Here is a 1153433-nt window from a genome sequence, read left to right as displayed (position 1 = left end):
ATCAAAAGAGACAAAGAAGGCCATTACATAATGGTAAAGGGATCAATTCAACAGGAAGAGCTAACTATCCTAAATATATATGCACCCAATACAGGAGCACCCAGATTCATAAAGCAAGTCCTTAGAGACTTACAAAGAGACTTAGACTCCCATACAATAATAATGGGAGACTTCAACACTCCACTGTCAACATTAGACAGATCAACGAGACAGAAAGTTAACAAGGATATCCAGGAATTGAACTCATCTCTGCAGCAAGCAGACCTAATAGACATCTACAGAACTCTACACCCCAAATCAACAGAATATACATTCTACTCAGCACCACATCGTACTTACTCCAAAATCGACCACGTAATTGGAAGTAAAGCACTCCTCAGCAAATGTACAAGAACAGAAATTATAACAAACTGTCTCTCAGACCACAGTGCAATCAAACTAGAACTCAGGACTAAGAAACTCAATCAAAACCGCTCAACTACATGGAAACTGAACAACCTGCTCCTAAATGACTACTGGGTACATAACGAAATGAAGGCAGAAATAAAGATGTTCTTTGAAACCAATGAGAACAAAGATACAACATACCAGAATCTCTGGGACACATTTAAAGCAGTGTGTAGAGGGAAATTTATAGCACTAAATGCCCACAAGAGAAAGCAGGAAAGATCTAAAATTGACACTCTAACATCGCAATTAAAAGAACTAGAGAAGCAAGAGCAAACACATTCGAAAGCTAGCAGAAGGCAAGAAATAACTAAGATCAGAGCAGAACTGAAGGAGATAGAGACACAAAAAACCCTCCAAAAAATCAATGAATCCAGGAGTTGGTTTTTTGAAAAGATCAACAAAATTGACAGACCACTGGCAAGACTAATAAAGAAGAAAAGAGAGAAGAATCAAATCGACGCAATTAAAAATGATAAAGGGGATATCACCACCGACCCCACAGAAATACAAAGTACCATCAGAGAATACTATAAACACCTCTACGCAAATAAACTGGAAAATCTAGAAGAAATGGATAATTTCCTGGACACTTACACTCTTCCAAGACTAAACCAGGAAGAAGTTGAATCCCTGAATAGACCAATAGCAGGCTCTGAAATTGAGGCAATAATTAATAGCCTACCAACCAAAAAAATTCCAGGACCAGATGGATTCACAGCTGAATTCTACCAGAGGTACAAGGAGGAGTTGGTACCATTCCTTCTGAAACTATTCCAATCAATAGAAAAAGAGGGAATCCTCCCTAACTCATTTTATGAGGCCAACATCATCCTGATACCAAAGCCTGGCAGAGACACAACAAAAAAAAGAGAATTTTAGACCAATATCCCTGATGAACATCGATGCAAAAATCCTCAATAAAATACTGGCAAACCGGATTCAGCAACACATCAAAAAGCTTATCCACCAAGATCAAGTGGGCTTCATCCCTGGGATGCAAGGTTGGTTCAACATTCGGAAATCAATAAACATAATCCAGCATATAAACAGAACCAAAGACAAGAACCACATGATTATCTCAATAGATGCAGAAAAGGCTTTTTGACAAAATTCAACAGCCCTTCATGCTAAAAACTCTCAATAAATTCGGTATTGATGGAATGTACCTCAAAATAATAAGAGCTATTTATGACAAACCCACAGGCAATATCATACTAAATGGGCAAAAACTGGAAAAATTCCCTTTGAAAACTGGCACAAGACAGGGATGCCCTCTCTCACCACTCCTATTCAACATAGTGTTGGAAGTTCTGGCTAGGGCAATTAGGCAAGAGAAAGAAATCAAGAATATTCAGTTAGGAAAAGAAGAAATCAAATTGTCCCTCTTTGCAGATGACATGATTGTATATTTAGAAAACCCCATTGTCTCAGCCCAAAATCTCCTTAAGCTGATAAGCAACTTCAGCAAAGTCTCAGGATACAAAATTAATGTGCAAAAATCACAAGCATTCCTATACACCAGTAACAGACAATCAGAGAGCCAAATCAGGAATGAACTTCCATTCACAATTGCTTCAAAGAGAATAAAATACCTAGGAATCCAACTTACAAGGGATGTAAAGGACCTCTTCAAGGAGAACTACAAACCACTGCTCAGTGAAATAAAAGAGGACACAATCAAATGGAAGAACATACCATGCTCATGGATAGGAAGAATTAATATCGTGAAAATGGCCATACTGCCCAAGGTTATTTATAGATTCAATGCCATCCTCATCAAGCTACCAATGAGTTTCTTCACAGAATTGGAAAAAACTGCTTTAAAGTTCATATGGAACCAAAAAAGAGCCCGCATCTCCAAGACAATCCTAAGTCAAAAGAACAAAGCTGGAGGCATCACGCTACCTGACTTCAAACTATACTACAAGGCTACAGTAACCAAAACAGCATGGTACTGGTACCAAAAGAGACATATAGACCAATGGAACAGAACAGAGTCCTCAGAAATAATACCACACATCTACAGCCATCTGATCTTTGACAAACCTGATAGAAACAAGAAATGGGGAAAGGATTCCCTATTTAATAAGTGGTGCTGGGAAAATTGGCTAGCCATAAGTAGAAAGCTGAAACTGGATCCTTTCCTTACTCCTTATATGAAAATTAATTCAAGATGGATTAGAGACTTAAATGTTAGACCTAATACCATAAAAATCCTAGAGGAAAACCTAAGTAGTACCATTCAGGACATAGGCATGGGCAAAGACTTCATGTCTAAAACACCAAAAGCAACAGCAGCAGAAGCCAAAATTGACAAATGGGATCTAATTAAACTAAAGAGCTTCTGCACAGCAAAAGAAACTACCATCAGAGTGAACAGGCAACCTACAGAATGGGAGAAAATATTTGCAATCTACTCATCTGACAAAGGGCTAATATCCAGAACCTACAAAGAACTCAAACAAATTTACAAGAAAAAAACAAACAACCCCATGAAAAAGTGGGCAAAGGATATGAACAGACATTTCTCAAAAGAAGACATTCATACAGCCAACAGACACATGAAAAAATGCTCATCATCACTGGCCATCAAAGAAATGCAAATCAAAACCACAATGAGATACCATCTCACACCAGTTAGAATGGCAATCATTAAAAAGTCAGGAAACAACAGGTGCTGGAGAGGATGTGGAGAAATAGGAACACTTTTACACTGTTGGTGGGATTGTAAACTAGTTCAACCATTATGGAAAACAGTATGGCGATTCCTCAAGGATCTAGAACTAGATGTACCATATGACCCAGCCATCCCATTACTGGGTATATACCCAAAGGATTATAAATTATGCTGCTATAAAGACACATGCACACGTATGTTTATTGCGGCACTATTCACAATAGCAAAGACTTGGAATCAACCCAAATGTCCATCAGTGACAGATTGGATTAAGAAAATGTGGCACATATACACCATGGAATACTATGCAGTCATAAAAAAGGATGAGTTTGTGTCCTTTGTAGGGACATGGATGCAGCTGGAAACCATCATTCTTAGCAAACTATCACAAGAACAGAAAACCAAACACCGCATGTTCTCACTCATAGGTGGGAACTGAACAATGAGATCACTTGGACTCAGGAAGGGGAACGTCACACACCGGGGCCTATCATGGGGAGGGGGGAGGGGGGAGTGATTGCATTGGGAGTTATACCTGATGTAAATGACGAGTTGATGGGTGCAGCACAGCAACATGGCACAAGTATACATATGTAACAAACCTGCACGTTATGCACATGTACCCTACAACTTAACGTATAATAATAATAAATTAATTTTAAAAAAAAAAGAAGAAAATGTATGGAGGGAAATTCTACTTTCAGTAATTTCTACCTCTTTCATCTAGTCTTGTATTTAAACACTGTACAAAGTTCAGAGATGATGTATGCATAGGCCCTGATTGCATGTACTCCTTTTGTAATTGGTTATAAATTTGATTTTCATGTGATTAGCCAAGAAAATGTTCTATTTATGGACAAGATTTTAACAGCTGTGAATAGCACTTCATCAAATCTAAGACACCATCAAATTACCACTCTTCCCTCTTTTATCCTCCTCCTTCCAAATTTTTTATTAGAGAAGTAGCAGCACGTTTATGAAAAGCTTTTGTTTTCTTCCAATATTGCATAATACTGACTGGGTCAAGTTATATGTTCTTACGCTCACATTTTAAATGTTTATTTTTATATTGTTTTACATCAAGAATGAATTTAATATTTAATCAAACACTATTTTGGCCTCTATTCATAACGTCAAATTTTTTTCATCTGATTTACTGATATGATGAAAAATATAGTGACTTAATATTGAATTATTCTTTAAGTTCTCGAGTAACCTCTGCCTGACCCTATTTTATACTCTTTTTTAAATTTACTAAATTGAATTTTTAATAGTTACAGTTTTTCATTTTGTTTTTCAATCATAATTTATTTTTAATGTTTCTTTTTGTTAACATGAACTTCTCAAATGGAATTTTAAGCTGTTTTTAATATTTTTATTTATTTACTTGTTTTTATATCCTGGAAGAGTTTAAATAGCCTAGAATCTGTTGCTTCAATATTTAAATGTACTCTTGGTTAGAGCATTCTGGGTCTTGTGCAGCTCAGAGAAATAAATTTTTATGTCTTTCATCAAATAATAGAGACATTTAAAGTTATATTGTTCTGAGTAAAATTTGGCTATGGCACAGCAGCTGCACGTCCCTGGGATCCACATCTCTTCCAGTTTGCAGCGTAGCCCTAGTCGGTCAGCGCCGGAGGACCTCAGCAGCCATGTCGAAGCCCCATAGTGAAGCCGGGACTGCCGTCATTCAGACCCAGCAGCTGCACGCAGCCATGGCTGACACATTCCTGGAGCACATGTGCCGCCTGGACATTGACTCACCACCCGCCACAGCCCGGAACACTGGCATCATCTGTACCATTGGCCCAGCTTCCCGATCAGTGGAGACGTTGAAGGAGATGATTAAGTCTGGAATGAATGTGGCTCGTCTGAACTTCTCTCATGGAACTCATGAGTACCACGCGGAGACCATCAAGAATGTGCGCACAGCCACGGAAGGCTTTGCTTCTGACCCCATCCTCTACCGGCCCGTTGCTGTGGCTCTGGACACTAAAGGACCTGAGATCCGAACTGGGCTCATCAAGGGCAGCGGCACTGCAGAGGTGGAGCTGAAGAAGAGAGCCACTCTCAGAATCACGCTGGATAACGCCTACATGGAAAAGTGTGACGAGAACATCCTGTGACTGGACTACAAGAACATCTGCAAAGTGGTGGAAGTGGGCAGCAAGATCTACGTGGATGATGGACTTATTTCTCTTCAGGTGAAGCAGAAAGGTGCTGACTTCCTGGTGACGGAGGTGGAAAATGGTGGCTCCTCGGGCAGCAAGAAGGGTGTAAACCTTCCTGGGGCTGCTGTGGACTTGCCTGCTGTGTCGGAAAAGGACATCCAGGATCTGAAGTTTGGGGTCGAGCAGGATGTTGATATGGTGCTTGCGTCATTCATCCTCAAGGCAGCTGATGTCCATGAAGTTAGGAAGGTCCTGGGAGAGAAGGGAAACAACATCAAGATAATCAGCAAAATCGAGAATCATGAGGGGGTTCGGAGGTTTGATGAAATCCTGCAGGCCAGTGATGGGATCATGGTGGCTCGTGGTGATGTAGGCATTGAGATTCCTGCGGAGAAGGTCTTCCTTGCTCAGAAGATGATGATTGGGCGGTGCAACCGAGCTGGGAAGCCTGTCATCTGTGCTACTCAGATGCTGGAGAGCATGATCAAGAAGCCCCGCCCCACCCGGGCTGAAGGCAGTGATGTGGCCAATGCAATTCTGGATGGAGCCGACTGCATCATGCTGTCTGGAGAAACAGCCAAAGGGGACTATCCTCTGGAGGCTGTGCGCATGCAGCACCTGATAGCCCGTGAAGCAGAGGCCGCCATCTACCACTTGCAATTATTTGAGGAACTCCACCGCCTGGCGCCCATTACCAGCGACCCCACAGAAGCCACCACCGTGGGTGCCGTGGAGGCCTCCTTCAAGTGCTGCAGTGGGGCCATAATCGTCCCACCAAGTCTGGCAGGTCTGCTCATCAGGTGGCCAGATACTGCCCACGTGCCCCCATCATTGCTGGGACCCGGAATCCCCAGACAGCTCGTCAGGCCCACCTGTACTGTGGCATCTTCCCTGTGCTGTGCAAGGACCCAGTCCAGGAGGCCTGGGCTGAGGACGTGGACCTCCGGGTGAACTTTGCCATGAATGTTGGCAAGGCCCGAGGCTTCTTCAAGAAGGGAGATGTAGTCATTGTGCTGACCGGATGTCGCCCTGGCTCCGGCTTCACCAACACCATGCGTGTTGTTCCTGTGCCGTGATGAACCTGAGAGCCCTTCCTCCAGCCCCTGTCCCACCCCCTTCCCCCAACCCATCCATTAGGCCAGCAACGCTTGCAGAACTCACTCTGGGCTGTCATGTGGCACTGGTGGGCTGGGACACCAGGGAAGAAGATTAGTGCCTCGCTGAAACATGGCTGTGTTTGCAGCCTGCTCTAGTGGGACAGCCCAGAGCCTGGCTGCCCGTCATGTGGCCCCACCCAATCAAGGGATGAAGGAGGAATGCTGGACTGGAGGCCCCTGGAGCCAGATGGCAAGAGGGTGACAGCTTCCTTTCCTGTGTATACTCCGTCCAGTTCCTTGAGAAAAATGGATGCCCAGAGGACTCCCAACCCTGGCCTGGGGTCAGGAAACAGCTAGAGAGTTAGGGGCCTTAGGGCACAGGGCTGTTGTTCCCTTGAAGCTGACTCTGGCCCTGGCCCTTACTTGCTTCCCCAGGCCCCTGGGCCTCCCCAGTTCGCACCTGTCCACGCCCTCCACTCAGCTGTCCTGCAGCAAACACTCCACCCTCCACCTTCCATTTTCCCCCACTACTGCAGACTACTGCAGCGCCTCCAGGCCTGTTGCTATAGAGCCTACCTGTATGTCAGTAAACAACAGCTGAAGCAAAAAAAAAAAAAAAAAAAAAAAAAAGGGGGGGGGCTATTTACAAGTTTTGGAAAAAATAATTCTTTGACTGTTTCATTTTTAGAGTAATATGCCACTGCAGCTCTTATTTCTTACTTGATGTGTTGAAATTTTTAAAAATATTTTACTCAAATATTTTGGAGCTAAAATGTTTTTGATTTTTTTTTTCTATTTTTGTTATGTCTCAATTTATTCCAATGTGGCCTGGGAACATTGGCACTAAAATTTCATGACCGATTTTTCTGTATGGTTTAGTATGTCAATTTGTATAAAAGCTCCATTAGAAAAGAATATTTGTACATCTTTTATACGATTTCACATAAGATGTATGTTACTGATTACATTATTTAAATATGCTATATCCATGTTTTCCTTTGGTTTAAATCGTTTGCAAATGACTTAAGAATGTATGTTAAAATAATTTCCTAAAAATTTCATTTTATTTTACGTATTGCAATGTCATGTTATTATATGGTTAAGGGTTTACAAACAATACAATTATCCATGGAAAACTTCATATCAACTTTATTGTTTGGCCTTAAGTTCTCTTCATCATACATTAATATCATTGTTCCTTTGCTCTATTAATGCGTGTAGGTGTCCATGCCTCCTCCTCCACACCAGCCCATAAAATAAAATGAAACACTTGCATGGATGTCCGTAGGATATTTTCCTCACTACAGGCAGAGCTTTACTATAATAATGAGATGTTTGATTGTGAATAAAGAATCAGGTAAAAGGAGGTAATTGGATGAGAAGACACTTAACAGTATTTTGTTAAGTGAGACAACATAAGTTTTATATTGAATGAGTAAAAAAGAAAGAATATTTAATGTTCTAGGCTTTATAGTCTGAAGTTCTCTTTTTTAATACTTTGCATTTAATTTTCTCTTTTGTGTTAAAGATTTGAGTCATATCAATAACATGCTATAAGTTTCTGACCCCAAAACAAAATAGACACTTGAGATGGGCTACAAACCTTATTCTTTATGAAAACTGATGGCCTGAACTGCAAATCTTCTATTTCCATTAGCCATGGCTGCTTTAACACTTGCTCCAACCTGTGTAATTTATGTTCTTTTTCTTGGAATACAGACTTTTCTTTAGATTTATTTTATTAGGTTTGTGCAAAAGTAATTGTGGTTTTGCCACTGAAAGTAATGGCAAAACTACAATTACTTTTGCACCAACCTAATAATTATTATTATTTTGTAATTATTCTAAAACAGATTATAGCTACACATAATACAAGTTTCTTATTTTGAAAGACAAATTTCTTATGTTTATGGCTATAACATGGTTTCCATCAGATTGGTCTGAGTCTTTATTCAAATACTTGCATCCCAGAAAATAATGAATTGAAATCAATTAGATTTAGATTTAGATCAATTACATTGCTACGATGCCAGATGACAAGTCCATTTGTTTTGTGATCCGTAAAAGATAAGACTTGGTTAGGGGAAGTGTTTGCACTGTGCTGAAGTTATATTATTCATGTTGGTTGTTACAAACCAGGTTAGCTGGAGTGCTGCTTTATTTCTGTAAGACTTCGGATGGCAGTGCCTGACCCTCTGCCACCCACCAAATATACACACATAGAATCCTTTATTCCACAGTAAGTGCAAGCTAGAAATGAGTACCCTGGATGACATTATGTGTACTAGCACATAAATACTACTCTAAGAAGAACTGAAAAGACTAATGTTTACTTCTCATCTACTGCCCTTGTGCCCAACACCTTCCTTCTGAACTTGACATTGGTGCTAGATTCTGCCAGATATTTATCAGACTTTGACTTTGCCCTTGATGTCCTAGCCTACCTCTCATTCTGATCTCATTTATCCCATATCTTGCAAAGATTCCATAAAATTTCTGGCATGTAACCAGCACTCCTCCTCAATTTCCAATGTGGTATAAATATTTTGCTATGGATTTCAGGGAGTTGGAAAGGTGGTGAGGAAAGAGGTTAAATGTGCAAGTTCAACTCACCCTGTAATATTGACATATGTCATTCAGTTAATTTAGACTATTTAATTAACCATATTAATCTTTCAATGAATTGGCAATGTAATCATTAAGTGTATGGGCCTAAGACAAAGGCAAACAGACTTACTAATAACTTTCTACATGATCTTGTACAAGACAATCAATCTGGGCTTCAGGTTTCTCACATGAAATATGAGATAAAAAGGGTTGATTTCTGAAGTTCTTATCACTTCTCTAATTTCATGACTGTGGTTTTTAACAGTGCATTTAACTGAAGCAGTTCACTAAGACTACGTTGCACTGCTGTTTGAGGAGTTAAGCTTCATATATAAAACTGTTCCTAAGTAAAAAGGGAGTATCATTCTCTCTGGATTCTGAGAGAACTGCAGTGATAACAAACAACCTATGCGTAACCACTTTACTTAACTATCACATGGTAATTGTCCATGTACAGTACTTGATGCTGTAGATATTTTAAGGACCATTTCTCTTTGATGTTCTTGATGAAAAATGTCATGCTCCATTACTCAGCATTTAGAACTAATGACTGTTACTCTGTGCTTGGTGCCAGCCAGTTCCCACTTTTACTTCCAGAACACTGACAATGGCAAGGGGCATCTTTTGAGAGCTTTTGAAAGACATTAAAGATCAAGACAGGTCACATTCATAAAGTCCTTTGTCCCTGTTAATTCTTTAAAAAAATTTAGTCAAATTCCATCTGATAAGAAGGCAAATGTTTTTTGAGAAGCTCTATTTGCACTAAGGAAATAGCAAACAACACTACTGCCTATAAAAGGGAGGTAGTTGTATTAGTCTGTTCTCACGCTGCTTACAAAGACATACCTGAGACTGGGTAGTTTATAAAGGAAAGAGGTTGAATATACTCACAGTTCCACATGGTTAGGGAAGCCTCACAATCATGGCGGAAGGTGAATGAGGAGCAAAGTCACCTCTTACGTGGTGACAGCCAAGAGAGCTTGTGTGGGGGAACTCCCCTTTATAAAACTATCAGATCTTGTGAGACTTGTTCATTATCACAAGAACAGCATGAGAAAACGTGCTCCCATGATTCAATTACCTCCTACCAGGTGCCTCCCACGACACGTGGGGATTATTATAGTTCAAGGTGAGATTTGGGTGGTGACAGAGTCAAACCATACTAGTAGTACTAACACTTTCCCAACACTTACTAGTTCATTCATTGCCTCATGCCATTATAAGTCATGCAAAATTGTCAGATACAGAAAACAATCTTTGGATTTGATTCCAAGATAATGGGATCAATTATATTAATTAAATTGACCAGCTAATTTATTCAAATGTCTTAGTAATTTGGTATCCAAGAAGTTTGTTGTTTTTATTTTGGTTTGAAATACATTCGACTACTAAAAGAGATCTGAGGTGTTACCTTGAACATCCACTCGGCCAGTGCAGTGAATTCTAGAATATCCAGTATAGGGGGTCATCTTGTGGCAGGCCAGGTCTCACGAATACAGGCTTCCATAACAACTGTTTCAGCACTGACTGAGTGGTTAAGTTAAATATTAAAAGCTGATAGAGCCAGTGCCCTCATACAAAGGCTGGAATATAGCAAAAGCCCACCAAGAGTTTTGCCTGGGCCTTTCCTGGGCCTCAAACTATGACAAGGTATTGAAGGAATTCTTAACAGGACCAGTTTAGGATTAAACAAGTTTTCCTGTGGGTCTGAAGAAACTCCCCAGAACTTCACAGAGAAGTTTGTTGTGGGTCTGAAGGAATTCCCCAAACCTCCAGGATTTAGCAGGAGACAAGATAAGGTAGTCACTCCAGCACCTGGACCCATTTAGATTAAGTAAATTTACTATGGCTAAAGCTCCAGAGGAAGGTGTTCAAAACTGAGACTTTCATTATAGTTAGAAGAAGTTAATCACTTATGTCTTTAGATGAATGCACACTTATACATAGAAATATAGCTTAGAAGGTATATAAGCTCTGGAAAACTTTGCAATTTTCAGTTGGTCTGGTGATAATTTCCAGGCTTTATCCCTGCGCCGTTATTGAAGTAAACTCCCTTCTCTCCCAGTTCATCTGCATCTCGTTATTGGGCCACAAGAATAAGCAGTCCAACCCTTGGTTTGGTCCAGGAACAATCTAGCCTCAGTTGAACATATCTTGTTATAGAGAAAGCTCTATTACCAACATAGGTGTTTCTCTTTTTGAACAACTCTTTTAAAGGTTAGGTTTACTAATGTCTTCTTGTTTCTACCAATTTGTCCTAATTTTTCACCCATATCCTCATTCACAGCCTCCCTGTTTATCCCTGTACCTGCATAGAGAAACGAAATATTTTCTTCTTTTTTTATGCATGTAGTCATCCGACAAGTTGATTATTGTATATATAAAGTATATGTATGTATGTGTTTAATCACACTACATATTAGGCAGCATGCTAGTCACTGAATAAAATAGAGATTAGTATAAATATGGTGGCAGCCTTCAGAGAGTTTACTAGGCAAGAACACCATGGACAAATAAACTGTCCATTCCAATAGATAGTCAGTGTTTCCAATCTTTGAATGCAAGGTTTGGAGATTAACTTTGCATCTAATAAACTTATGTGTGTTCAGCTTTCCCCATGCCTCAAATTAATCATTTTAATTTTATATTTGTAGAGTATTTAAAATACGATATTTCATTGCAACTATGCATTGCTTAATAGAATTAACAATTAGAATAGAACAATTATAAACCCCATTTATAATAAGCATGCCATGTTAATAGTACACCAATGTATACTACTTCCTTGATGCTCAAATAATAGTGATATAGTGATTAGAAACACAGCACTGCAATTTTTGGTCTGAATAATTTCAAATATGTTTATAATAAACAAAGACACTTTTATAAATAGCCCTGGGAGGAAGTATTGAGGATTTCTACTTTTACTATTCCAGTCAGTTGAGCCTACAGTAAATAAACTACAAAGACAGCTGTAAAGTAAATACCAAGAAACATCAGACACGTTAGGCTTCATAAATCTCAGAATGTTATCTTGACTCATATTGAGAGAGAGTTGTATCTAGTAAACATACACCATCCTGAAACTTTGTTAACCAATGACAGAAGAGGCAGAAGTAAGTCTCTGAGTCCTGGGGAATTCTTCTGTACAGAGCTCTACTTCAAACTTTTGCTGCTAATGAATATAATTCATCAAGAAGATTTTTTAAAATTTTATATAGTTACGTAGACTGCTCTCCTGTTGTGGAAACATCTGCTTAGAACCTCAGAAATTAGGGAATTTAAGCTTTTCTTTCTTAAATAGGCCTTAATAACAACAGGCAGAATTCATATTTAATTGTGAAGCCTTAATTGTTGTCATTTCTAGTTACCTTTAAATTAAATTTATAAAATACACAGCCATGCGTGCATGCACACACTCACACACACACAAAATTTTTAAAAGACTTACCAATTCCAAAAGTGGAAACAAATCACAGAACTCTTTTAACATGTCCATGACTGTATTGATTCTTTAAAGTTTATGTTTCATGTACATTTCAATTTGCAGATGGCTATAAAATTGATGTAAGTATGATAACATAAAGCAATTTTAGAAAACTTGAGAGCAGCAATATCATTCGGTGGATAAAACAAATATTAAATAAAATTTATCTAATTACATTTACTTCTTCTGTATTTCTGACTATAAAACTGGGTAGAGGGGGAAGGTGGAGTGGAACTTGTTATGGTGGCGGAGCAAAGGACTTTTGAGCCCTCATAAATAAATAATAATAAAATATGTGAGAATATGTGATACAATTTCCTGTTATAGGATACCTAATGCAAGTCACACTATCTCATACCATGCATGGTTTAATTTTACCAAAAGAATAAACCTTATTATTTTTCCCAGTAAGAGTCAGCAAATAACCTGTGGTTATGATTTGTTTTCTTTAAGCATGAGCTACTAAATAACACTTTGCAGGTGAATGACAGTTTACACTCCTGTTGGCAACAAAAGACCAAATCCATATAGAAATGGCATTCTTATTCCATAATGATATATTTATTTAGTGTCATTGGACTTTGATCAATATCATTTTCTCAAAACATAGAACCCCTTTTTTTGTGACTAAAAGAACAACGTATATCAAGTAAAGTCTTTTAGCTCCTAATATCAGAATTTGATTATGTTTCCTGAATTTGTATCTAATTGTCTTCTTCCTTTGTGAGATCAAAATTATGTCAAGTGTTTTTAAATAAAAAACAGTTATTAAATAAAAGAGATAATGAATGTGATGTGTTTATCAAGCCAACAAGGTTTTATTACATCAAATGTTTGTATCATTTCAATATGAAAATTTTTTACACTTATTTGTTATTAAGGTCTCATTATCCGTAAGATAAGTCACAAAAAAACAAAGAGGTGAATGAGTTCAAGAATTCATGGAGGTTTTGTTAGTCTTAGGCACAGGAACGGGCTTTTGTTTAATCTTACAATTGCATGGGTTTAGCTCTTTCTGTCTGTAAACATTAGAAAAGATTTTAGCCATAAATAAATGAAAACTTGAGTTACAGAAGTTCAAATGAATCGGGGTGTATTTTTCTCAAGTATATATATTTTTAAGCCTTGAGTAAAGCAGCTTTAGTGTTAGTTTAACAGCTTGACTGTAGGGTTAATGTCTCTGAGATTCTTTGGGCCTTTCCTTCATCCTCGCTACCCTGTGGTCCAGGGTATCTACCCATGTGCAGTTAGGTTATTTGCATTCAAAGCCATAACAAAAGGACAGGGTACCAAGACACTGAGCCCATTGTCTTTCAAGAAATTAAATATGTTTCTCTTTTAACTGCCACTGTCCTGTATGGCTACTTTAGTGGGCAGAAAGGTATGGAGATTTTCTAGCATCTAAATGCAGAGGTGAGCAAGAGAGAGAAGAATTGAGAATATATTTTCGATTTGTAAACCCATGGTGCCTACCATAACTGTTGATAGTCAATCTTTTTGAACAAAAAGCCACACAGTAACTACCTGCTAAAACGACTCTATAGACTGCCGATTCAGAGGAAAGATAGTTTGAATTTGTAATTTCTCTTTACTGAGCAGACAGGGTGGTGTAATTGGTTCTACTTCTACCACATATACTGGTTGAATTTATGACATTATCTACATATTTATATAATTTCTCCCCTCCAGGTCTTTAATCAAACATCACCTTCTCAGTGAGACTTTCTATGGCTAGGCTGTCTAAAAGTATAACAAACATTCTTTCACCAAAAACTTTGCCAATGCTCTCTATTGATTGATTTTTTTTTTTGGTAGTATTTAATGTTATATATTTTCTATATTTATCCTGTTTGGGGTTTCCTCTCACAGTAAAAAAGATTTTGACCAAGGCAAACATTTATCTGTTTGCTCCATGTCTGTATACTCTCCACCTGGTACAGTGCTTGTTGCATTGTAAGGATTCAATAAAAACATGTTACAGAAGCCAATGAATGAATGTCACGACTGAGTTCAAAGAGAACTAATTACCCAATAGATTCGTTTAAACTAGGACTTTGATTCTACTCACATTGTTGAGATGAAATAAAATTATGCATTTATTGACACTGCAGCATAATATTGATCAAATTAAACACATAATTTGAGATCTACCTGTGTTCCAGAGAATATCAATTGACCATGTTGAATACAGGTATATTTGTTTTCCTAATCAATATTATTGCAAATTACCATTGGACTCCATCATTCTGAAAAAACAATTTTCATTTTTTCTGCTCAGTGAACATAGCCAATCTGGATACAAAGACAATTGGAACAAAGTTGTATAGATCCAGAGATACCAAGAAGGATGTACGATACACAATTCGTCAAGAATGTGGAATATAGTGTAAGAAAATTTAAAATTCTTTTCAATTTATTTACCTTCAAATTAAGGCAATTCCTCGTACTAATAACAATAGGTTTATTGTGCATGTACTTAACTTTTCAAAGCCCTTGAAAACTGTTACCTCATCTTATTTCTATAACTTGCATATGACTAAGCACATGTCTATTCCTCTGTTACACCATTATGAACCTGTCTCCCTTAGGGACTGTAGTGCCTTGAAGGTAGGAATTGCATCTTTTTCATTTTTATGCCATTTAGTTAAAACATTCACTTTGTTAAAACATACACTTACATATACGTATATATCCAGAAAGAGGCTGTTAATTGATTATTTATTGGACTTGGAATTGGTGGGGCAAATCCGTATAGTTTTAAAGATCAAAAGAGACCTGTTTCTCTTATCCCATTTTGTTATGTGCAAACTTGACAATAAGGAAGCCAAACAAACCTACCAAACTAAAAGCTCTTGATACGGAGACTGTGAAAAGTATGATCTATTTTTGTTGTCAATCACTAGATTTTATTGAAGATCCAAAAGGTCTTAGCACAATTAGGTACTTGGGATATAATTTAGACATTAGGTATTCTCTATGTCTTCAAGAGATAGACAGTTATTGACTACTTACAACTTGACAAATGGACCACCCCTCAACAAAGTCAGGGGTCTATTTTCTAATACAGAAATTTATACGCCTTGAGTAGAAATACTTTTACTTTCTTCTTGGCTGATATTGCTTTCATAACGCTAAACTTTTACTCATTTTGCTAACATACTTGATGTTAACACTTTAGCCTTATATATTTTACAAAAAATAGTTTGAATTACTGTCCCATAGAAAGAAATGCAAGCACTTTAAAATGTGCTTCCCCTCAACTCAGATTTTATCATTAAAATTCCATGAAACTTCTCCATGATCCTATCAGTTATCTTAAATACTAACTGCTTACTGCTCTTAACATCTTGGGAAGAAAACCAATGGGGTATTGCTGAATTTTTTGGAGGCATGCCATTGAAACGATTGTAAAGATATGTTCAAACAAGGGCCTCCAAGGTCAGGTCTATGCTTATTTTATAAATTTGTTTCAATGATCACAGTCTGCTCTCTGGGTCATATAATTGATTACAGGTTTGTCTCCCCTCTGACCTATGTACCTGGTAGGCTGCCACCAACTAAATTTATATCATAATGAAATCTATACCATTGTAGGATGACTATAGTTAACCACAATGTATGATGTAGTTTCAAATAGCTAGGAAGAGGATATTGAATGTTCCCAACACAAATAAATGATAAAGCTTTGAGATAATAGATATGCTAATTACCCTCATCTAATCACCATACATTATAGGTATCCAAATATTACTATGTACTCCATGAATATGTATTAATATGGCAATTACTATTTGTCAATTAAAAAATACAATTAAGTCAAAAAAATTTAAAAGATATTTTTTAAAAGCAAATGGTAAATTTTAATTGTGAGCCAGTCTGTATTCTAATATATTAAGGGATCCTTTTGGAGAGTGTTGGGTGGTTGGATGAACTAGTATTGTACAGGTTCACATAAATTGGCATGTATTTCATAGCTTCATGCTTGTCTTGGACCTATTTTCCTGGGTGGTTTTTCACAGCACTACTGTAATTAGCATGTAAAGAACATAAAATCTCTTTATAGTGAAGTTTTAGTTCAGTCAGTTAGATTAGTCTCACCCCTAAAAGCAAGAGATTATTTTGAAGACAGGTCATCTTTACAAAGAGAAAGAAAAAAAACCCACGGGAGAAACCCAAGTGTTCAGCCTGGGTGATAAACCTTTCTCATAGATAGATATAGCACAGATACACACATTTGCAGGCATTTCATGGCATACAAGAAAGAGTTTCTATAATTCATGGTAAACCTTTCCCGTAGATAGATATAGCACAGATACACACATTTGCAGGCATTCATGGCATATAAGAAAGTGTTTCTGTAATTCATGGATTAACACCAATTAGTAAAATAAAGATAATATCAGAACATAAAAATTAAGTTGATTATGTATACTTAGAGTACATAGACATGCACAGATCTGAACATTGGATAACTATACAGAGATAAAGGAACCTCTTACAATTTGCATATCAGCTTTACTTCCAGGAGACAACTCATTTACTCTCCATTAACATATGATGAAGCCTGATGTCCAGGAAAAGGAAGGCTATAAAGACTTTTGCCTATTTACTCCCATCATAATCATGACTACACTACAAATGGACTGACATTGAATGCCAATTAGAGTTTCAATTTCATTAGTTACTTGTAGATATCATACACAATTTGTTAAACATATTTATCTTCATGTAAATATGTAACAAATTATGTATAGTATATTTGATATTTGGGGTAAAGTATTACTAAATTATTTTACCAACTTTATAAACAGAATACTTTTGTGGAATACTCCCTAGGTACCATTGATTATGTAGACCACGTTAATATTCTTAATAACACCAGATAAATTGTACTGAGTCCAAATAACTTCAGACAGAGAAAAGTTGGAGCATTGTACAATTCCCATCTTCTATAAGGCAACTATGTCTATGAATGCAAATTTTTTAAATGTGTTAGGTGAAACCTTGAGAATCAAAAATCTATTTATAGTCACAGTAAAATCCCAACATTACACTGTGATTGAAGGGCAGAAATTGAATTTTATGAAAATGTGCAATTCAATTAATGTGAGGTTAATGAATTAATTGGTTCAAGTTCATGTATTTAGTCAGAATGAGGCCCAGTGGTTTGTCTGTGTGAGCTAAATCCATAACTGGTTTGGGCTGTAGTTTGGCACCACCTAGTGGCTATCGCCCACTTTGAGTTAAATACTGATGGGGATGATTTGAGGTCTTGTGGATGTGTAGACTTTGACCTCAATGTTTCTATACCTGACCTCATTTCTTTGGACGCTCTGTCCACTTTTTCCCACTTCCATAAATACCTAGAACTATAAACTTTCTCTGACACTTGATGAGGAATAGAATGCCATTATCAATTGTATTATATACAAATTTATGTTATCAGTTGCGGCAGGCTGACATGAGTTTTAATATTTGCGAGTTTCAAATTAATATTCAATTTTACTAAAAGATTAGTTTTCCTTAGACCTTTTAGTTCATCTATGTTTTATTAACTTATAAGCAATATTTAGATAAAAATGAGATTAGTCTCTTTCATCTTATTTAAAATTAATGGTTAACCCAAGTTAAGCAGTTAACGTTTCCTAAACAGTAGTTCTTGTCTACAAACTTAGTGAAGTACATTCTCTTAAGCATACTAAACTAAATTTTATGAATTAAACGTATATATATTTAAACATGATATTACACGTTATTAATCTAATAAATTAACACAAGCCAGGAACTGAGTTCTTAAAAATATCACAATTCAGTTTATAAAAACATCCTATTTTCTCACAGCTAAAACCCAGAAAGCTAATATATCAATTATTTTTATTACAAATATTTTAAATAATATACACAGATTCCAAATTTAACATAAAATATTAAGTCCGATTAACTATTATATCCACACATATTTCTTTGCCAGTCCACTGCTCCAGAGAGTTCTCCATGAAGTAATCATTTAAGTCTTCTCAACAATGGCTTGACTGACTGACGAGACTAGTTTAGAATATGGGGGACGAGTATGGTGCTTATCAGTCTGAGTTTGAATTAGGGACAGAAATTCCACCAGAATGATTTTCACAAAGTCTTTCTTACAATCCCTATGCTTCTATGCCTTTCACCTAGAATTTGGCTTTGCATTCTCTCTCCCCATCCAATGCTCTGTAACCTCTTTTAAGTTTTAAGCATGATTTGGCAGATGCAATTATGCCCTCAACCCTAGGTTTTTGAATTTTCCACTAATATTTGTCTCGCTAGCAGCAGCTCTGTTGTCATGCAAGTGATATGCTATGGACTCTGGCAACCTTTTCATACTTTTGCTCTTCACTGGCCACAAATGTGAGGGACTGACAACTTCACTGAATACATATTTAAAGAATGACTTTTGAATTAATCTGAGGAGGACATATCATCTATTTGATACAGATAGTTCAAAATACATTCATTTAGCATTTTGCTTCAACATGATTCACTTTGAGACTAAGGCAGTTATTCCCATACACCCAAATGTATCTAATAATACATATGAACATCAATAAATTGTTGTTAATTGAGACCCCTGAATGCAAAATATTATGAAGAAACTAGAAAAGACATCTCTCCTCACTCTCACACCCCACACAACCAGATGTCTCCAACTTGAGAGTTAACTGCAATGTCACAAAGGCAGTTATGTATTTCCTAGTGAGGAACGTATTACTTTCTTACACCCTACAGCCAAGCTATTGGTATAACCAGGTTATTGTTCCTCCAAATAAGTGAGATTGATGTTCTAACACCTCTTATCTCCCCCAGAAGGAATTGCAGAATAATGGTGTCTATGACAATATATTTTTAATTGTTTGGGATATAAAGAAATATTTGTTAATATACATTTCATAAATATATATGTATACATACCTACATCAAAAAATCCACCAAACAAAATTTTTAGGCAAAAAGTAAGTCACATATTCTTCCTTAAGGCAGATTGTCAAGGAATGCAGCAAAGTTGGAAATATTTGCCTTACAAACAACGAAGCCATAGTTTCTTAAACCATACTTTTTCCATAAGAATAAAAAAGTCATGGCAGACATCAGATCCCATTTGAGTTTGTGCTTCGGGATTATAAAACCAATGCTGACATTAACAGATCTTCATTCATCTGTATGCTGCCATTTAAGGTACTGTTGAGGAAAAACATGAAAGTAGAAAATAAGAATATCCTGTGAAAGCTTATCTACGCTCTGATTATCTTTGTAAAAACTCCCTTCATTGATTGCAGCTAAAGTAACATGAACGAACAAAAATTACCCCAGTTCTGAAAGACAAATTAATCTTCTGAGACAGTACTGGTTAATGTTATTATTAAAAATAACCAATCAGCCAGTTCTAGACAACTGGTGAAGGCAGCAGTAATGTTACCAGTTGCAAACTTAAAATCAGAAAGTAACATGTCCTTAAAAGCAATTGTATTAAGCAAGTAAATATGTTTATTTGCAAAATTGGGAAATATAGAAAAGAAAAAAAGTTAACTTACTTAGTACTATTGCACAGAAAGAACTCCTATTAACCATTTGGTGTAGGCTTATATGCTGCCCTTTCTTACATAGAGAGGTTTAATTGACTCCCAGTTCCACATGGCTGGGGAGGCCTCAGGAAACTTACAATCATGGCGGAAGGCAAAGAGAAAGCAAAGACCTTCACATGGGAGCTAGCAAGAGCAGGGAAAACTGCCTTATAAAACCATCAGATCTCACGAGAACTCATTCACTATCTTAAGAACAGCATGGGGGAAATCATCCCATGATCCAATCACCTCCCACCTGATCACTCCCTCAATTCATGGAGATAATAGAGATCACAATTCGAGGTGAGAATTGGGTGGAGACACAGCTCAACCATATCAAAGGGAAATCAAAGCAGGGTAATCAGGGTAATTAATTAAAAGTCTACCTATAGGTCAAATACCCCAGTTTTCTCTCCACATCCCCTTTACAATTGCTTGTAATGCAGCATTTACTCCCAGGAAAAATTAACAGGGTTCTTTTTGACAGAGGTAAAAATTACCTGTTTGGGAATTATGATTCCTAGGATAGATGTTGGCATTCCACTCTTTCTGGCATATGCATTCCACTCAGCTTATAGTTCTATCTCCATCCTGTCACCCTAAAGTTAAGCATGTTTTATCTATTTAGCCTCTCTGATCTTCCTTCAGTGTATAGGTAAAACTCCTTAGTCAAGTGAGACTCACTGCTGTAGTTTGGATGTCTGTCCCTCACAATGCTCATGCTGAAATTTTATTCTCAATGTTGGATGTGGGGCCTAGTCATGAAAGGTTTGGTGTCACCCTTACAGGAATGAGTGCGTTCTCACTATTAGTTTCTGTGAGAGCTGGTTGTTAAAAAGAGTCTGGTACCTCCCTCTTTCTTTTGCATCTTCTCTCACCATGTGATCTCTGTTCAGACTGGCTCCTTTTTGCCTTCTGTCATGATTGGAAGCAGTCTGAGGCTTTCACCAAAAGCAGATGCCGGTGTCATGCCTCTTGTCCAGCCTGCAGAAAAAAGAGCTAAATAAAACTCTTTAATTAATAAGTTACTCAGTCTTGGGTATTCTTTTATAGCAACACAAAACAGACTAAGATACTCACATATACAAAAGAAGAAGAAACTACAGCAATTTCCTAGAAAAATTAACCCAGAAGCACGGCATGCTTTATATATGAAGTTGACTAAGATCTTGAAATAATAGGATAAAGCACACTTTTAAGTTCAATATGCATTACTAACATTCTTCTCTTTCTTGTGTCTAGATAATTAATACAACATGAAAGAAAGCCCTGATTTGTAGTGTTTGCCAACTTCTGTGATGTAAGTACTTCCACCATTGGAGATTTCAAATGAGCATTGTGATATCTTTGAACACAGAATTGAGAAGAAATGCACAGAAGTACATCATTATATTGTATTTACAATACAGAAAGAACAGGAGTAAATAATTTCAAGATCATCGATAAAATGTAGTAAAATGATTAAGAAGTAATGAATATCTTTGTTTCTCATGTATTTTATTTAATTTTAAGTGTATGTAATATAATGTTTAATAATGACCATATTTAACAACTGGCTCAAACAATTTCTGATAATTTAACAATGAGCGTTTGTGAACAGTTACAAGCCAGTTTCCACACGACTGCACATTAGGGATTTCACTCTTGCTGGTAGCTCTTTCAGAACTATTCTCTTACCACCCTTTGAGTACCTTGTTTAACTCTCATTTCCTCTTTATTCATTTTAACTGTTTATTAACCACCCAATTGATAGACATGCTTTTTAAAATTTATTTTTTAATTAACAAAAATTATATTAGCAAAAATCGTGATTACTTTTGCATCAACCTAATACATATTTATCATGTTTTTATATATGTATACATTGTGGAATGGCTAAATAAAGCTAATTAACACATACATTACCTCATGAACTTATTTATTTGTGATGAAAACACTTAAAATTTACTTTCTTAGCCATTTTCAAGTGTGCAATATATTGTTACTAACCCTACTCACCATGTGGTACAACAGATCTCTTGAACTTATTTCTTCTATCTAACTGAAATATAGTATCTTTTGATCAACATCTTCCCGATCCCCCCCATCCTTCACCTTTTTGCCAACCCCTGGTAACCTCTATTCTGTCTTCTACTTCTATGAATTGGTCATTTTTAGATTCCACATATATGTAAGATAATGCAGTACTGACTTGTCTTTCTGTGCCTGGCTCATATCACTTAGTATAACATCCTCTAGGTTCATCCATGTTATCACAAATGACAGGATTTCCTTCTTTCAAGAATGAATAATAATCTATTGTATATATAATATATACCACATTTTCTTTATTTATTTATCTATTTATGGATGCTTAGGTAACTTTCATATCTTGACTTTTGTGAATAATGTTGCAATTAACATAGGAACACTGATTGTATTTCCTTTGGATACATACCCAGTGGTAGGATTGCTGCATCATACTGTAGTTCTATTTTTAATTTTTAGAGAAATCTCCATACAATTCTCATCTCATAATGAAGCCCTTTTCTGATCACACTATTTAACACTGCAGCATAGCCCCATCTCTTCCCTTGAACACTCCTTTCTACTTACTGTGCTCATTATCTCTATACAGTTTCTCACCTCAAGTATACTATGCTATTTCAGTTATTTGTTCATCCATTCATTAGTTTGTTTAAGTTTATATTTTACTCCCCATTTAAAATATAAGCTCAATAGAAAACTAAATCCTTGTCCTTTTCAGTATTGTGGCTAAAACAGAGATTCCACAATTTCAACTCATGTTATTTATTCAGTGAATTTTTTAAAACTTTCCAACATTCTTAAATGCCACTTAGTCAATCTTCCTGTCTGTCATTGATTCTGCTTGTAAATGCCCATTGTCTAAACAAGTTGTTGAAAAAGTTAAAAATTCAAATAATGCTTTATGAACTTGATTAAGAAAAAAATATAGATTATTTGATTAAATTCAACTAAATTGTTCCTTAGGAGATTTTATGTGAAACAACTCTGAGTGGGTCAATATAATCTGCATTTTCAGATAGCAGTTAAAATTAATATAATCATAATCATGGCTGTTGAACTCTTGTCATCAGATTTATTATCTGAACACAAGTAAACTGATTATTCTTTGCACAGAGTTGCTCTTATCAAGTTCCTAATTGCTTGACTGGATGCAGTCAGAGCCCATAAATGTCTATTCATGACTCAACCAGGTTCTACATTTGAATCTGGAGCTAATATGGTTTTGGGCAAAAACATTACAGTGTGAGTGAGTCATAGTGTTACATTAATCCTACATGCTGTTAATTAAGAAAGTACTTTTTAAATCTATAAATGTTAATTATTAAACATTTACTTTAGAGCTTAATGCACTTTAGTTGGAAAGAAACACCTAATTGCTTCAGAAACAACTAGAAATATCTTTAGAAAGCTAAATAAAAGTAAATATAGTCAGATAAGTACACTTACCATTAACTTCAGCAGTATACACTAAAAAGAGATAATTTATTTATTTTTTAACTAAAAGATTGTACCTATTTTCTGTTTAAAAATGTACAATTCAGTGGTTTTTAATTCTGCCACAATCACAGGGTTCATAGGGTTCTGCAACAATCCTTACTGTCTAATTTCAGGGAATTTCCATCTACCCTGAAACAAACTTCATGCCCATTCATAGTCACTTCCAGATAGGCTGAATACCTGGGTGATGAAATAATCTGTACAACAAACCCCATGACCCAAGATTACCTGTGTAACAAACCTGCACATGTACCCTTGAACTCAAAAGTTAAAAAAAAAAAAAAATTGTCACTCCCCATGCCTTTCTTCCCCTAGTCCCTTGCAAGTGTTAATCAACATTCAGCCTCTATCGATTAGCCTATTTTGGACATTTCACATAAATTGAATCTTACAATATGTGTCTTTTTGTGTCTGACTTACTTCATTTAGCATAATAGTTTCAAGATTCATCCACACAGCAGTGTGTATGAGTACTCCCTCACCAAACTTTTAACGGTTCTATAGAGATACAATTCACATACTAGACAATGCACACATTTAAAGTGTAAAATTCAATGGCTTTTAGCGTATTCACAAAGTTGACTATCACCAAAATAAACCTTAGAGCATTTTCATTGTCTCCAAAAGAAACACTGCTCTTGTTAGCCCTAATCCTACAATCCTCCATCCCTCTTACTCCTCCCCACTAGTCCTAGATAACTATTCGTGTACTTTTTGTCTCTATAGATTTGCCTATTCTGAAAATATCATATTACAGAATTATATAATATATTGTCTTTTGGGACTGGTTTCTTTCACTTAGAATGTTTTCAAGGTTCAACTATTTTATGACAGGTATCAATGATTCCTTCTTTTTAAATTACAAAATATTATTCCATTGTCTGGATATATCACATTCTATTAATTCATCAACTGACAGGTGAATTTGGGTCATTTTCATCTTTTGGCTCTTATGAATAATGATGCCATAAGCATTCATGTACAAGTTTTTATGTAGTTACATGTTTTCATTTCCCTCGGATGTATACTTAATTATGAAGTTTCTGGGTCATATGGTAAATATATGTTTAACCAGTTGATGAACTGATAAGCCATGCCAAATGGTGTGGTACTGGTATAAAAATAGACACATAGATCAATGGAACAGAATAGAGAAGACAGAATTAAAGCCACATATTCACAACCAGCTCATCTTTGACAAAGTTGACATGAACATATATCAGATAAAGGACACTTCAATAAATGGTGCTGGGAATATTGGAATGCCATATGCAGAAGAATGAAACTGAGCCCCTGTCTCTCACGATACACAAAAAAATCAACTCAAGATGGATTAAAGACCTAAACATAAGACCCAAAAGTAAAAATACTTGAAGAAAACCTGGCAAAAACTGTTCTGGAGATCCCTTTAGACAAAGAATTTATTACTAAGACCTTGACAGCAGAGGAAACAAAAACAAAAATAAACAAATGGGACTTAATTAAATTAAAAAGCTTCTTGAACAGCAAAATAAATCAGTAGAGTGAACAAACAACCTGCAGTATGGGAAAAAAAATTGCAAACTATGCTTCCAGCAGTGGACTAATATCCAGAATACACAAGGAACACAAACAACTCAACAGCAGCAACAACAACAGCAACAAATAATCCCATCAAAAAGTGGGCAAAATACATGAATAGGTATTTTTCAAAAGAAAACATACAAATGGCCAACAGGTATATGAAGAAAATGCTCAACATTACTAATCATTAAATAAACACATATTTAAACCACAATGAGATATCATCTTATACCAGTCAGAATGGCTACTATTAAAAAGTAAAAAAATAACAGATATTGGCAAAGATACAGAGAAAAGGGAACTCATACATTTTTGGTGAGAATGTAAGTAAGTACAATCTCAAACAGTATGGAGGTTTCTCAAAGAACTAAAAATAAAACTACCATTTGATTCGGCAATTCTGCTACTGGGTATCTACCCAAAGGAAAACAAATCAATATATCAAAATGATATTTGCGCTTGTCTGTTTATAACAGCACTGTTCACAATAGCAGATACCAAATCAAACTAAGTGTCCATTGGTGGATGATTGGATAAAGAAAACGGGGTATAAATACACAAGGAATATATTCAGCCATAAAAAGAATGAAATCATGTCTTTTACAGAAATATGGATGAAACTGGGGGTCATTATCTTAAGTAAAACAAGTCAGACACAATAAAACAAATACTGCCTTTCTCACTCATAAGTAGGAGCTAAAATATGTGTTTAGATAGACATAAAGAGTGGAATGATAGACAAAGAAGACTCAGAAGATTGAGGGGATGGCAGTGGGGGTAGATATGAGAAACCACTTAATGGGTACAATGTACATTATTAGAGTGATAGATACCCTTAAAACCCTTACTTGCATACTATGCAATCTATGCATGTAACAAAATTGAACTTGTACCCCCTCCATATATGTAAATTAAAAAAACAGAAAAATGATGGATATAATAAAAAGAATAAAATATATTTTCTTAGTTCTGGCCTTGCAGATTAATTAACATCTTAATCTCTAACCACATAGTTTGGATTAATAGCAACTTAATTTCAATAACATACAAAAATTGCTTCTATATAGCAACCTTTCCTCTTTCATCTTTGTGCTATTATTGTTGTATGATTTATATCCTTCCACATTGTATGTCTATCCAAGCACATTTATAATAAGCACTTTATGTGATTGTGTTTTATATAAGATAGGAGAAAAAAGCGTTACAAATAAGTTTTTGGACTTTCCTATGATTCTTTATAACTTTTCTGTTTCAATGATTTTTTGCCTTGACACTACTTATTTTGTCCCTTTTCAAACTTTGTAAAACTTAATATTGAATAATAACAGATTCATTGAATCTTCTCTCAACTCAAGTTTCCTTTGCAAATAATGAATGAATGTCTCCAAGTAGAAGAAACAGCCATTTGAGAGTCACAGCAACATCGGCATGCTTGGTGTATTTGAAGAATAGCAAAAGGCCAGCATGACTGCAGCCAAGGAAGCAAGGGGAGATACAGAGATGAAAACGCAGGAGGGGAGCTGAACAAATCATATAGGATCCTGGAGGCCAAAGCAGAACTTAGGTTTTTATCCTAGGTGAAAAGTAGCAGAGGCTTCAAGAAGCCTTGCCTGTTTCTGCCTGTTTTTTCTTAACTGTCTAATGTCTGTCATGAGTAGAGCAGAACTCAGATAGCTGCTGCCCTTTCACCCTGGCTCCCAGCAGATTGTTGAAACTGCTTCTTTTGGTGTATCATGCATGTTTTGAAGTTGGTTTGTTGCTACAGCATAAATTGAGTGATACTTTCTTTTTGTGTGCATGTTTATGTCTGTTTTTGACCAACATGTGGTTCCCATCAAATAGTAGGTGCTCATGAAATGAATGAGGGTTTTGAAAAGCCCAGGCTACTGCAACAAAATGCCACAGCCTGTGTGGTTTAAACAACAGGGCAAGATAGAGGAGGTGTTGCTCTTGATTGGTTACTTTGCTTGTCAAATACATGCTCCCTGCTGAGCCGTTTGTCATCTCTAAGAAATGGCTAGTCCAGGAGGGGCAGCCTGTCCCCAACCAGAAGGGTTTTTTAAGATGTCAAAATATCATAACATACCGAAAACAAAAACATAAACAATATATCCCCTATTATCTTACTAGTAATTTTTGTATACTCCATATATTTTATGCATATATGTATGTACTTATACATATATGTGCATATATGCTTACATTATGTGTGTATATTTACCCATACATAGATTTCATAAGTGACATTACAGCATATATATTGATTTGCAACTTGTTTTATCACATAACAAACTAAAACATTTTAATGCTGTTTTTCCTACATCTTTTAAAAAGCTGCATGTTTTATTACATATCTTTACCAGTATGTGTTTAACCAACATCCTATTGATATTTATGTTTTTTTCTAGGTATATTTCTACAGGTATGCTTGTGCATTTCTACTTGGGTATCTGTAGTGCAAATTTGTAAAAGTAGAATTGCTGGACTCCAGGGTACACATGATTTGTATTTAGATAGTGACAGATTGTTCTCCAAAAGATTCTCCCAGTTTTCCATGTTTATTGTTAAAATCTTCATTGATGATAAGAATGAACCCTTGTTGTTATAAACCACTGGGTGAGATAAAGAAATTCAAAGAAATCTTGAAGTAAGAGGAATAACTTTTCCACTCATGCCACATGCTTAGCCAGAAGTGAAGAAAATGACACTTTGCCATCTTTCGGCTCTCTCAGGAACAGATTCTAGTTTAGAAATTTACTAAACTTGCGCTATAATTTTCCATACAACCAGCAAAATTTTTACCTTTGATCATTAAGGGTATCAAATGCAAACAATCTAAATGGATTTCTTCAATTCTTAGCTTTTAAAACATAGTCCAGATATAATGTCCTTTATAGCCAAGTGTCAATGTACTAAAACTACATTAAGCCTCACTGAACTGAGATAGATAAAAACATCTAATATTTTTTAGGTTTAGAGAAAATCTGAAAATAGATTTTAAAACATTTCCTTTTAATAGGTGTTGTATACCGGCAAATTTTGGGTTACTACCTTCTTTCAGACAAATATTTGAAATTAATAGTACATGTCCATGTAGTGACAAAGGGAAATTACATGATCACTTTTATTGGAAACACCAATCTCCAAGGAAGATGGCAAGACATTATAATTGATGAATTCACTCTTTGGCTATATTTCTTAAATCTGAGGAGTTTAATTTTTGTTGAAAGTGTAATATATTGTATTAAATCTTAATTATCTAAATGCCCCGATGACCTTGGAGTGATAGCTAAAGATTCACTAGCCAATATTTCAAGATATGAGCAGCCTGTATAATAGTATTGAAGGGTAGACAAAGAGGGATAAAGTATGTAATGAATTATCTATTCAACCAAATAGATTGAAGTTATATAAAATGGCAATTCAACTACAATATCAAAAAATTATTGCAAAGTGAGAATGTTTCCCCGACTGGCATGGCTTACATTTTCTTCTTTTTATTTTCTCTCACAAGCTGTAATGTGCCGTTTAACAGAACCTAATAGACCATATATCAAGTTAGCTCAAAGAGCATATTATCAATTTTACCGGCTTAAGGTTTGGCCAAATAATAATAATAGTATCAGATTCCAGCCTGTGGATACCTTTCTAACAGGATTTTGAAAAATCTCAAAGTACTGTGAATAATCTAAATATAAAGCTCTGCATATTATCTTGTTGTTATCATTATCGTTATTACTATTAGACTAGCATTTATTTAATTCCTACCAATTCAGAAGTTATCCTAATTAATATAGAACAAACTTGTTAATTTGGAAAGTTCTCATGAAGAAAAATTGTGCAAAGGTGATAGCTTCCTAACTTTGAGTCTTACCATGTCATCAAAAAATCATACCAATTACCAATGAAAATAAAATCTCCCAGAATGCATACCCACAGATAACTAAAAGACTGAAATATTACAAACTTCAAGTTATATCTAAGTAAGCACATAAATAAGCGAGAACATTAGAGTTATGTATAGAGTTTATGCATTCGTTGCTGGTCATGTGTGGACTGCACAGAAAAGAGGAGATATGTGAGAGTTCCATGGGAGAACAAAGATTACATCAAATAGGATTGACCCTTCTAAGAAAAGAGACCCACTGATTGGGCAAAGAATATGTTTGAAATATACCACAGTAGTCAGTCCTCTGATATGCCAGGTTTCAAACATATTCTCTACAACACAATATGGAGAATATGTTTGAAATCTGGTGTATCAGAAGACTTACTACTGGGAATTTACAAAAAAAAACAGTTTGGAATATGTGAATTACCAGAGGAGGCAGCCCTGGGAAATAACTTTTTCTGGGTTTACGATAATGGGGTAGCTGATGTCCAGATGAGTTTTCCTTAGAATCAAATAATTTTGAAATGGTAAAAAGGAGCTGGTAAATAAATAAATGAATAAATAAATATAATCATCTGAGAAGATAAAAAGTTACAAGGAGCTCCAGAGAAAATAGGTATTACTGAAAGTTCATTAGGAGAAAAGATGATAAGAATAAAAAGAGCAAAAAAAAAAAAAAAAAAGAAGGTAACCAAAATAAATTAAAAAATGTAAAAAGAGTCAATTCAAAGGGGTAAATGGCAAAGTGTCCTTTTATTCACTTCTGGCTAAGCATGTGACATGATTGGAAAAGTTATTCTTCCTATGTCAAGATTTCTCTGTATTTCTTCATCTCACCCAGTGGTTTATAACCACAAGGGTTCATTCTTATCATCAATGAATATTTTAATAATAAACATGAAAGACTGGAACAATCTTTTGGAGAACAATCTGGCACTATCTAAATATAAATCATGTATATGGCATCCAGTAATTCTACTTTTACAAATTTGCACTACATATATCCAAGTAGAAATACACAGGCATATCTTAGAAAAATATCCAGAAAAACATAAATATCAATAGAATGTTTCTTAAACACATACTGGTATATATCTGTGTGTGTGTGTGTGTGTGTGTGTGTGTGTGTGTGTGTGTGTGTGTGTGTATATATAATAAAACATGAAACTTTTAAAAATAAATTTTAAAAAGCATAAAAATGTCTTCAATTTATGTGATAAATTGCGAATCAATATATATGTTATAATATCACTATGAAATATATGTATGGGTAAATATACACACATACTTATAAGCATAAATGCACATATCTGTGTAAGTACATACATATATGCATAAAAATATATGGAGTATACAAACATTATTAGTAAGAGAATAGGGAATATATTGTTTTTATTTTTGTTATCAGTATATTGTATTTCAACATCTTAAAAAACTCTTCTGGTTGGGGACAGACTGACTCTCCTGGTGTAGCCATTTCTTAGAGATAACAAAGGGCTCAGCAGGGAGCATGTTTTTGATAAGCAAAGTAACCAATCAAGAGTAATACCTCCTCTATCTTGCCCTGTTGTTTAAGCCACACAGTCTGTGCATTTTGTTGCAGTAGCCTGGGCTTTTCAAAACCCTCATTCATTTCATGAGCACCTACTATTTGAAGGGAACCATGCTAGCACTGGGAATCCACATGTTGGTCAAAAACAGACATAAACATGCACACAAAAAGAAAGTATTACTCAATTTATGCTGTAGCAACAAACCAACTTCAAAACATGCATGATACACCAAAAGAAGCAGTTTCAACAATCTGCTGGGAGCCAGGGTAAAAGGGCAGCAGCTATTTGAGTTCTGCTCTACTCATGACAGACATTAGACAGTTAAGAAAAAACAGGGAGAAACAGGCAAGGCTTCTTGAAGCCTCTGCTACTTTTCACCTAGAACAAAAACCAAAGTTCTGCCTTTGGCCTCCAGGATCCTATATGATTTGTTCAGCTCCCCTCCTGCGTTTTCATCTCTGTATCTCCCCTTCTCCCTTGGCTGCAGCCATGCTGGCCTTTTGCTATTCTTCAAACACACTGAGCATTCCCATGTTGCTGTGACTCTCAAATGGCTGTTTCTTCTACTTGGAGACATTCATTCATTATTTGCAAAGGAAACTCGAGAGATGATTTGATGAATCTCTTATTATTCAATATTAAGTTTTACTTGCTTTTTAAAGTCATATAGGATGATAATTGAATTTATAATAGAATGAGTTGGGTCTTTTTTTAGATTAGTCAAAAGAATGAATTGTTTTTCAAAATTTTGTTTTTCTGATATCCAAAGGAAATTACATCCACATAGGATCATCCTGGCTGATATTTAGCATTCCTGAAGAGTGCCAATTGGCTTATTCTGATCATTTGAATTTCAAATCTGGCAATGTCTTGCTGCAAAAATAAAAAAAAAAAAGACCCTTGCAAAATAACACTATAGCTTACATATTATCTTCTTTATCACAGGGAATAATGGGACAGCTGAAAATTGTTTCAGCTTCATGACAAAGATGGGAGAATCACTTTATGGTTTCTAATTATACTAGCTAGAGCAGACATGTGAATTCTCCCTGAAATATTTTCGTTTTTGCAGAAACTCTGCCTGCATCTTTTAAACACATTTCCATTATGTTTGAGTAGTTAAGTGTATCTCATTTTGCATTTTATTTCCCTTGATATTTGCATGACAATGGCAAAGTAAGACACAACCAGAATAACATAGTAATATCCTACATATCAGTTCATTTTAAAGACACAGTTCATTTTAAATAGGCAATAGCCTTGGTAATTAATTAGTCCCTCTCAGTCCTTCTTCATCCTGCTGTTGTATCATGTGACCTTTAGATTTGGTTAGAAGAGGGCACTGGCAGTAGAGAGCAGGAGGAGAGAAAGTTCTGTACTTCTCAAGTTGCTTCTCTGGCTGGATAGCAGTTTAATAACAGCAGTGATACTTCATCAACAGCCACAGCTCCTGTGGGGTGGACCCTCACTCATAGGGGCAGTTCTCACAGGTTTTAGCAACCACTTACTCTGCTTCCACTCAGGCCTTGAAATGGTCAGGCTTCATACCATCCTACTCCTCTGTGGTTCACCTTCTCTTGTTGGTTCCCTTAACCCTGCCTCCAACTTTCTAACTAGTCCTTTCATTACTCATTCCATGACCCTGTGACAATGTCATTTCTTCACTGTCCAGGACCATGGCTTATACTATGGCTTATAATATCATCTATCATGTGCCGTGTCCTACAAAAGTTTTAAAATAAAAATGGTCAAGATGACAGTCAATGATAGTTTTCCAACTGACCAGTCATTTCACATCATAAAGGTAAGATTCAGCTCATTCACCCTTTCTTTCTAGTAGACTTGTCCCCCATGTTCTTCTGAGAGCTGAGGGGATGACCATGGTCTGGCCAAGCCTCAGTCTACCCCTCTCCCCCTTTTCTCCTCAATATTGGTGGAACCTGCTATCTGTTGAGAGAAACCAGGCAGCTTTTCTGCTTGCTTCGATTCTTAAGCATATTGGGACCATCTATTTACTAAAAAAAAAAAAAAAAAAAAAAAAATCCTGGCCGGGCGCGGTGGCTCACGCCTGTAATACCAGAACTTTGGGAGGTCAAGGTGAGCAGATCATAAGATCAAGAGATAAAGACCATCCTGGCTAACACGGTGAAACCCCGTCTCTACTAAAAACACAAAAAAATTAGCTGGGCTTGGTGGTGGGTGCCTATAGTCACAGCTACTCAGGACGCTGAGGCAGGAGAATGGCGTGAACCCGGGAGGCAGAGCTTGCAGTGAGCGGAGATCATGCCACTTCACTCCAGCCTGGGTGACAGAGTGAGACTCCATATCAAAAAAAAAAAAAAAAATCCTTCCGAATAGGCAAGTTTATAGTTACTTAAAACATAAGTCTCCGTTTCCAATGCCATGAGTAGCATAGGAATATGTTATTTTTCCTAAGATTCAAATGATATAAAGCACACAGAATAGAATGCTCAAAGGTCCCCTTTCTTGCCTCCCATTTCTGTCTCTATAGATTTGTCTAGTCGGTACATTTCATATGAATGGAATCATACAATATGTGGTCTTTTGTGACCAGCTTCTTTCACTTAACCTAATGTTTTCAAGGTTCATGATGTTGTAACATGTGTCAGTACTTCATTCCTTTTTGTTGCAAAGTGATATTCTATTGTATAGATATACCACATGTTGTTTAACTATTCATCAGTCCATGCATATTTGTACAGTTTCTACTTTTTGGCTATTATGAATAATGCTGCTATAACCTATGCAAAATTTTCTGTGTGAATATATATCTTCACTTCTTTAGGATATATAGGAGTGAAATTGTTGGGTCATGTACTAACTCTAATGTTTAACATTTTGAGAAACTTTTCCAAGAATATTCAATTGGCTGTAATTTATTGGTGACATTTTCTGTAGTATTGTGGAGTTTATAAGGCAAAGAAAGTTTTATGAAGATCATAAATATTTTCTTAACATGATTAATTGAGAGATATAATTTTGCTGAAAAGGTAAATTTACTATTCTAAAAATATTTATAGATATAAAGAGAAATCTAGAAAAAAATAAAATATATGTTTCAGACCAATTTTATTCACAGTTATGGCCAGGTTGGACGATTATTACAAATATTTAGAGCTTAAGTTTCAAAGTGTTGTAGATAGATCTTATAAATCACCATTTCAAATGTCTATATCTTACATTTAAAGAGATAAAGTCATTATCTTCCAAATATGACTGAATTGGAGATTAATCTTGGGTTTTTATATTGTTGAAACCTCATATTTTATCATTAAGACCATGTATTTCATATTGTGTATTTGTTTTTGTTTTAGTAGGGGTTATCTGCTCAAAATTAATGTCTATCTCTCTAATAGAAGAGAGAGGGTTTGGGGTATACATGGATTTTTAAAAAAATAAAGCTAGACCTGTTTGGGGTGGATAAAATAACAGATATATACAATTTTTATGATAATGTGTAATGATCTTGATTTTATATGAGAATTTTAGTTAATGCCCATGTAACAAATTATCTTCAATATATGCTTCTATATGCTATTTATCAAAATAGCGGTTTAAAATTTTTTAATTTATTTATTCTTTTAGCAATTAATGCTAAAAGGGTATTACTGTACTCGTGGTTTACATAGAAACCACAACTCGAATGGTAATTGACTTATTTAAAATCAAATGGTAAACAGTTGTCAATTTAATGCTCATTTCCTAATTCCATACCTAGATTTTTGTAGCACAGCTGCAAAGTTTGGACGATATAAGAAAATGTACTTTGTAGATTAGTTGCCCAAAATAGTGACTTCCAGTAAACTGTGATGGCTTCATGAGGCTATTATTTAAAGTTTATTATACTTCTACGGATTATCTAGCAAGAGCTTTGGTGAGTCATATAAGAGGTGATGCCTCTAAGAGATACCTGCTGGAATCATGGAATCCAATCCAGGGCTTCTCAAGGGGCTTCTAGAGATACTTTCCTGTAAATGCAAACCTTATTTAAAGGGCTGTGAATTCTGCTAGATATGTAATTTGTGATAAAGAAAATGCTTCACATTAAAACTATTCCCTTCATTTTTGTGTCACGGATGTAGTCATTCAATGATATTTTCTTTAAAAGTACTGACAATTAATATTGCAATTTTCAAGCAAAAACCCTTAAGAAACTAGCATTCATCCAAATACTTTTCTTTTCAATAAACACTATCAAACGCTATTACTTAGAAGTAATGATTTCTAAGGGCCACAACACGGGTTTTATAAATTAAATATCTTCAGGACTGTCTCTGAGAACACTAATCAATATTTTATTTTATTATTTTAAACTATTTTCTGTTCTTTTAAATATCAACTTTCTCTGGTCTGTCCTTCCTTCCCTCCCTCCCTCCCTTCCTTCCTCCCTCCCTCCCTTCCTTCCTCCCTCCCTTCCTTCCTTCCTCCCTTCCTTCCCTCCTCTTTTCTTTTTTCCTTCTTTCCATTCTTTCTTCCTATTTTATACTTAATTTTTCTTTTGCATTTATATATTAATTTTCTTGTGTGCTTGTAGCTTCTTGGGTTTTTTTTTTTGTTGTTGTTGTTGTTCCTATTTAAAAACTAGGCATTTGAAACTTGATGGGGACTTTGGTTTACATGAAGGAGGACTGATAATCAACAGGAATACCTAAAGAGAAGTAATCTCATTAGTTAGGGAAATTCAATGTAATTGAAACTGAATATCCTTGATCCAGGATACTAATGCCCACGGTAGTAGAGCTAGTTCACGAAATAGTGTGTTGAGTGATTGCTGTGTATGCTGATCTTAGGAAGAAGAGAAGATAGGCACTGTGGTCAAGTCACCCCCTGAAAACACCTCATCCTTAATAACATTATTTGGGGAATTGCTGGACTCAAGGGATACAATTATAAAACTTGGACTTTGGTCTAAAATAAGCCCAAACTGTTTTATCATTGTCAAGCCAAAACATTTTATTACTGGAAACAAGTTTATGCTCTAGTTTTACTATTTCCACTAGTGGTACTACTGCTCTCCTTTTATCTCTTGTTTAAACACTTGAAATTATTCTCAGATCCTCATCTCTCTGCTTGTATTCAATTTAGTAATTTATCTTACGTCCTTTCCTCTTTTCCATTTACGCTGGAGCCACCCTTTTCCTGGACTTCTATAATGTTATTTTAATAAATGAATCATGTTTGCCATGACCGTACCCATGCCTGCAGGAAGATAGTCCAAATACTCTGGTGCCAGGCAGAACCAAGTTCAAATCCTGGCTTTGCCCCTAAATATCTACATTAAATAAGGAACTTACTTAACCTCTTTAAGTTATTATTTCTTTTGTAAAGTTGAGATAATCATAGTTCTTACCATATATGGTTAGGAGGAATTTTAAAAAGGAATGTAAAATGCTTCACACAGTACCTGCCACATAGTAGGTCCTAAATAGTAAAAAATGTTAACTATTACTATGTTAAAATTGTACTGCCTGTCAACTTTTACATTATTACATTTAACCCAACATTCTTAACACATAAAATAAAAGCTATAGTTATTTATATCAAGTGTGTCTCTTTTGCATAGCAAGAAGCCGCTTCTAGATTCTTAATGACAAATCCATGGTTACTAACATTTTACTGTCTCTATTTTTCGAAGACTTTAAAAGACAAATTATAATTGTATACAGTTATGGGGTGCGATGTGATCTTTTGATATATGTCTACAATGTGCAATGATTAATTCAAGCTAAATTAACATATCCATCACCTCACATACTTACCATTTTTCGTAATGACATTTGAAATTTACTTTCTTAGTTTTGAAATATGCAATATGTTGTTATTAACTATGTAGTTACCATGTTGTTTGATCAATCTCAAAAACTTGTAACTCCAATCTAACTGGAATTTTATATAACAACTTTCCATTCCTTTTTCCCCACACCCAGCCTCTAATAATGACTATCTTACTTTGAGTTTGACTTTTTAATTTCAACATGTAAGTGAAATCATGTGGTATTTGCCTTTTTGTGCCTGGTTATTTTACTTAGCACAATATCCTCCAGGTTCATCTATGTTGTTGCAAAGGATATGATTTTGCCCGTTTGTTAAAGACTGGATAATATTCGTGTGCACGCGCACGTGTGTATGTGTGTGTGTTTGTGTGTGAATACACTACATTTTATTTATCCATTTATCTATTGATTCCATATCTTGACTATTGTGACTAATGCTGCAATGAACGTGGGAATGCAGCTACCTCTTGGACATGCTGATTTCAATTCCTTTGAATATATAGCTAGATATAAGATTGCTGAGTCATATGGTAGTTCTATTTTTAGTTTCTCGAGCACTCTCCTTAGTTTTCCTTAATAACGTTACTAACTCACATTTCCAACAACACTGTACAAGAGTTTCCCTTTTCTGCACATCCTCACCAACTACTCTCCTTTCGTCTTTTTAATAATAGCTATGCTAAAAGGAGTAAAGTGATATCTCATTGTGGTTTTAATTTGTATTTTCCTAGTGATTAGTGATACTCTGTACAAAAAATCTCTAAAGACTCTACCAAAGTCTGTTAGTATTGATACATAAATTCAGGAAAATTGCAATATGCAAAAATTAATATCCAAAAATTAGTAGTATTTATATACACTAACAATAAACTATCCAAAAAAAAATCAAGAAAAAAATTCCATTGACAGTAGCTACAGAAAAAAAAAGCACTTAGGACTAAACTTAGCCAAGGAGGTAAAAGATCTGTAAACCTTGGATAAAGCAAATTGAAAATAAATGAAAGGAAATTCTGTGTTCATAACTGGGAATAATTAATATTGTTAAAATCTCCATACCACCTTCCAAAATCTATAGATTAAATCAATCCCTATCAAAATTTCAAGTCCTTTTCCACAGAAATAGAAAAAAAAATGTCTAAAATTCATATGGAACTGCAAATTATTCTGAATAGCCAAGGCAATTTTGAGAACAAAGCTGGAGGCATCAAACTACCTGATTTTAAAATATGTTACAAAGTTATAGTAATTAAAACAGTGTAGTATTGGCATAAAAACACACCACAATAAAACAGATTAGAAAAACCCAAAATAAACCTACATATTTACAATCAATTGATTTTTGTCAAAGATGGCAAGAACACACAACCGAAAAGTTTGATCTCTTCAATTCAATAAGTGGTGCTGGGAAAACTGGATATCCTCATGCAGAAGAATAAATTTAGACCTTTATCTTACAGCACATACAGAAATAAACTCAAAATAGATAAAAGACCTAGACATAATAATGGAAACTGTAATACCACTGGAATAAAACATAAGTGAAAAGCTCTGCACCAGTTGTCTGTGCAATGATGTTTTAGATTTGATCCCAAAAGCTTAGTCAATAAAAGAAAAAATAAACAAATGAGATTGCTTCACACTAAAAAGCTTCTGGACAGCAAGGGAAACAATACTAACAGAGTGAAGAGACAACCTGCAGATTGAGAGAAAAAAATTTGCAAACCATACATCATATAAGGGATTCATATCCAAAATACATAAGGAATTCAACTCAATAGCAAGAAAACAAGTAACTCGATTTTGAAAATGGGCAAAGGAGTTGAATAGCCTTTTCTTAAAAGAAGACATACAAATAGCCAACAAGTATATGAAAAAAAATATATTTTTCTCTATTTTTAACCACTTGCAATTCACACCCCTAAAAAGTATAGATTCCTATAATGCCTTTTTGAGTATCAACCTCATAATGAGAAATCATATTTCTTCCAATTGACTGAATAATAAAGTCTAAATGCCTTAAATTATGTTGAAAGTGCTTTCCTATCTGGCCTCTACCTACTCCTGATTCTCCATTGATGTCCTATTATTTCTGTATATGAATAAACCATGTCAGCAAAATTCATCTTCTTATTGTCTGTCAGTGCACTGTTATATATCCTGTCCCTATCCTTTTACTGATGAAATGATAAAAAGTTCTCCTTGAATTCTTAATTCCAGCTTCAATCTCTACTTAAAGTCTAAAAATCAGTGGCCCTTAGTTTCTACTTCATTGTTTTCTACCACATTTACGACATACTATTTTGTATTTTTATTAATCTTTATTACAAACATGACAAATCTTTAAACTTAGTTAGGTACCATATGCAGTTCACCATTATCAGTAAGTAGACAATAAATAAGGAGAGTAGGACCAATTGCAATGGACTCTTTAACAAATTCGCACACTAGACCCAGCCAATCCACTTGGAATAGAATGAGAAATAATTCAAAATGCAAAAACAATGTTCATGATACATACAGATGTCCATGAGGAGATTGTTACTGTTTTCAGTCGTATAAATTTTGAAATGACCTAAACGTCCAACTATAATAAGGTGGTTAAAAAATCACAATGCATTCACTTGGTGAACAAATATATGTTATTAAAAATTAGGTAGTAATCAGTCTGAAAAACATGGGGAAATGCTTCTTCTTATATTTCTTACTATTTACTGAGAACGTACTTTATTCCAGAGTTGGGCTAAGAGGCTACACACATATCCACTAACTTCATTTTTTCTATATTACCTGATGACAATGGAATTTCTACTATTTTATTATTCATCTGTTTACAGCACTGTAGCCACTACATTTGCAAGCTCTCTAAGAAAGATTATTGACAATGTTGATAATAATCACAGGATTTGTCTATTAAAAAAATACAGAAAAGTAGAGTCACCGATGATGCTACCACAATTTTGCATCTTGATTTCTTTCCTGGAGGCTTGTTTTCATGAGTTTTGGCTATTATAGATGGAAGTAAGTTTGAGCTCTCTTATTAAAGAGTCAAATTAGCTAACCTGAAGTCAGTATCTTGTGGGTTCTGTTTTTCCATCCAGGTAGTCATCCGTTTGTAGAATAGGTGAGCTTTACAATGATCTAATACAGCCTGGGCAGTAAACGGTAAGAATGGATGCCTACAGTCAATAAGAATCAATACCAACATAAGTAAGTAATAATGCCATAGTTGTGCATAGTGGGTTAATATCCACCTTAGTGATTGAACATTAGAAATTTATTTGTGCTGTCTTATGCCCTTTCAGTCACACTTCACCAGCAAACCCTGAACTATTAGACTCTTAGGAATCAACTCATGCTTCTACGGATGGCTGAGCAAAGTTTTAATGAGACAATCTAACACACTGAAAGCAGTTTCCTCATGAAATCCCAATAACCAAGATAAGTAGAGTTTCCAACAAGTTATATTGAGAAATCTGTACAGAGTTCTTAATTAAGTGGCAAAGATAATTACAGACTTCTAATTAGCTACTTAGTTGCTATGAATTAGTGAATCTCATTGCTTGGATAGCTTTTACTCAATTTTGTTGTTGAAAAAAATACATCCTCTTCAACTTCCTTCTTATTATTCTCTCACTGTAATTAACCATTTCTTTGTACCACTGACCTTTTTGAAGAGACATTTAATTATTGTTAATCCTTAGCTCTTGTTTTTAATCATCCAAAAAATGTAATAGCTTTAGCAGCAACAAGCACCTTAGCTTAGGACTGGATCTATGAAAATGATAGAATGTTGAGTCACACGACCTGAAGACTAATGTAGCCTATTTCTTAAATAGATGAGAAACGCTCCCAAACTCTATTACCAGGAAAGGGAAAGCATTAGCTAATATTTTGTGGTACATATTTGACCTTCTTATGTGCTAATGTATTTCTCCTAATCATCACCTCCTCATTATTGAAGAGAGAAGTTCATCCTAATGGACAATTGAGTTTCACCTGCAATCTAGGCCAATGAAGCAGAAAACATTAAGAATCCACTTCAAAACAATCTTTTTCATTTACTGAACATATTCTCAGAGGCTTGACACAAAGACTCATTTATTCCTTTCTGTTGATTGTAGAAATAAATAATCATAGAGTAGAAAGAATTTTTTTTTTTGGTCAAAAAAATTTGAGTTCTATTGACGGTCGTAACAATAACAACAGTGATAACAATAAGAACAGTGATAACAATAACAACAATGATTTGTTGGCTAGTATGTGCCAGTCACTGGAGTAGAAAGAATTTTAATTCAGTGAGTTGATTGAGGAAACTAAGAAGTTTGGTCAGAATTGATACATAACATGTAATAGAAATGATCACACCATTGCCCTTCCGTGATCTCATGGATGGGATAAAAGAGTCTATTGATCCCCTGTCTCTTCCATGCATTCTTTCTAACAATTATTACCCTCATTGGCTCATCTACCTATTTCTTATTTTGTTTAATAAACCTGTTATTTCCTGGATGACCTAATCTAGAACAAAGGACAAATGATAGTTCCTGACCCATTATAAATACTCTTTTTTAAAAAATGAATGCTCTTAATGAAAATCTATCCCATGAAGAATTCAAATGTGACCCCTCTCAGAGTCACAATATTACACATTCTAGCACGAAGGATACGGAGGTGCCAGACATAGTCTATCTTTGGCATGAGGACATTAAAAGCAGATGGACAAACCCAACCTCTATCCCGAGTTTACATGATTGAGGCGGAAACTGATTTGGTAGGGAAGTGGACAAAGATAGACTATGTCTGAGAAAAACCAATCCGTTGAATAAAAAATAGAAAGGCTAGTGAAATTTGATTAAGATTTGTTTGTTTGTTTGTTTGTTTGTTTATATTTAACTTCTGTGTTCTCAAGTAACAGTAGAACTCAAAAGGGTTAGAGCTGTGAGGGGAACATTAATACAATTCTTTACTCCCTATGTGAACTTGGGGAAGTCATTTGACTTCTTCAGGCCTCAGATTAATCAATCACTAATTCTACTCACTTAATAGTGTTGTTGACTACTTTACATAAATAATGTACATCTGTTTCTTAGTCAAGTGCTTGCCATATATTAAGTACTAAATAAATGTTACCAACTAGTCCAATTTATCTATCAAATACTGAAAAGAACTAGCCATTACTTTCTAAAAACTAAATTCAGGACAGCTGCAGTTTAAAAAAGTTCCAGTGAGGCACAGAGGAACAACATATGATGGATTCTTGAGTGTATCCTTTCCAGTCTTCCTCTGGCAGGGTTGACTCAGGTTATGCTGGAATGTGGCCTTAGCCACTGCTTAAGTGGACCAGGTTGACAGTCTTGTCACACTGAATTAGCATGCTGGACTTGGCATGCACATTGAGCTTAGGGTTGAACAATTCTCAAAGATAAAACTCCATGGCTTTCTCTGAGGAGGTACTGGGTGTATTCACAACAGTGCCTCAAAGTACAGTTGCACATGCAGTCTGCAAAGGCCTCATTACCCAAGCTATGACCACCTCCCTACCACATCAGTTTCAGCCTCAGCTATGTAAACTCAGAATGGAGATTGGGTTTGTCCATCTACTTTTAATGTCCTCATGCCAAAGTCCCTGGTATGTAATGAATGTCAAGCTCATGCAAATCTGAGAACTGTGATCTTGTTGTTGGTACTAGGTTTTCCAGTCCTCATCTAGTCCTCCAAGTCCTAAGGTTTCCAGGGAGCAGGAGTGGAACTGAGGCCACAATAAAAACCTGGTGACCCTTCTCAATGCTGCCATCTAAGTGAGAGAGTTGGCAAAGATCCAAGCAGAACTGGTCACGGCCAAATGTTCTCTGTTCCAGGAAGGTCTGACAGACCTGGGAAACAGAGTTCTGTTTTCTGATTCTACGGAGGCAATTAAAAAGACCATCAGGGCCAAAGTAAAACTTTGTATTTGGTGTCTTTTTAATATTTGTAATGTGCAAATTAGCATTTTACTGTTTAGTTTCTGTATTCAAGGAATTAATGCATTATAACCATGAACGTTACATAAGATTCTAAAATGAAATATATCTTCAAACGTACTAGATGTATTAGTCCACTTTCACTGATAAAGACATACCCAAGACTGAGCAATTTACAAACGAAACAGGTTTAATTGGACTTACAGTTCCACGTGACTGGGAAAGCCTCGCAACTATGGCGGAAGGCAAGGAGGAGCAAGTCACATCTTGTGTAGATGGCAGTAGACAGAAAATGAGCGTGTGCAGGGGAATGCCTCTTTTTAAAACCATCAGATCTCATCAGACTTATTCACTATCATGAGAACAGCATGAGAAAGACTTGCCCCCATGATTCAATTACCTCCCAGCAGGTCCCTCCCACAACACATGGGAGCTCAAGATGAGATTTGGGTGGGGACACAGCCAAACCATATCATTAGATGTCACAAATTCAAAATCATTTACAATTGTTGTAAAAATTACCTTCTCTAAGGAACATATGCATAAATAAAGTTATTGAAGCAAGACTATAGGGAACACATAGATTTAGCCTACCTAAAAGCACAGATTTTAAAAAAATAATTTAAGTAAATTGTTTTGGGGTAGCTCATAATCAATGAACTTTTAAACTCATTATTTCAGGACTTCCACAGACAATACCCTTTAGTATAATAAGATGGTTTTAAAGACATTTTTATTTTTATTGCCAAATGTTTGCTGCTTTTTAGGGCTAAAATAGGTCTTGATATAACTTAATGGCGTGTGCGTGAATGTGTGTGTGTGTGCATGTGTGTGGAAGCAATACATATATATGTATCCAACCACCATCAGGAAACAGGTCAAAATGACCACATTTCCATGTATATTCTTATACAGTATGGAAATAGTCACCCAGGTGGGTACATTGGTATGCATGTTCTAGAAAATGAAGAATAGAAAGAATTAAGGAAAGATTATCTTCCTCCTTTTGTAATTTGATTTTTTTTGTTTCAATCGCTTTTGGGGAACAGGTGGTTTTTGATTCATGGATAAGTTATTTAGTGGTGATTTAGTGGTGATCATGGGGTGCACCTGTCACCGAGCAGTGTACACCCCCTCCCACCCTTCCCCCCAAGACCCCATAGTCCAAATTATCATTCTTATGCCTTTCCATCCTCATAGCTTAGCTCCTGCTTATAAGTGAGAATATACAATATTTAGTTTTCTATATCTGAGTTACTTTACTTAGAATAATAGCCTCCAACTCCATCTAAGTTGCTGCAAATGTCATTGTTTCATTCCTTTTAATGGCTATGTCTTTCTCTTCAATGTTCTCTACAAATGCACCTGCACCTAAAGGTATATGATTTGGCAAATTCTATACGTATCATAGGCTATAACTTGGTCTCTAATTTCACACATGAAATCTTTTTTCATCCACTTGCAGTTAATTCAGTGAGGATATACACTGTCCTTTCCTTGTTCCCCAAGCACCAGCAAAGTGTTTAGTTGGGTGTTTAGTTAATCTCCCCTTAAATATTGAATAGAAAAACCTTCATTTGCAGAAACTGTTCTTTATGAAGTCCTAATATATGCCACGTGCTCTGCTATGTGCTCTTTGGAGACTCTTTTACTTAAGCCTTACAACAATACTAGGAGGAAGGTATTACACCCATTTTAATAATGAAGAAACTGAGCTTAGTAATATGCTCAAGTTCTTACATCTAGGAATAAATCTGGGATTTAAATTGAAATCTGTCTAAATCTATGCTCCCATCTATTATCAAGTGTGGCTTCCAAAACAGTGTGGGCAGAATCTAAGGGTGGGTGTGTCCTCATGCTTACAAGCCTCTCTGCAGTCTGTGAAGATGGAGAGGCAGCGAGAAGTGAAAGAATGATCTCTGGGTGGAACCTGCCTGTCCCATCACCACCATGGCCCAGCAAGAAACACTTCAGTCCAGATTTCCCTTCTCTTGAGCATTGAGTAAGCACAATAATGCCCCACCCACACCACCAAAGATGTCCAAGCCTCAATCCCTGGGACCTGTGAATATGTTATGTTCCATGGCAAAGGGGAATTAAGGTCGCAGATGGAATTAAGGTGGTTAATCAGCTACCCATAAAATAGGGAGATGGGCCATTATCCTGGATTATTGTAGTGGTCTCAATATAACCGGCAAGGATTTTTCAGTGGAGAAGAGGACGACAAAAGAAAGCAAACCAGAAAGATAGCAATGTGAGTAGGACTGGAGCTATGTTGCTGGTTTTGAAGAGAGAAGAAGGGGCCCTAAGCCAAAGAATGCAGACAACCCCCAGAGGTCGGAAGAGGTCAGGGAACAGACGCTCCCCTAGAGCCTCCAGAAGACACCAGAACACCTACTCCTTGGTTTTTGGCCCGTGAAACCTATTTTAAATTTCTGATCTCCAGAACAGTAAGATAATAAAAATGCATTGTTTGAAGCCACTAAATTTGTGGTAATTTTTTACAACAGCTACAGTAGGAGATTAATACTAGCACTAGTTGGTGTCTTGCAGCCTCAGAATGTATATTTTGTAACGGGGCGGTGAGACCTCCTTCCACTCCACATGTACACAGAGACACTCAGCACATATCCCTGAATGGGTGATCTCACTCCGGCATGTGCGCTGGGCAGTCAGTACCAGAGGCAGTTCTGCCACGGCTTAGTGCAGATGTCATCTTTGGTAGGACAAAAATCGTGTATTCAGATCTAAAAAAGTAATCAAAAGCAAGTCTATAGGTCATTTTCATCTAAACTATTCCTAACATTTCTGTCAATTTACCAGGGGTATACAATCTTTTGACTTCCCTGGGTCACATTGGAAGAATTGTCTTGGGCCACACATAAAATATACGAACATTAATGATAGCTAATGAGCTTAAAAAATTGCAAAAATGCTTACAATATTTTAAGAAACTTTATGAATTTGGCCACATTCAAAACTGTCCTGAGCCCCATGTGTCCTGCAGGCCGCAGGTTGGATAAGCTTTATTTAGATCATGCCAAAGGAGCACAGTTCCATGAGGAAGGAGGAGGGGGAGCATGTGGTGTGTTTGCATCCGATTTTAATTTCTGGATGTTTCAAGTCATATTCTGAGTACCGAAGGTAGGCCTAACTCATTTCTCTGCTACACAAAATATGACCAAGTGGGGTACACAGATGTAGGAGAGGTGTACAGGAGAAGCCCTGCGTGCATATATGGAAGCGAAGGCATGAAGTTGATGTAGATTTTATAGAATCACAATGCTTAAAAGCCATATTTGAATATCAGTTAATTACCAATACCCTCCCCCTCACCCCCAAGAAGAACGAAGACACCAGAAACGGTATTATTTGTAATTAATTATATATCCACTAGATGGCAGTATAGTGTAAGCAAAAAGAAAATCTATTCCCTCAGCCCCAAGCTTCTCTGGCTGTTGGTAAAGGATGTTTTGTCGCTGTTTCAGGAGAAAAGGAGGAAATTCAGTCATGTTAAGGCAGTCAACTTAGAGGGCCAGGGCTGTTCTAGATTGACTCCACGGCTAGAAAGAGCATGGACTCTGTGTATCTCAGCTCCTGTAATTCTTAGCTATGAGATCCTGGCAAGTTGCTTAACATCACAAGGCCTCAGTGTTCGCATGTATATAATGGGTGGGAATGTTATCTTTCTTACAAGGGAAAGAAAAATGAAGTAAAACGGAGTAATATTATTAAAACATGTAAGATTTAATAAGCAGTCAATTATTAATAGCTCTGTGTCTCCTTTGGGTAGGGAAAAAATAATAGAATTTAGATTTTAGGTCCTAAACTAATCTAATCTCCAGGTATGGTTGTGAGGAAAATGTGGATCTTGAAAAGTAAAGAGAGAAGATTTATTCTTTACTCTGCTTCAATGTGGCTAAAACTTCCCCACAAAGTGTCACAATAACCTTTTCTTCACGTTCTCAAATGCAGTTGCTCCCCTTACCATCTCTCCTTGACACGTGAAGTTCCTCTCCTGTGAGGAGCATTGCCAACTTTTGAGAGGTCTGCAATGTTGGACTAACGTTCATGGCCTTTGCATAGGCAGGAGGTCACAGTATGGATGACAGTGCTCACCATTTCCCTCTTCCTACATCTGCCTTTAGTTTGTGAATGCGTGAGAATTTCATAGTGAGTTAATGGAAGATCTACCAAAATATGTCCACATAGAACCAATGAATGTGACCTTATATGGGGGGGGGAAGCTCTTTCAAGATGTAATGAAGTTAAGTATCCTGAGATGAGCTCATCCTGTATTATCCAAGTGAGATCTAAATCTAATGGCCAGTGTCCTTAGAAAGGCATAGGGAGATTTGTGACAGAGAGGATTCTGCCGTGTGAAGACAGGGACAGAGATTGCAGTGATGTGGCCACAAACCCAGGAACACCTGAGCGCCCAGAAGCCTGAAGAGGCAGGGAAGGATTTCCCCCTAGAGCCTTTGGGAGGCGTGTGGTTTTTGGCCAGCGCCCTAATTTCAGAATCCTGTACGCCACAACTCTGAGTAAATATTATAAATTCTTATCGTGCTAAGCTACCAACTTTGTGGCCTTTTGAAATGGGAACTCTAGGAAACTAGTACAGGTGTATATCAAGAAAATTCCTATCCCCACGTATTTTTTTCCAGTATGCTAGAAATTCCATGATTAGCAAATTTATTCCTTTGGTTTTCATTGCAGATTCTTTAAAAATAAAATACACAAGGTCCTGGGAAAGGTGTCCTATTTTAGAGAACGAATGTTCACACCACAGCCTCTGTGAATGGATGGCTCATATCTACAGAAAAGCACTGAATATTTGGAAGGAAACAATTCTAAAGCGTTGTAGGGTTGTAGGGCACTGGCTCTAGCAGACTAACTTGCCTGGCTGCAAGGAAACTTGTCTGGTGTTTGACCCAGAGGTTCCTCATTACTTCAGTGGTCTTCAATGAAAGAAGCCAAAGTTTGGAGAAACCCCAAGCAGTATTGCCTTTAGACCCATCTAAGACCCCACTCCGGACTAATTTCTGGAGGCCCCTTTCCATAGAGGATGTGCCCACGGGGCTAATGGAACATGTCCCCAGAATTAGCATCTTCTCCTCCCTGCTGTGATGCAGGTGGTGCCCAGATCCCAGAATTCTTCACCCACATGGTCTCCCAGCCTTTCCCCAAGTCCCCTGCAGGCTTCTCCTCTAGATCTGCCCTCTCTGGGGTGGCTAGCACCATACTGTGCACACTCCTAGGCTGGGGGTGGTGAATGTGTGAGGCCCTTCGCAGGACAGAACGGAGCTAGAGGTACAGACAGGTGGCTTGCTGGGACCCAGGACCCTTCTTTTCTGGCACCACTAGGTTCTGGCTGAGGAATTTGATGATTCTGAACTCAAATGTGGCCTTTCTGGTCTCTTTTGCATATTTGTCAAGGTAGGAGGATTGAACATATTTTATTAAATGATTAGTTAACTTGGCTTATAAATTAAAATATTTAGACAAATGGAATGTGGGCCTTACATTTGCATCCTTTCGTTGGGACCAGCCAAACACGAGGCGGCCCTGCCTCTGAGACAGGCAACGCTATAGGAGCACTCTGGAAAGCTGGAGTAGTGTGTGAACGGCAGGCCATAAAAGGCAGGATATAAAAGCAGAATCCCAGTGCTGGAGGTGCCCACAAGGAAAAAAAAAAGAAAAAAGAAAAAAAAACCTAGAAAAGGAATTGGTAGTAAAATCCAAGCATCACACCAAGCATGGAAATGACTACATCACAGACAGCAGATACCAGGTCCCCCATCTCCTGGCTCTTCAACTTTAGAAAAGAAGCTTAAAGTCTTGAACTGAAATTTCTTAAAATGTAAAATCAGGATGATTAAATATATGTCAAAGCGTTATTATGAGAATTCAGAAAGCAGTAAATCAAAGCCATTACTTTAAAACGAGGACACATACTTCAAATACTAAATGCAGCGGAAATTGTAACTATCCTGGTTACAGCTATTGACAATGTATCACATGGAATTGCTGGGGCTGGGTAGGGTGAGTCTTGGGATGAGAAACAACATTGAAATGGACATCTCACTCAAAAGCATCAGATGTCTCAGTGAGAGAGGCAAGCTCTGAACTCCCAAATTGAATTTTGTATGGACATATACCCACTTATGCGTGGAAATATAATAATGGAGCACAACTAGTTGGGAATAGCTGTTTTGAACATTCTAAAAAAAAATTGCTTGTCTGGTCTGCCCACCTTGGCTCCAGAGTGGTAAATGTGAGTCTTACATGTGATTTTTAGTTTGGGTTTGCTCAGATCAGACATCTCTCTAATACGGTACATGGAGAGTTATTACTATTAATTTTTCATAATAGAGTACTTCGAGAAAACATATGAGCCTTTTCAAAATGAAAATGATATGCAGATTATTAAAATAGCAATGTGAGAATGACTGCATAATAAACTGAAAGATCTAAATGGCACACTCTGTGTTAAATTTCATTCTGCCTTTACTAATATCTTGGCCCGTTGGGAATGGTCTTGTTCTGCTTTAACTCAGAATGTCTTATTTATTCCTCTGAACAGAACTTGTTAATTTCCTTATGAGATAGATACCTCTCTGGACCCTTCCCAGGTGGCTGGGAAGATTGCTTCCTGGTATCATGATCTTCATTGTAGTTACAGAGAGTTTACCCTCTCTGTAGCTATAGCCACTGAGAGAGAGTTTAGACGTTAATTAATAAAGCCCTTACCAGGTATTTCTAAGAAGAGGCTTTTTTGCCTGCAGCCTGCGAGCACCCAGCCTACTGGCTATGAGTTATGAATGGATCCAGAAAGGCACCTGGCTCTGCTTTCTTGGGTCAGTACCCTTGTCTTGGCTTGGCCTCATGTACTTGCTCTGTGTTCTGCCCAGTCAACTTTTTGTTTTTCTCAAAGCTGTGGCAGTGAGTAGACTTTTATGATCCATAGCTTTTTCCCCCTTTGTCATTCAAAGAAGTTTCCAATTAGGTCATAGCTAAATATTGATTCTCCATTAAGCAGAAACATAAATACAATTTTATTTCCTCTGTAACACCATTAAACATCCTCCTTGGCTACAGAGGTCCAAGTTTTATGATTTTTACTATTTCTCACCCAGTGATCTCTTAGCTGGTGAAGCACCCAGGACACTGCCTGGTGAGAAAAAGAGAAGAGAATCTCTGGCAATATATTGCAAGGCAAGAATACTACAACTTAATGGTGATTGAGAAATTCAAGTCTATTTTTTTCAGGCAACATCCAGTAACATCTTTCTTGGTATCAAGCTTGCTATCAAGCTTATCAATAGCTTGAAAAAAATACTGATGAATGTAGAAAGCTGAAAAGGGTAGGTAAAATACTGAAAGTCAGAGTTGGGAGGCAAAACATCTTTACCTTGGAATGATAAGCAGAAGCCAACACTGTTAAATGGAGCATAGATGAAAGTAGATTCCTGCTGCAAAGGTGGAAACCTGCTGTCCAGGTGTAGCATGGGAAGATGTGTGCTAACACTGGACTTGTTTCAGGGATCACTCCCCACAGTAGCTTCAGAGGCTGGAATGGCCTCAAGGTACTGCACACTCCAGCCTTTACCTTCCTGTCCAGCCTCACATCTAGTGATATTTTCTGCCAACCTGTTCCCTTCACACAGGTAATGGGGAGGAACATTTTAGCTCAGTATAAGGAAGAATTTTCTAACAGAGCTGTCGGAAAGTAGAATGAACTTTCTTCAGAAGCAGAAGCAGCCTATCTCCCCCCAGCCATTCAGGGGGTCTAGCCAAGGCTTAATAACCTTTTGTAAGGTAATTGGAAAGAAGATTGAAACAATGTAACTAAGAAAATGGGCTTTGGGAAAAAAAAAAGACAAGTTCAAAGACTTTCTCTAAATAGATACATTGTTTTGAGCTGAGTGGTGGTTTCTGAAGCTGGATAGCCTGGTTTTTAATCTAGACTGCACTTACCAGCTGTATGACCTTGGCATGGCACTGAATGTCTCCTGGCCTCAATAATCTCATCTACAAAATGTGGACAGCAATACTATCTGTCTTGTAAGTACTATTACGAGCATTGTGTGAGGATCAAACAAGTCAGCAAACATAAAACTCAGAACATTACCTGGCATATAGTGAGTACCTAAATAATGTTAACACATTTGTCTGTTTGTTTTTGAGACAGAGTTCAGCTCTGTTACCCAGGCTGCAGTGGTGCAATCTCAGCTCACTGAAACCTCCGCCTCCTGGATTGAAGTGATTCTCCTGCCTCAGCCTCCTAAGTAGCTGAAATTACAGACATATGCCACCATGTCCAGCTAATTTTTGTATTTTTAGTAGAGATGAGGTTTCACTATGTTGGTCAGGCTGGTCTCAAACTCCTGACCTCAGGTGATCTGCCCGACTCAATCTCCCAAAGTATTGGAATTACAGGCATGAGCCACCATGTCCAGTCAAATGTTAATTATTATTCAACTATCTCAACCTATGTTTCCTCTACAGTAAAGATAATATGTGCCTTATGGATTTCCTTTAAAAAAATAAAATATGTATTGTATTTAATATGGTACTTGACATACTAAACAACTATGTTTATTAATTTGATGAAATGCTTTGAGCTACGTAATATCTAAGATGTTAGACACTATAAGAATAAACCTGAGATTTTGTGATCCAATGACTGAGCAACAGCAGGTTATCAAGAAATTTTCCCAGCATGCTCTTTGGAGACAGATACCTATAGCTTGTGTATGGAAACAAAATGTTCCATTTAATTTAATACATTAATAATTTGAAAGAGAGAAGGATAGAGAGGAAGGAAGTGTAATAGGAGTAAGAGAGGAGGCAGGGAGGAGTAGTGAGTGAGAGAGAGTGAGAGAGAGAGAGAGAGGGAGAGAGAGAGAGAGACAATGAAAACTTGAAGCTTGTATATTTCACTCCCACTATTCCATGAAACAACATATGGACAATTAGGTAAAAAAAAAAAAAAAAAAAAAAAAAAAAAGAGAGAGAGAGAGATAAAAAAGAAAATCATAATGGCATTGTCATCTTTCTGATGAGCAACTTATTTGTTAATCTTCATTATCATTGTATTTGATTGGGTTTTGAAAATATGCATTTTCAGGTTGAAGAACAGAAGTTGATTTCAAAATTTCTACGTAATTTTTCAGCTATATTCTAAAAACTACAAATTCCTCTCAGTCTAATCACCTACACTGAAGTGTCAGTCTCCAGACACAAGTGAATTACTTTTTGTGCCAAAAACATTTTTAGTTAATATTTCTTGACATTGTAGATTCAAATATATTTCTACTGTTATGCATCATTTAACTTCTGTCTTCTATTTTGGGATTAAAATGTTACAACAGAGACTCTTATTCTCAAGTTTCCTAACTCTTATGAATTAAAATTGAACGCTTCCTCCAATTGCTTTTATTTTAGTTTTCTAATAAAGCATTTCATTTGTACCTTGATTTAATAAACCCTAACCTGTCTGCATGCCATGGGCCCTACAGGAGATATAATGGAAGCATAAATTTTGTCCAAGTTTTCCAGGTTATTGTGCTCTAGTTGGGGTGGAGGAAGAAGGAGGAATTAAGTGTGTCTATGAAACAGTTAAGATTCTGATTAGTTATTTACAAGATAGGCACCATCATACTTTAGGGATCAGAGATAACTCTGGACTGATGGTGGGAGGTGAGTTCTCATTCTAAAGAGTTGCTGCTTCAAGGCAATAGCAAATGCTGGCTCTTGGCCTTTGTGTGCCCTGACAGTGGGAAAAATAACTGCAGATTATCTTTCTTCAACTACAGAATGATCCTAATGATGCCTCCCTCTCCACGTGGCTGTAAGAACTAAAGATAAAGTATACAGACCACCTGTCCTATAGGAAATAGTCGGTAACTGTGACTTTGTCATGTTTATCCTTGGTATGCAATGTGGTGAGGGCCTAAAGTGATGGGTGGGATTTAGAGACACACAGGACTTGAAATCCATGTAAGACATGTTGAGGGGAAAAGGAGTAAATAGCAGGAGTAGAAGTTCCTCACTGACAGTGGTAGAGGTTGGGAAAATTTGGAAAATACATGAGCAGCCCAGAAGGGTGAGATGAGAATCCGGAGCTAGTGTGTTCTTTAAAAAATATGAGCAACAGTGAATCTTTCTTGTTGTTGTTGCAAGCTTGCAGCTTGTATAATTTGGGGCACCATCATAAAACTTCTGTTACAAAATTAGGTACAAAAATAAACATCATGGGCAAGGCGCAGTGGTTCATGCCTGTAATCTTAGCACTTTGGGAGGCTGAGGTGGGTGGATCACTTGAGGTCAGGAGTTTGAGATTAGCCTAGCCAACATGGGGAAACCCCATCTCTAAATTAGCTGGGCATGGTGGCAGGTACCTGTAATCCCAGCTACTCAGGAGACTGAGGCAGGAGAATCGCTTGAACCCGGGAAGTGGAGGTCGCGGTGAGCCAAGATGGCACCATTGCACTCCAGCCTGGGCAACAGGAGCAAAACTCCATCTCAAAAAATAAAAATAAAATAAAAATAAACACATTATTTTATGTAAGGAAATAAGCCACAACATGCTCCAGTTTTTTTTTCACAGCTGACAGATTTCAAAAACATCACAAAATTCAGGAAAATAGCATAATGGCACAATGTGGCTATGAATCAAAAAAGGATATATGGCACCAAACTGGATTGTAATATACGCTCAGCTGAAATTCCTGTTACACGAATCTAAAATATCCACACTACGACATCACCTTCTGACACAAGGGGGTGTGTACGTAGGGAGAACCAAAGCAGAGAGGCATGGAGGTATGAATTTATTTAGGTTAAATATCTTACTTTTATTTATTTTACAGTGACATATGACCATACAAACATAATGCCAGGGGCCCTGCCTGTGAGTGCCCTCAACCTTATGCCTCATTAGCTTCATGGCAAATCCACTTCTGCACATGGACGATGGGAGAATCATTGCAGTGAGGCATCAGAACTGTTGCTTTAAGGAGATGGAATCCAGTTTTGCAATGGCTAGAAACCCAATGAATGTGGAGAGACCACTATTTAAACACCGCAGAAGAGAGAGCCATTGGAGGGAGTATCACCACTTATTAGATGACCAACACAATATGGACAATGACAGAGAAGAAGCAGCCCAAATTCACAGGGATGTGGAGCTCATGTGACCAAGAGAATATACAGCAGAGGCTTTGGCAAGAAAACAGCTACTGTCTGGAAGAAAGTGTGTCCACATCATATTGGCCATGGACTTCAGGAGGTAAGCACGTCAAACAGGTAGGGAGGAGGAAAATGCCCCCTTTCCGGCATGACTGACCACATCACACGTGGAAATAGAATGAATACCAATCCCAGTGCTCATGACAGAAAACACAAACAGATTGAGATCCTCCTATGGCAACAAGATAGCCAGAGTCTAGGGATACCCAAGTTAACCTAGACCAGGTTTTTAGAAGGGAAATTATTCTTGATTATTGTGGGGGTTATCTGCAAGTCCTGTAGTAGTCTGAGGCCTACCATGTATAGCACTCATTTTGCTCAGGTGAGAAGCCCTTTCCTTAAGTTTAATTCTGAATCCCCATGATGGGGGAATGGAAGCAGCCAGACAGCAAGTGAGAAAGTGCTGTCCACAGTGTCTCTGCCGAACCAGCCTGCCCAGGTACCTGGACACTAGACTCACCGGCTCCCATGTGAGATGCACAGTTTCAGGGGGAACTGGCCAAACTCAGGTAATAGAAGGTAAATCCAGGGTAACTGGCCAATCCAAGGTAATGGCTTCCAAAGTCAATGTAACTGGCCAATCCCAGGTAAGATGACCAGTCTAGATGCAGAAAGGAGAAGCAGGAAGCGGGTGCCCATCTATATTTTCTGTCTTCAGTGGGCAACAGGCACCATCTTCCTTGGTGTCAACTAAACTAGAGAATGACTCCAACTCTTTGGCAGCAAATTTACTTTCTCACTTAATCATCACAGTCTCTAACAGGCAAGCATTTTTATTCTACTTCATGGACAAGCTAATAGGCTCCAAGTTGAGCTACTTTTGTAAAGACTATGTGGCTATAAAGGCAGCACCAAGCAAATAAATAATGAACGTATTGTAAGTAGATTAACTGTGTTAGGCCATTTAATTATCACTGTAGCCCTATAAGGTAAGTGCTGTTATTATTATCCCCATTTCACAGCTGAGGCAACTGAGGCACAGGGAAATCTGGAAGCTTGTCTGAGGTCACACAGCTTATAGGAGGTGAGGCTGGGATTTGAACCAAGACAATTAGATTCCAGAATATATTATTTCACCATATACTGTTCTGCCCCTACAAGATTTCAAATTATGACTTTCTAATTCAGTCATCCTCCTCAGCTCACTCCACCACTCTAAGCTGAATTCACAGACAGATCCTTCTTCACACAAATACAGACAGGATCACTTCATCCAAAGTGCCAATGGAAGTGTCTGGTTGATGGAAAAGTAATTGCACCATTTAATTGTCATTAAAAGCAATGGACAAAACCGCAATTACTTTTGCACCAACTCATAGAAGAAAACACATAGGGGGAAGGTAATGAGTCCATTTACGGAAATGCAAAGTGGAGACTTGTGAGTGCCCCTGAGGAGAAGGAGCCTTCAGGGATTTGTCCTAGAAATGCAGATTCGAGAGTCAGCAGCAGGCAGTAATAGGCAGAACCATGAGATAGGAGCTGCTCCTGTGTAATTATGTAATTAAAATAATGATACCTTAGAGTAGTTTAGTACTTTATAATTTTCAAAACACTTTTATGTATGTTATTATATTTAATCACCTATAATATTTTTAAATTTAAGTGATACTAAACCTGCTGCATATTATAAAAATGTTTTAATATGTTTCTATTCTAGAGATAAAAGAACAAGATGACAGAGAAAAGTGTAAAGGAGAGAATATGATTTCTTGTCTTTCCCTCATAGGCTCTTAATTGAGACATTTTCCTGAAAACAAAAGTCAGATTAACAAGAGAAAAGCCAGGAGAAGTTTAGTAATGTGTACAGTACCCATCACACAGAAGAGGCCTCAGTTCAAAGTATTTCTCTCTCAAGGCAGTGGCTTGGGGGATTTACTTATATAGCATTTTGTCAAAGAGCCATAAATCCTGTATAGTAACACAATAAAGAAGAGAATATCTTCAGGCTTCCTAAAGGCAGGAAAACATGAGAATGTAAATTTATGGGAAGAGTAAAGTCTGCTCCTAGATGCTCTGGTGTTGCTGTCTCTGAGCTGATAAGCAAGCATTGGAAAGCAGCCTATCTTTAGGTGGGAAAGGCGGAGGAGGGAAGGTCGACTTTTGTCTTTATAAATTGCTGTCCTGACATCATGCAGGCAGAGGGAGGGGCAGGATACCCCATGCATTCTTCAGCTTAACAATCCTCAGTATTCTGGAGAGGACTATTTTGGCTTCCTTCAAAGGCTAGGCAACTGGTATTTGTTGAACTCGTGTTATATGCCAAGAAATGTACAAGATGTTTATGCCATTATCTTACTTAATCCAACAAAAAAAGTTATGAGAGCAAACCGTATTCTCACTTTACAGATACAGAAAATGAGGCTCAGAAAGCTTAGTAACTTGGCCAATATCACACAACTAGCAAGTGTTCAGGCCATGTTCTCCCAGGTCTGTCTCACTGGGGAGTTCATTCGCTTACACAACACTACAACAAGCTTCTTTTGCAAAGTCTTCCCAGCTGTGCTAGGTGCTTATGTATCACCCAGTAGATGACACCACCCAAATATGTATTCCCAATGTTGTTGTATAATAATATTCATTAGAGTTTTGTTATCTCTGTACACAGATTACTCACATTCACACAAAATGAGTACAACGAAGACCAGAAAATTGGTGTCAATGCATCTCCCATGGCTACCAGATTCCCTCCTCCTGCTTCCAGGCCAGTTCACATGGTTGTGATTACCCTTCCACCTGAACATTCTTTGTTCTAGAATCAAGCTGTATCCCTATCAAAGCTGCTATTTATCATTCACCAAAACTTGCCGGATTAACACATATTATCTGCCTCCTCCATTCTTCTGGTATTCTTCACCGCCTGCCTCCGGGGACTTCTGTCAGCTTTTAGAACTTAAAGATTTGGACTCTGCCACCTGCTGCCTCTCCTTTAAGCTCCCTTCCCAGCTGACTAAGCCTAACTGTTGTACACTTTTGCGAAGAGATTGAGGTATCAGAAAGGCCCTTCCAACAAGTACGACGCCATACCAGATCCAAACGGAAAAAGCCCACCAGGCCAACTTGAATAAGTATGTTTGTGGGATCCAGACTTCCTTAAGTCAACACAAGACCACACATTCAAAGATATTCTTCAAGAATCTAGGACAGGGGAGGCAAATGGAGTATAGACTGGTGATTCCCAAACTTTGCTGCATATTAGAATCAACTGGACAGCTTTGCAAACTTCCAATGCCCATCCCACCCTAGTTTAATCAGAATGTCTGGGAGTGGAAATGAGGCAGCCATATTTTCCAAAGGTCCCTTTGGATTTCAACATGCAGCAAAGTTTGGGAACCACTGATACAGACAGAGTTGCTTTCAATTCTTCCAACTTCTATTTGTAGGACCAGTGTCTCTCCACACGCACTCCACCCCCCACAAGGGGAGGGCAGTAACTAAGGCTCCCTTGCCTGGTATTCCATCCTCCCCTTGGTACCCGGACTCCATCATTGGGAATCTTGACAAACAGCTCTTCAATAAGATGGTGAAGGAAGAAAAAAATTGGGCTCCTAAGGAGAGAGCAAGTGGGGGAGGCTGTAGAAGAAGCCATAAATTCAGCAACATAAGAGATGAGAAATTTGAGGCTTTGTGGCTGAGCTGGCAAGAGCAGTTATTCAAATGATGGTCAGTTCCTCCCCAGAGCCAGACCCCTTTTGGGACCTGCAGAATGGCCTCACTCCCACTTTGCTCCAGCTAATGGGATAACGTAGAATTCCTCTCAGGAAAAATGCTGAGCTTTTCAAAGGGATTAATAAATAGGAGCAGTAAGGAATGACTATGAGGGTCTTCCTGTGGAGACAAAGGTTTGGTGAGTGTTATCTGTAGTCATTCCTTTTCATTGGTGCCAGCAGCTGCCTCTCTGTGGTTAGGTAAGGTTAACCCTAAACCTCTATGTACGGTGCCTCAAATCAAGTAGCAAAGGCCTGACTCAAAATGAAAAAGGCCCTTGTATTTGACACTGGGACCTCCTCTTGTTTAGCACTGACTCAGACTCCTGTTCTTCACCAGCATCCTCTCTTCTACTTCTTACCAAATATGTGAGTCTACTTGGCTTCTCTGCTATTTTGAAGGAAAATACATCAGGAAAAAAGGGGCGAGGGAGTTAAGCAACTCCCAAAGAAATACTGATCCTGGCCTTTAAGGCTTTGGATCACTTGTCAAAAGAGTCCAGGAGTCCCCAGAGCCACAGAAGCTGCAGTGTGGTCATTGCAGCACAACTAAACTGACGCTTGCTGGACTCCAGCTCTTCAGCTTTTTAAAAAGTGAGTTGTCAAGAAAGGAAGATCCCTAAGCCAGGTTATCCCATTAACCACTGGATAGCAAGATGGAAAATAATGTAATTTAGTCATTTGTTAACATGCTACCATCTGGTCAGTGCTGGTGCCATTCTCCTGAAACTGTGGCACAATGAAGGACATACATACTTGGATTGGACTCACTGGGTTGCATCACATCTCTGCTACTTACGAGCTGAGTGACTTTTGGCTTTTAAAAGATAGAGTTTATTTGAGCAGATAGTAATTCATGAATCAGACAGCTTAAAACTAGAAATGGTTCATAGCACTAAAAAGAGACATGAGGGGAAGCTTTTGTAGAGTGAATGTAAGAGCAAATAAAATAAATTATTTGATTGGCTAAAGTGTGAGAAAATGCCTTATTTAGAATATCTTGACAGGAAGTTCAAGACAACATTACCTAATGCCCAGGAGGGTGCCTGTGGTTGGCTGAGATTAAGTTTTGTTTTCTTTTAAGTTCTGTATTGAGTTTTGGCTTGCTTACTCCAGAACCCAGGGTGTCAGAGCCATCTCAGTCAAAGTTCCCCCCATTTAATTATTTTAGCAAGGCATTGCTTCTCTGTGCATCAGCTTCTATCTGTGAAATGGGATAATAAACTTGCTCTGATGAGTATATGATTAATACGTGTAAAGTACTTAAAACAGTTCCCAACACGTAATAAGCATGTTTTACTTGTTTGTCATTATTATCCCAAAGTTCCCCATAACCTTCTAGTTGTTATTCCCTTTGGCAACAATTTACATTTTGGATTATGAATTTTTCTCTAAACTTTGTTTCTTGTTTTTCATAACACACATCCTGTCTTCTCTAATTTCTCCATTCTCCATATTCTTACTCCTTCCTCTTTCTCACTATTCACTCAAATTGGTCTGTCCCAACATTTTCTTCAGGGTTATCTGTCTTTTAATATCTCTATTTCCCTTTGAACAATTTTGTCTTCCTCCTGTAGCTCCTTCTGCCATGACTAGGTGGATAAACCAAAGCCTCTGGCTACTCTCAGGTAGACTTTGTGGTTGGAATTTGCTCTCTGACTCAGTGGTTGATCAGTTTTGCATCAGAAGACTGTCTTCATTTGGATTTTGCCACTTACTAGCTGAATGGTATAATTAGTCATTTTTAATATCTCTAAGTCTTAGTTGTTCTCCCAGTAAAATGGGGATAATAATAATAGTTTCCACTTCAAAGAGTAATTGTAAGACTTAAATGGGCCAAGTGCGATGGCTCATGCCTGTAATTCCAGCACTTTGGGAGGCCGAGGCAGAAGAATTGCTTGAGTCCAGGAATTGGAGACCAGCCTGGGTAACATGGCGAGACCCCATCTCTAAAGAAAAAGCAAAAGAAATTCGCTGGGAGTGGTGCATGCCTGTAGTCCCATCTACTTGGAAAGGTGTAGCAGGAAGATAGCTTGAGCCCAAGAGTTGGAGGCTGCAGTGAGCTGTGATCCTACCACTGCACTCCAGCCTGGGTGACAGAGTGAGACTCTGTCTCAAAAAAGAAAAGAAAGGAAAAGAAAAGAAAAGAAAAGAAAAGAAAAGAAAAGAAAAGAAAAGAAAAGAAAAGAAGTGCACCTGAGGCAAAAAAAAAACAACACAAAATGTGTTTAGCGATTCTATTTGACCTCTCCAATCCAAAATATCTAAAATCCAGACTTACTGCCTTCTTTCCACCCAAACTAGCTCTTCTAAATTTCTTAGCACTGCTGATGGTACTGGCACATTTTTAATTACCTGTTTTCATGATTGAGTCATCCTGACTCTATTATCCTTTTCACTCCTCATCTGAACAATGGATGGGTCAGGATAATCTTGACTTTTGTTACGCAGGTTCTTGCTACATTTAACTTTGAATGTTGTTAACCTTTTCAATATGCCTTAAGCCCTGCCCTCTTTTTTCTTTAAAATTCTGTTTGGCTTTAGAAATTTTTTTGAATTTGCAACATCCATTAACCTTATTAATTCCAATCCTTTGATGGTATAATGAGCATAATCATCCAAAAAGTGACCCAGAAAGTTAGCTGGAACTTAGGACCACTATGTCCCAATGAGAGTTGCTGGGTCTAAATTCAGCTTCCCATGTGGCCTCCTAGGGGTCACACAGTAACATTCAGGGGACCCACGGTCTTTAAGTTCCAGCTATCTGGCTTCTCCAGACACTTCCTATGAATTCAGACACCACGTGACTAATTAATCTGTGAATTCACCCACTGATAGGCTAATTTATCATACTTTTTCTGGAAAAAATGAGAGTAACAAGGTAAAGTGTTACCAGTTGGATCTGCTGCAGGCTCAGCATTGCCTTGGCCTCTATACATCTCTCTTTGGGGTGAAAGGAACGTCAGAACTCACATGATGTCTTTTTCCTTGTATATGGGCTTATTTAAGTTTCTCCGAAAAGCCTGTTTTTTGTTTGTTTGTTTGTTTTTGTTTTTGTTTTTTAAATCCATACTATGTAAAGTTGTAAATTTAGCATCAAATCCTAGCGCTGTAATGCACTGTCATGGAAACTCAGAAGGGACCTACCTATCTTGCACAAAAACCTTTCAGCCTGCCATATAAAGTTCTTTATAATCCTATGCCCAACTTTTCTCTCCAGTGTCTTCTTCCATTAGTCCCTCTTCCCTTAGCCTTCTATGTACTTATACCTTTAAATCACTACCTGGTGATTTGTTGCCTCTGCTCTTAATAAGTTATCATCCACTCCTACCTCTTCCTGTGAAAATCCTGCCCACCTTCTGTCATCTACTCTAAAACTACCTCCTCCAAGAAAGCATCCATTAGAGACAATTCAGGTGAGATCTCTGCCCCGGACATCGTTCCTCAGACTATCCTTATGGCGCTTAGCATATCATGACTTGGATTGTGAATATTTGGACATAAATTCTTAACCCTTTTTATCATAAAATTATTCAGGGATAAAACTGCTGTTACCCATCATTATACATCCAAATAGTCAGCACACACTACTAAGCTTGAAGTGGTCAATAAATGTGTGGTAACATAGAACTTATGTTTCATAGCATATATAAAGAAAAACACGGTCCATTTAAATGCTTGGAGCTTTAAAAATGAGCACAAAGCTTTTCTTCGGTTTTAAAGACTGCAAAAGCCAATGATTTGCTGAATGCCAGTGACAACTACAGCATTTTTTTGCCATTCTGACTCATTGTAGATGTGTCTTCCCCCTCTGAATGGCTGGCAAGTACTCTGAAATGAGTTTTTGTTTGTGGTCTTTCTTAGCGACACATTATAAATAGCCCTGATATTTTTATTGATTGTGTTTGGTACTTAAATTACTCTCAAGCAATTTTTGCTGCACGGAGGGCCTCATTTCCTAGCCAGCCTGCTTATAAAAAACACCAGCTTAGTCTTGTATGTGGACCACTGCCCCTCTTTCACTGCTTTATTGTCTTTTGTATTCAAATATGTCTCAAATATGAGTGACTACTTTAGAAGAAGTCTTCCTGATAAAATGTCCTTCATCTTATGTAAAATAAGGCTATGGTAAGAAGTGTAAAAGTTCTGGATGTAACATCAAAACAATGTAGATATTAGACATAAGCCATATATCCTCCAAGGTTTACCCTTTTTCTCTCCCAAAATGCATGGTACCTTTAAAATAAATCTCATTTTTAAATTTATGATTATTGGATTGATTTATTGTGGACTAAACTAGAAATGAGTAAAAAGAAAAGCTGCCTATATCCATACTGTCTCACGTGTCTGCGTGAAGAGACCATCAATCAGGCTTTGTGTGAGCAACAAGGCTGTTTATTTCACCTGGGTGCAGGCGAGCTGAGTCTGAAAAAGGAGTCAGTATAAATATTGATGCGTAGTCCTTTTGCAAGAGTGAGGGCTCGAGTTAAGGCAATGAGTTTGGCTTGTTAAGAGGTAGTGGAGGGGGCAGAGCGGTAGCCTCAATGATAGGTGTGGAAGATATTATAGCATAGTCTGCCTTTGCTGGTGAGTGGCGATTAGGCCTGGTGGAACTGCCATCAATAAACCAAGTGTGTTCAAGGTGAGAAACAGGAAAGAAGGAAATATGGGGAAATGGAGTAAATGCCTGGTGGATCAGAGAGATACAGCCATGGGGTTCAGATATGGTATCAGGAATAATGTGGGAGGCTGGATTGAAGTCCGGGCCAGGAACAATGGTAATTGTGGGAGACTTAACAAAGAGTGAGTATAGCCGAAGGAACCGCGGAGCAGAAAGTATATGAGTCAGGTGGGAGAAAGAAAATAGATTTTGGAAGTTATGAGAACTGCAGAAAGTGAGTTGAGCATAGTTTGTGATTTTGAGGGCCTCTAAAAGTATTAAAGCAGCAGCAGCAACCGTACGCAGACATGAGGGCTAGGCTAAAACAGTAAGGTAAAGTTGTTTGGACAGAAAGGCTACAGAGCATGGTCCCGGCTCTTGTGTAAGAATTCCAACCACACACAGATCCTAACAGCTAGGATTGTTTTTTGTTTGTTTTTTACCAAATGCAAGCAGGCATGAGGTAAGTAAAAATCACAGTCATGAAAATAGTCATGACTTTTCACTCAGTCATGGAGTGGAGGTCGGGGGAGGGATAGCATTAGGAGAAATACCTAATATAAATGACAAGTTAATGGGTGCAGCACACCAACATGGCACATGTATACCTACATAACAAACCTGCACATTGTGCACATGTACCCTAGAACTTAAAGTACAATTAAAAAAAAAAAAAAAGAGTAACAGGAACTGAATTTATCCCCCTTCTTAAACTAAGAAACAAGACAAAATTTGTGAAGCAATGGTTTTCAGACATTGTACAGCAGAGAGTAAGGAATAGTGACAACTGAGAGAACAAAAATAAGCAAGATGAGACCAATGACATCCACAGCCTATTGACTGGAGAGGTATTGACTGGAGAGGATTTTAGGCAAAATGGTAGTAAAGGTATATTAGCTGGGGTTCTCCAAAGGAACAGAACTGGTAAAAGATATTTATATCTATATCTATCTATCTATATATAAGAGAGAAAAGGGTGAGAAGAGGAACAGGCAGATGGGGATGGAGAGAGAAGATGATTGGTTTAATTTATTATGGAAATTGGCTTATGTAATTATGGAGGCAGAGAAGTTCCATCGTCTGCCATTAGCAAGCTGGGAAACAATCCAAATTTGGAGACCTAGTAATCAGGGGGCTCTTGATGTCATAATCTAAAGAGATGATATAAAGTCTAAAGAGTTGGTATAGGAGGCTAAAGACCTAAGAACCAGGATCTCTGATATCTAAGGTCAGGAAAAGATTGATGTCCCAGCTCAAGAAGAGAGAGTGAATCTGCTCTCCTCCACTTTTTGCTCTTTTGGGCTCTCAGTGGATTGAAAGATGTTGATCCATGTTACTAAGGGTGATCTTTACTCAGGTGACCAATTCAAATGCTAATGTCTTCTGGAAACAACTTCTCAGACACACCCAGAAATAATGTGATATGGTTTTCTCTGTTTCCACATAAATCTCATCTTGAATTGCAGTTCCCATTATTTCCAAGTGAGATAGGAGGGACCCTGTGGGAGGTAATTGAATCATGGGGTGGCTCCCCTACACTATTCTCATGATAGTGAATAAGTTCTTACAAGATCTGATGGTCTTATGAGGGGCTTCCCCCTTCACTGGGCTCTCATTCTTTCCTTCCTATTGCCATGTGAATAAGGACATGTTTGTTTCCCTTTCTGCCAAGATCGTTAAGTTTCCTGAGGCCTCCCCAGCCATGCTGAACTGAATCAATTAAATCTCTTTCCTGTATAAATTACCCAGCCTCAGGCATGTCTTTGTTAGCAGCATGAGAATGGACTAATACATAATGTTTAACAGCCATCTGGATATCCCTTTCTCCAGACAAGTTAACACAAAAAATTAACCATCACATAGGAGTAACCAAACTGGAGCTTAAAGTTTTCTTGAGTTGAGGAGACAAAGCTGGAGTTCAGGAAGGCCAAAGCAACTCAAATTTATGGAGCAGAATACCAGGGATAAAAGATCCTCTAGAGAAGGTGGGTTCCAAAGATCTTCAGAGGGTTTCCTTAAGCCTTTAGCTGTGTACTGATCACTGCATGCATGTGAACAAACTACCAAGACTAAGCAAAGAACCATCAGAAAAAGACAGTAAAAATAATATTCAGAGCTTACACAGGGCCAGGAATAATTACTGCTTTCACCAGCCAGAATGAAAATATATCTTAACAATATGCATCAAGTGAAGTCTTTAAAAGGGTCCTACCTTAGAAGCAGAATAAGTTAGCCCTAGAATAAAGGGTGCTCTATCCCAAACTAACACATATTAAAAAACAAGCCTCAAAAGGATAAAACAAGTGACTTAACTGCATCGAGGGGAAAAGAAAAACCTCTCAAGTATTTAAAGAAGTTAAAAAATATTCAGCACCCAATACAAAATCCACAATGTCTGGTACCCAACACAAAATTACTAGGTACAAAAGAAGCAGGAAAATATGACCCATAATGAGGAGAAAAATTATTCAATAGACACAGATACAGAAAACGGCATGGATGATAGAATTCATCTAAAAAGAACATTGCATACCTATTAAAAATGTCTTCTGTATGCTCATTAACATGAAGGAAAGCATAAATATGTCAAAGAGAGAAATACAATTTATAAAAGAAAGACCAAAATTTAACTTCTAGGGATGAAAAATGTAGCAGCTAAGACAAAAAACAAACAAACAAACAAACACCCTGTATCATATTAGCAACATTTTAGACCCTGCCTAAAAAAAATTGATAAACTTATTAAACATGCAGGGAACAAAATATTTTTTTAAAGTGAACATGCTGTGGGACAATACAATATCAAGTAGCCTAATAGATCTATAATTAGAATCCCTGAAGGAGAGAAACAATAATAGGGTAGAGACAGAAAGATATTTGAAGAAATACTGTTCAATTTTTAAAAATTTAATGAAAACTATAACCCCACAAATGTGAAAAGCTCAACCAACCTCAACACAAGAAACTGAAGAAAGACACAGCAAGGCACATCGTAATCAAATTGCTGAAACTCAGTGATAAAGAGAAAAATCTTAAAAGCAGTCACAAAAAAAGACCATTTGTACAAATGAAAAAAGGTAAGTGACAGCAGGCATTTTGTCAGAAATAATGCACACCAGAAAAGAGTAGAGCAACATCTTTAAAATGTTGAATGAAAAGTGTCAACCTAGAATTCTATACACAGTAGAAAGAACTTTTTTATTATTATTATTTTATTTTATTTTTAGATGGAGTCTTGCTCTGTCTCCCAGGCTGGAGTGCAGTGGTGCAATCTCGGCTCACTGCAAGCTCCATCTCCTGGGTTCACGCCGTTCTCCTGCCTCAGCCTCCCGAGTAGCTGGACTACAGGCGCCCGCCACCACGCCTGGCTAATTTTTTGTATTTTTAGCAGAGACGAGATTTCACTTTGTTAGCCAGGATGGTCTGGATTTCCTGACCTCGTGACCTGCCCGTCTTGGCCTCCCAAAGTGCTGGGATTACAGGCTTGAGCCACCGCGCCGGGCCGAAACAACTTTTAAAACGAAAGTGAAATAAACACTTTTTAAGACATACAAAGCGGAGGGAGGCAATTCATTATCTGCAGATCTTCACTAAAAGAAGAAAGAAAGAAGTCCTTTAGATGGGTAGAAATTTATAAAAGAATGAAGAACACTTAAAAAGTTAAATATGTGGGAACATATACTTCTTTTTATTTAAAAGTATCTTTAAAATATGATTGCTTAAACCAAAAACGATAGCAATGTATAATGGGGGCTTATGACAATAGGGCTTATGACATAAAATGCATAATGACAATTGAACTAGACTAGTCTAGCCTTAAACTTACAGCATAGATATAAGATTCTTATACTCTAGGTAAAGTAATTTCTTTTCTTTCTTATTAGAGACAGGGTCTCACTTTGCCATCAAGACTGGAGCACAGTGGTGTGATCATAGCTCACTGCAGTCTCAAATTCTTGCACTTAAGCAATCCTCCTGCCTCAGCTGGAATTAGAATCCCCCCAAGTAACTGGAACTACAGGCACACATCACCAGGTAGGTAAAGTAATATTATTTGAAGGTAAACCTGGATAAGTTAAAAGTATACATAGTAATCCCTTAAGCTTCATGGTATAGCATTTGATAGCTGTATGTATCTATTTGATATTAAATTTAAATCTACTTTTCAAAGACACAATAGTCATATGTAACTAGAGAATAGTGTTGGGCGGTGCAGATAATAGAACATTTTCATAATCATATAAGGTTTTATTGGACAAAAAATAGAGCAACCACTAAAAACAAAACAGGTGCATAACTAATAAGTCAATAAAGGAGATAAACTAGAATAAACATGTATTCTTCAAACAAATGGGGAAAATTAAGCAAGAATAGATTGAATAAATGAAAAAAATCCAGCAATATGGTAGATTTTAACCCAGCCATATCAAAATAGCAAAGATTTGTTTTTGTTTGTGAGAAGTCTTTAATAATAAGTTGACCAGTAATGTGGTCAGTATATTTTTTTCTATGAAAAACCTAATGTTATTCTGCCTCACAAACCATCTAACAGAAAGGGTTTGTTTACTTCTTTGTTTCTACTGCTTTTTGCTATTTTTCAGCTCCCATTGCTTATGGGAAGAATCATATAGGATGAAGATAGACTGATAGATCCACATACACTGAGAGTGTCATATATACCTAATTCACTGGGGAAGAAAGAAATACAGCATTTCTTGACTGAATGAAGACCATGACACTTGAGCTAGCCTTTGTCACCTTGTTTTGGCATGTAGACTATTTTGGGGGAAGACTGAACTACATTTACCCACTCTACTGTCTCTGTCTCATAGTCTATGGGCACCAGATCGCAGCATCTCTTGTTTTAGCCTTGATTTGTCATTAAAGAACACTAACACATACATGTTTGTTACTATCTATGCATAATCCAATTATGGGGAGGGAAAATATGTGTCACTGGTTGAATTTCAGTGAAAAGGATTCTACTGTTTATGCTAGTCTGAAAATGTACTTTAAAATACATTTTCCCTTTATATAGAATTTCTCTGAGTTTGAAGATTGCAAATAAAATCTAATATTTCACGTGTTATTTTCCTGTTTAAAAACAACAACAACAGTAATAACTCAGAAACAACTAACAATATTCCGGCATTGAGTCTAAACCACTCAAAGTCATTTAGCATACTATGAAGCAACTAGCAGATGATTTAGAGCTAGACACGCCCAGGATCAGTTCTACAATTTATTAGTCCTATGACTCGACTGGGACAATTTATTTAAACTCTTTGAGCTCCCTGGGTTTATTTGAATTTCCTGACATACATTTAAAAACTGGATAATGACACCACTTAGGGTTATTGTGTAGATCAAATTAGATAATGAAAGCAAAAAAAAAAAAGTCTCTTATTCAATTCTTGGCTAGGAGAATGTCATCAGCAAATGTTAGTCTTCCTTCCTCCCTTTTCTATATCATTTTTGCGTAAGTTTCTTATTACAATTTAATTTTTTATCCAGCAATGAATAAATGCATAGCTTTCCCCAATGTCTGGGAAAATAAATTTGGTAGCTTCCTGTTCATGATGGGAGATTGAGACACACACATGCCAAAATATGTTTGAGATTCTAGTAAGAAGGTACAAAATGAAATATATCCTTAATAATACAGAGAATAGGCCAAGCATCTCAGGAAACAGGACATTTTGGAACGTGAATGGGACCACATTAACATGCAAGTCATAATAGAAAGAAAAAGCCCAAAGAAGGCTACATTGAAGCTACATTTTGGGAGGCTGAGGTGGGAAGATTGCTTGAGCCCTGGAACCGTATATGAGTCTGGGCAACATGATGAAACCCTGTCTCTACAAAAAAATGCAAAAAATTACCTGGGCATGGTGGCATGTGTCTGTAGTCCCAGCTACTTGGGAGGCTGAGGTGGGAGGATCCATTGAGCCTGGGAGGTTGAGGCTGCAGTGAGCTGAAATCACATCACTCCACTCCAGCCTGGATCACCAGTCTCAAAAAAAAATTAAAAAGTAGAAGCTGAGCTTCCTGGCAAAACCCTGGAAAGAATGGCAAAACCCTGGCAAAACCCAGGCTCAGAATCATTAGGCAGGGAAGGTACAGAGGGTTGTAGAGTAATAATCTGAATAAATAATTTTAAAACTGTCTATATAAATACTAAGTCAATTGATCCTTTTAAATTTAAGCAAACCTACATATACCAAAAATCAGAGAGCAGTAGAGTTGCCTCTGTAGCTAAAACTAGAAAAAGAGTTTTCCATTGAGTTTGAACAACCTATTCATGTAAGGTTAGGATTCCTAAGGCGGTATGTATCTTAAGAGGGAAACACATTTCTTTCAGTAGAGGAGAAGGACAGTTTGCTACCTACACCCAATCTGTGTACCCTAATAGGAAACCTGAAAGCCAGCTCACCTTGTCCCGACACCCAGGACTTATAGTCATCGCTGTCAGTCCTTCATTTACAAGAAGGATGTTTTGATTGTTTTAACAAAAAAAAAAAATAGGTATTAGACTTGTCAGAAGCTTAGAACAGGTCTCTAATTATCTATGATCATCCACCTCACCATTTACTCGTAAATATGATAGAAAATTAAAGACGACTAAGCATTTGAGGAAAACAAATGACTTGATACAGAAGTACCAAAATGAACACACAAATCAACTGATCAAGAGGAAAGCAGATACAATTCAGCAAAGTTAACGTAATATTTTTAATTTCAATTTTTATTTTCAAAGAGAATTGAAAAGACATTTATCTTCATTGCAAAAAGACTTCTAGGAAAAAAGATCATAGTACTTACACTAGAAATGTCATTAATAAAACAAAAAGAAAAAATGAGAAATGAATTGAGGAAATCACATATAACCTAAAGCCAATAGGATGTTACGTTATGACTGGGACAATTTGTTTAAACTGCAATTAATTTAATTTCCAATTAAATTAACAGTTAAAACTACAGGACAGAAATTCAAAATATAAAATTAGGAAGATCTGTTTCTAATAAAAATTTCAATATTATGACTTAAAAGCTAGAAGACTTCAATTAAGACTAGGGAACATAGAGGGAAAAATTAAGGGAGGAAAAAAAGAAATTTATTAGAACTAGAGAGAGACAAATGTTTAATTGAAGTATGAATGAAACAAAGTTGACACTTAGACAATCCTTGGAAGAGTTCAAGACACCAATGATTAAAGATTCTAAAACTTTTCTGAAAGAATATGATAAAATATATCAATCAATTAGCAGAGAAATTATACTTAAATTGGTATCAAATCTTTCTTCAAAAGCACTGGATGCTAGAACAGTAATTCAAAATTATATATAAAAAAATTCTCAACCATACATGTCAAGCCTGTATCAGAACAGAGTAAGAACTCTTAAGGTAGCAAATGGCCCCATATGTCTAAGTCACATGCCCACTGTGGGCTGACTGTAGCTCTCTTCTACATTGTCTTCACCCTAGGATCCAGGTCCTTTTCTGGGACATGGCTCTTCTGCTGGAAGAGGGAAAGAATGCATAAAGAACAATGATGGAAAGATCAAAGTGACATTATTTGTCAAATTTTATGACTTAAAAGCTGGAAGATATCAGTTGCATCACAAAAGAAGCATTGAGATATGATTGAATCCTCCAAAAAACAAAGAGCTATCCATGAAGGTGATGCTCAAAAAAGCAAAGCAAAATACGTCATGTTCGAATGATAGAAAATTTTAAAAGAGAAGTATTTTGATTGATGCTGGCTAATTCTCTTCTCATTAGCATATCTTACGTGATGTTGAATTATATTTCTTTCTATGGGTTTCTTTTCATGGTTTTGACCATACTCCTTTGTTCTTGTAAAAAGTAGTATTTGGATAATCCAAATATTATTAATGCTATTTATTGGCATTTAGATATGTAGAATCTAAAACTATTAACATACTTGAATGAATTACAGTTTTATCGGAAGGAAAATTGTACAAGTCTTGATACTTCAGTAATAGTACAGTAGGTACGATAGTGGTAAATGGAGTAGATTAGTGTAGGGGAAGTACATTGCCTTGTCTTTTTTTAGGTTTCAAGCTGATGGAACAAATATGTAGGCCCAGATACTTTATTTACATTGTGTTTTAAAACCTGCAGCATAACTAAAATGATAGTATAATTCTTGAAATTCAGAATGAGGGGAAATATTTGGCAGATGGCAGAATAAGTAAGCTGAATTTTTCGTCATTAATAGCTTAAATAAAAGAAAACTATCCTAAGTTGGTAAGTCAAGCAATGAAGTCATATTGATATTACTAAGATATTATTAATCATCAGAAACTGAAAAACACAGGTAGTTAAAAGAGGCTACCTATGAGCTAACTGGAAATGGCAATGGCTCATTATGTGCATATGTTGTTTTTATAATAAAATATTGATCAAATTAGAGCAAGTAGATAATAGAATTTAGACAATTTTAAATTATAAAGTGTCTAGAAGTTATCACAACAAGATATTTGGCAAAGTTGTTTGCAGATTAAATAAGGTAACAGAAATGATGGGCACATGATAGATATATATCCACAAAATTCTGTGGTGTAGAGTTTTTTCACAATTTATGGGACTCATTTTGTCCAGAGCCAAGTTTTATTCTTTTATTGCAATCAGATTTATCTCCTCACAGGCCATAGAGGAAGTCATAGTGTTGTTAACCATTATGCCTTTGATGCATTTTTTCTGGAACAATTGAAAGTTGATGTCCCATTTAACTAGAGCATTCTCCATATCAAATGTTCTCTTTCATTCAACCATGGGATAATTTTTAGAGAGACTATTATGTACCAGGCATTATTCTAGGAGCTGATCATGACCCCCATTTGTACAGTATACTCATGGTTACCAGGAATATACTGCCTTCAAAGAGTTTGCAGCCTATCAGTGAGGAGGCAACCTTAAGGGCAGAAGTAAGTGAAGATATTTTAACAACACAGAGAAGGGGTTTCCTAACCCAGCCAAACCAGGTCTGAGAAGCACCCCTGAGTGAGAGATTTTTTAGTTGCTACTGAAAGGCTAGAAATTAGTCATAAAAGCAGGTTGAAGAATTGGGTGTGACTTTCCAGGCAGAGGAAGTTGTAAGTACAAATCATGTAGGCATCAAACCCAGATGAGGTTTTGGAGTAGCATTAAGCATTCTTAGTGCATTAAGTAGCATTAAGTCTAGCATTTTCATGTGAGAGAGTGAGAGAGGATTAAGCCAGAACTGGAAATAGCTCAATCACGGCAAAGTTTACCCTGGAACTTTATCCTGGAGATGCTGCTTCTTGAAATAGTAACTGGATCCCACAGTTCAGAGTAATCGCACTCTACTCAAACTTTTCTTTGCCACATATTTAGGGTATTACTGATGTTGTCTTAGACACCTCTCAAACTGTGTGATACATTACTTTTTTCTACAGTAAGAATCTATAATCCAGAAGGCAGAGACTACAGTTCATTTGCATCTTTCATGGATGTTAGCATAGTTCTTAGTATACATAAGATAAATATTTTATTGCAACAACTATATATTTGGGAACATATTTGTTAAATACAGCTTGATAAATCTGTGATAGTATACTTCATATGATGTCAGCAAAATGGATAAACACAGTGTCATTGTTGATGTATTTATTTATTCCATATGAAGTTTTGCACATCGGATTCTAGAATTTTTCCCTTTTTAGGGTTGCTGAGTTAAATAAGAAATAAAAATGAAATGCTACAGTACTTTGTCAATTTATTTTAACACTCAACACTTTCTCTAAGTTCAAATGGAAATGCTTTCATCAGAATATGCCTACATATTCAAGAATAACATCATAAAATGAATGTTAAAAATAACTTTCATTCTCTTGTCAGTCCAGACTGCCAAAGTATTGTGGCATTTTTAGCAAAGTCTAGATCCTTATTTTCCAATGAAGACTTGATTTCTCTTCTAAATTCTGGGCTATGGATCAACCAGACACCTCATTAAAGCCTTGGTTTATTAAAATAGAGGAAATTGCAACTCCCAGCATTGCTTCTATAATGTGCACCATCTTTAACAACAAACCCAGTAAGTAAAACTTGAATGGCTGTAGCGTAAGAAAATAATTAATTAGCAAAATGCATTATAATGAAGAAAGAGAAGTTCAAAATAAATCATTAATTACATAATGCCATGATATTTTGTATATTGTCACAAGAAAAATACAGGAAAAGTATCATGCTAACTTCAGATAATATAAAGCATTGATTTACCTGTGGGAGAGCAGATAAGAAATTATTTTATCACCTTTACTTTTGTTCTTTTAATTACCTCTTTTATACTGTGGCAAATGACACTTGTGGTTATTTTACTATGTAAAATAATCTTTCTCTATGTCCCTATCTCTATTATCTAGAACACGTGTATGGCACAATATAAAGTGTTCAATAAACACTGGTTGAACAGAATCAAATTTCTAGGTCTATCCTGAGACACAAGACAGGAAAGCCAATTCAAAATAAATTTTTTTTAATGTATCCACTACTGCCCACCTTTGCCCTCTTCAGGGCTTTCTCAAGGCCACATCATATTCACATGATTTCCTAAGCTGAACCACAGTGTGCCTCTGACTACATCCAACATCAACCTTCTCCTACTGAACTGTCTGTGAAGAAAGCACCCAATTAGCCATTTATCGCAGTTATAAATTTGTGGTCACCAACATTAAGCAGACTGTCAGTCCTACTGTGTTTCTTTACTCCACTCTCTCTCATTTTAGTTAATCCTCCAACACCCACATCCATAGATCTTCATAGATCTCACAGTAGAAATCTAACTTCCTATGTCTTTAAGGAAACAAATTCTACCAGAAAAAAATCATTTCAACTTCTTGCTATGAAAACCTCAGATTTCTGTGCCCTTGAATCCATCCATTCTGCCTGGTCTCCCATCAAAATGAAAGGAAAGTCCCTTCCTCAGTCTAAAGCCAACCTTCCCTCTGACTCTTCAGAACTCTCATCCATTTGATTGTCTTCTTTCTGCGTGGTGCCTTCAACCTCTTTCTCTACCAACTTGTGCATACCAGATTTTCAATATGTTCCAGACTTCTGCATCAAAGAACAAAAACAAAAATTACACCTTTTACTGCACTTTTACTTCTAGCTACTACATTCCCTGTTCCTACCTTCATAACAAGTCTTCTTGAAAGAGTTGTCTACACTGACTCTCTTCTGTCTTTATTATTTATTCTATCCCTTTATTATGCCTCAACCCTTGGAAAATTGCCTTACTCTGCCCTGTATGAAAACTGCTTTTGTACTGTCATGAATAACTTCCTTATCAATTAATTCAATGACAGTCTTTGATTCTCTTTAGCTTTAATCCTCCCAAACAGCATCTGACACTTTGGTGCTGCACAGAAAATATATAAAGTAGACCTGACCACTTATCCTTAGAAAGTCCTGCTTACAAGGTTGCCCTTGGCCGGCATCTGAGAATCTTAATTTGAGCAGAATTCCCAGCATTCCCAGAAGTAATTATTGAAATCAGGATTGTGAAGAGATATCTGTACTCCCATGTTTATTGCAGCATTATTCATAATAGCCAAGATTGGAAGCAACCTGAAAGTTTACAGACAGATGAGTGGGTAAAAGACATTGTGATATATAAGTACAATGGAATATTATTCAGCCTTAAACAAGAGAGAAATCCTGCCATTTCAAGCAACATGGATGAACCTGGGGGACATTATGCTGAATGAAATAAGCCAGGCACGGCTGGACACTGCATTATTCCACTTATATGAGGCACCCTAAATAGTCAAACTCCTAGAAACAGTGAAAAGAACAGTGATTACCAGGGAATGGGGGGAGGAGAAAATAGGGAGTTGCTTCTCAGTTGGTAGGAAATTACAATCATGCAAGAAGAATTAGCTCTAGAGATCTGTTGTGCAGCATAGTGCTTATAGTCAACAATATTGTATTATGCACTTCAATATTTGTTTAGAGGGCAGATTTCATATTAAGTATTCTTATCACAGAAACAAACAAATTCACAAGGGACACAAGAAAATTTTTGGTGGTGATAGATAAGTCTTTTACTTTGATTGTAGTGATGGTTTCACAGGTATATGCATATGTCCAAAAATATACAATCAATGTGTGCAGATTTTTGTATGTTAATTATGCCTCAATAAAGCTGTTTTTTTTTATTATTTTATTTTATTTTATTTCTTTAAGAGTAGCTAACAGTACCTAAACTGCCTATGCACACAATACGATTTATACTGATCACCTGATTTCCTTCAGGGAGTCTGGAATTTTCATACATGCCAGGAATTGGTTGCCTGTATGATAAACCCCCAGTAAAAACTCTCAACACTGAGTGTCGTACAAGCTCTCTAGGTTGGCAACATTTCATATTTGTTGTCACAGCTTGATGCTGGGGGAAATTACCTGTGTTCTCTGCAACTCCCCTGGGAGAGGATCCTGGGAAGCTTGCACCTGCTTTCCTCTGGAATTTATCCATCTGCCTTTAATTTTGCTGATTTTCCTTTATATTCTTTCCTATCATATAATTAATCATAGTTGTAAGCACAATTTATGTTGAGTCCTGTGAGGCTTCCTAGAGAATCACTGAACCTTGGAGTGGGCTTGGGGACCTCAACACAGATATTCATTTTTAGAAACTCCCTCCGCTTCTGGCAACACATTTCCTGGTTTTATTCCTGCTGTTCTGTCTTTCTTATTTTTTAAAAATTGTATTTATTTATAGTTTTGTTCTTAAATTTTTATTTTATTTTTTCAACTTTTAGTTTGGAACCAGGGACAACATATGTGGGTTTGTTACATGGGTATATTGTGTGATGCTGAGGTTTGAGATATGACTGAATCCATCATCCAGTTATTAATCATAGTATCCAATAGTTTGTTTTTCAGCCCTTGCCCCACTTCCTCTCTTCATGCTCTAATAGTCCCCAGTGTCTATGCTTCATATTTTTGTGTCCATGTGTTCCCAATGTTTAGCTCCCACTTATACGTAAGAACATACAGTATTGGGTTTTCTGTTTCTGCATTAGTTCACTGAAGAAAATAGCCTCTAGCTACATCCATAATGCTGCAGAGGACATGATTTCATTCTTTTTTATGGCTGCATAGTATTCCATCATTCCTCAATAGCAACGGCAATAAAAACAAAAAAATAAGTGAGACCTAATTAAGCTGAAGAGCTTCTACACAGCAAGAGAAAACATCAAAGCAGTACACAGAAAACCTACATAACAAGAGAAAATATTCACAAACTATCGATCTGGCAAAGGTCTAATATCTGGAATTTATAAGGAACTTAAATCAACAAGAAAAAAAAAGAAATAACTCCATTAAAAAATGGACAAAGGACACGAACAAACACTTCTCAAAAGAAGACATAAAAGAGGCCAATAAACATATGAAAAATGCTGATTATCACTAACCATCAGGAAATGCAAATCAAAACCACAATGAGATACCATCCCACACCAGTCAGAGTAGCTTCTGTTAAAAAGTAAAATAATAATAATAATAACAACAGATGTTGGCAAGACTACGGAGAAAAGAGGAAATTTATACACTGTTGCTGGGAATATAAACTAGTCCAGCCACCGTGGAGAACCATTTGAAGATTTCTCAAGGAACTAAGAGTTGACCTACCACTCAACCCAGCATCGTGTTACTGGGTATATACCCAAAGGAAAATAAATTGTTCTACCAAAAGGACATATGCACTTGTGTGATCATCACAACACTATTCACAGTGTCAAAGATGTAAAATCAACCCAGTTGCCAATCAACAGCAGATTGGGTAAAGAAAATATGATACATATATACCATCTTAATTTATTTTTAGATGACTTTTTCTTTCCCCTCCTCTAAGTGTTAATGTACTGTGGATGTTCTGCTCCACTCACTCTGTGGTCTCTCTTGGTGATACTTCATTCTGCATTGATGCCAATGATTTCCAAAATTTTCACTTTTCTCTAGTTCTATATTCTGAGTTCCAGATTATTACATTCAATTTTCTTTTTTTTTTCTATTATACTTTAAGTTCTAGGGTACATGTGCATAACATGCAGGTTTGTTACATATGTATACTTGTGCCATGTTGGTGTGCTGCACCCATCAACTCGTCAGCACCCATCAACTCGTCATTTACATAAGGTATAAGTCACAGTGCAACCCCTCCCCCCTCCCGCCTCCCCATGATAGGCCCGGGTGTATGATGTTCCCCTTCCCGAGTCCAAGTGATCTAATTGTTCAGTTCTCACCTATGAGTGAGAACATGCGGTGTTTGGTTTTCTGTTCTTGCGGTAGTTTGCTGAGAATGATGATTTCCAGCTGCATCCATGTCCCTACAAAGGACACAAACTCATCCTTTTTTATGGCTGCATAGTATTCCATGGTGTATATGTACCATATTTTCTTAATCCAATCTGTCACTGATGGACATTTGGGTTGCTTCCAAGTCTTTGCTATTGTGCATAGTGCCACAATAAACATACATGTGCATGTGTCTTTATAGCAGCATGTTTTATAATCCTTTGGGTATATACCCAGTAATGGGATGGCTGGGTCATATGGTACTTCTAGTTCTAGATCCTTGAGGAATCACCATACTGTTTTCCATAATGGTTGAACTAGTTTACAATCCCACCAACAGTGTAAAAGTGTTCCTATTTCTCCACATCCTCTCCAGCACCTGTTGTTTCCTGACTTTTTAATGATCGCCATTCTAACTGGTGTGAGATGGTATTTCATTGTGGTTTTGATTTGCATTTCCCTGATGATCAGTGATGATGAGTATTTTTTCATGTGTCTGTTGGCTGTATGAATGTCTTCTTTTGAGAACTGTCTGTCATATTCTTTACCCACTTTTTGATGGGGTTGTTTGTTTTTTTCTTGGAAATTTGTTTGAGTTCTTTGTAGGTTCTGGATATTAGCCTTTTGTCAGATGAGTAGATTGCAAAAATTTTCTCCCATTCTGTAGGTTGCCTGTTCACTCTGATGGTAGTTTCTTTTGCTGTGCAGAAGCTCTTTAGTTTAATTAGATCCCATTTGTCAATTTTGGCTTTTGTTGTGGTTGCTTTTGGTGTTTTAGACATGAAGTCCTTGCCCATGCCTATGTCCTGAATGGTATTGCCTAGGTTTTCTTCTAGGGTTTTTATGATATTAGGTCTAACATTTAAGTCTCTAATCCATCTTGAATTAATTTTCATATAAGGAGTAAGGAAAGGATCCAGTTTCAGCTTTCTACTTATGGCTAGCCAATTTTCCCAGCACTATTTATTAAATAGGGAATCCTTTCCCCATTTCTTGTTTTTCTGAGGTTTGTCAAAGATCAGACGGCTGTAGATGTGTAGTATTATTTCTGAGGACTCTGTTCTGTTCCATTGGTCTATATCTCTGTTTTGCTACCAGTACCATGCTGTTTTGGTTACTGTAGCCTTGTAGTATAGTTTGAAGTCAGGTAGCGTGATGCCTCCAGCTTTGTTCTTTTGACTTAGGATTGTCTTGGCAATGCGGGCTCTTTTTTGGTTCCATATGAACTTTAAAGCAGTTTTTTCCAATTCTGTGAAGAAACTCATTGGTAACTTGATGGGGATGGCATTGAATCTATAAATTACCTCGGGCAGTATGACCATTTTCCCAATATTGTTTCTTCCTATCCATGAGCATGGTATGTTCTTCCATTTGATTGTGTCCTCTTTTATTTCACTGAGCAGTGGTTTGTAGTTCTCCTTGTAGAGGTCCTTTACATCCCTTGTAAGTTGGATTCCTAGGTATTTCATTCTCTTTGAAGCAATTGTGAATGGAAGTTCATTCATGATTTGGCTCTCTGTTTGTCTGTTACTGGTGTATAAGAATGCTTGTGATTTTTGCACATTAATTTTGTATCCTGAGACTTTGCTGAAGTTTCTTATCAGATTAAGTAGATTTTGGGCTGAGACAATGGGGTTTTCTAAATATACAATCATGTCATCTGCAAACAGGGACAATATGACTTCTTCTTTTCCTAACTGAATACCCTTTATTTCTTTCTCTTGCCTGATTGCTCTAGCCAGAACTTCCAACACTATGTTGAATAGGAGTGGTGAGAGAGGGCATCCTTGTCTTGTGCCAGTTTTCAAAGGGAATTTTTCCAGTTTTTGCCCATTCAGTATGTTATTGGCTGTGGGTTTTTCATAAATAGCTCTTATGATTTTGAGATACGTTCCATCAATACCTAATTTATGGAGCATTTTTAGCATGAAGGGCTGTTAAATTTTGTCAAAGGCCTTCTGCATCTATTGAGATAATCATGTGGTTTTTGTCTTTGGTTATGTTTATATGCTGGATTACGTTTATTGATTTGCATATGTTGAACCAGCCTTGCATCCCAGGGATGAAGCCCACTTGATCATGGTGGATAAGCTTTTTGATGTGCTGCTGGATCTGGTTTGCCAGTATTTTACTGAGGATTTTTGCATCGATGTTCTTCAGGGATATTGGTCTATTTTCTCTTTTTTTGTTGTGTCTCTGCTAGGCTTTGGTATCAGGATGATGTTGGCCTCATAAAATGAGTTAGGGAGGATTCCCTCTTTTTTTATTGATTGGAATAGTTTCAGAAGGAATGGTACCAGCTCCTCCTTGTACCTCTGGTAGAATTCAGCTGTGAATCCATCTGGTCCTGGACTTTTTTTGGTTGGTAGGCTATTAACTATTGCCTCAATTTCGGAGCCTGCTATTTGTCTATTCAGGAATTCAGCTTCTTCCTCGTTTAGTCTTGGGAGAGTGTAAGTGTCCAGGAATTTATCCATTTCTTCTAGATTTTCTAGTTTATTTGCATAGAGGTGTTTATAGTATTCTCTGATGGTAGTTTGTATTTCTGTGAGGTCGGTGGTGATATCCCCTTTATCATTTTTTATTGCATCTATTTGATTCTTCTCTCTTTTCTTCTTTATTAGTCTTGCTAGCGGTCTATCAATTTTGTTGATCTTTTCAAAAAACCAACTCCTGGATTCATTGATTTTTTGGAGAGTTTTTTGTGTCTCTATGTCCTTCCGTTCTGCTCTGATCTTAGTTATTTCTTGCCTCCTGCTAGCTCTTGAATGCGTTTGCTCTTGCTTCTCTAGTTCTTTTAATTGTGATGTTAGAGTGTCAATTTTAGATCTTTCCAGCTTTCTCTTGTGGGCATTTAGTGCTATAAATTTCCCTCTACACACTGCTTTTAATGTGTCCCAGAGATTTTGGTGTGTTGTATCTTTGTTCTCATTGGTTTCAAAGAACATCTTTATTTCTGCCTTCATTTCGTTATGTACCCAGTAGTCATTCAGGAGCAGGTTATTCAGTTTCCATGTATTTGAGCGGTTTTGATTGAGTTTCTTAGTCCTGAGTTCTAGTTTCATTGCACTGTGGTCTGAGAGACAGTTTGTTATAATTTCTGTTCTTGTACATTTGCTGAGGAGTGCTTTACTTCCAATTATGTTGTCAATTTTGGAATAAGTGTGATGTGGTGCTAAGTAGAATGTATATTCTGTTGATTTGGGGTGGAGAGTTCTGTAGATGTCTATTAGGTCTGCTTGCTGCAGAGATAAGTTCAATTCCTGGATATCCTTGTTAACTTTCTGTCTCATTGATCTGTCTAATGTTGACAGTGGGGTGTTGACGTTTCCCATTATTATTGTACAGGAGTCTAAGTCTCTTTGTAAGTGTCTAAGGACTTGCTTTATGAATCTGGGTGCTCCTGTATTGGGTGCATATATATTTAGGATAGTTAGCTCTTCCTGTTGAATTGATCCTTTTACCATTATGTAATGACCTTCTTTGTCTCTTGATCTTTGATGGTTTAAAGTCTGTTTTATCAGAGACTAGTATTGCAACCCCTCCTTTTTTTTATTCTCCTTTTGCTTGGTAGATCTTCCTCCATCCCTTTATTTTGAGTCTATATATGTCTCTGCATGTGAGATGGATCTCCTGAATACAGCAAACTGATGGGTCTTGATTCTTTATCCATTTTGCCAGCCTGTGTCTTTTAATTGGAGCATTTAGTCCATTTACATTTAAGGTTAATATTGTTATGTGTGAACTTGATCCTGCCATTATGATATTAACTGGTTATTTTGCTCGTTAGTTGATGCAGTTTCTTCCTAGCCTCGATGGTCTTTACATTTTGGCATGTTTTTGCAATGGCTGGTACTGGTTGTTCCTTTCCATGTTTAGTGCTTCCTTCAAGATCTCTTGTAAGGCAGGCCTGGTGGTGACAAAATCTCTAAGCACTTGCTTATCTGTAAAGGATTTTATTTCTCCTTCACTTATGAAACTTAGTTTGGCCAGATATGAAATTCTGGGTTGAAAATTCTTTTCTTTATGAATGTTGAATATTGGCCCCCACTCTCTTCTGGCTTGGAGAGTTTCTGCCGAGAGATCTGCTGTTAGTCTGATGGGCTTTCCTTTGTGGGTAACCCGACCTTTCTCTCTGGCTGCCCTTAACATTTTTTCCTTCATTTCAACTTTGGTGAATCTGGCATTTATGTGTCTTGGAGTTGCTCTTCTCGAGGAGTATCTTTGTGGCGTTCTCTTTATTTCCTGAATTTGAATGTTGGCCTGCCCTACTAGGTTGGGAAAGTTCTCCTGGATGATATCCTGAAGAGTGTTTTCCAACTTGGTTCCATTTTCCCTCTCACTCTCAGGCACCCCAATCAGATGTAGATTTGGTCTTTTTACATAATCCCATACTTCTTGCAGTCTTTGTTCATTTCTTTTTCTTCTTTTTTCTTTACGTTTCTCTTCTCGTTTCATTTCATTCATTTGATCCTCAATCGCTGATACTCTTTCTTCCAGTTGATCGAGTCGGTTACTGAAGCTTGTGCATTTGTCACGTATTTCTCGTGCCACGGTTTTCACCTCTGTCAATTCGTTTATGGCCTTCTCTGCATTAATTATTCTAGTTATCAATTCTTCCAGTCTTTTTTCAAGATTTTTAGTTTCTTTGCGCTGGGTACCTAATTCCTCCTTTAGCTCTGAGAAGTTTGATGGACTGGAGCCTTCTTCTCTCATCTCGTCAAAGTCATTCTCCATCCAGCTTTGATTCATTGCTGGCGATGAGCTGCGTTCCTTTGCAGGGGGCGATGCGCTCTTACTTTTTGAATTTCCAGCTTTTCTGCCCTGCTTTTCCCCCATCTTTGTGGTTTTATCTGCCTCTGGTCTTTGATGATGGTGACGTACTGATGGGGTTTTGGTGTGGGTGTCATTCCTGTTTGTTAGTTTTCTTTCTAACAGTCAGGACCCTCAGCTGTAGGTCTGTTGGAGATTGCTTGAGGTCCACTCCAGACCCTGTTTGCCTGGGTATCAGCAGCAGAGGCTGCAGAAGATAGAATATTGCTGAATAGCAGTGTACCTGTCTGATTCTTGCTTTGGAAGCTTCGTCTCAGGGGTGTACCCCACCGTGTGAGGTGTGGGGTGTCGGTCTGCCCCTAGTGGGGGATGTCTCCCAGTTAGGCTACTCAGGGGTCAGGGATCCACCTGAGCAGGCAGTCTGTCCGTTCTCAGATCTCAACCTCCGTGTTGGGAGATCCACTGCTCTCTTCAAAGCTGTCAGACAGAGTTGTTTGCATCTGCAGAGGTTTGAGCTGCTTTTTGTTGTTGTTGTTGTTGTTTAGCTGTGCCCTGTCCCCAGAAGTGCAGTCTACAGAGACAGGCAGGACTCCTTGAGCTGCTGTGAGCTCCACCCAGTTCAAGCTTCCCAGCCACTTTGTTTATCTACTTAAGCCTCAGCAATGGTGAGCGCCCCTACCCCAGCCTCGCTGCTGCCATGCCACGAGGTCACAGACTGCTGTGCTAGCAATGAGGGAGGCTCCGTGAGCGTGGGACCCTCCTGGCCAGGTGTGGAATATAATCTCCTGGTGTGCCCGTTTGCTAAGATCCTTGGTAGAGTGCAGTATTGGGGTGGGAGTTACCTGATTTTCCAGATGTTGTGTGTCTCAGTTCCCCTGACTAGGAAAAGGGATTCCCTTCCCCCTTGCCCAGGTGAGGCAATGCCTCGCCCTGCTTCAGCTCTTGCTGGTCAGGCTGCAGCAGCTGACCAGTACCAACTGTCCCACACTCTCTAGTGAGATGAACCCAGTATCTCAGTTAAAAATGCAGAAATCACCTGTCTTCTGTGTCGCTCGCACTGGGAGTTGGAGACTGGATCTGTTCCTATTCAGCCATCTTGCTCCGCCCCTCAATTTTCAAAACACAACTCCAGTTTGGTGGGTCATAGATTTCCCAAATATAGAAATTAAGATACCATGCCATTGTTTCCTTCTTACAAATCTTTCCTCTCAAAGCTTTCCCACTTTAGTAGTGGTACCACTTCCCACACCCAAACAATCTGCAAGTTCTACTGTTTCTAAACATATTTTGAGTTCACCTACTTCTCTTCAATGCATGAGCACTACTCATTTCAAGGCACAGTCAAGATCTTAGCATACTTTTGTCTTTCCATTTCTAGACTTGATCCATTGTCTGGTTGTGTACCGAATTTTGTTTCCTTCAAATGTGTGTGTATGTTGAAGCCCTAATCCTCAGTATGACTGTATTTGGAAATAGTGCCTTTAGGACATAGTTATGGTTAAGGGGATCATAAGGATGAACCTCACCTTGATAGGAATGAAATCTGATTTTGCTATCTTAGAGAACACCAATCAGGTACTTTTTGCTAGTCCCTGTGATAGCTCCTGAAGATACCATGGTATCATCTTATAAGAAGAGAAAGAGACACTGGAGACACCTCTCTCTCTCTCTCTCTCTCTCTCTCTCTCTCTCTCTCTCTCTCTGTCTTTCTCTCTCCCTCACCCCACTCGTTGTATGCACAACAAAAGGCCTTGTGAGAACACAGTGAGAAGGTATCCACCTGCAAGTCAGGAACAGGGTCCTCACCAGAACCCAATGTTTTAGTACCTTGGCCACTACTTTCTGTTTAAACTTTCAATGGTTTCTTCTTGCTGTTCAGATAAAATCCAAACTCATTGATATTGTCTACAAAGTCCCTGTCTAACCTGGTAAACCTTTAACTTCACCTTGAACCACTCTTTCCCTCTCCATCTACATCACAGTAGCTGTATTTATTTCCTTAAACATCTCAAGATATTTTTTGCCTTTGGGTCTTCAAAGAGGTGTCCTTTAGCCTATAATCTTCTTCACAAGGCTTCTATCTTCTTACCCTTCATTTATCATCATAAATTATATTTCCCTAGAGAAACCATTCACACCCCCTTATGTACATGAGTTAATTTCCATTATCTTCTATCATTATATGAAAGTTGTTTCCTTTATTGTACCAATAAGTCATATGACATATTTGTTTCTTTGCTTGTTTATTGTTCATTTCCCCACGTTCTCTATAAATTTCACAGTTAGGAAGTGTGTCTAGTTTTTTCTCTAATCTAAAGCTAATTCCTGCCTCAATGCCTGTCATGTAATAGAAGCTTAATAAGTACTTGTTAAATAAGCAGATGGATATGTGGGTGGTTGGATACATAGCTATCTCAAAGAAACTTCAAACACAAAATCCAAATTCCTTAAAACAATTTACAAGGCCTTCCACAATCTGGCTCCTGGTAACCATATAATGACTTGCTGAGTGAGAAAACCTTGAAGTTGGAATATGATTCTCCCCATAGAACACTGGTGTGATGCTAGACATCAACTGTTTTAATATTTTTAGTACCTACTTATGATAGTTACTAGCTAGCTCCATCTTCCCCCAATGTCCTCTTGCTGCATCATTACATGAAAACCATAATGGACATATTGTGGTTCCACCAGGGTCAGTGCTCCCCTTCTCTTCTTATTCTTCACACACACTTTTCTTGCTCTGTAAAACACTCTCTAGAGCCACTTTTACTTGGCTGGTGTTAGTTGTCCCTACAGTCTTGGCTTGAACATCAATTTTGAAAGGAAAGTCTTCTCTTCCCCTAGATTAGTCAGGCTTCTTGCTACAACTTAACCTAGTTCCCTAAGCTTCCTCATTAGTGCCTCCTCATATTGTAACTATTACTTGCCTGTCTTCCTTCCTGTTAGACTAGCAGTTCTATGACACTGTGGACTATCATTTGTGTTCCATGGTATCTTCAGAAGCTATCACAATGACTAGCAATAAATAAATAAATAAATAAGCCTGGTAGGATTAAATTGGTGTTCTCTAAGGTAGCAAAGATCAGATTTCAACTCCAGGGCTTTCTGGCCAAAGCATCTCTGAACTGATATTTAATATGAAGACTCTACTTACCAAATCAACTTCAGAACTGACATGTTTTCAAAACAGACCTTTAAAAAAACATGTCACAATGTTCTGTGACAGAAGCAGGCTTTGTATCAAGGTATCTGACTTTCTATGCTTCACTCAGCCCCTCCCTAAACCTATGAATGCTTAAATGAGTATAAAATATGATAATCCCCATTTTGCTGAATCTTTAATTTCTTGGCTTCTTTAATATGATTTAAATAAGCCTTGTGGTGCTTTCTTAAGAAATCAGGCTTATACATGCTCTGGAGTTTTGTGTAGCATCGTAATGTTAAATAAGACTGATTGTTACCCCTGTCCAAGAAGAAGCATTTTAGTAGTAAACCAAAGATAGCACTGAGGCTGGCTAGCAGAGAGCAACAGTCAGAATTATAAGCAAAGAGGCAGAGACCTTGGTTCCTGGGTATTTATGAACTAGCATAGCCATCAGATGATTAATTGGGTGAGTTGACGAAGTTGTGTGCATTAGACTATTTCCTGACCTGAGGTGTATTCTAAAACCTTTGAAGCTAAAACATTCCTCAACCTCTTTCTCGGCTCTATCTTCCTCAACTTCCTTTCTCTCTACCTCTCCTGTGTGTCTTGGGACTCCCTTCCATGGCATGTATACATCCTTTATTCCCCTCTAGCAACTCTGCCTTCATTTTCTGGCTAAATTCACTCATCTAATCTCTGTTTTTAAGCCTCATAATCTTAGGAGTGGTTGAGCCATATTTGTACTCTAACTAGAAGAGTGTTTTAGCTGGAAGTGTGCAAGTGTTCTCTTTTCCCCACAACCTTGTCAGCATCTATTATTTACCTTCATAATAGGTCAAAAGTTGCAAGGGAGAACACCACCACTTAAAGCAACTTAAACACACTTGGGAGCATTTATTGGTTTAGGAAGCGAGAAACGATACCCAGGCTGAGACAGAGATGCAAGAATGAAGGCCTCACTTCACATGCTAACATGGAAATTCAAATCCTATTTTTGTTCTTCTTTTTATTTTTCTTTTATATTTTTTTTAAAAAGGTTTTTATTATTGTTATTATACTTTAAGTTCTAGGGTACATGTGCACAATGTGCAGGTTTGTTACATATGTATACATGTGGCATGTTGGTGTGCTGTACCCATGAACTCGTCATTTACATTAGGTATACCTCCTAGTGCTATCCCTCCCCTCTCCCCCAACCCCATGACAGGCCCTGGTGTGTGATGTTCCCCACCCTGTGTCCAAGTGTTCTCATTGTTCAATTCCCACCTATGAGTGAGAACATGCAGTGTTTGGTTTTCTATCCTTGCAATAGTTTGCTCAGAATGATGGTTTCCAGCTTCATCCATGCCCCTACAAACCACATGAACTCATCCTTTTTTTATGGCTGCATAGTATTTCTTGGTGTCTATGTGCCACATTTTCTTAACCCAGTCTATCATTGGTGGACATCTGGGTTGGTTCCAAGTCTTCCCTATTGTGAGTAGTGCTGCAATAAACATATGTGTGCATGTGTCTTTATAGTAGCATGATTTATAATCCCTTGGGTATATACGCAGTAATGGGATGGCTGGGTCAAATGGCATTTCTAGTTCTATATCCTCGAGGAATTGCCACACTGTCTTCCACAATGGTTGAACTAGTTTACAGTCCCACCAACAGTGTAAAAGTTTTCCTATTTCTCCACATCCTCTCCAGCACCTGTTGTTTCCTGACTTTTTAATGATCGCCATTCTAACTGGTGTGACATGGTATCTCATTGTGGTTTTGATTTGCATTTCTCTGATGGCTAGTGATGATGAGCATTTTTTCATGTGTCTGTTGTCTGCATAAATGTCTTCTTTTGAGAAGTGTCTGTTCATATACTTTGCCCACTTTGTGATGCGGCTGTTTGATTTTTTTCTTGTAAATTTGTTTAAGTTCTTTGGAACAATGAGAACACTTAGACACAGGGTGGGGAACCTCACACACCAGGGACTGTCGTGGGGTCAGGGGAAGGGGCAGGGATAGCATTAGGAGATATACCTAATATAAATGATGAGTTAATGGGTTCAGCAACCAACATGGCACATGTATATATATGTAACAAACCTGCACGTTGTGCACATGTACCCTAGAGCTTAAAGTATAATAATAATAAATAAAATAAAATAAAATCAATTTTGAAGATGTATCTTTCAACAGCTTGGCAGATATCCTTAACAGCTCAATATTGATACCAGCGGTTTAGCAATCCCAGTAAAAAGATGACATCATTCTTTCAACATCTGCATAGCAAAAAACAAACAAACCACAAACAAAAAAACACTAGCTAAAAAATTATGAACTTGTAAACCAAAAAGTGTCTGAGACTGATCCCAATTAATTAAGAAATTTATTTTGCCAAGTTTGAGAACATGCCTGGGAAAAAGAAACACAAATTATAGTAGGATCTGTGGCCTGTGCTTTTTTCAAAATAAGGTTTTAAGGACTTCAATATTTATTTATTTACTTACTCATTTCTTTTCTTTTAACTTTTATTTTAGGTTCAGGAGTAGATGTGCAGATTTGTTATACAGGTAACTTATGTTATGGAGATTTGATGTATATACAGATGATTTCATCACACAGGTACCAAGCATGGTACCCCATAGATATTTTTTCTGATCCTCTCCCTCTTCCCACACTCCACCCTCAAGTAGGACCCAGTGTCTCTTGGTACCCTTTTTGTTTTCATGTATTCTCATTATTTAGCTATTTAGCTCTCACTTATAAGTGAGAACAGGCACTATTTGGTTTTCTGTTCCTGAATTAGTTTGCTAAGGATAATGATTTCCAGCTCCATTCGTGTTCCTGCAAAGGACATGATCTCATTTGTTCTTATTGCTGCATAGTATTCCAAGGTGCATATGTATCACATTTTCTATCGAGTTTACAATTGATGGGCATTTCAGTTGAATCCATATCTTTGCTATTGTGAAAAGTGCTACAGTGAACAAATGCATATGTGTGTCTTTGTCGTAGAACAATTTGTATTCCTTTGGTTATACACCCAGTTACGGCTTTGCTGAGTTGAATGGTAGTTCTGTTTAAAGTTCTTTCAAAAATATTCCAACTACTTTTCACATTGGCTTAACTAATTTCCATTGCCACCAGCAGTGTATAAGTATTCCTTTTTCTCCACAACCTTGCCAACATCTGTTATTCTTTGACTTTTAGTAATGGCCATTCTGATTGGTGTGAGATGGTATCTCACTCTGGTTTTGATTTTCACTTCTCTAATGATTAGCAATGTTGAGCATTTTTTCATATACTTTTGGCCACATGTATGTTTTCTTTTGAAAAGTGTCTGTTCATGATGGACTTCAATATTTAAAGGGAAAGACTGGACAGGAGAGGAAGAAGGAAAGAAAAAAGGGAGAGGATAAGTAATGAGAAATCCACATTTTACAGGTGAAAAGGGAGTAGTGGGGAACAAGTCAATTATGTATCTGTCGTATGCTCAGTAAATCTACATTTTATGTAAGATAAAGTAAGCATATGACATTATAGCTATCTGGGAACAAACGGAAGACAGGTTTTGTTTTGTTTCTGCTTTTGTGTTTTGCATGACTCAGTTCCAAAGCTTAACTTTTCCCTTTGGCATTGTGAGTTTGGGGTCCCAAGATTTTATTTTCCTTTCACAAGCTGAAAGACAACAAACAAAAAAGGTAATGTCTACCTCTTGGACCAATCACTTTCGTTCAGTGAGAGTGATATAATAATTACCCAGACTTGGAGTAGGTGGTCATTCTTATAGCCTGAGGAAAGTAGATTAAGGAAGGAGTGGTTTCTGGAGGAGCCAGGGAGATCAACAATGGTTATACCTGCAGATGTACTCTAAGTATAGTGAGATAGCAAAGAACTTGTGTTCCACTTAACCAATAACTAGCAGAAAGGCTTACCTATCCTGTGTCTCAGGATCTTCATTTTCTTTCCCACCTAAAAGATGTATTGTGATAATCAAATATAATGAGATAACAGAGAAATCATTTGAAATCTTTTAGAATGCTGTACATAATTAGGGTGTTGATTTTTTCCAAGTTTTGTTTGTTGACTTTAAGCTTTTGATTGTTGTAGTTTTTTCTTTACCAAGATAAAGACTGACTGAGATGACTTCTGGGATCATTTTACAACTGAGAAAGTTGAGTTTCAAAATAGGAAAATTTCTGCTGTGCTGTAACAGAAAGTTGCATCATAGATGTCAGTAAGCCCCAGCAGTTCCGGAGAAGTATCACTCTCTGCATGTCCCAGGAGAGGGCTGCAGATCTTGCCACATGCCCCTGACTAGATAGTCTATTGCATGGTGTCTTCTTTCTTTGTTTAAGTCACCCTGTCTTGAGTTTAAAAGGTTCTCTGTATCCTGGGGTCCTTAGTGTAATTGTAATAACCCAATGGGTTCATCTTGCCTGCTGCCCAGAAAAGTCAATGCACTGAGAACAGAAGGTTTTTGCATAAAGAAAAGAGGTTAATTAACACAGGGCTAGCCAAGAAGAAGGCAGAGTTTATTACTCTGTAGAGTAATAAACAAGTCAGCCTCTCTGAGAACTCAGAGACTAAGGATTTTAGGGATGATTTGCTGGGCATGGGATTAGGGAATGGGTGCTGCTGATTGGTTGTGGATGAAATCCCAGGGGTCTGGAAAATGTCTTTGTGCTCTTAGTCTGCCTCTGAGTGGCTGGGTGGGGTCATAGGACCTATTGAGTCATGCATCATGAGTATAGGTGGAGTCAGCCAGTCCCCAGAATACAAAAGTCTGAAAAACATCTCAAAAGACCAATCTTAGGTTCTACAATAGTGATGTTATCTATAGAAGCAATTGGGGAAGTCACAAATATTGTAAACTCCAGCATAGTGAATGATTATAGAAGGGCAAACTATGTTTGCATTTTAGCAGAATTCAGGTTCTTCTCATAATCCTAATCTTGTGGTGGTTACAGTCCCTGAACAAGAAGAGGTCAGTTTTAGAGAATGACTATTATCCTTTCTTCAAAGTTAAACTATAAACTAAATTCCTTCCATGGTTAGCTGGACCTATGCCCAGGAATGAGAAAGGACAGCCAGCCTATGAGGCTTGAAGCAAGACGGGGTCAGCCATACTGGATTTATCTCACTGTTTCTGCAAGGGCGGTTTTGTAATCCCAAAGCAGACTAGGAATAGCACTCATTATTCCTCAGTTCCTTCTAAAGCAAGTGAGCTAAGACACCTACAGATACCAGGTAACAAAAGCTGAAATCTGAGGGTCATAGCAGCCAGATGTAAAGTCAGAAAACAAAAGAGGTTGAAAGAACTTATTCCAGAAGTTATCTTCCTGCTCCTGTGCACTGCTTATTTTTACACAATGACCTTTTACTTTGGCCCCAACTCATTTATCCACTCATCTATCTGCATTTGCTTGGTTCTTTAAGATTTGCAAGCAAGAGGCATAAAATGTTGCATTTGGTAAAACTGCCTTTTCAAAGATACTGAAAAATGTAGAGAGACAAAGCACTTCAATGTTTCATATAGATAATGTTTTAGGCTTCCAGTACTTCCAACATATATGGCAGATATACAGCAGGTCTCATGGGAAACTGGAAAAATGCCTCAGGATTCTTCAAGGGTCACACTATATGTATACTTATTGCCTTCACTTTTTAGGTAGGAATTCATTTCCAGAAGAGTGGAACTGATAGGATGTTTAATCACCATGTAAATGCCAAGCAACCCTAATGGGTGGAATTTTACCCCAAGTTATTTTTGGGGCAATTGGACTCCTATGTGCTTTTAGAGAACCTTTTTTCTTCAAGTGCTAATCTCTGACCTAGTGAGTTAACAAAGAGAAAAGTTTGATATTACTCAATATATGAGCCATGGTTATTTCTGCAACTTCTTTCCTACAACAGAAGATGCCTTTATGACGGGAACACATGGCTTCATTACCCAGTGTGTTACCCAGCGTTTTCACTGCCATAAAGAATTGCCTAAGACTGGGAGTTTATGAAGAAAAGAGGTTTAATTTACTGACAGTTCCACAGCCTTAACAGGAAGCATGACTGAGAGGCCTCAGGAAATATACAATCATGTCAGGAGGTGAAAAGGAAGCAAGCACATTCTTCACAAGACGGCAGGAGGGGTAGGGGAAGAACCACACTTTTAAACCATCAGATCTCCTGAGAACTTACTCACTATCACAAAACTGCATGGGGAAAATCTGCTCCCATGAGCTAATCACCTCCCACCAGGTCTCCCCTCTGATATATGGGTATTACAATTCCATCTGAAATTTGGGTTGGGACACAGAGCCAAATCATATCATTCCACCCCTGGTCCCAGACCCTCCCAAATCTCATGTTCTTTTTACATTGCAAAATTCAGTTATCCCTTCCCAACTGTCCCCCAAAATCTTAACACATTCCAGCATTAACTCAAAAGTTCAAGTCCAAAGTCTCATCTGAGTCAAGGCATATCCCTTTTGCCTATGAGCCTATAAAATCAAAAACAAGTTAATTACTTCCAAGACATGATGGGGAGTACAGGGATGGGGCAAGTGCTCCCCTTGCAAATGGGAGAAATTGGCCAAAACAAAGGGACCACAGGTCCCATGCAAGTCCAAAACCTAGCAGAGAAGTTATTAAATCTTAGAGCTCCAAAATAATTTCCTTTGGCTCCTTGTCTCACATCCAAGACATGCTGATGCAAGGGGTGGGCTCCCAGCACCTTGGGCAGCAGCTCAACCCCTGTGGCTCCGCAGAGTACAGCCCCATTGGCTGTTTTCATGCACTGTTGCTGAGTGCCTGAAGCTTTTCAGGGTGAACAGTGCAAGCTGTCAGTGGATCGACCATTCTGGAATCTAGAGAACAGTGACCTTCTTCTGACAGCCCCACTAGGTAGTGCTCCAGTGGGAACTCCGTGTGGGGGCTCCAGCCCCAAATTCCCCTTTGGCATTGCCCTAGCAGAGGTTCTGCCCCTGCAGCACATTTCTGCCTGGATATCCAGACATTTCCATACATCCTCTGAAATCTAGGTGGAGGTTTCCAAACTCTTGCCTTCTGCACACCCACAGGCCCAATACAACATGGAAGCTACTAAGGGTTGGGGCTTACACCCTCTGAAGCAATGGCCCAAGCTGTACCTTGGCTCCTTTTAGCCATGGTTGGTGCTTGAGTTGCTGAGATGCTGGATGCCAGGTCCTGAGGCTACACAGAGCAGCAGGGCCCTGGGCCTGGCCTATGAAACTATTTTTCCCTCCTAGGCATCCAGGCCTGCGATGGAAGGGGCTGCTGTGAAGATCTCTGAAATGCCCTGGAGACATTTTTTCCATGGTCTTGACTGTTAACATTTGGCTCCTCATTACTTATACAAATTTCTGTAGCCAGTGGCTTGAATTTCTCCCCAGAAAAGTGGGTTTTTCTTTTCTGATCACCCTAGGATGGAAATTTTCCACAGTTTCATGTTCTGCTTCCTTTTTAGTTTAAATTCCAAATTCAGACCATCTCTTGTGAACACATATGACTGTATGTTGTTAGTAACAGCCAGGTCATATCTTGGATGCTTTGCTGCTTAGAAATTTCTTCCACCAGACAGCCTAAATCATGTCTCTCAAGTTCTGTAGGGCAGGGGCAAAATGCTGCTAGTTTCTTTGCTAAAGCATAGCAAGAGTGACCTTTACTCCAATTCCCAATAAGTTCCTCATCTCTGTCTGAGACCACCTCAGCCTGAATTTTGTGGTCCATATTGCTATCAGCATTTTGTTTAAAACTGTTCAACAAGCCTCTAGGAAGTTCCAAATTCTCCCACACCTTCCTGTCTTCTGAGCCGTCCAAACTGATTCAACCTCTCTGCCTGTTACCCAGTTCCAAAGTCATTTCCACATTTTCAGATATCTTTATAGCACTGCCCACTCTCCCAGTACCAATTTTCTGTATTAGTGTGTTTTCACACTGTTGTAAAGAACTACCTGAGGCTGGGTAATTTATGAAAAAAAGAGGTTTAATTGACTCAGTTCTGCATGCTTAACAGGGAGGCCTCAGGAAACCTACAATCATGGTGGATGGCAAAGGGTAAGCAAACACCTTCTTCACAAAGTATCAGGAGAGAGAGTGTGTAAGGGAGGAGACGTGCCACACTTTTAAACCATCAGATTTCATGAGAACTCACTCATTGTCATGAAAACAGAATGGGAGAAATCCACCCCCATGATCCAATCATCTCCCACCCAGACCCTCTCCTGACATGTGGGGATTACAATTCCACATAAGATTTGGGTGGGCTCACAGAGCCAAACCATATCACCCAGTAAATATCCTTTCTGGATTCAGAAATTCAACCCAATTTCAAAGGGAATAGACCCTAGAATTTATGCATGCAGTTCATTTATTCATTGATTTACTTATTCACTCATTGAGTAGATATCACTTAAAGATGTCAGCTACTTATTTATACTGTGGAAAATAAAAGGTAAATAAACTAAGGTCCTCATAACTAGAGAAACCTACAACCTCATAGAAGAGACAGTTATGCAAATTGTCATTGTAATTTTGCTAAGCATGCAATTCACAGATGTATGAATAAAATGTTATGGAAATGCACAGAGAGAAATAAGTTGAACTCCCTGGAGGTGTCTGTGGGTGTTGGAATACTCTAGTTATCTGTCTCCTGTAAGACTGCAAAAAGAGGAAGTAAAAAACTATTTGAAACTGTTGACTCGAAACTAAATCTTGAAATAATGAGAACAAAATTGTCTACAGTTTAAATGAGTCTAGCAAGAGTGTATCCTGATATGTAAGGATTAGAATGCTATTTATTTTATATCTAAGCTGAGAAATTTTGAGAGACAAAGGAAACTTCAGAATTATCCAGCAATAGCAAACATTGGGCTGTCTTCCCCCAGGTGCAGACTTGAGGGCAAGAATTTGAGTACAAGCCATTTATTTGGGAGACTATCCCAGGAAGCACAAGCATGAGAGTGAGGAACTAAGGCAAGAAAAGGATAGGACACAATAGTAGTTATGTATCAAGTCAGTTACCACTGTGGGTAACAGGGACTCAATCTTGCTGAAAAACTGTGAAAATTGATCTAGAACATAACCCAGATGTATCCCCAAGGAGATAAGAAACTGGGCTATTTATCCCTCAACTTCCATCTTTTATCATCTAAGGGCCACACTCAAGAGCATAAACAACTACACAATTCTGGCCTGCCATTCTTTCTAGCCTAGAGGAAGCCTTATGGAGAGAGTCACAAGTGCTTATGTTGGGATGTCTTAGACATAGACTTGAATGTGAACACCCGATGCGTCATAGGTGGAAACCAACAACATCTGCTATAAGGTGTTTCCTAAGATGGTCCCAGGGAAACTAGGCCATATGATCTTCCTACTAATTGCCCCATGTATTAGGGCATCTCCTCTTGAGTTGAGTATAAATCTGAATAGTTCAAAACTGTTAAATTTTTAGGGAGGGATAAAGAAACTTCTACTGTTAAACTTCTACAAAGATCTCCTCATACTATCTTGCTCATACTATTCCACATCTATATAAAAGCTCACTGAATTGCTATGTCCCTCGATTCAATTACATTTGCTCCATCTGTACTTGCTTGTGAAAACTCTCTAATTACCAAGTACACATTTAATTAAGCACCTTTTTAATCAGTTAGCATGAAGTTGTGAAAGTCGTAAGAGTGAGAGTCAGTCATATGAGATGAATAGCCAAAACCATAATAGATCCACCTGTTCAAAATTGGCAGAATAAAATAAATGTGTAGAACTTTAAATATTCTGTGGACTATATTCTACTTTACTGTTTTGCAAAATGGCTTTTGAGTCATCATTAATGCTCTCAGTAATTAATGAACACCAGATGGAATATGAAACAAACACTGCCACATCCATCAGGAGGTGTTTCCTCAGAGTTAAATGAGGCAGAGCTTGAAAAGTTTTACCTCCCCTAGTCTTGGTTCAAAGAAGGAAAGAAGGTCCTTAGACACATTTTTACATATTTTGGAGGAAACCTGGATGCACACCTTGACTTCTATTATACCCAGACCTTACACCATCTGTTTCTAATGAAAGATTATATAACTTTATGTCAAATATCTTCAAGCAGTTTTTCTTCTCTCTCACTAGGTAGAAGGCATAATTTTGAGAATCTATAAAATGGGTAAGAAAAGGAAGAAAGCAACTCATATGATCCTATGTAGCTAAATTATGAAAATAAATGAATTGGTAGTTACTCCATTGCTCTCTGCTTGGCAGGCTAAGTATAAATCTGCAATTAAAGAATAGCATCAATCTTAGGACTTCCAAATAGTAATAACAATGGATGTTCTGAGGTTCCCTATGCTCTTGAAAGACAGGGAACCAGGGCAAAACACAAGGAACTTCCATAGAGGGCTTATGGAAGATGAGGTCATGTGGAATCAGGCAGTAAATTGAGATGCAATGGCTGTGTTCTGGGATGCAAAAGTGAGAAGATGATCTGTTCTTTGGACTTTTCTAAAACTTTCATTGTAACTAAAATGTGGGGAAGTCATGAAGAGAATGCAATAAACTCGTTAGTTCTAGCAATTGAAATTGTGGTAGTGCAATAGTTTCAAGAGAAATTTAGGTGGAAAAGACTAATTCAGAGAGGAAGCAAGGCAAGACTGGCTGTAATCTAGAGAAGTTCTTCTAAGAAGTGAGTAAGATACAATTGTGTAAGATAGCACAGTTGATCTGTCCATACTCTACGTCCTAAGTTTGCTTCTTATATAAACTGGGAAGAAAGTTGGAAATAGGGGCTCTGCAATGTTCTGGACTGAATGTTTACGTGTCCCCACCCAAATTCATGTTTTGAAATCCTAACCCACAATCCACAATGTGATGATTGTATAAGATGGTGTCTTTGGGAGCTAAGTCATGAGGATAACCGCTCATGAATAGGATTAATATCCTTATAAAAGAGACCCTAGAGAACTCCCTTGTCACATTCACTATGAGAGGATACCGCAAGAAGTTGGTCATTTATGAGTCAGGAAGTGGGCCTCCATCAGACAGTGAATTTGCTGGCACTTCATTCTTGGACTTTCCATCCTTCAGAACTGTGAGAAATAAGTGTTTGTTGCTTAACCCATCTAGTCTATGGTATTCTCTAAGGCAGTCCAAACTGACTAAAGCATACAAATGAAAAATAAACAACGTTTTACCCTTTGAAACAAAAGATATATTGAGCTATCTCCTTACTTGGCTTTACCATGCTCCCTCTCATATCTGGGCCCTGTTGTGTATTCCCCATTAATTGAATTACTGTTACCTGTTACATTTGCTATTTTATCCATCTACACAATGCCTACCTCAAAGGCCCAACCCAAGTCTAACTCTCTCTAAGGAACTTTATCATTTGAGTCTGCCTTACTCTCTCTTGCTATTCTGAAATGTTTTGACACCTGTGATCTGTTCCACTAAATTCATTACTAAAATGTAGTCTGTTCTGTAGTGCATGCTATTATTTCACAGGGACAGCCTTATCTCTGCAGTAGGATTGCAGTTTCCTCCAGTCATGACTATGATTTACACTTCTGTACTATGCTCGTAATATTAAACCTAGAGTAACAAGAATTCACAGAATGTTTGAGCTGAAACAGAGATTTGATTTAAGTCCAGCATCGAGGGATGAGGCAACTGACACCCAGGAAAAACAAACAAACAAAAAAAACCAAAAAACTTTTCTAGTGCCTTTCAAAGAGTTAATTACAGTGACAAAACTGGGGTATAAAATTTCTGACCCAGCCAGGCACACACCTGTAATCCCAGCACTGACACCCAGGAAAAACAAAAAACAAAACAAAGCAAAAAAAAACTTTTCTAGTGCCTTTCAAAGAGTTAATTACAGTGTCAAACTGGAGTATAAAATTTCTGACCCAGCCAGGCTCACACCTGTAATCCTAGCACTTTGGGAGGCCCAGGTGGGTGGATCATGAGGTCAGGAAATCAACACCGTCCTGGCTAACATGGTGAAAACCCATCTCTACAAAAAATACAAAAAATTAGCCGGGCATGGTGGCAGGTGCCTGTAGTACCAGCTACTTGGGAGGCTGAGGCAGGAGAATGGCTTGAACCCAGGAGATGGAGCTTGCAGTGAGCCAAGATTGTACCACTGCACTCCATCCTGGGTGACAGAGCGAGACTCCGTCTCAAAAAAAAAAAAAAAAAAAAAAAATTCTGACCCAAAACTAATGTTTTTTCTCTCATACCATATAGCCTCCAAGATGTGATATATAATTATACAAATTTAATCACTTTGAAGTTCCTGAATGTTTAGGGGCATTCCTCGAAACAAAAGGATTGGAACCTACTACATTTTCTAGAAGGTAGGCCATCTTTAAAGAGCAAACTAAAAGGTTTCACTCAAAAGAACATTTAACCTGTTTTAGTCTAAGCAGAGGTTTTTGGTTTTTCTAATGAATGCCTCTGCTTTTGGTTCTTTCTAATAATCAGCAAGAAGGAGGGCATTGATATCATTTAAAGTATATCACTCTACCTGACTGCAGGACCATCTTTCTGTCTTCTCTAGTAGTTAGGAAGTATATAAATTTGGTTCCAAGTGACAGGTGAAAAAGGTCTAGCTACAACTTGAGACTTCATCAAAAACCTGCCTGTTCCTTCCAGCTATAGATCACTCAGCATTATCCCAGCAGCATATAAACTTTCTTCCAAGGAAAAAGGAACAAACACACAGTAAGAAAAGAAAGGGAAAGAGCAGAGAAAAAACTCAAAGGAATTGAAAGCAATAGATAAGTCCTCCTTTTGCAAACCCAATATTGCCTGACCCCCACCTCAAACCTCACCCACACATAAATGACAAATGCCAGTATGCAGACTTAGGTGTGAGCTGCTGAAAATGCACAACCACTGGATTCTTTAAAACCTGACAACACAGATTAGCCTCAAGGAGTCTTATACAGAGAGTGCAAATTGAGCATAGAGAAAGAAGCTTCTTGAATGTATCAAGGATGAGGACTTGGGCATGCATTCTCTAAAATTCATATCAGTATAAATTTTTTGAGCCCTAAAAAAAAAAAAAAAAAAATAGCAGAGCTTTAATCTTAAGGGAAAAGAGTTAACCATCCAATTACCCCTAGGTTTACAAACTTAAAGGCTAGCTAATCAACTCCTTGATTTTTAAGTTTGTTTCAGACCAGCATTTTTGTTCTTTCTGCTAGGCTAGAAAGCTATCTGAACTGCCTTAAAGTACTGTCTTTTATTTCTTTCTTTTCAAATGCACTCACAAAGTTGAATTTCTGAAATGTATCAATTTGTAAAATATCAGTTCATATCAGAGAGAAAATGCTAGGTTTTATGGTTTGGATATCTCAGGAAAAAATTAACGTGTTACCTGACAACTAAAAAAAGTTAGGAAACAATTTGTGCTTTTGACTTGTCGAAGACCACTCCTCCAAAACCCATGATTTTCTTATTATACTGAACCAAAGTTATTTCTAGAACCAAAGCAAATAAATATGTCTTTACATGGCGCTGATTAATTATATGACAATTTGCTACTAAAATATAAGTATCTGTATATATGTAGAAATTGTTTTTTAGAAGTTCATAGAGGTTGTGCTGGACCCCTATTGACTCTTCCATAGGAATGACACCATGTTCAAAGAGGCAGGAGAAGAGACATAGAACCAGCAAACAAGACATAGAGTTTATTGAGGAGACTTATACTACAGTGTAGCCCAGTGGTAATGGGCTGGATAGCAGAACCACTACTGTTTGTAAGAAACACACAGTTGATATAGCGTTTTATCTTAGCACCCTCCCCCTAGCACCCTCCACCTGGCAACCTTCACTTAACCCAAAACAAAAGGCCTTGATCCACTGTAAGGCCTACATGATGGGCCAGGGGTTCAGCTGTTCCTCATCAATAAGGAATAAATCTCCAAGTTGTCTGCTTCCAGGTTCCTTAGCTTGGACCTCTGAACACACATTCTTCTTAGATGATGGGGTCTTTAAATTATTGCTGTCAGATGAGTCTGCCATACAAAAGACTTTTAAGGGTGTCATATATTAACATTTAAACTTAATACCTAGAAATGTGTTTTAAGTACTTATTAGGAAGAGTAAAAACTCTCTGGTTACTTTATATATAAGCAAAATAAGTCACATGTAACAATACTGTAAAAGAAATGTTAATGTGTTTTTTGAGGGAGCAAGCTTCTGAAAATTAATACAATACAGTATCTTTTGTGCTTTTTTCCTTCATTTTAGTTATACTGATCAGAGATTGATATGGTTTTGCTATGTCCCCACTCAAATCTCATCTTGAATTGTAGCTTCCATAATCCCCACATGTCATGGGAGGGGCTTGGTGGGAGGAAATTAAATTATGGAGCCAGGTTTTTTCCTGTGCTGTTCTCATGATAGTGAATAAGTTTCCCAAGATCTGATGGTTTTATAAAGGGAAGTTCCCCTGACCCTGCTCTCTTGCCTGCTGTCACGTAAGTTGTGCCCTTGCCCCTCCTTTGCCTTCTGCTATGATTGTGAAGCCTCCCCAGCAATGTGGAACTGAGTCCATTAAGCCTCTTTTTTTTTTCTTTAAACAAATTACCCCATCTCAGATATTTCTTCATAGTAGTATGAAAATTGACTAATACAGTAAATTTGTACCAGTACAGTGAGGTACTACTATTAAGATACCCAAAAATGTGGAAGAGATTTTGGAACTGGGTAACAGGAAGAGATTGGAAGAGTATGGAGGACTCAGAACAAGACAGAAAGATGTGGGAAAGTTTGGAGCTTCCTAAAGACTTGTTGAATGGTTTTGATTTAAAAAAAAGTCCGGGCTAAGGTAGTCTTCAATGAGATGAGGAACTTATTGGGAACTGGAGCAAAGGTGATTCTTGCTATGCTTTAGCAAAGAGACTGGCGGTATTTTGTCCCTGCCCTAGAGATCTGTGGAACTTTGAACTTGAGAGAGATGACTTAGTGCATCTGATTGAGGAAATTTCTAAGCAGCAATGCATTCAAGATATGACTTGAGTGCTCTTAAAAGCATTCAGCTTTATTCATTCACAAAGATAAGGCTTGGAATTGGAACTTACATTTGAAAGGGAAGCAGAGCATAAAAGTTTGGAAAATTTGCAGCCTGAACATGTGGTAGAAAAGAAAAACTCATTTCTGAGGAAAAATTCAAGCTAGCTGCAGAAATTTGCATAAGTAATGAGGAGCCAAATGTTAATTGCCAAGACAATGAGAAATGTCTCCAGGGCATGTCAGAGACCCTAATGGCAGCCCCTCCCATGACAAGCTGGGAGGCCTACGAGTTAAAAATGGTTTTGTGGGTCATGCCCATGGTCTTGCTGCTGTGTGCAGTCTCAGGACTTGGTGCTCTGCATCCCAGCTGTGGCTAAAAGGGACCACAGTAGGGCTCAGGCCATTGCTTCAGAGGGTGTAGGCCCCAAGCCTTGGCAGCTTACATGTGGTGCTGGACTTGTGGGTGCACAGAAGTCAAGAATTGAGGTTTGGGAACCTCTGCCTAGATTGCAGAGGATGTATAGAAACACCTAGATATCCAGACAGAAGTTTGCTGCAGGGGCAGAGCCCTCATGGAGAACCTCTGCTAGGACAGTCTAGAAGGGAAATGGGGAGTTGGAGCCTCGCACAGAGTCCCCACTGGGGCACTGCTCAGTGGAGCTGTGAGAAGAGGGTCACTGTCTTTCAGACCCCAGAATGATTAATAGACAGTTTGCATTGTGCACTTGGAAAAGTCACAGACACTCAACGCCAGCCCATTAAAGCAGCCAGAAGGGGGGCTGTACCCTTCAAAGCCACAGCGGCAGAGCTTCCCAAGACCAAAGGAGCCCACCTCTTTCATCAGCATGACCTGGATGTGAGACATGTAGTCAAAAGAGGTCATTTTGGAACTTTACGATTTGTACTGCCCCACTGGATTTTGGACTTGCATGGGCCTTTAGCCCCTTTCTTTTGGCCAGTTTCTTCCATTTGGAATGGGTATATTTACCAAATGCCTATACCCCACTGTATCTAGGAAGTAACTAACTCACTTTTTATTTTACAGGCTCATAGGCAGAAGGAACTTGCCTTGTTTCAGATGAGACTTTGGATTGTGGACTTTCAAGTTAATGCTGAAATGAGTTAAGACTTTGGGAGACTGTTGGAAAGGCATGATTGGTTTTGAAATGTGAGGATATGAGATTTGGGAGGGGCCAGGAGCAGAATGATATAGTTTTGCTGTGTCCCCACCCAAATCACATTTTGAATTGTAGCTCCTTAATACTCTTGTCATGGGTGGGACCTAGTGGGAGATAATTCAATCATGGGGGCTGGTTTTTCCCATGCTGTTCTTGTGATAGTGAATAAGTCTCCTGAGATCTGATGGTTTTATAAAAGGCAGTTACCCTGCACACACTGTCTTGCCTGCTGCAATGTAAGATGTGCCTTTGCTCCTCTTTTGCCTTCTGCCATAATTCTGAGGCCTCCCCAGCCATGTGGAACTGTGAGTCCATTAAACCTCTTTTTCTTTATAAATGACCCAGTCTCAGGTATTTCTTCATAGCAGTATGCAGATGGACTAATACAGAAATATATGTCCTACTGAAACTTTTAAAAAACACAAGTACTTAATTTTCTCTGTTGAACCTTTCAATTTGCTCATAATGTTTAACATAATATTTATTTCAAGTTACCAAACTAATGGCAAGATAAAGATGTGGACACACTTAATTTGCTCAATGTTTGTTGAGGTATACTAGTGGTTCTAACATTATTATTCATGTATTTTTAAACCTGGACATAAAATTTTTAAATTCTTCTAGTATTTTTTAACGTATACTCTAAAAAGAGAATGCAATATATATATAATTATATATATATTTATATATATCATTATATATAATTATATATATATATCCCCATGTGTGTGTAAAATTTTTTGCTGACTTCTAATACAACCTACTGTAAGTTACAGTTAAAATGTTTACTTTTCCAAGCTTTGAATGCTATTCTATATTTATAGCCAATGTGACTTAGTGTTGCAATTCAAAGCCAGGATTAGGGTAAAGGGAGTGAGGCCCTGGGGCTCAAAATTTTGGAGGCATTTGCTCCCAGGGCTGACACTGCACTTGTGGGACCCGCAGAGCAAATGTCTCCTTAAATTTCCCAGCCTAGCAATGTCACTAGCAGCTTCAGCCCCAAGTTACAAATTGTGCTCTATGCTCTTTACCAATAAATGGCCTACTGCACTATCCTGAGTGTTACTGTGTCACCTACCCTGATATAGCCACTTTTCTTACCATTGATTTGTGTTCTAGTGAAGAGTTCAGACCTACATACATCAGACTAAATGTGCATAAGGAAAAGGAGTGAATCAAAGAAACAAAAGAGATGATTATACCAGAAGCTAAAATGTCAACTTCTTAACAATTGAAATAAATTAAAAAGACCACATTAAAATACCAGAAAGTAATTGCGATTGGGGGAGGTGTTTTAAAATTAGCTAGGGTGTTATAAAATCTCTTGCCTCAGTTTATGGAACAACAATTATTTGAAGTGTAGCTGGAAGAAACCAGATTACAGCATGTTCTAACTCCAGGGGAATTGAAGAGAACAGCAAAAAGACTGCCAGTTTGGGGATCTGGCAACCATCTCCTCAGAGACTATGCTGTAAAATCCCAACAGAGCCATGATTTGACTATCTCTGTAGCTCACCATTTTGTGAGCACCTACTTTGTTCCAGGTACCCATCATACTTTAATTCTCACAGCAACTTGTTTTAAAGAAATTACAGAGTATCAGAGTAATTAAGGTAATTGCAAATACCCATGCAATTTACAATTTTCAGACTTGGATTTTATTCCAAGTTTATCTAATTCCAAAGCCTTCAATATAAATCATTGCTTGTGTTTCATGATTGTGAAATATAAGAACGATGTAATTATTGCAATTTTAAAAACCAGAGTGATTAGCCTTACAATTTGGGTAATATTTAAGCATCTTACCCTAAGTTCAGGTCATTGGGTTCTCTTTATTATATGTATTCTCATTCAATTTCCCAGTAGAAACACTAAACTACACTGTGTTCTACACACACACACACACACACACACACACACACACACTCTCTCTCTCTCTCTCTCTCTCTCAAATAGAACCATGTTTTAATCTCAATATGCAGAATTAAGGAAAAATGATCTTTCCCAATATTTACTAGTTGGCCTAAGCTTGTAAATAATTATCATCCCTACAAACGCTTAGGAAAGTAAATATCCCAGTCCAACTGGTAATTATGGTAACATTGCATGAGCTTAATATTAAAGTTTTTCATATTTTAGCATTATGAGCCTTACTTATCAGTAAGTCAGCAATTGCTTTTTATGTTTTTGGAGAAAAGCTGCTATGTCTTTGTCTAAAGTAAGTAAAAAAGTAGTGGTCTCCTTTATTAAGAAAACATGTGACTGATCTTGTAGTTATTAAGAGGTTATTTTTCTCACTTGTGTCTTTCTCATATGGAGGATAAATTTAAATGTAAAACTCTATATATTCTCATTTATATATTATTGTTTGTGCATGAACAGGGATTGTGTGTGTTGTTACAGAGATTGGGAGGGGGGAGGCAGAGGGGAACTGATATTTAGTGAATATCTTTTATGTAACAGATGCTCCTTTTAGCTCTCTACATTGTTTTTCATTTAGTACTCACAAAATTTGATTATGCTCTGTATTTTTCAGAACTCTCCTGTTGCAAGTGACAGAAACCCAATTCAAAATGGCTAAAGCAAGCAAGTGGTTTATAAAATAAGCTCATACTGCCAGAAATGCAGGGTAGGCTGGCTATAGTCACAGGCAGAGGTTCACGTAATGTCATTAATCACCTGATGGGTTCTTCCTGCCCATTGCACAGACAAGACCAATTCACTGAGACTGTTATTTTGCAGTAAAAAAAAGAGTTTAATTAATGCAAGGCTGACCACATGGGATAACTGAGGTTATCACTCAAATCAGTCTCTCTGAAGGCTTGGAGGTTAGGGTTTTTCAAGGATAGTTTGGTGGGCAGGGGACTAGGGAATAGGTGTTCTTGATTGGTTGGAGATGCAATTATAAGGATGTGGAAAACAGTTCTCTTGTGCTGTGTCCACCTCTCTGTTGGGGTCCATAGGACTGGTTGAATCATGAGTCATGAGTCCAGGTGGGGATCAGTCAGTTGCCAGCATGCAAAAGTCTGGAAAGCATCTCAAAAGACCAATCTCACTGATATAGCTGGGATGTTTTTACCCTCCAAATCTCATGTTGAAATGTGGTCCCCAATGTTGGAGGTGGGGCCTGGTGGGAAGACAGACTGCTCATGAATGACTTGGGGCCCTTTACACAGTAATAATGAGTGAGTTCTTATATCATTTCCCAGAGGAACTGGTTGTTTCAAAGAGCCTGGGAGCTCTCTGGCTCCCTCTCTCACATGTGACATGCTTGTTTCCTCTTCACCCTCTGCCATAAGTAAAATCTTCCTAAGACCTCACCAGAAGTCAAGCAGATGTTGGTGTCATGCCTATATGCTTATATGTCTGCACAACTGTGAGCCAAACAAACGTCTATTTTTTATCAATTACCCAACCTCAAGGTATTTCTTTATAGCACAGCAAATGAACTAACACAAGTTCTACGATGGTGAGGTCATCTATAGGATCAACTGGGGAAGTTACAAATCTTCTGACTTCTGCCCACATGACTCCTGAGCAATATAGGATTATACAAGCTATGCCTACATCTCAGCAGAGTTCAGGCCCCTCCCATAATTCTTATCTCATGGCCTTCCATTAGTTTTCAGTCCCTGAGCAAAGAGGGGATTAGTTTTAGGGAAGGACTATTATAGAACTTGTTTCCAACTTAAACTAAATTCTTCCCATGGTTTGTTTGGCACAGAAAAGACAGCCAGTCTGTGAGGCTAGAAGAAAGATGCAGTCAGCCATGTTAGATTTCTCTCACCCTCAATCTCTGCAAAGGTGGTTTCAATTCCTTCCTTGGGCTTCACCCTACCTTAATACTTAGGCATGAACTATGGAGATGGAAAAAGACTGAGGACTCCTCTAACTTCTTCCTGTTGACAGTGGGCATAGTTGGGATGGGGTTTCCCCAAGGACAAGAGGAGTGAAACCATTTTGCAGTTGTCTGTATGTATTCACAGGTGCCTAGTTCGGGTCTCAAGTTCTGCATAACAAAAACACTAATATTCTTATCTATGGTTTCGTACAGCACTTGAGAGAACAGTGGACTATAAGATAATAATGAGCCCTAACATAAGGGGTAAAATTCTTAGCTTCAGGAGTCTCTGTAAAACTGATCTGAGGCCTTGAGGGATCCAGGTGAATGACCGTGAAAACCAGTTAGATATTGGGTTGTTAGTGGAGACTCAAAAACAATGGACAAGAATGGAATCTAATAACAAGTGTACTATAATTTTTCTGAAATAATGTTTATCTCTTCACTTTTTCATTTCTATCAAAGACACATCATAGTAGGACTAATTTATTTACAAAATAAGTTTTATCCTTATTATACTTGGCATAATTATACACATAAAATGAGGTGAGAATAATTAATAGCCATATATCCTTTTTTTAAATTGGCTTTTCTGGGACTTTTTTTTATAAGGAATCTCAGATTAGACCTTTTAAAAGTCTCTTGAGCCCAGCCAAGGATTTATTTGTGCCTGCAGATGTTTGTATGAATTGAATGAATTCCTTCCTTCTCAATGTTTCCAAAATAACTTGGGGTTCCTTGGCCTGTCGGAATGTGACATTCTTTACTTACTACAGGCTAGGAAACCTGTAAACGACAAGGTATGAGACCAATTTTCCCAAGGAACTTTTGTTGGCTCTGTAGTTCAATATCAATTCTTCAAAGCAGTCTGAAAACATGTCATACCAGTCAACGCCTTGGTAAAATAATCAGTGTCTGCAATTGTTTCCTGTTAGAAAAGAAAACAGATTCTCATTGAATTATTCCATATAAATATATTGTCATAAGTTAAGAATATTCATAAATGGTTTCCAAATTCTGGAGAATTCAGGTAGAGAGAAAGATATATATGCCAAACGTTGCTCAAGGGAGTATACTTTACTCAGCTGTTAAAACGTTGTAAACAGCTCAAAAGAAAATAAGTTTTCTTGACTCTGGAAGACAAGCAATGTTTCAAGCAATAAATCATAAAAAGATTATTTCAGTCTTCTATTAGTTCAGTCCCTGCCAATAACTCCTGTTTTGCTCAAATCTCATGAATACATCAGCTTTCCATGACAGTCTGGGAAGTTTTCCTATTTCAAATACACAATTTCTAAAGTTATCAGAAACTTGCATTCATGAGCACCCGTCAGAGTTCTCTAGCTGATTATAAAATCACCTTTTCAAAAGGATCTATCTAAAGCATTTGTGGATGACAAAAGTTTTAGAACATTCAAGGTTAATGATACAATTGGTGAAAATGGGCTTATTTTGTGGCATAAAAATTTTAACATAATTATAATTATTACTGGTGACATATACAGAGACATATCAGAATACAAGAATCTCATGCAATTCTGTAACACACAATAATTACACATTCATACAAATATGATCCATAGAAAGCCAAACATGGGGGGCGGAGCAAGATGGCTGAATAGGAACAGCTCCAGTCTCCAGCTCCCAGCGTGAGGGACACAGAAGACAGGTGATTTCTGCATTTTCAGCTGAGGTACTGGGTTCATCTCACTAGGGAGTGCTGCACAATTGGTGCTGGTCAGCTGCTGCAGCCCGACCAGTGAGAACTGAAGCAAGATGAGGCATTGCCTCACCTGGGAAGCACAAGGGGGAAGGGAATCCCATTTCCTAGTCAGGGGAACTGAGACACACAACACCTGGAAAATCAGGTAACTCCCACCCCAATACTGTGCTCTACCAAGGGTCTTAGCAAATGGCACACCAGGATATTATATCCCACATCTGGCCAGGAGGGTCACACGCCCACGGAGCCTCCCTCATTGCTAGCACAGCAGTCTGTGATCTAACAGCAAGGCAGCAGGGAGGCTGGGGGAGGGGTGGCCACCATTGCTGAGGCTTAAGTAGGTAAACAAAGCTGCTGGGAAGCTCGAACTGGGTGTAGCCCACAGCAACTCAAGGAGGCCTGCTTGTCTCTGTAGACTCCACCTCTGGGGACAGGGCACAGCTAAACAACAACAAAAAAAGCAGCAGAAACCTCTGCAGATGCAAACGACCCTTTCTGACAGCTTTGAAGAGAGCAGTGGATCTCCCAACACGGAAGTTGAGATCTGAGAATGGAAGACTGCCTGCTCAAGTGGGTCCCTGACCCCTGAGTAGCCTAACTGGGAGACATCCCCCACTAGGGGCAGACCGACACCCCACACCTCACATGGCTGAGTACACCCCTGAGACGAAGCTTCCAAAGCAAGAATCAGACAGGTACACTCGCTGTTCAGCAATATTCTATCTTCTGCAGCCTCTGCTGCTGAGACCCAGGTGAACAGGGTCTGGAGTGGACCTCAAGCAATCTCCAACAGACCTACAGCTGAGGGTCCTGACTGTTAGAAGGAAAACTAACAAACAGGAAGGACACCCACACCAAAACCCCATCAGTACACCACCATCATCAAAGACCAAAAGCAGATAAAACCACAAAGACGGGGAAAAAGCAGGGCAGAAAAGCTGGACATTCAAAAAATAAGAGCAAATCTCCCCCTCCAAAGGAACACAGTTCATCGCCAGCAATGGATCAAAGCTGGACGGAGAATGACTTTGACGAGTTGAGAGAAGAAGGCTTCAGTCCATCAAACATCTCAGAGCTAAAGGAGGAATTATGTACCCAGCACAAAGAAACTAAAAATCTTGAAAAAAGACTGGAAGAATTGATAACAAGAATAATCAATGCACAGAAGGCCATAAATGAACTGACAGACATAAAAACCATGACACAAGAAATATGTGAAAAATGCACAAGCTTCAGTAACTGACTCAATCAACTGGAAGAAAGAATATCAGCGATTGAGGATCAAATGAATGAAATGAAGTGAAAAGGCTAAAGAAAAAAGAGGAAAAAGAAATGAACAAAGCCTTCAAGAAGTATGGGATTATGTGAAAAGACCAAATCTACATCTGATTGGGGTACCTGAAAGTGAGGGGAAAATGGAACCAAGTTGGAAAACACTCTTCAGGATATCATCCAGGAGAACTTCCCCAACCTAGTAAGGCAGGCCAATATTCAAATTCAGGAAATACAGAGAATGCCACAAAGATAATCCTTGAGAAGAGCAACTCCAAGACACATAATTGTCAGATTCATGAAAGTTGAAATGAAAGAAAAACTGTTAAGGGTAGCCAGAGAGAAAGGTCGAGTTACCCACAAAGGGAAGCCCATCAGACTAACAGCAGATCTCTCGGCAGAAACTCTCCAAGCCAGAAGAGAGTGAGGGCCAATATTCAACATTCTTAAAGAAAAGAATTTTCAACCCAGAGTTTCATATCCAGCCAAATAAAGTTTCATAAGTGAAGGAGAAATAAAATCCTTTACAGATAAGCAAATACTTAGAGATTTTGTCACCACCAGGCCTGCCTTACAAGAGACCCTGAAGGAAGCACTCAACATGGAAAGGAACAACCAGTACCAGCCATTGCAAAAACATGCCAAAATGTAAAGACCATCGAGGCTGGGAAGAAACTGCATCAACTAACGAGCAAAATAACCAGTTAATATCATAATGGCAGGATCAAGTTCACACATAACAATATTAACCTTAAATGTAAATGGACTAAATGGTCCAATTAAAAGACAGACTGGCAAACTGGATAAAGAGTCAAGACCCATCAGTCTGCTGTATTCAGGAGACCCATCTCACATGCAGAGACATACATAGGCTCAAAATAAAGGGATGGAGGAAGATCTACCAAGCACATGGAGAACAAAAAAAAGCAGGGGCTGCAATCCTAGTCTCTGATAAAACAGACTTTAAACCATCAAAGATCAAAAGAGAAAAGAAGGCCATTACATAATGGTAAAGGGATCAATTCAACAGGAAGAGCGAACTATCTTAAATATATATGCATGCAAAACAGGAGCACCCAGATTCATAATGAAAGTCCTTAGAGACTTACAAAGACACGTAGATTCCCATACAATGATAATGGGAGACTTCAATACCCCACTGTCAACATTAGACAGATCAATGAGACAGAAAGTTAACAGGGATATCCAGGAATTGAACTCATCTTTGCACCAAGCAGACCTAATAGACATCAACAGAACTCTCCACCCCAAATCAACAGAATATACATTCTACTCAGCACCATATTGCACTTATTCCAAAATTGACCACATAGTTGGAAGTAAAGCACACTTCAGAAAATATAAAAGAACTGAAATTATAACAAACTGTCTCTCAGACCACAGTGCAATCAAACTAGAACTCAGGACTAAGAAACTCAATCAAAACCGCTCAGCTACATGGAAACTGAACAACCTGCTCCTGAATGACTACTGGGTACATAACGAAATGAAGGCAGAAATAAAGATGTTCTTTGAAACCAATGAGAACAAAGATACAACATACCACAATCTCTGGGACACATTAAAAGCAGTGAGTAGAAGGAAATGTATAGTACTAAATGCTCACAAGAGAAAGCTGGAAAGATCTAAAATTGACACTCTAACATCACAATTAAAAGAACTAGAGAAGCAAGAGCAAACACATTCAAAAGCTAGCAGGAGGCAAGAAATAACTAAGATCAGAGCAGAACTGAAGGAGATAGAGACACAAAAAACCCTCCAAAAAAAATCAATGAATCCAGGAGTTGGTTTTTTTGAAAAGATCAATAAAATTGATAGACCGTTAGCAAGACTAATAAAGAAGAAAAGAGAGAAGAATCAAATAGATGCAATAAAAAATGATAAAGGGGATATCACCACTGATCCCATAGAAACACAAACTACCATCAGAGAATACTATAAACACCTCTACGCAAATAAACTAGAAAATCTAGAAGAAATGGATAAATTCCTGGACACTTACACTCTCCCAGGACTAAACCAGGAAGAAGTTGAATCCCTGAATAGACCAATAGCAGGCTCTGAAATTGAGGCAATAATTAATAGCCTACCAACCAAAAAAAGTCCAGGACCAGATGGATTCACAGCTGAATTCTACCAGAGTTACAAGGAGGAGCTGGTACCATTCCTTCTGAAACTATTCCAATCAACAGAAAAAGAGGGAATCCTCCCTAACTCATTTTATGAGGCCAACATCATCCTGATACCAAAGCCTGGCAGAGACACAACAAAAAAAAGAAAATTTTAGATCAATATCCCTGATGAACATCGATGCAAAAATCCTTAATAAAATACTGGCAAATCGAATCCAGCAGCACATCAAAAAGCTTATCCACCATGATCAAGTGGGCTGCATCCCTGGGATGCAAGGCTGGTTCAACATACTCAAATCAATAAACATAATCCAGCATATAAACAGAACCAAAGACAAAAACCACATGATTATCTCAATAGATGCAGAAAAGGCCTTTGACAAAATTTAACAGCCCTTCATGCTAAAAACTCTCAATAAATTCGGTATTGATGGAACATATCTCAAAATAATAAGAGCTATTTATGACAAACCCACAGCCAATAACATACTGAATGGGCAAAAACTGGAAGCATTCCCTTTGAAAACTGGCACAAGACAGGGATGCCCTCTCTCACCACTCCTATTCAACATAGTGTTGGAAGTTCTGGCTAGAGCAATCAGGCAAGAGAAAGAAATAAAGGGTATTAGTTAGGAAAAGAAGAAGTCAAATTATCCCTGTTTGCAGATGACATGATAGTGTATTTAGAAAACCCCATCATCTCAGCCCCAAATCTCCTTAAGCTGATAAGCAACTTCAGCAAAGTCTCAGGATACAAAATTAATGTGCAAAAATCACAAGCATTCTTATACACCAGTAAGAGACAAACACAGAACCAAATCATGAATGAACTTCCATTCACAATTGCTTCAAAGAGAATGAAATACCTAGGAATCCAACTTACAAGGGATGTAAAGGACCTCTTCAAGGAGAACTACAAACCACTGCTCAGTGAAATAAAAGAGGACACAAACAAATGGAAGAACATACCATACTCATGGATAGGAAGAATCAATATCATGACAATGGCCATATTGCCTGAGGTAATTTATAGATTCAATGCCATCCCCATCAAGCTACCAATGAGTTTCTTCACAGAATTGGAAAAAACTGCTTTAAAGTTCATATGGAACCGAAAAAGAGCCCGCATCTCCAAGACAATCCTAAGCCAAAAGAACAAAGCTGGAGGCATCATGCTACCTGACTTCAAACTATACTACAAGGCTACAGTACCCAAAACAGCATGGCACTGGTAGCAAAACAGAGATATGGACTAATGGAACAGAACAGAGTCCTCAGAAATAATACCACACATCTACAGCCATCTGATCTTTGACAAACCTGACAAAAACAAGAAATGGGGAAAAGATTCCCTATTTAATAAATGGTGCTGGGAAAATTGGCTAGCCATAAGTAGAAAGCTGAAACTGGATCCTTTCCTTACTCCTTATACGAAAATTAATTCAAGATGGATTAGAGACTTGAATGTTAGACCTAGTACCATAAAAACCCTAGATGAAAACCTAGACAATACCATTCAGGACATAGGCATGGGCAAGGACTTCATGTCTAAAACACCAAAAGTAACTGCAACAAAAGCCAAAATTGACAAATGGGATCTCATTAAACTAAAGAGCTTCTGCACAGCAAAAGAAACTACCATCAGAGTCAACAGGCAACCTACAGAATGTGAGAAAATTTTTGCAATCTACTCATCTGACAAAGGGCTAATATCCAGAACCTACAAAGAACTCAAACAAATTTACAAGAAAAAAACAAACAACCCCATGAAAAAGTGGGCAAAGGATATGAACAGACATTTCTCAAAAGAAGACATGCATACAGCCAACAGACATATGAAAAAATGCTCGTCATCTCTGGCCATCAGGGAAATGCAAATCAAAACCACAATGAGATACCATCTCACACCAGTTAGAATGGCAATCAGTAAAAAGTCAGGAAACAACAGGTGCTGGAGAGGATGTGGAGAAATAGGAACACTTTTACACTGTTGGTAGGATTGTAAACTAGTTCAACCATTATGGAAAACAGTATGGCTATTCCTCAAGGATCTAGAACTAGAAGTACCATATGACCCAGCCATCCCATTACTGGGTATATACCCAAAGGATTATAATTCATGCTGCTCTAAAGACACATGCACATGTATGTTCACTGTGGCACTATGCACAATAGCAAAGACTTGGAATCAACCCAAATGTCCATCAGTGACAGACTGGATTAAGAAAATATGGTACATATACACCATGGAATACTATGCAGCCATAAAAAAGGATGAGTTTGGGTCCTTTGTAGGGACACGGATGCAGCTGGAAACCATCATTCTCAGCAAACTATCGCAAGAACAGAAAACCAAACACCACATGTTCTCACTCATAGGTAAGAACTGAACAATTAGATCACTTGGACTCGGGAAGGGGAACATCACACACTGGGGCCTATTATCTGGGGGGGGGGGGTGGAGAGGGATTGCATTGGGAGTTACACCTGATGTTAATGACGAGTTGATGGGTGCTGACGAGTTGATGGGTGCAGCACACCAACATGGCACAAGTATACATTTGTAACAAACCTGCACGTTATGCACATGTACTCTAGAACTTAAAGTATAATCATAATAATAAAAAATAGAAAGCCAAACACTATTTCATACTTGAAAATACCTCCTGTATGATTTTAACACAACAAATTAACCAAATGTCTCTTTTGGACTTCAGGGGACCTAATATTTTAAAAAGTTAATAAGATAAAAAGGATTGAATTTAGAATTTGAAATTTTCATCTTGGAAGATTTGTTAAAAATCAAATGTTTAAAGCACTTGATACCACAAAGTTGGATCACAGGTCATTCATTTAGTCAAAGTGATAACTGACAAAATTTCAAGAAGTCAAAAACCTTTACTCTGATAAAGAGGAGACTCAGCTTTTCAAACAAGATCCAAGAAAGACAGCTTGAGATCAACTGACAGTCCTTCTCCTCTCCATTCCTTTTTCCTTTTTACCTGCAGTTTACTCAAAAAGCCAAAAATAAAAATAAAAATAAAAAAACCCCACTATTTTTAAGTATTACATGGAAAGTTCTGTTCAGAAGAGAAAACCAAATTCTACCTTTGCATTAGTGCATTATTAATGTAAAAGTTAATTTTTACTACAATGTTATAAATAAATATATCTAATTTTAATTAGTTTAACTGTAAGGTATGATTTCTACAAACCCTTTATTACCTTTTATAATTTTTTATTAAAGGGCAAATTAATGATCCACAAAACTCTGTTTTTCAGACACAGTGGCCCAGATTCTGGGCCTGCAGCAATGTGCTTTACATATTAATGTTCAGTTCAGAGAAGAGCTAAATAATCTCCCTCAAATTTTGGACAACTTGCTCACACACAGAAATTCCTTTACAAGATCAATCTTTTACAAATGTTTTACGACTTGCTTAAATCTTCAATTTTGTCTTCTCTTTTTTTAAACTTAGGACAATTCTTAAAAACTGCTAAACTTGACAAAATTACTTTCCCTTTAATAAAAACCATACTGCAATGACTTCTTATATAACCTTTTACCAAAAATGCATTCTTTCTTTATACATCTTTTATATAAAACTGTTTCTCTTGTAGTCTCAATTTCATATTTGACAATGTTAACTCTTTGAAACTTTTACTTTTAGTGAAAATCCTGGTAAGAAATTTTAACCATGTATCAGGCTGCAGAGCCCAAGGAAAGGACAGACCACAGACAGTATCTGACTTTTCCCAGCATAGGCAGGGGACTTGGCTAACTCTACATGTCTCAGGCCTTACTAGTATTTAAATGGCTGTAAAACAGACAAGTCAAAAAGTTATACAAAAATGTCATAGCCCAAGTATCTAAATTCTGAAGACTTTTTTTTTTTAATTTTACCAATAATCTTAAAAACTATCTTTGTTTACCAAAGATTACTGAAGTTATATTAATTATAAGGAATTAAATAAAATATTTGGGGGCAGATTTCTCATGAATGCTTTATCCCCATCCCCTTTGGTACTGTCCCCATGATAGTGAATGAGTTCTCATTAGATCTGGCTGTTGAAGAATGTGTGACACCTCCCCACTCTCCCGCTTGCACCTGCTTTCACCATGTGATGTGCCTGCTCACTTACTACATTCTGCCATGATTGTAAGTTTCTTAAGGCATCCCCAGAAGCCAAGCAGATGCCAGCATCATGCTTCCTATACAACCTACAGAGTTGTGTGTCAATTAAACCTATTTTCTTCACAATTACCAAGTGTCAGTTTCATCTTTATAGCAATATAGGAACATAGTAATACACTGGCTCCCCCAAAAGAGAGAAATGCTGGGGGATGAGACAGTGCAATGCTTCCACAATGTATGTCATTGCACGAACATTTTCCCATGGCTGCTGGGTAACCCATCACCCATCAGCCTATTCTGTAATCAGCCCATCCCTCATTCCATGCCTTCTAGGTGCCCAAGAGCATGATTTTATTATCAAAACATGCAAAGAAAGGAGTATCACCCTGTAGTAATAACCACTCACTGTAAGCAACTGCCATTAGCCATCCTTAAAAATATATCTTCTACATAGCTATTACACACTCAAGCTAAATGTTCTGTCATAATGCAAAATAATTTCTGATGCCCTCAAAAGTCAAAAAGGTCAGTTAACACAATGCAAAACAGTGTAGAGTCTTAGAATTTGAGAGGGATCTGTCTATTTACAATTCTTGGGGATCCAAGAGGAAAACAGGTTTTTCCCAAAACAAAGTCTGAGGTTCCTTCTCTATTTTCCCCAAGGGATCCCATCTGTTAGAAACTACTTTAGATCCCCTCATACGGACACTGAGTTTAGCAAGAGGAAGTGACAGGCAGAAGTAAATGGAGAAACAGAATTCAGTTTGACTGAGGAAAAAAAAACTTACAAAAAGATATCAAGAGAGAAAAATCATAGAAGCCTTATATATATACATATTATAATATGTATACATATTATAATATATATATAATATATATATTTGAATATCCACTTTTAATTGAGCTGGGTTATAACTTTAAGAAAATCCTTTCAAATCTCTTATTAACAGACTGTAGCCAGAACAAACCACCAAAACCTCTGGCTTTTAAGTATTTTTTTTCCTTATACTTACTCTCCCAAGTGAAACCAATAAGCCACAACTAAGGCCATGATTTATGACACACAAGGTGTCCCTAAAGAGGTGGCAAGCAGTTTTTACAAGATCTACCCTAAAGGTAACTCAGAGAAAGGAAAGTTTCACTGGCTATAAATGGGGTACAACTTACATTTCTATCCAGTCATATTCTGCAGGGCCTCAGCTTCTCAGCTACCCATCTACATATAAAGGTCCCAAAACGCTATATGTGCACACAGACGGAAGGCAGGAAAACAAAACCATACATGGGAGGGAAAAGATCAATAAGTGGCAAAACTGACACAGGTATCAGAATAAAGAGGATCTATTCCCTAAGCCAGGACTTGATCCCATGCCAGCACCACAAAAGGGCAAAGCCTTACCTGCTGAGCTATAGCACGGGTGAGTTTTCATTCCTCTTCCCAGGAGTCTGGAACAGTCATTTGTGAACTTGCAAAGGATTTTAAAACTACCTAAGGGAATTCTCAAGGCTAGCCATGACACTATTATTAACCTCTTTTCAATTGTTTGGAATAAGAGAACTCTAAAATCTTTTTTTCTTTCAATGGTGTGCTTAGTTTCAATAGTGACTCAACCTCAAACCTTTCTAAAGACAGGATGAAAATTTTCCAGGTGTTCATCATATGATATGGTTTGGATTAGTGTCTCCACTCAAATCTTATGTTGAAATGTAATCCCCAATGCTGGAGGTGGGGCCTGGTGGGAGGTGATTGGATAATGAGGGTGGTTACTTATGAATGGCTTAGCACCATCCCCCAGTCTTGTTCTTGAGATAGAATTCTCACAAGATCTGGTTGTTTAAAATTGTGTAGCCTCTCCCCAGTCTCTCTCTCGGCCCTGATTCCGCCATGTAAGATGCCTACTTCTGCTTTACCTTCTGCCATAAGTAAAAGCTCCCTGAGACCTTCCCAGAAGCAGATGCTGCTACATTTCTTGTACAGCCTGTGGAACCATGAGCCAATGAAACCTGTTTGCTTTATAAATTACCCAGTCTCAAGTATTTCTTTATAGTAGTGCAAGAATGGACTAATACACCATACAAGCAAGAAGTATTTCTAGAGAGTGGGTAGAAAAGGCCTCCTTACGCTCTCCAAGAACTTCCTGTCAGAAATGGGATTAAGGCAGCAAAAGACAACAAAGGCCCCATAGGAATGGGTCCTTTTAAGAAAAAATTCACCTAAGGGCCTGATACATTCAGGATGGAGAATGTGCTGATGTTTCTTGGACTCCCAGTCTTTCAGACAAGCTGCCTAATATGAACCTGAAAATTTCTGCCTTCTGGATTGCAGAGTACGCCCACATGGTTACAAAGTCAAGCTCCCAAGAACATGAAACAAGATGAGAGAGAAACCTTATCTAGTTTTTGCTTCAGGGACCTGCAGCAAAGTTTGTATCTGACCAGTCTGCAGGGCCAGCTCAATTGGTGGGTATATAGGGGTCCTAGGCCACCTTCTATCTTATGGTATTCCTCTTTGTGACAGAATGACTCAGAAAGATAAATGCATAGCACAAAGTAGGCTGTATGCCAGATTCCCCACAACCTTAGATTAGTCTCATAAATCCTTTCCCTCATCAATGAAAACCTTTCAGAGGAGACAAACATTAATTTTTACCATTTACTCAAGTGGTTTGCACACACACACACACACACAGAGAGAGAGAGAGAGAAGCCAGAAGCTGGTCAGAAATTCTTACCCTTTTGCCAGCTTGCCAAGTTTCTGGGCTCCCTTTTTCAAGAAGAGTAGAGTAGAGTTTGATGAAACCACTCTCTGCACCATATTTGTGGGGGCCAAGTTGCAATACAGAAGGAAATCATCCTTTTCTATTTCATGGAATCATAGGAAAAAGCCTCTCAATCGTACAAGATGCAGCCCAACAGGCTATATGGGGGAATTGAATTAACATTTCCCATTCTGGCCAGAATGATATACGTGTGACAAAACACAGACAGTAGTCATCCCACTCAGCACCGAAGTATCAACCTGGCAAAGCTCAAACATCACCCACTGGCCTCTGTTGTCTTTGATCCACTCAAGATCAGGAGGGATGACCTCCAACCCAGAATTTCAACAGTCAGTATCTGGGCAAGATGGAAGGGCAAATGGTCATCCTGAGTTAGACCTGTTGAGCTTCCTTCAGGGCTCACCAAATGTGAGCCGACCAAAAAAGAGGATTCTCCAAATTAAGGCCTGCTGGACTTCTATTAGCAATTCCTTCAGGGATTCCTCCACATATATAAACACACACACATGGGGCCGACAAAATTGGATCTGGACCAAGGAGGGCAGATCCTGGATGAACCCCCAGATTTGTAACCAACTGATGGGTTCTTCCTGTCCACTGCACAGACAAAACCAACTCACTGAAACTGTGGTATTGCAGCAAAAAAAGAGTTTAATTAATGCAAGGCAAGCCACATGCATGGAACTTCCAGTTCCATGGAAGAACGAGTTATTATTCAACTCAGTCTCCTCCAAGGCTCAGAGGTTAGGGTTTTTAAAGGATACTTTGATGGACAGAGAACTAGGGAATGAATGCTGCTAATTGGTTGTGGATGAAATCATAGGAGTGTGGAAAACAGTCCTTGTGCACTGAGTCCACCTCTTTGTTGGGGGCACAGGACGGCTTGAATCATTAGTCACATGTTTGGGTGAGATCAGTTCATTGCCAGAATGCAAGTCTGAAAAATATTTCAAGAGTTCAGTCTTAAGTTCTATAACAGTGATGTTATCTATAGGAGCAATTGGGAAAGTCAAAAATCTTGTGACCTCTGCCCACATGACTCCTAAGTAGTAAAGGATTATAGAAACTATGCCTCTATAATCCTAATCTCAGAGGTCAGACCCCTTTCATAAGCCTAATCTCATGGCCTTTGTTAGTTTTCAGTCTCTGAGGAAGGAGGGGTTAGTTTTTGGGAAAGAATATTATCATCTTTAATTTCAAGTTAAACTGTAAACTAAGTTTCTTCCATAGTTAACTTGGCCTATGTCCAGGAATGAATGAAGATAGTCAGCCTGTGAGGCTAGAAGCAAGAAGAAATCAGCCATGTTAGATTTATTTCAGTGTCATAATCTTTGCGAAGGTGGTTTTATCATCAATACACAATCTAACTCTCTTTAACTCTGAGGTCTACACTGTGCCATCCTGGCTCAATTCTCCAGAAGTCTCTCAAATCATGTCAGCAAAACAGATCCAGCAACTGCTGGTTTACATCTGTAGCTCGTCAATCCCAGAGAGAGTAAATTCATCTTTCGGAGATGTTTCATTGAGTCCCCACATTGAATTCAATTAGAACACCTTGGTCTCATAACCAACTTTGAACAAGAAACAGAAACAAAGAGAGTTTGGTGCCCAGTTGACCAAACCTTCATCCTATTACCCTGCTTAGTGCCACGCAGGAGAAACTCTACTTGAAGCACATGGGCTTACCATTGGGAGAGGAGTGCTTTCCTAGGGAAAGGTCAGAGATTATCAGAGAAGGAAGAGATGGGGTAAGCATAGGGTTCTGAATAGAAGGCACCAACTTAAATTCCAATTTCAGATCAATAATTAATATTTTGATTATAATTATGTACCAAATGTTGTATAATTTTTATTATAAATATGTCCCATGCAATATTTGGAACAATACTAAAAAATTATTCCTTGTTGATCTAAATTCAAATTAAAGTGTGTTTCCTCTACTTTTGTTGGTCAAATTTGGCAATTCCAAATAAGCAAAAACAGCAGAAGTGTACTACAAAGACCCTATTAACATAACATTTTTCACATGAGAATGTCATAGTTTGGAAACATTTTATAACAAGCCCCAAGTCATACACATATTGCATATCTTAACATAAATTCATAGCTTACTATAAAGTCCCTATTTAATCTACACCTATTTTTCTTGCCCTAGGTCCCTTGAAGTAAAAGGTCCTATACGTACACTTGAAACTAAGAAACTAATCTTTACTTTAAACACAGTAATGCTCAACTGCAACCAATTGACATGACTTCCTGACTCATTAACATAAACTTCAGTAGACTCAGCAAATATTTGTAGTTTCACATTATTCTAAGAACTCTAATTAGCCAATATTCTGTAATTCATACCTTTTTCATGGTCCCTGTGTGATGGCAAACCTGACTAATTGAGAGGAATATTCCAAGGTGGTGGAAAGAAGATCCAGGATGTGACACAAGGAGGCTACACAGAAATTAACTTTCATCACACACAGCTTACCAATAAAGGAATACAAGAGAAACTTTATAGTGCCTGGAGGCCGACAGATCCTGGAGACAAGAAGAACTGAAAACATGGTCTCCATGGATGAGCAGGAAGTTAAAAAACCTAACAGAGAGGATCTAAAGAGAAGAGAAATCTTGTTTCATTTGTGTTAAGTACATAAAGCTAACCCCAATTTCAGACTTAGTGTTACTGCTCCAATGTTATCTTCTTTGTTATCATTTCAGGAAAAAAAAATGCAACTGGTTGTATTTTATTTCCTGATAGTGTATCCATAATGTTTTCATCTCCTCACAAAGACAAATTAGCATATTAGGGTTAAATGAACCTTCTATTTTAATTACGAATCTTCTCACTGTGCTTACAAACTTCCCTCTGAAGACAAAGTACAAAGAACTGATAAAGTAGATGAGGGAAGCACCAGTAGAATGCCTGCTTAAACTGATTTATTAGCTCATTAGGATGGATTAGCCTGTATCACTTATGGACCCTTGGTCTAGGTGAAACCAGCACAAGCAGTCTATCCATACAAAATAGTGAGACATAGTAATGAAATTAAGAATTGAATTTAGTTAATGGGTCATTCTGTTTAGTCTCTCCATGTCTCCAGAATGATCCAGCATGAACAAGTGGGCATGACCAGTAAGAAAATAATTATAACAGTAACAACAATACTTATTTATCACTTTCAATTATATAGGCTTTATGCTAAATACTGGTATAAGCTTATTTAAAATCTGCAATAATTACATGAGGTAGATCTTATCCCCATGTTTTACAGATTAGGAGACTGTGGTTCCAATACTCATTATGGAACATATTCATGGCAGAGCTAGGGTTTGTAACACAAATCTATTCAGTTTCAAAATCCATCCCATTACCCACTGCCTCGTATTGCCTCCCTGGGCTGCAAAAGAAATATAAAAGTGGGGTCAGAAAATCTGTACTTTAAAAGTGTTTGAAACCTTATTCATGGACACATTTGCTACTCATCTAGACCTCTAAGCTTCCTTTCAGGAAAATAATCACTTCAAGCCTAAATATGCTCTCAGGTAATCTGGCAAAACTGTCGGAAACTGTGTTCCTATCTTCCCTCTGACCCCCCAGGCACCCTGCTGAGATGCCTGATGTAGGACTTCCTTTCATGTTCAGCACCTAAAAAAATCCCAGCAGAATTCCCGCAGCCTGAAATGGACACTGCAGCTCTCATTATGTGGTGAATCTTGGGTGACACTTTCTGGCTAACAGCTCAGGTGGAAGGAAGTGAGATGCCCTTATCCAACCCCACAGCCGTGTCCTGGATTTTCAGCCATACCTCTCCTCTCCGATGTGCCTTCTTTTATTTTCCATTCAATTGGATCCAGGGACAAGTCCATTTTAAAAAGCACTACTCTTCACCACAGGATTAAGAAAATGTCAGGACATACATATTTTTTTTCTTTGAGACAGAGTTTCACTCTTGTTGCCCAGGCTGGAGTGCCATGGGGCAATCTCTGCTCACTGCAACCTCTGCCTCCCGAGTAGCTGGGATTACAGGAATGTGCCACCGCGTCTGGTTAATTTTTTGTATTTAGTAGATATGGGGTTTCATCATGTAGGTCAGGCTGGTCTTGAACTCCTGACCTCAGGTGATCCACCTGTCCAACCTCCCAAAGTGCTGGGATTACAGGCGTAAGCCACGGCGCTGGCCAGGACATACACTTTTGAAATAAAACCCATATGGTGTCTGGTATTCATCACTCTTGATACCCCACAGTTTCCAACCTAACACATCAGTCCTGCCCCCTTTTTGGTAAATGTAAATGCTATCATGACTTCCTCAACTGTTCAGGCTACCTACCCAGATGAATTGGTCAGGCAACCAATTATCAATGGGAGGGTGGGGTTACAATGAAGAGAAAAGAATCCAACAAACCACAGTCCCCTGGTTGAGGACGCCACTTGCTGTGTTAACTTTGTGACTGATAGGTTTTATGCATGGTGCTAGCACTCAGATTATTTGTGAGCATTTTAACAAGGACTGTGAGGCGGCACTCTTTCAACCTAGTGGAATGAATCTAATGTTTGTAATTCCCAGTCCCAACTGACAAGTAGGACTCAAAAAACAATACCCCAAAATGAAGGCCTCAGAAACACCTTAGAAATAAAAGTTTGCCTCTAACTTTCTCTTGCTCTCCTATCTCTCAGTCTCATTCTCCCCTAGGGCTAACCACAGAAACTATAATCCTTCTTCCCCGAGGCAGGTCACAGAAAGCAGAATGCTTTTTTTTGAAAGGCAGCCATAAAACAGAAAAATATCCTATGTGAAAACTAGTCACAAGTTATCTGACCAACTTTATTTGGCTGTAAGTTATAAAACCCCCCTTCCAGAGAGGGACCTGCCCCAAACCCAGAAGGAAAGATGTAGACACAATGAGGTCAAGAGTCTACACAGACTGGCTTTGCTGGATTTCCCAATCAGTCTATTAGCATCAGCACATACCCCTTTTGTCCAATCACATTTTTACATGGCTTTCTATACTTTATTGAACATAAGCATAAAAATGAACAATTTCCCCTGTATTTTGGGATCTTCATTCTAAAGGCTCCCAAGTATACATGTTAAATAAATGTATATGCCTTTTCGCTAATCAACCTGCCTTTTGCAATTTGATTTTTCAGTGAAACTTCAGGAGGAGAGGTTAACCCTTTTGGCCCTACACAGGGAATTGTAGGGGAGAAATTATATATTTCATACTTCATATAATACTCTAATATTTTGATGCCATTTTATGTACATACAAAGCCAACCCTGACAATGTAGACAAAGGAAAGGGCACTCTACTAAGAATTGAATACAAGGAACCTTATCATAGTCAGTTGTTGAAGTGGAGGTTTTTAAAGGTATTTAATCATGTTAGGATTGTTTACTAGATGGTAGATAATTTCTAGAACTCTGACTGATATGCTTCTATGATTTTGTGTAATTCAGAAAAAGATACTCTTTACCCAGAAGCATTCAAACACATTTTGTCTAACCATGACTACTATTATCCTCACTAAATAGTAGCTCGCAATTAAATGTATGACCTGAAACTATAAAAAGCCTAAAAGAAAACCTAGACAAAACTTCTGAACATTGGCTCAGGCATAGAATTTATGGCTAAGACCTCAAAAGCAAATGCAACAAAAAGACAAATAGATAAATGGGACTCAAACTAGCTTCTGCATAGCAAAATAAATAATCAACAGAGTAAATAGACAATGTAAAGAATGGGAGAAAATATTTGCAAACTATGCGTGTAACAAAGGACTAATATCCGGAACCTACAAGGAACTCAAACAACAAGAAAAAAATGAAAGAACCCCATTAAAAATTGGACCAAGGACAGAAACAGACATGCCTCAAAAGAAGACATCCAAGTGGCCAACAAATATATGAAAAAAATGCTCAACATCACTAATCACAAAAGAAACGCAATTAAAATTGCAATGAGATACCATCCCACACCAGTCAGAAAGGCTATTACTAAAAGGTTTTTAAAAAAACAGATGGTAGTGAGGATGCAGAGAAAAGAGAACACTTATACACTCTAGGTAGGAATGTAAATCAGTACAACTTCTATGAAAAACAGTATGGAGATTTCTCAGAGAACTAAAAATAGAACTACCATTTGACCCAGTAATCCCAGTACTGGGTATGTGCTGAAAGAAAAGAAATTAATTTATCAAAAAGACACCTGTATTCATATGTTTATCACAGCACAGCACTACTCACAATAGCAAAGTCATAGAGCCAACCTAAGGATGGATCTGATGGATATGGATGACTGATATATATATCAGTCATATATATATACAGTGCATATATATATACACTGAAATATTACACAACCATGAAAAAGAATGAAATAGGTTTTTTTTTGCAGCAATGTGGATGGGGCTTTGTTGTCACCTATAAGTGGAAGCTAAACAGTGGGTACATACGGACCTACAGAGGGAAATAACAAACACTGGGGACTTCTAAAGAGGAGAAGGTGGGAATGGGGTGAGGGTTGAAAAAAAACCTACTGCATACAGCATTCACTATTCAGGTGATGGGCACACTAGAAGCTCAAACTTCATCATTATGCAATATATCCACATAACAAAGCTGCAACACATCTCCTGAATCTATAAAAATAAAAACGTAAAAAAAAAAGTAGTTAGTAACTATCTGCTAATGTTTGTCTTCCAGCAAGAATCTCACAGGGAAATTTCCTGAATAATTTTAAAATATATAGTGCTTACTGAGCACTTACTATACTCTCCAACCTATGCAAAAACCTGTTCTACTGCATCCCTACGTAGAGTGTATAAGTGTACTGCAAAAAACTGTTTACTCTAAAAGAACTTCAGTCATGGTCTCTGAACCCATACTTGGGTGGGGGTGGAGAGGTAGTTGTTTAAAGGCATTTTGGTTTTCCCTTCCTTCTCGGAAGTTTCAGACTAGGTGATAAATTACCTAAGTGCTACCACAAGGTGCACAAGGTGACCCCTGCTCACTATCTCTATGTTTGTGGAATTTGTGACACAAAGATCAATGTATAGCCAGTAGATAGCTTATGTTAATTTAATGAACCAATGTAAATTCTTGGGGAACAACTTAGGAACTGCCCCTTAACTTCTTATTGTTCTCCTTTAAAAACCCATTCATAACTGCTGCTAATGGGAGCGTATGTTCGGGACAACTTGAATCTATGATTCTTGTGCTCTAGTCCTCAACCTTAGCCCAATAAACTCTTTCCTCATATTAAGTTTGCCTCAGTTTCTTCTTTTTAGGTCAACAGCATTATTACATACTTCCTCTTTGTAAGTAAGAAGACTAAAGCTCAGTGAGGTTTGTAATTTATATGTAGGGCTAAAAAGTCTGGTCAGCAGAGGCAGCAAAATTAAAATCTGAAGAACCAGGTTCTGCCTTTGTTCATAGATATGAATGGAAAAGTAGCATCCTGTGCTATGCTAATTGGAGGCCTCCACATGGAGCAAAGTCGACAGAGAATGCACAGGATAAAGGAACACTAAAGCATTTCACTGTGAACCCTGAAAGAGCCAGTCTTGCTCTTTTTGTAACGTTTCTTAATAGCAACAAAAGTAGTAGGGTGGTTGTTGGTGCTGAGTCTTTAACAAGTAAAATCCTCATGTTCAGCCTGTAGGCGCAATGCCCATTTCTTCCCATGAAAGCCAAAACAAAAGCTCTTGCCCACATTTTCCTCCTGCTTCCTCTGCCTTCTCATTGGTGCTGGCGCTTCCTCATGTGGACCTGGGTAGTGGGTTCTTCTCCCTCCTCTTGGGAACTATGAGTAACAACTCTCTGTTCCATGGCAGTCTTCTCCTGATCCACTGGCCTCACCATACCTGAATAATGTAAAAAAAACCTACATTTTAAAACGTATTGACAGATTTGTGTAAACTGTCTATGTCTTCAGTTTTTTCCTTCGGTAAAATTGAGATACTAATAGTTATCTTTTTCATCTTGTTAATGAAAAGTTTCTATAAATGAATGTGAATGAAGGGCTCAGCACAGTGCCAGGCCTGTGGTGAGAATCAACAACTGGTAGCATTATCATAATTATTCTTTATGAAATTAGTATTATCAATAGAGAGTATCCTTCTGGAAAGTATGGACCAATCTGATTTACCTCTGTATCTCCACTAGCTGGAAAAGAGTTGGCACTAAAAAATGGTCATTGGGTTTTAAATAAATTAAATCATTTATTCTTTTTAAAGACCTTTATGACTAATGCTGAGGACCTAACTAAGCCAGTCAACCTTTATCATTAGAGTGCTATAAATTATCAGCATCTCTGTAGAATGACTGAGCAAAACTACGACTTTTGGGGCATACATGTTTGAACTTATTTAACTTCTAACTAAATAAACAGGTGAACATAAAAATTCACACCCATAAAAGCAAGAAAGTGACAAGGAAAATTCTTCCATGTGTATTTTTCACTATCTTGCCATATAAACTATTAAGAGTTTGGAGTTTGGGATATATCCTTTGAGGAAAAAAATCATAAATTTTTAAAAATGAAATAAATAATAAATATTCTCTCTCAGAATATGATGTCTGCAGGGGACAAACAAATGCCACATTAAGTGGAGACAGGCAACATTCTTCATAAGCAGAGTTATTCTAAAACTATTCCATCTTAAATTTTTAATTCTAACTGTTAATTCCAGAGGCACATCATAACATGAAGTTCTGGTGAGTGAAGCAGAGCCATTCTCAGGAAGACTTTGGACTCCAATGACAGTTAGATAATAATGAGGTATTTCGAGCTTTTGTCACATATGTGCAAGCTCTGATCTGGCTCCAACATGGATTTCTTTGCCTGTGTTGGGGAAATGTTACCCAGTGCACCAAGCAGAGAGCATCGGTGTTAAAGGCAGTTACCGTTGTGTCTGGGCAATGATTTCTTGGTACATAAAACTCTCTATAATACTTCCAAAATTTGCCATAGCTATGGGAAAACAGGATGTGAGAGAACTGTGGTGCTACAGGAAATTTCTAAATACCATTAGCGCTGCTTCAGAATGACAAAGTGGTTATAAAGTAATGGCCACAAAATTGCTCCTCAGTCTTGTTCTGATGCCCTCTCTGTGGGCTGAAGTTGACTGATTTAAGGGGCAGTTTCAGTTCTCCTCTTGCAGTCTCCCTTTTTTGTGGTAGTTTGTTTGTCTTTTCATTTCTGTCACAATGCTTATCCTTTATTAAGATAATAGCAAAATTGGGACCAATATCTGTAACCCATATCTTCTTAATTACTTATGGTTTTTATATATTCCTAAACCCACTGATGTACATGGCTAAAATTGCATCTCTTTTTTCCAATAATGGCTAATCCTTAATGTTGATCTGAAGAAAAATATATATAAAGAGTACTTAAATCATCATTATAATGTGCCTAAGGTGTGCTGACCACTGTACCAATTTACACTCACTGTCTCTAATTCTTATATAAATACTCCAGGCTAGACGTTCTCATTTTACAATTGAGGAAACTGAGACTCCAAGAGGTTAAACAAGGCAGTGAAAGTCACTCAGATGTAAGTTGTGGCTTATGAACTCTACAGCCCATACACTTTCCTATTATTGCATTTTGTGTTTCAAATTACCATTATTTTCAGTGAATCTCTAAAATTTAACAAAAGTACTTCTTTGGTTATTTAACACAGAAATTCACACTGTCTCTGTCCTTGGGTATGTTAAGAAATAGGAAAAAAGCATGGCCTTTCTGGCAGACTCAAATCAGCCTGGTTCCATAGCATTTCTGAGGAACTCTAATTTTTTAGGCCCTATGCAGCCTTCAAATTGAATAGATAATTCCTAATGTTCTCCTTTCTTGAGAAAACATTTCTACTCCACTGTGAGGATCAGGTTCCCTCCTGTTGTCACTGTTCCCAAAGCTGAGCTAAGAAGACAGATGCTATGTGATTCTATGAAGATCTAGGATTATGTGGGCCTTCTGATGAGGTGTTTAATGGGCGGGGGGGAGGTTAGCACTCATTCATGCAACAAACACTGCAGGGCTGTTGATAGTGCTGGGGCCAGGGCCTTTTAATCGTGATGGTTGTTCTGTCTTGCTGAGGTGGTTTCCTCAGCTTAGCATATAAAACAGAATTATCAAGCAGAAAGCTGCTTGAATGCCAGTGAACAAGCACTGGGACACTAGCTATGTCATCTTAGGGTAAACTAGCAAAATACCAGGAAGGAGAAGTCCCCTCACGCCCCACCAAGACCCAGTGAATCAAAGGACAGTCAGCTTCTTGTTAAGCTCCCTTCATCAGCAGCCCACATTAACCAACTGCCATTGTGGGTGCATGTTTCCGTCTCTCTCTTCTCTTCTTTGCTTTTTGCCTCGCAAGTGTTTAAGGCTTAGAGTTTCTCTAACCCATACCCCAGCCTTCTCATAAACTATTCATGTAGATAAATTGGAAATGAGTCAGAACTGACACCCCTCTGTGGCCTCAGCTGTTTAGGTAGGACAGGCTCTTCTGCATTGCACTTACAGACTTAACATGAGAAAGTTACTTGTTAAGGACTCGTTCCAAAAATTAGCATTTTTCTTGCTATTGAGAAAATGTTACAAAAAGAGCAAGATTGGTGATGGAAAGAGAAAAGGGAAGTATAGCAAATTTCAAAATAAGAGAAGCAGTTCTTTCAATGTAGCTTTGCTAAGGTTTGAATAAAATGAAGCCAAGTTCCTCCAGGCCCAGAAGGATACCACTCTCCAATCTCTTTTTGGGTATGAGTGGTGTTGAAATGCTATGTCAAAGGGTCTCCTTAACGCATGTAGGCTCTGACAAGATATGCTCAAGGGTAGAGACAAAGACAAAAAATCCAGGGTAAAAATGGGAAGGTAGGGTAATATCCCTAATCCCACACCTAGATATCCCCTCATCTGTGCCTGGCTTAGTAGATTAAAATTATCTCACAATTTTTCTTATTTTGTTGAATTTTTAAAATACGAAAGAGAAAGTGGGATAACTTATGGTTCACATTTCATGTTCTGAATTAACCACTGTTAAATCTTGGCATATTTGCTTCAAGGTTTTTTGTTTTTTTTTTCCTTTAAAGTTAATATTTCGCAATTGATTTCATAAAATTGAAAACTGCTTTAACAGAATTTTTAAGAATTGAAAACCAAAAGGAGCATTCAAAAAGATGCTCAAGATGATACTCTCATTAGAGAATTTTTAATTAAAACAAGAAAGATACCACTGCCTACCTATTCAAATGGCTAAAATCCAGAACACTGCCACCACCAAATGCTGGCAGGAATATGGAGCAACAGGAACTCTCATTCATTGCCAGTGAGAATGTAAAATTGTACAATCACTTTGGAGGACAATTGAGCAATTTCCTATAAAATCCAACATAGTCATACCATGTGATCCAGTAATCATGCTCCTTGGTATTTATCTAAAGAAGTTGAAAACTTACATTGACACAAAAATGTATATAGTTGTTTAGAGCAGCTTTATTTATAATTGCTAAAACTTGGAAGCAGCCAAATGTCCTTTAGTAGATGAATACGTTTTTTAAAAAACCCAAAGCAAACAAACAAACAAACAAAAACTGGTACATTCAGACAATGGAATATAATTCAGAGCCATGAAAAAGACATGAAAGAAACTGAAGTGTATATTACTAAGTGAACAAAGCCAATCTGAAAAGCCTAGATACCGTATATTTCCAATTATATGACATTCTGAAAAAGGCAACATTATACAGACAGTAAAACAGTTAGTGATTTTCAGGGGCCAGGGAGTAAGTAGAATAAATAGATTTTTTAGGACAGTAAAGCTGTCCTATGTATGAAACTATAATGACAGATACATGCTTCTGTAGTGTGAATGTTGTATCCCCTCATCCACAAATTTACATGTTGAAACCTATTCACCTATGTGATAATATTAGTAGATAAGGCTTTTATGAGACTATTAGATCATGAGCAGGGAACTCTCATGAATAGGATTAGTGCCTTTATAAAAGTGGCCTCAGACAGGAGAATAGCTTGAACCCATGAGGCGGAGGTTGCAGTGAGCCCAGACCACACCCCGCACCATTGCACCCCAGTCTGGGCAACAAGAATGAAACTCCATCTCAAAAAAAAAAAAAAAAAAAAAAAAAGAAAAGTGGCCTCAGAGAGCTGTCTTGTCCCTTTCACCAGTGAAAAAATATAAAACTTTTAATTTATCCGGTGAGGACACAGTGAGAAGGCATCACTTATGAATCAAATGGGCCATCACCAGACACTAAATCTACTGGTCCCTTGATCTTGTACTTCCCAGTCTCTAGAACTGGGAAATTTCTATTGTTTATAAGTTATCCAGTGTTTGATGTTTTGTTATAGGATCCTGAATGAACTAAAACATGTCATTACACAGTATGTCAAAACTCATAAGATGTACAACTCTGAGTGAGCCTTAATACAAACTATGAAGGCTGGGTGATAATGATGTCAATGTAAGTTTGTCAGTTTTAACAAACGAATCACTCTGATGTGGGATATTGATATCTGTAGAGACTACCTGTGTGTGAGGTCAGGGAGTATATGGGAATTCTCTTTGCTGTGAACCTAAAACTGTTCTAAAAAATCGTCTATTTTGAAAAAAACCACAAAGGTAAAGTATTATTTTAAACTTAATTCTCACCATCCATGCATTTTTATTATTGAAATAGTCGGGTGCTATATTCTGAATATACAAGTAGATTGATGGATTTATATGCAGATGGATGAGAATAAATAAACAAATATAAATATTTATATAAAAGAATTTATAAAGTACATGCTATTTTGATAATAAAGTAAATTTTACTTGAGGTTAAAATATATAAGTAAAGCTGAAAAAATTAAAATTAATATTCTCAACTATGGTTTCAAAAAGATGCTATGAAATTTTTGGTAAAAGTTGGAGTCACTATCCTTTTTTTAAACTATGTGCTTCAATTTTAAGCCATTTCTATAATTTACTCTGCTTTAGAAGGATGCCACCAATCTCACCAATCTTATCAACTCTCCTCAACTCTTCCTCTGGATTTTTGGTTACTGGTATTCCTGTCAAGATCAACTTTTATAATATCAGCATTTAGTTGTTAACCATAATTCTAATAATTGGTTTTACTCCTACATTTAGTTGATATACTAGTGTTAAACAAAATTTATGGGAGACCATTTTTTTGGACTAGCCTCCTGTACTAGATCCCAGCAGGCCAGACCAAACCAGAATGAAGCCACTCATACTAGGTGCCATGTAATCAAACTGAACGCTGAAGTGGGCCAGTATTCCAAAATAATTCAAAACAAAATGCAGAAGATCTTAGTCAACTTAAGTCAGCATAATAAGGAAGTCCCTCGTGTTTAACCCTATAAGGAAAGTAACTTTGAAATGACCAATCTATTTCTTATTCCCTGTTTCTGCTTTTTTCAGCCCTTTTCTGTCTATAAAACCAAGCCTCTGCTCAGCTCATCAAATCACTAATTATATTTTATAGAATGTGTTGTCCAAATCTAGAATTTCCAATAGAAGTCAATCAAATCTTTAAACTATATAAATTGAAACTTTATGCCTGACAAAATTAAAAATAAAAATAAAACCCTGAAACTTTATATTCAAATAAGCATAAAAAATAAATTTGTTGTAATTTTGTCTTTTGACAGTATGAAGCAGTAATCCTTTAACACATTTCCCTGTTCCCAAAATTTTTATTTTATTATTTTTATTCATCTTTTAATAATTGGAACAGTGTATTATTTATTTATTTATTACATTAGATAATATGACTTTTTTCCTTCTTTCCTGGCTTCTTGATTTTAAAAATTTATTCTTTTTATCTTAGGTTTTTCTAGTTGCCAAGATTTTGTTTTAGTTTCCATTTTTCTTCTTTTTGAGAGTATTTGTCTACACATTCTATTTGCTCTGATACAATGTGGTTAACTTTAGACTCTCTCCCCACGAATGCATTTTTAGTATAATTTTTCTTTCGTTTTCGTTTTTCTTTTTCACTATGAGATATAATGAGAGCTGGGTACTTTGTGTCACTTCCAATTTTCTACAGCCTGAGGACATGGCAAAAGGATGGGTAAAACTAAGCTAAGGGATGTGTATTTTTAGTTGGAATAGCTGGGATCTGTTCTCTGTCCTGAGGTTTTTGTAACAGGAGAAACAGTAATTACATTTATTCCTTCTTGTTGGGGTTAGATTGAGCTGGTTACACCATTCCAATGGGGACAGACCGGAGAGAATGGTTTTCTAGGATTCATTGCCAAGTCAAGGTGGGAGACTCCATTCCTGAACAACAAACCTTGAATTCTAGATCGTTTGAATCTTATATGTAGTCCTCAAACCCATACATCTCTCTAAGAAGGTCCGTTAGCAACTTCATTTTTTTTTTCTATTTTGTATCATAGAGATTTCCAGTATTGTAGAATCATAATTCAGAACTTCTAAAACATTCGCAAGTATTCAAGTTGCTCAATTTCTCTGGAACCTCAGATGCTGCAAAAAGTATCCATCATCATACAGTCACATGAAACAAACCAAGACACCACGCCATGTTCCCTGACTACAAACATGGCAGCAAATAGGAGGCTCTCTGTAGGTAAGAAGAAGCCACCTGTGGTAAGTGATAAATTTTACTTCAAAACTCTTCTTTTGACAAAGCAAATAAATATTTAAATACAATAATATTTGTATCCAAATTATATGTAATAATTTAAAAAATAGAAGCAATCTTAATCTTCTCAAATAAACAATTAGGTAAACGATGATAGCTCTCAATCATAAGAGATCACAAAGCTTCAAAAATTGTGTTTAAATACAGTAGTTGTAAATGACACAGAGAAAATTGTAATAAAAGGTCCTAAACAAGCTATCAGGTTGAAAAGGTCCAATACAGCACCTATGCTCTTTACCATTTTGTTCCCATGCCTGCTACAGTGTCTGGCAGTATAAATGCAAAGAAGGAGAAAATTAACGAAAGGGTGAATCTGACTATTCTCCTAGGAGAAAGAAGGAAGATGATAGCTGCTCAAATGCAATCAATTCCAAGACACCACTTCTAAATACTGGCCCCCATCTCAAGGATACCACTATCTAGGACACTACATAAATGTATTTATTTTTTCTTTTCAATGGAATGAGAAGTTTATGTGTCTTCTTAATGAATTCAGGTCATTTAAAAATTTCAAAAGGAATATTCATCACATTGAGATTCTACCAAGTTCTGAGCAGCCACATTCTTTTTCCTTTTCTTAGCTCCTAATTACTGTAAAATTTTGACAAGTGGTTACACATTCAAATATCTGTACTCAGTTCTTCACAGATTCCCAGAATCCTTTAATCATCTCAGCACTGTCAGCTGCGTCAGCACAGTACCAGAGAGGGGACTACAGCCAATCAGATGTGGAGCGGCCTCGTGCTTCCTCCTTTTAAACTCAGAGTGGCAGACAGGATGCAAAGCAAAGCATAGCCCAAAAGCTAGAGTGTCTTTTCAAAGGCCAAATGAAATTTAATGAAAGAAGAAAGTTTTTATTAAAATGAAGAATCAGAGAAACCAAAAAAGTTGGAGACATTTTAGAGGAGTCAGGAAGTAGCGACTTTGAACTTAAAGAATGTTGAAGATTTTGAATACGGGGTCAGGAATCTTTTAACTACCTACACAAAGACTTCACATCAAATCACAAAGAGGGAGAACGATATAAAACTTTTAATTTCTCAGCATGTTGTAGTTTATTCATCTGATCTTCACGATTTTGTGACTCATTTGATTTATCCTCAATGAGCAAATAATTCATAAAAGGGATAGGTTATTTATTCATTCATTCATTTAGTGGACAATTGTAGTTACTTAGCTAGGCATAAGATAAAAGACAGTTCCTGATCATGTCATGGATAGGCAGACAAATAAATACATAAATATCATAAATAAAATTCTGGCTGGCAATCAAGAAAAGATAATGTGATCTTTACCTCATTCCATACAGTAAGATAAGCGTTGTCAAGATGTTCATGTAGCACTACTTGAAATAGTACAAAAAGACCCAGCTTAAATGATTATGTCTCCATTTCTTGAATGATAAATATAGTTAAGTAGAAAACATGCTAATTGTTGCTGAAATGGGGCTGTAGTAAAACAGAAGGGCAGGACCTGGTGGCTCATATCTGTCACCCCAGCACTTTAGTAGGCAAAGCTTTGGATCATCTGAGGTCAGGAGTTCAAGACCAGCCTGGTCAACATGGTGAAACCCCAGCTCTACTAAAAATACAAAACATAGCCGAGCGTGGTGATACGCACCTGTAATCTCAGCTACTTGGGAGGCTGAGGCAGGAGAATTGCTTGCACACGTGAGACAGAGGTAGCAGTAAGCTAAGATCACACCACTGTACTCCAGCCTGGGCAACAGAGCAAGACACTGTCAAAAAAAAAAAAAAAGAAAAAGAAAAAAAAGAAGAAGGAGGAAGAGGAGGAAAATATGCTCTTCTATGGAGAGATCAAGTTCTTCCAGTTTTTCCAGAGTTAAATTAGCAGCTTCCAGCTGTGCAAACTTGGCCAAATTTATTAAACTCCACATACTTCAGTTTCATCATCCTGAAATGTGAACAATAATACTACTTATCTTCTGGTTTTTTTGAGGATTATGTTAAGAGCTACAGAGGACTTAGAGATGTTGCCTCATCCATAAAAAGTGGTGTATAAGTGGAACCTATGATTATTATTCAAAATATATTATCTGTAAATGAAACAGATTATGAAAAAATGCAGTATGAATTCAATAATATAATGATGTATATATTAATATGTTCACATATGTATGTAGAGGCACATATAAAATTATTTCTGAAGTATGTACATTTTACTACTAACAATATTTCACACTTGAGTGAAGGCAAAAATATGGAAGTTATTTTTAACTTTTATTTGAGGTTCAGGGGTATGTGTGCAGGTTCATCATATATGTAAATTGTGTGTCATGGAGATTCAGTGTACAGATTATTTCATCACTTAAGTAATAAGCATAGTACCCAAAAGGTAACTTTTTGATCATCACTGTTCTCCCACCTTGCACCCTAAGTAGGCCCTGATATGTTGCTGTCGTCTTTGTGTTCATATGTATGCAATGTTTAGCTTCCACTTGTAAGTGAGAGCATGCAATATTTGGTTTTCTGTTCCTATGTTAGTTTGCTTAAGATAATGTCCTCCAGGTCCATCCATATTGCTGCAAAGAACATGATTTCATTCTTTTCTATGGCTGCATAGTATTCCGTAGTGTATATGTACTACATTTCTTTTTCCAGTTTACCATTGATAGGCCTTTAGGTTGAATCCATGTCTGTGCTATTGCAAATACTGCTGCAATGAATGGACACATGCCTGTGTCTTTATAGTAGGATGATATATATTCCTTTGGGTATATACCTGATAACAGGATTGCTAGTTTGAACAGTAGTTCAGTTTTAAGATCTTTCAGAAAACGCCAAACTGCTTTTCACAATGACTGAACTAATTTATATTTCCTCCCGAAGTGTGTAAGCATTCCCTTTTCTCCACAACTTTGCTAGCACCTGTTATTTTTAGATTTTTAAATAATAACCATTCTGACTGGTGTGAGATGGTATCTCACTGTGGTTTTGATTTGCTTTTCCCTAATAATCAGTGATATTGAGCATTTTTTAATATGCTTGTATTTGATCATGTCTTTTGCCCACTTTTTAATGGGGTTGTTTGTTTTTTGCTTGTAAATTTGTTTAAGTTTCTTACGTACTCTGGATATTAAACCTTTGTCAGATGCATAGTTTGCAAAATTTTTCTCCCATTCCGTAGGTTGTCTGTTTATTCTGTTGATGGTTTCTTTTGTTGGCCAGAAGTACGTTAGTTTAATTAGGCCTTATTTATTAATTTTTGTTTTTGGTGCAATTGCTTTGGCATCTTTGTCATAAAATCTTTGCCAGGCCCTATGTCCAGGATTGAATTTCTTAGGTTACCTTCTATGGTTTTTACAGTTTTAGGTTTTATATTTAAGTCTTTAATCCATCTTGAGACTTTTGTATATGTTATAAGGAAGGAGTATAGTTTCAATCTTCTGCATATGACTGGCCATTTATCTCAACACCATTTATTGAATAGGGAGTCCTTTCCCCATTGCTTATTTTTGTCAACTTTGCCAAAGATCAGATGGTTGTTGGTGTGCAGCATTATTTCTGGGGTCTTTATTCAGTTCCACTGGTCTACATTTCTGTTTATGTCCCAGTACCATGCTGTTTTGGTTACTGTAGCCTTGTAATATGGTTTGAAGTCAGGTAATATGATGCCTCCAGCTTTGTTCTTTTAGCTTAGTATTGCCTGTTCGAATAGTATTAATATTCAGGCTCTTTTTCCTTTGTTCCATATGAATTTTAAAATAGTTTCTTCTAATTCTGTGAAGAATGTCATTAGTAGTATGATAAGAATAGCATTGAATCTGTAAATTATTTTGGGTAGTATTACCATTTTGTATCGATTCTTTCTATCCATGAGCATAGAATGTTTTTCTGCTTGTTTGCATCATCTCTCATTTCTTTGAGAAGTATTTTGTAATTCTCATTGTAGAGGTCTTTCACCTCCATGGTTAGCTGACTTCCTATGTATTTTATTTTGTTCTTTTTGTGGCTATTGTGAATGGAATTGTGTTCCTAATTAGGCTCTCAGCTTGGATGTTGTTGGTGTATAGGAACGCTACTGGCTTTTATACATTGATTTTGCATCCTGAAACTTTGCTGAAGTTGTTTCTCAGCTCAAGGAGTTTTGGGCAGAGGCTATGGGGTTTTCTAGCTATAGAATCATATTATCCACAAACAGGGATAGTATGATTTTCTTTCTTCCTAATTTGATGCCTTTTATTTCTTGTCTTGCCTGATTTTTCAGACCAGGACACCCAGTAGGCCAGAGCACTCAGTGGTGATTGAATAGGAGTGGTGAGAGAAGGCATCCTTGTCTTATGTTGGTTTTCAAGGAGAATACTTCCAGCTTTTGCCCATTCTGTATGATGTTGTCTGTGGGTTTGTCATAGATGACTCTTATTACTTTGAGTTATACTCCTTCAACATTTAGTTTTTTGACAGTTTTCAACATGAAGCAATGTTGAAGTTTATCAAAAGTCTTTTCTGCATCTATTGAGATAATCATGTGGTTTTTGTCTTTAGTTCGTTTATCTGATGAATCACGTTTATTGATCTGCATATGTTGAACCAACCTTGCATCCTAAGGAAAAAGCCTACTTGATCACGATGTAGTAGCTTTCTGATGTGCTGCTGAATTCGATTTGCTAGTATTTTGTTGATAATTTTTCGCATCAATACTCATAAAGAATATTGTCCTGAAGCTTTCTTTTTTTGTTGTGTCTCTGCAAGATTTTGGTATCAAGATGATGCTGGCCTCATAGAGTTGTGGGGGAGCCTCTCCTCAATTGTTTGGAATAGTTTTAGTAGGAATGATACCAGCTTTTCTTTGTACATCTGGTAGAATTCAGCAATGAATCCATCTGGTCCTGGGTTTTTTTGGGGTTGTCAGGATTTTTACTTACTGATTCAATATTGGAACTCATTATTGGTCTGTTCAGATGTTCAATTTCTTCCTGGTTCAGTCTTGGGAGATTGTATGTGTCCAAAAATTTACCCATTTTTCCCCTAGATTTTCCAGTTTGTGTGCATAGAGGTGTTGATAGTAGTCTCTGATGCTTATTTGTATTTCTGTGGGGTCAGTGGTAATGTACCCTTTGTCATTTCTAATTGTGTTTATTTGGATCTTCTCTCTTTTTTTCTTTATCAGTGTAACTAGCAGTCTATTTATCTCAGGAATTTTTCCAAGGACCGACTCCTGAATTCATTGATCTTTTGTATGATTTTTCATGTCTCAGACTCCTTCAGTTCAGCTCTGATTTTGGTTATTTCTTGCCTTCCTCTAGCTTTGGGGTTGGTTTGTGTGTGGTCAATTTTAGAGTATAGGCCATGTGCAGGTCAGAAGAACGTATATTCTGTTGGTTTGGGGTGGAATGTTCGGTAGATGTCTTCTAGGCCCATAGTTCAGGTCCTGAATATCTTTGTTAGTTTTCTGCCATCCTGATATGTCTAATACTGTCAGTGGGGTGTTGAAGTCTCCCACTATTATTGTGTTGTTACCTAAGTCTCTTTGTAGGTCTCTAAGAAATTGCTTTATGAATCTGTATGCTCCTGTGTTGGGTGCATATATAGTTAGAATATTTAACAGTTAGATCTTCTTGTTGAGTTGAGTCCTTTAACATTATGTAATGCCCTTCTTTGTTTTTTTTTTTTTTTTTGATCTTTGTTGGTTTAAAGTTTGTTTTTTCTGAAATTATGATTGCAACTAATGCTTTTTTCTATTTTCTGTTTGCATGGTAGATTTTTCTTTATCCCTTTATTTTGAGCCTATGGGTGTCATTGCATGTGAGATGGGACTCTTGAAGATAGCATACCATTGGGTCTTGCTTCTTTATTCAACTTAGCAATCTGTGCCATTCAACTGGGGAATGTAGCTTGTTTATTTTCAAGATTAGTATTGATATGTGTGAAGTTGTTCCTGTCATCATGTTGTTAGCAGGTTATTATGTAAACTTGTTTGTGTGGCTGCTTTATAGTGTTAATGGTCTATGTACGTAAGTATGTTTTTGTAGTAGCTGGTAACGGTTTTTCCTTTTCTTGTTTAGCACTCACTTTAGGACATCTTGTAAGACAAATCTGGTGGTAATAAAATGCCTCAGTATTTACACGTCTTAAAAGGATGTTTCTCCTTCACTTACGAAGCTTACTTTGGCTGGATATGAAATTCTTGTTTACATTTTCTTCTTTAAGAGTGCGGAAAATTGCCAGACGCGGTGGCTGATGCCTCAGGTGGATTACCTGAGGTCAGGAGTTCGAGGCCAGCCTGGCCAACATGACAAAACCCCGTCTCTATTGAAAACACAAAAATTCGTCAGGCATGGTGGCGCATGCCTGTAATGCCAGCTGCTCGGGAGGCTGAGGCAGAAGAATCACTTGAACCTGGGAGGTGGAGGTTGCAGTGAGCTGAGATAGTGCCACGGCACTCCAGTCTGGGTGACAGAGAAAGACTCCATCTAAAAAAAAAAAAAAAAAAAAAAAAAAAAAGGCTGAAAACTGACCACCATTCTCTTCTGGCTTTCACGGTTTGCTAAAAGGTCTATTTTTAGCTTAATTGGGTTCCATTTGTATGTCACTTGTCCCTTCTCTCTAGCTATGATTAACTTTTTTATTTTTTTTGACCTTGGAGAATGTGATGACAATGTCTTGGGGATGATCTTCTTGAGTAGTGTTTCATAGGGGTTCTCTGCATTTCCTGAATTTGAATGTTGTCCTCTCTGGTAAGTTTGGAAAATTTTCATGGACAGTATTCTGAAATATGTTTTCCAAGTTGCTTGCTTTCTCTCCCTCTCCTTCAGGGACACCAATGAGTGTGTGATTTTTGTCTCTTTACATGATCCTATATTTCTTAAGGATTTCGTTCATTTTTCTTTATTGATTTTTCTTCAGTTTTTCTGACTGAGTTATTTCAGAAAGCCAGTAATCAAGCTCTGAGATTCTCTCCTCATTTTGGTCAATTCTGCTGTTAATGTTTGCAATTGTTTTTTAAATTCTTGAAATGAGTTTTTCAGCTCTATCATTTGTTTGTTTTTTCTAAAAATTGCCATTCCATCTTTCATCTCCTGTAGTGTTTTGTTGTATTTCTTAAAATCCTTGGATTGGATTTCAACTTCTTCTGAATGTCTGTGATCTTTGTTTCTACCCATATTCTGACTTCTATTTCTGTCATTTCAGCCATTTCAGCCTGCTTAAGAACCATTGCTGAGGAACTAGTGTGTAGTTGTTTGGAAGTAAGAAGATACACTGGCTTCTTGAGTTGCCAGAGTTTTTGTGCTGGTTCTTTCTCATCTGTGTGGGCTGATGTTGCTTCCACCTTTGAAGTTGCTGTCCTGCATATAGGTTTTTGTTTCTTTTGTATTCTTTGATGTGCTTGGTGTTTGATTGTGGTATAAGGTGGGTTCAGTCATCTGGCTTCATTTCTGGTAAATTTTTGGAGGGGCAAGGCTCAGTAGGGCATGCCTGGGCTACATGCTCTAACTCTAAGGGCTGGTATCAGGCCCCTAGCTTTGTTCTCTGGCCTCTTGAGTTTGGGTATGTACTGTGTTGGAGGGACTGAGGTGTTCCTGGACTGTTGGTCACAGCTCTCCAAAGGGTGGTGCCAGCCAAAGTGCTTCATCAGGTGGTAGCAGTGGAATCGATGCTTGTTTGAATATGCCAGAAGCAGCGGCAGCATGCTGGGCTGCACGCTTGTCAGCTCGGGGGGAGTGCTGGCAGACCCAGGGATACTGGCTTCCATGTAGGAGTTGGTAATGACTGTAGTGGTTACATGGCAGGGGAGAAAGGTTGGGGCTGCTGGGGTCCATTTGTGCATTTGCACCCATGGCAGTGTCAGTATAGGGGTGGGGCCCTGGCGAGTGCCAGGCTAGTGACTGTGAGCACTTTCATGCCAGTGGCAGTGGGGGATGGTTGGGGGAATGCTGGTGTCCCTGCATGTTTACACTGGTGGCAGTGGCAGCACAAGCCAGAGGCAGGGTTGCTGGTGTCCACACATGTATTCATGCCAACAATGGTGATGTGGTGGTGCAGTGGTGGAAAGAGGGGCCTGGTGCACTCATGCTGGCAGCAATGGAGTGACAGGATGCATATGCACTCATGTAGTGGCAGAGAAGGGGAGGCAAGATCCACCTGCATACATGCTTGCTATCGAAGCAATGAGGGAGTGGCCATGGGCAAGTGTATGCCAGCAAAGTGGCATGGGGGAGGCTGAGGTGGAACGAAGATGCAGACAGCTGGTATGTGTCAGTGGGGGACTGCTCTGCTGGAGCTGTCTGATGTTCAGGCATGGTCTGCCAGTGCAGAAGCTATGATGCAACTTCAGGACAGCACTCCAGTTGGGCATCCAAGGCTGATTTGCTAACAGGCATGGCCAGGCTGGGGTCCTGAGAGAAGGAGGCAGACAGGAAGACTGACTCCATCTCATGGGCAAAATTGCCCTTCTCTCTTCAGGTCCAACACTTCTCCTGAGGCTAGAGTCTCCAAGGGGAACATGGTAAGCCTTGGGGGATGGGTGTCCCTGGCTGTGCTCTGGAGGAGTTTTTTAGTGAAATGTTTCCGCCAATGGAAAGAGAATGATGAGAAAAAAGGAGAATGTGAAAGTTTATTTATTCAATTATATATGTCAATTTCTATTATGTTCCCATTTCGAAGTGGAGATCCTTGAAAAGATTCAAGGATAACCATGGTAAGTCAATAGCAAATCAATATGTATGGTGCTATCATAAAAGTTGACTAAAGAAATAGTACAATATTACCTAAAACAACCTGGGTCAGATGGTAGATGATAGTGTGTCTTACCATCATGCTCATGAATTATTTTATCAAACCATTTCAAAGAAAAGTGGCAATTGCCTTTTTTTTCCATGTAGTTCGCCAGTTGTTCCTACACCATTTGTTTAAAAGACTATTATTTGTCCCATTTAATGGTCTTGGCATTCTTAATGGGAATCATTTGACCATACACACATGGACGTATTTTTGATCTCTCAATTCTATTTCATTGATTTATGTCCTCATGCCATACCATAATGTCTTGATTAGTTTTTTGGTAAGTTTTTAAATCAGAAAAATGAGTTATAGTTTTTTGTTCTTCCTTTTCAATATTGCTTTGGTTATCCTGGGTCTCTTACAATTCCATCTGAATGTTAGAATCAGCTGGACAAGTTCTGCGAGAAGTCTTCTGGGATTCTAATAGTAATTACCTTGAATTTTTAGATTACTTTTGGAAGTATTGCCATTTTAACAATACTAAGTCTTCGAATTCATGAACATCAGATTTTATGTTTTATTTAGATCTTCCATTTAGTATCTTTCAATAATGTTTCGTAGTTTTCAGAGTATACATTTTACAGTTGTTTTGTTAAATTTTTTCCTAAATATGTTATTGCTTTTGATGCTACTATAAATTTTTTCCTAAATATGTTATTGCTTTTGATGCTACTATAAATGGAATGGTTTACTTAATTTTATTTTGCATTTTTTAGTGCAAGTGTACAGAAATCCTGTTGTGTTTTTTTAAATATATTGATTTTGTGTCTTGCAATCTTACTGAGGTCATTTATTATCTGCAATAAATTGTTAGTAAATTTTAAAGATCTTCCATATACACAATCATGTCATTTTCAAGTAGCTATAGTTTTACTTTCTTATTTCCAACCAGATGTCATTAATTTACTTTTCTTGCATAATTTCCCTGGCTAGCATCTTCCATGCAATGTTGAAGAGATGTTGTGAGAGTGGACATCTCTCTCTAGTCCCCGATCTTAAGAGGAAAAGAAGCTAGTCTTTCACTATTCATCCTGATGCTAGCTATAGGTTTTTTTCATAGATACTCTTTATCAAGTTGAGGAAGTTTTCTTCTATTCCTATTTTGCTGTGTGGTTTATCATGAAAGGAGATGGGATTTTGTCAGATTCTATTTCTGCATCTGTTGAAATGATCATGTGGATTTTGTTTGTGCTTTTTCCTTTTCTATTGACATAATATAATATGTTAATTGATTTTATAGGCAGAGCCATCCTAGAACACAATACAAAGAATTCATATAGTATATAATCTTTTGTTTCTGGCTTCTTTTCTTCAGCATAATGCTTTTCAAATCCATCTGTTTCTCTTATAATCTTATATTCTTAAACCAATAATCGGTTCTAGGCTTATCTTAAATAAACCAATTTCAGCCCCAAAAGAGTTATGAAGGTCATGTGAAATTAAGTTAAAAGCAAAGTTTTTGAGGCAATTGATTAATATTTATCTCAAGTACCTGGATTTGTCCAAAAACTTATTCCACCTTAATTATTGTCAAGTACTTTGATACTTTGATTGCATTAAACTAAGAAAGAGGCAACATACAGTTTAGGAGTACAAATGTTAATTGAAATTCATCAGTTTCTCATATGGTTAATTTTCATTACACACATTTTGGGTTTCATGGAAAAATTTGATTTGATAAACTATGTAGTTTTCTCATGCTGCCACCTAGGTAAATGATGTAGTAGAAGGATAGGGGAGTTTGAAACTAAGCAAACTAAATTCAAATCTTGGTTTTGCTCTTTTTCAGCTGTGTAATTGTATTCTATTTTCTTAACATCTGTCGATCTCAATTGAGTTATTTGTAAAAGAAAATTTATGCATAACATATGATTTATTATTAAATATGTTAATAACAATAACATTAAGGCAGAAACTGATATACAGAGGTTGCTTCATAAATGGTTACAAATCTTATAAGAAGTTTTCTCCATAAGGTATGAGGAAGGAATAGACGAAATGTGAACACGTGGCTGAACATAATGGATGTTCATTGAATCTTTGCCTAAGGATAGTAAAAGAGAAAAATATAATTTAATGGTCAACATTACAAGACACCAACAGAGGCCATGGAATAGGTGATCTTTTAAAAAGCAAATAAAGAAGAAGAAAAGTTAATAGCTTTCTATGTTCAGAAGTAATTTCTTTCTTTTTTTTTTTTTTTTTTTTTACAAAGTCTCACTCTGTCACCCAGGCTGGATTGCAGTGGTGCGATCTTGGCACACTGCAACCTCTGCCTCCCAGGTTCAAGCAATTCTCCTGCCTCAGCCTCCCGAGTAGCTGGAACTACAGGTTCTATGACACCACACCCGGTTAATTTTTGTATTTTTAGTAGAGACGGGTTTCACCATGTTGGCCAGGCTGGTCTCGAACCCCTGAACTCAGATGATCCACCCGTCTTGGCCTCCCAAAGTGCTGGGATTGCAGACATAAGCCACCACACCCTGCAATATTCTTCTTTAAATGTATAGAATAGTACTTTAGAATTAGCAAGGTGTTGATACATATTACCCATTTATCAACCTTCTGGGTTAATAAATATCCTTTTCTATTGCCTCTTTATCAGATAGCTCAAGCTAAATCTGTTGCAGTATCTAATAACCCCCTAAATCTTAGTGTCTTCAACTTCAGTCAATCTTTTTCTCTTGTTACATGGTCATCATGGGTTAAATGCAACTCATTGTTCTCATTCTAGGAAACATGATGAACAACCACTGTATGAGATATTTTCAGTCTCATGTCAGGAAAAAGAAAACAATGAATGAAGGACATGATGACTCTAAAAACTTCTACTCATTAATGAGACACATCATTCCTACTCACATTTTAGAATCTGGCATCCATAAATAGATTGAAGTGTATAAGAGATATTCAAAAAGTTCATGAAAATGCACATTATGAAATATCTATGCAGGGATTTCAAAGTTTTACACCAAAATAAAGTCATACTAACTTGTTATAACATGTCTGAACAGGATCTAGTTTGAGGTACTAAGAAGGATAAAACATCAGTTTGAACAGAGTCTTTATCAGAGCAACAAGAATTCTAAAATTGATACAAAACAGACATTCAATTAATGGGAAGCTTGGATGAAAGAATGGTAAAACCATTGATGCTTTCGGAAAGTTTATGGGGACAACGCCCTAAAGATATTAAAAACTTACAAATGAATAGCTCATTTTAAGAAGGAATCAGACATTGTTGAAGATGAAGCCCACAGCAGCAGATTATTCACATCAATTTGTGAGGAAAAAATTAATCTTGTTCATGCCTGTATTAACCAGGGTTCTCTACAGGGACTGAACTAATAGGATAGATGTAATTAGGAAGGGGAGTTTATTGAGAGTATTGACTCACATGATCACAAGGTGAAGTCCCACAATAGGCCCACTGCAAACTGAGGAGCAAGGAAGCCAGTTTAAATCCCAACACCTCAAAATAAGGAAGCTGATGGTGCAGCCTTCAGTCTGTGGTCAAAGACCTGAGAGCCCCTGGCAAATCTCTGCTGTAAGTCCAAGAGTCCACAAGCTGAAGAACTGGGAATCTGATGTTTGAAGGCAGGAAGCAGCAGCATGGGAGAAAGATGAAACCTGGAAGACTCAGCAAGTCAAGTCCTTCCAACCTCTTCTGCCTGCTTTATTCTAGCTGCACTGGTAGGTGATTAGATGGTGCCACCCAGATTGAGGGTGGGTTTGCCTCTCCAAGTCCACTGACTCAAATGTTAATCTCCTTTGGCAACACTTACAGACATGCCTAGGAACAATACTTTATATCATTCAATCTGATCAAGTTGACACTCAATACTGACCATCACAATGCCCTAATTGTAAAAAAAACAATGATTAATAGCATCCACAATAGCCAACATCATAGACATCTTAATTGGTTCAGCTTACACAATTCTGACTGAAAAATTAAAGTTGAGCGAATATTCTACTCAATGGGTGCCAAAACCATTACACCCAGATCAGCTGCAGATATGAGCAAAACTTTCAATGGAAATTTTACACAAGAGAGATCAAGATCCCAAAGGATTTCTTTGAAGAATTGTAACAAGAGATTGAACATGGCTTTACCAGTACAATCCTGAAGACAAAAAAAAAAAAAAAAAAAAAAAAAGCCTACCAAAAGATAGAAATGGTCCAATTGTGAAATGGTCAAGAACAAAAGTAATGGCAACAATTTTGGGAGATGCTAAATGCATTTGGCTTGTTGCCCTTGCAGAGGGCCAAAAACTGATAACATCTGATTATTAGTTTTAAGAAAGTTAGCCAAAGTGTTAGCAGAAAAACACCCAGAAATTTTCATCAGAGAGTTCTTCACCACTATGACAATGTTCCTGCTCATTCTTCTCATTAAACAAAGGCAATTTTGTTAGAGTGTAAATAGGAAATCAATAGGCATTCACCTTACAGTCCTCATTTGGCTCCTTCTGATTTTTTATTGTTTCCTAATCTTAAACAAATCTTTAAAGGGCACACTTTTTTTTAAGTTAGTAATGTAAAAAAACCAGCATTGGCATGGTTGAATTCCCAGGCCCCTCAATTCTTTAGAGATAGACTAAATGGCTGGCACTATCACTTAAAAAGTGTCTTGAACTCAATGGAGCTTATGTTGAGAAATAAAGTTTAATTTTTTATTTTTATCATTTAATTCCATTTTTTACAAACTTTTTGAAGTATATCTATAACTCTTCCACAGGAAAAGGTATAGGATATTTTATGTAATAATATAATCTAATAGAAACTCCACCCTTCCCTCCTTTTCCATAAAAATAAGAGAATATTACAGGTTTAATAAGTACTGAGATATTACTCAGGACATAAATTTATGATATCTCTTCATTATATGACAGGTATATCCTTCATAAATGAGATTTTTTTCAAGTTTCTGGCTGATGCATTGAGATATATAAAGCTGAGCATTGGCCTTTTGTCATTGTACCAAAATATCATCTTTAGCCAACATTGATTATCATGTTACCAAAATTTTTAGATAATGATAAAAATCTAATTGTAATGAGAATCTCTGATGCTTGAAACATATGAGTTAGGAAAGAATTAACTTTATAAAGAAATAGAGAAAACTGCTGACATCTACTGGATAGAAAATTAAGAACAAAATTTATTCAACTTGTGAAAACTGACGTCCTGATTGGTGTGTATTGAACTAAAAAGATTCTAGAACTATCTATTAATTTCATTTTGACCACCTAATTATATTTTGAAATCATTATTTTGTGGCATTATGTCAAGCAAATTATTTTTCTTTAATATCTTATTGAAAGTTTGACCAATCCCTCTTTTACTATATATTGCACTTTGACTCTGTGCTGAGTGTTGTGATATGCAAGGGAAATGATACCAAGTAACTTTCAATATTGAAGCAATGTATTGTATCAGAAACTGTGATCACTGTTTATGTGTGATGTTTCACCTTATTATATTGTCAGCAACTGAAGGCTCTGAGATTTTACTTTATTGGGAAGCTAATTGGTTAGCTTGCCACAGTTTCATGGATTCTGGTAAATTATATGAGCTTCCTGGTTCAGAAAATATAGTTAATTACAAAAAATAATGGCAATAGCAAAGGTACTGGCATTTTTTTTTTTTTTTTTTTTTTTTGCCCTGTGCCTCCAATTCCTGATTTCCACAGGGCTATTCAGCCAGAAAGCATTAGCACATGCTGCGGTATGTAATACAGGAAAGGGATTCTGTGCTTAGAACTCTAATATTTCATGATAGGTAATGAGTATGCCAGCCCTTTGGTCTGGAAAGAGATATTATCATCACTGCATTTGACAGTAAGCATGCTTGCTATTTGCTCTGGAGGAAAACTCTTATCTCTGTCTTCCAAGGCTATTCTCTATACAAAAATCTTCTAAAAGATAGTTCAGAATAAAGTACAGTAACTGCCTTCCTTATAAGACATAAAATTATGAAATAGCCCTGGAGAATTATGTCACAACAGTATTTGCTTCTTATTGCTACTTCTCTGTCTTGACTGCTGGTGAATTTTCCCATGAGTATGCTACTCAGTTGGCTAGTCTCATTAATTTTAATAAGGTAGGCTAGGACTAAATCCATCACTTTGTTTCCTGTATCATTTAATTAAGACTGCTATCTCCAGAGCTACAAGTAGCAGGAGGAGGCCAATCTGCTGTATTGACCATTCTTCCCAGCTGGACCCAAACAGCTAAATAAATTCCTTTAAGTCATCAGGGTCTACCTTAGAAATCGAGATAATTTTCTTCTTAAATTTCTGCATTAACCTTTCCACTTGGTCCAAAACTTTGAGGTACAATAAGATGTATCAGTGAATATGTAGATTCTGCTTAAACCCAAAAGGGGGAAGTCTAGGGCAATTGTGGCCTTTCAGTTATGGCTGACCTGAATTCATTCTAGAGCTGAAGTGGTATGTTTAGTCATTTCAACAAAGTTGGGGACAAATTGCTACCTGAATGCTTTCCATTGTAAAACTAACTGCTCACAGGGTGTGCTAAAATAATGAGTCATTTATCTCACTGATCTCTCCAGAAATCTTGCCTGAGTAGCTAGGGGTGATCAAATTTTGAAGAGATTTCTACAGTCATATGAGAGCTACATGATCTACTTGTGTTCTTAAATACTTGAAAGTCTTTTAAGGTAAAGACATTATGTCTTTAGGAGAAAGTCAGTTTATGCCTGCCTTAGAGTTAAGAAGCAAATATACACAGAACCCTAGGAAACAAAGTGTTGGCTACAATTGTTGGTGTCCTCAAAGTAGTTCCTACATGCGTCAGGACGCACAGGTTGACAGGATTTCTAACAGCCTCTCTATCTGGCCATTAGACCTTTGAGTGTCCAGTTCCGTTAAAATGATTGAATCAAATGGTTGTTCTGGAGGACCTGCTTGAGGGCAGTCAATCTAACCTGTCCCTTTTGTCTGTCCCACTGGTTTGGTAGAATTAGTCTGCCTCATCCTCATGGGACGGAGCAAGGGCTACATGAGTGAGGGTGGAGAAGACCTCCAGATGTGTTGATGGCTGTTTCACATGAAAGATATGGAAGATATGTTTCTACTTATCTTCTCAGTAAGGTGAAAGGAGATGTTGATCCAATTGTGTTCACAGATATCTGGTAGGGTTTGTTAGACTGAGCAGTCAGCTGAAGTAAAGCTTCTTATAATATTTTGGGAGAGAAAATCAGGGCCTTCTTCTTTGTGAAAGAAGTCTCCAGAGTTGATTCTGGAAGACAAAGATGATTAACGTACCCTTCTCTCCTCTCCCTCTCCATATCTGAAGTGTTCTTCTCCCGGGTGACAGGGTGTTGTTTTCTGCCACCACAAAATAGATGTGCCTCATTTCAACACAGCACAACAGTTTTTTGTTTTTTTTTTTTAATCATCTCCTGCTTACAATTAGATTTCTCATCTAGAAAGATCAGGTATGAGAGAAACAAGGTCATTTTTATAACGTTTGTAGAAATCTATTATGTTCAATTTTGTAGAAGTGGGCCACTGCAGGGGGACTCAATGAACAGTGTGGTCAACCAAGAGATCATTGTATTATGATCCAAGACCAGATCTATCCAACAAAAGAATCCAAGATGCTAACCCAGAATTAAGTTTTTGGGCCCCCCTTTTGGACATCCACGGGGCATATCTACCAAGACCACCTGTGTTTATTATTAGGGGAAAATAAGAAGCTTCAGGCCCAAGAATGATCAATGAAGAATCTTGAATTTTCAAAATATGTTTAAATAACCTCTCACATCTTTGGTCCTAATTATCACCCAAGAAGCAGCCATAGGTAGATGATCCCTTTCTGGGGGCAGCAGCACTCATTGGCCAAATTTCCTTGCTATGGTGTGTGAGCCAAAAGAAAGTGAGAAACACAAAGTCAGAAATAGTTTGAATCAATTTTTGAGAAGGGAGATGCAATGCATGCACAATAATATCAGATACCTGTAGATAAAAGGGAATGTGGAAATTCTATCAAATGCCTTAATAATCAACTCATTACTAAGTAACATGTAGGATAAAACGTGCTTATCAGACTGAAAATGATCTGGAAGGCCAAATACACAGATCATTTGAAAGACCACAACTCTGGCCAAATACAGCTGATCTTTAAGGAACAGAAACACTCACAATGAGAGAAAGCGTAAACAGTGGTAAAACACTGCTGTCAGCCTTGAGAGGGAGTCAAAGGTGCAATCTAGTCCGTCTACAAGAGTGGGGTGAGAGCTATACCCTGTACAAGGTGACCTTCCTTATCACAAGACAAATGGGTCAACTTTTGGCATATATCACAAGTTACACATGTGGTGGTAATGGTAACCTCTGCATCAGAAACATAGAACCCTTTATTTTGTGCCTTGCCTATGACGGTATACGTACTGATTTTTCTGGTATGATAATGAATCCAGACAGCAATAATGGCAAGCTGAGCAGTACAAGCTCAGGCAGTCAGTCTCATCAGAGAATGGACCCTTACCATAGACATCTGCACAAGTAATCAAGATAGCTCCTTTAGCAACCATGACTTATTTTCAGTTTGTGGCCCCAAAGAAAGTGTACTCTAATCTGCCAATATGTAGTGTAGGAAAGGAGAAACAGGCTAATGAAAAAACAGAGGAGCCAAATAGAAAACATACCAAGTCATAGATTTGATGCATCCATATTAATATAAAAAAGGGCTATAGACTCCGATTAAAAGAACTCGTCAGGTTGGATAAAAAGCAAGACACAACTATTTATTTCTCACAAGAGATACATCTTAAATATAAAGTTAGTTTCTACACTATCTTAAGCAGCTGAACTTAAGCCTTAAATTAATCTGCAAATATGTACACGGAAAAGTGTAGAGACTCAGGCAGGAACTCATGCTAAAGTTTATTATTATTATTGTTTTTGTTATTAACAAAAGAGTGTGGCCCTAAGTCCTAGAAAGAAAAAAAGTTGAAACACATTTTAAAGGAAAAAACCAGTAATTAATGACAAATTGGATACAGGATAGGATATAAGGGTGAAAAATGACTTTGGACTTAACTACAGTGGCATTTTCAAATTAACATTTTATTGAGCAACACTTTTTTTGTTTATTCAGTGGTTTTAGTGGTTGCCATAAAGGAAGTAAACATAGTTGTGTGTATTTGATTTCCTTCTTTCAATGGGCTCCCGGATGGGCAGAGAGCTCCCATCCAGAGCCTTCAATTGTCAGAAATGGCCAGCACCCAAGAAATTCAAGGGAGAAGTGAAATTGAGTTTCTACCAATCTTGTTCAGAAAGTTCTTTTAATATGTCAGCTAAATTCTCCAAACCAGTACTATCAACATGCTCAGATGCCTTTTTCTCTTTCCTAATCTTCCTAATTCCTGCATGTGGTCTTATATGTAATAGAAAAGCTTATCTTGCTGAGGAGGTAAAACTCCAGATACATAATTTAGTTACAATGCAAAAAACCCACAGTGTGTTTGCTGGCTTGACTCAATATACAGAGATATGCACATTGTTTATCAGAATCTGGAGTAAATTCCACACATATAAACATATTTATCTTTAGTATCTCCAACTTATGGCGGAGGGGGGGAGTGATACGTAAAAATCAAAGCTGTCTTGTGTTTTTTTTTTTTTTTTTCATGAAATGAAAATGTTCATCCTAAAATCACTATGTGAATCTGCCTGGAGGGTTGATTTTTTTTTTTTCGAAGTCTCATGGGGATGTGGGGATGTTTTCTGAACAAATTTTTCCTTTAATGTCTGTGGTGCCCTATGTTTAGATTAGCTTTATGAGCTCATAGTGGAACACAAAATAGCCTCATAGGGAAAATATCCCTGAAAAGGACACATTAATAATCCAAATAAATCCCCACTGTCCTGAGGAGATAAGATATGAAGAAATGAGAAGGCTGAATATGGATTATACAAGAGACATCAAGTACACAAAAGACTATGTAGGAAGGAAGTTACCTACTATTCTTCATTTGAATGCAATTTTAGACATTGATGTAGTAATTTCCTAGAGTAAATACTGCAAGGTTGATTAGAGTTACTATATCTTCCAAAAGCACCTCCCTTAAGTCTCAAAACATAGATTGCATTATAAAACCAGTTGAGAGGGCGATAGATAAAGTAATTCTACAGTTTCCTTTGCTTTTCAACCCTGCTGGGGAGTCCTCAGCCAAAACAAAGAGACTTTACATTCAATGCTAAATATAAAATATTTTAGAGATCAAATTTGTTTCCGGAAGGTTAAAAAGTACAGCCTTGAGTGAAATATATATTCCTTTGGAATAGTCATTGATTTTGTTTATTGGGTTATTGTTTTTCACTTCGATGGTATATAGAAGAAGAGAATTAAGTCTCATTAGGTCTGTATTCAGTTACATATTCTACTACATATTCATCAGGGCATGCAGCTGCTTATCTGTCTAGTCCACTGTGGGCACCAGAATCTTGACTCTAATTTTATAAGATGGTTTTCATTCATCCCATCACAAAACATGTAGGGCATTTTAAATGGGGAATATATAGGAAGACAAAAGAAAGACAATAAAAGTGATATTTAATTTACACATATATAACAAACTCTAAAGGAATTCAATAGCTTTTGATATTTATTTGCAGTTCTGATTACTGTTGAGCTGATGATAATCTTTGAGCAATGTGATAATGGGCTAATGTTAATCTTCTCTGGGTTCTCTGGGTGTACTCTGATGTCTGCTTCTTTCTATTGGTTTCAAAGTCTTATTTTGTTCTTTCTTTGTTCCTGAAACAGCCTTTAGCAACTGATTTCCACAGAAGCTATATTTTACTCCCCTTACCTCTGCTCAATGCTAGCTTTCTGTTTTGTATATTGTCAAAAACAATTGTGAGATCTTGCAAGGCTTTACTCTCTACCTGAGACCTGGGGCTGTGATCTCTGTCACCTGCATTTGATGTGTGAGATCTGTATTATCCCGGGTACTGTTGAGCTAGGAAGGACATTTCAAAACCTCTTCTATGGAAAAAAACATTTTCTGCCTAGAGGCTTTATAGAAAATGTGCTGCAATCTGGCCTAAGCCAATGTAATGTGGTCATTCACAAGTATGAGATTCTTCTTGGTTGACACTGGGCAGTCTCCAGTAGTTTAGAAATAGCTGAAAACAATAGGCATCCTCCCATACAGCCTCACTACCAGAGACTAGGTTATGAAAGCAAATTTTGTACATCAACATCTATTAACAAGCATGCACAAAAGTCATCATAAAACATTTTCAGTAATATTGATTAGATTCTAGGCCTCTCTCCACTTCTGTGTTCTGATACCACCTCACATCATTAGAGACAGATGTGACATCATTCTAGAGGCAGTTTTCACCTAATATTATAGTTGGAGCACATGTCAAATGTCTTAGACAGATGGTTGTGATAATTAATTTAATAGGTCAACTTGACTGGACAATGCAGTACAATGATATTTGGTCAAACATTATTCTGGATGTTTCTGTGATAGTGATTTTGGATGTGTTTAGCATTTACATCAATAGACTGAGTAAAGCAGATTGTACCCCTGAGTGTAGGTGGGCATCATCCATTCAGTTGAAGGGCTGAATACAACAAAAGGCTGATCTTCCCTTGAATAAGAGGTAATTCTTCCTACCTGACTGCTTTTGGACTGGAATATTGGTTGTCCTGCCTTAAGACTTGAACAGAAACATCAAAACATCAGCCCTTCCTGGGTCTCAAGCCGGCTGACTGTAGATTTTGGGATTTGTCGTCTCTGTAATCATCGCATGAGTCAATTCCTTATGGTAATTCTTTTTCTTCGCCCCCCACTCCACTTTCTCCCTCTTAGTACACACAAACACATATGCTATTGATTCTGTTTCTCTGGAGGACCATGACTAATACAGTGGTAAAATAAATATAGGTTTAATTTCAGAAGTCTAAGCCTAAAATAGTGTTCTGTAAGATTGAGCATATTGGGTTTGCTGATTATGATTCTTATTCTCTATTTTTACGAAGGTGTTGGAGTAGGATATGTTGCCAGGAACAATAACTCTCCTCTGCACTCATCTGAAACAGCACCCAGTTCAATGATGAAAAACTACTTTATCATCCAGTATGTTCATTTTAAGAGCTCCGATGCTGTTTGGAGATTAAGATAGCTAAAGCCTCTGACCTGGAGACTCACAGGGTTACAGGTTGGCATATTGTCAGTCATGGAATTTGGAAAGTTCCTAAGTTATAGATTTAAAGTAACACACATATATATTGGCCTGAGGTATTTTAAAATCAAGTGCAGAGAACACAACAAAACAGCTTCCTTGCCCCCAAGTACATGGACAGCAAAACCCTTCCTGCATACGCCAGTGGCTGTTCCTCAGCAGCAGTAGCCTGAGACTTTCCTCTTGTATTCCATGTCCTTTATTATGGGGTTAGCCAACCAATATGGTATTTGATACTTTATATAAGACCAAATCTGCAGATTCAGCCTGTTATCAATACTTTTAGGAGCATCTAGCGACAGGTGTCTTACTGTGACACACTCTTATAGTCTTGTATTCAGAATCTGCAGCTCACAAGCTTTCCTGAAGACATACCATTTCATGCCCAAGAATAAATGCTTCTTGCAACTTTTCATCGAAGCAACTTTCTTGGCTTTTGAGTTATTTTGAATATGTAAATTTACAGACAAAAAACAGACATTCACTTTATATAATCCCAGCCTCTCATTTGGATAGCTCTTTCCTTAAAATGTGTGCATGGCCTAAATAATCTCCTTCATATTTATGCCTATTCTTTTGAAGAAGAAAAAAATACACTTTTCAGTCTTTGCATCATTTAAAAAATATTACAGAGCATGGGGCTTGTGCTCATTCCTCCTGTGAAGCCATGGCATATAGATGAGATCTTCCAGGGACCAAAACCTCATCCCTTTCAGTAACAGGTTTTGTATTTGAAATAGCTATGGCCGGTCACCTTCAGTGAGAAGCTTGACCCCATCAAGGCCCTTAATTGGATTATCACTAACCGCTCCCTAACTGTTCTGGTCTTCAGCTTGAAATGTAGCAACATATTTAAATTCCAAATAGGTGAAAAATATGTTTTAAGCCAAAGACTATATCCCAATAAGGTATCTCCTCTATCAATTTGGTACTCCACACAGGAGAGCAACAAATTAGGGGGACTTCCAAGTCTAATATGGGTGTGCTTACAGGGAGACAATGAGTTTCCTCCTCCTGCCTCCTAAAGTCATGCCGGGCTTTCAAGAGACCTGCAGTCCCATGTTGAGCTTTAAGAGTATAATAAAAATATGCTTCTTAATTAATCTCATAGCTTATTATTTGGGCTAAAATTTGGGCTATTTCACCCAGAGTCAATCTGAAGTGAAACCATTGGGAATCTCGTTCTCAGGTTCAGTCAACCAATATGCAAATAATAGATTTCATAACTTCCTCATAATAGGCCAATTAGATAAAAGCAATAGGCAAGTCAGATGCTTGACTGAATTGCCCTGTTATTTTTATATTTGATTGAACTTAGCAGCCTGCTTAGTTAAAAGAAGTAACCTGAATATAATAAACTAAATGGGACGACCCCTTGTAGTATGGTAGAATACACTACTAAGTCTCTAGGGCCTAATTGGATAGATTGCTATAGCAATTTCTAAATTTGATGAGGCAACCAGTGGGAGAGGAAGCATAGTGATTTTATTATTAATTTTGTTCTTGCAACATTTTCCTCTCAAGAGTGATTTTGGAAGCCCCTGACAAATCTAGAGACCACCAAGGGCTGTGAAAACCAGAGAGTTCTGTTTCTGCAAGTTTTAGTTTTGCTCAATGGGCTTGAACGCCTGGAGGGCACAGGAAGGAAAGGTCTCTAGCTTCAGACTGATTTCAGGGTCTCCAGCCAAAAAGCATCTTACTACATGATTTCTGGACAGGAAAGAAGAGAACATAGCAGAAGCTCACGTGGGTAGCAGGGAAAAAGTCAGAAGCAGAAGACAGAACGCAATGGCCCTGGGAAGCTTAGCATCACCCGAGTCACCCCAAAAGAGATGAGGCTGAGCTGGTCCAAACAGATAGAGCTCCTGCTCTGGCAGGCAGGAACAGCAGGGTGAATTGTCTGTTTAATAATCAGATCAGTAGCTGCCTGTGAACTGTGATAAGGAAGCACAAATAGGACTGGGTTAAAGGGGAGAATAATGCACCGTGTCTTCAACTGACAAATTCTAATTGTCCTGTAGGACTGAGAAAGGATCAGCTTTATAAGGAATATACTTCTAAAAATATCAAGCAGAAACCTCAGGCTGCTTAGAAATCTATGTGCCCTTTCATTTAAAGGAGCTCTCAGCCTTGCAGTGTTAGGGCTGGAATTAAAGAGACTGAGGAGGAGGAGCTAAACAAATGGGCATGTGAAAGGCTAAATTTCCAGGTCAGCATTTAGGAAGCCATAGTTAAAACTTTTCATTTTTCATTTTTTTTTTAACAGTATGGTCATTATTAAGAGAGAGTTCTGGAGTCATATAGCATAGGCTCCAATTCTAGCTCTGTCACCCGCTGTGTGACCCCAAGTAACTTACTTAGCTTTCTCTGCCTTTATTGACTCATCCCATTAAAGGAGGGCATTGGTGGTGGTGTTGCTCATCATAAAACAGACACTGGGTATAAAAAGCTTATGCCTGTGCTTGACACGCAATGAGTGATCCACCCATTTTCACTATGATTTTTCATGGCTCCTACATCCTGATATGTACCTGCACTGAATGAAAAGACTTTAGAATTCTGTGCTTCCTCTTGACAATGACAATTTGTGTGATGGTTTGGTCCCTTTATGTGCTCCTTTTTAAATAAGAGATTGAGTGATGATGACAGGCAGGAAGATAACAAAGAGACCTCCAGGGAATGTAGAACATGCAGAAGTCGACTTGGAAGATAGTGACAGGCTCCCACACAGACAGGACTGGGGAATATTGCTGTTTTTGTCTTCTTTTCTTTCCATATTTAACTGAAGCAATAAAATATTCTTAACGTCCACTCTTGGCATTTTCACAGCTTGCTTTTACCTACTTCCAGGTGTCACAACAGGATGACTTCGTAGTGCTAAGTTATTTCCAGAAATGAATGTTGGAAAATAACTTTTAAGGCAAAGAGGCCAAGCAGCTCATGCTGCTGAACTATTACAGGTATTGTGAGGAGTCAAAATCGTTTGCTAAGTTAATGAAGTAACAGACTTCCATCTACAGTTTACATCACCTTGTCAGTTCAATTTACTTTCTTGCCCATTTCCCTTCAGAATGCAAGGGTGTCAGAACCAAGTTTCTTTTGGTTGAGGCACCTATTTTATGTTCATTTACTTACTGTGTGGCATTTTTATGTCAGGAAAACCACATTTGCTGTCACGAAATGACCCTAAGGTAATAAACCATATATTATGTTTAAAACCTGATAGAGAATTTTGAAGTTACAAACAAGTAATAGAATAATTTGCAGGCAATGTTATTTCCCCACCAGATTTACCTAAAGAAACTACTCTATGGCAAGATCCATTTATTACACAAATCATCGTAAAGATGGTGAATGGCTATTCCAATTTTCATTTACTTTACTTTCAAATTTGGAGAGAACTAGAGGTGGACATTACGGGGGAAATCAAGATCACTGAAGAATTAGATAAATAATTTTAATCAACAAGCACTTTCAAGGGCTTGCATCATGTCTAATAGAGGTGTATAGAGGGGAAAACTTGCTTTAAAGTTGGTATGGAATTAAATTTTTATTTTTTTTTATTTTATTTTTGAAACAGAGTCTCACTGAGTCACCCAGGCTGGAGTGCAGTAGTCCAATTTTGGCTTACTGCAACCTCCACCTCCTGGCTTCAAGTGATTCTCCTGCCTCAGCCTCTTGAGTAGCTGGAACTACTGGCATCCTCTACCATGCCCAGCTAATTTTTATATTTTTAGCATAAAATATGTTTCACTATGTTGGCCAGGATGGTCTCAAACACCCGACTCAGGGGATCTGCCAGCCTCAGACTCCCAAAGTGCTTGGATTACAGGCATGGGCCACCATGCCAGTCCTGGAATAACATTTTTAAATTCATACATATGCACGCACATTAGTATTTTATGCCAGTAAGTAGCATATCATGCTATGAAAATCACTGGGATCAAATGTGTACAAAGAGGGCTTTTTCTTTTCTTTCCTTTTCCTTGTTTGCTGATAATATGTGTTCTTGTCATTTTGTAACAAAAGTTCTCTTTAAAGAACACTGTTCAGTATCACAGAAATACATACACACACACACACACACACATATATATATTTATATATAGTCCTTAGTCCTTAGTCATTGTGTTTACCTGTTAAATTGCTAAAATGTCTCTTTTTTGTATTTTCCAAAATTTCAGTAACTCAAGCATTTGGGGTGATGAGAGAAATAATAAATAATAACTATTTTTTTAGCAGTTGTAATATGTATCTTAAAATGAATTGAATAAAAATACAGATTAAAGAAAAGAAATGACAGATGGAGAAAAGATAAGAGAAGGGGGAAAAGCAAAGGGCAAAGCTAGAAGAAGGAAAGTAATGGGATGTTGAAGAAAAAGTCAGATATTAGGGAAAGGAACAAAGAAAGGAAGAACAAGGAGACATGATCTCTCAATTATCTATGAGTAAGAGGTAAAGAAATAGCTTTCTCAGGTAAGAGTATCTTCGTTAGAGAATCAGAGAAAAATAAGAGAATAAAATTATTACTACTTCTTTCATGATTGAGGGGATAATGAGAAAATGAAATCTTGCCAACTTCCAACCAAAAGTGCAGGAAGCAGTCATGAAAATCGTTTTGAAAAATCATTATCTCTTACAAACCACCTCCTAAAATATAGATACTTTACCTCCCTTTTATTTACATATTTATTTTTCCCTATAGCCATGTAGCTCTTGGGGATTGAATTTGCCTGACTGCCTGTAAATGTAAACAAATTGAGGGTTTAGAGCCCAATCACACAATAAGATATCCAAAGGCAGATACTTGTAGGCACTGGTCTTGTGGCTGAAAAATTTCTGAGTCCAGGATTCTGTGACTCTCTTGGCTTTTCATTAATGGTTTTAATGGCTGGTCCATCACCAGCTTTCATACTCACAACAGATAGGAGTAAAGGAGACGGTGAAAAGTAAAAGGGTACGAACCTGCTGAGTCCACCTCCTTTAAAGAAGTTTTTCAGAACGCTCTGTCAGCTACCCTCTGATTATATCTACTTGGCCAGAATTGCAAAAACTTGGTCATCACCGTTTCACAGATACCAGTGAATGTAGTTTTGTTTGCTTGTTTGTTTTTATTCGAGCCCTTTGCTGCTGCCCACAAAATTAGGATGTCACTAAAAAAGTATACCAGGTTGGCAGCTTTTTTTGGATTGCATAAATTGAATTTAAAAGTTACAATAATAGATGAAACTGGTCTTACTATTGCTTTGCTGATGATATACAAGTATTACATTTTTCAACTAATATACCTTACAAAGAAAAAGGCAGAAAGTCTGAAGATGGCAAGTCAGAAAGATGGCAAAAAAGAAAGTCCTGTACCATCCTTTCCCCTCCCCATTAAGAAACCAAATCAACAATAATTCATCTGCAAATTTCTCCTCTTAAGAATTTAGAAAATGGTTAAAAGTCTTCTGCACCTTGGGTACATGCGAAATCAGATATGTAGAAACTGATAGGGAGATCAAGACACCCTCTTGCAAGAATTCCTATTCCTGCCCATGCCGTATGATTGAAAGGAAACCATCAGCTCCTAGCTTCTCCCTGGGGAGGGAAAGAGTTGGACCATGCATCCAATGCCACAGCTTTTCTGCAGGCTACCCACTAAAATGGCTTCTGTTTTGCTTGTTTCAGAGGGCTGATAAGAACCAGAATACTTTAGACATCAATGGGCCAGTGAGAACAAGACAGTGGTTTGATTGAGCATGCAACTGGTTGCCACAGCCCCATCCCCCAACTTAGCACGGAAGGAATAGGCAAAATATCCAAGATCTCAGATTTTTCCTGGAGAAAAGGTTTGGACAGAGCATCTAGTTATTCAACTTTTCTGTGGGCTACTCTGGTAGCTGGATTCAGTCTCACTTGTCTCAAAGCTCTAGGTAGGACAAGTATAATCTGGACACTTAGGGGTTGCTAAGAACAAAGAAAGCAATTGAACCAGCACAAAGATTTGAGAGATCCCAAGAATCAACCAGCCTGACTAGTGAGAGTCTTCTCCTGATGAGAACAGTCTTCATAGACTGGGAGAAATGGCTGTTTTTCTAATGTGCCAACACCAACACAGAGAGCAAAAGAAAACAAATAAATGAATAAATATGTTCCAATAACATCTACAAGATAATTATCTGGAAACCACCACTAATTAAGTGGAGATATGTGATTTATCTGACAGAGAATTCAAAATAGCGTCATAAAGATGTCCACTGAGGTCAGGAGAGCAATGCATGAACAAAATGAAAATTTAAACAAAGATATAAAAATATAATAAAGTACCAAACAAAAACGGTAGGGTTGAAGATTATTGAACTGAAAAATTCAACAGAGAAGGTTTTTTTTAAAATTTTTTCTCACCATTTTGTCTCTTAGTGCACATGCACAGAAAGTTTATTCTTCCTGGCATTTGTATCCAATTAACACTTTTTTTTTTTAAATTTTAAGTTATGGGGTATGTGTGGAGCAATGCAGTTTTGTTACATAGGTAAATGTGTGCCATGGTGATTTGCTGCACCTATCAACCATCACCTAGGTATTAAGACCAGCATGCATTAGCTATTTTTCCTGATGCTCTCTCTCCCCAGACTACCCTGTGCTTGACAGGCTCCAGTGTATGTTGTTCCCCTCCCTGTGTCTATGTGTTTTCACCATTCAGTTCTCACTTATAAGTGAGAACATATGGAGTTTGGTTTTCTGTTCCTGCATTAGTTTGCGAGGATAATGGCTTCCAGCTCCATCCTTATCCCTGCAAAAGACATGATCTTGTTTCTTTTCTTGGTTGCATAGCATTCCATGGTATATATGTACCACATTTTCTTTATCCAGTCAATCATTGATTAGGTTGACTCAATGTCTTTGTTATTGTGAATAGCGCTGCAATGAACATACATGTGCATGTAAGTTTATAGAACGACTTATCTTCTTTTGGGTGTATCCCCAGTAATGAGATTGCTGGGTCAAGCAGTATTTCTGGTTCTAGATGTTTGATGAATTTCCACACTGTCTTCCACAATGGTTGAACTAACTTATGTTCCCACCAACAGTGTAAAACCATTTCTATTTCTCCACAACTTTGCCAGCATCTGTCATTTTTTGACTTTTTAATAATGGCCATTCTGACTAGAGTGAGATGGTATCTCATTGTGGTTTTGATTTCCATTTCTCTAACGATCAGTGATGTTGAGCTTTTTTTCATATGTTTGTTGGCCACATAAATGTCTTCTTTTGAGAAGTGTCTGTTCATGCTCTTTGCCCACTTTTTACTGGGATTGGGTTTTTTTTTTTTCTTTTTTTTTTTTGTAAATTTGTTTAAGTTCCTTATAGACTCTGGATTTTCGACTTTTATCAGATAAAGAGATAGCAAAAGTTTTCTCCCATTCTGTAGGTTGTCTTTTTGCTCTGATGATAGTTTCTTTTGCTATGCAGAAGCTCTTTAGTTTAATTAGATCCCAGTGGTCAATTTTTGCTTTTGTTGCAATGCTTTTGGCATTTTCATCATGAAATCTTTGTCCATGCCTATGTCCTGAGTGCTATTGCCTAGATATTCTTCTAGGGTTTTTATTTATTTACTTTTATTATTTTATTTTATTTTTTTATTTTCATAGGTTATTGGGGAACAGGTGGTATTTTTTTTATGAGTAAGTTCTTTAGTGGTGGTTTGTGAGATTTTGGTGCACCCATCACCTGAGAAGTATACACTGAACTCTATTTGTAGTCTTTTATCCCTCACCCCCTTCCTACCCTTTCCCTCTGAGTCCCCAAAGTCCATTGTGTCATTCTTATGCCTTTGCGTCCTCATAGCTTAGGTCTCACTTATGAGTGAGTGCATACAATGTTTGGTTTTCCATTCCTGAGTTACTTTACTCAGAATAATAGTCTCCAATCACATCCAGCTTGCTGCGAATGCCATTGCTTCATTCTTTTTTATGGCTGATTATTATTCCATCATATATATACACCACAGTTTCATTATTCACTCATTGATTGGTGGACATTTGGGTTGGTTCCATGTGTTTTCAGTTGTGAATTGTGCTGCTATAAACATGCATGTGCGAGTATCTTTTCCAGTTTCTCAGGCCTTGGCAGGGGAAAACAGCCTACTAGAGCCACAAAGGTGGCAGCCATCCCTCCCGCTAGGAGCTCATTCATCTTAGGCAGTCTCAAGCCTGCTGCCACTGGCTGGTGGGAATTCCAAGCCTGTGGATCTTAGCTAGTGAGTATCTGTGGAAGTGGGGCCCACTGGACAATGCTACTTGGCTCCCTGTCTTTAGCCCCCTTCCTATGGGAGTGGACAGATTTCCTGCCTCACTGGAATTCTCACTAGAGGAATTTAAGAGCAGGCTAGATCAAGCGGAAGAAAGAATCAGTAAACTCAAAGGTGGGTCATTGGAAATTATTCAATCAGAGAAGCAAAAAGAAAAAAAATAAACAAGAGTGGAGAAAACTTAACGTATGTCATCAGTTGGACTGGTGTGTGCACAATGGAAATCATGGAATTAGGAGAAAAAGAGAGAGGACCAGAAAGTTATTCAAAGAAATAGTGGCTAAAAATGTCCCAAATCTGGGAATGGAAATGAGTATCCAGAACCAGGAAGTCCAAGGATTCCTAACAAGGTAATAACCCAAATAAATTTACACCTAAACACACTGTAATCAAGTGGTGAAAAGTCAAAGACAAATAATTTTGAAATCAGTAAGAGAAAAGCAACTTGTTGTGCACAAGGGAACTTTTATGAGATGAGACCATCAGTCGATTTTTCAGCAGAAACTTGCAGGCCAAAAGGTAGTGGGATCATATGCTCAAAGTGCTGAAGAAAAAAACACTTTATAAAATTAAGAAGATTTAAATCATATCATGTATTTTTTTTTTGACCACAATGGAATGAAATTAGAAATCAATAGTAGGGGAAAGCTTAAACATTTCCAAATATGTGGAGAATAAACAACGCACAATGAACAACCAATAACTCTAAAAAGAAATCAAAGGAAAATCAGAAAATATCTTGATACAAACAAAATTGAAAACACAACACACCAAAACTTATGAGATGCAGGAAAAGAAATAAGGACAGAGAAGGAAGTTTAATGTGAAAAATGCCTACATTAAAAAATCTACCAAAGAAGAAAACAATATCTGGCAAAACTTTCATTCAGAAATGAAAGACTTTCTCGGACAAACAAAAACTGAGAGTGTTCATAACCACCAGATTTGCCTTACAAGAAATGTTAAAGAGAGCTCTTCCAGTTGAAACAAAAGGATGCTAAGCAGGAGCACAATAAAATAAAAAATTATAAAACTCATTGGTAAAGATAAATTTATAGACAAATACAGAATACTTCTTGATTGTAACTTTTATCCTAGAAGAAAAGTTTTAAAGGTATTATAAATGAATGTAATTTTAAAATATGTTAAGGGTACACAATATGAATAGATGTAAATTGTGACATTAATAACATAAAGCGTGTGCGTCCAGGATATAAAGTGTAACCTTTGTATGCAATTTAGCTTAAATTGTTATCAGTTTGCAATAAACATAACTATTGATATGTAATGTAAGTCCCAAGGTAACCACAAAAAATACTTGTAGAAATTACACAAAAGAAAAAGAGAAGAAAACGAAAGCATAGCAATACAAAAAAAATTAGTGAAATTCAAAGGAAAACAGCAAGAGGGGAAAAGAACTACAAGAGAAACAAAACAATTAACAAAATGGTAATAGTAAATCCATCCCTATTAATAATTACTTTAGATATAGATGGATTAAACTCCTCAATCAAAAGACATAGAGTGGCTGGATGGAGTCTTAAAATCCAACTGTATGATGTCTACAAGAAACTTGTTTTCAGTTGAAGGACACACATAAGCTGAATTAGAAGGGCTGGAAAAGGCTATTACATGTGAATAGTAACAAAAATAATGCAGAAGTGGCTATACCAGGCAAAATACACTTAAATAAAATATTTTGCCACAAGAAATAAAGAAAAACAATATCTATCTATCTATCTATCTATCTATCTATCTATCTATAATAAAAGAGTTAATTCACCAAGAAGATATAACAGTTCTAAATATATGCGTCCAAAAGCAGAACACCTAAATCTATAAAGCAAAATTGATAGAATTGATAGAGAAATATAAGCCAATACGATAATGGTAGGAGGTTTCACTGCCCCACTTTTAATAATGGATTAAATGATCAGATTGAAAATTGAAAAGAAGCAGTAGACTTAAACAACATGAAGTACTAAATGGACCTAACAGACCTATACAGAAAGTTTCACTCAACAGTAGTAGAATATACATTCCTCCATAAGTGCACACAGAGCACTCTCCAGTATGGATCACATGTTAGTTCATAAAACAACACTTTATAAAATTAAGAAGATTTAAATCATACCATGTATTTTTTTTTTTTTGACCACAATGGAATGAAATTAGAAATCAATAGTAGGGGAAAGCTTAAACATTTCCAAATATGTGGAGAAAAAACAACGCACAATGAACAACCAATAACTCTAAAAAAAATCAAAGGAAAATCAGAAAATATCTTGATACAAACAAAAATGAAAACACAACACACCAAAACTTATGAGATGCAGGAAAAGAAATAAGGACTGAGAAGGAAGTTTAATGTGAAAAATGCCTACATTAAAAAAAAGAAAGATCTCAAGTAAGCAACCCAACTTTACACTGCAAGGAACTAGAAAAAGAATAACCCAAAGACAAAGGTAGCAGAAGGAAGAAAATAATGAAATTTAGACCTGAATTAAACAAAATAGAGAATAGAAAAACAATAGAAAGTCAATAAAACTAAGGGTTGGTGTTTTCAAAAGATCAACAAAATCTACAAATCTTTAGCTAGACTAACCAAGAAAAAAAGAGAGAAAAACTTGAATAAAATAAAACAAAAATGTAAGCAGAGACATTAAAACTGATGCCATGGAAATGAAAAGGGTCACAAGTGATTACTGTAAGTAATTTTCCACTAACAAACTGGATAATCTAGAAAAAATGGATATATTCCTAGAAACATACAACTACCAAGAATAAATTACAAATAAATAGAAAGTCTGAGCAGACCTATAACTGACCTGGAGATTGATTCAGTAATCCAAAACCTCCACAAAAGCCCAGGACCAGATAGCTTTAAAGAATTAATGTTGATAATTCTCAAACTCTTTCAAAATACTGAAACAGAGAAATTTCAAAACTCACTTATGAGACCAGCATTATCCTAATATCCAAGCCAAACCAAGATGTTACAAGAAAAAAATTACAGACCAATATCCCTGATAAACAGGTGCATAAAACCTGAAAAAAAAAATTACTAGCAAGCTGAATCCAACAGTGCATTTAAATGACCATACACCATGAACAAGTTGTAGTGTTCTTGGGTCACAACATCCAAACATCAATTAATGTGAGATATTCCATTAACAGAATACAGAATACAAATCACATGATTGTTTGAATAGATGCCAAAAAAAGTTTCACAAAGTTCCACACCCTTTCATGATAACTCTCAACAAACTAGGAAAGATGAAAATTACCTCAACATAATAAAGGCAGCCCTATATGACAAGCCCACAATTAACATGACAATCAACAGTGAAAAACTGAAAGATTTTCCTCTAAGATCTGGAACAAGGCAAGATGCCCACTTTGTCCATTTTTGTTCAACTTAATACCAGAAGTCTTAGCCACAGCAATTAGGCAAGATTAATAAATAGAAGGCATCCAAATTCAAGAGGATGAGATAAATCGTCTCTGCAGATAATGTGATCTTATACATAGGAAACACTAAAGACTCCACCAAAATCTGTTAAAACAAATGAATTCAGTAAAATGGTAGGATACAAAAATCAATAAACAAAAATCATTGGGATTTCTATACACTAAGAATGAATTACTGAAAAGAAATTTAGAAAAATGATCCAATTTACAGTAGCACTAAAAAGGAATAAAATACTTTGGATTAAACTTAACTAAGGAGATGAAAGACATATAGTAAAAACTACAAAACACTGATGAAAAAATCAAATAAGGCCCAAACATGTGGAAAGACATTCTGTGTTCATAGATTGAAAGACTTAATATTATTAAAATGTTTGTGCAACACATAGTAATCTACAGATTCAAAATACTATCCCTATTAAAATCCCAATTGTATTTTTTAATAGAAATAGAAAAACAATTCTAAAATTTATGTGAAACTGCAAATGACCCCAAATAGTCAAATCAGTCTTGAGAAAGAAGAACAAAGCTGGCAGCACCACACCTCCTTATTTTAAAATATATTACAAAGCTACAATACTTAAAAAAGTATGGAACTTTCATAAAGCTAGGCACATGGAACAGTGGAACAGAAAAGAGCCCAGAAATAAATTCATGCATATATTGCAAACTGGTCAAGGGTGCCGAGTTTCTTCAACAAATGATGTTGGGAAAGCTGGGCATCCACATGCAAAAGAATAAAATTAGAGCATTGCCTTATACCATATGCAAAAATCAATTTGTAATGGATTAAAGTCTTAAATATACAAACTAAAACATCAAAACTTCTCGAAGAAACCACAGGAGCAAAGTTTCATGACAGTAGTCTTGGCAATCATTTCATGGATATGACACCAAAAGCACAGGCAACAAAAACAAAATCAGACAAGTGAAACTACATCAAACTAAAAAGCTGTACAGCAAAAAAAGAAAGAAAAAAAAGCATTGTAAAAAAAAAAAAAAAAAACCCTATGGAATCGGATAATTTGCAAAGCATATATCAAATAAGGGAATAATTTGTAAAATAAATTTAAAAACTCCTACAATTCAATAGCAAAAATACCCTTAAAATTCATGTTTAAAATGGCTAAAGACTTGAACAGATCTTTTCTCAAAGAAGACATACAAATGGCCAACAAGTATATAAATAGATGCTCAATGTCACTAATCATTAAAGAATGAGGATCAAAACTAAAATGTGACATACCTAACACCTGTTAGTATAGCTAATATCAAAAAAAAATACAAAGAACAATTGTTAGACAACATGTGAAGAAGTAGAAACTTGTGTACACTGTTAGTGGAAATGCATAATGATGCAGCTTCTGATGAAACAGTATAGAGGTTCCTCAAAAAAATAAAAAATAAAAGCATTATAAGGGGCATTACTAATCAACAGGTGAAAGTCTCAGTCACTCAATATTAATAACTGCTAGATAGCTACTATACCACAATGTACTTATAGTTAACAATATTGTATTGTATACTTAAAATTTTGTTAAGAAGGTAGATTTCATGTTGTGTTATTACAATAAAATTAAAATTTAAAAATTCATCCCAAAATATAGCTAAATGTTTACTAATGGCTGCATTTTGTTTTATTTTAATAAACTCAAAACAATCACTGGGGAAAGCTGTAAAGTTGACTTAGACACATATAAATGAATAAACTATCTACATGAATAAAAACGACTTGAACAAAATTAGGAGAATTACTGTACTAATGGCATGTATGTCCACAAATCTCTGGAAATACTTAACAATCATTTGTAAGCAGAATTCCTTATTTTTAAATATAAAAGCAATAATGTCTGATGGTTTATAAAGGGCTACTATGATTGTATAAATTAAGGTTAGTTCGGTTGCATAAAGAAGAAAACTCAAAATAACCATGAGACAAAGACACGTTAAAGGTAGGCTGTCAAGGCTCATGTGATGATTTGATGAATTATTCAGCCACCTAACTCCTAGTTTTCTTCTAAAATGTCTTCACTACAAGGTTTCTATTTTCAAGGTTGATTCCTGAACAAATATGACATCTGGTGTTCACGCTATCTCATCTTCAACACAGGCAATAGGAAAGTGGAAGAACCAAAACAGTTTGTGAAACTGAGTCAACACCCCTTCAACCACTTTCCTGGAAACCCCATGCAATACTTCTGCATATGTCTTATTGACCTTAAGTATTCACACGCCTATACCTTGCTGAAAAGAAGGCTTGAGAAAGTCGTGGAAGGCTAGTTACATCATCACTCTAAATTAAAACTCTGAGTTTTTTTTTTTTTTTTTTTATGGAGGAATTAGAAAATAAATATTGGATGGTAATTAGAAGTATACGTTAAAGCAAGTTAAAACTGCTTCCAGCACTTACCAGTGTGCTTCTATTAATAGAGAAGTGGTCACCCAGCCAAATTCATGATTAGAAAGAGCAATTTCATGGTGTTTATAACAAAACAATAGCAACAAAGAAAATATGATTTAGTTGCTTACTGTACCATGTGTCTGTTCTTGTGTTTTGCCCATCTTCAGGTTAAACCTAGCATTTGGTAACTTTACCCCATCATCCAAAATATCCAGCTTTGAAAGATTTGATGAATAACAAAATGTCCATAAAGTTTTATGCAGGGAAGAAGATGATGACCAATTTACACAACATGAAATCTTCCTGCATGGGTTTTCTCCCTCTGGTAGCCGCATCTGTCTACTCTCTTCTGGTCTTCTCTGGCCTTCAGGCTAACCCCTCACTCAGACTCACAAGGATTTCATATCTATCAGCTGCAACACCAATAGTAAGCTCAGAGATGGGCCAAATGAACATCACATGTGTCCCTTAATTAATCTCAAACATATTGACCAACTATTAAATACTTGCTATTAGACATAACAGGGTCTAGATTCTCAGCAGTGTGTAAATGCTTATAAAGCCTTGTTGTGGGCTCTAGGAGTTTGAACATCAGTGTAACAGCATGTGAATACCAAGAGGACAAAGACTTGTCCTGCTTGGTGAACAGTGCCTGCTTGTGACCACCACTGAGAAAATTCATGAGCAAATCTCACCTTTATTTCTGATGGGGCCCAACATAACTCGTCTGCTGCTAAGTGTTTGCTCTTTGGTAGCTTCTTTGAACAAATGCAATTCTATAGTCTTTCGTGCTCACGTTTTCCCAGCTTTTTTTGTAATGAACATTAGAAACAGAAATTTGCAATAGCAGCATTGTGTGCTCCCCACAGAGCTAATAGAAATAGTTACTATTACCAGACAAAGATTTGTCTGATCAACCACAATGATTCTTCAAATCCTGATATTCAGTGTATTAGGTTCTTAATATTAGGAGATGCTTTCCCAAGAAATGAAAAATAAAACCTTTTTGGGTCAAACCTGCAATAACCAGATTTCTCATTAAGAGCGTGCTAGTAAATGTTTAACAACAGGCTGTTCACACACACACACACACACACACAAAACAAAACAAAACACCAGCCCTAACTTTACGATTTTTTCCAGCTTCTATGGTGTAAATACTCCCTCCAAGGCTGATTTCAAGCTACCTGGGTGATGGCATTAAGGTGGAGAGAGGAAGAGAATTGCAGAAAGGGCTGTTATCAGTCAGTGAGAGCCAGCTTATCACTACTCTGAGAATTAGTAACAATGTCTGTGCTTTGTATTCACACTTAATGACATAATTAATCAATGTGTTACTTAAATACGGCAGTGTGGGAAGCACGTCGACTTTTCAGCCAGGTCACAGGAAACCCTGGCCACACTACTAAATAGCTTCATATTCGTGTGATTGTAGGCAACTTCATTCTTTCTAAGCCTCAGTTGCTTTATATTTTAAATGGAGAGAACATCATGAGATCTGGTAAGTATTTAATGTAAGAACATATGGAAATTGCCCTCCATGGAATGAATGTTAAGTATGTTTTGTTCCCTACATACTAACACTCATTTATTCATTTTCATTCATTTGTTTTACCTGCATTTATTGCTTAATAAATGCAAAATAATTTTTTTAACTGGCTTTATGTAATATACCTTTTTTGGTTTGCTTAATCATCAAAAGTTACTTTATTTTACTTTTTATTTTAATAAGTGTTTTACTTTCCTCTAACACTAGTATTAAAGTCAATATATCAATACACACCAATTAACACAAGCTAAACAGTTACTGTTCCCTTAGCATCAGTATTTCGGAGAGAGTAGGGAGCGGAGGGGTCCATTCGGCTTAAATAAAACAGTAACTTCTTAGCTCCCATGAATTACCGTGAGGCGATAAGTAGGCTCAGTGTTGCCAGATCTTTCCATTTTTCTGAAGAACGAGGAATATGATTTTTTGTGTGAAAACATCTAATTTTTAATATCTTACTTTAAAATGCCACAAACCAGTGCTGCATAGATCACATCTGACCTATAGTCTATTCATTTGCACATCTGAATTACTGGATAAGGAGGGTGTGGACAGCGGAAAAGCTGGAAGGAGGAAACTGAGCACGTTGTAGAGGCAGGAATGACAAAGGGAGAAGCTTCAGCCAGAGTCTGCAATTGCTGGAGAGATAGGCTCTCACAGTAGACAAGTTTGTATCAGGACTGTTGGGAGAAATTGAATGTGGTCTAGAATTCCAAAAATTATGGTTTTTTTCTTCTGTTGACAATGGAAAACAATGTTTTCTTACGGAAAGAGATTTAATTAAGTTGCTTGTAGCTGAAATTGAATTCAAGGATGGGGAACAGTATGCCTAGTGTTTCAAGACTTGGTGTCAGGTTGCCTAAGTTTGCATCTGGCTCACCAATTTATAATTTTGTTACTATGGCAAAGTCATTTTATCTCTCCAGGAATCATGATAATAAGATTGTTCTCAGCATTAAGATAATTACTGATTATGAAGTGCTTAAGTACTGCTTAGCACATAGGAAGAATTCAAAACAATGTGAGCTATTTTTATTAGTGTCAAATAAAGAAAGTGAGTGGCAGAAAAACTGGTTAAGAGGTCAATATAAAATGCAGGTGTAGATTGTTCAAGGAAAGATTCAAATGCCTGAAAAAGAAAAGAAGAAAAGGAAGTATAAAATTAAAGACTGAGGGTTTTTTTTGCTTTTTTTGTTTTTGTTTTTGCTTTGTTTTGTTTTGTTTTTCACTTGGCTAGTGAGTTGTTACAAGACCTACCTTGACAAAAACAAGAAATTGTAAATGGAGAATCTTGTGATCAGGGGAAGATGAGCCGAGCTTTAGAAATAAGCAGAATTTTAGATAAAAATAAAATAAATATTCTGTCAGCAGTTGAAGATGGAGGGCAAAAGGTAGATTGCAATTTGAGTATGACGTTTACTGAACAATGAATAATGTACAGCGTCTTATGTTTAGTGTTTTGAAGAAAAACAGGTACGAAAAACTCAATCCATGCCCTTCAACAAACAATATGCAGTTTATTTAACACAGAAAATTGGACAAGGGCAAAAATGATCATTCCACTAGGTAAGCATTGATAAAATGGTGGCAACAAATACTTTGGGTGTTCACAAAAGAGAAAAATAATGTTGAAGGTGGAGGAGAATGGGAGGCTTTAAAAAAAACCCGGCTTTTTATAGGATCTATAATGATGTGGTGCAGAGTTTACAGGGGACAAAGCAAGCTTGAAACAGACACTCGGGAAAATATAGGGTATATTCATGATCAAGGATCAGGGTACATTGGCTGGAATGTGAAAGTTCTTTTGCTATACACATTGTTGAAGCAGAAAGATTAGTTTGGGTCATGTTAGTAAGGATCTTAAATGTCAGGATGGGCACTTTTCATTTAATGCATATGATGAAGAGTTTGCACTCAGGATTTTAGCAGAGTGTACTAATACAAAGAATCTCTGCTTTGAAGAAATTCCTATGGCCATATCATATAGGACTGAGTAGATGGAGAAGGCAAATAACACTGGGAAATAAGTATGGATGGAAAGAAACTACATGAGGCACAATCTGCACAATTTAGCACCAATTATGTCAATGTGGTAAAGTTAAAGGAGGAGTTTAGGAAAAGTGCCTTTAAGCAAATCGGTAAAGTTGGGCAAAGCACCTGATACCCAGATAAAAAATCTGTAATTCAGAAAAGAGACTTAAGCTTAAAATGCAAATTTGATAATCCTCTATAAATCATTATTGAAACCAGAAAGTAAATGAAAATGTCAAAGGGGCATATTCAGAAGAAAAGAAAGTGATTTTGCGTCAGAGCCCTGGGTGTTAGCTACATGGAAGGAGTGGGAGAAAGAGGAAAAGTTAGTGAAGGGGACAGAGAAAAAGAGGTCACTGCAGTAGAAGACATACTGAGAAAGATACAGGAGTGCTGAACAGCAGACAGCCAAAATAATGATTGACGATGAGTTCCTGAGCTCTTTCACTCCTTTTCCTTCAAAGAAAAAGGAGTCTATGGAAAAAGTATAAGGCCACACTGGGCTCTGTCCAACTCTGGGGAAAGCCCGACTTCATAGAGCGCAGAATAGAAGCAGCCAGAAAGAATTCGGGCATCTAAAATACTCCAAAACTACAACTGAAAATGCAATTGGATTTCCTGGAAATTCATCTATGCCTAGATCAATTGACTTCTGTATTTTTAGAAGTTGTTGACTTTTAATGGAAATGTCGGGATTTATGTAGACATATCTTAATAATGTAGCTCCAGTGCACTACGAAAACCATTCTGTAGTTCAAAGTTTATCAACCTTAGCACTATTGACACTTTGGACTGAATATTTTGTTGTCAGACTGTCTCATAAATTGTAGAATGTTTAGCAGCACCGCTGACCTCTATTCACTAGGTGCTAATAGTAACCCTTCCCACTTCTGATAGCCAAAAATGTTTATAGTCACAAAATACCCTCTTTCTCTGTATTGGGAACCACTGCTGTAGTTAAAGTAGCCAGAATAAGGGGTTTTTTTTTTCTCTTCCACAAGAGGAATAATGATATCTAGGCAATGAAGTTCCTAGAGAAATAAAAGTGTAGTTACCAGATTTGTGACATAAAGATGTTACATATACATATATTAAAACATATATATATGTGTGTGTATATATATATATATATGCAAAGAAAAGAGAGAGAGAAAGTTATGCTTTCAAGTATCTAACAAGTGGAAGAGGCTGAAGTTATAAAACCCAAGAATAAATTAACCATTATATCTAAGCAGACGTGCCAGAGGGTAGTATTTTCAGTTAGTGGCAAATACAATTAAATAGTCAGTTTGAAGCAAATAAAATTCTCCATATATCTGGTGGCATCTTTACACTGATATAAATTGCAGTGAGAAACAATTTGCATAAATCACTATTATTCCAGAGAGAGACATATAGACCAAGCAAATCTAATGTGACAGATGTTATAAATGTCGTCATTATGGTTTTTCATTTCAATTCACACAGTTCATAGACTTCCTCCCCTGATTGCATTAAACAGGGAATTGGAGCTTCTCCTGTCAGGAAAGACAACAGCTTTGTCATGCAGGGAATTTGTTCACTCAGACTGAGCATTTTCACTTTCCTATGGATAAAACAGTTTTCACGATATGGTATACAAAGCAAATACCTTTGATCAGAAACAGGCTGAAGAAATATCCCAAATTACAGATTAAGACAAAACAAGAGAAGAAAAAACATGTGGTCAGTATCTAAAACAATTTTAGGTAAGTCTGTGCAAAATAATAATGAATTTTATATTTTTTTCATCTCAGTAAACATTAAAATGCACAATAAAAAGCCATACTGATGGTTCAAAAGGGTCCAAATTCTCATATGCAGAGACTGTAAGGGCTATCTGTGACCAAATATGACAAATTCTTTTTAATCCCTTAAATGCAATAGATCACATAGAGCAGAATTTAACTGTCGGTATGTTTATGTCTCTAAGTCTCTTTCATGAGAAATATTATTTCCCCTTAAGACCATTCCTAAAATAGATATATACTGCTGTCTGTTAAAGGTGAGTTGGCTATGTAATTTTTAAAAATATTTTTATGGTTTTTTAGATTTAATTTTTTGGTGTATATATTTATGGGGTTAGATGTTCTAACACAGACATGCAATGCATAATATCACGTAATGTAAAATGGGATATCCATGCCCTAAAGCATTTATCCTTTGTATTACAAACAATCCAATTATACTCTTTTAGTTATTTTTAAGTGTACAATTAAATTAATATTGACTATACTCATCCTGTTGTGCTATCAAATACTAGGCCATATTTATTCTTTCTAACTATTTTCATACCCATTAACCATCCAGACATCCCCTCTACCCGCCTACTATGCCTACCAGCTTCTGGTAACCTCCTTTCTACTCTCTACCTCCATAGGTTCAGTTGTTTTGATTTTTAGATCCCACAAGTAAGTGAGAATATGTGATGATTGTCTTTCTGTGCCTGGCTTATGTCACTTAAGATAATGACCTCCAGTTCCATCCATGTTGTTGCAAATACTGAATATCACTCATTTTTATGGCTGAATAGTACTCCATTGTGTATATGTGCCACATTTTCTTTACTCATTGATCTGTTGATGGACACTTAGGTTGCTTCCAAATCTTGCCTGTTGTGAACAGTGCTGAAACAAACATGGGTGTTCAGCTATCTCTTCAATATCCTGTTTTTTGGGGGACGGGAGAGGGTTATATACCCAGAGTGGGATTGCTGCATTGTATAGTACCTCTATTTTTAGTCTTTTGAGGAACCTCCATACTGTTCTTCATAGTGGTTGTACTAATTTACTTTTCCACCAACAGTGTATAAGGGTTTCCTTTTTTCCACATCCTCAGCAGCATTTATTATTGCCAGACTTTTGTATAAAAGCCATTTTAACTGGGGTGAGATGATATCTCATTGTAGTTCTGATTTGCATTTCTTTGATGATCAGTGATGTTGAGCACTTTTTTATATTCCTGTTTGTCATTTGTAAGTCTTCTTTTGAGAAATGTCTGTTCAAATCTTCTGCCCATTTTGAATTGGATTATTCATTTTTTTCTGATAGAGTATGAGCTGTTTATATATTCTGGTTTTTAATCCCTTGTCAGATGGGTTGTTTGTAAATATTTTCTCCCATTCTGTGGGTTGTCTCTTCACTTCGTTAATTGTTTCCTTTGCTGTGCAGACCTTTTTAACTTGATGTGATACCCCTTGTCCATTTTTACTTTGGTTGCCTGTGCTTGTAAGGTACTACTCGATAAATTTTTGCCCAGTAACCTGGAGATTTTCCCCAGGTTTTCTTGTAGTAGTTTCATAGTTTGAGGTCTTACATTTAAGTCTCTAATTCATTTTTATTTGATTTTTGTATAAATTGAGAGACAGGATTCAAGTTTTATTCTTCTGCATATAGATATTTAGTTTCCCCGGCATGGTTTATTGAAGGCTGTCTTTTCCACAGTGTATGTTTTTGGCAACTTTGTTGAAGTTGAGTTTACTCTAGGAGTGTGGATTTGTTCCTGAGTTCTCTATTCTGTTCCATTGGTCTATGTGTCTGTTTGTATGCCAGGTAACTATAGCTCTGACACATAGTTTGAAGTCGGGTAATGTGATGCCTCCAGTTTTGTTCTTTTTGCTTAGGATATATTTACTTATTTTGGGTCTTTTGTGGTTCCATATGAAATATAGGATAGTTTTTCTTCCATTTTCATGCAAAATATCATTGGTATTTTAATGGGGATTGCATTAAATCTAAAGATTGCTTTGGGTAGTATGGACATTTTAACAATATTCATTCTTCCAGTCTAGGAACCTGAACTATCTTTCTAATTTTTTGGTATCCTCTTCAATTTCTTTCATCAGTGTTTTATAGTTTTCATTATATAGATCTTTCACTTTTTTCGCTCATTCCTAGGTACTTAATTTTATTTTGGCTATTGTATATGGCATTACTTTTTAAATTTCTTTTTCAGATTGTTCGTGGTTGGCATATGGAAATATGAGTGATTTTTGTATGCTGATTTCATATCCTTCAGCTTTACTGAATTTATTGATGAGTTCTAACAGTTTTTTTTGTGAGGATTTTAGGTTTTTTCAAATATAAGATCATATCATCTGCCAACAAGGATAATTTGACTTCTTTTATTTTCCAAATTGGATTACCTTTATAGTACTGTGTTGCATAACAGTGGTGAAAATGGGCATCTTTGTTGTGTTCCAGATCTCAGAGAAAAGGTTTTCAGCTTTTCCCCATTCAGTATAATACTAGCTGTGGGTCTATCATCTCTAGCCTTTACAATGTTGAGGTATGTTCTTTCTATACCTAGGTTTTTTAGCATTTTTAGCTTGAATGAATGTTGAATTTTATCAAATGCTTTTTCAGCATTAATTGAAATGACCATACAATTATTGTCCTTCATTCTATTGATATGATGTATGACTTTTTAATTATGTAATCAATAAATAATCACAATCAATACAACATAAATAATAAACAAACCAATAATAAATAAATTTTAAAAATAATAAAACATAATTATAAATCAAATAAATAGATAAGTAAAACACAACAAATAATATTTATTTATATTAATATAGTTATTTAATATTTATTTATAATATTTATATAAATAATAAAAATAGAAATGTCATATATTTATTGATTATGTTGAAACTTTCTTGCATCCCAGGGAAAATTCCCACTTGGTCACGATGCATGATCTTTTAAATGTATTATTTAATTTGGTTTGCTAATATTTTGTTGAGAATTTTTATATCAATATTCATTGGGGATATTAGCCCGTAGTTTTCTTTTGGTGATGTGTCTTTGTCTGCTTTTGGCATCAGAGCAATAATGGCCTCATAGAATGACTTTGGAAGTATTCCCTCCTCCTCTGCTTTTTAGAATAGTTTGAGTAGAATTTGTATTAGGTCTTCTTAAAATGTTTGATAGAATTCAGCAGTGAAGGCACTGGGTCCTGGGTTTTTCTTTACTAAAAGACTTTTATTCTGATTTCATTATTATTACTTGTCTGCTTACATTTTGGATTGCTTCCTGGTTCAGTCTTGGTAGGTTGTATGTGTTTAGGAATTTGCCCATTTCTTCTAAGTTTTCTGATTTATTGGCATATAGTTGCTCATAGTAGCCACTAATAATCCTTTGAATTACTCTGGTATTTGTTCTAATAATCTCCATTTTCATCTGTCATTTTATTTATTTGAATCTTCTCTCTCTTTTTTTTTACTTATTTAGTCTGGCTAAAGGTTTGTCTGCTTTATTTAACTTTTTTTTAAAAAAACAATCTTTTGTTTCATTTATCTTTTGTATTGTTCTTCTCACTTCAATTTCATTTACTTCTGTTCTAATATTTTACTTCTTTTCTTTTACTAATTTTGGACTTGGTTTGCTCTTGCTTTTCCAGGTTTTCTTTTTTTTGAGATTCATTATTACATTGTTTATTCGAAGTTTTTCTTCTTTTTTGATATATGCACTTACAGCTGTAAACTTCCCTCTTAGTACTGCTTTTGCCATATTCCATAGGTTTTTATACGTTGTGTTTCTATTGTCATTTGTTTCAAGAAATTTTTCAATTTCTTTCTTAATTTCTTCATTGACACACTGATAATTCAGGAGCATATTGTTTCATTTTTATGTATTTTTATGGTTTCCAAAACTCATCTTCTTATTAATTTTTAGCTTCTCCATCATGGACAGACAAAACGATTGATATTATTTTAATTTTTTCAATGTTTAACAACTTGATTTGTGACCTGATACATGGTTCATCCTTGAGAATGATCCATGTGCTGAGGAAAATAATGTGTATTCTCTAGCTGTCGGATAAATATTCTGTAAATATCCATTAAATCATTTTGGCTTATAGTGCAGATTAAATCAAATGTTTCTTTGTTGATTTTCTGTCTTGAAGATCTTTCCCATGCTGAAAGTGGGGTGTTGAAGTCTCCAGCTATTATTGTATTGGAGCCTATCCCTCTCTTTAGCTCTATGAATAACTGTTTTATATATTTGGGTGGTTCAGTGTTGAGTGTATATATATTAAAATTGTTATGTGCTGCTTCTGAATTGACCACTTTATCATTATATAGTGACCTTCTTTGTCTCTTCTTATGGTTTTCTTCTTTAAATTTATTTGGCCTGATATAAGTATAGCAATTCCAACTCTTTTTTGGTTTCCATTGGCATGGAATATATTTTTTCATCTGTATTAGTCAGGATTCTTTAGAGGGACAGAACTAATAGGAGATGTGTGTGTGTGTGTGTGTGTGTGTGTGTTTGTGTATGTATGTATATGTGAGTTTACTAAGGAATATTAAGTCACACGATTAGAAAGGTCCACAACAGGCCATCTGCATGCTGAGGAGCAAGGAAGCCAATCTGAGTTCCAAAGCTGAGGAACTTGGATTCCTATGTTCACAGGCAGAAAGCATCCAGCACAGGAGAAAAGATGTAGGCTGGGAAGCTAAGCCAGTCTAGTCTTTTCACATTTTTCTGCCTGCTTTACATTCTGCCTATGCTGGGAGCTGATTAGATGGTGCCCACCCAGATTAAAGGTGAGTCTGCCTTTCCCAGGCCACTGACTCAAATGTTAATCTCCTTTGGCGACACCCTCACAGATACACCCAGGATCAGTATTTTGCATCCTTCAATCCAATCAAGTTGGCATTCTGTATTAACCATCCATGTTGCTGAACCCATACATGACCTCCATCCCTGCTACCATGACCATTTTGTTCATGGGTCCATTGGGTGATGACAGCAGGTGGCTGGGGAAAAAGGCTGAGTGGTGTCCACAGAACAGGTCATCCTATCCACTTGATTATTAAAATCCTCCTCTACTGAGGTCACCTGTTGGTGAGCACTCATATGGGATACAAATATCTTCAGTTTTTGACTACTCAGAGAAGTCCATCCAAATACCTCTTCATCAAATTTTTTTGTCACCAATTTTCTAATCATGTTTCTTCCAAGTCCCTAACCACCCAGCCAAACCATTGGCTACAGTTCGTGAATCAGTATATAATCACACTTCTGGCCATTTTTCCTTCCATGCAAAGGCCACGATCAGGTGCACTGCTTGAAGTCCTGCCCACTGGGAAGATTTCCCTTTACTGCTGTCCTTCAGGGTTATCCTAGAAAGGGTCTGTAGTGCTGCAGCTCTCCACTTTCAGGTGGTGCCTATGTATCGTGCAGAACCATCTGTGAACCAGGCCCTAATCTTCTCTTCCTCTGTCAACAGATCATAGGGAACTCCCCATGAGACCATCAGTGCAGTCTATGGGAGGGAAGGCAGGGTGGCAGGAGTGGAGACCATGGGCATTTGAGTCACTTTCTCGTGTAACTTACTTGTTCCTTCAGGACCTGCTCAAGCCTGATCATGTATACACCCCTCCATTTGATGTTGGAATGCTGATGTCCATGACTCACTTTATGGATAGATGAGTCAGAAAGCACCCAGTTCATGATAGGCAGTTTGGGTTGCATAGTGGCTTGATGATGACCCATAGTCAAGCATTCAGTTTCCACCAAAGCCCAGTAACAGGCCAAAAGCTGTGTCTCAAAAAGAGAGTAGTTATCTGCAGAAAATGGTAGGGCCTTGCTCCGAAATTCTAGAGGCCTCCACTGTGATTCATCTATGGGGGCCTGACAAAGGTTCCAAAGAGCATTCCTATCTGCCACTGACACCTCAAGCACCATTGGATTTGCTGGGTCATAGGGCCCAAGTGGCAGAGGAGCTTGCATAGCAGTCTGGACCTGTTTCAGAGCCTTCTTCTCTTCTAGACCCCACTCAAAACTGGCAGCCTTTAGGGTAACTCGATAAATGGGCTGGAGCAACACACCCAAAGGAGGAAGGTGTTGCCTCCAAAATTCAAATAGGCCCACTAGGCATTACCCCTTTCTTGGTTGTAGGAGGGTCCAAATGCAGCAACTTATCCTTTACCTTTGAAGAAATATCTTGACAGGCCCCACACCACTGAACCCCTAGAAATTTTACTGAGGTAGAAGTTCCTTGAATTTTAGTCATATGTATTTCCCACCCTCTGGCATGCAAATGTCTCAGCAATAAGTCCAGTGTGTTTACTACTTCTTGCTCACTGGATCCAATCAGCATAATGTCATCAATGTAATGGATCAGTGTGATACTGGTGGAAGTGGAAAGTTATCAAGATCTCTTCGAACAAGACTATGACACAAAGCCAGAGAGTTGATATACATTTGAGGTAGGACAGTAAAGGTCCTTGCCAGCTGAAGGCAAATTGCTTCTGGTGGTCCTTATGGACAGGAATGGAGAAAAAGGGATTTACCAAATCAGTAGCTGCATATTAGGTACCAGGAAATGTGTTAATTTGCTCAAGCAGTGAAACTACATCTGGTACAGCACCAGCAATTTGAGTCACTGCTTGGTTAAGCTTACAATAATCCATTGTCATTCTCCAAGATCCGTTTGTCTTCTGCACAGGCCAAATGGGAGAGTTGAATAGGGATATGGTGGGAATCACCACTCCTGCCACTTTCAAGTCCTTTACGGTGGCACTAATCTCCACAATCTCTCCATGGAAGCAGTATTGTTTTCGATTTACATTCTTTTAGGTAAAGGCAGATCTAATGGCTTCCATTTGGCCTTTCCCATCATAATTGCCCTCACCCTGCCAGTCATGAAGCCAATGTGGAGGTTCTGCCAGCTGCTAAATATGTCTATGCCAGTTATGCATTCTGGCACTGGGGAAATGACCACAGGATGAATCCGTGGACACGCTGGACCCACTGTAAGTCGGACCTGAGCTAAAATTCTATTAATTACCTGACCTTAATAAGCCCCTACTTTAACTGGAGGACCACAAGAATGTTTTGGGTCCCCTGGAATCAAGGTCAGCTCAGAGCCAGTGTCCAGGAGTCACTGAAATGTCTGACTATTTCCCTTTCCCCATAGCACGGTTACCCTGGTAAAAGGCCATAGGTCTCCTTGGGGAAGAATGGGAGGAATATTAATAGCATAAATTGTCAGTAATGTAGTGGAGTCCTTCCTCAAGGAGACCCAGCCTCTCCTTCATTCAAGGGATTCTGGGTCAGTCAACTGGTTCAAGTCTGGAAATTGATCAATGGGTGGTGATTCTCTGTTTTTATAATTCAAATTACTTTTTTGTCTGCTTGACCTGGAAGTTTTCTGCTTATATAAATTAAATAGGAATGCAGTAGGCTTTCTATCAATTTTACTTCCAGGAACACCATAATTAATTAGCCAATGCCAGAACTCTACATGTATCAGACTATTCTGATTGCTGCTTTGCCTCTGCTGTCCATTACAGTAGCTACTCCCACCTTGTCTTTGATGGTTGAGTGCTGCCACTTGCTCCCTGCCACCTTATGATCCAATAATTCTCACTAGATTTAAATGTTGTAGTTGAGCGACTGTGGTTCCCACAGTTCGATCTGACAAACAGAGAAGAGCAATTACAGGACTCTTCAAAGATGCAGGTGCTGCTCTCACAAATCTACTTTGCAAGAATTGCTCAAAAGTATATCTTCTAGACCCTTCCAGCTGGAATGAGTAGATTTAAAGTGACTAACCCACTCCAGCATCCCAATCTCCCTAAGCCTTTGGATCCCTTCTTTTACATTAAACCAAGAGAGATTAGACATTTCGAGCTCACTCACAGTGGGTCATCTATTAACCCATATTTCAGTTAAGCAAGCAAATAAACTATTAGAACCTTTTTTTAACTCCCTGGTCTACAACATTAAATGCAGAATCCCTACTTAGTGGGTTCAAACCAATAAATTCAGTCTGATCCAAATCTGTGTTCCTTCCACCATCATCCCACTCCCTTAATATCCATTCTTATGCCTGTTTCCAGATTTCTGCTTATATAAATTAGAAAACTCAAGCAGTTTTTTTTCAAATCTAGTGCATCTCCTTGTGTGTCACACTCTGAACCTCACCTTTTAGAGGGCTGTCAGCTTTAGTCTAGTTATAGGTCTAGAAGCAAACTGTGGTGCTGGAGGAAGGACCTGAGGAGAATCAACACTGTCTTGCCTGGCAACTGCCTCAGAGGAGGCCATCACTGTTGCCTCAGGCAGTGTAGGGTTTATCTTCCCAGACAAAGGTGGAAAGGCTGATGGCAGCATGGACCAAGGAGGCGATGTTGCCCCTACTGGGAATGGGGAAGTTGTTTCTTCTGGCAAAAAAGGTTCATCAGAGTTTACAAGCTCAATGTCCCCAGCTTCATCAGGGTCCTCCCACACATCCCCATTCTAAGTTGTAGGGTTCCATTCTTTTTCAATCAATGCCCTCACTTTAACAGTAGACACTTGGCGAGGCTGCACATGCACTTTTCATTGCAGATCAGCCACTGGCATGATAAGAGCTTGTGTCTGGTTTTCCACAATTTCAGCTCTTTCTCTACAGGAGATAAGACTCTCACTTAGGCAATCTTAGCAATGTATAGTTCAGGATCTGCTTCTAAAGTCGGGAGTTAGAATCCCTGAGTTCTTCATTTTCTTTCATCACTTTGTCCAGTGAACTTAGGAGCAACCAACAAACTTCATTATATTCTTTGGTTCTCCACATATTGTCAAAGATATGTATAGAGTCACTAAACTCCTTGCCTCTCATGACTGGTGAATCAGGAGTGTCAAATGTATTTCTTTTGCATAACTCTCTAAACAGTTCACACCAAGGACTATCAGTGTTCTCCATACTATTAGAAGTAGAGTCCTTAGCATTTAGGGTTGAATCATATTAAGCAGGCAACTCCGGAAACTACAAAACCAACAAAAGAACTTTATCCTTAATATTCTGTTTCTCTAGAACCCCTCTCCTGATATCAAATCTGTATTAGTCAGGATTCTCTAGAGAGACAGAACTAATAGGATACACACACACACACACACAAACACACACACACACGTGTGTATATTTATATTTATATGTATGTATATTTATATACATCTATTTATATGTATGTATATTTATATGCATATATATATTTATATATACATATATGTAAAGGGAAATTTATTAAGGAGTATTAACTCACAGTATCACAAGGTACCACAATAGGCCATCTGTAAGCTGAGGAGCAAGGAAGCCAGTCCGAGTTCCAAAGCTGAAGAATTTGGAGTTTGATGTTTGAGGGTAGGAAGCAGCCAGCATTAGAGAAAGATGTAGACTAGAAAGCTAAGCCAGTCTAGTCTTCTCATGTTTTTCTGCCTGCTTTATTTTCTGGCCACGCTTGCAGCTGATTAGATGGTGCTCACCCAGATTAAGGGTGGGTCTGCCTTTCCCAGCCAACTGACTCAAATGTTTATCTCCTTTGGCTACACCCTCACAGACACACCCAAGATCAATATTTTGCATCCTTCAATCCAATCAGGTCGACCCTCAGTATTAACCATCACAACATTCCTTTATTTCAGTCTATATGTGTCTTAACAGGTGAAGTGTTTCTTTTAGGCAACAGATCAATGGGCCTTATTTTGACTGTGTATATTAACAGCAAAATATAGACATTATTTTGAGGTCCAGGTGAGAATCATTAATTTTTTATACATATATATGTATATACATGCACACATACACATACATCTTTATGTATATTTGATATAAACATATATACTACATATGTATGAATATATACCTATAAGAGAACAAAACGCAGCAACATTAAAGATCACTCTTTTGAAACAGTAGAAACCCATGTAACCAGATTATTACAGGAATTACTAGATGTGATAGAGTAAGTTATGTTTTCTCCAAGTTTATAAGTTGATCCCTATTGTTCACTGTGACTGTGTTTGGAGATAGGGCCTTTAGAAAGATAATTAAATTTAAATGATGTCTTAACGGTGGGGCTCTGATTCAATATGACGGATGTTTTTTATAAGAAAGTGAAGATGTACCAGTGATATTTACTCAGAGAGAAAAGGCCATGTGAAGATACAGTGAGAAGGCGGCCATCTGCAAGTCAAGGAGAGGAGCCCCAGAAGAAACCAAACCTGCTGACATCTTGATCTTGGACTTCCAGCCTCCAAAGAAACTACATTTCTGTTGCTTTAGCTACCCAATCTGTGATTGTGATATTTTTATGGCAGTTCTAGCAAAAAAATATACCAGAGAAAGTTACCTTTCCTGATTTTCCCAAAACTTCTGCTGCTACCACTTCTTAGACTTACAAGAACATATAGACTTTGAAAGATTCTGCTTCAACAAACATCTTTAAAATTCCCTAGGAATGCATATGTTTTTACCCACAAGTGAGAATTTAGTAAGACTTGCTGTGCTTTGCCAGTATAATAGCAACACATGTGGGTCTGTCAACACATGTAGAGCTACACAGGACTCTAACAATCTTTGATATTAAGGTTACTTGCCCAAGACAGTTTGGGCTACTATTATGGTCAGTGCTCCATAACAATAGTTGTATAAGATCTGACACAGCTGCTACTGTCTCAAAGGAGTAGGCAGGAAATTCAGTGCTGTCATCATATGTTAGATGTCAGTTCTACAAAAAGAATGGTGCTGCTACTACCGCCATTGTGGTAGTTGTTTTGAGGCATAGATCTCAGAGCAATGGGGACTAAGTTCCTATTCACACAGACCTTATCTAGTGATAAGAGAAAAAATATGTAAATGTACATCATTAACATGAGACTATTTTCATGCAATTGAGTCACTTAACCTAGTTTTAGATGTTGGGGAAGATTTTCTTGAAGAAACAATTTTAAGGCCAAGGACAGAATGATGAGCAGAAGTCAACTACTTGAGCAGTCAACCAGTGAAGAGCATTGATGAGCACAGATCTTAGGAAACCTGGGCAACAATGCCAATATGTTGAACCATAGTGAACACACACAATAGGGTTGGAGGAGCAGGTGGGAGAAAAGGATGAAAGGAGTATATGCTAGGAGAAGACAAGAGGAGAGCACATGAAACATAATGCTTGCAAACCACCTTTCGTGTCTAGCAAAAAGGAAAAAAAGATAATGTACTTTGTAATGCTTCCAGGTAATTAATTTAACCACACCAAATAATTATAAAGCTAATTACCTTGAAGCGATGGTTTAATGTGTGTATTGGCAGTAATGGAGTTGTCACCTGAGATAGATTCAATTGGTTATATAAAAATATTTCTTTAGAGCTCTTGCATTAACTGCCTGTGTTAGAGCTGTTTCTTGAAATATATGGTGGTAGGAAAAAAGCCTTAAGGTATTTGAATGGGGCTAACCAATGTCTTCAAAATATGTAAAACTCTAATAGGCTTCTCCACTTGCCAGAAAAGAATGAGATCTCTTAATTTGTTCCAGCCTCAGTCGTCAGCCCAAAGAATTACAGCTCCTGAGACTCATCATTTACCAATCCTGAGAGATGTCCAGATTTGAGACTGCTCATACCAGAATTCCATTGTGCTGCCATGTGCCTGGCATCCAAAATGAAGGTGGAAGTGTGTAGTTTTCTCTACTGTGTTAAATGCCCTAGTCAGGGCTTACGTATAAGAACTATCTGAGAATGATAGGGCAACAAAACAAGAAAATATATCTTCAATTCACATTGTTATTAGATAAACATCCTTGCTTACTTTAAAAATCATTTCCAGGACAAAGCAGCCCTTGAGAGTCTTGATAGCCTGTGCCTCAGCTACAATCTATTGTAACCCAGCCTGATAATTTCAGCAAATGAATCTTAAATGCAAATGTACCAGTAAAGATTTTAGTCTACAATTTATTTCTGACACTATTGTCTACCTTAGAGCTCATTAAATTATTTAAACTAGAAAAATAGTGATGGCTTTGAAAGTGAAAACTAAATAATCAAACATGGCCATCAAAATACCCCCAGGTAATCACTGGATTCCTAAAGCAAAGATAATTGGTAAAAATCAGACTTTGTTTAAGTCCATGTCATTGTGAGCTACTTGGTCATGCCTACAGTAAAGATTCGAACATTATTGGTAAGAGAAATTTTGATGTAACCAACTTTTACTTTCACCTTTTTCTCACTCAAACCTGAACTGAAATTTTAAAAACAAAAACAATAATAAATCAATTGCTCCTGGGCCACTAGCATTGCTCAGCCTTCAGCAATGTATTACTGAAGCATTGACTATGTAAAAGGTATGTGTTAGGGGCTGCCTGGACATGATGGATAAGACAAAGATGAGTAAGAAAAACACTTTTTTTCCTCCAATAAAAATACTATTTAATGGAAGAGAGAGAAAGGCTCCATAATAAATATAATACCAACTATGACCTAATAATAGTTGCTAAAAATGAAGAATTGCAAGTGCCATAAGACCGGGGCTTTGGTTTCAGTTGATTAAAAATAAGAAAAATGTAGAGATATTTTGCATAAAGGTAAATATGTTTAATTGAAAGAACTGAACTTAATTCTAAAATAAAGGTTCTTTCTGATTTTATTTTCCTAGCCAAGTACAGTAGTGAGAAGAGAGAAAAGAATAGAGCAAGGAGTTGGATCTGTAACTGAACAATCTATTGAGATAACTCATCATCTTCAGATCAGCCTTTTCCTGATTTTTTTAAGTGAAGATAATTCTTTATTTTGTGGAAATATGGTGATATAGATGATAAGGTTGGAAATTCTGGGATATATTTAGATTCTCTGCCCTTAACTGGACAAGAACATCTAAATATCTGAGACCCACTGTTCTGAGAGCCAAAGAGGAAGACATTGAATAGCTGTGTACATTGAGAATTTAAGAAATCTTTATAAAAGAGACAGCTTTGAGGTAGGTCTGCTTTGCATGAACTACTCAGCCTTCTATCTGATTTTATTTTCTTCTGCTCATAATTAACTAAAATATTGTTGATAGAAGAAAAGATGTTGAACAGCTCACTGTAGTCATCTTTACATTCAAGCAATACTAAAACATTTAATACAATCAAGAGATTTAACTCATATGTACTGTATAAATTGAGATTTTTTGTTCAAAGAAACAGAAATCAAGTCAAAGAAAAATTTAAACATGAAATATAAGAATTTATGAGTATTTCCTAGAAACCTAGAAAGGTAGAAATGCAGCATAGCTGGGCCTTGACCAAAAGAAAGAAAGCTACAAGGCATGGTCACATTATAACTCCCAGGGTTACATATTAAGTTCAAGTTATTAGTAGAGACTAATTTGCAGTTTCTCAATCAATTCTGTTTCCAGGAGATGATCTACTTGACTTAGCATGAAAAATATATCCACCCAAGGTCAAATGAATACCATCTTTGATAAAGAGGGGGAAATGGGCTTACAGATTTATGTGAAATAATAATCACCTTATGTCAGACTATTCTTTTCACTTTTATTTTGGATTCAGAGGGTGCATGTGCAGGTTTGTTCCATGAGTATATCGTGTGATGCTGATGTATACAGTATGGATGACCCCATCACCCAGATTGTAAGCATACTACCAGTAGTTTTTCAACCCTTGCCCCATCCCTCCCTGCTGCAGGTCTAATGATTTTGGCCTGGTGATCCTACAGGTGCATCAGATTAGTTGATTCTCTAACTCTTCTCACCATCTTTGTCCCCAAACCAGAGCTACATATATTTTCAGTTCACCTCCTTTCTGTTGCCATAGCTATCTCTTCCTTGCCTTTAATACCCCACCTTCCATTCTATGTTACTAGAATACAAATCTGAGGTCTATTCTGCTTAAACCTATTGAATGTGTATCCATAGCCCTTGGTCAATGTCTACATGGCTTATTATGTTACGAATGGCTCTCTATAATCCAGCTCTTTTTTTTTCTCTCAAGAGGTACTTTCTACATTCCCCTTACACCCATGCTGCTTTGAATTATTTCAGGTACCTCATATCTCAATGATATGCCTCTGTTTCTTCTGCCTGGAATACCATTTCCCAATCTGTCTCACAACTTAGCTCCAAATCCTTTGTAAAGACATCTCTTAATCACCTGAGGCCAATTTATTGGCATCTTTATGCCTCCAATGTATTGTGAACATACATTTACAATATTATCTAAACATTTTATTGTTTTATACCACTTACGAATCTTCCCCATAATATATTGTAAATTCCTTGAGGGCAACACTTTGTGTCTCTAACTCCTAATACAAAACTTATTGCTGAGAAGGTGTGGTTACATACTAGTATTCTAGCAATTGTACATGTGCAATGTCCTGAATAAACTGGAAAAGACAAAGCTATGCCAGACTTCAATGACTTGTGAAATTTTATTATCCTCCTGAAGTCAAGGCTCCTTGGAAGATAAGAAATATAACTTTTGTCTTTACCTTTAAGGCATACAGTTTGACAGAAGTTTATATTAAATAAACTTTTTTTCTCTTTAAATTGTAATTTTCTCTTAGAGTTTGCCCTCTATATGTTACCAATTTCATCATTTTAAAAGATGGAAATGTTCCTCTTTTCTTTTTATCTTACTACACTCTTCAGAAACTTTAGTAGTCATCATACATTCAATAAGCATATTGTTGACTTATCCCTGATTTTATGGGGGAATATTTCTAATATCTCCTTTACTTTTTTTTATTTGCTCATTGATTATTCAATAGTATATTGTTTAATTTTCATGTATTTTTAAAGTTTCTGAATGCCCTCCTGTTATCAATTTCTAGTTTTACACCATTGTGATTAAAAAAGATGCTTGTTATGATTTCAGTCTTTTTAAACTTAAGATATGTTTTGTGGCCTAACATGTAATGTATCCTGGAAAATGTTCTGTGTGCAATTGAGAAGAATGTGTATTCAGTAGCTGTTGGATGGAATGTTCTATAAATGTCTGTTAGGTCCTTTTGATCTAGAGTTCAGTTTATATCTGATGTTTCCTTGTTGATTTTCTGCCTGGTTGATCATCTATCTATTGCTGAGAATGGAGTGTTGAAGTCTTCTACTATTATTGTATTGCAGTCTCTCTCCTCTTTAGGTCTATTAATATTTGTTCCATATATTTAGCTGCTCCTATGCTGGGTACATATATATTTATAATGATTATATCCTCTTGCTGAATTGAAACCTTTATCATTATATAATGACCTTCTTTGCCTCTTTTTAAGAGGAAAAGAAAATTTCAAGTTTTTAAACTGAAAAGTCTATTTAATCTGATATAAGTGTAGCTGCCCCAGCTCTCTTCTGGTTTTCATTTGCATGGAATATTTTTTTTCCATCCGTTCACTTTCAGTCTGTGAGTATTCTTAAAGGTAAAGTGAGTCTCCTGTATGCAACATATTGTTGGGTCTTTATTTTTTATCCGTTCAGTCATTCTGTGTCTTAATTGAAGAATTTAATCCATTTGTATTCAGTGTGATTATTGATAAGTAAGAACTTACTACTGCCATTGTGTTAATTCTTTTACAGTCATTTTGTAGATTCTTTGTTTATTACTTTCCTTCTTAGTGTCTTCCTTGAGAGTTGTCATTGTCTCTAGTATTGTGCTTTGATTCCTTGCCTTTTATTTTTAGGTTATCTACTAAACTAAAGGCAGGTTTTGTGCTTCATGGTTACCATGAGGCTTACAGACAATATCTTGTAGTTAGAATAGGTTATTTTAGGCTTCTATCAACTTAACCTTGATCTCTTCAAAAAAGTTATATTTTAAGTTTACTGTCACCCCATATTTAGAACTATTCATGTCACAATTTTACATTTTTATATTGCATATTCTTTAAAATAGAATCATACTTACTATTATTTTTCAGTGTTTTATCACCTAACCATTATACTAAGAGTATTAAATGGTTTACATACCATCATTACATTTTTAAAGTATTCTGAATTCGACTATTAGAATACTTTGACTAGTAACTATTATATTTTTCAGATGTTTTGTGTTACTTATTAATGTTGGTGGGGTTTTTTTTTCTCTCCAGCTTGGTAAAAATCCTTGAGTGTTCCCTGTAAGCAAGGTCTGGTAGTGATGAACTCCCTCAGCTTTTGTTTTTCTGGAAAAGTCTTTATTTCTCTTTTATTTTTGAAGTATAGTTTTTATGGGTAAAGGATCATTGGTTGGACGGGTTTTTTTTCCTTCAGTGTTTTGAACATATCATCCCACTCTCTCTTAGTTGGCAAGATTTCTGCCAACAAATCCACTGAAAGTTGTACTAGTACTACATTGAAGAATGTGATATGTTTTTTCCTCTTGCTGCATTAAGTATTCTTTCTTTGTCTCTGATTTTTGAGGATTTGTTGGGGAATTATTGTTTGTCTTACATTTGATTGGTGATCTATGAGTTTACTGTACCTGTATGTTGTTATTTTTTCCCAGATTTGGAAAATTTTTAGTCATTATTTTTGAAAGTATTATTTCTAGGCCTTTTTCTCTCTTACCTCCTTCAAGAACTTTTACATTATGTGAAGACTAGATCACTTGATGGTGTCCCATGATTCCCATAGGTGTTTATTTTATTTTTATTTATTATTTTTACTTCCCTACTTGAACAATTTTATACGTCCTTTGAGCTTACTGATACTTTCCTATGTTTGATTAAGTCTGCTTTCAAAACTTTCTATTGAATTTTTCAATTCAGTTATTGTATTTTTTAGTTTTAAGGTTTTAATTTGTTTCTTTATTTTGATTCCTCTGTCAAATGTCTTTGTGAACATCATGAATTGTTTTCTAAAATTTTATTTAATTTTCTAAATATACTTTCTTGTAATGCCATGAATTGTTTTAAGAGGATCTCTCTGAATTCTTTGCCAGTCAGTTCATATATCTTCATTTCTTCTGGGCCCAGTTTGGGAGCTTTATTGGTTTATCTTGGTGGTATCATATTTTCCTGATTTTTCACAACCATTGTGTCTTTATGTTAATGCTTGTGCATTTAAAGAGACAGCCACCACTTTTATCTTGTGAAGATGTTATTTTGTGGCTTTAAACTTTTACTATTTAATGTCAGAATTTAACTACTGGCCTGCAGTTAAGTTCTGTTCTGGGGAACACTTATAGTGAGCACCAGACCTCAAATGTGCTGTACCAGAACTAAATCAATGACTTGCAGTTCTTTTCAAATCTGGAGAAGACTTAATCCGAACACTGAAAAATAATTACTGAAGTTTTAGTTGCTTCCTAGTCAGGGTAAGACTCAATAAGAGTACCTGAACCATGTGTGAAAGCCAGCCAGAAACTTGGGCCTAGGAGATACAGGAAGCATGCCCCCTGCACTGTAATTGTGCTGGTTGGTCTCCTCAACATGATGCTCCCACTGATCAGTGGTAGAGTAGCCACTAAGATCTGCACACCAGTCACTGCAATCAGTGCTCCTGATCTTTATCTCCAATTTACCCCAGGTGGTTTGGCCCTATGGGCACTCTCAATGCTTCCATGAGATAGGGCTGGAGTCCTACTGGCACTTCCAGTGCTTTCAGGAGATGAGACTACAGCATTTCCCACCTTCCTGGGAAGATTCCTGGACCACTGGGGAGATCAAATATCCACCTCCAATTCCCTCCTCTCACCTGAGAAACTGTGGGTTGATAGGAATTCTCTGTAAGTGGCATTATGTTAGTTTAGGGGAGGGGTAGTGCAGTCTGAAATAACCAGCCCTCTTATCAGTTGCAGCTTTTGTCATTTTTGCAGATCCACAGGGGTTTTCTGCTTCTTCTCAGAGTTCTGGCAAGTTCAGGGTGGTATTCTTGCCTATTGATAATTGCTAGTTGTACTTTTGTGGAGTGAGTGATACCAGGGGACTCCTCTTCTGCCGTCTTGCTGATATAATATGTCTCCATTATCAATAATACTTCTCATATGTTTCCATTGTTAATAATAAACCATGTAAAATTTTGATAGATGTCTTATACTAGGCTAAAAGAGTTGCTATCTATTATTAGTTTGCTAGCAATTGTTACCATTAATGAATATTACATTTAATCAGATGCTTTTTATATATTTGACATAATAGTTTCTTTTTCTTTAATTTCTAAATATAGAAAGTTACATGTTATTTTTAAATACAAACTGTCTTTATGTTATTGGGACCACTTGATATGGCCATGATATATTTTTTAAAACAAATATTTCAATTTGGTTTGCTAATATTTTAAAACATATTTTGCCTCTATGGTCAGAGTGAGGCTGGCCTGTAAATTTTCTCTGTACTTACTTTTGGTCTTTCATACTTTCTTTTTAAAGTTCTTTATACTTTCACCTTTCTATTTTATCATTATATATACATATATGTTTATTCACTGTGACAGAAAATAAATTAATTTAGTCATATATAAAAAATAAGCGATATTCTCTATGCTTTTCTCATTTTTCAGCCTCTTGGGAGGCAGTGAGATGGCAGCTGCAAGGACGTCAGTTGCAGTGGGGGAGGCATAGCCAGGGCTCTGCGCTCTGCAGAGGCGGCAGGGGCTGGGAACAGGTGATCCCAGTGGAAGTCCCACACCCTATCTAGTTGGCAGAGACTGTGCTCCTCGGTGTAGCTGCAGCCACCTAATCACAGCTCTGGAGCCAATCATCCCTGTACGTTCGGGGACCTAGGAAGCCTCCTGCACCCACAGGCTTGGAAGTGCCTGCTCCGACTCCCTGGCCTCTCCCTGCTCCCAGTGCTACTCTGCAGCAGAGCAAAGTTGCGGACATGTCCCGATAGCTGAGCCCAGGCACTCTTGCTACCTAGCTGGGCATGTGTACACTTAGGGTGGCACTGACATACCAGTCTCTTGCTGCCTTGGCCCCCTCTGGAAACTGCTTCTGAGGCTAAAACATTGGGTGCCAATGGGAGGGAGGCGGGGGGGGCTGAGGGTGGCTTGGTGTGGGTTTGTGGGTGCCCCTCAGTGCAGACATCCTGGGCTCTGTGGATGGCATATTGATGGCAGTGGGAGGCAGACAGATTCCTAGGTGGGAGGGGGCTGTTCCCCTGTGAAACCCCACCTTCAAGCCAGGGATATCCTGAAGCCTGGGCTTCCAGTTCCCAATGGAGTCCACAACCTGGAGTGAGAACTTCCTTGATGCCTTTTGTGACCAGATGGTGCCCATGGCTGCCCATGGACCAATCAGCACATACTTCCTCCCATCCACGGATCAATCAGCATGATCTTCCTCCCTTTTGAGCCCATGAAAACCTCTGGACTCAGTCAGACTCAGATATTCATCAGCAAGACCTGCTTGCAGAGAGTAGCCACCCACTTCAGGTCTCGTCTCTGCTGAGAGGTGTTCTATCAATAAAGCTTTCTCCCTTGCTCACCTTCCATTTGTCCACATAACCTCATTCGTTCTGGACACAAGACAAGAACTTTGGACCTGCTAAACACCAGGAGTGAAAGGAAATGTAACACATTCCTGGCTGGCTCGCAGAGGTGTGGGTGGCAGCTAAAGGGGCTGTAATAGGTTCCTCGAGGGTTTGTTGAGTTGCAGGCAGCGACATACTCCCAGACTGTGGGAGTGAAGGGTGGTGACTCTGCTGGGGGCCCAGACCTCAGGATTCCCCCAAGCCAGAGCTGCTGTAACACTGGGCAGCTGCCCCTTACGACAAGAACCAGTGGCAGGGCTTGGCCAGCCCAGGAGCTGCAGACCTGGCTGAGGGCAGCAGGACTGAAAGAACTGTTACACAAATAGACTTAAAAACTCCACCTGAAACATGCCCTCCACCCCGTCTGCCACCCAGCTCACTGCACAGCAAGTGACGAGAAGGAAAGAAGAGCTGTAGCTCTTCTGAAATCCCAGACCTCAGGGCTCCCCAGGACAGGGCTGTGACCTGTTGTAACACCCTCTCTGGGGCTCTGTGGTTTGTGGCGTCTCCAAGCTTTCAAGTGCCATTGCATTCCTCTTGTCCAGATGCTGGTGCCCACAGCAGAGGGTACTTGTTGTATGTCTGTTCCAGCTTCAGCTTTGCATGGAGCTGGCACATATGCCAGTGTCTGGAGCTTCCCATCCCACCACAGCAGACAGAATGCCTGGCTGTGCACAGTGGCCGGCTCCTGCACTCACTCGCTTACACACTTCTTGCCGCTCCATGCCTGACTCTCCCTTGGCAGGCATGGCGTACTAGCTGGTAGCATAAGCTGAGTGCAGCCTGCCGGGCCAAGTGTGCAGAATGAGCCCAGAGGGCACAAGGAAAACTCAAGCTGAGGTTCCGCTGGCCACAAAGGTTTCTGGCTGGTGAAGCAACACCCAAAGGATCCTGTGACATAGTCACATGATGATATTTTATTAAATCCTTACTAGTCAAATTCTTTTTAGTGGCTGCATAGTAATTACTATGTGCACATATTGTTATTTATTCAACAGTTCTGTATTGAAGGGCATTTACTTTTTAAAAAAATATGTTGCAATTAACATCTTTATATATATGTTCTTATGTGCCAGCTGATATTTAATTTTTATTATATGGATTCCTAGGAAATAGATATCTAGAAATGTGCAAATGTGTGTGCAAATGTGCAAATGTATGTTTGTTTTTTCAGTAAAACTTTAACATATATTATAATATAGAAAATTACACAAGTCATAATTGTACATCAGATAGTTTAAGATACAGAAAAAGATTAACAGTGCCCGATGGTTGAACTTTACATTGTCATAAAACCCAGACAGTCCTCAATTTACAATCATTTGACTTATGAGATTTTGACTTTATGATGTTGTGAAAGCAGTAAGTTTTCTAAAGAAACCATACTCTGGGTACCCACACATCATCTGTTTTTTTACTTTCAGTACAGTACAGTATTCAATAAGTTACATAAAATATTCAGGATTTATTACAAAATAGGCCTTGTGTTAGGTGATTTTGCCCAATTGTAGGGTGATGTAAGTGTTCTGAGTACACTTAAGATAGGCTAGGTGATAATGTTTGCTAGGTTAGATGTATTAAATGTGTTTTCAACTTACAATATTTTCAGCTTAAAATGAGTTCATCGTGACATAACCCCACTGCAAGTTGAATAACATCTGTATTAAGCAAAATAAGTCATAGGCAAGAAAGTAGTATTCACAGATCCTTCTTAACTTATGATAAGGTTACATCCTGATAAATCTATCATAAATTGAAAATTTCATACGTGGAAATTGTGTTTCTTAAATTGTAACTTGAAAACAATGTCTTGGGAGTATAAATTGGTCCAGAAACTTTAGATAAATATGTCTGAATAAACCCATAGTAACTTGAAATGTTTTCAAGTTACAATGGCTTTATTCACACATATCATCATGAGTTGATGAGAATCTTGATGTGTGTCACTTTGCACTATTGTAAAATCAAAAACTCATAAATCACACCATCAACAGGCAGGGATCATCTGTATGTGCTTGCTACATTAATCCTTCTTGGATCTAAACATATTTGTATCATTTTCATTGTATGATGTTCTGTCTCATGGATATGTAACACTTTATCAACCCACAATTAAACATTTGTATTGTTTCTAGTTTAGGGATATTATTAGTAGGGCTGTTATGTATATTCTTGTAAATATCTTTCTTTGCACATAAGTCCATATTGTATGAAAATTGAACCAATAAGTCATCACTTATGCTTTTATTCCACTTGAGTGGACTGCCACAAAATTTATCTAAAGTTTCTGCACAAATGTACACTCCCAGTAATAGTACTTGAGGGTTTCCATTGTGCCAAAGTATTGCCAATATTTGATACTGTCTTTTATTGTTTTAATTTTATTTTTTATTTTAGCCATTTGGCAGATGAGTTCTGGCCTCGTTGTGGTTACAACTTCAATGTGTTAAGGACTAAAAATTTAGTATTTTTTTAATGTATTGGCAATTTTGATATTCTCTTTTCTAAATTGTCTATTCAATGTGTTCACTTTCTTACTTGGTTGTCTTCCTATTATTGGTTCATAATAGTTATTCATATATTCTGGATGTATGTCATATGTACACGTAGTTATATGCAGTTATATGCACATATAGACACACACTTACATAGTTGACCCTTGAACAATGTGAAGGCTAAGGGCACCAATCACCCATAGAGTGTAAAATCCATGTATGACTCCTGACCCCCCCAAAACTTAACTACTAATGGCCTACTGTAGACTGGAAGCCTTACTGATACCATAAAGAGTCAACATGATTTTTTTATGTCATATGTATTATATACCAAATAATTACAGTTAAGAAAACTAAAGAAAATGTTACGAAGAAAATTATAAGGAAGAGAAAACATATTTATACTACTGCATTGTATTTATACTGTTAGATTTACATTGTCTGCTTACAAGACAAATCATCTGTCTCATATGGCAGGCAACTGCAGCTGCAGACCTCAACCCATAGTACGTATCAAGCAATTCAACTTTTTCATGTAACGTCATGTCTTTTCTCTGCTTAACTCTTTCAGCATCAGTAGAGCCATTTCATAAGGGTCCTGTGGTGTTATTCAAAGTTTCTGGTATTGCACTAAGCACAATGAAAAATACATGAGAACCATGAGAGATCGCTTTTTGATGTGATATACAATTTACTGGAGAGAGAAACTGCTCAGCAGAAATGATTAACATCACCTAGTATTTTAAGTGGATACTCACAGCACTTGAGCTAACTGCATAGTAACCTATAGGAAGTGGCTACAAAATTATTACAGTAGTGGGTCCTATAGTTCATTTTATGCAGTAGTAGGTCCTATAGTTCATATTTACATTTGTTTACATTTCTCTTGACCACAAATGATTCTATGTACAGTCTATGTTTATATGCATAAATTTTGATACATTTTAACTGTTTATATCTGTGTATATTCTATGGTAGTAAATGATGAAATAGATTAGTATCAAAGTAGATTTTTATATATTTTATGCAGTCATGACATACCTTTTCCTAATTTTTAAAAATAATTTTAGGCTGTGTGTTTTATCTGCACGTTTTTTTCAAATTGTCTCGAATCTCCAAAATATTTTCCAATATATTTATTTTAAAAATTTGCATATAAGTGGAATCGTACAGTTCAAACATGTCGTTCAAAGATCAACTATATGTATGCATACAACTGTATTCTTCTCCCACTTGTTGTTTACCTTTTCTCTCAGTAATGGTGTCTTTTAATTAATAGATATTTAAAATTTTAATTTAGTTTATCCATTGATTTTTTAAATTCATGGTTTATATTTTTATGTCTATTATAAGAAATCATTGCCAACCCCAAGACTACAAAGATACTCTAATACATTTTCTTCCAGAAGTCTTATTACTTATTTAAAATTCACATTTATATTTACAGTACTTCTGAAATTCATTTTGCAAATAACATGAGCAATGTGGCAAGATTAAATATTTTTCTATGTAGATATTCAATTGACTCAGCATTGGTTATTGAAAAGATCATTCTCTCCACACTATAACACAGACTCTCCTTTGATATAAATTAAGTGACCATATATGTGTACAGTCTTTTTTAGATTCTCTGTTCCACTCTCTTGATGTATTAGTTTGTCTTACCCCAACACTACATGATCTTAATAGGTGTAGCTTACATAAAGTTTTCATACCTGGTAATAAAATTCTTCCAATTTTGTTTTGCTTCCACAAATTTGCCTTTTTTATTCTTGACCCATTACCTTCTCTCATGTATGTAAGAATGAGCTTATGATTTTATTTTATTTTCATTTATAATTTCAACTTTTATTTTATTTTATTTTGATTTGGGGGTATGTGTGCAGGTTTGTTACATGGGTATATTGTGTGATGCTGATGTTTGGGGTATGTTTGATTCCATCACCCAGGTAGTGAGCATAGTACCTATAGTTTTCAACCTTTGCCCCTCTTCTACCCTTCTCCCTCTAGCAGTCCCCAGTGTCTATTGTTGCCATCTTAATGTCCATGAACACTCCATGCTTAGCTCCCACTTTTGAGTGAGAACATGTGGTATTTGGCTTCTGTTTCTGTGTTAATTTTCTTAGGATGATGACGTCTAGTTGCATCTGTGTTTCTGCAAAGAACATGATTTTATTCTTCTTTATGGCTGCATAGCATTTCATGGTGTTTATGTGTCACATTATCTTGTATACTGTCCACCATTGGTGGGCACATAGGTTGATTCCATGCCTTTGCTATCACAATATATAGATTTAATATGCATTAAATATTAATCAGTATAATATATATTAATTCGATATTTACATATCTAATTAATGACAGTTAAGTAATTAATTATTTAGATATTTACATATCTAATTAATATATATTTAAAATTTTAAAATTTTAAATTTAGTAAGACACCATTATTGAGTGAAAAGGTAAACAAGAAGTGGGAGAAGAATACAGCTGTATGCATACACACAGTTGATCTTTGAATAACACTTGTGAATAGTCCAGGCTATGATTTTAGACATATTCACATATTCTGAGATTTTCTTTAATTTGTTGATTGATTTGGAGATAATCAGCATCTTTACAACTTTGAATATTGCCATTCATAAAGCTCCATTTACTTACAAAGACCATCTTTAATTTCCCTCAGTAATGTTTCATGACTTTTCTGTGTCTATATCTTATACAACTTTTAGTTTTACTGTGTTTGACAGTTCTTGATGCTAAAGTAAGTATAATCATTCTTTTAAAAATTAGTATGTAATTGTATCTGTTGTTGCCTAAAAACATTTATTTATATATTGACTTTTTAATCTATTAATAAATTCTCTTTTAAATTCTACTTTTCATAGTTTTTTGTGGGTTTTATACATACCTAATGACATTATATGTGAACAATAAATTTTATTTCTTACAAACATTATGCATTCTCTTTTTCTTGTCATATTGCAATAGCAAGGGCTTTTCACAGTGTTGTACAATGTTACAATGAAGTGGTGATAGTGCATATCTTTTGTCTTGTTTTCTATTTCGTAATTTACTACTAAATAGAATGTTTGCTATAAATATATTTTAATACTATTTTTAATTCAGTTAGAACTTACATACAGTGGAGTGCACATATATTAAGTGTTCAGTGTAGTTAATGCTTACATATGTATACATATGCAACCACCATGGGATCAAAATATAGTACATTCCAGGCATTCCGGAAGGCTAAGATGTGCCCTCCTCACATCCTCACATTACCATCAGGGCCTCCTATAAGTGGCTATATACAGTTGGTATTAAATGTGTGAGGGAGCTTATTGATGGAATCCATAAACCATTTTCTGGAGCACAGAGCATGGTAGAGAAATGTGAAAGTTAATCTGCTAGGGCAAATGGTAGATATTCAGCCATTTTTCTCCTTAGAGTTTACTTTTGCCCTTTGTTCTGTTGAAAGATACATATTCCCATGTCAAGTTCTAACACCTTCTATGTTATCCTGACATCATTCCAGTTCAGTCATCTCTCTTCCTGAAATACTGCTCTTTGCTCTTCATTTAAGACAGTAGTGAGAAATAGGTAAAGAGTGGGAGAGAAAGTGATTAATATAAAACGTATCTCTTGGAGTTATGATCTCAGTTAAATTATAAATGGTCACAAAATACAACTGATCACTCTGTAACATTAAGAAAAAACATATAACATGCGATATACACACACACACACATATATACACACACATACACACACTCACACACATATATTTAAAAGCACCAAAAAACTATGGGCACAAAGAAATTTAAGTAAAATCATGTTTTATTTTTATTTTTTGAGACAGCGTCTCACTCCTGTTGCTCAAGTTGGAGTGCAGTGGCATCATCATGGCTCACTGCAGCTTCAACCTCCCAGATACAAAAGATTCTCCCATCAAGGCCTCCTGAGAGGCTGGGACTATACTTGCATACGCCACCACACTTGGCTAATTTTTTGTATTTCTTGTAGAATTGGGATTTTGCCATGTTGTCCAGGCTAGTCTCTAACTCCAGGGCTCAAGCCATCCACCTGCCTTGGCCTCCCCAAGTACTGGGATTATAGGCCTGAGCCACCATGTCTGGCCTAAGTAAAATAATTTTAGAAATATGTGAGACCTTTAGAGATGCACAGAGACTGCAACATCTTTCATTTCTGAATGCATTTGTTGAGTCTAAAGGAATAATTGGGTGGAAAAGTAAGACCATTATAAGCAAAGCAGCATTAATGCCAAAGGGAGAAGCAAGCTGAGATTTTTACCAGTGCAAAATGACTGACAAGGCTGCTAATGAAATTCTCCATATAAGGAATCTGGGAGACTCAGCAGTGGTTCTGAAAAACTGATGGCAGGCAGGTTGGAAAGTAGAAAGAAGTTGCTTAAGCCCTGCTGCAGGGTGGGGCCTGATTGCATTCTGGAAGCTTTTAAAGACTGAACCCAAGTCATCTAAACTACTGATTAAATTGAAGATATAAGCCACTAGCTCCATAACAAACGAACAAAGCAAGTCCTTTCTGGAAGAACTTATCAACTTGGGTGTCTGCTGCTATTTTGTATTTAAATTGTGGCACGCAATAGAAAACTAGAAGACATGAAAAGTGTTAAGACAATGTGATTCCTGATAAAAAGTTAAAAAGCCTAATTATGTAAAGAAAGTCATTGGTAGCTTGATGGGGATAATAGCATTGAATCTATAAATTATCTTGGGCAGTATGGCCATTTTCGTGATACTGATTCTTCCTATCCTTGAGCATGGAATGTCTTTCCATTTGTTTGTGTCCTCTCTGATTTCCTTGAGCAGTGGTTTGTAGTTCTCCTTGAAGAGGTCCTTCACATCCCTTGTAAGTTATATTCCTAGGTATTTTATTACCTTTGTAGCAACTGTGAATGGGAGTTCACTCATGATTTGGCTCTCTGTCTATTATTGGTGTGTAGGAATGTATGTGATTTTTGCACATTGATTTTGTATCCTGAGACTTTGCTGAAGTTGCTTACCACCTTAAGGAGATCTGGGGCTGAGACGGTGGAGCTTTCTAACTATACAATCATGTCATCTGCAAACAGAGACAATTTGACTTCCTGTCTTCCTATTTGAATACTCTTTATTTCTTTCTCTTGCCTGATTGCCCTGACCAGAACTTCCAATACTATGTTGAATAGGAGTGGTGAGAGAGGGCTACTGCTGTCAAAACACCTTTGAGGCAATAAAATTAGATGAAATTATTTTTTAAAAACGTTGGCTGGGTGCGGTGGCTCACGCCCGTAATCCCTGCACTTTGGGAGGCCAAGGCAGGCAGATCACGAGGTCAGGAGATCGAGACCATCCTAGCCAAGATGGTGAAACCCAGTCTTTACTAAAAACACAAAAAATTAGCCAGGCATGGTGGTGGGTACCTGTAGTCCCAGCTACTTGAGAGGCTGAGGCAAGAGAATGGCGTGAACCTGGGAGGCGGAGCTTGCAGTGAGCCGAGATCAGGCCACTGCACTCCGGCCTGGGCGACAGAGCCAGACTCCGTCTCAAAAAAAAAAAAATTTAAAAAGCCAAAAGAGGCAGAACTATAGATGAAACAATTACAGGAATTAGTAGATGAAAAAAATTAAAGTGAAGTAATTTAGAAGAAAAAATGGATGAATTGGTATATAGATGAAGAATTTCAGCAGAGAAAAGGAAAACTAAAAGAGGAAATTCTGGAACTGAGAATTGTAGTGTTGGAAGTGAATAATTAATCTGATTGTCATAAAGTAGACTGGACACAGAAAATAAAAGTTATTGACTTCAAATAAGGTAATTTGAAATTCTCTAAACTGAAGCACAGACAGGAAAAAGAAATAATGATTTTTAAATTGGTGATCAGGGCCTGTAGGAGAATGTCAAATGGTCTCATATAGGTATAGTAACACAAAATTGGAAAGTAAAATGGGGCCACTTAAAATGGCGATTAAAAAAACACACAAAACCATAAAATACTGAATAATAATTTTAAAGAACCATGTGTAAGACCTTCACATTGAAAATTATTGAGAAAAATTTAAAAACTAAATAAATTGAGAAATAATGTCATAAATTGGAAATCGGAATGTTGAGATGCCATTTCTCCTGATATTAACATATGGATTCATAGTCGTATCATTCCAAATTCTAGCAGGTTTTTAAATTCTAGAACTGAAAAAGTTTATTCTGAATTTTATTCAAAAATGCAGAAGAGTCAAAAGGCAAGTCTTTAAAAAAAAAAAAAAAAAGGACTTACCATATTTCCAGGCAGAATAAAACTACATTAATTAAGTCAATGAGTGTTAGTACACAGACAAATAACATCAGTAGAACTAAAGACAGTGTACAATTACTTGATTTTGACAGATGCACCAATGCAGTTTAATGGGATAAAGGAGAGTTATTTCTTTCTTTCTATCTATCTATATCTATCTATCTATCATCTATATATCATCTGTCATCTATCATCAGCTATCTATCTATCTATCTATCTATCTATCTATCTATCTATCTACCTATCTATCTATCATCTATCTATCATCTATTTCTTTCTTTCTTTTTTTTTTTTTTTTTTTTGAGACGGAGTCTTGCTCTGTAACCCGGGCTGGAGTGCAGTGGCCTGATCTCAGCTCACTGCAAGCTCCGCCTCCCGGGTTTACGCCTTTCTTCTGCCTCAGCCTCCGGAGTAGCTGGGACTACAGGCGCCCGCCACCGCGCCCGGCTAGTTTTTTTTTTTTTTTTTTTTTTTGTATTTTTATTAGAGACGGGGTTTCACCGTGTTAGCCAGATTGGTCTCGATCCCCTGACCTCGTGATCCGCCCGTCTCGGCCTCCCAAAGTGCTGGGATTACAGGCTTGAGCCACCGCGCCCGGCCTCTATCATCTATTTCTTAGAGACAGGGTCTCGCCCTGTTGCCCAAGCTGGAGTACAGGGGCATGATCATAGCTTACTATAACCTCAAACCCCTGGGCTCAAGTGATTCTACCACTTCAGGCTCATGATAGCTAGAACCAGTTTTTTTAGAAACAGCGTCTCACCATGTTGCCCAAGAAGTGTTCTTCAATTTAAAATACAACTATTTCTGGAGAAAAAATATGTCAAATGAAAAAAAACAGGTTTAAAAAATCAGTTAACATTAACCATCTACATTATTCCTTATCCTAAAATTAATTCGACATAAATCTAAATGTCAAAGCTAAAAACTTTTAAATTTTTAGAAGGAAACATACACAAATTTCCTGTGTAGCAAGTGTTTCTTCAGGGCAAATAAGGCTTATCCATTAAAAAAAGTTGAAAAGTTAGGCTTAAAATTAAAATATTCTGCTCACAGAAAGACAACGTAAGGAAATAAAAAGAAAATCCACAGATTCAGAAAAATGTTTATAAAGCATGTAGCTGACAAAGAATGTATATCCAGAACTATGTTCTGCAAATCAATAATAAACCCTACAAATCAATAATAACAAAATAACAAGCAACATACTTTTAAAAAATGACCAAAATATTTGGACAGACACTTAGAAAATGAAATATCCATATGGCAATAAGCATATGAAAAGCTTCTCAATTGTCATGGCTAATGCAAATTACATGTATAATAAGATTTTTAAATAATAATAAAAAAAACTACATATACCAAACAGGCTCATGTATGAAAAGCCTGAAAAGCAAGGATTGTGGAGAATGTAGAGCAATGGGAATTCTTACATTGAGAATCTAAAATTATACTACCTCCTTGCAAAACTGCCAACTAATCTCTAATAAAGCTAAAATACTTTGACCATATGAACCAGCAATTTCACTCCATGTATGATTGTGTATGTCTGCAATCAGCCATCAGGTGGCTAGCAGATCTCTTTAAGAAATGGTGCCATTTAGAGCTCCATTTTGTGTGTCTGCTATTAGCAGGTTTTGCACTTAACAATGGGGATCCTTTGTTGAGCTATGTATAACCACCACACATGTCATTAGGGCCTTAGAGCAAAGAGAAGAGTGACAGGGGAAAGAAACTAATTGACATCAGAGAAAGATCTTGTCTCTCTCTTTTCTTCTTCTTTTTTTTTTTTTTTTGTCTGTCTAATTCTAATTCTTAAGAAGGCCCCAGGTTGTGGATACCCTCTGGTGGGTATTTATGTGGCATATGATCATCTTTATATGCCGCACCAAGGTATTCATCACCTTACTTCAGTCTCAGCCTTTGTTGTTACCAGTTTGTCAGTTTTGTTCTTTTCCCATCCTTGATTAACCAACCAGTATATAGCACTGGCTGTAAGTTGATGTCAGTCTTTACCATTGGCCATCTCTATTTCATGTAAAGTGAACCACCAACCCACTGGGAAGGAGCCCTTCACTACTGTCTTTATCTTTCCTTTATTTTAACTCATGGCAGAACATTGTGCAGATCTATTTACCAGCCAGGTCAGTCTTGTTTCATTTTTCATTAGTTGGTTTTAGAACACCTTCCATTAGGCTGTAAGTGGGGTAAGAGGCAGCGGTGGGAGTGGGCACTGAAATCCGAAGCACTTTGTGCAGTTTACCCATGCATTTGAAAACTGCCAGTGCTGGATTGCATGCTATTTCCATCTTACAATGAAACGACTGCTGAAAATGTTCCAATTTTATGATTTGGTAAATTACATAATGCCAAGTACTTAACAGGTAGTTTCTATTGTGTAGATACTTGGTGTCACAGGGTTACGTACTCACAGAGCCTAGTAGCAAACCAGAGACTGCTTTTCAGATGGCATATAGTTGTCAGGGAAAGAGGGTAAAGAGAACATGGCCTAACTCCAAACCTCTCAGGGACTGCACTGAAGTTCTTATACTGGGGCTTGCTGAAAGCTTTATTCAGAATCTCTCTACTACAGATCTTTCCAAAACAGTTACGATTGCAGGTCATAAGTTTAAAGGGACAGGGCAGCTTGCATTCCAGCCTATACTTGCTACAGAGACATTTTTGCTCCAAAGTCCTACTCAAAACCATGAGCCTTTCAGTTAACTTAGTAAACACATTGAAACAGTAAGGGTGAATAAGTTATAATTACCCCCAAATCTAGAGTATCACCACCTTGGATTTCTTTTTTTATTAATCGGCAGGAGTCAATATAGTGGTTGACTTTTACTTTATAAAAGAGATCCCAACATGCCATAGATCAGAGGGTCCAGAAATTTCACCAATGTAGTAGGCCTCTGAGTTTCATGGGTATTTATCACCTTCTCTCAGGTATACATGTATTTCTTCTTACTCATTAGGTACAATAAGGAAAATGTCATCAATAAAATGAACTAGCAAAATACTTTGTAGGCCATCAGGAAAATTAAGCTCCCTTTAGAATGTATTATGAACGGAGAATGGGAGAGCCGACGAGTGACAAGAACATAATAGTATACTGTTTTTCCTAATATATAAAGACAAAATGCTTTTAACTAACTTTGCTGGTAGCAATAAGGAAAAAAAATTGTCAAGTCATTATCTGTATACAAGGTGCCAAGGGCTGTGTTGTTTTGCTCTCTAAGAGAGACCACATCTAAAAAGATAGCTGTATTTAACATCACTGTCTGATTTTTTGTGTTGATATGTACCAGAAGACATCTGGGTTTTGCACCCATCAGACAAAGTAGAAAGGATTGAATACCTCCCATGTCATGGGTAAGAGGATCATATTTGGGAAGGACTTTATCTAGAACAACACCAATTGGTGACCTGAACCATAAAGGGCTAAGAGTTCTCAAAGTAGTAAGTATGACTTGGAAATGTAGTCATGTAAATTTGTGGCCTCCATCCCAGAAGTACCAAAGCAGAGACTTTGGGGTGGTGCTTAGAAACCTGCATTTTAACTAGTCCTCCAGGTGATTCCGGTGTGAGCTAACTGGTTTTCATTCATTGGTTTTAGAATACTTTCCATAAGGCTATAAGTGGGGTAAGAGGCAGCAGTGGGAGTAGTCACTCTTCTATTTACTAATTATACCTGAACTGAGCCTTAATTCTTGAACCAGGTGAATCATTGTAACATATGTTTGAGCTTTTGCTGGACTCATTGTGATACAGACTGGAGTCAGCAGTTCATCTATCACTGGACCGTCATATTTCCCCTCTTTGACTTGTACATGTTAAAGATTTTAGACCTAGGGATTAACATCAGTTATTCCACTACTTAATTATGTCCAGAAGATTTGTGTGTCTCCATTTACGTACTGAAAAAGCATCATGGAAAATGGCCACGAGCATCTCGGGGGACGGCTTGAGCTATATACTTAAAATATACTGCACTGGTCACATAGTAGGGTCTTTTTCTCTATTAAAGGACTTAGGTCTAGGCATCATGTAAGAGATCACAATTGTCTATGTTAGTGAGCTACAACTGCTACCAGACCTAGAATTTTTTTTCTTATATATGTAAATCAGTAAAAAACAAACTTTCCATCCTTGGGTGTGATTAACAATCACCACACATCACTACAGGTCAATATTCTGATTGCCACTTTGTCCTTGTGAATTTTTATGGCAATTACGCCTAGTTTTAGCTGCTGATGTTTAAGTTCTACATCCTGACCTTTCTTATGTAGGATCTTATTAATTATTCTCATTAAAAATAGGGAGCCCAATTCCAGTGAAGCATCCTCTACCATCATCTCTGACCTACAGAGTCAGCTACCACAGAACTTATCAAAGCTGCTGCCTTGCCAATGCAATTCTTAATGATTTGGTGAAGACAGTATCCTCTGGGCCTTCCATGAGGGTAAGGTTCACGGGTGACTAAGCAGTTTTGAAGTAGGTCCAGTCCAACATCTCTATCTCCTTGATATTTGGTCTTCTTCTAGTGCATGTCTAGTTCACAAGTAAGTCCAGGCCTAAATTCACCATAGATTTAATGCAACTCTTAGAAGCTCAAGTTAAAACATTAAATGATGGATCCAAGGTGACTATTTCCATGTAAACAAACTCATCTTAGGTCTGAGATATATATAGGGCTTATATATATGGCTTATATATCAGACATAATTGTCCTGAGACACCAGCTGTCATACAGTCATTCTAATTTTTCACCCACAATCTGAGTTAACATTAAAGTCATCAATTTTTTTCTTTTCTTGGTTTGTCCTCTCCTGCATTATTATAATCACTTTTGTCCTCATAGCAATGAGGGGCCATAGGTGATCTCCCAATTTCCTGCTCTCCATTTGCATTCATAACACACCACCACCAGTGTTAATCTGGGTAATTGTGAATCCATTACATGCCATTGGTTTCTAGAGCAAGAAAATAATTTGTGCTCTCCTTAAATATATGAGCAATGCAATGCGAGAGTCCCATTTCCTGGGGTCACTTTGGTACAAATGACTTATTACTTTGAGTTTAAGCAGGAAAGAAGTGGCTTACTCAAACAAGATGATTGATTTGAGTTTAATAAAAGCGTTTTTAATGAATGAGCAGGATTAATGGAAAACCAACAGTCATAAATGATTATCACTCTTGTGCCTGAAGTAACAAAGGAAAGTAGATTGAGGGAGTAATTACTGGAACCCAGAAACAGAATCTCTAGCTATAAAAGAGAGCCACTCATTTTACAGAAGCTGTGGCCTTCATTAGAGGAATATAATCATTCCTTGACCATCCAGCAGGAAGACAGTTGGCTGAATATTCTCTTTTTGCTCTCTAATCTCATGCCAGTGCTTCTTGCCTGATGATGCCTACTAGAATCTAGGGTTCAAGGGAGCTCATTGATGTAGTCCATAAATTTTGTCCTCAAGAATTTGTGGAGAAAAGTTGCGAGTGGGTCAAGCGGGAAAACAGAAGAAAACATCCAGCACATATTCCCATTTAAGCTTTATTTATAACCTCTAAATAAACTGTTATTCTACAAAAACTTCTTACATATGCTTTGTTGAATTTATTCCTAGTGCTTTTTTGGGGATATTGATATTTCAAATGGCATATTTTCATTGCATTTGTATTTGCTGTTGGTGTAAATAATTGCAATGAAAATCAATATGTTGATTTTCTATCTGAAAAATTTACTAAACACTCTTAATTTTAGTAGTTTGTCTATATTTTTTGTGGCCTATTGAGACAACTTTTCATTTGTAATAATAAGGTTTTTATTCTGATTTTACAATCTTTGTAAGTTTCCCCTCCACCTTACTGGGCTGGTTAGGATTTCTTAATATATTATATTGAAAAAGAATGATGATATTAGAAATCCTTATTTTCTTCCTAATTTAAAGTGAATATTCTAATATTTTATTATTGCATATAAAGAAAGCTGTTACATTTTTTAATAAAAACATTTTATCAGGTGTATTGTTATCTTTTGCTGCATAACAAGTTACTTTAAAAATTAGTGGCTTGAAACAACAACAAACATAGGTTAGCTCATATTTTCTGTGAGTAATGAACCTACGAGCACCTTAGGTATATGATTCTGTCTTAGGGGGTCTCTCATGAAACTGTAGTCAAAATGTCAGCCAGGGAGACAGTAAGTTATAGTCAAAATATCAGCCAAGGCTATAGTCATGGAAAGATTGACTGGAATTGGAGTATTGGCTTCCAAAATGGCCTGCTCATATGGGTGGCGAGTTGATGCTGGTTGCTGAATGGAGACTTTAGATAGGTTCCACACGGACCTCTCTATAAGGTTGCTTAAATGCCTTTAGAACATAGTAGCTGGCTTCCCTCAGAGTGAGCAATCTAAGAGACAGTAAGGCAGAAGCCAAAATGTTTTTATGACACCCTTGAAAGTAACACACCTCTATTTCCACAGTATCTTATTGGGTACACAGATTCACTGAATATCATGGAGAAGTGTTAAAGTTATGGGAGGTCATTTCTTGGACTGAGCTCCTGCACTAGACACAATCAGACCAGACTAATACAGAATAGAGTCACTCATGCCAGCTTCCACATAATCAAAGTGAACTTAGAAAAAAAGTTTTCCAAAAAACAGGAGATACACAGAGACCCATCCAAATGGGCCCCTTCAACACGAACCAGCGCAGTCAGAAAGTCCTCTCTACTTTAACTCTGTAAGGAAAGTTACTTTAAAACAACCAGTCAACTTTTTGTTCCCTATTTCTGCTTTCTTCAGCCTTTTCCTGCCTATAAAGCGCTCTCTCTCTGCTCAGTTCAGGGAAGCGCCTTTCTGTTTCCCAGATGGAAGGCTGCTCAACTTATGAATCACTAATAAAATCATTAGATCTTGAATTTTTTTTGAAATTTTGTTCTGTGATAGAGGAAATTACATAAATACATGAAGGTAAGAACAACTAGGAGGTAAGAATTATTGTGGGACATTTCGGAGACCAACTACCATATCAGGTTAGTACTTTTCTTCTATTCTTTCTATTTTTTCTATTAAGAGCTTTGCCGCAGATTGTTCCATTTTTTCGAGTTCTTTTTGAGCATTTATTGAGATGATTACAAGGTCTTCTTGCTTTAATATGTTAATGTGACTAATTATATTAATAGATTATCTAATAAGCCATCTTTGTATTCTTGGATGTATTCCAAAATTGGCATAGTGTATTTTGCTAGATTAAGTTAATATTTTCTTTAGAATTGCATGAGTGAGATTGGCCAATAATTGTTATATTTTTATAAATTGTACAGTCTTTTCTTATTGTGGTTTCAAGGATATGCTAACCCAATTTAATGAGTTGGAAAGTGCTGGCTGTTTTACAAATTTTATGTAAAAGTTGGTGAATCCTTAGAATTACTTTTTGAGTGTTTGCTGGAATGTATAGGCAAAGTCATCTGGACCAATTATATCTTGTATATAATTATATTTAATCATCAATTGAATTTCTTTAATGTTAAGAAATCAGTTCAATTGTTTTGAGTTTTTCTTTCAAGGAATTTTATGTAAGCTACTAATTTTATTCTCATAAAACTCATCATGTTATTCCCATTACATTTCATTCTCTATACCATGCAATATGTCCCTTTTTTTCATTCCAGATGTCTTTATTTGTAACTTTTATCTTGATCAACATTTTCAGAAGATTACCTGCTTTTCAGTGTTTTCAAACAATCTTAGGCTTTGTTAAATTTCTTCTTTTTTTTCTGAAAATTTCCAACTTTAGGTGACATTGCAGTTATCTTCCTAATTTACTTAAAATTCTTGCCAATTGTTTTATCTATGTATGAAATTAATGTATATTCTTCAGTTGGTGATTGCAATGCTGATTAAAAATTGTACTTACAATTTTATCTTTTATCTAAATGACCATTTACTGAAAGAAATATGTTAAAAATCCAGTATGTCAGTGAATTCTCTGGTACTTCAGTGGTTTTTAACTTTCATATTTGAGGCTATATTAATATATTCTAGTCAGTAATTTTTATAGTTTTTTATAACTTTTTATTATTATATAATCCCATCCCCATTTTTTAGCCTAGAATCAAACCATACAAAGATGGAATATGGTCTCTTCAGACATGGGAGGGCTCAAACCATTAGTATGTTCTTCAGCAAAATAATGGAGTAATCCATAAAAAAGAAAGCCATGGAATCTAAAAGACAATGGACCCACCCAATTAAACAATAAAGACAAGTCCCAGAATGAGATCTCTATAATAAACCTAAACTAGAACCAGTTTGGATTGGAGAAAGACAATGAAGGACTGGATAAAAAGAAAAAAGGTTTTATAGCATATAATCTATATTTAAGAAGTTAAAAATTAATATAATGAAAACAGGTAATAATATATAGGGGAAAAATCAACTAGACACTCCAAAAGGGGGAGAATTGGGTGAAAAAAATGGTTCCCAGATGGGAAGTAAAACGAAAAAGAGCACACTTTTAAGCACTCAAAAAGAGACAGTTGGACTGGATGCCTAGTGAAGAAAATTTATATTCCAATATGCTACCTGGACTAGTAGAGTGCTACATTTATTTGGTCATTAAAAATGTCTGTGGCATAAGGGTGAGGCAAAAGGAGACAAATGTTAATATTATTATTGCAAAAAAAAAGTGGTCAAAAGATTATTGAATATATGGATGTTTGTATATATTTTTGAATTTAAATTATAAATGATAGAATATTTAAAATAATGTAAATATGAAAAAGTAGAAACAAAAAACTATATTTGCAAGCTCAGTGCTCATCATTCATATTGAAATCAATTGCTATTTTCCAAAGTTAATAAATCAATAAATACAGGTAGAAATATATTTTCTGCAATTACGACAATACACATTTACCTATGCAAAACTGATGAAATTACTCAAGACATTCCGTGTGTTTGTGGTCAGTCACTACATCTCACAGTGAAGATAAGACTTGGACATTCAGTACTCTGTAAATAAACTGAGAGTCACTTTGAAACTTCACTGCATCCCCTGTGTTTTCTTTCTTTTCTTCTTTTTTTTTTTTCACTTTTTTAAAAAAATTATACTTTAAGTTCTAGGGTACATGTGCACAACGTGCAGGTTTGTTACATGTGTACATGTGCCATGTTTGTGTGCTGCACCCTTTAACTCATCATCTACATTAAGTATATCTCCTAATGCTATCCCTCCCGTCTCCCCTCCCCACAATAGGCCCCAGTGTGTGATGTTCCCCTTCCTGTGTCCAAGTGATCTCATTGTTCAATTTCCACCTATGAGTGAGAACATGCGGTGTTTGGTTTTCAGTTCTTGTGATAGTTTGCTGAGAATGATGGTTTCCAGCTGCATCCATATCCCTACAAAGGACAAGAACTCATCCTTTTTATGGCTGCATAGTATTCCATGGTGTATATGTGCCACATTTTCTTAATCCAGCCTGTCACTGATGGACATTTGGGTTGATTCCAAGTCTTTGCTATTGTGAATAGTACCGCAATAAACATACATGTGCATGTGTCTTTAGAGCAGCATGACTTATAATCCTTTGGGTATATACCCAGTAATGGGATGGCTGGGTCATATGGTACATCTAGTTCTAGATCCTTGAGGAATTGCCATACTGTTTTCCATAATGGTTGAACTAGTTTACAGTCCCACCAACAGTGTATTCCTAGGTAATACCATTCAGGACATAGGCATGGGCAAGGACTTCATGTCTAAAACACCAAAAGTAACGGCAACAAAAGCCAAAATTGACAAATGGGATCTAATTAAACTAAAGAGCTTCTGCATAGCAAAAGAAACTACCGTCGGAGTGAACAGGCAACCTGGGTTTTCTTTCTAAGACAGACACACTTGTTAGAAACATCACTCTTCAAAGAAAGACTTGAGTGGGCTAACTGGCTAACTGAATGCTGGTTGCGAGGGAACCAGTGTGGTCGTACCAGTGTGAAAAAGAGTGAGTTTGTTGTCAGTTCCAACCTAGAATGTTTGATTGATATCTGGGTGACATATATGAACTCTTGGACCAAGACGAACAATAAATTAAAAATAAGACAAAACAAAACAAAGAACCTCAAAATTTAGGAACTGAATCATTTACCAAAAAAAGATAGTTAGGAAGCTAGTGAGTATGTTCTGGGATCATTGCCTGAGTTCAGAGAGTTTTTGATGTATTGTTTATTGGACAGTCATTGCTTGCCTGTGTATTTGTCTAGCCTGAAAGTATAGCACAATTGGGACATGCTGGCTTTTTGTCTCTTAATCTGCAAGCCCACGGTTTGATAGTGAGTAGAATGGTAATAGACTCTGAAGACAGTTTTCAGCTTACCTGGAAAAGCTAATTATTTATGGTAATGTAAGCCTATCAGCCATTGACTGAGTAGAGCTGTGACAGCCTACAGTCAGATGAAGTAATTTTACTGTCTTGGTGACCATCAGCATGACACAACATTTGATGGAACCCATATTACTGTTACATTAAGGCATCCAAATGTGTTTTTACAGCATGGTTTTCTCTTGTTTTAACTATGTTATTATAAGTCACTTTACAGCATCTAGCAATCCACTATCCTGCCCTATTGCTCCTGTATTTCACAAGTGAATGTCTTCCTTAAAATAGCCATAATATTTTCTTTGCTCCCAGCCCCCAGGGAACAGTATGTTTTAATTAACATATACATTACACAACTATCTGCTCCTCTTAGTTTTCTGCATAAAAGGGATTGAAATTTGTTCCACCAAAGAAGTAAAGTCAACATGCTCAGAGGGCGCGTTGCAGGTATATTAGCATTTGAGAGGCACAAGTGTCATAACTGGTTTAACTGAACAAAGCTATAATGTACATTTCAGAAAACTGCCAGGGAGAAAAATCAATTCTGTATTTGAGTTGAATTCAAATAAATCCAGCACTATGTATCTGCATTCTGCATATATATCCCTGTTGGGATTTCTACAAATTATTTGCAATGAAAGGCTTACTTAAATTTGTTTAGAGAGAGGCATATATTTGCCATTTTTCTTCAATGGAAAGGTCTGTTCTTAGAAATTTATGGAAATAACTTGTATCTTCAAAAGTGACTACTGTTGACCTTCTATTTTTCAATTTTTATTTAGGTACAATTATTAAAAATTTAAGCTTTGATTATAAATTTATTCATTGTCTGTAGGAGATGGACTAAGTAAATTGGTACTGGCATATATAATCTAGTGTCAGATTAATCAATGGTAGTGAATATTAAGACATGTATATATTTAATGTTTCTACAATTGAAAACAGATTGGTTTGTAAGGTAAATCTGCTAAGTTAAGGAATTGGTATTACTATTTAGTACTTAAAAACTTATTTTTTGTATCTTTTCCAAATCTTAGGATGAGGCAAGATACTGGTGTGTTGTCATTGTATTTGAAATACACAATGCACATGAAAAGCCAATAAATTAAAATTTTATACTTAAAGTAATTCCCAGTTTAAAGAATAGAATCAACAAAATATAGTTTCTGAGTAAAAAACAAATTTATAGCACTTGAACTTTGTTTTCTTTAAGCTACTATTTGCTGCTCTAGCTTCAGGTAAAACATTCTTATTCATTATTTAAAATATAAAATATGACAAATTCAAGTTACAAGATTAAAACAAGTTCAAGTAGTTACTCCAAATTATCAGACTAATTATGAAGACCATCAGGGCTATAGCATCACACAACTCCTGTTGGAATCACTCACATACACGAAACTGAGAATGGAAACCCCTGTTGTGCCATAAGGGATGTTAAGTGGAGTTCTTTGGTTCTGGGAAAAGCCCTGAAGCCTTCATGAGGACTGTGAATGCTTTTCTTTTCCTTTGTGTCAAGTACACAAAAAGGAGGACTTGAAACTTCACCCACTTTCTAATGTGCTCAGAACTTTCCTCCTTCTCTCTCTCATTTGCAGTACTTGGAGCAGCCTGAGTAAGTACTTCATACTGAGTTATCTACCAAAGGTGATTCACCTTACCATCCAACCTGTCTAGTTATCCTGTCCAAAGGAAGATACAATACAGAGCCATTAAAAGGAACTACCCTCTTATTCTGTTAAAACAAAAGATGGAAACAATAAGAATTATTCAATGGCCCTGCATAGAGCATGACCATATGTCCACATTTGCCATTATGATCAAATCTATAAGATCTTGGTTTGCAATGTGACACACAGCCATTTTTCACCTTGGTTAGGCTACAAGATGGGAGCCATTGCCTGTCTATTGGTTAGCAGATTAATCCCCCAAGTAGTTTCAGACCTATTCTAGTTGATTTGTTACAATTTGCTGATGAAATCATATTCCAAAGTACCTAACAACATCTATAAAATAAGAATAATAAATTAGTTTTTGCCTAATGTAGTGAGATGGAGCTTATTAACTCAGAGAGGTCTTAGACCTTTTCTTGTTAATCTTGAATTTAGTTCCCCTGAAGAAATACACACACACACACACACACATACACACATGCCTGTATACATACATACACATATATGTAATCTCAGAAATATTAGTCATGAATAAAACTTTTATAAATTGCTTTTTGTGACAATGGCCTTGCATTCTTCCAACTTCTCATAAAATAACCAGCAGCTGAAGGTGTCTCTACATCCTTTACTTTTATTTCTTCAATTTCTGTACAACTTTTTGCCATGTTCTATCTGTCGTTCCAACTGCATGTTTCCTTGTTACTTTATTGTTAAATATCAATATGCTTATGTTAAAAAGGTGTCAATGAACAGTGTTTGGGTAAAGGGTCTGATAATAGAAAACTTGGTGGGGAGACGGTATAATATGCCATTTTAAGGAAATTTCCCATAAAAATTATATCTATACAGAATGTATTTATGAGGGGTGAGTAGCCACACTCACAGAAAAGCCCTTTGACTGTGCCCTTTATGCTTTTATACATGCAGCAAATCAATAATGCTTGATTGAGAGATACTTAGAGATTTGAGAAATAAGTTGAAGCTGCAGTTTTAGGAAGCAAAATAACAACAAAATGAGACTCATGAAGTTTTTCATCCCTGAAATGAAAAACAAGCTCATGGAAAAAATTGACATTGATATCTAGAATGCTGGCCATTTAGAGACACAACTTTCATTGGCTGTGTATCAAAGATCTCTTTGAGATTACATCTACCAGATTTTAAATTTATGAGAAAAACACAGCAAAATGTAGCATCCATCAGACATGGTATGAACTACTAGCTTGAAGTAGTTCATATTTCATCACACTATCTTTCTGTCAATGATGTCACATCTTTGTTAGGCTAGGTTTTCATTGATTGCTCTGAAAAACAGTGCACAGAAATCAATATGAAATTGGAAATGAAGGTGATAGCATCCAAATAGTTTCCAAAATTTGAGAAGTTCCAAGAACATAAATCGACTTTGGCTCCTAATGACTTGGTAATTGTGGTAATTTAAAAATAAAATAAAAATATTACTTTTTTAATTTATGCATGTATTTTTCTTAAAGGCTACTAAATTCTTAAGACATAAATTGTTTTGATCTAACTATTCATAAGCAGAATAAACATTGCTTTTGGCCAACTATTGAGACACAAAGGCTCTGCGGATCAAGAAAGTTTGGGGACTTCTGAATCATATTATGTTGTTGTTTGACATTGTTCTATCATTTGAATCTGTTGAACTTGCTTTAAGAATAATCATAAAAGGTCAAGTGACCTCCTAGGAACTTTTTTTTGGTATGCCTGTGTGTGTGTGTGGGGGGGGGGGTGGGTGTGTGTGTAATTCCTATATTCTGTGACCAAATAGTCCCCAGTTTCCTAGTCTCTACCTATAAGTGAATTGAGGCAGGGTTTTCTTAATGAGGTAATTGGGTAGCATACACTGCTTTCAACAACTCCTCCTTCCAGAGTGAAATTGGTGAGGCTGCTCCATGATAGACATGGGATAAAAACTCTTTGGTAGGAAGACTGCCAATAATATGGATCATGAGGTATTAATCAAAAACAATTTCACGCTGTTTGATGAAAAAAAAATTGATACAACTGTTTGGTATCTCATTCCTAGATCAATCTAAGAATGTTAAAATGTCCTCACCCTGGTTCTTATCACAAAGAATGTGGACTTTCGATTGAATCTTTGGGGCAACACTGTCTAGCCAATTATCAGTTACCTGGCCCTCTATCCTTGCCAAAAAGTCTTTACTCTCCAACTTGCAACTCAAACTCCTCTTCTTCCTAAGCCCTACTTTAATCCCCTAGATGTAATTAGTCAAGCCTTCTTTTCTGCACCCATCCATATCATTGTTTCTTATTGTTTATATGTGCTTCCCTGGTTTGTAAAGTTATTAAAAATAGGAATATTCTCAGGAAACCATTGTCAAGTTGTTCTAATGAGCCTCCTTCTTTTATGAATAACTACAAACTTAATGATTTTTCTTCTTTTTCGGAAAACAAATATCATTAATAAATTATGATCATTGCCAATTGCAGGACCTTAATCTTATGGAATGCATAGAAAATGATAGTTAATTCTATAAAATCTGAGGGTAAATGGCTGTGGCCATGGCTAAGATACTGACTGGCTGTGGTCACCCCCAAGGGGAAGAGGAATCAATATTCCAGCACATCTGAAACCCACTTCTGGCACACCTATGTACTTAGCATATTAGCTGATAAGATGTTTTATCATGCTTTGGTTACATCATTATATAAATTTCACAGAAGAAAACTCACAAGCATTATAACAAACGTAATACATAAGCTTGTAAAATCCCTGTAAGATCCCTCTGTCCCAAAATAATTGAGCTTGATGTTTAATGTTGTTATTAAAGAACTATGCAGAGCTTGGCATTAAAACCGTTTCTCCCCGGGGCCTCTGCCCACAGGGGAATCTTCTGAGGTGAAGTGGTTGAATGCTCGTCTTTTGAGATTCCATTACTATAAGCATTTCTCATTCATGACGTCTTTGCTGGACTAATATGTAACACAGACCAAGCACACAGGTAAATTCACCTGTCTAATCCAGGGTAAGGAGTGTAGGAAGTCATGAGGTTGTGGTGCCATGAATCATATCATGTTTAAAACACCCTTGTGGCTGCCTATAATATTCAGAATAAAATACAAATTCCTCAACATGGCTTCCGTGGTTGCATGCTGTAATTCATCTAACCTCATTCAATCACTCTGCAAATATGGTGAGCAAAATTAAGATCCGTGCCCTCATGGTGTAACATCTAAATGCAAGGAAAAAATAGACAAACTATAAAATAAGTATGTTTAGTAAATAGAATGTTAGAAGTAATCAGGCTATTAAAAAAAAGAAGAAGAAGAAACTGGGGAGAAGAAACTAGGTTGAGAGAACCAGTAGGAAAGAGGTCAGCAGTTCTTTTCTGTAGAGAGCCAGATAATATTTAGGCTTTGCAGGCCATACTATCTCTATTGCAACTACTCATTCATTAATGTATTGTCTATAGCTACCTTCAGAGAGTTGAGTAGTTGCAATAGAGATTGTATGGCCTGCAAAGCCTAAATATACGATGTATATTTGTTTAATCAATGAGAGTGAATGTCATTTCTAAAGAGTGCATTCAACATTCAGTTCCAGCAAATTACCATGAAGGACTGAGGTATTTGTTACCAGATCGTATAAGTTTTCAAGAGAACCTAGAACTCCAAATTTTTATGTAAAAGCTCTCAATTTTAAATGACTTTAATTCAAAAACAAAAACCCTTTGCATACAGAACTGAATCTTTCTGCAAGCTAATTTTCTGGGACTTCTACTATATACATTCACAGGGTAGATCAGTTGGTGTTTGTGAGTCTGTTTTCTACACTGTGCAATGTGGAAACTGACTTAGGTGGCTTATTAAAGTCAATGGCTAGCTAGTAGCAGTACCAGGCACAAACTCACTTCTGATCTCCTACTTTTATTCTCTGCCTATAAGCACTACACATGTTAAAACCATTTGTCCTGTAGGAGCAATGTGCTGTCCTAAGGAAGTGTTCATAGACTTCATTTATGAACTTTTGAATTGTGTATCAGTTTATGGGATATACGTAGTTTTTTTACTTATATTATTTTACTTGGCTTTCCTCCTGAGGAGTAATCACCCCAAATCTTTGGATCTGTCTGGCATAATTTTCAAGTAAAGTAAAAGTCAGAAGGCATCACATTGCATTCAACAGTGTAACTCTGAGCACTGCCTAACCGATGGTAGATGTTTATATATATATGATTTGCTTAAATGAATGAAAGACATATGTAGTGATTATGATATTTGGGAACTGGATGTAACTGAAATAATATTTCAGGCATGTATTATTGGAAAAGCAATTTTATTCAAGCCATGAGTACTAAAAATCTAATATTATCGACACAAATTAGATATATGGATAATTGTTGAATCTGTAATGAATGAAAAACTTGAATGACCTAAGGGTTCCAACTCTGAATATATAATACTCATTGTGGATAATTTTTATTGTACTTTTGATATATAGTGAATATTAAGCATTTTACATTTATTATTAGTGTCTGAATTTAGAGGAACATAATTTTATTATCTTCATTTTGTGGGTCAAACAACTGAGGCACAGAAAAGTTATATGCCTGGTCCAGGATCACACAGGCAATAAACGGCCTAGCCATGGTCTGATCTCCAAAGCAGCCTTTCTTAAACTACTAAGAAGGCTATTGATGATTTAGCTAAAGTGAACTTTTGAAAGTACAATTCTGGGAATTGTTTCATCAATTATACTAGTAAAATAAAATATTCCCTTTTTGCTTTCTTTTTTATTTTAAAATTATGGTATCAGTGGACACAATTAGCTAGCTGGAGGGCTCACCTAGATGTTAAATGGTTAATAGAGGTCACAGTGTAAATGAAAACATCCTGTAATCTGGTCGTTTGTCAGATTTGTAACATTTCAATTTTCTTCCTTCTCTCACATCATTTATATATCAGTGTTTGCATGATTACAGCGGTTTTTTCTAATATTATTTCAGCTCTAACTGTTCCCTAAAAGCTACTCTATGTCATTGTGACTGGCGCTGGTTCCTAGTATGCCTGATAGTGTGGAGGGGTAAGATTCCTTTTTTTTTTTTCTGTCAGCGATAGCAGCTGTCAAGTCCTAAAACACTGAAAACCTGATATTAATACTGTTTTTGTCAAAGCAAGGGCAAGGCACTTCAGAAGTGAATAAATCTAGAACAGCCAACACTGCAGTCTCTTGAGCAGTTTATTTGTTATAAATACAAGTCAATACCACAAGATGGCACCTTTTTACTTTCAACACCTATGATTACAAACAATTATCTTCATAAAATGGTCTCAGCTTTTTAATGTGTTGTTTTAGATACTATTGAAACCTTATAAAAGCAAGACTTTCTACAAACAGGATTGGTGTTTGATGTATATTAAATGAGGTCAGATAATTAAATTTGAAAAAAGAATTTATAAATATTCAGATAAGAAAATTGAAATTACAAAAGCAGAGTTCGTCATCATTAAACTGAATTACAACTGTGTGTGGTTAATGCTATATCTACATGGATAAGTTTTTGTTAAAATACAGTTTTAGTAATCAAATAATCTACCTCATTCTCCAATTTGACCACATATTTCATTTGTACACTCTAACATTCAGTACACATTCCCTGCAGAAATGACCTAGCTTTCATCTAGTCCAGCAATTAACACACACTCTGCTATTTTCAGTAGCTGCAAACCATGAAGTGCCATCATCCCCTGGCTACAAAACAAAATACAATATTTAAAGGTTAAAAACTCAGAGAATTTCTGAAATGGTAATCCGTTCTCTCTGTGTTCATGAAAATAGGCAATCCAATTTGAAAGTCTTTAAACCAATGTAAACTTTAGAAAACTCAGTGTTGACGTATGGGAAGAATAAAGACTTTGCACTAATATAGTGCGTAACAATGCAGTGTCAGACTCGTCATTTACAGTAAATGCCTTGATTGGACTTTCCTCTGGATTGTCATTATGCTGCTGAAGATCAAGTTTACTCAAGTCTGTGGGAATTCCATCATGTTTTCTTCCTCCCAGTTCCAAACAGGAAGAGAAGGGTTTTCAGGTCCCTTGGGAAAACCAAAAAATAAAATACTCACACCCACAAACAACTTGAAAACAAAATGGCAGACCTAATAATCCTTGACTCCATGTCCAAATGAAGTTGAGGCAATATTACTTTTGCAATATTTGTATTCTGCCCAATATATCACATCATGAGATTCCTCAAAAAACTGAGAAGTCTGAGAGCTACAAAAGAGAAAGCGGTTAAGGCAGTTGATGTCTACATTTGGATTTCTTTTTCAGGTTACATGTCTAAGTCTCCATCGTAGGCTAAGGTCAGAGGCTTCTGTTGGGGAGGTGTGCTTTGATGTGGTTTTGGCTTCTTGCTGCAAAGGGAAAAAAAATTCCTCAGATAAAGTAAGTTCATAGAGCTCTGTTTCATCTGCCAAAGACAATTTTGAGGTATAGAAATTCAAGCGGTAAAAATGACAAAGAGATTCATTTCTCTAGATGTGCGAGTTTCCTTTTGTGAATATTGAATGCTTTCACTCTCCGTGAAGGAGAAGCCATCATTTTACACAATCTTAAAACTGGTTTAGTGGAATGGAGGAACTTAGCAGAAGGGCTGTTTCCGTTTTTGTATTCTTGTTGATATACAACAACGGGAATGTCTTTTCTCACTAATTTTTAAGCTTTTGTGACCTTCACATCACAGATGCTCAACATCATAAGCAGCTGGAGCAGCCAGGCCTCACCCTGCTGGTCTTGTTTTTCAGTAAACACACTTCTGCTCTGACCTGGAACCTGACATTTAGCTGCCAAGATGCAAGAGTGTGTCAGGAAAATTTAACCAATTCTACTCCGTGCAAAGCCATTCTCACCTGGTCTCTGCTTTACCTGAAGTCCACAACTTTGCCAGGTCAGAGAAGGCTGTTTTTCCTTCTCATGGAGAGAAAACATGTTGAACAACATCCCCAAATCATACAGCGATGCCCCAGATGTGGGGCAAAACACCCTGCAGTACATTCCTTGTTTCTTAGTACGGGAAAATCTTAACTTGTATTTACAAATGCTTGTAACCTTTAATTCTGCCACTTAACTTCTCTCACCGCCACACTTACCCTCCCTCCTCAAGGGCTTTGCTTTGCCCGGCCTACACAGCCTGACTTCACCTCTCTCCCTGTCTCCAACCTTCCATGCTTTTATTTTATATTAGCATCTATTGCTTATTGGATGCATACTAAGTGCCAAGATCTGTGCTGAACATTTTACACAAAATCTCTCAAAACATCCCAGAACAACCCTGCAAGGGAGGCATTCGAATTATTGCTACTTTACACAGAAGGACCACCGATGTTGTTTACATTCCCTCAGGTCACTGAGTGAGTGGCAGAGCCTGCATTCTAAGCAAATCTAACACACGTTAACCTTTTCACCACACTCTCCATATATCTATACATTTGGCACTTGGTAGAAATTCATTTGGCACTTGGTAGAAATGACATTTTTTGGTCTGCACCTATGAATTAATTTTTGTATTCCGAGTGAATCTAACTTAAAAACAAAGATTTTAATCTATACAATTCAGTGGCATGTGGCACAGTCACAGCGTGGGTGCCATCACCATTATCTAGCTCCAGAACCTTTTCATCGTGCCAAAAGGCAACTCTGCACTCTTCCAAGCAGTCTCTCCCCCATTTACCCCCGCTCTCAGCCCCTGGCAACCATTCGTCAATTAACTTTCTGCCCGGATAGATTTTGATATCTTAAATGGAATCATGCTGTATGTGGCCTATTGTGTCTGGCTTCTTACACTTAATGGCTAAAATGGTGAATTTTATGTTATGTGAATTTTACTGCAATAAAAAATATTTGATAAAATTAAAATGGTTGTAGGGAGAAACTCCTAGTTAAAAATGCTCAAGTTTTAATTTAAGGAGTAAAATTAATTTTTTGATTGATGTTTGAAGCAAATGATACAAGTTAAAGAAATAAATTAAAAATGGTTTTGGCAGAACCCCTAAAAGGAACTGCAGATTCTCCTGGTGCCCCCCACTCTGGCACCTGGCATGCTGCGGGTGCTCATTGAGAATGTGCTGAGTGCTGGGCAGAGATGGCTGCAGGCAAGCAACTTCCAACCAGAGAAGCTGCGGAGATGCAAAAACATGATTCAGAATTTTCTCCAGAGGGAGCTTCAGCCTCCAATTTCCTGCTTTCCAGGTCCTCTCCAATTTTCAAAAACGGCATTGCTTAATTATCTGAATAACATCCAATTTAACTTTATCTATACTAAATATGTTCCAGTGACTCTAATTATACTGATGGGCTCAGGCTCTGGCATGAACCCCGCTTGACATGGAGTCCTGGGTATCCCATTCCACGGCATTTTAAGGTGCTAAGAAATCACACACACACCAGAGGTTGAGGCAATCTGAAAGTGACAGCCTGTAAATCTACCCTGACGGTGGTGGTGGTGACGGGGTAGGTTGTCTTAATGGCAAAAAAGAGTACATGGAAGTTCATCTGAAATTACAGCAGAAGTCTTCTCCCTCCCACCTCTCTTGGCTTTCTTTTTTGTGTGGGAAGGGTGCAAAGAAGAAGAGAGGGCTAAGAAATGTAGTTGCTTCCAAAACAGAGATTTTGGCGGTCTACCCTTAATTGGCATTTGCTAAAGGCCACTGGGCAAGGATAAATTAGAGAATCCTAAACACTGGGGAGTTGAGAATGCAAAGCCAGGAGAAAGGCTAGAGGTGGTCATATCTCTATAAAGAGACAATACTATCTCCGGGGAGACACGTCAACTTGGCCAGTCTGTATGATCTAGGCTTGGAATATTCGATTCCAAATTTACACAAATATGTTCATACCACTTACCATGTTTGGAATCATGGACTCTGTGGCCACCTCTGGCGAGAAGAGGGGGCTACTAATAGGTAGGCCTTGGACCTCTGTGGGCCATGTGGTATGCTGGGGTTCATTGGGATTAGGACCTCATTTATCATGCATCTTTTCATATTGTGCAACCACCCCCCAATTGCCAGATACCAAAATCGCAATTATGAATACATGAGATCTGAGAAGTTTTATGGCTTAGAATAGATCAGCCTCCTCTCAAATATTAATCTCTGGACCACTCAATATGGTAGCACTTCGCCAAATAGCGGCTTTGCAAGGCTTTCTGGCTAGTAAAAAAGAACCTCAGCAGGAGGAGCTGAGGGGCAAGACTGCACTCAGCAAGGCCAACATTGAGGAGGCCAGCAAGTAGGAGCCTTGTCTTCAGAGCCTCTGGCTTGCTTTCCCTTCTCCCTACAGTATCCATATTTTTCCTTTAGAAGTAAGTTTATTTCTTTTTTTTTTTCTCCTCGACTCTGGTTTCAGAAAAGGTATGATCACCTCCCTCACTCACTAAATCAGGACCCATAAATGCCTGGCACATCATAGGCCACCAACACCACCAGTCATCCTGTGCCCAGGTGGACATCTCTAATCCATCACTCTATTCTCTCCTGTTGAGCTGAGGTGTAGCCTCATCATTCTTCCTAACGGAGCACTCTTGACAGCCATAGCCACTTTTAGAGTTGGCACAAAGCACAAAACCATTTTGCAATCCTAGCTGTGAAAGATCACTGGCAGACACATTTTAAAGTGACCTCTTTTAGGGTCATTTGCATTTTAGCAAAGGATAAAAATTCATTAAGCCAGAAAAGTGAGCTCATTGTGGACTGACAAGCCAGCCTCTGGCACTTCTCAGCAAAGACTCATTCTCAAGCCAGGAGAGATTAACTAGTTTGATGAAAGCAGCAAACCGTATTTTGTTTTGGCAGCCACTTGTGAGAGACAAGCCTATGGAGATGCAAGTACCACTCTCAAATTTGGGAAGAATGGGAGTGTATTACAGAACTATGCTGGGCAAGGCAGACTGGACATTATTATCTGGTGTAACTTCCAGGTGCTACATCTAGGTTAACAGAAAGTTCATCCAGTGGTCATCCCCATTAAATTGCTTCATGGATATTTACTGCCAGGGGAGAAGGGGCATCAATAATATTTCTGAAACTCCAAACACTAATGGTAGATGTTCAAAGGCTAGTATTAGAAAGAAGTAGTCTTTAGAAGACTATTTTTTGACATTTTCTCAGAAGCATTTTCAAGTTTTATTATAAATTGCTTTCATCTGAAGTATACACCAAAGACCTGGCATATTTTAGCAGTTCTCTTGTCCTAAGGCTTCTGTTTTTGGCAAAAACATAAAATCTCTAAAACTGTCATCCTCTAACTCTTCTGCAATCCATTTAATAGAATTAGATGCTGGGAAAATATCTATTTGGGTTTCTTTGGCGGCTCATATGTAACCGTAAATGGTACATGTTTTTATATCAATAGGTCTGTACCAGGTCTACAGCTTACTTTACCTGTGAAACAAGGAGCCTCTAAGAAATGTGGAAACTATAGACATTTTGTTGAGTCTAAGGAGTTTTGGGCATCACTCAAGAGAAAGAAATCACAAAGATTCAAAGGCCAGTAGAAAGAGTGTGCACTCTAGGGATAGGCAAACCTGGGGTTGATTCTGCCATGCTGGTGACCTCAGAAAAGTTAAGAAATTTCACTAGGGATCAATTACTGTTTAAAATAGGGATGGCAATAGCAACACCTCCTTGGATTATTATGATTGAATAAGGCAATGTATGTAATATTTGACATATAAATATTAGACTTTTTTTCCTAGACTGTTTTTTTTTTTAAATACAGGCAATAAGTTTTCACTAATACATTTTATTTATTTGCTCAATAAATCTTTATCAAATTCATGCTTTAAAACAATCCAGAAAGCATAGTCATTACTTCTCTCCACCCAAACTCCCTGGGGTTTGATAGAGGAGGAAGATGTTTATATAAATAACTACAATATTATAATGGCATAAATACCACGAGAAAAGGGACATGAACAAATTATTCCAGACTGTTTAAAAAGGAAAATGTTGGTATTTGAGTTTTACAGGGATTAATGAACAGGCAGAGTACCAATAGCTAGCAATGGAAAACAAGGAGTAAGCCACAGAAGCAGAAACTTCCTTGGAAAATTAGAGGGGCAGTTCCCTAAGTGCCTGATATGGTTAGATTTTGTTTCCCCACCAAAATCTCATCTTGAATTGTAATCCCCATAAACTCCATAATCCCCACATGTCAAGGGAGAAACTAGGTGGAGGTAATTGAATCATGGCTTCCCCCATGCTGTTCTCAGGATAGAGAGGTAGTTCTCAAAAGATGTGATGGTTTTATAAGGGTCTCCTTCCCCTGCTCTCAGCACTAAATCCATCCTGTTGCTCTGTGAAGAAGGTGCCTGTTTCTCCTTTGCCTTTGGCCATGATTGGAAGTTTCCTGAGGCCTCCCCAGTCATACAGAACTGTGAGTCAATTAAATCTCTTTCCTTTACTAATTACCCAGTCTTGGCTATTTCTTCATAGTAGTATGACAATGGATTAATATAGTGCCCTAATGTGAAATTATTCCTCCTCAAAATTATCTTTCAGAAAGGGGCGACAGTCTTATATTCAATGACTATAAAATCTTTTATATAATGAGGGGCTACATTTGCTATACCAAAAGCTATTTAAAAAAATGCAAATCACAGATATACACACAAGACAAATAAAATGGCCATCTCCCTAATGTATGCAGATAGGTATTTGGATGTGAGGATAAAACCTCTGAAACAGCAGCACAAAGAGATCCAAAGAAGTGCTGTATCTCAAACAACTTGGGTGGAAATGAATATACTAAACCTGATACTGAAGTGAACTGTGGAAAGAAAGACTAAAGCAGTGATAAGAGTGACTTATCTGAAAGGTAGATGGAGACATTGAATAAAATTATGTTATGAATATGAAATTAGAGAAAAAAGAGCATTTTATATAATGAAATACTGTATTTATGTGTGATATAAGATAATAAATGCAACTATAATTTAGCACATTGATTAAATATTAGCATAGACAATTTACTATCTTATCTAAATCAAAAAGTTTATTTAAAAAGTCAATTTTTTTCTTTTTTAAAAAATTTTCCTTAGTTAGAAAATGAAGACTTAAATGTGTTTGAGCCTATATAACATACGCGCCTGTATAGGGTATAGGGAGTTAGTAGCAGATACATTTGAAAGAGTTGTTTGGGCTCCAGTTGTGGAAGACTTTAGTCAACTGGTGAGGCAGCCAAAACATGACTTTAGTTTTGCTGTCAGTGGGAAGCTAGAGCTCGTGTGTGAGTAGGAAAGGGCTGATCCTTGGAGCTAAGCTTCAGAAAGACGAATCTGGCTGTAGACTGCAGACGGGAGCCGGTCCAAATATGAGCGCTACTTCCACAGGGACATTATTAAAGGCAGACATTCAGCATGAAAAAAATGTCTATGAGATACAATGTGCATAAATACTTATGTAATTTGGCTACTGAAAAGTAAAGAGAAATTTCATTGATACTTTATATTTTAAAATTCACCAAAAAGCGATGTAGCAAAACTGCACTTGTATCCCATGAATATATATAAAAAAATTCTCTAGAAAGTGGTTTGTTTACAGAATACAATGATGTACCTAATTAATTCCCAGAACTTAGAGTCATGCAGAAAGGAGCCTTAATAAACATTTGTTGTCAAAGGAATAGATTACGGTTAACACATTCTTAGGTTGAAGGGAATGGAGAAAAATAAAAAAGGCAAAATGTATGTGTTACTACATGTAAATTTTTAATCTTTTAAATATTTAAGGGAAAAGGGAAGCATAGAATCTGGATTTGGGGATATGGTTGGTTACTAACAGCTAGAATTCATCTAAGCTTTTATAGACCGACAGACTATCTAATTACCTTACACTGGGTTGGTCTATTGATTGCTTTGAAAGTAGTTTCCTATTGGCCAAACCTTCATGTCCTTTGCTGCAATTTAAGAAATTTCCCCTTTGTTTTAATCTTTTCTGGTGATGAATGCTTCCTGTTCCTTTAAACTTCATACAAAGCTTTCAAATTCACATTTGTTCATTAAGAGTAGATCTAGGCAATACTAGCCAAACATCAATTTGAATAAAGAAAATCAGTAAAAAAAAATTTGATTCTAGGATGAATGACCAACTGAAGATGACACTTTTCACTACAACAACAGGGAAATGTTAGTTGGATAGAAATCTAATTTCTAGGGAAAAATTTCTACCACTATAGGTGGTAGAAAGAATTAAAGTCATCTTATTTCCTTCACCAAATTTCACTGACCAAGAGCAAAGATTTAAAAACCTGTGTAGCCTTGGAAACAGAATTTGAGGTTAAAAGACAATGGCTGAATTTGAATCAAAATTAAAACTTGGGTAAAAATTCTCAGGAAAATAGTCTCTGAAATAGATGATGAATATAAATATCTTTATTAGGAGAAAAAATTGAAGTAACACTTTGATCTCATGAAAATTTAAAAAAATCAATTGAAACTTCTGCTCAAAAAGCTGATATAATATTCTTAGCACACTTGAAAACATTAACATCTACAGTTGACCCTTGAACAACACGTTTGAACTGCATCAACTTACATGCAGATTTTCTTCCGCCTCTGCCACCCCTGAGACAATAAGGCCAACAACCCCTCTTTCTTCCTCTTCCTCCTCAGCCTAGTCAGTATGAAGATGGTGAGGATGAAGACCTTCATGATAATCCATAACTACTTAGTGAATAGTAAATATATTTTCTGTTCCTTATGATTTTCTTAATTACATTTTCTTTTCTCTAGCTTACTTTATTGTAAGAATATAGTATATAATTCATAAACATATAAAATATGCGTTATTTGACTATGTTATTGGTAAGGCTTCTGGTCAAAAGTGGGCCATTAGTAGTCAGGTTTTGGGGGAGTCGGAAATTATACTTGAATTTTTGACTGTGTGGGGAGTAGGCACCCCAGTCCTCACACTGTTCAAGAGTCAACTGCATTTACTTCTGTCTGGTTTCAAGAGCAGTTCATCAACTAAAATATATTCTGTATGATGAACTAGTTATTATTTTCTGAGATTAATAAATTCTCAGAACTAGTCACTTTACAAAATGGTTTTTTATTTTTTTTTGGAAATGACCATCAGTTAAATTTTGTCTCATAGCTTGTCAATATAAAAAAACAACTTGCTCTACTATTTAAAATGTGCTTACAGGTTGTTTTAACCAACTGGTCAGTTTAACCTAACCGTTCAAAATTTAAGAACAAAATTTAAGAACTGAAATTATCTGTAGTAATTTTCTTAGCCTGGACCACAAATTAGAATTACCTCAGAAGCTTTTAAACACCCAGATGACCTGGCCACATCCAAGACTAATTAAATCAGAATCTCTGGGGAGGGGGATCAAGCATGATTCCCTAGGAGACATCAATGTATTGTCAAGGCTGAAAACTACTGATCGAAATCAAAACACCCAAATGGAAAAGTTCTGACCAATGATTTTCATATTATTCAAATACCAAATTTTAAAAAGTTATCTCAAATAAGAACAAAAAAAATAATGATTCCTCATTTCAACTATTCAGCCATTCTACTGTTGAAGATTATTTCTTGGCCTCAAGAATTCTATTATAATGGGCAATGATCCTGAGATACTTTTTTCAAGTATAACATTAAATCCATAAAAAATACGGAATATAAACTTTTTACTAATTAGTACTTACCAAACAAGGTAGGAAGTAAATACTAGGAAAATCATGATAAGAAAAGCGCCACCTGAAACGCCATAAACCCAAATTTTTACTCGGCCATCTGTTTAAAACAGAGATAACATAAGAAGCTTAGCATACAGAAGTCTGCAGCATTTGAGAGACAGGGCAACATTAGATCTGACAACCCCAAGCTGACCATTAGTTCTGTACTTGAACACCAGCACCTTAGCCAACTGTGCACTCAACTGCAGAAGTTAGCAATGTTCTAGCATACTCTGTAAATTGCCAGGTATAATCAGAAATTAAAGATTGTCTTAGAACATCATAGGAATATGGGTTTCCTACTAGAAATTATGTCTATGAAAACAACTTTAAAATATTACATGGCACCGTTTTTAATGGACTTTTATAGATAAACAGTTGGCATTGTTGTTTGATTTTTAGCAAATTAACTCTCAAAAGCATTAGGTGTAACTTCATGGCACCAAAATTTTTATGTTACTGAATGTTTTACTTTTTATCTGAATTCTGAGACATGCACAAGTCATAAGCATAAGTGGAAATATCCATAGGTAACAGCTCTCAAATGATGAAAAAGAAATGAAAATGTAAAATATAAGATAGTCAATCAAATTTTTTCATAATACCAAACAAACACTGGTAATCATTATTTCATAAAATCCAGTCAATTGGTAGGCTAATTTGAATTTAAGGTGTTTATAGTTATATGCATATACAAAAATATGGCAAAACATTTGACAACATAAAAAGAACAAAGAAAATTATAATTAAGAGACAACTTTGCATGGAAAGAAAACTACTATGACCATTTTTAGTGGCTCTACTTCCAAAATGACGTTAGGCAAACAAAAACTACATGACCAAACAAGTTAATCAATTCATCAAATTACTGTAAAATTATCACCATGTGTCTACAAGTACACATTATTTTGGATCTGATGTCTACTACAGTTAACAAAATGCATTAACCATGTATTTTAATCTATTATGTTACTTTTATTCTATATAAGATATAAGCTTGAGTATATATATACATACATTCACAAATATATATATGCTTTTTCTACATATGATAGAAACTTGAGTTGTTTCTGTCACTCTAATGTTTTTTGCTCTATTTTATGTGAGCATATAGCTAACTAAACTTAGAATTGGACTGACAAAGGCAATACCTCAGTATCCAAAATGAATTGCATTTATTTCTGAAAGAAACACACAGAGATTCATCATACTACACCAATGTAATTAACTACAGGTCCAAAATACACGTAACAGTATCTTATTTGAAAAGCTTCTATGTGGGGAAAAACAATCAAAATCTATTGTAAACAACACTTGTTTTGAATAAAATCACAATTACTTGCAATTACATTACAACTACCTATTATAGTTTTTGCTTATAGGACACTTTCAAGTCTCAATCAGATTTTAGAATAAGGTTCAATGTAGTAATGGTATTTTTCTATGGTCATAAAACTTTTACCAAAGCTTGGATTCTAATCTCTTTGAAACACTAATGATGAAATGGCCTATTCTGAGTTTTTACGTTAGTCAAAAAAAAAGTCTTTCCTGAGTTAGGATGCTCCTTATAGCTTATAATCCATAACACCCTGATTGATTCATTGGGAGGATCCAGTGCTTTTAAATCCCCAGGTTAGAGGTGTGTGGTGGTATAAAACCTTTAAAGCCATGTTACTTAAAAAAAGCATTAATGTATTCTATAAGGACATAAAAGATAGGCTAAACCTTCTAACTATTAAAAAAGATACGTAGTGAAAAATAAGTCTTCCCACTACCCTCTCAATTCCCTACAGAGTAGCTATTACTGTTACCAGTTTCCTTGTGAATCTTTCTAGTTCTCTGCATATGCAAGCACCTGAGCACACATATACCAATTCATACACTTCTTAAAAAGACAAAAATGGTACATATCATTCACTTTGATTTGTACTTTTTCTTCCACTAAACAATATAGGTTGGAAATATTTTCATACTAGTTCATAAAAGAAGGTCTACCTCTTCTTAGTATCCCTGTGATTCACCATGACACAGTTATATTTTGGTTTTCCCATTATTCTATTTGTGGGCATTTATATTGTTTTCATTCATTTTCTATAATAAGCAATCATATAATTAATATAACTTACAGACTTCTTTTAGTATATGTGTAAATAACTGCATGATGAGTTCCTTAGAGGAACATTTTAGGTCAAAATATATGACAGGTAAATAAATATATTAGTATGGCCTAATCGTCCTCCTGACAGGTTGCTCTAATTTACACTCTCACCATGAGAACCTAATGAAAGTTGTAAACTCTCTCAAGACCAAATACATATTTCATATACACTTATCTATATATATACAAATATAAGCGCACACACACATGCAATTTATATCCCAATATACATATATATGTGTAAATACATATTTTTGTGTATCTAGACACACACAGACACACACACGTATACTCACACATATGATATTGTTGTTTTAGTTAGATCTCCAAGTTCCATCCATGAATAAAAGGTTAAGGGCTTACTTGTGGATTCCAAGACTCATTTCCCTGGGACCTCAAGTTAATTCTCTTTCAGAAATAGGGTCCACAGGCAATGGGTGAATCTGGCTATATTTAATATCATGTTTCCTTCACATTTAAATCTACTTCTAATTTAGCATTAAAGCTAATGAGATGTTTTTAAACACCTTTGGCATTCCCAGACATGCAGGGGAATCAAAAGTTAACTAAGATATGGTGGTATTTCTTAAAAGTTGACTGAGGTGTATAAATATTGCTTCTCCAGTTAGATCTGTGTTTCTCTGGGCCTAGGCTTTGGATTGTGTTCCATTTAAACGGGTCATCAAGACCCTTCTGGTACGGCTAAGGCCTAGGGTCTGGAAGGAAAATTCCTAGGGTATATTTGCCTGAGTGTTTTCTGTGTCTTCCCTTCCTATGCCCCAGGAGTTATGTTGCTTTCCTTGGTCATTTTCAGCGTTTTGTTTCTAAAAGAAGTGTCTGATGGCCACAGAGTCTCTGGCTTTCCCCTTCTACCCAATTCACAAAGTGGGAAGCAGGGACAGGGGTTTGTAAAAGCCTTAAAGTCTGCCTTTAAAACCTTCCTCTGTCACTTGCTGGTGGTCTGAAACTGATAACATTAACCTGCACTGCCATTTTCAGTTACCTCATCTCTCAAATGGGATGATAACATCTCATTAGGTTCTAAGAACGTAATGAGACATTTCATGCTGTACAACCAGCCAGCACAGAGCCACAGGGCAACAGAAAGCATCTAATAAATGTCCATTCCTGCACTTAGTAAAAGTCGATTACTGAGCCCTGCAGGCCTAATACTGCAATATCTACGACAATCCTGCAGGATAAATACCACTAGGTTGAGTTTATAGATGAAAAAATGAGGTCCAGAGAAGTTAAGAAACTACAGCTAATCACAAAACAGGTGTGTGTAAGCCATGAGGCCAGTAAGGTCTGTCTACCTTTGAAACTGATACTCTTTACCTTTTCACCAGTGTTTCTTGAAGCAAATAGGATCTCTGGACATTTCTTATAAGTCCTTGAGATTCTATTCCAATTTTCTCATTTAGTTATATATACAAATTCAGTTATAAGAGTAGATCTTTTCTCGGAGATAAATTAGGATTGAAAGATATTTTCAGGTGAGGTGCAGTGGTTCATGCCTGTAATTCCAGCACTTTGGGAGGCCAAGGCGGGCAGATCACTTGAGGTCAGGAGATTGAGACCAGCCTGGCCCACTTGGCGAAACCTGTCTCTACTAAAAATACAGAAAAATTAGTCAGGTGTGGTGGCAGGCACCTGTAATCCCAGCTACTCGGGAAGCTATTGCAGAAGAATCGCTTGAACCTGGGAGGCAGAGGTTGCAGTGAGCTGAGATCATACCACTGGACTGCAGCCTGGGTGACAGAGTGAAACCCTCTCCCCAACCCAAGAAAAAAGAAAGATATTTTCAAAGGATATTATTTTGTTACTTAACTCACTGTCTCTTAGACTGGGGTTGAGAGACTTATGTTCAACCATTCATGAAAACACTGTACACTTAAAGGGACTCATGCATCATGCAATATTCAAATCTGAGAAACCCTGAATTATGCCATACTGCCTCTTTCTTCTCTCCTCTCCATTCTCCTTCCCTTATCCTTCCCTCCATTCCTTCCATTATGAGAAGTGGTCAAAATATAGACCTCCTGTGAGAAAATTCTCATTTCTTACAACTGAAACTCACCTGGATCAAGTGGTTGAAGAGACCATCCTTTAAAAATATCATGTATTTTTGAATTCACAGGTCTGTTTTTCCCAGAAAGGTTTTTCACATCAGCTTTTTTATCCTCTGAGCCTGGTACTTTCATGCAGTAATCCAGGAAACCATTTGATCTCATTATCTCTGTATAGCCCTTCTCACAACCACAGACTCCACCCTATAGCATAAATAATATTTTTATGGTTACACAGTGAGTCAAACATATGAATGAATAAAAATACATATGTTAAAATCACTTAATATTTGCACTATACATCATGGCAATTTAGGGTTTGGGGCAACTGACTTACCAATGACATGATAATCAAATACATAGTTTGTCTTTTTAAATTCCAAAGTCAGCTCTTAAATCAAATGTTAGGTTTTTCAAATGTGTTTACAATTCTGACACCTGCCACATATTAAACCATAGTTCTTTGTGAACAAAGTTAATTAACTATGTCTTTTCCTCTCTTTCTTTCTTTTTTTATCTTTTTTTTTTTTTTTTTTTTTAGATGCAGTTTCACTCTGTCATTGAGGCTGGAGTGCAATGGCGCAATCTCAGCTCATTGTAATCTCCGCCTCCCAGGTTCAAGCACTTCTCCTGTCTCAGCCTTCTGAGTAGCTGGGATACAGGCACCTGTCATCATGCCCTAGCTAATTTTGTCTTTTTTTTTTTCTTTCAATAGAGACAGGGTTTCACCATGTTGGCCAGGCTGGTCTTGAACTCCTGACCTCAGGAAATTTGCCTGCCTCGGCTTCCCAAAGTGCTGGCGTTACAGGCGTGAGCCACCGTGCCCAGCCATCTTTTCCTCTCTTATGGAGATGTTTATGGCATTTAATCAAATTATCTTCAACTCTTATCTCCATTTGTTTCAGATCCTTGCCTACTTGCTCCAACCCACCCTTCCTACTGAGAAGCAAAGCAACAGGGATTATGTACATATCTTCTTTGAATTAAGTGCTCTTGCTATCACAGCTGCTAAATCCCTCCATCACCTTTTACTGTTGACCACTAACTGTTAGAGTCGGTAGCTAAGAAGACATAAGCAGGACAGGAGAAGGGTCCCCCACCAGGAATGTCAGGCAACCAGTAGGTGATGGTTAGGCAGTTGTTAAACTGTCTCGCTAACATAATAATTGGTTGCAGCCAGCACTAGGGAAAGGCAGTCTCCCAAAAGATAGAAAACACCTGAAGCTGGTGGTCAGCAGCTTCCTGATAAAATCTCAGGAGTTGGGCAAATGGGCTCAATCACGCTAAGAGGCAAAATGTTAGAGTTTAACTGGTATATGACCTTCCTCTAGGAACACACAACTTGTAAGGGAAAAATGCCTCAAGTGAGCATGCGTACAACTTCAGTAAACACACTGTGCATGCGGCCCCTCCCAAGTCCTGGCAGGTCACTGTGCATGTGGATGGTGCACCCTAAGGAAAGAATCGGGGGAGAAGGGAAACAACCCCCACCCCTGAAGCATGCCAACATATAAAACCCAAGTCAAAGGTCAAAGAGGGCACTTGGATCTCTTTAAGTTGCCTACTTGGCCTTCTTCCAAGTGTACTTTACTTCCTTTCATTCCTGCTCTGAAACTTTTTAATAAACTTTCACTCTTGTTCAAATACTTGCCTCAGTCTCTCATTCTGCCTTACGCCCCTCAGATGAATTCTTTCCTCTGAGGAGGCAAGAGTCAAATTGCTGCAGACCTGTACGGATTTGCTGCTGCTGATGTAACCATATGAAACTACGTCTCTGCTCGAAGGCTTACTTCTGCACTCAAGGAGGGCAGCCTTACATGGGAGATAAAAGACTTCACCAAAGACACATGCTCAAGAGAAATATACCTATGGCTATCTGAGTTATTCCTTCCTTGTAATAACTCGAGTATCATCCCACATCACATCCCTAGTTGGCATTGTGACAATGGGTCTTTTATATTTGTCTGTAAGTTTCTGGTCATTTTCAAGTACAATGAATGTCACCAAGAAGCAGATTATTGTGACACATGATGGATGAAGATTCCTATCTGCCTCTGGAAGTGAACGTGAAAATTAACAGCTCTTCCTCCAGCAAGTATACAGACCATAGAGAAGAGTGGAAGAGAATAAGCATAAGATTATGAATCTCTATGACTTCGCTCTTATGGCTCCTTACCTAAAGCTATTTATCTAGCATTTTCTGAACAGAACTTAGCTTCACAAAGCTACTCATGCCAATCTTCAACAACCAGTTAACTTTATTTAGGTCACCAATTATTGACTGAACACATGATTTTGAGGATAAATAGATACTAAAAGTAAACAAGGCACCTCAATTTTCTACAAAAGGAAAAAGGTAAGAAAAGCACATGTTAACTGCCCATAGTTTAGTTCAGGTTGTAGTCATATAATAATAACACATAGATATGATATTGTCAGTTGGTTTTAATTGAAAGTATCACAAAATGATATCTTCATATCACAGTAGAGAGATCTAACTAAGAAGGTTTGTATATGCTCAGCTATTAAAGCCATATTCTCAAGATGCATCTCTATTTTTAGCATGAGAGAAAAGTTGTAACCAGTCAGTCATATGTTCAAGAGTTCAAGGAAAAAAAGTAATTTCTGTTTAATTAAAGAGGACATCTAGAGAGTTGGTGAAAAGCTACAACTTCTACTTTTCAAACATCATTAACCCAAATGGAGTTGTTCCTGAACTTCTCCTCTTTTCCTTCTACTGCCCTCTGCAAGCTTACCCACTGTCTTTTCTGTGGTAAAGAATTAACCCATCTTGAATTGCAAGGCCAATTATAGGACTGAGTACTTGAATTATTTTTAATCAAATCACTTTTAGAATAAGCATACTATAAGAAAAAGCTTATTTCTTTAAAAAAATTAATATAGTTTTTAAAACTTATAATGTACTGCACACTATGAGTGCCATTGATTAGAATACATTACATGTTTTACATTAATTCCTGAGTTGTTGTAGATGGGAGTTATAGGAGAAAAAGCATAAATAAATTTCTGCTTTGAAAAAAAAATACACGCACAACCCCTACCCCACACACGTATTTTTTTCAACCATAGTCACATATTCAGCTTATTTACAATAGACTAAAAATGTACTCACTCGACAGTAATCATAGTGTAATACAATTTACATAATAACTTCAGCAAATATGAACATTTATAATATCTTTCAAAATAGGTGAGGCGTATAAAAGGTTAAGAAGAGAAGACGTAAGTCAACTGAGAATACTTATTGATAAATAGAGCTGTAATGTATAACATAAATTAGACATTTGAAAGATAGATTTGGCTACAGACAGATTGATAGAAAAAGACTGTTCTCCTTAATACATGGTCCTAACAAGAAATTCTTTATAGCTGGGATTACTCCTGCAAATGCCTCTAGATGGTATCATGGGCATGTGGAACTGCTGCTTGAGCTGCAGCAGACAGGAGAACATCTGATTGTATATGTGAAACACAGCAACTAATGCACTTATAGAAGACTCCAGCATATGACTCACCTGTGTACAGTAGGAGAAAGGTTTTCTGCAGGCTGGAATGCACTGCCGAACGGCAGCAGGACGGGCCTGAGGGGAGCAGCCTCCTACAAAGGAAATTCCATCATCATTTGCAGATTTCTCTATGATAAACATTTCTAATTTTTTGGTATTTTTTTAACCTGTGGCACTGGCCTCTTTGCAACAGTATTATTATTTTTGAAAAATCTATTTGCCAACATTGTGGTCCAAGCCTATTTTATTGATTACGTGAAAATGAATTGTTTGAGATGGGAGGCTCTTCTAACAGAGGCTATTTGCAGTAGAGTTTTTATACTTGTTTATTGGCGATGTGATTCTATCATATGGCTATGCTTGAGCACAAAGTCTATGACAGCCAGAATCTGTAGAAGAATTGATAAAATCTAAATTTAAACTCAGGAGCAGAAAACATATCTGCTGGAATACTCCTTCTACATATATACTGCTCCAGCTCCTGAGCACCCAGGTAGGCACTAGCCCAGTTTCAACAACCCAGTAAGTGCTAAAAGAATGCCACGAATGAATTCATGGGACCATGGTATCAAACACGTTGGTAGTATTTTTAAATGTATTTCAGCTGGAATACATACACACAGAGTCACGTATAAACACATAAGAGCAAGCACCGAAGCTCTAGGAGAGACAATCAAACATCTGACACGGTACTTGTTGCTGCTTTGTACATATTTTTGAGTAAATGGATGAGACAATGTATGTCTCTATAACTGGACAATCATTTACATGCTAGTCTTGCTTTGCTAAATTCAAGGTAGTAAAAGAGACATGAGACAAAGCCTAGAGTCAATTTGATGAAGCACCATTTATATAGTACTGGTTGCATGGAAAGGTTCTAGCCTTTGGATAACTACAATTGCCAACCCATTATAGTTTATAGTTTTGTAGCTAGCAAAAAGCTCTGGGCCTAAGGCAGAGTAGGGAACAGTTAGACCTACATTGTCCCTAGGAATGAAGCAGCTAAATTCTTACTGTGACTTGAAAAATAACACAAGGAATCCACACAGAAATTTTTAAAAAGCAAAATTCACAGTCCAGAATTAGCATCTAGGTGTGAAATCGATAATTTGGGTGTTAGTGGCAATAACCACACAGTCCTGTTTCTACCAACTGTGTTAGTGGTGGTGGGGGAGACTTTCCGCTCTTTAAACCAGGGATCTCCACAGCAGGAGTACCTCAGCGGGAGGAGGACTCTTGGGAATAGGAAAGAAAATCTTGAAATTTACATAGGTTATAAAACATATTTTTTAATTCTAAGAATTAAATTAAGCTTTAATAATATTTATCAGATGATACCAGTGACCTGAGCTTCTTCATCAGATGACTGCATGTTATACACTGTGCAAGACGAATTCCATGCAGAGAATTGATAGCGAAGCCCCTAGAAGTATGTTAACTCTCAGCATATTGCAGAGTATGATACCTTCTGTGTTCCTGACTTGGGAGACTTAGAGTATATTTAGTTTTAACAACTTACAAAAAGGGTAAGTAGGGTAATTACTTAAATAATTAAGTAAATTATTTTGTGGATAAACTATGAATTAAAAACAATACAACAGTGCAAGAGCAAGTAAACAAGAAAAAGGAACTGACAGTAATTCTATTCCTATAGGCATTTCAGCTCTTGCACAAGCTCTCTGTAAACCATAGTACTAAGTAAACATAATGACAATTTAATTTGCTTGGACAAGAAAGCATTTAAAAATCTCAAAAATTGGCCAGGTGTGGAGGCTCACGCCAGTAATCCCAGCACTTTGGGAGGCCGAGGTGGGCAGATCACGAGGTCAAGAGATCGAGACCCTCCTGGCCAACAAGGTGAAACTCTGTCTCTACTAAAAATACAAAAATTAGCTGGGTGTGGTGGTGGGCGCCTGCAGTCTCAGCTACTCGGGAAGCTGAGACAGGAGAATCCCTTGAACCAGGGAGGCGGAGGTTGCAGTGAGCTGAGATTGTGCCACTGCACTGCAGCCTGGTGACAGAGTGAGACTCTGTCTCCAAAATAAAACAAAACAAAACAAACAAAAAAAAACCCTCAAAAATTATTGAGAAGACCAGTTGTACAATCAAATAGTGTCTGTCATCATGAATGAGGGACCTTATGCTCAGTCTATATTTAGATATTAAGAAATAATCATGACTCACAAAATATTCAAAAACTAAGCATCCAGTACATGAATACAAATACCTGTAATTTACATCATTAAAGCTTTCTATGTTTATTGCGGCACTATTCACAATAGCAAAGACTTGAAATCAACCCAAATGTCCATCAATGACAGACTGGATTAAGAAAATGTGGCACATATACACCATGGAATACTATGCAGCCATAAAAAAGGATGAGTTTGTGTCCTTTGTAGGGACATGGATGCAGCTGGAAGCCATCATTCTCAGCAAACTATCACAAGAACAGAAAACCAAACACCGCATGTTCTCACTCATAGGTGGGAACTGAACAATGAGATCACCTGGACTCGGGAAGCGGAACATCACACACTGGGGCCTATCACAGGGAGCGGGGACGGGGGAGGGGGTAGGGATTGCATTGGGAGTTATACCTGATGTAAATGACGAGTTGATGGGTGCTGACGAGTTGATGGGTGCAGCACACCAACATGGCACAAGTATACATATGTAACAAACCTGTATGTTATGCACATGTACACCAGAACTTAAAGTATAATAATAATAATAATAATAAAATCTTTCTGCATCATTAACATACAAAATATTTTAATTTTTAAATTTTATCTTTATTAGCCCCTTTAATTTCAACTTCTGAGTATGTTTTATATCAGTTGAGTACTGCACACACACATGCTAAGATATGTCGTTTGAAACATTTTATTGAGAAGGGACATGATTTAAAATTTTACTAGCATCTGTCTTTTTCAGTCTTTATCTCAGATCATGATATTTAAGGACATTTTATTGTATTTCAGCTTATTTCTTTAAGTTGTTTGATATTTTTATAGGTCTTAAAATTCAACTGCTTTCTTTCTAAGATGCAAATATCTAATGAAAATTTGTAATAAAATTCATCTAAGCTACCTGCCCAAGTCACCCCTTGCTTATAATTTGTAAGCAAATTCTTCTCACAAATAACAACACTCAGCTGTCTTTGTGAAGTGCCTACATGGGTCTTAGGCAGGAATACCTGTGACATTAACGCCATCTGAACGCTGGCACCACACAGTTCGTTCATTATTGTTCCAAAGACTTGCTTTCCATGTGTAGTGATAACATTTGCCTCCTGTAAGTAAATATGATAATAGCAGTTCTATTACACCTCACTTAGAATAAGCATTGATCAATCAAGGCTAAAGAACTGAAAAGTGCTCTTCGTACCTGTACAAGGGCGTGTTTCTAGAACCTGTTGGGGGCAGCTGTCTTGGTTCTCAAAAGACTGAATTATAAATGTCCTTGATCTAGACTGGCGACCCACAGTCTCAAAGCTTCTTCCATCAATGCAGGTTAATTCACATGTGCTCCACTCTGACCATTCCGTCAAATGGCAGTCTCCTGGACAGTCATGTAGTACAGGGTGGAGAAAACAGCATGAAAAGTGGCACTGGACAACATTTGCATGGGCAGGGCTCACACAGAGATTTGCAGTGATATGTGCAGTTCCAGATACTACACATTCTATATCGATCAATTTTCCAATCAGAATGTCCTAAGAATGATGAAGTAATTTATAGTTTAATCTTGTTTAACAAGAAAGTTGCCAAAAACTAGATTGTTATTACTTTGCTTCAAATTGTAATAGTCACATCTAGAAAATATTATGTATCTGCTAGCGTTAATAAAACTTTTAAAAGAGAGATATAAAAATTATGGTAACTCAGTGTTCAAAGATCAGAATAACATCATAAAATGGATGTTCATAGAAACCATATAAAAGAGAATAAGTAGGTCACTGAAATGAACTATCTTTTGGACCAAAGAATGTTTAATTGAATACCCTAAACATCTTTCTCACTCAATAAATATAATTTATAATTTATATAAATATATCTTTATATAAATTATGTACACAAATATTTTTTGTTTGTAATACATATATGCATGCATTTTATACATACATATATGTGTGTATACATACATACATATATACATGTTATACACTGTATTATAAAAATATATTGCCACCTTGAACTTATGCCATACAAACTATGTTGTGCTACTAGGATTAAAATAAACTGATACATTTTATGTAACTAATAATGACCTTCCCATTTATATAGAACTTCACATTTACAGAGTGCTTTCATGAACTCATAGCCTTACTGGTTCCCACCATGCCATCACCCAGAATTCAGTCAACATTTTTTTAATGCTGGCCAATGTGCTAGGTGCTGTTAGATACGGAATTAACATCACAGTTTCTAGATGAAGAAATCATTGCTCACAGGGGCTAGACTACATACCCCAAGTAAAACAAAGAAGTGATAGAGATATGATTCTAACTTAGCTCTTAAGTTTCCAAATCCAGTGCCTTTTTTTTTTCTTTTGCCTACTTTGGCTCCCTCAAAGCAGTAGGTATATACCAAAGTGATAATCACAATTAAAAATGAATTAAAGTTATTTAAAAATTTAATTTTGATGAGTTAGAGCATCTCCAGGAAAAAATTAGTAAAATAAACAAAAAGATCACCATTGGAGGCAATCCCAGTCACTAGCATTGCATACCTGGGCAAGGCACAGAACACAACTGCTTCAGGATGCTGTCCTGAAAGGGCATTTCTCCACACAGTGCATCCTGGACACGTCCAGCTGCATGAGATACTGAACCATTGTGGACCATGCAGGAAAGACTGCGGATCTGAACTCCTTCCCCACAGTCTCCACCCTATGAGAGGAAAGGATACTTTCACAATTACCCAAATAATTTACATCTCAAAGTTTTGGCTCTTGCCACCTCTTGCCTAAGAAGACCATAGCTGCATATTTTGGTAGCTTCCTCCTCTTGTGACCTATCTCTCAATTATTGACAATAAAGCATCCCTGAGCAACACTGCCAGAGCTGATAGAGAAGCTGCAGTGGGAATGCAAATTTATGCTATGGAACCTATGTACTTAGAATATGACAGTTCATTTTGGAACTCAGCCAAGATTGACTAAAAAAGAAAAACAATACACAATTTGTCCAGGTGTATGTGATAAAATGACCTAATCTGTAATCACCCCCAATGGGAACATGTGAAGTTACAGGGCATAAATTTCTTTTATTTTACTTGTTTTTCTTTTTTATAGAATTCTGTACTTTTTTATATGGATTAGGTTGAGGTTTCTAATAAAACATTGTTTTTCTCTATTGCCACAATAAGTTGTTTTCACAGCATGCCTTCTATGCTGAATAATGTTCCTTGAAGACATGTCATTCCCATCTCACTTAGATATTCTAGGCAATTAGAAAAATTTTGTACAGTGTCTCACAGAAACAGAAGTTTAGAATTGGATGGCTCCTAGTGGTAAACTGGCCCAACCATCTGCCTGATAAAAGGCTTCCTACTATAATATTTTTGGCAGAGAAGACTTCAGTTCCAAAATGTCAGCATAGAAGCAAGCTGGCTTCACCCTTCCCCCAGCTCCCCACAGATATCCAAAAACAAATATTCAATTCTGAGACTATCATCAGCCACATCTCAGAGCTCAAATATGAGGATAAGACAGTTCCTGGTACCACAGAGAAGTGAAAAAACTCAGTAAGTAGTAAGAGAATCAGACTTTCATGTCTGCAATAGCCCTCCCCCAGATCTTCCCAGAACAAGTGCACAGACATTTTCCCTTTTACTCATGGTTTCTGGGCTGCAAAATGTGAGATTGAGGTAGACAACCAGCTTCCCCACCATCTTCAGTATCCTGGCAGGAGGCCTGTCTCCGCCTCAACCCACCAGAAGCGTGGGAAGTGCCTGAAGAAAGAAACATCCCTAAGGACATCCAGAGACAAAGGGGAGGGATGACTACTATCCCCAGCTCTGAAAACTCTGTTCTGTAATTCATCCAAAGGAGATACCAAGTCAAAATGGCTCTTCAGCAGCACCATACTGTAGGAGGTTGGTTTCACAGGTCCCCTAGGCACGAACCCCTACCCAGCCTTCTCACACTATTGGGATATCCCCTTGGGGACCTCCCCTATTCAGGATAGGCAGCACACTAATTGGTTACTGAAGCAAAGCAAACCTATGCTCAGGATGCTATCTAGTGCTGAAAAGAAGGCCAGAACTTAGCAGCAGAAAAAAAGAAAGAAAACCAACAGTTAAATTACAAAGAGTTACTAAAAAAAATCCAATAAAAAACACAACAAGCCACACAGACAAGCCTAGAATTAATAGCTAGTCCTTCCACATAAAGACAGAGATGTCCATTAAAAAAACAAAAACAAAAAACACGGAAAACAGGGAACCAGGACCACCCCAGATGAATAAAGAAAGGAACCAGTGCGTGATCCTAACTACATGGATATGTGAGCTCTCTGACCAAGAATTCAAAATAACAATTTCTAGAATACTCTATGATCTCCAAGATAACATAGAAAATCTATTCAGAAATTTATCAGAGAAATTAAAGAGTTTGAAATAATAATTTTAAAAAATAGAAATATTGAAACGACTATATTTGCTGAACTGAAAAATTCATTAGAGGCTCTCAAAAGTGGAATGGATCAAGCAGAGAAGAGAATTAGGGAGCTCAAAGACAGGTTACTTGAAAATATACAGTCAGAGGAGAAAAAGAATGAAAAGGAATGAAGACTGTCTCCAAGATATAGAAAATTACCCTAAAAGACTAAATATAGGATTTATTGGTGCTCAAAAGGGAGTTGAGCAAGAGCAAAGTGTAGAAAACATATTCAAATTAAAAAAAATCAGAAAACTCTCCAAAACTTGAGAATGATATAAATATCCAGGTACTGCAAGGTCAGAGAACACCAAACAGATATGACACAAATAAGGCTATCTTAAGGCACATAATAATCAAACTCTCAAAGGCAAAGGAGAAAAAGAGGATCTTAAAAACATTAAGAGAAAATAAGCAAACAATATGTAAAGGAGCTCCCATTTATCTGGCAACAGATCTTTCAATGGAAATCATACAGGGTCGGAGAGAGTGGGACATTTTCAAAGTTCAGAAGGAAAAAAATCCACTGCCCAAGCATACTGTATCCAGCAAAGTTATCCTTCAGATATAAAGTCCTTTACAGACAAACAGAACTGAGAGAATTCACCACCACCAGACTTCTCTTATGAGAAATGCTAAAGGGGGTTCTTCAGTTTGAAAGAACAAAACACAAATGTGCAAAAACAAAGCATTTGAAGGTATAAAACCCCACAGGAAAAATTAAGCACATGGACAAACATGGAATATCCTAATACTGTAATTGTGGTGTGTAATTCATTCATAACTGAATTTGAAGCCCCAAATAAACATCTATCAAAAGTAATAACAGCTACAGCAACCTGCGAAGAGATATGTAATATAAAAATATGTCAGTTGAGAAAAATGAAAGTCAAAATATCAGGGGGGCAAAGTTAAAGTGTAAATTCTTTTGTTTGTTTCTATTATTTTCTTTGTGATCTAAGCTAACTTTTCATCTCTTCAGAATAACTTGTTATACAGGATATTTTTGTAAGCTTCATGGTAACCATAATTAATGCAAAAACTTACAATAAGTTTACTAAAAGTAAAACGCAACAAATTAAAACTTACTACCAGAGAAAATAACTTCACCACAAAGGAAAAGGGGAGAAAATGAAAAGAGGAGGTACAAAGCAATTAGAAAACAAGCAACAAAATGACAGTAGTAAGTTCCTATCAATAACACTGAGTGTAAATAGACTAAATTTTCCACTTAAAAGACATAGAGCATCTGAATGGATAAAAGAACAAGTCCCAAGTATATGCTGTCTACAAGAAACTCACCTTACCTATAAAGACACATATAGTGAGAGATAACGAAAGTGAAGGAATAAAACAAGATATTCCATGCAACTGGAAACGAAAAAGAGAAGGAGCAGCTATATTTATATCAGCTAAAATAGTCTACAAATCAGAGACTGTAAAAACAGACAAAGAAGGTCACTATATAATGATAAAGGTGTCAGTTCAGCAAGAGGATATAGCAATTATAATTGTTGATATACCCAACACTGGACTTACCAAGTATATAAAGAAAACATTAATAGATTTAAAGAGAGAGAGAGAGAGAGAGAGAGAGAGAGAGACCATCGCACAGTAATAGCAGAACATTTGAACACTCCACTCTCAGTAATTGACAGGACAGACACATAATCAACAAATAAACACTAGAGTTAAACTACATTAGACCAAATAGGTCTAACAGATATTTATAGAATATTTCACCCAATTGTAGAACATACATTCTTTTCATCAGCACATATATTGGGCCACAAAGCAAGTTTCAACAAATCCAAAAAAGTAGAAAACATATCAAGTATGTTTTCTGAACACAAGGGAATGCTACTAGAAATAAATAACAAGAGGAACCTTAAAAACTACACAAATACATGGAAATTAAATGACATGCTCCTGAATAACCAATGAATAAATTTAAAAATTAAGAAAATGTAAAATTTCTTAAAACAATGAAAATGGAGATAAAACAAATCCAAATCTATGAGATACAGCAAAAGCAGTATTAAGAGGGAAGTTTACAGCAATAAATGTCCACATTGAAAAAGCAGAAAGAATTCAAATAAACAATTTAATGATGTACTTCAAGGAACTAGAAATGCAAGAACAAACCAAACCTCAAACTAGTAGAAAGATAAAATTATATACATCAGAGTAGCCATAAGTGAAAGTAGTCTCACCATACAGAAGATCAAATGATCAAATCTTTGTTTTTCTAAAAAATAAACAAAACTGACAAATCTTAGCTAGACTAAGAAAAAAGAAGACCCAAATAAATAATATTAGAACCCCAAAAAGGAACATAAAAACTGAGTTGACAGAAATACAAATAATCATTACAGTATATTATGAGCAACTACATGCCAACAATTTGAAAACCTTAGACTAAATTGATAAATTCCTGGACATATACGTTCTATCAAGATTGAACCATGAAGAAATAGAAAATGCCAACAAACAAATAACAAGTAAGAAAACTGAAGTTGTACTTAAGTCTCCCCTGAAAAAATAAACCAGACCCTGACGGCTTCATTAATGAATTCTACCAAACATTTATTGTAGAATTAATACGAATTCTACTCAAATTATTTAAATAAAATTGAAGATGAGGGAATACTTCATAATTTATTCCATGAAGCCAGCTTTCCCTGATCCAAGACCAGAAAAGGGCATAGAAAAGTAGAAAACTATAGGCCAGTATCACTGGTGAAAATAAATGTAAAAATCCTGAAAAAATATTAGCAAACCAAATTCAACAATGCATTAAAAACATCATTCACCATGATCAAGTGGGATTCATTTCAGGAATGTAAGAATGATACACTGTATGCAGGAATAACACGTAACTTTAACAGAAGCAAGAACAAAAACCATATGATCATTTCAATAGATGCTGAAAAGCATTTGATAAAATTTAATATCCCTTTATGATAGAAACTCTTGACAAATTAGATATAGAAGGAAAAAGAACTCAAAATAGTAAAGATTTCATATGACAGACCCACAGCTAACATTGTATTGAATGGAGAAAACTTGAAAGCCTTTGCTCTAAGATCTGGAACAAGACAAGGATGCCTACTGTTACCACATAACACTGGAAGTCTTAGCCATAACAATTAGTCAAGAGAAGGAAATAAAGACATCTAAGTTGGAAAGGAAGAAGTCAAATTAGCCTTGTTTGCAGATGATATGATCTTATACTTACAAAAACCTAAAGGCTCTACCAGAAAACTCTTGTAACTGATAAAAGAATTAAGTAAAGTTGCAGGATACAAAATCAACATACAAAAATCAGTAGAATTATATACACCAACAGTGAACAACCTGAAAAATAAATCAAGAATGCAATCTCATTTGCAATAGCTATGAAGGATATGAAATAACTGCAAATCAATTTAACAAAAAAAGTGAAAGATCTATACAACGAAAAGCATAAAACGCTAATGAAAGTAATTAAAGATGATATATGAAAATGGAAAGATATTCTATGCACATGAGTTGGAAGAACTAGTATTATTAAAATGATGATACTTCCCAAAGCAATTTACAGATTTAGTGCAACCCGCATCAAAATACCAAAGATATTCATCACATATGTAGAAAAAAATCGTAAAATGTATATGGAACTCAAAATATCAATGTAGTGGCATAATCAGGGCTCACTACGATCTCGACTTCTCAGACTCAAGCCATCTTTCCACTTCAGACCCCCGAGTATCTGGGACGAGAGGCATCCACCACAACACCTGGTTAACTTTCTTTTTTTTTTTTTTTTTAATTTTAGTAGAGATGAGGTCTCACTATGTTACCCAAACTGGTCTCAAACTCCTGAGCTCAAGGGATTCTCCCACCTCAGTCTCCCCAAGTGCTGGAATTACAGGCATTAGCCACTGTGCCCAGCTGGGACTCAAAATATCTTGAATAGCCAAAGAAATCCTGAGCAAAAAGAACAATGCTGAAAGCATCACACTACCTGACTGCAAAACATACTACAAACCTGTAATAGGCAAATCAGCATGGCACTGGCAAAAAAACAGACACTTAGACAAATGAAACAAAATAAAAAACTCACACTTATATGTATGATAAAAACCCCAGATTTATATCCAGATTTATATTCATGCATTTATAGCCAACTCATTTTTGACAAAAGTGCCAAGAACATGCAGTGGGGAAAGCATAGTCTCTTCAATAAATATTACTGGGAAAACTGGATAAGCATGTGCAGAAGAATAAAACTAGTCCTCTCTCAATATACACAAAAATCAAATCAAAATGTATTGAAGTCTTAAACCTAAGAACTGAAACTTTGAAACTACTAGAAGAAAACAACTTTGGGAAAATGCTCCAGAATATTGGTCTGGGAAAAGATTTTTTTTTCTTTCATGTAAGGTATCAAAGCACTGGCAATCAAAGCAAAAATAGACAAATGCCATTACAACAAGCTAAAAAGCTTCTGCATAGCAAACAATCAACAAAGTGAAGGGACAACCAACAGAATGGGAGAAAATGTTTGCAAACTACCCATGTGACAAGGAATAAATAACCAGAATAAATAGTTCAAAGAATTCAATAGCAAAAAAACCCAAATAATCTATTTAAAAATGGGCAAAAGACCTGAGTAGACATTTCTCAAAAGAAGACATGCAAATAGCCAACTGTCATATGAAAAAAAAAAAAAGGTTCAACATTAGTAATTATCAGAAAAATGCAAATCAAAAGCATAATGAGATATCATCGTACTCCAGCTAAAATGGCTATTATAAAAAAGACAGGTAATAATAGATGCTGGTGAGGATGTAGACAAAGGGCAACCCTTGAATACTGTTGGTGGGAATTTAAATTACTACAGCCATTATGGAAAACTGTATGGAGGTTCCTCAAAAAACTAAAAATAGAAGTACCATATACAGAAATTCTACTACTGAATACATACACACACACACATATATATATATACACACACACACACACACACACACACATATATACTCAAGGGAGACAGGTCAGTAAATTGAAGAGACAACTGCACTGCCATGTTTATTGCAGCAAAATTCACAATAGTCAAACTATGGAATCAACCTAAGTGCACATCAATGGATGAATGGATAAAGAACACATGGCATAATGTATACAAATGGACTATTACTTAACCATAAAAAAGAATAAAATCCTGTCATTTGCAGAAACATAAATGGAACCAGAGTTTATTAAGTGAAATAAGCCAAACACCGAAAGACAAATATCGTATGTTCTCACTCATATGTGGAAGCTAAAAAGGTGGATCTCATAAAGAGAGAGAGTTAAGATTGATAGTTACCAGAGGCAAGGAACATTAGGGGTGAGGGTGGATGAAGAGAGGTTGATTAATAGGTACAAATATATAGTTTGATAAAAGAAATAAAACCCAGTATTTGATAGATCAGTAGGGTGACTATAGCTTACAATAATCTACTATATATTTCAAAATGGCTAGAATAATTTGAGTTGTTCTAGCGTATAGGAAAATATATAAGGTAATGGATATCCCAATTACACTGACTCGATATTTACAAATTATATGAATATACTAAGTTATCACATATACCTGAAAAATATATACATCTATTATGTATCAAAAATATAGTTTTAAAATAAACAAATAAATAAAATTCTGTCAGGCACTCATGACATGAGTATCTTCGATTTTAGTCAGGTGTTCACACTTCAAAGAAGTCTATTAGATATATGGATAACTTCAGTTGATAGCTCTGTTTTCACGTAGATATTCCAGAAAACAGAGTCCAAGGCAAACCTACTAAGATGCAATCTTAGTATGACTAGAGTAGTGGTAAAAGATAACTGAAGCAGGAAAGGAGGGGAAGCTAACATGAGGTAGTGTGTTACTAAGCTGGCCTTGGCTTCACAAACAAGCATAGCTGGTTTCTTGGCTACCCACATGATCTTCCAAACAGGTCATGGGGTATCACCATGTCTCAGTACCATTCATGAAGAGCAGAGAGGAGAGGAAAGAAAGGAGAGGCATTTAAATGTCAACAACTCCTAGGATCCAGTTCTTATTGATCAACGGTCATTTTAGGAAGTCTCAACCCTTTGTACTTCCAAGTCGTGTTACTCAGCTTCCACTAAGTCCAGAAGTTGGTGGAAGAGCTAGAGGCTTTGTGATTATTGCTGCTGCTGTGGATGCTAAGACAAAGAAGAAAAGTGAAGGTGGGAGCAAGAGACAAAGAAAGAAGGAGAACAGGAGAAGTGAGTGAGTGAGACAGAGAGAGAGACAGAGAGATCAGAGTAGGGACTCAGGCCTTCAAAATTCCCAGTCTTTTTGCACCTCTGTTGCTGCAGTCAGATATGCTACATGCTACAATCCATTATTAGGTGACAGTCTGACAACTATGCACTTGAAAACTGAGTGTCCTCTCCTTCTTGTGCCTCTTCCCCTGCAGGACTCCCAAACTGCATTGTCTCGATTTTAGAGATGCTATGGCTCTTGCAGAGGCAGGAGTAAAGAAGGACAAGGTGGCCCGCTAAAGCAGTCATGACAGTGTTCCAGGCCGTGGAGCAAGTGATCCATGGGCTGACAGGTCAGTTGGGCATCAGCCATGCCAAGGTACCATGATAGCAGCTGCTGGGCATCAACGGAAGGTCACGGATAAGCTGCTGGAGGGTGCAGGGTGGTATAGAATGGTTGCTCATAAAGCTTCTTAACATATTATTCTTCTTTTTTCTTCTTTCTTTCTTTCCTCTCCTTCTCCTTCTCCTTCTTCTTCCTTCTCCTTCTTCTTCTTCTTCTTGAGATGGAGTGTCACTTTGTTACCTAAGCTGGAGTGCAGTGGGGCAATCTTAGCTCACTGCAACTTCTGCCTCCCAGGTTCAGGTGATTCTCCTGCCTCAGTCTCCCGAGTAGCTGAGATTACAGGCACGTGCCACCACACTCAGCTATTTTTTTTTTTTTAATTTGTAGTAGAGACAGGGTTTCATCATGTTGGTCAGGCTGGTCTCGAACTTCTGATCTCAAGTGATTCACCCTCCTCGGCCTTCCAAAGTTCTGGAATAACAGGAGTGAGCCACCACGCCCCACCTGAAGAGTTTAAATGAGAGCCAGGTCCTCATAGATGGTGACTTCTGGGCGTTCTCAAATGGTGCAAGGGCAGAAGAAGCTCCTTCAGGCCCCTTTTATAAGGACAATAATACCATTCCATGAGGGTGGAGCCCTTGTGTCCTTATCACCTTCCAAGAACTCCACCTTTGAATTCCATCACATTGGGGGTTGTTTCAACATGTGAGTTTGGAGGAGGCACAAACATTCAGACCACAGCACACAGTCATTCCCACATTTGTTTAATCAGTATTTCATAATTGCTCTAATAATTTCTATGCCTGTTATGAAAGTGTCCCCAAAAAGCACCATAATTTTACATCTAAATGCATTTTTTGGAGATAAGTGGAAGTTCAAAATCAACTCCTAGATTTATTCAAAGCAAATATTCTAGTAAATGTTTATTCCTTAGAGTGAAAAACAGTAGGTATAAATTATTCCGGGGAAGGGCGGGCTCACTTATAACTTATTATTCCAGATGATAGACTCATGGCAGAATTGTCTAGGTGTATGTTTTACTGTGGAGTATTAGAATTTGTGTACTTGGAAAGAAGAGTTTAAAGATACTGCAACATGCCTGAAATTTGAAAGTTTTGAAAGTACTGATATATGGATCCTTAGGTAAAATATGCAGTTTATTAAAGTGTTTTTTTTAAACACATCATGAGACAGAGTGTGAAGAAATAACAGGAAACAAACTTATGCTACAGATCACTTTAAAATCCAAGACAAATAACACTGTGCTCCTAGTGTGTATCTTGGGATCAGTCCATATTCAACCTTAATCGCTTATACCTTTGACAACAACAGTCACAATGTGAAGAGAAATCAGCATCAGAATTAATAATTTCAGTCATAAAGCAAACATTCACTCACCCACAGTCAAGAGATTTTACACACAAGGGCCTGAAAATAGACCCAGGTCTCTAAGAGAAAGACTGTAAATGGCACAGGTTCTCTCGCTAACTCTCCATTGCCTAGAGTATTAATAGAGGTTTTGTATATAATGAATTGGCATTACTGCCTGATGTGAATAGGCAGATGGTGCCTATAATCATAATCATAGTTTTAATAAAAATTATAATACTAACTATAACTATGGAGCTCTTAACTTATGTCTATTACTATGCAAAGTACTTTGTATAACTTATCTACTTCCTGCCCACATAACCAGCAAAATAGGTACTACTGCTACCCCCACTTATAAAAAAGAAAACAGATGTTTGGAGAGTTTATAGACTTGGCCAGAAATGCAGAAAAATGGGCAGAACCATGACCAAAATTAGGGCTGCTAGACTCCAGAATCTGAGCTCCTCAAGCAGATTGATGAGCATATGGTGTGTATGTGTTAGCAGCTGAGAAACTTGGGAAGAGTTAGAAAATGCTAAAAAGGAAAGTATGCCTGAGGATAAATACTTCCTTTTTCACAGAAGATACTGGCAGAATTGGCACATCCACTGTGCCCCACGCGAGTTTCTTTTATTATGGGTTGATACTTGTGAAGGCAAGCAGCCACCTAAATATCACCACCCTCATTGAATGAGCTCCCAACTTGTGTTTGGCAGGCAAGGACATGCTAGGACAAGAGGAAGCACAAATGCAGCTGTAGAAAGATGTTTTTCCTTTGTGTAAAAAGGCCCACATGCATTTTGATCACTAATGTTAAAAATCCAGCTTATATGTGGCTGGGCGCGGTGGCTCACGCCTGTAATCCCAGCACTTTGGGAGGCCGAAGCGGGCGGATCACAAGGTCAGGAGATCGAGACCACGGTGAAACCCCGTCTCTACTAAAAATACAAAAAAAATTAGCCGGGCGCGGTTGTGGGCGCCTGTAGTCCCAGCTACTCGGGAAGCTGAGGCAGGAGAATGGCGTGAACCCGGGAGGCGGAGCTTGCAGTGAGCCGAGATCGCGCCACTGCACTCCAGCCTGGGCGACAGAGCGAGACTCCGTCTCAAAAAAAAAAAAAAAAAAAAAAAAAAAAAAAATCCAGCTTATATATACATTTAAGTATAGTAAATTTTTAAAAAAGATATGGTGTTACCTATCTCACAAAGAGTTAACAGTTAGGCTGCAGGAAAAGTAGGAATGTAGCTGGAAGTCAGGAAAAACTCAACTTAGATATTGTCATGATTCCCTTTCTCTTGCACCTCTGCTTTACTTTGTGTCATTTTCGGTGTGCTTTTTGCTTCTGAGTGACTGACTTCATCTATAAGGTAGAATGACGTGGCCACTAAGAGCTTCTGATTACAGTACCTTGGGATGAGATCAATTCCACTTTACATTATTGGGGAAGAATGTTGATTGGCACTGTTTGGGCAAGTGCCCACCCTAGAATAATTAACTATAGACTTGTTTATTGAAGGTTTTGCATAGATTAAGTCTAGCTCCAGAGTTTGTTCCCAAGTGGAAGTGTCAGTGAACGGGAGTCACTCTATCTAGAAATCTGACGCAACTCTGAAGTTTCTGGAAGCACAAACCAATCCCCTGCTCTGGTGGGTCTCCAGAAGTCTTGTCAGGGCTTTCAAGACTACGTATTTCCAACAGATGCCATAACCCTCCACCCATCACCAGCACCACTACAGAGAATGACCACCACCCACCACTCTTGTCCTTATTGCTTTTGCAAAAGCTTGACATTTGACAGCAAAACACTGCATTTGGCATTTTCCTATAATATTCCTATGGAACAATTTGGTAGACTTGCCTATCAAAGATATGGATTCCTGATACCTGAGAAGATAAAAGAGAAAGTGCCCAAAACAGGTTAGGTACAGTAGTAGTTGTATTTCTGGTAAGACTTGGAGTGTGGACATTGTCTGTTCTCTGTCTGTCTGTCTCTCCCTCCCTCCCATCCTTTGTCCTCTCTCTTCTTCCTAACGTTCAACTTTCCTCTCCCTTTCCCTGAAATGGCTTCCTAAATTCCTTGAGCTTATTTTCTCTATTCTGTCAAAGCAGTCCCAATGATAAGGAGCAATATTCCTTCAATTTTTGTAAGTGAGTCCAAACAACATTTAAATATTGCTGAATACTTAGGAAAGAATTTAGACTAGTAGACAAAGTATTAATATTTAAAGCTATTAAGTTACTTCTGAATTGGTTAATTAGCACGGTTACCTTATTTTCTGTAAAAATGAGACTGAACAAATGTACCACGCATTTTTGTTCTTCTGGGACCTATTAAAATACATAGGCATTTAACTTCGGCAAGATAATAATGATGCCTGACAATGTCATCCTGACAGGAACACTAAACATCTCTACGAGAATACTCTGCAGATTTCTTAATGCATAATCAAAATTATTGTTACCTAATTAAAGTATGCTTTGGAACATGAACTGAAGGATAAACTACTAGGATAAGAAAGCAGGAAAAAGCAATGTGCTATTTCTTAAGCAAGAAGCCAGAGAGAAAATGCAGTAGAGGATCTTTGCTGATCTAGCAAAAGCTCTTGGTACGTGATATATTATAATGTTGTTAGGCATTTATCTGTCAGGCCAATAAAAAAGTAATCATCGAGGAAAATGTAGTAACCATGGTTCATGTAATAATGTTAAAATATAACTTTTGTACACTTTTGGTTTTCTGCTCATATGCAAGATTTTGTCTAACCCTAAAAGTGCTTTTTAAGAAATCTAAATTTCTTAAACAATCTAAAGCAAGCTATGGATTTTCACAGCATCAGGATTTTTGCCTAATTAAATAATACTTTGATATTCCCAACAAGCCAATAAAATAACAGAATTTTAAAGGATGCCAAGGAGATTGAAGGATTTGTGACCTGTCCTATTATAATCAGTACTTAATGAATGGCTATTTATTATCCTATCGATATCACTCTGCATGAGGTTAAGCCATTTGATTGTATTTTTCCATGTTCTACGTTGCATTAAAAATACATTGTGCCAGACCCCTGGTGCTGTGAAATTTATTCCATCAGTGCATAGGTTTGACCAGACAAGTGCTTTGAATATACTGATGAATATTTCTCTAACTGTCATTACATGACCTACCTCCAATTTACATGCAGACCAGTTGCCAAGGACCCAGCTGTAGCAGGGGGTCACTGGGCAGGTTTTCTGCTGGGTAAGCTCTGTGGGGCATGGCCGTCCTTCTCCTTGGGTTGGCATAATGATAAATCGAGTCCGGCTCATTCGACCTAAAATGATAAGGGAGGTGTCAGCTTTTCAGTTAGTTTGGCCTGGAAAGGGACCTGAAGAACAGAACGTTGCCTTATACATGTAAGTCTTCATTTTAATAGACTGAACTATGTCCTATCCCACTTTTAGTTTTTCTGTCATTTTCATTTAGAGTTCTACAGAGATGCAGGCTATCTAGGTTTTCACAATGTTTGAAGGATCTGAAATTCTGTCTTCTACTTCTTTTAGTCTTCAAAGTACAAACTTTCTATTGTTGCCAAGTAGACTAATCTTGTAAACATTGGTAGACTGTTAATTCATTTAATAAATATTTATTAAGCTCTAGCATGATCAAGGCATCCTGTAGTGTGCTAGGGTAAAGTAAAATTGCCAGATGTATCTTCTACCATCAAAGACCTCATATTTTAAGACAGGATTACAAATATTAAATCCAAATAGTGAGTATTGCCTCTTCTGTGAGGCAATAAGCATAAGCATGAACATAAGCAAGTAAGGCAAAAATTACACATAGAATCCTAAAAAATTCCCTAGGAAGGTGCCACCCCAAGGTCCCAATAGTGTCTTTCAATTAATTCAAAACAGATAATTTTTTCAGAGGTTTAGAACCAATTTCTTTCTTCGCTGAGCACAAGATAAAGTTGTTGGCTTGGATGAAGGAACCAAGATGTTTAAAAAACATATGTGCAGATACCAGCTCCTGTTCTGCAATGAAAGACAATTGATTAGTAAAACTGACTCAGGAAACAGCAGTGCTCCCATATCATCTTCTGCCCCCTCCTAGGCATTAGGTCATCAGCTCATCAAGTGGAATAGTGATGGAATAACCTACATTATTGGTTTGTGCTTCTCTCTGTCTCTCTCTTGCACTCATTCACTCTCACTCTCTCATTCCTACTCACCCTGGTTCTTTCTGATGAAGTACTCAGCACATATAATTTAATTACTACTAGTTATTTATGAATATGATGGACTCTCAATGTTTTTATAAAGTTAATTATGTAATTGTATTTGTGATAAATGTTAAAAGAAAAACAGGGTTCTGTGGAAGCATGAATTAGAATGGCAGCCCATTTTGAGAAGGAACCAGAGATCACTGCCATGAGTAGTGGAACTTTAAGTATAAATCTGAAAAGATGCAAGTCAGATATGATGTGGAGAGAGAATGGGCCACACAGAGCGAAGAGAAGGTGAGGCACAAAGGATCACATGTCTGAGGACCTGACAGAAGCCAGTGCAGCTGAAGCGGAGAGTGACAGTGCAAAGGGCTTGAGAAAATGTTGTTAAAGCTATTACAAGCAGAGTCTTTTAGTTGATGTCAAAGATTCTACATTTATATCCTAAGAGAAATGGAAAGCTAGTGCGGACTTCACTTCTAGATAGAATTCACTTGAAAGCCCTGGATAGAAACAATTACAGATACCTTCAAGTTTAGTGATAAGTAAGGGTGACTCACACTTTCAAAGAACTAGACCTCTTACCGTCCACCAGAATATTATCATAGATTTGGTGGTAAACTAACTCTCTGAGAATATCCTTGAAGAAAACCAGGGGGTTCTAATCACTGGCTTCTAAATTCCTTAAGGTTTATACTTCCGTGTCTAACATGGTACTTCACAGACATTAAGTAAAGTGGACTATATGTTTAATTTATATTTTCATAAATTATTGATGTGATATTATGTTATATGCAAATATGTGATGATATAATAGTATCAATACATTGATTGAGCTGGTACCATACGTTAGGCAATATTTTCAACACTTCGTATGCATGGACTCATTTAATAGTGATAACAACCCAAGAGGAAAATTCTACTGTTCTCCCATATTATAGATGACAAAACTGGGGCTCAGAGAATTTAAGTCACTTGTTTCGGTTTAAAAAAACAAACAAACAAAGTAGGCTGCAGAACAAGATTCAAAGCAGTTTTACTCTAGTAGCTGCTTCATTAATCATGCTGCTGGGTAGACATGAGCAAGACAGCAAAGACAGCTACCTTAGTTAAGTCTTTTTATAGGAGACACACAAGGAAGTTTAGATGGTAGTTGTATTAATTCATTTTCAGGCTGCTGATAAGACATACCCAAGACTGAGAAGAAATAGAGGTTTAATTAGACTTATGGTTCCACATGGCTGGGGAGGCCTCAGAATCATGGTGGGAGGTGAAAGGCACTTCTTACATGGCAGTGGCAAGAGAAAAATGAGGAAGAAGCAAAAGCGGAAACCCCTCAGATGAGATAAACCCATCAGATCTCATGAGACTTATTCACAATTACAAGAATAGCATGGGAAATACCGGCCCCCATGATTCAGTTACCTCCCCCTGGGTCCCTCCCACAACATGTGGGAATTCTGGAGATACAATTCAAGTTGAGATTTGGGTGGGGACACAACCAAACCATACCATTCTGCTCCCGGCCCCTCCAAATCTCATGTCTTCACATTTCAAAACCAATCATGACTCCCCAACAGTTCCCCAAAGTCTTAACTCATTTCAGCATTATCCCAAAAGTCCACAGTCCAAAGTCTCATCTGAGATAAGGCAAGTCCCTTCTGGTTATAAGCCTGTAAAATCAAAAGCAAGCTAGTTGCTTCCTAGATACAATAAGGGTATGGGTATTGGATAAATACAGCCATTCCAAATGGATAACTTGGCAAAAATAAAGGGGTTATGTGGCCCATGCAAGTCCAAAATTCAGTGGGGCAGTCAAATTTTAAAGCTCCAAAATGATCTCCTGTGACTCCAGGTCTCAATGTCACATCACACTAATGCAAAAGGTGGGTTCCCATGGTCTTGGGCAGTTCCATCCCTGTAGCTTTGCAGGGTACAGCCTCCCTCTTGCTTGTTTTCATGGGCTGGCGTTGAGTGTCTGCAGCTTTTCCAGGCACATGGTGCAAGCTGTCAGTGGATCTACCATTCATGGGGATGGAGAACGATGGCCCTCTTCTCACAGCTCCACTAGGCAGCATCCCACTAGGGACTGTATCTGGGGGCTTCAACCCATGTTTCCCCTCCGCACTGCCCTAGCAGAGGTTCTCCATGAGGGCTCTGCCCCTGCAGCAAACTTTTGCATGGGAATCCAGGCGTTTCCATATATCTTCTGAAATCTAGGCAGAGGATCACAAACCTCAATTCTTGACTACTTTGCACCCGCAAGCTCAACGCCACATGGAAGCTGCCAAGGCTTGGGGCTTCCACTCTCTGAGGCCACAGCCCAAGCTTTATGTCGGCCCCTTTCAGCCATAGCTGGAGCAGCTGGGACACAGGGCACCAAGTCCCTAGGCTACACACATCATGGGGACCCTGGGCCTGGCCAACAAAACCACTTTTCCTGCTGGGCCTCCGGGCTGTGATGGGAGGGCCTGCCGTGAAGTTCTCTGACATGCCGTGAAGACATTTTCCCCTTGGTCTTGGGAATTAACATTAGAGTCCTCATTACTTATGCAAATTTCTGCAGCTGGCTTAAATTTCTCCTCAAAAAAATATGGCTTTTTCTTTTCTACTGCATCGTCAGGCTGCGAATTTTTCTGAATTTTTATGCTCTGTTTCTGTTTTAAAATGGAATGCTTTTAACAGCACCCAAGTCACATCTTGAATGCTTTGCTGCTTAGAAATTTCTTACACCAGGTACCCTAAATCATCTCTCTCAAGTTCGAAGTTTCACAAATCTCTAGAGCAGGGGCAAAATGCCACCAGTCTCTTTGCTAAAACATAACAAGAGTCACCTTTGCTCTAGTTCCCAACGAGCTCCTCATCTCCATCTGAGACCACCTCAGCCTGAACTTTATTGTTCTTATCACTATCAGCATTTTTGTCAAAGCCTTTCTACACATCTCTAGGAGGTTCAAAACTTTCCCACATTTTCCTGTCTTCTTCTGAGCCCTCCAAACTGTTCCAACCTCTGCCTGTTACCTACTTCCAAAGTCGTTTCCACATTTTTGGGTATCTTTCTAGAAGCGCCCCAATGTACTGGTATCAATTTGCTGTATTAATCTGTTTTCACACTGCTGATAAAGACATAACCAAGACTGCGAAGAAAAAGATGTTTAATTGGACTTACAGTTCCATGTGGCTGGGGAGGCCTCAGAATCATGGTGGGAGGTGAAAGTCACTTCTTACATGGCAGTAACAAGTGAAAAATGAGGAAGAAGCAAAAGCAGAAACCCCTGATAAACCCATCAGATCTCGTGAGACTTATTCACTATCATGAGAATAGCACAGGAAAGACCGGCCCCCATGATTCAGTTATCTCCCCCTGGGTCCCTCCTACAACACATGGGAATTCTGGGAGATACAATTCAAGTTGAGATTTGGTTGAGGACACAGCCAAACCATATCAGTGGTAAAATTTCTTTCAGTGATAATATAGGCAAGGGCTCATTCCGCAACTCCAGGCACAGAGCTCTTGCATGGAGTGTATATGTTTACACAGATGTTCTTCCCAGAATCACTCAAATCATACAGGTCAGATGTCATTCACATCAAATGTTGTCCCTGCCAGATGAACACATTTGGCACAAGATTTCACATTCAGTTTTGCTTAAATACTCTTCAAGTTTTATAATAACTTTAATGTTTATTCTCTTGACTCAAATACCTATTATCCTAATGTCTTTATAATTGCAGGCTGTGCCATCCATCTTTGTAAGGATAATGACAATGTGGTGTCACCTTTATCACAGCCAAAGAGGCTCTATTTCATTATAACCAAATAACTTCCAGTTTGTCTTGAATTGATGGCATGCTGAGGGCCAGTACTATAGAATCATTTTATTTATTTCCATTAAGGTGACAGATAAGTTTTGCTGGACGTAAAGGTAGAGAAAATCTAATAAATGCAAAAGAAAAAAATGATGCTATTACTTTTTAAAATAATGAAGTCTCAAGATCATTCATCGGAAGCACAGCTATATGGTTTCTCTAGCTTTTGGTATCCAAACACAAAGAGAAGATTTCCAGACAATGCCTATTACTTCCAAGAATATTTTTTGAAACCAAGGAACATATAGTAAATCTGTATTTTGGTGTATTTTGTGTTTAATTGTTTCATGTTAAAGTTCAACAAAAAATATTGCTAATAAATGCATGCAAGTGTAAGAGAAAATTACTAGACCTGATACTTCTGTTGGGTAATTGTTATCTCTATGTTTCTTTTTCTATTTAGGTCAAGGATGTTTTGATTGTATGAGTTAAAGAACCAAAAGTGTATCCCTCAAATAAAAAATGTGGATGTTCTCAATAAAGGGGCCTGCCACCTCCCAGGGTAGTGGTCAAGTATTACTTGAGATGCCAGATCTCAGAAAGGATGGAATATTTAACCAATCAGCTATCTCTCAGCAATAATTGTTCTATCAAGAACTCCGAACAGCAGGAGCCAGAAGGAATTGTTTTGGCAATGATGAGTTTTGATGGGAGAGAGAAAGCAGTGGAGGATGTGGTCAAATTAAAGGTAAAAGTATGGTGTGGTATGGAACATGAGAGAAAGAGAATTTGAAACTAGCTGATGTGCCAGGTACAGTGGCTCACGCCTGTAATCCCAGCATTTTGGGAGGTTGAGGAAGGGGCATCACTTGAGTCCAAGAGTTCGAGACCAGCCTGGGCAGCACAGCAAGACCTCATATCTATAGAAAAAAAATAGAAAGCTAAAAAATAAACCTGATATATGGTGGAGACAGGCCTGGAATGGGCATTAAAAGTTTCTAGTTGGAAACAGTTCTCTCCAATTAACAACTAGTAAACGATTATGACTACATGCAAGTACTTTAACTCCTCTGAGCATAAATTTTCTGTAAAATAAAACTGAGAATACAAAACGTCTTTATTACTTGAAGATAATTCATGTTAGAAACAAATGCCACTTAAAAGTGAAGCTATTTTAAATAGGAATTAAATTATTTTAAATAAATAGTAGATTGGATTAAGAAAATGTGGCACATATACACCATGGAATACTATGCAGCCATAAAAAAGGATGAGTTTGTGTCCTTTGTAGGGACATGGATGCAGCTGGAAACCATCATTCTTAGCAAACTATCACAAGAACAGAAAACCAACCACCGCATGTTCTCACTCATAGGTGGGAACTGAACAATGAGATCACTCGGACTCAGGAAGGGGAACATCACACACCGGGGCCTATCATGGGGAGGGGGGAGGGGAGAGGGATTGCATTGGGAGTTATACCTGGTGTAAATGACGAGTTGATGGGTGCAGCACACCAACATGGCACAAGTATACATATGTAACAAACCTGCACGTTATGCACATGTACCCTACAACTTAAAGTATAATAATAATAAATAAATTAAAAAATAAAAAAATAAAATAAATAGTAAAAAATATTTAAATGAGACTTTTTTTCCGAAACTAAAAAGAATGGAAGTGGGTTTATTTCATCCAATATCCACAAGTATATATATTATGATTACAATTATGTACTCATTATTAGGACAAATAAACTGGTCATTGATATTTCTTACATAATTTTATGACAGCTGTAAGAGATCTTGATGTTTCATAACTGACTTTCACAGCTTGAACATGAAGTCTTTGGCTGTTGAGTCAATGATCATCAGTTTTCCAAGGGCTCACTTTATTCTTGGTGTGACGATCACTCCATAGTGTATCCCCTTTGTGGTGGACACACATTTAATTTACAGATAAAGATAGATCAACAAATCCCCTGATTTGCAATGACAGAACATGTGTGTTAATGGAGAAAGCTTGTTGACTCGGTACAGGTTCTGTAAATGATAAGTTTATTCATGAATATTTTGATGTTATGAGGGGTTTGGCTGTCTGTGGAATTCAAAATAATGTAGATTCAGGTGAAGAATATCAGATGATGAGGACTGCCTGGATATGTGTCACATAGGTTATACAAATAAAAAGTACTATATAAAACCAGCTCACAAGGGGTTGGGCACAGTAGCTCATGCCTGTAATCCCAGCAGTTTGGGATGCCAAGATGGGCAGATGACTTGAGGTCAGGAGTTTGAGACCAGCCTGACCAACATGGTAAAACCCCATTTCTATTAAAAATACAAAAATTAGCAGACATGGTAGTGTATACTTATAAACTCAGCTATTCGGAGGTTGAGACAGGAAGATTGCTTGAACCTGGAAAGCAGAGGTTGCAGTGAGCCAAGATCGCACCACTACACCATAGCCTGTGACTCCATCTAAACAAAACAAAACAAAACAAAACAAAACAAAACAAAAAAACTTGCGGAATATTTTAAATATAGTAGATGCTTTTATTTTTTTCTTCTTAAACATTTATTTATTTATTTATTTATTTATTTATTTATTTATTTATTTTTTGAGTCGCAGTCTCGCTCTGTCGCCCAGGCTGGAGTGCAGTGGTGCGATCTCAGCTCATTGCAAACTCCGTCCCCCGGGTTCACGCCATTCTCCTGCCTCAGCCTCCTGAGTAGCTGGGACTACAGGCGCCCGCCACCACATCCGGCTAGTTTTTTTTTTTTTTTTTTTTTGTATTTTTAGTAGAGACGGGGTTTCACCGTTTTAGCCAGGATGGTCTGGATCTCCTGACCTCGTGATCCGCCCGCCTCAGCCTCCCAAAGTGCTGGGATTACAGGCACGAGCTACCGCGCCTGGCCTTAAACATTTATTTTTAACAAATACTCTCATATCAATTCCTACAACTGACCCTGAAACATGCCTGTAATGAGTACATAAAGCATGCTACCTGTGTCTCCTATATTTTATTGGGCTTATTATAGTAAATGCACAAAATTATAAAATACATAATTACTCAGCCAGTTCCCAACCCATCAAATCCCTTAACACTGTATCCTGGACTCTTTCTGTTCTCAGAGTAATAGTGAAGCTTGCCGCCATACATATCCTCCTGCTTTCAAAGTCAGAGGGGAAGAATTTCCTTGGAAACTCTCTGGAGTTGTCTTGCTTGGGTTTGTGTTTTCCAATAACAGCATAAGACATGACAATAGGTATCAGCTGGGAACTAAATTCAATCATAAATATTGACAATATGCTGAATGAGCAATGCCCGTTGAGATGAAGGAACAGAAGTTGCTCTCTATTCGTGCACTCATCAGGCTACAAAACAGAGAAAGACACTCCCTATAAAATATATTTCCAGTTAAAAAAGACCTAAATCATGGTAGGGTAGATTTGCTATTTGCTAGTAATTCTCCTCTCTGAGCCTTTTCCTCTTTTACCCTGGAGAATACTGGGACCTCATTATAAACAACATTGATATTAAGCTTATCGTTATATGAGCAATAATCACTAGCAATGAAAGAAAAAGGATTGAATGGCAAGATCTTTAGAAATGGTATACAGGTTGTAGAAACAAAAACAGAAACAGAGGGGCCAATCCCAGTGACTGCATACAGGTTTAAAGCATATAAGACTAGATCATATTCCCACTTAACTAGGCAGTAGTCAAACTTCCCTCTTGAGGCTCCACTGACAAAGTAAATGTAGGAAATTTTAAGCAATTCAAACAAATCTCAAAACTGGTAAACATTTGTCAACGTATACACTTAGAAAAAGAAAGGAAGTCAAACGCAGTAATTCCCTATTCTGACCATATTTTCCCATCAAAGTAGCCAGTCACCATGCCCTTTAGAGAGACATGCTGTAAACAACAATTCTTCTGTGGCCCTGACACATAGTCACTGAATTTACTGGAAATTATGGTTTTGATAGCTTCGGCCAATTTGGATACGGCCCAGGCAAAGTATATACGTAAGAGATAATGGAAAAGGAAATATAAGAATAACAGAGAGATTGTTGAAGACGGTTCCTATTGACTGGAAACAAACAGCTCATTGAATAAAATATCTGAGCAATTTACATAAATGTACCTATAAACTCCAGGGCACCGTAGATATATAAAAGCAATAATAGTAGTATATGAAGTAACTTTGAGTTTCCAGCGTGTCTATGAATATCATTATTATTGGCTTGCTTTCCATCTGGACATTACTTCTTTTGAACATAAGTTAAATTTCCAAAGTTTATGCACAATCATTGACAGAAAATGGTCACCCAGAAGCCAACATCTAGAAGGGGTTGGCCAACTAAAACACCATGCAGAATAGGATACAATGTCACTTAACTGAAGTTAATGGTTCCTAATAAGAACCCCCAAATCAGGTTAATGAATAAAAGATTTTCGCTTTCAAGGGATTTACCCCTATGGATTTATTCTTAAGCATTTGGTACCTGCAACCTAGTGCTAGACAATAGCAAATACTAGCGGATGACAACATAAGTGAAAAAGAAGCAAAGGAATACTAACAAAACCTCATTAGTAGATGGTCATATTCAATCTAAGTTAACTTTAGTCATATGTGTTTCTGTGTTTAAGGCATTTTATTGTATGATACCTTTTGTCATTGTAAAAGCATTCCTCGTTATGGAGGGAGGCGCTAAATTAATTGAGGGAATACAATGTGTTTTAATATACAAATGATGTCATACATTCTTGCTTAGCTTTTTCTCTTCCTTATCCTGCTTTCTTCACTTTCCTGCCCCTGATAGTTCCTCCCCTTACTCTCCGAGTCACATAAATCACTTTAACAACCCCAGTTTCAGGCTGAGTTTAGGACATAGTTATTAATATTATCCGTTAACACATGATAAACTGAGACTCAGAGAATTTAAATATTTTTTGTGAAATGATACAGTAGAAGGTTTGGAACAAAGATTTGTCTTGCTCCAAAAGCATATGCTTTCCAATAGATCTCATCTAATCCATTTCTTAGGTATCAGATACTATGCTCTAGTTATTAGGCCACTCGAACTAGTTTGAGAATTGCACTTAGATCTTTTGCAATAAATTTGTTATATGTATTTGTACACTCCATATTTTCTTTAGCAAAAAGTAATGAAGGTGACTGTGCTAACACCTTTCTCCTATGACAACTTTTTTATTTGCTTTCCGGTACTTATCAGAGTAAATTTCTGAAAGTAGTCGAAAATCAGGTTGTATATAAAATGCTCAATTAATTTCATGTGGCTCTTTAGGCAGGACATCTACTAAAAAGTGGTTAAAGCTGTACTTTTCATTTCTCTTAACAAATATCAGGAATTTTTATCCAAGTTCATTTTAAGTGCAAAATTTATTTTAAATATTACTGGTGGATACAGATTCGGAATCAAGGCTATTTACCAGTATAGCGGAGTGGAAGAAAATTACGGTCCTGATCTGCAACCTAAAGACAGCTCTTTAGCACGTGTGTGGTGTTAACACAGCAGTAATTCTACACCAAGAGATACAGTCCATGAGCTTCCCCTATAGAGGAATTCCTTGGCTTATACGAAAATTGCTTCAGGTCTCCAGATACCCTGTTATCCTAGAGAAGATCCAACTTAAGATAAACATTCTATAGGCTTTTCAGAGCAAAACAGACTCTAGTCCCAGCCAGGATCACATCTCTGCCAGGTACATGGGAAGTAACAAGACCACCTGTTTAGAAGTCAAGGCCGTGCTGTCAAGGGACTTAGATACGTATTTGATGGCAGAATATTAGGCATTTCTGACATTGCTTGGATATGACTCCAGACTTTTCAGTAGTAGAGTATGTATATGCATTCTGACCACTTACTTTCAGTTCTATTTTCAAAAATCACATTTCAGTTCCATTAAAAACTAACACAAGTTGAGGGACCACTGTAATATCTATAAACAGCAGCAATACCCACAATGAGCCATTTTCATGGGATGCAAGAGGGTCAGAGAGAGTGAGTTTGCAAATCTTGGAGCTAATATTCCCACTCTTTTTAGAGAAAACCATCAGAGTCACACATTACCTCTGTAAGATTTGCAGCTATTAGATAAACTACATAATATGCAACATTATTGGTTGTGAGGCAAGAACCTATTTACAAGGTTTAAAATTCAGGGGGACTTCTCAAAGCTTTAATATATCTCACTGTCCTTTGTGTTCCCACCTATGACCCATTTTCTCTGCTTATTCTCAAATATACCCATAAATTATAATAATTTTTATAGTGATATAGCACGCAAACCAGGGCCATGTACACAATAAATGATACAGAGTGTCAGATATACAGGATCACAGTAGAACAAATGGGGTCTTTGGAGACACCTGAGCTTGGGTTCAAATTCATTCTCCACAACTGACAAGCTATGTAACCTTGGGCAGATTACTTCAGTGCCTATCATTACATCTGTAAAACTAGGTCTACACTTCATAGTACTGTTGTGAAGAATTACTAACATACTCCTAGCATCAGTAATTATACCCTTGACCAACAGGTATTAAAAAGCAATCACTCTCATATTTCATCATTTTATAGATAAAAACAGTGCAAGAGAGTTCTACACAGGATAAGTGAGCAGTCCAACATCCTGCAACTTGCCATGGAAAAGCTGACTTTAAAACCCAGATCTCTGAACTTCTTGTCTGTTGTTTTTCTTTCATTCCACCACCTAGCTTCTTGTTCTTTTTCCATAAGAACTAACTACTTTATACAGTAAATAAGTCTGAATTATTATGACAGACTGTCCCCAGTCAAGAATACCACACATTGATCAAATTGGATGCAGACACCAAAAATTAAAGTTACTGGCTTGCCCTTGAAACCTAAAAAAAAAAGCTGGAAATCACAAAGTTGTTGTTGTGTTTTGGAGTTAATACAAAATTATTTTCTCATTATGGGCTAGAGTCAACAGAAAAATTATATGCCATCTGGGAAACACAAGAAGTAGGCTGGGTCATATGCTATAAAAATATTATAAACTCATATGCATTAAATTTAAAAATATAAAATACAAAGAAATCCTAGTCCGGATTTAATAACATTCTTAGAGTGTTATCAGTTAAATAATTATGAATAATTCATGATATGCTAAATTTAGAGAGTTCTATATCCTACTGAACTAATGAAAATTCAAGAGACAAAAAAACATGACTAATCCAAATATTAAGCTCTTCTATTACAAGCTTTGATCTTTGAAATCTATCTAAAAAGATCCCTTAGTGGAAGCTTAGAATCAGTCTCTCTCTAAATTGAAATAAACTGGATTCAAACTGTTCTGACCTTGAAATCTTTAACACAATTAAAAAGTATATGCCAAGCATCAGGTGTACATTAAAGAGGCAATCCAGACACTTGGAAAATAAAGTAAGAGCTCATTCAAAATTTCCCCTCAGATCATTGCAGTTCTGTGGGTTCGATGATGAAGTGTGGCTCATGGGGAAGCATAAGGGACATCCAGCACACCAGGTTTTGCCCAACAACTCTGCGAATGCAGAAACAGAGATAATTGTGTGAACTTTTGTTTTTGATAAAGACATCAGCTGAGAACTGCAGCTGCTGAAGTTTGACTCCCAGGTAACTCGCATGCCCACTTTAATGTGACTAAATAAACTCTACCTCTTCCTGTCGTCTCTGCCTATTGCTACAGCCTGTTCGAAAAGAGAAAGCGGCTCCTACACAAGACAGTTGCTGGCACTTTGTCTTAGAACAGGCGAGCTGCTGATAGTTTCCTAATGATAGTCTCCAACCTTTGCAGCTCCACAATTTGGTCTCTTAAAAAACAAGTTCATCTGTACCATACATTCCTGCTTCTGATTACTGCTATTCATTTACTGTTTGTTTTTCAGGCTGTGCTCTATGAGGATTCAAGCATGATTTAAAGACAGAATTATCTTATTTTAATAATATTATTCTCTACCACAGGAGTGATGGTTAGGGAAGAGTGGTGCCATCAGACTGGAGCAGGAAGGCTGGAATGGGGACGACATTTGGGGATGGTAGGGAATAACACGATACACCCACAGAGGCTGCCTTGGCACAGTCTTGAGGGTATGTGCTTAAAAATTCAAGGGCCATATATCCTATTCCTCTTTGTACCACTCAATTTTGTTTTTAAAGTTGGAGACTTGGGCTGGGTAGGGTGGCTTATGCTTGTAACCTCAGCACTTTGCGGGGCTGAGGCAGGCAGATTACTTGAGCTCAGGAGTTTGAGACCAGCCTGGGTGACATGGCATAACCCAGTCTCTACAAAAAATACAAAATTTAATCAGGTGTGGTGGCATGTGCCTATAGTCCCGGCTACTTGGGAGGCTAAGGTGGGAGGACTGCTCGAGCCCAGGAGGCAAAGGTTGCAGTGAGCCAAGATTGTGCCACTACGTTTCATCCTGGGCAACAGGATAAGATTCTGTATCAAAAAAAAAAAAAAAAAAAGATAGAGGTTGGGCACAAATAAATACAAGTAGAAAATACTCATCTTTATATTTTTGTCTGAAGGTCTTAACATGGGACGTTAAATAGAACAGGTAGTCAAAAAATGCTTGTGAGATTGAACACTGAGCAGCCTAGCAAAGAAAACACTAGTCACAAGAGCTATAGCACCATCCTGCCCAAATATTATCCTACTAGACCCTTAGAAACTAGCCAGAGGTGATGTGTAACTGATGCCATACTTACATGCCAATAGACACCATCTACATGATTTCCAAGTACTTTATGCAACCTGATTTCTTCGCTAGTCTTTCTGTGCCTTAGTTCACACAAGGACTTTTCTTGTGAAATCTGTGTTTTGTTTTCGTCTTTGTTTATTATTCTAACGATTGGAGAAAGGTGAATTTTAGCTCAGACTATAGCTGCCTAGAACTCCTGAATAGTAGGATTCAAATTTGCATGGGTTTTTGTTGTTTGTAGACAAACAGGGTCTAGTAGACAACAGGGTCTGATGAGTCCACAGCACTACTAGAACTGTTCACAATTTTTAAGTGATCTTTTAATACTAAACTTATGGTTTGGGGTCTTATTCGTAAAGGCTTGCAATCTAGTATGCAAGCTCTTCCCCTTTCAGCTTTCTTTTTATGGTCCAGAACCATCTAGGCAATGACAATAATAAAATTTTTTCAGTGTGCCAAGAACTGTGTTTCAACTGTGAAGATTTACCCACGAAGAATACAAACAGGGTCATTGGCCCCTTAGAAAGATAGACATGAAAATGGATTCAATTCGTGCATGATAAAAAATCGTAGGAGGCAGTCACGGGGATGATGGTGAGAGGCTCCATGTAAGGAAAAGTGGCAAGGTGAGAAGAAGCATAATTTGATCAAGGGTGTGGTTGAAATGTAGTATATTGGAACTGACAGAGCTGGCAGGGCAGTACAAGGTGATGGAGACAGCACAGGTGAGATCCTGAAGATTCCCGTGGGCCATGTTCACAATACAGGACTTTATTCTTTCTTGCCTTTTCCATGCTATCCTTTCTTACTGAGAGAAACAAACATCCCAGCAGTGGCCCTTGAGGACAACACTGTAGTGCTTATGGCAGTGGGATATCCAGAATGGGTCTCTCTGGACAGAGGAGCAACCAGCTTTTTCAATGAAAGACATCACTGATGCAAACAACACCTCTCATTTGTATGTCTTTTGTGGATTCATCAATGAACATTATTACTAACTTGTTAGTTTACTCTCTGTTGTCCCTAAAATAGATTTTAAGCTCCATAAAAATAGGGAAATTGCCTTTTTTCCCCCAGTGCTGATCTCGTAGTACATAAGACTATAACTGACACGTGTGTATTTGTTTATGGATAAATAAATAGATGAATGACTTATATGTCAACATAAAAACACTTGGTCAGATATTCATTTTTAGAATATCACATAGGCTATGAATATAGTGTGTAGAATTTGGAGAGGGGTAAGGATGAGATATAAAATTGACAGATGAGGGTGACTGTGTCTATGGAATAATTTTTAAAAGATCCTATGGAGTCTCCAAAAATCCTCTCTTCTACAGACAGGTAGAGGAACATGGAGGAGAAAATTCACATATACTAAACACTCATGATGTGTCTGTTACTATGCCAGGTGTCTTTTAATACTTAATTTCATTTAATTCTCACAACAAAAACTAAACCACTAACATGTGCAAAATTCCAATTTATAGATAAAGAATCAGAGACTCAGAAAGATTTAGCTAAATGTACATGCTTAAACAGCTACATTTGCACGTAGATTTATACAACTTTAAAGTGGATGCCCAGTGGAAACCATGCCTGGCTGCCTCTGAAAACAATTGACAAACTATTGGTTAATCACTGTAATCTCGGTCCTAAGACCTGTCATTTCATTTCCACAAGGCCTTTGCTCTCATTTGTGCAAGAAATTACATATTATTGTTGGACATTGCAATTCCCATGTTTTCATTATGAGTAACATTCTTTGTAGAAGTAGTTGTCAATTTTTCTTAGTCACATTTTCCTAATATGTACCCTGGTTACCGTTTTTGGCCCTGCCCTCTCTAGGATCTTACAGTTGAGTTCACAGATGAGCTCCTTTTTAATCATGAGTCATACCTAGTTTCTCACACAGTCCCAACTAAAGAAGATAATTATCAACAACATCAGCACATCCATTTGTGAGTAGCTTATAGATGAGTCCATAACTTAGTGCCAGTGGTCCAATATGAGAACTTCTAGAAAACTGCTCTCAAATCTCTGTGGTTGACAATCAGATCAAGGTATCCCATCCTCCCCTCCCAATTATGATCTCTCCAAACTGCAGTTCTTCTTCCCATCTCCTCCCCTGTTTAATTTGCCTGCTATGGTTTGGATGTGGTTTGTGTCCACCAAAAGGCATGCCAACATTTGATCTCCTCTGCAGTGGGGTTGGGAGGTTAGGACTAGTGGGAGGTATATGAGTCATAGGCGAGCATTCCTCATTAACAAATTAATGCCCTCCCTTGGAAGTGAGTGAGTGCTCACTCTTGCAGGAATGGATTAGCTCTTGCAAGACAGAATTGTTAAAAATGTGTGGCTTTCTTGGTTTCTTGTTCTTGTTTTCTTTCTCACCATGTGACTGTTTTGCACATGCCTGCTCCCCTTCCACTTTCTGTCATGAGTTGAAGCAGCCTGAGACCCCCACCAGATGCAGCTGTCCAATCTTGCACCTTACAGGCACCAGAATCATTAGCCAAATAAACCTCTTGTCTTTATAAATTACACAGTCTTAGGTATGCTGTTATAGCAATACGAAATGGACTAACACAGAAAATTGGTACTGAGGAGTGAATTCTGAAAATATGAAAATGATATCTGAAAATGTGAAAGTGGGTTTGGAACTGGGTAAAACACACACAGGCTGGAAGAGTATGCAGGGGCAGGCTAGAAAAAGTCTGCATTGCCATAAATGGAGCAATAAGTGTGATTCTGATGAGGTCTCAGAAGAAGACAAAATGATGAGGGAGAGTTTGGAACTTCTTAGAGACGGTTTAAGTGGTTGTGACCAAAATGCTCACAGAAAGATGGACAGTAAAAGACATGCTGATGAAGTCTCAGATGGAAATAAGGAACTTATTGGGAACTGGATAAAACACTATCCTTGTTACACCATAGCAAACAACTTCGTTGCATCATGGTCATGCCCTATAGCCTTGTGGAATATAGAACTTAAGAGTAAAAGAATAGCATACCTGGTGGACGAAATTTCTAAGCAGCAAAGCTCAGGCTGCTGCTGCTTCTAATTGCTTATAGTAAACTGCTAGAGAAAAGGGAAGCTGAGTGGAAAGATTTGGAAAATTTGTAGCACGGCCATGTGGTAGAGAACGAAACAGTATCTTCAGGAAAGGAATACAAGAATACTGCCAAGAGACCCTTTGCTAAAGAGAGTAGCATGGCTAAAAGGGAGCCAGGTGGTAATGGTAAGAACAATGGAGAAAAAGCCCTGAAGGCATTTTAAAGATCTTCTTGGCCAACCCTTCCCATCAGAGGTCCAGAAGTCTAGAAGGAAAGAATGGTTTCAGGGGACATGACCGGAGCGCCACAGCCCTGCGTTGCTGCAGAGATCTGCTACCCACATCCCAGTGATTCCTGCTGGAGCAGCCATGGCTCAATCTTCCCTAGATGTAACCATGCTGTCACTCTGGAGAGTCCAAGCTATAAGCTTTAGGAGCATCCACATCCACATTACTAATTTTGTAATGGGGAGCAGTGAAGGTATGTTGACTTCCACCTAGATTTCAGAGGATGTGTCAGAAAGCTTGGGACCCCAGACAGAAACCTGCCACAGGAGTGGAGCTGCCACAGTTTTCACCATGGCAAAACCTAGTAGATTCCTGGAAGCAGGGCTGCCCTGGGGACCCCAGACTGCAAAGCCATTGGCAATGTGCAATGCCCACTTGAAAAAGCCATAGGCATTCAACTCCAACTGGCGAGAGCAGCCACATGAGCTGCACTCAGCAAAGCCATAGAGGTGGGGTTGCCCAAGGCCTTGGGAGCCCACCTCTTGCACCAGTGTGCCCAGGACATGAAGTCAAATGAATCTGTTCCAGAAATTTAAAATTTCATGCCAGTCCTGCTATGTTTTATACTTTCCTGGGTCCTGTCATTTCTTTATTCAGGCCTATTTTTCTATTTTTTTTTTTTATTATACTTCAAGTTCTAGGGTACAGGTGCACAACATGCAGGTTTGTTACATATGTATACATGTGCCAAGTTGGTGTGCTGCACCCATTAACTCATCATTTACATTAGGTATGTCTCCTAATGCTATCCCTCCTGCTCCCCCCACCCCATGAGAGGGGACGTTCCCCACTCTGTGTCCAAGTGTTCTCACTGTTCAATTCCCACCTATGAGTGAGAACATGTGGTGTTTGGTTTTCTGTCCTTGCGATAGTTTGCTCAGAATGATGGTTTCCAGCTTCAGCCACGTCCCTGCAAAGGACATGAACTCATCCTTTTTATGGCTGCATAGTATTCCGTGGTGTATATGAGCCACATTTTCTTAATCCAGTCTATCATTGATGGACATTTGGGTTGGTTCCAACTCTTTGCTATTGTGGAAAGTGCCGCAATAAATATATGTGTGGATGTCTTTATAGTAGCATGATTTATAATCCGTTGGGTATATACTCAGTAATGGGATGGCTGGGTCAAATGGTATTTCTAGTTCTAGATCCTTGAGGGATCGCCACACTGTCTTCCACAATGGTTGAACTAGTTTACAGTCCCACCAACAGTGTAAAAGTGTTTCTACTTCTCCACATTCTCTCCAGCAGCACCTGTTGTTTCCTGACTTTTTAATGATCGTCATTCTAACTGGTGTGAGATGGTATCTCATTGTGGTTTTGATTTGCATTTCTCTGATGGCCAGTGATGATGAGCATTTTTTCATGTGTCTGTTGTCTGCATAAATGTCTTCTTTTGAGAAGTGTCTGTTCATATCTTCTGCCAACTTTTTGATGGGGTTGTTTGATTTTTCATTGTAAATTTGTTTAAGTTCTTTGTAGATTCTGGATATTACCCTTTGTCAGATGGGTAGATTGTGAAAATTTTCTTCCATTCTGTAGGTTGCTTGTTCACTCTGATGGTAGTTTCTTTTGCTGTGCAAAAGCTCTTTGATTAGATCCCATTTGTCTATTTTGACTTTTGTTGCCATTGTTTTTGGTGTTTTAGTGATGAAGTCCTTGCCCGTGCCTATGGCCTGAATGGTATTACCTAGGTTTTCCTCTAGGATTTTTATGGTTTTAGGTCTAACATTTAAGTCTTTAACCCATCTTGAATTAATTTTTGTATAAGGTGTAAGGAAGGGATCTAGTTTCAGCTTTCTACATATGGCTAGCCAGTTTTCCCAGTACCATTTATTAAACAGGGTACTCCCATTTCTTGTTTTTGTCAGCTTTGTCAAAGATCAGATGGTTGCAGATGTGTGGTATTACTTCTGAGGGCTCTGTTCTGTTCCATTGGTCTATATCTCTGTTTTGGTACCAGTACCATGCTGTTTTGGTTACTGTAGCCTTGTAATATAGTTTGAACTCAGGTAGCATGATGCCTCCAGCTTTGTTCTTTTGGCTTAGAATTGTCTTTGCAATATGGGGCTCTTTTTTGGTTCCATATGAACTTTAAAGTAGTTTTTTCCAATTCTGTGAAGAAAGTCATTGGTAGCTTGATGGGGATGGCATTGAATCTATAAATTACCTTGGTCAGTATGGCCATTTTCACAATATTGATTCTTCCTATCCATGAGCATGGAATGTTCTTCCATTTGCTTGTGTCCTCTTTTATTTCACTGAGCAGTAGTTTGTAGTTCTCCTTGAAGAGGTCCTTCACATCCTTTGTAAGTTGGATTCCTAGGTATATTACTCTCTTTGAAGCAATTGTGAATGCGAGTTCATTCATGATTTGGCTCTCTGTTTGCCTGTTATTGCTGTGTAGGAATGCTTGTGATTTTTGCACATTAATTTTGTATCCTGAGACTTTGCTGAAGTTGCTTATCAGCTTAAGGAGATTTGGGGCTGAGACAATGGGGTTTTCTAAATACACAATCATGTCATCTGCAAACAGGGACAATTGGATTTCCTCTTTTCCTAATTGAATACCCTTTATTTCTTTCTCCTGCCTGATTGCCCTGGCCAGAACTTCCAACACTATGTTGAATAGGAGTGGTGAGAGAGGGCATCCCTGTCTTATGCCCATTTTCAAAGGGAGTGCTTCCAGTTTTTGCCCATTCAGTATGATATTAGCTGTGGGTTTGTCATAAATAGCTCTTATTATTTTGAGATACATCCCATCTATACCTAGTTTATTGAGAGGTTTTAATATGAAGGGCTGTTGAATTTTGTCTAAGGCCTTTTCTGAAAATATTGGGATAATCATGTGGTTTTTGCCTTTGGTTCTGTTTATATGATGGATTATGTTTATTGATTTACATACGTTGAACCGACCTTGCATCCCAGGGATGAAGCCACCTTGATTGTGGTGGATAAGCTTTTTGATGTGCTGCTGGATTCGGTTTGCCAGTATTTTATTGAGGATTTTTGCATCGATATTCATCAGGGATATTGGTCTAAAATTCTCTTTTTTTGTTATGTCTCTGCCAGGCTTTGGTATCAGGATGATGCTGGCCTCATAAAATGAGTTAAGGAGAATTCCCTCTTTTTCTATTGATTGGAATAGTTTCATAAGGAATGGTACCCGCCTCCTCTTTGTACCTCTGGTAGAATTTGTCTGTGAATTCATCTGGTCCTGGACTTTTTTTGGTTGGTAGGCTATTAATTATTGCCTCAATTTCAGAGCCTGTTATTGGTCTATTCAGGGATTCAACTTCTTCCTGGTTTAGTCTTGGGAGGGTGTATGTGTCCAGGAATTTATCCATTTCTTCTAGATTTTCTAGTTTATTTGTGTAGAGGTGCTTATAGTATTCTCTGATGGTAGTTTGTATTTCTGTGAGATTGGTGGTGATATCCCCTTTATCATTTTTTATTGCGTCAATTTGATTCTTCTCTCTTTTCTTCTTTATTAGTCTTGCTAGCGGTCTATCAATTTTGTCGATGTTTTCAAAAAAGCAGCTCCTGGATTTATTGGTTTTTTGAAGGGCTTTTTGTGTCTCTATCTCCTTCAGTTCTGCTCTGATCTTAATTGTTTCTTGCCTTCTGCTAGCTTTTCTATTTTGGAATAGGAATGTGTACAAATGTCTATACCACCATTGTACTTTGGAAGTAAATAACTTTTTTTTTTTTTCGTAGACTCAAAGCTGGAAGAACTTACCTTCAGTCTCAGATGAGACTCTGGATTTTGGGCTTTTAAGTTGGTACTGAAACAAGTTAAGACATTTAGGATTATTGAATGGAATGGCAGTAGTTTGCATGTGAGAGGAACATGAGATTTTAGATTCACCAGTGGATTGCTATGGTTTGAATTTGGTTTGTTCCCATCGAAACTCAGATCAAAGTTTGATCCCCTTTGTGGTGGTCTTGGACAATGAGGTCTATGGGGTGGTGTGTGGGTTGTAAGTGCAGATCCCCCATGAATGGATTAATGTCCTCCCTGGGTGTGAGTTCTCATTCGTTGAATAGATTCATTCCTGCAACACAGGGTTATTTCTCTCTTGCTTCCTCAGTTTCTATCTCTTGCTTCCTCTTTCATGATGTGATCTCTTTACAAACACCTTCTCTCCTCTGCTTTCTGCCATTAGTTGACACAGCCTGAGGCTTTTACCAGATGCAGCTGCCCAATCTTGAACCTTCTAGCCACAGGAATCATAAGCCAAGTAAACTTATTTTCTTCATAAATTAACAAGTCTCAGGTATTCTATTATAGCAGCACAAAATGCACTAAGATGTACTAACAGTGTACCAGGATTTCTCCCTAGGTCCTTACTCCAAATTTTTGACATGTACCTTATGATATATTGCAACTCTACTTTAGGACCAGAGTTCTATCCAAAGCCAACTCTGTTTTATGCTATGGTCTTGTTGCTTTCTCTTCCGTGGACCCAGATCTTGATCCCTACTTCAACCTAATGACTGGAATGCCATCTCCGTTTCCACTTACCTGCCTCACTACTGAGTATCAATTGCCTTCTGCATTCCTTGCCATGGTGCATTACTTATCCACTGGGATTCTGGGATCGTGTAGTAATGATTTCTGTTTCTTCCCCAAATATTTATACTCCCTTCTCTTTATAACATTATCGCTGAGATGTGACTGACAACTCAGAAAGTACATTTCCTTCCCTGCCATCTTCCAATGAGTTGGAAATGTAGAGCAATTTTGTCTAATATATATGTCAGAAATGTATGCTGCTTCCAACCCAGTTCATAAAATCTCCACAGTGCCAAGTGATATCACCATCCAGAGTAACTTGGTCCTGTTAAAGTGGCAGAACCTCTGTGAACTTGTGTCCTTGATTTACATTTTGAAGAATAAAGCCCTCTATTTATATGGGTGAAAAGCAAGTCTCTAGTCTATTAGGTTCAGCCTAGGGTGTGCTTTGGGGGTTTACAGCTTTACTTAATAATACAACTTTAGTTAAATAATACATACTACTTTTTCCAAAAACCACTGAGGCCAACATGTTTTTTCAATTTGTTGAGCTTATGACCTTCTGAATAAACACTGTCCCACAGATTCCTCTGCCTCTCTGGAGTCTGCCACTGTTATCTGGTCCATTCTGCAACCTCTGCCTCACTCTCCTAGACTGATATGAAACCAGGCTCTGGTTTTCCTCCCCTGTGGGTCAGTTTCATGTTGACTTCAGCTGGGTCCCATACCTTATGCCATTTATCAAGCTATAGCATACTGAAAGATATTTAGAAACCCTATACTAGTTGGTGGGAAACATGAGGAAACCAATACCTCCATGGCCACAAGTCTGTGAACACTCTGTCCAAGCCGTCCACCCTGAGAGCTGACAGTTGACGATGCATTCCACCAAGCAGGGAATGCTCATTCTCTGGGGCTTCTCCAAATTACGCTGCAAATGGAAATGAAACACAACTTTATTGGAGGACTCACTCTTTAGTCAAATCACTGTCCTTTCGCGAGAAAGACTCTCCTTTACTCTGTGATACTAACCTTTCCATATTTCAGTGGGGAAATATATCCTTTCTTATATAAACTGGTGACAATCATAGAAAATGATTGCCCTTCGATTACCAAATAAAAACTTGTCAGCCCAAATTTCTTTTTATAAAATCCTAAACTCCATTAAGCTGCCAGGAAAGCAGAGGTGTCTCATTACACAGAGATCTGTCCTGTTGTTCAATCAGCAAGGAACCAGAAAGACACTTCAATACCAAATTCAGGCACTTTGTGCTTCTGAATAGGCCAAAAGTACATAGAGGGCCAACACAGAAAGCCAGCTAAGCTAGAAAATAAATAATATGGGGATAAAAATACAATCAGAAACCCATCTGAAGTGCATAAAAAAGCCTGGGCTAAAAATACAATCATGGTCGTAACGATGGGTCAAGTTGATGATACAGTTTATTTTTTTTTTCTTGTCCTCTCTGAAACCAGCATCTTGGGAAATGGTAAAATTTTCTAATGGCCAAGGTAGCAGAGGTCTTCGTGAAAGAATAAAACACCTGAGAAACACAGAAAGAATAATAAAAAATTCTGCTCTAGGAATAACACACTATTTGTGTGCTTACTTAGGAAAACTTGGACATTCAATGTGTGTTATATGTTAGCAATACCCTCACCAAGCTAAAATTAATGATTACAGTACAATGACTTGCCAAGTGGGTGAAATGGATATTATTGTAATGAGACATATAATCTGTCTGAGATATATGGATATTCTAGTCATGTTAATAATTTGAGATTTTTAAAAACTGATATTTTTTACATATTTATCGGGCATATGGTATCTGGAAATCACAGAAACTGACTTTCTGTTAATGAATAGTTTATATATTTTTGTATCAAAAGAAAATACTCATTACATACACTAAATAAACAATGCTCACCTATTGGGAGTTGTAGATTAATGATTTTTTTTTTTTACCCTGAAACAGTCAACTTCTTTAGAGGCTGATTAAACAAAATAAATGTCAAAATAAATCATGGTATACAGCACTCCGCCCTGGATCAGCCAGTTTCAGAATTTGACCAAATGGAAATCCATTTCAGATGTTCTGTTCTTAGGATTGGTGACATAGTCTGCAACTGCTCCGTTGGTTTAAAGAGCATGAGCGTGTTGTGACAATACTTAACAGAGCGAAGTCAGGATAGGTGACAGAGGTTTGTCTTGTTTTAATTCCCACTGATGTATTCCACCTCTCTTAAGAGAAATGCCACCAATTTTCATTTTGCCAGTTTGTTAAAGAAGTTTCTGGGGAAATGTGAGTTAACTGGCCCCCTTTTTCCAATTTATTGAAAGATTCTTTCAAGTGATTCTTGAAGTGTGATAGTATCTTTACTTCTATTAAACTGCCTCCACAGTGGTTTTCATTTACATGTTAGCAAGAAAATGCCAAGTTCTTTGGAAAAGTTCTGACTATAGCTTTTGTCTGAACTCCATATAGTTTGGAACAGAGGAAAAAAAGGAGGGCAATAAAATTACAAACATTCAGAACCCATTAATTTGAAACTTGGCAGGGATGCATTTTAATGTAGGTTGCAAAGAAAAATCTCTGCTATTTATCCAAATATTATCTGCTTAAGCAAACTGACATGATTCTGTAATGGCAAGAATCCATGTTCGTCTTCTATGCAAGGGACAGTATTATCACATATGCAAATGAATCACCTGTCCAATACAAAAGAATCATATTTAAATATTAAAGTCACCCCAAGGTCAACAGTTTGGCAAACAAGTACAGTTAAATAACATTTTACAAGTAATAAAAACATATATTTTTAATGAACCCATTTCTCCACTACAAAAATGACCTTTCCCAGTCATTTTGACTAAATTCAAAACTAGTGAGCTATAACCGTACTATACTGGCACCCTTTACTCTAACTGAACCTAAGCTGAGATGAGAAGAAATTAGTCTGTTATCTATATTGGACCTCATGGAACTGCAGACCAATATTAAGAAAAACAAGCCTTGGATGTGAGATATTAATATAAACACATTACCTGCTCACATTGGTCCATGCTGACTGGCTTGCCATCACTGCGCACACAGCTTAGTAGGCGGGTTCTGACGCCTTGACCACAGGGTGCATTTTCACTCAGCTGGCATGTGCTCCACTCTACAGGCATAGGATCACCCATACTGAGTTTCAAAATTATGGCCATGTGAGCAAAATACAACAGATCTTTGATTATCTGCATTGGTGGAGGATAGTCCACACATAATCCTAAAATCATTTCCAGGTAGCTTTGGGAAGCATAGTGCAATGCCTTTATTGCAAAACAAAAACCAAATACACAAAGAAAAGTGAGTTACCTGCTTAAATTTGCTTTCCAGAGATAAAGAGCCAAATGGTTTGTTAGAAACCATCTCATGGTTGGTTGAAGTAGAAGAGGAAATATACTAACCAGGATGGTGAAGAAAAACCACTTTAGAATCAACTATTCGTTTAGGATAATTGAGAGAAAAAACAACCCAGAAATGATGCCAGTTGCTATGGTCCAGAAGCTTGTGTCCCCCTGCAAAATTCATATATTTAAATCGCAACCCTCTAGGTGATGGTATTTTGAGGGAGAACCTTTGGGAGATAATTAGAACATGGGAGCTGAGCGCTCATGAATGAAATTAGTGCCTTTATAAAGGAGGCCTAAGGGAGTTTGTTTGCCCCTTCCATCCCGTGAGAATGTAGCTAGAAGGCACTGTCTGGAGATACAGGCCCTCCTCACTAGATGCTGAATCTAGTAGCACCTTGATTTTGGACTTCCAGCCTCCAGAACTATAAGAAATACATTTTTGTGTTTTATAAGCTACATAGTCTATTGCAATTTGTTATAGTATCCAGGACAGACTAAGACACCAATCTTTCATGTAAACTTGAAAATGTTTTCAATACTAAATCCAATCATTTAAACCATTTAGTGCATTTGATACAGAATAGTTAAAAGAGATGCTCCAGGAAAGAAAGAGGGAAAGGCACATAAAATTGCATGGACTGTTACAGAAACTATATTTTTTTCAAATTATTCTATCATGAGAAAAAGTTTTACAGATTTGGCTAGTCATATTACAAACTAGATGGTGAAGAATTAGAATAAATTATCCCATAGTTAATTTGATTTTGCTTTCTTTCTTTTTTTGAGACTGAGTCTCAGTCTGTCGCCCAGGTTGGAGTGCAGTGGAGCAATCTCGGCTCACTGCAAGCTCCGCCTCCCCGGTTCACACCATTCTCCTGCCTCAGCCTCCCGAGTTGCTGGGACTACAGGTGCCCGCCACCACGCCCGGCTAATTTTTTCTATTTTTAGTAGACACGGGGTTTCACCATGTTAGTCAGGATGGTCTTGATCTCCTGACCTCGTGATCCACCTGCCTCGGCCTCCCAAAGTGCTGGGATTACAGGCGTGAGCCACCGTACCTGGCCATTAATTTGATTTTTAAACAACTGTTATTTTTGGTGTCAGTAGAAAGGAAGACCCTTGATCATACAAAAACTCATTAAGGAAATTTTCCATATTTGGTAGATGATCTAGTAGTTTAATAGGAATAGAATAGCAAACCCATGTATAGTAAAATCAGTCTTTCAAAGATATGCTCTTCCAATAAAGCAAGTTTTATTGTATTTCTGAAACAGTACTATAAAAACCAGAGATCTTTTCTCTAAAGAAAAAGGACAAATACACCAGGTCATCTTCACCCATGAAGACAATCAGACAGCCCCACAGAAGTCACTATGAGGTTTTCCACAAGAGGAATCTCAGCAGTCAACGTGGCTGTGGTGAGGATTTTTTTTTTTTTTTTTTTTCCAGAAAAGGCAATTACCTTGCCTCTGCAGGCATGTGGTGGTTTGGTTGTCAGTATTGAATTCAATGCTGTGACTTAACATGGTTCCACATTTTGCAGCATTTTGGAATGTCTGCTGCTGCAGGGAATGGCAAGGAGCAGATCAATGTAACCATAACAGTCCTCTAGTTTTAGACACTGAGCACTGTGGTGCCTGGAATAAATGCTGAGCAGTGGCCAAACAGCTAGACTTGATGTAATTCCCAGTGCCTCGACAACATCCCTGACCAGCCAGTCCTAGCATTCATTCTTATTCAGACCCATACAGAAAGTACATCACAAGCTCAGTTTTCTGAAATAATAAAAAGCAGGAAAGAGCCAAATTCTATGGCAGTATGATTCCATTTTCTCTCAATGGTAAATTATTCTCTCCTAGTTATTTTTGTTGTTTCAGTTTATCATGGCTTAAATCAACATTTTTCTGAAATGTTGCCAAATCTTTCTAAGCTTCTCTTACTACAGAGATTTTATGTGGCCTTGCTGATTCGACAGGCCAAGAGTGAGCATTTCTTTCTGTGAGGGGATACTAGAAACATCAAGTCCTCAGCCTTTTATGCAAGACACTCACACATTCTACTCTCCATTCTTAACCTTGAGAATGAAAACACACACAAAAATTCTCTCCTTAGTCAATGTTCAGGGAAAACGACAAGGTCATAGATTTCAGCTGTACCTGTTAGATTGTACTGGAACTGGAAGCAATTTTCATTAAGGAGGCAAGGCTGCACCTGTGAGTCTTCAGCACAAGTCCTTGAGCTCAGTGATGGTCTTAGCAGGTGGCGAGTTCTTCTCTGCATTGTGTGGGGATCGCATGACTATTAAAATCAGAGTAGGAAAAGTTAACTGTGGGCAATTTATTTGATAAATTATATAAGATATACACATATAAGTAGGCATATATATAACAATATAGGCAATAGATTATCTGGAGGGTTAAACATATTACTTAGAAAATGAAATCATTCTGTGATTTCTTAAAAACTGTTTTTTTTTCCACCTGACAATTCTTTGGTTTTTCCTGTGTTACCTCGAAGGCTACATTTCTATCTCCCATATATAATTAAACACACGGAGACTATTTCTATCATTTAAACTCACACTGTACTCTCAAATAGTCTGCAACAATGTAAGAGATCCATATATTTTGAATGTTTAAATGCTTTAAGAAAAAAAAGGAAGACACTGCCCTGTGACCTCAGATAGTCTAGTCTAATAAAAATAATCACACAGAAAATTTTCATGAGAAAATCATTTTTTAAACACCAGAACACAGAGATATAGAAAGGGAATTATAAAATCAATATTGCCAATACACTAGAACCTTCTTATTTGGGGATGCCTTTGGTCCACAGAGCATGGACAACTGTGCGCTGTTGCCTTTCCGGCAAAATTAATGTGAAAATGTGAACTCCAAAGATATCCTGCAAATATCATGATACCTGTGGCTCCACGTGTCCTCCTCAGCTCCTATAACACTCTTGACTCAGCTCCTATAATAGCCTCAGCTCCTATAATACTCTTGACCCAGGTCAACTGGCCTGCCAGATTTCATCTAGCTGGTCTACCCATAGTGGGGCTTCAAGCTCCTCCTACTCGAACAATCTTCTTTCCACTGTCCTCCAAATCCTATTCACCATTTTCAGAACACTAATCAAGCCTTACTCTTCTCACAGTCTTTTATCTAACAATGCCAGGTTCTTCTCTTCCTTTTTGAGCAAACTTCCACCCATCCTAAGGGATAGTCTGTATACAACTGCTTCTAAACACATACATGTGTATCCTCGTGTGCTACCTTTCTTTACGTCGCCATTCTGTTTCTTCATTGCCCTGCCTCTTACTTTCTTTACAAATTCTTTTAGGGCATGTCGAATGATGGTTTCTACTTCTCATGTCACTCCTTGAAAGTCTTGATATCAACTATATGTTGCAATTTTTCAACAAATACTATTAAACATGTTGACAACGTGTAATCCCAGACCCCCAAATCTAACAAGGCCCATAGATTCTTAAATCATGGGAGAAATAAAAGTCTCTGGATTAAGATAATCAAATCACCATTTCTATAGGTGAGACATTTTATTTGGTTTTTATTCCTATTCCCCTTTCAGATATAGTAATAAAGAACAAAACCTATAAACTGAGTCCTGGCTATGAATCAAAATTATTATGTTGGATTGCACTAAAATATGCAAAAAGTATGCCACAATTTTTTCTTTTAATTGTAAAAGTTTGAACCATTGATACACATTCACCATCCATGTGATTTTGTATTTGGATCTGTCAGTACTTATAAAGTAATTTTATACTGAATCGAATCAAATTGTCTCTAGATAATCAAGAAAGGCCCATGAAACCAAGCAATTATTCTTAATTATCTGCACATGCATTCCATGCTAAATGCTTACCGATAATTTATTACTATTTTACCAATTAATTTGAATGCTTCTTCTCATGTGGCAGAATAATAACAAATGATTTGTCGATAAAATAAAATGAAAGAATCTTGGTAGATGCTCCTGATTAGTGCTCTCCTGCATTTCTATCTTATAAAGTAATCAATTAATGTCTGAAACAAGTGATTACAGGTAAAGGCTTAGGTACCTGCTTAGTCTAAGCTATCAAGTAAAAGAGAAAATAAAACATACACACATCAATCAAATTACTATGTAACCTTGAACAATTCGCTTCTATACTCTAAACCTTAGTTCCTCATCTAAACCTAGATGAGACAGAAGAATGGGGATGGGATGAAACTTGATGAGATCTAAAAATTTTCTTCCTCGGATCTCACAGTCCATATGTGTCTAAGTCTGATGGGTATAGTTCTAAAATATCTTCGTGAGGCTCATCCACATTTCATACCATACAGTTTTGGATAATTACATATTAACATAAAGAAAACCAACACTGCATCTTACTCCCCTAAGTTACTTCCCATAGAAACAGGCAAAGAGGATTGCATGGGTTCACGAGCATGATTCAGCCTCGTCTCAGGCAGTATTTTCACACTTCATCTTGTAAAAATTCTCCTAGTGCTGCTAACAAATGATAGATTACTGTTTCTCCTTATTTCTTTCTAATAGATATTTATAGAAAGTTTAATGTTAGTGTTTTTATCCTTATTTGTTTCTCTCTATTAGCTGTTTATAGAAAGTCCATAAAATAATGAATTATCCACAAGAGAGATGGAGGAGGGTGAGGATAAGTAAAAAAGAGAAGAGAAAGGATGTTTATATCTATCTGGATGATTTCTTTATTAGATCAAGACTCTTCAAATACAATTCTGGATCTTCTCTTCTCTAGAGTAATTATATAAAGACATATTGTCAATTTCCTGCATATAGAAGTGGGAAAATGATGTGTGAATAACTAATCAAAAGTCAACTTTGGACCAGTTTTATTTTTAAAAAATCAAGGTTATATAGCTAATGTTTATTTGCTAGGGAAGATGATCCAGTTAGAACCTGTTAGTGTCTAGTACAGAAATCCCTTCTTGAGACTAGTTTTTCTAACTTACTACTTTTGTAAAGCAGCATTTACCTTAAAGTTCAGTCTTCCCTTATGACGTTATGCCTTCACACATTTTGTTATCTCTAGAAGCAAAGCCTTTTGCCTGACTTAAATACTTGTATTCATATCCCTCAAGATGAAATCAGATGTCCTTTCTGTGAGCCTCAATTGACTTGCTTGGACCCATAATAAATGGAATTGCCTCATCTAGTAAACATTTCTGTTACATGTATTTATGTTTGTGCATTCCTTCCTATGGGCAATTTGAGAGCCAAAGTCTTAATTTTCTTAGACATTCTGTGCCATGTACTGTGTCTGGTATAGAGCATACAAATAATAAATGTTTGTTATGTGTAATAATTTGGTTCTTCAAGGGTAATATGACTATATTTTTGTAAGCTGCCATTAGGGACAAATGGCCAAGCCTGGATTATGATCATATTGTCTGAATGTAAGAGTTTCCCATAGCTATGTATATCTGATGAAAAGAATATAATATTTTCTCTTTTCTCATAACATTTCCTATAAAATCTAGATGGCATTTTCTAGAAAAATAGAATCTGTCAGGAAATTAATAAAAAATATACATAACTGAGTTTTAATTTACTCATATAAAAGATGACAGACAGACAATTTAGATAAGACATTTTAAATACATCTAAACAAATAGGTATAACTTGATGTTTTTCTCATTATCACTGAACTAGTAATAATCAGAGTTTAATAAAACTTGTGATAAATCCAATTATTTGTGAATTTAAATCACTCTGCAAATTTCTTGTCTGGGGATGAGCGTGACTCCAAGGCCTGGCCTTGTAAGCTTCCATCAGATACAGAAACTCAATGCCTTTATTCTGTTACAGGGCCTAACTGATAATTCTGAGATGGTCTCTCCCTTGGTTAGCCTATTAGTCCTACTGTCAGTAGCTTTGCTGTTTCTCTCTCTGTCTTTTCCTGAGGCCAAAATGGATCTATACTTCAAGAACTTTAGTTTTCTTATTTGGAAAAATAGTGTAAAACGTTCACAAAAATACCTTTGCAGAGCTTTCGGAAGAATTTTTTAATGAAATTAAACTCTAGTTCTCCAAAGCTGACAAGGAATGAGAAAATATATAGAAAAGTCTGGATCTGAAGAATTGTTACTCATACTTCACAGGTTTAACACAGTTCTCAGAGATTCTTAGGTGAGGGTCACAGAAGTAGAGACAAGATCTTTTCACATCACAGTGCAACAAGGAGAGCCAAACCAAGAACACACAGACCATATGCTCAGTATAAAGTGACAAGCCATCACCACAAATCCCAAACCACAAGAGGTGGGACCGACAGTGGAAGCCCTGGACCTGTGTGATATCAGCATCTGACAGAAGAGAGCAGAAGGTAAAAATGGGGCAATCTGATGACCCAAGGCAACCAAAATGGGGAACTAAAGCTGAGACCTGGAGAAATTTTCACACTTCAAGAGCAGCTGAATATAAGGGGTTTATGGAGAGGTCTTGGAAGCTGACACAGTCTGGATCCACTGAACTGTCAACATTAACAAGCCAGAGCTCCCTTCCAGAACAGTCTCCTCCTCTCCCCCACCCCTCTACTAAACAGAAACAGGTGGGAAGAATTTCCCAACTGAGTGAAACAAGGAAAATAGCAGTGAGGAAAAAGAAGACCAGGAAGCAAGGTGAGGGAGGAAATGGGAAACATTAAATCTCACAAAGTAAGCTGTTTTCTTTTTGACCGTGTGTGTGTGTGTGTGTGTGTGTGTGTGTGTGTGTGTGTGCGTGTGTGTGTGTGTATGAGAGAGAGAGAGAGAGTTGGAGCCTTGGAGCCATGAAATCAAATGAGAAGAAAATAATCCTCAACCATACTCCCTTTTAAAAGTTCACAGAAACGAATTTCACAGAAAAGTAAACAAAGAAAGAGATAAAATTTAGAAAGCCTATTCTAAGGAAAAAGAATAAAGGGCAGCTTAACATCCCCACAGATTAGGCAGTGCAGCAGAAAGAAATGCACACAAAACATATAAAAACTACTGTATCCAAAGGGGTTAAAAGTCACTTAAGAAATGACCCAAGATATAAAAGAACAGCAAAAGATTAGAAAAAATTCAAAAATTAGGTGACAGAACCCAATAAATAATTAGAACTTTAAAAATTATTTTTAGAAACAAAAATGAAACAAGAAGAAATACAAGAATAAAAATACAACAAATAATGCTTAAAGAGAAATTAAAGATGTAAAGAAAACAATTACAAAACACATTCAAAAAGAGATATAAAATAATTTGAAAAAAACTGACAAATAGAGAAGTAAGGAAAAGCAGATGCCACATGTATGTAATAGAATTTCATGAAAATGAAAACCAAGGCAAGAGCACAGAACTTAACAAAAAGAAGATTCAGAAAACTTTCCAATAAAAATAAAGAAAAAAATTTCTAACTACTTATTGGAAAGGCACATCAGAATCACCAATACTGAGACATATCCTAGTATAATTATTAAACTTTATAGAAGAGAAAAAAATTCTTTGAGTATTGGTTTATAAAGAAAATAAAGTATTGTCAGACTTTTTTACAGGAAAATTTTATTCAAGAAGAAAATGTAGAAATATAATAAATATGCACGAAGAAAAAAAAAAAACCACATGATCCAAGGATTGTATGTCCAGCATAGCTCACTTTCAAGTATAACAACCAAAGATAAATGGACACAAGACCTGAAGAGACATTTCTCAAAAGAAGACATACAAATGGCCAACAGGTAAATGAAAAAAATGTTCAATGTCACTAATCATCAGGGAAATGCACATCAAAACCAAAATGAGATATCACCTCATTTCAATTAAAATGGCTATTGTCAAAAAGACCAAAAAAAAAAAAAATGTTAGGCATGGATGGAGAAACAGAGGGACTTATACTCTTTTGGGGGGAATGTAAATTAGTCCAGCCACTATGGAAAACAGCAGGAAGTTTCCTCAAAAAATAAAAAATAAAATTCCATATGATCCAGCATTCCCACTACTGTGTAGTAGTGGGAAATGAAATAAAAGGAAATGAAATCAGTTATGTTGAAGAGACATTTGCAGTTCCATGTTTATGGAAGCATTATTCATAACGGGTAATATATGGAGTGAACCTAAGTGTCCATCAGTGGATGAAGGGATAAAGAAAATGTGACATACACAATGGAATACTATTCAGCCACAATAAAATTACATCCTGTTTCTTTTTTTGCAGCAATGTGAATGAACCTAGAGGACATTAGGTTAAGTGAAATAAACCAGGTACAGATAGACAAATATGGCATGATTTTACTCATCTGTGGATTCTAAAAAGTTTGATGTCATAGAAGTAGAGAGTAGAATTGTGGTTGCCAGAAGCTGGGGAAGGTAGAGGAGAGAGTGAAATGAGGAGAGATTGGTTAACGAATAGAAAGCTATACTTAGATAAGAGGAATAAGTTCTGGTGTTCCAGTACACAGTAGGGTGATTATGCTTAACAATATTACACTGCATTTTTAAAAACAGCCAAAAGAGAGGATTCTGAATGTTCTCATCACAAAGAAATAATTAATGTATGAAGTGATGTATATGCTAAATACCCTGATTTAATCATTATACAATGTATACATCTATCAAATCATCACATGTACCCCATAAATATATACAATTATGTGTCTATTAAAAACGATTTTTTAAAAAACATAGATATACTGTTAATGAACTCAAACTCATGTTTCCATGAGCCCTATCTTAGGAATTTCCTGGAGACCGAGTTTTAGACATACATTCCAATGACTGGAAATACTTCAATATAGAGATTTGCAATGAGCCACTTCACAGGTGGAACTTAGATAAAAGCTACATGCTCTGAAGATCTATATAAAACACAAATGTAAAAAAAAGGAGAATTTATATGAAAAATATTAATGTTTTCAAATACTCGTGTTGGTGGTAGTATAGTATTATTCTGAGAATGTTTTCTTTTATGTGGAATAAAGCAAATGTGTAATTATTATATATTCTATTTCGATTATAATCTTCAGTGTCCTTGATAAACTTGATTCTTAGTATGAAAAAATGAGATACAGATGTAAGACAGAACTAACTCCTGTTGTTCTGAATTTCAATTAGAAACATTAGTATATACCCACTTTTATATTTTGTCTTCAAAATAAAGGAAATAATAATATATATTATAAAGTTCTGCCTACTGAAGTATCTAGGAATAGTGGAATCCAGTAACAATAAGCACTCCTAAAGCTCTTTCTGTGGCACTGAAGAGGCATTGCCACTAAAACAAATCAGGTCTTTATAGAGCAATAGCTGATTCCAAGTCTGACAAAGGAAATGTCCAAGATGAGCCTGAAACATCCTGACATATATAGCACAGAAGCTAATGAGGACCACCACAGTCTTTATTGAAATATTTATAGGACATATTTTAAAAGACTGTCACTAGGAGAATCTGAATATTATTGTAAATGATAATTGAAAAGGATTAAAACACATCAAATTTGTTTAAATCTGTGATTTCATAACAACACAAAAGAAATCACATATGGTGAAAGCTGCTAAAAATTCCCCATTTTGAAAACCAGCAAATAAAAAGTTGATATTAATTTTGCTTGCCTCCTCAATACAAAATGGATTATTGAATAATTAAATGGCCATGGAAGCAAAAATTCTTTCAATAGAAACAGTTCCACAAACAAATGAGGAAGAATGATAGAATTTGAACACTGCCATTTTGCATTCCCTAAACAGCAAAGGCTGTGGTCGTTGACCATCAATGATAGCCACACTCACAAAAAGTGATAAACACACATTATGTGCTTTCTGGCAAACAGCACACTTTCTATGAAGGAGTCTTGTCAAAGACTAATGAAGCCTTGATATCCAACTTCCAATTTACAGGAAATTCAAGGATAAAGGAACATGTTAAACCTCACCATGCAGATGCAATTCACGAAAGAGAGACTGAAAATGTTTATAGGACAGGTGGCCTGTTTCCTCACCAATAAATTACTAGGAAGGGGGAAAACAAGCAAGGGGAAGAGAAGCTAGGTTAAGAGAGGTTTAAAGACATATCTAAAGACAGAACTAACAATCTGAATTTGAACCACTCTGGTTTTAGACCTGTAAGGAGAAGTAAGGAAAAGACTATCATAGACATCAGGGCAGAATTTACTTTTAAGGGAAGCAAGTTAGTTACTATTAGGAGGAAGTTGTGAAGTTCTTCCTTCCAAGTAGCTGGGAAGGTTCTGCCTCCTGGGTGACTGTTACAGGGGTATTCAGCTAATAATTATTTAATTGTATATGTGTGAAACATATAGTTTATTTGTTCTGCATCTGTGTCCTAATCAGTTTTGAAGAAGTTAAAAGAATCTTTCTCTCATCGTTCTTGGAAAATGCAAGATTATTTTCAGTATGAGATTTGAGAGTTTCCTGACAACCATCTTTTCCAAAGTGTGTTGTTTTCTATAGTGTGTTAGGAGGTACCAAGAGAAAATCAGGGTTCCTAGTCAAATATAATGAGAAAACATTGACCTAAATAGTGCTAAACAAGGATTTTTTGCAATAGAACTTAATGATGTTTGGTAGAGTCTGCGATTTGTTATTAAAATCTATTTTCTGTTTTCATTGTTGGCACAAGACTGATCACACATCCCAGTCTTCTTTGCAGTTAAGTGACCATGTTACTGAGTTCTGACCAATGAGAGATAAATGGGAGGTCTTATGTGACACTTCCACTCCTGACACTAAATCCCATTTGTCATCCTCCAAGCTCTTTGCTCCCTCCACAGAGCTGGAATAGTGGTAACCAAAATTACTTTGAAAGTCAAGCTTGAAAGCAGCACACCCACTATGGGCTTGGGCCTCAGAGTGATGCATATAACAGATTCAGATTGCCCTTTCTACAACTGGAAAACTCACTTTGGACTGTTTTATGGGTGATCAGCAAAAATTACATTGCATTTGAACCATTATAATTTGGGGCTATGTGTTTTGACAAATTATCTATAACTGGTACACTGTACATGGTGACTCTTGAAGAGTTTCAAACTTTTATGTTTCAATTTAGCATTTCATGTAACACAATTTGAATTACAGATTTAAGACACATGAATGTGAAATCATTGTAAATTACAAAGTTATTAATTTATTATCTATACGCATCACTTGGTCTCCTTGAAAATTTTTCTATTAAGATTTACACTCATTTTAAACAAATAGTTTTTGAAAATACATTAAATGCAAGACACGACACCAATGAATAAAACATTATCTAAGGAAGAATTTTCTTTTTATAGTCTGGATTTTCAAGATATCATACCTTGTCTCCCCAAAAGACTTACAATTATGCTTTAAAAGAACATACTAGGGATTTAAAAGGAAACGGAGCTATTTCACCCTCCATACAAAATAAAAGAACTTACTAATGTTGCCTCTGAGAAAGTTAATTTACTAATTTTTTATACGTGTTGAAAGGTAAGGTGGCAGGTGGGTGAGGTTAGTCTTAGTCATCCACATAAGTGGTTTTTCGTTTGTTTGTTTTTCAAACTTCAAGCCATTACATATTATTGGGTTGTGAAAACAATATTAGTAACTAATACTTCTGTAGTGTTTACTATATGTCAGTCACCATTCTAAGTTCTTTAACTCATTTCATCCTTGTAACTGCCTTATAAGGTAGATATATTATTATTCCCATTTTACTGATGGCAAAGTTAAGCAATGGTTAACTTTGGTTAAGCAATTTCATCAAGATTACACAGTTAGAGGCAGAGCCAAGATTCCAACCCTATCAATCTTGTGAGTCCATGTTTTTAATTATGCCATCTTGGTTCTCAATTTAGTGGGTAAAAGCCAGCAATATTCAAACTGATAGGGCACAGCATGGTAAACATCTCTCATACACTCAGGGTAAAAATTATTTCAAAAAATTATGTATATATATTCATAATATCTATAGGTAAACAATGATTTGTGTGTTTTTTGTGATATAAAACACATTTTTATAGTAGACCATGATCAAAAATGATTAAAGGCCACTAAGGTAATGATAAATTCTTATCAAAAGAATTTTTCCATTACATAGACTGTCATGATCATTATTGCAAAACTGTGTTTTCATTATAAAGGTTTGCTTGTCCATTTTTTGTGTTTTGCTATAAGCTATAACTTTTAAAAAGAAGTGGATGTTCACTCTATTTTTCTCTCTAGAATATTTCTCCATAAGAAGAAACAATTTTCTTCTTTAAATGCCAGAATTAATTTCAGAACAAAACAATTATCAAATTAAATTTGTACCTAGAAAACTCACATTTGCTTTCAATTATATGACATCTAAAGCAAAAAATGTGATTCTTAAATGTAAATTTGTCAGACAAATTAATTTCTTAAGCATATCTCTTCCCATAGAAACGGGTATGTAGTTAGGTTGGTGTCTGCAGCCTATCTAGATAAATTAGACTTAACTAGAGAAGAAGCAAAAGCTAGTGTCTGAGTCAACTCTTCATGTGTTTAGAATATTCTGTTTCACAGGGTTCTTTGTGACCGAATGTGAAGGAGGATCAAAACTCAAAAACTATTGTTCACCATGGGCTAACACATATCAATACTGACCCTGAGGTAGAAGAAAGTAGAACTGAAGGGGGTACTCCAGCAGTCCAGGTGCAGAAAGCATTCCAGTAACTATACTTCAACTCCCCGCTGCTAATGCCCTGGGCTTTTTCACCTTAGCCCTGCCTTCCATGGATACTCTCAATACTAGAAAAGTCATTCTTCAAGTGTGGTCCCAGGACCAGCAGCATCAACATCACCTGGCAACTTGTTAGAAATACAAAGTATTGGGTCCTATCCCATTCTAGATCCACTAAATCAAAAACCCTGGGGTTAAAAAAGACAAAAGAAAAATCTACTTCAGGGTTTGGATGCGGCAATCTTGTTTTAATGAGTCCTCTAAGTGGTTCTAATGCATGTTCTAGTTTGAAAACCAATGCCCTCAAACCATTGTCTCTGAACTTTATGTGCACAATAACTAACTGATATCCCTATCCCCAGCACCCTCCTCTAATCTTCCCCATCACTGTTAATGGCAATTCCAACAATCTAGAGGCTCAGGTCGAACAGTTTGGAGTCAATTTCGATTCCCTTACTTTTCTTACACCTTACAACCCAAACCTGAGCAAATTCTTTCAGCTCTATCTTCAAAGTAGAATGCACAACCCATCTACTTCTCACCATTTGTGCCACTCCTACCCTGGTAAAAGTCACTATCACTCTTCACTTAGATTATAACAATAACCTCATAACTGACTCCACTCTTCCCATTCTACAGATTATGTTGCCCTCTGGGGCCAGAACTATCTTCTTAAAATAGTGCAGGCCAGATTATTTAATTCCTCTCTTTCATACCCTTAAATGGCTTCCCGACTTAGTGAAAACCAAGTCCATTTCTATGCCTACAAAGTTATACACAACAAGGAAGTGTATAGTCCGGAGGAAGAAAGAGCATTACATCTGAATGCTCATGGCCTGCTTACACAATCTGCCCATTCACCTCCTTACACTACCTGCTTACATCTCATTCACCACTCTGGCCTCTGTGTTGTTCCTGGAGAGCTCCAAGCATTTCCTTGCCCCGGGGCCTTGATCTTGCTGTTCCAGCCGCCTGCAACGCTCTTCCTCCAGCACCTGCAGGACTTGCTGCTTTATTTGCTTCTGGTCACCACTGCTCAAAGCCTTCTCTATTAGAGAGGACTTCTCTGATCATGCTATGTAAAAATATCATCAACTACTCCATGTTACTCTTTGTCTTCCTATATATTTTTTCTTCTCCATATCATTTATCACTACTTCATATGCTTTATATTAATTTGGTGCTTTTGGTGTGTTTTGTTTCTTTTAAATTTTATCTTTCCCCTAATAGGCTCATGCCCTTTAGAGATACTAGACAAATAGATTTCCACAGACTGTGTGTGTTAGTGAGTGACAACACAAGCTTTGCAAGGGCAGTCTGGCCTTTCAGTTGTCTCAAGTAGAGAGAATATTTATCACTTAGCCTCCCCAGGGGGTTGGGATATCTAATGCGTTTAATGAGATTAATGAATGTAAGTATCCTGATTTCCTGGGAGTTTTGAATTTTGCAAGTGCAGTGTACTCTTACCATTAATGCATTTTACACAGGTAAAAAGATAGCGTACAACACAGGAATGTTTTCCATAACATCATTGCAAACCTGATCAGAAACTGAAACACTATAAACTAATCTGGTCAGTTAGAAGGGCCGGAGGTTTGGATTTCTGGGGTCCTGCAGTGAAGATGGTCTCTTTCTATACTTTAATTTTAAGGAATTTAACAAGGCATACATATCTGTGCATAAAGGAATAGCTCCTTACAGCTTCCACTGCTCTTTTAAGAAATAAATGAATAATAGAGAGGGAAACCAAAACTATATTCTGGGTGCTATGTTCTTCCCAAAATAATAGCAACAGGAAACATTTAAAAATGTCAATACATACCTAGAACTGTGCTGAACATTCCATATTTATTCTCTCACACAGCCCTTTAATCTCCCAATGAGCTAGGTGTACTTTTAATATCCTTGTTTTTACAGATAATGAAATTAAAGATCAAAGAACATAACAAGTTCATAGTATATGTCTAAGCTGAGATTTCAATCTGGGAGGTCTAATGTGCTCCTCAGTAATGGTTATACTTGTAAAGCACTGGTGCTTGTGGAATATGTTGAGTCGGGGATAACTTTTTTTTTTTTTAAGAAAAAAAAAAAAAGCACCACAGAGCTGTATTGTTATTGCAGTTATTGTAACTTGAAAAGCATTTAGCATGGCCAATGGTAATTACAGATAGGGAAAGAGAGGGAACAGACACAAGAAACTATAGCTTATAAGCTAATCAAAAAGCAAGATAAATCACAGGCTAAAGAATGAGAGAGCCAAGCTAGGAATAGAACAATAAATAAGGCTTGCTGCCTGCCTTTGAGGAGTCCACAGTTCACAAAAGATGTTCCCAGTCAAGGGGGCTGGCTTGTCAGATTTAGAGTTAATTGGAAGGAGAAGTGCCAGATACATGTTTGAGCATTAACGGGACTGACAAGACCAGGGGCAAAAGCTATGATATCATCAAGATGATATAACGTTCCTGGTAAGACTTTGCTGGCCTACTGCAAAGAGGAAGTTAGGATGATGCATAAATGTCAGTAGATGTTTTGCTTAGCTAAGTTGTTTGGGTGAATATTTTATAATAGGCAGGGACATCTCCATGTAGTCTTTTTGTCTGGTACTTTATGACACTAAGGAGTTGTGAAGTTGCATATTTACAATCCAGTCAAAAGTTTTGGAACAGATAAATGATGTATAGCATAGCCAATCACGGAAATTGAGGCTGTCACCTGTTTATATTACAGTTGGAGTCTGGGAGTAAAGAAAGAAGAAGACCAAGTAAAAGCCAAAATGCTGGCCTGCATTCTCCAAAAATGTCAGTGATTTGGCATTGAGAGAGGAAGAAAGAGATTAAAGAGATATGATCCTCAAATGCAATACAGTCTGGATCCTATAATCAAAAAAATATAAATACCATAAAGGGCATTATTAAGACCCATGAGAACTACAAATGTGGACTACAGACTAGTTATAAGTATTGCATTGAGGCTGAAGTTTTAAACCATGTTGTGATTATTTTAGAAAATATCCCTTCATTTAGGATTACATACTAGATGCCTACAACATATACTGAAATGGTTCAGAAAAGATAATAGGTGTGTGTGTATGTGTGTGTTTGGAAGATCTGTGTAGAGTATAGCAATAGAGATACATAGAAAAAGACCTAGACATAGAGGTAAGTGTATGTAGTAAACTTAATAATCGATGGGGCAAATTTTATGTAAATGAGTTTTTCTGGAAATTTTTTCAATGAGAGAGATATAAATGGCACTGGAACACCAATATTAGAAGACACTAATGAATAACACAAGTGAACTGTAGGCTCCTCAAAGGCAGGCAGCAAGCCTTATTCATATTTATCTATATGCCACCCAAAGGGTCCTTAGGTGACAGTTGCTTTTTGAAATGAGGGCACACGAAACTCTTAATCTCAGTTTCCTTCACTCCTTTCACTTTCTCTCTCTTTCCTTTCCTCCTCCTCCTCCTCCTTCCTCTTTTCCTTCCCATGCAATGCTTACTTCTCTTTCTTTATTCTAAGCCCCAGCCATTCAAGAACCAAATTTAAAGTCAAGCCAAAGTAGTCAATAAATTGCTCGAGGCTTCCTGGTCTGTGAGGAGCCCCAGAATAACATCTGGAATGAGACTCCCAGGACAAAAATTCTAGTCTCTGCCAGCAGAGTAGGGGTACTGGGTCTTTCTCTAGACCCCAGAAAAGTAAAAGGGGCCACTTCTATGACATTTCTGTTTTAATATTTGTGCCCCCTTCATTCCTACTCCCTACCATACCCAAGAAAAGGGGCAAAACAACAGATCTAGAACGTGTGTGGGATTTCACTCTTCACCTTCTCCTTTCTTCTTCCACCAAAGAATGCAGGGCCCCTTTCCTCTCAGGTTAGCCAAAGCCACATGATCTGCTCGTGGAAGAAGTGTTAGTCAGTTGCATACTTGGGGCTAGCAACATAGAGGCCCCCACATGGGACTTTGATCTTGGTCCATTCTTTCCAGTCACGTTGTTGTTCTGGGCTCTCCTCATACAGGATGTATTCTTTTTTTTTTTTTTCCCTCTTTCCTCATCACTCTCCCATGCCACTTTGCCTAACTCGCCCTTACTTGCCTCTCAGGTTTCTAGAAAAATATTCTCTTCCTGAAAGATGTCACTGATCTTCCCAGGGGTTAGAAAATGTGCCAATATCTGGGTGTGGTGGCTCACACCTGTAATCACAGCACTTTGGGAAGCCAAGGTGGGTGGATCATGAGACAGGAGATTGAGATCATCCTGGCTAACATGGTGAAACCCTGTCTCTACTAAAAATACAAAAAAATTAGGCTGGGCGTGGTGGCAGGTGCCTGTAATCCCAGCTACTCAGGAAGCTGAGGCAGGAGAATCGCTTGAACCAGGGAGGCAGAGGTTGCAGTGAGCCGAGATCACGCCACTGTGCTCCAACCTGGCAACAGAGCGAGACTCTGTCTCAAAAAAAAAAAAAAAAAAAAAAAAAAGAAGTGCCAATATATGCTTTTTAAATACCCTTGCTTTTTTTACTTTTAACACTACTGCTCTGTTGAGATTGAGTTGGAATTTTCTCTATATCTCAGGAGACTGTTTGTTCCTTGGGGACAAGGTCTCTTCATCATAGCACTGATCTCTACCATAATATCTGTTACATAACAGGTACTTAATATTAGTCAAACACATAATATCTACAACTGATTTTTGTACTTATGTGCCTGACACTGTTAAGTGATTTACATGTATTAATCCGAACACTGGCCTCTGAGTTGTGCACTATTACTCCAATTTTCCAGACATATTGAGGTTAAATTACTTGCCCAAAGTGCCAGTGTCAAGGTGTATATGCACATGAAAGGAGACAGGGTAAAAAGGAGAATGTGATGAGTTTGGGCTGTTTCTAAATCTTAAACTTATTTTCCACAATTGTTTACTCAGCATCCCTATGTACTTGCCTCTCAAAATAGAAATTAGCATCTGGAAAACAAGACATGCAGCCAAATAGAGAAGGTCCATTTTGTCCAGGGGCCTTATTGAAATGTGAACAGAATCTGGGAGGTGAGAGGATGCTCTCTATAAAATTTATGCTTATTAGCTAATTTGAAGGTCAAAATACCCAAAGGACTTATATGTGCAATTTCAGAATTATTATTATATTATTATTATATTATGTTGTTATTACTTTTCTACTCTTACAACCATAGCAAAAAAGTAATGATTTAGAAATTCTACAGATAAATATTAAGATCTAAGAAATACTAGTGGGATGTAATAAATCTAATATAGTTAAATATATCACATACTTCTTTAGGAAATCACAGTTTGCATAATATTATTCATAGATACTTTTAAAGGTAATAGTTATATTGTACCCCAAATGGAAAAGATATTAGAAAAGACTTGGAAAGAAACATGTAAATTTTTAAAAAGTTGAAGTGTGTGCAAAACTCAAGAAGAGATCACTGTGCCCAGTATGACTCATCAGTAGTGACATTTTATGGAGAGCCTCCCTGGCAACTGACATTGTGAGGTTCCATGGGAATAAGTGCATTTTTACATTCTTTTCCATATAAGAAATTTTGGGGATTAAAACGATGCAAAAGAGGACTTCTAGGATAACCTAGACAATAGATACATGTTAAAATTCAAAGCAAAAATCTGGCTTTTCTTCATAGACATGAAACACATATATTAGATGAAATAAAAATCACAGGTAAAGTGGAATATAGATCACACATCTGAGTTCAAAACCGGTGCTATATAGTAGTTTAATACTGAAGTTTTAATAATAGCCATCATAATAATGAAATATTATTGACAGTAAAGACATATATCACCTAGATCAAAGAGAGGAATTGAGTCATTTTTAATTTTTTTTTATTTTTTATTTTTTGAGACGGAGTCTCACTCTGTCGCCTAGGCTGTAGTGCAGTGGCCAGATCTCAGCTCACTGCAAGCTCTGCCTCCCGGGTTTACGCCATTCTCCTGCCTCAGCCTTCCAAGTAGCTGGGACTACAGGCGCCCGCCACCTCACCCGGCTAGTTTTTTGTATTTTTTAGTAGAGACGGGGTTTCACCGGGTTAGCCAGGATGGTCTCGATCTCCTGACCTCGTGATCCGCCCGTCTCGGCCTCCCAAAGTGCTGGGATTACAGGCTTGAGCCACCGTGCCCGGCCTGAGTCATTTTTTAAAATTAAATTTTATATTTTCACTATTTAAAAAGTTGAAATAGTCACTTTTTTTTATACTTCTCAAAGAAAACTCTTTCCTTACTTTCAGAAAGCTATGAGCAATTAGAAATATTTATTATAAGTGAATTGGGGATCTGATGCTGTTGTTTTTAAGTTGTTTTAGATTTTATTATTATTATTATTTTCGAGACAGAGTCTCACTTTGTTACCCAGACAGGCTGGAATACAGTGGCACGATCTTGGCTCACTGCAACCTCCACCTCCCAGGTTCAAGTGATTCTCCTGCCTCAGCCTCCCAAGTAGCTGGGATTACAGTTGCACACCACCAAACCCGGATAATTTTTGTATTTTTAGTCTTGAACTCCTGACCTCAGGTGATCCACCTGCCTTGGCATCCCAAAGTGTTGGGATCACAGGCATGAGTCATCACGCCTGGCCATGTTTAAAATTTTTTTAATATTATTAATTTTTATGCATTTGTGATGCCAAGACAAATTATATTTGATATTCTAAAAAAGTAATTACACTAAGTTTTATAGATAGTAATCTGAGCTTGAAAGAATATCAGCAACATGCCAAGGTCACATTGTATAATAAGCAAAACAGAGAGCAAAATCTAGATATCCCCTTCTTGCTGTCTTCTTGGATATCAAGTACTATATCAAGTGCTATCTTTTTATACTTGCTCTATAAATATTAATTCAATAGCAAGAAGAATCATTTTATTATTACCACAGTGGCTAATGAGTCTCAGCCTTCATTCTAAATTATATGGTAACTAGGACCTTCCAAGTATACTGTTCAATGATTTGGGTGTTCCAATGTCAAAACCATCCTACAAAGAAAGTTAAAGAGTTAGAGAACCCATTTTAGGACATTTTAATTACACAGGACTCATTGGAAGAAGTATACTTCCTAAAAAACAAAAAACAAACAAACAAAAAAAACTAGTCACTGTGCAGAAATAAGATTCATTTCTCCATGTCTCAGTCTCTTCACTCAGCTTTACCCCATATAATTCACAATGATGTGAAGGCAGTGAAGTGAGATAAGCTTGAAAGCACTTTGAAGAAACAAAAGGCATTCTACAAATAAATGGTGGTGTCCATATCGCAATGGTGCGACACTCAGGCAAGGGGAGGAGTTCATGCTGGACTGTGCCATGAGACAGCAGTTCAGCAAAGCATCATCTAATGAAAACCAAAGACTATCAAGCTCCAACTCACCACCAATTACACTAAGCTGGAGCAACTCAATCAAGCTCCACTAAAAACAAAATAAAAATTGGTCAGGCACAGACAGTCAGACTCTGGGATGTAATGATTGGGCATGGGAAGGGTTGGTAACTGCTAAAGCAGGGTCATTGTGGATGGTAGACACAGACATGTGGCACAAAGAGAAACTCCCCATTGAAAGGTGCTATGGTTTTAATGTGTCCCCCAAAGTTTATGGGTTTGAAACAATCCCAAATGCAACTGTGTTGAGAGGTAGGACTTTTAAGAGGTAATTAGGCCATGAGGGCTCCATTCTCATGAGTAGATTAATTCTGTTATCTCAAGAGTGGGTTCCTTATAAAAAAACAAAGAAACTTGTCCCCCACCCTGATGCTTCTTTTGCCCTTCCACCTTGGGATAATGCACCTAGAAGACCCTTGCCAGATGCTGGCACCTTGATATTGAACTTCCCAGTCTCCAGAACTGTAAGAAACATATTTCCTTGGCGGGACGTGGTGGCTCATGCCTGTAATCCCAGTACTTTGGGAGGCCGAGGCAGGTGGATCACGAGGTCAGGAGATCAAGACCATCCTGGTCAACATGGTAAAACCCCATCTCTACTAAAATACACAAAATTAGCCGGGCGTGGTGGTGCACGCCTGTAGTCCCAACTACTCGGGGGGCTGAGGCAGGGGAATCGCTTGAATCTGGGAGACGGAGGTTTCAGTGAAAGATATATATAGATAGATAGATCTATCTATATATATCTTTCCTTTATAAATTACCCAGTCTGGGGTATTCTGCAATAGCAGCACAAAACAGAACAACACACAATGATTCTCCACTCTCAATTAATGTAGCCTCAGAAATAAACAATACATTTGAAGGATAATTTGGATTGTATTCCCTCAAGAAGCCCAAGGGATGACCAGAAAGGGGTGAATGAAAGCAGCACAGGTAAATGTGAGAGGGAACAGGCCACTGCAATTTTGGGAACTCAGACACAGTGAACAGAGATAAAACTTCAGAGCGCTCTGTTGAATAGGCGTGACAGATTTTCATCAGATTGAAATAGTTTGCTACAGTTATGACCAATTAGGTGGAGCTGAAAGGATACAGATGTTGGCTTCTGAATGAGGCTCAATTTCAAATTCTGATCCTGCAACCTCAAGTATTATGAGTTTGATTAGTTATTTCATTGCTGTATCTTTCACTTTCTTCATTAATAAAGACGGACTAAGAATGCTACACTGTGAATTAGTACTCCTTTAATAATGAGATAATGCATGCAAAATGCCCACAACAAAGAAACATCATTTTGAAAAACTCCTTTTACTTAGAAGAATGGTTTCAAAGACATACAGTCATGTGTCACTTAATGACGGGGATATGTTCTGAGAGATCCATCATTAGGCAATGTCATCATTGTGTGAATATCATAAAGTGTACTTAAACAAACCTGGGTGGGATAGCCTGGTACACACCTAGGCTATACGGGATAGTGTATTCCTCCTACGTTACAAACCTGTACAGACTACTGTATGCTAAGTACTATAGATAATTATAACACAATTGTATTTGTGTATCTAAATACACCTAAAATAAAAAAGGTCCAGTAAACTTATGGCATAAAAGATTTAAAAAATGGTACAGCTACGTAAGTCACTTAGCACACATGGAGCCTGCAGGACTGGAAGTTGCTCCGGGTGAGCCAGTGAGTGAGCAGTGAGCGAAGATGGAGGCCTAAGGCATTACTGTAGACTACGGTAGACTTTATAAACATTGTGCACTTAGGTTACACTCGATTTATTTTAAAAATGGTTTTCATTCTTCAATAATAAATTTACCTCAGCTTATTGTAACTTTTTTATTTTATAAACTTTTATTTTTTTTTTAACTTTTTGACTCTTTTATCATAACACTAAGCTTAAAACACAAACACATTGTATAGCCTAACAAAAATATTTTCTTTATTTATATCCTTATCCTATAATTATTTTCTATTTTTAATTTTTTTCCTATTTAAACTTTGTTGTTGAAAACTAAGATATACATACACATTTTAGCTAGGCTACACAGCGTCCGGATCATCAGTTTCACTGTCTTCCACCTCCCCAGCTTGTCCCACTGGAAGGTCTTCAGGGGCAATAACATGCATAGCACTATTATCTCATACAATAACAACGGCATCTATTGAAATACCTCCTGAAGGAGCTGCCTGATGCTGTCTTGTAGTTAGGTTTTGTTTTTTTGTTTTGTTTTGTTTTTTGAAACTGTCTCTCTGTTGCCCACACTGGAGTATAGTGGCGTGATCTCAGCTCACTGCAACCTCTGCCTCATGGGTTCAAGTGATTCTCAGACCTTAGCCTCCCAAGTAGCCGGGACTACAGGTGTGTGCCACTACACCCAGCTAATTTTTGTAGTTTTAGTAGAGATAGTGTTTACCATGTTGGTCAGGCTGGTCTTGAACTTCTGGCCTCAAGTGATCTGCCTGCCTCAGCCTCTCAAAGTGCTAGGACTACAGGCCTGAGCCACAATGTCCGGCCTGTAGTTAACTTTAAAATATATATATATATATATATATATATATATATATATATATATATGTAGATGGAGTACACTAAAATAAAGATAAAAATTATAATACAGTAAATAGTAGGCAATAAGAAATTTTCAGCTCCATTGTAATCATATGGCACCACCTTCATACATGCGGTTAGTCATTACTGAAATATTATGTGTCACATGACTGAATACTGAAACCAATAACCTTTATTGTTTCCAAAGCTGAATGCTCATTTTGCTTCTGATATGCCATAAGTTTTAATGAAATTCATGGTGGTAGGAACAGAAAAAATATGCCTGAACTGGTTTCCACAATAAGTGTTTTTATCTCTCTCTCTTTCTCTGTTTGTGTGTGTGTGTATGTGTGTGTGTGTGTGCACGCATGGGGAGGGGAAGGAAGAAAAGGGAGAGACTATGAAGAAGAAGAGGAGACAATGGAGGACGTGGAGGGAGGAAAGAAGAGGGAAGACAAAGGAAACTGGAAGCTGAGGGGCATTGGAAAATTGCCACACCTTGCATGGCCATAGAGGATTTCTGAGTCTTACAAGGAGGAAGGCTTGGTAGAGAAAGAGGAAAAGGATACATGAATGATGGCCCAACCATGTGCAGTGGAAAGTCACTCCATATGCTTTTTGTTGATTCCCTCTCGTTTAGTTATACACTAAATCCTCCAGTTTCTATTAAAAAATAAAGCTTTATAAAGGCATTCAAAATGAATTTCTTCGAGCTACATGTTTGTCGATATCATACAAGAAGGGAGGAAAGAAAACAAGAGAAAAATCTCTAACGTTTTCTTTCAAGGGTTGCAAATCATTGAAATATGAGTTACACAGATATTTACAAGCTTGGCCTAGATAGAGTATAGTAATCTATAAATGCTATTCAAGTGATTTATGGTACAACTGTTCTAACACATTAGCAATATCAGGAAATGTATTTAATTTATTCTCAGGGATGCACATTTACATTATTCACAACAAACCATTTATAGGGAAACATGCAACCCTTAAACTAAAGTGAATGCATCTCTAGTGAGTTTTGAACAGTTATAACTGTCTAATAAATGCTTGTTTGCTAACTTACTGTACAAGCCAATGTAAATGTTTTCCAGTTCTTCTGTAAGCACTTTATTCTATGAATTAGTGAACAGTTTGGAACACACGACAGAATCTGTACACTGGGTCCTAAATGATAAAGAATCTGAATGATAAAGAACATACTTTCCTTGCTAAAATTTTGCTAGCACTTGAAAAAGAAAATCATCTTTTACCCCTGATTCTATATTCTAGATTTATCAGATGTAGCAGTGTGATATATTTCAAGGATCTGAGGATTCCTTAGCATGCTGGCTACTCTGGAGAATGTACCATCCAGCAGACTGCTGTGTCACTGGTCTAGTTCCCTCTCGACTTTCATCAGGACAAAAATAATGTTCTGGAATTTGTTAGATCTTTATTAAAAATATGCATATGTGCATGGCATGGAGAATGGGGTGAAGAGGAAAGAAAGAAAAAAAGAAAGATGGGGAAATGGGGAGATAGGAACAGGAATGAGACAGAGTGAGGGAGCGAGAGAAGTAGGAGCTAGGAAGATAGACTTAAGCTCAATCGTTGGGGTCTCTTAGGTCGCCTATCGTTTATTTATCTTAGGAACTCTTTGAGAAATATTTACTAACTAGCTATATTATAGATATGAAAAGTGAGGGCTATATCTCTATAAACAGAGAGTGTAATGACAATTTTAATAATCTTTTATCAATAAACAGTGTCAAACCAATTCAAAATAATTAAATGGTAACCACTAAAATTGTGTACCTTTTGCAAGTGTTCCCTCAGAAAACTACAGTGCACAGTGCATTGCCCTTTTACAGATTTGGACAGCTGAGTTTTACAAAATGGAATTATAATATGTGTTTGAAACATAATATACTTCATTGATTTTGTGTATTTTGTTCTTGGAGATGCCTGCAGTTGTCCTGACTCTATGTTCTCTGTAGTTTGACTATTGTTAAGGACTCTCCTTGTCACTACGCAAGCAGTTTGTTGTACTAGAGGACCATTCTTCCCATGATTCCAGGTAAATTTTATTGTAGTGATATCTGCAAACAATAGCATCTTAAAAACAAAACAAAACAAAACAAAAACAGGTTTCTTTTGTTTTTCTTTTGCCCATTGGACCTTCTTGGATTAGGAAGTGACCTTCACAGCTGACTCATACAGCCAATGCATTTAAACACAAAGAATCCTGTTTCCAAGCACTAAAAGATCAGGACCTCTGACCTGATAGACAATGGAGAATTCCATGGTCTAGTATTGTTTGAGAGTCAGAGAATCATAATTTAACTATACAGGTGTTGATAACAAAGGCACAGTTCCATTATTCTAAATGTCATTACAACAAAGATTGTATCCAGAAAGGCACTTCCATGTCCTATTTGATCGTCCATGGCAACAGTAATTTTTATTAGTTAGTATACTCCAGTATACTAACCTCCATTCTGACAAAATTTCAAAATTTATCTCAAATCCATGATTTTGGGGCCTAGGCTACTAGTAATGCTAGTTTCCAAATGTTCTGTACATTGTCTTTCAGGTAAGGCAGTCAGCTCTGTCTCTGGAGGATGCTGTATTATCCAGCAAGTGTTCATGCTTTTTACCTGTTTGGTGAGTTTCTATGTTGCCCTCTGTGCTTGCAAGATGTGTGACTTTTACCAGCTGTCTTTCTCAAAGTTTCCAAATGTTCTTTGTGGTTTGGTAAAAAACCACACAACGGTTGCTTAAACATTTATCAAACTTATCACCACATGTTGTTGTATCCTTACATTCTATTGTTTTTATGGCAATATACATTCTCTAGCACCCCTTACAGTTACACATAATAATCTTGTTTCATTATGTCTTTCAAACTTCTAAAAATAATTTAGAATATATAGCAACAAAGAAGAAAATGTGCTGATCAATCCACTCTGTTACTGGACCACAGAACATAGCCACATGGTATTAACAATCTTGAAGAAGAAAGGAGGAGGTACAAGAGAAAAAGGAGGAAGAGGAGAGGGAAGGAGGGAGAGGAGAGAAAAAAAGGAGGGTGAAAGAGAGGGAGAGAAGAAAGAAAACAAAAAAAGAATAAAAGAAGCCATTTATATCAGACACTCACAGCACAACTCTCACATTAACTCAATTTGCATGTGCTTTGATGAATTTGATTGAAACCAATTCATTTTATTTCAATGGAGATAAATATGGGTTAAGACACAGCTATAATTGTTTGATATTTGATCAGAGTATGCTTAACCATGATGATAAGATTTTGGTTTCAGGAGTTTTGAGCAATTAGAAGATGATGTTTGAACACAGCCAAATAAAGAATAATTAAACATTTTTTAACGTATCTAGAAAGTGTGCAGATTTCAAAACATATACTAATTCCATATACTGGCAACACAAAAATAATTTGTTAATCTGACATTCAAGTCTTGTGTTATCTGCCTCCATTTAACTGAATCCTTAACAGTTAGTTAACAGCTACATTGTCTTTCAGGTAAGGCAGTCTGAGCTCTGTCCCTGGAGGATGCTGTATTATCCAGCAAGTGTTCATGCTTTTTACTGTCTGGTGAGTTTCTATGTTGCCCTCTGTGCTTGCAAGATGTATGACTTTTACCAGCTGTCTTTCTCAACCTTTTTGGCTTACAATAATCTCACTTTTTAAAACCCCACAATAAGATATATAGGCTGAAATATATTTGACTATTTTGTATAGCTCTCTGTTTTTGCTACTTGTATTTTAGGGTTTTTTCTTCACTAAGATTCTGAGTCTTTGAAAGATTAGAGCTATGTAATATATAGCTTCAAAAGTATTCAGCAATTTATAAGCTCCCAAAAATATACTAAATATTTAATGACTTGAATTAAAATATTAAATAGGTATATAGTTACAACCTTCACTTGAAGTTTGTAATACTATTTTTTAAAGTTTTGTGTGATTAATGAATCATTCATGATTGACATAAACATATATGTGTGTATATATATATTTATTGATTCATATGGAATGTGTACATATATCTATACAAGTATATTTTTGAAATGAAATTTCTCCCAATGTACATCCAACAAAAAGGGATTAAGTCTATAAAAGATAGTCCATTTTCTGTTTAAAACTGAAAGTTTAGTATTTCCAATACCAAGCCAACATAGTAAATCTCAAATTAAACTTTCTTGGATTCACATTTGAATTCAAGAATTGTGCACAAAAGACAACTAAAGTGTTAGAAACCAGAAAGCATTTTTATGTGCTACCTCACCCCTTTGAAAGTATTTATCCCTGGGTTGTTTGAACATGCCTGCTTTAGGGCTGCCTAATTAGCCATGTGCTATAAATATGATAGAAATCATGTCAAGGCTTATGAAACTCACCGCAACAAGTTGCCCATATTACTGCCAATGAGAAGATGTGGTATGTAAAGAAGAAACTTTGACAGACTGAAAAATAAAAGGAGCAGGTATAGCATTTTCATATCTTCTTGTAATTAAATACTGTCACTTTGGAATAGATAGAGGAATACAACAAATGCAACAAAGGGGATAACTGGAAAATTTGAGGCCATAACATATGGCCTTAAATATCATATGGATATTTGAGGAGAGATAAAATATCATATGGAAAGGTGTGCATTGCATAAAGACTGGAAAGTTGTGTTTGCCACAGAAAAAGAGTACTTTTAGTAGCATTGAATTTAGCATAGTAGTGCCATATAAGGTTAATATTTAATAATTAATTGCATATCTGTACAGTTGCAACCAAAAATGGGAAAGTAAAAATAGCAAAACAATTTCATTTACAGTAACATTAAAAACATACAATTATATAAATAAACTAAGATATGCAGAACATCTACACTGAACTGTATAAAACATTGTTGAAATAAATTAAGAAAGACCTTAACAATGGAGAGATATACCATATTCATGAATTGGGGGACTATTTTTATGATATCAGGCTTCTTTTCCAAACTGATCCTCAAATTCCATTTATTATCAAATAAAAACACAGCAGGATTATTATAAGAAATCGACAATGCAATCCTAAAATTTATATGGAAATGCTAAGACATAGAATAGCTATGAAAATTTTGAAGAATTAAGAATAATGAAAAAATATATTATCAAATTTTTAGACTTAGTCTAAGTCAACACTAATTACGGCAATGCAATACTGCTGCATGGATAGACAAACCAATCAATGGAATAAAATAGACAGTTTAGAAAGAGACACATAGCTGTTTGCTTGATGGTCTACAAAAGCAACAATGCAATTTGAAACTATATGGAAGTGGGAGTCATTAATCTTATAGCAGATAACATTGGTGCCACATTCAGATTCCTTCAGATATTTTTACCAGTTCTGTGTACCAATTTCTCAGCTTTGCCATGACTTGCAGCTAATGGCTTGCACCTGAGACTCTCAAATAATTGCCCATGGATTATCTTACCTTTTTAAAACTCTAAGGAGAATCAAAAGTGCCTGAAAGATTTAATCCCCAACTCCAAACAGACAACCTGTAGCTGGTAAGTAAATACTGGCAGGAGAAAAAAGCCTAGATCCTTTGTCTCAAAAACGGTCATCTCTGTAGTGCAATTCTGCTCCAGAGAGTCTTTCAAAATCAGACTGAGTCTGGGACTTCATTTGAAATAGCACCCTTGCCTGGCTTCTTTCCCTTTTCAGTTCTGCTTCCCCTCTATACCTTACTGATTTCTTTCTGGAACATTTAACACTTCCTTAATAAATCACTTGCACTGAAGCTCAGGATCCACCTCCGAAAGGACTCAACCTTATATATTCCTAAACCATCCCACACGCACATAATGTACTTGAGATGAACCATATATCTAAATGTGAACACTAAACTTATAAAACTTTTAGAAGAAAATATGAAAAAAATGCTTTTATGGTCTTGAGTAAGAAAAAGATTTCTAGGGGGGCGGAGCAAGATGGCCGAATAGGAACAGCTCCAGTCTCCAAGTCCCAGCGCCAGCGACACAGAAGACCGGTGATTTCTGCATTTTCAACTGAGGTACTGGGTTCATCTCACTGGGGAGTGCCGGATGATCGGTGCTGGTCAGCTGCTGCAGCCCGACCAGCGAGAGCTGAAGCAAGGCGAGGCATTGCCTCACCTGGGAAGCGCAAGGGGGAAGGGAATCCCTTTTCCTAGCCAGGGGAACTGAGACACACAACACCTGGAAAATCGGGTAACTCCCACCCCAATACTGCGCTTTAAGCAAACAGGCACACCAGGAGATCATATCCCACACCTGGCCGGGAGGGTCCCACACCCACGGAGCCTCCCTCATTGCGAGCACAGCAGTCTGTGATCTACGGGCAAGGCAGCAGCGAGGCTGGGGGAGGGGCGCCCGCCATTGCTGAGGCTTAAGTAGGTAAACAAAGCTGCTGGGAAGCTCGAACTGGGTGGAGCTCACAGCAGCTCAAGGAAACCTGCCTGTCTCTGTAGACTCCACCTCTGGGCACAGGGCAATAACAAACGCAGCCGAAACCTCTGCAGACACAAACGACTCTGTCTGACAGCTTTGAAGAGAGCAGTGGATCTCCCAACACGGAGGTTGAGATCTGAGAAGGGACAGACTCCCTGCTCAAGTGGGTCCCTGACCTCTGAGTAGCCTAACTGGGAGACATCCCCCACTAGGGGCAGTCTGACACCCCACACCTCACAGGGTGGAGTACACCCCTGAGAGGAAGCTTCCAAAGCAAGAATCAGACAGGTACACTCGCTGTTCAGAAATATTCTATCTTCTGCAGCCTCTGCTGCTGATATCCAGGCAAACAGGGTCTGGAGTGGACCTCAGGCAATCTCCAACAGACCTACAGCTGAGGGTCCTGACTGTTAGAAGGAAAACTATCAAACAGGAAGGACACCTACACCAAAACCCCATCAGTACATCACCATCATCAAAGACCAGAGGCAGATAAAACCAAAAGATGGGGAAAAAGCAGGGCAGAAAAGCTGGAAATTCAAAAACCAAGAGCGCATCTCCCCCGGCAAAGGAGCGCAGCTCATCGCCAGCAACGGATCAAAGCTGGACGGAGAATGACTTTGACGAGATGAGAGAAGAAGGCTTCAGTCCATCAAACTTCTCAGAGCTAAAGGAGGAATTACATACCCAGCGCAAAGAAACTAAAAATCTTGAAAAAAAAGTGGAAGAATTGATGGCTAGAGTAATTAATGCAGAGAAGGTCCTAAACGAAATGAAAGAGATGAAAACCATGACACGAGAAATACGTGACAAATGCACAAGCTTCAGTAACCGACTCCATCAACTGGAAGAAAGAGTATCTGCGATTGAGGATCAAATGAATGAAATGAAGCGAGAAGAGAAACCAAAAGAACAAAGAAGAAAAAGAAATGAACAAAGCCTGCAAGAAGTATGGGATTATGTAAACAGACCAAATCTACGTCTGATTGGGGTGCCTGAAAGTGAGGGGGAAAATGGAACCAAGTTGGAAAACACTCTTCAGGATATCATCCAGGAGAACTTCCCTAACCGAGTAGGGCAGGCCAACATTCAAATCCAGGAAATACAGAGAACGCCACAAAGATACTCCTTGAGAAGAGCAACTCCAAGACACATAATTGCCAGATTCACCAAAGTTGAAATGAAGGAAAAAATCTTAAGGGCAGCCAGAGAGAAAGGTCGGGTTACCCACAAAGGGAAGCCCATCAGACTAACAGCAGATCTCTCGGCAGAAACTCTACAAGCCAGAAGAGAGTGGGGGCCAATATTCAACATTCTTAAAGAAAAGAATTTTCAACCCAGAATTTCATATCCAGCCAAACTAAGTTTCAAAAGTGAAGGAGAAATAAAATCCTTTACAGATAAGCAAATGCTTAGAGAATTTGTCACCACTAGGCCTGCCTTACAAGAGACCCTGAAGGAAGCACTCAACATGGAAAGGAACAACCGGTACCAGCCATTGCAAAAACATGCCAAAATGTAAAGACCATCGAGGCTAGGAAGAAACTGCATCAACTAACGAGCAAAATAACCAGTTAATATCATAATGGCAGGATCAAGTTCACACATAACAACCTTAACCTTAAATGTAAATGGACTAAATGCTCCAATTAAAAGACACAGACTGGCAAACTGGATAAAGAGTCAAGACCCATCAGTCTGCTGTATTCAGGAGACCCATCTCACACGCAGAGACATACATAGGCTCAAAATAAAGGGATGGAGGAAGATTTACCAAGCAAATGGAGAACAAAAAAAAGCGGGGGTTGCAATCCTAGTCTCTGATAAAACAGACTTTAAACCATCAAAGATCAAAAGAGACAAACAAGGCCATTACATAATGGTAAAGGGATCAATTCAACAGGAAGAGCTAACTATCCTAAATATATATGCACCCAATACAGGAGCACCCAGATTCATCAAGCAAGTCCTTAGAGACTTACAAAGAGACTTAGACTCCCATACAATAATAATGGGAGACTTAAACACTACACTGTCAACATTAGACAGATCAACGAGACAGAACGTTAACAAGGATATCCAGGAATTGAACTCATCTCTGCAGCAAGCAGACCTAATAGACATCTATAGAACTCTCCACCCCAAATCAACAGAATATACATTCTTCTCAGCACCACATCGTACTTACTCCAAAATTGACCACGTAATTGGAAATAAAGCACTCCTCAGCAAATGTACAAGAACAGAAATTATAACAAACTGTCTCTCAGACCACAGTGCAATCAAACTAGAACTCAGGACTAAGAAACTCAATCAAAACCGCTCAACTACATGGAAACTGAACAACCTGCTCCTGAATGACTACTGGGTACATAACGAAATGAAGGTAGAAATAGAGATGTTCTTTGAAACCAATGAGAACAAAGATACAACATACCAGAATCTCTGGGACACATTTAAAGCAGTGTGTAGAGGGAAATTTATAGCACTAAATGCCCACAAGAGAAAGCAGGAAAGATCTAAAATTGACACTCTAACATCGCAATTAAAAGAACTAGAGAAGCAAGAGCAAACACATTCGAAAGCTAGCAGAAGGCTAGAAATAACTAAGATCAGAGCAGAACTGAAGGAGATAGAGACACAAAAAACTCTCCAAAAAATCAATGAATCCAGGAGTTGGTTTTTTGAAAAGATCAACAAAATTGACAGACCACTAGCAAGACTAATAAAGAAGAAAAGAGAGAAGAATCAAATCGACGCAATAAAAAATGATAAAGGGGATATCACCACCGACCCCACAGAAATACAAACTACCATCAGAGAATACTATAAACACCTCTACGCAAATACTGGAAAATCTAGAAGAAATGGATAATTTCCTGGACACTTACACTCTTCCAAGACTAAACCAGGAAGAAGTTGAATCCCTGAATAGACCAATAGCAAGCTCTGAAATTGAGGCAATAATTAATAGCCTACCAACCAAAAAAAGTCCAGGACCAGATGGATTCACAGCTGAATTCTACCAGAGGTACAAGGAGGAGCTGGTACCATTCCTTCTGAAACTATTCCAATCAATAGAAAAAGAGGGAATCCTCCCTAACTCATTTTATGAGGCCAACATCATCCTGATACCAAAGCCTGGCAGAGACACAACAAAAAAAGAGAATTTTAGACCAATATCCCTGATGAACATCGATGCAAAAATCCTCAATAAAATACTGGCAAACCGGATTCAGCAACACATCAAAAAGCTTATCCACCATGATCAAGTGGGCTGCATCCCTGGGATGCAAGGCTGGTTCAACATTCGCAAATCAATAAACATAATCCAGCATATAAACAGAACCAAAGACAAGAACCACATGATTATCTCAATAGATGCAGAAAAGGCTTTTGACAAAATTCAACTGCCCTTCATGCTAAAAACGCTCAATAAATTCGGTATTGATGGAACGTACCTCAAAATCATAAGAACTATTTATGACAAACCCACAGCCAATATCATACTGAATGGGCAAAAACTGGAAAAATTCCCTTTGAAAACTGGCACAAGACAGGGATGCCCTCTCTCACCACTCCTATTCAACATAGTGTTGGAAGTTCTGGCTAGGGCAATTAGGCAAGAGAAAGAAATCAAGGGTATTCAGTTAGGAAAAGAAGAAGTCAAATTGTCCCTGTTTGCAGATGACATGATTGTATATTTTAAAAACCCCATTGTCTCAGCCCAAAATCTCCTTAAGCTGATAAGCAACTTCAGCAAAGTCTCAGGATACAAAATTAATGTGCAAAAATCACAAGCATTCTTATACACCAGTAACAGACAAACAGAGAGCCAAATCATGAATGAACTTCCATTCACAATTGCTTCAAAGAGAATAAAATACCTAGGAATCCAACTTACAAGGGATGTAAAGGACCTCTTCAAGGAGAACTACAAACCACTGCTCAGTGAAATAAAAGAGGACACAAACAAATGGAAGAACATACCATGCTAATGGATAGGAAGAATCAATATCGTGAAAATGGCCATACTGCCCAAGGTAATGTATAGATTCAATGCCATCCCCATCAAGCTACCAATGAGTTTCTTCACAGAATTGGAAAAAACTGCTTTAAAGTTCATATGGAACCAAAAAAGAGCCCGCATCTCCAAGACAATCCTAAGTCAAAAGAACAAAGCTGGAGGCATCACGCTACCTGACTTCAAACTATACTACAAGGCTACAGTAACCAAAACAGCATGGTACTGGTACTAAAACAGAGATATAGACCAATGGAACAGAACAGAGTCCTCAGAAATAATACCACACATCTACAGCCATCTGATCTTTGACAAACCTGAGAGAAACAAGAAATGGGGAAAGGATTCCCTATTTAATAAATGGTGCTGGGAAAATTGGCTAGCCATAAGTAGAAAGCTGAAACTGGATCCTTTCCTTACTCCTTATACGAAAATTAATTCAAGATGGATTAGAGACTTAAATGTTAGACCTAATACCATAAAAATCCTAGAGCAAAACCTAGGTAGTACCATTCAGGACATAGGCATGGGCAAAGACTTCATGTCTAAAACACCAAAAGCAATGGCAGCAAAAGCCAAAATTGACAAATGGGATCTCATTAAACTAAAGAGCTTCTGCACAGCAAAAGAAACTACGATCAGAGTGAACAGGCAACCTACAGAATGGGAGAAAATTTTTGCAATCTACTCATCTGACAAAGGGCTAATATTCAGAACCTACAAAGAACTCAAACAAATTTACAAGAAAAAAACAAACAACCCCATCAAAAAGTGGGCAAAGGATATGAACAGACATTTCTCAAAAGAAGACATTCATACAGCCAACAGACACATGAAAAAATGCTCATCATCACTGGCCATCAGAGAAATGCAAATCAAAACCACAATGAGATACCATCTCACACCAGTTAGAATGGCGATCATTAAAAAGTCAGGAAACAACAGGTGCTGGAGAGGATGTGGAGAAATAGGAACAGTTTTACACTGTTGGTGGGATTGTAAACTAGTTCAACCATTATGGAAAACAGTATGGCGATTCCTCAAGGATCTAGAACTAGATGTACCATATGACCCAGCCATCCCATTACTGGGTATATACCCAAAGGATTATAAATTATGCTGCTATAAAGACACATGCACACGTCTGTTTATTGCAGCACTATTCACAATAGCAAAGACTTGGAATCAACCCAAATGTCCATCAGTGACAGATTGGATTAAGAAAATGTGGCACATATACACCATGGAATACTATGCAGCCATCAAAAAGGATGAGTTTGTGTCCTTTGTAGGGACATGGATGCAGCTGGAAACCATCATTCTTAGCAAACTATCACAAGAACAGAAAACCAAACACTGCATGTTCTCACTCATAGGTGGGAACTGAACAATGAGATCACTTGGACTCAGGAAGGGGAACATCACACACCGGGGCCTATCATGGGGAGGGGGGAGGGCGGAGGGATTGCATTGGGAGTTATACCTGATGTAAATGACGAGTTGATGGGTGCAGCACACCAACATGGCACAAGTATACATATGTAACAAACCTGCACATTATGCACATGTACCCTACAACTTAAAGTCTAATAATAATAAATAAATTTTAAAATAAAAAAAATAAAAAATAAAAAAAATAAAAATAAAAATAAAAAAGAAAAAGATTTCTTAGGACAAAATAGATATTAACCATAAAATAAAACAATAAATTTGGCATCAATAGAACTAAAATCCTCTTCTAAAACAAAACAAAACATTGTGATAAAAAGTAGAACGTAATCTAAAATTGTGGAAAACATTCACAATGCTTACATCTGACAGATGACTTACATCTAGAATACACAAATAACTTATTTAAATCAATAATAAAAATAATTAAATTCATTAAAAAAATAGGCATGTGCCTTCAACAATCATTTTACAAATAAGATATCTTAATGATCCATAAGCTGATAAAAAGTTGCTCAACAATATTAGTTATTAGGGAAATACAAATTAAAATCACTAAAAAATATTACTGCATACCCAGCAGAGTAGCTAAAATTAAACAAGAAAAAATCATGGAAAATATCAAATGTTGACGAGGTTGTATTAAAACGGAAAGTTTCCTACATTGTTGTAAATAGTGTCAAATGGCACTATAACTTTGAAAACTGCTTGAAAATTTCTAATAATTAATATACACCTATTTTATAACTTAGCTATTCTACTCCTAAATATGTGCTTAAGAGAAATGAGTGCAGATGTTTACAAAATGCCTTTTACAGAATGTTTGCAGTAGCTTTCTTCATAAAGGCTCTAAACTAGAAATGAACCAAATGTCCACTAACAAGAGAGTACATAAATATATGATGCTATAATCCTGCAGTGAAATTTAACAACAAAAAAAAACAACTACTGATCTGCTCGACAACACACAGACATCTCAAAGGCATTATGTTGAGCAAATGAAACTAGACCAAAAAGAACTGTGTGGTTCCATTTACATGAAATTAAGACATAATGTTGAGTTAATGAGATCATACACTAAAGGCTAGGGTATTATTCCAGTACATGAAGCCCAAGGCGGGCAAAACTAATAGATGTAATAGAAGTGCCTAAATTTGGGTAGAAAATTGTGCATATACACTGAAAAGTAGCATCAAAGATCCTGTAGTGTACTAGATTTGGCTTATCTTTTTGTGTTTAGTGGTTATTCAGAGATATAAGAAGTAAAAATATTGATCAACTCATACCCTTGAGATCTATGCATTTTAACATATAAAGTATATACATCAAAAGACAATTAAAAATTTCCTAGAGTTGAGATAGAAAATAAACATGTAAAACCTTAAACCATACAGGGGATAACAGAAAAATGCAGCTTGGGTGAAGATTCATCCAGTAATGAGAAGTGATTTAGGAATAAAAATTATGGTCTCAGAATGCGCTAAAGCACTTGAAGTTTTGTCATAATGAAGCATACAGAAATTCAAGGTATCATTCCAACTTGCTTAGAGTGGTATTCCATAGTTAAAATACAGAAATTAAAGGGTACCACATTCATAAAAGCAAAAATGTTCTAATAGAAAAAGATTAGCTTTTCTATGTGGATATTTACAAATAATATATGATTATGTAAAATACAGAAGCTGATGAAAATAATCATCTAGCTCTATAATTTTAAGTTATTATTGACAAAATACAAAAAATTTGAGGGAGAAATAAAACAAGCTATGTATTTTTTGATATGCAAGGTTCACTATTGAATTTTTTGTTTCTATATTTGTAATGCATAGAAATACATATTTAAGATTTTTAATTAAAAAAAAGATAACCAGTAGTAATATTAAATTACTCAAGTGCACAGACAAATACAAGGCATAGTCCATGAAACTACTGGAGATAAAAGAAATATCAAAGATCCTTTCTTTTTGTAGCATAATACAACAGATGCCCATTATACAAAATAGATTTTAAATACTCCTATGAAAAGCCAAAAATATTAATCTATCTTCTAATGGAAGTCTTCTCTAAAAGAAATAAGCATAGAAAAATTAAAAAAGGGTCAATAAAGATATTTTAAAAACAAGAAGAAAAAGAAAGGAAAACAGCATAACTGTTAGACAGAATAAAATCCCAGGCAAAACGTTCTTATGAAACAAAGATCAGCCAAACATTATATAAACAAACATTTGTGATCCTTATTGAGCTAAATAACATGGTATCAAACTATAAGAATAAAACACTATAATAAAAGCAAAAAGAATTTGACAGAAATATAATTGTTATGGCGTCCTCTAATAGACTGCTATCATTCTATAACTTTTTGATAGGTTTATGACAAATAGGACACAAGAATATTGAAAAATATAATAAATGGAACCAATTTTTTCAATATATATGTATTCTAAGAAAGGCAATCACTGATTTTGTTAAAACTTAAATATCTTTTTAAAGCAAACATAAATTAATAAGTAAAAAAGCTTAAATAATATGAAAAACCTTTGAAATTTAAAAACTGAAATATACTGAACTTTATAAAATATTCAGGAAACAAGGACATTTATATCATTATGGGCTTTTTAGACATAATGAAAATGAGAATACTATATGTCAAATTTAAGGTCGGAGTCAAAACCTTACCATTCCACTCTGCCCAAATTCTACTAAAGGGAAATTAATATCTTTAAATGTTTTATTACTACTAAAGATAGTAAATATATTAATAAGCATTTTATTCTAGTTGGAAAAAATGTATGCCTTAAATGCCTCCCCAAATAGGTTAAATAAGTGCAACAACTAAAAATGATAAATTAGAAAATAAAAAGACCAGATACAATCATCAAATAAAATTTTGAAAATAGATTACTAAAGGGGTAAACTTTTAACAAATCTAATCAAGAGAAATGAAGAGAAAAAATAATAAACAAAGTGAAATAAAAGTAGAAAGACTCTTCCACAAGGGGATTTTTAAAGTGTATCAGAAAAAATAAAAGTTCTGACAATTAACTCAAGAAATTATTGAAAATGTGAATAGACTAATCAGTCTGGAGGAAACTAAGGAATAGTTTGATCAAAGGTCACCAACCAAAATGTTCTGTATCCAGAGAGTTTCACAGATAAACTCCTTTATGTCATCAGGTATCATGTACCTCCTTAGCTCAAAAAAAAAAAAAAGAAACTATTTCAAAGCAGAGGAAAAAGTGCAAAATGTATTTCACAGCAATTAGATGCCCTAATCCCAAATTTACAAAATTAACATTTAAAAAGGAAATTATAAATCAATGTCAATTATAGAAATATGATGCAGAAGCACTAAAAAACCTATGCTACTTTAAAAAATATTATACAGTAGGAGTGATTGAGTTGTTTTTCTTGGAAAAGCAAAGATATCTAATATAAAAGACTTTCAAAATATTATAATAATTCATCCATTTATACGCAAACACACACATACACAAACACTCATTGCGATACATACAGGGTATTCAATCAAGAAAGTCTAAAATCCAAACCTGATACAATCTTGTATGTTTAGAAATAAACATATTATTATTATAGTCAGCTATACTGGCCAAGTCAGCCATGATGCCTGTCCTGCACAAATTTCCATTCCAGATGATGTCACCCTGCCCATGGTTCTAGCTCAGAAAATGACCATCAATCAGATCATCAGTCTGGTTCTTTGTGAGGTAATCAGGCCTAAGTGTGTCTCACATTGGTGTGTCTTGTACTAAATGCTTGTATTAAAATGCTTGGACAAGTATTAGCCATGGTAAATAGTACGGCCAGTGATCTAGCTCTTTCCAGGACTTGTACAAAAGAATATTGTGAGTTCTGTTCTGGAGTAAAAGGAAGGGAGAAAGCATGGCTTAGATATGAAAAGTGAAGCACAGGTACTGATAGCAAAAGAGAAAAATCAGGAGGGCCATGAAAGAAAAAAAAATGAACTTAAAAGTTAATCATTTCACTCAAATTTTCTATAATTTTTAAACACAAGTGGCAGCTTATGTAGTCTTCATCTTAGTTATGGTCTCAGTCTTAGTCTTTTGTTCCTTAAGGCGAAAATCATTAAATGATCTCAATCTAAGAGTCATAATAATTGTGAAGCACTTGGCATTGCTGTGTTAATCAGGAATGCAAGGATGTCCAATAACCAGGAGTATATAATTGCCATGGTGGTTGTTGGCTCTTCCCAACTCAGTAAGTTCTGATAGGAAAAAGAATTCTACACGCTTGCATGTACACATCAGAAAAAAAAAGCATATCTATTATTTGAGATAATACACTTATATGCCTTAAAATACTAAGAAACCAGACCCCAAATATGCGAGAGCAAATATAAAATTCTAGTGAAGTGAGTAAAAATATGAAAACCAAAAACCAAAAAGAAAACCCAACACTATACTGCCTCTATGCTGGCAATAATATTTTAAGCCGTGTAATTTAAAATGGCAATGCCTAAATATAAACTTAACGTAAAATACCTACTTGAAGAAAATCACAAAATTTCACAATTGGATATAAGGAAAGGGTTGAATTTTTAAAATGTAGGCATAAACTGCTTAAGATTTTATAAAACTGGAGGTTGGACACTAAAGTTTTATTTATATGATTCTGGGTAGTTTCTGCATGCTTAAATGTTTCATGATTAAAAAAGAGAAAATACATTACATTAATAGAATGAGGTAAAATTTTTTTTCTAAATAGAATATTGATTAAATAAAAACTTAACAAATAGATCTAAGTATTTTTTTATTTTACAAATGACAAAAATGTCAAAGTTTAAGAATAATAAGAAATGTAAATAGCCAAAAAAGGGAAAAGAAAACCAAATGACAGGAAACTGTGTGCCCAAACATCAAAACCTTACACTTAAGTTATGTGATTTTAAATGGGCAACATGGGGCTGGGTGTGGTGGCTCACTCCTCTAACCCCAGCATTTGTGGATGCCCAGGAATCACCTGAGGTCAGGAGCTTGAGCCCAGCCTGGTCAACATGGTGAAACCCCATCTCTACTAAAAATACAAAAATTAGCTGGGCATGGTGGCATGCACCTGTAATCCCAGCTAGTTGGGAGGCTGAGGCAGGGGAATCACTTGAACCCAGGAGGCAGAGGTTTCAGTGAGCTGAAATCATGCCATTGTACTCCAGCCTGGGTGACAAGAGTGAAATTCCATCTTAAAAAAAAAAAAAAAAAAAAAAAAAGACAACATGAGTCAACATACAAATATATGGATATAGATAGAAATGTCAAAATCCAAAATGCCAGAGACACACATACACATTAGTATGTGAGTAAAAAGTAGTAAAAAGTTGGCAATCACAGATATATGAGACTAGATTAGTTTTTAAAAAAACTATGTGTGCTGGATTTCAATGGACGTTTTAAAATTTAACAGAAATATGCCATAACTGTGTGAAATATAAATGCTAAAATTGAAACAGAAGCATTCAAAAGACTATAACAAGAGAAAAGGGAGAAATTGTATATAAAAAAAACACTGAAAAATATTCCAGCTCCAGATGTATTTTTAAAATGTCAAATAACTATTTCCTACACTTAACAAAACTAGTTCAAAGAATATAAAATGCTGAAACTTGACAAATTATTTTAAAATTAGCATACCAGTAATGTCAAATATGCTAAGATGGGAAGAATAAGAGAGACAGAGATGAGAGAGAGAAACATCTTGAACCAGAACATCCTGAACCAGTTAAAAAAAATGATAAACTAAAGAGAATTTAATTAATTAATTTATTTTTATTTTTATTATTTTTTTTTATTTTTATTTATTTTTTTTTATTTTATATATGCATATTTATTAAGATAAAAGCTAAGTAATTACTTTGGTTACATATTCATAGTTGATACTGATTTTTTTTTTTTAATTATTATTATTATACTTTAAGTTGTAGGGTACATGTGCATAACGTGCAGGTTTGTTACATATGTATACTTGTGCCTTGTTGGTGTGCTGCACCCATCAACTCGTCATTTACATCAGGTATAACTCCCAATGCAATCCCTCCCCCCTCCCCCCTCCCCATGATAGGCCCCGGTGTGTGATGTTCCCCTTCCTATTTTTATTTTTTAGTTTTTTGAGAGGGAGTCTCCCTCTGTCACCCAGGCTGGAGTGCAGTGGCGCCATATTGGCTCACTGCAACCTCCTGCAACCTCTGCCTCCCAGGCTCAAGCAATCCTCATGCCTCAGCCTCCCGAGTAGCTGGGATTATAGGCACCCACCAACATGTCCAGCTAATTTTTGTATTTTTAGAAGAGATGGAGTTTTTACTGTGTTGGCCAGGCTGGTCTCAACACCTGACCTCAAGTGATCCACCCACCTTGGCCTCCCAAAATGCTGGAATTACAGGTATAAGCCACCATGCCCAGCAAATTTTATTTATTATAATTTATTTTTTTATTTTTATAATTATTATTTTTTGAGACAGAGTCTCTCTCTGTCGCCCAGGCTGGAGTGTGGAGTGCAGTGATGCAATCTCAGTTCACTGCAGCCGCTGCATCCTCTGTTCAAGTGATTCTCCTGCCTAAGCCTCCTGAGAAGCTAGGATTACAGGCATGCACCACTATGCATGGCTAAATGTTGTATTTTTAGTAGAGATGGGATTTTGCCATGTTGGGCAGGCTGGTCTCAAGCTCCTGACCTCAGGTGATCTGCCCACCTAGGCCTTACAAAGTGCTGGGATTACAGGCGTGAGCCATGAGCCCGGCCTCTAATTTAAAGTTTAATTTAAGAATTCATGGGTATTTCAAAACTAGACATTCTGCTTTATCATATTTATAAAAGACAAATTCTAAAAATAATACCAGCAAAAATGAAAAGCATTGAATAAAACTGACTAATCATTTTTGAACACATACATCTGGTGATATATTGTGTATATATATATTTAAAAAGAAATTCACAGAAAAAAATTAAACATAATACACAATGACTATTTGTTTAACAATAGCTCAAACATATTATATCACCTGATTAAAGCCAGGTGATATAGTTTGGATATTTATCCCCGCCCAGATCTCATATTGAATTGTAATCCCCAATGTTGAAGGTGGGGCCTAGTGGGAGATATTTGGATGATGGGAGTGGATTCCTCATGAATGGCTTGGGCCATCCCCTTGGTGATAAATGACCTCTTGCTCTGACTTCATACGAGATCTGGACATTTAAAAGTGTGTGGCACCTTCCCCAATATTCCCCTTCTCTCTTGCTCCTGCTCTTGCCATGTGATGTGCCTGATCTCACTTCACCCAAGTAAAAGCTTCCTGAGGCCTCTCCAGAAACCATGCTTCCTGTACAGCCTGCAGGACTGTGAGACAATTAAACCTCTTTTTTTTTTTTTTTAATAAATTACTCAACCTCAGGTATTTCTTTACAGCAACATGAGAACAGTCTAATATACTAGGAAAAAATAAAAATGATTTTTGATTTTTAGCACTATTTAGAAAGTTCTTCCTAATAAAGTATGTATGTCTAGGAAAGATAATGTGAATATCAAGAAAGGATAGGTAAATCATTATTTGTATATTATATAGGTATATGTTAGGAAAACCTAAGACTATGAACTAATTTTGTAAAAACTACTAGTAGAATTAATAATAAAATTAAGATAACACAGCTGGATGCAAGATATTCCTGCAATAACAAAGCACCCATTTGTTTCTTTATACATTAGCACTAACCAATTAGATACACACATGGAAGAAAACACTCCACTAATAATAGTGATTAAAAAAATGTCAATTCACATGATTAAATGTAACTGGGTACAGCAAAAATATAAATAAAACTCTTGTGAAAACTTTTTTAAAATGTCTAGAAAATGGAATCCAGAAACTAGTTGGTACAGGAATATTCATTTGAAATGTAATAGAACTTGTGTCAACATACACAAAACTAAGTAAAACATGTTTATGCATTTTTAAGCAATTAAAATATTAGAAACATATCTAGGATTTTTTTAAAGCAAGAAAGAGTATCATAAAAAGTAAACACTTTTATATGACAGAAGGTATCACAAATTGTGTTAAAATTTAATTTGATAGGAAATTTTGGTTAAAGATGGAAGACTACACAAAACTCTTTCCAGGAATACCACTAAAATGATATTAAAAGGATCAAAATGAGAGTGAAGACATTTGTTTATAAAGGTGTACAAACAACAATAGTAATAGAAGGACCTAATAGTAATAAAATTTAAGAAGTTAGAAAACTTATCTGATAACTGAGAGCCGACTTGAAAGTACTGAATTCCAAATCAGCAATGGATAAATTGGAACTTGATTTGGACTCTATAGCCTCAAAAGACTAGGAATTTGACCATCAAGTAAATCTGAAAAAGGAGTTAAAAGTAGTGTTCAAAACTAGAGAACTAATCGAAAGTGCATCTGTCAATAATTAACCCGTCTATATTAGGGTTCTCCAAAGATACAGAATCAATAGTGTGTGTGTCCGTGTGTGTGTGTGCGTGTGTGTGTGTGTACTCACATGCATATTAATTTATTTAGGAATTGGCTCACATGATTATGGAGCTTGACAAGTCCCAAGATCTGCAGTCTGCAAGCTGGAGACCCAAGAGAGCCAATGGTGTGGTTCCAGTCTAAGGGTCTGCTGGCTTTATACCCAAGAAGAGCCAATGTTTTGGTTTCAGTACAATGGCAGGAAAAAACTAATGTCTCAGTGCAAGGCAATCAGGCAGGAGTTTCCTCTTACTCATGGGAATGTCAGCCTTTTTTTTTCTACTTGGGACTTTTAACTGATTGGATGGAACTTCATTATTTGGGAAAAGTAAAGCAGAAAATCTCTACACTGGGCACAATTGACCATGGTGCTACCATTTTGAAAATAAAATGATTAAGGGAAACATTGCTAATGTACTGGTACTGAGACCTTCTAGAATATTTTTTCTATTTTATCCTCAGAATATTGTCAGCCAGGATCATATGATCCAGATAACATTCTCTGAAAACTGCAACCACTCCAAAATTTGAAATAATTTGAGCTATTACTTCTTCAAATATTTTTCTGTCCACTCCCTACTTTTCTTCCAGGGCTCTAATTATGCATGTGTTAAATGACTTGCAATTGTTCTACAGATCACTTAGTCCCTATTCATTTCTTTTCCATTCTTTTTTTTCTTTCTGTGCTTTGTAGCTATGTCTTCAAGTGAAAACACCTGTATAGCCAGAACAGAGCTCATGAAATAAAATGTTACCTTGTAAAAAAGAAACAAATATTACCAAAACCACCTAGGTCCCTATCATGCCCCACATCTGGCCAATAACCACTCCTAGATGTTGTGAATGTAACACTGCTGAATGCTTGTGGGGGCCGGGATTGTCTTCCTTTCAAATGTGCTGAAGTATGTTTTGGCAGGCAGTAATGTTACCTGTGGATCAGCTTGGTCTTTCTGTGGTTTGTCTTTAAATTTCATTAGGGAAATTCCGGAGTAGACTTTAAGGTTAATTTAACCCTCCTACTAAGGCAAAACCCTTGTTAGGTTATTAATAAATGATCTCAGAGCTTAAAGAGGTATCTCTGTTTACACTACATGAAATTGAAATGTCTCCTAGACCTGTGTGAGCTTTAGAATATGTATACCTTGCAGATTCTCAGAAGTCATTCTTTGTCTGAACTTGGGGGGTTTCACTCCATGAATGTCCAAATTAATAGTTAGCTAAGAACACCAGGAGGCCCCTTCTAGGTATCTAGATTATTTTGTTTGCCTAGCTCCTTTCTTTTCAGTACTTTGTGTTTCAAATTTCAACTTCCTGTACCTCTCCGACTCTGGTTGCTGGATCCTCACCATGGTCTCCTTGGAATCTCATTCCTTTCATCACCATTCAGAAATTGCCTCTAGCCAGAAAGCCATGGTGATTGGAAGCCTCACTTCATTTGGTTTTCTTCCCTCGGGTCACCATAGTCCCATGCTACTCATCCAATGTATCAAAACTGTTGGTTTATACATTTTGCCCTTTGTAACACTGTTTACTATGGAGCATAAATCCAGCCCAAAGAAATCCAATGATATTCCATCACTGTTAGACGTGAAAATTCTCTTTTCTCTCCAGTTCTCTTTGAATCGCCTTACAATCATGCTAGTTTAATGGCTAATCAGTTAATTAACTTTTGACACTTTGTATGAGTCACATTTTTAATTTTTTGAAAATTATACTTTTACAAAGTATAGAATTATACTTTTACAAGGTATAGAAAAGTGTTGTTAGGTGTAGTTGTTTTCATTAATCATTTTCTCTTAGGAAGGTATGCAGAAGTATTTATGGCTGAAATAATATAAAATGTGGGATATGCCTTAGTCTGCTAGCAAGAAAGTGAAAGAGAAGTGGGGGAAGAAGAGCTAAATGAAATAAGGTTTGTCATATGTAGATAATTGTTGAAGCAGGATGATCAATGTATAGGGCCCATCATACTATTTTTTATAACTGAGAATTTCATGAAATAGAGACAGAGATAGAAATGGAGATAGAGAGGGAGAATGGAAGGTGTCAGGGCAAAGGGAGAGACAGAGGGAAACTGACAGCAATGGAAGCCTTATTTTGTACTCCAAATTGATGATATTGAGAATCAAAGAAGTCAGGCTGTATAAGAAAGAATGATAACAAGCATATTAAATATCAAAACCTTGAGGAACCTAAAGACTGCTTCTATTAGATTGTCATTCACTGCTCCAATGCATGAAATGAGGCACCCTTCTTGCAGTGCCTCATATGGTTCTGGAAATAAAAGTGGCTCTAAGTGATATTACATCTCACTGCACACAGGGGTAAAATACTCTGCAAGCCCCTGAGTAATGAATTACTGTCATCTGACAAGAGCCAATATCAATTTAGCACACGCAACCAGAATTTACTGTCCAGATTATAGAAAATTATCATCATTCTCATCCTCTGGCTTTCAGCTGTGAGTCAAACAAAAGAACTAGGTAGCATGAGGGTCATGACCATTAGGCACCTCCTCCAGAGACAAATACAGGTTGCCATCTGCATGATAAAAACTGTTAGGTGAGATTGAGGAAGTGCTTAGAGCTGAGCTCTAGTACTAAACTTTGGGATAAATTGCTTCCCTGAAACATAATTTGCACAGGTGATGTTAAGGTGCTGAAAATACTGAGTCATCAGGAATAAAATGTCATTGCTCACAGCATTTCCCCAAAATAACACTGGAGCACAATTAAAAAAAATGGAGGGGGTGTTTTTCTTAACCTCAAATGCTTAATTATAGATCACTTATCAGAAAACCACATGCATTTCTCTTTCTCTTTTAAAGCAGGGCATTTGCCTGAAGAAATAATTTCGGTTTCTGCACTGGCTTTCACTAGTATCTCCTGCACACATAAAGAATTAGAGAAAAGAATAAAGCACAGAAATAAGGTGAACTTTAAAAACACAATATTCAGACTGTGATAGAATCCAGATTCCATTGCACTTAAGCCCTATGTAGTTTCTTTGCAAAGTCTTCCCTTGTGATCCTTTTTCATAGCTTGTTCTGGTGATAACTCAAAGATTTGGGTCACTTTTTGATCATGAAGTTTCCTTGGGACCACTGTTTAATAAGCCTCTAATTCCCATTATCTGAAGGGATGCTTGGCTACAGTTCTGGCCAACCCCTGATACATTCAGCTAGAGGTGAATCAAAGGTCAAATAGGTTTGCTAAATCTAAGTCACCTTTCTGGAGTGGGTTTGCAAAGTCTTGCTTCTGCAAAATATACAACAGTTTTGAAATTCACTTCCAATACCCTTGTCCTATCAATATCAGTGTTTAGGAAATTCCTTTGCCAAGATTCCAAGGAGAGATATAAATAGAAAATCTGTGTTATTCAATGTTAAATTTCTGTAAGGATTGGTAGCATAAATGAAGGCAACCCAATATTGTTTCAGATACATAAGTGGCTCATCAATTTCAAATGTTCCAAGACATTTGCATCCAGAAATTTATGAACTTCTCTTGAAGAATACATGATTCTATGAATAATCCTCAGCATAATTCTGAAGTATGTAGGATCAGGACAAAAACTGGAAAAACTGAGGTAAAAGAGAACACCTGGTGGTAAGTAATAAACTACAAAATGTCTATATATTTGTATGTGTGTGCATGTACTTATATACATGTATGAACATGTATACACACACACATACCTTTAAAGCAGAAACACCATTAGGAAGGTTATTGTACGCACAATTACATAATCTTCCTTTCATAGTAAAGCATTCTAGTACACACACACACACACATATATATATATTTATTATACATATGTGTGTGTGTATTATGGGAATAAGAAAAAACACGAACATAAAACAAAGGAAACAAATAGTTTTTCATTTTCTTCAAATTCCTCTTTGAATTGTATTTGTTTCTGCTTGATTCATTTATGGTTTTCCCAATACAGTTTTTAAAAAAAGGTCCCAATACAATTTTTAATGCCTTTGTCTTATTTGTCCTTCTGTATGGTTTGCAATTTGCAGTTACTGTCAGGTCAGTAACCCATTCATTCAAAGTTATCTTTGTGATGCGTTATTTTTAAGGACCACTATTAAATTAGATATAAGTTATGTTTCAGTAATGGAGGTGACATTTTATTTCTAAAAGATCGAGTAATAACTTATTTTGTGCAGGGGAAGGGATCTTTCCTGTATAGCTTAAAAAATGTACTGCCCCCTGTCTGGGATTTCCCAACCACATGGCAAACAAGGTTAAGTGGGAAGGGGCTTTGTGATGGTTCTTCTTCATCACAATTCTGTGTTAGGTAATACCTTATGACATTTATTTTATACATATTATATCTAATTTTTTAAGCAATCTGAAAAAAAAATAGCTATTATTATCCTCACTTCCCAGTAAGAAACCTGTAACTCAGATTTAAGTAACTTGCTGCAACCATACTTAAAAACATGTTCAGCTTCTTTATGTGTTTGTCTCTAAAGAAGTACCTTTGCAGGAGAAAATACCCAACAAATAGTGAATTTGTCCCAATATCATATGTCACATGGTAGACTATCAAAGGAGAATTTGGTAAAATAATGGCAAATATTAAAGATCCTTAAATCAGCTCATGGTCTACAGAACACTTATAAAGTAATTGTTTCCTTTTTCTGATGAAATGCACATTGAAGTGCTAATTAAATTATGGGCACAATTATTTAGTTTGCTGCATTTGCTATAATCATTCTCATTCTCATTGTCAATACTGATTGGGATTGTCCTATGATGTTGGGACAGTATGCTAATATCTTGCAACTTAACTAAAGTTATGCAATATATCTAGATCTAGGGAAAATAATCAGATACGAGCCATAATTACATTTTTTCACTTTGAAGTTTACATTTACATGGGATAGTATAGCATACCATCTGAGAAAGAATAAGGCCATTGTGGTTAGACAGACCTGAATGGCCATGGACAAGTGTTACATCATCATAGTGCAATGTTGTTATAAAACTTAAGAGTTACATGTAGCCTTCAGTATACTGTTGGTTATATAAGATATGCTCAATAAAAGTCTATTGTTATTGTCATAGCTTCTATCATTATGTAATTTAGAAGGTACATAAGCAGGTAAAGGAACAACCTTTTCATTTCATGCTGACAAGTGGGTAACTCTGTTGTCTTTTTGACACATGAAAGGAGGTTAAAATATTTTCTCTACCTCCAATTTCTAAACACTCCAAAAATTAAATAACGATGTTTTGAAAAAGAAGCCTTGAAAAAACAAAAACCCAAAGGAAATAAACACAGAATGCTAAACCTTCACAACTTTGTATAAAATGTTCTTACAATAAAAATTTTAGCCCAGTGGCCAGATACCTTAAGAGGGCAATGTTTTCATTGCAAAGTGATTAGAACTTAATGGAGTCTTCTGTGAGTAAATTAGGAAAACAAAAGTGAGGAAGATCATGACCTTACATTTAATTAAACTTCTTCAGGCTGCTAATTCGTCTATAGGTTGATTAATAAAGAGTGGTACTAGCACACTTTCTAAAATATAAACATAGTACTCAATCATGGCAGAATCATACAGACAGCTAAAACAGCTTCCCTTCTTCTTAAAATAAATATTGCATTTTAAACAAAGAAAAGTATTGAGTCTAAATCTACCTTAACTTTTCCAAGATAACTGGGCCAAGAATGTAAGAGCAAAATCTCTGGCTTCATCAACAGAATAATGTTCATTCTGAGCTCATCACTTATTAAGTACAAAACTTTGTGTGAACCACTTAACATTTCTACACATCAGTTTCTAAGCTGTACAATGAACTAGTAATAGTACCAACCGAATAGGATTAGTGCAAGTACTAAAGGGAATAGTTCCTACACGTGCCTTGCACAAAATAAGTGGTCAATAAATTTTAACTTTCATTATATTCAGGTTACACACAAAATACATGACTTAGTAGTACAAGTATCCCATTTCTACAAGTTATTCTTATTAGTTTTTCTTCATGTCAATATTGTATTGCTCTAAAAACAACTTGACAAATAAAAATGACAACAGAGTGAAGTCTCTTTCAGGAACAGAATTATACAAATATCAAAGATAAGGGCTCAATATTTAATAAGGAATCAATAATTTGAAGCTCTAAACATACGATAGTAACTGCTTTTAAAGATGTTTTCCATTTCTATATAGAGATTTCCACAGTCTTTCCACAAATGGTCAGTATGACAATTGAGTTCAAAGTATCCTAATTTTCCTTTCTAATGTTTGAACTCATATAATTTGTTCCTAATCCCCACTTCCATTTTTTTCAGTGTTTACTTTGAAATATGAGTATAAAATATCAGAATTTATCTTCTGGGAATAGTAAGTTGAAATATGCTCCTTGAATAATATTTATTTTGTCATACTCCTGTTGTGCTTCCAATTTTTTAAAACTCTAAAAGAAAAAAATAAAGGTAAATGCTTTAGTTTTTTTTTTTTTTTTTAAGGTATTTTTGTTAGCTTTGGAAGAAGTAGGAACATCGCAAAAGAATGCCTCATCTTCAGGAAAACAGCAAAAGGCAAAAACAGATCATCACTAACAGAAGCTAAATTGCACAGTGGAGTTGAGCTCCTAAGATATAATTGATTCTGCTGGGATAAAAATGGAGTAGGACCAAGATATTGTAACGAGAATCATTTTGTTACTAAAGAAGATCCCTTTCACAATGGGTGCGCAGTTTAATCCTAGTGTGATCATTATAGGCTCATTTTCCTTGTTCATGTTCCTGCGATAAAGACCCTGAAAGAAGCACTGGCATTTTAAATTGCTCAGTCTTGCTTGCAGACTTTTTTTTTTTTCTTTTTTTCTTTCTTTGGATTTCCCAAAAAGAAAAAAATTATTTTCCCATGTTACTAGAAGAATGCTTTGGAGACCAGCACTATGAATGCACAGAGAATAACAGTGAAGGCAACAATAGATTATCAGAGCATTGACAAAGAAAGAGAAATTACCTGTGGGCATTTGCTCCAAAGTCCCCATTCAGACATGACACACTCATTGGGACACATAAGAGAACAGGACTGGGTTTCCGGGGGAATTTCATCCTGGTTGCACAGGTTGCTATCCACTGCTCCACCTTCGCTATCTGCAGTATTCACACACCTGTAAAGCCAGGTCACAAGATAGCTTGATTATTTAAAACAGTGGAGAGTATATTTAAAACAGTTATGATGTATCACAGTAACTGACGATAGTTAAATATAACATAAGACCAGCACAGAAACCAAAGAGAACAAAACTTTCCTCCTTTAGTCAGTCAGGCTTTGTGAGCATTAACTCAGTACAGAACCCATTATTCATCAGGGCAAGGGAGAACAATGGAAAGACTAGAGGCAATGGTTGACCTTGGACTAAAGGCAGTGGTTGACCTTGAAGAACTTTATATTTCAAGAGACTTACAATATATTTACTCGGTCCAGCACTGAGTGACTATTCTTTTTATTGTAATGAATCTTGAAGGCTCTCCTTCTCTGAATAAATCCATCACTTTGTAATAGCTAGAACCTTCCTACTTCCTGTGGCATTCTTAAACCTTTCCCAAACTTCTATCTGATACCATGTAAAATTTCCTAAACTTTGTCTCACCCATTTTTAAAGTCATGGCAAAGTAATATGAAAAATAACTGAAGACGTATTTTTTCAGGTAACTTCTGCATTTCAGTAAAGAATGTTTCAAATCAAAAAATGAAGGGCAATGAGCAAGTATTTTCACAAAGCAATTAATCACACAGCACAGATGTATGCATCATGGGTGCTTGGCCTACTCTGTGTCAGGTTTTGAGATAAGTACTGGCAATAATGAGATAATCACACTATTGTTAAAGATGATGAAGATTCAATCAAATTAAAACCAAAATGTTATACCACTATATGCTTGCTAAAATGGATTAAATTGTAAAAACACGGAAAATATCAAAAGCTGGCAAGAATGCAGAGCAACTGTAATTAATTCTTCTTATTCTGCTGGTGGGAGCATAATCTGTTTTGAAAACTGGTTGGCAATATCTACTGAAGCTAAACTTATACATACTATGTAACCCAACAATTCACTTATGCTTCCATAGAAATGCATATAAATGTGTACCAAACCAAAAACCAAAGCCAACTGAAAATGTTCACAGCAGCACTATTCATAATGAACCAAACTAGAAACAGTACAAATGTTCAGCAAGACTATAACCTAAAAATATATTATAGTAAACTAATCAAGTTAAATGCCATAAAATGATGAGAATGAATGAAAGAATATGAGTGACAGTCAAAAATACAATGTTGAACAAAAGAAGCTAGACAGAAAACAGTACATATGATCCCATTCCAATGAAGTTAATGAACAGGTAATACTAATCTAGGGTGTCAGAAGTCAGAATAGTGGCTACCTTTGAGGAAATGCTTAATGACTGATAGGGACTTAGGTAGTCTTGATAATATTTTGTTTCTTGACCTCTGGGCTGGTTACACAGTTGTGTTCACATTGTTAAAACTAATCCAGCTGTACCCCTATGATGGGGGCATTTCTCTCTATTTATATCACATCCCAAATAGAAATTAATTTTATAATTATTTTTCAAAATTATTTAATAAAGACTTTCTATTGCAAATATCTTTTGCTAGCTGTTGGGATACAAAGTTGTTATTTGTTAGTGATTCATTTAGTCAATATTTTTGATAGCTTGCTACATACTAAGTCCTCACCTGGGTGTTGGTGTACAGAACTGAAATAGAGACAGACAAGATCCCTAGTGTTATAAGTATTTTGTTCTAGTGAAAATGATAAAGATGAAGATGAAACTGGCAATGATGATGAAATAAATCATGCCATTTGCTGATCTAGCAATTCAGATACAATGTCAAGGTCAAGAAGTAAGCACTTTAGTAACAGTACGCTAAAGAGCTCTTGGTGCTCCCTAGATCATGCTATGCTGATGAATTATCCTACACTTTAAGAGTTTCTTTTACACACACATTAAAAGTAGAAAGAGATCGAGACCAGCCTGGCTAACACGGTGAAACCTGTCTCTACTAAAAATACAAAAAATTAGCCGGGCATGGTAGTGGGCGCCTGTAGTCCCAGTTACTCGGGAGGCTGAGGCAGGAGAGTCGCGTGAACCTGGGAGGCGGAGCTTGCAGTGAGCCAAGAACACACCACTGCACTCCAGCCTGGGCGACAGAGCGAGACTCTGTCTCAAAAAAAAAAAAGAAAAAAAAAGAAAACTCCAGAAACATTTCAAAGTAGTCAATCACATACTGAAAAATAAAACAAGCTTTCTGAGCTGCTAACTCATGAAAAGTTAGATATTGTATGAAAGAGGTTAGCAGAGAATGGCATACAAAAAGTTGTAAGTAATGCCTTCTAATACAGGACTTTAATTCTATGGACTTTAATAATGATGGACTTTAATTTCTCCTGTGGCAAAAGTCAATAGTAGAAGGAAAATCCATGGGATAGCTTAAATGTCCTTTCCTGGACAAACTTAAAAAAAAATAAAAACTGGAAATTGCTTCCCTTCCTGCTTGCACACTATCTGCTGATGTTCATTTATTATTTCACTGAGAAAGAAGAGGGAAGACTTCTGGTTAATGAAATCCAGTGAATGTATGTATTAGCCTCCATTCACTCCCAACATGCCACAAAAGCAACAGTAAAGGAATTTGTTACCAAAACAATAATAATAAAAATTATTATTATGGGGAGAGAAAGGCATTACTCCACAAGGACACAGAACATGGGGGAGGACAAGTACAAGAAATGGAAAATAGATGGGCTCCTGGTAACTCCTTAGCACATCTGAAAAAGCTGATACTAAACCTTCAAAGGGAAACACCAAAAATAACTCCATTTACAACACAGAACAAAGAAAAAATTCTGGAATTCATGGCACCAAGTACCTCTGGAAATAAGGATGAAAATCAGGCTTAAAAAACTGAAGGATTTATTGAAAGTATGTTTAAGCAGTGCCCAAACCTTTAGATCCTCTCCCCTGGTCCACACAGGTAAGTGATTGTCCATCCCCTCCCCCTGCCGGTGATTGATGGTTTACTATCTGGAGAGGGTCACACAAGGGTCTTTGGACTAGAGAACACCTGGTGCACTTGATGGAGACACTATCCTGTAAACAGAGGCTTAAGTAAAAGTTTACATACCGCAAAAATTACCACAAAGTTGGTGGCTTAAACCATGGAACTGTATTATCTTACAGTTTTGTAGGATGGAAATACAACTTGGGCCTCATGGGCTAACATCAGAGAGTCAGGCATCAGCAGAGCTGCACTCCTAGAGGGGCATCTCTTTCCTTGCCTTTTCCAGGTTCAGGGGCCACTTGTATTCTTTGGGTGACACCCTTCCTCCATCTCCGGAAGCAGCAACACTGCATTTCTTGGTGCCTGGCTTCTATGGTCACATCTTCCTCTCTTTCTTGTCTCCCCTTCCACTCTTAAAAATCCTGTGAATATATTGTTCCCATTGGACAATCTAAGAAAATCTTCCCATCACAAAGTCCTCGCCTTAATAACATCTGCCAAGTCCCTTTTGCCAAAGGTAGCATATCCATAAAGTCCAGAAATTAGGATGTGGACATCTTTGGTGGGCCATTATTCTATCTATAACCCCAGCATTCCTGTTTCACTAGGTTTCCAGAATACTGGTTGATATGGTTAGGCCTGGTGTCCCCACCCAAATCTCATCTTGAATTGTGATCCCCAGGTGTTTAGGAAGATACCTCATGGGAAGTGATTGGATTATGGGGGCGATTTCCCCCATGTTGTTCTTGTGATAGTGAGTGAATTTTCACGAGGTCTGATGGTATTATAAATGGTAGTTTTTCCTGCGCTGACGCTCACTCTTTCCTTCCACCATGTGAGAAGGTCCAAGCTTGCTTCCCCTTCGCCTTCCACCATGATTGTAAGTTTCCTGAAGCCTCCCCAGTCATGTGGAACTGTGAGTCAACTAAATCTCTTTCTTTTATAAATTAACCAGTCTTGGGTATTTCTTTATAGCAGTGTGAAAATAGACTAATACAGTGGCTGTTAGGATTATCTATTTCACGTATGATTTAATAAGAGACTTTACTGGGTATTCTGACAAGCCCGAGAGTAAAGAATTCAAAATATTTAAATTAAGGGTGTTCCTGAATGAAAATGCAGTTATCCACTACATATCCTGCATCATCAATTTCCTTGACCATCTCCCTTCAGTCATCACCTCACTTTTACTCAAATTCATTGCAAAATTGCTTTAAGGCATTGTCTGTATTTGCTATCTCTACTTCCTCCCCTCCTCTCCTCCCGCCTCCCCGATTATTACCTCTTGAACTCACTTGAATCACACTTTCATTACCATTCCAGAGAAACCTTTTAGTGAGATCATCAACAGACTCCCCATTGCCAAACTCAATGGTCAATTCTTATCTCAGTAAACCAAAAAGCATTTGAAACAGTTGATTACTATATCTTCTTGAGTAACTCACTTGTCAATCTTCTCATTTTCTTTGTTTTCCTTCTATTCCAGTTTTTTTCTTAGTCTCACTTGTAGAATCTTCCTATTCGCTCTAATCTATGAATGTTGGAGTTCCCCAGGACTCAATTTCTTCTCAATACTAAATTTGTAAGCTAATGGTGCCTAAATTTATATTCTAAATGTTTCCTCTGAACTGGACTGTAATAGTTCAGTTGGAAAGCTACTATCACCTCAAATTTAATGTGTTCAAAAGCTAACTTTAGATTTATATCTCAAACCTGCTTCTAATGTTCCCCAACTCAACAAGTTATGCTATTATTCCTAATGTTGCTCAGGCCACACCATCTAACAGTCATTTCTGAGGCTTCTTTTTTTTCCCACTCTGCAATCATTTTATCAGCAAACCCTGTGTTCTGCACCTTCAGAATATATTTCAAATTTGACTTTCGCATCACCTTCACTTTTACTAAATCGAGTCCAACCATTAACTTCTTTCACCTGGAATTCAGCAACGGCCTCAAAACTGTATCACTCGCTGTTCTACACTGCACTCTAAAACACCTTCCCTATACCACATCCAATAAGGCTCTTTTCAAATGTAAATAAGATGCTGGGCAGGGTGGCTCATGCCTGTAATCCCAGCACTTTGAGAGGCCAAGGGGCAGATCACTTGAGGTCAAGAGTTTGAAACAAGCATGGCCAACATGGTGAAACCCTGTCTCTACTAAAAATACGAAGATTAGCTGGGCACAGTGGTGGGCACCTGTAATCCCAGCTATTTGGGAGGCTGAGGCATGAAGAAAACTGCCTCAACCTGGGAGGCAGAGGCTGCAGTGAGCTGGGATTGCACCACTGCACTCCAACCTGAGCGACGGTGCAAGACTCAGTCACAAAAAATAAAATAAAATAAAATAAAATAAAATAAAATAAAAGTAAATATGAGCATGACATTCCCCCACGTCAAAACTTCCATAGCTTCATGTTGCAGTTGGAATAATATCCAGTCTTTATCTTGTTTGAGTACTGATGCTAGACATATGGGACAGCTTGTTACTCTGTTAATAAGCCAAGAAGGTTCCTGCTTTTTACGCTCCTTGTCACTGGAAATCTCTTTCTAGAGATCTTCATGCTCATTCAGGTCTCTCACTACATTTAGGTTTGTGCTCAAATATTTTGCTGACCATCTTGCCAAAATAATACTCCTGGTAACTCCAATCCAGTTTTGTTTTTCTTTTTGGCATTTTATAGCAAAGACATTTCATTGTATATTAATTGTTCATTTTTTTCTCTATTGCTATTATAACCACATCAGACCAATCAGACTGAATTTTTATGTAACAAAGTTGTGAGTTGTTTCTCTTTTTTTAAATTTCTTTGTTTTTTAATTATACTTTATGTTCCAGGGTACATATGCACAACGTGCAGCTTTGTTACACATGTATACATGTGCCATGTTGGTTTGCTGCACCTATTAACTCGTCATTTACATTAGGTATATCTCCTAATGCTATCTCTCCCCTCTCCCCCCACCCCACAACAGGCCCCGGTGTATGATGTTCTGCTTCCTGTGTCCAAGTGATCTCATGGTTCAATTCCCACCTATGAGTGAGAACATCTGGTGTTTGGTTTTCTGTCCATGTGATAGTTTGCTCAGAATGATGGTTTCCAGCTGCATCCATGTCCCCACAAAGGACACGAACTCATCCATTTTATGGCTGCATAGTATTCCATGGTGTATATGTGCCACATTTTCTTAATCCAGTCTGTCACTGATGGACATTTGGGTTGATTCCAAGTCTTTGCTATTGTGAATAGTGCCACAATAAACATACGTGTGCATGTGTCTTTATAGCAGCATGACTTATAATCCTTTGGGTAAATCACCAGTAATGGGATGGCTGGGTCAAATGATATTTCTAGTTCTAGATCCTTGAGTAATTGCCACACTGTCTTCCACAATGGTTGAACTACTTTACAGTCCCACCAACAGTGTAAAAGTGTTCCTATTTCTCCACATCCTCTCCAGCACCTGTTGTTTCCTGACTTTTTAATGATTGCCATTCTAACTGGTGTGAGATGGTATCTCATGGTGGTTTTGATTTGCATTTCTCTGATGGCTAGTGATGACGAGCATTTTTTCATGTGTCTGTTGTCTGCATAAATGTCTTCTTTTGAGAAGTGTCTGTTCATATCCTTTTCCCACTTTTTGATGGGGTTGTTTGTTTTTTTCTTGTAAATTTGTTTGAGTTCTTTGCAGGTTCTGGATATTAGCCCTTTGTCAGATGAGTAGATTGCAAAAATTTCCTTCCATTCTGTAGGTTGCCTGTTCACTCTAATGGTGGTTTCTTTTGCTGTGCAGAAGCTCTTTAGTTTAATTAGATCCCATTTGTCAATTTTGGCTTTTGTTGTCATTGCTTTTGGTGTTTTAGACATGAAGTCCTTGCCCATGTTGATGTCCTGAATGGTATTGTCCAGGTTTTCTTATAGGGTTTTTATGGTTTTAAGTGCAACATTTAAGTCTCTAATCCATCTTGAATTAATTTTTGTATAAGGTGTAATAAGGAAGGGATCCAGTTTCAGCTTTCTACTTAAGACTAGCCAGTTTTCCCAGCACCATTTATTAAATAGGGAATCCTTTCCCCATTTCTTGTTTCTCTCAGGTTTGTCAAAGATCAGATGGCTGTATATGTGTGGTATTATTTCTGAGGACTCTGTTCTGTTCCATTGGTCTATATCTCTGTTTTGGTACCAGTACCATGCTGTTTTAGTTACTGTAGCCTTGTAGTATAGTTTGAAGTCAGGTAGCGTGATGCCTCCAGCTTTGTTCTTTTGGCTTAGGATTGTCTTGGCAATGTGGGCTCTTTTTTGGTTACATATGAACTTTAAAGTACTTTTTTCCAATTCTGTGAAGAAAGTCATTGGTAGCTTAAAAGGGATGGCATTGAATCTATAAATTATCTTGGACAGTATGGCCATTTTCATGATATTGATTCTTCCTATTCATGAGCATGGAATGTTCTTCCATTTGTTTGCGTCTTCTTTTATGTCATTGAGCAGTGGTTTGTAGTTCTCCTTGAAGAGTTCCTTCACATCTCTTGTAAGTTGGATTCCTAGGTATTTTATTCTCTTTGAAGCTATTGTGAATGGGAGTTCATTCATGATTTGGCTCTCTGTTTGTCTGTTACTGGTGTATAAGAATGCTTGTGATTTTTGCACATTTATTTTGCATTCTGAGACTTTGCTGAAGTTGCTTATCAGCTTAAGGAGATTTTGGGCTGAGATGATGGCCTTTTCTAAATATACAATCATGTCATCTGCAAACAGGGACAATTTGACTTCCTCTTTTCCTAATTGAATACCCTTTATTTCTTTTTCCTGCCTGATTGCCCTGGCCAGAACCTCCAACACTATATTGAATAGGAGTGGTGAGAGAGGGCATCCCTGTCTTGTGCCAGTTTTCAAAGGGAATGCTTCCAGTTTTTTCCCATTCAGTATGATATTGGCTGTGGGTTTGTCATAAATAGCTCTTGTTATTTTGAGATACATTCCATCAATACCGAATTTATTGAGAGTTTTTTGCATGAAGGGCTGCTGAATTTTGTCAAAGGCCTTTTCTGCATCTATTGAGATAATCATGTGGTTTTTGTCTTTGGTTCTGTTTATATGATGGATTACATTTATTGATTTGCATATGTTGAACCAGCCTTCCATCCCAGGGATGAAGCCCACTTGATCACATTGGATAAGCTTTTTGATGTGCTGCTGGATTTGGTTTGCCAGTATTTTATTGAGGATTTTTGCATCGATGTTCATCAGGGATATTGGTCTAAAATTCTCTTTTTTTTGTTGTGTCTCTGCCAGTCTTTGGTATCAGGATGATGTTGGCCTCATAAAGTGAGTTAGGGAGGGTTGCCTCTTTTTCTATTGATTGGAATAGTTTCAGAAGGAATGGTACCAGCTCCTCCTTGTACCTCTGGTAGAATTCAGCTGTGAATCCATCTGGTCCTGGACTTTTTTTGGTTGGTAGGTTATTAATTATTGCCTCAATTTCAGAGCCTGTTATTGGTCTATTCAGAGATTCCACTTCTTCCTGGTTTAGTCTTGGGAGAGTGTATGTGTCCAGGAATTTATCTATTTCTTCTAGGTTTTCTAGTTTATTTGCATAGAGGTGTTTATAGTATTCTCTGATGGTAGTTTGTATTTCTGTGGGGTCGGTGGTGATATCCCCTTTATCATTTTTTATTGCATCTATTTGATTCTTCTCTCTTTTCTTCTTTATTAGTCTTGCTAGTGGTCTATCAATTTTGTTGATCTTTTCAAAAAACCACCTCCCGGATTCTTTGATTTTTTGAAGGGATTTTGTGTCTCTATCTACTTCAGTTCTGCTCTGTTCTTAGTTATTTCTTGCTTTCTGCTAGCTTTTGAATATGTTTGCTCTTGCTTCTCTAGTTCTTTTAATTGTGATTTTAGGGTGTCAATTTTAGATCTTTCCTGTTTTCTCTCATGGGCATTTAGTGCTATAAATTTCCCTCTACACACTGCTTTAAATGTGTCCCAGAGATTCTGGCATGTTGTATCTTTGTTCTCATTGGTTTCAAAGAACATCTTTATTTCTGCCTTCATTTCATTATGTACCCAGTAGTCATTCAGGAGCAGATTATTCAGTTTCCATGTAGTTGAACGGTTTTGATTGAGTTTCTTAATCCTGAGTTCTAGTTTGATTGTGCTGTGGTCTGAGAGACAGTTTATTATAATTTTTATTCTTTTACATTTGCTGAGGAGTGCTTTACTTCCAACTATGTGGTCAATTTTGGAAAAGTGTGATGTGGTGGTGAGAAGAATGTATATTCTGTTGATTTGGGGTGGAGAGTCCTGTTGATGTCTATTAGGTCCGCTTGGTGCAGAGTTGAGTTCAATTACTGGATATCCTTGTTAACTTTCTGTCTCGTTGGTCTGTCTAATGTTGGTCTGTCTCCCATTATTATTGTGTGGGATTCTAAGTCTCTTTGTAAGTCTCTAAGGACTTGCTTTATGAATCTGGGTGCTCCTGTATTGGGTGCATATATATTTAGGATAGTTAGCTCTTCTTATTGAATTGATTCCTTTACCATTATGTAATGGCCTTCTTTTCTCTTTTGATCTTTGTTGGTTTAAAGTCTGTTTTATCAGAAACTAGGATTGCAATGCCTGCCATTTTTGTTTTCCATTTGCTTGGTAGATCTTCCTCCATTCCTTTATTTTGAGCCTATGTGTGTCTCTGCACATGAGATGGGTCTACTGAATACAGCAAACTGATGGGGTCTTGACTCTTTATCCAATTTTCCAGTCTGTGTCTTTTAATTGGAGAATTTAGCCTATTTACATTTAAGCTTAATATTCTTATGTGTGAACTTGATCCTGTCATTATGATGTTAGCTGGTTATTTTGCTCGTTAGTTGATGTGGTTTCTTCCTAGCATCAATGGTCTTTACATTTTGGCATGTTTTTGCAGTGGCTGGTACTGGCTGTTCCTTTCCATGTTTAGTGCTTCCCTCTGGTGCTCTTGTAGGGCTGGCCCGGTGGTGATAAAATCTCTCAGCACTTTCTTGTCTGTAAAGGATTTTATTTCTCCTTCACTTATGAAACTTAGTTTTGCTGGATATGAAATTCTGGGTTTAAAATTCTTTTCTTTAAGAATGTTGAATATCAGCCCCCACTCTCTTCTGGCTTGTAGAGTTTTTGCTGAGAGATCTGCTGTTAGTCTGATGGGCTTCCCTTTGTGAGTAACCTGACCTTTCTCTCTGGCTGCCCTTAACATTTTTTCTTTCATTTCAACTTTGGTGAATCTGACAATTATGTGTCTTAGAGTTGCTCTTCTCAAGGATTATCTTTGTGGCGATCTCTGTATTTCCTGAGTTTGAATATTGGCCTGCCTTTCTAGGTTGTGGAAGTTCTCCTGGACAATATCATGCAGAGTGTTTTCCAACTTGGTTCCATTCTCCCCATCACTTTCAAGTACACCAATCAGACGTAGATTTGGTCTTTTCACATAGTCCCATATTTCTTGGAGGCTTTGTTCATTTCTTTTTACTCTTTTTTTCTCTAAACTTCTCTTCTCACTTCATTTCATTCATTAGATCTTCAATCACTAATACCCTTTCTTCCAGTTGATAGAGTTGGTTACTGAAGCCTGTGCATTTGTCATGTAGTTCTCATGTCATGGTTTTCATCTCTATCAGATCATTTAAGGACTTCTCTACATTGGTTATTTAGTTAGCCATTCGTCAAATCTTTTTTCAAGGTTTTTAGTTTCTTTGCACTGGGTTTGTACTTACTCCTTTAGCCCGGAGACGTTTGATCGTCTGAAGCCTTCTTCTCTCAACTCGTCAAAGTCATTCTCCAACCCGCTTTGTTCTGTTGCTGGTGAGGAGCTGCGTTCTTTTGGAGGGGGAGAGGCATTCTGATTTTCAGAATTTTCAGCTTTTCTGCACTGCTTTTTCCCCATGTTTGTGGTTTTATCTACCTTTGGTCTTTGATGATGGTGACATATAGATGGGGTTTTGGTGTGGATGCCCTTTCTGTTTGTTATTTTTCCTTCTAACAGTCAGGACCCTCAGCTGTAGGTCTGTTGGAGTTTGCTTGAGCCCCACTCCAGACCCTGTTTGCCTGGGTATCAGCAGTGGAGGCTGCAGAAGACTGAACAGCAAATCTTGCTGTCTGATCGTTCCTCTGGAAGCTCCATCTCAGAGATGTACCCGGCTGTGTGAGGTGTGAGGTGTCAGTCTGTCCCTAGTGGTGGATGTCTCCCAGTTAGGCTACTCGGGGGTCAGGGACCCAATTGAGCAGGCAGTCTGTCTGTTCTCAGATCTCAAACTCTGTGCTGGGAGAACCACTGCTCTCTTCAAAGCTGTCAGACAGGAACATTTACATCTGCAGAGGTTTCTGCTGCCTTTTGTTTGGCTATGCCCTGTCCCCAGAGGTGGAATCTACAGAGGCAGGCAGGCAGGCAGGCCTCCTTGGGCTGCGGTGGGCTCCACCCTATTCGAGCTTCCCAGCTGCACAGGCACTTCCGCAGCTGGGCGGGCACCCCTCCCCCAGCCTCGCTGCCACCTTGAAGTTAGATCTTAGACTGCTGTGCTAGCAATAAGGGAGGCTCCGTGGGCGTGCGACCCTCTGAGCCAGGCGGGGGATTATAATCTCCTGATGTGTTGTTTGCTAAGACCCTTGGTAAAGCACAGTATTAGGGTGGGAGTGACCCAATTTTCCAGGTGTTGTGTGTCACCGTTTCCCTTGGCTAGGAAAGGGAATTCCCTTCCCCCTTGTGCTTCCCGGGTGAGGTGATGCCTCGCCTTCCTTTAGCTCTCACTTGTTGGGCTGCACCTACTGTCCTGCACCCACTGTCTGACATGCCCCAATGAGATGAACCCAGACCTCAGTTGGAAATGCAGAAATCACCCAACTTCTGTGTCACTCACACTGAGAGCTGGAGGTTGGAGCTGTTCTCATTCGGACATCTTGGCACCACCTTCTGAGTTGTTTTTCAGTTGCCATGGGTCTCTTACACTAAAGGTTATGAAACCCAATGGGCATGCCCAGATGAACTAACCACCAGGGGAATGTAAGTACGCAGAAGAGAGACTGAATTAAGAGGTGGATACTGCACAGTAGGATGTAGGATCAATCAGGTCAAGTCCCCGGCATCACCCTATAGGAGGATCCACTCAAATCATGTCTCTCAGCATCACCTTATTGCAAGATCCAATCAGATCATACCTTGTTATTTATGCTTATAAAACATGACCTAACTCAGGGAGGCATATTTAAACATTTCCTCCTATCTCCTTATCAACGAACTTACAGTGAACTCTTCTTGCTGCAAAAACCTGGTGCTTCAGTGTTTTTCTTTCCACTGCATGTGGGCAAATGGACCAAATTCGACTCAGTGACATTATATTGTCAATTCTTGGAGGACAAAAATGTTATTCACTCTTTTATATGATGTGCTTAGAACAATATTTGATACATAGAAGGCAAATATTCATAAATATTTTTTGATTTAATAATTGATTCTAGTCATGGATGAACTATGAAGATGCCCTACAGTTGGAAGGTTTTAAGAAAGAGAACAGATGAGCTATTCCATTCATTATAAGACTTTAAGGTCAATAATAGCTCAGAATGCAAGGTAACTGGAAGATCTGCTTCACATATTTAAAAGTAATTATGTACATACAGCATGGTGCATTGTGAGTATGTATGTTTTCTAGGGCTACCTCAGTGGGTTGAATGGGTTCCCCCAATTTCGTGTATTGAAAACTTAATCTCCCAAATGTGTATGTTGATTGGAGATGGAGCCATTGGGACATAATCAGGATTAGATTCAGTCATCAGAGTGGAGCCACCATGATGAGACTGGTGGCTTTATAAGAAGAGAAAGAGAAAGACTTGAGCTAACATGCAAGCTGTTGCCCTCTCTCCATGTGATGCCCTCCACTTCATTTTGATACAGTACAAAAAGCCCTCGCCAGAAGCTTCCACCAAGTGAAAAGGACATAAATTTTAGGGGACTGGGGCAGAATGATATGGTTTGAATATGTCACTCTAAAATTCATGTGTTGAAAATGTAATTGCCAGTATAATAGTACTAAGATGTGAGGTCTTTGAGATGTAATTGAGTCCTGAAGGTGGAAGCCTTATGAATGTCATTATTCTAGTATTGAGTTCTTATGTAAGTGAGTTTGTTCTCATGGGAGTGGACTGTTGTAAAAGCAAGCTTGGCTCATTCTTGTAGTCTCATTCTCACATGCTTGCTTGCCCTTCTACTTTCCTGCCATGTTATGAAACAGTACTAAAACCCTTGCCAGAAGCTGCTGCTCTGTCCTTGGAATTCCCAGCCTCCAGAGCCATGAGCCAAATAAATTTCTTTTCTTTATAAATTGCTAAATCTGTAGTATTCTGTCATAGCAAAATAAAAAGAGCTGAAACAGCTACCATAATAAAATACCACAGACTGGATCACTTAAATGACAGAAATTTATTTTCTCATAATTCTGGAGACTAGAAGTCTGAGATCAAGGTGTAATCTGGATTTTTTTTTCTCCTGAGGCCTCTCTCCTTGGTTTATAGATGGGCATATTCTCCCTGTCTTCACATGGTCTTTCCTTTATGTATGTCTGTGTCCTAGTCTTCTCTTCTTATAAGGCCACCAGTTAGAATAGATTAGGACCCATACCAATAACCTCATTTTACCTTAATTACTTCTTTAAAGATCCTATTTATTTCCAAATCATCACATTCTGAGCTACTGAGGGTTAGAACTTAGACATACAGATTTTTTTTTTGTGGGGAAGGGGTTGGAAGATATACAATTCATCCTATTGTAGAGTAATGCTTGGTAGTTATACCGCTTGTATTATATCAGTCTTTGTAGGTTTAAGCTGAGGCAAATGACTGAAAGGCCTTCTTGTTCAAGTGTGTTTTCCTCAATAAACCTTCCATAATTCTGTCTATAGCAATTTATTCTCTTTTTTAAAAAATTTATTTATTATTATTATACTTTAAGTTCTAGGGTACATGTGCATAACGTGCAGGTTTGTTACATATGTATACTTGTGCCATGTTGGTGTGCTGCACCCATCAACTCGTCAGCACCCATCAACTCGTCATTTACATCAGGTATAACTCCTAATGCAATCCCTCCCCCCCACCGCCATGATAGGCCCCGGTGTGTGATGTTCCCCTTCCTGAGTCCAAGTGATCTCATTGTTCAGTTCCCACCTATGAGTGAGAACATGCGGTGTTTGGTTTTCTGTTCTTGTGATAGTTTGCTAAGAATGATGGTTTCCAGCTGCATCCATGTCCCTACAAAGGACACAAACTCATCCTTTTTTATGGCTGCATCATATTCCATGGTGTATATGTGCCACATTTTCTTAATCCAGTCTGTCACTGATGGACATTTGGGTTGATTCCAAGTCTTTGCTATTGTGAATAGTGCCGCAATAAACATACGTGTGCATGTGTCTTTATAGCAGCATGATTTATAATCCTTTGGGCATATACCCAGTAATGGGATGGCTGGGTCATATGGTACATCTAGTTCTAGATCCTTGAGGAATCACCATACTGTTTTCCATAATGGTTGAACTAGTTTACAATCCCACCAACAGTGTAAAAGTGTTCCTATTTCTCCACATGCTCTCCAGCACCTGTTGTTTCCTGACTTTTTTTTTTTTTTTGGAAGTCAACATATTTTATTATTATTACCAAAGCAAAGTTCTGTCTTTTGTAGCTCTCTGCAGAAGCAGCAAATATATCATACATATTGGCACAGATGTCTTCAAAATTTATTTCCTTTTTTTTTTTTTTTAAATAAAGTTTTATTGGAACACATTCATGCCCATTTGCTTACATACTGACTTTGAGGGCTTACAACAGCAGAGGTGAGTAGTTGTGACAAAGACTATATGTCTCACAAAGCCTAAAATATTTACTTTAAATATTTCTTTTTTTTTTTTTTTAAATTATTATTATTATACTTTAAGTTGTAGGGTACATGTGCATATGCAGCTTGAAACCATCATTCTTAGCAAACTATCACAAGAACAGAAAACCAAACACCGCATGTTCTCACTCATAGGTGGGAACTGAACAATGAGATCACTTGGACTCAGGAAGGGGAACATCACACACCGGGGCCTATCATGGGGAGGGGGGAGGGGGGAGGGATTGCATTGGGAGTTATACCTGATGTAAATGACGAGTTGATGGGTGCAGCACACCAACAAGGCACAAGTATACATATGTAACAAACCTGCACGTTATGCACATGTATCCTGACTTTTTAATGATCGCCATTCTAACTGGTGTGAGATGGTATCTCATTGTGGTTTTGATTTGCATTTCTCTGATGTCTTGGAGATGCAGGCTCTTTTTTGGCTCCATATGAACTTTAAAGCAGTTTTTTCCAATTCTGTGAAGAAACTCATTGGTAGCTTGATGGCGATGGCATTGGATCTATAAATTAACTTGGGCAGTATGGCCATTTTCACGATATTGATTCTTCCTATCCATGAGCATGGTATGTTCTTCCATTTGTTTGTGTCCTCTTTTATTTCACTGAGCAGTGGTTTGTAGTTCTCCTTGAAGAGGTCCTTTACATCCCTTGTAAGTTGGATTCCTAGGTATTTTATTCTCTTTGAAGCACTTGTGAATGGAAGTTCATTCATGATTTGGCTCTGTGTTTGTCTGTTACAGGTGTATAAGAATGCTTGTGATTTTTGCACATTAATTTTGTATCCTGAGACTTTGTTGAAGTTGCTTATCAGCTTAAGGAGATTTTGGGCTGAGACAATGGGGTTAGCAATTTATTCTCTTAAAGCTTTTCTTTTTCTCCTGAGATTTTCCTTGAATATTTCTAAGAGGCCTGAATAGGATACAAGTAAGAGATGCCACAGTTCATTTACATATTACTTTACAAGCTAGGTTGGTCCATCGTTTTTCAAAACCATGAGAGAATAAGACACAGGAGACAGAGATTTTAAAAAGAAAAAGGTAAAAGCCCCAAATTTGCAACAGCCTGAGCATCTGAGTTTCCAGAAGAAAGGGCAATGAACAAATGGAAGAAAGATAATTTGTCTATTAGCCATTTGCTTGAGCTGGTGGGGAGAAGCAACTTTATAATTTCCCCAGCAGCTCTTCCTTTCAACATGACTACCAGTGATTTTGCAACATTGAGACTGTCATAAATAGTGGGTATATACTCAATTACTGAATAAAGTATATTTCACAGATGTTGAATAACCATCAATGACATAACCAGGCTCTGCCTTGCAACCGACTTCCAACAGTTAACTCAATAGGCAGCTACCTGATTTGGACGCTGACTGTCCATTTGAAACACAGTTTCCTAAATCTGACAAAATAATACACTATGCATGTGCAGGAGTTAACTAAGTTATGCTTCTTATCTATTTTACATACTAATCATTATGTATAAATATTGTAACTTTTGCTGTTTGAATTGTCTAATGTTCATTGCCATTATCCTCAGTTGGTAAGGACACTGTTCTTCTTTCTTTCAAAATCATTTCAAAATAGACCATCTTGACAAACTCAGGCCATGTAGTTCCTTTGGTTAACATTGCTATATTTATAAACCAAAAACTTTAAACCAGTTTCCACAGTAAATAATCTAGCATTCACTAAATTATCTCAGAGATGTGTTCCTCTTATATTAACATGTATTGCTACTATTCGTAGGCGTTCTCAGCCTTTAGTTTCCAAGGCTAATCATGGGGTTTAAAGTAACCTTTTTAATTATCAACATCCACAGTTAAGAAAAAACGTTCATCAACTATACTAACCATAATGCAAGAGAGAGAAATGGCAACACAGTCAGTATCTCCTAATTTGTTAAGAATGACGGCCATGAATCAGTGGAGTGACACCAGCCTGCTCCATGCAGGTGGTTCTCACACTGATGTCATTTGCAGGATATGCTAAAGGATTATGGCTGCACTGCAGAGGAACCCTATTATACATATGTGGCAGGTCAGGATGCACACATTTCAATGAATATTTCAAAGATGAGCAAAAACCAGAGTATATGTCATGAAAATTGAGTGTACTTGGATAAACATCACTGCTGTTTTTATAAAAAATGTGTAAGTTCCACTTCCCCCTATTTCCCAAATCTCTCCATTTTCACACACCTGATTTTCCTAGACTGTGTTCCTCTTCCACAGCGCAGGGACCTCAGCTCATTGTTGATTTTGCATGAAGACCAGTGTTCTACAACCCAGGAATACTGATTGCACTCACTGTAACATGGGACTGCCTCATGTACCTGTCAAGAACAGGAAAGAAAAACAATTATGTGGAACTATACAACTTATAGAAAAATAGCCTATCTTTTAGTAATGCTTGCTGAACATAACCCAAGAAACTGCACTCTGGCCCAAACAGCCAAATTACTTTCCCAAAAAGCAAGATAGATTTGGCTTCTCTGAATTTACTGACTTGCCTAAAGAAGCATACAGGGGAAATCAACTAAAATATGATGGTATGCTTTCACAGAAGAGAACAAAGGACAGTCATTTTCTAGTGCCAAGAATAGGAATTCCATTATCATTTCATTTCCTCAGAGAGCTCACACAGCATCTATTAGATGGTCCAGCTCTCAATTATATGGTATATTGTATTCTCAGATGTACTTTAACATGTCAATTGAAACAAACATATATAAGGAAAATTATTCTTGAATATAAGAGGTTCTTATAATGCATAAGAAAAGTGATATTATTTGCACCAGAAATTTCTTTTTATGCCCTCAAATGATCAATGCTAACAGGCAATCATTTAGCCTCCTGTGTATTGTGGCTTCATATAAATTTAGCTATATGTAGGTTGTTTTCAGAGGGTAGCTAAAACAGATGCACACACACACACACACACACACACACACACACACCAAGAGAAATGCTGCTAAACTGTTAGTGGTTCTGCATGATTACTGACTATGAATATTTACACTTTTATGGTGAAAACAATGAGTACAGTAAATGAATTCTTAGGTTATTTCCTATACATTTGTTTGTGGTGATTTTTTTTAGTTGAAATTGTATCCCAGTGGGCAGCCAATTGAGTTTGTCTGCCTCTTTGTGGCTGCATTTCAATTGCATTGCTCCTTAATATGGGGAACAGTGCTCTTTCTAGGTAAGAAAAAGAACACTGTTCCATTGCATGATCACAAAGATGGCTCAATTGTAGGCATGCTTACAAAGAATGGGTCCACCTATCACCAGTGTAGTTAATTCATGCTTTTCCTTTTACGTAATAACTTAATTCTCAATCCTTTCCTCCTCTTGCCTTTCTAATTCCATAAAATTATAAATGATAACTAGGTTGCATTATCCAAACAGAACCATTGCTTGTATGGTTTTACTAAATGCAAAGGAAGGCACTATGTAATAGGATAATCAAAAGACAAGATTGGAGCACTGTCAGCATGTTAGGTAAAAATCAAATGAGAAAAGGTGATTTGCAAGACTGCCTCTGAGCAATCACAAAATAATGTCAGAAACTATTTTTAACCATCTGGTCCTTCTTGGCTCTCTCACTTAGAACTCACAAGAAGATAAACTACAAAGTCACAAATATATGAGGGCAAAATGAAAGGAGATGGGAAAATAGAAGTAGAAATGGGTGTGTGGAAAGAAAGGAATTAAGTAATAAAAGAATCACATTTCATGCTGTGAATGCTACCAAGAATTGAATGAAAGGGTCAGAAGTATTTCCTACATTAGAATAAGGGGGTGATATCTTATGTCCAAGAATTATTTCCCATAACAGTCATAGGATAGTAGATGTAAGAGAATAATCTATAAAAATGAAGAGATAGGATCCCAACCAACCAGATACTAAAACTGAGCTGATGACAGCTGAGGGTTTAGCTGATCTGACTGTATCATGACAACGATGCTTTCACTGAATTTATGGTTTCATCCTCTGAACCCTTTAATATCTATTAATTTAAACAAAGCTTTTTGGATTTCCCCTGAGATAGAAGACAGCACCTCTGTCAAAGTACTTTGTACAAACAGGGGGTGGATGAAAAACTTAATTTGAAAATTAATTTCTCCTATATTTCATGCATGAATTCAAGAGCAAATGGTTGAGATAACGTCTCTGAAATGAAAATATTTTTTCTAAAGCTATCAATAGTAAGTAGAACTTAGATTTTCACCTTTCCTTCCATATAAAGCCAAACTGAAAATGAAAAACTGTTTGTTTAGTTGCATGTACCTTTGGTATAAACATTTGACCACCTGATTGTATATTGGTTTCTTGCTTATATTCTTTATGCTCCAGTTGTCTGCACCTGCAGCAGGATAGCTATCTGCAATGCCAAGCTATTGGAAGACAGGGAGAAGGTCTGCGTAGGAAGATGTGGGGATACCTTCTTGAGTAATAGCATTAAAACAGCACCTCTTAAACAAGATTCTCCATTCTCATGGAATTACTTGAAAATTTTCCCCATATGTATCTATCACTTAAGAATTTTTCATGCTGTTCATTCTAGCCAACAAATCCTTACCCTCTTCCTTTAAACCCCAAGTTAACCCCATCACAACACAAGGCTTTTTCTCTGACCCCAGTTAGTGTTTCTTTGGCATGTAGTGACAGTCCCAGTTTTAAGCCAGATAATAAAGCCAGGGTGTACGTGTTTGGGGCTGGGCAGTGGTACTGTTAGGGACACATGTTAGGCTGCTAGGGGAGCAAACACTTAAAAAAGCAGGCACCTGGACTCCTTTATGTATCTTTTAGCCTTTCATTACTTTAGCTCTTTATCTCACCTTAGTCCCAAAAACTGTATGTCTATTTCATACTGAGTGAATATGCTCAGAGAGACACAATTTGAACTCTCCATGCATACATATGCTTCTGATCGTAACCAAAGTTATACTTGAACTATCAGCATTTGTTTAAGTGTCTACCAGGGAAAAAAATGTGTGTCTTCTGTAGGGAGAGGCTGTGTTTTCATGATGCATATTTTTCGCAAGACATAAGGTGAAGGGGAGGCTATTAATAAGTATTGGTTGAATTGAAACTAATTATTGAAGGGACCCAGGTTCCTAAATGCCTCTCACTTAATTCTCTAGAGAAAACAGTCCCACTCCATGAAATGAGTAAGGGATATTTTACAAAGCACAAAGGATGATAAGAAGGAATAAAAATAAAAACCTTTTCTTTCCATTGTGGAACTTGGGTGAAGAACAGCAATCTCACTATGTCATTGAAAGGTATCAGTTGATGATTTTCTTGTTGAAAAAAATATATATATCTTTTAAGAACTGTGAAAAATGTCTCCTTAAAGCCTTTATCCAACAGGCAAGGAATCTTATCTAGAGGACCAAAAACACCCACAAAAGACAAAAAGGCAGCAGGGCATTCAAAAATAAAAATTAACTACCCAGATGCCCAATTTCTTCTCCTGTCAGTCTTTTATGCTCTGACTATTTTACATTGCTGTTTAGTTGGTGCTTATTATAGTTTTATAATGGAAATATGTTGCTGCATGGACTTTATCAGGGAATCATATGAAAATGTTCTAGGGAGAGAAATGAGCCATGGGAAAGTTAAATGAAATCCATTTCTGAATGGCACAAATTAGGGAAAAAATAACAAGGTTTAATAGGGCCATAGATGCTAAAAAATGCCACTGAAAAGACCAAATCCTCTGAGAGAGGCAACATTTCATTCTCCTAGTAATGAGTCCTATTTGTTATTTCTTCATTGGGGAATTCTGTTTTTATAATTTTGCCAGTTCCAGAGTCACATCATAAACTCATTCATTGAGTCAGTTTTTAAATATTTATTAAATAAGCCTCCATTCATTGTAATTGATCAATTTAACTAAATACTGCTTTCTGATACTGCTTCTCTAGCTACAGACTGACTTCCTTGCCATAAAAGCCGGGTCTTACTGGGGCTTGGTGGAAGTCATTCTTGTATGTCTGAGCTGTAGGGTTCAAAGACTCAAATAAAACAAATAATCCTTTAACAACAACCACATAAAAAATAGAAAATTTACAGCTTCTGCCTTTCTGTAGCAATAAACCTTTGCTCTAGTGAAGCTGCAAGTCAAGACCCAGGTAGAGGCCTTCAGGCTTGAGACCTCCATGCTGGGCACTGTGGCTGCTCAGTAGAACTTGGAAACCAGTTCAAAGGCCCATCTGGGACCAGAGATCCTGGCAATTCATATTCAATGTCAATTTCATTGGAATGTTAGGGGAAATGGTCTCAAGGAACACTGAGATCAATAAAGCACTATGAGATTGCTTCTTCTCCGAATGTTGTGAGCTCTTTCCATAAGATGTCCAATTTTGCCTTTCATCAGGCCTAGGATCCCATCCCCTAATTCAATGAACTTACTCCTAGCCATTCAATAGGTGTCCATGCTTTCTCTCTTTTCTCATTCATGGCTCACACTTTCCCCCCAGATGGGTTCCCTGGGTTATACTCTCCCCCAATTTACCACATTCTGACCCTTTTCTTATTCAATCAGCAACTAAATTATGCTTTCCTCCATGCTGATTGGTCTGACTGACTGGAAAAGATCACATTTACACAAAGAAGTTGTTCTTCCATTTTTATCAATCATGCATTTATATCTGTTTGTGTACAATATAATGCATGCAATGCTAAGTTTTAGTCCTAACACAACCATTCCCACAAGCTGTACAAATATGTCCATTAATAGTATCTGGTCAGCAATGATACCACCATAATACTGTATAGAACTTTATAGCTTATGTAAGGTATTCTGTGTCTTAAATCTTGGTCATCACACTCATTGGAGTTAGACAAGGTTGGTATGATCCTTACTTACAGGAAAAAAAAAATAACTGAAATTTGAGGGAAGCTAATGCCCACACTCACACTGAGATGGTGAGATGCCAAGTCTGTAGGGGCCAGTGGTGCACGGGCTCTGCCTATTTAGTTTGTTCAGGCACATCACTATCCTCCAAGAGACACTGAATACCTTTTCAATGAACATAATTCTAATAGTTCTAAATTCCTGCAAAAGGAAAGCCAGAAACAGACTTTTCAAAGTTGCCTATAAATTAGATGATGCCTGTTACTTTATATAGACAAAAAAAAATAAAAAATAAAAAATAAAGCTGCAATAGCAGTTTATTCTTAGTCTTTGGGTAAGGAGAGGTATTTGACAATTTCAAAAAGTTAAAAGTCTTTCAGTAAACTACCTTTCATGTTTAAAGCAAGAGCAGGCCTATGTCTTTTGTAAGGTTGCAATTATTTGTGGGAAGATGGTGGGTTGGGAAATTTCCAGAGAGATTTTTGAATTGGTATATGCAGGAAAATTATTATGCCTGTCATATGTACTACTGGTCACTCAAAAGGGCAGTACTGGGAATCAGGTATCTCTGGAGATCCTAGGTCCTGTCACGTGTACTACTGGTCACTCAAAAGGGCAGCACTGGGAGTCAGGTATCTCTGGAGATCCTAGGTCCAGTGGTCCTGGGTCAGTTACCCATCTTGATAACTGTCCCTTTTAAGCCAGATGCTCAAGCCTCAGGCCCAGGCTATCCTCCTGTTTGCAGGCATTTTCACACACTAGATTTTTTACCTACACAGAAAGTGAACAGATGGACTCAGAATACTCTGAGCTTCCCATCATGCCTGGTTTGTTAGGAATCGTTTTGGTTTTAAATATGCATTACATGTTCTCAATTTTGATATTAAGAACTTAAAAATGAAACTAACAATACTAAACAAGCTTTATTTAGCAAAATGTATTGATAAATAAATTGTTGAACTTTAAAGCCAATGGGACGTTTATTAGAATAACTCTGGTAGCTGTGTTCCCCTTCGCCTAAGAACAGTGGTTTGCAATCTGGATGTGTGGCTCTTCAGGACAGCAGCATTATTGCAAGTGGCCCACGAACATTTCACATCCTAAACCTTGTCTGTAGTCTCAATGAATAACATAATCTAAGGCATGTTGGTGTCATCTCTTGTCAAATGAATGTAGGCACCGTTGTGATTAATGAAATTTTAATTTCATTTGAAGGCACTGCTGAATTTGAATGAGCTTTTCTCCCCTTAGGCATTTTCCCAATTCAGGCTGACTAAGAGTATAAGATCTTCATATCAAAAATGCAGGGAACAGCTGCCTTTACATATAAAGAAGAGAAGAAATTGACTAACAAAAAGGCTATGCCCTAAAAACATACTGCTGCTTATATATGCATATAATAGACCTTCAGAAATCACTTTCAAAAGAGTAATTTTTTGAAGAACAATTTTGAAGAAAATTTTGAAGAATAATTTTTTTTTGAGAAGTTCTGAACTCTGGATTTTTTTTCAGCTTATATCTTTACATACTTTTTTAATTACTTCAACTTTCATTTTAGGTTCAGGGGTATATGTGAAGGTTTGTTACGTAGGTAAACTCATAACTCGGGGGTTTGGTGTATAGACGATTTTGTTACCCAGGTACTAAGCATAGAACTGAGCTCTGGACTCTTTACCTTTCATTTTCTAATGATCTAAAGCACTTAACCCTTTCCCTCTGGCCTGAGTATCACGGATGATCTTATAAACATGAGATCCTCAAAATCAAGCCAACACCTACGCCCAGCTAAACCATCCATGTCATCCACATAGTCTTATTTTCCTTGCCATGGTGGAAGCACTGAGACTTAATAAATGCAGTCTTAAGCCATGTATGTACTTCATCCCCGCTCCTGTGCTTCCTGACTCCCTTCAAGGATGTTGCACACAGTGCTGCTTCCCACTAGACAACATATTTAACAGAGGGCAGCCTCTGGCTGACTACTCGTCTCAAAGACCATAGTTAAAGCTAAGCTATCTGCGCTGATGTAGTTTAGATTATTTGTAATGACAGATAAGTAGAAATTCCTTAGTTTTTAAATGCAGAATATTATATTTCCCCCTATGGCAGATTTATATTTCTGATTGTGCGTGGTTTAAGTGACAATGAAAATAAACTACGATTTTTAAGTGAACGCATAGTAACGGGCACTCAATCAGCAACATATATTATTGTTTTACAGATCCTATAAAGTGCACGATATCCTACAAGGCAAGTACTAACACACATATACAGACACACATTTGAGCGTTGATCAGACTCCCGCTGTATTTTTTTTTTTTAACAGAACCGCGGGAGCATATTGACATAGGCACTTGGGGCAAGTTGAACTGTAAAGCCCACATTCTGTTCCACAGCACTATGCAAACAGTCACAGCAAATAGAATGAGAGAGGGAAGCTCACTCCAGAGTCTAAAACGCCTTCTCCAGTACCCTGGGAGATGCTTCCCACTGTCATGCTGTATTATGGCAAGAAATCAGATAGGATTTTGGAGATTGTTCACAGCATGCCAGGGACTCCAGCCATGGTGGTCCTTCCAATTTTCGTAGAACAGATTGTAGTCATCAGTCAAGTTCAAGTGAAAAAAGCAATACAATGCTAGCTATGATTGATACTCTCAGAAAATATTGGAAGAGCTGAATTTACAGGTCTTCAGAAAAGAGGTTATGGATGAACCTTGAGGACACTATGCTATGTGAAATATGCCAATCACAAAAGGACAAATACTGCATGATAGACTTAGGTGAGGTATCTAAAATAGTCAAACTCATAGATACAAAGAATAGAATGGTGGTTGCCAGGGGTTGGTGGGTCAGGGAAATAGGGAGTTCCTAATCAGTAGGTATAAAACTTCAGTTATGCAAGATTAATAAGTTCTAGAGGCCTACTGTATGAAGCCATGCCTGTAGATAACAATGCTGTATTGTACACTTGATAATCTGTTAAGAGGGTTTCATGCTAAGTGTTCTTATCAGAATAATGTTTTTTTAAGTTATGTGTCTCAGAAAGGGTTGGATTGCACCATGCAATGCTTTTACCATCTAGGAGATACTGTTTAGAGTCTAGTGCAAGAATGGGTATATAGATAAATTGAGTGAGTGAGTCTGGGCCACAGAATATGACGACCAGAAATCAGCTGAAAACGGAAAACTTTCTATCTCTGTTGCAAAAAAAAAAAAAAAAAAAAAAAAAAAAAAAAAGAGCATCTGAAAAAAAGACATGTCTGCCTTCTGGAAGGCAGCTAGGGTTCTACAAGTTACAGGCATAAGGTGGGGTTAAAAGCAGAGATCAGTTAACAGATCTCAGTCCTTAGAAACATATGTCCTAAGATGAAGTGAATGAGAAAGGTATGTGGTGCTGTTTAGGATTTACCAAGAAAAGGAGGAGAATGAGTTTAAGCCCCAGGCTTGCAACTTTTTGTTACCTAGAAATAAAGGCTTGGGGAAAACCTTTACTTTCCTTATGGACTTTTGTTAGAAGAAGGCTTGATACAACTCCCTGTTATTCTCAGTGGTTAAGAACTTCATGCTATTCCTTTTCTCTAGGCTGCATGCAACTTACTCAATATATGTAAGAAGGCAAGAAGCTTATAGAGTATGCCCAGGAAATCAATATAATTTGGATTACAAAAAGGTGTTTGTATAAAGCAGCAATATAATTTAAGGCACACACTCCTTAGGCAGAGAAATCCTACATTTGTGTGGCTAGACTATTAAGTACAAATGGACAAGGATGAGTAGCCCTAGTTAGGATTAACCTAATATGAACTACTATACGTTGAAAGGGAGATTTGTTAATCAATCAAGCAAACTAACCAAAATTTAATTCTCATAAAATGTACACAGGGCCATGACGTGTACAGAATAAAATCTGGAGACTGCAGCTAGCTGGGGTATGTAAATGGGAAAATGTAATGATGTAAACTTGTATTTGTGGACAGTGAGAGTTACTAATACTTCTGAGATTTATATTGTGAGATATTCCAAATAAAGTTTGGGAAAGAATAAGTCATCTTGAATGTGAGGGAGATGAGAGTGTGGGAAAGAGCTAAGAAAGGAGGAAATTGCTATGGTCTCAGTATGAGGTGATAGCTATGGAATAATGATCATCACTATTACTATTTTCACAAAGCCTCCAGTATATAACAAGGAAAAAGAAACACCAAGATTTAGGAGTGAAAATGAAAGAGACAGTTGAAACATCACTGCTACTTTTTGGGATCATTTAAAATTAGTATATTCTAATACTTAGGAATGCATTCAAGTTTCCTGTTTTTCACCAACAGCATTGTGAGGAAAAAGACAAGGCAGCAGCCTCCCAAGTGCCCTGGATTCCAGGGAGTATTGCTAATGAGAAGAGCAGCAGAAACTCTTGGGTATTTGCAAAGAAAATTTCTTCATAACATATTTGCCATCTTATTTCATCTTATGTTGGCTTCCTTGGGATAAATCTAATGTCATGCATGACCTTAAAAGCAATCTGGTCTTTGGAAGTTTTGCTCAAAACTTACCAATATTCACAGTAGGCGGCACAAAACTGGATCTGGCCTGAATTCTAGGATCACATCCAAAAGGAAAGCCCATAACTGGTAAGAAATGCCTTTTAAAGACTTTCTTATCATGCAGTGAGAGCTACAGGCCCACGATGCTACAGTCTCTTAATCAGCACTGCAAACAAACCTTTCCTACTCTGAAACACATCAGAGTTCTTACATATCACTTATGCCACAGTTTATCAGGAAGTGAAAGAGGACAGAACAAAAGGGTAACTATCAAAAATGGCCTTTATTCTGTCTAGAAAGTCTGATTTTTTAAAAAAGGAAAAACATATGAATTGCAGTCTATAAACTCCATTTGATGTGGCTAATTTCTAAATGAGTTTGTTACAATAGGAGAAAGGAGGAAATTGCTGCATCTTTTTATCCAAGAGATAAAATAGATTATTACTTCATCGTCGTTTAGGGAAAAGACAAAAATGAAAATAATGATTATAATATAGCCCTAAAGAGACTTTTGCACAGAAGTGTTACAAACATAAACACACATACACACACACACACACACACACAGTGAATTTTTTCTTCTCCTGTAGAAAAGTATAAATGTATAAAGAAGCAGTTCTGAGGCAGCCTTGTGCTATTACGAGTCAAAATATAAGGCTAGGCCCAGTACAAAATGGCTTTTCAAGGTATGAACACTTAATGGGAGTTCTTCTATAACAGACCTGATACGTCCGGGAGAAAGCTAAAGTGGAACATAGAGCCAGAAGTGGTGTTTTATAACCAAGGATGGCACAGTCTGACCTTTGCAAAAGTGAGAAGCAAAATTGATTGGATAATGGAATTCCTGCCATTCACTTACATGGTGATAAATTGGGATCTTGGCTCTGAGTTCCACACTAATTTCAACAGCTGGAGACTTTTATTATGGACTAATTGAAAGCTGTTGCTGTATGGAATAAAGGGTATTTTGTTGCAAACATTTTTCTTCTGAGGCAGACAGTGAGGAACAGACAAAGACTGATATAGACCTTTCTGGCTCTTCACAAAATAAAAACAGATGATTGCTGAAGAAAAGTGTTCATTTAAGGCTAACCTGTATCTGGCCTCCATTTGATTGAACTTCATCTGTTTGGCCAAAGGAAAGGCTGCTGTTGGTAAGGTAGAAGCCACTTTTAACAAGAGGAGATATTCCTACATGCAATAAATAATTAAGACCACAAAATGTTGTTACTGAATGGCCAACTAACCCATTTATATAAGGTGGCATATTTCCACAAACTTGGCCTTGATAATGGGTTAAAACATAAATATACATATGTGTACAAACAACAACAGCCTTCCTCTGATATTTACTGAGAACTAAGAATTCCAGAAAATCATATTTTCTGTAACAAAAAAGCAAGAAAACTCCAAAAAAACACAAAAACACAGTCTCCACAAAAGAAAAAGAAAGAAGGAAATAAAGAAAGAGAGAGAGAGAAAGAGAAAGAGAGAAAGAAAAATATTTGTAAACCATTGTCCCTGGTTTATGTTCTGTGCTCAATAGGTATGTATATTGACTTCAATACTGAATGCACGAACACAGAAATGAATATGAATATGCTTTCTGAAAAGCATGCCTATACCAAACCACGATGCTAATATCATCTGAAGCTAAAACTTTTGCCCATTGTTATTATTTTTACAAGATCAGCATTATGCACTAATATCAGTTCTAACTGCTTATAACTATAATCTATAGTGTTTAGATTTGAATGGTTCTGGAGAGTAAAAATATAAATGAATTTAGAGTCTTATATTTCTTAGATTGATATGAATTCAAAATCTTCTCATTTCTGAATCCATTTGTGTTTTTCTCAGTAGAGATGACAGTAATAAGACAATATCACCTCACTTTCCTGTCCCAATTAAGGATGTCTTGAATTAATTTAAAAAATAAACTTCTGAAAGAATTGACTTTTTTCCCCTTAAAGGCAGGTAATATTCAAGGTAGTCAGCCCTCACCGTGTATAACTACAGGCAGACCCTGACGGCATGAGGGAGCGAGGATCACAGAAACAGCTTGATCTCCCAGAAAGTGGGGACCATGTCGTGCACACCTTTTATGTTCCACATAGCATCTCTTTTGTGCTGGACTCATGATGGGCTCATAATAAATGCATGTTGACTGAACTTTAAAGTATAGAGCTTAGGGTTCTGGATCTGAGCCGGCTTCTCACTTGTTGGAGGGGTTTGTTAAAACATGACTCCTTAGCAGGAAACACACTGCTTCTGTTTAATGAAATGGCATCTGTAGAGCAATTTAGGAGATGGGCAGCATCAAGTACTTTATTTGTCTTGGATACTTGTCCTTCATGATTGGATTCCTTGGTTGGGTTCTATTAAATTGATAATGTGGTCCTCTTCGGGGGTGGCTTCATTTCAGTGATGGGTGAGGTGATCCTTGATACTGTGTGAAAGATTATCTGTGGTCTGGTGAGCAGGGCAGTATTAAGGAAGCTGTGAGAAAGAGGTTTTATTTCAGGTTCCGCCATTGATTTTCTGGCAGCTCACTTACAGGACTCTTGGGGTCTAGTTTTTCTCTTCATAACCTGATATTAATACTTATCATTTTCAAGAGATGTACAGCAATGGTATATGAGCTTTAGAAACTTTAAGCGAAGTTGCTGTAATAAGTAACTTTTTTTTAGTAAGATTAGGATTAAAACGCAAAGTTGATGAAATTTTGGAGCTCAGAGTAAACGGATCATCAATTCCAACTGTCTCATTTTCTTCATCAAAAATACACTTGCACTCCCACATAAATTAATCTTTGAATACTTACTAACATTGCACCCTCAAAAGTAGTGACTGAGACAGACACAAGCCTTGAAATTGTATGCTTTCTCATCCTCCATAGCCCTGATACATTATTGAGAACAAGAGATGCCCAATCACTAACAGCTAAGCCAGCAAAACAACCTCAGTCATTCAAAAAATATCACTGCCATTTCTCATGATAGTATGAGGAGGCATGTACAATTCTACAGTAATGGCAGTGTTTGAAATTCCTCTTGAGTATGAAGTGATTCCTCCAAAAAAAGAAGTCTTTAATTTTATAATTGAGACATATAAAGTGCCCTACATTGAAAGAATTAAAATCAAGCCATTAACTATTTATAAATCACTATATACAAGGTAGATTATAAGGTATTGATGAAGAATAAAAATAAAAGAGAATATGAATATTATAAAAATCACTCTTCATTAAAAATAAACGTCATCTGATTATAATAGTCATGGATTATATACATCTTCAACAATGGGAACTAGATCTCTTGTACTTACTTTTACTTACATAAATATTCACAAAGTTGTCCAACCACAACCACTATCTGTAATTCCAGAATATTTCCTCATCACTAGAAGAAAAACCATACCCATTAGCAGTCACTGCCCATTATATTCTTCCCCCTTCTTGGTCAACCCAACCACTAGTCTACTTTCTGCTTCTATGAATTTGCCTATTCTGGAAATTTCATATAAATAGAATCATATAATCTGTGACTTTTTGTTTTTGGCTACTTTCATTTAGCATAATATTGTCGAAGTTCATCCATGAACATGTATTTCATTATTTTTTGGAGCTGACTAGTACTCATTTGTATGAATGTACTACATTTTGTTTTTGCATTCTTTATTTGATGGACATTTTGGCTGTTTACATCTTTTGGTTATTCACCTATGACTAATGCTGCTATAAACATTTATAGGCAACTTTTTGCATGAACCTATGTTATCAATTTTCTTGGTTATATAGCTAGGAGTCGAATTGCTGGGTCATGTGGAAATGCTATGTTTACCTTTTTGAGAAACTGCCACACAGTGTTCCAAAGTGGCTGCAACATTTTAGGTTCTCACCAACAATACATGATGATTACAATTACTCTACATCTTTACCAACACTTAACTGTGCTGTAGGCATCTTTGTGGGTGTGAAGTGACATATCATTTTTATTTTCATTTATATTTCCCTAATGACTAATCTTTAGCATCTGAGCATTTTTTCAGGTCCTTCTGGCTGCTTGATTATCTTCTTCAAGACATATTTTGGAGAAATGTCTAAGTCCTGAACCCATTTATTAATCAGGTTATTTGTCTTCCTGTTGTTGAGTTGTAAGAGTTCTTTATTTATCCTCAACACTACACCCTTATCAAATGTATAATTTGCAAATATTTTATCCCATTCTGTGGATTGCCTTCACACTTTCTTGATAGTGTCTTTAAATTGAAAATGTTTTCATTCTGATAAGGTCCAATTTATCTCTTTTCTCTTTGGTTACATAAGCTTTCATTGTCAATTGGTTAACCCATGATCATAAAGATGTATATCAATGTTTTCTTCTAACAGCTTTATAGCTTTGGTGCTTATATCTTGGTATTTAATCCACCTAAATTACTATCTTCATATGATATGAGGGAGTGATCTAAATTCATTGTTTACATGTGGATATCCAGTTGTCCAAGCCCTGTTTGTTGAAAAGACAGTTTTTCTTCATTGCATTGCCTTGGCACCTGTGTTACGCTGAACAACAGAACTGCAGAGATATTCCCACCCTGTCCTTAGAATCTGAATGATCTACATGTTTGCTGTGTAGCAAAGAAAAAAGACTTTGCATATATGGTTAAGGATCTTGTGTTAGATTGTCCTATATTATTTTAGTCAGATGGTAATAATGAAAAGAGTCTTTATAAGAGGATCATAGAAAGGTCAGATACAGGAGAAGCGGGTGTGAAAATGATGCAAAGATTAGAGTAATCTGGCCACAGACTCTGGCAGCCTCTAAAAGTTAGAAAAGGCAAGAAATAGATTGTCCCCTGGAGCCTCTGAAACGAAATAGTCCTGCCAACACCTTGACCTTAGCTCTGTGAGATCTGTTTTGATCTTTTCACCTCTAGAACTATAAGATAATAAAGTTGTGTTGTTTTAAGCCACTAAGGTTGTGATAATTTGCTATAGCAGCAATGGAAAACTAATACAGCACCATTGCCAAAAGTGTCATAAATATTTGGGTGTATTTTCAGACTCTCACTTCTATTCCATTGAGTTACAGGATTATCCTTATGTTGGTACAACACGATTGTGACTATTGAGCTATGCAGTAAGCTTTGAAACAAAAAAGTGTAAGTTCTCCAAATTTGTTGTCTTTCAAGGCTGTTTTGGCTATTCTGTTTCCCTTGAATACTTTGTGTGATATCAAGACTTCTAAGTTTATTAAGACTGTTATGAATCTGAACATATGGCAAACCCTGGAGAATGCTCCATGTGCAGTGAAGAATAATGTATATTGTGTTATTGCTAGGCAGAGTGTTCAACACTTAGGTAGTTATTACCTTTAGCTTTACCTTTACTGGTATTCTTTATTTTCTCTATGCAGATTTGAATTACTTTCCAGTGTCCTTTCATTTCAGCCTGAAAGACTTCCTTTAGTATCTAATGTAGGTCTGGTCAGCTAGTAATTAATGTACTCAGTTTTAGTTTATTTAAGAATTTCTTAATTTCTCCTTAATTTTCAAAGAATACTTTGCTCGATATAGAATTATTGATTGACTGTTTTTCAGCATATTTAATTTGTCTTCCTCATGCCTTCTTGTCTCCATGGTTTCTGATGAGAACTCAGCTGTTAATCCTATATTGACATTCATTTGTTTATAATAAGTCACTTCTGTTTTGCTGCTGTCAAGATTCTTTATGTTTGGCTTTGACAGTTTTTATTATGATGTATCTAGGTGAAAATAGCTCTTATTTTATGTTTCACAAAGTTTGTTGAGCTTTTGAATTTATACTTTTCCATCAAACTCAGGAAGATTTTAGGTTTTATTTCTTTAAATAATCTTTTTTGCCCCTTTCCATCTCTCCTCTTTTTTCTGGGACTACCGTTACGTGAATGTTTACATACTTGATAATGTCCCATAGATTTCTGAGGCTCTCATTGTTCTTCACTTTTTAATCTTTCTTGTTCCTCAGACTAGATCATCTCAATTGGCATATATTTCAATTCATTGAATTTTTTTTTTCTGTCTGCCCAAAACTGTTGGTTAAGCCCTCTAGCAAATTTTTCATTTCAACTTTTTACCTCCAGAATATCTATGTGATTCTTATAATTTCTATCTGGCTAATTGATATTCTTTATTTTGTTTCACATTATTCTCATACTTTAGTTCTTTAGATATGGTTTTCTTTAGTGCTTTGAACATATTTAAAATAGTTTCAAAACCCTTGTCTAATATTACAGCTGGACATGCAGTGTTCTATACTGTAGTATGACTATAGTTAACAATAATACATAGTTTCAAATAGCTAGAGGGAAGATATTGAGTGTTTCCAACACAAAGAAATGATAAGTGTGTGAGATAATGGATATGTGAATTAACCTGATTTGATCACCATACATTATATGTATCAAAACATCACTATGTACCCCATGAATATTTACCATTATTATTTGTCAATTAAAAAATAAAATTAAATAAAATATTTGAAGAAGATTGTCTCCTTAAGTCCAACATTCCAGCTTCCTCAGAGACAGCTTCTAGTGACTGCTTTGTGTTTTTGGACCATATTTTGTTTCTCGCGTGTATCACAGTTTTTTGTTAAAGAGGAGACATTTAAAATAATATAATATGGCAACCCAGGAAACCAGATTCTTCACTCTCCCCAATGTTTGTTGTTGTTGCTATTTGTTATTGTTGTTGTTTAGTTACTTTTCTGAAATAACTCTATGATGTGTATACTGTTTGTCATGTATAATAATGTCTCCATGTTATGATCTAACAAGGATTCCTTTCAATATCTGGAATTAGTAAGTTTACCAGTCTTTGCTGAGTGGCTGTACGTATGTGTTGGGGCACACGTCCAACATTTAGCTAGGCAATTTAAAACTGCCTTTGTTTTCATCTTTTTTTTTTTTTGCTTCCAACAAGTCTCATAGTTAGCCTGAGGTGAGATCTTAGGGTCTTGTCAGTGCTTTCCTAAGTATGTGCACAGCCCTATATACTTGCATGCTCTTTTAATTCCCAGGAATATCTTACAGTTTGTCAGAACCCCTATGAACATCTCATTCTCTAGCTTTCCCTTTTAAGGTTTTTGTTACCTTATTGTTTACCCTAACTGTTATATACCATCTCAGGTAGCTACAAGTTAAACAATTGCCTCTAAGTGTTTTAGACTAAACAGTTTTTTTCTCTAGAGAAAAAGCGTATCAGAGAAAAAGCTGTTTGTACCAGACCAGCTTTGAATCAGGTCAAACAAAGATAGCCATGTGAGTGGAGTCTTCCAGGGAAACACTGGACAGTTCAAACAATAACAATTCTTCAAAAATAGGGCTTTGAAGGAGTTCCAATCCTGTTCAGCCCTCTCCACTGGTTTCCAAAATGCTAGGTGTTGGAGTTGGTTGTTTTACCACAATTGTGGGCAGCTTCTTTCAAGGCTACCCTGCAGCTGGGGTTGGAAACAGGGCAAGTTAAAATGCAAGAAATCTCTCAGTCTCTCAGTTCTCACCAAGAATCAGTCATTTTTCTGAGTAAATGCTCTCCAGATTGCTGCAAACCCTTGATTTATTTCCAGAATTCTAAGAAACTTCATTTTGACAAGTTTTGCCAAGTGGTTCCTGCTGCTTTTATGCAGGAAGAGGTTTGGAGAGATCTTTTCTCCACTATTTTTGCTGACATTACCTACTTCTCTAAATCAAGTTTTACTGAGTCACAGCCATGCTCATTCATGTATTTATTGTCTATAGCTGCTTTTGTGCTACTCTAGCAGAGTTGAGTAGTGGCAACAAGATCTTATTATCTGCAAAGTCATATTTGCTGACCCTTTTTCTACAACTCACAGTTCATTTTAGATAAGACATTATATGTATATCAGACTTTCAGTTTTTGTTTTTATATTGTGTGACCAAGTTTTGGAAGAAAAATTCAAATGTGATCCTTTTTAGGGTTAATTTAAATTAATATATACTAATCAATAAGATGAAGTATTGATTATTCAGCAAGAAACACATCACGAATTGGGAAGACAGCATTCACTATCTTCAACTGAAAAAAAGAAAATGACTTTAAGTCAACACAATGTAACATTTTGGGTCAGTAAGCTAAAACAGTCCACCAAATTGCATGTGTTATGCAGCATGGTATACAGTCTTACTAGCAATAAGTCATTATTTTTACTCAGAGAAAAAAAGTTTCTATAGGACTCTAAGTATTCATCTTGACAAATCATTATAACAATCTTGGAAGTTAAATATGAGATTATGATGTGAATACTTAATTTTAGCAAATTCATCCTCTACACAAGCTGTTTGCACATGACCAGAATGTGAAATAGGAGCCAACCCCAAGAATGTCATGCCATGATTTTACTTATACACCATATGACTAGAAAAAGTCAACTTGAACAATTTGATGAAGCTTAGACATAACAGAAGGTATGACATTATAACATTCCTGGATGTTAAAGTCTGCCTCCTAACAGCCAAACAGCATAAGGCAGAACAGGTCTGGAATTGTACATCTTACCCCCTTCCCACTGTATGAGATCCAAACCACCTAGCCATTTGATTTTCCTTTCTTAGTCCTTGCAAAACCCTGTACGTGAAAAAAAAAATTGAATTATCCCGTGAGTGACAAACTCACTTTAGCTACACTTAGCACTTGGCCCCTGAGGCATTATAAACATCACTCCAGTCTACTACACATGTAGTCTCTGCAAACATTACGGACGTTTTTATTTATTATATGACCAACAATATTTCAAGTAAGAATTGGGGTGGACAGAAATAGCATGTGGATTTATTAAAACTATAAAAGTAAAGAACTTGTGATTTATATGAGATATTGATGTAATCTAGAAAGTAGACTAATGCCTTTAAGAAACAGAGAGAGAAAAAGAGAAACACCATTAATTTTCTGAAAGCTATTTACTAAGAATCTGGTGATCCTAGAATCAGATCTGGCTAGGAAGCTATGTATAAAATTCTCAGCTGTTTGGAGCTATATTAACCATGGCAATGACATTTAATACATTCTGAAAGTACAGGGCAGATTCCGTATCAGAAATCTTTTCAGAGCCTATTATATTATGCATCTGATTCTGAAATCTCAGAGCATTGTTTTCTTCCTATCATAAAATAAGCCAGGCATGGCAAATTTAAGCAGATATAAATCAATTTCCTAGGTGTCTGAAATAGTCCATTTACTGAAGTAAAGGAATTCATTCAACAGCAATGTATGAGAAAGTGACTCTCTATGGGAGGAATTTTTTTCTGTCATATGTGAACAATGTTTTGATCAGAATTTACAAGAGAAAAAAAGCTGATTTGTGAAGGAAAACATCAAAGCTTCTTTTCACTAAATAAAAACAATAAAGATCAAAACAGATTGCAACACCAACCTGAGCCTTTGTAGAAGTCCATGTTAGCAGTACATGATAAGCAAAAGGGAAAGAAAATTATATATGCATTAGTTGAACTGCTATTATAATGCAAAATTGAAAAAAGTAGAAATCCTTTTCCCTGATCACTCAAAATTAATGGCTATTTTTCAGCTAGAATTTGAATGTTACCCTCCCAGTTCTTGAGCAAAATACTTCCCCCTGATTTATATTAAACACATGATTGTGTGGAAATAGAGAACACATGGATCTGAGAAGGTTAAGCAGATGTTGTCCTAGCTGTCCTCTGGCTATGAGAACTGATTCCTAGGATCAAGGGCTTAACGAAATGAAATAAATCTCTGAAGCTTAACTCAAATTCCCTAAGAAGTATCTTAATCACAGTTTATCACAGGAAAAGACATGAGAATTGATATTTTTCAAGGACACAGGACGTATAGACCAGACTAACTCCTGGAACGTGGATTCCATGACACTTATCCCTACTGGTCCCCTCTTCCTCAACCATGTATCTTTCTTTCCTCCTCAACTTTACCACAACTTCAATTTTGAACTTATGTGAGTGACGGTTTAATTACTGCCATCTTTAAAACTAGACTGTGTGCTCCCTGAGAGCAGGGCTAGGATCATTTTTTAAAAAACATATTGTAGTCTCAATACTAAATCCAGTGCCTGGTATAAAATAGATATTTCCAAAATATTTTTAGAAAGATAAATAAATGAATGTAGTCTAAAGGCAATGTATATTATAAATATGTATATATATCTGAAAAATTGTAACCCAAATCCAAAATCCATTTGCAATTTGAAATCAAATTTTACTCTTTTATGTAATAGACCACAAATCTTAATGAACAGAATAATAGTTCCAAAGAAACTAAGTTGAGAAGGTCAATTAAATATCCATATACCTGGCATCTTGTAAACTCTAAGCACATTAGAGTTATACAGCCCATAATTGTCTCAATCTATAAATGATGGTTGTTTGCAACCAGAAGTCATTGAGCCTACAGGCATTTTCAAACTTAGCAGAAAGCCAGATTAACTATTTCAAAAATATTACCAAAATGAGTAAATTGCCATTTATATATTATTATATAGCCTAATCAAAAGAAGAATACCTTCGACTTTAGATAGAAGTATAAAAACATTAAAAATCCTTAGTCATAAGAAACCCAACAAAATTCCTGACATCAGGGAAAAGTCGGCTTCATATGTAGTAGACATAATTAAATCAGAATTCAGTGATTAATGAACAATGTTCACATGATAATTTTATTTCACATTAGTATTATATCTATAGAATTATTTCTGTGCTATCTTAGTATTACTACCAAAACTTGATGATGACTGCCCATGCATTGGAATTTAGATCAAAGATCATCAAAACTTGGGTGTATCACTTGCTTCGCTCTTTTTTGGTGTATAGACAACCCTTGCATTTTGGTTTGTCCGGAACAGAGAGTTAGTAGCGTTCTAGGAATGCAGCTGTATAGCTGAAGAGTTGCTAGAATTATTCCATTTTAATTTATTGCATTGCTACAGAAAATATGTGCTGGGTAAATAACAAATGCATTATTAATATTAAAGACCAAAATTCTCTCACTGAATTATAATGGGTAATTTCTTGGATATGGATGGTTAAATTTCTATGTGGCAATAAATAAAAGCAATCAAAAGCACCTCTTTGTCATTCCTTAGGGTACATACTGAAGAAGCATCAATCACATTAGATATGGAAATTTGAATGTATTATGATGTACTAAGTTGTTTTCCTGTAATTACATATATCATTTTTCTTTCTTTTGTAAAAAAATCTTGTTATTATAATTACTTAGTCTCTTGTTAGATAAATATATAATTTCTGGGTAAGATTAGTCCTTTACTGTTCTTGCTTAAAATATTTTCAAATATTTCAACCACTTTTACTTCTGTATGCAATCTTAATCTTTCTTCTTGGCTTTAGTAAAACTGCTTCTGGCTATTTGTACATTAAAATACTGCTATTATGTCAACTTTAATGGCCTAAACAGAAACTGCTTAATTTTCACCCTGGGCCAACACCATTTTCACATATCTAAGTACTATTCTTTCTTTAGAGTTCAGTTCAGATCTCACTCTCTTTAACCCTAAACTTCCCCAAATCTGTGTTTCCACAGTCCCATGAATTTTTGAGACTCAGCAGACAGTACCATAGTTTTGACTTTTTATATATATGTCCTATTTTCCAAATGGAGTCTGAGTCTGTTTTGAGACCGGGATCTGTAGCATACACTTCAGACAAGCTCAGACCAATTCAATCTCCTACTCCAAACACAGCAGGGTCCCCTAACAGGCCATGAGTATGGAAACCACTGGTATCATGAGTGGTTTCTGTACTCATAGCCTGTTAGAGGGCCCTGCCGTGTTTTGTGTAGGAGAGTGATTCACATACCCATGGTTTCCATACTCATGGCCGGTTAGGTCCCTAAATAACCAAACCTTGCCTATTTATCTGAAATTGTTTTCAATACTCTCCCTGTACCTTATCCACTCCAGCCACACCACCCTTCTTACTGTTCCTCCATGACAAGTGAATGTCTGTTTCCAAGTCTGTTCCCCCCATTGATAATATTCTTTCTTCAGGCCTCCTGAGCATCCCCCTCACATCATTCTTGGCTATGTCTGACATTATCATCTCAGAGAAGTCTTCTCTGATCATTCTGTCCTCCAAACCATCATAACCTATCATTATCTGCAACTGTTTCTTTGTATTTTTACTTCTTTGCAATCTATTTCCTTCACTTGAATATATACTTCATTAAAGCAGAGTTTTTGACTGTCACATTCCTAGCTGTATCCTAGCAAGGAGCACACAGGATATATTAAATAAATGTTTGTTCCATGAATAATTACCTCTTAGTAAGTTAGGCACCTGGTATAAAGTCTTAAGCAAAGACTGTGAGGATTGATAACTACAGAAAAAGAAAATGTGGTAAAAAGATACTCTGAAGCCATATTATATTATATGGAGCCTATGTGGTCATTGCACTTAAATAAATAGGTATAGGTGTTCGAATTCCATTTCCACGTAATCCAATTTATTCATTACCTGAAATTAAATATCACTGACAGTTAATATAAATGGTAATTAAGGCAGGTCACTAGGAGGTATGAATATCTTTGCTTTTTTTTCGTATGTGTTCCAGCATATACCTCCTCTACACTTCCACAAATAATGAATTTTCAGCCAAGTGTGTCAATGTGAATGGATAGAAATGGTATAGACTTACACAAATAATGAATGCTCATCTAGGGAAATGTGAATCCAAAACACTAACCAGGAGTAAAAATGAACAGGTCATCAAGTTTTACATATTAAAACATTTCCACAGTATTATCTGTATTCGCAACTTTTTGTAGCACCATACAACCATCAAGTTAAATAAAATGCTAAAGAATACTTGAAATTTATCTTAGAGAAAAATGAAAAATAGGGATTTTTATGCATAATTAAGGTAGATGCCAACAGATAAAATCAAGCTTCAATTGTAAGAGGATATATGAATTGAATATGTCTATATTTTTCTTGTGAAATTTCATAATTAAACAAGAGCATGATGTGTATAGACATTCTAACTAGTTTAATATGGAATCACTTGAAAGAATATGTTATTATATAGCTTTTATATGAGAGATATCTAACGTGATTATAAGAAATATGCTTTTCAGCTTCTTTGAGAAACTCAGAGATGTTAAGATACATTTATTACTCATAGATTTATACGTCTGTTTTGACATATCTTAGAATTTGGGGTAAAAAAACGAATACTGATAGTATATATTTTAGTATCAGGTACATAAAACTTTCCTGTAAGTTAAGCATTATTTTGTGTTTAGTTCATGGAAGTAAAAATGAATTGAGTATTATATACATTTTATAATTAAAAACATATAGAAAAGTTGAATGATACAAAGAAAAACTTAAGTGCACTTCCTCTTTCCTCATAGAACCTGTATTTTGCTGTCTCCTCGAGAACAAATGGAAAATACACACACACACACACACACACACACACACACACACACACACACACACATTCACTGCCCTGGAACTTTATCAATGATCCTTTTCTGAGTGCAACTTACACTTGGTCATAAAATACTATCCTGTATATTCATAATGACATAAAAGGGACTGCTATCCACTATTAAATAGCCACCAACAATCTGAAAAATAGATGTACTACTATTAGAACCCTTATTCTCATTAATCCTCTTTACCCCTTCATAAATAGGAAAGAAGGCAAAATAAAAGAGATTACTATTTCTATTTTATGGTACTGAAACTAAAAGAATAAACCTAGATCAAAGGCCAAAGGGGAAATGTAAAGATTAGGGACAAAACAGTGTTTCAAACACTACAGAAGATCAAAGTTGGAAGAAAACAAGCTCTTTTCCCATCAGTTAAATGAAGTCTGTGTGTGTGTGTGTGAGAGGGGGCAGTTATTTAATATATACTTTTTTAAAGGATATTGGAATAAACAACCAGTATTACAGAGAGGAAGCCCCTAAGATTGTAGTTGCCAAATTAAGTGTTTAGTCAACGTTTTTATTGTGCTTATCATGTAATAAGAGAGGGTATCAATCAAGCAACCAAGCAAACATTTTCAGAGACAAATTGCTGGATCTGAGAGTCCTTTTAATCATATGCAACTTACTGAAATCTCAATAACCCAGAAAGCCCAGTCAGTGGCAGCCCAGGCTAAGGGCTCACATGCTATGACTACATTAAAACAAATATAATAATCTATTTAGGGAATAATCATTTTCTTCTTTTGAAGAGCTATTTACAAAACATTTGCAATGCAATGCTTTGCATATCATTGGACTAGGTCACTAAACAAAGCCTGTGTAAGAATGGAAGATCTAAAACAAACAAGGCAAAACAACAAAACAATAATAACAACAACAAATGCTCCAACTATTTTGCTACCTTCTTGGTAAATGCCAGAATAGTTGAATTTTTTTTTAAATAAGTAGGGTATTGAGTTGAAGGAGGAATAATGGAGTTATTAGTTTAGATGAACCTGAAACCTAATAAAATAATATGATAAAGAAGTTGTCTCTCATGTAATTATAGAGAGGAGAGATTTAACCAGAGTAGAAATAAAGGATTTACTCTGTATTTGACTTATTTCCTATGGGAAACAATCCTGGAGAGGCACATTATAGAGAACTGGAACATTTCTGATACGAGAGGAATGAGTCAGAAATGAATTAATCTGAAAAAATTAATTTAGCAATAGGGAATTATTTATACTCAAATGCAGTTTGGTGATTTAAATTAAAATAAATATTATTTTGGCTTCTCTAATATTTCTAAGCTACATTGTTAAGAAAATATATTATTTCATTATGCATATGTATACCATTATTTATTTATATATAAATATTACCTATTATATATCATATAAGGTATATTACATAGATACATAGATGTAAATAGAATGTATATATAGATACATAAATATATTGTATGTGCATATCTATGCATATATGTATCCATATATATGCATATATCTATCCATATATATGCATATATCCACACATTATTTGCTCATATAAAATATATATATTTGTCCTAATAATTGTGATGTTTACCTATATGGTCACTCACTGGCTAGTTTACAGGTTTGTTTTACATTATTACAGAATTTCTAAATTATTCATTATTAAAATCTTAAAAGTGGAATCATAAAACCCTGCAGATTATAACAGAGAAAGAATTAGAAAGAGAAACAAAGATGCAATGAGACAGCCAACAATACTCTCTATCTTGAAACAAACTCCGAGGGACATGAATAACACGTTTTATCTCTATTCCATAACCAAGTAGTTTAATCGTTTATAGCAAATCATTTAATTTCTTGCACTCTCTAATAAGGAAATCTTATCTCAAAGATGTTAATTTTTCCCTAAGGGCTATGATCCCATCAAATTAAATCTAAATTAAATGTGCTTTGTAGGAATTTAATGAGTTACAAAACACAGAGAAACAGAATAATCTAGAATAATTCTTTTTTTCTCAATCTAAAAGTTTTGCCTTTTCCATAATTAGATTTTTTCCAGTTTCCTCAATGATTAGTAATACCAAAGATCAAAGAATTTCCGTTTTAGGAATCAAATCAGTAATAGCTTTATGTATTTAGAAAAACATCCTTTATTGGCATTTGATATACAGAAGAACTACCATAATACATTTGATCAAGATGGCTCTATTGAATTCCCAAGATTCAGATTCAGAATGGTCCTAAAGTAATTGCAAGTCATGTTCTTTCATTCCCCAAACATTTATTGAACTCCTACTGTGTTCTCAATATTATTATGTTAAGCAATTAACTTGGTAAATCAGAATTCACTTCTTTAACATTCAACTCCAAAAACACAGTTCCAATGTGTAAGTCTCCCTTCCAAATACACCTTACTCGGTCAAATACACTCTCTTTGTTTATTTTGTAGAAGGCTAATTATCTCTATTTGGCTATAAGCCCCAGATTTGTGCTTATTCCTCCTCTGAGGAATACTACTTGATATTCTGTGAGCAAAATACCACAACTCACCCAAATTTTCCATGTCACTCCAAGAAGACACTTTACGTACTAAGACCTTAAAACACTGCTGAATTAAGCATTAGATACTAGGTAGTGGTACAAAGCACATGAGCATTAAGGGGAAAGGGTCACACGGATGCCTTTGTCCTAAGTTTACGTTTAGCCCTTGCAATTATCTGCAGATGTAAAAATTCGTATGCAGAAATCATTGCACCTGAAATTAGCTAACTGAAGGTGTAACTGGTCAGTTGCATCCTACTAAGGGAGCCCTTGGTTAATTATCCCAATTATTAGGTAATTAAAGGTATAATTATGTAAATTTCCATGCAACTTTACTGCTTAAAAAAGTCTAGGGCAGAAAATAAGATATGAAAGTAAGCTTTCACAAAAATTTCATTGAGAGTGCTGCTGGGTTTCAGGTGCTTGAGAATTGAATTTCAAACTAACAGTTTTTACCCTGAGTGCTACCTCTATACTTAATCATTGTGGACTGGAATCATATCTTTACTTTGTTCAACAAAGCAATGTGTCAAGGGCATCAGTGTCAGAATATTTTCTTGAATTCACTATTAAGCCTAATTGCCATGATTAATTGTAGAAAACATCACACTCTCATAAGACTGTTTTACTGATCTTGAAAACCAAGCAATGCAACTATTACTAATTGCGTGCTATGTTTCAGAGGAAGCAGGGTGTGTGCCTTATAAGGCCAACTTTTACTGCTTTGGGATACAATGCTTATATTATCCCCACTAGATAATAGGGATATTATCTAGAGAGTCTGTTTACTATCATTTTATTTTATTTTCTGTCCACATAACAATGGGTTTGTAATTTTTAAACACACCATTTAACAACAGAAAGATGTAGGCTAGAAAAATGCTTTGTAGTGACAGAAAATGCATCCCAAAGACTGTGTGTTTAGTTAGTCAAGAACTGATCAATGTTAAGTTCTCTTTAATCTAGATGATTATATATTGGAATTCAAGGATCAATGATGCCTACACTCCTCTGTATCCTAATTCTAGCAACTCAGCTTATGCTATAATCCTTGTGAAATCAAGCCATGTCGCTTATCACAATTCTAGTAGTAGGTACTACACTTGTTTGCATATGCTTTAGTCCACTTTGTGATTCACAGAACCCTGTTTGCTCTTTCTAGGTCTCCTAGACTTCTGCTTCTGTGTTCAAGCCCCTGAGACCAAGTCTGTGACAGCTATCCCCAGAACACCCCATAATGCTGCCCCTTTGGCGCTTCCAATTTTGCCTGCCCTTCACAGTTCAACTTCCTGTCTCTGTAAATGAGACAGCCTGTGCTTAAACAGCACAATTACCCAAGTAAGGCCGATGGCCAAGCTGACTTGAAGCTCTATTTTGTTGTCATTTCAAGGGTCATTTTACAAATCCAGGAAGTATCATTTATATTGTGGTTTAGTCCCATTTCAGTTGTTTTCCAGTGACACCATTTGCAGGGGTACAGTATAGACTACGTACCTTGTCATTGAGAAACATGGTGGGCCTGGCAGGTTATTTAGCCATGTCATGCAATACCCCATGAAAATCTCATGAATGATTTAATAGAGGCATGAGGCATCCTCATGGTAAAAGAAACATATGTTTCATGTAAATCCATGAAACTTTCAATTTTCCAGTTGTAAACATAATTCACTCATGTTGGATCCCTAGAGCTTCTCTACCTATTGCTTAGTCAACAATTAACTATTGCAAAGCCTCAATGAGGCACACACATCTCAATAGCTGATTGCTAGAGCAATAGTAGAATGCTGATTTTTTTTCATTAGGCCTGCACAGCTTTCAAGTTCTAATTCTCCCAAATGTACTCAAGACCATGTTGTGGTACTAACAATAAATGTTTTTCAATTAACAGTCAATATGTGGAGGGAAAAAAAATTAAAAGACTCCTTTGCACTTAATTTTTCCCACATACTACTTAAAAGGCATTTTCTTTCCCTTTTAATGTTAATTGAATCATTATCCACTTGTCACTTAAATTTCAAATGCATGGGAGGACACTTCTCTAAGTGCTGACATGTAGTTAGAGGTCACACTACAAATCCAGATGTCCCTACTCTCATTACTCATCTCAACCACAGCAGGGAAAATAGGTATAATATCTAAAGGACAGTTTAATTCTTCTGATGATTTTTTAAACCATAATCTTATCAAAAAGCTTAAACTTTCCATTTGAATTTCCTTTTTCTGAAGTTTTCTGTGGTCTCTCTGAACACAGGTACACTCTGGATATCCTTTAAAAAAAAAAAAAAAGATTCTTAGGAGGATTCTAAATCCCTTAAACTATCCAGATTCCATGAACATTCTACACAATATTCGCCTAACTCTAATGTTTGCTTATTCTTCTCTTTCAAGGTTCAACTCTTCCCTTACCTTCTTTATGAGGCCTCCCTGTGCACTAAAGCCTGTATCTTTGGGACAGTCATCAGTCCCTTAGCACATATAGGCCTTCTATATTTCACTTAAAATAAATTTTAGGTGAAAGAGATAGTTCCCCGACTGTCTTGAAAATCTCTACCTTGCCTTTTTATCCTTGTATTCCCAATGCTTGTCACAATGAATCATTCATTCTTTCATTCATTTATCTACAGAGTATCTACAAATATCTACAGAGTACCTCATTAAATAATAATGATCATATCTAGATTGCCCATAGTCCAGAGGAAAAAGTGGGAGAGGAGAGGCAGTTAACAGTCATGTAAAGCAAATAATTCATAAAATGAAATGTGCCTTAGAAAGGGAAAGGACTGTCTCCATGGAAGTGGGAGATCCTGGAAGATTTAATATCTATCACTGGCCATAAGTAGGAGTTTGCCGAAAGGTAAAGAGAAAGATTTTTCAAGTGAAAATAATTACATGTAAGAAAATTTAATGATTAAAGAGGATTGTATGCTCAAGGAATGCCAAGAATTTTTGGTGTGGCTGGAATGCAGTTGATAGAAAGATGAGTCTGCAAAGTACCAGACTGAGAAGAGCTTTGCATACCATGCCAATCAGTGTGTTCTCTATCCTACGTAGAAGCAGGTCAAGGATTCTGGCAGGTCAGAAGCTCCTATGGAGGCTAATGCAGTTGATATACAGTGGAGTCTGGGAATTTGTATTTTCAACATCTCTAGTGATTCTGATACAAGTTGTCCTCAGGTGAAACTGTGAGAAATGCCATCTGTATGCAAACAGGAAATCTAAGGGAGTTACTGAAAAGGCAGTATGGGGGATGGCTAGCCCACTTCTAGGAGGTTTTGGCACTAGATCAGGCAAAGAATGTCAGTTTTAATGATAATGATTACAGACAGATTAATTTAGTTAGTTGCTACTATGCTTGCATAAATCAAGATTGTACCTGAGTGATCTATAAGTAAAGGCACTGAAATATCATGTGTTTGATTTACAATATTCCAGCAGCTATTATTCTTCTGTTGCTAAACATATTGTCCCCCATACGCTGCACAAAAAAGTTCAGTGAGGTAGTCATTACTATCTCTACTTAACAGACGAGGAAACAAGGGCTCAGATAGTTGAAATGACATGCCAGGTGTTACCCAATGCATGCATGATAGGAGTAGGAATTAAAGTCTACGGCTGTCTGACTCCTCCTCCTTCATCATGCTTCCTTTCCAAATATCTGCGATGTAACTTCCAAACTATCCAATGAAATACAACAAACCCCAATTCTGGGCTCAATGAAATACAACAATCAATTTTGGGCCAACAAGATTGGGCACAATTTTAGGTTCAGCAAAGTTCAACATGAATTTGATGCAATTGAAGTTAAGAAATACAGGAATCCAATCAAGTGTGTATCAACATTATTTCTATTGTCAATGATACAAACTCAAGTCCAGCTGATTGAAGCAAAGGGGAAACTTATTGATTCTTATGGCTGAAAAGTCCATAGTAGGCTCCAGGAATTAATTGATTCAGGGAAAAAAAATGACTCTAGAATCCCGTTTTTCCTTCCTTATCTCTTGCTTGCTTTCTCTTTGTCATCTCCATGTTCAGTTTCACTGGTCCTGACAAAATGGCTCACTCCAGAGTGATGTCCTCATATCCTCCAAAATTCAAGTTCAATGGAAGACAGCACTTTTCTTTTTCCTAATCTCTTTCAATGACCCATTGCAGTCCTTATTGGGTCACAGATCTATCCCTAAGTTCACCTTGTAGCCAGGGCAACTCAATGCTCTGATTGTCTATGTGGGAGCCTAATGTTTACTTCTTGATCAAGCACCAAGTCAACACCACCCAAATGTCACAGACTTCCAATGAGGGTTGAACATGATTCTTTGAAATAAAATTTAATTAATGGTACAAAAAAAGGAGTTTCAAACTGGAGGGAGCAATGCTAGCAAATAACCATAACCACAATGTTCAGCTAAAAAATGGAGTAAGGTAACTGACCTTGGCTTTTTATTATTATGACAGAATCAATTACACTCACTGATGAATTAGGTGATACCTTTCCAGATTTCTGTATTTCCTTAGGGCACATCTCTGGACAAATGAAAATTTACTCTAGCAGGAAATCTGTTTTAGATGGTTTTTATACACATGCACACACACATATGTACACACACACACACACACACACACCAATTTCTACAAGGCAGTTTTCTTGATATGGATTAAATCTATTCAAATAAGGTTATTCTGTAAGCAACTAACTGAATTCTTTTATTTTCTTTTCAAAATAATCCACTGTTCAAATTAAAATACTTTTTTTAAACTTTAATTTGTGTGCACATATAGCCACAATCCTTCTTCAACTAAAGTACATTGGTTCTTTTAATCCTTTAATCAATGCTTCCTTCCAGCAATTCATATCTTTTCATTCCCTTTCCAAAATTATTCATTTCTCTAAGGAAGGTAGAAAGCTTTGCTGACTTATCTCCTCAGTGGTTTGTTACGGATTGGATAAGCAGTACAAAATTTTTGAGGATTTTCCTCTTTGGTGATATTTTATGTTCTCTTGAGTACATGTGTTAATTTTCAACCTGCTCATTCTTCAAGGCACAGTTCAAACCTCCAAGACACCTCTCCTCTATGTGCCAATACCCCCTTATTCAAAACATTTATCACTGTGCACATTTATTATTAATACCATAATAATAACATTAATTACACAAAAACTAATTAAACTGGCTGGGTGTGGTGGCTCATGCCTGTAATCCTAGCACTTTGGGAGGCTGAGGCGGACGGATCACCTGAGGTCAGGATTTTGAGATGAGCCTGGCCAACATGGCAAAACTCCATCTCTACTAAAAATACAAAAAAGTTACTGGGGTGCGGTGGTATGCGCCTGTGGCCCCAGCTACTCTGGAGGCTGAGACAGGAGAATCGCTTGAACCCAGGAGGGAGAGGTTGCAGTGAGCTGTGATTGCACCACTGCACTCCAGTCTGGGTGACAGAGTGAGACTATCTCTCAAAAACAACAACAACAACAAAACCTTAAACTTAAAGGAAATTTAGTTTAATTCTCCATAAACTGAAAACTTATTGAGGGCACAGCTCTGCATTCTCAGCCCCTAGCACCACATCTTACAAATACTAATAAATGGACTTAATATAATAAGTCATGTGGTAGGTTAATATTTTATTTTCAAAAATTGATTTTGCTCAATCCTTTTAGATGAAAAGGAAGGGACCAGTAGCCCGGTATCCTATTGAAATCTACCAGGCAGAAGTGGTGAAGTGGTAGGGGACATGGCTCTCTCTCTGCCTCTCTCCTAGCAGTAAGCGTAATGAAACCAGGGGAAGGAGGGAGAAGAGCAGCAGAGATAACGAGCCAAGTGGCTGCTAGCCTGGGAGGGGCGGGCTAGGTGAGATATCTGCAGCTGAAGGGTCATGGCAATGAAACAAAGACCCAGGGACAAGAGAAGAGACACTTACAGGCTAAGGAGGAAAGGGGCTGGCTGGCATACCTGTGACAAGGGCTGGGTGAAGCTAGCGTTTATCTGACTCCTAAATGGGGATGTACGACTACATTAAGAGCTAGGAACAGAGGGAGTAATTTGGTTACACAGCCACTTACTTATTCAGTCCCCTCTGATTCGTTAAACACTTATAAATGTGTGAACTTACCAGCAGCTCTTTGATCTCCAGCTTTCTTCTCATTCATTGCTACACTTTCTGACTATAATATTTCCATTTGTAAGCATGGTACATTGTGAAATACTGTTATTAATGATATTTAAACAAATGAAATTGCACTATTATGTTCAAAATGTGGCTCACATCTATCAAGACAACAAATTACAGATGCAAAACACTACTTAAGCTCCATAATGACAGCATATTTTAAAATGTCTCCCGGAGTAGCAATTAGGAATTTCAAGAGAAGAGAGAATTATAGTGGCTGGGAAATGGATAAATAAGTATAAGTAACTAGTTTTGGAAAAGGGTTTGCCTCATCAAATGTATGCTGAAGAGATGCTCATAAACTGCCTGTTAAAATAAAGAGAGGTTTGCAGCTACATAGGAGCTAGCAGCTCCGACCTCAGTTATGATCTGGGGCAGTGATTCTCCCTTAGCATTCTAAGAGTTAGAATAAACTGTGATCTCTGGGGTCAGAAAGAGACAGCTAGAAACTGTGCATTGTGTTTGGTTTCTATTTTTTCTGCAGCAGTCCATGTTCAGACTCCATCTGTTTTGAACATTCTGTTTGTGTGAACACAATATTCATGTGTGGTTCCACTACCCTTGGTGCTTTGAACCTCTTAGCCAAACAGCAAATATTTATTTTGAACTAAATGCCAAAGATGGTGCCACAGTTGTGAGAAAAGTAAATCAAACACCAACCAAACAACAAAAAAAGCACACCAACAACGACCACATAAAACACGAAGCACAGCCTCTCCTTATCGTCTCCCATCTAGCTGCCCACATACATGAAAAAAAAAAAAGAATGAATAGCAAAATGCCAAGCAATGCTAGCCACAATGCAAGTAGATACAAATTCTACAGCAGTGATGACATTCAAAATATTCAGCCACCTAAATGACTGATATCCACCACTGACAAAAGTCATTTACAATCACAGGGAGAACAGCTGGTGAGCCAGAAAGGTACACATCCAAGGAATGTTCATCCTAAGAACAGTCTTAAGGCTGTTCCATGTAAGAATAACCTCAGTTTAGAAGACTCAGACCAGTGCACATCAATTTCCTGACCTTATGAACACACATCTTTTTTCTGCATAATTGATATTTACAAAACAAAGCAAAACCTAAGCTCCTTCAGAGTTGGGACTCTTTCTTCTCCAACATTTATTCATGGCAGTTGACTCTATAACATTAGTTTGGCAAACATAAACAAGGATGCAGCCATCACCTATAAAAAAAATGCAGCTATTTCTGTCCCAGACTATGTCAAGAGGGGAAGAAGCACCTTGTACTCCAAAATAGCTTAGACTCAAAAATAGTGTTGAACAGGAAAGGAAGAAAAATGAACAGTAAGCTCTAACCTGCAGAGGGCCCTGTGCTCTGCCAGCCAAGCAGTGATTTCCAGTGGCCCATGGCAGAGAAGGTGAGGAGGCAGTTCTACATGAGGAATTTCTTCATGAGTTGGGAAATAGCTCTTTGCTTGGGGAGGCTAACGGCAAAACCTCCCCAAGCAAACTTGAGATTTTTCCAGTGGCTTACTGAATATCCTATTTATACCGCAAGGCATTCATTTAAAATGAGGTCTTGATGCCAACCCTTTCGACATTTTGACAGGCTACAAAACTCAAAGCAGCAGGACTTTCTGTTCTTGCCGTTGTTTGGGTTTCAATGCAATAAACACATATGCAGTTTCACTTAGTAGACTATAAAAAGAGTTGGTTGAAATCCAGAAATTGATTCATATTTTAATGGAAAAAAATCCATTAAACTACTTTCATATAAAATTAAATCCCCTCACTGTATTTTGAATTAAAAGTAATGTGTTGAGGACCTATTTGTTCAGAATATGCTGCAGCAGTGGTTTTCAACCATGGCTTCACATTTAGAATCATATAATGATCTTAGGAAAAAAATAGATGGTGTCTGACATTCATCCCGGAGCTTATAAAAGAGTGTGCCCTAGAGATCTGTAAGAGGCGATGGCAAGAACTAGGTCCATTGAAACAGCACAGTGGAGTAACCATGACCAGCTCAGACCCATCTTGACTAAATCAGTGGAAGTGGGCACATACCTGACTGAACACATTTTGGTTCTATGAGCATGAAAAAGGGAATGGAAAGAAGAATGGCTATTGGGCAGACAATTATTGGGTATGTAACCAACTGTGTCTGTCGTGTATTCCAAGTATCTCAAATTGCTCTTAAAAATTTTCAGTGACGTGGGAAACTTACCAAAGCATAGTTTGAAAATGATATTTCTCGTATCAATTCTTCCAGTTTCCTTCCTTTTCTATATGAATAAACAAGGTAACAGAATGTCCCAAGAAAATGTGGGATTGGATTCAGTAACATATAAGCTTCTCCCAAACTCTAAAACAAATCCATGATTCCAGACACTGTGGTAAACTCCAAATGTGAGAAGAAACAGAGGTTTCTGGGCTTGGAAATGTGAAAATTGCATGGAGAAATAGCATAAGTACAGGAAAAACATCTGAAGACTATATGAGCAAATAAAATTGATGTGACAAAAATTGAATTTTCAATTAATGACAGAAGAAGCTATTAACAAAATAACAACTGCAACCTATAATCAGAACACTGATTATATGCCTAGTCCATTTCTACATCTGTGAATATGAAATAATATTTATACCACCCCAATGGTCTAAGAAAAGTATATGACTCCTTGCAGCATTTTTAGGTTGTGGCCTTTACAGTGTCAATAGTAATCTTCAAGTGTATTCATTCAAAACATACATGTCTGTTTAGTAGCCACTATATGGAAAGTCCTCCACCATCCATTAGAGATATTTAAAGATGAATGAGATGAAATCCTTAACATCAGGCAGATAAACAACTAGCTTGAATGCAATCACCCAGCACAAATGGTGGTAACTGGCAGAGTCTTCAATGCAGAAATGATATATCTGGTACAAATGTATACTGTGTCACATTAATTCCTAAGTGCTCTGTTCTGCTCTGCTGAGAGACTTCTAATCAAAATCTGCTTTGTTCTCATTTAAGTAGCAGGTAGATTTGCTACAAAACTTTGCTGGCATGGAGCTGGATTTATAACAATGTCAATAAAATAATGCAAAGGAAAGTTCACAGCAAGAGGAGCTGCAACTAAGGTTGCTAACTGAGAAGAAATTCCACAGTTGCCTTATCATAATCGTTCCCTCTCCATTCCAAGAAAAAGGAAAAGAAAAAAAAAAGTGACTCTGAATTGCTTTCTTTCCCTCACCAGCAATTCATTCAACAAACATTCATCAAGTGCTTCCTTTGTGTCAAGAAATATGCTAAAAGGGAAGAAAGACATGCATGCAAGGCAGTCACAACTCTGTGGAATTTCTGGATTATCATTCTAATTTTAAGAAATACATTGAGACATTAAGTGACTTGCTCATGTTACAAAAGAAACAAGCACAAAGCTGGGAATTAAACTTGTCTTTTACAGTTTGATGCGGTTTCTGCACTATCCTTCTGGAAAACACATGCAGTCTACAGGGGACTCTGGAAGGACACTCAAGACTACAAACAGAGAGAAGCATCTGAGGGGTTCACTATAGAGCACTCACGAGGAGTCTTGGCTAGCACACCAAGAAGAGTTTATCTGAGCTGATTCAAACCTGAGAAAAAAACAGCCCAGCCCATGCAGTTCTCAGGCTGAGTTCAGAAGAAAGGGTGGTTTATCTCCATCTGGGAAGCTGTCCACATTTACAAAACGCAGAGCCAAGGAGGTCTTGTGGGATTTTCCTTTGTGATACCCCCACAAGGATGGATTAGAACCCTGGATATCTTGTGCTAAAAAATCATGCAGAACATGGAGTAAGGTTACTCAGCAGCTGAGGGATGCATGCCAGCAGAGTCTGCCCTGTTGTGTGGACATTCTCTCACTGACAGGCCCTCTGATGCTCTGTCATGTGACATGGTGACCATATGCTAAGAAGCACTCCTGCTCTATAGGGAGACAGATTGTCAGAGAAGTCTCAAAAGCCAGCCAGATGCCAGTGTCCCCTCTACTGTCCCTGATCTACCAGAAGTGGCTTTGCCAGCTGGCATCTCCACTTCTCCCAACCATGCTCTGATCACAGAAAACAAACAGGGCTGAAACAATAACAACTTTATTCCCCCGTACCAGTGAAGCCCACCAGTGACAGATGAACTAATGGGCAAGAGAAAGAGTCCAATGAGAGTCCAAAGAGAAGAAAAAGAGGGATGGGGGAGATTTTTTCCTTCCTGTGGGCTTTTTTTTTCCTTAGATGAAGGTGTGCTGCACTCCACATGACTTATTACAATTTATTTACAGATCTCTCTACCCATGAGTGTACAAGCTTCTTAATGACAGTGATGGTCTCACTGATGTCTGTAGTCACAGCCCCTCCCTACTACAAAGGCTAACCCAGAAGGACAGCTCAACAAATATCTATTTTGTTTTATTTTTTTAAAAAGTGCTGTGAAAATGAATTGAGATAAAACACCTATTAAATAAGGACTATAGAATCCAATAATCTGGGGTGGGGGCAGAGTGCTGAAATCCCTGGATCAGCTCTTTCTCACCCAGAAATTGACACAAATAACATGTTAATCTCCCTGGCAATGCCCAAATGACTCTTCGTCTCTATAGCAATTTTACACCTGCTCCGGTGATACTACCAGCCCGCAAAAACAACTCTAACCCAATCCCCAACCCCATCTCAGGTCAGAGAAATTAGGAAGCCTTCTATTTTCCTGTTGTCTGACCAAAGAGTTCACCCACAATGGTTCACTAAACACAACTTTCAAACAACTTGAAGAGTGTGTTAAAAATTCAAGTGCTAATGATTTTTAAGCATGAATCGTGATTCATCCAGCATATTAAATTATGAAATGTAATTTGTAGAAATTTCATCATGCTCCAGCATTATGAAAGAAGTAATATGTAATTGCAATTTAATATTGAATGTTGCCATGTTTATTGGTTTCCTAGTCATATACTGTGCTCCAGGGATGCTGAAGATAAAAGTACCTTATGCCAAAGGGCAGCAAGTGAATGGACTGATAAAAAAATAATAAAGCAATCAAAGAGCTTACCATTCTTATGAGCACTCCCACTGTAGCAGTGTGTACCCAAGAATCTTTGGACATAAAATATATCCAGCATTTATGGGCATCTTTCTCTTATAAATTTAGTGCTTTTAATGAAGCACTGAGAATTAGTTTTAGGTCTGCATTCAGCTATACACACATAAGGAGAGTAACTAGTTCACTTATGCCTAATTTTCTCCTCTGTTAAATGCAGGTGCTTTAAATACATTAACAATGGTTGTCATTATATATACAGAGTGCTTATCCTAGTTTCTGGCATATGGTTAGCATTCAATAAAAATTCAATTCTATTTGTTACACAAATTGTCATCATCATTATCATTATCATCATCCATTTTCATGAAACAGAACAATAAAGCTGGACAAAACCTAAAAAGAATTAATGAATCCAAGCTTTTTTTTTTCCTCTGTAGAAGAGAAGCCCACACTCTGTAAACTAATTTATTCCTACTGCCACCCAACAAATTAGTGAAAAAAAACAAAACCAGAAACGCATCCTAATTCCAAGTCTAGAGGTTTTTCACACAACTATTAAATAATATAAAGTATTTTCACATTATTAAGGACATTGGACAATAAAATGGGAAGTCTTTACCTTTTAGCCTCCCTCTCACAATGTGCCTGTGACAATATTCTCCTCACCTCAGGGCTTTCTGTCTTCATGTGTTTAGCTTTCTTTCCACATCAGAAAGGAAATAGTAACAGGTACTGAAAACTTTATATTCTCTTGCTGGGATTCACTCATTCTCTGAGATACGTTTCCTTTTAAAGCCCCAGTGATCAAATAAAGTTGTTGTTCTTATATTTTAAGTATTTATTACTGAATTCTAAGAAGAATGTGAAAGCAACTATAAGAAGGCTTACATGTATAAAAATAGGACCACTAAGATCCCTACCTGATGACAGATGCTTTCGTTTTTGTTTTTTCTTAATGTGTTAGACATTTACTTATTAAGCCTCAGCCCCAAACTTGTCATTCTATATTCATCTCCATCTTCAAACTGCTAGGGCTAGAAACTTGCAAACTATTATTTGCAGCTTTCCTGGCTAGCGAGTTGCTGATCATATTCTGCCAATCAGAAGTAGTTATGCCAAAATGAAAATCAGTAAGAAGTGAGACATTCTGTTTCTGATGAACCCTCCTGTAGTGATAGCAGCAGTGGGAGCCCAAGTTCTTTTAATGAAGCATTTTAGAATCAGGAGTTAGCAGTTCCACCAGGTGAAGGAACAACAGCTCTTGCTTATACCACCTGCCATGGTTTCAGCAGTATTGAAGATAACTGTTCTAATAATACTAGTGGCAAGAAAACTTTTAGGGACACCAGTCCAGAGACGGCTACATCTTGCTCATGTCTGGATAATGTCCCTTTCCTTTTTTTTTTTTTTTTTTTTTCAGACGGAGTCTCACTTTGTCACCCAGCTGGAGTGCAGTGGTGCGATCTTGGCTCATTGCAACCTCCACCTCCTGGGTTCAAGTGATTCTCCTGCCTCACCCTCTTGAGTAGCTGGGACTACAAGCATGCCACTATGCCCGACTAATTTTTGTATTTTTTAGTAGAGATGGGGTTTCACCATATTGGCCAGACTGGTCTTGAACTCCTGACCTCATGATCCACCCAAAGTGCTGGGATTACAGGCGTGAGCCACCTTGCCCAGCCCCTTTCCCCTTTTCTTTTCCAGCTTATCTAATACTTCTGCAAACTTTTCTATAACAAATCTGTTTCTGGCTGAAAAACATACATTGGTGTTGATTTCCTGATTGGACAATGACTGACAGATACACACTTAAAGCATCTTTAAGGAGGTATTGTTATCTCTGCTTTACAGATGAGGAAAATAATTATTAGGAAAGTTAAGTGACTTGACCAAGGTGATATAAATAGAAGAGCTAGAATTGGAACTATAGTTCTCCTGGGCACAGAAACCCTTATTATTCAATGTTAAGAACTAACTATCTAAACATGTTATAAAATGTTAAGTATATTCTATTGTAATTTTGAAATCATACATGGCATTTTATAAAATTTGAAATAAAATGCAAGAAATAAATGTCTTTTAAGCCTCCAAATGAATTCATCAACTTTCTCATCCCCATAGCTTTTAGGTGATGTGATCTACAATACAGTATATACCACTGTGTTACTCAGGGTTCTCTAGAGGGATAGAACTAATAAGATAGATATAGATATATATGTATGTGTGTGTATATATATATCAGAGTTTATTGAGGACTATTAACTCACAGTATCACAAGGTACAATAGTCTGTCTGCAAGCTGAAGAGTAAAGAAGCCAGTTCGAGTCCCAAAGCTGAAGAACTTGGAGTCCAATGTTCAAGGGCAGGAAGCATCAAGTACAGAAGAAAGATAAGGCAGGGAGGCTAAGCCAGTCTAATCTCTCCACTTCTTCTGCCTGCTTTTTATTCTGGCTGTACTGGCAGCTGATTAGATGCTGCCCACCTGGATTGAGGGTGGGTCTGCCTCTCCCAGTCCACTGACTCAAATGTTAATCTCCTTTGGCAACACCCTCACACACATGCCCAGGAACAACACTTTGCATCCCTCAATTCAATAAAGTTGACACTCAGTATTAATCATTACAAGTCCACCCCTTGTCAACTTGAACCCATACACATCTCCTGTGCATGGGTTCAAGTTGACAAGGGGTGGACTTGTAATGATTATAGGTTATAGATTATATGTAAAGATTATATAATCTTCGAATAAAGACAATAATAAGGTCATAATTATGCCTAACATAATACAACTATCCTTCGTACAACTGGAAACGCACCAATCCCCAACCCAAATGCTATTACATAAAGTTAACAACACTTAAATGTTGATATGAAGTCAATAAATCTTATATCACATGATAAAGAAAAAAATAAAATTAAGATATGCTCTTAGTGCAGGTGTATACATGCATAAACATGTTTTTAACAAAAGAAGGAGGAAATACTCATGACAATTACCGTCCTCATTTCTGCAACTCGTCACATGGTTGTAGCTAGTATTGATGACTACCTTCTACTAACATTGTTTTGTTCTTTTTCCTGGTGGAGTGACCCAAACCTTCATTCCTGAAAGGTATGGACAATTTTTAGTCTTTCCTGGATTAGGCTGTTGTAGTCTCCCATTGACCTTAATCACAGGGCATGGTAACACTAAGAGACACTCTAATGGATCATTTCCTGTATTCCACACATAATCTTCCTTACCTCCGTTGTGGAATAGTAGACTGATTTCATCTTGATAGTCTGAGTCAATCACCCCAGCCAACACTGTAACTCACTTCTTAGCCTGTTGACTTAAAGGGAGGGGAAGCCCAAAGTGTCCAGGTGACAATCTTAACTTCCAATTTAATGGAATTGTTGTTGTGTCTCCTGGTGACAGCATTCTTCCCTCTGGAACTAAGACCTCTAGGCCAGCAGAACATAATGTAACAGGAACAGGAAGCAAATATTTTGCTAGTGGATCATTAGGGGTGATGATGGTTGGTGCCATTTGCACTTCCACCCCTTGATTCCTGGCCCTGCAAATCCTGGGTATGGGAGAAACAGTAGCATACATTGGATGCTGATTCAGAGCATGCACAGCCTTCTGGAAAACTTTGCCCCAGGCCTGCAAAGTATTGTCATCTACTTAGCATTGTAATTGTGACTTCAAAAGGCCATTCCGCCATTCTATCAATCCAGCTGTTTCAGAATGATCGGGAACATGTAAGACCAGTGAATTCCATGAGCATGAGCCCACTGCCACACATCTTTAGCCATAAAGTGGGTGCCTTGGTCAGAGGCAATGCTGTGTAGAATACCATGATGGTGGATAACACATTCTGTCAGTCCATGGATGGCAGTCTTGGCAGAAGCATTGCAAGCAGGATTGGCAAACTCATATCTGAAGTAAGTGTCTATTCCAGTGAGGACAAACCTCTGCCCTTTCCATGATGGAAGAGGTCCAATATAATCAACCTGCCACCAAGTAGCTGGCTTATCACCCTGAGGAATGGTGCCATATTGAAGACTCAGTGTTGGTTTCTGCTGCTGGCAAATTGGGCACTCAGAAGTGGCCATAGCCAGATCAGTCTTAGTGAGTGGAAGTCCATGTTGCTGAGCCCATAGAGGATGAGTGGTGTCCACAGAACAGGTCATCCTATCCACTTGATTATTTAAAACCTCCTTTGCTGAGGTCACCCATTGGTGAGCACTCACATGGGATACAAATATCTTCACAGTTTTTGACTATTCAGTGAGGTCCATCCACATATCTCTTCGACAAAATTTTTGGTCACCAATTTTCCAATCATGCTTCTTCCACATCCCTGACCAACCGGCCAAACCATTGGCTACAGCCCATGAATCAGTATGTAATCACACATCTGGCCATTTCTCCTTCCATGCAAAGTGCACAACCAGGTACAGTGCTCGAAATTCTGTACACTGGGAAGATTTCTCTTCACTGCTATCCTTCAGGAATGTCCTGGTAAGGGGCTGTAGTGCTGCAACTCTCCACTTTCGGGTGGTGCAGAATCATCTGTGAACCAGGCCCTAGTCTTCTCTTTCTCTATCAACTGATTATAGGGAACTCCCCATGAGGCCATTGGTGCAGGCTAGGGGAGAGAAGGCAGGGTGGCAGGAGTGGAGACCATAGGCATTTCAGCTACTTCCTCATGTAACTTACTTGTGCCTTCAGGGCTGCTTGAGCCCAATCACATATATACCACTTCCATTTGATGATAATGCTGCTGTGCATGACCCACTTTATGGCTAGATGAGTCAGAAAGCACCCAGTTCATGATAGGCAGTTCGGGTTGCATGGTGACTTGACCTATAGTCAAACATTCAGTTTCCACCAAAGCCCAGTAACAGGCCAAAAGTTGTCTTTCAAAAGGAGAACAGTTATCTGCAGAAGATGGCAGGGCCTTGCTCCGATATCCTAGAGGCCTCCACTGTGATTCACCTATGGGGGCTTGCCTGCCAGAGCTCCAAACAGCATCCTTATCTGCCTTTGACACCTCAAGCACCATTGGATATGCTGAGTCATATGGCCCCAGTGGCACAGAAACTTGCAGAGCAGCCTGGACCTGTTTCAGAGCCTTCTTCTCTTCTAGACCCCACTCAAAACTGGCAGTCTTTTGGATCACTTGATAAATGGGCTGGAGTAACACATTAAAATGAGAGGAATGTGTTGCCTCCAAAATTCAAATAGGCCCACTAGACATTATGCCTCTTTCTTAGGTGTAGGAGGGACCAAATGCAGTAAGTTATGCTTCACCTTAGAAGGAATATCTCAACAGGACTCACAACAATGGACCCCTAGAAATTTTACTGAGTTAGAAGACCCCTGAATTTTAATCAGATGTAGTTCCCATCCTCTGGCATGCAAATATCTTACCAATAAGTTCACTGTGTTTGCTACTTCTTGCTCACTGGATCCAATCAGCATAATGTCATCAATGTGATGAACCAGTGTGATACTGGTGGAAGTGAAAAGTGATCAAGGTCTCTTCGAACAAGACTATGACACAAAGCTGGAGAGTTGAAATACCCCTGAGCTAGCACAGTAAAGGTATATTGCTGGCCTTGCCAGCTGAAGGCAAATTGCTTCTGGTAGGCCTTATGGACAGGAATAGAGAAAAAGGCATTTGCCAAGTCAGTGGCTGCCTACTGGGTACCAGGAGATATGTTAATTTGCTCAAGCAATGAAACCACATCTGGTACAGCAGTTGCAATTGGAGTCACCACTTGGTTAAGCTTACAGTAATCCACTGTCATTCTCAAAGATCCATCTGGCTTCTGCATAGGTCAAATAGGAGAGTTGAACAGGGATGTGGTGGGAATCATCACCTTGCATCTTTCAAGTCCTTGATGGTGGCAATAATCTCTGCAATCTCTTGGAGAAGCAATATTGTTTTTATTTACTATTTTTCTAGGTAGAGGCAGCTCTAATGGCTTTCATTTGGCCTTTCCCATCATAATTGCCCTCACCCTACCAATCATGGTGCCAGTATGGGGATTCTGTCAGCTGCTAAATATGTCTATGGCAATTATGCATTCTGGCACTGGGGAAATTACCACAGAATGAGTACGTAGACCCACTGGACCCACTGTAAGTCGGACCTGAGCTAAAACTCCATTAGTTACCTGACCTTAATGAGGCCCTACTTTAACTGGAGGATCACAATGACATTTTGGGTCCCCTGGAATCAAGGTCAGCTTAGAGCCAGTGTCCAGTAGACCCCAACATGTCTTATCATTTTCCTTTCCCCAGTGCACAATTACCCTGGTAAAAGGGTAGAGGTCTCCTTGGGGAAGGATGAGAGAAAGATTAATAGTGTAAATTGTTGGTAATGTAGTGGGGTCCTTCCTCAAGGAGACCTGGTCTTTCTTTCATTCAAATGGTTCTGGATCTGTAAACTGGTTCAAGTCTGGAAATTGATTGAGGGTCAGTGATTCTCTGTTTTTAGAATTCAAATTAGTCGGCCGGGCGCGGTGGCTCAAGCCTGTAATCCCAGCACTTTGGGAGGCCGAGACGGGCGGATCACGAGGTCAGGAGATCAAGACCATCCCGGCTAACACAGTGAAACCCCGTCTCTACTAAAAAATACAAAAAACTAGCCGGGCGAGGTAGCGGGCGCCTGTAGTCCCAGCTACACGGGAGGCTGAGGCAGAAGAATGGCGTAAACCCGGGAGGCGGAGCTTGCAGTGAGCCAAGATCCAGCCACTGCACTCCAGCCTGGGCGACAGAGCGAGACTCCGTCTCAAAAAAAAAAAAAAGAATTCAAATTAGTCTTTTGTCCACTTGACCTGGAAGTTTCCTGCTTATATCAATTAAGTAGGAATGCAGGAGGCTTCCTATCAATTTCACTTCTAGGAACACGGCAATTAATTAGCCCATGTCAGAGCTCTACATGAGTCAGACTATTCTAATTGCTGCTTTGCCTCTGCTGTCCATTATGGTAGCTACACCCACTTTGCCTTTGTTGGCTGAGTGCTGCCACTTGGCCCTAGCCATGTTGGGATCCAATTATTCCCATTGCATTTAAATGTTGTAGTTAAGTGACTGTAGTTCCCATTGTTAGATCTGACATGCAGAGAAGAGCAATTACAGGGCTCCTCAAAGATGCAGGTGCTGCCCTCACAAATCTATTTCACAAGTATTGGTGAAGGATATATCTTCTGGACCCTCACAGCTGGGATGAGTAGGTATGAAGTCAGTAATCCACTCTACCATCTCAATCTCCTTAAGCCTTTGGATCCCTTCCTCTACATTAAACCAAGGGAGATTAGGCATTTCCAGCTGACTCACAGTGGGTCATCTTTTTTTTATTTCATTTTTTATTTTTTTATTAGACTTTAAGTTCTAGGGTACATGTGCACAATGTGCAGGTTTGTTACATAAGTATACATGTGTCGTGTTGGTGTGCTGCACCCATTAACTCGTCATTTACCTTAGGTATATCTCCTAATGCTATCCCTCCCCCAACCCCACAACAGGCCCCAGTGTGTGATGTTCCCCTTCCTGTGTCCAGGTGATCTCATTGTTCAATTCCCACCTATAAGTGAGAACATGCAGTGTTTGGTTTTCTGTTCTTGTGATAGTTTGCTGAGAATGATGGTCTCCAGCTGCATCCATGTCCCTATAAAGGACATAAACTCATCCTTTTTTATGGCTGCATAGGATTCCATGGTGTATATGTGCTACATTTTCTTAATCTAGTCTGTCACTGATGGACATTTGGGTTGATTCCAAGTCTTTGCTATTGTGAATAGTGCTGCAATAAACATACGTGTGCATATGTCTTTACAGCAGCATGATTTATAATCCTTTGGGTACATAAGTGGGTCATCTTTTAATCCATATTTCAGCTAACCAAGGAAATAAATTATTAGAACCTTTTTTAACTCCCTGAGCTGCAACATAAAATGCAGAATCCCTACTTAGTGGGCCCAAACAAATACATTCAGCCTGATTCAACTCTATGTTCCTTCCACCATCATTCCACACCCTTAATATCCATTCCCATGCCTGTTCTCCAGATTTCTGCTTATATTAATTAGAAAACTCAAGCAGTTCTTTTCAAGTGTCATGCACCTCCTTGTGGGAACCTCACCTGTAGGAGTCCAGCGGGACTTTAGTTTAATTATAGGTCTAGAAGCAAACAGGAGTGTTAGCGGAGGGTCCTGAGGAGAATCAATATTGTTTTGTCTGGCAACTGCCTCAGGGGAGGCCATCACTATTGCCTCAGGCAGTACAGGTTTTATCACTTCAGACAAAGGTGGAAAGGCTGATGGCAGCATGGGACTGGGAGGGGATGTTGCCGCTAATGGGAATGGGGAAGCTGTTTCTTCTGGCCAAAAAAGTTCATCAGAGTTTACAAACTCAGTGTCCCCAGCTTCATCAGGGTCCTCCCACATGTCTCCATTCCAAGTGGTAGGGTTCCATCTTTTCCAGTCGATACCGTCACTTTAACAGTAGACACTTGGCGAGACTGTACATGCACCTTTCATTGCAGGTCAGCCACTGGCATGATAAGAGCTTGTGTCTGGTGTTCCAAAATTTCAGCTCTTTCTCTACAGGAGATAAGATTGTCACTTGGGGCAATCTTAGCAGATTTGAAGTATTTGCTTCTGAAGCCCAGAGTTAGAATCCCTGTGTTCTTCATTTTCTTTCATCACTTTGTCCAGTGAACTTAGGAGCAAACAACCAACTTCATTACGTTCCTTGGTTCTCCACATATAGTCAAAGGTATTATGTTTAGAGTCACCAAACTCCTTGCCTCTCACGAGTGGTGAATCAGGAGTGTCAAATGCATTTATTTTGCATAACTCTCTAAACAGTTCATACAAAGAACTATTAGTGTTCTCCATACTATTAGAAGTAGAGTCCTTAGCATTTTGGGGTCTATCATATTAAGCAGCCAACTCCAGAAACTCCAAAACCAACAAAAGAATTTTGTCCTTAATATTCTGTTCCTTTGAAACCACTCCTGATACCAAAATCTGTATTAGGGTTCTCTAGAGGGACAGAACTAATAGGATAGATATATATAAAGGAGAGTTTGTTAAGGAGTATTAACTCACAGTATCACAAGGTCCCACAATTGGCCATCTGTAAGCTGAGGAGCAAGGAAGTCAGTCCGAGTCCCAAAGCTGAAGAACTTCGAGTCCAATGTTCAAGGGCAGAAAGCATCCAGCACAGGAGAAAGATGAGGCTAGAAGGCTAAGCCAGTTTATTCTCTCCACATTCTTCTGCCTGCCTTTTATTCTGGCCACACTGGCTGCTAATTAGATGATGCCCACCTGGGTTGAGGGTGGGTCTGCTTCTCCCAGTCTACTGACCCAAATGTTAATCTCTTTTGGCAACACCTGCACAGACACACTCAGGAACAATAGTTTGCATCTTTCAATCCAATCAAGTTGACACTCAGTATTAACCATCACAACCACATCACATATACTGTCATATATATGGACAATAAGAGAGGATACAAGGTCAATTTCAAGGCATTTATCAGTTTTCAACTGATGTCTAGTGGGAAAATACTGTCAATAATGAAAAGAGATCAATATGGACAGGGTCAAGAAAAGAGAAATGCAGTGAGGCATAGAGATAGAAAGCAACTGTGTTGCTACTTTGAGACATATAAAATTATAACTTGTAAAAATAAATGAAGTGACACAAAGTATGTGTGTCTGGCACAATTTACATTTCCTCTCAGACCCTCTGGATACCAGTCTCCTCGTACTCAGGTTTTGTTCATAGAGATTCCCAGCTTCCACCGCTGCCTCATCCACAAACTCTCCTGGTTGTCTGGACATCTTTTGAATAAGAATCAGGTTCCAGAATAGCCCTCACGGTGCTAGCTCTAGCTCTAGCTCTACCTCAAGATCTGTTTTCTAAGATACTCTAAATAAGACAGAAAGAAAAAAAAAAATAACATTTTAAATGAAACGTTTGCATATTTTAGTTACATTATTTTTGGTCAAATGTATACTAGAAGATTTTTGTTATATTTAATATGTGCCTGTATATCATCAAAAACTTCAAATTATAAAATGCATATATTTATGCCTACTTTGCAGCATTTGGAGCATAGTTTTCCTAGCATAAATTATTAGAAGATTTTATCTTTCCTTTTATGTCTCATTGATCAAGCCTAGATTTATTTGCATATGATGCTGAATTCTACTCTCTCCAAATCCTCTACTTGCAATTAAAATATCAATCCTATAGCAATGTAATTAATTTTTAACAACTCACTTTATTATGCCCTTTTGGATATGTTTTGTAGTAAAACTTACTATTCTCCCTCAATTCTCAGCCTCAACAAATTAATGCATAATCTCAATGTAACCTACTGCTTTTTATTCTTCACTGGTTCACTATGATAAATATGAGGGATTAATTAGAGAAATAAACAGCATTGTTTTAAAAAGTGACAAACAAGCCCCAATGGCTTAGAGAACCTGAGTTATTTAATGTGATAAAGTTTGAGGAAGACACAAGGAAATATCAGGGATCCTTATTGTATACCCTTTAGAGGTTTTTCAGTGGTGTTGCTTTTAACAGTCCTTGACAACTTTTGATATTCTCTTAGGTTTGCCTCTCTAATGATACAAAGTGATTATCCCACTCTGCTTGAACTTGAATCCTGGCTAGGTGACCTTGGGCAAGTCATTCATCTTGTTTCTGCTTAGTTTACTCTTCTGGAAAGTGAGAAAAATATTATTACTACCTCATGGGGGTAAGTATTAGCTGTGAGGATAAAAAGAATTAGTACATGTAAAGGATTTATAATTGTACCCACATAAATTAATCTTTATATCCATGATATCTTTTTCCATAGACTTTTCAAGGTTCTTTAAAAGTAGTGAATAAGGCCAAGCGTGGTGGCTTACGCTTGTAATCCCAGCACTTTGGGAGGCTGAGGCAGACAGATCACTTGAGCTCAAGAGTTCGAGATATGTCCTGGGCAACATGATGAAAGCCTGTCTCTACACATAATACAAAAAATTAGCTGGGAGTGGTGGTGAGTGCCTGTGGTCAGTTGCTCGGGAGGCTGAGGTGGGAGGATCCCTTAAGCCTGGGAGGTCAAGGCTGCAGTGAGCTGTGATTATGCCATTGCTCTCCAGCCTGGGCAAGAGAGTAAGACCTTGTCTTAAAAAAAAAAAAAAAAAAAAAAAAGGAAATAATGTAACTAATGTTTCTAATAATCATTTGAAAAGAAACAAAACTTACATGCATTCTGATACTATGAATGATGTAAAATAATTTATAAAAATCACCTAAAATGAAAAAAATGTACTTTTAATAATGCTTGATAGAAAGTGTGGGTGATTACACTGTTTAGAAAGCAAGTTTAAAATTGCTCTATGGCCATACCACCTTGAATACACTCATCTCATCTGATCTTGGAAGCTAAGTAGGGTTGGGCCTAGTTAGTACTTGGATGGGAGAAAACAAGTTTAAAATTAGTCAAAATTATTAAAAATAATTATTTCCAGACATCGAAAGAAGATAAAAAGTAGATAACAATTTGAACATTGTTTTTTCATGAAGCACTGCTAATTCATCAGGTAAAAATGGTAATTTTGTGGCCACTGGCTGGGACATTCCTACTGCTTCACCCAGGGTAGCAAAATCGAATAGCTTTACAGTTGATATTTGCAGAGTCAGTTCAGGGCAGGTGGCAAAGGAACAAGAAATTTGAGTGTAAAATTTCGGAAGTTAGGGAAATGTAAAAAGGTTGAAATAATAAACTCTCCCATACATCCCCAGTTTACTTCTAAACTCCCCTGCAGGTGAGACACAGTAATGATCCAGGCAAAGACTGAAAGCCTAGGAGAATTAAGGATTTGCTGTCTCTGAGTCTGTTTACCAACCAACAAACAGCTTGGGTGGCAGAGGATGTAAGCCTTACTGCATGGGGCCAGTATTAGCATAACCTCTGTGTATGTCATTGGCTGACCCTGCAACTCTACAAGGGAACCAGGCTATCGAACACTAAATGGACATATCAAGGACTGCCCCCTTCAGAGCAGACAGATTTCTCAGCTTAAGTCCAGGGAACTTAACTGACTATTAAAACAAAAAACACAACAACCCTTTGGTTGCAGGGGGGACCTGAAACTGACATGAAAGTAACTGCAACATAACATCTGCATCATATCATCTCCACTGTCTAATTTCTCACACAATTACTAGTCATGCAGAGAAACAGAAAAGTTATCCATGCACAGAGGGGAATAAAACAATCTGTAGAAATTGACTAGGAGTGGACTTAGCAGACAGAGACTTTCAAGTAGGTATTCTAAATATTTGCAAATTTAAGAAAAATACATTCAAAGAATTAAAGAAAAATATGTTCAAATAATAAAAAATACAGATAATGACCAAACAAATAAACTTCAGAACAGATCAATATCCAGTTGAAAGAAGAGAGAGGAAAAAAATGTTTAAGATAAATAAACAGAGATCTGTGATACACTGTTAAGCATTCCAACTATCATACAAATGGAGTCACAGAACAAGATGATAGAGAGAAAGGAGAGAAATCATATTTTAACTAAAATGGACAAAACCTTCCCCAGTTGGCAACAAATACTGAGGTATGGGTATATGTGGCATAGTAGTTAGCATAGCTCCCTTCTAAATCAGTGAAAAATATTAACTAGTGCATCAAGAAGTTCAACAAACCCCAAATAGCATAAACACAAAGGAGACTGCACCTGGACACATGACGGTCTAATTCCTAATAGCCAAAAATAAAGAGAAAATCTTAAAAGTAACCAAAGAAAAATGACAAATCATGTACAAAGGAAAACTATATGATTAGTGGCAGAACTGTCTTCAGAAACAATGGAAGCCAAAGAAGGCACTGAAATTGCTAACAATTAAAAAAAATTGTTGCTAGGAGAATCTCACTATAAAGCATACTAAAAGAAGTCCTTTGGTGGAAGAAAAATAACACAAATGCTAACTTATCTACATTGGAAGACATGAAGCACATCAGAAATGGTAAATATGGGGTATGTGTTTCCTTTCTTCTTTAAGATTTACAATTGTGTGAAGCAAGGTTATACTATATTTGGGGGCTTATAATGCATATTATAATGCACAGATGTAATATGTATGACAACAACGCAAAAATAATGGGGGAAATGGACCCATACTTGTGAAAAATTCCCACATTTTATCAGAAGTCAGGGTTAATTACCATTAGATTATAATAAATTCAAGATGCATATTATAATCCCTACAGCAATCACTTTTTAAAAATAAATATAGCTAAAACTTACCTAGAGGAGGTAAAATGGCTATTAAAATTCACAGAAGATAGAAAGAATAGAGGAATAAAAAATAAATGATGGAAATAGAAAATAAGTAACCAAATTCCTTATCTAAATCCAATCATACCAATTATTATATTAAATATGAATTTGCTAAACACATCCAACAGTAGAGATTTTCTGACTACGTAAAAAATAATCTCCAATTATTTAATATTAACAAGAGACATAATTCCAATGCAAAGACATAAACAGGTTGAAAATAAAGGGAGAAAAAAATGTTAAAACAAAACGAACAATAAACAGAAGAGAACTAGAATGACTACACAAATTTCAGATCAAATAGCCATCAAGAAATAAAATGTTATTAAAGAAAGAGATTTCATATTTAATGATAAAGGGGAATAACCAATCATAAACCTGTAACAATTATAGACGATTAAGCATCTAACCACAGTCTTTATTTCACCTTTATTTCACAGTGGTGATTGCAAAGAGGCACAGGGAAAAATTGGGGGATTATAGACATGTTCTAAAATTTGCTTTCGGTAGTAGCCAAAATTCAGTTACCAATGCACAGAAGGGAATAAAACAATCTGTAGAAATTGACTAGGAGTGGACTTAGCAGACAAAAACTTTCAAGTAGCTAATCTAAATATTCTCAAATTTAAGGAAAATAGGTTCAAAGAATTAGAGAAAAATATGCTCAAATAATTAAAAATATACAGATAATGACAAAACAAATAAAATTCAATATAGATCAATATCCAATCCAAAGAAGAGAGAGAAAAAAATGTTTAAGATAAATAAACAGATATCTTGCTGTATACTTAAAATGGCCAAATTTTATTGTGAATAAATAAAGGTATACAAAATAAAGGAAGGAAGGAAGGAAGGAAGGAAGGAAGGAAGGAAGGAAGAAGGAAGGAAGGAAGGAAGGAAGGAAGGAAGGAAGGAAGGAAGGAAGGAAGGAAGGAAGGAAGGAAGGTGGAAGGAAGGAAGGAAGGAAGGAAAGAAGGAAGGAAGGAAGGAAGGAAAGAAGGAAGGAAGGAAAGAAGGGAAGAAGGAAAAAGAAAGAAAGAAAGAAAGAGAAAGAGAGAGAAAGAAAAAGAGAAAGAAAGAAAGAAACAAAAGAAAAGGAAAGGAAAGAAAAAAAGAAGAGAGGAAAGAAGGGAAGGAAGGAAGGGGAAAAAAAGAAAAAGGAAAAGAAAAGAAAGAAGACAGGAAGATGACCTTAGGCTACACAGGGCTATCATAAGTTGTACAGGACTCCTGTCTCTTTAAACCAATTTGAGTCCTGCAAAATTAGTGTATCAGCACTGTTCATATGATTCTGAAAAAGAAATACTGCTTTGGCCAGGGAGAATGATTCACTGGCCAGGTTGCCTTCAGGAATTAGTATCTACCTGCCCACGGTGTCCCAGAATGACCTCATAGTGGTAAGTCTTGGAACTTCTTGGAGCGCTGGTTAACCCTGCATGGTAGAATAGCAGGTTGGACAGTGTCCTGAGGCAGAAAACAGGTCCCAACCCCATCTAGCTCCAGGTCCAAGTCCAGCTCAGGTCTCTCCTCTAACCACACTGCTGGCCCTGGACAATTCTAGGCACAGGGTATTTTCTATAAAGGAGGGTGTTCCAACTCATAATTGCCTTGAGAAGGGATGGGGCAGCACTTGTCCAGGCATAAATTGAGTACTGAGACTCAGTTTATACACATGAGCTCCAGCTTAACTAATTTAGTTTAAAATTGTTTTATTTAGCAGAAGTCTGGCAGGAGGATGACTTGAGCCCAGGAGTTTGAGAATGCAGTGAGCTATGAGTGTGCCACTGCGCTCCAGCCTGGGCAACAGAGCCCTGTTTCTAAAACACAACAACAAAAAGCAAAACCAGAAATTTAAAAAGAGAGAAGAATTTAAAAATAAATACAATTGGACAGGGATTTCTTTCAGACAACTGAAATCTAAACTCAGTTGATCTCAACTTGTCATTTTTCAAATAACACTTTAAGGTGCTTTATTTAACGAATACTTACAGCACTTACTGTAAACCAGTCACTATTTTAATTGTTTTGCAAATACTTTTTTTTATTACAAGAACCCTGCGAAGTAGATAATATTATCTTTCTTACTTTTTAAGATGAAGAAACTATTATACAGATATGTTAAGTAACTTGCTCATGTTTACACAGCCTCTTAGAGGAGACAGAATTTGATCCTTGAAAGCCTGGTTCTACAATACTGGCTCAATTTGTTGACTGGGATAATTATTTTAGCCCAAATCATCGTTCAAAAGTAATCAATTTCACCAAACATAAATCAAAACAGAAAAGGAAGAATGAAAGGAAGGACAGAAGGACAAAAGCAAAGATGAATGAAAGGGAGGGAGGGAGGGAAGGAAAGAGAGAGAGGAAAGAAGACAGAAAAAAGGAGGAAGAAAAGGAGGAAGAAAAAGGAAACAGAAAAAAAATGGATTTAAACACAGTAAGAAAAATTCAGGTTTGGAAATTAATCTCCTATTTGAAGGGTAATTATAACTTTACAAGGAACTTTATACCCATTTATTACCTAATTCAGGCCCTTATTAAAATCACAAAGGAGGAAGTGGGGATTTATGACTTCATGCAGTTTAAACCACCTGCCTGAAGTGGCCAAGCTAGCTGCTCACAGAATAGCTCTGAATCTGAACCTGACTAAGCTTATTCCATCAAACTTCACTCTCAAATGTTCAAATCACCGAACCCCAAAGTTATGGGAATTTGTTGCCAAGGGAGAAAGACAGTGGAATTTCTGGTATGATTTATGTTCTCAAAATCCCTGAACTATAATACATGACTGGAGTTTGACCTCCCCAGGGCTGGCAATTCTTTGACTTTGTATTAAGGTGGCTCTATTTTCTGTGGTTTGAAGAGAAGCCTGAAGGTTACTTTCTGGCACTGGAGTGAGAGCCATTTGTAATTTCTCTCCCATTGCTAGCTGTCATTGTAAGATGGGGGTTGACAAACAGGCCAGATTTTGTATGAAAGAGAATACTCAGTTCCTGGAGGGGTTATCTATTTTCCTTTCAAGGATATAATTATGTACTGTGCTGCCCTCTCAAATATCCTCAGGCACCTGGAGTCCACCAGCTGAGCTTGTATTGTTAAACTGAAGTAAACATTACTTTCTTCAGAAAACACCAATTATTTGATTGTTATTTCTTTCAAGCCTCTGGAGATGAGTGGGTCTGCTGAGTTTAAGCTTGCTAATTCACCCTTCTTGAAATTTACTATGCAAGACTCCTTTCTGATTCCGATATTTTTACTATCAGCTGCCTACTGAGCCCAGAAACTGGGTCATCTTGCAGTAGCTTCCAGAACATTCCCAGACTACAAGAGCTTACAGTCTACTGAATCAGGTTTTCATCAGGAGGTTGTCCCAAAACCTGAAAGAGCCCTGTAAAAGAGCGAATGCTGAAGAGAAGGATGTCCGCGCTCTGAAGCATTTCGTGTGGTAAATGCTAACGGAGAAGTCTGTTTGTGGGCTTTTTCGAACCTCCCTCCTGAGTATTTATCTAAGTGTCTCCACATCTCCCTGTGCTTTCCACAAAGCAGCATTTGAGAGTCAGAATCACACAGAGAGTCATAGGCAGGTAGGTTCAGTCCACTTGGAGAAATACAGGGGTAGTTTTAATTGGTTGCCATTAGTATAGAATCAAGGATTGGAATAAGTTTTTATTCAGGAACACTAAAGAATCCAAAAGAAGGGACGAGGATGCCTAATCTGACCAGAAAATGGTTTACCAACGGACATATCCATCCTCTAAAGAAAATCTCCCTTGTGTGTAAATGGTGATGTTTATGAAGAAGAGATATCTAAGGGCTTTTGTGGCCTCAACTCAGTTCTGAAACAAAGCCAATGGCTGTGTTAGCCTCATTGTAGCTTCTGTAATGTGATGCTGTAACCACTGCCTTGCATGGATATGAAGGGTATGCTTTGCTTTGAACAACCTAATGATAGGCCTGGGTCACCTTGCCTTGGCCTCCTGTCATCTCCCACTCAACTGCCCTCCTCCTCAGGAGGAATCCCCTTCCCCAGGGATGTGCTTTTCAAACACAAACAGACCAATCCAGAGTCTACACCTCAACTACCTCCTTTACAAGCTCCTACGCACAAGGTCACTATCCATCTGTCCTAATCGCTCCTAAGCCAGGTACCAGATAATTAAAGCTGGCCACTATGCCAGTTATTATAACTAGCCAATCTTAAGCCTGCTTACCCTGCCATATCCATTTCTTCCCTGGAAAACCACGATAAAAGCTGTTATCACAGTCCCTGCACTCCCTCTGCTTCCTGACAGCCCTGGTGCTATCCAATGTGGGCCCCATTACATGGAGCGTCCCTCCTCTTGGGAACTGTGATATACCAACTGTCTTTTCCATGGCAGTCATCTTCTCATCTGATGGCCTTGCTATACCTCTAGTTTTCCATTAATATACTTTATTTGAAAACACTATTTATTATGCAAAGTTGCCACTCTGTACAACTTTATCCCAGGACTTTATCACAGATCGTTGGTCCAGCGGTGATCATGTGGCACAGAACAGTCATCTATAGACTGGACAGTGGCCTATGAGTTGGGCTGGTACAAAAGTTCTGTGGAATTTGGCTTCCCAGGTTGCCAGTGAATGGAACAGCAATGAATCCACAAATGTGGATGGACTGACCCATAGCTAAGCGCTCCTACCATTGTGACCCAACCTGTGGTCCAGGGGCCAGTGCCATAAGCAGCTCCTGGAACTTGGAGCCACAGAAGCTCATGTCCTTCCCCAGAACCATTGAATCAGAATGTGCATTTGAGCAAAAACCCCGAGTGATTTCTATGCATATTAAAGCATATCATCTTCTCATATTAAAGTCTGAAAATGACCACTTGGTCCATGCTTCTTGTGGGTTGCCCCCAGCCTGTGACTGACTGCAGCAGAGATGCAAAGCAGGCCCCTTCTTGGGAAATGTGGGACAGGCAAATTTGGCTCAAGGATCCTCCAATGGCCTTGCTGAATTCCTCTTAGGACCGCATTCTAAAATATTTGCTCCTCCCTCCCTCCCTCTCTCCCTTCCTCTCTTCCTGCCTTCCTCACTTCCTCCCTTCCTGTCTTCCTCACTTCCTCCCTTCCTGTCTTCCTCACTTCCTCCCTTCCTGTCTTCCTCAATTCCTCCCTTCCTTGTCTCCCTCAGTCCAGGGCAGACCTGCATCATGGCAAACTGGCCATGATACACGCCTCTGTATTTTCTCTCACAGGCGTTTCCTCTAAATACATTGCCTTTAATCTTGTCTTGGAGTCTGCCTATTGGACAGCCTGGATTAACACACATCTCTATACCATTTTACATGGCAGCTTTGCTGATCTGCAGAAACTATAAAACTGACCCAACAGATATGGATATAACTTCACCAGCAAAGCAGCACTCTCGCATATCCTTTCCTGACGTTATAATCCAAGACTAAATTCAGGTATGTGTTGTACCCAAGATGACTCCAAAGAAAAGAGAAACAATGAACAGTCTACCAAATCTTCAATGGGGATCTAATGTTTGTGTGGCTCAATCATATTTGTATTATACCAATAATCATTTTAGGTAAAGATGATAATACCTTTCCTTGTTGAAAGGACATAGTTAGACTTGTTGCTGCTATTTTGGACATCCTCATAAAGAAAAACAGTCAACTACATGGATTAGATGGGAGTGGAATAATCCAACACCAACATTTTCAGCAGCATGGCAAGAGTTGAGGGAGAATGAGCAGGTCTTAGATTAGACAGATGCAATAATGACTATCATCTTCTCAAAAATACAGATGAAGGATTTTTTTTTGCAATTACCTTTTATTCTACATATAAACTATATACATACTTTTCATTAATTTCTTCAGTAAACTATAAATGTTATAAATTCAATTCCTCATCCTGAAAATAAATATTGTAAACCATCACCCATGGAGTCAGAGGTATTGTAAAGAACTGAGATGAACCAGAAGTGGCCTTTCGAGTAAAGGTAATTAGAGGGGAAGTTATGTTCAGGAACATAAACATGACAATCACTGCATCGAAGCTCACTTTCTCTCTCTCTCTCTTTTTTTTTTTTTTTTTTTTTTTGAGATGGAGTCTCACTCTGTCGCCAGGCTGGAGTGCAGTGGCATGATCTTGGCTCACTGCAACCTCTGCCTCCTAGGTTCAAGCGATTCTCCTGCCTCAGCCTCCCCCGAGTAGCTGGGACTACAGGTGTGTGCCACCATGCCCAGCTAATTTTTGTATTTTTAGTAGAGACGGGGTTTCACCATGTTGGCCAGGATGGTCTCGATCTCATGACCTCGTGATTCACCTGCCTTGGTCTCCCAAAGTGCTGGGATTACAGGCGTGAGCCACCGCGCCCGGCCCACTTTCTTTTTTCTATATTCTGTAAGTGGGTGTTGTCTCCACTTAACAGAGGAGGGAACCAGGGTTCACAAACATGTAACTTGTACTGAACACCGTGCATTGAGAAAGTAGGTAATCCAGAATTTAAAAGCAGATCTGTTTTGCACCAATGCCTATGCTGTTTTTATTACTCTTCAGCTGCATCACTTGATATTCTTCTCATGAAAAAGGCAAAAATATAACATTACATAACTATAATATCTACATGTACAGCAATGTAGAATTTTCAAAATTCTTTCTCATGTCTCTGTCCCTCAACACATAACATGTTTATTCATACAGGGTGTAGGACAAGCTTAAAATGGGGAATAGCTGTGATTTTGAACGAAGAACAGGGTCTAGGGCAACAGCAGTGGCAACTAGAAAAGGGAATGAGGAGGCTTTTTTGTGAGGAATTTTTTTATACTGATTGGGGTGGGAGAAATATTCTGTGTTATGACTGGGGTGCTACTTACACAAGTGTATACAACTCATTGAACTCTATTGTATACTTAGGATTTCATTTTATTATATATAAATTAAACCTCAACAAAGTTCATTTTAAGAAGTAAATATATATTTTATATATATATACACATATATATGTGTGTGTGTGTGTGTGTGTGTGTGTGTGTATATATATATGTCCCAGAGTTATAAAAATGGTATGCTTGCTTACAGATTATACCTCATATATGGCCCATTTGGATGCATGATACTCTGTATATAACAACTATAGAATGAATATTGTGTTTAAAAAATGTATCTTTCCCTACTGTTTCTTTGGAAAGGTTTGTGACTGTTGACAGCCTGTTATTATGTAATATATGTAATATGCAGTAATGACTAGCATCTTCTAAAAATTACAGAGGGAATGGACTTTTTCGGTTTACATTATATCCCATACATGGATATACATACACACTTTGCATGATTTTCTACAGGCCTCTAAGAATATTATACATCCATCAACTTGAAAATAAACATTATAAACCATAACCCATGGAGTCAGAGATATTGTTGTACGGGGCTGAGATTGAATAGAAGTAGTATTCAAAGTAAGAGTAATTTGATGACAAAATATATCTAGCACTGGATTAATCAAAGTGGGGACTGTCTCGAGGATTAAACATCCAAGTTTATTTATATTTGTCTAAGTTATTGATTGTAGTTATGATGAGAATCACAGCTTCCCAAAGTTAGCTGATTTCAGTGCATTTTTGTCCTAATTCACAATAAAGGTAGCTTGATTCTGAAGCATTTACTTAGTATCAAGTCAAGGTTAGCAAGAAGTTAGGTTGTATTCATTTCACCCTTGAGATTTTATTAATGGAATCAATGCACTCCATTTCAAATGTAAGACTTGTCTCTGACCTTTCCCTCTCTCTTTTTCTTTCTCTTTTTCTATCCATCTGTTCCTATCTCTGTATCTGTCTCTCTTTCTCTTTATATGTGTACAAACATACATATATACACACATACATATATGTGTGTGTTTATCTATCTATCTATCTATGTATCTGTAAGGATTTATGTTGCATAGTTAACTACAAACCTGACTTAGTATCTCATTTAGTAAGATAACCACTGAAGTTCAAAATTATTATAATGAAAGAACATTAACTTTGGAAGAATAATAAATCAAGGGACGTTATCCTCAATGCATAGAACCTGACTTCATCATCAGTGATTTTATTATCTAATATATTTTCAGATTATACTAAAATGTTTCACTACACATCATTTATTGGCTTATGAGTTTCTTGTATTTAGGATTAAGATAAACACTGAAAGCAGACAAATCAACACTTTAGCTTGTGCATTGATCATCACAACCCATTTAATCCTTTCCTGTTTAAATTACTTAATTCATTAGCCAGACCACAGCGAACAAAGCACTTCCAGTTGCATTCAGGGGAAACTCAACATCCTTCACTAGGGAAAGCCCTGGTTAGATTTTTGTAACTACCCTCACAATTAACCACTAAATTTAACTTACCTCTGCTATTCTGTGGCTTCAGAGATGCTAATTTCCTTGCTAACCCACAATTAGATTAGTAAATTATAGGCAATTTTCTTGAGGAAATCTTGAATTAAATGCCAATTACTCGAGTGGTTTTTATAAGTACAATCATATTGGTAATGCATCAATGATTCTTTTCGGGGAGGGAGTTGAGATTCTAACTTTCATTCCTCTTTAAGGTAAGGTTCCTATCGCTGAAGAAACCTATAGAGGAATCAACTAAGATGAATAATAGCAAAATAAATGGAAGAATGAATTCATTTTCATAATATGTCATAGTATAAAACCTAATCAAAAATTTGATTGAGATTGTATATTTTGATCTCTTAATAAAATGCCTTTACCAAAATTATTTTTTTCCAAAAAGTGGATGCAGAACCCCTCAATGTAATATTGAAATGACTCTAATATTAGGGATTAATTCATTCAACATTCCATACTTATTGGGCTTGTATTCAGATACTTCATAAAAAGAGATATACCATATTCTATTAAAAGAGTTAATTTTGCTAGATCATAGAATCCTCTTCTTTTCACTGTATGAATAATCTTCAATGTTGATTAATAAAATACATTTGCATATGTCAATAGTATCTTATTCCAAAAGGGGCAGATGCAGTGAATGTTTAGTTTTATGATTTCATGAACGGATGCTAGGTGAAGCAATATACCCCCTGAGAGAATCACCCTTAAAGTAAAAGTCACAATTCAGGGTGATCCTAAATGTTAAGTGCCCCTGCCATGCACTAGCTTTTACCCTTGTGTGAAGTACTGAGAAGATTACATAAAACTATAAATCTTTGTTCCCGATTTAAACCTTTCTAATATATAAAAAAAAAACATGAAACATAAAAGGTACTAAGTATAAAGTCACAATTCACATTTGCAACAATCCTTTCTTGTGCAATTACCAAGTTCTAAGCTCTGGGCAAGGCTGTAAGAAGGCATTGACTGACCTGAGTTGATACCTAATATGCACTCCTCATGTGCATAGAAATGCCCCCAACATGTTTTATTAACATGTATATAAACTAAATGAAATATACTCATGAGTGCTTACTGAATGTCAGATTCCATATTAGGAGCTGCACACATATCAGTTCATTTGATTCTCACAGAAACACTTGAAATACGTATTAGTATGTTCATTTTCCAGATTTAAAAGATAGCTTCACAGAGCGTTAAATGACTGTCAGGATTGTACTGGTGGTAAGTGATAGGGCTGGAAAGTAAAACATAAGTGTGCCTGACTTATAATTTAGACCTTCCTAATTTGCCTCATTTTCTTTTTTGGTGTGTCAACTCTCTAGGCACTGGAAAGGCTACATTTTAGAACAAACTGTGGCACATGTTAAATTGCAATGACAGCAGGGCCATTAGCCTGACTATGCATGTCAAAATGTCTAGATCTTTGCTACTGAGTCAAAAAAAACATGTTTCTGAATTATCCAAATAATTGATTTAATTTTATTTTTCCTATGGTAGACTGAACCTTAGATTCAACTTTTATACTTCGCTTGAGTTGTTCTGATATCATTTAATCTTATGCACTCAGATAGGTTTCATTATTCAATATTCAGTTCTTTATTCTGAGATATCAAAGTGGGTATTTTAATTAGGTCGGGATTTCAATAGTGATGGTTTTTCAAGGAAAGAGGAGCCTTTGATTGGAATTGGGGGGTTTTTGTCTGAACTCCATGCATAAACAGTGGGGTGTCTTGAAACATACAGTTTTGGTTTTTCCTGCATTGTCAGGGATTACATACTGCTATAGTCCTTTATCATCCTATATTTCTTCTAAGCTGCATTCCTTTTAATGTAGACTATTTTATCTTTATGTTTTCCTCCAGGATTTAAATAGTTTCAATATGCTCCTCATTGATTCCAGATTACACTTTATTGCCTGCCCTCACGAGATGTGTTTCTCCTCCGAGAATTCCTGATAGTCCTCCGGTGCGTATGTGTGTGCACTCATGCATTTGGCTTTCAGCTACAGTCACCATATGTTATTTCTCAGTCTGTCCTCTTCTGCTCCAGCTCATGTTCCCCATTGTTGATAGCTCTGTTCATGAAGCCAACTGAAGGAGCTTCAGTATTGTCATGGCTCCTATCCATTGATAGGCATTGGTGAGAACTTAAGCAATTCAATGCTTTTTAGAGATAAAGATTCAGATGAATCTTATGAAAACCTTTCAGTGTTGAAAGGCTAGTATTCTTTGCCATAGATGTCAAGAGATCAAAAGTAGTAGATGAGCTAGATCACCCAAAGCAAAATTGGGAGTAGGTACAAAATTCAAGGAATGGGAACATAATGAAATGTTGCAATGGGGAAATTATTTTGTTATTGTTTCTTATGCAAGCATTGATATGATGGTATTAGGGCTTTAGCCAGGCTGAAAATATCCATACACATTTTTCTGTAAGTACCAAGATATATTTAAAATTTCTCAGAATTCTGCAGGTTAGACAAGTCCCCGCAATCTGTATACTATTTTATGTTTATAATGAACCATCGAGACTAAAAGAGGAACTGGACCCTGTAATACAATAGATCAAAGAAGCAAATGTCCTCTGCACTTCACTAAATATAATTAGTCATATTTCACCAATAATTGAGATTTTTCTGATCTTGCCTCATCTACTCACAAGAGACTACCACACTTACCCTTCTCCTGCAAGAGGCACACAGTGTACCCTTCATTTCCTGGTGGTTCTGAACAGGGGCCCACAGATGCTTGGAAGCCAGGCTCTCCATCACGATTATATATGGGAGATCCAGTACTTCCTTGCCCACTTCCTGAGGGAGCCTCAGCATTGCCCCTGCTAGTAGTCCTGTTGACAATGCCCGTATTCATGGCAAGGGAGCAACCTACCTCTGATCTTTCAAAGGTCTCCATGGGATTCCTGAAAAAAGTGGGGAGGTATTCTTTTCTTCAGCATGAGGCAGCTCACCCTCATTTAGGCCTCTGCTCTCTTAGGGTTTTGCAAGGGCTACCATGAAGATAATGTTGTCAGGATATAATACCTCTCTCCCCCTTATAATTAGTCCAAAAGGCCAATTCCTACCCCTTCTCCCTTTCTCTTTTGTTTCTTACTGAATGAAGGATTGCCATGGTGATTACAACACAACCAACAAACAATTAAGAGCTCCCCTACCCCCGGATTTCATTCTCTCTTCAACAATAATAAAATACCCCCACCCAATAGATCCAAAGATGGTTCACTGGTCAGTAAACTCTGAAGCTTAGGTTAGGATTGGTGGGTGAAGTTGTTCTAGATCATTAAGAAGATATATAAAGCCACCAGGTCAGATGCTTTCATTTAAGGATAGGGAATTAAGAAGTAAGATGCACGGCCAATGTTTCAGAACTACTTGATTATGAAATCAATTCAATTGTCTAAATCATGATAATATACTTTCCACATGAAAAAAAAAAAAGACTTTACTGTCACTTCTACAGAGATGTGATATACTGACCTAAACAATCTTAATTCGTCTTTTATTTCTTGTGCCTAACACGGTATCTTGGCACATGGTGGGGGGTTCAGTAAATACATCCTTATTGAAGAAAAATAGAAGATACAACAATCCATAAATTAATTTAATTTCACACTTATCTGAACATATTTAACAGATCACTAGAAATCACCTAATTTATTAGCTGTTGTACTACCATTTTATATACGAGAAAGTTCCATATGCCTTGGATTATTTAAAATGCAATGGTGGTAGAGCCAACATGTTGAGGTGCCATAAGTCCTTGTATGGTGTTTAGTGTCCAGCATTGCGAGGAAAGTAAATGATCATCTAATATAAGTTCTCAGCAGGAAGGTTACATTTTGCTTCATTTTAGTAGAAAAATATTTCCTTGAGGTTTTTGAGCCTTCAAAGAAACAAGGACTCCATGAAAACCAGTATTACTCTCTTAAAGTTGCATATGTGTGACTTTAAAAATGGGAGTCAATGAACAAGTTAAGAAAGCTTCCTGTCATTTAATAATGCTTTTATTTCATGAGGGTAATTTTAGTTAACAGTCTGCCAGTTGAAATTAAGTTATACTGCTATCAGAGATGTTTTTAAAGAAATGAAGTATTTTTATCCATATGCCAGAGGAAATTCTTCATTGAGGAAATACACACACACACACACACACACACACACATATGTATAATTATATGTTTGATACATATATATATTCTTAATTTGGCTATATTCTATCTTGGAAAGTTTGTATGCAATTGGTACATTTGGAAGTGGGTCTAGCCTCAAAAAAGGCAGAGGGGGAATTAGGCTAAATTCATCATAGATAATATAGATTTCAGAGAAGACCTACACAGTTTACTAACCAGTTGAAAAAATTAGGGTCATGTGAAATGTTTTTAAGGTCTACAATTATTTTGCCAGACTGTAGTTGAAAGAAAAAATAATTATATTAAAAGTTATCTTACCATCAATGTTAATCAACAGAATGTTATCTTCTTTAATAAGAGGATTAAAGTGAGATCTAATGTGTGTGTGCGTGTGTGTGTGTGTGGTGTGTGTGTGTTGTATGTGTGACTATGTAGAGTTTCACTCATTAGAAGCCTAAAAAAGTAACTACCAATCTTTCTGGAAGTCTTTGCCTGCATATAACAATTTAGGAAAAGGTTAGGCTGAATTAGTAGTATTTATTTACCCTGTTTTGAATTACAATCCCTTAGAGGACCAAATAAAAATTATGACTATTCTCTGCACAATAGAAAGCATGGACATACAAATAATCACATTTGCCTACCACTTCTGCAATTTGCTGACCCTAGCAGACAACAGGAATGAGATGATTGGAACTATTCAAGGGTAACCTCTGTGTATGTGAATTTCCATATCCCTAAGACCAGGCACATGATAGGCACTCAAAAAAATGTGACTGAATTAAAAATTATCTTTATGAAAAAAGTTAATGAGAAGTCACAACTCTATGGGAAGAAATTAAATCCATTTTGTAAACTGCCTCTACTCATGAGGTATTTACAACATAATGATCACTTTAGAATCCTTCCAATTATAAGAGTTTATCTTATAAATAAATTGATCAGAGATTTATGCTGCCAAAAGAGAGCAAATATTGCCCATGGTTTTTAAACAGTGCACTTGAAGGAGAGAAATTATTGATGCAATGGTAATTATACTGGTAATAACTTAAAAGAGCTCGCCGTATGAGAGAAATCTGCACATAATAAAAGCTGGCTATATATTTGGGAGTCTAAAAAACCCACACAAAACAAAAAGGACTCAAAAGAGGTAGAAAATAGGCCTATTATTGGGAGTGGACAAAATTTGAGATAAGAGCACATATTAACATGCCTAGATTTTACATTTATCTTTAAAATGTGGAAAGTGCTGGATTGGCTGTAGGGAAAAGTACATTAATCTGGTCATCAGAAGGCCAGCTGTAGTCCAAATCTATCAGTCTTTGGCCATAGGAGACCTTAGGAAAGTCAGCTAAGAGCACTGGGCCTGGAATCTACTCATCGCTTGCAAAATGAGAGGGCTCATTAACTGAGCTTGTAAGTCTTTGGTAGATTTAAAAATGTGACTATCTTTGATATATCTGTACTTGCAGAATTTCAAAGGATGGCTCAAAGTACGCTCACCAATTTTTAATTTTTCTCTCTTAAATTTTTGTGACTGTGATTCGGAGCACATACTATTTTAAAAACTCAGTAAAACAGATAAAGACTCCAATAATTGAGTCTAAATTGAGATGTGATTCACTAGAAATAAAATTTTTGACTTTTATTTTTGTAATATGAAAAATAAAAATTCTGTATTATTTGTAGAAAGTAAAATTGGCCAATAAATTTAGTGAACTTGCCAGGGGGTAGAACTGGAGTTTTGATTGTTAGTTTTGGCAGAATATGCCATTGAAAAGTTAAGAGGCATATATTTTGTCCCAGTACAAATATCAAAGCTCTATTGGAGCAGAACTTCTTTGGAAAAGAATCATGTGAACAGTCCCTTTTTGTTGTGTAACCACTCACTGCTCAGAAATGTATGTGATAAGGGGGCATTTGGAGAGGTTGAGAGGCAGTTGGATACTTGGGACCTGTCAGCAGGCTCTTGGATGGTTAATGAGAGATGAGTGTTGGGTCTTTTAAATTACTAATTTACTCATTCTGGAGTCCCTCCCAAGATAATCCTTGGGGTGATGAAACCCTTGGAAGTGGCTATTTGTATAGAGAAGGACACTTCCGTAAAGACTGAGGGTGTAAACTCCAGTAAAGATTTCCCTGGATTTTGGAATTACTATGGGTGCTGGATTGAGGGAGTTAAGATCTAATTTTCTTCCAATACCAACAAGAGAAAAGGGTTCAGGTGGGCAAAGTGGCTATATGGGTAACGTGGCTATAACAGCTAGAGATCAGAAGATAGCTGCTTTTAAGGAACAGAAAGAAGAAAAGGCAAAGGGCCTACTGCCTTATTGCCAGGCTATAGGAAATATTAAACCTACCAGTTTTTCCTCGGTATTATTTAATTTGAAATAGTGTATTTATTAAAGTTACTTTGCATTTTCATCTGGAACAACTAACTAGAAAAAAAAATCCAAATTGGTTGAAATAACATTTTGAATACACAATACTTAGCACTGTGCAAAGGATTCTACCTACTATAGAGAGAAACAGACAAGCAACAAACAATTCGACTGTGGTAAGTAATGAGTGAGAAAAGGAATCCCAGCATGCCATGAAATGCAAAGTAGCACTCTGTGTGGTGTGGGGTGGAGATGGTGATCAAGGCAGCATTCTTAGAGAAGGTGATACAAAATATGGGTATTAAAGCATGCATAGGAGTTACAGAGGTAGAGAATGGATACATGGATTGAGCTGACAGAATGATAATGAAAGTGTACTGTTTGTGGGAAAGAAAAGACGTTTGCATGTAATTCTAGATGACTGGGAGAGGGGTATCCATAGAGGCATAGCACCAGATCACAAAGGGCCATCGTTACAAAGTCAGGGAAGTTAAACTTTCTCTTGATATAAAAAATGGTAGCGGGAAAATGGTTATGGAAGCAAAATGAAACTGAATAAGTTAAAAGTACATGTAAGGTAATGAAAACATTCAGTAAGAGTAAGAGTGTGGTAGGCAGAGATGGTCTGGTGAGTTTAATAAGTGCTTCCTAAGAAATATGAGATTGCCATGTTGGTTCTGCTTGCTAGAATAGATCCTTACAAAGGGCAAGAAAACAGCACAGAAATGTCCGTGCATCACATGATCACAGGCTCATTTCTGACTAGGGTACAGGATCTCAGCTAACTACCATCTTTATTTTCTTTTTTTCTGTCCTCGACTCTCAGAAAGAAATATATAAGAAGAAAATCTGGCAATAAATACCAACTTTTTTTAAAAGGAGTAAATTCCAAGGAATTTTTTTTTAGTTGATACAGTCTGTTCTCCTGAATCTTATGAATCTTGATCTACTGTACTCATTTACAAAAATGAAGATGTTAAAGAAATAGAGGGGGTCTGATCAGCAGAGAAGAGTCCATTTATTTCATTCAGCATACTATGCTCTATTAATAAGGCTGTGAAGCAGACTAATAAATTTTAAGCTATTTTCAACATGAAAGACTAAATTAGTAACTTTCTCTTAACTGCAGCTTTAAAATTTAATAATGAATGCTCTCCTTTCATGCAGTTTGATTAATCAAGAGGCAGGAAGATTGATTTCCTAGGAAAATGATATGCTATTGTTCAATTTTATTTACTAGTAAAATTTTACATTCAAAAATGTCATGCACCAAATTTAATTACGAAGCAGCTGATTTCATATAAAAATAGGCAATGTACTATGAGATGTGAAGATTTAAACTGAGGTATAGACAGCATCATTTTCCAAATGACACAAAGGGTATCATATCCAGTGCTAGGTACATTTCCCCTGAGGATTGGCATCACTCTTCTTAAACTACATCTGATCAAAATGAAAGAATAAAAAATTAAATAAAGAAAACAGGAGCAGGAGATAACACATTTACATTATGTTGCTTTTCTCTCGTCTACATTTTAGAAGACTGAAGACTTAAACGTTGTCAGCAACTTGGCTTATATCTGTGCAGTTTTGTTTCTCTCCAGTCCGTAAACCAAAGGTACAATTGGACTCACGAGCTGACCTTTACCACCAGGCATTCTTTTACTTGAAGATGATAATAGACTTTCCTTGTGGTGGAAGTTGTGTGCCATAAATGTCCTCTCTTGTGTCACTGTACTAGTGTGTAAAGTGAGGAGTGCAGGCAGGGAGTAGGAGGACTTGGCTCTTAGGACAACAGAAGACAGAGCTGCATTGCAGGTCATTAGCCTCAGAAAGTTCTTGGATTACATATAATAAAGTTAATCTCTTGCTGACATTTAACCTGCCTCTTTATGGCCAAAATAATAAAACCCACTCTACAAAGGGTTAGAGAAAGCAATTGTTAAAACTATAAAGAAAAGTCTTCACTAAATGCAGTATCTAACTTCCTACAAATCTCTTTCTGGAAAAGATTCAAGGAATACTATGGAGAACATATTAAAACAATAACAAAGAACTGCTGTCCAAAAATACTTTTCTTTTTTTTTTTCTTTCTTTTTTTTTTTTTTTTTTTGAGAGAGAGAGAATGTCACTCTGTCACCCAGGCTGGAGTGCAATGGTGCAATGTGCAATTTTGGCTCACTGCAACCTCCTCCTCCCAGGTTCAAGCAATTCTCCCACCTCAGCCTCCCAGGTAGCTGGGATTATAGGCACCCACCACCATGCCCAGCTAATTTTTTGTATTTTTAGTAGAGACAGGGTTTCACCATGTTGGCCAGGTTGATATTGAATCCCTGACCTCAGGTAATTCCCATGTCAGCCTCCCAAAGTGCTGGGATTATAGGCGTGAGCCACCATGCCCAGTCCAAAGATACTTTTCTTGGTTTATTGCCATAGTACTTGAAATTGTATCATGTTTTAAGTGCTAAGTTCTTGTGTTATTTATTAACTACTAATTTATGCCAAATACTATGTGTGGTGCTTTAGATAAATCATCTAATTCAATCATGGCAGAATTCCTAGAAAGTAACCACTGTTTTATACCTTTTTATAGAGTAGGAATAAATGAGGCCCAGAATGTCTACACAAGTCTTCTTGATTCCAAAGCTCAAGCTCTTTTCATTAAACCCATCTATCTCCTCTTTACTAACCTTGAATTACAGATGTTTGGCAAGGAAAATTATTGTGGGCAGATGAGAATACTACATCTACCAGTTATTACCCACTTATACCACAGTACAACTTGTTTCAATTGAGATGATTTCTTCTCTGGAGTTGGCATAGTTAATGCAAAAGTAGAGGTGTGGAGGTTAATACCTAAATAGGAGAGGCATGGTAAGAGACTCCTAGCAGGCACATGTATATAATTGATAATAAGTGGGCAGGGATGTTGAATCTGGAAAATAGGTTTAAGATGGAAAGAAAAAGGAGTTTCAAAACTTAAATTTGTCATTTTGTAGTTATAAAATGGTAGTAAGCCAGCTTTCCCTAACTGCATTTAGAACTTTTCTGAAAGTAGGCAAATGGAGTTTCATTTCCCTTGCTTTGCAGTACTGTAGCCTAAAGAAGCAGAAAAGGAGTTTAGGGTTAAACGTAAAACTGTAAAGAATGAATTTAGTTGAAAATAGAGCTAATCAAGAAATTGCTCTTGTCTTCCTTATTGAGATGCAAAGACTAGCTCAAACCAAAACCAGATTAGAAGTGGTATTCTTCAAGAAAAAAAATAAGAAAAAGAATTGCTCTACATTTTTCAAAGACCAACACATCACTGATGGTTTAATAAAATCAGAAAATCATGACATATCAAATACTAGAAACAATCTAGAAACTGTTGGAGTTATACACTAAACTAGGAACAATTTAATTCATTTCTTTCCAGAAATTTTTTCCCCAATTTGTCCTCTTAAATGGTTTAACTTTCTTTCAGTTGACACTAATAGTGGAGAAGGCATAAATCTTTTTAAAAGGAACTGGAATGATTTCAACCTGTGTAGCATGAAACAGGTCTTGGCTCAAAGTTGTGGCGAACATAGAAAACTGGCTTCTAGCATCCTGGTATGAAGATGTTTGTCAAACACTCAGCCTTTGAGCCAACCCCAATCTAAACCTGTCTCAGCATGATCACAGAATACTAGTCCATTTAGCTAAAAATATTAAGATGAAGGGAGTAAAAGTTAACTATGTGGCTTGGTATCATATAAATATAACTAAGCACTTGACTTGATTTAATATATTTTTTCTAGTTTGTGTTACATAAAACCAGATTAATGGGCAAACTCAGAAATAGTACTATCAAAAACATAGTAATAGTACTATCAAAAACGTTGGCCACACCTATAATTCCTGATAGTCTTTTCCATGATCAATTCAGAAAGGTCAATTTACTTTCTTTTTATCCCTCTTCACCTTTCCCTCATTTCAAATCTAGGTAAGGGGGAAAAAGCCACTATTTCTTTTGTATATACACAGCTGTGTGTGTGTTAGGGAGAAGTGTTTTCTTCAAGAGTTAAGTGAAAAAGCCAATCTTCGCTTGGTTAAGAGGTTATAGTTTCATTGCACAGTGTCATTATGCACACGGAAATTACTCCACCTTGGGTCAATGTGTCTCTAATCTAAAAATACAGGGTCACATAAATAACTCTATAAACCTTCATTGGTCTATGGAACTCAGATTCAGATTTTAAAATAAACCTTTCAAGTGATTGTTTGTTACTAATGTGACCAAAAACACAAATGTAAATGAAGGTTTTGAAAAACCATGTTGGGATAAAAACCGGTTATTTGGATAATCCAGAATATGCTTAAATTTAGTTTTCTAACAATTGTCTTTGTAATTAAAATATACTAATTAATGCATACATGCAAAGATTTTTTTTTTTTTTTTTTTTTTTTTTTTTTTTTTTTTTTTTTTTGAGACGGAGTCTCGCTCTGTCGCCCAGGCTGGAGTGCTGTGGCCGGATCTCACCTCACTGCAAGCTCCGCCTCCCGGGTTCACGCCATTCTCCTGCCTCAGCCTCCCGAGTAGTTGGGACTACAGGCGCCCACAACCGCGCCCGGCTAGTTTTTTGTATTTTTTTTTAGCAGAGACGGGGTTTCACCGTGTTAGCCAGGCTGGTCTCGATCTCCTGACCTCGTGATCCACCCGTCTCGGCCTCCCAATATGCAAAGATTTTTTAAGACAACTTACGGACTTTCTAGACTATGTCCATTATCCCTGGGACCCTCAGACCCTAGTACGATAAACTTTCATATACAGGATTAGCAGTTATCACTTTCTCTACAACAATGCTTCAGCTGGCATTGCTAAGTGACAAAAATAACACCAAGAGTGAACCCTAATGTAAACTACAGATTTTGTCTGATAATGTGTGTCATTGTAGTTTCACCAGCTGTAAAAATTGTAGCACTCTGATGGGGTATGTTGACAGTAGCATAGGCCATGATGTATGTGTAGGGGCTGAGGCTATATGGGAAATCTCTGTATCTTTTGCTCAATTTTGCTGTGAACCTAAAACTGCCTTTAAAAATAGTATCTAATTAAAAAAAGAAAAAAGTAATTTTTAAAGCTCCAGTTGCACCCTATGAAAATATTTAACATATCTCACTTTCTAACATCATTAGGAATAGATTTTTTTAAAAATATGGTCTTTGTGTATTTAAACAGGGAAGTGTCATCAATGTAAAAACATAATTAACATTTTCACATTGGATTCTATACCATCAAAAAGAAGTTCTGAAAAGTCACCATCTTGTCTAGCATGACCAAAAGCTGCTTGCTCTTACTTGAGACTTAATGGGTATCTTTTGTATGCTGAATGAATTCCAGTGGCCAATTACTAATGGTTAGGAAATGCCCATGTCTTAGCTATACTCACTTTAACACAGTTTATGTCATCATCCCTGCTAACTTGGTGATTACTCTGATCATATGGTATGTTCAAAGTATTTGCATTTGTCCTCAGTGAAACTCACATTACCATTGATTTCTCTGATGGATTTTTCTAATGAATATCTATTGTTCTTGAGTTGCTCAAGTGTTTTTTCTACGTAACACCACACACGCACAAAAAACAGAATATTGTTCCACAGACTTCACAATCAGTGATGTTCATGCAGAAATGGGGGAAAAAAACAGTAAAGGAAGGAGAGGCTTTTTCTTTAAACTACCAGTGGTTTGAAATATGGTCAGTGATTTCAGGCCAACAAAATATAAAAATATTCCATATTGAGGATATATTTAGAATGTGTATTTGTGTGTGTGCACATTAGGAATGATGCTGGGTCCTGATCCAGGATTTTCTTTTTAATCATTCAAATTATAATTAATCTGGGTTACATCATCTACAGAGTGACTCAACAGTGACTTTAAAGGCTACTATAAGAAACTTGCAACTATGGATTTGATTTTAATTCAATGAATGCAATTCTTAAAACTAAAATCCAAACCAAAACAATTTATGTCAATAAGACTAAATTGGCAAACATCGAAGAAAAAAACTTCTACTTGCTATGAGATTGGGTAGGCTGATATATATATATATATAGTTGTTGCTGTTGTTTTTGTTTTTGAGATGGAGTCTCACTCTGTCACCAGGCTGGAGTGCAGTGGAGCGAACTTGGCTCACTGCAATCTCCGCCTCTGCCTCCCAAGTTCAAGTGATCCCCTGCCTCAGCCTCCTGAGTAGTGGGGACTACAGGCATGCACCACCACACCGGGCAAATGTTTTATGTTTTAGTGGGATGAGGTTTCACCGTGTTGGCCAAGATGGTCTCGAACTCCTGATCTCGTGATGTGCCAGCCTCAGCCTCCCAAAGTGCTAGTATTACAGGCGTAAGCCACCATACCCAGCCCAACATTTTCTTAAGAAGGGGAGACAATAGACCAAATTGCCCATTGCTATGTCATATCTATTTGTTAGCATAACAGACAACCTAGAAAAAAATATTGTTATTCTTTTAGTCAACAAGTATAGAAAATTAACAAGGGTGGAAAATTATGTTGGCATGGATGAAATTTCAACTTTATCTCTAAAATCTGAGAACTGAGTGGCCAGAATGCATACAGCAGTAGGGATCCTGGAGACTTCATGCTAGTTATAGCTCTGCCCCCCATCAAACTGGGAAAGTCATATACTCTGCAGTGGGGATCCTGGAGACTTCATGCTAGTTATAGCTTTGCCCCCCATCAAACTGGGAAAGTCATATACTCTTTCTGTGGCTCATCCTACAGGATAGGCAGGACTACCCAATGAACACAGTTCTTTTTCCTCTAACATTTGGTAATTTCAGATTCAATCTTAGACTGACTTGTAATTCTTCTTTCAGGCAAGATACAAGTGAATGTTTCATTCCCCCAAAATTGATAGAGGATGCCTTAGCTTCTTCATCTTAGAAGACAGGTGATTTTGAGTACACTGTGCTGTATGCATGCACACATGTGGAAGGGAGAGAAAGACAGTGAGGGAAGAAAATTGTGAAAACACCATCTTTCAGGTCACTAGAACCTCTACTTCTAATTTCATCATCAGTCATTGATAATTCTGTTTTTTATTGTAAGCAGTTGATAAAATTATAGGTAGGACCAATCTTAAAGATTAAGAAAACCTGCTTCCATATCAATGAGTTGAAACTCAAAGTGCCTTTTTTCATAAAAGACACATATATTCTTCAAAATACAATACATGTAATATATATTACATATATCATGTATACATTGGTTTTAAATATATAGGCGTATAAATATAATGTGTATATTGGTATACACGTGCACATATACATATGAATACCTTAATAGTTAATTAAATAATATTTATTTTACAGTATACTTTAAGTATTAGAAATAAGTTACTTCTCACATATTATAAAAGCTAATATCAGTTGAAATAGTTCACCTTTTTAGTTCCAATGCAGTCTGGCTGGTATTGAGCATTTTACTAGGTTTCAAATTTAAATATCCAAGTATTGATTGGAAATCTGCAGCTAAACACCTTAAGAAACCTCAAACCAAACATGTCTGGAACTAATTGCATCATGTCCAGCCCTCAAGGTGTTCTCTGTCCACTAATGGTGTTAGCATCCTACCAGCCATCCAAGCTTGAAAAATGGTTCTTCTTTAGCTCTCGCTGCTTCAAGTTTCTATCCATGAACACAGCCTGTACCTTCTGTCTCCAAAATGATTCCTAAGGTTACAAGCAGTCGTACCTGACAACACACTGCTTCCTGCCACCAGCAGGGGCTTCTGGGTCTTTGTGCTTTCTCCTGCCCAGAAAGCCTCTCTCCCGTTTTCTACGTGTTAGAATCATCCCACAGGCTCAGCTCCACTGTTACTTTTATAAAACCTTCCCTAGCTTCATTGACTAAAATTAATTGTCCCCACCTCAGTGCTTCTAAAAATCCATCTCCAAAGAAATAAAATAAAATAAAATAAAATAAATAGGCAATAATAGAGTTCAATGAAGTAGGTGGTGTGGAAGTGCCTTTAGAGTAAGAGTTAGGCCATTTTAACTTCTGAAACCACTGCTCCTGGCACAGGGCCCAGCATCTTCAGTTAATAAACATTCCATGTGGAATTAGTAGCTTATGCTCCTTCATGCACTGGATGGTTATGAAGAGGTATTACCTAAGACTCTGAAGACAAGCTCCCGTGGGTTTTAGTCCTAGATGCATGACTTATTAGTTATGTAACTTTCAGTAATTACTTAAATCTCCCTGAGAAATTACCTTCTTCATTTATAAAAAAGGCATGATAGTAGTACGGTCCTCATAGGGTAAACAAGAATTAAAACAGATAACGCAGGTAGAACATTCTGCTCATTAGTTCGAACTCTTAATACTATAATTCCCTCGAGTGGGACAGCCACCAAAACACCGGAATAAACGGCAGTTAAAGGAAGCAGAGAACCAAGGAATGACGAGCTGTAGGTCCCAAGGCATCCTATTGAGAACACATCTCAGTCCCAAGTGAGACAGAACATACCCTTATGACTTTTGATCATGACTTCTATCACTTAGTGATGTCTCACTCTTTCCCTCTTATTAAGTTTTTTCCTAAAAGTCAGAGCACCTTGCAATGTTTTTATGTCCCAGGGGTTGAAGAGCAATTCATCTGCATTTCAGAGGTCCTGTGCTGTATTGGGCATCTGGATCTCCCACCCACTTCCTGCCTTTCCTCTCACCCTTGTCTGTCATTTTCTTTGCTCTGGAACAAGGTGAGAAGTCGGAACACAATCAGTGCAGAAATGATGGTTCTGATGAGTACACACTAAAAAAGGAAAAGCAATACTTTTTCCTTTTTTACCATTTAGGATTTATAATAATATATACCATTTAGGATTTATAATAATAAATGTAATAATAAATCCTAAATGGTAGCTCAAAGAAAAAAAAAAGAAAAACAAACAAACAAAAAAACAGTTTTCTTTAGGTGACTATTGAGCCTTTGAAGCTGGGAAAGCTACTGCCAGATGGCCAGTCATATTTAAGAATACTGTCAGACATACCCAAGCCCAGGAATAACTATGCAAGCATTTTTCAAACTATGTTTCACGTACTATACTTTCTGTGATTACTCAGTAGGGGTTTTATGATTAAATAAGTTTAGGAAACAAAATACACTCTACCATATTCACCCTGCACCACCCATTGGAGACCCACAGGGCACATAAGTATATTAGAAGTTTTATAAAATTCTACAGTAAATAAACAAATTTAATTTTGTTTAATCCTGTGTTTCTAGAAATTATTTGAACATGAGAATTTATGCAATTACATTTATTCTTAGAATGCAAATTAGTTTCTTGGTGAACATGCAAAATACAGTTGAAAAGTTGGCCTCTACTAATAATTAGAGTAGTCAACAGTTTTTATGCACTTGAAATTAACCTATAGCTAAACTCTTTTTTTTGAGACAAGAGTCTCGCTCTGTCACCCAGGCTGGAGTGCAGTGGTGCTCTCTAGGCTCACTGTAATCTCTACCTCCCAGGTTCATACCATTCTCCTGCCTCAGCCTCCTGAGTAGCTGGGACTATAGGCGCCCGCCACCATGCCTGGCTAATTTTTTTGTATTTTTAGTAGAGACGGGGTTTCACCGTGTTAGCCAGGATGGTCTCGATCTCCTGACCTCATGACCCACCCGCTTCAGCCTCCTAAAGTACTGGGATTACAGGCATGAGCCACCACGGCCAGCGGGCTAAACTCTTATAGAATGTTATTTCCAATAGCCCAAAGAGAGAACACCATTTAATATTATAAGCATCATTCCTGAGACTCCTTGGATATATGAAAATGCTAGTAGGATCTGCTATTATATTTATGTATTCTCCAATCTTTAATATCTTACTGGGGAATGGGATGTGGGTTGGCAAACTATATCCCAAAGGTAAAATCCAGTCTAATGTCTGTTTTTATAAATAACATTTTATTAGAACACAGCCATGTTTATTCATTTCTTTATTGTTCATGGCTGCTTTTGCAATACCACAACAGAGCTAAGTAATCATTACAAAGATCATGGGGCCTGCAAAGCCTAAAATATTTTCTATTTGGTATTTTGTAGAAGCAGCTTGCTCACCCTGATTTCCAGGGTTACTTTTTATTTAACATCAGATGACGACTTTCTAAAAGTAATCTTAGAGAAGATGTTATCAATAATAATTCAACCTGGAAAGTGTCTAGCTAATAACCTTATCTAATGCCCAGACAGAATTTTACAACTGTCATAGATATAAAACTAAAACATCAAAACCCGATATTTCTGTATGAGCTGCAAAAGTCATGGTATAAAGAAAGTTTCAGTGTTTTGACATGTAACAAAGATTTGCATGCATATGTCTTAACTAAGAGTTGTATGCATAAGTCTTAGTATGCTTGTACTATTATAACAAAATACCTGAGACTGGGCAATTTAAAAAATAGAAATTTATTTCTCACTTTTCTGGAGGCAGGGAAGTCCAAGATCATGGTACTGGTAGGTCTGGTGTCTGATAAAGGTTGTTCTCTGCTTCCAAAATGGCAGCTTAAAAGTTATTTTCTCCAGAGGGGACAAATGTTGTATCCTCACATGGCAGAAAAGACAAAAGGGTGAACTCACTCCCACCCCAACACCTTTTATAAAGACTTAACGACCTTGTAAGAGGCCTTGTCTCTTAATATTGTTGCATTGAGGATTAGGTTTCAACAAGAAATTTGGAGGAGACACAAACACAGCAGAAGTACATAGCACGTCGTGCTTCTGGGAGAAATTATTTTAAAATTCTGGTTTGATTTCAAAGATTTACAAGGTTGTCTTTTTTAAAAAGCCTAGAGAATTCCAGTAGCCCATCACATGGGTAAAATTTTAATCCTGTTAATTTATTAATGCACTTAAATTTAGCCTCTTCCAAACACTAATGAAAAATCTCTATTTGAGTTATAATTAATTGGATGGTTCTTGAAACATGCAATTTAGTTTAATCAAAAGTGAAAAATCTCATCTTTTCTCAATAAAGATGGAACTTCAATGTAATTGCCAAAAATATGGAACATTCTACATGCAAATTTAATAAAATAATCTAATACTTATAGCTAGTTTTTTATTAAATTATATAATTTGGTGAGGCCTATATGGGTACTTTGATAGATGTCTTATGTTGGCATTTCAAATTATCATAATGTACTATAAATCGAAATGAGTTTTTCAAAACTTTATAAGATAACTTGACCACAAACGTTTTGTAAATATTGAAATATATTATTTCAAAATATTGAATATATTATTTCTATAATCAATAATAGTAGTCTAATACCATGTTCTTATCCCAAATGATAAAGGAGATTTTCTATAAGTGGGGCTTCAAGACGGCTGCCTAGAGGCATCTAGTATTCACCTCTCTACAAAGAAGAGTCAAAACAGTGAGTAGATAATCACACTTTGAATAGATTGCCTAGGAGAGAAGACAGGGATTCAAGAGAGAAGTGACAGAAAACACCTAAGGCAAGGAATGAGAGAGAAGTGAGGCAGCCTGCTCAACCAGATTTTGTTGAGTGCCTGGAGAGCTTCCCATTGCAGGAAAAGGGTAAATGAAAGACCCAAGCAGTCCACATTCCCACTGTGAACTCCTGCAGTCCTAGCCATGGGAGACCCCCTGACCTTCATGGATCCTGAGACTAATATAAAGATCTGCCTGGAGATTGTGCACCAGCATTGTTACAGAGAGAGCTCATGCTGAGTCCCACAAAACTCTGAGTCCTAAGCAGCTACAGCACAGCACCAGTTTGAAGCCTTAACCCTCATCATACTACTACATACTGCCAGCATCTCAACAGCCGCTGCAACTTTATATCTCTGAAGTCCTACTGATATTCCCTGCCTGCAGCCAGGCACCATTTCTAGATGCTGCTGCCAGGGCAAAAACATGAACCATTGGCAGCAATCCCCACTATCTCCAGAGAAGCTGAGCTTCTGTGCTTTTTACAAGCGTACTGAGGAAAGACTACCTGCTTGCAGCCACCAACTGGGGCCAAAGCATGTGGTCCCTGGCTCTCTGCCTAAAGCTGCTCCCAGAGAAAGGAACCCCACTTTCCCCAGCAACTGCTGCTGCTCCAACCTGAGCATTCTGACAAGGATCTGAAGATTACTCTACCCCTGTCTACCACAGCCAGCACCTGCATGCACCACTGGGAAGCCAGAGGACAGGCCCACCAAGCCCAGCTCCACAGGACCCAAGCATACTATCTGGGAGCCTGGGAATTACCTGGCACAACCCACCACTACTGACACCTGAGCACTCCTCCTGGTGGCTTAACAGCAGGCCTATCTCACATTCCACTACCACTGGAGCAGGCACCCACCTGCGCACACCATGTGTGGGCCTGCAGACTGGCCTTCCTAGCCCATTGCAGCCACCACTAACACTGGTGTAGACCACTTGGGAGATAGTGTTGTCCTGCCACTGCACTGCCATTGCCTGTGCCATGCCCACGTCCCAGGAGCCCAAAAACCTGTCCACCTACCCAGGCCCACTGCTGCCATTCCTAGCATTTGAGCAAGTTGCCTGGAGGCCCAAAGATAAGCCTGTCTGGACTTTCCAACATCAGTGCCAGCATATGTATATGCTTCCCTGGGGCAAAGGACAGGCACCACTGCCACCATTAGGGTCCAAGGGTTGGCCTACCTGACATCCCTGTCACCAGCAAATTTTCACCACAGACTCCACTAACAACCAACATAAGCCACTGAGCGAATCACAGACACTACTGACGCTGTTTACAGTAAAACAAATCATATGAAAACTATACTGTGCACACAGGATCAAAGCCAAAGTGCCCAACACAATTGACACCATAGATACAACTTCAGGAAAATGTCCTACCCTATTAAAGAGAATTCAAAAAATTAGAAGAAGTGACTCTTACACCACAGGCACAGATATCAATGTAAGGAAACAAGAAACATGAAAAAGTAAGAGAACATGACACCTCAAAAAATGCAATAATTCTTCTGCAAGAGATTCCAATGAAAAAAAAATTATGAAATTTTTGAAAAAGAATCCAAAATAATCATATCAAAGAAACTCAGTGAGCTATAAGACAACTGAAATAAACAATACAAGAAAATTAAAAAAAAAAAAACAGTTGAATGAGACATTTACCAGAGGTGGATAACAAGAAAAAAACAAACAAAAAGAAATTTTTGAACTGAAGAATTCAGTCAATGAAATGCAAAATACATCTGAAATCTTCAACGACAAACTCAATCAGACAAAAGAATTTCAGAATGTTAAGATAGGTCTTTTGAAATAACAGATGAAAATAAAGAATGAATAAAGTCTACATGATATACGGGACACCACAGATTGAATTTTTGCTGTTTTAGCAAATGAAAAGTAAACAAAAGGGATAGACCCAAAATAATAGATGAAAACTTCCCAAGTCTAAGAAGAGATTTAGACATCCAGATAGAGGAAGCTTAGAGATGCCCAAATAGATACAATTTAAAAAGATCTTCACCATGGCTCATTATAGGCACAGTCTCAAATGTCAAAGAAAAAAAAGAGAATTCTACAAAAAGCAAGAGAACAGCATATAGCTACTTATAAGAGAATCTCCATTAGACTAACAACATATTCCTCAATAGAAACCTTACTGGGCAAGAAAGAATAGGAAGATATATTCAAAATGCTGAAAGAAAGAGAAAAAAAAAACTATTAGTCAAGAATTCTATACCCAGCAAAGTTAACTTTCACAAATGAAGGATTAAAAATAAGTCTTTCCTAGACAAGCCAAACTGACGAAATTCATTGCTATTAGATCAGCCATACCAGAAATGCTTAAGAGAGTCCTACACCTAGAAGTGAAAAAACAGTATCTACCATCATGCAGACACACAAAAGTACTAAATCCACTGGTAAAGCAAATACACAAATGAGAAAGATAAAGAACTCAAATGTTATCACTATAAAAACCCACCAAACTGCAATGATAAACAATAAAAGAGAAAGAAACAAAGACTAAACAAAACTACCAGAAATCAGTTAATAAAACGAAAAGAATAAATATATAAATAATATAAATAATAATAAAAATAATAATCTTGAGTGTAAATAAATTAAAATTTACACTTAAAAGACATAAGCTAGCTGAATGGATAAAAAGGACATGACTCAATTATACGCTGCTTACAAGAAATTCATGTTACCTGTAAAGATAAATATACACTTAAAGTAAAGGAATGGAAAAAGATATTATATGCAAACAGAAGCCAAAAATGAGTAGCTATCTTTACATAAGATAACACAGATTTTAAATTAAAAACAGTAAGAAGAAAGAAAAACAGTCATATACAATGGTAAAGGATAAATTCAGCAAGAAGATACAATAATTGTAAGCATGTATACACTCAACACCAGAGGACCAAGATTTATAAAGTAAACATTAGATCTACAGGCAGAGACAGACTGCAATACAATAATAGCTGGATATGTCAACACCCACTCTCAGTATTAGAGAGATCATCTAGACAGAAAACTAACAAAGAAACATTGCATATAAACTGGACTTTAGAAACAAATAGACCTACAGAACATTTCATCCAACACCTATAGAATACACATTCTTCTCATCACCACATGGAATGTTCTCCAGGATAGACCATATGTTAGAACACTAAACAAATATCAACAAATCAAGATCATATCCAGTATCTTCCCATACCATAGTGGAATAAAAGTAATAATCATGGCTGGGCACGGTGGCTCATGCCTGTAATCCCAGCACTTTGGGAGGTCGAGATGGGTGGATCACCTGAGGTCAGCAGTTCAAAACCAGCCTGGTCAACATGGTAAAACCCCATCTCTACTAAAAATACAAAAATTAGCTCGTTGTGGTGGCACTCGCCTGTAATCCCAGCTACTTGGGAGGCTGAGGCAGGAGAATCCCTTGAACCCAGGAGGCAGAGGTTGCAGTGAGCTGAGATTGTGCCATTGCACGCCAGCCTTAAAATTCTTAGTCATTTATTTGTTTGAATCCTCAGCAAGATTAAACTCTCAGAATCCCAACATCCTTATGACAAATTATGAAAATAGTTTCTATCTTATATGAGAAAATAATACACAAAAGCTACATACCACAATCTGTGGCATATACTAATCCTTGATCAATGATAGCCATTATTGTAATGTTAATAAATCATTTAAAGGGATTTATATCCCATTTCTGTTCACTTCTTCTCTTAGCTCTTTGTAAATCTGTCCAAGTGTAAGTTTCTCTAGAACTGGGTATTCTTGTACTTAAACTTCAGAAAGAAAGAAACTCTTTTCAGACATGCCAGTGACCTCAATGTGCTTGACTGATGTAATTTACTTTCCAAGTATATTGCTAACAGTCATATTGGAGTCTTTGTTCATATGTACTTAGATATACATTCAATTTGGGGAGTCTTTTGACTTTTCACTTTTAAGGTACTTCTTAAGGCCCTTTGAAAATTGATAGATAATGTTTGTATTTATTTATGGGATACATATAACACATTTTGTTACATGCATAGAATGTGTAATAACCAAGTCAGGGTATTTAGGGTATCCATTGCCCCGAGTATTTATCATTTCTATGTGTTTGGAAACTTTCAAATTCTCTCTTCTAGCTTTTTTTGAACTATACGATACAAGGTTAACTATAGTCATTCTACTCTCTTATTAAACATTAGAACTTATTTATTCTCTTACACTGCTTTTTGTATCCACTAACCAACCTGTCTTTATCCTCCACATCCCCAGACCCTTCTCAGCCTCTGGTGATGACCAGTCAACTCCACTTCCATGAGATACACTATTTTAGATCCCACATATGAGTAAGAACATGCAGTATTTGTGTTTTTGTGCTTAGCTTATTTCACTTCACATAAGGACCTCCAGTGACATAGATATTGCTTCAAATGACATGATGTTATTATTTTTTATGGCTGAATAACATATATGTATTGTGTGTATATACTACATTTTCTTTATTGATTATCTGTTAATAAACATCTAGGTCAATTCCATATCTTTGCTATAGTGAATGTGCTGCAATAAACATGGGGGTGCTGAGATCATTTTTATATACTGATTTCTTTCCTTTGGATAAATACCCAGTAGTGAGAGTGCTGGGTGATATTGTGTTTATATTTTTAGTTTTTTTAGAAATCTCCATATCATTTTCCATAGTTGCTTTACTAAATTACATTTCCGGGGGCGGAGCAAGATGGCCGAATAGAAACAGCTCCAGTCTCCAACTCCCAGCGCGAGCGACACAGAAGACCGGTGATTTCTGCATTTTCAACTGAGGTACTGGGTTCATCTCACTGGGGAGTGCCGGACAATCAGTGCTGGTCAGCTGCTGCAGCCCGACCAGCGAGAGCTGAAGCAGGGCGAGGCATCGCCTCACCTGGGAAGCGCAAGGGGGAAGGGAGTCCCTTTTCCTAGCCAGGGGAACTGAGACACACAACACCTGGAAAATCGGGTAACTCCCACCCCAATACTGCGCTTTAAGCAAACAGGCACACCAGGAGATCATATCCCACACCTGGCTGGGAGGGTCCCACGCCCACGGAACCTCCCTCATTGCTAGCACAGCAGTCTGCGATATCGCGGCAAGGCAGCAGCGAGGCTGGGGGAGGGGCGCCCGCCATTGCTGAGGCTTAAGTAGGTAAACAAAGCTGCTGGGAAGCTCGAACTGGGTGGAGCTCACAGCAGCTCAAGGAAACCTGCCTGTCTCTGTAGACTCCACCTCTGGGGACAGGGCACAGTAAACAATAACAAAAACAGCAGAAACCTCTGCAGACGCAAACAACTCTGTCTGACAGCTTTGAAGAGAGCAGTGGATCTCCCAACATGGAGGTTGAGATCTGAGAAGGGACAGACTCCCTGCTCAAGTGGGTCCCTGACCCCTGAGTAGCCTAACTGGGAGACATCCCCCACTAGGGGCAGTCTGACACCCCACACCTCACAGGGTGGAGTACACCCCTGAGAGGAAGCTTCCAAAGCAAGAATCAGACAGGTACACTTGCTGTTCAGAAATATTCTATCTTCTGCAGCATCTGCTGCAGATACCCAGGCAAACAGGGTCTGGAGCGGACCTCAAGCATCTCCAACAGACCTACAGCTGAGGGTCCTGACTGTTAGAAGGAAAACTATCAAACAGGAAGGACACCTACACCAAAACCCCATCAGTACTAGTCACCATCATCAAAGACCAGAGGCAGATTAAACCACAAAGATGGGGAAAAAGCAGGGCAGAAAAGCTGGAAATTCAAAAAATAAGAGCGCATCGCCCCCGGCAAAGGAGCACAGCTTATCGCCAGCAACGGATCAAAGCTGGACGGAGAATGACTTTGACGAGATGAGAGAAGAAGGCTTCAGTCCATCAAACTTCTCAGAGCTAAAGGAGGAATTACGTACCCAGCGCAAAGAAACTAAAAATCTTGAAAAAAAAGTGGAAGAATTGATGGCTAGAGTAATTAATGCAGAGAAGGTCATAAACGAAATGAAAGAGATGAAAACCATGACACGAGAAATACGTGACAAATGCACAAGCTTCAGTAACCGACTCGATCACCTGGAAGAAAGAGTATCAGCGACTGAGGATCAAATGAATGAAATGAAGCGCGAAGAGAAACCAAAAGAAAAAAGAAGAAAAAGAAATGAACAAAGCCTGCAAGAAGTATGGGATTATGTAAAAAGACCAAAACTACGTCTGATTGGGGTGCCTGAAAGTGAGGGGGAAAATGGAACCAAGTTGGAAAACACTCTTCAGGATATCATCCAGGAGAACTTCCCCAACGTAGTAGGGCAGGCCAACATTCAAATCCAGGAAATACAGAGAACACCACAAAGATACTCCTTGAGAAGAGCAACTCCAAGACACATAATTGCCAGATTCACCAAAGTTGAAATGAAGGAAAAAATCTTAAGGGCAGCCAGAGAGAAAGGTCGGGTTACCCACAAAGGGAAGCCCATCAGACTAACAGCAGATCTCTCGGCAGAAACTCTACAAGCCAGAAGAGAGTGGGGGCCAATATTCAACATTCTTAAAGAAAAGAATTTTAAACCCAGAATTTCATATCCAGCCAAACTAAGTTTCATAAGTGAAGGAGAAATAAAATCCTTTACAGATAAGCAAATGCTTAGAGATTTTGTCACCACTAGGCCTGCCTTACAAGAGACCCTGAAGGAAGCACTCAACATGGAAAGGAACAACCGGTACCAGCCATTGCAAAAACATGCCAAAATATAAAGACCATCAAGGCTAGGAAGAAACTGCATCAACTAACGAGCAAAATAACCACTTAATATCATAATGGCAGGATCGAGTTCACACATAACAATATTAACCTTAAATGTAAATGGACTAAATGCTCCAATTAAAAGACACAGACTGGCAAACTGGATAAAGAGTCAAGACCCATCAGTTTGCTGTATTCAGGAGACCCATCTCACACGCAGAGACATACAGAGGCTCAAAATAAAGGGATGGAGGAAGATTTACCAAGCAAATGGAGAACAAAAAAAAGTGGAAGTTGCAATACTAGTCTCTGATAAAACAGACTTTAAACCATCAAAGATCAAAAGAGACAAAGAAGGCCATTACATAATGGTAAAGGGATCAATTCAACAGGAAGAGCTAACTATCCTAAATATATATGCACCCAATACAGGAGCACCCAGATTCATAAAGCAAGTCCTTAGAGACTTACAAAGAGACTTAGACTCCCATACAATAATAATGGGAGACTTCAACACTCCACTGGCAACATTAGACAGATCAACAAGACAGAAAGTTAACAAGGATATCCAGGAATTGAACTCATCTCTGCAGCAAGCAGACCTAATAGACATCTATAGAACTCTCCACCCCAAATCAACAGAATATACATTCTTCTCAGCACCACATCGTACTTACTCCAAAATCGACCATGTAATTGGAAGTAAAGCACTCCTCAGCAAATGTACAAGAACAGAAATTATAACAAACTGTCTCTCAGACCACAGTGCAATCAAACTAGAACTCAGGACTAAGAAACGCAATCAAAACCGCTCAACTACATGGAAACTGAACAACCTGCTCCTGAATGACTACTGGGTACATAACGAAATGAAGGCAGAAATAAAGATGTTCTTTGAAACCAATGAGAACAAAGATACAACATACCAGAATCTCTGGTACACATTTAAAGCAGTGTGTAGAGGGAAATTTATAGCACTAAATGCCCACAAGAGAAAGCAGGAAAGATCTAAAATTGACACTCTAACATCGCAATTAAAAGAACTAGAGAAGCAAGAGCAAACACATTCAAAAGCTAGCAGAAGGCAAGAAATAACTAAGATCAGAGCGGAACTGAAGGAGATAGAGGCACAAAAAACCCTCCATAAAATCAACGAATCCAGGAGTTGGTTTTTTGAAAAGATCAACAAAATTGACAGACCACTAGCCAGACTAATAAAGAAGAAAAGAGAGAAGAATCAAATAGATGCAATAAAAAATGATAAAGGGGATATCACCACCGACCCCACAGAAATACAAACTACCATCAGAGAATACTATAAACACCTCTACGCAAATAAACTGGAAAATCTAGAAGAAATGGATAATTTCCTGGACACTTACACTCTTCCAAGACTAAACCAGGAAGAAGTTGAATCCCTGAATAGACCAATAGCAGGCTCTGAAATTGAGGCAATAATTAATAGCCTACCAACCAAAAAAAGTCCAGGACCAGATGGATTCACAGCTGAATTCTACCAGAGGTACAAGGAGGAGTTGGTACCATTCCTTCTGAAACTATTCCAATCAATAGAAAAAGAGGGATTCCTCCCTAACTCATTTTATGAGGCCAAAATCATCCTGATACCAAAGCCTGGCAGACACACAACAAAAAAAGAGAATTTTAGAACAATATCCCTGATGAACATCGATGCAAAAATCCTCAATAAAATACTGGCAAACCGGATTCAGCAACACATCAAAAAGCTTATCCACCATGATCAAGTGGACTTCATCCCTGGGATGCAAGGCTGGTTAAACATTCGCAAATCAATAAACATAATCCAGCATATAAACAGAACCAAAGACAAGAACCACATGATTATCTCAATAGATGCAGAAAAGGCTTTTGACAAAATTCAACAGCCCTTCATGCTAAAAACGCTCAATAAATTCGGTATTGATGGAACGTACCTCAAAATAATAACAGCTATTTATGACAAACCCACAGTCAATATCATACTGAATGGGCAAAAACTGGAAACATTCCCTTTGAAAACTGGCACAAGACAGGGATGCCCTCTCTCACCACTCCTATTCAACATAGTGTTGGAAGTTTTGGCTAGGGCAATCAGGCAAGAGAAAGAAATCAAGGGTATTCAGTTAGGAAAAGAGGAAGTCAAATTGTCCCTGTTTGCAGATGACATGATTGTATATTTAGAAAACCCCATTGTCTCAGCCCAAAATCTCCTTAAGCTGATAAGCAACTTCAGCAAAGTCTCAGGATACAAAATTAATGTGCAAAAATCACAAGCATTCTTATACACCAGTAACAGACAAACACAGAGCCAAATCATGAATGAACTTCCATTCACAATTGCTTCAAAGAGAATAAAATACCTAGGAATCCAACTTACAAGGGATGTTAAGGACCTCTTCAAGGAGAACTACAAACCACTGCTCAGTGAAATAAAAGAGGACACAAACAAATGGAAGAACATACCATGCTCATGGATAGGAAGAATCAATATCGTGAAAATGGCCATACTGCCCAAGGTAATTTATAGATTCAATGCCATCCCTATTAACCCACCAATGACTTTCTTCACAGAATTGGAAAAAACTGCTTTAAAGTTCATATGGAACCAAAAAAGAGCCCGCATCTCCAAGACAATCCTAAGTCAAAAGAACAAAGCTGGAGGCATCACGCTACCTGACTTCAAACTATACTACAAGGCCAAAGTAACCAAAACAGCATGGTACTGGTACCAAAACAGAGATATAGACCAATGGAACAGAACAGAGTCCTCAGAAATAATACCACACATCTACAGCCATCTGATCTTTGACAAACTTGAGAGAAACAAGAAATGGGGAAAGGATTCCCTATTTAATAAATGGTGCTGGGAAAATTGGCTAGCCATAAGTAGAAAGCTGAAACTAGATCCTTTCCTTACTCCTTATACGAAAATTAATTCAAGATGGATTAGAGACTTAAATGTTAGACCTAATACCATAAAAATCCTAGAACAAAACCTAGGTAGTACCATTCAGGACATAGGCACGGGCAAAGACTTCATGTCTAAAACACCAAAGCAACGGCAGTAAAAGCCAAAATTGACAAATGGGATCTCATTAAACTAAAGAGCTTCTGCACAGCAAAAGAAACTACCATCAGAGTGAACAGGCAACCTACAGAATGGGAGAAAATTTTTGCAATCTACTCATCTGACAAAGGGCTAATATCCAGAACCTACAAAGAACTCAAACAAATTTACAAGAAAAAAACAAACAACCCCATCAAAAAGTGGGCAAAGGATATGAACAGACATTTCTCAAAAGAAGACATTCATACAGCCAACAGACACATGAAAAAATGCTCATCATCACTGGCCATCAGAGAAATGCAAATCAAAACCACAATGAGATACCATCTCACACCAGTTAGAATGGCGATCATTAAAAAGTCAGGAAACAACAGGTGCTGGAGAGGATGTGGAGAAATAGGAACACTTTTACACTGTTGGTGGGATTGTAAACTAGTTCAACCATTATGGAAAACAGTATGGCGATTCCTCAAGGATCTAGAACTAGATGTACCATATGACCCAGCCATCCCATTACTGGGTATATACCCAAAGGATTATAAATTATGCTGCTATAAAGACACATGCACACGTATGTTTACTGCAGCACTATTCACAATAGCAAAGACTTGGAATCAACCCAAATGTCCATCAGTGACAGATTGGATTAAGAACATGTGGCACATATACACCATGGAATACTATGCAGCCATAAAAAAGGATGAGTTTGTGTCCTTTGTAGGGACATGGATGCAGCTGGAAACCATCATTCTTAGCAAACTATCACAAGAACAGAATACCAAACACCGCATGTTCTCACTCATAGGTGGGAACTGAACAATGAGATCACTTGGACTCAGGAAGGGGAACATCACACACCGGGGCCTATCATGGGGAGGGGGGAGGGGGGAGGGATTGCATTGGGACTTATACCTGATGTAAATGACTAGTTGATGGGTGCTGACGAGTTGATGGGTGCAGCACACCAACATGGCACAAGTATACATATGTAACAAACCTGCACGTTATGCACATGTACCCTAGAACTTAAAGTATAATAATAATAAATAAATTTTTAAAAAATAAAAAAATAAAATTAAAAACTAGCAAATTAAAAATCTTATAAATCTAAAAAAAAAAAATACATTTCCACCAACCGTCTAGAAGAGATCCGTTTTCTTTGTGTTTTTACAAGCATCTATTGTTTTTTCTCTTTTTAATAATATCCATTCTAATTAGAGGAGGATGATACAGTACTTTTGCATTTTCTCAATGATTATTAATGCTGAGTATTTTTTCATATAGTTGGTAAGTCATTTATATGGCTTCTTTTAATACATGTTGACTCCTGTTTCTTGCATGCTTTTTAATGTGACTAGTTGTTTTTTTGTTTTTATCCTGTTCAGTTGTTTGAGTTCCTTGTATATACTGGATATCATTATAGCATCCTGTTGAATAAATAGTTTGCAATTTTTTTCTCCATTCTGCAGGTTGTCTCTTCACTCTGCTGATTGTTATCTGTGCAGAAACTTTTTAGTATAATAATAGAGTTATTTTTTTTTTCTTTTTGCCTGTGCTTTTGAGGTGTTACTCATAAAATCTTTGCCTAGACCAATGTCCTGAAGTGCTTTCCCTATGCTTTCTCATAGTGGTTTCAGTTTTTGGTTTTCTGTCTAAGTCTTTAATCCATCTCTGATTGATTTTCATATATCGTGAGAGATAGGGGTCTGGATTAATTTTTTCTGCCTATGAATATCCAGTTTTCCCAGTGATATTTAATGAAAACGGTGTCCTTTCCCCAATGTATGTTATTGGTGTTTTTATTGAAAATCAGTTGTCTATAAATACATCTCAGCTCTCTGCAACCTCCACCTCCTGGGTTCAAGGGATTCTCCTGCCTTAGCCTCCCGAGTAGCTGGAATTACAGGTGAGTGCCAGCACGCCTGACTAATTTTTTTATTTTTAGTAGAGACGGGGTTTTACCAAGTCCTAGGATTCCATGCCTAGGCCCTTGTAATTGTGCTCTAACACCATAATTGAGAAACTCACTGACTGGGGCAAATAAAAATATAGACCAAGAAAGCATAATTTGCTCTTTTAAAATCTTGACTGCCACCTGATGTGTCTGTGTTATGATTCAGATGTTTAAACTAAAAGAGAGCTAACAAGAAAATAAAGAAATACTTCTTGTGAGACATCTAGCATTCCCATACTTCTCAGTCAAGTTCAGTTGACTATGTGGTCTCTATATTGGGAGACTGGGGATAGAAAGTGCCACTGGTAAAGCTAGAAAAAAACTAGAGAAAAGGGAAACCAAAGGGAGTGGACTTTGACAAGTAAAAGCTGAAACCATTCCACCTGTTTCCTCCAGGCCTAATGACTTAAATGGGAATAGGAATAAGCAGAAAAGAATCCAGGGAAATGGCTGATTAATGGCACACAAAGTAAATTTCTGGAAAAACTATAGTAACCAAACATCAGAAAATTGAGGAGCAATTTGAAAGCTGTGTTTATATAGAGGAATTATGAATGGTAGGGTAAACATATGTACAAATACATTGAACATACACTTCGGTAGAATGAAAATATTATCCTTGGAATTCAAGTCTCTATCAAAAATGATACCATGAAAAATAATGTGGTGGGTTTTAAGAAAGTGGAAAGGGCTTAGATCACAGATGGAAATTATTTCACTCATTTATGTCACATGCCTACGATCTGCAGGTGTTGGAGTTTAAGACCTTTGGTTAGTCATCTTCCTCTTGTTCATATTGCAGTGCTGCATTTGTTACATGGTAGCTGCTCATGAATATTAACTGCTTGTCTTCATGCCAGAATACGAGATTTGTGGAAAGTTCATTAAATTATTTCAATTTAAATAGAAAAGAAATTAAGAAAAGTTTCTTGAAGCAACCATAAAAAAACAATAGAACAAGTTTCATTATAAACAGTCACCCGCAGTACTGCCTTTTGGTTTTTGCCCTCAGCACAGAAGAACATTTTCTGGCCCTTGTCCAGCCACGTCTCTCCCCACAGTGAAGAAGCTGCAGAGTCTAGGGGACATGCCTTTGGGAGCCTGCACCTAAATCCTGTGTCACAAGCTCTGGACCCCAAAGTTCTCCCCAAAATGGGTTTGAATTGCTTCGAGGACTTGCATGAGCCTCTTTTCTAGATTTATCCTCCTGAGGCTGAGGACTGCACCCTCTTCCCATGTGATGACCCCTAGACCTGAGGAGATGGCAGTGGACAGAACTTATCCAAGTAGACTAGGGTTTCTGGGACAGAGTAGGGATGAACAAGCAGGAATGCAAAACACAGTGTGAAGATGGGCTCTTCCTATGGCACCACGTGCCACCCCAGAACTTTGAGAATCATAAATTTGAACTTAGGCTTCTGGGTAGTTATGAACATATATTTGTCCAGGTAGAAGGATAAAATACATTTTATATAACAGTTTGTTGGCTTGGTTTATAACTTAATTATTTAAACATATGAAATGTGGATGTGTATTTGAATTCCCTCTCCAAATCACAAATATTAAGGGATGAGCCTGGCTTTTGATGTTTGGCTTAGAAATAGGAAGAGCTGACCAGGTGCAGTGGCTTACACCTATAATTGCAGCACTTTGGGGGGGGGCCAAGGCTGGTGGGTCACCTGAGGTCGGGAGTTCAAGACCAGCCTGGACAACACAGCAAACCCCATCTCTATTAAAAATATAAAATATTAGCCAGGCATGGTGGTAGGCACCTGTATTCCCAGCTACTTGGGAGGCTGAGACAGGAGAATCACTTGAACCTGGGAGGTGGAGTTTGCAGTGAGTTGAGATTGTGCCATTGCATTCCAGCCTGAGTGATGAAGTGAGACTCTGTCAAAAGTAGAAAGAAAGAAAGAAAGAAAGAAAGAAAGAAGAAAGAAAGAAAGAAAGAAAGAAAGAAAGAAAGAAAGAAAGAAAGAAAGAAAGAAAGAAAGAAAGAAAGAAAGAAAGAGAAAGAAGAAAGAAAGAGGAAGGAAGGAAGGAAGGAAGGAAGGAAGGAAGGAAGGAAGGAAGGAAGGAAGGAAGGAAGGAAGGAAGGAAGGAAGGAAGGGAGGGAGGGAGGGAGGGAAGGAAGGGAAAGAAGGGAAGGAAGGGAAGGAGGGAAGGAAAGGAAGGAAAGGAAGGAAGGAAAGAGGGAAGGAAGGAGAAGGACTGGGGGAAGACGGAGGGAAGATGGCCATTATATTGGTATATTCTGTCTAAAGACCATAGACATTCTCAGATTCAGCTGAAGTGTGGCAGACATTCTGATTTTTAAAGGAATATTAGGAATCGAAATTTCAATGCAGAAAATTCTAATTTCAAAATCTCCACAACTAATTTTTAAAATTAACAGCTGTTAGCAAACACTGACTAGTTCAAATAATGTATTCTGTAACTGAGAGCTGGCCAGAGCCCCACTAGCTTACAATGGTTTGGGCTTGAAGAAAATTTATAACATTATGGAGTTTCCAATGCTCTTCTTTCAGCACCCTTACCAGCATCGTGATTAATGATAATGGCTACCTATCATTACATGCCAGGTGTTACATTAAGATTTTTGAACATGCTATTTCAACAGCATTCATACTTCCCAATGTTTTTTGTTTGTTTGTTTTCATCCACGGGAAAGCTGAGGAGCTCAACCAACCATTTCCACTTGTCTAGTCTCTTTTATAATAATTCGTAACAAGAAATCTGTTTATCCTTTTGCTCAGCAAGTACAGTAAGGATAAAGTATATGGTCATGGATTAGAACATTTACCTGGTCTGTGAAGAGATTAAACCTTGGTGCAAATTGTTGTAATTAAGTGAGTTAATCTGCTTCCCATATTGATTCCAAGTCTGTAATTCAATAATAGGTTCTGGGCAAGTGAAACTTGAACCTTCTAAGCAATATGGGCATTGGGCATAAAACTCTTCTGCTTCTATGCCAATAAAGTGTCATATCTCGATTACAACTTCTTTTATAGCTTTTCCATAACTCCTTCAAATGGTCTTCTAGATGGGCTATAAAGTAGTTAATCAGAGTAAATTAAAATTTGTACTTAGTACTAAAATGTAAATTAATTGTGTGTTTTCCCCCAAATCTAACCATTTGAAACATCTGGTATGGATATTTTAGTGCTTCATTCACTCTAATGGTGATAATTTTAGCAAGTTGTTAAAAATTACTTCTCACTTCCCCATCATAGTAGTCCAAAGGATGCAGCTAATGTTTCAGCATTGAAGCATCTCTTGCAAACTCATTAGAGAAACAACCAGTCCTCTTTGGTTCATCATAAAGTAAAATAGAGCAGAACGTTATCATCTGTCCACTGCCCACCAGACAATGAAACCACTGTCCTTATTGTGAAAAAAAGTTTAAAGTTTTCAAGAATCAAGGGCATTAAGTACAGAAAATTAATCTTTTCGCTGCCAAGTTTTATAGTTTTGCATATCAATTTCCCCCAGCTGTGATAGTTTCTTTTATAACATCTGCTGGAAAGGAGGGATGCAAAGTGATTGTATTTAAGCACAGCAAAACTTATTTGATGATTAAGGCCAACAGAATTATGGGAATTTTGTGACATGTAAATGATATAAATTATATAAAAACTAAAAATGCTCATTACTTTTAATTAAGAAATAAGTCAGGAAAGATTTTTCCAATGTTCTGAATAACGTGCATTACAAATGACTGATAATAATTCATGCAAAGAGGATCACATATTGAATTCAGAATGTTCATATTTCACTTTTACATTACAAAGCTATTTCTATTCAGTTTTCTTTCTCTTAGTACTTCTCTATCTCTATTTAGCATTACGCAGCTAACTTGATTAATTTTTCCCCCCAGAATTATTCAGTATTCTACTCAGTTATCTTTCTGGTTTGGTCTCTCAGACGTGGGAGACTTAAATGTTAGTCCCTGTAATCCCAAGGGTGGGGAGTCAGAATCTAGACAGATCCAGATAGGTCTACATTCAAACCACTACATGTTCCATTTTCATAAATTCTTTTCGCTGGACTTTATTGAACTTGCATTTGTTTCAGTTTCATATAGACATGGCCTACTCAATTACATAAAAACCAACATTTTTAAAAAGTGGACAAATACACAGAATTAGCAATTCAGTAGTCAACAAAAAGCCCCAATCTCTTTTGACTACACCAACACATTAAAAGGACTGAATCAAACTATTTCCCTTTTACTCTCTTTCACAGGGCTTGATGCTACCTGTCTGGTTTCTAGTTCTGACTGATGTAGAAGGTAATGTAAACACCATAAAGAATCCACAGGGAAATTCATAGAAGGCCAAAAATGGAATCCGAAAGTAAAGTATCTAAATATACACGCTAACTATTCTCCAGTGACTCAATTTACTCACAGAAAATAATGTAATACTTTCACTATGTCAAAAGTTCTACCCACCTCCCCACTCCCCAGCTCCCTTACACATACAAATCTGTTTGCCTCTAAAGCTTTTATTTTTTCTTTTCTTTTTTGTTTGGAGGCACACAGACTTTCACTCACGTGGTTCCAAGTGTTCAGCCCTTGGAGACTCATGATGGCAATGGAAGATAAGACACATGCCTTCTAGCATCTTCAAGTTTAGAGGACAAACCAGGAGAGACACATGCAAAATGGTAGAACATTAGCAAATAACTAGATGGGTATGTAAATATTAAACCAAGCTTTAAGTGTTTGATGTCTCATTGCCTTGCACTTACTAAGATTCTACCCTCACCTATACTGAATGTGTCATCCCTCTGGGACTTTGTAAACTTTTTATAGCAACTGTATATCTAAATCTAAATATATAAATCTCCTTAAATGACAGTTTTCACTGGGATTTCTTTTCATAAATACAGGCTCTTATTTCACTTTCATGCAGAATAATACGCAGCTCTACTTCTCCCTGCCAGCTGCTATTGTTACATGCATTACCAAATGGTGTTGCAACTTTGAATAGTTTACAGAAGGTTTAACTTGGATCAAAACATTCTTGAGAAATGTATAGAAAATATTAGGCTTCGTTTTCTTCATTAGTATTGTTATGAGCCCTCATTGATACGTGCATAATTTTACTATGCCTTTAAATCATTCATAAATAACCCAAAAAGGCTTACATGGTTACAGAGGTCAGAGAAAACAGAAGGAGAAACATGTGTTGTATGCATGTATTGCTTATCTGATTTGGGGTTTGCTTATTTATCATTTGAGTGAAGCACTGGAAAGTTGTTTACAGAAAATAGCTTGCAAGATAGAATCATCCCTTTGCCAAAAACATAAGCGTCAAGGAAGAGTCCAGGTCAATGCAACTCATATACTCCCAGAGAAAGTATTCGGCCATTTTTCCCAACACAAATGAGACTTTCTGATATGTGACATAAAATATTATTTAATTTTCCCATCTCAATATTTTATTTAAAACTATATGCTTATCAAATTAGGTATCAAAAAGAGAGTAACATGAAGTGTCTATAGTGGACATTCTTATTTACTCCTCAACAAGCATTCCACCCTAGGTGATCAGCCTACTGAAAAAACCTCCCAACTAGTTAAGATACAGTAGCATCTCAAAGTGTAATCTGCAGACCAGCAGCTCTGCCCTCATCTGGCAGCTGTTCGAAGTGCAGGCTGTCTCCTTTTCCCCAGACCTACTCAATCACAGTGTGCACTGAAGCAACATCTGTCAGATGATTCATGTACATATTAAAGTCTGAGAAGTCCTGGCCTCCCACGCCATATAACAAATGCATTCCAGATGTGACTGAGACATTGCTGTCACCACCCCGCAGAGCCCAGGGTCTCAGATCGTTCACTGTTGCCTTCAGCAGTTCTGAACATGTATCCCAGTTCGTCAAATATTACAGATTTCTATATGTGCCAAGAAGTTTAAGAAATAAAAGGTTGGAAACCACTTGTCTGAGCAAATCAAGCTCTTCCCAGGACTTCTTCCAATGAGTAGTTCACGAATGCAGCTTCAGTCAGTGCGGCATGAGGGAAAGGCTTCTGTGGGAGCTGGGGAGACACTGGGAGAATCTTGTTGTACCTAAGATTCCCAGAACAGCAACACTCTCTTATTCTTTGGTCACTGCTGCTTCAGGAGGCTACTCTGCAAATTGCTGGGCCGTCTTGCTAACAACCAGAGAATGAAGCCAACACTGAAGATGACAAAGCAGAGAGAAACGAAAAGAAGCTCTGTCTTTATGACATTGCTGAGCCACAGAGCCAACCTGCCCTGGAGCCTCCATAACCTCTGGACTTCTTGCTATATGAGGTAATGCATTTCCTTACTCTTCAAGTTCATTTGGCTTAAGGTTTCTTTTAGTTGCAAATCATCCTAATAAACAGGAGAAGGGGCAATTTTACTGACTGAGTGCAAACTGGTTTCGTGTATATTTGAAAAAGATATAGCAGCTCGGATGCCATAAGCATCTAGAGTAGCCGTGTCCAATCTTTTGGCTTCCCTGAACCACAATGGAAGAAGAATTGTCTTGGGCTATACATAAAACACAGTAACATTAATGATAGCTGATGAGCTAAGAAAAAAAAAAAAATCACACACAAAAAAACATCTCATAATGTTTTAAGAAAGTTTACAAATTTGTGTTGGGCCACATTCAAAGCCGTCCTGGGCCACATGCAGGCCACGGGTTGGACAAGCTTTATCCAGAGCATTATTATTGATACTTCACACTTTACGACCTCCCATTCAAAATTCCTGGAATGCCAGTTCTCAATGGAAACTCACTGAGCAGTAGAGTAAAATAAATGTGTGATGAATAAATGAAAGAATGAATGAATAATAGCACAAGTACACTAAGTTAAAGCCTTCCAAAATATTTACAATTACCTTGAATTCCATTTTATTGTTACCACTTCTCTTTTTGAAAGCTACTGGGGCTTATTAACAAAATACTGTTTGCTACAAAATTCTCATCCATATAATAAACTCATATCATTTTACCCACCTGCATAACACTTGCAATGTTTTTAATTATATAGCTTGAGGATACACATGTAATATTTAACAAATAATGCAAAGGAAAAAACATTTACCACTATATTGTGCCACTCCAAACCATGGGGCCATGAAATACCTTATGTTTTATTTTTCCACATAGAGGAATACACACAGCCATCAGGTAAGGTCTTTCCCCGCCTAAGGAACAGAAAGTTGTTGGAAGTTACAGATTCAGTTAAAACATCTTCCAAAAGAGATTACTTGCTCATGGTAAAGGCCACTTGACATTAGTGGTTCAGAGAGTCATTGTCAGAAGGGAATATTAGAGGATGAAGTCGGAGTGCCACTGGCTTGTTTGTGTCTAAGAACAATGAACATGTAGTGCACACCCAGGTTACTGATGTGTCTTATTGCACTTGCATTCCTTTGGGTGGAAGATGTATTCAAAGTAGGAGAGAATAACAATGGGCCAAGTGTCAGGACCTCTGTTCTAGTCAGTAATTAGGTGTCACATCACCTCTCTGAGCCCCAGTTACCTCATTCGCGGAAGGAAGGGGTTGCCTCAGACAGCAATTCTCAGTCCTATCTGCCCATCAGAATCACCTGGAGATTTATAAACATATGGACAGTTGGATCACATCACTAGAGATTCTGATTTAATTGGTCTAGGAAGAGGAGTAGGGGTCATAAATCTTCTCATGTAAATCTAACGTGCAGTCATGTTTGGCAACTAGTAGATTAGATATTTTTAGGTTTCTACCCAACTTGAACTATCTATTACTCTAGTATCCAATTGTCCTGGAATGTCTTAGTTATGTTCAGCCAGGTTCTCTTTGTTGTTGTTGTTGTTGTTGTTTTCATGCATGGGGAATGCCATCGAAGGGGCTCACATCCCAGTCCCACCCTACTCTGCCTCCTGCTTACTCCTAGTTTCAGACAAATTTCAGACAAACAAAACCATACTTGCTAGCAGTGGTAGAAAGGAGGATTAATGTACAGCAGAGCACATAAAGAAGAAAAAAAGGATCCTTGTAGGGTTGTTCTGAAGCCTTTGCATGTCCTTATTTCTCTCTCCTAAATTGGGACATGCTTTGGGCTCTACACCCAGATTTGCTCTTTGCAATAACCTTGATTCAACATCCACAAAGGATAAGGAATCAGTCTCAGGAGAGACCACATAAGATTGCAGAGCGAGATGATTATACACTTATTTTACTCCAAACACAAGCGACTAAAGATACACATCTAATTGACCACTGGGCTATCATAAAATATATTTTTATTGGAAATAAAATGTACTTCTGGTTTTGACATGGATAGCACAGACCACACACTATCCTCAGTAAAAGTAAATAAATAAATAAATAAAATAATTTTTTAAAAAGCCAATTAAGCCAATTGAGCAGCTTTTCAATATGGAGATAATAATAGTAGCAACTTTTCACTGGGCTCTGGCCAAATTCCAACTGCTGGCATCTGTATTTCTATGCCTAAGGGTTTCTTCCAGAACAGAAGACTGCTTATGCTTAGTACAAGGTGCAAAGACTTAACATTCCCTCCATTAGGGACTCTCAGAAATTTCCTTATGAATATCCCAGCTCCCTGGCCTTTCAGGTGAGATAAATCTGAGGCATGTGTTCTGCCTCCCAGAGTTACCCACAAGCTTAAACTTCAGTGGCCACTATGGTACCTGGCTTAACAATGTATCTCTCTTGGCTTCTTTTTTTTGTAACACTTCTTACTCACTTTCCTAATGGCATTGTCTGCACTTAAAAATAAAATTCTTGCTCTTGAATCCTGCACTGTTTCTGGGAGAACCCAACCTAAGATAACACTGTTAGCAGTTTTTAAGGCATTCGTGGGAACTAAGTAGTATATGTTTTGGGGGTGTTGGGGAGGGACAAACATTAAAACCAAAAAGTAAATGAGGAAATCATATTGTAGTGTAATATGAGAGACCCAAACAGATGCCCCTCTATCAATTATGATGGACCCAAAGGTTAAAAAACAGTTATCTACAAGTTAGGGATTCAGGGTCTGGCTAGCATGACAAATATCTATACGCCTATGGGCTAAACCTCCTAACCAACGGAGCCATCAGCTCTGATTTACAACCCAGACCTACAACTCTGAGTAGACATGGGACCAGCCTTACAAATATCCTTTTCTGATAAGCTATTGCAGACTTTAATCCAGTTTTAGTCAGCTTATAGAGGTTGTACACAAGCTGTCTTTGTGTCTCACAGATCACTTTTTGACATAAAGTGCAAAATTCCACCTCATTGTAATGCTAAAGCCCTCCCAAAGTGAAGATGAGATATTCATTACATATATGTCTATCCATTGGTCATGCACTCACCTTGCCTCATAAATATGTATAGGTTTTCCCCCAAACCTGCCAAATATGGATGATACTGACTCTGTGAGGCAAAAAACCCAATACATCCTTCTCCTCTTCAAAGAGTGAACATCTTTTGTACAGACTGGAGACTTTTCCTTCCAGGCTTGATAACCGATATTGCCAACAAAGCTCTTGTAGCTATTATTTAGCCATCCTGTTGGCCTTTGGGATGACAGTAGAAGAAGAAAAACCACAGAAGGGTAAATGGGGGGAGTAATGGGGGGTAGGGGCAGCATGTTATATTAAATAGGTTGTCAGGTAGGAAAGAGTAAAAAGTTGAGTTTGTTTCAGACTCCCAGAAAAAGAGAAGAAAAAAAAAGCAGTTGAGTTTGAACAAGATTTTAAAATATGGTATAAAAATACATGCATGGAAGTGTGAAATGTCCCTTTAAATGAGCAAAATATAAAATTTCGGACCAATTATAAGTTTAATACAGTTGTGTCTCCTTGCTCTGAATACAGAGAAAAGCAACCACAACTTCTGTCTTGGTGTTGTAGTTGCCCCCTGTCTTACGCTACATGATCCTTGCTGTCTCTAGATTTGCGAACTGTCTTTATTTACATGACAATTGAACATGATTTTAAATCCAATGTAGAAGGAATTTGATGAGTAGTTCCCAGAAAACGGCAATAGAGCAAGCTCAAATACTGTACTGTGCCCCCTTCCCCATGGGGGATACATTCCAAGACTCTCCCAGTGGATGCCTGAAACTGCAGATAGTGCCAAACCCTGTATTACTATGTATGGACTTGTTTTCCTTCTTCACAATTTCACAGATAGAAAATGTACTCTTACCATAGATCTCAGCAACTTCAGCATACAATTTTTTTTCTTTCCTTATTAAGTTGAGAATTTGTACCTATTCACTGAAAGGAAGCACTTCATGGCTTCTCTTTGGCATATGTGAATTTTGAGTTTCACTACCCTTGTGCTTTTGAGCCATTTTTAAGGAAAATAATGGTTACTTGAACACAGGCACTGCAATACCACAACAGCCAATCTTGTCAACCTAAAAGGAAGAAGTTGAGGCTAAATTAATATTGAGAGTTTATTTGGGCCAATGTTGAGGGTTGCAGCCTGGAACACACTTCCAGGTTACCTTGCAGAGTGCTTTGGAGAACAAAGGAGAGCCTGAAGTTTTGTTTGTTTGTTTGTTTTGTTTTGTTTTAAAAGGACGAATCAGGAGAGGGAGCAATTACAAAAGTTGGTTGTCAGGCATTCGTATTGGCTTATAGAAATAGCATTGGTTAGTGATTGGCTATGCGTTGGTGAGCTACAGCATGCACAGCATTTCATGGCTACTTGTCCTCAGTTAGTCTAGAGCCCACATAGCAAGTGGCTTCAAAAGATAATTACTTAGCTCAAGAGGGAGTGAGCGAATGCTGTTACATTTTAAATGCCCCTGTGAGCTTTTATAACTTAAAGAAGGTCACATTTCTCAGATATAGAGTTGTTCATTTTTCTTTCTCAATCTGCCAACCAAGAGGGCTACTAAGTGACGAACTGGTAAATAGCGTATACAGCGTGGAGACACTGGACAAAGGGATGTTTCATGTCCCAAGCAGGATACAGATATGTGGCATGAGATTTCATCACTCTATTCAGGATGCTGCACAATTTAAAACTTATGGATTGTTTATGTCTGGAATTTTTATTTTAATATTGACTGCAGGTAACTGAATCCATGGAAAGCAAAACTGCAGACAAAGGCAGATTACTACATACAATTTGATTAAAGAATCTCTGGTGACTTGCAAAGTAAGTTGAAAGACAAGTTTTATTAAGAGACACCATATTTGATATCAATCAGCTGATTTAGATGATCAACCTGAGGACATGAAACTTTCACACGCTTTATGAGACAGCCTGGATGAGGACTGATGAGGAGATAGAAAGACAAAAGTGGCCCCTTCCATCTGAATCCTCAGCAGTTTACCTGAGCATGGTTATTTAAGCATGTCTCTGGCTCAGAAAAGTGTTATTGGGGAGGGTCATAAAACATTTTTAAAACTATACCATGTCGTTTGTATGTCATCTCAAAGGCAACAAGAAGTTTTGAAAATTTTTAAGGCATATTAGACTAATGATATAGAAAATTCATTAAGGTTTCTGTATGAAGAATAGATTGAAACGGAGGGAAGGAGATAAGAGACAGAGGAAACATAATGGTTATGATGGTTATTTTGGAGTGCAGTGAGCAGAGTCCAGAGGGAAGGTAGTGCTCATGTACTTTTGCCATTTGGGGCAAGATATATGACTCAGGAGTAGGCAGCAGTTACCGATATGCTGTGATGAGAAGTGTTGAAATAAACATTTATTGTACCCATATGGCTTTTACACCTCTTTTCATGGTTTCAGGTCATACGTTAAGTCATTATCTAAAATTATCTACTATCTGTATTTAGGAAGACCTGTGATAGTTTACCAGTTAAGATGAAATGCCAATTGCTTACTGAAATGGAATATACACATATCCTATGATCTAGCAATTCTACTCTTAGGCGTGTACTGAACAGAAATGCATACACATGTGTCTACTATTAAAAGACTTATACAAGAATGGTCAGAGTGTTATTTGTAATAGCCCCAGACTGGAAATAATCCAAATGCCCATCAACAGTAAAATGACAAAATGTGGTATATACAATAAAATAATGAAGTATATACAATGAAATAAGGCACTAAAAATCAACAAAATATTGCTACATGTAACAACATGAATAATAATATTAAGTAGAAAAAGGTAGACACGAAAGAGTACATAATGCAAAATTCCACTTACGTAAAGTTGTTTTCCTCAGTGATAAAACTAATCTATTATGTTTAAAATCTGCATAGTAGTTATATTTGGTGAGAGGAAGGTGGCAGCGAAGGATTTAGGAAACAGAGGGGTCATCTGATATATTGATGATATGTTATTTCTTGATCTGGGTAGTAAGTGAGTGAGAATGTTTACTTTGTGAAAATGCATAGAGTCGTGTACCTAATGATTTGTGCGCCTTTCTGTATGCACTCCTTATAAGTATACAAAAAGGGCTAAAGAATTACACATTCATGGGAAGTTATTTAAAAGTTATATTACTTTTTGTCATTAGGGAAAAAATGCTATGCCAAATAGGGTGTTTAGGAACAAAATAAAACAGACTGCTTCCATACAGGATGCAGTGACAACAGCTTTTCCTATGCATCTAAGCTGAATCATTACAATGAAAACATTTGAGTCCAAATGCTCCAGGAGACAATTGAAAAAAGAGGAGCAATCTGCATAACTTATTTCTAAAAGGCAATATAATATAAATAAAAGTAAACTGATGTGGAAATAGATATTATATGTTAGAGACCAAGAAAAAGTTTTCATACTTAATATTTATCAAGTACTTACTGTGGATCAAGCAATGAGATATGAAGTTTATATTCATTTTAGCTTATTTAATAATCATAATAAGCTTAGGAGACAGTTGTCACAGTTATACCCATTGACCATATTATGAAATGGAGACTCAGAAAAGTTCAATTTGAAAAGAGAACTGATTGAGTCTTAACCACTTAATATACCAGTGGGTGACACTGGACACGCTATTACATCCTCTAAACCTTAGTCTCCTCTTCCGTAAATGGAAGGGTCCTCACAGATTTGCTTTGAGTATGGTATTATGCAAATAAGAAGTGATTTCTTCCATTGTTTGAATTAGAAAGGATAGGCTAAGTCAACTGCAGAGAAAAGTTTTTCCATGGCTGATTTCAGAAGAAATGATGACTTCACTGGGCAAGAATCTTAACCCTGATAGTATTCACAAACCTGCCTGATCAGAAGAACCAGCAAAAATAAACCATTTTTGTTTTAACAAATACACCTTCCTTGATCTGCTCTGAATGTACTGAACTACAGATTCCAGAGCAGGTGCCTGGGAAGCTGTTTTTTATAACAATCTCCTCCCAATCCCAGTGATTTTTCCATTCTTATGACTAATAATGGTTATGATCAATAAACTCTGGATTTCAAAAGACTTAGATAGGCTCCTCAGAGAGATTAATTTTATCTTGAATTTTTTTTTTTTTTAAAGACAGAGTCTCACTCTGTCACCCAGGCTGGAGTGCAGTGGAACAATCTCGGCTCACTGCAACCACAGTTGAATCTCGGTTCAACGGTGGAGGTTGAACCCTAGGTTCAAGTGATTCTCCTGCCTCACCCTCCCAAGTAGCTGGGATTACAGGCACCCATCACCACCCCTGGCTAATTTTTGTATTTTTAGTGGAGATGGGGTTTTGCCATGTTGGCCAGGCTGGTCTTGAACTCCTGATCTCAAGTGATCTGCCTGTCTCGGCCTCTCAAAGTGCTGAGATTACAGGCTTGAGCCACTATATCCAGTCTTTTTATCTTGAATCTTAAGTCATGTAGATAAAAATAAAATCATGTTTTAAGAAATGTTTTTCTGCAGGAACCTGTGACAATGTATAGGTCACTTGCTTTCTGTTACTTTATCTTAATATTGGAATAAAGTTTGAAAAAATCTAAAGAATGGGAGACTTAGCATGCAATTTAGAATCTTACTCTCAAATGGTATTAGGAAATTTCTTTTTAAATTTTTTTTAAAAGATACTGTACTCCCATCTGTTTGGATTTCATTTTCAAACTATTATAAGGGGTCCTTAAAAAGTTCATGGAAAATGTGTATGGTGAAAAAATTACACAGAGATTTCAAAATTTTTTGCACCAAAATAAACTCATATTAACTTCTTATATCATGTCTGGACAGGATCTAGTTTGATGCATTAAGGAAGATAAGATATCAGTTTGAAAAGAATCCCATCAGAGCAACATGAATTCTTCTAAAACTAGAGCAAGAACAAAAATCAAATTTATGGGGAATCTTGGGTACAAGAATGGTGTAATCATTGATCTTTATGAAAAGTTTATGGAGACAGTGCCCCAAATAAAGTATCAGTTTACAAAAAGATAACTCATTTTAAGAAGGGATTAGACAATGTTGAAGATGAAGCCCAAATGGGCAGACCATCCACATCAATTTTTGAGGAAAAATTTTATCTTGGTAGTGCCTGAATTGAAGGTAACTGATGACTAACAGTATAAACAATAGCCAACACTATAGATGTCTCAACTGCTGCAGCTTACACAATTCTGACTAAAACAAAATTAAACTTGAGCAAACTTTCCACTTGATGTGTGCCAAAACTGTTGCATCCAGATTAGCTGCAGACAAAAGCAGAGCTATAAATGGAAGTTTTTAAAAGTGGGATCCAGATTCTGATGCATTTTTTCAAAGAGTTGTAACAGGAAATGAAACATGGCTTTATCAGTACTATCCTAAAGACAAAACACTATCAAAGCAATGGCTACCAAGAGGAGGAAGTGGTACAGTCAAAGGAAAAGCAGACCAGTCAAAAGCAGAGGCCATAACAACAGTTTTTTGGAATGCTCAAGGCATTTTGCTTGTTGACTTTCTGGAGGTTCAGAGAATGATCACATCCACTTATTGTGAAAGTGTTTTGAGAAAAAAATAATACAAACTTTAGCAGAAAGACCCCTGGGAAACCTTCACTAGAGATTCCCTCTTTATCACCACAATGCTCCTGCTTATTCCTTTCTTCAAACAAGAGCAATTTTGTGAGAGTTTTCATAGGAATCATTAGGCATCCACTTACAGTCCTGATTTGGTTCTTCTAACTTGTTTTATGTTTTCTAATCTTAAAAAGAACTTGAAATGTACCCATTTTTCTTTCGTTAATAATGTAAAAAATGATTGATTGCACTGACATGGTTAAATTTCCAGAACCCTCAGTTATTTAGGGATGAACTAAATGGCTAGTATCATCACTTACAGAAGGGTCTTGACCTGGATGGAGCTTATGTTGGAAAATGTTTATCTTTTTTATTTTTATCTCTTAATTCTATTTTTCCACAAACTTTCTGAAGTCCTCTAGTACATTTAGTATAAAAACTTTACACACATAGTTAAAATCAGATCCTTATTATTTCAGTGCCTGAAAGGAGGGGAGAGCTTTTCATTCTCTATTTAAAGCTTAAATGACAGACTGATTCAGAGAAAATTTGAAAAGCAGGTTGTAACGTTTTTCTAGAAAACTACTTGGGAATTTCTACTTGAAGCACTTGGTTAAGAAGACAGTTTTGCAAAATTACAAACAGGATGACTTGATTTTCCTGTTGAAGCTAATGTTATCTAATATTTCAGGACTTTAGGAGTTAAGGGACTAGGGATAATATGAGATATGGTAGGACAGTGAAAGACTTCCAATGGCAAAATTAGACAAAATTTGCCAACCTCACAATTTTATAGCTGTCTCCAGCCAATCCTGACAACCCTGCCCAAGGGCAGCCTTAGGGACATTTGACAAGCCAGCCTAGAAGAGAACATTCTAGAGGTATATAGCAAATACCTCGAAAAACAGCTAAAAGGGAGTTTGGATGCATGCAGAGTAGCAATACCCAGTATGAAAAAATGTAGTAAAATGTAAGACTAAGTGGACAACGGATATAGGAAAATTGCTTCTCATGATTGATTCTGACAGCTCGCAAGAATAACAATCAAAGATTCAAAAGATTTAACAAGCCTGAGGGGGTAGTACTTTGCAATGATCTACAATAGAGTGTGTGTGGATACAAATGTTGGCGGAGAGGAATCTCTTGAGGAGAAGAAAACAATTTTTATTGGAAATGGCGAAAGGGCAAGAACAAAAAAGAAAAATTGCGTCTCCTCTGAGCTCCATTCAGCTCAATTAGCGCAATGCCACAACTTGAGAGCACAGAGTCAGGGCTAGCTGACCGGCATAAAGGATACCAATGGAAGAACACCAGCTTATATAAGGCATTTTATGCCACCTCCAAGATAGGGTACATGCCTGGGCTTTGGGATTATTACTATGTCAGAGAGAGGTAAAATGTTTTAGAGGTTTCGTCTTCTAAATTAAATCCTCCCAAACAGCCCTGAGTAATAAATCACTGCAGCCCTTAATTATATGGCACGTGATGGTTCATATTTAAAACAAGTTCTTATCCAAGGTAAAACCACCAACCGCCCCTCTGCATGTAAGAATGGCACACCTGAATGTGCTCAATCGTGGATCGGTTTGGGCTGCCTTCCATATGGATACCCAGGAAGATGACTTCTTGCTCCAGTAAAGTCTGGGGCTCCTGCCAAAGTTCTAAGTCCAAAGTGAGCAGCAGTCTGCCAGGAATGATCAGGCCTAGGTCAGGATCAGAGAGTTGGGCTGGTCGAAAAGATGCAAGAGGCCAACACCGATTAAACCAAATTAAATCTGAAGCATAGTCATATATTTCTGGGTAAACAAACATTGTAATAGAATGACAGTTATCTTATTTTCACATCCCAACATGCTGCTAATATAGTTAATGAAGCAGGATCAGAATGAGCATAAGCTACTTCTCCATAGAAACTGTTCTCACTCCAAAGTCATCTTCATTCTAAAATATATTTGTGTATCTTTGGAAAGAAGAAATTCTTAAAAATATCATTACCCTGCTATGAAAAATAAAATTTATTACATTATTCATTTCCAAATTTAGAGCAACTCTCTTTGGGGAGAAGACACGCCTTTAAAATAGCAATTATTTCTAGAGAACACACATATTTAATTTATATTCTCTCATTCAGTTGCAAACATAATAAAAATATTTTCAAAATGCATTTAAATAGCATGTACTTATAAAAAGTACAGGTAATCTTGATACAAAATTTTTATTCAAACAAACTGAACACAGTGCTTTGCAATTAATAAACAAAATATAAAGATTTCTGGAACTCCCTTGGTTTCAACCGTGTGAAGAACTCACAAAGGGAAATGTAAATGTAATGTCCTCATATTTATTTTTCTATTAGGCAACATTAAAAAAATATGTAGCAAAAAATGTACAGTGCAAGTGCACTTAAATCTACTCAACACATTAGAGACTGTGAAAAATTAAAATATATTAGGTATTTTAATATGCAAAGCTGAGTCAAGGACATTAGCCAACTGACCTGATAATACAATAAACTATTTACAAGACCTTTTATGCCTTGATAAGAGCTTTGGACAAGCTGCATGCTCAAAGTATTTAGCATCACAAATACACTTAGCAGAAAGCTACTCGAATATTGCTGTCATTTAGGCACTTCTAGAGAAAGAGCTATCATGGTGATAGGTTTTGGTTTAAAAAGGAGGCATTTATGAAAGATGATAAATACTGATTTCACTAACAGATTCAGACCAATTTATGAGAAGCATGTGTACGTAATAGCAACCTTCCCATTTATATTGTTGTGTTAGATTGCAATGGGGAATGAAACACCCAAAATGCTCCAGGAAAATTTTGAAAGACTCTTTGGGCAACAATAATTTGGAGATTCTGATCTCTTTCCTCTAAAAGATCTCGCATTTATGAGAATTCTAATGACAAATCACAGCATAAGAGACCAGAGTTCTAATATATTTTTTAATTTCTGTGGAACTAGGCACCACTCATCCAGACAGAAAGCTACCTTTTAAATAAGGTTTCCAGTGAATACAATTTGACAACCCACAAGATAATGTACAGGGGCTGGAATGAGTTACAAAAGTAGAAAGACAGCCCTTGCCCTCAAAAAGACCTCATATTCTAAAGAGAAACAGTGGAGGAGAATGAATAAGTATATGCAGGTATACTGACATTTACATAAACACACACACACATCAAAATTCAAGATTTTTATGAACAGTATGTTAGGCTCAATCTGACACATAATGTATCCTCCTCATGCCCAAATAGTAAAGATGTGTTCCTCTCTTAATGTTATAATTTGGTTACCTTTTTTTCAAAGCTCTTACTTATGGGTAAAAATGCAATAGGGTATTAATCTGGTTCCAAAAATAGGAAAGTAAATCGAAAACTAAAACAAATTGGACAGGAGACGAATAACCTAAAGCTAGCAGTAAAATTGAACTTTATAAAAAAGTCTCAGTGGGTATAACTCTAAATATACCATATGCCTAGCCTAGAGAAACAAATAGTGGCCTCCTCTAAAGAATTGCCATAAATAATAGAAGCTGGGGAATATTTTTTAAAAATGAAAATTGCTGACAACCCAATTTATCGTCATATGAATTACGAAAATATGAATAACGTCAAACAAAGCTCTATATAAAGTATAACATACACATGGGATTCTACTATACATAAGAACAAATATATAATGAAGTCACCACAGAGATCTTTCCAAAAACATACTTATACACACACACAGACACATACACACAGATAGATAGATAGATACATAGATAGATAGATAGATAGATAGATAGATAGATAGATAGATAGATAGATAGATAGAATGGCTCTGAAGATAATTTCTTTTAAATTTAGGATTTTTCACTACATTATTTCAAAAACTTATGAGTGAGAGAGAGGACTTATTACTTATTGTCCTGATCAATTAACCCATGATAAGATATAAAGTATGTGTGGAGAAAAGTGATTCCTTATACACATTTGGTGCAAATGTAAACTAGTAAAGCCATTATGGAAAATTATATGGCAATTCCTCAAAAAATTAAAAGTAGCATTATATGATCCAGCAATCCCAATTCTGGGTACTTACTCCAAAAATTTGAAATCAGTATGTTGAAGAGATGTCTGCACTCCCATACTCATTACAGCACTATTTACAACAGTCAATTATGGAATCAACCTAAGTGTACATCAACAGATGAGTGGATAAAGAAAATGTGATATAGATACACAATGGGATACTATTCAACCTTAAAAAGAAAGAAACCTTGCCCTTTGAGACTGCATGGATGCAACTGGAAAACCTTATAAGTGAAATAATCCAGACACAGAAAGAAAAATATTGCATGCTTTCACTTACATGTGGAATCCAAAACTATCAAGTTCATAGAAACACTGAGTAGAATGGTGGTAATCAAAGGATGGAAGTCGAGGGAAGGGGAGATGATGCTTAAGGGGCACAAAATCTCAGGAGAAATACATTTTACTTTCAATTGAGATATATTGCATACCATGGTAAATGTAGTTAATAATAGTGTATTATACATTTCAAAATTGCTATGAAAATAAATTTTAAGTCAGCATGGTGGCTCACACCTGTAACCCCAGCACTTTGGGAGGCTAATGCGGGCAGAACACGAGGTCAGGAGATTGAAACCATCCTGGCTAACACAGTGAAACCCCGTCTCTACTAAAAATACAAAAAATTAGCCGGGCATGGTGGCGGGCACCTGTAGTCCCAGCTACTCAGGAGGCTGAGGCAAGAGAATGGCGTGAACCTGGGAGGCAGAGCTTGCAGTGAGCAAAGATCGTGCCACCGCACTCCAGCCTGGGCGACAGAGCAAGACTCTGTCTCAAAAAAAAAAAAAAAAAAAAAGAAAAGAAGTAAATTTCAAATGTTCTTAGCAGAGAAGAAAAAGTATTTGAGGTAACAGATATGTTAACTAGCCTGATTTAATTTTTCCACACTGTATTCATAAATTACACATCATTTTGTACCCCCCATATTGTCAATTTACAATAAACAAAATTTTTTTAAGATACAACATACGGATTGGGGTGAGGTTCTTAATTTAGCCACATACATACTTGATATCTGAAATCTCTTTATAACAAAATAAAAGTCAAACTAAATTCTATTTCTGATCATTAAAACTCTGGATTCTTTTTTGAGCATCAAGAAAAACCAAAAAGAAAATATCTTTGGAAGGCTGCAATTGCCTTCTGGAACTCAAAAGTTAGAAATACCCTCTACAGACAGACTTATCTTCACTTATTGAATTGATGTGATTATTCTTGAACTTTGATTTAATTTCTAGTTTGTACAATTTCCCAAGGGTATAAGTGCTACATGTTAATAAATTGTTTAGAACAAGTTTCTTTTAAGTCACAACAGGCACCCAAATACTGTTGTGTCATCCCTTCATAAAATGAGTTATTTTTATCTTATTCTTACTCTCAAATATTATAGATATGTCTATACATTTGCCTTCACATACTGAGAATAAAGTCTGAAAGTCAGAGTTCAAATAAAATTGTTTTATTCTCTTGATAATTTCCTAGTTCATAAAATTAGCATATTAAAATGAGTGTTTAACACTAGTGTTATCAAGGCTTAGCCTTCATTGATGGTTTTGAGGAAGATATAAAAAAATTATCATACATTATTTATAAGTGCTTAATTCTTTTCATTTTAAATGCCCAGAAAATTCCCCCAGGGATGGGCAAATAGTCTTTATACAGAGTATTTCCCTCAAAGTCTCCCTCCTGAACATAAACCTGCATTATTTCTTTCTTTGTAAGGCTTATCTCTTCAGACTATCTCTGCTTTAATTATTTCTCTCCTGTTTTCACTAATCATATTTTACTCTCCTGTCACCAAAATCTTGCGAGGTTTTTTTTTTTCAACCTTTACATTGATTTTATAATCCTCTGCTTTGTTTTCCCTAAAAGGTTCATATCTTCTTTAAGAGAATAAACTCTGGTCATTATTTTATCATATAACCTTAAAAATCAAGACTAGCATAATAACTATGCTCTGTTTTAGAACTTAAACATATCTTGTTGAAATTTTTTTTTAAATTTCAGTGAGTTATATGTCTTTTATAAAAACTTAGGGAAAAATAGCTAAAGAGATTGGTCTTGAATTGACACATATTATTCAAGTCTGAGCAGTAATAAACATGCTATTAAAATTAATTAAGAAAAGACATATGAGATTTTCCTTACATTAAACAGCATGCATAGAGTGAATGGAATTGAGAGGGTAGAAATTCATATTCTACAATTAGTAATAGAAGCATGTGTAGCTATTCTCTTAAGTTTCCCAATTACAGAGGATCCACCAACTCATATTAGACACACTTCACCTGTCTAAAAATTTAAAAAAACTTTTTTTTTTTTTTTTTTTTTTTTGAGACGGAGTCTCGCTCTGTCGCCCAGGCTGGAGTGCAGTGGCTGGATCTCAGCTCACTGCAAGCTCCGCTTCCCGGGTTTACGCCATTCTCCTGCCTCAGCCTCCCGAGTAGCTGGGACTACAGGCGCCCGCCACCTCGCCCGGTAAAAAAACTTTTAACCAAAATCATCTTGTACTCAACTTAGTCAATTGATTAATGTAATATCAGTCCTAATCTAATAATCAGTATGCAATCATGGGAGAAATTTGAGTCCTTTATTATAATTCTTAACAAAATCTTAGACTCTATTATATGTACAAAGCCAAGTGAAATACTCTAATCAACTTTGATTGCTTAGGATGGCAATTTCATTAGACATGTATATGGAAAGGGATCTATCAGGGTTTTATTTATGAAAATATCTATGATTTTTGAGAAAGCAGGTAGAGAACTAGTTCAAAAGAGATTTATAGACTTGTGGAAGATTTGGCAAGATTGAGAATGAAAAACATTAGGATAAAGTGTTAGGTGAAAGAAAAATAGAACACCATTTTTGGAGTTGATGGATAAGGCCACTAATCATATTGCCATGAATGATGTAAGTGATACTCTCCCAACATTATTACTTATGTTGAAATATATATGTGTATATATACACACACACACACACATATATACATCCAACTTTTAAAATATCAAAATTATAGCTTAAGATCATTTAAATATCAATTTGATTTGATTTTGTAAATATTATTACTGCTAAGGATATCAAGTTTGTCTCAGCATTATCTGGAGGGGGCCAAGCTTCGATTACTAATACTATTATTTTAATTTTGGCCCCCTTAATCCTTCTTCTGATATTGTGATAACTTTTCATGAGCTCCTTGTAATAAGAGAATGACTTCAATTTCAATGGGAAATAATGATGAGGATAACTTTTTTAGCTTTTTATTTGTTGCTTCATGTACTTTACCTGATTCTTGAGATCCAGTTTGGGACATGGTCGTCCTCCATTGTAAGGTTTTTCTTTTAGCCATTTGGATCGAATTCTCACTCCAATTCCACAAGATGAACTGCAAGACCCCCAACTAGACCAATCGCTTAACTTGCAATCAAATGGGCAGGGTATGACACATTTTTCTTGAATGTAACCTAACAGAAAAAGATTTAAGAGAAGAGAGGAAAGTCTGATTAAAATGTACTGATCAAATTCACTTTCTATTTCCATGATCACAGTTTGGATTTTTCAACAATATTGCTGTAGTGGGTTCAATAATTTTGTACTCAAATAAACAGACCAAAGTTTTAAGAAATAAATAAATATGACATCTGCATTCAAATTTGTGCCATTCTGTTTACTTTGTAGGCAATTTTGGGATGAAAGGAACAGGAAAAAGTACACAGTTCTGGTTTCTGATAAGAAGGAATGAGGTAGCTCAGAGCTAAAGATGGTGATATCTCCCCTCACTGGGCTTTGTGTTTTCCATCCTATGATTCCTACAATTCACTGTCTGGAAGGGGGATCATAAAAGAGTCCATCTTTTTTAAGGGTCTATGATCTGCAAGGCTTTCACTGAAAAAGATGTTGATTCTGTAATGTGACTTGGGGATGGGAAGAGGACAGACAGTGGACCACAGATTAGGAAGAGTGGGATATTATTGAAAGAAGACAGTAGAAGAATAGCAAAAAGTTGTATAATGGGATATTGCACTGAAATCAAGAGATGTGGGTTGAAGTACAGCTTTAGAAGTTCTAGCTTTACTTGGCCTTGCTTGTGTCTTCAGCCCACTTCTTGCTACAGTCTTTCTCTGGATAATCTCACTGTTTTAACTATCACCTCTAATAATCACTATCAAATATATACTTCCAATGCAGATCTCTCCACTAAATTCCATACCATCTACTGAACCACTCTAATTTGATGCCCAATTTACTGAAAATTCAACATGTCTAAAACTGAGGCCACCAATTTCCTAAAAATTTATACTTCTCTTGTGTTCCTTTCCCAATTAACTGCAGCATCATCTAATCCCTGTATCCTGTTGTACATGCCTGTATAATCTCTTCTGCTTGACTGTGGGAAGGAACTGTGAATGTGACAGAATTTCCCTCCCATTATTAGGTTATGGTATATGGCAAAGGTGAAGGGAATTCACAGATATGATTAATATACCATATCAGTTAATCAGATTGCGATATACTAGGTGGGCCTGACTTAATCGGGTGAAGAACCTTAAAAGAGGGCCTGGGTCTTTTTGTGTAGAGAGAGAGAGATTCTCCTGCTAGCCTTGAAAAAGAAAATAGCCATGCTATGAAATGCTGATGGCATGGTCACATGACAGGAAACTGCAAACAGCCTCTAGGACCTGAGGGCAGCCCCTTGCTGTCAGCTAGCAGGAACACAGGGCCTTCAGGCCCACAGCTGCATGGAGATAAATTCTGCCCAAAACATGAGGGAGTTCAGAAGAGGAGCTTTCCCCAGCCAAGCCTCTGTTGAGATCTCAACCCCAGCCCACACCTTGATTTTAACCAAGTGAAGCCCTTAAGCAGAGAATCCAGAGAAGCTGTGTCTGAACTTCAGCCCCATGCAAACTGAGATAATAAAGATTGTTTTGAGATGTGAAGTCGGTGTTATTATTTTATGCAACAATGGAAAAGCTAAGAAGTTATCCAAAATAAATATCTCCAGTTAGCTTAGACACTCCTCCATCATTCTACACAAACATTAAAATGTATCACAAATCCTTATATTAAAACAAACAAATAAGTCCCCTATTCTACAACTCCTTTGTCAGGCCCTAATTCAAGATCGCACCATTTCTGGCCCAGAATAATGACATATTCTCTCCACAAGTCTGCCTTTCTTTTTCTTAATTGTTCTGTTTTGGTATCTGTCAATTACTCTGGGGGGGGGGAAATAATTTTCTAAAATACAAAATAACTTTTATTACTCCTTTTTTGAAACCTTTGCCAAACCCCATTGCCTTTATAATAAAATGTCAACACACTTTACAAAAACAAAACAAACAAACAAACAAAACCAAGAAAAAAAAAGCATTCTTTATAAAAGACTCTAAACAATGGTTTACAACCTCGTCTGTAAAATCTATGTCCATTCTCCAGGACCACCCATAGACCAATTCTACCTGAATCTCAGAGGATGGGACGCAGGAAAGGGTCGTTTTTAAACACATTCAGGTGATTCTGAGGCCTGCCTACCAAACTTATTGCTCCTCCCACCCTCCCATCTCTTCTATCTTAAATTACACCTACACAGACTACTCCATCTTCTGCACAAGCCTTTGCTTGTGCAAAAATTAGTTATTTTTCTAACCAGCTTAGCCTCCCTGGTTCATTACTTTAACCACTCTCTTGCCAATTTGGTTGATGGCCTCATCCCAGTGTTCTGCCATCCCAGGCTGGAAAAACTTCAGACTTAGTTTCCTCCAACTGTTTTCCTTCTCTGTTCTTAAAACAGTGCTGCCCAACAGAGATGAAGAAAATGCTGATACCACACTGGAGACACTTTAATATGTACTCTACCTTCAACCAATTTCTCACACCGCTTAGCCATTCTTCTGAGTTTTCTTCTCCCTCTGATTCCATAGACAGCTCTTTCAAACCTCCACCTATTTTCAAACTTCTAAGACCTCACGTCTTCCTCACATCTTCCTTCACAAAAAAAAGCAAGAAATGGACGAGACTCCTTCAGTTTCCTATGAGTGTGTCTGTATGCATTCTCATATTTTTTTCTTCTCTCTTCATATTAACATGAAAAAGGTGTCCATTTTCCTATATAAGGAACATTCTTCATTTCCACCATCTCCCCTGGTCTACAGACTCTTTCAGAACCTTGTTTCCTTGATTCTTCCTCTCTCTCTCTCTATCTCTCTCTCTCTCTCTCTCTCTCTCTATATATATACACACACACACACACACATACACACACACACACATATATAATATATAAGTATATATATATAAAATATTTATATTTCTTTCAGATTAATATTAGAATGACTTTAAATTTCCCCAATAATAGTCATTGACAAGAGAGAATACACTAAAATCTAAGAGTGATCAGAAAAGATCCTTCTGGAGTTGAAAAAAAAAATGCTCCAATAGACACTCCTAAAAGACTAATCCTCTAACATAATGTTAATTTTACAGTCATTTCTAAGGAGTTTTGATTACTAATTCACTATTAGATACATAGTAAAAGCTAAATAAAGGATTAAAAAGAAGCCACATTACTTAATTTTAGAGAGAAACTGAGTCACAAAATGCTTTCATTTGCTACCAAATAAAAAGAGGAAAACTAGAAATTAGGTAGGATTAACTCTCATGGCATGCATACTTCACAAATGCAAATCTGAAATTCAAGGAGGTTTCAGATAAACTTTAAATGTTTGAAAGTCTATGTAGACCCTATGTTAAAGCAGATTTTGAAGTAGATGCCCTTTTAATTGAGATTTTAAATCATTTTCTTCTACACTTGCATATTGAAGGATTTTAATTAGCAAGCCTGTAGCAATACTTCTTTTTTTCTTTCCCTATGATAAGAAGTAAACCCAGAGGATCTCTCTGAAAGTCAAGGTTATAAATTCAATGAGTAAAAAATAATTTTGAAATTCAACAGGACTAAGCCACAGTGACATGTATTTTTCAGGAAAATTATTTTCATGCCAGAGTATACCCCAAAGGAAAATTCATAGTGAGGAATATTAATACTTGCATATTCATATACCTATCTCATATTCAAAAGGATTAGTTTTACCCACATACTTAACACTTACAGTTTTTGACAACAGAATATGATCAAATGTGACTATGTGCAAGGTTGACCTGCCACATAAAAACTCTAATTTCTAACTACAGAAGTCCAACTAATGTTTAAAAAACTCATTTCCACAAAATATACCACAGAATCTCTGTTCCCATCTACATAATATTTCATGGCAACACTCATACATCTAAACCTAATTGCTACCAAAAAAAGCAGTTTTTTCTACCAAAAAGTGTTTTACACTACAGTTTATATGCAGAATACACTGTTTGGACCATCTTATTACTTGGCTTAGGGATACTTCAATGTTTTATTTTAGTTATCAGTGTGCACATAGAATTAGGAGTGAAGTAGTCACTACAGAATTATCAGTGGAGAATATACCAAACTTTGTACTTTTGTAAACCATATTCATTATACATAGTATATGCTCAAAAAATATCCTATTACAGATAAAGATGCACTGAATAGGATTCATTAATACTATCTCTATCGATGTTACAACCAGTGTTATTTATTTAATGATCTACTAAATAGAGTTGAAGCCCAGAGACTTGGAATGAAAGGACTTTTCAGTCTATATTTCTAATCCCCAAAGACTGAAGGCTTTGAGTTAGCATAACGGAAGTATGTGTAAGCACAGTTCTCTGAATAAGGTGGTCTCATTAATACAACCTCTCCCAGAATATTACCTTATGAGCATATTTTCCCTTCATCAGTCAAGTACAAACACATTTTTCTCCCATTAAGATCTAGTTTTGAAAGATCTAAAAGTAGGAAATATTGATTATATTAATCCTGAGAAAATAACCTAGATTAATTTACTTATATTTTCCTGCTATATAAAGTAATAGCCAACATCTCACTGGACAGCTTATGTTCTGTCTACTGACACTGTGCTCAAATAATGAAACATAGTACCAAAAAGGAAACAGATTTTTTTTTTTTTTCCAATGCTGAACAAGCTAAGATCCTGGAGAATCTTGTAAGTTAAAATATCATGTTGTGATTTTCTCAATATTTAAAAATCTTCTGTTTAAAATTTATTTTATGTTTTTTCCTTTTTAACTTTTATGGATACATAATAGTTGAATATATTTATGGGGTACATGTGATATTTTGATACAAGCATGCAATGTGTAATGATCAAATTGGGGTAACTGGGATATCCATCACTTCAAACATATATCTTTTATTTGTGTTGTCAACATTACAACTCTTCTCTTCTACTTTTTTAAAATATACAACAATTATTGTTATCTATAGTTGCCCTACTGTGCTATTGAATGCTAGATCTTATTCTTTCTATCTAACTGTATTTTTTGTACTCATTAACCAACCTATCTTTCTCCTTCCCTCCCTACTACCCTTTCCAGACTCTGGAACCACCATTCTCTTCACTACTTCCATGAGATCCATACTTTTTCAAATCTCCCACATATGAGTAAGAACACCCAATACTTGTTTTTCTGTGTCTGGTTTATTTCATGTAACATAATCTCCTCTATTTCCATCCATATTGCTGCAAATGATAGGATGTCAATTTCATTCTTTTTATGGACAAATAATATTCCATTGTGTATATACATATTTTCTTTATCCAGCCATCTGTTGATGGGCACTCAGGTTCATTCCACATCTTGGCTATTGTGATTATTGCTGCAGTAAACATTGGAGTACTGATACTTTGATATATTCCCTTTCTTTTGGTTACATACCCAGCAGTGAAATTGCTGAATCATAGGGTAGTTCTATTTTTAGTCTTTTGAGAAATCTCCATACTGTTTTTTATAGTGACTGTGCTAATTTGCATTCCTACCAGTTGTGTTTGAGCATTCTTCTTTTTCCATATCCTCACTAGAGTTTGTTAGTTTCTATCTTTTTGATAATAGCCATTTTAACTGGGGTGATATATCTCATTGTGGTTTGGATTTGCATTTTCCCTGATGATTAGTGGTGTTGAGCTTTTTTTTACATACCTGTTGGCCATTTGTATGTCTTCTTTTAAAAAATGTCTATTCAGATGTTTTGACTATTTTTCAATTGGATTATTTTGTTTTTTTGCTATTGGAGTTCCTTATATATTCTGGTTATTAATCCCTTATTGACTGAATAGTTTGCAAATATTTTCTCTCGTTCTGTAGGCTGTCTCTTCATTTTGTTGAGTGTTTACTGTGCAGAAACTTTTTAGCTGGATGTGATCCCATTTGTCCATTTTTTGCCTCGGTGGCCTATGCTTTTGAGGTCTCATTCAAGAAATCTGTGAACAGACCAATGTCCTGGAGCATTTTCCCAAAGTTTACTTTTAATAGTTTTATAGTTTCAGGTCTTATATTTAAGTTTTTAATCCATTTTGATTTGATTTTTGTAAATGGTGAGGGATAGAGGTCTAATTTCATTCTTCTGCATATGGATATCCAGTTTTCTATTTATGTATTTTAGTACTACGAGAATATAATTGTTTTTCTATTTATCTAGTAAAAATACACTATACTAAAAAGTACCCAATGACTTAAATCAGATTGGTTTAAAGGGCATATTTGTTTGGGAAAGGTGGGGAAAAAATTGCAAAAGTTATTTTAACCTTAGTTCAAGAAAGACAATTTGAGAAGTTAGATCAATACTTTACCATTGTTACGCAGAGAGGAACTGACAATGTTAAACACTTACTTAAAATCTCAATCCATCAGCATGCGAAAATGTAAATCAAAGCAATAGAGTTACCAGTTTGCTTTGGTGAATGTATACATTTTCTTGGAAATACCACTCACGAAAAGAAGTTGCATACTTTCAAAAAGATGCTTCCAACCTTTTTTAGGTCTCTATGAGGCCTAAGAGATGATAGTTAAAAAGTGCCTATGTTATTATCTCTTCTTTTTAGAATTCTAAATTATTAAGAGATGGTTTTGAAAGTACTGTCTACTAGTAGAAAGTATTTTACTGCTTTTTAGAGAACTCCATCAGCACAGAAAAATAAGGTTAAATATTATAAATGACGCTAATGTATTGCAAACAAAATATCTCATTTAGACCCACAATATGATAAGGTAACTGAAATGTGGCTGATTTACAAGTCATACAATGTTCAAACAATTAACTGACAAAAAAAGTTTTACTAGATTCCTTAAAACCCAATTTTTTTGTAATACAATAACTTATTAAATTATATTACATCCACCAGGAAAATCATTTCAGTGTCAGCCAGTTTCCTTAATTAAATTACAATTCACTAATTCACTGGTGTACTGTATTTTGGATGTAGATGAGCTATTCAAGGTCATCTAGAAAAAGGCTTCATTTTATAGTCAGAAGTAGAAAGGGAACTCAAACTCAGACTTGGTTGAGATAGTTCACTATCAAGTAGAAACAAATAATTACTATGGCACAAAATGTTCTCTTTAGTAAAGGATTGACAAGATAGAGAATCAACCCTGCTCTTGATCTAATTAATTCATATTTGGGAACAGATAATTCTTATAAATGAGGGAAAAAAATGTGGTATGTGATCAAGTACATATGTTGTATGATACAAACAATGTATACAAATTCTATGACAAAGTGAGATAATATGAATATATTATGGTTTTAATTTTCTAAGAGATTCTTGTGAAAAGTATTTATCATGGTACACAGGTTTTTGGCTAATGGCTTGACTTGCTTCACTTGCCAAAACTAAATGTATCGGTGTTAACCTAATCAAGCAGCCAAATCCTATAAAGAACTGATCTTTGAAATTGAACAGTCCAGGCAATTTAATCACAATGGTATCTCTAGTTGTTCCTACAGGCAGAGCTTCCAACATTAACTTCCTTGTGCCAGGTTCCTCCAGGCAGAGAAAAGATATTTTTTTTCTTAGATGATATTGAGGATATTAGAGACAAATGGAAGACTAGACACAGAACAATCTGAACTCTTCAATTAGGACTGCACATACACTAGCTATTTTTCCCATTACTGCAAATAAGTGCTGTTAAAATTAAAGTGACTGAATGCTTTAATCACATAATAAACTTGGCATTTGCAATACAACAAAGACACATAGATTTAAATAACCCAATATTACCGAGTAATTCTTAGAACTGTGGCTCCAAGGGCCTATATGAAGTCTTCTCATTACATCTTCTTGCCTTGAGAGAATTTCACCTTAAACTACACCATACTGTCTGTACTTTACATTTTCTCATTTATGAAAGCTGATTTCTGAGCATATCTTGTATTCATCAGGCTATTCCCCAAATATTTCAGGTTCTGTTCCTGGACACTTTACCACACTTTGAAGTTTGGTGTGATCTTATCATTTGTTTTAGCCAATAAAATGTGACCAGAAATGAAGTGTGTCACCTCTAGGTAGAAGCTTTAAGAGCTGCAGCATAATTTGCCATACTCTTTCTTTCCCTATGCCACAAGGACCAGCAATATTCCAGGTGCTGGCTGCTCAATCAGCCCCGGTCCTTGAGTGATGAGGACTTGGCGCAGTCTCCAGCCAACCCAAGATGGACATGAATAGTGAGAGACCTTGTGGCTTTCAACCACCGAGACTTTGAAGTAGTCTGTTCTGTCTGTTTCTGCAACATTACCGATCCCATCCTGATGGATCAAGCTTGGCACAACAAAGCATCTTCAGAAGGTGAAGTAAAGAGCACAATGAAACAAATATTTAGAATATTTTGAGAATATAGTGTCCTGAGAAAATACGATTAAGCTATATCAGCAGTTAGCACAGTGTGAATGGCAAATCAAATCAAACAAGGATGTGACTTTGCAAAAAGTTGAGCTTATATATATATTTCAGGAAAATGTATAATTTATTATTTAAAAAAGGACTCACAATATGGATTATAAATCAAAGTCTAACCTTATGTCATCTGGGATAAAATATTAAATCTCCATAGTTCAATTTCCTTGTGTGAAAATAAAAATGTAACTATGCTTCTCCTTTCTAATTTCTTATAATGCTATGAGGGTCAAAAAATATAAGAAGTAGAATTCTGTGGAAAATAATTAATATATGATGAAAGTGACATACTAACATTTTACTGCTACTAAAAGCTATATAGCAGAGTAAAAATGTTCTTTCATTATTATGTTTTTGGGGCAGGTAATTGATAAAAAATATAATTCTGTAAAGATACTTTAGCAGAAAAATTACAGGGTAATAATTTTCAAATTTGGGTGTCTTTCCTCATTCCAGCTCATTTCCATGTAAATTAAAGACTAGGATAACATTGACAAAATGAGAGATTCTGCTTTGGATCAGTAAATCAATTGTTTCATTCCATGTCTGTCTTTCCAAATCTGCTGCTACCAACCAAGGCCAGATACTCAATATCTCTCACTTGAACTATTTTAATAGTCCCTTAACTGGGCTACAGGTTTCCAATTTCTTTCTTCTAATCCATTCCATGTCTGATCAACTGCAATATTAATATCCCTAAAGTACAACTCTACATATGTCATGGCCTAACCTAAAATAAATAACCTTCACAGTGTAGCAGAATTTTGATAAATAGGCATGTGGAAGGCAATCTTGGCAGGGGAGAGACCACAAATTAAATTAAGAAGATGAGAATGAACCCCAAATGTTTATAAGTCAAATATTCTCTACAATAATTTTTGTTTGAGGAGAAGTATAAATTTGGCTAGGGTGGTGTAAGACCACAGCAGGAGGTTTGCTGGGGAGGCTTAGAAAATTGATTAAGAATTCTGATATAAATTTGATTGTGGCACTGGACTGAAGAAGAGACAGCATGAGATCAGAGCACTTGATTAAGAGAGAATTTGAAAATTCTAAAGTGGCAAATGCTTTGCCCTTAGGCTAAAAGACCACTAAATATAATTAAAAATGGTATGCATGTTGTTAGAGAACAATATAATGAAACATGATAGGATATTACTTATAATTAACTAGTTGTGACATGTACACATGGCTAATATACTATCTAAATGGAAATGACTGCCTTCAAAATGACCAGTGAATCTGCTCTTTAAATAGCAGCTTCATTTCGAAACTGTGAAGACAGGTTTGATACAGTGAATCCTAAGCATCAGCAATCACCAGTTTATGAGTAGATACATGGCTCTATGTGTTTCATGGGATTCAGAAACATATAAGCTTAGAAGAAAAGTATGTCTCTTCTTTTTGCTTTATCTCCTAGGGTCCCTAAAGAAACTCTGACCTGAATCCAGCCACTATATTGGACTAGAACAGATTTACCTACTGATTACCTGCATACTTATTTGCTTATTTATTTATATATTTGTATATTTATTATGAGGATAGGAGTGCAAAATTGGGAGATTTCACATAAAATAAACATTTCTGACTTCCCTTGAAAATGTGGATGATCTGGGAACATCTGGGATCTCATTTCAGCATAGCAACAATTGGCTGGAATTGAATAGCAGGACCTCTTCAGATGAAATGTGCTATCACAGTACTCTACAGTCCCTAAACTAAGGACTGCTTTACCAACGGAAACAAGGCCAAAACTTACTCATACGTCCAATTTTTTAAAAAAGGTAAGGTGAGACTATGGTTATTGGAGAGGAGGGTGAATGATACAGAGATCTACCTGTCCAGGCTCACCCTACTCATCACATGAAGGGATCTAGGAAGGGTTGAGTCAAAACTTTTTTAGTCTGAAATCTTCAGAAGGAGCCGGACTCTACACTACCAGCCAGGGTGGGAGCAGACAAGTGGGCTCTGGAAATTATATAACGAAAAAGGCATTCTTTAAAATTTAAAAACAGAAGATAAAATTATAAATGCAAATTTAGGTGCAATGATTTAGAAGAGGATCATGATAATAAAGTTTCTGAAGTTTAAGGTTCATTAGGTGGATTAACTTCTATTGCTATCAGTATTCTACATATTACTACACCAGCATTCACGAGACATCGTGAATACCTAGAACATGAATATCTAGACATAGATACATGGAAGCACTCTTTATTCAGAGCCTAGCTCCTCCAAAGAACTCTGTGGACTGGAAGAAAGTTCATAATGTAATACAATGTCTGCACAGCAAGCTTCAGAGACGAGAATCCATTTTTCTATTTGCTGGACTGCAAGGTCATCCAGACAATGATTTGTAATCATGAACAATGAAACAAGTTATTATAAATTCTGATTTATAATCAGAATATGGATTACATGACAAAAAAAATTTACCTCCAAAAGTTTTCATTTGCCAAAGAACTGTACCTTTCACGGAGCTAATGCAGAAATCAATGTACAAGAATGAATTCACAGTACATTAACTCCTTGTAAGTTACTATAAAAACCTTTGAACTATCACCAAGGTGTAAAATTAAATACAACTTACAGTTTTGATTTATACAGCTCTCTGGTAATGGAGAATTTGTTCCATTGCCAATAATTTTGTTTCGTAACGGATTGTGCATTATCTAATCCAGAGATTTAGACTTCTGTTGTCTGCAATTGACAGATATCTTATATATTTAATGATATACCTTGGATGAAGGAATAAAAGAAGAAATAAAGAAAAGAAGTCAAGACATTTCAATTTATTTATTTAATTTTATTTTCTTTAAAAAATTACATAGCCAGAAATCTTCTAATTACACTAACAGAAGTATCAAGAGACTGTGGATAATCCTAATTCACACAGAGAGGGCTGTTGAAACCAGAAAAAAGCATCAAAAGCAACCAAAATATTCCTCTGAAGAAAAAGCAAAAAGCAACAGAAAAAGAGGGTTTGTTAGTTTTCTAGAACAGTTGTACCAAGTTAGCAGAAACTTGGTAGCTTAAAACAAGAAAAAATTATTCTCATTGCCCTCTCATAATATATGCTCAATTCATTTTGGTACATTCTAGAAGCCTGACATTAAGGTGTCAGCAGGGCTGTGCTCCCTCTAAAGTTTATAGGAGAAAATTCTTGCCTTTTCCAGTTTCTGGTGGCTCCTGGTGGCCCCTTGCTGTGGCAGCATACTTCTAATTTCTGCCTTCATCTTCTCATGGTTGTTTCCCCTTTGTTCCTCTGTCTCAAATCTTTCTCTTTTCTCTTATAAGGATGCTAATAATTGGTTTTGCAGCCTATCCCAAACCTAGGATGATCTCATCTCAAGTTCCTTAATTACATCCGCAAAGACTATTTGCAAATAAGTTCACAGGCAGAGGTACTGGGGGATAGAACTTCAACATATCTTTTGCAGGGACAAAATTCAACCTACTAGAGAGAGGAGTGAAGATTATAATAAAGAAGAGAATGTAACACATGGACAAGAGTGCAGCCTTAGATACACACCAGCCTGTCCTAGGTTTATATCCCACCTAAACATGAGTTGCCTAAATCCATTAAGCTTCAACGTTATCAACCATCGCAAGGACTACTGCAGGTCAAATCCAGCCTCCACCTGTTTTTGTAAATACAGTTTTGTTGGGACAGAGCCACACCCATTTGTTTCTGCATTGCCTATGGCTGCTTTCAAACTGCAACAAGCAGAGGTGACTAGTGACAGAGACAGTACGGCTGACAAAGTTGAATATATATACTATCTAGACCTTTATAGAAAATGCTATCAAATGGGGTTAATAACACTACCCATTGCATAAGATTATTACGAGAATCAAATGAGAGCATTAAACAGTACTGACCACACAGTGAGCACTCAGTAGGTGAAAATTCACCGTTTCTATTAGAAAGGCATAGTGTCATGGTAGATAACAGCATGGGCTTAGAAATTTAAAGACCTAAGTTCAAAATCAACCAGGACACTTACTACTTGTAGTGTTACTTTGTGCCTGTCATTGAACCTCCCCAATCTTCAATATTCTTTTCTGTAAAGTGGAGGTAATTATTACATCTACTTCAAATTGCTCTGTACATCAGATGGTCTGGAGCAAGAGGTTAGCCATTTCTGCTACTAGTATTATTCTCTAACAAAGAAAATATAACATATTCAGTGTATGAGATGGGAGTCGGAGTTGGGAATACAGTTTCATTTTGAGAAATTCCATATTTAAGAGGATCAAATGTCTCAAGTCTTCCCCAAAATGATGTTTTCTCTTCAAGGCCAAAACCTCTATGGCATGCAGAAAAGGGTAGAGTGCTCATGTGAATTTTTATCTATTTCTTGGCCAAATAAACAGAGTAGGTAAAGATTAACTTTGGTATACAGCAATCAATAGTTCCCTGCTAATTAAAGCAGAATTATTTAAACTATTGAACACAGAGCCTGAAGGCTGGCATCGATGGGGATGAAATCGTAAGACCTTAAATAAAAACAGTTACATTGAAATCTTTATCATCCTCCCACCCTCACCAATCAGGTTCCTCTTCCTGTGTTCCCTCCCTTGCTCCTATATTAAGTCCAAGCTCTTTGAAATGACTCATAGGGACTTCTCTAATCTGTTGCTTTCATGTCTCTTCTTGCTTTAAAGGTGCATGAAATTCTGTAACTTCACAAGGCTCAACAGCTGGTAATAATTTTGTAAAGTGGAGATATAATTCAGGACATGTTGAAGACAGCTTCCTTTGTTTTGCCTCCTGTTCTTCACAATCATCTTAGCTTTATAGGAATTTGTCTACAACCATCATCCCCTTAGAAATGAACTTGGAGCAGCAAGGACATGGGCAAGACCATCTCCTTATGCCGACTGTTTAGACAATAACGGTAATGCATGGGGGGAGTGGGAGACAACGTGATTAGTAAGGATTTTCATTTGATAAGATTTCATGAACTGTCAAATCAGAGCTTGGGCTGCCAAGGCTACAGCTGTGTACATTTGAAGTATAGCTCTGATCCAGGAAAGTGCTGGATTATTTCATCTGGGATTAGAATGTACTTTGCATTCATCTTTCTAGTATATCTCAAAAGATGATTTGGGGAAAAAAGACGAGATAAAATCTTCAAGTGTTATTCAAGAAAACTGAGATACTGTAGAAACAACTATGGAATTTCGGGGCACAAATATTTGTTTTGTTGCTATTGGAAATAATTAAGTAAAACTAACCTATACCTAGGTGTGTGCAAAATTAAGTGACACAATACACAAGCCACACAGGTAGAAATTTGGCTCTGGCTTTGATTTCACACCTGAGACTCAAAATCTGGGTGCTTGTCAACAGTACAATTCTAAATAGAGATATGAGAAATGGGAAGCAAAAAGAGAAAAGAGTTGGAGAAAGAAAACATTCTTACCATTCAACAGCTACCAACTACTAACATTTTGGTACCTTTTTTTGTGTTATTGTTCTTGTTTTATGGTTTGTTCGTAAATTATATTCATACTATTTTACTAGCCATCTAGTAATCATACTGTGGCACAAGAGGCTATTATAAGACTGTTCATAACAGTTATCAGTTGAATGGCCAAGAATTGAATGAAGGCTTGCTAATTTATCACTAACGGGAAATAAATGTAAAATGCTAAATAGATGCAAAAGATGGAATACCATGCACTGCTCCCCAAATAAAATCTAATCTACAAACAGCAGCAGGAACAGAGGCAGTTAATACACAGAATAGGGGACAAGCTCTGGAACCAAATTGTGTGTATGACAAAACAGCCTCTGACATTCTTAGCTGTGCATTCTTGTGCAAATTATTTAACCTATCTGTTCCTTGATTTCCTTATCTGTAACAAAAGAATAAAAATAATATCTAACTGATACTATTGACATAAGAATAAATTAGTGAATAAAGAGAACACTTAAAGATATAGCATATTTTAAGTGCTCAATAAATGTTAGTTACCATTATGTATCAGAAATAAGATGAATATGTATATCATAAATGTAAATTAAAACACAAGCTAAATAATATTTATATGTATATATCAGGAATACATATACATTAATATAAACAGATGCAGAGTGAAGTAGAAGGTTATAAATTACATATGAGGGAAGCTAATAGGATTGGGGATACAGACTGAAAGGGGAAATTATGAAACTGAATTAAAAATAACAAGAGGGTGTGCATGGACTGGAGATGAGAACATGCAGTAACTCAGATTCTCTTAGGGAATTTTAAATGTGCGATGCAGAGAAAGTGGTAGAAGCATGGAAGGAACCGGAAAGTTAGGCTGAATCAGGAGACCCAAAGACATAGAGTCACCTGAACAACCGAATCCTACAGTGAGGAGCCATGCAGAAGGCAGAACCAGGAGCCACTGTGCATTTCCTCCTGAGACAGAGGAGTTCCTCTTTGCTTCCTTAGCTCCCTGTGTATCCATCCCTGGGCCCCAATACCTGAGACTACTTCAGGGTTTTCTCATTGTTTGAAATTAAAAATAGACTAATAGTGTATCCGTTTGATTAGGCACTCAGCAGAGAACACTGCCTGTGGATGTGAAAATGTTCTTTAGTTCAATCTGAGGTGTACAAATATAAGGACACAAAATCTATGATAATGACCTTCAAGATAACTTTGTTCATTTTTTCCTGCTCAAAGCCCTGCAGTGGACATCGGGTGGGGCTGGAATGGAGAAAATAGTATCTTTAAGATCTCTGTGATAGTGATTCATCATTGTATTACTTGGTATTACATCAAGAATCTGAAAAGATTTAAAATATTTTAATTGCTTCCAATACCAAACTATATCAAGAGTGGGTTGTGTGAGTCTGAGGTTTTACTCTGGTGAACAGATGTTATGAAACAACATAAGCAAAGTCCCGGGCAGAGTGCCGAACACATGGCATACCCTTAAAAAGTTTGTATCTTTCCCCAAACCTTCCTCAGGCATGGCTCCAATAACCAAAAAAGGATGCCAAAACTTACCAAGTTAATTAACTGCGACTTAAATGGAATGATATTAGTGTAAAGGAATATAATGGATGAGAAATCTGGGATGTAGCTGCTGGGACATTATAGTCTTAGATATGAGGGGAAGGGGCTAGAGTGAATACAGGTGGTATTAATATATTATTTTCCTAGAAGAAGGCTTTAAAAAATAAAAAGAAGGATGGACATAAAAAGTAAAGTGTTTTCAATGTACATACTACTGAAGATTACAGTAAGATTTTTAGGTGATGAACTATAATGAGCCTCTTGGCAAACAATTAAGTACACCTTAATGGAAGAAGAAAATGTTTGCAGCTGACATAATTATAGGCTTTAAGGCAACCTTGAGGGAAAGGGAGAACAAATGAACAGGTAAAAGTACAAAACTGAGAACAAGACTTGAATCAGGAGTAGAGGAGACGTATGTTATCATAACGAGAAAATAACCATAGAAATTGAGGAACTATCAGTGTAGCCAAAAGTATCTGTAAATCAATACACAAAATATAGAAAACAGACACAGTAAAGCAAAGACCCACTGTGGGAAATCTGTTCTGCAGTTACATCCCCACATTGTCATGCCTGAGTGCTGAATAGCATCACTACCTGAAAGGAGCTATGAGCTCATGAAAGACCCATTCTTTTTGGAAGTTGTGTAACTTGGCATGAGTTTCAAGCCATTGAAATATTATCTTTGCCCAGGAGGTCTGGGCCTAACCAGAGCACACAGTGCTATACAGCATTAACACAAACCTATGTTAGTGCCTGATTCTGACAAAAATATATGAACATACTGCTAAAGAGCTTCTGAATATTTCAAGAGAGAAGAAATGGGCATCAGGTGTCCAAATGGGCTCCTTTAGATCAACTCAAAGACAGGCATCTAACCTCTTTTGTGATGGGTTTCCTAGACTTGTAGAGAAGAAAGGAGACGGTATATGCAGAAAGAAATTTGACAAAAAGTCTCCTGATACCCTCATAAACAAATGTAAAGAGCTAGAGGGATTTTTGTAGCTACCCAAACAATGTTGATTAATGTATCAGTGCCATCCTGAGGGATATCTTCCTGCAACAAATGCTGAGGGGGAATGCTTGGTCTTATTTTGTCCAACATTTTGATTAACAACTTGGATAAAGACACAGATGGCATGCTTATCAAATTTTTGGATGATATAAAGCTGAGAGTTATGGCTAATATATGAGATGTCAGAGTCAAGATTTAGAGCCCTTAACAAGCTGGAATAATGAGTTGCAACTAAGAATATAAAAAAGAATACAGGTAAAAGCACAGTTCTGCATTACGGTACCCAAAGGGCAACGGAACATGTATACTCAGAATGAGGGTTACAAAACTTTATATGAGTTCTTAAAAAACAGACTTCAACAGCTTTTTAAACTGCATACTGAAAATGCATCAATAGTGATTGATGATTGATGATATATAATACTTATATATCAATTGTTATATAGAAATTGATAATTTCTATATCAATACTTATAGATATTAAAGTATACATTTTATTTATTTTAATGTAAATGTCATCTACTGAGCAGTATTTGAAGTGATTTATAAAACATGCACAAAAGCAATGTTGAAATGGCCTAAAGAAAGCAGAAAAAATAGGTGGGGTGCGGAGGCTCATGCCTGTAATCCCAGCACTTTCACAGGCCGAGGTGAGTGGATCACTTGAGGTCAGGAGTTAGAGACCAGTCTGGCCAACATGAAGAAACCTGACTCTACAAAAAATACAAAAATTAGCCAGGGATGGCACATACCTGTAATCCCAGCTACTTGGGAAGCTGAGGTAGGAGAATTGCTTGCACCCAGGAGGTGGAGATTGTAGTGAGCCGAGATCACACCACTACACTCCAGCCTGAGCGACAGAGCAAGACTCCATCTCAAAAAAAAAAAAAAAAAAAAAAAAGAAAGAAAGAAAAATGCATTACAATATTGCAAATATTGTATTCCTATTGGTTCAAGAGACAATTTTGAGCATCTTTGCTGTCCAAAAGAGTGTTCTTTGCCTATCATACATCTACTCATCCTTCACTTTTTTAGATCACATTTTCTTCCCTGGAGTGGTCCTCCCTGATTCCGCAACTTAAATAAAGTCCTCCATCTTGTTATTATCTTATAGTGCCCTGCTCCTTTTTGCACTTAGGGCTATTTGAAATTACATATTCTATGTATATACTTTCTTAATATCTTCCTCAACTACTAGACTGTATAGAGATCACATCTGTCTTGTTTAATAGTATATAGTCAAGGCATAGCAGAGGTTTTGGAATCTAGACGTTATTAAATATATCCTATGTTAATGAGTAAATGAGCCAAGAACTAGAGTCTAACAATCTAGAAAGGGAGAAAGACAAGCAAAGAGATAAAGTCTAATGTAAATAATACTTTAGTGTCTGACTAAATTTCTGTAAGAGTATAGAAACACACTGGTGAAGTTGAGGAAAAGGCTTCTTGAAGAAACCGACTTGAGTTAGGGCTTAAAATTGAGTAGAAGTTCACCTTAAAAAGAAAAAGACATCAAACTGAGGAAGGAACACAGGCAAAGAAATGGAGTCATGGAAGGACAGAAGGCGCGTGGGGAACAGTGAGAGGAAGTCCATATGATACACAAAATGTGTGGTTGAAAATGACATTGGGACACTATGTTCCCTTTACTGTCATTTAAGTGGTTAGTGGCCAAATGAAAACATCCTAGGAAAACAGGAGCACAGAAACAAAAGGGGCTAGAGACACTCATATGAGTCAGAAAACAAAAACCCTGGATATTTAGCCTGAAGAGTAAAACATTTATAAGCTGAGGAAGCATTATATATTTTTTCAAATTTATGAAATCATCTTATGCGGACAATTTTTATTTTATTTTATTTACTTATTTATTTATATTAATTATTTGATTTATTTTATTTTGAGACGGAGTCTAGCTCTGTCGCCAGGCTGGAGTGCAGTGGCGGGATCCCGGCTCACTGCAACCTCCGCCTCTTGAGGAGGAGAATCAAGCGTTTTCCCTGCCTCAGCCTTGCGAGTAGCTGGTACTACAGGCGCACGCTGCCACGCCCAGCTAATTTTTTGGATTTTAGTTGAAATGGGGTTTCACCATGTTGGCCAGGATGGTCTCGGTCTCCTGACCTTGTGATCCACCCACCTTGGCCTCCCAAAGTGCTGGGATTATAGGCATGAGCCACCGCACCCGGCCGCTGACAGTTTTTAAATTTTTTTTTTAATTAAATGAAGTTAATTTGAACGAATGAATGGAAGGAGCTACTTTTAGGCTTTAAACATAAAGATCTTTCCAATTTTACGAGTAGTTCAGCTGAATTTTGCAGTGGTAATAAGCTCTTAGTCAGGGAGGAGGTTTAAGCAGATTCTTCCATAACCATCTCAAATAAAAATATTTCTTACAGTTTTTCTGAAGTTATCACTTCCCATTGTCAACATCATTCTTATCACCTATAAGCTATTCCAAAAGCTATTCCAAATCTAAAATTACAGAAATTTCTTTCTCCTGACTTAAATAAAATATTTCAGTTGTGTTTTCTTCTTACCACTCGAATGAAGACTAAGCTCTAATTTTTCTATCTTGCCCAAATTCCTATCTATGGGGTCTCAGGTGTCATGACCTACAAACCACAAATTCTCATCAGATATGTTTTATTTAACCTTATAAATTGCGACTTACTTTCCAGTCTTACTCTGGCATAACATTACAAATCAAGGAAGAAAATCAAAATATTTTATTCCAAAACATGTTTCTCTGCCATATCTTGAAATGGCCCTGCAAAGCCATCTTTTGTGGGGAAAATTTTCATCTATAAAGAATCTCTATTAACATAGCTAGATCTTTTTCTTCCAGACCCTCCCAATCCTAAAGAGATTAACTAAGATCTGAATAGGAAACATTTGTCATCTATTGTCTTTAAGGGCAGCCACTGTAAGACTTCAAAAGAACCATGGTCTCTACAATCTTTTATCTTAACCTGAACATTCCCTTTCTGTCAATCCCAGGTCTTCAGACAAACTGAATGAATTGTCAACCAGAAAATGTTTAAATTCACCTATAGCCTGTACTTTGAGTTGTCTCACCTTTCTAGATCAAACCAATGTATTTCTTAAGTGTATTTGATTGATATCTCATGCCGCTCTAAAACGTATAAAACCAAGCGGTGTCCTGGGCACATGTTTCCGGAATCTCCTGAGGGGTGTGTCATGGGCCATGGTCACTCTTATTTGGCCCAGAATGAATCTTTTCAAATATTTTACAGAGTTTTACTCTTTTTGTTGACACTAGTTATTGTTCTGCTCAGTCCTCCAACCATCCAGAACCGAGTTCTTTGTTTTCCTTTCACCTGCTGGATATTTACCCATGTTAATGTCATCAGCCATCCCTAGCTCACTTTTCTACCTTATTCTAGATTCCTCCGTGTTTCTGCACCTCTGGTCAGTGTCTTCCCTCCCCATCCCTATGGTTGCTGCCTTGTCCCACACTCTCTAGGACCAATGTCACTCTCCTGGCTGGTTTCTCTACCTTTGATTTTATTCGAATCCAGCCTCAACCCTGAAGTCAGAATTACCTTTCTGAAATAAACATGGAATCCTATCCTGTATATGCACACGTATACACACACTCACACACATTTATAAAATATTGGTACTAGGAATTTTAATTCATTTGGAGTATTTTCTGGAGAATCACTTATAGTGCTAATGCCTCAACTTTCTAAAGCGGCAATGTTCTTGACAGTTGGGGATCTGAAGAATCACTGGGAGAGAGAAAGGGAAGTTAGGGCCAGGGCCCCTGAGTTTCTTCCACCCTCAGGCAGGAGATCTTATCCATGGGGCAGCCCTTGGGCAATGCCTCTTCTGATGGGTGTGCTAGAGAAACATTGTTGGGTAAATGTGTTTTTACTTCACCAGAGTAAAAAGTGAAGAATTACTGGCCTAAAGCTGAGTTTTGCAGACATCTGAAGCTATTTCTCAGAGGACAGTCCATTTCAAAATTTAACGTGTGAAATGTCATGTCTCTTTCAGTTCATATAGCTTATATCCTGTAAGCATAAGGAGGTTATGCTTAGTTTATGTTGATATGTACTTCAGTAATATTTTAAATTAAAATAATTTTTTCTTGAGTCAGGGTCTTGCTCTGCCACCCAGGCTAGAGGGTGGTGAGATAATACAGCTCACTGCAGCCTTGAATTCCTGGGCTCAAGTATTCCTCCCACCTCAGCTTCCCAAGTAGCTGGGACCACAGACATGCACCACCACACCCAGCTAAATTATTTTTAAAATATTTATGGAGATAGGGTCTCCCTATGTTGTCCAGGCTGGTCTCAAAATCCTCGGCTCAAGAGATCCTCCTACCTAGGCTTCCCAAAGTGCTGTGATTACATGTGTGAGCCACCACACCTGGCCATACTTAATAAATTTTATCATAAAAAGCGTTTTGTTAACACTGGAGTTCTGTTAGACATGAATCTCTTTAAAAAACAAGGTGAAACTTTACTCAAATTCAGAAAACAGTAAAACCAACTCAAATAACAAAGCTTCTTTAGCACAACAGTTCCTAAACAGGTTAACTCCAATCCACATTTCTAACCCAGTCTTCTATCACCTACATATACCCTAATCACATAGCACTAGTCAATGTTGCCAAACAACAATGAACTCTCATTCTTCAAAACTCAGATTAAATATTCCTCTCTTCTGAGATGCTGTTTATAAAACCTAAAACCACACCAGAATTTCCCAATGTCTAACGAGAATACTTCATTCAAATTTATCTTTTGGTATGTTTTACATTTAATTAATTTACACGTCTATAAGTGATTCTCCAGAAAATCCTCCAAATGAATAAAAATTCCTAGTGCCAATATTTTATAAATGTGTGTGAATGTGTGTATATGTGTGGATATACACACACATAAATAATACATTTATATACATACACAGATATGTGCATATATATATTTGCATTCAACTCTTCTTTTGAATTGTTATTCTTTTCTAATTAGATCTTAAATTGACTTGATTTTTCACAGCTTACTGAGATATAATTCACATATAATTCATGAATTTAAAATGTAAAGTACAATATTTTTCATTATATTCACAGAGTTGTACAACTATTATCACAATCTGACAATACTTTCATCACCCCCAAAAGGGACCCTATATCCATTGGCAGTTTCTCCCTGTTCCTCCAATCCTAAGCAACCACTAATCAAATTTCTGCCTCTATAAAAATGTCTTAGTCCATTCCTGCTGCTATAACAAAATACCTTAAAATGGGTAATTTATAAACAGATATTTATTTCTAACAGTTCTGGAGACTGGGAAATCCAAGATCAATGTACTGGCAAACTTGGTGTCTGGTGATGGTCTTTTCTTTATACAGTAACTTCTAGCTTCCTTCTTACACAGCAGAAGGGGAAAAAAGTGACAAGCAGGCTCCCTCAAGCCTGTTTATGAGGGCATTACTCCCATGAAGTAATTCATCTCATGAAGGTGGAGTCCTCATAACTCAATCACTCCTAAAGTTCCCACTCTTGTACTATTATATTGGGAATTAAGTTTTAATATATACATTTTGGAGGGGCATACACATTCAGACCATAGCAGTAAATTAGCCTATTCTGGACATTTCATTTAAATAGAACCACATACTACTTGGTCTTTTGTGACTGGTTTCTCTTCTTTCGTATAGTGAGGTCAAGATTCATCTATGTTGTAGCTGGTATTAGTACATCATTCTTTTAATTACCAAATAATATTGCTTTATGGAGAAACTATACATTTACCATTTGTTAGCAGATAAAAGTTGGGTTGTTTTCACTCTCTAGCTATAAAGAGTAACACTACTAAATGTTTGTGTACAAATTTTTACGTGGATGTGTGTTTATTTCTTTTGGATATATTGTTCATCTCTGTTGGGTCATATTGTAATTCTATGTTTATCTTAGTGGGGAATTGATGATTGTTCAAAGCAGCTGAATCATTTTGTATTCACACGAGCAGTGTGTGAGAATTCCAAATTCTTCATATCCTCACCAACACCTGTTTTTGCCTTTTTGATTACAGCCATTCTAGTATGAATTAGCATCTCATTGGGCTTTGGTTTGTAGTTCCTTAATGACATGATGTTGAGCATCTTTTCATGTGTTTGCTGGCCATTTTTGTACTGTCTTTGAAGAAATGCCTACTTAAATCCTTGGGTCATATATCAAGAATAAAAGGACAAATACCTTTTATTTGTTGTCTTGTAAGAATTCATTATATATTCTGCATACAAGTTTCTTATCAGATATATGATGTGCAAATAATTCTCCCATCCTGTATGTTGTCTTTATACATTATTTTTTCCGTTTTATTCTGATATAATTGATAAATAAAAATTGTATATAAGTATACAACATTATGTTTTGATATATTCACATATACTACAAAATGATTTCCAACAAGCAAAATAATATATACTTCACCTCACATAGTTTCCTATTTTCGTGTGTGGTAAGAATCCTTACAATTTTCTCTCATAGAGAATTTCAAGTGTATACTATTATTAACTATGATTGCCATGATGTACATTCAAGTACATTAGTTTTACAGAACTTATTCATCTCATTACTGCAAGTTTGTACCCTTTGATCAGCATTCCCCTAATATCCAATCCCTGGTAACCACCAATCTACTCTCTGTTTCTATACATTTGACTTTTTTAGATTATACATGTAAGTGAGATCATGTAGTATTTGTCTTTCTGTGTCTGGCTTAATTCACTTAGCCTAATGTCAAGGTTCATCTATATTGCCACAAATGGCAGGGCTTTTTTTTTATACTGAATATTTCGTTACACACACACACACACACACAAACACACACACAGACACACAAGCACATACCCCACACACCATAATTTATTTGTTGTATCCATTCATCTGTCAACAGACATGTAAGTTGTTTTCTTATCTTGGCTGTTGTGAATCGCACTACAATGAACACGGGAGTGCAGACATCTCTTGGAGATAGTGATTTGATTTGATTTGATTTGGAAGGGGGAATTATACCATGAAGTTGGACTGCTGAATCATATATTAGTTCTGTCTTTAATTTGTTAAGGAACCTCCATACTGTTTTCCATAATGGCTAAGCCAATTTACATTCCCACCAGCCTTGTATAAAGAAACGTTCTATTTTCTTTACATCTCATCAACATTTGTTACTTTTTGACTATTTAAGGTGATATCTTATTGTGGTTTAGATTTGCATTTCTCTGATACAGGTGATGTTCAGCAACCTTTCATATCCTTGTTGGCTGTTTGTATGTCTTCCTTGAAAAAAATGTCTGCTAAGATCCTTTGCCCTTTTTAAAATTGGGCTGTTTTTCACTATTGAATTGTAGTAGTTTTTTAAAATATATTTTGGATATTAACCCCTTACTGAATATATGGTATCCAAATATTTTTTCCTATTCCATGGGATGCCTCTTCATTTTGTTGGTGGTTTCATTTGTTGTGCAGAAATTTTTAGTTCATGTGGTCACTTGTTTATTTTTGCTTTTGTTGCCGGTATTTTTGGGGTCATATCCAAAATATCATTGTCAAGACCAATATCATGGACCTCTCCCTTACGTCTTCTTTGAGTAGTTTTATTGTTTCAGATCTTACATGCAAATCTTTAAGCTATTTTGAGTTTATTTTGTGTATGATGTAAGATAATGATTCAATTTCGTGATATCCAGTTTACCCAATATCGTCTATCAAAGGGACTCTCTTTTTCCCATTGTGTATTCTTGTTACCTTTGTCAAAGATAACTAGAGCATATATTTATTTCTGGGCTTTATATTCTGTTCCATTGATTTATGTGTCCCTTTTTATGCCTGTACCATACTGCTAATGATGACTATAGCTTTGTAATATAATTTTAACTCAGGAAGTGTGGTGCCTCCAGCTTTGCTCTTCTTGTTCAAGATTATTTTACCTATTCAAGGTCTTTTGTGGTTCCATATGAATTGCAGGATTATTTTTTCTATTTTTGTGAACATTGCCATTGGGATTTTGATAAGGGTTGCATTGAGTCTGTAGATCATTTTGAATAGTATAAACATTTTGACAATATTATTTTATCTAGGAACAAACAGGATATCTTTCCACTTATTATGTCATTTCAAGTTGTTTCATTGATGTTTTATAGTTTTCAGCTTACAGCTCTTTCACTTTCTTAGTTTTATTCCTAAGTAATTTTATTCTTAAAATGCTATTGTAAATGGGATTGTATTGTTAATCTCTTTATTGGACGGTGGTTTTTAGTATATAAAAACACCACTGATTTTTGTATGTTGATTTTGTTTCCTGAAAATTTACTGAATTCATTTATTAGTTCTATCAGTTCTTTGGTGGAGTATTTAGGGTATACTATATATAAGATCAAGCCATCTGCAAACAGGGTCAATCTTTCTTTCTCTTTCTTTCTGTTTTTGATGTCTTTAACTTATTTTCTTGCATCATTGCTCTGGCTAGGATTTCTAGTACTATGTTAAGTAGAAGTGGCAAGAATAAGCATTCTTGTCTGGCTCCTGATCGTAGAGAAAAAGCTTTCAACTTTTTACCATTGAGTACCATGTTAGCTGCGGGCTTGTGATATATTGCCTTTATTGTGTTGACATACATTCTTTTATATATATAGTCATCCCTCAGAATCTACAGGGGATTCTACAGGGGACTGGTTCCAGCATCCTTGTGTATACCAAAATCTGTGGGTGCTCAAGTACCTGGTATAAATTCTATAGCATTTGCATATAACCTACATATATCCTTCCATATATTTTAAATCATCTCTAGGGCTGGGTACGGTGGATCATGCCTGGCCAACATGGTGAAACTCCACCTCTACTAAAAATACAAAAATTAACTGGACATGGTGGTGTGTGCCTATAATCCCAGCTACTCAGGTGGCTGAGGCAGGGGAATCATTTGAACCTGTGAGGCAGAGGCTGGAGTGAGCGGAGACTGCACCACTGCACTCCAGCCCCAGCAATATAGTGAGATGCCATCTCAAAGAAAAAATAAAACATAAAAATAAATAAATCATCTCTAGATTACTTTTAATATCTACTATAATGTAAATGCTAGGTAAACAGTTATAGAATATGGTTTTTATTTGCACAATTTTTATTGCTGCATGGTTATTTTTTAAAATTTTTTTATCTGTGGTGGGTTAAGTCCACTAATGCAGAATCTTTCAATATGGAGAGTCAACTGTATTCAATTTATTGAGAGTTTTTATTATGAAGGATGTTGAATTTTATCAAATATTTTTTCTTTATCTATTGAGATGATCATATGATTTGGGTCCTTCATTATGTTAATGTGATATATTACATTTGTTTACTTTTGCATTTTGAAGCACCTTTGCATCCCAGGGATACATCTCACTTGATCATTGTATATGATCCTTTTAATGTGCTATTGAATTTGGTTTGCTAAAATTTTGTTGAGGATTATTGCATCTACATGTATTAGAGCTACTGGCCTATAATTTTCTCATAGTGTCCTTTTCTGGCTTTGGTATAAGGATCATGCTGGCCCCTTTATTTATATATTCTTAATGGTATCTTTTACAGCACATACATTTTTAATTTTGATGAAGTACGATTAATTTTTTCTTTTGTTTCTAGTGCTTTGGGTGGTGTAGTACCTAAAAAGACTCTCCCTAGTCCAAATCTAGAAGATATACTTTTATGTTTTCTTATAATAGTTTTATAGTTTTAGCTATTACATTTAGGTCTATGATTCATTTTGTTAATCTTTGTTATGGTATAAGAGTCAAGCTACATTCATTGGCATATAGACATTCAGTTGTTCCAGCACCATTTGTTAAAGAGATTATTCTTTCTTCATTGAATAGTCTTAGTACCCTTGTTGAAAATCAAATCAATTGAGCATAAATGTAAGGGTTTATTTATGAAATGTCAATTCTGTTTCATTAATCTATGTTTCTCCTTATGCCAGTACCACAGTGTCTTGATAACTGCAACTTTGTAGTAAGTTTTGAAATCAGAGAGTGTATCTCTTTCATTTTTGTTCCTCCTTTTCAAGACTGTTTGACTATTCTTGGTCTCTCGCATTTCTGTATGAATTTCAGGATCAGTTTGTCAATTTATTCAAAAAAGCTACCTAAGCTTTTGATATAATCTGAACTAAATAGTAGATTAATTTGAGGACCATTGGTATTTTAAAATAACAACTATTAACAATATCAACAATTATCATCCATTAACATAGCACATCTTTCCATTTATTTAGGTCTTCTTTAATCTTCCCCAACAATGTTTTATAGAGTATAATACATGAAGGTTTCAGACTATAACAAATTTCTTTAGTTAAATAAATTCTTAAGTCTTTTAGCCTGTTTGATGCTATTATAAATGAAATTATTTTCTTAATTTCATTTTATGGTTGTTCATTGTTAGTGTATAGACCTAACAGAGTATAAGATCAATGGACCTTTGTGACCATTGATCTTATACTCTGCAAACCTGCTAAATTCTTTAGCTCTAATAGCTTCTTTCTGAGGGTGGTTCTTAGTATTTTCTATTTATAAGTTTATCTTATCTGCCAATAGATGTAGTTTAACTCCTGGATTTTCAATATAGATACCTTTTATTTACTTTTATTGCCTAATTGCCATGGCTAAAACCTCCAGCATGGTGCTGAATAGAAGTTGAGAATAGACATTCTTGGTTTTTCCCCAATCTCAGGAAGATTGAACTATTTTTTCTTTAATCAAGGTAGAGAAAGAGTTACTTTGCAGCCCTTCATAAGATACCTACTTGCTTTTTTTATGAAGAAAAAATGAGTAATAAATATTAATTTATTAATTAAAAATCATTTGTTTAGAAGTTCTGTTTACTTTCTTATTTAGGGTAAAATATATTCCATTTTATTCCAAATAGGTACAAAGAAAGTTGTACATGGATTTCATCATGGGTCCATAATTTATTCCCTGAGAAGGGTCAAAACGCACAATGCCTTCTCTAGAAAGGTTTTCCTATCAAATTCATACAGATCAGGCTATAAGGCCCTAGACATGTCTTCTCTCATTTTCCATTTTCAATCACCAGTAAAGAAATCTTGATTCCATACTTGGGCATAATTCTGGATTTAGATATATAGAGTATATTAAACCATTTGACTGGTTGAGATCCTGAAATTTTTGTTTCAGTGTAATTAAAAAAAAATTAAAGTATGGTCTGCCTCAGAGGGAGGAGATATTCCTAAATTTGCAAGCCCCTAACACAGTCTTTTATTAGACTATGAATATGTTTACAGCGTATGACTTGTTAATCTTTATAAACTGATATATAGGAAAGTGCCTGATGAAAACTAGATGTTCCATTGATATTTGTTAAAAGTATAAATGAATCCATGAGCAAATGAACCACTATTCCCAATGGATCCTTCCAGGTGACTTCTTGGACAACATGAGCTCCTCAAACATTTTCAGTAGCTGAATTTTCTCTTCAAATGAGATCTCATCAGTAAGCCCTTGTCTCCAGCAACTGCTAAATAGGTTGGAATTAGAAAATACAACATACTAAATAAGCAAGGTAAAGCAAATATGTGACCTGGAGACAGACAAGGGGATGCCCAATACCCTGTAAAAAAGAAACAAAACAAAAGTAAAAGGAAATACTAATTCTATATAACGTTGTTCAAAGAAATACTCAAATCCCACATTTACTTTCTTCATTGTAACATTTTTGCTGACAGTATTTTGTCTAATAGTTTTCTAGATTATAATTCAATTCAATATAATTCACATAAAGTTCCCTGTGTAGATATCATGCACGAGGAAAACAAGAAAGTAACACTATGCGAATGCTTCAAACCCTTGAGCAAAGTTTCAAATTATTTATCATTTGTACATTTCAGGAGTTTAGTTTCAAAAACATGAGAGCCTTCTTAGCATATTCTGGTAGGCTGAAAAACATCCCCAAAGATTTCCAGGTTTTATTCCTTGGAATGTGCAAATGCTACCTAATAAGGTAAAAGAGATTTTGCAGATGTGATATTGAGATGGTAAGTGTGGTGTTACAATTTATATTGGTGTTCATCCAGGGTTCCTGGCTTATAAATCCCATAGTCCTTGATGCAATCTTTTGTCACAATGTTGGGTGTGTTAGGCAGGAAACAGAATCTCTCCAACTTCTCCTATCCTCCCTTTCACCTGCCCCAAGGCAGGACTCTAATCTTCTCCAACATTTCTGATTATGGGTGTTAAGACCCTCCCCAGAGAGGGTCATGCCCTATATCCTGTGGAAGGAATGCTGACTTCATGAAACTTCCATAAAAACTCAAGAGGACCACGTTCAGGGAGCTTCCAGATAGCTGAACACATGGAAATTCCTGGAGGGTGGTGTGCCTAGGGAGTGCATGGAAGTTCTGTCCCTACCCTCATGCTCCTCTTGTCTCTTCCTCTGTATCCTTTAGAATAAGCGAGTAAATGTTAAGTATTTCCCTTAGTTCTGTGAACTACTCTAGCAAATTAATCAAACTCAAAGAGGGAGTCATGGGAACCCCAACCTGAAGGCAGTTGGTTAGAATTTTCAGAGGCCCAGAGCTGCAACTGGTGCCTGGAGGTATGGTAGGCAGTTTTGGGGTCTGAGCTGCCAACCTGTGAGATCTGATATTATCTCCAGATAGACAGTATTAGAATTGAATTGGAGGGCAACCAACTGGTATCTGCTGCTGGATGTGTGGAGGAAAAACTCCCATAGATTTGGTCACAGAAGTATTTTTCTGTGTTGATGATTGGTGTTGTGGTGGTCTGTGGGCAGAGAAAAAACATAGTCAGGGTGTTTTTCCCTACATCGAAAGGTTATCCTAAATTGTCCTCATAGGTCAGGTAGTTTAAGTGTTTTTAAAAGAAGGCATCAAAAGGTTTGCTGCAGAAGAAGAACCCAATGTGATATTGAAGCCAGATGCTATGCCACCAGATTTAAAGACAGAGGAAGAGGCCATGAGCCAAGGAATGTAAGGAATGCAACTCTAGAAATGGGAAAAGGCCAATAAAAGCTTTCTTCCAAAGCCTTTGGAGTGAGCATGGCCCTGACTACACCTTGATTTTGACCTAGTGAAACAGACTTTGAACTTCTTACTTACCTTCAGAACTATCAGAGAATAACTGCATTGTTTTATGCCACTAAGTTTGTAGTTTTGATAAAGTAGTCATAGGGAATGAATTCACATATGTAAATTAAAATTAGTTATTCATAAGCATAATTTACAATCTGTGTTTTGTGAGCCATTATTGAGTATGTGTGATGTGCTGACACTTCGCCAGCTGTTTGTGATGATAGAGTGATGAAGTGTTCATGGTCCCTCTCTCAGGGGGCACACAGCCCTCTGTGGCAGCATGGATTAGCAGTAAGATAGGTAAAATAGGAGAAGTATAGGACCGACGACATCTATCTTGCTAACAAACATTAAGCAGGTAAGCTCTGCTCCTAGTGGGTTCTAGGGTTTGGGGAGTGGGGAAAGGGCTGCCGGGCAAGACTGCCTGTGGTTTTTCAAAAAGGGTGACATTTCTAATACAAGTTCAGAAAGGTTATTAGGAGTCAACTAGAGAATTAAGTTGCAAATTAAATTAAATTAAAGTCACAGCCGGAGGAAGCTAGATAGGTACAGAAGGCAAAAGAACCCTGTCAATAAATTGTGTATATTGAGATATTCTAGAACCCAGGACTGCTGGAGTTCAGAGTGGGGTGGATGAAAGATGAGGCTTCAGGGATTAAACATGGTTAAAATCAAAACCACAGTAGATATCATCTCACTCCAGTAAAAATGGCTTTTTACCAAAGAGGGAATAACAGATGCTGCTGAGGATATGGAGAAAGGGGAACCCTCGTACACTGTTAGTGGGAATGTAAATTAGTATAATCATTATGAATAACAGTATGGAGGTCCCTTAAAACACTAAAAACAGAACTACCATATTATCCAGCAATTCCAGTACTGAGTATACAACCAAGAGACATAAAGTCAATATAGCAAAGGGGTGTCTGTACTCCCACTATTTTCAATAGCCAAAATATGGAATCAACCTAAGTGTTCATCAGTGGATGAATGTATAAAGCAAATGATAATGACAGGAGGCAGACAAATCCTAAGCAGACAGGGACAGGTCCCCGGTGAAATCTGACCTTGAAGCTGAAGACAGTCCTGGGTAAATCCTTGGACCAGATTGAGAACCTCTCTGCCTATTTGCTGTGCTTTCGTCCAATTGATCCCCACCCTTCACCTATTTTACATATACCTACCCTTTCCTAATTGGTTTTCTACACTTTTGTGCCCACCTTTGAGTGATGCCTTTGTTTTAGCCTCTTTTTGCACACTCAAACCAATCAGTACACACTCCCCATTCTGAGCACATAAAAGCCCTGGACCCAGTCACACTGAGGGAGAGATGACCTGACTTCAGGTGGGGGGCACCTTTGCATCCCATCTCTGCAGAGAGCTATTTCATCACTCAGTAACATTATTCTCTGTCCTTTTCACTCTTCGATTGTCAGTGTATCCTCATTCTTCTTTGATGTGTAGGACAAGAACTCAGGACCTACCAAAAGTGGGGCTGAGAGCTCAGTTGCAGTGGCTGCGGGATAAGCACCAGACTACAAGGCAGGCATAGCCTGGCAGGCTGAGTAGATGGTGTGTCTCCTGCAGCAAAGCTGGCAAAGGGGCCAAGGAAAATCCTGTGTCAAAAATGTGGTGTAGCTGGGCACGGTGGTTCATGTCTATAATCCCAGCACTTTGGGAGGCCAACACAGGTGGATCACCTGAGGTCAGGAGTTCAATACCAGCCTGGGCAACATGGTGAAACCCCATCTCTAGTAAAAATACAAAAACTAGCTGGGTGTGGTGGCAGGTGCTTCTACTCCCAGCTACTCATAAGGCTGAGGCATGAGAATCACTTGAACCCAGGAGACAGTGGTTGCAGTGAGCCCAGATTGCACTACTGCACTCCAGCCTGGGTGACAGAGCTAGACTCCACCTTAAAAAAAAAGTGAAATATATACACAATGGAATATTATTCAGCCATTACACAGAATGAAGTCCTGTCATTTGCAGCAACATTGATTGAACTGGAGATCATTATGTTGAGTGAAATTAGCCAAGCATAGAAGGACAAATATCACATGTCCTCACTTATATGTGGGAGCTATAAAAGGAGATGTTATGAAAATAGAGAGTAGATTGGTGATTAACAGAGGCTGGAAAAAATAGGAGGGATGAAGAGAGGTTGATGAACTGGTCCACATATATACTTAGGAAAAAATAAGATCTGGTTTTCAATAGATCAGTAGAATAACTCTAGTTAACATTAATCTACTGTACATTTCAAAATATCTAGAAGAGGAATTTGAATGTTTCTAGCATAAAGAAAAGATACTTAAGGTGATGAATATTCTACTTAACCTGATATGATTATATGAATGTTTCAAATTATCAACAGTATGCAGAAAATATATAAATCTTGTATACTGATTTAAAAAAAAAGGAGGGTAAAATCATGAAGGGCGTGTATCCCATTCTAAGAGGTCTGGGCAATGGGTTGCCATTTGAAGGTTTAAAATCTATGGGAGTGATCATCAGATTTGCCTTTAGGAAAGAACCTTCTCCTTGTAAAGGGAGAAAGGCTGGCAGGAAGAAGGACTGAGTGAGGACAGTGGATGGGTCACCACTGCAGTGAGTCTACAAGAAACGTAAGGCAGCCTGAACTAAGGCAGAGCAATGGAGCTGGAGAAAAATGGACAGAAGAAAGAAACAGCTCTAATGCAGCAATGTTATATGAAGTTTTTATCTATGGTCATGTTAAAACAAAAATAGCAAAAGAGGCAAAATCACAACATGAAAACATAGAAACATATTCTTTATCTTGTCAATGCAAATGTCCTTGGCCGAAACACTATTATTCTTCCCCAAGTGGTGAATTGAAGAGCCTTTCAAGGTCTTAGTAAATAAACATAAAGGTGTAAAGGATCTAAGCAATGAGTCATTTGGCAAGAATTTCAGATGACTAGAAAGTTTCTATTTATTTCTGGGAGAGAGGGTATAATATAATTATTCAGTCCCTTCCATGAACTGGACTTATGAAGACTGCTCATAATAGATTAATATGTGTGTCCTGTCTTTGATATCCACAAATCTTTGCCAGGACACTTCATATATAAAATGCTCCTTAGGCCAGTTGCAGTGGCTCATGCCTGTAATTCCAGCAGTTTCAGAGGCCTTGGTGGGCAACATAGAGAGATCTCATCTCTACATAAAAATAAATAAATAAACAGAAAATTAGCCAGTAGTCCTAGATACTCAGGAGGCTGAGGAAGGAGGATCACTTGAGCCCAGGACTCCGAAGTTACAGTGAGCTATAATCATGCTACTGTAATCTAGCTTGGGCTACAGAGGAAACTTTGTCTAAAATAAAATAAAACAAAATAAAAATAAAAACAAAATAAAATAAAACAAAATAAAATAGTTAATTTTGAACCTAGACCTGGAATCAGGAAAAAAGCTATCTTAATCACCTTGATTAATAAAGATATAATTTTCAGTCCCAAGCATGTTCTTCCAGCTCAGCCAAAATAAATTTGTTCATATAGAGTTGTAAGAGAAATATTTCAATATGCAAAATTCAACACATACACAGAAAATCTAAACTTTCTAAATGCATTAATATTAAATTCACTTTTCCAGTGATTGCAAACATGTAAATATTTATTCCTTAAATCCAAAAAGAGATTCTTTATGATGATTATTATTTTGCTTTGTCTTCTATCTATACCTACTTATATATTACAGTAAATTAATGAAATTATAATTGTTAAATTGCAAATGCTAAATTACATCTGGATGATATATTAATGAAAATCATTAATTGCCTATCAAATCAATTATAATTTATCTGGAATCAGATAGAAAACAGATTACACTTTCATTTCATAATTTGATGAATGAAAGCTTATTCACATTTTTGTCATTGGATCACTTGAAAAATCGTTCCTTCTGCATTCTTCCATTGTTTCAAAAACATTGCTTATCCACTAGTAGCGATGCAATTTCATTACCTCTATTCCCAAACTATACATCGAGGGCAAAATAGAACAAGGTTTTCCGTGCTCTTTGTGTGTTACACAGGTGGCTTCTCTATGGATCTGCTTTTGTTATACACAGCTGTTCTACCCAAAGGGCTGTTAAAACATGTGCATACACTGCACACGCACTTCAGAACTTGTATATGGGCATATGTGTGTTGACTCTTGTCTAAACTAGCCTTTCCATTCATTCAGCCAACAGATACTGAGAACCTGCGAGGGGCCAGAGCCTGGGATAGGTATGGGGGATGGAGAAGTGAACATGATTCAGTCATAAATTTCAATGAACTCTCAAATTAGTAAGAAAAATAGAGATCTACATGGATTTTTAAAAGTTAAATGTAGTCCTAAAAAGAAACACAAGAGTGGAAGAAGGGGAAATACTTCCTGCAACGGGTAGCACCTGATCTTAACCCAGAGAATGAAGAGTCCCATGAGAGGAAGAAAAAGGGCATGCCAGGTGAAGTACATCCTCATGGAAGTCCTTGAGGGTCCAGTTGAGGAGCTGCTATACAAAGAAGAGACCAGGAAGGACTGCAAGCAGGCCGATGGCTTGGACATATTTTCGTGTCAGTGTGATGGCTGATGGCTGCTGGCATGACAGATAGCAGGTGGATAAGTCAAGACAGAATAGCATAACATCAATATGTGCAGAGGATAGCAAAAGGAAAGGAAAAGACGAGACATACTTTGGAGACAAAATTACCAGAACCCGATGATTAAGTCATGTTTTCAAAAATATGTTTTGAAAGTCTATGAAATTTCTGACACGTAGGTGCTGTGGATAAGCAGTTGAAAATAAATAAAAGACATTTAAAAATGTTTCCACTCTTCTGGAACTTTGCAATATACTGGAGGGAGAGACAATAAGCACTCATTTCTAAAAAGTAAATATATAACGTGTCAGTTGGTGATTAAGTGCTATGAAAAAACATAAAGACTGGCAAGGGAAACAGGAAGTGATGAGGTGGATCAATTATTAGAGGAATCGGAAAGACTTGATATGACGGGATATTCAGCAGAGAACCGAATGGAGAGATGAAGGCAGGGCCAGGGAGAGAGAAAATTCAGTGTATTGGCATGCTGAAGTACTTTTTTGTCCTGTTCTTTGAGGGGGAAAAAAAAAAAAACCACTGATATAAGAAACATGGTTGGAAGTGGCTCACCTCAAGAATCTTAATTTTGTCATGGGATATTTTGTGGCCCAATTTAGGTAGTCCCATCACTGGACCTGTTGTCATACAGATGGAGATGACACCATGCACTTTTGCATCAGGCAGTGATGGAACTCATTAAGAGCCAATAGGGGTTGACAGAACATAGAGACAAACTCCATTTTAAAGTTTTTTAAAAAATAAATTGCAATTTAATATTTCTCCTCGCCATGATATTCCCAAAGCCAAGCAGACTCGGCTGTGATTATCTATGGTTTGAGTTATCCATAGAATCCATTAGTATGGATAACTCAGAATTTATGCAGTTGTGTTCCCACAGTTACGTGTATCCAATAGGGGCCATATGGAACATATTATGCTTGATGAGGAATAATTATCCTCATGAAGAAGTCTCCCTTATGTCATCGTGGGGAATCCTGCTCATGTCTAAAATGCAAATGGAAGACAAAGTCCAAGTAAAGATTTAAAAGGGGGAAGCACTTACCATTCTTATTAGGAGATCCAGATTCAGGTCATTACCCTGTGCCTCAGTTTGCCCATGATAAAAATGTATTTTTTTTGTTTTTTTGAGACAAGGTCTCTCTCTGTTTCCCAGGCTAGAGTGCAGTGGCACAATCTCGGCTCACTGCAACCTCCGCCTCCAGGGTTCAAGTGATTCTCCCACCTCACCCTCCCATGTAGCTGGATTACAGGCATGTGCCACCACACCTGGCTAATTTTTGTATTTTTAGTAGAGATGGGGTTTTGCCATGTTGGCCAGGCTGGTCTTGAACTCCTGGCCTCAAGTGATCCACCTGCCTTGGCCTCTCAAAGTGCTGCAATTACAGGTGTGAGCCACTGCACCTAACCTATGATGTAATTCTTAATAGTGAGCTAATTCATATACATATATATGTATAGTTAGAGGCAGGGTCTCATTCTTTCACAAAGGCTGGACTGCAGTGGCACAATCATGGCTCACTGAAGCCTTGACCTTCCACAAACTCAAGTGATCTTGCCACCTTAGTCTCCCAAATAGTTGGAACCACAGATGCATGCCACCAGGCCTGGCTAATTTTTTATTTTTTCTAGAGGCAAGGCCTCCCTATGTTGACCAGGCTTGTCTCAAACTCTTAGGCTCAAGCAATCCTTCTGCCTATGCCTCCCAAAGTGCTGGGATTACAGGCATGAGCCACAGTGTCCTACTCCAATTCATGGAGAGATATATATATATATATATATACACACACACACACACACACACACGTGTGTGTGTGTGTGTATATATGTATATGTGTATATATATATACTTTTTAAAACTACGTCTTTATTAGTAACCATTAAAAGATTTTTTTCCTTTGATAGACAAGTATATGTCATATCCCTAGAGGTGACACAATGAGGTATTTTCACTTGCTATTTAAAAAAAAACCTGTTTTTGAAAATATATACTGTGAAAGTAGATTAACACAAGTATCATAAAAGTTATAAGGCTGCAGTAAACTTTGATTAAAGCACGATTTTCATTTGGTGAAAGTCTCTTAGATTCCCTAATAGCTTTTGCTATGGCATTGCAAATTGGTTGAATTACAAATGTCTCCTCTTGTTTCAAGATGTTTTCATTTCTAATCTGAACTGATTATTTTCTAAATTAAAAAAACTCTCCATAAATTCATGCAAAATTAGGGATGAATGATAGATAACATATAGAAAAGATGTTTTGTGTTTGGAATAATCTTGCCAATTCTATCTCTAAATTACATCTTAAAATTACTTCAGTATTTCTTTATTGCCACCACCCTAGTCTGACCTACCATCATGTCTCTCCTTGATTAACTACAGGAGTTTCCCAGCAGCTTCCTTACCCCTTTTAAGTCAGTCTGTAGACAGCAGTCAAAAGTGATCTTTAAAATCTCTAAATTGGATAACATTACCCACTCTACTTCCAAGCTGATGACTGAAGTTAAATTATATCCATATTCCTTGGCTTGTCTCACAAGATTCCACATACTTCTTCAACTTCGCTTCACACAGCTCTCTCCTCACTCTCTATGCTCAAACCACAGGGTTTACTTTTATGTCTAAAACATCTTTCCTAGCTTTTATCTTCTGGACACCCCACTAACTAAAACAACCTTGTTATGTGCTTTGTGCATCTGTCTCCTTCTTACCCTTCACATCTTAGATTTATGTCACCTCAGTGAAGGCTTCCCTAAAGTCTATCAAAAAATTTTCTATTCAGCATCCTCAGAGCTAATCAAAACTTGAAATTCTTTTTATGTATTTGTTTATTTATATCCCCCACCGGACAGTAAACTCCACAAGTTTCTGACTTCCCCTTAACTGTACACTCAAGTCATAGATGTCCAGGTACATAGCAGATGGTCAATAAAAACGTTTTGTTCAAATGAATGAATAAACCAATGCACACATACAAGCTGAAAAGAAAGATTAGAGTCACCCTAAAATGGGTCCATTACTTTTTTGTGATGTATTTAATGTTTCTGAAAGTCAAATCACTTAAGAAATTAATGTAGACTAATCTAGGAAACCTGTATAAAGCAATAAGAGTATTAATTTAAAAGTCATTAAATCTCATTGTATAATGATATGGGCATATCTTAAATAAAGATAGCTAGTATGCTGGCAATAAAGAAGATCTATCATTTACTTAGTTTGTACACTATAATTGAATTTGAGTTTCTGGTATTACTGAGAACATTTATTAGTACACAAAACCTTGATGACTAAGACCAACATCTACCCATTTATTTCTAGACTTGTTTATTCTTTTTAAAAAAACTAGTAAAAAAAAGAAAAACAGAGCAGGAAATTCAGAAGCTCCATTGTAATGATTGCTTTCAGCCTGTTTCACCAACTTTCACAACAGCTGTATTTAACCTCCACTCCTTTTTCCATACACCCAGATCTTTCAAATTCTCCCAATTAAGGTTCAAAAACAGTATTTTCCTGGATTAACATCTCACAGAACTCTCTGAGATTGTCTCTGTCATTTTCCTATAGTTTTATTCTATTAACTTGGGTATACTTCTACTTTATATAGTGAAACTTTTAAAATTAACTTTTTCATTGATTTTTTTCTCAACTACATTTGAAGACACTCAAGTTCTGATGCCTTCTATGTATATGGTCAGAGCACCAAAAAACAGCATGGAGCATATTTGTTTCTACTTGGCGTTGGCTTTCTCAGTGAAGTGGAGCAGCAGTGTTGACCACCAGCAAACAGGCGGCTAATAAACAAAGGTGAAGTAGAGAATGAAGTGAGTCAGGGATCCAGCACCATCACATTCCAGATAATCATTGAGATGCAGATGTATGCATTTCATCTGTCCATATTTTATGAGAGACAATGTGTTATTGACAAAGGAGAACTGAAACAATTATTATAGAGCAGAGCTATTAATTCTAGACCTGAGAAAAACCTCCCAAACTGTGTGTGAGTGTTCTCATCTGTTACTCTTCATCCATCTCCTTACCAGAGCTGCTGCAGAAGGAGGGGTCAACAGGTCTTCCATTTTTATCAGAGCAGGCTACTGCTCGAAAGCGCATGCCTTCTCCACATTCTTTCCTGTCTCCTTGTACCCGCAGTCCTCGCTGAGGCTCCCTTCTGCCTTCTGGAAGAATGCAATCTGACCAGTTTCCATAAGGTTGGGATATAAATTCATCACAAGGACATAGTTCTGTCTCCACTAGAGGGTAAAGGTCAGCATCCTGGCATTTCTCCTTCTTTCTGCTTTTCCCTGTTCCAACAAGAGACATTGAGATATTAAATGTCTATCTGCTGTTTTGTTAAAAGTCACTCACACTTTTGTATTTGTAAACTTTTAGAATATTAAACCTTAAATAAAATAAAGCCTTTGTTTTCTTCACTCTTTTGCCATGAAAGTAATCCTGAGACAATGAAAACAACTCCCAGAACAACTGTGAAATTCAAGTTAATTTGAAAAAAGTAGAAAATGGTTTAATGTTTGAGAGTGGCATAAAATATTTGGAAGATGTTTGCTACAGCTAGAGAATTACAGTTAATTTATTTAATATTATTTTCTCTATAGTTTGCTGGAAAAAACATATTGATAACCCTGTCCTCATTCTCCTTGACTAATGATTGCCAGGGAATCAACGAAAGCATCTAAGTGGTTAACTCCCTCTCTTTTTAGTAGAGGTCTCTTGCAATGAGATAGATGGACAAAGTTAAACTCATTTTGGTCTCTGCCATCAGGCAGCTCCCAAACATCTATACAAACAATAAATTGAAATAAATGATCAAGTCATACTGGATAATTTAATCAGAGAAAAAGCTCTTTCATTTTGAGAGATTCTTCTAACTTAAGTATTCTGGAATATGACTTTACCTTACCAATTCACTTTGATGAACCTGTTAGCTGTGGTCCCAACTCTGAGTAAGACAATGCAGTGTCATTTTTCACAGCCGTAAACACTTGGTAATCACGTTTAGTGGATTCTGAATCAGCCTGTAACTTGATTCAACTTTGCTGTCAACACGATTCCTCTAGATTACTAAAAATTTTCCTAGATCTAATAATTCCACCTTTTGTTTTCTCATTAGTTAGTCATCAGCTAGAGTCATGGCTGATTATAAAATATATAGGCAGTTTTATTGGTCTATTTTCTACATTCATGGCTGTTCTGAAAATGCCTGATACAAGCTGATTGATGCATGGGCTACTTTCTCACTGCTACATGGTTTGCATTACATATAATTCTAGAGTTGTTGACAGGGTGATTGCCTCTATGGTCTGCCATGATGCTTATGTTTGCAATAAATAAGAATTCCTAGGCTGGGCATGGTGGCTCACAACACCTGTAATCCCAGCACTTTGGGAGGCCGCTGCAGGAGGATTACTTGAGATCAGGAGTTCAAGACCAGCCTGGCCAACATAGGGAAACCCCATCTCTACTAAAAACACAAAAATTAGTCAGGTGTGGCAGTATGCGCCTGTAATCCCAGCTACTCAGGAGGAAGAGGCAGGAGAATCACTTGAACACAGGAGGCAGAGGTTGCAGTGAGCCGAGATCGCATCACTGCACTCCAGCCTGGGTGACAGAGCGAGACTGTGTCTCAAAAAAGAAAAAAAAAAAAAAAGAATTTCTGCAGGACCTGAAGTTGATCTGGTAGCAGATTCAGCTATACTTCTGATAGAAGGTATTCACTTGCCTCTACCATTAGGACACTAGACCATTAGAATATATATTGACCATTACTATACCATTAGAATAAGTTTGAAAAGCACAGCCTCCATCACAGCCATGAAAATTTACTGGCTGAGAGATATATCAATAGTTAGTGAGTGGCTTCTTTCTATTAGCATTTAGCAAGTTCAAGACCTCCCTTTTTTCAAACTTCCATAGAGTATTGTTGAATCTCTCAGTCTCCATCTCTTCAGTTTCATTTCTCTTCTAAATCCACTTAACCCTGGATTCTGTCTACTTATTTCTGGAAACCACTGTTATCAAGCAAGAAACAAACAACAACAAAAACAAGAAACAAAGCCAAAGCCCTGGAATATCTTTGATTCCTTATCTTTCAGGTCTAATCACTCAGTGATAGTTCAGAGTGTTGACTATACTTTCATTCTTGAAATATTCTTTCCAAGTTCCACCGTAACATATCTTTTTGTTCCTCATCCTCAACCCGTGCCCCCACCTCTATCTTGCCATATATTATTTATTTTTACTTGGTGAACTATTTTTCTTCTCTACCTGTCTTAAACTGATGGGGTTCCCCAAGGCACCATCTTAGGTTCATCTCTCTTCTGATTCTACAACTTCACCCGTTTGAAGAGTTTAAATTATCATCCATATTTGCTCAATTTTAAATTAATGTCTTCATTCAAGATTTCTTGCTCAAGCATCTAATCCATAGACTGAAAAATCTACACCTAAAGAACCAATCACACCCATCCTCTTTACATCACCTTTCTTTCTCCTGTGTTTCTCAATTCTACCAATATCACCAAGTTAAAAGTTGGAATGTTCTGAATTATTCTGTTGAACCCCCTACATCTGATTAATGACAAAGGCATAGCACTTCAAATGCTTAAAGATTCATTGCATCAGTCCATTTGTTTCCATTCCAATGGGTGTCACCCATATTTAGCCCCACCTGCAAATCTCCAGCTGAAATTACAGCAGCTTCCTCCAAGATCTTGTTGCCATCATACCTCTATACCTTCAATCTGTCCACCACATTGCAGTCAGAGCCAGCTTTCAAAGTACAAATCTCATCAAATCACTTGTCCACTGAAAACTCTGCCGTGGCTTACCATAGTACAGAATCAAGTCCAGGCTCTTTCCCTAGGGTCATTAAGGACCTATATGATTTGTGCCCATTTGTATCTGCCTCTGGCCTACATTGTACCACTCTGCCTCTAGCACGTTACGATACAGTCATAGTGAGCCTCTTTCAGTTCCTAGAAATTACTCATTTTGCTTCTGGCCTTTGTATGTTTACTCCAGAAATTTCCACAATTTCTACCATCCTTCCGTAGGCTAGCTAACACCTACTTCTTCTTCAGATCAAAACTCACAGGTTACTCCCTCCAGAAAACCATCCTTGAACATGGAAGAATGGTTAGCGAGATGCAATGTTGCTGGCTTTGAAGATGGAGGGGAACGTGAGCCAAGGACATGCGCAGGCTCTACAAGCTTGAAAATGAAAGAAAACCATTGTCCCCTGAAGCCTCCAGAGAGAAATGCAGCCTTATCAACATCTTGTCTTTATTTAGATCTGCGAAACACTACAGACCTGTAAAATAATAAATCTGTGCTGCTTTAAGCCAGCAATGTTGTGATAATTTGTTACAACAATAGGATTTGGGCCGGGCGCGGTGGCTCAAGCCTGTAATCCCAGCACTTTGGGAGGCCGAGATAGGCGGATCACGAGGTCAGGAGATCGAGACCTGGCTAACACGGTGAAACCCCGTCTCTACTAAAAAAAAAAAAAAATACAAAAAACTAGCCGGGCGAGGTGGCGGGCGCCTGTAGTCCTAGCTACTCGGGAGGCTGAGGCAGGAGAATGGCATGAACCCGGGAGGCGGAGCTTGCAGTGAGCGGAGATCCGGCCACTGCACTCCAGCCTGGGCGACAGAGCGAGACTCCGTCTCAAAGAAAACAAACAAACAAACAAACAAAAAAATAGGATTTGTTTCAATACCTCACCCAATACAACAGCTAGTATAGCAGAAACTATACTGTAACTATATCCAGTAAAACTCTTGCCATATCTCCAATTAGACTGCAAGCTCTGTTAAGTTAGGATCATGTCTATTGATTCCCTTGTGGTATTACCAAGGACTAGCACACATAAGTGGTAAACAAAAAGAAATTCGTTGAATAATTGAGAAAAGGAAGTTGTAAAACAAAAGAAAAAGAAAAAGATAAAGGAGAAGGAGGAAGGAGAAAAAAAGAGAATGAGAGTGAGGAGAAAAAACTAAAGAAAAACATGTTCATCTACAAGGTGACCAGAAATTACCAGCAGAACAAATATTCTGTACAAATATGTGCTGCCTCTATGTTTATGATATCCTTATTAATTATATAGCATCACTATTTGATGAAGGATTTAAGCAAGTTAATGCAGATACAGTTGTCACAATAAGAAACAAATTATCAGCGGTCCTTTACTTTGATTATATACTAATCAAAATCAGCATTAACCTTTGGATTCAGAACAAGTTAATATTAAAAATCAATCCCTAGTACAATTCTAAAGACTTTTGCTTCCTTAAGTCAGAATATGTACTAGTTATCTAGTTATTATAAATAAATATCTGTATATTATAGCTCATATAATATTTATAAAACCTGGACAGGTTTTCTATCTAATAAATGGAATATTCTTGGCATTCTATAAACAATTGCTTTAAATACTATTGAGTCTAAAACCTGCGATGACATAGTTTGAGTACAACATACAGAATGCTCAGTGAATTAAAGCCTCCTGTTACAAATGGACAAAAGAAAGTTAAATATCCTGTACGGCCCCATATTCAATGAAGTGGCTTGTATTTATGTTTATATGTTTCAGTGTGTGTGTTTGTGTTAAAGAGAGAAAGAATCACATGGCTTTGGAGTTTGAGTCCAAGGCTTTCAGCAGCATTCATGTTAGAGATTGTTTACTGCATTTACTACCAAATTACTTAGGGATAACAAAATACAAGCATTAGTTTCACGACAATAAAAATAAGTCTTGAAAAGTGAAAATATTTCAATTCACTAGTGGGTTATTTTTTCAACAGTGATATTAAATGATTCATTTTACTGTTTTGTTTTTTTTTAAACTCATGTATTTCATGAAATTGCTAACTTGTTTTGGTGCCACATAGACATAAAGATACACAAAGGTCAATTAGCCACCTGAAAGTACAGCCGTTAATAATTTAGAAAAGAAATTTCAAACAATCTTTTAGTATGAGGAATTTTTAGATTAGAGTTTGCAGAAAAAAATGGACAGCTATTCTTCAATATTTATATAAAAGGAACATTTTAAATAAAAGTCAAATTCATTGGAGTTTTAACAATTTATAACATAAATGGTGCTGGTTGTGAAATGAATAAATATCCTAGGCTTCTCAATATTTTCCATTTTCATTATGTAGGTGTAAACTATCATCAATAAACTTTCAAGAAAAAAGAAAAAAAACTGGCCACTAATTAAAAACTTCCTTTCCCTCTACAGGAAATTCTCTCTCATCTCAAGTATATAAAGAGTTGCTACCGTAGTGGCTTCTGATGCATTATGTTTCTACAGGCAAACAAAGTTTCATTAATTGGCCCCTGAACTTCAAATATTCCTGTCACATACATTCTATCTCATTGTGTTGTTTTTCTATGAGAAATCTGTTGTATCTCAGAAACAAGCAATGTTGCATAAAATTATGTGGCACAAATTTTTGTGGAAGATAGGGCACAAAGCACAGAATTTCTTGTTTGGTGTTTCTGTTTATGGTTATGCATTTCACCTACACTTACAAATGGACTTCCAGTTTGTGTGCAGAAATTCCATTAAAGGCTCTAGTGGATTACTTAAATCCATAATGGTGATTTAAGTTTGAAATGTGATCAGGTAAGCAATGCATTCAGACAAAAGAGTGTTGAAACCAACAGAATTAGCACTTCAACTGCTCATGAGAACAAATGGTCATCTGTGCTTAATTCTCCAATGTCAACACCAATTTCATTATTTCAATGATTATTCTGGCATTTTCCATTGGTTCTTTGTTTTCTGCACATACAAATGCATAAGAAGTTAAGAAAAGTTGTGGGATATTTATCTAGGCAAGTAGTAAAATACACTATTGCATCAATTATTTGCATACTGCAGGCAAAAAATGCCCCCAGAATTCAATTAAACAATTAGTTGCTTTAATTTCCATTAAATTTTGCAGCTGAAAACAGAACTCATAATTAATATCACAAAAGCAGAATCAGTCTATGTAATTTGATTTTTGCCTTACACTAGTAAAATTTTAAAATGTTAAATTGCTTATAAGATAATGGCAAAAGACAATGATGTCAGTTAGATCTGTTTTGGATCATCTTTCCAAATCGGTGATTGCCGTCAAGCTCACTGAGATCCGGGCATGATAGCACAGGACAAACTTTGCCATTACCTACTCAAAAGAAGTTAGTGAATAAAATGCCTTTTATAATTGCAAAGATTATAAAACTATATAGAGAGGAACTTGATAGCTATAAAATAGTTCACATATTTCATTCATTTTGCAAACATTAATTGAGTACATGTTACATACCAGGCATTGTTCTAAATTTGAGGACATGTATTGAGGAATGGAGAGAGAGGGCGAGACCTGATGCAAATTCCTGTCCTTTGGACCTCACATTCTACACAAAGATCCAGAGATGTTCAGCTTGCCTGATGCTAAAGTGTGAAACGCACACTATACCTGTGATCTGTCGCCGCCTACTCTTTGTGGCTTCACAGTTCGTGGAGCAGGCCGTAAACTTGGACCAAGCAGTGAAGGTGCAGTCTTCTCGACATGGGACCGTGCATTCTTGCACAAGGGGAGGCATGCCATTTGTCTGTTTGAGGCAATCCATCATTTCTGCCGACTGGTTGTCATCAGAGACACATGAGACAGCTGGAAAAAAGCATGGAATCTTTTGTTATTATTTTGATTAAATCACTCAGCTGCTGGTTCTTTGACAAGACAGCAGAATCCCCCAAGGTTTAAAAACCTGAGTTTCATGAATGGTGCAAATTGTGTTCAACATAGCTAACCTTATTTCTCCCTGGAAATTAAATTTTTATTGTTGCCATTGGAGATATTTGAGGATTTAATTGGTTTCATTATTAATCCAAACCCTGCATTGACAGCAACCATAATAACTTCCAGTAATTTATTGTACTTCCTGCTCCTCAGCATCTAATCTCTAGAGATGATACAAAACTAAGAAAGGGAATCTATAAGAGTAAGATGAGGACACAAAAAGGACAAAACCACTTTTAAAAAATCATATAGACTCCTTTTATCATTTTTTCCAAGCACAAGCATGATCTATTCAGATCATTTCCACTGCAAATATCTTTTATTTTTTAATTTTTATTTTTCCATAAGTTATTGGGGTACAGGTGGTATTCAGTTACATAAATTCTTTAGTGGAGATTTGTGAGAACCTGGTACACCCATCACCCAAGCAGTACACACTATACCCTATTTGTTGTCTTTTATCCCTCGCCCCCTCCCACTGTTCCCACCAAGTCCCCAAAGTCCATTGTATCATTCTTATGCCTTTGCATCCTCATAGCTTAGCTCCCACATATCAGTGAGAACATACGATGTTTGGTTTTCCATTTTTGAGTTACATCACTTAGAATAATGGCCTCTAATCTCATCCAGATCACTGCAAATGCTGTTAATTCATTCCTTTTTATGGCTGAGTAATATTCCATCATATATATATACACACACACACTATGATCATATATATGTACATATGATCACTGTATATATACATATGTGTGGGTGTCTGTGTGTATATATATATTCATTCTCAGAGTTTCTTTATCCACTCATTCATTGATGGGCATTTGGGTTGGTTCCATGATTTTGCTATTGTGACTTGTGCTGCTATAAACATGCGTGTGCCAGTATCTTTTTCGAATAATTACTTCTTTTCCTCTGGGTAGATACCGAGCAGTGGGATTGCTGGACCAAATGGTAATTCTACTTTTAGTTCTTTATAGCTTTTTTAGTCCTTTATAGCTTTTCAAAGTTTCTCACACACACTTTTTCAACTAGGAACTCTCTAGTCATTCCTTAAAATAATAATCTTGAGGTAACACATTTCTAAAATTTTGTTTAAATTTTTACTGAATTCTTTGGACTAATGCCATTTATTTTGTTTTATTTTATGAATGACTGCACAATATTTTGGTGCATCTTTTTCACTCTGGTTAATTATAGACTCTCAAAGAATATACATTTATATTCTCTAGATCAACATTTCTCAACCTTGGAACTATTGAAAATTTAGATTAGACAGTTTTTTGTGGGTGTGTAAATGGGTGTTGTGCGTGGTGAGATATGTAGCAGCATCTCTGGCCTCTACCCATTAGATGCTAGTAGCATACACCCCTCTTAACTGGTGACAATCAACACTCTCTCCAGGCATTGCCAAATGTTCCCTTGGGGTCAAAATTGCCCCAGTTGAAAACAACTCTTCTAATTCTTAACCATGGATGTATATGAGGATACACAGATTCCATGGTACCATTTCAGATCTGCCGTATCAACATCTCTGGGTGAGAAAGCAGGGAATATCTTTGTGTTTAAATGGCCCACGTAATTCTGGTCTACCCTGTCTACCAACTACCCATATTTGGCGTGATGCCTTAGACATGCTGTGTGTTAATGGATATTTGCTGAATTCATCATTCTAAAGAAATCACAGTTTAGGATCACTTTTTTTACAGTTTTTAAAAATCTGCTATGTGAAAGGAACAAAAAGACCACAGCTTAGGATCACGTTGTTAAAAAACTTTTTATATAAACTTCTCTTATGCAGGGTAAGTGTACATAGGGGCTCCTTTCAGATGCCCATTCTTCTTGTATTCTGAATTTATTTCTTTATTCTGAGCACATCAAATAATACGTCTGTCTGAATACCATCTATCTATATATATATATATATTTAGAACTGGTGAAAGACAAACCCATCTAATGCTTTAGAACCAAGGAATTAGCTAAGATGACAATGGATGCATACACAATACTTCCCAGTTTGTACATCTGCTCTGTGGCAGGTGGAGCTATTCATTCATTCGGAATATTTTTTGTTTTTGTTTTTATACACGTCGCAGGAACTAAATCCATCACACATCAAGCCAACATCACCTGCATTTTCTTTGTTGGGAATATTGCAGCCATTAATGATGAATACAGCAAGACATTTTATCTTAAGTAGGGTACAAGCAAATGTTCTTTGAATTGCTTGTTTAGATAACCAATTTAGAGTTAATTTAGAGAACTTTTATCTTGCCAAGTTAATTTTTTTCCAAACTGACAATGCACTGAATAACATGAAGACACATTTTAAATACTTTCAAAAGCATTGCTATGAAATTTAAACCTTTTTTTTTTCTTTTTTTTTTTTTTTTGAGATGGAGTTTCGCTTCATTGCACAGGCTGGAGTACAGTGGTGTGATCTCAGTTCACTGCAACCTCCGCCTCCTGGGTTCATGCAATTCTCATGCCTCAGCCTCCAGAGTAGCTGGGATTACAAGTGTCCACCATGCCTGGCTAATTTTTGTGTATTTTTAGTAGAGATGGGGTTTCATCATGTTGGCCAGGCTGGTCTCAAATTCATGACCTCAAGTTATCTGCCCAGCTCGACCTCCCAAAGTGCTGGGATTACAGGTGTGAGCCACCACACGTGGCTGAAATTTAAACCTCTTGACATATATAAAAAACATTTTTTTCAATTATAATAAATTATTTTAGAATATTTTATTACATAATTTATTTTGAATATGTTTATAATTTAAAAGCTATGATAAACCAAACTGAATGATGTTTTCAAGTTCTAGAAAGTATCTAACTTAGAATACACTGCATTCATAGAGATCTATATTGAACTTTTCAAATTAATAAAGGAAAGCATTAGAAATTACGAAAGAAGAGCTACAGAATAGGGTGAAATTCACACATATTGCAGTGAAATGGCAATGATTGAAATTTCAAGTCTAAACAAGGAGCTATGTGAACTAAGATAGTTATTTAATTCTTCATGCCCTAGTATTTTCATCTTTAAAATGAGTATCATAAGAGTATCTATAACAAAGACTAGTGAGAATTCTTAAAACAATGTCTCACACTAAGGAGCTTGATACATGCTATTGATTATTACTATCCTTTATATTTGTTTTTAAATAAAGCAGTCTGATGATTCTCCAAGCAAGTATATGTACACACGTTCTCCTCACCATGCCTCATTTGTTTCTTGGTCATCCTTAGTATGTGAAGAATAAAGGTAAGGAGAAAATATTTTTGCATCTTTGCTGGATTTGGTGCTAGATTTGTAAGCATCAGTAATGAACCAATAGCTCAGATATGGTGAAGACACATTCACTGAATTAACAGGGCTGTGCAGAGCAAATCCGTCTGTTTACCTTTATAAATTGATATTGTAAAGTATTTTAATGGAGGCATTTGGGTTTTCTAAATGTCACCAAATGCATGCAAAGTTAGGACATGATGTTTGACAGCACCCACATTAGCCTGAAGACCACAGCTCTCTTAATGGTAACCCAAGGATGAAGGCCATTGAAGAACTACAGAGTTGAAGGGAAAAAAAAAGAAAAGAAAAAACTCAACAACTACAGATCATGCAATCATCAGTTCAGACCAGGAATTAGTTTTCAGGTTTCTTCTAGTTTAGAATTCTAATTTATTTTCAAGTGTGAAAGATCACTGGAAATGAAAACTAAAAAGTTAAATGAAACATTTCCTTCTTGGGAATGTTCTAGTATAAAAGTAATCATTTTATTCATAAACATTAATTGAATTACTGTGTATTGAATTATACTAGAGGGTATGAAAATACTAAAGAAATAGCAAGTAGGAAGGCTGCAGGACTGGAAAATCAGCAAAGCACACAAAACAAATACACAAAGGAAATTAGAAAAGACATTTAGCAAAAATGGGGATCATAAGTAACCAAAGTACAACCCAATTCAGAGGCCCCTTCCATTGCACAATTCTTGGGAAAAGAAATTTTAAAAACTTATTAGTTATACATAACCTACAATATAATTCTGGGGCCAATATTAAAGATATATAGTGTCCTTAAATCAGAGAATATTTCCGAGGATTAAATCAGAAGTAGAAATCTATGGATAAAACTATAGGCTTTAAGGTCCCACTCCTGTTGGCCAAGGCTGAAGCACTGGGACTACTTCTACCTCACAGTGCTAACTCTTTGGCATGTCAGCAGTTGCCTCCTAAGCCAGGCATTCAACAGGGGGCCTGAAGATTGCCCCACCACTTCCATCAGGGTTGGCAAATGCACCTGCCACTAGTGGGCCTGAGTAGAGGCTGGCACTATCTAGCTCCACCCACCTTCTTCCCCCGCTCCAGGACATAGTACAGGATCCAGGCCCCTGGTGTTCCATAGCCCAATCCAACATGTGAGACAACCCAGCACTTCTCCCAGGAAAGAGAGGTTGGGCATAAATCCTACCACTATCACTGCAGCTGGCTCTAACCTGCAAACGCCACCTACTGGTCTGGAGGCCAGACACACAGCCCACTACAACAATTCCTAACACAAAAATCACAGTGATAAGGAAGAAGAAAAGCTTCTCATGACCCCTGCCATCCCTCATTGTTTATGCCACCCTAGCTGCCCAACAGGTCATGAGCCTGCTTATCCACCCAGTGTACCACTACTACAGCTGCATTCAAAGAAGCTACCACACTCAAGCTATTTATAGCCAGGGAAATCATACAGTCTTTGCCACTACATGTATCCAGAAGCAAACCAAATGACCTTACCCAATCATCATAGCCATATCTTAAAGAAAAAAAGTGCTCCTCCCAATAAAAGTGAATTCAAAAATAAGAAGCTACTGCTGCTGTAGATGTGCAGAAATCAATGCAAAGGTACAAAAAGCATGGAAAAAAAAGCAAGGTATTATGACACCCTCAAAGAAACACAGTAATCCTCCTCCAGCAATAGATGCTAACTAAAAAGAAATTCTCAAAATGCCAGGTAAAGAATTAAAAGTACATGTTTTAGAGAAGCCCAATGCAAGAGATGCAAAAGAAATCAGAAAACCAATTTAGGATATGAATGACAAAAACCAAGACAAAAAAATTAGAAAATCAATTTAGGATATGAATGAAAAAATTACCAATGCGATAGATATATAGAAACAATAGATCTGAAAAGTTCATTGAAGAAATTTCAAAATACATTTAAAATGTTAATAGTAGATTAGATCCAGTGAAAGATCTCAGGACTTGAAGACACATCTTTTGAAATAATCTAGTCAGACAAAAATAAAGAGAAAAGAATATAAATAATGAACAAAGCATTTAAGATGTTTGGAACTATGTAAACTGAATGAACTTAAGAATGATCAGTATTTCTGAGGGAGAAGAAAAATAAAGAAGTTAAGAAAACTCATTTAAGGAAATAATTGATTAAAACATCCTTATTCTAGCTAGTGATTTAGATATCCAGATCAGAAGGCCCAGCAATCCTCAAATACACTGCAAAAAAAACCCCGAAAAACAAAAACAAAAAAAAAACACTCTGATGTATCATCGTCAGACTGTCTAAAGTCAGAAAGAAGAAAATAATTTTTAAAGCAGCAAGATAAAAGTGCCTAGTCATCTTTAAAGGAAACTCCATCAGACTAACACCAGATTTCTCAGCAAAATACTCACAGGCCACAAGAGAATGGGAAGGCATATAAAAAGTGCTGAAAGAGGCTGAGTGTAGTGTCTCATGCCTGTAATCCCAGCACTTTCGGAGGCCAAGGCTGGCAGATCATTTGAAGCCGGGAGTTCGAGATCAGCTTGGCCAACATGGTGAAACCCCATCTCTACTAAAAATACAAAAATTAGCCAGGTGTGGTGGTGCGTGCCTGTAATCCCAGCTATTCAGGGGGGCTGAGGTGGAAAAATTGCTTGAACCCAGGAGGCAGGTGCTGTAGTGAACCAAGGTCGCACCACTGCACTCAAACCTGGGCAACAGAGCAAGACTTTGTGGGGTGGGAGGTGTGCGGGGGTTGGGGGGAAGGCTGAAAGGAAAAACCTGCAGCCAAGAATTTTATACCTAGCAAGATCAAGCTTCACAAATAGAGAAAAAATAAAGCCTTTTCCAAATAAGCAAATATTGAGGAAACTCGTTACTGTCAGACTGGTCCTACAAAAAATCTTTAGGAGTCCTAAACATGGCAATGAAAGGTTGATATTTATCACCATGAAAACATAAAAAAAGTATAAAACTCACAGGTCTTATAAAATAATCACACAAAGAAGGAAGAGAAAGGAATCTAATGGCAACACAACAGAATTTCACCTAACCATAATTTCACCTAAAGACAAATATGACAGGAACAAAACCTCACATGTAAGTATTAACTTGAATGTAAAAAGATTACATTTACATTCCTTTTTAAAGACATAGATGGATTAAATTTATGCTCCCCCTAAAAGATATAGATAAGCAGAATGAGAAAAAGAAAAGATGATCCAACCATATATTCCTTATAAAAAACTAACTTTCTCTCTAAAGACATATATGGACAGAAAGTAAAGAGGTGGAAAAAGATATTCCATGCAAACAGAAACCAAAAGCTAGCAGAGTAGCTATATCAGATAAAATAGACTTTAAATAAAAAACAGCTTATGAAAAGACAAAAATGATCACTATACAATGATAGAGGATTAATTCAGTAAGAGAATATAACAATTCTAAATATATATGTACCCAATACTGGAACACCCAGATTCATAAAATAAATATTACTAGAACTCAAGAAAGAAAGAGACAGCAATACAATAATAGTGGGGATTTAAACATCCTACTCACAGCATTAGACAGATCATTAAAACAGAAAAGCAACAAAAACCAATGGATGTGAATTGGACTTTAGACTAAATGAACCTAGCAGAAATTTACAGAACATTCTACCCAAATGTACCAAATGCAGAATACGCATTCTTCTTACCAGCACATGGAGCATTCTCTAGGACAGACTACATTTTAGGCTGAAAACAAACCTCAACAAATTTTTAGAAACAGAAATCATATCAGGTATCTTCTCAAGCCATAGCAGAATAAACCTAGATATTGGTAACAATAGGAACTTTGGAAACTAAACAAATACGTGGCAATTAAACAACATATTCCTAAATGATCACTAGGTCAAGGAAGAAATTAAGATGGGAACTTAAGCCATTTTTTAAAACAAATAAAAATGGAAATACAACATACCAAAACTTGTTGGGTACAGCAAAAGTAGTGCTAAGAGAGAAGTTTATAGCATTAAATGCCCACATCAAGAAAGTATAAAGATGACAAATTTAAAAACTAATATTCCATCTCAAGGAACTAGAAAAGCAAGAACAAACCACACCTAATGTTAACAGAAGAAAAGAAATAAAAAGATCAGAGTAGAACTAAATGAAATAGAGTCAAAGGTAACATGCAAAAGACTAACAAAAAAAGAAGTTTTTTCTTTTTTTTTTTTTTTGAGACCAAGTCTCACTCTGTTGTCCAGTCTGGAGTGCAGTGGCATGATCTCAGCTCACTACAACCTCTGCTTCCCAGGTTCAAGTGATTCTCCTGCCTAGGCCTCCCAATAGATGGGAATACAGGCACGTGCTACCATACCCGGCTAATTTTTGTGTTTTTAGTAGAGACGGGGTTTCACTATGTTGGCCAGACTAGTCTCAAACCCCTAACCTTGTGATCTGCCCGCCTTGGCCTCCCAAAGTGCTGGGATTACAGGCATGAGCCACCGTGTCTGGCCTGTTCTTTAAAAAGATTTAAAAAAATTGATAAACCACTAGCTGAACAAACCAAGAAGAAAGAAGATTCAAATAAACATAATCAGAAATGAAAAAGGGACATAACAATGATACCACAGAAATACAAAAGATCAACAGAGACTATTAAGAAAAACTATATGCTCACAAATGAGAAAACTGACAGAAAATGGATTAATTCCTGAAACATACAACCTCCCAAAATGAAACCAAGAACAAACAGAAATCCTGAACAGACCAATAAGAAATAGTGAGTTTGAAGCAGTAATATAAAGTCTCCCAACAACAACAAAAAGCCTAGGATCAGATGGATTCACAGATGAGTTTCACCAAACATATGAAGAACTGATATTAATCCTCCTGAATACAACAACAACAACACACACCCCACACCACACTACAAATATCCCTGGTGAACATAGATGCAAAAATCCTCATCAAAATGCAAGCAAAGAAATCCAATATCACATCAAAAAATGCACCACGATCAAGTGGGTTTCTTGCTAGAGATGCAACAATGGTTCGTATGCAAATCAACAAATATAATACAGCACATAAACAGAATTTAAGACAAAAACCATTTGATCATCTCAATAGACAGAAATAACATTTGATAAATCCAGCATCCCTTTATAATAAAAACTCTCAACACATTAGGCACAGAAGGAACATAATCTCAAAATAACAAAGACCATGTATGACAAACTGACAGCTAACGTCATACTAAATGGGGAAAAGTTAAAAGCATTTCCTCTGAGAACTAGAACAAGACAAGGATATCCACTTTTACTACTTTTATTCAACATAGTACTGGAATCCTAGACAGAGAAATCAGGCAAGAGAAAAAAATGAAAGGCATCCAAATTGAAAAAGATGTCAAATTGTTTCTCTTTGCAGATGACATGATTTTTTATTTAGAAAAACATAAAGATTCCATTAAAAATCTTAGATTTGATATATAAATTTAGTGAAGTTGTAGAATATAAAATCAATATACAGAAATCAGTAGCATTTCTATATACCAATAGTGAACTAGCTGAAACATAATCAAGAAGGCAATCCTATTTATAATTCCTACAAAAAATCTAAAAATAAATTTAATTAAGGAGGTGAACTACCGCTATAAGAAAAACTACAAAACAATGATGACAGAAACTGAAGAGAACACAAATGGAAAGACATTCTATGCTCACGATTAAAAGAATTAATATTGTAAGAATGACCATACTACCCAAAGCAATCTGCTGATTCAGTGCAATCCCTATCAAAATACCAATGTCATTTTTTTCACAGAAATAGAAAGGGTAATCCTAAAATTTGTGTGGAACTCAAAGAGCTGGTTTAGCCAAAGCAATCCTGAGCAAAAAGAACAAAGCTGGAGGCATCACACTACTAGACTTCAAAACCCCAAACATCATCTCATTGGTTTAAAAACAGAAACACACAGTAATGAAACATAACAGAGAATCTAGAAATAAGTTCATGTATTTACAGCCAATAGATTTTTGACAAAGGTACTAATAATATACATTGGTGAAAAGAAACCCGTTTTAACAAATGGTGCTGGACAACTGAATATTCACATATAGATGAATAAAAATAGACATTGTGTCTCTCACCATGTACAAAAAGCAACTCAAAATTGTTTAAAACCTAAGCATAAGATGCAAAAGTATAAAAATTCTAGATGAAAACCTAGGGAAAACTTTTCTGGACATTGGTCTAGGCAAAGATTTTATGGATAAGACCTCAAAAGCATGAACAGGAAAAATGAAAATAAATGGGACTATATTAAGATAAAAAGTTTCTGCACAGCAAAGAAAACAATCAAGAGTGAAGAGACAGCCTGTTGAATGGAAGCAAATATTTGCAAACTATCCATCTGACAAGAGACTAATATCCAGAATATAAAAGGAACTCAAAACAACTGAACAGCAAAAAAAAAAAAAAAAAAAAAAAAAAAAAAAAAAAAAAAAAATCACATTAAGAAATGGGCAAACTATCTGAATGGACATTTCTCAAATGAAGACAAACAATTGTCCAAGAGGTATATTAAAAAATAGTTAACATCATTTGTCATTAGGGAAATTTAAAACCACAATGAGATATCATCTTACGCTAGTTAGAAAAAAATAATGTGTGTGTATGTGTGTGTGTGTGTGTGTGTGTGTGTGTGTATATATATATATATGACAGATATGTGGTGAGATCCTGGTTGAGGGTACAGAGAAGAGGGAACTCTTATACACTGTTAGTGGTAATGTAAATTAGCAGAGCCACTAAGGAAAACAGTATGGCAATTTCTCAAAAAGCTAAAAATACTGTATGACCTAGAAATTCCATTATTGGGTATTTATCCAAAGGATAGAAAATCAGTATATCACCTCTATGTTTACTGCAGCCCCCATGTTTATTGCGGCGATATTCACAATTGCAAAGATACGGAATCAACATAAGTACATCAATGAATAATGGATAAAGAAAATGTGGTATATACACACAATAGAATACTGCTCACTCATAAAAATATAATTAAATCTTCTCATTTGCAGCAACAGGGTTGGAACTGAAGGTCATTATGTTAAGTGAAATAAGCCAGGTGCGGAAAGACAAATAATGCATTTTCCTACTGATGTAGGCGCTAACTAAGCTGATCTTATGGAGCTACGGAGTAGAATGAGAGTTACCAGAGGATGGGAAGGATATGTGTGGGGGTGAGGAGGATAGAGAGAGGTTGGTTAATGGGTACAAACATATAGTTAGATAGAAGGGAGTTCTAATGTTTGATAAGAGACTAGGGCAACTATAGTTAATAACAATGTTTTCTATATTTCAAAATAGCTGGAAGACAGGACTTGAAATGTTCCTGATACATAGAAATGATAAATACTTGAAGTGATATATAGCCCGACTCAATCATTACACATTCTCTCTATATAAAGCAAAGTATCATATGTATCCCACAAAAAATGTACATAAATTATATATCAATAAAAAAACTCAAAAAGAATTAAGGGTGACTCTCCTTTTTTTTTTAAACTGTTACTTTGGTTAAGTTATATAAATTAAGACTCAATGAACTCATCCATGAAATGGGAATAATAATACCTACCTTGCAGGATAAACTGATACAGATAAATTGCTTTGCAAAAAACTGAGCACTTAGTACATTAGTACATGAGCCCTGGGAAGTATATACTATTATGAAAAAGTCTATTGAAAATGAAATGTAAGAAATGGTAGGAACAAAGCATTTACTATCATCTGTCTTGGTTCTTGGCTCAGGAAGAATTTCCAAATTCCATCAAAGCCTCTTGGGCCCTAAATGTATTACTAGAGCCTCTCTTATATGATAATGTTGAGGTTAGCAGTCTGCTGTGAACAATTACAAATGTATTTGTGTGTGTGTGTGTGTGTGTGTGTGTGTGTGTGTGTGTATACACACATATACATATCAGTAATCTGGCTTCTGGGAGGCCACAGTAGTGTCAGTGACAGGCAGGTAGAGAGATAACAGTAGTACAATATTACAGTTTTCATAATGGTGATAAGCAATGGGAAACCTGGCACAGAAGGGAAGAGTACACACTTCCATCTTGAATGAAAGGGATGTGTAATGGATAGGTAGAAAAAAATATGCCATTACAGAGAATTTATCTGTCAGACATCTGCTATTTAGTTGAACAAGTCCTGGGTCCTTCAGATCATAGCAAATCATTCTCAGGACATAATCTTAGAAAAAAAAATTCTTTTTTGGTTCTTTCTGTTATTTTAAGTACTACACTATACTATTGGGAAAGGTCTTTCCATTAGGATGGGGAAGACATTTATATACTTCTGACATTTCTTGTTGTATATTTTTACCTGTAATGAGTTAAAGGGAGGGGCAATTTAATGCTTAATTATATTTCATTTATTTAACTTGGAATATTGTTGTCTTTACTGGAGGAAAATTGTACTCCTAGGTAAAATTATTCCAAATAGCTCTACAAGGATCTCATTATGGGGTATTGTTTGAAATTTAGCTATCTTAAGCTCTGGGCAGAAAGCCCTCTGAGAAACTGCCTGGGGCAGCTGAGTATCCTTGTTAGGGAATGATGGAGAAGTAGGTGTTTGAGGTAAGCCACTCAGACAAGAGCATTCAAATGAGAGCAGTCACCTGGCAAGTGGGTGTGTCAGGGTGACCTGGTACCCTCCAAAAATCTCCTTGATGACTGAGGCCACACGTTGCTATGCAAAGTATCTAACAAGCTACATAACACAGAGAACCGAGTTCAGCTACTTCATCTTTTTCTTAATTGCTACACAGGATGAGCCTTGGGAGAAAGGTGCCCAAAAGGGGAGGTCAGAGTGGAGAGAATAGTCATTGATTGCTTTCCCCTGTTACCTGATTCTTTTCAATTCTAGCAGCATGAAAAAGAATACCCTGGCACAAATGTAAAATTATCTAAAAACTTAGCAAAAGAAACAAAGCAAGGATCTGTATGAATTCTCAGTGTGTCTCACAGTTAATTTTTTAAAAAGAATTGCTGTTAACGGTAGGCTAGTCAGGCAGCCCTCTTAAGCTTAACTGATGTCTCAAATAGGCAGATTATTAACTATTACCAAATGACTGGTCTTTTTGCCCTGTATCACCTCTAAACTTTGATAGTCAGACATGCAGTGATAAGTTTTGCTTCTTTTCAATTATGATATGAAGAGGGCAGGGGTTACTGGCCTTATGGTAAGAAATTATAATGTTCTCCCTGGAAAAACCATAAAAGGCTGGAGCTTGCTACTTCAGATCATCACCTTCACCAAGGACACTGAAATTACTTTCCTGAAGTTGATTCTGACCAGAGTTCAACTCTAATAGTTAAAGAAAAAGGATAGAAAGAATTCATTTCAAGAGGTCATAATTTCCAGGAAATGGGGGGTGACATTCTTGAAAAATTGAGGACCTCTACCTATGAAGCTTTCTGTCCTGCAATAGCAGAGGATCTCAGTTCAGCTGCATGGCTCAATTTACATGCATATCAAAGAGCTGAGAGAGTGGGAAGCAATCGCTCAGCTAAACCAATATTCCTACAATGTGTTCTATATGTCAGGCCCTGCACTAGTGGCCTAAGATACACAGATGAAAGAAACAGAAATAAAATTTCACTACACTCAGGGGGCTGCAAGAGCACAGCACTAGGACCTCGAGCACCAGCCAGTCAGTGGAAGCTTTCCGGAAGGAATGATGCATAAATGCTGCACAGGACATGTCCCTTGAAAGCAGCATGAGTTTGGCCAGGGACTTGGAACACCGTGAAAGCTGTGCAGAGAAACAAGCAATGTGACAGACTTGTTTCCTGCTCATGCTACTCACTTCAGTAGGAACTTCTAAATTCCCCTTTGATAAGACTTATCATATGTATAATTGCATGTTCAGTGTCTAATTTAATGACACTACATCAGGCTGCCCACATGTGTGGAAATCATGGTTAAAATATAAGTGGAGGTAACAACCACAAGTCCAAAGAGTTAAAGGTTATAATCGAAATTTTAAAAGGTGTAATAAATTAGTTCTATTTCTGCACCTTCACAAATACACCTTCATAATGACCTGAAACCAAGATTTCATTAAAGAATTCTGGGATGACTTGGAGTTTCAGGCTGGAATATGGTGGCAGGAGGTCTCTGGCCTTACTCCTTCTCTTCTCACTCCCCGCTTGACCCTGTTCCAGAATAGACTTTGTTGCATATGTGTGTGGACACTGAAGTCAATCCTCCAATGCTCAAGTCACAAATTGGCCACCTTTTGTCCACTCCATGGCTTAAGATATACACATACACAGTGCAAGCTTTCCTTAGAGATTAAGATTCAGAGTAGAGGCCCCTGCAAACCCTAGAAGCTGGATCAAGACCACTGGGCAGAAGTTCCAAGGTGCCGAGTACTGGGGAGAGTTTAGACAGGTGGCTGAGTGGAGGAGCATGGGCTCTGGTGAGGCTCTCATCTGCCTCATAGATTTCTTGCCCAAAAATGAAGCACAGCAAGAAGGCCAGAGCAGGGGCATGGAGGCCAGGGCAGGTGCCCTCTTGCTGAATCTAAGGTCAGAACTAAACTCTATTGCAATTATTTCATCATAGGTTGATACAATCTTCCTTAAGAGCTCCCAACTAGGTAATTATGAAAGGTAAAAATCGCAATTAACACTAGCTCAGTTCCGGCCATTTTAATTAGTTTCTTTCTTGTTTAAAATATTTCTTTTCAGGTAAATGGGCAATCTCTCTCTTTTAGTGACTTCCCTTCTTCTCCCAAGATGGCACCTGGGCGTCTGCTGCAGCCAGCAGGGGCCTTAGCTCTGCAGGAAAATTCTTTGAAGCTCCCTGGGTCTTTACTATCCTCTGAAATAAGAGTGGCTGGAGTCCACCTGGTGACTGCTTTCCCTGGTGATATACATTGCTGAAGTCTCAGGCTGAGGAACTCCAGATCCATTTCCCAACAGGTGCCTCATCCTCCAGCTGAGGAGGTCTCACCCCACCTCGGCACCTGCTGGGGAGAACCAGCTTGCAAAGGCCATGTGATGAGTGGCCCAGCAGTTCCAGGGCAGGCTCTTCTGCTAAGCCAGCCAGCCAGCACCATCAACTACCACATCCTCCTAGGGCAGGGCATGGGGAAACTTCTGGAGACTCTCTCTTCAGAGGGAGAACTCAGGGAGCACCTGAAAAGGCATTAAGTCCCACCTTCTGCCAAGTCACTCCAGGGCACAACCGTAAGATGACACAGCCCATGCCATGTCGGGAGTGGGGCCCCTGTAGAGTATCTCTTCTCAAGATTCTCAACAGGAGATTGAGCAGACCCTTCCTCCACCTCTAGAACATAAGTCTGAGTCAGGGGAAGCCTTGGTTCATATTCCCTCTATGCCACTTCCTTTCCCTACCCCAGTCTCTTTCCTGATCCCTTCCTTTACCTATGCTGGCAGAAAGAGGAGAATTTTAATCCCTTCTGTCTGACAGGGACTTCCCTGGAATTACATCTCTCTCCCTCCTGAAGTGGCATTTACCTTGTCCCTTTCTGTGATGTTATAATGACAGGTTGCAGAGAAAGAAATCTGATTGAATTAAGAATATCAATTAAGAAACATTTTAAAAAATATGAAGCCTGAGATCCATATGCTTTACCATGAGCTGAGTCCCAGGAGAGCTAAGCCTTTGACTGGCTTGTGTCCTGAGGTATCTCCTCATAAGTTCCTGGGACACATTAGGATTCTGCTAAATAGAGTAGTTGGAGTCTTTGAAGCCCACCTTGGAGCAGGTGGCAGAGGGTGTCTATTCACCACATGCCTGCAGAGCAAAGCTAGGTATCAGGTGCCAAAGGACTTGGATGCTCTGCTGGAAAGCTCAATGCCCTTAGTCCTTTTGTATAAAGTCCCATGAGATTTTTTTTTTTTAATGCTTATTTGTTTCAAGGGTATATTAGTTTCCTGTTGCTGCTGTAATAATGCACAAGTTGAGTGGTTTAAAAGAACATAAATGTATTTGTTTACAATTCTGGGGGCCAGAAATTCAAAATCAGTTTTGCCAGGTGTCAGATTCTAACTGACGTCTGAAAGGTGTTGGTGGGCAAGTGGCAGAGAGCTGGAAAAACACTTGAGAAATCATAGACAGTTTTGACATGGTTTTACTCTCTCTCTGGGCACAAGCAAGCTTGGGCATGTCCCTAGGTACGACCCATGGATGAAAGCCGTATGTGCAGTGTTAGCAGGGTAATTACACATTTTGCAGACAATAGTGGCTCGAGCTCATGTGGGTGATCGCCTAATGCATCTTAAATGGCAGTTACGTAATGTGCGGAGTTGTGCACTTGCACTCCAACCTCGCTGAGTCATGCTGGACCAGATGTCTGCTTCGGCCTCTTCTTGACTGCAGCACATCCATTTTCCTTACATTCCATCCTCAAGGCCAAGGGAGACATAGGCCTTGGACACACAGGTCTGATGCAGAGGCCTTATATTCCACCCCCTAGGCTGAGGGTTTTTCTACTGGGGAGATGCACCCAGAGGGTGGAACCCTTGACCCAGAGGCCACAGCAGTAATACAGGAAGCAATAACTCCAGGTTATGGTGTGCAACCACTCCATGGTGACATTACCCCAATGTTGCTTTATACATTAATCCAGGTTTTTATTTCCCTACCTTTAGGGGTGTTGGGACAGGTAACAACAGGTTACCATTTGTCCCATACCTGGTTGGAGGAGGTCATCCTTCCACCTATAGGTCTTGCTACATGGCTTGGCCCCACATGGATTGGTGGCTGACTAGCCACTTCTGTATTTTCCAGGTAGTTCACCACAAGGTCAAGCTTTGTTAGAACATCCAGCTGTTGGTACAGATTACCACAGGTGTCGCTTCCTTGGTGATCACCATCTATGCTGCTCTAAGTTCAGCCCATTGGCTACTCTATCCACACCCGCTATCAAACCATATAGTGTCAGTACTAGGCTAGACTTCAACAGAAGTCCAGGCAGCAGCAGCAGCACTCTGGCTAGACCCATCCATATACCATGCCCCATCGGGAATGGGGGGATGTCCTTCTTTAAATAGTGAAGGTTCAGGGTCTAGGGGTGCCTCAGGCCCCATGGCTTTATTGTGCATTAGGACTACAGATCCCTAGACCTCTTGCAACACTGCTCCTAAGGGGTTTGTACTCAGTGTACTCTGCTGTTCTAAGTAAGTGACCCACTTTGCTAAAGTGGATGTCTGCACCATCCCAGTCCAGGGGATCGTTATGCATGAACGCACCCATCCCACTATCAGGTAAGTCGTCTGCATGATGACTGCAGCCCATCCTGCCATACTCTCACAAGCCTGAAGGGTGGCATATATAGCTTCTAGCTGTTTCTCTATCAAGGAATACTGGAGCTCAGCTCCCTTCCATAGTTGGGACCAAAAGCCTACTGGCATTCTCAAGTGCTCCGTGTGTTGCCACAGGCCCCAACCAAAACCGCCTGTGGTCATACGCACGCCCTGCTCAAATGGGCACTCCTGGTCAACTACCCACAGGGCTTGTGCCTACTGAATAGCCCACTTGGCTGCCAGGAAGGCAGTCTCAGCTGCACCATCCCAATCTCAGGAAAGAGGAATGTTGCCACTTCTAAATCTGCAAGAGAATCAGAGGTTAACATAACATTTTCAACAAGACCATGACATATGGTGGGGCTAGGCATATAGCCCTGTGGCAACACTGTGAAAGTCCATTGTTGCCCCCCGTGAAGACAAACTGTTCCTGGCTCTCTAGAAAAAAACCAATGCATTAGCCAAGTCCACCACATAGTCGTACTGTCCCAAATCCATCATAAGCGGTCCATCAAGTTCATGATAGACAGCACAGCTGTCAAGCTGTGTAAAACATCCACCCCCAGAAGATACCAGCATGGATGTCTACCAGTGCCAGCACTTGCTGTATGTTGGTGGGGGACCAGGGGATTGCTCATTTCACACGTGGCCTCCAGTCGTCCAGTGGCACGAGCGCCTCGGCCGATTCCCTCATCAAACAGAAAAGGCTTTACACCCCCGCCTGGCTGCAGCACATAGTCTTTGAGTTGAAGTGCCTGGATGGGACTGGGTCACACAGCAATGTCCTTTACCCACTTGGGCATTTTCTGGAATTGCTGTTCCAAAGACAACTGTCTCCACAAAGTTAAGAGTAATTTCATTGGGCTGCTTACCGATTTTCTCTCAGTCAGCCCCAGCCAAAATCAAACCTATCCACATCTGTGAGTGTGTCACTCACTGAGGCCCCATTTTCTCCCACTGGGGAGGCCCCTGCAGGTGGGACATCTTCACCTTCTTTACAGCATGGACCTCTTGGTACTGCTGATGGTCTCCAGGCCTGCATTCACAGTAGCCTCTAATTCTTTTTCCAAGCTCTATAGCCGGGCCTCCAGGCACCCCACCTGCACCTAGAGGACCCCATTCACAGAAGCTTCTAACTCTTTTTTTGAGCTATGTAGCCAGGCATCCAGGTGACCTGCCTGCATCTGGAGGGTCCTTACCTCTGCTGTATCCCTCAGGGACTGGGTGTGGACTTCTCACAGTGTCTTCAAAAATGCCCACCCAACTCTGCTGGCAAAGGCTCATTCCTCCTTGGTGCTCTGTGCTTCCAGCTGCTTCAGCACCTTTTCCACGCTTGCAGGGGACCCATCTACTGCCACCCAGGTTTCCACCAGGGCCCATCTGAGCAGTACATCTGCCACCAGGTACCACAATCCATGTTGCAGCCACGTGGCTGACCCAGAATCAGTGGGGACTGAAGGCTCACTCACTCTGAAATCATGTTTGTGACACCAATTGTCAGGTTCTAACTGAGGTCTGAGGAGAGTCAAAGGGTGAGTGTTAGGTAGTTGGAAAAACACTTGAGGAATCGTAGACAGTTTTGACATGGTTTTGACATGGGTGTGAGTGAGCCTGGATACCCGCTGGGGCACGAGCCATGGGCACCAGCCATATGTACAGCATTAGCAGGGTAATTATACCTTTTACAGACAATAGTGGCTCCAAGCCAAGCACGAGCTCACGTGGGTGATCACCTAATGCACCTCACGTGGTGTGGTTACATAATGTGTGGAGTTGTATGCCTGTGTTCCAACTCACTGAGCACACTGGACTGGATGTCTGCCTGGGCTTGTTCTTGACCGCAGCACATGCATTTTTCCTTATACCAGGCTAATGACAAGATGGCAGTAGGTCGGGTTCCTTCTGGATGCTCTAGGAGAGAATCTGTTATCTCACCCTACTCAGCTTCCAGAGGCTGACTACACCCCTCACACAGAGCCCCTTCCTCCCTCTTCAAAGCCAGCAGGGGAGTGTCTTCACTTCCCTTTCCATCTGTCCCTCTGCTTCTGTAAAGTCCTTTCCATTCATCCAACTATTGTGGTTCAATTGTTTGCTTATGAATAAATGAAGATAAAAATATTTTCAGAGGAATACTGGTATTGAGAAGGGAGTAGGAACAGCTAGAAGGAAGAGAGAGTCCTATGTCCTGAAAAGAAGACTAACTCTATGCTCTCTTTTAACCAAATGCAGTCTTGACCTCCCAGGTTCAAGCAATTCTCCCAGTGAGTAGCTGGAACTAGAGTTGTGCACCACCATGCGTGGCTATTTTTTTTTGTTTGTTTGTTTTCTATTTTTCGTAGAGATCAGTTATCACTTTTTTGCTCAGGCTGGTCTCAAACTTCTGGTCTCAAGTGATCCTCTCACCTTGGCCTCCAAAAGTGCTGGCTTTACAGGTGTGAGCCACTGTGCCTGGCCCAAATGTGTCTTGTTGACTCTACAATGGACACATGTGCTCTAAACTGTCTACCAGAAGCAATGGCAGCCCTGGGTCGCTCCCATATTCCACCTGAAGCTTAAGAGCCAAGAACTACCTGAGTTAGGACATGCATTGGTATTGTCAATGGGATGTTTGCAACAGAGTCTTCCCAACCTACCTGTGAAACTATTACTTGGGCCACAGGGAGAAGGATGAATTGCTTTCATCTTCTCACCAGGTAAAGAGCTGGTGTGGGGCAGGGCAAGAGTCCTAGTAGCATAGGAGGAACAGGGAAGGTGGACAGCTAGCATTAGCATTTTCCAGGCAAAGAGACAGGTAATCCTGGCTAAATTCCTCATTGGAGGATCAAACGCCAGCCCTTCCCCCTGGACTTTAATCACTAGAGCTTCACAAACCAACCACTCTACATATTCATATCCTCTCAGAGGATGTTCTAGCAATCTCATTACTGTGACACTGTGAGTAGAAGAGATCTTTTACTTGCTATTATACAAAGAAATCTATTTGGAAGTTAAAGCCAGTTCTTGCCATACCCCAAATGCTTTCCTTCTCCCCTTGCATTTGATCTCTCCCTGTGCTGCACTCAGTTTGTGGGAGCACAATATCTGGAGGCCCCATTCTTCAAAACCAATGTTTGAGGAAAGTATGTACTTATGATTACATGCTGACTGACATATATGCAACTTTTGAGTGGGAACAGCATGAGTTGTGGAAATTGAATTAAACAATAAACCTGTAATTGCTTGTTAGGGTGCTTTAATTGACTCATAAGTACCATATGCGAAGCTGCGTGGCTGCAGGAGCCCAATTATAAGCTTGCTTATGGAAAGATACAACTTATTTTGCACGTTGGAAACATATTCTCCAATTACTGTTGCCTCAAAAAAGTGAATTTGTAAATAAATAAATGCTTAGTAAGCTAGTAATATATACTTAGTTCCTAGGTAACCTGGAAACATTTTATTTAGGTTCTAATACAAGACCAGAAAATGCCGAGTTGAAAAATACTCCTTCACTTTATTCCAAGGTGTTTGTTGAGCCCTGTAGCCCTGTGTGTTCCCAGCTAAACCAAGAAGTTACACAGATAGGGCTTTTGGCTTCAAGGTATCACTTATAAAGACTGACAAGAATAAGCATTTCAGAAAAAAACGGATAAAATAAAATCACAAACAATTCATAAATTAGATATAAAGAATAGCTAATATAAATGTGGGTCACAGAGGAGGGAGGAGAAACATCTTAAACCGTGGCTGACGATCTGTTGTGGCCAAGTCCAGAAGGGAATGCTAGGAATTGCGGTCAAGTTACTCAGCCATGGTTGGAAGCAAAATCATCAGGACCAGCTCTGGGCTTGGGGAGTAGGTTGGTGGAGGTGGGAATCACAGGTGCTCCAAATTAACTTCCTAGCCAAGTCAGGAAATCAGGCACTTCCAGATAAGTAGAGTGAAGACTTTCAAGAATGAGTGGTGAAAGACTAATTGTTGGGAATCCTAAGTCCAAGGAAGAAAGAAAAGTGTTAAATAGGACAAAATGTAACCCACGGATGATGTCTACGTGACAACAAGTGGTGTTGAACCCCAATAATCTCCATCAGCCATGATGAAACCACCCAAAATAAATATACAAGTACAAAAAGTAGCTTGCTTGTTAAGGAGGCTGCAGGACAAGTTTCTTAATCCTCAGCTACTCCCGCCTGTAAACTGGACCAAATAAGTACACACTCTGAATAGAAACAGTGGATATGCTGGGCAAAGTCAGTTGCAAAAGAAGTTCCTTAGCCGCTCCTTCCTTTTAGATTGCCTCTTTAAGTCTTTCCTTCTACAAAGAAATATTAAAACCTATATTGAAGAAATTCATCATAAATGTATATAAATTATATTCATCAAGACACTGGCTGGCTGCAATCATTCTAAATTAAGACTTGACAGTGAATATGAAGGAGCTTTCATTGCAACCAGGCTTTTGTGTGTGTTTTTTTTTTTTTTTAAATAGATCAGTGATCCTCTCCCAGGTTTTACAACACCTTAGAGTAGCTCCTTTTATTTCAGTTGACTTTCTTCCATTAAAAATAATTCAATGGGGAATGACTGCCAAGGAATATGGTGTTTCTTTTGGAAGTGATGAAAATGTTGTGAAATTAGTGTGATGGTTGTACAACTCTGTGAATATACTAAAAGTTATCAAATAGTACACTTTAAAGGGTGAATTTTGGCCGGGCATGGTGGCTCACGCCTATAATTTTAGCACTTCAGGAGGCCGAGGTGGGCAGATCATGAGATCAGGAGTTCGAGACCAGCCTGGCTAACAGGGTGAAACCCTATCTCTACTAAAAACACAAAAATTAGCCAGGCATGGTGGTGCGTGCCTGTAATCCCAGCTACTCAGGAGGCTGAGATAGGAGAACTGCTTGAACCTGGGAGGCAGAGGATGCAGTAAGTCAAGATCGTACCACTACACTCCAGCCTGGGTGACAGAAGGAGACTCTGGCTCAAAAAAAAAAAAAAAAAAAAAAAAAAGGTGATTTTTATCTCAACAAAGCTGCTGCAAAATTTCATAATTTAAATATTCTGAATCTTAAATAAATGTAATTTTTTAAACTGAGCTCAGACATTGTATCACAAAACAATGTCAATTAGATGCAGCTTTCCAGAAATCTTAGGAATCATAAGCATTCAGTAGTGAGGAAAAAAAAAATGATTTTCCCAAAAGTTATGCACTAGACCATTTATATTAACTTTTATAAATAAAAGTACATGCACAAATAAGGAATTAATATTTTGTCATTAATGCAGTTCTTTTCACATGCTTATGACCTTCAAAATTTTGTTTTTGAATTTTATCCTCCATTAAGGACAAAATAGACATTCACCTAGACTTTCTGCGATGTCATATTTACCAAATTAGAATTCTGCAGAACACTATCTGGAGGATACAGTCAGTTAATGAAACATAACAGTAATATAAACAGAAGTTTTTTCCTAAGAGGGCTCATAATCTACACGGAATACCCAATTTCCACCACATATGGAAAAAATGCACTAAATATATAAATATCTATGAATCAATTGCATTTTAGTATATACAGAATATGGAAGCATTGAATGGTGATTAAAGTTAATTTCTTACCATGTTATAAAAATCTGTTCGGTAAGAAATCATGTAATCCCCTTTTAAATGAGTGTTCTTTTTCCTTCCTTCTTTCTACATGGCTTCATTAGAGGTGTAAACTAATGATGAGATGCTTTCTGATATTTCCAAGTCATTTTTCTCACCGCCACTAAAAAGGCATCAGACTAGAATCCTTCAGAAATATCTCCTGCATCAGAATTCTGTCTTATGCTGAATGAAGTCTTCAATTCAAATTGTATGAAAGTTTTTGGCATTTCTTTTATATATTTGGGAAAAAAATTTAGACATACTTCATTCTACAGCCTATTGCCTACAACTATGCAATATGCTAGAAGCTTTATGCTCCTTAAACCCCTATTTTATGTACATGTACAAGAGAAATGCATATTTGGCAGGTAGAAAGAATAAATATGCTAATTCACACGCTGCATGTGTATGATTTATTCCACTTTTGAAGGAATATGGCAGTATTTACACAGGTTTCACCTGTATCTCTGCAAACAGCTGTTGTGCAACTAACTTCCAAATCAGAAGAAAAAAATGGGCTGCGTAATTCTTAACAGTTGCTCTGGGTTTGACAGATGGATGGTGCTTTAGTCACCTGCTGCACTTCACGTAAAGGCACAGGGAACAGTTGGGCCAAATCACTGCAGCAGGTAATTATAGATTTTAAAACTGTACTTATTCTTGAAGTATGAGAAGTAATATTCTTAAAAAGCCTGTGTAAAACTGAGGTTCTAACTACATCTGCCATGAAACAGGCTATCAGGATAACGAATGCAGCATCATTTATTAGGAAGCTAAACGTTGTGTCATATAATCATTCTAGAAACAGTAACTAAGTAACAAATGGAATGTGAAACCCGAATTTAGAAATAATTTGCTGTTCTCCCATGAAAAACAACTGCAAAGATCCAAGATATTATTATCTCATTGCTATAGAGAAACAATAAATTAGCACAATATCCACATTTATCTTCCCCACTTGCCAAAGTATATTCTACATTTTCCTGTGGATCTGGCTACTTAAAACATCTTCTGAGGAACTTTCCTTTCTCTAAAACGGATTTCCTTTTTGTAGATCACTATGAGTAGTCATGCTTTGCATGGGATCATAATCACCATTATTTTAATACATCGTCTGTTATGTACAAAGCTGATGCCATGTCAAGAAGGCATTTGTTTTCATTTTGTCTGCTCTCCTCCTCCATAGACTCTCCCAAGGTGCTGCTAAAATTATGTTTATTCATCCCGATATCTTCTTTGGTTTCTCTGGAGACCATGCATTTGCTACATTCTTTATTAAAAAACAAATTTGTTACACTTTAATTCTGTTCTAGAACCTCAAACTTGATAAAATTCTATTATAAAAGTCTGAGTAATGGTGGATTCAGAGGATCATTTTGTAGTCCTTATACACTATATTCATTAGTCATATACCTTCATGTCTCGCACGAGACTTTTTTAATGAGAACAACTCACTTCATATAATATGCAGATGGATTCCTGAAAAGTTGTATGCAAGAAACATGAAGGAAATGAATTTATTTTAGTGTAGTAGGGAAGCCTGCTATTGAAATGCTTTCCATTCAGAATAATGGTATTTAACCTCAAAGATTCATTTTTCAATGTAAACAACAGATGTTGTGCTTATGTGAAATTGAATTTGCTTAAAGTGATATATATTTCAATACCAAATGACCTCTGCTTTTTTGTGTACAGTGCTTTTTTTTTTTTAACCTGTTAAAATTAGCTGAGTTAAGTGTAAAACTGCCTTCCAACGTCTCATGAGTTATAACTTCTTTAAGTCAGGAACTTGACTTATTTTTACCTTGAAACTCTGCAAAATAATTAACCTTAACGTGACTAACAATATTAAATTTGTACATTTGACTACTTTGAGGTAGTACTGGCCACCCAGATGATTCAAATTACCAAGGCTAATTGGACCTGTAACCAGGTCTGATAAAATGTTATGCTACACACTTGCTTCAAGTCTTCATAGCACCCAAGTGGAACTTGTGTCTCCACCAAAGAGTTCCATGACAATGTCCAGGACCCAAGCACAACCTGAGGAGGCAACACAGCTGGTCAGGATGGTCAATCTGGCTCTGGCTTTACCTGTGATTGCTGCATGACCCACTGGCTAGGCTCATGGAAATTCAAGTGTATTGATATGCAAAATGAAGGAGCTGGACCTGGATGATCTGGGTCCCTTCCAGCCCTAATACTCCATGAATACATTATGGGCACAAGCATGTAGAGTGCATTCTTACATATATTGTTGTAATCTGTGGTTCTATTGAGAACTTGCAAGATTAGCATAGCCAGCTGGTACTTATGCATAATTATATTGTTTTTATTCCACTTAGTGACATGTTAAGTACACACAGCATGCTAATACATAACAGAAAACATTCTACAATCTTGGTTAAAAAAATTCGTAACTCACTTAGAAAGGCATTTTACACAACAAATATAAATTAATTGGACTTCCCGACAAAGATGTCACAGTGGAAACTCAAATATACTTTCATGTCCTTCTATAACTGCACTAAAACTTTATGAGTGCTAAACACATTAAGGACAAAGAGAATGGGAAAGAACAAAATAGTGTCATGATTTTGGAAGCTATAAATCAATGAACAAGAGGTAAAGGAATAGAAAGACCAAAGAAAATAGTAAATTTTAAGGCAGAATAGAAAAAGCCAAGAAGTAATCTGATTTACATCACAGAATAAAAGAGGAGTTAAATGGAAAGTAAGGATGTGCTTTAAAAAATCAGAAATATCCCATCCTGTGTTTACAAAGCAGCCAGATTCCCAGCTCTCGCTCTCTCTCCGTCCCTCCCTTCCTCCCTCCCCTCATGCCACAGAGCTATGCATGACCTTCCCTTTATCTTTGCAAAAGACTAGATGTTAAAGGGTATTATCAGACTCTCTCTGACCTGGGGGCCAAGGCATAGCTGAGGGGATTACCTGACCACATTCATGCTAAAGCTGAAACTCCTTGCCATCTTCCCTAACTTAGCTTCCAGAAGACTGACAATCAGGTCTTCCCCGTCTAGGCCACCACTGAAAAATTCTTCTCTTAGAAATCCATTCAGTACAAGAGGAAAGGGTCACCTGTGTTGACATGAGTAGCTTTTCAACTGAACAGCCCAGCCAGACCGCTTTACTCTTAAGCTAGTTTGAGCAGAAAAACTCAAACAATTCAACTTTTTTACTTCAATCTTAAAGAGAAACAGAAACTGAAGGATTACCAGATACCTGAGGACAATGTCTGTCACAAATACAAGTTGGAACAAATCAAAACATGGTAAGGGGAAGAAAACTTTGAGAATGAAAAGACTATTTCTAAAACTATTATATTGAAGAAAAACAGAAAGATTTCTACCATGAAACCAGTAGTGCTTACTATGAAAAAAGAATATCTAGCAAGTAAAGATCTTTTAGAAATCAAAGAAAAATAAGAATTAAAAAAACAATTCAATAGAATGTAAGATTAAGTCAAAGAAATCTTTCAGAAGTAGAGTAAAAGAACAAATAGATGAAATCTAGGAGGAAAAAAAGTAGAAACATATATCTAGGAGGTTTAACATTTAGATTATAGGAGTTCTAGAACTAGAGAACAAAAATACGAAGGGGAGGACATCTTTAAAAAATTATTCAAACTAATTTCAAGAATATATTTTTCTAAATTAAAAGAGATAAATAAATGCCCAATCAATTTGATTAAAATAGATCCATATAAGGATACATCTTCATAAAATTTCAAAACAATGAGGACAAATATGTCACAGCTTTTGATTCATTGTCTCTACTGAAATTTAGAAGGAAAATATCTGCAAGATGCTGAAAGAAAACTGTGTCCAACTTAGAATTTTATACCTCACCATATTATTCAAGTGTGAGAACAGAATGAAGATCTTTTCAGATATTTGTAATTAGGAAAATGTTACCTCCACATCCTTTCTCAGAAACCTGCAGAAGAGCAAGATGCACTTCTCTAAGACAACCCACCAAGGAAGAGTAGGGGAGAGAGTAAGAAGACAGAATAATGTTTAAGGGAAATTCCAGGATGGCAGATCTGCACTAAATATCGAGGTTGAGTCCAGATTAAATAGGTCAGAAACATCCATGACAGTTTTACAGAAATATGAAACTGAGGGATCTGATAATCTTGAGAAGAAATTTACTCAATCAGTAGAAATTTTGTTTTTAATAAGATTTTGTAAAAGCAAAAATGTATATAGAAAATGATTCCAGGAAAAATAAAATGCTGCATGAAAAAAAGATTATTATAGTTTATTTACCCATGTAAGCTTTTCAAAAACTTGTAGATAGCTATACTAATATAAACACTGAATATATTAATAAAATTATACAACTTTTGGAGAAGATGGGAAGTGTACATGCATAGCAAGGGGAGGATGAGACAACAGTTTTAAATCCTTATTATTAAGGGCCAGGCATGGTGGTTCACACACGTAATTCCAGCACTTTGGGAGGCCGAGGCAGGTGGATTGCTTGAGGTCAGGAGTTCGAGACCAGCCTGGCCAACATAGTGAAATTCCCTTTCTACTAAAAATACAAAAATTAACCAAGCACGGTGGTGTATGCCTGTAATCCCAGCTACTCGGGAGGCTGAGACGTGAGGATCACCTGAATTGAGGAGGCAGAGGTTGCAGTGAGCTGAGATTGTGCCACTGCATTCCAGACTGGGCAACAGAGTGAGACTCTGTCTAAAACAAAATGAAACTAAACAAAACAAAATCCTTATCATTCAGAGTGGGAAAGCAAAAGATAATGGTTAAATCTGCAATATAAATATCACAAAACAAACACTCTTTAGAGGTACAGTTTAAAAAAACAACACAATCAGCTGAAATAATTGATAGTAGTTGATGCTGGGGAGAACAAATGGAGTCACATATCATAGAAATATCCTTCAAATTATGGGCATGTATACATTTGATAAAAAACAAAATTGAATGAATGAATAAAACAGATTAAATCTAACATCTTTAAAATACTTTCACAAGTATACGAAATAGCATATCAGATCCAATACATGATATACAGGATTCTATATCATATATGCATTTTTTATAGGCAAAGCCTTTCCAATTTTCCTACTTTTGTCAATAAAATATAAAGGAGCATAAGTTTGTATTTCTTTCCTCCAGATATTCCACCTATTATTTATCTACAACAAAAAGTGGCAGATTTTTTTTCTTCCAATATTGTGAAAATAACAGAGACAGCTATTCAAATTCATTTCTTTCTTGTTTTAATGGCTTACTATGTGCCAGATGCTCTATTAAGCATTGCAAAGTAAAAATACACGAAAGATACTCAGTTCTTGGCTTCTGACACCTTAAGTGGGTCATTGGTTGGGAAGGATGGGCAATGTAATTTATTTTTAACCTCCAGAAGGAGAAATTAGAACAGGACACAGAGAAAACTCTGTTGATAGCAGAGGTCAAAATGATGAGGATGAAATACAATGGCTATTTGCTCATAATGAGAGATGAGCTAGCTGGAAACACCAGGGCCTACAAAAGAGAGCAATTTTTACTGAGCTGCGTGGAAAGCCAAAGGTAATGGGTTGCTTTGCAGCTCTTAGTTCACTTCCCTTAGCTGGAACTATTTAGCCTCTTTCAGCACACTCAACCCCCAAATATAATCTCAGATTTAATTTCCATGTTCTTCTTTCTCCATTTCTAGGAGAGTAGCATTAATTTCTGTATCCCTTTGATTTCACAAGTCACAAAGAAACAGTCCAGTGCAAATTCAAAGCAGTAGACATGAATTCTGGTATTGAGGGCATCTCTACTCCTCAGAGCTGCTGCCTGCTAACGCAAATAATGCCAGAAATCAATTTGAAAGACTGCTGACAGCAATTAACAAACTCAAGCCAAAATAATCTCATTTTATTCTCAGCCAAGATAAACTCATTAGCGACTGTGAGGCATCTGCTCCCTTCCAAAACTGTAACCTTGTGAGGAAAAGGGATGCAATGCCAAAGAGTGTCTAAGGTTGTTTAAAAAAAAAAAAAAAAAGTGCACCCCACCCCCCAGCCCGCCCCACAAACAGCAACAATAACAGCAAATGAGGAAGGGGTAGTGGCAAATTCAAATCAAAACAACTTCAAAAAAGTAAGTGGCTTGGGTGTGAAAATGATACAATTATTTTTTGCTTTAACATATTTTAGGTACTACTAACATTAAATGCTCCTAGTACTCTGTCTACTTGGAAAAGTTGAACCAAGTAAATGAGGCCGAGTCCAAGAAATTCCAAGCAGAGTTCTATAACCGTCTCCCTTAAATATGATCGAAAATTCTGAAAATTACATGACGGTAATCTTTGTGGTCATGATTGCAAATGCAAGTTACATAATGAACACATTTTCTGAGTAGTGGGCAACTGGGAATTAAAGAATCAGGATAAGGCTAAAATTCAACATAGTCTTTTACTTCATGGTTTGAGACAAAAATTAGTTTCCTTTTCAAGTTATTTTCCAATTGTGGAAATGAGATCATATCTGTTTTTTAACAAGTAAAATTCTCTTGGTTCTATAATCTTCAATTCTGATTTTCTAAATTAGCATAATAAAAATATGTCTAAAATTACCCAGATGCTGGAATATGGTATCACTGAAAAGATGAGCTTCTGTTGAAGTAAACTGCATTGATACATCATCTTTACAAACAAACAACTAAATGTAAGCTAGCTGAAAAAGCCAGAATTAATTTAACTAATACCCTCCTTACTAATAACACAATTTTCACAGGGCAAGGATAAACCAAAAGACTTGAAAAAATGCCTAATGATTGACACTTTTTTTTTAATTTTTAAGCAAAAAAAGAGACAGAAAAGGAAAAATGAATTCTGATAGGAAATTTCAGAGTAAAATTCTATAAATTTTTCTTTTTTTTATAAATCTAGAGATTTGGGTTAATTTACAATGATTTTTCTTTCATATACCCGAAGTCCTTCCCTCTTTAATTTCTGAAGGTAGTTCCTTTTTCTTTCAATTACAGGGACAGAAAACAAAGTGGGCCCACATTCTTTGCATAATCTTCAGATACAGGAAGGCTTTTATTCTTTCTCAACAAACTCCATCAAGAAAAGTGGCCCTGAGTCCTTTAGAGTCTTGAACTACAAAACTCATGCTGTCTGACATTTTCAGAAAGACAGACTGAGTAGGTTAGTCTGTCCATGTAATGGACCGAATATCTGTGTCTCCTCAAATCCATTAGCTGTATCCCTAAACCCCAAGAGATGGTATTTGGAGAAGGGACCTGTGGGTGATAAATAAGGTTAGATTAGGTCGTGAGGCTGGGAACATCATGATGGAATTGGTAGCCTTATAAAAGGATGAAGATCTCTTATTCTCTCATGCTCACTCTTTCTGAATGTGCACACTGAGGAAAGGCCACATATCAAGAAGGTGTCCATCTGCAGGCCAGGAAGATGGTGGTAGGGTTCCACCAGAACCCGACCATGCTGGCACACTGATCTCAGACTTCCAGCCTCCAGAACTTTGAGAAAATAAATTTCTGTTGTTTTTGCCACTCAGTCTGTGGTGTTTTGTTATGCCTTCTGAAGCAGACTAATATAGGTTAGAAACATTACAGAACTTTAAAGCTGGAAGGGAACTCAGAGATGACTCATTCCAAAGGTTAAAAACTGGTGACCTTTTGAATTAGCCTGCACACTTGCTTTGTTTTGTGTGCATAGAATTAAAAATACTTTCAAAACATATATTACATAGGGGTGACAGCTGTAACTTCACACAAGTGCCATCATTGCCCATTGCATTACTCCTACCCTAAAAACTTATCTGTGTAACCTGCTTCATGCCTGTGACTCCTATTTCTGCCGTCTCTCTCCTTTTATATACAAAGAAACTACAGTTCAAACATTTAAGGTGACTTGCCCACGCTAAGGCAAGTAACTGAAATGAGAAATGTGTCTGGGATCTTGCTAATCTGTATGGTTTTCTACTGCACGGCCTGCCTAAGGAATATGGTAGTTAGCTACTGCATTGGTATAAAACAGTAGCACATATTTTAGCTACTTGATGCATGGATGCCACGGAAAGATTTCAAGCTAAAAAACAAAGAAACAAACAAACAAACAAACGGAAAAAGCAACCATTCCTTTTTAAATTTTATTTATCTGCCCAGGTGAATTAATGAGTACATAGTAACTTTGAAGATGTAGTATCATCACTTTGGAAGTAAACAGGGAAAACACATCCTTGTACTATATTCCTTAAAAGTATTTCTGTTAATGTTGACTTAAGAAATAATTTAAGGGGTTTTAGTAAGGGAAATAGTATAATAAAGATTATAGCAAAGGAAATAACAGAAAGAGAAAACATAGTCATAGAAATGCTATATTTTAGTAGTATATTAGAAGAGTGAATCTACTAAAATGTCTGTATTTTACTTTAATTACATAAGTCCCCCCAAAATATTTTTTATACCAATTGATATCAAAAACGTGTATGTTTTATTTGCCTTTTTTAGATCTTTGCAAGATTTGCAAGGAAAGAATATGAATGGCCTAGTTTTTCTTCTATTTTTATTTTGCTGATTGTATGTCAGTAGCATATTTTGAAGAGAAAAAAATAGCAGAAGTAGATGTAACACATATAAGGGAATGGAAAGAGAAACCTTTTGTAATAACAACTGTAATAAAAAATATTTTGTCCACAGATATTCTCTTATTTGACCCTTCCCAAAAGTCTATCTCCACATGTAAAGCAAGGCATTACCTCCATTTCCGAGGAGAGAAAATTGAGGCTTAAAATTCTTCTTATTTTTTATTATTAGACTTTAAGTTCTAGGGTACATGCACACAACGTACAAGTTTGTTACATATGTATACATGAGCTGTGTCGGTTTGCTGCATCCATTAGCTCATTATTTACATTAGGTATTTCTCCTAATGCTATCCCTCCCCCATCCCCTCACCCCATGACAGGCCCCAATATCTGATGTTCCCTGCCCTGCCCTGTGTCTGAGTGTTCTCACTGTTCAATTCCCACCTATGAGTGAGAACATGTGGTGCTTGGTTTTCTGTCCTTGTGATAGTTTGCTCAGAATGATGGTTTCCAGTTTCATCCATGTCACTACAAAGGACATGAACTCATCCTTTTTTTATGGCTACGTAGTATTCCATGTGGCATATATGCCACATTTTCTTAATACAGTCTATCATTGTTGGAGATTTGGGTTGGTTTCAAGTCTTTGCTATTGTGAATAGTGACACAATAAACATACATGTGCATGTGTCTTTATAGTAGCATGATTTATAATCCTTTGGGTACATGCCCAGTAATGAGATGGCTGGGTCAAATGGTATTTCTAGTTCTAGATCTTTGAGGAATTACCACACTGTCTTCCACAATGATTGAACTAGTTTACACTCCCACCAACAGTGTAAAAGTGTTACTATTTCTCCACATCCTCTCCAGCACCTGTTTCCTAACTTTTTAATGATTGCCATTCTAACTGGTGTGAGATGGTATCTCATTGTGGTTTTGATTTGCATTTCTCTGATGGCCAGTGATGATGAGCATTTTTTCCTGTGTTGGCTGCATATATGTCTTCTTTTGAGAAGTGTCTGTTCATATCCTTTGCCCACTTTTTGATGGGGTTGTTTGTTTTTTTTCTTGTAAATTTGTTTGAGTTCTTTGTAGGTTCTGGATATTAGCCCTTTGTCAGATGGGTAGATTGTGAAAATTTCCTTCCATTCTGTAGGTTGCCTGTTCACTCTGATGGTAATTTCTTTTGCTGTGCAGAAGCTCTTTAGTTTAATTAGATTCCATTGCTCTATTTTGGCTTTTGTTGCCACTGCTTTTGGTGTTTTAGTCATGAAGTCCTTGCCCATGCCTATGTCCTGAATGGTACTGCCTAGGTTTTCTTCTAGGGTTGTTTTTTTGTTTGTTTGTTTGTTTGTTTTTGAGACAGTCTCGCTCTGTCGCCCAGGCTGGAGTGCAGTGGTGTGATCTCGGCTCCCTGCAAGCTCTGCCTCCCTGGTTCACACCATTCTCCTGCCTCAGCCGCCCAAGTAGCTGGGACTACAGGCGCCCGCCACCATGCCTGGCTAATTTTTCTGTATTTTTAGTAGGGATGGGGTTTCACCCTGTTAGCTAGGAAGGTCTCGATCTCCTGACCTTGTGATCCACCTGCCTCGGCCTCCCAAAGTGCTGGGATTACATCTTCCCGGGTTTTTATGGTTTTAGGTCTAACATTTAAGTCTTCAATCCATCTTGAATTAATTTTTGTATAAGGTGTAAGGAAAGGATCCAGGTTCAGCTTTCTACATATGGCTAGCCAATTTTCCCTGCACCATTTATTAAATAGGGAATCCTTTCCCCGTTTCTTGTTTTTTGTCAGGGTTGTCAAAGATCAGATGGTTGTAGATGTGTGGTATTATTTCTGAGGCTTCTGTTCTGTTCCATTGGTCTATATCCCTGTTCTGGTACTAGTATCATGCTGTTTTGGTTACTGTAGCCTTGTAGCATACTTTGAAGTCAGGTAGCGTGGTGCCTCTAGCTTTGTTCCTTTTGCTTAGGATTGTCTTGGCAATGCGGTTCCTTTTTTGGTTTCATATGAACTTTAAAGTAGTTTTTCTAATTCTGTGAAGAAACTCATTGGTAGCTTGATGGGGATGGCATTAAATCTATAAATTACCTTGGGCAGTATGGCCATTTTCACAATATTGATTCTTCCTATCCATGAGCATGGAATATTCTTCCATTTGTTTGTGTCCTCTTTTATTTCGTTGAGCAGTGGTTTGCAGTTCTTCTTGAAGAGGTCCTTCACATTTTTTGTAAGTTGGATTCCTAGTTATTTCATTCTCTTTGTAACAATTGTGAATGGGAGTTCACTCATGATTTGGTTCTCTGTTTGTCTGTTATTGCTGTATAAGAATGCTTGTGAATTTGGCACATTGATTTTGTATCCTGAGAGTTTGCTGAAGTTGCTTATCAGCTTAAAAAGATTTTGGGCTGAGATGATGGGGTTTTCTAAATATACAATCATGTCATCTGCAAACAGAAACAATTTGATGTCCTCTTTTCCTAACTGAATAGCCTTTATTTCTTAGAGACCAACAAAGAGACCTAAACTACCACACAATAATATTGGGAGACTTTAACACCCCATTGTCAATATTAGACAGATCAACAAGACAGAAGGTTAACAAGGATATCCAGGACTTGAACTCAGCTCTGCACCAAGCGGACCTAATAGACATCTACAGAACTCTCCACCACAAATCAACAGAATATACCTTCTTCTCAGCACCACATCACACTTATTCAAAAATTGACCACATAGTTGGAAGTAAAGCACTCCTCAGCAAATGTGAAAGAAGAGAAATCACAACAGTCTCTCAGACCACAGTGCAATAAAATTAGAACTCAGGATTAAGAAACTCACTCAAAACCGCACAACTACATGGAAATGAAACAACCTGCTCCAGAATGGCTACTGGGTATATAACGAAATGAAGGCAGAAATAAACATGATCTTTGAAACCAACGAGAACAAAGACACAATGTACCAGAATCTCTGGGACACATTTACAGCAGTGTGTAGAGGGAAATTTATAGCACTAAATGCCCACAAGAGAAAGCAGGAAAGATCTAAAATTGACACCCTAACATCACAATTTAAAGAACTAGAGAAGCAAGAGTAAACACATTCAAAAGCTAGCAGAAGGCAAGAAATAACTAAGGCAGAACTGAAGGAGATAGAGACACAAAAAACCCTTCAAAAAATCAATGAATCCAGGAACTGGTTTTTTGAAAAGTTCAACAAAATTGATAGACTGCTAGCAAGACTAATAAAGAAGAAGAGAAGAATCAAATAGATGCAATAAAAAATAATTAAGGGGACATTACCACCGATACCACAGAAATACAAACCACCATCAGAGAATACTATAAACACCTCTATGCAAATAAACTAGAAGATCAAAAAGAAATGGATAAATTCCTGGACACATACACCCTTCCAGGACTAATCCAGGAAGAGTTTGAATTGCTGAATAGATCAATAACAGGCTCTGAAATTCAGGCAATAATTAATAGCCTACCAATCAAAAAAAAGTCCAGGACCAGACAAAGTCACAGCTGAATTCTACCAGAGGTACAAAGAGGAGCTGATACTATTCCTTCTGAAAATATTCCAAACAATAGAAAAACAGGGAATCTTTCCTAACTCATTTTATGAGGCCAGCATCATCCTGATACCAAAGCCTGGCAGAGACACAACAAAAAAAGAGAATTTTAGACCAATATCCCTGATGAACATTGATGCAAAAATCCTCAATAAAATACTGGCAAACCAAATCCAGCAGCATGTCAGAAAGCTTATACACCAAGATCAAGTTGGCTTCATCCCTGGAATGCAAGGCTGGTTCAACATACAGAATTAATAAATGTAATCTATCACATAAATAGAATCAATGACAAAAAAAAAAAAAACACATGATTATCTCAACAAATGCAGAAAAGGCCTTCAATACATTTCAGCAGTCCTTCATGCTAAAACCTCTCAATAAACTAAGTATTGATGGAACAAATCTCCAAATAATAAGAGCTATTTATAACAAACCCACAGCCAATATCATATTAAATGGGCAAAACTGGAAGCTTTCCATTTGAAAACTGGCACAAGACAGGGATGCCCTCTCTCACCACTCCTATTCAACATAGTGTTGGAAGTTCTGGCCAGGGCAATCAGGCAAGAGAAAGAAACAATATTGTTATGTGTGAATTTGATCCTGTCATTATGATGTTAGCTGGTTATTTTCCCTGTTAGTTGATGCAGTTTCTTCCTAGCACCAATGGTCTTTACAATTTGTCACATTTTTGCAGTGGCTGGTACTGGTTGTTCCTTTCCATGTTTAGTGCTTTTTTCAGGAGCTGTTGTAAGGCAGGCCTGGTGGTGACAAAATCTCTCAGCATTTGCTTGACTGCAAAGGAGTTTATGTCTCTCTCACTTATGAAGCTTGGTTTGGCAAGATATGAAATTCTAGGTTGAAATTTCTTTTCTTTAAGAATGTTGAATATTGGCCCCCACTCTCTTTTGGCTTGTAGAGTTTCTGCCGAGAGATCCACTGTTAGCCTGATGGGCTTCCCTTTGTGGGTTACCAGACCTTTCTCTCTGGCTGCCCTTAACATTTTTTCCTTCATTTCAAACTTGGTGAATCTGATAATTATGTGTCTTGGGGTTGCTATTCTCGAGGAGTGTCTTTGTGGCATTCTCTGTATTTCCTGAATTTGAATGTTGGCCTGCCTTGCTAGGTTGGGTAAGTTCTCCTGGATAATACCCTGAAGAGTGTTTTCCAGCTTGGTTCCATTCTTCCCGTCACTTTCAGGTACACTAATCAAATGTAGATTTGGTCTTTTCACATAGTCCAATATTTCTTGGAGGCTTTGTTCATTTCTTTTTCTTCTTTTTTCTTTAGGTTTCTCTTCTCACTTCATTTCATTAATTTGATCTTCAATCACTGATACCCTTTCTTCCACTTGATCAAATCGGCTACTGAAGGTTGTGCATGCATCACGTTGTTCTCGTGCCATGGTTTTCAGCTCCATCAGGTCATTTAAGGTCTTCTCTACACTGGTTATTCTAGTTAGCCATTCGTCTAATCTTTTTTCAAGGTTTTTAGCTTCCTTGTGATGGGTTCAAACATCCTCTTTAGCTCAGAGAAGTTTGTCATTACTGACTTTCTGAAGCCTACTTCTATCAACTTGTCAAAGTCATTCTCTGTCCAGCTTTGTTCCGTTCCTGGTGATGAGCTGAAATCCTTTGGAGGAGAAGGCGTGCTCTGGTTTTTAGAATTTTCAGGTTTTCTACTCTGGTTTCTTTCCATCTTTGTGGTTTTATCTACCTTTGGTCTTTGATGATGGCGACCTACAGATGGGGTTTTGGTGTGGATGTCCTTTTTGTTGATGTTGATGCTATTCCTTTCTGTTTGTTGGTTTTCCTTCTAACAGTCAGGTCCCTCAGCTGCAGGTCTACTGGAGTTTGCTGGAGGTCCACTCCAGACCCTGTGTGCCTGGGTATCACCAGCAGAGGCTGCAGAACAGCAAATATTGCAGAATAGCAAATATTGTTGCCTGATCCTTCCTCTGGAAGCTTCGTCTCAGAGGCACCCAGCTGTATGAGGTGTCAGTTGGCCCCTACTGGGAGATGTCTCCAAGTTAGGCTACACAGGGGTCAAGGACCCACTTGAAGAGGCAGTCTGGCTATTCTCAGAGCTCAAATACCATGCTGGGAGACCCACTGCTCTCTTCAGAGCTGTCAGACAGGGACGTTTAAGTCTGCAGAAGTTTCTGCTGCCTTTTGTTCAACTATGCCCTGCCCCCAGAGGAGGGGTCTACAGAGGCATGTGGGCCTCATTGACCTGCGTGGGGCTCCACCCAGTTCAAGCTTCCTGGCCTCTTTGTTTACCTACTCAAACCTCAGCAATGGTGGACGCCCCTCTCCCAGCCATATTTGCCACCTCACAGTTCGATCTCAGACTAGTAGTGAGCAAAGCTCCATGGGCATGGCACCCACTGAGCCAGGCACGGGACATAATCTCCTGGTGTACTGTTTGCTAAGACCATTGAAAAAGTGCAGTATTTAGGTGACAGTGTCCCGATTTTCCCAGTACAGTCTGTCATGGCTTCCCTTGGCTAGGAAAGGGAAATCCCCTGACCCCTTGTGCTTCCTGTGTGAGGTGACACCCAGCCCTGCTTCAGCTCGCCCTCCGTGGGCTGCACCCACTGTCCGACCAGTCCCAATGAGATGAACCAGGTACTCATTTGGAAATGCAAAAATCACCTGTCTTCTGCATCAATCACACTGGGAGCTACAGACCAGAGCTGTTCCTATTCAGCCATCTTGGAATGGACCTCAAGGCTTAAAATTCTAAACCTCTTCCTCAATTGTGTCTTGGCTAATAACTTGAGTCCTCTGTAGCCATTTGATCTATATTTCACAAGTCATGAGCCACGGTTTCCAAGGACCCTGTTACATTCATTTAAAAAGTTCATAAACTTCTACATAACCTGTTTGACAAGTTAATTTTTAGTATCGATTACGTAAGCTTTAAACAAATATCAGTTGCCCATTTAATGTGGCCCTGCTAGATTTATTTTAGGTTGACTTTTATTCCTGTGATTGGATTTCACATTAAGATTTCTGTATTACAAGTGGTGCACTTATTAATTGATTCACTCATTAATTCAATAAAAATATTTTGAATATCAACTGTCTTGTGAGCCTGTATGTGTTTGTGAATGTGGGGTTGGCAGACTGTGGGAAGAACAGCAAGACAAGTATAGCATAAATCCCATGATATAGACAGAACCTTAAAAGACAGCAAAAGAGGTTTTACATACATACATCTAAACAGAGCATCTGGTGGGTGATGTGTTATCCTAGAAGTTCACGGTACCCAGGAGGTGACCAAATGTTCTAGCAAGTGTCCAAGGTTACAGTAGCCTATCATTCTCTTTTAAAATGTGGGTCAGGGTTAAATCCAGACCAGATAAAAAGCCAGGGACCTGTCTGTAGCATCCCATCATCTCTATTCTACCACCCTTCTTCAGTGAGCACCTACCCTGAAACCACCCCACACCCCTGTTGGTAACCGTTTTCCTTGGTAGCACCACAGTTGGATTTCACTAGCACCCCTGTTGGTTTCATCTCCTCTTCCTCTACTCTGATGTCTTGACATTTTGACTCTTTTGTGCCTAGTTTAACTCTCACACTATTTTAAGATAAAGCCGATCTTTCTGTGTCTTGACTCTAAGCCCCACCAGGTCTATTTTTCAAATGCAGTTCATCAAAGTCCTAGTCCACTCTCCACGTGTGGCTTGCCCTCGCTCCTGGACTGAGATGCTCCTAGAAGTAGCTGCTTTCTGGGACCCTGAAGGATAGATACAATTTTACTTGACAATATACTTGACAATAAGGGAAAGGAAAATATTCTATGGAGAAGATATGGCACAGCCAATTAGCCTTCCTTGGACTAAAAGACAAAGCTTCATGTGGGAAAGAAGTCTATAAAAGTAAGCACACATGAAATTGTAGAAGGCCTTGTGGGCTATATTAAGAGATTTGGCCTATACAGATAAAGAGTATCTGTGGAATTTATTTTATTTTCAGTTGAGGAATATGCGTTTTTGATCTCTGAAGAATGTCCATAAGTAAAAGCCTTATTTTAACAAAGCTGCAGGCACTCAGGGAGCCTACAAACACAAACATTCACAAGCAAAGGCACTAATATACACTATTTGTGAACATCAGAAACCAGGTTGTGATAATTGGAAAAGTAGAGCTACTAAAGCCATGGTGAAATAGCCATTGAATAATAATTCACTAAGCGCCTTCTACATGTGAGATACTGTGTTTGGCTTAAAGGGGATCTGAGGTATAAGATACAGCATTTGACCTCAAGAGACTGCAAGTGGCTCCTGATCATTCTGCAACCAGCTTCTCCAGAACCTCTAAAAGTAGACTGCAGGAAGTCATGGAAATTGCCAGTAGGATTGTTTATCTGAGAATTTATCCAGAATAAATTCCCTTCACTTTCTTTGATGCTATCCTTCATAAAACAATAACAGGGGTAGCATGTTTAAGATATTTTGTTACATTTATTTGGCATGTACATGTCCAGTTTAAAAAAATTTTTTTCAGTCCTCTGAGTACATGTATCAAGTTCACATCTAAATAAAATACCACATCTAAATCATCTACAGTCTGCAAATTAAATCAGTGCATAATCATAACCAAAAATGCTCTTGCAGATGCTATTACATGAGATTGTAAGGTCAGTTCTATTTTGAATCAATTTATAAAACCAGAGAAAGAGGAAATAAGATTCTCATTAGAACCTTGGCTAATAATTTTAAAAATGTGTCTTTTCAGGGAGGAAATTTAAGTGGGACTTTTAGAATGGTTTGTAGGCAAAACCAAACAAGCAAATAAAACTGACTAGTTTTCCACCCTGCAAAAGAAGCTCATGTTATTTGTTTTCTAATATTTGAAAGAGGCAGCATGTCAAGGTTGGTGCCTGAGGGCATAGCTGTTCACTTAAGCAAGAAAAGGAAAGAAAAAAGAAAAGAAAATCACCATAAAAAAGAGAAAGTGTCTGGCAAGGTAGGAGACAATAAATGGAGAAATGTTTTGCTCTGAAATGTGAACAAGTGGTGATATTAAAATGCAAACACAGAAGGGGATTACTGGAAATACAGAGCAAAGCCTTACTCTTCACTTAAAATGATCTAAAATGTATGAAACAGAGTGAGCTGCAGAACAAATGATCATTGCTGCCCTTCCCCATGGTATAATCACATGGGCTATTGCAATTTCATCATTACTACTGTCTCCTCCTCTAACACTGTTAATCATATGTCTCAACATTTGGGAGTACAAGAGTAGAGAGTAGGAGAACTGGTCAAGCATTGTTCTCAAAAGGGAGAGACAAGTTAGGCTATCCATTTTCTCCAAATTTATTTTTCAAACACCAATCCTTTCCAGTGCTTTTACTTAACGTATGTCCAGATTGCCTCAAAACTGGAAAATTGGTAATGGCAAGAAGAGAGAACACTAAACATATAGAACAATTACTAAGGCATTGGAGGTCCAACATTTTGCTGCATACCTTATGGAATAATTTTCTAATATTTATAACAATCCTATAAATAAGATATATAATCTCAGTTTGTAAAAAAACAAAACAAACAAAAAAACTCTAAAGCTCAGAAAAACCTATTATTTTTCTCCAAATTAAAAAAACAATAAATGGAGATGTTAAGATATAAACCTAAGACCACCAAATTTCACACCATGTAGTCACTGGAGTATGCCTAACTGTTTCCAAATAGAGAAATATATCTTTGAAGCATAGATACATTTGAAGATGTTTACTTGTAAGTATTAATTTAATTATTTGTTTAAAATTTATTTTCCTTAAGAGTGACTTTTCTTGGTACCTAGCAAAATCTTTTCCTGGGTATTTACTAAATCTTTGATGTAGTGAATCATGCACATATAATGTCATTAACATATTTCAACAAATATAAATAGAAAATATACTTCCTGTGATCACATAATACATTTCTAAGTCAAGCATAACAATGTCTGCTACCAAGGAGGTAAAGTGTGTGTGTGTGTCCTCACTTGGAAAAGATACAGTTGAAAGTAGCAGCTTGAAAAAATAGGCATTGACCCTGTATTACTGATATGCTGCTACGTACAAACTATCCCAAAATAAAGGCTTAAAGTAAGTGTGGATTAACTTGGCAATTCCTTGGGTTTTGCCTGGGCTTACTTAAAAGGTGTATTCAGTTCAAGAGTCAGCTGAAAGCTGAGCTGAGCTGTCACAGTGGAGAAACTGGCATCTCTTCCATGTGGTCTTGCACACTGGAGGAGTCCAGACAGCCCCTCATATGGTGGGATCAGCCTCCCAAGAGGGCAAGCTCCAGTGGGCAAGCTCTCACCACATCTAGGCTTGTGTCATGATTACCAATGTTTTGTGAGCCAAAGCAAGTCACGGCAAGTACAGAATCAACATTGGAGGGGACTATACCAAGGACATAAACACCATGATATGAGACTCATTAAAATAATAATTAAATATTAAAATAACAATCTATTAAAATAATAGATTAAAACAATAATCTAACACAGACATCTTTTGGACTTAAAGACAGCTTTCCTTTAGAAGCATGGTAGAGCAACTTTGTCAATTAGGCTCCAAAAAGGATGTTATCTGATGCTCGGTGTTTGAGAATTTAAGAGGAAAAGAGATCTAATTTTTAAGGTGGATTCCTAAAGAAAGAAGGGGAGGGGACAGAAGTTCTGGTCCGTGAGTTGGTGGATCATGAAATTAGCCCTGAGTGGGCATAGGTATAGCCCTGGTATGTGGATATGTGTAAGAAATAAAAGTAGTAAGCATAAAGATATGCAAATTTGTTAGCCCACCGTGATGCACCCTTGACCAAAATCCACATTAGCAATTGTGGTTCACACAAACAGCCTTCGTGTCTCAGTGATACTCAGTGCCAGTGAATGATATAGGACTACCACAGCAGAGCAGCCTTCAACAGTAGCTAACTGTGTCAGTGAGAAGCCACAACTGTAGTGGATCTCACAGATGCCTACTCTCTCCATGACTGGATGTCCATGACACACTACCGTGCCTAACACTCTCAGAAGGGCAAAGAAGCATATCCCTTAAGGCAAATGGGCAAAGAAGCATAGCGTTAGCCTAGCTTTACAGAGTGCTCACTAGGTGTCAGTACCATTCTACACACTCTACAGTTGGCTTCTGTGACCATTCCCATTTTATGGAGAAGGAAAAAGGGGCAAAGAAAAGTTAATTAACTTTCCAATTCCAAACAGCTGTTATCAGCAGAGCTGGGACTCAAAGCTAAGCAGTTTGCCTTCCTTGGAGATTGATTCATTAGAAAAGTAAATGGTGTGACCATATTTGCAACTCTTTGGGAAGTTCATGCTGATTTTAAAAGCACTCTTGAATTGGGAATTGCATACTCTTGTGTTTTAATCTTAACGATACTCTGGTCCCCTCCCAGGTCTGAACAAATATATGTTTATTTTTCTACACAGTGAATTTATATTTCTTTATACTTTTTATCTTGTATTGAGATACCTTTAGAAGAATAGATAGGGATTACAATGTATCTTTACAAAAAAAATTATTTATGTTTATGAAACATTCCTGTTTATGACTATCTCATTTATTTCCTGCAAAAATAAATGTCTGCCATATGATATCACTTGTTTTGTAACACAAGTTTCAGTGGGCCATTCTACTTTTCTGGCTTTGCAATATTTAAATGGCCACTCACATTTCAATCTTAGAGTTGGTGACAACTGGTTTATTTTCATTATTCTTGCTCCAGCAAAAATAAAACTCAACCCAAGACTATGAAGCTCTCAAAAAGCCTCAAAGTTTGTGGCTGTTCTTAAAAAAGAATAAATATTTGAGATCTGATATTCATTCATGATTACTTCTTTCTTAAACTGTCAAAACCTCAAATCTTTTCAAATAAAGCTATTAAAGATACTCACGGTGGATGCTTACTAAATTTTGTTTTTATTTGGTTGTTTACTTTGCCATTTCTATGCTAGACTGCAGGAGTCCCTTGCTATTCTTTTTATTTAACAGTTACTTCCAATCTTTCATAACATCTACTTGAAGCTTCACTGTTAATTTCAGATAAAATGAAAATGCATTCAGAATATTCCCTTTTGATTAGATGATCAAGACTTAGAAAAAAAAACAGCTGCTCAGATACCCAGAGGGAACTGAAATGCAAACTTCAATGGAAATAGGACTGAGTTTATGGGCTGTTTTTTGGACAAAAGTAGTACCTTGATTCTAAATTTCATGATACAAAAAATGCAAGATTACTATAGATTTCATAATACATAACCATAAATGCAACTGCTCAATGACTCAGTCAAAAATGACTATAGAACTTATATTCAAAACTGTTAACTTAAGGCTATTTCTTACTTGCTAGATGTACATTATACTAAAATTATAAAATAAAATACTTGGACATCTATAAAAGACACTAAATACAATATTATGCTATTTTTATATTGCTTAGGGAATGATTTTAACAGATGATGATTAAACATACATTCAATTGGTCAAACTATGAATATGATTATAAATTATTACTCTGACAGTATACCTATAGGAAATTTCATAAGTTTTCTTTCCTCTTAAATAAGAGTTTTAAAAGGTAAAACAATGTGCATTACACATTTGCCAGAATTAAGATTTCTAAAGTAAAGAGGTTTTTTTCAGACTACATTAATCATATTCCTGCATTCAACATCCAAGATCTAGGAGGCTGTGGGGATACAAAGGCAAATAAGATACTACTGTAGCCCTTAAGAAACTAATAAGTTCATGGGAAAGACAAATATATAAACACATAACTATAATAACAATGTGATAAAGTATTTTAGTGGAGTTATCTACATAGTTATCAATTCAAGGTGAGGGGAGGGAAATACCAGCTCTGTCTGCAGAGCCAGCCATGTAGTTACAAACAGAATTAGTCTGAGACAGAGAAGGATCAGACATCAGACTCAGCTGGGAGACTAGAAAAGTGGGCCAGATGGTTTTAAGATTGCCTTTTCTAATAAAAACTGGCACAAAGATTGACTTAAATGTGTTCTTTTCTTTCTGTAACTATAGCTTCCCAATTCTTCCAAAGCCTACTCTACCTTATTTTCAATCACATGTGGAATCTCCTGAAGTATGTAAAATAAGGATGGCATAACATTCTGAAAGGTAAGAAAGAAAGCTTTTGTGTGGTTGAAGCTTCTATTATACTTGGCAGAATATGTATAAGATTCTTTTATTTGTATGTATTTATCCATAGGTCTTGTCTAGAAAATTGAAAAGAATAAATTCAAGTGAATTCTCACTGCAAAACACTTAAAAGAATGCCAAGCATGAACACAAACAATGTAATTCTACAGTGAACTTTAGAAGATCTGGAAAAATGATCTCTCATTCTTTTCTCATTCTTTGTTATTTTAGGGAAATCCACGCCATGTCTAGGATATCATACAGAATCCATTCCTGCTTTAGAGACACATTAGGTTGCAAGGAAAAAGAAACAGGATTGGTTAGGTCAGTGAAGGAAACACAGGGAAGCTGGGATACACAGACCACTGCCCATAGGTCTACAACTTGGCCTCATGGATAGCTGGCTCAAGGGTTAACTATCATTCAGAATCCAGTTGCACCAGGAATGAGCTAATAACTGATAACTGACACATCTTGCTAAATTTCAGATATCTATTTCTCCCTAAGTTGGCAATTCCACCATACTCATTACTCAATTTCTTTGTGACTCTGCTTTTACTATCAGCATCTCCACTTACTGCTGACATTTTTTCTAACAGTGCCTCCCTGTCTTTTAAAAAATGAAAATCTGACTGAATCAATTAGTTACTGCCTAATACAAAACATCTCAATTGTCAGAATTCTAGAACTCGGCCAATTAAGAGTTGCCTAGTCTCCTAGTCTCCTTTATAGCTAACTCAATATTTCTACTATCTTCCAGGAAACTCCAATTCTAGGAGATGTTAAGCAAGGATCATTCTACCATTAAAAAAGCTAGATAAACTATGTACCAAATCTGTCTGTTAGAAACGCATTATATATATATATACACATATTTATATATATATTTCATACATATATATGGGTATATATATATTTCATACATATATATGGGTATATATATATTTCATACATATATATGCATACGCATATATATGTGGATCTAAAATGGAAAAATAAAAATTCTGCTTTAAAAAGAGGAATTCATTTTAAAGGTAGAAGTTTATTTTTTCTCAATACATTTTTCTCCCTTTAACCCTTCTTAAACATTTTCACAAAGAGTTTAACATTAACTACAATCCGAGAGGCCCTACATCAGTTACCTTTAACTGGAGCACTCATATGTGGTCCATAATTAGAGGGCAGTGTCAGGGACATACAATATGGTACTCCACAATTTATATGTCAGGAACCACCGTTGGACATTTGCCTAAGAAGAGGGCCAAAGTCATGGCAGAAAATTTGAATCCTGTAGCCACCCACTCCAGGTAAACCCCATAAACCATGGGGTGATAACTTTAAAAACAAAACTGATTCAACAGTCTATAAGGCCAGGAGGATTAAGTGGGTTAACCCACGAGCCAACTTCTCTGAAGGCCCAACAGAGACTGAAATGACCAAGCTGTTTTTGAGCAGGGAAATAAACAAGTTTTTGTCCTTCCTTGAAAGGAGACACAACTCAGCATGTGGACTTTCAGAAGCAAAATCATGGCTCATCCCATCTCAACCATTTGCCCATTAACCTCCATCAGGATCTTGCAGGCAGATGTCAAAAGTGAGGGAGAATAGGATCTTGATTTTTCTTGCTCTGAAAAGACTTCATCCTTCCTTTATAATGACATGAATTTATTTTTTATCTCCTCTCTTTTCCCTCCTCCTCCGTCTCCCCTCGCCCCCACCCCTTCCTCTTTTTTATTTTTAGGTAAAGAGTTGCTTTGGGAGTACAATAAATAATGCAACTATTTAGTGCAGAGGTGTCCAATCTTTGGGCTTCCCTGGGCCACATTGGAAGAAGAAGAATTATCTTCAGCCGCACATAAAATACACTAACACTAATGATAGCTAATAACTTAAAAAAAAATTGCAAAAAAAACTCATGATGTTTCAAGAAAATCTATGAATTTGTGTTAGGCCACATTCAAAGCTGTCCTGGGCTGCATGTGGCCCAAGCTATGGATTGAACAAGCTTGATTTAGTGCATTGTGGGCTTAGGGAGGACTAAAAGAAAACTACTCATATTATTAAAAGACCATCCTTAAATAAAACACGTAGTTGGCAAAATTGATCTCCAAGCTTTTCATCCCCTGGTTGTCTTAGCTACATCTAAGCTTTCCCTCTACCTCTTACGTGCTCAGTGCCTCAGGTTGAAAGCCACCCAGGCTTCATCCTTCCTTTATAATTACATGAAAATTTGCTGGTACTGTTCTACATTTTATCTACTTCCTAAACTCTATCAAAGCTCACTCATCCATTGCTTCATTCTATCAGAACTCTATTTTCTATTTAGTTGGAAATGATCCCTAGTAGAAATGTCTGCTCTAGTGATAACCTACTCTGCCTGTTCATGCATGGACCATTGGGTAAACTGATTTTAACAGCAAATAAACTGATGCCTTAGACACCATGACTTGCCTAAAGTCAGAAAAATTGCATTTGTGAAATATTGTGTCCTGCTGAACATATAGGACATCCTTGGTGATGACAAAAATATAACAAATGTATGACTTTTAATACTCTATGTTAAGCTTATCTTGCATATCTTCTATGTTAAACTTATCTTAATATTCTATAGTAAGCTTATATTATTAAATAGCACCTAAGACTCATACCATGTTCTGACACTTGTCATTTAAATGTTGAAGTTCCTCAGGGAATGATCTTACGCCTTCTTCTCACTAGACACTGTCCCTCTCTATGAGACTGGCAGATCTTGTCCAATCCCAAGGATTCAATTATCAATGCTGATGTGAATGATTGCCAGGCTTGATGTGAAGCCTGATCCACTTAGCTCCAGTTATCTACCAGAGATCTCCACTAGGCTATTTTTTTCAGGTTCTTCAAACTTGACATATCCAGAGTTCAACTGATGATCTTTCCGGTGTCCTGCTCTACTCTCACAACTAACTCAGTAAGTGGCATCACCATCAATGCTGTTGCTCAACCAGAAACCTGGGTGTTGTCCCGGTTTTGTCTTTCCTTTTACTCCTGTATCCAATTAGTCTTTGGCATTCTACTTTTCCAACATCTCTTCAGCACATCCTCTTCTTCCCATCTCCACTAGCATACTGATAATCAAAGCTACGATCCTGTCTCCTCTGGTTTATGAAAATTGCCTTCTGCCTGGTGGTCTCTCTTAATCCAGTCTTCTCCCCAACCCTCCCCACCTCATTCTCCACATTGCTTCCAGAGTGATCTCTTTCAGACGTAAATCTACTCATGCCACTCTCCAACTTTATGCTCTGCAATGATTCTATTGTTTTTATTATAAAGTCTAGACACATGAATGTGGCTTATAAACTCCTCCATGATCCCCCTTCTCTCCTCACTGATATGACCCGGTGCCACTTTCTGACTTTCTTCACTGCTAGCTTTAGTTTAACCACAACGGTCCGGTTTCAATTACTCCATTGCACTGAACATCTTCCTTACACACAGATTTATACATAGTATTACTTATACTGGAAATACTCTTTCTCCTCTTCATCACCAATCTAATTCCCTTCATCCAGTCTAGGCTCAATTATTAATATATTTCCTCCAAAAAAAAAAAAACTTCAAGGATTCCTTAGCTTTATTAAACTCGCTTATTATACCCTGAACTTTTCCTTTGTAATGCTTATCAGAACAAGACTTGATTATTTTTATGAATATTTAACACATAACTTCACTATTAGGTTAAAAGATCCATAAGGAAGCATGTATCTTCTTCTGTATTCCATCCCTAATACACTGTACATAACAGGTTATCAAATCGTACTTTTATAAAATAAGTTAATGAGAAATATCTAATACATAAGAGACTTTTTAAAGGGATACTTGATAGCAATATCACTGTCTCTAGCCTCAAACTGTGTGTGTTCCATAATAGAGATACGAAAAACTTAGTCTAGCAAATTACGATTAACAATTGTCACATCTGATGTTTTATCTGGGATTTAGAAGACAAGATAGATACCTTTAAAGGACATTTTTCCCCTCTTAATCTCTGTTAGTTCTCATGTTGTTATGACTTTAGCATATTATCATTGTCACGGACTGATCATTGAGCAAAATTTTGAAAAATTATGGGCTCATTTATAAAATGAGAGAGAGAGAGAATAGAATTTGAAATAACTATCACAAGTAACTACCTAGGTATTCAAGAGTCAAAGAAAAAATGGTCTCAATAAAATGTTGAACACAGCAAGCAATAGCAATAGCCTACTTTTAAACTGTAACTGAAAACAGGGTTTGCAATAATTATAAGTGGGTCAGACAGCTTTGCCCTCCTGGCATAAGGTTTTAAGGTAATTGAAAGGTTCATGAATTAAAGATAGACCTTTCTAAAATATTACAAATCTATAGCTATCATCTGGCACATTATTTAACAAATTGCTAAGGATTTTTATGAACTTTGCACATGCCAGACATGATTCTTATAAACAGCATTGGGGTACTGTCTCCCAGCTGGCTTTAATCAGCTGGAATGGAATGCAATCAGCATCACAAATTAATAATACTCCTTTTCATGATCATTTTATTCCATAAAGAAATGACAAATGGGTAAAAATGCTGTTAAAAATCACAAAATAATGTTTCCAAAGGGAACATTAGTTTGATTTGAAGATGCCCATGATTGCTTATATATGATTTCCCAAAGCAACAGACTTGAACGGATGCTTCTGAAGCCATTTCCACTTTGATTGTAGAGTCAAATAAAGAGTTTTGCCACAGGACAAAATGTGGCAAAAATCACTAACTTTATCTAACTTTATTCCAGTTTATGGAAACAGTTACATGTATACACACTCACACACATGCATCTACACACATTGACATTCAGAAAATCAACATTTGAGATGGTCAGAAAAATACTATTTCATAACTATTTTATAATATGGTTCATTTAATTTTTCAAAACTTTTAGAGTTAGTATCACTTTTTGAAACCTCCAGAAAAAGCAAACCTCCACCTGTTATCCAGGGATATGCTGTCTATATGCATAAATGATCGAACTTTCAAGATAATAGGAATGAAAAATGTAGCATTTAGATTCCTGTGTCTTGACCTTGGCTTTAACATTAAGTTAAACTTTTGTGCCCTCCACTCCCATGCCCCTAGTAAAACCAAAAAGGAAAAAAAAAAAAAAAGGAGTTCATAGAGATAGGATAAAGAACTGTTCTACACAGCTCATGAAATACTACTACTGTTTCAGATAGACACTTTGATTTCACGTGCATTGGCAGACAATTCAAAAATTATGACTGAGCTCTTATGTGACACACGAACCCGCTACGAAGCTTGAATTACTCATTTGTTTATCTCATAAAGCATGGGCTGGTGCAACATAAGGACATTTCTAGCATACTCCATGGAGACATAATCTGTAACTGTTTAAAATGGTAAAAGGCTAACAAAATGGATTGAACACTGCATATCAAGGGCATATGATTAACAGCCCTCAGAAAATCAAAAACCAGAGAAAACACAAAAAAAGCATGAATATGAACATCTGGTCTTGCAGTTATGGATACTCTCAGTAGGAATTCAGTTGCAAACGATTGCTTTTTACTTATTAAATTATACTTGGCTTTTGACACCACCTTGTGTAATCTGCATCTAGAGAGTATACTGGAGACATTTCAATCATATCTTCTGTTGAGTGTCTACATCAACTGGATATTCATAAAATTTTGCATTTGGTTCTTTCATAATATCTTTCTTCACATTAGAGCCTTTAAGATGGTTCAAATGCCTCCATATAGAATTTTCCACGTTGTTGAATTTACACAAACAAAAAGATTAATAATCCAATTTAAGTGCAGCTACTGTGAAACTCTGGCCTACATTTCCTCTAGTAATGCTTTCTATTTTTTTTTTTTTGAAAGTGAGGCCCAAATTAAATTTAGAGCATAATACAATAGAGTTCTATAACTTCTTCCTGTGATTTGATTATAACAATTCTAATTTTAATGCTTTAGAGATGAACATCTAAGCACAATAATTCTAGTGGAACTATAACATTAAGAACTATTTATCATGTAAATAACTCTTAAGTCACTGTATAAGTTTATATCCTAAGCACAGAAGTTGAAAAAATTCGAGCATATAACACATCCAAACTCAATTGTAGAATCCAAGGTTAATTAAGGAAACAAAGGGGATATGACATCGAGATCTGCCCAAATTCATACAACTAGATAGCAGCTGAGCCAAGAAGGTAAAGTAAGCCCAGTGTCTCTTCCTTATGCTCTACTGCTTCTCCTCTTGTTATTAAAAAAAAAAAAAAAAAAAAAAAAAAAAAAAAAAAAAGCAGTATCAATGAATGTAAGTCATTCCAAAGAAGCCTAGTGAAAAGGTGTTCTCTCCGTTCCCAGTACATGGTACCGTCACTCCAGCTCTCCAGAGTCCACACTTTCTACTGCTTCTGTTGTTAAAGTCATATCTTCCATAACTATAAATTCTATACTAATTCTCTCATTGACTTATTAATCAGTGGAACACTACTGACTTCTCACCGTGGTAACATGTAACTCGTACCCACTCACAGGAATGTTCTGTTTCTTAAACCACATGGTAGCATAACAGCATTAGCTTGTCTATATCAACCTTCATCTCTCTTTTTTCCTTCTGTCTCAACTTCTGCCCTGGTAGTTTTACATTGTCAAGGCTGATTAATATTTAAATTCCATAATTTTTTTGTGCTTTCTCATCAAGCAAGGGTTGGGGGCTTTTTTCTGTAAAAGGACAGATGTCAATTATGTTAGGCTTTGTGGAAAATAATAAGTGTTGGTGAGGATGTGGAGATACTGGAATCCTTGTGCACTGTTGATGGGGTTGCAAAGGTGCAGAAGCTATGGAAAATAGTATGGAGGCTCCTCAGAAAGTTAAACATAGAACTATATGATCCAGCAATTCCGCTTCTACGTGTTTATTTTAAAAAATGAAAACAGGTTCTCAAAGAGATATTTGTGCACCTATATTCATTGCACAGCATTATTTACAATAGCCAAGAAGTGGAAGCAACCTAAATGTCCACCAATGAATGAATGGTTAAAGAAAATGTAGTGTATACATACAAACATAAAATAATTGCATAGTGCCTTCAGAGAGATAAAGAAAAATAATTTATAGGCTAGAATTTTACAGCAAACCCACACTATCCTATCCATGTGTGAGGAGAAAATAAAACTTCAAAACAATTACACACACAAAAATGTATAACACTTTCTAGACACAGACCACTCTGGAAGAATTCAAAGTTGTGCTTCAGAAAGAAGAAAAATAATTTGAGAAAATAATTGGTATAAGAATCAATGCTACTTAGGGATATGCTCAATCAAGGGCATGTGGGGTGGGGGGGAGGGGAAGAGAGAGAGAGAGAGACTGAGTGAGAGAGAAAGAGAGAATGGAATATTAGTATTATTATGCAGAGCCTTATTAAATTGAATATGATACAGCCATATTAAAGAAGAAAATCCTGTCATATGTTACAACACGAATGAACCTGGCAGACATCATGCTAAGGGAAATAAATCCATGGCAATAAAACACATATTGCATTATTTCACTTATATGAACTATCTAAAGTAGTCAAAATCTCAGAAATATAAAGCACAATGATGGACTAGGGAATAGGGAAAAGGAGTATAGTGTTTCAGTGGCTAGAGAGTTTGCAAACTGTTCTAGAGATCTGTTGCACAACAATGAACATAAAGTTCACACTTTGCACTGTACACTTAAAAATGGTTAGGATGGTAAAGTTTATATTAAGTGTCTTTTACCACTAGAAAAATGCTCTCAAAACAAAGGTAAAGAGGATAAGGGAAGACACAGGAGGCCCTGAAGCAGCCAATAGCACCCTAGCCTCTCACAAAAATAAAAGGATAAGCTTTCTATCCCAAGCCCCCACAACACCAAGCAACCTTGACATGTCATCAAAGTGGGCGCAAATGTTTTCTAAATAAATATATGCCTGTATGTCTATATGTGTGTGTGTGTGTGTGTGCGCATTTATGTCTGCTCATATATGTGTGTGTGTGTGCTGAGCTTTTTAAAAAATGTCTTATCCTTTCTTTTCCTTTTTTTTTTTTTATCAGCTGAATTGCTCACATCCTAAAGTTGTTTTCTAATCTCACATACTATCTAGTCCATGGAATCTACATACGTGCTCTTTTCTTCAGCTTTTATCTGGGTTAGAGTCTAAAAAAGAAAAATGCTAAGCTATTTTTCTTTATTTCTTTCTTCAATTGCTCTTCTTGGTCACAGTCATTAATTCTTTAATACCATATTAATTCATATTCTCTCTCTCTCTCTTTCTCTCTCTTAGTTTGATTGAGCATGTGACCAAGTAGCATAGTCTCTCACACCCCATTTTTTTTTAAATCAAATTATGTTTCTTCATTCTGAAGCACATTTTTCAATTCTTTCAGAGAGGTCTATGTCTAGAAAGCATTATATGTTTTTGTATGTCTAATTTTTTTCTCCTCACAAATGCATAGTGTGGGTTTGCCATAAAATTCTAGCTTATAAATTATTTTTTCCTTATCTCTCTGAAGGTACTATGCAATTATTTTCATGTAACCAAAATTTTTAATAAAGAAAGTTAATGTCAAAATCTGTTTTGTTCTGAATGTACTTCCTCAATTGACCTCATTCTTGGGAATAGTTTCTTCCATTTATTCAGTTGTCTTCCTTGCTTAGTGATACTGCATTTTCTTAAATGTTTGATGGTTAACAATATTTGCATCTGTTTATAGTTAAGATTTGCTGTTAAATTATTTGATATTTCAATCCATATGATATGCCTCAGTATAGGGCAAGAAGTAGCTTCCTCTGATTGCATTCAAGCCTATTTTCAGAAGAAGGGAGGGTGTTGGGTAGCTGAACATACAAAGAAGATTCTAGAGTCACTCTACGGACAGGGAACTCCATATTCTACTTAAACATCACCAACTTGTCTTATTCTTATAAGTTACCAGGTATCAGACTCCCTTTGATAACATATATATCCCCCCATCACTGCCACTTGACCTAGGTGGGAGTGCAGAGGATACGCAAGGGCCAGTCTATTTGTATCTGTTCTGTTAAAGTTGACTACCCACACTTTTATTTGCCCTTAGACCATCATCATGCTCTTTCTATTCCTTATATCCACCCCTTGCAGGCATGGTGCACCCTTGTTTTAGGAGTTCACTTCTATGTAATAATTAGAGAAAATGGTTCTTTCAAACTGGTGATATCTTCTCCAAATGAAGGAAGCTGCACTAGCTGTAACATTTCTGGTTTGTGTCCACTTATTCCTCCCGTGGATAGGAGAAAATCGATTGGGGGTATTTGGAAGAATGTAGTCACATATAAAGCAGCATTTTTTTGTCACTCAAAAGTGGGCCACTCTGCAGAAATTATAAGTTCTCCTTTTTTCATCTCTACCATGAATGTTATACAGGCAGCAAACACATCTGTAAATGTGGAAAGGCCTGTACAGTCTGATGCTTCCTTGATTGGGTGGTAAGTTTGTCTTATTCTCATATTAGAAAACTCATTTGTTCCCACATATAAGCCACATTATTCAACATAAGCTTCACATGTGAAATATTTAACTCTCTGTGTCTTAGACCAGCAGTCCCCAACCTTTTTGGCACCAGAGACCAGTTTTGTGGAAGACAATTTTTCCACAGATATGGGGGAGTGGCTTTGGGATGATTCTGTTCCACCGCAGATTGTCAGGCATTAGTTACATGCTCATAAGAAGCCTGCAACCTGGATCCCTCTCATGTGCAGTTGACAATAGGATTTGCTCTCCTGTGAGAATCTAATGTGGCCAATACTGGTCCGTGGCTCAGGTGTTGGGAGCCCCTGTCTTAGACCATTGTCCTTTTTTTCTCCATTGATTCAGAACTCAGAAATAACAAAGGAATGTTATTTTTAGGTCACTTCAAAGAACTCAACATGTGTATTTGAGATTAGTGCTTCTATCACACCTCTAATGCTTCTTGTCAGCAATTTCTGGTCCACAAAGGGCTTCAGTGTATTGTAAAAGAATGAAGTTATGCATTAGTTAAATTCTATTTTCTATTGTTTTTAAGAATACATGTGTGGTATTTTTACACTATAGCACGTGCTCAGCCTACATATGGAAATGTGCTCTCTTCTAAAATAAATAAACACTTATTTTAGTGCAGACATTCTCAACTGAAAGTAATTGTACTCCTCTAAGCAGGATTTTAAAACAAGAAGCAGGGTCACGTTTGTTAAAATGACTGAGTGGCAGTATCCAGGAAAAAGTCTAAACATCCTGCATTGGCACAGAATGGTCATGCACAGCAAGAGTCATCCTGCCCCAAACACCAATAATGCCTATGTTGGAAAACCCTGTTCAGGGCAACACTTCAATTACTGAAACAATTCTCCTCTCAGACGTTACAAATGATACAACAGAAACACAAAGGACAATAAGCAATTACTATAAACAATTATATGTCAAAAAACTATAACCTAGAAAAAAAGAATAGATTCTCAGCCACATATAACTTACTAAGACTGAATCATGAAGAAACAGAAAATCTGAACAGACCAATAAGGACTAAGGAGATTCAGTGAGTAATAAAAAGTCTCCCATCACAGAAAACCCAAGGACCTGATGTCTTCACAGCTGAATCCTACCAAATATTTAAAAAACTAATACCAATCCGTGCAAAACAGTCAATAAAAAAAAACCTTGCAAAAATAAAAAATAAAAAAAAACTCTTGCAAACAAATCAAACTCTTGAAACAAACAAACAAACAAAACAAAACAAAAAAACGGAAGGGATCACTTCCAAACTCGTTTCATGAGGGAGCATTCTCCTGATATCAAAGTTAGACAAGGCTTTAGAAGAAAGTAAAATTACAAGTCAGTATCCTTAATGAACAAAGGGGGAAAATCCCCAAGAAAAAAACTTGCAAACTGAATTCAACAACCATGAAAAAGTCCATCCACCATTACTATCTGGGATTTAGCCCTGGGATACAAGGATGGTTTACTGTATGCAAATCAATAAACATGACACATTACATTAAACAGAATGAGTAACAAAAACCATATGATCATCTCCTTAGATATAAAAAAAAATTCACAAATTCAGCATCATTTCATGATAAAACAAAACAAAACAAAATCCTCTCACTAAACTAGGTATAGAAGGAATGCATCTACACACAATAAAGGCCATATACGAGAAGCCCACAGCTAATATTATATTCAGTGGTGAAAAATTTAAACCTTTCCTCAAGATTTACAACAAGGCAAGGGTGCCCATACTAGCAACTTCTATGTAACATAGTACTGCAAGTCCTTGTCAGAACAATTAGGCAAGATAAATTTAAAAAAAAAAAAAAAAAGGCATCTACATAGGAAAGAAAGAAGTAAAACTGTCACTGTTTGCTAATGACATAATCTTTCTTATATATGAAAAATCCTACAGAATATACCAAGAAACAACCTGTTATAACTAATTAACAAATACAGTAAAGTTTCAGGATACAAAATCAACACAAAAAGTCAGTAGTGATTCTATTTACTAACAATAAACTACCTGGGAAAAAAAAAATCAAGAGGACAATCTCATTTACAATAGTTACAAAAAATAAATAAATTTGGGAATAAGTTTAACCAAGGAGGTGAAAGAACTGTACACTAAAAAGCTATAAAACATTGATAAAAGACATTCAAGACTATACAAATAAAAATATATCCCATGCTCATGGATTGAAAGAATATTGTGAAAATGTCCACACTACCCAAAGTAATTTACCAATTCAATGCCAAGTCAATACTAATTTTATCTCTATTAAAATTTCAATGTCATTTCATGTAGACATAGAAAAAACCCTAAAATTCACATGGAGCAACAACAAAAATCCTGAATAGCCAATACAATCATGATAAAAACAAAACAAAACAACAACAACAACAAAAAACCCACAAAGAAAAAACAGCTGGAGGTATAACACTAGCTGGTATCAAATTATACTATGGAGCTACAGTAATTAGAACACTTCTGGCAGAAAAAAGAAAGACACATTAACCAATGGAACAAAATAAGAGTCCATAAATGAACCCATATATGTATGGTCAATTGATTTTTTATAAAAATGCCTAAGAATACGCAATAGTAAAAAGGACAATCTCTTAAGTGGTGTTGGGAATACTGGGTATCTATATAAAGAAGAATGAAAGTGGACCTTAATCCCACAACACATACAAAAATCAACTCTAAATGGATTAAACACTTAAACATAAGACCATAAAATGTGAAACTACTTGAAGAAAATGTAGAGGAAAAATAAAAACAACAACAAAAAAACTACATGACATTGATCTAGGCAATGATTTTTTGTTTGTTTTTTTATTCGACCCCAAAAGTGCAGTCATCAAGAACAAAAGTAGACAAATGGGATGATATAAAACTGAAAAGCTTCTGCATAGCATGGAAACAATTAAGAGTGTGCAGAGACAACCTATGAAGAAAAAATATTTGCAAACCATATATCTGAGAAGGGGTTAATATTCAATATATATAAGGAGCTCCAACAACTCAATAGCAAGAAAAACAAAAATTTTAAAATGGGCAAGGGATCTGAATAGACATTTTTCAAAAGAGGATACACAAATAGCCAACATATAAATGAAAAAATGCTCAACATCACTAATCATTAGGGAAATGCAAATTAAAACCACGATGAGGTATCATCTCACATGTTAGAATGGCTATTCTCAATAAGATGAAAAATAACAGGTGTTGGCAAGGACATCGAGAAGAGAACCCTTGTAACTGTCAGTGTAAAATACAGTACAGAAGGTAAAATACAGTATTACAGCCATTAGGGAAACTGTAAGGACGTTCCTCAAAAAAAACAAAAGGAGAATTAGTGTATGATCCAACAATCCCATTTCTGAGCATTTATCCAAAAGACTTAAGATCAATTTGTTGAAGAGATGTCCACACTCCCATGTTCATCGCAGTACTGTTCACAATAGCCAATTTAGGAAGTAAACCTAAGTGTTCACCAGAAGACGAATGGATAAAGAAAATGTGGGATATATACACAATGCAATATTATTCATCTTTCAAAAAGAAATTCTGCCATTTGCAATCATATGAACGGAACTGGAGAACATCAAGCTAAGTGAAATAAGTGAGGCACAGAAAGACAAAAATAGTGCATATTCTTACTCACACATGGAATCTAAAACAATTGAACCCATAGAAACAGAGAGAATGGTAATTATGGAAGCAGGGGTTTAGAGTGTGGAAAAATAATGGTCAATGGGTACAAAATCTCAAACAGAAGGAATATGATCTTTTGACCTTTTTCATATCTTTTACTCAGTGTAGTAATATAGTTAATAATAGAGTATTGTACATTTCAAATACTATGTCCTTACTACAAAAACTTTTTAAGTATTTGAGGTACTGAATATTTCAACTGGCTTGATTTAATTCTTCCACATTGTATTCATAAATCATAACATCACTTTGTACCCATTTATATAATTATAAATTATCAATTTACAAAAAACAATTGTCCTCTGAATTCCTCCTAAAACCTTTACATCCCATATACCTGAGTTTTAAGATATATATCATCTGAAACTTAGTTTTTTAAGAGAAGTCTGAATTTTCCTGAAATTATACATATGAAGAATATATTTTAGATTTGTATCTATTTGATTAAAGTGTAGGAAGTAGAATCTCAGTTCAAGATAAAATGTCTATAAAAAGGAGAGTGATTTCAACTTTTAATGACTATAAATCACAATGATATATTTTATATGATGTTTATCTCCAATGTACCAAACACTGAACTAGTAAGTTTCCATATCAAAACAATCCTATGACAGAATTATTAGACCTTCACACTAGACAAAAGAAAACTGGGGTATCAGCAGATGAGGCAGCCTGCAAACATATGTAAGTAGAGAAGCTGGGATTAAATACAGGTTGGTCTAATGAAAAAAAAAAAAAAAGCCCATTCTTTTCCCTCTTTCCTTAACTCAGTACTTCTTCTCTACATAGTTAAATTAGGTAGCAAGAAAAAGCTGAGGAAAGAGGTTCAGGCAAAAATGGGAGAGACATGTCTGTATGGAAGTGAGAAAATACAGCAACCCTTTCCCTATCTGTCCCCTTCCTCACCAAAGCCACCTGAGTCTTAGGGTTGATTCCCACAGGACTGATCTTTCTTCTAGAGTCACGTGATGATGACTACTTACATCAAAGCATTTTTCTTTATTACAGTCACTGAGAGATCAATTTATGAACAACAGCTGCCTTATAGATGTCCCAAATCTCCAGACCACAAATGATGTGCATTATATTTTGAATTATTATTATTCAATTTAGATGTTTGGGCATTCAGTTGAACCCCAGCTCCCAATTCATCCCTTCACAATACTGTACTTTCTACTCTGCTTCATCCATTCTCACGTCCCCAAGAACGGCCAGGAAGACAGTCTCTTGAAATTTTTATATTTTCTTCTCCCCTAGCACTCAGTAGAGCATGAAGGAGCTTGTGCTCATTTGCTCCTCTCTAGTTATTTTTGCATCTACCACAAACACACCTGCTCCAGTGATTTCTGGACGCGCTGGATGCTTGCCATCTGACAGAAACAGTTGTGCTTATTTGTCTGAGCAGAAGGGCCGCATTCGAATGGCACGGGACTCCAACTGATGACACAATTCTTGGATTTCATTATCAGGGATCAGTCTTTCATTTATCTTCAAAAGATATTTATTCAGGAAACAAATATATTTATTCTTCATTGATTTCTAAGAGAACATTTAGGCTCCTACTTCTTTATGTTATCAAAACAGAGATTACAGATTCCTTCAGAGTGGGGATCATGTATCTATTATATACGCAAACTTATGAGTACATCCAAGTAGCCAATTCGTTATAGAACCATGCAAAAGACAATTGTCAGATGCCAAGGAACCTTCATAAAATCTCTAAAGAGCAATTAACCTCCAGAGCCATGAACTTTACCATATTTCCTGTTCTTTGTCTTTCTCCATCAACAAAAGATTTCATGATGTGTGGTACACACAGAGGCTTTGTAATTGATTAAAGGATAATGTCTTCCCTACAACATTCAGTACCACATCCTAAGCAGAATTTTGATTTCAATGAAAGCAACATCAACTGTCATATTTAATTAATATTGCTAATTTGAATTTTTTTGGTTTTAAAAACTTTCTGTTGCATTTTATTTTTATTACTTTATAATTCATTAACATTATAAAGTAAAGAATATTTCCTTAGTTTTATGTATGTTGACTTACAAGTGGCATTAAAATTAAATGGATGTAAACCAACACTAGGTATATGTAGTAGTTTGTCTCTAAGATGCCATCATGAATTTCTTCTCTCTTTTTCGTGCAAGCAATTCCTCACTGAAAGTCAGAGGCCAGTCCTCCCACCTCCCAACCTTGAATTCCCTGACCCATAATTGCTGTGATCAATAGACCATGGCATGACACCTCAGGCTTGGATGTCAGAAGCCTTGTAGCTTTTACCTAGGTCCCTTAGAGTTCCTGATCTGGGAGAAGCTATTCAACATGCAAAATGCTCAACTATTTTGAGCCTGCTGTAATATGAGTAAGCCTACCTGGCCATTTGAAGGGACTATGTGGAGAAAAAAATACCTGAATAACCTCAGCTGCTACAACCATTCTTAGCCAGGCTTCAAACTAAAGAAACCTTCAGCACAGTCTCAGCTGCTGTCTGACTGCAACGGATTGAAGGATAAGTGAGAATCACCAAGCCGGCTAATCTTTAGAAGCATAAGAATGAAAATCTAGTGTTGTTTTAACCCCTAAGTTTTGGGGTTATTTGTATATAGCACTAAATAACCAGATTAGTGTCCATAAGAATATAATGGTTTTCCTCTTAAAAAAAAAATTAACATGGGGAGCCATCCTGAAGAAACTTCCAATGGCCAAATTTGGCACAACTTCAGCAATAAAATAATGATAGTAATGGATTAAAACTCATATAGCAAAAGAACTGCCCATGAGTCTGGGCCAATATAAATAGTGGGAAAAATAAATACATAGGAAAGAAGAGACAATTCTTAGTTTCAGTAATATTCAAATTAATAAATAGTAAGACTGATGAAAAGTAGATAATTGCTATTTGAAAATCACATTTATAAATTTTGTGGGTAAGAATCACTGATAGTTGCTAAAATTAAGAATTAAAAGAATGATAAGACACAGGATGCTTTTATACTCTCAAAGTAACCTCACACATAATATGTATTAATTACAAGAGAAAATTTGTCACTTAACAGTGGAAAAATCCTTCAGACACAACATAAACAAAGTGATCAAAATTAATCTGTAATAAGACATGTTGATATCATGTAACTTTTGATTTGATGCTATCATTGCCAAGAAAGTATAACCTCAATCTAATCATGAGAAAGATATCAGACAAACTCCAACTGAGAAACATGCTATGAAATAAATGAGAGGTGATCTTCACAACTGTCAGGGTCATAAGAGATAAAGAGTGAAGAACTGTCTTAGACCAGGGAAAACTAAGAATGCATGACAACTAAACGCAATGTAGGATCCTGCAGTGAATCTTAGACTGGAAAATCAAGACAAAACAAAAGTAGTGGGATAATTGGGGAAATTTGAATAAGTTCTGAATATTAATAGTATTATACCAATGCTGATGTCCTCGTTTAGGTGACTCCATTATTATTATTATTCTCATATAAGATGTTAACAACAGGGAAAGGTGGTATACAAGGAATCAGCCTATAATTTTGCAACTATTTTGTAGTTTTTAAAGTATTTTAAATAGAAAGTAAATATAAAGTTGATACATTAAAAAATTGATATGAAGGAAGAATGGAGGATTAAGCATGACTTCAAAGTTGCTTCATTATATTCTTGAAGAACAGACATTTAAATGCTTATTTTTGAATACTTTTAAAAAGTAATGGAAACCTTTTATGTACATAATGCTTTGATAAAATGTTCAAATAAATAAGAAAAAGTTGCTACATAACTCCAGTTTGACAAACACTGTTTTGTGGTATTCTCTTACAGAACACAACTTCATAATTTAATTGCCCGTCCTGTGCTCTAGCTCATTGCAGCTCCTCATGGTCTTAGCACAGGGAGCAAGACCATGAAAAGAACTGCTGTTACTGCGACTGATCTACTGAGTTTTGCACATGTCTTGATTTTGGTTTGATATGCAACCCATCCTGGAGGTGGAGGATGGAAGAGAAGGTTATTTAAGTTCTTTAACACCATCTCTGTAAATTATCTTCTGATGCAAAGGGGATCTTTGGCTGACACACTGATACTGCAAAATCTCACCCACTGTTCGCAATATATTGGACGAGGAGTTGAAGGGATGAAAACTCAACTTATGTGAGCTAAGGTAGAGTAAAGACAGATGCCATCATTCAGTTTCAGGACAGCTTCAGAAGACAATAGGTTGGGGAGGAAGCAGGTAACTTACTGGTTTTTCCTGCATCAGCACTTTTTATTGCAGCTTTGGAAGGCAGTTAATTATTTAACAGACATAAATACAAAATTGTAAATAGTCTCAAAACATGTAAAGTCTTCTTGAATATTTTTGATGATCTAATCCTCATGATTAACTGTTTCTCTGACACTTTAGTAGTGTTAATTGTGGACTTCCCTCTTCTACTGTCTCAAGAAAACAACTTAAATCAACGAGCTCTTATATTTCTCTAATTAGTAAGCATCTGCTTTCTTTGAAAATTAAGGTTATTAAATAATATTCATTGATGGTTTACTAATGGAATAGCTTGCTATTAGAAAGAATACCCAAGAAAATTAAGAAAATATATAAACAAATAAATCAGTAGAAAAAATAAGCTACTATAAACTAAAAAAGAAAAAAAAAAGAAAAGCAAGCATTTCAAACTTGATAGGGTAATATTCTTCAATTACAACCTAAGAAACTTTCCTCCTGAATGTGTGGCAGCTAGAATTCTAATCACCATTCTCTGTGCAGGTAAAATCACTTAAAATCAATATCCTGGCCTTTCTTAGGCTGTTGCTATCTTCGAAACCAGCATTTGATCTATTTACTCAAAGTGCGCTGAAGGGCAATAACTACAACTCAAAATCACCTTATTACCCCCTCTGTCCTTAAGCTGGTTCCAATCTGTCTAACTACCACAATGCATGCCAAACATTATTTCTCTCCCAAAACCAATATTATCACCAACTGTTGCTGATTTATTTAGAGGTTGTGAGCATAGGCTATTAACTTTGGGAGGAAAATTCAGTGTGGATAAGAAAAAACTACTTCCAAGTGGGGAAAATAAAAGGAAGGTTAAAATAAAAGAAGCAGGAATTAACGCATCAGTTGATAATCTCTGCTGTGTTGTTTTACCAACCCTTCCTGGAAGGAGAAGGAGGAGCAAGATCAGTTTATAAAGCCCCTGGAGACATCCTCCTTCCTTGGTCACTTTTATAACTAACAGTCAGTGCCCTCGTTACCTTATTTTTGTGCACTCGTAAGATTCCAACACTAAGCAATTCTTGGCTTAAATAAAATCATGAGGTAGTTTTTTAACTTATAAATGGTTGTATTGCAAAAGCTCATATGTAATCGTTAACTTGAATCTCCAAATAGCTACTATATTTTCCCACTAAAATATAAAGTTTCTGGGGTAGGTTACTGGATGAGTCCATTCCCACACTACTATGAAGAAATACCTGAGACTAGGTAATTTATAAAGAAAGGAGCTTTACTTGACTTATAGTTCCACACTGCTGGGCGGCCTCAGGAAACTTACAATCATGGCAGAAGTCACTTCTTGACAGGTCAGCAGGAGAGAGAATGAGTGCCAGCAGGGGAAATGCCAGATGCTTATAAAACCATCAGATCTCATTAGATTCACTAATTACCATGAACACAGCATGGGGGAACTGCCCCCATAAAACAATTACTTTCACTTCCACCTGGTCCCACCCTTGACACATACGGATTATTACAATCCAAGGTGAGATTTGAGTGGGGACACAGAGCCAAATCATATTAGTTACAGAAATCTAGTTAATCTATTTCTATTCACATTTAACTGTATTCTGTAACCACTCCTATATGGGGAAAATGCATTCAGAAATACCCTAAGAAGTATTGGGTATCAGAAGAGAATTACCTCTGGCTGTTCCAAGAAAGTTACCTTTCTTATAAAAGGTCAAATAAAGACTCCATGGGACTCTCTTGTTGGCTTTCTATTCTCTACTTGTCTATGCTGTAAAATTGTATATTTCATCTGCCCTCTGGCTTGCTTTTTAGTCCAGGTGGGAACCTTACTTTCTCAACAAGGTAATAATTTCTTCAAATGCAATATTCCTTTTATGTCTTCCATGATGTGTAGTACAGTCTAGGTACAGTTTGAGCAATGTAAAGTGCAGAAGCTAATTGCACATGTAGAGGCACTCAGAGACAAGAAAATACAAGACTTAATTTAGTCAGGTGAGCATCCCTGATAATTCTGAGAATTTACTGAATAAGAAACCATTATAATTTGCATTTTTTCCCTCCAAATTTTCCTAAATTTTAAAATGTTACAATTGCAAAATAAATAATTTTTTTAAAGTTTACTTCTTAGCAATTTTAGGAAGTTGTGTTTGGAGAAGGCTGAAATTTTAGCAGCCTTTTTGTGTTTTAATACTGACTTTTCATGACATGTGTGTCATGCCATCATTCATGATGATCTGAGTGGTAACATACTGAAGTGAAGACACTGTGGAGGCACTCCAGAAGGAAATAATGTTTAATTTCTGATCTCTGATGGCTCTCAACAGATTCAAACAAATACTAATAAGAGATTTCTTTTTTGGCATCAGACTGTGCATTTTGCTACGTGCCACAAATTGTCCTTAAGGAAAATTAGATTGTTGATTAATACAATATTAACACAGAGCTACATATAATAATAGTGGCACAATGTTAATGGCAATAATTATGTTAAGAAACATTATATAACTTATCTTTACAATCACTATGTATATCCGACATTATGAACCTTGTCTGACATTATGAACCAAGTCTATTGAAGATTATGTACCTTGACCAAGATTACATAGCTAGCTAGCAAGGAAACCAAGACAGAAATTCCAGTTGGCCTATACCCAAACCAGATTTCATATCTACAATCCTTTATTTCCTTCCATACTGAATGAACAGTTACTTATTTGTATATGTATAAACCAGAGTTCTGGGAAATCAGGAGTAGAGTAACAGGCATGAGTTTATAATTTGGTTATCATGGAATTTATAATCTGGTTTTATCACATTATTAATTAAACAGTGGATATTAATCTACTAATCACACAAATTCATAAGTGAAACTTGTAACCAGTGCAATGAAGAGATAGGATGTTATAGGGAGACCTTAGCAGGCTGGAAGACAGAAAATTTCCCTTACTGAGCAGAGAAGGATGAAGTGCAGGATGTGCCAAGGGCCAGAGGTTAAAGAGAGCAAACTTTTAAAAGTATTCTAGGAACTGAAAACAGGTCAGTGCAGCTGTAGCTGGATTGAGGGAGGAAAGGGCTTTCCTGACCTGCAAAAACGTACAGACACGCAGGATTCTAACATCGTGTAGACGATTGTGCCTTTGTCCTAAGAGTAAAGGAAAAATTACTGAAAGATTTTAGGCAAGCAAATGGTATCATTTGATTTCCATACATAAGAGATCATTTTGGCTGCAGAGTAGAGAATAGATTAAAATGATAGTATGAACAACAGTACTGGTGGTGTAGACGAAGACAATTTGAGTCCTCCCAGGAGGTAGATGTATCAGAAACTGTTGTTGGGCAGGGGATGAAGGAGGTTAGATGTCCAGGATGAGTTCTAAACTCCTAGCATCCATCAATCTACCTCTCCACTTGCACAACTATTTCCTCTACCAGACAGACCCTCCCAAAATTTCTCTGGGCAACTTTCAATGAGTCAATGAATATGGTTTCCTTCATTCTTGGATCCACACAATTGATACTACAGGGCCACCTAACTCATTCTGTTGCTCTCTGAAAGTCTGTGTTAGAGGAATGTATGAGTCCATTCTCATGCTGCTATAAAGAACTGCCCCAAACTGGGTAATTTATAAAGGAAATAGGTTGAACTGACTCACAGTTCAACATAGCTAGGGAGGCGTCAGGAAACTTATAATCATGGCAGAAGGCACCTCTTCACAGGGCAGCAGGAGAGAGAATGACAGAGCTGAGTGAAGGGAGAAGCCCCTTATAAAAGCATGAGATCTTGTGAGAACTTAATATCACAAGAATAGTATGAGGGAAACTGCCCCCATGATTCAATTACTTCTCACCAGGTCCCTCTCAGCACATGTTGGGATTATGGGAATTACAATTTGAGATGAGATTCAAGTGGAAACACAGCCAAACCATATCATTTCACTCCTGGCTCCTCACAAATCTCATGTCCTCACATTTCAAAACACAATCATACCTTTCCAACAGTCCCCCAAAATCTTAGCTCATTTCAGCATTAAATCAAAAGTCCAAGTCCAAACTCTCATCTGGCACAAACCAAATCCTTTCCACCTCTGAGCCTGCAAAATCAAAAGCAAGTTGGTTACTTCCTAGACACAATGCAGGTACAGGCTTTCAGTAAATACGCCCATTCTGAATGGGAGAAATTGGACAAAACAAAGGGACTCAGGGCCTGTGCAAGTCTGAAATCCAAGAGGATAGTCACTAAACCTTAAAGTTCCAAAATAATCTCCTTTGACTTCATGTCTCACATCCAGGTCATGCTGAAGTAAGAGGTGGGCTCCCATGGCCTTCAGCAGCTCTGCCCCTGTGATTTTACAGGGTACAGTCTTTTGCTGTACCTTCTGCAGGGTACAAACCTCCTCCTGGCTGCTTTCACAGACTGACTTTAGTGTCTGTGGCTTTTCCAGGTGCACAGTGCAAGTTGTCAGGTCTACCCTTCTAGGATCTGGAGGATGGTGGCCCTCTTCTCACAGCTCCAATTGGCAGGCAGTGCCCCGGTGGGCACTCCATGTGGGAGTTCTGACCCCTTATTTCCCTTCCACACTGCTCTAGCCAAGGTTCTCCATGAGGCCTCTACCGCTGCAGAAAAATTCTGTCTAGACATCTAGGCATTTCCACACAGCCTCTGAAATCTAGGCGGAGGTTCCCAAACCTCAATTCTTAACTTCTGCACACCTTCATGCCCAACACTATGTGGAATCTGCCAAGGCTTAAAGCTTGCATCCTCTGAAGCAACAGCCTAAGCTGTATGTTGGCCCCTTTCAGCCATGCCTGGAGCAGCTGAGATGCAGGGCATCAAGTTCCAAGACTACATACAGCAGGAAGGCCCAGAACAGGAAACGATTTTTTCCTCCTAGGCCTTCAGGCCTGTGATGACAGGGGCCGCCACAAAGGTCTCTGACATGCCCTAGAGACACTTTCCCCATTGTCTTGGTGATCAACATTCGGCTCCTCACTACTTAGGCAAATTTCTGCAACAGGCTTGAGTTTCTCCCCAGAAAATGAGTTTTTTTTTCCTACTGCATCGTCAGGCAAATTTTCCAAACTTTTATCCTCTGCTTTCTCTTGAACCCTTTACTGCTTAGAAATTTATTCTGCCAGGCTGGGTGCAGTAGCTCACGCCTATAATCCCACCACTTTGGGAGGCCGAGGCAGGCGGATGACAAGGTCAGGAGTTCGAGACCAGCCTGGCCAACATGGTGAAACCCTGTCTCTACTAAAAATACAAAAAATTAGTTGGGCATAGTGGCGGGCACCGGTAATCCCAGCTACTTGGGAGGCAGAGGCAGGAGAATTGCTTGAACCCTGGAGGTGGGGGTTGCAGTGAGCTGAGATCATACCAGCACACTCCAGCCCAGACAACAGTGCTAGACTCCATCTCAAAAAACAAACAAATAAATTTCTTCTACCAGATACCCTGAATTATCTTTCTCAGGTTCAAAGCTCCACAGATCTGTAGGGCAGGGGCAATATGCTGTCAGTCTCCTTACATAACAAGAGTGACCTTTACTCCAGTTCCCAACAAGTTCCTTATCTCCATCTGAGACCACCTCAGCCTGGACTTTATTGTTCATATCACTATCATCATTTTGGTCAAAGCCATTCAACAAGTATCTAGGAAATTTTAAACTTTCCCACGTCTTCCTGTCTTCTTCTGAGCCCTCCTTCTGAGCAATCTCTGCCTGCTACCCAGTTCCAAAGTTACCTCCACATTTTTCGGTATCTTCATAGCAGCACCCCAGTCTTTGTGGTACCAATTTACTGCATTAGTCCATTCTCACACTGCTATAAACAAACTGCCTGAGACTGGGTAATTTATAAAGGAAGGAGGTTTAGTTGATTCACAGTTCAGCATGGCTGGGGAGGCCTCAGGAAACTTACAATCATAGATGAAGGCACCTCTTCACAGGGAGGCAGGAGAGAGAATGAAAGAGACAAACAAAGCTGGGGAGGGGGCCCTTATAAAACCATCAGATCTCATGAGAACTTACTATCATGAGAATAGCATGGGGGAAACTACCACTATGATTCAATTATCTCCCACCAGGTCCCTCTCACCACATGTGGGGATTATGAGAACTACAATTCAAGATGAGATTTTGGTGGAGACACAGCCAAACCATATCAGAGAATTTGGGAAGGAATGGTTCACTTTTGTAAAACCAGTCAGATGTCACTAGACAAAACATCAGTCTGCTGATGTCCATTTTCAAAGGAAGAAGCGTAACTGCTATTACTATACATTCTGCTATGTTTCCTTGATTCGCGTTTTCAGTCGAGAAAAATAAATGTTTTTGTAGATTTGTTTGTCACAGTAAAAAATAAAAGGATAATTATCAGTATCCTAACATTTAAATGTTTTAAATTAAATTTCAAAAGTGTCCTCTATGAAATTCAATACAATTAAGTGTTGGAGTAAGAGGACATTCAAAAATCTGTTGCTACTAGAAACTAGTCACTGTATTTGTGCATAAATGTGTTCGTTGTTGTTGTTGATGCTGTTTCTGCCAAATTTTTAGTAAAGAAACTCTTACAGGATTAAGAAAATTCAATGAAAATATTAGTCGTATTTTCAATTACATTTAAAAAATAATATGCTGTCTTTATCTAATATTCTAGACTCATACACATTTATCTAAGTATAATATGTCAAATTTCATGCAGCTATGTCCCCCTTGTAAAGGAGAAGCAGTGAAAAATGCCAATTACTTGTAAAAATCTGATAAGAAGCTAAAATCCCCATATCAATAAGGGAGAAACACTGCAACAGCTTTGTAATTCTTTGCCTCAGTGGTGTTTTGAAAATTCATCCAGCTGCGAAAAAAATGTCAACTTGGACTATCTGCTTTTTGAAATGTCAGCATACCTTTCACAAAGAGGCTCCCAAAGAATAATCTAGAAACTCCAAAGGCCACATCTGTAGACGTTAACAGCTTTTTTTTTACAATAATTAATAAATACGGTTTAGCTTTTGTGCTAAAAAGAATGCATAACTACTTTTATTATCTAACAATTCTAAAACTATTGCTTGCAAATGTTTTTTATTACATCTAGCCTTCTACATTTCAAAGTCAGAGCTACCTAAAACTATGTACCATAAATAACTGTCTCACTTCCTTGTATTGATTTATCTATGATAAGCTTGCAATAAATATTTAATGATGGATAAAGGTAGAAGAGAAAGCAACATGGGGGAGTACAAAAGGAGTAAGGAAATGTAAGAAGAGAAAAGAGCAGAGGAGAAAAGGAAAGGAAAACAGAGAAGAGAGAATGGAAGGAAAAGGAGAAAGATGTCAGAGGTTGGAATAACTAATCATACAAAACAATACCAAATTTCTACTCCTTGATATCATATTATAAGCAAAATTATTATAATCAGATATTTTTAATACTTACAGTAAAAATTCAAAGCTAACCAATCAAATCTTCAATTCAGTACCAGAAAATACTAATAAGGAGGTCTACAATGCTCAGTAGATGTCACAGAATATCTCAGGCTTGGCAGTGGCCTGGGCTTACCAGATGCTCACCTAGTACAGCTGTCTCAGTTCTAACACAGGCTTGCTCTGTAAATCAGGGACTTCAGTAGAACAATATGCATATAGTGCAAAAAGTACACTAAGCTTTCATTGGAGATGACAAATAACTACGCACCACCAAGGGAAGGAAAGATGACTTAGTCAAATAGAAATAAAGCCATTAAATGTGCGGATAAATGTGTTTTCTGGGAAAGAATCAACAAGCTTAACTATTCTAGCATTGACCCACAGAGAGATTTTACTCATTTATTATTTTCACACTTAAACATTTATCATAAAACACACTTAATCTTGGCTGCTGTGGGTTTGAAATTGCAACTGCATTTATCAAGGGAGGGGTCCATTTTTCTGGCATTCTTATATTGATCTGTGCTAGTATGCTTGCTGCTTTGTAAGGACTCACATTATATTCACTTGCATACATCCAGTTTTGTCAACTGTATTTTAAGTCCCCCAAAACTGTTCACTCCAGCGTCTTCTATTTATTTTAATATCTCCAAAATGGCTTAGCATTTGATAGGCATGAAATCAATACCTTGGAATAACTGATAGCCTTTGTTACTACGAAAGACAGTAAAGGGGAACTGCAAGGTATGAGTATAGGTAGATTTCACAATTTTTTAAAAAATAGAGCCACCGTTTTCTCTGTCAATCATTCAGCCTACCACTTTTAGGAATCTCACTGGCTTTATATAACTTTCTTTGAAGTTTTTTTTTTTTACATTTAGTTGTTTTTAGGTCATTCTCATTTCTTGCATGTTTATGCTTTGTTAAGAATGAGGGGGGCTTAAGACCTTTTGTGGTAACAGCCAAGATAAGAAAGGATGAATGGCGAAGAAATTAATCTACATTGAGTATCAACTACATGCCAGACAAAGATCTAGGCATGTTCATGTGTTGTTATAATGCTATTTATTTTTATGCATTATTTATTAACTCTTACCCTTCTGAAGGGCACACTGATTTTCCTTTGGGTATCTACCCCTCCTTGCTATGATCATGGGTCTCGATAGAAGCTATGCCTCTCACCAGTGTCAAAGGAAGTCTGGATGGATCTAACATAATACCCCTTAAAATATCCATTAGGTCAAGAATCCAAACTGAAGCCAATCAATTCCTGACAATCCCCTGTTAACACGACTCGTTCTGGAATGAGATTGTGACCCGATCCAAGTCAACGGTATATGAGAAAAGATTTCAGAGGGCTTCTAAGAAAAATGCTCCCTCACATTTAAGAGAAGGCACTGGGAAGATATGTCTCTCTTCCTTTAGATGTTATGGCAACACATGAAGGAGAAGTTTGGGATTGTGAAGCTAAGGGAAAACCTGCAAATGAAGATGGCAGAGGACAAAGCCAAGAGAATCAGAAACCCTGTGAAGCAGATACTAAGTCTTGAGTTCTGCATAGTAGAATAATTTGAGCAAGATTTTAAATTACTTGCAGCAAAAAACATCCTTCCAAATACATTTATGTTACTTTATTACATTCTACCAAATATAAGAAATATATATATATCTCATTCCTATTTTACATTTATTAAACTCAGTTAACAAGTGTGGAGTATCAGGCACCGTGCTAACTGTATTTATTTGTGTGTTGCATGTCTGTGTGTGTGTCTGTGAGTTATCTCCTTTAGCTCACAAAACAGCTCTCTGATGTTGTGTTATTAGTTTATTTTACAGGTCATGAAGTTGATGAAGGATAAATAATTCCACCATGGTCAGGCAGCCAATACATGAAAGGGTGCAGGTCCAGTGAAGCCCACCACCAGGTTTCCTGTGCAGTCCCATTTTGTTGGGTACTAAGATTTTCACCCTGCTTTCATTGCTGTCCTTGCTCTTTTCCAAGGCAAGCACAAAATGGAAAATTTAAAAATCCATGGCTGAAAAGCAAGTCAAAATGAGGTTAACTGCTTGTTTTCACTTCATTTCAGAGCTTTCTTTTCACTTCCATTCAGAGATGCCCGAGATGTGGAGTTTCTGTCTGTGACCAGAAGCTTAAAAAAAGCAGTGTAGGTGGAGAAGGGAGCTGAAATTCAGAGAGATGAGTTATTAACCTGTGGCCACCTGTCCAGTGACTTCTTTCTATAGCAACAACATCTCAAATAGACACACTACTTAACGCCAATGCCTATGGCAAAACCACAAGGAAATCTGTCATATCATATCACGGAAACTGAACAACCAGTTGAATGCAGTTAAGTATGAAATGGAGTTTGCTGACCTCTATTCACAAGGAAGAGGCGTGCATTGATCAAGTTGAGTCATGGCTTGAGGCATTCTTCCTCCTGGGAGAAAGTTCCTCAGAAAAGGGTCAGTAATATGGAGTTTGATTTTGTCCTCCTTCCTAATTTTAATCTGTCTTCTTGGTCCTATCTTTGAAAGTTCTTTCCTGTTTCTATACCCTTGATTTGATTAGCAGTCCCCTTGATTTATGCAAAATTATTTTTAAACTTTTATTTCTCCAGAAATATATACTTTCCCTTAAATTATCCATTGTCTCCAAAGGTTGAAAAGCTTTGCTGTAAGAATCAATATGAGAAAGCAGCAAGCACTCAGAATGGTATGTCTGTTGGTAACCATGTAATTTATACCCCTTTAACTATAAGCATTTTGAGGTTAGGAACTATAGAGGTTTTTTTGTTATCTCACAAGATGCCTAGTAAAATTCAAAGCAATGAATGAAAGAATTATAAAACATACAGAAATTTTTGATTGAATGAAATAAACATGAATGTCATTAATTATTGGCTGACTACATTTTTCTTGTGAGGATTACTATTTCAAATATTATAAATTCAACCACAATTATATAACTCAGGGAAGAGATATAGTATCTTATGTCAATTTTTTCATCTGTTAATTAAAGAAACACTTGCTAAGTGTCAACTGTGTGTCCAACTACACTAAGTTTCAGGGCTGCATATGATAAAGAACTTGGTCTCTGCTTCAGCATATTTAGGACACAGAGAAGTAATCAAAATTGAAAAATGATGTGGTAAGTGAAATGAAAATTATACTATGTGCTTATTTCCCAAGTTAACCTGTAGTGACTTTTTACCTCTGAAACATATTAAATCCTTAGGAATTTTGACAATGAGGGAAAAGATAATCCAAGTCTCCAGTGATAAAGTCTCCTTTTTGGCCACTCATTGCTATGAGCCTCAGAGAGTGATGTATTTTCCTATTTAAAATTCGCTTTCAAAATGATTATGACTTAGGGAAAACATGGGAATAAATGAAAGGTATTACTGCTGACAATAATGTGGCATTCTGCTTTGCTAGAGCCAGAGCATTTATTTTTGTCAAACAGTATCTCATTCATCTTCTCAGATTTTCTCATATAAATGATGAATATTCATCTGTAAAATTTATGGAATTAATATCTTTCAAAATTACCAGTTCGCCCTAGTTTTTTGTTGCCAGTTTGGCTTATAGACAAATTTGTCATCAGGCTTCCAGTCAAATTCATTCACATAAGCAAGAGACTAAACACTCACCTAGTCGCTACTACTTAATCAAAACAGACTCCCCACTCCCTCAATAGCTAATAAGTGTCAAAGAAGAGATTCAAGCCTAGAGCTGTGTGTAGCCACAATTCTTGCCTTCATGCCATATACTACCTCTCAGCATAGTTAGTGAAGAGTAGATGCATAACTTATTCTTTTGACTGGAATGAAGAGTAGAAGGACGTGGTAAGGTTATGATGTTGGTCAATAAGGGAGAATGATTTCATAGTAATACAAGAGGAGATTACGAATATCAAGCTTCTCATGGGGGGCAGGAACTGGGAGGCAGGGCAGCCAGAAGGTCAGCCTACCAGTCTCCTTGCTTATGGGTGGAATGGTGTCTCGGTCATGCTGCCTCCGCCTCTGACTTCATATTCATTCCAGTCTACTCTGTCTGTTAACTGTACTGTCTTTACACTCCTCTATTTTGTAGAATATTTTTAACTCCATCATTTCTGCTCAGTTTTTCTTTCAGAATTGTGATTGAACCTGATCCATCACATCCTCCTTTAATTCTCTATTATCACATTCCTTGAGTTTCTACTACACTATGTGTTGACTGGTGGGGACCAGTGAGTTTGCCCAAGAGTCAGGAATATGGAGCCACATAGAGACAAGAGCCATGGCATGAAGTTGTCCTGTCCATAGAGCTTGGGAATGACTTTCCTTAACAAAAGCTGTGGAAATGCCAGATAATATTCTTGTTGTGTTTATGATAGAGATAAGGAAATATCCTCTCCTCCACGTCCCTCTATACCAATTAAAACTAGGTTTCTTTACTTACCAGGAAACAAGGTGAGACTCTATGACAAAGAGAGATGTTCCAAGTCTAGAAATCAGAATGGATTAGAGAGTATTCTAGGGCATGTATTGATTCCTACCTAAATTAGGATAACATAGCTAATGCATGGTTAACAAATGTCTAATCAAATCTCAGCTGAAGGTCAAATCTGCTTTTGTGTTAGCTTTAAAGATCTGTCAACTGACATTTATGAAGTGAAGAAGGGTACAGTTAAGGATGCTAGCTCTGGACTCTGAATGGGCCTGAATCCTGGTTCCATACTGTCTTGATAGATGAGCTTGGTGGAGTTAATTTCTCCAAGATTCATTCTCGTTAGATATAAAATGGCAGTGATAATAGTACCCACCTCATAAGATTTCTTGAAAACTAAATACAACCCATGGAAAGATTTAGAACAGGCCTTGAAAAGTAACTGTTCCTGGCTGTTATGTTTGCTATATGTCAGGCTCCATGCTACGTGCCCTACTTCTTTAATTTCATTTTAATCATCATAATGTCTCTACCGAGAAAGTGTTATTGCCTGTCTTTGACAGAGAAGGTGGCAGACCTGGGAGTGGAATTAAAGTTTTCACAGGAACTTCCAGTCCCATGATTTGCAACTTTGTAAAAGCTTCCACTCCAATTTGAGATTAGAGCTTAAATTATGATCTTACACCAGGGAGGAAAGGGGAACTGAGTTTTAGAATGAGCAAATGACTTTTTAAGGTTTCAAAATTATATTCCCACAGTGGTATTAACACTTGACAACCTTAATGCTCTACAACCTTAAAACCCTGCTTAATTCAACATATGAGAAGAAATGGCAGTGCAAAGGCAGCCACAATGCAGAGTCTTGGAGTGCATAAAAAGCATCTGCTTCCCCATAATGTCTCAATGAATCATCATGACAAACAGAAATAAAGCCAATGCATCTCACTATATAGCTGATGCCGCTTTTCTGCTCACAAGGCACAGAAGTTAATTATTATGAACAGATGTGCTTAGATTGGACAAGAATTTATACTCCATGAAATTCAGCATGGACTAAAACAACACAATATGGTTGGTATATTTGTATTTCTTGGGTGGTTGTTGAAAGGGATGCACTGCTCACCATCCCAGAATGTTCACTTGAAGGCCCTTGAGAGTCTTACTTTCCTATTACAGACCACTTTGCATATATATCAGTCCAGAAGAACCCACTTTACACATTGAGATTACCACATTGCCTCATTCCTAAAGTGCCTCTGATTGGTTGGTTCAGCTGTTGATGTGCCAGACTAATGAAGCCAGGATTATGCGTACCTTCCCCATCTGGGGCAGTTAATTTTATTTAATATCACGGTAAGACATTCTTATCCCTTCTGGAAAAGGTGACCAGATAAGAATATGTCAACTCATTAGCACAAACACAACATTCCTATTATAATAGCTAAGGATTCATGTGCATGACTTTCATATACAAAGCACAAGGCTGAACAATTATTAATTAATTCAAAAGATACTTATTTTAGATTCTTCCAGTTCAATAAATGAATTATTCACTTTTTAGGTCTAGGGTATTCAAAGACGAGTTAGAAAATTTCCTATTCGATGCCATACATTATTTAGCCTGTAAGAGACATAATACTCTAAACTACAGCATATGTTCAGTTTCCACCTAAAATGGAAAGAATAATTTTCATAAGGCTAATTAAGATAAAGATGATGAAAAATGTTATAATTTGAGTGATAAATATGGGCCGACTTCTTTGTGAAGACCTTATATAACTAATCTCACTTATCTTACAGCTACTTTATGGCATAGGTGTTACCATTATTTTAAAGATGAGAAACTTGTGGCTTAATGAAATCAAGTAACTTGTCTAAGGCACACACACGCTCAAAGCCAGAAAGCCTCTGTGGGATCCCACGTGCATATGCTGCATTGATCTGGGAAGCTAGAGGGAAAGGAATAATTCTTTGAATTGGGGAAGGCTTCAGAGAAAAAAATGCCATCTGATCTGGGCTTTGAGGATAAGTCAGATTTTATCAGTCGAAGAAGAAGAAGGACATTCAAGGTAAAGAAATAGCAGGCCCAAAGCCAGGGGTATGAAAGAATTAATACATTTTCTCTAATTTGAACACATCTCTTTCCAATCCATCTTTGTAAGCACTTTTTAGATGGTTGGTGGATTCACAGTAAAGCCTGTGGACAAGAAATACAATAAAACTTATTATTCCATTTAATATGAAAAGCATGACCTTGGGCTTTGGGCATAATTACAACCCTGACACTAGTCCACATATCACAGTCATTTTTTACATGGCCCAAATCAACAGAGATTAACTCAAAGTTAATAAGGCTTTATAAAGGACAAATTGTACATTTAATGTCATTTCCTTAACCAAAGACTGATAAATCTTACTGAAGGTATATGATTTCAACATAGTTAAACTTTCCAATCTATTTGGATGATTCATTTTAGAGAAACAGGGCAACCTGTTTTTGTGGATAAGTATGACACAGTATGCAAAAATGATCAACAATACTGTTTGTGTAATAAAATACATCCATATATATAGTAAATATACATATAATATTAGAATATAAGAACTGGAGTACAATGTGATATAATCATACTATCTTTGCACATGTGTGAGGTCATATGCCAAATATGGTTACTATGAAAAGAAAAAAAAGAGTCTAATCAGCTAACTATATTCAGCTGCTAATAACAGAAATCCAATTATAGTGGCCTAAACACATTGATAAACACAATAAAATTGTCTGGCAGTTTTATTGTCTCTTATAAAAGAAATATAATGATAAATGCTCCAAAGTTGACAAAGCAACTCCCTTAGGACTTTTCTGTATTTCTACTCTATAATCCTCAGTGAATGTCTCCATCTTCCAGGCCACAAGAACGTAGGTGGAGCTCCAAGAGTCTCATCCATGAGCCAAGCAAGAGCAAGAGAAGGGCAAGCCGAATCAGCAACCTTTAAAGGTATTTCCCAGAAGCTCTACACAATATTTTATGCTTAAAACTCATTTCACACACCTAAGCCTTAAGAAACAATGATTTTTTAAGCTAGGCACCTCTAAAAAATGTCAAGTTTGTGTTACTAGGGAATAAGAAGAAAATTAGAATTGTGGAGGCAACAAGAAACCTTCACCACAGTGTCTGATATGAAAAATCTGAACTGATAAGTTGAGTACATCCTATGAGAAAACAGTAGCAACAGCCATGATAGCATCTTTTCAGTGCTTTGCACTTCATAAAGTGCTTTTGTAGTCCACACAATATTGAACATGAAATGATTAAACAGCAATGGTCTGGATTAAAGGGGCTTGGGAACATAAATAGTGTGACACAGAAAATGTCACAACGATATTCACTGAAACATTGTTAATAAGAGAAAAAAGCAAGACTAACATTGCTCTGTAGATAGTAAAAAGAGTCTTGAAGCTGGAGGTGGACATCATGGTAGAGATCACATGGAATGACACAGGAGACACATAAGCACTCGAAACATGGAAGAAGAGTAGAAAACAACAGAACATTTCTAAAGCCACATGGATGGTGTGTTATTACCAGTATCTTGGTGAGAAGGAGCTAACCCTAGGTCCCATTACATGTCCTTCACAGAAATATACACATACGGTATAATCATCTTAACTCCATTTTTTTTTTCAGTCTTCAAAAAACCACAAGTTATAAGAACACGAGTTTCTTCATGGAGTTTCAGAGAGTACAGAAAAATATTTTATAGGAGGTTTTACACCCTGAGTAAAGATTTTAGAGTCAGAAACCTTAAGACAAGTAAATAACTTCCATTACAAAATTCTGTTTAATGAGTCTTGTTTCTAGATATGTTATACATTACACCTTTCCACTGTGAGACAATTCAATCTTCAGAACTTCCTTTAAGATAAGCGGGTGCCTGTGACTACTTGGGAGGCTGAGGCAGGAGAAACACTTGAACCTAGGAGGCGGAGCTTGCAATGAGCCGAGATAGCGCCACCGCACTCCAGCCTGGGCAACAAGAGCGAGACTCCATCTCAAAAAAAAACAACAACAACAAAAAACAAGATAAGCATTCCTATTTTAGAGTTGGAAAAACTGAAGGACAAAGGGGTTAAAAGGTTAAAACCAAGGTTACAAAGCTCTTAAGTATAGAGACAAAAGTTAGACACAGATAATTAGGTTCTAAATCCTATGCTGTTTCTGCTAGGAAGGAGTAGACAAATTTCAAAAATGTTGAATCATAGTTTTCCAATATTATTGTTGCCCAGTTTGTACTCCTTTGTCCTCTGTATCAGTACCCTGCTTTTTTTGGGTGGGGGCAGGGGAGTGAGGGTATTACCTCTGTTTTCACTTTCAGTAGACATATTTGGGATAAGATTGGCCCTATATTGTACCTCCTGGGGTGAGTACTAGACTTAGACTTGACCAATGAGAGTAATGGTGATTGGTTCTTCCTGGGCTTTTTCTGCAACACTGGACAAGGAAAGTTCCCATTATCCTGTGGTTGTTAAACCTGGACTAGGAGGTACTTCTTTATGCACAGAGATGGCTAGAGAATAAAGCGAGAACATAGAGAAGTAGAGTCAGGAAGAAAACCCAAGCCCTGATGATATCATTTGAGTCTCCAGATTTAATCATGCTTGAAGCAAAATCAAAACCTTATACTTTTCAATTATGTGCGAGAGTAGGTCCCTCTTTTTGTAATTTGAGTTAGATTTGCTGTTAATATAATGCAAACAATCTTGCCTAATAGTGGATTTACAGATGTAACTGTAAAAGATGTATGATATAACTAATATGGAGTAATCTAGAACTCAAACAGGGAATAGCTGCAACTCACAGCATGGATCCTTTTTCTTTTTTTCTGTAGAGACAGGGTCTTGCTCTGTCACCAAGGCAATGGTAGTGCAGTGGTATTTAATAGCTCATTACAACCTTGAACTCCTGGGCTCAAGCAATCCTCCTGCCTCAGTCTCAGTCTTCTGAGTAGCTAGGTCTACAGGTGTGTGCCACCATGCCCAGCTAATTTCTTTTAATTTTTTGTAGAGACCAGGTCTGGTTATGTTGCCCAGGCTGGTCTCAAACTCCTGACCTGAAGAGATCCTCCCACCTCAACCTTCCAAAGCTCTGGGATTATAGGCATAATTATATCGCCAGGAGCCACCCTACCCAGCCCCAGCATCAATACTTTTCAAAGCCCACATTTTGTGAGTTAGTAAAACTGGCTTATCTTGAAGCAATCTGAGAATTTTTTTCCTCTGGACATATTTATGGATATACTATAAGATAATTTGATTAGAATGTTCTAGAGTACTTATGATTTGTTTGTTTTTCTTGACCTCACTTGATCCTCTAAAAATAGTCCAGTTACCATATTTCAAAAGGTGCCTCTGCATGTTAGGTAATTGTAGAACATGTAGTCACACCATATCATTATAGAGGTTTATGAGAAATAGGCTCATTATACAATATCAACAAACACTATTTGAGCACGTAGCATTAATAAATAATACTTGATGTTTGTATCATAAAGGACTTGACTGTCCACTGAACACTTGGGAAAATAAAAATAGATCAGATAATTAGTATGTAGGATAGTCTCATTTCACTAATGAAAATAATACCTGAACAAAGATAAAAGAACAGGAAATAAAATCAAGATATACAAAAAAATTATATCTCCATCACCTGGCAAAAACAGTCAACTGTATTTCATGGATCAGCTTAATGCTGTGAATAAGACTTATGTTTACAAAAGACTTCAATTTATACTCTAAATTCTACACTTTTTCCCCTATGGTTTTACTTTTACTCTTGAAATACAGATTATGTCAGAACTACCAAGTCAGAGGAGTAAAAACCTTAATCATCTGCTGGGAGAAATACATTTATGCAATGTTAACAACAGTCAATGATTATAAATCCCAATTCTACTGGTTCACTCTCTCCTCCCCATCCTCTGCCCACCCAAATTATCATATCATAAGAACCTGGTAGCCTTTTCTTAACAGCAGTTAGTTCTTATTTAGATGATTCACTTGTATGAACCTATCACTTTTTTCCAAAATCTTTGAGAAATCTGTACAAAAATGAGGGAGGGGAACTCATCAGGGAAACCTGGAGTAAATTCTTAGTAACTTTTTGGTTAAGTTTCAGAGGTTATTTTTAGCACAAAATGAGTACTGTGGCATTCTGTTAAGATCAGTCATTTAACCTTCACCAAGTTCTATAACTTCTTAGTTTGAAAGATTCATTTTGAAGGTATCGTTTGTGGTAATTTTTTCACCCACACATGCAGGCTTAGGCAAAGGCCATAACTTCTAACAGATCCATGAAAATATATACTACTTCGCTATAATTGTCAATATATTTCCACCAGTTGTATCCTGCTGAAGTAATTGTTTTACCCAAGTAATAATTCTGGGATGATACCAAAGACTAAGAAACACACATAATACCAAGAATTTAAAAGTTAAAATAGAAATTTTAAAAGGACTCACAAATTCACATGGAAGAATAAATATATAAAATTTTGAAAATAACTGTACAATGAAAAAAGTATACTAGATGTTAAAACATCATAAAACTAACAATATTACAGCAGTGGAATTACTAATGTGTGAAGCGATGAATCAGTGAAAGAAAATGGAACAGGCAGAGATTCTAACATGAGAAATTACAACAGGCAGCTTTTGAAATCATGGGGTAACTAGGGATAACTGGCTATTTGAGAAACAAAACGCTCCATCTCTACCGCAATTTCCCTCTTAAATATATTCCAACTAAATATAATAATTAAATTTAAAAAGGTAACAGAAGAAGAAGATCAAGTTAGAGATTTTTATAATCTAGAGATAGAGGGGCTTTTCTATAATAACACCAAATCTAGAAACCAAAAAAAAAAAAAAAATGTTGATAGAGATGCTACTGAAAAATGTTTTAAAATTATATATCTCTAACTCTGAACTCTGTCCAATAATTTTTAAAAAACAAGTAAGTCCATAAGCAAGGTTAAAAATAAATATCAAATGGGGAGCATATTTGCAAAATATGTGACAAAAAGGCTTACTATCCACAGTATGCCAACTAAGTCTTTCACACTTTAGGGAAAGACAAAAAAGCAAACAGCCAGTATAAAAACAGTAAAGAAACTCTGAGAGGTAATGTCTGAAAAGGAATATAAATGACTAAGAAATATTAATAATAGCAATCAAAGAAATTCAAGTACAAAAATGAGTATTCCCATCCATTTTGATTGACAACTATTACAATATTTATTAGATCTGGCATTAGCTAAAGGAACGAAGAATGAGGCACTGTCCTATGCTATTGTTGAAAAATAAAATGATATGATGTTTCTAGAAGCCCGTTTGGAAATATTTACGAAAAACTTTAAAGATTCGTGCTGACTCACAAATTCCACTTATAGAGGTAGGTCCTAAAGTTCAAAATGGATAAAGTTGTAGTTCAGAGCTGTTTCTAATACAAAAACAAGCTCATATCATTCAGTAATAAACTGGTTACCACAAAATGAAACATTCATATGATCAGCTTTGTACCAATGAATAAGGACTTTAAGATATGTCTGCAAACTGTTACGAAGGAAAAAAGCAGATGTGTTTCAGTACATATATGTATAGAAAAATGTTTGGAAGGTTGTACATTAAAATATCAAAATAAATAGTGATTTCTTTAGGTTGGTGAGATTTCAGGTAATTTTTATTATATCTTTTTCTCAATGAATTCTGTGAAACAACAGGATTCTTTTCAAACATACAGAATATTCTCATAATCATAAAGCAAATTGTATTTTGAAAATACAAAAAAAATTATATAAACCCATAAAACAAAAAAACTGTTGCTTGCTCAATACCTCTAACTTGACAAGTATGAGTTAACTTGTACTAATGAACAATTTAGGAATATGATATGTCTACAATGGGGAATGACTCTGAATGAAGTCTAAAATAAGCCTTTTTACATATGATATGTTACATATCATGGCACTCCGTCACTTATAAAGCCCCTACACGACTTCAAAGCATAGAAATGCTTCAACCGGATCTCCTCCTAACAGATGATACAAGACTAATCAGACAATAAGCTGGCCTGGAACCTGATCAGGAAGCTCACAGCCGATAAAATCATCACACACTGAACGGGCCTGCTCCCTTATTCCTGGTGATCTTTTCTGCTTGGAGCTCAAATAGGGCAGAGCCAAACCCATCATTGCTAGGACTGAAGTATGAGTTTATGAGTGTGAGTGCACATGCATACAATGTTCTAGGGGTGGGCAGGAGCATCAAGACGGGGTTACTTTAACACCTGGAGGAAATAATCATGGGGAAGCCTCCATTCTCTCTTCCATAGTGTATCACACACAGATGTAATGAGATAAGAGCATTGGGATAGACTGATAAACGACTCGTATGGTAGAAAATGGTTGCCCTATTTGCACCCCTGCCTCCCTCCCAGAGGCATTCTTACTTCCTGTCCGGTGGTAGAAGCTCCTGTGAGGAACCTATAAGACTCCTTGTATCGTAAGAGACAGTCTCCAGAGAGGGTCACCCCTCCTGGTCAGCTTCTGGACTTGCCTGACTATCAAAGGCATTAAAGTACAGTATGATAAATCCTGAAATACATGCTATCTACTCTGAGAAGAATGTAATTTATGCTTGTGCAAAATAAATCCAATTTATGCCTGTGTCCAAATTGCACAAAGGACAGACAATTATTATCAGTAGTACGTGACCGTTGTTTTTCATCTTTCATGAAGATATATGTTTGGTTTCTCAGGAATGGAAGCCTGAAAGCATTTTTAGGGATACATTTCACATTTGGCATTTGACATTCCCATTTCCACATTCAATAAACAAAGCTGCAATTTATCCAAAGAATTCTATAGCTTTTCTAATGTGTGTGTCTTCAGAAGGTAAACGGATTTCACCTTTGGATTAGGGATGAAGCGGAAATTCATATTGATTCGCAGCTTCCTTTTATTCCTGGGTTGTCGAGACATGTTCCTAGAGAGTTTGGGGTCTCTTTTGTTCTTTTCCTGTGTGTCACCAAAGAATGTCCCCTCTCATTCTGGGTGGGCTGGGAGTTACCCTGACTGATGGTGGTCTGTGGTGGGAGGGATGGAAACGAGCCTCTCACAGACCCACAGGTAGCACCAACATCAGAGGTGTTAGAATAAGGCCTAAAGTCAACTTGAACTTCTCATCTAATAGACCTAATAGGGTCTGTGTATGTCCTTAAAACTGAAAGAGCTGCTGACCCCAAAATAATTCTTCCATTTCAGGTGTTACACTTATTTTATAAAGCTGCTGCAGAAGCTCGTGTTTCAAACTAGTTTTTCAGCTGCAGATATAAATGAACAACCCCAAATCCCCAGATAAATGTGGAAAACCGGCAGCTTATTAGACAAAGGTCAAGATGAACAAAGACAATGCAGATTACAGAAGAGAATTTAAAGTAATTCTGTTCTCAAAGAGCAATTTTTTAAAAAAGGTTCTTGCCTGAAATATTGTTATATTCTATTTATCTATCAGTATCCTCATATTTTTTCTAAAAGGAACAATCAGAAAATAAGAAAGCAATTATGGAATTTTAAAAACACGTTACAAAATAGAATAGACATGGCTAAAAATCATATCTGGGAAATAAAATGAAAACACTTTTAAAAGGGCAAAAGAAAGAGATAGAGAAAAATCAAGATATAAAAGGGTAGATATAGAAGACATGTATCAGTCTAACTATATCACAGAAAAAAGACAGGACAACATGAAAATAATAAAATATAATTCTTTTTCATTAGAAGAGACATATAAGTTTTTAAATTATGCCCATTAGGTATAGAGCAAAAAATAAGAACAAAATATCTTATTACAATAAATGATGACGAGAATAATGATGATGGTGATGATAAACACATTGACAAATCCTTCTAAAATTTTATAAATTCAGGGTAAAAAGAATCTTTAAAGTTTGAAGAAAAAGGAATGAAAAAGGCACAAAAACAGGCTACCTAAAAATATTTAAGTGTGATGGTTTTATAATGTGTCAACTTGGCTAGTTTAAATTACAATTCCAAGAATGATGGTTTCCAGCTTCATCCATGTCCCTACAAAGGACACGAACTCGTCTTTTTTTATGGCTGCATAGTATTCCATGGTGTATATGTGGCACATTTTCTAAATCCAGTCTGTCACTGATGGACATTTGGGTTGATTCCAAGTCATTCTCAGCAAACTGTTGTAAGAACAGAAAACCAAACACCGTATGTTCTCACTTATAGGTGGGAATTGAACAATGAGATCACTTGGACACAGGAAGAGGAACATCACACACCGGGGCCTATTGTGGGGAGAGAGGAGGGGGGAGGGATAGCATTAGGAGATACACCTAATGTAAATGATGAGTTAATGGGTGCAGCACACCAACATGGCACATGTATACATATGTAACAAACCTGCATGTTGTGCACATGTACCCTAAAACTTAAAGTATAATAAAAATAAATAAATTACTGTTCCTAGAATTCCATTACTTGTATACAGTCATGTGCCACATAATGACTTTTTGATCCATTAATGACTAGCCACAAAGACAATGGTGGTCCCATAACATTATAATGGAGCAGAAAAATTCCTATTACCTAGCAACATCCTAACATCACAGCACAATGCATTACGCATATACTTGTGGTGATGTTGTGTAAACAAACCTACTGAGCTGCCAGTCATATAAAAGTGTCTAGAAATGTCCTGAGGCTTCATGTTCACTGCCACTCATTCACTGATTCACTCAGAGCAACTTCCGGTCCTGCAAATTCCATTCATGGTAAGTGCCCCACACAGGTGTACACATTTTATCTTTTGTACTATCTTTTATTGTACCTTTTCCATGTTTAGTTAAGCAAATGACATTGTGTTATCATTGCCTACAGTATTCAGTAGAGTAACATGCAGTACAGGTTTGTAGCCTAGGAGCAATAGATCATACCATATAACCTTAGGTGTATCGTAGGCTATCCTGTCTAGGTTTGTGTAATGCAAGTACAGTGTGTGATGTTCACACAACAACAGAATCACCTAAAGACACATTTCCCAGAAAGTATCCCTGTCATGAAGTGACACACGACTGCATTTCAGCTTAGAGAGGGTCACAAGGGAGAGTCTAAGAGATCTGAAAGGGGTAAGGAAGATAGCAGGACTTTGGTAGTTCATCTGCATTGTTGCTGATGTACTGACTTGCCTCCAGTGCGTGAAGCAGCAGCTAAGCCTACAATTTTTCTACCTTTCCCTCCTTTGGCTTCTGGGACTCCGAGTTATGTTTAACTCTCAAAGAAGCCCCAGCTTATTCAAGATACCCTCCTAAGCAAGGTTAAAGATAGCAAGAATGGACATGAGTTTCAATTCATCCTCCTGGGTTCCAAGTAGTGCTATGAGTTCCAGCCTGCTTGTGACATTCTCTTTCTGACTGCTTGTCCTGTAGACTCCAAGGTTCATCATCAAATGCAGAGATGACAGCCTTACAGAGACTGATTAACCAGTTTCAACAACTGTGTAAACCAAGTCCCTGTAATAAACTCATATCTCATACTGGTTCTGCTTTTGATCCCGACTGGTACAATAAGTGCCTGATTGGCATAAGATTTCTGACCTGCAGCATGGGGGAAAATTATTTTAAAGCCAGCATTCTACACTCTATCAAACTGTCATTTCAGTTTCGGGGCAAAATAAAATCATCTTTGAACACACAAGATCTCAGAAAACTTACCACCTCGGGGATCCTGAAAAATAACCCAAGCAAAATTAAATATAAATCCAAGAAAGAAAAAGTAGAACTAAATCTAAGTTCAGGTCCTATTTTATAATCACGCAGTAGGTCTAGAAAGCCCCCATGGGTATATCCTCAAGAAGACAACATTCACCATTAAACAGACAACATTCACCATTAAACTAAGCTACTCATGTATATTAGAATATATATGCATAGCTTAGAAATATGAATATTATACTATGAATTATTATTTCGAGGCACAGTTGCTAAGAAAACTACATATCATGTTTTGTTAAACAAATAAACAAAAATGGAAAGAAGGAAAAGAAAAAATTCCTAAAGAGAGCTATGGTTCCTAGATGAAACAAGCTAGGCATCATCTGACATGAAGCAATTAATAGAATATAACAGCGTTTTCTAGAAAAACAATAGCATACATATACCAGTGAAGAAATTACAGAAGAATGAGGGGGCCTACTGAGAATATGAAGTAAAGCATAATTTGTAATTTTTAAAAAATTTATAATGTATTAAGTATAATAATTATACCATGAGGTAGTTCCTTTAAAAATCTTTTGTCACTAATAGAAATTTGGCTTTGAAATCAAGCTTTCCCTATTATTATTTCTAAATCTATATTTATATATGAAAATTTATTCTTATTTTTAAAATGAATGTAAGTTGCATGAGGCAAAGGCTTTATCAACACTGGCAATAACTGCATCTCTGTTTCTCAAAAGTATGCCTACCACACAGTCCTTGCTTGATAGATATTTTTTGCATTAGTTAATTTAAAGAAACCAGGAAGGTTTAGCTTGGTGTTTAGACATTAGTGGTGCAATCTGACTTTTAGGGGACATTTGTCCAAGTATTTTTAATGAAAATAAACTAATGACAGTGAAGAATCACATATACACCATGGAATACTATGCAGCTGTAAAAAAGGATGAGATCATGTCCTCTGCAGGGACATGAATCAAGCTGGAAAACATCATTCTCAGCAAACTAACACAGGAACAGAAAACCAAACAACACATGTTCTCACTCATAAGTGGGAGTTGCACAATGAGAACACATGGACACGGGGAGGGGAACATCACACACTGGGGCCTGTCAGGGGGTGGTGGACTAGGGGAGGGATAGCATTAGGAGAAATACCTAATGTAGATGATGGGTTGATGGTTGCAGCAAACTACCATGGCACGTGTATACCTACGTAACAAACCTGCAAGTTCTGCACATGGATCCCCAAACTTAAAGTATAATAATAATAAAAAGAATACTCAGAGAAGTTACAAATCCTATTTATATACAGGATTTGAAACTACATATATATATATAAACATTAAAATGTATGTTTATATATGTCTGTAAAGAGTGGGACAATTAAACTTCTTCTATTAAAAAAAGAATCATGCAATTAAAGTTATAAATGACTACCCCAACTTCTTAATGTATCTCTCAACTTTTCTTTGAACCTGAGATTAATCTTTGAGGATCACATTAATTCTGTTTATTAAAATAAAATAAAGCATTTGAAATTCAGCAACTTTCTCATGTGCTTCTGTTTCTGTTTCTTTTTATTCTGTTAAATTCATGTAAGTAAAGGATAATATTTTAAGATAAAAATGTTTATAGTTGTATCTGAGAAGTGAGTTGAGGAAAAATATATTTTCCTTTTATGTTACAGAATTTTTTTAATTTTCCAAATATTTTTACCAACATATTATATATCAATTTTTATAATCAGAGAAAAAGATTAAATACAAGTTTTAAAAAAGAATGAATTCTACATATTATTGTGAAAATACAGTTGTATTATTAATATTAAATAAAATTGCAAAGGTTGTAGTACAAAATGAACCTATATTTTAGTGGCTGGAGGCAGTGGCTCATGCCTGTCATCTCAAAACTTTGGGAGGCTAAAGCAGGGAGGTGGTTTGAAGCCAGGAGTTTGACATCAGCCTGGGCAACAAAGTGAGATTCTGTCTCTACAAAATATAAAAATAAGTTAGCCATGTACAGCAGTGGGCACTTGTGCTGTGGTATGTGCCTGTTGTTCTGGCTACTTGGCAGGCTCAGGTGGGAGCATTGCTTGAGCCCAGGAGTTTGAGGTTATAGTGAGCTATGATTGTGCCATTGTGCTCCAACCTGGGTGAGAGTGAGAAGACCCTCGTTTCAAAAAAATAAAATAAAGAAGTTCCTCTCTGTGTCTATGGATATTTGCACCTGCATTTGAGAACTACATACCGAGTTATTTTTGAGTTGACTTGGGAAGTAAAGATTGTGGTAGGAGAATGAAGGGGAAGAGTGAATTTAGACTGTACTATTTTTCCTTTCAATTTTTTACAATGGTCATAACTTCGTTTTTAATACAGAAAAGTTTTCTAAAAACAAAATCCATCCATTCTTGCTTTTAAGAACATCCTTCTAACCCGGTGAAACCTCGTCTCTACTTAAAAAAAAAAAAAATACAAAAAACTAGCCGGGCGAGGTGGCGGGCGCCTGTAGTCCCAGCTACTCGGGAGGCTGAGGCAGGAGAATGGCGTGAACCCGGGAGGCGGAGCTTGCAGTGAGCTGAGATCCGGCCATTGCACTCCAGCCTGGGCGACAGAGCGAGACTCCGTCTCAAAAAAAAAAAAAAAAAAAAAAAAAAAGAACATCCTTCTAGCATTTTACTCCTTTTTCTCCCTCATGAGTTTCTCTCTCAGTGAAATAATTCTCTTCAGATATTATTTTTCAATATTAGAAACAAAACAAAAGAGCAAATAAAAGAACACTTCTTTAACTGCACTTCACCTCCACCAGCTACTACCCCACTTCTCTACTCCCTTCACATCAAAACTTGTTACAAGATCTTTACTTTTCATTACCCCCAATTACTATCTCTGATTTTCTCTTGAACCCACGACGTCATGCTCTTGTAATCCTTCCCCACTTTCATATAACTGTTCTTGTCAAGGCCAACAATGACCTACAAGTTGATACATCTTATGGACAATTCTCCAACCCACCTTACTTGTCCTTTCAGCAACATTTAGCACAGACAGCCATTCCCTTTCCCTCCTGGAAACATTTCCTTCTCTTGATGTCCAAGACTCCATCCTCTCTTGGTCTTCTCCATGCACCACTAGCATCTTCTCCTCAGCCTCGGCTGTTTTTTTGTCTGTTTGTTTTGTTTTGTTTTGTTTCTCATTTCCCCAATCTCTTAGCCTTGGTTCAGTCCTTGGAGTCTTCCCTAGCCACATGCAATCCCTCCATGATCTCATTCAGTCCCATTGTTTAAATACCAACTATGTGATGTTGACCACCCAAATTCTCTCTCTCATCGTACCAGAATAATCTTTCCCTCATAACATTTATAGGGCCTATCCATTCTACCCTCAAACCGTATTCAATATCTGGCCATTTCTTACCTCTAATGACAGCACTCTGGTCCAAGTCACATCATCATTCCCCTGGATGGTTCTAGCAGCCTCCTAATTGGTGTCCTTGATTGGGTCTTTTCAAGTATAGTCTATTACCCACTTAACCACCATGTAAACCAGATCCTATCAGTCTTCTGTATAAAGCTTTCAAAAGCCATCCATTTCACTGAGTAAAAATCAAACGTTGTCACAAGGCTTTATACCTCTCCCCCACCTTTTGGCCTCCTGTCTCACTTTTCTCCTCCTGATTTTTTCTGCTCAAACTTCACTGTCTTTTGCTATTCCTTAAATGCATCAAGGTCTATACTAACCTGGGACTTTTGCATTTTCTCAGACATAAGCATCATTTACTCCCTTCCCTGCTTCTAGTATTTGCTCAAATGTTACTTTCTGAGCAAGAGCTTCCTTGATCAACATAATATATTAAATTAATATATTAAATAAAATATATTAAATTTTAAATAAATTTAAATTAAGCCATTCTCTTCACCTCACTCCTGCATTCTCTGTCCTCCTCTCCTGATACATTTTTCTCCATAGCATTTGTCACCATGCTGACATCATATACTATCCATTTCTGTTGATAATCTGTTTTCTTTCACCATGATATAAATTAAAATAAAGAGTTTAATTTTGTTTATTACTATAGTTCAGTAACTAGAAGTGGTGTTTATGATAAAGTAGGTGATCATTAAACATTTGTTAAATTAATTAACACACCAGTGATGGAATAATTAAACAATCATGCCAGAAAGAGTCAAAAGCAGCAAGCCGATGAGGTCCACAGCCAGTTGCCTGGGAACCATAAAGGGAAACGCAAGAGCAGCGGTTCAAAAGGAAGCTGCGGGCAGCTGGGTTAATGTCTGTAGTGAACATTAACGGGCCAGCTGTGATTCAGCACTGGGTAGAATGATTTTGTTTTAAAGAGCCAGTGGGAGGCAGGTTTTTATATTGCTTTATGAATTACAATAAAAGTTATACATTCCAATTGTAAAAAGATTTTAATTCCTTTTGATAGTGATGAGAATTGCAATAAATAACTTCATACTTAGCACAGGCACATATACTTTACCGGCCCTCATCATGCCAGCACCAAAGTGGTTTCTTGAGCTTCCATTTTTCCCCACATGACCCCTGATGTCTCTGTCCTCGCTGACCTGTCTTGTCCTCTACTCTCCTCAGTCACTACATGAGTTCTTTCAATCCTTTTGTGCGTATAAACTTGCTCAACCATTCTCTTACTTGTCCTATATTCCAGTATCAAATCAACTACTCATCTATTCATGAGCACAAGTATAAATGTATTTCTCTGGCTGATTTCACTTTTTCCTTTTTCCAGCATGTGCCTTCCTCTACAGCAATGCCATCCTCTCATGAATTCTTATAAATCATCCATCTCTACATTTTCAGGCATGTATAAATTATAAATGTTGGGGACAACTTATTCCCTCTATTCCACATAGATTTTATAATAAATTTTGAAAATGTAATTTGCCATGTGGATACGTATTAATGCACAATAGTTGCATAGAAAACACACACACATACACACACACACACACACACACACATACCAATCACTCGGCTAAGTTGCATCACTTAAATAGTAAATAAAACAGAGATGGCATATCATACAATTATCATTCAAAGGAAGGAAGACAAGAAGGAAGGAAAGCTTCTAAATTTTCATAACCTTTTGTAAATTACAAAATAACTTGCCCAGGCTCAGTTCTTCATTATAGCTGATTAAAAGATATTGCTGTAATAAGTATGGATTTTTTAGTTGGAATAAATTAACTTTTTCTGGTTAAGAAACTTGCAGAGGGCAAGGGTAAGTAGGAATAAGAAGCAATTAAAATAGCATTAAGTTTATAAATGCTAAGTATAATAAAATTCCTATTTGATTTCCCTTAGCACATGAAATGTAGAGGAACAATTCCATTTAAGAAACAGATTTTTAAGAAAGCATAATCAACCTTTACCTGCTTCTACTCATTCCATAAGGTAGACAAAATATTTTCATCAAGCCCATAACAGTGAGACTGCACTGCTTCTATAAGAAATATTGTTCAATACTTTATTGTCCAATTGAGAGAACAGATGTAAAAGATTGCATATAATATGTTTTATGGTTTAAAAGCAATTTCTCAAAAATATAACAAATCTATACAGAGAGAAAGTTTAAAAATCATATCTATCATTCAGTGGTACAAAATCAATTTCCTATACTGAATAGAGAAAAATCCATGGTACAATAGCAACTATTCATAGTTAAAACTATGTATAATGTTTACATTTAACAGCCGGTTAAGGCCACAAGTTCAATACTTTTAAAAGTGTGAAAACAGTGTAGTGTTCTTTTTCAATAAAATAGAAATATTCCCCAGATCTTTCTTTATCTTAATAAATAAGCTGGTAACTGCACTAAAATGTTGTTATTTTGTAGCCTCACCCTCTGAGATTTCTTAGGAAATCTCAGAATTCTGGGAAATAAAATTCATGTTGAAATTTGGGTGGGGGCACAGCCAAATCATATCACTCCACCCCCGGCCCCTCCCAAATCTCATGTCCTCACATTTCAAAACCAATCATGCCTTCCCAATAGTCCCCCAAAGTCTTAACTCATTTTAACATTAACCCAAAAGTCTATAGTCCAAAGTCTCATCTGAGATAAGGCAAGTCCCTTCTGCCTATGAGCCTGTAAAATCAAAAGTAAGCCAGTTACTTCCTAGATACAATGGGGGTACAGGTATTGGGTAAATACAGCAATACCAAATGGGAGAAACTGGCCAAAACAAAGGGGTTACAGGGCCCATGCAAGTCTGAAATTCAGCGGGGAAGTAAAATTTCAAAGCTCCAAAATGATTTCCTTTGACTCCAGATCTCACTTTCAGGTCATGCTGATGCAAAAGGTGGGTTTCCATGGTCTTGGGCAGTTCCATCCCTGTGGCTTTGTAGGGTACAGTCTCCCTTCTGGCAGCTTTCATGGGCTGGCATTGAGTGTCTGCAGCTTTTCCAGGCACATAGTGCAAGCTGTCGGTGGATGTACCATTCTGGGGTCTGGAGGATAGTGGCCTTCTTCTCACAGCTCCATTAGGCAGTGCCCTACTAGGGACTCTGGGTGGGGGCTCCAACCCCACATTTCCCTTCCACACTGCCCTAGCAGAGGTTCTCCATGAGGGCCCCACCCCTGCAGCAAACTTTTGCCAAGGCATCCAGTCGTTTCCATACATCTTCTGAAATCTAGGCAGAGGTTCCCAAACCTCAATTCTTGACTTCTGTGCACCCACAGGCTCAACACCAGGTGGAAGCTGCCAAGGTTTGTGGTTTCCACCCTCTGAAGCCACAGCCTGAGTTGTACGTTGGCTCCTTTCAGCCATGGCTGGAGCAGCTGGGACACAGGGCACCAAGTCCCTAGGCTGCACACAACACAGGGATCCTGGGCCCAGTCCACAAAACCACTTTTTTCTCCTGGGTCTCTGGGCCTGTGATGGGAGGGGCTGCCGTGAAAGTCTCTGACATGGCCTGGAGACATTTTCCCTATGGTCTTGGGGATTAACATTAGACTTCTTGCTACTTACGCAAATTTTTGCAGCGGGCTTGAGTTTCTCCTTAAAAAACGGGTTTTGCTTTTCTTTTTTTTTTGAGACGGAGTCCTGCTCTGTCGCCCAGGCTAGAGTGCAGTGGCCAGATCTCAGCTCACTGCAAGCTCCGCCTCCCGGGTTTACGCCATTCTCCTGCCTCAGCCTCCCGAGTAGCTGGGACTACAGGCGCCCGCCACCTCGCCCGGCTAGTTTTTTGTATTTTTTTTTTTTTTAGTAGAGACAGGGTTTCACCATGTTAGCCAGGATGGTCTCGATCTCCTGACCTCGTGATCCGCCCATCTCGGCCTCCCAAAGTGCTGGGATTACAGGCTTGAGCCACGGCGCCCGGCCGGGTTTTGCTTTTCTACTGCATCGTCAGGCTGCAAATTTTCTGAACTTTTATGCTGGGTTTCTCTTTTAAAACAGAATGCTTTTAATAGTACCCAAGTCACCTCTTGAATGCTTTGCTGCTTAGAAATTTCTTTCACCAGGTACCCTAAATCACCTCTTTCAAGTTCAAAGTTCCACAAATCTCTAAGGCAGGGGCAAAACGCCACCAATCTCTTTGCTAAAACATAACAAGGGTCACCTTTGCTCCAGTTCCCAAACAAGTTCCTCATCTGCATCTGAGACCACCTCAGCCTGGACCTTATTGTTCATATCACTATCAGCACTTTTGTCAAAACCATTCTGCAAGTCGCTATGAGGTTCCAAACTTTCCCACATTTTCCTGTCTTCTTCTGAGTCCTCCAAATTGTTCCAACCTCTGCCTGTTACCCAGTTCCAAAGTCGCTTCCACATTTTCGGGTATTCTTTCAGCAATGCCCCACTCTACTGGTACCAATTAACTGTATTAGTACATTTTCACACTGCTGATAAAGACATACCCAAGACTGGGCAATTTACAAAAGAAAGAGGTTTAATTGGACTTACAGTTCCATGTGGCTGGAGGAGGTCTCACAATTATGGTGGAAGGCTAAAAACACTTCTTACATGGCAGCGGCAAGAGAGAATGAGGAAGAAGCAAAAGCAGAAACCCCTGGTAAACCCATCAAGTATCATGAGACTTATTTACCACCACGAGAATAGCATGGGAAAGACTGTCCCCCATGATTCAATTACCTCCCACTAGGTCCCTCCTACAACACATGGGAATTCTGGGAGATAAAATTCAAGCTGAGATTTGGGTGGGGGCATAGCTAAACCATATCAAACACTAACTGCAAGGACATTTGGTGAGTCATGATGGAACTTTGCTTTAAATTCAGAAATTGTCATATTTATGGAATTACCTTTTGGTGATCAATTTACTCCTTTTTAGATATCTGAGTATTTCTTACCTGGAATTTTCAGCTCAAAAAAAGAAAAAAAGGTGGGGCGCGATGGCTCACGCCTGTAATCCCAGCACTTTGGGAGGCCGAGGAGGGTGGATCACGAGGTCAGGAGATCGAGACCATCCTGGCTAACACGGTGAAACCCCGTCCCTACTAAAAATACAAAAAATTAGCTTGATGTGGTGTCGGGCGCCTGTAGTCCCAGCTACTTGGGAGGCTGAGGCAGGAGAATGGCATGAACATGGGAGGCGGAGCTTGCAGTGAGACGAGATTGGACCACTGCATTCCAGACTGGGCGACAGAGCGAGACTCCGTCTCCAAAAAAAAAAGAAAAAAAACTTCAAAAAAAATTAGAAAGGCAGTGGGGACATCCTACTGGCTGTTTTCTTTTCCTTTTTTCTTTTTTCTTTCTTCTTTTAGAAACAGAGTCTTGCTCTGTCACCCCAGCTGGAGAATAGTGGTGTGATCACACTTCAGTGAAGCCTCAAACTCTTAGCTCAAGCACTTCTCCTGCCTCAGCTCCCTAGAATAGATGGGACTACAGGTGCAAGCCACGGCTCCAGGCCTACTAGATACTTTCTGGGACCCCCTCCTATATTCACATCAGTAATTGTTTGAAAAAGGCAACAAATGTAAATAAGAATGTATAAAGCCAAGTATTAAAAAATAATAAGAATTAAAAAAACAGTTCACTGGAGACAAAAACAGAAAAGGCAAAGCAATAAATATAAACCACATATTTGAATCTCTTATGCCAATTAGAAAGAATTCAGTTTGAAGATGTCTTTTCAGTTGAGGAGAGACTGAGTGTATCACAATGGACTAATCAATGAGCAAGGAAGCCACAACAGCCCTGAGTTTCTAGCTAGTGGAGCTTACACCTAGGGACTATCCACCCAAGCCCGACAGAGCCCAGGTGGGAGGAGCTGTACTCTACTATTCCCTCCTCTGTGTAGTTGTTGTATTCAATGATAATTACAAGGGAGTTGGGGACATTTTTAGAAATATCTGAAATCTGTCTCAACCTACATGTGTGGAGTATTTGCTTGTAAAAACTGTCATTTAGCATTCAATGGTAGTATTGGTAATTAATTAACCATTAGTAAAAATCAGATGCACAAAATGATTTAAGATCCTATCTGCATTATGAGTTTATAGTCCATGGTAACTACATTGCTCTCATTACCAGAATCCAAAAGACAGTGACAGAAAGACAGTGACAGCGTTCATGATAGATAATTACCTAGCTTCAACAGCCTTGCTAATAGATCCTTACCAACTTGTTTGTTAGCCCCTTAGAGGTAGGATTCCTCTATTTTGTTGCAAGTTCTGTGTTTGGGTAGCAAATTGAGTCACTATAACTAAAAAGGTAAGCATATAAAATTTTTAAGAAACTACTGAAAGCAAGAAAAATAATCCCTAAGTGCAATAAGAATTAAGCAGAAGAAAACTATGAAAAAATTCTAGTTCAGCATAAAATGAAGGACTTAGTAAATTTGTAAACAACATATAACATGAATTATCCTAAGTCTGAAGCTTTTGGGTCAATAGAAAACATGTAAAAGAAATTTGCGATATGGAATATGTGAAGAATAAAACTCATTTTCAACCCGAATGGATTTGTTTTCTCCAAAGAATCTCAAACCATTTACAACAAGAGAAAAATGTAAATTTGACCTTTAACCTTCTGGGTTAACATATTGCACCATTATTCAATGATGACCGTAAAATATCTACCATAAAACAAATTCAGATGAGCTCAATCCTCTGTGAGTGAAAGAGGTCAGATCACACAGGACATGGATTTGCAAAGTCTAATCTATCTGATCCGACAGAAGATAAAATGTTTTGAGGTCTCAGATAGGAATAAAAACAAATTAGCCACCATGGAACCTCAGCATTTAAAAACATATAAGCAGGGAAATTCTACTAGCTGAAAAGATATTTTGGCTGGGTGCAGTGGCTCACGCCTGTAATCCCAGCACTTTGGGAGCATAAGGCAGGAAGATCATGAGGTCAGGAGATCAAGACCATCTTGGCCAACATGGTGAAACCCTGTCTCTACTAAAATACAAAAGTTAGCTGGCCAAGGTGGTGTGTACCTGTAATCCTAGCTACTCAGGAAACTGAGGCAGGAGAATTGCTTGAAGCAGGGAGTAGGAGGTTGCAGTGAGCCGAGATTGCACCACTGCCCTCCAGCCTGGAGACAGAACAAGATTCCATCTCAAAAACAAAACAAAAACGAAAACAAACAAACAACAAAAAAAAGATTTTTAATTTCAGTAGGGCAAAATATTCTATGTAATTCAAAATATTCTATAATATTTTGTCTGTTTGATGGATGAAGGCACGATATGTAGCAAAGTTCAAAATTGCCATAGAAATCAAAATTCAAAGAGAACAGAAGCAAAGAAACATATATATGCATTTGTGTAATATATTTTAGAGCAAGAGACTAAGCATATATCACTCTATTACTAGGTAAAGTGGAAAACTAAATATTCATTCAATCGACAAGTTTTCTCTTTAGCATTTGTTGTGATGTTGCTGGTTGTGCTAGTGTTTTAATTGGAAAAGGCCTTGTTCTTGTTCTATAATAACTCCAGTGAGAAAATGTGAAGAAAATTGAGCCAATTATAAACTCAACTAGGAAACTATATTTGAGACAAGTAAACAAATGTCAGCAGATATACAGGGGGAGAGGAGGGAGAAGAAATGAAACGTGAAAGTAGTATATTAGTATTAAATACTGGTTCATGGATAGGTACATGTATGAGTTGTATATTGGAAAGCTTTCATAATGAAAAAAAATTTTAAAGTAAATATTAGTTAAAATTCTGTGAATACAAGAAAAGATAAGCATCAAAGCACTGATTTTCCTAATATTTTCTGAGTGCCAAAAATGTGCCAGACACTATGCATAGCAGTCTCCTCTTACCCATGGGGTATACATTCCAAGACCTCCAGTGGATGCCTGAAATTGTGGAAAGTACCCACTCCTATAAACACTGTTTTTTCCTATAGATACATACCTATGATAAAGTCTAATTTATAGATTAAGCATAGTAAGAAATTAACAACAATAAAATAGGACAATTTTAATAATATACGGTAATAAAATTACATGAATGTAGTGTCTCTCCCTCTTTTTTTTTTTTTTTTTTTTTTTTTTTTTTTTTTTTTTTTTTGAGATGGAGTTTCACTCTTGTCACCCAGGCTGGAGTGCAGTGGCATAATCTCAGCTTCCTGCAACCTCTGCCTCCTGGGTTCAAGTGATTCTTCTGCCTCAGCCTCCCAAGTAGCTGGGATTACAGGCACTCACCACCACGTCCCGCTAATTTTTGTATTTTTATTAGAGACAGGGTTTCACCATGTTGGCCAGGCTGGTCTCGAACTCCTGACCTCAGGTGATCCACCTGCCTTGGCCTCCGAAAGTGCTAGGATTACAGGCATAAGCCACTGCACCCAGCCCCTTCTCTTGCAAAATATCTTATTGTACCATACCATAGGAAACTGAAACCATGGAAAGCAAAACCTCAGCTAAGGCAGGACTACCCTGTAGAGTGTACAAAGATGAATGAAAGACAATTGCTGCTCACAGGTATTTAATAGGAAAGAGAAAGACGAGTTAACACCAAAAAAGAATGAAAGAAGGATGCCAAGGGAGCAGAGAACTGTTTATTGAAAGCCCTGTGAAGACTTTAGCCATAGCAGAGGGAAGACAGACCTTTCGGAGAAAATTAAGTGTAAAGGTGAATTAGGTATTGGAGGGGCAGGGCCAAGTGAGTTACAAAATAAAATACAGGGGGTAGATCATAAATAGCCCTATATTTCATGTTTTAGAAGTATTCAAGGCAGTATAAAAAGATTAAAGACATAGTTACATAATGAGATAGTAATGTTTGAAAAATCATTTAGAAATATTGGCAGGGATTTGGAGATTAACAGTCCACGTGACATGATGAAGTATTTTTATTTTTTATTTTATTTTTTTTTTGAGACAGAGTCTCACTCTGTTGCCCAGGCTGGAGTGCAGTGGTGCAATCTCAGCTAACTGCAAGCTCCACCTCCTGGATTCACACCATTCTCCCCTGCCTCAGCCTCCTGGGTAGCTGGGACTTCAGGTGCCCACCGCCATGCCCGGCTAATATTTTTTTTTTGTATTTTATTTTAGTAGAGATGGGGTTTCACCATGTTGGCCAGGATGGTCTTGATCTCCTGACCTCATGATCCGCCCACCTTGGCCTCCCAAAGTGCTGGGATTACAGGCGTGAGCCACCGCACCTGGCCATGATGAAGTATTAAACTAAATTGGCAGCAGTAACAAGGGAGAGAGGAGAATAGATTTACGGTAAAACCTGTAAGATCTTGTGTTTAATAAAAGATGATTGCTTAAACATTGAGAAAATTCCAGAGTAATTTTTCAATGATGCCATTCTTTTCAATATAGAATACAGGAATAACAAGTTGGGAATATTGAGGTACCTCAGTTAAAGTTCTAAAATTACAATTAAGAGAACCAATTCTGGTTAACTTAACAGAAAAGATATAGAAAGATAGAGATAGGAATAGAGAGAGAGAAAGGAAAAAAGAAAAGGTATGAGGTATTTCACAGAACAGGAGAATAAATTATCTCTGGCTCAGCATGAGAGGTCGCCCATGGAATGCCAGCACTTTGGGAGGCCAAGGTAGATAAATTGCTTGAGCTCAGGAGTTTGAGACCATCCTGGGCAACATGGCAAAAGCTGTCTTTTACCCAAAATACAAAAATTAATTGGTAGTGGTGGCACACACCTGTCATCCCAGCTACTTAGGAGGCTGAGGTGAAAGAATCCCTTGAGCCTGGGAGGTTGAGGCTGCAGTGAGCCAGGATTGTGCCTCTGCACTCCAGCCTGGATGATACAGATCATGTCTCAAAAGAAAAAGAGAGAGAGAAAAAAAACCCGACTATCTGTAAAAAGCCAAAACTATGCCGGGCACGGTGGCTCATGCCTGTAATCCCAGCACTTTGGGAGGCCGAGGCAGGCGGATCACAAGGTTAGACCATCCTGGCTAACATGGTGACACCCCGTCTCTACCAAAAATACAAAAAATTAGCTGGGCGTGGTGGCAGGTGCCTGTAGTCCCAGCCACTTGGGAGGCTGAGGCAGGAGAATGTGTGAACTCGGGAGGCGGAGCTTGCAGTGAGCTGAGATCTCGCCACTACACTCCAGCCTGGGCGACAGAGCGAGACTCCATCTCAAAAACAAAACAAAGCAAAACAAAACACTAAGGCGTTCTTTTTGTTGTTGTTGTTCATTTTTTTAATTATACTTTAAGTTCTAGGGTACATGTGCACAATGTGCAGGTTTGTTAGGTATGTACACATGTGCCATGTTGGTGTGCTGCACCCATTAACTCATCATTTACATTAGGTATATCTCCTAATGTTATCCCTCCCTGCCTCCCTCCCCACAATAGGACCCGGTGTGTGATGTTCCCCTTCCTGTGTCCAAGTGATCTCATTGTTCAATTCCCACCTATGAGTGAAAACATGCGGTATTTGGTTTTCTGTTCTTGCAATAGTTTGTTGAGAATGATGGTTTCCAGCTACATCCATGTCCCTACAAAGGACACGAACTCATCCTATTTTATGGCTGCATAGTATTCCATGGTGTATATGTGCCACATTTTCTTAATCCAGTCTGTCACTGATGGACATTGGGGTTGATTCCAAGGTTTTGCTATTGTGACTAGTGCCACAATAAACATATGTGTGCATATGTCTTTATAGCAGCATGACTTATAATCCTTTGGGTATATACCCAGTAATGGGATGGCTGGGTCAAATGGTATTTCTAGTTCTAGATCCTTGAGGAATTGCCACACTGTCTTCCACAACGGTTGGACTAGTTTACAGTCCCACCAATAGTGTAAAAGTGTTCCTATTTCTCCACATCCTCTCCAGCACGTGTTGTTTCCTGATTTTTTAATGATTGCCATTCTAACTGGTATGAGATGGTATCTCATTGTGGTTTTGATTTGCATTTCTCTGATGACCAGTGATGATGAGCAATTTTTCATGTGTCTGTTGGCTGTATGAATGTCTTTTTTGAGAAGTGTCTGTTCATATCCTTTGCTCATTTTTTGATGGGGTTGTTTTTTCTTGTAAATTTGATTGAGTCCTTTATAGGTTCTAGATATTAGCCCTTCGTCAGATGAGTAGATTGCAAAAATGTTCTCCCATTCTGTAGGTTGCCTGTTCACTCTGATGGTAGTTTCTTTTGCTTTGCAGAAGCTCTTTAGTTTAATTAGATCCCATTTGTCAATTTTGGCTTTTGTTGCCATTGCTTTTGGTGTTTTAGACATGAAGTCCTTGCCCATGCCTATGTCCTGAATGGTATTACCTAGGTTTTCTTCTAGGGTTTTTATGGTTTTAGGTCTAACATTTAAGTCTCTAATCCATCTTGAATTAATTTTTGTATAAGGAGTAAGGAAAGGATCCAGTTTCAGCTTTCTACTTGTGGCTAGCCAATTTTCCCAGCACATTTATTAAATAGGGAATCCTTTCCCCATTTCCTGTCTTTCTCAGGTTTGTCAAAGATCAGATGGCTGTAGATGTGTGGTATTATTTCTGAGGGCTCTGTTTTGTTCCATTGGTCTATATCTCTGTTTTGGTACCAGTACCATGCTGTTTTGGTTACTGTAGCCTTGTAATATAGTTTGAACTCAGATAGCATGATGCCTCCAGCTTTGTTCTTTTGGCTTAGGATTGTCTTGGCAATGTAGGCTCTTTTTTGGTTCCATATGAACTTTAAAGCAGTTTTTTCTAATTCTGTGAAGAAAGTCATTGGTGGCTTAATAGGGATGGCATTGAATCTATAAATTACCTTGGGCAGTATGGCCATTTTCACAATATTGATTCTTCCTATCCATGAGCATGGTATGTTTTTCCATTTGTTTGTGTCCTCTTTTATTTCACTGAGCAGTGGTTTGTAGTTCTTCTTGAAGAGGTCTTTTACATCCCTTGTAAGCTGGATTCTTAGGTATTTTATTCTCTTTGAAGCCACTGTGAATGGGAGTTCAGTCATGATTTGGCTCTGTGTGTGTCTGTTACTGGTGTATAAGAATGCTTGTGATTTTTGCACGTTGATTTTGTATCCTGAGACTTTGCTGAAGTTGCTTATCAGCTTAAGGAGATTTTGGGCTGAGATGACGGTGTTTTCTAAATGCACAATCTGCAAACAGGGACAATTTGACTTATTTTCCTAACTGAATACCCTTTATTGCTTTCTCTTGCCTGATTGCCCTAGACAGAACATCAAACACTATGCTGAATAGGAGTGGTGAGAGAAGTCATCCCTGTCTTGTGCCAGTTTTCAAAGGGAAGGCTTCCTGTTTTTGCCCATTCAGTATGATATTGGCTGTGGGTTTGTCATAAATAGCTCTTATTATTTTGAGATATGTTCCATTCATATCGAATTTATTGAGAGTTTTTAGCATGAGGGCTGTTGAGTTTTGTCAAAGGCCTTTTCTGCATCTATTGAGATAATCATGTGGTTTTTGTCTTTGGTTCTGTTTATATGCTGGATTACATTTACTGACTTGCATATATTGAACCAGCCTTGCATCCTGGGGATGAAGCTGACCTGATTGTGGTGGATAAGGTTTTTGATGTGCTGCTGGATTCGGTTTGCCAGTATTTTATTGAGGATTTTTGCATCGATGTTCATTAGGGATATTGGTCTAAAATTCTCTTTTTTTTGTTGTGTCTCTGTCAGGATTTGGTATCAGAATGATGTTGGCCTCATAAAATGAGTTAGGGAGGATTCTCTCTTTTTCTATTGATTAGAATAGTTTCAGAAGGAATGGTACCAACTCCTCCTTGTACCCCTGGTAGAATTCGGCTGTGAATCTCTCTGGTCCTGGACCTTTTTTGGTTGATAGGCTATTAATTATTGCCTCAATTTCAGAGCTTGCTATTGTTCTATTCAGAGATTCAACTTCTTCCTGGTTTAGTCTTGGGAGAGTGTAAGTGTCCAGGAAATTATCCATTTCTTCTAGGTATTCTAGTTTATTTGCATAGAGGTGTTTATAGTATTCTCTGATGGTTGTTTGTATTTCTGTGGGGTCAGTGGTAATATCCCCTTTATCATTTTTTATTGCGTCAATTTGATTCTCCTCTCTTTTCTTCTTTATTAGTCTTGCTAGCAGTCTATCAATTTTGTTGATCTTTTCAAAAAACCAGCTCCTGGATTCATTGAGTTTTTGGAGGGTTTTTTGTGTCTCTATCTCCTTCAGTTCTGCTCTTAGTTATTTCTTGCCTTCTGCTAGCTTTTGAATGTGTTTGCTCTTGCTTCTTTAGTTCTTTTAATTGTGATGTTAGGGTGTCAATTTTAGATCTTCCTGCTTTCTCCTGAGGGCATTTAGTGCTACAAATTTCCATCTATCCACTGCTTTAAATGTGTCTCAGAGATTCTGGTACATTGTATCTTTGTTCTCATTGGTTTCAAAGAACATCTTTATTTCTGCCTTCATTTCATTAAGTACCCAGTAGTCATTCAGGAGCAGGTCGTTCAGTTTCCATGTAGTTGAGTGGTTTCGATTGAGTTTCTTGGTCCTGAGTTCTAGTTTGATTGCACTGTGGTCTGAGAGACAGTTTGTTATAATTTCTGTTCTTGTACATTTGCTGAGGAGTGCTTTACTTCCAACTATGTGGTCAATTTTGGAGTAAGTGTGATGTGGTGCTGAGAAGAATGTATATTCTGTTGATTTGGGTTGCAGAGTTCTGTAGATGTCTATTAGGTCCACTTGGTGCAGAGTTGAGTTCAATTCCTGGATATCCTTGTTAACTTTCTGTCTCGTTGATCTGTCTAATGTTGACAGTGGGGTGTTAAAGTCTCCCATTATTATTGTATGGGAGTCTAAGTCTCTTTGTAAGTCTCTAAGGACTTGCTTTATGAATCTGGGTGCTGCTGTATTGCATGCATATATATTTAGGATAGTTAGCTCTTCCTGATGAATTGATCCCTTTACCATTATGTAATGGCCTTTGTCTCTTTTGATCTTTGATGGTTTAAAGTCTGTTTTATCAGAGACTAGGACTGCAACCCCTGCTTTTTTTTGTTTTCCATTTGCTTGGTAGATCTTCCTCTATCCCTTTATTTTGAGCCTATGTGTGTCTCTGCATGTGAGATGGGTCTCCTGAATATAGTAAACTGATGGGTCTTGACTCTTTGTCCAATGTGCCAGTCTGTGTCTTTTAATTGGACCATTTAGTCCATTTACATTTAACATTAATATTGTTATGTGTGAACTTGATCCTGTCATTATGATATTAGCTGGTTATTTTGCTCGCTAGTTGATGCAGTTTCTTCCTAGCATTGATGGAATTTACATTGTGACATGTTTTTGCAATGGCTGGTACCTGTTGTTCCTTTCCATGTTTAGTGCTTCCTTCTGGATGTCTTGTAGGGCAGGCCTGGTGGTGACAAAATCTCTAAGCATTTACTTGTCTGTAAAGGATTTTTTTTCTCCTTCACTTATGAAACTTAGTTTGACTGGATATGAAATTCTGGGTTGAAAATTCTTTTCTTTAAGAATGTTGAATATCGGCCCCCACTCTCTTCTGGCTTGGAGAGTTTCTGCTGAGAGATCTGCTGTTAGTCTAATGGGCCTCCCTTTGTGTGTAACCCGACCTTTCTCTCTGGCTGCCCTTAACATTTTTTCCTTCATTTCAACTTTGGCAAATCTGACAATTATGTGTCTTGGAGTTAGTCTTCTCGAGGAGTATCTTTGTGGCGTTCTCTGTATTTCCTGAAGTTGAATGTTGGCCTGCCTTACTAGGTTGGGGTAGTTCTCCTGTATGATATCCTACAGAGTGTTTTCCAGCTTGATTCCATTTTCCCTGTCACTTTCAGGCACCCCAATCAGACATAGATTTTGTCTTTTCACATAATCCCATATTTCTTGGAGGCTTTGTTCATTTCTTTTTACTCTTTTTTCTCTACACTTCTCTTCTCACTTCATTTCATTCATTTGATCTTCAATCGCTGATACTCTTTCTTCCAGTTGATTGAGTCAGTTACTGAAGCTTGTGCATTTGTCATATAGTTCTTGTGTTATGGTTTTCATCTCTATCAGTTCTTTTAAGGTTTTCTCTGCATTGATTATTCTAGTTATCCATTCATTCATTCTTTTTCAAGGTTTTTAGTTTCTTTGCACTGGTTATGTAATTCCTCCTTTAGCTCTGAGAAGTTTGATCGACTGAAGCCTTCTTCTCTCAACTCATCAAAGTCATTCTCTGTCCAGCTTTGTTCCGTTGCTGGTGATGAGCTGCAGTCCTTTGGAGGTGGAGATGTGCTCTGATTTTTTGAATTCCCAGCTTTTCTGCACTGTTTCTTCCCCATCTTTGTGGTTTTATGTGCCTTTGGTCTTTGATGATGGTGATGTACTGATGGGGTTTTGGTGTGGGAGTCCTTTCTGATTGTTAGTTTTCCTTCTAACAGTCAGGACCCTCAGCTGTAGGTCTGTTGGAGTTTGCTTGAGGTCCACTCCAGACCCTTTTTCCTGTGTATCAGCAGCAGAGGCTGCAGAAGATAGAATATTGCTGAACAGCGAGTGTTGCTGTCTGATTCTTGCTCTGGAAGCTTCGTCTCAGGGGTGTACCCCACCGTGTGAGGTGTGAGGTGTTGGTCTACACCTACTGGGGGATGTCTCCCAGTTAGGCTACTCAGGGGTCAGGGACCCACTTGAGCAGGCAGCCTGTCCATTCTCAGATGTCAACGTCCATGCTGGGAGATCCACTGCTCTCTTCAAAGCTGTCAGACAGGGGCATTTACCTCTGCTGAGGTTTCTGCTGCTTTTTGTTTAGCTATGCTCTGTCCCCAGAGGAGGAGTCTACAGAGGCAGGCCGGCTTCCTTGAGCTGTGGTGGGCTCCACTCAATTCAAGCTTCCCGGGCAGCTTTGTTTACCTACTTAAGCCTCAGCAATGGCGGGCATCCCTCCCCCAGCCTCGCTGCCGCCTTGCAGTTAGATCTCAGACTGCTTTGCTAGCAATGAGGGAGGCTCCATGGGCATTGGACCCTCTGGACCAGGTGTGGGATATAATGTCCTGGTGTGTCTCTTGCTAAGACACGTGGTAAAGCGCAGTATTAGGGTGGGAGTTACCCGATTTTCCAGGTGTTGCGTGTCTCAATTTCCTTTGGCTAGGAAAAGGAATTCCCTTCCCCCTTGCGCTTCCCAGGTGAGGTGATGCCTCGCCCTGCTTCAGCTCTCGCTGGTCGGGCTGCACCCGCGGACCAGCGCCAACTGTCCGACACACCCCAGTGAGACGAACCCGGTACCTCAGTTGAAAATGCAGAAATCACACGTCTTCTGTGTTGTTCACGCTGGGAGCTGGAGGCTGGAGCTCTTCCTATTCGGCCATCTTGGGTGCGCCCTAAAGTGGTTCTTAATAGCAAGAAGTTTTGATGAAAAGTACCACCTGGGCCCACTCAATTTAATATTCAAAATCCGGGAAACAAGTGCCATAGGCAATGGCTGGGAAATCATGCCACCTATCCCATGGCAAGGAGAGGGTATGCAGTTTGATTCATAGTTCCACAAACTAAAGAAGGAAATGCACTGTTCAGACTAGGTAACTGGTAAAGATAGGGAGTATTAATGTATAAATTTAACCCATAAGATGAAATAACTAGTGAGGAAGTTATGATATACATGGCATGACCAATGCAGAGCAGGGTTATGAGGAAGAAGTGGTCTAGAGTGATTGAAGATAACTGGCATGCTAAAATTGCAGTTGGGAGTTAAAGAAAGGGTGAGGATCTTTTAAGCCCAGCAAATATGGGTAGTTAGCATCAGCGAATAAATAATCTAATATAGTAGATAACAACAACCATGTAGACAAAATTATTTTCCTGGTAATGTAAGGAAGAAAAAGTACTTATTAGAGACCACCTACGTTAACAGTAGATTGGATTGTTGTAATAATACCAATACAAACTACACTTAACAGGTTCTAAAACATAATAAACAGCTCTTTTTTTGAAGTATAATTATGCCATACATGTCATTCCAAAACCTAGGCTTCCAAGGGGAGTTGCTAATAAGATGACACAGTACTCAAATTTTCAGTCTACACAAGTGTTTCAGAATTGAATTGTGAGTTTGCAGTTTTGCAACTGTCACATCACCATCCACCAGCCAATTGTAAATTCTGAAGTGCCTTGGATCCATATGTAGAAACAAATGATTCTGTAAAAAAGTATTTAGCACTACTTCAAATTAAAATGCATTTGTAATTAATTTCTATCTATACACACAGTTAAACCAGTTAGCTTATGTTATTAACAATAAGCACAAGTTGTAAGAAATATTGTTTGTATGGGAAGCATTTTGAATAGTCCTGAAAATGAACAAATATTTTCAAATTAGATCTGTTTAATCATGAGAAGTGAAGCCAACACTCCCCTTCTGGTTCCAGATGCAGCATTTCTGAATCTCAGCACTATTGCTATGCCAGAACTATTCTAGTAACAGCCTCTGCTCCCCTAGTTGTGATCATTGAAAATGTCTTCAGATGTTGCAAATGTCCCTTGAGGGAAAAATTCACCCCCGATTCAAAAGCACTATTCTAAAGAAAGAGAAAGAGAAGCCACATTTTTGGCCCACTCTGTTATAGGTAAGGGACAAAATTCTCTCAGTCTCATGTAAATTCATAGAGTGGCACCTGAGAAATTATATAAATTTGATTCATAATCCTAGCATCAGAGAACTGGGTTGTATGGCATTTTCTCATCATCTCATTTTTATTTCACTAGAAATACACTTTTGAAGGAATCTGTAAAATATGCACACACACAGTAAAGCTGATAGAGCCTCTACTCTCTAGGAGATTAAACTCTCATAAGCACAGTTCCCCTTTCCATTACTTGATTTAAGCACAGAAAAAGTGTTTTGTTATAGTAATTTTAATGTGTTATAATTTCTGCATTTGGCTTTCCAGAATAAAATCATACATTCATTACATGTATTTTTGTTCATCATAGTTTCCCAAACCTCTGAACCTCCAATAATGGCACATGGATTAATATTTATTGAGCAAACATTTATGGAGTAACTTTTAAATGTGTAATATATCACTATTTGGGGCACTGGGGATATAAAGATGAATAAGGTACACTTTCTGCATTTTGGGAGCTGAAAAATCCAACAAGAAAACCTTTAAGGTATAATTCCTAAACATAAAGTATAAGTAAGAAGGGAATGAATACTGAGAATTGCTTAATTACAACTGGGAGAATGGAATTATTTGGAGAAAGAGAGACATGAGATGAGACTAGGACAGAATATAGGATCGCAACAAGTGAAGAAAGGTGAGAAGATTTCCAGGTTAAAGGAGAAGCCAAGAGTTGATGAGTGTTTGTAGATTATGGGTAATGACTGATTAATGGCTAGTGGATGAGGAATATGAGAGACATAAAAGTGTGCATGGTAATAATGACTTTGAATAGAAAAGGACAGCCACTGAAAATTATTGGGCAGGTAACTGAGATAATCATACGAGTTACTCTGCACAGATGACCTTTGCTTCATAATTGTGATGGATTTGTAAGAAATGTACCTAGAGCCGTGGGATGTTACTACAATTCTCAGGTGGCTATCAACAGTGGTCTAGTAAAAGGGAATAGGCTGGAGAGTCCTCATGAGGATGGAACTGACGGGATTCTAAGCCTGATTCTGTTAATGGATCAATGGAGATGCAACTCCTTAAGATTGAAAACTCAGGAGGAGAAAATAGATTCACTTTTAGAAACAATGAATTTGAATGATCATTATATTGTCTGTAAGGTGACTGATGTTCAGCAGGGGAAAATTCTAAGCCTGGTACTGAGAGGGAGACTTCCCTTGAAATAAAGACCTGGGGATTATCTAAAGAGCTTAAATCCTGGGCAGAGCTGGAATGATCTGGGGAGACATTAAAGATGGAAACCACAAAAGGAGAAGCTTGAAGAATGATGCCATGTAAGGTTTCAGTGGAGAAAGAGAAGCGGAGCTCAGCGACTTGGGGATCTGAGCAGTAGAGAGACAGAGTAAGCGCCAGGAGAAAACTGCAAAACAGGAGTAGAGTTACGGAGTCTCAGAAAAAAAAAAAAAAAAAAAAAAAAAAAAAAAACTCTTTAGGCCGGGCGCAGTGGCTCACGCCTGTAATCCCAGCACTTTGGGAGGCCCAGGCGGGTACACCTTGTAGTCCCAGTTACTGGGGAGGCTGAGGCAGGAGAATCCCTTGAACCGGGAGGCATAGGTTGTAGGCTCTACAGCCTGGACAACAGAGTGAGACTCCATCTAAAAAAAAAAAAAGAAAAAGAAAAAAAAGAAAACTCTTTGGGGCTGAAAAGTAATTACTGGATTTAAAATGAGAAGATCACGCATAACTACCGGGAGAGAGGTTTCTACGTACATTGAGCCATTTTATAAAGAGGCCTTTTATCTTTCTTCCACATTGCCCTTATACCTCGGTTCTGATAGTTTCCCTTGGAGTTTAGAAGAAAGAAAAAAGGATTTTCTTGTCCAAATCCTGAACTCCCTTATGCATTCATTCAATCATATCCCCTCACCCAAAAATCATACTTACTCAAGTATTTCCTCCTTCTCGAACACCTTCAATATATTTACCCCACTATTTTTTTCTCTTTTTTCTTCATATTTGTACAGGGTGGTCCTATCATCACTCTTTGAACCCCGAGTTTTAAAGCTACTTATTTCTTGGTTTTCTTTGGCAAATATTTTGTAAAGCCATCTACTCAATATTTGTTTGCTGTTAGCCCTTGGTCCCAAAATTATTATTTAAAAAAATATACAATGACTTTGTTGAGACTAGAGTCTGTATATTCAGCTGCATCCACTCAATTGCCAAATCATTTTACTGTCTTTATTTACACAATTATTTTACAAACATTTGACAATACCACACACATATTTTCTTAAATTGCCCCATGTGATTTTTATGATACCATATCCACATTTTTAAATAGCATAAAGCTCTTAGGTGCTATTTCATGATAAACAGTCATAGGTAAATGAGTTAGAGAAAACTCTGTTACTTAAAAGAAAAAAAAAGTAACACACTTCTTTATTGCCACAATCTAAGAGCCTTCAATATGCTAACTCTACTGAGGATTTCTTTTTTCTTTCTTTCTTTCTTTTTTTATTGAGGATTTCTAAGAGGAAGATCATTTGGTCACAAAAACTCCCCCCTTCACCCTTGTATTCATATAACAATGAATCTCTCCACTAATTTCCACTCACTTACTTAAAAAAAAAAAACATGTCTTGTAATACTTCCATTTTCCCTGCCTTCTAAGGATTGCTGTCTTCCGAAATTTGAAAAAGAAAAAGAGATCAATATTTCCTAAGCAACGATAAGCACTGGTAAAAGCATCAAAAAATTGGAATTATTATCCACTTCATAGATAAGAATATTGAGAGGTTAAGTGGTTCAACCAAGTACACTCAAGTCGTGAGTGGAACAACTATGATTTGAGTCACGTCCCTCGCATTTCCAAGTGAAGGAGCATCCTTGTCATCACACCGGTTTGCCTCTAGGTCTTAGGCCTGTACCTGCCCTCTGTGCTTTCAGTAGAAACTGGTATCAACTTCAACCTTTATACAAATGATTCATATATATATATTTATATATATATAAAATGTTTCTAGAAATAACTATTCTTGCATATTTCAGTCCTCTCTCACTGTATATGTGCGCTCTGCATGTGTGCATTTTTATGTCAATTATTGATGTCAACTTTTAAATGTCAATATTATCCTATTCTCATTGGCCTAAAACCACACTGAGTCCGAAATTTTAACTCATCACTATCCTGTGCTCTGTACATAAAGTTAGCTGTTAAGTCCCGTTGTTTTATTTCCTAAAATGCCTTTTATGTATACTCCTTCTAATCCATTCCTAAAGTCATTCTTCTGGTATAGGCTTTCAAAACCCTTCCTGGCATAATTACAAAGTCTTCAAAAACCCCCAGCTTTCCCATTTTCAGTTCCTACTTCTCATATCCTGCTATGAGGCAGATTACTTTATGAGCTTGCTAAGTTTAATAGACTCTAGTAGGTTTTAAATTCTCATTCCCCATACACCTCAGCTAAAAGAGTGATTTGTTTTTTATTTTGTTTTTCTCACAATGTAAATTTTTCATAACATGGTTGGCATAAAGAGGCATTGTTCACAATTTTTGTATTTGTTTGCGTTCCGAGTAGTGGTGAGGCTGAGTTTTGACTCTCCTCTGTTAGTTTTTAGAGCCTCTAGAGCAAGGGCGGTCTCCTTGTTCTTTCATTGCTACCTGGAAAGAGTGTTAGTGCTTCTGTTCTCTTTAGAAATGAAAACAAAAAAGGTACAAACATTACATGTTTCTGATGCAATCCTGAGATGGCACCTGAGATAAACAGACATGAATACCCTGATCTTAGTAATCCAAGTGTTAAGGGAAGCCAGGGAATTCACGTCTATTTGAAGAGAGAGAATTTTAGTCATGAACAAGAGACATATAATCCTATTACATTTACACAGTTTGCAGTAGACTTTGAAATTCACATTAGCATTCCTGAAGGGAAGATAGTTCTGTGACTGAGAACCATGTAGCTAGAAGAGAAATTTCTTACTACCAGTCTTACAAATGACTGCATTCACTAATTAAAAAAAAGAAAATTACCCTCCACCCACCCATCTTCACATCCAACAACCATTTTATCAATGAAATATCTGCTGGGATGTGGGTGGGTGGAGGTGGAAGAAGGGGCTACTCTGTTCTTTGTATCATAGCTTATTACGTTAAAAATGGGAGGCGGGCCCAAGACAGCATCTCTGAATCTGCACTTAGTTCATCCTGTGGTACTAAAGCATCATTGCCTTAGGTTGGTCATCTCCTTTAATATTTATTTTTAATTTATCACCAATTTTTAAAAGTGTGCACATTCTACCTGCAGCAACCATAAAAGTCACAAATATAATCCTACCCTAAAACATGCAAAGAAAATGAAAAATACCTCACAGAATCATTATTCACTTAGATTAAAATGCAATCTTTGCTGTGAATCCAACACTTTACTCTCAAAACCAATGCCTCTGGTGTTATCAAACACATCCTTTTGTTATAATCTGAAGATATTTTAATTTAGAAAGTTGCCCTACACTGTCTAATTTCTACATTTTAACCTGATCTTCCTCTCTTTTTACCACCTAAAAATCATAATATTTAGGAGAGATTTTTTAGGTTCCTTAAAATATTTATAACCTGTCATTTCATATCAGGTGGTAATTAATTAGATAAATCAATAAAGAATATTATGTCCTCCAATATTTTACTCTGGTGTTCATGGCAGAGTTCTCCCCAAGAATAATCCTTAATACAAAAATATTCGGGTATAATCATTTTTTTCTATGCTATGAACACAGTTATTAAAAACTATCTCACAAAAGTTATTAAAAATAGTGTGGTTAGATAAGTATTTTCTTGTTGCCTATATCAGCAACTTTGATATGTTGATTTGGACTGAGTTCAAGTCCTCTCTTCTTCAAGTCCATGAGAAAACACTGCCAATTGGCTTTGCCCTCTTAGAATACAGTTACATTTGTGGAAGGGGCACCTGGGCTAGGTTACTGTTGCTCCGTATCCCCTACTGGAAATGCCCACAGCTCGTGGATAAGGTAGCTCATTTTTGTCCAAGCCTTGAAGTAAATGGAAGACACTACTTTCTTTCCCAGAAAACCTTTATCCTCCTCCTCCTCCCATACTAAAAATAAAAATGGCTGTGACTATCTCTATTTTCTTGCTATTGTTCAGTCATAGTTCAAACCTATATATGTGCTTTGCTTTCTGAATGAACTGAAATGACTTTTTCCTTGTGATGTAGGTAGATGACTATGGCAGAAAATAAAACTGCAGCTCGAAGGTTAAGTGACTATGATTCTTCCATTTGGAGAATGAAAGTCCATTGTTCCAGAGGTATCCTTTGTCTCCTAAAATACAAGGATACCTGGCATCAGAAAGAAGAACACAACAAGCTGATTGGCTGTCTTGACATTTGGTAGACTATAATGACATCTTTATTTTAGAGTGTGTGTTTTGCTATATTTCTATGTATTTTCCAGACAAAAGTTGGATGATGAGCTGATGGTGGGTAATATCTTTAACCTTCTCTCCATGAAGATACCATACTGAGGAGAACACTTTTAATCAGAAAATAAGACTACTCAGATACACAACACAAATAGTTTTCTCTGAATCCAACGCATGCAATCAACTTACTTGCCTTTGTTTTATATAAATATATACTTTATGTTATACATAGTGTTGGAAAATCATACAAATTAATCTTTTTTTTTTTTTTTTTTTTTTTTGAGATCTTAGCTCACTGCAACTTCTGCCTCCCAGGTTCTAGAGATTCTTCTGCCTTAGCCTTCTGAGTAGTTGGGATTACAGGCACTGACTACCACACCCACCTAATTTCTGTATTTTTAGTATAGATGGGGTTTCACCATGTTGGTCAGACTGGTCTCGAACTCCTGACTTCAGGCAATCCACCTGCCTCAGCCTCTCAGAGTGCTGTGATTACAGGCGTGAGCCACTGCGCCTGGCCATAAATCAATTCTTAATGATTCAATCACATATTGCAAGCCTTAGTGAAAGAGTAGATTATGAAATGTTATGTTAAATAAAGCATATCAGGCAAAAATGGTAAACACACACAAATATATGTTTCTTACGGATTTTCATTTTTAAATACCAGGTATTATTGCTGTATAATTAAGACTTTAGATCTCCATTATTTAACTTCTTCTGATTTCTAATTCCATTCACAACAAACAAACAAACAAGCAAAAACTAAAGGTAATCCACAACTAATTTTGAAAGCGAATTATTTTGCTCATTTTTTTTCCCCAGAAAAACATCTTTACTTTAAAGGGGTTCCTTGAATGCAAAGAAAAGCATACAGAATCTCCATCAAAACTATTGTGTAAGAAAACTGTGACAAAAACTAATTTAAAAAGAACAAAAAGATTTGACAGAGTTTAGAGATCTGACTCTTTTGGTCCACCTAAACACTGTTCAGTGAAAATAAACCAAAAAAGACTACAGATAGTTCAAAAGAGTCAACGATACCATAGACAAGATGATTTCGATCTCCAGTACCTACTCTGTATCCATTACAGTGCCATAATGTCAAGTCTGTCGCTGACAGAGTATACTCACGGGCTGATAAATGACCAGAAAGTTCTGTACAAAAGAAAAATACTGGAAAGTCCATTAAGTCAGCTTTAAAATAGTTACTGTGGATAGCAAAACAAAAAATCAGTCCCTAGCGAAATACACTCCACTTATAGAAATGACAGCATCTTGACTTTTCTCTCTCTCTTTTTTTAGTACTAAAGTTTTAGCATTTTAAGAGCAGTTTCTACAAAACGTATTATTATGTTTAAATTTCTTCCTCTTATACTTTTATTTGCCATAAAATAAAAGTCACCGTTAAAAAAATTATTCTGATAAAGCACAAGACTCTGGGCAGAAAGAATACTTGGGTCTCCTTGAAGTAGGAGACAACTAGGACAATGAAACTCAAAATGCCCATCTTCCTGGAGATGGTGTAGACGTTTAGCTACAGTTATAACTCTATGTGCTGTTCTACCTTCTTGTTTTTCTTATTTTTTAACTGAAAAATTATTATACGAATGAAATCTTAACATGAACCAATTAAACAGGTCAGCAACCAACGCACAATGAAACAAAACAAGTGGTATTTATGTTTCTGGCAGTCTAATGGCACACAAATCCTGAAATATCCTTTCAAATGAAAAAGACTAAAGCATACGATAATATATATATATTCTGAATGTATTGCTGGGCTGGTCTGAAAGTAAGGAATCCATAACACCCAAAACAAAGTGAAAGTATGAGACCCTGCAAGGTAAACAAGAAAGACAAATTTCATCCCAAGGGTTTCTATTAAATCTTGAAGATCCCAGTTTTTACTTTTATGGATTCATAATGCACAGAAGGAAAAAAAATATGAGGTTGGCTATGGAGAATCTTATAAAATTCCCACACTAGAAGCAATGGCAACTAACACTCACCCTTAGTGTTTAGCGATGAACTAGATAGAAATAAACTTGCTAGGCACAAGGTTTTGGCAAGACAACTTGCAATTCTAAAGCATAGCATTGGATAGCAAGAGAGGAGAATCCTTCACGAGAATGTATAACCTCAAGCTGGCCTTCCCATGACTTTATGGTCTGAGTTCAAACTCCCTCTGGGATACAAAGAACTCAAAGACAAAATAAACTTTTCCAAATTGATAAAGGCTTTAAATCCTTGAATTAATTACATCTACAAAGATCCTTTTTGCAAATAAAGTCATATGTGCAGGTTATGATGATTAGCATGGGGACATGTATTTTTAGGAACCACAATCCATCCTATTAATATGCGTGAAGAAACAAGACCGTATCTGTTTAAACCAGCAAAAAATGCTGACAGCAGAAGCTTCTTCATACGGTATAAAACAGGCAGGTCCCTCCTCCTCCCTTCCCCCACCTAAATTTCCTTCCTGGACCTAGCTTTTTCAGCATTTTACAATGCATTTACTTAAATAATCCCTTAGAACATTGAATAGATCACTTCATTGCATTATTATTATTGTTTGAGCCACGGTCTTATTCTGTCACCCAGGCTGAAATGCAGTGGCATGATCACAGCTCACTGTAGCCTCAGCTGCCCAGGTTCGAACGATACTCCCACCTCAGCCTTCTGAGTAGCTGGGACTACAGGCATACATTACCATGTCTGGCTCATTTTTTAAAAATTTCTATTTTCATAGACACAGGGTCTTGCCATATTATCCAGGCTGGTCTTGAACTCTTGAGCTTACGGAATCCTCTCACCTCAGACTTCCAAAGTGCTGAGATTACAGGCGTGAACCATCACACCTGGCCAGATTATGTTAAAAAATAAATTTTTACCAAAGTAGTACATATTCATAGCATTGAAACTTGAATAATGATAAAACAAATAATTACCCGACTCCTCACTTTGAGTCAATTATTTTTTACTGTTCTACAGTTTCTTCTAATGGGTACTTAATGTTTCTAAAAATATATCCATATACCTCCATTAGCCAATTCCTTAATGATAGGTGTTTTCTACTGTTGTCTTTTTGAGGACAACACCCCCCAGGTCCCTTCACTAAACTCTCAATACTGTTGAATCACATTCTTTGCTTAAATCCATAATTTAATGTTTTTGCTTTTATGACAATATATTCTTTATAGGTAAGCTGAAAAAGTATATTGTAACTATACCTTCTATCTACAACATTTTGTATTTCCTGAAATTCTTTCACTTTTATTTGCAGACATTTCTATGAATCTGGATAAGTGCTTTTATACCTATGAAATGCTTCTCAGTGCAATTGTCCAGGTCAAACCTGACAAATCCTCTATTCTTTCTATTGTTTATGTTAAGACACCCCTCCTGACACTTTATAGGTCTCCTGCTCTCACCACATGAGCCTAGTGAACAACTCAAGGCCTGTGAACAGCAGTGGTCCATGAATTTCCCTTCTCTTTCTTCCTAGGAATGCCAATGTCCTCTCTTCTGGGGAGGATATCCAGTGTGCATCCTGATTTATTCATCTTTGATGAGGCATATACCCTATTTACTTCTCGACACAGGATGCTTTGAAGGTAAGCTTTTGGAGATTTTGTTTTCTGCAAATATTTTCATGTTATCCTAATAACTGAATGATAATTTAATATGGACTTTTGGTTGAAAATATTCACATTTCACATTTAGAAGCTATTGCTCTATTTCCTTCCACTTTCCAGTTGATGTGAAAAGTCCTATAATCTTATTCAAGAACTCTGGGTGAGAGATCATGCTGTTTACTCTGGAAGCCTTTAGGGTAATGACTTTACCCCATGTGGTCTGAAATATCACAATGACAAGCCTTGATATGGGTCTTATTTAATCATTTCGGCTCCTTAATGAGTATTTTTTCTAGTATTATTTCTTTGGTACTTTTCTCCCCTTTATATTCTCATTTCTCTATCTTCAACTCTTAGCAGTTTAATGTTCAGAGGAAATCATAGTCTCATAATTCCTTATTCAGACATTCCTTTGATCCACCTGATTTCAGTCTAGCCCTGCATCTCCACCCACCTCTGCTTATTGTCCAGAGTCTAAAACCTCTCTGTTTCCCAGAGAATACATCTCCATGCTCCCACAAGAAAAAGAAAAGGTAGAAATCTGACTCAGTAGAGTGAAAAGTGAGGAACTTAAACAAGGAAGAACTTTGCTGCTCTTTCAGACTTTCAGAGCTCCAGTTTTTATCCTCAACTCCCAATACACACACACACACACTTGCACACTTCCTTCTGCAGAACGTGGAGAATGTGGTTTCTTCCTGGAGTTGTCCAGGATATATCATTTTATTTCCCTCCAGCTCCCACACCTTCACCCTTGCCAACACTTTGTTGTAATCTTGTTCTGCAAAGTACTTTACCATATCTCCATTTACTTTCCAAATTTATATATTATGATGTAGGTTACTGATGGCTCCTAATTTACCTGAAAGTAAGCTTACTGTATTCCTTGTTCTTTGGAGTGATTTTTAAAGGAGATTGATCTCACTGGAGATGTATTTAGTCTTATTGTTTTGTATTTTCCTTTATGGTTCTTAATTTAAAGAAAAGATGGAGGTAGAAATGTCTTTCCTCCATAATCCTAAAATTGAAGACCCATCCTACTATGCTAAAAGTGCAACTTGCCCATCAACTAAACACCAGGATTGTTCTAATGTTGGTATCAAATTTAGAGAAAGTTCATTGCCTAATCTAAAGGACTATCAGGCATCCAGCTAGAAATGTTCATTTGAATTGAAATCCAAGGAGATTTCATATTCTAGAAAATATGAAATATCTTGCTTTTTATGTGATAATTCTACATCATTTACAAACAATATCCTTGCAGAATTTACTAAATGATTTTGTTTAGTATTGTAGTATCATAGAGTAACAAATTCAAGGTGCTATTTAAACTGTACACTACATAGAGTTGCCACTTTTTAATAGGGCTCCATCCATGGAGTAGATATTGGTGATTTGGATATTCTGTAACAATTTCTCAGCAGAAAGTAGGCAAAAATCTTAAAATAACAATATCATATTATTACAATAATTTAGTGATATATAAAAGTAAAATGTCTTAAGAAAGTGATTCATTCTTATAATTTACACAAAGTCACTGTAGATCCCCACAGAAGTCTTAAATCAAACTACCTGACCAATCAATTTCATCTACCAATTTTTTGACAGCGGTATTATTTCCAAAGGATGACCTATGTAACAAAACGAGAAACTTAATTCTAAATATGCCTTGTAAAAGAACATTAATTATGAAACCAGTATACTTTGATTGATTCTACAAGGTCTAATTTTGCCACATACATCCCTTTAGTGACAAAGTGGTCAGATTTGGAGAAAAATGCGCTTCATATCAAGCTTCATATAATTGGCACCTAGATTATGAATGAAATAGAAAAGTGAGCAGTCTGATGATTCTCTGAGTACTTTTCAGAGATTTCCCACACCTTCTAGACATTGATGATAAAAGGAAGTTCTACTCAGGTCCAGAAGCTTATTCATATGTCTTCCAGAAATTTTAATACTTCCTTTGTATGCATTTGACATATGAGATATGAGTATGTATATGACAATTATATTTAAGCAATATCCTATGATCATTAAGATTAGTCAATTCATTCAGTTATTCTTTCATTCATCAACAAATATTTAATTAGCACCAAAAAATCTAAAGTATACAGACAGTTGAATTTAATCTTGATATAACCTTCATTCACAGATACCAGGTAATATCTAATACGTATTTGGAATATGAGCATTGGTATATGCTATGACTGAGAACAGAATTTGCTTATATTTCTTTAGTCCTTAGGTACACTAACTGGTTATAGTTAATCTAATATAAAATGTTAATTATGCCAAATTCTATTTATATTCAACATCAATAAATATAAATAATTCAAGCCAATAATATCACAATTAATTCAAGTATACAAATAAGCAACACATACGAGTTACATAATATTAACTTATGTATTAATAAAAAACTATGTAAAAATCATCTTACCTCTTGTTTGTAACCCCTTTCCACAGGCTTCACTGCTGCCCATTATTCCCTGCCGGACAGACTCTGGCACTAAGATGCAAGGGCTCCATTTCTGTAGCTTCCACCTGTGATTACCAAAAACAATGGACTAGAAACTTCACTGTGATCAACATGCAGAAGAAATACTTAGATATGTTTCAAGTTCAAAAAAACATAAAGACAGCAATTCAATAAAACTGGATGTGAAACCAATGTCATAAAACCAAGCCTTGGCAAGCACTAGAATGACAATAGTCCATTCTACCCCAGATTCATGATTTAGGCACTAATTCAATGTTTTTGAATTGGTCCTGTGGCTAATGAGAAAAAACTGAATTTGGATATTTTGCACATAAACTTTGGTTAATATAGAAAGTGGCAATAATAAACATTAGAGGCACAGATCAGTCTAGAGGGTCTAGTTCTTTATGCACTTAAAATTGTTTCAAAAAAAAATACAAGAAAAAAAAGAGAGTGAGAAAATCCCTATGTCCCATTGGTGCGTTAGAGAATCAAGGTTTGAACATCCGTAAGCTTGAGGTACAAACTTCACATTAATCTTCTGCTTCAAAATTTTTATAAGCTTGAGGTACAAACCTTCACACTTAATCCGCTGCTTCCATTTATAAGGTGTTCCCAAGGTCTTCTGAAGTAAATCAAACATCTCAATAGGTTATAGAGTAAAAGAACGGGCACCATGGACCTATCTTATCCGATAGTTCATCTTAGGAAAGAGGAATGGACCTGCCGTTGATAAAATACCATGATTTCTAGTCCTCAGAGGATACAATCTTGAAGGCAATCTTCTCACTTTCTACTGGCTTTTCTTTCTCAGGTCAACAAAACTCTCTTTTTATGACTCACAGGGCAGATGATGACTTGTGTCCTTAAATCTGTCTCTTCACAACATTCCAGAAAATCCAAACCCTAAGTATAACTACAGATCCTGCTCTTTCACTTAGTACATTTTAACCCTTTTCATATGAGCCAATACCTCTGATAAAAGAACTACTTCAAAAAAGGAAAGAGAAACATGAAGCAAAACATCATTGACCTCATTCAAGTGGCCTTCATAATGGGAATAGCTGAAGAGTTGGGGAAAAAAAATCAGGAAACAGCTAAACAGGAAACCTGTTACATTTAAAGAAATCATCTATTAATTTTAAATTGTTATAAATTTACTTTATACATGAACAGACACATTCCACATGAATCCAAGATATAGAAGCCAAAAGGTAAGGGATTTTAGTCCAACTTTTGAACTAAAATATGTCGTTCATTCATTAAATTTCCTTAAATTGAGTTTACATAGGCTTTCTTGACCAAAGTGAGATTGAGGAGTTCAATGTCTTTTACCTTGGTGAATAGACTGAAATGGAGGAAAGAAATTTTTGGAATTCCTTTATTAAACTTTCAATTTTAGGATAATAAATCCAGGCTCAGAGAGGTTAAATGATTTGTCCCAGGCTGCGCAAGTCAGGACAGGCCAGTTGCCAGTCCTGTCTCTGGATATTCAGCCACATCCTCTTGGCAACATCTTATTGCCAATTCTACATAGGGATAAAGGTGCCCATGCTGTCATATCTACTGAATGTATTGAGAGAAGTTCAAATACACATGACAGATTAAATAGGCATTTTGATTCTGTTTTAATTTGGTAAACATGTGAATATATCACCTTAATGGAGTCAGAAAGAAGAATCAGAAGAGAATGATAAAATCCTATCTTAACTCACTTCCTAAGACAACTTCCTCCCTAACATACCAATAAAGGGGAAAGCAAAATCTAAATTGGAACTACATTGCTCAAAATTCAAGGATGTTTCATGAAGGAGCAGAGATTCATGCTGATAACTTGGATACATTTTGAACTACGCATCAGGAAAAATGGCACAATGATCCAATTCATACACAGTAGAACTGATTTTTGGGGAACAAGGCAGGAGGTCATTGATAGCAACTAGCTCAAACACAAGTAGCTAAATTGAAACTCAATGAGAGAGTAAAATGAGTGGACAAAGAAATAGAAGATCCCACTAATAGTTTTTTGATTTTGTCTGATTATAACAACCCTGGGTTCATAAAAACATCTAATAATATTTGATTTGGCTATTTTTTTTCATTTGGATACTTTCCTTGAGAGCTCTTGCTGGGCTCAGAAGTTTCAATATTTAGACATTGTACAAAAGGATGAATATTGACAGTGTTTCCACAATGGCCCTGTGGTTAATGAGAAAAAAATAGGAGTCTGGGCATGTTCCCAGTGTTTATTTACATCCTCCCAAAACTGGTCATCGGATAAAAACAATGAAAGTACAGGATGATAAAATCAATAGTAATTTAGACTTCTTCAACAATATCTTTCTTCTTTAAAAAAAAAAAGGAAATAACTTGTATTCTCTCAAATAATTAGCCCTCGAATTTCACAGCTTTAAGTTTAGTTTCTCAAATAATTAGCAGAAACATGGGACATTTTTGCTGAAGGCATTTTTAAGTGTGCTGATAAAACCCATATTTTTTTTAAGACCATGGATTATTTTCACAAATCAGTAAAACCCCACAGAGATTGAATTTAATCCCAATACACTTTAAAGTAGCATTTCAATCAGATTTAAAACTGTCAGGTGTTAAAAGGGGGGAAGCTTGTGAGTAAGCAAAGAAACCTCAAGTATTATTTTTATAAATAGTAATCACTAATTTGCCAAGAGGGAATATACAGGGAACATACATAGTTTAAAAGTTATTCATCTTCTTTTTGTAATAAAAAATTTTATCCGTAAGTTAAACTTTTTTTTTTCTAATTGAATGGTTTCTGAAACTGTGTATCACAAAAATTGAGAGCCAAAAACATTTTTAATTAAAATAAACAAGGGAGTACAAATTTGCTCTTAATTCTTGACTAAAGATGTTAGGATGAGAATAATAGAATGAAGGTAAGTTGCCTCCTGCACACGCGCGCGCGCGCGTGTGTATGTGTGTGTGTGTGTGTGTGGTGTGTGTATTCCTTCTCCCAGCCCCCAGATAACAACCGTAACAACCTCATCCTGAATCTCTTTCGAACATGATCCTGAAAATGGATTGCTTGGTGGCATAAGTCAAGCAGCTCACTTACGGTCAAACATGCTTCCTTTCCCCTCTGTTAATTAGACTTTCATATTCTCTACTCCTCCCAAATATGTTCCAGATAAGAGGGTAAGAATATTAAAGTATTTGAAGATATGTAAATCCCAGATCCCCTCTTACTTCTTATTTTTCACCAAACGACCGTATATTATATGAAAGAAAATAGGTTATAATTTGTAGTAGGTCTAATGATAATTTTAAAAGATAACTACTTACCGATATATAGGACACAAGGAGACATCTTCACACTCTCTCTCCTCATATAAGGTATCTGGGCATTCCTGGCCTCCATTGGCTGCTTCTTGGATGATGATTCTGTATCGAGACTGTTTTATTGCGGCATTTCCTGAAGTAAAGGAAAAAGAAAATTAAATACTGCCCTTTTATGTTGATGCAGATCAAAATCCAGGTAGCAACTGAGAGACAGATAAAGTAAGCACATGTGGAAAGTCAACCTGGGAATGAAAATAACAAGCAAAGACCAGGAGTGAACACTCCATCTTACTTTTATGAAATAAACACACAATACTTAACAATGGTGATTTCAAATATAATTATTTCTCACTGTCTTAATATGTTTAATTAGAATCTACCTTACCAATGGCATGAAAGTTTTTTGACATGATCAGAGGGGCCCCAGAAGCCCTCTTTGATCTCCAAACAACAGCTGAAATCACTGGTGTTTTATTATTAGCAACTCAGTCTCTTGAGTAAGGGATTTCTCCATCCAGGCCACTTTTTATAGTGCAAACAAAACACACCTATAATAATTAATATATTAGTAACCAATTTGTGGATATTAGTTTATTAGATTTCTTATTCTTTATAACCTCATAACCTTATAACCATATGTATATAATTGGAATTTAGGGAAGAGGCACTAAAATTGGGAAAGAACAAAATATTGTTTACTTCAGGGTTTTGCTGAGAAGTAGAAGTATTAATAGGAACATCAAAAAAAAAAAAACAACTGATGTTCACTTTAATGTGTTGAGGCACTCATTTCACAATCTTTAGATGCCTTCTGAATCAACATCAACAACAAAAATCAATTATCATTAAAGTGCTTTGCAACTATTTCAATTACTATGTGGAAGATAGACTATTGGCACTATAAATACAGACACAAATCTCTGACCTACAGAACTTACAATTAAGCAAGAAGAAAAGGGGCAGACATATACACAACTAGTTAGAAGACATTGCAGTGTGAGCAGTGTCAGAGAGTGACACAGGGTTAGGTGGGTATAGAAGAAACAGAAATCATTTTAGAATTTGGCAACCAAAGAGGGCTAATGAAGTAGACAAATTTTTATCTGCTTTGAGGGCCTTGATGGTTAAATAGAAAAAAATCATATATATATATATATATATATATGAATATATATATATGAATGAAATCATATATATATATGAATGAAATCATATATATGCATATATATATGAATGAAACCATTCAGGCCAGGGAAACACTTTGAAGAAAGGCACTGAGATGTAAGAATGCAAGGCATTTATTTACAAAGACAGACATGTAATTAACTACACTCAGAAGGAAGGTATGTGAGTATGGCTCTGGGTGTGAGCACATGGGGAGGTGGGAGAGAGGGAGGAGTACAGTGAGGGTTTTAAAGAATGGAGAGAAAAGACAGTGTAGGCAAAGATGGAATCAACTGGTAGGTTTGGTACAAATAATGGACCTACCCATATCAAGATGTTAACTTACAGAAAGCCAGCACAATGAAATAAGAATTTATTAAAATTATATATGCATTTTTAAAAAATCATGAATACTAGAAGACTCACAGTGAGAAGCAACTCACCCACTATGAAAGCTTCCTTACTCTCTGTCTTCCTTTTCAGAAGGAACACTTTCAACTGCTTCTGTATTTAATTTTTCTACGGTTACCTCCAAATCTATAAATACTATGCTTATGTCATTACTTCTTGATTTATGAACTTCAGACATTATGTATTGACTTTCTGCAGTAATTGCCAATTTACTTTGTACCATCTTTCAATCTTTGATAATGATGTTGCTATTTTTATGCCTCTACTGGTTACTTAATAATCCATATTTTTTTAAGTCCTACCCCTCACTCCTGTCCTCCATCAGACCAATCACCACAACTTGGCATAGTCCTCTTGGGTAGAGGAGCTTTCTCCCTGCCACCACCCACCTTCCTGCTACATTAGGTCATGGCTCCCAATGTCGTGTCATCAATTTCTCTACTTTTTGGTCTTACCCATTAGTGTTCTGTCATCCATAAAGATCTCCCCTCCACTAATGGTCCTCTCCTTTTGTTTTTGAGAAGGAATTAGGGCTTTGAAAATTCCTTTCCTATCATTTTAAATGAGATTCTCAGAAGGAGGAGAGACCAACAACTTCGCACATCTTGTGACTTTGAACTAGAAGTTAAGGAGATGTACAGGATCTTTTCCATCTGTTCCCCAAGATCCCCTTTGTCCTGCTTTAACCTGCTTTATACCCATAGGTGGGCTGCATTGGTGGCCCCCTGCCTTATTGGCTTCTGTTTGGCCTTTGCCAGTGAGGGGATGGGACACACAAAAGAAAAGAAAAAAAGGGCAAGTGAAGAGATAGAGAGATGAAGGTATTTATTCCACCAGATTCCATCCTCTGTATTGCCTCAAGTTGTCTCCTTACCTCTAACGAAAGCCACAGTTCCTATGGAGTGGCATTTGCTTATAGCTATTAAATACTTTTCTTTCATTCCACTAAATGTTTCTCCCTCCATCAACTTTACGGCTCTTAACTTTCACTAGCCCAGGTACTAAACCATCATACCCTGTAAGTCTACCTTAACACTTCCTATTCCTTTGTAAATAGTCCCTTCATTAAATCTTCCTCAGTTGCCCCATTTGAGTGGGCTACCTCTTTCCTGGCAGAACACGCCAATAAAGTCAAAGGAGAGATGCTGCTATTTGAAAGACTAGATGCTGTAATTGGCCCCTTTTTAAATGTAGTTAAGGTTATGTGAGGAGTTTAGAAATAGACGCTTAAAAAGAAAAAGAGGGTTGCCAAGATAGGTCTGCCTCATAATAATATAAAAAGCTATCTTTATTTGGGTGAGAACAATCTTTTGTAAATAATTATGCCTTTGGAAAAAGTCTCTTTGCCTACTCCCAATTAATGCCAATTATATTGTACTATCTCTGTTTAGCCTATACTGTACTGTTTAGCTTTAGAATGTTTACTTGAGTGTAGGTTTGTGTGTATGTGTGCTTTGTCCAAATACTATCTTAGGAGTTTGTAAATAAAGATTGAAAACAATAGAAAAAAAAGAAAGGAATGCCTTCACCTCACATGGAGAGAGAAACCCTAAGGGAGACTACATATACAGCATGGATCCATACTTCTCCCTTTACACTAAACATGCACATGCACACACCATACACACACGATACACACTCACACACTCAGGTAGTCTGCCTTTATGGTGTGACTCCAGGTAAAATAATCTAAAGTTTGAGAATAATAGTTGCATTGACTTTCATGCCCTACAGATATTCGGGTGGAGGTTGAAAAGGATGGATCCTCCAGTGAAAATCAACATTTAGTATCGAAGTAACATTTTCCAGAGGAGAAACTGATTCCCACTGTGCATAAGTGAAGAAAAATGTATGCCTTTGGAGAGAGAGAGAGTTAAGGGATGATCTTGAGCTAGGGAAACAACACCAGAGATGTGTGAACTACCTGTTAAGAGTCTTTCTTTCTTTTTCTTTTTCTTTTGCTCTCTCTCTCTCTCTCTCTGTATTTCCTTGAACTTTGCAATGGACATATTTAGCAATCAATTTTAAAGAATTTTCCTCTCCTTATGATGTAAATGCCTCAAATTATGGTCAAACCTATAGCAGAATCCTTTACACACAACAGACTTAAGTGACGTTGTGGGAAGCTCAAGGGCAGGCAGTGTACACTTGGGATAGAACAGTCAATGATTTTCCCATTTTTGTCTGAGGCATTTAAATCACAGCAACTCCAACTTGAATAGGGGCTGGGTAAAATAAGGCTGAGGCCTACCGGGCTTCATTCCCAGATGATTAAGGTATTCTAAGTCACAGGATGAGATTGGAGGTCAGCATAAGATATAGGTCATAAAGACCTTGCTGATAAAATGGGCTACAGTAAAGAAGCCAGCTAAATCCCATCAAAACCAAGATGGCCACAAGAGAAACCTCTGGTCATCCTCACTGCTACCCTCCAACCAGCTCCATGACAGTTTACAGATGCCATGGCAACATCAGGAAGTTATCCTACATGGTCTAAAAGGGAAGGCATGAATAATCCCCACTTTGTTGAGCATATCATCAGGAAATAACCATAAAAATGGGCAACCATCAGCCCTCAGGGCTGCTCTGTCTACGAAGTAGTCATTCTTTTATTCCTTTATTTTCTTAATAAACTTGCTTTCATTGTACTCTATGGACTTGTCCTGAATTCTTTCTTGCACGAGATTTCAATGATAGTCTGCATTATGAAAATATGGCACATATACACCATGGAATACTATGCAGCCATAAAAAAGGATCAGTTCATGTCCTTTGCAGGGACATGGATGAAGCTGGAAACCATCATTCTCAGCAAACTAACACAAGGACAGAAAACTAAATACCACATGTTCTCACTCATAGGTGAGAACTGAACAATGAGAACACTTGGACACGGGGCGGGGAACATCACACACCAGGGCCTGTGGAGGGGTGGGGGGCTGGGGGAGGGATAGCATGAGGAGAAATACCTAATGTAAACTACGAGTTGATGGGTGCAGCAAACCAACATGGCACATGTATACCTATGTAACAGACCTGCACGTTGTGCACATGTACCCTAGAGTTTAAAGTAAATAAATAACATAAAATAAAATAAAATAAAATAAAATAAAGAATTATCTCTTACGGTCTGGATCCATATCCCTTTCCTGTAAAAATTTCACTTCATTTTGAAGCCCACATGAGGGCTGTATCAAGGGAGAACAATAATTCCAGAAATCCAAAAGGTAACCAGCAACAAAAGAAGTAGAGTCTGAGGCAGCCCCCAGTATCATGATTTGAAGCCAGGTAAGAGAAGATGGGGAAAGGCCAAGTAGTAGCTCTAAGAGTGATGTCAAACAACACCTCCTTTTCCATTGAATACTGAAGAAAAAGTGATTTGGGGAAGTAGCTATAGAGAGGGGAGGATAGTGGCTTTGCCACTGGACTACATTTAGATCACCTACGTGTGTAAAACATATTAAATGTTTCTAGGAATTACCATCTTAATCTATGTCAGATCCACGTCTGGGCATTTTACGTATGCATATGCTACCTTATTTTATTATTATCACTTCTTATAATTATTCCCTTTTTACAGGTAAGAAAATGGAGGGTGGAAGAAGTAAATAATTTCCCAAAAATCACCTAGCTAGAGTTAAAACTGTACTAGGTAGACATTTAGGCCCATGATATTTCCACTAAAATAGACTTTATAGTATGATGAAGGAAAAGAGGGAGCATTCGGGGGTGGGGGTGTGAGGGGAAATAGTTTACGTCACTGTCCTTCTGTTATTCTAAAGGAATACTTATTCCCTTCTAAGCAATTTTTCAATAGCACTCGCTTACAGAAGATTTCAGTGTTAAAAAAGTGCCATGTTTGTAAGCTTTTGTGAGTGATGTTTCCAACCTCATTAGGCCTATGAAAAATAACAATAAATTAAAGTGCCTGTTTGCCAACATGAACAATTGCTCAAGCATGATTATGACTAATAACTAGTTTAAATTCAGTTTTGATTTATGCATATTTTATCATCACTAAGTCATCAGGTATAATTAAACTTGCTATTAATTATAGTCAAAAGAAGTAACATTTAGAGAAGATGGTGACTTAAAGATTAAGAAACATATTTACCATAGAAAGCACATGAATGGGCTACAAACATTGAGAGATGTTTATAGATTCTTCGTGAAGGTCTACACTCGTCTTTTCCAGAAAGATGAAGGAGAGAAGAAATGAGTATGTAAAGAGACCCGTTGGGTCATTTGCAGTTAGGTAGGCTGGGGCACATCACACTGAATTCATGTCATGAATGCTGAGCCCTGATGTCAGGGTTATTCGATTAATGAGTTAAAATAAAGGACTGACTCACTAAGTTTGCAACTAATCTAAAATGTAAGAGTAGGGGGACAGCAAGTAGGTAGTAGAACAGGAGTGGACATAGGCACTGGCTGATAGGAGAGGCAGGGTTGGAGACGAACGTGTGACCAGGAAATTGGGGGCACTGCTAGAGGCAACCATAGGTGCAGAGTAGATGAAGGATAGTCACGTACCAGCAGCGCGTGGTAGTTAATCCAGCAGCAACCTGCAGAATTCTAATAGATTTTAAAAATTAACCTTCAGGGGTTTCCCTTGTTTCTCAAATATTCTTATTACTCATTAAACATCAGTGGTCTATTATGCTTCACAGCACCACTACTGTTCCAGGCCTACCACTTTATAACTCCTGGTTCTCACCCTGAAGTTCTCTTTCCTTCTCTTCACTTATATATACAACTCACCACTCAAAAACAAAACTGAACCCATCCTGGTGATTCCTCTCTCACAAAGATTGAAGCAAAAGGATGACACCAATGCTTTTGAAGATTAATATCACATTAACAGTCTCACATTAAATACTTCCTAGGGTTGAGTTGCAACCCTAACACCTGTTAGACTTCAGGTTATTTCTTTGACCTTGCTAAGCCTCAACTTCCTAAGTTGTAAAACAGGCCAGCTAAGTTTCTAGTTCTTATAACTGCTAGGAGGATTACATGAGATACTGCACGTGAAGCGTGTACACATTGCCACGTACAAGGAATTTTCTCTAGCATAATGGGAGTTCATGAAAGAAAAGAAAGATTTTAAAAAATAGAAGAAAAGTTTCAATAGTTAAATTTTCTGTAATTTAGACAGAGAAAAAAAAAAGTGACAATCCAGCTTTCCATTCGGAACTGAGTCTCATTCCTGTTTTGTACATCTAGGAGCAGACAACGAATGGCTTAAAACCATTCCATGTTCCTGGTAAATTAAACTACAATTGCAAGGCAATTAGTACCTACAACTATGTTCTCATATTATTGGAGAGGAATGGCTAGGATGGTCAAACATCCTGCTCTCTCAGGGCAATTTTAGCTAATAGCTATTATCCTAGCTTAAATAATAATAACTCCTCCATTCACTCTCATAAATGTCTTGGTTTGTATGAAACATTATATGATCATTCAAAGACTATCACCTCCATGTGCATGTATAATAAGAAACATGTACATTTTATTTCTAATTCCAGCATAGGATTGCATTTCAAATGTGTGGAAAAAGTAGACTGACTGCACTGCTATTCTTAATATTATCTACTCAACAGGATCACTGGACCTTTTTATTTCTTGATACAGAATTCTGCTGGCATCGTTCAAACATTCGAAGAAGGCTGTTTTGTGTCCCTCAACAAACTTGTTTGTGAAACACTGAATTAAAATTTAATGGGAAGAGAGTATAAGGCTTACCTCAAAATAACCATAGCTACTCTATATGTGTTACTATAACAGAAACATCACAAATGGATGCCATAAAACTGAAAAGACTTAGCATTTATTCAAAAATGAGCATTAATATGAGGGGAAAACAACTTGGACTTGGAAAAAATTCCAAATTGTCATTGAGAAGGCTGGGCGCAGTGGCTCATGCCTGTAATCCCAGCACTTTGGGAGGCTGAGGTGGGTGGATCACGAGGTCAGGAGATTGAGACCACCCTGGTTGACAAGGTGAAATCCTGTCTCTACTAAAAATACACAAAATTAGTCAGACGTGGTGGCGGGCGCCTGTAGTCCCGGCTACTCAGGAGGCTGAGGCAGGAGAATGGCATGAACCTGGAGGCAGAGCTTGCAGTGAGCCGAGATTGTGCCACTGCACTCCAGCCTGGGTAACAGGGAGAGACTCCATCTCAAAAAAAAAAAAAAGCAAAAAACAAAAAACAAAAAGAAGGCTGTTTCTAAGTCAATACTAGTGACAGACAAAGATGGTAGTACAATATTAGGCAGCTTGTTTATTCACCTTTAAATCTGTGACTCTGAGTTATCAGAGTGAAGCATTTACCATATACAGTGTTGTCATCATTAATAAATATTTGTGAGGTACCTGCTATATGTAGGCAACTCAAGTAGGTGCTGGTGTTATGCTGAAATGTACATACATGCATTATTAAATCTACCCAGTGCAGCAGAAGTAAAACTTGACAGATAGATAATAACATAAAAGATCTCTTTAGTTTTATAGGAGTTCAGAAATGATAATATGAACTTTGTATTTATTATCCAAATCCATCAATGTTCTCTCTTTGTTCAAGGAGAAATGCAGGCTTAAGTGGTTTAAAAAAATGCAATGCCCTAGTAGAACTATGAATAGGAAGGTTTTATATACTTCCTTCCTATCCATCTTGGTGTTCCATATATAGAGCAGATACATCAACAGCAGCATGTTCCCCTAAAATTCCCTCCCAGCTTAAATCTTGAAGGACTTCAAAATGAACACTGAGCTAAAGACTGTATCTATCTATATATAAATGAAATTAGGCAAAATTGCAAAGCTTTTCTGCTAAACTTTCCAGGAATGTTAAAAATAAGCTTCAGAATATCCATATACTTCTTTCATTTTGAAATACTGCCTGAAAAAAATGTACTCTATATTCTTAAATTTTTATAATCATCATTCATTTTGCAACAGAAGCCAAATTCAATGGATCTGACAACAGACAAGACCTTCAGGGCTCTGATTTCTAATCCCAGCTCATTACTGAATTGCTATATGACCTTGGGCAAGGCACTTAACCTTTCAGAACTTCAATTTTCTTACTTGTCCTATGTGGGTAATACTGCTGAGACAATTCACAGGACAGCTGCTAGGAATGCTTAATTAAGCGGGATTTAACTTTTTTCAAATGCTATATATATGTGTATGTGTGTGTGTATATATATATATATATATATATATATATATATATAGTGAACTTGAAATTTTTTATATGAAAGCCCTTTGTATAGACTTAAGAAAGAGCAATTCATGTTTATATCTGCATAAACTATCCAGGATAAGAGTCAAGGCAAAAACAAACTTCCTGTAGTAGACACAACACACAGAAACCCAGGCCATAGTTCTAAATTTCCAGGGACTCCTTCCAATATCCTCGGCTTTCTATCCCCAACCACTGCTGTTCTTAAAACACCTCCAATTTAGAGAGAACTAATCTTATCAAACAGTGATCCACTTTGAGTCTGCCCTTCCTTAGTCTCTACATATCACAACTGAAGTCATCCATAGCTGATCTCCTTGTGTTTAATTCCAGCTGCATATCAGAATCTCAGGGATGCTTTCTCAAATTCCTAGTGCCCCACCCTCCTCTCAGAAAGCCAAACCAATTAAATGACCATCCCTGATGGGTGCAGCTCAAGTATTAGCACGTTTTAAAAAATTCCCAGGGAGGAGAACCACCAATTTAGCACAATTAAAGCAGAGTTTCTTATGCATCCAATATGTAAAACAGGAAAAAGACCATACAGCATGCTTAACCAAGCAATAGAAAACAAATGAACACTAGCTAAACCACTACTGCTCTCAACCCGTTTAAAAAACGCGACCTGCCCTCTAGCTAAAGTCCATCATAATGGGTATAATTGGAAATGTGCAGTATAAACAAGGAAGGTTAATAACAACATCTATACTGATAAGTTGTACTTGTCTTTTCTTCCTGTCAATGTGTTATGAAATGACAGGGATTTATTTATTTATTTATTTATTTCCCAAATCCTGACCCCTTTCATTTTAGCAGAGGAAGTGACTGCAGCTGCTTGCTACAACAGGGTCCCCTAATGTGTTGCATTCCATCAGCATTAAGACTGAAATACACTGAAACACCATACTACGTGGGATACAGACAGGTTTGGACGGGTACAAATGTCATCGAAGATATAAGCTGAAAAAATACTGCTGGAATTGAAGCTGAAGATGCTGTCTTCATTGTTAGGCATGAATATTGAACTACATATCTGAAAACTGCTTTAAAACAATTCATGTTGCCCTACTCTATAAATGCTTTATGTCCTTAAGAATGCTATTCAGGCCGACCATTGTGCTGATAGCTTGAGAGAGAAGCTAGCAGAGTGAGGACACGACTCAGAAAGGGCACAGATAGCACCACTAGGTCCCTGCATCCTCAGCTCTTACAGGACGGTGAAATGTATCACTGGACCACTTGCTGTTAGGGAGTTGGCCATGTTCTGCCCATCACTCACTATTGCTCAAACACAAAACTCCTGGGCTTTTTTTTTTTTTTTTCTTTCTGACAAACTTTTCTCAATGTCCCTTCCATGATGGGTCTATATGGAAACTGTCAGGTCTCCGAGCCCAAGCCAAGCCATCGCATCCCCTGTGACTTGCATGTATACGCCCAGATGGCCTGAAATAACTGAAGAATCACAATAGAAGTGAAAATGCCCTGCCCCTGCCTTAACTGATGACATTCCACCACAAAAGAAGTGAAAATGGCCGGTCCTTGCCTTAAGTGATGACATTACCTTGTGAAAATCTTTTTCCTGCCTCATCCTGGCTCAAAAAGCTCCCCCACTGAGAACCTTGTGGCCCCTACTCCTGCCCGCCAGAGAATAACCCCCCTTTGACTATAATTTTCCTTTACCTACACAAATCCTATAAAACGGCCCGACCCTTATCTCCCTTCGCTGACTCTATTTTTGGACTCAGCCCACCTGCACCCAGGTGATTAAAAAGCTTTATTGCTCACACAAAGCCTGCTTGGTGGTCTCTTCATATGGATGCTCATGATAGAAACATTGGTTTTCCTAAATGTTAAGGTGAGGGAAATTACTCAGACATTAAATATCAGTTGTGATATTAAAATTTTGGAGGTGTTTGTAAAACATGACTAAGGGAAAATAACTCTGTGAATACAAACTAATTAAAATTAGGCTTTTCATTTTTAACCATAAATTTTAGCACAAGGTAGACAAACACTCTTAATTACCTCTTTTATGCATAAGGTACATGTTAATGCTTGTATTGCTGTCATTACTTTTGCAGTGTCAACATGGTCACTAGCGTTCAAAATTTCTCTTTTGGCTTTGTATTGATGAAATAATGTGACTTTTTAGAATCAGTAAACCTGGAGCCCAAGGTCTGTAAACCTAGAAAAATTACTTCTCTCTCAGTACCTCAAAGAGCAATAATAAGAACACTTTATTTGAGGGCTTTGAAGAAGAATAATCAGGTAATGAAATATCAAGTAGCTAGTTCAGGGTTTGGCATCTAGTCAGCATGTAAAAATGTTAGTTGGGAGACAGGTTAGCGTGCAGGAGAGGTTAAACTTATTTCTTCTTTCTTCTTCTAGATGACCCCTGTACTTCCTTTGAGACTGAGCAGAGGGTCACCACTTTCAAGAAGTTTTTTCCACCCTCACCTAAGCAGCCCTCTTCTCATGTTCCTAAACCTCCACAAAGAACTCTGTTGCATCCCGTTGTCTTTTTGACTACCTGTCTTTGAACAGTGAGCCTGTCTAGGTCTTACTGTAGTGCTTAAAGCCTAGTAAGGGCCAGGCGAGGTGGCTTACACCTATAATCTCAGCACTTTGCAAAGCTAAGGTGGCAGGATTGCTGAAGCCCACAAGTTTGAGACTAGCCTAGGCAACATAGCAAGACCCCCATAGCTACAAAACACAAGTACATAAAAATAAAATAAAATAAACCTGGTAGGCATTAATAAATAATTGTTGAACAAATAAAAGAATGAATGAGTGAAAAAAAATGACTGAATTACCATATAGTCATTTAAAACACATCTTTCTTCTGAATGATAAGATGGAGACATTAGTTTCCAATATAGGAAACTGCATGTCTAGAGAACCTCTCCTGAAAGATTTGTTTATTTATTTATTTATTGAGACAGGGTCTCACTCTGTCACCTAGGCTGGAGTGCAGTGGCAAGATCATAACTCACTACACCTCAACTTTCTAGGCTCAAGCAATCCTCCCACCTCGGCCTCCAGAGTAGCTGGGACTACAGAAGTGTGGCACTGCACCTGCCTAATTATTATTTGTTTTTTGTAGGACAAGGTTGCCCTTTGTTGTCCAGGCTCATCTCCAACTCCAGGGCTCAAGGAATCCTCCCACCTTGGCCTCCCAAAGTGCTGGAATTACAGGCATGAACTACCATGCCTGGCCAATTTTTACCTTTTTAAGAAATGTTTAAACAAATCAAATGAACCCAGAGTTCACATATGCCAGCTTCCATAACCATCAGTATATGACCTACCTTGTTTCATCTATACCCATGCCACACATAACGCAGATTACTTTAAAAAAATTCAGAAAGCACAGTATTTACATGCAAATATTTCAGAATATATTTAAAAGACAATAACTTTTTAAAACTTTTTAATATCAGAGTAATATACATACTTATACAAATTCTCTTAAAATATTAATGAATACCCAACCATTACTTGTGCTATAATTTGTTGATATGTCCTGTAAGTTTCTTCTCCTTTTATTTTTGTTTCCCTTTCAATTCACTTTGAAATGTTTTTAAAGTGTTTTATAAATCCATGCCTAAAAAAGCATTAAAGTCAGGAGACAGTTTGGAGCACTGGCCCTTGGGAAAATTTCTCCATCACTGATGGTGAGAGCCTGGGATTTACTTGATAAGAGAAATCAGGAAAGAGGAGTCAAAATCTACAATCTCCAACACACACACACACACACACACACACACACACACAAACACATGCACACACAAATAAAGAAAGCCCAAGATGAGAACTATTTATAGGTGTTTTGAGTTCTAGAAGAAGAATATTGAAATATTCTAAGGAGAGGATACCATTCTAGAAATTGAAGCTATGACCAAACAAAATAAATTATTCCTGACTTCAAGGACTTTTCATTCTAGTAGAGGGAGAAAGGCAATTTGAAAATAAATAAGCTAAACATTTAGTGTTTCATATAGTAATTAAATACTGTGCAAAAAAATACTGTGCCAAGCAGCAAAAGAAACTAGCATCAGAGTGAACAGGCAACATACAGAATGGGAGAAAATTTTTGCAATCTACCCAACTGACAAAAGTCTAATATCCAGAATCTACAAGGAATGTAAACAAATTTAGAAGAAAAAAAACAACCCCATCAAAAAGTGGGCAAAGGATATAAACAGACCCTTGTCAAAAGGACATTTATATGGCCAACAAACATATTTAAAAAGCTCATCATCACTAATCATTAGAGAAATGCAAATCAAAACCATAATCAGATATCACCTCATGCCAGTCAGAATGGCAATTATTAAAGTCAAGAAACATAGATACTGGCTAGGCTGTGGATAGGAATGCTTTTACACTGTTGGTGGGAGTGTAAACTAGTTCAACCATTGTGTAAAACAGTGTGGTGATTCCTTAAGGATCTAGAACCAGAAATACCATTTGACCCAGCAATCTCATTACTGGGTATATACCCAAAGGATTATACATCATTCTACTATAAAGACACACGCACATGTATGTTTATCACAGCACTATTTACACTAGCAAAGACTTGGAAACAACCCAAATGCCCATCAATGATAGACTGGTGAAAGAAAATGTGGCACATATACACCACGGAATACTATGCAGTCATAAAAAGGAATGAGATCATGTCCTTTGCAGGGACACGGATGAAGCCAGAAGTCATCACTCTTAGCAAACTAACACAGGAACAGAAGACCAACACCACATGTTCTCACTCATAAGTGGGAGTTGAACAAAGAGAACCCATGGACACAGGGAGGGGAACAACATGCACCGGGGCCTGTCGGGGGGTGGGGGGGACATGGGAAGGAGAGCATTAGGACAAATACCTAATGAATGTGGGGCTTAAAACCTAGATGATGGGTTGATAGGTTCAGCAAACCACCATGGCACATGTATACCTACGTAACAAACCTGCACATTCTGCACATGTATCCTGGAACTTAAAATAAAAAAAGAAATACTGTGCAGAAAAAAAAATTTAAAAAGGAGCATGGGATGCATGCCTGTGTGTATCTTTCCATGTGTGCCTGTGACGGGTAGGGGGCAGGGGAGTGGTGGCAGGAGAGAAGGTTTTGTAATTTTAAATTTCAAAATCTTCAATGAGAAGGGAATATTTGAGTAAGAACTTGAAGGAGGTAGGGGGTCATCTAATGTAGTATCTTGGGAAGGACAAGTCAAGGCAGAGCTGATAGATATTATGCGCCAAGGCCCAGAGTCAAATTCCAGACAGAGCAACAGCAGAGGTGTGGCTGGATCATTGAGAGAAAATGAGAGGAAAAGCGGGCCACTTCCGCCCGCCCCCCCCCCACACAATTGGATTTCTACCTGGAACCATATTAAAAATAAATTAGTAAAGACTTTGATGTAAAAATTTCAGAAGAAAAATATAGGCTAATATCTTTGTATTTTTAGGATAAAAAAGGATTTTAAAACATAAAAAAATAAAAGCCATAACGTAGTTGGATAAATTCAATTACATTAAAATTAAGCATTTCTCTTCCCCAAATGACAAGCTTCATTCCGAATGGGGACAATTTTACTACATGTAACCACAAAAGTTTAATATGGAGAATATAATCTTCAAAACAATAAGAAAAACAATTCAACCGCGTGAGTCACTTACCAAGTGCTTTATGTGAATCAACTCACTCAGTCCTCATAAGAATCTGTAACAATTACTCTTGTCATTCCCATTCTGCAGGTAAGAAACTGGAGACACAGAGAGCTTCTGTTCCTCATGCAAGGTCCCAGTAAGTGGTTGAGAGGGTTTGGAACCCAAGCAATCTGGGTCCAGAGTGTGCATTCTGCTTTGCTGGCTGTCACAAAAATGAACCTCTCCCTGGTCCTATTCCCTCCAGTTCTTAGATGTTCTCAGCTGAAGAAATGCAATCCAGTAAAATAATCTGGGTTAATGGCAACTCTTCCCAGAAATTAAAACTCAAAGCCAGTTAGGATCTTGGCCTGTAGAGAAAGGCAATAAAGACTGGGGCCAGCATCATGGATGGGCAGGTGATCTGTGCAGGCTCAGGGGTGGTTTAGAGCTCTGTGACAACAGTCCTGAAATTCTCAATAATTTTTTGAACACTGAACTCCACATTTTCCAATTTTGCACAGGACCCTCATATTTTGTCACTGATCCTGATAAGAAGAGATGGGAACGTGGGGCCTTTGTGAGATACCCTGGATCTTTGGAACCATTTTACTCCTTGAAAGCTTACACGCAGGAGAGGTGGCTAAAAAGGATGTGTGCCTTGCTGAAATCCAGCCAATTGCTTACTATTGTTTCTATTAAATCCCCTGAGCAGGGAAGAGTGTTTGCATAATCATCTAGTTATGTGAATTACACAGGATGAATGGAAGAAAAATTGAGTGCACTCCAGGTCATGAAGACATACTATTAAACAATATTGAGTTATGATAATTCGTATGCTTATCTACTGCTATGGTTTCAATATTTGCCCCCTCCAAAACTCATGGCAAACGTGAATCTCCTATGTGGCAGAAGTGAGAGGTGGCTCCTTTAAGAGGTGACTGGATTTTATTTATGGATTCATGGGATTATGGATCATGGGAATGGGACCGTTGGCTTTATAAGCTGACAAAGCAAGACCTAAGCTCACGCGATCAGCCCTTCATCGTGTGATGCCCTGTGTCACCTTGGGACTCTGCAGACTCTCCACGAGCAAGAGGGCTCTCACCAAATGCGCACCCTTAACCTTAAACTACCCAGCCTCCAGAACTGTAAGAAATAAATTTTGTTTCTTTATAAGTTACCCGGTTTCAAGTATTTTGTTATAAGTAACAGAAAACAGATGAAGATAACTTCAATTCCCCTTTTCTATTCAAGAACATATTTTCCTCATTTCTTGCCCAGATAATTGAATGGTCCCCTAATTTTTGCACTGGTTTCCAATGTCATCTCACCTCATTATTTCCTATCCTATTTTCTTTTCCTAAAACATAAATGTGATTTTTATCACACCTATGGTTAAAATTTAAATTCCACCAGAATTCCAGATAAGATACAAACTCTGTAGAAGGTCTTCACGAGCGGGTACCTGCATATCTCTTTATTTCTTATCATTCTCCCATATGGGTTGTGTATCTCAAGCATCATTAGCCACCTGTAATTCATTCAATTACAAAGTACCCTCACACAGCCAAGCTTCTGCACACCTATCTCCTCTGCTACCTACTACTTGTAAACATCTATCCCATGTTGACCTGGTAACTCCTGATCTACTCAATTTCACCTTCTCAGTCACATCCTCCCCAATCACAGGACTCCCTTCTCTCTGGCTCCATAACTTCCTATACCCATTCCTGTTATGCAAAAACAGTGTTTGCATGCCTGAATTTCTATTTGAGTGCTCCGTGATAAAAGTAACCTCATTTTATTCATCTTAATGTAACTAGCAGTCAGCATAAATCTTGGTATATAGTAAGCCCTAGAAAAAGGTTTACTGACTCATCCATTATCATTCATTGAACAAATATTTAAGCACTTACTTTGTGGTAGTCACCATTCAACATGTTTCAGCAGAGAACAAGACATGGAACTTCCATTCTAGTTGGGATAATGATAATTGCTGTGAGAAAATAATATAGAGTAATGAAGAAGAAAAAACAAAAACAGGGAGAAGGGCGATTTTTAAATAGGGTAGTCAGAGACGGACTCTCTGAGGCAATGGCATTTGAATTGAAAACAAAGTGTTGAATAAAAGCACCCAAGGGTCAGGCACCACTAGAGGCCAGGAGTTTGAGACCATCCTGGGCAACACAGAGAGACTGTACGTCTAAAAACATAAAAACAATTAATCAGGCATGGTGGCACGCACCTGTAGTCCCAGCCACTCAGGAGGCTTAAGCCCAGGAATTCAAGACTGCAGTGAGCTATGATTGCATCATTGTACTCCATTAGGTGACAAAGCCAGACCCTGTTTCTTAAAAAATGAAGTTTTTAAAAGTCACCCAGGCAAAATGCTAGGAGAAGAGATTCCCAGAAAGAGGGAGCAGCAAGTGCAAGTCTGAATGAGATGGAAAAAAGCTTGGCCAGAAAGGAGGCCAACACAGCTAGAGGGAAGTAAAGGAGGCAGTAGAAGGTATTAGGGTGAGAGTTCGCCAAGTCACACAGCACCAGACAGCAAGAGTGGAGTCCTCTTAATGAGGCCTTGCCTATGAAGGGAGATCCACTTCCATAGTAGTTCTTGTGCCTCAACCCTCTACACCTCCCTCACCTACATCTCCTGTGGAGATGTAAATCATGACTTTGGCAACAAGAAACTGACATGTTTCTTGTTATGATATCCTCTCTCCTTTTCTTTCTTGGGATACATCTGCTCAGAAAATGCACTTATTCATCTGTCTTCTCAGCTGTGCTCAGCCAAGGAGAATGTTTTGCTATTCAACATAGGCTGTGGCCAGGTAGGAAAGCCTGTCTCAGTCTGGGGTTGAGAAGCAGCTGATATTTTTATCTCTCTTTGCTTTGATTAACTCTCAGTTGTTTCTGATTTGGGGTAGAAGGAAAGATGGGAAAAGATGGAATTCTTCAAAGTTCATGACCATGTATGACCTTGTTGGTCATATATAATGTTATTTTATATTCTTGCAATGTTTACATTCCTGCAATATTACATTGCATGTTTACATTGCAAAAATGTAAGATAACATTATACATGATAAACAGGTCATAATGTTTAAATACTAAACATTATTATTGTTCCACTATGAGAGCCCCCCCACTCTTTCTCTGTCACGACATACACAAGCACACACATACACACTCACATAAACATACACACCACTAAGTATCTTCTGCTTATAAAATTCATAATGTTTATGGCTTGAGCTTAAATAATCATGAATCCTACAACTTACTTGGGGTAGAAAAAAATACATAATGGAGAAAATTATCACATGCTGAGCAATTGTTGCTGAGCTAATCTCTTTGCATGGGATAAGAAAACCCTATGAAGTTAAGCTGTCTTACAGATATTACATGTTATATCTATGTTACATATCAGCATATAGTTTCAGAGATGTTAACTAAAATTCAAAACACCGCGAAAAATTGACAACAGCAAGAGTCCACCAGAAGTCTGTTAGATTCCAAAAAAGGTCAAGCTCTTCCCAGTACCCACGAACAAATAAGACAGAAGCTTAAGACAGAATATAATTCAGTGCAAAACTAAATATGATCAAACATCCACTCAAAACCATTGTGGTCATTCAGCAATGAGAGAGGATATTGCTGGCTCAAGTTAGAAATTAACACACTTGCCACAGAACTTGTCACCACATTCATGTGACCTGTATTCCTACTCCGGTTATCCATAAGGTCTGAAAATACAATATGACAAACATATTTTAGATATCAGCAAATTAAATTTAACTTGGAAAGATTTCAAAAGGCAGACAGCCTATCATTCCTAGCTTGCTTATTTTTGGATATTTTATTTCTTATTATTGAAAACATAACATTCAAGAGATATTCTATCTGAACCATCTATATGTAGCAACTTAATTTCAAAACAATTTCAAGAGATTCACAGACTATCCAGGGCTGATTTTTCTACTAGGGGACACTTAAAAGTTGTTTGTCTAAACCATGAGCAATCTATTTCATTTAAGCATAAAATTTAATAGTTTCTTGATTTTTAATCATACATAAATTATTTGATGTTTTTATAAAACCTGAAGTTTCAAATTGACATATTAAGATCCTAATGTTTAACTCCACCTCTAATTCTAGGCTTTGCTACAGTAACATAAATTAAACACTTTATAAATCTACCATCATATTAGCTAACCCAGTGAGTCAAATACCTCCGGAAACAACACTCTAATTTAGAAATCATATTGAAATGGGACCAAAGCCAAGGAAGCAAAAAATAACTAATTTATTCTTTTTAATTGTAGAAGATTATTTAATAAACTGAAGGAAACACCCCAGGTAAATCAAAGCTAATTTATTCAATTTCTTCATAGGAAGTACATCAAAAGACTAAAAATATACTTCTAATTAGAATAGGTACCTTGGTTTCCGTAAAACAACTCATTTACCTCTATAGACAAACAAGAATCATATTATATCATCTGTGGAGATTCTACAGATATGAGAATGAAACCAGCCAGAAGAAAAAGCATTTTGCAAAGAAAGAACACTCACATTGAAGGAAACACAGATTTTTGCCATCAATGCTAACAATAAATCATTTTAAATATCCATGTGCCATAGGATTTATTTATGGTAACATAACTTGGCTGTTCCATGAAGGAAATCAATAGCGCTTTAAAGTCACTATTAGATATAAACTAAGACAGCATAGTATTGTATTTCAGGTGTAAAGAACAGAACTCCACACACCAAACCTACATTTGCTTATTTTTCTGCTTTTTAAATTTATTTTGTTTTCCTTGGTACTTTGGTTTATTTTATAAGACAACCAAGACAGCACTGTTTATCATAGACCACTGATAGGAATCGTAGCCAAGGCATTTCGGTAAGAATGCAAGTACACCAGACTGCATATTTTGCTTGTTTGAAGTAAAACATCGCTTAGATCACACTCAGAGTGAGTAATATCAGACTCAGATCATACTCAGAGTGAGTACCTCATTCTGCCAGTTTCTATTCCACATGAAGGTGTTATTCTACTGCATTTCTATTCTCCGGAGCTTCGTTTTCCTTTTCTATATTTCTACCTAATTCACAACAGCCCTTTTCCCAAAGCAAACCTGTGAAGTAAAAAAAAAAAAAAAAAAAAAAAAAGCAAGCCTTTTCAATTGGAAACATGCTAGCCTCTTCCAATACTTTAGCACCCAGAGTGTAACTGGTAGAAGGCACAAGACAGGGACGAGCCAGGTTCTGAATTCCTTCTGAAAAGCAGAGCTTGAGCCAGTTGGAGAGGCCAGTCTCCCTGCGGAACACCACAAGCCCTCAGTCCCTGCCGCCTTTGGGCGTCACTGTCCCCTCCCCTTCCACATGAGTCTCTGGCCTCAGGGGCTGCTCCAACAGGCTTCTGAGTCATCGAGGGAACCTGGCACAAAACTATTATGCAAACCGGGGTCAGGCACAGTGGCTCACACCTGTAGTCCCAGCATTTCAGAAGGCTGAGGCGGAAGGACAGCAAAAGGAGTTCCAGACAAGCCTGGGCAACATGGCGAGATCCCATCTCTACAAATAAATAAATAAATAAATAAATAAAGGGCCAGGCATGGTGGCTCATGCCTGTAATTCCAACACTTCCAGCATTACTTCCAGCTGCAATCTAAGCTGTAATTCCAGCATTTATAGTTTCCATCACACCCATAGGGTTTTTTTCTTACATCTGGACATCTGCCAGATCTGTTATAAATTCCCATCAAGCCCCCCACTTTTTTTTTTTTTTTTTTTTTTTTTTTTTTTTTTTTGTGAGATGGAGTCTTGCTCTATCGCCCAGGCTGGAGTGCAGTGGCATGATTTCAGCTCACTGCAACCTCTGCCTCCTGGGTTCAAGCAATTCTCCTGACTCAGCCTCAGGAGTAGCTGGGACTACAGGTGCGTGCTACCCCGTCTGGCTAATTTTTTGTATTTTTAGTACAGACGCGGTTTCTCTGTGTTAGCCAAGATGGTCTCGAACTCTTGACCTCGTGATCCACCTGCCTCGGCCTCCTAAAGTGCTGGATTACAGGTGTGAGCCACCGCACCCAGCCAAACCCCCTTTTACCTAATGTAGCTTAAAGGCCTTTGTTCCTTAAAAACTAAAATAGAGTCAATTAAAACAACACAGTAGGTGCCAGTCATACATTTCTTAAACATTCTGTTGGTCTATGGTTACATCGAATGCTTCTCGAATACAGTGGTTTTCAAACTTCAGTGAGTCTTAGAATCACTAAGTTAATTTTAAAATGCAGATTTTTAGGCCCTAGTTCCAACTTCAAAATCAGAATCTCTTAGGGTTCTAGCAAGCATACCACACAGATCTGAGCTGAAGGTTTGTGGACCACATTTTCAGAAACCTGTTCAATTATTTTAAGTTTTACCCATGGGTAAACTTAGGCCACTAAAAGATTGCACATGACCACAATTTTGCATTTCACCTTATATATGGCCTTGGGTTTTTATCAAGAAAGAAACCCTATTAGACAGTGCATTGCATTTCCTATAACCATATGGTTGAAAACAGTAACTACTACTGTTTTTGAACTACTAACTGACTTTGAAGCACCAGTGGGAAATGACTTTAAGAAATTAGCAATTCACCCCGTCTCTACTAAAAATACAAAAAAATTAGCAGGGCGTGGTGTCAGGCGCTTGTAGTCCCAGCTACTCCGGAGGCTGAAGTAGGAGAATGGCATGAAACAAGGAGGTGGAGCTTGCAGTGAGCTGAGATTGCACCACTGCACTCCAGCCTGGGCGACAGAGTGAGACTCTGTCTCAAAAAAAAAAAAAAGAAAGAAAGAAAAGAAATTAGCAATTCAATAGGGTTTGCTTCCCTGAGATATATTCATACAACTTCATTACAGATAATAGACAGACTGACAGACAAATGAACAAATAAGTACACAAAAAATAAATTAAAATGATAGAATGTTTTTCCCTTTTAACCACATTTGCCAGGAAAACAGAGACATCTGATTCTCTAAGTCTCACACATTCTGTGGCCAGCGTCATCACATATGTTCTTGCATTAAGCTATGCAAATTTTTATGAGGAAAATTGAGCTGTGAAGGTAGACTAACTTCTCGTTCAGCAGTTTGCTAGGTTTGCTTAAGCAAATTGGTTCTTGCTAGCAACTATTTATTTGACACGCATTTACTAAGTTCTGTTCTGTCTTAAGTTATTTCTTGGTACCTTGGGGACTGAAAACTGAAAAGGGCAAGGTTTCAGCCCTCAAGGAGTTCACAATCCTTCAGAGGGACACAAAACACCTTTACCAATAGTCAGACTGCAAATATTTCAGACAGAGTATGGGACTTAAGAGGGGGACGTGTTTATTTCCAGCAGAAAGGTCAGAACAAATTCTGTGGAGGAGGCTAGGATTTAGGCTATAGTAAGATTTGGGCAAGCAGTAGAGATGAAGGGAGACATTCTAGGCAGAGGGGAAATCTGATTTTTCTTGCCTTCTTCCATAGTGCCCTGACCTTCATAGCACATTTTGTGACTGCATCTTTATTTAGGTAGTTTTGTGTTCAACTCCTCTATCTTCCCTCATTGGATGGTATTCTCTATGACGGAAAGATTTCTGTATGTTTAATTCATTACTTTATCCATATACACCAGCGCCTAGCACAGAGCCTGAAATGCAGTGATCATTCAGCAAATATTTGTTGCTAATGGTTAAGAGCTTAGGATTCCATGTGGTTTTGGTATTTATTAATGTTAGTTTTGCAACCTTGGGCTCTATCTTTAAGCCCTGTTTTCTTTTACATAAAATGGAGTAATATCGCTTCTCGGCCCTTTTGACTAAGATCGAGTGCATAAAATGGAGTAATAATTCTTTCAATATAAGGTTGAGGTAAGAATTAAATGGAATAGTGAGAACATTTAAAGCCTACTCTGGTGGCAATTTTGAAATATACTTTATTATTAACTCTGGGCAGGTGAGGTGATGGATATATTAATTAGCTTGATTTGATCATTCCATCGTGTATACCTGTATCAAAACAACACATTGTACCCCCATACTTATATATAGTTATTATTTGTCAAATTAAAAAAATTTTTTAAATAGAAATAATCAAATAGAGTAATGTATATAAATTATAGCTATTATAAATTTAATAGGAAGATGCAGTGAAATAAAGCACAACTATGCTGAAGTTATAGCCTTTTGGTGGCTAGAATTAAACTTGTCTAGTTCACCTTTCTATAGCTGAACAGGGGCACCAGGACAGACAATATAGCAAGTTTAAACACTGGGTTTTAAAACTTGGTCTTTGCTCCTTTGAGGCCATATGGCAACTTCCCTTGAGGTGTGTGTTGCCTCATCTGTGAAGCTGGACTGATAAAACAGCTCTTCCCTTACCATTAAACTGTCCTGACAATTTATGAGATAGCACATGTCAAATTAATGTGTGATCTATAACATCTGTAGTGCAAAGCCTGCACTAGAGGTACTAGGCTTCAAATTCTTGATTTGCTAATAGACAAGCAAGATTATCTGTACCTATGGATGTAGCAAGTAGCTCATTGTCATGGGATAAAAACAGACAAGCCCTAGAGCCAGAGAAGCCTGGATTTCCACCATGCTCTGATTCTAACGTACCAGGTAACCTCGGAGCAGTTACTTGATCTTTCTGAGCCTGGAGATTCTCACCTGTTAGTCATGTATGATTAGACTTACCTCCTGGGGCCACTGTAGGAGGTAAGGGAAAATCCAGTAGATTATACTGTAGATTTCAGGTCCTTCTAAGCATACATCAATCTCTAGTCCAGAGGGAAGATGGAATAATGGGTTGAGAGGAAAGAGGTTGGACTGACAATGCTTTCCCTCCCAGATATTACCTGGATTAACGTTTCTCTGAAGGAGTTTACACCAGACTAAGAGTGCTGAGCTCTGAGCAGCAGCTCTCATTCTAATGTAAGTGTTCCTCCTTGTCTTAATATGGTCATCGGACTCTAATGCAATGTTGTTGTTGTTTTTTAAACCAAATTTGATAACTTCTTATGTTGTGTTTTAATAAAACAGGCAGAAAATCCCATAATTTAAAAAAATAGGAAAAAAATAAAATAATATTTAATTGAGAGAATTGTATCCACGAACTTTTTCTCCTTGTGAGATAGGAAAAGGTGTTTTTTATGAATGTTATCAGCAGAACTCCTCAGTTTGGCAGGAGTGTGATTGAAAACTGTAATCTCTACAAGCCCAAGTGTTTGTCATTCCTCCTACTAAATTATCAGGAATATTTATTGAGCACTGGGACCATGTAGTGATCTATGGACTTTAAGTTACAGACTAAAGGAAGCAAGTTACACCCAGCAGCACCTGTGAAGACAAAGATACCTGCACTCATGTATGAGGCCTGGGTCCGGAGACATATTTGTGAGCTATACATCTTACTGTGTTTAATTTCTCAAAAAACTATTTGGAAAAGATAACATTATCTAAAATTTACAGAAGAAGCAAAGAAGATTGAGGTAATGTCAATCTCAAGGAAGAGCAAGGTGTTAAAGGGCCTTGAACATTATTTTTTGGGCCAGTGTTCCAGGCTCAAAGCTTTGATTAGTCAAACACAGCAGATCCTTCATTATTTGGGAACAAATGGGTGAACAAAGGTGTGGATGGTTCTGTGAAGAGGAGGGGCCACATCTGCTTGACAGGGGAAAGTAAAGAGGAAGGTAGTGCTTGTATGTATTTGAGTGGGCAAAATTCTGGAATCCAGAATAGGTTATTTTTGACATTCAGATTGACAAATTCCGTAACTGGCCTGTATCTGTGGAACAATCTGTTAATGCCATAGTTTCCTTTAAAAGAAAGCAAAATCTTTAAGCATTAGAACTGACTGGGGGGCTAGGCGTGGTGGCTCACACCTGTAATCCCAGCACTTTGGGAGGCCAGGCGGGTGGATCACAAGGTCAGGAGATTGAGATCATCCTGGCTAACACAGTGAAACCCCGTCTCTACTACAAAATACAAAAATTTAGCTGGGCGAGGTGGCGGGCGCCTGTAGTCTCAACTGTCAGGAGGCAGAGGCAGGAGAATGGCGTGAACCCGGGAGGCGGAGCTTGCAGTGAGCTGAGATTGAGCCACTGAACTCCACACTCCAGCCTGGGCGACAGAGCAAGACTCCGTCTCAAAAATATATATATAAATAGTAAATAAATAAATAAATAAATAAATAAATAAATAAATAAAAGAACTGACAGGGGAATAGATGTGTTTATTTATTCATTCACTCAACAACAATTACTAAATGCCCACCATGTGCCAGACACTGTACTAAGCACTGGAAGTTCATTAATGAAATGAAAGACTCCTACCCTGTGAGTTTATAGTCTGTCCAGAGCAATACAGGCAGAGAAATAGGTGCCATAATACCAGCAGGTAGAGGACTTAATAACTGCAGGAACTCAACATAATACAAGCTCTCTGACCTTAAGGAACTTTTATCATCATCATTATCATCTAATAATAATAATAATAATAATAAATAAATGTTAAGCACTGAGTATTTCTCATCCTCCACCACTAGTAAGAGTCACCTATGGAGAGTTTTAATACTGAAAATTTCCTTTAAACCTGAAGACATTCTGACTGGGGTGAGTCTCAGACATCTCTGGATTGAAAAAAACTCAATGGGGTTGAGATTAAATAAAAATAAATCATAATAAATTTCTATATACCTGGCACTGTTCCATGTGTCCTCCTTGTAACAGCTCTTTGAAGTAGCTGGTAATATTACCTTATTTTGGAAAGGAAGAAATTGAAACACAGCAAGTTTAAAGTAATTTGTATGGCAGAGATGAGATTTGAACCAAGGAAATCTAACTCAAGAATCCATGCTACATGCCTACGTGTTTTTTTAAAAAAACTCACTGTCTGTTTTTGATACTGAAAACTCAAGAGGTAACTCCAGGAGGGTTGACACAGGAGGAAACGAATTCCACCAAATGAGGTTTCCTACCAACTCCCAGCAGTAGTCTCTGCTGTTGGCTTTCCCGTTACCATGACACTGCTCTCTAGCTCACTCCTTAGAGATGAAAGTTAAAGGAGTTCCTTCAGCCTCCAATTATTTGAGACTGACAAATAATTAATCATTAGCTCCATGGTTTCTAGAAATATTCTGTTGAATATTCTATTTTTAATATACCATAATTTATCTTCAGTCTAATAACTTTACCTCTTTCATATTCTCCCTTTCCATAAAGTGGTAAACATATCTGGCAATTATTTCAACTAGTCCTTTTGGGAGTGGAAGTGGGGATTAATGTATAGACAAAATAAGAATGTCCATGAGGTGACAATTGCTTTGTGTAGCCATCATGACAGGAATACATTGTATTAACCATTAATACTTTGTATTCACATTGCATTCATTTATGCATATGTTTGAAACTTCATATAATTAAATGTTGAAAATATGCAGTGAGGCTCTTTAAACATTCTCTGATATAAATCATACAAAGGATAATATTGATTTGTGATCTTAAAGTGAAAAAAATGAGGAATGACGGTGATGACAGCCGTGGCCAACATAATTAATTCCAACACTACCTCGGCAAACAATTATCAGTGATCTCCTATAACAGGCCAAAATGTATGTAAAAACATATTGTAAAATATTAGGCATTAAATGAGTGTTTCTCATCCTTCACCACTTATAAGTTACCTATGGAGAATTTTAGTATCGCAGATATCCTTTCAATCTAAAGACATTCTGACTAGGGTGGACTGGGGTGAGGCTCAGACATCAGTCCACTGACAAAACTAAGTGCTGAGAAATGTTGCAGTAAGCGAGCTGTTGCTATTATTAACTAGACCACATTGGATACTTTAGGCAGGCATTTGTTTTGTAGGCTGGAAAAAGAATAGAAGAAAACAGGAAAAAAAAAAGTACAAAGGAAATGGTTCTTGATCATTTGGTTAATTTATTACAAGGATTCAACAATTAGACAGGCCACAACAGGCCAAAGCTAGATAGACCTTTGGTTTGCTTAGAAAAATATGAGACTATCATTGATCTTTTAAGGAAAGACTCAGAAGAGGCGGAGCAAGAAGATCATAAGCATGGCTTAAGATTGTCCATGACTTGAAAATACCTTTATGTTTTAAGGTTTTAGCTCTTGAATCAAACCAGGACAAAATAAAACCTGATGCAATTCATCCATTGCTATGTCACAAATCACTGCTGGTGCACTCAGTCCCCTAGACAACCTTGGCCTTCTGAGAGGTTTAGAATGAATGTGGCTTGGGATTTACATAATCCAGTGATTCCCTGGCTGCCAACCACAAACCTATTAAATCAGAATGTATTAAAGTAGATTCCAGGTATCAGTATATTTTAGAGATTTTCAGGTGATTCCATTGTGCAGTCAGCTTTGAGGACTGCAAACATAACCACTTCTCAACTTTGATGACCCAACCTGAAGTCACAGCTGCAAAACAAAAAAAAAAAAAGGAGTTCTTCTGTCTTCATTAGTCGAGGTTTCCACTTGCTCAGGTCCATCCTCCTGGATCTTTTCCTGATCTCTCAGTTTAAGTTAAACCACTTTTAATCACTCCCCTTCACCTCCCATATTGTCCCCACTTGCTGGTCTGTCCCTAGTCCATGCTTCTCACTTTACAATTTCGATTGGACATTGCCTTGCCCAGAAACTTCTAATGAACCCAACCCTACCCAGAGCTTTATATCCAACATATATGTATCTCCTGGGAACTTATAGAAATGTACAATTCCAGGCCCCATTTGGGTCTATTGAATTAGAATCTGCAATTAATAAGATCCCCAGGGCACTTGTATGTACATTCAAGTTTGAGAAGTACTGTTTTAGGACACCATTTCCCAAAAAGTCTGTTGAAGGACACTCTCAAGGACACAAAATCCACTGCCTAGATTTTAATCCACACTCTTCTATCTCTTTACAGAACATCTGTACATTCAAAATATATGCATTGAGTGGCAACTATATGCCCCATACTAGGATGAGTTTAGAGTATCCAGCTGTGAAGATGACAGAAGTGGTCCTCGTATTCATGGACTTAAAATCTAGTAGGGGCAACTCTAACAAGAAAAGATAAGTTAAGGGGATGAATAGGACGACGTGGGATAATCTACTTAATGGAGGAGGATGTGGGGGGATCTACGGTAGTCTGGTAGATGAGAGCAGCATTCTAGGGAAAAGGCGGGTCTCTGTGGATACACAGGCTGAGGACCTAAGAAGGAAGGGCAGTGAAGAGAGTGGAGTGCCAGTCTCATGCACAGCAGGTACAAACTATACAACTATACAAACACTTGCCCAGTACCTACTCGGTGTCAGGAGGTGGTCTAAGTGCTTTCTTTATAGGCAGGTGTTATTATTAACCTCCATTTTACAAATTAGAAAACTGAGGCAAAGAGACATTAAGTAATATATCTGTCACAGAGCAAATGAAAATGCAACCACAGTTATCTGACTCCAGCATCCATGCTCATATGCACCAATGTACAGACTCTTGAACTGGGAGAAAAACATGATACATTCAAGAAGCTGAAAGAAGGGCCATATGTCTAGAGTTAAAGCAAGTTTTGTTCATGGATCTATGGCGTTCATCAGAATGAGGGAGAGGAGGAGGAAGAGGGTCACTATTCAGGGGGCCCTAGCTTCTTACAACTGAAAATTTCTGGGACCCACCCCATAGTTATTGAATCAGAATTTCTAGTCATAGATCCAGAAATCTGCATATTAGTAACGCTTCCAGGTGATTCAAATGCAATAAAGTTTGAGAACCATAGGTTTACAGATACAATTTCCTCCAAAATTTTCCCCCTCTTATAGTGTCCTTTAATTAACCCATGGTTACTTAATAATATCTTAGTCCCAAGCTATAACCTAAAAATTAGGGTAAATAGGATTGAAATGGAAAGCTGGAAGAAATCTGAAAATTGAATCTTTGCCTCTGTTGGTCCCTGACTGCCAAGCTGTGAAAAGAATTATCTGGGCTTGAAAAGTTGGCTGCAAGGAGGGACCACAGAGACTTAGAACTATTTTCATTACAATGCCAATGATTTAAACAACTAATTGAATCTCTGGAAATTGGAGTAAAATGTAAAGTTGCTTGAGGAACAATTATTTCACATGCCTGTGATTCTGCTGCCTTTACCCAATGCTGGGAAAAGACTCTCTAGTAGCAGAGAGAATTTTCTTGAATGTAGAATAGGTGGACTAGCAGTGGCTAAAGTAATCTCTGGTCACCAGGGCACACTGACTCAACAAAGTTAATCTGCTTCCCTATGTATCAAGAGACTTCAGAAACTCCAACACCAATTTCTGGCTGCTGGTGGGGTATTCTCTTAAATCCCGCCTCTTTTTACAAAAATTTAACAGGAATTGTACTAAACTCTCATGAACAAGAAGTTAAAATAAATAGCTAAACATCAACAAAACTGCATCATCATAGATTATATTATTCCCTTGCATCTTTTCAGTATTTATCTTTAAGAGCCTGAAATGTCTTTAGGTACATTATCATTAAAATTCCCAAAGTCAGCCTCCTAGATGCTGTCTTTCAAATGGTTCAGAATAGAGACAGAAGCTTTTCTACCCTTGCCTGCTTTGAAATGACATTACCCTGGCTATTTAAAAAACCCTGTTCATCCAGTTCATTTACTTTGGATCTTCACTCAGAAAAAAACAAGTTTTGGAGAGTTTCTAGAAGAGATTGTTGTTTCCACCTGTCAAAAGATTAAATAAAGCACTGTATTTTCAAAGCACTTTCTTATTCAATGTTTTTATTTCCAATTCTATCCGTAAGCAAATCTCATTGTATGCTACTATATTAATTCTGTGACAAATGATCATCAAGAAGATGAAATGCCATAGTTATAAAACTTCATGCTGGTACTCCACCATTGCAATACAAAGATGATAATTTTCAACAGGTGCCTCAGCTCCGTTTTCAATCACTGAGAGGTGTTTGAAAGACCATCAGATCTATGTCAATATTGGCCTTATTTTCATGTCACTCTCATGAAGTGCTGCCATAGATATGTGAGTCAAAGAACATGTGAAGGATCTTAGATGCACACAGCTGGAATTATCCAAGGAAAGTAAACCTCTGACAGGTTCTCTCTGCAGAACTGCATACTTTCTTCTTTCTTCTTCCAGGAAGCTGGTGCAGCAAGAGAGCCATGACCTGCTTGAGAGGACATGGCTGCCCAGAGAAGCCCAGGGACCAGTGGATGAGACTCACTGAACTCCGGGCATTAGAGGTAATATTCTTTCTGTCTTTCTTTTTCTTGGATTTGCCTTTTGTAACCGTGCAATGGTAAGATCCAAAGGACCAAGGCTAGTGTCTGAGACTAGGAGAGAGGGACCAAGTTATTAACTCTAGATCTTAGGCCAAAATGGAGTTTTGGGATAAGGATTAATTATATCTTCACATGAACTAGCCCATCAGGGAGCTGCAATAAGCTTTGGGGAAAAGATCTGTTCTAAGAGAGGGGGTCACTTTAGCATATACTCCTATGTGTTCATCTAGGACTTCACTATTAAGTATCCTGGATTAAACCCCTTCAAATATACCCAGATGTATAAAGTATCACCATTAAGAATAAAGAAATATAAATCATATATTGCCAATTTCTGTACTTGTTGAACACTTCATAATATGTCTGCTCTTGTACTCATGTACCCATATTTATCAGTGATGTAAGCACTGTATTCAAGCCCTATATTCTAATGAGGATACCTGGAACTGGGGTCCAGACACACAAGAGCCACATAGAAACTGTGATAGTGATGATGCTTTATAAGGAATCACATGGGAATGACTGTTCAAAATGCCACAATGGGGTTAGCAGAAGATGAATAATTCTGCAATACATACAGGTGGAATTATGACATAAAATAACAGAATATGTTTTCTCTTCCAGGCTCTGATAGATCTGGAAATACAAGATTTCATTTACAAACTTTACCAAACTTGTTTCCAGGATAACAGGCAAATGAGAGAGAAAAAAAAAAAGGTGCTTGCATTCCACAACCTCTCACTTTCTTAGCTGTGGAGAAATAATCAGGTTAGGGAAGAAAGGACTAAGAACGCAGCATCCACCTACCTGCTTGGCACATCCTTGGACAGGGTGTCCACTCACTGAAAGCAGTCACAATACAGTCTTTTTTGCATGGGAGAAAACAGGGGCGCACGGTTTCAGGTCGAGTAGAATCTGGACATCTGTCAATGTGAAGAGACCGTGTCAATGCCTCTTTGAGAGACTAAGTGGTTGAACACAGAACTACAGAATTTTAGAACTGAAAATATTAAGGCCCTGACGTTCCTTTAACAGATGAGGGAAGAAAGATGCCTGAAGGTGGAGCTACTTGCCCAAGCGCTCTTGCCAAAGAGCACTTCGGCAAGGTGGAGCTACTTGCCAAAGCTGGAGGCAGAGCCTGAAGCAGACCTCAGCTCTCTTGACCTAGAGACCAAAATAACTCTTCACTACACGAGTTTAAAAATAACCTCTGAAACCAATGAAAGACGAGTGCTGAGAAAGTGTCTCACCATCAGCATCAACTAATTTTATCTTTTTCAGAAGGAAAAAATTGAAATATTGTTTTATACGTTTTATTCAGGGTGATATATCAAATTAGCAATATTCTACAAAAAAAGGATTATAAAAGAAATATAAAAATATATCGGGAAACAAAAATCTTTGATGGTCACTAAAAAATACTAGGAAACTTTGATCGTTAACAGAATTCTAGACTACTTAAATGATTAACAGGTATTTCTTTCCCTTTCTTTCCTTTCTTTTCTTCTCTCTCTCTCTCTCTCTCTCTTTCTTTCTTTCGAGATGGAGTCTCACTCTGTCCCTCAGGCTAGAGTACAGCGGCACAATCTCGACTCACTGCAACCTCCACCTTCCAAGTTCAAGTGACTCTCGTGCCTCAGCCTCCTAAGTAGTTGGGATTACAGGCGCGCCACCACGCTTGGCTAATTTTTGTATTTTTAGTAGAGAGTTTCACCATGTTAACCAGGATGATCTCGATCTCTCAACCTTGTGATCTGCCCTCCTCAGCCTCCCAAAGTGCTGGGATTACAGGCGTGAGCCACCACACTCAGCCAATTAACAGGTATTTCCACAGAACACATAGACTGAAAAGTTGGAAGAAGCAAAATATGACAACCTGTTAATAACAAATACACTAGCCAGCATTAACAAGAAAAAAGATCTTGATTTTATTATTTTGCTGATAATTAATTTAATTCTCAGACTTGGGAAGAAAGTAATATAAATAGTTAATGGATTCATAATTATTTGGAAAACTAAAGTCTCAGCAAATAGCAAGCAAGTTTTTGTTGGTTTGCTTGCTTGTTTTTACAGTAGAGATGGCTAAAAATCACATGTATTATATTCTACAACAGTGTTACACCAAGAAGAAAAACAGGAAAGCACTTTACACTATACATTTGGTTTTTAAATTGTTTCCCATAAGTTTCATATAAAGAACAGAGATGCAGTGTGTATAAAGTTTAATAGTGTGAGCTCTGTATCAGATAGCCAGTGCCGAGTTAAGTAGTCTGCCTACATTCTTTCAGTTACTCTTAACAGCAAGGACAAGCATTATAATCTTCATTATCATATCATAAGCTGAGGTGTTGAAATGATAAGTAATGGACCCAAAGCTTCATGGAGACAAAGCACCTGAAAAAATTATGATTGAATAAACACCAGTCTGGCAAGTTTAAACAGATAGACTTCCAGTAAGAGAGAACACAGGAAAATGGAAAAGAGAAAATTGATGAGAAAATAATGGACTAAACTACTACAGAATTGAAAAAGGGATAATTCAGAGTGAAAAACCCAGGAAGTGTATACAAAATGACCAACATGCAAATACAGGGACTGTCCAAATTTCAAACACAAAGAAAGCGTTAAGAGGAGAAACTAGTAATCCCAATGCTTTGGGAGGCTGAGGCAGGAGTATTGCTTGAGGCCAGAAGTTAAACACTAGCCTGGGCAACAGAGCCAGACCCTGTGTCTACAAAAAATATAAAAAATATTAGCCGAGCATGGGGATACATGCCTGTAGTCCTAGCTACTTTGGAGGCTGAGACCAGAGGATCACTGAAGCCCAGGAGAGTTCAAGGCTGCAGTGAACTATGATCACACCCCTCCACTCCAGAGCCTGGCCAATAAAGACCCTATCTCTATAAAAGAAAGAGAGAGAGTGATAGAAGCAGGGAGGGAGGTAGGGAGGGAGGGCAGAACAGAAACTAATAACTGTTAGGGCAAAAAGGAAGAAAAATGGGTCATAAGGGCAACAAGGAAGAAAAATGGGTCATCTAAGAAGGGAGAGGAATCTGACTGACATCAGACCTCACCAACTTACATAATTATAAATCTGAAAGCATTTTCATAGTGTTAACATTTTAGAAACAATGCATAGGCAAAACACAGAAGAATAAATTTTGTTTTGGGATAACATGTTCCAAAACATCATTCTGGTCACAGAGAGTACAGGATGACAGCTAGAAAGAGGAGAGAGGATGAACACTGGATGTCCTCCTCCAACAAAGCAGGTGTTCAGAGAGTTGATCTAAACAGAAATGAAATAAGAAACAAAATCATTATGAACAAAATGTTTGTGTCCCTCCCAAAATCTGTATGTTGAAACCTAACCCCCAAAGTAAAAACATCAGGTGGTGAAGCCTTTGGGAGATAATTAGATCATGAGGTTAGAGCTCTCATGAATGGCATTAGTGTCCCTTATAAAAAGAGACACCAAGCTGGCTTCCTCTCTGTGTTCTCCACCATGTGAAGGTACAAGCAAGTGGCCACCTGCAAACCAGGAAGAGGGCTTTCCCTGGAATTCAACCATGAGGTGACACTGGTCTCGGACTTTCAGCCTCCAAAACTGTCAGAAATAAACGTGTTTATTGTTTCAGCCTCCCAGTCTATGGTATTTTTTTTTTATAGCAGCCCAAACTGACATTGACAAAGGTTCTAAGGAACTTGATCAAAAGTACTAATGTAATCAACCAACAGAATGCCAACATTCTGGGAGGAGTCAGGAGAGGAACTAGTGAAAATGAGCTGAAGTTGATTACTTTCATGGGAGCAAACCACGGAATGACAATTTTAAATTGATAAATGCAGAGCTGAAAAATATATAATTTAGAGTTAGGAGGTAAACACCAGAAAGGGAGAAGGGCCAGAGATATACACTTGAATTTGCTTGTATCCACATAAAGATATAGGGGAGGTAGATGAGGAATGAATAAAGTGGTTGTTGGTGACAGGGAAGGAGGAGGGAAGTGGGTGAATGAGAGCCGGGGTGGCATAAGGCTTCCAACTGTTCACCTTTTTATAGTTACAATTGGTGAACTATGTGTCTGTTTTCCCGATCAAAATTCAGAGAGAGACAGAAAAAAAATTCAGCAACTGTTAAAAAGTGGTGGTGCTATATAAATACATTTTCTGGCTTTGATAATGTACTATGGTTATGTAAGATGTTATAGCTGGGGGAAGCTGAGTGAAGGGTACATAGGATCTCTCTGTACAATTTTTGCAAGTCGCTGTGGATCTATAATTATTTTTTTAAAAAGTGATTGTGTTAAGGAGGTAGGATACGAAGTAGAGGAGGAGGTGGTTAAGAACCTACTGCTTTCCACCATCAGTCCCTCTATTATTTTACTTACACAATAAAACATGTAATACTTTGATAAAAATTAACTAAAATTAAAAGATATATACTCAGAAAAAAAGGCTCATAAATTCATTCTTATTAGTGGCATTATTATTAACTATCTTTAAGACATACATACACACACAAGTCATCCATCAAATAGATTGATTCAATGAGCATAACAAGAGAAAGAAAGATGACTGTCATTATCAGGATATAGTGTTATTTAAACAAGCTACTCTGGTAAGGAAAATTTATATCATACTTTAGTCAAGATAAGAAAACACTAAAATCATTCCTAAGTCTCTTATTAATTTTTTAAGGTCTTCTAAAAATGAATTGAACTGCCATTTATTCTAACTCCTCTTCAACCTCTCCTGGTAGATAGCTGGGAATGAAAACACAACTTGAGCAATGCCGACTTCCTGTGCCCAGGAATCACAAGGGTTCCCACATGGACCCACCCAACCCTCAAACATTCATAAAACAGCCTGGAAATTTTTGTGGTGCAACACTTCAAACTTTCTATAGAGACTTGCTAATTATCTCAGGAACTTTACCCGCTTCAATTAGGAGTAGGAGTTAATTTCTTTTAGGGAACTGATATTGTCCATTTTATTGATCCTTTATTGGCGTCACTCACCATAAACACTCACTGAGTAATACTTGAACTCTCCGTGATATGGCCCTTTCTCTCTCAAGTCCAAAAGAAAGAGTATCATTCCCTCAAGAGCAAAGGTCAAGCTTAGGTTACAGTGCTACTACAGAAGACATGAACTGTGGGCTTTCCTGGAAATGAAAGTTATTTTTGGTTTGATAAGGGCCAAATATTTTCTTGCAACTGAAATTGTCTTTTTGTCACTTCCCCTGCCAATGAGGTTTACCTTTTCCTCAGGGATTCAACTTTCTCTTCCTATATATCTATACGTTGTCTATCCTTTCATGCATCGTCACATTTCCAATTTCCATAAATTTTCTCATAGTACTCAAAAATAGTCTTTGGCTATTAGCAACCTAGGTGCACCCCAATTTCTTAAAACAGTAAAGTTGGTTTTCTGTATCACTGTATTGTCACTGACAGAGAAAAGACTTTTGATAACTTTTGGGCTGCTGATGCTGTGTGTGTACATACATGCACATGCTGTACATACACTAATTTTGAGTGCCTTGATGGTAGAATTACATTTTATATCATGTCTTAAAAATCCCATATTATCCCATATTTAGCTCAGTGTAAATGTTTAGTAACAGTAAGTGAATGATTGAATAGTATTCTGTGCTATTGAAGCCTGAAGACAAATAAATCCCTGGGGAATATTAGGCTTATTTCTCCAGCTATTTCCTCAACAAAACTGAAGCCTTGAAACCCAGAGAAACAGACGGATTCACTTTTTAGTTAGTAAGCATATATGGCCCCTTGCCTTTTGTCAAAATTTAACTTCCCGTTTTCATGTAATACTCTGATTTTGGATTAGCAATGCTCTCCATAAAAGGGAATGAATTCCATTTCGATGAATATATTTTCCTGCACTTGCACTGGAATGTTCTATAACTCTTGTCTCTTGGCCTCATTGTAGGCTTCAGTTTTATTTATTTATTTATTTTTAAGACAGAGTTTCTCTCTTGTTGCCCAGGCTGGAGTGCAATGGCGTGCCATATCAGCTCACTGCAAGCTCCACCTCCCAAGTTCAAGCGATTCTCCTGCCTCAGCCTCCCAGGTAGCTGGGATTACAGGCATGTGCCACCACACCCAGCTAATTTTTGTATTTTTAGTAGAGATGGGGTTTCACCATGTCGGCCAGGCTGGTCTCAGGCTCCTGACCTCAGGTGATCCACCTGCCTCGGCCTCCCAAAGTGCTGGGATTACAAGTGTGAGCCACCGCGCCTGGCCAGCTTCAGCTTCTTATAAGCACTGTGCTGAAATACATCACATTGAGCTACAAAGACCTGCTGTTTTTTAGCTATGCCTCCAGGATTAGTCATCTGACCCAGGAACTGATGTATTCATCTCACTCAGCTAGATGGGGAAACCTGCCAAGCTTTTAAACATTAAATGTTTAAATGGAGCAATTTATTGCTATATCTCACAAAATGCCAGTTGTTTTCACATTAAAGGCAGAAAGCACCTTATCAGGAACTTTGAAAGGCTTTGAGTCATGTGTTTTCAATCTTTATTATCATTCTTTTTTGTACACTGCCACTGGGGAAAGAAAAGCATTGAATAGTAAAACAAAACCAAACACAACTTCAGGAAGATCCCAACAAGCTCTCACTCTGATTCAGTTGTGCCCAGGTAGCTCTCATTTTCTGATAAGATCAGTTCTATTACTCGTACAATGGTAACAGTCTCACCTGTACAATTACATGGAAACCAAAACACTAACCCAGGGAGACAAGAACTTGCGAGAAACTCTATGCCTCTCAGTGCAGTGGGCTTAGATATAACATTATTTTGATCCACATGTTCCATGGAGTCATGCTTCCTTCTCTTTTCTGAAGGCTACTTTTGTCCAGGGTATTTTCTTCTTCCTTTCCATTTCTCTATCCCCATCCCAAAGATTTCACATATGACAGGGGATCTTTTCCCACTGCAATGACTTTCATGTGAAAAAGAACAAAAGTATATTTCTGGAGGCATAGCAAAGGATACTTTAAATTGCTGATAACCTCCCTGGTGTTTCACCGGACACTAGGTATTATTTTCTTAGCTCAATTAATCTCATTAACCTCAAGAATTTTAATTAATTTCACTAAAGTCAATTCAGGATGCTCATGTTTAACAGGATTATTTGGAGACATACAGTAAGAATTAAAACTAGGTTGTTAAGTCTCCAGCCTCATTAACAGTACAGACAGTAATTAGCAATGTCTTTATATTTGTATGTGTATGTTAGGGAAAACATCTGTATACTTGATTTTTCTGTGCTGGTAAACCACAGCAAAACTGGAGATGATTTACTGTAATAATAATATTTCAGTCTCACTTATGTACATTTTATAACAAATGCATATTAGCTTATGAATTATGTTTTAAACTACACACTTCTGTTCCTGTGATTTTTTTCTTAATCATCTTTAACATTTGAGTAAGCTGACGTGCTCAGAAACCTTCATAAAACTGTTATTTAAAGTAATAATGATGATGCAAGAAGAAATAGACGCTGATTTGAACATATAACTCAACTTTTTCTGTCCGAATAGCCCTTTAAAATATGATGATAATTCATGGAATAGGTATTAGTCTCAATTCTAACACCTCTTTGCTAAAAAACAAACAAGTTACATTCATGTCCAGTGAATTTTCCTGTCATGGTGGTTCAAAGATGAAAAGCTTTGTGGAAGGGAGATTGGGCTTCAGACATGCTAAAATTTTTCATCACTATAAAGAATAATAGTTTGCTGCATTTTATGTAGGGTTACTCCTACATCTAAGCCATGCTTATTTTTATTTTTACATTTATTTTAATCTTCCGTGCATCTTTTCTTAAGCAGTTGAAAATTTAGGTCATAAAAATAAACATTTTCTAGGCTTCAATTCTTCTCAGATAAAAGGAGTTCTCATGTCTGCATAACACCTTTATAAAGCTTACAGAACTTTACCATAACCTCATGACTTAGGTTATCACCTGAAGCAGGTGATACTGAATATTATTGTCCATATTTGTCTATAACTTCCATTGATTCATTGGTCCAATCAATCCATGTGGTGCTATGGCTACTAGGCAAGTTGAAAAATACAAGTGATACAAGTTGACATTTCCAAAATCACTGCTAGCAATGTAGAATTAGGTTCTGGAGCAAAAACAGTATTTATGAGCTAAAAAGAGCAGGTCATATGTACGACATGTTCACTACTTTTCATGACAGTCCTCTTTAACAAAATTTATCATGGGAGATTAAATGTTTTTCTTGAAGCAAAAGATAAACATCAGCTTCCCTTGATCTTCATATCCAATCCTTGGCAAACCTATCACTCCTCTACACATAGGTTTAGTTCATTCATAAATTCCAGAAATGTTTATACTAACTACCTGCCAGATGCTGTGCTAGACTGGGGTTGGCACAAGAAAGAACATCCAATCCTAGAACTCTGGGAGCCACATTTAGGAGAAGAGAAAGGTGAGACGTTCCAGTCTATGCTTCCCTTCATGTCAGAGTGTGACTTGCAAATACATGACTCCATGTGTATTTGCAAAACCATCCGCTCATCAGATGCTCTAACACAAGCTCTGGGCAGTGTCTGGCCAGTCTGCACTCTATCCACCATAAGCAGTTCATTTCCCATAACGGAGCTTGCGTGACTTTCCTTACACATGGCCAAAGTGGCTTCCATGACAGTGTGGATCAAGCCCAGAGCCCTTCACCGTGGTTCCCCGGACGAAATTATTCAGTGTTTCCATTGCTCATAAGAGAAACACAAATTAAATTGAACTAGGCAGGACACTGAATGTATTTTCATATTTTGCCATGGAGGGCAGGGTGTAGTCAGTAGGGACAGGACCATGGTTCAGTGCTGCCAGGATTTGTTCCAACTGCGTATCTGTTTCTTCCTGAGCATCAGAATGAATCTCTCCTTTTACTTTTTCCACAAGACCTGACCTTGTCTATGGCAACTCTCAGCTCATATGCTTAGAGTATCATGAACAGAAAAAAATAAGTTTCCTTCTACCAGCTTGAAAATCCCTGGGGAGGCACTCTGTGTTGCCTAGCTTATGACGCTAGACCAAAGCTGGCAGCAGCTCATCCTAGTGTCCCACACCCTGTGCCTGGAGTACGGTCTCCGAATATGGCCACTAGGAATCTCTCCAGATAGACTAGTCACAAGTCTCTCTATAATGCATAGGGCCCTTCTGTTTTCTTCTTTATCAGCCTTCCCACAGGAACTTTAGGAAAATATACATCTCCTCATTTGATCTAGTGATAAAACTCCCACAGCCAGTTCTTCAGTCAATTACATTTTTTCCTCCCATCATTTGCAGTTGTTCTTGATCTTTTTTGACATCTATATCCTAGTTTCCAAGCCCATATTTTCCTACTGTCTTTAAAACATTTTATATCTCCATGTACAGATAGTATAACATGCATGAGATTGTAAGCCATCGGAGGGCATGGATTCGTTTAGTCTAATTAGAATGGCTGTAGTATGGATGTATCTATTTAATGCAGGAAAGATCTCTGGAGTCTAAAGAAGAGTAAGACACAACCCTTTAATGCAAAGCACAGAACCTAGCTTTATGTTGACCTCATCTTTATGTGATTTGAGAAGAGTAAAAAATACTGAGGTCAGCTCTAGAAAATGTGTTTGATTATTCAAACACATTCAATGTTTGTGGACACTATTCATTTTTATCCATGTACTGATATATTAATACATATTATAAATGTACCAACGATACATACCATAGCTGTGTTTATCCTTGTTTGAGGCACATGTTTTAATCTTTAACAGTCAAACAGCAACAACAAACACTCTTACTCTATCAGAGACCCAGAAATATCTATATTTTGATAAACGCTTTCAACTAAAAATACTCAACATGAAATAATCAAATGCATTTTCAGTAACAGGCTAATAATACCTTTTGGTCATCACTTGTCCCACATGACTCTTGACACAGAAGACCCTCCGAGTCTGAATGCCTACACCACACGTGGCTTCTCCATTCCAGCCAATGGTTGCATTAAGGGCAGTTACCAATGTGTCCTCAGAACAAGGGCCCCAAGGTGATGTCTCCCAGTAAAGTTGCATACAGGAATGGTCGTTACACAAACGATGCTCTTGGAGAGCCTGACTAGGGGGACATGGCTTTCCGCCTGCCAAAAATAAGAACAAAAGATAAGACATAGTTGTTGCTGTTGTTGCTGTTCTTGTTTTTGTTATTTCTGCTGTTTTTATGGTCTAGAGAAATAGCTTTGCTGACATAGCCTTCCAAAGACGTGAGCCATTGTGCTGTTCTTTCCAATCTAAGAACAGGGATTTTTGTCCTGAGCAACAACTGAGGATAATATTGTGCGTTCCTTTTCACTAAATAACAAGCGGCAGTCCACATCAATTAGATTTTAAAATTAATTGACTCTATTGCCCACCATTGCAGCATGTATCTCTGAGATAAAACTCCAAAGAAATCTACTTTTCAAAAAATATTTTTTATGCTTCATGTATTAGTTAGAATAGTCTATGACTTCGAAGTGATATTATCTTGAACACACACACAAAACACACACACACACACACACATACCCCTTATGCAGCATGGTCTTCCTTTCCTATGAAAGGCGTTATTTTTCTAAGAGAACCATTTTAAGACACCTATCCTCTATCAAGCAGTGCATTTCACTGCAATTTGAGAAATCCAGAAATATCTGTTACAGTTTGGAGAAGAGAGCCCTCCTTAAACTCTGAAATAATACCTGACAATGTGCTATCCCCTGGCAGGAAGACCAGACATACATGCATCCATAGATTCTTGGATGAGTCAGACAATCCAATTTCATTATTGCCCTTTTCACAACATTTTTATTTCCATATAAAAAGTGGTATTTATCTAAAGCATTGATCTTTTCCTACTCTTCCACACTTTAATGGTTTATGGTGGGCCAAATGCCCAAGATTTGTGACCTTGGTTTTGTTATTCTTGATTTTTTTTCCCATTCACCCCTTCCAGAAATATAAAAGAAAAGAGCAGAAACCAACTTCACTTTAAGAATACGAAAATCTTCATTTATCTTGACCCTGGCCCCATTTCTCAGGATCAAAGAACAGAAACTTACTTAAAAAGTAGTTTCTCACAGCCAGTGGCCATGCTGTCCTGCTGTTCTAACTGAGCCATGGGCAGAAAAAGCCAAGGGAGGGCATGAAAGAAATGACGTGTGCTGGAGATAGAGACCATCACCGTAAATTACTGGAACAGCTGCTCCTGTAATTTGTTCTGATGTCACCTGCTTATATTCTCATAGCACTTTTTAGCTTCATCAAAGCCATTTTCACAGTCTTCATGCTGTGCCCCCCTCCTGCAGAATGCTGGCATGACAGAACAAGATACCAGCATGCACGGATCAGGTAGTTTGCAGATGTTGGTGGCAGTTCCCAGTTGAGAAGCCATGTCTCCTGATTATTAATTTGAAGCTCTTTTTACTAAGCATAGTCTAATTATGTTCCCAACTGCACAAGCTATCTTCAGTTTGGATGTGTGTCAACCAAACTCTGCCTTCTTGTCTAAGAAGGGTATTGAAAAATAACATCCATCTGATTGCCATGGTCCACACACAGGTATGTGGTAAAGCAATTCATGTAAATGGGTGAACCCAGCATAGCTAAACTAGAGGATCAAAGCAAAAAGCATAGAGGGAAATGAAACGGTTAACTTGGATTCAGGGAATAGAGATATCATCTATGTGTGACTATTTCCTCCATATAAACTTCTCTATCACCAATGAGGAAAAATGATAATAATTGAGCTAATGCATCCAGAGTGAAAACATTTTCTGTTACTCACCTTCCCCAGCCAGTGCCAGGATAGTTCTTGACCTGGTCTGTTTCCCATCTGAGTTTTTATTTGAACAGGACTGGGAACAGGATGACCACTCCGTCCACTCGCTCACCACACAGTCCATTCGGCAGGGAATTTCACAAGCCTTCCTCTCAGGAGGAGGTGGTACTGGGCAAAGACTCCCTGATACCTCTTCCCCTACAATCAACAAGATCAAGACAGTTGGTGATTAATGCACAATCAAGGCCAGTCCAAGGAACAGTTAGGCTCACTGCTTTATCTATTACTTCAGTTTAAACTACCACAAAAAAAAATGAATCCAGAAATATCTGTTGAAGTTTGGAGAAGAGAGCCCCTCCTTAAACTCTGAAATAATACCTGACAATGTGCTATCCCCTGGCAGGAAGACCAGACATACACGCATCCATAGACTCTTGGATGAGTCAGACAATCCAATTTCATTAATTCCAAATGGCTGAAGACAGTTTCTTCAGCCATTCACAATCTTTACATCAGAAAAAACTGCCAGGAGATAATTTGGCATTTAGAAAGGTAGAGACTGCAGCAAAACTCCCATTTGTAATCCTTCATAGAGACAAAGTTGACTTCTTTCAGAAACAATTGAGCCATGGATGGCTGAAGACTCATGTGGTAGATGTGTTACGGACAACCATATATAACAAGTATATGCTTTTCTTCAAAACGGAAGTCAGAGCCGTCTGTTCACCTGAAAACCACAATTTATGTTGAGCCTTCTAATCTACTAAATTAAAAGGAATTTTATAATTCTAGCTTTCTTTTGGGTACATTCACCTCCAAATATGCAACCTTATGCAAGATTATCACATAATGTCTCTTTTGTTCTCCTCTTTCATGGTGGTAAATTATCCAAAACTAACATGAAACTGGACCTGTGGCTAAAGTTATGTTAACAAGTTGACATAAAGTTGACAGCCAGTCTGAAGTTCTCCCTAATACATTTACTATTCCCCCTTGAATAATCTAATGCATTGCTAAACCAAAAATAACTATACTCAAAAATACTGCACAAACACACCAGTTGTCAAGGATCCTCAATTTTGCTATTGCCTCAGTGCCTTTCTATAAATACTATTTACAATCCTTTGATACCATATCATAGAACATGATTTTTCAGAAACTATAAAATAATGGAGTTTTATAATTAACAGATATTAGGACTAAAGGGATAATTTCTAAGTAACGGAAAGATATCTCAATGACTACAATGGCTTCTTAAAACTCTCAGGTTATTTATTTGATATTATTAGAATTCAAATATTCCTCTTTTATAGATAATAACTCAACTCTTACTATTCCCCTCATTCACAGTCTCCTCATAAAAACAGAGGACACAAAGAATAGTGACATCATTTATTGTTTGAAATAACAACATAAAATGTGAAATGGCAACTATACAAGAGAGGCAGTTTTGTTTGTATGACTTTATGGCTTTGAAATTCTCTTGTCATGATCTGGCTGAAACAAAAAAATAAATGCGAAGGGGACTAGTATTTATTGAAACATCTCCTTGTGCCAGGCACTGTGTTTTGCATATATCACTCAGGCTTTGCATATGTTATTGAGTCCTCACAAGAAACTCTGAATGGCAAGTGTGATCCATCTCATCTCATAGATGAGGGCTCAGAGCAGAGGCTCAGAGAGGAAACTTTGCTCATGCTTACACGGGCCTGAGCTGGGGAGCAAACCCGAACTCTCTGACTCTAAAACTTCTGCATCTCCCATTAACCATGCTGTGTCTAATTCCAAGGAGATGGATATTCTTTTTCTGAGGAAGTAAATAAAACAAGCTGACAGTCAGCAAGACTGCCTGAAGGAGAAGATAGTGCACAGCTAATATCTGTATTCATATTTGTAAATGAGACCAGGATCATTGCCCTTGAGGTACAAATAAAGCTTTTCAAGCATATCATGAGAAGTAATAGAGGTTCTAACAGATAATCAAGCTGAAAGATCAGTTCCAATAATTCTCTCTTCAGTCTCAATCTATTTCCAGGTTGAGTCCACACTGTGTGTAACACACACACATACACACATACAAACACACACACACACACCCCCAATACAGCACTTTCCCAAGTATAGAAGCACGCAGTCCAAACAAAAGGCCCAACCTACATCTAATCAAAATTTAATTTCCATACTTGTGAATATTATTAACATAATCTATACACAAAATATTTTAAAGCTATGTCTTGCTATAAACATTTTGAGGAACAAGATATTTGTTTATGGGTTTTATGAATAAAAGTAAGGGGAAAGGTGGGGAATGTTGGGTTAAAAATAGTAACATTGGTTTCATTGCTGAAAAACTTCTCAGTGTTGAAAATGCCAATATATATTGTAAGTTTCCTAGAAGGGAAATGAGATGTAGTGCTTTTCATCTGTATTTGATCAGGGGCCATACTTTTTGAAGAGCATCTGTCTCTTTCTTTCAGAAATGGTACTTTTATGAGTATGCTTTGAGAAAACTCTACATTAAAGAATTATAAAACTGTCAACTACTATTTGATGAGTAAATACTATGTCCAAGACATATGATGGGATAAAAATAGATGGGTTGACTGTTACTTATCTTTCTAGAGCTCATGATTAATGATGAAGATGAGCTATTAACACATAAAAGTAAAACCAAGCCCAAAAGTAAATGTCAAGTTGCAACTGTGTGATTCAAATGTAAAATATTTTAGTGATTCAGGGGATTGGCATGGTTCCCTCCAATAAGGGAAATAAAAGGGCTGAGAACTTGTGGCAAGGATGGACGGTATTTCAGGCGTTGGAAGGATCAGCAAAGGTTACGTAGGAAAATATGAGGTATCTGGAAGATAGTTAATACTGAAGGTGTGTCATGAAAAGAGAAAGCCTATCTTGGAGGAGTTATTTGACATCAAATTCCAACTGATCTAGACAGAAACATAAGTTTTATTATATTTCTGCCTTCCTTAAGTTCCCAGTTACTCAGGTTTCCCGTGACCCAAAATTTACCATCCTCCCTGTTATTACGTTTAGTGTTCTCAGTATTCACTTCAGGTGCTCAAATACTTTTTAAAATCTCAGACTTTTTATAAGCTGATACACCTATTTCCTCAGTGAACTTTAATGTCAATACTCCCACCAACACCAACCTTTTGATAGTTTGGCTATACAGGCTAATTCAGAAAAGTGAACAAATAGATCAGAACTTCAGGGAAGCCAAACTAATAGTCATAAGCATCCTGTAATTCCTGTGGGAGTTATTTTAAAAGAAATCTTGAAAAAACAAACAAACAAAAAAAACTGCACAATGGTGTCTAAGCTGCAATGTGTCTAGCCAGACTCAATGAAGTGTATTAAGGTGAATTGTAGCTACCAACATTTACTCACTTAAGGACATCACTTAACATTTTTGAACATCAATTATTTCACTTGTAGGAATAAAATAATAACATTAACCTTTTAGAGCTATTCTAAGGATTAGGATTCATTTATTCAACATACATATCAAGGTATCTAACACATGGTGAGCTCTCAATATATGAGAACCTTAAAAAATGTCTTTGCAAAGACATATATCACAAAAAAAAAAACAAATGGTCTTCATCTGAAATCTAGATATTTATGTCACAGTCATGGAAAGCACTTGCTTTACTATTCATATTTGTGTACAAATGACAATCAACAGTTTCACAGATTGGTTTACATAAAATATTTAAAACCTTATAATTATACGGATCCTTTTATTGACATGGTTGGCTAATCTAAACCATCTAAGAGCCAAAAATAAAGCACTTGAGCCTAAATAACCTCATCTGCCCATATACATTGGTATAATTATCTTCCCATTGTGCAGAGAGAACCCATCTCAGAAGAGGAACATTTATGCTTTCCTGTTTTTATTTTCTTGGATCGATCAATGAGACCACGGAAATCTCAGGCAAGCATGGAAAATAAAGCCCCACATAGTTCAAAAGCTTAGCCATTAAAAGTGAATTTCACAAGCTCAGATAATCTAATGTCATAATAAAATGGAATGTATTTAAGAGGGAAATTGAATTCATCTTTCAAAAAGACTCTATACAATTATTCCCAGCACTCACCAGGCTCCCAGGGATCAATAACAGCAAACTCCCTGTTCTCTCCTCGTGTAATAGACTTATTTAAACCAGTTATGATTCTGGGAAAAAGGAACATGGTGCTGCTTTGACCGTATCACTTGGGATTTTGAAATATAATTTAATGTGATGAAATTCACATAACATAAAATTAACTGTTTTAAAGTAAACATTTCAGTGGCATTTAGCACATTCACAATAGTTACAAAATATTTTAATCACTCAAAAGCAAAGCCCCATATGCATTGAGCAGTTTCTGTTACCTCTTCCCCGCAGCCCCTGGAAACTGCCAATTTACATTCTTTTTGTCTCTATGGATTTATTTATTCTGAATATTTTATATATGCTTGTGATGTTTTGCATCTGGCTTCTTTAAGCATAGTATTTTGGAGGCACATTCACCTTACAGCATGTTTCAGAACTTCATTCCATTTTATGAATGAACAATATTCCATTGTATGTATATACTGAAATGTGTTTATTCATCTGTTGATGGACATTTGGGCTGTTACCGTATTTTGGTTACTATGAATACTACTGCTATGAATATGCATGTGCATATACTTGTTTGAATACCTGTTTCTACTTATTTGGGATATACATCTAGGAGTGGAATTCTGGAGTCACATTTATCACTCAATTTTGCTGGCTGGTGATTCTGGGGGCTGTGGCATAGATATCCAGAGGAATAGGCCCTGGCTACAGTTCACACTACTCTTCTAATACCTGCACATTCTCAGCAGAATCAAAAGCACTTGGACACGACAAAGATTCCTAACATATAAATATACTCAAGATCACTTAAGAATGTTTCTTTTTTCAGTTCAAATGTATATATCAATTAAAAATAAAATATAAATAGCATGTATATTTTATAAAAATAAACAAACAGCATAGTCTATAATTCTTAGTTTCTGACCCAAGAGTACAGGTGCCCAAAGAGAGAAAGAAAAAATAAAGATATGAACAAAATAGAAAGACAAAGAAAATAAAAAAACCTAGAAAACCATGAATCCACAGTGTAATTTGAAAAGTAGACCAACACTTTGTTATGATACAAACTTCAAACTACCTTACTCGTCCAAAAATAATGCATACTGGGTACTTTATTGATATTTCCTCTTGTATGCTATTACACTATGGAAAATAACGAAACAGTTATGGAAAATACTCTACATGTCATAAAATTTTATGTCCTATTTAAATCTAAGAAAAGAATGCCAATAAACCTTGATTAAATGCTTGCCCACAGCTCAGTAAGATATCAACAGACAGTACGTAGCAAATTTAGTGGAACTCACATGCATTTAATTCCATTTTTAAAATCTAAATATTATGTCCTCAAAAGCAAGTAGCCCCTGGCCACTTCTGGATTGAGACCCTAACCAGCTAAGGAAATGTTTATACTCAGAACCATTAAAATATGGAACAAAAGCTAAGGGCAAAACAGAAGCTATTTACAATATCCTAATATTGCCAACAACACAATTAATGTCTCCTCTTGCTAGTTTCAGAATTGGAAGCATATTTGTCTATTTAGCTCACACATATAAGAAGATACATAAAGAAACTTGATGTCAAATATTATAGTAACAAAAACAACATCAACAACTGCAATAAAATAACAACAGCATCTGATATTTGGGAAAGCTGAGAGTGGATTAAACTCTAGCTAACCACATCACATGCAGTATTTCACTGAATATTCATATTAATATCATTAGCTTGGCACTATTGTTACACCTGAGGCATGAAGAAGTTAAAAAACTTGCTCAAAGTTTTTTCCTTACACAGCCAGTGTCTGAGCTGGGTTTGGAAAGCAGATCTGCAGTATGTAATAAGCTCAGTTCTTATCCATTAGGGGTTGTGTTGCTTTCTGGTTCATATCTCACATGTATCTTTCTCTTTACATTACTTTTAGATAATACCAAACCATGAATAAGGGACTCTACACAATTCATTATCAGCTCATCAGTAAATCTAGCATGGGGGGAGCAAGCCCAGAAGAGTGGGCACCTTGATTATTTTGGAACTGCATCATGGCATGGGGTGGAATTATACAATGCTTTTCAAACATAGAAAAGATAAGTAGATGAAAGAGAGTTCAGAATGAAGAGATGGGAGGAAGTGATAGAATACAAGGCCACATAAGTAAAGACTCAAGTAGGGAGATTCAGCAAAAACTGTACAATGTATGGTGAGCTAAATTACACAAACACAGGCAAAAAATATAATAATGATGTAAAGATGCTCACAAAGTGAAAAACAACGAAGTTCTAAGAGCTGATAGAAGTAAAGAAAGAGAACATAGAGCAAAGGCTAAAATGAACATGGGAGGAAAACCCAAAAGAGACATTAAAAAGAAAATACTTGAGATAAGAAATAATAGCAATAATAAACAATAAGAAACAGTATTTCCAAATAAACATGATTACAAAGGCCAGGAGTTAGCTAAAATGGCATCCGTGTGGCAGGTGAGCTGTTTGTTTCAGAAGCCTAACTGGGTAGGTATACAAAGTTCTTCAACATACAATAATACAACAATAGTAGCTAACAATTTGATCACCTAGGATGTATCCAGAAACATACTGTTATGTTCTACAAGTATTAGTTTATTTAACCCTCAAAGCATTAATATCAGTAAACACATGCATAGTACTTAATAGATGTCAGTTTCTGCTCCAAGTAAATCATCTATATTAATTCATCTAAATTTCACAATAGTCCTTTGTGGGAACTATCTTTATTAATAAAGGCACTGTGTCTTGGGTAAGTTAAATATTCTGTGTAGAAACAAACACAAGTAAATGGTGGAGCTTGAATTTGGACATGGACAACCCAGTCAGAGTATGTTTCTTAATCATGATGCTCTACTGATACTCAAGCGTTCTATTCTCTCTCAGGATAATGCATGTACCTGGCTACAGAAGGATCAATCCAGTGGAAAGTCAGTGAAGTGTAAGTATGATCACACCTTTAGTACATGAATAGCGTACTATGTGTTACTCAAGGTGAGAGGAGATGCCAAAGAGCAGAAACAGACTCTATGATTTAGGAGCAAACTGCAGTTGCTCAAAAACAACAAATCAAGCAAAAATCTAACAAAACATCTTAGTGGTCGTGTTAGTTCATTCTCACACTGTTATAAAGAACTGCCTGGGTAATTTATAAAGGAAAGAGGTTAAATTGGCTCATGGTTCTACAGGCTGTACAGGAAGCATGGCTGGAGAGGCCTCAGGAAACTTACTTCATGGCAGAAGGGGGAGCAGTCACACCTTACAGGGCCGAGTTAGGAGGAAGCAGGGGTTGGGGGATACTGCACACTTTTAAACAAACAGATCACATGAGAACTCCCTGTCAAGAGAATAGCAAGGGGGATATCCGCCTCCATGTTCCAGTCACCTCACATCAGACCCCTCTTTCCAATATTCAAGATTACAGTTCAACATGAGAATTGGGTAGAGTTGGGTAGAGTCACAAATCCAAACCACATCAGTGCTGAAATGTTACATTGAGGCGGTCCAGTCACACATTCCAGGAGGAAGCAATCACTATTTTATATTTGTGTAAAGAGTTTGAAAATTACTATAACTAAAATGCAGGAAAAAACTTTGTTGTTGTTGTTGTTGTTCCTAAAAATAACGCCAACTTGTTGATAAACCTTTCAGCTTGGTAGTCAGGGTGGATGAGAACAGGGTAAGAAGGTATCCATTTAAAGTAACTTAGCACTGGATGGTAAAACTCCATGTTTCAGAGTTAACTCAATCTCAGCTTTTCAATGTTTCTCTTCTGTCTCTTTTCTCATTTTCTCCGGGCAGCAGTCAAGGGTCAGGGAAACATGTATGTAACAATATTGAACACTATTGTGTGAATTTTGTTGGTTCTCCAACTGAGTTACTGCCATCAAATTGGTCTTTGTGTATTATTACCTAGTCTTGAAAGTGCACCTGCAGCCACTGTGAATTTCTAGGGTCCATGACACGGTTTTCCTTTCTTCTGGTCCACATACTTCACAGCCACCTACACCTGACTCCAAGCAAGTCCTAGTTTCCTGGAGTAGCCAACATTTCCACAGTCCACACAGGGGCATTCGGGAATTTCAGGACCATCCCCACATGATAAACAGGCCTCGGGGATCTGGTTTGGAGGGTGGGTAGCAGGTAGCTCAGGCCCACTCTGTGCCTAAACACAGGGAACCATTTTCTCTGCTTTCAGTTTCCTTTTAACCTATCTGAAATTTCCATAGTTGTCATTTCCTCAGCCCAGCATTTCATCCACAGAATGAGAGGGGCCAGGGACTCTCACCATCTACTGTCTTCTCCACATCCTCCCCAGGCTCCTCATTTCTGACCCAGGAAGCCAGCAATGTGGGATCCAGGCTTATGCTAACACTCTACACTCTAGTCCTTTGGCCTTCCTTTATGATATTAGAAGGGAGCTACGTGGGATTTACCAAGCACTGTTCTATACACCTGGCTCTTGAATATGAATTACTGACTTCCGGACTTATTGTCTCTGATGTGAGCTCCATTTTGTGCACTAACTCTTGTCTGTATGTTTGTATTTGAGGTATAATTATCCCAATTTTTCCAGTGCATGCCTCAGAAATCAACAGGGGGAGGGCTTCTTGCCCATGAAGGTGTACAAAAAAAACCAGACTGCAACATCTCAAAATATGATCTGATGACATCTACTTAATGTGGAAAGCTTATTTCTCATGAGAGTTCTACAGAAAAATTCTGTATAATTTTCAGAAGATGAATCCAGAATAAAAGAATAAAATGAATAAGTGAGCTCTGTAATGTAGAAAATGCTTCTTCAAAAGGAAAATATTGCAGCAAGTAAACAGTGCATCATAATGGACAGAATAGTTGAGGAGTAGTTGGGACGTCTAGATTTCAGTTCTGCTTTTGACACTTATCAAAATATAACGTTGGAAAATTATTAAGCTTATTAGGCCTAAGATACCTGCCATAAGTGGAGGGAAGGGCAGTACTAACATTTCTGATTATATTATTGGATTTGATGATGGATCAAAGAGGGCAATAGAAAATAACATTTAGAAAATTGTAAACACTATTTATACATAATGTGGTTTTCTTATTATTGGTAAAAATGGGGATAAAAGGCCGGGCGCGATGGCTCAAGCCTGTAATCCCAGCACTTTGGGAGGCTGAGATGGGAGGATCACGAGGTCAGGAGATCGAGACCATCCTGGTTAACCCGGTGAAATCCCGTCTCTACTAAAAAATACAAAAAAATAGCCGGGCGAGGTGGCCGGCGCCTGTAGTCCCAGCTACTCCAGAGGCTGAGGCAGAAGAATGGCGTAAACCCGGGAGGCAGAGCTTGCAGTGAGCAGAGATCCGGCCACTGCACTCCAGCCTGGGCAACAGAGCGAGACTCCGTCTCAAAAAAAAAAAAAAAAAAAAGGGGGGGGGGGATAAAGGACATTCCAAATAGAAAAATGATTTGAGTTAAAGATACTATGTCTCTTCTCCATCCTAGTTTTGTCTTAGCTAGAAAAGTATAAGAGGAACTGAAAGGATTATAAAGTCAGAAATAATATTCCTCATTTCATTTAGCTGTCTAGCTAGCTCTGCAGAAAAGAATCTGGACCAGCTTCAATATGAGGTATACCTTTACAAAGTACTTCAAGTTATCTAGAAGTTTCTTAAATAGTTAAATAATAAAAACTTTTAAGTTAGACTGGGTAAGTCAATAGAGTAAATTGGTAACACATCACTAAACAATAATCATTTATCTCTGTAATTAACCTTCAGAAACATAACTTTAATGTCTGTACATGGGAAATGTATGGTAATTTATTTAACTACCTCACTATAATTGCACAATTAAGATGTTTTCAATTTCTCTGTGATAAATAACACCCCAAAAATATTCTTGACCATAACACGTTGATTACTTTCCTAAGAATAGATTTATTGAAATGGAAAAACAAAGTCAAAAAACATAAACTTCATTAAAGTTCTTAGTAGAAAAAGTTGCGCATTTGCTTTTTTCCCATTATTTCCATTATTTATCATCACACATAGCTTTTTAATGTACATTCAATAAAATTCACTCTTTGTAGTTGTATAGTTCTGGCAAATGCACAGTCTTATATCCATCACCAAAATCACGAGGCAGGACAGTTCTATCACCACTAAAAAGTTCCCTTATGGGGTCCCCCTGCAGTCAATACTTTCCCATCAGTTCTAACTTTTGGGAACAACTGATAAGGCATTGTCCCTATAGTTTTGCTTCCCTCCTCCCCCAGAATGTCATATATATAAAAAATGATACAGTATGTATCCTTTGAGGTCTTACTTCTTTCACATAGCAAAGTGCATTTTAGGTTCATCCATGTTACTGTCTCTATGAATCAGTCATTCTTTTTGGGTTGCTGAATAGCATTGCATGTATGAATGTAGCAGGTTTTGTTTATCCATTCTCCTGCTTAAAGACTTTTGGGTTGTTTCCAGGTTTTGGTGATTGTGAATAAAGCTGCTATGTAAGATTTTGTGTGACTACAAGTTTTCATTTCTCTTGAGTAAAATAATCAAGGGTGAAATGTATGAGAGTTCTACATTGCTCTAACTGTTCTACACCCTTAATAGCACTTTGGTATAACCAGTTTCTTTCTGTTCTTTATTGAATTGTTGTCATTCTTATAGGTGTGTAGTGTTATTAAACTGTATTTTTAATTTGCATTTTCCTATTGACTAATGATGCATCTTTTCATGTGCTTATTTGTCATCTGTATATCTTTGGTGAAGAGTCTTTTCAAACCTTTGGCTTATTTTTTTAATTGAGTTTTTTTTTTTATTGTTGAGTTTTGTAAGTTCCTTATATATTCTAGAAAGAAATTATTTGTCACACATGTGATTTGAAAATTTCTTTTTACAATCTTTTTTTTTTTTCATTTTCTTAACACTGTCTTCTGCAGAGAAAAAGTTTTAATTTTGCTGAAGTCATCTTATTAACTTTTTCCTGTATAGATTGTGCTTTGGTGCTGTATTCAGTTTGCATTTAAAAATATAAATTTTCAGGAAGGAACAGAAAATACATTGCTCTATGCATACACACAAAAAAGAGAGTTGAAACTTCTATATTAGGACCTATAATTTTATAATTTTGGATAGAGTGAATTCTCCAACCAGCGTGTCCTAGTATACAACACCAACACTAGTTTTCACCTACAGTTCTATAGCACAATTTTTTCCATAGTGAATGTTTACTGAAGTAACAACTGAGAGTCTAGCACTATAACATCCTGATAACCTGTATGATGCCATGAAAATTACCTTGTGGCTAAAAATTATTTGGTAGCCATTGAGTATAATGCACCATGATGGAGGTGAGATTTGTCTTTTATAACACTGCAAAAACATCTGGCACAATGTCAGCCACATAGTAGGTCTCAATAAATTTTGGATGAAGAAGTAAATGAGAAGTAAAGGGAAAGATGGTTAGTCTACTTAATGTATAAGCAATCTTTTGCTTTTACAGTATTTGCTCCTAATAGTTTTTATGATATAATTGTGATCATAACATATTGAAAGTTACAGAGCATGGCAAACTATTTTCACTCTAACACATTTTTCAGCTCAGGCCTCTAGGAAGCTTGACTTTGAATAAAGTACGCAAAAAGCAAGATGAGCTTGCCTTTTTCTTGAGTTGGGTGGTAACCTCTTCTGTTTTTGTCTGAATCATATGCCTGTTATTATAGCAACCATGATATTGCCAGTTCTTGTCTTTGGATCCTGTACATTTTGGAATTTATGAAAAATTTGTAGAGCTCATCAAACATCTAAGAATTTTTGTACTGGGGAAAACAAATCTACAGAAACAGAACAGTTTAAGGCAGGCAAATCTCACTGACTATGTAATTCTCAGAGGATAACCATAGTGTTTCCCTTTAAAAGGCATTCTTGATGTCTTTTCCCATGCCTGATTCCCTGGCTATTAAACTGTTCCTATTCAATTTTGCAGAACATGGCAGGGGTCTAATGACTAGTTTTGTACTATATTGAAGAAGTATAATAAAACAACAAACCACACAACTACATTGAAAGTTTGCAGTGGTGAACTAGGGGAGAATCATGCTGTATATTTTTCTCATGAAAATCTTGCAAACTAATTAAGACCTTAAAATAATGAATGTGTCCCACTTTTCTATTTTTTTTTCATGAATTCAGTTGAGATACAGTATTACAATACTGCAGACAAAGCAGCATAGAAGCTAAGACTTAGAATAGGTTTCGCACCCATCAGAATTTTTTGTGCACCAAAGAGAAAACAGCCATTAAAAGTTTAGTTCAGTCTTTAGTAAAACCAGCCAGCTGTAAAAACTAAGATCTTCACATGAATATTAGAAAGATAATAATCAGAAAAACAGAATGGGGAAAGAATAAATTCTGAAGGGATAATCCCAAAGTTCTTACTCAAGGCAAGCTGATATCAGTTGGAAATTTATGTAAATAACAACACCAAATTAATGATATGCATATATCATGAATATATAGATTTCTACTGTAATTATTTTCTATGTAGCACAATCTTCTAGTATTGTCTTAAGACTGATATTTACGCCTTTATGCAATTGAATGAATTCTAAAGAAGAATAAACCTTTACTTTGTCTCTCTTCCCTAAAGTCACCTACCAGTTATTACAACAATCAATTTGGCACTGCCATGCTTCTAGCCAATCTCTAATAATTCAGAAGGAAACCAGCACTTTCACTCAAGATATATTTAAATATAAATAAAATATGTGCTGAGATATTTCAAAACACAAGGAGTGAACTTAAGCAAATGTTTCAAAAATCCAAACATCACTTCATATCATTGTCAAATTATCCTTAACACTTCAGAGTGATAGTGACATTTAAAGTCAACTTGTATGCTCAGACTAAAAAAAGATGAAGAATACAGACATTTGAAATACAGGTACTCTTTTCTCCTCTGCATTAAAATAAAAAAGAAACATGCCCATGAAATAAGTATGATTTTATTGGATGTTTACTTAAGAGGTCAAATTGTAATTATATCATTAATAATTATATTGATAATTATTGCCTGCAAAGCATAGTTTATTTGGAAGCAATTTAAGAATATTAGATATTTCTGATCATTTATCTTATTCTAACTGGCCTATTGATTAAAAGAATAATTTTCTAATTTTTCTAGGCAATTAAACTGCACTTATTAGGTTATTTGTACATAGGCATTTCTTCCTGAGACATAACAAATGGAGGGAAATAGTTGCTCAATAAAGTCAGGGTTGTATAATATCTTAAGCCTTTAACCCATTATATCACCTTGTTGGCCACAGAAAATGATGTATCTTATGTATTTCTGAATCCCCAGTGCCTAGAATAGTACTTGGCTCATAGTAAGTAGTCAATAAATGCTAATTGAACTGAAACGAGCATAATTGAGCTGAACAGATGTTTTAGCATCTGAGATGTTTTTGGTTTCCATAGAGCTAGCACAAACTGAGGAAATTTTTAAATGACTAGAAATGTATCAACATCAATATATCAAGGTTCTACTGCTATGAATACTGGTAAAGGCACGGATTTACAAGCAGATAGACCTGAGTTTAAATTCTAGCCTGCCATTCTAAGTTGGGTGTCTCTAGGTGAGTTATTTCATCTCTAAGTTTGCATTGGCTTCTTCACCTAAATATGTAAATAATGATTCCTGTCAATACTTCACAGAAATTATGTCATAATTAAATGAGGTAAGATTAAAGTAGCAGGTACACAGTAAGTGTTCATTATGTGTTGGTAATAATAATGACATATGTCTACCAATTTCTATTAATGGCTTTAGATTTTCCATAAATTCCTCACAGATACAGTCAAGTCTGTAAAAACTATGCCAACATAGGAAGAAAGTAGGGAAGAGTGTAAAAAAATAATGGGTATATGAAATGGCATTTATGCAAAGCTTAGCAAGGCACCATCTGATAGTCAGTATGCTTGCTTTGGCAGTGGGTTTACCTGTCCAGTACCCTTATTTTGCTTTTGCTTGGGGTACTATCCATCAGTATACAATTCCTCAGGGGCAGATGTTGAGAAACAACTCTGGATGGAAGGATGACCATGTCCAAAGGAAAACTGTGCAAAAGGGAGTCTCATTTATGTAAGAAAAAATGACTAAAAGTGCCAAGAGAGAAGAGAGTTGAATAATCACAAAAGAGTTAAATCCACATTACACGTATCTCTCGGAAGATACGGGAGCAAACTTGCCCATAGACAACTAGGCAGCTAACCTAGACAGTGATATTCGAGCATCCTTAAAACTATGAGCACTAGCATTAGCAGCTGGAGCCTATGATGTATCACTGTGCTTACAGATCTGGCCTTATGCGACTTCTTATTCAAGTTTGTGGAGATTCAGGAAACCACATTGTCTTTCGCTGTGAAATTACACAAACTGTGAAAGTTTAATCACCAACCCTGGATTTGTACATCCAGCCAATGCTGAGCTGACTCACGGATCTTTGCCGAGCATGCCAAATCCATCCTTGGACATCTGGGCACCATGGGGCACCCATTTCAGATTCAGAAGTAATCATACAGTGTTTACTGCCAGGCAGTGACAGGATACCTATAATTTCAACAACATGGAAAAGGGGTTCTGTTTCATTTCCCTTATTCATCAGTGTACCTAAAATCTCAAGCCTGCCAAAACTAATTTCAATCCACTCTTCCAAATGTAGATGTAGAGATGGAAGAAGAGCATGTGTGAAAAAATTTGCCTGAAAATAAGAAAAGCCCCAGAGTTACAGAATGCAATATTGTTTCTCTAACTTAGAAAATATTCTTCAATTTTCTTCACTATTCAGTTATTATAATGTGGTATGGGGGGATACCCTGACAACTGCTTTCGGCAGAATTTTTATACTTATGTGTGCAAAGGAGTAAGTATGTAAACAGAAAAATATTAAAACTTTCAGTGTTAATCTATATTTTAAAACACAAGCACATCTTGACAAACTTTCAAATACAGAATGCATGAAATTCATAAAATATATATGAGCATGACTGCAATACTGTTTCTAATTTATTTTTCCCCTCAACAAAATTCTGCCTTTGAATTCTTATTCATTATGCCTTTTATTCAATTGAGTACCCAGGAAGAAAATACAATAAAGCTTTGCTAATTTCATAAAATATTGAAACACTGACACTGCAAATAGAATTTCACTATCTTTATGTACTTCTGGGCCTATCACATAACTTAATCTAAAAACCTATTTAAGAAATGCATAATTTCTATTCTGATGAATTGCTTTCAGTATCTTAGAGAAGAAATATTCAAAACTTGGAAAAACCATTTCCACTTGTTCAAAGTGGTCAAAGAGCTAATTCACACAGATTAAGAGAATAAAGAATATAACAAACTTGGCCAATGTCTTGACATAATCATTGCAAGATGTGTCTCTGGCCCTCTTGCAAGCTTTAAAGGTGAGTTCAAGTGGTCTTCCAAGAAAATAAAGACTATTACTAGGTGGTCATCTTTGCTCAGTCATCATTTTAAAATGTACTATAGTGTCTTAACTTCCTGATCAACAGGTTTCTTCCCATGACTGAGGGCATACAGAGCTTTCCAGGCCAGCAGGCTCCTTTCTGCATTTCAGAATGACTTATTTCAAATGACTCCTCCCCTAGGGAGAATTGATTATCACAGTTTTAGAACTCATATAACCTGTTCAGGAATCTTCAGCTTTTGTAGAATAGGCAGAGAAAAGTTTCTGTTAAAATGCTTGTACTCTGGATATTAGCCCTAATACAGACATTTCTCAAAGAAAATATTTGTGCGGTCAACAAACATGAAAAAAAGCTCATCATCACTGGTCATTAGAGAAATGCAAATCAAAACCACAATGAGATACCATCTCATGCCATTTAGAATGGCAATCATTAAAAAGTCAGGAAACAACAGATGCTGGAGAGGATGTGGAGAAATAGGAACACTTTTACATGGTTGGTGGGAGTGTGAATTAGTTCAACCATTATGGAAGACAGTGTAGGGATTCCTCAAGGATCTAGAGCCAGAAATACTATTTAACCCAGCAATCCTATTACTGGGTATATATCCAAAGGATTATAAATCATTCTACTATAAAGACACATGCACATGTATGTTTACTGCAAAACTATTCGCAATAACAAAGACTTGGAACCAACCCAAATGCCCATCAGCGATAGACTGGATAAAGAAAATGTGGCACATATACACCATGGAATACTATGCAACCATAAAAAAAGGATGCATTCACGTCCTTTGCAGGGACATGGATGAAGCTGGAAACCATCATTCTCAGCAAACTAACACAGGAACAGAAAACCAAACACCACATGTTCTCACTCATAAGTGGGAGTTGAACAATGAGAAAACATGGACATAGAGAGGGGAACATCACACACCAGGGCCTGTTGGTAGGTAGGGGGCTAGGGGAGGGACAGCATTAGGACAAATACCTGATATAGATGACAGGGTGATGGGTGCAGCAAACCACCATGGCATGTGTATACCTATGTAACAAACCTGCATGTTCTGCACATGTATCCCAGAACTTAAAGTATAATAAAGAAAAATGCTTGCATTTCCCTCTACTTTCTACCGAAGGTATGACTTTTGTGATTTGTGTATTTATTACATACCATGCTAGAGATGCCTACTAGAGTTAATGTTATTTTAATAGTTCAATTTCCACTTGTTCAAAGGTATCTGACATCAGCAACTTGATGTCGTAAACATAAGGAAGACAGCAGACAGAAGGAAAATCAAGGTAAAACTACATAAATAGGCATGGTGACAATGTTACATGCCTTTTATTTCCCAGAAAGTAAAACAACATATATGAGAAAAACATATATACTGCCATTAACACAAAAATGGAACAGAGTTATTATCTAAAATCAAAGCCTTCAACTTATTAGTTTATTTCTTTTCCTCCTGTCTGAAACACACTGGCATGCAAAATCAACTTCAGAACAAAATTTATTACTATTATTATTAAATGAGATGCTGAATTTTACCAAAAAAGGAAACATTAAAATATATACTCTATGGCTTCATGGCTTCTGAACATTAGAACTGTATCCTAACACAATAAGTAGATTCTAAAAATTTCAAGCTTATAAGATAGAGAGTCATATCATCATGGGGCTAATGAAACAGCTGGGGTGATCCTGATAGTCAGCTCAGTGTTCCAGGATCTGGTTCTGTGAGCCAACTCTACCTGCCATTTGTCACCACCCAGTAGCCATTATCTACTTTGATTTAAACAAGGATGGGAATAATTCTGTTGCTAAAACTGGCTGAGATTTCAAGCACCATGATCAAGATTTCAAAACAGGTTTCTTGATATCTGTTTTGGCAGCCCAATCTGACAGGGAGAATACTAGGGATAAGGGGATCAATTCTCTGCCTTGCCACTTAATTTTATTTTACTGTGAATTAATAATCTTATATATCATGTATCATTATATATGATTATTCACTTATATATAAATTATACATACCATATACTATTAAATAAATTATATAGTATATATAACATAGAATACATATAACATATGACCTAATATAAACTTCATATAACAATATATTATATATTATGTATATTAACATATACAATATATAATATATATTATATAGGTTAGTTAATACTAATATTGAATATAGCATATATTATAACATTATATATACTACTATATTATATATCAGATAACATATTAGATATAATTATTTGCTACTAATAAAATGTGCAAATGGGAGAAAGTTGGTGATACATAACAGCAGATATATAGCATAAGTGTCAGATACTTATCTGATATCTAGCTAGCTAGCTACCTAACAATGAAATATAAATTTTAAAAGCCACAGAAAATGTTGACACCAAAGGGTACATGGTTGTGTGCTCCCAATATATGAAGATTCTTTAGTGTATTTCAAATGATTTTACAGCTTCCTTCAAATTTAGGCTTACAAAAATATTACATATTTGATAATGTCTCTATATAACCTTTTCTTTTTTTTTTTCTTAGCATACAGACATCAGCTTATGCAATTTAGAACAATTTTGATGTGGCAGATGCCATAAATCTGGGCCTGAATTGAATGACATTCCTGTCCTTGAACTTTCTTTTATCCAGTATCAACTATCGAGGGAAGTATTCTAGTTCTACTTTGATTCCTGATCCATAATTTCACACCATTTGTGGTTCTTTCCTTACCCTTCTCTGTATAGCATCTTGGTTTTGCCCTGGAGCCATCCTCAAGACTCAGTGCATGTTTTCACATATTAAACAGCCTCAGTCTCATCTTAAAAATCTTGTATTTTCATGGCTGACTATGGATTGCCTTAAGCAGTGAATTTCTGAACTATAAGTCACAGGACAAAAATGATATTTTTTGTGTGCACTAAAAGAAAATGCTTTAGAGATGAGGCCTACCTTCAAGCATTTAGTATTACCATCACAGCTCTCAATACATTCCATTTAGAAAGCCAATTAGTCCCAATTCAGACAATGTTTTAATTAGCTTTAAAATTATTCTACATGCTATTTCTCTTGGACACATTTTCAATTACCTAATTTGATAAAAATCTTGACATATCAAATTAGGCTTTGAATAATTTTCAAGCATTTCCAAATCTTGTCAATATTCTAAAGAGTTTTCTGATGAAGGCTTTTCATAATTCTGATAGAATAATTTACTGTGTACCATTGAGATAAGTTCTGAAATGATTGTGGAGACATGGAATTTGAGAATAAAATTATGAAAAAGCTCACTCATTACAAAATGAATTTAGGAGAAACCACCTATGAAACTATGATATCTGCCAAAAATAAACAAAAGGTAAAAACTGACCAGAATCAAACATAAGTGAAGCCAAAGGTAGTGAATTCAAAAGTAACATAGGTTTACATAAAATGTAGCATTTAAAAATATTTGATATAATAAATATCTAATAAAATTTTTGACTTTGTGAGGTTATATTAGAAAACATCACCAAAAATACTAGTGTAATTTTATATGTATGCGATTGTTTTGATTCACATTAGGAGTCCCCCTTTGTTTATTGTTTGTTTAGCTCCAGCATGGTGGATTCTGTTCCTCTTTTTCTTACCATGATATATATCCTTACTTCGAACACTGAATCTGGTACAGATTCACTTGATAAATATCTATTGAATGAATGAATGAAAGACTAACAACAAAGGCTAATTTGCATTCTTATCTTTTCTTTCCATAATCTGGTAATAGGCAGGTGCGTATGCAAATGCCATGAAAGACACTTTGAAATAACAATCATAATTGCAGTGACAAAAATAACAAAAAAAATACTTGTAGAACACTTAGCTGTTTACCAAGCAATTTCACAAACCATGAATCAAACAGTGTTCACCAAGGTATTAGCACTCTTAAATTGACAAGGAAACTGAGGCAAAACAAGATTAATTGGGTTGTTCCAAGTAAGCAAGCCCATTAACCACAGGTCATCCTAACTAAGATCATTTATAAATTCTATATTAAAATTCAGCTAAAAAATTTAGATACATCATTACAGTATTAAAATGAATTGATTGAAAATGAAAATTATACAACACATACATTACACTAATAATGTGATGGTTTAATTTTTTCACATAAAACACTGGCTTCATTGAGAAAATCTTGAGTGTGAGACAGTGAGAGGGCGCAACTATAACATCTATAATATATTCTGTGTATGTGCATGCATGTGTGTGTGTGTGTGTGTGTGTGTATGTGTAGGAAGGACAGAGTCTATTGAAGTAATAGGCAATTTAGGTTAGTAGTTTTAAATGGATTATGCTGTACTGTTCAATGTCAAATTTTGTGAACAAAATAATTAAACAGTTAAACCATAAATTACTCTTTCTCATGGCCAGTATCTATTTGTTTATACAAATTTCATTTCCAAAGCCAAAGTGAAAGATATTTGAGGTCACACCGATACCTTTGAAACACTAAACGTCAAGGAAGTAACTTGCAATAATAGGGTCTCAATGACTGTTCACTTTAACAGGCAGGGGAGAAGTAAAAAATGTAATTAAGAAAGAATAGTTAATGTTGCTGCAATCAACAGAATCAAAGTTTGGAAGAAACAGCTCTATTATGAAGACATTCTCCTTTTTCCCCCAAATGAATTATTCTAAAAATTATTCAAAATAAATGAAAGATAGATAAGGAGTTCAAAAGCCATATGACATTCAAAAGCCTGATACACCTAAAGGGCTAAAAATTCTATCTTCTGAAATAACTTTTTTTTAACTTTAACTAAAACATAATCTCATTAAATGACATAATACAAAAGTGAACATAAAAGTTGTACAAGAGAAATGTTAAACACTCTCAGAAGAAATTAATGTTTATTGGTGCAGTCTTTGATACTCCTCTCATCTCTACTTAAATGCAGTTTAAATGTATTACTATACATCAAACCAAGTTGTAATTTCCTACAAAATTCTCTCACTCAAAGTTTATAAAGATTTGGCAATGACTTATAGGTAGTTTACAAAGAGATTTATCCTTGAATGTTTTGAATGTTTAAACTTGAAAAGAAAAGAAAAAAGAGGCTCCTACATGACTGTAAGAACAAACACTTCTAATCAGCCTCAATGGATAATTTTAAATGAATGTATCTATTTTAACATAATTTATAGAGTACTTCTTTTCCCTATATATCTCTGAACCAATTATACAATTTTTTCCAACTCTACATGACAGAATTTTTAATATTGTATGTCTATGTGCTTAGGCATGATCTACTTTTGTTTATTGATTACTTCACGGTAATAGCTACTTAAATGCCAAAAAATGAAAGCTTGATAGATGATAAAGAACCTAGATGATAGGCATCATTGAGAAGGAAAATGAGTATTATGCTGTGCTAATTTTCTTGGGCTATCATAACAAAATACCATAGACTGAGTAGCTTGAACAACAGAAATTCATTTTCTCACAGTTCTGAGGGCTGGAAGTTCAAGATGAAGGTGTCAGTCTTCACAGGGTTGGTCTCTCCTAACGTCTCTCTCTATGGCTTGCAGATGGCAGCCTTTTTGCTGTGTCCTCACTGGTCTTTATTCTGTGTACATGCCTTCCAGGTGCCCCTTTGTATGCTCAACTTTCTCTTTTTATAAGGATACCAGTCAGATTCAAACAGGGTTCACCTTAACAGCCTAAGTTTAACTTAATCGTTCTTTAAAGGCCCCATCTCCACATGGTTATATTCTGAGGTACTGGATTCTAGGACTTCACCATATGAATTTTGAGAGAGCACAATTCAGCCCATAACATATGCCAAGTTATTATAATTTAAACGTGTTAAATGCATTAGCATTTCTTAAATTTAGATAATACATGGTAACTTGTTGTCTAACTTTCAAGTAGTTAGAATTGCAAGTAAATAAATAAATTCTTATAGTGACTATTATTAGGCATCATTAGAATGATTTAATCACTTGCCAAATCCAATAGTATTTAGTTCAGGTTCTTAAATTTGAACGCTAAACAAATCAGTTTACAAATATGACCAGACTTTAAAAAACAAATCATAGCTATAACAGTAATTACATTATTTCCAGGTAAATAATGCAATTGTGATGTGTGTCTGTCCACAAATCTGGCACACTGTGGGACCTTGTAATAGTCACTAATAAAAAGAATGAAGTCAATCCATTTATTAACATATTTATTGATCTTTTAAATCCACTCATTTTTTAATGGGGAGACATATCCTGTGCTAAGAGCTATGGATTCAAGGAGAATTAAAGCATGATTCCCATCTTCAAGAGGGTCAGAATCTAGTAACGTCAGCTATGCAAGCAAATATTCTATCTGATCAGTGTTATAGGCATTGGAAAGGACCAACTGAAACCACCTTTGCAAAGATTATGACAGTAAGATGAATCTGACATAGTTGACTCCATTTTGCTTCTAACATCCAAGCTGTCCTTGGTAATTCCTGGAAATAAGCCAAGCTAACTTTGAGAAAAAAATTTAGTTTACAGTTTAACCTTAAAGCAAGGAAAATAATAGCCCTTCCCAAAACTAAACTGCCTTTGTAAAACTAATGATATCTACAATGTTAGGATTATGAGAGGGGCTTTAATTTTGCTAAGATGCAGGCATAGTTATACAATAACCAGCCACTATTCTGGAGGTCATAAGATCTGTAACTTCGCCAATTACTCCTACACATAGCATCACTATTGTAGATCCTAAGATTGGCCTTTTGAGAAGTTTTTCAGACTTTTGAATTGCTGATGACCAGTTGACTCTACCCAGACCCATGGCTCATGATTCAACTACTTCTGTGGCCTCTACCCAGAGGCTGACTCAGCGCATGAGGACAATTTTCCATACCCCTCTGATTTCACCCACAAGCAATCAACATTCCCCACTCTTTAGCACCCTGCCCACCAAACCATCCTTGAAAAACCCTAACCTCTGAGCCTTTGAGAACACTGATTTGAGGGATAGCTCCAATCCTTCTGTGGCAGACCTCCATAACAACTGTTTCAGTATTGAGTGGTTAAGTTAAATATTAAAAGCCAGTGCTCTTATACAAAGGCTGGATTGTAACAAAAGCCCACCCAGGGTTTTGCCTAGGCCTTTCCTGGGCCTTAAAGCACAACCAAATAACAAAGGAATTCTTAACAGGACCCATTTAGAATTAAACAAATTTTATTGTGGGTCTGAAGAAACTCCCCAGGCCTCCACAAACAAGTTTACTGGCGGTCTGAAGGGACTCTTCACACCTTGGTAATTTAGCAGCAGACAGCTAAGGGTAATCACCCCAGCACCTCGACCCATTTAGATTAAGTAAATTTACTGAGGCTTCAGAGGAAGGTCTTCAGGACTCAGACCTTAGTTATAGGTTAAAAGAAGTTAATCACTTATGTCTTTAGATGAATGCACACTTACACATAGACACATACAGTAGAAGGTATATACGTTCTGGAAAACTTTGTAACTTTGAGTTGGTCTGGTGATAATTTCCGGGACTTCTCACTACAGCTGGTTACAGAACTAAAAACTCGCTTCCTCCCGAGTTCATCTGCATCTCGTTATTGGGCCGTGAGAAATAGCAGCCCGACCCTCAGCTTGGTCCGGGAACACTTCCACTTGGCAGCTTTGCATTAATTAAATTCTTTACTGCAAAACCAGGGTCTCAGCTAATTGGTTTTGTCTGTGCAGCGAGCAGGACAAACCAATCAGGTGATCACACAACGATGGCACAAATGAGACGGTGATCAATAATATAAGCAGAGATCAGTACATACTTCATGGAAGAGGTGACAAACAGACTGAGGTTTGAATGAGTAGGAGCTCACCAAACTCGGGAAAGAAGTACAGTCAAGGGCGCTGTCTTTATGTTCTTGCCCAATATTCACTTCTTAAGTGAACCCGCTCTCCAAATGTCCACCAATACCTCAATCCAGTGCCATCTCTTAGCCATATTATGAAAGCCATGCTGGCTGCCTATCCTTACAGGTCACTTTATTTCTCTTATTTCTCTTTCTACCTGCTTTTAAACTCCATGATTGATTGACAGGGTCTTCTTCCTACAAACAATTTGCATTACACTCTGGTAGTTAAAAGATTAACAGCAAAGGAACAGCTAGACATTTGTTGCCACCTGTTGCCTCATATCCATTAATTCAGTATTTCTTGATTAACTGCTATTCTTTATAATACGCGCCCTTTACACGGCAGCAGTGTTTGACAGAAAAGGAATGTAGTGAATGAGTCAAGCTTTGGACCAGAGAGACCTAGATCTGGGCAATGATGTACCCATTTCTAATCTGACCTTGAGCAAATATTTTAAATTTGCTGAGCTCAGTTTCCTCATTTGTAATACAATGCCCACAGTAAACTCTACCTGGTCAAGTTGTTAACATGCCAAAAAAAGTATTAACACAACACAATAGGTAGCCCTGAAAAGTACATGCATTTTCTTCCTCCTCCTCTCTCCACTTTTACATCTTGCAGCTTCTCTTCATTCCCTTAGACACAGTCCTAAATTACCTATGAAAATGTCTTTTCTGACATCAACATCCTCTCTCCCCTCTGAACTTTCGTTTTTGGAAAAACAGTGAAAACCTTCCACAAGCCTCACCTGATCAATTACATCCTTTCTTCGAAATCCCACAAAGATATACATTCCTGCTTTAATTAGATGAAATCCTTCCTTATCTAACTGCTTTTATTTCTTTCAATGTATTACTTTGTAGTCACAGCTCCAACCATGAAAACAAATCTATTACTCTGCTTTCATTCATTTAAGCTGAAGTACTGGGCTTCAGCAAACGATGTGTCTATGAATAGTGACTCTCTAATACAGTTAAACAAAATGTATCCTTGACCTTACTCAGATACATTACCACAAAACATGCCTCTTCTACCTGTCTCTAATGCTTTTCTGAGCAAAATCCTTTATGGTCTGTCTCTATTCCCACCTGGACCTGTTTAATTCTTATACAGGGAGTGGTGCCTGGCAGCCCTGTTTGCATATTAGAATCACCTGGGGATCTCTTTTAAACTGCTGATACAAGGATTCAATCCAAATCCAATTAAGTCAGTGCTTGAGGATGGGACCCCCTGATAATGCAACTCTAATGTGACAGGTAACTAATATGCAGTCAGGGCTGAAAACCTCTGAGTGGCAACTAGCTACATGTGATTGTGTATTTGGGATTTTAAACACTCTCACTTATGCTTATTCTTTCTTCCTCATTAATTATATTGTTGAAAGTCAAGATCATTTCCACTCCCCTGTTAGGTTTGTACTGGTTACTAGATGCATGCCTTTAGGCCACTAATTTCACCTCTCATAACCACAATACCTTGCTCCTCAGGATTTAAGGAGTCCTCCTACCTCTGAGGGAGGTGTCAAGAATTAAATGACACAGTTGTAAGATGACTACATGGAGCAGTCAACAGCTGCTCAGAAGAATCACCTTCTGTGTCAGAAGAATCACCCACTAAAAATCAAATACTTTGCCTCCAAAACCACCCTCCAGAATTCCTACTCCTTTTTTTAAAAAAAGAAATATGAAAGACATTTAGATTTTTTAAAAAAGGATAATCACTGTTGGAAATATAAACTTTTTTTTTTTTTGTCAGAAAAGGCAGAGCTTGTATGTCGATATACTTTAGTAATGGAAGAAAATAAGTTAGTAGATAGTATTAATATGTAGAAATATGCTGCAACAATCTACCACCGACATTATTCTTATTCTTAACACAATGATAAATAATGTATTAGAAGAGCAAGTAGGGTCTGAATTAATGCAAACTACTGTAAAATAAATGTACAGCTGTTGTAGAATCACTTCTATGGGATTTAAGACTCACATGATGTTAAAAGTAACAGATATTTAAATTCAAAAGTAGAGCTCCTGAGGAGTTGAGAACCTTTAAATACGGATCTGTTTCCATCGCCTCAATTTTTGTAGAAATAAACGAACTTGCAAAAAAATGGTTTCCAAAATGGAAAGTGACGTTCAATATCTAAAATCATAACACTGCAGAGGCCTCACATCTACTTAACAGAAATAACAGCTATAAAAAACAGAAAATTGCTCTTGCCTTTGTTACACCAAAAACAAAAAAGAAATAAAAACTACATAATTAAATTAAAGGAGTCTAACCATGCATTTCATTAATTTCCTGGCAACATCCCCAGCAAATGGTGTGTCTTTATTTGACCATTTTTCAGCGGTGATAAACTTAGATCTTAATTATGTTGACTGGAAGAATTTCTTATAAATTCCCTTCATTTGTGGTAGGAGAATCTCTGGGATTCTCTGGAGTTCCTCTGGGACCACAGAGTACAAGTTAACACATGTTCTACATGACAGTCTTTTAAATACCTAAAGACAGCTTTTATAATCTCCAAGAATCTTTTCTAAAAATCCTACAGTTTTTTCACCTTCACTGGCACTCTATCCGGCAACAAAACTGGCATTACAAAATGGTATTCAGAAGCATTCTGCTATCTTCCTTCCTTCAGGATTTTGGTTACGGTAGGATCTGGCCCAGGCTTACCTGGAGTCAACAAAGAAATGGATGAGTGTGGTAGACAGAAGAAAACCTTTGGGTCGTCTGTGTGGGTGCATCCTAACCTAGCCTCTCACACAGTAAATGGGTGTTATATTCAGATGCAGTATTCCCTGATGACAAAGATTTTGTCCATGCAGTACTAATGCTCATCGACTCCAAATCTGGTTAACTATTACTTATTTATAACAATGCCAGTGTGTTTCAGTGACTTTTTTTTCCTTTCAACAAATCTGCTGATTTCTGGATGAAATGACTACATCATAATCTAAGAAAAATGACACATACCACAAATCATACTTTTCAATATAACTTCTTAAGATAGGTGATTCCTGATTTACTGATGCATTTCATGTAGGCAATAAGCCAGCACAAAGCCACCTATAGATTAAAATAATTATGTATTTGTGAATGAAAATGTCTCATTTATGAAATGATGTCCTTCTAAATGTCGTCTTATTTCTGAAATGGTGTCCTAATCAAATACTGAATGTCAACTAGAATTTCTCAAAAAGTCTTCACTTGTAATCTCAGATCTCAATCACACTAAACACAACTGAACAGCAGATAAAGTGACATGCAAAAGAGCTCTAAGAAAAATTCACAGCTTACACCGCAACACAGAATATATGGAAATCTGAAGACAATACCACCAGGAGAAATTAATATATAGCATAGTCCTCTTCACCATAACTAAGCATTCTCAACTGAAAGACAAGGGAAAATCCCAACTTTGCTCTTTTGTCCCTTTATTAAGAATTTGATGTAGATATTTCTTAATTTAGAGAAATGTTAAAGCAATCTTTACTTTCCTTTAAATAAAAGTATCACTCTAAACTCTAAACCAACATATCGGTGATGATCTTTACATAGAAACTCCAGAGGATTGAACAGTCTTGCCTATCATTCTATTCCAATTATCATCACATCACCAATCTGAAAACTATTTGATGTTGACTTCCGAGCAGCTGTAAACTATTCCTTTTTCCTTGAGATTGTCTATGGATATATTTCTTTCACATACTCATATTTATCACTAGGTGGTCTGTGTACCCTTACCTGACAAGGAAAAGGTTGTCTGTGATATTACAAATCAAAATACTGGTTTGGCTGGGTGCAGTGGCTCTATATCTGTAATTCCAGTGCTTTGGGAGGTCAAGGCAGTAGGATCGCTTGAGGCCAGGAGTTGGAGACCAGTCTGAGCAACACAGGAGGCCCCATCTCTTCAATATATATATAAATTAGCCAGGCAAGCAGCATGTGCCTGTAGCCCCAGCTACTTGGGAGGCTGAGGCAGGAGGACCACTGGAACCCAGGGTCACTGGAGCTTGGGAGTTGGAGGCTGCAGTAAGCTATGATTGTGCCACTGCACTCTAGTCTGGGCGATAGAGTAAGATCCTGTTTCTAAAATTAAGAGAAAAAATGGTTACAGCATGGACCATATGTGTGACTGCGATGGGGTGGGAGAGGTCGGAAGTCAGGAATGTCTATTTATTTATGTGAGTACTAGGCACATGTGTGTTTGCATTTTAAAAATTCATTCAGGGACTACTGTGATTTATGCTGACTTCTATATGTATGTTACACTTTACTAAAAATGTTATTTAAAAATAAACAATGTAAACTCATTTAAAAAAATACTCGACAAACCAAGAAGAAACAAAAATGTGAAGGTTGGCCTAAAATAAAGTTGAACAGTCAAGAAGTTACATAAATTGTATGTATATAATGCCACAATAAAGTGGGTTCAAACGGAGATTTAAATCTAAACTGATTTCTTTCATTAATTCCACAAGCACTTACACGCATCCATATCATACTCAAATTGAAGTGGGAATGAGTAAGGCATATAGGAATATAAAAGAATAAAAAGGTACGCCTATGCCCTTGAATAATTTATAGCCTTCAGAGAGAAAGAAACATATTTCTGAAATATCTAAGGAAGAATGCAGTGGTACAGATATAAAAATCTGAGTAAGAGAAAAATTATTAAGAATTGAAAAATATTCACATTTTCAACGTTCCTTGAGGAGGAATTACATCCTTTTAAGGATGTAATTATGTGAAGATTCTGCAACAGTCTTGTCAGATGCTGAGGTTATTTCTTCCAAAATCTCAGTTGCATCTCTAGAAATATTTGGCCACCAGCATTGTTTTCTCATTAATCATTCTAGTCACCTGGCCTTTGGAAACTATTTTACCCTATCATGAGCTTTTTCATTTTCTCTATTAAAATCTATTATCAAGTATAGTTCAAAAGTATAATGCAAAATTCTCATATTTGCATATTTCTCTTAGTTAAGGATACACAATAACTTTTAATAATCTGATATGGGGAAATAAATTATGCTTACTTATCAAAAGCAAAAATGCAATATGGTATTTTTTTATCAAAAGTGTTTTAGTGATATTCATCACCACATAATTCTTCTTCTCCACTTCATAAAATGAGCATTGGAATTAGCTTTCACAGTCATTTCAGGAAGAGCATCACAAAACCAAGTATATCAGATCCTTAAATATCAACTCAAAGGAATTAGCTAATGTGTCTGCATTTCTATACACGACTAGTGTAAACAACTAAGTGCATCTTTATATGCACATACGAAATACTTTAAAAATATGCAGTTAATACCGCAAACCTTGTAATTACTGGGACTAGAGGGAGGAGGTAAACGGAAGGAGGCTTTGAGAAGGGGACTTCCTTTATATTTTATATAAACATTTTTAAAGTATTTACAATATGCATACATTACTATGCTTCATATTTTTACAGTAAGAAAAGACTAGATACATTATCTTTCAATATATTTTTTTAGAAAAGAAAGAAAAATGAAAACAAAAGCCTGGGAAAAGCATTTGTTTTTTTTTGTTTTTTTTTTTTTTTTTTGAGACGGAGTCTCGCTCTGTCGCCCAGGCTGGAGTGCAGTGGCCGGATCTCAGCTCACTGCAAGCTCCGCCTCCCGGGTTCGGGCCATTCTCCTGCCTCAGCCTCCTGAGTAGCTGGGACTACAGGCGCCCACCACCTCGCCCGGCTAGTTTTTTGTATTTTTTAGTAGAGACGGGGTTTCACCGTGTTAGCCAGGATGGTCTCGATCTCCTGACCTCGTGATCCGCCCGTCTCGGCCTCCCAAAGTGCTGGGATTACAGGCTTGAGCCACCGCGCCCGGCCAGCATTTGTTTTTAAAACACGTTTTCTTAAGTTGTTCACCACTGTCAGTGAAGAGCTAGACATGGAAAGTAACTTAATAGGACTTACTTGTAGACTGGGAGGGCAGCACCATTATTTACCCAATTTATACTGCAGATCACACACAAAGACTACACTAGGAGTGCCGTGCAGTTCAGCTCTGCCCCTCTATGGTTATGGCAAGAAGCCTTAACAGCATCTACTCTGATTGTTAATTTCCTATAAATAGTGCAAGTCCTGGACATACAAATCTCCTGACTCAAATATCTTAGGCAAAATAATGATAATTTTGTCCTGAAGGCATCATAATACTCAAATAACAAGAGTAAAACAGCAGCAGTAAGGTGGTTTAAATTCTCAGTCTGAAAAAAAGAAAACCACCAAAAAGTCTTCCAAAAAGTTTTTCTTTTATAACTCATCATTTACCAATCTATCTTGGAATAAAGGTTAGTATTCAGAGATATAGTAAGTTAATGAGAATCTACAGATGAGAATCCACAGAAATGGTAAGGTAATCAGAATATACATTCCCATTTATACACCTAAAGCTCCCACCCTCAGCCTTTATATACCCACATTTTACCGCTTAGAGTGCATATATGCAGTGGAGGGGAAGAAGGACATTTTCTGGTCATTATTCAGGTGGTTGAAAGCTAGCAGCTGAAACCCTGAGTCTCTTTTCCTCAGAAGGCCAAGAGGTTGGCAGTAGTAGGGGAATTGTCTTCCAAGTGCAGCTTCCAAGTTGGGGAGGAACTATCAGGGAAATGTGACCTGCAGTGAAGCATTTTTCCATTTATTCTCCTGAAGCAGATTTTTATAAACATAAGTCATTCCTCTCCAAGTGTCAGGATCTACCTCTAAGAGGTTTAGGGATAAAGTTGCAGGTTACACCACTGAAAGGTAAAGAGAAAATACCACTCTCGTGTTCTCCTTTCAAAACTGGAGAAGGGCAGGCGGTGAAAAGAGGAATCCCAGAAGGAAGAAAATAAATGAATACAAGAGAAATGCCAGTCTCATTGATTTCTGGACCCAAAACATCTCTGAAGAATTTCTGATAAATGACTATATAGACTCATTAGTATTTCCGTTTCTCTTTTTATCCTTTGGTAAAGACGTTATGAAAATTTGAAGCTAAATAATGAAAAGCAAGCAGGCAGAAAGATGAAGTAGACACAAAGGCATGAAAGATGTACTTGCTACTCCTTGAAAATAAAAAATGAACTCACCAAACCTCCCCACAACACATATCATGCACATGCATACACACGTGCATGAGTGTGTGCTGAATAGGAAATTGTCCAGGTTATTTGATGGAGATAGGATTCAAGTGGCCATCAAAGACCTGAAGACATGGTCTTATTCTCATTCAGCACATTTAGTACAATGGGCATTTCTTAACACTTCAGGGAATCATGCTTCAGCTTTCACAAACATGGACTACACTCTCTGAACAAAGTGCCAATGCCCTAAAATGTTAAGAGGATGCTGACACTGCTTCTGTGATGTTCCTAAACACACAGAACCCAAGAATGGATTCTTTCTGTCCCTTCTGACAACAGCATTTCTGAAGTGCCAATTGTAGCACTTGTCTCCCTCATTCATCTTCATAAAGTTTAAGACTTACTCTGACATCAGCTCAAACCTCTAACAGTACCCCATTCCACAGGGTCCTAATTTCTCTCTCTAAATTAAGTCTGGTATCTTTCTTTTTTAAACAAATTTTAATCAACACATCCTTTGGTGGTGATTTAGTCAGATTACTCCATTTAATATTTATTTCAATGTATTTATTTTTATTTTCTACATGATTTCAGACTTACACAAAAGTCACAAGAATAAAACAAAATATTACTGGATACCATTCAACAAGATTGCCTGAAGTTTAGCTTTTAGCACACACTCAACTGGATTATTCACACATCTCCCTCCTCCAACTTCTTCCTTCCTCCATCTCTCTCTCCTGTGCACATAAGCAGTGGAACTTCACATTGGAAATGATGCTATTGCCTTATTTCCAGACCTTTTGAGATTTTGTCAGTTATCTTACTCATGCCCTCAGTAGCACATCCAAAATCCCTTTCTATCTGAAAAAGTCCCACAGTCACTGTATTTCATGACTGACATTTTTGAAGATATTTTGGACAATGTCTCTAATTTACATTGGTCCGAAGTTTCTTCGTGATTACATTAGATATTTCCTCATGATTGTATGATTAGATTCAGGGTCTGCACCTTTGGCAGGAATAGCACAGAACTGATGCTGAGCTCTTAGGGCATCGTAACAGGAGGACCCCGCTGTGCATTAGCCCTATTACCGCTGATCTTTGATTACAGTTTGAATAGCCCTTATCTAAAATGCTTGAGACCAGAAGAGTTTTCTATTTCAGATTTTTGCAAATTTTGGAATATTTGCATATGGATAATGAGGTATCTTGGTGATGGAATCCAAGTCTAAACATGACATTCATTTATGTTTCTTTTACGCCATATACACGTAGCTGAAGATAATTGCATACAATATTTTTAATAATTTTGTACATGAAACAAAGTTCTTGTACAGTGAACTATCAGAAGGCAAAGAAGTCACTGTCTTAGCTGCCCACATGGACAATCTGTGGTTGTTTGGCATCACCGTCATTCCTGACTCTGAATTTATGCTACAGACAAGCAATCATTTTCTTACACTCATTCACCCACAAGTATTTAGGGGTCAAAATATGGCATGCCATTAATACAGTGAAAAAAATAATGGTTAAAGTTTAGGGTAACTAAGTAGTACAGTAGCATCACCAGAATACCTGGATCAGTTGCAAAATGGCAGCCACAAAAAAAACAACAGCAGGTTTTCCCTCTCCAGCTAAAAGGCTGTGTTTTGATTAAAAGGTTATTGTGTATCTTATTTTTTAGGTCAGAAGAAACATCAGAAGCAGCTGAAGGACCAGGAAGTGGGTCCTCTAGGGTAGAGGAGGCATTCTGCGGGAGGGCTTTTTAAAATGTTTTCTCCAGGTTTTAAAATGTTTAAAACCTCATTAGCAATGGTTTTTGGGTTAGAAGTCTCTCTTTGATTTTATAAATGAACACTATTTCTTGTTCTGTGATGAAGGCACTGCTCCAGTACAATAAGCCCTTCACACTTTTTCACCCTGTCGTCTATAGGCACTTTTTGTGCAGTGCCAACGATGTCATCTCTATGATCATGTCAGTGCTCAAAAATTTTGAAATTTAGAAGCATTTTGGAATTCAGATTTTTAGATTAGGGATGGTCAATCTGTAAAAGTTAAAGTAATGTCTGCTATTTTTTTTTCCCTCTGTAAAGTTATCATTTCACCTCTTGCAATAAAAACATATCCTGTGGGTATATACTTTCAGATGATGTGAATATCCTGTTCTTCGTCAAACTTTCATCCACTAGTGTCAACATTCGTTGATGATTCTTGCCTGACTTAATTATTACTCTGATGGTTACGAATAGTGACTTTTTAATTCCATTATTCATTTGATATTGGTTGGCTTTCTAATGCAAGTAAGAGTTTTACTTTCTCCCATTTATCTATTTATTTATTCATGCATTTATTAATATCAAGCAGACATACACTTTATTTAATAGTTATAACAGTTAAACATTATTTATTTGGAGCTCAAACTGTCATAGACTTAGCCAGTAGAAACCCCTTCAAAGGGGACCTGCATTCTTTTGCAATATCCCCACCATTCTTGAAATATTTTCTTAGTTTTTGGCACATGAAGATCTCCCAAGCTCATCTTGTTTTTTCTGATTCGCACCAGGAATCAGCTATTTTTGCAAGGAGCCCAGGGTTATTTTAGTAGTGAATGGCATTTAGAAACCAAGATCTGAGCTCTGGGAGTGGCTTGTTGCTACTGAAGTGGCAGTTTCTCGGTTCTCTCAATAAAGAAGCTGAAAAATTGATACATGTCTCTACACATATACAGAAACGTGTGTATATAGATATATAGACACATATACAGAAACATGTGTGTATACACACACACACATATATATACACATACATACATACATATATATATATATATATATATATGAGTGTGTACCTGGAAAACCCTAGTCAATGATAAAATTAACTCAATAATTCAATAAAGTAGCAAGCTATAAAATTAACAGAAGAAATCAGCAGTGTTCATGTAGATGTATAATAATTAGAGGATACAAAGAGAGAAAACATTCTTTTTTTTTTTTTTTTTTTTTTTTTTTTTTTTTTTTTTTTTTGAGACGGAGTCTCGCTGTGTCTCCCAGGCTGGAGTGCAGTGGCGCGATCTCGGCTCACTGCAAGCTCCGCCCCCTTGGTTCACGCCATTCTCCCGCCTCAGCCTCCCAAGTAGCTGGGACTACAGGCGCCGCCATCACGCCCGGCTAGTTTTTGTATTTTTTTTTTTTTAGTAGAGACGGGGTTTCACCGTGTTAGCCAGGATAGTCTCGATCTCCTGACCTCGTGATCCACCCGCCTCGGCCTCCCAAAGTGCTGGGACCACAGGCTTGAGCCACCGCGCCCGGCCGAGAGAAAACATTCTTTACAATAGTAACAAAAGATAGAATAAGAATAATCTTAACAAGAAATGCATAAAACCTGCATGAGGAAAATACTGAAACAACCCTGAAAGACACAAAGGTTGATGTTATCATATGTAAAGATACTCTTGTTCTTTGAAGGAAAAATCAACCTTGTAAAGATAGAAGTTCTCCCTAAGTTCATTTATAAACTAATTCGATTGAAATAAAAATACTAACACACTTCTTTCTATTTCTGGAGCTTTATTTTTCCAAGACTGCTTACTCAGATCCTGTGTGCGCTTTTAAGTCACTTCCCAGGAGGGCCTGCTCTCAACTGGAGGAAACTCTCAGTATCACACACAGGGTAGTCTCTTTTTCCCTTGTGGCAGCTTTAGGTCAATTTTAGGGCTGCTGCTAAGTTCCCCCGCCCTTTCTTTCCTACAGCATGGCCCCTTTTCCCCACCCTCAGCTACTCTTGCACTCCCCACAGGGAGGGAATACAGGAGACAGCTCAGTGGACTTGGTGTTTATTTTCCTACTTAATGTTATTGGAAGTGGGGTTTTCTCCATGTTCCAGTTATGCTGGGATTGTGGGTTTTGTGTGGTCTTACTTGTTACTCTCATATTTCCTTACTGTGTTTGGAGGCAAGTTGCGAAACCAATTTTAGAAGGCCTGTATGGCCTTGGCTATTATCCCATTAATCATTACAAGAACCCTGTTGGGTGAGTCCATTAGCTCAATTTCCAAATGAGAAAACCAAGGTTGCAAATTCAGACTCTCATACAATGTCAAATAGCTAAGGAGATCAGGAGTGAGAAAGTCCAGAGTCAGGAGAATTATCTAGAATGCACAAGTTTATGTCTATGATTTGCCATCTAGGTCTAAGAGAGGATGAATGCTTCAAGACATGCAGGTCAGAAGTTTTGTATGCATCCCGTAACCTTATGAGTTCTGGCTTTTATATTCCAGTTTATAACATTCCTTGAAACAACAAATTCTTGATTTTACAGGGAACTGTTCCTATACAGAAAGTCCAATGACATGCTCATCACTGAGGGTGTCGGCAAGGCGGGACAAAGGACCTGCCAAGAGCATCTGCCGCCATTCTTTTCCTTCAGAACCTGAGCCTACTATCTCAAGAAGCTTTCTTGTCAATCAGATGTGTCCTGTCACTGCTGTTTCCACCTTCACAGTTCTCTCACGTGTGGTGAATATGATTAATAATAATGTCCATTTCAAAATTACTAAGAGAGTACATTTCAGATGTTCTCACCACAAGTAATGTTAAGTATTTGAGGTGATGAATATGTTAACTAGTTTGACTTAATTATTCCACACTGTGTTTATAAATTTAACATCAATTTGCACCTCATAAATTTATGCAATTATAAATTATCAATTTATCATAAAAATGGACAAACACACCGTCACATACAAGTTACACATACACATGAACGTCCAGGGATGTATAGGCAAACATACACACATACATACACACATGTATGATATTCCAAATATTTAACCCCTGGCATAGCAGGGTAACTCATCAAGTTATTGGACCATAGAAAGGTCTGGAAAGTGCTGGGAAAATGGCTGGACTCTGAAGGGTTCCAGGGGTAAGTGAACATTTATCAATACATGCTGCACTATTTCAGCATTTCCACAGTCAGTGCATACCCTCTGAATATCAGCTATGCAAATACACACACACACACACACACACACACACACACACACACGCTTTGCTTTCTAAGCTATAGAAGAATACTTCAATAATAGACAGAGACACCACATCAAATAATTTAGCTTAATTTAAAAACCCTACTCAGCATTTCCTATGGCTCCTCATCCTTTGTTCCAGGTTTTCCAATGGTAAAGGCAAATGAGGAAATACTGATTTTCCATTTAAAGTGGGTTTTTTCTGTATATATTTAATTTATTATCGATTTGTTAAATTCAAAATATATCCAGATTTCAGGAATAAGAGTAGGCAGTTAAAGCAAAATGCAAAAAAGGCAGTGTGTAAATGGCAGGAGTTTATTTTTTAAAAAAACACTGCTATTCCTTATTCATATGAAAATTGGAAACACTCACTATTCTGGAAAAATGCCCATTGCTTTCCTGCTTCCAAGTTTTGCTTTCACAATTCTTTCTATTTAGAATTTTGCCTCAATTTCCATCTTTCTTTTCAAGTATACAAGTATTCCAAGTCTTTCAGCTTTGTTCCAAATAACACCTTATCAAGAGAATTCCCCCAGCCCCAATCACTCTGGCTAGAAACGACATTCATGATTGATCACGAATATCACTTCACTCTTCTCCCTGTGAGATTTTCCTTGCTCATACCCTTTCTGTGGGCACCTTGTTCACTACCTATACTACAAACTCTTGGAGGACACTTTATGTATCATCCATATCTCCTAGAACACATATACATGTGTTGTTGTTTTGAATAAACATGCTGCTTATTAGCATCTTATTTATGTATACCCACGATTAAGCTGGGATAAACTTAGATGATCACAGGGGCTTTTCCCACTTCGATTTTTTTCTTTCACTTCTGATTAAATCTCCAATCCCAATAACACTGTAGGGAGGTATAAACCCACAAAACACAAATGGTAACACCAGCAATTTCTCTTCCAACAATCTATCCTAAGGAAAGCATAAAGATTCAGTTATTGCTATATTCATCTTAGCACTATCTGTAATAGTCCAAAAAACTAGAACATCCCAGATATCCAACAATAGGTAATTCCTTAAAGAAACTGAGGTGCCTTTGTCCTTTGTAATGCAATGAAGCCATAAAAAGACAATGTAGAAAAAAAATGTGCAAATAATCAGTAAAATGCTCATACCAAAGTGACAGGTCATCATTCAGTATATATAATATGATCCATAGCTGCTGAAGTAGGGCTGTGTAAGCCTGTGTACAGGCTGCAGTTGGGGAGCATTTGAGGATACTCAAACAAATGAGGGGTGAGAGAGAGCTTCCTGGAGATGATCCCTAAGCCGAGATGACTGACCTAGTACAGGTGGGTAGGCAGCCATGGGGTATGGTCTAGAGTATGCTCCAGGTTGACAGAATAGTGTTAAATAAAGGCTGAGAGGCAAGAGGAAGCATAGGTTTGAGGAATCCCATGTAGCTTACTAAACATTACAGGCAGACATCGTATAAGAGAAGTGGCAGAACCAGGCAAGCACCAGGTTCCCTGCCCTCCCGCCAGGCTGTCTCAAAACAGAAAGGCAACCCCTCATCCCAGCCTAAGCCCCACACTTTGTTCCTGTCTGAGCCTTGAGGATGTAGCAAGAGAACAATAAAAATGCAAGTAAGAATTAGGAGATTTACATACAATTTTGAAAATAAAACTATATATGAATAATAAAAGAAACACAATGGCATCTGGTAGCAAACTAACATGGAGAGAATAAAGTCGAGAAGGGAATCACAAATCCTGCCACCAATGGACAATTAGCATTTTGTTGAATTCATACTTGATGAAGGGAATAAAGGCAGCAACACACCTGCTTGCCATTCTCAGGAAGAGTGGTGTCACCTGCAGGGGTTATCGTCAGCACCTCTGCAGACAGCAGACTCTGCCAGAGGCCCTTCAGGAGAGAAACCCTGCTCGGGCCCCAGGACTTTTTGTAAGGGCAAAGGCATACTGCAGTAGGCAGCTTGGGTGATCGCCTGTCAGCAGGAGTGTGGCTGTGAGATTGCAGCGCCTCTCAGTCCCGGCTTAGACCTGTGATAAATGGTCTGCCCTGAGGAGACACGCAGCAGTCCGCTGCCAGCGAACAGCCGCCAGACTGTCAGTGGGCAGCCTTCTCCTAGAGCAGCAGTGACAGCTGACGGGGAGCACACCCAATCAACTCTCCACACGAGGGAAAAGGTACAAACCCCTTAAAAGCTGTGAAAAATCCTATGCTTGTCAGAAATATGCTTACCTGACATTGTGAACGGTAAATCATTTCCTCTCTGAATTAGAGTGCTAGATATGCATATGTGCTTTAACCAGCCCCAGGGGATTCTGGTTCCATATTCAGCACTGAAGCTGCTACTGTGACTCATGAAAGCCCAGGAAAGGATGACCAGAAGGACTGTGCAGTACAGAAACCAATGCTGCAAACACCCGAGGATACTTTTGCCAAGTGTCATCAAAGTCAATGGGTTCAGTAAAAGAGCAAGCTCCCTTGCTGCAGGCGGGTCTGGCAGAATCCTTGTCACCATGGCGATCCCACGCTCCCAACCCTCCTCGGAGACACCTCAGAGCAGATGTTATGATGCCGATTCTACATCATAAGCTGCCCAAAGTCAGGCAACTTGCTTCCGTTCTTCAAGCCATTTGCACACAAAAGAATGAAAAATTAGAAAAAAAAAATTGATATGAACTATCATGTACTAAGTGCCTGGTACGCTCTGGATTTGGAATAGCACATGGCATATACATTGTCTTATGTAATCTTCATTTCAAACCCACAGGGTTCAAAAAATCATCTCCATGCTGTTGCCTATGAGAAATACTGAGGAAACAATAAGCAGCAGAAATTCTCTAGTCAGTCACATTCAGCAGAAGCCTACAGAGTGATCTGGACCTTCCAAGCCTTAATTGTGGGATAGTCCCCCTTATTAACCCACAGTTCTTCCTGGCAACCTGGATTGGCCTTCCACAAATGGGTGACCTCATGCAAGTCTCTGAACATGTTTAAGGACTGAACTAGATGAAATCTAAAATATCTTCTATGATTGAAAATCCCTGATTGATTTGAGTCTAACAATGTACTAGGCAATGGAAGGCAATTTAGACTTATTAAGACAGTTTCTATTTTCGAGGAGCATATATAAGAAGGAAGCTCAACGTAGAATACAGAGTTGAATAAACGTGAAGCCATGCAGTAAGAAGGATGTGTGAAATAGCAGACGAGAGAAGAGAGCCGTCTGTGAGGTCAGCATAGTCAAGTCAGAAATACCCTTGGCAAAGAATTTATAGCTAAGTTCTTAAAAGCAATCACAACAAAAAACATGCAATGCACAGCATGGTACCATGGCAAGTAGAGACGGGCACAAAGTGACCAGAAGGTCAGTGTGAAGAATCCTGAGGACAGGACCCTGTGGATGGAGCAGATTTGAACCAAGCTCTGGAGGGCATAGGCCATGAGGAGGATCCTGTAGATGGAGCAGACTGGAACGAAGATCTGGAGGGCACAGGCCATGGCTGACATTGACCTTGTGCCTTCCTAAGTGGTGACACTAGAGGCCCTGAGAAAGAGCAGGGCCTAGAGTGAACACCATGATGGATGTGGACAAGCAAAGGATCAGTGCTGGGGACTATGCTACAGGGCCTACGTATACAGGGGGATTTTTGTTGTTGTGGTTAACTTTCTGTTTTTTCCCCTCATAGGTTCTTGACCAGTGTTGAAACCCTTTGATAGGGAGAAACCAGTTTTCTGACAAGAATTTATGCACCCTCACTTCTGGTGAAAAGAAGCTGCCCCTGGGTTTATATAGCTACAGGACAACTCTGCCTAAGAAAGCAGCAGCCAGGGAAGTGGGAAGTGAGTGTGGTATGGAGGAAAATGAAGGAAGGAAGATGAGATGGGAATTGGCTGCCAGAGAAGAGAACAGGTCCAAGAGAAAAATGATAGCTAATATGGTGGCTCTAGGCTTGGAAGAATGAGTGTGTCAAAACCAGGACATTTCTGAGGTTGAAATGTAGTGACATTCATAATGACAGCAGGATAATGGGGATAAACTGGGTTTCACTGAGCAAACCACGGTAAATGACTACTCTATGTAAAATTCTTCCTCCATCTTTCCTGTGAAAACTTCAGTACAATATATGTTTCTGACAAATGCCAGGTTTGGCTAATATCCATATATACATATTTAAAAGTGCCCAGGTCCATTTTCAAATTTATTACAGCATAGAAAAAAGATGCTGCTCCTAAGGACTGCAGAACTCTGGGTAACACATTGTCAAACCTGGAAGTTAGATGAGGGCCATCCCCAAAATGCTATCTCTAGGAAAACTATTCTACAAAGTGTCAGTATGCATTTTACAAATAAAATATTCAATGCTCCAACAATTTAGGACACTCCCAAGGAAACACAATTAAGCAGGTTTTCTCCAGAGGTATTCTCCCTGCAGCCCTTTCTAGGGTAATGTGTATCATGAGTTTCCATAAGAGAGATAAAGTACGTAGTCTTGTTCACTTTTATTTAATTGGAAGATCTATTTTTCCAGGTTATTCATTAGGAGGCCTTGGAACTAATATCCCATGGAACATAATTTGGAAAATTGTCTGCTAAATGAATGGGTTAGAAGATTTCCAGATAAAGTATCTGCCTTCAGCACTCCAATTCATAAGAACAAGAAGAAGGTGGCATTGGTCTGAGACATGAAATATCCATTTGCTGGTAAACAGAGTGGGAGAAAGAGCTCTTGGCAGACTGAAAGGTGATTGGATTCTTGTCTCAGAACTACCTCCCTTGAAAAAGTAAACCCCTTTGATTCTCAATGTAATGAAAGGGTTGAATTCAATGCCTAAGATTCCTTTAGCTCTTACATCTTGATTCCTATATTGTCATTGGGTAAATCCAGCATTTATTTAATTCATTAAATATTGAGTACCTACCATGAGCCAGGCGCCATGCTAAGTGTTGGAGATACCAGATGAACAACAAGACTTACCTTACAATGTCTAGAGCTGGTAGCTCTAAACATTGGGGGATTTCCCATGGAAAGCAAATAAAGAAATTATTTTTTTTCAAATTTGGTATTAAAATCTCAGATCAGGAGTAAATACACTGGTAGGAGGGTGTGTGGATGAAAAGAATATTGGAAAGAAAATTAAAACTAAGTAAAATAAATTAGCCAGATTGAGAAAAATGAACTATACATTATATACTATATACAGCAAAGGAAATATGAGTTGAATATGATAGTCTATCAACACAAGATATTATCTAACCACCAAAGATAATGCAAAATAAAAAACATTTCTTTCACCACAGCTGTAACTCCCTTTTCTCAGGATTGTCATGGCTTTCTGGGGTAGTGGTAGTTACTCTGGCATTCATTTCAGGCTTCCCAAATCAACTTCTAATCTTGGATTTCTAGCCTCTTAAAACACAGAGATCAGGAAGGTATGTGTCTCAATTGCGCAACTCACTGTGCATTGGTCTAACGCATTTATTCAAGATTACAAACAGGGTTTCAGGACAGATCTTCAGGAAAAAGGAAGTAACTGAGAATTCAAAACACTTCTGGCCCTCTAATCCCTTAAAAGGAAGTGCTGCTCTTGAGTTTCGTATAAAACTTGCACACTATGGTCTATGTGGCGAGTCACTGTGTAGAGCTCACAGATCTCCTGAGGAACAGGCAGGTCATTTGTTTGTGAAACACAGCCACACTCTGGTTGGTTCACAAGCCCCCTGTTCACCTTAGCCCTGGAGAAGTCATGCTGTCCTTCTCAGTGTTGCTTCTGTCCTCCCAGAGCAGTTCCTAAGACAATAACTATCCAACATCAAAGTGTTGGCAATGGCTACATTTTCACAGACACTAAAACGACTTCAAATGACATCTCCTAGTGAAAGAATGGAAAGATAACCTAGGGAATCATATCTATACTTTCTTTACCCAATCACATAAGCCACTTGGATTGTCTGAGCAGAATTTTTTAAAGGCACTAGATATTTTACCCTTTTTGTGGCTATTGTAAGTGGAATTGCATTTACAGTAGTCACGAAAAGAATAAAATACCCAGGAAAACTTCTTAACCAAGGAGGTGAAAGATCTTTATAAAAAGAGCTAAAAACACTGCTGAACAAAATCAGAGACGACAGAAACAAATGGAAAAACATTCCATGCTCATGGATTGGAAGAATATCATTAAAGTGGTCATACTCTTCAAAACAATTTACAGATTCGACACTATTTCCATCAAACTACAAATGTTATTTTTTATAGAAGTAGAAGAAATAATTCTAAAATTCATATGGAACCAAAAAAGAGTCCTAGAGTATCCTAAGCAAAAAGAATAAAGTCAGAGGAATCATGTTACCTGACTTCAAATTATACTACAAGACAACAGTAATCAAACCAACATAGTATGGGTTCAAACACAGACACAAAGACCAAAGGAACAAAATAGAGAACCCAAAAATAAAGCCACACATCTACAGTCATCCAAAGTCCATAAAGATAAGCAATAAGGAAAGGACTCTCTATTCCATAAATGGTGCCAGGATAACTGTCTAACCATATGCAGAAGAATAAAACTGAACCCTTACCTTTCACCATATACAAAAATTAACTCAATATAAAGACTGAAATAGGAGACCTCAAACTATAAAATTCTTAGAAGAAAACCTAGGAAATACCCCTCACGACATTGGCCTTGGCAAATAATTTATGGCTAGGTTCTTAAAAGCAACTGCAACAAAAACAAAATTTGACAAGTGAAACCTAATTAAACTAAAGAGCTTCTGTATAGCAAGAAAAACTATTGATGGAGTAAACAGACATCCTACAGAATGGGAGAAAATATTTTCAAACTCTGCATCCAACAAAGGCCTAAGATCCAAAATCATAAGGAACTTAAATCAATAAGCAAAAACAAAATAACCACACTAAAAAGTGGGCAAAGGATATGAACAGATAAATCTCCAAAGAAGATATACAGTGGACAACAAACATATGAAAAAATGCTCAATATCACTAATCATCAGAGAAATGTAAATCAAAACCACAATGAGGTACTATCTTAGAATGGCTTTTGTTAAAAAGTCAAAAAAACAACAGATGCTGGCAAGGCTGTAGAGAAAAGGGAATGCTTATACACTGTTGTTGGGAATGTAAATGAGTTCAATCCCTGTGGAAAGCAGTTTGGAGATTCCTCAAAGAATTTAAAACAGAAACATAATTCAACCCTGCAATCTCATTACTGAGTATATAACCAAAGGGAAATAAACTGTTCTACCAAAAATCACATGCACTCATATGTTCACCACAGAGCTAATCACAATAGCAAAGACATGGAATCAACCTAGATGCCCATCAAAGGTGGACTGCATTAAAAAATGCGGTATGTATACATCGTGGAATACTATGCAGCCATAAAAAGGACGAAATCATGTCCTTTGCAGCAACATGGATGCTCTGGAGACCATTATCCTAAGTGAACTAAAGCAGGAACAGAAAAACAAATACTGCATATCCTCACTTATAAGTGGGAGTTAAAACATAAGTACACATGAACATAAATATGAGAACAATAGATACAGGAGGATACAAAAAGGGGCAAGGGATGGATGAAAAACTACCTATTGGGGACTATGCTCATTTCTTGGGTGATGGATTCAAACAAACCCCAAACATCAGCATCACACAATAGACCTTTGTAACAAACCTGCACATGGACCCCCAGAATCTAAAATAAAAGTTGAAAAAAAAAGCACTAGAGATATAACTTTGTAGCCAGCCCTGTGGCTAGAGACGCCCCACAATATTTTTCTTTAATAAGTTATATAAATAGGTTGCTTTTATTGTAGGAAGTATATTCTCTTCTGGATAACGGTTTGCCAGTTCTGTGGCTCCTTTTTGGGGCCACCCAAAGCTTTTGATTGGGCATGCCATTTTTATTCTCCTTAACGTAGCTGCGCGCTATTTGTTGTAATACCCAAGTCAATAAGGGAATGACAAAACAAAACAAAAAGCTAAAAGTCATTCATCTGCGACTATAACTAACTATATAAAATTCAAAAGAGAATAAATAACTTTTTCCAGTAATTTCATTTGGGGAGAGTAGAATGAAGCCTCATATCCCCAAATGCCTATTATCACCTCCAAACAAATTTCAAATTAGTTTTGGCCCATCTATGTCTTAAGAATAGTTTTCTAGTACAGTGGGCTTTCTATTATTTTGCCTTTCCTCTGGATCTCTGACTTTCTTTTCTTCTCTTGTCCAAAATATTGGCCTAAGAAATGAGAATGTTAGAAGGAGCTAGATACAGATATAGACTTAGACATATGATGTATAGACAATATAGACAGATATAGACAGTTGATATGAATATGGATGGATATGTACATGTGGATTTTTTAAATTCCCCTAGATTACATAAGTGATAGACATTTTTAGGTATATAAATTTCACTATTTTATAGTAGCTGTCTCAACTGTTCTCATATAGAATCCTAGGATTCAGTAGCTCAGACCTTGTAAATATATTTGCCTTGTGACCACAGGTAAGTCTTAACCCTCCCCTTTTATCAATCTCCTCTGTTGTAAAATGGGGTAAGTCACTGCTGTGGTTTGAATGTGTCCCCTCCAAACTTCATAAGTTAAAACTTCATGGCCAATGTGATAATGTTAAGAAGAGGGGCCATGAAGAGGAGATTTTGTTATGAGGGCTCCTCTCTCCTGCATGGGACTAAGGCCCTTGTAAAAGAGGCTTCTCACAGTGCTCAGCCCTTTTTTCCTCCTCTGCTTTTCACCTCACACTGTGAGGACACAGTGTCCCTGCTCTCCCAAAGATGCAGAAAAAAAAAGGCACCATCTTGGAAGCAGAGATGGACTCCTCACCAGACACTGAACCTGGCTATCTCCTTGATCGTGGATTTCCAGCTTGCAGAACTGTGAGAACCACCGATGCCTGACCACCATTGCAGGTCTGTTGTGAGGAGTAAAATGAAATAATGTAAGTGAAAGTAAGTATTTTGAAAGTGGAAAGTAGTATATAAACAGAAGGTTCCATTATCTTTAATCAAAACCACTACAGAACACAGGCATTTTTCATCCTTATTGTACAACATAAACAAATTTGAACACTAAAAATGAAATCAGCCCAAAGTAAAATGTTAGAAATGACAATGAGTCATTTTTCACAACAAATAAATTGATTTTCCATAGATGTTCTTTCCTATTGCATATAAAGGCCTATATCCATCAATACCTAGGTCCCTTGTTTTGACATTGAGTATAATTACGTTTCCTCACATAGCTGCTTGGCTCAAGTTACTATCAGAACCTGAGGCCACAAAATTTCCTCCCTATTACCAGAGGGATATGCCAGGATTTATAGTAAATTGTGCTATTACTAAGGCATTTTCTTTAATTAATTAAAAAAATACAAGTCATTCTTTTTAAGAATGTGATCTCAGACTATAATGTAGGCTATGCCTACACCTTCCAGTTCAAACATTCTAACTTTTTACAATCATCATTTGTAAATAATGCTTTCAAACATCTGAATTGACTGAAGATTACCAGACACTCCACTCTTGCAGATAAGAACAACTTCCAGAAAAATCAAGATAGCTGCCAGATCTTCCATTAAGCCTTCATGTTATCTTTTTAACCCTCAGAACGAGCTATATTATACCAGTGTTAAATTTCTAATTTTTGATCATTGAACTATGGTTATGTGAGATGTTTACATTGGGGCAGTGGTCAAGGAATACAAGGGAACTCTTTGTACTGTCTCCTCAACTCTTCAATATTTCTGTAAAGATTTTAAAATTTAAAAGAGTTAATAAAACAAAAATTTTACAAAATAGCATCCTTACAACCATAAGTCTGGAAACTAGGCCTCTGAGAGAGAGTCAATTGCCTAAAGTCAGTTGCCATTTCCACTAATTGATACCACCAATTCATTCTATAAAGTATTTAAGTAAGTTTGTTTATACAAAATGAAAGATAATTATAACAATGATAAGAGCTGACATTTCTGCAGCAGTAATCACATGCCAGGAACTGTTTTAAGAACTTGACATAGATGAAATCAGCATCTATATCAAATTTATGATGTAGGTCCTATTCTAACTTCCATTTCTCACAGCAAAACTGAGATGTCAAAGACAGCAGTAACTTTCTCAAAGTCACACACCTAGCAAGTGGAGACACACAGTATACAAGATGACACTCAAATGATATGAAAGAAAAGAAGGAAGTGAAATGAGTCCAGGAGGGAGACAATCTGGGAATCCGGTCATCAGTATAATTTTCAGGGTGCACTCAACCCATGCTGGCGGCTACATTATCACAAAGAGATGGGCGAATATGTTTGATTTAGAACTGACCAGTGTTACTTCTATGGATTCTCATATAGGATGCTGAAACACACGAGGTAAAGACCCTAAATCTCATACCTTTTGAGGAAATGACGGTGAGTTTCATGGTGAAGAGTCTTATAACTTCATACACTATAGGCAGCTAACATCACAGTCATGAACATTTCTGTAAAAACAATTCTGTAAGTTGTCAGTATTATGTTCTCCAGGCACACAGTTCTCCCCAGTCAGAATTAATCCAGGGAAGGCTTTCAGAATATCTGGATATACACTGTTTCTCTCAGCTGTGCCTGTGATAAATATTGCATGGAAATGATTTTGTGATTGTGCTCTCTGCCAAGTTCCTAAAGCACAGGGTCCTACTTGTCTCAATAAACAAATACCCATATGCCTTAGTATTTCTCTAAAGAGGAAGTCACACTTTCCCTTTCATATTATCCTCTTATACCTGCTGGAATGCCTTATAAACAAAGAAACCCTATTTATCAATAATGATGCTGACTGGCCCTTCTGGATAAGTGAATTTTCTATTTACCTGAAGTTTCCAATTTAAACTTGCAGCCTGATCTTATTTTAGCTTTTAATTACAATGCACTCAAAATATACTGCTACTTTCCTTAATCCATTCTAACTTAAATTTTAATATTAAAATTGATTAATTAATATCAATTAATTAATGGAACATAATCTTGACAACTGAGAAAAACTAGACTTCTCCTTGCCTGTGGTTTTCTACCAGGAGCAATACCACCACTCCTTATGGAGACAATAAAAAATATGTGGGCCATTTTGTTTGCCATGATGATGAGGGGATATGACTGCCAATCCATGGAGGAGTGCCAGAGATGCTAAATATCATTAATTGCAGAACAACAAGGAAAAATACAAAATTTTCCTGTCCAAAATGGCAGCAGATGGTCCACAGAGCTAAACTCATTGCAGAATAGTGAGGAGATTCCCCTGCAGAAGCCCTAAGCGCTGGTCCCAGCCTTTGTGAGTATGCCTCTGGTGATACTGAGCTCATTACTCACCATTGCTAGGCAGCTAAAATGGAACATGTATTCTCATGTTAGGCCAACATCTGTCATCTTTTTATTTGTACCTATTTGCCCTCTGGAACAACACAGAAATAACTACCATTCCTTCTCAATGAATCCTTATTTAAGTATATTTAATGAACTCTGATGTAATATTAAAGACCACTTTGGTGTCTCGAATTTTGCTTGCTTTTTACTAAACTTTCTCAAACTTCTCAATATGGTGTATTAGCAGCTCCGCTATCACCCTCCTGCAGGAATATCTCTACGACGAAGGAGTGAAAAGCTGTTTATCCCTAAAGAGCTGTCTCCTATCTTCTTTGTGATTTCACATATCTCCTTTTTCAGAGACTCTGCTTCTCTCTCCTCCCAGTCCATTCTGATGAATAAATTCTACGCTGCTTAGCTGTCTGAATATGATCAAGATTAGAATTACAGTTGCAGGGAAAACCAGACAAGTATGTACTATATATCTAACTTAAATTCACTTTGTGCCAAAGGGAAATGTGTGTGGGCTTTATGTTTTCATTGTACTGGTGATCTCTCTTGCTCTTAGCTCACACTAGGGAAACAAAAGGCAATATGCTTAGTGTATGGTTAGGAATAGGTTTCATGAGCCTAGCCCAGTGAGTTGGCACAAGTGCCTCTAGTGCTGCATTGAGAATAAATCTCAGGCCAAGTTGGACTTTACCAAAAAATAACATCTTAACTATTGAAAGTTATTGCATAGTCTGGTACAGGGCAGCATCGATGTAGCTGGTACAGGCGACATGCATTCACCAACATTCATAAAGTAGAACAAGCACTGGTTTGGAGTTCTATAACTGGAGTTCAAACTTCTGGTATCAGAAATTACTAGTTAAGTGACTTTAAACCATCAACATCTCTGCCTACAATTTCCCCATCAGTAAATTTGGAATAAAAAATAACAATAATTTCCAACTGGGCTATTGTGTGAATCAATTGAAATAACTCTTTCAAGTTCTATAAACATTAAGTGTACCTTAATATATCAGACACTCTGGTATCATGCCTAGAATAAAATGATAAATGAGTCAAGGTATGTGCCCTTGAGAAGCTGAGTCAAATGGCAGAAACAGAGAAATAAACAGATAATTTTAACATAATACAGTAAAGGTATTGATAACTGAATCACAAACTGTTATGAAAACACAAATGATAAGCAGTCCATCAATTATAATGATTTCTGCAGCAACTGGTACCTACTCTGATAGAAACTGGCTTTAACAGTAAGGAAATAGATTGTCTCACATAACAGCCAGTGCTCACACTGTGGATTCAGTGGCTCAACAATATCTTCCAGGACCCAGAGTATCTTTCCATCTCTGACCTACTATACACAGTAATGCCTTTATCCTGAAGCTACATATCCTGTTATAATAAGATGGATCACAGCAGCAACTAAAACAACACCCTTCCTTGTTCAAGTCCCTCTTCTCATATCTTGTTGACCTAAACAAATTTAACGTTACCCATTTCTGAACCAATAACCTATAAAGGAATGGAAATTACTATGAATGGCTGTGACAAATAATCTTGGGCAGGTGACAAACATAATATTCACTTGAGATTCTAGACTAGCATAAAATAGTTGGAGTGGGAGTGAAGAAAATGTTTCTTGAAGGACACCAATTCAAGTTCGTAAAGGATAAATAAGAATTAGCCAAAGGAAGAAGAGGAGGATAAGCATCTCAGGCAGGGGAACAACATGACTGTGACTGTGGAAGCAAATTACCATAGAGGTAACAGAGGTAAAGCAGCACTGATTATGAGCTATGGCATTTCAGAGCACAAAAGGTTACACACTATGAATTCTTGATTCATGAATCAGTTAAAATATATGTATATATTAATTTAGTAATTCAAAAAGTATTTGATTATAAGATTAAGTAAAACAAAAATATTGATTTTGCATGGGGTGGAAGGGGCTTTCTACGAGGGCTTTTTGATCACTATATTTCCTGAAAGCATTTGAATAGGTACAGAATGTGTAAACCTCTGATTACTTTTCCTTATCTAGTCATATTGGTCATACCACCAGTGTAAATTTCTCAGTCATAATGGAGAAGTGTTTTATCCATGTTCGTTACGTTTTTTTGTGTCTACATAGAGGGAAAACCAGTAAATGTGTCAAGAGTAATGAGCCGGCCGGGCGCGGTGGCTCAAGCCTGTAATCCCAGCACTTTGGGAGGCCGAGACGGGCGGATCACGAGGTCAGGAGATCGAGACCATCCTGGGTAACACAGTGAAACCCCGTCTCTACTAAAAATACAAAAACTTAGCTGGGCGAGGTGGCAGGCGCCTGTAGTCCCAGCTACTCGGGGGGCTGAGGCAGGAGAATGGCGTGAACCCGGGAGGCGGAGATCGCAGTGAGCTGAGATCCAGCCACTGCACTCCAGCCTGGGTGACAGAGCGAGACTCCGTCTCAAAAAAAAAAAAAAAAAAAAAAAAAAAGAGTAATGAGCCAAGGGTCCTATGAAACAGCAAAATACCACTTTAAAATACATTTCAGAAAGTGAAACAAAACTGTGTCCCTGTGACTAATGCTACAACTAATCCCTGTATTGGCATTACAGCGGAATACAATAGGGAACAGAAAAACTTAGGACCTGTCTGAAGGGAAGATGAAAAGGATAGCAAAGGTGACAATCTCACATTAATTCTCACTGAAAGGTTGGGTTGACCATTTAATCGCATGAGCTATATTTTGAAATATCAGTGCAATCTAGGACTAATTTTGCTTCTTGAATCATATAGAATGGGAACAGAAAGTCGATTGCCTAATAAGAATTTCCAAAGAGATAGAAAAAGGAGACAGCACTCCTATGAGAGAAAAAGGAGACAGCACTCCTATGAGAGACACAGGCACAACTCCGGAAGCAATTTACTCTAAGCTATTTCTAAATATTAAAGTTTGGAAAAAACAGATAACATTTAGTCTGATTGTGAAATATTGGTGGAGTACTGATGGGAACAGTCATTTATTTAGGCCCCTTTTTAAAGGAGAAAAAAGACAAAAGCTATCTTGCAATGTCTATGTATGCAGCAGGGTAGAAAGTGGAAGTAATTCAAAATACAATGCCTGTTTATCAAGACAACATACAGTAAATATATTTAAACCCGCATTGCAGTTCCTCTCTCTTTAGCATTTAAATTGATTCACCAGTTTACATCTACTCCTACCTTCACGTCAAACGTGGATGGGGAAACTCTGATTAGAATGAGTCTCTATTTTTCTCTTTTGGATTTCCTCATTGCAAAACATTATTAGTTTCATCTTTAATTTCACTGCAAGACAACTAAATGAAAGGGAACAAGGAACTTGGCTACAGAAACTTTCTAATTTAATCTCCCTTGCAGTCTGATTCCTGTAGCGTGAACAGCACAGCCTGATCTTATTGGCACTTTCAACTGCAATGTCAGGTTCATTTCAAAATTTAATACAACGTATTTGTCATCACCACATTTCCTTAGGTAAAGACACTGACACCAAACTGCTACCAGTTGGTGGTCTGCAAAAGACAGCTTGCTGAAATGAAAATTCTCTCCTCTAAACCTAAATAACTCATCTCACATATTACGTGTCTTCTGTTCCTGCAAGAGAACACTATTGCTTTCCACTATTTGATCATTTAGTAATTCATAGGTAACAATAAAGAAGTAAAAAAAAAAAAAAAAATTACTCACTGCTTGCTTCTGGAACATTCCAAGAATTTCAAGAATAACTTCTTCGGCAGGAAACAAGAAAGAAGATTAGGACCAATACTATTACTTTTTTTTTTTTTTTTTTTTTTTTTTTTTTTTTTTTTTGAGACGGAGTCTAGCTTTATCGCCAGGCTGGAGTGCAGTGGTGCGATCTCGGCTCACTGCAACCTCCGCCTCCCAGGTTCAACCAATTCTCCGGCCTCAGTCTCCCGAGTAGCTGGGATTACAGGCATGTGCTGCCATGCTCAGCTAATTTTTATATCTTTATTAGAGATAGGGTTTCACCATGTTGTCCAGGATGGTCTCGATCTCCTGACCTCAAGTGATCTGCCCACCTCGGCCTCCCAAAGTGCTGGAATTACAGGTGTGAGCCACCGCGCCCCGCCCAATACTACTCTTGATTCTAACTAAGTGTAACACATGCCTTGTAAGACACGCTCTAGCCTACTTCTCTGTTATATGCTAACATTATGAAGCTGCCCACTGTCCTTCATTGGCTTACAACTGTGTTTTTCAAAGTCTGGTCCCTGGATCAACACCAGCATTGCCTGGGAAACTGCAAGAAATACAAGTTCCTGAGCCCTATTCCAGCCCTACTGAATCAGAAACTCTGGGGTAGGGGCTGGACACATGTGGTTTTACAAGCCCACCAGGTGATTCTGATGCCCACTAGTTTTAGAACCACCGATCTAGAAGAAACAAGATAGAGCACCATGTTTCCCCTACATTTCAGACCCAATTTTCCTATACAAGTAATTACCTTAACACCCAGTAGAGGTCTGTTTATGTTTATCTTTTTCTTTTTCAGAACTATTCCAATACAATCTGGAATCAACTACATAATGAAAATAAGAATAACCTAGTCCCCCTCCAGAGTCATACATGACTCAATAGTTGAAAAACAAGACTCAAGATGATGATGTATGTTACCCAGATTGCTTAACTGGAAAATAAATGGAATTCAATATTTTTTATGTTTTCATAGGGAGAACAGAAACAGTATATTGAAGCCCTTTGAATAACGGCAAATAATGAATAAAGACTGAGGGTTGTTCAAAATATTGAATGATCTCTCATGAGATACTGTATCATTTCTGCTTTGAAAGGTAATTCTTTAAAAAACTATCATCAACATGGTTTGATTTGAATTGGATTTTGTATCTCCTATAAGAATAGACTGACTAAATATCTTTCCAAGCATCTTTGTTTTAGTTTGAGCTGTGTCATAATGAAACTCTGTGACAAAGATTCCCAGACAAGTACTTATTGGGAAGCCACGCCAGGCAGCCAGTCAAAGAGTGGGGAAGTGAGGCAGGAAAGGGAGGAGCCTGGTAAAGAGTAGGTAATCAATAAGGAAACAGCTTCAAACATACATCTCCGGGCTATTCCAACCAAGAAGAAAGAAACTGGGTGTGTATCAACAACTCTCAACCAATAGTTGAAGACTGCTCCCTGGGGTTGCCAATTCCCTAGCAAGGCTGCAGTGGACAGAGACATTTCTTAGACAAAGAGATGTAGGTGATATCAGCTAGAATTTCAGGCTGACACCCACAGAAATGGGAAATGGCCAAGGGGATCTGGGCAGGAAACAACAGTGTGTGCTACAACCCACTACTTCTGACTATTCCAAAAGGCCATTTCTCTGAATTTGCATTGCTAATACAAATGCATGTCCATGTTTATTCTCCCATTCTTCAATTCTTCCAAACAGGTGGCAAGATGTTGGCAAGATAAGATTCCCATCCTTATATAAAGGTAAGAGGGAGTTTTTCCTACACAAATAAAAAATTGATAGTATAAGAGAAAATGATAGTTACTTTCTTAAAAAAGAAAAGAGATATCCAATTACTATTATCCCTTCCAAAATGCACACCTTAATAAACTGCATACTTATTTTAACCAAGTTGCCATTTCTCAAAACTTTTAGAAAACCCACATTTTAACTTTATTTTAGAGCCTACTAACTTTATTTTAGAGCCTACATATCCTCAGGGGTGAGTCTAATTTTGTAGCATCTCTTTAATAGGTTGATTCACGGCAGGAATATACCTATGTGAAAAAGAAATATCTGATGAATAATCTATTCTTCTTTCATCCTAAAATACAAGAAAATAAATATTGTACTGAAATAGCATTTAGAACATCTTATAAGCAAAAGCAAAAACACACAGAGCAGAATTGTAAAGCAGCATCTGTTAACAACATGAGATACAGCATAATCGAAGGGTTTAAAAATAAAGTCAACACAAAAGGAGTTCTCTTTAGAATTCTGGTGAATCGCAAAATATTCCAAAAAATGATTTTTATTTGAATGGAGTCTGACATTATTCTCACAGGTAAGCCAAAGAACATTTTTGAGATCTAAAAATGACACAAACAAACAAAACAAAACTTGCAACTCCAATCATAGATTTAAAATCATTTTTAAAATGTTTGCTCCAACTTAGGTAAATGATTATTCTAACACTTTCCACTAGTTGAAATTCTCCTTGAAAAGGTACTTACAGTGTTAGAGCTTACAAGTACATGCCATTTTAGCCAAGATTAAAGGTAACATTCCTGGAGTGTTCAAGGCCAATGATTTAAGGCAAGGACTCCTAGAAAAATACCCTTGAAATAAAAAGCAAAGCCACTTTAATGATGCAAAATCATTCATAGTGCTGTGCAAATATATACACTGCTTAAGAAAAATATTTGCATGGAAAAGGTATAGTGCAACTGTGAAAATAAAAAACCTTGTATGCAAGGGAGTGTTTTTGGCAACACTGCAGAACTGTAACTCCATGCACCTATCAACATGTGAACTTCGTTTTTTGTGATCTATTATACTCTTCACCAGTGTGGGCATTTACCTTCCAGAAGTGCAGATTGTATGTTGCATTATCCCTGAATCAAGATGTTTGTGGAAACATATATACACTTTTTTTTTTTCAAGATAGCCTATTTGGCAAATTATGGGGCAAAGTAGGTGGTGAGTGTTCCAGGTCTGACTGCTCCAGCAGGCAGACAGGTGTTTATCCAACGACCCCGTGGAGTCTTCTGCCCACTTTGCATTGTGGACACATGAAAGATGATACACAGTAGTCACTTGCCAGCCACTGGGAACACTGTCTACTCTCCTGGCATGATGGGGGTTTTTCCAACTTGCTTTTGAAGATGTCACTTGGTGGTAAACTTTCATCAATCGCCAGTGAAATCTGGCAATAACGAACCAGTTATATGTTTGAGAATCGATATTTAAAATGCAGTGGGTAAATCTGATATTCTAAGGGAGAATTATGTTGGGCTTGCATTTTTGAATCTCACTCCATTTACATTTCAAGTGCCTACTTTGAAGTGAGAAAACATCCTTGTCAATGAGACAAGAATAACCTATGCGTATTCTACTCTCTGTAAATGTCTATTGACCCATACAATGATAAGATGTTGTGCAGAGGACAGAAATCAAAGCTATTCCACCAATCAGAGACTCAGAAATCAGATTCCAAATAAGAACACTCATTTGTACAATCTATTATGCAATTTTCCTCCTGAAAATAAATATCACTGACTAACATATTGTTTGCTATAATTACGGGCTTGAGGGAGAAATAGGAGCTTCAGTGGCACTGATAGTATTGCCAATAAATCAAAGTAGAGAATGGAACAAAGCAGAGATAGCTGTAGAATTTAGAGGTGACTACTCAAATCTAAGATAACCCAAAGTAGACCACATTCTTAAACTAATCCACAAAGTTTAGGCACACCAAAAATTGCTATTTCCAAATACTCCCTGGTTTCAATGTGACATAGATTATATATTTTTGAAATTTGTAAGCTAATGGTCTAAACAAACTTCTGGGGAAGAGCAGTATGTCTTCCTAGCAGCTAACAAGGACACCCAACAAGACACTATCAAGAGTCCTACAGAATCTTGGTCACGCTTATGTAGAAATCTCATGGTTCCACAATTTGAATGGGACATAGGGATGCTGAATGTTCCTTTCTGAACACCTATATGCAGGATATCTGGAAGGAGATCATACGTAAAAGCCTAAAAATGGTAAATAAGCCAAGTTATCCTTAGAAATTACAGTAGGCCTCAAGTCTGAGTAGATCTAATGTAAGTGGTTTTTTAAAAAATCAAAAATAATTTCTTTTGGTCTCATCTGTTAAATTCAAAATAAATTCTGAAAGAAAGTGTCTATGAAGCAATTAATAAACCAAGAGTAATGGGGGAAAAATATCAAATGTTACAAAGAAAAAAAAAAAGGAGATCAAAGGACACTGTATATCTCAAACCTGTCTTTCTCCATTCATTTAAATTAATGTCAACTGTTCTGTCAACTCCTGTAGTTTTATGGAAAGACCCTGACAATATGTAGGAGTCAAACAGGAGCACTTCTCTGCCAAACTTCTATCATCAATCACCCAGATTCACACTGAAGCTGAATCACAAAAAGTGTAACCAGACCACATTTTCAGTTTCACACGGAACAAAAGACAGCGTCAGCCACCGGGAGGCCAAGCATGTTCCCATAACCATGACCATGGTCATTGCCCCACAAACGATGAGGGAGTCATTCAGGTATTTAAAAACCACAAAGACTTCATGGAGCTGATATGAACAAATATTAATTCCCTCTTCTGCACACGTAAGTTCGGAGTGTAGGTCAAAAGTTGAAAATTAGTCATTTCACAGGAATAAGCAAGAAAGCTCTAAAACTGCTGTAAAATAGTAAAGGTGATGATTGTAGATGGTTCAGTATAAATTATGAAAAAAGTTCCTAGCCAAGTGGACAGAGATAACATGACAACCCTCTAATATCTGCTGTGAGATAACAAGGCAAGAGAGTCATTTATCACTGGGTTCCAACCAAACCAATGATCTTCCTGTTTCCTTAGCTGGAGTTGGGGAGGAAGAAGTAGTTTTGGTTATTCTAATCCTCCTTATTATTTCCATTTTTAAAAAGAATGCTCTTTGACCAATTATTCAGGACAGGGTAGAATAATAATTGTACTTTAAAATATACATAAAATAAGTTTATGACTTTTTTGAATGGTTACATGCCATTCAAAAAATCATTGCCACTTCATTAATCATTGTTATATAACTACTTTAACTCTCACAGTCTTAAGAGTGAGAGGGGGGTTTTATTACCCCACTAGTCAGCTGAAAGAAAGGATGCTTCCAAGTTAAATAAGTTTCCTGAGATCACCTAGCAGGTGAGTAACAGAGTTGAAACTGCAACCTGTCTAGCTCTAGAACTCACGTTTTAAACTTCCATACTTCACTTCTTACTCCAAACTCAACAAAGAACACTTCTGTAACCACACAATTCTCCAGCACCACTTGGACATCCTACAATTTCCCTCAACTATAACACTATCTATTTGGAGTTAGCATTAGATCCCACAGGTTATGGGTTCAGTCCCGTAAGACTGCCCCTCACTTCAGATGCCCATCACAAGTCCCAGACTGTCGCCAGTGCTTCTGACCCATGGTTATACATCGGGGTTCCCACAACTCCTTCCTCAGGTCCTATAATTTCCTAGGATATATTACAGAACTCAAGGAAATATTTTACATTTATTGGTTTATCATAAAGGATATTACAAAGAATATACATGAAAAGTCATAAGAGATTCATGAGGAAAAGATGCACAGGACAAGGTATGGAGGACAGAGTGCGGGGCTTCCATGCCCTTGCGGGGCTTCCATGCCCTTGCTGGGATCTGCTACCCTCTCAGCATTGCCACGTTTCCAGCAGCCCAGAAGCTCTCTGTACCTCATAGTTCAGATGTGTTTATGTAAGTAGGATCAATTATTAACCCAATCTCCAGACCCTCTCTTCTTTCCAGTGGGTGAACTGAAATCCCTAAGCTTCTAATCATGGTTTGGTCTTTCTGGTGATCATCCCGCATCCAGAAGCTCACCAAGCATCACTTCATTAGAATAAGGCAGGCCTCGCACTCAGGAAATTCCAAGGGATTTAAGAGCTGTGTCAGGAACCAGGATCAAAGACCGACTATTAAAATAAAAGATTCTCCTAGCACCCCTGTATCTCAGGAAATTACCAGAGTTTTAGTAGCTCTGTGATAAGGAGCCAGGGATAAAGAGCAAAAAAATATGTCTTCTTATAAAACACAACATCACACAAACAAAAGGAATACAAAAGTGATCTGTTACTAAACTGCACATATGTTACCACGATTCAAAAATTATATGATAATATCCACAGGAGTTGCTATTAGTTTTAACACTCTGCTGTAGCTAATACAATCTGTTGTTGCCCTCTAATTAAACAATCCCCTGGTTTCCACAGGTAACCAATTATATCACCTGACAAAATCTATACCTGTGTAATTATGCTAATGATTGAAAAGAAAGAAGGAAGGAAGGAAAGAAGAAAGGATGAAGAGAGGGAGGGAGAGAGAGAAAGAAAAAAGGAAGGAAAAGCTTTGTATCAACCCTGTGTGGATGCTATTATCCATTCTGAATCTCTTTTGTGATTTCCTTCTGTTCTATGAATTACTTAGCTGCATAAGTTCAAAACACTTCATCCCACATATCATGAGCATTATAAATGGGGCTTCTCATGGCAGAGCTGATTAATAAATATACATGATATTCTTCCAAGGCACTGAATTTTTTTAAAGTTTTGGATCAAGGTTTAACATGTCACTTTTCTTACTTCCACATGACTTACATGTTTTCTGAATCACCTTTCATTTCAAACAACCTACCAGGTGCTGGCTGATCGAGGAAAGACATCATTGTTAATAGTTTTGTAAATCATGACAACTTGTATTTAAAAACAGTTCTTTGGAAATGTTAGTATTGTGTCTATAGCTGACTCAACTCTAACGTTATATAAATACAAATCCACTTAGTTAGTCTTGTTTGGTTGTTTTTTAAACTTGAAGGATGTTTCAGTCCTGGATTCTTAACAAGGTGGTGCTTGTTTATAATATATAAAGGCATGTTATACATTGGCCTTTACGTGTTTTGCATTGATAAGTTGAACACTATCCAAGAGATTTGTTTTCTAATTTTTTTTTTTTGACAAATTAAAAACTCTTGAGAAATCTCTAGGTTTGCTGTACTGTATTTAGGTACAATCAAATGGTGTTCTGTCGTGGAGTATGTGGCCCCATATTAAGTCATGGCATCTTACTTTGCACAAATGTGTCACTTGATGTAAACATAAATATTCAAGGATAAAAAAGGCTGTGCTTCTCTTCCTCATAAGGATGATCTATTGAAGGGTGGCCATGTGTTATTTGGCTGATACTTAACATCCTAACACCTCTAATGGGTCACTGGGTCATACCGTGGTCATTCTGGCAGACGGCCTTCAGAATGCGATGTCCCAGGCCACATTTTCCATGATCAGGGAAACAGATCCCTTCTGATGCCAGCCATCGGTAGCATGTTGGATCCTCACAAGGAACAGACTCCACCAAATGAGGGCAATGCCCTGCAGGTCCTGTAGATTCCATGAGGACATGGCGCTGCCTCGTTCTAAATCCTAAAACGAGACAGAAAACGTTTCACAGAATTCCACTCTTTTCTAGTAAAGGAAAAGAAGCAGCTGGGTGAGAGATGAAAACTTTTATTCAAGTACTCATCGGTCTAAGCATGTATTATCTTGATGTGTTTTATTCTGTGTGAAGTGAGAGGATGAGATGTGGAAAAAAAAAAAAAAGAGAATGGGAAATAATAAAAGCAGGAAATCTGTTTTCCAAGAGTTTACAACTTAGGAGTTGGAGAAGTCAGACATAATTCAATGGAATAATAAGTAGCATAAGTCCCATGGTATCAATAAACCAGTAAAAATAAATGGAGACTCAGAAATGATCTAAATATAGATTAATCCACATTTTCCTTTTGCTGTCGATTTTGACATTCTTGTTACGCTGCATTCAGTTGAAATACATCACCTCTTTGGCATCTCCTTGGTGCCCGACCATTCACAACTTCCTGCTCTGAGATTTATCTGCATCATGTCACTGAGATTTATACATCAGTCTGCCTCGTAAAGACAATATCTCTTTGGAGTTAACTTTCCACCCAGGCTAGACATGGGTCCATGATTGTTATTCTGTTTAAAAAAAATGTACTAGGGGACTAGGGCCCCAAAGTCCCAGCCAGAGACTGTAATAAGAACATAGATGTGTTTTACATGCTATGGGCCCAGAGTCACAAATGCAAATCAACAGGAGTCAAGTAGGTACACACATCGAGGCAAATGGGTCAACCATGAGACTGCAGCGAGTGTTTGGGTCAATGGGCCTGCTCTGAAGTGCCTGACTACTATTCAGCTTCTATTGACTCTCGGCATTAGATCATGAACCCTCTGTTAGCAGATCCTTCCATTTTGTCTAAGAAACCAGAAAACCCTCTATTTTTAAATGATAAAAATGAATGCACAATTTTTAAAAAGTAAAGTGACCTAATAAAGAAGGACTGAGAACCAGATTAAACCCTTTAGTCCAAATTTTCAATCTCTGGACCCCATGATATAATATTACTTCTAAAGGCTACGTCTACCTTCTGTGGATCTCATATCTTCCACCGTTTCTATTCCAAATTTAATCAACAGATTTAATTCTTTTAATTCCTTTTTCTTTCAACATAACCAACAGTTTTGCATGAATAACATTTAAAGAAATTGTTATTCATTTATTCCTCGGAGTAAGTAAAGAAAATGAGAGAGTTTGACAGCGCAGAGAACATTCAATTCCCAGAGTGAGGGCTGCATACCCCACCACCCTTTCCACAAGGGGAGGGGAGAAGGATAAGTTAGGGAGCATGAGAGGTAACATCTCTCTCACGAAAAAGTTACACACCTCAAGGTATAGTTGGAGAAAGACCACCTGTCTTAAATAGCACAGCCACGGAGCCTAGAACACAATGAACACGTGGTTTTGGGACATACGAAAAAGTGGCAGGGAGGTTCTGGGTTATCTTAGACCAAAAAAACAAACAAACAAACAAACAAAAACCCTCAAATAAAGCACTTAAAAATCCTTAAAAATACTAAGTATTTTGGCAAAGTACAGGGCTGGGCAAGAATTTTAGGTAAGGATTTTTAAGTGCTTTATTTGCGTTTGTTTGTTTGTTTGTTGGTCTAAGATAACCCAGAACCTCCCTTTTTTTTTTTTTTTTTTTTTTTTTTTTTTTTTTTTTTTTGAGACGGAGTCTCGCTCTGTCGCCCAGGCTGGAGTGCAGTGGCCAGATCTCAGCTCACTGCAAGCTCCGCCTCCCGGGTCTACGCCATTCTCCTGCCTCAGCCTCCCGAGTAGCTGGGACTACAGGCACCCGCCACCTTGCCCGGCTAGTTTTTTGTATTTTTTAGTAGAGACAGGGTTTCACTGGACTCCTAGACTCTTTAAGGATTAGACCTTAGGAAGAAATCATTCAGCCAGTCAGAGGCTATACTCTCATGGCATTAACACTGTTAAGATCAGGGCAGTTAAAAAAAAAAAAAAAAAAAAAAAAAAAAAAGGCTTCTCCTGTGCTTTATACCTCCATACCTCCAAGTCTATATCATTAACTAGCCAAATAAAATTGACAGAAGGGCTCAGTTTCCTTCCTGGGCCACCTTGAAAAGAGATGCGTACAGGGCTCTAAACTTCACTTGATGAGCATCAAACTCCAATGACCTACAAGCTCTCGCTTCCGCAAAACTCGAATTACCTCTATTGTTATATGTAACATCTGCATGCTGCTTATTTATTGTCTTATATTTTTGCTTGTTTTGATTTTATCTTTGAGCAAGACATGGCACGAGTCACCATGATTTACACGGTTTGACAGCCAGCCCAGACTTGAGCAGAGAAACTTAGCAGTCTTTACGAAGGATTCTGGGTGTCCTATTATTTGGAACCTAATGCCACTGAGGGGCATGTTCAGTTTTCCTCCATAAATCAAGTTGCATCCATCTTGCCATAAATCTACAGATTACATCTCCTCAGTCAATAAATTCCCTCAGTCTTTCATTTGTGCTGCCCTTGTCCTGACTCTAACTAGGATCAAATCACAGCACAAGCTCAGCATAAAACAAAAACCTTGGATTCTCTTGGTAGCACTTAACTTTAATCACACATCGCTGTTCATGCCTGCAATAGTCATCAGGCTTCTCCCAGGTGCTTCTGTTCTGAAAGATATACAATTGCCAAGTCCACAGTGGCTGGGGCCAGCCCACCAGTCATCTTCATATACTGAGTTTCATATTAATTAGACGATATTATTCCATAAATATTAACTGACATTTGCACATCACTTTCCTGTACTATGGGAAGCCACAGGAGGAACTGGAGACGTGTTTTCTTCTCAAAGCGTAAAACTCAACAAGGGAAAAAAGCACATGCATAAACTAATATTCACCCTTTACCAAGACTGGGACAGTAACTTTATTTTATTACTCTAAATGAATAAAGCCTCAAAACTCTGTTATGTTACTATTCCCATTTTGCATGTGTGAAAACTAAGATGCCACTTTATTACTTCTCCAAAGGTGCATTATTACTGATTAAATGGATGGGTGTGAAAATCAGCAGAAGTCTTTCAGAGTCATTGCCTCCTCACAAGAAAGGATTAAAGTCAGCTCCTGTGGATATAGTGTTTTCGCTACACTTTATAAAGTGAACCTGAAAGGCACTATGGTTTATTTGAAGGTACTAAAGGTGAGTAGATTGGACGGTGGAATTTTAGATACTGGGTAGCAGGGGAGAGTCATAATTATCACTTTCTGACTACAGATTCAATTCACCTTTAGTGAAACTAGTATCTGCAGGGTTTATTTTTTTCTGTGACCCCAAGAATTATGATTTAGTATATAATTCTACAAGAGACAATTAGAAAAGAACTGATACTGGGTTGGGGAAAGAAAAGGGAAGATGAGTAGATTGCAGAAAAGGGGTCAGTGTTTTTTAATTGAAGCCACGGAAGAATTAAAGGAGGCTCAGGAGGGTATATCCAGGTCTGAGGGCTGTATTTCTGCGTGAGTTAGTAGACCAGAAGTGTACACATGAGCTATCTACGGGCAATGCTATGTCTCAACACTGACTCCACTGGGACAGGTGTGAAGAAAGTCCAGCAGATTTCAGCCTGGCCAACATGGTGAAACCCCATCTCTACTAAAAATACAAAAAAATTAGCTAGGCAGGGTGGCACATGCCTGTAGTCCCAGCTACTCGGGAGGCTGAGGCAGAATTGCTTGATCCCGGGAGGTGGAGGTTGCAGTCAGTCGAGATCGCGCCACTGCACTCCAGTCTGGGTGACAGAGTGAGACTCTGTCTCAGAAAATAAATAAGTAAATAATAAAATAAAATAAAAATAATAAAAAAGAAAGTCCAGCAGATTAAACAAACAGGACAAAAGCTTATTCTGTCTTAAGTACTCCATTTGCTCTTCCTCTCTGAGTGAAAGAATCTGAGCAGATTGAAGCTTCCATCCTAACCCTTTAGAAATCAACCACTCTCCTGCAGGGGTAGTATTTCATAGCATCATTATTAGTCTACAGCCTGGTGTAAATACAGAAACTAAGAAGACATATTGATAGGGTGATGTCAGCATGAGAACTCCCAAAGCTTAGAATGAGAAGTTAACAGAACCCCCCGACCTACCCCAAACACATAGACACAGAAAAAAAAAAAAAAAAAAACTGTCTCTTAGCATATACTATCTATGAGAAAGCAAAATGATTTCATAGACTTCGCATTCAATGGAAAGCCTATCTAGCAGGCAAAGATGGAAAATGGAAATGTCCCCCATTTTTGTTATGTAAGATCTAAAACATGTCAGCATTTTCCAACTTTAGCATGTTTTCGAATTTGTTTAAGAGCATAAAAGACTGTCTTCAAAAAACAGTCATGGCTTCTCGGTTTCAAAATATCTTGTCCTTTGGGAATTTTTAAGGACTTGGATGCTCTCATTGAGGGAAGGAATCCCTGAAGTCCTGCCACGTAAGCAGCTGGCTGTTGTGACACCCTATAGGGAGCCTCCAGCAAATTCCTCTTTAGAACAACTTCAGTGGGTGATTCTGCCTTTTCTAGTATATGTCTGAAAGGGACAAGGATGTCATATAAATGTGTGTCTATATGTCAAGAAAAAATTTTAAAAATGCTTCATATCTATGTGTAGAGTTTGTCTATGAGTGTTTCAGGCTAATTCTCTTCCCTGTATCTCTAATTATAACACTCTGGGAGTATATCAAAGAGAAAGCAATAAATGATAAAACCTGACCTAATTTAAATTCCTCTGAAAGGCATCCTAGCTTCACTTGACAAGCACCAACCTGCCGATCAAGGTTCTCTTGTCTGCCTGTCATGACACCATGGAAGGGTGTGAAGGCTGTGAACATCAGCTGATTTTCTAATGTACTCTGAATAGCCGACAGCCACAAGTCTTCGATTCCTAATGGAAGGATTTCTGATTAAGAATAAAAGTCATGTAAAGATAATTTCTATAGCAACTAATTTCTTCTATTTGGTAATAAAACATTTCCTACTTTCCCATTCTTTTCTTCTTTTTTTCTTAATGTGAATGAAGGAAATGTACCAGAGCAATAACACAATGACTGGGAAAGCCTAGACAGGAGAAAAATGGTATTCTCTCCTACTTTCCACATTCTTTCTTTCTTTTTCTTTTCTTTTTTTTTTTTGGCTGTCGTTTGCTTGCTTTTCTCTTAAATAGTCCATCTTTCTGGGTGTGTGTGTGTATTTTTTAAGAGTATGAAATATCTAGGAAGGTATAAATGTCCTAGATTTCTGCTAGTGGAATCACTGCATTTTAGAGTAGGGAATTCAAATGTGAAGCTAAACACTCCTGCTTATATCCCCGAGTTTTGCAATGTTTAATGCATTAGCCCGTGTACCCCAGCTTCTGTAGAATTCTAAAGTATCTTTAGTTTGTACCAGTCAGTGATCCTGGCAGAACTCACAGTAGAATCATGGGACAGAAACCAAGACTGAGGGGGATCTCAGACCTAATACATACAAGTCAGTAGAAATAACAAGACTACTTGCTGTCATCATAACAAGCTTGGATACCTTGAAGGAACAGAATCATTTCCCTAGAGGGAAAACTCAATTCTTTATTCTTCCCAAGAGGGAAAATAGGCAGGTGGTCCTGGCAGGCTTCAGCAAGACCTTACAAACCAAAATTCTCTCTGCTCTAGGGAAGCATTTATAAAATAGCAAACTCCTAGACCTGAATAACAATCATCAGGGCTTACGGTCCCTCCCGTCAGTGACTACAGTTCAGGGGACAGCCATTCAGCCACAGTATGGAGTCTATTAACAAATGGCTAATTCTCAACAATCCCAACATGTCCCTAAACTCTGCAGGAGGCTGCAGGGACAGTACCACCTTCAGGTGAGAGGTTCTACTGCCTCCATCCTCTCCTTCAGCCCTTTGCAAAGACTGAGTCTCCCTTTGAAAAAAAATATTGATTGGGGCAAAACACTCCCCACCTCTAGTTATCTGGTGCTCTTAAGCTACTCTCAGCACAACCTCCCTCCCTCCCACAACTGCAGTCTCTTTTCCCACTTCTTCCAATGATGACGTACTGACACTAGATACATCCCACGCCCCACACCTCGTCTCCTGCATCCACTCAATGATTTGCTCTGAGGAGTAATGGCTCAGACTGACTAACGTGGTGCATGATGGGCAGATGGCTTCTCTTTTCAGAACTGAGCTTGTACTTTGATCCAAACTTCTTTAGGCCTATGGAGAAAAACAACTAAGGAATCTTAGGGTTTGGAGGGACATTGGACTCCAGAGACAGGAAACCAGATCTTTAGAGCCAGCATGGCCATCATTAAATCACCGCAGGACTTTAGACAAATTACCTTACTTCTTGACACTTTGGTGTAGTCATTTTGTGCAGTGCTGTATCCTCGTTGAGCCTAAATGCTGATCCAAAGTTGGGCAGTGTATTAGTTTCTAGAGCTGCCGTAACTAAGTACTGGAAATTGGGCAACTTAAATCAACAGAAATGTATCATCTCACAGTCCTGCAGGCTGGAAGCCTGAAATCAAGGTGTCAGCAGGGCCATGCTTCACATGCTCCCTCTAGAGGCTTTACAGAAGAATCCCTGCCATGCCTATCTCCTAGCTTCTGGGGGTTGTGGCTCTCCGTGGTGCTCCTTGGCTTGGAACACATTACTCCCAATGTCTGCCTCCATTTTCATGTGGCCTCTCCTTTTGTCTTCTATGTCTCAATGTCCTCACATGGCACTCTCCTCTCTGGGTATGTCACTGTGCCCAAATTTTCCTCTTCTTGCAAGAACACCAGTCACTGGAATAGAGCCTACCTTAATCTAGTATGAGTTAATCTTAACTTCATTACTTCTGAAATAATCCTATTTCCAAATAACATCCTATTCATATGTACCAGGGGTTGGGATTTGAACACGTCTTTTTGGGGGAACACAATTCAACCTATAGCAAGTGGTGTCTTATGAAAGATGGACCAGGGTATATCTGCACAGGTTGGCTTTTACTACAGAGGAATAGGGGCCAATGGGGATAAAAATGTGGCAAAAATGTTACTTTGTGGAATGTGGCCAAGGCAGGGGGTCTGAAGTTCCACGGGCCAGTTCTGAATTATCTGGAAAAATAAAACTGAAAGTTCAAGGAGCCAGTTTTTAACAGGAGTTTTGTGAAAATTTGAGCTCAAGTGACAAAAAAAAATGCAACACACAATTAGGGCAACCAGCCTGATCAACACGGAGAAACACCATCTCTGCTAAAAACACAAAAATTAGCCAGACATGGTGGTGCATGCCTGCAATCCCAGCTACTTGGGAGGCTGAGGCAGAAGAACTGCTTGAACCCAGGAGGCAGAGGTTGCAGTGAGCCAAGATCGTGCCACTGCACTCCAGCCTGGGCAACAAGCGTGAGAAAGAAAGGAAAGGACAGGGAAGGGAAGGGAAGGGAAGGGAAGGGGAGGGGAGGGGAGGGGAGGGGAGGGGAGGGGAGGGGAGGGGAGGGGAGGGGAGGGGAGGGGAGGGAAGGGAAGGGAAGGGAAGGGAAGGGAAAAAAGGGAAAGAAAAGGAAAGAAAAGGAGGAGGGAGGGAGGGAGGGCCATTCTCTGAATTGCCATAGAGAATCCATGGCCCAGAACGAAGGGGAGAAAGCATTTAGTAAACATCTATTTAATAAACACCTATAAAATCTGACCCTCAGAACTGCTTCTACCTGCCTGCAGTACCTCACTTTTTTCTGAGGGAGTCACATCTCTCCATTCTCCATCTGTGAAGTTTGAAGGAAACTGTTCCTCTCCTGATCCCAGTAGTGGCCATACGTCCAGGATTTGAACATATAAACCCCACATCCTCCAGTCAGAGTAGTTGGTTCAGGAATGAGGACATGACATAAAACAGCTACAGAGATTCAATTCCTGGGACCAATGGAGAAGACATTTATTTTGCTGTATGTACTACCTTAAATTGAACCTAGTATAGAGAAAAGCAGACACAAGAGATGGAGAGAGAGAGAATTGTAAAGGTAAAGAAAGAATCAGAAAACAAGACGGAGACCCATTGGCCTGTTTATACTCTTGGATGCAGCCCTATCCTCTCTTCTCATTTCAGCTACATGAGCTCAAACAGTCTCTTCTTTTGACTTAAGTTGGTATCAGTTGGGTTTCTGTCACCTATAACCATTAGTCTCCCAAGTAATACAACCAAGAGTCTCCCAGATCTACTTGGTCTGATGTGGTTCTACAGCTTTGAAAGCAGATGAAGGCAGCACTTCATGTAGCAAAGTGATGCCACAGCCACAGTGACTGGGGGAACCTTGGTCCAACCTCACATGATTTTCTGGACAATGACTTAAACAGGAGCAGCACAGGCTAAACATAAGATGACTGTTCTAAAAATATTTAAATCACCCTGAGGAATCTCATACGACTGCATGCAACTGACTATATACATGTAGATCATAAGACTGCAAGCTATAGGTATTAGTATAAAAGGAAATTTATTTGTGTACACAAGCTGCAGAGGCATGGGGCACATTCTGGTTACATGTCAAATAAGAGAATTGCCCAAGGCCCCCTCCAGGCTTCATTGAGATCCAGATTTCTATGGTTTGACAAAAGAATGAAAGTTAGCTTCTTCCTGCCTGAAAGCCAATGCACATCTTCCTTGCTACCTTAGAACAAGAGTCAGAATGAAAGGAAAAGCCCAGGAACAGGGGTAAGTGAGTCTGGGCGTACACATGCGTGTATATGAGTACTCTAGGAATTACTGAAATGTGGATTTTCATGTGAATGGAGCAGTAAGCAGTGAGCAGAGTTCTAGGAACACAAGCATGCTACCATCAAGTGTTTGGCCACGGATTCTTGCTTTGCATGTAATAACTAGAACCTAATTTCTGAAATATCCTTGGATCTCATTTCTCTTGATAAAGGAAATATTTCTTTTTAGTACTGTCATTTAAGGGAACACAGTATCAAGAGAAACTAAAGGGTCAATGAAAGAGAAAACAAGATATCACTAGGAATGAACTTTTGAAGATGAAGATGTGTATTTTGATTACAAACTGAAGAAAACTAGACCACAGAGGCCTACAAAATTAAACAGGAATATAAAAGTTGAAGATTTTTCCTCAAGCTCAAGATCAGTATCAGAAACTAAACAATATACATAATGACCCTTGCAAAAATCTAAAATATAACATTGAATGTTAAATGTGGAAATCTAAAAAGAAATGCATAGATTAGAAAATGTGAGTGTGGAAATCATGTCTAATTTCCCCCATATAACCATTACATATAAACAAAACATGAAGTGGCCAGGCATGGTATCTTATGCCTGTAATCCCAGCACTTTGGGAGACTGAGATGGGCAGATCACGAGGTCAGGAGTTCAAGACCAGTCTGGCAAACATGGTGAAATCCCATCTCTACTAAAAATACAAAAATTAGCAGAGTGTGGTGACAGGCACCTGTAATATCCCAACTACTCAGTAGGCTGAGGCAGGAGAATTGTTTGAACCCAGGAGACAGAGATTGCAGTGAGCCAAGATCATGCCATTGCACTCCAGCCTGGGTGACAGAGCAAGACTTCACCTTGGAAAACAAAACAAAACAAAACAAAAGATGAAGTTATACCAAATAGAGTAGTAGTCAACTGTGAGTCTAACTGAAGGTCAATCAAGGTCAGATTTTGTACTCCACAGAAATGTCTCAGTGCCTCCCTAAAACTGAATACCGTCAGGCTTGAGCTGGTTATCTAAATTTTGCAAACAAATATTGTCTTAAGCAGGCTTAATCAGTGACTTAGCTACCGGAATAAATATTTGTACACTGGCAGTAAATGAAGCGCATGTAAACAAGGGACTCACCTTTTTTCCCCTGAGGATCATGGCAGTTTTCATGGATGCACAAGCCCCAGGCTGACCAGGAAGATACTATGCAGTCCGTAGAGCAAGGGTTATTGCAGAGCTGAGAGGGCAACGGGGCGGGTCCCGCACATAATGTCTTTTCCACAGGTCTAGAGACTGAGGGACAAAAAGATAACGGACCATGTCACATTTTCTGGACATCCTTAGCATTGTTTCTGCCTTTATTTGCATGCCTGCCTTGCAAATAGAACTTTATAGCTAAAAAGAACATATTGTGTTGTTTAGCTCACGTGATTAGTATTTTGGTTGAGAAAAGGCAAAGAAGACAGTGGCAAAGTGCATGCACTTGAAATTCCTGCTTGGCAAGGTATTCCCTGGGAATCAAAGAGAGAACTGGAAATATCACAGATACAAATTATCTAGAGTTATGACTTTTTAAAAAATTAAATGGCTTTGTGAAGTTTCAAGACGAGTCTATCTCAACTATATAAATGACTGGGTCACTGTGAAAAAAATCCAGATCGAAGCCCTGAGGTAGAGTGTTTAGCATAACCAATCTACTGCTGTGACTCCCCCGAGTGAGGGAGCTGGCGAAGACACACAAGAAAAATGGTTCTTAGGATAAGAAGAAAATTCAGAATCTGTGACTGCAGAACTGGCCCTTGGAAATCAGTTTCATTTGTGAGGCTCCACAGAGGCCCAAGTGTCCCCTTGGAAAATGACTAGTAGCTTCCAACTCCTCCGGGTGTGCACCTGCACCCAGCACCCAGAGTGGGGCTACATGGAGGTCACTTCAGGTTGCAGCAACCATCTCTCCATCAAGTGTTCACTATGTGTCCTCTGTATGCAGATACTTTATTTTTTTTTTCTTTTATATTTTTGCTCTTTTTAATTTAATTAATTAATTTATTTTTTGAGACAGGGTCTCACCCCGTCACCCAGGCTGGAGTGCAGTGGTACCATCATAGCTCACTGTAGCACCAACTTAATCGATCTTCCCACCTCAGCCTCCTGAGTAGCTGGGACCACTGGTGCATGCCACTACGCTCGGCTAATTTTTTCTATTGCTTTTTGTGGAGAGAAGGTCTCCCTATGTTCCCTAGGCTGTTCTGAAACTCCTGGGCTCAAGCAATCTGCCTCCATCAGCCTCCCAAAGTGCTGAGATTATACACGTGAGCCACCATGCCTGGCCAGGAGACTCTTTCTAGGCACCATGAGAATACACAGAAGAAGGAGAAAACAAGATCCTAACCGTTGTGAAGATTGTAATTTTATAGGAGCTAGGATAGTAATACTTGGAGATGACACTCTAAAGGAACAGACAGATGCATTAAGTAATTATTCTTGCATAGAGAGACCCTAAACTAGGAAGGCTTTGAAGCAATCTAGAGTTTCTTTTAGCAAATGATTAAAGTTCCAAAAATGTTACTTTACACTAGTTTGTACTATTGTCTAAATATTTCTGATATGTCATTTCCATTCAGTTGAGAAGACCAGAAATGCCTCCAAGGTGGACACTGAGGTGAGAGGAGTGAGTTGTAAATCACACCATCTATTTTCTGTCTTACCCTTAACACATGTGTAAGAGTCAAATCTGGTCAGAGTGAAAATAAGTTGCAGCACTGACCAGCAGAACTTCGAACACCAAAATAGCAGCAAAATAAAAAAATACTGTCATGACATAGTTGCAACCCATGGGGAAAAAGTATTTCTAATGAACAATGAGGCAGCCTGAGCTGCTTATGAGGGTAAAAGGAAAAGAGAAGCTGTGAAAGAAAATAATAATAATGTTTTATTTGCAATTAATTCTTTTCCAGTTTACCAAAAGGATTTGATATGACTTAAAGGGCAAGTGCAAAGCAAGATTGTCAATGTAAATGTTACAGTTTGCAAGCCATGTGGAGGGGACAGAGAAAGGAAGAGAGAATAGGTATTAGGGGAATGTAAAGGGATTGTCCAGGGAGACTGAGGAGAGGTGGCGATCAAACAAAGGTTGTGCTTAAAATGGGAACAATAGGATGAGAAGATGGAGTGACCGGAACCGGGAATGCACAGATGAGACTGATGAACCATGGGTAAAGGGAAACCCAAGAGATGGAGAAGGGGTTTGTGATTCCGCCCCAGGGTTGAGGAAATCAAGACACACACAAGACAGTCATTCATTGAGTAAATCATGCATTCATTTCAAAACACTGAGCATTCATCTAAATCAGGCACTCTTGAGTGGTGTCTGGTTACAAGGAGCTCTCAGTCTAAAAGGGTAAATCAAGCAGTATATTAACAGAGTTGATGAAAGAGATATGCCAGAGCATTGTATAAGTAGAAAGCTGCATAGCTGGATGGCTTAATACAGACGTGTATTTAAATCGGGTCTCATACATGTTAGCATGTGTTCTCATAAACTCAAACTTTAGTTCCTAAAACGAAACCTTAGTAATGATGGAAAAGAAAGTGGGCCGTGTAAGCTGATGTTTAATAAGCATTTATAATGCATGCCAGGCACTAGTTATAACCTGCTTATCACCATTAATTCATTTAGTCTGCCTAACTTCCCTTTGAGATATATGTTGTTATTATCTCTAGTTTTAAAATAAGGAAACTGAGGCACAGAAATGTTCACTTATTCACATTCCCAGCTAGTGAGCAGTGGACCTGGGATTGGGACCCAGGCATCTGGGTCTGAGTTTATCTTCTTAATCACAGCTCCATATGACCTTGGCATTTGTCATTCAACCTATATTAAGCATCTGCCATGTATAGGACACTTCTCGAGTGGCCTTGGACTGATGCAGTTTTCCCTCTTTGTTGTGTGTAGCTTCCAAATACAACTGTAGAATGAGCTGAAACCGCAATATTCAGAGATAAGGGGGAAGCTAGCCAAAACAGCCCCGGCTATGCTCCAGTCCCCCATAAGAACAAGATGTCCTTCAACATTTTTAGCCCAGCATGTCAGGCTTCCCCCAAGATAAAACTCAAGATGGGCCACTTTTCAGGGTCCCTCATCTGCAGTACAAGTGGGGTATGCACAGTGGAGACCCCATCCACCCTGGGCAGCTTTCTGTACCGTGGGGCACCAGCTCACAATGAATCGTAGGCATCTGTTGTCCCTTGCTGCCTATCTGTGAGTAATAAATCTGCTTCATATAACTTGTTGCATATGAATGTATTCTCTCCCACTGGTCTCAGACAAGTTGGTAACCAGTGCACAGTGGACCTACATCACACCATTTGTTAACACTGTGTTAGGTGCTGAAGCCACAATGGTGAGTAAAACATACCAGGTTTCTGTCTTCATGGAGTCCATATTACAGCAAGAACTGATAGTAATTGTATATGGGTCCACGAATCCTAGTAAGACTGGAAAGCTGTATTACTGCCCTCTTTTCCTTGCCATGGCTGTCTCTCTCATTATTAAGAAGATACTCGAAGCCCCTCAGCCCCAAGATCCAGCTGACAGCTGCTGCCACAACCTCTATACTTGATGTAGGGCCCTGCAGTTGAAAGTACTCAATCAACCGGAGCAACTCTCAGGCACACAGTAGGCAAGCACTACAGTGTATCTGAAGTTCCCAGCATGTCTGTGCAGGAAGGGCTTATGGTTGGCAGTGCAGCTGAAAAAAGCCTGGGAAATATGTTCTGAAGCTGCGTTTGTCAAGGACACGGTGTCTACACAGATATTATGCTTATGTGGCTTATTTTTGGAGGCCTGTTGAAGATTATGGGGGTTGTGAGGTTAAGTCCCCAGAGTCCCCTTTGATAAATACTTAACTGTCAATTAGTTGACTATTGAACATTAGAACTAATGGTACTCTCAGATTTGAAATTAGAGAAGGACATGGTTTGCTGGAAAAGAACAGCGAAGGATTCCTCTGGGGACTACTAAGTGACATATTGGAGGACCAGGGGTAGGAGAGAGACCATTTGTCAAAGTAGTCACGTCTCTTCAGCACCTGCTGTTTTGATGGACAGTGAATCTTAATCCATATCAATAAATTATTCCAGTGTCTGGTGACAAGTCTAAGATGCTTCATTTAGACACTGAATCAATGTGCTTGGGTCAGCCTGTCTCTATCACAGACCCACTGTGCCCACCCCAGGCTAAATTTGTTCTAGAAATAAATCATGAGTAAGTCACAAAGAACTCACCAGCTTCAGACCACTTAGCAAGTCACATCTTCCAGAGAAGAGTAAACAGGATATTTCTATGCTCCAACAGTCAATAGGACTTTTGGAGCTAGAGGGAGCTTTAGAGCTGATTTAATTCAATTCATCAATTTTACTGAAAACTAAGCTCCGAAGACTGGGTGGTTTCTCCAAGTTCATTCAGCAAGCACAGAGCAAGGCAAGAGCTAAGCCTCTACCCAAGTGGCCAGCTCATCTCTGTCTATCCTTCTTGGTTTTCCTTCCATAGAATGAAAACCTTAGACAGTGCAGATGTGATCATTTCTACTAAGGATATTTTGCTTATGAATCACAGTGACCAGAACTGGAGGCAACAAGTGACACAACAGATCCAAGACTCTTTAAATAAATTTAACACTTTAAACCCTTTATACCGTTAAATAAAATCCAAATCCTTCCCCTCCTTCATTGCTACTGCAAAACTCCAGTCTTTTCCCAAATGGTCCCCATCAAGGAGGCAGTGAGAACAAAATTTGCTCCAGTTCAAATGACAATCATACTTTTTAAAAATTTGTGGCTGTTCATGTTGAAATGAATTTATCTCAGGAAGTGGGTGGGGTGAAGGCATTTCCTGGGTCACCTAAAGTTGGGCGATCTATGCAATTTACTCTGAGTCTTCGGTTCTCTTTGGCCAAACTCCAGCCATGACATTTGTAGTAAGAACTGCTGCTTTTCTATTCACCTGCGCTCCTTTCTCTGAAACTACTACCTGAAACAAATGTATTTCTATTAATTAGCTCTGTCTTCTCTTAATGCAATAAGCCCCTAGGAGCAGGTCTGTGCTCTCCCACTTCCTCCAGCTGCCTCTTAGACCATGTCACCTTGGAGCCTTCTGCCATTCCTGCGTTGACCAACTGCCAGACTAGATAAGCAATTATCCAAGGTCTTGTAGGCTATTTAGGCCTGGTAGGCAGCAATGTTAATCCCCACAGAGACTCTTCATGGTCACAAAATGTTAGAGAGTCAAAATAACATGTAACTCAGACAAATCTGGATCACTGCCTAGCAGCATCTTTCTAAATGCTAAGGAAAATATTATAGTATTGTAAGTGATTGCACATATGCAGTAGTCATTAATATTTTGAATATTTTGGTGTCTAACCTGGAATTTTTCATTTGCAATATGAAATTATTAAATTGATCTGCCTCATAAGAAATGTTAAAGTCTGCTACTAATGATTGCAAAGTCACCTTAAATAATGAATTCCTCCATGAACAGAATGTTAATTAACAGAAGGAAAAATATGCTGGGTAGGGGATATGTTTAATGTTAAGAAAAAAAAAACTGTTCTTAATTCTAGAAATGAACAAAGTTCACGATTTTCGTTAATGACATGGTGAATTCAGATGAGCATACAAATTCATTCAAAATGAATTGTAATTAAGAGGAAAATGCCTGTTGTGATCATTAGTATGTAACTGCCATTGTAAAGATAAATGAGTATCATTCTTTGAAATTAAATCAAACTCTACTCCAAACTAATTTGAATTAACCCAAAAATAAGATGCTAAAGGATCAATGAGTATACATTTTCCCACCCCTATTGATAGCCATTTTGTAAGATTTAAATTTCAGTGCATTTAAACTCCTCAAAAAGAAATTTAAATAGAATTGCATAATAGTATTTAATTATAATTAATAGGCATGTATCCCCCTTTAATTTAAATCCAAGAAGTTATATTTGCTTAAAGTAAAAAGAAGTACTATAAAGAGTCATTGGCGCTTTCTTGTTTTTAAATATATCTATTACTGAATGAAAAATCAAGTCAGTCTTTCAAAATTCAGAAAGTGTTGGAAGTAATTCTGCCAAGGCATACCGGAGTTCATCTTTCCTTTAGGACAAAAAGAAGTATCTTACACATGGTAGAGGAATTCGTCACAAGGTACTAATTTTTTCCCCAGCATTTTTAAGAAAGTAGAGATGAAAAGAAAATAAAGGTACTGTTATTTTCTAAGAACCCCCAAAACCTAAATTATTTTGCTTGCTTTCTACTTTAGGGGTACCTAAGTAACCTTACAAATAAAACATTCTATCTTCAGTTAATTTTAAATATGATCTTGATTTCCAGAATATAACAACAACCTCCTCAAAGAAGTCAAAGAAGTTATAGTAATTTCCGTTTTCCAAATCAAATGAAGGCACCGTAAACCCCAAAGGAAATTCTCACTCAAAGACTCAGAACTCCCTAATTCCATGGGCTTTTCCAGAAACAACCAGAAAAGCATCAGCAATTGCTCAAATTTAATTTGAAACTAACGAAAGAGCCCACTTATGTAACAATGCTACTTTCTAAATGATTTTTGAGAAATAATATTGCCCCTGATATATTCATTTAGGGAGTACGCTGACTTGGCAGAAACTCCATCCACCTACTGCTAAAATAAATAGGCCTCTTCTACAGACTGAAGGAGTCAAATGGTGGAAGGTGAAAGATAAATAATTTTACAATTTTAACCATAAAGCTATTTTCCTTCAAGAAGCATCATGCATTGTTTCAGTTGACTGTTGCCACGGGGATTTGCAAAGTAATGAATCAGTCTTTTAACTTAGTAAACAGAATAAAATTGTCTCCTAGCACTTATAGGCAGCTTAAAGAATTAAATCACATCTTATCCTGTTATACCTAATAAAGCTTAATTTTAGCCATATTGTGACTCTCTTGGCAAAGTACCATGCAATACAATTTGGCAGGAAGATATGTACAGCAGATTTAATATCTAAAAATAATTCCTGCAATTAGAAATAATTATGTAAAATTTGGCCACATGTCAAAAAGTTTTATGAATTTCATTCATTTCATATAGCCAATTAGAAAATGAATATCAACCAGTGATTTTCCTAATGATAAAGAGTAACAGCACCGTACGCAAAGATAGAAAAACACTCTTCAGGAGAAAAATAAAGGCAAAACAAGTGAGGTACACATATAATTTTAGAAAGAAATCAAAGTCAGTAGCCACCAATTACATAATTAAGGAAAAAATAAAGTAGCCTTCAGCCATATATTCATCTGTTCTATTATCATATGTTCTCTCCTCTGTCACCCTTTTGAAACTTATTTTCTGATTATTTCTCAGACTTTTGGCTCACAGATAAAAGAAGGGCATGGAGAAGATAGAACAAGAGCTGATCTAAAGGACATCTTATACAGTTCATGAAGTGAGAATACCATTATTGATGACACAGAAGAGAAAGGAAGTAAGTGAGAGATGGGGGAGTGGTCAGAAAAAGAGAAAAAGTAAAAAGGCCGAGAGGCAGGTAAAATGAAAGAGTTATCTCCAGAGATTTCAAGGGCAGAAATATGCAGTGTGAGGGAAGGGCAGGTTTCAAAAGGTCCAAGAGTCCTCTTTAGACCCAGTGCTTTGTAACTTATAATTCATTTTCTTTTCCAAAGAAACTATGACAACAGTTAAATGAAAGCCAGTCTTCCCAGGAATGATCACAAATGCCTATTTAACTGACTAATGTTGGTATTAATAGCTAATAGGCATTGACAACCCACTTGGCTCTTGGTGCTATGCTAATGGCTTTAATGTGATTTCTCATTTACTCACCACAATCACTCAGGTGCGTACAATTTTCATTTCCATTTTACAGATGAGATAACTGAAGGTAAGTTATTTGCCTCAAATTACAAGGCTAACAAGTGACAAACTCCAGGCTTCTTAAATGTCCATATCCTTTAATACTACACTATACAATGATTTTGTATTTGCAAGAAAAATTATAATAGAAAAGCAGGCTGTTGTAGTAATAATTAACTAGGAAAAAAATAAGTGACCATTTTGACTGCTTCCAAAAAATATTTGAAGTGAGATAAAATAGAAAAAAAAAAGGTTTAAAAATGTCACCATTACAAGCTAAACCTTAGGAAAGGTAAGTGTTGTTAAAGTAAAAGAAGCTAGGTGAGCATTTTTGTGGTAATTCTAAAAGGTACTTAAGATTATTTCCAAAGGCTTGAGAGAGGGGATGAAATGTATTTATATTGACTATTTTCACTTTAATATTTAGTTGTAGGACCATTCCTAAAAACATTTGAAGAGTTCACTATAAGCACCCCTCCTCTTCAAGTTTTGCTTGAAGGGCAAAGAATGACAAAAAAAAAAAAAAAAAACCATTACAGTAGCATTGAATGGTTTTTGGGGGAAGGGGTGGCAACTGGGTGCAAAGGTCACCCTCCACTAACTACAAATACAGTCATGTGCCACATAACGACACTTCACCTCAAGGACAGATTGCACAGACAACTGTGGTCCCATAAGATTATAATGGACCTGAAAAATACCTGTTGCCTAAGGACATCATAGTCATCCTAATGTTATAGTGCAATGCATTATTTACATTTGTGGTGATGCTGTATAAACAAACCTGTGGTGCTGCTAGTCATATAAAAGTACAGCACATACAATTATGTACAATATATAATACTTGATAATAAATAATAGTATTACTGGTTTGTACATTTATTGTACTACACTTTATATTGTTAGAGTGTACTCCTACTGTAAAACAGCCTCAGGCAGGTCCTTCAGGAGGTATTCCAGAAGAAGGCATTTTTTTTTGTTTGTTTTTGTTGTTGTTTTTTATACTTTATACTTTAAGTTCTAGGGTACATGTGCATTGTTAACAAAGGAGATAGCAGATCCATGTATGTTACTGCCCCTAAAGATCTTCCAGTTGGACAAGATGCAGAGGTGGAAGACAGTGATACTGATGATCCCTACCCTATGTAGGCCTAGGCTAATTGTGTGTGTTTGTGTCTTAGTTTTTAACTGAAAAGTGTAAAAGTATAAAATGAAAAATAAAAAAGTTAAAAATGGAAAAAAGCTTACAGAAAGGATAAGATGAAAGAAAATACTGTTGTGCAGTTGAACAATTGTGTTTTTCGTTTAAGCTAAGTGTAATAACAAAATAGTTAAAAGTTTTAAAAAATTGAGAAGTTTATGAAGTACAAAAGTTAAGCTGAGACTAATTTATTATTGAAAAAAGGAGTTTTAAAAATAAATTCAGTGTAGGATAAGTGTACAGTGTTTACAAAGTCTATAGTAGAGCATAGTAACATCCTAGCCCTTCACACTCACTCTGGACTCATTCACTGATTCCCCCAGAGCAACTTTGACTCCTATGAGCCCAATTCATGTAAGCGCCCTACACAGATGTGCCAGGTTTTAATCTTTTACACTGTATTTTTATGGTATCTTTTCTGTGTTTAGATATGTTTAGATATACAAATACTTTACCACCGTGTTATAATTGCCTACAGTATTCAGCACAGTAACATGCAGTACATGTTTGTAGCCTGTGAGCATTAGGCCATACCATATAGCCTAATTGTGAGTGGACTATCTCATCTAGATTTGTGTAAGTACACTCTATGATGTACAAAGACAAAATCATCTAACAAAGCATCTCTTAGAAGGAACCCCCTCATTAAGCCCTGTATTAATCCATTCCCATGCTGCTGTGCAGAAATACTCAAGACTGGGTAATTTATAAAGAAAAGAGTTATAATTAACTCACAGTTCTTCAGGGCTGGGGAGGTCTCAGGAAACTTACAATCATAGAAGAAGGGGAAGAAAACATGTCCTTATTCACATGGCAGCAACAAGGAGAAGTGCAGAGTGTAGGGGGGAAGCCCCTTATAAAAACATCAGATCTCATGAGAACTCACTTACTGTCATGAGAACAGCATGGAGGTAACCACCCTCATGATCTCAATTACCTCCCACCTAGTCCCTCCCACATGTGGAAACTATGGGAAATAAAATTCAAGATAAGATTTGGGTGCGAACACAGCCAAACCATATCATTCTGCCCCGGCCCCTCCCAAATCTCATGTCTTCACATTTTTTTCTTTTTTTTCTTTTCTTTCTTTTATTTATTTATTTATTTTTTTGAGATGGAGTTTCACTCTTGTTGCCCAGGCTGCAGTGCAGTGATGCCATCTCAGTTCACCACAACCTCTGCCTCCTGGGTTCAAATGATTCTCCTGCCTCAGCCTCCAGAGTAGCTGGGATTACAGGCATGCACCACCACACCTGGTTAATTTTGTATTTTTACTAGAGAAAGTGTTTTCTCCATGTTAGTCAGGTTGGTCTCGAACTCCTGACCTCAGGTGATCTGCCCACCTCGGCCTCCCGAAGTGCTGGGATTACAGGTGTGAGCCATTGCACCCAGCCATGTCTTCACATTTCAAAATGCAATCATGCCTTCCCAAAAGTTCCTCAGAGTCTTAACTCGTTCCAGCATTAACCCAAAAGTCAAAATCCAAAGTCTCATTTGAGACAAGTCATGTCCCTTCCACCTATAAGCCTGTAAAACCAAAAGCAAGTTAGTTACTTCCTAGATACCATGGGGATATAGGCATTGGATAAATACACCCATTCCAAATGGGAAAAATTGGCCAAAATGAAGGGGCTACAGGACCCATGCAAGTCTGAAATCCACAGAGACAGTCAAATCTTAAAGCTCCAGAATGATCTCCTTTGACTCCACGTCTCATGTCCAGGTCATGCTGATGCAAGAGGTGGGCTCCCATGGCCTTGGGCAACTCCACCCCTGTGACTTTGCAGAGTATAGCCTGCCTCCTGGCTGCCTTCACAGGGTGGCATTGAGTGTCCGCAGCTTTTCCAGGTACAGAGTACAGGAAGGCTCATGGCATTCACTAGGTCCCAAGTAGTGCAAGCTGTTGGTGGATCTATCATTCTGGGATCTGGAGAATGGTGGCCCTCTGCTCACAGCTCTACTAGGCAGTGCCCTGGTGTGGACTCTGTATGGGAGCTCCAACCCCATATTTCCCTTCCACACTGCCTTAGCAGAAGTTCTCCATGAGGGTTTTACCCCTGCAGAAAACTTCTGCCTGGACATCAAGGTATTTTCATATATCCTCTGAAATCTAAGTGGAGGTTCCCAAACCTTTATTCTTGACTTCTGTGCACCAAAAGGCCCAATATCACATATAAGCCACCGACGCTTGGAGTTTCCACCCTCTGAAGCAACAGCCTAAGTTGTACATTGGCCCCTTTTAGCCATGGCTGGAGCTGAAGCAGCTGGGATGCAGGGCACCACATTTGAGGCTGCATAGAGCAGGGGTGTCCTGGACCCAGCCTATAAAATCATTTTCCCTTCCCAGGTCTCCAGGCCTGTGATGGGAGGGGCTGCCACAAATGTCTCTGACATGCCCTGAAGACATTTTCCCTATTGTCTTGGTGACTAACATTTGGCTCATTTTTACTTATACAAATTTCTGCAGCTAGCTTGAATTTCTTACCCCAAAATGGGGTTTTCTTTTCAATAGCATCATCATGCTGCAAGTTTTTCAAACTGTTATGCTCTGCTTTCTCTTGAGCACTTTGCTGCAAATTTCTTCTGCTAGATAGCCTAAATCATCTCTCTCAAGTTCAAACTTCCACAAATCTCTAGGGCAGGGGCAAAATCCCACCAGTCCCTTTGCATAGCACGAGTGACCTTTGCTCCAGTTCCCAACAAGCTCTTCATCTCCATCTGATGCCACCTCAGCCTGGACTTTATTGTCCATATCACTATTAGCATTTTGGTCAAAGCCATTCAACAAGTCTCTAGAAAGTTCCAAACTTTCCTACATTTTCCTGTCTTATGAGCCCTCCAAGCCTCTAGGAAGTTCCAAACTTTCTCACATATTCCTATCTTATTCTGAGCCCTCCAAACCTGTTCCAACCTCTTCTAAAGTCACCTCCACATTTTCAGATATCTTTACAGCAGTGCGCCACTCTCTGCAGTAGCAGTTTTTTGTACTAGTCCATTCTCATACTGCTATGAAGAAATACCTGAGTGTCCGCAGCTTTTCCAGGTACAGAGTACAGGAAGGCTCATGGGATTCACTAGGTCCCAAGTAGTGCTAATTACTTTATAAAAGAAAGAGGTTTAATTGACTCACAGATTTGCAGGGCTGGGGAGGCCTCAAGAAACTTATAATCATGGTGGAAAGGGAAGCAAACACATCCTTCACGTGGCAGCAGCAATGAGAAATGAAGAGCAAAGAGAGGGAAAAGCCCCTTATAAAACCATGAGATCTCATGATAACTCACTAACTATCATGAGAACAGCATGGAGATAACCACCTCCATGGTTCAATTACCTCCCACCAGCTCCCTCCCATGACATTTGGAGATTATGGGAACTACAATTCAAGATAAAATTTGGGTGGGGACACAACCAAACCATATCAAGCACGTAATGTCACTATAACGTAAGTAGCATAAATTCTTCGTATCAATTAAGAAAGGCCAGAGGCGACAGTAAAATGTCCCTAAGGCAAATGATCAAGAATTTGAAGGGAGAAGGATGTTTAAAAAAATACAAAATCATGGTTAAGATAAGAATGTGTGAGAGGAGAGAAAAGGAAGAGGAAGATCTGGTAAGAAAGAGGTGAGAAAAATCAGAGCTAGGTCTCGCAGTCTCGCAGACTTCAGTCCTGGTCACAAAGTGCCCTTTTAGCCCACGGTGTGAATCAAACAAGACAAACCTTCATCTGTGTCCCTTCAGAAGGTAGGTACCCTGACCTAAAGTATCTGAATGGAAATCTGTAATAATGATAGCAAGAAGGAGAAATCCACATTCTCTAAAATAACACTCTTCTCCAAAAACATTGTCACAAACTCTAAAGCTTAAACCTCTTTATAAGGGACGAAAAAAAAAGCAGACAAGGTCCAAGTAAGACCTCTGTGTCTCTGAGGCAATAATTAATAGCCTACCAACCAAAAAAAGTCCAGGACCAGATGGATTCACAGCTGAATTCTACCAGAGGTACAAGGAGGAGCTGGTACCATTCCTTCTGAAACTATTCCAATCAACAGAAAAAGAGGGAATCCTCCCTAACTCATTTTATGAGGCCAACATCATCCTGATACCAAAGCCTGGCAGAGACACAACAAAAAAAGAGAATTTTAGACCAATATCCCTGATGAACATCGATGCAAAAATCCTCATAAAATACTGGGAAACTAGATCCAGCAGCACATCAAAAAGCTTATCCACCATGATCAAGTGGGCTTCATCCCTGGGATGCAAGGCTGGTTCAACATACGCAAATCAATAAACATAATCCAGCATATAAACAGAACCAAAGACAAAAACCACATGATTATCTCAATAGATGCAGAAAAGGCCTTTGACAAAATTCAACAGCCCTTCATGCTAAAAACGCTCAATAAATTCGGTATTGATGGAACGTATCTCAAAATCATAAGAGCTATTTATGATAAACCCACAGACAATATCATACTGAATGGGCAAAAACTGGAAGCATTCCATTTGAAAACTGGCACAAGACAGGGATGCCCTCTCTCACCACTCCTATTCAACATGGTGTTGGAAGTTCTGGCTAGGGCTATCAGGCAAGAGAAAGAAATCAAGGGTATTCAGTTAGGAAAAGAAGAAGTCAAATTGTCCCTGTTTGCAGATGACATGATTGTATATTTAGAAAACCCCATTGTCTCAGCCCAAAATCTCCTTAAGCTGATAAGAAACTTCAGCAAAGTCTCAGGATACAAAATTAATGTGCAAAAATCACAAGCATTCTTATACACCAGTAACAGACAGACAGAGAGCCAAATCAGGAATGAACTTCCATTCACAATTGCTTCAAAGAGAATAAAATACCTAGGAATCCAACTGACAAGGGATGTAAAGGACCTCTACAAGGAGAACTACAAACCACTGCTCAGTGAAATAAAAGAGGACACAAACAAATGGAAGAACATACCATGCTCATGGATAGGAAGAATCAATATCGTGAAAATGGCCATACTGCCCAAGGTAATTTATAGATTCAATGCCATCCCCATCAAGCTACCAATGAGTTTCTTCACAGAATTGGAAAAAACTGCTTTAAAGTCCATATGGAACCAAAAAAGAGCCCACATCTCGAAGACAATCCTAAGTCAAAAGAACAAAGCTGGAGGCATCATGCTACCTGACTTCAAACGATACTACAAGGCTACAGTAACCAAAACAGCATGGTACTGGTACCAAAACAGAGATATAGACCAATGGAACTGAACAGAGTCCTCAGAAATAACACCACACATCTACAGCCATCTGATCTTTGACAAACCTGAGAAAGACAAGAAATGGGGAAAGGATTCCCTATTTAATAAATGGTGCTGGGAAAATTGGCTAGCCATAAGTAGAAAGCTGAAACTGGATCCCTTCCTTACTCCTTATACGAAAATTAATTCAAGATGGATTAGAGACTTAAATGTTAGACCTAATACCATAAAAACCCTAGAAGAAAACCTAGGTAATACCATTCAGGACATAGGCATGGGCAAGGACTTCATGTCTAAAACACCAAAAGCAACGGCAGCAAAAGCCAAAATTGACAAATGGGATCTCATTAAACTAAAGAGCTTCTGCACAGCAAAAGAAACCACCATCAGAGTGAACAGGCAACCTACAGAATGGGAGAAAATTTTTGCAATCTACTCGTCAGACAAAGGGCTAATATCCAGAACCTACAAAGAACTCAAACAAATTTACAAGAAAAAAACAAACAACCCCATCAAAAAGTGGGCAAAGGATATGAACAGACATTTCTCAAAAGAGGACATTCATACAGCCAACAGACACATGAAAAAATGCTCATCATCACTGGCCATCAGAGAAATGCAAATCAAAACCACAATGAGATACCATCTCACACCAGTTAGAATGGCGATCATTAAAAAGTCAGGAAACAACAGGTGCTGGAGAGGATGTGGAGAAATAGGAACACTTTTACACTGTTGGTGGGATTGTAAACTAGTTCAACCATTATGGAAAACAGTATGGCAATTCCTCAAGGATCTAGAACTAGAAGTACCATATGACCCAGCCATCCCATTACTGGGTATATACCCAAAGGATTATAAATCATGCTGCTATAAAGACACATGCACACGTATGTTTATTGTGGCACTGTTAACAATAGCAAAGACTTGGAATCAACCCAAATGTCCATCAATGACAGACTGGATTAAGAAAATGTGGCACATATACACCATGGAGTACTATGTAGCAATAAAAAAAGGATGAGTTTGTGTCCTTTGTAGGGACATGGATGCAGCTGGAAACCATCATTCTCAGCAAACTATCACAAGAACAGAAAACCAAACACCGCATGTTCTCACTCATAGGTGGGAACTGACCAATGAGATCACCTGGACTCGGGAAGGGGAACATCACACTCCGGGGCCTATCACGGGGAGGGGGGAGGTGGGAGGGATTGCACTGGGAGTTATACCTGATGTAAATGACGAGTTGATGGGTGCTGACGAGTTGATGGGTGCAGCACACCAACATGGCACAAGTATACATATGTAACAAACCTGCACGTTATGCACATGTACCCTAGAACTTAAAGTATAATAAATAAAAAAAAGAACTCTGTGTCTCTAAAATAAATATGTGCCTTTTTTAAAAAAGGAAGGAATAATGAAGGTCTCATTGTAACTGATGTCCTTGTTAGCATATGCTTCTTTAAATTTGCAAATCATTTTAGACTAAACAAGTTAATTCAACTTCACAGGAAGGCTCATGGGATTCACTAGGTCCCAAGTAGCGACAGGAACAAGAGTCCACAGAATTTTTAAAATACAGACTAGTTCATTCTTCTGTGTGAGGAAACGCATAACCCCTTTACTGCAAAACTGAACAAAAGCACTTTCTTCCCAGGTGCATTCATGTATTAAAAGTCCTATTTGTATAGCTTTTCACTATGTCACAGCCAGTATTCTAAATTAGTAGCTTCCAACCTGTCTAAACAAATGGAGTCTAACACAGACCCAAGTCAGAGGCCCTGGGTCAAAATTGGGAACAGGGTAGCAGAGAGTACAACAAGGATTTATACTTTATAAAAATCTTTATGATTACCAGGTTGGGGAGTCATTCTTGTGAATAATTTATGAAGTATAATTTTGACAAGCCAATTGACAAAATAATCTCATTTAAAAACCATTAAACTGAGAGTCTACTACTACTACTGTGAACTGGGCAAATCTCTTAGCAACTGAGCTTCAACAAAATAAACATATTAGACTATACAGTGTTTCTCACCTATGTTACATGATCTCCTCCCTAATTTTTTAAACATTTTTTTCCTAATTGTCTCTTCCTCCCTTATATTTTCATAATAAAAGTATGCTGTATATCTGCATATGTGCTGTATATGTATTTGTGCTTTATATATATTAAGTGCAATATTTTATTTAACCCTAAGAACTAATTTTTGTCCCCTTGTGGGTGATATCACCCCTACTGAGAATGCCTGGACTAGATCACATATTGAACACTTGATGTACTAAACAACATACAATTATAGTCTAATTTAATTAATAAGAAAATTCTATGAGATGAGTACTACTAGTATCTCCAGTTTTCAATGAGACAACTGAAGTTGTTTTTTTTTTTTAATCTCTCCAAGATTTTATGATCCCTAAACGGCTGAGGCAAGAGTTGAACTCAGAGAGTGTGATACTAGTTTTCCCTCTTTATCATAATGTCAGACCCTTCCGGGTTAAGGATTTGAAACTCTTGGATTTGTTGCGCATTTCCATGGCTATAGACTGAAATCTATCTTTTTGACTACAGTGCATCTCAGCACCTGTGTATTGCCTATAGTTAAAATTTATATGCTGATATTTTTATTATAATGAGTGGGAGATAATGCTTTAGTCAATAAGATACACTATTTTCTGGTAGCATTCTAGTACATGAGGAGAATATGAAAACTTAAAAACAACTGATATGCTGTAGAGTTTTATGAATTTTTTTCTTTTGTTTAAATAGCATACATGTTATAAAAAATTGTCTTAATTTGTATATGCCTAAATTTTTCACATATACATATATCATCAGAGAAAACAGGCAATAAAATGAAGCAGACAATTATTTACATTTTCAAATACTACAATTGTCTTCTGTGAAGTTTTGAGAGAGAAGGCATCAAAGATAATAAGATAATTATTTCATTTAAAAATGAAATTAGATGATTTTACACTAAAAACAACGTGGATATATCTGGAGGTTCTTAAATGCAAATAAACACTGATTCTGAAAGTGTTATTACATATTTCTAAAAGGACAGGTAAAATGAATTTTTCAAAGTAATACAGTTTTTTAATAACATAAGAAAAACTACAGGTGCAGCAATCTTTTTTTTAGCATTTATGCCTTAATTGACGTGCTCTAACAAATATTGTTTTGTTCAAATCAATGAAGCCCACAGATAAGACATACTTATTATGGCTAATATTTGGCAGCATGGGGGGATCTCAATGGATAGTAGTCATGGCTTTTCAGATAATATTCCTACCTCTGGCAGCTCAAGATCTTTACAGTAATGAACTCAATTTGGCACAAAAGTCAGAAAGCCTTTAGGGGCTCCCTAAGAGAGAATACAGATAATGGTAAGGTACCTTATCTGAGAACCATCAGCATTACCTATCCAGAACCAGCCTGCCTCCAATCAGGCCCAGTAAAATCCAAATAGGACAAGACTCTTATTACAACCATTCCTTCTTTCTGATATATTAATATTTCTTATCCTGGGAACAAAGACAAGACCCATCTTGCAGGCCACCAGGTCATAACCAACTGTGGCCTCTTCTTAACATTCATTGTCAACTAATTATATCAGACTCCTTTCATCTACAGTTATTTTATTCTATATCTACGATAATAAAAAGCTGACATATACTGTTATATTTTTGGAAAAAACAGGCTTCTCCTTTTCTGAGTTGTCACTTGCATGATCTAAGGAGGCTTCATGTCTCAAACAATAGCCAGCCAGACCCTAAAGAAAATAACCTACTTTTCTCCTCAGAGCTGCGCTCTCTCCTTGAATCTTAGAATGAATGAAATCTTAATTATATCTTATAATAATATCCTACTTTTACAAACGAGGAAATCAAGGTCTAGAGTGATCATATGACTTTTCCAAGATCAACAGTTAGTGTAAAAATCAACCTCAAATTCCCTGTCCTGATGCTTAGTTCATTCATTTGTATTGCCTCTAGTTGAAAATAATAATAAAAGATAAAATCCTTGATTAATTCATATCCCAGTATCTCCAATACTTCACATCTACTCATTTTATTCCGCAATGATGATGTTTTTCTCCACGAAATGGATATTTTTTCTCCGTCCCAATTAGGTGGCAAATACCCTGTAGTTAGGACTAGATCATCTATCTCCACCAGATAGTCATGATTAGTATGTTTTTACCCACCAAGAAAAACAATACAGGTCTTTTTGTCAATACACAGTTTGAAATAATCACTCTACCTACAATGAAAGACCTCTGTAGACTATGTAGATATTTAAATAAGAACACATATATTAAGTTAAATTCCCCTATGATACTGAGTCTGCAAGAGCAGACCTGTATCTGTCCAGCTGACCATTTAAATTTGAGCCTCTCTGATACTGGCAAGCAGACAGTCAGCACTCAACAAATGTTGAATAAATACATAAATAAATTAGTGTGGTTATATGAATTCAATTCTAACTGAAATACTAAATAAAAGAGGGAAAAAGTTGGTAGCAACAATTTGATGTATATTTGAGAGTATGAAATGGCCTTAAAATCCTAATATACTAGGTCTCAATAGGGTTGTACAGGTCAAGTCTAGAAAAGTTCACCTTACCAAGGGGGCAGGTAGCGGCTGAAATCCAGCCAATTCTCTTCTTTCTAAGCTGTTCCCTCTAGTTTATGCCTCAAAAGGCACTACTTTCTACTACTTCCACCCAGAGGAATGACATTTTAATTCAAATGATGACTCTGTTAATGCCGTCTGTTGCCCTGCCCATGTGCGATATTAAAACATAAATACCTGTAGAGTCAAGTTGGTTTAAATGTTTCATCTTGAAATTAGAAGGCACTCCTATAGCCATAAACTCTTATGAATTGTTTTAAAGTTAATTAAAAACTGGAAAAAAAAAAAAACACCAGGCAGTACATCAGAAATATGTACAAATAAAAAAAAATTCAGACGATTGGTTAAAAAAAGATCCCAAACCAATAAAAATACAGTATATGGAAGAACTATATATAAGTAAGAGATTCTTGTGGTCTGAGATTAACCAGTACAGTTTCTTAGAAATAAGATACTATGATACAGAATGAAAAAAGACTAGAGGAAATAAGAGCAAGGTTAATAGAGGCATGCATGAAAGGTCAGCATGTTAAATTTACTTGCTAATGATACCAAAGTCCAAAAACTGAAATAGACACAGTGTGAAAGTGCCCACATTAGGCCACTTACCTTTTGTAACCTCTTAGCAATAAGCAGTGTAATGTTAAAAGGAAAGAACACATTCTTCATAAAAGGAAATATTCTGGAAGCAGAAAGTACCTCCTTAACACAGATCACTGTCAAATAAGACATGCCAGCTGAGCTGTAATTGGAATAAAATTGTTGAACTTCTAAATCTCTCCTTTCCACCCCGCTGCCTGCTTCCTCAAGGCAAAGCAGTTATTACTAAACAGTCTTTTTCTAGGCACTGTTAAAAGGTCCCAGAGAAGAGACTGTATGATTCCACATTTTGGTGGCCTTATAATTTGACTGGAGGAATTAGAAAAAACTGGGGACTACAAAAAACTGGGGACTATAATACGCACAAAAAACTGGGGACTATAATAAAACAGGTATGTAATTCAGCATTCATGTGTATAGTACCAATTGTACACGAGGTAGGTATTCACAAAAGAAAAAGATCAGGCACATGTTTTTTTTTTTTTTTTTTTTTCTTTCTTTTCTGCCTTTTAATTTTTTTATTTTTATTTTTTTTAAATTTATTTATTATTATTATACTTTAAGTTGTAGGGTACATGTGCATAACGTGCAGGTTTGTTACATATGTATACTTGTGCCATGTTGGTGTGCTGCACCCATCAACTCGTCATTTACATCAGGTATAACTCCCAATGCAATCCCTCCCCCCTCCTCCCTCCCCATGATAGGCCCCGGTGTGTGATGTTCCCCTTCCCGAGTCCAAGTGATCTCATTGTTCAGTTCCCACCTATGAGTGAGAACATGCGGTGTTTGGTTTTCTGTTCTTGTGATAGTTTGCTAAGAATGATGGTTTCCAGCTGCATCCATGTCCCTACAAAGGACACAAACTCATCCTTTTTGATGGCTGCATAGTATTCCATGGTGTATATGTGCCACATTTTCTTAATCCAATCTGTCACTGATGGACATTTGGGTTGCTTCCAAGTCTTTGCTATTGTGAATAGTGCTGCAATAAACATACGTGTGCATGTGTCTTTATAGCAGCATAATTTATAATCCTTTGGGTATATACCCAGTAATGGGATGGCTGGGTCATATGGTACTTCTAGTTCTAGATCCTTGAGGAATCGCCATACTGTTTTCCATAATGGTTGAACTAGTTTACAGTCCCACCAACAGTGTAAAAGCATTCCTGTTTCTCCACATCCTCTCCAGCACCTGTGGTTTCCTGACTTTTTAATGATCGCCATTCTAACTGGTGTGAGATGGTATCTCATTGTGGTTTTGATTTGCATTTCTCTGATGGCCAGTGATGATGAGCATTTTTTCATGTGTCTGTTGGCTGTATGAATGTCTTCTTTTGAGAAATGTCTGTTCATATCCTTTGCCCACTTTTTGATGGGGTTGTTTGTTTTTTTCTTGGAAATTTGTTTGAGTTCTTTGTAGGTTCTGGATATTAGCCCTTTGTCAGATGTGTAGATTGCAAAAATTTTCTCCCATTCTGTAGGTTGCCTGTTCACTCTGATGGTAGTTTCTTTTGCTGTGCAGAAGCTCTTTAGTTTAATTAGATCTCATTTGTGAATTTTGGCTTTTGTTGCCATTGCTTTTGGTGTTTTAGACATGAAGTCCTTGCCCATGCCTATGTCCTGAATGGTATTACCTAGGTTTTCTTCTAGGATTTTTATGGTATTAGGTCTAACATTTAAGTCTCTAATCCATCTTGAATTAATTTTCGTATAAAGAGTAAGGAAAGGATCCAGTTTCAGCTTTCTACTTATGGCTAGCCAATTTTCCCAGCACCATTTATTAAATAGGGAATCCTTTCCCCATTTCTTGTCTTTCTCAGGTTTATCAAAGATCAGATGGCTGTAGATGTGTGGTATTATTTCTGAGGACTCTGTTCTGTTCCATTGGTCTATATCTCTGTTTTGGTACCAGTACCATGCTGTTTTGGTTACTGTAGCCTTGTAGTATAGTTTGAAGTCAGGTAGCGTGATGCCTCCAGCTTTGTTCTTTTGACTTAGGATTGTCTTGGAGATGCGGGCTCTTTTTTGGTTCCATATGAACTTTAAAGCAGTTTTTTCCAATTCTGTGAAGAAACTCATTGGTAGCTTGATGGGGATGGCATTGAATCTATAAATTACCTTGGGCAGTATGGCCATTTTCACGATATTGATTCTTCCTATCCATGAGCATGGTATGTTCTTCCATTTGTTTGTGTCCTCTTTTATTTCACTGAGCAGTGGTTTGTAGTTCTCCTTGAAGAGGTCCTTTACATCCCTTGTAAGTTGGATTCCTAGGTATTTTATTCTCTTTGAAGCAATTGTGAATGGAAGTTCATTCCTGATTTGGCTCTCTGTCTGTCTGTTACTGGTGTATAAGAATGCTTGTGATTTTTGCACATTAATTTTGTATCCTGAGACTTTGCTGAAGTTGCTTATCAGCTTAAGGAGATTTTGGGCTGAGACAATGGGGTTTTCTAAATATACAATCATGTCATCTGCAAACAGGGACAATTTGACTTCTTCTTTTCCTAACTGAATACCCTTGATTTCTTTCTCTTGAGATCAGGCACATGTTGAGAAATTCTGATTTAAAAGCCTGGCATAGCCAGGCTTTTTTTTTTTTTCTGGTGATGTATTTTTAAAGTCCCTGGTATGTAGGATAGTCTTATAGCCTTTTGGACAATTACATGTACCTTGGTAGGATGCTAGATTTTTTATTTTCCCAAAAACGATTCAAGGATAGTTCAACATTAAAATATCTATTAATGTAACTTACTGCATGAATAGATTGAGGGAGGAAAATGAACTCATCTCAGTAAGTGCGTGAATGCCTGTGTAGGCATATTCCACAGCCATTAACAATCAAATACACAAATCTTCAAAACAAATAAGAAAACAATCGCCTTTACTTAATAAATGTCATATAACATAAATAACAATCGTCATATTTAGAATTGCAAAACTCTAAATAGTTAGAAGCAAGGCAAAGATAACAGTGAACATACTATGACCTAATGTTGTGCTATATTTCCTCCCTAGTGTGATAACAAAAAAGACATATAAGTTATAAATAATAAGTGAGAAAAGATAAATATTATGACTTATATATGACTATTGTCCAAAAAATTTGATAATATCAAATAAAACCTATAAGAATGCTCAAGATAGTATAATAAACAAGGTTTTAGGTACCATCTTTAATTTCTCAAAGTCTTCTTGCTGTGGTTTGAATGCCCAACCCCTCCAAAAAACAACCACAACAACAACGACAACGAACGTTGAAATTTGCTTGCCATTGTAATGATATTAAGAAATGTCACCTCTAAGAGGTGTTTTGGTCAGGAGGGCTCCTCCCTCATGAATGAACTAATGTCATTATCACAGGAGTGAATGGATTCCTTATCTAGTGAATAGGTTTGGCCTCTCCTGGGCTCATTCTCTCTTTGTCCTTCTGTCATGTGATCTTTTCTGCCATGTTATAACACAGCAAGAAGGCTCTCACTAGATTCCTTTACCTTGACCAGCCTCCAGAAATGTGAGTCAACAAATTTCTGTCTATTATAAATTACACAGTATGTGGTATTCTGTTATAGCTGCATGAAAGAGACTAAAGCACTTCTTTTCCTTTTTTTTTTTTTTTTTAAGTCATCTGCTACACTTTGAAGTAATTATTTCTTTGGTTAAAGAATGTTGTTGAAATATTGTTTATCACAGTATCGAGTGTCATATGTAAAAACAACTATATGTGGGAAGTTTTTAGTAATAGTTAAAATAAACCGATGGCTTGATCGCTATTAAAACTGGAATTCATCCTATCAACTATATGAATGTTTAGGAGACAAGGGTGATAGCAAAAAAGCATTAAAAATAACTTCTAGACTGTAACAGCGAGTACCAGGAGTGGGGCACAGGGAGCAGGCTGCCCCGGGGAGGAGTGTTTTATCACTGTTATTAAGAATTGCCAGCAGATGGTCATACCTATATATGATTGTTTTACTTTTTATCTTGAAGATACACACACACACACACACACACACACACACACACACACACACACACAGGGGCATGGAGGTCCCATGTACCTTTCACTAAGTTTCCTCCATGGTAACATCTTGCACAACCAGAGTACAATATCAAAACCAGGAATTTGACATTGATACAATCTACAGAGCTTACCCAGATTTCACCAGTTTTGCATGCATTCGTGTGTGTGTGTGTGAGAGAGTGTGAGTGTACGTGTGTGAGAGTGTGACTGTGTGTATGCATGTGTGTTTCTATGCAATTTTATCATCTGTGCAGATTCATGTAACCAGCATCTCAATCAAGCTACAGAGCTGCTCTATCACCACAAGACTCGTTTCTGCTACCTCTTTATAGCAACATCTGCTCCCTCCCATCACTAACCTCTGGTAACTGCTAATCTGTTGTCTCAGTTTTGTTTACAAATTCTCTACAGAAGATGTACCCTTACCCCTGCCCTCAGGCTTGTAGCTGGCACTTACATACCCTTGGTTTACCACAGAGCTGTGGTAATGCTTAGAGAAATTTGGCATCTCCTGTCACTCAACTAAATCTCAAACCCTTGCCTTGGCCAATACATCTCAGAATCACCTGGCCCTAGTAAGAGACCAGCTCTCAGACTCCCCTTCTGCCACTCTCCCCGGCCTCACACTCCTCCATGTGAGAAACTCTCTTTGGGGAACATTCCAGGCACCCTCTTGCCCTATAGCTTTGCACTTTTTAACTCTTCTGCCTGGAACACTCCTTTCCCAGAGAGACAGAGTCTCAATTCCTTACTTTACTTAAGTCTCTACTTAAATATCATCTCTTGAGATAGAACTTTTACTGACTTCCCTATTTGAAGCAGTACACACTCTTACTCATTCCTTTATTATTATTTAGTCTCTAAGCCTGCTTAATTTTTCTATATTGCATGTATCACACTTAGATGTTCATTTTTTGTTAAATAATCCATTTTTCCTCGCTTCCCATCAGAACATAAATACTACTAAAAAGACTTACTGCTTTGTTTATTGCTATATTCCAAGTAATGAAAACAGTTCTTCGCATAAAATGGGTACTCAATAAATATTTGTTCGATGAATAAATTATCCTTAGTTATCATAAAAATAAACTCTAAAAAGCAAGACTTCAATTCTCTCTTATCCAGTTGGCAAGAAATTAAAACTAATGAAAATATTTAATACTGGCAGGAAAATGAAGAAACTGGCCGGCTTAGACACTGTTAATGAAATTTAAATGACACAGAATTTTTGGAAGAAATTTTGGTGGTATCTGTCAAAAGTTGGAATGTACAAATCCAACAATTCCATTTCAAGGAATCATAGTAAAATATTGACATTTGAACACAGGTATAGAAAGACGTTCCCCTCAACATCATTTGAGGATAACTGGATGTTGTATACGTTGTTATAAGAAAAAAAATGCTAAATGTCTTTCTAAAGAGACATAATTAAACTTTCTGAAGTAATTTATATCACGGATATTAAGAAATTGTTATAAAGAAGGATATACATAAGTACTATTTTGGAAAAATTAAGTGACAAAGGCAAGTTTTGAAAAAATATTCTGGATGTACATCTAGATATCACTATATGGTGTGAGTGTGTGTGTGTGCACGCACTAAATTAGACCAAAAAGTATTTATGCCAATTCATTTATAATAACTACCCCTGATATTCTTAGGAAAGGCAACATCCAACATTCAACCGAATGTTGAATGAAAAATTTTAAAACTTTTTGCACTACAGATTCTCTCTATGAATTTTTATAACACATTTCTTTTATGAATAAAAACCAATTAGAATAATTAAAAATTAAATGGAAGACAGTCTCATTAAACTAATTCAGATTAATGTGTCATTGATATAAAATATCATAAAGTATTTGACATAATGTGTTATCTTTTCACTAGGGGCACTTGTATTTAAATACCGTTTTTTCTTAAGCCAAAGGAATAAATTGCCAACAGCAGAATCTCAGCAAGAGTATTTCTTCTATGAAGGGATCCTGGAGCATCTCACAGTGAATCAGGAAGGCAAATATAAGATCTACATCAATCAAAAGGCAGTCTGGAGGAATCTCTAAGTCTCCTGCCATCCAAAAATCCTAGCCCACTGGCTGGCAAACTACTTAAGGGCCTGGTGTGGAGAGTTTAAGATTTCATAGCTAGAAATCAAATGCCTAAATATAGATAGAAAAAAATCCTCTACTTTCTCCTTGTCTGTAATCTTCTTAGTATCACGTGCCTACTTTGGGCAGCCTCCTTGGCCACATTGCAGCATATTACCTTGGGGTTCCACCGAAGCACTGGTCAGTGAGTGGATTTGCATCTGTATCACACTGGCTCTCTACCACATCCAAAATGCCTCAGAAATGTGTTCTTTTAGATACAGAGTAGAAGATCTTTTCACTACTAGTTTTTTTTCAGAGATATAATTTATTAGCTGAGGAATTTCTCAGATGTTCATCTAAAAGAATGGAGATGACTAAGTGCAATCTAGTTAACATTCCTTGAAAATAATTCCAGGCACATTCTCTACTGACCCTCAGTCAACAGCAACATGACCATACAGTAAAGGCTGCATATTAACACAGCAGTTAACACCCACCAAATAATTATAGAATTTACTTCAAGCTGACAATGAAAGGGAAGAGAAAAACCAACATAAAATTGAAAAATGGAATAACTGGAGAATAGAATGTTAAATGATAGAACAGAAAAGAATTCATTAATGGAAGATGTGCTCAGTAATACACAGGAATAAATACTTGGGGACAGCATGGAAAATAACATAATCATAGCACCTTACAGAATGAAACTAGAAATATAACAGAAGGAGGTAAATAAGATATGGCAAATGACACCAAGACTTGCTGAGCTGGAGAGTTCAAGTAGAACATACATAAAATTATCTTCAAAAGAAACAAATTTGATATTAAAAAGGAATGGAAACATACTTTAAATTTGCAAAACTTTCAGAATACAGTGTTTTCCTATACATTTTTTTATTAAATGTCATAGCTATGCTCACCTTCTTGGATATCAATGAAACTAAACATGTGCTGGGTAGCTCAGGAGAGAAACAAAACAAGAGGTAGATGAAGAGAAGTAATCTTTGGGGAGAATGATAAACCCACCCAATTTTCTGGAGGACATGGACAACACGTTATTATTCTGGATGGGAAAGCCATTACAACGCTCTATAATGATTTAAATACTCTAGCTTTACAGAAGAAGATATACAATGTGCACACAGAAGATCTCAACATCATTAGTAACCAATGAAATGCAAATTTAAACCACAAGGAGAAACCACCATATATCCACCCAAATAACCAAGAGTAAAAAGACCGAAAACACCAAAAGCTGTTAGGAATTTAAAACAATCAGAACCTCATATGTACACACAGCCGGCAGGTGTATAAAGTGCTACAATCTATTTGGATATTTTTAATAAAAATGTATTCCAGAAATTCTATCAAACTATTATCCAGTGATTTCACTCTCAATTATTTACTCAAAATAAATGAAAGAATTTTTCACAAAAATCCTTCATATTCCAAAAATATTCCAAAAAAATACTCATCTTGCCTTAGGACTTTGAGAAGTTGAAACAGAAAAGTCACTTGAGGCCAGAAGTTTGAGACCAGTCTGGGCAACATAATGGGACCCCATCTGTACAAAAGAAGTATTTTTAAAAAATTAATGAGGCATGGTGGTTCTCAGCTACTTGGGAGGCTGAGGAGGGAGGATTACTTGAGCCTGGGAGGTCGAGGCTGCAGTGAACTGGGATCACACCACTGCATTCCAGCCTGAGCAACAGAGTGAGACCCTATTTCAAAAAATGAATATTCACTATTGCATTATAAATAGTACTTAAAAAAAAACCTAACAAAATCCTGATGCCCTTCAAGAAGGAAATGGGTAAATAAACTGCCATATTCCTACAATGGAATTTTACTCAGCAATGAAAGAATAACATGGATGAAAATCAGAAATATTATCCAGAGTAAAAATCCACAAAAAACTCACAAAAAGTTATGTGTCACTGAACCATAGGAATGCATTTTGAGAAACGTGTCATCAGGCAATTTTGTAGTGCAAACATCATGTAAGTGTTACTTCCACAAACTTAGATGAGTTAGTGGCTATATGGCATACCCCATTGCTTCTAGGATGTACACCTATACAGCATGTTACTGTACTGAACACTGTAGGTATTTATCCTAATGTTCTCTCTCCCCTAGCCCCCAGCACTCCCAACAGGCTCTAGTGTGTGATGCTCCCTCCCTGTGTCCATATGTTCTCATTGTTCAACTCCCACTTATGAGTGAGAACATGCAGTGTGTGGTTTTCTGTTCTTATGTTAGTCTGCTGAGAATGATGGTTTTCAGCTTCATCCATGTCCCTGCAAAGGACATGAACTCATCCTTTTTTATAGCTGCATAGTATTCCATGGCGTATACGTGCCACATTTTCATTATCCAGTAGTTCACAGTATTGAAGAAGAACAGTGTGTCTAATTGTCTAATGAGAAATGTTGCTAAGGTGTCTTTTTTTTTTTTTTTTTTTAGTGTAGGATATAACTCTTCATTTCTTCCTTTCCTCAAATCTTTAGGCAAACATGCATTTCTCATTAAACCATTGTGTGAGTGAAGCTGTATTTGGAGACTGTGTTCAGAGACTGAGTCCTGTTGCAAGATGGAGATGGGTTAAAAGTAGGGACCAACCATGGGTGGTTCTACTCCTCCCAGGGTTTCCTTCGGGTATTCTAAGATTTTGTGACAGACATGGAGAGCTGAGCTAGACTTGCACCCTAGACTAGAAAAGCAACTTTAAAACAATGGTAAGTATTCGTGTATCTAAACATATCTAAACATAAGCATAAGTTTAGCTGAAAGTACAGTAAAAATATAATCTTAAAGAACGACCATCCCATTTGCGGTTTGTCATTGACTGAAACATGGTTATGCAGCACATGACTGTACATACTATATGATGCATTTATACAAAATCCTAGAACAGAATACAGTAACCTGTGGTGATAGAAAACAGATGAATTGTTGCTTCTGGTGGGGGTTAGGAGTGGAAGCGGAATGAGTTAACTGGGAAGGGGCAGAAGGACACTTTCTGGGGGTGATAGAAATATGTGTCTTGAAAGGCACCCAGCAAAATATACACATCATCTGAACATTTTGCTGTTTGTAAATGACGCCTCAATAATCACAGAGGTATAAAGTATTAATGAGGATTTCAGTGGTGCAAATATTTTACCAAAATTTCATTTAACTAAAATTCAGAACATTTGGAAACTTCTACTGACAGCACATTGATACCTGAAATTGTGAAGAAAGTAGGAAAAGGAACTGCCATCTCAGGACAAACTCTAACAAGTGGGAAGGTGAGAACATTGGCAAAAGCAATTTGGGTGGAATTAACTGTGATTCTGTTTCCTACGGTCCTATTTAATGGCAATACAGAGTCAATAATTTTCTAATATTCTTCTTTTGATTTGCTAAATGTAGTATTTTCAAAATGAAAAAATGAATTGCCTTTCAGAAAAAATATTAAGATGAAACTTTTGCATTTAAAGAAGAAAATGATATAAAAAGGCAATCAGAAAATGAGTTCGGAGGATGATAATGTGAACTTGAAAGAGTTAATTCCTGAAGATGAATGCCAAGTGGCTAATTGAGCCTAAAATTTAAAATGAGCCAAACAGCCGTTTGTTGACAAGAGGTCACACACATACTCAAAGTTCCCAGAAAACCCACACATCTGCTTAACTTTGAGCCCTTCATAGCTGACTGTGCCCATTCATGTCTCTTGAATCAACCAATAAGCTATGGCCTGCATCAACCAATCAGAACTCAGCTGCATCAATCAATCAGAACAAAGCAAGTTTGAATCCTTCCTTAGCATAAGAGGGCCTGATTGAAAACTTTTATAAAAGCCAAACCGTTCTGCTGTTCTCTGGAACACCTTCATTTCACACAGAAGGATATTTCTCCTTGTTTGTGAACTGTTTACTGGAATAAAGTTTCATTCCTCCAAATTCATTTTCACGGAATTTTATTATTCTTTAAGTTCTGGGACACATGTGCAGAATGTGCAGGTTTGTTACATAGGTATACATGTGCCATGGTGGTTTGCTGCACCCATCAATCCATATCTACATTAAGTATTTCTCCTAATGTTATCCCTCCCCTAGCCCCCAACACTCCCAACAGGCTCTAGTGTGTGATGTTCCCCTCCCCGTGTCCATGTGTTCTCATTGTTCAACTCCCACTTGTGAGTGAGAACACGTGGTGTATGGTTTCCTGTTCTTGTGTTAAGTTTGCTGAGAATGATCGTTTCCAGCTTCATCCATGTCCCTGCAAAGGACATGAACTCATCCTTTTTTATAGCTGCATAGTATTCCATAATGTATATGTGCCACATTTTCATTATCCAGTAGTTCACAGTATTGAAGAAGAACAGTGTGTCTAATTGTCTAATGAGAAATGTTGCTAAGGTGTTTTTTTTTTTTTAGTGTAGGATATAACTCTTCATTTCTTCCTTTCCTCAAATCTTTAGGCAAACATGCATTTCTCATTTAATCATTGTGTGAGTGAAGCTGTATTTGGAGACTGTGTTCAGAGACTGAGTCCTGTTGCAAGATGGAGATGGGTTAAAAGTAGGGACCAACCATGGGTGGTTCTACTCCTCCCAGGGTTTCCTTCGGGTATTCTAAGATTTTGTGACAAACATGGAGAGCTGAGCTAGACTTGCACCCTAGACTAGAAATGCAGGTTTCAAAAGGGTCACAGAAGAGCCATGGGATAAATCTGTTAGAATTTTAAGGTGTAGGCTCCCCTCAAAAAATAATTCTGATAATCAATTTGCAGGAATCTCAACGCAGATCTGAAAGAAGAAAACTCCAAAGAAGGGCTCCTGAGCTGCACAGGGAGCTCTCCAATGAGTACATGTTTTAAGGACTTGCAGATATTTAGAAAGAAGGAAACAGCACCACAACCAAATACTAGTGACTTCAGACAAGCATTATAATAATGTTATAAGGGCTAAAGCTCTGAAGAAACTGGGCCTGTATAAATGCTAAAGAAAAATAAGAGAATGGAAGGGGCATTTGAAAACTTTATGGTAAAAAACATAAGTAAAAGAACTGGATGACCTTTCAGCTTGGGCAAATAGAATAATGAGATATAAGGGTTAGAATGGCAATAATAATTTAAGAGTTAACATTACTGACTATTTTTTAAATAGAAGGGGCTAAGCTAAGCATTATATGCTTACTATTTTATATAATGCTTACAACAGACTTGCAAGGCCAGTGTTAATATCAGCCTTTTGTTAGGCTCAGAAGAAACTGAGGTTCATAGGAGGTAAGTGCCTTAGGCGAGGTCACACAGCTAGCAAGAGATATGGCCAGACTCTGAGGGCAGCAGTCTGAGCCTAGGGCCTGTTGTCTTAGGCACCACACAGTAATTTACCTCTCAAACCCTCATTGTTACTGCTGATAATGAATTCCTGTTCTACATCTGAAAAGGGTAGAAAGAACTTGCTTAAGAGGGAACCAAAATCGAAAGCAGGTAAAGGGATTGTGTTGCTTTTCAAAAGAAAATTGAGCCTCTTGTTCCAGAAAAATTGCAGCCCAGAATAAAGAGGGAATTTATATAACTAATGCCTCACCCACAGTTGAGATGGCAGAGGAGGGCCACGGGTTTGCTGTTTCCCTTTGGTATACAAACAAAATCATGTAAGCCCTTGCCCCATGTGACTATGGAAGGCCAGCCCCTGGGAATGGGCTTGACAATGCCCCCTCCCCCTGCCCCCACTAGAGTGCTAGTGCATGACCTGAACCACTTCCCATCTTCCTCATCCTCTGGACTGCTGCTCCAACTGACACTTGGGCCATCCCACCATATGCTTGTGCAGAGTACCCCTTGAATCCCTAACAATCTTAATTCTCGAAAGCACTGTCAACAGGAGACCATTGCCGCTAGATTATTTAGAAGGGAATCAACTGTGCTAAAGGCTTAAGGATACCACAAGAAAACAAGATCACACGAAAAAAAAACTAAAACTCAGTGTTAGGAATGCTGACTTGCTTCCTTCAGAGGGTCCTCTGCTCTGAAACAGTGGGTAACAGCATGGGCTTGAAAAATCCAGCTCTACCATTGTGACTTCACACAAGTTACCACCAGTCCAAAGCCTCACTTTCTTCCTGTGTATGATGGAAATAATAATGTTGCTTACTTGACTGGGATGTTGTAAAGGTCTTAGGAGATGACTCAGATGAAGCATTTATATAGCACTTACATCTCATATCCATGCCATGCACAAAGTAAATACTCAACAAATACTAGTTATTTGTGTTATTTCCAGGTTCTGAGAGATCAAAATCTTGAGATCTAGAGTAGTACTGTCCAAAACAGTGGCCAGTAGCCAAAGAGCTGCATATGGCTATGGAGCACTTGAAATGTGGCTGATCCAATATGAGATGCACTGCAAATGTAAAATATATACAAACATTGAACTCTTGGTACCAAAGTGAAATACTTTAAACTATCTCATTATTTCTTTTTATGCTGATTTATGTTGAAATGATAGTGCTTTGGACATATTTGGTTAAACAAAACACTATTAAAATTAATATCACCTACTTATCTTTTTTCTTTATGCATTTTTCACGTGGCTCCTTGAAAACTTAAAATTACATATGTCATTCACATTTGTAACTCACAATGAATTTGTGCTGGACGGTGTTGCTCAAAATGTGGTCCATGGAGCAACAGCATAGGCATCTCCAGGGAACTTATTAGAAATGCAAGATCCCCCTCCCATCCCAACTTTATTTACTCAGAATCAGCATTTAAAAAAAAAAAAAAATCCCTGGTTAATTTACATGCTCACTGAAATATGAGAACCACTATTCCATAGGAAAAACCAATTCACCTCCTACACTGTCTGCATGGCAGAGGTGGGAGTCCCTTTTACTTTATTGAATAAAGAAGTTTATGTTCCATTTGCCTAACCTCCTCCTTTTTCAAAATATGCATAACTAGAATTCCCATTAACATTCCCACTCTCCACCCTCATCAAATGAACCCTTCAGGTTGCTTTAAAATAGATTATTTGCGGTTTTACTACATGAGGAATTTTAGGTGAGACAGTGGAGACAGAAAATAAACCAGTTTTGTACTGTTGGCTCAAGACAGGAAAAGAGAGTGATTTCCTAGGTATTCAGTGTGATAATAATCCAAGGCAAAAGTCAATTGGGTATTTTTAAATAGACAGTAACCACACAGAAAGGAAACCATACTTCATTATAAGATGATTAGAGTTCTTTAATCACCCTTTATGATAAAAGAGTTTGAAAATATGACCCATGAGAAAAATGTCAGACTGTCAGCGTTTGGTAAAGACAGAAACTGTGAAAAGCACAGTGTGGCTGTCTTTACATTTTTGGAGAGATTTTACAGAAAAAAACAGATAAATGTCATGAAGCCTGTAAGCACAGAACTGGGAGAAATGGATCGACATTAACAAGAGGCAGTTGAATACAAGGGAAAAGTCTATGTAATAATTGCAGCTTTGAGTAGTAATGAATTACTTATCGCTAGCATACAACCTGAAACCACTCTCTAGAACTCAAGAGGAAATCACTGTCTGAGAGAGGTTTGCACCAGACAATCAATCCAATTCCTTTCCAATTGTAGACCTTACGATTCCACTATCTTAGTTAGTAAAGATAACAGGGATGAATACAGTAACAGTGCTAGGGTTATATCTTGATGTCTAGCCTTTGTCTAAAAGTATAATAATAATAATAATAAATTTTTAAAAATAATAAAATAAGAAGGATTAGTTAAGCGCTAAAAGATAGTCACTTAATATTGGGCACAGTTAATACATTGATAATATGTAATGTGAACTCACATAAGAAAGTATCCTTGCCTTATCAATACGAAAGGTCTAGTCTATTACTCCCCTATTGAAAATAAACATTCTCGAAATCAAATCTGTACATAGCTTCTTTTAAAAAAAAAAAAAAAAAACAAAAAAGGTGAGGCTCAGGAAAAGTAAGGATTTTAGTAATTATGGAGATTGAAATGATAATGTACTACAGTCCTTTGAGCAAATGGGGTAGGGCTCCATATACTACTAAAACATATTAACAAACTAGACAGGCATTATGTGTTTTTTCAGTGACTGCCCCATCTTAGGCCTTTTAAATCCACCTCATCTGGCCATAAATCCACTTCATCTGGGTATTACAAAACAGCACCCACCTGTCAGTGCTATGCCCCAGCCCCTTGCTCTCGCCTTCCCTCGCTTCCCGATACAATCCCCTCTCAATGTGGCTCCTTGAGTTCTAAAGGACCTCCAGTTTTTCCCGGCATTGACAATTTACTGAAAAAACATCAAAACTGTCAGACATATTGTTAGAACTATCCTTCAACACCAAATGTCAAGCATACTGAAATAAAAATTTCTTTTACCTCCTACATTTTCCCACTAATGCTCATCCTATTCTCATTAGAAAACAGTGATGAGATATTTAGAATTGGGACTATTTCATAAGTTAGGATCCCACCACCCAACAATGCAAATGGTCAAAATGTAGGTAACAAATACTTATAATCATAAATGGTATTAAGAAACCACTGTGTAATGCTGAGTTAAAAGGTATTATAAGGTCCGGTGCAGTATCTCACGCCTGTAATCTCAGCACTTTGGGAGGTTGAGGCAGGAGGATCGCTTGAGTCAAAAGTTAGAGACCACTATGGACAACATAGGGAGATCCCATCTCTAAAGCTATTTTTTTAATTAGCTAGGTGTGGTGGCACGGGCCTATAGTCCCAGCTACTTGGGAGGCTGAGGCAGGAGGATCACCTGAGCCCAGGAGGTTGAGGCTACAGTAAGCTGCGATGGCGCCACCACACTCCAGCCTGGGTGACAGAGTGAGACCCTGTCTTTAAAAAAAAAAAAAAAGAAAAAGAAAAAGAAAAAGAAAAAAAAAAGGTATTATAGAATGTTCAAAGGGGATTTGAATTAAAGAGAACAAAACTCCTTTAAGAAGTCTTATATCTGACATAAAAAGAACAAATAACATTGACTGCAGCAACAGGGTCTAAATTATCCTGTACAGAATTTACCCCTCTACTAATAAGAAAAAAGAAATCTAGAGAAAAGTCTTAATAAGTTGAGCTCCAGTGTTGCAAGAAGACAGTAAACTGATTGATGCCTGGTATATCACCACTATGTCTTTTAAGCTTTAATTCCACCCCAAGCAACTTGAAAATGAGTAGAAAATAATTATCTTCTTCTTTTTAAAAGGTTACAGATTTACAGATAATTCTTTGACAAAGAATTATCACAATAGGAGATTTTTTCAGGGTCATGAAAAAAAGCCATGTGGCTTATATAAGATGTAAGAACCAACCAGGAAACAAAAATCCAGGAAGTCCTAGCTAAAAAACAATTAGAGTTAGCAAGTCATTACAAGCTTTGATGCTAAAGCTTCAAACTCCACATTGATCCTGGACACTTAAAGTTATTTTCGTTGGAAAAGGTTCTTATAAGAACTCTGCGATTCCTGAGGCTGCTTTTCAACCCCTGAAACTTGAATAGTTGCTAAATTTAGCTAAGAAGAAATTAGACTAGTGAGTAAATTAGTGTCGGTAAAAAGTCAGTGTAAGTTAGTAGAGAAGGTACATGTTTTATAAGCACATTAACTTTCAGCTTAGGGAAGTGGATGGAGACCTGACTAAAGTGCTAGAAGTTTAAGGCATGGGCCTTAGGCCTGCAACTGACAAACACTGGGAACTCAGGCAAGTTTCAACTACCGCAGGTCTCAATTTGCACATTTTACTATAAAAATATTGGGTTATATCAATCTTTCCTAGTTTTCCCTATTGGTAAGAATCATCTGTTACATCACAAACATTTTCAAAATTTCAGGCCCAGACTAGATTCATTGAATCAGAATCTTCAGGAGAGGAAACCAGAAAATAATATGTTTATCAAGTACTATGGGTGATTTGTGTCACAATGGTTGTTGATAATTACTGCTTAAACGATACTTTGATTCTTCTCAATCTCAAAATCCAATTTCTTTAAATCTTAGTTGAAATAATACTCTTAACCTAAACAGATTAATGTAGAAATAGATTAATAATCACAAATAATTTATTTTATTAAAGTTATGTGTTAAAAATGACAGATGTTGTTGTAAGCTTTATTTAATCTACGGTACACTAAAAGAGTCATCAATTTGATAGTATATCCTAACTAGCAGGAAAGAAAATTACAGGTATAGAATTTTGGGGAAATAAAGAATCTATAGTGTTCCCAGTCCATTTTAGTTCAATGGAAGAAAATATTACCAGTAATAAGCAAATGAAGTATCACATTTACATAGATTTTCTTCAGAATGCAACTGCCTTTACATCTATGTTTCCCTATATTTTTTATATTAATATATACTATATTAAACTAGTGGGGTTTTTTTGTTTTTTTTTTTTTGTTTTGATTTGTTTTGTTTTGTGGCAGGTTCTCACTCTGTCGCCCAGGCTGGAGTGCAGTGGCACAATCTTAGCTCACTGCAACCTCTGCCTCCCAGATTCAAGCAATTCTCCTGCCTCAGCCTCCTGAATAGCTGGGATTACAGGTGCGCCCCACCAAGCCTGGCTAATTTTTTTTGCATTTTTGGTAGAGATGCGGTTTCACCATGTTAGCCGGGCTAGTCTTGAACTCTTGACCTCAAGAGATCCACCCACCTCAGCTTCTCAAAGTGCTGAGATTACAGGCCTGAGCCATAAACTAGTGTTTAATATACTTATGAGAATAAATAAATTCTATTATTCACACTATTAAAAGTAACAAATTGATACCCAAATCAGATAGCCCACCAGCAGAAGGTCAGAATTAGAATTCCACTCATCTAACTCTCAATTCAGTGTTTCTTCCTACTTAATTTCATTTTACTAAAAAGTAATAACTATTATCTATACTTATGTACCTTTGACAATTTCCAAAATGAAAGGTTTCTTTTTAAGTATCATTAGGTATGCAGTGTGTTATCAGCAACAATATTGATGGTGTGCCACTGTAAGTTAAGGCACCTTTTCCTCTTCCTTAAAGGATTGGAATCACGTTGCGGTATGCAGCTCAGTATAAATACTAATCTCCTCAGCACAGCTAGCAGATATTAAATACAGGTATACTTCATTTTATTTCACTTTTCAGCTATGGCATTTGTTACTAATTGAAGGTCTGTGGCAACCCTGTGTCCAGCAAGACTGTAAGCGCCACTTTTCAAACAGCATGTGCCTGCTTTGTGTCTCTGTGTCACATTTTGCTAATTCTTGCATTTTTCACACTTTTCATTATTATTATATATATTATAGTCATCAGTGATCAGTGATCTTTGACGTTATTATTGTCATTGTTTGGGGGCTCCAGGAACCACACCCATCCATGGCAGTGAACTTAATCAATAAATGTTGTGTGTGTTCTGACTGCTCCACTTACCCACCATTCCCCCATCTCTCTCTCTCTCTCCTCAGGCCTCCCTATTCTTGGAGACACAAAATTGAAATTAGGCCAATTAATAACCCTACCATGACTTTTACATGTTCAAGTAAAAGGAAGAGTCTCATACATCTCTCACTTTAAATCAAAAGCTAGAAATGATTAAGCTTAGAAAGGAAGGCTTGTTGAAAACCAAGACTAGCTGAAAGCTAGGCCTCTGTGTCAAACAATTAACCAACTTGTGAATGCAAAGAAAAAGTTCTTGAGGGAAATTAAAAGTGTTACTGCAGTAAACACATGAATGATGAGAAAGCAAAACAGTCTGATTGTTGATATAAAGAAAGTTTGAATTCTCTGGATAGATGAAAGTAGTCACAACATTTCCTTAAGCAAAAGCCTAATCCAGAGCAAGGTCCTAACTCTCTTCGATTCTATGAAGGCTGAGAGAGCTGAGGAAGCTGTGGGTCGGGGGATGGAGGAAACCTTTGAAGCTAGCAAAGGTTGGTTCCTAAGGTTTAAAAAGGAGCTATCTCAATAGCAAAAAGGTGCAAGGTGAAACAGCAAGTGCTAATGTAGAAGCAGAAGCAAGTTATCCAGAAGATCTAGCTAATATCATTGATGAAGGTGGCTACACTGGAAAACCAATTTTTAATGTAGAGGAAACAGCCTTATACTGGAAGAAGATGCCATCTAGGACTTCCATAGCTAAAGAGGAGAAGTCAATGCCTGGCTCTAAAGCTTTAAAAGACAGGTTGACTCTTTTGTTAGGGGCTGATGCAGCTGGTGACTTTAAGTTGAAGTCAGTGCCCATTTACCATTCCAAAAAATCCTAGGGTCCTTAAGAATTATGCTAGCTATATTCTTCTTGTGCTCTATAAATGGAATAACAAACCCCAACATATCTATTTACAGCATGATTTACTACATATTTTAAGCCCACTGTTGAGGCCTACTGCTCAGAAAACAAAAGAGATTCCCTTCAGAATATTACTTCTCATTGACAATGCACCTGGTTCCCCAAGAACCCTGATGGAGATGTACAAGGAGATTAATGTTTTCATGACTCATAGCACAACATCCATTCTGTAGCCCATGGACCAAGGAGGAATTTTAACTTTCAAGTTTTATTATTTAAGAAATACTTTGTGTAAGGCTACACCTGCCATAAACAGTAATTCATCTGATGGATCTGGAAAAAGTACATCGAAAATGAAATAAATGAAAAGTAAATTGAAAATGTGTTCATCATTCTAGATGTCATTAAGAACATTCGTGATCCATGGGAGGAGGTCAAAATATCAACATTAACAGAAGTTTGAAAGAAGTGGATTCCAAACATCACTAATGACTTTGAGGTATTCAAGACTTCAGTGGAGTAAGTAACTGCACATGTGGTAGAAATAGCAAGATAACTAGAATTCGAAGTGGAGCCTAAAGATGTGACCGAATTGCTGCAGCTTTATGATAGAACTTGAATGGATGATGAATTGCTTCTTACAGATGAGCAAAGAAGATGGTTTCTTGAGATGGAAGCTACTCCTGGTGAAGATGCTGTCAACATGGTTGAAATGGCAACAAAGCATTTAAAATATTACATAAACTTAGTTGAGAAAGCAGCAACAGGGTTTGAGAGGATTGACTCCAATTTTGAAAGAAGTTCTACTATAGGTAAAATGCTATCCAACAACCTCTCACGCTACAGAGAAATCTGTCATAAAAGGAAGAGTCCAATGAAACAGACAATTTTCTGAATTTTGGAGCAGTGGAGAAGACTCTGATATGGGTGTGGGGAGGATGATGAAGGGTCAAATATAAGAAAAACTAAGTTGTAAATGCCCATAGATTATTCAAATAGAAATGGCTGTGTCCAGAACTGAGTTTCAAAAGAATCGGGACAACTTGAATAAACTCCATCAAAAGTCACAAATACAATTAAAGTCTTAGAGAAGTAGATCTTAGGAGAAACAAGTTCAAGAGGTATTTTTTTGTACCTCATGGTGACTATAGTTAATCATATGTTGCATATTTGAAAGTTGCTAACAGAGTAGACTTTAAGTGTTCTCACCACAAAAAAGATAAGTGTGTGAGGTAATGCATATGTTAAATAGCTTTATTTACTCATTTCACATATATGCCTATACCAAAACATCATGCTGTATGACATAAGTACATATAATTTTTACTTCTCAATTAAAAAAATAAAAAGGTAAAAAAGAAAAGCAGATCTAAAAAAATAAAATGAGCTACAATTATATATTCCACATGGAGGCACACAGGATCTTGGAGTTAGAACTAGCATCCTAGTTCACTGGCTTTCCAGATTTTCTCTTGGCATAGGAATAAATCCCTTCCCCCTTTCCCCTGTGTGCCCGAGGAAGCAGACAGAAGACTCAAGGAGTCATTTAATTATTCTTAAGCACAGTGAGATCTTACTAAGTGACTATGTCCTCTTATGAAGAGAACCTGATGTAAAGTTTAAACCAGAGCATGAAAAAAAAGCAAAATACTAGAACAAGGTTTGTGGAAATGTTCTGAAACTTTCTTGCAGGAAGAGTTGGGCAGTAAGTGGATATTTCTTCTGTATCCTACTTGCCAGTTGAATTGGCAAACTTAACAAAGCTGGAGAAATAGATTGGAAGTAATAACTTTGTTTCAGAAATTGCACTGCCAAGAGGAACCTCATTACCTCTTGGCTTGGTGTTTGAGAAAAATCCAGTCCAGCTGACAAAATGAAGATGAGCGAGACACTCAACTAAAGATTGTAAATGCACTAGTCTCAGCGTGGTTTTCCAAATGTAATCCTCTACTCCCAGAAAAAGAACTTAACTGTTCATTAATGAAGTGCAGGTGTATGCGAACAACTGGAATGAAGAGAAAAGTTGTCCCAAAGTGAAAAGCAATGCCTGAAACCGAATGGTAAGACTATATGCAGGGGGCTACATTCATTTGTTCAGGAAATATCTAGAGTTCTTATCTACCTTTTGCCAGGCAATGTGCTAACTGCTGCGAAGTCTATCACAATTGCTAAAACTGTTCTCTTCTCAAGGCTTATGCAAGATGAAAGGAGGAGGGAGGAGAGAAAATAGAAATATTGGGTGATGAGAAAGAGAGATACATAAAAGAAGAGGAAGAGAAAGGAGACTGAGGGAGAAAAAAGAGAAGGAAATTGAAGGAGGAACAGAAAGAAAAGTTGACGTTTACAGCTTCGACATACTTCAGGCCCATATTATATCCTACCTATTGCAATAAATCCTTAAAACAGTGTCTCTCATTCTTCCTTTCAACACACATTCATTGAACATTATCTCTGAAGTTCTCCAGAAGGCAAAACCTACAATGAGAATTTGGGTGCTAATACTTTACTCAGGAGGTTCCAGGCCAGGAGGCAATGACAGCAAGGAAACAACAGGAGTAAAGCAAAGGAAATACGAGGCAATGCTGTGTGGTATGTTATCCTGCTGACCACCATTTATCATCAAACCACAAAGATACATAGTGAATACTCAGGAGATCTGTGTTTTTGGTAGGATTGCAAAAAGAAATTGTACATGGTAAAAATCTCCAGAGGCACTGTGAGTGGCCTGGCCTCCTCCTGAATCTGTTTCTCACTGGTCAAGGTTCACTCCACAGGGAGCTAAGCTCCCTACACTTGCAGGTTGTATCCTCCAGATTGCAGCATCCAGCCTCTCAGCTGCTACTCGAGGAAGCCAGATCCCAGACACCACGACATAGTGTTTCATCCAAGTTTGAAAATGGACTGGCAACACCTTTAACCGTCTAGGAAGGGAGATGAGACAGTTAAACCACAGAGCACAAGCCAAGGACAAGAAAGAAGGTGGTAAAAGGAGGGTGAGAAGGGACACAAAGCTTGAATTCAGTACAAGCAATTTTCACATGCCAGATACTGTGCCCAGTGCTGGGAAGATGAGAGTAAATAACACAGATCTGGTTATTTACCTGATCTCAGACTTGCACAGCAGCAAGGTGACCAGTATGCATAAACAAGCAAGTATCATGCAGTGAGACAAAGTGCTGTAGTGGCTGAGAAGCAGAGGTACCTGTGTCATCTCAAAGAACTCCCAGAAGAGATACTTTCTAGGCATGGGTTATCCAGGTACAGGTACAGGTCTGAGTCAGGGAGTAAATGTGTGAGGGAGGAAACTAAGGGAGACTATATGATAGTGGGCAACAGGCAGACAGAGGTGAGTTCCAAAGCCCTAGACAGTGAAGGATGTTCAGCTTTGTTGGAGCTCCAAGGGTTGAACAGAAATGGAGACTTCACAGTTCAGGTATTACCATATCATGGTCTGATCACACGAGGCCTAAGATCATAGCCTACAGTTCTACCTCTCTACCCTAAACCCATAGTCCTTACCTTCATCTCCCTCATATTCATGGCCAGCTTGATTATCAGTTTTACTGAAAGTACGTTCTCTGCCTTTCCACCTCTGCGTCTTTGCACAAGGCCTGCTTCCTCTGAGACTCTGTCCCGTTCACATGAACACCTGTTTAAACCATGCACTTGCTTTAAGGCCCAGGTAGAAGCTTTCTTATCCCCACCTCTACCCTATGCCCCCACGTCTCACTGGTTTAATCTCTTCTTACCTAAAATCCCTATTTTCTCTTAAGGTTATTATTTCATTTCGATAGTTATTTATTTAACTGGCTCACCTCCCCTCCTAGACCATTAAAGAGGTGAAAAGTAACACTGATAAAAATAAACAATTTTCATGGCTTCTATAAACTTTCCTGTCTTTAAAACAACAGAGAGATATATTTAACTATGGAAATCATTTAGAAATCAACTAGCATTGCCTTAGTCCAAAACTACCGGGCAAAGCCCGCATTTCAGTCCAGGCCGATCTCTCTGGCCCAGTAATGCTCCTTGTTTCTTTCTCCTTTGTTTTCCTTCCCAATCTTTCCCCATGGGCCATTTCCCTCACTCAGGATCCTTATACCTTTTATTTTGTCTGGTTGCATTCTGGGCTCTCAGAGCCACCTAGCTTTGGCATGGAATTCTGATATCCAGGTTGCAGAAAGTTTTGGTCTGGTCAACAAACAATTCCTTTCTCTGTGCTATCTAAAAAACAGAGAATTCAATCAAACTCAACGTGTCATTTTCTCATGTTTAAGAGTTTCCATTTTGAATTCCAGAAACATTTGCTATTTGCCTTTTACATGAAGAGTATTGACACTTGGAAATACAAAGAAGAATATCAAACATGGTCTTTAAGGGCCTTTACAGCCAAACCAGTGACAAAGATGATTATAATAATAGTTAGAAATCAAAGAAGTGATGTACTACAAGAGTATGAACTTAGGGCTACAGGATTAGGAAAGCTGAACTATTTCTGGTAAAACCATTGGCAAAATCCAAATTCATATCTAGGTCTAGGTCATTCACAATCTCCCTCCTCCATGATGCCACATGCTTTAGTTTCAGCAACACACAGTAGTGAATTTTCAGTTTAGTTATGTTAACTTTGAAGAAATATATAACACATTGCACGTGTTCTTCCTCTTCAGGAGATCAAATTAAACAGGACTCACACATCATTTAAAAAGCAAATTTTTCCATAAGCCATTTGTTTTTCCCAGAGCAACCTCTACTCAGTGCTAGGCTTTCTCCTCAAATATCTAGCCTCTCTCATTCGTCCAGGGTAGCTCTCTCCTGCTCTTGTTTAATAAGGTGCATTTTACCTTGAGCTAAATAAATTAGGAAAATTTTAATATCAAGAACAGTCTGATGATTTAATAAACACTTAAAATAGGAATGCCAATATTTTTGCTAAGCCCATTAATTCAATAAACATTTGCTATATCACACTAAGGTAAGTTTGTTACACTTGATTTTAAAAATTAACTAAACTTAGGTACAAATGCAATCAAATGGAACCAGTAGAAACCAATCTTGCTTTGGACTCTTTCTGACTTCATGTTTCTTTTGTTCCTTAACTCTTCCAAGCATTATACTTTTAAAGAGAATATTTGAACTATATATGTAGATATATGGCTTATAAAGTCTATGTCGGCCTCTGCAAAAAAGTGGGAATTTAAAGAGGGAACATACGTCATTACTTTCACCAACTCTTCTACTTCCTTCCATTTACAGATAACAATTTGGAAAAGAAACTTGTTTACACTTAGCCTAGGCAGCATGACACGCTAAGTATTCTCACTCAAGAAGAAGATGGAGTTAACACTAGAGATCTGGAGCATCTGTGAGTCTAGGATCCTGCATCAATAACCCAGGGAGAAATGGCTTTCAAGTCCTAAACTCTATCTTAGTGTGTAGGTTCAAGATATAAGCGGAGAGATAATGCAGCCTAATGGAAAGAAGTTTGACTTAATAAGTTTCTTCCTCCTTCCTCCCTGCTCTCTCCTTCCCCATTCCCTCTCCCTTCTCTCTGCTGCATTCTCCCTCTTCCTTTCTTCCTCTTCCTCCTCCTCCTTCATCTTTCATCCTCCTCCCCCCTTCTTTTTCTTCCTCCACTTCTGTTCCTCTTCCTTCTTGCTAAAAACACAGGAGTAACTGCTTGCCTTCACTCATCTTCTCATTCTCTCCCCTCCCCACATCTTTTCATTACCACCTGTGTCATTGTGAGGAATCCAGAGATCTGCATGTTAATAATTCTCTTGTGCTACCCTTTGCTGACTTTCTTCTACACCTATGATTTCAATAATTGAAGAGGTTTCCAAGATAGAAAGATTACAAGCCAAGAACCTTATCTCTCTTGGCCTCATGTGAACTGTCATCAAATATCCTGCTGTTAATTAGCAAAGGTTGTTTTATCCTGTTATCTCTGCTTCTCTCTTAGCATAAAGCAAGAGAAAATGCTATAAGCCCACTAAAACAGTCTCATTGCTCCTCTAAGGGTCGACATCAAGGTAAGTTCTTAGTGTACTACTTTCCTGACACCTTATTCTCACACCCAAATGACTTTATTGACTTTAAAACCAATTTCTAAAGACAGGTGAAAGATATTTCCAGTATTTCAAATGATGGTGGAATATCTCCTCCAACTGCCCCTTAAGATATCAGCTCAGAATGTAAATTACTTTATTTCATAACTCAAAAACTTCCTGGATAATCAGACACATTTGCACATAGGATATGATAACTCATGGTAATTTTCTTAACATGCTAATGTTTTTACAAGCTTAAATACAGTCAATATGAGATTTCCTTTCTGTTTAAAAACCTACAGTAGGGGGAAAAAAAGGCTGCGGCACATACCCATATTCTCAAAAACAAAGTCGTAATCCAGAATAGCATAAAAGGCCTACCTTTCCACTGTCATTGTAACTTTCTTTTACCCTGAGCTCTCTTCACACCAGTGCACAGGCTGCTACTGAACACAAACCTCTCCATTTCTTCTCATGTGTTCTTCCACACCTTAGAACATGCTTATGGACTCTCCAAGCTCCTTTTAAATATCACCTCGATGAAGATTACTCTTGGGCATCAATAAATGGATTAAACCATGTTAGATATGTAATCATCAAAACACTTAAGTCACTATAACATACGTATTCAATAGTTCAATTATTATTACAACTAAAAGCCTATAAATTCCTGGGGGACACCCTTATGACAGATACACTTTAGTGCATAGACTAACTCATAAGAGGCACATAATTTTTTTAAACAAATAAATGTTTGATTGTTATGTAATTTTACTCACCAAATCAACATATTCAAAATCAAATTAATGAACTAGAAGACTGGTACAACATTTATGTGGTTTACATTTCCTTCAAAGTCAGAATTAAAACCCAGAACCCCAAATATATTGTTTCCATATACGACTCATGATATGGTTTGGCTGTGTACCCACCCAAATCTCATCTTGAATTGTAGCTCCCATAATTTCCACATGATGTAAGAGGGACCCGGTGGGAGATAATTGAATCATGGGGGTGGTTTGCCCCATACTATTCTCATGGTAGTGAATAAGCCTCATGAGATCTGATGGTTTTATAAAGGGACACTCCTTTTGCTTGGCTCTCATTCTTTCTCGTCTGCTGCCACTTAAGACGTGCCTTTCCCCTTCTGCCAAGATTGTGAGGCCTCGCTAGTCATGTGGAACTGCTAGTTCATTAAACCTCTTTTTCTTTATTAATTACCCAGTCTCAGATATGTCTTTATCAGCAGCATGGAAATGGACTAATACAACTTAGCATTCCAGAACGTGTGCCCTTATGTGGTCATGTACTCTTAATGCCAACTCTGAGGCCAGAATGAAGACAATATTATTAGTGCAGAGGGGGCAACTAATGCATTTAACAATTCATAGCTAAATTGTGTTCCATTTTTAATACAATATCAATAGTGAATCTGAAATATATATATTTTAGAAAATTCAAGCAATATTTTGCTCCACTACAACCACACCAAAAATTTTTCCTGATTTTTAAATATAGTTTATTGTTTTAATAAATTTTGCTTCACCATATGAATATATGGCATATCTACTTCTATGCCACTTAAATTCATATTTGTTGATATCCTAGTCTCTAGGTCACATTGCCATACATGGAATGTCTTTATTAGATTTTGAAAGTGCATTCCTTGGTTCATGTTTTACTTTCTGAGAAATGACTGCTGAATGCAAACTGAGTGGCTTTAATTTTATTCGAGAAAAGGCAAGAAGAAAGTGGTCTTACCAAATTCAAGCTTTTATTTTACAGGTAAGCATCACTTGTGATGCTACTTGATTTATAAAAGAAAAACACAATTCTCTTTAAAACAACAAGTGTTAAGCAAAATCATAAATAGTCCTCTACATTTTCATTCCCAATTCTACTGGCTCGGCTAATATTACTGGTAATATTTACACTGATGGTTACAACACTATTTTGGCTGCATTTAAAACACCACATGAACACTGAACAACGGTATCAACTAAATATGCCATAGGTGATATTATACTGTTGCAGAAAACATCATGAATTGAGGTTCAATGAGGAATGAGATGTCACCAAAAATAAGTCATCAACAGGACCATATCAACGTCAGGATTTAGCTTCAGCATCCAGCCTAGGCCAAGAAATTTGGAGACCTTTGGGAGGGGATTAGCATTTTTAAAAATTATTATTATTATGGCATCTAGGAGTTACATGCATTCTATCACAGGAAGGATCCATGGAAATGAAGTTTGCTTTTCCCCCAAGATTGTGAATTCCTCTAAAATCTGGTTCTTGGAATCAGAGTTGCTAAATCACCTGTGGATGATGGGGTTTTGTACAGAAGAAAAGTCAAGCAATCACACTCCAGAGTGAACAAAGCGTATCCTTGAGTCTAAGGGAAAATTAACCTTGTGGGGATGTCAATACTGACTCACAAAGGAATTTCCAAAGTCAGTGCTACTAAAATGCTTCCTCCCTCCAAAGTATGAATATCTAACATAACAACAATATTAATAATTTGACGTTCACAGAAACTGAATGTGAAATGTTTCCAGTTTTAACCTTTATTATTGCATTAACAGACGGATTTAAAATATTTATATTCTTCTTACTTCACTGGGCAAATACTCACAGGTTCCTAACAATAAAAATTCAGTTGTTCCTTTGTGTTTAATGTGGGCCAAGAAGAAATTCTCATTCCAGATTTGTCAAGGTACATCTATAAATGATAACAGTAAGAAGTGAAAGCATTTATAAGAAAGGAAAGTAATGGGCGAACAATCCCATTAGTTCGCTTCTACACAAGAGCAAAATAAAACCTTTGATAACAACTACTAAGGTAAGCAGTAAGCTATACAGTGCCTTTATGGCAGCTGTGCTGTGTTATCCAGTATAGTCTTACTTGCTATATTCAGCTCTGTACAGGAGTATACGATCGTGTTACACATCTATGTATTTACATCCAGGTCCCATATCTAGCCTCTCCCCCTGAGAACTGGACTATCAGACTTACAGCTTTCTAAGTACTTTCTGTTTTCCTGTGAACACAGATATTAATTTCCAAGTGTGCTTTGGCCTAAGACATTTTCCTCCTCTTTAGATGCTTGGAGTAGATTGTACTAGGGCTTGATAGACTGTTCACTCTGCAAATAACATCCCTTCTCTATTCCACCCGCCCCCCACACTATGTAAGCATATAATTCCCAATTCTAGAACACCAGACTTCCACTTGCCTCCTACTTACAATCTTCCTGCCCAGTAAGTTTCCATTGAAAAAACTAGAAAGATGAAGCCTGAAGAAACTTTAGAAATAGGTGATCCATAAGAAAAGCTATTTTTGCAAAAGAAACTTTAGAAAGATGAAAATGTCAATAGCAGATTAAAAGTTGAAGCTGAAAAATAGGTAGGTCATAATGTATCAATTCTATACAAGTTTTATTTATATGTTGATCCCTGAAGACCTTCCAACAGTAGACGGTAGTCGAAGAAAAGAAGAGAGGAGCTGGAATGGAAAGATCACCAAGGTTTGAAAAACTAACCTGGAGCATTTTAATCTAAATTCTGTTCCTACAAATTCAGAGGAGTAACTATAGTCATGTTTTGTCCTGAAATAAAAAGTGTTTAGGCTGTAATTTTCCAAAGTGAAATCAGAGAAGGAAGAAAATTCAATCATTATTTTCAAAAACAACTGTAGCCCTGTCAATGTGGCCTTTTAGCACCAATTGTTGAAGCAAAATGCTAAGCAGTCTGCAAGAACCATCCCATCAGGTACCTTAACTGAGGCTATGGTCACAGATGCCTATGAATTCTGCAAAGCTATGACACACACAAAAAGACATCTAGCATGACAAGCTTTACAGAATTAAAAGGATGCATTACTATAGCAAGAAAATTTGCATCTTGCCTTCCTAACCAAAGCCCACAGTGGAAATATGTCCTCATACCTGGCAAGCCCAAGGAAACATTCCCATCTCTACCACTTCTGCAGGGAGTACTGCTTGTGTCCTCCAATTAGAAGAGGCCACAAATTCTTCTAGAGTGGAAGCATCTTTATCTTCTCATGACTTCTCAACCAATTGACTTACATAAATCCGAGTAAGTTTCCCAGTTTCTAAATGTTATCACTATCTGCACTCTGAAATAAATGCACTATTGCTGGGTGACACCCACCAATTAGAGAGCTTATCATGGAGGAAGCTACTGTTTTCTCTTCTCCTCTTCCATTTCTTCAGAAAACTTAAAATTTGGCACCAAAACACTGGATCCTTGATATTTAAAAGGAGTATGTTTGTAGAAATTTCCACATTAAAAAATTCACACACATAAAAATTCCTTTGAGCAAAAAATTTAAAAAACAGAAGAATGCTATTCATTCATTACTGACTCATTCCTGGCATACCACACCCTTAGCTTGTAGCATTTATCTATGCTACTCACCCTAACTACATTTTCTCCTTTAACTTTCACAGTGACTCTTGGGAGACATATTACTTTTGCTACTATTTCTAACTATCCCAAGCGTTAGGGGTGGCATACAAATGGTTGGCAAAATAAATATTAAATTCGTGAATGCTAAGTGTCAGTTATTTCAAGAAGAACACCGGAAGAGTTGGAGAGATTTTCCTTCCAACCAGCAGCGCACCATCTCAACCAGCAGCGCACCATCTGTCCCGGAACTGGCTGCCTACCTTCCTTGGCCCTCAGTGCGGCAGCTGCCGGTACGCTCTGGGTACAGTACACCTCCCGGGTCTGGATCCCACCGCCACACACGGGTCCCGTCACATGCCAGTGGGGATCCTGCTGCTCGAGGAGGAGAGACACTTGGCATTCTTTCCATTCAGAGGTTCTCCAGGAATACCTGTTTGGTTTGGTTTATTTAAAAGAAGAAGAAGAAGTAAGAAAAATATACAACTCTAAGGGAAACTTAAGTCATGAAATCAAGAGGCATAATCTCTCTTTCTAGGACCAAATCTTTGCCTGTGGATAAAGAAGTATACTAACTTTGTATTACTAAATCCCTTTTATTTCCTAGGGAAAAAAAAAAAAAAATCCAGCAGCCCAGCATGACAGTAGCACAGGATGACCAGGCTAAAGGAACATGATACGGATAAACAGTGAATGTGTCTCAGCCTTGAAGCTGGAAGAGAGTGAGGGGATAGAGAGAGGAGTTGGAAACCAAATGAGCCTAATTCTTGATAGCTGAACTTGTCATGGGGTTTGACTTCACAGACTTTCAGATGACTTTGTGTGAAACTTGGCTTTTCTTTTTTTTTTTTTTTTTTTTTTTTTTTGAGACAGAGTCTCGCTCTGTCGCCCAGGCTGGAGTGCAGTGGCCGGATCTCAGCTCACTGCAAGCTCCGCCTCCCAGGTTTACGCCATTCTCCTGCCTCAGCCTCCCGAGTAGCTGGGACTACAGGCGCCCGCCACCTCGCCCGGCTAGTTTTTTTTTTTTGTATTTTTTAGTAGAGATGGGGTTTCACTGGGTTAGCCAGGATGGTCTCGATCTGCTGACCTCGTGATCCGCCCGTCTCGGCCTCCCAAAGTGCTGGGATTACAGGCTTGAGCCACCGTGCCCGGCCGGCTTTTCTTTCTTAATAGGACAGTGTGTGAATGTGTGAAGTCATAAATACATTGTTTTACATAGAGCTATCTCCAACTTCCCAATCTTCTCGATATAAGAAACTCTTTACCCATTTGACTTGTCATTCACATAAAAGTATATGTATTAAAAATGAGTTAATATCATGCCACTATATTTAACTGGTTAATACTTTTTTACATATGCAGCCATACTGTTATATAAACTGATATAGCAATATGTCTCCCTAGTTTATAACTGGTTAATACTCAAATACACCCAGACACACCCACAAATAAAGGGGAAAACACAATGGAGTTTGTATACAATGTACAGAAAACAAAACAGCTATCACACTACTACATTCATACCTGGAGAATTATTTTAGGCAGAATTTCCTTTTGTGGATTACTATAGCATTCTTTAAGCCCACAGCATTAATATAACCTTGAGGCACTCGTAAAAACACTGAGAGACTCATTAAATTTGGAACGATAAACAAAGCCTAAGTAATATTCACATATCTGCTGTCCCATTTCATATTTAAAGAAAAATTTATCAGCTTTGTGATTGTTTAAAAGAAAAAAAGGGAAAAACCAGCCATAAAAGTAATCATATGTCACCAAGATCCTGGCTTTACAAAAACTAGAGTAAAATTGAAGTCAAGTAACAGATGTCAAAATAAGAAAGCAAATCTCCAAGAAACCTCATAGTGACAAATCCCTCACAATGAATGTCATCATTCTAAAAAGCCTGAAAGCTAAGAATCAGCTGAGAATCATTAGTCTTGTGAAAAGCCCATCAAGAAAAAGGATTTGGACAGTCCTCTGGGATTTGTTGTAACACTAGTTTTTCTCCCTCAGCCTCACTACTTAATTTTCCTTTTTTTTTTCTCCCTAGGCTTATGAATTAGTCACTCAGGCAGACAAGAGTTTGGAGTGCAGAGTTCAGGTCCTTCCTATGCCAGGTGAATGTAAACAACAATATATTTCTGGCTGGGCACAGTGGCTCATGCCTGTAATCCCAGCACTTTGGGAGGCCGAGGCGTGCGGATCACCTGAGGCCAGGAGTTCGAGACCAGCCTGGCCAACATGGAGAAATCCTGTCTCTACTAAAAATCCCAAATTAGCCGGGCGTGGTGGCACATGCCTGTAATCTCAGCTACTCGGGAAGCTGAGGCAGGAGAATCACTTGAACCCAGGAGGCGGAGGCTGTGGTGAGCCAAGATCGCACTATTGCACTCTAGTCCGGGCAATGGCTGTTAGAGCAAAACTCCGAAAGAAAAAAAAAAAAAACCCACAAAACAATATATTTCTAATTCCTACATATGAGAAATAAAGAGAAGTTCATTTCTTCACAGGGACAGTTCTTTTCCAGAGCCAGGGCTCTGAAACCCTTTCTCCTCACAGTGTTAGTCCTTACCCTATTCTTAAGGGCCACCTCAGCAGAAGGCTTGTTTCTCAGATTTCCAGTTTCAGGGCACAGATCTTTCATCCAGGGCAAAATAAAATGGGGCATGAGAATGCTGGGGTGGATGACTACCAAGATCTCATTTCAAACCCTCTTCTTCCAAGGGTTCCGAACCCCAAAGAAGAACTTTCTGGCCTGAACAAGGGGGTCAGATACAGCCACTGACTCAAAGACTTCTGTGATATAGTTAACAAAGAAGACAGGCAGAAAGAGGGTAGTGTGATGCAGATGACAAGTATGCTCTGGAGTCCAACCAACTTGGTTTGAATCAGAATTTCACCACTTTCTAGTTAGTGACTTGGGCCCAATGTTGTTTTCCTACCTGTACAATGGAGATAATACCAATCATTGAGCCTGACATATAATAAATGTTCAATAAGTGTCCATTCCCTTTCTTTTTCTCTCCATCTACATGGGCCTTTTGCCCATTGCTGATGTGGAAAACACACACACACACGTGCGCATTAACATTTTATTTATGAGGATTTCATTGATTTCATCCAAAGTCTTAATATTAGAGATCCGCAGTGGCCATGGTCTAAGTTCCAGTAACCACAGTTCAACAAAGAGCAAAAAAGAAACAAAGTTTATAGTAATTTTTTTGCTTGTTTGAAAGGAAATGGGCCTCTGTATAAATTGCTTTTGCAATTAATTTAACATGACCCTACACAATTTAGCAATGGAGAAACTTGGGAAGTTATTATGAAGAAAAATGAAAACAAGAGTGTAATGACTATATTTGTATATAAAGTAACAAAAAAACTTGTTGGTAGCTCGTTAACCAAAACCACCCAACTTTCATTCACTGGCAAATGATAAATCCTTTAGAGAAGACATTTATCACTATTGCTATTTTTTTACCATCTCAGAGAAAATATCAGCCTAGCAAGAGGGAGAGGAAAAACCACACCAATAAACGACTTCTATATTCCTTTTTTTTAAAAAATATGGGTCTTTTCATAGTCTTTGCTCAACCTTTTTTCTTTATTTTTTTTCAAAAGCCCTGTCTACGTTTAGTCACAAATCACCCCGGCAGCCATGAAAACTGAACATCCTGAGCTGCTCCAACCAGAGAAAGTGTCGCTAGGATCTGACAGAATAACAAATCAAAGGAGCCCACTCAGCTAAATGTTACTCCCTTTCTCCTTTAGAAGTTGTTACAGCGATAGTCCTCCAGCCTCCAGAAAACTCAGCTTTCTGATGCCTGGAACACTCTCTTTAATGGCTAAGCCCATGTCAAACACCAGACCTTTTCAACCCTCCATCTCCCAACTCTCATGCCTTTCAAAGCAGCCTCATTTGGCCCTCCTGGTTAAAAGGGAATGTGGGGAGTTGCAAAGGCCAGCATGCTACCTCCTCTGAGTCAGTGCTTCGAAATTGGCTATGGAAATGCCTCAAGTAGAGTAAATGGCCATGGAATGAAAGAAATGTCAATTTCCATGGCCCCTTACCAACGTGAGAGTGTGAATCAGTGTGCTTTTTTCAAAGTGTCTGGCTAAACAGAATAAACAAGGCATTAATTTGTTTGGACTACTAGGGTATTAGGGCAGATCCTCCAAGTAGTACAAGTAACAGTCAGTATTTTCTGCCTGCTTACTCTACACCAGGCACTGCACTAATGAATTTAGGGGCATTACTTCATTTAATCCTCCCAACAATCCTGTGAAGAAAATCTTATTTCTCCTTTTACAGATGGGAGAATTGGCATAAAGAGTAAGTAACTCTTCCAAGGTCACATGAGTGAAAGCAGGGTTCAAAGCACGGTTTGATTCTAAAGCATACCTTCATGATAAAATGACACTCTGGCAGATTAAAATGGTAAATGGCAAACCCATTTACTCAATCAGATCATCCAGAAAGCTCAATCAAGTAGTACGTAATGCAGTTTCAGTAGACAATGGGTAGTTACCTGTCTAGCCATTACAAGGACAAGTCAGTGTTGATCTTGGTCTGAGGAAGTGTGTTCTGCGTGTAAACAAAAATATAATCTGCTGATCAATGATATTTCACACTGCCAAAACAACTTTTCTTCTAGTCTCAAATAGAAGTGCAGTTTGAGAATAGATTATAATGAATCATTTTATAATTAGAGCCCTGTGGTCACCTAGGGATGAATTTCAGCACTTTCAGGAGATAGTCCTGTCTCACTTCATGACAGAGATATGTTATGAGAAATGTGTCATTGGGCAATTTCATTCTTTTGTAAACACCATAGAGTGCATTTACACAAACCTAGATGGTATAGCCTACTATATACCTAGGCTATATGGTGTAGCCTATTGTCCTTAGGCTATGAACTTGTACAGCATGTCAATTTACTAAATACTGTGGGCAACTATAACACAATGGCAAGTATTTGTGTATCTAAACACGTCTAAACATAAACAAGGTACAGTAAAAATAAGTATTATAATCTTATGGGACCATTGTATATGTAGTCCGTGGCCTAGCATTGACAGAAATGCTATGCAGTGCATGGATGTAATTGCAAGTTAAAAGAGAAACAAAACAGAAGTAAAGGAATATCTAATTGTGTAAATTCAAATTCCCACTAAAAGATGCAGAAGATAACTTTCTGAAGAAGAATGTCTTTTCAAGGCCCGAAAATCAAATTCCCCACGTTGCTCCCTGGTCATTCTAACTGTTAGGTAAACCTGCCCTCCATTTATGTAAAAACAGCTCTGATGTCCCTACTTTTAGTGAGAGAGCACATTGTCAGCCACTTTGAACCCTAAACCTCTGAGAAAGGGAATGCTAATAACTCAAATATGGGATGCACAGAAAGAATAACTCCTACAAGAACATTTTAGTTAAGATAAGGATATGTAAGGAAGACTGAAGCCTGAAAAGTGCTAAAAAGCAGGCTTGACTAGAAAAAGAAATAGGCCTGTCCAAACAGTAAGTGAATCACTTACTCATCCATGTATTCACTTATCCTTTCTTTCAACAAGTAATTGTTAAGCCACAGCTAAGCACCGAGGACAACAGAGACACATCAGTGAGAGACAGAAAGCCCCTGACCTTGGGAAAATTTTACCTTCTGGTGGGACAGACAGACATAAATGCATCAACATAGGCCATGGCACCAGTTACCGGGTGGGGAGAGAGAGATGGACGAGGAGAGAAATTTCGATGCCATGAAGAGGGAAATCCTCAGAGTCCTAAATAAAATGAGAGAGTGAGCATAAGGATGGTGGACAAGTGGTGTTCTGGGCAGAGAAAAGGGCAGCCTGTCCAAAGGCCCCAGGGAGGCAGAGTGCCCAGCGCTATCTAGAAACATCAAAGAAGCCAGTGTGGTTAACACAGGTGGGTCAAGGGGAGAATAATAGAGACAGGACATAAAGAGTAGTCAAAAGCCTCATTATGTGGAACTTCGTAGGCCAGAGCAGGGGTCCCTAATACCCGAACCATGGAGCAGTACTGGTCAGCCGCCTGTTAGGAACCAGGCCTCACAGCAGGAGGTGAGCAGCAGGTGAGCAAGTGAAGCTTCATCTGTATTCACAGCCGCTCTGCATCACTCACATTGCCACCTGAGCCCCACCTCCTGTTAGATCAGCAGCAGCATTAGATTCTCATAGGAGTGCAAACCCTATTGTGAAATGCACAAGAGAGGGATCTAGGTTGTGTGCTTCTTATGAGAATCTAATGCCTGATGATCCATCACTGTCTCCCATCACCACCCCCAGATGGGACTGTCTAGTTGCAGGAAAACAAGCTCAGGGCTCCTATTGATTTTACATCATGGTGAGTTGTGTAATTATGTCCTTACATATTATAATGTGATAATGATAGAAATAACATGCAAAATAAAAGTAATGCACTTGAATCATCCTGAACCCATCCCCCTGTCCCAGTCCGTGGAAAAATTATCTTCCACAAAACTAGTCCCTGGTACCAAAAAGCTTGATCACTGGGCCAGATGATAGCTTGTGAGTGTTACTCCAAATATGCTGACAACTGTTGGACAATTTTGGGAAGAATGGTAACATGATGATGCGATTTTAATCTTTTAAGGATCACCTGGCTACTGAGGGAAGTAATAAGCTGTGGGAGCCAGGGAGGTGGAAGAAATTATACATTTGGAGGTCTTTGCTAGTCTAGGAGAAAGGATGATGGCTTCCACTGCAGCAGTCATAGTGAATGTAGTGCAAAGAGATCAGATCCAGTATATATTTTGAAGGTGGAGACAACCTTCTAATGGATTAGACCTGCAATGAGAGAGAGAGGAGTGATGGATGACTCCAAATTTGTTTTTGACCCACGTATTAGCAGCAAAATTTCCTGGCACTGAATTCTTAGGTAAGACAGCGCAGGAAAGGGAAGAAAATCCCAAATATTAAGGACACCATGTGTTATAATTGTGAAATTTCATTTTTCTTCATTCACCTCCTAGCATCTGTCTTCTGAACTTTTTTCCCCATGCCTCTTTGCCCAATTTCTCTATGTTTAGTGTATAATTTCAGTTTACTCAGGAAATGGTTCATGAGTGTATCTGCATGAGTAGAAACAGTTAAGATTTAATATGTTATCATAGTCAAAAGGTAGATGTAGCTTAAAATGGCAAATCAAAATTATTCAAAGAAAGGAATCTTCTGTAACTGTGGAAATACAAGTCCTCATGAAGAGATACAGGACACAAACTTTTGATTAGGGAAGCTGAGTCTAGACCTTAGAATTAAACAACTCAAGTGGCTGGCTTGACCTCCTGAGAGTGATGTTATCCCACCTAAGGAATCTCATAATTAAAATATTCCCTAAATTGAGGGAGGAAAGGAGGAAGGAATTTATAGCTGTGAAGCAATAAGTAGAGGCATCCTAAATTAGCAAAGCCAGAATTAGAAAAGTAGGCACATTTAAGTAACTCTTCTTTAAAGAGAACCAGGACCATCACAGCTTGACAGCAACCTCTGTCCTTTGAAATCTAAGCTTTATCACTTTCATAAAAGCTTGGGATGGCTTAAAAGTGTGAATTTCTTTTCTCCTTCTTCTAATGGCTTAGATTTAAAGCAGAACAACACAAAATAGAATTTTAAGTGATTTAGTGATAACAGATTGAAAGAATAATTGCATTAGTTAATGGTCATGTTTTGACTGAGCACATATAGATTTGCAAACATTCTTGGAATTGAAACCCTAGTGTAAGGTATTCAAATTAAATGCACGTGTATATTAAAAATCAGTGTACTGAAGCATGACTAATTTATGATAATGTCTGTTGTCCTTTTAAAGCTGTAAATGCATTTAGAAAAGAATTAACTTGTCATTTTTTGCTGAACAGATGACTAAAATAAAAGGAACTGATCAAGTTTTATATATTTTATGCTCTAGTAATTTTTTATTGGATAAAGTGGGACTATTGATTACGGAAAGCTACTGTGAAGTGCAAAGCTCTTTGGTCTTCAGCAAATGACTTTGCCAGCCAAACTCCACACATGTATTATTAATAGACTTCTATCACCATATACAGCACTTAGCAGTATGTTAACTTTCTTACATTAACTGGGGAGCAAATCTTCCATCCAGGAGGTCTTAAAGTGGCACAATGGGGACTCATGAAATAATACCTCAGTAATAGACAAATCCAATAAAAAGGCAAGAGTCGCCTATTGAAACAATTCCAGATTCTTTGAAAACTATTGTTTCTTTTCTAAAACAGATTATCTGGAGGCTCCAGGTCATGACTCCTCTAATTTTATTATTATTATTATACTTTAAATTCTGGGATACATGTGCAGAACGTGCAGGTTTGTTACACAGGGATACACGTGCCATGGTGGCTTGCTGCTCCTATCAACCAGTCATCTACGTTACATATTTCTCCTAATGCTATCCCTCCCTTAGCCCTCCACCCCCCAACAGGCCCCAGTGCGTGATGTTCCCCTCCCTGTGTCCATGTGTTCTCAATGTTTAACTCCCACTTTGAGTGAGAAAATGCGGTGTTTGGTTTTCTGTTCCTGTGTTAGTTTGCTGAAAACGATGGTTTCTAGTTTCATCCAAGTCTCTGCAAAGGACATGAACTCATTCTTTTTTATGGCTGCATAGTATTCCATGTTGTATATGTGCCACACTTTGTTTATTCAGAGTATTGATGGGCATTTGGGTTGCTTCCAAGTCTTTGCTATTGTGAATAGTGCTGCAATAAACATATGTGTGTATGTGTCTTTGTGGTAGAATGATTTATAATCCTTAGGGTATATACCCAGTAATGGGATTGCTGGGTCCAATGGTATTTCTGTTTCTAGATCCTAATGGTTGAGCTAATTTACACTCCCACCAACAGTGTAAAAGCATCCCTATTTCTCCACATCCTCTCCAGCATCTGTTGTTTCCTGACTTTTTACTGATTGCCATTCTAACTGGTGTGAGATGGTATCTCATTGTGGTTTTGATTTGCATTTCTCTAATGACCAGGGATGATGAGGTTTTGCTCATATGTTTGTTGGCCACATAAAAGTCTTCTTTTGAGAAGTGTCTGTTGATATCCTTTGCCCACCTTTTAATGGAGTTCTTTTCTTGTAAATGTGTTTAAGTTCCTTGTAGATTCTATATATCAGTCCTTTGTAAAATGGATAGAAAATTTTTCTCCCATCATGTAGGTTGCCTGTTCACTCTAATGATAGCTTCTTTTGCTGTACAGAAGTTCTTTAGCTTAATTAGATCCCATTTGTCAATTTTGGCTTTTGTTACCATTGCTTTCGGTGTTTTAGTCATGAAGTCCTTCCCCATGCCTATGTCCTGAATGGTATTAATATAGCCTAGGTTTTCTTCTAGGGATTTTACGGTTTTAGGTCTTACATTTAAGGCTTTAATCCATCTTGAGTTAATTTTTGTATATGGTGTAAGGAAGGGGTCCAGTTTCAGTTTTCTGCATATGGCTAGCCAGTTTTCCCAACACCATTTATTAAATAGGGAATCCTTTCTCCACTGCTTGTTTGTGTCAGGTTTGTCAATGATCAGATGATTGTAGATGTGTGGCATTATTTCTGAGGCCTGTGTTCTGTTCCATTGGTCGCTATATCTGTTCTGGTACCAGTAACATGCTATTTTGGTTACTGTAGCCTTGTAGTATAGTTTGAAATCAAGTAGCATGATGCCTGCAGCTTTGCTCTTTTTGCTTAGGATATGTCTTGGCTATATGGGGTCTTTTTGGTTCCACATGAAATTTAAAGTAGTTTTTTCTAATTCTGTGAAGAAAGTCAATGGTAGCTTGATGGGGATAGCACTGAATCTATAAATTACTTTGGGCAGTAGGGCCATTTTCATGATATTGATTCTTCCTATTCAGGAGCATGGAATGTTTTTCCATTTGTTTGTGTCCTCTCTTATTTCTTTGAGCAGGGTTTTGTAGTTCTCCTTAAAGAGGTCCTTCCCATCCATTGTAAGTTGTATTCTTACGTATGTTAGTCTCTTTGTAGCAACTGTGAATGGGAGTTCACTCATGATTTGGCTCTCTGTTTATTATTGATGTATAGGAATCCTTGTGATTTTTGCATATTGATTTTGTATCCTGAGATTTTGCTGAAGTTGCTTATCAGCTTAAGCAGATATTGGGCTGAGACAACGGGGTTTTTTAAATATACAATCATGTCATCTGCAAACAGAGACAATTTGACTTCCTCTCTTCCTATTTGAATATCCTTTATTTCTTTCTCTTGCCTGATTGCCCTGGCCAGAACTTCCAATATTATGTTGAATAGGAGTGGTAAGAGAGGAGATTCTTGTCTTGTGCAGGTTTTCAAAGAGAATGCTTCCAGTTGTTGCTTGTTCAGTATGACATTGGCTGTGGGTTTGTAATAAATAGCTCTTATTATTTTGAGATACCTTCCATCAATACCTAGTTTATTGAGAGTTTTCAGCATGAAGTGGTGTTGAATTTTATCGAAGGGCTTTTCTGCATCTATCCAGATAATAATGTGGTTTTTGTCATTGGTTCTGTTTATGTGATGGATTATGTTTATTGATTTGCATATGTTGAACCTGCCTTGCATCCCGGGGATGAAGCCGACTTGATTGTGGTGAATAAGCTTTTTGATGTGCTGCTGAATTCGGCTTGCCAGTATTTTATTGAAGATTTTTGCATCAATGCATCATGTATATTTACCTGAAATTTTCTTTTTTTTCTTGTGTCTCGGCCAGGTTTTAGTATCAGGATGATACTGGCCTCATAAAATGTGTTAGGGAGGATTCCCTCTTTTTCTGTTGTTTGGAATAGTTTCAGAAGGAATGGTGCCAGCTCCTCTTTGAACCTCTGGTAGAATTCGGCTGTGAATCCGTCTGGTCCTGCAATTATTTTGGTTGGTAGGCTATTAATTATTGACTCAATTTCAGAACTTGTCATTAGTCTATTCAGGGATTTGACTTCTTCCTGGTTTAGTCTTGAGAGGGTGTATGTGTCCACAATTTATCCATTTCTTCTAGATTTTCTAGTTTACTTGCATAAAGGTGTTTATAGTATTCTCTGATGGTAGTTTGTATTTCTATGGGATCAGTGGTGATTTCCCCTTTATCACTTTTTATTGTGTCATTTGATTCAAAACAGAGAAGAACTCTTTTCTTCTTTATTAGTCTGGCTAGCCGTCTATTTCGTTAATCTTTTCAAAAAACCAGCTCCTGGATTCACTGATTTTTTTCTGAAGGGTTTTTGTGTCTCTATCTCCTTCAGTTCTGCTCTGATCTTAGTTATTTCTTGTCTTCTGTTAGCTTTTGAATTTGTTTCCTCGTGCTTCTCTAGTTCTTTTAATTGTGATGTTAGGGTGTCGATTTTGGATCTTTCCTGCTTTCTCCTGTCTGCATTTAGTGCTATACATTTCCCTCTAAATAGTGCTTTAGCTGTGTTCCAGAGATTCTGGTATGTTGTGTCTTTGTTCTCATTGGTTTCAGAGAACTTATTTATTTCAGCCTTAATTTCATTATTTACCCAGTAGTCATTCAGGAGCAGGCTGTTCAGTTTCCATGTACTTGGGTAGTTTTGAATGAATTTCTTAATCCTGAGTTCTAATTTGATTGCACTGTGGTCTAAGAGACTGTTTGTTATGATTTCTTTCTTTCTTTTTTTTTTTTTTTTTTTTTTGAGATGGAGTCTTGTTCTGTCGCCCAGGCTGGAGTGCAGTGGCGTGATCTCAGCTCACTGCAAGCTCCACCTCCTGGGTTCATACCATTCTCCTGCCTCAGCCTCCCGAGTAGCTGTAGCTGGAACTACAGGCGCCCGCCACCACGTCTGGCTAATTTTTTTGTATTTTTAGTAGAGACAGGGTTTCACCATGTTAGCCAGGATGGTCTCAATCTCCTGACCTCATGATCCATGCCTCGGCCTCCCAAAGTACTGGGATTACAGGTGTGAGCCACCGCACCCAGCCGATTTCTGTTCTTTCACATTTGCTGAGGAGTGTTTTACTTCCAATGGCGTGGTCAATTTTAGAATAAGTGTGATGTGCTGCTGAGAAGAATGTATATTCTGTTGAATTGGAGTTAAGAGTTCTGTAGCTGTCTTTTAGGTCCACTTGGTCCAGAGCTGAGTTCAAGTACTAAATATCCTTGTTAATTTTCTGTCTCGTTGATCTAATATTAACAGTGGGGTGTTAAAGTCGCCCACTATTATTGTGTGGGAGTCTAAGTTTCTTTGTAGGTCTCTAAGGACTTGGTTTATGAATCTGGGTGCTCCTGTGTTAGGTGCATATATATTTAGAATAGTTAGCCCATCTTGTTGCGTTTATCCCTTTACCATTATGTAATGCCCTTCTTTGACTTTTTTTTAATCTTTGCTGATGTAAAGTCTGTTTTATCAGAGACTAGGATTGCAACCCCTGCTTTTTTTCTTTTTTTTAATTTCCATTTGCTTGGTAAATATTCCTCCATCCCTTTATTTTTGAGCCTATGTGTGCCTTTGCATGTGAAATGGGTCTCCTGAATACAACACACTGATTGGTATTGACTCTTTATCTAATTTTCCAGTCTGTGTCTTTTAATTGGGGCATTTAGCCCACTTACACATAAGGTTAATATGGTTATGTATGAATTTGATCCTGTCATTATGATGCTAGCTGGTTATTTTGCCCATTCGTTGATGCAGTTTCTTCATAGTGTCAATGGTCTTTATAATTTGGTATGTTTTTGGTTGTACCAGATTTGCCTTTCCATATATAGTGCTTCCTTCAGGAGCTCTTGTAAGGCAGGCCTGGTGATTTTGTCACCACCAGCATTTGTCTCTCAGCATTTGCTTGTTTGTAAAGGATTTTATTTCTCCCTCACTTATGAAGCTTAGTTTAGCTGGATATGAACTTCTGGGTTGAAAATTCTTTTCTTTAAGAATAGTGAACATTGGCTCCCACTCTCTTCTGGTTTGCAGGGTTTCTGAAGAGATATCCACTGTTCATCTGATCGGCTTCCCTTTGTGGGTAACCAGACCTTTCTCTCCGGCTGCCCTCAACATTTTTTCCTTCATTTCAACCTTGATGAATCTGACAATTTTGTGTCTTGGGGTTGCTCTTCTCAAGGACTATTTTTGTGGTTTTCTCTGTATTTCCTGAATTTGAATGTTGGTCTGTCTTGTTAGGTTGGGGAAGTTCTCCTGGATAATATCTTGAAGAGTGTTTTCCAACTTGGTTCCACTCTCCCTGTCATTTTCAGGCACACCAATCAAATGTAGGTTTGGTCTTTTCACATAGTTCCATATTTTTTGGAGGCTTTGTTCATTCATTTTCATTCTTTTTTCCCTAATCTAGTCTCCAAGTTTATTTCATTAAGTTGATCTTCAATCTCTGATATCCTTTCTTCCACTTGATCGATTCAACTATTGGTACTTGTTTATGTTCACAAAGTTCTCACACTTTGTGTTTTTGTGTTTTTCAGATCCATCAGGTCATTATATTCTTCTCTAAACTGGTTATTCTAGTTAACAACTCCTTTAACCTTTTAGGTTCTTAGCTTCCTTGCATTGGGTTAGAACATGCTCCTTTAGTTGGGAGGAGTTTGTTATTAGTCATCTTCTGAAGCCTACTTCTGTCAATTCATCAAACTCATTCTCCATCCAGTTTTGTTCCCCTGCTGGCAAGGAGTTGTGATCCATTGAAGGAGAAGAGGCATTCTGGTTTTTGGAATTTTCAGCCTTTTTGCACTGGTTTTTCCTCATCTTCGTGGGTTTATCTAACTTTGGTCTTTCACGTTGGTGACCTTCTGATGGGCTTTTTGTGTGGACGTCCTTTTTGTCAACGTTGATGCCATTCCTTTTTGTTAGTTTTTCTTCTAACAGTCAGGCCCCTCTGCTGAAGGTCTGCTGGAGTTTGCTGGAGGTCCACTTCAGGCTCTGTTTGCCTGGGTATCACCAGCGGAGACTGCAGAACAGCAAAGATTGCTGCCTGTTCCTTCCTCTGGAAGCTTCATCCCAGAGGGGCACCCACCAGATGCCAGTTGTAGCTCTCCTATATGAGTTATCTGTCAACCCCTGCATGGAGGTGTCTCCAAGTGAGGAAGCATGGGGGTCAGGGACCCAATTGAGGAGGCAGTCTGTCCCTTAGCAGAACTTGAGTGCTATGCTGGGAGGCCAGCTGCTCTCTTTAGAGCCTGCAGGCAGGAATGTTTAAGTCTACTGAAACTGTGCCAACAGCCACGCCTTCCCCCAGGTACTCTGTCCCAAGGAGATGGGGGTTTTATCTATAAGCCCCTGACTGGGGGGTGCTGTTTTTCTTTCAGAGATGCCCTGCCCAGAGAGGAGAAATCTAGACAGGCAGCCTGGCTACAGCTTTGTGGCGCTGCAGTGGGCTCCACCCAGTGTGAACTTCCCAGCGGCTTTGTTTGCACTGTGAGGGGAAAACCACCTACTCAAGCCTCAGTAATGGCGGACACCCCTCCCACCACCAAGCTCGAGCATCCCAGGTCGACTTCAGAGTGCTGTGCTGGCAGTGAGAATTTCAAGCCAGTGGATCTTAGCTTGCTGGGCTCCATGGGGGTGGGATCCATTGAGCTAGACCACTTGGCTCCCTGGCTTCAGCCCCCTTTCCAGGATTGTGAATGGTTCTGTCTCACTGGCATTCCAGGCACCACTAGGAGATGAAAATAAACCCTGCTAGCTCTACTTCAAAATAGCTGGAGAAAAGCTGCTTAATTTAAACAGTTTTTGAAAAGCTTCCTTAGAGAATCTGCTAATTTATCTGACAACCATTTATTAAATACCTACTATGTGAAGAGTGTTCAAAAACTTTGACAAATTCAGACTATGATCTCATTCCTCACCTAGTTTGAAGTAACCCTCATAACTAATGACAACAGAGATTTTTTATCTGGAAAGCTGTACACAGTATCAGCAGGATTGTGGAACTGTGGTAAGCTCCCTGGGTCCATCCTTGTGCTGGGTGGATGTCCTTTTTTGATCTTGATGATGCCAATTTCAGCTGTTCTTTATTTTAAAACACCTTTGAGTCTGCCATATTTACTATACAATAAAGATAAACATGAAATAAAGTGCTGAGTGTATAATACTGTTCTGGAACTACCCCACATTTTAACCTTCATTTATTCCTTCAATGTTTGGTGAGCATTTACTATGAGCTAGGCACTTTTCTAGGTGCTACTCTTTCTAAGGAAATGGAAACAAACAAGATATGTGAGGTGATGTGTTGGGACATTATTATTAAGCACTCTTAAAGGACATGATTATCGTGTTCTGGGCTATCTATAAGGTTGGTGCAATTGTTTTTGCAGCAACCTAATAGTTTTGAAAGAGTACATCAAACAAGATTCTTAAGACAAATAACCTAAGTGAACACAGACTGGAAGTTTTCTGTTTTGTGAATTCTCCAGTGGTTAACACAGTGACAGGCCAAAGCAGATTCTGAACAAACAACCCTTCACAACACAGCACTCTGTTTCAATAGGCAAAGGAGGCAAATGACCACGCCAAGCTTTCATCTACTGTCCTTTTTTCTTGGCACTATCCCAGGCTTCAATATTCATCTAAAAATTCATGAACTAATACCCAGGGTTTTCTCAAGGAAAAAAGGATGTCTAGAAAATCTAAAATTAGGTACAATGCCTCAAAAATATGTTAGGGAAAACCAGGCTGGTCTCAGGGGTTTGTTTCACAAGCAAATCAAAGTGGGGGTGCAGGGCGCCCAGATAGATCTCTCAGCATAAATTGGCACAAATAGACTTATTTTAAGGGATCTCTAGTCCATGCAAAATAAGGATAAATTAATACATACCAGAAACAAGACAGGATGAAATAAAAGAGCCCATCTATTCAGTGCCAGACCACAGTATTGGAACGATATTTTACAGATTGGCTTCTCTGTGTAGTAATATCACACAGACTATGTAATACTCTCAGCTGTGCAGCTTCTGCCTTGAGATTTTCTTAAGAGTTTTACTTGGTATTGGTCACTGTCACCATTTAATACTGCTGTCTTACATTTGATTTCATACTCTAAATAATCATTTAGGAGATAGAACAGCCATTTTCGGATGAAAACTGTTGCCTCCCAGTGGGGTGGTAGGAATTCCTGGTAGGTCATCTGAGCTGTCGCTTCTAAGAAAGATGTTTGCAGCTGATGTTTTCCCAATATTCTTGTGTGTTACAGTGTCTTTCACCAGAATGGGCCTCTATGAAAGCACAAGAGATCTGGAATCACAGCTGTTCTAGAATCAGGTTGTGTCTCAGCTCTCTGACATGAAGCATTACACTGTTACTATGTTCTTTGTCTTTCTTTACCCCATCTACTAAACAGCACTGCCTCATCCTGCAGTGTTAGAATGCTTTTTGCCTTCCCCTCAGTTGAGCTCTAGGATACAATATTTTAGATGTTAGTCAGGACACAGGAAAGTGCCCGAGTGCCAAGGTGTCTTAAATGACTCCTATCTCATCATGTTTGGGGACATAGAATAACATGACACCCAAGATCATGATGCCCAATGACAGGGGACAACCACACAAAGAGCCAGGGTGGCAACTGGCAAGCAAATTTATTCTCTCTCTCATATCCGTTTCCCACCCATAGTATGCACTGTGAGTGTTTAATGATATGTTGGAGGTTGGGGAGGTCCACAAAATTACAAATAGACTGGAGGAAGAGGTTTCCTGTGCTCTATATATGTCTTAGTCAAAAAGTACAACTTTGAAACAAACTTAACGGCTATACAATGCTAATCTTCACGTAGTTCTAAAATTTCCCACAATAGCATAACATGAACTGGTCTCTGTCTCCTTTCAACTTAAATTAGTTGCTCACAGCAACTACTTGGTGGTGTGGTGGCCCCAGGGAACGCTTCTCAAATGATCTCCTGTTAGTTACAATTCCCTTCATGGAGTCATGCCTTAGGGACGGTCATTCATAATGTTTAGTGTGAAAATGCTGGACAGTTGAGCCCAGCTCGTGAGAAGAGTATCCCCAAAAGCGATGCTACTGAAGATTATTAATATCCAGGGACTGGAGCACTTTTCTACCTATACCTTGTTCTTAAAATATTTTCCCCTAATTTCCTGAGTGACTAATTTATTTACTTCCTTTGATTTCCCTACCTTCTCAAATCCTGCTTGTTCAAATGATGCTTCTCTAGGGACACTTTAATTTCATCACCTGTGCTAAGCCCTCATCACAGCATTCCAGAACCTCTAGCTTTACCCTACTTTGATGTTTTATTTTTTTGTACAGTTCTTCCAAGTTTACTTTATATTATTTATTTGGTGTATTTTCACTAAAATTTAGGTTCCAGTGGGGGAGGGAAGTTTGTCTTTTGTGTTCTCTAAGGTATCTCAAATGCTTAACATAGTGTTTGGCATATAGCAAAGGCTTAATGGGTATTTGTTGAATGAATAAACACATCTCCAATAGCAAAAACAGCGGAAGGATAAAAGTCAAACAGAATTCTGAAAGACTTTTTAAAACACTATGAGGAATCAAAAAAGGATGCATTTACCTCCTGGGGAGAAATAAGGTGAATTAACTTGATGCATGTGACTTGCTCATGAGTTCTGGGAAAAGAAACATGAGAATTTTTGTTCCCTAATAGATTTTCATTTTCCTTTCCCTTGTTAACAATTAATTTTAATCACTGATATAAAACCAGAAACAAAAGTTAGTACATAGCCTCTCTGCTTTCCCGTGGTAGAGGCCACAGCCCAGATTTCAGACAAATTAGAATGTCAGCTGATGTTTAGTTGCCGTTACTTATGTATTCTCCTTCCCACAACCAAGTAGAATCATTAGTTACATCATTCTCCCTATGGAACACCGGTTGGTTGGTATTTCAGTTAATTCTCCAATACTCCTATTTCCTACAGGTTTACCATTTTAACAGTTTATTTATTTATTTTTATATATTTATTTGTGTGTGTGTGTGTCAAACTCAGCAATATTTTCAAACGGTAGAACTGTCAGCCTCTGTTTTCAGACACTAAGGTTCTACCAAATGAAGATCAATATAGAAACTCATCTTGCGTACATCCTGAATTATTACTTTCCACATGATCTTGTTGAAAAAAAATATGATGCACACAAATGCATGCATATTAGGAGGTATAACCTTATCTTAGTGCATATCTTCACTGTGCCTATCATGAGAGTCTGTGTGACATAATGGAAAGAACACCGGCTTCAGAGTTGAGTGAATTTGTGCTTGGATCTTAAAGCAAATTCACATCCCCTTTCACTCTCAAAAATGTTCATTTGGGTGGTAAACTCTCTGTCACACTAAATATTATTGATATTTACTTAATTTATAACTCTGTTACAATTATTGGCCAACAGTAGGTACTTGATAAAAGGTAGGCATTGTTTAACAAACATACATGTAGTTCAGCTTTCTCAGCATTGCCAGGAAGGTACCATTCTGACTTCCAAGATAACTGCAATAGTTATTAACAAAGAAAATGGAAGGTTGCCTATACATCAGCAAACCTTTGAAAGTATCAGGAAGAGAGTATTAGCTATCCCATGAAAAAAAAAAAAAAACTGAAGGATAGAGGCATCAATGTCAGGGTCATCATGAAACCCAGATTTTATTCCTGCCTGTATACCATCGAGAAGCCTTCTAAAGTAAACCTCCAAAGAGAAATAAGATTTCTAAATTATATAGAAGAAATATGTTTCTACCCCATGAAACTATTATTGTATGCTAAGGAAAAGAGATACTCTCTTTCTGGAAGAAACAAACACACCTGCAAATAGCAACAATAGTGGTCATCCTTCTTGCAGTGCCTCCTATGTGCTAAGCCCTGGGCCTGGCATTTCACATGCCTGGTCTTCCACCTTTCAAGCCTGCCACACAGGCAGTATTATCAGATGCATTCTACTGAAAAAGTAAATGCCTTGGAAAAGTTGTATAGCTTGTTCAAGATCACACCGCTAGTAAGTGATGAAGATACAATTTTAATCCAGGTATTTCAATGTTAAAAGGGATAGAGGTCTCAGAGTTATGCCATTTTCAAGCTTCTGTTTTACTTCAAAATTAGTGTTTTGAAAGACTCAACACAACACAACAAGAAAGGGTTCTGTGAAGCTGAGAGTTTGTGGTAAGGAGACATGCACTGCATCTATACCTTCTGCATTTGAGGGAAGGAATGATACAAATCTAAGGGGTCATTTTAGCAAAAAATGAACAATAAGAACATAAAGAACTGTGTTCAATCAACACTGGTTCCAACTGGGAAGTGGGGATGTGAGAGGCTAAGAGTTCTGACAACAGAAACCTGCCTTTCTAATGCACACTTGATATCAGGTTTGAGGAAGAGCCAGGCTTCACCCCACCACCAGTAACTATTGAGTCGGTTACCCATACCCTTCACACATCACCAAATCACTAATTCATACAGAAAACTATTTTTTCCTTCTTTTATTTTTTGCTGGGGAAATGATTCTATAGACATGGAAGTTACAAGAAACTATAAGAAAAATGCCTATCATGAATAGCTACAGATTTAACAGATACAGTTCAGGGCAGCTGCTCAGCAGGAAACACCACAAAACCATCCCTAACAGATTTCTGTCTGTTATCAAACCGGGCCCACTGCGAGCCAACGACCTAAAGGAAAACACACTGCAGACCTTTACCCAGGTCTATGGAGCCACATAAAATATAACCAATGTTAAAATGTAGGCCAGGCACAGCGTGGTGGCTCACGCCTGCAATCCCAGCACTTTGGGAAGCTGAGGTGGGAGTACTGCTTAAGCCCAGCAGTTTGAGACCAGCCTGAGCAACATAGTGAGACCCCATCTCTATATAAAATAAAAAATATATATAGTAGCACATACCTGTAGTCCCAGCTACTCAAGAGGCTGAGGTGGGAGAATTTCTTGAGCCCAGGAGGTGGAGGCTACAGTGAGCCATAATTACACCATTGCACTCCACTCTGGGCAACTGAGTTTTTGTCTCAAAAAAAAAAAAAATGAAGTTAAAATGTAGCCATTAATATATGTTAAATCCTTTCTTGAATATTCTCTGGCTCCTTAGGGATTCAGGAATTGAAGAATGCCACATAACGGCAGTAAGATTTGAAAACAGAACTGAGTTCGAATCAGGATACTGCCACTCATTACCTACATAACTTCAGAAACTATTTAATCTCTCTGAACATTAGTAGCTTCATTTGTAAAATGGAGATGCCATGAATGGCCTCTTAGGTTACTATGAGAATTAGGTGTGTTGTGTTGGGTAATAATAGCTAATGGTTACTGAGCATTTACTATCTGTCAAACACAGGATGAATTAAGCACTGCTGGTAAACTAAGGCACTCTAATTAAGTTACTTGAAGAAATTCACATAATTAGAAAGTCACAGAAACAGGACTTAAACCAAGGGAGTCAACACCAAAGCCCATGATATTAACCTGTTCTCCTGTGCTGCCGATTATGGAACTTGTATACTGAGTGAAGACTCAATAAATATGAGTCACAGCTACTTTCATTACTGAATGAATGTAATTAATTACATTTCTATAACATTAAATGAGGTTATATATTAAAACACTCACACTAAAGACGGCATAAAGGCATAATACCTGGGACATTGCTGCAGTTCTCCTTCAACAACGCAGGCTTCTTTCTCAAGAAGTTCAGGGCACTCCTTTCCACCTCCAATAGCAATGTGCTTCACATTCCGGCTCCTGCTCCTAAACCCTGGCAAGAGACTCCCTGAATGGCATGTCTTGGAGCAGGGGCTCCAGGAGGACCACTCGGAGGTTTCACAGTCTTTGGGCATGATGCAGGACTGAACAGTCAATGGGAAGGAGTCTTGCATGCAAAGGCTGAAAAAAAAAGAAGTAGAAAACAGGAGGCCATAGATTAATGGATGTGAGTAACATTATAAACTGCCTACTATGGGAAAAAAAAACTCTGAAATTTCAGCATTTAATAGGAAGATTTTTAAAACAATTTTAGAGACCTCATGAAAAAATACTGAAGAGCATAACATTTGAAGTGTTTATTTCTTCTGAAATAGTGAAGCTGCTTCACTCTAACAAGATATACATGTAAGATGGGTCCACCTTTATCAGTATTATTAGAAAATAATGAGGGTCCTTCTAGGCTGCTTTTTTTTTTTTTACTGAGACGGAGTCTTGCTCTGTCGCCCAGGCTGGAGTGCTGTGGTGCAACCTCCACCTCCCAGGTTTAAGCGATTCTCCTATCTCAGCCTCCCAAGTAGCTGAGACTACAGGAACACGCCACCACGCCCAGGTAATTTTTGTATTTTTAGTAGAGAAAGGGTTTTATCATGTTGGACACGCTGGTCTCGAACTCCTGACCTCAAGTGAGGTCCCGCCTTGGCCTCCCAAAGTGCTGGGGTTACAGGTGTGAACCAGCCACCGCACCCAGTCCTTCTAGGAGGCTTTCACCTACGTTAGCCTACTATTACCATGGATTGACTGGTTTTCAGGTGTCCAAACTGTGCTGCATTTCACAGATAACTTTCTCACAACAAGCTCACGAGCTTACATTTTATTATATCTACTTTGTAGATACATTTAGGCCCAGAAAGGCTAAGTAATTGTACAGTATCAAAAAAAGTAAATATAAACTTTAGAATATTCATCTATCCATTCTTGTACATACTGGGCAATTTTTTAAATGTGCTGTTATATTTTCTCATGTTGTTAGGCTCTGAGCACCAATTTACTGATCTGCAAAATGTGTGTGTGATCAAGTACCAACAGTCTAATTAGGAAATAGGTAAATAAATAAAAAGATAAGATAATGTGATAATGTGGCCAACCCGACATAAAAGTATTTGTAATGATGAGGAGAAACACTGATGAGGCAGTGATGAACCCCCGGTAAGGCAGAAGGGTGCTCAGAGAGGCCACCTGGGCTACATTTTTAAAAGATTAATGGGAGTTTTTCAGGCACAGAGAAAACACTATTCTAAGGCAAAACAACAGCATATTCAAAGGTTTGAAATTATACCTTTTGGGGATGGGAACCAGTGGTATACTGGAGCTAGCTCTAGCTGCTCACAGGAGCCAACTGTTAAATTTTCAGGAATTTGCAAACCACTTGACCTCCTGTAAGCTTAACATTGGCCAAAGTCAGAGTATTTACAATACAGAAATTGGCAAATGCTACAAATCAAGCCCACTCTCTCAGACTCCTGAGAACTGGTTGCTAACCATTCATAAGCACACCACCGGGTACACGTAGGAGCCCATTTGTTCTGCTGAAGCATAAAGTGCCAGGAGGAACGTGGATAGAAACGAGGTATAAGGGTTCTTCAAAAGCTGCTCTGAAAGGGCTTCCTGTCACAGGCTAAGAAATTTGTTTAATTAGGCATTAAATGACTTCAAGTGGAGGGAAATCAGATTCATATTGGGAGATAATATTTCAAATATTAATTGGCAATCTGTTCCTTTTGTCCCTTGTTATTAGTTCTTTTATTCAGTCAAAGGCAACCAATACTTTGGGAGGAAAAGGATAATATTCTAAGAATGTAAACTAAAGAAGGGGTCAACGTTCAAATACTGACAGACAGCTTTTGGTAACAGTTCCTCTGAATCTGGTTTAAAAACGGTGGCGGGGGGGCAGGCATAGTGGCTCATGCCTATAATCCCAACACTTTGGGAGGTCAAGGCAGGCAGATCACCTGAGTTCAGGAGTTCGAGACCAGATTGGCAAACACAATGAAACCTTGTCTCTACTAAAAATACAAAAATTAGTCAGTCACAGTGGTGTGTGCCTGTAGTCCTAGCTACTTGGGAGGCTGAGGCAGGAGAATTGCTTGAATCTGAGAGGAGGGGGCTAGAGTGAGACGAGATCGCACCACTGTACTCCAGCCTGGGAGAGTCTCAAAAAAAAAAAAAAAAAAAAAAAAAGGAAGAAGTCTTAAATTGTTTCATTTCTAACTTGTGAAAATACATAAATGGGGGAGCGATCACTTATAGAAGACAGAGTAAAACATGCTCATATTTGGCCATATTGATAGTAAATTTCTGTATTATACCCCCATTAAACTATTAAGAGTTAATGTGGTGTTCACAGAGGAAAAGCTAAATCTTCCTCTGGTCCAATATTTTATTTTATTTATTTTTCGAGACAGGGTCTCACTCTGTTACTCAGGCTGGGTGCAATAGTGCAATCAGGGCTCATTTGCAGCCTCGACCTCCCCAGGCACAGGTGATCCTCCCACCTCAGTCTCCTGAGTAGCTGGGACTACAGATGCACACCACCACAACAGTCTAATTTTGGTATATTTTGTAGAGACAGGGTTTTGTCACGTTGCCCAGGCTGGTCTTGAGCTCCTGGGTTCAAGCAATCCACCTGACTTGTTCGCCCAAAGTGCCAGGATTGTAGGCGTGAGCCACCAAGCCCAGCCTCAATATTTTATTTTTTAAAAATCTATTCAGATAATATTAGTCCTTTCAAAATGAAAAGGGCAGTGCATCATTGTTACTGTTCAATTCAATGTGACAATTTTGGGGCCTGGGATCAAAATCGATTAGAAAGAACCTCTCCTGGCTGGGCACCGTGATTCACGCCTGTAATCCCAGCACTTTGGGAGGCCGAGGCGGGCGGATCACGAGGTCAGGAGATGGAGACCATCCTGGCTCTAACACAGTGAAACCCCGTCTCTATGAAAAATACGAAAAATTAGCCGGGCGTGGTGGCGGGCGCCTGTAATCCCAGCAACTCGGGAGGTTGAGGCGGGAGAATGGTGTGAAGCTTGCAGTGAGCCGAGATCGCGCCACTGCACTCCAGTCTGAGTAACAGAGTGAGACTCCGTCTCAAAAAACAAACAAAAAAAAAAGACCCTCTCCTGAAAATATCTCACCTAATACAGAAAGCAATGTCACTGTTGCCAAGTAAAGCAGAGGTTGGGGGAGGGGACCATCTTTTTCTATTGCGTGATGCAACAGAAAGTTGTAGATCAACAAGAAGTTTCCATGTTTTGACTTTTCAGAAATTGTTATAGGCTGAGTTTCATAGGCTCTAAAATTAATATGTTGAAGTCATAACCCCTGGGACCTCAGATGGCAAACTTATTTGGAGATAGAGTGATTAAGAAGGTGATTAAAATAAAGCATAGGGTAGGCCTTAATCCAATATGACTGCCTTATAAGAGAATAGCACACAGGCACATACACAGGAAAGACATGTGACCACACAGCGGGAGGGCAGCCATCTACAAGCCAAGGAGAGAACCTTCAGAAAAAAAGCAATGCTGCCCCCACCTTAATCTTGGACTTAAGGCTTCCAGAAAGTAAGTGAGTGAGTGAGTGAGTGAGTGAGTGAGTGAGTGAGTGGGTGAGTGAATAAAATAAAATAAAAATGAAATTCTGTCGTTTGACCCAGCAAGTTTGTGGAACTTAACGGCAGCCTGAACAAACTAATGCAGAAATGTAAAAGAGTTTTATAACTTGTGTATGTTTTTAGAAAATAATTTTCAATTTCCAAGACTGATTTCATTTTTCCCTTCATAAAGAAAGCCCCATGCTATTTCATTCCCTGTATACAGCTAAAGTAGTGGTTCCTTTCTTCCCACTCACCAGCTCTCACTCTCTGTTGCTCATCCTTCCCACATTGACTTTTCCTCCTGGACCAGCAGAACAGATAATAAGTCTCCAACAGTAAGAGCATGTGCAGGGAGTTACAGGAATTAATTAAGGCTTTTATATTTTTGAAAAGGGCTCCTAATTCTTGTTTTCTTTCCAAGAAATAGCATATGTCCTATTGATTACATATTTACATACTTTTAATGTTATTGTCACTGTCCCACTCCTTGGTCAAAACAATAATAATAAAAGGTAACATGTTGAGCTCTGGTCTAATTTGATCAGTAAGATTCCCTTTTCTGGAACAGTAAAAGGAACATTAGATGGTGAAACAGAAATATCTGGGTCCTGTACTTTGCATCACGATATATTATTATGACCTTAATCTCTTGACTGCTAAGTTTCATTATCAGCAGGGAAACAATAATAAAATGTGATTTACTCACCCCTTAGATTTGTAGTAACCTTTAGTGTAATTGGAATGACCTTACAAACTAAAATCCACAATAAAAATTTTTGTCCACACACAGAAATGAAAACTGATCCTTTTGTAGAGAATGCTATCTCTTCTTAATGGAACAGATCTATTCTGCTGATTTGCCTTTTTAAAAAAGATGATGTGATAATTTGACCCGTCACATGCATAGAACATGTTGTCTTTTGTAAATTACTCCCCAAATATTTAAATATAAAGAAAATATTGGAAACAAAAATTATGCTAGTAATTCTTACTTCCCCATAGAGAAATGTAAGAAAATCTCTCTATTTACAAATATGGGCAGAAGCTCTCATAAAATAAAAATCAGTAGCAAAGTACCTCCAATTCATTAGCACTCCACTTACCACTACTTTTACATCATACATCAAACATATAGAAAAATAGAGTAATATAACAAATACTTCCATACCTTTCTAGCAAAACTAACATTTGGTTCAAATTTCCTTAAATAATAAAAAAATTACAAATTCTGGTGAAATCCCTAGTGTTCTTTGCAATTCTAGTTTTATTTCTGTCTCCTCAGACATAGCTACTATCCTTAAATTGATTGTATTATTTCAGATATAAAAATGCAATAATTAATAAGTATAAATGTTTTATGCTTTCAGATGTATAGACCTGTATTTATAGATCGCATGTAGTATTGCCATTTATATTTTTTAAATTTTTATTTTTTAAATTTTTTTATTTCCGTAAGTTATTGGAGAACAGTGGTGTTTGGTTATATGAGTAAGTTCTTTTTCCTTTTTTTCATTTTTTTGAGACCGAGTCTCACTCTGTCACCCAGGCTGGAGTGCAGTGGCACAGTCTTGGCTCACTGTAACCTCTGCCTCTCAGGTTCAAGGAATTCTCGTGTCTCAGCCCCCCATGTAGCTGGGACTATAGGTGCACCATCATACTCAGCTAATTTTTTGTATTTTTAGTAGAGATGGGCTTCACCCTGTTGACCAAACTGGACTCAAATTCCCAACCTCAGGTAATCTGCCCTCTTTGGCCTCTTTAGTGGTGATTTGTGAGATTTTGGTGCGCCCATCACCCAAGCAGTCTACACTGCACCCTGTTTGTAGTTTATTCCTGACTCTTTTCCCACCCTTTCCCCATAGTCCCCAAAGTCCACTGTGTCATTCTTATGCCTTTGCATCCTCATAGCTTAGCTCCTGCTTATGAGTGAAGACTAGGATGTTTGGTTCTCCATTCCTGAGTTACTTGACTTAGAGTAATAGTTTCCAATCTCATCCAGGTCACTGTGAATGCCATTAATTCATTCCTTTTTATGGCTGAGTCATATTTCATCATATCTTTACATATACACACACACACATATATATACACACATGTATACATATATATGTTTTATGGGTATATGTATATATACATATACACACCAGTTTCTTTATCCACTCATTGATGGATGGGAATTTTGGTTGGTTCCACATTTTTGCAATTGCGAATTGTGCTGCTGTAAACATGCATGTGCAAGTATATTTTTCGTATAATGACTTATTTTCCTCTGGGTAATAGGATTGCTGGATCAAATGATAGTTCTACTTTTAGTTCTTTAAGGAATCTCCACATTGTTTTTCATAGTGGTTACACTAGTTTATATTTTCCACCAGCAGTGCAGAAGTGTTCTTGTCCACTGTATCCACACCAACATCTAATATTTTTCGACTTTTTTTATTACAGCCATTCTTGCAGGAGTAAGGTGATATCACATTGTGGTTTTGATTTGCATAATGCTGACCATTAGTGATGTTCAACATTTTTTCATATGTTTGTTGGCCATTTGTACATCTTCTTTTGAGAATTGTCTATTTATGTCCTTGGCCCACTTTTTGATGGGATTGGTTTTTTCTTGTTGGTTTGAGTTCATTGTAGAATCTGGATATTAGTACTTTGTCACATGTATAGATTGTGAAGATTTTTTCCTACTCTGTGGGTTTTCTGTTTATTTTGCTGATGGTTCCTATTGCCATGCAAAAGCTCTTCGGTTTAATTAAGTCCCAGCTATTTATCTTTGTTTTGATTGCATTTGCTTTTGGGTTTTTGGTCATGAAACCCTTGCCTAAGCCAATGGAAGGGTTTTTCCAATGTTATCTTCTAGGATTTTTAAAGTTTCATGACTTAGATTTAAGTCCTTAATCCATCTTAAGTTGATTTTTGTATAAGGTGAGAGATGAGGATCCAGTTTCATTCTCCTAAGTGGGGCTAGACAGTTATCCCAGCACCATTTGTTGAAAAGGGTGTCCTCTCCTCACTTTATGTTTTTGTTTTGTTTGCTTTGTTGAAGATAATCTGGGTTCTCTATTCTGTTCCATTGGTCTATGTGCCTTTCTTTGTTTTTTTGTTTTGTTTTGTTTTGTTTTGTTTTTGTATTTTTTGTTTTTTTTTGTTGTTGTTGTTGTTTGTTTGTTTTTTTGAGACAGAGTCTCGCTCTGTCGCCCAGGCTGGAGTGCAGTGGCACGATCTTGGCTCACTGCAACCTCTACCTCCCAGGTTCAAGCAATTCTCCTGCCTCAGCCTCCCAAGTAGTTAGGACTACAGGCACACACCACCATGCCTGGCTACTTTTTTGTATTTCAGTAGAGACAGGGTTTCACTGTGCTGCCCAGGCTAGTCTCAAACTCCTGAACTCAGGCAATCCATCCGCCTCGGCCTCCCAAAGTGCTAGGATTACAGACATGAGCCACTGTGCCTGGCCTATGTACCTATTTTACACCAGTACCATGCTGTTTTGGTGACTATGGCCTTATAATACAGTTTGAAATCAGGTAATGTGATGCCTCCAGATTTGTTCTTTTTGCTTAGGCTTGCTTTGGCTATGCAGGCTCTTTTTTGGTTCCATATGAGTTTTAGAATTGTTTTTTCTAACTCAGTGAAGAATGATGGTAGTATATTTTATAGGAATTATATTGAATTTGTAGATTGCTTTTGGCAGTATGGTCATTTTCACAATACAGATTCTACCCATCCGTGAGCATGGGTGTATTTCCATTTGTTTGTGTCATCTGTGATTTCTTTCAGCAGTGTTTTGTAGTTTTCCTTGTAGAGGTCTTTCACTTCATTGGTTAGTTTTTTTGTTTTTTGCAGCTATTATAAAAGAAGTCCAGTTCTGATTTGATTCTCAGCTTGGTAGCAGCTGGTATACAGAAGAGCTATTGATATGTGTACATTAATTTTGTATCCAGAAACTTTGCTTAATTCTTTTATCAATACTGGGAGCTTTCTGCAGGAGGCTTTAGGTAAACAATCATGTCATCAGCAAACAGTGACAGTTTGGCTTCCTCTTTTCCGACTCGTATGCCTTTAGTTCTTTTGTCTGATTGCTCTGGCTAGGACTTTCAGTACTATGTGAAGAGGAGTGGTGAGAGTGTAATTAATAAGAATAAATGTTTTATGCTTTAACTAAGATGTATGTACCTTTATTTACAGATAGCATGTAGTATTGCCATATATATATTTTAAAATTTTTACTTGTGTTTGTTATACATATTGCTCTGGAAAAGATTTTCCTCATGTAGTATTGTGATTTCTAGATATATCCACGTTGACCATGCAGATAGAGTTCATTCATTTTCATTATTGAGTAATATTCCAGTATATGAATACCTGGCAATTCATTTCCCAATTAGTGGGACCTTTGGTTGTGCTCAATTTCTTGCAAATCCACAGGATGATGTATTGAACCTCCTTGGACATATCTCTATGTGTTAAACACGTAAAAGAGATTTCTCCTAGTAGTATTGCCTAGAGTTAGGTCATGAATATTTATATAAGCAGATACATAAAGTATTGTCAAATTTTTTTCTTTTCAACATGCTCCCAATTCTTGGTATCATCAGGCTTATTTTTCCAAAATGTTGAGAAAATTCATTTATTTTCCAGATTACCATGAGCTTTATGTTCCTCTCACATCATTAATGACTCCTCATACTTCCTATTCTGCAAATTGGTCCATACTGTTTGACCATTGTGGTCCACACCTAATAATTGGAATCAATGAATGTGCCACTATACATGGCAAAATAAACTTTGTAGAGGTGATTAAGTTAAGGATCTTGTGAAGGGGAAATGATCCTGGAGTACCCAGTGGACCCAGTGAATCACAGCATCTTTGTAAGAGGGAGGCAGAAAAGTCAAAGTCAGGGAAGGAGACAGAAGCAGGAGTTGGAGAGATACAAGTTAGAAACCAAGGGTTGTGGGAAGATAGAAAATGATTTTGCGCCTATAGCTGCCAGATTTTTTTTTTAACTTTCAGACATTTTTGGTGGCGGGGGTGGTAGAGTCTTGCTCTATTGCCCAGGCTGGAGTGCAATGGCGCGATCTTGGCTCACTGCAACTTCTGTCTCCAGGGTTCAAGTGATTCTTCTGCCTCAGCGTTCCAAACAGCTGGGACAACAGGCGTGCACCATCATGCCCAGCTAATTTTTGTATTTTCAGTAGAGAAGGGGTTTGCCAGGCTGGTCTTGAACTCCTGACCTCAGGTGATCCACTCACCTTGGCCTCTCAAAGTGCTGGGATTACAGGCATGAGCCACCACACCCAGCCAACTTTTAGACTTCTAACATGTATTTTTTTCCTACTGAGTTTAAGTACACAGACACGCACACACACACACGCACACAGACTTATACATAGATAGATGTTGACAATAGACATATAGAAATATATGCATAGATTCTGAAGAGTAGTTTCTTGGTGGTTTTATATAATACAAACATAGTTTCTTATATTTGATTTTTAATTTTGTTAGTGTTTTTTTGTAATACACAGTTTTTAAATTTCTTGATTTATACTTCCTCTCATAGTTTTTTTTTATGCTACACTTGAGATTTTTTCCTCAGTCCCAATGCTATAAATCCATGCTCTCATATTTTTTCGTTTAGAAAATTTTATTCTTTACAACTTCCTATTTAGGTCATCAATTCATTTTCATGTATGGTGTTTAATAGGTCCTCCTTTTATGGCATCATCATCCATCAGATATTTAACCTACATAATTCTTTTTCTTTTATTTTTGTTCTATTTTCTGTGTTTTTTTTTCTTTGCAAGTAATTTACCCTAAATTAGCCTCCAACATTTTATTAATTTTTAACTTATTTTGCAATTAGATTTTTAATGTTCATTTCTTAATTATTCCTTTTAAATATTATCTTGTTTTATCATAACTGCAATATTTCATCTTATGTAACTGACAATATTAAAATATTTTTATTTTATTTCTCTCTATACATTATCCCATTTTATTCGTCATTCCTGATCTCTATTTATTTTGTCCTCACTGTTTCACATTGGACTTAGCTTAAATTTTTGGTGAACCTTTGCTATTAGGGATTAGAATGTGGCACCAAAAACACAAATTGGAAGCTCTTTTATTATAGGTGAGTCTTATCCAATATCAATCATTACTATTGGCTGATTATGCAAGGACCAGGACATTTTATTTGTGTTTCTCAAATGCCAGTATCCATAAGTCCTTACTTTTTAGCTTGCCTTTTTCTCAGGATAGGAATCCTCTATCTCTTGCTTCATGTGTATAAACTTGGATGGTGCTTTTATGACAGCTGACTAGAGAAAGGGAGCGCTGTCAGGGCTCTCTCACAAACTATGTAGACTTTCACTTTTACTCTGCATGTTCACAGTATGATCTTTTACACTAACACTATCTTCTCTAGGTAAGCGGGTAACTTTTAGGACCACTGAACACATTTGTCTTTAGTTTCTTACAACACTATACTTCCCAAGGCTTCCAATAATCTTGTATTTGTCAGAATAAAATAGGCTATACTTCGGTAACAACCCTGGAAATCTGAATATCTGTCAAAATAAGTGTTTATTTTCTTTTCACTTAAAAAGTTTGATGAAGGTTGTTCAACTCTTCCAGAGGAAAATGTTCTAAGTAACAACTTAGGATTCAGGTTGTGTTCACCTTATAGATTCACCATCTAGAATATGTGGCTTTCAAGTTCACCCTTAAAAAGGAAAGAGGGAGCAGGAGGGTCACCCAAAGTGATTTATGACTTTGGCTTAGAAGTGGCTTAGGTTGCTCCCGCCTACAAGTCATTGGTCAGATCTCAATCAAATGACTCAAATATACAGCAAAGAAGACAGTGAAATATCAGTGCAGCTATGCCCTGTAAATTGATTTGCTTCTTGAAGATTTTCCAACTGAAGAGGAGCTTTCTACTTTCCCCACTCAGGTAGGTGAATTACCACTCATCTCTTTACTTTTCAGATCCCAAAATTTGTTGAACTTTCTTCCCAATTGTCACTTGCTTTATTATATTTTTTCTTGGGAATTTATGCCTCTTTAATTATTTTACTGTCATGTAAGTAGATTTCCCCAATACAGCAGACATAGCTGTGTTCATTTTATCATGTTCAACCAGAAACCTAAACAGTTATGTGACACTAAGCTTTGCTACAACCATATAATAATCCAATTTGTAAATAAACATATTCCTAGAGAGCTAAATCTACCCTACATATGGAAAAAGTACTGATTAGAAGTAACTAATAACAAAAGAGTAAAGACCCTAATTGTGAAGGTACTTGAATTTCTACTAATTTTGTTCTAAATTATGTAATATTTGTTTACAAAACATAATACTTCTAAAATACACTTTACAGTTAAAAGTAATTTTATAAAACTGAAATTGCAACTGAGTACTTTAGAAACTCTTAATAGAACAGTGGACTATTCAAAATCATGCTTATTCCAATTATTTAACAAAAACAGTGCCATCCATATGGCAGCAGCCTACCCAAATTATAGCATAATTACAAGGGAACAGTTGCTTCTATAGCTTACAGATTCTAACTCAGGGAATGTTTGCAACTTCGCATCATGAAAATAACACCAAGGAATAAAATGTGAATGAAAAATGAAGAGAAATGAACCAGAACTGAGACAGGTTTAAAAGAGAATCTATCTGGGAAATCAGAATGTATGCTATTACTTTTAATGATTTTGACTCCAAACTGGTAGCATTTTTCTGCCACTAGGCAAACTAATAGAAACATATAAAAAATTAGAATAACTTGAAGGAAAAAAACATGCATATACCAAGGTTTATGTTACACCCCTGACTGCTATAGGAACTAGACCAAAAAGTGAGCATTGCCACCTTCTGCAGTGTGAAATTTAACAAAGGCATTTGAATAAGAGTTTTACAAATATGATGGAGAAGGCAATTTTGAAAATATTAAAAGTGATTTTTAAACTACCAAAAAATAAATATTAAAGATCGCTGATAAATTTAGCTGGAAGAGCATATGAGTTTCCTTTTCTCCATAACTCCTTTCTTAGCCAAATTAACCTGAGGTAACTTATGTGTTATTTGATAAAAATGATGTTTACCTAACGTCGGTGTTTACAACTAATGGGGGACGCTGCTTGAGTTACATAGCCTTTCTCTTTAAAATTCTCAATAAAATAAAACTGCACTGTTAAAATGCCTCTTAATTTCTTATCTTGATTTACATGATTTTAAACTTTTCAAAAGGTAATAAACCTAATATCATGCAGTTAAGCTAAAATAGCAGGATGAAATTATGTTTTAAATATGCTGTTCAGTTGCTTCTGTGGAAGAGAGAGATTGTTCTAGATACAGAGATAAGCACACAGACATACTGAGATATTAAATTCTTGAGGAGTATCCTTGAGTGTGATGTTATATCAAAATGAAATGTTTTTAGTATTATGATCAATTTCTGTCACTGGAAAACATTATTCAACAGAGATTTAAAATGCAGTACCAGTCTCAGAATAAAACAGACTTTATCTTCTCCAAATTTCTTAGACAGAGTACTAAGAACGATATGTGGGTAGATATTTGTGGATGTGTGTACAACTAGTTAGAGATAGAAGCAATATCAGCAATCATCTGAAGGTCTTGGTCATTACCTTCATTTTACAGAGACGAAAATGGAAACCCAAAAAGATAAGTAATTTCCTAATGGCTGCATGGCAAAATTGTAGAATGGCCAGAACTAAAATCAATTTCCCCTGCCTTTTAGACCAAAACTATGATTAAAGTTAAAATATTTGAGAGCTTTTGTTGTTATAGATTCAAATTTTTAAAACCAATCAAGTTGCATTGAAAAGAAAAATCTATCGTGACTTCCAGGTGTGCAAAACAACAGTAGCAGCCTGAGTTTGATATTCCCCTACCACCACTACTATAAAAGATAATCAACAAGCAGAGAAACCAAACCACACATTACGCCTGCGTTCTCCATTACTAGAGACAGAACATGAACACACACACACATACACTTTCAAATTAGATGTAAGTAGAAAAATATCTGACAGATTACCCAGTATGAATGTTACCCAGTTGATGTGGAACATGGAGGAAGAGAGTCCTAAGAGATTCCATGAAAAAAAATTGTAGAGGAGTAAAAGACTTAGGTGAAACACAGACAAAATCATTTTCAGAAAAAGAAAGTTCAACAATGCCTTCAAAATACAGAATACAGTTCAGAACTCGGCAGTTCAGAATCCAGACCCAGATACAGACTTACATTTGCAAGGGATTGGAAGTGGCAGTCATGGATAATCATATATAGAGGGAATAGCTGGTAGTCCTTAGAGATAATGCAGTAAAGGTGGAGAAGAAATTAGAAGAGGGAAATTAGGAATCCTGCAGAAACAAAGACACAACAAGATACCACCTTTTTCCTATCACCACTACCCGCAACAACATCCATAAATCAAATGTCACAAAAGAGGGCAGAAATAACAAAACAGGATGCTTTGGAAATAGAAACCTTATTCATGAAATAAATAGACATTGAAATAAAACACACTACCTTCATGTAAAACTGCAATAAAAGCCAGAAAATGTGAAAATGTTTCTACTAACAAAGTCTCCTCCAAATAATCAAGAACAAAGCTGAAAAGAAAATCCCTATAACATAAAACATCACACAGCAGTAAATACCCTCAAAATCTTTGAAGATATGATTTAAAAATATCTTGAATCAGAAACAGAATATTAAGACCACAATGGACAAAAAGAGAAAGAAATAAAATGAATTGACTGAACTCAGAAAGACAATAGAAGCAAAAAAATTTTCAAAACTGAATTATGAATAACAAGATGTCCATAAAGAAAAGACTCAAATGACAACATACAACATTCAGTGAAAACATTAAAGTAGCAAAATAAATAGATAAATAAGATGAGATAAATATGGAAGTAGATTAGACAAAGTAAATGAAATGGAAAATGGTCCAACATACCTATATTTTATATAAAGAAAATTTAAAAATAATGTTTAAAATTATAGTAACCCCTCAAATTCCCCCCAAATAAAGAAAGCTTCAATCTATACATTGAAAGGAACTACTATATCCCCTGAAAATCTAATCCAGATCAATCAACCCTGGGACATGTAATAGTAAAACTATTAAACTTTAAAATAAAGACATTCTCAAGTTTTCAGCAAAATAGATAATTGAAAATGAAAAAACAAATGGCAACAAACTTCTCAAAAACAGTATACAAATCAAGACTGCAACAGAGTAACATTTTCAAGAATAGTAAATAGAATATTATATCTGACTAAACTGTTCTTCACACAGATTTGAATCTCCCAAACTCAGAAAACACTGTATATTGTGATTTTCCTCAAGAATCTGCTGGAAACTAAGCTTCATTCAACCAAAAATAACTTGGAAATCTTTGGCATGATGACTGAAACTTGTCAAATATATAACTGTAAAGCAAATATTACAATGAGAATGGGGTCAGTACTAGAAGAATAACATGTAAATATTTCATGCTATGAAAAAGTAGAATAGATTCGATTTATAGAACAGACCTAAAAAAAGACGAAGAGAGAGAAAATGTAAAAAAGGATAATAAAATTATACTAGGTGGAAATAATTTAAAACTGGCATAACAAACAGCACTACATTAGGCCAGAGAGGAAATTAAGGACACCATATAAAGGTAAATACAAAGGTAACTTCTACAATAAAAATGCAAGTGTTTCTAACTACCAAAACATATCGGTCAGATGCAGTGGCTCACGCCTGTAATCCCAGCATTTTGGGAGGCCAAGGCAGGCAAATGACTCGAGATCAGGAGTTTGAGACCAGCCTTGCCAACATAGTGAAACCCTATCTCTATTTAAAAAAAAAAATTAGCTGGGCATGGTGGTACATGCCTATAATCCCAGCTACTTGGGAGGCTTGAGGCACAAGGATTGTTTGAATCCAGGAGGCAGAGGTTGCAGTGAGCTAAGATTGCACCACTGCACTCCAGCCTGGGTGATGAAGTGAGACTCTGTCTCAAAATACAATATAATACAATTATATATACATACATACACACACACACACACACACACACACACACACACATATATATGTATTTAAAAAGCCAAGGCTGGGCACAGTGACTCACGCCTGTAATCCCAGCATTTGGGGAGGCTGAAGCAGGGTGGGTGGATCACCTGAGGTCAGGAGTTTGAGACCAGCCTGGCCAATATGGTGAAACATCTTCTATACTAAAAATACAAAAAAAAAAAAAAAAAAAAAAAATAGCTGAGCGCGGTGGTGCACGCCTGTAATTCCAGCTATTCAGGGGGCTGAGGTAGGAGAATCGCTTGAATCCGGGAGGCGGAGGTTGCAGTGAGCCAAGATCACGAGATCACGCCACTGCACTCCACCCAGGGTGACAGAGTGAGACTCCATCTCAGAACACAAACAAACTAACAAAAAAACAAAACAGCCAAATGTATACACCAAATAAAGAAAGCAAGTAATACATGTAAAATTAAACACACCATAAATACAATGTAAGCTACTATGAAGAGGCCAAATATAATTATCATATCCATAAAAGTAAACAAGGTTAATTCATTTATTAAGAGAAATTCAGTGTTTACACTGACACATAAAACTAAACCCAACTCTATGTTCATGCGGAATATAAAAGACACACGTAACATAGTGGTTTCAAAAGGCTAAAAATAAAGGGATGGACAAAGACTTAGGCAAATTAAAACAAGAAGAATGTTTGTTGTACAATCCTAATATCTGACAAATTAAAATTCAAGACAAAAAGCATCAGAAGAGACAAATAAAAACACTTTAGAATGTTAAAGTTAACATTTCACTATGAAGAAATAGAAGCTTTGAATATCTATGCACCATAAAACAGCAACTATATGTAGAAAAAATACAGAAGATGCTGGAAAAATAGATAGGAACATACAAATAGTATAACTTAACTATTTTCAGTACAAATAGCCCAATTGAAGAAAAATAGTAAAGATTATTAGAAAACCTAAAAAGCATAATCAATGAGGTACATATATATTTAATAAATCACATCAATAATAGAGAATATCTCTTCTTCCAAATGTACATAGAACATTTGCAATTACAGATTTATTTTTTTGAATGGATTCTCACTATGTTGCCCAGGCTGGTCTCAAACTCTTGAGCTCAAGTCATCTTCCTATCTCAGTCATCCTGGGATCAGAGGTGTGCCCCACTGCACCCAGCTGAACATTCACAAATATTAATTACAGAGTCTAACACAAAGAAAATGGCAGTAGATTCTTAAAAAATAGGAATATCACAAACAACACTCTGCTTACAATGCAATAAAACTAGAATTTAAAAATGAAAACAAACAAAATATGACCTTTCTATCTGGAAATTAAAATAGCTTCCATTTAACAAACCTTGAGTAAAAGGAGCAATACAAACAAGAAAACTATAGAATTTTGGGGGAAAAAAGTATGATAATAAAACGCTCTATGTTAGAATCTATGGGATCCATTTAAAATAGTAATCAGGAGAAAATTAATAGTCCTAAACACATATCTCAGCGCACATGAAAATAAATGAATTAAATTTCTTATTCGTAAAGTTAGAAAAAGAAAAAAAAATACATATATAAAGGAAGCATGAAGAACTAAATAATAAAGATAAATGCAGAAATTAATGAGGTAGAGAACATAAAAACAGGAGACAAAATTAACAAACCATAATCCTGTTAAAAAATTTAACCAAACGGGCAAACTACTATTTTAAATAATAGCTGAAGAGAGAAACAGAAAGATATAAAAAGAAAAACTGGTGTGGGTTACAACGCTTAATAAAGGATATACATCTATGCAAATGAATTTGAAAACTTAGAGGAACTAGGTCATTCCTTTTAAGAATATAGCCAACCAAAACTTACCCCAGCATGAAAAGAACAAAATTAGCCTCAGCATAATAGAGAACTTTAAAAGAAATACCTCACAAAAAAGGTTAGTTCTACATAGTTTCATAAAGAATTTCTATCATTTAGTGACCACACAGTCCTAATGCTATATAAATTGTTTAGAACATAGGAAATTAAGAAAAACATCCACATTATTTTTATGAAGTAAATGTCATAATAATATTTCAACCCAATAAAGAGAGAAGCAAGAAAATGACAAAGTGGGGACTATATTACAAATGCAGAAATGGTTAATCATTAAAAAATGTATTGATATAATTCACCATATTAATAGGTCCAAAGATAAAAATCACGTGATTACCTCCTTTGACAAAATCCAACATCCATTCTTAATGCAAACTCTGGCAAGAAAAATAAAAACAAAACAGGAAGGAATGGATATTTCATTAATATGATCAAACACACATACATTCAAACACGCAGGCACACACACCTTGTAACAGGTACAATACACCCCTGCCAATCCTCCAGCAACAGAGCTATGCCCTAATCTTCACAACCTGTGTTATGTGTATTTTCCAGATGTGATTAAAATAAGGATTTTTAAAAAATTTTTTTATTATACTTTAAGTTCTGGGATACATGTGCAGAACGTGCAGGGATACACATGTTACATAGGGATACACGTGCCAAGGTGGTTTGCTCCCATCAACCCGTCATCTACATTAGGTATTTGTCCTAATGCTGTCCCTCTGTTAGCCCCTTCACCCCACGATGGGCCCCGGTGCGTGATGTTCCCCTCCCTGTGTCCATGTGTTCTCGTTGTTCAACTCCCACTTATGAATGAGAACATGCAGTATTTGGTTTTCTGTTCCTGTGTTAGTTCGCTGAGAATGATGGTTTCCAGCTTCATCCATGTCCCTGCAAAGGACATAAATGCATCCTTTTTTTATGGCTGCATAGTCTTCCATGTTGTATATGTGCCACATTTTGTTTTTCCAATCTATCACTGATGGGGATTTGGGTTGGTTCCAAGTTTTTGCTATTGTGAATAGTGCTGCAATAAACATATGTGTGCATGTGTCTTTATAGTAGAGTGATTTATAATCCTTTGGGTACATACACAATAATGGGATTGCTGGGTCAAATGGTATTTCTGGTTCTAGATCCTCAAGGAATCACCACACTGTCTTCCCCAATGGTCGAACTAATTTACACTCCCAACAGTGTAAAAGTGTTCCTATTTCTCCACATCCTCTCCAGCATCTGTTGTTTCCTGCTTTTTAATGATCGCCATTCTACTGGCATGAGATGGTATCTCATTGTGGTTTTCATTTGCATTGCTTTAATGACCAATGATGATAAACTTTTTTTTCATATGTTTGTTGGCTGCATAAACGTCTTCTTTTGAGAAGTGTCCGTTAATTCCTTCACCCACTTTTTGATGGAGTTGTTCTTTTCCTAGTAAATTTGTTTAAGTTCCTTGTAGATTCTGAATAGTAGCTCTTCATCAGATGGATAGATTGCAAAAATTTTCTCCCAATCTGTAGGTGCCTATTCACTCTGATGATAGATTCTTTTGCTGTGCAAAAGCTCTTTAGTTTAATTAGATCCCATTTGTCAATTTTGGCTTTTGTTGCCATTGCTTTTGGTGTTTTAGTCATGAAGTCTTTTTGCCCATGCCTATGTCCTGAGTGGTATTGCCTAGGTTTCTTCTAGGGTTTTTATGGTTTTAGGTCTTACATTTAAGTCTTTAATCCATCTTGAGTTAATTTTTGTATAAGGAAGGTGTCCAGTTTCAGTTTTCTGCATATGGCTAGCCAGTTTTCCCAAGGGATTTTAAAATGGAAAGATTGTTCTGGATTATCCAGGTGAGCCCAGTGTAATCACAGGGTTATTTTTAAGTGAAGGAGGGATGTTGGTAGGAAGGATCAGAATCAGAGAGATCTGAAGAAACTACACTGCTGGACAAAGAACACAAGCGGCCTACAGAAACTGGAAAAGGCAAAAAAAAAAAAAAAAAAAATCTGATTATACACTAGAACCTCCAGAATAAATGCAGCCCTGCCAACAACTTGATTTATCCTAGTAAGATTCATTTTTCTTACTTCTGACCTCCAAAACTATATGATAATAAGTGTGTTTTCATAAGTCACTAAGTTTGTAATAATCTGTTACAGCAGTGATATGAAACTTATAAGTACTTACTTAGTGGGGAAATCCTGGAGGCATTCCCAGTGAGATTAGGGAAAGGGAAGAATGCTCACTATCTTTAACTACTATTCAACATTTCTCTGGACTCAATGTATTAAACTAGAGAACACATATAGAGGCATACAAATTAGAAATAAAACCTCTCTATTGTCTAATATAACATTATATTTGAAAACTACTATAGAATGATAAAAAATAATTCAAATAAAAAATTGAACTAGCTAGCATGTTATAAAATTAGCAAGCGTATTTCAATATCATTTTCTATTAACCAGTTGGAGAATAAAATGGATAAAACTCCATCCACAAGAGCAACAAAAATATAAAATACTTAAGAAAATAACAAGAAGTATTCAAGGTTTCTATAAAGAAAACTATTTCAAAAATTTCTATTAGATCCGAAAATAGACTTGACACAAAAATATATCCCTTGTTTTTGGTCAGGTCATTTCAAAATCATCAAGATTTTAGTTCTTTCCAAGTTTATTTATAAATTTAATGTAATCACAAAAAAAATTCCAATGAGCTTGTTTCGTGGAGCTAGAAAAGTTAATCCTAAACTTTATATGAAAAAATTATCTTATAAGAATAGCTTGAAAACACACACAAAAAGAATAGCTATTAGGAGGGAGTAGCACTAACAGATATTAAAACATACTGGTGATGCCTGTCTAATTTAAATGGTGTGGAATCAGTTTACAACAGGGCAGACAAATGAAATACAAGTGTAGTAAGAAATCCAAATATATATAGGTATCTAATATGTGAAAATACGTCATCTTAATCACAAGGACAAAGACAGAGTTTTTTCATGATGGTACGAACACATTGGAAAGACTTTCAGAAAAATATAAAATTATATCTACTCCACACACCACACACAGTCCAGAATGATCAAAGACTCCAATGTAAAAAAATAAAATTATGCATACCCTTGGAAAAAATCATGGGTAAACTTAAGTGTGTTGTGGGAAAATGCTTTATAACCATGACTGAAATTCCAGAGGAAAAAAAAGAAATTAGTGATACATTTGACTATGTAAACATTTTCTTTAAATTTTTTGCATGGCAAGAATCACTACAAGCCAAGTCAAAACACAAATGTCCAAATGAGAGAAAATGTTTGCAACGTATATCAGAGATATATGAGTAATGTCTCTAAATACAAAGATTTGAAAATGAAGGCAAAAACATTTCCTATAGAAAGACAAGCAAACTACAAAAACAGAAAATTCACAAAAGAGCTATAAATATGGCCCCAAAATATATAAGCAAACATTGAAATTTGTGCATATTAAAAGAAATGTCAAGCAAAAACTCTACTATGATATCAACTTCTCACATATGGCAAAAATTCAAAAGCTTAACAATATACTGTATCTGTAAAGTTGCAGTGAGAATGTGAGGATGGTACCACCACTATAAAAGAGAATTTGGCAATATTTAACACAACTTGTATGCATTTATCCTGTTATCCATCAATCACATTTCTAGGAATTTACCCTGAAAACATACCTCCAACAATACCAAACTATACATGCAGGAGATTGTACATTGAAAAAATTGTTTATAATTATAAATTATTAAAAACTACCTAAATGCCCAAGTATAGGAATTTGTTCAAATAAACTATGGCTGCACACACACAATGAAGTACTATGCAACTGTAACAAAAGAATGAAAAAGACCCTGATTAGCTAATATGAACTAATTCCTAGGAAATGTTAAGTGAAAAAAAATTAAAAAGAGATTATATAACTTGCTACCTTTTGTGTAAGAAACAAGAGGAAATAGGAAGATACAGACAAGCACAAAGTATAAAATGGAAAATAAGGAAGCTGGTTATCTGCAAGGAGTAGAGGACATGGGATGAGTGACACTCCTCTAACTATGCATATATTTTATTTTTAGAAACATGTTAATGTTCAATATGTACAAAAATAAAATTAAATCAATATGGATGTGGAGGGGGAAATAAAAATCTATAACTGGAAAATAATCCTCCATTCCCACCAACACAACAACAACAAAACAACTATATATATATTTCCACAGATATATATGTTATATATAGTTATATATATGTTTTATATGTATGGTTATATATTTTATATGTAATATACATTTACAGTAGAAATCGTATAAATATATACATTTCTACTATTTTCAAAGAACAAATTATGAAAAATATTTGTGTTGTTTGGGGACTTATTTTTATTTATGTTTAAGGAGGAATAGGAATGTAAAATGTAAATCTCCTTTAACAGTAGATACAAAAAACAAGGGAACAATAAGGAGTGAGCTTTAGAGATGACGGCTTTTTAAAAAATCGTCTTAAAATGTATTATCCTTCAGTCAGTCCTTAATGAGGAAGTCACAGTGCATTCATTTAACAAAAGCGGTCTGAGAATTGAAAGATGGTTAACATGTACCAAATAATCATAGCTCTTAAAAGGATGCCCAAACCAAATGTTCCTCTCTATCAAAGTAAAAGTAAAACCCATTGATCTGATTTTTATTCACCCAAACAATAAGTATGCATCACTTTCCGATTTATATAAACAGTCTTCCTAGTCTATAGCTCAGATATTTTAATTCAGATGTACTTTTACTCCAAAAAAATAAAAAGGAAACAAGGTGAAACAAAAACAAAAACAGAAGAGAGAAGACTATTTCATTTCACAAGTTAAGGTATTATAAAAAGTCAATAATAGCATCACTGACATATGAGAAAGAATGATGAACAGACTATATGACAGCTATTTTTAAATGTAATAATGGAACCTCAGAGAAACTCCTGTCAAAATAAAAGAGAAAAATTAGGACGTGCACTGAGACAAGTAAAAGCAAAAGATCTTTAAGCACAAGAAGCAAATCAATGATGAGAGAGCAGAGTAGCAGCAAGAATAATACAACTGCCTACCACATTGCAAATATAACTGTGAAAAGAAAATCGCTTGAGGCGATTATCAAAAGACAGAGCAATCAATGAGATAGCTAGTAAAGGGCATTAATTAAAGCTCTGTCATGTCCTAGCTTGATAAAGCGACTTTCAAAAAGTCACAAACACGAGTTTATATTATAGAAGTAAAGACAAGCTCTTCCTATTCCAAATGACATAATAACCAACAGGAGCCATAATCAAAACAGAGGACATAGAATACCATTTGTCCCTACAGTTTCACAGATACTACCAAAAGGAAGCAGATCCAAAATTAGACATATGAACAGAGTAAAAGGAATCTGTACTTTAGAACAAATTATAATAATTTTAGGGAAATCTATAGTTCATCCTAGAAGTCAGTAAGTGTACACAGGTATTAATGATTTTCTGAAAGCATCAAATACACAAAAAAGTCACTTTTCAGAAATAAATTTGAGCCTTTTAGCAAAAAATCCTGGTGGAGTATGCCAACGTAGTTCATCATGTTGGACAGAAATGAGACAGCAATGTCAACTATGTGATCACATAACTGTCAAGAGTTAACATTTTTGTTTTAGGCAATGAAAGTTACAGACGTAGAAATGTCCTGATCTAACATGATATTTTCCTAAAACCTAATTATTTTATGATAGTATATGAGTCATTTCATAGTCCTTTGAAGACTAAATGAGAGTTACAGGTTTCATGACATGATAATTTAAAGAAAAATGGTTTGGTTCAATACGCTGTCTAGAACTCAAAAGAGATAATGGTGACTTCTGGTTTCCATTCTGGCATGTAAGGAACTTCAAAGTTGTCACTCTTTTCCTCACAATAAGGAAAAAGCTAAACAATCTGAAAATCAATAACTCTTCTTAGATCCATCAGAGAATCAAAGTCATAGAGAAAATGGCTGCCTACAAAATAGGAGAAGCATATACAAAGAATCACAACATAGTAGAGAAAAACCAGGAGAAGAAACCACTACTAGAACCAGGACCAGAGTAGAAAACTTAAACTATGATTGACGACTTCCTGGAGGCTCAGTGTCTATAATCTTTACAGTTAAAAACTTTAAGGGAGCCCAGTTCTAGTGGGAACCCTATACTTCTGTGAATATACCTTCAGCAGCCCTGCCAGGTTCTCACAGTGAAGATAAGAAATAATTTTCTTCATGTTTCAGCAGGGGAAAAGTAAAAGTAGGCATTTTGAAAGACACCAAGAGAATTCTGTTTTTCTTAATTCTGCCCTCACAGGAAGCTATCTTACGAAAAGCCTAACAAACTAGGGTTTTACCAGACTCTGATATAAAAGAAGGCATATACCCTTCTAGCCTTCTTGTCTTACCTAAGTTGGGAGTGAAAAATGGGAAGAGACTGAGTAGAATTTGTGAAGGTCAGTCTGGAAACAGGCTTAATAAAATATTAGAACTTAATCATGGGACAAAAGACTCTTTCCCTGACTCCTGAAACTTAACAATCATGAATAGGGCTCCTGAATAATATTAGGGGGTTACAATGGAAAAAAGAATTGCCTGTTTCAGACCTTATTTAGAAACAAGTCTCTAAGAAAACCCAAAAACAACAGAAAAGAAAAAAAATACAACAGAAAACGAACAAAAACAAGGATACCAAAGGAGATTTTTAGCCCCTGACACCTGCAACTATAGCAAACACAGTGTAACTCCAAGTCAGGTAAACATCATAACCTCACACTAAAGGTCTAATTACCTCTGTTCTATTTCCCCGGTACATCATGTCCAGCTTTCAAGAAAATATTACACAGCACACTAAAAGACAAAAGGAGTGGTTTGAAAAGCTAAAGTAAGCATCCAAATGAGATTCAGATATGGCAGAGATTTTAGCATTATCAGACTGGAAATGTAACACAACTATGAATAACATACTAAACGTTCTAGTGAAAAAGTAGACAATATGCAAGAACAGATGGGTATTGTAAGCAGTGAGATGGAAACCCTAAGAAAGAATCAAAAGAAAATGGCATAAATCAAAAACATTGTAAAGTACTAAAAAGTACCTCTGATAGGCTCATCAACAGACTGGATGGAGTCTAGGAAATCCGTGAGCTTGAAGAAATGTCAATAGCAACTTCTAAAACTGAAATTCAAAGAGGATTAAAAGAGATTGAAAAGAGTATCCAAAAACTATGGTAGGACTACAAATGATGTAACTACACATAATAGAAATATCAGTAGGAAAATAAAGGGAGAAAGTAACAGAAGAGATGTTTAAAGTAATAATGGCTAAGAATTTTCCAAAATTTATGGCAGACACCAAATCATAGATCCCAGTAGCTGAGGGAAAATTAAGCAAGGTAAATACCAAAAATATCTACATCCAAGCATACAATATTTGAACTGAAGAACATCAAAGACAAAGAAAAAAATTCTTTCAAGAAGTCAGAGGGGGAAAGACACACCTTACCTATAGAGAAGGAAGGACAGAATTACATTAGACGTCTGCTCACAAACTATGCAAGCAAGAAGATTATGTACTATCGAAAGTAAAAACTGGGCCAGGTGCAGTGGCTCACGCCTGTAATCCCAGCACTTTGGGAGGCCGAGGCAGGCAGATTATTTGAAGTCAGGAGCTTGGGGCCAGCCTGACCAATATGGTGAAACCCCGTCTCTACTAAAAATACAAAAAAATTAGCCAAGCGTGGTGGCCCATTCCTATAGTCCCAGCTACTCAGAAGGCTGAGGCAGGAGAATTCCTTGAACCTGGGAGACAGAAGTTGCAGTGAGCCGAGATCATGCCACTGCACTCCAGCCTGGGAGACAGAGCCAAACTCCATCTCAAAAAAAAAAAAAAAGTAAAAACTCACCAACCTAAATCTATATCCAATGAAATTATACTTCAAAAATGAAGGAGAAATAAAGATTTTCTCATATAAAAATTGAGGAATAGACTTGCTTGAAAAAAAATGTTTTAAAAAAAGCTTCAGAGAGAAGGAAAATTATATAGGTTAGAAACTCAGATCTAGAAAAACAAAAACTGACAATTGGAAAAGGAATTAAGGAATAAAATGTCATTTATTTTTTATATGCAAATTGATCTAACAAATATAATAATCTGTTCAAATAATAGCAACAATGTATTTGGTGATTATAGTTTATAAATATGTGAAATAAATTACAGCTATGATGTAAGGGACGGGAGACAGCAATTCAGAATACTCTGTTATAGGATACTTATGCTGCCCGTAAAGTGTATATAGTGTTATTTAAAAGTGGGCTTTGGTTAGTTGTAAATGTATATTGCAAAATTCTAAGAAAATCACTAAAAAATGTTTAAGATATGTATAACTGATATGCTAAGAAAGAAGAAAAAAAATCAAACAACATAAAATGTTCCATTAAAATCAGAGAGGACAGAGGAAGAGAGGAAATAAACAAAACGAAAACTGGAAGCCTTTCCTCTAAGATCTTGAAAACAACAAGAATGCCCACTGCCACAACTACTATTTAACATAGTACTGAAAATCCTAGAGCAATCAGACAAGAGAAAAAATAAAGGACAACCGAATTGGAAAGGAAGAAGTCAAATTATCCGTGTTTGCAGATAACATAATCTTATATTTGGAAAAACCAAAACAGTCCACAAAAATCATTAAAACTGATAAAAAAAATTCAGTAAAGTTACAGGATACAAAATCAACATATAAAAATCCGTAGCATTTTATATGACAATAGCTAACAATCTTAAAAAGAAATAAAAAAGTAATCCCACTTACAATTGCTACAAATAAAATAAAATACATAGGAATAAACTTAACCAAATAAGTGAAAGATCTCCACAACAAAAACTATAAAACACCAAAGCAGAAAATTGAAGAGGGCACAAAAAATGGAAAAATAATCCTTGTTCATGGATTGGAAGAGTCAATATTGTTAAAATGTCTCTATTACCCAAAGTAATCTATAGATTTAGTGCAATCCCTATGAAAATACCAATGACATTTTTCACAGAAATAGCAAAAACAATCCTAAAACTCATATGGAACCATAAAAGACCCAGAATAGGCAAAGCTATCCTGAAAAAACAACAACAACAACAACAACAACAACAACAACTGGAGGAATCACATTACCTGACTTCAAATTATACTACATAACTATAGTAAACAAAACAGTATGATACTGCCATAAAAGCAGACATATACGCCATTAGAACAGAATAGAGAACCCAGAAATAAACCCAAACATCTACAATGATTTCATTTTTGACAAAGGTATCAAGAACATACACTGAGGAAAGGACGGTCTCTTCAATAAATTGTGCTGGGAAAACTGGATATCCCTAGGCAGAAGAATGAAACTAGACCCCTATGTCTCACCATACAAAAAAACAAATAAAAATGGATTAAAGAATTAAACCCAAGACCTCAAACTATGAAATGATTGCAAAAAATCACTGAGGAAACTCTTCAACACATTGAAATGGGCAAAGATTCTTGAGTAATACCCTATAAACACAGGCAATCAAAGAGAAAATGGACAAATTATATCACATCAAGTTAAACAGCCTCTGTATAGCAAAGGAAACAATCAACAAACTGATGAAAAAATCCACAGGATAAATGAAAATTTTTGCAAACTACCTGTCTAACAAGGGATTAATAACCAGATTACATAAGAAGCTCAAACAACTCAACAGGAAAAAAATATAATAATATGATTTAAAAATAAGCAAAATATCTTAATAGACATTTCTCAAAAGAATACACAGAAATGACAAACAGGCATATGAAAAGGTACTCAGCATCGCTGATCATCAGAGAAAAGTAAATCAAAATTAAAATAAGATATCTCATCCCAGTTAAAATGAGTTTTATACAAATGACAAGCAATAACAAATGCTGGCGAGGATGTGGAGAAAAGGGAATCACTGTACACTGTTGGTTGGAACATAGTACAACCACTATGGAGAACAGTTTAGAGGCTCCTCGAAAAACTAAAAATAGAGCTACCATACTATCTAGCAATCCCACTGCTATGTACAGACAGAAAAGAAAGGAAATCAGTACATAAAAGAGATAGCTGCACTCCTATATTTACTGTAGCACTGTCCACAAAAGTCAAGATTTAGAAGCAACCCAAGTGTCCATCAACAAATGAATGAATAAAGAAAATGTGGTACATATACACAATGGAGTACTAGTCAGTTATAAAAAACAATGAGATCCTGTCATTTGCACCAACATGGATGGAACTGGAAGTCATTAAGTTAAATGGCCAGGCACAGAAAGACAAGCTCTGCATGTTCTCACTTATCTGTGACAACAAAAAATTAAAACAATTGAACTCATGGAGCTAGAGAGTAGAGGCTGGTTTCCAGAGGCTGGGAAGAGTAGTGGTGACTGCGGGAAATGAAGATGATTAATGGGTACACAGTAACAGTTAGAAAGAATGAATACAACCTAGTATTTGCTAGCAAAACAGAGTGATATAGTAAAAAATAATTTAATTGTACATTTTAAAATAGCTAAAAGAGTATAATTGAACTGTTTATAACACAAAGGATAAATGCTTGCTGTGATAAATACTCCATTTACCCTGATATGATTACAATGCACTGCATGCTAGTATCAAAATCTCATGCAACCCATAAATATATATATACCTACTATGCACCTACAAAAGCTAAAAATTAAATAAAAATAATAAATTAAAATTAAAAAGGAGCAAAGAACAAGGACAATAAATGAAAAATAATGACCTCAGTAAATATTAATACAATTGTATTAATGCTTACTTTAAGCATAAATGGTCTAAATACACTAATTAAAAGACTCTCAGACTGGATAATAAACAGCATCCAATTATATGTCATCTACAAGACAGATGAATACATTTTTTGTCAGTAAGCATAGATATACTGTGCTAGCATTAATCAAAAAAAGTTGGAGTATGTATCATAATTCCAGACAATGGAGAATTTACATCAAAGAAAATTGTCAGGGATTAAGGGGGTGTGGGCATTACATAATAATAAAGAGATTATTTCTCCAATAAGATATAGCAATCATTAATATGTATTATTTAACAATAGAGTGTCAAAATATGTAAGGCGAAGTCTGCTATAACTGCAAATAGACAAATTTTGTATTGTTTTTGGAGACTTCAACACTCCTCTCTAGTAATCGACAGATCCATCAGGAATAACATCAGTAAGAACATAGTTGAACTGAACAGCACCATCAATCAACTGGATATAATTGACATTTATAGAATATTTTATCTAACTACAGCAGAGTACACACATTTTTCTTGAGTTCACATAAAATATTCAAGATAGGCCATATTTCTGGGCCATGAAACACACCTTAACAAATCTAAAAGAATAGAAATCATACAACATATGCTCCCAGGACACAATGGAATTAAACTAAAATTAATAACAAAATAGAGAACCCGAAAATATATGGAGATTAAACAAGACACTCTTAAATAACACATGGATCAAGAAAATCTCAAGAGAAATGCAAAAATATTTAGAACTACATGAAAATAATGCAAATTATCAAAATTTGTGGAACAAAGAGAAAGGGCTTGAGGAAACTGAATGCATCTAATAGTAAAGAAGAGAAATCTCAAATGAGTAACCTAAGTTTCCACCTTAGGAAACTAGAAAAAGAAGAGCAATTAAATCTAAAGTAAGCAGAAGAAAAGAAATAATAAAATCAGAATCAAAATCAATGAAATTAGAAAAAAAGTCAATAGAAAAAAATCAACAAAACCAAAAGTTGGTTTTTTGAAAGCACTGATAAAATTAATAAACCTCTAGCCAGGTTAGGAAAAAAAGAGAGAGGACACAAATTATTAATACTGGAAACATAAGAAGGGTAATATTAATAATACCATAGTAATTAAAAGGAAAAATGGATATTATGAACAACTCTATGTCCCTAAATTTGATAACCTAGATGAAATGAGCCAATTCCTTGAAAGACAAAATCTAGCAAAACCCACAAAGAGAAATCAATGATATGAATAGTCCTATATCTGTTAAAGAGATTAAACCCGTATTTAGTAACTTTCCAAATCAGAAAGCCAGAGTTCCAGAGGGTTCACTACCAAACATTCAAGAAAAAATTATACCAATTCTCAACAATTTCTTTCAGAAAATGAAAACATTTTCAAAAATACTTTCCAATTCATTCGATGAGGGCAGCATTACCCTAACACCACAACAAAGACATTACAAGTAAGGACAATAAAGATCAACATTTCTCATAAACATACATGAAATAATCCTCAATAAAATACTAGCAAGTCAAATCCAACACTATATAAAAGGAATTTACGTTGCAACTAAGTGGGATTTATTCCACATATACAAAGCTGGTTCAACATTTGAAAATCAGTTAATGTAATCCATAACATAAATAGGCTAATGAACAAAATCATATAATCATATCAGTAGATGCAGAAAAAGTATTTAACAAAATCTAATGCTTATTTATAAGGAAAATTCTCAGAAAACTAAGAATGAAGGGGAACTTCCTTGACTTGATCAAAAACACCTACAAAAAAACCTATAGTTAACAAAACACTTAACAGAGCATAGATTTCTTTCACAGTACAAAAAAAGAGTGTCCTTTCTCATCACTCCTGTACAACATTGCAGTGGAAGTCTTGGCTAATGAAGACAAGAAAATAAAATAAACAAAACATACTCAAATTGGAAAGAAAGCTATATATATATATATATATATATATATATATTTTTTTTTTTTTTGCAGATGACATGCTTATTCATGTAGGTAATCCCAAAAAGTCAACAACTACAGTAATGAAAATTTCAGAATAATAAGTGAGTATAACAAAGTTGTAGGATACAAGGTTAATATAAAAAGTTAACTGCTTTCTTGTTATACCAGTAATACGCAATTGGAATATGAAATTAAAAACACAATACCATTTATGTTAGCATCAAAAAAGTTAAATTAATATAAATCTGACACAAAATGTACAAGTTATATATTTTTGAAAACCCTCCAAAACCCTGACAAAATAAACAAGATTTAAATAAATGGAGAGATAACCTATGTACCAGAATAGGATGACTCAGTATTATCAAGATAATTAGTTCTTCCCAAATTGATCTTACATTATATGCAATCCCAGTCAAAATCTTGGAAAGTTATTTTGTGGATATCAAAAAGTAGTTCCAAGGTTTATATGAAAAAGCAAAAGATTCAGAGAAGCCAACACATAAGAAGAAAAAATTAGGAAGACTGACACCTCTCTGCTTTACGATTTACTATAAAACTACATTACTTATAACACTGTGTTACTAACAAATAATAGATAGTAAAATGGAATAAAAATTGAAGGCATAGACTCATACCAACATAGTCAACCGATCTTTGTCAAAAAAGCATAGGAAACTCAATAGAGAAAAGATATTCTTTACAATAAATGGTGCTGGAACAACTGAACATATAATAACCTTTTTAAAAAAGAATGCAGACATAGGCCCTATACCTTTCATCAAAAAACCTCAAAATGAATCACAGACCTAAATATAATAAACAAAATTATGCAACTCATAGAAGAAAGTATAAGAGAAAAGCTTAGTTGACTTTGGGTTTAGTGATATTTTTAAACAACACCAAAAAAAAGGATCCTTAAAAAAATATTGAGAAGTTGGACTTCATTAAAATTAAAAATATTTTCTCTGTGAACAATACTGTCAAGAAAATGAAAACACAAATCATAGACTGTCAAAAATATTTGCAAAACACATGTCTGATAAAGGACTGGTATCCAAAATATGCAAATAACTTTTAAAATTCAACAATAAGAGAACGTTTGCTCAAAAAAAACCCCTCAATTAAAAAATACACAAAACATCTGAATAGATACCTTATCAAAGAATACATACAGATGGCAAGCAAGTGTATGAAAAGATGTTCAGCATCACATGTCATTAAGGAATTGCAATTTAAAACAATGAGATACCATTACACACCTATTCGAATGGCAAAACTCCAAAATGCTGACAACAACTGCTGGTGATATGACACAACAGAATTTCCACTAATTGCTGGTGGCAATGAAAAGTGGCACAACCATTCTGGAAGACAGCTAGGTAGTTTCTTACAAAACTAAACATACTCTTGCTATATCATACAGTAATTGCACTACTTTATATTAACCCAAGTGATTTGAAAATCTGTGTTCACACACACAAAAAAATACACACATAAACTTTTACAGAAGCTTTACTCAAAATTGCCAAAACTTGATAGCAACCAAGATGTACTTCAATAGGTGAATGAACAAACTATAGTACCACAAAATGGAATATTATTCAGTGATAAAAAGAAATAAGCTACCAAGTCACAAACGGACATGGAGCAAACAAACGCATATTGCAAAGTGAAATAAGTCAACGAGAAAAAGCTACATATATAATTCTAACTGTACAACATTTTTTAAAAAGGCAAAACTAAGGAGACAGTCAGTAAAATGATCAGTAGTTGCCAGGGGTTCTCAGGGAGAGAGGGAAGGATCAGTAAATAGAGCACAAGGGATACTGAGGGGAGTAAAACTATTCTGTATAGTACTGTAATGGTGGATCCATGTCATTATTCATTTGTCAAACCTATAGAATGTACAATACAAAGGGTGAATCCCAATGTAAACTATAGTTTTTAATAGTAATGTATCAATATTAGATCATCAATTATAACAAATGTACCTGCTGCACACTGAATTGTGTTCCTCCAAAATTCAAATGTTGAAACTCTAACCTGCATTTTGAACATGGGAACTTTCTAATGTAATCACGTCATTAGAGTGGAGCCCTTGTGATGGGAGTAGTGCCCTTATAATAAGAGACACAGAGTGCTCTCCTTTTTCTCTCTCTCCAACCATGTGAGGACACAGCAAGAAGATGGCCATCTTTAAGTCAATAAGACAACCTTCATCAAGAACTAAATGAAGACACACCTTGAATTTGGACTTTCCAGCCTCCAGAACTGTGGAAATAAATTTCTCATTTAAATTCCAAAATTATGGTATTTATTTTTATAACAGTTAGTCTTAGTCAATTCAGCTGCTATAACAAAGTACCAGAGGCTGGATGGCTTAAAAAACAACCGAAATCTATTTCTCATAGTTCTAGGGGCTGGAAGTCTGAGACCAGGGCACCAGCATAGTCACATTCTGGTGGGGTCTCTCTTCTGCCTTGCAGACTGCTGACTTCACATTGTACCCTCAAATAGCAGAAAGAGAGTGAGAGGAAGCTCTCATGGCACACTAATCCCTTCTATGAGAACTGCATCATCACGACATAATTAACTCCCAAAGGCCCCATGCCTCCTAAAAACATCACACTCAAGGTTAGAATTTCAATACATAAATGTGGGGAGGGGAACACAATTTGAACTGTGTTATGCACTCAATGTTTGTGTATGTAACTATAAAATGCTTGTTTACAAAACTATCACACAAATGCAAGATGTTAATAACAGGTAAAAACTATATATTGGAGACAGTGAGGGAGTATACAGGAACTCTCAGTACTTTCATTTTTTTCGAAAATGTAAAAATTGATCTGAAAATAGTCTATTAAAAAAGAAAAACATTGCAAAGATGTGCAAACAAAATGAAAAGATTCTATGTAATGCTCACTTCAGCAATACAGTATGGAGTATTAAGAAAACAATGTATTTACACAATCCCACACACATTCAAACAAATTGCATGAATCATTTGCTTAATCTGGGCTTCAAAGAAGTAGGCAATAAAAAGCTGCAAATCATTCTTCAATGGACTTGCCAATTTCATATGGCATAAATCAGAATGAAGCATTAAGGATAAAATACACTCATTTGGGAAGTCAAATGGACAAAAAAAAATCATCACATTTGTTCATAAACAACAGTGGTAGTCTTCGGGGTATCTCCGGGCTGGCTGTAGATCCCAAGAAGGCAGCAACTGATGAGAATGATTAATTCTAAAGACAAGCATTATGTTGTTTGGTAATTTAAGTACTATTGAAAGGTACCTTAATTTGAAAGAAACTTAGTAATACACCAGTGCTTCATTTAAGAGTCCCTGGGGGGAAATTAAGCAAATATTACTTTCAATATATTTCTAGGAGTTTATGTCATGATGTTTTAGACTACAATTTAAAATAAAACAAGCATAAATTTGCAACCTAAGCTATTGCTTTTAATAGTTTATGTCTTCCACAGTAGGTCATTCTAATTACGGCTTGCACAGGTTAACATCTTTATCAAAATAATGTCAAAGAAAGCACTCTTGGAACAACTTTTTGGTATTATTGCTAGTATAAAAAATGTACAACACAGATGTCAAAGAATGTTGATAATAGTGAAAACAAAAGTAAACAAAAACAAAATTTTAAAGCACAAATGTTTTGAAAAACAAAAATATTTACATAATTCATATCCCAAATTTGAAACTGAACTTGATTTTTTATCATTATGAGAAGCCTCTCAGTCTTCTATTACTGTAATAATGGCAGATCTATTTTCATACCGGTTACTGTCTTGATAAAATGTAGAAATACGTGACTTACCCTATACATATAATTGCACTACTAATCACACAAGAATGCTAGAATACAGCTTGGTCTAAACCATACAATTTCGAAAACTTCCCAGTGAAATTAAAAATTTCTTACACGAAACTTCTAAAAACCCAAATTATAAAGCTGATTGCCATTTTCCCTAAGAAGCTTTATAAAATTGTATAAAATAAAATATTTTAGGTGAATCAAATACAAGCATCAAAGGTCTCCTACCTTAACATAGCATTTTGTCCATCACTTCTTGTACACCAAACCTGCCGGGTTTGATAACCTATCTCTATTGCCCAAGACTTCGAATGATGATGTGCTTTGTAACTTTGATGTTTAAAGGCGACTCGCTCATTTGAATCAGAGTTAAAATCCGGAACAGTTCTTCCACTTGGATTAATTTCTTTAAGATGAGGCAGTCTGCATTTACTCCATGGTCCAACCTTAAGGCTAAATGTATATTCCTCTTTCCCAAGAGGACAGGAAGTGGGAGCTTCACAGGCTCTTGACTCAGTCAAATTTGGACACTGCAAACCGCCAAAGAGAGGAGGAGCTATGACCGCGCGAGTTCTATGCTGCAATTTCTTCCCACATCCCTCGCTACAGTTGGACCATGGTAGGAACTCAGATACCACACAATCCCGGGGACAAGGAATTAGACAAGCTTGTTCTGTAGGAGGCTGAGGGGCAAAGTGTTCACATATTTCATTTGCAACCATAGTTCGGTTCAACTTCTGAATGCAGCGCACCGTCCGGTGCTGCAGTCCATGCTGAGCTGTCACACACTCTGCAGTCCGAGGCTTGACTTCGCTGTGAGCGTAAGGAACGAGGACACAGTGGTGCCAGTCAGAAACCTCCCACTGAAAGAGGTCACTGTGCCAGTCACAGACTCGGAAACAACTTCTTTCCTTTGGAGGCCTGTTGCTCTCACCACAGTTAGACAGGTGACTTGTCCACCCTTCAACATGAAAACACCACACTGCCCGACTCTGGACTCCTCCGGGACCACAGTCTCCTGTACACCTTCCCCAGGGACCTACAGGCAGAAAACCAAGGATGTTAATTACTCAGAGATTACATTCAGCAATTCACAGAGAAGTAGAAGTCAATTAACACACTTTCCAACACAACCAGTATAAAATTATGAATTTTGGTGGAACAGAGACAATATAATTTAGTGGTGAAGAATGTGGACACTCTTGTTGAAATAAGCATTCCATCAGTAACGTAAACTTGGATGAATTATTTCAACTTTCTAAGCCTTAGAAAGTTCCTCACCTATATAAGGTAGAAGATAATAAAAGCACTGACTTGTAGAAATGTTCTGAAGATAAATGATATAATGTGTCAAGCAGACAATACAAATTTAACAAATGATTTGTACCATTATAACTACTATGTTCCAAAGCCTATACATCTAACTCAATATTAATACTTTCCACTGAGGTGGTGTTTCAGCTAAAAGAAAAACCCTAAAGCCAGGATTTTAATAAAGTAGAATTTTTCATATTTCCAGTCCTTCAGCTCATACTCTAAGAAGCTCAGAAAAGAGATATGTTTAACATTGCAAGTTGCCAAAGTATCCTATTTTCATTTTCAAAATAATCGCCCTCAGTTTTGGTTAGTACTTGCAGAGTGAATTGCATGAAAATAACAATGGGGTGCAGGGGAAAGATGAGGTAGTAAGAGAAGCAGCAGCACTGAATTGTCTGTGGAAATTCTGCCCCTAGAATCCTTGAAGTGTACCCATTTTGATTTCTGATAGGTACTGACTCCAGGTAAAGTTTCCAACATTAGCTTGTAACATGCCAGATCTTGTAATTAACTAATTCATTTGTGTAGGAAAGAGTCCAAGAAATGGACATATGAGGGAGCTGCCCATTCATGTTTATCATATTTTTTGCATCTGATCTACAGACATACCAGCAGGCCTTATAAAGAAAGTTGATCATATCTCTTTTCACAAGGACAGTAAGTAATCACATTTTGTGTCAACAGCAATGAAAAAAAGTTTCCTCCCTTTCATTTGTTTAAATATGTAATCTGAACCTGTTGGTGGGAGTGTAAATTAGTTCAAACAATTGTGAAAGACAGTGTGGTGATTCCTCAAGGATCTAGAATCAGAAATACCATTCAACCCAGCAATCCCATTACTGGGTATATACCCAAAGGATTATAAATCATTCTACTATAAAGACACATGCACACGTATGTTTATTGCAGCACTATTTACAATAGCAAAGACTTAGAACCCACCCAAATGCCCATCAATTATAGGCTGGATAAAGAAAATGTGGCACATACACACCATGGGATATTATGCAGCCATAAAAAAGAATGAGTTCATGTCCTTCGCAGGGACATGGATGAAGCTGGAAACCATCATCCTTCAGCAAACAAACACAGGAATAGAAAATCAAACACCACATGTTCTCACTCATAAGTGGGAGTTGAACAACGAGAACACATGGACACAGGGAGGGGAATATCACACACCAGGGACTGTTGGGGTGTGGGGGGCAAGGGTGGGGAGAGCATTAAGACAAATGCCTAATGCATGCAGGGCTTAAAACCTAGATGACAGGTTGATAGGTGCAGCAAACCACCATGGCACATGTATACCTATGGAACAAACTTGCATGTTCAGCACATGTATCCCATAACTTAAAATTTTTTAAAAAAAAAGTTTTATCAGCTTAACTAGGTAAGTTCGTCCCTGTATCAGGATTGTGATGATCATAAGTCATTTCAGACCCTAAGAGGCATATTAATATACACAAGCTCTCTCTCTTTCCCTGAATCTGACCAGCTGCCCCAAATGATGTTTAATTACTCCATGAAAAATATTTTCATTAGCATCCACTACATTTGTACAAATAGTAGACATGTACGTAGTCACATGCATTTAGGAAGAAACATATACATCCCCAGAGAAGCAAGTTATCTGCATTTGGGGCCACACACTAAAATGAGGATCTGTCACTGTAGTAGGACAAAAGGGTGTGCTTCTAATGCACCTGGTCATCTTAGTTCTCCCTCACATCCCTGTTCTAGCCATATACACCTGGCATTCTTGGCAATAGTGTGTTAGGTTACAGTGTCAATGTCTTCTGCCACTTCATGAGAGAAAACATAGAAAACATACTAGAGACTTCTCTTGCTGAAACAGGACAGGTTTCACTGGAGCAGGTCAGCTTTCATTACCAAAATGCCCCTGAGTTTGCCCACTACCTTCCTCCAGCCTGTTATCCCAGCACAGACTGCTCACAGTATAGAGAACATGCATTGAAAACAGTGATCTTAGCACAGGCTGACTTAATCAGCCACCGGCAATTCTGGTGATGTGTTCTTAGATTACTCACAATTTTTTACTTTGCAAATTGAGATGTTTCTTGTTACTTGAAAGTGACTGGGAGGCTTTCTCTGTCCTAATGTTCTAGAGAAGTTTCAGTTTAAGTATTCTATTCATTGTCTATCATGTCAGACTATTCATAAAAATTTTTATTGTTGCCCCCAAATTCCCACAGTTACTCAATAAGGGAATATTTCAAAATATATACAAACACGGCAAACTTTAAAATCTAAAGTTAGTCTTGAATGATATAAAACAGTTATTGGATAAAGTTAAAGGAATTTGTTTTTGTTTTTGTTTTTGTACAGCACTGTGGATTTTTAAATAATGACTGTCAGTTCATCTCTGTTTGTTTAGGTGTTAAGCACACACAATTTTCCACTCAGGATTTTTTTTGCATGGATTAATGAAAGTAAGATCAGAAAACTTGAGCTATTTCTGATCAATCTTCAAAAGTTAATATTACACTTAATTCATTTAGAATATCTTGCCAAATGACTCGTCTTTACTTTGAAAGCATTTGACTATGACATTCTCTTATTATTTTTTTATTGTAAGTTTTCCACTTTTAAAATAAGCTAACACTTTTTTGGTTATTTGCAATTATTACTATTTTAAACTTTAGAAATTATTATTCTTCCCTTAGATTTCATCTCCTCTTTCTTTACAGAATTTTACCAAATAATTGCTTAGCCTTTTGGCTAAGATCAAATGCAGAATTTTATCAAACAGCAAAATTTTTTCTACATCATTGGAGAACAAAGTATAACTATTAAGTAATTAAAATTGCTATCATTGAAGATGTTTCTTAGCTTAGCCAGGATCTCCTATGTGGATACGAGTTAATCCAATATTAACTCATATCCAATATTAACTCTAAAAATTAACCAAAGGAATATTAAGCTATATTAATTTTGGATATGAGTTAATTCAATATTATGTTATATATGTCAATACTCCTTTGAGTATGAGTAGAACAGGTAATAAAGGCAGTATGTAAACAATTACTCCCCACTCCTTGGCCTGGAAATTTAGGATAGTGGCTTTTGTAAAGTGAGACACATGCATGTTAATAAGCCTTGGCCAGGACATTTAGAAAGGCAGAGTCAAGGCCGTGCGCGCTGGCTCAAGCCTGTAATCCCAGAACTTTGGGAGGCCGAGACGGGCGGATCACGAGGTCAGGAGATCGAGACCATCCTGGCTAACACGGTGAAACCCGGTCTCTACTAAAAAAATACAAAAAACTAGCCGGGCGAGGTGGCGGTGGGCGCCTGTAGTCCCAGCTACTCGGGAGGCTGAGGCAGGAGAATGGCGTGAACCCGGGAGGCGGAGCTTGCAGTGAGCTGAGATCCGGCCACTGCACTCCAGCCCAGGCGACAGAGCGAGACTCCATCTCAAAAAAAAAAAAAAAAAAAAAAAAAAAAAAAAAAAAAAAAGGCAGAGTCCAGCTAGAATAGTTCCTCCGTATATTAAAGCAAACTTTGAGGACAGCCAAAAAAACGTCTAAATAACAAGCAAGTGCAAACTGAATTGTGTACATGTGGAATAAATGAAAATCAAATTACGAACAAGACATATGAGATGAAGACAAGACCTTTCCGCAATTGACCTATAGCTATTTGCATTTCTCAGGCATGGAGAGGAAATGTGCTCCATGATTTATTCCGTTGTATTTGGCTATGAACTTTCAATACATACATAAGTGAAAAATCACACAGCCCTGAGTGGTTTTGCCATTTCAAAAAAACATGCATATTGAAGTAAAATGTGACTGGCAGTTTGAGAAATCTTACATCTCTTGTCCAAGTTCACAAATAGAAGAAGTAATTAAAAATGTAAGCAGTTGCATGAAGAAGAATATTACCTTTAAATTTACCACATACAAAATAACCCTGCTTTTATTACAAAATATTTATGTATTACATATTAACAGTATTCACAAATAATCTAAAGAAATACATGATACCATGTTTTTAAATATCAAGAATTTTATATGCCTAGTGAACAAAAACAGACACCAAGTAATAAAAATAAAACAAAATTTAGAACAATTTGAATATTAAAAGTTTGACTACTGATGTAATGTAGCTCTAAACTATTAATAAAACTCATGCTGGTTGCTTTATCAGAAAATATTTCAATGATGTAATGGGACAGTAGTTCTGTATCTGTTTACCTGGACAAACATTATGTAAAGAGTCATGTATCTGCAACTTACCACCCTTTTTGTGAGAGGAATATAGTTGCTGTTGAATAATCTAAGTATTTTAAGCCACATCACACATTAACACATTAACATTTTGGCCTAGAAGTGAATTCTTTGGACTTGGAAGGGTAGCATTGATGAAATCTCAGATCACTTTCAAATTTAAGGCTCTGTGATTTCTCTTTTTTTCTGCCTGTGTTTTTGCAGGAAATGCAAATATGTGAATGCTGTAATGTAATATTCCTCTAGAATCAGAAAAGTGTTGGCAAATTTTATCATCTTAAATAAGTTACCCTTAACTGGATTAGTTTAGAAGCATGCTTCATTCAACCTAAATCATCACATTTAAGAAAGCATGTTGGATGCCTGAATTTTAGGTGTGGTGTTCAACAAAATGCCTGAAACAAACGAAAAAGGAGGTTCTAGAGGACAGAGAAAATAAACACTCTGCATAGCTCTTGCACAGTACTGGCCACGATTTGAAATGGCAACCCTAATTTAATACTATGCATGCAATAGGAAGAGATGTTTGCTTTATTTTTCATTTTTCCCTGTCAAAGCTTTTATTATCCCGATGTTGCTTTATTTTTAACTTGGGCAAGGGGTGTGGGGAGATGACATGAATAATGATGCAGAGTTTTAGCAACTTAAGCAAACTATTTGTGAATAATTACTAAATCAAAGCACTCATAAACCTCAGAATTACAAAATCGGATTTAAAACAACTTGACTCACCTATAAGATGCTTCACTTCCAATAAGTGAATGTAGTGACTTTTACTTCTCAAAAAGCTACTGCATCAACTACAGAATAATTAAAATAATACCTATCTTATATAGCGGACATTTATCTAAGAAAGTTCACTTTCTAAAATACGTCTAAGATCTCAAGCAATGGGAAAAAGTGGCAACTGAACATTCATTCATTATAACAGCAATTATTCATTCTCTACTACTTGACAAGTAGTGTATTAGATTCTGGGAATACAAAAATAAATAAGGCATTAGATATCTGTTAATGCTGTACACTAAGTGTAATGCCAATTTACTCCTGAAGCGGATGTTTGGTCCTTCCTTTAGGCCTATTTACACTTACTTTATACACAGTATTAACAGTCTCAATGCTTTTGTTTCCCAGATCTCACTAGATCTATAGCAGCAAGCCTGAAGTTGAGAGTCAGCCCTGGAGGCAGGCTCACTGATGGAAACAGGAAGGGATGAGAGTTTCCAAGTCTATATTTCTAAATCAATCATGATCATCAATAACTTCCACTAGCAGAGGATGCACAAAGCCACTCAATACTTTCTAGACTAGCAACGAAAACCTGCTCATCAGATATATCCATTACTGAGTCACGCATCAGATAATACTAAAATATATATATATACACACACACACACACACACACACACACACACACACAAACATACGAGAATTTAAATGAGAGGAAACTTAAACTCTATTGCATTTCATTAAAAAAATTCCATTGCACTTTTTGCAACAACAACAAAAAATTCAGTTATACCAAAATCATAAAAAAAAAAAAAATCATGGTACATTCATGGCCTGAATATGTGTGCTAAAGTATTCCCATAAATCTCATTAGAAAAATTCAACAGCAAAAGTTGAAAGCTAACATATACAACTTCATTTTCACACAAATATTTACTTGCAAAGGCAGTTCATGATTCCATAGCAGACTACCTCAGAGCATTTGGATGGAATATTTATACCTCAAGTAAGCCTAAGCTTTGTTGCTAATGTTCCCAGCTCTTTCCGTATGATTCTGTTTTTGTTTGGCACTAATAGCACATTTCATCTTTGTGGACAGATGCCTCTGACTGAAAAGCAAAATGCCTCTGTTACTTACTTTTGATTACAAATTATTAGTCGCCAGTGTCTAGAACATCCATTAGAAGTAGCTCGACAGCAAAGCAGATTAGACATGTATTTGAACCACTCATCAGCTAATGCAAACATCACGGAGACAGAAAACCACCTTTTAAAAATTGTTTATCAATATTTCTGGTTTGAATGCTACTTTCTAAAAATTCTAAAGCCTAAAAAAGACTCTCAAACTTCATATATTTCACAGCAATCTGACACAAGTAGGTCTTTTAGGATCACTAAAACCTGCCTCCTGCTAACCTCCTAGAATGTAGGAGTGGCAAGGGAATCTTACAGCCCAGAGTTTTTGCAGGAAAAAGTAAAGCCTAGACAAATTCAGTGACTTGCCCAAGGTCACACAATCATTTGGAGCAAAAATGGGGCTGGCAATTTTATTTACACACACCCCATCCAGTGATTTGTAACACTGTATCATACTGGTTTCTATCAGAACAGTTCTAAGACTGGAAGGGAAGAATAAGGGCTCCATAAACGTTGCAATCTAAGGGGTGGGTGAGGGAAGAGAGGCCAAAAAACAGAATAAACAAGTGGAAATTACATTATAAACCTGTATAACACAAACAACAAATTGCTTGGTAATGCTGAGATTTTTCGCCCTCCTAGACTGTCACCTGGAGCAGACAGCTGCTCCCAGGGTCCCTTCACTATTTGTTACGTGAAATGAGATCCTTCTTGCCTTTGTTTGCTTAAGAACACCAGCCTCATCATCGCTGGCCATCAGAGAAATGCAAATCGAAACCACAATGAGATACCATCTCACACCAGTTAGAATGGCAATCATTAAAAAGTCAGGGAACAACAGGTGCTGGAGAGGATGTGGAGATATAGGAACACTTTTACACTGTTGGTGGGATTGTAAACTAGTTCAACCATTATGGAAAACAGTATGGCAATTCCTCAAGGATCTAGAACTAGAAGTACCATATGACCCAGCCATCCCATTACTGGGTATATACCCAAAGGATTATAAATCATACTGCTATAAAGACACATGCACACGTATGTTTATTGCGGCACTGTTAACAATAGCAAAGACTTGGAATCAACCCAAATGTCCATCAGTGACAGACTGGATTAAGAAAATGTGGCACATATACACCATGGAATACTATGCAGCCATAAAAAAGGATGAGTTTGAGTCCTTTGTAGGGACATGGATGCAGCTGGAAACCATCATTCTCAGCAAACTATCGCAAGAACAGAAAACCAAACACCGCATGTTCTCACTCATAGGTGGGAACTGAACAACGAGATCACTTGGACTCGGGAAGGGGAACATCACACACCGGGGCCTATCATGGGGAGGGGGGAAGGGGGAGGGTGGAGGGATTGCACTGGGAGTTATACCTGATATAAATGACGAGTTGATGGGTGCTGACAAGTTGATGGCTGCAGCACACCAACATGGCACAAGTATACATATGTAACAAACCTGCATGTTATGCACATGTACCCTAGAACTTAAAGTATAATAATAATTTAAAAAAAAAAAAAAAACACCAGCCAACCTACTGCTCAAGTACATCCAGCAAGATTCAGGGGTTTAGCACAGGAACGAACCCTTAGACACCAATCAGAAATGATGTGTCCCTAGAATAACAATTACAATAATAGTAACAGGCAATGTTTATTATTTTTGTTTTTGTTTTTTTGAACACGTACCATCATCTTCCCAATGCTATATGTACCTTATTGACATTGTTCTGCTTTGCAATTGAGGACACCAATGCATGAGATCAAAGAATCTGCACAAGGTAAACAGCTCAGGTGCCCTCTCCAGTTCTATCTTATTCTAAACCTTTTTCACAACAATTGCAATTTAATTATTTTTAGCAATGATATCCCTTGAGCAAATGGGGCTTGCAAAGCCAATGGGTAAAACGTATTTAGAAGGGAGTCTGTTTTGAGTGCAGCCGGTATGAGGGGCCGAAGGCCCTACCACCCGTCTTCTGCCAAAAGCCCCTGCCTCCGTCTCTGTCCAGTTCAATGGCCTGGTTTGAGCGATGGCCTCAAAACTCTTGGGGCTCTGCTACCTGTCAAAAGATATTTATGAGGTGTTTTCATCCCATAAATATGGCTTCACTCAACTTTGACTTTACTTACAATAAATGCTTCAACTAAGCCCTTTGGATTCCCTGGAGAGGTGGAAGAAAATCATTTACTTGGCTGTTTTGCATCAGTTAAGTGGAAATGGCAATAAAGAGTAAGTCAGAAACACAGACCAGCTGAATCCCACACAACGTTCTCCTGAAGGACTTTCTCCTTGAGCTTAGAGACAGACCAGGCATTGACTTCACTCAAGAGGACCAGATATCTGTTTGCTTTATACTACACAGAAAGCAAACTAGAAGATGTGCTCAGGAGGCTGAAAACTTTAAGCTGTGCCCCTAATCAAAAAAATGAGAATAAAGTTCTGTTTACCCAGTGAATGATCAATACATGTTGAGCTTGATAAAGGAGGCTTTCTTTTATGTTGTCTACTAGAGGTCAAGGCAAGGTAGTAACGTTGGGACTATGCACACAAGTTTAAAAATACATAAAACAAAAGGGCAGAGAGCATGCAAATATTTCATTTACCATTAAGCAACTCAAGAATTAATATTGCCTGAGATAAACATTGCACAAGAGCATACCCAAGAAAATATTTTCCCTAACTTCAAGAACCAACCACTGTAAGAGATAAATGGAGTAAATCTGTACCTGAACCCATATCTCTTTCTAGTAGCAGATATTCATACGATATACAAGTGAGAGCAAAGTACTGGCTGCATTTGGTGGACAGAACATTTAGTGCGTCTCACTTCTTTTTCAACAGAATAATTTTTTGTTTTGAAACAGCAATTTTAAGACTATGTGAGACTCTACTCTTGTTTGTAAAATAATTTTCAAGCTAGCATATTTTTTTAAAAAGTCTGAGAATAGCAGTAACATTGTAACTGAGTAGTTTACCTTCAAAATGCATTATAAAACTTTTCTTTTCTCCTTTCTTCCCAGTGAACATATAACCTTGAAACAAACTGTTCTCACTCATAAGTGCGAACTGAACAACGAGAACACATGGACACAGGGAGGGGAACATCACACACCAGGGCCTGTTGCGGGGCTGGGGGCAAAGGGAGGGATAGCATTAGGAGAAATACCTAATGTAGATGACGGCTTCATGAGTGCAGCAAACTACCATGGCATGTGTATGCCTATGTAATAAACATGCACATTCTGCACATGTATCCCAGAACTTAAAGTATAATAAAAAATAAATAAATAACTGTAGAGACCTTCTTCCTTAGTCTTAAAATACAGTCTTGAGACACTCTAAAACTCCACTCCCTTCCCTTTCCCACCATGTACTCCTTTGCCCCATGCACATTTATCTAGCTGTATGCTTGTTATCCAGTTATGTGTTTACTTAGAAGTTCCAGGGACTAATCTTGAGACAGACCAAGCCTGGAGACTTAGCTGCAAAATTCCAGAGATTACCTCAAAGCAACAAGCTGGCATTGTTGAGATGATGCCAGCCGCGCTCCTGGTGGACCACGGCTTGAGATGGCCACTGGAACAAGACACATGGACCTTGTATTCAGCACCCCTCCTGCATGGCTCCCATTCCAAATTCTCTTTTTTAGCTCCTCTTCCTAGTTTAAAATTAGAAGCAGTTTCTGGAGGCATAAGCCAGTCACTTCTCCACAGCTAGCTTTAGAAATAAAGTCACTTTCCCTTTCCCTTCACTGTGCTGCATCTTCGTTATTGGCTTTTCAAACAGTGAACACCTGAGCCTGTGCTCGGTTACAACATGGCATAATCACAATATTGTTTTCTATTGAGAATCAACTAAAACACCTATATACCCAGTAGAGTCAAATGGGTATGCCTGAAGACTTTCAGGAAGATTTACAAAGACCAGATTCAATCACCCATCAGCTCTGTCTCCTAAATATGATTTCAATCTGCCCCAGTTTCTTCATCCCATTCCACCGCCAGCTGCAACCTTGGTGCAGACCATTGCTTTCTCTTGCATGGATGAAAGGAGCGTCCTCCCATTCTGCCTTCAAGAATCCACTACTCCACCCTACTCCATCCCTGCTATCAATTCCTTTTCCCTATTGTGGTCCTATATCTTTTAATAATTCAAATTTGTACTCCTTTGGGTGTAGCATGTCATTCTGTATGTCATTTTCATGTGAAAACTCATCAACAGCTTCCTGTTCCTTTCAAAATAAAGAAAAACAATATTATTAACATAACATAAAAGTGCCTGCTTGATCAGGGCCATCATACTCCTTAGTGTCCTGATTTCCTGGCCCAGCCACCTCCACTCACTTCTCTCTCATCACATTGGCCACCATTTGGTTCCCCCAATAAGCCAAGCTCCTTCCAATACCTGGGCAGTCATATGGACTGTCTTTTTTATTTTATTTTATTTTATTTTATTTTATTTTATTTTTTATTTTATTTATTTATTTTTTTTTGAGGCGGAGTCTCGCTCTGTCGCCCAGGCTGGAGTGCAGTGGCGCGATCTCGGCTCACTGCAAGCTCCGCCTCCTGGGTTCCCGCCATTCTCCTGCCTCAGCCTCCCGAGTAGCTGGGACTACAGGCGCCGCCACCACGCCCAGCTAATTTTTTTGTATTTTTAGTGGAGACGGGGTTTCATTGTGTTAGCCAGGATGGTCTCAATCTCCTGACCTCGTGATCCGCCCGTCTCGGCCTCCCAAAGTGCTGGGATTACAGGCTTGAGCCACCGCGCCCGGCCTATTTTATTTTATTTTTTGAGATGGAGTTTCACTCTTGTCACCCAGGCTGCAGTACAGTGGCATGATTTTGGCTAACTGAAACCTCTGCCTCCCAGGTTCAAATGATTCTCCTGCCTCAGCTTCCCGTGTAGTTGAAATTACAAGTGCCCCCCACCATGCCCAGATAATTTTTGTATTTTTATTAGAGATGGGGTTTCGCCATGTTGGCCAGGCTGGTCTCGAACTCTCGACCTCAGGTGATCTGCCTGCCTTGCCTTCCCAAAGTGCTGGGATTATAGTCGTGAGCCACCATACCTGGCTGGGTCTCTTAAACCAAATTACATGCACTGCCTGCTACAGCCCAGTAACATTCATTCCCACTCACCCTTTAGATCTCAAGGCATACCTGTAGAGAACTCTTCCCTCTGCTCTGATAGTACTCTATTCTCTTACAAAGCATTCACTCTTGAAATTACAAATCTAATTGTAGAATTCACTGTTTAATACTTGTCTCTCTCACTTGACTCTAAACTCCATGAAGGTAGAAACATTTTCCCCCTATTAACTACTCTATAACCTGTAGTAGCCCAGCACTAGGCATACAGTTAGGGTCTAATTAATATTGCACATTACTGAAGCTAGAACTAATAGCATCATAGGAAGCAGAATCATGTCAAGTGTAGTTAGGTGTAATGTCAACACTGGAAACTCACAACACACAACACAATGGGTTGATGATTTTTCCAAAATGAAAAAAAAAAGAGTTGAAGACAAAAAGCCTCTTCTCTGTGTTTCCTTAGTTTATGGTTATAGGTAGAAACCTATATTCTATTGGGCACCTAATAATGATGCCCAATAGAATTTTTAAATACTGTTTTTTCACAAGTCCTTTTGCAATGCCTGTTATTCTTTATTGCAACTCTATATACCCCTTCTTTCCAGTCTCCATAAAGCCCATGGAATTCAGTGATGGGGTGCCCAGTCTTCTCAAGGCTAGCATGGTAATGTACTAAAGTGCTCAAGACTACAGAAATACCTTTGATCTTAAGTATAGACCTAATGAGAATGATGCAGGAATCTCACTCAACAAGTAAAATACCATTATCATTTTTCTTGAAGAATGTAAATAAATGAGAATTGCATTTCAGATTCTATTATACCGGCTTACTACAGTAGTTCCTACTTATCTGCGGCTTCACTTTTTGTGGTTTTAGTTACCTATGGTCAACTGCAGTTCCCAAATACAAAATGGAAAATTCCAGAGATAATTCATAAGTTTGAATAATATGATGAGGTCTCACTTTGTCCTGCTTCTGTTTCTGCTTGGGGATGTGAATCCTTCCTTTGTCAGGTGTATCCACACTGCAGATGCTGCCTCCTCACCAGTCACTTAGTAGCCATCTGGGTTCTAAGATTGAACGTTGAAGTATGGCAGTGCTTGTGTGCAAGTAATCCTTATTTTACTCATAATGGCCTCAAAGTGCAAGAGTAGTGATGCTGGCAATTCAGATACACCAACGAGGAGTCATAAAGTGTTAGCTTTAAGCGAAAAGGTGAAAGTTCTAGACTTAAAAAAAAAAAAGTCTATTAAGATCTACCATCAGAATGAATCTTCTACCTGTGAAATTATGAAGAAGGAAAAAGAAATTCATGCTGGTTTTGCTGTTGCACCTCAAACTACAAAAGTTACAGCCACAGTGCATGATAAGTACTGAGTTGGAAAAGGTGTTAAATTTTTAGGTGGAAGACAGGAAGAGAAACATGTTGCAATTGATGGCAATGAGTTGCACCAGAAAGCATTAAGCCCATAAGGAAGACTTCAGAAAAGGATCCCTTGAAACAAGTGACATCAAGCCACTTGCTGCAAGTACAGGATAGTGACATGGATTCAGGAATTCAGAAATCAGTGGTAGCCTAACACTATGTCACAATGCCTACGTCATTCACCTCCCTTCATATCGTCACAGTCATTTTATCCTTGTTAATTTTAGGATCCATATCACAAGAAGAAAGATGAGTACAGTATGAGATATTCTGAGAGAGAGAAAAAGAGAGACCACTTTCACATAGATTTTACTATAATATTATGACTATAATTATTCTGTTGTATTATGGTTATTAATCTTATTGTGCCTAATTTAGAAATTAAACTTTATCATAGGTATGTATATAGGAAAAAACATAATATGTACAGGGCTCTGTACTAGTCACAGTTTCAAGAGTCTACTGGAGGTCCTGGAACATATCCCCCAGGAACAAAGGCAGACTTTTGTACAAGAAAAACTAAAAAGTGCTGGGAGATGAAATTATCATAGTGGTCCCAGGTTCATCATAGTAGCAGCAGCATCAGTACACCCAGTATTATCCTGGACACTTTACAGCCAACATGTCATGCAGTCCTCAAAGCAGCCTTACAAAGCAGACTAATTTTAAAAAGAATTCCTGAATGCCTTAAATTCCCTGGATATTTTCAGAAAAATTGACAGAATAAATGAAAAGGGGGAGAATGTAATCTTTTTGGAGATTGTTGATATGACTACATTCTCAGATATCCAGGAAAATGTCTAAGAAGGAGTGAGCCGGAAACAGGTGTGCTTCAAGGCTGTTAATGTGGACCACTCCTCTGCCTGAAGAGGAAGCAGGAGAAGCTGAGAGAAACCTCAGAAGCAGTGAGAAAGCTGTCAGGATGCAGGTTCCCAACTAAAACCTGGAATATTCTCCAGATAATGTCTTCATGCTTATACCCTAGAGGAGCTTGGATTGAGGTCATTGTTCTGAAGAGTACAGTCTGGGTCAGAAACCTAGTACTCACCTTCAGTGTGGGGTTAAAGGATGGGAGAAATGTGTGTAAGAAGTAGGTTTTGTTTATAGAAACAGAAAGATGTATTAGGAGAAGATGGTGGAAGACATTTTTGAAATATCAACCTATACAATTGTTTCCTTCCACCTAATATTTCTCTTTTCCCCCTTTCTCCTTTTAAACAGGTCATCAGTGGCCCATGCTCCTGTTCTCAGAGAAGAGATGTAATAGAGCAAAACGTCAACACAGTCCAACAAGCCTCTGGGATTTGTGTGCAGTTTCCTAGGTAGGAACCTTCTAGGTAGGTTACATTGGGTATTTCTGAGGTAAGGAGTCTCTTCCCCTGCCACACACCTCCTGCCTCAAAAAGTACATATGATTAAAATAAAAGCTTCCTCTCTGCTCTTTCTCCTCCTCAGAACAAAACTGATAAGAACCAAGCATGGTGCAGAAGTTCTAGAGAGAGTCTCCAGCCAGCCTATCAGGAAGAAGAGCCCTCTAAACAGTGACCAGTTTCAACTGACTGACAGCTGAAGAATGGTGAACGTCTCAGAGGAAATAATTAGGGACCCTGGTGGTAGGAAGGGCTCAAAGTAAATAACCAAAGTAAGTTAAAGAAAATTATATTCCTTGCACATCTAATTTATTTGGCTGAGAGGGATATCCACTATAATAGTCACCACCACATATAATAATTAAAGAAAATCAGAGATGTACTGCAATAATAAATGCATCCCCAACCAGCCCAGAGACTGACAGCCCCATGGGACATGCAAACCTTCGCTCAATAGTGCACTGAGAAAATCTATCCTCATTACCCTTTCCGAGCTGGGCGAGCACACAGCAATGGCCTGCAGCCTGTGTCAACTCTTTTTAGCCCCTGCATTATTGGAATTTCCCAGAGTGCTTTGTGAGAATTCAGCTTACAAAGAAAGTGAATTGAAGAAATGTCGTTTGAATTATGGAGGGACTTTACAATCACATAATGAAAATAATAATTATAAGGACTCATTAATCACTTGTTAGAATCAATGTTAGCTCAGGCTATTGAAAAGAAAATGCTGACTTTTAAAAGTTCCTGGGGACAAGGGAGTACTATGCTGTCCCCTGCCTTTCCTGGATTAATCATCTCATCTGATTCTAACTGAAGATAACATATTATTACTTAGGATTTTCCAAAATGCTTTAAGTGGAACCACTGTACCCTCTGAGTTTAGTAAGAAAGGAGGATCCCTGTTATTAAATAAATTTGGGAATGATACAGGGTTAAACAAAATTAAAAGTTTTCATTTTTAAAGGACTCCTCCAAGCTTTTAATATGTAATGTGAATCCTCAAGAATTTATCCCTAGTGTGCAAAGGGTCACAAACTTCTTTCCCCGTGTAACTGTTCCCTGGAGGAAAAAAAAAGAGAGAGACAGAAATATTTTGCATGCATGATACTTTCTTATTGTTGGGTTAGATGAGGTAGTTGATTTTTTTTTTTAACCTCAATGATTATAGATAACATGGAAACATTTTTATAATTCAGTTTTAGGATTCACATCTCATAAGTTCAGGTTAAAATCCAATTTCCCATCCAAAGCCTAGCACTTACATCCTTTACAGGATGTGAACACACAAAACCACAAAACAACGAACACATCAGTAAAAGTCTGAGATCTGCCACATGTTCACAAGGAGTAAGCGTGGAGGTAAAATGCAGGGCAGAGATCAGCATGTTTCAGGGTGTCAGCAGAGCAATTGTCAAAGCCCTGAGACGTGAGATCAGATCCCACAGAAGAGTGACAAGGCTTAATGTTGTAAAGGCACAAACTAATTCAGAACAATCATTGAACATGTGCCTATTTTGCAGACCATGAAGAGGCTCTACCTACAGGACATGCTCTCTAAGTTCACATTTCCTATATCCTTTCAAATATACCTTGTGCTGTGCTAGGGTTTTACTTCAGGATATGACATGATGTACTTTATTGGCCACACATTAGCGAATTATAGCAATATAATCATTGCTTCCAATTTTAGAACACAGCATTATTGACTCTGTGTGCTATGCCAAGAACATTGCATGAATCCAGTATTATATTAATATAACAATACATAAGAAACAGAATTGGCTTATATATTAATATATAATCATAACATATTGTTATATTAAATATATATTATGATATTACATAAGTTACATATATTTAAGCCAATTCTGTTTCTTATGTATGTTTTTATTATATATCCATTATGTATTTTATATATAAATATATGTGTGATATGACAATATGATATTCTATTATAAACTATGTTAGATATAATATAAATGCATATATACATTTCTGCATGTGCACATATATTCATATTAATATATGTATGTTGCCAATTGATTCTATTATTCTTAGTATATTTTGTTAGCATACTTTAATAGCCACATCGAATATGTATTACTTCAATGACCAAAATTACTGCTTATCTGTACCCCTTATGCTCATCCCATCATCAACAACCTCAAGGAGACTTCTCCTTCTTTTCCTTCTATACAAACGTGTGACTATCCCCCTGAATACAAACAAGAAAGTACTGATATCCAACAGTCAAAGAATTTTAGTTTTTTCTCCATACAGAGATGACATAAAAATGGATTAAACACACAATATTTCTGAATCATCCACAAAATATGAATTTACATTCATTTTAGAGTGAGTTGTACCCTGTTATATCCTTGTTCTCCATAAATCAATACTTAAATCATGGACTAGATATGGAAATTTAATGCTGACCATAACATTCTATTCCCTTGGCACTAACTTACTGTAACATGCCATTAGAACTCTTTATTCCCCTTGTGATTTCACAGAATTAGTCTGAGTACCTCATAATTCCTGTCCCCATGAAACACATTATCAAAGCTTATACCACTTTGGGGTAATTGAAGTCTACACTTCATAATCTACATGAAGATTTACTTGAGCTTTTCTTTTTTTCTGTTCAAGACAGATGTAGGCTCATAAGTTCCCTTTTACTTTTTTCTAGCCGACCACATAAGCCATGGGGTACACTAAGTGTGAGATCTACAGGTCTCAGAAAGAAATATAGCTACCTCGGCCTGGCACAGTGGCTCATGCCTGTAATCCCAGCATTTTGGAAGGCCGAGGCAGGCAGATCATGAGATCAAGAGTTCGAGACCAGTTTGACCAACGTGGGGAAACTCCGTCTCTGCGAAAAATTCAAAAATTAGCCAGGCGTGGTGGTGTGAGCCTGTAATCCCAGCTACTTGGGAGGCTGAGGCAGGAGAATCACTTGAAACTGGGAGACAGAGGCTGCAGTGAGCCAAGATTGTGCCATTGCACTCCAGCCTGGCCAACAGAGTGAGACTCCATCTCAAAAAAAATAAAAATAAAAATAAAAGAAGAAGAAGAAAAAAAAGAAAAAGAAGGATAAGAGAAGAAAAATAAATATAGCTACCTCTTGGGCTAGCTTCCTCTAGCTTCCACCTAGAGGAAGAGAAGAATCAAAATAAGCTTTCATATTTAGTCTAGGAGACATGGCCATCCCACAGCTCCTATCTACCTTTCTACTGGAACACATTTGTAAGCATTGTCCAGCCCTTGTAGCTCTCATCAGAGAGTTCCTTTGAGAATCAAACACTCCATTATTCCTCTATGACCCTGCTTCTTTCTTGAGGCAATTTCAATAAACCATGCAGGGCGTTGCTCACAGTGTTGCCAAACCTTTTGCTGTACTATGGGGATGATTATTACAGAAGTGAACATTTGTCAGTGATCTGAAAGCCTGGCCTGAGCAGGCAGTGGGGAAGGAGCAAAGCTTCCATAGCAGCAATCAGCTACAGCCAGAAAACCAACACCCTCTGACTAGCTGGGCACAGTATGTGGACAGAAACACAATAGAGTAGGCAGGCTCTGCTCAGAGTGTCTGATAAATCAGCCTTAAAAGCTTACATTCATTTGTTCTTCCAAATATCCAAAGCAAAGAGTCAATGGCAGTAGACAATTTAAACATGAGGAAGCAAGTTTGTAGAAAGTACTTTGGAGCTGTATAGGCTTTAGTCCAAATCTTGATTTTGCCATTCAGCACTGTGAGACCTTCAGCAGGACACTGTGTGCTTTCATCTTCAATGATCTCATCTTGTAGGCATCTAAAGACAGAGGCAAGTATGGAAGCTCCTAACACATGGAGAGACCTGAATGAATAACAAGTCCATGTGGGAGGAACTGTCTGTTACCAGGTTTTTGCTGTACAAAAGTTCTCAGTTTGGCACTTTAAACATTTGAGGCCAGATAATTATTGTAAAGCGTTGTCCTATGCATTGCAGGATGTTTAGCAACAACCTTGGCCTCAACCCTTAAAATGGCAGTATCACCAACCCCCTCTCTACTTATGGCAATCAGAAATGTCTTCAGACATTGCCAAATTCCTGTTGGGGAGCAAAATCACCATAGCTGAGAACCACTGATATAGACTATTAATATATCATTTAATTCTATCAAAAATCCCTGGAAATGGGTAACTTTTCATTCTACAGAGAAGCCACAATACCTATCCAGGATCTCAGCAGTAATAAAGGGAAGATCCAGAATAGTAAGCCAAGAGCTTGAAACCCATCCCTATTCCCCACATCTTTAAAATGTGTATTTTAGAGAAGAATGAAAGAAGTGTCACTGATGTATATTCAGCAGGCCAAGTTCAACTTCTGGTTGCACAGAGTAAGGTTTACATAATTGTGTGCTTTACCCATCCTCTGTTTTTATTCATCTTCAAATAAAGAAATTTTCAGAACTATCCCTCTCCATAAATTTCAGTGCTAATTCATAAAATTCCACTTTACCTTCCTCATTCCCTTTTCTAGAAATAATCCCTAGACTTTGGAATCAGCCTGCATTTGAACGGTGGCTGCTCCACTTTCTAGCTGGGTGACTCTCAGCATATAACTTACTTTATCTCCTACAGAAAAGCAAACTGGAATGTGCCAACTTCATAGTGGTGTTGACAGCCAGCTCTCCACTATAGCCTGCTATGCAGAGCCAAGGTGAATGGTACAGATTGTAGCTGTAGAGTGCAACCCTGCCTCCTTGACCCTTTTCTGCAGGGCCCTCTCTCAAAGTAGTAGGATTCTTTCCTCCCCATTTAATCTGCCTTGCCTATCCACATCCTTAAAAAGTGATTAGTCTTATCTTCCTGACAGAAACACAACTTAAAAATGATCCAACTTCCCCCAATTAATACAAGTTAAACATAATCCAGCTGTTCCGTCTAGTCTAAGACTAAGGGACTTTGGAAACGGTCCCGGCATTGATGACTGTGAGTGGCCAAGGGCAGTGGCAGCTCTTTTCCAAAACGGTGCCAGGCTCATCAGCAGTGTGGATTTTCCATGAAAGGTCAGTGAAGACCTGCTGCCCATCACAGAGAAATGGCTCTTCTTCATCAGATAGGTTTAAACATGACCATGTAGCTTTCAACCCCATCTCTGTGGTGATTCTGAATGAAGAAGTTTTAATATGATGCTTTAAAAAATCTCTTCAAGAAAATGTCAAATATTTCAATCTCTTTCCACTCGTAGAATGTCAAAAAACATGAAACATTCTTGTAAAAGGACATTTTCAGGGACATACAACCTTTTAAATTCCCAAGTGATAACTACCACTATAGGCCCAATTTGGGCCCAAAATGCATAGTAAGGAAATATTATGGACTAGAGTTCTATCTTATGTTAACATTTTACAAGGTAAATAGTAATAACAATTAGCTGATTCTCCAAAGGAAGCAATCAACAGAACTTTTTTTTTTAATTTTGCTAAACATTAGATTAAAATCTTCACACATAAAATGTTTAGGATTATCCTTCTCATAGGTGACATGACTAACACGGATTCCATTAATCCATCATCCGTGACTTAAAACATCCTCCTTAATGTCCATAAAAGGTATTTTTAATGTCTTCTTAATATCCTTTTTCCATACTCTCTATAGGACATCCAGCTAATATAAACTACACTGTTTATGTCACTTTATCACACAGTTGAAAATGTGAGAAAAAAACAATCTTAAGATACAGTTTGTTCATGCAGAAAGTACTTTAGCCAAATAAATCCATATTTATCTTCTTAAAAGACAAAGAAAAAGAGGCAAAAAAGCAGAACTGTGATTTCCACCCCTGCAATTCCCCCACCTGTCAGATCAAGACCTGTTGGGAAATAAAAATAAGACCTCTTTTCAGACACAGAAGTGTAAAAAATGATAACAGCAGACTGTATTTACATGGAAAAATAAACTAGATTCATAAAGCCCTGTCCTTTTTGAACAAAAGTACAGTATTCGTAACATGCTTTCTCTATATCTGTGTGTGTGTATATATATGTATATATACATATATATAATCAGTTCAAAAACATGACCTTCATTTTCTCTTCATGAGTCTAAGCTAAGAATCTACTGTCCATTTATATTTAGATCATCTTAATACGTAAACAAAAAATATTCAGAGTTAGAACAGTACTATTTGCAGTACTCACATGTAAACTTAATTCAATTCAGGGTTATGTAACTGCTATGTACAAAATGTAGATGTCAGAATTATATCAGAAATGCCAGAAATAGATATTTAACGTATCATCTCTGCCCTCGGATTGCTTGGAATCCCTTAGGAAAAAAAAAGACTTAGTCAAAAATAATGTTAATGCAAAATATTTTAGAGTAGCTATGCTAACCAACGTACAAAAGCTTTAGGAACACTGAGTCAGAAAATTACTGAATCAGAAAACAATGTTTCACGAACAGCAGGGTTTTGTAACTACACCTTCTTCTCAGAGAAGGAAGAGAGAAAGGGGGTGATGTGAGTGAGGTGTCAGAAGAAAGTAGTGGGCCGGGCGCGGTGGCTCAAGCCTGTAATCCCAGCACTTGGGGAGGCCGAGACGGGCGGATCACGAGGTCAGGAGATCGAGACCATCCTGGCTAACACAGTGAAACCCCGTCTCTACTAAAAAATACAAAAAAAAAACTTAGCCGGGCGAGGTGGCGGGCGCCTGTAGTCCCAGCTACTCGGGAGGCTGAGGCAGGAGAATGGCGTAAACCCGGGAGGCGGAGCTTGCAGTGAGCTGAGATCCGGCCACTGCACTCCAGCCTGAGTGACAGAGCGAGACTCCGTCTCAAAAAAAAAAAAAAAAAAAAAAAAGAAAGTAGTGAAAGTAATTCATACCAAATGGTCTCGACATTCTCAAAATGAGACAAAAGTGGACAGAGAAAGGTTCAGCCCAGCCACTGTGAGGACAGACAAGAAATCCAGTAGAAATGAGTAATCGTACTTCCAAACCTGCTGTCTGGTATTACACTATGCAAATATTTAAACGTTACCTTGCATCTGCCACAGATACCCTTTCAGTAATATTCCCCTATTTGGCTAAGTCCCTCTGGGAAAAGAATGTGCACACCATTTTGATTTAAATTTGCAGAATAACGTTCTTTTACAGGCACTGTATGGTAATAGAGGTATTGAAAAACAGCCTTATGTAAGCAAGAGTCTACTTGAAACAGGTATGTCTTTTTACATTTCTGGAAATTATATCTATAAGCCATAATAGTTCCTTCAAGTATACTGAAATGAAAAACCAGTATTTGACAACATTAGTAATGACAATATATTTCCTTCATTCTCCTATAGTTACTCATAAATTTGATAGTGTAACTGAGAAGGAGAAATGAATATTTCCATTGAAAAATTTGCAAGTATTCTATTTGCCATGTTGGTGACATAAAACAAAGATGTAACAGAAAGATTTTACATGTTGACATTTCATTAAAAGCTCTGTGGACATTTGTATACGGCTATTAAGCAGGAAGCATAAGGAAATGAAGATTACCTTTCAAAGAACGAAATTGTAAGGTAGTTCTATGGAATGTTTTCATATAAATAGTGAGTATTTCATGTGCATTAGTGAAAATAACTAAGAATTGCAGCATTCATGATAATGTATTTAAAATACCAGCATTACATATGAAAAACTCTGAATCACTTAATTTTTTTAAAGCACCTAGTCATTTGTTTTAAGTGTTTGCACATTTTGAATATATGAAAGCACATTTTATGTACTTTAGAGTACTGCTGATGTGGTAGGTAGTATATCATCAAACTACTGCTGCAGCAATTCTAAGGTCAAAGCTATTGCTTTTGGATTTGATACATTTTGTACATGATTTATGGATTAATTTTATGGAAAATATGTAAGCTATATGTCCCAAAAAGCATTTTATAGTGTTATAACAATAAAACATTATAGTTATGGGATGCCCTTCATTGATGCATATCAAAGCCCTCTCCTGACATTAGTTAATCCTTCTAATACCCCTCAGAGGCAAGGAAGTATTGCCTGGGATACTTTTTAAGAACACAGAAAGCACTGGGGATTTTCACCAGCCTAGCTGGGTTTAGAGCTGGTACAAATCATCAGTGCATTTATTCCTTCATTCTACCACCTATGATGAGCCCTAGACAAGTTGGTAGGACCTGAGAATAGAATGGTTTTAAAAAAAACAGAAGCACTATCTCTTTCCACTCCCTTGAAACTTGAAGTGTAACATGTAAGATGTTTTCATTTATGAGGAATAAAAAAAATTATGACATATATCTTAGCTAGAACCTCACCCTGGACATCTAGAAACATGCCTCTCTACAATATCTTCTACTAGCAAAAAAATTAAGATTCTAGGCAACAAAAATGCATGGCAAAAAGAGCTCCCCATGCCATAGAAATTACTGAGAATTACTTTACATACATCCCTAACAGATGTAGGTCAACTGGTTTCTAGTCAAGTAAAATGAGAAAAGAGATGGATACAGTTAAATGGCTGTTAGAAGTAGGTACATCAACAGCAAAGATAACAAAGATAGCTTAACGATAAGAGACACACAAACTTTCAAAAAAGGCAAATGATAGAGCTCAAAGTTCAGAGACTTCTGAGACCAACTAGCATCAGGGCCTGTGAGTTCTGGAGCTCATTCTTCCTACACAACATTGTAGCACATTGTAGAGCTCTTTTAAGAAAGAACCGTTGTGGAAGACAGTGTGGTGATTCCTCAAGGATCTAGAACCAGAAATACCATTTGACCCAGTAATCCCATTACTGAGTATGTACCCAAAGGATTAAAAATCATTCTACTATAAAGACACATGCACATGATGTTTATTGCAGCACTATTTACAATAGCAAAGACTTGGAACCAACCCAAATGCCCATCAACTATAGACTGGATAAAGAAAATGTGGCACATATACACCATGGAATACTATACAGCCATAAAAAGAGTTCATGTCCTTTGCAGGGACATGGTTGAAGCTGGAAACCATTATCCTCAGCAAACGAACACAGGAACAGAAAACCAAACACTGCATGTTCTCACTCATAAGTGGGAGTTGAACAATGAGAACACATGGACACACAGGGAGGTGAACATCACACACACGGGCCTGTCGGCAGGGTGGGGGGCAAGGGAAGGGAGAGCATTAAGACAAACACCTAATGCATGTGGGGCTTAAAACCTAGATGACGAGTTAATAGGTGCAGCAAACCACTATGGCCCATGTATACCTACGTAAAAAAACCTGTGTGTTCAGCACATGTATCCCAAAACCTAAAGTAAAAATTTAAAAATAAATAAAAAGAAAATTTGGCCGGGTGCGGTGGCTCACGCTTATAATCCCAGCAATTTGGGAGGCTGAGGTGGGCAGATCACGAGGTCAAGAGATCGAGACCATTCTGGCCAACATGGTGAAATCCTGTCTCTACTAAAAATAAAAAAAATAGCATAAGGTTTAAGGAAGGTATCCAGTTTCAGCTTTCTACCTGTAACTACTCAGTTTTCCCAGTACCACTAATGATAGACTGGATTAAGAAAATGTGGTACATATACACCATGGAATACTATGTAGCTATAAAAAAGGATGAGTTCATGTCCTTTGCAGGGATATGGATGAAGTTGGAAACCATCATTCTCAGCAAACTATCACAAGTACAGAAAACCAAACACCTCATGTTCTCACTCATAGGTGGGAATTGAACAATGATAACACTTGGACACAGGGCAGGGAACATCATAAACTGGGGCCTGTCATGGGTGGGGTGGGGGGAGGGATAGCATTGGGAGAAATACCTAATGTCAATGACCGGTTGATGGGTGCAGCAGCCCTGCATGGCACATGTATACCTATGTAAGGAGTCTGCACGTTATGCACATGTACCCTAGAACTCAATGTATAATAATACAAAACAATGTGTTAAAAAAAATTAGCTGGGTGTGGTGGTGTGCACCTGTAGTCCCAGCTACTTGGGAGGCTGAGGCAGGAGAATCGCTTGAACCCAGGAGGCAGAGGTGGCAGTGAGCCAAGATTGTGCCACCGCGCTCCAGCTCTGGGGACAGAGTGAGACTCCGACTCAAAAAATAAATAAATAAAAATAATATCTAAGAAAAAAACTCCAAATAGTCAATCCTCCCTGTATCTACTCCCTTTACAATATGACTGCAACAATTCCATCAAGAAGTGGAGTCTACTTCTCCATTCCCTGAAACTGGGCTGACAATCTCTTTACTTACCTTGGCCAAAGGAAGTGGTGGAAGTGACTGTCAGTTCTAAGAGAGGATTCAAGACACTTGTGCACTTCTGCTCACTGTGTTAGAACCTTGCCACTGCCACCTGAACAGGCCTGAGCTAGCCTGCTGGAAGATGGGGGACCACTTGGAGCAGAGAGGAGTCACACCACTTACAACCATCTTAGGTTAGCCAGCTGCTAGAAGACTCTCTAACTGACTGGAGATGCCAGAGCAAGTTTGGCCTAGATCAGCTAGGTCTAGCCAGTATCAGAACCACTGGCTGGCATGTAGACACATACACAATAATATTTTACTGTTTTAGGCCATTGAGTTTTAGAGTACTTGTTATCAAGTAATAACTAACTGATGTAATTTAATTTCAGCAAATATTAGCTGTTCCACATAACAATGAACTTGAATCATGGAAAAATTAAATTCTGCCCAGTATCCTCTGTTTAATAAGGCAGATAAACATAAAGATGTTTTAGAGATATTTCCATCTGAAGTGGCCATTAAAAATACATAAAGAAAATAATCTGAAAACCTTGAAAAGTCCAGTTATTCAGTATGGTTCATTCCCAAGGATGGCACATAATCTTAATTTTACTAGACATGAAAATCAGAAGTCTAACAATGATAAATTAAAGGATACTAGACATATTACATGATACTTTGATGCACTGTTAATAATCTATTAAATGATTCCAATACACATTTAAACTATAATCTGCTTTCTAAAATCTACCTTCCAAGGAATTTTTCAGAAATATCAGTTATGTGATAGAAGAGCACCTCAGGTTTCTCATTATCAGGATTTGAAGCCAACTAGGGCCTGCCTACAAGAACTTTTGTACTAAATTGTGTGAAAAAGTCAAGTTTACTAAGTGTCCTAACACATTCTAAGGCAGTCAAGAGGCTGTTGTAAGAGAGAGCGGGGAGAGAATAAGCTATCCCTGGTTTGTTGGTGAACATCTGCTGGAGATGCCTGTTCCTTTTTTGGGAAGACTGGAATAGACCCAAAATGTTAAGGGTTAAGTCACCAGATGTGAACCAGTTATGTGTCTGGTACAGTACTGGTTGCAAGTATATACAGAGATAACTAAGACAGGGTAGGGTCCCTGATTTTTAGGAGATGCCATTTAAGTAGGGAGACAGGCAAGTTTAAGTGAAGCATCTATGTGCCAGACAAAAGACCTGAGGTCAAATATCAACACTAAACGGCACATTTTTTTTTTTAACTTCATGTCCCAACTTCACTCTATTAGTAGGGTGTTCTTGGAGTGCTGTGTTGAGACCTCAGATTCTATCCCAGTTCATTGAAAAGCATGCCATGGGTTGGGTGTGGTGGCTCACGCCTGTAATCTCAGCATTTTTGGAGGCCGAGGTATGCGGATCTCTTGAGCCTAGGATTTTGAGACCAGTCTGGGTAACAAGGCGAAATCTCGTCTCCACAAAAAAATACAAAAATTAGCTGGGCGTGTTGGAGCATGACTGTGGTCCCAGCTAGTCGAAGTTGAGGTAAGAGGATTGCTTAAACCCAGGAGGTTGAGGTTGTAGTGAGCAGTGAGCATGTCACTGCATGCCAGGCTGGGTGACAGAGCAAAACCTTATCCCCTACCCCGGCTTAAAAAAAAAAAAAAAAAAAAAAGGAAAGAAAAGGAAAGGAAAGAAAAGCATGTCATGGTTGGCCAATGATTTAAGACATGGGTAAGGGAATGTGATGAGGCAACATGGATAATTTAAAAGCAAATATATTTAACAAATAAATACATTTTGTTACGCTTCTTTTTGATTATATTAAATGAACTCCTATTATGAGCTAGGTACTGTGCTGGTCCCTAGATATGTACCAGATATGAACAAAACTTTCATATGCTTGTCCACATGGAGATTACAGTCTGGTTCCATCCCTGTCACACTGTCTCTGAGGCAAAGTGTGACAAAATCCACTGGCTCTAGCAAAAAATGAGAGACTACTCTCAGAAGACAATATATCTATATTTTCTGCTACTTTATTTATTTAGAGACAGAGTCTCACTCTGTTGCCCAGGCTAGAGTGCAGTGGCATAATCTCAGCTTATTGCAATGCCCACCTCCCAGGTTCAAGTGATTCTCCTGCCTCAGCCTCCTAAGCAGCTGGGATTACAGGCACCCGCCACCATGCCCAGCTAATTTTTGTATTTTTAGTAGAGACGGGGTTTCACCATGTTGGCCAGGCTGATCTCAAGCTCCTGATCTCAAGTGATCCACCCACCTCGGCCTCCTAAAGTTCTGGGATTATAGGCATGAGCCACCGTGCCTGGCCTCTGCTATTTGCGCTGTAGTTTTTCATGTTATGAAGGTGGTGGGTGAATAAATATAATTAATACAATAACAATAGTGACAAGAACTACAACCTAGTGGTTTTAAAAATTTACTTATTTATTTTGAATTATTTTATTTCAATAGCTTTAGGGATACAAGTAATTTTTGATTACATGGATAACTGTATAGTGGTGAAGTCTAGGATTTTACTACACCCATCACCCAAATAGTGTACACTATACCCAAATAGGTAGTTTTTCATCCCTCATTCCCTTCCATCCTCCCCATTTCTGAGTCTACAATGTCTATTACACCACTCTGTATACCTTTGAGTACCCATAGCATAGCTCCCACTTCCAAGTGAGAACATACAGCTCTCACTTGGTTTTTGATTCTTGAGTAACTTTGGAGTAATGGCCTCCAGTTCCATCCAAGTTGCTATAAGAGACCATTTTGTAAGAACTACAGCCTAGTTTTTATTGAGTATTAGTGCTTAAAATACATTATCACTAAATCCTCCCAACATATTGACCCTCTCCTTGTGGGCAGCTGGTACCTGGCAACGTTAAAGTGTCTGTTCAAGATCTCACAGCTTCCAAAATTCAGAGCTCAGATTCACACTCAAAACTTTCTGACGCACAGCCTAAACTCTTGCCTACCGGCCACACTCTTTTTACTTCTTACTAATATGTCTGACTATATTCTGGATAAACTTAATCTCATACTCCATATCCTTAAAAATGAAAAGCATCAAAGAAACCATCTTTAAATCTATGTGTATATTAAAATATGTTTTCCTAAGCCTTTCGGTGAGCTGTGAGATTTCCTTTCTTTAAGCATCATGCACTTCACCTTCCTGGAGTATCTCTTGTTGTCTGTATACAATGTAAACCATGATTGTATTTGTGTTTATACTACCCAACCTTCTCTACATACACTCATGCATGCACCCATACACGCGAAACCCACACATACATTATCTTGATATATTTGATGCACTAGAAAATCCTTGTGGGCAGGAGCTGCTTCTCATATAACAGCATATGCCCCATGGAGTGTAGCAAGTCTTATACAGATCACAAATATATGACCAATATAAGTTGAATGAAGACATACCTCTTCCTTATTAGCTCCTATAATCATTCAACAGGCAACCAGCTCCTCAAAGTTATAATAAATTAATTATTTCCAAGGCTATGTTCCGTGGAACACTAGTGCTATCAGATGCACTATAAAAACAGGGTACCATTATCAACTAACTTAGGAAATCACGGCAAATAATATACCTCCTCTCTTGTAGATAAACAATGCACCGGCAGCTCTGAGAAATCCCACAATGAACTATGTCAATACTGACCAGCAACTTGAAGGACTCCTTGGATCTAGAGAGGTAATACATATTGGGATATTCTACTTCTGCAGTTACAGTGGGAAAAGAGAATTAATTCTTCCTTAATTTTATTTTTCAAGTTATCCTCCAGAGATGCAGACTTTGCTATATTATGACAAGTATGTTTGCATATCTTTGAATGTTTTAAGATAGAATATTAATTCCCACTGATTTTTAAAATGTGAAAAAATGGAAATAATCTAAATATAAAACAATAGGGTAAAGGTGGGATCTATGTTTAAATTGGGATATTTTTTACCCATTAGAACAATGCTTACAGGCTGGGCATGGTGCCTGTAATCTCGGCACTTTGGGAGACTGAGGTGGCCAAATCACTTGAGGTCAGCAGTTCAAGACCAGCGTGGCCAACATGCTGAAACTCGGTCTCTACTAAAAATACAAAAATTAGCCTGGCATGGTGGCAGGTGCCTATAGTTCCAGCTACTCGGGAGGCTGAGGCAAGAGAACTGCTTGAACCCAGGAGGCAGAGGTTGCAGTGAGCCGAGATCATGCCACTGAACTCTAGCCTGGGCAACAGAGCAAGACTCTTTCTCAAAAAAAAAAAAAAAAAAAGCTTACAAAGACATCAGAAAATGCTTGTAACATCTAAGTAACAAAATAGGTGAATATTGTATATGCATATTTTATATATTTTAATTATATAAAATTTACAGAGATCAAATAAACTAGAATATTAACAGGGGTTTTCTTTGCTTGGAGGGATATGAAACATTTATAGGCACATCTATATATTTTTCCATATCTTCTAAAATAACTGAATACAAAACAAACAAAATATCAATTCTAAGTCATCAGAAAGAATCAAAGCATCATTTACCTGGCTAGTTCTTACCTATTTTTTAGGTTGAGCTTAGAAACGATTGCCTCTGGGAAACCTCCAAGCATCCCATCACTGCGGTAGGTTGCCCATCTTGAGCATCCACAGCATGCTGGGCTCTTTCTTATGATGGACTTATTTCCTGGCATTGCATTGCCTCATTTACTTGCTTGTATACCTTCTAGACTATTACCTATCTCTGTCCAGTTTATTCCTGTAATCCCAGTGCCTCGCACAGTAACTGGAACATGGTTGGTATTAAATAAACATTTACTAAATAACTGAAAGTTTGGATGTTTTCTCATTTCCTAAATGTGTTGTGCATAGTATGGCAAAGATAATGTAATATCTACATTCTGGAGCAACAATGAGATTTCCCTTTAAGTGACATATCTTATTAAGACAGTTGATATTGTTGGTAAGCCTGTCAATAATTTATATTTCCTATGAAATTTTATCTACAAGCAATTTTCTTCACACCCAGTTTTAACAGTAACAGGGATTCCTGCCATTTGTTATATAATTTTATCAGCATGACTGTCTAACCAATGCAGTGTATAAAGTTCCATATGCTCATACTTGAGTCTTTCTGTTTGCTTCAGGTTGGAAGACAATTCTCTAAGCTTATGAATCCAGACCACAGCATTGCTTTGACACCAAACTCCTAACTAGGTCTGAAAACAACCATTTTAATAATGAAATCTATTTGGATTCTAGAGATGAAGCTCTATTTAATTACCCTAAAATTCATGATATGAAGCATATGTGCAGATATATACATATAGGAATAATAATAACAAGATTAGCTAACATTTATTGAATGCTTATTATGTGCAGGGAACTATGATACGCAATATATGTACATTAACTAATTTAGTCCTTACTTCATGGGTGGATAATATGATTTTCCTCTCTGATGATGAGGAAATTGAAGCAAGTATCTTGAGTTTACAAGATCAATGAGTGCCAGAGTCAGGGCTATAAACCCCAGCATCTCCCTTATTAATCTTATCGTCATTCATTCTACAAATATGTATTAAGTGCCTACCCTCAGCAACACACTGTTCTGTGCCCTGAGAATACACCAGTGAACAATTACTGATATATAAGTCCCTCCTAGAGCATACATTTTAATCAGGATAGACAGAAACTGCAGCACATGCATGCATACATACTGTGGCAAAGGTGGCTGAATGTCCACCAAAACCTGTATTTCCTCTTTCATAGCACATGTTAGTCACTGGGAAGTAGTTCTTCAGTGAGGATTACATTTCTTTTCAACTCCTCATGCATATAGATATGACTATGTGACAACTTTTTGCCAACAGAATGTGAGTAAAAAAAATTGCGTTCCTTTTGGGCAAAGGCTTCAAGAAGTCAGGTGTGGGGTGTAATTCGCTCTTCTTTTTCTCTTTCTTTGAGCTAGATGCAGAAAATGATAAAGTCCTAAGGAATGGAGGAGCTGCCACATGGAAGATTATTGAGTCTCAAAATCACTACTTGGAGGAAAGACACATGCCAACCAGAAAGACCTTCCCTGGACTGCTCTCTAAGTGAGAAAGAGCCATCTGTGGGCTTAGCCATTATATTATGAGGTCTGTTTGTTACAGCAGCTAGCACTATACTTAAAAATACAGAAATGAGTACTTGATTTTGGTTCTACCATTAATGTAACCAAAATATGTGGAATTAATCTAATAACCATGCAGTGAATGGCATGGAACAGATATCACAAGCTAGAAATATAAAAATCCATATTATACAGTTACAAAATAGCTGTGAACACTGCTGCCTGCAATAATGGGAAAGGCTGACAAAACACCAAACTGAATCCATAACTCAAGAAGCTTGACTTTGCAGATTGGAATATGTTGGATTATGGTTGCTGCCTTTTCCAATGCATTATGAAAAACTGAAAACCTCAGGGGAAAATTGACAAACACTAAGTAAATTGCCGAGAGGAAATGGACAAATGATCAATGAACCAAAATATCAAGAGATGAGAGTGAAAAAGGAGGACAAATCCTTATCAGAAAATTATAATTTAAACAAGTAGACTTGGCTGAAACAAAAATAAGAGTATGAGTGTTGCTTATCAATGCAAATATATTGTTTCAGATGACCACAAGGTGGCCTTAATAAGGCTAAGGGTGAGAAGAGTGGGTTTGAGGAAGCAAAGAAGCAAAGCAGACTCAAGAAGAGTACATAAGGAATACTATGCAGCCATCAAAAAGGATGAGTTTGTGTCCTTTGTAGGGACATGGATGCAGCTGGAAACCATCATTCTTAGCAATCTATCACAAGAACAGAAAACCAAACACCGCATGTTCTCACTCATAGGTGGGAACTGAACAATGAGATCACTTGGACTCAGGAAGGGGAACATCTCACACAGGGGCCTGTCATGGGGAGGGGGGAGGGGGGAGGGATTGCATTGGGAGTTATACCTGATGTAAATGACAAGTTGATGGGTGCAGCACACCAACATGGCACAAGTATACATATGTAACAAACCTGCACGTTATGCACATGTACCCTAGAACTTAAAGTATAATAATAATAAATAAATTAAAAAAAAAAAAAAAGAAATACTTGGGGTTGGGGGGATAGACACACAACACTGAATGGAAGCAAGCAGATCAAAAGGCTGGTACATTTGGAGAGAAATTTATTGCCAAAGAATCCATGAGCCTACTACTATTTAAAAAAAAAAAAAAAAAAAAAAAACCATGGGCTCTCAAATTTTCAAGGTGATCCTTTTCCCAAAGTTTTATGAGCAAGAAGCCATGTGCAGAAACTGCACAGCTAAAGCAGAGATCCTTCCCAAACTCACTTCAGATGCGGCTATGGAAGAAAGTGGACAAGACAGAGCTTCTCAGAGGGCAAAGCAAGGAACTATAGGGAACAATGTAGAAGAGGACTCCTCCAAAATGGGATCTAGGTTCTAAATAAGAACTTCCTCCACTGGCAAAGCTGAGAATCTTCATATTCCCTGTCCCAAAGGCTCCACCGCTGCCCTGGACTGCTGAGTGTGTGATTCTCAATCTTCCCTTCTCTGAATAGGAATTGTCATGTACATCTGCCATCCCTGTTCTATCATTTTATATTAGTGCTAGAAGAAGGATAGTTCATCTTTTAATTGAATGATCAGAACACAAGAACAAACATGTGGACCTGATGCAAAGAACTGAGCATTGCTCAGAGGTTCTGGACTTTGAGATGGAAGCCATATCTGTCTCACCTGGGGAGAGGTTGAGTGTATTCTTTATGTGACAAAAATGTTATGCACAGAAATTTGTGTCCAGAGGAGTAGATGTGGCAGAGATGGCTGATACCTAACTACATCTATTTTTCTCCTTTAATAATATATTATAATTGGTAGTGTGCAACCTGACAGTCAGGAACTCTATTCCCTATTACCCCCAACCTCCTTGCAAGTAGATGAAGCCATGTGATGAGTTATCACCAAAAGAATATGAACAGAAGTGATATGAATCAGTTCTGGGCTAAATATTTTAAGAAGTGAGAATGCTTCCCACACGCTCATTTTCTCCTTCTGTTGACTTCAGACTCTAGGGAATAGCAGAGCCACAAGATGAACAGCATCTGGGAGCCTGAATCCTCACACAGAATAGAGCTGTCTGCCAACCAACTTTGAGTGAGCGCAAATAAGAAAAACTCCACAGAAGTAGTATTAGTATACTATTTGGAGATCTATTTGTTACCAAAACTCAGCCTACCTGAAATAATCCACATCCATACATAAGATTCCAAACAGTGAATAGGAAGAAAATAAAACAGAGTGATGGACAGAGCCATGTCCCGTGAGCTGGGACAATGCACTGAAACAGGAAGATGAGAGAAGGCTTCTCTGAAGAGGTTATGTTTCAATTGAGAAAAACATCTGGCAAAATCCGTGGAACAAGCATTTGGGGCAAAAATCATGGCACACACAAAACTCTTTAGATATAGAACAATTTTATGCTTTTAAGGAAAAGCAAAAAGGCCAGTGTGAAGGGAGACATAGTGAGAAAAAAGAGAGAGGCAGGGCCATCTGGTATTTGGATCTTCCCAGCTTCATGAAAAGACTGGGTAGACTTTAACGGGGAACTCTCAGAAGAAGAGTTTCTGAGCAGAAGACTGGCACGGCTGGGCTACTTCATCCTTGTGGCTGCCACATGGACAATGATTTAGGATAAGCAAAATGGAAGAATGAGTTCAGACAGGACTCCAGGAATGAGATAGTGGTGGGCCCTTCTGGCCTAGAAAGATAGTGGTGCTGATGTTGATATGTGGTTAGATGGAATATATCTTGGAGTTAGAGCTGAAAGGGTTTGCATATGGATAAGATATTGTCAGCAAGGCAAAAATGAGAAGCCAATGATAATTATATATTTGGCCTGAAAGCATTTCAGTAGAGAGTAGAGAGAGGTATTATTTGATGAGATGAAGAAAACTGTGAGAATATTAAGTTGACTATGTGTGGGAAGAACAGGAAGTGTGTGTGTGTGCACGCACGCACGCACACACTTTTATCAGGGTACCTGGCATGGTCTGTGTATTAAATATCAATTTTTAATACAGGTGTGCTAATATATGTGGCTAGGCCTTATTATAATGAAATAAGGTGCTAATTTTGAAGGCTTTTGAGGAACCTAAAAAATATATCACACTCTGCTTCTCCTCTTCAATTTGAAATCAACAGAAACAAATCCAGAAATCAGTTGTAGAGAGATTTAAATATGACTTATAATTGGTAATGCTGATTATGATAGAAACGTACTATCCTCAGCGAAGCAACCTTGCTAATGATACTAAACCCCACCTCCCACCCAGCCTCAGGGTGAACAAAAGCATGGCTACACTGCAGTGAGTCTCTAACCCACAAAGGAGAGTAAATTCTAGTGCACGCTTTCTGAGAAAGAGCCCAGAAAGCCACATATGCAAAGATTCTTCTCCCAAATCCACCACCAATCAGTTTGGTCTCCCCCATTCTCCTGAGGAGAGAGTGAGGTGACAGATCATGTCCAGAGAAATAGAAAAGGCAAAATACTTTCTCCCATAAAACAAATGCAAATAAGTGAGTGTTAACGACGTCTGTAAAAGTGAGGACCAAAGGAGGGACTTCTCAACAAATGGATGTCATTTCAAAGATAAGAATGTGTAAATCAATGGCCTTTTCTGTAACATCTTCCAACCCAGCTTTTGGAACTCAGGAATGGATGGAAGAAAAATTGAAATTTTACCCTATTTCAGATAGTAAAAGAAGAAGGGAAAAAAACTAGAAGGAAGAAAAGAAATGTCTTGTTCGTTTGTTGGATTTGAAGTGAAATCCTGTTTTCCTATTTCCAATCTCTTATGATGTAGGTGGCTCATACTCAGAGGGAAAAAATGTCACAGTTCCTCCAGCTACAAACTGCCAGCTAGCATTCCATCACTGCCATCACATCTCCCATGCTCCTGAGGATTTACTGACAGGACTGATAACTCTATCTGAGGACTCTTGTCCTCAGGCCTTTTATCTTATTCTTTCTTAACTAACCATTTTCCCTGAGGGATTTAATAGTAAAACTACTGAAAAAGAGTTCACACAAAGGAAAGAGACACCTGCACAAAATGCTTCTGTTCTTGGCCACCAGCCTAGTTCAAAGCTCCTTACTTACCTTTAATTTTAGCTTTAATCTGTTGACTAAAATGGCATCGCTCTCAGATCCTTTCCCCATGCTTCCCAGGCTCTGCTTTGAATTGCAGGGAACTACATTTCCCAGAGTCCCTTCCTAATACAGGTTATCTGTTACAGGGCACTGACAGAAGACTGAGTGGTGGAAGCAAAGAGAAAAGCTGGAAGCTACTAGACCTCCCCCGGTGTCTGCTGCCACTGGACAGCCATTCATTCTGCAGTCCTAGACCCTGACTGACAGTCTCCAACATGACTCTCCAGATGAACTCGGAAAACACCTCTGCTCCTTCTCATTGTCCCTCCAAGTCCAGGAATTGGTAGCAGCTTCCAGTGGTTGCTAACTTGAGAGATCGTTTGCCACCCTCTGCCCAGCTTCTCAGCTTTTCCATCTTCTGTATAAACAATTCCCTATTACATTTCTTTTGTTAAAGTACCTATGCTGTTTTCTTGTTTATTGACTGGAGCATATTTGATAGAGCCATTCTCATAAAGCTAATTGTCTTCTTGTGTGTTTGTTTGTATTCATTATCAGGGATTGGCAAACTATGAACCTTGGGCCCACTGTCTATTTTTGTAAATACTTTTCTTGGAACACAGCCATGCTTATTCATTTAAATATTGCGTTATCTATAGTTGGTTTGGTGCTACAACAGCAGAATTAAGGAGTTGCAACAGAAACTTTATGGCCCCCAAATCTAAAATATTTACTAGGTGCTGGCCTTCCACAGCATATGTTTGCTGACCCATGCACTAAATAAAACAAGGCCCTCTATCCTGAGCCCTGCTGATCTCTGTGATAATTACAACCTAGACCAGTACAGTCCAACAGAAATAGTGTGAGCTACCAGGCAATCTTACATTTTCCAGTAGTCATATCAAAAAAAGTTAAAAGGAACAGGTAAAATTAATTGCTATGATATATTTTATTTAAGCCCGTGTATCTTATAATCCTTCCAACGCATTATTCATATAAAAAAAAACTAAGATTTTTTGTGGTACGTCTTCAAAACCCAGTGTATATCTACACCTATGGCATATCTCATTTTGGATGCTAAATTTTCATTACAAATACTTGACTTCTGTGTGGCTTTCATAAAATCATAAAATTCACATTTGAAAAAGGAGATGCACATTATTTGTCTATCCGAATGATGAAACAAAAAAGTAATGACAATACTAAATGCTTGCAAAGATGCAGAGAAACTGACTCATTCGTACATTACTAGTGGGAATGCAAAATGGTACAACCAGTTTAAAAACAGGCAGTTTCTTACAAAACTAAACATGCAGCTATCATATGATGCACTAATTGTACCCTTGGGCATTTATCCCGGTTAAATACTTATTTCATGCAAAAATGTGTACACATGTTCGCTATAGTTTTATTCATCATAGCCCCAAACTGGAAAAAAACACAGATGTCTTTCAACAGGTAAACAGTTAAACAATGGTGCAGCTCTACCATGGCTAATTGCTCAGCAATAAAAAAGGACAAACTATTGATACACGTAACAGCATGGAGAAATCTCAACAATTTTAACGCAATTCAAATGACTCATGCACTAAATAAAACAAGGCCCTCCTCCTGGGCCCTGCTGATCTCTGATAATTACAATCAAGACCAGTACTGTCCAAGAAAGTGTCCATTCAGTGAAACACACTAGACTCACGGTGATGCTCACTGAATGATTCCACTTACATAGCATTCTTGAAATGACAAAATTACAGAAATAGAGAACAGATTAGTGGTTGCCAGGAGTCAGGGATGGTAAGTACGGGTGTGACTATAAACGGGCACATGAGGGATCACAGTAGTGATGCAAATGCTCTGGATCTGACTACATCAATGTCAATATCATGTTTGTGCAATTGTACTATTGTGTTATAGGATGTAAACACTGGAGAAACTGAGTAAAACACACATGGGAAATCTGTGCTATTTCTTACAAATGTATGTGAACCTACAAAATAAATAATTTAATTTTGTAAGTAGATTCATATAACCAACTTTCTCCAATAATTGGAAGTTTTTCAGTAACGAAATCAAATATCAGTTTTTAAGTATAAATTAAATAAACATAAATAAAATTAAAAACTCAATGCACACTGTTCAGGTGATGGTTACATGAAAAGCCCAGACATCAATACTACGCAATATATCTGTGTAACAAAACTGCACTTGTACTCCTTACATTTATACAAATAAAAAGATAAAAATAAAGAAACATCCAATCCTTTCTCATATTCGTAACATTCCAAATGCTCAGCAGGCGTATGTAGCTAGTGGCTAAAACAATGGACAGAGTGGCTCCAGACCCTCTTTTGGGGCCAGAATGGTTAAAAATGTAGCCAAATTTGAGCCATTAGACAGGAAAATTGACACACAAAACTACTCCCAGAAAGCACGCTCCCTACAAAGAAATACACATTTCTACTCGAAAAACTCTGCAGTTCCGAAAGTGGTAATGAACGCTCCATGGTAGTAAGAACTAACCAGTTGTGACAAACTGCTTATAGAGAAGCATTGTTCTCTAGATAGCTCCTCAGCCAATTAACCTGATGCTGTCTCCTGGATAAGATGTACATTTCCTCCTTAAACTCCCATCTTTTAAAATAAAATAATAAGTGTGATTTATTTTAGATTGCAGCTTTTCCCACCAACCTTTTATGTCCATGTGAACAACGGAGTTTAGTATGACAATGAGCAGTGGGGTGGCCCCCATTCACAATACAAAAAGTTGATGCCCTGCTGAAAAGGTCCTTCCCTTTGACAAGTTAACAGACGAAACTGGAAAACAAGCAGACAATCCCAGGGCAAAGCAAAGGAGTGCTTGCGGCTTCGCCACAATCCGGCTGCCTGCCATGCGAAAGGGTCACTGGAGGCTGATGGAGATGCTTTCTGTCAGTGGAGCTCTGGGGAGGGATGCGCAGGGTACAGGGATTTCTCCTCTCTGCCATACTTGCTATGATTAGCTCCTCAATGAAATAACGGGGGGTCCTGGCACAGAGGAACTTGCTGTGTTATCTACCTGCATGTTCCCACTGGTGGGGCTCGAGCGAGGGATGTTCCTTTTAAACGAATCGCAATCAGATCAGGTTAGGAGAAAATAAGCACAAACAATTTTCTAAAGCGACTGCAGGCATTTAGCAGGTCTGGAAAGAAGTCAACAGTCTCTCAGTCTAGCATTCAGGGCTCTTGACCATCTGGGCCTTTGTGCCTCCAGGCTTTATGTGCCACCATGCTCCATTCACACAGGTCCACTTGCTTCCCTCAGAACACAGCTTGGATTACCCCCTCTGTTTTTGTTCAAGCTATTCCTGCTGCCTGGAATGACACTTGTTTCATCTACTTTTAGTAGGATCTTGATAGCACTTTAACGTGCAGTTAGAACCACACTGCCTGGAAATCCAACTCAGCTGTTAATGACCTTGCCTTCTGCGGGACTTCCACAGCTAGTAATAGTAATAACACCTGCAAGTGACTGGGCAAGTGTATGTTTCCAGTGCTGTGCCTGGCATTTTCCTGATCCCTAATTTAATCCTCACAAACCTTGGGTAAGAATTATTATCCCTATTTACAGACAAGTAAACAGAGGATCAGAGCTACTGAGTAGCTAGACTAAAATTACACCGTAGGTAACTAGCAGAGCAAGCAGTCAAATTAAATATGTATTTCTGTCTCTACAACCTGTGCTTTTATCCCTGCACTACACTATTAGCTGAGTGCATGGTCATTTAATCAAAGCACATTTCTAGAGAATCTAATAGGTGCCAGGCACTGAGCTAGTCTCTAAGGAGACTAAATAATAAATTATAGGTGCTCACAATTATATAAGTGCATTAGGTAAAAATATATACAAATAATCATAAGGCTTCACAAAGATGTTACATTTGCAGTGGGTTTGCAAGATGTTTGAAAGGTATCAGGTGCAAAGAGCCTGGCAAAGGATAGGCTGGCGATATGGAAATGTGAGATGATATATTCTAGACAGACAAAGGCAAAGAATTATAAAAGTCCACAGAGTGTTCAAAATAGTTCAGCAGCATGCTAGAAACACAGTAAAAGACAGGTTATAAGGGTTTGCTTCGTTACACACAGGAGTTGGAAGTTATTCCATGGTAACTGACAGCCACAAAAGGATTTTTAGGCAGATGATCACTCCATGTGGTCACTTCTTTTATTTATTCACATAAATATTGAGTACCAAGCATTGTGTTGAAACTGGAGACATAAATACAAGTTTTCAGTAGAATGGTAGAGACATTCAAATAAACCAATAATTACTGAAAAACATCCTTAGCAGGGTGTTAAGAAGCAAGAAGGATGAGGCATGGATTGGAATGGAGGGGATTGGAGTGTCCCTTGTGGAGATGTCACATGGAGGTGCCTGAAGGATGCAATGGAAGGGGTGAGGACATGGCAACTGCGATGCAAATATATTTGAGAATCATTCCTTAGAAATGATTAAAATATTTAGTGACTTACTGGGATGGGGGCAGGGACAAGAAAGAAGTAGAGAGAGGACTTGAGGCTGAGATTAAAATCTTTAGCCAACTGAGTTTATGACAATGCCAAGATATTAGAAAGAGTAAAAACAAACAAACAAAACAGTAAATTTGCAGAGGAAAGAGTCTGTGTAGAGTTTTATAAACAACAAGAAGAAACTGCCAATAATTCCCAAACAAAAAGACAATTGAATCAAAAGAAAACTGGAAATGGGATAACATCTGACCAATCACGATAACATCATACTTTTGTTACTTTTAAAATATTAATGATTAGATTACTTGGCTAATAATGGTCAATATCATGCCATCTCACGTACCAAAATAATACATGTTTGAGCTTACTACAATAATAAATACTATTTTATTTGCTTTTTCTTCCTCAGATGTCTTGTACTGTGCAAACTGAATGCCCTGCAGGTTTATACTCTGTATTTGTAAATATACGATGGAATTTTCCAGAAGCTGTATTTTATTTGTTGGCAGCATCACTGTAAGAGTGAATGAAATATGTGCTGGTGAATCCTTATGCTTTTCCAAAATTTTCCAATGTTTAGGGTATAGATGTGTACCTTTCCAGAGATTATCTCAGTTTATTCTCAGTACTTCTGTATTCCTACTAGGTTTCTTTGGTTGCACCTGCTAACATCTTTGTTATCTTATTAACAACAAATAAATCATGCTTGTGAAACCTTAAACATGTCCGTATGCCTATGTGAAAACACAATAAGAAGGGCCGGGCGCGGTGGCTCAAGCCTGTAATCCCAGCACTTTGGGAGGCCGAAACGGGCGGATCACGAGGTCAGGAGATCGAGACCATCCTGGCTAACACGGGAAACCCCATCTCTACTAAAAAGATACAAAAAAAAACTAGCCGGGCGAGGTGGCGGGCTCCTGTAGTCCCAGCATGGCTCAAACCCGGGAGGCGGAGCTTGCAGTGAGCTGAGATTTGGCCACTGTACTCCAGCCTGGATGACAGAGCGAGACTCCATCTCAAAAAAAAAAAAAAAAAAAAAAAGAAAAAGAAAAGAAAGCACAATAAGAAATAAGTACACTTTTTCTTATTTTGAAAATTTTTAAATGAGAACATTTTCTGAAGTTTAAAATTTTATCTTGAAGTCATTTTCGGATTTAATAATATTTTATTCTAAAATAAAATAAAATGCATTTGCATGATATTTTTCTTATATTTAAGGATTGTTGACTTTAAAAAGAGAAAACTGAAGACGTACATTTTCAACACACAGCAATAGCAATATACATCTAAAGATGCTAAAAAAAGATCAGAGTTTTTGACTCATAAAAGAGAAGGACCAACTCCAAAGAAGCTTTAAAAAAAAAAAAAAAAAAAAAAAAAAGGCAAGACAAAGGTGTCTTTCCCTCGGCCTCACAGATGCTCTTACCACATTTTATATAACAGAACCTTTGGTAATATTACAACAGTGCAAGCTGAAGCACAGCATTAATTTTGAATCCAGTTGCTCAGAATTTAAAGAACAACAGACTGGATATTCTTTTTTTTTTATGTGATCTTTAAAAGTTAAAAATGGTTTTGTGCAACTCTTTAAATTAGAATTGAAAAAGCCACAAAAGCATCTTATAGAATAAGGCATCACATGGCACCGACGGGAAATTCCTGAGGGAATGAAGCCTGTATGAGTGACAGACCATAAGGGATGTCCTGACACTGGAAAGCGTGAGTCAGGAATCTGTGCTTCAGTAACATTCTCAGTTTGGCTTGACAGTCGGTGTCTACATCTGTATTTGCCATTTCCAAGCCAAATATCATCCCTGCAACACGGAGCGGATGATATTGGCTTCTATGATACCTTATCAACCAGGTCATCAGACCCAAACTCCCAAGCTCTGCCCTCTTTTAACCTCACTTAAGCCATCTTCTCCTCTGCTTGTTGTGATTAATATTGGCATTCCTTTGTCTCCTATTCTCACAAATGGTACATATCTCTTTTCCAATGTCTTCCCCAAATTGGTTCCATCCCCTAACCACCAAAATTAACTTTCTCTTATAAAAAAGAGAGAGAGAGAGAGAAACATGGAAGCCCCTTCGTTCAACTCCAATTTCGCCTCAACTAACTATTCCATGTTTGTTGTTTCCTTTTTGGTTAAGAATAGCAGATACATACCATAGGTCCACAATCCCCCATCCACAGTGCTAAAATGCAAGAAGCTCTAAAAATAAAAACACAAAAAGTTTGCAACTCATTTGAGGGCAAAACCTGATCTGCTCATCTGGTAGCCAAACCTCATGGAAACTCACACTTGGACTGAATATTGTTTATTCTTCAGGGTAATTCCTATTTACAACATAATGGGAGTGCTATGTAACATAAAGTATATATGTACTGTATTATATTTGGAAAACTGTAAAGTATCTGTATTTTGAAAAGCATCTGGCCCCAAGGATCTGGGGTAAGGAATTGTAAACTTGCATTATCTTTCACACCAATCTTGATAGGAACACTTGCAAAAGGATTTACATTAAATGTTTGATTAATACAGAGGTTGATATGAAACACCAGTGGTTTCCTACTTAAGTTCTTCTAAAGAACTGTGGTCTAATTCATGCTACAGTACAACATTAAGGTGCATTAACATGTCTAGACACTCTTCACATACTATTTAATATTCTCTGAGAATATATCCTGGCCCAAGTGTGGAAAGTAGTGTTAAGGAAATAAACCATGGTAATACCCATGAGAATTAAATAACACATATAATGAGAAAATAACTACAGTGTGCCTCTTTCCCTGCTAGGGGCTCTGCAGAGCAGTTTTCCTAGAAAGATGTGTGCGGTGGCAAGTAGGTTTCACAGTAAGATGGCGGCGTTTGTCCAACTTACTAAGGAAGAATATATACACCACCAATCAAAATTACAGTCCTCTAAAAGATGGAGCTTGAGAGAAATGGTGACAGATGACTTTGTCAAAAATATCTCCCCAAATTAACTCTTATTATTCATCAGGTTAGGAAAGCTCTCAAGAGTCTCTTTTATGTAATTATTCATCCAAAAACCTCCATCAATTTTTGGGAGAGAAACAGCAAAGGAGGTGAGATTGCAGACTCTGACATCAGGCTGGCCAGGCTAGAATCCTCATATGTCACTTTACAATGCCACCTCATCCCCTAAGCCTCAATTTCCTCATAGACGAGGAACACGTTACCTACCTTACAAGGTTCTTGTGAGGATGAAATGCAATTTCCCCTTGTAAAGCATTTAGCACAGTGGCTGACATACAGTAAGCACCGAACAAATGTTAGTGTAGCAAAAGATGAACATGCAGACTCTTATTATGCAGATTGAATTAGTCTGTTTTACCATTCACTGCTGTCCTAGAAGAGCACAAGTATTTCCATTTCTCTTCATCTCCTAGAAGGTTTTGCTCATTAAGCCCTCCCTCCTCTCGAGGAAAGGGGAACGGAGCTCTGTGTGCCACCGGTTCAGGTTCTGAAATTTATAAGACATCAAAGTCCACTTCTGAGACAGAAATAGAGTGGTTGATGTTTACAAAACAGATAAGTAGCTAGAAAAGCAGGCAGTAAAGAGGGGTTTCCCAAGATTAGAAAGAGACTCTTTAAAGTAGAGGGTAATGGTGCAGGAGAGGGTTTTGGTTCCGAAATAGTGAGGACTCTGCTCTTTTAACACCAGTTGCACCAGGGAGGCAGAAATTACCTTCAAGGAATGCAGTATGTATGTCGAGGGAGAATGAAATTCAAATGGAATTTCATATGAAATATGATGTGTCCAGGGAAATCAGCCCACAAGCCTGGAGGTACCTAGCCATACCGATGATGCTCAATTCCATGCATGGCTCTGGGCTGCTGGGACAACGGAGGTACTAGTGCAATATGCCCCCTCAGCAATAACTCCTGAGGACACGTAAGAGATTACTAAAAAGGCCCCAGTATTGTGGCATGATTGCAGTGAGAGGGGAGCCCTCAAGGCTAAGAATACTGAATTTCCCAGCGGTCCATCAGAGTAATTCAGAGTCAAAAATAATGTTGACACACAGAAATAAATAAAGGCCATATTTCTTGGATAATTGGCATTTAGAATGAGACACGTGTCCTCTAGTTATCATTATTACTATTTGTGCTAGACTCTGAATATAAAACAGTGAGCAAGAGATATGGCCATTGCCCCCGGGAGTCTATAGTTTAATAAAGAAAACAGACACTTGAAAAGCCATATGAGTAAGTGGTGATAAGTATTATGATGCAGGGGATACGAGACAAATATTAATTTAAAGAAACAGAACCAAGCCAAGGGGCGAGAGAAGACCTCTCAGAGGGAGTGAGGAGAAAGCTGAGACCAGAGGTATGAGATGGAGACGGAGACAGAGGCAGGCAGGGAAGGACACAGGGGAGGGGTTCCAGGCTGGGTGAGCAGTGTGCTCAGAGCTCCGGAGACCAGAAGGGACAGCTGGCTGATGCAGTGAAGGAAACTGAAGATGTCTAGTTGGATGAGAGCACAGAAAGCAAGAGGGGAAATGACTGAGATGAGGTGTGAGGAAAGCGGAGGTCTGATTGTGGAGGGAAAATCTGAATGATCCAGGAAAACTGAGAGAGCAGCTCCTGTTTGAGTCAGGGAAGCTGGTTGCCATGGCCATAAAGAACAGACCAACCCCAACAGGCCAACACTGGGCAGCCTGAATTGGGACTCCTGACTAAGACATGTATTTGAACTTTAATAGATCAAATGAAAGAAGTCCCAGGCTGACAATATTGAAAACTCCAAGACACAGGAATGCCTTTAAGAAAACAGACATGGCTCTGAGTTGTTGTGCAAAAGCAGCAAAGGACAGCTGATCTTGGCCTACAGGTGAAAAAAGTGTGTCTTAAGCGACGAGCCTCACTCTGACCACACTCAGCAGCACCTAGCAAATGGCCACCATCATGCAGGTGCCTGAGCATTAGACCATTCGCAATACCTTTATTCTGCAACTTCTGCAACATTATTTTTGGCCCCATTACACTGGGCTGATGAAACCACAACCATGTGAGTAGTTGCAGAGACATGTGAATGTTGAGCCTGGGGCCTGAAGCCTTCCTCGACCATGTCCTAGCTTCCCCACCCTGAAGGAGTTGCTGGCATCTTTGAACTTCACTTTTCTCACTAGGAAAACAGGAAATCAGTTTGTCAAAGCTGTACTGATGGCAGAAATACATTCAACGAGCACAAGTAAAAGAGAATGACATTAAGGATGAGCATGATGACACACCACCCGATGGCAGGGCGTGCAGTCGAGTCTCCAAAGGGAATGGAAGCAGAAACTAGAAAGCTGCGGGAAGCAACCGCTCTCCCACTGGCTGCATCTCTCCACCTGTTTTATATCTGCCTCCACATCCTCTGCTTCCCCAACATGAATGTAATGGACTGCTGTGGCTCCCCTTAAACCCCAGGCTTATATTTCAGCACTTACTCTATAAATCTTAATTTCTAATTCCTAGGAAGTCACCTGGTGGGCCCAGTTCTGCCCCAGAGGAGGCAGGTCACACACACCGGCCTGGCTCTGAGAACCCTCCTTGAGGCAGGGAAGAGTGTAGGGAGTGGAGAATGGGTTTTACAGAAGGATCAGGCGATGGGTAGGCACCCCAAAAGGGAATTCTGTGCAGTGAAATCTCACTAAAGGTGGTGTTCAGGATTCATTTGCTACATGTAGAATAGCTAGTACAGAAAATACTCAACATGTTATAGCCTTTGGACCCTCACAAATAATTTAATAAGTGTTCATTTCACTCAACTGGGAACCCTCTGCCCACCTCTGGAACTTCCTCTCTCTCTGCAGTTCTCTCCTTTCTCGTATCCTATCCTATGAACTCTAGCAACCTTGATCTCCCCAGACTCTCGGCTCTTTATTCTGAACTTGTGAAGTTGGCCTGGGTCTACCTGGGTTCCCCTTTCTTTGTGCTGTGAGTTGGAAACTCTCCAAACTGGGGCAGCTGTAGCACTCACCTCATTACATCTCTCAGGGATCACCATCCTTCTTTGCCTGATATCCAGTGTCTTTCAAACCTATTGTTTCATATATTTTGTCAATTTGTTTGATTGTTTCAGCTAAGAGAGTAAGCCAGTCCCTGTTACTCAATCTAGGCCAGAAGTGGAAGTCTGTATTTAAACTTTAACACATGTATTTATTCTAAAAGTTATTCATACATTTTACAGAATTAAAAGTAATTGATTTTACATATTTTTCAAATAAACCCATAGTTTCGTTAACCTGAAAAAAAATAAACATTCATTTCATTGAGTTGTCTTGAGTGGCTAAGATGAAAGTATTTCAGTAGGTATGGAGTTTGATGCATGAATTTCTCAACATATGGGCATTTCTCAGGTAAGTCTATACCCCAGGTAGTTTCCGTCCAGTTGTCCAGAGACATATTCGGAAAAAATAAAATTAGCTTTACTAATTTAGAAAGTTTATTTTTGACAGAGTATAAGTTCATGTTTCAAAAATTCTTAAGCACTCTGTTAAAAGCACAAATAAAAGTAGGATGACTCTCCATGCGAAGTGGAGTGAACACACTGGAAAACCAGAGCTGCCCACATGTGATGTGAAAGCTGTGATTGTCCTACCTTTCTCAAATGTCATTAAAAGGACCTCGAGTTTGAATTGTCCTACATTTCTCAAATGTCATTAAAAGGACCTCGAGTTTGGTTCTCAGATATTCAGTAATTGCCTGAATGTCACATGAGCACTGAACTTGCTGAACAACTAGATACAATCTGAATAATAAGTTGTATTTGGACAAAAAAAGAATTGAATGTGTACTCTTCTCCATGAAGCTTTTAAACTTCCCTGCAAGAGTTAAACCAAACCATTCACTTCTGGAATGAAACACTTTAGATTTATGTGATTGGATGCATCTTTCCATACACTGTCCTCAAAAGAGCTTGCTACCAAAAAAGATCAAGCTCAGGATTTTAAATGGTTATGTAACCATCTTTCGCATAAGGAGCTAGCAATCAGGTGGAGTATTGTTGATGAAGCAGAAGACCATATTTTTAAAGTGATTGGACTCCCCAAACTCTGGATCGCCCTAGATTGAAAATTTCTTTCAGAAAAATTAGTTCTATAAACTCAGTTCCACCAATAATCAGTTCCATCAGTACTGAACCTCTATGGTATTAGTTACAATTCAATTGTAGAAGATGCTTATAAAAATATAATTTTCTAAAATGATTGTTATGAAGATTATACTGTTTGTGTTACCACTTCACCTGATTGAGGATGGGGTTGTTGGTGGATTTTTTGTGAATAGGATTGCTGATGCTAAATTCAACCCATTACTTAATGAGTGTCCTTATTCCAAGTACTTTTTATGTGGTCTACGAAGATGTAGAGGTGACTAAAGCATGGTTTCTCCTTTCAAAGAACTTATAATCTAGTAGAGATAATAAAATGCAATCATTTTAACAAATAGTGATGGGTTCAGCTAATAGATGAAGATGGTAGTGACCAAACAAAAGAAACACAATAAGAATTCAGAAATAGAAGAGATGGAACAGACTCTAGTGCTTAGAGGAGACTGTATGCAGTAGATGTGGCCCTAGCTGGGTCTTGAAGGATGGATGGGATTCAGATCATTGGACAGGGAAAAGGAGCTTGTGATGCTGCACAAGCAAACACCAGTGAGTCCAGAAGAAGCACCTACCGGAGACACAGTGCACCAGAGTTGGAAAGATGGAGAAGCTTCCCGTGAGGCAGTGCTTTTCAGCCAGGGCCTATCTTGTCCCCAAGAGACATTTGGCAATGTTGGGGGACATTTTTTATTGTTACAACTGGAAATGAGCATCTAGTGGGTGCAGGTCAGAGATGCCACTAAACATCTTACAATGCACAGAACAGTCCCCAAAACTTAGAATTATCAAGGTCAAAATGTCAAAACAGCTAAGTTTCAGAAACCCTCCTATAAGAAGAGCTTAAAACAGGATTTGAAATAACTCACCAAATTGGCTTTCTTTATACTACCTGAAAAACATAAAAAGGAAAGAGGGAGCTGTTTAGGAAACAAATGGAATATAAAGTTTCAGGGGTAAAACCTCCTTACAGATGGCCTCAAGTGCAGAATGGCTGAATTAAGCCCACAGGTTTGATCCACTGCATTGTCAAAATCTCTATTACAAAGCAAAATGATCTACCCTCAGCTCTGGAAAGTCATATACTTACTCCTGTTGATGTGAAGGGGAAGTAGGTCAGATAATGTAAATAGTTCAGAATCACTATTAGGAAGATAAATCAAATAACGAGTTCTACTAATGAAAGGCTAATAACATCACCTTGATAATGTTAATCATGATAATGATAAAAATTATGTTAATTACCTCCTGAGGGGCCTCTCCCTGCCACTCTTCATCACTCTCATCCCACTGTGCTATATATTTTTTCATAGCACTTAGTCACCACTACCTGAAATTAGATAGTGAGAGAGACTGATTGATATTTTAATTCTTATTGAAGTCTTGGCCCACTAGAATACAAGCTCCATGAGGGCAGGAACTTTGTCTCATCTATTACCTACTGTATTCCTGGGTCTAGAGAGCTCCTCAGCTGGGCTTTGAAAAGTAGGCATTCAGTAATATTTACAGAACAAATAGATGATGATCACATTTGTACAGTGTACACTAGTAGAAAACACTTGCATTTCTCTGAGAAATAACGTGTGTGGCCACTACAGCAGAGACTATGGTAACAGACAGTATGAGCCTGCCCCTTACACACCTTACAGGCCAGCCCGAGTGGCAGGCAATGGAAACAATAATTACAACCAAGTGTGATAAGTCTTCCAATATAGAAAAGATGGTGGAACATAGCAGAGACCCACAACAGTGTCTGGGGAGGTAGCTATTACTGTTATTTTATTAGTAAGAAAAGAGCAAGTCATGGAACTTAACAGAATTGTTCCAAGTCATCTAGTTGAGAGGTAGAGGTGAGATTCTTTTACAACTATACTGACTGCTTAGATATGAAGAATATAGTGTTATCATTTTAGAAAGACACACATAACTGAAGTAGCAGCCTTATCTTCACTGTGCCAACATCTAGTTTCTTCCACTGTTGCTGATTGTGAGGGTTTCTGTGCATGATTCTGTATCTCATCGTAATGGACAACACATGTCCTCAAATCAAAATGAATTGAAGATGTCTACACAGCAAGATGACCTTTTGTCAGTGCTAGGCCAGAATTGCATAGTTACAAGACCTCAAGCTTAGGTCTGGGAAGGATGGGAGGGGGTGAGGGTGGAAGAAGAAGGAAAAATCACCCGCATTTAATTCAGAATTAGGTAAGAACAAACTTCTAGATTCTCTGATAAAGGTGTTATTGTTTTATGCTGCAGCATTAGCTGCATGTGTATCTTAAGGAAATGTTTATGAATTGTCAATTGTGTGGCAGACATACAGCTCTTCCCTCAGGGAACATTTGGCAATGTCTGGAGACATTTTTGATTGACATGTGATATGCTTTGGCTGTGTCCCCACCCAAATCTCATCTTGAATTGTAGCCCCCCATAATTCCTACATGTTGTGGGAGGGACCCAGTGGAATATAATTGAATTATGGGAGTGGTTTCCCCCATACCATCCTCATGGTAACTTGTAAGTCTCACGAGACCTGATAGTTTTACAAGGGGTTCCCTTTTTGCTTGGTTTTCATTCTCTCTTGTCTGCCACGATGTAAGACGTGCCTTTCCCCTTCCACCATGATGGTGAGGCCTCCCCAGCCATGTGTAACTGTGAGTCCATTAAACGTCTATTTCTTTATAAATTACCCAGTGTTGGGTATGTCTTTATTAGCAGCATGAAAACAGACTAATACAACATGAATGCGGGAGGAGGTTTTTCTGGCTTCTATTGGGTAGAGACCAGATACGCTGTTAAACATACTATAAGCATGAAACAGCTTTCCACCACAAAGAATTATCTGGTTCAAAGAATCAATGATCCCAAGATTGAGAAACACTGCTGTAGACCTAAAACCACAAAGAAAGAATTCCTGCCTTCAATGACTCAAGCCTGGCAAATAATGACAATAGTATATGATAAGCCCTACTGTGAACAGTGTCTAAGATATCTTAGTAACACACGCGAAGCAACTCCTGAAAGAGTCACCAGAGGCAAACTATGCTTTCCCACCCTCACTCTCTGACACTCAATATCAATCTTATGTCAAAATTAATCTATATTTTAAGTGTTGCTGCCAGATATCACAAAGCCTCAAAGAGTTAGTGAATTTACTCCCAGTGATTTTTAATTTATTCTGTTCCGTTCTGTCTGCAGAAGAACAAAAGAGCCCCACGTGGCAGGTTAGGTTTAGAGACTGTCGAAGCATTCGTATGTCAACTTTTATAGAACCGACCAAGCTGATGTTTCAAATAATAGAAATTACATGTAGTTTATATATGTATGTGGGGACTTCATTCAAAAATGAAAAAAGAAAAAGAAAACACTTTAAGGTCACTTAATCTCTAGTGGATTACAACAGGCACAATTTATGAACTGGCAGTATCTCCTTCATAAGCAAGAGATTTTTTTTATTATACTCTCCACATTTATGTAAAATAAAAATGTTCCACAAATTGTGATGCCCATGCAAATATAAGGGTATCTATAAGATAAGCTCTTATAGAAAATAGGAGTTTTATCTCTTTACATTGAAACACACACACACAAATCCCAGAGAAATCAGCCACATAAAACAAAACAGTATAGTCAAAATTAATCTTATGATAAGAGAGCTTACTTCTACCTGGTTAACTAAAGTACTATACCAACCACTTCAGGTTGCCCAATAGGTCATAAATTCAATTTTCCTAACAGGTAATGAAGACATTTTCCTGGATGACATCTAAAGACACAATGTACCCTTAGGGTTGAATGACTTGTTTTATAGTTCCCCTTTAGTTAAAAGTGATTTCCTTCTTATTTTTATTTAATTTTTTCAAAAGGGGCTTCTTAAATCAATTTGTTTCCACGTGTTCAACTGACTGTCTGCCAGAGGACATGCTCATTAAGATGCATTTCCACCCACTCCTCTATCATTACACCATTTAACAATGCACTGCAAAGAGCGTAGAATGTAGAAAGGGCTTTTCACTTTCTGTTGCAAATGGAAATTTTGGCCAGAGGGTATTTGTCTGATCCAGTCCCACCTAGGATATTACACAACACTTTTCATGCCTTTGCTAGTAGATAATAGATTAGATATGAAACTGTGAAGTCTTATAGCTTTGACATCACATCAAATTTATCTGGATAGCTGACTCCCTCAACTAACCACTGCTGAAACCAAGCCAACTAGTATCAATCATGTTCATAAAGGTGGTCCACATATTTTTCCATGTTTTATAATGGATATTTGTTTTACAGATATTAAAAGAACTAATGACAACATCAATTGACCTGGAATTAAAGTGGTATTTAGGTGACTCATGGTTAAATAAAAAGACTGCTGGTCTAGTGAATTCATCATACAGACTTCTCTGAGTTTTCCATTGGCAATATAGTCTCTATAGAAACATTACTGTTGCATACCTTAATTTCTGTGTATGCCTTAATCTCTTTTTTTATGCTACCAAAATGACACAAGTGTCTCTCTGCAATTCTTAGCTCATTGTGTTGTGCCTTTGCAACAATCAATGGTCCAACTACAGAATTCAAGATCTGACAAGGCCAGAAACTTCGTCACTCACCAATTCAAATTTTACAAGCCATCTTCCATCAGCTTGTACTTTTTCCACAAGTTGTTTACTTTCTGATATGAAAATACATTAAACTGGGCACCTCTAGTCTTTTCCATATAGCTTCTGCCTTTATTTCTCCATTAGATGGTCATCTATCTCTATTAGCGTTAATGTGATTCAAATCTGCAGGAAACTTTTAATTGCTAAAATGCTTTATGGTGTAATTTTAACATCCCTGTGGATAATTAGTGTACATTTAGCCATCTAAATATTCACAGGCATAATTTAAGCTGCCCACAAAACCTCTCCCTTAAAGTGACAAATATCTGGTTTAACTCTAGCTCCATTCACTAGTGCCCACTTTTACAACACGAATATTTCCTATCTTAGGTCTGAGACAGCCTACACATTTACACTCAGGAATGTCTGTTTGCATTCAAACCCCTCTATTAGTCATACGCAATGATGTCACATGGAAAAGCTTTTAGTTACCCTAGTATATTTAAATGCAATACCTTCAAAACTAAGATGACTCTAATATTAATTTGCTTGTCTTCTACACAGCTAGGAAGAAATGTGTTGAGCAATACTGATTTCAGTAAAACGCACATTGTTATCATTAAAAATTCTCTTTAAATTTTTTATAGGTCAGTTTTTGACCTCACAGTTTCGTAGTGTCCAACATGAGTGCTGGTTCAAAAATATTCAGATCCATGAAATAATGAGAAATCTTTCAAAACTGTATGGCTATAGAAAATATCAAGAAAATGTAAAATGTGCCCCTTAGCATGGAGAGCATTTTCATATGAAAGCACTTCGTCAAGTGTAAAACGTTTAACAAATAGGAAATGAGATATATGATATTCAATTAATTCAAATGTGTTGCAGTGCAGTGTTAACTTGGGCTGAGCTAAATATTTAGTTATTTAGCTATATCTTGCTTATTTCTAAAAGAAACTGGGGGAGTTGGTGGCATTTATTCTCTGCATTGATAATGGAGTGTGAACAGGCAGTATAGAACAGACTTGTCAAGCAAACCAGTAGAATGAGGATTATCAGATGAGTCCTTTAACCTCCTGTACATAAATTCCAGGCCATGTCACAGTCAAATGTATATGCTTTTCATATACAACCTATATGTATTTATTAAAACAGCTCAGATGGAATTTCCGGTCACAAATTTTTTGAGGTAGTTCTTAATGCTTTAGTATTTAAAGGTGTGAAAATGGTTTTCCATTCAGCCTTGTCATTAGTTGAGGGTATTCCTCTTAATAATTTGAAAAGATATAATAAGCATAATTTATATAAATATGGGATACACAGACACATACGTATATGCACATATACACCTAAAATGTTAAATGAGTTTTCCCTCCAATCCAGTAACACCCAAAACTATGTGATTTAAGTCAATGACTTATTATTTTTCATTTCATTTTAAGGCAGAGACAGAAATGAAATCTTTAGAAGGTGAAATTTCAGCTAACAATACAATACGATTCTGCTATTTGTAATACACACAAAAGAATTTAGAAAAAATAAGCTTTTCTTCCTTTTCTTTGTATAATTGAAAAGCCTAGATTTTTCTCTACAATAGAAGCCAAATTAATAGGCTAACTTTAAATTCACGAAACTTGGCAACTGCAGAAGTAATTATGACAGAGTAGCCAACAATACAGGTATACAATCACTTCTGTTAAGATATCTCAATTTCTTCCTGCAGTAATGCCAACATACACAGTCTGAGCTATACACATTAAAGATCTCACAACTCCAACTCCACTGACATGAAAGTCACAAGGTGCCAGTCAAACAAAGTAAAGGATGGGCCGTTTCACTGATGGCAAAGCAGAGCTATTGCCCTGGGGAGAAAAGGTAGCAGATGATATTTTCTGTATTATATCCTACATTTATTTTCTTTAGGGAATTTAAACATAAAACAACTGACATGCTTTGGCAGATTTCAGAACCTTTCAACTCCTCCAGCTGACTTGTTCGTAAACATTTGGTGGCTCAAGAAGAAAATTATGGGTAAAAAAAGTTGGCTGAGCACTGAAATCACATTTTCATTGAAAAAGTCTGACAACATTTTAGTTCTTCTGGTTTATATTGAATAATGCTTTAAAGGACTGGCAGAATAGACTCTCTTCTGCTACATAGTGCATATACATATTTCATTAGGATTTTCAGAGCAGTAGCATTTATTTAATAAGACTATGTTTATTTTATAAAATTATTTTTCAAAATGTAAGAAAAGTTACAAAATGCACTCATGCATGAGTAAATGTTACTTTTATATGATATTCAACTTCAAAATAAATAGTAGTGCAATACAATAGTTTGCCTCTTCACAGCTATTTAGAACAGAAGCGATCTAAGGAAAGTAAAATATATTTTATAATAAAAACGCAGTGAATTAATGAGTATATTTCAAATCACTACAAATCTAACAAAATGAAGACCACAGAGTGTTAAGAGTAAATATTCACAAGGAAACAAGATATTTTAGTTGAATATTTGGGTCCAATAAAATGTCCAATAGCTATCTGATTATTTTACCATTATTTGAGATGGCATCAACATCATAACATTTATCCAAACACACACAGACTGTCATTGGGAGTTTAAAAATAGATCTCTTGAAGGTCCGGTATCGGACCATAATTTTCTTGAAAGACAAATTACCTGAGTCCGATAAGCAGTTTTCCCAGCGAGATGTATTTGTATTTTTGTATTTCACTGCCTTTTGAAAAATCCATCATAGGAGGCACATTGAAAGACATTGGTAACCATGAACCCATAAGTAATAAAAATTTGTTTCCATAAGAAGAACTAATGTGATTTTGTAAAAAGAATAGCTGTAGTCATGTAACCTTATAACAGTTCCCCTGGAATAAGTTTGTGTTTGTGTGTGTATGCACATGTGCACACACACTGGGTCATGGGAAGGAGGATGAAGGTGGATGAAGGTCAGTAGCCCTATCTATAATGTATAAATGCATATACTTCTCATTTTACAGAATGCCATATTTATACCCTTATATAATGCCACTTTTTCTTTTGACTGACGAAGAAAATAATTTCACAGACAAGTATCAATTAATGTTGATTTTCCCAGATACTTTTTCTATCTTTTCACAATAAGACACTAAGGCAACATTAGAATTGCAGCTTAAGGCTCATTTCCTTTAGGAAGCAACGGGAGGGTGGAGGGCACTTCTTAGGTACCCATGGAAGAGAAAAGATAGGTTTGGGTTTTGTGATTAAAATCCACAAAATCTATATAATATTTTTAGCACCAAAGAGTAACATAGTACAGAAAAAACAAAAGGCTGTAAAGTCTGATAAATGTCAGGTTTGAATCCTGGATATACCACATTTATTGCTTAATTATGGGCTTGTTACTTACTTCAATGCTTTATGACTCTTTTTCCTTTACCTGTAAGTTGGAACTGATACCTTTCACCTAAGGATTAGCTGTGATGACTGAAGAGCTGGCAAATGCATGGAGAGGCCTAACACAGATAGGTACACAGTAAATAGATGCTTATAAGAAGTCTTGGCTAGGAGAATGACTTCTGGAGAAGCTGCTGTAAAGAGATCCAAATGAAGTCAGAATCTTTCCAGTGCTACAACAGAAGAGACCATTTCTCTGAACGATTTTGCATCTCATGCAATGATTTTGCATCTCGGGATCATTACATGAAATGTAATAATCTTACATTATATTTCACAATACTGCCATGCCATGTATTTCCTCTTTATTTCAAATGAGAGATTTCTGGTCACTGACTTCAAATATTTGAGCAACTCTTCTATTGTTATACTCCTACACTCCTCTTATCTCTATAATCCTATCTCTACTTTCTGTTGAAGGCAGAAAAAATACAGTAACCTGCTTCCTCTCTCCCTCTGAGCAGTTAATCACACCTTTTTTCGTTCTTAGAATGCTCTTTCTATTTTTCTTAGCAAAGCTTTCAACCTCCTTTCAAGACTGTTGTAAAGGAGCAGGTCTCTGAAACAATCAAAATATGCCTCTGAGTTTTTGTATGCCACACATTTTTTAAAAGCCATGTGTGGCCTTCCCATTCCATCAGCACAAGAACACAGCCTCTCGTTCAACTCTTCTCATGAGGTAGGTCATCATACTCTTATTACCTGACTTACAAACCAAATAAAGAGACTCCCCAGAGACGTGTCAAACATTTGAAAAATTCACGATGTAACTGCAGTCAACTGGATAAAAGACTTGAGTTAGTATATGCAGGGTTAATTTATTCAGACACCATAAAATGCTCAGTGACTCCAACAATCACTGACCCTCCTGGTATTGGTTTTAGCTTCCCACCAATTTATCTCATTTTATCATCTATCTTTAACTGAAATCTAGTTGGTATGAGAAGTATAAGAAAAAAATCTGTGCATCAAATGGAGAATTAATATGATATGGGGAAATATAATTTTTAAAGTAATGAGAAGTAGGGAACGATAAGGCCAAAAAAAGGGGAAAAAGGGAAACAGTGATATACTTACAGGTTAAGACAAGACACAGAAAATTCAAATGCTAGAGGAATATAGACAAGGATATTTAACAACAGTTAGTTAGCCCCTGTTAAGAATCCAATTTGTGTTAGATGTTATGGAGGATGATAGAAAACAGAGAATAAAAGCAAAGAGGTGTGACCTCTGTCTTCTAAGATTTCATAAAATAACTGAGGGGGAAAAGAGCCTCTTACATGAAGGAAGTTTTTAAAACCTTATAAGATACCAAAGGGGAAATCTACTTTGGAATGCTAGGATACAGCAGGTACAAGGGAAACAGCATGGGGTTTGGAATCACCCAGTTCCTAGTCCCCTATTCTGCTCCTGAAGGATCTCGTAATCTTGGGCAGCTCAGGTGACCCAGTCTGGATCTATTTTCTCATCTGTAACATGAGGAGGTTTACTATATGATCCCAGTGGTACTTAGAGTAGTCTATGATTTTAGAGGAGCACCGATGAGGAGATATACCCCATACTCTAGATGTAAAAGATTCTTGAAAGAAAATAATTCTGAGGTGGAACTTCAAGGAGGGGAGATGAATAGATTATTGACAAACTGTCAAAGAGGAATATTAGGCAATGCAAAAATCGTGTACAAACCCCAGAGCTAGAAAGAAAACAGTCATACGTGGAAGGTAAAAATCACACCTTCTTGCTGGAATATGGACTCAGAGAGAAATAAGAGCAATGAGATAGAAAAGAGAATAGGGTCTTAGAGATCAATAGCTCAGCTGAAAAAAGGAAAATACACAGGAATAAAATGATGAATACACTTTTTGAAGAGTAAGCAAAAGTATTTTTACAAGAAAAAAGAAAAAATTTTGAACAAAAAAGAACAAAGAAAGTGAAATGCAATTAAAAGTCAGAAAAGTAGTAAAACAGCTCTTGGGTTGATAAATAGAGGAGAAAAGTGACTGGTTGTGGGAAAATGAATGAGTAGGTGGTTTAGAAAAAGTGGGTTGAAGCTAAACATAGATAAATGGTCAAAGATTTGAACATATTTCTGAATTGGAGCTTTTAGCACTGCATCAAAATGGGCATTTCATGGTCATTGCATCAGACCAGAAAGTTTGGCTTCTATAAGTGTTTTAGTTGCCACACTTGAAGCATCTCCAAGCAGGATAAATGTAGAACAGGAAATAAAACTGTTGGAGAATTCTGATGTAAAACTTTTTTCCTCCTAAGCTCAAAACCAATTAATTGGTCTAAAATTGGACTTCCAGAAGTACCAAATGCAAGGCAATCCTAATAATAATTATCATCTCAGCAAACACTGATTGAACCCTTCCTTACATCAAGAACCAGGTTGTGTTATATTGTGAAGGCACAATATCATTTAGTGCTTCCTATGAGAGGACAGAAAAAGATGTGCGTGGCCAGAAATTGTGATTTTATTCTGTTTATAGTTTCTTCATTATACACAGAATTCAGTGCTTCTTGTATGCAAGAGTATTAAAACTCAGATGTTAAGGGCAAAGAAAACTCCTCATCAGTCACCACCACACCGGGAAGTACAGATAGAAGTATCATTATCGTCTCACGCAGGATGGTCCCAATGAATCTATAGCATTAAAAAGAAATCAGGGAAGCGTAAAACATGAAAAAAACTGCAATGCATAAAAGTTAAATGAGGCAATATAAAAGAACACATGCTCTTAAAACCTTCAGCCTCCTATGTTTATTCTGTAATGTAAACATAATATTGTTACCTGGAGGGTGGATAAGTAACAGCTAAGGACACTTTAGTTCTCATGAGAGTAAAACAAGCAAACATTACCCAAATTTATAATTAACCAAATGGCTTCTGTTACAACTATGAGAGGCATCCTTTTGAAATGCAATGGCTTATAGGTGAGGTTTCCTTCTAGTTACTAAAAATAAAAAATATAATAAAAACATCTGCAAAGGTATGACTGGTAGCTGTCTAATTAATGATCAAAAATGCATTTACTTTGGCTTAATTTCACACTTTTATGTGAAGTCTTATTTGATTGTAATTAGTACAGACTACAGAACTTAATTAAGACTAATCATTCCTTAATGCAATCAGATTCCCAAAAGAACAATATAAACAGATTTTTATTAGTATTAGTGATGCAAACTTGTAAAATATAGAGCCAATTAACCTATAACAATGCTTCCAAAATATATAATAAAAATAAATTATGGGTGCATTACCAAATGGTTTCAAGAGTACACTAAGAACGTAATAACAGTGTTGATAATCAACCCCATAGTATCCGTCTTCCTTCTTAATGCTAAAGATATTTATGCAATCACAATTATGATGCATATTAAATTATGTCATCTTTTAATGAGATTAAGCATTAAAAGACTTTAAGACACTGTAGGTTCTATGATGTCAACACAGCTTCCCAGTTAAATTCTGAGTGATAGGAAATCTACAATTTCTAGATTACATAAAATTCAGTCCCCTTAAATTCTGAAAAGTTAAGCAGGGTTTCCTCAACCTAGGGGAAAAACAGTGAAGGAGGAGGGACTCAGTAAACATTGCTGCTCTGTTTCAGAGCACAAGAGCAACTGAACTTCTCTTGTCAATTATATCCTAACTCTGTGTTTGTTTGTTCAGCCTCATGAAATGATAAACCCTCCTCCCCATGCCAGAGACAAACTGATAGCCAGTCTCTTCCATTATACATTCCTGCTGGAATTTATGAAAAGATAGGAAGTGTACTTTGTCTTAAGGTAGAACTGTCTAATGAAATTCTTCCATTGGAATTGGAATCTACCCTAAAATGCCTGGAATATTTCAAACAATTAAATTTGGAACCCTAACTGCTCTCCATCCATTTCCAAAACGCGCCAAATTGAACACGTTAGCACAGCAGGGATTCTCTTGACTGAGCCTTGAAGCAAAAACTTGAAAAATATAAATTGGCTTACAACTTCTACTATACCAAAATTACTTTCCAGCTGGGCTTTAGTCAGACATTAACGGGGAGGTGTAATATTTGAAAAAATGTAATCTAAACAGTATGTTCATATTTCTTAAATATTGTGAGTTTCTCCTCACAATGCTGCAGATTCATAGCAGTTTGCTGGTGAGACAGATGCCAAAATCATATGCTAGGAGGATAGGCAAACAGACTTTTAGAAGCGGTAAATTATTAATCCCTTACCTGCTGCCATAATTTTTAAAAATTTCGAGGGTCACTTCAGCCAAGTTCATATTGATACACAAAAGGGATAAGTTAAAATCAATATCATGCTTGAAAAAAAATAACAAGATCTCTAATTTAAATCTATCACCCTACATTACTTTTACCTAAAACCTTCCTAGCTTTCCTTCTTTTTCAGTCAACACACAGGTTCTTCACATTCTGCCTTTTACTAAACATGAAAGAATCCTAGCAAAGGTAGATAAAAGGATTCACCAGGAATTTCTAAAAGTATTTGCTGTTTATTAGGGGTAGCTGTATGGCTTTCATTGCAGTTAGCAAGTATTACTTATCTCTTTTGTGCCAGAAAAGTAGGGTAGGATCAAAAACCATGGTTACTATCTACTTGGGGTTTATAATCTTTTCTGAGGAAACATTACTCTCTCATAAAACTGTTGAGAACTCTGTAGGCAAAATACAATTAGGTCCTTAAATAAGGAATACATAAAATAGATGTTGAAAGGAAGGAAGAGATGGGACTGAACGGCTAAGACTTCAACAAGGAGGTGAAACTTGAACAAGATCTTCGCTCATGCTTAAGACTTGGATAAAAAGAAAGCTGGGGTGTGTGTGTGTGTGTGTGTGTGTGTGTGTGTGTGTGTGTGTGTGTGTGTTGGGTATTCAAGGAGCATAAAACAGCAGATGATAAAAAGCATGCCACTAATTATTTATCTCCCCAATCACCAAGTATGTTTTTAAACTTCTCAAGCTTATGTTTCTGCCTCTTGAAACAACTTTAGACTCCAAACTTGAGAACCTGATATCTGAAGTTACTATTATCCAGAAAGAAACCACCAGCAGCAGTATTCTTGTGTGATCTAAGTATGAAATGAAAGAAAACAACTATGCACATCTAAGAGGACATTCTCCATTCTACAGCTAGCAAATACTGTCTGTCATTTTCAAAAGGGTGCTTGTGAAGTCCAATATGCCACATAACTTGATACTGTGAAGCTTCATACTAAAAGTCTAATTCCTCAGTAAAACTTTATAAAGATCGTCCAGCCTCTGCCATTAGGAGTGCCCTCCCCCTTCCTCCCACAGATGAGATAAGGAGCAAAACAGCAGCCATCCTTACCCATTTAAGTGTGAGTAGTGGGTTGAAATTTGTACATGTTGCACTAAAATGGCCAGAAAAGCATACTTCTACCTAGTGAAAACCAAGGGGAAAAAAACTTAAATTTGCTAATAAAGGAGTCTTATCTTTTCTTTTTTCTTTGGCCTTAATTTAGTCTCTTTCCATTTATAGGAATACTTTAAGAGGTAACCTCTTCCTTTTAAGGATAAATTATAGGCTTTCAAGGTTCCCAATGCTTCCTCTCCCCAGAATGGCATCCTAAGAGTAGCAAAAAGCTTGGATGGGGCCATGGCCTTGAGTGAGGTCTCAGATTTTTTCAGTGGGTCTGTGGTCAGTGTCTCCAGCTGGTCTAATCCTGTCCCAAGCACCTTGCTCAGTTGTCTGCTACAGTGTGACTACTGAATTCTGGGCTTTTTCTCTTAGTCTAGGCCAGGTTATCTTCCCTTGCTCACTCTGCCTTGCCTTTGCCCTTGGTAGCATGAGGAACTCTTTGTGTCTTAGCCATGTCCTCCTGCTTGACTGGCTTAAGCTGAGCTCCCTAAGGCCCGTGTGTAGGGTCCCAAGCTTTGAGCTCAGTTTCCTTCTGTACCTCCAGAAGGTCACAAGAAGCCCTCTGAATCACTTCCATGACATAAATCAACCAGACTAGGCAAGGAGTCATTAACTCATTCCCTCTCTATGACTAGGCATTTGTTTTCACTTTGCAATAACTGGAGGGAGGAAACTAGGACACAAGAATCAGACAGCTTGCTTTTACCACCTGAGTTTCCTCCACCTCTATGCTTCTGCTATCAGAAGCCTAAGGGCTTTATCACATCCTCTTCCCACTTCTGGCGGTACTTACGCTCCTGCTTTCAACTTTCCAATATGAATGAAGTTGAACATCAATAGAGGAAGATAATCTAAAAAGAAACACACCCATTTGGTGTACTAGTTTAAAAATACCATCTCCATCCTTTCTAGGATATGACAGTATCCATACAAAATCAAGCACAAAACCTGTTTAAAATATTTTATTCTTTAATCCCCAATGAAACTAATCTCCACAGCACATAGATGTCGTCTTATATTTGCACCCTCATTTTAGAAGAATAAAGTAAATGTCAATGAAACAAGTTCATTTTAAGTAGGATCTCAACTAAAGATGAAAGGGAAGAAAAAGGAGCGCAAGGAGTAGATTAAAGGAAAGAAAGGGGGCAAAGAAAAGAGGAGTGGTTTCCTACACCAGGGAATATTTTCAGCTTGATACAGAGTCAGCCCAATGTGTTTTATTCCTCAACTTTATAATAATCCTTCATGTTATTGGGACTAATTTGGTGGTAATGTAAGAAAATCCAGGATGCAAAGAGGTATCAATTACATTATCTACACTTTATCCAAGGATAAAGGGTAGACAAAATAGTGTTCTAGATTTTTGGCAATATGTATTTAAGAAAAAATATCCATTACTGCTTCGAAAATGCTTTCAATAAAGATAACCCACTCTCCAATCACTGTACTCCACAGCAGTTTTTAAGTGTTTTCCATTTAGTCCAACATCAGAGAGAGTGCAATATTTCATCAGTAAAATTAAACGGCAGCTCTCTCAATCATTTATTTATACTTCTATGCATTTGCTAGAAATATTTGTTTTGGCATCCACATGCTGTTTCCAAGGGTACCCAATGAATATTGATTGAATAATAATTAAATTATTTTATTAAAAGCACCAATTTCTGTTTCTAGTGTGTTTCTAAATCATACGTTAAAAACAAAGTCTGGCTGGATGCACTGACTCAAGCCTGTAATCCCAGCACTTTGGGAGGCCTAGGCAGGTGGATTGCTTGAGCCCAGGAGTTCAAGACTAGCCTGGACAACATAAGAAAGACAGCATCTCTACAAATAATTTTCTTTAATTAGCCAGGCACAGTGGTGCATGCCTGTAGTGCCATCTACTCCAGAGGCTGAGAAGGTAGGATTGCCTGAGCCTAGGGGTTTCAGGCATCATGAGCTGTAATTGCATCATGGCACTCCAGCCAAGGTGACAGAGCAACACCTTGTCTGAAAAAAAGAAAAAAGAAAAAATGAAGAAGGAAGGAAGGAAGGAGGGAAGAATGGACAGAGAGAGGAAAAAACAGTCTGACTTATTTGTTGGTAAATTAAAATAGGTTTCCATGTCTTTTCCAATTAGTTATTAAGTCGTGGAGTACCTTCATCCAATCTGCTAGCTTAGTGCACACAGACAGATGAAGGAAAATAGAAATTACTGCTACAGCAGCATCTCTGCAGAGGTGTTAACACACACAGGATTAAGACATAAAAATCAGCATAACTGCAAATAACACTATTACATCTTTAAATTATATGTTGCTCTTCAAAGACACAAAATGTTATGTGACATGAAGCAAAAAGTAAAGATGATTCTTTAAAACCTTTGGAAGAAAAATCAAGTGGATCAAGAAGTGAGAGCTGACAGAATCTACTGCAGAATACACTGTTATTAACTCTGACATCAATAATGACATATACCCTGTCCTCATTACACCCATCTATAAATAAGGCCTAGCATTAAAAATGAATAACCCAGAGAAATACGCTTCCATATAGCATTAAAATTCTACCTTCAACAAGCTTTTCTCATTTAATTCTAAAATGACAAGAACAAAGGCAGGTAACAACCACCTCCTTGTTAGGTTGAGGTCTGGGTGAGATTTTTGTCTCCTGAAGTTGATGAAGTCATGAGAAGTAATTATTGACCCATCTTATTCTTCTTTGTCCAAATAAGGGAATCATTACGCCTTTGATATCGATTCACATCACACTTCCCCAAAAAATGTCCCCTTAGATGGGGTCATTCTATTTCAAGGAAAAGAACAATTTAGTTCTTTTTACTACTCAGACTAGTTCAAGTTAAAACTAGGCATTTATTGGGAAAATTATGACAACAGAATAGAAATATAAGCAGGAAGAAGAGCTTGATCTTGGAGAAGCAAGAAGTGAAGAGTGTTGTTACTGCCTTTGTATTCCAGAGATGCAGGTTTGCTGGTCTATGAGTCTCTGTGATCGTAGGCTTCCCTTCTGCCAATCTTCCCATCTCCTTATCCCAGCTCCCTCCACACCATCCCAGCTTTCCCTGCTTTGGGTGTAGATCATATTTACCATCCACTGGCATACATCAACTCCCACCTTCTGGTCACAGCCCCCACCAGAGTTTGCTCTGAGACAGTCATTCTTAGTCATAGAGTCCTGGGTTGGGTAGAATTGATCCTTCTACCCTACTCTACTCCAGATGCCAGCTTTGAATCACAAGAGATGTTTGTTGATGGATTAACACCTTACTCTGAAATTGAGCTCCACTTTTAGAAAGACTACATAAGACACATGGGATAGGACTACTGCAGACTCAGGCTAGCTCAGGCATCATGAAAGCACATGCTCCAGCTGAAGATTCCAGCATCCAGCAACTCTTTCCACCTGCATTTCAAACAGGATTACCACACAGCAATGCAAATTAATGCCGATTTTCCTACTTTTAGAAAAACGTAGATCATTTTCACTGCTTAGAAAAGTTTATGTCTAGATTGTATACATACTTTTAAGAGGGTAATCTGTATTTGAATGTTAGTATTGATTCTTCATATTCATATAATGTGGAACAAGTTGTTTAAACTTGTACAAATATGTGTAAAGGAGTGTGTTTTCCCTTCTCTAAAATGGTTTCTTAACACCATAAAAGATTGTTATAAGGATCAAATAAGATAACATACACTACCTATCTCAGGACTCAGCACCCAGGAATTCTCGATACAGGCTTTCTTACATTTTCAAGCTACAATTCAAAGACCTTACAAACCTCTTCATGCTTTTCTCTGTCTTACAAACTGAGCAGTTTAAATATATTTTATGCCAGCCCTAGTCAATTATGTATTTCTTTCCAAATTCACCCATCCACCAAGCAAATCCCTCCAGCAACAATCTCGTCTTACAAAGGCAAGTCATCTGTGATGTGGCAATGGCTGAGTGACCTTGAAGTGAGAATATGATTAAAATAGCAAAAGTGTATCAAAGAGTTATCTCTGCTGTTCTCCCCAACCATAACCTCAGAAACTATACTTAGCTCATTGTTTTCCATAACATGTATGTATAAACATATAGACACAAATATAAATGCACGTGTATATTTATGTTCATCGTGAGCACATCAGGTGATTCTTTGTCTCCCCTTCTGTCTTTCATGCACACACATGCACACAGACACAGACATACATGACCCCACCTTTGGCCATGGGTCATCTGGTATTCATACATTTCCCTGTCTCAGAGGCCTCCAGCCAAATTGACCTATATGTTGTAGCTGGTTGGCAAATGTGTTTTTGTTGTTGGTTTTCACCTGAACAGATCTGGGCCACAGAGTATTTTAAATGTGTATAAATTATCTTCTCATTTAAAGCTTTTGGCAATGTCACGTGAACATCTATGTGTGTACTGTGTACTGGGTGCGCATCCCTATATGGTTATGTTTTCACTTTAGACAAAGCTTAAGCTCTCCGTTATACTGAAGGCTCTACCACTTGCTATCAGATTCTTGACTACAAGGCTAAATGCCACTTACTATTTGTCTTATTACACCTGGCTTCTTTCCTCATTCACTTTACCTTCATAGGCCTTATGGGTATTTCACTTTGTGCACTGTGGACTACGCTATCCATTTCGGTATCTGTTTCTGATTTTAGATTCCAGGAGGAAAGGAGCACACTGGTTTGCCTTGCTTTATATACTGTCTGAAAGTGTCATATCCAAATGGAGATGCCTAAGAAATGCGTGACATTAACGATGACCATGATACAAGCACTCAATGATTTGTTCTCATATACATCGGAAACATCTAAAGCACCTTCTTGGTTGCAAAGGCCAGTACTGACAATCCTTGGCTTTTCATGGTCTGTTTCTCCAGTTTATGAATCATTCAGGTAGCTTTGTTTCCTTCGTTTTGCTCACCACTTGACTGAGGATTTGCTCCAGTGCAAGAGAGCATGAGTAGAAAGATGAAGGAACTAACATCTCTTGATTAGACTACTGATGAGAGGAACAGGTGGAACTATAAAAGAGAGTAAAGCTTTTAGTGTTTAACTTTGTTTTCTCTATTCTTCAGTTCTTCAGATTAATCTAAAGTTGGGCAAACGTTTCAACACACATTGCAGATGACCCATGCATAGTGTTGGGTCCATTCTGTGTGCTGGTATCAGGCTGACTTACAATTGCTGGTAGCTGTCATTTTTTCCTAGAATGATAAATAGGTGAGTTGCCAAGATGTGCTACTGTGTGGCAAGCCAGAAGTTCCAAGGTATTAACATCCCCAGGGATAGGGCAGTTTTCAACCAATGTCTTATGACTAGGTGTGCAATTGTCCTACCTCCTTCATGCCTCAAGTGTGAGTGTTGCCTTGCTTCCCCGTGTCTGCCCTCAGAACCCAGCTCTAGGCACTCATTGTAGTGCTGCCTTAATAGTTCTCTGTTTATTGGCTGTTTTCTTTTTCCTATGTCACTTCTCCATTTCCTACAGGCTTTCCCTGAGCTTTCCAAGTAGACTCCTTGAACTCAAGTGTGGTCCTCAGGTCAGCTGCTGGGAGAATCCACAAGAAGACATATATAGCTCTGGAATAGCAAGAGCTACCAAGAAACAATCATCTAAATTGGTTCCCATGGTTTCCACAAAACCAAAATGACACTTTAAGACAGAAGCTCTATCAAATCAGTTACAGCCTTCAATCAGTACAAGTTCTGCTAAGAGAACAAATTTTATGTACCATACTTGAGTCATTTAATTAAGGTCTTGGTAACTTCAGAAGAAAGATTATCGTGAAACAAAGACAGTTTAGTCAGGCTTTTTATCTTGGTCGATCTGAAATGCCTCTTTATTGCTATATCAATCAACTAAATTATTTTTTCCAAGTCTGGAATAAAATTATATATTGGTGTGTTGGGCAAGAGAGACAATGAGGATAAAATTTTAATTTGTTTTCACGAACGTGACATTGTAGCTTATGTGACTGCTGAAGGGGACTCTGTAATTTTTATTACGGTAAAGTGACTAATGGAGAAGGCAGAAGCCAAATAAGAAATCCCAATTTAGAGCCAGACAAGCTTCTGAAAATTGTGAAAACCAAACAGTTGCAGTTTGGCATTCAAAGTTTATGAACCTGAATGACAAAATACTCTTGACAAATTTAATTTGGCCTTGGGGCAGTGGCAAGGAAATAGCAGAATTTGAGGAAAAGAAGTGAAGCAGAAGAAAAATTAATGGGATGAAAGAACTGGCTATGAGGACAGAATGCAAACAATAAGGCTAACAAGAATCCGTAATTCCTGCTGCCTTATAAATATACAGCATATGAAAAAGCGTACAAACAAATGATGCGCTACACTCAATTTACCCAACTCTCCAGCTACTCAGATGCACTGGAAACCACTCAGCTGGCATTTAGTATTCTGCTACTCTGGAACCCAAGTGATACAGCTTCAGAAACCAGGAGAGAAGATGTCCCCCTCTCCACTGCATACCCAGGTATATTCATGACCAAAAAAAAAAAAATAAAGGTAATCAAAAGACAAACTCTCTTTCTCGCTCTCTTTTATTCCAAATATATCACTTAGCCAGTATACTTTTCTGTAGAACATGGTTGACTTTAATATTTTTATTTAATTTCTTACTCTACTATCATAGAAGTGTATCCGTCATGGGACCAAAACACTTTTTACCTCCCTCCACAATAGCAGTTATGTTAGAATCATCTTGCATGTGGTCTGACTAAATGGTAAGCTCTTTGAGCTTTGGGATCCTGACTTCCTCTGTTTTGTGTCACCAAAACCCAGCACTGTGTATGACACATAATTACTGCTGAAAAATCTCTTGAGTTTTAAAATGCTAAATTATATGCCTAGCACTTTATGATGAGGCAAAATGTACAGCCTTTCTATTGAAACTCATTTGTCCAGGTCCTTTTTATTTAACACATAACCATCTTTCTTTCTTCTGTTCTGGGAAGGACAGGTATTCACCTGTGCCAGCAGAGATGATGTGACAGTTTTGATGTCTTTCCCGCATCTCATTCTTCTGATTTACCTGCTAATCTGTGATACAAAACCACCTCATCTGCTTTGTTATACATCGTTTCACCTCTGAATATTTTACTTCTTAAAGGGAATTTTAATTTGTGAAAATGCTCAGTACTCAGAAGAAATACCATTGGCCGGGCACTGTGGCGTGTCCTAATCAGTATCTCCATCTCAAACAAGGTATTAGAAAAGGGGAAGAGCAAACTGCAAATATTTCCCTGGTCCCTCAATCTAGTGTATTTAATGTAGAAAGCTGTTGTGAACTTGTCTGCCATTACAGTAAATGTCCTATGAAATAAGGCCATTTTCCCCCATGTTTTGCAAAGCACCTCCATCACGAGTAATTAGTGTCAATGACAGTGTTTCTCGCCCCACATTCCAGCGCAGCCCATCTGCTGCATGTCCTGCAATGCCCTCAGACAGTCTCAGGTTCATCTGCTCCCTGCCTGGCATGTCCCCCCCCCTACAGTTCTGTCCATCTGCTGTCTTCATCACTCTGACCTTTTAAAGTCCTGTTGATTTCCTGACTCTCGGCCACTCTTGCTCAGGCAACTTGATCACCTTGGACTGACACAATGATCTACTCCACCAGCTTGTTCTATTAGCTCAGGCATCTCTGCCCAAAGACCAATCTATCTGAAAGGATATCTGCCCCTCACATTACTGAACACAAAAATGAGTATAATGTATGAGAATATAAACCAGGCAGTACATTAGTGGAAAATGCAATCAATGAGAGTTCTAAGTTCTGCTCTGGGCTCTGCCATTAACTACATGTATAAACTCAGAAATGTTGCTGATTTCCCTCTTGACCTTGTTGCCTCAGTTCTTAAATGAGAAGACTGCATTATATTTTCTATAAGAACATTTCTAACTCAATGATTTAAAGCCATCATCACTTTAGGTTAGCCAATTCAATGAGGACTACTTTTAAAAAAAGAAAAAGCAGAAGACAGGACAGATACACAGATAAAGAAAGCATCAAGTTAAGAATTAACATGTGTGAAACCATTAGAATGCTGTATGATCCCAGTACTAGCCACTATCATTATCACCTCCAAATGATCTCCTAGCTTCCTCCCATGAGATCTAGATTTTAAACCCAGCACTTAGAATAAAATGAATTAAATATAAATACATCATATCCCTACCTCTCTCCCAGCTGGCTGCCCACTGCACGTGGAATAAATTCAAATTCCCTTCCACGGGTTCCAGCCTCTCTGACCTCATCTCGGGTCACTCTCTCTCTTCCTGAAGTACAGCCCCACCAACAGGGCTTTAGTTTTTGGAAGATACTGTTAGTTTTGTGTTGCTATGAAGGAATACCTGAGGCTGGATAATTTATAAAGAAATTAGGTTTCTTTCTTTGGCTCATGCTTCTGCAGGCTATACAAGCCTGGTGCCAGCATCTGCTCAACTTCTGCTGAGGCCTCAGGAAGCTTACAGTCAGGGTAAAAGGCAAAGGGGGAGCCAGTATATCACATAGTAAGAGAGAGAAAACAAGCGAGAGAGGAGAAGGCACCAGGCTCTTTTAAACAACCAGATCTCACGTGAACTCAGAGTGAGAATTCACTCATTACTGCAAGGACAGCACCAAGCCATTCATGAGGGATCTGCCCCCATGACCCAAATGCTTCCCACTAGGCCCTCTACCAACACTGGGGATCACATTTCAACATGAGATTTGAAGGGAACAAAATATCCAAACCATATTGTACACCAAGCTCCTACGTCTCTCCTTCTGGCTTGGCATTTGCTGTGCCTTCTACTTGGAATACCCATCTAACAAATTCTCACAAGATTGACTCCCCTGTGGGACTCCAGTCTCAATGAGAATGACCATCTGCTCCTAGAGATTTTCTCCTGACCATCCATTTATATTAACTCCACCAACCATCCTTACACCAATACCCTGCTTTCATTTCTTTGTATCATTGACCGCTGTCTGAATTTACCCTATTTATCTACTCATTTTTTCTCTAGCCCTGGTAAAATGTAAACTTTTGGGGAACAGGGACATTGTTTTTCTGATTCACTCCTGTATCCTTATCACCTAGGATGGTGCTCAAAATGACAAATGCTTGGTAAATGGAGGAATGACAGAAGTTACTTGGGCAGTGAAGACTTGTTGGACATTTTAAATGAGAGACTTGATTTTTCGGTTAAGCAGGAATGGAGCGGATTTTGAATGGAAAACAGAAATATAAAGTATCATTGGTAGGAAAAATTTACATGCCCCAAATTGGAAATCCATGAGAGGCTTCTCAAGTGATAAACAAGTTTCTTTGAAAAATATAAATTTTCAGAGGGTGAAGACAAAGTTCCCCAGCTTACAGCCACAAGGATAGTCTCTGCTGGAAGCTCCAGGCTCCACACACAGAGCCAGTTTACTCACACATCAGTGGAGGCCAGTCTTCCCAGGAACATCACCCAAGATCACACGCTGGGTAGAGAAAAGGTTCGGAAATCTCAAACTACTTTTTAAACACGTTTATCAACTCTCTCTGGCAGATTTGGAAGCAAATTCAAATTAGGTATTATTTCTTTATGGAATGCATATTATATCCCAATAAAGGTTTTTTTTTAAATAAATATTTGGACTTCATCAGCTGATTTTCCCTGACCTTCAGTTTTAAGGGGAAATTTTCTATACAAATATATTTCTTCTTTTCTTTCTTCATATTAATCTAAAGATGTGGGGAAGTCTTAGCTTAATAATATTGCCAGAGGTTCCCAGAAGAGATCATTTCCATTCCAAAAATCTGTTATTACTTCTTTCATCCTTTTCGTCAAATGGAAAGTGACTAGATATAAAATATTCGGCACAATCTTTGGCACCTGACCAAAGTCAAAAGGACACAATTATCAGATGACATGAAATATCAAGGGAATAATCCAAGCAAAGCTATGACACCAGTCTTGGAGCAAAAGTCAGAAGCCTGAGTTGAGTGGCGGGAAGGCTGGGGAGAAGAATGAGCTTCTATGAGTACAGTATTCTGGCCCTTCTCTGTCTCTCCCTTCCTAACTCCATGTTTTCCACTTTCACGGCTGCCTCATCCCTCTCTTCTTGTAATAAAAACATGCCCATTATTTCTCACCTTTAACCTATCCTCACATGCCTGACTTCTCTATGTGGTTTTTTTTTCCATTTACAGATAACTTTTTAGTCAATTTTCGCTCTCTTCTCTATATTTTTTAAAGTATTCCATTCATCAAGGCAGTAAAAATATGAATGGCCCCAGTGCCTCTCCACCACGGAATTGCTACAGATGTGGCATACTTTCCCATATAAGGCATATCAGTATTTCACTGAGTAGGAGTCAGTCCTCTACCCTGGCTAAACAGCCTTACAAAATCAAAAGAAGGAAACTCTTTTATTTGCTCTCTAGTTTATATGTGACAGCTGAGACAGATCTAGATATGTCACATATCGAAATGTTGCTTGAACCACTGTGAGTCTAAGAGTTCTCATCTGTGAAATGGAGGTACTGATAACTACCTTTCAGTAATGCTGAAAGATAATGAAATAACACCATGCATGTTCTGTCACAAAGTAGGTGTCTAATTTCAGGTGGCTAAATAACTCTCAATCAACACTTTGGCTATCACTAACATCTCTGGACTCTGGGACAGCACCAAGTTATTCCCAAAACTCACTAGACAAATGGTTAAGGCATCAAAACAGCATTGATCCTGTTTGCAAAATTATAAGCTGTGCTTACAGTCATAATTTCTTACCAGTGGGAGCTGACAGAGTGACAGAAATAAACTTTTTATGATGGCAGTTTACCAAGGTACACTTGATACTGTTGGCAGGAATGGTTATCTGTCAATTCATGTTCTCAGATAATGAACACTAATCTGACTTTCAAAAAAAAAAAAATCATGGGAACACCAGTGCTGTTTGACATTTCCTTAAGAAATGCAGGAGAAACATTACAACTATCTCTACCTTTAGAAGCTTGTTATTTGCTTCCTTATATGTGTTACTCAATGTGCATTACTATAAAGGAATACCTGAGGCTGCGTCATTTATAAAGAAAAGAGGTTTAATTGGTTCATGGTTCTGCGGGTTGTACAAGCATGGCTCCAGCATCTGCTTCTGTTGAGGGCCTCATGATACTTAAAATCATGGTGGAAGGCAAAGGGAGAATGGGCAGTCATATGGCGACAGCAGAAGCAAGAGAGTGAGGAGGGGGTGGTCCTAGGCTTTTAAATTAGATTTCACGTGAAATAACTCACTCATCATCAAAGGGAACTTCAACATGAGATTTGGAGGGTATAAACGTCCAAATCATATCATTCCATCCCTGGCTGCCCAAATCTCATGTCCTTCTCACATTTCAAAATACAATCATGCCTTCATAATAGTCCCCCCACATCTTCATTTGTTCCAGTATTAACTCAAAAGTCCCAAGTTCCAAGTCCAAAGTCTCATCTGGAAATGGGTTCCTTCCACCTATGAGCCTGTGAGATCAAAAACAAGTTATTTATTCCCAAAATACAATTGTGGTACATGCATTAGGTATCCATTTCCATTTCAAAAAGGAGAAATAGGTCAAAAGAAAGGGGCTACAAGACCCACACAAATACGAAACACAGCAGGGCAGCCATTAAATCTTAAAGCTCCAAAATAATCTCCTTTGACTTGACGTACCACATTCAGGGCACACTGGTGGAAGGAGTGAGCTCCCAAAGCCTGGGGCAGTTCTGCCCTGTGGCTTCACAAGGTGCAGTCCCTGTGGCTGCTCTCACAGGCTACAGTTTTCCAACCCTGTGGCTTTTCCAGGCACAGGATGTAGGCTGCTGGTGACTACACAGTTCTCAGGTACGGAGAGCGATGGCCTCTTTCCCACAGCTCCACTAGGCAATACCCTGTTGGGGACTCTGTAGGGGCTCCAAACTCACATTTTCCTTCTGTACTGCCCTAGTGCAAGTTCTCTATCAGGGTTCCACCCCCGTGGCAGGTTTCTGCCTGGGCACCAGGATTTCTCATACATTCTCTGAAATCTAGGGGGAAGCTGCCAAGCCCCCCTTCTCTCCTGCATTCTGCATGCCAGAATTAACACCATGTGGAAGCCACCAAGGCTTACAGTGGCTTTGACTCTCCAAAGCAGTGGCCTAGGTAGTATCTGGGGCCCTTTCAGCTGTGGCAGGAGCCAGAGCAGCCAGATGAAGGGAGCCGTATCCCAAGGCTGTACAAGGCAGCAAGAGCCCTGGGCCTGGATCGTGAAATTATTCTTTCCTCCGAGGCCTCTGGGGCTGTGATGAGAGGGGCTGACTTAAAGATTTCTCAAATGCCTTCCAGGACTTTTCCTCATTGTCTTGGCTATTAACACCTGGCTCGCTTCGAGTCCTGCTAATCTCTCTAGCTAAGTAGTTGCTCCACTGGCTGCTTGGATTCCTTCCCTACCACAGGCCCAGGCTGCAAATTTTCCAAATTTTTACACTCTGCTTCCCTTTTAAGTTCAACTTTAAGTCTTTATTTTGCTCCCACATCTGATGGTAGGTTGTTAGATGCAGGCATGTCACCTCTTGAGTGCTTTGCTGCTTAGAAGCTTCCTCAACCACATACCCTAAGTCATCACTCTTAAGTTCAAACTTCCACAGATCCCTAGGGCACAAACACAAGGCAGCCAAGTTCTCTGCTAAGGTATACATGGGCGATCTTCACTCCAGTTCCCAATAACTTCCTCATTTTCATCTGAGGCCTCTTCAGCCTGGCCTTCACTGTCCATTTTTCTATCAGCATTTTGGTCACAACTATTTAACAGTCCTTAAGAAACTCCAAACTTTCCCTTATCTTCTACTTGTCTTCTAAGTCCTCCAAACTCTTCCAACCTCTGCCCATTACCCAGTTCCAAAGCTGCTTCCACATAACACCCCATTCTTGGTACTAATTTTCTGTATTAGGTCATTCTTTGTGTCACTACAATGAAATATCTGATGCTAGGCAATTTATTTTAAAAATAGGTTTAATTAGATCATGGTTCTACAGGCTGTACATGCATGGCACCAACATCTGCTGGACTTCTAGTGAGGACCCAGGAGGCTTACAATCATGGTAGAAATAAACGGCAAAGCCAGGAAACCACATGGTGAGAGCAGGAGCAAGAGAAGGAGCAAGAGAAGGAGCAAGGAGATCCCAGACTTTTAAATAATCAGATCTCACACGAAATAACTGAGCAAGAACTCCTTATTATCAAGAGGATGGTGCTAAACCATTCATGAGGAATCTGCCCCCATGATCCAATTACCTCCCACCAGGCCCCACCTCTGACCTTTGGAATCACACATTTCAACATGAGATTTGGAGAGGACAAACAGCCAAACCGTCAACAAGCCTGTCCATTCCACATCTTGTACAGCTTTGCCATTCTGTGGGATGGGAGGGACAGAAAAGTGCTATGAGGTCCATGCTCTTCCATTTCAATAGATATGACCTTGGGTTGACAATTCATCACAGACTTCCTTGTTGGTGCTTATCCAATATTTTCTTTCTTGCTCTCTTTTTTTAAAATATTACTTTCTAGGCCTTCATGGCATACTTTCTCACTTGAGGGTTACTATCTTAAAAGCAAAAGCTATGCTTACACTTTGCTTCTTGTAAAACGTTTTAACCTATACACTGGTGCTCAGTGAATCTTTACTGATGTCATTGATTGAAGTATTTGTATTGTCCAGAAAATTCCCATTCCACATGGCTATGATATATACTAAACACTCTCATGAACTCCAGGTTAGCAAACTGAGGATTCCTGAAAGGAGGGATTTACCAAATTCCACCCTGCACATCATGTATATACCATGCTGCCTATTCACTCCAACGTGGCACATTTCTCTGCCACAGCTTCTTTTTTAAAAATCACTTAATAAATCATTTATTTGTAAATCAATACATGTGTACTCTACAGCAGCTAAGAATTTAGACAATTTTAATGACCCATAAACATGTTGATTACATTTACAGATTTAAATTGTGTACAAATAGCAGTCATTGCATACATGTATCTTAAGTGTACTTTGTTTATAATCACATTTCTGCCACATATACTCCTCAGAAATAAAACAGATTCTATTTGGTTCTAGCTGAATTATTATCAACTCCAAATAATGCTTTGAGGACCTCCAAAGGGAAAGTACTAACCCCTTTGGCCATTTGCTTCCTAAGTCAGAGAGAGAGAGAGAGAGAGAGAGAGAGAGAGAGAGACAGAAAGAGAGAGAGAGAGAGAGAGAGAAAGAGAGAGAGAGTGTGTGTGTGTGTGTATGTGTGTTGAAGCAACAATGTAACAATGTACCATTAGTAAAGCTGCTATGCAAAATTATCCCTCGGGCCTATTTTAAGCTTACAGTTACAGTTGATTTTACTGTCCTCACCTAAGTATATACAAATCACATATGGGAGAAAAACACTAAATCAAGATGGCTATTTTCACTATTTTGCTTAAGATTCATATTTAAATATAAATCAAGAAGTTAACCTACCTAGTTTGAGAGATACTTTTTACATTAGAAATGATTTTTAAAATTTTAAACTGATCCAGGGTAGATGGGCCCACAAAGAAACTAACACTTAGTACACATGTTGAGCTCGCATGGGCCTCTACTGACCAAACATGGAGCTTGAGAAGCAGTCAAGAGGTATCTTGGAAGTCTACATTCTGATCCTATCATTCTTAAAGGAAAATAATGCATAATTTTTTGATTATTCAGAAAGAACTTACAATCTTTCCAGTTTGTTTTTAAAAGAACAATTCTGTTTATCAAATTTCTAAATCAACCTTCCTGAATTCATAGTTTTCCAAAACTGGCCGTAAGCAAAAGTCTGAAACCATGTAACCCAGCCCAAGAAGGTACTTTAAAGTGTCTTAGAGTTATTTTTCAACTTAGGGGAAACAACAGATTCCACTAAATCCTGAAAAGGATTTGTGTGTGTGTGTGTGAAAAAGGGCCTGATATACTAGGTTAGACTCCCAAGACAATTCCACATTTTACTCATGAAGGTTTGAAACGTTTTGTCTTATGGGTAAATGGTGGCCAGTTTCACTGATAACATCATTACTCCCATCCCTTACTACAGTTTATACAAAAGAGGCTGGAGAATGAGAAGTACATTTTTACAGCTGGTGTGATGGTTCATGCCTATAATCCTGAAACTAGCACTTCAGGAGGCTGAGACAGGAGGATCCCTTGAGTCCAGGGTTCAAGACCAGCCTGGGCAACAAAAGGAGACTCTGTCTCCATTGTTAAGAAAACTTAAAAAAAAAATTACATTTTTACTTACATAGCACCAAATATAAGAGCCTTACTTTATTTTATTTTACCCAGAAAGAGTATTTTGGAGAGAGAAACTAAGGATCAGAAGGTTTAAGAATATCTAAAATTTGGGGCCAGGTGTGGTGTCTCACACCTGTAATCCCAGCCCTTTGGAAGGCTGAGGCAGGTGGATCATTTGAATTCAGGAGTTCAAAATCAGTCTGTCTGCCATGGCTTTTAAACAAACACATCATACCATGTTACAGTTAGTGGCTTGTGTGTCTATCTCCCTAACTAGGTTGTAAGTTCCTTGAGAGTACAATGGTATCACATTTATGTCGGTCTCCCTAGAAATTCACCCAGAGCCTCCTGCATAGTGGTTCCCAAGTGCTCTGTCAGAGCCAGCAGTGCAACTGACACTGGGCATGCGCTGGACAACAAATGAGCAACACAACGTTCTCCCTGACATAGAGCTCACAGGCAGATAAGAAAGAGGAGTGGGTTAGCCAAAGACTACGAGATGCTGCAGCAAGTGCTAATCATAGGTGTGGTGTGCAATCTTCAGTGGGCAAAGGGTTCCTACTCAGCCTGGAGGGGTCAGACAAGGTTTTCCAGAGAAGTTGATGATAGAGAGGAAACTTGAATAAATAAACAGAAGGCACTCAACTGGGGCTCACTAAGTTGAACTAAGTTGAATGGGAGAGTTCTGGCCTTCCAGTCACCATCAGGCCAGTGCCCCTCAGGGACAGAGTTTCCAGAGAAGGGAGTAGTCAGCCATCCTTGCTGTCTGCAGCCTCCACTGGTGATACCTCCAGGTGCAGGAGGGACCCAGGTGAATAGGGTATGGAGTGAACCCTCCGCAAAGCACAACGACCCTGAGGAAAAGGAACCTGACTGTTTAAAAAAAATTTAAAAATGACAGACAGCAAAAACAACATGAAGAAAAACCCCACAAAAATGCCAGCCAAATGTCAGTAGCCTCAAAGATTGAAAGCAGACAACCCCATGAAGATGAGAAAAAAATCAACACAAACATGCTGAAAAATAAAAAAGCCAGAGTGTCTCTTCTCCAAATGATCACAACACCTCTCCAGGAAGGCACAGAACTGGACTGAGGCTCAGATAGATGAATTGAAAGAGAAGGGTAGTAACGAACTTCACTGAGCTAAATAAAGGAGCATGTTTTAACCCAATGCAAAGAAACCAAGAACCATGATAAAACATTACAGGAAGTGTTAACCAGAATAAGTAGTCTAGAGAGAAACATAAATGACCTGATGGAACTGTAAAATACAACACAAGAACTTCACAATGTGACCACAAGTACCAGGAGCCAAATAGACCAAGTGGAAGGGAAAATCTCAGAGCTTGAAAACTATCTTGCTGAAATAAGACAGGCAGAAAAAATTAGAGAAAAATAATAAAAAGAAATGAACAAAACTCCAACAACTATGAGATGAAGTAAAAAGATAGAACCTATGACTGACTGAGGTACCTGAAAGAGACAGGGAGAACAAAACCAAATTGAAAAATGTACTTCAGGATCTCATCCAGGACCACTTCCCAAACCTAGCAAGACAGGCCAACGTTCACATTCAGGAAATTCAGAGAACCACAGTAAGATATTCCATGAGAAGATCAACCCCAAGACACATAATCATCATATTTTCCAAGGTTGAAATTTAAAAAAAAAAAAAATGTTAAGTGCAGCAAGAAAGAAAGGTCAGGTCACTTACAAAGAGAAGACCATCAGACTAACAGCAGACCTCTGAGTGGAAACCCTACAAGCCAGAAGAGACTGGGGGCCAATAGTCAACATTCTTAAAGAAAAGAATTTCCAACCCAGAATGTCATATCTGGCCAAACTAAGTTTCATAATTGAAGGAGAAATAAAAATCCTTTTCAGACACCAAATGCTGAGGGAATTCATCACCACCAGGCCTGCATTGCAAGAGCTCCTGAAGAAAGCACCGAATATGGAAAGGAAAAACCATTGCCAGCCACTACAAAAAAAAAAAAAAAAAAAAAAACACCGAAGGACACAGACCAGTGACACTATAAAGCAACTACATTAACAAGTCTGCAAAATAACCAGCCAGCATCATGGGTGACAGGATCAAATTCACATATAACCATATTAGCCTTAAAAGTAAGTGAGGTAAATGCCCCAATCAAAAGACAAAGAATGGCAAGCTGGATAAAGGGTCAAGACCCATTGGTGTGCTATATTCAAGAGACCCATCTCACATGCAAAGACAAATACAGACTCAAAATAAAGGGATGGAGGAAAATATACCAAGCAAATGGAAAGCAGAAAAAAGCAGGAGTTGCAACCCTAGTTTCTGAAAAAAACAGACTTTAAATCAACAAAGATTAAAAAAAAAAAAAAAAAGACAAAGAAGGGCACTGCATAATGGTAAAGGGGTCAATTCAACAAGGAGAGCTAACTATCCTAAATATATATGCACTCAATACAGGAGGACCCAGATTCATAAAACAAGTTCTTGGAGACCTACAAAGAGACTGAGACTCTCACAAAATAATAGTGGGAGATTTAAACACCCCACTGTCAATATTAGACAGATCATCGACACAGAAAATTAACAAAGATATTCAGGACTTGAACTCAGCTCTGGATTACATGGAACTGATAGATATCTACAAAATTCTCTACCCCAAAACAACAGAATGTACATTCTTCTTGGCACGACATGGCACTTACTCTAAAATTGATCACATAATCAAAAGTAAAACACTCCTCAGCAAATGCAAAGGAACTGAAATCATAACAAACAGTTTGTTAGACCATAGCACAATTAAATTAGAAATCAAGGTTAAGAAACTCATACAAGGCTGGGCAAGGTGGCTCACGCCTATAATCCCAGCACCTTGGGAGGCCAAGGCAGGTGGATCACCTGAGGTAAGGAGTTCGAGACCAGCCTGGCAAACATAGTGAAACCGTACCTCTACTAAAAATACAAAAATTAGCTGGGCATGGTGGCATGCACCTGTAATCCCAGCCACTCAGGAGGGTGAGACAGGAGAATTGCTTGAACCTGGAAGGCAGAGGTTACAGTGAGCTGAGATCACGCCATTGCACTCCAGCCTGGGTGACAGAGCAAGACTCCATCTCAAAAACAAACAAACAAACAAACAAAAAAGAAACTCATTCAAAACCACACAATTCATGGAAACTGAAAAACCTGTTCCTGAATAACTCCTGGGTAAATAACGAAATTAAGGCAGAAATCAAGAACTTCCTTGAAACTAATGGGAACAAAGAGACAACAAACTTGACTCTCTGAGACACAGCCAAAGCAGTGTTAAGAGGGAAATTTACAGCACTAAAATGCCCACATCAAAAAGCTAGAAAGATCTCAAATCAGCCTTCCAACATCACAACTAAAAGAACTAGAGAACCAAGAGCAAACAAATTCTAAAGCTAGCAGAAGACAAACAACCAAGATCAGAGTAGAGGTGAAGGAGACAGACAGACAGAAAAGTCTTCAAACAAATCAACAAACTCAGAAGCTGGATTTTTGAAAAAATTAATAGACTGCTAGCTAAGCTAATAAAGAATAGAATGCTAGCTAGACTAAGAACAAGAAAGAGAAGAATCAAACAGACACAATAAAAAATGATAAGCGATGTATCACCACTGACCCCACAGAAATATAAATAACCATCAGAGAATACTACAAATACCTCTATGCAAATAAACTAGAAAATCTAGAAGTAGTGAATAAATTCCTGGACACACACACATTCCCAAGACTGAACCAGGAATAAGTTGAATAGACAAATAACACGTCCTGAAATTGAGGCAGTAATAGCCTACTAACCAAAAAAAAAAAAAAAGCTCAGGACTAGACAGATTTATAGCTAAATTCTACAAGAGGTACAAAGAGGAGCTGATATTATTTCTTCTGAAACTATTTCAAACAATTTACAAGGAGGGACTCCTCCCTAAATCATTTTATGAGACCAGCATCATCCTGATACCAAAGCCTAGCAGAGACACCAAAAAAAAAAAAAAAAAAAAAAGAAAAGAAAAGAAAAAAGAAAACTTCAGGCCAATATCCCTGATGAACACTGATACTAAAATCTTAAATAAAATACTGGCAAACGGAATCCAGCAGCAGATTAAAAAGCTTATCCACCACAGTCAAGTCGGCTTCATACCCAGGATGCAAGGCTGGTTCAACGTATGCAAAGCAATAAACGTAACTCATCACATAAACAGAACCAAAGATAACAAAACACTGGATTATCTCAATAGATCCAGAAAAGGACTTCAATAGAATTCAACATCCCTTCATGTTAAAAACTCTTAATAAACTAAGTATTGAAGAAACATACCTCTACATAATAAGAACCATCTATGACAAACCCACAGACAGTATCATCTGAATGGCCAAAGCTGAAAGCATTCACCTTGAAAACTGACACAAAGCAAGGCTGCCCTCTCTCACCACTCCTATTCAACATAGGAATGTAAGTTCTGGACAGGGAAATCAGGCAAGAGAAAGAAATAAAATAGGATGAGAGAAAGTCACATTGTCTTTGTTTGCAGATGACATGATCTTATATCTAGAAAACCCCATCATCTCAGTTCCTTAAGCTGATGAGAACTTCAGCAAAGTCTTAGGATACAAAATCAATGTGCTAAAATCACAAGCATTCCTATACATCAACAACAGACAAGCAGAGAGCCAAATCATAAATGAACTCCCACTCATAATTGCTAGAAGGAGAATAAAATATGTAGGAATACAGCTAACAAGGGAAATGAAGGATCTCTTCAAGGAGAACTGGAAACTACTGCTCCAGGAAATCAGAGAGGACACAAACAAATGAAAAAGCATTTTATGCCCATGGATAGGAAGAATCAATATCATAAAAATGGCCATACTGCCCAAAGCAATTTACAGATTCAATGCTATATCCATCAAACTACCATAGACATTCTTCATGGAAATAGAAGAAAGTATTTTAAAATTCATGTAGTACCAAAAAGAGCCTGTACATCCAAGACAATCTTAAGAAAAAAGAACAAAGCCAGAGGCATCAAACTACCTGACTTCAACTATATTCCAAGGCTATAGTAACCAAAACAGCGTGGTACTGATACCAAAACAGACCCATAGACCAATGGAACAGAATAGAGACCTCAAAAATAAGACCACGCATCTACAACCATCTAATCTTTGACAAACCAGACAAAAACAAGCAATGGGAAAAGCATTCCCTATTCAATAAATAGTACTGGGAGAACTGGCTAACCATATGCAGAAGATTGAAACCAGACCCCTTCCTTACACCTTATACAAAAATTAACTAAAGACTCAAATGTAAAACCCAAAACTATAAAACTCTAGGAGAAAGTCTAGGCAATACCATCCAGGACATAGGCACAGGCAAAGATTTTATGATGAAAACATCAAAAGCAATTGCAATAAAAGCAAAAATTGACAAATGGGATCTAATTAAACTAAAGAGCTGCTGCATAGCAAAAGAAACTATGATCAGAGTGAAAAGACAACCTACAGGATGGGAGAAAAATTTTGCAAGTTATCCATCTGACAAATGTCTAATATCCAGAGTCTACCTGGAACTTAAATGAATTTACAAGATAAATACAACCACCCCATTAAAAAGTGGGCAAAGGACATGAAAAGACACTTCTCAAAATAAGACATTTATGTGGCCAACAAACATATGAAAAAAGCTCAACATCACTGACCTTAGAGAAGTGTAAATCAAAATCACAATAAAATATCATGTCATGCCAGTCAGAATGGTGATTATTAAAAAGTGAAGAAACAACAGATACTGATAAAGCTGCAGAGAGATAGGAACACTTTTACACTGTTGGTGGGAATGTAAATTAGTTTAAACATTGTGGAGGACAGCATGGCGATTCCTCAAAGACCTAGAACCACAAATCCATTTGACCCAACAATCTCATTACTGGATATATAACCGAAGGAATACAAATCATTCTCCTATAAAGTTACATGCACATGTATGTTCACTACAACACTATTCACAATAGCAAAGACATGGAATCACCCCAAATGCCCACCAATGATAGACTGGATAATGAAAATGTGGTACATATACACCATGGAATACTATGCAGCCATAAAAAGGAACGAGATCATGTCCTTTGTAGGGACATGGATGGAGTTGGAAGCCATCATCCTCAGCAAACTAATGCAGGAACAGAAAACCAAATCCCACATTTTCTCACTTATAAATGGGAGCTGAACAATGAGAACACATGGACACAGGGAGGAGAACACCACAATCTGGGGCCTGTGAGAGGGGGTCAGGTCGTGGGAGGGAGAGCATTAGGAAAAGTAGCTAATACATGCTGGGCTTAATACCTAGGTGATGGATTGATAGCTGCAGCAAACCACCCTGGCACACATTAACATGTGTAACAAACCTGCTGCACATGTAACCTGGAACTTAAAGTTTTTCTTTTTTTTCTTTTAAGTAAAAGAGTATATTTTGATACAAACTATATATAAAGCATTTTTGAATCATAAGAATACTACAATATTATAGAGGTAACAATATACGATGCAAGGAGAAAACAATTATCAATGGCAAGATGAAAATAAATATCAAGTTCAGATGAACATTCATTAAATGCTTACATAAAGCACAATGAGAAAAAGAGCATAATCGAAATCATTACTTGTCAATTCCACTTAGCCTAACTTTCATTTAAGTATAAAATCTTTCAAGATAAGAGGTTACACAATGCATTATCTCATGATAGTTTAGTTTTAAAAGACTGTATCTCAAATTAACACAAATCAGTGAGGAATGAAATATCTATTCATCAAAACTCCACATACTGACTTATACTCTCCCGAACAGCAGAGTTCAAAAATATTATCCTAAATATTAAAACTCAAGGGTGCTGCTTTAATGAACTTAATTATGCAAAACACCAAATGCAAGAATGTACTAGCAAAACAGCAATTTGAAACAGATGGGTAATTACAACAGCTTGCTACAGATGGCATAACAGTACAATGTATTTGTCAAGTTTGGTTTTGATCAAAAAAGTAAATTGAATGCACTTTTCTATTGGTAAAATAACAGAAATATTAAAGACTCAGAAATCAATTTTTCACAAATAATTTTTGAGAATGATAAATTTTGCTTCTCCTATAATGACAAACACTGATACAAAATACAACCCCATTATAAGGAAAAAAGTGCAGAAAAATGAAAAATACAGATATTTGGTCTCTACATTTAACTTATTTGCCAAAATAGAATATAAAAGTAGAAAGAAAATTTTCCATGCGAAAAAGTGCAAAAAGAACCCCAAATGTGAGCAATACAAGAATGGACAAGATATTAATTATATACTTGAAAGGAAAGCAAGGTCAGCTAAGGAAGCATAACATTCAGAATGGACAGTACAGATGGGACATCTTTCATTCCTCTAGAGGAAAGAGAAGACTGGTTATCATATAAAGTAAGGAATGAAGAAAGAACAATATTCTCCAACTATAATCTTTGTGCTTCCTAAGATTCCTTGCCTTAAGGGACAGTGGTAGGAGTGTGGGAGTGGACTGGAGATAAGAGACTATACAAAGAAGATGGTAATGAGTATGAGAAATGATACAATTCTCATCTTGATTCAGCTTACACCACAGACATACCAAATTTTTTAAATCATTATTTAATTTGGGGGGAGTGAGGAGGAAGAGAAAAGAATTTATCCGAATCTCAAACTTTGGTATTCACTAGATCACCAGAAGAGATTTCTACATAAAACAACCCATGTCTGTGTAGTTGCCCCTACACCCCCAAAAACATTTTTATTTTGTTGGTTTGGGGTACAGTCCAAGCACTGAGATTTTATAAAATCTCTCCATGTGATTCATACGTGAAGAAACATTGAGAAGCACCATTTTAATCCTTTAGTACTGTCTTCCTAATAACTTGTCTTAAACCCTAGTTTGTTTAATGTTTATAAGCGTGTCTAAAGTATATTAAATGAACCAACGATCACCCTTCCTGATGTGCAATAGTAAAAATTTTCAACAACCTATATACATTTCAACAAAAAGTTGACTAAAGGTAATGAAAAATTGTAATGGAATGTAATGCTGTTACTTAAAACAGGCTTAATATTTGTGATTTTATTTTGTACATAACATTTTTATCAAATATATACATGCATATTGTTTAAAACATCAAATAACATTAAAAGACCATATAAAAGACTTCCTGGAAACTTTGTCTTATTCCTACCTATTTGAGATATTTTGTGTCTGGATTTCATGTCTTTCTCTTTATTTAGGTGCAAAACACTTTCAGGTAGTTTTTGTTTTCTTAGTTTATTCCACTGTTTAGTTGCAACACATCATTTAGTTGTTTCCCAGAAAAAGTTAATCCTTGAAATATGGACATGTAATAGTGGCTTTATTGTATGTTTAAGATTAATTAACCATCTGGCTAAAATTGTAAAGCTTTGATATAATACTATATAGCTTCCAAACTTGCTATCCAGAAATCCAACGCCATCTTTATTCCCATTGCTTTGTAAATAAGGTGCATTTTTCTCTCTCTCTCTTTCTCTTTGAAAGATTTGAAGATGTTCTCCTTATGTCTGGTATTCTGTAAATCAAGATTTACACTTCAGAGTAAATTTGTTTCTTTTCATTTACTGAACTGGACCTTGGCAGGATTTTTCAATCTAGTTACTGATGTGTGGCAATTCTGAGAATATTTTGTATTATTTATTTCTCTCCTTTAGTTTCTCAGTTCTGTGGTTCTGAAATTATTACCTATCAAATTTTGGACTTCTCAAATTGATAGTTCAACGTTCGTATGTTTCCTCTTATTTGTATACTTTCTTATAGTCTTCTTTTTCCTTTTCTATTTATTTGTTTTAGTTTAGTTTAGTTTTGAGACAAAGTCTCACTCTGTCTCCCTGGCTGATTGTACAGTGGTACAATCTCAGCTCACCACAACCTCTGCCTTCCAGGTTCAAGTGATTCTCATGCTTCAACCTCCCAAGGAGCAGGAAGACCACAGGCTCGTGCCACCATTCCTGGTAAATTTTTGTATTTTTTGTAGAGACAGGGTTTCTCCATGTTGCCCAGGCTGGTCTTGAACTTCTGAGATTAAGTGATCTACCTGCCTTAGCCTCTCAAAGTGCTGTGATTACAGGTATGAGCCACCGTGCCTGGCCATTCCTCTACTTTACCTTCCAAAATTTATTCAATATTTTTTGTTCATTCTGTTATTTTTAATTTTCTAGAACACATTAATATCCTCTGATAGTTTATATGTTTAAAGCATCCTGATCTTACCTTCTGGATAAAATATTTTCTCCTATTTCTCTCAAGATTTTTAAAAAATATTTTCTTTTTTCCCCACATTGCCTCTGCTTCCTTCAGGTTCTTTTTGTAGGTATGTGGTTGGGTTTGTTTATGTTTTTGTTGGTTTATGACTTTCATATTGGAAGCTTCCCTCAATTGGAAAGATTCTCATCTGTCCAATTATATTACACATTAAATACTGAAAAGCTCATTGGAAGCTTGTTAACAAGTGGGCTTCACTTAGAATGATTAAGTGGTAACACTTTAGGGAGACTTGGGATCCCCAAATACTAGTATTCCTTGGTCTTTCTTCTGAGATTACTGTTTCTATAAAGAAAATCTTCTATCTCCTGCCTAATGTGCTCTGGGAACAGGGCAGCAAATGAGGGCTCAGAGTCTCCATTCATGCCTTTATTTATAGTTTCACTATTTTCACAAGAAAACTTCATAATTAAATAGCCTTAAACCAATCTTTGAAAAGGAAAATACATAGGACGAATTGATGAATTAAATGATTCAAAAAATATTTTCGAGATTCTACATGTTTGATGCTTTGTGAAATTCAAAAATTATTAAGATTAAACATTCGCTCCAAGGCAGTTCACAAACTACTGGAAAGAAAGACATTGGAGCAACTAACTTTAATGTAAAATATTTTGTGGTATTACAGAGAGTCAGGTCTAGACATACAAGTCTGCCATAGCCATGTGCTGAGAGACAAAATGAAGTACTATTAGAGTAGGGCGGACATTTCTCACTAAAAGGTCTTGGGAAGGACTTGAAGATAAGCTAGATTTTATAAGATGTGAAGGCATTAAACATTCAAAACTGGATAGACAAAGAGGTCAAAAAGAGCTTGAAAGAAAAGTTCAAGATGTCTAAGACACAGAGATAAGAGAATCAAAGCAAGAGTCTTTACTACAATGGCAAGCAGACCTATAGCTGACATATTTTATGAACTCAAGAGGTGAGCAAAAACTTGCAAATGTAGATTGGGGTCACTGAACAAACATCTCAAAGTTTAGGATAAAGATGTTAGGATGTTTTCTCTGGGCAACTGAATTATATTAATATTGTTTATTTAGTTATATAATTTTTACTGGGTACTGGGAAACATGCTGCATAATTAGTATATGCAAACTATTCAAGTTGTGTTTTAGGGATGTGAGTCTGGTTGCAAAGCATTAGACAGATGGGAGAAGAGAAAAACTAGAGGGAAAACCAAAAAAGCTTAAAGGCTATTGCTTTCTACCTAGCAGCGTAAACAAATATCAAAAATGGACTGAAGACTTAAATATTAAAATCTTTTAGAAAATAATATAGGAAATATCTGCATAACTTCAGGGTAGGAAAGGATTTAAGCAAGATTCTAAGAGTACTACTCATAAATTATTGATAAGCATGTCTACATTAAAATTGAGAACTTCTCCCTTTAAAAGATATCACAAGGAAAGCGAAAATACAGACATAGCAGAAAAATACATTTGCATCATACATAACCAGTGCAGCAGTCATCCCAAGAATATACAATGATCAGTATAAACCTATAAGAAATAAAGAAAAAGCTAAATACACAAATGGGTACAAAGACTTAAATAGACATTCAACAAAGGAAATCCAAAAGGCCAATAAACATATGAAAAGATTCTCATCTTCACCACTATTTACAAAAACAGATTAAAATTCCAAAGATACCTTTAAATCCACACATACATAAATAAACAAAATAAAAATTTAAAAATTTAAAAAGCCAGAAGACAGCACAAATTACTAACATATGGAATACTGTGGACATCCCAATAATGCTAATAGGAAAGTAAATTGGTTTCATCACATTGGAAACGGGCCTTTCATAGCAGATTGAAGATAAACATGCCCAGTCAGTGCACTCTAAAATACAAATCCCACACAGTCTCATGCATATCCATATCATGATACAGTCAAAAAAAGTTCAGAGCAGCACTGTTTGTAATAATAAAAATGAAAACAATCCAAATGTCCATTAATAATAGAATGGATAAGTAAATTGTGAAATATTCATTCAATAAAGGGCTATATAGCAATAAAAACATACAGCGACATGATACTATATGGATGAATCTCAGAAGCACAACGTGGAGTGAAAGAAGCAAATCATGGAAGATCCATATACAGTATAATTTCATTTACATAAAGTTCAAAACTAAGCTATTTTTCTTTAGGGAAGCATCCATCAGCGGTAATTCCAAAGAAAAGAAATGAAAACATTATTACAAACATCAAGGAAAGTACTTTCCTCTGGGTAAGAGGGAGCTGATTGTGATAAGGAAGAGACGCATTGGGAGTACAGGCAATATTCTATTTCTAAACCTGAGTTGTTGGATCAGGGCTCATTTTACAATTATTCTTCAAACTTGCATTTACTTGTATTTTTTCAAGGTATATTTAACAATATCAAATAAATACATATTTTGAAATAGGAATAAGGCAAAAGATTGGGAGAAAGAAAATATCTCAAGAACAGAAGGAAAAGCCATTGCAACAAGTGAGGAGAAAGGACATGAAGTCTGGAACAATGGCAGAGGACAGGGAGAGAATGAGACAGAGTTACCAGAAATGAGACAGAATAGAATTTGGCAAATGACTGAATATAATAACAAATAGAACTAGGAGAAATGAATGTCTTCAAGATTTTATTCAGGTGATTGGCAGGATAAAAACACCATTGAAAAGAGTGGGGCAACCCAGGAATATGAGCAAGTTCCCAGGGAGAAATGTGAGGAAGACAACACACTTTGAGTTTAACACCTTTGTGTGGCATCCATGTAAGGATATCCCATGGGCCTGAAACAACATCTTCAGTATTTAATTTTGTGGCAATTATTTATTTCCAATAGCCAACTAAGAAATGCTTTTCTCAGTACCTCCCACCTGCAGGGTACCATGCTGAGTACTGTAGAGTACACAGTAAAATATAAACAGCATTCTCTTCCCCAGGAAGTTTACAATTCAGCTGAAGATACAGGGCATATCAAAATGGAATGGCAGTTAAACAAAAGACAAGGCTAGGTCAACTGCAGAGATGATAAATGATACAGGGTTTAGTAGGGGAGGGGAAGGAAGAAAGAAAGAAAGAATATAGAATAGGCTTTCTACATGAAAGAAAGTCATTTCCTGTTAGTCTTTCTATCTATATCTTGGAACATGTATAGGACTTAGAAAGAAGGAAAAAAATGTCTTTCTAGGCAGGGAAGGTGCTTCATAGTATATTCAGGGGACAGTAAAGAGGGTACTCTGGGCAGAATAAGACAAACAGCAAAGATGAAACAGAAAACATAGGATGGAGCCAGATTTTTGTAATCAGCTGAATAGGAGCTAAGAAAATAAACAAAAGATAAAGAACACAACTCAGAGAGCAGACAACTATAGCGCCAAAACAAAACAAAAAGATAAAGACCTGATCTAAAATGTGACCTGTTCTAAATGTTTTTTCAAATAAAAATAAAAAAACTGATTCAAGACATGCTGTTGGCTGGGCACAGCGGCTCACACCTATAATTCCAGCACTTTTGGAGGCTGAACTGGACATATCGCTTGAAGCCAGGAGTTTGAGACCACCCTGGGCGACACAGTAAAACTCCGTCTCTACAAAAACACAAAAACTAGCCTGATGTGGTGGTGTGTACCTGTAGTCCTAGCTATTCTGGAGGCTGAGGTGGGAGGATCACTTAAGGCCAGTGGGCCGAGGCTGCAATGAGCCAAAATCATGCCACTGTACTCCAGCCTGGGCAACAGAGTGAAACCCTGTCTCAAAAAAAAAAAAAAAAAAAAATGTTTAGGAAGAATTAATATGAAATAAATTTGAGGGAGGGGGAAAAGCTAAAACCAGCTCTGAGGTTTGAGGTCTAGAAGCAAGATCCTTGAGACCACTGTGAGAAAGAAGGCTGCCAGGAGGGGAAGATTTGGGGGAAGGGCATCAGTTCAATTTTAAGCACTGGGAGCATAATGAGACATAAGTTGATTAATCAAGCAAAAAAGCCCAAGATGGTCTTGAAAAATTAGAGCATTTACTCAAGAAAAATATTAGGTCAGCAGAAGAACTAGGATGTATGTGCAGAGAAGTGAGAGCTCAATCTAGGAAAGTGGAAAAGATTTCTAATGAATTTTTTTGTAAAAAAAAAAAATCATATATTAAGCACCTACCACATGGGAAATACCGTAACAGGCACTTCAACTTAAGGAAACTGAAAATAAAATAAAATAAAAACATAAAGGGAAAGTTTACAAGTTTAGAGGTGGGAGGAAAAGAAAATATTAAAAATAAAGAAATAAAAATTAGAAAATAAAGGAAAACCATGATCTCAACTGGACAGTAAGATAAATGGTAGAAGAGAGACTATCAGAGTCAAATAGGGAAGAGATGTCAAGGAGAAATGAACAAAGAAAGGGGCCTTAGAAATGCCATTGACAAATAAAAAGTCATTGGTGACGTTCAGGAAAGCGGTTTCATAAAGCAAAGTGTACAGAAGTCATGTTAGGAGGCAGGAGTTATGTACTACTTGTCCCCACTACCCACAGCACTTTCCTTGTGGCTTGCTCCTTCCTCTCCTCCAGGTCTTTGCTCAAATGCCATTTTCTATGTGAGGACTTCTCTGATCCTCTATTTAGAACTGTGATGCCAGTACATTCTTCCCATCCCCATATTCTATTTTTCAAACCCAGCACTCTTCACCATATGTGTTATTTATGTTTACTATCTGTGTAAAAGTAAACTGCACAAGAGAGGCAAATTAGTTCTCTTTGTTCTGAGCTCCAGTGCCTAGAATAGGGCCTATTCAGAGAATGTTCTGAAAACCAAGTGAGGAAGCCATGTTAACTATGCCACATGAGAGGCAGGTAATACGAAGACAAAGAACGGATGATCAGATTTTGGAAGAGACCTTAGCAACAGCAATTTCCAATAAGCACTGTAGGAAAAAAAACGGAGCAGCTAAAAGTATTAATGGGTAATTAGAGAGTATAGATAGCTAATATAAAAAACCTTTCTTTTTTTTTTTTTTTTTTTTTTTTTTTTTTTTTTTGAGACAGGGTCTCACTCTGTCACCCAGGATGGAGTGCACAGGATGGAGTGCAGTGGCATGATCTCGGCTCACTGCAACCTCCAACTCCCGGGTTGGAGCGATTCTTCTGCCTCAGCTTCCTGAGTAGCTGGGACTACCGGCATGCACCACCATGCCCAGTTAATTTTTGTATTTTTAGTAGAGACAGGGTGGCACCATATTGGCCAGGTTGGTCTCGAACTCATGACCTTGTAATCCGCCTGCCTCAGCCTCCCAAAGTGCTAGGATTACAGACGTGAGCCACTGCGCCTGGCTAAGCAGGTTTGCTACCTACAGAAGAGAAATAAGATGACAGCTGGAGAGATGCTTTTGTTACTGTTTTGTTTTGAGATGGAAGATATTACAGAATATTTGCATAGCGATGAGAATGTTTAAGTAGAGAGAAAATGTGTTGATAATGCAAAAGAAGAGGGTGGTTAAGAAAGTGATTACCTTGATTAGTCAAGGGAGACAAATTCTGAAGCAGAAGGTTGAGAGTTGCCCTAGACAAAAGTTAAGAGTTAAGTTAAGCTCTGCTCTTTCCTTTTTTTTTATTTATCATTTAGAGACAGGGTCTCACTATGTTGTCCAGGCTGGAGTGCAATGGTGCAATCATGGCTCACTGTAACCTTGAACTTCTGGACTCAGGCAATCCTCCTGCCTCAGCCTCGAGTAGCTAAGACTTCACCATGCCTGAGTCAATCCCCAGGCCTATTTCCTAATCCTAAAAGGATTAGGAAAAATTCTCTTCTGAATCCTCCCTTAGTGAAAGGAGAAGTGAGTCTGCTGAAGATTTAAGAAAAAATTAAAAGTTAAACAATTGTCTTGGGCATGAAAAACAGAATTTACTAAGCAGGCATGGTAAAATCTTTACTACTGAGTTCCTATGGGAATTCTGTGGTATCAAATTCAAAGAGAAAATATTCAGCAACAAAATCATGTACTCTTCTCCAGCTATGTTCAGTTGCAAGGGTGCAACTAGAGGACAGATGAAGAGTTGGGCTTAACCAACATGACTAGCTAGCAATATTTTCTATCTATGATAGCACACTATGGCATATAGTTGTAACCCAAATAGATGAGTTTCATGTGGCCTAATCTCACCATTTTAGCACATTAACAAACACAGTCTAATTATCAAAAGGAATAATTTACTGCTCAAAAATATTCAAGAAGATCCAGTTCATAACACACAAATACCACATTCTCTTTCTTCTCAGTAACTCTCTCAACCCGGAGACACCCTTGAAACTCCTCAACACCGTTTACTCAAAACTCTCCCAATCAAAACTCTTTTGTGACACAGGGTTGGCATAAGCTCTGCTTTCATTTATTTATTTTTTAGAGACAGGGCCTCACTGTGGTGTCCAGGCTGGACAACCTTGAACTTCTGGGCTCAGGCAATCCTCCTGGCTCAGCCTCCTGAGTAGCTAAGACTTCAGGCATGTGCCATCATGCCAGAATAATTTTTTTTTTATTTTAGAGATGGAGTCTATGTTGCCCAAGTTACTCTTGAACTGCTGGCCTCAAGGAATTCCCACCCTCAGTGTCCCCAAGCCCTGGCACCCAGGGTATTCAGTCCTGTTCTTTCCTTTTAATTTCCCTTTTCTGCTGCCTATATTCTTTTTCACTTCTCATGAGTAAAAAGTGAGCCTTTCCAAGGCCAATTACCCATCATTTATCCTCCTAGTCTTTCATACTAATTACTCTCATCTGCGAAATAAGATGGAAGGACAGGGGGTGGGGAGGGAGACAGCATGCAGTGTCAAACAGGCCAACCCAAATTTTCCATAGTTGGGCTAGGAAAGAGATGAATACACATACATCTGACCTTGTTACATTGTTTTAATTTTGTAATTTTTACCACACAAAAAAACAATTATTTTGACTTATTTCATCCATCTCTGAGATATGATATGTAGAAGCAGTAATGTAATCTCCATTCGCCATTTCATTTAGACTTCTCCTTTGATCCTCTTGTCTACACAAACCACAAAATCTCTGATTTCAAAACACAAGTATTGTAAAATCAGAAGTGAAATATTAGTTTTCATTTTTCTTCTTGCAAACTGTGTCTGTTTTATAACTGGCAAAAAGAATTTTAAAGACCCCACAAACTTCTAATTCCTATAAGAAAACAGATCACTTATCTTTATGAAGTTGTATTTCGCAGAAAAACGTTTATTATTTTCTGGAGTGCTTTCAATCATTTTTGTGACATGTTTTCCTCAGATGTCTTTTGTGTACCTCTTTCTAAACTAAAGCCCAGGAATAGTTTCTCAAGGCCAGGCCTACTCTGACATCATCCCTTTCTTCTCATCCACCTGCCCTCAGAGACTATTTTCTTCTCTTACAGGGGAGGGCATGACACCGGCTACTTTGAAGACACTCTGCTCCTCCTTTCCACCCGCAATAGACTGTGGAGTAGGACATCGCCATCCCAACTCTCCACGACTCTGTCCATTCCCATGCAACATCTTCTCCCATTTTTAGAATATTTATTGCTATATATTATAAAAAAGATAACAGATTTATGTATAGTGTATTAATTTCCTATTGCCTCTGTAAACCAATTACCACGAATGTAGCAACTTGACACAAATTTATTATCTTACAGTTTTGAAGGTCAGAAGTCTGAAATAAATCTCACTGGGCTGAAAACCAAGCTGTCAGCAGGGCTGGTTCCTTCTGAAAGCTTGAGGGGAAAGTCTGTCCTTGTTTTTTCCAGTTTCTAGAAGTCTCTTGCCTTCCTTGGCTTAGGACTCCTTCTCATATTCAAAGCCAGCAATGGCTTGTACAGTCTTTCTCCAGATGCAAATATGACACTCATTCTTGTTCTGCCTCCCTCTTGCACTCATAAGGACATTGATTATAACACTGGGTCCATCCAGAAAATGTAGGATAATCTCCCCATCTCAGGGTCAGTTGATTAGCAACCTTAATTCACTTGGCCATGGAAACTAGCACACTCATCCATCCTGGGCATTAGGACATGGGCATCTTTGGTGATGACAGATGGCCCTAGTCTTCCTACCACCAATGAAATGTTACAAAATCTAAGAAATCATTTTATATTCTTAAAGTTACTGTCTTTAGTTTCCCGTTCCCTTGCTGATGTGATTAGTAACTGAAGGTTGTATAAGGCTTCTACTTGCTTCCATATTCCAGAGACCACCACATTCCTCCATTCATGCAAAGGCCACGTGACTCCCCTTCTCCATGATAGTTTATCTTCTTCAAACATAAAGCTAAAGAAGCAATAAATCTATAATAAGTCCTTGTTTCCAGTTGGACATGCATATGTATGAAGACCTCCATCGTAAGGGGTACTGAGCTCAGCCAGGAATGATCCATTTTGGGCATCTCCTTATAGGTTTACTATTTATATTGAAAAATACAGGCTGAGGGCGGTGGCTCACACCTGTAATCCCAGCACTTTGGGAGGCTGAGGCGGGCAGATCACTAGGCTAGGAGATCAAGACCATCCTAGCTAACACGGTGAAACCCCATCTCTACTAAGAAATACAAAAAATTAGCCAGGCATGGTGGCGGGCACCTGTAGTCCCAGCTACTTGGGAGGCTGAGGCAGGAGAATGGTGTGAACCCGGGAGGCGGAGCTTGCAGTGAGCCAAGATAGCGCCACTGCACTCCAGCCCAGGTGACAGTGTGATACTCTGTCTCAAAAAAAAAAAAAAAAATAGGAAAAGAAAAATATGTGTCAATAATATCTATAAGTTAACAGCTTTGCATCAGAAACAGAAATCTTCATCTTTACCTACAACTTTCTAAAATCTGCCCATTCTCACATTTTCAAACATGTCATTGTTTTTCTTCCCTATGAGCCCACATTCCATCCTCTGTTCTTTTTGTAAGGATATAAGGAACTGTGGCAGCTCCAGAATGACTCTATGGAAGGAGATTCGAGAAGGAAATCTTGTTGGATAGGGAAGGCCTGACACTAGAGGTCACATGTTAAAGCTGTTGTTTGAAAGGCACTTCTCAGAAACAGTTTTGAAGTGATCCATATCAAAAAATGAAGTGAAGCTAAAGAAGCCCACGGGGAAGTTCAATGCATTTCCCTCCCACAGTTACCCCGTATTTACTACCAATGATAGACAAAACCATGGAAACTTTACATGGGGAAGACTTTAGAGACTATTCCAGGCCAAGCACAGTGGCTCATGCCTGTAATCCCAGCACTTCAAGCAGCCAAGGCGGGAAGATTGCTTAAGCCCAGGAATTTGAGACCAGCCTAGACAACATGGCAAAACCCCATCTCTGTAAAAAATACCAAACAATAATAACTACTGGCTGGACATGGTGGTGCACGCCTGTAGTCCCAGCTACACAGGAGGTTGAGGTTGGGGGATCACTTGAGCCTGGGAGGTGGAGCCCACAGTCAGCCATGATCATGCCAGTGCACTCCAACTTGAGTGACAGAGACCTTGTTTCAAACAATCCTAATAAAAAGAAAAAATAAAAATATAGAGACCATTTCAGTCTAGCTGAGTCCATTACAAGAACTTTCCTGAATGAATACACAGATGAGTCATTTGCTTGCTGAAAAATGACTTCAAACACAAACAACCCAGAACTCATGAACTCCAAATGGTTAGCAATTCAGCTCTTAATTCTGAATCCAGGTGCGGATTCTGAGTCTGATTTAAGTGTGTCTTTCTCCAGTCGAGTATCCTGGTCCTTTTCCTCAACTTAATCTCTAATTTCTGTCTCTGAAATCCCCCTCCAGAGGTTTTCCTGACAGTTCTCAAATCTTGTCAAGGATAACTATCACAATTATTTTAACCAAATAAGCACAGAAACACTCCTATGTTTACGATAAATTTATGGAGATAAGTAGTGAGGCATGAATATCGGTCCCTTTGCAATCTATTCTATCTCTAGTCACCCAGAATTTAGGCTGAAAAACATTTGGCCAAGAAGGAATAATGGCTTTAATTAGTTTCAAGTTCAGCCAACCTTCTAAAAAAATCAACAAGGAAATTCAAGATGATTTATTTCAAACCAAATGTTTTATTTGAAAAAGTTTATGAAATGAGTGCTCTGACAGCCAAGTAATCTTAAGAGGATATAGAAGGTAGTAAGTTTCACCAGAACCTGTTTTTAGGGGCAAAAGTGAAATAGTAAATTCAGAGAATGGGAAGTTCTATGACAAGTAGTAGTAGGAAGGACATGAGTGTAGTTTCATAATTGACTTTGACATATGCTATAAATGGGAGTGAATGACTGACTGCTAAGCTACTGATCGAGAGGAGAGAGGGACAGCTTACCTGTTTCCATCTCCACTGCTTTTAGCCAACACAATTCAAGGAAGCCTTGACACAATGCTGCACCATCAAAGAAGCAGAAAATTATTAAGCAAGTCATAATGACTGAAGTCAATTAGCTAAAACTGTTATATCAAAATAGCTGCTGGCCCTAGGATGTGTTCATGATCCCTAGGTAGTGTCTAACCTCTAAAGTTTCCTTGGGACTTTGTCTGTGATACACTTGTAATCAACTACACTCCTGAATTTTCCAGAATCCCTACTTGGAGAGTAAGAATTTCCCAGAATCTCTGCTTGGAGAGAATCTGAATAGTTAGGTACACTCTCCCTCCCTAGCCCCACCAGCACCTCCATCACCATGACCACACCCCCTGAGGTGTGTCTGTCTGAATCCCCTCCCTTCTATGTCCAAGAAGTGGTTTCCCACATAAGAGTGAACAGGGAACTCAAAGGTCTGGAAGTACCCGCTCTAGATGAAATTCAGCTCACTTTGGGGGCAGTTCTATTAGATTGCTTGGTCTCATGAGCTGTCCAATGGTGGGAGAGATCTAATAAGCTTGATCTAATCAACTGAAACCTCTCTCCTGTAAATCAGGCTGGGTTTGCTCACCAACAATGAATGTTCTCCCTTTCCTCTGAACTCTACCCTTTGGTCAATACCACTTAAGTGAAATGCCGAAGGCAATCTGAGTCTTCAGATGTGACTCCATCATCCCAGAATAAAAGGTTACTATTGCCTCTCAAGTTGGAGGTTTTATATCTGGATTAAACTAGTCTACATCTGAAGCAATGCGTTCAAATTAACCATTTAGGTTAGTAAAGCAGATTGTTAAATCATCTTTGCTTGCGATCAACTAAAACCACCAAGTTATTTTCCCAGTGTTGCTGATAAACCACACAGGACAATCATCCTGTGCTCATGCAGGCTGAAGATTATTTGCAGGACACAACTATGACTCGTCACTCATAGAAATCTTTAGTGTCACTTTTGCTTTTTTAAATAAATGTGTTTCCAACAGTTGCATTTTGATAAGCTTCAAAAAGTCCTTCCTATCTCTCCTTATATCCTCATTTGTTACTTCTACATTTGAACTTATCTCCATAAAACAAGTTAATTAAGATGAGGATATTAATTTGTTTTGGTAAATGAATTAAACATGATGTAATTTTAAAAAAATAGGTTTGACAAATCTTAACAGCGTATATCATTATAAAAATGGAGAACTCTGTTAATCTTGCTACATACAAATAACTATGCTAGTTATTGTAGACCTTTATATATCCTGATTTAGATAGGCAACCTATTAATCATCACTATTAATCATCACTTTCAGCTTTGTATCCATTTGTGCTAACTTAAAGATGCTAAGAAAAATATGGACCATATTTAGGCTAAAACACTGTTTGCAGCTATTATCAGGTTAATGTCGTAAATTTAATCCACACAATTTGAGGATAATCTTTTAATTAGCCAAGAGTTTCTCTGTTTTCATTTGCCTCAAACTTTTCACACATTTATCCACAAACTGATGAAATATGAAGTATTAAATGTACATAATCAGATTATTTCTACCACATTGTGTAGAGTGCTTTAATCCAGATACAATACACAAACTCAGGAGGTTTTATTGCAATAACAACAAAAAAGGAAATGCTTTAGTCACACAAATGAAACTAAATTTGTCAGGGCTCTTTCTGCTACTAGTTTCAGAAAAAAAATATTAATAATAATAATTGAATTAATCAAAGCAAGAACAAAAAAAGTTGTATTGACCCATGTAACTGAAAAGGCTAAAATAGTTGCAGCAGGACTCTGGGCTCATACAGTCCCTCAGGACCTGCCCTCCCTCTCCTGTGTCAGCTCCGCTGTCCTCCATGTTGGCTCATTCTCAGCATGCACATGGTAGCAAGACGGCTGCCACCAGCTACAGTCCTAGCTTCTCTCAGAATCAATCCTTGGTGGAAGAAATGAGTCTCTTTCTGGTTACACCAGCCCAAGGCCTCAGAGTAAGTAAATGAACTAACAAAGGGACTAAATGACACCGATTGGCCAGGCCAAGTCATATGCTCCCCTCTGAGACCAGGAGATGAGCTCTTCTGGAACACAATCTGAAAAAGGCAGTGGGAATTTGAGCCACTGTCACCAGTAGGAGGGTCAATGAATGCTGGGTAGGCCAGATCTCAAATGGCCACTAAAGAAGCCTAATAAAATTCTTACAGGGGCTGGACATGGTGGCTCACGTCTGTAATACCAGCCCTTTGGGAGGCTGCAGCAGGCAGATCATGAGGTCAGGAGTTCGAGACTAGCCTGGTCAACATGGTCAAGCCCGTTTCTTCTTCTTTTTTTTTTTTTGAGATGGGGCCTAGCTCTGTCACCCAGGCTGGAGTGCAGTGGCGCGATCTCGGCTCACTGCAAGCTCCGCCGTGGCTCATATCTGTAATCCCAGTACTTTGGGAGGCTGAGGTGGGCGGATCACGAGGTCAGGAGATCGAGACCATCCGGCTAACATGGTGAAACCCCGTCTCTACTAAAAATACAAAAACTTAGGCAGGCCTGGTGGGCGGGTGCCTACAGTCCCAGCTACTCGGGAGGCTGAGGCAGGAGAAAACATAGTTTCTACATTTCTCTCTTCTGCTGCTTCCTATGAATGAAATGTCCTCATGATTGCCCTGCTTTAACATTCACATCCTTCAGATGCAACGTTCTAAGAAATTGCTACACCGATTTAGAATCTGAGAAATCAGACTAAAATATAAGAACACTCATATCCTAAATTTAATTGATATTAACATTTTTCTAAAGGAAACTACAAATTTAAAAGAACTCTGAGGGCTGGTTCTGTGACTAATTTTCCTGAGGTGGCATATCTGTTACTCTCAGAGCTTCTTTTTTAAAGAGCATGAGAAGCTATTATTAACACATAGAAAAAATCTATACAGAGTAGATTATGTTAGTCATATCAAATCCAATTCCCTTCTGGAGTGAGGCTAATTTAGCTAGGTGATTTTGTAAATTAAGTTACAACAATTTGATGTTACGGGCTGAAACTTGCTCAGCTAAAAATCTGAGCAAACAATAGTTCTCTAAATTTCCATGTATACATTAGCTCCACCAAGGTGACCAAATATATTCCAGCTATCTAAAAATCACCTCAAATTGCACACAACTATATTGCTGTCTTTGGGTTCAAACAAAAGCAGAGTTCCCCAAACTGTAACTCAGTTAGGGTCAACCATGATACTCGTTTCTGCATTGTTAGCGTAACTGGTCTTTTCCTCACCCTCCATTCTAGTCTTCCGGGATCCCTCTGATAAAGTCAACCCAAACATGTCCACTTTAGGCATAAAAACAAGAAAGAAAGATTACTATCTATTGATAAAAAGTAAAATAGTTTAATTCCAGAGCCTGTTGAAGTTCTCAAAGAATTACTACATGCAACCATAAGCAAATGCTCAGTTAAAAAAAAAAAAAATAGAAACAAATGTATCTATATATATTTTATGGAAAAATAAAATACTTATATGAGACGATGAAGACTGAATCCTGAGGATCTAGAAATGCACTTTTTTACAGTCTAGTATAAAAGTCAAAAGAAACAATATGATAAATAGTATAAAAGCTCTTACGTAATTTCTTAAAAACAAGGCAGAGGCACTAACTGGTCAATACATCCAACGAGGAGGAAAATCACTATGAGATGAGTTGGCCAAGGAAGATTTGCAAAACACTTTTACCTTTTCTCACCTGGCTACTCTTTGATGGGTTTCTTCAACTCTCAGTTTAAATATCACCTCCTTAGGGAGCCTTCCTGACTCTCAAACCAGATTAGCCCCCAAACCCATTAAACTCCACAGCAGCTCATTTTTCTCTTTCGGTGCACATTTCACAATTAAGACTCCATCATGAATTGTTTAATGATTTTTTAAAACAACTGATTATTGCAATCTCAGTGACTACAGGGATCCTGCCCATGTTCTCAGCTCCTAGCAATGTCAACAAATAATCCAGTAAGTAATTTTTGAGTGAATAACTGAATGAACCATCTAGCTCTCATGACCTAGAATGTGACTCTGAAATAAAATCTTGGGGCAAATTACCCTTCACATGACTGGGTTAGGCTGTATTTCTGACACATTTGTAATTAAGCAAATCCCTTACATTTCTTTAATTTGAACCCTAGAAATGTGGGTGATTTTAATGACTCTCGCTACGTTGAGAGGAAAGAGCACAGTAAACTAGAGAGTGTCCATGAGACCCTAAGAGGAGAACTGAAAAGCTATTTAAGGATTAGGAATTATAGGTGTTTTACCAATAGATGTTTATTTGCAGGCTTTGGGTTTACATGGGTTTTAAGATTGATGAGATTATTTTATGAGGGAGATAAGATTCCGTTAATGCATGAAGATGGTGGAGTGGTCCTAGGGTCATTTCTCTTCTCTTTGTGATGCTTCATTTAAGTCTGACTCATGTTAACCCTTATTAATGATTTTCAAACATTTGTACGTAAGTGGCATAATCAGGAAATAAACCTAGAAATAATCTCTACATGTACAAGAAAAGCTTAAGTATAAGGATATACAATTTCTTCCTTACCATTTCTTTGCTTGAGTCCCATATTACTTGGGTAGTAAATATTATAGCCTCATATGAGGAGAACTCCTCAGGCTGAAAATAGTTGTTCTTTAAAATAGCTTAATGTGTTCTCTAAAGCCAATAATCAGATTAAGCAGCAGTGTCTTTGAAGGAATTAGCTAGCCTTGAAATCCAATAAACAAGTTTGTCTTTCCTACAAAATTTGTCTAAGAGTGATTTTTTTCCTTCCAGAGAGGCCCTCTGCTGTCTATCCCTTTGTTCTCAAAATACAAGTTAAAAACTATAAGTGAAGGTTGTGACTATGTTTGTTTTAGTTTTTTTCTCTCCATACTTTTCTATTATTTTTAAATATTCTGTTACTTTTTTTGGATCAATAACAAATGAAGTATCTTGCCCTGTTACCAACATAATTTCACATATTTTCTACCCTAACCTTCATTTTTTTCCTGAGAAATTATCACACAGATTACATGTCATTTGAGTGAAGTTATAAATAACCATAAAAATTTGCTCTGGAATAATCCATACGAAACTGTAATTCTAACTGGTTTATGAATTTTTTATTCCCATTAATGGCAAATATCAGATATCCACAAGGGAGAAGGTAAACCACTATCTTAATATTTTTCCCGAGTATCTCTAGAGAGCCAAACTTCAAAGGCCGTACAAGGTCAAAGGTGAAATAAGCTCAAGGCCTATGTACTTGACTCTAGAAAACACAATCAAAAAAATAAAACAATACCTCTTTGCTAACATACTCAACATAAAACACAATAGAAATTGTAGGTTCTTTGAGAACCTCTTTAGAAGTGTTGGTATAGCATGCAAGTTACATACCAATTCTCAAAGAGTAAAACTATTAAAGTAGGTTTGGGTCTCTTAGATGATTTACTGTAATAACTCAGATAAAAAAGAATCATCCAAAGATAAGTCCTCTGCCACTGAGCAAGCTTGAGATTAAATCATCTCAGATATTTCCAGGAAAAGAGATTCAGTAACCTACACTTAAAAAAAAAAAAAAAAAAATGTTTTCAGTCCAAACTATGTCTCTCACTGAATTTATATTTTTGATGGAAACTGAGAAATGCAATCTATAGTACATTACTCATATTCAAGGGCAAGAAGAATCCCATTGAAACAATTACTTTGACAAATAACAATTTAAGTTATTTCTGTATCATGACCCAGTAAAATATGTTTTGTTAATGTAATTTCAGTGAGTTCAATATATGTGCTTTTTTGGGGGGTTGGGGGGTAGTGGGTGGAGGTTGGCTTCATTTAAAACACATTTAATAAAGAATACTGGCTGGGCGTGGTGGCTCATGCCTGTAATTCCAGCACTTTGGGAGGCCAAGGCGGGCGGATCACAAGGACAGGAGTTCAAGACCAGCCTGGCCAATATGGTAAAACCCCATCTCTACTAAAAATACAAAAATTAGCTGCGTGTGGTGGTGCATGCCTATAGTCCAGCTACTTGGGAGGCTGAGGCAGAAGAATCGCTTGAGCCCAGGAGGCGGAGATTGCAGTGAGCTGAGATCGCACCACTGCACTCTAGCCTGGGCGACAAAGCAAGACTCCATCTCAAACAAACAAAAACCAACAAACAAAAATAAATTTTTTAAAAAAATTGATGCATTATCTGCATTGTACATGGCAAAGAAAGGTTGAATTATGATTTAGGTTTTATATTTTGACAGTTCTTTTCTCCTATCCACCAACTAGCGATTATAATGTTGATAGATAATCTATCTGAAATATTTGAATTAAAAAGCCCATCAAAACCATCAAACCATCTTCCCCCACAGAACACTATCCTTTACCTCTAGTAGAATGGCAAAAGATAAAGGACAGAAGTCAGAGAGAAAGCTGGAGTGAGAAAATTTTTAAATCACTACTCTCCTCTCCTTTTGGAGACATGCCATATTTTCTCTCTAGTTTATTCACTACAGAATAAGCTAGACATTTGCTATTTTCCCCCAGACCTATGGGCCAGGAATAGAGTTTAGGTACATAAATGAATTCTAATAGCATTTCCTGATTTAAAAAATTAGATGATTCAATAGAGTTTGCTACATTCGAATTATAGTTATATTTTTACCTAAACAAATTGACAGGACATATTAATCATTTAACTAGTTAAATGCAGAGAGAGAGAGTAGGGAAGATATTAAGAAAATGAGGAAGGGAGAGACAGGAAAAGAATATTTTGTGATGTGTCTAAGCCTTAAATTACTCAATAAAGCTCTCTCTCAAAGGCTGGCTCTCAAACGCATGCTTCATCCCAAAGTAAACTGATTCTCAGTAGGGTCCCATGGCACCTGCTACAATTAGTGATGCTGTGAGGCCTCCCTCCTGCCCTTCATCCTCTCCTAGCCCACCCAAGTTCTGGGGATGCTACCACAGAGAACCAAGTCAATGGTAGAAGCCTTTCAATCACCTAAACAGGCAGTTGTTTAAAAGTACTTTCAGTATCTAGCCACCAAACGTGGGAGCCTTTATCACAATTATAACCTATGTGTATCTCTCCGCACCACCTGCCTAAAACACAAAAGAATCTGAGTTGAAGCAAAGGAGGTCCTTTCTTTGGTTTAGTCCTTTCTTCCACATCGAAAGAATGCCATGCACAACCATGGGTCAACAGTCTTTCTTCAGTATCCCTGAAAGGAAACGTAAAAATTATCGATGGGATCATGCAAAACAGTAGTGAACACCACCATCGGTGCTTAGAAAATTTCATCTTCTCCATCTACTTTATCCTAGCAACTCAATAATCTTTTTTTAATGGCGATATTGCAGAAGGGGATGAGATATTCCATGAGTAATTTTTACCAATTAATTGAATAATTCAAACATTATTAAGTGTAAATTTACCCCATCTGAGCTGAATCATAATATTAATAATCAGACCTAAAGTCACTTTTATGACAAGGACAGGCAGTAAAAAAGAAAGTCTGAGAGCTAACAGCCTACTTCTGGACCAGTGAATCTCAACTTTGGCAGAATATTACCACCATCTTGGGGCACCTTTTTTAAAATTTTATTTTACTTTCAGTTTTGGGATACATGTGCAGAACATGCAGGTTTGCTACATATATATATACATGTGCCATGGTGGTTTGCTGCACCTATCAACCTGTCATCTAGGTTTTTGGTGTTTTATGTATTTATTTATTTTCTGAGATGGAGTCTTGCTCTGTCGCCCAGGCTAGAGTGCAGTGGCATGATCTCGGCTCACTGCAACCTCTGCCTTCCAGGTTCAAGCAATTCTCCTGCCTCAGTCTCCCAAGTAGCTGGGACTACAGCCATGTGCCACCGCGTCCAGCTAATTTTTGTATTTTTAGTAGAGGTTGGGTTTCACCATATTGGCCAGTCTGGTCTCCAACTCCTGACCTCGTGATCCACCCACCTCGGCCTCCCAAAGTGCTGGGATTACAGGCGTGAGCCACCATGCCAGGCCGCCACATTTTCTTTATCCAGTCTATCATTGATGGGCATTTGGGTTGGTTCCAAGTCTTTGCTATTATAAATAGCGCTGCAATAAACATATATGTGCATGTGTTTTTACAGTACAATGATTTATATTCCTTTGGGTATATATCTAGTAATGGGATTGCTAGGTCAAATGGTATTTCTGGTTCTAAATCCTTAAGGAATCACCACACCTGGCACTTTTAAACATGCATATTCTCAGGCCTCATCACAGACCAATTTAATCAGAAACTCTGGGGGCTGCTGCCCCTTGTATGGTATTTTTAAATCTCACTGGCAATTCTAACATGAGCCAGTATTGAGAACCCCTGGTCTGTAGTTACTGCATGTACCTCCTTGGCTTTCCTCACTATGTTGAGATTTCAACAGAAGCGGGTGTGCATTACACAGAGCACTGCAGCAACCACGCTGGGAAACAGTGAACTGCAGACCCTAGTCTTATCAGTCAGAATCAGCTAGAATATGCAGGGGCAATAAACAACCCTCCAGAATCTCAGTGACTTCAAACAAGTCTAGCTGGCTTCAAATGCATTTCATCCGGGGTTTTCTTTTACATCATTCTGAGTGAGGGAACCAAGCTGAGAGGGCTTCCAAGTCCTTTCTCACACAAAGGCTGAAGCAGAAAAAAAAGTTAATGTAGAGAATCACACAGTCGCTCTTAAAGCTTTCCCAAGCTGAGACTTAACATTTTGTGGTGAAAGTAAGGCTCAGAGCCCCATTTGTTTCCAAAGAAACAAGGAAGCACAATTACACCACACAATAAAAGGCAGAGTAGTCAAAGGCCAAAATCTTTGGTAATCAGTACCAATGATAACCACAATTGTCCCCCAGCTTTCCAAAAGGCCATTCAAACTGAGACAAAGTAAGGTTTAGGAAGCCCCTTAGAAATGTACACAGGCCAAATCCCCTCCCAAGCAACCTGGGAAACAGAATGAGACACCCAACTCTAAAAACCAACAATTTTTTTAAAAACCAATAATGTCAAAATCAACAGACTCAGTGAATTCTAAGATATATCTCCATTATTATTATTACCACGTAAGAACAACAATGCCAATGTTTTATAGAAATAGTTTTAAATTCTGCATCTTTTCTCCATAGATCAGGAATATATCTCTCACATAAGACATGACCTACATGTTGCTTATATTTTAGAATTGTGGTGAGAATTAAATGAGAAAAATGTCTGTAAAATTTTTAGCACTGTGCATGACATAGAGTAAGTGCTCAATTAATTTTAGCTATTTTTCAAATGCTTTTATTATACACATATGCATGTAAGTATATATACACATATCTTACATATGTATATAAATATACATTCTTATACATATCATACGCGAATATCATTAGTAAACTTCCCAGATGCCAGCCAGCAGGAAATAATCTTTCCCACACCTGAATTTCTCCCAATTTTTAAAGAGGGGTGTGTGCGTGTGTGTGTATATGTGTGTTTGTGTGTGTATTCTTTTATATGATATATACGAGGCATGAAAAAAGAGAAAGGTATAGGGGACGGGGTGCCATTCAGTCAACCATAAGAGTCAAGTTTGTATACTAGGAGAGTAAAAGGACATAAGAATACTGCATTAAGTCAGTTCTAAATTATAAGGGCCTTGCCTGACAGGTCAAAGAATTTCAATTTTTCCATAGACAACAGGAGTCACTGAAGGTTTGTGAGCAGGGGCATGGCATGTGCAACTTAAATTTTCAACAAAGTCAATGTGTGACAAGTAGGCAGTAATGATGGTTTTCATGCATTCAGTCAACAATCTATCACCCACTCCAGGCTAGGTTTAGTCATTTAAAAAAAACATGCATACAGTTATGGAGAGAGAAAGAACAAAACCTGTTAAGTGATAAGGCTTAGTTTACAAGGAAGATGAAGATAGTCATGTAAACTCAGAGAGCTGATGGTGCCATCACTGATGGGTCATCAGGCGTGAGTAAAGGTGACAGCCATGGTAGACTTGTCAATGTTTAGTGTCTGCAGGACACCTCCAGGCAGTTGACCAGCAGACACTTCCCTGCAAGTTGGACCTGGCAGGGAGAGACATACTTGGAATGATCCACATTGAAGTGTTAAGTTTCCAGATCTATAGAGACCAGAGAAACATGCATCGATCATTAAATGCAGAGGCAAAAAACATGTAAACATAATCTATGGAAATCCTACATAATCTAAAGGAATTAATCTGATACCTACTTTATAAGCACCTTAGAATCAAAAACCAATGTAGGATTTATCCTCCCATGTGCCATCACCTGTGGCAGATCGTAGAACTTTTTTGCAGGGAAGTGACCAGGGGCAAGACAGAGGAAGAGAGAGATAAACCAAAATAATCTTCAAATAGAATAATCTCTGGTCAGGGTCATCTATCACCAGAAATGTTCAGATTTAAGCTATCTTTCCTCCAGGGAATCATATGGATAACACAGTAACTTAAATGGTAACTCAACCCCTGACTGGCATTTGACAGATTTTTATGTTGTTATTAAAGGTAACATAATTCATGAAAGCACTCTGACAATTTAGGACAATTATTTGAAATGTAATTCCTTAAACTATATGCTTAAGTAGAAAAATAATCTTAATAATTATTAAAACATCTCAATTAACCAAATACTTCAAACTGCCTATTATTACCATTCCACCTCTCATCTCTTCCTTTTTGCTTTTCAATGTGGAATAGCGAAAACACAAGAATAAACGGGGAGCAACTAAGCTTCAAATCCTTCCCTGGTAGAAGAAAGACCTTCTCTTAGCGACATACAATCACATTAAGATTTTATCAAGGGTCACCATTCCAAGATGGCCAAATAGGAACAGCTCTGGTCTGCAGCTCCCAGCGTGACTGACGCAGAAGATGGGTGATTTCTGCATTTCCAACTGAGGGACCTAATTCATCTCATTGGGACCTGTTGGACAGTGGGTACAGCCAATGGAGGGTAAGCCAAAGCACGACAGGGCATCATCTCACCTGGGAAGTACAAGGGGTCAGGGGATTTCCCTGTCCTAGCCAAGAGAAGCCATGACAGACAGTACCTGAAAAAACGGGACACTCCTGCTCAAATACTGCACTTTTCCAAGCATCTTAGCAAATAGCACATCAGGAGATTATATCCCATGCAAGGCTCGGAGAGTCCCACGCTCACGGAGCCTTGCTCATTGCTAGCACAGTAGACTGAGATTAACCTGCGAGGCAGCAGCCCAGCATGGGGAGGGGTGTCCACCACTGCTGAGGCTTGAGTAGATAAACAAAGTGGCCAGGAAGCTCAAACTGGGCAGAGCCTACCACAGCACAACAAGGCTTGCTCCCTCTATAGACTCCACCTGTAGGGGCAGGGCATAGCTGAACAAAAGGCAGCAGAAACTTCTGCAGACTTAAATGCCCCTGTCTGACAGCTCTGAAGAGAGCAGTGGTTCTCCCAGGACAGTGTTTGAGCTCGGAGAATGGACAGACTGCCTCCTCAAGCGGGTCCCTGACCCCTGTGTAGCCTAACTGGAAGACATCTCTCAGTAGGGGCCGACTGACACCTCATACAGACAGGAGCCCCTCTGGGATGAAGCTTCCAGAGGAAGGATCAGGCAGCAATATTTACTATTCTGCAATATTTGTAGTTTGGCAGCCTCCGCTGGTGATACCCAGGCAAACGGGGTCTGGAGTGGACCTCCAGCAAACTCCAACAGACCTGCAGCTGAGGGACCTGTTAGAAGGAAAACTAACAAACAGAAAGGAATAGTATCAACATCAACAAAAAGGACTTTCACACCAAAACCCCATCTGTAGGTCACCAACATCAAAGACCAAAGGTAGATAAAACCACAAAGAAGGGAAGAAACCAGAGCAGAAAAGATGAAAATTCTAAAAAACAGAGCGCCCCTTCTCCTCCAAAGGAATGCAGCCCCTCACCAGCAACGGAACAAAGCTGGATGGAGAATGACCTTGACTAGTTGACAGATGTAGACTTTAGAAGATCAGTAATAAACTTCTCTGAACTAAAGGAGGATGTTTGAATCCACTGCAAGGAAGCTAAAAACCTTGAAAAAAGATTAGACAAATGGCTAACTAGAATAACCAGTGTAGAGAAGACCTTAAATGACCTGATGGAGCTGAAAACCATGGCATGAGAACTACAAGATACATGCACAAGCTTCAGTAGCCAATTCAATCAAGTGAAAGAAAGGGTATCAGTGATTGAAGATCAAATTAATGAAATAAAGCTAGCAGAAAGTAAGAAAAAACTAAGATTAGAGCAGAACTGAAGGAGATAGAAACACAAAAACCCTTCAAAAAAATCAATGAATCCAGGAGCTGATTTTTTGAAAAGATCAGCGAAATTGAGAGACCAAGTGCAAGACTAATAAAGAAGAAAAGAGAGAAGAATCAAAGAGAAGCAATAAAGAATGATAAAGGGGATATCACCACCTATCCCACAGAAATACAAACTATGATCAGAGAATACTATAAACACCTCTATGCAAATAAACTAGAAAATGCAGAAGAAATGCATAAATTCCTGGACACATATACCCTCCCAAGATTAAACCAGGAAGAAGTGGAATCTCTGAATAGCCAATAACAGGTTCTGAAATTAAAGCAATAATTAATAGCCTACCAACAAAAAAAAGTCCAGGAACAGATGGATTCACAGCCAAATTCTACCAGAGGTACAAAGAGGAGCTGGTATCATTCCTTCTGAAACTATTCTAATCAATAGAAAAAGAGGGAATCCTCCCTAACTCATTTTTGAGGTCAGCCATCATCCTGATACAAAAACCTGGCAGAGACAAAACAAAACAAGATAATTTTAGACCAATATCGCCGATGAACAGCGATGTGAAAATCCTCAATAAAATACTGGCAAACTGAACCCAGCAGCACATCAAAAACCTTATCCACCACAATCAGGTCAGCTTCATCCCTGGGATGCAAGGCTGGTTCAACATACAGAAATCAATAAACGTAATCCATCACATAAACAGAACCAATGACAAAAACCACACGATTATCTCAGTAGATGTAGAAAAGGCCTTCAACAAAATTCAACAGCCCTTCATGCTAAAAACTCTAAATAAACTAGATATAGATGGGACGTATCTCAAAATAATAAAAGCTGTTTATGACAAACCCACAGCCAATATCATACTGAATGTGCAAAAACTGGAAGCATCATTCCCTTTGAAATCTGGCACAAGACAGGGATGCCCTCTCTCACCACTCCTATTCAACATAGTATTGGAAGTTCTGGCCAGGACAATAAGGCAGAAGAAAGAAATAAAGCGTATTCAATTAGGAAAAGAGGAAAACTAACTGCCCCTGTTTACAGATGACATGATTGTGTATTTACAAAACCCCATCATCATAGCCCCAAATCTCCTTAAGCTGATAAGCAACTTCAGCAAAGTCTCAGGATACAAAATCAATGTGCAAAAATCACAAGCATTCCTATACACCATTAACAGACAAACCGAGAGCCAAATCATGAGGAACTCCCATTCACAATTGCTACAAACAGAATAAAATACCTAGGAATTCAACTTACAAGGGATGTGAAGGACCTCTTCAAGGAGAACTACAAACCACTGCTCAATGAAATAAAAGAGGACACAAACAAATGGAAGAACGTTCCATGCTCATGGATAGGAAGAATCAATATAATGAAAATGGCCATACTGCCCAAGGTAATTTATAGATTCAATGCCATCCCCATCAAGCTACCAATGACTTTCTTCACAGAATTGGGAAAACTACTTTAAAGTTCATATGGAAGCAAAAAAGAGCCCACATTGCCAAGACAATCATAAGCAAAAATAACAAAGCTGGAGGCATCATACTACCTGACTTCAAACTACACTACAAGGCTACAGTAACCAAAACAGCATGGTACTGGTACCAGAACAGAGATATAGACCAATGGAACAGAACAGAGACCTCAGAAATAACACCACACATCTACAGCCATCTGATCTTTGACAAACCTGACCAAAACAAGAAATGGGAAAAGGATTCCCTATTTAATAAATGGTGCTGGGAAAACTGGCTAACTATATGTAGAAAGCTGAAACTGAATTCATTCCTTACACTTTATACAAAAATTAATTCAAAATGGATTAAAGACTTAAATGTTAGACTTAAAACCATAAAAACCCTAGAAAAAAACCTAGGCAATACCACTCAGGCCATAGGCATGGGCAAGGACCTCATGACTAAAACACCAAAAGCAATGGCAACAGAAGCTAAAATAGACAAATGGGATCTAATTAAATCAACAAGTTTCTGCACAGCAAAAGAAACTACCATTAGAGTGAACAGGCAACCTATAGAATGGGAGAAAATTTTTGCAATCTATCCATTTGACAAAGGGCTAATATCTAGAATCTACAAAGAACTTAAACAAATTTTCAAGAAAAAATATCAAAAAGTGGGCAAAGGATATGGACAGATACTTCTCGAAAGAAGACATTTATGCAGCCAACAGACACATGAAAAAATGCTCATCATCACTGGTCATCAGAGAAATGCAAATCAAAATCACAATGAGATACCATCTCACACCAGTTAGAATGGTGACCATTAAAAAGTCAGGAAACAACAGATGCTGGAGAGAATGTGCAGAAACAGGAATGCTTTTACACTGTTGGTGGGAGCGTAAATTAGTTCAACCACTGTGGAAGACAGTGTGGCAATTCCTCAAGGATCTAGAACTAGAAATACCATTTGACCCAGTGATCCCATTACTGGGTATATACCCAAAGGATTATAAATCATGCTACTACAAAGAAACATGCACACATATGTTTATTATAGCACCATTCACAATAGCAAAGACTTGGAACCAACCCAAATGTCCATTAGTGATAGACTGGATTAAGAAAATGTGGCACATAGACACCATGGAATACCATGCAGCCATAAAAAAGGATGAGTTCATGTCCTTTGCAGGGACATGGATGAAGCTGGAAACCATCATTCTGAGCAAACTATCTCAAGGACAGAAAACCAAATACCACATGTTCTCACTCATAGGTGGGAATTGAACAATGAGAACACAGGAAGGGGAACATCACACACCTGTCATGGGGCCTGTCGTGGGGTAGGGGCCTGGGGGAAAGATAGCATTAGGAGAAATACCCAATGTAAATGACGAGTTAATGTGTGCAACAAACCAACATGGCACATATATACCTATTTAACAAGCCTGCACAGTGTGCACATGTACCCTAGAACTTAAAGGATAAAAAAAAAAAAACTAGGAATAGAAGGAAATTTTCTCAATTTGGTAAAGAACACCTACAAAAAAATGACCCTTAACAAAATAGTTAATAGTGAAATAATATTTTCCTCCTAAGAATGGGAATAAGAAAAATTATATATACATATATGTATATATGTACATACATATATGTATGTATGTATATCTCGGCCAGACACAGTGGCTCACTCCTGGAATCCCAGCACTTCGGGAGGCCAAGGTGGGTGGATCACTTGAGCTCAAGAGTTGAAACCTAGCCTGGGCAACATTGTGAAACCCTGTCTCTACTGAAAATACAAAAATTAGCCAGGTGTGGTTGTGCACATCTGTAGTCCCAGCAACTCAGGAGGCTGAGGTGGGAGGATTGGAAAAAAAAATTTATCAAACTTAAGACTTAATGTTTGATAAAATATTAAGACTTTGTCAAAAAAAGAGCTTAGCGTCCATCAACAGATGATGGGATTTTTAAAATGTGGTATACATATACATTGGAATACTATTCAGCCATAAAAAAGAATGAAATTGTGTCTTTTGTAGCAACATGGTTGGAAGTGGAGGCCATTATCTTAAGTGAAACAACTCAGAATTAGAAAGTCAAATACCACATGTTCTCACTTATAAGTAGGAGCTAAATAATGCGTACACACAGGCTTGGGGTGAGGAATAATAGACACTGGAGATTAGGAAGGGTTGGAGGGTAGGTTGAGGGGTGAGGGATGAGAAATTATTTAATGGGTACAATGTGTACTGTTCGGGTGATGGTTACACTAAAAGCTCAGTCTTCACCATTATACAAATTTTAAAAAAAAGATAAAAAACCAAACTTAGTTGGGAGTTAGTTTCACAGACCCTATTTATCATACAGAAGGAAGGACTTACTGGCTAGGATAGTGATTACACATGTTAAAAAGTGCTGCACTCTGTACACAGAATGAAAGCTCTGTGTCACCACTGGGTACTTGAGAATGAAATGGTACCTGGTCCTGGTACCAGGTCCAGGTGGTGAGATGAGATGGTCCTGGTGGTGGTGTTTGCGGGAGTGGTAGTAGGGAGGTTGAGGATGTGCTAAATAATCAAACCTTTCTTGCCTAGAGATTTCCAGTGATAGACGGTGCACACTGGCAAGACAGATGACAGAGTTAAGGGTATAATTTGTGCCTGTGAAACAGAGAAGAGAACAACATGTTTACAGGTAAGATGCCTATACAACAACACTTATTAAGGGTTATAATAGAGGAAAAATGTGCCTACCATGGTTCAGAAAAGAGCAAAATCTACTGCCATTGGTCAGAGAGAAAAGAAGGCTTCTTGGAGGAGACAGGAAAGAGCTGAGGCTCAGGGGATAGTTCCTGATTGGAAGTCCACACAGCGTATGCCTGGTGAAAGGAAAGATCCAACCTGACAGGAATTCTACTATAAAATCATGGGGCATAAGGTGATAAACTTGTACATGCCTGTATGTTACGTAAAAGTGAAAGGAACTATTTACTACAGGTAATGGAGAAAAAAAGTTAAATTCCAGTAGCATGAAACATGTTAGCACGTGTGTTTTGGGGATGGTTAATCCAGTATCTCCCATTGACTGGAGAAGGATACATCAAGAGAGCAGAGAATAATTAGGAGGTTGTTGCTAGGGTGGTGGGTGGCAGCAATAGGAGTACAATGGTGCTTTGAAGAAATTCACATGATGATTGGCTACACTCGAGGAATGAGTCCGTGAAGCAAGTCAAGGCCAGCTAGAGGAATGCAGAAAACAGGCAAGTGCTGCAGCCAACCAAATGGATGGCAAAGTCATTCTTTTTTTTTTTTTTTTTTTTTTTTTTTTTTTTTTTTTTTTTTGAGGCGGAGTCTCGCTCTGTCACCCAGGCTGGAGTGCAGTGGCCGGATCTCAGCTCACTGCAAGCTCCGCCTCCCGGGTTTACGCCATTCTCCTGCCTCAGCCTCCCGAGTAGCTGGGACTACAGGCGCCTGCCACCTCGCCCGGCTAAGTATTTTTGTATTTTTAGTAGCAAAGTCATTCTTAATAAAATCGCTTGAAAAAAAGATATTTAGGAAAGATGCCATGAAATCTTGTTTTGCATGGCCAGGTAGGCTAATGGACAATAGAGACTCAACGAACAGCAAAGGAGTCATGTAAGATCCTTCCCATTACTGTTTTCAAGTCACACAGATATGTCTTAATTTCTATAGCAGTGTGGGTTGCATTCTTTTCCTTTTTTTCCATTAATTCTGCAGTGATTAGCGCCTACTGGAGAATAAATATCCTATTTTGGCAGTCGCCTCTGTGACACCACACTAAGTCAGATTGGTTTATTCATCAAATTACTCTATTACAGACTTGGACACAATGGGGGCATCATCCATTGGGTCCTCATCTTATTTTTCCTTTCAAAAGCTCTGTCCACACATTACAGCATCAAACGCAACCTTCCCAGTGATGTACTGTGGCACAAAAAGGGAAAATGTGCCTCAATACAAAGTCTAATCTGTGCTGCGGCAAAAGCAGAGAACATTACATTATCTTTGGCTCCAAACTAAAGGAAAAGAATGTTTTTGGTTTTTTTCAGATACTATGTACTACAAGCATCTGAATAAAAGCCATGCAAATGAAAAAATATACACAGTCTATAGGGAAATAAATAAAAATGTTATATTTGGGGAGAAATGGGAAACAGAAATGACTCACTGTTAAGATTTTAGTGTTTTCAAAGCACGAAAAAAAATATGCTTGATCACCCTTCCCCACTGCAAGATAAACTAAATTTCATTGTTTATCTTCAGCTCCTCAGTCTCTGGGTTCTACCTCTTTCCATTCCTTTTCCCCTACTGCCTTAGCATTCTCAGCTGTTCAGTGACCAAGGCTCATTTTCCGCCCTTTCATACCTGACTCCCCTTAAAATCTCACAATCAGCTGTTTAGAAAGGATGGGTACTTTGTTTTCTCTAAGGACTGTTTGTCCAGGTGCTACAAACCACCACATCAGTACCCATCTCAGTGTCAGTAAAGATGCAAATTCCAAAGCACAGTCCAAGTCAAGTGAGTTGGACTTCTCACCCACTTCCTGCACCTCACACTCTTTGTTGGACTTCTTTCACCTCTTAAAGTGTGCTTATTTTTCCTTTATCCTAAGTGAACCTGTACAAAAATAGGATTGAAGCAGAGCGTGTCTCAATACAAGCCCTACTCATGTAGGACGAACCTACCTAAGACTATATGCTTGATAATGACAAGTATTTTATTTACTCAATGACAAAATCAAGCAACTGCTCTACTCAACTATTTCTTCAACAATTCCATTCAAGATCTCTTCAACTGCAAAGGAAGATGTAGCTTTTTCTGAACACAAAGTACCCACACTACATCTAAGAAGCAGATCTCTTCCATTACAAGAAAGTGAAGATGACTTCCAGCCAAATTCAGGCAATTGTATGAAGCAGATAAGTGAAGAGGAATAACAGTTAATATTAATGCTTTGTGATAAAAATCAACAAGTAATATTTTATTAAATAGTAACTCTATACAAGGCACCACTAAATACTCTGCAGGATACGTGTTGGTCAAGCATCCTGAAATTAATCTGAAGAATAATATCAATGCATGAATAATTAATAACATTTCCATTTAAAACAGTAGAAGGCTTGACTCGGGGCAGCATAAAGTATGCCTGTCAACTCGCACAATCCAAGTTCAGAGAAGACACACCAATTCACCTCGAGATGTCGGCAAAGGTTTTACATAAAAGATGGGGTTTAATAGCAGATTGATGAGAACTGTCTAGGTAGAACGAGGGGTGGGGCATAGTTAGCAAGTAAGAGGTGAGGGAAGGTGGTGATATGGCAAAAAATGCAGAGATGACCAAGCAGAAACCAAAGTACCAGAGATCTTGAGTAAACCAGAGTGGCTAGAATAGGAATTCCAATCTGAGTAAATACAAGAGTAAGGCTCACAACTGAAGGAGGATATCGAAAGTCGATATGTGGGTTGCCTATGGCTGGGGGTGCAGGAGAATGGGGAGAGTGTTAATAAATGAGGTTTCTTACTAGGGTGCTGAAAATCCTCAGTTCGGAATATGGTTGCACAACTTTGTCAATTTTACAAAAACCATTGTACTGAACATTTTAAATGAGTAAAATTTTTTATCACTATATCTTTTTTATTTTTACATTCAGTTATTAAAAAGGGGAAGAGACATGACGGTTTGGTGAGATTTCAGTTTTAGGAAGGTATGTCTATTGGCATTTTGGAAGATGTAGTGGAGGGAAAGGAAAAATATTATCATTTTTTTTAAAAATATTATTTTCATAGGCTTTTAAGGAACAGGTGGTATTTGGTAACGTGAGTAAGCTCTTTAGTGGTGATTTGTAAGATTTTTGGTGCATCCATCATCCATGCAGTATACACTGTACCCTATTTGTAGTCTTTTATCCCTCACCCTCTTCCCACCCTTTCTCCTGAGTCCCCAAAGTCCATTGTGTCATTTTTATTCCTTTGCATCCTCATAGCTTAGTTCCCACTTATGAGTGAGAACATACAATGTTTGGTTTTCCATTCCTGAGTTAATTCTCTTAGAATAATAGTCTCCAATCCTATCCAGGTTGTGGCAAATGCCAGTAATTCATTCCTTTTTATGGCTGAGTAGGATTCCATCATACATATATACCACAGTTTCTTTATCCAGTCATTGATTGATGGGCATTTGGGTTGGTTCCACATTTTTGCAATTGTGAATTGTGCTGCTATAAACATGCGTGTGCAATTATCTTTTCCGTATAATGACTTATTTTCCTCTGGATGGGTACCCAGTAGTGAGACTGCTGGATCAAATGGTAGTTCTACTTTTAGTTATTTAAGGAATCTCCACACCGTTTTCCATAGTGGTTGTGCTAGTTTATATTCCCACTGGTAATGTAGAAATGTTCACTTTTCACCACATCCACGCCAACATCTATTATTTTTTGATTTTTTGTTTATGGCCACCTTTGTGGGAGTAAGGTGGTATTGCACTGTGATTTTGATTTGTATTAAATGGGTAAATTTTATATGAATTTTATATCAATAAAGCTGTTAAAAAAACAGGAGGGCCTCAACTATGTATATTTCTATATATAATATAGAAATATATTTGTAAATTTAGAATATATAGATAATATATTTAGAATATTCTCTAGAAAATTTTACAATATTATAATTACATAAGATTATATATTACATGTTATAATTATATTATATGTAATTATATAATAGAATATATAATTATTATAGAATGTAATAAACAACTTGGCATATGCCCAAGCATACCTGGCCATAATTGTCCTGACTGTCCCCACTTCACAAAGCACACTCTTTTCTTCTCTTTCCCCAGGTTCTCACCAACCCCCAGAGTATGACAGACTTTGTCAGCAGTCCTCATGGCTTTGTGAACAGTAAATTATACTAGTCACATACGGTATCTTCATGGAGAAATGACACTGGGTTCACCATCTGAATCTCAATATACTAATGTTTTTTTAATCCATGTATTTGTTTCATCAAGTTAAAAATATTTGCCCCTAAACTCATCCATTGTGTTGGTACATCAATGGCTTAAAGTAGCTAGTGATTGGTGAATCTCAAAACATATTCAAATTTTCCATCCAGTTTTATTCCCTACATTATGGAGAATAAAAATGACAAATAATAATACTGTTATTGGCAAGTGCTAAACACTTTCTGTAGTCTCCTCATTGAATCCTCACCACAATACCATGATGAAGGTTTAATGACCCCATCATGTAGATGAAAAAACTGAGGCTCAGAAAAGTGTAGTAATTTTCACCACCACTGGGAGGTAGTAAAGTTAATGTTCAAAAGGGTCTATCTGACTCAAATGCCAATAACAAAGGCTCAAAAGAGAGAAAATGTAGAATTCTGCATAAATACAAATATTAAATGAAGTTAGAACACAGAAAAAAAGGTAGTTTTATATCTGAATCATTTCTTGAAAGTGTTTGGATGCTATTAAGTCTGAATATGAACCTCTAATTGCCTTTCAATCCATGATCCTATTCTCATAATCATATTCCTCATAAATATCACAGTTTTGCCTTGGAAGAACGTAAGTATCTTTTACATTCACCTTAACTTCAAAAGTTTCTTAAATTCTCCACAAATAATGAATTATAAATTACTATTAATCTATTCACTGAAATTCTTGAATGATTTATGAGATAAAAATCTTAATACAAGTGATTTAGCACTTTTATAAAATAAACTGGTAGAAATTTTAAGATAGGTCAAAATAATTAAAGTTTTAAATGCACTCAGAAGAAAAGGTGAATTATATGCTAAAATTCTAAAATGACTCGAGTATGCCTAATCTATTGTTGCTACACTACACTTACTTTCTAAAGTTGATAATGGCCAATAATTTCTTTTTATTTGTAATGAAGTTTCCCTAATGCATATATTATTTTTGTCTATCTTCATAATAATTTTTCCCTAGTGCATACATGACTGTTGTCTATCTTCATCTACGGAAGATACTGAGCTTCTTATATCTTGCTAAACAAAACATATATAACTTCTGCAGTTTTACGAATTCATTTGCCAATACTTTGTTTACATAATGATAAAGCAGTGAAGTTATCCATGTTTAAGTGTAAAACAATGAAAGACATAAATTTATTTTTACTGGAAATGAGTGTTCCACTGTTCTGCACAATCCATTAACTACCACACCTAAACAAAGTCTTTATATTGTTATGTTTCTCATTTCATGACTTTTTATAGCTAACGTGTTTCCAGCCAAAAATAATGTGATTAGAAAATAGTTCAATAAAAATAGGTGGCAATGCAATAAGTATAGAAGTTAATGAATTTCTGTGACTAGAAAACAATTATTGATTACCGATTTTTGGAAAGCTTTAAATCAATTTTCATGTCATTTACTATAAAAAGTTTCTGAAAAAAAAAACTCAAGAGGAGTTAGATAAAAGGTTTTGAAACTAATAAGATATTGATTTTTCTAACTTTGTATGCTAATTTGTGGATTTAATAGCCCCTAATAAAATTAGACTAATGCCTTTTTGTGTGAATGAGGCTTGTAGAGAAAGGCTGCCTGACAAACTGTCTGAATTTCTCAATTGATATATCTCCAAAGAGAGATAAAACACTTTTAGCTTGGGAACCTCAGTTAATAGCACAACCTAAATAGCTATGAATTTGGAGGACCTATGTGGTTTTACACTTATTTCTTAGTAATCTGCCACTCTGGGTCAGTAGAATACATTAGGAACTGAATAAAATTTTCAGTTAGATTCAGTAGCAATTAGATTAATACAATTAAGCATTAGATTATGAAAAGAGAATATAGTAGACTTAATATCTGCAATAATGCTGAAGGACAGCGGGACAGGGAGCAGAGAGAAAGGGAAAGAAAAGGAGAAAGACTGATTATTAAAAAGATAGTGATGCAATTAAAATCTATCAATAATAAAATATCCAGTTGGAGTCTCTTCACAAACTAAGAATTTTCTTTTCTTGTTGTTGTTTTTTTTTGTTTTTGAGACAGAGTCTCGCTCTGTCACCCAGGTTGGAATTCAGTGGTGTGATTTCAGCTCACTGCAACCTCCACCTCCTGGGTTCAAGCCATTCTCCTGCCTCAGGCTCCTGAGTAGCTGGGACTACAGATGCCAGATACCACACCCAGCTAATTTTTGTATTCTCTTTTAGTAGAGGCAGGGTTTCACCATGTTGGCCAGGTTGCTCTTGAACTCCTGATGTCAGGTGATCTGCCCACCTCGGCCTCCCAAAGTGCTAGGATTACAGGCGTGAGCCACCGTGCCTGGCCAAACTAAGAATTTTCTGACAGTCACTAGATAGTAATCATAACAGAGCTGAAGCTAACTTTTATTTTACAAGTCCAAATAACTTGAAAATGTATTACAGAAGAATGAAATGGTGAATGTTGAACTGGGAGGGAAGGGAAGGGGAGGGGAGAGGAGGAGAGGAGAGGGGAGGGGGAAGGAAGGAAGGGATGAAGGAAGGAGGAAAGGAAGAGGGGAAGGAAGGGGGGAAGGAAGCAAAGGAGGGAGGGAGGGCAAAATAGATAATCTATAAATGCAGAAATCACTCCCTGAATCAAGTCTGATATTAAGACATTCCTCCAGTAACAGAAGCTGGATTTACAAATATCGCCTTTCTTTTAACCACTGTGAAAGCCACTCACGCTTTTATCTGGCACCAAGTGGACCCTACTGCCTCTGGTGCCTTCCAAGCTTTTCTGAAACATTACCTCCTCCTGGTGGCCTGAAAGGGAAGCTACTGAGACCCTTTCATCCTTCCTTACCACCTGATTTCTCCCCCAACTCTACAAATTCACACTGAACAGCTGACCCTTGAACACCACAGGTTTAACTGCACAGGTCTGCTTACATGTGGATTTTCTTCTTTGTCTGCCACCCCTGAGACAGCAAGGCCGGCCCCTCCTCTTCCTCCTCCTCAGCCTACTTAATGTGAAGAGGATGAGGATGAAGACCTTTAAGATGATCCACTTCCACTTAATATATAGCCAATATGTTTTCTCTTCCTTGTGATTTTCTCAACAATGTTTTCTTTTCTCTAGCTTACTTAATTGTAAGAATATGGTATATAATACATATAATATACAACATAGGTTAATCAACTGTTTACGTTATCGGTAGAGCTTCCTGTCAACCGTAGGCTATTAGTTAAGTTTCAAAAGAGTCAAAAGGTGAAGCAGATTTTCGACTTCGTAGGGGCCAGTGCCCCAAACCCCCGCAGAGTTCAAGGGTTAACTGTATTTTCACTGTTTCCACACCTTCCTGCTGTGACTCAAATAATTTCAACTCAGGGGTTAATTTTCAGATTAGTTTGCACATCTATCCTTTCTCCATTCTTTTATATCTCTTTCAATGTTTAGTAAATTTCTTTACGAAAATAATTTTCTACTTCTTACCTTTCCTCTTTCTATCTCTCTTCAATTTCTGCAATGAGCTAAAAATTGACTGTTGAGTTTAGAGTTCAATTTCAGGTAAATTATCAACAATTAGTGTGTTACCTTGAGAAACAAGACTTTGGAAAATTATACCAAAGAGACTTAAAGAAAGATACAATAACATCAAGAAAAAGGAAAGCCACCAATGTAATTGAAATAAATATCAGAACCAGTCCTATCTATATTGAATATAATTTTTTAAATGTTAGGTCCGGTAAATCTGCACTAAAGATAATTTAAATAATATCAGAACTATTACTTTCTACATTAAATGATTTGCAAAATACCTAAAATGTTATTTGAAATATCTAAAATTGTTTACCCCATCTATTAAAACCTTTAAACTAAATGTGTCGATATACTATAAGTATTATACATTAAAAGCTAGTCCTGGTTTACTTCTACGGCCTCTTGGTTTGCACAATACAGTCTACTATTTTCATTGTTAATGTGGAATATATCATGGACTATTAACATGGATTATATGGATCTTTATTGGCTAGTGTTTGACTAAACATTTTTCATGACATCTATTAGGAGGTAAAGCTCTGCATATTTTATACAACTGAGAATCACAGGGACATGGGGAGCAAAAAGTCAACTTCCCACAGCACCAAGCAGACCAACAGCGGCTGTGTTTGCTGAGAATATACCCTCCCAGCATGAGGGAAAGATCAGGAAAACACAATTAATATAATTAGCATTAGCCCAAACATGGAGCATGACCCTCCCACCATCACCGTGACAAGAGGCAGTCTCATGAAGAGCAAAGAGCACTGGTTTGGAACCAAACAAACTTAAACTTTGATTCTTAATCCACCTTGTAAGTAGCGATTTAACCTTGACCTGATTACTATATTCCCTGAGCAATAATTTCCTCATCTGTAAAATTCAGCTAGTAAGGTTTGCATTCTAGGGCTATACTAACACGTGCAGGTATGTGTGCATGTATATGTAGATGCACATACACACATGTATACACATATTTCCCTCTGACTTACTTGTCATTGATCTGATCTTTACAACCTTCTATTTTGGGGCTTCATTCTCTCAGGCTTGCAGTCCCATGAGGTTGTAACAATTGTGGCAGGCATACCCAGTCTTATATATTTATGACCTCATGACTAGAAGAAAAATGGCTTTTTCTAACCAGAAAAATCAGGAAAAAAAGTTCTGGGAAAGCACTATTATTGGCCCAGACTGAGATAAATAGTCATTATTAGACAAATTACCCTGCTCTGGGGAATGTAATACTATATTGAACCAGCCTGAGTTAGGACTAAAGGGGCACAGGTCTCTTAGGCCTGTGTTATATTGACTATAAATATATAATCAATTATATAATAATTGATCATTTCCTATCTGTCCTCTTAAGCTGAGACCTGTACCCCTTCAGTCCTGGCTCAGACTGATCCTTTAAAATATTTGTGGTATTTTTTCTCTCTGAGCAAACACAAAGCTTGGCTTACACAAAGACCATGTCACCATCTTGGACTCTTTACTCTTTGGAGCTGACATACGCTAACATCTCTCTAAAGTCACAAATCGTTATTCATTCTTCAGCTACATCCATCAGCCTAGATGCCGGCAGTCATTTTCTAGCTGGGTACCACTTTCAGATTCATCTTCCCACCACTCTCCTTTCACATTACTTCTAGACTCAAGAACCAATCATGGTGTTGTATGGCCTGTCGTAGAGCTCAAACCTCTGCCATTTAGTCTTAAAGCTTCTTCAGTGGCTGGCCCTCCCTTACCCAGCCAACTTTATCTGCTACTATTTCCTCCTCATGAACCATTATTCTGGGATACTTAATAGTCTCTGATCATGCCACAGTCATTCTCCTCTAGGCCTCTGATTGTGCTAATTTTACTGCTTAAAATGTTCTACTCTATAATTCATTATAGCCTAATGCTCCAATTTTGTCCTATTTTTATATGCGACTCATACTGATCTCTTCCTTCCTTGAATTCTTACAGCATTCATGTGGAATCAATTACATAATAATTGATTATTTCCTATTTGTTCTGCCATTTCTCCATTTTGGTTATAAGAACTGGAGAGCAGAGACGTGCTTTTGTGTCTTCCTCACAGTGCAGGGCATAAAACACACATAACCATAAACTTGATTTTCATGCCCTTTGCAGGCCAACAACCACCTTCTTCCATACCCTAAAGAGTTAATCTTACAATAAAAACAAATAGAATTTCTCTGTGATTAAGCTCATCTGTCTCACTTCTCTGTAGCTGTCATGAAAATGTTATGTTTCTAATTCAACATTTATGTCCAGTTCTGCTACTGCATAAAGGTCATCTTCATCTAGTTATGTGACACAGGAGTCAGAACCTGGAAACTCGCACGTTTTCCACAGCTTCATTGCAAGCAACTATCCCACAGGGAACACCTGGTGCTCTGAGTCACAAATAGGTCAGCAGTCTGCAGTTGTGGACACCAGCTCCTACCTCCTAAAACATCCAAAAACCTTACTTCTAAATCTTAAGTAGCTAGTTTAGCCTTACATCAAGCCGGTAAGAAAAAATACCACTTCCTCATGCCTTAACTGAGCTGACATCAGTGGTTACTTTGAGGAGTGATGAAAATTTGCTGAGTAGCTTCTAAAAGGTGTTACTGCGTTTTTGTTATAACTTATGAATGCACAGAACCTAAAACCTACAAAATGACATAAAAAACCTGACATTTTGAAGTAAATATATCAGACCAATGACTATATAGAAAAACAAGATGTACGTACTTTAGTGCTATTGATTGATTTATGTAGAAAGCTGCAGAAATGGGAAGTCGTAGCAGGTGGGGACAGGAAGGAAACAATCTCTGATTTAGAGTGATAAGTGTCTCAAAACTAAATTGAATAAACTAAAGCAACCATCTGTTTTACAAACTTAAATGATTAATTGTTAGTAAATCTTCTGATGGTGCACATTTTTGGCAGAGTATTAATTTACAAGAAACAGAACAAACGGGCAATCCCGCACATTTCATAAAGGATAACTACATTTTCCAGTTATCCATCTGGGTCCTTTTCATTTCAGTAGTTTAATTAAAACTCAATGGTATTATCAATCTGTTACATTTTTCATGTTGATGGCTATTACATTTACAGTACAGCAGGAGTATAAATTAAAGTGAGAAGATGATAAATCTCATCTTCAAATTTCATTTCTGTTTCTCTAGTAACTAATACTCTGGTAATATTTTTTAGCTCACTCATGTTTATAGAACTATTTTCATGATTTTTATGATTAAAATAAAGGGAAAAAAGGGAAGTGATTTTTCAATAGCTTTTTTCCTTTTTGCATGTATTATGTTTTATGACTCTTCTATCAACCCACTCTGCAGATATATTTAAGATGAGCTCCTAAAACTCTGTAATTATAATTTTCTTCTGTCAAATATTTGTTGTATTTTTTCTGTATAAATCTTTTAATGTTAGACTTCCTCAAATTAAAATAAGAAGCATATCATTCAATTATGAATTATGGGTATTTAAATTTATACATAAAATAAGTTACTTTTTATATGAATCATTAACCAAAAGCAACGATGCCTTTTATGCCAGGAATTCACCTTCCAACCTAGATCATTAGATATGTATCCTTTCAGGTATACCAGGATACAGTCACATCATCTTATTAACATAAAATTATACATTGGATTACAATAATGTCAAACACAGGATGCAGTGGGTTAGGCTAAAAACAAATGCTATACAAATGCTTTCAAAATACAGATGGTTCCCAACTTAGAATGGTTTGACTTACAATTTTTCAACTTTATGATGGCACAAAAGCCATATGTAATCAGTAGAAACCACACTTCAAGTAACCATACAACCATTCTGTTTTTCCTTTTGAGTACAGCGTTCAATGAATTATATGAGATATTCAACACTTTGTTATAAGATACACTTTGTGTTAGATGATTTTGCCCAAAAGTAGGCTAATGTAAACATTCTAAACATGTGCAAGGCTAGGCTAAGCTATGACGTTTGGTAGGTTAGGTGTGTTATATGCATTTTCTACTTATTTTCAAGATGGGTTTTTCAGAATGTAACTCCATTGTAAGTCAAGGAGCCTCTGTATTAAAAACTTCACAACTGTAAGTTAAGTTGTAAAAATATCAGATTGAGGCTGACTCTCAGAGGTAGAAACTCCTATCTCCCTCTCCCACTTCTCTCCCTCCTGACTTCCAAACCCGGAGATGACATTCATGATGAGAATGGAAAGTGTCTTTCTAAGGCAATCAAAGGGCTTTAACTTGCTGACCCTCTGTTAGGAAGCAGAAACAACTGTTGTGAAGTAACTAGTGTCAAAAATTGAGCTGCTGACAACAAGTTCACTCCTGCCAAACTTCCTGCACTTCTAAGCACTAGTTGTGCCCTATCAATATCTATCATCAGTCAGTCCTCACTATCTACAGTCTACTTGTTTGAACCAAAGTAGACTTCATTCCCCAGAGGCAACATTCACTTTGGTTCAAGCCAACTGTTCTCAGAAGGAAACACCTGTTCCTCAGAAATGCTAACTCAATGCCCTGCAGTTTGACAAAATTAAGCCTTTTGCTAGGTACATAGGTGACCTTATCTGTTCAACATTGAACAACGGCTCATCCCTGAAGCCAATTATTTCATAAGGATTCCACAACATTATCTAAATGTCAAAAGATGCAGGTTCTACTGGAGTGGCAGCAGAGGAAAATCCTCATTAGTATTCCAGAAGTCAATTTGTCTGGAACTCAAACCATTTCTTAATATTCTTGCATAACAATGAAAAGACAACTGCCCTGGAAGTCAGCATAACTGGTGCCCACCTGAGGCAGGCCCAGCTCACTCAGCAGCTAATGTTTTAACTGTTTCTAAAAGACTAAAACAAGTTAATTACGTAGAGATAAGGGAAAAAGGGGGAGGGAGAGATACAGAAGCAGAAAAGGATGGCAGGGAGAAGCAAAAAAAAAAAAAAAAAAGAAAACTGGCAAGAAGAGAAATGCACTTTCCTAAAAGGATAAATAGTTCCATATTGCTCAAAATTGTATGTGATAGAAGACAGAATATACAGCTGAGGCATAAGAGAAATCATAAAGTCTTTTTGGTGTACAAAAAAATTCATATTTTATCCTAAAACTGGTAGAGAATTACTAAAGGATGATAAGCACAGAAGTGTTAGAAACAAGTTTGTATTTTATAAGATAACTGAACCAATTCAAAAATTGGAGATGAGCCCATTTAAGAACAATTGAATAGAAATGCATCTGAAAAAGGAGAAATTATAGAAACACTTAAGGGAAAGGGACTTAGTGAGTGATGGGCTGGGATGATGAACTGTCTATTAATACAGCCAGCTTGGCTGAGGAGATTCCACAGCAATTCACAGAAATATTGAGTAAAGTGGACAAAAGAGGTTCTCAGAACTGCTCATGAGCACTGTTTTTTGTGGGGTTTTTTGTTTTTGTTTTTTTTTCTTTTCTTTTCCTTTTTCAGACAAGGTCTCGCTCTGTCATCCAGGCTGGAGTGCAGTGGCATGATCATGGCTCACTGAAGCCTTGACCTCTCAGGCCCAGACCATCCTCCCACCTTAGCCTCCTGAGCAGCTGGGACCACATGGAAGCACCACCATGCCTGGATAATTTTTTGTAATTTTTGTAGAGACAGGGTTTTGCCACATTGCCCAGACTGTCAAAATCCTGGACTCAAGCAATCTGCCTGCCTCATCCTCCCAAAGTGCTGGGATTACAGGCAGAGGCTACTGTACCAGCCAATTATTTTTTAAGTTCAGGGATACAACTGCAGGTTCGTTACATAGGCAAACTTGTGTCAAGGGGGCTTAGATAAGAGCAAGGGCAGAAAAGGCAGGGAGACAGAGTCAATGTAACAAAAAAGTAGAACTACTTCAGTTAATCAAGAAGGGATAGCACAGGATGGAGAATCCAGGGGAAAGGATGAGACCACAATCCTAGGAGGAATCCATCTGCCCCAGGCAAGGGACAAAGTAGGGAGGAAAGCATATATAGACAAATGCATGTAGGAGTCCATGAAGGTGGTGGGATTTGGGGCTAAATTATTGTTGTTTGTTTTCTTGGTGAGTGAGAGTACTGGAAGAAACATTCAATATTCTGCCCAACATTTCTATATTATTATACAGTTGTGTACTTTTAGAGGAATATCATCATATAATTTCCTTTACCAACAATATCAGTAAAACGTGTTTAGGAGGAAAGAGAAACATAGAAATTATGTCACTAAATTAATTTAAAAAATCACCTAACTAGTAAGGAGACTAAAACAGCAATCAAAAACAGTTCAAAAAAGAAAAGCCCAGGATTAAATGGCTTCCCTGGAGAATTCTCCCAAACACTTAAAGAAAATTAACACCAATCCCCTTCAAACTCTTCCAAAGAATTGAAGAGGAGGAAATACTTCCAAACTCATCCTATGAAGCCAGTATTACTCTGATCCCAAAATCACACAAAGGCACAGCAAGAAAAGAAAACTACAGACCAATACCCTTAATGAATATTGATGTAAAAATCTGGTACATAATATTAGTAAACCAAATTCAACAGCACATTAAAAGAATTATACACCATGACAAAGTAGGATTTATACTAAGAATTCAAGGATAGCTCAGTGTATGAAAATCAATCAATGTAATAGACCATGTTAACAAAATGAAGGACAAAAAAATTATGATCATGTCAATTCATGCAGAAACAGCATTTGAAAAAATTTAACACCTTTTCATGATTAAAACATTCAACAAACTAGGAATAGAGTGTAAATGTCTCAACATAATAAAAGTCACATACAAAAAGTCCATCCCTGTAACATACTCAATGGTCAAAAACTAAAAGCTTTTCCTCTAAGGTAAGGAACAAGACCAGAATGTCCACTCTCACCACTACTATCCAACATAGTACTGGAAGTCCTAGCCAGGGCAAGGACAAGAAAAATGAACAGAAGACATGTAAATTGTAAAAGAAGAAGTAAAATTATTTCTGTTTGTGGATGACCTCATTGCATGTGTGGAAAAGCCTAAAGATTCCACACACACACACACAAAATACCTCTTACAGCTAATAAACAATTTTAACAAAGTTGCAGGATACAAAATCAACGTGCAAAACTCAGTTGCATTTCTATTTAGTAATAATGGTCAATTCAAAAATGAAATTAAGAAAACAATCCCAAATACTATGGCATCAAAAAGGATAAAAGAGTTAGGAATAAACAATGAAGGAAGTAAAAGACTTGTACATCAAAAACTACAAACCATTGCTAAAAGAAATCAAGAAGAGACATAAATGGAAAGGCATGCCATGCTCACAGATTGAAATAATTAAGATTGTTAAAATGATCACGCTTTCCAAAGTGATTTATCTGTTCAATGTAATCCTTATGAAAACTTCAATGACACTTTGTGTAGAAATAGAAAACAAATCCTAAAATTCATATAAAATTTCATGAGACCATGCTAAGCCAAAATCTTGAAAAAAAAGAAGGACAAGGCCTCAAACTTCCTGATTCCAAAACATACTACAAAGGTACAGTAATTAAAATAGCATAGCATTAGCATAAAGACACACACACACACACACATATATATATATATAGCCCAATGGAACAGAGAACCAAGAAATAATGGCCAAATGATTTTTACAAAGTTGCCAAGACTACCTAATGAAGAATGGATAGTCCCTTCAACAAATAGGTCTGGGAAAACTGGATATCCACATGCAAAAGAACGAAGTTGGATTCTTACATTACATCATATACCAAAAAGTAAGAATAAGTAGATTTAAAACCTAAACAGCAAGGCAGGTGGATCACTTGAGGTCAGGAGTTCAAGACCATCCTGGCCAACATGGTGAAACACTATCTCTACTAAAATACAAAAATTAGCTGGGCACAGTGGCAGGCACCTATAATCCCAGCTACTCGGAAGTCTGAGGCAGGAGAATCACCTGAACCCATGAGGTGGAGGTTGCACCCTGGGTGACAGAGCGGGACTCCATCTAAAAATAAAAAAAAAATTTAAAAAAACCCCACCTAAACAGAAGAGTTAAAACTATAAAACTCCTAGAAGAAAACATAGGGTAAAGCTTCATCACACTGGATTTGGCAATGATTTCTTGGATATGACACCTAAAGCACAGGCAACAAAAGCAAGAACAGACAAATGGGATTACATTAAACTTAAAGACTTCCATGTTTCAAAGGATGCAATCAACAAGGTGAAAAAGTAACCTGCAGAGTGAGAGAAAATATGTGCCAATCATGTATCTGATAAGGAGTTAGTATCCAGAACATATAAGGAACTTCTACAACACAACAACAGTAACAAAAAACTCAATTGCAGAAATAGGCAAAGAACCTGAATTTACTATTCTCCAAAGGAGACATACGAATGGCCAACAAACACAGGAAAACATACTCAAGGTCACTAATCATAAGAGTCACACAAACCAAAACCAAAGAGATAACACCTCACCCCCATTAGAATGACTTCTAAAAAACAAAGAGAAATAACAAGTATTAATAAAGATGGAGAGAAATTGGAACCCTTGTGTGCTTTTGATTGAGATGTAAAATAGGGCAGGCATTAGGGAAAACAGTATGCAGGACCCTCAAAAAATTAAAAACAGAATTACCATATGATCCAACAACCCCAGATATATTCTGGAAATATATCCACAAGAATTGAAGAAAACGGATCTTGAAAAGATATCTGCACACTCGTGCACATTACAGCATTATTCACAATAGTCAAGAGCTGGACGCAACCCAGATGTCTATCAATAGATGAATGGATTTTTAAAAAGTAATATATACATAAAATGGAATATTATGCAGCCTTTAAAAAGAAGGAAATTCTGTTACCTCCTACTACACAGATGAACCTTACGGAGAAATAAACCAGTCCTAAAACGGCAAATCTTGTATGATTTCACTCATATGAAGTAGCTACAGTGGTCAAAATCACAGAAACAGAAAGCAGACAGTTGGTTACCAAGGGCGAGGTGGGGAGGTAGGAGGGGAACAGTATTTAACGGGCATAATATTTCAGAGTTACAAGATGAAACTGTTCTGGAGATCTGTTGCACAATGTGTATGTACTTAACACTACTGAACTGTACACTTAAAAATAGTTAAGATAGTAAATTAATGATACCTTTTGCCACAATAAAAAAAGACACTAGTAAAAAATTACAATTCACGTAACTACATATCCAAATTCACATAAACTCCATGAACAAATAAAGAAATGGCTCTTGGGGATCAAGACAGAGTTAAAAGACATCAGTGGTCTCTGACATGAGAATAGGAGGGTTAAAACGTTTCGCTTTCCTGTTTTGATAGAAAAGTGGTATAGTTAGCTTGACTGCAATAGAGATTAGTCATGGAAAAGAGGTTTTTATTTTATGGGGTTTTATTTTAGAGAAATATATTATTCTGTCTAGGTTATCTACTTTAAAAGTTAAATGTAGCAAACGAGTTCATCAATCAAGTACAACAAATAGAAATGTATGTCTTATATCTATATTCCCAGCTCCTTGGAGAAACTGAAAATGGAAACATACAGAGATAGAGAAGCTTATTATATTTTCTAAGTACAATTTCTGGTTGATAGACTGAAAAGATTACCAACTGAAAATTACACCATGGCCAACTAATTACATGCTACCTCCAAAATAATGTGGTTTTATTAAACACACCTCCTTTTCTCTCTCCACCACCTTCAGAAAAATGGAAATGGCAAGCTTTCTAGCCAAGAGAAATTGATCAAGGGAAGGATATGCAAGACATGTTCTCATTAGAATCAGGTGCAGAAAGAAGGGTCCTAAATTATAATATATAATCATATGGTGTGACATAATACCGTGTGGCATAAATGCCCTCTGGCTGGAGAATGTAGCAACAGTGGCCATCCATACTGAGTTCCCATGTGGCCCAGGCAGCCAACTGGGAATTCAGTTAAAGCTGATGCTAGGCACAGTCACTCTGAACTTGTTTGCTCATATCCACCAGAGAAGGGCAGGTAGCAGAGAACTAAGAGGCCAGACAGTAAAGGGGAAATAAGATAACAATGCAGAGAACATTAGGGGTTTTTATTCCTTTGAAAATGTTTACAAAAGCATACCTGAGATTAAGATAGTAAAAACTAAGGAGAAATAAATACTAAAAGCACCGAAGGAATCCCAGGCTCTATCTTCTCCAAACTTTCTTTACAGCTTAGAAAGTTTCTAAGGAAATCAGCCACCTTTGTGCAAAATGATAACCAGTTAGAAAGATAGGGTTCATTTGAGCTCCCACAATCTAGAGAAAGAGTGAAGTTGGCCTAATTGTTCTTTTGACTGTAATGAAAACAACAGTACTCTGTTTCACAAATAGTTGTGAAAAACAGGGCCTTTATGAATTCTACCACTTAATGATTTTTCCATTAACATGCTAATTGATTATATAATTAAAGAAAATGTTAACAATCTAAAACACCTTGAAAATCAAGAAAATGCAAAATTAAAATTGCCACCCATCCTTAAGGCAGTACTGTCAATAGTTAGTGACACGTGAAATGAATCCGAAACATTCTACCTTCTTCATCATCAAACTGCATCTTCCACCTTCCTTAGTTTAGCACATCTTAACAGCCTATGCCTTCATCTTATTTTAGAAAAAAAAAAAAAAAAAACAGCATATGATATTTATAGACGTAGGCTAGTATGGTGGGTTGCAATGGGGCGTGCCTGTAGTCCCAGCTACTCAGGATTGTGAGGCAGGAGGATGGCTTGAGCACAGGAGTTAGGGACAGTATGGGCAACACAGCAGAAGGCCATTTATACCTAGAGATATATAGATATAAATAAGCAGAAGTAGGCTTGCATATAAGCAGAGTAAGGGGCCCGCCTAAGTGGTTTGTTTGTTTTTGAGTGTCCAGATGATGGTGGCGATGGCCCAACTGAAGCCGCTGCTCTAAGGACACCAGCTGCAGCAGGGGAGGCGCCGCCAGGCCCGCACACTACGCAGAGCTGGTGTGGGAGCCAGGAGCAGGCGAGAGCCCCACCCTTTACCAAGTTGGCAGTGCAGAAGGCCACACGCCCAGGTGCTGCAGCAGCAGATGCCCAGTTCAGCTCCAGACCCTCGCATCCCTGGGCTCTCAGGGGCCCAGGAAGCCCCCCACCCCTGCAGGCTTCAAAGGGCCTGCTCCCACTCCCTAGCCTCTCCCTCCTCCTGGCAACCACTCTGGGGCAGAGCAAAGTTGTGGCTGAGTCCAGGTACTGTCATAACCCAGCCAGGGCAGCACTGACGCATGAGCCCCCTGTCACTTTGGCTCCCTCTGGACTTTGGGTGCCCACAAGCGCAGGAGGGAGGCTGGGGGAGCTGAGGGCAACTTGGTGCAGGCATGCAGGTGCCTCTGGGTGCAGACAGCCTGGGCACTGTGGATGGCAAGTTAAAGGCAGACAGGGTGGGAAGGGGAAGCTTACTGGTGAAACCCCTCCTTCAAGCCAGAAGCAGCTTGAGGTTTGGGGGCCAGGCTGCCAGTTCCAGCTGAAGTCCATGGCCTGGAGACAGAACTTCACTGAAGCCTTTTGGCCAATTGGACAGTGCTTTTTCCAGGTCTGCCCATGGCCACCCATGGACCAATCAGCACCCACTTCCTTCATTCTGAACAATAAAAACCCCAGACTCAACCACATTCACTCATTGAGATGACCTGCCTGCAGAAAGGAGCTACCCACTACAGGTCTCTTCTCTGCCAAGAGCCGGACACTCATTGGGATGACTTACCTGTGTAAAGGAATTACCGACTACAGGTCTCCTCTCTGCCGAGAGCTGGACACTCATCAGGATGACCTGCCTGTGGAAGGGAACTAGCCACGTTGGGTCTCCTGAGAGCTGTTCTGCCACTCAATAAAGTTCCTCTCTACCTTACTTACCCTCCAGTTGTCCACACACCTCATTCTTCCTGAACATGGGACAAGAACTTAGAAACTGCTGAATGGCAGAAGCGAAAGAGCTGTAACACAAACAGGGCTGAAACACACTCCCACCGACTTCCCACATGGTGGGTGACAAGAAGGAGAAAAGAGCTGCAGCCCTTTAGGAAGCCCAGACCTAGGGGTTCCCTGAGCCAGGGTTGTGACATCCTCTTTGGGGTTCTGCAATTCCTGACATCTCCAAGCTTCCAGGCACCACCATGTTCCCTGCTGCCCACAGTGAAAGCAGCTTATGATATGTGTGGTCCAGTTGCAGCCTTGCAGAGCCAGTGCCTATGCCAGTGCCTAGAGGTGCCCGCCCTGCCACAGATGGCATGCCCAGCTGTGCACAACGGCTGGACCCCACACTCACTTGCTTGCACACGCCTTGCCCCTCTGCTCCTGGCTCACCCTTGGCAGGTGTAGGATCCAGACCAGTAGTGTGAGCCATATGCAGCCTGCTGGGCCAAGCGAGTGGAGCAAGCCCACCAGGCCTGAGCAAAACTTGGAAAAAGGTGCCACTGGCCACAGAGGTTTCTGGCTGGAAGTGACATTCTAAACATCCTGTGACAGAGAGAAAAGTCCCCTGAACTTCAATTTGAATAATCCTGCCTGCCACAATCCTAGATTTAAGTACTTTGGGAAAAGATGCTGCACATTTAGAATAAACCTGTTAGAAGATAAACATTCTTGTAAGAAGCAACTGGCATTATAAACAGCCATTACCATGGTCTGATCTTGGTCATCAGAATGAAGCAAGCTGGTCTCCCAAAAAGCAGACTGCTGGAAGGTGAGGTATAGATAAGAAAGTGAGGGAAACACTATAAAAATATTGCCTGCTTGTGTATTGCCTGAGGCTAGTCCTAATTACCAAGAATATATTTTGGCAGAAGCAAAAATATACTCCATGATATTACTGTTTTAGGCAACTATTTATTCTGTGGTTGTTTTATGAGATTGCCAATTGTAGTCAAGAGCTTTGAGAGAGTAAAACGGTCTAAAGCTATTGAGTTGCCAATTATTTACTACTGCAGTCTTAAACTGCATGCATTTTTAAGGAATTCGTCATTTGGGAAATTGTTTCACTCTGAGGTTTGGGAAACACCAATTTAAGGAACTAGAACCAAGACTACTTGTTAAAGGAGTTCTAAATTGAGTGCAAGACAAGGAGGATCTGAGGTACAAACACCTTCATGAAGAGAATGCAAAGTCATCCCAGACCCATTATTCACACATGCCCAGGGCTTCCCAGTGCAGAGAAGCTGTTTGTTTTATTAACTCGGGTCAGGAGAATGGTACGATATATATAGAGAAAGGAAAGATGTCAAATTGAAGAAACAAACGCCCCTTTTAACTCCATTAATTGAGTCTAGGTATTTTTCTTACATGAAGTTGCCAGTTTAAAGTTGTACTTCTGGAAAATCACTGAAAAGGTCAGATTGCTTCCTGACATAGGAAAAGTCAGTCTGGTCCTGGCAACTCCAATTTAGATCTTCTGTCACAGAGAAGAATAACAAAATTCTGGGTCCCTTCTGTTGTTATCCTTACCTCCAAGGAGTAAGAGTTACAAACCCTTTTAGTAGTGAGCCTATAACTATCAGACCTTTACCTTCAGCAATCTGTCACTTGCCACAGCCTACACCAACATCTTCATTACATGCAACAGGAAAAATAAGAAAGACAGGCTCAGGGAGCAGGTCTTATCCAAACAAAGGTAAGAATAGATATAATGTAGCAACTATATTTGGCAGGGTGATTCAACAAGAGGAAAGAGAGACGGATTGAGTTCTCCACTAGTTTTCCATTTCCAGCTCACTGAAACCAGAAATAAAAATGAAAGAGACCTGGCTTTCATTCCTTACTAAAATAGGATTATGTGATAGGAGATAATATAATGAAAGGTTCCTCCATCAGAAGTCAGATAACCTAAGTTCTAGTTCTAACACTGTAGCCTTCAACATGTCAATTTTGTTTCCAGACCCAATGCTTTTCAGGTACAAACTAAAATGTCTGTACAAGAATAATCTCTGTAGTCCGTTTCATGCCATGCCCCCCCACCCCAAAATCCACAACCAACTGTATTTACAATCAAACTAAATTTACAAATGAAAAAAATAAATAGAACAAACTTTTCAGAGTCAGTGAAAATTAATGCAAGTTACAGATTCAAATTTTCTTCAGATTACAACTAGTTACCAACTGTTCCAGAACTGCAATTAATGTTCTAGAATTGTCTTCCCCTAACCCTAAGCCAGTATATTTCAGCTAAAGGATGTTAAGCTTTTGGATACTGTATTTGAGACTTTGTGCCAAAGTAAAGAAATCGCTCAAGGCGCATTTGAATTTTTATGACTCTAATGATGTCAGTTCACAAGATGGACTATTTCCTTTGGAAAATAAAGAGTCCTCCAGGGTGACAGAACAGACGGTAGGCCAACTTTTACTTATGGCTCAGGTTACATAGACTCTGCACCTTAAATAATTTATATGATGTGATCATACACAGGCCTCATCTGTGGGAACAGACTGAAATGAAACCAAATATGTCCCAATCTGTATACTAATCACTACTCAATAACAGAGATGCAGTGGAGAGTCCATTAGGCCAGCCAGAATCTGGAGGCTCATGCTACTTAAGCACTGAGCAGATGCTCAATTCTGGTTAAAAGTTCCACCCCACCCCCAGCTGAGAGCTCAATACACATAAGCTGACTCACTGTCTCAATTAGACAAGAGCTGGCTTTGTGAGTCCACAGACTAAACCATGCAATGATCAGCCCCATCCATTCCTGCTGAAACAAACCAATAAAATATGCTATTTTGTAAGCTAAATAATATATCTACAGATACTGTTACAGTGTGAATATATTTCCATCTACTAACAGGCACTAGGGGACTAGGAACCAAGTGAGAAATAGTAATACCACTATCTTAAACTGAAGATTTCATGCTAATTTAATAAGCTGGGGTGAGGCGGGGGGAGGATAACTCAAACTGAAAAGTTTGAGATTGGAAAACTTCATAATTTGTAACCATCATATCATAGTCAAAAATGTTTCTGATGAAAGCTATTGATGATTTATCCAAACAGGCTCCTATAGGAGACTGATAAACCAATATGAATTTGAATGCTATTTTTCTAGGTATTTCGATAAACCTTCTTTTTACAGCCTCATAATAATGCTGTCTTTAACATCGGCTCAGTGGCTCTAATTGCGTATTTTAGAAATAGGATCCAGAGGCCTATTCAAAGAAGCTCAATGCCAAGACTAAAGAATGAAGCCATTGATTCGTGGCAAACAGTATCAGGATGTGGGTCCTTCTCCACTGTAAACTACCAAGCATTATCTGCCTCCTCCATCGCTACCTATGAGTGTGGAGGTAAAGACAGGTGCTATGGCAACTTAGTCTTCACACTGATGAACTATGTGGATCAAAAAGGAGGCAAGGGAAGGTAAGAGACTCCAGAAAACTAAACGATCTGGAAGCTGAACTTCAGACACAGGGAGAAGCATGGGGAAAATACATTTTCTATATCATGCACTTGGACCACAATAAAACGCTCTATGGAATGAGTACAAGTCCTGGAGATCCTAAACAACTTCAAAACTCAGTTCTACTGCTCACAAGCTTTGTGACTTTGAGTGAATTTCTAAACTTAATGCTTGGCTCTTGCACTTGTGATACAAGCCTAACTAAGCCTCCTTTGCATTGCTGGTGGAAGGAAATGAGTGGATTCATACTAACCGTCTGCCTGGCCTGGTAGGCACTCCAGGAATGGCATTATTTTTACCAGGTCTGCTGCATGAAGCCACCAAGTCCTTTCGAGTCCACAAGGAGCAACCTGAACCAGTAGACTGGAATATTCTCACTGCCCAACATGGCAGAGGTTAGTATGTGCTCTTACAACCCGATTCCCCACAGACCACAGATAACCAGCACATTCTCATGACTAATAAATGCACTGGAAAACTTTCAGCATTTGTGTGTGTGTGGTAGCTGGTACTGGATTAAAAAAAATAAAAACAAGAAACAAAAACAAAAAACATCCATCATCACCTGTACCTGTACTTCTTCCCTCTAGCAAAATTTAGACCAATTACTAGGGAAAGAAAGCAATTGTTAGGGGAAGCTAGTATAGTTCTTTATCTCCTTTTATGCCAGAAGGTGAGTGGAAAGTGATGACTGATTATCTTTACAATTGTTTTAAAATGCACTTCAAGTATAGGCACTTAACATACACTCACAGACCTGAAAATGTACTGTCAGGTTAGAAGAAATCTCCTTTTGTTGTTGTTGTTGTATTTAATACCAGATCTTATTATAACCATCCAAAAACTATTAAGCACTTACTGTACAAGGAACTAATTTAGGACTCAGGCTCTGGAATCAGAGTGGGTTTGAACCTTGGCACCTTGGTTCTGCCACTCACTTGCTGTGTAACCATGGGCCAGGTACTTTACCTCTGCTTCAGCCTAGAAAATGGAAATGCTAACAGCACCAATCTCTTAACAATCCATGTGAGGCAAAATAATATAAAACAATTGATAAGAAGTATTTGCAATACTACCTGACCATTAAGAAAAAGTAGCAAGTGTTAGCAATTATGCTTAGTATTACTGAGTGAATCTCACAGGTCTAGAAAGAAATGTAATAAGTTGTTCAGAGTAAACTTGAGAATTTGAAATAGCATTTTTTAATAAAGTTCCTAAAAACTCTGTGATACTTACGTTGCCTGCCACTATCACAGGAAAAGCATCATATAAACATATTTACACTTGATAAAGGAGGTGCAGCATTTATGATAAAGTCCTGTCTCCATCTTGGACTGAATACTCTGATTATTTCTATGCTGTGAAAAACTAACTGTTTCACTTTGCTTTGGAAAGGATATTTTGTAAGTCCCTTAACTCGTTTCAGAGCAAATGTGAATACTAAAATGTCTTGAAAAAGGCTAGTATCTCACTTCATTGCATGGATGTGGTTCCACTCCACTTAAGATTCTCCCCTAGAGATAAAACCATCTTCTGTTTGTGATGTTTCATGCCCCCTTACAGTCCAACTCCCATCAAAGATAACCCAGAAGCCATGTTTGTATTTTTTCAGGCTAAAATGCAATTATTTTTATCTTGAATTTTTCTAGTCTAAAATGCCATCTTCAAAATTTCATTGTATTTATCTTGCCTATCTCTTTATTGTTTTCAATCATGTCTCTGGTAACATAGCTCAAAATTAAACAGTTGTATGGTGCCTATCATGTAATAGACACTGATCACAACATTTCACATAATTCATTTTAATTCTGTCTTACGATGCAGTATATTAGTCTGTTTTCATGCTGCTGATAAAGATATACCCAAGACTGGCAAAAAAAAAAAAAAAAATAGGTTTAATTGGACTTACAGTTCCACATGGCTGGGAAGGCCTCAGAATTATGGTGGGGGGTGAAAGGCACTTTTCACATTGTGATGGCAGGAGACAATGAGGAAGAAGCAAAAGCAGAAACCCCTGATAAACCCATCAGATCTCATGAGACTTATTCACTATCACGAAAATAGCAGGGGAAAGATGGGCTCCCATGATTCAATTACCTCCCAATAGGTCTCTCCCACAAAATGTGGGAATTCTGGGAGATAAAATTCAAGTTGAGATTTGTTGGTGGGGGGGCACAGTCAAATCATGTCATTCCACCCCTGGTCCCTCCCAAATCTCATGTCCTCATATTTTAAAACCAATCATGCCTTCCCAACAGTCTCCTAAAGTATAAACTCATTTCAGCATTAACTCAAAAGTCCATAGTCTAACATCTCATCTGAGACAAGTCACTTCTGCCTATAAGCCTGTAAAATCAAAAGCTAGTTACATCCTAGATACAATGGGGGTACAGATATTGAGTAAATACAGCTATTCCAAATGGGAGAAATTGGCCAAAACAAAGGGATTACAGGGCCTATGTAAGTCCAAAATCCAGTGGGGCAGTCAAATTTTAAGGCTCCAAAATGATCTGCTTTGACTCCAAGTCTCACATCCAGGTTACACTGATGCAAAAGGTGGGTTCCCATGGTCTTGGGCAGCTCCACCCCAGTGGCTTTAAAGGGTACAGCCTCCCTCCCGACTGCTTTCATGGGTTGGTGTTGAGTGTCTGTGGCTTTTCCAGATGCATGGTTCGAGCTGTCAGTAGATCTATCATTCGAGGGTCTGGAGGATGGTGGCTCTCTTCTCACAGCTCCCCTAGGCAGCACTCTACTAGGGACTCTGTGTGGGGGCTCCAACCCCCACATTTCCCTTCTGTACTGCCCTAGCAGATGTTCTCCATGAGGGCCCCACCCTTGCAGTAAACTGTTGCCTGGGCATCCAGGCATTTCCACACATCTCCTGAAATCTAGGCAGAGGTTCCCAAACCTTAATTCTTGACTTCTGTGTACCCACAGGCTCAATACCACATGGAAGCTGCCAAAGCTTAGGGCTTCCACCCTCTGAAGCCCCAGCCCGAGCTATACATTGGCCCCGTTTAGCCATGGCTTGAGAGGCTGGGAAACAGGGCACCAAGTCCCCAGGCTGCACACAGCATGGGGATCGTAGGCCTGGCCCATGAAACCACTTTTTCCTCCTGGGCCTCCAGGCCTGCGATGGGAGGGGCTGCCATGAAGGCCTCTGACATGGCCTGGAGACATTTTCCGCCTGGTCTTGGGGATTAGCATTAGCCTCCTTGCTACGTATGTAAATTTCTGCAGCTGACTTGAATTTCTCCCCAGAAAATGGGTTTTTCTTTTCTATTGCATAGTCAGGTTGCAAATTTTCTGAACTTTTATGCTCTATTTCCCTTTTAAAACCGAATGTCTTTAACAGTACCCAAGTCACTTCTTGAATGCTTTGCTGCTTAGAAATTTCTTCCACCAGATGCCCTAAATCATCTCTCTCAAGTTCAAAGTTCCACAAATCTCTAGGGCAGGGGTAAAATGCCAACAGTCTCTTTGCTAAAACATAATAAGAGTCACCTTTGCTCCAATTCCCAAAAAGTTCCTCATTTCCATCTAAGATCACCTCAGCCATCATTTTTATTGTCCATATTGCTATCAGCATTTGGGGCAAAGCCATTCAACAAGTCTCTAGGAAACTCCAAACTTTCCCACATTTTCCTGTCTTCTTCTGAGCCCTTCAAACTCTTCCAATCTCTGTTACTCAGTTCCAAAGTCGCTTCCACATTTTTGGGTATCTTTTCAGCAATGCACCACTCTACTGGTACCAATTTACTGTATTAGTTCATTTTCATGCTGCTGATAAAGACATACCCGAGACTGGGAAGAAAAAGAGGTTTAATTGGACTTACAGTTCCACATGACTGAGGAGGCCTCAGAATCATGGCAGAAAGTGAAAGGTATTTCTTACATGGCAGCACCAAGAGAAAATGAGGAAGAAGCAAAAGCAGAAACCCCTGATAAACCCATCTGACCTTGTGAGACTTATTATCACAAGAATAGCAGGGGGAAAACCAGTCCCCATGATTCAATTACCTCCCACTGGGTCCCTCCTACAACACGTGGGAATTTTGGGAGACACAATTCAAGTTGAGATTTGGCTGAGGGCACAGCCAAACTATATCAGTTAATAATATTATTATGACCTATTTACAGGTGATAAAACCAAAGCAAATAGAGCTTGAATTGACTGCCCAGAGTAATACAGCTGGAAAGCACACATACCACTGTGTTAAATCCTTTAGTTCCTCCTTTTTTTTTTTTTTTTTTTTTGAGATGGAGTCTCATTCTGTTGCCCAGGCTGGAGTGCAGTGGTGCTATCTCAACTCACTGCAACCTCCGCCTCCCAGGTTCAAGCAATTTTCCCTGCCTCAACCTCATGAGTAGCTGGGATTATGGGCATCCGCCAGTACGCCTGGCTAATTTTTGTATTGTTAGTAGAGACAGGGTTTTGCCACGTGTGCCACGTTGCCCAGGCTGGTCTTGAACTCCTGACCTCAGGTGATCTGCCCACCTCGGCCTCCCAAAGTGCTGGGATTACATGAGCCACTGCACCTGGTCCCTCCTTTCTTCCTCCCTCTCTCTCTTCCTGCATTCCACTATCCAACAGTCCATCAATCCATCAGTGACGCATGGATCTGCTATCCATCCATCCATCCATCCATACATTTATCCATCTGTCCCTCCCTTCATCTAGCTATCAACCAAGAAGTGGATGGAAAGGAAGAAGGAATTAAAGCATATGTTTAGAAATTTGGAATTTAACTAATTCAAATATATCCGTAGGATTTGGTGGCTGTAAAGTGCTCTCTTGTAGTAGTCGCAGCATGGCATGCATTATTAAAGAAACTGATTTGAATGAGTGTCAATTTTTCAAAATGCAGAGACTAGCTCTATTCAAGAGTCCCAGCAGAGTAGAAGGTACACATACAATCTTGCTATACAGCAGTCATGTCACCAAGATATGAACATTACATCTATAAGGAAAGACAATATCAACAATTGTTTCCATTTTTTAGTATGAAGAAAGCTAGGTAGGAGTATGTCTAAAGTATCTTTCCTTCCTTAATGAAACTGCTATTGATTTTTCATGCTAGTGAATCATTGCCTTGAAGCAATTTCTTTTAGCTGCAGGTTCTCACATTTAATTTGGATGTATGCTTAAGGGAGAGTTTATCAATAAAATCTCCAGAGGAACGCCAAAAGGTTTTTGTTAGAAAGAAACAGCGAAAGCAATTTTATCAATTTTGTTAAACACACAGATGATCAAAGAATTATTAATGAATGGCATTTAAAGAGCAATTTCAACATGAATATGGGTCATATCAACATAATCATCACTCCAAACGTTCTCAGTGGTTACAAACATTAAAGATTTCTAAGAGCAAAACATGAATTTTCCTGCCCTTACAGAAAACAGTAGTATGTGCCTTGGCCAAAAGCCAACCTTAAAGTTGACTTTGCTGACCAAAATTAATATTTACCAAGTTATTTCAGAATCATCCTTTAGTATGTATTAGCTACTGAACAAAGCATGATCTTCATAATATCTTTATCAATCTCACTTGATCTTCATAATTCTATAATTAAGGCACCTTAAAGTCTGATTTTATACATAAAGGCTTAGAGAATTGATACAAAATATCAAAATACCATTTACAAAATGATATCATTTATAAAAATATCATTTACAAAATGGTATAATTTAGGGTGATTTTACAATATAGCAAAACCAGCATTCAAACTCCTGTTTATGTGTTTCCAGAATCCACATTCATAACTCCTGAACTGTTCATGTATGCAAAGCAGTTTGATTCTTCTCCATGTACTAAAAAGCCTTTGAATAAAGACATATTTTCATAACATTCACTAACACCTCAGGACCATAAATTTTTCAGCTAATTAAGTTATATCTGTACAAAGTCGATAATCTCAAAACCCATGTGCCTGTTAGAAAACAAGATTTTTTTAAATATAAAAACATTCTTGAGGTTCAACTTATAATCTTGACTATATATGGATATCATTAAATCCCACATGTGAGTAACTAATCCCAAATACGAGTGAACACAAGCCTCCATTCCTAAAAGCTCCACTACCCAGAATGCCACTACCATGGCCAAGACTCATTCTGGAACCATACATCCAGTGATGGTTCTTAGCCCTTCCTCTCTGAACTCTCTTCATTCCCTTTTGGCTCTGCTCCTGCTTGGCACCTTTTGCTCAAGAGCATGTTCTGTCTATACTCCATTCTAGCTGTCTGTAGTTCACCTTGCTTCCTCCCCACTGGCAGAGTTACTCCATAGACTGAGGACACACTATTGGACTCCTCTTTCTCCATGAAACTGCTCCAAGATTGCTATTCTTGAAAGGTGCTCAAGCCAGCAGAGCTATTTCCCAACAGGCTACAGAGGGGCCTCAAAGTCAATATATATCTAAAGACCTGATCCTGTTCTGTTTGCCAACCACATTCCTAGGCTATTACACTCTCGGGGTTCTCAGCATGCCTTCCCATTATGCCAGTAATCTGTGCTCACCCCCAAGGAAATAGTAAAGAAAACCAAACAGTAACAATAACAAAACCAGAACAAAACAATCAATAACAACAACAGGAAAGAATGTAAGTAGCCTGGCCATATTACAAATACGGAAGTATCGTGTGGATTCTACTGATTCAGTAATTTCAAACACTGTTTAGGACATGCTCACAAGCCCTCGATTAACAACTTCATCCACTTTTCCCCTTATTTCCAATATGGTTTTGGACTACATTTTAGATACTGCCTGATGAGCATTCTGGGTTTCTTAGATAAATATAAGCTCAAATGGATTTTCCAAACTCATTTGTGTATTTCATCATACATTCATTCCTCCCTGCTCACTACGCATTTATTGAGCTCAGAACTCAGCAAGACTCTGGAATCACAACTTTGCTGGAAGAAACTATTTCACAAAGATGTATAAGAAATGACCTTGCCTTCAAAGGGGTTCTGTTCCAGGAGCACCAACAGTAGAGTATCAGTATTTCGTTTTTGGATAAAGGAAAGTTATCTTGCTATTCCTCCTTGTTTTTGTCTCATTACCCAACCTCCAACCCTCATTTTTTCAACATCTTCCTGTGCCATCTTGCCATTTTCAAGCATTTAGAACTGAACATCTCATTTCAGTCCTTGCCTTGGGTGTCACAAGCTTGAAGTGATGATTCTGGTGCATTTTCTAGGGCAGACCCACTTTTTTTTTTTTTTTTTCTTTTCGAGACAAAGTCTTGCTCTGTTACCCGGGCTGGAGTGCAGTGGGGCAATCTTGACTCACTGCAACCTCCACCTCCCAGGCCCAAGTGATTCTCATACCTTAGCCTCCCTAGTAGCTGGGACTACAGGCATGTACCATCATGCCTAACTTTTTTGTATTTTTAGCAGAGATGGGGTCTTGCGATGTTGGTCAGGCTGGTCTTGAACTCCTGACCTAAAGTGATTCTCCCACCTTGGTCTCCCAAAATGCTGGGATTACAGGTATGAGCCACCACGTCCAGCCTAGGATAGGTCCACTTTTAATTAATCTTTCCTGTTGTTCCCATAAGCTTACTTTTTAAATGACGTTCTACTCTTATTTATGCAGAAAATATAATCCTCAGTAGCCATGCCTCAAAATGTCTTACTTCCTCCCTATAAAGAAAACGGGAATTCACTCAGCCTCTGCAGCTAGCTGCATTGCTATGACTCAATCCAATTACCTAAGGTATTATGTCATTCATTCAAAATCACGGCCACTTTTCTGTGTTCATTCAGTAAGTATGTATCATTGGCAAATGTGTGCAAACTCAATCCTAGATGGCTGATGTATAGACATGCGGCTTCCCAGGGAAGATCATCTCCAAATTAGACTCCAGATTACCTGACGGATTTCAGTCATATCAAATCCCACGTGGAAACTCAGTCCCAATTTTTAAAGCAGTTGCTTATAAGCACAAGACTATTATCAATTATATTCTAGTTTGAATTCCAGCTTTGCTACTCATTTCACTATGTGACTTAGTTTCCTCAGATGTAATATAAGGATAATAATCTTGTAATTTTCTTGTGCACGAAGAGTCAATGAAATAAAGCATGTAAAAACAATCAGAAATCTAATGGGCCAATCAACATAAATATTATTATTGCTGTTGTTATTTCTACCACATTATGTGAAAATTTTTAATATAATTTGACTTATCTATTATTAATTTTGTACATGGCACAATAACTTAATATAGTTCTAGAGATTTAAAATGAGCTCCAGGAAGTAAATTTTGGCAACCATATGCAACATTTGTCTACAAAAAATATTAAAACTATTAAAAAAAACATGAAGTGTTTTAAAGCAAGGCTGTCAAATTCTGTGAAAAGATTAAATGAAAAGTAAATCACTCAATTTTGAGAACTGTAAGATACGAAATTTGTAGGCAAATAAAAAAACTTCAGATAAATGTTTTTTCATCTATTATAGCCGCCTATGCCAAATTTCCTCTATTAGTGTCAACACTATCACCTAAAATACTGCACTGAAAGAAACATCCTACTGCTTAATGTTGGTGGCATTTATTTTCCAGCTTCAGAAGAAAAAACACAAACCTCTAAATTGAAATCTTTGTAGGTCAGCAACATACAGCAGTTACCTTTGCAAAAGGAGAAAAAGCCAATTTGTCAGTATCTGAAACCATAATTATTCAGCTTCTCTTAACACAAAATAAAAATTCTCAGACTTTGTAGATTTTTAGTAATTTACTAAAATAGTTAATGGAACTGAATGGATGTTCACTTCTAGGTATAAATAATATTAAGATAATAACAGTTTAATTGCTTAGGTATTAAATAACTTACTTCCTTCATGGTTCTTATTTATCATTTTATTACTTTACTTTGTATTTTGTCTCTTGGCTATCAAATTCCTGTGATCCAATATAGGTAGAATGAAGTATATCCACTTTCACAGATCTGATAAAATAAATAAAAAATTTAAACTTTCACTTCAATTTTTAAAACAGTATTTCTACCTTTGTAACTGATTTAGAAAATAAATATTGGCAGCTACTTCTGTACAGAATTAAATTATGTTTCTCTTTTTGCCCATTTTAATAAAAAATATATTCAAATATTTTTGACATTTCTTACTGAGAAAACTTGTATGAAAATGATACCTTGAGCCGGGCGCGGTGGCTCAAGCCTGTAATCCCAGCACTTTGGGAGGCCGAGACGGGCGGATCACGAGGTCAGGAAATCGAGACCATCCTGGCTAATATGGTGAAACCCCGTCTCTACTAAAAATACAAAAAACTAGCCGGGCGAGGTGGTGGGCGCCTGTAGTCCCAGCTACTCGGGAGGCTGAGGCAGGAGAATGGCGTAAACCCGGGAGGCAGAGCTTGCAGTGAGCTGAGATCTGGCCACTGCACTCCAGCCTGAGCTACAAAGCGAGACTCCGTCTCAAAAAAAAAAAAAAAAAAAGAAGAAAATGATACCTTGAACCCGGGCATGGTAGCTCATACCTATAACCCCAGCACTTTGGGAGGCCAACGTAGGTGGATCACCTGTGGTCAGGGGTTCGAGGCCAGCCTGGCAAACAATGCAAAACCCTGTTGCTACTACATATACAAAAATTAGCCCGGCATGGTGGTGGGTGCCTGTAATCTCAGCTGCTCGGGAGACTGAGGTAGGAGAAATGCCTGAACCCAGGACATGGAGGTTGCAGTGAGCCAAGATCACACCACTGCTCTCCAGCTTGGGTGACAAAGGGAGACCCTCTCTTAAAAAAAAGAAAAAAGAAAAAAAAAACCTTGAAATTTAAGGAATCTATGAATATATGACTATTTTAAACGAAAGTTTGCATAGCTTGATACTTTCTATGAAGTTTAAGAATAATTTTCACATTATTTTTATTTCTTTTATTTTCATTTTAAAACAAACTAATATTGCCATAATTACTTGAGTGAAAATTTGATAGAAAAACTCAAAGAACCACTAAAAAGAAAGATCATTATTATTTGTCATACTACTACTCTTCTATTCTTCATGCAGAGTCACCTGTCAATTCTTTATTTCCTAAACAGAAAACAGTGAAGGATTCTGGAAAAGTTACAGTACAACTTCCTATTCAAATATATCAATATACTACATTACTATTTTGATGAATCCATACTCTTACTTTTTTGTTAACATCATCGATGAATTCAAGACATATAAAAATGATCCTAAAAATCTCAGATTTATTTGCTTGACTCTACTCCCCCTCTCCAATAAGTGCTTTCTTCTCATTGGCAAGTCCTGCAAGAAGAAAAATAATAAACTCAGCTGTGCACTGCACCTTACCCTGTTCTCATTCTTTCTCAATAAATGGATATAGATGTATAGATGATATATAAACACACATGTATATATTATACACAAACACACATGCATATACTTTTTCTTTTTAGCCAATATTCAGAACTTGCTTTGGGTATTTAAAGTTAGGAAGTTCTCATAAAGTGTATCTGCCTACTGCTGAACACTGAGAGTTATCTGGAAGCATCAGATTCTCTTAAAACTTCACTCCACACAAGGGAAACTGAATAAAAGAATGAATAAAAAAATATTTTTAAAGGCCCCTATTAAGAAATGGAAGAAAATGAGAAAAGGGATCACAGTGAGCATGGCAGAAGCTGTGAAAGGCAGAGAAGGCCAGGTTCAACGCATTGGAATGTTGAGACTGTGTTTCTTACCATTGAGGGGAACCTGTCTGCACTCACAGAGGTGCCTAGGCAAACAAAATGTCACAGCTTGATTCTGCCTTTAGCTGTGAGTACTCCCCACCTGGTGTTCAAGATTCAGAGGCACATGCATGCCTCCCTCCCCTCCCCAAAATAAGAGGCTACAATGTTAGCCCCAACTGTCTTTTTCGATCTGACTGTCCCTGGAGTTCTGTTTTCGCAGGAGACCACATGCTCCCTCAGTTTTACATTATCCATAATGATCATTTGTCTCAATGCCTAATGATGTACTTGTCTCAAATGGCTGGTTATCATTGGCATGTTTGCCTGCAACCAAAAGTGATACACTATTCCTGATAGACAATATTGTATTAGATACCAGAACAGTCTACGAAGCTTAGTGAAGAGAACAGTGCCATCATAATTAGGCAGGATGACTATAAACCTGGCTATTAATTTAGGACCAATGACATAGTCTTGCTAATACATTAATGGAATAATTCATGCAAAGCACTTACCATAGTATTTAGTATACACAGCTATTATAGCTCTTTGCCATTGTTCAAAACAATATTTCTCATATAATCTTTGTCTTCGTCTTCTCATAATGCTTTTGATACATGTCTATTAGCTTTTCTTTCAATAATTGTCTATTTCTGTGCTGCCTCACCAACTAGATGGTAAACTCAAGAGTGGAGAGAGGGAATCATCACTGTATCCTCAAGGCCTAAAGCACAATAAATACCACGGAAGATGCCTGACAGCCAACTGAAGAAGCAGAGGTAGAGTTGTGTAAGATTTCACTACTGAACTAAGTAGAATGATCATAAGAGTGTTCAATATATTATTTGGAAAACTGGATTCTGATTTCACCTCTACCAGTGATTTCCCGCATTGTCTTAGCAAACCCATGCAGAAGGAAAGTAAGATACACCTACATAGTTCATAGGGTTCTCATGAGGATCGCATTACACAGTAAGCGTGAAGGTGAAGGCCAAGGAAGCAGCAAATGAAGGAGTCACTTCCCCTCCCACAGTTTCCAGTTGAAAAACAAGAGGCTGTACCAGCCCCAACATTGTATGAGTCTGTGGAATCTCTATGCCAAAGGACACTAAAGTTCTCAGAAGAATAAAAACAAAAGAATCACATCAAATGGAACATGCATTTGCTAGAAGCAAATAATTTTTTTCCTCTCTTTTTTGATTCTCAGCTTTCTCTGTCTTCTTTATCCAACTTATTTCATGTCCTTCAGAATTATCTCCCAGTAAGACCCCAGGGCCGATCACTAAATGTTCCTTGGGATCTCCAGATCGCTCATTGCTTCTCCTCACCTGGGATGGACTGTCATTAGCTCAGCACCAGCTGTGCCACCCCTGAGTGTCCCAACATGGAAGATGATGACCCCCGCCACAGGGCAGGGAACCTCAGCCTGGCTCCAAGCACCTTGTTTCCAATCCTGGTGAACATGGAGTTATTTTCATTGATCCTTAGCCCATAACAGAAGAGGGAACTTTTCAGCAGCCATACCAGAACATGTCCCTGTCTCCTGCAGCACCAGCCCTAGAAGGATTTCTGAGTAGAAGCCCTTCCAGTGGTTGGGGTGGTAAGTGACCCCTATCACTGCACATTACCCTAACCCATTGAGCTCAGCCACTGCCTCTCCTTCTCTCCATCTGCCTCCATCTCTAGGATCAGGATGACTCTTTCACTCAGACACTTTCCCACACTGCCCAGGCTTGTCCCAGGGTGGGTTACCTCTGCCACCACCAGGATGACTCAGGCATGTACCACCAGTCAATGTCACCACTTCCCCCATCTCCACATTTGCTGGAGTTGCCTGATATTCTCCCAACACACTGAATAGTATTGAATTAGAGGAAGGAGGCCGGGCGCGGTGGCTCACGCCTGTAATCCCAGCACTTTGGAAGGCCGAGGCGGGCGGATCACAAGGTCAGGAGATCGAGACCATGGTGAAACCCCGTCTCTACTAAAAATAGAAAAAAATTAGCCGGGCGCAGTGGCGGGCGCCTGTAGTCCCAGCTACTCGGGAGGCTGAGGCCGGAGAATGGCGTGAACCCGGGAGGCGGAGCTTGCAGTGAGCTGAGATTGCGCCACTGCACTCCAGCCTGGGTGACAGAGCGAGACTCCGTCTCAAAAAAAAAAAAAAAAAAAAGAGGAAGGAGAAACATATTTTCTTGCCCATAAAAGGCCTCCTCTTATTCTTCCCTCCTCCTTGAGGAACATTTGGGGACACAACTGGGACTATGGGTTTCGTCATTGGCTTTAAGGTTTCCAAAAATCATGCTGCTGGCCCAGCTCAGACACACACACACACACACACACACACACACACACACACACACACACACACACACCCCTACCTCACAGGAAGATTCTTCTAGGTACTGAGAACTCCTTTGAAACTTCTATTCTTTCTACCACCTATCCTGAGAGCCTCATGTAAGGTGGTGGCCATGGCCACTGTGCTGGGACTCCAGGGAAAACCTCATGTCTTATTTATTTCTACTTGGCAAAGGGTTTTCTTAACAAGTATACCCAACCTCCCTGGAGGCACTAGCCTAGCTCTCTGGCCCTGTGATATGAGCCAGAGGCTGGCATCCTTCCATCTGTGCAACTTAGAATCACTGATCCTTTGGGTCAAGGGGTGAGCTGTGGTGCTGGCCCGCCATGTGCCTCTGTCACCCAGGATAAAGGGCTGGGGTGAAGTAGGGTGAAAGACCTCCATCTTGTCCATACCCCTGCTCTGTGGCAGCATCACCTTTGAGGTGGACATGAGAAAAACACATGTAACAATGCTTTATTCTCTTCCTTAATTAAAAAAATATTCTGAAAGCAAGCAAGCAAGCAAACAATAGCAACAACAAAACAGAATCCTCAAAATTACCTGTCAGTGTCAGGGAAAGATTGCCTTCAAAACCATGTTATTGCTTTATAACCTCTTTTTTGCCCATTTACATCAGATCCTTGATCACCTTACTCCTTTTCCCCAGATAGAAACTTGGTCTTCCTATGCTAGCAGTTCAACACTAGCGATGATTCTATCTCCTGTGGAGCATTTATATGCCAGGTAACTGTGTAAAGTGTTTTAATACATTATCTAATTTCATACTTTTTTAAAAAAAATTCTTTTTGGGGTAGCTGTCAATAACCTTATTTTACATAATCTGGCAAGGGCCATTGTAAAAGCTACATTAATGTTCACCAAGTAAATGATGGAATAGAGAACTCAGTAGAACACTGAGGCACAGCAGGGAGGCACAACTGAGCCTCCTGCTCACACTTACAGCCTCCTTACAGTCACACACTAGTAAGAACAGAGCTGGACACAAGCCAATTTTATCCAATCTCAAAATGCCTCTATGCTGGACCAGCTTGTAACACTGGTCATTCTTGGCACTGATTTTAAAATAAAGTTTTCTCCCATGTGCATATAATGCAGTGGCTGCTTCTTTTCGCAGGTTCCAGAGCCGCTGATGCTGGGCCAGTCTCCCAGGTGCTTCTTCTGTATCCAATGATGGTTCAGGAATCCTGGCCTTCCAATACATCACTGCAGACATTGCCACAGTATTTTTTTCATCTGTCCTTTCTCCTGTGACTGAGGGCCCTCTTCTGAATTTCTGACTTTACCTCCTATTTTTTTAATGACCTTCTACTATTTAGATTGTAAAATGTGGACTGTATACCATGAAGGTCCACCCTCCACTCCCTTATGGCAGGCTCTGGACCCCCATCCTCAGTGCATGTGGAAGAAGAAAGTGAACCATGCTTAGAATACTAAGGGGAGGATGGACTCAGAGGATACATGGCCCAGTTCTATCTCTGCTGCTCCAACCTGTCCTCCTGGTCGTCATTTTTCTCACTTGTTAATGAAAAGACCAGGTTCGCTGAGCTGAAGATCTCTTCCAGCTTGAAAACTATAAAAACACTGGCCTATGTTATGTTTCATAACGATCCAAACAATGACAATGACCTCTGAAACTATTAAAAAATAAATTTTCCTTTTAGCTAACCTCTGGTGTCAGTTCCAACATCAAAGTTCAGACTGCTAATTAAATCATCCTAAACAAGGCGCCTATACATCCAATAAATTCAGTATATACTTCATGCGTCCTTCCCTCTGTTTTCTCAGCTTTAAACCCTTTAATGATTCTAGAATTTCCATTATGTGACTTAAGTGTACTCATCCTAGATTAAGTGGCACCATTAAATTCAAGCATCTGACGTTTAGAGGTGAAGACCTTCAGGGAAATGCACTATTTCTGGGCCAGCCCAGGGTATCGAATATCAGTGACATATACTCTACATCTGTCCACTAATTCATTCTGAACACTGTTTCAACATACCTTCAAATCTGATTTTGGGCCTTGGGTTCTGTAATAATTAAATCATTCTCTGGTCTGAAAGCTGGCTTGTCTATTTCAAAATCAATCAAGGGCAAACAACTCAGAGTCTAACAAAGATAAGTAAGAGATGGTGAAACCTACCTTTCAATGCATCACTGGCTTTTATGCTGAATACAAGATGCTTTTCAAAGAAAAGTTTTTAAAAAGTATCCTTGATTTGTAAAAACCCTGGTGAGAACACAGAGTTTCTTTCTCACGTGCTATAAATAAAACTCCCTGGGGGGAATTTCTCCTTGTCAAAGTTCATTCTAATGGAAATGTCTTCATAATATCAAAAGAACTTAAAGAGCTAAAGTCACTTCCCCAATAATTTTTTTAAAATTTAACCTAAGCAGTGAGGAGTGTTTAAATAGCTATAAAATTCTTCTCAAATTTCCCATTTCCATTCATCTCATTAGGATCCTCTAGTGGCCTTATTGTCTACTTCAGAATTTAACAATTAGGAAGCACAAGGGCTTTCTCAGATAATTCTCTAGAGCTTTTAAAAAAATTGGAAGTAGTGAGGAAATAATATATTTGTAAAAGGTGAAAAGTTTTACATCAATATAATGGAGAGGGCAATTCTTCTTGGTGCTCCTTCAGCGTGGGCCTTCACAGGCCATGGTCTACTGGTTCCATATTCGGATCATTAAATGGCAGCCTTCCGACTTGGAAACAGTAGCTGTGTCTTGCTCTGCTTTAGAACTCTCACAGCACAGCATCTGACACATAAGAAGTGCCCAAGCACTACTTACTGCATGATTAGAATCTTAAGATTCAAGGATAAAGGCAGGAAAAATAACCTAAGACATTTCAGATCAAAACTTTGTTTTTCTATTAAAACAATAAAAAAAAAATCCAAGGAATAAGAAGCCTTTTCTGTTTTACAGAAGCACTAAGTAAAAGATTATGAAGATAGTTTTCTAAGTATCACACTTTTTTCTAATCTTCTACAATAGAGATTTGTATATAAGAGACACTTTCTGCATGGGGGGTACATATATTTCATTAATCCAAAAACATATACTCACCTACTCATTTGCACACTCATTAGCAAAACTCATGGAGTTCAAGCTCCGTGCTAAAATCAGCTGTGCACGCTTATTTTTCTTTCATCAAAATTTGAGCCCATGATTTTTACAGATATTAACATTTTTCTCTTGAAATGTGAGTTTTGAATCACTTTAAAATTGTCACGAAATATTTATTGTAAAGGTTACATAATGTATGAAAATGAAAGTAAGTGGTATGTAAAGACATTTGTACAAAATAGTGCTCCCTGGAAATAAAAATCACCAAATAAACATAAGCTGAAAAAGCATTAGGTATAGGAAGCAGATCCCTTTTTGGTCTTTTATAAAATGTAATAAAAGGCCCTTCTCTATGGCCACATGGCTGCAATGTTGAAACTGATTTTTTCAAACAAAAATACAAAGAGATTTTGTTGTGTGGTGTGTGTACGTATGCTGTGCGTGTGTGTGTGTATGTGTGTGTAGTGTGATCTAAATTAAGCCATGGTTCAGAGATTACTTTGGCTCTATTAATTGATAACAATACATAACTAATAGCCATCTCAAGGGTAAAGGAGCCAAAGGAACCGTTTTAGCTATCACAAGTAACTTACTACAAAGAGAAAGGCAGTAAGAACAAACACATATGCACACACGTGCACAACAGGTATCGGCAAGGCCCAATATTTTACGGACCAAGTGGGTTAGTAACATTGGTTTAGAGATCCTGGTCTCAGCATTAGTGGGACACAAAATAAGGGTATACACAATTCTCAGCGGCAAACACGTCAGATCATTCATGGTGTTCAGATCGTATTCTCTTTGAACATACGCTCTTTCAAGTGAAATTAATCAATCTCTTTATCACTCTCACTGCATCTGGAGCCATAATCATTACCCAACTGCTGAGAAAGAAATGAAACCACTAATTGCACAGGGAGTAGAGCTTAGTGTTCAGAGCAGGAAAGTTTTTATTAAGTTCTAATTTGAAAAGTGATTTTTCATGACCAGCCAAACAAGACATGCTATGAGCAAGAGGCTGCACTATCAAACTTGCCAGCTAAGCATCCGCTGGCATATTAGCAACATGTTAAGAACTTTAGAACTTATACTTTGTTTAAATTATGCAATGATTGATTTTTAAAATCAGCTTATAATACTCAATACTCTACATAAGTATTCTGGGTCGCAGTATGAGAATCTATTTGATTCTCTGAACTCAAGCATCCAACACATGAATGCCTAGTTATGTATAATTCTGAAATTCTTCCACCAGTGATTTTAGGAACCCCACTTACAACAATTGTAACATAAACCCATTAAATTGTAATGAACAAGATTTTTACCTACTTGTAACTTTCTTGTGAACTTTATGAAACCTCACACCATTGGGGGAGCTAAATATAGCTGTGCTTCACTGGAAACTGAAGTACAAAACCGATTTGTGTGTTAACTGAAACATATTGTCCAATTGGCTTGCCTTATAAAATTGGACGTATGTTCCCAGAAGAAAAGTTACAGTGTGAAAACACAATTTTAAAATCACATTTAAGAATGCAATAAAGGCCGGGCGCGGTGGCTCAAGCCTGTAATCCCAGCACTTTGGGAGGCCGAGGCGGGTGGATCACAAGGTCAGGAGATCGAGACCACAGTGAAACCCCGTCTCTACTAAAAATACAAAAAAAAAATTAGCCGGGCGAGGTGGCGGGCGCCTGTAGTCCCAGCTACTCAGGAGGCTGAGGCAGGAGAATGGCGGGAACCCGGGAGGCGGAGCTTGCAGTGAGCCGAGATCGCGCCACTGCACTCCAGCCTGGGCAACAGCGTGAGACTCCGTCTAAAAAAAAAAAAAAAAAAAAAAAAAAAAAAAAGAATGCAATAAATATTTATCATGCACCTTATAGCTGAATAAATGGTAGTTACTTAAGGTATATAATAATATACAATACAAATAAATATGAAAATGAAAACACGATATTTAACCCCCAGGGGGTTAGGATTTTAGAGCACTCGACATAGCCTACAGGGTTGAATTTAAAACAGAGTTTTTAAGAAACAGAAAAGTGGTAACTCTTTACGATTTGAACCAGGTCCTTTCAACAATATAAGCTAAAAGACACTGGCCAGTTCCTGATATCACTTAATAGTCTATTCATTTAACTGAGGGTATTTTTTAAGATTCCTTGGTACTTTAAAGGGTATTTGCTATATTTATTTTTCTTTTTGCTGCAAAAATGGCTTTTTCCATGGTAAAAATCTAGGAGTGGCCTCTGGACATAAGTGGTAACAATGATAATTAAAAGTCTGTTTCCGGTCAGGTGCGGTGGCTCACACCTGTAATCCTAGCACTTTGGGAGGCTGAAGAAGGCGGATCACGAGGTCAGGAGATCAAGAACAACCTGGCCAACATAGTGCAACCCCGTCTCTACTAAAAATACAAAAACTAGCTGGGCATGGTGGCGCACTCCTGTGGTCTCAGCTACTCCAGAGGCTGAGGCAGGAGAATTGCTTGAACCCAGGAGGCGGAGGTTGCAATGAGCCGAGATCGCACCACTGCACTCCAGCCTGGTGACAGAAGGAGTTTAAAAAACAAACAAAAAAAAAGTCTCAGTTCCACACTGTTATATCCCAAGTGAGTTTTAACATACTGTGAGCTTTTTGGGGGCGGGGAAGGGGGCAGGAGGAGCTAAACAGAATTTTCTAGACTTTCTGGATAGTAAATGTTGGAGTAAAACTTACTGGCTGTACTCTCTGCCTAGTAGAAGCTCACAGTATGGGGCTGGGCACTGTGGCTCATGCCTGTAATCCCAGCACTTTGGAAGGCCGAGGCAGGCAGATAACCTGAGGTCAGGAGTTCTCTATATTTTTAAACAATCGATTGCATTCCTTTGTCTTAGAAGTCAAAACTCTAAAAGCAGAATTTAAAGAAAATCTCTATTCAAACTAAATAAAAAATATTTATGAATAAACTTAACAAAAGGAGGACAAGGCTTATACACTAAAATTTATAAAACATCACTGAAGGAAATTAAAGAGACATTCTATGTTCATGGATTGGAAATTCAATACTGTTAATGAGAGGTGAAGCCAGCTGGACTTCCTGGGTCAAGTGGGGAGTTGGATAACTTTTCTGTCTAGCTAGAGGATTGTAAACACACCAATCAGCGCTCTGTGTCTAGCTAAAGGATTGTAAACACACCAATCAGCACTCTAAAAATGCACCAATCAGCGCTCTATGTCTAGCTAAAGGATTGTAAAAGCACGAATCAGCACTCTGTAAAAACACACCAATCAGTGCTCTGTGTCTAAAGCATTGTAAATGCACCAATCAGCACTCTGTAAAAACGCACCAATCAGCGCTCTGTGTCTAGCTAAAGAAACACACCAACCAGCACTCTAAAAACACACCAATCAGCACTCTGTGTCTAGCTAAAGGTTTGTAAACACACCAATCAGCACTCTGTAAAAATGCACCAATCAGCACTCTGTAAAGTGGACTAATCAGTGCTCTGTAAAATAGACCAACCAGCAGGGCCAAAAAAGGGAATAAAAGCTGGCCACCAGAGCCAGCAGCGGCAACCTGCTTGGGTCCCCTTCCATGCCGTGGAAGCTTTGTTCTTTCGCTCTTCACAATAAATCTTGCTGCTGCTCACTCTTTGGGTCTGCACTACCTTTATGAGCTGTAACACTCACCACAAGGGTCTGCAGCTTCACTCCTGAAGTCAGCAAGACCATGAAACCACTAGAAAGAACAAACAACTCCGGACGTGCCACCTTTAAGAGCTGTAACACTCACTGTGAAGGTCTGCAACTTCACTCCTGAAGTCAGTGAGACCACAAACCCACTGGAAGGAAGAAATTCTGGACACATCTGAACATCCAAAGGAACAAACTCCGGACACATCTTTAAGAACTGTAACACTCACCACGAGGGTCTGCGGCTTCATTCTTGAAGTCAGCGAGACCAAGAACCCAGTGGAAGGAACGAATTCCAGACACATTAAGAGAATGATTCTTTCTATATTATAGGTTCAACACAATCCTTATCAAAATTTTATCAGGTCTTTAGAACAGAAATTGTTAAACTGATCCTACAATGGAAATGGAAATGAAAAAGACAGAATAGCAAAAACAACATTGAAAAAAAGGACAAAGTTGGAGGACTTTCACTTTCCAATTTCAAACTCATTATAAAGCTACAGTTATCAAGACAGCATAGGCCAGGTATGGTGGCTCACACCTATAATCCCAGAATCCTAGCACTTTGGGAGGCTGAGGCAGAAGGATTGCTTGAGTCCAAGAGATTGAGATCAGTCTAGGCAACACAGTGAGACCTCGTCTCTACAAATTTTTTTTTAATTAAAAATAATTAGCCAGGCAGGGTGGTGCATGCCTATAGTTCTAGCTACTTGGAAGCCTGAGGTAGAAGGATTGCTTGAGCATAGGAGGTTGAGGTTGCAGTGACCAGTAATTGCACTGGCACTCTAGAGTAGGTGACATAGTGAGACCCTGTTGTAAAAGAAAATATATATATATACACACACACATATACATACACACACACATATATATAGTACTGGTATAAGGATTATGTATAGACTATAGATCAATGGAACAGAACAGACATTCCAGAAATAAACTCTAATATTTACATTTAATTGATTTTCAACAAAGATGCCAAGGCAATTCAAGGAGGAATTTCCATAGTTTTTACAACAAATTAGGCTAGCACAATTGAATAGCCACATGTAAAAAAATGAACTTAGACTTTTATTCATACCAAATAAATTAATTTGAAATGAGTCACAGACTTAAATGTAAAAGTTAAAATGATAAAAATTTTAGAAGAAAACATAGGAGAAAATCTTGAGACTCTGAACAGGGCAAAGATGTCTTAGATATAAGACCAAAGTATAATCCATACGTTTTTAAAAATGGGAAAACTGGACTTTATAAGAATACAAAACTTTTGCACTTCAAAATACACCATTAAAAACTGGAAAGACAAGCCACAAACTGGGAGATGATATTTGCAAAACTCACAGCCAATAAAAGATTTGCATCCAGAACGTACAAAGAACTCTTGAAACTAATAGGAAAACAGTTTAAAAAATGCAAAAAATATGTACACAAATATTTCACCAAAGAAAATATACAAGTGGCTAATAAATACTTTCAAAGATACAGTGAAATGCAAACTAAAACCACAATGAAGAACTATTTCACACCCACTAAAATAACTACAATCAAAATGACAATATCAAATATTAGTTAGCAAGAATGTGGGGAAACAGGGACTCTCATATATCGCTGGTAGCAATGTGAAATGGTATAGTCAGGTTGGAAAATAGTTTATTTTTCTTAAAAAGTTAAGCATGTATATTCCATACAACACAACAACTCTGTTCCCAAGAGAAATGAAAGCATATGTCTGTGCCAAAATTTGCATGTTATGCTCATAATGGCATTATCCATAGCAGCCAAAAAGTAGAAACAACATAAATGTGAATATTTTTAAATGTGCTCTATCCATACAAAGGAATACTATTCAGCAATACAAAAGAATGTAATACTGATATATGCTATAGTATAGAGGAACCACAAAAACATTAGGTGATATGAAAGAAGCTGGTTTAAAAAGCCCAATATTGTATCATTCTACTCATATGAAATATCCAGAGAAGTCAATTATGGAGACAGAAAGTAGATTAGTGGTTGCCTGGGCTAGAGGCAGGACAGAGGCTAACTGTAAATGGGCATGAAGAATTTTATTAGGGTGATAAAATAATCTAAAATTAGATTGTGGTGATGTTTGCCAACTTAATAAATGTGCTAAAAAGTTTGAATTATACATTTTAAATTGGTAAATTTTATGTAATATAAATTATGCTTCAATAAAGTTGCTTAAATAAATAGCCAATCTTTCAGGCTAACAATTACTAGTCTTTTAACAGCATTGAATTCTGTTTTAAAAAAAAAAAAGTCTCCACTTGGCATAAAACATTTGTTCACTGGATCATCAACCACCCAACATGGAAACCAATTTACATGGTATTAAAAAGTTGTATTTTTTTTATTAATGAGATTCTCTATGGAAAATGGCAACATCATAAGCAGTACTAAGTTAGTTTCAAAAGAGGAAAACCTAAGACCTTTTCATAAAGAAAATTCAAGTAGTAAAAGGGCACTGGCAAGTGTCAGTTCTACCACATATCTACACTATTCAAACTCAGTTTCTTCCATTGTAAAATAAATTGGGATTCTTGTCCTGCCTACAGCATCCCAGGGCTATTGTAAGGCCTATATAAGAGAAATAAAAGAGAAAGTGCCATAGTATTTTTTGAACTCATTACAAATATAAAGGTGTCACTTATTCCCACCTACACTCTTGCTTTTCCTCATGTTAAGGCTGAAAATGGAAGAAGTCAATCATATGGACCCATCTAAGCTCAAACCCAGGTTTGTTCAAACATGCCACACATTGTCAGTTCTAAGAAAGCTTTGAGACTACATTCTGCGTGGTAATTGCTTTGGATAGAATCCCAGAGCTCTTGCTTTGAAAACAATAGAGTTTTATGAATGGAAATGTCAGAGGAAAATATTGGAGGTCCAATATTTGAAACAGCTAAAGTACATTAAGAATGTCACTAGAGATGTGCAATAACATAAAAAAATTAAATATTTATTTTAGAAAATAAACTTTAAAGTGCAGAAAAGGAATACCTAATGGCCACTTTAGAAAAATAATATTTATCATTAGATGCATGTGTATATATCCAAACTAGATTACATTCTACATGTCAGAAGGTGGAGGGCCAAAGAATAAAAAATAATAATATATTAATAATAATAATGTCAGAAGGTGGAGGGCCAAAGAAACAATTTTAAAAAGTAGCATTAATTACATGCTTTATATGACTTAAGCATGTAATATGTACTTTGAGTATAGAAAATTTAGTTTCAGTATGTAATATAGAATGTCAACTAGGTTTTACATTATGCTTCTCATTTATTCCCAGTTTACTGATGAGACAGTAGAGGCATAAGGCTAAGGAACTTGCTCAAGGTCACACACAGCTTGGCTTAGAACCTAGACAGCCTGATTCCAGTATCCATGCTCCGGGCTCTGAACCACTCCACCAACCTGCCTTGTATGTAGTGTCAGCTCCTTTATCATGTACAGTCATCAGTATTTGAAAATGGTATAAAGTTGTACAAATAAAGCCAAGTAATTAAGCTGAAAACAGTTTTCTAAAAAGATTAAAAGTGCAGCACTCTTTTTCAACATAGTACATATATTTAGCAATAGAAATCTTTGAGCAGCTGCATTCAATTAGAAAATTATTAACCCTGAGGGAAAAGCTACAAAGGGCAAATCCACATTTTATTCTTTTTGTAGTGAAGTGTATTCATGAATGAAATCCACCACTGGATGATAGAACTACTTATTTCCACAATAGCTTTTTATTTTACACTTTTGGGAGAAGATGATCAATGTAAGAGAGTAATAATATCATGGATTCTCCACATGATCTGTAATAGTTACTTGATTCCCATAGTAACTCTAAAAAGAAACAAAAACCTGAGATGGTTAATTTGTATTTCTACTTTTGCTAAGAAAATAAGCTTTAATAGTACATATTAGAATAAGGTAATAAGTGACGTTAAATGTACACCTTTTGAGTTATTTCTCTGAGTCTCAGATAACATCTGTGGCACTAATGTCTTTAGCATATATGTCATCTATGGCTATAGTGTTGAGAACTCTGGTGAAATATCAAAATAACTGCACAAATAGGGTAAATCCATAAAGTACACAAAAGAAGGTGGCCTTTTAAAAAACTTTGATTCCAATAAAAATTGACTGTGGTTTATAGCATCTAAGGTCATGACCATAAAGGTGTTTACAAGGTAAGCTTTTAAGGTTCCTTTATGACTCCAAAGCACTGTTGTTCAGTCTTTAGTTTATGATTCAATTCCACTCTGATATGTCTGACTTGTTTTGAACTCTGACTTTGTTTGTATTTATACGGTGACCTGTATTTCCCAGTTAATAATAATTCAAACTTAAGTAAAATATCAGAACTCTGCCATGGCAGAAGAAGGTGCAGGGAGATATATCTAGGTGTCAAAAATAAATTTCTCCACCAATAATTTCACCACCAGGCAGAATATTTCCCATATCAATTGTCAATCCAGTATTTCAATTCAATCTCCGATCATCTAAAACCAATTAACATTTGAATTAGGTTTTTTAAAGTTTTAATCTGAAAAAACTTTGGTGGCCAATTAATTTTAATATAGACAGATTTTCTAGCACATGTGCAAAGAGAATACCTGGGTCAATTACTGTCAAATTAACCCAGTTCAACATGCTATTATATTCCAGAACAAACAGACTGTGGTAGAAGTGGTAAAAAGTAAATGAGAAGACTTCCCGTTAATCTGGGAGACATGACATAGGTATAATTTTCACTCCCTGCTAATACTCCACTGAAATGACAGTAAAAGCATTAAAAGATATAACTCAGTAAAGGTCAAAAAGAGAGAAAGGTCGAGAAGATATAGCAACGAATTCTGCAACATGAAGAGGCAGATAAATGTAGGAGCTCTGAGCAGCTTTGCAATGTAAAAGAAGCTGAATATTAGGGGCCTACAGAAGAGTATGAACCAACAACAAAAAGGCAATTTATACTTGCAAAACTCTGGGAAGGCTTGGGACCTAGGCACTCTAAGAAGGGGCAAGGCTTGTGGCTTGAAATGAAGAATACTTAAAAATCCATAAAGGGAACTAATGAGCTCCTCTGTCTCTTCCTTAATCTCTGCAGGAAAACAGACAGCAAAATTCAACTTCTCAAGAGGACATTCTTGAGAAGAGTAGCCAACATGGAAGGCAATTTGAGGTATATCATTCAAAACAGAGGATATAAGTGAAATACTGGGGACTGGATGTTGAGCCACCTGCACCAAGACCCACTCTCTTGCCCTTTTCTCAGTAATACAGCGTAGGCAGTAGAAAAAATGTTCCTATTTGAGGAGATGCTGAATAGCTCCTGTACTAAAAATTATGCATTTATCTTGACTAAATCCATTTTCCCTTCTTACATAACAGCCCATTTACAGCCTTACCTTCCCTTGTGGCTAGGAGAGGCCAGGTAACTATCTTCTCACCAGTGAAATTTGTGAACAGAAGTGATGGGTCATGGTGGTTTTAAAACACATCTGTAAATTATTTGCCACTCCTCCCATCAAGGGATGATCTGGAAGCTCTCTCTTTGGAGACTTAATTGTAACCAACAGAATGCAGAAAAAGTGACCATGTATGGCCCTCAGGCTAGTTAAGAAGAAGCCAAGCAACTCCTCCCTGTTTGTCTGTGGAAGCTTACTCTAAGAGTCTTCAGTCACCTGTGTAAGGATCCTGGCTGCCCTGAAGCTTCCATATGGCAAGACCACACAGAGAGAAAGGGATACCTGAAGAATTTCAGCTCTTCCAACCCCAGCTAGTTAAGTCCAGGTGCCAGCTATGTGAGTGATGAAGCCCTCCAGCTGACCCCAGCCCCTGAACCACCTGATCACAATGGCGCATGAGAACGAGCCCAGGTGAGAACACTTAGCAGGGCCTAATGACCCACTGATGTGTGAACAAAATTGGTGACTGTTATTGTTTTAAATCACTATTTTGGGGTGAGCTATCACACAGCAATAGAGAATTGGAACATGGACGGAACTGCTGTGTCACTTGTTTGAAATCTGTTGTTCTGGACTTCAGCTCTTCCCTCTTTTCATCAGCTAGAACATGGAAATGCCTGTGACCCAGCTTGAATGGGTAAAGAATGATGTCTTTCCCGAATATGAAGGAAAAGTGCCTGGCTGAATGGACACATGGAGCACAGCCTCCAGTCTGGACCACTAACTACATGATTTCACATAAGAGATCTGAGCTTCTATTTTTTTAAGCCACTGTATTTTGGAGCTTTGTTATAGCTGCGTAGCCTCCACCTTCAAGAATACAGTTCCAGAGAAAAACCTTTGGGTATTGATAAATACAGATTTTTTGAGGGCCCCATGCTCCAACTAAAAAGCCAGCTCTCCACACAAAACTATTTTGACAATGAAGCCCAACAGCTGAGTCATATACACAGAATGTTGAATCTGTTTTACTGTCTTGCTTTTAATACTGTGAAACACTAAAGAGATAGCCAATAATAAATAGACATTAGAAGAAAGCTCACTATGTCAGAGGCCACGGTCAAACACATAAATGAAGGAAACAGGAAAAAATGACTCAGAGGAAGCATAAATGGTGCAGAGAATGAAAGGAAAAAGATTAAACTACCCTTAATATCCTCTGAATGAAAAGCCACTACATCTATGAAACAAGATGCAATTAAAAAAAATCATAGAACAAGCAAAAGACCTTACAAATTAAAGACGGGATTGTAGAAATAAAAAAATGTTCAAAATAATAGTTAAAAGATGAAGTAGAAAAAACTTTAGAAATGAAAATAAATCTACAAACAAAAGACAAATAAGGAAACTATCTAAAAATTGAAGATCAGTCAGAGAGGTCAAACCTTTGTCTAAAGAGTTTCAGAAGGAACTGATACAACAGAGAAGAAATGGCATAAAAAAAAGTCTCAGAAGTATAGAATATGGCCAGTCATGGTAGCTCACACCTATAATCCCAACACTTTGGGAGGCCGAAGCGAGTGGATCACCTGAGGTCAGGAGTTCGAGACCAGCCTGGCCAACATGATGAAACCCCGTCTCTACTAAAAATACAAAAACTTAGCCGGGCATGTTGGTGGGCACCTGTAGTCCCAGCTACTCAGGAGGCTGAGGCAGAAGAATTGCTTGAACCCAGGAGGTGGAGGCTGCAGTGAGCTGAGACCACACTATTGCACTCCAGCCTTGGGTGACGGAGAAAGACTCCGTCTTGAAGAAGGAGAAGAAGATGACATGGACATGAATGAGTAATGAGTACACCAATGGAAATATCCTACAAACATCTAGCACAATAAGGAAAAAAGGCTTACCTCAAAGCATATAATCATGAAATTTCAGAACTTTATGGATAAAAAAGATTCCAGAGAAAGAATAACAAGAAAACAGGTACCAAGGTGCAAAAAGGCAAGATCAGAATGGCATGAAACTTCTCAGTAATGGCACTGGGGACTATAATACAATAAGGCAAGACTCTCAAAATTCTGAAGGAAAAAAAAAATGCTTTTTAACCTTGAATGTCACACCCAAGCTATCAATCAAGTATATGACAAGCATAAAGACCCTTTCAGACATCAAAGGATTTGAAAAATTACTTCCAGTACACCCTACTTCAGCAGTACTAGAGGATGCGTCTGGAAAACACAGCAATAAAGGCAAAGAAGAGAAACAGAACAGGAAACAAAGGATTCAAGATGAGTGAGAGCAAAAGGATGTTCCACAGATGATGACTGCGCAGGCTGTGCAGGGAGACAGGACTGTGGGAAAATCTCCCAAAGAAAAAATGTAATCGAGCACTTAGAACTGCGCTTGAATCTTTGAACAAATTAATGATGGGCATGTGACACAGCAAATGGAGCTTTGGGGAAAAGCAGCAGTAGCTTCAAAGAAAACCAAGCAAAACAAAAAAGGAGGAAATTTTTCATTTCTATGTAAAAGAAAAAGCTGAACAAGAAAGGATGCAGGTGCACAGCACACTGCTTGGCTCAGCAGGGGACACTACATAGAGTATGAGCACTGTTTGTTGATTTAAGTATTTTGATATAACTATTTTGAATAACTGTACTAAGGAGGAGAGGAGTAGATCTAGGAGAGATAAATGCTTAACTAACATAAGAGAGAGTCAATAGGAACTATCGAATACCTATCAACTAAGAAATATCACTCATGAGCATATTACCTAGAAATATAAAGGTGAATATCAGAATAAACAGCAAAAAGAGTTGAAACTGTCTCTTTATGGAATTGAACTGGAAGGTAAGATATAACTATATCTCATTATAAGATTTAGAATAATATTTACATCTTTAACTATGTGAGCCTGTTTTTTAAAGATTGAGTTCAACGTCTTTTCCAGAGACGATCAGAAATGGTACTGGAATAAAGTGACATGGAAATATATTTTCACATTTACTGATTTATATTTATAAGTTTGACTTTAATTTACAGACGTTTTATATCCTCTCCTCAATATATACTACAAGCTCTAGAATAACATGGGTCATACTTTCATCTCTTCTCAACTCCCCTAAATACAGGCACACACACACAAGCACACACACACACCCCCCAAAAAACAGTGCCCCTTATTTGGCTTAATGTGCTAGGGCTATTTTCTATATTATATTCTTATTATATAAGTTATTTAAATTCTTGATACCTGGAGTATATTGTTGAATAAAATCAGCAAAACGCCCTGTCCTCCGGGAGCCTACATTTTAATACTACTTAGAAAAAATATAGCAGAGTAATTTACTTTATGCAATTTGGGTAAGATGGATGTTTTTCTGATCTACTGGAAACATTGGAAAATTAGGGATTGTAGTCTACAAAAAAATTAGAATGTTTAGTGGTGAACCCCAGGCCATATGTCTACACTTTTGGATACTGCTGATTTAACACTCATGCCTCTTAGATAAACCAATATCCATGGAAGTAATTAAAATGATGTCAACATAAGTAAAATTTCCAGAAAATAAATTTCATGAACTTCTAGCACATATTTTAAAAAATAGCTCTCTCCTAAGAACATTTTATTTTCTCTAAAATTCCTAACCTTCAATATATAAATAGGTAATAAACATAATGCAATTTTTTCCTTAAAGTACATTCAATACTGAAAACACTACTATTTAAGCTATAATTAAATATTAATATATGTAAGATACTTTATTCCTTAAGCAATGTAATTTTCATAGTCTCTTTTTTCCCAAAATATTAATTCCAATTTATACACTTAGTTCTTAGAAATAGGTCATTATCTTCACAGATTTTATTCATTGAGCATGAGCTACTGAAATTAAAACTTTCCTAGAATTTGGCATATATAAAGAAAGTTTTAGAACTAAAAAAGTGAAACAATTTTGACCATTAATTAATAAAGTGCACATACCTGTCAAATAATCCCCTCTTTTTTGTATGTCTAAGAAATAGAAGTATACAGAAACTGTATAACATAAAAGCACAATTAAATATTTTAAACCTGAAATTATTATATAATAATGATAGAAATAGTAGCTAACAGTTATTGAATAGCTGCTATATATTAGGTATTTCAAATCGTGTCTTACTTAATTCTCAAAGAGTCCTGTGAAGTGTTTATTATCAATATCCATTTTCAGAAGGACAAATATGACTCAGAGAGGTTAAACAACTTTTTTCCCTTAGACAACCAGGATTTGAACATTGGTTTACCTGTATTAGTATTAGTCTATATTAGTGTTAGTATTATACCTGTATTAGTCTGTTTTCATTTCTCTAAAGGAGTACTAGAGACTAGGTAATTTATAAAGAAAATGTTTAATTTGGCTCATCGTTCTACAGATTGTACAGGAAGCACAATGCTAGGATCTGCTTCTGGTGAGACTTCAGGAAGCTTACAATCAGGGAGGAAGGTAAAGGGAGAGCCAGTGTGTCACACGGTGAGACGGAGCAAGATGGGGGGTAGGAGCCATGCTCTTTTAAACAACCAGATCTCTCATGAACTAACAGAGCAAGAACTCACTCACTACTGCCAGGATGACACCAAGCCATTCTTGAGGGATCCCTACTATGATCCAAACACCTGCCACCTGGCCCCACCTCCATCATTGGGGATTACATTGTAATGTAAGACTTAGATGGAACAAACTTCCAAACTATATCAAGAGTAATCTCTTAGGATGACTGAAGGCTATTTTAAAAGCCTGTCACACACACACAACAAATATGGAGTTTTCTTCTATTTCAGAACTTATTACTCAAAACATAATTTATTTTCCAGACTTTGTATAAGGTCACTTGCAAAATATAATTCGGGGTGATGAAAATGTTGTGAAATTAGATAGAGGTGATGATTCCACCACACTGTGATGTACTAATATCACTGAATTGTATACTTTGAAGTGGTTAAAATGGTAAAGTTTATATTGTGTGTATTTTGCCACAACAATTTGCTTTAATGTCATGTCAGTCCATACATTCGAATTTTATCCTCTACCTATGCCAGATTACAAATTTCAAGCCCATCCCTTCATTTCTAGGACTACATATTTAAATCCTACCTCTTTGGTAGTAGCTCTCAAATTCATATCTCCAGCAGAAACCTCTCTCCTGAATTCAGACCCCATAACTTCCTAGTGAACACCTCCACATGAATTTCTAACAGAATCAAAAGTTTAGCATGCCCAATACTGAGTGTTTACTATTCCCTGTATACCAGCTCCTTCTTAGTCCATATTAAATGACAGCAACTCCACTTTTCCAGTTGCTCAGGTCAAAGTCAGTATCACCCATCCCACATCAATAAATCCTGATGGCTTTATCTTAAATCAGGGTTTCTCAACCTGGGCACTGTTGAGATTTTGAAACCTGATAATTCTTTGTTGTAGGAGATTGTTCTGTACATTTCAGAATGTTTATCAGCATCCCTGGCTTCTAGTCAACACATGTCAGTAGCACCCCCAGTTGTGATCATCAGAAATGTCTCCAGGCATTGCCAAATGTCTCCAGCAGGGCAAAATCGCCTTTGGTTGATAATTGTGGCCTTAAATATAATATAGCCAAGATTCAACTTCTTGTCCGCACCTCCACTGCCATGGCCTTGGTTCAAGCTATCACCATGGCTCTTCCCTTTAATTCCGCAGTAGCCTCCTACCTCGTCTCCTTGCCCTGCTCTTCTCAGTCAGCCACGCACAAGGATCCTCTTCAAATCTTATTGAAAAGAACGTCAATAAGAAAGTCAGCTTATGTCATCACCCTCTCAAAACCCTCCCATGTCTTTCTATCTCACATAGAGTAAAAAACAAAATCTTATTCTGACCTATGAGGACATACCCCATGTGGACCCCGTTACCCATCTGACCTGAGCTCCCATCACCCTCCCCATGTTCACTCTGCTCCTGCACGCTGGCCTCCCTCCCCACATGTCCTCAAGCATGCTCCCCACACTCCTGCCTCAGGTCCTTTGTCCTTCTTGTTCCCACCATCTGGAATATTCTTCTTCACCTTGATATATCCATGGCTGGCTCCCTCACTTCCCTCAGGTCTTTACTCAGATTCACTTCCTCAGGCTCATGGACAACCTCCTTAAGCTTTTAGTCTCCTCGCTCCCACTGCATATCCCTCCTCCTGGCCTCATCTTTCCTTCTTAGCACTCGCCCTCATCTAACATATTCTATTTAACTACTGATCATATTTATTACCCTCTTTATGAGGACCGGGGATTTGTCTATTTTATTCTCAATCAATTTATCTCATGTACTTGTAACAACGTCTGACACACAGTAAGGACTCAATAAGTATTACTAGAAATAAGTGAACCTCTTAGAACCAAAACTGAGGAATTTTTTTAAAAGAGCACGATTGTACTGTGGGATCAGAGACCATAATCTGCTCATCTATACAAAGCAGGCAGGCATGAACAGTTTTATATTGAAACTTAAAACAGCCAGCAACATTGTCCCTTATCTGATACTGTTGCTGACGTGATCCTTCTTTCTTGACACAGCTAACAGAGTGCCTGACACTAATATAGATTATAGGATCTCATCACAATAATGACAGGCATTCAACAGCCTTGCCAGATCAATGACCTTGCAGCCTACAGCTCACCAGACTCTCCCTCAGTATGGAAATCCTAAAAAACATAAAGCACTCACTTATTATTCATCAACCCATTGTTTCTCCAAAGCCAGGACTCACTTAGAAATGCCTGTAATTTGGATGAGGTTGACTAACATCTGACCTACTGATTTGGAGTGTGGGGGTGGGGAGCAATAGACACCAGCAAAAGAGTAAAGTGGTTGACATGGCAATCAAAACCCAGAGAATGGTTTCTAGGTTTCTAAAATAAAGTATAGTTATCTGGGTCTCCATGGAAATCTGTTCAAATTCCAAATTACATTGGACCTGAGTTCTTGGATTTGATAACATACCCTAAAAATACAGCTAATTTCAGCTGCAATACAGTGTTAAAAATCAAAATGAAATATACTAAACACATCTGTAAATAGGTAACAGATTCTAAGATGTTGATGTTGTCTTTGAAGGTTATAAACTAGAATTTTTCCAGGGATATAACTCCTCAAATCAATTTATTATTGCTTACCTTTAAAATAATACTGCATTCATGTCAGCATTATTTATAATAGCAAAAAACTAGAAGCCACCGAAATGCTAAGCAATAGAGGAAGAGAAGATAAAGCAGCAGGAAAACTAGATAAATTTATTAAATAAAAATGCTAAAGAATACTATGCAATCATTAAAAGATGAGGTTGGCCTATGTGCAGTAATATGTAATATTCATCAATATATCATTGTATGATCAAAGATAGCTGCAAAAAGCAGTGCAGAGTATGATTCCACTTATATGAAATGTGTGTGTATACATATATGCATATATGGATGAATTAAATATTTTCAGGTGCACCATTCTCCATCCTGCTTCCTGCTAAAGAGGTTTACCCGAATAGATACAATGGGCTCCCCTGCCTTATGGTTTTTGGTTGAATTCATCCAATAGGAGGCCTGGCAGATCTGAAAGCTGGAGGAAAGTGAGGTGGGGCCCTTCATTCCCCCGGCCTCCTTCCTATTTGCTGCAGGTTGGTTGTATCCCTTTAAAACCCACAGCATTTGTCAAACACCTGCTCTATAAACATTCCTCTCCAGATTCCGGGAACCACTCTTTCTCGTGGCCCCTACAGACCCAGAAGTTGTAGAGGCTCCCAACTGATAGAGTTCAGGGCCACTGCACAATCCCTTGTTGCTGTCCTTACACACTGCTCACACTTGCCTACTTTTGTAAATGTCCTTCTATGAAACTCTTCTCAACTGCCAACTTTGCATGTGCTGTTTCTTTCTTAACAGAACCTAATTAATAACTATAAGTATAATTATATGTGTATCTTGTGTGTGATTCATACACTTAAACATGCATAAATGTGTACTTACATATACAAGGAAATTTTCTGAAGGATACAAAAGAGATTAGAAAGGGATACATTTGAGGTTTTTGTTCTTAATTTTGCACCTTTTAGATTTCTTTCACTTTTAATATGTCAGTCATATACAAGTAATTTGCTTTGAAAGCAAAACCAAATAGGAAAAAATTATATTGCTACCTTTTTGATGGCACTGTAAGAAGGGAAAGAAGTAATGAATACCAGAAGAAGTGACAGTAGTGACTCATATGTTCATTTTAAACAATGTGTTATGTATGATGAAAAGGATCCTCACTTCTGAAACTTAAGTTTGACAGTTACCAAAAAAATCCATCCACTGTAGAGTTTGTTTTTACCATCTTGTTCCAATGACCTACTTTTAGAAAAGCATCCTTATTTTAAAACTTGCTTCAAAATAACCCCATTTTCTTAACACATCTCATTCGTGTTTCAGATTTGCCACTTTCCATTTTAATCATATTTTTTTAAAAAACTTTTGACAGTCGTCATAAAAATGTGCATATTGTGATTTGATCAAATGTTTGTCTTTTGTGATTAAAACAAAATAACCCCATGCCCAGAAAGGAAATACTGACTTTCGGGACTATTTCTAAAGCTTCCTAAAACTACTGTGAGGAAAAAAAATGCAAATCAGTAAGGAAGTATTGGAGCCCACAATTAAATTAATTTATAGGGGCTTTAATGCAATTACATTTCATCCAGACTGTATCTCTAATGGTGTTTTTTTTTTTAACTTCATTGACTTTAAAGCATAATTCACTTCCATTTTTGCAAAATTATTTAAATATTACAAATATCACTTTTATACATATTTCCATGGTGACACAATACATTTGAAGTCTATTTAATTTACAGATGATGAGGTCAAAATGAAAACTCTTTGAGGACCATAGATCTTTTAAAACATCACATTTTCCAGTTCCAAGATATTAAGTATATAAGTTATCTGTATTTGACAGAATAGAGTCTTGAGAAAGCAATAAATATTTTAAATGATCTGATTGTGAAACTTAAAGAAAATTAAAATCCAGAGCAAGGAAAAGCACCAGTAATACGAAGAGCTAAGATGTTTAGGGTTCATAATTTAAGTTAATAAATTATTAGGCTTTGAAATTAAATTTAACAGATCTTTTTCACAGCCAAATTAAGGAAATATTTAGAGATGAACATAAGTTATATTCCAGCCTCCAAACTTCAACTAAAATTATTCATATACATAAAGGATCATGCATGAGGTAGCTAAGAATCTCAAAATACATTAAGATGACTTTACAGTCACAACTAATGAGCAAAGTTGTTAGGATAATTTTTCATGCTCTCAAACCTGGACATAGAAGATCTACGCTGGAAAGTATTTAATAATAGATAGCTAACTAGTTTAAACCCTGAAAGAGACATGCAGAACTGGGCCAAGCGTTCTTAGCTGAGAACATCAGCTAAATTCAGACGTCATTTTTGCTACAAATATGCTCCATACTGGTGAAATATTTGACAAAGGAGAAGTAGATGTAACTATGGAAATCATAACTTTAATTGACAACAACATGAAAATTCAGAAGGATAACAAGCATCATGGATGGAGAAGACAATTATGCAGGAGTGAAAATCAAACATAAGCTGCAGAATTTTAAAAAAGAGTCTATTTTTCCTCTCTGGATATTTCTCACTACTTTAGAAAGAAGAAGAAGAAGGGTAGAAAGAATATACTTCTTGTTGATGGAAACAGGACAAAGGAACAGCCAGGACATTCCTACCTGGTTTCCAGATGAACTGGTTATCCTTTTTGCCTTCCAAATGAGCTGCGTGGGACAGCAAGAGAGAAAGCAATAGAAAGAGATTCCTCATGCAGCTCCATACCCAGCAAGTGACTGTCAGGTTGCTCTTTGGAAACATGCTTCAGATTTTTCAGCCTCTTGACTTGCCTATTCCTAAAAGAGAAAAAGAAAAATCAGGTGAGTTTCTTCTGTAAAGAAATGATAAAAACTCATTTTGACTGCTAGAACCTTTATTATGATGGTATTACAAATTTTTCATTACCATGAAGATAGTACATATAATAACCCTGTGGGAAAAGCTACAAAAAGCAAATCTATATTCTGTTTTTACCATGTTTTGTATTATTTTTTGTAGTGAAGTGTATTCATGTATGAAATCTACCACTGGATGATAAAACTGCTTATTTCCCCAATTGCTTTTTATTTTATTCTTTTGGTTAAAAAAAAGATCAATGTAACGTGATAATATTATCATGGATTCTCTACAGGATCCAAAGTAGTTACTTTATTCCCTTAGAAACTCTCAAAAGAAAAGAAACAAAAGCCTGAGGTAGTTAATTCATATTTATACTTTTGGTAAGAAAATAAGCTTTAACAGTGCATATTATTAAAAGAAAGTAGTAAATATAAGCTATGTTAAATGTTAAATGTACACCTTTTATTTCTCTGAAATAAAATCAGGTAAGTTTCTTCTGTACAGAAAAATCAGGTAAGTTTCTTCCGTACAGAAATGATAAAAACTTACTTTGACTGCTAGAACGTTTATTATGATGGTATTACAAATTTTCTATTGCCATGAAGATAGTCTTTATAATATTAACATTTGAAGGTCAGCAGTTAATTAGCCAGGTTTTCAATCCTCACCCATTGAAGGCATCATCAATTCTATGGACTCTACAGTCCCTGTGTCATTTTATTCTTAAAAGCAGGTTGGCAGATATGTTGTTTATTCCCTCCCTTCTGCTCAGACAAATTCCATGAGGAGCTCATGATTCGGAGAAAGGGATACACATACACAACAAGTCCAAAGCAGGGCAAGGGATGTGCTAACAGTAGTATTAAGAAAGTGGGATGGAAAGATTGAGGACAAGGCAATTAGTTCCTCTGTACTATGCGAAAAAGAGAGGAGAGCCTCACACAAGATAATACTTGAGAAGAGTCTAGGGAAACATAAGGACTTGAAGGAGTCAGGACGGGCATCTCAGGCAGAGAAAACAACAAGGCGTTGAAATGCGTTTTGTGTTTGGGGACTGGTGATTAGGCTGCTGGCTGCTGTGAAGGACACAAAGAAGAGGGAGGAATGGACTAAGCTGAGATTTAAAACATAGGTTGGGAGCCAAATTGTAAAGAGTTGTGAGTGGCATATGAGGTATTTGGGCTTCATGCTGTAAACAGTAGCAAGAATCATAGAAGAGTAAATTATTTTTAAATAACTAGGATCAGTGTGCATAACGAATTACTAGTAGACGATGGTAGAGAAATTGAGGGCAGTTAGAAAATTAGTGAAACAGTAGTCCAGGCAGGTATTGGTAAACGAAAAGATCAAGGATCAGGAGAGACTTGAGAAGTCATACAAATTGCTTCTGGATTTAAAGGATCTGGTTAACAACTGGATGTGCTATATAAGAGGAAAATATGAAAAGGGATAGAAGGGCAAACTTAAAAGCCTGAACCAATGGGATCCCTTTAACAAAAACAGGAAACAGGAATGGGGCATATTTGAGAACGTGCTTTACTTTAGAAGAGAATAGATTAAGTCTGATGAGGCTACCAGACATCCAGGTACAGTTTTCCAAAAGATAATAAGAAAATGGTACTGGAGTGAAGGAGATCTAAAATAACTTGCCATAATACATGTATTATGAAAAATAAAAAGATATAGGTACAGGAGGGTAAAAGGAATGAACAGTAAAAAGGATCTGAAGGGTAGAAGTTATTGCCCCTAAATATATAGCCACACAATTACTATAGGTGGGTGGCAAAGCTGACTATGAGCTTCCTAGTGGCCAAAGAAACAGCTATTGCAGTCTATGGTCCTCATGTGCATAGGATTAAATTATACCACCCTGCCCACAGTTTTTGCCTTCTTTTTTTCCCCCCCAGGGAAAGACATTGCCCGTTCCCAAGCACTGTTGGGATTTATACCAGGAGTCCTCATAAATACAGGTGGTGTGCTGGGCCATGTGCTGAACACATTACTTCATCAATAAAACAGCAAGTTGTCTGTGGTGGAGTCTCGTGGCACTCCTGGAACACTCCAAGGGTACGGTGGCAAAGTACAAATCAGTAAAAATTATTCTACAAGGAGTCAAGCAATGAAGTTCCAGTACATAGCTCTCTGACAGCCTGCCTCAATCCAGGGATGAAGAGTAAAAAGCAACCAAAACTTTTCTTCAAATGTCTACACTGCATACCAATATTGAGAAGAGCAAAGTGGAGTGCTCCAGCTGAAAGATGGAAAAGCTCAGTGGTTTGAGTGGTTTTTTTCTCCAAGAGTGGGCTGTTAGATGATTTCATGAAACTTCTGTGGCACTATTAGGCACAATTCTAAAACTTCTGGCCTAGAGAACTGAATTGGCCACATTTCCTTAGAGCAAACATCCGAGAATATGATTTGTCACAACTGAGCTTTTGCTAAAAATTAGGCAACATGGCTACGAAATTATAGTTTATTCTAAGGCAATTACTAGATTATATGGTATTTTTGTGTGAAGCTGAAAAAGGTAGTCCCTCTCCTCAAGTAAAAATATTTTTAAGTTAGTATCCTATTACAAAACCTGAATTGTTCTGGCCAAGAGTCCTTTTCTGGAATCCAAATGGACAGCAGCCCAGGCTCTGTGCACATGTGAAGATTCATAGACACACACATCACCACTGGGGAGCATACTCTGCACCCTCCCTCCCTCCCTCCCCCTCTCCAGAAGAGGAGATAGTGCCACAGTCAGAACTGCAGCTACAGCAGAGCTGGAGAAGAGCCTCAGAGACCCCAGAGCATGTTAGGGGACAGACTACAGCCACAGACACATGTGTTTACCCCTCAGTACCTGCTCTCCTTAGTGTACAAGTTTCAGGTGTGGGTTCATGCAGGAAGGAACTCCCCATTCCAGCTAGAAGCCCTGGAATCTCAGCTCCTGCCCTGATGCTCCCAGGTAAGCTGGCATCTGTCTATGATAAGAATTGTGGTCCAATAGATGAGACATTTTTATACACATACACACATACACTAGATTATGGATATTTCACACTTATAATGATAAGTTCACATGCTTTAAGAAGCAACACAACTAAGAATGGACTGGAAATTATATCATGATATTTAAAGTCTGCCTAAGTCTTTTGTCTCAATAGACATTCACTCCACTTCTATGGAATGGTGGACTGAAGCCAGGCTATTATATTCTCCAGACACGTACACACCACACTACACAAATGGGTGGTTAATTCTGCATAATACAGATTTGATACAAACATTTTAATCCAGACATTTTTCAGAAGACATCATTGCCAATTATATATGCCATTGAGGCAGTTGATAAAAACCTAAATATTGCCCTCATAAGAAAATACAATTTCCTGGTGAATCCTACAAAACAAATTAGTTTAAAAATACAACCCTGGGAAAACAAATGAGTGGCCTTCTATATATAATGATAGATCAAAGTCAATGCCATGTCAGAGAGCTTTTGATAAAGATGATGACTGTGTTTAGTGGTAGTTGTTCCTAAGCTATTATTTCCAACGTTAATAAAGTAATAGCTAGCAGGACCAGTTCTATGCAGAGGTTACTTTTTTTCATGACACAAAGTCACTAGGGTATACAAGATGACTTTGTCTGTTCTCACTAATGGCCATTCAGCATATCTAAAAACATATTCAGATCACTACAATGTAAACTAAAGAGAAGGAGGGCCAAAAACACATCTTCTCTACTCCAAATGGCTGTAGGTGGGAACCTAAAAAGAGATTGAAAGGATTATGAGTTACAGTGAGACAGCACATGAGCCAGAATGACTGACCAAGGAGTCATATGGAAATACGTTGAATTTTGCATCAATCTTTGAATTTTAATTGCAAAGAAGGCCACATTAATATTGTCTTAGCACAGTTTGCTATGAGCCTTGGTTTTCTCTTAGGCTTCCTCACCAGTCTAGAACCCTGTATTGACTCTGCAAAGTGACCTAATTCCTTTAAGGTTCCTTCTGTGATTACCCAAGCCAGGACCCATCAGGAGAAGATCCAGACAAGTGGCTTGGAGAACCTATCAGGCTCCTGTAGTCCCCATACTCTCCTGGTTATCACTAACAAGGCATAGTGCCAATAGGAAACCAAAAACTTATCTTGACCAAAACAATATGGAATACAGATCTTACAGAATGTTTAAAAGAATCTCAATTTCGGACTTTTACTCCTAAAAATGTGTGCTGCATGGTTTCTACTGTGCTGATGGAAAGTGCAGGATGGATATTTTTTTTTTTTTTTTTTTTTGACAGTCTTACTCTGTCACTCAGGCTGGAGTGCATTGGCGCAATCTCGGCTCACTAGGGCTTCCTCCTTCCAGGTTCAAGCATTTCTTGTGTCTCGGCCTCCCGAGTAGCTGGGTCTACAGGCGCCCGCCACCATGCCCCGCTAATTTTTATATTTTTAGTAGAGACAGGGTTTCACCATTTTGGCCAGACTGGTCTCAAACTCCTGGCCTCAGGTGATCAGCCAGCCATGGCCTCCCAATGTGCTGGGATTACAGACATGAGCCACTGTGCCCGGCCCAGAATGGAATTTGAATACAGGTGTGTCCTACTCCACTGAACCATGTTGTCTCTCTTCCCAAAATGCCTGCAATTTCCATTAAATTATTCCTTGGAAAATATTGGAAGTCATTTTTGCATCTGTAACTTGGAAAGTGACACAAGAGTTCATCATAAACAAAATGAGAGGACAAGAAACAATTAGAGATTCTACTCCTCCGTTTGTAAAACACAAATGAAAAAAAATGCTACGACTATGATTACAAAAACATATTATGCGGGAGGCATGTGCTACTCACGATGGCTTGAATAATTTATATCATGAAGGTCGTTGAGTTTCCAAATCTTCATATTTACTATATATCTTAGCATCCAAAATGTATTTGCAAGGCTAGCTCTAACCTGATGAATATTAAGAGAAATAAAAAACACAGTTTCTCCTTTTAGCCTCAGTTTTCTGATCATTGAAAGGCCATTGAAACTATAAAAAATGTACCTCACACTTCATATGCATTTCATTTTCCCTTAAATGTATTCTTATTGTTGAAGTCCTTAAATATTTAAAAGGCACAAAATTTAAAAAATAAAATAAAGTAAAAATAGTTCCAATTTGCTTTCGGCCTGAAGAAACAGCAATGAGTGGGAGAAAAGGAAACTGTGATTATGTACGTCTCCATAGCGCCATCTCATGGTAACTGCGCAGGGAGGATGGCTCAATAAAGATGGCCCATCAATGGGGCTATTGTCTGACCGCAATATTCTGCATCCCACTTTACCTTCCATAATGGCTTTACCATACGTTGCTGTATACAAGACAATGACCTAAACACTTCATTTAATGCTCACCACAGCCCTGCAAAGTAGTTATTCATATTATGCCCCACTTTAGAGATAAGGAAACTGAGGCATGGTGCATCAAGCAACAACCTGAAATCACAAAGAGAGTCAGTTGTTTCCAAGTGACCTCAATGATCTCCCACTGAAGCAAGAGAGACTAGCATTGTAACTCAATGTCAACACAAGCATTTTTTCATGTCCCCGATAATATAGATCCTTTATAGCCCTATGTAAGTTCTCTCAGCATCTTATACAAGGCCATCTATATCAAATAATTTCACTTAATCATCACAATGAGCAATTATTCCTAATTTTAGATGCAAAAGAGATTGATCCCTAAGGATGTTAAATCAATATTCCAAGGCCATCTCAGCAAACAAGGGTCAAAACTGGGTCACAAAACAGTCCTGATGCTACAACTCATTCTGTTTACCACAACCCATTCTGTTTATATCATGCCATGTGAACCCTGGCAGCGCACGACCTTGGAGCCTGAGGTTCCTCATTCACAAAATGAGGAGGACAGTCATCCATGATAACCCTTAGGAGTGAAGGATGTTTCAGAAGCAGGGATGGAAAGTGTATTGATGAGTGCCTGACAGTGTACACTGAGAGCTCACTAAAGGGCTGTCATTATTACTATTGCCATTGTTTTCTCAAAAGTCAGAAAAACTCCACTCCAGCAATATTTAAGGAACAGTTTGAATGCAGTCCTGCCCTGCAGCAAAATAGTGGAAGATGATTTTTCAACCTTCCAATCTTGTGACTTCGTGTCATATTTCTGAAGAGCTAAAAGCACTCTGTACCAAGAACTCCATTAAAGATTCACACTGACCCTGTGAAGGAGAAAACAGGTATTATCATCTCTATTTTATGAGAGAATAACCTCCAGCCTTGCAATGACACAATGTTTAGTAACTTGTTCAGGCCTTTGAACCACCAGCCTCTTCCTCTCTGCACCTCACTCTGCAGACCTCAGCATGACACTCTGCGGGTAACTGAAGAATCCTAAATGGTGTGAAATGTAAGAATGTGGCATGGGAATGCATACCATAAAAGTATACAATCACATGTATTTTGGTTTGCTATATTAATAATTGCAATAGCTTGGTGTCATGTAATGAAGCCACAGAAAATTTTGCAAAAAGTCCTCACAAATATTTTTCCTACTTCTTAACAAACTTTTGCCACAGGATATAACAGATAAAAACAGGGGTGGAAATAAGTTTTCTAAAACCTTCAAAAACAGAACTTGGTATCTGTGACAGACATTGCTATATTCTCCCTTTCTTCTTCTTCTTCTTCTCTTTTTTTGAGACGGAGTCTTGCTCTGTCACCCAGGCAGGAGTGCAGTGGCGCGATCTCAGCTCACTGCAACCTCTGCCTCCCAGGTTCAAGTAATTTAGCAATTATGCAACCCTATGGTAAATATCTTAAAAAATTCCTCCTACTTTATAAATCTGAGTAGCTGGGATTACAGGTACCGACCACCATGCCTGGCTTTTTTTTTTTTTTTTTTTTTTTTTTTTTTTTGTATTTTTAGTAGAGACAGGGTTTCATCATCTTGGCCAGGCTGGTCTTGAACACCTACCTCATGATCCATCTGCCTTGGCCTCCCCAATCTCCCTTTCTTCTAGAACTACTATTCCTCTAAGATGTCCACTTGTCAAGGAAGAAAGGGAGAGAGAAGAGAGAGGAGAGAGAGACAGAAAAGAAAGAAAGAAGAGAGCGAGAAAAAAAAAGAAAAAGAAAAGGAAGAAAAGAAGAGAAGAGAAAAGAAGAAAAGAAAAGATCACATTCCCAGATTCCCATGTAGCTAGGGCAACCATGTGACTCGGTTCTGGACAACGATTAGGAGGCAGAAGTATCAAGTGTGTGGAGATTTCCCATATCCAATAAAAATATAAAGTCCCCCCGAAAAAAGTATGGTCTTTCGCCATTTATCTCTTTCCCACAGAACACAGATGCAACACCCAGAGGCGCCAGAGCCTGCTCGAAGTCATGGGGATAAATGCCACCTGCTAAGGAAGACAGAGTGGGGAACAGAGGAAACCTGAGACTCAGAAACCATCACAAAGCTGCAACCACTGTCTGAATTGTCAACTTCTGAACTTTCTGTTTTGTGAGCAAATAAACCACTTTGTTTTTAAGCCATGTTTTTGTGTGCCTTCTGCTACATGAGCTGTAAGTCCCGGTGTATCCATGTCACTAAATACAGTAGGTCTATTTATAAACATCTATGTATGTTGATGTATGTTGTATGAGTGTGCCTCTAACATCCTGCTGAACGTGAACCTATAAGAAGCCAATATGGGGAATAAACCAAACTCACCTTTATAGAAACAGGATTAATATATGAGAAGTAGAGTAACTGCATCTGTTGTCATTTTTCATGTGTCATCCCAGTGAAGAAAGGGGTGCTTCATTTATGTTGGCAATTGCATAGAAGGAAGTTCTGCAAGTGGTTTTGTTCTCACTGGGGGCTCTGACGCAGCTTATACCAAGAAAAATAGTAATTACTCTGGTAGGCTGCCTCAGATTCCCCAGTGAGAATGAATCTGTTCATACAGAGTCCAAAGTAAGAACTTATTTATGTGGCTTCTTTCTATGCAGTTGCCAAGCCCTACCTCATTCTGAAGGTATCATGGATACATTCTTATAATTTCACAACCACCTCGTCATCATTTCATGGAAAATCATCTCCGATTACCTCATGGGATCATCTCTTTCTCACCCCCTAACACTTCTGGTTGTTGCCCAAATTTTCCCCTACTCCCTCTTTCTTCATCACTTTCTACCCTTGGGACAGAGACATCAAACTCTCCTCAATTTGTCTTATTTCTCCCGGGCTATTTATTTTCAACCTCCATTTCTGGTATGTCTTTCTCATTTTAACCTCTAGATTGGTGTGGCTGTGACTCTGTCCTCAGACTCCTCTTCTCTAGCTTCGCTCACTCTCCAGGTGACCTCACTTAGTCCCATGGTTTTAAATTTCATACTTCATTATTTCTATTTGTCTCTATCCATTCCCCTATCTTCAACCTGACTTCGCCCCTGAACTCACACATCTTACCGCTGAACATCTGCATTTGGAGGGGCACACACATGTAACATACAAAACAGATGGAGCTTGATTCCCCTACAGAGCCCACAGCCCAGATCTCCCCGACAGCATCACACTTCACCAGACCAGAAGCCCAGGAGTCATCCTGAAATCTTTCTTTGTTGCATCGAAAAATCAATCCATTGGCAAATCTGGTTGACAGCACCTTCACAATCTATCCAGTATCAAGCAACTCCCCTCCTAGTGCAAGACACCAATTCTCCCCAGAGCTACTAACAGCTTCCTACCTGGCTTTTCTGCTTCCACTCTTGGTTTCCTTCTATGCATTCCTCACAGAAAATCCAGAGTAAGCTTTAGGAAGGAAAAAATATACTTTCCTCTGCAAAATCCTCTAGTGGCTTTCAATCACAGGATAAAATCTAAAGATTGATAAAATCTGCCAGTTGAACTTTACCTCTTTTCCTTCCTCCTTTCTCACCAGTTTCCATTCACTCCTGTGCCCCAGACACACTGGGCTCTTTCTTTTTCCTCAAGCATGCACCTTCTTAAGGTCCTTGCGCTGCCATTTCTTCCTATTCACACGACCTGCTTCCTCACTTCATTGTGCAGCAAAGGCCTTCCCAGACCACCGTCTCCTCAGCACAACTGAAATGACTCTGCCCCTAGATGTTTAGTTTGTTTGTTGTTTGCTTGTAACACTTACAACAGCTCAATAACTGATAATTTAGTGTACTTAAGATTGGCATATTGGTTTATGTTCATGTCCTCTAGTGGTATCTAAGTACTGTATCTTGTTCAGTGTTGTATGTCCAGTTCCTAGTATATTGCCTGGGAAACAGATGTTCAACAAAGATTTGCTCAATGGATCCATGGACTATTGAGTCAACTTTTAAATAATTTTTTCGAGGTAAGTTGTCTTAATCTTGGACCATAACTTCAGTGAAGAAGCTTTAGCATACGATGGGAGAAATATGGTTAGAAAAATTCACCTACTGAAAAATTAGGCTATTTTAAAAGACTTTAAGTAATTATTCATAAAATGCCAACATTTGGAAGGTATGCATACATACAAACACACAGGTAATGAGATCTTACCCAACACACAGAACTATCTGCTGCCACCTACGATATAAGCACAAATGCTGACACTTTTTTTATTTTTCTTTTTTTATTTATTTTTATTTTTATTTTTTTATTTTTGAGATGGAGTTTCGCTCTTTCATCCAGCCCGGAGTGCAATGGCACAATCTCAGCTCACTACAACCTCTGCCTTCCAGTTTCAAGTGGTTCTCCTGCCTCAGCCTCCTGAGTAGCTGGGATTACAGGCACGTGCCACCACGCCCAGCTAATTTTTGTATTTTTAGTAGAGATGTGGTTTCACCATATTGGCCATGCCACGCTTAAACTCCTGACCTCGTGATCCACCCACCTTGGCCTCCCAAAGTGCTGGGATTACAGGCGTGAGCCACTGCACCCAGCTGCTGACACTCATTTTTAAAAGAATCACATTTCCAAGTATCTTATATGAACATTATTGTTTACATTTTTGAAGCACAAAATGGCTCCCAAACACAAAGCATTATGACTCTTGTGGGAAAGGAATGAAATTATGGAATGAAAGAAAACAAACTTCGCTTAAAGAGAATGGTTTCTAGAAGGTATGATTTTTTTACTTCTTATGGTAGGACTGTCTTTACATTATTATTCAACAACAACTGTTATTGCTAATTAATACTGCTGTGCTTCAATAAAAGATGTTGTCAGATTCCAAATCCTTGTATTTAAGATGGAAAATCATTGATTAAAATGTGTATTTGGCATTTTTACTTTAATGGCTACTAAAATTTAGTTTACAGACAAATGGAAATAACTTGAGAACAGCAGTAGGTTATCTCTTAAATAGCATTTAAATTAAGTTTTGCACAGGTGAAAGGTAAATTATATAACTTTAGGAATGTCTCTTGGTTTGAGTCTCTGAATTATCTGTTTTGTGATTAGTAAAGTTAATTCAGCAGTTACACAACCCTATGGTAAATAGCTTTAAAATTCCTCCTACTTTATAAATATATTACGAGTATCCCACTCCACCACCCCTAGAAGATCAGAACAGAAGAAGTTCTAAATGGCCTATACTTTAAATCCTCAAGTGGAGAACCTTTTTTACAAATCAGAAAAAAAAAGGAAGTTAAATCATTTAATAGAAATAATATCAAAACACATAACCTAGTCACTAGAGAAAAAATAAAATCTATATAATCTGTTGTTTGGAGGAGTTTAGGTTAATTATAAAAAGAAAATGTGTTCCATTCGAAAACCTTGCCTTCTAGAAAGTGTAATAAAACTGATACGATTACCTTCTGTCGATATTTTAAGACATAAAATAGATACCTGAGGGAGTCAATCTATAGTCCATTCTGCTTGAAGGTACACGAAAGAATTTGATAGTCTCTTTCCACCAAATTTACACACACACATACACATATATATGTGGATGATGTCGAGAAAGAGAGATTTTATGTTGGATGACATTTACCAGTTACTCTAAGGAGCTTTATAAAAATTCAAGACAACTGGAATGTGTGAACAAGAAAACATCCTCCTCTCAAATGCTGCTGAACTTTGAGATTAAAAAACTACTTAATTACTCATTAACATTTTCTTCAATGTAAGATTCTAAATATTTAATGTCAAAAGAATTATCCAGTTAAACTGTAAATATAGCTTTGCATTCTCTTGATTAATTATGCATCTACTGTTGCAAAGGAATTTATTGAAAAATGTATCTACAGTTGACATGAAAATAATAAGTTTATAAGCCTATAAAAATTTTGAGCAGTCTCTTCCATTATCTTTATAAGTTTTCATTTATTATGTCTAGGCATTGACCATTAGTAATTTGCCATTCGATTCGGAGATTTGATATAATTTACTTTCATCCTGTGTCATCCCTCCTTGCACAAGAATGGAGTGTTATCTGAAAGAAAACATCCTAAATTAAGTTGAAACACAAAAGGCATTTTTAAATTCTTTTTTCACTGTATAAATTCCAAGAAAATTTGCAAGAACATGTTTGACCAATGGAAAACAAATTATATTATTTCAACTTGCATCTTCAAGGATGTGTGTGTGTGTGTGTGTGTGTGTGTGTGTGTGTGTGTGTGTGTGTGGTGTGTTTCTAGATGTTTTAAATAGACCAATAGAGTCTGAAGGCAATTGTCTTGAAGTATATTTCATTTACCATTTTCCTATCTTAAAAACAGCCATTCATTCATTCAATCAATATTATCTATCTCCAATTTCACAGAAATAGAAAGACATTAGTGATTAACTAAATAAAAAGCCACTCTTCATCTTTATTGCTATATCACACATATGTGTGTGTGTACACACAAATACTTTTTAAACAATAAAGTGGCCAAAACACAAAATCAAAATTTTCAAGGAGCAATTTCTCACAGAGAAAGAAGTAAAGTTCACTGGGTATCCTAGCAATTTACCACTGGAAATTTTACATTTAGAAGTTTAATTATAAACTTAGATAAGTGGATTATAATGAAAGATATCTCTAGCAAGGGAGCCCAGACAGATGCATCATGAATGCATTAAAGAAAACACCAGAGAGGGAACTTTCCATCAGCAGAAAGATTTTAATTAAACAGCAATAGGATAGATCTCTTCTGTGAAATGATATTACTGTTGCCCTCAGTTCATTAACTCTATTTACTATATAACATATTCTCTGAAACTATTTCATTATGGAAAGTATGTTTAAACCTTTCATTCTCAGTTATAAGGGCAGAAATGTGTGAGTAAGAAAAAGGGGAAGGTCCATTAAAGACATGTGGGAACGGAAAAGCATTTCTTGTTTGCATGCTTGTCCTTGGTGAACTGCACCTGAGGTACCTGTGCACTGCATGGAAACCCACGGTCTTCAAAAGAAGACAAATGAGCCCAAAAATGTCCATCAAAATGTCCACTGAATTAACAGTGGTCTGTTAGGGACAGCCAAGGTTATACCCTGTCAGTGATTTTATTCTTGGCATACATTAAATTATTTACTTGAGACACTAGCATGTTAAAGACATGTATTTTCAAAAGCCTCAACAATACTCCTGTGGACTCTGCAGTATCCAAACAAAAGTTTGTTCCTGGATGTTAGGGGACATGATTTTCTTCCTCCTGTATTCCTAGTTTGTAGTCTAGACCCACTGGGTGACAGTAGTTGTTGAATGAATGAAGTGAATAGGTAAAGCAAGGTTCATTCTATTATACTAGTAGATTATGATATAATACAATTAATGAACAAAAGAGAACTGGGCTAGAAAAGCCAGCAACCTCAAACACATATGGAAAACTGATTACCAATTAGGCTCCTTCCAAAACTTTGCAAAGTTCCATTTCTCACAGACTCTGCTAGAAACCTAGCTTTCTTCTATTCATCCCATCAACATTACACCTTTTATAACAAATACTTTCCAGACTGTTGCCAATTCCAAAACTGAAGTGAGGACCAACAGGTAGAGTGTTGGAAAATCCCTAAGGCTTTAGGTAGGAATGCTTTTCTGCATGAAACCATACATTAAAAATAAAATGCCAAACAATCGTATTCATAAGTAAGCCTTACTGAATAATTAGGTACAATTCTTAAAGAAAATAAATGAGTCATATTTCCTAAACTAATAGTCTTGGAATGTCAGATGCCCTATAGTTTCTTCAAATAATCTGCCCCCTACCTTTTTTCAGAGTTAAGAGTGAATTTCAGGAAGTTTTTAAAGGACCTTAGCCATTAAAAATAACATAGTTTAATATAGTGATTTTTTTATTAAAGTTCAAAATATAGCTTCCTACAGACCTGATATTTCATTAACAGTAATACAGACATGACCTCTGTCAGCTAGGGAAAGATAAGTAATATGCAGAAATTCGAAGAACAGGAGAAGATGTCTGTGGGAACGAGGCCTGAGAGAGAGAAAAAAATCACAAACTTCTTAAAAGCATTAAAACAAAAATGACAATCTAAATGCATTAGGACAAACACAAAGTGAGCTTATGAAGAACTAGGTAAATAAGAAGAATGAAACAGGCACTCTCACAAGTGGTTAAAAAAAGAAATCTCACTTCTTCCTGTGTTAGGAACATCACTGAAAAAGTGACAGTCACACCCACTCCATAGGTGTTGACAATACTTTTGGGGAACCAGAGGCAACGCTCACCATCCAAGCTGATCAAATCCTCCTCTCATGGAATTGTATACGTATGAGACAACAGGTAACACAATATGTCACCTTACAGGTCATTTCTCACTCTGTTCTGTGGCCACAGCTGCACCTTAACCCTCTACCTGTTTTAAAAATGCTTGTCATTGGTTGCAGGGTGGAAGTCCTGAATAAACTTAGGTGGGATGATGCATTCCAACACATCGTTGCCACTATTTAAAAACATATAACAGAGAGATTCTCATAGATGATCAATGAACTTATGAGAAGAATACAGCTTTTAACTGGTAAAGCCAGCTTCCAGGGATGACATCTTCCTAACTGATGGTGCTATCTTCCCTCAACAATTTTCAACACATGCTATTGTTTTTCTAAACCTTTCTCTTTCTCCAGAGAAGCTTTTCCTGCATCTTCTAACTCACATGGACAAGAAGAAATGAATGTTGAAGTTAATGTTAAAACATAGACGAGCATATTCATAGTACCGAGACAAACATTTGAAGGATCAAGGAATCAGAAGAATGTTGGAAGAGATCTCCACAACTCAAAGTTTCTCTAATACCCTGTGCAGTAATTGAATATTTCCAATGACAGAAAATTAATCCAATGCCCCATCAAGCAGCCCAGTCCAAATATTAGGACATGGATCTCAAATTGAAATAGGTGCTCTCCTTTTTTAATCTAAAGCCTTTGATCTTAACTCCTCTGTTGGTAGTTGTTGCTAAAGTACGTCTTATCTTTCCCCCTGCAATGAAGCTCCAAGGCTTGTCTCTTCTCAGCCAAACGTGTCCAGCTCTCTCTACTATCCTCCATGAAGCATGGTTTCCCACAGCCTTAGCCAAAATGGCCCCTTTCTCCAGACATGCCTCCAACAGGCAAAGAGCAGTTCTCTAGGAAGGAGAGGGCTGTGATCCATTAGCAACCAGCATTCACAGTACCTGGCCAGGTAAAGGGGATTTGGACAGGGCAAAAACTGCTCCAGAAATAATCCAGTACTGTAATAATCCAGTACAGAAATAATCCAAACTGTGTACAAAAGGATTCATATCAGAACTTATTAATTTTAATTAGACACATGGTAATATTGATTAGAAAGGCAGCAACCTAACTGTCTATTATAGTGAAATAATTTTGTGATGTCTTCTCCATGGAGTATTATGTAGCCATATTACTCAGCTATCAAGAGTATAAAAATATAGAAAATGATAAAAAAGAAATATGTTTAAAAAGTAACTCAATATTATAGCTGATGAAAATTATGAGCAAAAGTATGCACATTAAATTTCTGGAGGAAATATACTAAAAATGTTCATTTTATTTGCATGGTAGAAATATGAGAGATTTCATTCTTCTTTGTCCTCTTACTTTTCCAAGCTTCAACAAGAACATTTATTCAAGATGTGTACTTCAGACTACCTGAATTTTGCAGATTTTTTTTAAAAAAAGAAAATCCAGGGAACACACTGTGTGTACCCAACACCAAATGTGGCACAATTTGGAGCATATATTGAGGGCTTAATAAGCATCTGCTGCCTGCTCGAGGAAGCCAACTCAGCAAGGCCACTTCACTGCACTGTGTGGATTTTGGCAATTTGTCAGTGAAACGATGTTTTTCCCAGGAAGGAAAATAATCTGCTGCAAAATAAACTGTAATGACTACTTTAAAAATAGTGTTGTTTCCCTATGTAGCCATTCCTCTCTAAGTAGCAAAGACAGGACAGGCCTCTCCCTCCTTCATGCGGCACAAAGCTCATCTAAACACAGAGTCACCATCAACTTTTAATGGAAACGCCTGGAGCCAAGCAGGAAGCAGACCCTTGGGTTTCACGGTCCTATAAATCACCAAGGCTCATTGCTGGATAACTTTTACATTTTTTATCATGAAAATTAAAATAAACCTAAATGATTTGCCCCTTATAAGAGGTTAATATCGGTTTGTTTGTTTTTGTTGAAGCTCAATAATGAAAGCTTAAAGTCAAACACAGATCGGTCTACCCCTCTCTGCACAGCTTTTCCACCTCTAATAGTTGTGGCCGGGAACCCTCTTCCTAAGACCCTAAGCCAACCAAAATCCATTGCAATATCTCCTTCTCTCAATATTCTCAGCTCCAATTGGCTTTCTATTCAGAGAACTGAGACCAAATTCCATCACAATGATAGTCACTGCCACAGCCATCTTTTGGCTGATTTCATTCAGTAGTAGACTGATTTCTAGTGCAAAAGGAACTAATGAGATCAGGTGCCTTCCGGGTGGTATAGCCGTAGACTCCAGTGCAAAAGGATCTGGATGGCCTCTTGGGTGCTGTGAAAAGCTGACACACACCTAACTTCATGATATTATATCTCAGCATCACGGTGAACAGAATCTCATGGTCTGCTCCTCCTCTAGCACTATATTTCATATCAAAACTTGCCAGCATCAAATAGTGACAAATGCAGAATGCAGAGACCAAGTGGAGTGCTGGGTTCAGGTGAAAACAAGGAGGACTTGCACACAGGACCATCTTTCAGGATGCTTACCAACTAATTGCCAAAGGGTGGACATACAATGAGTATTTAATTAACAAAGTAACCTTTGTAAGTGCCAATTTCCCATGACAGACCACAGGTATTCTAGGCACTACTAGAATGACTTCAAGAAGACTTTGAAATGTGAGATGATTTTAGGCAAGGTTAGAGCATGAGGAGACACACGGAATATCAAACAAGGGAATGTTGTGAACTAAAGTACTGAGATTGGAGAGAAAGCATAAGAGATAGATTGAGTCCCCATGGTAAAGGATCTGAAATGTGAAAACTTCTGATTTCTCTCTATAAGCAATGGATTTGGAAAATCAGACCCATTCAGTTAGCAGTTAAGTCCCTGAAAGTAGAAAACAGGGAAGCTCTCCAAGTGAGAGAATGTGATACAGAGGGAGGAGGAAGCTAAGGGCTAAGTTTTGTAGTCTGCTCATATTCCGGGGAAGAAGCAGACATTGCTCATTCCATCTCTTCTGAATAAAATGCTTTTTTCTACTTAACTGCTTTATGAACTTCTTCACAACACTCAAGGCCTAGCATAAAGGATGCTTCATCAGGAGGTCTTCTCTAGCTCATCTGGACAGTTATTCACTCCCCAGTTGATGATCCTAAATTATGTTGTACAATAATCATTTATACATTTCTTTCACCCACTCGACTGTGAGCTCCCCAGTGGTCAACATCCTGCCTTATTATTTTTTTCATATTCCTACCTTAGTGCCTGACACAGAAGCACACTTAATCAATGCTAATCAGGTGTTCAATGTTTAGCAAAGAAGAGAAAAAGTAACCTGGCAGGTAGAAGGGGACCTAAAATGGCAAGATTTTGTGAAGTAAAAGTTAATAATACCTGGAGCTGATTTAGATGATAGGATCCTGGACATAGAGCTGATGCTATTATGAGCAGCAACTCTCGGGGCCTGGAGGAGAAATTACTATACTTTGCAAGTGGGAAAGATGGGGTCCTGGGAGGCCACAGGGCAGACTGTGGCAGCCAGCTCCAAGATGAACTCTACTGATCCTCACCTCCTGGTATCCACACCTTGTACAGTCCCACCCACAACGGGATAGGAAATTGTGAAAGTGATGGTGTGTGACGTCCTAGACTACTACATAAAATATATTGCAGCTTCTGACTCACACTGTCTCGATCACTCTCCATGGGGAACACCAGCTTCCATGTCATGAGGATATTCCAGCAACTCTTTTAACAGCCCACATGGCAAGGAACTGAGGTCTTCTACCAACAACCAGCATTAACATTCCAGGCTTGTGGGTGAGTCCCCTTGGAAGCAGATCCTCCAGACTCAGTCAAGCCATCAGATGACTACAGTCCCAGCTGAAGCCCAAGCTGCAACCTCAAGAAAGACCCTGAGCCACAACCACTCAGCTAAGCAGCTCTCAGGTTCCCGACCTACAGCGACTGTGTGAGATGTTAAATGTGTATCATTTTAAGCTACTAAATTTTGAAGTAATTTGTTATACAACAATAAATGACCAATACATTTAGGTTCTTTCAGTTTCTCTAGACCTCCTCCCCAAAAGGAAGAAGATAAAAAGGGAGAGTCAGTAATAGCAACTCTTACAGAGTAGACATTTGATTATTCTGCTGGTGGATTAAAGACTGCAAAGTAGAGCAAACCAGATTCAAAACTGGGAGAACAAAACTCAAGTCTTCACCCAGTCCTGGCATACTCTGTGACTCAGGGCAAGTCCTTGCATTCTTGTGAAACACTATTACCTCCCATATAGAGTGAGAATATAATACCTAATTACATGTTTATTGTGGAATTGTCTTAAATGAGACAAAATGTCTTAAGCACCCAACACAGAATCTCACACCTAGTAGGTGCTCAATAAATATGAATGGAATAAGCATCTAAAGGCTTTTCAAAGAGAAACCAGATTTTAAAAGGCTAAGAAATAAGTGGGAGAAATCATTATAGAAGGCAAACCACAAAATAATGAGACCCTAAAATGAGACTTTTGCCTCACACTTAATATTTCTATGCCTCACACTTAATATTTCTATATGTAACAAAATAGGTTCATATCACTTATTCAGCAAATCTCACTCATGCTACCCAAATTGCCAGCCTTCTGGCCCGTATCCTCATTCAAGGTAAATTAATTTTTCCAATACACTTCAGTGAGTTCCTACTACATACCAAGTACTGTCCTTGTGCTAAGAATGCAGCAGTAAACAAAATGAAACAATTAGAAGTGAGCTATGCAGTTATCTGTGAAACAGTGTCCCAGGCAAAAAGAAGAGTAAGTGCTGAGGTCCTGAGGCACTGAAGCCAGTAAGGTTGTAGTGGAGAGAATAAGAGGAGAAATAGAATGATTCCAGGAAAGCATCAGAGTAGGCCCAGGGCCCTTAACAGTCCACTGTAATAACTTTGGCTTTTACTATGAGTAATTTGGGGAGCCTCTGGAGTATTCTGAACAGAAGAGTGATGTCATGTGACTTACATTTTAGCGGGATCTCTTGAGCTGCTGCGTTAAGAACAGACTTGGAAAACCAGGAGACTAGATGTGATGCAATTATGAGTGGCAGTGGAAATCATTACTGAAGCTCTAGAAATATTTTGAAGGTAGTGACAGCAAGATTTGTTGATGGATTCAATGTCAGTAAGAAAGAAGACTCAAGGATGACTCCAACATTTTAGACAAAAGCAATTGAAAGAATAAAATTGCTACTAACCGATAGGGGAAGGCTGCGTGGTAAGAGGAACAGATTTAGAATAGGAAGAATATCAGGAGTTCAGTTCTGGATACTGAGACAGAAATGCTTATTATTCATCCAAGTAGAAACAGCACATACGAAATTGTGTACACAAGCCTGGAGTTTGGAGGAGAGCCTTGGGCTGGTGATATAAATTTGGGAGACATTAGCTACAAATAGTCTGATATTGGATGAGGACAAGTTAGTGTGAGAATGGATAGAGAAGACCAAGGGCTGCACCACTGTCAATGCACTCCCTCTACTCACATCGCTGTCTCCTTTGAGTTCTCTCTCATTCTACTGCCCTGGCCTCCTAAGATACCATCCTCACCTCCTCAAAAAAAATCATGAATTCAGCTACTCGGGAGGCTGAGGCAGGAGAATGGCGTGAACCCAGGAGGCAGAGCTTGCAGTGAGCCGAGATTGCAACACTGCACTCCAGCCTGGGTGACAGAGCGAGACTCCGTTTCAAAAAAAAGAAAAAAAAAATCATGTATTGTTTTCTCCAATCCACTGCAATGTAAAATTGGGATCCACACTTAATTCCTCCAACACCAGTTTCTGGAATGATTTGGTTTCTCTTACTGCTCTTTCATCATCCACTGATACACAAAAGGAGAAGGGATGGTCAGTCCTGCGCTCACTCCATTGTAGTTCAACTAATGTGTCTCAGGTCTTCCTTGCCTTCATTCCTGACACTTTCAGTGCTGGGCTTCTCTTTTGGGGCTATACCACTTCTCTTTAAAAAAAAAAAAAAATGCCAAAGAACTTACAGTAATGCTGTTTCTGATGAACATAAATATGCACTGTGGCCAAGTAGGCTTGACCATTCAAACTTCTTTCTTGGACACACAGAGAAGCGGCATACCTTCCACACATCAGCCACACAAACCTTCTAGTCACTCCCTTCATATCTCATCTTATTTGATGACTGCCACTCACTCTTCCTTGGAACTCATCTCCAGGAACTTCATAAATTCTTCTATTCTCTAAGTAGTCTGTTCCTTAACTCCTGATTACTATAGTTGTGATCTATTAGCACATCAGCACAGTGCTTGTTAAATTTGGTCAACTGTGAGTCTATCTTCTCTCCATCAGATTCAATTATTTGAGTAGAGAATGTTTAATTCTAGTTAAGAGGCTTTTAAAACCGATACATGCATAACACTTACCTCCCTTATAAAAATATTCACAGATGTGTAAAGGCCTCATTTCAGACACTTTAAAATTGGTAATGTTTGTTCCTTTTTCAAATGATAAAATGATGGTTCCCTGAAATTAAGTGATTTGTCCTAAAGCATTGTTCATAGTGAAGATGTTCATAGTGAAGACTTATGACTCCTGGTTTATCTCACAAGTGAAGAAATAATAAGTTGATTGGTAGCAGGTGCCAACGGTAAGACACTACTAATTCTAGAGGACATTAGTTCATTGATCTTTGCAGCTGAAACAATCTCATATTCCTTCCCACACATGGGAAAGAAACAGGAACTGTCAGCCCAACCAGCATTTCCAGGAAGGTCATAAGAACCCAGAGTTCAAACTGTCTCTTTATTCCCGTAATTTGTCCTTCCCTGCTGTCACTCCCATTATGGTTCAATTAACAGTGGAAGCCGGGAGCGACTTGATGAACATCTGTCGCATCCACCTGGAAATAATTCAATAAGGGCGCACCATGGGAAGATATTATGGGACGTCAGGCTAAGTTTTTTTCCATTTTCACCCTGGGTGGTAAAAGCAATTCAGATAATGGGAGGGAAAAGAGTAGCTGATCACCTGGAAATATTAGGTCAATTTCCCAGAGTAGCATTCCGACACATATTTGAAAGGAATATAAAAATAATAACAAATGGCTTGCATGTTCACAGTGGCATCACTATTTTAGATCATATAAATAAAATACGGTATTGGCAGAAGCTACTGTCAAGTAAAGTATCACTATCTAAATAGTGTATACTGTGTAAAAGAAGACATTTCTGATGTATTACCTAAGCATTTCACAGGATACCCAAGGATGATCTGGAAATGAACAAAAATGCGAAGGCCCATTAGCCTTATAATGTGTGGCATGAATAGACAATGGCAATAACAACTTAAGAGAGCCGAGAATAAACCACATGTCATAGAACTACATGTGCATAGAACTACAGATTATTTTTGCAATGGGCCTTGTTTGTTGATTTTTTTCAAAGTAGGCATTTTCAATCCCCAAAAGGAAAGACTCCAAAAACAGTGAAAATATGCTGCCCAAGACTAGAATGCTATTTATTTAATAATTATCATTTTAAATTTGTTTTTAATTAACATATCTAAATAACTAATCTCTGTTCACTTGCATTGTTAATTATTTTTCTCGAATGCTGTGTTCAATTATGTTTTTCAGACATCTGTTTGTAATGCTATTACCATCCAAAATAATAGGAAGAAAGGCTACAGACTCTACAAATATTTCGAATAAAAAAAGAAATATAATCACCTTCCAGCACTACAATGAGTAGTAGACAGAGGAGAAAAACAACTATTCTCTGCAGATGCTAGAACAGCAAGGAATGGGGTTAAACTGCTGATGTAAGAACCAGAATTTAGTTTAAACAGAGGAAAAATGAAAAATCGATGTTCAATAGTGACATGAACACTCTTTGTTCATCAAATTATTTTAAAATCCAATTATTGTGTAAGATTTTGTTGGAATAGTCATGTGTGAATTTAGCAACCCAGATCTGAACCTTCAAATCACTACTTCAAATATACATAATTCTGTCTCTATTTGACAGACCTGGATTTAAATAAACTTAAATTCATTCATATGTGTGTGTGTGTGTGTGCATGTGGTGTGTTATATATAACGAATTATATAAATTAGCAAATTTTACATAACTATAGAAACACATTGTAAACATTGAATAGGATAGATCCAAATGTAAAATTAAACAAGGGAGAGAAAATACGGGATACCTAGGACTTGGTAAAAGAACATCTGCTTTAACACTTTTGGGGTTAGGGAACAAAGAAGCACAAGTTGCTGCCACTTTCAGCCATTTACTGCTGCATCTGGTGGGAACACAGGCACACGGTCGCCATGAGTGCACAGCCCCAGTGGGATCAGAGTGATTCCAGCTCAAGCCTGAGCCCAGGGTGGCCATGCCCAGTATCGCATGGAGACCCTGACCCTGGCGACCCAAGGACAGATCATTTTGTTTGTTGTTAAACATGTAAACTTGATCATATAACTTCATGAATTCATATTTCCAAATTGGTGGCAATTTCAAATCAATATAGCCAATTTAAGTTTTAATCTAATGCTTATACATCAAATCATATTTATCAAAGGTAAGTCACGTTCCTGAGATTGTGGAAATGAAAACAGCCAAAATGAAAACCAATGAATTAAAATGAAACTTTCAAAACAGAATTACATCACATCAAGAAACCAATCTAGGTCTCTATTCTAAAAGAATAAAAAATAAGAAAAGTAAAATTCAGCAAACTTCAGAAAAGTTGTTTATGAAATCTTAGATCACTTTCTCTCTCATTCTCTTTCTCTCTCTCTTTGACTGGGAGAAAACTGAAGATTCAAGGAAAACGATTAACAGGAAGTCTGAACACCAGTCAAATATCCAGGTCATGGCTGGGTGTGGTGGTTCATGTCTGTAATCCCAGCACTTTGTGAGGCTAAGGTGGGCAGATCACCTGAGGTCAGGAGTTCAAGATCAGCCTGGCCAACATGGCGAAACCCCGTCTCTACTAAAATATACAAAAATTAGCTGGGATGGTGGTGGAATCCTGTAATCCCAGCTACTCAGGAGGCTGAGACAGGGAGAATTGTTTGAACCCAGGAGGCAGAGGTTGCAGTGAGCTGAGATCTCACCACTACACTCCAGCCTGGGTGACAGAGTGACTCTGTCTCAAAAAAAAAAAAAAAAAAAAAAAAAAATCCAGCCCATTATAATGGAGTGATCTGTCTCTTCAAGAGCTAAGTAAATCGACCTAAGTTCAAGAGAGGATTTAGTATTGACATTAAAAGTCATTTTAAAGAAAATTTGGAAAGAAGCATGACACTGAATGCAATACTAAGAGCCTTTTGATGAAACATAACAAACAAGCACTGGCCTCAGACTGTTAAAAAGGTGGCTGAGATGTGTTTTGAAAGACCCCTCGACCTTTCCTTACATTCCAGTCCTCCCAACTCTCTAAATGTCCAAGTTTATCTGATTCCCTCTTGCTAATGTGGGAATCATCCATTCATCAACTGATTCAACAAGCCAGAGTCTACCACATGCCAGTGACTGTCCAAGAACAGAAGTTCCCTGCTCTTCACTAACATACAGGAAATTAAGAACTAAACAAATAATTACACAAAATTCTTCCTGAAAGTGATAAATACCACTAAGGAAATGAAAGAGTGTGGTGTAATAGAAAGTGCTTATGGGAGTATGAACGTAGGTGGTGTATAGGAAAAACTTCCTTGAGAAGCTGACATTTAAGTTGAGACTTAAATGATAAGAAGGAGCCAGCCATGTGAAGATCTGAGGAAGGGGAGGGGGGTAACCAGGCAGAGGAAAGAGTTTGCAAAGGCCACAGGAGAGGATGCACTTGGTGTCTTTGAGAGCAAAATGGTGATCCTTGGGGTTGGATCATAATCAGTGAGGGAGAGAGTGATAAGAGAAGAACAAGGGAAGCCTGGGCATGGTGGCTCATGCCTGTAATCCCAGCACTTTGGGAGGCCTAGGTGGGCGGATCATCTGAGGTCAGGAGTTCGAGACCAGCCTGGCCAACATGGCAAAACTCCATCTCTACTAAAAATACAAAAAAGAAAGGAAGGGATGGAGGAAGGGAGGGAGGGAGGGAGAGAGGGAAGGAGAGAGAGAGAGACAGAGAGAGAGACAGAAAGAAAGAAAGAAAGAAAGAAAGAAAGAAAGAAAGAAAGAAAGAAAGAAAGAAAGAAAGAAAGAAAGAAAGAAAGAAAGAAAGAAAGGAAGGAAGGAAGGAAGGAAGGAAGGAAGGAGAAAGGAAAGAAAAAAGAGAAAAGAGAAAAGAAGAGAAGAGAAAGGAGCTGGATGCGGTGGCACGTACCTGTAATCCCAGCTACTCAGGAGGCTAAGGCTGGAGAATCACTTGAACCTGGGAGGTGGAGGTTGAAGTGAGCCAAGACTGTGCCACTGTACTATAACCTGGGCCACAGAGTGAGACTCTGTCTCAAAAAAAAAAGAGAAGAACAAGGGAAACAGGCAGGTGCCAGGTAATAGACGTCATTTAAAGTAATGTTAAGTAGTTTGGATATTCTAAGGTAAAGAAAGAGATTTTAAGATTTTAAGTGGTGAAAGTAGGGTGGTGTGTGGGTAGGGTGGAAAGGTGATATGATCTGATGTATACTGGAAAATACATATATATACACTCAAATTTTAGTCAAGATGAACCCACTCTTCACTTTATACATGTAAATAAAATTCAAGTCAAAAAAATGCATACATAAATATACAGAAAACCAAAGAGACATATCTCTATAAAGGAGACACAAATAAGGCTAAAGCCATAAGCATTCTCAGTTCCATGACTGGAAACAGGCAGAAGGAACCACAAATCCATCAGAAGCAGAAAGAAAACTAACCATACTTATATAACACAGCAGACCACATTGAGACTAATTATTTGAAGCCAGTGCCCAGGAAAGGGCTTCTCATATTTTAAAGAGAAATTTAAAAAGAATAAAATCCCTTGATGCCATCACCTGGGGCAATGGCTTATAGAAAAACATGGGGGAGAGAGACGCTACAGATAGTAGCAATCAAGATCTGAAACATGGTGCCCAATGATTCCTTGGTTGGATCTTCCACATCCCAAGTATCACCATGAACTGGGAGCACAAAACGTCATCATAAAACCCTACAGAGAGAGAGCTAAGTAAAGAGAGAGGAAAAACACTGTTGAACTACTTCTCATTAAAAGTGATCTAGTTGCCTTTCCTTTCACACTCTCCCTTCCCAGCTTATCTTTCCTTCTTATCTCTTTCCATCCTTAGCAAAAAGCATGTGCATAGAAGCAGGGCAATGGAGGACAGTTAGTGCTGTGCCGAGGCCATGGTGCTGTGCACTTGAGAAAGGGATGGAGCAGAGCTGGGGGCCATGGGAGGACATCAATAGAGACAGGCCTGATGGGGAAGGAGGCAGTGTGGTTAGAGAGTTGTGTGGTTAAGGAAAAGTGCCCACTTACGAAGCAAAGAAGTAAATCTATGAAAGATAGTAAGAGCCATTTCTCACTATCTAAGAAAAAATTTATAAACATGAATAAAAGGAAGATGAAAATGAATCTCAAAATTTTCAACTAGAATTGAGAATGCTGGTATAAATTCATAGAACATAAAAAAATACATGCATATAGAAACAGATACAGATGTATGCACATATGTAAGTGTGTGAGAGTGTATGTGTGTAAATATGTGTGTGTGTGTGTGTGTGGTATTTTATCCCCCCCACCCAAAGCTGTTTCCTAAGGGGGCCTAGAAGCAATGACATTTCAGTACCAATGTGCAAACTGAGTAACCTGATCTGGTATTGAAATGCCACCCTCCAGGAAAAAAATAGCTAATTCTACGCTGAGTTAATAAATATACAAAATGATAAGATGAGCCTAGAGCATCCTGTTGTGCCAGAAAGTAAGAAAATACTCAAAGATTGGGTGGGATGGAGATATGTTAAAAGAACACAAGTCAGCTTGAGGAGGTGCCTCTGGCCAAATCTAGGACAATTTGGGCATCACACACATACACACAAACACAAAACTAATGAGAGTACATAATTACACCCTGTTGAATAAATAGGAATCCATGAGTCCATATAATTAAATTAATGATTAGATGGAAGGGAAAATTATTTTTCACAATAGAATGCTAATCTGCAAATGTAAAAAGAATGATAGAACTAGGTAATCACCATTTGGCAATTAGAATAGTGGTAGTTAATACAAGAAAGAGTCATCAATGAATGCCAAGTCTGATAAGTAAAGGTTTGGCATAATACGGCAGTATCTCCCCACAAAATGTTACTCAAACACAAAGGTAAAGAGGTCATTTTAAAGGTAAAGTATGTAGAGGCACCATCTTGACCAGGTTATCAAGGGGAGCATCACCAGTACTGGATGGGTCAGCATTGTGTGCCTCCTGATATTAAGCAACAAGAATAGCATAGAATCATTTCTATGGTATCCTGCCAAGAATGGATGGCTGGAGTCTGGTCATGGGGAGACACCAGACAGACCCACATTAAGGTTTATCCTACAAAATAAAGGCCTGTACTCTAGAACTCTTTAGGACATGAGAGATAAGAGAAACATGGAGGAACTGTTCCAATTTGAGAGAGACTATTGAGACCTGACGACTAAATGAAACACATGATCCCGGATTCCCTATGGAACACAAAGGAATAAGAGACATGGATGGGACAGATGGTGAAATCTGAGTGAAGTCAGCAGAATGGAAAACAGTATACCAGGGTTGATTTCCTGAACAGAGGGCTGTACAGTGGAATATAAGAGAGTGTCTTTGTTTCTGGGAGGGAAACAGTAGAGTATTCACACACACATGTACATGCGCACATACACACATATGCACATGCACACGCACACACACACATGCACACACACACACATGCAAAGAAGGGGGATGGGGAAATATATAAAATGTTAACAATTAGGGAAACTGAGTGATAGGAAGGCAGAAGTACTTTCAACCTTTCTGTAGATTTGAAGCAGTTTCAACATTTTTAAAACCATATACAATTTTTTAAATCAAAATGCCAAAAGACATGAAGAAATTTAATGGTATGAAAGACAGCAAGTTCTCTTCTAGACAAACAGAACTTGAAATCATGAAAAATAAAATTAATTTTGTGTGACACTGTAAAAATAAAAATATTTAGGGTGCTCTTTTAGTTATAAAATGAAAATAGTTTTTAATAAAAAGATAAATCATAAAGCAAAGACAGGCATAAATTATATTAAAAGAAAATATGTTAAAGAACAAAATCAAAACCACAGCAATTGTATTAGTTTTATATTGCTACCATAACAAACAATCACAAACTTAGCAGCTTAAAACAACACTCATCGTCTAACAATTTTTGTAGGTCAAGTCTCAGTTTGGTGTGGCTCAACCAGTGCCTCTTCTCTGAGCCTCACCAGACCCTAAGGCATGGTGTTAGCAAGGCTGTGTTCCTCTCTGAGGGCTCTGCGGAAGAATCTACTTCCAAGCTCATTCAGGTTGTTGACAGAATTCAGTTCCTTGTAGAAGGACTGAAATCCTCCCCCGCCTTTTTTTTTTTTCTGCCAGCTGTCAGCCCAGGACCGCCTTAGCTTCTAGAAACAACTCTATTTCTTCCACATGTACCCTTATAACTCAGAATCCTTTTCCTATTCAGAATCTCTCTGACTTCCTCCCTTTGTTGTATCTCTTCTGCATTACTCTTCTGCCACATCTCTCTACTTTGAGCCAGAGAACAGTTCTCTGCCTTTAAGGGCTCATCTGATTAGATTGGGCCCATTTAGACAATCCAGGATCATCGATTTTAAGGACCATACATAACCTTAATTAAATCTTCAAAGTCTCTTTTGCCATATAACTTATCAACAGGGAGTAAGATATCAGTGTCTTTTCAGGGTCCTTATTCTGTTACTATAAATATATAAATATATATACATAGTTGTGTATTGAATTGTTGGCCTCAATTCTTCATCTTTCCCTGTGGTTAGATCCTTTGTCACTGATTTTGAAATTCCTCCCACAGTGGCAGGGTATTTCCACATCCCTTTGAGGATATTTCCACATCCCTTGATTTTGAGCTCAGCCAATATGAATTACTTTGTCCAATAGAAAAGGCTGTAATGTAACGACGCAAGACTAAGCCTTAAGAGACTTAAAGTATTTCTATTTGACTTCTTATATCTCCACAGCCATCATGAGAAAAACATCCCTCTCTAGCCTCCGGTTCAAAAAAGAGTAGAGGCAAATAGAACAAAGTCACCCCAGTTGAGTCCAGCCCAGAACAGATAATTTCCAACTGACCCACCAACATGTAAACAGTAATAAAAAATATGTTTAAGCTACTATTTGGATAGCAATTTCCTTCACAACAGGACCTAACAATACAATGATATAAATGTTATCCTAAAAGTAGTCAAAGAAAACTTTAAATAAATCAGAAAGTATTACTGGAGAATTTACACAGAATCCAGTATACGAAGACACAGAGCAAAAAGTAACCGCAAGGTGCTGCTGTTAAGAGACATGGGGAGTAGAATGAAGAGCTAAACAGCATGCAAATGATAGCAGAAAGAACGAATAAAGAAATGGTGGACAAGAATACTTATAGAAATAGCAGATGAGAATAAAGGAATGGTGCAAAAAGATAATTATAGAAGTAACAGATGAGAATTTGTCATAATTTAGGAAAGACATGAATCCTCAAATCAAAAGAATATGTTAGGCATCAAGCAAGACTATTAAAGATAAATTCATATTTAGATATACAGCAAAACTAAACCAAAATATTTTGGAAAGACAAAATTTTCAGAAAGAAAAGTGAGATGACCAGAATAATAGAAAAATTACTCTGATGGCAGAGTATTCATCAGCAACAAAAAATCGTGGGGCAGTATATTCCAATAGCTGAAGAAAAACAAATTTAAATCTCTCATTTTATAACCAGCTAAATTACCACTCCTGGTTGAGTTCAAAATAAAGATAGTTTAAGACATAGAAACATTACAGCTTTTAAAAATTATTAAAGAATATACTTCTACAAGAAGAAAAGTAAAAATAAAGGGAAAATGTAGGATATAAGCAATAGTGAGCACAAAATATTGATGATTATTACATTATTAAATTAAAACTATAATTAAATATTAGTGATAAAATCATTATTTTTGCTTAAAAACAGGTAGAAATTATCCTGTATTCACTGCCAAACAACAAATGAAAAAAAGTCCCATATCATTGGTAATTAGGAAAATTAAAATTAAAGCCATATTCACATATTCTTTTACACTTCCCAGCCTGAAAAAAGTTTAAAATGCCTGCCATTTAGAAGTCTTGCAACAAAAAACTCTTACAAGCTGCTAATGGCAGAGTTCACCAGAACAACCCTTTTGAAAAACTGACATCACCTAGGCAAGTTTGAAGATGTATATTTTCTTTATCCCTGAAATTCCACTTGTTTTATATCTTTTGTTTTACTTTTCTTTTAGGCAATATTAGAGCAGTCTTTTCAATGTGATCAAGGAGAAAAATATACAAAAATGTTCACTGTTTCACTGTTTCCCATGGCATAATATTGAAATGACCTAAAAGACCATTCAGAAAAGAATGGATAAATAATTTTAAAATATTCATACAATGCAGCATTATACAGTTGTAAAAATTGATAAACTAAAATTACATTTATTGACATAGATAGATCTCAAAACATATAAGATTAAGTGAAAAAGCTAATTGCAGAATGATACATAAAGTATGAAACCATACTTTATGGCTTCATACCATAGAGGTATGCTTAAAAATGTCAAACTATATATTTTATAAATGCATATTCTGCAGTGATAGAATTAAAATATATATTAGGGTTATTATAAACACCAAATAAAGGATACTGCTTAACTCAGCAGAGAGGTGGAAGGGAACAGGTTTAGGGCAAAAACATAAATGACTTCCAATGTAAAAGTAATGTTAGGATATTAAAAAACCTTTTGAAGCAAATATAAAAAACTATTAAGATTCGATAAAGCAAGGTGGTTTATGCCTAGGTGTTATATTGTTTGTTTTACCTTTCTGTATGTCTCTAATATTCTGTAACAAAAATATCTAAACAATTTTTCTAAAGATTATTCAGGTTATTTCTCTAGAGAATGAAATGCAATCTGGAAGACTATTTGAGTGCATTAGCCCTCCCAGGGGTGGACTTACTTGCAGAAGACAACCAGAGATATGGAGGCTGTATTTACAGCTATGATGCACTAATGGATATATATATCAGACTCCCCAGCCCCTGCAACAGGGAGCTAGAATGGGGACAGGACTTCTCTGTTCCCCTCAAATCTCTCTAGCAAGAAGATTTTCTGTTCTGGCCATCAGTAAGTCTAGCCATAGTTCGGCACAATTAGCAACTTTAATAGCATTTAAGATCAGGCCATCTCAAAGCTCAGAGAAGCAACATGGTGCCTTGAACAGAGCACAGGTTTAGGTGCCAAAAAGACCAGCGTTCAAATACTCCTTCCCAAGTTATTTAGTAAGTCCTTTAATCTTCTCAACGCTTCAGAATTCTCATTCTCAAAATGAGTTTAGCATTACTTTACTGGCAGAGTATAGTGAGAAACAAATGAAACAGCATAAAAAAAGCTATGGCACCTACTAGGCACTCAATGTGTTAGTCTCTTACACTTCCTTTTCATAATATTGATGTAAGCAAAGACAAATTGCATCAGAAACCAGATGTATCATTGGTGGTAGGTGGATCTGTTTTACAATAAAGAAAATGCAAATCTTTACAATGTACGATATCAGATTGCATATGTCTTTGAATAAGTTAGGTGACATTTCTCAGTATCCATCTCCTCATCTTGGAAATGGGAATTAAAAAATTTAACTTGCAGGGTTATTAGAATACTCAGAGATGCCATAGATTAAAGTGCTAGGGTTAAAAAGACATTCAATAAACAGTCGCTGCTATTGTTGCTGTCAAAATTAGTATCCTCTAAAAACAGACAGAAGAGAGTAAAAGAGGAAAAGAAATTGGGAATTTGTGATCAGAGAGTGAGAAATTAATTATGAATTTTTAAAACACCAAAAGTCTTGTTCAATCTAACATGTCTCTAAACAAACTTTCAAGAGAATAAGAACATTTCATTCTCAATAAAACTTTGCATAACTAAAAACCCCTACAGCTTTCTCAAAATGATTGACAGATTTATTTCTAGGCAAAAATTGGATTAAAAGACACAATAAATACTTAGGTTTTAAGTCTTCATTGTCCCTCACAAATATATTCGGGAAATCATAATACAATCTAAAATTATGATTTTCAAATTAGAGCCATTTCTTGAAAAAGTTATTAGAATTTATATTATACACTTAATTTAGCATCTGTCTTTTTATCCTATGTTCTTTTACTAGTTTTCAAATCTCCAAAACTATATGTTATATCACTGACTGTCAAAATGTGGTTTCTGGACCTGCAGCATCAACAGCACCTGGAAACTTGTTAGAAATGCAAATTATAGGACCAGATCCCAGCCCTACTAATTACCAAACCCCAAGAATGAAGCCCAGCAATGTTTCACAAGCCTTCCAGGTGATTCCAATGCATGCTAGGGTTTTAAGAAGCACTGGGCCGCCTAATAGTAAATTCACAGCTTCCAAATCTTGAGGAGACTAGCACAGTGTTACCTGTAGTGCTCTCACCACATCTGACAGAGAAGCACTGTAAATGAATTGTCAGGAATTGTACACTGTACAGGAAACCTGGATTAGAAGACCTCTAAGATCTCTTACTCTTTGATGCTGCAAATAATGGTCTCTGCATTTGCAGAAACTGCTTCAAAACACATAGGAGATTCCACATGATGATCTTTTAAGTCCCTTCCACCCCCAACGCGAGAGACAACCCGGTATGGTGTGAGGGGAACCTTTAAACGCACACTGGAATCTTAGCAAATGTTTTCTCCTAAGAAGGGAGAAATAAGGCTAAGCTGGGCTGCATGATTTTAGAATTCCACACCTTGTGCTTCTGATACATTCATTCAAACTAAATAGAAGCCTGAAGTAGAGAAAGTATCCTGCCAATGTGTAAGGTAAATAGGTAAACATTAAAGGCATATGCAAGAATCTCAAAAGCCAAACTTTCGCTTACATGCTTTTTGACCTGCTTTTGAAGGGCGGGACATAGGTAGACTGCCTTGGTGGGCACTGACAGAAAGACCCTCTCAAGCACAGGGATTCTGTGTCCCCACAGAGAATCAGCCAGCAATCATATACAGTCATATATCTCTTATTCAAGGTTACTACAAAGAAATATCTAAAAGAAATAGATTCTGTGTATGCAAAAGCATTGAAATATATATTTTACCAATTTTACATTCACACTAAATCCAGATACATAGTCACCTTTTTCTAAACTGGGCACTATGGACTTTATCAGAAAGTCATGGTGCTCCTCCCAGGAATACCCATAATCTTTGCTCCATGAGATAGAAATCACCCCAAACTTCTCAAAATATCCTTTCCTCTCTGAGCCTGTAATCCTTTCCGAATAGAAAGAGGATTCCTGATTCTAAGAACTGTTTTCCGGAGGGTTCTAGATAAAACTAAAATCAAGTAGCCCTTAATGCATATTCACTTCCATCATGGAAGGCCCACCACTCTGAGATCCTATTGACCAAATTTGATTTTCTCATTCTGCATTTATTCCCACATCTCCCTGACTTTATAAGCAATACTGGCACCTTGGCCAGTAACAGAGTCCTCTCTAAATGGGACAGAAGGCTTCCTTGACAGACGTTTATTCCAGATCAAAGCAATTCCATTTATTATTTCCATCCAAATGAAGATGTGTTCACAAGGCATCTTCATTCCCACCTTTAATTCAGCTGTAAAAGTCTTAGATTGGAAAAAAATAGAAAAATTATATTCAACGAAAGATTTTTCAAATGTGTCTCCCGTGGCCAGAGCTAAGCTTTACATAAACTCTAAATAACCCATATGATTACACACAGACCCAGGAGAATATATAAAATATGAAGTCTCAACTTTTCATCACTATTTTTATTATTGATACTTATTGCATATCAATAGAGTCCTAGGAAAGATAGTTGCTAGTAAATTCTAATGCTGTCCTAAAAGTAATATAGAAATCTGTGTATCGTAAAAGCCCATACAGTGTTTCAGCGGGTGAATTTCTTCTGCACCTACCAAGCTTTGGTCATATGCCTGCTGAATTCTACATTATACAAGAAAAAAACTTATATCCTAGTAGGGTAATTTTCAATGTATAATTATGATAATGCCCATGTTGCCTGCACTCTATGAATTACTAAGTAAGGTTGAAATGGAATCACAGAATGCTTTTCAATGAAATAAAGGGCATCCATAAACGATTTTCTCATGTTAATTATTTAGCATGAGCTTCACACCTAAAGAAAATCAGGCAGGTACTGGGGTGTTGCTCCTGCTTCTCATAATATATAAATTATTATCAAATTACTTTAGCAGAAAGTGTTTTCATTTCTTTAATGAACAAAATGATCACATTCCCTAGTTATGACTCCTTTCCCACATGACACTAAGCATGAAAGGTAATCTTAAGGGTGGCTTCAAGACATCTTCTCAGAACCTAGTGTCTCCTTAGTTACCCAACCCAGGGTATGATAACCCAGGGTATTGGGTGTGATAACTAAGGAGACAGAAGAGACAATGACTCCAGAACCCCAGTCTCTCAAGCCAAATTGCTGTGGATGTTGCCACGGAAAATGCAGCGAAGGCCTCATTTTATCTGGAAGACTCCCCACCCCACTCTTGATTCAACCCCTGGTGTTAAGCATCCATCATTAATACAAATAGAAAATCCCTCGCTGGTCTCAGGAAGTCTAAGGAGTCATCCCTCAGTCAAGATAAGGGACAGTGACAGAAAGATGACTTGACTACCCCCTGTGCTCACCAGAGCCCCTCATCAAGCCATCCACACCATGGCCAGACACAGGAATGGTCCCGATACCCCTTTTGTATAAATAACATACTGTGGGAGCTATATCATATCTGAAGAAATCAGTGGAAACGTCTAATTTAAGTTTCCAAATGTTCAAGAATAACTTGTGTTGAGGAATGAGAAATAACCTCTCTCTTTAAGCTCATGCTCACAGACTATTTAAATCTAATCTAGAAGAAACAAACAAGCACATCTTGTCTTAGTGCACTGCCGCCGCTCCTCTCCTAAACCAAAGTTCATAATAGGTTAGCACAATATTCCAGCCTGTAATTGCTTACATAACAGTGCCTTTCTGGTGCCTTTCTGCTATTCTTCGTTTCTCATATGAAACCCCCAAAATGAAAAGAATTTATATCTTAACAATGACTTGTACCTGGCTCAGTTATGCTCTCATGACTAAATGTTTTATGGGACAAAAATAAATAAATAAATAAATAAACCAGGGTACAAAATCTTGTTAGAAAGCTTATTTAAAATCTGCACACCTCTTTTTGCTACACTGTGAAATATGTTTCCCCAGATGCTGCAAAGTTAAAAAGAAAAACTTCTTTTGCTTATCACGGCTTCAGATCCTTCCCTGAAGCAGAATTTAGTATCAAGGCCAGGTCCTACATTCTTGCACTGCCTTTTGCACTAAGCATAATAATGCCCACCGTTACCCTTTGATTGAGCTCTTCATCTCTTCCAAAAGCCTCCCTTTCCTGCTACCCTATTGACATCTTCCAATCCTTTCACCTCCTCCATAGGAATGTGCCCAGATGCTCCAATGCACAACAGTCTCTCCCTTTTCTGAGGCTTCACAAATCTGTAGAGAATTACAATCCTGTTGGCCCTCCCAGATCCAAAGCATGTTCTTTCCTCCCTCAGCCCTGGATCATGTCCAAGGTTTGAGTTAATAAGTATGTCTCTCTCCAACTTCCAGTTATCTAGAAGCAGATGCAAATGGAGTTCGGAGTGCAAGACGTTTACTAGGTAACAATACATATGAAAGGAAGAAGGGTGAAGTGAGCAGAAAAACAAAGTGAACTGCAATTCAGGCTTGTCAAAGTGTTGGCAAACCTAGCTTAGAGCTTTGGAGAGAATATTGCTTATTAAGAGCTATACCACCTTGCACTCTGATGGCTAGGCCTTTACATGTTCTCCTACCTCTCCAGCTGGGGGCTGCCCTGAACTGGGCATGACCTCAGGCAAGCAAGCTCTCTGTAGCTAAGACAGATTGGAAGAGCTGACAGTTGGAGGCTGTCTAACAACACTTTCCTGCTGCTTCCTCCCTGAAGGAGAGCTCATCTCCATCTCCACGTCTGCCTCAATAGTCATCACCTATGTGTTCTCAGATCCAATCTTAGCCCTTCTCCAAATTACCTTTCACGAGTTTCCAATTCCCTTGCTAGGCTTGGCCATCAGGAGACACTGAAAGGAGGCTGGAGAACAAAAAAAAAGGAGAAACGAGAAAACCAATCGATCTCTCTCTCTCTCTCTCTCTCTCTCTCTGTCTTTCTCTCTGTTTTGGGTGGCCTCTCCTCTCTGGTGCCAGCTTTTGCTGAAAAGTCTTGCCCTAGGTAGATACAGATACAGCATCCAATATGCAGGTCAACTGTAATTCCAGCTTCCACCAAGTGACCCCAGTTTCTAAGCTTTTGCAGCACTTCTCCCTGTCTTGTTTCTCTAGATTTAGGAATGCTGGTAGCTTTCAGCTGTTGCCTCATAGTTACCACATTGTCCACTGATTGGCTTCTCCCCTCTTCCAACACCTATATTAATCCCTGTGTTATATTCTATTTGAGATCTCTAGAATAATTTTGGTTTACCGGACTGGACCCTGACCAATAAAACTTTCTCAGAATCAAAACCACATGCACAAGCCCAACATCTAAAAAAGATCAAAACCACAAAGCTCTGCCTAACGGGGGTTGGAAGAACATTGCTTTCAGTCTCAGGCCTCTGGTCCCTCAGAGTACAGTTTGAAATCCCTGTGGATGATCCTTAAGTGTGATGGTATACACTGCCCCCACAGCTGGGCACAGTGGATAGCTGTTGGATCAAGGAATTATGTAAACTGGAATAAATCCCTAGTGTTCAAAGGGTTCTGCATCCCTAGGAGAACAACAAGGAGTACCCCTAGAACCCCACCATATGACAACGCATCAGAGAAGAAGCCACCCCAAAACTGTCAGGGCACTATATTTAGGACCCTTCCTCGCCTACTCAGTACAGAGAAACATCCTAACTAAAATAAGCACCTTTTATCTGCAAATCAGGTAACAAGTGACTGCACACTGATCAGCTGTAGATGTCAATAAAAGTAGACACAAGCCTCCAGTACCACCCTGAGCTCACTGTTGGTTCTTCACATGCCTGTGTCTTCCACCAGAGTGTGGCAATATCCTCTGTGTTATTTACCAGATTCCACCCCAAGAAAGTACAAGATATAAACTAGATTCTCATTCCTGTACTTTTCTCTTGAATGGCAAAAAAAAGTTTTATTTAATTTTTTTTCTCCATTTTAATGGCTTCCTTATGCATGTGGTATGGTTATGATGCAGGAGAAAAGAACAATGGGCATTCATGAATACTATTTCATCATGAGGGATAAGCATGTTAATATAAGTATCATCAGAGAGAAATTTACATAAGCCAGGATGCCTCTTGGGAAATGTAAGAAATGTAATGTTTGAACAGAGTTAATAAAATTCTAACTTTTCCCCCAATAGACACCAATAACTGTAACAATGGGACATTGCCTTACTTCCAATGAATGATTACCCTTGACAATAGAAGTATAAACAGTGCTCTTAAATCTGTTAAGTTACATGAAAGAAAAGAAAGCAATACCTTAGTTGGAAGCAAAGGAAGGAAGCAAAAAAATCAAAAATAAAATGAAACCACTCGATACGAGTGAACAGTTATTTTGGTTATTTTGCTCAAATTCAAAATTACAATAACATTCTTCTGGAAAGGGACACCATGCCAGTCAGCACCTGATTAGAGTACATTGTTCAGAAGGGAAGAGGAAAGAACATTTATTGAACAATTAAAGTACGTGAAAGATTGTGCTTGATGTTTTCACATGCATTTTCTTGTTCAATTCCTAAAACAAATCTGAGAAATAGATTTTCATCCCACTTAATAGAGAAAGAAACAGGGATCTATAAAGATTAAATTATTTGCTCAAAGTCAGATAATGAAGTAATGGGTTCAGGAATCAGGGCCAAAGCAATCTAATGTCAAATTCCCATAATTCTTCACCCCAACTGTTCTGTGATTTGGGTGAAATTATTGCTCCCTTAGTGAAAGTGTTTTATTATTTTCAAAAAACAGTTCCTCCCAAAGAGGAGAGAAGTTTACCTTGTGCTTTACTTCCAAATGTCAATTTTAGGAACATAACTCAGTTTTTATTCTCCTAATAACCCTGAGATAGAAACTAGGGGTTTTATTATCCCATTTTCCCTGAAATCATCTCACTAAATAATTTTTCTAATTATTGCTTTCTTGCCAAGATATTATCTGTTAAATGCATGCCTTATCTGTGAACTGATACTCATCAACTTATTAGAATTAACCTGTCTTTGACCCTCATAATGGGGCCAGATTGATATGGTTGAGATTAATGAGTCAATTATTTTTGGACAAGGAACAAAGAACACAAACTGTTTCATGCTGTTAGTACTTCGTGGTGCTCTCTACTTCCTGTGTAGCTTTTGACACCTATAAAGTAATCCAGCGCAGTTCTTTTTTTCCAAGTTAACAATGATAAATGCTAGTATTTTCCCAAGAACACAGAAATCATTCAGATGAAAAAGGAAATGATAATGAAAGAGTGCAAGATGTTTTTAAAAATAATTGTCCTTAAATCCTTTCCTTTGACAAATTCATGCTTCCACAGACGTAGCTGCCTCAGGGTGTCATGGAGACGAAGTTTGCTATCATGACAGTAGGTATGGCATTCCATCCCTTCATTTCTTCAGAAAAAAAATGTATATTTTTATTTTCTTTGCAGAAAATCAGGACACATACAGCTGCAATAATTAAGAAAAGTTTGGTTTTTCTTTTCTTTAATTTTACAGTTTACCTACCACCTATCTACTGACTTTTCCCAAATATGTTTCTCTAGCTCTGACTGCTAGTCTGAGATCCAGATTCATAAGCAACCATCAAGAAGAGATACCCAGCTGTGTATCTTTGTAGGTGTCTCAAACTCCTGCATCCCCACGAGGAAGTTCACCCAGCAAAATAAAGCCAAATATCAGCTTTTCGTGTTGTAATACCCTGAACAATAATTTCTCCTATTCCTAACAAATTTTAGGTTTTGTTTTGTTTTGTTTTGTTTCTGAGATGGAGTCTCACTCTGTTGCCAGGCTGGAGTGCAGTGGCACAATCTTGGCTCACTGCAACCTCTGCCCCCCAGGTTCAAGTGACTCTCCTGCCTCAGCCTTCCGAGTAGCTGGGACTACAGGCGCACTCCACCAAGCCCAGCTAATTTTTTTGTATTTTTAGTAGAGATGGGGTTTCACCATGTTGGCCAGGATGGTCTCTATTTCTTGACCTTGTGATCTGCCCGCCTCAGCCTTCCGAAGTGTTGGGATTACCGGCGTGAGGCAGCCACCGCGCCGGGCCTTTTTTCATTTCCATAACAAATGTGTGTTACCTTTAAAATTGAATATATTAAACATTAAATGTAAAAATGTAAAATATACTTTTAAGCAGACTATGGAGTCAGACAGATGGGTTCAAGTCTTACTTCCAGTATTTCCCATTGTAAAACTTTGGCCAAAGTATCTATATCCCCTTGGAGCTCCAGTTCCTGGTATGTAAAATGGGGTTTAAAATCCTTACCTTATCGGGCTGTTAGAAGAATTGCCTAGGAGTAATGAATACAAAGGGCTTAGCACATAGCAAGGGAACAATAAATGCTAACCTCACTGATGATAGTATGGGAAGTTCTTCTTGATATTAAATATATTCCCTCTTCTTTGGTAGCACCACAAACTATCCAATCAAACCAAAAAATCTGGAATCATTCCATATTTTCCCTCTCATTTCCCACAGCCCTAATTTATTGTTCTGTCACTCTACTTACTGCATGCCCCTTGACTTATTTTTTTCTTTCTCCCTTATCATCTTTTGCCATCTGGTTTCCAGCAGGCTTATTCCCTTCCAATCACTTCTCCATATACCATCCAGAGAAAGTTCCCTGGAATATAACTTGGATCATACCCCTCCTGTGTTTCAAATTCTCCAGTGCCCCCCATCTTTAGGATAAAGTTCAAGCTCTTTATCAAGACATTCAAAGCCTTTGTTGATCTGGACCTGTTTACTTTGAGTCTTACATTCTGCCAATCCTTCGAACGTCCAATGCCGCAAACACAGAGGTGATTTTAGATAACACACCAGGTTTGCTTCAGTGCCTTTGCTTGTGCTGCTCCTCTTCTGCCTGCCTAGCAAGCTGTTTTCCAACTTCCAACTCAGTGGGAACCCTGACATGCTCTGCAACTACCCAAGAGAACTGGTGATTTCTTTCTCAATATTCCTTTTTATTTATTTGTTTTTGAGACAGAGTTTTGCTCTTGTCGCCCAGGCTGGAGTGCAATGGCACAATCTCAGCTCACTGCAACCTCCACCTCCAGGGTTCAAATGATTCTCCTGCCTCAGCCTCCTGAGTAGCTGGGACTACAGGCATGTATCACCACTCCTGGCTAATTTTTGTATTTTTAATAGAGAGGGGATTTCACCATGTTGGCCAGGCTGGTCTTGAACTCCTGACCTCAGGTGATCTGCCCATCTCAGCCTCCCAAAGTGCTGGGATTACAGGTGTGAGCCACCACCCTCAGCCTCTTTCTTGATATTCTTTTGCATACTCAGTTATATGCTATCAATCTGCCTTGTACTTATTTTTCTGTCTATTTCCTTACTAAACTGGGTTTTAAGGCAAAAATCCATGTCATTCCAACTTAATACCCCAACAATGATACAATGCCAGGCACATAGTTGGTACTCAATAAATGCTTACTGAATGCATAAACTTGAAATTATATGTAAAAGATACCATTTTGAAGCTCATTGACTCAACTTAAGTACATGCCTTTGTCTACGACTAATTTCTTTGATTAAAAAATCATGAATTAGCAAGACCAACATAAACAACAAGATTGAAATGATCATCAGGCAGCACCAAACCAGCAGAAAAAGAGGAAGAAGAAAAAATAAAATATGTCAAGACAATAATATGATCAATAGGTTAAAGACAGGCAATTTTTTTTTGAAAATTTTTCCCTTTACACCCTCCATTGTGCATGTCGAGTGTCTTCTAGGATGGGGAGGAGGGGCTCTGCCTAAAGGAAGAAGGTCAATGCCAGACTCTGAGTCTCAAAGACTAAAATTAATGAGTACATAGTGAAACAATAATATTAAAGGTCAGAGTTTTTAACTAAAGAAAAAGGTTCTGAGATTTTATTATTATTACTATAAATTCCCTATTTCTATATCAAAACTAACCATGTTGAACTCTGATCACAGAGTTTTACTGTAAGACATAGTGTATTGAGGATGGAGGATAAGAAGCTCCTACCAGCCAGGAAAAACAGTTCTTCCATTTCTCATTAGCAGAGACTAGAGAGAGAACGGGAGAAACACTAGGTGGAAGGAGTATATTCCCAGCCAGGGTTGACCCTCAGGCAGTAGAAAGGAGGTAGGTGTGGCGCATACCCTCAAATGTATGAAGAAACTCTAGTGTGAGGCGTGCTTAATCTTTGTCCTCAAAGCACAGTCTAGGAAAATCTGCAAGCTCCCTTGTCAATTCCTTTGTCCTATATGGCATGAGAACAACATGACAGTGTCTCAAGGGTAGTTTATACATAAATTACAAACATTTCTAGGTTAGTGGACTAAAGCATTCTCTCACTTGAGCTATAAATGTCCAGCATGGTGAAGCTAAAGCACCTGAGAGGTCCTAATATCCTCCTTCACCATCCACGGCTTTCCAGGAGCTGAGAGAATGAAGAAAACTAAGGAAACCCCATACTTACAGAGCAAGGCAGCTGCACAAGCAGAGACTTCAGGCAGGAAATGAAGATTTTATAATCGGGTAAAAAGCAGATTTTATCACTGAGTGCTAGTATGGTGCCCAAAACACATGCAAATCAGGTCTGAACACCTCTGCGGGTACAGTGCCAGACACTCAGGGTCAGACCAAAATGGCCACCCTCAGTCAGATGCCAAGAAAGACCCAGAAGTCAGTGTATCAGCCCCATAGGTTCCTCTTGACTCAATAACCTAATCTTGAGAAGGAGTATGGGCAAGGCAGAGGAACATAGCAAAGCTGAATATGTATACACAAAAAATTAGATGACCAAAATATGACTTGTTTAACCAAGAAAGACTGGCATACCCTTAATTTGAAGGGTTATGTTCCCCCAAGCTCTAGTACCCAGTAGAGTGAGGCTTTCAATTAAGACGAAATCAGTTATAGAAAGTACAGAAGCTACATTTATTGTACAGCTTCATTTGGCGTGGTTTAAATACTGACCTTACTACACATTTAAATGATAAAAGGGGAACTCTGCCCTTAGTATCCCTAAGCCCAAAACATGACTCATCTCATTTAAGAATAGCCAAGCAAACTGTCCCCTCCTCCTTCCCTCTATACCCAACTTATAATTCCAACCCAAGGAAGCAGATCTTAAGAAAAACAGGGATCACATCCAGAGCATCAAACAAAAAAGACAAACAAATGTGGTTACTTGTTAATTGATGATTTAATCACAAAAAATTAGTTTACACAACTCTTTAGGACCAAAGGCAATAATAACAGGTACCATACTTGAGCATTAACTCTAAACCAAGAGTTCCACATGTATGATTTTACTTATTCTTTATAAAAAGCATACGGGTGTGATAATAGCATAGGAAAATAAAGTCAAGAGAAATGAAGCAAACTGTCCAAAAATCACAAAGTTGGTAACTAGACAGCCAGGATGTAACTCAGGTCTGTCTCTTTCCAGGTCCTATGCCTGAACCCATTATGCTCTTTGACTGCCTCTTAAATGAGATGCTCCTCTATTCTAAAAGGAACAGGATATTGTTGAATATTAATTGCAAGGTAGGAGGATATATAAAGAAATGACTTAAACCATCAAAGATGAAAATTAGAGGATGGGTAAGGATATCAAGCAAAAAAAAGAGAATGTAATTCCATCATTGATTCATCCATTCATCACCATATTCTAGATGCCATTTCTAGAGACAGTGATGAATAACACACACAATGCCACATCCAAATGGAGCTTCCACACTTGCCAAGGAGACAGACAATGAATAAACAAGTGAAATAACCAATATTACTTCAGGTAATGAGAAGTGCTATAAAATATTAAGCAGGAATAGAGAGTGGCAGAGTTGCTATTTTTGATAGAGCAGTCACTCTGAATGACATGAGGAAGGAAGCCTTGCAGCTATCCGAAGGAAGAGCACAGATTTGTGAACGAGGGGAGGGAATACGTCATGCATATATCTGGGTGAGGAGAATTATACAGAGGGAACAGAGGCCCTGAGATGGAAAGTTACTTGGCTAGAAGGGAGGCTATGGCTAGAGCAGAGTAAATGAGGTAAGTGCAGAAGTAGAGTGGTAGAAAATAAATAAACAGCCACAGGCAATGGCCAGACCCTGGCAGATCTTACAGGTCATAGTAAGGTCTTGAGATTTAATTCCAAGTAGGAAGAAAAGCCCTTGGAAGACAGGGGATGACAAGAACAGCTTTATATTTTTGATGATTCATGACGAATACGGAGGATCAAATACAGACCCACCAGGTTAAGAGTGGACACAGAGAGATCTCTGGGAAAGATGAAGACAATCCAACCTAGGAAGATAGCTGTGACCTGCTGGGATTAATTTGGAGATATATGTGGAATATACTTTGAAAGTATAGCTGCAAGGATTTGCTAATGGGCTAAATGTGAAATGAATGAGAAAGAGAAAGTTCAAGAATAATTCTCAGGTTTTTGGCCTGGCAACTGGGTAAATGGTAGGACCATGGGGAAGATGGGGAAGACAAGAGAGGAGCTAGATCATGGAGGGGTGTGAGCAACAGAAATTAATACCCATCATTTTAGGTGTGTTAGTTTTGAGATGAGTTTAGACATCCAAGGAGAGATATACACTAGATGGCAGACACAAAAACCTGCAGCTCAGGAGTTATTGAGACTAGAAAGAAAAATATAAACATCTTTAGCATGTAGATGGCATTTAAAGCCACAGAACTAGATGCAATCACCTAAGGGGTAAATATAGTTAGATAAGTGGAGTAGTCCAAGAATTGAGCCCTGGAGCACTCTAAAAGTCAAAGGTCAACATAGCATGGGGATCTAGAGCGGTGATGGAGAAAGGACAGCCAGTGAGGTGCTAAGCTCCCTGGGAGGATGTTAGGTCGCAAGGTGGTTTTACCAATTAATACAATATATACAGAAAGTGAATGCACACACACTAATAAATCTCATCCCTGCTAGCCACAGGACTAGACAATATGAAATTAAAATACTGCATGTATATGGACCTCCTGACAGTGAAGATGAAAACAGGCTCTCTCTTCTCGAGTATGGAAACAGTTGAGTATGAACCAACTGAAACACAGAGACCAAATTAATACCCTCAGGTCCAGTTGTTCAATTTGTAGTTGGAGCTCAGCATTAGTGACATTTTCATGTGCGATTACATCCATAAGATGTTTGCATTGCAGTTCACATACATACTTTTTGAATAAATATGTGTTAAATAATACAACAACATTTCCAAAATGGCCTACACTGTTTTGACTAGCAGTTTTCTTTAGCTCTGAAATTAACTTCAAATTCTTTAATTTCATATTTGAAAACAGACAACAGCTGCATGTTCTTCCCACACGCAATGATCTCCTTTCTAATAATGCAGTCTGCTGTTTTCGGAAACAAAGATTAAAGAGTAGTCGCAAACTTCCTAAATAACTTTGATGAGATTAGTTTAATTTCTTCCCCGAGAGCAAAAATAAACAGGCATTAATTCTCAGTCATTTTCTCTGTCTTTATGCAACTCAAACCCCTGTGTTCTTTCATCCTTATCAGGGATAGATTCAGTACTTTATCTAACAACTCAAATGAGTACCAGTTTCTCTTCTTGGACCATGGAATTTAGGAAGTATGGCATATTTTCAGAAAGGACTAATATATATTAAACTTTTATTTCTCCACTTCGTGAGGAAACTGAAGTATAAGAGTTATTGTCGATATTTTTTACAATATAGAATGAAGATGCTAAAACAAAGGGTTACTCCCCACAAAGACCAAATATATACTTCAGAAGGTTTCCCACAGAGTGTAGAGGGAGAATGGGTATAAAAGTCAGCTTGCTGAAGAGCCTAATCTACTCCTGACACACATGAGGCAAAAGATTTTACAATCAGAGCCTCCTCACAACTGAAAAATTTAATGAATTCACATTCTATATCATAATACTTTACATCATCAATATTGCTAATTTAAAAGTTTCTCAACACTCCATAACATCTCCTATGAGGCAAGCTAATGTTAATAACTTTATTTCGATAACTAAGAAAAAATGGCTTAGCAGTCACCAGAGAGTTACATCTGGAGTCAATTAAAGAGCTCAAATATCATCCTACTTTTTGCTCACTTTATGAATGATATGAAAACACAACAAATTTAGTCTTCTTTTTTCAATTTAAAGAGGTCTTCTTGTTATGTTTTGTTTCATGACCTGTTAGTTTTCTATAACTTTAAAAGTCCCTTACTTAAAATATTAAGCTTTGTATAGAAATAGAGTCCTGATAATCAGGAGATGCCCCAGTATCAGAGTAGGTGTGATGAGAGTTGCATGTTGGCTCTGGAGGCAAATGTAAGTCTCAGCTTTGGCTCCACCATTCAAAATAATATGGCTGCTATCAAGTCAATTAGTCTTTGTAAAATACACAGTAGGACCTCTCTCATTGTTTTATGAGGGAAAAATTAGACAATGGGTACATTGGAACATTTATATCCAACCTTATTTCACTAATTATTTAAAACATTTTATTGTTACCTAAAATATAGAAGATAACAGATTTATTAGTAGATTTATTAGTATGAATTTGGCATTTTCTAGAGGTCAATTGTCCATATAAAACTGAGTGGTAAGTAGCAGCTGTCCAAGCAGTGCTGACCATTGTGTTCTACTGCAGTTACTACTATTGGAGTTGTATCATAAACCTCATAAAATCATCTTCTTTTAAAAAACCCTGGAGTCAAAGCATTTCACAATTTATAGAATGTATTTCCATCTACAATCACAGATACTAAAACTATACCCCTAGTTAGGCATTTCCAGAATAAAACTCTGACACTGAGATGCTAAGAACTCCTCAAATATGTCACAGGGTCACAGTCAACCTACATACATTTCCTTGAAAAACAACAGTAGTAACAAAATAAGGAAGCAAAACTTAGATTTGTCCATTCACTTTTACCTAGATATATGGCATATTTTTAAAGTACTGTATTTACAACTAAGAAGACTCTACCACTAATTTTATATTAGAGCAACGTGTGTCAGCGTTCAAAAGTCAACTCTCAGGTTGACAAAGAGCAGCAAAGGACCACAGCCACTGTGGCTGTGAGCGTGTTCAATGCAGAAAGACTGTGCAAGAACAACCAAGGGTGGATTTAAAACACTTCACCACCAATAGGATGGATGCTGACCAGGGGCTGGGTCCTCTCTGGCCTCTAGTGTACTAGACATTAACCTTTTAGCTCTTTGACTGTGAGAGGTTTCAGCAAGTAAGGCAGTGTCATTTACCAAACAACATGGAAGTATTTCAATATTTTGACATGATGTATCATCATACTGCCGGGTACTAGCTACATATTAGTCACAGAAACAACTTCTCTAGCAGGAAAAGGTTCTGATAAGAGTTCTAGCTAAACTATTAAACTCTAAAATTCTAGGAATGAATATCAAAAAACTCTATGGGGATTTGGAGGCCATGCCATGCATTTTAGAGGAGTGAAACTTTTAGTGAATATTTTTATTAATATTAGTGAATTTTACAATTTTTATGAAGTGATTATCTACATCTCAAAAAACTTCCCCCATCTGATCAAACCTTTTTCATCTTCTTCCCCTCATCAAAGGTTGAGCAAGGACCTATGACATATGAAAAAGAAAGATGCTTAATGATGGTCTAAATTATTCTATTTGACCTTTTGCACTTTGCCTGAGTGAAAAACACCCCCTTCTATAAACTAGGCTCTAAATCAGCAGTTTTCAGAAATGTGACTTTGAATACACAAAAGTAAAATCACGAAGTAGGATATTTCTAACTATATGCATTACAAACTTCTTTGAATCATATGACCCACAATTGACCCTTCGTAGTTCACCCAGCTGAGATTAGCTCTAATTATTGCCTTAAATCTAAAAAGCAAAGAGATACGTCATTAAAAGTACCAAACAGTTAATTGTAAAAAAAAAAAAGAAAGAAAAAAAAGAAAAAAAAATTCCTAGAAAATAATCAAGATCTATGCCTATAATTGCCCTCTCTTTTTTTTTTGTTTTTAGTTTTGTTTTTGTTTTTTTGTGTTTTTTTGAGACAGAGTCTCACTCCATTGCCCAGGCTGGATTGCCCAGGCTGGAATGCAGTGGCACAATCCTGACTCACTGCAAGCTCCACCTCCTGGGTTCACACCATTCTCCTGCCTCAACCTCCCAAGTAGCTGGGACTACAGGTGCCCACCACCACACCCGGCTCATTTTTTGTATTTTTTAGTAGAGATGCGGTTTCACCATGTTAGCCAGGATGGTCTCGATCTCCTGACCTCATGATCCAAAGTGCTGGGATTACAGACGCGAGCCACTGCGCCCGGCCAATTGCCCTCTCCTTTCAAACTTACTAGAGTATGAATTTCTACCAGTATGATAATCACCCAACACAAACAAAGTCTATTATTAAGAGATCAGTAGAAGAGTGATGGTTTTATCTGGAAAATCCACAAATTGTTGTCTAGCTACCAATATTCTCAGGTGAAAAGCAAACATAAGAGTGAGATAAAGTATATCTAGAGGATAAATACTGGCCAACCTTCAAGAGTGGTAGAAGAAAGAATGCATCCCAAGTCAGCTACCTACTTGGTAACTTCAGGCAAGTTACTTTACTTTCTGAGATTCAGTGTCTTAACTATAAAATGGGGATATTGACACCATCTGCATCAGCACAGTTCTTATTACAGGCTATATGCAAAACAAATGATCTCTGTATTCTTTTAAGTTGTATGAATGCCTGGAGACTGGGATAGCCAGTGGCAAAGTGATGAGGACCATTGGGGACAGGTCCATGTTGTGATGATTAATTTTATGTGTCAATTTCACTGGGAGATGGGGTGCCCAGTGTAGATTTCTGAGTGTGTCTGGATAAGATTAGCATTTACATCAGTGAATTTAGTAAAGTAGACAGGCTTCTGCAATGTGGGTGGGCATCAACCTAACCATTGAGGTCTTGAATAGAACAAAAGGCAGAAGAAGGAATTTGACCCTTCTGACTGAATGCATGAGCTTGGACATCAGTCTTCTCCTGTCCTCAGACTGAGACTTACACCATCCACTTCCCTCGTTCTCAGGCCTTCAAACTCAGTTGGAACTACACCACCAGCTTTCCCCGCTCTCCAGCTTACAGATGGCATATCATGGGACTTCTCATCCTCCATAATTGTGTGATATATATATATATCTCACCCAATTGTATATGTGTATATATCCTATTGGTTCTCTTATTGCTGGAAAGCCCTAATAAACATCTCAACCAGTACGTATTACAGCCTACTGTGTCTAGGGTACTATGGTCAAATTGGTAATACAAAATGCATAAGCATAGCCTTTAAATCCAGTTGAGGAAGCAGAACATTTATAACGAAATTAAGTTAACACATTTGCTAGGTGCTAAATGAGCAGGACAGACAATTATTACAGAGTTTCCTAAAAGCAAGATATTTCAGTGTCCTGAGCAACATAGAAAAGCCCATACTGAAGAACTGTGCTGGGCTTAAAGGAAGGATAAGCCTTACATAAGTAGGCTATGAAAGAAAAGGAAGATTGTCTACCTAGGTTCATTTGCCAAGACCAAGGAATATATCCTCAAAGGATGATATTTGGTAGGGCCTTGCGTTTCTTTCTAAAGCACCTAAAACCATTCATCTCTAACACTGGGCATTTTTATTTTGGGACACCAGCCTTTGGTAAATCCACCAACAGCTGATGTCCATGTCTTTCTGCACAAGTCTATGTCACTAGGCAAAATATTATAACAGCTATGTCTTTGCCATAGAGAAATGGCTTTGTCGTGTATTTTGGAGAATATCTCTTTACACAGTGCATCAAACACAATAGTGTGTACTTAAAGGTTAGCTATTCTACCAAAGACACAATGCCTCTGGGAGGCCCAAAAAATCTGAAGCCAGATGATTAGGTTGGAACTCAAGCTCTGCTATTCAACAGCTATACGGACTTTGCCTGATCATGTATCTGTTTCCTCACTCATAAACTGAGACTATAAATGCCTGCCTACTTATAGGATTATGTTATAAGGGTCAAATAAAGAGATGAAGGAGAATATTATACAAATATTAAGTACAAATATGTATGTTATTTTTAATCTTTAACTGAGATCCGTATTTCTCTTTAATGTAAAAATACTGTTAGGAAATATCATTTTGAGTTGTTTCTGATGAAAAGAGGATGAAAATCCCATTGCAAAATTGAATATGGCTTAAAAAAAAAAAAAGATTCTACAGGCCGAGAACTCCAGACCACCAAACAAATAAGGCAAACTAGGAAACAGGTGGCGCAGTTCCAAAAGATTGAGAAGAAACGCCAAATCATTTTATTGACAGCAATTACCAGTTGATTATCATTTTATGTATTTATAATTGATCCACATATGTCATTTTCTGCTAAGTAGTGTGACTGCTTCCTTTTCTAAAAACAATCCAAAAGGAATCAAGGGGGATTTATGGATCACTTATCCCAAGATCAAACTCCTAATTTTAAGGAATTTACAATCAAGGTAGAGTAAAATAATAGCATGCATTAAGCCAAAAGCAATTCTGGACAGGGCATAACTAAATGCCAAATTGTATACGCAAGTGAATTTAATGACAGTGATACAGACAATGAAACATTTGAAAAATAGGCTGGTATCCATTTGAAATAGCTAAGTAAAGGTGTTTAGAAGAGACAAGAGGTTTTAGAAACTAAGATAAAATGGGAAACAAAAGTCTGAAAGGATAGAGAGGAGAAAAAAATACATTTACAATAAAATTCAACATTGGAGAAAGAAAACATTACAGTATCCTCATGAAAATCTATTTCCAAATACTTTAAGGTTAACAAAACTTAGAATATCTTAACACACTACCTGTGTAGTAAGCTAAATAATGAAGGCAGAAGAAAAGAACCCCCAAGAGGCAATAAAAATGAAATCCGAGTACTTGGAAAAACATATTCAGAGGATCACTGGGGGCCTAACTTATTTGTTTGGTTAATTTTCTCATTTTATTCCTTTTCAATGGAAGAAAATGTTCATTATGGTATGCAGCTAATTTTCCATCTTTTGACTTAATGTACTAAAACAGTTTTACATAAAAAATTTCATTTGTCAAATGCCAAACATCTGCACCCTTGATTACGGATCTGCTATTGAGACTCTGGTTTTTCAGGTACCATATGTCACCGTATTTCACTTCAATTTAATCTTTGTTTATGCACACTCAGGTGTGTGTGTGTGTGTGTGCGCGCGCGCACAGGCACACAAAGAAAATGACATCTGGTACCCAGGAAAAGGAAAGGCATAGATGGGCTGGGAAAACAACACAACCAGATTTGTGTCTGATCATAAACTAAGCCACACACACTGCATTCACAGTTACAGACTATAATATCCAGTGGGGCCACAACTTAGAGCTTGTATAATAAAAATATTAAAAAGACAAAAAGAGGCAAGAGGGAAAAGGATATTTTTAAAGGCATGTTTTAATGTATAATTATTCTATAAATAAAGATTAAAATAGTAAGGCATAAGAAAAATAGATGGAATGCATATGCTTCAAAGAAAAATAAATTCTAGACAATGATTTTAGCCAAATATATAACCCATGCCTGCTCTACCTGGCTTCACCCACAGACCCATATTTTCCCTCAGGATCTTCATGGCTTTCCCTGTCCCTATTAATTTTGATTCCCAGTATGTGCTCCTCCTCTTATTAATGAGTGCTTCATCTTTCTTCTCCCAATTTAAATGAGACAACCTAGCAAAGAACAATGGGCCTGGAGTCAGGGGACCCAAGTTATGGCCACAGATTTTCTTCTAATTAGTTACACAACCTGGTACAATTTACTGCACACCTGCCCCATGCAACGCAAGAGTTTCTCCCATCTGGGTCTCAGCTTCCTGATCTGAAAGGTGAAAAGTTTAAGCCTGTCCTCTTCAAGGTTCCAGAAAGCTCCCACAGAGAAGAGGATGCAAACCAATGTTTCTACTCCCACCTCTCATCTACCCCCAACCTGTCCCGTATCTGAGGTGGCTGGAGGAGAAAGCCAAGAAAAGAGGTGCTATATGCAAAATATTGTGGCTGAACTTCCACATATATAGGAACAAAGGTATACTGATCTTCAAGTCGTGGTTCAAAACCTACTATGTGCTCAAGAGCATTCTCGGCACTCTGGAGGACTTTCTTTTTTAAAAGAACTAGATATGCTCCTTCTCCTCATAAAAATTACAATATTTCCTTATAGAACTTACCATGTAGTTAGAAGAAACCTCAAAAATATAGCAAGAAAGAGAACAAAGGAAGACTCATACGTAATAGAGTGGCCTTGGAAAGGGACAGTTTTGTGCAGATGTAAATAACTAACAAAGAGTTCATGGAAGAAATAGGATTTTGCTAATTCAGCAACTAGTTACTGAGTGCATGCTCTGTGTCAGGTGCAAAAACAAACATAATTCTCGCTCTCATGAAGCTTACAGCTTAGCAGAAGATAGGCGTTGACAGAAGACCATGCTGCTATGTGAGAGATAAAAGGAAAAAACCTAGTAAGAAAGCTCAGAGGGAGCTTCTCTGAGGAAGTAACTCTCATACTAAAATCTAAAAACAAAACAGCACCAGCCAGGTGAAACAAACAAGGCAAGAATATTGCATTCTGAGTATGTAGCATGTGCGAAGGCCCTGTGCCAATTATGTGCTTGGCAGGTCTGAGGAACTGGAAGAAGCACATGTGGCAAGAATGCAAAAAGCAAGGAGCACAAGATGATGCTTAAGAGGAAAGCAAGACTAAGCATACCAGGCCTTGTAGGCCATGGTAGCAAATTTCATTTTGAAACATTATTGCCAGATGTACATGTCTTGTAACTGTTTGGGGAAGGGAATAGAGCAAGACAGGAGCAGATATGGGGAGGTATTTAAGAAACTACTTCGCAGACCAGATAAGAAATGATGACATGTTGGACTAGGATGGTGGTTGTGGGGAGGGGGTCAAGATGACCAAATTTGCGGATGTAATGGATATGGGTGTAGAAAAGAGATAGTTGTCAATGATAGTTCCTGGGCTTCTGATTTGCATAACAGAAGGAATGATAGTGCCATTAACTGAGAAAGAAACATAGAAAAGGCTACTCAGAGAAAGAGAGGATGATGAAATGCTCTGGAGAGGTTAAGATGGTGCTTTTGAGTTTAGAAACATGAAGATTATTCAAGACAGTAATTTCAGGTGTCATGTGGGGTCAGGTGACAGATAAGAGAGGAATGAAGGGCTGGAGATCAATTAAGAGTAAAGTGTACCCTAGTCTTCACTCACCTGTCAGCATCTTCATGGCTCCTATGTTATCAACACAGGAGCCCATAGGTTATATCCCATGCTGATATAAAGACACAAACAAGACATACACACACACACACACACACACACACACACACACACCTCAAATCACTTATTAGAAATTGTCCCTAAATGATCAAATAGGTAAGAAATAGGCTGAATTCAATTTTTATAGTCTGAAATGGTTCAAAGCACAAAATATGTTGCTTCTTTTATCCTCCTTAATATTTCTCTCTCTCTGTCTCTCTCAATCTCTCTCTCTCTCTCTCTCTCTCTCTCTCTCTCTCTCTCTCTCTCTCTCATTTCAGTGTAACTCTCTAAATATCTCATACTTTTCTACTGATAACCAATGGCTACATCTTTGTAAGCATCAACTCAAGAAATTTACCTGTATCTTCCTCTAAAGAAAGTTGACCACGAGGACACACCCAAACCACCGAAGAGCTTCTGCCTTGGTTTTCAATCCAGTGTCTGAAGCTGGGAGGTTCTTTCTGGCCCTCATCACCCCATTTTCAACCTCCACTAAACTGCAGCAACACTGTGGCAGCAGAGGCAGGCCATCTGAGAGACACTGGGTTATTCTTTCCTCAAATAAGACACTGCTTTCATCCTCTGGTGTATAGATGAATTGTTGCCCTGGCCTAGAGAACTAAACTTAAATTTCTTTCTCCTTGATGCTTAAGGCCATACAAACTTCTTGTTTTCTGTATGTCCTAATAGCTCAGGACCAGCTATTCATCCTTTCAGATACTGATCCCAATAGGTCTAGACAGGAGAATACCATAAATGTGAGTTTTCTAAGTATTGTGGATATTGCATGTACTACTCTATATTACGCTGCGTACTCCAAGTCCATGAAAGATCCCCAGAAAAACTGGGTCAGAAATCCTGCAAGGGTCTGGAGCTGACCTAACACTGCCAGAGAAACCAGTGATTTTCATGAGTGTCTTTTTGCTATGGTTACCATCAGGTCAAATCTGACCACTAATCACAGAAACTATAGTAACTATGTTAATCTGTAGCATGTTTTCTTTTCCGGTGTTTGTTCTGGTTTTCTAATCCTAGGTTTCTATTTATCAGCACTGCGCTCTTAGGTAAGGGAAGTCAGAAACTCTGTCTCAAAGAGATGGAGATATAAGTATATAAATTAACCAGCTAATCCCTAAGTCTACCCAGACATAGAGATTATGATGCTCAATGCTATTGCTAAACCATGTCAGATCACTCCTTCTCCATCACTGATCACACAGAGATGGAGACACCTTCTAGTGTTGGGAAGAGTAGCTGATTGTGATTTGGGGACAACAGGGAAGCTCTTATTGTGAAGAAATTCCTTTTATTTTCTTACTGCATCTGAAATTCCATTGCCTCTCTTTTTGGTGGTTTTACTGATTATTAGAATGCAAAAAAGCACATTTTGCCAAGCATCGTGAATGAAGAATTTAACTTTAGCTCTTGCTAGGACAAGAGGCTCCCCATGCCTTCCAGAGGAGGAGAGATGGGACAATGTGACTTGGAGGAGAGAGAAAAAAGAGCCTGAAGCCAGAAAACCCAGTCTGATCCTTTTCCCAGTGTTCCTTGGGCCAGTCCTGTTGCAGTTACTTAGTAATCAAAGAGCTCTGTAACAACAATCAACAAATGAACAAGAAATCAGAGGCTCAGCACCGAGCAGCATCCTTCAGGGAAAAGAGGATGAATCCGATTTACCTCCTTCAAGGTGCTTACAGTTTATTTTGTACAAATGTACAAAACAGATAAAAACTGCAGATGATAATAAATCCTCTCAATGCTAATTCTGGGAACCTGGTTTCTTATCAAACAGAGACTCCTTATTTCATATCTGCCATTTCCTGAAATTTATGTCATTAGAGTCCAATTCAATCATTATAAGCTATTTTATACTTCGGAAGGTCCACTTCAGAGTATGTAATTTCATAGCTAAAGGGATGAAACTAACTTATGCATAATGAGTCCTTTTTCAATCTGTCATGAGATTGGGGAATCTGTGATAAGCACGATAATGCCGCCCCCCATAAGAACCCTACAACCGAATCCCCAGAGCCTGTGAATATGTTATCTTACATTGCAAAAAGGACACTGCAGGTGCTGCAAAGGAAAAGGACTTGGAGATGGAGAGATGATTTTGATTCAATAATTATTAAGGGGGGCCCAATCTAGTCATATGAGTACTTAGAAGAATCTAGCCAGACGTGATGGCTCACACTTGTAATCCCAGCACTTTGGGAGGCCAAGGTGTGTCGATCATTTGAGGTCAGGAGTTCGAGACCAGTCTGGCCAACATGGTGAAACCTCGGGTCTACCAAAAATAAAAAAATAAAAAAAAAATAGCCAGGCATGATGGTGGGCACCTGTAGTCCCAGGTACTTGGGAAGCTGAGGCAGGAGAATGGCGTGAACCCGGGAGGTGGTTGCAGTGAGCCGAGATTGCACCACTGCACTCCAGCCTGGGTGACAGAGCGAGACTCTGTCTAAAAAAAAAAAAAAAGAAAGAGAGGAATCTCTCCTGGCTAGGTTAAAAAGATGAGAGGAAAGAAGAAACATTGGAAGCATAGGAGGGACTACACTGTTGCTGTAGGCTTTGAAGGTGTGGAAGAGATCATGAGGCAAGGAATGCAAGCTGTCCCTAGAATATCAAAAGGGTAATCAGTACAGCTTTCAGAGCTCCTTAAAAGCTCCAGAAAGGAACACAGGTATCCTGCCAATACCTTGACTTTAATCCAGTGAGTGAGACCCATGCTGGACTTTTAATCTGCAGACCTATAAGATAATAAATTTGTTTTAAGCCATTAAATTTGTGGTAATTTGTTATAGCAGCAATAAAAGACTATCTTGTTTCCCTTTCTATTTTGTCAACTGTAAAATAAGGACAATTTTCTTTTCATTTTTCTCTTAAATTGTTGCAAACATTAAAAGACAAATATTAAACAAAGATTCTTAAAGGAAAATAGTAAAAAGAAATCACATTTTAAAATTTTCTTCAATGCACCTCCTTTTACTAAATTTGACAAGAGTCAGTCAATTAGAAAATAAACCAGAAACCTAATATATCTTAACAGTTTCATGGCATCCCCAGGTAATCAGAGGCAATCTTTCATATTGATCATAATACAAAACTAGTTGAGTTATAGAGACACATATCTTGTCAGTTCTTCGGCAAATGTAAAGCCTCCCTTGGAAAAACACACTAATGAAATATTCTCAAAGTCAGTATGCAGATCTCCAACTGCTAGGCAAGTTAATGAGATGCATAGCTAGGGAGTTAGCATGCATCTTGAGCACTAGTTCTGCATAAGAAACACAGTTGATTCTGATCTCATCACCTTATCCATTTTTTACAGAAACATCTATCAGCAAAGAGACGACACTCCATGTATTAAAAGTTTCCACATCCACCCTTAGCTATCAGAAACAGGACAGCAGGCCATGTATTAGAGTTTGCAAACCTAATAAAATATTTTGCAAGTAACATATTTAATCAGTCAAACACTGATTATATTTGGTACACTCAAAATACTGAAGCTCAGCTACACAAAATGATTTGTCAACATTCCAGGAACAGCCCTTTAAAAAGATAACTTTGGGGTTTATATATTAGATGGGTCCAAAACTGAGCTTCCTAGCTAACATATTAGAAAAAAAGACTGTAACCTCAGATAATATTAAATAATCAAAGGGAGCATGTACATACACACACACACACAGTACAAAGTACATATATATGTACTTATAAAAAGCACATATAAGTACTTAGTACAAAGTACTAAACAGTTCTTTATATAATAATATATTTTTATATATGTAATGAATGAGTACAAATTTCAAAAATAATATCTAGAAAATGTTTTTAAAAGCAGAGAAGTGACAAAGCATAGGTCTAAAGCAACTATCTACATTCAAATCTTGGCCACACCATGTACTGCCTTTATACCTTTGGAAAAGTTTCTTTTTTGTACTTCAGTTTCCTGGTGTAAAATGGTGATAAATGAATATTAAGCTTAGTACATTGTTGTGAGGATTAATAAGGAGATAATGGATGCAAAATGTTTAGTACAATTCTGAGCCACAGCAGATACTCAACACATATTAGTAATTATTTCCATCAATTATGATCAAATGCTCAGGGTAGGAATCCAGTCCATGGATCACAGCTCATCATATCTATCTTTGCTACATCCTGATCAATTTCCTAATACCAACAGGGACAATTCAAAGGAAGACACTTATCCAGACCTTCTTTGTTAATGTAGTTAAGAATGACAGAGAAATTTCTTTGGTATATACTGTTACAAGCAACTACACGATAATACAATCTAAATCCCAAGAAAATGAGAAGAAAAATCAGGAAGATAATAAAAATGAACTTTAGAAAAGAAAGTGCTGCCCAAGTAATAAATTGGCTAAAATGAGATATTTCTGCAGAATTCAGAGCAAATGGGAATATCATGAAAAGTAAAGGTTTTAAACATAAAGAAGTAAATGTATAGCAACAGAAGTTTAAACAATGAAAAACAAAGTTAAAGGGTGTTACTAGCAAAAGACACAGAAATACCTGATGAAGCAAAAAGAGAGACATGGGGAGAAAAGGTTAACCGATCATGTTAAGGAGGCCGTCTTGCGTCGTCAAAATGTCTATAAAAACAAGTATCATCTGCTTTCTGCTAACCAAAGCAAGTACCGTCTGTCACAAGAGAAAACAAAATGAAACTGACATTGAGAGATGAAATACTAAATTGTTCTTTAGCAGCTGGATGTCTTCAAACCAGAACTTTAATGGCCCACATTGTAGAATGGTTGAGGAATTTCTGGACGTTAGTACTAAGAGCTCCATTCTCCTTGGTTATTCATTATCTCTTTGCCTTTATCTTTGAGAAATCACCTTATACAAGGATATCCTACAAGATAACGCTCATCCTCCAATGACACACATCTCTTCCACATTAAATAACCAACCAACTAACTAAAAAGCCTGTGCTATGCCTATCATTGTTCCAGATATTACTTGAGTCATGAAAGAAGTATAAAACAGGTGCTTATTGATGATATTGTCTTGTAATTAACCCCCAAACTTCTTCAAGGAAAGCTCCCCATCAGTATGCCACAAAATAAATTAGAATCACATATTTACTTAGAATAAACAATTCCATTAATGTATAGGGCTAAATCTACTCTACTTTCTAGGGAAGTTGGGATATCAGAATTATCCTGGGGAGTTTTTAAAAATACTAGATTCTCTGCTCCTTCCACAGAGCCAAGATGACTGCAGGTAGGACTCTCCCTTTCAAACACGCTCCGTGGTGACGCCAGGCAAAGGAAAGCGTGTGCCCTGGGCCATCTTCCACTAGCTCCTTCCATGGGACACTCCCTTCCTCATTTTATTAGATTATGTGCATATGTTAAACAGGGTATAAAAGCACAATTTTGGAATTAATTATAGAAAGAGTCAAAACCCTGCTGTATAATGTAATAACTAAATGACCTCTCTAAGTCTCCTTTCTTCATCTGTAAAATGGGGAAAATAATGCCTGTTTCAGAAGTCTGCTCTGTTAATCTAAGGACTAAATGACCCTAAGTGTTTAAGGTGCTTGACAGTGATTTCTCCTTCAGAGGACAATTAGTTGTTGCCAAGGTGATCACAACACCAGCAGCAGCAGGAGTCAGTCTCAAAACAGAACCACAATAACATCTAGAAGGAAAAGACGCCCCTTGGCTTTTGTACGTCAATACACAAACAGCCGAAAGGATTCTTTGCTGAAATTAACTCATCTACAGTGGGTATGGTGGAGGCCAGTCTGGGTGGGGTCTCAGAGCCATAGTCCCTGTAACTCTGGGCAATCAATTCACCAAGAGACCAAAAGCACTAGTCTCTACATCATTCAGAGAACGTAAAAGGCAAGAAGACTGAACTTCCTCTTTATAACTCCCAAGTTGTTCTCCAATTATGCCCTAGTTACTTTGTCCTTTCTAGTGTGAATATGGTTCACTCTCCCTCTTCAGAGGCGCTTGAAATAAGGGTGGTGATCCTTGAGCCATGATCCAGGAGCCCCGCTATCTTATTATGTTCCTAGTTATTCACGTCCTGATGTAATTTGTTGTGTTCTCTGTAGACAGCATACATTTATTGAAGTCTTACTAGGTCCTATGCATACTGCAAGAGCTGCCTTTCTAAAGTTTGCAACAGAGCAAGGAGATCCACAGTGAAAGTTGAGCTGCAGCACGCATCACTGGTAGAAGGTTTTAAAATGATGTGAAAGTTCCCATAGAAGCCACTGAGTCTGGAGCTGGAACAGAGCACACACATTGCCTATACTAAGAATTCCAAGGCAGGAGAAGCTCACAGTGAACACCAGCCAAACCGAGGAAGGAGACCTTGCAGAGCTCATGGTCATCTGACTCCAGCACCAGCCAGATAAGCAAGTAATATCCAAGAAAGGGACCTGCTCCACCAAGTCCAGCTGCTGTGCTTGTCAATCACAAAAAAGGACTTTTTCTTCACCCCATCAGCTACTACCATGCTCTATTCCAACCCAGCCAACAGTTGTTTAGGAAACTGGAGCAGGGAGGAGACAGACGGAAGGGGGAGAAAGCAGTTCATGCTAGCCAGTCCCTGCAGACACACTCCAGAGGAGTCAGGCCCAGGGAGTTCTGAACTATCACACAGGATGGAGTTTCCAGTTTCAAACTAATTATAAATGAATATCAAGTATGACAAAATTATCAGGAGGGACTGAGAAGCCACTAATTGGCAACTTTACATTTTCTTTCCTTCTTTCCCTCAGCAAGTACATTGGATATGGAAGCTTAACAAGTCGAGCTGATATAAATTACTGGGAAAAAAAATAGTCCATGTAAATACATGACTCTGTAAAGACTGGCCAGTCATACCTACCACATTTGCTTTCTTTTTTTCTAATTTTCATTAGAAACATCAAACTCACATGCAATTGTCATTTTTATACATCAAAAGGTCCAAATATTAGTCATTTTATATGGTTCTACCTAATATTATTCTTGCAATTATCTGTAAGTTTGTTTTTTAAAGCAATGGATTCTCACTTATCCTTCACCTAAATTCTCTAATTGGTAAAATTTTGTAGCATTTGCTTTTTGGTTCTTTCTCTCTCTGTCTCTCTCTCAAATAGATACAAATATTGGTATATTTAGTGCTGAAAATTTTGAAAGCTGCAACATTATAATGTTTTACTTTCAAATACTTCACGTGTATTTGTAAGAACAAGGAAATTACCTTATGTAATCTTAGTATAATTATTAAACTCAGGAATGTGACATTGATATGCTACTGTTATCTAATATACAGTCCATATTCTAAGTCTTCCAGTTATCCCACTAATGATCTTCATAGCATTGTTTTCTAATCTAGAACCATACATTTCATTTGTTTACTCACTCTTTTGTTCCCTTTACTCCAGAAACTTCCTTAGCCTTTCTTTTTCATTTGTAGTATCAGTGTTCTTGAAGGATACAAGCCAATTATTTTGTTGACTAAACCTCATGTTGAATTTATCTGATGTTTTCTTATGTTTCCTTGCATTTGTGACAAAATAACACAGAAGTGATGCTATGTCCTCAGTGCCTTGCATCAGGAGGCAGGTGATGTGGCTTTGTTTCACTCCTGGGGATGCTGAATACGATCACTAGGTTCAGGGTATCCTCCAGGTTATTCCACTGTGTAAGTTATTATTTTCCACTTAGAATTAGCAAGTAATCTCTGGAGGAATTAGCTACCATTTTTATTTGTAGCTCAACCAACACTAATTGAGCATCCACCCTATCCAGCACCATTTGAGGTGCTAAGGATATCACAGAAAATAAGAAACAAAAATGTCTTCCTTCTAGGATCCAGAAAAGGTGGAGAAATACTGGCCGTAAACAAATAATAAGGTATTTAGTATGCCAGAAGACAGCTGAAGAGAGTTTATGGAGGAATGTGTGTGCTTCTATTTTAAGTAGGGTGGTCAGGGAAGGCCTGCTTGAGGAGGAAATAGAGCAAAGACTTGAAGGGGTGAGGACCAGAACAGTGGTGAAGGGGAGAGCTTTCCAGACAGAAGGCCTAGCAAATGCAAATGGCCTGAGGTGCCCATTATGTTTAAGAAATACCAAAGAGCCAACTTAGCTGAAAAGCAGAGTGATCTAAGCAAAGAGGAGAGTAGCAGGCTTCTTGGGATTCTTTCCTTAGAAGAAAACTCCCTATACTTCTAAAACGAAGAAAGAAGGGAGGTAGAGGAAATGCATTGGCCAATATAATTTTGACATCAAGAGCAGAGCTCATTTCAGCCTCAGCTGGACTAGGGGGGCATAAGTAAGGTCCTCAGGAGCCTCTGTAGCTCTTGCCCCCAATTCCTTCCTCCAGGTGGTGGCTCAGATGGCCATCTCAAGTTCCATGTTTCATGGTACTCATTTAGTCTTCCCAGGGAGAGTGAGTGCCTTTTCCCCAGTACATTGAGGACAGGTCCAGAGAACAAGGTTCTGGACATTACCTGGCTCCAGTCGTATTCCTGAGTAAATCCCTAAGGGATAAGGACTGAGGGAAAAAGAAGGAGGAGGGTGTTTGGATTGATAAAGTCTAGGTCACAAATCCACCTGGACAAACCCAGTCCCACCCCAGGACACACTAATAGAGTCAGGGATGGGGGCAATTCTCCAAAGGTCCCAATTCTAAAGAAAGGAAGATGTAATGAGCAGGAAAAAACAACAGATGTGCACTATTAGTGTGTTTACATAATTATACTTTGTCTCCATAAAGAAATAATAATGATCTTGACTTTTAAAGACCCTGATAAATGACCATTTGACTGAGGGCTTTTTTTTTTTTTTTTTTTTTTTTGCCTATTATATATTTTTTCAAGGATGCTAGCTTGGATCCTTCTGTTCCCACTGCTGACATGGAGGATCGAGATGAAATAATCAAAACAAAGTACTAAGCACAGAGTTGCTCAGTGGGTTTTACATGACAAATATGGAGAACACTTTGAAAGAGTAAAGGCAGTGGTTTTCATGTTCATTAAATCTGCTTTCACCCGAGCATAAACACCTAATTCTCCACTGAGATGTCAGGATATTGAGAACATAAAAGTCTGATAGCACCTAAAATGACAATTCTCCTTTATAACAGCATAATTTTATTAGAGCTATAAGCCGCCAAATCCAGTCCCCTAAAAATCAACTTACTTGAAAGCCAATGGACATTGCTAAATGAAAAAAAAATTAGAAATGAGGAATCAGTGGCATTTTATTATACCATTGGCCTTAACACTCATGTTAAACAATTTCACATAGAGGCTGAAGAACTAAATTAAAACATAAATTCTGTTTTAAGCTAAAAGAAGCAAGGGACTATAGTCAATTCCTAACCCATTCCAGGTTCTTCATAATGCTGAACATAATTCAGCATTCTTTTCTAAGAAAAATCATATTCTTTTATTTTTTAAACAAATTTGACAAGTGACAGCGAACAAAATTGTAATATTTCTGTAAGTTCTACTCTTAAAGGGAAGCAGTCAAACTGGTAGATTAATGCAGTTTTATTCATGTAAATTACATCCTGTCAGCATGTTACTGCTAGCATTGTTTTTCGGCTCAGGTAAGAATGGGCCAACAATAGAGGCTTCTCTACATTGAGGCAAGTTGAAGATCTTCACTCCTAGAATCTACTCTAACCTCTCTGTTGCCTAAATGCAAATGAAGAGAATCAAGTACAATACTTATAGAATCAATAAGAAAGTTCAGTAATATGTCCGTATATAAAATTTACCAAAAATGACTGTTTTCTTAACACATCAGCAATACCCCATAGAAAATAATGGGATAAAGATTCTTATTCACCATGCAAACAGATAATTAAATCTTCGTGTATAATATTCAAAAGATTATAAAACCTTTTTCAGCCATAAGGATATAGATATAAAAACAAACAAATAAACAGGGCATTCAAGTGCATTCCCAGTGAAGATGCAAATGTGTGCAGCCTTTATGGAGGACCATTGGCATAACATATTTTCTTATAAATATGTATACTGTTTAACCCAAGAAATCCTGTGTAAAAATCTATCCTAAAGAAATTACCAGAAATGTAACCAAGAATAAAGTTTGTTTGTCTCAGTGTTATTCATAATAGCAAATAAAACAAAAACTCAAAAACTTCAAGAATAGAGAATTTGGGTAAACAACCTGTCTCATCATGTAATTGAACCCTATGCAGCTATTAAAATCATAGTTTTCAAAAATATAAAAAATCCTTAAAATAGCATTAAACAATATACTCCTAAAGCAGGATACCAAATTGAAGAAGCAGAATATTCTCCACTTCATAAAATGTGTGCATGTAGTGGACATTTAACAGTATCAAAGGATACCTTCCAGGCCTCTCAAATCCCCAGAATGTAAGGACTCCTTTATGTAATACCTGACTGAATAAACTCTAAGAAGAATGGGGCAAATGAACACTTTCTTCACGTTCCAATAATACCAAACCAAATTCTGATGTCTGCTAAACGCAGTGGCTCATACCTGTAATCCCAGCCTTGGAGGCCAAGGTGTGCAGATTGTCTGAGCTCAGGAGTTCGAGACTAGCCTGGGCAACATGGTAAAACCTCATCTCTACAAAAAAATACAAAAATTAGCCAGGCTTGATGATTCACACCTGTGATCCCAGTTACTTAGGAGGCTGAGGCAGGAGGATCACTTGAGCCCAGGAGGCAGAGATTGCAGTGAGCTGACATCACACCACTGCGCTCCAGCCTGGGCAACAGAGCGAGATTCTGTCTCAGAAAAAATAAAAAATTCTAACATCCCTCGCCTGATGCTTTCTCCTGAGTGGAAGAAGAACCTCACTTTCAGCTGGGCCTCATCTCATCACTTTGGTCAAAATTTAACCTCTCTGTGTGTTTCCGACATATCTTGGATCTTCCAACCCAACTTATAACTTAATTTGTTTTCCAAACTTTGGCCATTTGCTTACTAAGTTCATGACATTTACCAACATTCATGTTGTCTGTTACTCTATTTATTTCTTATATGAGCTTATGCTTTTATTTAAATATTTTAGTCTCATTCATGAAATCATGAGTGTAATGTTCTAATTATTTTTTCTAATATATGTTAAAATGAATACCTATCAAGGGGAAAAAGCATCTAATAAGCTATCTCCTGCAATTCCACCATTGTTATTGATTCCAATAGGAAACACATGGGAATGCCAGCTTAATGGATGCTGATAGGTGATCTGGGTATAGTTTAACAGAGTCTATCAGGAGAAACAACATCTTAATCTGAATATTCTATAGCACCAACAACCATGGAAGGCTGGATGAGAGGGATCTTTTGGAACTGACCCAAAATCGACCATCCTTTTGCCTGACCGACCTACTCAAGTCAATTCTCTTTCTAGATCAGGGACTTCTGTGCTGCTTCTCTCCAAAATACAGCTAGCAACAGCTATTTATTTAGATAATAAAATGTGCATTTAAAACAACACAGATACACTTCCCTTTTAAGTTTCCTTTAGAACAAGAGGTGGTAAACTTATCGTAAAGAGCCAGATAGTAAATATTTTCGAGTTCATGGAGCATACTATCTGTCACAACCACTCAGCTCTGTCATTATAGCTCAATAGTAGTCATAGATAGATAAATGAATGAATGGATAAATTAATGAGCATAGCTGCATTCCAATAAAACTTGATCATGAACACTAAAATTTGAATATGATGTTATTTCGCATGTCAAGAAACATTATTCTTTTAATTTATTTCCAACTATCTAGAAGTATAAAAAACATTCTCATCTTGAGAGCCATACAAAAACAGGCAGTGAGCCATAACTGGTCATAGTTTGCCAAACCCTGTTTTAGACCACTAGGGTTGGCAATTTTAGAGCTGCCATATAAGCTGTTCGAAGACAAAGATCCAAGTGTTTGTAATATTCTTCCCTAAATATTTATTTGCATATACAAAAAAAAATACTAAGGCAATAAAACCAAATCTCACCCCAAAACAATGTTTTTAAAGGATTTTAAAAAGAATCATAATTGGTGTCATTTAATTACATATACATAATTACCAGCAAGTCCATTCCGAGGCTAATATAAGTGAGTGTACATTAAGAACAGAGCTTTTACTTTTCCACTTCTTCCTATTAAAACCTATTTTCATTTTACATGGGAATTTAGATATCTTCATCTAGGAACAAAGCAATTTATGCAGTTCATGTAATGATTATTCAACAATTACTCTAAAGGAATTCCAGCTGAGTTCAAAGATCAAGGCAAAATAGAAGTCGAAGTTCCCAACTGGTGGTTCTGGAGAGCGCATGCAACAGAACACAGCGGGATACTGGAAAGCAGGAAAGCCTGAGTCAGAAAACCTGAGGTCATCAGTCCCTGCATAGCCACTAAGAAGCCAAAAGAGCAAGTCACTGTGCTACTTTGCTGAGGCACAGTTCTTCATATAAAATGGGCATCACTTAACTCACAAAACTCTTATGAGAATAAAAGGAGAAAAGCCCTCTGTAAACAGGAAAATAACACAAAAATTAATGTACTCTAAAAGAGAAATTTTGTAGAGTCACAAGCAGAGAAATAACTTGATCATCTCCATTAAGTAATATAACAAGCAACCTCACTTTGAAGAACATAGTTATCATTTCACGCTGTGCTTCTGGAAGCAACAAAAAATCACTCTTAGAAATTGTATTGACTTGTAGAGTTCACTGCAAAAAAAAAATGATAGAATAGCACGTGAATTGAATCATGGCATTTTCATAAATATTATTTGTAATTCTGTAGTTGAAGTTCAAAGTTGTATGAGTTCAAACTTGAAATTAGGAGTTAAAAACCTTCAGCTGTCTCCAAACTAACATCAGTGTAAATACAGGCGAGCCATTTGTCAATTCTGTGTGTAAATGTTTAAGTCATCTCAAAGAGCAGGCGCTCCATTTTTCCTTCTCTTGGGAAATGGGAAGTATCTATCATTAACTTTCCAGCCAACAGGAGCTTTGTAGTCACACTGTGGGGCTAATCCAAAGGGTTTAAATGCACAGCAGTGTCTGGTAAGTCACAGCAGGGCTGAGGTCAGGTTAAATGGCTTTAATTAAGAATAATAAGAAAAAAGAAAGACTGTTTGACACATAGGTCAATAATTTTCCTTCAAATCGATGTAACCATGCTGGGAAAAAAATCATTGCATATTCATCAAAAAGAAGCAAAAAGTATGAGGACTCAGAGAGGATATTAATTAAACAGAAGAAAAGTAATTAAACAGAAGAAAAAGGTGGTAAATAAGACATGCTTACTTTTATCCAATCCTTATTTTATCTTCTGAATCAATTGATTCAGTAATAGTTGGAAGAATTTCATTTAATTGCCAGCCAAATGTCAACTGGTATTGCTCATTTGTATCACCAGATATATGTAAACAGATTTGTATTTGCTCAGTAATGACTACTTATATAAACTTGCAAAAATAATGCATTTTCAGAGCAAAGATTACTACCTAATCTGAAAAACAATGATATCCTGAATTAGATTTGCATGTGAATCCTAATACTGTTATTTATTAGTAGTAATAAATTGTTATTTCTAGCAGCCTAGAATGTTCATAGTGGTGACAACAAAGTGAGGCAAGTCTGAGGCCAAATTCCACTCTGCTGTCTACTTGTGTGTGACCTACTGCAAATTGCTTAAAGTTTCTCAACTTCAGTCTCTTCATCTAGGAAATGAACATACTGTGATGCCTACTTCTGTGAATTACTTTGATGAGTAAATAGGATATTGTATATAAAGTATTTAGCATTGTGATGGCACATACAGACTTCTCAATAAATAGTAGTTCTTATTATTACTATTTTATAACTATTTTGCTGAGCTTCTGAATTTTAGCTTACAACTACCTCAACATAGTCTTATCAGAATCATGTAAGCTAGAGAATAAAAATGTGTTTTTATATTACAAAGAACCAAACACAATACCTTATTGTCAATTAGCAAGCTTTGGGTCAACTAAAGTACTGTGAATTTTTTATATTACTGCTAGATAATTCAGTGGCTATGCCATTAAAATTTTTCATGACAATTACTATGCAAACAACATGGTAAGGTGTGGCCAATTAAACAAGAAGAATACAATCACCATTTCTAGGCAGAAATCACTAAGTGTGTTCAGAGTGTGCTCGAGCAACCAGAATGAGCTTTCAAATTATTGATATTTTAAAAACAAAGCTGTACATTATTTAGAATGAATTAATCACTTAAGCATAATTCACAAGATCCTAAGAAGTTTGAGAAATATTGCTCTAATCAAGTAATTTGCTGTCTATTGCACTTAATAATTCATTTTATGTTAGCTTAGATTGGAGCTGGAATTAAACTCTTGACTGCAAAGCACAGTCTCAGAGGAATTTGTTCTTCAGATCAGAGAACCCAAAATCCAATACCTACTGAGATCAGGCAAGTAACATCAGTGAGTACAGAGGATGGTGGGAATTTGAAGAGCCGACACCCTTCCAAAGAGGACAACCACGACTGAGCACATGCCGATAGTTACCACGTGCAAAAGAGGCCCCTGTGCTGCCATGTAGAAACATTTCAGCAGAACAGAAATCATAAGTCTTGTGTAAAATTTCCTGATGGTGAAATAATGGAAAATAATTCAAAAAGATTCAGATCAAGCAAATTATATCTAAAGTCTAGGTTCAACTACTGAAATGTTTTCCCCACGTCCAATCCTAGTGTATGACCATCATGCTTTTTCCAAAATAAAATGTGTTAATCATAGTGATAAGCTAATGAGCCAAAAGAGAGCTGAGGAAAAGAAATGTTCATGATAAATAAACAATTCTTATAGACTATGGAATTAATTTATATAATCTAAAGAAGTAACCCAATGGTCTGTGATCTTGATAATAAACCATTCCAAGAAGGTGGAGGGCAGAGTGCCAAAGCAAGAAGGGCATGAGTCCTCACCCTCATTTCTCTACTATTTCACGTGACAATTACTTACCTCCCATGTGCTGTGAATATTTATTCTAAGGCATGAGGGTTGAAATATGAGAAAAGTGCTACTCCCTACATCTATCTAGTGAGTTTGTAAAAAATAAAATAAAATCCAAACTCTTGACTACAAACAAGACAGACATCTAGTCCAGCAGGCGGAAATCCAAGAGTCCAGGCCAGATCTGGGAGATTCAGCAGTGGGGAACGCAGTAGAAGAGGACACTAGAGCGCCCGTTCCTGTGTAGAGCCTGGACTAATCCTTCCCAGGGGACCTGAGTTGTGAATGAGACTTTCCAGGACTCTCCACCATCAAGGGCTCCCTGTGTTGCCAACCTCTGTCAAATTGGGTTCCATTCATGCAACTTGTATTTAAAACCATGTTTTGAGAGCTGGTCAATGAGGCGCAGCTCTCAGCAGGATCTACCACCCCACATTCAGTGCAAGGGAACAGGTCAAACATGATACCCCCATGAAGGAACTCAAAGAATCCATGCCACAGCAGCACTGGCCCGAGGGTTACAACAATATTATCGTATTTTATTTCTTTACCTTTCAAACAAGTTGGGTACTGTGCCAATGCCAGGTCCACAAGGAGCATGCCTTCAGGGAGCAGACTATGGTGACATGAAGTAAAAAGGCATACAAACGAATTGTACTATATAATGACGAAGGATGTAATACCTGAACATTCATGTGCAGAGCCCATTGCACGAGCAGAAAATCCATGAGAGTGAAGCAACGTTTAGTAAAGAAACCCGTCGTTGGCACCAACCAACAAGCAGCTTGATTAAGGCATTCTCAGAGAAAGCACACCATTTCAGCAGCTAAAGAATGTATGATGTATCTTTTATAGTTTCACTTTTTGGCAAGACATTATCTTCAGACCACTTTTGCAGTGGGGAGAGGGAGATGAACTACCACCTGCAGTTTGGGGACTGGCACAGGGAGCTATGACTCTCTTTTTACACTTAGTGACCACTTTTATAGTCGTATAGAGACATTTTAAAGGAAGTTTCACTTCTATCTGCTCATGGAGAGGAGCCTAAAACAAATGACCTAGGTCTGTTTTCCATCTCCTCTGGCAAGAGCAATTTCTTTGAAAGACTACTCTCTGGAAAATGCAAAGTTCAGCTTAGCTCCTCTGTGGCTGCACTACTTTCCAGGAAAAGCTTTCATGGGCCATGAACTCAGGCAGCAGCACATGACAGCACAAGTGAAAACTGAAAGGGAAAGGCTTTTGTCACGCTTGCCCTCTCTACGCGTTAAAGACCTGGAGTCTCCTACCACTTCTCACCCAGAGCACAGCCAGCATACTCCCTATCTTTGCATGAATTATAAAAAGGCACCCCTTACCTTTTGAGAGTAGGAATTGCAAAAAAGGTGCTGCCTGCTCTGGGCTGATGAATCACAAAATGAATGGCTTAGCAAGTGGTAGGTGGCTAGATTGCCAGCCCATCATGCCTACACTGTGAGTACCTTGGGCAGTGCACAAACTATGCAATGGTGTTGGATGGCATTTTTTTCATTATTGTCTCCACCACCCAAGTCCAAGCTCCAGAATCTTTCACCCAGATTGCAGCAGTAGGCACCAAGCTGGTCTCTGTGCTTTCCCCCTTGCTTCCACAGAGAATTCTCTATGCAAGAGCCTTAAAAATTTTGAGACAAATCATGCCATTCCCATGCTAAGAATCCTCGTAAGACTTTTTGTCTCATTCAGAATAAAAATCGGCCAGAGTTTCTAACTTTGCTGTTCGTCTTGTGATCCATGGACCAGCAGTGGCACTATCACCCAGCAGCTTATTAGAAAGGCAGGATCTCGGGTCCTGACCAGACCTAGTGAATCAGAGTCTACATTGTAACAAGATTCCAAGATGGTGGCATAGCACATTAAATTTGGTTGAAGTCTACCAACTTCAACAAGACCAAGCTCCTATCCTGTCTACAGCCCCATGTCCTACCATCTTCACTTAGCTCTAGCCTCTGGGCTCCTCGTTCCTCCTCAAATGTGGCAAGCATTGTGCTGTCAGGCATCTGCTCTGCCTCTTCTGTTTGCCTCCAATGTTCATCTTAGGACATCTGACTGGCTCATCCCTTCACCACTTCCAGATTCCTGCCCACTGTCTTCTAAGGGAGCCCTGACGATCCCCACTCTCTCCTGCCAACTCGTGTTCTCCAGATTCCTAGACCCTGCTTTGATTTGATCATGACATTCATCATTACTTTATGAAGTTCATTACATTATATTATATGTTTATATGAAAAATTCCTCTCCCTTAAAAATAGAAGCTCTATAACTGCAAGGACTTTGTCATTTATTTATTTCACTGCTCTATCCCCAAGGCCCAGCACATAGAAGGTATTCGATAAATATTTGATGAGCAAGTGAGTATTTGAAACTAGTGCTTCTAATAAACAGTGGCTTAAGCAAGTATCCAAACTTGTTTTTACAGACCTTAAAAAGATAACTTAGGCACTTCTGACTCCTAAAAGAAAATTAGTCATAGTTGGCAAGTAACCTGGCAAAACTCCAGCATAAGCGGACAGATCGGTAAACGACCAGATGACCCTAGGTAGCTTTAACTTTGGCCAGAAGATATAGAATAGTTTAAACCTAAAAATTACATGTGTTTAAATCTAGGCATTCCTAAGGATGAAAGGAATCAGCAATAGCAAGCGCTAATGAGGATGTGGAATAACAAGAACTCTCATTGCCAGTGGGAATGCAAAATGGTATAGTCACTTTGAAAGTCACACATCTAAGCATTTAGCCAACTGATTGAAAACATATGTCCCACAAAACTCTGCACATCAAATTTATAGTGCCTTTATAAATAATCACCAAAACCTAGAAGCAACCAAGATGTCCTTCGATAGGTGACGGACATAAACCTTCAATAAACACACTGTAATGCATCTATTCAACAGGTGATGCCAGAGAACCATGAAAAGGAACAAGCTATTAATCAGTGCAACAGGAAGGCATACAAACCAGGATGGAATGGGCAAAGGAATCTAACTCTATTACAAATGTATGACATAACTTCACTGGAGGGAGTAAGGAAAAAGAGATGTTGACCTAAGTAACTTTGGAAATGACTGGAAACGGTAAGACTTAAAAACAAAAAGATTTGCACATAAGCACTATATCACATTAGTGAAGTTGTTCCTCATGGGGGTGCACACTGACAATTTCCAGAAAGTGTTATACTTGAGCATCTGGATTGAACAAGTAAGTAAATGGAAGGCTTCTCACTATTGGAGTTGGAGATGGCTGCAAGGCAAAGGGAGAAGAATAGAACACAAGGTGACAGATCAGATTTGGAGCTATCAGTAGGAAGTCCAAGTTAGCTTAATATAGACAGTGTACACACACATGTATGTCCTAGCTCTATCCACTGAGATGGTCCAGAAGCGATGAAACCACAGTAACAGAGAGCATATCCAGTTCCCATACTGCAGTTTTTTACTACTGCTCAACAAAAGGAACCAGAGTTTCTTGGAGAAATGGCTGGTTCTAGGATAGGAGATATACAAAATGAGCTAGAAATATTTTGTAGTGCTAGGAAGTAAGGAAATGCTCAAAAACAAAATGATGGGGGTATGTCAAAGGAACACAGAAGCCAACTGAAAGAACACCCAATGGCTAAAGATGAAATAATGTGTGCAAAAAATAAATAACATACTATTGGATAATAACCCAAAGTATAAGATATTCATGAGTCAATGCTGATATGAATAAATACTTGAATAAATAAATAAATGAAGGGAAGAAAATGTCTCCGGCACAGAAAAAATTCTGAATGAGTTATGTAAACATTCCTCTCCTTAAGGAGATGGAGTGTAACTTTTCACCTCTTAAGTTTGGGCTCTACTTAGTGACTTGTCCAAAAGGCACCGTATAGAAGAAGGGGAAATAAAAAAGTAACTGTGCAATGGAGAAGCCTTCCAGCGCTACCCTAGCCAGCTGTCAAGTGTAAAAGGTTAACATCAACAGTGATGACTCAAACTGACAGTAAATGCCCTTGATATGTTGTGTTGGGAAAAGCACTTCACCTCCGTGGTCCTGCTCCCAAAAACCCCAGTCTAATCATGAGAAAAAATGGAGGCAAGCTCAAGATAAAGAGCATTCTACAAAATCCCTGACTAGGAACTCTTCAAAACTGCCAAGGTCCTCAAAAACAATCTGAGAAACTATCACCATCCAGAGAAGCCTAAGGAGCCATGAAGACTAAATGTAATGTGGCATCCAGGGTGGGACCCTGGAACAGAGAAAGGACATTAGAAAACAAACAATGAAATAAAAATAAAGTGCAGAAGGTAGTTAATAATAATAGGTCACTATTTGTTCAATAGTTAGCAGACTTATCTTCTGCCAAATGCACCAGAGTTGATGTAAGATGTTACAATAGGGGAAACAGGGCATGGGGTATATGGAAACCCTTTGTACTATCTTCGCATCTTTCCTGTGACTGTAAAACTATTCTAAAATTAAAAGTTTATTTTAAAAAAGAAAACATGGCTGAATATAACATGTTTTTCACTCTTCTTGCTAAGTTGTGTCACATCCCATTATCATTTATTAAGTCTCCTAAACGTACACATACTCTCCTTGGTAGTGTTCATGGATTATCGTACTTAGTGTCAGAACAGCCTGAGGAGCTGAGTGTTTTCTCACATTTTACAGAAGAAGAAATATAGATTATATAAAGGGCCTGGGGCCATGCAGCTAGGAGTTGGGGAGGTGGAATTCAAGCCTGTGTTTGCTGACTCCAGAGCCCACGTTGTCCAATACACCTTTCTGACTCCCAGGATATAATTCCTAAAATGTCTAAAATGCCATGGGCTGAAAAAGACCAAAATTTTTTATCCACAATCCTGAAAAAGTAGTAGCCTTAGCACTGTGATCTCCAAGAGAACAAGAGACAACTTTGGCAATGCTGTGGCCAAGTTATATTTAGACACATTTATTAGCAGCCTGAATCTCCCTGAAGGACTCCCACCCTCTAAATGGGTACCAGCACTGAGCGACAACAGCAGTGTAAGGTCCCTGCAGAAACACACGGCATACTCTAACTGGGTAATATGAAGACAGTTCAGTAAAGGTTTTATTTACAAAGGTGTTGGCTGGAAGTGGAGAAGCCACAAGGAATAGTGCAACACCCTTGAGCTAGTAACAGATCTGTTACTACCCCCTAACCTGAAGGGACCAGAAGACAGAGCAGTTGCTGGAGGCTGAGAAAATGAACAAGGTGAGAAAAGACAAGAGGAGTTACAGACTCTGCAAGGACAAAACCATGGGAATTAAAGGCTCCAACTTTTACTTTTCTCCCAGCTCCTCCCCTACTAGCCAAACCCAATCAGCAGCCAATGGGCAAAGGAGCCTGAAGATGCAGCCAATATGGTTCTGCTTCCTGGAGCTCACAGCAGGATAGAGGGAACTAAACCAGATGGACAAACAACAGCTCTTCAACACACAAGAGAAAATAGCTAGCTGTCCCACCTACACATAGCTAACACTGACTCTCACTGTGCTGGGCTTAGAAGGTCCATTCTCATGGCCACCACTTTGGAATTTTAGGCTGTATCCATTTAGACTCATGAAACAGATCACCTCTCCCCTCCCATTGGTGGGTATGCAAAAATGTTGTTTAAATGTGCTATACATTTCCCTCTAATTCTAATTCACATGAACACAGACAGACTGAACTCTGGACACTAATTTATCTAAATGCCACAAATACAGGAGGCTACTCCAACAGAGGTTTTATCAGTTGAAGGGGGCTGAAAAGAGACAATGCCTGTTAACTGATCAGTTCCTGATCAAACCCAATCAGAAGCAAATATGTAAAGGGGCCTGAAGATGTAGTCTGCATGGTTCTGCAATAAAAATAAGAACTGTATGGAATCAACTTAAACTTTCAGCATTTTTTCTAGGGTGAAGAAAGAAACAGTAGCTATGTCCTGGGTCTTTGAAGGTTTTTAGCTCAGTATAACAGTCTGCTATGTGAACATCATTCAATTCTAACTTAAATTTGTTTCGCAATCGCCCCAGAAAGGGACCTATGTTGCCCAACTCCAAGATCATTTCCACTGAATGACTGTAGGGGACACCATTTCCCTAGAACAAAAACTGAATAGAGAATGAGCTGACCTGCTGGCCCTGACCCCAAGGCCTGAAGAAAGTTGCATTTATCACTCTCTGGCAGCAGCATGACACCTCATTCTTAATAATTAAACAAGCTTTTCCACTTAAGGAGATTTTTGAAGTACCCAAATGGAAAAAGTGACTCCAAGAAAAGAAATGCAAATATCTGAGGAGGTCCAGATGATCTCTAAGAAGGAGGATTCATACTCTCCTCTTCAATACAACCTAAAGCTCTCAAACAATTCACAGGATCCAAACACTCCAGCTGACTCCCTTACAAAACACCATAATATTACGGAAACACCCAAGCTAAACTTTGATATTCATATTAGTCTTTAGGGCCTTAAATTGAATAAAGAAATCACTCTATTTTCTCCAGCATTAACATCTTTAAGAATAAACCTCAAATGTAAAACACACAAGGGTGAGGGTATGTGTGTGTTGTGTGTGTGTATGTGAGATACAGTACATTCATTTAATGCATTGGTGCTAACGAATGAAGCCACGAACCAACATTAAGTTTCAACCTCTACATATACACATTAATTCATTATACCTTCAGAAATAATTCTATATGGAAGATCTTTGCAAATGAGGAAGCTGAACATAGAAAGGTAATTACATTGCTGAAGATCACACATCTATATATGACCAAAGCAATATTCACAGAGCATGCACTTTCCAATGCACCTCATTACCTTCAGAGGCCATATCATATCCAGCTTTGTACAGAAGTATTTTCATGTGAATTTTACATGTCAAGGTGACTGGACTAAGAGATGCCAGATACCTGGTAAGACATTATTTCTGGGTGGTATCTGTGATGGTGATTCCCAAAGACATTACCATTTGAATTGATGAACTAAGTAAAGTAGATGGGCTTCACCATTGTCAATGGGCCCCATCCAGTCCACTGAGGGCCTCGATAGAACAAAAAGGCAGAGGAAGGGCGAATTTCCTCACACCTTGAGCTGAGACATCCATCTTCTCTTGTCCTCTTACACTGGCACTCCTGGTTCTTGGGTGTTTGAGCTCAGACTGGGCCTTACACAATCATTGTCTACTGATGCTCAGACCTTTGGACTTGTGCATTTCACCATTGGCTTTCTATGTTCCTCAGCGTGAAGGCGGCAAATTGTCAGACTTCTCAGCTCCATAATCACGTGAGTCAATTCCTATAATAAATCTCTTCTTACATATCTATCTTGCTCTATATATAACCTATTGGTTCTGTTTTTCTGAAGAACCTTGATTAATACAAATAAATAATGTAATTTTAAAATTCTCTATTAAACTGCCAGGTAAAAACTTTCTCTGCATATTCTACAAAACAGCCACAGTAGACATTTAACTTTCATAATCCCTAAAGTCCTCTACACATAGTTCCACGTAAAAATTTATTTTAGTGCAGACAGACATTTACCTTTAAAAATTGACACGTTCCCTCTTTCCTGATAATAAGAATTTTGCACCAATCATAATATGCCTCCTGGACTTGACTGCCAGGAAAGTCAGTATCAAATTTAAGATTCAATCACAATAGCTATATTGGGGTTCTGGTAGTGCATTCACTTCTTTCATCTTTTCATGATGTTTAGTGTTCATTACATTAATTTTCTGTTTTCTTATTGAACATTAGGATAGAACAAATAAACAGTCTTTTTTATATATATATATAAATATATATTTTATATATATATATGTGCATATGTGTGTGTGGATGTGTGTGTATTTATATTCCAGGAAATATGACTTGATCCATAATACATCTAAATTCATGAAATAGGAATCTGTAACATCAAGGATGTTACTAGGTAGTTTATCAAATGATTTTATGAGCAAACATCTTTTGCTTCATCTGCACCATGGCTTATAATTTTTATGAGCTTAGATTCACTCTTTGAAAAATAATAATGTTGACTCTGTTGTTAGATATTAGCTCTGATGTAGGCAAAATGTTTCCTAGCATACCCATCACGAGGTGATAATACAGATCTAAATAATGGTGTTAATAATTCATTTGGTTATATAGTAAGTGTCTCTGTAAGTGAAGAGGGAGGTCTCACATTTCTAAACCATTCTGTTGCAGTTCAGCAGGTGAATTAAATATTCAGTGGGTTGCTTAATATTTCATTGTAGACAAATCATAGTAGGCTTTGCCCACTCATGGGTGCAAAAGCAGTGATCAAATACTACATACATACAAACTTAATTCATAAATTATTTTTAAAGGCATTATAATCAATAGTACGCGTGTAGGGATACCTGAAGGACCGTAACACCAGGTTATCACAAAGCTGCACAGCATTTACACTGCTGAACATTTTGTTAAGCTCTCAGGAAGGCCAATTTGGGGAGAAGAACACTTTCTATTCCTGCTCTGTACATTTCTGAAATCAAAGGAAGCTATCTTCCTTGTTCATGTTACAAAAGAATTCAGTTCTTTGGCCAAAATATGCTGGTTCCCTCTCTACAGTGTAGCTTTCCTCTTTACCTTCACTGTACACATATTGCAAAAATCTATTTGGAAATAAAAGGAAGTGAATTCTCTCCAAGGATCCACGGGATTATATCGCCTCTGCTATTCTCACTTTCTTTCCCTCATGGTACATTTCTGCCAGCTTGAAAATTTCTCCTGATGGTAATTGGCAGTTTACTCCATTAACGTTCCCCTTATATTTAAAGTGTTTTCCTCATTACCAGCTATTTCTTATTCTGTCCCTAATAATGGGGAAGAATAATCCATCTCTATCCAAGTTACAATGATTCAGGGAGGTTTACAAGGAATTGCTTATTAAACAATTATTAACTGTTCGGAAACCACACATGCATTTGTGTTATTGTAACAGCCACTCATTTCGATACAAGCAGCTCACTAAATATGCATAAGCCATTTCTCCACAATAACAGTTTAACCACCACGTCTATATTATGCAATCAGAATGAAATAATGCTCTGGTTTAAGATGCTATCATTTCCTTCCCTGAAGTCTCCTCTTAGTTCTAGCACTCCAGATCACAGCATGTGCTGAAAATTACTGCCTTCGTTTTAGCCATTCACAGCTGCACAATTACACCCTGGCCTCAGACACAATTCCACTGGCTTGCCAATTGCATTACAATAGTATTCAAACCATCCTCCTCGCTTTCAAAATGTCGTCTTATACTTGTTACAGCCTCTTTGCTCTACCGCCACTTTTCTTCTAATACAGATGCTAACCAGAGAATACTGAAACAGCAGAAGAGGAAGAACGAACTGTTTGAACCTTATTTAAAAAGGCAGTCATGACTACATCAGACTGAGGCCAAAATCAGCCTTTCTGAGAAGCTTTGGGATAAAGCAGCCTAGCTCTACCATTTTGCTTTCTTGACATAAGGTTGTATTCTGGAACCCTACCCAATGCTATCTCAAATGATTCTAGATACAACCAAGTCTACAAAATGGAAGTTGAACTTTGGAGGTCTATTCCAGAACGTACCTACCCAAAGCTACCTCAAATGATTCTGGATATAGTAAGGTCTACAAAACGGAAATTGAACTTTGGTGGTCTTCTGTTTTCCTCATCTGTAAAGTGAGAAATTTTAACAGAAAAAAATTTCAAGATTTATTTTAGTCTAAAATTATTTTTGTCCCTCATTCCCCAGTGTTCACGGCCAATTGTGCTGCAAGTTACATCATTTGTCAGAGTAAATATCTCTGTCTTCCAGGTGATCAATTATTTGTGAAGGCAGAGATATGCAAACCATCAAGACTTAGGACTATTCCTACAATGGACATACACACGATGGGTAAAGAGGGACAAAGGAGAAAAAAAAACTTCGGGTCTATCTGGCAAAGTCACCAAAGTCTTCATGAATAAGGTGACTCTGGGTGTGTTGCAAAAGAAGTTAAGAGTTAAGAGTTTACTTGATGAGCTCATTCCAGGGAACTGCATAGGCAATAAAAAAAGAGAGAAAGTCTCTAAGATCTACAAAAGTGCTGTGTTATCTGAGATGCAAGAAAATTTAGGAGAAAACAATTTGAGAAGTTAATCTCTCTCTCTCTCTCTCTTTCTCTCTGTCTGTCTGTCTTACTACTTTATCTCACAATTTCTATAGAGGCTTTATCCATCATTCCAAATGTTAACGGGGAAAACAAGAAAAATTATGGAAGCCTATACAAATCTGCAGTTACCTGGAAAACGGCTCAACTTGCAAACATGTTATATCTAAATACAACAATTTTAGTAGGTTTGATACAAGTTGAACAATACGTTAAACAGTGTCAACTAACTGTGCGATTACCAGATAAAAACACCCATTCTCTATTGGTTACCAGTTTTAAGTTTTCTATTGACATTTGGAAGCCACAAGTTGGACTATGCTACAACTCTCTTTGTGGGGAAGATACTATGAAATATTCGCCTATTGATGGATACTTATTGTAAGCCACAGAGAGGTGAAATAAGCCATGAGATGATGGAGATACAGTTTCAAATTCAGATAGCCAAAGCCAAGAAACCATGCTACTTCATATGATGCTTAATCACCTCCCTAACGGAGGAGGTAATTGCAAAAAATAATTATTGAAAAAAATAGGCCGGGCGCGGTGGCTCAAGCCTGTAATCCCAGCACTTTGGGAGGCCGAGACGGGCGGATCACGAGGTCAGGAGATCGACAGACGATCCCGGCTAACACGGTGAAACCCCGTCTCTACTAAAAAATACAAAAAAACTAGCCGGGCGAGGTGGCGGGCGCCTGTAGTCCCAGCTACTCGGGAGGCTGAGGCAGGAGAATGGCGTAAACCCGGGAGGCGGAGCTTGCAGTGAGCTGAGATCCGGCCACTGCACTCCAGCCTGGGTGACAGAGCAAGACTCCGTCTCAAAAAAAAAAAAAAAAAAGAAAAAAGAAAAAAATAGCAGAAACTGATACAAATGTAATGACTGTACAACATTTGGTAGTCTGGGAGTTGAAAACTATTTGAAGTACATACTATGTAAATGATTATAGACTCTAACGTGAAAAATTGAGAGTTCAGATACTAACCAATTAGGGTGTCCTTAAATTATAATATATACAATTGTTTTTTAATGAAATTAATTTTCTATAAAGCACCACATATCAGACTATTTCTTATTTCCCCAGAGTGAACACATAGCTCAAAGGGAGCTCTATATATTTTTAAAGGTTTTCTTCTTTCAATTACTTTGGTACAGGGATATTGACATAGTTATTTCACAGGCACAATGATTAAATCATGTCATGTTACTGAGGGCAGAAGTAAAACCAAAGTGACCCATCTTGGGATCTAGAACAATGGAGATGCCCTTGAATATATAAGATATATTAAATAAGAATGGCATTTAAGAATAATTTATATGAGGTTATAGAATTCATGTTGATCCCATTGAAAAAGTGATATTCAAATCTCTGAAAGTTCTATATCTTTCAAATTAACTCAGGTCCAGGAGAAGCACTTCACAGTGATTAAAAAAAAAAAAAGTGTAAAATATACATAACTATGTTTTTGGATGTGTGTGTGTGTGTGTGTGTGTAGTCATTCTTTGCAATTATAAATTAACTTCAAAAAATCAAATGTTAATTAGCTAGAAGGGAAGCAATGATTTGCAATATAGCTGACCTGAACCGACCTGAATTAAAGTATAGACATGCTTAGGATGGATTTGATGGTAAAGTTGGATTACAAAAAATGGAATCTGTGAAAACTATTGATGAATACGTCAGCATTTTTTGTCACCAATATAAAATATATAGGCTCTAATTAATGGTTCTAGCTGTTCAAAAAAATTTTGTTAATTTGTGAAACTTAAATGTTAAAATCATTTTTTTTCAATCTCCCAAAACATTTACAAAATACATTTTGTAAGCATCTAAAATTGGATTATTATAGTGGAGGGCAATAATGACATTGCAGTAAAATCCCATGGCCAGCCAACATCTTTTTTGCTATATGAAATAAATCATTTTTCTTATTCAACTAACAAAGAAGTGTTACACAGCAAATCTAGTTGAAAGATATTGTTGCTGGTTAGTAAAGGAGAATAGAAAAAGAAGTTCTTTCATCAGGAAAGACAGCATTAATCCCGCAAAGGGAGACTTTAGATGACCCTAGAAAATCTATGGATTCACTTTGAAAGCAGCTATATGAAAGGCTAGTAGGGCAAGATGTCAAAAATTGGCAAGGGAATCTCTGGGCAAGGCCTAAAGGAAGTTAGGAAATGTGTGTAGACTACAAAACCAAAAAGAAAACATTGCTAACTACTTCTATTGTCCTTTGGTCAATGTTTATGGGAATTTGAGTTTAAGGGAATTTTCAAAAGAAACTGGCTGGGTAAACTGCAGTCAAATGGTTACTTTGTTTTAACTAAGTTCCACAGAGAAAGGTCACAATCAGTGTGGCTTTGGCCAGTGCTGATTTTGCAAGAGAGTAAAAATGTTTACTGGCCAGTTTGGAGATGGTTGCTTCGTTTTGTTTAGTGCAGTGTTGATATCAGGTCAGTGATCCCCAACCTGAGAGAGTACCACTGCTGGAGGAAGTCGTTAACTAAAAGTAGAAACTACCATTTAGAAGACAGGGAAGCAGACAGGAGTACTAACCATTCTGGAATATGCAGAATAGTCTGACAGGTGAAGAACTGTCCCACTCAACTTGCTTTAGTGACTCCTTTAAGGAACACTGAGATCTTTCCCTACCCATCATATTCGCCCCCTTCAAAATCCAATCTATGACGTCTAAAGCAATCCTGTAACTCTGTGATCCTGCAAAGAAACCAAAGAACTGAAAACAAAGTTTTCAAGGAACTGTTCTGAAGGGGCTAGGAACCAGTCAACCCAAGTCTATCATTAAAGTAAAGTCAGGCATATTCTAAAGAATAAAATAGGGGTTGCTAACATGCAAGATTTGAGGTATTCAGACTCTGAACCCTGTTATTCTAATGAGAGTGGAAAAATAGTCAAACTGAAAGAATTGGGTTTGAATAAAGGGTATAATTTTGAATAAAGGGTACAATTTATAATGGAAACCAACAGGCATCCTTGATTGTAAGGGTCCAAGAAATGATCATCCAAGTAGGAAATGGTCATAAAAGACAGCATGGGAGAGAAAGAATAAATCTATTGGAATGCATAATTTTGCTAGATACTTGTCTAGAATTATAGTAGTGAGAAAGTGACTTGTCTCATATATAAATCACCTCCAAATAAAAGTCAGACATAACAAACAGCAGGACAGAAAATTCACCAGGCCACTTAGTACAGGTTTGCAACAATTCTCATATAAAAGTTTTGATTTTGAATAACTGTAAGTATTTGCATATGGTAGAGAGTACTTGGCAATGTCATTTTCCTTATAAGGCACTAATGCTCTGAAACGAGCATCACTTGGCATCATGCTTACATGCCTTGTTTGAATCATAAGACTGAAGGAAAAAGAAGCATAAAAAGAAAACCATGACATGTCCCCCAATGGTTCAGAAAAATGCAAGTGCCAACACTCAATAAAAATGATTGAAATGAGAATGAAATTGTATTGCTTTCCATTTCACCAATCTTAGAAAGATCATGAACAACATTATGTCTAACCAATGGCCTATCCATCTGCAACACATGAACAAGCTCGTTTTAACTAAGCTCTACTCTATGGTCTTTCTGTGAAGTTCCATCTGCACTAGTAAGACTTCACTAGGCAGATATCTTCTCTGAGTTTATTCACTCAGATGGAGTTGCCTATGGAAGGACTTATGCCTTCTCCAATTGTTTTTAAGTCCATTCATTCAAAACGTGGAAAGGTTATTTAATTTGTGTGGTTTAGTGATTCATGGCCTTCAGAGAGTGACAGAAAGTGTTTATTAACATCTTTCCCTTGACTTGAGGGAAGAAGGGGATGACGGTTATCTAAACCAACCAGCAGAAACTTGAATAATTTCAATAATTTCTCACCCACTCTCAATACCTTGTTCCAGCATTTGAAGGTCTGTGATTTACAGGAGTGTCTCTCTATTGTCCTTGAAAGGACCCCAAATGAACAAAATTTGGTTTCTATTAAAAAAAAGTCCCAGACATTTCACTTATTCCTAATTATTGTTTCTTTTCATGACAAAAACAAATGAGTCTTCAGTTTTTTTTAGGGTGTGTGTGTGTGTGTGTGTGTGTGTGAGATCAAATATGATATCACTATCTTGGCCAGTAAAATTGATAGTTATACTCTCCTAAGCTCTTCCAAACCTTATTTATGGTTTCTTCATAAATGTCCCAGATATAGAAGCAGAGAAAGTTATGTTTATAATTTTAAATTACTATTAAAAAATTCAAGTCTTTAAAATGGAAGCTTTTTAAGGAGAAAAATAAATTCATGACTTCAGTCTTCATAGAAATCATACTATAACATGCTTATAACTTCATAATGGATTTTTTTCCAAACCTAAACAAATACTGACTTTAGAGGAACTCAAAACTCCCAGAATTGATAAGAAGCACAGAGGTTAAAACACTGGGGAATACTTCAGTTTTATAATTTAGAAATTAATCTCTGAAAATCTTGAATTAGATTTTATCACAACTGAATGACTCTCTACTGCCACCTACAGGTAGCACCCAACACTCATAATCCCCTCTGAAAAGATTTTAAGTGGAGCCTTCGTAGAGCCAGGCTAGTTTTAAAAGAAAACTCCTCAGACCTGTGTGAATTAGATGACTGCAGAGGCTACTGTTAAAGTTCCACGGTCGCCAGCAGGTTTCCACGCGAGGTCAAAATTTACAAACTGTCCCACGAAGAAATTACCAGATCATAGGAAAATGAGTGAAAGTGTCCTCAAAGACCAGTGGATGCCATCTCCCTGCTCAGGCCAGTGTCCCTGACAATCAGCCTGCCATCCTCTATGCCAGTTTCTTTAACTTTTCTAACCCTCATAAATAATATTTCCTGTCTTGTGCTTTTAGGATAGCTGTTGAGGTCATGGCAACCTGTAGAGGTCCTACAGAAACTACTTTTAAAAAGGCATACATTTCAAAATTCATACCTAAAAAAAACATCAAAAAGCGGTAAGAGCAATAAAGTCTACATGAAGTAACATTTCAGACAGGAGAGAACACTTTTTAGGTGAGATGAGGGTAAATGAGAGTAAGATATGATTATGTGTGTATGTAATATGCAAATGAGGCTGATAACCAAAGGGGAAAAAAACAAAAGCAGGCTCACATATGATCCATGTATTAGAGTTAACATCCAAGGACTTAAAAAATGTATATGATAAAACTAATTAAAGATAAACTATAATAAGTATGCATGCTGAAATCTCTCCCGTAACCACTAAAATCATAAAATAATGCATAACTAAAAAGATTAGAAAATAAAAAATAGAATAATAAAATACTCATTTAATTCTCAAAAAGGCAAGAGAGAGGAGTTAGGGGTGAGAGTAAGTAAAAAATGCAACAAATAGAAAATAAAGGCAAGATGGTAGACCTGAACTCATCTGTGCCATTAATTGTATTACATACAAATGGACAAACAGTCAAATTAAAAGACAAAAAGTGTCACAATAATAAAATGACAATACATATTTGCTGGTGTGACAGGCAGGATAATGGCCCTCACAAAGATGTCTATGTCGTCATTCTCAAGACCTGTGGATACGATACCTCACATGGCAAAAGGGACTTTGCAGATGTGATTAAGCTAAGGATCTTAAGACGGAAAGATTTTTTTTTTTTTAGTTTTTATTATTATTATGCTTTAAGTTCTAGGGTACATGTGCATAACGTGCAGGTTTGTCACATATTATACTTGTGCCATGTTGGTGTGCTGCACCCATCAACTCGTCAGCACCCATCAACTCGTCATTTACATCAGGTATAACTCCCAATGCAATCCCTCCCCCCTGCCCCCTCCCCATGATAGGCCCCGGTGTGTGATGTCCCCCTTCCCGAGTCCAAGTGATCTCATTGTTCAGTTCCCACCTATGAGTGAGAACATGCGGTGTCTGGTTTTCTGTTCTTGTGATAGTTTGCTAAGAATGATGGTTTCTATCTGCATCCTAAGAACTCAAACAAATTTACAAGAAAAAAACAAACAACCCCATCAAAAAGTGGGCAAAGGATATGAACAGACATTCCTCAAAAGAAGACATTCATACAGCCAACAGACACATGAAAAAATGCTCATCATCACTGGCCATCAGAGAAATGCAAATCAAAACCACAATGAGATACCATCTCACACCAGTTAGAATGGCGATCATTAAAAAGTCAGGAAACAACAGATGCTGGAGAGGATGTGGAGAAATAGGAACACTTTTACACTGTTGGTGGGATTGTAAACTAGTTCAACCATTATGGAAAACAGTATGGCGATTCCTCAAGGATCTAGAACTAGAAGTACCATGTGACCCAGCCATCCGATTACTGGGTATATACCCAAAGGATTATAAATCATGCTGCTATAAAGACACATGCACACGTATGTTTATTGCGGCACTATTCACAATAGCAAAGACTTGGAATCAACCCAAATGTCCATCAGTGACAGACTGGATTAAGAAAATGTGGCACATATACACCATGGAATACTATGCAGCCATAAAAAAGGATGAGTTTGTGTCCTTTGTAGGGACATAGATGCAGCTGGAGACAGAAAGATTATTCTGGATTATCCAGATGGGTCCAATGTAATCACAGGAGTCCTTATGAATGAAACAGGAATGCAAGAGAGTCAGCATCAGGTGGATGCAACGTAAGGAAACCTCGAACAGCCCCTTTTAAGATGGAAGCAGCCACGAGCCAAGGAATGTGGAGAGCCTCTAGAAGATGAAAAGCAAGAACATGCATTCTCCCCTTGAGACTCCAAAAGGAATACAGCCCTGCTGACACCTTTGTTTTAGCCCAGTGAGGACCATTTTGGACTCCTAACCTCCAGAACTGTAAGAAAATTCATTTATGCTGTTGTAAGTCAACAAGGTGTGATAGTTTGTCACATCAGCAATAGGAAATTAATACAGTTGGCTGTAAGAGAAATATCTTAAATATAAGTATATAGATAAATTAAGGGTAAAGGATGGTAAAGGTATATCAAGCAGATATTAACCACAAGAAAGCAGGTATGGTTATAGTAATGCTACACAAAACAGACTCTCGGACCAGAAGTTTTACTACACATAAATAGGAATATTTTATAAGTATACCAGTATCAATTTAACTGAAAGACATGGACGTCCTAATTCTTTTTTAATCTGAGGGAAAAAAATAGACCTAGACAAATCCACTATCGTCATTGGAGGTTTTAACAGTCTTCTCTCAAGAACTGAAAGAATGGCAGACAAAAAATATTTAAGGATGTAGAAGTTGTGAAGAACACAATTAGCTAAACTGTCCTAATCAAATATATATAAAACAATACTCAACAACTGCAGAATCCACATTCCTCTCAAGGGCAAAAAAAAAAAAAAAAAAAAAAAACAAAAAAAAAAAAACAAAATTCAAAATAAAGCATGCATTTGGTCATAAAGCAAAACAATGAATCTCAAGGGGCTGAATCATACAGATTATGTGCTCTGCCCCCAGCGGAATTGATTTAGAAATAAAAAGCAGAAAGATAACCAGAAAAATCCACCAACTTTGTGAAAATTGAGTAATAGGCCGGGCGCGGTGGCTCAAGCCTGTAATCCCAGCACTTTGGGAGGCCGAGACGGGCGGATCACAAGGTCAGGAGATCGAGACCATCCTGGCTAATACGGTGAAACCCCGTCTCTACTAAAAATACAAAAAAATTGCCGGGCGAGGTGGCGGGCGCCTGTAGTCCCAGCTACTCGGGAGGCTGAGACAGGAGAATGGCGTAAACCCAGGAGGCGGAGCTTGCAGTGAGCTGAGATCTGGCCACTGCACTCCAGCCCGGGCGACACAGCGAGACTCCATCTCAAAAAAAAAAAAAAAAAAAAAAAAAAAAAAAAAAATTGAGTAATATACCTCTAAATAGGAAAATACGAAAAAAAATGAAATTACAAAATGTTTCAAGTGAATGAAGATAAAAAGTATAATATATTAAAACTTATGGAATACAACCAAGGCAATGCTTAACGGAAATTTTGGCTTTACATGTATATATTAGAAAAGTATAAAGGTAGAAGATCAATTATCGAAGCTTCTGCCTAAAGGAAAAATAAAAGAAATTTGAAATTTAAGAAAGCATAGACAGGAAATAGAAAGGTAAGATAAAAATTAATGACACGGAAAGCAGATATACAGAATTCAATAGAGTCAGACTTTCTTTGAAAAGATTTGCAAAATTTTTTTCTACTCTCACATAGCAAAGCTGAACAAGAAAAAAAAGAAAACACAAAGCACACATATCAGTAATTAATGAGGGGCATCACCACACAGGAAAAGATAATGAGAGAATATTATGAACAAATTTATGGCAATAACTCTGTCAAACTAGATGAAAGGGATACATTCACAAAAAAATACAAATTATGAAAATGTATGAAAAACAATGAAAATTTGAATCCATAATTTAAAACCTTTCGACAGAAGCCCAGAAGGCTTTACAAATGAATGCCTTCCAACATTTAAGGAAGAAACAATACCAGGCTTAAACATATTCCCTTATGGAATTAAAAAAAAGGGAAAATACTTTCCAATTTATGTTATGAGGCTAGGATAATCCTGATACTGAAACCTAAGAAGGATATTACAAGAAAAGAAATTACACACCATTATCCCTCATAAACAAAGATACAAAAATTCTAACCAAAATATTAGTAAATCAAATGCAGCAATATATAAAGAGATGACACAACATGATCGAGAGGTTTTTATTCCAGCAATGCAAGATAGGTTTAACACCCAAAAGCCAATCAATATGGCATGAATAAGACAATATCTGTGAGTTTTGGTGTATCAAAATTAAGTAACTTACTCTTCAAAGATACGGTTAAAGCAACAGATAAACCCACACACAGGAAAAATATTTGTGAACTACGTATATGATAAAAGACTTCCAACCCAATTTTTAGAATGGGCAAAAGTTGTGAATAAACACTTTACAATGGGAGATACACTGATGGAAAATACGCCATGAAAATATGCTCAACTTCATTAGTCGTGTAGGCAATGCAAATTAAAACCAAAATGAGATGCCTTACATACACACAGGAATGGCTACAATCAAAATGAGGGACATTACCAAGTATTGGCAAGTTTGTAAGGAAACAGAAAACCCCATTCATTACTGGTAAGAATGCAAAATGCTACTGCTATTTTGGTAAAGAATTCAGCAGTTTCTTTTTTTTTTTTTTTTTTTTTTTGAGACGGAGTCTCGCTGTGTCTCCCAGGCTGGAGTGCAGTGGCGTGATCTCGGCTCACTGCAAGCTCCGCCTCCCGGGTTCACGCCATTCTCCCGCCTCAGCCTCCCAAGTAGCTGAGACTACAGGCGCCCGCCACCACGCCCGGCTAGTTTTTTTTTTTTTTTTTTTTTTTTTTTTGTATTTTTAGTAGTTTCTTAAAAGTTAAACATATATTAAAACACAGCAATTCCACTCATATATTGTTGACTCAAAAAAAAGAAAATATATGCCCACACAGAAAGACCTGTAGCCAAATGTTTATAGCAGCACTATTCATAGCAACCAAAAACTGGAAACAATTCAAATCACTTTCAAATGTTGAAAAAATCAAAAACATGACCTATTGAGATACAGCAGTACTACTCAGCAATACAAAGGAATTAACTACTGATAAATGCAATGACGTGGATGAATTTTGAAAACATCCTGGTAAGAGAAAGAACTCTGACAGAAAACATTGTGTTTGTATGACTCCATTTCTATAAAACTTTCAGGATAGGCAGTAGGAGATAGGAATACAGGAGACAGGAAAAAGATCAATGGTTGTTTGGGTTTGAAATGGGGATTTATAATCACAGAGGCTGATTAATGGGGAAAATAATCCCAGAGGAACTTTGGTTTAATGGACTTTATTTTTTAGAGCAGTTTTAGGTTCACAGTAGAATTGAGAGGAAACTACAGAGTGCTCACACCTCCCCGTCTCCCCATTAGCACAGCCTACCCAACATTCCAGCCACAATGGTACATTTGTTATAATATATAAACTTGCACTGGCACGTCACCATCACCCAGAAGTCCATCGTTCACACCAGGGTTCACTCTCGGAGTTGTACATTTTACGAGTTTTGACAAATGTACGATGGCAGGTATCCACCATTATTGTTTCATACACAATAGTCTCACTGCCCTAAGAATATTCTGTGCCCTATCTATTGATCTCTCTCTCCCTCCCCCAGAACCCCTGACAACCACTGATCTTTTCACTATTTCCATAGTTTTGTCTTTTCCAGGGTGTTATATAGTTGGAATCATTCATTATGTTGCCTTTTCAGATTGGCCCCTTTCACTTACAATATGCATTTAAGTTTCCTCACAGAGGAAATTTTAGGGGGTGATGGAAGTGTTCTAACCCTTGGATTGAATCCAGGAATTTCAATCCTAGATTGTGACATGCAAAAATGCTCACCATCATTAGCTATCAGGAAAGTGCAATTAAAAGCACAATGAGATGCCACTTCATACCCAGTAGGATAAAAAAGACAGATAATAACAAAGGTTAGCAAGGAGGTGGAGAAATTGAAACCCTCATACACTGCTGGTTGGAATGTAAAATCATGCTTTGGAAAACAGTTCTGATAATTCATCAAAAGGTTAAACATAGATTACTATATGATCCAGAATTCCAATCCTAAGTATATACCCAAGGGAAATGAAAACATGTACATACAAACACTACATAAATATTCGTAGCAGCATTATTTGTAACAGCCATAAGAGCAGAAACATATAAATGTTCACCAACTGACAAATAAAATGTGGTGTATCCAAAAAATGGAAAATTAGTAGACAATAAAAAGAAATAAAATACTGGTACATATTCATGAACATAGGTGTACATTGAAAACATGCTAAGTGAAATGAGTCAGTCACAAAAGATCATGCACTGTATAATTCTATTTATATTAAATGTCCAGAATTGGAAAATCTATAGGATCTATAGGAACAGAAAGTAGATTAGGGTTGCCTCGGATGGGGGGGTGGGGGAGGGAGTGGGGTTGAGAGGAACGGAGAGTGATTGTGAATGGGCATGGGGTTTCCTTTTGGATGATGAAAATAGTTTAAAATTTATTGTAGTGATGGTTGCACCACTTCATATATATACTAAACACCATTGTATTGTACGTTTTAAATAGGTAAACTCTTTGGTATGTGAATTACATCTCAATAAAGTTGTAATATCTTTTTAAAACCCTGGGGTTTTTTTATGTCATTAAAATAAAATTACTGGGTTGTAGAGATGGTTGCATAACTTTTCCTTGCCAGGTTTCCTTGCCCAAGGAAAGCACTGTCTACTGGCATTAAAAAGTGTAGTTTTGTATTTTTGGAGGGGAGAGAACCTAGAAGTTGCTATATCTTCTGATTTTATGCTATTCATTTATTTCCGTGGGATCCTCAATTATTCCCCCTTTCTTCTTTCTTTCCCATTATCACCAACTCTCCAATGGATGCTCCCCATGTCAAGTCACCCTTCTCCATCAGATGCAATGTCTTCTTGAGATAGCCATGTCAGGTCCCACTAACATTCCAGTTATTTCCTTCCAATGCCCCAGTAGCTGGCACACTGGTCTACAAAGTCTTAGACCTCCTCCTAAGGCCTCCAATTTTGGTGGTACTTTCCCTCTGTTGAGTGAATATTTTCTGTTTCCATCAACTCCCACTGCTTCCCCTCTCCTCTTTTCTGAGTTTCCTCTGCTAGACTTGGGTGTTTCTCTATTTAGAGGTAATCTGCAGTTTGTAGTGTCCTTGGTCTCTAGGTTATGTTGTGGTTTTATTTGCTCTTTTTGTTGATCTGTAATTTTTCTCTGGAAAACCTGGATACGTTTGGATTAGACATCCTAAGTAGCATTTTTACTACCCCCAATATGCTAACTATCATGGCAGAGATAAGTATAAATTACAGTCTTTGAATCTCCAAAAACTTTCATCTTTTTTATGGAGAAAATATTTTAACACAGACAACAGAAAACAAGATACAAGGCAGTATATAATTGAAAGCTATATTACCTACAGAAATTGTAAATGTTACAGAAATTTGCAATAAAAGTAGAGATCACTGTGACCTAAACTATTTATAAAACATTCATAAAGAAGGCAGGATTTTACTTCAACTTTGATGAACAAATGTGCTTTTTTATAGAATTGAAATCTAGATTTGTAATAATATCTAGTTCAATAAAAGTAGCAGGGCACTATTTGAATATTTTGAGATACTAACTAAGGTGGCTTTTTTCTTCTATTTTCCACTCTTTTCCCCATTAACTCAGTGGGGTTTGTTACCTGTGGTGAAACATAATTCATCAAAAGTGAGGACTGGTGAAGGCTGATTGAGTTTTGAAACCTATTATCTAAGGAAACCCAGGGCAAGTAGGATGTATAATAAACACACACACACACACACACCCCAAACCAGGAAAGATTCCCAAGCACTAGGAGACCAGAGAGTTAGACAGAGAGGGTGAGCTTACAATTTGGTAAGGCCCTGAGAACAAAGCTCCTTCCCTTCCCAGGCCATTAAAGATCCCTAATAGGTTTAAGAAAGAAAAAAAGATAAAATCTCTCTACAGAGGGCTCCATCCTTTCTATCAATTAAAATTGAAAGGTTCTTTGCTCATGCAATGAGCGTGGTATAAAGTAACATATTCTTCAGTTTCTAAACTAAGAAAGTGTTTGTGGTATCCATTTTAACTATGATGTTGTTTAGATACAAAAACCAATCTTGGAAACAAAAGCAGTTTTTGTAACATTTATTCATCTGTCCCTAATTCCCCACAAGAAAATTCATTACTCTCTCCTCGGTAATTCTCCCATAAACGTCACATACCAAGTTGTACACTACTTATTCTTAAAGTATCTATTTCCTTGATCAGGTTGTAAGCATCTTGAGAGCACACAGCAAATCTTTCTATCTTAGTATCATCGACTTGGTATAGTATCTGACACACAGGAGTTCCTTAGTGAATTAGACTGAAATTACTTACTGTACATTTCAAAATAGCTAGAAAAGAGTAATTCGAATATTCCTAGCATGCACAACAGATAAATATTTAAGGTGGTAGATATGCCAATTACCCTGATTTGATCTTTACATATTATGTGAATGTTTCGTATTATCACAGGTACCCTGAAAACATGGACATTTATTATGTATCAATAAAAGCTAAAAAATTAAAAATAAAAAAATAAAACTAAGTAGTGCTTCAGTGCTTTAGGATTGGGAAACTCACATTCACCTTTTTTATATTAAAAAGATTACTTTTTGCTGAGGGCAGAAGCATAGAAAGAAATGGCCTGGAAGCAGTTTCAAAAACTATAAAAACTTAAAAAACCAAACTGTTATAATTTTAATTATTCAATCTTGGCAATAGTATCCCTTTAATTAGTGATTTTAAACATCCTTACCTCTCCAAGAACCTAATTTTGTACTGAATATGGAAATCTAGAGGTCATTTCATTTAATAAACACATACCTCCTAATCAACTGCATACTAATGAAATTAATCTAAAGGCTAAATTTCAGTTATGAATTATAGACCCTCATCTCTGTTCCTTGATTGCCCGAAGAACCTATATCTGGAAATTTCCAACACATAACAAAATGGTCTGCTGAAAATAACATCTTTTTGTAGATCAACTTCATCCAACCAGGTAAGGAGAAAAGAGACATGCCTCTAATTCTTAATTTTTATATAACACTCCTTATGCAAAACAATGATTTACGACCACCTAGTTGATAACTTGGCTTACTTAAGGCATGTTGCACAGGTTTTAGATGCTTAAAATGAGCCATAAAACTTAAGGTTTGTAATTAAGGCACACACTTCAGCAGGAGTATTTATCCTGCCTTAGTTCTAAGAAATTAATTTGAATTGAAGAGAGAATGGTTTCTCCTCTCAATTCAGAGTGCTCACAGTTTATTCTAAGCATGTATTCTCCCAAGGGAAAAAAAAATCAAATATAAAAGAATATTTTTTTCCTAAGCTGAGTAAGACATACATCATCTGACATTTATACTTCAGTTGAAAATTAATTTGCATGACTATAAAACAAACAGATTGTGTTCTTTCACAATGGGGCACTGCAATTCGAATAACTACCTCAAATAGCATATCTGGAAAAAATAATAACTTAAAAGTCCCAGCACACTTTCAGTTAATTGTTCCAACAGACCACTAGTATTAACCTCAGAGCAGAACCATACTCCAATTGGAAGAAGTCCTTTCTCATTCCTTCAATCAATTGTGATTTGTAGTGTATGCATAACTCTAGTAGCTTAAGGTCTCTCCCAACAGGCACCTTAACCCCATTCTGGTTTAGCAGTTTACTTCATTGAATCACAAAACTGAAAGGAAAATCCAGATGCCTTCAAGTCAACTATGTGTAGCTGAACACAGGCTTCAAATTTCTTAACCTTACCCTCCAGTTGGCTTCAGCACAACCCTGCCTTATACTCACATATCTCATTTCTCCTCTGCATCAGTCAGTTTCGGTTAAGCTGTGCTGCATTAAGAAACAAAGGAAAATCTTACAGGCTTTCAACCATAGGTTTGTGTCTCACACAGACTACACTAATCACAGATCTGAGAGCCAGGTTGAAAAAGCAGCCTCTATCTGGCAGCCTTAGAACAGAAGGAGAAAATAGCATTAGGGCAACTACACAACGGCTCTTAAAAGTTCTGCTTGGAAAAATCACTCATAATATCCTCTCATATTTCATTGGATAAAGCAAATCACATGGCCAAGCTACGTACAGGAGGCTCCTGGAACATTGGATAGCAGTATATTCCTAATAACATAGTGAATAATAAGGTTAATACAATCTACCCTACCCAGTACAACCATAAATATTTATATTCACCAAGAAAAACTTCAGATTCCGCTCCAAATCTCCAAGAGATTTTGAATCTTAACATCCAAAGGGACAAAAGACCAGGGAAGTAACTCCTGGGAGCCTGTTTTATGACATGTAAAACAAGATGATAATATCCAGTTTGTAGGGCTATTATGAAGATTAAATGTAGTAGATTAAGTCAAGGACCAAGTCCAGTGACACAGAGCAGACACGTTTAATGGAAATGTTGGTTACTTTTGTAAACTTACATTGTAGGCACATTTTATAAGGCAACCTATTCCTAAAACTCAGTCCTTGAAATTCTATAGGATGCCAGTACCATCTAATCCTTTCAGCAGCCTGATAAATACTCACTGTGCCAGAGCACAGGGTAACTTACTCTTGGCAAACAGAAAAGAATAATTTACACCTAGAGAACTAAAAAGAGAGGGCTTATGAAAAAATTGTCAGAGCTCATAAAATTCAGGTACTTAATCAACAGTATACTATATAGATATAAAGAAAAAAAATTCCAACTCAAAACTTTCCCTGAAAAAAAAAAAGAATCATCCAACTTCAATTTTTGAAGCTTCTTAGATTTCATTTTTAAGGTGCTCTAAATTTTCTGAATAACATTGGATTATGAATTCTATCATTTTCTAAATTTTGACTCTCCTCCTTACACTCATCCTGGATACAAACTCAAAGTCTCTTGTTAAAATTACCCTATGCTTTCTTCTTAACTTTAGGTTCAGTTCTTGATATTTCTGGCAACCCTGTATGTCTTGGCCACCAAGACACACCTTACTCAAAGACTGCTAAAATCTGCCACCCCATTAACCTAAACAGAGAAAGCTGATGTACCCCGTTTTTAAATATACTATGCCAATCTCCATCCCTACAACATACTTAAACATTTCTTTTGATTCAAAATATCTTTATGCATTTTAAATGGTGTTAAAATTATTAGGTGAATGACTGATAAGAAATCATCGACATTTATGAAATGCCAAAACAAGCCTACACACACAAGAAAGTAATTTCTTGACAGAAGGGGAAACACGTAACTGCACAATGGAAATATCAGTGTCATCGTTTTAATCCAGCCATTATATTTAGCATCACAGAGACCGTGTGCATTCTGATACGGTGCAATCTGAATTATACAGAAGGCCAGTGAAGCCCAAAATGTTTGCTGATGAACATTTTAAATGAAACGTCCGATTAACTAAATAAATACAAGAGAAACAAGCCAAGCAACACATTGAAGAAGCAATCAGACGAATCCAGGAGGTGATATATTTCACAGGAAAACTGAACGGGTCTCTTCACCAAGCCAACATCATTAAAAAATAGGCAGCTGTTAGGTAAAAGAAACGTTAAGAACCATAACAAGCAGAAGCAATACGTGGTCCTCTTTAGGATGCTGGACAGGAAAAGCCGCAGTGAAAGACATTTTGGTGACAACTGGAAAAATGTGAATATTCTTTGGTACTACAGGAGATGAAAATGTATTTATAAATTCATACATACATATATGTATACAGACAGAAAGACAGATCAAAGTTAATATACACCAAAGTGTTAAAATAGTTATCTCTACATGATGAAATATGATGACTTTTTTCCTTATTGTTGCTTGTATTGTCTAATTTTCTACACTGCATGTGCACTGCTTCTGTAATAACACAAGACTGTGTTTTAAGGGGTTAGCCTCAACATGATTATATGGGCAATACTTTGAATTACGGACTTGAGTTTGTTTTCTGATTTTATTTGATCCTTCTGTGTCAGTTAAACTTTTTTCTGTCTCTAAACTATGGCAGGGAGGGGAGACGTGCAGGGAAAAGAAGTCATTTGTTTGGTCACTGAGCTTGGTCCTTGACTTAATCTACTACATTTAATCTTCATAACAGCCATACAAACTGGATATTATCATCTCGTTTTACATGTTATAAAACAGGCTCCCAGGAGTTACACAACGTGGTTTAAGACCCTGTATTGGGTATCAAGCGAGGCATTCTCATCCAGCTTTACTGAATTTCTGAACTGGGGCTCCAAGGCTTTCCCGGCAATCCCAAGGACTTCCACCTAATAAGGTGCTCGTTGCCTCAAGGGGAAGTCTATAAGAGAATCAGAAAACATAAATCTCAAAATCTTTATTTTGGGGTTTACAGATTGGTCTTGTTTGTGTGTTTGAAACAGAGCAGACACGTTTAATGGAAAACAAGAGTTGGATGCAGTTTGGGTTTCTATGAAAGGGAGCGGTGGAGAGCACTCAGACCCCGGGAGCCCTATCCTGCTTTCCTCCTGGGGCCTTCCGAAAGGGAAAGTGGCCCCTGCCCCCACATCTCACTGTCCCCACACTGCTGTGGCCCAGGTGCAGGGTAGTGACAGCAGCCAGGGGCCAGGCAGAGCGGCTACATTGCCTCACCAGCTCTCACCTGAGGGGGTAGGGGCAACAGCCAAACATCATCCTGGTGACAAGAAGGGCAAGGTTTTGACAGAGCAAGCAGCAGACCTGATGGATCCCCAGTGCTGAAGGATGCAGTGTGGAGGGCGGTGTGGACTGGAGAACAAGAGCACGTGGGCACTAGGATATGCTGCAGAGGCCAGTGTGAGGAAGGCTTGACAACATCCAGGAGCAGCAATGGTTTAACACCTCAGAGGATGCCAGCTCAGATCAGGGCAGACTCCTGCGGGCCAGAAGCCCCTCCCACAAGTGCCACCAGGGGAGAAAGGTGGGAGTAATGTCCAGAATTGAATGATAAAAAATAATAGACATGGTGAAGTTAACCTACAATTAGCTCAGATTACATTTTCTGCCATTAGGCTGAATGGCATTATGAAAATAGAGATTGTTACGCCAGAGGAAAAACAACTAAGAAATTTCCTTATTTGCATGCATAAGTACATGGCTGAAAAATATTGGTAGTAGCTAGTATAATAATTTATCCCTGTTTACAGAGCCAGTGGATGTCACTAACTTGCCTTGAAAATTGTACTTCACAGTGCTACTAACAGAGGAAAGGTTAACAAATATTTCATCATGATGACAATTTTATAGACTAAGGATAAAAAGTATCTTGCATATAACACCTTTGAAGCTCAGAACTAAATATTATCAGATAGAAAAAAATTCAGGGTTTTGGAAATTTAAGACATATTTATTAAAATTGAATTGTGTTTTATTTTATAATACTTCCTTCTTGAAGAAATAAATTCATCAATAATTTAACAGCCTTCTATTTGTGCATTTTAAATTTTCTTTAACATATTTTACAAAAAACAAAACAAAGAATGGAGCCCACAAAATAAATAACCTAAGCAATAACCTAAGCCCTTTAATGTCTCACAAAAAAAGAATCTGTGCCTAGCCATTTCTCTATCAGAAAGCACTGTTGTTTTAAATAGTAGAAGGAATGAACCAAATAAAAGGCAGCCCAAGTAGAAAGAATGTTTTCCGTCTTGCAGAGTCTGTGCTCAAAATTGTTATTTGTAAAAGCTCCATTTTGATTCCTTTTGTTTTGCCCTAAAGAATACTTTAATATTCAGCTAGAAATATAATTTATGGATGACAATATTGCCTACAAACTGCAAGAAAACTAAGACAGGGTAAAGGTGAGTCGTACCATATTGCCAGTGTGACTTGAAACTAAAGACAGACCACTTTTTAAAAAAGTATTTCACATGATGACTAATGAGTCATAATGAGAAACAGAAGTTTCCTCACAACACACATTCTTAGAACAAACCCTCAGGTTCACTGGATCTATGTGGCCTACGCTTCACACTTTTAACATAAATAATCTATTCACCAGGAAGTTCTCTCAAGGAAACTCTAATTAAAGTCCTAACTGCCATGCATTTCTCTTACGAAATTGATGAAGAAGACTCTCACAAACTGATTCACAGGCAGCACTGACACCATTGATTAACTAACTTGTTGAAAAGGAGGTGATGGAACAGTGGGTCCCCACCAGTCATTTGCCTCAGGGCTCTCTACCTTACTCTTGCTCTCCTCTGTGAGGAGGGGGGCTGAATCCTGCAAATTACAATTCCCACACTCCCCTTCCGACTAACTTCTGATGATGGTCTTCCAATTGGAGGTCCTGGCAGGAGACTGAGGTTGGGAGGCCAGGAGAAGCTCTTAGCTTTTAGAGCCTCTCTACCTCCCTTAGGGCAGCATTTTCAGCAGTGCTGTGACTCCTTCAGGGTTCCAGGTGTCTCTTGGTGGCTCCATTTCTGGGCTCTGTTAATTCTACCACCTTCATTGGTCTCTCCTTCCTGCTGTAGCTAAGCTCTGAATTGTTTCACCATCTTCTGTTTGTATTTCAATTGTCAGAAAGACCTTTTGAATGAGTACCTATCTTAAATTCCCTTTGGTTCAATGAGAACCACTTGGCATGTACTCTGTTTTCCCAGCTCAATTCTGCCTGATATGAGAACTACATAGATAATTCATGAAGCAACCATCCCAAAATTTTGTTAGCTAGGTAGAATAACACACTAAGCCATAATCAGCCTTTAACCCTTTCACTCACAAGGTATATGGCAGGTACAAGGGTCCTGAGAAAACAAGACAAGGAAAGAATGGACAAAAAGACTCATTTATTCATTTTTCAAATGCCAGGCAATGCGCTGGATGATGAGGTTACAAACACGAGCAAAAGCAAACACCGTCTTCACAGTGTCTGACATAATGAAGATGAGCGTGCAGGGAAAATCACACTACTCAGGGTAAGTTTGCAACGGTGTACAGTCAGTTCTGCCTGGATGTTTGCTCTGAAATGTGAAATTCATATATTAGGGAACAATATGAGCATAATGTGATCTTCCTCTGTTGAATGCTGTCATTCCTCTATTTTGTTTTTCTTTTTTTTAATTGACAGATAATATTGCATGTTTTTATCATGTACATGATGCTTTGAAGTATATATATGCACTGTGGAATGGTTATACCTGGCGAATCAACACATGCATTACCTCACATAGTTATCATTTTTGTAGTAAGAGCATGTAACATGCACACTCTAAGTTTTTCAAGAATACAATATATCAACACTAACTATAGTCACCTTGCTGCATAATAGATCACTTGAAAATTATTCCTATCTAACTTTAATTATGTATCCTTTGACCAACATCTCCCCATCCCCCCAATTACCCCAGCCTCAGATAACCACCATTCTATTCTCTACTTCTACAGAATAACATAATTTCATGTTTGCTATGTAGCAATTTCATCTGGCAGAAACACCAGGTAAACAAGCAAAAATCTGCACCTAGCTGAACACAGCCAAGTGGTTCAATGAAGGGAATTTAAGATGGGTACTCATTCAAAGAGTGTTTTTGACAATTGAAATACAAACAGGAGATGGTGAAACAATTCAGAGCTTAGTTACAGCTAAGAAGGAGGAAGGAGAGACCAATGAAGGAGGTGGAATTAGCAGAACCCAAAAGTGAAGCCACCAAGAGAGACCTGGAACCCTGAAGGAGTCACAGCAAGGTAGTAACACACAAATTCAGCAGAAGCACACACCTCTTCTGGCGTTACAACTTCCACACACATTGCAGGTAAACCCCTTCTACCATGTTGCAACTCACATGCAGATTTTCCAAAGCCTACTTCCACAAGTACATTTCAGATCTTTTCCAAGGTAAAATACGTTTACTGAAGTATTTAGGCATTTCTTAACCCCTTTACACATGCAAAAACATACCAGTATTTTGTATTAGTTTCCTATCTTTTATTTTACGTGTCACTATGGGAGTTTTTTAATGTTGTGCCCTACCTCCTTTTCCCATAAGCCCTGTGGATTTTCATTCTGTGATTTTTGCATAGCATGATGATTTTCAAAAATGTATATGTCACATGTTAATCAAACAGACTATACTTTGAAGGAAAGGGCAATGGTGCTATTTCACCACATTCTAGAAGAGCAGAATAGCAAGGAGTAGCAAGAGCCATGGCCATGGAGACAGGAAGCAGGGCATAGACAGAAGGAATCAGAGGAACACCAGGGTGAAGCAGCAGGAGGACAGAGGGAGAGACAGGAGTGTGGTGGTGGAAAAGGCCAGCGAGCTGAAGTGGTACACAGGGGCTGCATGGAGAGCCTGCCAGGCACAGGAAGAGGGGAGGGGCCATATTAGAGTAGCAGGAGGGAGATGGACACAGAGACAAGTATCCAATAGAGCTGGTAAGTAGGTGGCCGGATACGGTGGCTCACACCTGTAATCCCAGCACTTTGGGAGGCCAAGAAGGACAGATTACCTGAGGTCAGGAGTTCAAGACCAGCCTGGCCACATGGTGAAACGATGTCTCTACAAAAAGTACAAAAATACAAAAAAAAAAAAAAATTAGCCGGGCATGGTGGTGCACACCTATAGTCCCAGCTACTCAGAAGGCTGAGGCAGGAGAATTGCTTGAGCTCAGGAGGTGGAGGTTACAGTGAGCCGAGATCATGACACTGCATTTCAGCCTAGGTGACAGAGCAAGACTCCATCTCAAAAAAAGAAAAAAAAAATAGAACTGGTAAATAGTCAAAATACAAGGCGCCATTTTCCCAATTATAAAATACAAATTAATTCGTGTCGGGCCAGCTTGCACAACGACCCCCCACCCTACTCCCCACACATACTTAATTTTTGATAATGTTTATTAAATTAAAAACATCTGCATACTAAAATTTGTTATTAACCCTGTTATACATGCATATTGAAAATCACATTATAAGAAATCATATTGCGATTTTGAAACTGCTTTCACACATTGCATGAAGCATTTTACACAGTCTTTATATGCTTCTTCACATTCTTCACAGGCATTGGAGGCATCGATGTTGGCCTTCACTATGGCTATCCACCCTTTTCTAATTATTTTACTCTTTAATTATAGGTAGAAGTGTGGGCCTGTTTTACACCTCTCTGGAACATTAAGGAGCAGTAACAAACTGCTGCCTGGATTTTTCAGTGAAGAGCATAAAAAACAATAAATGCCTTTAGATTTAAATGCACATATAAAGAGATCAGATTTTGGATAAAGAAACTAAAAGTTCTGTTTAAACACTGTTCAAAAAATTAAGTTTTTGAAAGAGAGCCCTATATATGAAAGACATCGTCAGGTGATTCTCACTACTCTATAGAATAATTTGGGGAGGGGGAAGTTCCGTACATACAGTGAAAATGAAAAACAAGTGAACATTAGATACTAAAGAGAGGTGATCATTAGGGAAAACTTGATCTGCTCTCCTTGCATAAAGGAAATCAAATTCAATGAGTTGGGGGGACAGAGATAGAAAGAGAAAATACAAATACATGCACACACACACACAGAGTTATCTGAATGTCTGTGTTTCACCAACATTCATATGTTGAACTCCTAACCTCCAAGGTAACAGTATTTGGAGTTAGGACTTTTTGGAGGTGCTTAGGCTATGAGGGCACATGCACTCATGAATGGATGGATGCTGCTATAAAACAGCTGTAAGAGTGGATTCTCTCTTCTGCTCTTCTGCCATATGAGGACACAATGTTCCTCCTCCCTAGAGGACACAGCAATGAGGCACCATCTTAGAACCAAAGGAACTTGCCAATGCCTTGATCTTGCACTTCCCAGTCATCAGAACTTTGAGAGAGTGAATTATTTATGAATTACCCATAATTCATAAATTATAAATTATTCTGTTACAGCAGCACAAAACAGACTAAGATGGACAGATACAAATACACATAGACACACATACACACCCCTCAAAAAATCACCTCATCTGTGTTGGACAGCCAGTCTACAGCCTTAGTTAATACATCCCTTCAACTCTGGCCTTTAAATTTTACTGATTCGGACCAGACTCTTTCTCTTCCACAAGTTTTGTCCATGGTATTCTGAATACACGACCTTTCTCAGCAGGCTGGACCTCAACTCCTCCATAGGACTAACCCTATCTGCATCAATAACCAGTTTGTGTGCATTTTTTCATAGGCTTATTGTAGACCAAATGGGTCTGTGCACATGCATATCTATTCCTATTTAGAGCAAAATCCCATATATTACATGTCAAAAACCCCAGAAAATTTAAATAAACAGAATTTATAGTGCCATTCAATGGTAATTGATTTTCTTAGTGTTTTGGGGAATACTCCAAGTTCCCTAAGGAACTTTAAATCATCAGAGCAAGATTAACCTATGTTCAATGAAATTTCCAATATTTTTTTCTTACTCTAATATGATTCATTTAAGAAACACTTAAATTAGCTCCTAATGTATATGCAGCAATGTGCTCAGCATAATGGAGACAATTCCAAATATAATACAAGATGTGGGATCTTAAAGCAGTGACAATACTCATAAGAAACGAAAGGCTACAACATAAATTAAGCTACAATATAACAATATTTAGACTAATGCCACACACCAACAAAGACACTTTTCTTTCTACTCTAATCTGTCCTGAAAAACTGGGTCATAAATTGGACATATTTCCCAAAGGAAAAACATTATAAATTATGATTAGAAGTTGTTTTCCTGATCAAGGACTTGGCATTAAAAAAGAATACACACACACACACACACACACACACACACACACACATATATATAGCCTTTTCACATATGTCCCCAAAAAGGGATAATTATGGAGAAATCATACAACAAGATCCAATGTACTCAAGTTTATACACTTCATAAAAATAAAACTCTAATATCAACTGTAATATATTATAAACTTAATGCCAGCTGTGATAAACACAAGTATATCATTAACCATAGTTTTGCTTGACTTGTTGGATTTTCAAGTGTACTTTTGGGATGATTTTGATGGCCTGAGTCTCTTTTAAAAATGAGCTGATACATTCTTTTTCTACAGATAAATCCCTCTGCAGTGTCCAAATTCCTCCCTTACCTTAGAGTTGACTTATAGGCCCAGGGAAGGAATTTAGTAAATGTCTCTTCCTAATGCTTATAGAGGTATCAGTGCATTTCTTCTCTTTAAAAAGACTGACCTAGCATTTCTTCATTTCATTCTCTTCTATCTCTTGAATTTCCTTAAGGTGACAGTTTCTGACCAGATTTTTTTAATGAGGAAAAAGGAAATATGGAATAAACCTACAGTGTGTAAAGAGATATCTAAGAATTTAATTGAGAAATCTCAGGAGCAATTATTAGATAGGTAACAGAGGAGTTTTTAAAAGATGCATCAAAGTATTTCTCATAGAACTTCGGAGCCCCTGGGTTGTCTTTTGTGTGAATTCCTGGGTAGGACATTGATGGACTCATGGTTAAATGCTGTGGAAGGCAGGTTCTACCATGGGGTGGAGAGTGTGAGGGTAGACATCCACTTCATTCAGCTGTGACTGGATGAATATGATACAGAGAGGGGCAGGAGAGACACCAAAGCTTGAACTGAGTCACAGGAGGGAGACATGTACAGGATTTATTTTAGGGACAAGTGTAGCTGCCACTGATCTATTGAAGGAGACTATAGAAGCAAATGGTGGAAAACTAAGTATGAGACCTCAGAGTGTACGCTTTTGAATGCCAGTCTAGACCATGTGGATCTAATGACAGAATTTAAGCAGGAAAGCAAGGTGAAGAAAGCAAATTAATCTGGTGCCATGAGGAGGGTGAAAGCAAATGTAGAACTATGCAGACAGAGGGTTGTAGGTGTTCTTGGAAAGATTATTTCCGTGATAGTTCTGTCAATCAGAATATTCTACAAGCAGGCCCTTCATTTTCTGCACACTCTGGATCCATAATCCTTTGGTGCTCATAAGGACATTTGTGTCTGACTACATGTTCATCTTTATGCATTCCTTTAACACTCTGCCACTTAACTTTTTGGCTTCAAAGTCCTCTAGGAAGAGGAACATGTCTGTGCATTAGGCAACGTCTCCCCTCATCCCCCGCAGAGTTAACAGGGTTTCTTCCGTAAAGCATTGTGGTATTTCCTACTAATAAATTCTAATTATTTTTCCCTTTTACCCGTGTCTTTCTCCATTTCCAAAACCTAAAATTCCAATTTTAACTTTATTTGGTAGCTATTCTTTTTGGCCAAATATCACATATGTCAATCTTTTTCAGTTTACGTTTAGTCCAAAATTACTCAATTTCCTTGTCTAAATCTTCAGTAGTTATTTTGGCAGCTTTAAAAGAGATAATCAAAATGGCAGGATCATGGGAACTTTGCCAATCCATTCTTGGCTCCTCTCATATACTAAGATTCTTCTTTTAATCATCACAATAAATAGAGACTGGAAAACGTCTATTGGATTTGACAACTGGGAAGTAATTCATGACTTTGGCCAGAACTATTTCAGCAGGACCAGTGGGGGCAGAATACAGACTGCTGATTTGAAGAGTGAGTGCAAAGTGGAGACCTTGAGCAAATTCTACTAGTTTCAGAAGCTAGAATTTGAAAGGAAGGCAAGAGAGGAGGCAGTAACGGGAAACAGAGTCAGGAGTAGTTGCTTTGCATTAAATGGGAAAGTTTTGGGCTCTCATGTACTGTACATGAACTTCTGACAGTACATTATAAGTAACCTTCAATTTCACTACATCACCCACGTTTCATTTCTTTCCCATTCGTTTTTGCTCTTGTTCATAAAGCTTCTCTAAATCCAATATAATGCATAATCTGATAGTGTTATTCAGATCTCTCCCACCTTTGCAACTGGTGAAACCTCTGGAGCCCTATGTTTCTTTCCTTCTACCCCTTCTAATTATCTCATTTGTTGGTTTGAGCAGATGATATTTCTGAACACATGTTGAGTTCCAACAGCTGAGAATGTTTTTTCCCTTTCAGCTGAATTGTTTGCCTCCTCTTCTCTCCTCTTTTCCTGTCATTTCTCATCTTAGAATCATTTTCCTATCATTCAAATATCTGTATGTCTTCTTTCTGGTTGTGTGTGTGTGTATATGTGTGTGAGCGCACAAGTGTGTGCATGGGTTTGCATGCACACATGAATGCTCTAGCATATTTCCATCTGCCTAGGTCCCCTTCCTTAGCCTTCAGAGCACAAATTATTTCATACTATTTTGAGCCTCTCTTGGCTTTCAGTTGTTGGGGCTGAATAACTGCTTTGCTATTTCAGGTGCCTTTATCTTGTAGGCATTTGCTGAACATCAATGCTTGCCAACCTTGTTTCCAAATCAATGGATAATTCTGTCCCTATGTACATTTTTCTGCCACACACTGACATATGCCAGGACAAAACTGTTTATCTTAGATTATAAGGATTTGGGTCTCTCTTTATTTAGACTATGCTGTGAGCATCACAGGTTTTCAAAACACAGAGTTTAAGAATGTTATCAAGTTCTAGGTGGACCAGTAAACCAGAGATAAACCTTCTGCCTACATTGTGAGGCCATAGGAGAGCGCTGTTATTGCTGTTTTTTGTTTTTGTTGAATCTTGAAGAGGTTTCTTAACCCCTAGACTTCAAAACACGATGAAATAAGATGTTATATTAAAGATTAAAGAAAGTATAAATACTTCATGTTTAAGACTAGCATATATAACCCAGAATCCAAACAACACTGGGAAAATTGTGACAAAAACAAATAGGTAAAGAGGGAGCCCAATTTCTTTCTTCCCATGCTGAATCTACTCACCTATAAAACCCCACAGATTCAATAATTACCCTTGAAGCATCCTTCTTTGTTCTCCTAACTCCATAAAAACTCTGTGAAAATTCCTTAAGAGCATGGCCAATTCTTGGGTATCACTGTGCACCCTGACTGGGCCAACCATAGTACATATATTTCACACTACAGGCAACCAATACATAAAGATCGGCTGAATTTGCCTTGAGGAACCCAGTAGGCTGAGAAGAATTATGTTAATCTATCAAAGTATAATAAACTCCTTGCCTGGCAATTGCTAAAGAAATGTCTTCTTGATGATCTGATGCCCCCACGGGTAACCGCCACTGTTCTGTAACTGGCTCAAATAGTTAAACTAGCAATGCAGCATATTCTATGCACTTAATGGGATACTTAAAGGGCTTCACCTCTGCAGCTTATATGGCATTTCTAATTTTTAACTGATTCCTTTTGCTCACAAATATTAAATGGTCCTCCTGGTATTGCTCAGCACTATATTCTTCAGGAGACATTGGGAGCCCTATGCAGGCATACGTGAATACACTTTTATCCTGCTCCACTTCCCACCTCCCATATGCATACTTCCAAAGATCACTTAGTGTGACTGAATGATAAGGTTCTTTATCCCCCGAACAAAATAATTCTTTTATATTGAATGACTGTATGATTAAGCATACATCTGAATAGAATCCTGGAGTGTTGAACAAAGAGGTCCATATTCCTTTACTCCTTTCAGATGAAAATCTTTTTCTAGTGTCCTGACTTGTTACAAGTCACCAATGGAGTGAGCAGAGCTGATCCAGTCACAGGAGTAGAAAAGGACTGAGACCAGACTTTGTCTACATTATTTGAATTGCAAATCTTATATAGATGGTCCCACTGTAAATATGGCCTGACAGCTATATTTTAATTCACAGGTGTAAATTAAATGAATGTACCCCTTTCATTTCATTCAATACACACCTGTTGTGTACATACCCTGCAAGGTGGCAACGATCCAAATATGAGTAAGATGCATTCTGTGCTTTTGTGGAGTTCATACTTACTAAGAGAGAGAGACATATATAAATAAAGTGATTTGGCTTTGCCAAGGACAGAGAATGTGCGTGTCACATCTCCGTAGGTAGACTGTAAAGTCCTAGAAACTGGAACTGGCATCTTACTCTTGCGTGGATCCACTCTATGTCACGGACACAGCAGGTGCCTGATAAATACTCTTTGAATTTATTCATATAGCTTACAAACAAATGCATCTTGGACGTTACATTCGTTTGTCTTGCTATGTGAAAACTGCTTAGTTATAAAAAATAAAAATAAAAGAAGTGCTTCACTGGAAATATATTATGTCCACAAGCATTACGTTTTTCCTCCACCAACTCTGTAATCCAAATGAAATATCTAATAATCATGCACATACTATTACATGACATAGTCTTAGAGTCCATCTCCACAAGGTAGTTCTTCTTTATGAAGTTTAGAATTTTTCTAACAGATGTCTTGTTCTTCATATTGTTTTAAAAAGTAACTAAAGTCAGATTTAAGCTACCTGTGAAATATGCATCCCCCCACCAAAAGAGACTTGGAATTATTAAAATGTTTCACATTGTCATGTACAGCTGAATAGAGGTTGCACTCACAAAGGAAACACAGGACTTTTTTTATATGTTGCACACAATGAAAGGCATGTCACATTCTGTTTTTTCAATTGAAGCAAGTCACAGCCCAGAGGGTCTGTTACTGTCAGAAATTCAACTTGAGAAAAGCCCTTCAGATCACTGAGAAGAATGCTACCTGCCAGGAAATGAATCAAATCTACCAAAAAATTACTACCATTTGATCAGAAATACCACTTTGGTGGGCTGCATGTCATCTCCAACTGCAGTCATTATAATAAAGATACAGTAAAAGAGGGCTGAGAAATGTGCATTAAATGTAAATCAGAAAAACCGGTTACTTAAAATCTTAGTTAAAGGTTATTTTTAGGCTATGCCCATTTCATATGGATTAGGCTACACACACACACTAGCAAACTACTCAAAATAAAAAAAAAAGAAACTGGGATTATTAGGCTGGAAACAAGAAGGGTGAGGTGATTTCATAATATGTATGAAGAAAAGTGGAAGCAAGCTAGACATGCCGCGTCTTCCAAAATGAAAGGTATGTGGGATTCAGTTTTTAGTAGATGAGAGTAGTGAGATAGAGAGAAGTCTTCCTATCTGATGGGTTTTGAATTTGTACTCTTGAAAGCAGTCATGGAAGTGGTTTTTTTTTTTCTCTTTTTTAAATAGATTATCCATGCTGGTATCTAAAGAAAACATTAATAAACGAATGGTCTCTCACACACAAAGGCTACACAGTAGACTACTATGACTACTATGTTAATTTAATTTACACCTGTGAATTAAAATATAGCTGTCAAACTACTATGACTACAAAGACTACCACGTAGTCTTTGTGTGCACAGTTAAAAGGAAACCCTCTACTATGCAGTCTGGTGTCTACCGTGAAAAGGAAACCCTCTTCTGTCAATAGGCAGGTGGTAGGGTAGAACTGTTAATAGTACAGATTCTAGGCATGTTCAACATGGTGGCCACCAGCCACATGTGGCTATTGAGCGCTTGAAACATGGCTGGTCTGAACTCAAATCGATGTGCTTGTAAGTGTAAAATACAGGCTGAGTTTTAAAGATGTAATACAGCAAAGATCGAAAGCATCACATTAATAACTTTCATAATCAATACATACTGAAATGACAATACTTTAGATATATTGGGTTGATCAGACATATTATTAAAATTAACTTCAATGTTTTCTTCTTTAATGTGGCTACTAAAAAATATAAGATGGCATACATGAATTGCATTTGTGGTTCATGTTCAATTTCTAAGGACCTGTACTGCTCTAGAAGGAGACTGCCTGTGTGCAACTCCCGACTTGACGCAAATCACTCACCATTTCTATATTTGTAAAATAAAAACAATAATAATACAATCAACTTCATAAGTTTTTTGAGAGGATTTCATAAGTTAATCCATGTAGAGTAGCGTCTGGCACACAGTATATGTTCAATAAATCTCAACTACTAATATTCAGTGTGCACATCCTCTTTGCAAAGCACCCTGACGTGTAGTTGCTCATACTCTGCTTGAATACTCCCAAAGACGGGTAACTCACATTTCCCTGAGACAGCCTATCACACTTCTAGACAGCCCTGAATGTGAAAAAGCTCATTCCTGGAATGAGTAAAAATCTCTTTACAACTTCGACTTTTCTGAGCTTCTTCCTATATGATTCTGCCAGAGGCAAAGAGAGAAACTGGTCAGATTCCAACAGTATATTTGTTTAGAAATAATTAGTATTGGAAATGAGTTTATTATACACTTTCATGAAAGTTCATGTCAAGAAAACTCATACTGAGCCATCAAAATACTTTCAAGAAACAGATCTTCAGAACTGTGACTTCTTACACATGCTCAACTAAAGAACAGGTCTCCTCTTCTCAGTAAGCTGTCCTCTTTGACCGAGAACAGTTTCCAGTTGGGATATACTTAGAGCAAAGAGGACAGACAAGGGCACTCACCTGACCAGATCACAGGAGTGACCCAGGCACCCACCAGCAACCACCCCTTACATCAAACAACTCATTTTCCCTTTTTTATATTCTTTATGCTAATTTCAAAAGCTAATGCTTTGCATAGTTGGCAGGACAGTTCTGTCCTAATGATAAGCCATTAATACAAAGGAATATGGTGTGGATTTCCTAAATATGTCTGTCTTTTCTGAATTTCCCAATGGTTCCTCAGGAAGCCAACACTTTTATAAGTGAATGTATCTAGTTCTTTACAATTTTAAGATGATATAATCTTCATGCACAAGGTCTGTGCAAAATCAAAATGCAGCCTTTTTCCGTATTTCCAAATGATGCTTCTACCCCCAAGCAGAAGTAATTCAGCAATATTCTTCCTGTCAGTCATCTCCATTGACTATAGAGGCCTTGGCAGTAGGTAAGTATGTGTGTTCTTGCATTTTGGATAAATTCCAGCAGCAGAAAAGACTGAACCCGCTGAGTAAAACCTCAGGCTTAGGGTAGTCTGGTTTATCAGAAGCAGAATGGGCCTTGCAATCCAACAATCTAAATGCACATCTAGGCTCTGTGGTTTACCAGTTGCATTCACCTTAGACAAGGTGCTAGAGGTCCCTCGGATTGTTTCCTATTACAAAAAAAAAAAAATGGGACTAAATAACAGTACCTACTTTGCAACATTATTATGAGGATTAGACAAACAAATTCTAATGTATCTAGCTAGGTATGCAGCAATTCATAGGTAATTAATTAATAGTAATAATTACTAGTCATACTTGTTGCCTACATGGATATTGGTAAGCCTTACCTTACAGATCCTCAAATGGCTGTTATTACCCAGGCCCCTATTCTCCATCACATTCTCCTCTTCAAAATTTTCCAGAATTCTCAGTAGAGAGTGGTGCCCTTCTCCATTTAAATCCTTTACCATCAGAACTCCACACATAGATGCTAATAAGAAAATAGATTTAATCAAACATGAAAATTAGAATTTACCACCTGAGTTGTTCGGACCGAGAGAGGGCTTTGTGAATTGGCATCATCAGTGAAAGCTCAGTGGAAGTATAATTGGAAGTGAATTTTGACTAATAGATACAATTTGGATAACTGGGACTACAGGGACAGGGAAAGCAATATTTTCGGCCACTTTAAATAAGTGTGAGTTTGTGGGTGACTTTAAAGAGATAGGTCTCAAAGAAGAAGAAAGTGGATAATAGGAAATTAACGACAGGCAAGTGTTAAATTGATGTAGTATCTGGAATCCTATGTTTTCTGTTCAAGAAAGCAGCATAATTTAGGTTACGTTTTTCAGGGACCATCTAGCAGTGCTGGAGTTTAGTTTTAGCTAGAAGTGATCCAGAAGAAAGCACCAAAAAATTTTCCTCAAAGTCACTAACATCCCTTGCCTCTCTGTGACTGGCCAGAAGATATTACAGTTCATAGAATGGGTCAAGTCAGATGAAATGAAAGGCCTACTAACAATATTTAATCACGAAAATGAATGGAAGTCAATATGAAATAAATTGAGTTAATTCTGAAGACTAGAAACAGAGATTGAAAAAAATATTTACTTTTTCCCCAAAAGAAAAAAGCCTTGTTGAACTACTCCCACTTACATACATTTTAATTAAGTGGTCTGAGACAGCTGTGGGGTAGAAGAATTTACAGTTCTGGCAGATGACCTCGGTGAGAAATTTGGCTCTTCCTCTTAACAGGAAGAAAGGAACTTAATATTCTTATTTTATATTTCCTAAGAAAACAAATTAAATTGAAGGTAGAGTGGCTTTATATGAATTGATAACTCAGATGAAAGGGGTTTTGATACCTTTGGGCTCTTAGATCATATAAATATACCAATATTCAAGTGTTTTAACAGCTAGAAATGTTAGACACAGAGAAAATTAAAATGTAAATGTAAACAGATTGATGATCAACTACTTGATCACGCCAATGGTTGCAGCATTTATTCTTGTTACGAGTACAAATATCAAGGGATAATATTTAAAATATTTACCAATTGGTAGGTCTGGGACATAAGCCAATCAGAACACCTTTAGGAAATATCGCTGGAGTGTGTCCCAAGGCCCCCTTGCCATACCAGGTGGGTGACACCCAGTGGCTCTCTCAAGAAGTGATCTAAGAGGAGTGGTCTGTAGGACCAGGATGATAGTAGGAACTTTAGAGGGCTCAGAGCAATACTCATTGACCTACTGGTGCACAAGTCTTTCAATATTTTTACAAGTATTTCACCATTTTACAAGTAGTTCAATATTTTTGCCAGTAAGAATGCATCAATGTGCACTGTCTAACTTGCCCTGAGTATGTCTAACGTAAGCACAAAAGGCAGAAATCAATAGAGGAGAGCCCAGAAGCAAACTCTGCAAGAAGAGATTACTGCAAGCCTTAGTCTTACTATAATTAAAATCTTTCATGTATGCACACTACATGCTATGCTTTTAAAAATAACTATCTGAAAGCACCCAAAATTAAAATATGCATTGCTACAAAGCTGCAGTCTAAGACTAAGGCAATCGTGCCTAACTGCCACGAAGTTCAGAGCTTTACTCAACATTGTGATTCTTCCAGAAGTAATGAGCTGTTCGCTAACATAACACTAGGACACAAATCAGCAGCCAGCCCTCATGCAGGCAAGTGGAACACGGCCATGAGTTTCTTCCAAGTCAAGGCATTGAAAAATCGTTTGTGCATTAGTTACTTAGGATTCTGTTTTTAGCTACGGCATATTTAATTACAAGAGGCTCATAATTAAAATATGCCTAGAGAGGCAAAATCAAAAGCGAGCGTCATGTCTCTTGCTGCAAAACACCTAAGTTCTACAATGATAGCCTTTTTTATTCATGCAGGAAACATTTTCACACTTTCACAGATCGTGTCTAGGTCAATGTCTAACCTTTTCTAGTATGTGAACCTCTTCTTTTTAACGTCAAAAAAATTCTACTGATTTCTACATCACAGCAAAGAGTTGTAGTTTTAGAATCCATAAATTGCAAAAATACCTAGTAACCAAAAATTAATATAAAATTAACGAAGCTTTTATACATACTGTGTTTTAGTCATCACAACAGTATATACACACTTAAAATAAAGTAGTTCTCTAGCTGCCAGATGATTTCATTGTTCAGCTTAGAAACCACGCTTACATTCAACTCCCATTACCAAAAGCATGAGTCCCTACCAGCAGTGAAATTATTCTACAGCATCTCTAGAGTTAGTTTCAAAGTTTTACCAAAACGTACAGAGTAACTGGGTTCCACTAATATTTGATTTTCCCTTTCAAATGAAATACTTGATGTGGTAGCAACAAAATGATCATACTAAGTCACCGGTGGACTATAACCTGGCAAAATAACTATGTCTCTCTATTTTGCATAACTAGCCCATACCAGGATTCATGGCTTAGAATGAAAGCATAATTGTAGGAATTCAGTGACTGGGATTCCTATTTCCTTCTGTCAAGAGATACTTACAAGATGACCAAAAACTACCTAATCTTCCTTGGCTTCATTTCAGAAATAGCCACTGTTAGCTATTAAGAATAACCACCCATGAACATCCTACTAAAAACATTAACAAAATAATCTCAGTAGATGGAGAAGTTTTAAAGGGTGGGAATAGAATGCTGATCATCTTGGAGCAAAGGTGTCTGTGATTTTAGATCTGTTAAACTACAGACCCCACTAAAATTCACAATAGTACATTTCTAGACTAGAAGTGGAGTTAAAAATCCCTCTACTTTCACAGGTTTAACGTGCTAATTATCACTTAGATATTAATCCTGTTAACAGCTCTAAATTAAGGACCTGTGTTATATTTAGGAAGCTACCTGGTATTACAGTGAATGCAGCAGCTTCTTTTATAGGTATATACTGGGAAATGTCTTCTTTTGAAAATATAAAGCACTTATGTGCAATCCGTATTCAAAAATCCAACAGCATATCTAAGTAACTCATGTCGTTTTTGATACTACAATACCCAATAGTTATTCAAAGACCCAGCCTTTATGCTTTGTCTGTAGAGCATCTCTGAAGCCTTAATAGTGCTATTCTTTTTTCCCATCAAGTAGTATAGTTGTCACTACTTAGAATTCTTTAATCTGTTTATCTTAATCGTGTATTTAATATATTGTATCATTTGTCATTTTCACAGTTAACTAAATAGGACCAGTCAAATATTCGTCATCATTCTATTCAAACTTTTGACATGATGTTTTTACTTTAATGCCTAATCTTTGTAAAGTGTGCAGAACAGCAGAATTGAAGTTTTGGCAAGACTTTTTTTCTGTAAAGGAATCATATGACTCCAGTTTCAATTTGTGAAGTATAATTAAAGTGAGTTGACATGCTTTAGAATCTTTCTTGTTTGGACATTCCCCCTCCTTTAACTTAGTGCCTATCTTTTTATTCTGCTTTTTCGGTCTATTGTTTAAGGACAAAATTCTTTTGACTGATATTAATAAAAGAGTTATTCCTTCAGAAATAGGATCTGTAGCAAGCAGACAAGGTCCTTCACAGCCTTTCTGATGAAGTACAATTTAGTAGCATTTTCCTTTAATTCCTTCCCTACTTTCTCTCAAAAGGCACACTCAGTAGAGAACAGAAAGGTACCTCTCCTTACCAATTTGTTAATGTCAGTCTTCAAACAGTAGAGTCTGTGTTTACATTGTTTATATGATCGGTAATTATTTTCTACCTGTCTAACAGTGTTCCTGTTTCTTAGTCTTTCAACTCTCTAACAATCAACAACTTTGATGGAAAACAATGGGCCGGGAGATTAAGAAATATTGTAAGATCATTTTTCAAGTATTGATTTAAACATTAAGGTTGACATAAAGTGAGCTCATCGTATTATGAACCCTCCAAACAGACAATCAAAGTCCACCAGCAGTAGGCAGCCCTTTCCTGGAGCACATATGTCCAAGCCCTTATCACAGATTAATCTAGAATCTCAAAAACCCTAAATGGTTTGTAGGTGTTCCAGGCTGCTGGATCTGTCTGTGCTGATACATACAAGACTATTCCACCTTTTTAAATTCAACAATGACACCCACAATTTTTTCATAAGTATCTGTGTATATTGTTACAGGGTCAGGAGAATTTTCTTCATAATTTTTTTTCACTTAAATTTGCATGAAAAAGAGTTTCTAACCCTCAGCTCTCAGCAGGTAGATGAAGAAAACACACACACACAAATACATACATACATATACACACACACACACACACACACACCCCAGTGACAGAAAATAAAACAATTCCAGGGAATCGACCAGATTAGATCAACTACCCTCAGAAAACAGAGAACTGGCCACATTACGTTTCAAAAGAAGGCTCCTATTATTAATGGCACTAAGGTTTAAAAACAGCAGTGTATCAAAGTGAAGCCTCAAGACAGAAACTTTATAAATAGCTTTTAACCCACAAAGACAGAAGCTTTCACTCACCACTGAGTAAGACTTCTTGATTTGGTTAGTAACACCCTAAGTGGCTTTCAGGAAGCCTTCACCAACTGCTGAGTAGAGTCAAGAGCACAAAAAGGCTTCCCTGGAGATTATCTCCTCTTAGTTACTCGACAAACTCAGATTGCCCTGACACTGCCAGACAAATAACTGTATCCCTTTGACATCCAAAGATTACCTGTCAAAAGGAAACTTCAAACACACACGTCCACACGCACGCGCATATATATATTTACACACACACACACACACACCCCACCACCACCACCACAGTCTGGCTGGCATGAGCCCTACCTGCATGGGTTACCATTTCCACGATAACAGAGCACTCACAGGTGTACCGCCGAGAAACACCAGGCAGACTGTCATTTAAAGAGCACCAAGGAGTCTGACGGTGGGAAACTGCCGGCTTCCAGCAGACCACCCTGGCAATGAACAGAGCACCAAGGGACCCTGGTATCTTCCGTAGAATATGCCACGGTCCCATAATCTTAGTCGAACTTCATCTTGACTATACAGTATTGAAAATATCACAATACCTCTTAAGGGAAGCTCAGAGCTCAGACATTCCAAAAGAAAAAAGTACCACCTTAGCCAACGAAAGTTTTTTTGTCTTTAAAAAGAGAGTGAGAGAGCTTAACGCCCCCTCCTCAACATTCCCTCGTCCCCAGTCAAGCTTTCCAACTTCAAATTCAAAATACGCGGTCAACAAAGAGCAGGGTTCATTTGCATATGCAAATAACTTTAATACTGAGGGATGTGTAAGATAGTAAATGGGACAGGTGCAGATGGGCGATGCAGTAGAAAATATGCGTGTCCTCCTCCCTGCCCCTCACTCTCACGCCCCCTTCCCAGTTTCCTCTCCACAAACTGCAGGATATCACGTCCGACCCCAGCTTGCCCCTAGCCCCCGCAGGGACAGAGGAAATGTAAACTGTTGCTGCAGCCTCCTGACACTCCACTGATAAATCAGAGGAAGCAGCAAAACTTCTTGGCTTGCTCAGCTATCCTCCACTGGCACTGAACGCCCACGCGCAGATTTCGCAGTCAGCGCTACGGGAAAGGGAACCCTCAGTCAACCTGTTTGCAAAGCCTGCAGGGCAACTCCCGGCCCTTCGATCTTGGACCCCGAGGCTCTCCGCGCAGGATGGGAGACCACCGGTTTCCCTCACCAGTATCCCCCAAAGCAAGCTGGAGGTGAATGGAACAGAGTTCCTCCTGCCCCGGTCCCACGGCTCCGTCCCGTTGCATGAGGTCGGTGCTCAGGTCGCCGCGTGGGGCGTCCCCGCCCGCCTAGAGGGTCTCCGCACACTGCGCCCCGGGCAGCCCATGCTTCCCGCAGCCCCAAGCCAGAGGCGTCCGAGAAGATCCTCTTCCAAGTTTCCGCGTCTGGCTGGGAGAAGGGGCGACGAAGGCTGCCCAGCGAGGAAAGAGCAAAGTATGCGCCGGCGGCGCGCCCCCATCCCCTGCGCCGCCAACCCGCGCCCCAGCCGGCCGGCCAGGGGGCCCGGAATACCCGGCTCGGGGCTCCGCGCGCTCGCACTCACCCGTCTCGCCAGAGCCGCCGCCGTAGCCTCTGGGAGCCGCCGAGCCCCAAGCTTCCCGAGCGCAAGAAAGATGGTGGTGTGTTTCGGGAGACCACCCATTCCAGCGTCTGGCAACCCGGCGGCGACTCTGGCTCCTCAGCACTGAAGGAGGAGGAGGAGGAGGAAGAAAAGGAGGAGGAGGAGGAGGAGGAGGAGGAGGAGGAGGAGGAGGAGGAGGAAGGAACGGCGCAGTCGGACGCCATCTGCTGTACACCTCTGCACAGCCATTGGCTGCCTGGTGCGTCCGGGAGCCGCGGGGCGCGGGGCCGCGGGGAGCCACCTTGCGCCTCGCCTCCCCCGGCAGCTGCTCCCCTCCGGCCCCTCCTTCTCCCCCTCTCCTCCGCCTCCTCTCGCCTCTGCCGCGCACCCGCACGACCCTCGGCTCAGCCGGCTCCCCAGGGCTAGCGGCCGCGGGCGCGCTGGCCTCGACCTCAGCTCCTCTGCTTCCCGCAACTATTTGCCGCAACTTTAGCTTCGGGGTGCCGGTGTGGGCTGGGTAAGGGGACTCCCCAGCTGAGCTGAGCCGGAGTACCCAAGCCACTGAGCCCAGGAGAGGGTCGAGCGCTTTGCAGCCTCGGAGATCCATGAAGTGATGGGGGAAAAGAGCAAGAGAGAGTGGGGGTGCCCTAGGCCCCTGTTGATAACAAGCCCCAACACGCACACATGCGCGACACTCAGACACACCGTAAAACACACACACCGAGCCATCCCGCACGGTCCGGATGGTCTGGCGTTCCTTTGCAGTCCCCGGGCACGAGAGGGCTTCGGTGTTACTAGGAGAAAAGACAAAGAAAATCCTAGCTGGGGAGTACCCCTGGCAGCATACGTGGGGGAGAGAGAAAGGGAAACAGTTTGGTGACTCCGGGAAACGCCAGGAGCTGGGTGCATACCTGCCTGGACATCCCCCTGTTGCGGGACTCCCAGCGGCTGTCAGCCCACGCCTACAGAGCCTGGGAAAACCCCTAGCTCTGGGGCCTCTGTTTAAAGGGTTTGCAGTCCTGGGGCGCGGGGACCGGAGTTGCGGGAAGGAGCGCCTTAGGTTCCTGGGTAGCTGATGCCAGAGGCAGCGAAGGAGGTGGAGAGTCCGAGTCAGCCCAGGTGAGACAGGAGTGCAGACAGCGGAGAGCACGTGGGGAGGCGAGGAGCAGAGTCACAGCTTAGAAAGTCGTTTGCTTACTCTCTGACACTTGTTCCAAACCCTTCTGGGTTTTGACACCTTTGATCTAGGGAACTTCTTAAGCTTGCTCAGAGAGATGAAGTTGCTTCAAAAGGGAGAAGGGGCGGGGGAAAGCATGAGGACTACCTATTGCCAATTACAGGATATTTTGCCCGTCAAATCTCTTTAAATGTGTGAGCCCAGCGACAGCAGGGATTTTATCTTTTCTATTTTATCCAATGCCTGGCACACCATGGGTGCTTAAAAAGAAGCAAAATAATAATGATAACATTAAAGCTTGATGTCATAGAGCAAATTAGATTCAAGAGATAAATAGAGCAGCTAGGATCTGTCACCAAAAAAAAGGAAATCAAAAGAATATAAGTGCCACTGTAAAGAAAGATGTGAATATGTTGGTAAGGGGCTTCAACTCAGCTTGCTGTGGGCTGATGGGTTCTGAAAGTAGGGAAGCCTCACTTAATATTTTGAACAGCAATCGCTATTCTCCCAGTAAGCACTACAGTCACATTGTGGGTTATGCTTTTTTTTTTTTCTGACATCACTGTCTTAAAAATAAATCAGCTGCCATCCAGATCCCAGAATATTTTCTTAAATCCAAGACCATGATTTATTACCCTCAAGAGATAAAAGGCCAATCCTGTGAGCCAGGAGAGAGAGAAACTGGTCCATTATGTTTTATTGTAATCTCAATATATACAGATCAATAGCCAATGAGTCTCATTTAAGTAACTTCAGGAACAACAGCCAAAGAAAAACATTTCTGTTTTCTTGAACTATTACACCCAGGCTTCCCAGGTTTCAGTTTTCCCAGAATCAATGCTGCATTTTCAGGCCACACCCCCTGCACACACATCCATATGGGAGAAAGACTTGTGTTTGCAATCTGTCTGGGAAAAAAAGATATCAAGGATGACTTCTGAGTATGTCATGTATGGACATCTTAGTAGTTATTTAGGCCCCTCCCTCACCAGAGACAATGATATGTATATTTTCCTTTAGGTTGGCAATTTGCTTTCAGCGTGCATTCTGATTTAATATGCCAGCCCATTCTCATTAACCCTTTGCTCTACGTCAGCAATCACTTACGATACCCAAGAATACTTTGATTCTTAAGACACAACTTTTCTCCTCTGAGGCATTGTTTGTGTTTGGTCTCCTGGTTTTATAATCTAGGATATGAGATAATAGTTATATGGTCATTCTGTTGGGCTTCTTAAAATAAAAAAGGAGAATGACATCTAAATTATTTTTGAAAAATAAAGAACCATGAATGTTAAACATTGTTACATTTGATTCTTTTAGAGAACAATCACTTTTCATTAAGGCACTGCCGACAACATATATTTCAATATAGTCAAAGAGTATAAGACGTCTGAACTTTATCTAACTGTGTGATTACATACAAATTTTGTAGAAGGAGAATGCAAGCACAAGACTCTTTTTCTTTCCATTTCTAGCTCAAATTCCCAATTTATATTTTAAATGCATATTTTACTCATAATATGAGTTACTTGCCAACATAGTCAGCTTTGGTTCTTAATAAAAATACTACTCTCAAAATCTAGATTAGGTTAGAAACATTAAAAGGATAACCCAGGCAGGGAAAGGGATGTCAGTAATGAAGACTGTAAGAGTGGGAACAGAAATTTTTAAACATAAGTGAACAAAGAAAGGATTTGGAATAAGGTAGGCTTAATTAAAAAAAAAAACAAAAGGTGGCATCATTATCCGTAAGAAACAGTTGAATGTGCCAGGGTTAGAAAATAAGCTTGAGATTAGAAATTCCCATAACCCTGCACACACAGATGCAAAAGACCCCAGTCACCACCAGGCTTCCAATGAGAATGAACAAAACAAAAGTACAATGGCGGAAGAGAGGGGGTGGGAGGAGAAAGCCTGTTGAGATTAGGTCTCCATTGGGAACCAAAGAGGAATCATGGAGAAAAGTAACCCTGTGCTAGCCAAGTACAGGCAGAGTGTAATTTACATTTTTGTAGTTGTCGTGTGTGTTTGCCACTGCTTTTTCTGAACATGATGTTCTCCATATAGTCTAACAAGCTTGGATGGGAAAGTGCTATGGAAATGAAATAAACAAGCAGTGACATTAAACAAGGAAGAGCTAAAGAAGGCACATAGATAAAGAAGCCCAATCTAAAACACAAGTGATAAATGCGAACATGAGCCAGTATCTTGGACTTGCCCCCCAGGGAGTTGCTGCCCAGGTCTACAATGGCCCATCCACTGAAGTAGTGAATTGAGTCAAATATTCAGTCACTCTGGGGAACAAAATAGGAGGAAAGGGGGAAGAGAAAAAGAACCATGATTGTCTCATTTACACAATTCATTCAGGCCAGTTCCACGTTGGATGAGATTCTGTGGCAAATCTGAACATTTTTTCTGCCAAAAAAGAGCATTTAATCCTGGCATATAAATGTAAGTTTTGAGCTTGGTCCAGTAATTTGATTTTGATGTGTCAACATCTTAAAATACAAGGTAAAGATAATGTCTTAAAAAGTAGTGTAGTGGAACTCCACTGGCTTCTGGCCCAGTTCAGTCCCTCTGAGGCGCCAATGCTTTCCCAGCAGATGCTCAACACTCACAAACTAAGTCCTGAACCATCACCCCCGGTCATTCACTCAGCAACATATTTAGTTAGTGTCTACTATGTGCCTGGCACTGCACTAGGTTTTGGTTATTCAGTGATACAGAGTTCCTGCCCTCATGGCATTCATAGTCTAATGCAGTGACAATAAACAGGTATGCAAATGATCCTAAATATATAATATGACAGAAAAAGAAAAGAGCACTGCAATAAAAAAGGAATGCAGTTAGTGGGGGTAGAAAGGAAGGTCAGAACCATGCAAGAGCTCTCAGAGGAAATGATATTTAGGCTGAGACCCAATCGTGAAAGAGATAACATTTATGAAGATTTTTCTAGATATCAGGCATCAGGCTAAATCTTTTATTTTTTTATATATATATCAAATTTAATCCTCATAACTACCCCAAGATATGGATACTATATTCAACTCCATTTTACAGTGGAGATGTAGAGAGTTTAAGCAACTTATTCAAAGTCACACAGCTGATAAGAAGAAAAGCTAGGATTTGGCCAGGCAGTCTGGCACTAGTGTGTGCATTTTTAATCACCGAGATACACTGCATCTCATGTAAGTAGGCAGCAGCCAAGAAAGGGGAAGAAGAAGGATACATGGCCAAAGAGCCTGTGGCTGGAAGAGGCTGGCACATGAAGAACCCATCGGGGGCCAAGCTAGCCAGAGAGGAGTGAGCCTGGAAAAACTGCAGTGCGGTGGGATAGGAAGGGCAGGCAGGGGCAGAGGAGCAGGTGCTTGTGACCAATGGGTGGTTTTATCTCTTTGAACAATATGATCTAATTTAGACTTTAAAAAGATCACCTTGATGCTGTGCAGAAACCAAGAAAATGGCAAGAGGGTAACAGGGATTCCAGTGTCCAGGCAAGAGATGGCAGTGGCTTAATGGAAAGAGAGAGAACCAGATGGTTTGATTAATATTTGGAAGGATCTTGGCTCTGTTGTCTTGTCATATAGCAGTATTGTGGAGACGCCGGATAGTGATCAGCCCATTCCAGTCAGTTCTGGGACCCTTGCTTCTGATCTCTGCCCTAGAAGCCCCTACTACCCACCCCAATGCCCAGCATTATCTGGGTTCAGTGTTTTGGTGCTCATCCTCTAATAATATTTACTGACCAAGAGATCTATAGTACAATGATCCCTTCTTCCCCATTGCTCTCTAACATTACCAAACTAGAGCAAAGAAAGGAGAGGCAGTCATTCAATCCACACTAAAGAAGCCGGCAACCTCCATATATCTAAGACACAACACTGACTAATGTGGAAATAATAAAACCCCTGGAGTGACAACTTGGATCACATTCATAATGACTTGGTTTGTAAAGACCAGGTATTATGTAGATTGGAGCTTGTTACTATCCAAAGATTTGGCAACCTTAATCCTCTTCTGCTGGGCAGAAAGCCACACGATACTCATAAGCCTAACTTTGATGAGATGGGCAAAAGGGCCCGTGTCTTCTATTTCTCTGTCTTCTAAGGACACCAACCTGTCTGATGGACAGTAGGTCCCTTTATAGGATAGGAAGAATAGATAATATTGGAAAATGACTGTTGTCAACAGATTGCAAGCTACAGTGCTCATGAGTGAGGTATAAGGGGTGAAACAGATAAAAGAGCATCATTTTTTCATGTCTTAGTCATTTAAACTTTAGGACCTAAATATCTATAGGGAAAACCCCCAATACTGCTGATGTTTAAAAGAAAGCATATAAAAGAAATCCCGTAACTAAAGCTTTCTAGTATATTCTTCTTAGATTCTGAATTATGCCATTTTCATTGCTGCTACCTCATTGACTCTCCACGTCTCTAAATTATGCATCATCTTCCTGATATACTCTGTCATATCACTTTGATTCCCAGGAACCCACTATTATCTTCATCTTGTCACTTTATGTGAGTCCCTTTAAAAACATCAGCTCCACAGAAAAGCTTTCCCTTACCTTCCCCTACAGAAAATATCTTCCTCCATCTCTCTGTATCTCTTATCTGGTCTTCATTTCCTTTGCAGCCTTTATCACAATCTGAAATTTTGCTACATAGTTTTTCAATGATTATCATCTATCCTCTTATTAAGAATGTAAGCCCCATGAGGTCATGGACTACACACACACACATATCATACTTGCAACAGTGCCTGGCAAATGGCAGGGCCTCACTAAATGTTGAATGAATGACATAAGTTAGCACCTCACTGACTTTTGGGATCCTTCCTAATCTGGCCCCACCTTACCTTCCCACCCATTCTGATTCAGGTCCTCTCCATCTCTCCCTCCTCAGTCTTGCAAATCTTACCTTCCCTCAAAGTCCCACTTCTTCTATGAAATTTTCCTGGATCTTATTTCATTCTACATTTATCTATGTCTTCCCATTATCATACTCCTGTAATGCTCATTGTCTCTGCCATTCAGTTTTTCAATTAACTGTGTACTATTTCCTACTGCTCTCTAATGGTTTCATAGTCATTAGCTAGTCCTTTCAATTGCATTGCTAGTTCCTTGAGGATAGAGGCTAAGATAGATATTTTCTTTTTTTTTTCCAATGGCACAACTTTTGGTACACAGCAGGCACTCAGTTAAATACTTGTTGATGGACTATGATGTGTGAGGAATCTGAACCAGAGGGTTAGACTTTTCTTAGTCACGTGATGTTAATAGAATTATTATCACCTTATGTTTCTAACAACCAGAACCCTTATCACCTTATATTTGTGGGAGGTGCTCTTGCAGGTGCCAAGGAAGACTGTTTATTCATTGAACAAACACTGACTGAGAATTCACTTTGTGGCAGCACCACTGTAAGCACTGGAGAGTGTCTTGGAGGAGATATTATCTGAGGAAACAGACACTTAAATTGCCATATACCAGCCCTTAGAGGCATCCAGCAGATGCAGTGGAAACCCTGAGGAGGAGCATCTAACCTAGTCTGGGGTGAGGTCAGAAAAGCTTGATGTGTTGAATACATATGCCTCTGCCCAATTGTGAACCAGCTTAAAAAAATCCTCAGTTTTCGTGACCTGCTGGCTTGAAATAGTTTCTTTATCGGTGTGACATTTTTAGTGTCCAGTCATGGACTTTAGCTCCAGTCATGACTTAATTCTACGAAATCACAGCACAGGCTCTCTCTCACATCCGTGTGTCTAAGGAAAACTCAATTGCCATTGCAGTGTCTATGCATGCTGCAAAATCCCTTTTGCATCAATACTCAGCACTTCAACACCAACAATCCTGTTCTTAGGACTCTTCTCTTAACTTTCTAAGTTTCACACAACACTTGCTTTCCTCTTCTGTTCAACTCCTGCATGCTGGAGCATATTAGGGCTCTAGACTGGTCTCCCCTTTTCTCTCCATCTAGACTTTCTCCTTAAATGAATATGTCCATTCCCATCATTTTAGAAAGTATCCTTTTACTGGTAATGCCTTAATCCATTTCTCTGGCTGTAGTAGTCAGTACAGGCTTAGTTGTGCTACAGTAAAAAAAAAAAACAAAACAAAAATAAAGTAATAATAATAATAATAATTTGCCTCCAAACCTCACTGGCTTAATGCAGATTTATGTGTGTCTCATCCTGTATGACTAATACAGATTATGAGAGGAAAGGGTGACTCTGCTTCACATAACCCACTCAGGGACCGAGGTTGAAAAGGGCTTTCCATCTGGGACATTGCTGTTCTCTGTGGCAGCAGCAGGAGGGATCACTGCAAAACTCAAATTCCCTCTTCTATGTTTCAGCCCAAGGTGACATAGCCCATTGTCCAGAACCAGTCATGTGACCCTACCAAAATGCAGAGAGGATCAAAAACTATAGGAAAGCACAGGACTATGCAGTGCGCAGTACCTTTCTCTTCCACACTAGCATTGTGCATTCCTCCATGCTCCAATTCCATATCCAAGTGCTTCCTTGACATCTTTTTTGACATCACACATGTACTTCAACTTGAACATTGATTCTGTTCACCTGCAAACTCCAGGAATTATCCTTCATGCTTTCTGTCATCCCACCTACATGGAAATAACCAGTTCTGTTATATCTACCCCCAAAATAAATCCCACAGGCATCCACCTCTCTTCTTTTCTCCTCCCACCACTCTGGTCAAAGCCACCAAGATCTTTCCTAGTGGGTAATAGCAGTAACTTCCTAATGGATTCCTGTTCTTACATGCCTGTCTTCATACAATCCATTTTCCATATAGCAGCCACAGTGATCTTTTCAAAGGGTATACTGGATAAAATCATTTTTCTGCTTAAAACCCTCCAATGATTTCCCAGTACACTTAGAATAAACTCCAAATTCTTTATTCAATCTGACCCCTATTTTTCTCTAAGAATTCATCTTCTACTTCTCTACTCTGTCACTGTTGACTGTAGTCTTCTATGCCAATTTCAGTTCTGCCTCAGGGACTTTGTATCAACTCTGTGCTGTGCTTTGAACGTTCACCCCAAGACCTGCATGCAGCTGCCTCTCTCTTATCATTCAGACCTCAGTGTTGATGTCAGTACCTTAGAGAGGCCTTTCCAAACACCTAAATAAAGTAGCCACTGTCACTCTGTGTCACATCCCCCTACTTGTTTCTTTGCAGAGTACTTGTCATTGTGTAACATTTTGCTATTGTGTGTTTGTTTATCCACTAGAATGTAAGCTCAATTAGAGCTGAACTTTGTCAGCCTGTTTACTCTTGCAGCCACCAGTGCCTAAAGAAACAGTGCCAAGCACAGAGCAGGTCTTTAAAAAACACGGACTGAAGAAATGCATTCACTGGTTTCCTTACGAATTCTGGTGCCCTTGTTCATTCTCACCTTTAAGTGTGAGTTTTGGGTTCCTTTCACATATCCTTTCAATACAAAAGACTCTTGCTGAAATCCATATTTGCAACTGATGGAGACAAATCTGAAGAAATGAAACAGTGAAATGATCATCCTGGTGCTGGTGATTTGCAGTCTTCTCCTTGCCAGTCAGAGGGAAAAAGTTAACTAAGAAGGCAGCAACTTGTCACATCTAAAGGTTCTTTTGACCCTGGTGATTAAGATGATGTGCCTGATGTGGTGAACTTTTATATTATGTTGCCAGAGAACTGTGAAAACAGCCCTTTTGTCACGGTGAGTTCTCAGTTTTGGTGATGGCTGTCACTGCTCTGGAAGGAGTGATTCACCCAAGGTGGAGGGGAAGCAGTGACAGGATGGGAGACAGGACTGACCTAAGGGTTCATCTCCAAGTCCACTGAAATAAATAGAAAGTGCAGGTACCATGATACACAGTCACATCTAGATACCACAACATTAGATCACTTGTATGCACCATTGGCCCAATTTCTAGAGTTCTCAAGGAAAGAAAGACTTCCATTCCTTAGCAGTCTGCTCTGCCTAGATCGAGGATGCTCAGAGCACAAAAGGCAGTTTACCTCCCAGTGTCTGGTTCCACGTGGCTTCTCAAAACTCTCAGGACAGGTAGCTGGAGACATATAAAGGAAGACTTTCATGGTGCAATGACCTTTATCCAGCACTGCTCTCCCTGCAAATGTTCTCACACCTTGCTTCTCAACTTACTCCTGATGCTCTCTGTCATTGACTCTTTCATTCGGCTTCCTATTTATGGACTTCTTTTATCTTTCCTACCAGGAGTGGCACTCAGCATGCTTCCCCTACTTAGACAATTGGTTTTCCATGTCAGCCATGATTTGGTCCATCTCTCAGGGGATATTGCTGTCAGCTCTTTGAGGACAACACCATACCCAATCTAGACTGATCTCTGTGTCCCTTTTTGTCAAAGCAGGCTTTCTTGCTAAGTTCACCCACTTTGAGTTGTAGCTTAGAGCTACAGCTTCCTCAACTTTCTTAAAAGTCTGCACATTTCCCAAAGAACATGTTCTATTATCTTGTAACCTTTAGAGTCAGTCAGGGGCAGGAGGGGCTCTTCTATATTTCCTGTTTAAATTTCTCAGGCTTTAATTTAATTAGAGCTCATACCAAAATGGAGATTTTGACCTCATGAAAAAAAATTCTTTTGATTTCATTCCTGTAAAGAGGACTTTTTCAATCTCTGAGGAACCTTACTGCAATGGCATTTGATCTATTCCTGATTATACAATTATTAGCCTTTTGGTGATCTAACCAATGACATTTAAATGGCATTTATGTGCAAAACTTGAATTATGGAATCACAAAACTTTTGTCCTGAAAGGGACTTCAAAAAATATAGTCCAATTCCTGTATTTAAAAGATAAGGAAAGTTCAGCACCAGCTAGCTGAGGTGTCTTGTACAAGGTCATACAAACTGTCAAGAAATGAAGAGAAGAAAACCTGTGAGATGGCCTTCTTACCATTCCATCTGTAGTTGAAGAAAAATGTTTAAAAAGATTAAAAAGGAATAGAAATGATTTCAGGCTCTTATTTAAAAAAAAAAAAAAAAAAAAAAAAACCTGATGCCTTTTCAATGTATTTTATCACACTTCAAGTATAGATATGTTGTTAATGCAGAAAAATTCATCAGAACATAAGAATGTTGGCAAACCACAATTTTGAAAAGAGGGGATAATTCCCAGATGACTGGGGTGAAGGGGGCAGTAGGAGGAGAGGAGGCAAGGTCTTAAGAATATCAACCTGAATCATAGACCCTGGAACCAGTTTCTACTGACTCTAGTCTATTGGGAGCCTTTTGTAAGACAAAACTGGAAATGTTCAGCTGCACACAGATTGCTTTATTTAGCAGACAATCTCAAAAAAAGAAAAGAAAGGAAAGAAAGAAAGAAAGAAAGAAAGAAAGAAAGAAAGAAAGAAAGAAAGAAAGAAAGAAAGAAAGAAAGAAAACCAACATGTTCTTTTGTGATTTGAGGATCGATGATCTAATTTTCTCTTTGTAGCTTTCCTTTACCAGCAACCACCTGCTCAATGGCCAGAACAGACATGACCACTCTGTGAATGGCTCTTGGCCTTCCATTCTTCCCACTCTGTATGCTCCTTGGGTGTGTCCATCCTCCAATGTGAAGGACCCAAACTTGAGACCCATTTCTAACTGCCCAAGGTATATCTCTATGTTGATGTGGCACAGGCACTTCAAACTCAGCAAGCCTGTAACTAAATTCATGACCCATTCTCCAACCCCAAATCAGTCTCTATAACATATCGAGGTTAATAGGGTCATCAGGCACTCACTCCGTTGTCTAAGCTGAAGTCTCAGAAGCATCGCTGACTCCTCTTTCTACCTCATTCACCAGACTCAGCTGATCAATAGTCCCTCCCGCCTATCTCTTAGCTGCCTCTGGAATATGTTTTCTATACAGTATCCCACCATCGTCTGCCCAAAGTCCAGATTCCGTCACCTCTTGCCAAGACTATTACAACAATGTTCTAAGGCAATAATTTCATCTTGTTTTCCTTACCTTCTCCAAATCCAATATACTCTTGCTTAAAAGCCCATCTGTAGCTTACTACTGCCTAAAGAATAAATTCAAAATTATTTAACGTGGAAAATAGATGACTTTAAATGTACTTACTTTACAGTTAGATACAGTGAGCCTAAATATGCCATCCTGTAACTTTTACCCATTAGTCATGGGTCTGCTGCGAAGATCTGAACGGAATAAGAATCAACCTAAGCCTTCGTTCACAAAGAGGAGTGTGTATTGTGGTGGAGAGAAAGGGTTCCAAAAGCAGACAGAGCTTGTTTAGGTCCTGACTCCACCACAAACTACTATCCTGAACCTGCAACAAGGTTCTCAACCTCTAGGACACTTATTTTCTTATCTGTAAAATGGGGGTGAAAACAGTACATAAAGCTTCAGGATGTGGTAGGAATTACATGAGATGGTGTACAGTAAGCCTAACATCTAGAAGTACCAACAAAGAGTAGATATTATTTTTATTAATATCATTATTGTTAATGTGACAGTTCTTTAGAATATTTTAGAATAATTATGATAGGTCCCTATTACTCTCTTCTTCACTATTTTTTTTTTTTTTTTTTTTTTTTAGATAGGATCTGGGTCTCGCTCTGTCACCCAGGCTGGAGTCTGCAGTGCAGTGGTGCAATCTTGGCTCACTGCAACCTCTGCCTCCTGGGCTCAAGTGATCCTCCCACCTCAGCCTCCCAAGTAACTGGGACCAGAGGCGTTCACCACCACACTTGGCCAATTTTTGTACTTTTTTGTAGAGACAGGATTTCACCATCATGCTTACGCTGGTCTTGAACTTTTGAGCTCAAGTAATCCACCTGCCTCAGTCTCTCAAAGTGCTGTGATTGCAAAGCTTGAGCCACGGCGCCCAGCCCACCCTACTTCTTACAATGAAAATCATATTGATTTGAGAATGGCTCTCCATCCTGGTTACCTCCTCTGGACCCTTAAGAAACTAATTATGACTTTACCACAAGACTTGAAGATAAAAAATGTACTTCTCCTTCCTAACAGTTTAATGGTGATTAGTAAATACAAAGTCCTTTTTTTCTAAAGTTGTTTCCTCTTTTAGTCATTACAATTCTAAAGGAGTCAACTCCTTTTTACTTTAGTGTATCCTTTCACTTCCTAATTGGGGCTTTCAAGGAAATTTTATAGAAACTGCCTCAGACCATGAATTAGTCTCTCTTTTCTAAAAATGCACCTTTCACGTTTTGGTTTGAGATTATTGGCAGGAAGTGAGGAAATGATTTACACTTCCTTTCTGTGGCTTCCTAGAGCAGTGCTATCAATCTGACATTTTTACCAGCTCTGAATTTACAGTGATTATAATAAGTGGGAAAAAAAGTAGTAGAATAGCAGATTGGTCTTCCCTTGCTGCGACAATGAAAACAGAGAGCAAACATAGTATTCTATTAAACAAAAATAAGTGCTCAAAGAACTCTAGATATTGTTGCTGGAGATATCTCCAAAATGTCAATAGGTAATGAGATTGGGCAATGTGCCAATGATATCCAAGAAGACCATGTTTATTTGTTTCTTATGCGAATTGCATAATTTTTCAACCTGAAGTACCAAGGAATTTCCATTTAACACATTTAGAATGTTATTAGTGTCACTGAGAGTGTGAATATTGAAAACATTTTAAAATAAAATTACTGCATAAAGTTTGATGGAGCTGGCATCATGGGTAAGAGCTCCGAAGTCTAAATCCTTAGACCTAATGTCTGCTTTCTCACTTACCAGCCTTGTGACCTTGAACAAGATACTAAATCTTTCTGGACTTCCATTTACTCAACCATAAAATGAGGCAGGGTGGGGTGGTAAATATGAACATATTGTTTTGGAATGAGGATCAAGTGAACCATAATGTACAACACGTGTCTAACATCGTGCCCAGCACACAGTAAGCACTCAACAACTATTGGCTGCACATGAATATGGTTAGACAACAAGCAAGACTGCTGTGGCTCTCATTTCATTTTTGCTTGGACATCTGATGAAAAATTCAATCAACAGCTCACATTTTATTTATTCATCCTTTGTTTTTGATTTACATAAAACCAAATACCAGTGGACTTTTCTCCACTGAATGACCAGCTGTTCTATCACCATGTAAAAATGCTCTAAGCGCAAATACAGTAACAACATTTTGCTTTCTTTTTCCATAAGCTAAGCTGTCTCACAGACACCTGTAAACTCTAAAGAGCCCTTATTCCTAAAGTTCCATGCAAGGTCAGTGGCAGTATATGATTATGGAAAAATAATTCAAGTATTATAATGATAGGGTTCTTCAAAGTAAACTCTTTGCTATCCTCGCAAAAGTGTTGACAATGAAAGGAAAGATTCTTCCTAAAAATTTCACTAAGCAGATAGATGGCATTAATTAGGATCATTGAATACGGGATAACTAAAGATAGGATCATGATTAACTAAATCAAGTCATATCCCTATGAGCCTAGAAAATATGATTCTATTTATTGCAACCAGAATGGACATCAGCATTGTGCTTTGAGAGAAGTGCCAAGTGGTGAGTTAGCACTCAGCAGGATTTATTCAGTTATGTCTTGGGAAGGGAGTATTTGAGCCTGCCAGGTTCTGGGTTACTGGAAGGGCTAATCACTACCAAAGCAGGCATGAGCTGGCCCAGAGAAATTTGGTGACTTGTCACAGACTTGTGTAGAGGTCACAAATTTGTTAGAGGCATATCTGAGACTAAAATCCAGCCAACTTGAAGGCATGGTTCTATTAACACTGCCATGCTTCCTCCATGAGGTCTTTGTATACCAGATCAACCTACAGGCCAGACGCCCAAGTTTGAAACTCCACATCTATCAAGTTAGTTTCACCCTTATCTTCTAGTCACTAGTCTGAGTCTCCCTGGGCCTTCACTGAGTGACTTCAGTCTCAATGTAGCAGGAATTCACGGTATATCTTTACACCTATTTCTTCCATTGAAAAAGCAAAAATTAATTAAGTACATAACAAAACATTAAACCCTGGCACGTCAGAGAATTACTAATGCCCAATCTTAGAAGAAGGTTTGGGGACTGCAGGACTATTATCCAAGTCTCAGAACTTAGATCTGAGGAAGATTAGATGAGTTGTTTTGTTAGGAATTGCATACATAGGCATGCTTTATCTTCCTCCCCCACATCCCCCTACTGTCATATGAGGTTCAAGTGGAATTAATTAGGTGTCGGATACTGGATAGTAATTAACTAAATCAAATCAATACAAAATGCCAAAATGTATTTTTAATGAGCTGTTTTTCTCTTCTTAATGCGGATAAGTAAACAAACTACATTGTATTAATCCAAGAATATGTAATATTTATTCTCTTTTGATTGATCAAAGTATGTTTGCAGACAGTAAGTTAGTATCCTTTAATGAAAAGGCTAGTACAGAGTGAAATGTTGATAATATTTGCTAACATTTATTGATTTCCAGGTGCTCACATGCATATAGTTGTAAGCACTTCATGGACATTTAATCATTTAATCCTCCCAGCAACCCTATGAATATCCAATGTAGATATTATTATTCCCATTTTATGTAGAAGGAAATTGAGGCACAGAAAAGTAAATTGCTCAAGGCTACGCACCTAGTAAGTTGGTGAGCTACAATTTGAATCCAGGCGTTCCAATCCAGAGCCCTTAGTAATAACCTCCATGCCAGTGGTTCTCAACCAAGAGTGGTTTTACTCCCCAAAAGACATTTGGTTATGTCTGAACACAGTTTTGATTGTCATAACTTGGAGAGGAGAATACTACTGGCACCTAGCGGGTAGAAGCTGGGATATTTCTAAACACACTATAATACATAGAACCGCCCCATACATGAAAGAATTCCAGTGCAGAGGTTCAAAACCTCTGCTCTATGTTGTACTGCCTCTGGGATCAGTTATACCCTAGCTACAAAAAATGTGGTATGTATACCAGCAGCATTGTATCACCTAGGAGCTTCTCAGAAAGGTCCACCCAGACCTACTGAATTAGACTCTGCATTTTAATAAGATCCCTAGATGATTCATCGGCCCATTAAGTTTGGATAGGCAGTGAGTTAGACTATTAATTCTACCATCTTGTGATAGGTCTCCAATAAGACAAATCTCATACATCAGTCTAGTAACCATGCACAGGCACAGAGAGGGAATGTCAGGAAGATGTTTTAGTGGGGTACGAATTAGGGAGGGAGGGGGAAAGATCCATCCATGATGTAAAAATAGGGACTGGAGTTTTCTTCAGCGGACAGCCACCTGAAGTAGCAGATACAGTCAGAAGGCAGTCACTACCTGGTCTAAGAAACAGGGACAAAAACAACACTCAAATTCTAACTCTGTCCTCAGAACTAAGAGTAGAAGACATGGGCAGAAGGCCAGAGGCCAGGTAAGTACAGACATGGAATAGAGGGGAAAGGAACGAACACAGCTGGGCTGTGAGAGCAGGGCTGGAGGTGGTGAGGGACGGTAATTGTCACAAACATAGAAATCAGTCAGAACAGCAAAGCTCCTTGGATCTGAGTGCCAGCAGTGTGCAGTAGCCACTGGCCTGGTTTAAAGGCACAGATACAGAGAAAGTCCACCCACCCTATGATATGTGCGTGTATTTCCCCGAAATGAAACTTCTAGGATGCCATTTTAACAGTCAATAAGGCAGTAGAAGCACCCCCAAAATTACAAAACTCCAACAATAGCTTTTAAGAAAAAGCGGCCCGTCCTTTTTAAGAAACACACATTCAGCAGCTTATGAAAAAGGGATAGAAAAACAGTTCCTACTCTCAACTGGCCCTTGGAGTTGACCACAAAGTGCTTTAGAACCAACCCTCTGATGCATAAGCCATCACACAATTTTGCGTTTGCAGATTTAAGACAATACTTTCATCAAAACATGCCTCCTCCCCGACAGGCTTTCAAAACAACAAGCGAAATAGCAATCTTTTGTGAGCTTAACCAAATGTTAACTGGGAAACCCTACTGTTTTTAATTGTGCTTGAATAAATGCAGACCAGGATCTCCGGGTACAAATAAAGTGGTTTATCTCTCCTCTCTGCCTCCAAATCAGTTTTGCACTGATAGGTGGCCATTCCCAAAGGCAAAGGTGACATGTGGCAAGATTGAGGCAAATCCTGGAGCCCAACCCCTGTGAAAACCATTTCACAGTAAACTAATAATTTAAGAATACCATTGTTGTGGCTATCCAGATAATTTTCCTTTCATTCTCTATTTCTAAATTACCACCCAAACTGTCACATTAATATTATAGGATTTGGGAGCTGAATTGGATCTTAGAGTCCTACAACATGGGAAGAGGAGGTACAAGAGAATCAGCCAAGGAGCCCTTTAAAAGTGCAGGTTGCTTGGGCCCTATCTTTAGCCCATCCCACTCCAGGAATCTTAATTCAGCAGGTGTTTGGTGGGTCCAAGGAATCTGTGCCTTTTTTTTTTTTTTTTTTTTTTTGAAGCAGAGTCTCGCTCTGTCGCCCAGGCTGGAGTGCAGTGGCGCGATCTCCACTCACTGCAAGCTCTGCCTCCCGGGTTCCCGCTATTCTCCTGCCTCAGCCTCCCATGTAGCTGGGACTACAAGTGCCCACCACCACGCCTGGCTAATTTTTGCACTTTTAGTAGAGATGGGGTTTCACCGTGTTAGCCAGGATGGTCTCGATCTCCTGACCTCGTGATCCGCCCGTCTCGGCCTCCCAAAGTGCTGGGATTACAGGCGTGAGCCACCGTGCCCGGCCAATCTGTGCTTTTAATAAACCCCTTGGATTATCCTGATGTTTGGCAGGTTTGGAGAATACTGTCAAGTTCAACTTTCTCATTTTACAGGTGAGGAACCTGAGAACCAGATAGGTAATTCATAGGACTGCCGAAGCTAGCATCCTGACCTCCACGCTTAATTTATTTTGATTACTCAATCCTATCATTTTTTCATTTGATCAACAATACCATATAATGTGTAATAGTAGAATATAGTATTCCAGAGTGCAAGCCACCAAATGCATAATAATCCAAAATTCAGGACTAGTATCTCTTTTATTTTCTCCACTCCCCATGGCTGTTCATTCTATCCCACGTAAAAATGCAATCGTCTCCCTGATGTTCCTAACCACCAGTCTCCTGGCTTTCACAGGGGAGGACAGGAAAGCTTCTCAAGCAACATGTCAGCAATGACATTCCATAATTATCTTTTTTTCCTTTTAATCTTTTATAGCTTTGTTGTTCTTGACCTCTCAAGTAGTCTCCAGTTACATCCCCAAAAGAAAAATGACATCATTATAAATCAGAGACACGGATGTGCTGCCTCAGCAGTGCTATTGGCTGGTCAACCAATGTCAACTGGTATAATGACCTTTTTACCCACATATGTTCATACTTTTTAAAAGGAAGTTGATTTTAAGAACGTATCTACTCTTTGCTTCGATTTCCCTTTTTCTTGATTTTCTAAGAACTCATGTGACTAATTTATTCAGAAAACACATAGTATTAAGAAAGAAAAAAATGTAACCATTAAGACAGTGGTAAAGTTTGGTTTGACTTGTTTTGAGAGATAAAAGATACCAAAAAAATCTCAGAGAGATTAATTTATCTTTAGGCAAAGGCCCATTCCCATTCATGAAAATATATCCAAATCCTGGTTGAGTTCTTTTAACTTGCTGTTCTGCTCTGAGGTACAAATGTACTGTTACCTTGTCTATTTCTTTTTAGGCATTAGGACAAAGAATAAATATATAAGAGCAGGCAATCCTAACAGCCATGGCTTTCTGGCATGCTGTGCCTGCTGTTTAATCCAGGAAATATATACTCTGTTTTGATGTCTTAATAACCACATTACTGTCCTTGGTATTATCAAGTTAGCAAATGTGTTTCCCTAAAAGATCCCAAATCATATTATATTTTGTCTTCTCTATCTATCAAACTGATATCAGCTTCAGGGCTCACACAGTATCCTGCCACCTCTGAGAAACACTTCAGAATGATCCAGATTCCACTCTTCCTACACATCTAGCATCACATGTGGTCTGTGTCTCAGCTCCTTAAAGTGTGGTCCTCATACCAGAAGCAGCAGCATCACCTGGAAGCTTTTAGAAATGCAGAGTCTCAGCACCACTCCAGACTACTGTGTTAGAATTTACATTGTAGTAAGATTTCCAAGGGATTTATATGCACATTAAAGCCTGAGAAGCACTGCTGTATACCATATAACATTCATTAGAGTTGGCTTCAAACCTTTTGTCTCCTCCAATTCAATTCTTACACCTTACAAGGAGCAACTTTTGTGTTCTCTCAGCATTTAGTATTATGGGAAGTCTAGAGTGGAGTTTAAGAGGGTAATTGTGTAAGAAACTGCTGGTTACCTGTCCCCCAACTATTTCTCTTTATATCTTGTTAATAGTCGCTGCATAGGTTTGAATCAAGTAGGTATGTCCAGGTGCCTACCCCATCTCCAGCCCCATCTAACCCAGGGGACAAGTCAGGACTGATCAGTGCTAATCATGGTGATGCCACTTGTCTTCCCAGTGTGACTGAGGAGCACGGATATAAGCATGGACACAAGTCCAACCAAGTTACCAATGAGGGAGACAGGTGACTCCTGGGAAGGGCTTCTGAACAATTACAAGAGATATTGGGCTACAAAACCCCATTTTCTGACTATGGACATTTAGTGATGAAGATACGACCCCTAAAACTAAACAAATCATCTTGTGACTTGTGAAGGGAGTTAGCTCAGGAAGCATATTCAGAACTTTCTAGTGGAAAGTTGGAAAGACCTGGACCTCTTTGGGCATGATTGCACCATTGAAATTGCCCAACTTGGGCCTGCTTTACCTCCAGACTTCTTGCTATGTGGCACATAAATCATCGTATTAAGCTATGTGAGTTGGATTTTCATCACTTAAAGCAGGAAGTCTATTAACTAATAAAACTGTTGGCTGAAATATCAGCCAATAATTGATGGTGTGTATTCACATTTACATTTATCATCTCATGCAATTATTATGTCACTTCTATGAGGAAGCCACTGTTGTCCCCATTTTACTGATGTAGAAACTATAGTTCAGAGAGATCGAGTAACATATCCAAGATTTAGTACTTAAAGCAAGGTCTCCCCATTGTGACAGCACAGACATCTTTTTTCATTCTCCTTCCATGATTTGACTGGTTAGTAGCCACAAGAATTTGCTTACACTGTTTCATTTAGCCTGATAAGAGTGGTCTTTGGGAGGATTATGCTCTAGCTCAGAATAGGGAGGAAAGCCTTTTTATAGGCTTTCTTGAGGGTGGTTTATTATTTGCTTTACTGATGACACTGCATGAGCAGATGTGTGAGTTATTGAAAATGGGAAGAGTCTCATCCTGCAAAACTCTATTCCCAAAGAATCCTGCAGCATGCCAAGCAGGCTTGAGATGAATAAAATAACGAAGCTCCTGTTTGCATAACTATTCATTGTTAAGAGATGTTGTGTTATAAAATTAATGAATCTTTCTAAGAGAGTTGATAACAGTGAACCAGTAGCCAATTCCTGACACGTACACATGGATCTGAAGGGAGATGAAGCCTCTAAAAGTAGTGCCAGAGGAAAGCATAATACTGTACTTCTTTTCATCTACGAGTTCACTTTGAAAGTACGTAGCTCAGCTTTAAAATTTGCCCAATTTAAAACAGCATCTACATTCATTTGTTCAGATGTTTTGTCTGAAAGAGGAGATAAAAAAATATTAAAATACGTGGAAGTTTCCAAAAACACTACTTAAATATTTTATTTGCCATCCCCACGTGATGGACTGGTAGAGACACAGCCCTTGAAATGAGGCCAACAGTTTGCTCAGGCTGGACTCCAAAATTATAGGAGATTAAAGGTTTTTTGACCAATCTTTATCTCCCAAGGGAGTGTTATTCTTATTCTTAGAAATGTCATTTCCCAGGTGTTGATAGATACATAACAAGCAGCAATGCTTCTGAAATAAAGGAGAACATGAGCTTAGACACAATTAGCAATATTAAAGGCAAGAAGAAGCTGGCTTTCCACCAAAATAGGGCCATGTTCTCACACAAACAAAATTTCTCTGGACATTGGTCTTGCACTCTCCTTGTGTGAGCTATGCTTGGAAGGTCACCCATGTAGACAGAATGCTAAACCTAGCTGCTAATTAGGTCATTTAGTCAATACAGTGGAAAATTCAGTCCCAATGATTATGTAATGCATGTAAACAGTCTGTCTTTTTTCATTTTGACCTTAAAAATCTCTCAAATCTATTGTTGGAAGTGACCAATTATTTCAGTTGAAAGAATTGAACTCATAATTCTGTGCAGACACAGGCACTGCTGATTAACTCCGGAAATGGCATTAATTCACTCAGCATTTTATCCAAAATATTCCAGTTTATCATCTTCAAACAAGGACTCTGACTCATTATTGTGAGAATCAGAAACTGTTTCTCATTCTCAAGCCAATAGAACAACAACAAAAGACTTATTTCAGTATTTCATCTCCTGCTTTAATTTCTGAGTTCTGCACTGGCATTCTAGTAATTAGGAGGAAGACAAAAGATGTCTGAGAATAGACAAAACCTAATTGCTAAAGTTAAACATGTTCTACCAGTTTGCCATTAACACAATCATAGAATTCAAATTTTTTCTCTTCCTGATTAAGAGTTAATTTAAACCCATCTTTTTTGATAGCTCAATCCCTCATACTAGTCAACGAAAACCTATACCATGATATGATTGATGAATTTTATACATTTTTGGAAAAGAATCTCCAAAATATCAAGTAATTTTATCATGGAAGATTTTAAAAACTATAGACATTTAGGGAAAATTAGAATCCTGAACCTATAATCAGTTTAGAAAAGAAAAGCAACTTAATAATTAATATACTGAAAAAATACTGATAGACATTTTGATTAAAATGAACATATAAAATTTTATTTTTAAATTAGGCATAAACAAATGCCATTAAAAGTGAGACATGTTATATTTAACACCCACATACACATATTTTGATTAAGACATTAAGACTAAAACAATGGAAAAGGTGAGTCAGGGAAAGGGAGGATGAAGAGAAGTGGGTTAAAGGATATAAACAGGAGGAATACATTCAGTGTTGGACAGCACAGTAGGATAGCTATAGTTAACAAAAATATATTGTACTCAGATGATGGACACTTTAAATATCCTAGCATGATCACTATACGCTATATACATGTAACAAAATTTCACATGTACTCCATAAAGCTGTACTAATAAAAATTAATTAATTAGTTAATTCCTTAATTAATGATATATAAAATATGAAATAATTCAAGAATTAGATATCTGAATATCTGAAATCCCAGTTCCCTTTTGTTTTGTACAGTTTATATCATTTAAAAAAAAAAACCTTAAATTATGACATGACCTTGGAAAAAGAGATGAAAATTTTCACTCACTATTTTCAGCCAATGAGCTCTTAAATTCTCACTAAATAATAAAAGCCTGTCCCTTTAAAATACTTCACTAAGTAATAAAGGACCATAAATTTTTCATTATTTAGATTACATATACTGCCTGCTCAGTGGTGTGTACATATGTTCCTCTACTTAGGATGAGGTTACATCCCAATGAACCCATCAGAAGCTGAAAATATTTTAAGTTGAAAACATTTGCAAGTCAAGTGCATTTAATACTCCTAATCTGACAAACATAGCTTAGCCTAGCATACATGCTCAGAACATTTACATTAGCCTACAGTTGGGCAAAATCATCTAATGCAAGGCCTATTTTACAATCAAGTGTTAAATATCTCATGTAATTTATTGAATACTGTACTGAAAGTGAAAAGCAGAATGTCTCACTAACAGTGCCCAGCATCGCAGGAGAATATTGTACCATGTATAACTAGCCCAGAAAAAGACCAAGATTCGAAAGTAGACAGTTTGTACCAACTGTGTCTCACTTTTGCACCATGGTAAAATCAAAAAATCATTAAGTGAGCCATCATATGAGTCAGGGATGGTCTATAATTACACGTTTGAATATTTTTTTAAATGTTGAGCATACTTATTCAAGTGACTCTTACTCGTTTTAGAAGATGTTTAAAACAGAGCTGAATGACAGTTGAGTGAGTTCAAATTTTTCCTCATTGTGAATGTTGCTTTCAATGCCGAAAGCTTCTGCCAGCACACTCACAGTATTTATAGAAATATAGATGTTCTTTATAGCAACTTACCAGTAAACCTGTAAAAGCTAATATTACACTGGCTATTCTTACAGGTGAATAAGGGTTTTCTTCTGGAGAGGACAAAAAGTTGTTACAAATGTGAATTCTAATAGCTACGGGGGTAAGAGAATAGAAGGTGTCTCTCTCTCTCTAAAATCATTTTCCACCAGTTCATAACACTGAAACAATCTTTTGGTTCAAAAAATGTGTAAGGAGTGCTCTATTCTGAAGACAACTGCAATTCAAGACATCTATATTTCATTGTCCTTCTCTAGTTAAAGATCTGCTGACCAACCTAAATCCAAAACATTCTGTTCTTGGAGTTCTGCTTTAGGAGAATGGTTTACACAATATTAGAGAGTAGGAAGAGACAGCAAAAATGATCTACTCCTGTGATTTTTATTACATTTCAAGGCTGGGAAGCTTCTGTGTTCTTTTTATTTCCCCAAACCCCAACAGCTGATGTGATATGAGAACAGAGTTCAAAGAATGTGCAGCAGAAACAATTGAAACAGGCCTACTATCACCAGCAGATCCTTGAATTCTCACTTGAAATTTAATGATCAATGCATTTGATATTTTAAGTGTGTGTGTCATCTTCTCAAGTTAGTGAGCAATGTGACTGCCTCAGTTTTTTTTCTCTTGGATGTCCTCCAGCCTATTTGACACCTCTGTGCAACACTGCATATTCTCTTGACCCCACTCCTTGCTTGAGCCACTGTGACAACTAGTCCTGTGATCAATTTGCTTCATTTGGTTGCAACCTAACAACGCCAACGCCATGCCCCAAACTCAAGCCCAAGTCCCAGCCACGTGCCTCTTTCTTCTTGCCCATCACTGCCTGGGAGTCACTGAATAAGTACTTCTCTTTTAAGACAATTTTGAGACATATTTCATAAGAGTCTCCAGAAGTTTCTGACAGGAGTGAACACGTCACCTGTAGCCGTGGCCAACTCAGTAAACTTTACTTGTTTTCCCTGCTTCCCTCTTCCATTTCTCAGCCCCTATTCCTACTCTCTGAGGTCATTTCTCAAATCACCCGGAACTCTGCATTCCGACTCCAGCTCCACTTTGACAAGGACCTGGCCCAAGACATTTAGAATATAATAATCATAACCATGGTTACCTCTGGATGTAAGCCTGTCATAGGCTAGTTACTTTATTCAGAAAACAGACCTTCCTAAATAAGAAAATCAACACTGAGTGATGTAGTAATGATGTAACTAGGATTCGAACCCAGATCTACTAGAAACATCAGCATTGCCTTCCATGCAGTAGTGTTCAGAACTGTAGGCATCGCAAACTTGACATCAGCAAGGCATTCCATTTCAAAGTGCTTTCAGGTTGTCTAGGTTACTTCTTAATACTGACAAGAGTAGCTACTATTTATTAAAGGCTTCTCATGTGCCAGGTTCTGGGTGTATGTGTGATCTCATTTCATCTTTTCAACAAACCTGTGCGATAAGCCAGACCCTATTTCCCCAGTTTTGTGGGTGATGTAACTCATCCTACCACAGTGTCTGCCAAATGAACAGCTCAGTATTTGTTACTGAATTAAATTAAATTGAAATAAATTTTGGAAACCATGGATCTGCTCCATCTTCCTCCTTCCTTTCAGGAAAAAAAAAAATTGAAGGAGGCTTCATACTCACAAATTTCCTGAAAATTTCCACTTTGTTCTTTGGTAACATATTCTAAAGCCTCAAAAGAACAAAGAGAAAAGAGAATATTTTCAAAGCAAGGATAGTAGTATCTTCAAAGGAGGAATACAAATGCTGCATTCACTCAAGGAGATTAGTATTGTGGAATTATGGAGGTGTAGGGAACCTCGGGAGGTTATCTGCTTTATAACTTTGCCTCCAGGCAGAACTACAACAAAGCTATCATGAACACATTTCTGCCTGCATCTACAGGTCAAATCTTATTATAACCCATGACAATTCGGATCTCCAAATGATAAAACGATCCCTCTGATCCAGCAATTGGCCAGTTTATTTCAAGCAATGTTTGATAAGGCAAAATTCCAACAAGAAACATTTTAGTGGGCCAGAAAATGCAAACTCAAACAAGAAGAGAATTTCAAAAAGCTATGTAAAGGCCAAAGGCTCTGGGAGAGTGGATTTGCATCAATGTGCTCTTTCTAGTTTTTGAAACTGAAAACCCAGAACCCTAAGAGGAACTAGAGAGCAAAGACATTTGGAAAGTATAAAACTTCATTACACTAATAAAGTAAGTACCTATTTCATATAGGTCAGGAGTAAACGATCATCATTACACGCACTTCTTTATTGGATTAATAAACATGATCTTGTTCAATAGCCCTTGGGCAAATGTATAATAAAACGTGAACAAGAAGAGGAAGAGAAGGGTAATATCTCTGAGCACCTTCCAACCCAACAAGTGGGTTTTTATGCACACTTTTTTCCATTAAAAAATGCGAAGATCATTTATGAAAATAAAATGATAACAGCAGGTCCTAAAGAGCATGCATCCGAACTCAATTATAATCTAGCTCATTATTAGATGTTTTTTTGCATACAGCATAGGTCAAGGCATCTCCTCTGAGACATCTCAACTATATTCAGCAAAGCACAGTATCATGTTTTCTCACAGCATCAGGTTTATTACAACAGTAGTCAAATATCTTCATTTACTACAAATGAATGAAAACAACAAAAGAACATTATTAATTAGCTAAATAATGAATTAATTAAAGCTATCCTCAAAACAACTGCTGTATTGTCCTTTGAAGATGAAGAAGCTGACTTTTGTGGAGAGCCAGCTATCTAATGGTAGTAGAAATTAGCTTTTTGACAATGAATTAGCATAAACATAGAGCATTAATTTCCTCCTTGTCCCTTATGCCTGTGTCCCACTGGCACTCCTAAGGCCGCCTCCCTGTTGCTAAGACCACAGCACCGGTGTGTCCATGCCATATACTTTTTGTGCCATAGTCTCTGCCCTTTCTGTTTGCAGCCATTCCTACTTGAACGACAGACCAAATTAATTCCCAGTACAGGTAGGAACAGGCTGCAGGGCTGTGCTGGCTATCGGAAACCCCTAGGGTATGTGTCTTCACGATAACTAAGCAAAGTTGTTGTTTTACATATTTTATTTGATCCTCTTCCTAAAAGATATGTGTTTCTGCCTTGTTAATCTGGAAGAATATATGGAATATATATATGTGTGTTAGTTAGGTAAGCAATACTAGCTGCTATAACAAACAAATCCCAGAGACTTACTACAAAAGGTTTCTTTGTCACTGATGTCTCATCTACTGCTCCAGTACAGGGAAGTTGCTAGACTTCTGTCTTGTGCCGTGCTGCTGTCAGCTCCCCTAGGAAAGGGAAAGAGAGGGGAGAAGAGACGCAGCAGTTCAGCTTCATAAAGCCCTGAGTCAGAAGTGGTATTCGTCACTTTCATTCTCATTCCAGGTTGTGACTGGCACAGCCAGAGGGCCAGACTTAGATGCAAGGAGGATTGGGAAATTCAGTCCTTTACTGGACCCATTTTCCAGCTAAAATTCCACAATGTGGATGCTGCAAATGGATTTCAGTAAGCAGTTAGACAACTCTCCTACATTGTTCCTTTTCCTTGTAGAGCACACCCTTAAAAAGCCTTTCCTTCTACTTGTCTGTTGGCTGGGGTTTCGTAGGTGAAATTTGCTATATGGCTGAAGTGCAAGATATTTGATGAAAGACTAATTGCTCCCCTTTATAAACTTACTTTATTCTTAGCCAAATTTACATCTCAAGTTCTTATCTACTTGTGTAACATTTTTAGTAGGTATCTAAATGGCTACTCATTTTCCTGCTTCTGGATCCCTATCTATAATATGCCAAATTATTAATATTGGCATTTGACAAATAAAGTTGGTTATGCAAATGTGGGGTTTTATATATAAACCTATCCTGTCTCTAATAAGCTTTGTGGCTTTTTCCCCTAAGTCAATTATAGACTCTAAGATTGAGGCAATGTTCCTTGGGTTAAATACATGCAGATTCTGTCAGTGAAAAGAGAAATTCTGGTAAGCTCTTTTATTTAGTTAACAAATAAGTATTGAGCACCTAGGAAGTAGACTAGACTCTGGAACTCCTGAGCTATATAAAATGCCCAAAGAATTTATAGGCAACATAAAGTGATATAACCCTCCCTAGATTTTCCTTCACCTTCCTCTTTTCTCTTAAAAAAAAAAAAAAAAAAAAAAAAAAGACAAAAATTAAAAAAAATTCCTAAGTACTTACATTATTTAGAAACCAAGTCCAGTAGAGGGCAGCGCGCGCACACACACACACACACACACACACACACACACTCACCTCCACTAGCATCCCTGCACCACCAGTAAATCCAGCTAAGTAGAAGAATAAAGTGGAAGTTCTTTACACAGTATCCAGTACATGGTAGGTATGCAATTGATTCTTTAAAAAATAGACAAAGTGGCAAGGGAGCAAACATTTACAAACATGCAGATGCGCCTTAAATAAAATTTAGTATTCTGAAAAATAGCAAAGAACAACTTAATTTATTCCTCGTGTCTTAGTAATTGTTTCAAAAACACGGTGTACACAGAATGCAGTAAAAATCCACTTACAGTGAAGATTCTCTATAATTCAGCTCTATTATCATATTACTATGTTTGATTTGTTTTTGCTGAACTCCGATACAGCTATGAAAATAAGAAAATTAAGTGCAACATTTTTCCATCAGTGAAAATAGAGATAGACGGAGCCTAATTATTAAAAGTGTCATGTACCTTAGTCACCCACATGCTTAGATAAATTGTCCAGCTCTCCAGCACATTTTAACCATAAAAGAGAGCAAGAGATAAGCTGTAACTCATTAACACTGTATGAAACTGTTAGTTTGTTAATAAAAGACTGTAATAACAGAGGCTTGTGGGTTTATAAGGGAGATTTATAACTAGCTTTTGCAGGAAAAAAAATGTGTACATTTGCTGTTAATAAGTTGAAAGCAAAAGTTTTTCTCCTTGCAATAAGCATATATACACAGGTCGTGCATTGTGTTGTAATTATGGTCTTTAAACCAGAGAGCTGCTAAATTAGCACATCTAATGAAATCAATACATTCTGGGGTGCAAAGAACCTTTGTGAGGTCTGCAAGGAGAACTATTTAGCATGGCATGGCCGCCCTCTGATTCCACAGAGTGCTGATTCATCACCTTTATATAGATGCCTACTGATTGGACATCTATTACTGAAAGAGTAATTAAGGTACAATATTAACAAGTGTGCTCATTTCTACTTCAACAAAAAGAAAACAAATTCTCTTTTACTTGAGGGTAGCAAAGTTTTGTTGGTAATATTAATAGTAGAAATAGTTTCTTCCCTCCTCTTTTCTAGGAAAAAATTCTTTCCTAGGTGAATGCAATTGAAGTGAATAAAGATAAAACAGGCAAAAAAAAAAAAAAAGAGAAGAATAAGGCATTTTCTATAGCCCTGGGTCACATAAGATATTTTATCCTTCCTTCCACTAAGGTTGCAGCCCATTAGATTTTCATCCTGACATTTGGGTTTTTTAATACTGTATTGGGTGTCGGAGTGAACGTTTGTCATGCTTTCAGATCCATTTTGAAAAGAAAAATCAATACTTTAAAAGAGTATGTGTCAAAGTGCCCCTACCCTTTTCCACTTTGAACTTTCTCAAGCTTTAAAAAGTTTTATTCAATTTCTTGTTTCTAAAATTTAAGTGCTTCTTTTTTCCTATCTCATCGGTTCTTGAAAATGAAAAAAAAAAAATTCAATCTAACTTTGTTGATAAAGGAGAGAAAAAATGGGTTCTCATAGCTGGTTCTCTTGGGTAATGACAATATCCCAAGGGGTAATTCTTGCAAATATATGCGTTTTGCAAGAAGGTACCATCTGCAAGGGAGCAGCTTAGGGGAAGTCCAAGTTCAGCCAGGAGGATCACATTAGCAACTAAACTTCTTTCTAGCATAGAAGAGAGAAAATAACTAAGAAGTGCTGCACTAACAGGAATTTTGCTTAACAGGCTTTTTTAAAAATGTGCAACCTATTGACTTTGATTTCATGGAGAGACTTTAAATAATGCATTTTCTCCAAAATAATTCAAGAAAAGGGTAGATTCTTACTGACTTCTGAGTTTGAAATGTTCTATTTGTGTTAGAAGTTTGGGCAAGTTTAATTCGTTGCCTTCTCTGAGACGTATGAATTCTATATTTTCCACCTTTTCTCCACAGTTTTAAATTGGTTAACTCTAAAGATCTTCATATTAATTCTTCTCAAGTTCTTTTTGGAAGCACAGATAAATTCTGCAGAGTCATTTATCCGTCCCCATACTTGTAGATAGCAATAATGAATGTCTGAGTAGCATTTTACAGTATACGAAGTACTTTGTTGTATGATAGCTCACTAAAGGCACAGGAGTCCTGTGATGCAGGCAATGTTATCTCTGTTGAACACTAAACTGTATGACACTTTAACCAAAAACAAATAGACAATGGCTGAGCTATTCATTAGGCAGGTAATTATAAGCCTCCTTGTGCTTTTACTTGGCTGCTTTGTATGTGTCTAATTTTTTTCCTGTCTCCAATTAGCTTGTAAAAGCTTCAAAAAGTCATGCCATATAAATGATATATGCACAATACTGAATAAACAATAAATGTTCAATGAATTACTTGAGATAATGAACGAATGAATGAATGAACAGAGAGTGACTCATTAGAGAAGAAGTTTTTACAATTTACCCTGAGAACACTAAATCTAGGGCTTTGGAAAGTTAAGAAATGTGTCTCCACATTGAGGCTGCATCCCTGCCTATCCAATTTCGGGCCTTGATCAGTTTCATAATATGAATTAGGAATGGCTGATCACGGCTGACATCTTTTATCTCTGTTGGGCTCCTCTCCCTCAACCTCAAAATACCTGTTAGGCCATTCTCCCACTTTATAAAGCCCTTCTTGCCTGAACTTTATGATCTTTCCTTCCTCTGAATTTTTACTTATTTGTAATTCAGTTAGCACTCAATCATTCCCCAACCCTTTGAAAAAAATTTTTTTTTTATATTCTCATCTCGGTCAAGACAATGAGACTTTAGGGACTGTTGTAGACAATTTTCTATTTTGTTTGGATCAGTCAGAGTATTTGGCATAGAAGCCAAATTAAGCTCTGCTTAAGAGAAATTAAGCAGAGATGTATATAGCCATATATATTTATATGTTTTATTTATTTTATTTATATACTATATAATTTACAATATAATTTATTATAAATTATTTATATATTATATATAATTTAATATATAATTTAATATATAATATATTATTTATATTATATATTTATTGTATTATATATTATTTATATTATATATAAATATGATATAGTATATACAATATTTATATAGTATATATATTTATGTTATATGTAATAAATTACATATAATTTATAACATATATAAATTATATATATAATTAAAAACTGATTCAGAGCAGTGGGATTGGGAATAGTCACTATTTTAAGCAGATTAGACAGGAAAGGCCTTGTTGACAAGATGATAGTTGTAGAGACCTGAAGGAAGCAGAGATGTAAAGCATGCAGATATCTGCTAGAAGAGTATTCTGGCTTGAGAGACCAAATGCAAAGGCCTGGAGGCTAGGTGATGGTTAGCACATCTAAAGAATATCAAGATTAGATTGTAGGGAGGCAAGATTACTAGTAGAAAGACCAGTTTGGAGGTTACTGCCATTGTGTAGGTAGTAACAGTGAAGATGGTGAGAGGTGTCTGGATTCTGGACATATTTTGAAGCTGGAACTGATAGGATTTGCTTATGAATCAAACATGGAGTGGAGGAGACAAATAAGGAGTCAAGGGAGATGCTGAGTTTTAGGTTTGAGTGACTAAAAGGTTAGAATTGCCTTTTGCTAATCTGGGGAAAATTGTGGAAGGAGTTAGGTTCATGGAAGGAAACCACTACTGAAATTTTGTTCGTTTCATTTTCCATGTCAATTAAACATAAGAGTTATTAGGTATCCAACTGTTATTCAATACAGAGGTCCAGGCAATAAATACAAACATAAGAGACAGTAGTATACAATGCTATTTTAAGTCTTGAAGACTGGATGAGATCATTTAGGGAGTAAGTGTAGCTAGACAAAAGATGAGAAAAGACTGAGCTTTGGGGCAAATTTATCTAAATGTCAGAGAGAGATTAGAAAAAAAAAACAAGGGAGACTAGGAAGGGAGGGAGAAAAGCTAAGGAAGATGGCTTTATTGAAAGTTTATCAAATAAAGTGTTTAAAGAGGGAAAAAGTGATCAGCTGAGTCATATCCTGCTGATAGATGGGGCAAGAAGAGAATTTAACAGTGGATCTAGTAACATGGAGGTCATTGGTGACCTTGACAAAGGTAAATTTCCTGGAGTTCTGAGGAAAGAAGCCTGGTTAAAATGGATTCAAGAGATAAAGGGAGGAGCAGGATTGAAGACAAGCAGAAGAAAAGGTTGGGAAATTAGTATGTTTTAGTAAACTTTTTTTGCGAATAACAGAAAAATAGAATTATTCTGTCTCTCTCTCTCTCTCTCTCTCTCTGTGTGTGTGTGTGTGTGTGTGTGTGTGTGTGTGTGCTGCATAATATGTAGTCAAGGAGGATTTTTTAAATATGGAAAATATTATCACTTTAATGTTCTGGTTGGAACGATCCAGTACAGCAGGAAAAATGGAAGATCCAGAATAAAGTTTCCATACTATCCACTAGCTAAAGAATGTACTGTGTTTAGCCCTTTATGTAAACAGGGCAGATGACCTAACATTGTGCTTTAAACAATATTCTGCAGCCATTCATTCTCACTTTGGTACTAAAGTTTTGTTACTGGTTTCTATTTGTTTGGTATCATTGATGGACTCAATATATTCCCTTTCCACTCTTTTCATCTCCTTTGTGCTTCCATATTTTCTTGTACTGTCTATAAGCATCACTTTTTATAAAGAGAAGAATTACCGTATAAAATGCAGACATAGGTTTCATAAGTCTGTTGTTTGAGCTGGCCTCACAGACTAGTGAGTGGTGTCAATACGGACAAATTTTGCTGTGTGTCACCAATAAAACCAGGTGAGATTTTCCTTTCTTCAGATTGTATTTTTGTCTTGAGATCCCAGCTTTAATCAAGAAGGGGTGTTATTTTTTATTCTCTGCTTGCTAGGGCATGAATTGTTTGATCCACATCAGAATGAAGGCAACCGTCACGTTAGGTGCCTGAGACATTGAGCACACAGCACTACTTTCCTTCCAACTGCTGCCAGCTCTCATGGGGTTGAGGAAAGAAAGTCCTCCTTCGTAAATACACTCTCATTATATTTCTAATTCTTGCACCTACCTTTCTAAATGGCGTGACTTGACTATGGATGATCTGCCACTCTGGGAAACATTTGAGTTGGACAAAATTGTTTATTTGGGAATTATTTAGAAAAAAATTGAATGAGATTATTTAGTCCCAATTGGCAGCAATATTTTTTGTGCAGGGTGGAGAGGCCGCCAAATGAAATTCTGATTCAAAAATTGCTTCACTAAAAGATGCTTTGGTTAGAACTAATGAGCAATTTGACCAACTTAGGTAGCAACAAATTAGACTCATTTTCCTAGTAATATCTCCTCCTCATTCTTCAGTTTCCTCCCTATGTCCAGCTATTTCTCTTCCTGGCCCTTTTATTCTTTTTCCTTCCACACTTCCATCAACACTTCTACTGTCTTTTCTCCTTGTCCAGACATGCAGCTTTTTCCCAGTGACTCTCCTAAGACCCAAAATGCCATTTTGCCTCCAAAGGTCCATCTTTCCATGAGCCAAATATGCAGGCAATGAACTTAAACTGACCCAATCTGAATTAAGGGCAATAACTAAGGATGTCTCTAAACCCACAGAAGATCAGAAACTATTCATATAATGATTTAGAATTATTTGGAATGCATATGACTCAAGGTCATCTAATCTATTTCAAATTATACACACATTGGTTGGAACCTCAGAGACTAAATCATGAATGCAAAAGCTAGTTGCATTGACACAGAAAGGGGCCTATAGGATCTTTCTTTTCACAGTATTAAGAAAATGTGGCACATATACACCATGGAATACTATGCAGCCATAAAAAAAGATGAGTTCATGTCCTTTGTAGGGACATGGATGAAGCTGGAAACCATCATTCTCAGCAAACTATTGTGAAGACAGAAAACCAAATGCTGTATGTTCTCACTTATAGGAGGGAATTGAGCAATAAGAACACTTGGATACAGGAAGGAGAACATCACACACCAGGGCCTATCGTGGGGTGAGGGGAGAGGGGAGGGACAGCATTAGGAGATATACCTAATGTAAATGATGAGTTAATGGGTGAAGCACAACAACATGGCACATGTATACATATGTAACAAACCTGCACGTTGTGCACATGTACCCTAGAACTTAAAGTATAATAATAATAAAAAAAACTTTAGGGTAAAAAAAAAAAAGGGCCACAAAAATGGATTGAAGTGTCCTAAATGCCACACCTAAAATGCTTCCAACAAAAATTGATTGGACCATAATTCAGTCATGCAAAGAAAGAAAAGATGAAACTATAGAATATTTTAAGATACACTAGAAAATACTCTCCAACAACACTTGGAAATTAAAAAGGGTTATGATGTAACAGCAGCCTTTTTATCTCACTTTGTCATTGGTGTTACACCTGATATTGGAGACCTAATTAAAAAATAGAAAGTAGAATAGGAAATGGCCCTTTTACCAGAATTACAGCTCCAGGCAGTACATTTAGAAAGTTTTAGAACAAAAACCAGACGAATTCCAAATAAATTTATGGCCCTTCAGATCAAATAATAGATCGAACTTCAAACTGATCACCTATTGACAAAGACATTTGTATATATTGTAAACAGAGGGGACAATCATAAAAAAGAAGGTCCCATCTGCAAAATAAAAACCAAGATGATGAAAAGTCAGAAAAGTCGTATCAGTGAATGTTCTGATGTTTCGGGTACTCTGAGGAAGACAAAAGTGCCCAATGTCTTGCCTTACCCTTAAACACTCAAGATAAATTAACTATAAATATAGATGGTCAGCCTCATGAATTGCTGGTAGATATGATGGTTACTCTTTCTACATTAAACCTTGTCACTTTTTCTCAGCTTCTTCCTAAGAGTAAATATATCACATAGTTGGTTAGAATTTCAAATAGCCCATGGATTTTCCTATATTGTAGTCCTTAATAGTAACCCTTGGATTCTTATCTGAAACAAATCCTTTCTGCTCTATGATACTCACCCTTGCAAATTTAATAGAAAGAGCCTAGCTTCAATGTAGTGACTCACTGCTTTTCTCGTGTGCTTCTAAACCAGAACAGTTAATAATCTTTTTGCCTTCACCTTGAGAAGACAACAATACATCTGCACAGGCATGCTCAGAGGTTCTCTGAAGCCCCCTCTTATTCTCCCCAACTTTTCAGTGAAGACTTAAAGATCTCAATTTCCCTTGTCATTCAGTTATGAAACAATATGTGAATGATCTTTGTTCATCTTTGCCGAGTAAACAAGGAAGACTTCACATTCAATTTTCTTGCTCCCAGCCTTAGAAAAAAAAAAGGTCCATAACGTTTTTTCCAAATCACAGTCCATTATTTAGGGTATGACCTGTCCTAGGGGGGAAAAACATCCTCTCCTAATAGACTAAAAAGTATCTTAACTTATCCCAGAACCCTTACAAAATGACAATCAAATTTCTCGGTTTAAGTGGATATTGCAGATAATGAGTGCGAAAATTTTCTGAGATTGTGGTATCTCTATATGAATTGACCCAGTTCTCAGAAAGAGACTCCCTTCTCTGGAAGCTCAAGGATATATACACCTTCAGGAACCCAGAACATGCTCTTCAACAGCCTCCTTCCCTCAGCAACCCTAACCACAGAAAGCTCCTTTCTCTTTGAACATAAGTTCTCTGGAACAAACCCTTGGGTTTGAAACCTAACATCATGGGAACCGTTAAAAACCCACTGATTACTATAAACTCATCCTTGACCCTGTTGCCAAGGTTCACCACCCTTGTCTTAGGGCAATGGAAGATTATGGCTCCTCATACAGTACAGACATTTCAACTGATGGAGAACACACAACATTTTTCAGCCAGCCAATTAACCTCTTAGATGCCATTATTCTTTCCTTCTCACATTATTATTCACTTCAGCCACATCCTGAATCTTATGATGATCTTACATCACAGAGAAGTTTTCTGTCCTCAGATTTATTACAGAATTCCATTGAGAATCTTAAGCTAATATTATTTGCTGACAGAAAACTGAACTGGAGTTTATCAAGCGAGATATGGCATTATTAACTTAAGCTCTCCTTTAGAATACGGTCCTCTACCTAAGATAATAATAATCCCAGGTGACAGAACTTTTTACACTTACTAAGAGCTAATCAATTAGCCTAAGACCAGAGAGTCAGCATGTATATAAACAGCAGGTATGCTTTTGGAGTAGTACATGGTTTTAGGACGCTTTGGAAATAAAGGTTGTTTCCCACCTCCATTGGAACTTCCATAAAAAATGAGCAAGTTAAGCATTTTTAGATGCACTCCACTTTCTGAAGAAGTGACTATCCTAATGATTGCAACTCATGCAAAAAGAGATCATGCAGAAGCTAAAGAAGATGCTCAGGTCATTCCAGCTTTCTTTTGATCGGTGTTAGCATGATGTACCTTTTCCCAATCTTTTACCTATACTTGTATTTATACAACATTGTTTTTAAAAGCAGCATAGGGGTGAAGATGGTGGAATAGAAGCAGCTCGTGTGCAACACTCTCAGGGAGGGGAAACAAACTGGTGAGTAAACACTGACCCTGCAAGACAGTCATCTAAGAAATCATGTCAAGATCCATTAAAGGAGTGAGGGCAGACAAAGAACAGAGTGAAGCTGGACAGGTACCCACCTAGGACAGGCATGGAGCCAGGGAAAGCTCCCCAACACAGGGAAAGGGTGAGTGAAGGAGATCCCCTAGGGAATCCACATTTCCTACAGGGAACTGCGCAATTCTGGGAATGAGAGAACCTCCTGATCCCCCAGGCTTCCAGAATGATACAGAGAGCTGCCTAGATTTTTTGCAGAAGCAACACGCAAGTCCATAGGGAATTCCACAGGCTTTGAACCTTGGAGCAGCCCAGCACCAACTGCTATGCCCTGATAGGCTGCAGTCATAGTGCTGGGGAACAGTCATATTGGTCCACTGCTTTAGCTGGAACTCTATGGCACAGGCACTGCTCCATGTTCCCCCAGGAAGTTCCTGAACAGCAGAGCAGGCAACTCAACCCACCCCAAATGCTCCTGGCTGTATGAGACACATCTGTTGGGGCTTCCAGCACAGCAGATCCACTTCTGCCTGAAATCTGGGGGCAAACACAGTTCCATGGGCCCCTGGGAAGCACTGAGAGGCACACTGGTGACTTTGCACATCTGTACTACTCCTAGCCAGTTGAGACTCACCAGCTTGGGCAGCACCCAAACAAAGGGGAGTCCTCACTCTCAGAACACTGAAAAGGTTGAGACCCTTGGGTTCACAGGCCTGCATGAGAGCAGAACATGCATTCCT

At 37.6% G+C, this 1153433-nt stretch overlaps 1 protein-coding gene, 4 long non-coding RNA genes and 1 pseudogene across 7 annotated transcripts; 4 read left to right on the top strand and 2 right to left on the bottom strand.

Annotated features, from left to right (window-relative positions):
• The first annotated feature begins 4695 nt into the window (after positions 1 to 4695).
• LOC105492587 (pyruvate kinase PKM pseudogene) lies at positions 4696 to 6928 on the top strand (annotated as a pseudogene).
• A 12435-nt stretch (positions 6929 to 19363) lies between these two features.
• LOC105492586 (uncharacterized) lies at positions 19364 to 56337 on the bottom strand. Of its 2 annotated transcripts, none has more exons than XR_011609524.1 (3): positions 56246 to 56337; positions 20966 to 21071; positions 19364 to 19704 (listed from the first exon to the last, which is right to left on the bottom strand). It is a non-coding gene; the product is annotated as an uncharacterized lncRNA (long non-coding RNA). The 2 variants fall into 2 exon arrangements; XR_011609523.1 differs by having other exon boundaries at positions 20966 to 21086; positions 56246 to 56330.
• A 160738-nt stretch (positions 56338 to 217075) lies between these two features.
• LOC105492585 (thrombospondin type 1 domain containing 7B) lies at positions 217076 to 1117601 on the bottom strand. 2 transcript variants are annotated; one of them, XM_071072671.1, is made up of 28 exons: positions 1117407 to 1117601; positions 1003339 to 1003512; positions 832850 to 833660; positions 799241 to 799486; positions 778894 to 779063; positions 730297 to 730452; positions 720267 to 720464; positions 662165 to 662356; positions 660248 to 660482; positions 651098 to 651213; positions 620481 to 620610; positions 617124 to 617227; positions 499461 to 499655; positions 493011 to 493274; positions 454636 to 454814; positions 344330 to 344463; positions 327133 to 327283; positions 279169 to 279310; positions 276662 to 276777; positions 274429 to 274546; positions 252162 to 252307; positions 239092 to 239251; positions 237748 to 237921; positions 237557 to 237652; positions 234367 to 234449; positions 230842 to 231034; positions 226574 to 226661; positions 217076 to 218273 (listed from the first exon to the last, which is right to left on the bottom strand). In XM_071072671.1, exons 2-28 carry the CDS (start codon positions 1003475 to 1003477, stop codon positions 218192 to 218194), a joined length of 4818 nt encoding a protein of 1605 aa, XP_070928772.1. In that variant the 5' UTR covers positions 1003478 to 1003512; positions 1117407 to 1117601; the 3' UTR covers positions 217076 to 218191. The 2 variants fall into 2 exon arrangements, with proteins under 2 accessions (XP_070928772.1, XP_070928773.1); XM_071072672.1 differs by lacking the exon at positions 1117407 to 1117601 and adding an exon at positions 1055480 to 1055632 and having other exon boundaries at positions 217088 to 218273.
• On the top strand, positions 484560 to 496330 carry LOC105492581 (uncharacterized). Its single transcript, XR_011609716.1, has 3 exons — positions 484560 to 484701; positions 492632 to 492777; positions 496071 to 496330. It is a non-coding gene; the product is annotated as an uncharacterized lncRNA (long non-coding RNA).
• Positions 538003 to 617453, top strand: LOC105492582 (uncharacterized). The gene is made up of 5 exons (XR_011609718.1): positions 538003 to 538091; positions 543263 to 543358; positions 575688 to 575777; positions 614551 to 614659; positions 617150 to 617453. It is a non-coding gene; the product is annotated as an uncharacterized lncRNA (long non-coding RNA).
• Positions 714259 to 725421, top strand: LOC105492583 (uncharacterized). The gene is made up of 4 exons (XR_011609717.1): positions 714259 to 714363; positions 714665 to 714708; positions 723456 to 723624; positions 725208 to 725421. It is a non-coding gene; the product is annotated as an uncharacterized lncRNA (long non-coding RNA).
• Positions 1117602 to 1153433: the final 35832 nt, after the last annotated feature.

Source organism: Macaca nemestrina, chromosome 11 (assembly GCF_043159975.1).
Source record: "Macaca nemestrina isolate mMacNem1 chromosome 11, mMacNem.hap1, whole genome shotgun sequence".
Taxonomy (NCBI): domain Eukaryota; kingdom Metazoa; phylum Chordata; class Mammalia; order Primates; family Cercopithecidae; genus Macaca; species Macaca nemestrina.
This window is presented reverse-complemented; position numbering and strand designations above follow the sequence as displayed.

Coding starts and splice junctions, on each gene's coding strand:
- LOC105492585 (XM_071072671.1), bottom strand. CDS start 1,003,477: ATGTTTCCAAAGAGCAACCTGACAGTCACTTGCTGGGTATGGAGCTGC. Junction 833,661..1,003,338: donor CCAGTTCATCTGGAAACCAG/GTAGGAATGTCC, acceptor TTCTGCCTGTAG/GTCCCTGGGGAAGGTGTACA. Junction 252,308..274,428: donor ACAGACTTGTGGCCATGGAG/GTATTGGTTTCC, acceptor TTATCATTTTAG/GTCGAATGAGCCGGACTCGA.